Source organism: Bombina bombina, chromosome 2 (assembly GCF_027579735.1).
Source record: "Bombina bombina isolate aBomBom1 chromosome 2, aBomBom1.pri, whole genome shotgun sequence".
NCBI lineage: Eukaryota > Metazoa > Chordata > Amphibia > Anura > Bombinatoridae > Bombina > Bombina bombina.
The window spans coordinates 1203566251-1204464592 of NC_069500.1; the positions used below are offsets into that span (position 1 = coordinate 1203566251).

The 898342-nt window shown below is 39.5% G+C and overlaps 2 protein-coding genes across 5 annotated transcripts in view; one reads left to right on the forward strand and one right to left on the reverse strand.

Moving 5' to 3' along the window:
• CNOT7 (CCR4-NOT transcription complex subunit 7) overlaps positions 1-7509 on the forward strand; it is a 132903-nt gene extending 125394 nt beyond the window's left edge. The window contains exons 6-7 of the mRNA XM_053703922.1: positions 4818-4928; positions 5519-7509. Coding sequence (XP_053559897.1) covers positions 4818-4928; positions 5519-5647 — 240 coding nt within the window. The 3' untranslated portion in view covers positions 5648-7509. The remainder of the gene's footprint in view (positions 1-4817; positions 4929-5518) is intronic.
• A 71300-nt stretch (positions 7510-78809) lies between these two features.
• ZDHHC2 (zinc finger DHHC-type palmitoyltransferase 2) lies at positions 78810-557988 on the reverse strand. Of its 4 annotated transcripts, XR_008400731.1 has the most exons (14): positions 557722-557988; positions 324215-324241; positions 233543-233637; positions 189125-189245; positions 179370-179439; positions 170441-170473; positions 165356-165476; positions 150943-151075; positions 145893-146019; positions 100609-100701; positions 97588-97700; positions 88082-88170; positions 86569-86626; positions 78810-79437 (listed from the first exon to the last, which is right to left on the reverse strand). XR_008400731.1 is itself a non-coding variant. In XM_053703923.1 (13 exons), the coding sequence occupies exons 1-12, from the start codon at positions 557846-557848 to the stop codon at positions 86586-86588; spliced, it is 1101 nt and encodes a 366-aa protein (XP_053559898.1). In that variant the 5' UTR covers positions 557849-557988; the 3' UTR covers positions 78810-79437; positions 86569-86585. The 4 variants fall into 4 exon arrangements, 3 of the variants coding, with proteins under 3 accessions (XP_053559898.1, XP_053559900.1, XP_053559901.1); XM_053703923.1 differs by lacking the exon at positions 88082-88170; XM_053703925.1 differs by lacking the exon at positions 88082-88170 and having other exon boundaries at positions 86554-86626.
• Between the last annotated feature and the right edge of the window lie 340354 nt (positions 557989-898342).

Genomic DNA, 898342 nt, shown 5'->3' on the forward strand with positions numbered 1-898342 from the left:
GAATTGCCTCTGGTCCTTGAAGCTTTGCTAATCTATCCTTTTAAAGATGATATGTTAAAATCTTTATTTTATTTATTATTATTATTTTTTTAAAACTATTGTATCATCTGCATTAACAGAAAATGTTGCATCATGCTTTGCAGGTTTGGCGTTTGCTTAAAGTGAAGGTAAACTTTGGTGAATGAAAGCCCGTTTTTTAATAATACTATTAAAAACAGGGGCACTTTCATTCATCAAAGTTTACAAAGCAGCCGTTTTGATTAAAAACTTACCTTTTTTTCTTTTCACAGCCAGAGCAGCTTCCCCCTCCTGGAAATCCTTGCTTCACACGTCAGCAATGACTAATCCGGCTTCCTCCAATCACGGCTTTCCCCCCAGGGTAGTCATTGCCTGAGGCCATGCTGTGATTGGAGGAAGCCGGATTAGTCATTGCTGACGTGTGAAGAGAGGATTTCCAGGAGGGGGAAGTTGCTCTGCCTATGAAAAGAAAAAAAGGTAAGTTTTTAATCAAAACGGCTGCTTTGTAAACTTTGATGAATGAAAGTGCCCCTGTTTTTCATAGTATTTTTAAAAAACGGGCTTTCATTCATCAAAGTTTACCTTCACTTTAAGATGGTTTTTAATTATTGGTTTAGCAATTAGTTCAGATTCTTGCTTCTGTTCTTTAATAGTGTTTTACTCTGACATTGTTACATCCCTCCTGGATTTAGAAAATTTTTTAATTTAGGTTCTTAGCTGTTAGAATTTGGATTCTTTTGACTAATGAATATTATAAGGTGTCTTCTGAAGTTATTTATTTTGAAGATTATATTGATAGTTGCTCATAGCACATTCAGTCAAGTACCAGTATGCAGTGTGTTCATCTCATAAGGAAAAAGTGTTGAAAACTTCTAATTTTATTGTGAATCTAGTCTGTTCTAAGAACATTCTAAGATTGTTATGCCTTTTTGCCATTTTTTGGCAATGCCAAGATAATTCTAATCCATTTCACAAACATTAAGTGTTGTAGTTTGTATCTCTTTTTATTAGTAATTGCTCTGCTAATGACAGCTTTTTCACAGAGAAAAATTCATTTTTGCTATTTTTTCAATTTATTTATTATTATTCTTTATTTATAAAGCGCCAACAGATTCCGCAGTGCTGCCCATGGGTACAAGGATAACAGTACAATGGAGAAACAATACGATAAAAGACAAAGTTTTACAGACAAATACAGATCTAGATGGGTAGGAGGATGGGAAACAGGAGGTGGGGACTACAAAGGTGAGAATGATATTAGTGAGGAGATAGAGGGCAACTGTTAGTTAAGTGAAATTAGTTTGTTATTAAGTCGGGTGATAAGCTTCCCTGAACAGAAAGGTCTTTAGGGAACGTTTAAAGTAGGAGAGGTTAGGGGCAAGTCTGACAGTTCAAGGAAGTGCGTTTCAGAGGGTTGGTGCAGCACGAGAGAAGTCCTGTAGTCTAGCATGAGAGGAGGTGATGGTAGAGGACGCAAGAAGCAGGTCATTTTTGGATCTTAGGGGGCGGGCTTGAGTATATTTGTTGATGAGTGAGGACAGGTAGGGTGGGGCAGCATTGGTGAGGGCTTTGTAGGTCAGGGTGAGAATTTTGAATTTAACTCTGCTGTGAATGGGGAGCCAGTGAAGGGACTCGCAGAGAGGTGCAGCAGAAACAGAGCATCGAGAGAGGTGGATTAGCCTGGCAGATGCATTTAGGATGGATTGGAGGGGAGAGAGGCGGGAGAGAGGGAGGCCAGTTAGTAAGTTGTTACAGTAGTCAAGTCTGGAAATTACCATGGAGTGGATTAGCTGTTTAATAGTTTCAGCACTCAGAAACGGACGCATTTTGGAGATATTGCGTAGGTGGTTGCGGCAGGCTGTAGAGAGCAGTTGGATGTGGGGAATAAAGGACAGATTTGAGTCAAGCGTGACTCCGAGGCAGCGGACTTGGGGTGATGGGGAGATAGTGGTGCCGCCAACCGTGATAGAAAAATTAGAAACTGGAGTAGTTAGAGGGGGGAATTAGAAGTAGTTCGGTCTTAGACATGTTTATTTTTAGGTGGTGAGAGGCCATCCAGGAGGAAATGCCAGATAAGCAGTCACTGATGTGAGAATTGACAGGAGAGAGTGCAGGGGTGGAAAGGTAGATCTGGGTATCATCAGCATAGAGGTGATAGCTGAAGCCATAGCTGTTAAGTTTTACCCAGTGAAGAAGTGTAAATAGAAAAGAGTAGAGGACCCAGGACAGAGCCTTGAGGTACTCCAACAGACAGAGGCAATAGAGAGAAGGAGTCACCAGCAAAAGAGACGGAGAAGGATCTGTTAGAGAGATAAGAGTGAATCCAGGAGAGGGCAGTGTCACAGAGACCAAGAGAGCTGAGTCCGTAGGAGAAGGGGATGGTCAACAGTGTCAAAGGCAGCAGAGAGGTCAACTAAGATGAGTATAGAATAGTAGCCTTTGTTTTTAGCAGAAAGGAGATCGTTAGTAACATTGGTGAGGGCAGTCTCAGTTGAGTGTTGGGGGCGGAAGCCAGATTGCAGGGGGTCGAGCAGTGAGTTGGAGGACAGGAAGTGGGTTAGGCGATTGAAAACTAGTTTTTCAAGGAATTTTGAAGCTAGCGGGAACAGTGATATGGGGCGTTAGTTTGCAGGGGAGTTAGTGTCAAGGGAGAGTTTTTTGAGGATGGGGGTGACCTTTGCATGTTTGAAGGAGGCAGGGAATGAGCCGGTAGAAAGGGATAGGTTGAATATGTGAGTAGGAGCCGAAGTGAGGGTGGGAGAAAGAGGTGGAATTAGATGTGAAGGAATAGGGTCAAGTGGGCAGGTAGTGAGGTGTGAGGAAGACAAAAGGGAAGCCACTTCACTCTCAGTGGTTGGGAGGAGGGAGCAGAGAATGGCAGAGGGGGTGACTGGGAGCGGAGTTGGGAGATTGCAGGTTTGTGTTGGGATGTTTCTTCGGATGGCAAGTGTTTTATTGAAAAAATAGTCAGCAAGGTCTTGAGCACTGAATGCAGATGAGGGTGGTGGTGCAGGTGGGTAGAGGAGAGAGTTGAAAATGGAGAAGAGTCTTTTAGGGTTTGAGGAGTGAGTGGATATAAGAGAAGAGAAGTAGGTTTGCTTAGCTAAGCAAAGGGCAGAGGTGTAAGAGTACAGAATGAACTTATAGTGCATGAAATTAGGTTCAGAGCGGGATTTCCTCCAGGCACGTTCAGCAGTGCGGGAGCATTTTTGTAGGTGGCGTGTTTGTTGGGCGTTCAGGTGTATTTGTAGAGAGAAAGTAAGGAAGCCAGGCAGCAAAGTTGTCAAGGAATTGGGAGGTTGGTCCAGGGGGCCGATAGATAACTGCCACTCTGAGAGAGAGGGGGGAGAACAGGCGAATGCAGTGGACTTCAAAGGAAGAAAAGGAGAGAGATGGAAATGGGGATAGGTACTGATAGGAGCAAGATGGGGAGAGTAACACTGCCACCGTGTCTCTCACCAGGCCTAGGTGTGTGGCTAAAGTGGAGACCATTGTGTGTGAGAGCAGCAATGGAAGCAGTGTCAGAGGAAGATAGCCAGGTTTCAGTAATTGCTAAAAGGTTGAAAGCGTTGGAGACAGGTCGTGAATAGTTGTAAGTTTGTTACAGACGGAGCAAGCATTCCAGAGGGCACAAGAAAAGTGAGGGGATTGGCGCTGTGCGTTAATGGAGATGAGATTGTTGTTATTGCGTGACCTAGAATTTTTGCAGTGGGAGATGGAGCGAGAATGTAAAAGTGTGGTGATTGCTGCAGGGCCAGGGTTAGGAGAGACATCACCAGCAGGAAGCAGTAGTAGCAGTGAGAGAGACAGAAGGTGAGAGTGAGATTTGTAGGAGCGCGTATGACTAGACACAGGAGAGTTAGAGGGGGTAGTGTTTATAAGGAAACAAAGTTTCTTTCATGTAATTGGCAAGAGTCCATGAGCTAGTGACATATGGGATATACAATCCTACCAGGATGGGCAAAGTTTCCCAAACCTCAAAATGCCTATAAATACACCCCTCACCACAACCACAATTCAGTTTTACAAACTTTGCCTCCTATGGAGGTGTTGAAGTAAGTTTGTGCTAAGATTTCTACGTTGATATGCGCTTCTCAGCATTGTTGAAGCCTGATTCCTCTCAGAGTACATCGAATGTCAGAGGGACGTGAAGGGAGTATCACTTTTTTGAATACGATGATTTCATAGGTTCTCTGTTATCAGTCGTATAGTAAGTAGAGTTATTAAGTTTACCTGTTAGTTGGTCTGCAGTTTCTAACTCCAGTGAGTAACTCTGCTACTTGTAACACTTCGAATCAGAGAGCCACGGCTCAAAATGAGCCTTGTGCATGCTCTATATGTAGCAGTGAAAAGTACTCTACTGATTTGAAGCAGCTGTTATAGGCAGTCTAAGTTAGCCAGGCGTTACACACTTGCAAATTAGACGAAGGGGAGGGGGGTGTCAGGATGAATGAATTTTAGACAGTATCTGATAAAATGGTTACTGTTAGACAAAATGGAGACGGAGGAAATGGTTACCAGGGGAATCTAGCACAAATTAAAGGGGCGTTTAAAAGCAGGCAGAAGCATTATTCAATTCAATTTATTTGAAAGCACTCTGTCATACATGCTTATTTATTTATCTTTTGTAGTTTTAGAGCATTGAATGGTCTCCATGCTTATAAAGTAATCTGTGCACGTGGATTTATGATTGTTTAGCGCCTCGACATCTTCCTAAAACAGTGCTGTAATGTTTGTGGTATGCCGATGCAAGCATAGTGTCGTCTGTAACAATTTTCTCCTGTTCTATCTTTTAATAGGGTGGGTTGCAAGAAGTGGCAGAGCAACTGGAACTGGAGCGGATAGGACCTCAGCATCAGGCAGGCTCAGACTCATTAATGACGGGAATGGCTTTCTTCAAAATGAGAGAAGTATGCATTTCTTTATTCTCAAAGAAGATAATCCAAAACCATATTTGCATGCAATTAAGATTAATTTAAAATGATTTAAAGGGTCAGTCTGCACCAGAATTTTTATTGTTTAAAAAGTTAGATAATCCCTTTTACCCATTACCCAGTATTGCAAAACCAACACTGTTATATTAATACACTTTTATACCTCTATGATTACCTTGTATCTAAGCCTCTGCAGACTGCCCCCTTATTTTTTTTTTTTTTTGACTAGTTCATTTTAACCAATCAGTGCTAACTCCTAGGTAACTCCACGGGCGTGAGCACAATGTTTTCCATATGGCACACGTGAACTAACGCCCTCTAGTTGTGAAAATGTTTCAAAATGCATTCAGATAAGAGGTGGCCTTCAGGGGCTAAGAAATTTTCATATGAGCCTACCTAGGTTTAGCTTTCAACTAAGAATACCAAAAGAACAAAGCAAAATTGATGATAAAAGTAAATTTGAAAGTTGTTGTTTAAAATTACATACCTTTTATCTGAAAGTTTATTTTTGACTAGACTATCCCTTTAAGCCCACATGCATTACTTTTTCTTTCTTTTTTTTCCAGATGTTTTTTGAGGATCACATAGATGATGCTAAATACTGCGGCCATTTATATGGCCTTGGGTCTGGCTCATCTTATGTACAAAATGGGACAGGAAATGCATATGAAGAGGAAGCCAATAAACAGGCATGATCTTACATGGACAATAAGGCAGCACTTTTCATTACCAAGCTATTAAAGCTTGTACTTGTTTTATCTCTCATTGGATTGCTAGGACAGTGATTCCCCTATCTTGGCACTTTATTTTGTGCCTTTCTTTGTAAAATGTGGAACCACTTGGACTTGAGACAGATCTGTCTCGATTTTCCTATATGCCTTATTTAGCTACCATCAGACACTGCTGTTGTAATCACTACAAATCATATGGCCCCTAAGTGTTTTGGGAAAATGGATGGTTTGTCTTAATTTCCCTGCATAACTAAAGAGTTCTACTAATTTATGTCAGCAGTGAATATAAAAAAAAAACTGTTAAACTCTGTTCAGCAATTCACAAACAAGGACCATCAATTTTTTTGCACTTTAATGTGGATGCTGATTCTGCTTTTTTTGTTTTTTTTATTTTATTTTTTTACCCTTGCACAAGTAACATATATATTTTATATATATATATAATTTGGAGCAGCTGCAAATTATATGACAGATGATGCACTACATTTTAAAACCATGTTGTGTGTTTAACCAGATAAAATTCCATAGCTCAGTGCTTGTAGAGCTAATAAAAAATAAAGGCCCATCAGATTCTATAAACTTTTGTTGAAATGGGGTAATGTCCCAGTCTAGGTTTAAAATATTGTCTGGCTCACATTTGTAAAAATACCAACTCTATAATTTGACTTCATCTATTTAAAAAAAAATATTATTTCATTCCTAAATCCAAAACTTGACTTTTATCTCTTTCATGTTTACTAAAAAAAACAAAAAAAAAACTTTATTTTTTATGAACTCCTATTTATTATGTGCTTGATTTTGTGAACGTAATTTTCATTTATGAAGAAAAATGTCCCATGCAAAAAGTTAAAAAAAAAAAAAAAAAAAGAAAATTGAACCGTATGTTGAGGGAACGAGAAATCTTAACGCTATTGGAAGAGGCAGACCATATGCTTTTGTATTTGCTACAAAGACATCTATTTGTTGTAACAACAAAAAAATGTTGTAGCAGCTGTAGGGTAATATTAGTTTACTTTTTTGACTATTTTTGGAATATATTTTTATATATCGTATGTAAAGTAATTTAATAACCATCCTTTGACAAGATATTGAAGTGATGGAATAGGACTTTTGTTTGCTCATGGCTAATACTTCCCAGAAATGAATAGAGTGTATATAATATGCACACACTGCCAATATGTATAAAATACCAGCAAATCTGTCTTTCTGATATATTTACATTTATACTTCAAATTGTCCTGATTTTCTTTTCAAATAAGTTACAACATTGTAACAGAACAGTCCTTTTTAATGCAGAAGAATTTTTTTTGCAAACAAAGGATAATATTTGTTTTTAAAGCTTTTATAAATAAAGGCTTAAAATGATTGTGCTTATTTTATCTTTCACTCCACATTTAGAAATTATTAGACAGTGATGTTTCCTTACAGTTAAAATAACAAGATGATACTGATTTCTCAGCTCATATTTAATTTGCTTTGTTTCAGTTTTTTCTTTTTTTCTTTTGCTTAGGATTTTTCACAACCTTTGTTATCCAATACGTCAAAACGCCTTGTAGAGAACCAACTCCACAAGGCAGTCTGCAATAAGTTTTGTGTCTTAATCATATCATACGCCTTTTTATATTCTGCCTACTCTCAGAAATATATTATGTTCAAAGGAGAATGTAAACATTTCAGCATGGGACATATGGGCTGGTATTTCCATTTAATGTTTGTATTATACAGTGTTTGTTTTTCAATTTTACATCATTTTTTTAAAAAGAAGTGACTCCCAAGGAGAATTAAGAATGTACAGTATCTGAATTAAAGACTAAGTTGTATTATTATGTTTGCTAGTGATACAATTAAATAGTAAATGTGTGAATATATTCCACACTTTGGCTAAAGCAGCTATTACAGTCTCTCATGCATCACCTTCATCAATAATTATTTTGCATTGGATGGTGGTCTTATTCCTTGCTTCCTTAAAGGTACATCCATTATGGTTCATCTGAAAAAGTAAGTTTACTTTAGGCACCCCACATCCTACATTAGAATAATTATTGAAGGCTTCATAAACAACAGGCTGCTTAAGGCAAACCGTTTGACCCTATATTTTAAATACGGTTTCCTTACTACTTTGGGAATGGCTTTTAAAGCTAGGTCATTCTGTTGAGTTTGATCTAATTAAGAATTTAGAACTAGGTTTGGGTTTTCTTATTTTCTTCATAAATGGAAAGAGTCCACAGCTGCATTCATTACTTTTGGGAATTCAGAACCTGGCCACCAGGAGGAGGCAGAGACACCCCAGCCAAAGGCTTAAATACTCCTCCCACTTCCCTCATCCCCCAGTTATTCTTTGCCTTACGTCCCAGGAGGTTGGCAGAGAAGTGTCAGATTTTCAATCGTCTCTTATGGAGGGTAGTACTCTTCGACATGGGACTGGAGTTTTAAGTAATCCTATCAGCCCCTCAGTGAGGGCATGGATGAAAGTTAGAGTCCGGAGATGCAGAGAGAGTCTCACAGCTCTAACAGCTCCACAAGAAATCACTGTTGACGAGTTTCGCTGCCTGCTTTCTTCTCTCTGGCGGAGACGATGCTACTCTTAGTCACACTTGAAGGGTCGTGTTCCCGTTCCATGGTTTAGATTCCGGTAAGATCGTTCGTTTCATTTTACTTTCTTCAGTAATGTACTGTATTGTTTCCTGAGGGGCTACCACCTCGCTGGTCTCAATTATGTTTCAGGGTCTCAGTGAGACTCCTTTAGTATCTTGGAATCAAGGGTAATATCTCCTGAGGGGGGTTATTGAACAGGGGGGGTTTAATCATGTTTATGTGACTCAATCTGCTTATGTGTAGTGTTTTTAGGCTCATGGCTTGTGGAACATAACGTTTTTATTTTTCAAGCGATGCAGCCTTTGGGTTGGGCACGCTTTTTGGATTATACAGTTCTCCTTGTGACCGGGTGTGGTCACATGTTTTGCTTTCATTTCCGTGTTCCTGACTGGCAACGGAGAAATTCTGGTCTGAAGGGGTCTGGTACATAGGAGGTGGTGAGTGCCCCAGCCACAGGGGGTTTCAGGTGCCGTTTAGATTTTTTATCTGGTCCATTCTTGTATCAATATCCTAGTTATGGAGGAATCTATTTTTGCGGAGACGGACATCTCTGTTTTATTTTCTACTCCTTGCGCAAAATGCATTTTGCCCTGGATGATACTTGCCTACCAGTGATGTTCCTAATTCCGTGCTCAATTCCTCTGGATCGGGGAATCAAGGGGCAGCTGAGCCATCCGCCTCTGGGGGTTCTGTCCCCCAAATGGCGAGTTCTCTTAAACATTCTCTTACTACGCATGCAGGTGACCCAGACCTTGCTTATCCTTCTTCGGAAGGTGGCTTGTTTCGGCACGATGTTGCATGTCCATAATCTTGGCGCTGGTGAATCTACAGCTTCCAGAAGGTGGCTGGTGAATCTACAGCTTCCAGAAGGTGGCTTAAGATACTGTTCGTGTTCCGGTTTCCAGAGCTCATCAGGCATGGGGCCTGTTCAGCTCTCTGGGTCTACAGGGGGTCAACCTTCGGGGCCAGAGGTGTCTTTTGCTCCGGCGGGGGTATGCTGTGCTTTTCGATATAGACTGGGGCACCTTCGTGTCTTATTGAGGCACTGTTGGGCTGGCTGTTTTTTCTTAGGCAATACCCTAAGGGTGCCTTCTTTTATTTTATCCGGTTAGGATGATATTTTATTTTGTTAAAGCTCATGTTAGTTATATTTTCCTTGGAACAAATTTTCTGGAATCGATATATTTTAAACGCTATGTTACTTCTGGGGAAGTTGGTCTAGGACGTGTTTATTCCTATGTTGACTGTTGCTCTTCCCCGTTCAGGGAGATTTATATGCGGCCTTGGCAGTGATGGACCTGGTTTCAGGCTGGTCCTGATTGGGTTCTTTTAACTTCTGTCATAAGGCCTAGTTCAGTCACGTGGCGCCTGTTAGGCTGGGTTGGTCTGGTTTTGGCGCAAAGTGCTCTGCATGGTTCACTAGTTATTCTTACAGGTTTCACCATCTGGGGTTAACGGGACAGCTAGTTCAGCGCTCTAATGCTCTGTGGCGACTCTGTACTGTAGCAAACAGAGGGTCGCAGTTTCGATCCCCGGCAAGGTTTACTCGGCCTTTTCTCCTTTCGAGGTTGATAAAATTAGCAGCGCCTTGAGTCCCTTAAAGGGGCTTTGCAGCGCATTCTGGTACACTCGTTTTAAGGTTCCGCTGCAACTTTCTGGGTTGTAGACGACATCATGTCAGGACTGGAGTGTTTCTCTCCTGTGTGGGTTAGAGGATGTAGGACTTGGTTCCTTTTGCCGCCGGTTTCCGCGCGGTTTGCCTTTGGGGTTAATGGGTGACCTTTCTTGGACTGTTCCTGTTGATCTCTTCCTTTGAGTTCAGTCTTTAGGACTTTGTACGTTTTTCTGGCGGCTTGTCCTGAGGTAGTCGTTCCATTCCTGGGACGATGGGCTGTGTTGTCTCCTTTTCCAAGCTTTGCTTAGGGGTTTTCTACAAAGGGATGCCCTGCATCATGTTCCTTGGATGTACTCTCTTGGGGTTCCAGAGGAGATTATGCAGACTAGCCTTGTTCTCTCTCTCTCTTTGTACTCAATGTTTGGTACGCCTTTTGGGGCTCTGGGGTCTTGTGCGACTCTGTCGTACTTTAGCTCTCTCTGGGAGTGTGGGACTCTTGCAAGGACTCTTCTCTTCCCTTGCGTTGAGATTATGAGTGAGTCTTGTTCCCGTTTTCAGGGATGGGCCGGTTGCTCCTTGTTCAGGCTTCTAGTTTTTGAGTATTATTCCCCGATGGGTCTATTTTTTATATCAGACAGGGTGTTGAGTTTCCATGATTTTGTTTGTTTAAACAAATTGGCCTGGTTGCTTCCGGTTGCGGAGGCTTCCTCTATGTCTTTGTGGACCACGTTGCGGATCGTCGCCTGTCGGTTAGGACCCAGGTTTGATCGGGTCCCCTAGTTCCAGGGTTGTGGGGTATCCGCTTCAGCGTGGGAGGCTATTTTTTCCAAGGGACCCTTGAAGCTCATCTTCGTTGGAGATGTGATCTCTGGGTTTGGCCCGTGGCTTTGTGCCTTGCTTTACATCTGCCCTCTTTCTTTGGGGGGGATTTATCTCCTCCTTTTCGGGGGTGTGGTCCCTGTCTGGCGACTCAGGGTTGTTCTTTTCCACCTGGAGATTTCTGGCTCCACATCGAGCCTGTGTTGGTCCTGTTGCTGGATTTCTCTGAGTCTACAGCCTTATTGGCACCTGAACTCTGTTGGGATGGCCGAGGCCATTCTTCCGCCAGTTTTAGCTGGTGTTGGGGTTTTGATGTTCCCCTGTTTTCAGACCTGCCGACGCTTGGGCTGGGCCAGCTGGGAGTGGGTTCTGGGACCTGTTGGTCATCTTCGGGTTGGGGGTGCAGAGGGCCTCATTGAGGTTCTGTGCTCTTCCCTTTTTTTCGAGACCTATGTGCAGGTCTGGTGGCTGGGTTGACTTGAGTGGACTCTTTGGGAGATTTTACAATATGTTACCTTTTTGACCCAGGGGTGCTTCATCTGGGTCTGCTACCCGTTTTTGTCTCTGAATACTTCTGTATTAGGAGTTCTGTCAATTTGATGACTTGGTCTTCAGTTGTTTTCTGGGTGCATTTGCACGATGTGGCGAGAAGATTGTTCTCTTCCGAGGACTGGTCCTAAACCTTGTGGTTTCTGTTTGGAGCGTTGCCCCTGGTTGGTCAGGACCTAGGACCAATTTGAGTTTTTGTGAGCCGGGCTTGTTCTCGGGGATTATTCCTTTTATGAAATTGTGGTAACCCTTCGGTTTCCTTTGGTTCTTCTTGCCCTATCCCTGTTGGGAGTGTCGGCTGGTGTTCCCTTCTTTAGTAGGGGATGTGTGGTCAGGGACCGACTGCTGAGCGTTGGTGTCTCCTGTAGACTTGTTGGCTCAGTTAAGTTTAATTTGCAGTCTCTAGCTAGGTTTCTAAGAGTCTATTCATTTCTGCTTGTGGTTTTCAAAAAAAGAGGGAATGTTTCGTCCAATTCTTGACCTAAAGTGTCTTTTTTTCAACAAGCAAATTCTTATTCAGAGATCTTGTTCTGACAGAGGTCAGAAAATCAAAAATTCTTTCCTTTTGTCTCTTTGCAGTCTACTATTTAGCCATCAGTGGCTCTATGTATGGAGGTGATTGGTCTGATGGACGCTTCCATGGTCTTCTTTTCCTTTACTAGTTTCCATTTGTGAGCTCTGCAGTTATGCATGCTCAGTCAATGATACTGGGACTATTCAAATCTTTTTCAGAAGCTAGATCTAAATCAATCAACAAGAGACTCTCTTCTGTGGTGAATTCCTCAGGGGCATCTGTTCCAAGACACGTGCTTCCAGAGACCTTTGTGGGTGATTGTGACCACGGATGCCAGCCTGTTGGGCTGGGGAGCAGTCTGGGACTCGTTAGGGGCGCAAGGACTAAGGACTCAAGAGGAGTTGGCTCTCCCCATTAAGATCAGTTGAGAGTGATTTACAATGCTCTGATCGCTTGGCCTCAATTGTCCTTAGCCTGGTTTATCAGGTTCCAGTCGGACAGCATCTCCTCAGTGGCTTACATCAACCACCAGGGAGGAACTTGGAGTTCCTTAGCCATGAAGAAGGTGGTTTGGATTGTTCGGTGGGCGGAAGCTCACATTTGCTCTCTATCTGCCATCCATATTCCAGGAGTGGACATCTGGGAAGCTGATTTCCTCAGCAGACAGATTTTTCATCCCGGGGAGTGGGCTCTCCATCCGGAGGTGTTCTCCAGGTTAACCCTCTAATGGGGAATGCCGTAGTTGGATCTGATGGCGTTCTGGCAGACTGAAAAGCTTCCAAGGTATGGTTCAAGGTCAGGAGATCCACCCTGATGGATACTCTGTTGGTTTCTTGAGATTTCAGTCTGACATACAGTTTTCCTCCATTTGCTCTCCTTCCACGAGTCATTGCTCGTATCAAACAGGAGAGAGCATCAGTTATTCTAATAGTTCCTGCATGGCCTCACAGGACCTAGTATGCAGGACTGTCAGGGTGCCAGGAATCAGACTGAGACGAGACGTGCAAAAATAATCACACCTTTATTAATAGCAAAAAATAATAAAAAGTCCACAAGTCAAATAAGAAGCCAGGAATCAAAACCAGAGCTGGTAGTCGGACGAGCCGAGTCAGAAGCCAAAGCGAGTAGTCAGACGAGCCGGAATCAGGAACAAGGAGAACAGCAGAGTCAGGAACAAGCCAGGGATCAGGAACCAGGAGGGACGTCAGACAGCCAGGTAATACATAGGAGCTCTCACAAACAGGTCTGAGACAATGCAAGGGCAACGCATACTGAACAGAGGCCCTTTAACTAATAAGTGATGACATCACAATTCTGAGACTGCATCCTGTCTCACACGGATGATGCACACCAGTCTGGCCATTAAAGGAAGTGCAGGAAATCAGCAGCATCACACAGTATGCACCAGAGTCAGCAAGAGAGGTGAGTAAAATGGCTGCCAGCAGCACATGGCAAACAAAGCAGGAAAAAACCCTGACAGTACCCTCCCCTCAACGACTCCTCCCCTGCGGGAGGACAAAATGCTTATTGGGGAAACGGGCATGGAAGGCACGGAGGAGAGCGGGAGCATGATCAGAGGAGGGAACCCATGAACGCTCCTCCGGACTGTAGCCCCTCCAGTGAACCAAATACTGTATGCGGCCCCTGGACATACGAAAGTCAATAATGCTGCTGACCTCATACTCCTCATGGTTGTCAACAAAGATAGGACGGGGACGAGGTAACACAGTGGTAAACCAATTACAAACCAATGGTTTCAAGAGGGAGACATGAAAAACATTGGAGATGTGCATTGCAGGAAGAAGGTCAAGAGCGTAGGCCACAGGATTGACCCGTCGGAGTATTCGAAAAGGACCAACAAAACGTGGGAGCCAGTTTATTGGAAGGCACATGAAGGTTCAAGTTGCGGGAGGATAGCCAAACTCTCTCACCAACCTGGTAGGAAGGCACGGGCAGACACCTACAATCAGCCTGAAACTTTTGGCGCTGCATAGAACAATGAAGGCAATCCTGAAACTGCACCCATGTGGAACGGAGTTGCCGGAGATGCTCCTCCAAAACCGGAATACCCTCAGACATGAATGAATCGGGCAACAAGGATGGTTGAAACCCATAATTCGCCATGAACGGGGATAACTTGGAGGAAGCATTAATAGCACTATTACGAGCAAACTCTGCCCAAGGTAACAGTTCAGACCAATTATTGTGGTGATCTGAGACATAGCAACGGAGGAACTGTTCCAGAGCTTGATTAGACCGTTTCACAGCCCCATTGGATTGAGGGTGATATGCCAAGGAGAAGGAAAGCTGGATCCCCATTTGAGCACAAAAGGAACGCCAAAATCTGGAGACAAACTGGCTACCCCGGTCCGACACTATCTCCTTGGGTAACCCATGTAAACGGAAGACCTCCCGGGCAAAAATTGAAGCAAGCTCCTGAGCGGTAGGCAACTTTTTCAAGGGAATGCGTGACATTTTAGAAAAACAGTCAACCACCATAAGGATAACAGTATTGCCATTGGAAACAGGGAGCTCGACAATGAAGCCCATGGAAAATTGTCCAAGGACATTCACCATTAGCAGCAATAGGTTGAAAAAGACCCACAGGAAGACGTCTAGGAGTCTTATTCTGTGCACAAACTGAGCAGGAGGCAACATACGCATCAACATCAGAACTAAGACCTGGCCACCAGAATTGTCGAGTGACAGACCAAATCATTTGGTTCTTGCCTGGGTGACCTGCGGCTTTAGGATAGTGGGAAGTGTGCAAAAGTTTAGTTAGAAGATTCTCAGGAACAAAACACTTACCACTAGGTTTCTCAGGAGGTGCTTTGGTTTGTGCAGCCAGGATCTCCTCCCCCAAGGGAGAAGTCAAATTAGTACATATGGTAGCCAAAATATGGTCAGGAGGTATAACTGGAGTAGGTACAGACTCCTCCATGGACAGAAGCGAAAATTGTCAAGAGAGGGCATCAGCCCTAACATTCTTACTACCAGGCAGGTAGGAGACCACATAATTAAACAGAGACAAAAATAGCGCCCATCTGGCCTGTCGGGGCGACAAACGTTTTGCTTCAGATGGATAAGTTAAATTATTCTGGTCAGTAAAAATGAGCACTGGCACGCTAGTACCCTTGAAAGAGGGCCTCTCACTTAGTCTGATGTCAATTAAGATAAAAAAAGACACCAATGCCTTCTTCTAAATCTCTGGTAGTAACTTTGTCTTTAATTGCATCAGAGAGCCCATGAAAGAAGGCGGCAACAAGGGCTTCATTGTTCCAACCTACTTTTGCGGCAAGTGTACGGAACTCAATGGTATACTGAGCAACAGATCTTGTACCTTGCTGAATGGACATGAGTCGTTTAGCAGCAGAGGAGGAGTGAGCCGGAACATCAAATACCCTTCGAAAGGAGGCTACAAATTCAGGGTAATTTGAAATCCCAGTTTTATTAGTCTCCCAAAAGGGATTAGCCCTGGCAAGAGATGTGTCAGAGAGTAACGAGATGAGAAATCCCACCTTAGCTCTGTCAGAGGGAAATGCCTGAGGTAACATCTCAAAGTAAATGCCCACCTGGTTTAAAAACCCTCTGCACTGATTATGATCGCCTCCACATTGCTGAGGTAGAGGTGCAGAACCGGACATGCTCCTGGTAGGATTAGGTGCATCAGCGGAAACAGGGGCAGCCATAACTTGCGGGACACTTTGGTTCAAATGTGCAGTGCGAGTCAGCAGGGTTTGCAGGGCCTAGTGCAAATTGATCCAAGCTGTGATCCTGTTCATCCATCCTGGAAATTATGGCAGGTAAAGGTGGATTATTAGCACCATCAGGATTCATGGTCCTTGCGTAATGTCAGGGTGCCAGGAATCAGACTGAGACGAGAAGTGCAAAAATAATGACACCTTTTATTAATAACAAAAAATAATAAAAAGTCCACAAGTCAAATAAGAAGCCAGGAATCAAAACCACAGCTGGTAGTCAGACGAGCCGGAATCAGGAACAAGGAGAACAGCAGAGTCAGGAACAAGCCAGGGATCAGGAACCAGGAGGGACGTCAGACAGCCAGGTAATACACAGGAGCTCTCACAAACAGGTCTGAGACACAATGCAAGTGCAAAGCATACTGAACAGAGGCCCTTTAAATAATAAGTGATGACATCACAATTCTGAGACTGCATCCTGTCTCACACGGATGATGCACACCAGTCTGGCCATAAAAGGAAGTGCAGGAAATGAGCAGCATCACACAGTATGCACCAGAGTCAGCAAGAGAGGTGAGTAAAATGGCTGCCAGCAGCACATGGCAATCAAAGCAGGAAAAAACCCTGACAAGAACTAGTGAAGATGTCATCTCTTTCACCTTGGAGGTTTCCTCTGAGGAAGGACCTCTTAATTCAGGATCCATCTCTTCATCCAAATCTCATTCTCTGAAACTCACTGTTTAGAGATTGAACGCTTAGTTCTATCTAAGCGTGGTTTTTATAAGTCGGTCATTGAAGACCTTCATTCAGGCTCGGAAGCCTGTTACTAGAAAGATTTGCCATAAGGTATGGCGTAAATGTCTTTATTGGTGTGAATCCAGTTCTACTTGTGGAGTAAGGTCAGGATTCCTAGGATTTTCTCCTTTATTCAGGAAGGTCTGGAGAAAAGTCAGTCAGTACTCTGTAAAGTCAGATTTCTGCATTGTCTATTTTGTTACCTAAGCATCTGGCGGATATGCCAGATGTTCTTCTTTTTGTCTGGCTCTGGTCAGAATCAGGCCTGTGTTTAAGTCTGTTGCTCCTCCTTGGAGCCTTAACTTCGTTCTTAAAGTTTTGCAGCAGACTCCGTTTGAGCCATTGCATTCCATATATTTTAAGTTATTATCTTGGAAGGTTTTGTTTCTCCAACATAGGTGTGTCCGGTCCACGGCGTCATCCTTACTTGTGGGATATTCTCTTCCCCAACAGGAAATGGCAAAGAGCCCAGCAAAGCTGGTCACATGATCCCTCCTAGGCTCCGCCTTCCCCAGTCATTCTCTTTGCCGTTGTACAGGCAACATCTCCACGGAGATGGCTTAGAGTTTTTTGGTGTTTAAATGTAGTTTTTATTCTTCAATCAAGAGTTTGTTATTTTAAAATAGTGCTGGTATGTACTATTTACTCTGAAACAGGAAAGAGATGAAGATTTCTGTTTGTAAGAGGAAAATGATTTTAGCAACCGTTACTAAAATCGATGGCTGTTTCCACACAGGACTGTTGAGAGGAATTAACTTCAGTTGGGGGAAACAGTGAGCAGACTTTTGCTGCTTGAGGTATGACACATTTCTAACAAGGCTCGGTAATGCTGGAAGCTGTCATTTTCCCTATGGGAACCGGTAAGCCATTTTCTTAGTTTAAGTAAAAGAATAAAGGGCTTCATTAGGGCTTAAAAAACTGGTAGACATTTTTCTGGGCTAAAACGATTACTTTACTAAGTATATTTGGCAGATTATTACTTTTAATAGTTGTTAAATCTTGGGGATTGTTTTAATAAAAATGGCAGGCACTGTATTGGACACCTTTTTCACTGGGGGCCTTTTCTAGTCATAGACAGAGCCTCATTTTCGCGCCTCTAATGCGCAGTTGTTTTTGGAAAGCATGGCATGCAGATGCATGTGTGAGGAGCTAAGAACCACTGAAAAAGCTTATAGAAGGCATCATTTGGTATCGTATTCCCCTCTGGGCTTGGTTGGGTCTCAGCAAAGCAGATACCTGGGACTGTATAGGGGTTAAATGTAAAAACGGCTCCGGTTCCGTTATTTTAAGGGTTAAAGCTTTCAAATTTGGTGTGCAATACTTTTAAGGCTTTAAGTTACTGTGGTGAAATTTTGGTGAAATTTGAACAATTCCTTCATACTTTTTCACATATTCAGTAATAAAGTGTGTTCAGTTTGAAATTTAAAGGGACAGTAACGGTTTTATTGTAAAACGTTTTTTGTGCTTTGTTGACAAGTTTAAGCCTGTTTAACATGTCTGAACCATCAGATAACGATGTTCTATATGTATGAAAGCCAATGCGTCTCCCCATTTAAATATATGTGATATATTTGTGTCATAATGTCCAAACAAAGTAGGGATAATAATGCCATAGATATGATATTGCCCAAGATGATTCCTCTAATGAGGGGAGTAAGCATGGTACTGCATCATCCCCTTCTGTGTCTACACCAGTTTTGCCCACACAAGAGGCCCATTGTACATCTAGTGCGCCAATACTTATTACCATACAACAATTAATGGCTGTAATGGATAATTCTATTGCATGCATTTTTTTCCAAAATGCCTACTTATCAGAGAAAGCGTGATTGCTCTGTTTTAAACACTGAAGAGCAAGAGGACGCTGATGATATCTGTTCTGACATACCCTCACACCTATCTGAAGGGGCCAGGAGGGAGGTTTTGTCTGAGGGAGAAATTTCAGATTCAGGGAAAATTTCTCAACAAGCAGAACCTGATATTGTAACTTTTAAATTTAAATTTCAACATCTCCACGCACTACTTAAGGAGGTATTATCTACTCTGGATGATTGTGACAATTTGGTCATTCCAGAGAAATTAGGTAAGATGGACAAGTTCCTAGAGGTTCCGGTGCCCCCCGATGTTTTTCCTATACCCAAGCGGGTGGCGGACATAGTAAATAAGGAGTGGGAAAGGCCCGGCATACCTTTTGTCCTCCCCCTATATTTAAGAAATTAGTTCCTATAGTCGACCCCAGAAAGGACTTATAGCATACAGTCCCCAAGGTCGAGGGGGCGGTTTCTACTCTAAACAAACGCACTTCTATTCATATAGAAGATAGTTGTGCTTTCAAGATCCTATGGATTAAAGGTTAGAGGGTTTGCTTAAAAAGATGTTTGTTCAGCAAGGTTACCTTCTACAACCAATTTCATGCATTGTTCCTGTCACTACAGCTGCGTGTTTCTGGTTCGAAGAACTAGAAAAGTCGCTCAATAAAGAATCTTCGTACGAGGAGGTTTTGGACAGAGTTCAAGCTCTTAAATTGGCTAACTCTTTTTTATTTTAGATGCCGCTTTGCAATTAGCTAGATTAGCGGCGAATAATTCAGGGTTTGCTATCGTGGCGCGCAGAGCGCTTTTGCTTAACATCCCTTTCAAGGGTAAAACACTGTTTAGCCCTGACTTGAAAGAGATTATTTCAGACATCACTGGGGGAAAGGGCCACGCCCTTCCTCTGGATAGGTCTTTTAAGGCTAAAAAGAAGCCAAATTTTCGTCCCTTTCGCAGAAACGGACCAGCCTCAAATTCTACACCCTCTAAGCAAGAGGGTAATACTTCTCAAACCAAGCCAGCCTGGAGGCCGATGCAAGGCTGGAACAAGGGTAAGCAGGTCAAGTCACCTGCCACTGCTACCAAAACAGCATGAAGTGTTGGCCCCCGATCTGGGAAGGATCTGGTGGGGGGCAGACTTTCTCTCTTTGCTCAGGCTGGGGCAAGAGATGTTCAGGATCCTTGGGCGCTAGAAATAGTTTCTCAAGGTTATCTCCTGGAATTCAGGGAACTACCCCCAAGGGGAAGGTTCCACGGGTCTCAATTATCTTCGAACAGGCATTCTTACACTGTGTAGAAGACCTGTTAAGCATGGGAGTGATTCATCCTGTTCCATTAGGAGAACAAGGGATGGGTTTTTACTCCAACCTGTTCATAATTCCCAAAAAAGAGGGAACATTCAGACCTATTATAGATCTCAAGATTCTAAACAAGTTTCTAAGGGTTTCATCATTCAAAATGGAAACCATTCGAACGATCCTTCCTACCATCCAGGAAGGTCAATTCATGACCACGGTGGACTTAAAGGATGCGTACCTACGTATTCCTATCCACAAGGAACATTTTCGGTTCCTAAGGTTCGCCTTTCTGGACAAGCATTACCTGTGGCACTTCCATTCGGATTAGCACTGCTCCAAGGATTTTCACAAGGGTACTAGGGTCCCTTCTAGCGGTGCTAAGACCAAGGGGCATTGCAGTAGTACCTTACTTGGACGACATCCTGATTCAAGTGTCGTCTCTGTCAAAAGCAAGGGCTCATACGGACATTGTCCTAGCCTTTCTCAGATCTCACAGGTGGAAAGTGAACATAGAAAAAAAAAAAAGTTCTCTGTCCCCGTCAACAAGAGTTCCCTTCTTGGGAACAATAATAGTTTCCTTAGAAATTAAGGTTTTTCTGACAGAGGCCAGAAAATCAAAACTTCTAAGCTCTTGTCAGGTACTTCATTCTGTTCTTCTTCCTTCCATAGCGCAGTCCATGGAAGTAATAGGGTTGATGGTTGCGGCAATGGACATAGTTCCTTTTGCACGAATTCATCTAAGACCATTGCACCTGGGCATGCTCAGACAGTGGAATGGGGATTATACAGACTTGTCTCCGACGATACAAGTAGATCAAATAACCAGAGATTCACTCCGTTGGTGGCTGACCCTGGACAACCTGTCACAGGGAATGAGCTTCCGCAGACCAGAATAGGTCATTGTCACGACCGACGCCAGTCTGGTGGGCTGGGGCGCGGTCTGGGAACCCCTGAGAACTCAGGGTCTATGGTTTCGGGAAGACTCTCTTCTCCCGATAAACATAATGGAACTGAGAGCGATATTCAATGCTCTCAAGGCTTGGCCTCGACTAGCAAAGGCCAAATTCATAAGGTTTCAATCAGTCATCATGACGACTGTTACATATATCAACCATTAGGGGGTAACAAGGAGTTCCCTGGCGATGGAGGAGCATCCGGGGGAGTGGGAACTCCATCTGGAAATCTTTGCCCAAATAACTCAATTATGGGGCATTCCAGACTTGGTTCTGATGGCCTCTCGTCAGAACTTCATGGTCCCTTGTTACGGGTCCAAATCCAGGGATCCCAAGGCGACTCTATTGGATACAATAGTAGCACCTTGGATCTTCAACCTAGCTTATGTATTCCCACCGTTTCCTCTCATTCCCAGGCTGGTAGCCAGGATCAATCTGGAGAGGGCTTCGGTGACCTTGATAGTTCCTGTGTGGCCACGCAGGACTTGGTATGCAGACCTGGTGAATGTGTCATCGGCTCCACCATGGAAGCTACCTTTGAGACAGGACCTTCTTATTCAGGGTCCATTCGAACATCCGAATCTGGTTTTCCTCCAACTGACTGCTTGGAGTTTGAACGCTTGATTTTATCAAAGCGTGGGTTTTCAGATTCTGTAATAGATACTCTTATTCAGGCTAGAAAGCCTGTAACTAGAAAAATTTACCATAATCTATGGAAAAAATATATCTGTTGGTGTGAATCTAAAGGATTCCCATGGAACAAGATAAAAATTCCTAAGATTCTTTCCTTTCTACAAGAAGGTTTGGAGAAAGGATTTTCTGCGAGTTCTCTGAAGGGACAGATCTCTGCTTTATCTGTTTTACTTCACAAAAGGCTGGCAGCTGTGCCAGACGTTTCAGCGTTTGTTCAGGCTCTGGTTAGAATCAAGCCTGTTTACAGACCTTTGACTCTTCCCTGGAGTCTTAATCTAGTTCTTTCAGTTCTTCAAGGGGTTCCGTTTGAACCCTTACATTCCATAGATATTAAGTTATTATCTTGGAAAGTTTTGTTTTAGGTTGCAATTTCTTCCGCTAGAAGAGTTTCTGAGTTATCTGCTCTGCAGTGTTGTCCGCCCTATCTGATCCATGCAGATAAGGTGGTTTTTACGTACTGAGCCTGGTTTTCTTCCGAAGGTTGTTTCCAACAAAAATATTAACCAGGAGATAGTTGTACCTTCTTTGTGTCCGAATCCAGTTTCATAGAAGGAACGTTTGTTACACAATTTGGACGTTGTCCATGCTCTAAAATTCTATTTAGATGCTACAAAGGATTTCAGACAAACATCTTCCTTGTTTGTTGTTTATTCTGGTAAAATGAGAGGTCAAAAAGCAACTTCTACCTCTCTATCTTTTTGGCTTAAAAGCATCATCAGATTGGCTTATGAGACTGCCGGACGGCAGCCTCCTGAAAGAATCACAGCTCATTCCACTAGGGCCGTGGCTTCCACATGGGCCTTTAAGAACGAGGCTTCTGTTGATCAGATATGTAAGGCAGCGACTTGGTCTTCACTGCACACTTTTACCAACTTTTACAAATTTGATACTTTTGCTTCTTCTGAGGCTATTTTTGGGAGAAAGGTTTTGCAAACCGTGGTGCCTTCCATCTAGGTGACCTGATTTGCTCCCTCCCATCATCCGTGTCCTAAAGCTTTGGTATTGGTTCCCACAAGTAAGGATGACGCCGTGGACGTAAAGGAGGAATATTTACATAGGAGAAATCATATGATACCGTGGTGACTGTAGTTAAAGACAATAAATCATCAGACCTGATTAAAAAACCAGGGCGGGCCGTGGACCGGACACACCGTTGGAGAAAGTAATTTATCAGGTAAACATAAATTCTGTTTTCTCCAACATAGGTGTGTCCGGTCCACGGCCCGCCCTGGTTTTTTAATCAGGTCTGATGATTTATTTTCTTTAACTACAGTCACCACGGTATCATATGATTTCTCCTATGCAAATATTCCTCCTTTACGTCGGTCGAATGACTGGGGAAGGCGGAGCCTAGGAGGGATCATGTGACCAGCTTTGCTGGGCTCTTTGCCATTTCCTGTTGGGGAAGAGAATATCCCACAAGTAAGGATGACGCCGTGGACCGGACACACCGTTGGAGAAAGTAATTTATCAGGTAAACATAAATTCTGTTTTCTTTTTGCTATTTCCTCTGCTCGGAGAGTTTCGGAACTCTTGGCTTTGCAGTGTGATTCGCCTTATTTTATATTCATGCTGCTAAGGAGGTTCTTCGTACTATTTGGTTTCTTCCTAAAATGGTTAAATCAGAATATTGTAGTTCCTTCTTTATGTCCTAATCTTTCTTCATATTGGATGTTGTGCATGCCTTAAAGGGACATTAAACCCAACATTTTCTTTCATGATTCAGATAAAGGATACAATTTTAAACAACTTTTCAATTTACTTATGTTATTTAATTTGCTTCATTTTTCAGATATCCTTTGTTGAAGAAATAGCAATGCACATGGGTGAGTCAATCACACAAGGCATCTATGTGCAGCCACCAATCAGCAGCTACTGAGCCTATCTAGATATGCTTTTCAGCAAAGTACTGTCAAGAGAATGAAGCATATTAGATAATAGAAGTAGATTAGAAAGCTGTTTAAAATTGCATGCTCTATCTGAATCAAAAAAGAAAAAATTAGTTTCATGTCCCTTTTAAGATTCTACCTACAGGCGACTAAGGATTTTCACCAGTCATTTGCCCTGTTTATTTGTTTCTCTGGAAAGCTTCTGCTACTTCTCTTTATCTTTGTTTGAGAAGTATAATTTGTTTTGCTTATGAGACTGCTGGTCAGCACCCTCCTGAGAGATTTACAGCTCGTTTCACTAGGGCTGTCTACTCTTATTGGGTTTTCATAAATGAATTTTCTGTGGAACAGATTTGCAAGGCAGCAATTTTTTTTCCAAATTTGATTCTTTTGCTCGGTTGAGGCTTCTTTTGAGAGATAGGTTCTTCAAGTGGTGGTGCCTTCTGTTTAGGTCTACCTGTCTTGTCCCTTCCTAGTCATCAGCATCCTCTAGCTTGGGTATTGGTTCCCAACAGTAAACGATGACATTGTGGACTCACCATATCTTAGGAAAGAAAAAAAAAATTATGCTTACCTGATTAATTTATTTATTTCTGGATATGGTGAGTCTATGACCCTGCCCTTATTTTAAGACGGTTAATTTTTTACTAAACCTCAGGCACCTCTACACCTTGTGTTACTACTTTTTTTTTCTCCATTTCTCTTCAGTCGAATGGCTGGGGTTTGTGGGAAGGGGAGTGATACGTAAAGGGACACTGAACCAAATTTTTTCTTTTGTGATTCAGATAGAGCATGAAATTTTAAGCAACTTTCTAATTTACTCCTATTATCAAATTGTCTTTGTTCTCTTGCTATCTTTATTTGAAATGCAAGAATGTAAGTTTAGATGCCGGCCCATTTTTGGTGAACAACCTGGGTTGTCCTTGCTGATTGGTGGATAAATTCATCCACCAATAAAAAAGGCTGTCCAGAGTCCTGAACCAAAAAAAAAAAAAGCTTAGATGCCTTCTTTTTCAATAAAGATAGTAAGAACAAAGAAAAAATGATAATAGGAGTAAATTAGAAAGTTGCTTAAAATTGCATGCACTATCTGAATTGCAAAAGAAAAATTTTGGGTTCAGTGTCCTTTTAACAGCTTGGCTGTGGTGCACTTTGCCGCCTCCTGCTGGCCAGGAGTGATATTCCTAACAATAAATGATGACATTGTGGACTCACCATATCCGGAAATAAATTTATCAGGTAAGCATAAATTTCATTTTTTACTGACCCAATTATTTCAGGTTCAATAACTATCTACAAGTCATGGGGTTCAGCCATGGGCACTAAATGGCACCACAGTATGCAAACCTCTTTATGGCTAATTCCTAGCCACTCACCCTCACAAACCTTTCGAATACTTTCACTACGTTGATATTATGTTCATGTTATAGACATAATGAGAAAAAACCTTGAACATTTTCAGAAATCATTTAATTTATTTCATCCTTCAATCATCTAATTCTAATGATTGTGTCAGCTTCTTGGCTGCAACAAAACCATCACACATGATAAACTGTATTCACCTGTCGACTGGAAACTAACAGACATATGCAGATACATCCACAGCTCCCACCCAAGCCAAGTTACCTGATATCACAGAGTTTGCTCCCATTTCACTCCTTTACTCTGTCCCAATCATTCAAACAAATAGGCTACAAAAACAAGGGATATAAATAATACAAAACTGTCAATAGCCCACATGCGCTTCTATTACACTGCAGAGAGAAGAAAAACATAATTTATGTAAGAACTTGCCTGATAAATTCATTTCTTTCATGGTGGCAAGAGTCCAAGAGCTAGTGACGTATGGGATATAATACCCAAGATGTGGAAGTCAACAAGTCACTAGAGAGGGAGGGATAAAATAAAAACAGCTATTTCCGCCGAGAAATTAAAGCCAAAATAATAATTAAAAATTCAAAAAACTTAAATCATAGGCACTAGACTCAAACGTAGACAACTGCTTGAAGAACCTTTCTACCAATAGCTGCTTTCAAAGAAGCAAAAACATCAAAATGGTAAAATTTAGTAAATTTATGCTAAGAAGACCAAGTGGCTACTTTGCAGATTTGATCAACTGAAGCTTCATTCTTGAAAGCCTAAGATGTGGCAACTGATCTTGTAGAATGAGCTGCCCTGCATCCAAATAAGCTTTGGGAATCAGCTTAACCATCTTAACCAAGATGCCAAAAAAATGGCAGAGGCTTTCTGACCTTTTCTCGAACCAGAAAAAATAACAAATAGACTAGAAGTCTTTCTGAAATATTTAGTAGCCTCAACATATTTCAAAGCTCTTACCTCATCCAAAGAATGTAAAGACCTTTCAAGAGTATTCTTAGAATTAGGACACAAGGAAGGAACAATAATTTCCCTATTGATGAATTCACAACTTTAGGCAAAAAATGTAAACAAAGTCCGCAAAACAGCTGTATCTTGATGGAAAATCAGATAAGAAGACTCGCAAGAGAGAGCAAACAATTCAGAAACTCTTCTAGCTGAAGAGATAGCCAAGAGAAATAACACTTTCCAAAAAAAGTAGTTTAAAGTCCAAAGAATGCATAGGATCAAAAGGAGGAGCCTGCAAAGTCTATAATACCAAATTTAGACTCCAAGGAGGAGAGAGATTTAATAGCAGGTTTGATATGAGTCAAAGCCTGTACGAAACAGTGAACATCAGGAAGATTAGCAATCTTTCTCTGAAATAAAACAGAGCAGAGATTTGTCCTTTCAAAGTATTGGCAGATAAACCTTTATTCAAACCATCCTGAAGAAACTGTAGAATCCTAGGAATTCTATGAGTGGAACACCATGATATATAGGTTTTTCAAACCTTGTGATATATGTTCCTTGAAAAAGGCTTACGAGCCTGTATCATATTGTTAATCACAGAGTCAGAGAAACCTCTATGACTAAGGACTAAGCGTTCAATTTCCATGCCTTCAAATTTAGAAATTTGAGATCTAGATGGAATAACGGGCCTTGAGACAGAAGGTCTGGTCTTAGAGGAAGTGACCAAGGTTGGCAACTGGACATTTGGACAAGGTTTGCATACCAGAACCTGTGAGGCCATGCTGGTGCTATCAGAAACACATAAGATTGTTCCATTATGATCTTTGAGATTACTCCCGGAGGTGAAAAAATGTAAGCAGGTTGGTAAAACCATGGAACTGCTAGAGCATTCATCAATTCCGCCTGAGGATCCCTGGACCTGGAGAGGTATCTTGGAAGTTTCTTGTTTAGACGAGAGGCCATCAGATCTATGCCTGGAAGACCACTATGCCTGGAAGATCCCACATCTGCACAATCTGATAGAACACATCTGGATGGAGAGACCACTCCCCGGATGTAGAATTGGACGGCTGAGATAATCCACTTCCAAATTGTCTACACCTGGTATATGAATCGCAGTGATTAGACAAGAGTTGGATTCAGCCCAAGAAAGTATTAGAGACACTTCTTTCATTGCTAGGGGACTGCAAGTCCCCCCTTGATGATTGACATATGCCACTTTTGTGACATGTTTGTTTGAAACCAAATATTCGGTAATTTCTTTAATAGAGGCCAAGCCTGAAGAGCTCTGAAAATAGAACAGAGTTCTAATATTGATTGGTAACCTTGCCTCTCGAGGATTCCAAACTCCTTGTGATGTCAGACAGACAGCTCCCCAACCTGTGAGACTTGCATCTGTTGTGATCACAGTCCAGGTCGGACGAACAAAGGAGGCCCCTTGAACAAAAGGGTGATGGTTTTACCACCAAGTCAGAGAGAGTTGAGTGTTGGGATTTAAGTATATCAGTTGTGATGAGTATAATCCCTGCACCATTGGTGCAACAAGCAAAGCTGTAGAGGTCTCATATGAAAACAAGCAAAAAGGATTGTGTCTGATGCTGCAATCATGAGACCTAAAACTTCCATGCACATAGCCACTGAAGAGAATGATAAGAGACTGAAGGTTGAGACAAGCTGAAACCAATCTCAAATGTCTCTGTTCTGTAAGAAATAGTCATGGACACTGAATATATCTGGAAACCTAAAAAAGGTAACCTTTGTCTGAGAAATCAAGAAACTCTTTGGTAAATTGATCCTCCACACATGTCTTTGAAGAAGAAACAGAAATTGTTTTGTGTGGGATTCTCTAAATGAAAATATTAAGTTAGTACTAATATATAATCCAAATAAGGAAACACCGCAATACCCTGCTCTTTGATTACAGATAGAACTGCACCTAAAACTATTAAGAATATTCTTGGTGCTGTTGCAAGGCCAAACGGAAAAGCGACAAATTGGTAATGCTTGTTTAGAAAAGAGAATCTCAGAAAACGATAGTGATCTGGATGAATCGAATTGTGAAGGTAATGGTCCTGTAAGTCTATTGTGGGCATGAAGTGACCTTGCTGAACAAAAGGCAGAATAGGCCTTATAGTCACCATCTTGAAAATTGGGACTCTTACAAAACGATTTAAAGTTTACAGATCCGTAATTGGTCTGAAAATGTTTCCTTCTTTGGTACAAAGAATAGATTTGAATAAAAATACCCAATCCTTGTTCCTGCTGTGGAACCGGGATAATTACCCCTGAAAGTTCTAGAACTTAAACCCATTTCAGAAAGACTTGAGCTTTTACAGGGTTTTTTGTTACATTGGGTAAGAGAGAATCTTCCCAAAGGACATCCCTGAGAAATTATATTCTGAATCCACTGATTTTGGACAGAGTCTGTCCAAACTCTTTGAAATAGCTTTAGTCTGCCCCCTACCAGAAGAACTGGCTTGAGGGTCGCTCCTTCGTGTATGTTTAGGGGAAGGATTTGGTTTCTAATAAGGCTTGGATTTATTCCAATTCAGAGATGGTCTCCAGTTAGAGCCAGAGGCCTTAGAGGAAAGAGTGGTTTTCTGTTCTCTATTCTGGCAAAAGGAATAAAAATATGATTAGGAGCGTTAGATTTCTTGTCTTGGGGCAGAAAAACTCCCTTACCCCCAGTAACAGTGGAGATATTAGAATCCAATTGTGAACCAAATGTTTACCTTGAAAAGCGAGAGATTATAATCTAGTTTTATACACCGTCAGCATTCCAAGATTTAAGCCATAAAGCTTTTCTAGTTAGAATGGCTAAATACATGGATTTGACATTGATCTTCCTAACATCAAATATAGCATCACAAATAAAATGATTTGCATGTTGAAGTAAAACAATAATGTTAGATAATTCAGAATCTGAAGACAACTGATGTGCTAAACTGTGCAACCAAAAAGTAGAAGCAGCAGCAACAACAACATCAGCCATAGATATAACAGGTCTAAGAATATAGCCAGTATGTAAATATGCCCTTCTTAGATAAGATTTAAGCTTCCTATCTAAAGGATCCTTGGCTTCAGGTAAAGGATACAATTTCTTAAACCTAGAAGAAGAGTTAAAAGCGGTACCAGGCTTAGACCATTCTTTAGCAATCACATTAGAGATAGCATCAGGAATAGGAAATACTTCAGGAGTAATAACAGAAGTCTTAAATACATAATTTAGACCGTTACTAGCCTTATCATCAGGAGATTTAGACCCCTCAATACCCAAAGTAAACAAAACTTCCTTTAAGAGAGAACGACTATCATAACTTAAATTAAATTTTTTTTGTCTATATCAGTCTCTGACATGGCATTCATTCTCTTGGTATCTTTATTTGAAATGCAAGAATGTAAGTTTAGATGCCGGCCCATTTTTGGTGAACATCCTGGGTTGTTCTTGCCGATTGGTGGATAAATTCATCCACCAATAAAAAGTGCTGTCCAGAGTTCTGAACAAAAAAACAAGCTTAGATGCCATCTTTTTCAAATAAAGATAGCAAGAGAACGAAGAAAAATTGATAATAGGAGTAAATTAGAAAGTTGCTTAAAATTGCATGCTCTATCTGAATCACGAAAGAAAAAAATTTGGGTTCAGTGTCCCTTTAATTCACTAAGTTTAGGAAAATGTTGCAAAAAACTTATACATTTATTTGAAGGTAAAATAGCAGCCATTGCCTTATCTATAGCTGCAACAATAAAATCTTACATTTCTGCAGTAATGCTATGAATAGTGGGTGTATTGGTACTCATGGATATATTTAAAAAATTGTCAAAACAAGAGCCACATAATTTAGCTGAATAATTTAGATCAGCTGTATTACAACAAACATACTTAGCTTTGGTAGATACCTGTTTAGGCAGCTCAAATCCTATGGTAACATCAAAGGCAGGTTCAGTTTGAGACATAATTGCAAAAAAACATAATTTATACTTACCTGATAAATTTATTTCTCTTGTAGTGTATCCAGTCCACGGATCATCCATCTCCTTCCCAACAGGAAGTTGCAAGAGGATCACCCACAGCAGAGCTGCTATATAGCTCCTCCCCTAACTGCCATATCCAGTCATTCGACCGAAACAAGCAGAGAAAGGAGAAACCATAGGGTGCAGTGGTGACTGAAGTTTAATTAAAATTTAGACCTGCCTTAAAAGGATAGGGCGGGCCGTGGACTGGATACACTACAAGAGAAATAAATTTATCAGGTAAGCATAAATTATGTTTTCTCTTGTTAAGTGTATCCAGTCCACGGATCATCCATTACTTGTGGGATACCAATACCAAAGCTAAAGTACACGGATGATGGGAGGGACAAGGCAGGAACTTAAACGGAAGGAACCACTGCCTGTAGAACCTTTCTCCCAAAAACAGCCTCCGAAGAAGCAAAATATCAAATTTGTAAAATTTTGAAAAGGTATGAAGCGAAGACCAAGTCGCAGCCTTGCAAATCTGTTCAACAGAGGCCTCATTTTTAAAGGCCCAGGTGGAAGCCACAGCTCTAGTAGAATGAGCTGTAATTCTTTCAGGGGGCTGCTGTCCAGCAGTCTCATATGCTAAACGGATTATACTCCGAAGCCAAAAAGAAAGAGAGGTTGCCGAGGCCTTTTGACCTCTCCTCTGTCCAGAGTAAATAACAAACAGGTGAGATGTTTGGCGAAAATCTTTAGTAGCCTGCAAGTAAAACTTAAATGCACGGACTACGTCTAGATTATGCAAAAGACGTTCCTTCTTTGAAGAAGGATTAGGGCATAATGATGGAACAACAATCTCTTGATTGAAACCACCTTAGGTAAAAACCCAGGTTTTGTACGCAGAACTACTTTATCTGAATGAAAGATCAGATAAGGAGAATCACAATGTAAGGCAGATAACTCTGAGACTCTTCGAGCCGAGGAAATAACCATCAGAAAAAGAACTTTCCATGATAGAAGTTTGATATCAATAGAATGAAGGGGTTCAAACGGAACCCCTTGAAGAACTTTAAGAACCAAGTTTAATCTCCATGGGGGAGCAACAGGTTTAAACACAGGCTTAATTCTAACTAAAGCCTGACAAAATGCCTGAACGTCTGGAACTTCTGCCAGACGCTTGTGTAAAAGAATAGACAGAGCAGAAATCTGTCCCTTTAAAGAACTAGCTGATAGTCCTTTGTCCAAACCCTCTTGGAGGAAGGACAATATCCTAGGAATCCTAACTCTACTCCATGAGTAATTCTTGGATTCACACCAATGAAGATATTTACGCCAAATCTTGTGGTACATTTTGCTGGTGACAGGCTTTCGTGCCTGTATTAAGGTATCAATTACTGACTCGGAGAAGCCACGATTTGATAGGATCAAGCGTTCAATATCCATGCAGTCAGTCTCAGAGAATGTAGATTCGGATGATTGAAAGGACCTTGTATTAGAAGGTCTTGTCTCAGAGGCAGAGTCCATGGTGGAAAGGATGACATGTCCACTAGGTCTGCATACCAGGTCCTGTGTGGCCACGCAGGCGCTATCAATATCACCGATGCTCTCTCCTGTTTGATTTTGGCAATCAGACGAGGGAGCAGAGGAAACGGTGGAAACACATAGGCCAGGTTGAAGAACCAAGGCGCTGCTAGAGCATCTATCAGTGCCGCTTCTGGGTCCCTGGACCTGGATCCGTAACAAGGAAGCTTGGCGTTCTGGCGAGACGCCATGAGATCCAGTTCAGGTTTGCCCCAACGGAGAACCAATTGAGCAAACGCCTCCGGATGGAGTTCCCACTCCCCCGGATGAAAAGTCTGACGACTTAGAAAATCCGCCTCCCAGTTCTCTACCCCTGGGATATGAATCGCTGATAGGTGGCAAGAGTGAGTCTCTGCCCAGCGAATTATCTTGGAGACTTCTGACATCGCTAGGGAACTCCTGGTCCCCCCTTGATGGATGATGTAAGCCACAGTCGTGATGTTGTCCGACTGAAATCTGATGAACCTCAGTGTTGCTAACTGAGGCCAAGCTAGAAGAGCATTGAATATTGCTCTTAACTCCAGAATATTTATTGGGAGGAGTTTCTCCTCCTGAGTCCATGAACCCTGAGCCTTCAGGAAGTTCCAGACTGCACCCCAACCTAGAAGGCTGGCGTCTGTTGTTACAATGGTCCAATCTGGCCTGCGAAAGGTCATACCTTTGGACAGATGGACCCGAGATAACCACCAGAGAAGAGTATCTCTGGTTTCCTGATCCAGATTTAGTAGAGGGGACAAATCTGTGTAATCCCCATTCCACTGACTGAGCATGCATAATTGCAGCGGTCTGAGATGCGCGGAATGGAGTGAAGAACACGGCAAGCATTTAGAAGTTTTGATAACCTGGACTCCGTCAGGTAAATTTTCATTTCTATAGAATCTATCAGAGTCCCTAGGAAGGAAACCCTTGTGAGAGGAGATAGAGAACTCTTTTCTTCGTTCACTTTCCACCCATGCAACCTCAGAAATGCCAGGACTATCTCTGTATGAGACTTGGCAATTTGAAAGCTTGACGCCTGTATCAGGATGTCGTCTAGGTAAGGAGCCACCGCTATGCCTCGCGGTCTTAGAACCGCCAGAAGTGAGCCCAGAAGCTTTGTAAAAATTCTTGGGGCTGTAGCCAACCCGAATGGAAGAGCTACAAACTGGTAATGCCTGTCTAGAAAGGCAAACCTCAGGAACCGATGATGATTCTTGTGGATTGGAATGTGAAGGTAGGCATCCTTTAAGTCCACTGTGGTCATGTACTGACCCTCTTGGATCATTGGTAAAATGGTTCGAATAGTTTCCATCTTGAATGATGGAACTCTGAGGAATTTGTTTAGGATCTTTAGATCCAAAATTGGTCTGAAGGTTCCCTCTTTTTTGGGAACCACAAACAGATTTGAATAAAACCCCTGTCCTTGTTCCGTCCGCGGAACTGGATGGATCACTCCCATTACAAGGAGGTCTTGCACGCAGCTTAGGAATGCCTCTTTCTTTATCTGGTTTGCAGATAATCTTGAAAGGTGAAATCTCCCTTGTGGGGGAGAAGCTTTGAAGTCCAGAAGATATCCCTGAGATATGATCTCCAACGCCCAGGGATCCTGAACATCTCTTGCCTGGGCGAAGAGAGAGAGTCTGCCCCCTACTAGATCCGTTGTTGGATAGGGGGCCGCTCCTTCATGCTGTCTTGGAGGCAGCAGCAGGCTTTCGGCCTGCTTGCCCTTGTTCCAGGACTGGGTAGGTTTCCAGGCCTGCTTATATTGAGGAAAAGTTCCCTCTTGTTTTGAAGTAGATGGAGCTGATCCTGCACCTGCTTTGAAATTTCGAAAGGCACGAAAATTAGACTGTTTGGCCCTTGATTTGGCCCTGTCCTGAGGAAGGGTATGACCCTTACCTCCAGTAATGTCAGCAATAATTTCTTTCAAACCAGGCCCGAATAAGGTCTGCCCCTTGAAAGGAATGTTAATTAATCCAGAATTCTTAGCCATTAGTTTAGTCAAATGAACAATGGCATCAGAAACAAATGAGTTAGCTAGCTTAAGTGTTCTAAGCTTGTCAATAATTTCAGTCAATGGAGCTGTATGGATGGCCTCTTCCAGGGCCTCAAACCAGAACGCCGCCGCAGCAGTGACAGGCGCAATGCATGCAAGGGGCTGTAAAATAAAAATCTTGTTGAATAAACATTTTCTTAAGGTAACCCTCTAATTTTTTATCCATTGGGTCTGAAAAAGCACAACTGTCCTCAACCGGGATAGTGGTACGCTTTGCTAAAGTAGAAACTGCTCCCTCCACCTTAGGGACTGTCTGCCATAAGTCCCGTGTAGTGGCATCTATTGGAAACATTTTTCTAAATATAGGAGGTGGGGAAAAGGGCACACCGGGTCTATCCCACTCCTTACTAATAATTTCTGTAAGCCTTTTAGGTATTGGAAAAACATCAGTACTCACCGGCACTGCATAGTATTTATCCAGCCTACACAATTTCTCTGGCACTGCAATTGTGTCACAGTCATTCAGAGCAGCTAATACCTCCCCAAGTAACACACGGAGGTTCTCAAGCTTAAATTTAAAATTAGAAATCTCTGAATCAGGTCTCCCCGATTCAGAGACGTCACCCACAGACTGAAGCTCTCCGTCCTCAGGTTCTGCATATTGTGACGCAGTATCAGACATGGCTCTTACAGCATCTACGCACTCTGTATCTCGTCTAACCCCAGAGCTATCGCGCTTGCCTCTCAATTCAGGCAATCTGGCTAATACCTGTGACAGGGTATTATTCATGATTGCAGCCATGTCCTGCAAAGTAATCGCTATGGGCATCCCTGATGTACTTGGCGCCATATTAGCGTGTGTCCCTCGAGCGGGAGGCGAAGGGTCCGACACGTGGAGAGAGTTAGTCGGCATAACTTCCCCCTCGACAGACCCCTCTGGTGACAATTCTTTTATAGATAAAGACTGATTTTTACTGTTTAAGGTGAAATCAATACATTTAGTACACATTCTCCTATGGGGCTCCACCATGGCTTTTAAACATAATGAACAAGTAGTTTCCTCTGTGTCAGACATGTTTGTACAGACTAGCAATGAGACTAGCAAGCTTGGAAAACACTTTTAACAAGCAATATAAAAAACGTTACTGTGCCTTTAAGAGAAACAAATTTTGGCAAAATTTGAAATAACAGTGAAAAAAGGCAGTTACACTAACAAAGTTTTTACAGTGTATGTAACAAGTTAGCAGAGCATTGCACCCACTTGCAAATGGATGATTAACCCCTTAATACAAAAAACAGATTAACAAAATGAAAAATATGTTTTTTAAACAGTCATAACAACTGCCACAGCTCCTACTTTTGAGCCCATCAGAGATGTCCTATAGCATGCAGGGGACTGCTGGGGGAAGCTGAATGTCACAGTTTGTAATTTTAACTGCACCAACTGTAACTTTTATACTATAACAGTGGAAAGCCTCTGTTTCTAGGCAAAAATAAAGCCAGCCATGTGGAAAAAACTAGGCCCCAATAAGTTTTATCACCAAAGCATATATAAAAACGATTAAACATGCCAGCAAACGTTTTATATTACACTTTTATAAGAGTATGTATCTCTGTTAATAAGCCTGATACCAGTCGCTATTAAATCACTGCATTTAGGCTTAACTTACATTAATCCGGTATCAGCAGCATTTTTCTAGCAAGTTCCATCCCTAGAAATATGTTTACTGCACATACCTTATTGCAGGAAAACCTGCACTCCATTCCCTCTCTGAAGTTACCTCACTCCTCAGAATATGTGAGAACGGCAATGGATCTTAGTTACTTCTGCTAAGATCATAGAAATCACAGGCAGATTCTTCTTCTAATGCTGCTTTTGATAAAACAGTACACTCCGGTACCATTTAAAAATAACAAACTTTTGATTGAAGTTAAGAAACTATAATACACCACTCTCCTCTTACTACGTCCATCTTTGTTGAGACTTGCAAGAGAATGACTGGATATGGCAGTTATGGGAGGAGCTATATAGCAGCTCTGCTGTGGGTGATCCTCTTGCAACTTCCTGTTGGGAAGGAGAATATCCCACAAGTAATGGATGATCCGTGGACTGGATACACTTAACAAGAGAAAACTAAATTTGAAAAAAATTAATTCTACAAATTTATATCCATGCGCCTATATATGATATATATATATATATATATATATATAACAGGCTTGAGAGAATGGGAAACAGAGCGAACATTTATAAAAAAGAAAACCGATTCATAAAATGCCGCATGAAAGCTCTCTAAATGATTTCTGAGCACACTGAATGAGCTGTAGGCGGAGCTTATAACGGCAATTTTGTCTGGGAATATTTTGGTCAGAGAAATTAAAAAATTTTGGCGCCAAAAAAATGACACACAATGATGACACGTCACCCTATGACATAAATAGCATCATCACATGCGCGATATGCAAAGCTGTAGTGGATTTCTAATACACCTATCACTCTAAAAAGCAGGTAAGAATTTTGATTGTATATAGAAAAAAACTAAATGTACCTAAATAAAGCCTAATAGATACTTCTATTATAGCTGCATAAAATGTGATTATCAACATTTCATGAGACTAACATAATACTTAGCATCCTAATTTATAAATAAATTACTAGTTAAAAAAAACTGTATGTTTCACAGACTCTACCAACATTGACAAATATTTAGCCACTAATAAAGTCGGTAAAAAAAGCACTGAATTACTGACTCAAGGCATGTATACAAACAATATATAACAACTTTAGTTAAAAAGTGCCCAATCCATAGCTGAGAGTGTCTTATAAAATAAAAGTATATACTTACCATGTAAGACACCCATCCACATATAGCAGACAGCCAAACCAGTACTGAAACATATCAGCAGAGGTAATGGTACAAGAGTATATTGTCGATCTATAAAGTGAGGCAACAGATGAATCCCTGCGACCGATTTACAGAGAGGCTTATGAATAAATTTCCCATAGGCGAAAACATGGTATCATCAGGCAATGCTCCCTTCACATCCCTCCGACAAAGGGGTCCATTTATCATTGTGTGGATGGATGGATGGACGGACATGATCCGCTATAGCGAATCATGTCCGCTGCACGTCGATAAATGCCGACCGCATACGCTGTCAGCATTTATCATTGCACCAGCAGTTCTTGTGAAATGCCGGTGCAACGCCACCATTGGCCGCCAGCAGGGGGTATCAATCAACCCGATCGTATTGGATTGGGTTGATTTTCAGCGATGTCTGTTCGCCGAATCAGAGCAGGTGGACAGGTTATGGAGCAGCGGTCTTTGGACCACTGCTTCATAACTTGTTTTTCTGGCAAGCCAAACACGGGGCATCAAGCTCCATTCGGAGCTTGATAAATTGACCCCAAACACTGTACTTAGAGAGAAACTGGGCTTCAAAATGCTTAGAAGTGCCTTTCACAGAAGAAATCAAGCACATCATGTTTCACCATCTCATAAGGAGGCAATGTTTGTAAAACTGAGGTATGGGTGAGGTGGGAGGTGTATTTATAGGCATTTGAGGTTTGGGAAACTTTGCCCCCTCCTGGTAGGAATGTATATCCCATACGTCACTAGCTCATGGACTTTTGCCACCTATATTAAAGAAAATATGTATCCAACAACTAGTCAAATACAACCCTGCTCCAGAGGGGATACAAAAGATGATTAAAGGCAGCCACTACTTGCAGATGATACCTCCTCATCCTGGCATTCAGACAACCACTTACCCTAAAACAGAAACTAGTCCACGCAAAACTACTCCTTGAGAAAGTGAACATGAAGGGTTCGATTTATCAATCAAGCTCTCCTCTGGCAGGTAGCAATCCTCTTCCGGAATTTAACATTCCACACGAGCGCTATTTTCACAAAAAAGATTCAGTCCTAGACTGAGGAGTGTACATACAAAGCACTCAACAACCGTGTGTACTATATTACTATTAGAGATACTAGCCTGAACAAAAGGAAGTGGTATAAATGTCTGGTTCCAATGTGTAAAACGTAATCTTTATTAATATTACACAACTTAAAAACAATGAAACACTAACAAGACCCTAAGTATTAAAAACACAGTGACGGGGTCGGGGTGAGTGGGCAGAAAGCACAGGTATAGTAACTCCACCTAATAAATCAGAGCACTGATCATCATACAATAACTTGAGCGGACTTGGTAGGGGCTATGAGATAAATATTCTCTCCTAAATAGTGGAATTGTATAGATGAGTACAATCAGGTGAGTAACTGCAATACTCAAACCTCCTATAAGATACGGACAGTGTAGGGGGATTATAAAGTGGCAGGATAGTATATCACTTGTCCATGTATCTAGGTGTTACCCCAAATTGGGCAATTTCACCTTGTATATCGCAATACAATTTAAATCTGCTGCATTTATGACATATGGGCATCGATAGATGTCAGGCTGATTTGCCAAGAGACAGCCATGCAGCACTATAAAATGGGAGATTAGTATCAGAGTTTAAAGTTGGTACATAAACTCATGAAAAAATAGGATGGTCAGTGTGATTCACTTGTGTATTTGTAGAGTGTTTATTTTTTGCACAAAATTAATCATGAGTACATTATCAATTGACTATATAAGTTTTTTGTGTTTTATTACCAGAGTACATATACTATAGATATATTTATCATATACCGTATACTATAAATAATTAATTTACAATGGTGAACAATGGTCACCTGAAGCTTAATATGATATGGTACCTATATAGTATACATCTGTATATTTGCGTATTGGGTATAAATTCCTGTGCTGTTATAATACATGGTAGTGTTAATCCAAATAAAGCCCAATGTCTCGTATATTATTTAATAGATAATACTAGATATTTATTTGTAGCACGAGTATTGCTAATCGTATCACCTATATAGCACTGGGTTTGGTATCCCTGTATTCTCAATTTATCAAGTAAAATATTTAAGTGATGAACAGTTGTCACCTTGCGTTTAGTAAGATATACTATTAACCATATAAGTGCAAATTGAATGCTAATACTGGTTCCTGAACTGTTTTCTTATATAGGAGTAATGATCAGAATATTGCCCTGTGCCACATTTCTTATGCGGCTGAAAGTACTGGGCTGGTTACAGTACTGGAGTAAAAAGTTTTATGGCTGTCTTAATGTACCGCCATCCACAGTATCAATTACTAATATGTACTACTTTAGAGAACCATATTAAATACTCTAGGTGAGGTATCCCTATATTGTCAATCTACCAGGTAAAATATTTCAGTGGTGAACGATTGTCACCTTACCTTTAGTACGATGTAATGTTGACCATATAGGTCCATATTAAATGCTAGTATTGGTTCCAGTACTGCTTTTCTATATAGGAGTGGTAATCAGAATATTGCCCTGTGCCACATTTGTTATGCGACTGATAGTGCTAGGCTGGTTACAATATCGAGGTAAAGAGTTTTATGGCTGTCTTAATGTACCGCTATCCACAGTATAAATTAATAATATATTATTTTAGAAAACCATATTATTAAATTAGATATAAACTGCCCAGAGACCGTTACTGCTAGTTAAAAACAACAACACTTAACACAACCGGAGCGAGACACTAAGTCTCAGCTCCCCCTAACATGTTTCGCCAGAGGCTTTTTCAAAGGTCCTAGAGTATTTAATATGGTTCTCTAAAGTAGTACATATTAGTAATTGATACTGTGGATGGCGGCACATTAAGACAGCCATAAAACTTTTTACTCCAGTACTGTAACCAACCCAGTACTTTCAGCCGCATAAGAAATGTGGCACAGGGCAATATTCTGATCATTACTCCTATATAAGAAAACAGTTCAGGAACCAGTATTAGCATTCAATTTGCACTTATATGGTTAATAGTATATCTTACTAAACGCAAGGTGACAACTGTTCATCACTTAAATATTTTACTTGATAAATTGAGAATACAGGGATACCAAACCCAGTGCTATATAGGTGATACGATTAGCAATACTCGTGCTACAAATAAATATCTAGTATTATCTATTAAATAATATACGAGACATTGGGCTTTATTTGGATTAACACTACCATGTATTATAACAGCACAGGAATTTATACCCAATACGCAAATATACAGATGTATACTATATAGGTACCATATCATATTAAGCTTCAGGTGACCATTGTTCACCATTGTAAATTAATTATTTATAGTATACGGTATATGATAATTATATCTATAGTATATGTACTCTGGTAATAAAACACAAAAAACTTATATAGTCAATTGATAATGTACTCATGATTAATTTTGTGCAAAAAATAAACACTCTACAAATACACAAGTGAATCACACTGACCATCCTATTTTTTCATGAGTTTATGTACCAACTTTAAACTCTGATACTAATCTCCCATTTTACAGTGCTGCATGGCTGTCTCTTGGCAAATCAGCCTGACATCTATCGATGCCCATACGTCATAAATGCAGCAGATTTAAATTGTATTGCGATATACAAGGTGAAATTGCCTAATTTGGGGTAACACCTAGATACATGGACAAGTGATATACTATCCTGCCACTTTATAATCCCCCTACACTGTCCCTATCTTATAGGAGGTTTGAGTATTGCTGTTACTCACCTGATTGTACTCATCAATACAATTCCACTATTTTGGAGAGAATATTTATCTCATAGCCCCTACCAAGTCCGCTCAAGTTATTGTATAATGATCAGTGCTCTGATTTATTAGGTGGAGTTACTATACCTGTGCTTTCTGCCCACTCACCCCGACCCCGTCACTGTGTTTTTAATACTTAGGGTCTTGTTAGTGTTTCATTGTTTTTAAGTTTTGTAATATTAATAAAGGTTAAGTTTTACACATTGGAACCAGACATTTATACCACTTCCTTTTGTTCATGCTAGTATCTCTAATAGTAATTTCTCCAACATTGGTGTGTCCGGTCCACTGCGTCATCCTTACTTGTGGGATATCTCTTCCCCAACAGGAAATGGCAAAGAGTCCCAGCAAAGCTGGCCATATAGTCCCTCCTAGGCTCCGCCCACCCCAGTCATTCTCTTTGCCGTTGCACAGGCAACATCTCCACGGAGATGGTTAAGAGTTTTTCGGTGTTTAAATGTAGTTTTTATTCTTCTATCAAGTGTTTGTTATTTTAAAATAGTGCTGGTATGTACTATTTACTCTGAAACAGAAAAGGATGAAGATTTCTGTTTGTGAGAGGAAGATGATTTTAGCAGACAGTAACTAAAATCAATTGCTGTTTCCACATAGGACTGTTGAGATGAAGTAACTTCAGTTGGGGGAAACAGTTAGCAGACTTTTCTGCTTAAGGTATGACTAGCCATATTTCTAACAAGACCATGTAATGCTGGAAGGCTGTCATTTCCCCTCATGGGGACCGGTAAGCCATTTTCTTAGTCAAACAAACAGAATAAAGGGCTTAATATGGGCTATAAAACTGGTAGACACTTTTATGGGCTAAATCGATTGCTTTATTTGGGCATTTTATTCATGTTTATGCTGATATTTCACATTTATAAACTTGGGGAACGTTTATTAAACGGCAGGCACTATGTTAGACACCTTTTCCAGTCAGGGGGCCTTCCTAGTTGTAGACTGAGCCTCATTTTCGCGCCATTACTGCGCAGTTGTTTTTTGAGAGCAGGGCATGCAGATGCATGTGTGAGGATCTGAAATTTGCTGGAAAAGCTTCTAGAAGGCGTCAATTGGTATCGTATTCCCCTCTGGGCTTGGTTGGGTCTCAGCAAAGGCTATAGCTGGGACTGTATAGGGGTTAAATTTGTAAACGGCTCCGGTTCCGTTATTTTAAGGGTTAAAGCTCTGAAATTTGGTGTGCAATACTCTTAATGCTTTAAGACACTTCATACTTGTTCACATATTCAGTAATAAAGTGTTTTCTGTTTAAAATGTAAAGAGACAGTAACGGTTTTGTTTTAAAACGTTTTTTGTGCTTTGTTGACAAGTTTAAGCCTGTTTAACATGTCTGTGCCTTCGGATAAGCTATGTTAAAGCCAGATTCATAAGGTTCCAATCAGACAACATGACGACCGTTGCGTATATCAATCATCAGGGGGGAACAAGGAGTTCCCTGGCGATGAAAGAAGTGACCAAAATAATTCAATGGGCGGAGGATCACTCCTGCCACCTGTCTGCGATCCACATCCCAGGTGTGGAAAACTGGGAGGCGGATTTTCTGAGTCGTCAGACATTCCATCCGGGGGAGTGGGAACTCCATGCAGAGATCTTTGCCCAAATAACTCAATTATGGGGCATTCCAGACATGGATCTGATGGCGTCTCGTCAGAACTTCAAGGTTCCTTGCTACGGGTCCAGATCCAGGGATCCCAAGGCGACTCTAGTAGATGCACTAGTAGCACCTTCGACCTTCAACCTAGCTTATGTATTTCCACCGTTTCCTCTCATTCCCAGGCTGGTAGCCAGGATCAATCAGGAGAGGGCCTCGGTGATCTTGATAGCTCCTGCGTGGCCACGCAGGACTTGGTATGCAGACCTGGTGAATATGTCATCGGTTCCACCATGGAAGCTACCTTTGAGACAGGACCTTCTTGTTCAGGGTCCATTCGAACATCCAAATCTGGTCTCCCTCCAGCTGACGGCTTGGAGATTGAACGCTTGATTCTATTGAAGCGTGGGTTTTCAGATTCTGTGATAGATACTCTGGTTCAGGCCAGAAAACCGGTAACTAGAAAGATTTACCATAAAATATGGAAAAGATATATCTGTTGGTGTGAATCCAAAGGATTCCCGTGGAATAAGATAAAAATTCCTAAGATTCTCTCCTTTCTACAAGAAGGTTTGGAGAAAGGATTATCTGCAAGTTCTCTAAAGGGACAGATCTCTGCTTTATCTGTCTTACTACACAAAAGACTGGCAGCTGTGCCAGATGTTCAAGCATTTGTTCAGGCTCTGGTTAGGATCAAGCCTGTTTACAGACCTTTGACTCCTCCCTGGAGTCTAAATCTAGTTCTTTCAGTTCTTCAAGGGGTTCCGTTTGAACCTTTACATTCCATAGATATTAAGTTACTATCTTGGAAAGTTTTGTTTTTGGTTGCAATTTCTTCTGCTAGAAGAGTTTCAGAGTTATCTGCTCTGCAGTGTTCTCCGCCCTATCTGGTGTTCCATGCAGATAAGGTGGTTTTTGCGTACTAAGCCTGGTTTTCTTCCTAAGGTTGTTTCTAACAAAAATATTAACCAGGAAATAGTTGTACCTTCTTTATGTCCGAATCCAGTTTCAAAGAAGGAACGTTTGTTACACAATTTGGACGTAGTCCGTGCTCTAAAATTCTATTTAGAGGCTACAAAAGATTTCAGACAAACATCTTCCTTGTTTGTTGTTTATTCTGGTAAAAGGAGAGGTCAAAAAGCGACTTCTACCTTTCTTTCCTTTTGGCTTAAAAGCATCATCCGATTGGCTTATGAGACTGCCGGACGGCAGCCTCCTGAAAGAATCACAGCTCACTCCACTAGGGCTGTGGCTTCCACATGGGCCTTCAAGAACGAGGCTTCTGTTGACCAGATATGTAAGGCAGCGACTTGGTCTTCACTGCACACTTTTGCCAAATTTTACAAATTTGATACTTTTGCTTCTTCTGAGGCTATTTTTGGGAGGAAGGTTTTGCAAGCTGTGGTGCCTTCCGTTTAGGTAACCTGATTTGCTCCCTCCCTTCATCCGTGTCCTAAAGCTTTGGTATTGGTTCCCACAAGTAAGGATGACGCCGTGGACCGGACACACCAATGTTGGAGAAAACAGAATTTATGCTTACCTGATAAATTACTTTCTCCAACGGTGTGTCCGGTCCACGGCCCGCCCTGGTTTTTTAATCAGGTCTGATGAATTATTTTCTCTAACTACAGTCACCACCGTACCATATGGTTTCTCCTATATATATTTCCTCCTGTCCGTCGGTCGAATGACTGGGGTGGGCGGAGCCTAGGAGGGACTATATGGCCAGCTTTGCTGGGACTCTTTGCCATTTCCTGTTGGGGAAGAGATATCCCACAAGTAAGGATGACGCCGTGGACCGGACACACCGTTGAAGAAAGTAATTTATCAGGTAAGCATAAATTCTGTTTTAGTACACACGGTTGTTGAGTGCTTTGTATGTACACTCCTCAGTCTAGGACTGAATCATTTTTGTGCATTACTTCTGTTTAAGTGTACAGCACCCGCCCTATTAGATACTCACGTGCATACTTTCAGCCTCCTATGCAGGCTTAATAATATTTAAACATATAAGGGCAACAACCCGAGTAGTGCCATCGTTAGTTCTCTTTTTTCTTGGCCACGAGCGCTATTTTGCTCTTGCATGCAATCCATGCCTGTGCACTGCCAATCACGCGTGGCCGCAAGCTGTCAATCTCCCCGGTCGGATGAGACCAGGGGGGAGTTGAAATTCTCCACCTTAGAGGTGGAGAAGAGGGTGGGGAAGCAGCAGCCTGATCACCGCTGCTTGATAAATCGTGACTGCAGGTTCTCTTGATAAACCGAGCCCAAAGAATGGCACCAAGAGCTGTAATAAAACTCTACATATTTACTTAAAGGGACATAAAACCCAAAGTTTTTCCTTCATGATTCAGATAAAACTTACAATTTTAAACAACTTTCCAATGTTCTTTTATAATCAAATTTTCTTTGTTTTCTTGTTATCCTGTGTAGGAAGTAGGAAAGTAAGTTCAGGAGTGTGCACGAGCCTGCAGCACTATATGGCAGCAGTTTTTCAACAAAATTATACATCAGCAAGAGCACTAGATGGCAGCACTATTTCCTGTCAGGCAGTGCTTCAGACATGTGCACGCTACCTACCTAGGTATTGCTTCTACAAAGAATAACATGAGAATGAAACAAATGTTATAAGTAAATTGGAATTTTTGTAATAATTACTGTATATTCTCTATCTGAATAATGAAAGAGTTTCATGTCCCTTTAAGTATAGGGACATATGCATATGTTAATGTGAAGACTATGTGATATTATCTACAGCTAAGGAGATCTGTAATGAAACTCACTTCAGGACACCATCTACAAATGGTGTTTGATTGTATTTCTCACTTGCACTGTCGTGATTGTAACAAACAGTACAGGTGTTATTAAAATCATGTTTTTTTTTTTTGTTTTTTTTAAACTTTTTATTGAAAGGTTCAGAAGCATACAGTATTCAATGACAAGGTGTACAGATATAGCTTTGCTTCACATTATCTACTTATACTTTTAACACATTATTAACAATTTAACTGCATAAAAGAATTCCTGGTTATCAAGATTTAAAAAAAAAAAAAAAAAACAAAGAAAAGAAAGGAGAAGGGAGAACCCAGAGCGTATATGTACTTGTGTTTGAATGGTTAATTGAAAATTTTGCATTCCATTGCTAAGCTGGTATCTAAGACTACAAATTACCCTGCTGTGGTCACTGAGGTTCTCGGCTACCACTCTCACTATGTGTCTAGTCAGGTATTTCTGTATTCGTCCCATATAAATCGTATTGAGTCTAAGTCGTCTTTTCGGTTGGTCAGCTTGAAGTGGTATTTCTCTAATGTAAGTGCATGTGTTACTGTAGCTTTCCATACCTCCACTGAAGGAAGGTCTGGCTTCTTCCAGTTTAAAGGTATCAATTTTTTCCCTGAATTAACCATAATTGTCAAAAGCGTTAGTCTAAATTTACAAGTTATTTTAGGGAATGAGTTAAAAAGAAGAGTCCAGATGTTTAGTGGTAAGGACAATTGCAAAACTTTCTCAATTTCTCTTTTGATTGCCTCCCAATAATCTTTTGCTATTGGGCATTGCCACCAGATATGATATGGTGTGCCCCTGTCCTGACAGCCTCTCCAGCACATGTCTGAAACTGTGGGAAAAATTTGGTGTAGGCGCACTGGTGTATAATACCACCTGCACATCAGTTTCAGATTCATCTCTTGGATAGAGATGGATGAAGAAGCTTTACTCATACGTGTGAATATATCACACCATGTCTGTCTAGGCATCGAGCTTTCTGATTCCTTCTCCCATGTACTGACATAGGATGGCAGTGTTTTAGAGTATGTAACTAAGATTTGTTTATGTGTGAGAGACAATATTCCCCGATTTGGTAGGGGGTTGATACATATATTCTCGAATGGGGTGAGAGATCGAGTTAGATGTGCTTTGAACGGGTGTGTGGTGAGAAAGTGGGATATTTGCAAATACGCAAGCCAATCTTGAAATCTAGGGCCATGTTTAGCAATAATTTCTTCTTGCGATTTCGGTTTTCCTGCTGTGTAAAATTCACAAACAGGGAGAGATTCTCGTATACTTAAGGGGTATTCCCCTCTCTTTATGAGGTTAAGTGGATGGAGAGCATTCCCCACTAGTGGGGTCAGCGGGGAATATGTCGAGGAAATGTGTGAATGTTTCTTAATAATCTTGTCCCAACATTTGTAAGTTTCCCATGTCGATGTGGCTACAGTTTTTGGAAGTGCTCTTTGACTGGGAGGGAGCCAGCAGAAGCCTCCTAGCGGAGTATTGTTAGCTAACTGATGTTCTAGCTGAACCCATTCTTTATTGACTGCGTTCTTACACCAGTCAACAATTCTGGTCAGAAAGGTTGCCTGCCTGTAGTGTTGTAAATTCGGAGCCCCCATGCCTCCCAATTCTCTTGGACGGTAAAGCGTTGCTGTTGCTATTCGTGGGCGTTTATTTGCCCATATAAACTTGGTTAGCATTTTTTGTATATGATAAATTGTTTGTTCAGGGAGGGGAATGGGCAAGGTTTGCATATAATACAAAATTTTTGGTAATATGACCATTTTGATCGCGTTAAGTCTACCAAGCCAATAAAATCATGTTTTTTTTTCTATAAAGGTGGTAAGAGTCCACAATCCATTAGTCCTGGGAATTTATACTCCTAGCCACTAGGAGGAGGCAAAGATCCCAAAACTCCCAGAGCTCTTAAAACCCCTACCACCTTACTGGAAGCTAGTCTTGTCTTTGCCTTCACAGGCGGAAGGTGAAGAAGGAAGGTGCTCCAGATGTTTGTGAGAAGGGTTCTCGGACCGATTTGAGGTGCAGTTACCCTTCAAACAGCTACAGTCTGGACAGAGGTGTATATATATATATATATATATATATATATATATATATATACACACACATACAGTGAATGTATTAAAAGTCTACACACCCCTGTTAAAATGTCAGGTTTCTGTGATATAAAAAAATGAGACAAAGATAAATCAATTCAGAACTTTTTCCACCTTTAATGTGACCTATAAACTGTACAACTGAAAAACAAACTGAAATCTTTTAGGTGGAGGGAAGAAAACAAAAAAAAAACTAAAATAATGTGGTTGCATAAGTGTGCACACCCTCATATAACTGGGGATGTAAGCATAGGATAAAGAGACACAATACCGGACTGGTAGCCAAATGTCAGGATGGGTTTATTCAGCAGTTGGTAGATAGCAGCAGCTTCATATTATCTGACATTTTTCGTGCATGCTGACATGCGCTTCCTCAGAGATAATTGTTAGAGTGCCACAGGTGAGGTTAAGTAAGGTAAGAGGGTTAATTGATTGCCTCCCATTGGTCTATACTTAATTAGAATGTTAGATATACATTAACCCCTGGCACTGCAACAAGTATTACAGAGATGAAATATTGACATTGGATTTTACTAGGTATTACAAATATATATAAAAGAGTTTCATGTGCAAACATATTTTCCAAGACAACATATAGGAAAATGCAAAAAAAATATAAAACAAATACATGTATGTACATAAAAAGTGTACGAATACAGAATATACAAAAGATATAAAGCAAGTACATACAAAACAAACAAAAAAAAAGAAGAAATACAAAGAGGATACAAAAAGTGCAAAAAATGCATGAGATATCATAAATGCAGAAAATGTAAAGAATAAAAAAATACAAAAAAATGCATACTAGTTGCTTATTGTACAAGAGCTGTATACAATGTACAAACATTAAACTAGAAGGTAACAATAGTGACTATAGGTATAGCATAAACAAATTCAGTCAAGTTAGTCTAAAATATAGAGTGCAAACTACCTGCTAGGTAATAATTGTGTGCCCTAATTTGTTATATGCTGCTTCTTTTAAAAGGATATACTTGTAGTTAAAATTAAAAACATGTGGGGGGGGTACCAACACTAGATTCCTGCAGACCTCACATACATGTATATTAATTCAATATATAAGCCTGTACTTAGACATGGGTATGTAGGGAATTGCAGGAAACTGTGTGGGATTCTAGGATCCTGTGAATCTCACTTCTGCATATGTATCCAAATGTGTCCCTGCGCATGCACACCCATATAAACTGGTGCGAATCCACAGGGACCCACATAAGTTCAGGAGTCAGATAGTCACCCCAAAGCTGATAGAAGATATTGTTGTTCTAAATATGCCTGATGATTGAAAGTTGGAGAGCTGGTAAGTTGATACATACTCTACAACTCAGTTGAATATTTAGAGAATATGAATATCTATCTCGTAGTACATTGAAGGAAATACTTTTCTAACCTAGTGTATATATGTATGCTAGAGGACAAAGACTATAGTTTTGACCTGAACCAATTAGATTTAATATTCATTGCTACATAACTTATGATTGTAAGTGATACATGTATTCATTCTATGAATAGGTTAACATCGTATCTCCTGTTGATACCTATAGGTGTCCTTGTTTCTAATATGAAAATCCAGAATACTCCCCTTTTTAGTAGGGTTTTTAGTCTGTCTCCTCCCTGGGGGTCCTTGATTATATGTTCTATTCACTGAAATGAGAAATTCCTAATATTTTCTGGATGTGTATGAAAATGTTTTGCAACGGAGTTCTAGGTATGTCCTCTTCTATAGATGTAAGGTGTTCCCTTATTCTGTCCTTGAGCGGACGAGTGGTTATACCTACATATTGAAAGCCACATTGTTTACAAGTCACTAGATAAATTACAAAAGTGGATGTGCAATTGATTCTACTCTTGATAAAGTAGTCTTTACCTGTTTGGGTTGATGTGAATTTTTTACTCACATTTGTATAATCAAAACTTTTGCATCTCGCATACCCACATCTATAAGAGCCAGTGGAGGGTGTCAACCAATTGGTCTGTATTGGTTCTTTTTTATGAAATTTTTTCTTTATTATATCCCCTATATTTGTGGCTTTCTTTGCTGTGAATTTTACAGTGTTGTCTAATCTATGTTTAAGTGTCATGTCCCCATTCAGTACTGGGAGATATTTTTTGATGATTCCGCATATTCTATAAAATTGTTTGCTATATTTCGTTGGGAAGTAAATAGGATCTTTGTCTTGTAAAGTCAATCTGTCTACTGTTCCATGGGACACTGGCCCAGACTGATTATGTAAGTTGTTAATTCTGGTTAGAATGGTTAGAAATTTAATTCATTGCAATTTAGATATTCCATGAATTCTGGTATAGTCGAATCTTGACTATCTCTGTATATAAGAATTAAATAGTCTATGTATCTGCCATATGTAATGATATTGGATTTTAGATGACATTCACCTCCAAAGATGTGGCAGGCCTCAAAGTATCCCATATATAAGTTAGCATATGAGGGAGCAAATTTTGGGGATGTAGCTGTGTTCAGAATTAAGCAATAACATTCAAAATCATGTTAAATAGGAGTCAGCATACACCTGCCATCATTTAAAGTGCCTCTGATTAACCCCAAATAAAGTTCAGCTGCTCTAGTTGGTCTTTCCTGAAATTTTCTTAGTTGCATCCCACAGCAAAAGCCATGGTCCACAGAGAGCTTCCAAAGCATCAGAGGGATCTCATTGTTAAAAGGTATCAGTCAGGAGAAGGGTACAAAAGAATTTCCAAGGCATTAGATATACCATGGAACACAGTGAAGACAGTCATCATCAAGTGGAGAAACTATGGCAAAACAGTGACATTACCAAGAACTGGACGTCCCTCCAAAATTGATGAAAAGACGAGAAGAAAACTGGTCTGGGAGGCTACCAAGAGGCCTACAGCAACATTAAAGGAGCTGCAGGAATATCTGGCAAGTATTGGCTGTGTGGTACATGTGACAACAATCTCACGTATTCTTCATATGTCTGGGCTATGGGGTAGAGTGGCAAGACGAAAGCCTTTTCTTACGAAGAAAAACATCCAAGCCAGGCTACATTTTGCAAAAACACATCTGAAGTTTCCCAAAAGCATGAGGGAAAAGGTGTTATGGTCTGATGAAACCAAGGTTGAACTTTTTGGCCATAATTCCAAAAGATATGTTTGGCGCAAAAACAACACTGCACATCACCAAAAGAACACCATAACCACAGTGAAGCATGGTGGTGGCAGCATCATGCTTTGAGGCAGTTTTTCTTCAGCTGGAACTGGGGCCTTAGTTAAGCTAGAGGGAATTATGAACAGTTCCAAATACCAGTCAATATTGGCACAAAACCTTCAGGCTTCTGCTAGAAAGCTAAACATGAAGAGGAACTTCATCTTTCAGCATGACAACGACCCAAAGCATACATCCAAATCAACAAAGGAATTGCTTCACCAGAAGAAGATTAACGTTTTGGAATGGCCCAGCCAGAGCCCAGACCTGGAATCCAATTCAAAATATGTGGGGTGATCTGAAGAGGGCTATGCACAGGAGATGCCCTCGCAGTCTGACAGATTTGGAGTGTTTTTGCAAAGAAGAGTGGGCAAATCTTGCCAAGTCAAAATGTGCCATGCTGATAGACTCATGCCCAAAAAGACTGAGTGCTGTAATAAAATCAAAAGGTGCTTCAACAAAGTATTAGTTTAAGGGTGTGCACACTTATGCAACCATATTATTTCATTTTTATATTTTTTCTTCCCTCTACCTAAAACATTTCAGTTTGTTTTTCAATTGAGTTGTACATTTTATAGGTCACATTAAAGAAAAAGTTCTGAAATGATTTATCTTTGTCTCATTTATTTACATCACAGAAACCTGACATTTTAACAGGGGTGTGTAGACTTTTTATATCCACTATATATAGAGTATATATATATATATATATATATATATATATATATATAAAGTAAGTGAATTGAATCCAGCACCATAGGTTTTGGTAAGATTTCTTTCCCACCTGTGTGCACGTTACCAAGGAGTATCAGCCAAACTCCAGTATATACAGTCCATGTAGAGAGCAAGGTAACAGCACCACAGTACAAAAATCTTCTTTTAAAGGTGAAAAATCTTTATTTGAGGTATAGCAACCAATAAAAGCGATGTTTCAGACCTACATAGTGCATGATTAAGGACTATGTAGGTCCGAAACGTCGCTTTTTATTGGTTGCTATACCTCAAATAAAGATTTTTCACCTTTAGAAGAAGATTTTTGTACTGTGGTGCTGTTACCTTGCTCTCTACATGGACTGTATATATATATATATATATATATATATATATATAAATATACAGGGAGTGCAGAATTATTAGGCAAATGAGTATTTTGACCACATCATCCTCTTTATGCATGTTGTCTTACTCCAAGCTGTATAGGCTCGAAAGCCTACTACCAATTAAGCATATTAGGTGATGTGCATCTCTGTAATGAGAAGGGGTGTGGTCTAATGACATCAACACCCTATATCAGGTGTGCATAATTATTAGGCAACTTCCTTTCCTTTGGCAAAATGGGTCAAAAGAAGGACTTGACAGGCTCAGAAAAGTCAAAAATAGTGAGATATCTTGCAGAGGGATGCAGCACTCTTAAAATTGCAAAGCTTCTGAAGCGTGATCATCGAGCAATCAAGCGTTTCATTCAAAATAGTCAACAGGGTCGCAAGAAGCGTGTGGAAAAACCAAGGCGCAAAATAACTGCCCATGAACTGAGAAAAGTCAAGCGTGCAGCTGCCAAGATGCCACTTGCCACCAGTTTGGCCATATTTCAGAGTTGCAACATCACTGGAGTGCCCAAAAGCACAAGGTGTGCAATACTCAGAGACATGGCCAAGGTAAGAAAGGCTGAAAGACGACCACCACTGAACAAGACACACAAGCTGAAACGTCAAGACTAGGCCAAGAAATATCTCAAGACTGATTTTTCTAAGGTTTTATGGACTGATGAAATGAGAGTGAGTCTTGATGGGCCAGATGGATGGGCCCGTGGCTGGATTGGTAAAGGGCAGAGAGCTCCAGTCCGACTCAGACGCCAGCAAGTTGGAGGTGGAGTACTGGTTTGGGCTGGTATCATCAAAGATGAGCTTGTGGGGCCTTTTCGGGTTGAGGATGGAGTCAAGCTCAACTCCCAGTCCTACTGCCAGTTTCCGGAAGACACCTTCTTCAAGCAGTGGTACAGGAAGAAGTCTGCATCCTTCAAGAAAAACATGATTTTCATGCAGGACAATACTCCATCACACGCGTCCAAGTACTTCACAGCGTGGCTGGCAAGAAAGGGTATAAAAGAAGAAAATCTAATGACATGGCCTCCTTGTTCACCTGATCTGAACCCCATTGAGAACCTGTGGTCCATCATCAAATGTGAGATTTACAAGGAGGGAAAACAGTACACCTCTCTGAACAGTGTCTGGGAGGCTGTGGTTGCTGCTGCACGCAATGTTGATGGTGAACAGATCATAACACTGACAGAATCCATGGATGGCAGGCTTTTGAGTGTCCTTGCAAAGAAAGGTGGCTATATTGGTCACTGATTTGTTTTTGTTTTGTTTTTGAATGTCAGAAATGTATATTTGTGAATGTTGAGATGTTATATTGGTTTCACTGGTAAAAATAAATAATTGAAATGGGTATATATTTGTTTTTTGTTAAGTTGCCTAATAATTATGCACAGTAATAGTCACCTGCACACACAGATATCTCCCTAAAATAGCTAAAACTAAAAACAAACTAAAAACTACTTCCAAAACTATTCAGCTTTGATATTATTGAGTTTTTTGGGTTCATTGAGAACATGGTTGTTGTTCAATAATAAAATTAATCCTCAAAAATACAACTTGCCTAATAATTCTGCACTCCCTGTATATATATATATATATATATATATATATATATATATACAAAACACGGAAGGGGACTGCACTCTCAGACTGGACTGGGTACACATCCCATGACCCTGCAACATGCTCAGCCCTGCGTGCTATAGCATTCTCAGGAAGCTGTGCTGTCTCCAGAGTCACAGGCAGTTAACCCCAGACAAGCCTGGGTGCAAGGCCCATAGGGAAAATTACAAAATAAATTAATACAACACACAGAGAAAGTCCAGCACTCACTTACAAGCTCTCAGCTAAGATTAAAAGCAAAACTGGAAGAGTTAGTTACCGCATCTGGCCAAATGGGACAAGCCCAGGTACCACGTCAAGGTCTCTTCCAAAACCTAATACAGCCATACAAATGCAAGCTCTCAATCAAACAAACTGGGAACAAGTCAGGGTTCACAGACTTATGTAATCACCCTAGACATATACAAAACACGGAAGGGGACTGCACTCTCAGACTGGACTGGGTACACATCCCATGACCCTGCAACATGTTCAGCCGTGGGTGCTATAGCGCTCTCAGGAAGCTGTGCTGTCGTCACAGAAAGTTAACCCCAGACAACTACAGAGCCACAGAGACTGCTATCCTTCTGTTGCTGCAGTTCATTATCAGGGTCCTGTGTTCCTGTGTTCCAGAGCTTTGGCTTATCGAGGTGACCAGTAAGCTGGGTTGCTGCCAACTACCCAGCCTGCTCCTAATAGCACTGTCTAAGTGCTCCTCTCAAATGTGAGTACCCTGAGTGGGGTTTTTATTATAATCACTATATTATACTACTGACACACATTGGCGCCCCTTTTGTTTGCTTATCCAGATTTTGGGATCCTATGTTCCAGTTATCCAAGACTAAACAGTGAGCTGGGTTGCTGCAAAATATCCAGCCTGCTTCTAATAGCACTGTCTGAGTGCTCCTCACAAATGTGAGTACCCTAATTAGGGCCATATCTGGGTTATTTCCATTGTGTTATTGGTACACACATGCGCCTCTCTTGTTCCTTATATCCTTCTAGATAACCCCAGACAAGCCTGGGTGCAAGGCCCATAGGGAAAATTACAAAATAAAATTAATACAACACACAGAGAAAGTCCAGCACTCTCTTACAAGCTCTCAGCTAAGATTTAAAGCAAAACTGGTAGAGTTAGTTACCGCATTTGGCCAAATGGGACAAGCCCAGGTACCACATCAAGGTCTCTTCCAATACCTGGGTCCCTAATACAGCCATACAAATGCAAGCTCTCAATCAAACAAACTGGGAACAAGTGAAGGGTGCACAGACTTATGTAATCACCCCAGACATATGCAAAACATGGAAGGAGACTGCACTCTCAGACTGTACTGTGTACACATCCCATGACCCTGCAACATGCTCAGCCCTGGGTGCTATAGCACTCTCAGGAAGCTGTGCTGTCTCCAGTCACAGGCAGTTAACTCCAGACAAGCCTGAGTGCAAGGCCCATAGGGAAAATTACAAAATATATACAACACAATGAGAAAGTCCAGCACTCACAAGCTCTCAGCTAAGATTAAAAGCAAAACTGGAAGAGTTAGTTACCGAATCTGGCCAAATGGGACAAGCCCAGGTACCATGTCAAGGTCTCTTCCAAAACCTGGGTCCCTAATACAGCCATACAATGCTCTCAATGAAACAAACTGGGAACAAGTCAGGGTTCACAGACTTATGTAATCACCCTAGACATATATATCGCCTCTGCTGTTACGTGTACAGCACTGGATTGGCTATCTACTGGAAGCAGTTTTTATCTGCTTATGGTAATTCCAGTAGTATGGGTGCCTATCAGGTGAGTGTGGGAGTTGTCACCTATTTAGCACATATTATAAAATACCTGTTTAGCATATATTAGTAGGTACTCACTTATGGGTATATTGTAGCCTGGGGACTATTGTGTCAGGCATTTTAGGCATGGATTTATAAGTACTTTATATTAACCCTATGTAGACCTTGAGATGTGTTAAAGGGACACTCAAGTCAAAATTAAACTTTTCATTATTCAGATAGAGCATGCAATTTTAAACAACTTTCCAATTTACTCCCATTAACAAAATGTGCACAGTCTTTTTATATTTAAACTTTTTGAGTCACCAGCTCCTACTGAGCATTTGTAGCTATTCACATAATAAGCGTGTATGCATTTGTGATTGGCTGATGGCTGTTACATGGTACATGTATGCATTTGTGATTGGCTGATGGTTGTCACATGGTACAAGGGGAGTGGAAATAGACATAACTTTTAAAATTGTTAGAAAAAAAAAATCTACTACGCATTTAAAGTTCAGACTAAGTGCTATTGCATTGTCTTTTTATCTTGCCTTTCTTGATTATGCAAATCTACTGTGTTGACTGGTCCTTTAAGTTTTTAATTTTTCATGCATTGTTTTATTTTTTTTTCACATGCCGGTTTGTTTGTGTGCATAATATTTTCACGCGTCAGCTTGATACGTGCGTCATTTCTTTCATATAGGTGATAAGAGTCCACGATCCATTACTCCTGGGAATTACCTTTCCCGCCACAAGGAGGAGGCAAATATTCCTAAACCTCAGAGCTCTATATAAACCCTCCCACCTCTACAGGGAGTGCAGAATTATTAGGCAAATGAGTATTTTGACCACATCATCCTCTTTATGCATGTTGTCTTACTCCAAGCTGTATAGGCTCGAAAGCCTACTACCAATTAAGCATATTAGGTGATGTGCATCTCTGTAATGAGAAGGGGTGTGGTCTAATGACATCAACACCCTATATCAGGTGTGCATAATTATTAGGCAACTTCCTTTCCTTTGGCAAAATGGGTCAAAAGAAGGACTTGACAGGCTCAGAAAAGTCAAAAATAGTGAGATATCTTGCAGAGGGATGCAGCACTCTTAAAATTGCAAAGCTTCTGAAGCGTGATCATCGAACAATCAAGCGTTTCATTCAAAATAGTCAACAGGGTCGCAAGAAGCGTGTGGAAAAACCAAGGCGCAAAATAACTGCCCATGAACTGAGAAAAGTCAAGCGTGCAGCTGCCAAGATGCCACTTGCCACCAGTTTGGCCACATTTCAGAGCTGCAACATCACTGGAGTGCCCAAAAGCACAAGGTGTGCAATACTCAGAGACATGGCCAAGGTAAGAAAGGCTGAAAGACGACCACCACTGAACAAGACACACAAGCTGAAACATCAAGACTGGGCCAAGAAATATCTCAAGACTGATTTTTCTAAGGTTTTATGGACTGATGAAATGAGAGTGAGTCTTGATGGGCCAGATGGATGGGCCCGTGGCTGGATTGGTAAAGGGCAGAGAGCTCCAGTCCGACTCAGACGCCAGCAAGTTGGAGGTGGAGTACTGGTTTGGGCTGGTATCATCAAAGATGAGCTTGTGGGGCCTTTTCGGGTTGAGGATGGAGTCAAGCTCAACTCCCAGTCCTACTGCCAGTTTCTGGAAGACACCTTCTTCAAGCAGTGGTACAGGAAGGTCTGCATCCTTCAAGAAAAACATGATTTTCATGCAGGACAATGCTCCATCACACGCGTCCAAGTAGTCCACAGCGTGGCTGGCAAGAAAGGGTATAAAAGAAGAAAATCTAATGACATGGCCTCCTTGTTCACCTGATCTGAGCCCCATTGAGAACCTGTGGTCCATCATCAAATGTGAAATTTACAAGGAGGGAAAACAGTACACCTCTCTGAACAGTGTCTGGGAGGCTGTGGTTGCTGCTGCACGCAATGTTGATGGTGAACAGATCAAAACACTGACAGAATCCATGGATGGCAGGCTTTTGAGTGTTCTTGCAAAGAAAGGTGGCTATATTGGTCACTGATTTGTTTTTGTTTTGTTTTTGAATGTCAGAAATGTATATTTGTGAATGTTGAGATGTTATATTGGTTTCACTGGTAAAAATAAATAATTGAAATGGGTATATATTTGTTTTTTGTTAAGTTGCCTAATAATTAGGCACAGTAATAGTCACCTGCACACACAGATATCCCCCTAAAATAGCTATAACTAAAAACAAACTAAAAACTACTTCCAAAACTATTCAGCTTTGATATTAATGAGTTTTTTGGGTTCATTGAGAACATGGTTGTTGTTCAATAATAAAATTAATCCTCAAAAATACAACTTGCCTAATAATTCTGCACTCCCTGTATAGTAATAAGTCTTGTCCTTGCCTCTGGTGGAGGTAGGTGAAGAAGGAAGATGTGCAAGATTATTTTATTTTAAGGTTTCCTGGTTAGGACCCTGGAGTTCCCCTCTTATTATTATTATCAGGTATTTGTAGAGCGCCAACAGATTCCGCAGCGCTGTAAACATAGTCAGTGTACAGGATAGCTTTTGTAGGGGTCAAGTGGGTAGAGGTACTGACTTAGTCATTAAGCTTATCTTTATACTTTTTATTTAAAGGGATAAAGATATTCTTTCCTGACATTTAGTGCAGGAAACTTCCTTTGCACTTATTTGTCTTTTAGTCTTACTCCAGGACATGCTTAAACCTACTGATAACATTTTCAGAACTAGGTTAAAGATTTTGAGTTAAGTTAGGTGGCTGTATTTTATGATGGATTCCATCAGGATTGCCCTTGGCTAGCTTATTAGTGCTTGCTTCATCAGCACATATACTTTTTTTTATCTCTGGGGGATCTTTTTTTATTTTTTATGTGTGTGTGTTACTTTTTGGCACTTAGTGTGTCTGTGCGTAAGCGTGGGCGTGTGTGTGATCAAAGCGTGCCTTGATGACGTAGGTGCACCTTCTAGTTTTTGCATTTTTTTTTTTAAATACGATACACAGAAGGCACACAAAGCCAAACAGGTACCTGTAAGAGGCGCCAAATAGTGAAAAGATATATATGATTCACAAAGTGACAGATTAGTATCCCTTGATAAAGTATGCAATTACTTAAAGGACCAGTAAACACAGTAGATTTGCATAATCAGCAAATGCAAGATAACAAGACAATACAATAGCAATTACTCTGAATTTCAAATGAGTAGTAGATTCTTTTCTAACACATTTTAAAGTTATGTATATTTCCACTCCCCCTGTACCATGTGATAGCAATCAGCCAATCACAAATGCATATACGTATAGTCTGAGTTCTTGCACATGCTCAGTAGGAGCTGGTGACTCAAAAAGTATAAATATAAAAGACTGTGCACATTTTATTTAATGGAAGTAAATTGGAAAGTTGTTTAAAATTACATGCTGTATATGAATCATGACAATTTAATAAAACCTGAGTGTCCCTTTAAAAGAACCAAAAAATACAGTGAGCTCCAATGATCACAATCAAGGGCACATATATATCCAAGTCAGAGGCACATATATATCACATATAAAATAGATAACAAGGCACATATATTAATAAACAGCCGTGTGTACAGGCTCAAGCACACATACAGGGATAAAATGGGAAGTCCAAAAATATAATAAAGTAAAATAGTCCCGAAAATGTGACCTTGTTCAATCTCAAGACAGAGTCCAGGACTAGAGGCAGCTCCTCTAGGGTGTCACGCCACGACACAGGAAATGATGATCTAAAATGGAAAAAATAGAGGGCGCCACATAGTGTAAATCAGGCTATAACACAGAGGATAATGGAGGACAGTAAATATCCTCCTCACGTGGTGAAAAGCACTAGTGTGCTGTAAAGACAGTCCGGAACCAGACGGTCGTCCGGTAGACCCAGCAGTGAACCAGGAACAGATGGTATCCTCGTCCCACCAGGGGGAGTCCAGAGATCCTTCAAACAGTCACCGTGAGTGCAGGGCCCACGATAGGCAGGAGACAGCAGCTCAAGATATAACCTCAAATCAGCTTGAACTGGGAGACAGCAGCTCACTAATGCGAAATGGGAACTAACATATATGAGTTCATGCTGATAACAGGCTCCAATATCTGTGCTCAGGATGAAGGTTCCCTTATGCACTCCAGTTACATCAATACCTGATATCTCTCAGTGCTCTGGCCTTGTCCAGCAAGTTTAGGGATCCTGGATGCTGCGGTCGTTGGTGTGGGTTCCCCTCTCCTCTGAGCTCTGTATTTTCTATGGATCACGCTGATTCTTTAGACCAAAAAACAAATGATCAGCTCAAAAATGGACCTACACAAACAATCAAGATATATGGATCTCCTAAACCTTATAAAAAGGGGATATATTATATTAAACAAAAAATTCCAGATTGCGCAAAAAATGCTAAAATGTAGGTGATGAAAAATACAAAGAATCTATATAAATATCACTTTACTAATATAATAAAGGAGATACAAAAAAGAGACAGCAAGCACATATAATCATCAAATTATGGAAACAGCCAATGCGAAAGTTAATATCCAAATTAATCCGCAATGTGGGGCAGTTCTTGTAATGGGTTTCGCAATACAAGCCGTCCTGGTCTCTTAAGGGAGAAGTGAATCTCCTTTATACTGTATCAAAACAAAGGAATACAAATGCAATCTGTACTCACAAAGATATAAGAAGTCCAGTAGGGATGTAGTTGAGCGTCCCCAGAAGCCAGTAAAAGCCACCTTGCATTTGGGTAGAAAGACATTATCCCGTGCAGCGTGTCAAGTTCTCATCTGTGCCTGACAGCCTGGCAGGGTGATATATGGGATGCCTCTGTGTTAGTTTATTCACCCCAAATGTACTATATCCATTAAACAATGCATTTAATTCCAGGTAAGCAGTCTGCAAAGTTCATGAGGTCATCACTAGGGGCCAGCTGGAATGGTTGCTTTATGTGGTTCTCGTCTGCAATCACGTGATTTTACGGCCAGGGTTGGATCAGGGGGACTGACTACGCTGCTAGGAATGCCCGCCAGTCTCATTCTTTATTGGGTCAAAGGGGGAGACTGCAGGACGCCAATTAAGGTAGGACGTAAAATGCCATCCTAACAGAGTTAAACCCCAATACTGTTAGGTCATAATGTCATGAAGGGGTTAACCCTGCTGTGGCTGGCTGCAATTCCTTTAAAAAAAGAACTGTTTATCTGGGCATTTATGTTCATTCAACATTGAGCAATCATGAATGCATTGTTTATTGTTTTAATAATACATTGTGTTTGTTTATAAAAATATATTATTTTATTAAGTATACACAGTTGTACTCCCATTCTCCTCCTGTTACAAGAGTCTGGTCTGAGGCCACCCCTTTGCCATCATAGGCTTGGCTTTACAGTAATAATGTTTTTGATTATCTTTGTCACTTGTCATAGTACAGGGGACTAGGGTTAGGTCTTGTAGAGAGGGGTACTTCTTCATTGTTTTCTTTGCTTCTTTAAACTCTCTTCAGTACCTCAGCTTACAAATAACAATAATTTTCTGAGTAAGTTGTAACTACATGAAGATTAATTAGACCAAGCAATGTGTTCAGTTCCCTGATTTGGTTGAGTTTTGTCACCACCACACTCAACACAACCCATGATGCTGCTGCACCTCCTCCTCTGTTGGTGCTACCTCCCTATGGGAACAGCTCAAATGTTGTGTCCACAGGAACAGGGTACCACTCTTGTTGTCTTACTGGGTGGGTGACAACATTATTCAATTTAAACTGCTGCTGCTGCTGCTGCTGAGTGCTTATTGCTTATCCTGCCTCCGGCAAGGCAGACATGTTCATTTACAGGGTTGGTTCAGTTTTGTCTAGTGCTTGATGCTGGGGTATACTGTTACTGGCCAGGAAAATGCTGAGACACCACACTAAACTGGATGTAATTGATATATCATACCACGCTCATGCTAGCTGCAAAATGCAACCAAGTCAAATATTTTAGTTGTTTTTGCAGTCTGCAACAAATCATTCAAAAATGTCTTGTCCTGACCTAGATAAAAAAAAACGTATGCACTTTGATTGCATGAGGCCACGTCCAAAACCGTGGTATCCGGTTACTACCCAGGGTCAAGCCAAATGCGACCTCACCCAGCAGGCCTCCCGCCACACACACACGCCTAATCCAAAATAGCACTGTGTGTCTGTGCCTGTAAGAGCTGCTAGGTATTGATGCTGGCAACAGTCATTTCACTGTTTTGTCACCACCACATTTAACAACCCATGCTGCTGCTGCTGCCACCACCATAGGGATCATCTCAAATGCTGTGTCTGCGGGAACAGGACACCACCAGGTGACAAAATCATCCAAATTAAACTGATGCTGCTGCTTACTCAATTTCCTGCCACTGGCAAGGCAGACACGTTTGCAGGGTGTGTTCAGTTTTGTCTAGCACCTGATGCTGGGGTATCCTGTTACCGGCCAGGCAAATGCTTAGACATCACTAAGCCACTGTTTCCCATTACTCATGTCAGCTGTAAGATTCCACATCCATTGCAAGTTCCAACTATGAAACTGAGTTTAGATGTGATTTTTAAAAATGTCACAATAATGTGCAAACTGAAACAGGGGGGGGGGGGGAATAGATTCATTCTGCTTTAATAATAATGTTAGTGTTCTGAACAAAAAAAACACAACATTTTTTACTCTTTGTACTAATCTATACCAACTGTCATCCTCCCTTATCCCCTAATACTTCCTTAATTCTCTCCTTCTCTTCTCTCTCTACTAATCTCTCCTACTCATCACTCTATCTTTCCTTGTCCTCCCACCGCCTCGACCCATTCCCTTCTAGTTGTGAAAGTAAGTATGTCACTTGTATGAGAATGGAGAGTGTGAAACTTTGATAGGAGTGTGACTAGAGAGGAGATGTGATGAAAGGGGTTAGACTTAGGTCCCCAATTCTAAAAAGACCTCTTGGCTGGAGAGATTCTATAAGAATGCTTGCCAGTTCTTCTATTTCCCTGATGGTATTATTTAAAGCCACTTTTTTTCCTTGAAAACAGGGTGTCTTGCTAAGGGGCGTATACTGCAGTCTCGTAGAGGAAGGAGATGCCTACATAACAAAGTGCACAATAACATTTTTAATTTAAAAATCATACTAAACGAATAACTGAAGCAGAATCAACAAATGCAAATGAGGTGCACAACAGCCGGTGGTAAATTTGAATTTCTTTATTGCAATTAAAAAATCTTTCTCCCTCCAGGGATACAGGAATCTCAAGCTGAGTAGTAAGTGGAGATAGCTTCACTCCAGTGACTGTCTGCTGACATGTTTCGGCAATGAAGCCGAGCTACGATTACGGCTTCATTGCCGAAACATGTCAGCAGACAGTCACTGGAGTGAAGCTATCTCCACTTACTACTCAGCTTGAGATTCCTGTATCCCTAGAGGGAGAAAGATTTTTTAATCGCAATAAAGAAATTCAAATTTACCACCGGCTGTTGTGCACCTCATTTGCATTTGTTGATTCTGCGTTTTGGAGCCCAGGATTGCACCAGTTCCAGTGTGGATTATCTGCATGTCAAGCACAGCTCACCAATTCAAGCCCTGGAAGTTGCCGATAGTTGCACAGTCTTGCTTCGGAGGAGGTTCCGAGAACCGGAAGTGAGCATAGTGACGTCACACGCCATCGGAGAGGGACCACGCAGAGGAGACCTGAGCGGTCAGAGAAGGCGACAAGTGCCGGACCGACTTAGTGTGCACCTGGTTGGCACATGGAGGGTTGTCGTGGATCTCTTTGTGTTTTTTACAACAGACGAGGCGATATTAGACGTTACTTTACCAGGAGTGGTGAGAGGCTGATTACACAACCGTACTTGGCATTAAGGCAATTTGTGTTACATTGACTAGTTCTTAAGAATACTCATTATTGCCCTAGTAACCAGTTATTCTAAGTGCCGTTACTTACTGACTTTTTGAATAACTGAAGCATTCACACAAAAATACGCAAAGAAAAATTGTATTGTTAAAGTGCATCAAAATTTGTAACAAAATTGTTCACCAATGCAAGGTTCTACATTTGGAAGTAAAAATAAGCAGGCTACGTATTTTTTAAATGGGACAAGACTTAGCCAAACACAGGAGGAAAGGGATTTGGGAGTAGTAATAGATAACAAGCTAAAGATGGGTGCACAATGCAGGGCAGCAGCTTCAAAGGCTAATAAGATACTAGCATGTATTAAAAGAGGCATTGATTCAAGGGAGGAAAGCATAATTCTGTCATTATATAAAGCCCTGGTAAGACCTCACCTTGAGTTTGGAGTGCAGTTCTGGGGACCGATTGCTAAAAAAGATATTGCTGAACTAGAAAAAGTTCAGAGAAGGGCCACAAAGCTAATAAGGGGATTGGAGAAATTAACCTATGAGGAGAGGCTAGCCAAACTGGGTCTGTTTTCTTTAGAAAAAAGTCGCTTGAGAGGTGACATGATTACTTTATATAAATATATTCAAGGCCCATATACAGAGATGGCAGAAGCTCTGTTTATTCCAAGAAAATTGTTTCTGACAAGAGGTCATAATTTAAGGTTGGAGGAAAGGAGATTTAATCTCCTGCAACGGAAACGTTTTTTCACTGTAAGAGCAATAAAATTGTGGAACTCATTACCAAAGGAGGTAGTGAATGCCAATACCATAGATACATTTAAAAATAGTCTGGATAAATTTCTGTATATAAATAAAATTCATGGATATGATTGCTAGTATTAAATGGGTCACATTTTAATGGGGTTATTTAAGCTTAACTGGAGCTTTTTGTAAGTATTTTAGATTTGTATAGGTTGAACTCGATGGACTTCAGTCTTTTTTCAACCTTATCTACTATGTTACTATGTAACAATCCTATTTTACCAAAAACTTTAAATTTGTAGGTAAATTACACAAGAATAAATCGCATTAACTATGCACAGCGTAAATCATAATTTAAGTACACTGGATGCACACAAAAAAAGTAAGAAATTTGTACTTAAAAGTACAAAATACAAATTGCTAGATTACGAGTTTTTGTCGGTAAGGCTTGCGTCTCTAACGCTCCTTTTTTTTTACATTGCTCCCTTAAGCCAACGCTGGTATTACAGGTGTTTTTAAACCTGGCGTTAGCCGCAAAAAGGTGAGCGTAGAGCAGAATTTAGCTCCACATCTCACCTCAATACCAGCGTTGCTTACGGTAGCGGTAAGCTGGCTAAACGTGCTTGTGCACGATTTCCCCATAGGAAACAATGGAGCTGAGCTGGCTGAAAAAAAACCTAACACCTGCAAAAAAGCAGCGTTCAGCTCCTAACGCAGCCCCATTGTTTCCTATGGGAAAATAAAAAATATGTCTGCACCTAACACCCTAACATGAACCCCGAGTCGAAACACCTCTAATCTTACACTTATTAACCTCTAATCTGCCGCCCCCGACATCGTCGCCACCTACAATTATACTTATAAACCCCTAATCTGCTGCCCCCAACATCCCCGACACCTACATTATAGTTATTAACCCCTAATCTGCCCCCCCATCGCCGCAACTATATTAAATTAATTAACCCCTAATCTGCCACCGCCACTATAATAAAGTTATTAACCCCTAAACCTAAGTCTAACCCTAACACCCCCCTAATTTAAATATAATTTAAATAAATCTAAATAAAATAACTACAATTAAATAAATTATTCCTATTTAAAACTAAATACTTACCTATAAAATAAACCCTAAGATAGATACAATATAACTAATAGTTACATTGTAGCTAGTTTAGGATTTATTTTTATTTTACAGGCAACTTTGTATTTATTTTAACTAGGTACAATAGTTATTAAATAGTTATTAACTATTTAATAACTATCTAGCTAAAATAAGTACAAAATTACCTGTAAAATAAATCCTAACCTAAGTTACAATTACACCTAACACTACACTAGCATTAAACTAAATTACCTACAATTAATTACAATTAAATTCAATAAACTAAATTACGAAAAAAAAACCCCCACTAAATTACTGAAGAAAAAAAAAAATTACAAGAAGTTTTAACTAATAACACCTAATCTAAGCCCACTAATAAAATAAAAAAGCCCCCCAAAATAATAAAATGCCCTACCCTATACTAAATTACAAATAGCCCTTAAAAGGGCCTTTTGCAGGGCATTGCCCCAAAGTAATCAGCTCTTTTACCTGTAAAAAAAATTACAATACCCCCCAACATTACAACCCACCACCCACACACCCCTACTCTAAAAACCATCCAATCCCCCCTTAAAAAAACCTAACACTACCCCATTGAAGATCACCCTACCTTGAGCCGTCTTCACCCAGCCGGGCACAAGTGGTTATCCGATGGGGCAGAAGAGGACATCCAGACCGGCAAAAGTCTTCATCCTATCCGGGCAGAAGAGGACATCCGGACCGGCAGAAGGCTTCATCCAATCTTCTATCTTCTTCCATCCGACGAGGAGCGACTCCATCTTGAAGACATCCGGCGCGGAGCATCCTTCCAGCACGACGGACTAACGACAAATGACGGTTCCTTTAAATTACGTCATCCAAGATAGCGTCCCTCGAATTCCGATTGGCTGATAGGATTCTATCAGACAATCGGAATTAAGGTAGGAAAAATCTGATTGGTTGATTTAATCAGCCAATTGGATTGAAGTTCAATCCGATTGGCTGATTGGATCAGCCAATAGAATTGACCTTGCATTCTATTGGCTGATCCAATCAGCCAATCGGATTGAACTTCAATCCGATTGGCTGATTAAATCAACCAATCGGATTGTTCCTACCTTAATTCCGATTGGCTGATAGAATCCTATCAGCCAATTGGAATTCGAGGGACGCCATCTTGGATGACGTAAAGGAACCGTCATTCGTCGTTAGTCCGTCGTGCTGGAAGGATGCTCCGCGACGGATGTCTTCAAGATGGAGTCGCTCCTCGTCGTTGGATGAAGCCTTCTGCCGGTCCGGATGTCCTCTTCTGCCCGGATAGGATGAAGACTTCTGCCGGTCTGGATGTCCTCTTCTACCCCATCGGATGACCACTTGTGCCCGGCTGGGTGAAGACGGCTCAAGGTAGGGTGATCTTCAATGGGGTAGTGTTTTTTTAAGGGGGGATTGGGTGGGTTTTAGAGTAGGGGTGTGCGGGTGGTAGGTTGTAATGTTGGGGGGTATTATAATTTTTTTTTTACAGGTAAAAGAGCATATTACTTTGGGGCAATGCCCCGCAAAAGGTCCTTTTAAGGGCTATTTGTAATTTAGTATAGTATAGGGCATTTTATTATTTTGGGGGGCTATTTTATTAGTGGGCTTAGATTAGGTGTAATTAGTTTAAACTTCTTGTAATTTTTTATTTTTTTCAGTAATTTAGTTTATTGAATTTAATTGTAATTAATTATAGTTAGTTTAGGTAATTAGTTTAATGATAGTGTAGTGTTAGGTGTAATTGTAACTTAGGTTAGGGTTTATTTTACAGGTAATTTTGTACTTATTTTAGCCAGGCAGTTATTATAAATATTTAATAACTATTGTACCTAGTTAAAATAAATACAAAGTTGCCTGTGAAATAAATATAAATCCTAAGCTAGCTACAATGTAACTATTAGTTATATTGTAGTTAGCTTAGGGTTTATTTTATCGGTAAGTATTTAGTTTTAAATAGGAATAAATTATGTAATTATGTTAAATGTATTTCATTTAATTTAAATTATATTTAAGTTAGGGGGGTGTTAGGGTTAGACTTAGGTTTAGGGGTTAATACCTTTAATATAGTAGCGGCGACGTTGGGGGTGGCAGATTAGGGGTTAATAAATGTAGGTAGGTGTCGGCGATGTTAGGGCAGGCAGATTAGGGGTTAATAAAATTTAACTAGTGTTTGCAAGGCGGGAGTGCGGCGGTTAATACATTTATTAAAGTGGCGGCAATGTCCGGTTGGCAGATTAGGGGTTAAATAATTTTATTATAGTGTTTGCGATGTGGGGGGGGGGGGCTAGGTTTAGGGGTTAATAAGTAGTTTATGGGTGTTAGTGTACTTTGTAGCACTTTAGTTAAGAGCTTTATGTTCCGGCGTTAGCCCATAAAACTCTTGACTTTCAAATGCGGTAGAAGTCTTGACAGGAGAGGGTCTACCGCTCACTTCTTCCACAACTCGTAATACCGGCGTTAGGCAAGTCCCATTAAAAAGATAGGATACGCAATTGACGTAAGGGGATTTGCGGTAGCCTCGAGTCGCGGAAGAAAAGTGAGCGCTAGACCCTTTCCTGCCTGACTCCTGCTGCTTTTTAAGGCTAACGCCGAACTCGTAATCTAGGCGAAAGTGTTGTTTTATTGTAAAATGGCCTGGACATGGGTGTTCTAAGGGTGTATATGAAATTTTATCTCAAATACCGGCCTAATTCTATAAATATTTTCACACTACAGTTATCACTGTTTTTTCTCGCAGATTAAAAAGTGTAGAGTTTTCACCAAAATATCACAGTGAATTTGAGGTACAATGCACTGAAAACATCATAATTTGATTTGTATTAAGTGTAATATTTACATTTTAAAACACCCCAGTTTCCCCCTCTGTACTCAACCCCTATTGAGAACTTTTACCTAGCAAAGAGCTTTTTTTATTTCTGTGGGAGACATCTTGCCACTCGCAGGGGCAGCCCCTTTTTTTAATAGAATTCCATGAGGGCTGCCCCTGCAAGTTTTGTAGTATAAAACCACATCTTGACCAGTGAATTTTTAGAATCGGGCCCTTAGTGTGAATGGAGATTTGAAAGGTGTGTGAATGTAATAAAAGCGCATGTACGCATGTGCAAAACGCGTCAGAAGCAGCTCTGTCTACCTGTTGTCTCCTACCTGCATAAACCAACTTTCTTCTGTTAAGTGTGATCAGTCCACGGGTCATCATTACTTCTGGGATATTACTCCTCCCCAACAGGAAGTGCAAGAGGATTCACCCAGCAGAGTTGCATATAGCCCCTCCCCTCTACGTCACCCCCAGTCATTCTCTTGCACCCAACGACTAGATAGGATGTGTGAGAGGACTATGGTGATTTTATTTAGTTTATTTCTTCAATCAAAAGTTTGTTATTTTTTAATAGCACCGGAGTGTGTTATTCCTTCTCTGGTGGAGTTTGAAGAAGAATCTACCAGAGTTTTTACTATGATTTTAGCCGGAGTTGTTAAGATCATATTGCTGTTTCTCGGCCATCTGAGGAGAGGTAAACTTCAGATCAGGGGACAGCGGGCAGTCTATTCTGCAAAGAGGTATGTAGCAGTTTTTATTTTCTAACAATGGAATTGATGAGAAAATCCTGCCATACCGACATAATATCATGTATGTATAATTTACATTTTTAGTATTCTGGGGAATGGTACTTCACTGGAATTACACTATGTATATAAGACTTTAGCCTACTGGCAATGCAACAGGTTTTTTAATAACTCTTAATTTATGTAAAACGTTTTTGCTGGAATGTAAAATCGTTTTCATTTTCTGAGGTACTGGGTGAATAAAATGTTTGGGCACTATTTTTCCACTTGGCAGTTACTGGATCTAATTATGACAGTTTACTGATCTCTCTCACTGTTGTGTGTGAGGGGGTGGGACCTTTTTTTTGGCGCTTTTGCTACGCATTAAAAATTTCAGTCACAAGCTCATCGTTTTTTCCTGCATGTTCCGGTTTATCTCTACAGAACCCAGGGATCTTCAAAGCTAATTTGAGGGAAGTAATCTAACAGAGCTGTAAGATTGTAGTTGACTGTGATATAAAACGTTTATTCTTTAACTTTTTTATGCCTCAGGGTTAGTTATTCCTTGCTACTGGGTACAAGCCTTTGCTAAATTGCGTTTTGTTTTTTCAAAGCTTATTGTTTTCATCTGTTATATATATTCAGTGCTTCTTAAGCACAGTTCGTTTTTTCATTGTATTTCCAAATTGCAAGTTTATTTGCTAGTTTGTTAAACATGTCTGATTCAGAAGATGAGACCTGTACTATTTGTTCTAACGCCAAGGTGGAGCCCAATAGAAATTTATGTACTAACTGTATTGATGCTACATTAAATAAAAGTCAATCTGTACAAATTGAACAAATTTCACCTAACGAGGGGAGAGTTATGCCGACTAACTCGCCTCACGTGACAGTACCTGCATCTCCCGCTCGGGACGTGCGCGAAATGGCGGCGCCCAGTACATCTGGGCGGCCATTACAAATAACATTACAAGATATGGCTACTGTTATGACTGAGGTTTTGGCTAAATTACCAGAACTAAGGGGCAAGCGTGATCACTCTGGGGTGAGAACAGAGTGCGCTGATAATGTTAGGGCCATGTCAGATACTGCGTCGCAACTTGCAGAACATGAGGACGGAGAGCTTCATTCTGCGGCTGACGGTTCTGATCCAAACAGATTGGATTCAGATATTTTAAATTTTAAATTTAGGCTGGAAAACCTCCGTGTTTTACTAGGGGAGGTGTTAGCGGCCCTGAATGATTGTAACACAGTTGCAATACCAGAGAAAATGTGTAGGTTAGATAAATATTTTGCTGTACCAACAAGTACTGACGTTTTTCCTATACCTAAGAGACTAACTGAAATTATTACTAAGGAGTGGGATAGACCCGGTGTGCCGTTCTCACCCCCTCCGATATTTAGAAAGATGTTTCCAATAGACACCACCACACGGGACTTATGGCAAACGGTCCCTAAGGTGGAGGGAGCAGTTTCAACTTTAGCTAAACGTACCACTATCCCGGTAGAGGATAGCTGTGCCTTTTCAGATCCAATGGATAAAAAATTAGAGGGTTACCTTAAGAAAATGTTTGTTCAACAAGGTTTTATATTGCAACCCCTTGCATGCATTGCGCCGATCACGGCTGCAGCGGCATTCTGGATTGAGTCTCTAGAAGAGAATCTTGGTTCAGCTACGCTGGACGAAATTTCAGACAGGCTTAGAGTACTTAAGCTATCTAATTCATTCATTTCGGAAGCCGTAGTACATTTAATTAAACTTACGGCTAAGAATTCCGGATTCGCCATTCAGGCGCGCAGAGCACTGTGGCTAAAATCCTGGTCAGCTGATGTAACTTCTAAGTCCAAATTACTTAATATACCTTTCAAGGGACAGACCTTATTTGGGCCTGGTTTGAAAGAAATTATCGCTGACATTACAGGAGGTAAGGGCCACGCCCTACCTCAAGACAAAGCCAAACCTAAGGCTAGACAGTCTAATTTTCGTTTCTTTCGGAATTTCAAAGCAGGAGCAGCATCAACTTCCACTACTAAAAAACAAGAAGGATCTGGTGCTCGCTACAGACAAGGCTGGAGACCTAACCAGTCCTGGAAAAAGGGCAAGCAGGCCAGGAAGCCTGCAGCTGCCACTAAGACAGCATGAATTGAGGGCCCCCGATCCGGGATCGGATCTAGTGGGGGGCAGACTTTCTCTCTTCGCCCAGGCTTGGGCAAGAGATGTCCAGGATCCCTGGGCGCTAGAGATAATATCTCAGGGATACCTTCTGGACTTCAAACACTCTCCTCCAAGAGAGAGATTTCATCTGTCAAGGTTATCGACAAACCAAACAAAGAAAGAAGCGTTTCTACGCTGCATACAAGAACTATTGTTAATGGGAGTAATTCATCCAGTTCCACGGTCGGAACAGGGAAAAGGGTTTTACTCAAATCTGTTTGTGGTTCCCAAAAAAGAGGGAACTTTCAGACCAATCCTGGATTTAAAGATCCTAAACAAATTCCTAAGAGTTCCATCATTCAAAATGGAGACTATCCGGACAATTTTACCCATGATCCAAGAGGGTCAGTACATGACCACAGTGGACTTAAAGGACGCTTACCTTCACATACCGATTCACAAAGATCATTACCGGTATCTAAGATTTGCCTTTCTAGACAGGCATTACCAGTTTGTAGCTCTTCCATTCGGATTGGCTACAGCTCCAAGAATCTTCACAAAGGTTCTAGGCGCTCTTCTGGCGGTACTAAGACCGCGGGGAATTTCGGTAGCTCCCTACCTAGACGACATTCTGATACAAGCTTCAAGCTTTCAAACTGCCAAGTCTCATACAGAGTTAGTACTGGCATTTCTAAGGTCACATGGATGGAAGGTGAACGAAAAGAAAAGTTCACTCGTTCCACTCACAAGAGTTCCCTTCCTGGGGACTCTTATAGATTCTGTAGAAATGAAGATTTACCTGACAGAGGACAGGTTAACAAGACTTCAAAGTGCTTGCCGCACCCTTCATTCCATTCAACACCCATCGGTGGCTCAATGCATGGAGGTAATCGGATTAATGGTAGCGGCAATGGACATAGTGCCATTTGCTCGCTTACACCTCAGACCACTGCAATTGTGCATGCTAAGTCAGTGGAATGGGGATTACTCAGAATTGTCCCCTTCTCTGAATCTGGATCAAGAGACCAGAAATTCTCTTCTATGGTGGCTTTCTCGGCCACATCTGTCCAGGGGGATGCCATTCAGCAGACCAGACTGGACAATTGTAACAACAGACGCCAGCCTTCTAGGTTGGGGTGCCGTCTGGAATTCTCTGAAGGCTCAGGGACAATGGAGTCAGGAGGAGAGTCTCCTGCCAGTAAACATTCTGGAATTGAGAGCAGTTCTCAATGCCCTCCTGGCTTGGCCCCAGTTGACAACTCGGGAGTTCATCAGGTTTCAGTCGGACAACATCACGACTGTAGCTTACATCAACCATCAGGGAGGGACAAGAAGCTCCCTAGCAATGATGGAAGTATCAAAGATAATTCGCTGGGCAGAGTCTCACTCTTGCCACCTGTCAGCAATCCACAACCCGGGAGTGGAGAACTGGGAGGCGGATTTCTTAAGTCGTCAGACTTTTCATCCGGGGGAGTGGGAACTTCATCCGGAGGTCTTTGCCCAAATACTTCGACGTTGGGGCAAACCAGAGATAGATCTCATGGCGTCTCGACAGAACGCCAAGCTTCCTCGTTACGGGTCCAGATCCAGGGATCCAGGAGCAGTCCTAATAGATGCCCTGACAGCACCTTGGGACTTCAGGATGGCTTATGTGTTTCCACCCTTCCCGATGCTTCCTCGATTGATTGCCAGAATCAAACAGGAGAGAGCATCAGTGATTCTGATAGCACCTGCATGGCCACGCAGGACTTGGTATGCAGACCTGGTGGACATGTCATCCTGTCCACCTTGGTCTCTACCTCTGAAACAGGACCTTCTGATTCAGGGTCCTTTCAAACATCAAAATCTAATTTCTCTGAAGCTGACTGCTTGGAAATTGAACGTTTGATTTTATCAAAACGTGGGTTTTCTGAGTCAGTTATTGACACCTTAATACAGGCTAGGAAGCCTGTTACCAGAAAGATTTACCACAAAATATGGCGTAAATACCTTTATTGGTGTGAATCCAAAGGTTACTCTTGGAGTAAGGTTAGGATTCCTAGGATATTGTCTTTTCTACAAGAAGGTTTAGAAAAGGGTTTATCTGCTAGTTCATTAAAGGGACAGATCTCAGCTCTGTCTATTCTGTTACACAAACGTCTGTCAGAAGTGCCAGACGTTCAGGCTTTTTGTCAGGCTCTAGCGAGGATTAAGCCTGTGTTTAAGACTGTTGCTCCACCATGGAGTTTAAATCTTGTTCTAAACGTTTTACAGGGCGTTCCGTTTGAACCCCTCCATTCCATTGATATAAAGTTGTTATCTTGGAAAGTTCTATTTTTAATGGCTATTTCCTCGGCTCGAAGAGTCTCTGAGTTATCAGCCTTACATTGTGATTCTCCTTATTTGATTTTTCATTTGGATAAGGTAGTTCTGCGTACTAAACCTGGGTTCTTACCCAAGGTAGTCACTAACAGGAATATCAATCAAGAGATTGTTGTTCCTTCTTTGTGTCCAAATCCTTCTTCAAAGAAGGAACGCTTACTACATAATCTGGACGTAGTTCGTGCCCTAAAATTTTACTTACAGGCAACTAAGGAATTTCGACAAACGTCTTCTCTGTTTGTCGTGTACTCTGGTCAGAGGAGAGGTCAAAAGGCTTCGGCAACCTCTCTTTCCTTTTGGCTTCGTAGTATAATACGTTTAGCTTATGAGACTGCTGGACAGCAGCCTCCTGAAAGAATTACAGCCCATTCTACTAGAGCTGTGGCTTCCACTTGGGCCTTCAAGAATGAGGCCTCTGTTGAACAGATTTGCAAGGCTGCAACTTGGTCTTCGCTTCATACTTTTTCCAAATTTTACAAATTTGACACATTTGCTTCCTCAGAGGCTATTTTTGGGAGAAAGGTTCTTCAGGCAGTGGTTCCTTCTGTATAAAAGAGCCTGCCTATCCCTCCCGTCATCCGTGTACTTTTGCTTTGGTATTGGTATCCCAGAAGTAATGATGACCCGTGGACTGATCACACTTAACAGAAGAAAACATAATTTATGCTTACCTGATAAATTCCTTTCTTCTGTAGTGTGATCAGTCCACGGCCCGCCCTGTGTTTTAAGGCAGGTAATTATTTTTAAATTATACTCCAGTCACCACTACACCCTTGGTTCCTCCTTTCTCGTTGGTCCTTGGTCGAATGACTGGGGGTGACGTAGAGGGGAGGGGCTATATGCAACTCTGCTGGGTGAATCCTCTTGCACTTCCTGTTGGGGAGGAGTAATATCCCAGAAGTAATGATGACCCGTGGACTGATCACACTACAGAAGAAAGGAATTTATCAGGTAAGCATAAATTATGTTTTTGCACTGTCATCCTAGCTCCGGTATCCTTATTTTCTCATAGTTAATAAAAGAGGTAAGAATGGATAGTAACACGGTTGAAGCTTTGACTGCTCATGTTAGTAGAAAGATGGTTGATAGTAACTTAGTGGTAGCACTAGTACAACATTGAACACATATAATTATTATTGCAGTGTGTGTCTCAATGGCAGTGACCTGACTTGGGGCTCTTTGGCAGTAACCTGACCACACAATGTTGGACTACCGTTTTAATAATGGGCTAATTCAACCATTTGAAAATTGTAAGATTGCCATTAATTGATTCAGTTTATTGTGTGTGTATGTGTGACAGACTGCCTGCTGTGCTGTGTGACTGTTACATCATGTTTCTAGCTTGTATTGAACACAAGTGAGCGAGTCCAATGGCTATATTCGTTTGCAATGGGATGAAAGGCTAAATAATAGCAAATTTAAAAAAGTTAACAGCTGATTAGAGCTTAAAATAAATTAATGATTAATCTGAAATAAAACATTTTGTCTACTAGTTCCTTTTTTGTCTTTTGGTTTTTTTTCCCTGCTTTTCTGGGGCACGTCAGATTTAGCAGTCACTTCAGTTTTTACTTTCTGCATTTGTCTTTGTAGCATTACTTTGTTTCCTTTTTATGGATTCAAGATTTTTAGCCTAAGGGGCTTGGATGTTATTTCTTAGTCAAATACCTTCATATTTATTGATTTGGTTTTATGTATTTCTTGTGAGCTCTACAAGGTAAAAGTATATATTGATGTTTTTATATTTATACAGATCATATCTCCATATTTTATAAAGGGTGTAAGTCAGACTATTTAGGTAGTCTCTACCATTTCTATTATGTATGAGATTATATGCAGAATATTTAAGCTTCTTGCCTGCTGGATGTTATTTAAGCAAACAGATTCTGTAATCAGGTTATTTTGTACTGATACATGTAAAAAGGAGTACTCCAGCCCAATCGTTAACTTAAAAAGGGACCTTTATTTGTACATATGGTCCAAAGTACAAAAAAGAGCAACATTTCGGACCTACATTAGATCCTTAATCATGATTAAAGTGAAAGTCAATTTTCAGCAATGAGTGCCCGGTTTTTAAAAATACTTTTAAAAACAGGGGCACTTTCATTGATGAAAGTTTACATTGCACCGGATTTGTAGAAATACTTACCTTTTACTTCTGCAAAGCCGGATCGATGATCCCCCGCCTTCTTCTTCCTGCTGTACAACTACAGCAATGATGAAACTGGCTTCCTCCAATCACAGCCAGGCATCACAAGATGGACGCTCTGGGGTGCAAGCCATGATTTGAGGAGGCCGGTTTTGTCATTTCTGACGTCAGTACAGAGGAACTGAGGCTGGGATCGGCGATCCGGCTTTGCAGAAGTAAAAGGTATTTCTACAAATCCGGTGCAATGTAAATTTTCATCAATGAAAGTGCCCCTGTTTTTAAAAGTATTTTTAAAAACCGGGCACTCATTGCTGAAAATTGACATTCACTTTAAGGATCTTATGTAGGTCTGAAACGTTGCTCTTTTTTTGTACTTTGGACAATATGTACAAATAAAGGAACCTTTTTAAGATTACGATTGGGCTTGAGTACTCCTTTTTTCACATGTATGCTGTGGGGGTTTGCTGGCCCTTGACTCTGTGCCCTTCTCAAATTTATTTGGTGCTGTTCCCAATCTCATCTATTTTGTACTGATAGTCTGAAGACTTTTGTGGTTTAGCTGGTATCTGTCAAGAAGGTAGTTTTTTTCTATGTAGTTTGGTTTCTGTCTTTTTTTTCAGTCATGTCTCAATTCCATATGGTTTCTAGAATTGGTGCTTTCATTTTGTTCTTTCTTGGTCTATGCCTTTGCTTCCAAAAGGTCTGAACTTTTGTCTGTGTTGGAAAGTTGTATTCATGGTTTACTGTTATACTGGTTGTGTTTTTATTAATCCTTTAGCCATGGTTTCCACTCCATTTGTTAGAGTAGCTTCTCTTTGTCATAACTTTTCTCTTTTAAGGTTTTTCATTTTGACATCAGTTACAGCTGATATTAATGGTAATACTACTGTAGGAAAAAGGTTTTACAATCAATTTTTTACATAGTTGTTTTTCTCTTCTTGGTTCATATTCTAATTTCTGTCAGTTCTACTTTCTCCTTATTGGGCAAGCCCTTAGTTAGTTTGGAATTCTTCACATATGCTATTGATCCTTTTGGGTATGTCTTTGTAGTTTCTGACTCTTCATAATCTTGTTTTACTGGCAATAACTTCTGTAAGGTGAGTCTGATAATTATAGTATTTTTCTCTATTGGTATACTGTGTTTTATTGAAGCCGTTGACAGACCTTGTTTATGGCCACAGGTCCAGATATTTTGTAGACATTTTAACTGACTAGTTCAGGTATTTGCTTAAGTTTTTTCTGTTCTCAGTCTTCTTCTTTTCCTTTTCCTACTATTTTTCCCACCCATTTTCACCATACTGCTTTGTTAGCCATGTCACCTGTTAAGTCTTATACCGGGGAGGGCCAAGATAACTAGAAATTATTAACCAATATATGGCCCATATCCCTGAATAATACTTACCAGGGACCCACCTCTTTTCTACCTGTCCACCTTTTTTAGGATGGACATTACTTGGAGTAGGAAGGGGTGAAGTACTCAGGAAACCTTTATAGGGTTAGAGTGGGGAGTAGTCACTTCTGTCCATGCCTACTCAGGGAGGGGATTTCACCTGGTATTATCCAGGGACATGGGCCAAGATATAGAAATTGTTTATATTTGGTTGATAATTTCTATTTTTTCTGTTTTTATTACTATTTTTTTTTGTATGGAGTATTTAGGTGACAGAAGCTCTTTTGGAATCCATATAGAATAAATATTTATTACATGTAATTAGCAAGAGTCCATGAGCTAGTGACGTATGGGATATACATTCCTACCAGGAGGGGCAAAGTTTCCGAAACCTTAAAATGCCTATAAATACACCCCTCACCACACCCACAATTCAGTTTTACAAACTTTGCCTCCCATGGAGGTGGTGAAGTAAGTTTGTGCTAGATTCTACGTTGATATGCGCTTCGCAGCAGGCTGAAGCCCGGTTTTCCTCTCAGAGTGCAGTGAATGTCAGAGGGATGTGAAGAGAGTATTGCCTATTTGAATACAATGGTCTTCCTCTAGGGGATCTATTAAATAGGTTCTCTGTTATCGTTCCTAGAGATTTCTTCTCCTACCTCCCTTTTCAGATCGACGATATACTCTTATATACCATTACCTCTACTGATTCTCGTTTCAGTACTGGTTTGGCTATCTACTATATGTAGATGAGTGTCTTGGGGTAAGTAAATCTTATTTCTATTTATGACACTCAAAGCTATGGTTGGGCACTTTATATGTAAAGTTCTAAATATATGTGTTTAAACTTATATTTGCCATGATTCAGGATAATCAGTATTCCTTCATTCAGACTGTCAGTTTCATTATTTTCGATAATGCATACAGGGAGTGCAGAATTATTAGGCAAATGAGTATTTTGACCACATCATCCTCTTTATGCATGTTGTCTTACTCCAAGCTGTATAGGCTCAAAAGCCTACTACCAATTAAGCATATTAGGTGATGTGCATCTCTGTAATGAGAAGGGGTGTGGTCTAATGACATCAACACCCTATATCAGGTGTGCATAATTATTAGGCAACTTCCTTTCCTTTGGCAAAATGGGTCAAAAGAAGGACTTGACAGGCTCAGAAAAGTCAAAAATAGTGAGATATCTTGCAGAGGGATGCAGCACTCTTAAAATTGCAAAGCTTCTGAAGCGTGATCATCGAACAATCAAGCGTTTCATTCAAAATAGTCAACAGGGTCGCAAGAAGCGTGTGGAAAAACCAAGGCGCAAAATAACTGCCCATGAACTGAGAAAAGTCAAGCGTGCAGCTGCCAAGATGCCACTTGCCACCAGTTTGGCCATATTTCAGAGCTGCAACATCACTGGAGTGCCCAAAAGCACAAGGTGTGCAATACTCAGAGACATGGCCAAGGTAAGAAAGGCTGAAAGACGACCACCACTGAACAAGACACACAAGCTGAAACGTCAAGACTGGGCCAAGAAATATCTCAAGACTGATTTTTCTAAGGTTTTATGGACTGATGAAATGAGAGTGAGTCTTGATGGGCCAGATGGATGGGCCCGTGGCTGGATTGGTAAAGGGCAGAGAGCTCCAGTCCGACTCAGACGCCAGCAAGGTGGAGGTGGAGTACTGGTTTGGGCTGGTATCATCAAAGATGAGCTTGTGGGGCCTTTTCAGGTTGAGGATCGAGTCAAGCTCAACTCCCAGTCCTACTGCCAGTTTCTGGAAGACACCTTCTTCAAGCAGTGGTACAGGAAGAAGTCTGCATCCTTCAAGAAAAACATGATTTTCATGCAGGACAATGCTCCATCACACGCGTCCAAGTACTCCACAGCGTGGCTGGCAAGAAAGGGTATAAAAGAAGAAAATCTAATGACATGGCCTCCTTGTTCACCTGATCTGAACCCCATTGAGAACCTGTGGTCCATCATCAAATGTGAGATTTACAAGGAGGGAAAACAGTACACCTCTCTGAACAGTGTCTGGGAGGCTGTGGTTGCTGCTGCACGCAATGTTGATGGTGAACAGATCAAAACACTGACAGAATCCATGGATGGCAGGCTTTTGAGTGTCCTTGCAAAGAAAGGTGGCTATATTGGTCACTGATTTGTTTTTGTTTTGTTTTTGAATGTCAGAAATGTATATTTGTGAATGTTGAGATGTTATATTGGTTTCACTGGTAAAAATAAATAATTGAAATGGGTATATATTTGTTTTTTGTTAAGTTGCCTAATAATTATGCACAGTAATAGTCACCTGCACACACAGATATCCCCCTAAAATAGCTATAACTAAAAACAAACTAAAAACTACTTCCAAAACTATTCAGCTTTGATATTAATGAGTTTTTTGGGTTCATTGAGAACATGGTTGTTGTTCAATAATAAAATTAATCCTCAAAAATACAACTTGTCTAATAATTCTGCACTCCCTGTATATGCATACACAAATACAAACATATATGCATACACAAATACACACATACATATATTCATACCAAAATACATATATGCTTACACTTACATTTATGCATACACAAATATATACAGTATATACACCAATACACATACATATATGCATACACAAATACACACATACATATATACATACACAAATATACACATACGTACACAAATACACATATACATATATGTATACACAAATGCACACATACATATACACATATACATATATGCATACACAAATACACACATATATGCATACACAAATACAAACATACATATATGCTTACACACACATACATACACAAATGCACATATATGCTTACACATATATTTATGCATACACAAATACACATATATGCTTACACATACATTTATGCATACACAAAAACACACATATATGCATGCACAAATACACACATACATATATGCTTACACAAATACACACATACATATATGCATACACAAATACACATACATATATGCATACACAAATACACACATACATATATGCATACACAAATACACACATACATATATGCTTACACAAATACACACATACATATATGCATACACAAATACACACATACATTCACAAATACACATTTATGCTTACACATACATTTATGCATACACAAAAACACACATATATGCATGCACAAATACACACATACATATATACATACACAAATACACACATACATATATACATACACAATGTATCCAAACAGCAGGCACTCACTGGACTTTATAATAAAATGTAAATAATTTTATTGCATCAGGTTAAAAAGGACAAACGTTTCGGCACTGCATTGTGCCTTTGTCAATGTCAAAAATACAAAATAACACACAACCAGAGTGCAGCTCCACACCCCAGAAAGAATCTTTCGAAAGAATCAATTCTTTCTGGGGTGTGGAGCTGCACTCTGGTTGTGTGTTATTTTGTATTTTTGACATTGACAAAGGCACAATGCAGTGCCGAAACGTTTGTCCTTTTTAACCTGATGCAATAAAATTATTTACATTTTATTATAAAGTCCAGTGAGTGCCTGCTGTTTGGATACATTTTGGAGAAATATTTGCAGTGCACCGTGGCTCTGATTAACAGTATGATTGTGCAATCCTTACATTGACTTTGTATATACATACACATATATACACATACATCATGTGCGTTAACCAACAACCTGTAATACCAGATCATGTGTTATTGTTTGCAGGAGGCATTGCAAAGAAGAAAGTAAATGACAAGGAATATATGCTGAGCTGCAAATAAATAAATGCTATTATATGATAATGTAAATTAGATAATGTATTAAACCAGCCACTATGAAACAAACTACACAGAAAAAACTGGATTGTGTTTGTTTAATAACTGTATAAGATTTAATGAAGAATAACTTTTTATAAATAGATCACTTTTTAAGTACTTGATCTTTGTCTTAAACTACAGTATTTGTGGCATAATAAAAATAAGTTACCTGTAAAATAATTTGATGGTATGTTATTTAATGGTATCAATAACATTTAATTGGCCTCAATACTGCTACTTTAACAGTAAAAATGATTTGATCAATACTGGTTTTCAAAAGGAGTAATTCGGCATTCACGAAATACAGAACGGATGTTCCTTCATTTAAGAGGAATCACATGTATGCTGGGTTTGTGCTATAATATCATAAACACAGTCAAAATACGGCCTTACATTGTATACAACACAGGACTGTGAAGATTTTACACTACAGAGTTCCTCTTCCTTAGGTCACTGTTCTTAGAAACCACACTTATGTTTACATTTCCTGGTGCTGGTACAATACCAGGGGATATGTTGTTGTCATGTTTTAAGCGGTTATGAAGCAAGCCAATTAGGTGCTGTTATTTATATTTTTTGCTGTTGTAATCACATCCACCTTGATACAGATGTAATGCTTGCCAATGGGAGCGTGACTTCTTCCTTATCCAAATTTTTCAACACTGATTTCAAACCTGCAAGAAGGAACATCAGAATTAGTTTCATCAGAGCTGCAACAAGTTTCATTTTGGATAGGGAAATAGCAGTTAGAATAGTATAAACTGTACTAGACAAATAACACTCACTGTGTATTTATTTTGTTAGTCTATGCTTACACTACATGAAACATTGGCTCCAAAATATGTAATCTTTGTGCTTCACCATCTTCAAGTTGAAGACAAGCAGCTGTCAAGGATGCCAGCAATTTTTAGAGTTGACAGAGGTGGCTTCTAAATCTACTGCTTATCGGCCTCATTAGGGGGAACTATGTTGTAATTGTTATGAAGATCAATTTAGTTTAATCTCCTAAAAAGATAAATATCACTCTTCTGTGGACTTGTTCAGTTTGCTCAATCCAGAACGTTGGGGCCTGCTGTGATGGGTGGGTGGATAGGCCCACAATACTCCCCCCCTCCCATTTAAGATTTAACAGGGTAAAAATCACAGCGAAAATCATTGTGTTTCAACTGATAAATATATTTGTTTGTTCCTATGGAAACCAGAGACACATTTGCATACCTACGCAGCATTGTTTTATTGTTGCTGCAATTATCAACATCAATGAGTCTAGTTCCCCATCAAGATGAGATTATGGTGGCAGCCAACAGATGGGTGGAAAAGTAGAAGCAACTTTTTTTTACCTCAATTAGTGGCTTAGTAGTGCTCTTTAAAACTTGGTTTTCTATAAGACATGCCAAATACAAACCATAGAGTGGCCAGAAGGATTCCTGCACTTACCAAACCTGATGTTGGCTAAACAGAGACTGAAACTTTAGATGTTCCAGGGGATACAGAGGAAGCTACACTTCATGTTGGGGTCCTTATTCCTACAGATCATATACTGAAGCCTAAAACGCATCAATAAGGGAAACTCTCAGTTCGACACTAAAAGTGAGACACTGGTTCACTTGGCAAGAGATTTAAGTGCAGCTGTTGATTGCTATTCTAACTCTGATAAAGGTTTTGGCAGTCTCAGGTTTGTTCTGCTTGTGACCTGACCAGACTTCTCAGAATTTCTTCCTATCCATCTAGTAATTTACGGACTACTTTACCTTCTATGGCCACCTTTGGCACTGTGATGTTCTATCTGCCAAAACCACAGGGCTCTTATACCAGTTTTTTTCCACAACCTACTGAGTGATCTGTAGGTTGGTGTAGGATAATGAAGTTATTTTATTCTTCACTATACCTTGGTACTCTCAATGTTAGTAGCTACTAACATCTGGATTTTATAAATATGTTGTGTGATGCTTGCTTTATAGACATTATATTGTGTTATTTCCTTTGACAGTGAGCTGGATACAATCACAGACTTCTTTCAGTAAGATCCCTAAGTGAGTATTGTTGAGGGTTCCTTAGGAGTTCTATTTACTGAATGATATACAGTTAATTTGTCCTATATGATTATTTTAGCAACAAGATACTTAGGTATTATTTATTGTCTCTAATCATGCATGTTTATTATATGTTCATACTATTCTATTCCCTTTGATGAAGCTATATTCTTTATTTTTAGTTGTACTTTATTTTTAGTTGTTACTGTCAAATGACACATACTGCACGCCTTTATATATAGAAGCTTAGTATTTGGGGGCCACTCATAGACCCCAAATACTATATAACCCTAAATACTATATAGAAGCTTAGTATTTGGACCCTAAATACTATATAGAAGCTTAGTATTTGGGGGCCACTCATGGACCCCAAATACTATATAAAATCCATTAGTGGAAGACAAATGGCAAGATAGACATCTATGTGAGAATAATCTTATAAATTATATAGGTTATATATTATATATATATATATATATATATATATACACATACACACACACATTCACCGACCACTTTATTAGGTACACCTTGTTAGTACTGGGTTGGACCCCCTTTTGTCTTCAGAACTGCCTTAATTCTTTGTGGCGTAGATTCAACAAGGTGTTGGAAACATTCCTCAAACATTATGGTCCATATTGACATGATAGCATCACGCAGTTGCTGCAGATTTGTCGGCTGCACATCCATGATGACAATCTCCTGTTCCACCACATCCCAAAGGTGCTCTATTGGATTGAGATCTGGTGACTGTGGAGGCCATTGGCGTAAAGTGAACTCATTGTCATGTTCAAGAAACCAGTTTGAGATTATTTGAGCTTTGTGACATGGTGCATTGTCTTGCCGGAAGTAGCCATCAGAAGATGGGTACATTGTAGTCATAAAGGGATGGACATTGTCAGCAACAATATTCAGGTAGGCCGTGGCATTTAAATGAGTTGCTGCCATGTGATTGGCTGATTAGCAATTTGTATTACCAAGCAATTGAACAGGTGTATCTAATAAAGTGGCTGGTGAGTGTGTGTGTGTATGTATATATATATATATATGTTCAATCAGTAAGCACTCACTGGTCTTCAGCCGTCTGTGTTTAAATAAGTATTTATTAATGTGACGTTTCAGGACAAAACACAGTCCCTTCCTTTGACAAACAACAGTGAAAAATGACAAACCTTTAAAGGCAAGTGAAAACCCTCCCCTTCATCTCAGCCAACCCTGGCTGTCCGTATGCAAAAGCAACAAAAAAACATAATTCTGATAGACTGACTGCGTGTTCATAGGTCTAAAACAATTATATATTATTGTGTACCCAATTAGAGGAATTAACCAGTGTAGTATAGTAAGGGCTCCATGTACTAAGCAGTCAGCGAGCTACCCGCAACAAATCTCGCGTCAAAACTCACAAACTGATATGTACGAAGTCGTCAACTATGTTCAAACTCGCATCTTTAAAATTGCGAGCGTACTTATCCACCAAACCTCGCTACCTCTCCATTTTTCACTGTAATTAGACACATTTGACCACCAAATCGCCAAAAACGAATGTACTAAAAAATCTATTTGTCCGCTCGCGACAATTTCCGTGGCGGGCAAGGTACATAACAATAGGAAAGTCACTCTAGACGCCAGTCTAGACATATATTAAAGGCAGTAATATCAGCATTGTACTTACATTGTTCATTTCGGACGGAAATATGCCTGAAGGATGGCTTCTAGGTAAGCTTAACTAGCGTCTAATTTGTCTCTCATTTCCATGTACATAAATTGCGCCCAATTTGTCGACTGTAATTAAAGAGTAATCTGTATATTTTAAATTTGTATTGTATACAGTAGTTGTCAATCTTTATAATTATTTTTATATTAATATTTATATTGATTATATCTTCTATTAGGAGATGGAGGGTACTCATGTACATGCGGTTTGAAAATGCGGTTTCGATATCTTGATCGTTCTGATGGTGCTATGCAGTATGCACCTGAGAAAGTTGCAAAAATTATATTGGTTTGCTTCATACTGCACAAAATAGTCGCGGCGAGCGAGGCGTAAAATTTATCAATATTCCGCCACTGCTCGCGGCGGGCTAGACGTGTCTATTTATTGGGGGATTATTAGTACATAGCGACAGCGGACACCATTTCGCCCGCGGCGAGTAACAGCGAGTTTATCCGCGTCTACAATGATGGATGAATTGACGGCTTAGTACATGGAGCCCTTAGGGCAGTGTCAGTGTACACACATATCCCAAGGCCACTCATTCAATGAACTTTGCAAAGGTTTTAGCAGGTTTCTTATTAAATAAATATGTAAAACTATATCTCAAATCCCAATTTTAAACTATGAAATTTGTACACAACTAACATATGACTGCAATGAAGTGTTTGGTTGTAAGACATTGTGGTTAACCGTAAAAGAGACACTACACTGTACATGTTTTTTTCCCTTTAATGTGTTTCCTATTAGTTGCATTAAATATGTGTTATTGCTCCTTTGTGTTTATTTATGTATTTGTAATAGCTTATTTTGCACATTGAAAACACCACCCATTTTTCTCAAAAACATACCTATTCATATGGGCTATGACTGCAGGAAGAGCAGATTCCCATATCTCATGTTTCTCTAAACACAATAGCCAATACATAGGCACTGACATTTTTATTATGGGTAGTGGTTTCAATTATTATTACTATCAGCGCTATAAACATAGATGTGATATGCAATGTAGCATTTATAGGGAACAGATGGATAGAGGGCCCTGCCAAGAGATCACTGTTGTAAATAAGCATTTATGAAGGTGATCTGCAAACAGCTTGTCTCATAGATTTACATGCTAAGGGGTTCAAGGGGATTACAGAAGAAGAACTGAGGTATGAAAAGGTTAGCGTATATTGTATGCATCCCTAAACAGTAGAGTCTTTAAGGTGCCCTTGAAACTTTCAAAACTACAGGAGAGTCTTCTGGAGCAAGACAGAGAGTTCCACAAAATAGGGGCAAGTCTGGAGAAGTCCAGTAGATGGTAATGTGAGGAGGTAACAAGAGAGGAGGAGAGCAGGAGGTCATGAGCAGAGCGAAGGGGATGGGAGGGAGAGTATCTGGAGATAAGGTCTGAGGTATAGGGGGGAGCAGTGTTATTGAGGATCTTAAATGTCAGAGTCAGGATTTTGTGTTTAATTCTGGAGGCAAGAGGAAGCCAGTGAAGGGATTGGCAAAGAGGTGCAGCAGATGAAGAGCGACGTGTAAGGAAGATCAGATGGGCAGAAGCATTCATTATGGATTGTAAAAAAGATAAACGCCAGCTAGGGAGACCAGAGAGGATGTTTTTACAATAGTCAAGGTGGGAAATGATGAGACAGTGGATTAAAATCTTAGTTGTGTCTTGTGTAAGAAAGTGTTGAATTGAAAAATGTTTTCCATAGTGCAAAAGACATTGGCCAAAGGCTGGATGTGAGGAGTAAAAGAAAGATCTGAGTCAAGTGTGAACCTAAGACATCGGGCATGAGGGGTTGGCATAATGTCATTATCAATTGTTATAGAGAGATGGGGGTCACATATTTTGGAAGGGGGGGGGGGATAAGGAGTTCATATTTGGAAAGATTTAGCTTAAGGTAGGAGAGAACATCCAAGATTAAATATTGGACGGACGGTTAGTGACACGAGTTAGCAAGGAAGGGGATAGGTCTGGTGCGGAGAGGTAGATTTGGGTGTCATCAGCATATTGATAACCATGGGGGCTTTATTAAGGAACCTAATGATAATATATAGATTGAGAAGAGAAGGGGACCGAGGACAGAGCATTGTGGTACCCCAACAGAAAGTGGTAAAAGGGCAGAGGATGCACCAGAGAAGGTTACACTAAATCATTAAAGCGATCTCAGAGCTCTGGTTAACTGTTTCACAAAAATGTAAGTTGCACAAAACACATCAAAAATACATTACAAAGTACACTTACACTCATAATAACACTATCTAATAAATATTATTCCAATAAATATTGCACAGAAAAGTTATAAAGGCTCAAAGAAGAAACAAAAGCCAGCAAAGGGCTTTAACATTGAGATACATACATATATATTGCTAAAGATGTATATGTATATATTTATGTTTATATATGTGAACATATATATTTACAGACATATATACACATATAAACACATACATATATATGCAGACATATATATATATTTATACATATATATATATATATATATTATATATCTATATATATATGTGTGTGTGTGTGTGTGTGTGTGAATTAGAGCCCTTTGCCGCTAAGTAGATGAAAACATGAAAGAACATATTTTTGCTATATTCATATTTAATAAAGGTTTTAACTATGTATTTACTGTAAATATTTCACATTCCAAAGTTCTGCACATAGCAGAATATGTTCTATGTACTTGTAAATAGATATTCCTATATATATATATATATATCTCAGTACAATTTGAAAGCAGCGTTTATATACACATCCACTGCAGACAGTGCAGGATAGTGGTATTATAAAATATATATAAAGAAAAGAACAATAGAGCACTATTTTATCTAGCAATAGGTATTTTACTGCAATTAAATAACTTCAACAGGAACAGATCAGCAGTAAATGATACAATAGCCAAATACTGTTAAATAAAATGTCCAGCAAAATCAAATTCTCAGTTTGTGGCCAAAGAGCTGATAAAAATGTTTCAAATAGAAAGAAGATGCTGTTTACAAATTTGTTACATACTGTATATGGTAACACTGTATTATTTCAACACAACAAAATTGTGTGTACCAGTTAAGGACCTGAATGTATCAGCCATCCACAGAGGTTCAGTCCCTTCTCGGGTTAGAGGGTAAAAACGTTTCCCCCATAACATTTGTAATCCATAATCCCATAGGTAACTTTCTTGTAGTAAAGTTCATACCTTTATGTCTTTGTGAAACTTATGGCACTGAAATCTGGTGCAGCCCGAAGATATTGTCTTCCCAACATTTCACAGATATTAGCGCATACACATATTTAAGATTCTTCCAAGAAATCAGTGAACGCACAGGGGCCGAAATTTTAAGCTACGAATGCAGCAGTTACCGCACGTGCCTTCAGGCTCGCCGCAAACAAAAGTTAAAAAGCAAAGGTCGTAAGACCGCTGCTCCTTAACTTATACACCACCTCTGAGGTGGCGGATAGCAATCATTCCGATTGGATACAATTAGGATGATTGACACCCCCTGCTAGCGGCCGTGAATGTGGAGGGGGCGGCATTACACAAGCATTTCACACAAAATGCTTGTGCAATGATAAATACCGACAGAGTGTCTGCCCGAATATGATAAAACTTCCCCTTAGGCTTCGATCACAATCTTTCCAATATTGGAATTTTGGTTACAGGCAATTTTTGCAGTGTGGTTTTTGAGTTATTATAATCCCAAATTATTTTGGCCAAAAAAAGTCTAAGGTCACAAACAAGTTTTCTCTATTAAGTCAGGACTGAAAATGGAAATTGAGAGAAAACCAACAAATACAATGGCCATTTTCACTTATATTTTGAAATAAAGTTTTTATTAATATTTTATGGGGGATCTAACAAATGTCAAGCGGACATCGCTAAATGATGATAGCATAGGCTGTCGGCATTTAACATTGCACAAGCATTTCTTAATACGAAACCACGAGGTGCATTTTTTCTCTTTGCAGATTTTTTTTTTTTTAAAATTGAGGATTTCCATTTTAAACAACTGTCACAATGAAAAAAAAAAAATAAGAGAGAAAAACGTACTTTCTTCTCCATTACCATTTTATCCTGAAGAGCTACGTTTCATTTTCAATAGTTAATCCAGGGTTACTCATACCTAATAAAAAACAAAAGTGTTAAGAGATTCACATACTTTTATGGTAAACTTAACAAATTATTAAAGTTTCTACTTAGTTACATTATCATATTAAAAGCAAACTTTGGTTAATATGCACTGCACAGCCTTTAATAACCTTGTCTATTGGAATGATTATCACAGAGCATGCCCCAGACAGGAATTGTTATTGATGGATGTTTTTACTGCTACAGAATTGAAGATTAAATGTTAGAATGCTCAGGTCATGGATACCAGACATCTGGCCAGACAGAAAATTAAAAATTAAATGATAAGTGAACACAATTTCCATTTGTTACAGTAACCTCTGATAGGAGAAACATTTATCAAATTTTAAAAACTGCATGTTAACACAAATCAATAATACAGCGTTTTAATTTTGAAATTAGGTAACTTCTGAAAATGTGTTATGCAGTTTGGGCATAAATATGCATGAAGACTCTGAGCAAAGTGACTGCACAGATAAAAAGGTTGAAAAGAAAAGTCATGATCATAAGTGTGCAGAAAAGGCATTTGAAGAAGAGGTTTGATCATTTTTTAGCAAAAGGTATATAATTATTTTACTTATAGCTTTTAACTCTGTGAAACAAGATTTGCATTCTCTGTTTCTCTAGATATCCTGCCATGTGCTGTATTCATTCTTTCTGTTAATGTTTTGTTTTCACTGATGTTCCCATTAGAGAAAATGAAAGGGACAGTCTAGTCAAAATTAAACTTTCATGATTTGGAGCATGCAATTTTAAGAAACTTTCTAATTTACTCCTATTACTATTTATCCCCCATTCTCTTGGTATCTTTATTTGAAAAAGCAGGAATGTAAGCTTAGGAGATTGCCCCTTTTTGGTTCAGCACCTGGGTAGCGCTTGCTGGTTGGTGGCTACATTTAGACACCCATCAGCAAGTGCTACCCAGGTTCAGAACCAAAAATGGTCCGGCTCATAAGCTTATATTCTTGCTTTTTCAAATAAAAATTCCAAGAGAATGAAGAAACATTGATAATAGGAGTAAATTAGAAAGTTACTTAAAACTGCATGCTCTATCTGAATCATTAACAATTAATTTTGACTAGACTATCCCTTGAAGGTTATCAGTAGTGATTTGGAGCTTCGATTATTTTTTTAAATTTTGCATATGGATAATCTATGTTCCAAATAAAATTTCTTTCTAAGTAATTGTAATAAGCAGGTAATTGAAAACATCATAATACCTTAGAATCTTAAATTTCTTTTTAAAAATTGATCCTGAAGTAAAATATCTTGGCTCTCCATAGTAGCACTTGCTAGGAAGATTTTAGGGTCTGGACAGAAAATCCATGAACGCAATGGAGTACCAAGTGCCATAATTTTAGTGTTTGGAGTTTAATAATAAAATTAGATTTTTATTATAGTTCTGCTACTGGCCATTTTCATGTATTCATTGAGCAAAGTACACTATTACCTTTGTGTTAAGCATTTATTTGTCCAGTATAAATTGCTGTAGTTTGTATCCAATACCATTGCCGGTTTCTGAGTATATGGATCATCCTCCTAAAGTTCAAGAAAAAAAAAGATATTTCCAGTGGATGATGCAGGCAAACTTAGAGTCTCTCTGGATAGGAAAGTCCAGACAATTTTAAAAATTCCACTTTGTTCAAGGTGAATTTAATCACCCCAACTGGATATTCCACTTTTATTAAAACCACAGAATGTTGGTAAGCAAACCTAGGGATATATCTTGTGGGTGGTGTACAATAACAATTCATGTTGGGTTCAGCTACAAATATTAGAGGTTTTTTTCTTTTACCACTTAACTACAGATTTATTGAACGATACTGAATGTACTGTGGCAGTGAATATTTTTTTAGATTAAAACTAATGATACTGACGCCAAAGCAAATATTTGCTGTTTACCGTTTGACACTAAAAAGCTGTTTATAAATTCCAATAAAACAAATATTATAATTATAAAAAAAATATAAATTTGTTACAATTTTTGGTAATTTAGACAAAGATTAGCAATTTCACTCCTCAAGATTTTCAATATCTATTTTATAACTGCAAGACAATATATATTAAACACAACATGGCAGGAGCAAGCTTCCAGTCTTCCAGCTGGTATGAAATTATGTCTGTCAAGACCTCACTTGAAGAAGAATGTCCTTTGATGTTTATAGATTTCTGGGCAGCCTCAATGTTATATAATTTTATCTCGGATGTATTTAAATACAATCTTATCATATTCACAAATATTTCAATGCAGAACCATTTTGTGAATTCCTATAAATTTTGTACAAAGTGCTTAACAACTTTTTGTCCATGCTTCTCAAAGCAAAACCATCCAACAAAGATTAGCCATAGCAATGCAAAAGCAGGTTGTACTCCTGTCTGTTATGAAAAAGGATGACCTGTATTAGACCTTTAGGCATTTGTATTAGACCTTTAGGCAAGAATGTAAACATATGAAAGGTCAACATGGAATCTTTACTGATATTAATTAATATAGTCCCTCCAACAACTTTTATGATCCTAGACATCATATCTACATATTCCTTTTGCACCACACCTTAGAAGACACAATATCATATAATCTGATATGTCACTAGTATAAAGAAGCTTCAGACTGTGCCATGACTTGGGCCATCTCCCTGTAGCCACCAACTCCATAGCTGTCTCCAAGACCTCCCGGCTGAGGACATAGTCACAGCCAGGATATGTGCTGCACTTCTGCAGCTTCCCACAGGTACATTCCCAGCGAGATCTGCATCTTCTTGAAAACAGAATTTCATACTCAGCTCAACAATATAGTTTTGGTACAATATACAAGAGCCAGTCTGATTCAGCTAGTGCATTTAATGTGTACCAATCAACAGTGCATACCTGGATACGTTTCTTAGGGAAACTATCCTCTGCTATCACAATCGTATAATGAGGTAGATAAAGAAAGCATCCAAAATCAAAGTCTAACATCACAGAACAAAATTACTAGCTTGAATCTCTATACCACACAGAATAAGAAGGCATTGCCATTAGCCACTGATAAATGTATTGGTAGTCAGAAAAATTATACTGTCCCTTTCACATGGTGAGGTAGCTCAGTTGGTAAATGCCCTGACTACAAAAAAGCCTGTTTAAAAGATCCAAGGTCACAGGTTCAAATCCCGGCAGGCCCGACTCAGACCTTCATCCTTCTGAGGTCGATAAAAAGAGTACCATTAAATTGGGTAATAATAACAACTATTACTATTCAGCTGCCGATTTGGTTAAAAGCGAGAGCGAGCTCTAAAAAAGCGCTTTGAGTCCCACTGGAAGAAAGGCACTATATAAATACTAGTTATTATTCACATAGAATTATGAATAGCTACTAGACTTGCATTTAGCTGGTAGCAGCATTAGAGTCTTTTTCGGTCAGGTTTATTAGTGTGAAAGTATAAAACACAAAGATCTTCTGTTGGCCCTCCATTTTTTCTTAAGAGTTATACCGATATTCAAAAGGATAGAGAAAAAATGGTAACATCCAAGATGTACTTAATTGCCTGTACACAAAACCTTCTACTTCAGATTCCTCTTTCATCCAGATATACAGGCCTTGCGTTCCACTTCTTGCCAGAGTTTATATTCTCCACATCCTCTGTTTATTAGCATGTTTGGGGTATCTCTTCTGCATGAATGCTGCCACATGAGATCCATTCGGCTTTAATTGCTCACATTTTACAGAAAGGTTTCATGAAAGGTCTCAGTTCCAGTTTCTTTACATTCAAGGTATCTGTCTGATCTCTTATAATTGGAGATTGATCGATCCCCAAGTCTTATAAAACATAATTTATGCTTACCTGATAAATTCCTTTCTTCTGTAGTGTGATCAGTCCACGGGTCATCATTACTTCTGGGATATTACTCCTCCCCAACAGGAAGTGCAAGAGGATTCACCCAGCAGAGCTGCATATAGCTCCTCCCCTCTACGTCACTCCCAGTCATTCGACCAAGGACCAACGAGAAAGGAAAAGCCAAGGGTGAAGTGGTGACTGGAGTATAAATTAGAAAATATTTACCTGCCTTAAAAACAGGGCGGGCCGTGGACTGATCACACTACAGAAGAAAGGAATTTATCAGGTAAGCATAAATTATGTTTTCTTCTGTTAAGTGTGATCAGTCCACGGGTCATCATTACTTCTGGGATACCAATACCAAAGCAAAAGTACACGGATGACGGGAGGGATAGGCAGGCTCTTTATACAGAAGGAACCACTGCCTGAAGAACCTTTCTCCCAAAAATAGCCTCCGAGGAAGCAAAAGTGTCAAATTTGTAAAATTTGGAAAAAGTATGAAGCGAAGACCAAGTTGCAGCCTTGCAAATCTGTTCAACAGAGGCCTCATTCTTGAAGGCCCAAATGGAAGCCACAGCTCTAGTAGAATGAGCTGTAATTCTTTCAGGAGGCTGCTGTCCAGCAGTCTCATAAGCTAAACGAATTATGCTACGAAGCCAAAAAGAAAGAGAGGTAGCGGAAGCTTTTTGACCTCTCCTCTGCCCAGAGTAAATGACAAACAGAGAAGACGTTTGTCGAAATTCCTTAGTTGCCTGTAAGTAAAATTTTAGAGCACGGACTACATCCAGGTTGTGCAGTAGACGTTCCTTCTTTGAAAAAGGATTTGGGCATAAAGAAGGAACAACAATCTCTTGATTGATATTCCTGTTAGTAACTACCTTAGGTAAGAACCCAGGTTTAGTACGCAGGACTACCTTATCCGAATGAAAAATCAAATAAGGAGAATCACAATGTAAGGCTGATAATTCAGAGACTCTTCGAGCCGAGGAAATAGCCATTAAAAATAGAACTTTCCAAGATAACAACTTTATATCAATGGAATGAAGGGGTTCAAACGGAACCCCTGTAAAACATTAAGAACAAGGTTTAAACTCCATGGTGGAGCAACAGTTTTAAACACAGGCTTAATCCTGGCCAAAGCCTGACAAAAAGCCTGGACGTCAGGAACTTCTGACAGACGTTTGTGTAACAGAATGGACAGAGCTGAGATCTGTCCCTTTAATGAACTAGCAGATAAACCCTTTTCTAAACCTTCTTGTAGAAAAGACAATATCTTAGGAATCCTAACCTTACTCCAAGAGTAACCTTTGGATTCACACCAATATAGGTATTTACGCCATATCTTATGGTAAATCTTTCTGGTAACAGGTTTCCTAGCCTGTATTAAGGTATCAATAACTGACTCAGAAAAACCACGTCTTGATAAAATCAAGCGTTCAATTTCCAAGCAGTCAGCTTCAGAGAAGTTAGATTTTGATGTTTGAAGGGACCCTGTATCAGAAGGTCCTGTTTCAGAGGTAGAGACCAAGGTGGACAGGATGACATGTCCACCAGGTCTGCATACCAAGTCCTGGCCACGCAGGTGCTATTAGAATCACTGATGCTCTCTCTTGTTTGATTCTGGCAATCAATCGAGGAAGCAACGGGAAGGGTGGAAACACGTAAGCCATCCTGAAGTCCCAAGGTGCTGTCAGAGCATCTATCAGGACTGCTCCTGGATCCCTGGATCTGGACCCGTAACGAGGAAGCTCGGCGTTCTGTCAAGACGCCATGAGATCTATCTCTGGTTTGCCCCAACGTCGAAGTATTTGGGCAAAGACCTCCGGATGAAGTTCCCACTCCCCCGGATGAAAAGTCTGACGACTTAAGAAATCCGCCTCCCAGTTCTCCACTCCCGGGATGTGGATTGTTGACAGGTGGCAAGAGTGAGACTCTGCCCAGCGAATTATCTTTGATACTTCCATCATAGCTAGGGAGCTTCTTGTCCCTCCCTGATGGTTGATGTAAGCTACAGTCGTGATGTTGTCCGACTGAAACCTGATGAACCCCCGAGTTGTCAACTGGGGCCAAGCCAGGAGGGCATTGAGAACTGCTCTCAATTCCAGAATGTTTATTGGCAGGAGACTCTCCTCCTGACTCCATTGTCCCTGAGCCTTCAGGGAATTCCAGACGGCACCCCAACCTAGAAGGCTGGCGTCTGTTGTTACAATTGTCCAGTCTGGTCTGCTGAATGGCATCCCTCTGGACAGATGTGGCCGAGAAAGCCACCATAGAAGAGAATTTCTGGTCTCTTGATCCAGATTCAGAGAAGGGGATAAGTCTGAGTAATCCCCATTCCACTGACTTAGCATGCACAGTTGCAGTGGTCTGAGGTGTAAGCGTGCAAAGGGTACTATGTCCATTGCCGCTACCATTAAGCCGATTACCTCCATGCATTGAGCCACTGACGGGTGTTGAATGGAATGAAGGGTGCGGCAAGCACTTTGAAGTCTTGTTAGCCTGTCCTCTGTCAGGTAAATCTTCATTTCTACAGAATCTATAAGAGTCCCCAGGAAGGGAACTCTTGTGAGTGGAACGAGTGAACTTTTCTTTTCGTTCACCTTCCATCCATGTGACCTTAGAAATGCCAGCACTAACTCTGTATGAGACTTGGCAGTTTGAAAGCTTGAAGCTTGTATCAGAATGTCGTCTAGGTATGGAGCTACCGAGATTCCCCGCGGTCTTAGTACCGCCAGAAGAGCACCCAGAACCTTTGTGAAGATTCTTGGAGCTGTAGCCAATCCGAATGGAAGAGCCACAAACTGGTAATGCCTGTCTAGGAAGGCAAACCTTAGGTACCGATAATGATCTTTGTGAATCGGTATGTGAAGGTAAGCATCTTTTAAATCTACAGTGGTCATGTACTGACCCTCTTGGATCATAGGTAAAATTGTCCGAATAGTCTCCATCTTGAACGATGGGACTCTTAGGAATTTGTTTAGGATCTTTAAGTCCAGGATTGGTCTGAAAGTTCCCTCTTTTTTGGGAACCACAAACAGATTTGAGTAAAACCCCTGTCCCTGTTCCGATCGTGGAACTGGATGGATTACTCCCATTAACAAGAGCTCTTGTACGCAGCGTAGAAACGCCTCTTTCTTTGTCTGGATTGTTGACAATCTTGACAGATGAAATCTCTCTCTTGGAGGAGAGTATTTGAAGTCCAGAAGGTATCCCTGAGATATTATCTCTAGCGCCCAGGGATCCTGAACATCTCTTGCCCAAGCCTGGGCGAAGAGAGAAAGTCCGCCCCCCACTAGATCCGATCCCGGATCGGGGGCCCTCAATTCATGCTGTTTTAGGGGCAGCAGCAGGTTTCCTAGTCTGCTTGCCCTTGTTCCAGGACTGGTTAGGTTTCCAGCCTTGTCTGTAGCGAGCAACAGCTCCTTCCTGTTTTGGTGCAGAGGAAGTTGATGCTGCTCCTGCTTTGAAATTACGAAAGGAATGAAAATTAGACTGTCTAGTCTTGGCTTTGGCTTTGTCCTGAGGCAGGGCATGGCCTTTACCTTCTGTAATGTCAGCGATAATCTCTTTCAACCCGGGCCCGAATAAGGTCTGCCCTTTGAAAGGTATACTAAGCAATTTAGACTTAGAAGTAACATCAGCTGACCAGGATTTTAGCCACAGCGCCCTGCGTGCCTGAATGGCGAATCCTGAATTCTTCGCCGTAAGTTTAGTAAGATGTACTACGGCCTCCGAAATGAATGAATTAGCTAGTTTAAGGACTCTAAGCCTGTCCGTAATGTCGTCCAGAGTAGCTGAACCAATGTTCTCTTCCAGAGACTCAATCCAGAATGCCGCTGCAGCCGTGATCGGCGCAATGCATGCAAGGGGTTGCAATATAAAACCTTGTTGAACAAACATTTTCTTAAGGTAACCCTCTAACTTTTTATCCATTGGATCTGAAAAAGCACAGCTATCCTCCACCGGGATAGTGGTACGCTTAGCTAAGGTAGAAACTGCTCCCTCCACCTTAGGGACCGTTTGCCATAAGTCCCTTGTGGTGGCGTCTATTGGAAACATTTTTCTAAATATCGGAGGGGGTGAGAACGGCACACCGGGTCTATCCCACTCCTTAGTAACAATTTCAGTAAGTCTCTTAGGTATAGGAAAAACCTCAGTACTCGTCGGTACCGCAAAATATTTATCCAACCTACACATTTTCTCTGGTATTGCAACTGTGTTACAATCATTCAGAGCCGCTAACACCTCCCCTAGTAATACACGGAGGTTTTCCAGTTTAAATTTAAAATTTGAAATATCTGAATCCAGTCTATTTGGATCAGAACCGTCACCCACAGAATGAAGTTCTCCGTCCTCATGTTCTGCCACCTGTGACGCAGTGTCTGACATGGCCCTAATATTATCAGCGCACTCTGTTCTCACCCCAGAGTGATCACGCTTACCTCTTAGTTCTGGTAATTTAGCCAAAACCTCAGTCATAACAGTAGCCATATCCTGTAATGTGATTTGTAATGGCCGCCCAGATGTACTCGGCGCTACAATATCACGCACCTCCCTCTGAGCGGGAGATGTAGGTACTGACACGTGAGGCGAGTTAGTCGGCATAACTCTCCCCTCGTTGTTTGGTGAAATTTGTTCAATTTGTACAGATTGACTTTTATTTAAAGTAGCATCAATACAGTTAGTACATAAATTTCTATTGGGCTCCACTTTGGCATTGCAACAAATGACACAGGTATCATCATCTGAATCAGACATGTTTAACACACTAGCAAATAAACTTGCAACTTGGAAATACAATTCAATTAGAATAATATTAAAACGTACTGTGCCTTTAAGAAGCACAGAATATCTATGACAGTTGAAAAATTAATAAATTGAAACAGTTATAGCCTCAATCCTTGTAAACAACACAACTTTAGCAAAGGTTAAATCCCATTAGCAAAGATAACAAATTCTGAAAGCAGAAACAAATTACAGAATAAACGTTTTTTATCTCAGTCAAACTATAATTCTCACAGCTCTGCTGAGAGAAATTACCTCCCTCAAAATAAGTTTTGAAGACCCCTGAGCTCTGTAGAGATGAACCGGATCATGCAGGGAATACAATGAGTTGCTGACTGAAATATTTGATGCGTAGTAAAAGCGCCAAAAAACGGCCCCTCCCCCTCACACACAGCAGTGAGGGAGAACAGAAACTGTCAGAAAACAGATTAAGCAACTGCCAAGTGGAAAAATAGTGCCCAAACATTTATTCACTCAGTACCTCAGCAAATGAAAACGATTTTACATTCCAGCAAAAACGTTAAACATAATCTCTAGTTATTAAACAGCTTTATGTATTTCTTACAGTGTAATTCTAGTGAAGTACCATTCCCCAGAATACTGAAGTGTAAAGTATACATACATGACATTATATCGGTATGGCAGGATTTTCTCATCAATTCCATTGTCAGAAAATAAAAACTGCTACATACCTCTATGCAGATTCATCTGCCCGCTGTCCCCTGATCTGAAGTTTACCTCTCCTCAGATGGCCGAGAAACAGCAATATGATCTTAACTACTCCGGCTAAAATCATAACAAAAACTCTGGTAGATTCTTCTTCAAACTCTGCCAGAGAGATAATAACACACTCCGGTGCTATTTTAAAATAACAAACTTTTGATTGAAGATATAAAACTAAGTATAATCACCATAGTCCTCTCACACATCCTATCTAGTCGTTGGGTGCAAGAGAATGACTGGGAGTGACGTAGAGGGGAGGAGCTATATGCAGCTCTGCTGGGTGAATCCTCTTGCACTTCCTGTTGGGGAGGAGTAATATCCCAGAAGTAATGATGACCCGTGGACTGATCACACTTAACAGAAGAAATATAGATCGATTTTATACTCAAGTATAAGTTAACAATTGATTTGTATCTAGTCTTTAAAGCTTTGGACCACTACAGAAAGACTTCCTTTAAAGTCTCGCTCTAAACAAAGTATTTATTTTGGCTAATATATCATTCAGATAAGGAGATGAACTACAGCTTTATCTTGCTGTTTACCTTACATGATCTTACAATAGACATAAGTGTACTCTCTTTTTATAAAAAAGCTAAACACTTTACTAGGTGTCTAATGTCTCCACATAGCTAAATAATGTAGATAAACTGAAAAACTGCTATTAATTCCACAAGTACATTGTTATGGTTGTATGTTAAAAAAGATTACACTATCCAGATGGATTGCTCTAAGTATTATATGAGCTTAACAATGATGAAGACAGCTGGTACTGGTGAGTAAAAGTCATTCTACATGGAGAGTTACTAGTTCTTGGCTTGTTGAAGCAAATATTCTTCTAATAATTTATATAAATCAGCAGTGTAGAGTTTTTTGTTGTTTCCAAATATTACAAATTATAGGTGCATGTCTTTGGCAACATCTGAAAAAGACCTTGACATCTATATTTACTTTTAAATTTTTCCCTTTTTACTGTTCATTAATTTTCTTTCTTTTCTTGTTTTCTGTCCATTCTTTTTATTATGCTGCTTGATAAATTATTGAGTACTAGGGTGAGCCAAGATAACCGAAAATTAAATCAGAACATTTTTCCATCTATTTGCTCACGTGTCTAAGTTTCCTTCCCTCTTTTTACTGCTTTTTTTTTTTTTTTTTTTTTTTTTTTTTTTTAAGGTTTTTGACCTTTGGGTTTTCTGTCTGGCAATTACTGAAATCATCAGTCTTGGTTGATGACTGCTACTTAAATATATAAGTGAAGAATTTCTTGTAAGATTTTAATTTCTAGTTATTATAAACTATTAGAGATTTCAAGTTAGTTTATACAAAATAATCACTATAATATGTATAATTTGTGTGGCAAGAGATGGCATGTGTTTGTTTTAATAAAAAAATAGTTTATTTCAACAAAGGGATAATATCAAAACAGTAACCCACGGTGTGCTGGTCTGATGTCTGCTTTTCTAAACTGGAAATAAAATAAATAACAGGGATATGGATTTGTTCTGGGATAAGCTCTGTTGTATTAGGGTTATTACAAGAGGCTAAACAAACAAAAATAGACAACTGGTAGTTTTGACAATGATTTGCAAATTTGTACTTTCATCTGATTATAACCAAGATCTAAAAGAAATCTCACCAAGTTTGTCCTTTTCACTGTTTCCATTGCTTTCAGTCCAAGGCTGGGTATCAGTTAGAAGGTGGCTTTGAGATTCACGAAGAGGTTTTGCTGGGAAGGGATGATTATCAATACTGAAATGAAAAGTGAGAAAAAATGTTAGGGATGTAAAATATATAAACATGAAGCTGGCAAATACGTGAAAGGTAACAAACTAGATAACTTTTTGTGTTTTACTATTTTACAATGTTCAGGATAAGATGAGGAAGCATGCACTAAAAAGAAGATTGCTACAGTGGATATGGAAGCATAAGAATTACCGGTTGTTCAATAACATTGATCACTTGGGCCTAATAGAGCTTAATTACCACCAAGAAGTACTATTTTTTTTTAATAATGCCTGGAATCATTAAAGGGACATAATACTCATATGCTAAATCTCTTGAAAATTATGCAGCATAACTGTAAAAAGCTAACAGTAAAATATCACCTGAACATCTCTATGTAAAAAAGAAATATATTTTACCACACAATTTCCTCAGCTCACCAGAGTAAGCGTTGTGTAAACAGTTATCTTTCAGTTACTGCCCAGCTGCAGGTAAAAAAAAGAAGAAGAAATGAACAGCAGCCAATCAGCATCAGCAGTGCTGAGGTCATGAACTCTTTTACTGTGATCTCATGAGATTTCACTCAACTCTCATGAGATTTCATGCTTAAACTGAATAGGGAAATAACATGAGTGTGCATGAGGAATGGTCCCTTGCAGGTCCAGGGACAGGCATACTGATTTGATGCTTAAAGTCCTTTACAATGGGGTGTGAATACTTAGGACATTTTGAGGTCAAATATCTTTCTTTTTTACATACAGATGTTCAGGTGATATTTTCTAGTCAGCTTTTTACAACAATGCTGCATCACTTTCAAGTGTTTCAACATTTGGGTATCATGGTCCTTTAACTAAGGGCTCCATTTAAGAAGTGCTGGACAGACAGGCGCAAACATCTCTGCCCCTGTCTGCCCGGCATCTCAGCTAGCAGGCAGTAATACGATGCCCAAATTTATCATTGCACAATTTGCCACATGTGCAACGCCAATCCCTGCTTGCACACTGCCAATTGCGTGTGCGAGGCTGCAGCCGAAGGCGCTCCAAAGCTTAATTCATAGCTTTTTAAACAGAGCATCAAGTTATATACAAAAGACAATAATTACTGAGATAGCATAATACACAGAGTACAAATTATTGGCAAAAACATCAAAAGAAACAAAGGTTATTTCAAGGCTTAATGAGACAGATTCTAAGAAGTCTTACTATCCCAGCATAATATCCAAGCACTGTATGTTTCCAACATATATAAAATAACCAAAAACAAGAAAAACCTATAACTAAAAATAGCAACAAAAAATATTGTATATATAAAGAAAAGATAGAACAATATGTGTGAATCCAGCCCAGCAGCCCCATGACAGATGTATCATCATTTAGTCAGCTAAGATGGTGCTTAATGAATTTAAATAGCAGCATTTCTCATGTAATAAAAACCTATAGTATATAATCTGTTGCAGAAAAAGAAATAACTTCTGGGGGCCGGCGGGCAGTGAGAGAATTTAAAGTTAACACTTGCCATAGAAATTTTTTATTCTAGACTTGATTTTGCTCTTTAAGTCTTCATGCTCTATTGTAAGCTGCTTATATATTCTAGATTTAAAGGGACATTAAACACTTTGAGATGGTAATATAAAATGATAAATTGTAAATATAAAACAACTCTGCAATATACTTTCATTATTTATTTTGTCCACTTTGCCTGTTATTCCATTCTGAAATTGTGAGCTTTTCAGTTCCTGTTCAAAATGGAAGTGCAGAACACTGTTAAATCCAGCACAACCATTGGCTGCACACTCTAGTGACCTATTTATAACGGTCCCTAATTGGCCACAGCAGAGAAGGTAACACAAGTTACAACATGGCAGCTCCCAGTGTTTTATAGACACTAAAACTTTACACTTATTTTGTCACTTTTTAAACAACTAATGAAACTTTAAAAAAATACATCTACATGTTAGTCATGGACTAATCTTTTCTTTGAATGCATCATTCTATCTAGCATGTATTTAGTGTTTAATTTCCCTTTAAGATCCTTTAAAGTGGGTAACCCTATCCAAGCAGTGCAGCAGGATCAACTTTCTCGCTAGTAAAATAACTGTGAGCATATGACATGTTTCTATCCCTTTCCATTCCACCAATAACAATACTTGATACCAAGTGAGGGCCAAAGACACCCCACGCAATGTCTTTAACCAGTATTCTAGCCTCCTCCTGAATTTGTAAATGTTTGGGCATCCGTAGAATAAATGGGTCAATGTGGGGCTTGGAAAAAAGCATTCTGCACAGATGTCAGTCACATCTCTCATCTTTAAATTGTAAGTGTGGGGTTATGTATGTCCTGTGCAATACTTATTTCTGTGATTCCCTCAAGTCAGAAACCAGTGTAGAAACTCCAACCATATTAAAGATTTTTACCATATCATCCACAAAGATTTCAGGGTGATTCCCATTCTCCCAAAGCATTTGTGTGTGCTCCAAGGAGTCACAGGATTTAGTCTGCATCAGGAGATTATACATATGGGAGATAGAATACTCATCCTGTTTAAACAGGGAACACATATCACGCACAATCAGTTACACCAGATGCCAAGGCATTCCCATATAAGTGAGTTGCAGATAAGCAAAATAAGGACCATTATGAAGGTCAAAACTATCTCTAATATGGTCATAAGGGAATATACATCTATCTGAGCCATCTAGTACCTGCCCCAGCATTATCATCCCCCTCTGTCTACAAAGTATAAATAGGCCAGTTGTAAGCCTAAAAGGTTAGAGCAAGTAAGATACAGGATTTTGAAATCTACTCAGAGAAGTTAAAACTTTAAAACTGAAATATCAATAATTCCTAGTAACAATTTAGTGTTGTTGTCTTATTTGTATTTGTTGCAAAGCAAAGTTAACATAAAGTTACAGTATTAAAAATGACCATGAATTACCTTTTGGCTGTGGCACTAACTCCAGTAGGTGTGGTCACCTGTTCAACATCCTGGTTCACAAGGCACGTAGGAAAAGAACAACCATCTCCCAGGCTGCAGTTTAATAAAAGTAGCTGTCAGTGTTTAAGATATTTTGTTGTATTATATATGTTATTTTTTAAATATATATATCTCAAAATCATCAAACAGAAGGCACTAAAAAATTATTATGTGTTTTCATTCATAGTAAAGAAACACTTCCATTATGCATTATACTTCAGTTTTAAAACACAGAGGCTGCCATTCCAACCCTTCCAAAAAAACAAAATGTATGCCTACCTGAAAAATTATTTTGTTTTGGAATGATGATAGTCCATAGGGTCCATAACGTGGGATATAATTCCCACCACTAGGAAGAGGCCAAGAACCCACACAAGAGCTTAAATTTGATCTCACCTCCTATCTCTGCTCAGTTTAACGCATAGTCATGCGAAGAATAGGAAGCAGTTAGGTAGGAAAGACAAAGCCAGGGTCTAAATAGGTGCAAATTAGATCGGTTGCCCTAAAAATAAAAAAGGGTGGGCATATGGACTATCATCATTTCTAAAGAAAAGACTGTATCAGGTAAGCATAAATTTAGTTTTCTTTCGCAAAATGATGATAGTCCATATGGTCCATAACATGTGGGATTAACACAGAATAGAAAAACCTAAATTCAAGTTCAAAGGTGGAGAAATAGGTCTCACAACTGGCCCAATTCTAACTAGTGCCTGTACAAAAGTCTAAATGTCAGGAAGCTTAGCTAACTTTCTATGGTAGAGAACAGATAAAGCAGAAATTTGACCTTTTAGGGAGCTAGCAGACAAACCCTTGTCAAGGTCAACTTGTAAAAACTGAAGAATTCTAGGAATCCTAAAGGAAAACCAATACAATCCTCTGGAAGAGCACCATTCAAAGTATGCCAACCAAATTTTGTGATCATTATTTTAGTTACAGGTGCTCTGGCTTCACTCATTGTCAATAACTGAATCAGAGAAACCTCTGTTTTAAAACTAGGTGTTTAACCTCCATCCCATTAAACTTAGAAAATTGAGATCCTAATGGAAAAGAGGCGCTTGAGACAATAGATCTTGTCTTAGAGGCAGAAGCCATGGAGGAGTTGAGGACATCAGCCCCAGATCTGCATATCATGTTCTGAAGTGCCAGGCTGGAGCAATCAAGATTACCGATGCTGACTCCTGTTTGATTTGAGCAGTTACTCTTGGAAGTAGAATTGAGGAAATAGGTACGCTAGATAAAAATTCCATGGACACACCAAGGCATCTATCGTTTGAGCCTTTGGATCTCTTGATCTTGCACAATACAATAAAGTTTGTGATTTAAATGGGGGGCCATCCGTTCTATGGCCTCCCATTGATCAAATTTATCCTAGAATGTGAACTGCTGATAAGGAGCATTAATTCATCTCTGCCCAATCTGGGTTACTTCCTGCATGACCAGTGGACTGTGGGTACCCCTTTGATCATTTATGTAGGCCCTGCCGTGGCCACAAAGTTGATAGATACTGCTGGTTTAAGCAGAAGACCTGTCTGACGGAAGAGCTTTCTCAGGAAAGACTTTATTTTGCAGTCTATTGGATCCCTAAAAGTGGTGCTATCCATGGGGTTGGTAGTGCGTTTGGCAAGAATGGAAATAGCTCCATCAACCTTGGGTATGATTTCCACCAATTCCACATTCTGATCTGGAATCGGGTATGCTTTGATATTGTACGACTGGAAACGGATAGACCTTTCCTCTTTTAAAAATCACTCGGAGTTCCAGAATGTTCATTGGGGACCAAACTCCTTGCGTTTTTTGAGAGTTCCAGACTGCGCCCCAGCCTGAAAGACTGGCACCCGTTGTCACAATAGCCCATGATGGGCGAAGGAAGGACGTCCCAAGGGCCAAAGAAGGATCCTGGACTGACTAGAACCAGGCTTTTCGAAAAAGACTCAGTCTGCCCCCTACCAGAACAGAATCTAGTCTGGGGGCTGCACATTCATACATATTTTGTATATGTGTTGGAATTCTTGGACTGCTTGTTGTTTGCCCATAAATAAAACAGGCTTCCAGGCTGGCTTGGAGGGCTCAGGCTTTTGAGAAGAGGAGGACTTCTGATATCTAGAGGAATGAAAGGAACAAAACCTATTATTTTGTCTGTCTTTCCCTTGCCCTGAGGGAGAAAAGCTCATTTCCCACCAGTAACAGTCTTAATAATTGAGTCCAAATCAGAACCAAATAAAATCTTCCCTTGGAAGAAAAGAGACATTAACCTTTTTTTTTTAAACCATGCTGACCATGATTTTAACCATAAGGTCCTTCTTGCAATAACAGCCATAGACATGTTCTTGACATCAATCTTGATGATGTCCATTACTGCATCACATATAAAGGCGTTAGCCGTTTTAAGGGCTTTAATGCAATTCTGGAGATCCTCAGCATTTCTCTGAAACCATTATGGATAGAGAATCTCACAAGAGGGCCCCTGCCGTGGCCACCAAGTTGATAGATAGTGCTGGTTTAAGCAGAAGACCTGTCTGAAGGAAGAGCTTTCTCAGGAAAGACTTCATTTTGCAGTCTATTGAATCCCTAAAAGTGGTGCTATCCATGGGGTTGGTAGTGCGTTTGGCAAGAATGGAAATAGCTCCATCAACCTTGGGTATGATTTCCACCAATTCCACATTCTGCTCTGGAATCGGGTACATTCTCTTAAACCTAGTAGAAAGAGCAAATGGAATACCAGTTTTTTTTCCATTCTTTGGCTGTGTAGTCCGAAACCAGATCTGGAACCTGCAATTTCTGTGGAATCTTAGGAGGAACTTTGAAAACAACATTTACCTGATTTACAGGCTTGTTTTAAGCAAGTTTTTCCTCAGAAATACCCAGAGTTCTCAGTACCTCATGCAACAAGGTGCGGCTATGTTTCACTTTAAATCTGAAAGCATTGTCAAATTCAGGGTCGGGAACAGGATCATGTTCACCAGATAACACTTCTCTATCTGAACTGGATGATTTTGAGTCCTCAGAGTCAGAGCTCTGAAGCAGGAGAGAAATTTGAGGTTGAGGGAAAGGAGTTTGCATTTTCACATCAAGAGAGTGAGGTATATCAGCAGATTTGCGTTTACGCTTATTTCAATTGGGGATAGCTGCTAAATATTATGACATAGCCCTGTAAATTATCTTTAAACTCAGGAGTAAAGTCAGTAAAGGCTCCCTGAGTTATATATATGCAGGAACAGGAAATAATTCTTTACAGGAAATAGAGGTGCACAACTATTGCAAAGTTGATTGACCTGGCACACAGGAAAAGATTTGCAAAACAGACTAAAAAATGTACAGGGAGAGGTATCAGTAGGACCCTCTTCCATAGTGTTCGACATAGTTTTCCGTGGGGGCAGATTCATTTGGTTCCATTATGTGCAGAACTTGGAAGTATAGCAGGGTATAAAACAACACATATACACTGATGAAAAGTAATGGTAGAGAGCCCTCTACTCTAGCCAATTTACACTCCTGCAAAGTATATAAAAGGGTAAGGTAATACCTAGTGACCCCCTGGCAGCTCCTGCGTGGGTACTCACCACCCTCCAGTGACACAGGCACAATTTGAAGCTGAATTGAGATGAAAAGAGCAGACATGTGCTTTGAAGGCCAGTTACTCTCCAGCTGCAGCCCTGGAGAGAGGAGAAAAAGACTGGGAAGCTAAGGGGCGGGGCTACAACCTGGAACAGTGCCATAACCTCAGAAAGGCTAAAAACAGTGAAAAAGGGTATAACGTTTTAGTAAAAAAACATACATACATACCCACAAAACATTCCCTACATGCACAGAGTTATCAGCGGGTTTCTTAAAGGGCCATACCCTTATTTTTTGAAAAAGCTAAAAAGTTAGTCTTAGTGCTGCCAAAGGGTCCAAGTGGTCTGATAATACCCTTATAAGTAATGTAGGGCAGTCATATTCCTGTTTTAGGCAAAAAAAATTGTCAGTGGGAGAGCAGTCCCCCTTGGGCTGTGCTGTGGTAAGTAGCTTACCTGATGTAGCACCCCTCCACTAGCTTACCAATCACCAAGCTGCAGCAGTATCTAGTAGAGAGCCCATCCAGTGCTTGTACTAGTACAGCACAGGATATCTGAGGAAATACCATTATCCCACAAGGAGGATACTAAGGGCCATGTACCACAATGGCCGAGGTTAGTTATGGCTGAAACCCCTAGGGAGATACTGCTGGAATTCTCTTCTGTCTTCTTTGTGAATGATATATCTTAGCAATAAACGGTCTCACATTGATATGATCTCCCAAACATTAATTATTCTCAACCTTCTCCTGGGATGCCAAGAACAAAAACTGGGAAGACATGGGTGGGAATTTAAGATCTTGTGTGGGTTCTTGGCCTCCTCCTAATGGTGAGATATATATTCCACATGTTATGGACCCTATGGACTATTATCATTATACAAAAGAAAATGCTGTATGAATGCCTGGATGATTTTTAGCTTCATTTTCTAAGCAAGGGAGTGGAAAGACGATAAGAGTGACAGAGGGAGAGACATAAGGAGTAATATACAGTGTCAGAGGGACAGTTATAGAGGAAAAGACAGGGACTGATTGATGGAGGAAGGGGGTGAAAAAGGGAGTGCTAGGCAGTGGTAGCTGGTTGGTAAAGGCACAATATTCTACCATTTCCATAACCTTAATAAGTTGTTGCTTTTAATGGTTTTAAAGGAGCTGTATACTGTAAATTGTTTTTCCCTTAATGTATTTCCAATGACGTGTTATACGAGAGTATAAAATGTATGAGAAATTGCATTTTCATCTTTATTGGTATAAATTAAATAGCTGGTTTTGTGTTTTGAAGCCAGTCTATGACAATGGGTTGAGCTTGCAGGCAAAATAAGATCTCATTATGTTATCACTTTGTGTACGTAAACATGCTATCTTATCTTATATTTTTCTGTAAACCAAAGCTCAATACTTGGGTCTCAATATTCAAAGCATCGACAAGTTGTCGAGAAACTGCCTTTCTTGCCTTGTCGCCTCACAGTCTGTCGATATATTTGAAAAAAGGGGCAGACCCGCGAAGTGCCGGCGAGTGACCATGTGTCTCCTATAGGATATAATGGGGAGCGCTATGTCAGCAAAATATCACAGACATCGCCACTTTCTGTGGGCAGTGCATATTTGAAGTGTTCCTACACAGTGCAGATAGTGCGCTCACTAAAACCTAACATGGTTTCTGTGTTGGAACACTTTACATAATGCCTGTGTGACCTTACTGCAACTACACCTACACTACCTGCCTCACACTGTAAAGTCTTGAAACTGAAAAGGTGGCGAGACAATCATGGCTGACACCCTACTCATAACCTGTATTTCAGAGATTGTAATATATCACACTGCTGGAGATGTACCCAATCAAGGTACAGGTAACTCCCCTTGAAACACCCAGCTAACTCCCATAGAAAGCCTATGCCTACATCATACTCTACCTATACTCCCCTGGAATGCCCAGCATACTCCCTATTACCGTCTACACCTAAGTCATGTCTTAGCTACATTCCCCCTGGAACACCCAAAGCTAACTCTCACAGACAACCTACACCTACATCATGTCTTCCCTGGAATGCCCAGCTAACTCCTACAGAACGCCTACACCTCAGTAATGTCTGCAACCTACCTGACTAATAAAGTATACAAAAAAACTCCCTATTATAACTATATGAGCTATGTCACTACATTTATATCCAACGTTACAATAATATACATTGTCATGTATAATGCATATTATTTTAAATATTGTATCTAATTTAAAATGTAGTTATTTTTTATTAATCATTTTAAACATAAATATATAGTTTAAAAGAAGGATCGGATGGCATCAGAAGGAAGAAGATGGAAGATTGAAGACAGAAGATGGAACAAGAGGACCGCCGCCATGAAGATGAAGAGAACTGCCCCTGAGGATTGCCGCCATGAACAAAAAAGAGGAGCTGACGAGGCCCACAGAAGGCCGAAACGATCGTCTGGGGTTGTTGTTTCTCTTGTTCAGAGAAGAATTGCCTGGTATTTCGGCGCTGGACTGTCATTGGGCAGGGTTAGACTGATATACTACAGGATATTTTTTCTCTGTGAAGGGGCATAGTGTGCTATTTCACTGACGAGGCCCACAGAAGGCCGAAACGATCGTCTGGGGTTGTTGTTTCTCTTGTTCAGAGAAGAATTGCCTGGTATTTCGGCGCTGGACTGTCATTGGGCAGGGTCAGACTGATATACTACAGGATATTTTTTCTCTGTGAAGGGGCATAGTGTGCTAAAAGAGTATGCACCCCGAGTGACACACTATAATAAAATGAACAGGCACGGAAGTTTTTCCAGCTTTTGTTCTGTCTCAGCTGAGTGCATCTCTCTCTCTCTTTTTATTTATGCAAATTGCTCTTGGGTCTCCCTAAGAGTAAAAGGGGAAACCAGACGTGGACTCCTTGCACACATGCCCTTAGAGAGATGCGACTGTACCTCACTGACGAGGCCCACAGAAGGCCGAAACGATCGTCTGGGGTTGTTGTTTCTCTTGTTCAGAGAAGAATTGCCTGGTATTTCGGCGCTGGACTGTCATTGGGCAGGGTCAGACTGATATACTACAGGATATTTTTTCTCTGTGAAGGGGCATAGTGTGCTAAAAGAGTATGCACCCTGAGTGACACACTATAATAAAATGAACAGGCACGGAAGTTTTTCCAGCTTTTGTTCTGTCTCAGCTGAGTGCATCTCTCTCTCTCTTTTTATTTATGCAAATTGCTCTTGGGTCTCCCTAAGAGTAAAAGGGGAAACCAGACGTGGACTCCTTGCACACATGCCCTTAGAGAGATGCGACTGTACCTCACTGACGAGGCCCACAGAAGGCCGAAACGATCGTCTGGGGTTGTTGTTTCTCTTGTTCAGAGAAGAATTGCCTGGTATTTCGGCGCTGGACTGTCATTGGGCAGGGTCAGACTGATATACTACAGGATATTTTTTCTCTGTGAAGGGGCATAGTGTGCTAAAAGAGTATGCACCCTGAGTGACACACTATAATAAAATGAACAGGCACGGAAGTTTTTCCAGCTTTTGTTCTGTCTCAGCTGAGTGCATCTCTCTCTCTCTTTTTATTTATGCTAATTGCTCTTGGGTCTCCCTAAGAGTAAAAGGGGAAACCAGACGTGGACTCCTTGCACACATGCCCTTAGAGAGATGCGACTGTACCTCACTGACGAGGCCCACAGAAGGCCGAAACAATCGTCTGGGGTTGTTGTTTCTCTTGTTCAGAGAAGAATTGCCTGGTATTTCGGCACTGGACTGTCATTGGGCAGGGTCAGACTGATATACTACAGGATATTTTTTCTCTGTGAAGGGGCATAGTGTGCTAAAAGAGTATGCACCCTGAGTGACACACTATAATAAAATGAACAGGCACGGAAGTTTTTCCAGCTTTTGTTCTGTCTCAGCTGAGTGCATCTCTCTCTCTCTTTTTATTTATGCAAATTGCTCTTGGGTCTCCCTAAGAGTAAAAGGGGAAACCAGACGTGGACTCCTTGCACACATGCCCTTAGAGAGATGCGACTGTACCTCACTGACGAGGCCCACAGAAGGCCGAAACGATCGTCTGGGTTTGTTGTTTCTCTTGTTCAGAGAAGAATTGCCTGGTATTTCGGCGCTGGACTGTCATTGGGCAGGGTCAGACTGATATACTACAGGATATTTTTTCTCTGTGAAGGGGCATAGTGTGCTAAAAGAGTATGCACCCTGAGTGACACACTATAATAAAATGAACAGGCACGGAAGTTTTTCCAGCTTTTGTTCTGTCTCAGCTGAGTGCATCTCTCTCTCTCTTTTTATTTATGCAAATTGCTCTTGGGTCTCCCTAAGAGTAAAAGGGGAAACCAGACGTGGACTCCTTGCACACATGCCCTTAGAGAGATGCGACTGCACCTCACTGACGAGGCCCACAGAAGGCCGAAACGATCGTCTGGGGTTGTTGTTTCTCTTGTTCAGAGAAGAATTGCCTGGTATTTCGGCGCTGGACTGTCATTGGGCAGGGTCAGACTGATATACTACAGGATATTTTTTCTCTGTGAAGGGGCATAGTGTGCTAAAAGAGTATGCACCCTGAGTGACACACTATAATAAAATGAACAGGCACGGAAGTTTTTCCAGCTTTTGTTCTGTCTCAGCTGAGTGCATCTCTCTCTCTCTTTTTATTTATGCAAAAAAGAGGAGCACCACCAGTCAAGTTGGTAAGTACAAACTTTGGGGTTTAGCGTTAGGATTTTTTTGGAGTGTTTTTTTTTTATTTTTAAGCTTAGGTTTTTTTAGCTTAGGATTTTTTTCAAGGCAATCATTTTTTAGGATTGGGTTATTTTTTAGTTATAGCAACTTATAGTGTTAGTTTAGTTTTTTTTATTTTGGGGTAGTTTTTTGTTTTAAAGGGGCCTTAGTTTTAGTATAGACATAGCTGTAGATTTTTTATTTTGGTAGTGTTGTTTTTTTGTGCGTGTTTTTTATTTTTTGTAACTTAGGGGGTGTTAGGTAGTTAAGCAGTATAGAGGTTGTTTGCGTTTGGGGGTTGTAGTAGTATAGGGGTTAATAGGTTAGGGGGTATTGGTGTTATAGGAGTTAAGTAGTGTAGGGGGTGTGTTTGCGGTGGGTTATTGGCTGTATTGGGGTTAATAGGTTAGGAAGTTTATTGTGGTGGGCTATTGGTGGTACAAGGGTTAAGTAGTGTAGGGGATGTTTGTGGTGGGCTATTGGAGGTATAGGGATTAATATTTTAGGAAGTTTATTGCGGTGGATTATTGACGGTATAGGGGTTAAGTAGTGTAGGGGGTGTTTGCAGTGGGAGTATTGGCGGCATAGCAGTTAAGTAAAGTAGGGGTTATTGTGGTAGGCTATTGGCGCTATAGGGGATAATAGGTTAGGAAGTTTATTGTGGTGGGCTATTGGCAGTTTAGGGGTTAAGTAGTGTAGGGTTAGTTTGCGGTGGTGGGTTACTTAGGTTTAGGAGCACATAGCTATATTTATTAGGCTTGGTGCTATATATTGTAAGGGGATCCTTTACTTTACATAGCCAATGTTGGTGCCGATGCTGCTTGGAATATTTCGCCAGCATCACCACCCATTGCGATGTATAGTAAAATGCCTCTCGGCGATGCTGTCTTTAAAGAGTAATGTCTGCACTTTTTAATATTTTGCCGGAAATCCCAACATCACGTCTGATCCCTTTTAAATATATTGCCACCTTGCAGCACTTTCAATCATCAGGGCCTCAGAGAGAACAATGGAAAATAATCATTGTATTAGTTATCTCTTCTAGAACCCCACCGTGAGTGTAATTTCTTCTGCTGGCTATGTTTACATTGCCTGTCAATAGCCTGGACTTAAGTCTAGAAACTGTCAGTATAAGTGGGGATACCATAGGCTAAATCACCTATTTCAAATGCAGAAATAAGTGTAAACAAGCTATTTGTAAGCAATTTAATACACTCTAGCAGGTAAAATGGATAATTGGGAACAAATTAAAGGGGAGAAATGTTTTGGGTAAACTATCCCTTTAATACAGAAACTAGAATTTATTCACAGCTAGATTACGAGTTGTGCATTCGGGTTTTAACGCTGAAAAAAATGGTAATTTCAGCATTAAAACAGCACCGCAGCCATTACAAGTCTTGTTGGTATAGCTGCACCACAAGCCTTGTAGCCTGTACCACCGCAACGTCATAGTTTTGCGGTGAGGCTAAAAAAACCCTGCATTCCAGCCTATACCGACAAGATCCGTTCCGCAATCTAAAAGCAGTAGTTATGAGTTTTACACTACAAAATTCATAACTAAACTGCTACAAAGTACACTAAACACCCATAAACTACCTATTAACCCCTAAACCGAGGCCCTCCCGCATTGCAAATACTATACTAAAGTTATTAACCCCTAATCTGCAGCTCCCTATATTGCCGCCCCTAAAAAAAATTTATTAACCCCTATTCCGCAGCTTACCGACATCGTCACCACTATAATAAAGTTATTAACCCTTAAACCGCCACCTGCATCACAAACACTATTTAAATATTATTAACCCCTAATCTGCTGTCCGCCCACACTATACTTAAGTTATTAAGCCCTAAGCCGCCCACGATAAAATATACTAAAGTAAACTATTAACCCCTACACCGAAAGCCCCCCACATCGCAATAAACTAAATTAAGCTAGTAACCCCTAAACCTAACGCCCCCCTAACTTTATATTAAAATTACAATTTCCCTAATTTAAATTAAATTAAAACTTACCTGTCAAATTAAAAGAACTAAGTTTAAACTAACAATTAAACTAATATAATTATTAAACTAAAATTAAACTAACTACCAATTAAATAAAACTAAATTACACATTAAAAAAATCCTAACACTACTATGAAAATTACAAACTATCTAATTACAAAACATAAAAAAAACTAAATTACAAATAATAACAAACACTAAATTACGAAAAATAACAAACAAAATTATTCAAAATAAAAAAGCCCACCCAAAATAAAAAAAAAACCCTAGCCTACAATAAACTACCAATAGCCCTTAAAAGGGCCTTTTGTGGGGCATTGCCCTAAATATATCAGCTCTTTTCCCTGAAAAAAAATACAAAGACCCCAACAGTAAAACCCACCACCCAACCAACCCCCCAAAGTAAAAAACCTAATTCTAAAAAAACCTAAGCTACCCATTGCCCTGAAAAGGGCATTTGTATGGGCATTGCCCTTAAAAGGGCATTTAGCTATTTTGCTGCCCAAACCCTAATCTAAAAAAACCCAACAGTTTTTTAAATCCCGTTTGAACGATCTTCATCCAGACGGCCTCTTCTATCTTCATCCAGGCAGCTAAGTCCTCATCCAGGCGGCAAGAAGTCTTCATCCAGGCGGCATCTTCTATCTTGATCCCTGTGGTGCAGAGCGGGTCCATCCTGAAGACATCCAGCGCGGAGCATCCTCTCCATATGGTTGTTGCCGTACACTGAATCTTCAATGCAAGGTACGCGATTCAAGATGGCGTCCTATTGGCTGAAAAATTTGAATCAGCCAATAGGAATTAGAGCTTCTAAAATCCTATTGGCTGTTCAAATCAGCCAATAGGATTTAAACAGCTCTCATTCTATTGTCCTTTTCAGGGCAATGTGTAGATTAGGTTTTTTACATAGTTTTTTTTTTATTTTGTTGGTTTGGGGGGTGGGGGTTTGTAATATTAGTGGGACTTTGTATTTTTTTTCTGGTGAAAGAGCTGTTTAATTTAGGGCAATGCCCTACAAAAGACCCTTTTAAGGGCTATTGGTAGTTTATTCTAGATTAGTTTTTTTTATTTTAGGGTGTTTTTTTTTTAAATGGGTATTAGAATAGGAATACTTTTTATTATTTTTGATAATTTGTTTGTTATTTTGTGTAATGTATTTTTTTCGTTTTGGGGTGGGTTTTTATTTTTAGATTAGGGCTTGGGCAGTAAAAGAACTAAATGCCCTTTTAAGGGCATGGCCCATACAATTGCCTTTTTCACAGCAATTGGTAGATTAGGTTTTACTTTATTTTTATTTTGTGGGTTTGGGGGGTTGTATACTGTTAGGGGGTGTTTTCTTTGTTTTGTAGCAAAAGAGCTGTTAACTTTAGGGCAATGCCCAGCAAAAGGCCCTTTTAAGGGCCCTTGGTAGTTTATTATAGATTCCTATAGAATAGGAATAATTTTTATTGTTTTGGATTATTTTGTTTGCTATTATTTTGTAATGGTAGTTTTTTTTATATTTTTGTAATGGTAGGTTTTAGTGTAAAGCAGCTTAGGTTTTATTTCACAGGTAAGTTTGTATTTATTTTAACTAGGTAGTTAGTAAATAGTTAATAACTATTTACTAACTAGTCTACCTAGTTAAAATAAATAAATAAAACTTACCTGTGAAATACAAATAAAACCTAAGCTACCTACAATATAACTATTTGTTATATTGTAGCTAGCTTAGGTTTTATTTCACAGGTAAGTATGGATTTAGTTTTAAATAGGAATTATTTAGTTAATAACTATAAGTTTAATTTAGCTATATTTTAGGTATGTTAAAGTTAGGGGGTGTTAGGGTTACAGTTAGGTTTATGGTTAGGCTTAGAGTTACGTTAGGGTTAAGGGTTAATATAGTTTAATTTAGGTTATTGTGATGTGGAGGGCTGGCGGTTTAGGGGTTAATAGGTTTATTTAGTGGTAGTGATGTGGGAGGCCAGAGGTTTAGGGGTTAATAGCTTTATTTTTGTGTAGGCGATGTTGGGGTGCAGGGGAATAGGGGTTAATAACTTTAGTATAGTGGCGGCAATATCGGGAGCGGCAGATTAGGGAATAATAGCTTTATTTAAGTGGCGGCGATATCGGGGGCGGCAGATTAGGGGTTAATAACATTATGTAGGTGCCGGCGATGTCGGTGGGGGGCAGATTAGGGGTGTTTAGACTTAGGGTTTATGCTAGGGTGTTAGGGTTTAAACATTAGTTTTTTCCCCATAGTCATCAATGGGTCTGCGTTACGGAGCTTTTCTCTTCGCAATCGCAGGTGTTAGACTTTTTTCTGACCCGCTCTCCCCATTGATGTCTATGGGGAAAGTGTGCACAAGCACGTCAAAACAGCGCTTGAAATGTGTGCGGTATGGAGCTTAAAAACACCATATCGCACGCACAAGCCGGCTGTTTGAAAACTTGTAATGGCTGCGCTATAGAGGGTTAAATAACACAACTTTTGTTGCGTTTGTTAATTTCCCAATAGCGCGCATAACTGGTAATCTAGGTGTCAGTCATTTATGTCCATTAGTTTTAGAATTTAGATAAAATATAGTTGACATTATAATAAAAATAAACTTCATAATATTTAAATAGAAATATATCAATGAAAGAATTAAAACTCTCAAAAATTTAAAGGGATATGAAACCCAAAATTTTGTTTTGTGATTCAAATAGAGCATACAATTTTAAAAATAAATTTTCCAATTTACTTCTATTATAAAATTGTCTTTGTTCCCATGGCCTTCTTTGTTGAAGAGATACCTAGGTAGGTGTCTGGAGCACTGCATGACAGGAAATAGTGCTGCCAACTAGTTGTCTTCTTACACATCTTACAAAACTGTTGCCATATAGTGCTACAGAAACATGCTTGCTCCTGGGGTAACATCCCTGCTATTCAAGAAAAGATGCCATGAGAACAAACAACATTTGATAATAGAAAACATAAATTATGCTTACCAGATAATTTCCTTTCCTTCTGTACAGGGAGAGTCCACAGCTGCATTCATTACTTGTGGAAAATACGGAACCTGGCCACCAGGAGGAGGCAAAGACACACCAGCCAAAGGCTTAAACACCTCCGCCACTTCCCTCATCCCCCAGTCATTCTGCTGAGGGAACAAGGAACAGTAGGAGAAATATCAGGGTGAAAAAGGTGCCAGAAGAACAATTTAAAATTTTGGGCCGCCCATCGGAGAACACGGATGGAAAGGAAATGATCTGGTAAGCATAATTTATGTTTTCCTTCTTAATACAGGGAGAGTCAACAGCTGCATTCATTAGTTGTGGGAAATTATAACCCAGGCTACAGGGGACACTGAATGCTAACAGGAGGGCAAAAAAGAAGAGGCGGACCCCATCTGAGGGCACCACAGCCTGCAAAACCCTTTCTCCCGAAGGCTGCTTCAACAAAAGCAAAAAACTCAATGAAATTTTGGAAAAAGAATCTAAGGAAGACCAAGTAGTCCGCCCAACAAAACTGATCCATAGAGGCCTCAATTTAGAGGCCAAAGAGGACATCACTGTTCGAACAAAACTGAGTCGTAAACCTCTGAGGAGGTTGGCGTCCCGCTGACTCATATCCCAAGCGGAAGATACTCCTCAACTAAAAGATAAGGAAGATAAACAGAGAAAACGGTCTATTCCTATATAGCCTGAAGATAGAACTTTAAGGCACGAGTCCATATTATGTAGTAAACTCTCCTCTGTGAAGAAGGAATAGGATATAAAAAATGGACCACAAATTCTCGACTGAAGGTGCGATTTGACACAACCTTAGGAGGAATCCTAAGTTCGTAGAACAGCCTTACTATCGTGGAACACCCGATAAGGAGGGTCGCATTGCAAGGTTGTAAACACAGAGACTTCTGCATGCATAAGCAATCTTCTAAGATAATAACTTAAAGATAACCTCATGCATAGGTACAAAGGTGGCCCGATGTAAAAACCATAAGAACAAGATCCAAAACCCCAAGAAGGAGCATCAGAACTATACACCAGCCTGAACGCCATCAGAGCCCTAACAAAAAACTGTATGTCTAGGAGCTCAACGAACCTCTGGAGCCAAAACACAGACAGGGCCAAAACTGTCCCAACAAGGAACAAGCTAAGAGGCCCTTCTCCAGACCATCCTGGAGGAAGGAAAGAATCCTGGCAGGCCTGAATAGTGTGCCAGGACGAACCACGCTCTTCACAGCCAAAGGGGTCTTCCACACCTATGATAGATGACGAGGGCCCAGCTTACGCGCTTTAAGGAGAGGACCATCACCTCTCAGAAAAGCCGTCTCTTCGGCTAAGACTAATCGACATCTCGCAGTCCGCCTCAGTTAAAAAAAAATCAATGAAGCAAAGAGACCTTGTTCCAGCAGATCCCTGCGACAAGGTAACCTTCATGGAGGCGAAATCACTAAATCGGAAACCACGATCTATGCGGCCTCAACGGAGCAATCAGTATCACTGACGCCTGCCCCTGCAAGATTCGAGCCACCACTCAAGGAATAGTGATATGGCAGAAAAAAAATTGTAATGAACCTCCAAGGCACTGCTAATGTATCCATTAGCTCCGCCTGAGGATCCCTGAACCACAACCCATAATGGGTAAACTGGAATAGAGACGGGACGTCTTGAAATTCTCATTCGCTATCCCCTTTCAGTTACATTCAGAAAGAAGGAATTTCTCTAGATAACATCCGTCCTGGATGATCACCCCCGGAGAGTGGGTCACTGAAAGTGAGTAGTAGTGGGCCTCTGCCCACTATCAAACCCGAGATATTATCCTTAACACTAGGGAGTCTCTCGTTCTTAGAAGGAGATCCAAGTCAGTAAAGGTAAGACTGACTAGAATCCCTACACTGGGACGAACCCAGTAGACTAAACCCTCAGAGCAGAAAGGATTGCCTGAAGATGCAAAAAGATAAATGGGAAGGAAAACCTTCTGAGTTTCCTGGCCCCCTTAGGCACGCCCTCACCAACTTGATGGACTTGCGACCGAAGTCAAAACCGCCTCGGGTGATTTAAGAAAGATGTCCCACAGGACAGGAAGTGTCTTGACAAGGACACTGGAGAGCTATTCTATCAACCAGTAGTCCAGGTAAAACTGCAAAAACAGATTTAAAACAGCTCCACTCCACTGCCTCAGCATACACCGAACCTCAGCTGGGATGAGACCTGGCAAAAGGAAAGAAGTCCAATATGGACCCCATGACAAGTCATCACCCCCCAACACAGAGCTAGCGATGGCCTGAAGGAGGTCTGGAGGGCACGATTTAAAGAAGCTAACCCAAAAGAAAAGTTTTCCTGTCTAAGAAGGCTAAATTAGCATCCAGGAATCCACCCTGGCGCCTACACTAGAGAAACTCTGGTCTAGATCCATCTCTGAGGATCGAGGAAGACAGATCCTAAAAAAATTCTAGAATCAGTAGCGAGACTACAAAACCAAAGTACTGGAAGTGCCGGTGTTCTGTGAAGGGACCGAACTTTGTAAAAGAGCGAACCATGTCACTTCCTGTGACGTTTCATCAGCTGTTGCTGTCATTTTGACCCTAATATGTATGCGTGCCAGCTTCTTCACATTCCTGGGCGCATACGTCACGGTAAAACTATTTAGACATGTAAAATTCTGAAACCATTGTATAGCGCATGCGTGGGCTTTTCTATCACAAAAGGGGGTGTTTTATTGAACGATGTTTATTCAACACTGTATGTGCATTATGCTGTGAAACAGAAATAAATGTATAGTTATTTAGAAATATTTATTTATATATAACTTAAAAAACATACAAACATTCAAAGCACTTGACTTTATGTTTACTGTGAAATACGATATGCAGTGGCGATATCCGAGTGGCTATTTGTCATGCAGGTACGAATAAACATTGTTCCATGTTTGAGGTTATATATAAATAAATATTTTTAAATAACTATACATTTATTTCTGTTTCACACCATAATGCACATACAGTGTTGAATAAACATCGTTCCATAAAACACCCCCATTTGTGATAGAAAAGGCCACGCATGTGCTATACAATGGTTTCACAATTTCCCAAGTGTAAATAGTTTTACAGTGACGTATGCGGCCAGGAATGTGAAGAAGCTGGCACGCATGCGTATTAGGGTCAAAATGAGAGCAACAGCTGATGAAATGTCACAGGAAGTGACATGGTTCGCTCTTTTGAAAAGTTTGGTCCCTTCACAGAACACCGGTCCTTAGTAACTGGAAACTTTGCAAAGGAGGAATAAAAAGGACTGATATCCTTCCTTGACAGTGATCCTGCACTGCTCCTCCCGTACAAAAGGTAGAGTGTACCTTATAGTCTCCCTCTGGAATAAGGGAACATGATAAGCTTCGCTTACAGGGACATGAAACCCAAATTTTTTCTTTCATGATTCAGATAGAGAATACAATTGTAAACAGCTTTCTAATTTACTTCTATTATCTAATCTGTTTCATTCTCTTGGTATAATTTGTTGAAGGAGCAGCAATGCACTAATGGTTCTCCATGGCTGAGCCAATCACAATATATATATATATATATATATATATATGCAGCCACCCATCAACAGCTAGAACCTAGGTTCTCTGCTGCTCCTGAGCTTGTCTAGATAAACCTTTCAGCAAATGATAACAAGAGAAGGAAGCAAATAAAATAATATAAGTAAATTGGAAAGTTATTTAAAATTGTTTTCTCTATCTGAATCATGAAAGAAAAAATGTAAGTACTATAAGACCCAAATAGAACGGGAGTTCCCTCTCTCTATTTGACCACGAAACAACAGCGGTTTGAATAATATCCCAAACCTCACACTGCGATAGGCACCGGGACAATGACTCCAAAAGAGAACAAAAACCCGCACCCACCTGAAAAGGCTTCCTTCTCTCTGTTGGAAAGACAGGATAAAGAGAAGGAAAACTGCCCTGGAAGGTTGATTTAAAGCCTAGCTCTGACCTCTAGGACCCATGGATCCTATACGATCCTGAATCAAGCGTCTGAAAAAAAGGCGATAGCCAGTCCCAAACACGATCCAAGATAGGACCTGAAACAGGTCCCTCTTGTCATCTAGGTTAGATGGGCCTGCTCTGCCTGGACTTATTCCAGGACTGAGTCGGCACCAAAACCACCTGGATAGCTCAGATTATCAAGACGGTAAAAACCGCAGGATAGCGGAACCAAATAAACTCTTTTTCTCAAGCAGAAGGAAAGAGTAGACTTAGAAGTCATATCTGTCATAGCGACTCAAGGTCTAAACAGAAAAAATCTGAAGCCCTATCTTAGGGGCTAGAAGTCTGCGAATAATCCAGATAAGGAATTATAAGCTCCAATGGTTTAATTATTTCTTGAAAATATCGAGGGAACCATCACCTCGAATCGAGACAGAGCTGCTTTAACAGGAAGTCTCCAGAAAATGCGACAACCTAAGTTGTCAGTACATAAATATCCCCTATGAAGAAAACATCTTCCTAAAAAGAGTTTCCTCAATAACCAAGAGCTCTAAGAATAAACTATCTTTAAACAGAATAGAAAAAAACAATAGGCAAGTGCACAAAAAAAGTGTTAGCTAAGTAGGAATGTGCAACGACACAACCCACCTATAGAGCTCGGAACTGGGATTAAAAAAAAAAAAAAAAAAGGAAATAGACAAAAAAGAATTGGATCTCCATCCTTCTCCACCCGTATTAATCAAATTCACCATCTTATTTAGTGTTCTGAGATTTGACTGGTAGATCAGTACTAGGAATTTCTAATATCACCAAAACTTCTCTCAGAAGCAAGCGCAGGCATGCCACTATAAATCTAAAGGCGAAATCCTCCTCTGCTGGAGGAATAGAAGCAGCAGGCTCTGATCCAGGAGGTCCGTACTCTAAACCTCAGAGAAAACCGCATCCCCAGATGACTGATCAGATACAACGGTCAATTTACACAGTGCTCCCTGGGTAGGAGTGCATGGATTAACCCTTCGTTTGCGTGTAGCAGTACGAGGCAAAACCTCTAAGGCTGCAGACATGGCCATATAAAACTGTGCAGTAACGTCTGGTGGAAAAAGGCCCCCTCCAGGCGGAGGATTAGCGGTACCAGGGGAAGCTGCATGTGTAGGATCAGATGACTCTAAGGGACACACCTCACGGGACGAAGAGTCTTCAAAGGCGGAAGGCTCAGTGGTATCTAGCATCTCAACATTGGTTGATGAAAATACCCTGTTGTGGCATACGGAACATAATTAAGACTACCCGGGCCTCCTCACAATATACACAGGTATTGATTCTGTTGTAGAGGGATCTCCCTCTAAAAAATCAGAATCCTCCATAACAAGGTAACCCTATTTAATCAGAGAAAAAACAACCGGCACCTTATACCCCCAATGGCTGGGGCATTCACCACCTCCTATGACCCACACAGTATTGAGAAAACTTGCTCCTCTCCGTAGTCAGGAATAGGAAATGGAAACCGTGACCACTACCGGTCACACGGTGTGCCATGCAGGACCGCTCCTGTTAAAGGAAAAGCGCGCCAAGCTTAATAAAACTGTGCAACTCTCAAGTAAAAAGGCAACCTGTACGTTCCATATCAGCCTATGAGCCCAAAATCATTTCACACACATAAAGCAGCAGAAATCACATAAACAAATATGATTAAACCCCACTGTTCAACAATCCCCCTCAGGAGATATTAACCCTTGATTCCATAAAGATAAAAGGAGTCCCACTGTGACCCTGTCTTCTAGCGTTAACATATGTGTAAAAAATGAAACAATCTTACCGGAATCTATGCCGTGGAACAGAAACACGGTCCTTCAAGTGTGACAGACTGTAGCATCGCTTCTGACATGGACTTGAGTGATGAAAAGCATGCAGCGAAAATCGTCAACGCTGATTGCTTAGTAGCTGTTAACATGAGTCTGGATGGGTTCGCAGAAAGACTCTCCCTGCATCTCCAGACTAACTTTCATCAATGCTCTCACTGAGAGGCTGAAAAGACTACTTAAAACTCCAGTCGATACCCTTCCTAAGGGACTACTCCGAAATCTTCTGACACTTCTCTGCCAACCTCCTGTGACGAAAGGCAAAGAATGACTGGGGGATGAGGGAAGTGGGGAGGTATTTAAGCCTTTGGCTGGGGTGTCTTTGCCTCCTCCTGGTGGCAAGGTTCAGTATTTCCCACAATAATTGAATGCAGCTGTGGACTCTCCCTGTATTAAGAAGGATATAAGTTGTTTAAAATTGCATACTCTATCTGAATCATGGACATAATAGTAGCGCAGGTCCCCTTGTTGTGCTTGTTCAAAATTCCCTGCTCTGATCAGCGTCTCTGGAGCTTTGTTACTCGAAAATGAAAAATCACGATAGCAAAGCACAGTTGGAACAACGCTTCAAAAGAAATTAAATGTACTCACGATGCAAATCTGATAATCAGCACTTTATTTTCCATTAAGGCTCAGCATACATTTGTAAGCTTGAATCCACTTTAAAAAGAATTAAAAAGTATAAATAGCTCAAAACACTTATAAAATCCAAACACGTTTCTGGGGACAACCACCTTTTTCAAAAGGCATTTAACACCAAATAAAGAGCTGTATTCAGTTTATGAGTATGTTACATATTTATAGGATATAATAGCTCCACCTACCCCCCTTCATCTCAGATAGATGTAGTAGAAGCTTACAAGCCTGGAGCTAATTCCCTACTGTTGTAGTGGAACCTATTAATATTAAACACAAAGTTTGATGATAAAATTAAATAAATACAAAATAATTTAAAATGAACTCACAAATTCCACTAAAAACAGATAAAAATCTAGATGAAAAAATAACTAATCACAGATTGAAAGGAAAATTCAAATAAACCAATCACAAGTGTTTATATGAAAGAACATCAGTCCTCAATCAGGTACTCGGTTATAAACCTATTTTTGTTTAAAAATAAAAGCAATACTTTAGTAAAACATTATACATAAATATCACATTTTCTTTATACATAAATATCAGTTGCTAGTTTCAATTTAATTGTAAATTTTTTATAATCTGTTTCTTATATTATTTATATAATTGTTGCTGTAAATTTCAACATAGGAATTATGTACTCTATCTTCTTAGTTTTTCAGATGTTTGATAAATCCTTTGTACTTCATAATGACATCACATACATAAGTATTATGCTAGATTATCATCTTTTACATGGTTTTAAATCAACACTCTCAATAAATCGTCTACACTACATAAGCTTTGAAAGATAAATTACAAGTTTTGCGTTTGTGTTTTAACGCTGAAAAAATGGTAATTTCAGCATTAAAATAGCAATGCAGCCATTACGAGTCTTGTCGGTATAGCTGTACCGCAAGCCTTTTAGTCTGTAACGCAACGTAAGTCACGCACTCGTAAAAATGACGTTTTTTCATGGGATTCCCATAGCGCTGCCATTACAAGTTGTGCGGTGAGACTAAAAAGCTTGCGTTACACCCTATACCGTCACGATCCGTACCGCCATCTGAAAGCAGTAGTTATGAGTTTTACGCAACAAAACTGTTACACAAAACTCATAACTAAACTGTTACAAAGTACACTAACACCCATTATCTACCTATTAACCCCTAAACCGAGGCCCTCCCGCATCACAAACACTATATTAAACCTATTAACCACTAATCTGCCGCTCCCAACATCGCCGCCACTAATAAAATGTATTAACCCCAATTCCACCGCTCCCCGACATTGTTGCCACTATACTAAAATTATTAACCCCTATTCCCCCGCACCCCAACATTGCCCCCACTATAATAAATATATTAACCCTTATTCCGCCACTCCGACATCGCCGCCACTAAATAAAGCTGTTAACCCCTAAACCTCTGGCCTCCCACATCACAACCACTAAATAAACCTATTAACCCCTAAACCGCCAACCCCCCACATTGCAACAACCTAAATTAAACTATTAACCCCTAAACCTAACCCTAACACCCCCTAACTTTAACATAATTAAAATAGAGCTAAATTAAAGTTAAAATTATTAACTAAATAATACCTATTTAAAACTAAATAAATACTTACCCGTGAAAGTTTGTATTTATTTTAACTAGGTAGACTAGTTAGTAAATAGTTATTAACTATTTACTAACTACCTAGTTAAAATAAATACAAAATTACCTGTGAAATAAAACCTAAGCTGCCTTACACTATAACCTAACATTACAAAAACTAAAAAAACACTAAAATTACAAAAAATAAGAGTGCTGGACGACATCGGAGCCTGACAGTGTGGCGGAGGCTGGGCCGGTCCCCCTCCCCTTGCGACTCTACGCTTACCTGCCAAGTACAACTTATACCCCACGGAGTGGCCGGACCACACGGTTTACACCGGAGCCTCTTTCTGATCATCCCGGTGGGGTTCCTGGGCAGGATTGACATCTGGGGTCCACAGACTCACCCCCCATCAGCAATAGCAAGCGGCTTCCTGAAGGCGCGAAAACTGCGGGCGCCATCTTGCCCATCATGCAGCGTGTTTGAGAGCTGCTCTTCTTCACCCGCCCTGCGGCCTTGCCTGGACATTGGAGAAGAATCGGACGACGAGCCGCTGCTTCTTTTCCCTGAACGGCTTCTGGCAACTTCTAGAGTGACTCTCTCCCTGGCTCCGGTCTGAAAGTGGAAAACCGCTGGGTAAAGTACTGTGCATACATTCACACACGGACCCCCCCTTACACAATTTGACTATTTCCCTGCTGGGCTTTGGGATTGGGGAGCCTCATCATTATCCTTACTACAGTGCATTGGACAGCAATCGTGGAACTATTGCACCCCCCTTTCTCTGCCCAACTTGATTGCTTAGCTGCTAAAAGAGGCCTTAGTCCCTGATCCCATAGCACCCAGAAAGCAGCAGCTTTGCAGGGACACTTGATAGTGTTGGGCCGAATTGCTGTGGAGGATATTTGGGACAAGAGCTGAAGTCTGTGTCTCAGTGAGAGGCCAACACTATATTGCCGCAAGTGATCTTTTATAAAGGGACTTTACATCTTCCTTTTCTACTTGTCACTTCACTGACCTTTGCAGCCTAGACCAAGCCACAAAGTGCCCCGAGTGCTGAACACTGAATACTGCTAACCCACTGTGATCCATAGACTCTGGCCCAGGGGTTTTTGTTTTAAGTGTCACTGAAAGTTATACTATACACCAACGGCTGAGAAATATTGTGCATGCTTGATTGCTGTTGCTCTTGCTGTTACCTATACTTGCTAACACAGAGGGGAAGGGAGAGGGGAGAAACAGAGTGTGTGTCCATCTATGTTGGTATATGGATAAGTTTCTAACCGGTGGTAAAATGTCTAATAAAAATAAAAGTGTGAGCAAGAACAGGGGAGCTGCTGACCACTTGCATGACACACCTTCTAGTGTGCAGGAGCCCACTGCGAGTTCTATGGACACACACGTAGTGGGGTTAGCAGCTTTCCTCTATCTTCCTCCCCAAAATAGAAAGTCTGAAAAAAGGCTTAGACCATTTGACTGGGGAAATGAAACAATTTTCTGTAAGATTCACTGAAATGGAGGATAGAGTATCAGGGCTTGAAGACACCTCTGTAACACATGACACCCAGTTAGACGCCCTTCTAAAACAAAATATAAACTTACATCAGTGGCTAGAAGACTTAGAAAACAGGTCTCGCTGCAATAACCTGCGCATACTAGGAATACCTGAAAGTGATAAACCCAAAGATCTCATCAGTTTTGTAGAAGAAACCTTGCCCAGATTGCTCAAATTGACCCCAACAGTGTTTAAAGGTAGTGTAGAAAGGGCACACAGGGTGGGCCCTGAAAGGCAACCAGAGCGGGGCAATGCACAGCCTAGGCAGGTCATGACCAAATTGTTGCACTTCCAGCTAAAAGTAGAAATGTTGAAGGCCTATAGGAAAGTAGCCCCCGTTGTATTTGAGGGCTCTAAGCTTTTAATATTCCAAGACTACTCCTCAGAGCTAATGAGAAAACGTAAGGAGTTCTCCCCAATATGCTCAGAGCTGAATAGGAAGGGAAGAAAAGTATACCTTTTATACCCAGCTAGATTAAAGCTTTTGACTCCCTCTGGCCCCAGATTTTTCGACTCACCGCAGGAAGCTTCTGAGTACTTAAGTGCTATTGGAAACAGGGATGGGGAGGCCTCACCTAGATCCCCCCGCTCAGACCCAGGTTGAAGGACGGGAGTGGGAGATTTGAGGTAAATTCACAGTCTGTACCCTGAGTGGGGTCGACCCTAATCTTAATTGTTAAGTTAATGTGTTATATTGGTATGTTTAACTATGCAGTTGATTCTGTTTCTTGTATTGCATTTTTTTCTATTACTCTAGCCCAGTTTATCTGGGTAGCCCTTTCCCTTAACTACTCTTGCCTGGCTGGATCACAAACCCCGCACTTTGTGGCGGTACCCCTACAGCCCATTAGCCTAAATCCTCTTTGCTATGTAGATGAACTATGCCCTCCCCAGCCAGGAGAACAGCGAGAACGGCTACCTTGTGAAAAGGTGATACCTAAATGTTACTTGCATATTTATGTTTGTGGAATCTATTTAAGCATACTACCCATTTTACTTATTGTAGCCAGACTACTGTTAGGCCCTCTTAGGAATGAAACACTGGTTCAACACCTGGATGTGGCATATCCAGAATCAATTAGTTTAAATATTCATGACAATCTAAATGTAAAACAAAATCCTCATTCCGGAGAGCTAGGCAGCATACCATGCTCTCACTCAAGGCTCTGGGTAGCTGATATATTCTCCCATAAGGTACTGCTCATTGCTCATGTGAAATTGTTTTCTCTTGTTAAGTGTATCCAGTCCATGGATCATCCATTACTTATGGGATATATTCTCCTTCCCAACAGGAAGCTGCAAGAGTCCACCCACAGCAAAGCTGCTATATAGCTCCTCCCCTAACTGCCATTTCCAGTCATTCTCTTGCAAGTCTCAACATAGATAGGAGGTCGTGAGAGTCTGTGGTTTTTTTATACTTAGTTTATTTCTTCAATCAAAAGTTTGTTATTTTTAAATGGCACCGGAGTGTGCTGTTTATCTCAGGCAGTATTTGGAAGAAGAATCTGCCTGCGTTTTTTCTATGATCTTAGCAGACGTAACTAAGATCCAGTTGCTGTTCTCACACATTCTGAGGAGTAAGGTACTTCAGAGGGGGAATGGCGTGCAGGTTTTCCTGCAAATAAGGTATGTGCAGTAAAATATTTTTCTAAGGAATGGAATTGACTAAGAAAATACTGCTGATACCGAAGTAATGTAAGTACAGTCTTTAAATGCAGTGAAAGCGACTGGTACCAGGCTGATTGATAGAGATATATGCTAAGGTATGTGCAGTAATATATTTTTCTAAGGAATGGAATTGACTAAGAAAATACTGCTGATACCGAAGTAATGTAAGTAAAGCCTTAAATGCAGTGATAGCGACTGGATCAGGCTTATTAATAGACATACATACTCTTATAAGAATGTGTTTTAAAACGTTTGCTGGCATGTTTAATCGTTTTTTAATATATGTTTGGTGATAAAACTTATTGGGGCCTAATTTTTCCACATGGCTGGCTTAAATTTTGCATAGAAACAGTTATAGGGAAGGTAATCCACAGTTTTGTTGTGTCTGTTTAAAAAAATGTCGTTTTTTTTTTTTTTTTATCTGTTTTTTGCATTAAGGGGTTAATCATCCATTTGCAAGTGGGTGCAATGCTCTGTTAACTTATTACATGTACTGTAAAAATTTTGTTTGATTTACTGCCTTTTTTCACTGTTTTTCAAATTTTGACAAAATTTGTTTCTCTTAAAGGCACAGTAACGTTTGTTATATTTGCTTGTTAACTTGATTTAAAGTGTTTTCCAAGCTTACTAGTCTCTTTATTAGTTCTAACATGTCTAACATAGAGGAGGCTCTGTGTTTATTATGTTTAAAGCCATGGTGGAACCCCATTTTAGAATGTGTACCAGATGTACTGATTTCATGTTAAACAATAAAGATCATTTTTTGTATTTAAAAACATTATCACCAGAGGATTCTGTCGAGGGGGAAGTTATGCCGACTAACTCCCCCCACGTGTCAGACCCTTTGACTCCCGCTTTAGGGACTCACGCTCAAATGGCGCCAAGTACATCAAGGGCACCCATAGCGTTTATTTTACCAGAGGATTCTGTCGAGGGGGAAGTTATGCCGACTAACTCTCCCCACGTGTCAGACCCTTTGACTCCCGCTCCAGGGACTCACGCTCAAATGGCGCCAAGTATATCAATGGCGCCCATAGCATTTATTTTACAAGACATGGCAAAGGTTGTGTATAATACACTGGCAGCAGTATTAGTCAGACTACCTGAAATTAAAGGAAAGCAAAACAGCTCTGGGGGTAGATACAGAGCATACAGACGCTTTAAGAACCATGTCTGATACTACCTCACAATATGCTTAGTCTGTGGGTGATATTTGTGACTCAGGGAAGATGATTTAACCTGATTCTGATATTTCTACATTTAAAATTTATGCTTGAGAACCTCCACTTGTTGCTCAGGGAGGCTTTAGCTGCTCTGAATGAATGTGTACAATCGCAGTGCCAGAGAAATTGTGTAGACTGGATAAATAATATGCAGTGCCGGTGTGTACTTATGTTTTTCCAATACCTAAAGAGGTTTACTAAAATTTTTCATAAGGAATGGGATAGACCAGGTGTGCCGTTCTCTTCCCCTCCTATTTTTTAGAAGAATGTTTTCTAATAGTTGCCACCACACGGGACTTATGGCAGACAGTTCCTAAGGTGGAGAGAAAAGTTTCTACTCTAGCTAAGCGTACCACTACCTCTGGCGAGGACTGTTGTGCTTTTTTAGATCCAATGGATAAAAAATGTTTATTCAACAAGGTTTTATCCTGCAGCCCCTTGCACGCATTGCTCCTGTCACTGCTGCTGCGGCGTTCTGGTTTGAGTCTCTTGATGAGGCTTTACAGGCTCCATTGGATGAATATATTTGACAAGCTTAGAGCACTTAAGCTAGCCAATTCCTTTGTTTTCTGATGCCTTTGTTCCTTTGACTAGACTAACGGCTAAGAATTCTGTTTTTTACTATACTGGCGCGCAGAGCGCTATGGCTTATATCATGGTCAGCTGTCGTGACTTTAATAAATAAGCTACTTAACTTCCCTTCAAGGGGCAGACCCTATTCAGGCCTAGTTTGAAGGAGATTATTACTTATATCACTGGAGGAAAAGATCATGCCCTTCCTCAGGACAGGTCCAAATCAAGGGACAAAAAAGGCCTAATTTTCGTGCCTTTCGAAAATTCAAGGCAGGTGTGGCATCAACTTCCTCTAAGGCAGACAACCGGACCTGGAACAAAGATAAGCAGGTCAAGGAGCCTGCTGCTGCCTCTAAAACAGCATGAGGAACGGACCCCTATCTGGTAACGGATCCTATAGGGGGCAGACTTCATTCTTCGCCCAGGCGTGGGCAAGAGATGCCCAGGATCCCTGGGCATTGGAAATTATACCCCAGAGATATCTTCTGGATTTCAAAGCTTTCCCCCCCAAAAAAGGGGAGTTTTTGCCTTTCACATTTATCTGCAAACCAGATAAAGAAAGAGACATTCTTGCATTGTGTACGTGACCCATTCAGTTCCAATAGAGGAACAGGGACACAGTTTTCCTCAAATCGGTTTGTGGTTCCCAAGGAAAGGAAACCTTCAGACCTATTTTGGATCTAAAAGATCTTAAACAAATTCTTTAGAATTCTATCATGTAAGATGGAAACTATTCGTACCATCTTAACTATGATCCAGGAGAGTCAATAGAGGACTACAATGGATTTGAAGGATGCTTATCCTCACATTACGATGCATAAAGATCACCATCAGTTTTTCAGGTTTGCCTTTCTAGACAGGCATTACCAGTTTGTAGCTCTTTCCTTTGGGTTAACTACAGCCCCTAGAATCTTTATGGAGGTTCTGGGGTCACTTTGGCGGTCCTTAGGCCGCGGGGCATAGAAGTGGCCCCTTATTTAGACGACATCCTGATACAGGCGTCAAACATCCAAGTTGCCAAGTCTCATACGGACGTAGTACTGGCATTTCTGAGATCGCATGGGTGGAAAGTGAACAAGGAAAGAGTTCTCTATCCCCAATATCAAGGGTTTCCCTCCTAGGGATTCTGATAGATTTTGTAGAAATTAAAATTTACCTGACGGAGTCCAGGTTGTCAAAGTTTCTAAATTTCTGCCGTGTTCTTCATTCCATCCGCGCCCTTTGGTGGCTCAGTACATGAATGTAATCGGCTTAATGGTAGCGGCAAGGGACATAGTACCGTTTGCACGCCTACATTTCAGACCACTGCAACTATGCATGCTCAGCCAGAGGAACGGGGATTACACAGATTTGTTCTCCTGTTAAATCCGGACCAAGAAACCAGAGATTCTCTTCTCTGGTGACTATCTCGGGTCCATCTGTCCAAGGGTATGACCTTCCGCAGGTCAGATGGGACAATTGTTACAACAGATGCCAGCCTTTTAGGTTGGGATACAGTCTGGAACTCCCTGAAGGCTCAGGGATAGTGGACTCAGGAGGAGACCCTCCTTCTATTGAATATTCTGGAACTGGGAGCGATATTCCATGCTTTTCAGACTTGGCCTCAGTTAGCAACTCTGAGGTACATCATATTTCAGTCGGACAATATCACGACTGTGGCTTACATCAACCATCAAGGGGGAACAGAAGTTCCCTAGCAATGTTAGAAGTCTTAAAATAATTCACTGGACAGAGACTCACTCTTGTCTAAAAGCTATCCCTATCCCAGGTGTTGAGAACTGGGAGGCAGATTTTCTAAGTCGTCAGACTTTTCATCCGGGGGAGTGGGAATTCCCTCCGGAGGGGTTTGCACAAGATCAAGCAGGAGAGTGCTTTGGTGCTTTTGACAGCGCCTGCGTGGCCACGCAGGACCTGGTATGCAGATCTGGTGGACATGTCATCCTTTCCACCACGGTCTCTGCTTCTGAGACAGGACCCTCTACCTCAGGGTCTTTTCAACCATCTAAATATAACTAATCTGAGATGGACTGCCTGGAGACAGAACGCTTGATGTTATCAAAGCATGGCTTCTCCGAGTCAGTAATTGATACCTTAATACAGGCATAAAAGCCTGTCTCTAGGAAAATTTAACATAAGATATGGTGTAAATATCTTATTGTTATGAATCCAAGGGTTACTCATGGAGTAAAGTCTGGATTCCCAGGATATTATCTTTTCTCCAAGATGATTTTGAGAAAAGGGTTGTCAGCTAGTTCTTTAAAAGGACAGATTTCTACTCTGTCTATTCTTTTGCACAAGCGTCTGGCAGGTATTCTAGACGTTCAGGCATTTGGTCAGGCTTTGGTTAGAACCAAGCCTGTGGTTAAAAATGTTGCTCCGCCATGGAGCTTAAAGTTGGTTCTTAAGGTTCTTCAAGGAGTTCCATTTGAACCTTTTCATTCCATAGATATCAAACTTCTATCTTGGAAAGTTCCTTTTTGGTAGCTATTTCCTCGGCTCATAGAGTCTCCGAGTTATCTGCGTTGCAATGTGATTCTCCTTATCTGGTTCTCCGTACGGATAAGGTAGTCCTGTGTACCAACCTGGGTTTTTACCTAAGGTGGTATCTAACAAGAATATCACTCAAGAGATTGTTGTTCCATTCTTGTATCCTAATCCTTCTTCAAAGAAGGAACGTCTATTACACAATTTGGACGTGGTTCGTGTTTTAAAGTTTTACTTACAAGCTACTACAGATTTTCATCAAACATTCACCTTGTTTGTTGTCTATTCTGGACAGAGGAGAGGTCAAAGGACTTCAGCAACCTCTCTGTCTTTTTGGTTAAAAAGCATAATTCATTTAGCTTATGAGACTGCTGGACAGCAGCCTCCTGAAGGGATTACAGCTCATTCTACTAGAGCTGTGGTTTTCACTTAGGCCTTTTTTAAATGTGGCTTCTGTTGAACAGATTACAAGACGGAGTCTTGGTCTGCGTTTTATACTTTTTCAAATTTAACAAATTTGATACCTTGCTTCTTCGGAGGCTATTTTTGGGAGAAAGGGTTTTTTACAGGCAGTGGTAACTTCCGTTTAAGTACCTGCCTTGTCCCTCCCATCATCCGTGTACTTTAGCTTTGGTATTGGTATCCCATAAGTAATGGATGATCCGTGGACTGGATACACTTAACAAGAGAAAACATAATTTATGCTTACCTGATAAATTTATTTCTCTTGTAGTGTATCCAGTCCATGGCCCGCCCTGTCACTTTAAGGCAGGTAATTTTTCCATTAAACTACAGTCACCACTGCACCCTATGGTTTTCCTTTCTCTGCATGTTTTCGGTCGAATGACTGGTAATGGCAGTTAGGGGAGGAGCTATATAGCAGCTTTGCTGTGGGTGGACTCTTGCAGCTTCCTGTTGGGAAGGAGAATATATCCCATAAGTAATGGATGATCCGTGGACTGGATACTCTACAAGAGAAATAAATTTATCAGGTAAGCATAAATTATGTTTTTTCTCCCTCAGGGGGGGAATTTAATTTTTTTTTTCTCTCTCTTCTCTCCTTTCCCTCTCCCTCTCCTCTCCTCCCATCCTACAGATGACAAACATGACACAGGCTTGCACTTGGATAGGTGAATGGCGGTAAGCTTTGTAACTTGGAATGTGGGAGGGATTAACTCCCCTATCAAGAGACGCACCATACTATCACATCTGAGACGCTTAGGGACGGACATTGCATTGTTGCAGGAGACCCATCTATCTGAGGTGGAACATGAAAAACTTAGGAGAGATTGGGTGGGCTCGGTGGAGCATGTATCTTACACTAATTCTAGTAGAGGCATTGCAATTCTCTTTGGGAGGATGGGGAACACTGAGGTTCTAACTACGCATAAAGACAGTGAGGGGAGGTTTTTGGTGGTGAAGGTCAGGATACATCAGAGGATTCTGGTTATATGCAACATATACACCCCAAACTGTAAATCCACAGCTTTCTGGACAAGACTTATACAAACACTTACACCATACTTAGGCCATGACATTCTGCTAGGAGGGGACTTCAACCTAGCTCCGAATCCCATCTGTGACAGGATGCAGTTCCCGGAGCGCATTATGGGAGGGGAGGGCAGACCTAGAGGGAAAGGTGCATTTGAACGGAAGGTATTCTCTCGGTTGTCAAGCTCTTTACAGCTTGTAGATGTCTGGAGGCTACGGAACTCTGAAAGCAAAGACTTCACTTGTATTTCTAGAGCCACGCCAACGCTGTTGCGTATTGATCTATTCATGATCTCCTCCACTGTGGTCTCGAGAGTAACTAAATCCAAGATCCATAATGTAATGGTCTCAGACCATGCACCGGTTGAACTGGTGATCTCGCTCGGCGCCTCGGTCTCAAACAAAAACACGCTCCGGTTCCCGGGCTACCTCTACACTTTCGACGCTTTCTCTAAGCACCTAACTCATGCGTGGAACGACTACTTTACCGATAATCAGGGCCATCAAGACAATCCAGAATTGTTCTGGAACACGGCTAAAGCGGTGCTGACGGGCGACATCATTTCCTATGTAGCAGCCCTGCGAAGAAAAGCACAGGCTAAGTTGCAGAGGCTGCAGGAAGCCCTGACAGACTCTTACCAAGCATTCTGTGGTAACCCCTGCCAGTCCTCTAAAGATGTTTATCTCACCAGCAAGGGCGAACTTGACGTGTTCTTGAGCCATCAGGCGGTGGGGCAACTTCTACGGTCCAATGCCAAATACTATAGAGAGGGGGATAGATCTGATAAACTGATGGCCTCACTTGTAAATAGACGCATAGCTCGCAGACCGATCGCAGCCATTATTTATAATGGCAAAACACATAAAACCCCAGAATCCATAGTAGAGGCTCTGGCACAATACTACTCTACTCTTTATGCTAGCCAAAAGCCACCCCCACGGGAGGCCATAGATTCCTTCTGGAATTACTTAAACCTCCCAAAGATCAAGGACGAGCAGCTCGCGGCCCTCAACTCCCCTATATCTTCTGAGGAAATCTTGAAGACTATCTCCTCCATGTCAAATGGAAAGGCAGTGGGCCCTGATGGCCTGCCCATTGAATTCTTTAAACTATTAAAGCCCCAAGTCACGCCTATTCTCACTAAATTATTTCATTTATATTATAAAGACCTGGCCTCCCCCCCTAGGACGTTTACCATGGCTCATGTGTCCCTAATTCCAAAGCCGGGAAAGGACCCTGGCCTACCCGAATCTTATCGCCCCATTTCCCGCCTCAATTCGGATTACAAGATACTAATGAAAATCTTGACTGATAGGCTGAAAGTAATATTGACGGACATTATTCACCCAGATCAGACCGGGTTCATGTGCCACAGAACTTCGGTGACCAATGTACGGAGGGTGCTACATGCTATGGTGCACTTTGGGGGGGGACCTGGGGTCCGAGAAACCCAAGAGGAATCAGAGGCCTTCCTGCTGTCCTTGGACGCAGAGAAGGCCTTCAATAGAGTGGAGTGGAGCCATCTTTTGGACGCACTGCGACGATTCGGCTTCTCGGGTTCGTTCCTTTATTATATTGGTAATATTTACTCAGCCCCATGGATTCATATCATGGCCAACGGTATGTTTTCCCCACGCATAACCTTGCAGAGAGGCACTCGTCAGGGATGCCCTCTATCCCCCCTCCTCTTCAACTTGGCTCTGGAGCCCTTGGCCCTTAAGCTACGTAAGATCTACCCGGGTGTTGTGATAGGGGAGGCGAGGCTCCATCTCGCACTCTATGCAGACGACATGCTTCTATTTATTGAGCACCCAGCAAAGCACGTCCCAAATATACTAGCTACAATTGAAGCATTTGGATCCTTCTCGGGTTACAGAATAAACTAAACCAAATCGGAGATTCTGTGGCTTCGAAAACACCAAACCCAATAATATGCATATCCTTTCCAAGAGGCTAATCCCACTATGACCTACCTAGGCATCCAGCTGTCCACCAATGCCCAGACTCTATACCATACTAATATTACGCTATTATGCCGCGACATTGAGCGGACCCTGGAGGGTTGGAAGAACCTGCTGGTCTCGCTCACGGGGCGCGTTAACTTAATAAAAATGGTAATGCTGCCACGAATTCTCTACCCTCTCCTAATGTTGCCCTTCCTAATCACAAAAAAGGACATGAAGCTGTACGCACAAGCTCTCTCGGCCTTCCTGTGGAGGGGGGCAGGCCTAGGATATCGCTCACAAAGCTGTATGCTCAACCCTAGCGGGGCGGTCTGGGCCTGCCCAACCTCAAGCTGTACAATTGGGCAGCACTCAATCGGCTCATGCTAGACTGGCAGTTAAAAACAGGGCACTTCTGTGCACCTAACCTAGAGAAGCATGCCCTAGGGACGTTTGATCTCTCACTCTTACCTTACACCCCACTTACTAGTATTCCCGCGATGATCAGGGATAGTCCTCTTTATGGAGACATGCTGAGGGCGTGGTGGCTAGCCCTAAGACACGTTGGTCGCCGGTGGATGTCCCCAGAAAATGTATAAAGTCGTTTGCTGAACTACAGGCCCAGTTCGGACTGCCGAGAGTTCACTTCTATGCTTACCTCCAGCTCCGACATTACACCACCCAACTAATCAGGGACGACCTGCAATTTTGGGAACCACACGCATTTAACGCAATGGCAGCTTCATTTAGAATAGGCAACTTCATAATCTCAGGGATATACAAAACATTGTTAAGCCGGGTTGAATCCAACAATCTGACTCTGCTAGAAAACAAATGGAACAGTAGCCTAGACAGGGAGGATGTAGTGAGGGTGATACAACAGAGCATAGAGAACGTTAAAAAGGCAACATTATCCATGACTCTTAGAGAATCCCAAATCAGAATGATACACAGAGACTATGTCATACCACGGAGGCTATCTAAATGGGACCCCAGCGTGGTAAATGAGTGTAATAAGTGTAGGATTGATGACCCGGACTTTCTTCACTACTTCATTGCTTGCCCACAGGTCAGGCAGTTCTGGGGTAGGGTTGCCTTTTGGATCAACAGCGTCCTTAAACTCAGAGTTCAGATTGCCCTGGAACAAATCTGCTTTTTAGAATGGGGAGAACAGAGCCCCAGGCACATCCCTCTGCTTACCACAATAGTCTTGATAGCTAGGAAGGTTATCCTGAGGGTGTGGACAGAACGAACTGCCCCAGCCTTTAGCACGTTCAAACACGCCATACACAAACAACTGCTCATCGAGCAGCTGGACACTAGGATGGACACGAATAAAAGACTCAAACACTTCATAAGTAAATGGCGGGAATACATCGTGACACTAAGCCTAGACTCTCAGAGACAAATACTGATGCCCTTCGCACACATGGAATATATGCTCTCGGCCTCCTTGAGGGGTGAGTGGTAATTTTTACATCAGGCGCGGGGTGGGGAGGGGAGATAATAGCCATATAGTATACATCATGGACGGACTCTATTCACCTTCACTTTTCCCTTTTTTTTTTTTTTTTCTTCCGCAAAGAGCGTACCTAGGACCTATGTATTACGCTGTGTTCAAATTACTACTACTTGGTTGAGGAGTTTAAGGTTGTTGGTTGTAATGTGTTTATGCTGCTCATGTTTGTACGCACTGTTAGTGTACAAGCAGAGTAAAAGGTTAAGATAAAAGAAAAGAGGACTGAGACGCTGATGCGCAACTTCATTGTTGTATACTTTGTGATGTACACAGGATGATTTTATGTTATTATATGTCTGCTGAGATCTTATGTCACACTGTTAAACTGTAATGACGAATTTTCTCTGTTCCTCAATAAAAACAGTATTTTTTTAAAATTTTTTTACAAAAAATAAAAAAACCTACCATTACAAAAAATAACAAACGAAATTATCCAAAACAATAAAAATGATTCCTATTCTAATACCCTGTTTAAAAAAAAACAACAACAAAAAACAGGGTATTAGTATAGGAATAATTTTTATTGTTTTGGATAATTTCGTTTGTTATTTTTTGTAATGGTAGTTTTTTTTTATTTTTTGTAATGTTAGTGTTTTTTATTTTTTGCAATGGTAGGTTTTTTATTTTTGTAATGTTAGGTTTTAGTGTAAGGCAGCTTAGGTCTTTATTTCACAGGTAAGTTTGTATTTATTTTAACTAGGTAGTTAGTAAATAGTTAATAACTATTTACTAACTAGTCTACCTAGTTAAAATAAATACAAACTTACCTGTGAAATAAAAATAAAACCTAAGATAGCTACAATAAAACTATTAGTTATATTGTAGCTAGCTTAAGTTTTATTTCACAGGTAAGTATGCATTTAGTTTTAAATAGGTATTATTTAGTTAATAATTGTAACTTTAATTTAGCTCTATTTAAATTATGTTAAAGATAGGGGGTGTTAGGGTTAGGTTTAGGGGTTAATAGTTTAATTTAGGTTGTTGCGATGTGGGGGGCTGGCAGTTTAGGGGTTAATAGGTTTATTAGTAGTAGTGATGTCGGAGGCCAGAGGTTTAGGAGTTAATAGCTATATTTAGTGGCGGTGATGTCGGTGAGTGGCGGAATAAGGGTTAATATATTTTTTATAGTGTGGGCGATGTTGGGGTGCGGGGAATAGGGGTTAATAACTTTAGTATAGTGGTGGCGATATCTGGAGTGGCAAATTAGGGGTTAATAGATTTATTTAGGTGGCAGCGATATTGGGAGCGGCAGATTAGGGGTTAATAACATTATGTAGTTGTTGGGGACAGCAGATTAGGGGTGTTTAGACCTGGGGTTTATGTTAAGGTGTTAGGTTTAAACGTAACTTTTTTTTCCCCCATAAACATCAATGGGGCTTTTCATTCCGCGATCGCAGGTGTTTTTTCTGACACTCTATCCCCATTGAGGTTTTTTTCTGACACTCTCTCCCCATTGATGTCTATGGGGAAAGAGTGCACAAGCACGTCAAAGCAGTGCTTGTATTTTGTGCAGTAGGGAGCTCAACGCAACCATATCACACGCACAAGCTGGCTTTTCAAAAACTCGGAATCTCAGCGCTATGGGAGGGTGAAATAACGCAACTTTTGTTGTGTTCGTTAACTACCCTCTATAGAGCAAAACTTGTTATCAAAGTGTATAAGATTTAGTGGAGTGAACAGATTTATATCTAGAAACATGGATCCTCTTACAGTAATTTGGGCCCCGATCCGATATGCAGCGTCGCCCGCAAAATTTTGCGCTGGTTTGGTATCACATATACGGCGTAACATAGAAGTTACCCTCGTATATTTCTGCCTTCGGCCGTAGTTATTTGGCCCATAGACAGGTATACCAAACCAGCGCAGTTTGGTATCCAATATACAGCGTAAGGACTTACGTGGCGAAAATGGAGAAATCTTACTCCATTTTCACCTCGCCTTACGCTGTGTATTGGAGCCCCGTAACTCCCTAAACTAGCTGCAAAATAAAACCTAACACCTAACGCATGCGCAATGTCTATCTATCTGTCAACCGCGATCCCCCGCCGCAATCCCTAATAAAGTGTTTAACTCCTAAACCGCCGCTCCCGGACCCCGCCGCCACCTACATTAAATGTCTAACCCCCTAATGTGAGCCCCCTACACCGTTGCCACCTACATTAAAATTATTAACCCCTAATGTGAGCCCCCTACACCGCCGCCACCTATTTAAACTATATTACCCCCTAATGTGAGCCCCCTACACCGCCGCCACCTATTTAAACTATATTACCCCCTAATGTGAGCCCCCTACACCGCCGCCACCTATTTAAACTATATTAACTCCTGATGTGATCCCCCTACACCGCCGCCACCTATATTAAAATTATTAACCCCTAATCAAATACCCCTATACCGCCGCCACCTATATTAAAATTATTAACCCCTAATCTAATCCCCCTATATTGCCGCCACCTATATTAAATTAACTCCTAATCTAATCCCCCTATACCGCCGCCAACTATATTAAATTAATTAACCCCAAATCTAATCCCCCTATACCGCCGCAACCTATATTAAATTAATTAACCCCTAAAATACTAAAATTTCACTACCACTAAACCTAAGTCTAACCCTACAAATAGCCCTGAAAAGGGCTTTTTGCGTGGCATTGCCCCAAAGTAACCAGCTCTTTTACCAGCCCTTAAAAGGGCTTTTTGCGGGGCATTGTCACAAAGTAATCAGCTCTTTTGCCTGTAATCTAAATCCCCCTATACCGCCGCCACCTATAATAAATGTATTACCCCCTTATCTAATCCCCCTACACCGCCGCCACCTATATTAAATATATTAACCCCTAATCTAATCCCCCTACACCGCCACCACCTATATTAAATATATTAACCCCTAATCTAATCCCCCTACACCGCCGCCACCTATATTAAATATATTAACTCCTAGTCTGACCCCCCTATACCGCCGCCACCTATATTAACTATATTAACCCTAATTATATTAGGGTTAATATAGTTAATATAGTTATTATATTATATATATTAACTATATTAACCCTATCTAACTCTAAAACCCTAACTTAATTATTATTAAAATAAATCTAAATAATATTAATAATATTAACTAAATTATTCCTATTTAAAACTAAATACTTACCTATAAAATAAACCCTAAGATAGCTACAATATAATTAATAATTACATTGTAGCTATTTTAGGGTTTATATTTATTTTACAGGTAACTTGGTATTTATTTTAACTAGGTACAATAGCTATTAAATAGTTAATAACTATTTAATAGCTACCTAGTTAAAATAATTACCAATTTACGTGTAAAATAAATCCTAACCTAAGTTACAAATACACCTACACTATCAATAAATTAAATAAACTACAAATATCTAAACTAAAATACAATTAAATACACTAATCTAAATTACAAACCCCCCCCACTAAATTACAAAAAATAAAAAAAGATTACAAGATTTTTAAGCTAATTACACCTATTCTAAGCCCCCTAATAAAATAACAAAGCCCCCAAAATAAAAAAAATTCCCTACCCTAATCTAAATTACAAAAGTAAACAGCTCTATTACCAGCCCTTAAAAGGGCCTTTTGTGGGGCAATGCCCCAAAGTTATCAGCTCTTTTGCCTGTAAAAAAACAACAACCCCCCCCCATTACAACCCACCACCCACATACCCCTACTTTAACCCACCCACAGCCAATAGAATTACAGTAGCTCTTATTCTATTGGCTATTCAAATCAGCCAATAGAATTAAAGTAGCTTGCATCCGATTGGCTGATTTGAATTTGAAGGCTCAAATTAGCCAATAGGAATTCAAGGGACGCCATTTTTAATCGCGTACCTTGAATTCCTATTCAGTGTACGGTGGCGATCGTATGAAGAGGATCCTCCACGCTCCGGCTCCGGTCTTCAGTTTCAGAGGTCTTCAGTTCCAGCGTCGCCGGTCTTCAGTTCCAGATGGACGGTCTTCAGCTCCGCGGTCATCGGTCTTCAACTCCTCCGCTCCGCGCCGGCTGGATCCTGGAAGAAGAAGAGGTCGCCGCCTGGAACAGGACCTTCTCCGCCGGTCTTCAGGACAGGTAAGGAGAACTTGGGGGTTAGACTTAGGATTTTTAAGGGGGGATTGGGTGGGTTAGAGTAGCGGTATGTGGGTTGTGGGTTGTAATGGGGGGGTTGTTTTTTTTTTACAGGCAAAAGAGCTGATTACTTCAGGGCATTGCCCCACAAAAGGCCCTTTTAAGGGCTGGTAATAGAGCTGTTTACTTTTGTAATTTAGATTAGGGTAGGGAATTTTTTTTATTTTGGGGGGCTTTGTTATTTTATTAGGGGGCTTAGAATAGGGGTAATTAGCTTAAAAATCTTGCAATCTTTTTTATTTTTTGTAATTTAGTGTTTTGTTTTTTTTGTAATTTAGTTTAATGTATTTAATTGTATTTTAGTTTAGATATTTGTAGTTTATTTAATTTATTGATAGTGTAGGTGTATTTGTAACTTAGTTTAGGATTTATTTTACAGGTAAATTGGTAATTATTTTAACTAGGTAGCTATTAAATAGTTATTAACTATTTAATAGCTATTGTACCTAGTTAAAATAAATACCAAGTTACCTGTAAAATAAATATAAACCCTAAAATAGCTACAATGTAATTATTAATTATATTGTAGCTATCTTAGGGTTTATTTTATAGGTAAGTATTTAGTTTTAAATAGGAATAATTTAGTTAATATTATTAATATTATTTAGATTTATTTTCATAATAATTAAGTTAGGGGTGATAGAGTTAGATAGGGTTAATATAGTTAATATATATAATATAATAACTATATTAACCCTAATATAATTAGGGTTAATATAGTTAATATAGGTGGCGGCGGTGTAGGGGGGTCAGATTAGGGGTTAATATATTTAATATAGGTGGCGGCGGTGTAGGGGGATCAGATTAGGGGGTTAATATATTTAATATAGGTGGCGGCGGTGTAGGGGGATTAGGTTAGTGGTTAATATATTTAATATAGGTGGCGGCGGTGTAGGGGGATTAGATTAGGGGGTAATACATTTATTATAGGTGGCGGCGGTATAGGGGGATTTATATTACAGGCAAAAGAGCTGATTACTTTGTGACAATGCCCCGCAAAAAGCCCTTTTAAGGGCTGGTAAAAGAGCTGGTTACTTTGGGGCAATGCCACGCAAAAAGCCCTTTCAGGGCTATTTGTAAGGTTAGACTTAGGTTTAGTGGTAGTGAAATTTTAGTATTTTAGGGGTTAATTAATTTAATATAGGTGGCGGTATAGGGGGATTAGATTAGGGGTTAATTTAATATAGGTGGCGGCGGTATAGGGGGATTAGATTAGGGGTTAATAATTTTAATATAGGTGGCGGCGGTATAGGGGGATTAGATTAGGGGTTAATAATTTTAATATAGGTGGCGGCGGTGTACGGGGGCTCACATTAGGGGTTAATATAGTTTAAATAGGTGGCGGCGGTGTAGGGGGCTCACATTAGGGGGTAATATAGTTTAAATAGGTGGCGGCGGTGTAGGGGGCTCACATTAGGGGGTAATATAGTTTAAATAGGTGGCGGCGGTGTAGGGGGCTCACATTAGGGGGTAATATAGTTTAAATAGAAGGCGGCGGTGTAGGGGGCTCACATTAGGGTGTAATATAGTTTAAATAGGTGGCGGCGGTGTAGGGGGCTCACATTAGGGGTAATATAGTTTAAATAGGTGGCGGCGGTGTAGGGGGATCATATTAGGGGGTAACATAGTTAATGTAGGTGGCGGCGGGGTAGGGGGCTCACATTAGGGGGTAAAACATTTAATATAGCTAGCGGCGGTGTAGGGGGCTCAGATTAGGGGGTAATATAGATAATGTAGCTGGCGGCGAGGTCCGGGAGCGGCGGTTTAGCGGTTAATATATTTATTGTTAGGAGTGAGAGGGGGGATTGCAGATAGAGGGGTATACGTGTCGGGCTATGTTTGGGAGGCGTGTTAGACAGTTACGGGTGATTTAATAACTTAGTCAGTTTTTTTATGTGGCGGCAGTTTCTAAAGTGCCGTAAGTTACTGGCGACTCCAGAAATTTGTACTTACGCAGATTTCTGGACATCGCTGGTTTGTCAGACTTACGGCACTTTAGCATCTGACGGCGCTGTATATGAGATAGCTCGAGTTGCGAGCTGAAACTACGGGCGGCGCAGGTTTCCACGCTTGCGCCGAAATCTGCGGCGTATATCGGAACGCGGCCATGATCTTTTGATGTAATGGTTTGGATACATTATTTTTTTGCAATTAAAAATTGCACTGAGAAATCTATAAGTATGCAATACTGCCTCTGATTAGGGCCTAATCTTATTTACAAGCTCAAAGTTCTTCTAAGCTATTCAAACATAGAATTTTCCAAATTGATGACATTTTTTTTTTGGTGGGGGAGGGGGAGTAGGAGTTTCTAGGCTGTTGAATAATGCAGATAAGCCAGTGTAAATCAACATTAGATTACATTTTCGGTACATAATGCAGTGTGGCCATTTGAACATGTCTTTCCTGTGGGAGGTTAAACGCACATTAGTAGTGTCCATTATGATATCATCTCTGTTGGCCCCTTGAAGGCTTCTTTTACCACGGTGAGGAAACCACTAATTAACTGCATACACTGGTGGAGTTTAACAGACAGTAAATTGTGCTTATGAATTTGACTTTGCTAATGACTGATCCCTCTGGATCCTAGGTAGGGACAAAACACTTTGTTATTGGAACTGGTATAAACGTATGGATCTACAATCCTTATCATGGATTGCGATGAAGGGCACAAGTGGTATTTGCTTTTTGACATCTGAGAATTCATTTCAATATACTCCAGAGATTTCTTTCTTTTTTGAAATGTTCTTCACATAGAAAAAAATGTCCTTTTTATTTAAAAAAATATAATATATACTGTATGTATATACAATATATATATATATATATATATATATATATATATATATATATATATAAAAATATCTCAACTTTTGCAAGTTATCAAACTTCTAACCGGTATGCTCGCCACTATTCTGCCCCAGCGTACCTGGTTTTCAATCCGCCACCCTGGAGACCGCGGATGCCATAGGAATCAATGGGAGTCTGAAAGCAGCGAAAGCTTATGTTCGATGCTGCCCGATATCCCATTGATTTCTATGGTTGAATAAAAGTTACGTTTACACTTAAAACCCTAACATAAGCCCCAAGTGTAAACACCCCTAATCTGCCACCCCGACATCGCCACCACCTACATAATGTTATTAACCCCTATTCCGCCGCTCCCGGACCCCGCCGCCACTAAATAAATATATTAACCCCTATCCCGCCGCTCCTGGACCCCGCCACAACTAAATATATTAACCCCTATTCCGCCGCTCCCGGAGCCCACCGCAACTCTAATAAAGTTATTAACCCCTATCCCGCCGCTCCCGGAGCCCACCGCAACTCTAATAAAGTTATTAACCCCTATCCGCCACTCCCGAAGTCCACCGCAACTGCTAGATTACGAGTTTTGCGGAATGGGTGAAAAAGCAGCGTTAAGGCTCTTTTTCACTACCACTGGTATTACGAGTCTTGCAGGTATTTCTGCACCACACACTTTTTTGGCCGGAACGCAACTTAATTACCGCAGCTTTCAAAAAGTCTTTTTTTCAATGGGACTTCCACAGTGCCGGTATTACGAGTCTGCCTGGGAGGCCAAAAAGTGAGCGGTACAGCCTATATCGTCAAGATCCATACTATAAACTGAAAGTCAGTAGTTATGGGTTTTACGCTACAAAGCTCATAACTCAAGTGTTACATAGTACACTAACACCCATAAACTACCTATTAACCCCTAAACCGAGGCCCTCCTGCATCGCAAACACTAAAATAAAAATATTAACCCCTAATCTCCCGCTCCGGACATCGCCACCACTATAATAAACATATTAACCCCTAAACCATTGCACTCCTGCACCACAAACACTAGTTAAATATTATTAACCCCTAATCTGCCGCCCCTCACATCGCCGCCACCTACCTACATTTATTAACCCCTAATCTGCCGCCCCAACGTCGCCGCCACTATACTAAATTTATTATCCCCTAAACCTAAGTCTAACCCTAACACCCCCTAACTTAAAATGAACCCTAAGCTAGCTACAATATAACTAATAGTTACATTGTAGTTATCTTAGGTGTTATTTTTATTTCACAGGTAAGTTTTTAACTAGGTAGAATAGTTACTAAATAGTTATTAACTATTTACTAACTACCTAGCTAAAATAAATACAAATTTAACTGTAAAATAAAACCTAACCTGAGTTACACTAACACATAACCTTACACTACAATTAAATAAATTACATTAAATACAATTAACTAAATTACAAAAAACAAACAAACACTAAATTACACAAAATAAAAAAAGAAATTATCAGATTTTTAAACTAATTACACCTAATCTAATAGCCCTATCAAAATAATAAAGCCCCCCCCCCCAAAAAAAAAAACCTAGCCTAAACTAATCTACCAATAGCCCTTAAAAGGGCCTTTTAAGGGGCATTGCCCCAAAGAAATCAGCTCTTTTACCTGTAAAAAAAAATACAAACAACCCCCCAACAGTAAAACCCACCACCCACACAACCAACCCCCCAAATAAAATCCTAACTAAAAAAACTAAACTCCCCATTGCCCTGAAAAGGGCATTTGTATGGATATTGCCCTTAAAAGGGCATTTAGCTCTTTTTCAAGTGCCCAAACCCTAATCTAAAAATAAAACCCACCCAATAAACCCTTAAAAAAACACTAACCCCTGAAGATCCACTTAGAGTTTTGAAGACCGGACATCCATCCTCAACGAAGCCGGGAGAAGTCTTCATCCAGACGGCATTTTCTATCTTCATCCATCCGGCACGGAGCGGCTCCATCTTCAAGACATCCGGCGCGGAGCAGCCTCTTCTTACGACGACTCTTTCAGAATGAAGGTTCCTTTAAGTGACGTCATCCAAGATGGCGTCCCTTGAATTCCGATTGGCTGATTAAATTCTATCAGCCAATCAGAATTAAAGGTGAAAAAATCATATTGGCTGATGCACCGGATGGATGAAGATAGAAGATGCCGTCTGGATGAAGACTTCTGCCCGGTTGGATGAAGACTTCGGCCCGCTTGGATGAAGACTTCTGCCAGCTTCGCTGAGGACTTTTGCCGCTTGGATGAGTATGGATGTCCAGTCTTCGAAAACGGTAAGTGGATCTTCGCGGGATTAGTGTTAGGTTTTTTTTTTTTTTAAATAAGCTTTATTGTCCAGAAGTTTCAAATGTACATAAAGAAGAAAAAATAAACAAACAATGTCATAAGTACATTGGCGAGAACATGTTACATTATACATTATTATTTCTGGTCATGAGCAAACACAGTAGATTTTGTTATATAGAAATGAAACAAGGAAGCCCTAAGGCAACAATATTAATAGAGTCCAATGTATTCCGGCTCAGTTATATTTTCATAGAGCTTGTCATTTTAATATTTTCAACTAGTATAATATAAATAGGATATGGATCCATAGTCGTGTGCTGGGCAAGATTAGAAACATCGAGAAGGCATTCAGTAACAGAGAAAAGTACAAAGAGAGGGAATGGGGGGGGAGAAAAAAAAAAAAACATCACCAGAGTGAAGGCCGGACGTTATATTATATGGGTTAGCATCATCTCATGGGTTAGCATCATCTCATGGATAACTATTTGGTTAATCTTATAATTATGTAACCTCTCTAGTGTTAGAATGTCGTTAACTGTTGTCTGCCACTCATCTAACGTTGGGATGTCCGCTAATTTCCATTTTTTTGGAATGAGCTTTTTCGCTCCAGTGAGCATAATTAAGAGGAGGGCCTGAATATGTGCTTCTTTAATTTTCAGTGTTAGGTTTCTTTTAAGGGTTTATTGGGTGGGTTTTAATTTTAGGTTAGGGACTTTGGGCTGAAAAAGAGCTAAATGCCCTTTTAAGGGCAATGCCCATCCAAATGCCCTTTTCAGGGCAATGGGGAGATTAGGTTTTTTATTTGGGGGGTTTGGTTGTGTGGGTGGTGGGTTTTACTGTTGGGGGGGGTGTTTGTATTTTATTTTACAGGGAAAAGAGCTGATTTATTTAGGGCAATGCCCCGCAAAAGGCCCTTTTAAGGGCCATTGGTAGTTTATTGTAGGCTAGGGTTTTTTTTTTTATTTTGGGGGGCTTTTTTATTTTGATAGGGCTATTAGATTAGGTGTAATTAGTTTAAATATTTGATCATTTGTTTTTTTATTTTGTGTAACTTAGTTGTTATTTTTTTGTAATTTAGTAATTCTTTATAGTAGATTTAAATAACTTAAGTAGGGTTAGGTTTTTAGAAATGTAATATATTTAATTTAATTGTTAGTGTTAATGTAATTGTAGGATAATAGTTAGGGTAGGTTAATTAGTAGTTTAATATAGTTTATTTTAATTCTAAAGGTAAGTTTAAATTTATTATAAGATAGGGATGAGTTACTATTTAATGTAAAGTTAGCGGGTTGTTAGGTTTAGGGGTTAATAGCTTAATTTAGTTTATGGCGATGTGGGGGCTAGCGGTTTAGGGGTTAATAGGTTTAGTAAGTGGTAGTGATGTGGGAGGCCAGGGGTTTAGGAGTTAATACATTTATTTAGTTGCGGAGGGGTCCAGGAGCGGGGGGATAGGGGTTAATAAATTTAGTTGCGGAGGGGTCCAGGAGCGGGGGGATAGGGGTTAATAAATTTAACTTAATTAGAGTTGCGGTGGGCTCCGGGAGCGGCGGGAAAGAGGTTAATAAATGTATTTAGTTGCGGTGGGCTCCGGGAGCGGAGGGATAGGGGTTAATAGCTTTATTAAAGTTGCGGTGGGCTCCAGGAGCAGGGGCATAGGGGTTAATAACTTTATTAGAGTTGCGGTGGGCTCCAGGAGCGGCAGGATGGGCGTTAATAAAGTTATTTAGTTGCAGACGGGGTCTGGGAGCGGCGGGATAGGAGTTAAACATTTTAGTATAGGGGCGGTGTTTAGTGACAGGGTATAAATAAAGTTGGGGAAAAGCTGAATAGCAGCGAGATTGGTGACTGTTAGTTAACAACAGTCCACTGCTCATTGCCCCGTACTTGGTGCACGGATTTTTGACAGCTTTTCTTATAAATAAGGAGAGCGTATTCAGGTCCGCGGCTGCGATGTTAGGCAAGCGTATTGGTGCCGTCGAATGCAGCATAGTTGACGGCTAAATAATTCGGCCTCATAGAGTTATATATATTTTCTAATAAGGCTGAACCATAATGTTAAAATGAAGATCGCCTGTTGCAGTTATGGTTTTATTGCTGTTATATAGTACTTCAATTATTTATATTACTACATAATCTGTTCATGTATACCCTTAACTGTGAAGACACACTTTATTTAATAATAAAAATAATAAATGTGTAACATACCTAGTAAAGACAGGCAGCAACCAATATTTCTTTTCATCCCCAAATACCTGTCGCAGATTTTTACTAATGCCAAGACTAAAACCATTTTTGTCTGTACCGTGTCGAAATACAGGAGCTCTGAATGCTTCTAAAAAATGAAAGAAAATATGTATTAAAAATATTGATCCCATTTCAGATTCCAAACTTTTTTTTTTTTTACAGTTGTAATAGATTTATATTAACATAAACAAAATCAACAGAAGCTGGTTAGTAAACTGGCATTCTGCAACAATCATTTTTCAAAAGATTTACATAATAATAAGAACTTGTCAACATCAAGACCTCTCCATATTCACTAAGGCTCCAATTTCAATCCGCCAACATTCCCATGTGAAAACTGCATAGAAACATGGAAGCTCAAATTGTTTTTTGCCTATTTTTCTAAACCATTCAATTCTGTTAGAATAGCTGTGGTTTAAATATTGCTGCTATTATGATTTATTTGTAAGGTCAGCAACATTTGTAGCACCGGTACATAAGCAGGAGTACACAATGACACTAATTCATAGAAAAAAGGAAAATATAGATACATAGAAACAGACTAATCAAAACAATAAATGAAAGCCCCAAAGAGCTTACAATCTACAGGATGAAGGAGAAAACAGGAGTAATTAGTAAGACTTCTCAAATTTTTGGACAATTGGTAAAAAGAAATTAGTAAAATATCTCAAATTAGTGAACAATATAACAGGAAAAAAACTAGTAAAAATCTTCACAGAAGCAAATGATGCACAACTATAGCAAAACATAACTAATTTAATTATTTATAATATTGAAGGGGAAATAGGAGATGAAAGTAGCACACCCTGGTGTAATTACATAATTTACGTAAGAACTTACCTGATAAATTCATTTCTTTCATAGTGGCAAGAGTCCATGAGCTAGTGACGTATGGGATATACATTCCGACCAGGAGGGGGCAAAGTTTCCCAAACCTCAAATGCCTATAAATACACCTCCCACCTCACTCATACCTCAGTTTAACGTATAGCCAAGTTAGTGAGGTGTATAAGGAGTAAAAACATAAAAAAGAGGAACAGGATAAATAATGTGCTTTATACAAAAATCATAACCCCAAAAAATAGGATGGGTCTCGTGGACTCTTGCCACTATGAAAGAAATGAATTCATCAGGTAAGTTCTTACATAAATTATGTTTTCTTTCATGTAAGTGGCAAGAGTCCATGAGCTAGTGACGTATGGGATATAATACCCAAGATGTGGAAGTCCACGAGTCACTAGAGAGGGAGGGATAAAATACAAACAGCTATTTTCGCTGAGAAATTAAATCCAAAAAATAATTACGTTTTCTTAAAAATTAAAAAAAAAACTCAAATCATAGGCAATAGAATCAAACTGAGACAGCTGCCTGAAGAACCTTTCTACCAAAAGCTGCTTCCAAAGAAGAAAACACATCAAAATGGTAACATTTTGTAAATGTATGCAAAGAAGATCAAGTGGCTGCTTTGCAAATTTGATCAATTGAAGCTTAATTCTTGAAAGCCCAAGATGTGGCGACTGATCTAGTAGAATGAGCTGTAATACGCTGAGGTGGAGACTGCCCCGCCTCCAAATAGGCTTTTTGAATCAAAATATTTAACCAAGATGCCAAGCTAATTGCAGAGGCTTGTTGACCTTTTCTGGAACCAGAAAAACGTAACAAATAGACTAGAAGTCTTTCTGAAATCTTTAGAAGCCTCAACATAATATTTCAAAGCTCTTGTACCTAATAAAGGAACAATAATTTCCTGATTGATGTTGTTAGAATTCACAACCTTAGGCAAAAATTTAAACAAAGTCCGCAAAACAGCTTTATCTTGATGAAAAAGCAGATAAGGAGACTCACAAGAGAGAGCAGATAATTCAGAAACTCTTCTAGCAGAAGAGATAGCCAAACAAAAGAAAGTAGTTTAATATCCAAAGAATATATAGGCTCAAAAGGAGGAGCCTGCAAAATCTTTAAAACCAAATTGAGACTCCATGGAGGAGAAACTGATTTAATAACAGGCTTGATACAAATCAAAGCCTGAACAAAACAGTGAATATCAGGAAGCTTAGCAATCTTTCTATGAAATAAGACAGAAAGAGCAGAGATTTGTCCATTTAAAGTATTTGCAGACAAACCTTTATCCAAACCATCCTGAAGAAACTGTAAAATCCTAGGAATCTTAAATGAATGCCAATAATAATCATGAGAGGAACACCATGAAATATAGTTTTTCCAAACGCTATGATAAATCTTCCTTGAAACCTCTATGACTAAGAACTAAGCGTTCAATTTCCATGCCTTCAAAGTTAGAGATTTGAGATCTTAATGGAAAACTGGGCCTTGAAACAGAAGGTCTGGTCTTATAGGAAGTGACCAAGGCTGGCAACTGGACATTCAGACAAGGCCCGCATACCAAAACCTGTAAGGCCATGCTGGTGCTATCAGAAACACATAAGATTGTTCCATTATGATCTTGGAGATCACCTTTGGAAGAAGAACCAGAAGTGGAAAAATGTAAGTAGGTTGGTAAAACCAGGGAACTGCTAGAGCATCCATCATTTCTGCCTGTGGATCCCTGGACCTGGAAAGGCATCTGGGAAGTTTCTTGTTCAGACGAGAGGCCATCAGATTAATTTCTGGAAGACCCCACATCTGTACAAGTTGAAAAAACACATCTAGATGGAGAGACGACTCCCCCGGATGTATAGAATGATGGCTGAGATAATCTGCTTCCCAATTGTCTACACCTGGGACATGAATCGCAGAGATTTGACAAGAGTTGGATTCCGCCCAAGAAAGTATCAGAGATACTTCTTTCATTGCTAAAGGACTGCAAGTCCCCCCTTGATGATTGACATATGCCACTGTTGTGATATTGTCTGTTTGAAAACAAATGTAAAGTTCTCTCTTCTATAGAGGCCAAACCTGAGGAGCTCTAAAAATAGCACAGAGTTCTAAAATATTGATTGGTAACCTCGCCTTTTGAGGATTCCAAACCCCTTGTGCTGTCAGAGACCCCCAGACAGCTCCCCAACCTGTAAGACTTTCATCTGTTGTGATCACAGTTCAGGAAGGACGAACAAAGGAGACCCCTTGAACAATAAGGTGATGGTTTAACCACCAAGTCAGAGAGAGTTGAGTGTTGGTATTTAAGTATATCAACTGTGATATCTGAGTATAATCCCTGCACCACTGGTGCAACATGCAAAGCTGAAGATGTCTCATATGTAAATGAGCAAAGGGGATCCAAAAGCAAAAACAAAAGCAAGCAGGGAGCATTAGAGGGAGAGGCTTAATATAACAAATTTTGCCGCAAAGAACGACGCACTGAAAAAACGCAACTCTGCGTCATTACAGGCGTGACTTTGCGCCAAAAATGACGCAATTAAATGACTAGCGTCACAACAGGCGCAACCTCGCACTAAAAATGACGCAATGAAATGACCCAGGTAAGAAAAAAATACCTAAATTCTCCTATAAACATAATTTCCATTCTGAAACTGTGTGAGAAATATTAACAGACCTGACTAATGGCTAATATATGCAATAAACATTAAGAACTTTATAATATAAAGTGCCTTCCATAGCTGAGAGTGTCTTAAAAATGATATATACTTACCAAAAGACACCCATCCACAAATAGCAGACAGCCAAACCAGTACTGAAACATATCAGCAGAGGTAATGGTAGAGGAGTATAATGTCGATCTGTAAAGGGAGGCAGCAAATGAATCCTCGCAACCAAATTTACAGAGAGCCCTAGAATAGATTTCCCATAGGTGAAAACATGGTATCATCAGGCAATACTCCCTTCACATCCCTCAGACAAACACTGTACTCAGAGAGGAATTAGGCTTCAAAATGCTTAGAAGCGCCTTTCACAGAAGAAATCAAGCACATCATGCTTCACCATCTCCTAAGGAGGCAAAGTTTGTAAAACTGAGGTATGAGTGAGGTGGCAGGTGTATTTATAGGCATTTGAGGTTTGGGAAACTTTGCCCCCTCCTGGTAGGAATGTATATCCCATACATCACTAGCTCATGGACTCTTGCCACTTGAAAGAAATATGTAGCAAGGATTTTGGTGAATGCATTTGCTAAAATAAATTATATTCATATTGATTTTAATATTTCTGTAAATAGTTGTCAGTTTATATTAAAACAATATCCCAAAACATTGGTTACCACAAAGCCATGCCATTGGCCTCTCTAAAGAAATGTGAGAGCTGTGACTAACACACAAACAAGCTTAGGATAGCTGCAGTATGTGACCTAGGACCCATTGACTGTAGAGACGAGAGGGGACGCATGATGTGCAGAGGAAATTAAGCAAGTAGCAATAAATATATGCGCTTTTCACAATATATATTTTGCGAGGGGGGAGCTTAAATTTGTGCTTAATGTACATTTCATAACTAAAGAAAGAAAAAAAAACCTGTATATTTTAATTTACATTGACCCTATTTATTTGATTATACTAGCATTAGTCATGTGCTCTACTTGTGCCCCTTATTATGTTATGTTTGGCACAGATCATGGATTAATCTATATAAATATATTATTTTACATTATATTTGATACCTGCTACTCACTTAAACAGTGGAATAACTCAAAGGATGTCACTGGTTCAGGCAGACAGAGAGATAGATTGATAGTTAGACAGAGAGATTGATAGAAATATATTTTTTCATTTGGGCAGATTCTAACAAATATCTTTTTTTCTCTCAAAGAAGTCAGTGTTATCTGTCAGCTGATTAGTGCATGAAGTAGTATTTACAGTTTTCTCTTTCATCTGTAAACCATAAGGAATGTACTGCTGACAAAAAATATCCTCTTGGGTTATTATTGAAATATCTTGATGAAAACACATTAACTGTCATGCACAACAAATCATCTGAGAAGCAACTCCTGGGAATATATTGAGGTCTTTCAGTACAGTATGACACTATTCATATCAAAGTAGGTGAGTCTAAAAAAGAATACAAGGCTGCATTGAGTACAAATGTAATTTCTAATAGTATTTACCTAATGTAGATCGATTCTTGCAGACCAGCCAACAGTGATAGCCAAACAGGGAGGACAGGCTCACAGAAAACATGGCAGCAGCAAAAAACAAAAACATGATGTGGAATTTGGCTTGAGTGTCAGGCAGACCATTCTGTGAGGGGAATTAGAAGGAGATAAATATGTAAAGGGCAGCATAAAAATACATTATCTGGTAAGGAGTCCTGACCTTTCAAACATCACAGCCTGCAGTTGGAAAACTGCTGAGAATTCAAAGGTCATTTTTATTTAATGCTGCACTTAATGATACAATTAATCTTAAAATTCCAATTAGAGTGTTTACCTTATATGTTTAAAAACAGAAAAAATACACTTAAAAGAAACTAAGACATTCTGCATATTAAAAAAAAAAAAAAATCCTGCTAAACAACATATGCATTAGCTGACACCTGTGATGATTGATCAGGATCTTCCATGGACTAGTCTGTATGTCAACAGCAAGACCAGTATGTTAAATTAGATCAATGAATAATAAAATATAAATATAAAATGAAAGACCCGCTTAAAGTAAAACTTAATCGAAGTGTGTTCAAATCTAATTTTAAACAAATTGGACTAGATTACAATTGAAATCAATAGTGCAAGGTGATATTGTGTTATCTTGTGCTTAGTCTTGCACTAAGAAAGAACAAACAATCTGGATGGTTAAACATTTTAACCAGAGTATCTTAAAGGGAAAGTCTACTCCAGAATTTTTATTGTTTAGATAATCCCTTTATTACCCGTTCCCCAGTTTTGCATAACCAAAATGGTTATATTAATACATTTTCTACCTCTGTAATTACTGTGCATCTATGCCTCGGCTGACTGCCCCCTTATTTCAGTTCTTTTGACATACTTGTATTTTAGCCAATCAGTGCTGATTCATAAATAACTCTACGGGAGTGAGCGTGATGTTATCTATATGGCATACATCAATCAGCGCTGCGGAATCTGTTGGCGCTCTACAAATAACCGATAATAATAATAACTAGAGATGTCAAGCTTTAAAAAACTGTGAAAATGCACTGAGATGAGAGGCGACCTTAAAGGGCTCAGAAATTATCATATGAGCCAACCTAGAATACCAATTGAACAAAGCAAATTTAATGATTCATATAGGGCATGCAATTTTAAAAACGTTACCATTTACTTTTATCGTCAAAGTCTAATTTCTTTCATGTAATTGGCAAGAGTCCATGAGCTAGTGACTTATGGGATATACAATCCTACCAGGAGGGGCAAAGTTTCCCAAACCTCAAAATGCCTATAAATACACCTCCCACCACACCCACAACTCAGTTTTACAAACTTTGTCTCCTATGGAGGTGGTGAAGTAAGTTCGTGCTTGATTTTTTTTTTTTTCTTCTATGATAAGCGCTTTTAAGCATTCTGAAGCCCAATTCCTCTCAGAGTACAGTGTTTGTCAGAGGGATGTGAAGAGAGAGGCGATTTTTATGGTTTCTCTCACTGGAAATCTTTTCAAGGGTTCTCTGTTATCGGTCGTAGGGATTCATCTCCTACCTCCCTTTTCAGATCGACGATATACTCTTATATACCATTACCTCTGCTGATAGCTTTTAGTACTGGTTTGGCTATCTGCTATATGTGGATGGGTGCCTTTCGGTAAGTATGTATCATTACTCTCAGCTATGGTTGGCGCTTTATGTATTTATATAAAGTTCTAAATATATGTATTTACTTATATTTGCCACGAGTCAGGTCTATGTATATTTCCCTTTGCAGTCTAGCAGTTTCAGTATGGGAATCATGTTTTAGGAAGTTTTTTTCTTACCTGGGGTATATAGTCTTCTTTTCCAATTTGACTTGTCTTTCTTTTAATTCTGCAGGCAAATTAGGCTCGCGAGGGAGCAAAATGCTGTTATTTATTGCGTCATTCTTGGCGCGAGAATGTTTGGGCGTGAATGTGCGTCTATGATGACACAAGTTTGTCATTTCCTCCAACTTAGTTGACGCCAGGTTGTTTGACGCAAAGTTGTGTCTGTTATGACGTGAGTTGCGTCATTTCCGGATGTCACTGGTTCAGACAGAAAGAGAGATAGATGATTTTGATTTTATTTTATTTTTCCCTACTTCCTATATGCTCCTTGCCTTCTTTATGCTCAGAGGGCTATGCTATTTGCTTTTTTGCCTATTTTAGAATTTGCATTTTTTCCAATTCCTGAAACTGCTATATGAGGAAATAAGATATTTTTGTTTAAATATTATTTTTTCTTTTACATTTTACAAGATGTTTCAATCTGATCCTGTCTCAGAAGCTGCTGTAGGAACCATGCTACCTGAACACAGTTCTACCAAAGCTAAGTGTATCTGTTGTAAGCTAGCAGAGATTATATCTCCGGCTGTAGTATGTAACAGTTGTCATGATAAGCTTTTGGATGCCGAAAATGTTTCTATTAGTACTAGTACAGTATCTGTTGTTCCTTCAACATCTAATGTACATGATATCCCTGTTGATATGAAGAATTATACTGCTGATGCAATACAGAAGGCTATGTCGGCTATTCCGCATTTTAATAAACGTAAAAGGTCTTTTAAAACTTCTGATACTGATGAATTTTGTAATGACCGACAACATACTGATATATCCACCTCTGATGAGGATCTCTCTGACTCAGAAGATCCTACTTCAGATATTGAAATTGATAAATCAACTTATCTTTTTAAGATTGAGTATGTTCGTTCTTTGTTGAAAGAAGTGTTGGTTACTTTAGATATTGAGGAGTCTGGTCTCCTCTTGATAACAAATCCAGTAAACGTTTAAATTCTGTTTATAAACCTCCTGTGATTACTCCTGAGGTTTTTTTTTCCTGTTCCTGATGCCATTTCTGATGTGATTGCTAAGGAATGGTCTAAGCCCGGTACTTATTTTGTTCTTTCTTCTAGGTTTAAAAGGTTGTACCCTTTGCCAGTGGCTAATTTAGAGTTTTGGGAAAAAGTCCCCAAGGTTGATGGGGCTATTTCTACTCTTGCCAAGCGTACTACTATTCCTATGGAAGATAGTACTTCTTTTAAGGATCCTTTAGATAGGAAAATTTAATCTTATCTAAGTAAAAGCTTATTTACATTCTGGCTATATTATCAAGCCTGCCATTTCTATGGCTGATGTTGCGGCTGCATCAACTTTTTGGTTGGATAGCTTAGCACAACGGGAAAAAGATCCTGATTTCTCTAGAATTGTTCGTTTGCTTCAACATGCTAATCATTTTATCTGTGATGCTATTTTTGATGTCATCAAGATTGATGTTAAATATATGTCTTTGGCTATTTTAGCTAGAAGAGCTTTATGACTTAAATCATGGAATGCTGACATGGTATCTTAACCTAGGTTACTATCTCTATCATTCCAGGGTAATAATTTATTTGGGCCTCAGTTGGACTCTATTATTTCCACTATTACTGGGGGGAAGGGAGTTTTTTTGCCCCAAGATAAAAAAAATCTAAAGGTAAATCTAAAGCTTCTAATTGGTTTTGTTCCTTTCATCAGAATAGAGAACAGAAAACCACTCCTTCCCCTAAGGACTCTGGCTCCAATTGGAAGTCATCTTCGAGTTGGAATAAATCCAAGCCTTATAAGAAACCAAAGCCAGCCCCCAAGACTGCATGAAGGTGCGGCCCTCAATCCAGTTCTACTGGTGGGGGGCAGATTGAAATTATTTCAAGACGTTTGGGCAGGTTCCATTCAGAATCATTGGATTCAGAATATTGTCTCTCATGGGTATCGAATAGGTTTCAGAATAAGACCTCCTGTGAGAATTTTTTTTCTCTCTCACGTTCCAACAAATCCTGTGAAAGCCCATGCGTTTCTGAAGTGAGTTTCAGATCTGGAGCTTTCAGGAGTAATTGTACCAGTTCCACTTCTGGAACAGGGTCTGGGTTTTTATTCAAATCTATTCATTGTCCCGAAGAAGGAAAGGTTTATGAGATTCTCTTTTCTAGACAAGCATTACCAATTTGTCACTCTTCCATTTGGCCTAGCGACAGCTCCAAGAATCTTTTTGAAGGTTCTCGGTGCCCTTCTATCTGTAATCAGAGAGCAGGGTATTGCAGTGTTTCCTTATTTGGACAATATCTTGGTACTGGCTCAATCTTTTCATTTAGCAGAATCTCACACAAATCAACTAGTGTTGTTTCTTCAAAGACATGGTTGGAGGATCAATTTACCAAAGAGTTTCTTAATTCCTCAGACAAGGGTTACCTTTTTAGGTTTGCAGATAGATTCAGTATCCATGACTCTGTCTTTAACAGACAAGAGACGTTTGAAGTTGGTTTCAACCTGTCTAAACCTTCAGTCTCGATCATTCCCTTCAGTGGCTATGTGCATGGATGTTTTAGGTCTCATGACTGCAGCATCGGACACAATCCCCTTTGCTCATTTTCATATGAGACCTCTGCAGCTTTGCATGCTGAATCAATGGTGCAGGGATTATACTCGGATATCACAATTAATATTCTTAAATCCCAACACTCAACTCTCTCTGACTTGGTGGTTAGACCTCTTTTGTTCGTCCTTCCTGGACTGTGATTTCAACAGATGCAAGTCTTACAAGTTGGGGAGCTGTCTGGGGGTCTCTGACAGCACAAGGGGTTTTGAATCCTCAAGAGGCGAGGTTACCAATCAATATTTTCGAACTCTGTGCTATTTTCAGGGCTCTTCAGGCTTGGCCGCTATTAAAGAGATAATCATTCATTCGTTTTCAGACAGACAATATCACAAATGTGGCATATGTCAATCATCAGGGTGGGACTCGCAATCCTTTAGCGATGAAAGAAGTATCTTGAATACTTTCTTGGGCGGAGTCCAACTCCTGTCTAAATTCTGCGATACATATCCCAGGTGTACTCAATCCAGATGTATTTAGTCAGATTGTACAGATGTGGGGTCTTCCCGAAATAGATCTGATGGCTTCCCATCTAAACAAGAAACTTCCCAGGTACCTTTCCAGGTCCAGGGATCCTCAGGCTGAGATAGTGGATGCATTAGCAGTTCCTTGGTTTTATCAACCTGCTTACATATTTCCCCCTCTAGTTCTTCTTCCAAGGGTGATCTCCAAGATCATAATGGAACAATTGCATGTGTTTTTGATAGCACCAGCATGGCCTCACAGATTTTGGTTTGCAGATCTTGTCCGTATGTCAAGTTGCCAACCTTGGCCACTTCCATTAAGACCATACCTTCTGTCTCAAGGGCCGTTTTTTCATCAGGATCTCAAATCGCTAAATTTGAAGGTATGGAAATTGAACGCTTAGTCATAGAGGTTTCTCTGACTCAGTGATTAATACTTTGCTACAGGCTCGTAAGTCTGTTTTAAGGAAGATTTATTATCGGGTTTGGAAAACCTATATTTCATGGTGTTCTTCTCATAAATTCTCTTGGCATTCTTTTAGAATTCCTAGAATTTTACAGTTTCTTCAGGATGGTTTGGATAAAGGTTTGTCTGCAAGTACTTTAAAGGGACAAATCTCTGCTCTTTCTGTTTTATTTCATAGAAAGATTGCTAAACTTCCTGATATTCACTGTTGTTCAGGCTTTGGTTCGTATCAAGCCTGTTGTTAAATCAATCTCTCCTCCTTGGAGTCTTAATTTGGTTTTGAAGGCTTTGCAGGCTTCTCCTTTTGAGCCTATGCATTATTTGGATATTAAACTACTTTCTTGGAAAGTGTTGTTCCTTTTGGCTATCTCTTCAGCTAGAAGGGTTTCTGTATTGTCTGCTCTCTCTTGTGAGTCTCCTTTTCTGATTTTCCATCAGGATAGAGCTGTTTTACGGACTTCGTTTAAATTTCTTCCTAAGGTTGTGAATTCTAACAACATTAGTAGGGAAATTGTTGTTCCTTCTTTGTGTCCTAATTCTAAGAATACTCTTGAAAGTTCTTTACATTCTTTGGATGTTGTAAGAGCTTTAAAATACTATGTCGTAGCTACTAAAGATTTCAGAAAGACTTCTAGTCTATTTGTTGTTTTTTCTGGTCTTAGGAAAGGTCAGAAAGCCTCTGCCATTTTGTTGGCATCTTGGTTAAAGCTTTTGATTGACAAGGCTTATTTGGAGGCGGCATAGTCTCCACCTCAGAGAAAATAACAGCTCATTCCTCTAGATCAGTCGTCACTTCTTGGTCTTTTAAGAATGAAGCTTCGGTTGATCAGATTTGCAAAGCAGCAACTTGGTCTTCTTTGCATACATTTTCTAAATTTTACCATTTTGATGTATTTGCTTCTTCTGAAGCAGTCTTTGGTAGAAAAGTTCTTCAGGCAGCTGTCTCAGTTTGATTCTTCTGCTTATGATTTAAGTTTTTTTCTTGAAATTTATAAGAAAGACTTATTTTTTTTTGTATGAATTAAATTTTTTAGCAGAAATAGCTGTTTTTATTTAATCACTCCCTCTCTAGTTCTGTGGACTTCCACATCTTGGGTATTTCTATCCCATACGTCACTAGCTCATGGACTTTTGCCAATTACATGAAAGAAAAAGTAAATTTATGCTTACCTGATAAATTAATTTCTTCTATGGTACGACGAACCAACAGATTCATCCTTAACTTGTGGGATATTATCCTCCTGCTAACAGAAAGTGGCAAAGAGCACCACAGCAGAGCTGTCTATATAGCTCCTCCCTTAGCTCCACCCACAGTCATTCGACCGAAGGTACAGGAAGAAAAAGGAGAAACTACAAGGTGCAGAGGTGACTGAAGTTTAAAATCAAAAAATATAATCTGTCTTAAAATGACAGGGCGGGCCGTGGACTCATCGTACCATAGAAGAAATTAATTTATCAGGTAAGCATAAATTTACTTTTATTCTATAAGGTACGACGAGTCCACGGATTTATCCTTTACTTGTGGGATACAATACCAAAGCTACAGGACACGGATGAATGGGAGGGACAAGACAGATGGTTAAACAGAAGGCACCACTGCTTGAAGAACTTTTCTCCCAAAAATAGCCTCCGAAGAAGCAAAAGTATCAAATTTGTAAAATTTGGAAAAGGTATGAAGCGAAGACCAAGTCGCAGCCTTACAAATCTATTCAACAGAAGCATCATTTTTAAAAGCCCATGTGGAAGCCACCGCTCTAGTAGAGTGAGCTGTAATCCTTTCAGGAGGCTGCTGTCCAGCAGTCTCGTATGCCAAACGGATGATGCTTTTCAGCCAAAAAGAAAGAGAGGTAGCCGTAGCTTTATGACCTCTACGTTTTCTAGAATAGACAACAAACAAAGAAGATGTTTGACGGAAATCTTTGGTTGCTTGCAAGTAAAACTTCAAAGCATGAACCACGTCCAAGTTGTGCAACAGACGCTCCTTCTTAGAGGAAGGATTAGGACACAGAGAAGGAAAAACAATTTCCTGATTGATATTCCTATTAGTAACAACCTTAGGAAGGAATCCAGGTTTGGTACGCAAAACCACCTTATCAGCATGGAAAACAAGATAAGGCGAGTCGCATTACAATGCAGATAGTTCAGAAACTCTTCGAGCCGAAGAGATAGCAACTAAAAACAGAACTTTCCATATATGACGATGGTCATATATTGACCCTCCTGGGTCATTGGTAAAATAGTCCAAATGGTCTCCATCTTGAAGGATGGGACTCTGAGGAATTTGTTTAGGATCTTGAGATCTAAAATTGGTCTGAAGGTTCCCTCTTTTTTGGGAACCACAAACAGATTGGAGTAGAACCCATGCCCCTGTTCTGTTTTCGGAACTGGGCAGATCACTCCCATGGTATATAGGTCTTCTACACAGCGTAAAAACGCCTCTCTTTTTGTCTGGTTTACAGACAATTGAGAAAGATGGAATCTCCCCCTTGGAGGAGAATCTTTGAAATCTAGAAGATACCCCTGGGTTACGATTTCTAAAGCCCAGGAGTCCTGAACGTCTCTTGCCCAAGCCTGAGCGAAGAGAGAAAGACTGCCCCCTACTAGATACGGTCCCGGATCGGGGGCTACCCCTTCATGCTGTCTTGGTGGCAGCAGTGGGCTTCTTGGCCTGTTTACAAGTCTGGTTAGGTCTTTCCAGACTGACTTGGATTGAGCAAAATTCCCCTCTTGATTTGCAGCAGGGGAAGAGGTAGAGGGACCACCTTTGAAGTTTCGGAAGGAACGAAAATTATTTTGTTTGGTCCTCATCTTATTTGTCTTATCCTGAGGAAGGGCATGGCCTTTCCCTCCAGTGATGTCTGAAATGATCTCTTTCAGTTCAGGCCCGAATAGGGTCTTACCCTTGAAAGGGATGGCTAAAAGCTTAGATTTTGATGAAACATCAGCAGACCAGGACTTAAGCCATAACGCTCTACACGCTAAAATGGCAAAACCTGAATTCTTTGCCGCTAATTTAGCCAGTTGAAAAGCGGCATCTGTAATGAAAGAATTAGCTAGCTTGAGAGCCCTAATTCTATCCAGAATATCATCTATCATCATTTGTTCTCACACCAGACCTACTGCACTTCCCCTGCAACCCAGGCAGCTTAGATAAAACCTCAGTGAGGGTAGTATTCATAACTGCGGCCATATCTTGCAGGGTGAAAGAATTAGACGCACTAGAAGTACTTGCCGTCACTTGTGCGGGCGTTAATAGTTGTGACACTTGGGGAGAATTAGATGGCATAACCTGATTCCTTTCTGACTGAGAATCATCCTGCGACATACTTTTAGTAGCTAAAATATGTTCTTTGCAATTTATTGACCTTTCAGTGCATGAGGGACACATTCTAAGTGGGGGTTCCACAATGGCTTCTAAACATATTGAACAATGACTTTCCTCAATGTCAGACATGTTGAACAGGCTAGTAATGACTACAAACAAGCATGAAAACACTTTATTTAGTGAAAAAAAATAACAATCTTAAAAAACGGTGCTGCGCCTTTAAGAGAAAAAAAGCATACACGTTCTGCAAAACCGCTTTAAAATGCACCAAATTTTTCCATTTTTTTATAGCAGACTCAATATGTGTAGTTAAGTTTGCCCCACAAGGAAATTTAACATTTAACCCTTTAATGTGCAAACCGGATTGAAATAAGGCCTAAATCCAGAAAAAACACCCCCAGCACGATTTGGCCCAAAACATCTACAAGGGCCCTCAGGATTGGAGCTTGCTGCGTGAAAACAACTGCGCATCGGAGGCGCGAAAATAGGCCCCGCCCATCTCACTCGATGTCTCTACAGCCTCAAAGAACCGCACCAGAGTGTTTTTAAACTAACCATGTGGGTTCTGAGACCCAAAAATAAGCCAAGTGTACCCTCAATAAAGTTTGCCCAAAAAACATTATTGCCCACAAAACGTTAACAGCACCCTCAATTCATAAAAACGTTTGCCCACAAACATTCAAAACTCAGTGTCAACCATTTTTTAATTAGCCCTTTATGCAAGCTTAGTAATGCCTTTCTATAGCTCTTAGGATTACTGCTTACCCTTACCCTCATGGGGATACTTTCAGCCTTTCTGAAATACACAGTCTCTCCAGAAAAAATGACTGAACATACCTCACTGCTATAAAGCATGAAAACGTTCCTCACACTGAAGTTTCTTGTACCCCTCAGCCTCTGTGGGAACAGCACTGGATCTTAGTTACAAATGCTAAGATCATCATCCTCCAGGCAGAAGTCTTCATCCATCTGCTGCCTGAGAGTAAATAGTACACACCGGTACCATTTAAAACAAAAAACTCTTGCTTGAAGAAATTAAAAACTAATATTTTATCACCTCTTTCACTTTACCCTTCCTAGTACTTAGAGTAGGCAAAGAGAATGACTGGGGGGTGGAGCTAAGGGAGGAGCTATATAGACAGCTCTGCTGTGGTGCTCTTTGCCACTTCTTGTTAGCAGGAGGATAATATCCCACAAGTAAAGGATGAATCCGTGGACTCGTCGTACCTTATAGAAGAAAAGAAAATAGCACAAAGGTATAGAGGTGCCGTTTTAAGGACACAGAATGAAAGGGAAGGAGAACAAGACAGGTGGACCTAAACAGAAGGCACCACCATTTGAAGAACTTTTCTCCCAAAAGAAGCCTCAGCCGAGGCAAAAGTATCAAATTTGTAGAAATTGGAAAAAGTATGCAATGAGGACCAAGTGGCCGCCCTGCAGATTTGCTCCACAGATGTTTCATTTTTGAAAGCCCAGGAAGAAGAGACAACCCTTGTGGAATGAGCCATCATTCTCTCAGGAGGTTGTTATCCAGCTGTCTCATATGCTAATCGGATAACACTTCTCAACCAGAGAGAAAGAGCAGTAGAAGTGGCCTTCTGACCAGCAAAAACAACCAACAGGACAGTAGACTGCCGAAAATCTTTAGTTGCTTGTAGATAACATTTTAGAGCACGCACAACATCCAGGTTGTGTAACAGACGTTCCTTATGAGAAGAAGGATTCGGACAAAAGGAAGGAACAACAATTTCTTGATTGATGTTGCGATACGATACCACTTTGGGAAGAAATCCCAATTTAGTACGAAGAACCGCCTCATAAGGTAAGGGGAATCACACTGCAGAGCCGAAAGCTCGGAAACTCTGCGCATCAGACAAAATAGCAAGTAGAAACAAAACTTTCCACGATAACAACTTAATATCAACCAAATGCATAGGCTCAAACGGAGCCTGCTTCAAAACTTTAAGAACAAGGTTAAAGCTCCAGGGAGGAAGAACAGGTTTAAACACAGGCCGGATTCTGACCAAGGCCTGAACAAAATATTGAACATATGGCAGAAAGTTTGTGCAAAAGGATAGACAGTGCAGCAATCTGACCCGTTAGAGTACTGACTGACAAACCCTTCTTCAGGCCCTCCTGAAGAAAAGACAGAATGCCCCTGCCTGATATAAATCTCTTTCCTTAGAGATAATGCATGTCCCAAGAAGAAATCCATAAAGGATTTAACCCCTAAAGTGCTGGTTCCTTCAAACCTAGAAGGGAAAGCACTTACCTGTGGATCCTGGGCAGGACAGGGAACAACTTCTTAGGTGTCACAGACATATCACCTCTGACAGGGACCTGTAGAAAAAGAAAAAACAGAGTAACGAACCCTGGTTTTCTATAATAGGGGTAGCATTAATGTTAGAAGTTAAGCAAAGACCACCTTGCCGTCTTCTAACCCTTAAAAGACACCATTACTCTTACTAAAGAGCTTTACATGGACACAGCATAGCCCCAATCCTTGCTTGCAGGGAAAAGTACCCATAAAAGGATAAAATATCTTCAGACACCATCTTCGCACATCCTCCCGATGATCAAGGCAAAGAATGACTGGGGATTATGAGTAAGGAAAGTGACACTTAACAGCTCTGCTTGGGTGCTCTTTACCTCCTCCTGTTGGCCAGGAGTTAAATTCCCACTAGTAATTGGAATTAAATTGTGAACTCTCCATGCCATAGGAAGGAAAAAGGATTTAATCCCCCTTTCGGAGGCTGTGAGCATACCACACTGTTCTATAATTAAGTAAGATATCATTTTCTTAACAAACATAGCTATACTAGGTTGTTGTTTCTGCGATTCCCAAAGGCTAAGAATAATATTACGTCCCACCAATATAGCTAAATTAATTAATTCTACGTTTGTTATTTCTGTTTGTCTTACTAAGATATTATACTATATACTGTAAAAGGGTTGCTATCATGAATATAAAAGAGCAGCAAGGTATTACAAATATTTTTCCATGCTGTCCTTTTGATATTTAAGCTAACAGGAAGTTCTGTGTAAATGTTTTAAAAAAAAAAAGAAAAGAAAATTGTTAAGAAAAAATATATTTTTATATGCAACAAAGAACAGAACTACCCACTATCTTATTAATAGCGACATGCTTCACACGCATAAAAACAATTTTAATTTTGCTGTTTTTATGTTTACAACATTAATTTAAAGGCTTTAAATAAAATAAAATATTATATAATATTACATATAATATATATTAAGTTATAATATCAGTAATATAATATTACATTACTAATGTCAGTTTTGAGAGGGGCCTAGAACCTAACTCATTTACTTCTCATTGACCCTACATAATATAACTGGGTTCATTTTACACCAATTTTTTTTACAACTGTTCCTACAGGAACAGAACCCAGGCGTAAACTGAGAGCTACCTGTATATATCTATATCTGTATATATTCTTATAGATATATAGGTATAGATATATATATTTTATAAAAAAAAAATTCAGATAGATACAGAAATATATATTTAAAATAAAAAGAACATTTTCTTCTATGAGAGGAGCATAAAGTATTCCTAACACACCTTTGACATTAACACAGTTGATCTCACGCCCCGTAGAAGTTAGCATGGTCACAATATCCGAAATCCCTGTGCCTGAGTCTTTAGTTCGCATGCTACCTTTTTATTTTGCACATAGTTAGTGCACGAGAAAAAAAAAAAAGAATCTAAGCCATAATAATATAACAAATTGAGGCGTGCCACTGCTACAGTTGTTTCTTGGATACTATAACCTGGGGCTGTTGTGCAGAGTACATTACATCTTTTGTTTGGTTTGTTTCTTCAAAAGGATGATGAACCAGGGATTAGAATAATGCATGAAAAGTAGACAACAACCTTATCATGAAAGAATGTCAAAATATCAGAACGAAGATAAATCTTTTAAAATAAAATGTAAAGGCCAGAGAACTAATAGCTAATCCTATATCACTGTCACTTTGTGGAAAACTCTAGAGTCTGCTGACTGATAGGGAAGCCCAGTTCTACACCATTTGGTAAAATGTTTCTGACAGTTACTAATTTACAAGCAGGCAGCAAGATGGACATCACCTTGTCAGATAAACCCCTTTTCAACTGCATTACAAATTAGCTGCAGACAAAAAATGAAATTTTATGAATTTGTTAAAAATATCTCTTGAACAGATTTGTTTCCTGTTCTCATTGTCTAACATCACAAGGTAGAAATGTAGTCGAAATGGCGGGGTTGAGAGCCAGTCACTAATCAGGGCGCTGCCGATTTGCAGCGCTTATCCATATTTAACAGTTCTACAAACAGCACTTTACTCTGGATGCACTGTGTTAAGCAAAACTTACACAGTACAGCCAGAGCAAAGCTCTGTTTGAAGAGAACTAACTATCTAATGTGGAGCAGTGCTGCAAAGTGTAAGTGCTAACAGCTCCTGCATGATTCCAATTCTTACTGCAGACATGCTGCATTTTCTGCGATGATATCTCAGATCACAGCATGTTCTGCCTTGGGGTGTACATTAAAGTCTTAGAAATGGAACCTATCCCGAGACAACACAGAAGAAAATTGAAAATTAGGACCTTTTTACCAGGCGTGAGCCAGAATCACTATTTGTGCCTGGTTTACTTGACCATAAGGATAATAAAATGAAGAGCTAAACTTCCAAGGAATCACAATGCGGTTTTTACTTTATACGGTGAAACATAAGTATCCTCTGAGATACATTTTTGGAACTGTAGAATCACTGAGCAAGGAAGCTAATCATGAATGCCCTCATGTGAAACCACAAAACCACTTCTAAAGAGACAACAATTAAACTCTGAACAAAATGTGAAATCCCTTAAAGACTTTGAGAAAGTGAACAATATTGTTGATTCTCTTGAATAAAGAATAAACCCTCAATAGATCTGTATCCATGACAACACCAGAGAACAAACCCTGTTTACTAAAGTCACTCAGCTTGTGGTGAGCTTGGTTTGCCAACCATAACTATGAATCCCTATTCATCAAAGCTGCATCTTCTATGATCAGTTCTGCTACTACGAGATCATCAAGATAAGATGTCATTATGGTCCCAAAAGATCTAATCTTGAGTAACCTAAAAGCATATTCCTGGTTTATGGTGGAACCCAACTGATGTGATCAAAGAGCAGAGGCACCCTACACTACTTCTAGTAGTTTCTACTTTCTACAATAAGGCGCAATACTACTTATAAGGCCCACTACATTTGGAATGTATGACCAAAATAGTGACTGCTTAAAGGGACACTAAACCCAAAAATTTTCTTTCATGATTCCGATAGAGCAATTTTAAGCAACTTTCTAATTTACTCCTATTATAATTTTTTCTTTGTTCTCTTGCTATCTTTGTTTAAAAAGCAGGAATGTGATGCATAGGAGCCGGCCCATATTTAGTTGAGAACCTGGGTTATGCTTGCTTATTGGTGGCTAAATGTCAGCCACCAATAAACAAGCACTATCCATGGTGCTGAACCTAAAATGGGCTTGCTGCTAAAATTTACATTCCTGCTATTTAAATAAAGATAGCAAGAGAACGAAGAAAAAAATGATAATAGGAGTAAATTAGAAAGTTGCTTAAAATTGTATGCTCTATCTGAATCTTGAGAGAAAAAAATGTGGCTTTAGTATCCCTTTAAAATATTGTGCAAAGTAATGGAAAATAACTGAGGTTACAGACAATTACTTACCGTCCAGAACTTGATGAAATACTGTAAGTCTGTAGCAACAATAAAAAGGCAGTATAACAGTGAGTACGCCAAAAAGAGGAGGAAAAATTTGTAGTTTGAGAATCCAACACAGTTGTTCACCCTATGAGAAACAAAATACTGTTAAATTATATACCTAGTTTCTTACATGAATTGCTTTTCTATCTCTTACAAATGTTCTTAATTTTTATAGAGCGACAAAGCTGTGTTTAATAACATCTACCTTATGCAATATTACTATAAGCTTGCAGATTATAAACTTCATTCCATTAATTCATTAAAGCAGTTTCATAAATTCTAATGTATTTATTTTAAACCTTTGCCACACAATCATACTTAAACCTTTGAGTGCTAAGCACTTTCCCACCTGGGTGCTAAGGTTTTTTAAGGGAGTTTTTTATTTTATATTTTTTTAAATATTTTTTTTTAAACTTTTTTTTTTCTTTTTTTCAAATCCCTAAGACTTACACTGTTGGGAAGGTTAGGCGATTACCTTTCCAACGGTGGGTCTTAGGGGTCTGTAGCTGCTTAGATGCCTGAGATACAGGCTTCTAAGTAGCATGCTCCCTGCTCCTATATTTAACATTGTTCATGTAAAATAAAGTTGCGCGTGACGTCACCACGCATAACATAAAGCCCCGGCGATGCCTATCACTATGCAGGCCAGATCACCGGGGTGGGAGCCCCCAGATCTCCCTCAAAGTGGGAGAGTGCTAGTGACGGCTCTGAGCCGTCATTAGCACCTGACTGAGACAATTTGTGACGGCTCAGAGCCGTCATTAGCACTCAAGGGGTTAAAGGGTGATATACAACAGTCAAAAATGTATGTCAAATCCTAGCAATACATAGATACTTTTTATGTTTTATATACTGTAAGTTATGATATCTGTTGATAAATGTCACAGTAATAAAATAAAAAGTAATATAACAAGAAATAATACAATTCTATACTATACTAATAAGTCAAAATAACAAACAATGGGCCAGATTACAAGTCGAGTGCTAATTTATCTTAGCCCTTATCGGGCACTCGATAAATAACCAGCCATATCAAGTAGCTGGTTATTGCTATCTTGAACTTGCGGTAGCAATTAGCACATACAAAATTGACCAGAGTTCAGATCTCTGGTTAATTTTTTAAAAGTACCCCAAATGGCCTCATATTAAAGTATAATTTATTTTAAAAAAAGTATAATTTAAAAAAAAAACAAAAAAACTGCACTATGCAGTTTTTGGGGGCTAAAGTTGGCGGCTGTGTTGTGTTTGAAAACAAAACCCCAATACTACATATTAGGAGCAATGACATGCTTCTTGGACAGCATTTAAAATTAAAGTTGGTCATGAGACCAGAGTTATTTCAGTGCTTTCTTCTACTATCAATTGTAAGATTATATACTTTTCCTTGAAGCTCGTGTACGCATACACACACACATGGATACACACACATACACACATACACACACATGTAAACACACACAAGCACACATACATACACACATGTACACATATGCATACATGCACACATACATACACACATGTACACATATGCATACATGCACAAATACACACATATGTGCACACAAACATACATGCACACAAACACACATACACACATACATGCATACACAAACGCACACATACACACACACACTTGTACACAAACACACATGCATACACAAATGCAGACATACACATGCATACACACACATGCATTCACACATACACACAAGCACACATACACACACACACACACACACACATGCACACACACAAAAAACAGCATCCATTACCGATTCATACTATAGCCTCAGCATACTACACTGTATAGTCCTTTAAGCACTTTGCTAAAAAAAAAAAAAGTTTATCTTATCAATTATGTTTTTTCTATTTCTCACATTTGACCAAGAGGGGTTGGAAGAAAAGCTGCTCTGTAGGATTTTTATCTTATGTATCTGGGTTGATTGTCTTGTACACAAACAGTATATCCCTGGTTAAGAAATATCTATTAAATTTAATTGTCATTATTAACAAATGATAATAAATATTTGTATTTAGTTATTTTTTGTTGATCTTCATATTCCAAAGGATGTCTAAATGCATATTCATTTCACTTTTTTGTTTCTATTTGTATAGCTGTTAGTATTAATAATCACAAAATCCTGTTAGATAGATAACATGTAATTAACATAGTGGATGAGTTTGAAAATGTTGCAGTGCAGTAAGACCTTGTTTGCTGTAGATGTTTTTCAAAAGCCACACATCACTTGCCTTACTTGGAGAAGCCAGCCCAGACATGTTTGAAGTGAAGACAAGCCTAGGGATCATTGTGCTAGCAAAATAACTATTTTTTTTAAAAAGTTCCTTATTTGTTAAAACTCTGCTGAAGCAAATCAGGGACATATATGAGCCAGAGATAAGCATGTAATGCCTGCAATGTGCTCTTGCTGTTGTCATGATTAGAAAATTCTTAATTTTCACACTTAAAGGGACAGAAAACACCAAATGTTATTTTGTGATTCAGATAGAACATCCAATTTCAATCAACTTTCCAATTTACGTCTATTATCAAATTTGCATCATTCACTTGTTATCCTTTGCTGAAGGCAGATGGCTAAACACATCTAGTTAGTCAATGACAACAGTCAACTGTGTGCAGGGACCAATCAGCAGCTAGTTCCCACTAGCATAGGATATGTGCCTATTCTTTTTCAATAAGGGATACTAAGAGAACAAAGCACATTTGAAAATAGAAGTGAATTTAAAAGTGTCTTAAAATTACATGCTCTATCTGAATCATGCAAGTTTAATTTTGACTTTCCTATCCCTTTAACCCCTTAACGACCAACAACGTATGGGGTACGTCCTGCAAAAAAATGCAGTTAATGACCAAGGACGTACCCCATACGTCGTTGGTCTTTGAAAGCAGTGGAAGCGATCCTGATAGCTTCCAGCTGCTTTCATGTTATTGCAGTGATGCCTCAATATTGAGGCATCCTGCAATAACTGTTTTTAGCCATCCGATGCAGAGAGAGACACTCTGTGGCCCTCTCTGCATCGGCTATCGATGGTCGTTATCGTTGGTGGGTGGGAGCTCATCCAGGGAGGCGGGTGAGCAGTCATTGGTGGAGGAGGGGGGAGGGATCTTATGCGGGTGCGTGCACGAGAGCCGTGCACGCGCGTGCACGTGAGATCTGTTTCAGCATCAATACGCTGTAGATCTGGAGGGTGGGAGAGAGGACTGGGGAGGGTGGGATTTGAAAATCAATGCATCTGGGAGAGGGTGGGGGGTTGGATGTTGGGGGGGGCAGCCACACTACAGAAATAAAGAACATTTTTAATAAAATAAAAAAATTAAAATGCAATATTATTTTTCAAACTGGGTACTGGCAGATAGCTGCCAGTACCCAATATGCTGCACAATAAAGGCAGAGGGGGGGGGGGGGGGTAAAGAGCTGTTTGGGGGGGATCAGGGAGGTTGGGGGCTAAGGGGGGTCCTACACAGCAGACACATTTTTTTTATTTTTTTTTAAAACCTAAAACCCCCCAAAAAACTTTTATTTTAGTACTGGCAGACTTTCTGCCAGTACTTAAGATGGCGGGGACAATTGTCGGGTGGGGGAGGGAAGGGAGCTGTTTGGGAGGGATCAGGGGGTGGGATGTGTCAGGTGGGAGGCTGATCTCTACACTAAAGCTAAAATTAACCCTGCAAGCTCCCTACAAGCTACCTAATTAACTCCTTCACTGCTAGACATAATATACGTGTGATGCGCAGCGGCATTTAGCGACCTTCTAACTACCAAAAAGCAACGCCAAAGACATATATGTCTGCTATTTCTGAACAAAGGGGATCCCAGAGAAGCATTTACAACAATTTGTGCCATAATTGCACAAGCTGTTTATAAATAATTTCAGTGAGAAACCTAAAATTGTGAAATATTTAAAGTTTTTTTTAATTTGATCGCATTTGGCGGTGAAATGGTGGCATGAAATATACCAAAATGGGCCTAGATCAATACTTGGGGTTGTTTACTACACTAAAGCTAAAATTAACCCTACAAGCTCCCTACATGCTCCCTAATTAACCCCTTCACTGCTGCGCATAATACACGTGTGGTGCGCAGTGGCATTTAGCGGCCTTCGAATTACCAAAAAGCAACGTAAAAGCCATATATGTCTGCTATTTCTGAACAAAGGGGATCCCAGAGAAGCATTTAAAACCATTTGTGCAATAATTGCACATGCTGTTTGTAAATAATTTCAGTGAGAAACCTAAAGTTTGTGAAAAAATTTGTGAAAAAGTGAACATTTTTTTTTATTTGATCGCATTTGGCGGTGAAATGGTGGCATGAAATATACCAAAATGGGCCTAGATCAATACTTTGGGATGTCTTCTAAAAATATATATATATATGTCAAGGGATATTCAGGGATTCCTGAAAGATATCAGTGTCCCAATGTAACTAGCGCTAATTTTGAAAAAAAGTGGTTTGGAAATAGCAAAGTGCTACTTTTATTTAGTGCCCTATAACTTGCAAAAAAAGCAAAGAACATGTAAACATTGGGTATTTCTAAACTCAGGACAAAATTTAGAAACTATTTAGCATGGGTGTTTTTTGGTGGTTGTAGATGTGCAACAGATTTTGGGGGTCAAAGTTTGAAAAAAATGTTTTTTTTTTCCATTTTTTCCTCTTATTTTATAATTTTTTTAATAGTAAATTATAAGATATGATGAAAATAATGGTATCCTTAGAAAGTCCATTTAATGGCGAGAAAAACGGTATATAATATGTGTGGGTACAGTAAATGAGTAAGAGGAAAATTACAGCTAAACACAAACACCGCAGAAATGTAAAAATAGCCTTGGTCCCAAACGGTCAACAAATGGAAAAGTGCTCTGGTCACTAAGGGGTTAAATGAGGAAATTAATAAGGACAGTATAGTGCAAAGTTGTTTTACTACACATGATTAAAAACTGCATATTACTGTTTGTTTAATCTACTAAAAATCAAAATACTTCCCCCCATCTTTCTGCTCCCTACTAAAAATACAAAAATTGTTGGCACTTACCAAGGACAATGATGGTCCATTTTCAGTATACACCTAAACAGAAAAGGAAGACAATGAGAGCAGTAAAGATAAAACGTCAGCCCCACAAATATACATCATGCTGCATACATGGGCAATGAACAATGTTATCTATATGACACACATGAATTAGCCTACTCTTGTTGTGAAAAGCTAATAAAAAAAAACATTTGATAAGAGGCTGTGTGTAGTGGCTTAGAAACAGGCAGAAATGTAGAGGTTTAAATGTTATAAAGTATATTAACATAACAATGTTGGTTGTGCAAAGCGGACAGTCAACACTAAAATAACAATTTTAGTGTTGACTGTCCCTTTAAGCATGTCATTTTAACACAATTACTGCTGCAAGAATATGTGTTAACCCCTGCAAATAAGTTATACACATGGTTAAAGTGCCACTCGGAAACCTGAAAGAAATGGTGGCCTCCAGGGGAAATGGCCAGTGACCATTCAGCAGCAGAAGTCACACATCCCATCTGTGCAACTGCCATTGCTTATTGGCTCACTGGCCATATCCGCTTGGGACCAGAATTTCTCTACAGCTCATGAACAATACTTTAACTATGTATTTAACTTTTATGCCGTGGTAAAACACATAGACCTGCAGCAGTGTTGGTGCTAAAATTACATGCTCATACGAATCAAATCATGTAATTTTTTTTTTACTAGAATGACCCTTTTATTGCATGGTAAAAACAGAATTACAAATTGTAGTAAGGTTCATGTTTGTATGATTCAGATAGAACATGTAATTTTAAGAAACTTTAAAATTCAATTCTATTTTCAAATGTGCTTCGTTCTCTTGGTATCCCTTGCTGAAAAATAATACGCACATATCCTACACTAGTGGGAGCTAGCTGCTGATTGGTGCCTGATCACATTTGTCTATTGTGATTGGCTACCTAGATGTGCTCAGCTTGCTGCCATTAGTGCAATGCTGTTACTTCAGCAAATGATAACAAAATAATGAAGCAAATTTGATAACAGAAGTAAATTGGAAAGTTGTTTAAAATTGTATGTTCTATCCAAATCATAAAAGAAAATTTTGCGGTTTCCTGTCCCTTTAATATTTTAATATTTGTACATGTTAGACTGAAATTTGATTTATAGTGGGATAAAAATACTGCTGCAATTTATCCAAATAAAGTAAATTTAAGCATGAAATTAACAACCAAATATAAGAAATTTCTATATCTTGGCTCACACACTTGGGTAATACTTACCAGGTTAGACACCCCCTCTCTGAGGGCACTGACAGAACCTGAACACTCCCGCAACTACCTGTTTATAGGTAGCCTCTCTTCCATGCCACCCTTCTACTCCTTGTGAGCGACCAACCAAAATAATGGTGGACCAACAAAAAAGGGAAGGGACCTTGGTAAGATATAGACATTGGTTGTTCATTTCTAGTTACAGTATCTTGGCTCTACCTTGGGTAATACTTCCCAAGTGAGATGGCTGAAAAGCAGTACAAAAAAAAAGACAATGGGTGGGGAAAAAATATACATTTATTTAGAAGAAACAACAGAAGAAAGATTTATTCTTCCAAATTTAGCTGAAGAAGATTGCAATAAGGGTAACCAAGACCTTTGTGAATATTCAAGGTGCGGTGGAAATACCGAAAGACAGAGCTGTAAATTGAAAATGACGGTCCCCCACTGAGAAGCGTAGGAACTTTCTGTGAGATTCTGCTATTGGGACATGAAAATAGGCGTCCTTTAGGTCTATGGATAGAAGGAATGCCCCTGCAGGAATAATTTTGATAACAGTCAGAAGGGTCTTCATCTTAAAGTTTTTTTTCAACCAGGTAAGTATTTAACTTTTTTAAGTCCAGGACAGACCTCCATGAGTTGTTTTTTTTTCTTTAAAAGAAGCAGAGGAGAATATAATTCCTGAAATTTGTGATTGAATGGAACTTCCTGGATAACTTATTGAACTAGAAGCTTGCTGACAAAGTCGTGAATTGCCGGCAATTTCTGTTGATCTTGAGGGAGTGGTGACATCACAAAGCATGGTAAAGGGGGAAGAGTTTTGAACTCCAGATGATACCCTGTTAATAAAAGATTCAGGACCCAATCGTCTGATATCGTCACTGTGAAACATTTGATGACCAGCCTCAACAGCTTTAATTACAGAAAAGGTTGATAATAAGGGATGAAACATTACCCCCTGCTGCATAAACAATTTTTTAAAGATTTTGTGCCATCTTTTTCTCCATTATATCATACATCATCAACTGGAAACAAATTTTTCTTAGTTAGCTGAGTAATGGCAGCATCCAGCTTTGGAGTGTAAGAAAAAAATCACATTAGATGATTATGGAATGGGAAAGTTCTTATATATACTACCTAAAAATATAATTGTTTCTTATTGCTGGAAAATATGTTATAATATAAATGTTTAATGGCGTCAGATATAGGAAAAACTTCAGACACCTTAGGTTCAGACAGAAACCAATCTGAAGTATTAGGTAATTCAGTTTCTTCAAAACCAAGAGTCTCTCTGATAGACTTAATAAATTCTGATTATAAATTTTGCTGTGTTGCAACAGTTACCTGCTTCATCAGTAAAAAAAAACTTCCCCATCAGATTCTAAATAGTGAGGTTTAACACTAACATTACTCCCAGAAGTAGAGGGTATAAAGGGACTTTTGTCAGAACCAATTTCTGACATGAATAATCTATGTAAATTATTTTTTAAAGTGATATTGTAAATATAGATTTTTTTTTCACTTTTCACTAGATAATTGATATATGAATTGTTTGTTGTAATACATTGCCTTTGAATAGGCTCCTGTACACATACATTAATAACCACTAGAGGGTGCAGTTGCACAATTAAAGTATTGGGAAGAGAAATGTTGTTATTTAACAATGTTGAATGAAATTATGTATAAATTTAACCACTAGGTGGCAGTATAGATTTGCACAGTACAATTGTTTGGCGCCTAAAATGGCTATTTAAACACTGTCTTTTAGACACTTTTGTCAGGCATGAGTAAGGGCTAGGTGTTAGCCCAAAACGTTGCTGTATATTTGTGGACCCTGTGTGAAAAATAAAGGTCTTTTAATTCATCACAGCTGGAGATATCTCTTCTTTGTGCAGGCATAGAAAGACTGCCAACAAATAAATGGTCGATACTGACCTTGCAAAGCTTTTTGTCTTGCCAACAGGCTCTGTCACATAATACACATACAGGCTGTAAAAAAATAAAAAATAATATATATATATATATATATATATATATATATATATATACACACACAAATATATATCTAAAGCAAGAAAAAGCCCAAGCATATAAAAAACATTTTATAACAAATTCTGATCGCTAGTGTCCAGCACAGCAGGCTGTTCAGATTTAGCATCCATCTGGTATAGAAATAAATAAATTATGCCTGAGGTGGCTCAATCAATGCTGCTTAGTAGTACACGCAGCAAATATATAGCATTAAACATGCTAATGCAGAACTAACAGTGGCTTTCATAAGGCTGTTAGAATATCAACAATACGGGCAAAAGACAGCTTAATTAGCTCCAGTAGCCTGAAAGGATATGATGCCTTCTTAAAAGACGACTATTTGAGTGCACACGCAAGCTCACGCAAACCCTGGAAGTAACCCCTGAATCGTCACTTCTGGTGACTTCATTAAAATGGCGGTGCACATTGAAATGCATAGAAAACCGAAGGCCAATTATTATTAAAATTGCCACAAGCCTGAAGATATAGGGAACGAGATCCCATCTGAAGAACACAAATAAAACTGCCCAGGAACGTTGTTAAACTAAAAACACGCCTCAAATACAAAATGAGAGTGAGAGAGAGCCCCCCTGCTTGATCCACATAACAGGTTGGACGGAACAAGAAGTAGGAGAGGTGTATGGAAGAGAGGCTACCTATAAACAGGTAGTTGGGGGAGTGGTCAGGTTCTGTCCATGCCCTCAGAGAGGGGGTGTCTCACCTGGGAAGTATTACCCAAGGCAGAGCCAAGATAAATATTATTTATAATTTACTAAGAATAATAATCTCATCATTAGAATTTAAAACAATATAAAAAAACACATAGGATACTAACATTCACAGTTTTAGCAATAATTGCTAACTGAAAAACTGGCACAGATATCAAAGTGGGGAAGCTTCCTATATTGTTTAACTCTTAAAGCTAAGATTGAGCATTCTACTTCTTATTTGCTAAGGATAGCCATGCTTCTGTCTCAAAACAAATTTCACATGTCTTATGCTTTTATCACTAGCCATTTGTTTGGGACGCAGTTCTACTAATCTATCACATTCCTATTGCATCGCTTTGGGCTAGATTACAAATTAAGCGCAAACGATGACACAAACAATAACACATGTGGAAGTATTAGAATTTGTTGGTTAAAATTAATTTTAATCAAAGGGAAATGTTTAGCCAAATCATTTTCTTTCATCAGATGGTGAGAATCCATGAGCCACCACATGTGGGAGTATTCCCCTCCTGATCACTAGGAGGAGGCAAAAGACCCCAACACGCCAGAGCTTTAAATCCCTCCCACTTCCCATGATAGTTATTTTCTTTTGCCTCCTTGATGAGAAGTGAGGTGAAAATGAAGTGCAAGATTTACTCATTGTTTGAAAGGAGAACCTCTAACCAATTTGAGGTCTGAATCATCTGCAGTTTTTTAGCTAGCCAGTAAAGGGTCTTTTCTCAGTGAGAAATGTCGCAGTCCACCCAGGTGAAATGTGGACTTGTCCACCAATACCATGGTCTACAATGAGCTGCTCCTTGTGGATCCACAGCCCTCCCCAGATGAAATGGGGCTTGAGCATATTCATGCATGATTGTGGGAAGTTTTAATTGCTATAGAGGTAGATTAAAGTCCTGCTACAGTCAAGCAACCTATAGACGATATATCCTAGACACTTATCTATCCCTTTTAAGCAAACTAAAAGATATATACTGTGATTCTTTCCTACACGGTTACAAAATACTGCTAGAAAAAAATAATATAGTATAGTGGCACTTTTCAATAAAAAAGCTAAAGGGAGTTGTAGAAACAATGTATTAAAACAGTATATACTACGTATAAATATTTAATTTTTAATAGATATTGTCATTAATTTATTCTTAAATCACATTCATCCTAAAAATAAATATATCATAAAATACAGATATCTGAATATAAATCTCAGAATCATATAAAGTAAATTTGGAACTTCTAATAAAGGTATATATTAATAGTATACACTACACACTACAAGGTCTTTCAGAGGCTGGTGCAGCGGAGTAATCTTTTTTCTTGTAGTGTGTCGGGCGGAGGTTTTCTGTCGTGTTCTTCTGTCAGACAGTCCCCATATAGACCACCCGGAGCAGCCACTGTGCAATCTGTGCCTTTAAGAGGATGGGTATAAAGTGAAGCATCAGACCAGCAACAAGTAATCTCCATAAAGGCAGTCTATGCCGAAACACGTAGAAAAGTGACTTGTAAAGATTGAGGAACTTTGTTGGGATATTCATACCCATTTTAAACACAGAGCTTAGATTTGAAGATTATAACAGGAAAAGAGAACCAGCTATCGATAACTATTTGAATTTGGAGCCCAATAGATACCGGTTTCCTGATTGGTAAGAAGTAGGTCATGTGATTACCCAAGAAATACCGGCTACTAGATGCTGAAATGCTGACAGTGGTAAGGCTCACGAATAAAGTCAAGAAGGATTGAATGTGGATTACAATCTATAAAATGAATAATATTCGTTTTTTGGATATCAAGCATACATATACTATATTGACTAATGCTTGGAAGGATATTTTTCAGAACTATTATCCTGAATATGAACTCTATTAATATATAACATTGTTTCTACAACTCCCTTTAGCGTTTTTGTTGAAAAGCGCCACTATACTATATTAAGTCAAGCAACCTGTTTAGAGGACTGACACATTTTTTAAGGCAGCTCCAAAGCAGCCTTCCTCTTTTCGCGTGCCTGATTAATTTTCTGAAATTATTACTAATAGCAGAAGCCAGGCATTTCTTTTGTTCCATCTTCTAAATTTAAATCTATGTTTATTTTCCTTTCTGATAAAACTGGGATTCGGGAGACTATTCCTAAGGTAGATGCAGCTATTTCCACTAGTAGACGTACTACTAATCCTTTCAAGGACAGTTGCAGGTTTTTTGTTTAGGCCTGCAGTCAGTGTAGCCTGTGCCGCTGCTATTATTTTGTGATGCAGCAGTGGAAACGATTTGCATCAATGTTAAGAATGCTGCATTTGCCGAGCTTTGTGGCTTATTTCTTGGTCTGCGGATATGATTTTTAAATGCACACTAATTGGTCCAAAAAGTCTACCTCAGCTCTTTAGCCTGCATAAGGGTGCGGCACCCATACCAGACCAGTCTCTGGTGGTGGTGGTGGTGGGGGGGGGGGGGGGGCAGATTGAGTCTGTAGTTTGAGTTTAAATAATTTCCTTACTTGGAAGACATTCTTGTTCAGGCTCCTTTTTATCTGGCTGTGTCTCACACTCAGATGGTTCTTCAGTTGCTTCAAAGTCACGGTTGGATAATAAATCATCCAACGAGTTCATTAACCCCTCAGACTTGTGTATCTTTTCTGTGATTCATAATTCCATGATAATATCCTTGTCTCTGATAGAGCAGTACAGACTCAAGCTGCTACAGCTGAGGTTGTAATGTTCCTTGTTCAGAGGAGGATTGCCTGGTATTTCAGGCCGGACTGACCTTCCAAGACAGGATCAGACTAATATACTTCGGAAAGTTTTCCTCTCTAAAAAGCACAATTGGGCAAAAAGAGGCTGCTCCAGAACAAGAAGTAGGAGAGGTGTATGGAAGAGAGGCTACCTAGAAACAGGTAGTTGGGGGAGTGGTCAGGTTCTGTCCATGCCCTCAGAGAGGGGGTGTCTCATCTGGGAAGTAATTCGCCAAAGAACAAGCTACTGAGCTGTTGTTCATTCCTAGGAGAGCGCTTCTCTTTCTGAATGCATGAAGCTGCAACAGGTCTGTGCTCTTTGCAAGCTGAATCCTCTTCCTTTCATAGCTTAGTGCATGGACGTTGCGGGTCTCATGGTGGCTGCTTCAAATGCAGTTCTATTTACCAGATTTGAGCTTCGGGCCCTCCAATTGCAAATGCATCAATGGAATGGGGACCATGAGGATTTGTCCTTGAATTGGTGGCAGACTCACTAGTCCCTGGTTCAGGAAGCCTCTTTTCTTCGTCCAGTGTGAGATATAATTTCAATAGATGCCAGCTTGCTAGGTTGGGAAGCAACCTGGGGGTCTCTGTGAGCGCAGAGAGTTTGGCAGTCTTTAGGGATGTTCAGAGTTGGCCCAACCTCAGACACAATGCTTTTCTGAGAGTCTAGTCAAAAAAATCTCATGACAATGGCTTATGTCAATCATCAGGGAGGAATTTTCTGTTGTTTAGCAATGAGAAAAGTATTCTGCATCATCAGTTGAGCAGAACCATTGAAGGATTTCTGCCATTCATATTCCAGGTGTGGACAATTGGGAAGCAGACTTTCTAAGTCACCAGTCTCTTCACCCAGGGGAATGGCCTCTAAAACAGAAAGTTTTCAACCAAATTGTGAGGTGTTGGGGTCTGCCAGAGATAGATCTCATGGCCCCCATCATCGCAAACTGGCTTTGTATTGTGCCAGGTTTCGGGACCCCCGAAAAGTCTGATAGATGCCCTAGTGGTCCTTTGCTCATCAACCTTATTTATATGTTTCCTCCATTTGTTATGCTATTCAGGGTGATAAGCAGATTCAAGCAAGAAGAAGCCTCATCAGTTCTGATTGCTCTGGCGTGGCCTAGCAGGATTTGGTTTGTATATCTGGGGCAGATGTCCTTGTGCCCAACTAGGAAGCTTCCTCTAAAAAAGGATCTTCTTTGTCAAGGCCCTTTCTTTTATCAAGATCTCAAATCTCTAAATTTGATGGCATCGCAACTCAACGTATTTATCATAAGGTCTGGAAAAGCTTTTTTTTTGTGTGGTGTTCTCACAAAGGCTACCATTGGAATTCTTTTAGAATTCCTAGAGTTTTTCAGTTCCTGCAGGAAGGCTTAGATAAAGATAAAGGTTTATCAGTCAGGTCTCTGAAGGGTCAGATTTCTGGCTGATAATCAGAATTGGTTGACAGTGCTACAACGAGTATAAAAAAATATTAATCAGTACAGAAACATCTGCTTTACAAAAATAAAACAAAAACAGTGATGCATATAAAATGCTCTCTTTTATATTTAGCAGAAAAAAATACTTTTGTTTTCCTTTAATAATACTTAAAGGGACATGAAACCCAATTTTTTTCTTGATTTAGGTAAAACATACAATTTTAAACAACTTTCCAGTTTGCTTCTATTATCAAATGTGTTTTATTCTCTTGGTATCATTTGTTGAATGAGCAGCAATGTGCTATTAGTTTCTAGCTGAACACATGGGTGAGCCAATGACATTCAGTATATATATGCAGTCACCAATCAGCAGCTAGAACCTAGGCTATTTGCTGCTCCTGAGCTTACATAGATAAACCTTTTACCAAAGGATAACCAGAGAAGGAAGCAAATGAAATAAAAGAAGTCAATTGGAAAGTTGTTTAAAATTGTATGTTCTTTCTAAATCATAAATGTCTAATTATGACTTTACTGTCCCTTTAATAAGGTTGGCAATCCTACTTCTATTTGTGTTAAATATAGATTTTCACTCTTCCATAACACAATTATACTTTGTGAATAATTAAATTTTTCTGTCATTTGTTTAGTTACTTAAAATTGATTACTTGCAAGGCTGTTCTCATGCTGAAGTCTAAAACAAGAACATCATTTATACTAGAAAACAAAAAGAAACTGAGCTGTATTATCTACACTTTGCTAATCTTATACAAATGATCACAGGAAAAAGGAGTACATACTTATCACAGACTGAGCAGTGATGACAGCGGTCAGGTTTTACAAGCTGGCATCTGTCACAGTATCTGATGGCTAAGAAGGAAAGATTAAAGCTGAAGTTAATGTCCATTTTGGCAGGAAAGTCAGTGTTAAGATTTTGTAATATTTTATTTTATCATGTTCCCTCTAGGTTTGTTTTGTTTTACAAATTGTTCATTAATGACAAAAAACCTTTGACAACATATAATAAAATAGAGAATTCTATATAAGGAAATTCTCTCCTTGAAGCCTTTTGAGTACCATCACTTACACAGAGAAACAAGCTATGCATCTATAAGAAGAACAAAAGGTTATATATAAGAATCAATAATAATAAGCAGAATCAAAGGAGAACTTTCCCTGTTTCCCCAACTAAAAGACGCTTATATCATTATATAGTTATTTAGAAATCAAACAATTAAATAAGGAATATACAAAAACAAACTAACAAGGGCTTTCTGGTGACTGCCATAGTTTGGTGAGACCTGTGCTGCCTTCAACCAAATATGAACGTTGGCTCTGTGTAATGCACCTTCAGTCAGTATATTCTAGTCCTTTAGATAAGCTTTTCAAATGATCTACAAATGTTCTCACTGACCCAAAGACAATGAAGAGATTATCTATAGATGGTGCAAGATGGCTACCTGACCCAGGGACCCATATAATATTTAAACCTAAATTATTGCTTTGATTTCCTAATTGTGGTTAATCTAAAATCCAGCAAGTCACCTACATCCTCCCAAATTGTTACCAAAAACTCTTTCTTAATGTAGATGTTCTTATGTATACATTAGCCAGTAATTTTAACATTACACTGCCCAATTTAATGGTATTTGATTATGTGTTTTTGTTTTGCATAGATAGATGCAAAAAATGTTAATGTATTTGATTTATTATATATGTAGATAACATAATATCTTCCTTGGCGCCCGATTCTCAAAAACTCGCCAGCATGGAGAGAAATCAGCCGCAGCTTATTTTACTGCCACTATATTGTAAAATAAGTGCCTCTCCTTAACATAAAGCATATTAGTGAACTCCCCATTAATGATATATACAAATCCCAAGATAAAAACTGACCCTGAGGTCTCGTAATACTGATGAGACATCTTTTAAAATATCACCAGACCAGAGAGCTTTAGAAAATCAGCAGAAAAAACTGAATTTATGCTTACCTGATAAATTACTTTCTCTTGCGTGTATCCAGTCCACGGATTCATCCTTTACTTGTGGGATATTCTCATTCCCTACAGGAAGTGGCAAAGAGAGCACACAGCAGAGCTGTCCATATAGCTCCCCCTCTAGCTCCACCCCCCAGTCATTCGACCAAAGGTTAGGAAGAAAAAGGAGAAACCATAGGGTGCAGTGGTGACTGTAGTTTAAACAAAAAAAAATTACCTGACTTAATTGCCAGGGCGGGCCGTGGACTGGATACACCGCAAGAGAAAGTAATTTATCAGGTAAGCATAAATTCTGTTTTCTCTTGCAAGGTGTATCCAGTCCACAGATTCATCCTTTACTTGTGGGATACCAATACCAAAGCTTTAGGACATGGATGAAGGGAGGGAACAAGACAGGTACCTTAAACGGAAGGCACCACTACTTGCAAAACCTTTCTCCCAAAAATAGCCTCCGAAGAAGCAAAAGTATCGAATTTGTAAAATTTGGCAAAAGTATGCAGTGAAGACCAAGTCGCTGCCTTACAAATCTGTTCAACAGAAGCCTCATTCTTGAAAGCCCATGTCGAAGCCACTGCTCTGGTAGAATGAGCAATAATTCTTTCAAGAGGCTGCTGGCCAGCAGTCTCATAGGCCAAACGGATGATGCTTTTCAGCCAAAAGGAAAGAGAGGTAGCAGTCGCTTTCTGACCTCTCCTCTTACCAGAATAGATAACAAACAAGGAAGATGTTTGTCTGAAATCCTTAGTTGCTTGCAAATAGAACTTTGTGCAACAGACGTTCCTTCTTCGAAGAAGGATTGGGACACAGAGAAGGAACAACAATTTCCTGGTTAATATTCTTGTTAGAAACCACTTTAGGAAGAAAACCAGGTTTAGTACGCAAAACTACCTTATCTGCATGGAACACCAGGTAAGGTGAATCACACTGTAAGGCAGATAATTCTGAGACTCTTCGAGATAGCTACCAAAAACAAAACTTTCCAAGATAACAACTTAATATCTATGAAATGTAAAGGTTCAAACGGAACCCCTTGAAGAACTGAAAGAACTAGATTTAGACTCGATTGGGGAGCCACAGGTTTATAGACAGGCTTGATTCTGACTAAAGCCTGTGCAAACGCTTGAACGTCTGGTACCTCTGACAGACGCTTGTGTAAAAGGATAGACAGAGCAGATATCTGTCCCTTTAAAGAACTAGCCGACAATCCTTTCTCCAATCCGTCTTGGAGAAAGGACAATATCCTGGGAATCCTAATCTTACTCCATGAGTAACCCTTGGATTCACACCAACAAAGATATTTCCTGGTAGATTTTCCTGGTGACAGGCTTTCTAGCCTGAATCAGAGTATCTATAACTGACTCAGAGAAACCACGCTTTGATAGAATTAAGCGTTCAATCTCCAAGCAGTCAGACGTAGAGAAACTAGATTTGGATGCTTGAACGGACTCTGTATTAGAAGGTCCTGCCTCATTGGCAGTGTCCATAGTGGGGCAGATGACATGTCCACTAGGTCTGCATACCAAGTCCTGCGTGGCCACGCAGGCGCTATCAAAATCACTGAAGCCTTCTCCTGCTTGATTCTGGCGATCAGACGAGGGAGAAGAGGAAACGGTGGGAAAACATAAGCCCGATTGAAGGACCAAGGCGCTGCTAGAGCATCTATCAATGCCACCTTGGGGTCCCGGGATCTGGATCCGTAGAGAGGAAGCTTGGTGTTCTGACGGGACGCCATCAGATCCAACTCTGGAATGCCCCATAGCTGAGTCAGCTGGGCAAATACCTCCGGGTGGAGTTCCCACTCCCCCGGGTGAAAAGTCTGACGACTCAGAAAATCCGCCTCCCAGTTGTCTACTCCTGGGATGTGAATTGCTGAGAGATGGCAGGAGTGGTCCTCTGCCCACCTGATTATTTTGGTTACTTCCTTCATCGCTAGGGAACTCTTTGTTCCCCCCTGATGATTGATGTAAGCTACAGTCGTGATGTTGTCAGACTGAAATCTGATGAATTTGGCCGCAGCTAGTTGAGGCCATGCCTGAAGCGCGTTGAATATCGCCCTCAGTTCCAGAATGTTTATCGGGAGAAGATATTCTTCCCAAGACCATAAGCCTTGAGCTTTCAGGGAGTCCCAGACTGCACCCCAGCCTAACAGACTGGCGTCGGTCGTTACAATGATCCACTCTGGTCTGCGGAAACATATTCCCTGAGACAGGTGATCCTGAGACAACCACCAGAGAAGAGAAACTCTGGTTTCCTGGTCCAACTGTATTTGAGGAGACAAATCTGCATAATCCCCATTCCACTGATTGAGCATGCATAGTTGCAGTGGTCTGAGATGTATCCGAGTGAAAGGGACTATGTCCATTGCCGCTACCATTAATCCGATTGCCTCCATGCACTGAGCTACAGATGGCCGAGGAATGGAATGAAGAACTCGGCAAGTAGTTAAACGTTTCAACTTTCTGACCTCCGTCAGAAATATTTTCATTTTTACCGACTTTATTAGTGTTCCTAGGAAGGGAAACCTTGTTAGTGGGGACAGAGAACTCTTTTTGATGTTCACCTTCCACCCGTGAGACCTCAGAAAGGCCAATACAATCTCCGTGTGAGCCTTGGCTCTGTGAAAGGACGGCGCCTGAATTAAGATGTCGTCCAAATAAGGCGCCACTGCTATGCCCCGCGGTCTTAGAACCGCCAGAAGGGACCCTAGCACCTTTGTGAAAATTCTGGGAGCAGTGGCTAAACCGAATGGAAGAGCCACAAACTGGTAATGCTTCTCTAGAAAAGCGAAACATGAGGAACTGATGATGATCTTTGTGGATAGGGATATGCAGGTACGCAACTGTCTTCAATTGGTATGGTTGTGCGTTTAGCAAGCGAAGAAACAGCCCACTCTACCTTAGGGACCGTCTGCCACGAGTCCCGCCTGGGGTCAGTTATGGGGAACATTTTCTTAAAAATCAGGGGGGGAACAAAAGGGATACCTGGTCTTATCCCACTCCCTAGTAACAATATCCGCAACCCTCTTATGGATCGGAAACGCATCAGTGTATACAGGGACCTCTAGGTACTTGTCCATTTTACACAACTTCTCTGGGACCACCATAGGGTCACAATCATCCAGAGTAGCTAATACCTCCCTGAGCAATACGCGGAGGTGTTCCATTTTAAATTTAAACGCTAATGAATCTGACTCTGCCTGATGAGAAACCTTTCCTGAATCGGAAATTTCTCCCTCAGACATCAAATCCCTCACCCCCACTTCAGAGCGTTGTGAGGGCACATCAGATAAGGCTACCAAAGCTTCAGACTGCTCATAATCTGTTCTTAAAACAGAGCTATTGCGCTTTGCAGGAAAAACTGGCAGTTTGGATAGAAAGGCCGCAAGGGAATTATCCATGACTGCTGCTAGTTGTTGCAATGTAATAGGGGCAGACGCACTAGAGGTACTAGGCATCGCTTGAGCGGGCGTAACTGGTTGTGACACATGGGGAGAGGTAGACGGACTATCCTCATTACCTTCAGTCTGAGAATCATCTAGGGCCACACTTTTAAGTGCAACAATATGATCTTTAAAGTGTATAGACATATTAGTGCAATTGGGACACATTCTAAGAGGGGGTTCCACCATGGCTTCTAAACACATTGAACAAGGATTTTCCTTAGTGTCAGACATGTTTAACAGACTAGTAGCATACACAAGCAGGCTTGGAAAACACTTTAATCAAATAAAAAACACAATTTGAAAAAACGTTACTGTGCCTTTAAGAGTTAAAAAGAGCACACAATTTTACAAAACAGTGAAAAATGCAGCAATCCTTTTGAAATTTTGCACAACAAGTTGCAGAACGATTAACCCCTTAATGCCCACACCGGAGCAGCCTAAAGCCAACAACCCGTTAAATAACTACAGCACCTTGCCACAGCTTACTACTGTGGCCCTACCTGCCCTTAGGGATCAGTTTTGGGGGAATAAAGCTTCTTTTAGGCCCTCAATCAGCAGCTGGACCCTCCATGTGAAGCAGCATGAACTGTCTTTCAATTCTAACTGCGCATCTGAGGTGCGAAATTAGGCCCCTCCCACTCCACTCTGGAGTTGTGAGGCCTACAAAAATCACTTCTAAGTGACTAAATTTTTGCCATGTGGATAATAACCCCAGAAAACACTCCAAAGTGCTTAAAAAAGTGTCTCCAACGAGTATTTCTTAAAACAAATAATCGATTGCCCTGAATTAGTGTCAACCAGCCTAATTAGCCCTGTTATGTAAGCATTCAATTCTTTACTAAGTCTCAGAACACAGCTTACCCTCCCCACATGGGGATCTTGTCAGTCTTCTAGCATTATCTCAGTCTTGTCTAGAAATAAATGACTGAACATACCTCATTGCAGTCAAGCCTGCAAACTGTTCCCCCCAACTGAAGTTTTCTGGTACTCCTCAGTCCTGTGTAGGAACAGCAGTGGATTTTAGTTACAACATGCTAAAATCATTTTCCTCTCAGCAGAAATCTTCATCACTTTTCTGCTAGAGAGTAAATAGTACAAACCGGTACCATTTAAAAATAACAAACTTTTGATTGAAGATATAAAACTACAATTCTAACACCACATTCACTTTACCCTCCCGTAGAGAGACCCTAGTGCTTAGAGCCGGCAAAGAGAATGACTGGGGGGTGGAGCTAGAGGGGGAGCTATATGGACAGCTCTGCTGTGTGCTCTCTTTGCCACTTCCTGTAGGGAATGAGAATATCCCACAAGTAAAGGATGAATCCCTGGACTGGATACACCTTGCAAGAGAAAGTACATTGGCCTTTCTTAGTCTGCTTTAAACTATTGCTATTGTTTTAAGGACATTTGCCTTTATTTAACATGGGTTGGACAGACAGGGGTGAAGATCTCTGCCCTTGTCTGCCCGGCATCATGGCTAGTGGGCAGCAATACACTGCCCGCATTTATCATTGCATATGAGGTGAAGTGTGCAATGCCGCTCCCTGCTCGCACACGGCCAATTGCAACATGGCCGGAAAAGCCAGGGGGAATTGAAGGGTTAAAAAGTAGCGGTCGACGTAACTCTCATCTGCAGTCGAAAGGTGTTTCAAAGCCGCTCTTGCAGCTTATCAAATGGAGCCCATTATATTTACTAAAAATGATAGCTTTATACTCTGAACCCATATCCTTTTGTCAGAGCGCACCCAGAGATGGTCCTGGTACCTCCAGTCCCTGGCCGTTTGCCTATCCTCCTGGGCCACTGGAGGGCTCTGGGTCTGTGTATAGATGGCTGAATCCTACTGTCTGCTCTGGTTGACTATCTAGCTCCACCTGCCTGTCAGCTGCAGGCAGTAACCTAATAAACAGCCTTTATAAGCAGCTTCCTGCTTCCTGTCTATGGCCATGTATTGGATTTTTCCTGGGTGTGATTTATTCTACTGAGAATTCTTTCTGTGTATCGATTTCTTGCTTGGATTTTAACTGCTCTTCTGTATTGCGATTTGGACTGGTATTTTGATTCCTTGACCCTTGGCTCTTCTCTGACTATTTTCCTGTCTTGTGATTTTGGCTGTTTATCGTCCATCTGGTTTTTGATCCTTCTGCCTGAACTGACCATTCCTTCTGGACTGTGATTTGGTACTTTCTCTGCCAGTTTGTTGCCAACTTTGCCTAAACAACTTAGCTTGGTCTATTTATACTGGTCACGTTCTGGGTTAAACCCTTTGTGCTGGGACACTGTGTTTTCATATTCACTTCCTAACCAGAGGGTCCTTCCTGAATGGACATTATCTCTATAGGCTATGATAATAGAGCATATAATACTAAAAAACTTTACAATATACTTAAATTATCAATTTTTGTTAGTTCTCTTGGTATCCTTTGTTAAAGAGTAATCCTAGGTAAGTTTAGGAACGTTCATGTGTCTCTAGCCATCTGGCAGCAGTGTTTGCAACATTGTTTGTAACAATGTTATATATAGTTGCAAACACTGCTGCCATAGCCTGTTATAGATATATTAATGCTCGTAAGCTCCTATCGGCCTTCATAGCTTTACTATAAAGAAAGGATATCATGACAAAAAAAAGCTAATTTGATAATATAAGTAAATTATAAAATTGTTTAAAAGTGCATGTCTGAATCATTAAAGTGTAATTTTGACTATACTGTCCCTTTAATACCTGCTTTAGAGTAATCTTCATCTATTCTTATAACAATTCAAAAGAAATGTTGAGTTTTTTTCATACATTATGATAACCAGAGAATTCATGTCACTGCAAAAAATATAGCTAAATGTTAAAATATTCTAACGAGAAATTTTATTTTAATTTGATCCAAAAACCATCAGTAAATAAAGAAAAAATTGAGAATAATAAAAATAATCCTGAAGTACAGCTATATATATATACTTTCACCTGGGTTAAAACTTGAATCACAGAACCTAAATATTTATTTAAAAAAAAAAAATTTGAAAAAATGAAACATCTTAATAGTCATCGATGATGTTTTTAACAGTCATCAGCATTCACATAATTTTTTCATTTCTTAAATCAGATTGAGTCATGAAAACCAAATACTTATTTTAATATATATATATATATATATATATATATATATATATATATATATATCAGTGACGTGCAGTGAGGTCGGAGACAGGTGAGGCACTGGCTAGGATATGTCTTCATTCTTTAGATATCCTTTGTTGAATAAATAGCAATGTACATGGGTGAGCCAATTACATGAGGTATCGATTGTGCAGCCACCAATCAGCAGCTATTGAGCATATTTAGATATGATTTTCAACAAAGGATATCAAGAGAATTAAGGAAATTAGATATTAGATGTAAATTGGACAGAGGGGGTGGGAGAGAGAGACACAAATAGAGACAGAGGGGAGAGAGAGACACAAATAGAGACAGAGGAGAGAGAGACAGAGAAAGAGACCATGGGGGAGAATGAGACACGTAAGGAGAGAGACAGAGGGGGTGGGAGAGACAGGGAGAGAGAGATGGCTAGAGAGAGACAGAGGGGGAGAGGGAGAGAAATAGAGAGACAGGGGAGAGAGAGAGAGAGAGAGAGAGAGAGAGACAGAGGGGGAGGGAGAGACAGAGAGGTTCAAGGTATATTATAATAAAAATAATGTGGACAAATAGTAGTATAACTATGTATTTCATTAACTCCCCTGCTGCTGCATCATTACATAACTACTATTTGTGCACATTATTTTTTATTATAATATACCTTGATTCATGATCAAGGTATATTATAATAAAAATAATGTGGACAAATAGTAGTATAACTATGTATTTCATTAACTCCCCTGCTGCTGCATCATTACATAACTACTATTTGTGCACATTATTTTTTATTATAATATACCTTGATTCATGATCAAGGTATATTATAATAAAAATAATGTGGACAAATAGTAGTATAACTATGTATTTCATTAACTCCCCTGCTGCTGCATCATTACATAACTACTATTTGTGCACATTATTTTTTATTATAATATACCTTGATTCATGATCAAGGTATATTATAATAAAAATAATGTGGACAAATAGTACTAACTCCCCTGCTTCTGCCTAGATGCGCTCTCCCGCTTTAAAAATGAAAGCATTAGCATAGACCCTTTCTGTTGTGACTTACCCGTAACAAATTAAGTATATGGCCAGGCTCCGGTGCTCCGTCGCTCCGTCCGCGTCCAAGTGAACCAGAAGGGATGAGCTGATCAGGTGGCAACACACAGCCCTTCCTTCACAGACTTTGCCGCCAGCCTACAAGTCTCCAGTACTTCTGCGCTGCGCTCTGGATTCTTTCTTGCGCATGCGCAGGGAGCCAATCAATAACGGTCACGTTCTCCTGGTGTTGTCAATCACAGGAGAACATGACCGTCTGATTGGCTCCCTCTCTAAGAGGCATTACGAGTCATGCCTCCGATTGGCCAATATTTTCCTGGCTGACAATCAGTCAGCCTGTGACAGCCAGTGGGTGGTGTTTTGATCCTTCGCCGGTTATTTGAAAAATGCCATGATGTTACGCAATGGAGAGGTACAAAAGTACAGTGCCTCTCCATAGCGTAACTTGGGGAAAAAAAGTGAATAGTTGTGTTATGCCAGCAGGTGTCGCTAATGTTCATAATATGCACCCATGTTGCGCTATGGAGTATGTCTGCTCTGCATCTCCATAGCGTAACATGGGGGAGAAATTAAAAAGTACATTTTTTTTTTTTAACACAATTTTTTAATTTTATTTATATTATACATTTAAATAAACTTTGGGCCCATATGGCAGGGTAGGCTCTGCCTACCCTGCCTCCTATGACTGCACGTCCTTGATATATATATACACACATTATTTATGTAAGTTAATGATGCTAAATAGTAAGACAGGACTTCAAATAATACAGCCATCAGAATCCAAATTTTTGACCTCACCATAGTGGAGGGTTTTGTTCTAAAGGATACAGCAAAAATTCTGCATAACCTATTAAAACAACAATTATATTTGGTTATTTATACTAATATATTGACATCAACATTGCAACGAGTTAACCTGTTAAGGAAGGTACCTCCTGACATTGTCCTGGTGTAGACTGGAAGGTCCTTGGCTAGTCTCCTCAAAACCTCTTGTTGGGATTCTCCTCTTGGTTCCCTTTCTAGGAGCTCTTTGTCTGCATACGACAGATGAAACTACAACAAAAAAACAAATCATTTGATAAGTGTGAGTGTAGTGTGTGAATGTGTATATATATATATATATATATATATATATATATATATATAGAGAGAGAGAGAGAGAGAGAGAGAGAGAGAGTAATGTAATGTACATTTTCCATATGGTGCTATAAAAATCTTTTGTCAAATATATGGAAACATTTGCAGCTAAAAACTTACAAAAAAACTGAAAAATGTCAGTACCATAAAAGCATGCACTGCATGACGTGTAAGTGTACAGCCCAATAAATGTTTCTTGAAAAGACCAGGTCCTTTAAATCCTGCACAACCACAGTAACTATTAATTCTATTTCCATGTAAATCCAACACTGTACAAGTCCAGCCCATAATAACTCTATACACAACTACCAATAATTAACTGTATGTGTATGCTATTTTTAAATCTATACAGTCTCAGAAACTACTAAATGTTTACTCTATCATATCATTATTACTTATAAAAAAAACAATGCATTTTAAATATACTGCAATAATAACAACCCATATTATATGTAACTCAGTTTTTATTACCTGTATATCCCATGGTCTTATTAATGCTTTGCAGCCCTCCCTGGATTTATATTAATATAAATCAATATGACATCATCCTATAATAACCATTTATCAACTGTTTAATCCTTTTGTAGTTCTTTCTTTCCTCCTACTGCAACAGTTTTACACTTGCCTTATGGGTGTGTATTACCAAAGAGCGGCTGTACTAATTCAGCCTTTAGAGGTGATATTCAAAGTGTGACACTTCTGCACATGCCAAACATGAGAACCAATTTTATAGCAGACAGCATGTGACAGAAACAAGCATCATATCTGTGTGCCAGTGAAAAAAAACCTAATTGATATGAAACCTTAACCTGATATTGTGCTATTTTTCTGCAGACTTTTATTTATTGTTATTTTAAAGTGATGTCTGCTATGTTTTTTATAATCCAATATGAGCCATATGCCCCGGCAATGATCTATAAACCTGCAAAGAAATCAGAACTGGAACTATAAGTCCCATGAATTCTAAGCCCCAAACACAATAAAAAAGTCTTGAGCCTTCACAGGGTTCTTTGGAACATGAGACAGAAGAAACCTTCCTCTGGGAAGCCTTGATCTGAAACCCATTATGTATCCCTGAGATAGTATATTGAGCACTCAAGGATCCTAAACGCATTGAGACCAGGCCCTCAACTAGTCTAAGGAGTTAGAATCTGAGTCTGTAAGAAACTTTTGAGCCATTCTGATGCTAACAGATTCAGAAGTACTGGGTAAATAGATTAAATAAGTTTATCAGATACCTTTTTGCTCTTACTTGGAGGGGGCATGGCCACCAATATCTCAGACACAGTGAGTGCACAAAATCTTTAAATTCAGGAGCAAAATCTGAAGCACTCTCTTGTACTGTACTGTACTGACAAAGGGAGGACAAAATATCCTTCATAGGCAGCATTACACTTCTTATTAGAGTGCATAAAAAGGGCCATGCAATTGCTGCATACATGAACTGGAGGAGTAATAGGAGATACATCACAGTAAATGAATTTAAATAATTGATCTGATGATTTATCCTCTAAAGCAGGGGTATCAAGCTCAATGTATCTGGGGGCCACTGGCCAAGTGTTCTTCTCCCATGGAGGCCGCTTGAACTAAATAAGTGTTCCGGAACTGGATATACTAGGAATTGAAAGTGACATTTACCCAAGTAGTAGTGCATGGTGGGAGTTGTAGCCCACAATAGACATACACAGTTGTCTATATGTATCTTTTGAGTACCAAATTAATGCTGGAACTGTACATAACAATGTAAAACAAGTATCATGTATCCAAGCAGTGCATGCTGGGAGTCTAAACTGGACGCTTGTCTTTATATTTATCTTGTGAGTGCTTATATAGCCCAAATTCATGGTTTAGAGCGCTAATTTATAGTGTTCGCCTGTAAACAGGCAAATTTGCCCGTTTATGGCTGGTTAATGCTACCACTAGCTTGGGGGTAGCAATTAGCGCTCCAAAAATTAACCAGAGGTCAAACCTTTTTTAAAATATCCCCCACTTGCCCCCAAAATAGTCAGGTCCTTTTTTTGTTTAAAAATAGCATTTGTTTTAAAAAAATTGCACTAAACAGTTTTTAGGGTTTAAAGTGTGTGGGTGAGGGGTATTAGAAAAAACAAAACAGCACTGAAAAGTGCCTTTACATAGCAGTCTATGGGTACTGTGTGTTCCCTGTAATTATATATGTATATGACTATATACATATACATTTATGTGTTAATATGTATATACATAAATATTTATGTATATATTCATATTCATATATATTTACACTTTGTTGACCATAGCTGTGCTAGCAAGCACTATAAGAACCCGTTTGACACAACAATAAACCAGGCTCTTGAAAACTACAGAAATCTTACCCCCTCGTTAGCGACAATACAGAGACACTGTTCAGTTATCCCTCAGCATTGATGGAAGAAGCAGATGGGCTCTGGTACGGCGGGAAAAAACATTAACCCCCGCAACACCTAATCACTATGAGAAGGATCCCACTGTAATGCCAGACAGAGAATCGCAAGTCTAGGAAACTGGTGCTTGCTAAGAAAAGAATGTAAACAGAAGTGCTAATTGGCTCTTTCTGCTCTGTGAGGGAAGCTGATGCTTTGTGAGAAATAAATATTTTAACACTGACTGCAGAGCCCTTTTGAAAGCGCTGAATAAAAGTTAAAGACGCACTATCCAAATAAACGTTACATAAAAATTATAGGAGCCAAATTGCAGTGTGTCAAATAAAGGTCCCAACTGCCCCATAATGAGCATAGCCCCTAGGCAGTGATTATCCCGCTATACCCTTGGCTATGATGTAACATTACCAAATGTACCTGCTGATAGCATGTGAGTGACAATAAATATAATTACCTGTCAAGCACCCAGACCTTAGCTTACCATCTGTATGGAGTACTTTGTTTCAGCTGCAGAAAGTACTGTGTTCAGAGCTGAGCACAATACAGCAGAGGATATAAAGCAAGAGTTTATTGACAACCCAACAGGAAGAGGCTAGGGACCCGTCCCTATGACACCTGTGGTAGGCTTGTGACCTACTTCTACACCAGGAGTAATTGTGTCACTGCCCCATAGTCCAATCTCCCCTCTGACTCTTGACAGCAGTTCTCTGAGGGGGAAAATGGGCCTCACATCAGTCTGAGAACCCTTCTCAAGTAAAATTATGAGCACCTAATTTCTTTGTCTACCACCTGAAAGGTAAAGATTTAGATTGGCATACCAGTGAAGAGGGAGTGCTCTTAAAACTTCGGGAATCTTTGCGAATCTTTGCCTCCTCCTAGGAATTGCATCCCATGTGAAATGGATCGTGGACTCTCACCACCTTATGAAAGAAAAGCAGAATTATAGTCATAGAGACAAACTGGAGTGATATATTATTATTTCTTTATTAATTTGCAGTGGATTATTTGACCATATGCAAGTTCTTGAATATATTTAATGACAACATTTAACATATTGAATTCTTTAACAGAAGTGGCTTATCATGGCAAAAAATTGCTAAAGAGGTAATGATGTTTGTACTGTTTGTAAGATTGGCACATCTCAGTGCAAGCCACCTCAAGCAAGGCAACTTTTGTGGCCAAAAAGGTGCAGTGATTTTTTTATATGTACAATGACAGAATGCAAAGACATTAATGCCAATGGCAGCAATGCCGCTGTGCCCTGGGGCATTATTAGACATAAGCTACATACTCATGCATTTGTGAACAAATTTTCAAAAGAAAATTACAATTCTGATTAAGAACTATAGGTGGACTTGATTTATTCCCAAAGAACTACGAAATTGGGCTTATAAACAATTTCAGAAAGATTTAGAAGATAAAGATACATCTATTTTAGCATCAACAAACTGGTACTGTAGTTCAATATATCTATATGATAATATAGGCTTTAATAGACCGCTTGCAAAGAAAATGTAAATATAATTTACCTATTACAGTTTAAGGACTTCATATTTATGTTTTCAAGGAAAATCATAGGATAATAAATAATGATCATGACAAGTGCTGTTGAAGAACTCTTTTCTATAGGGTGCTGTAGAGATGATTTGTAGCCCAGAAATTCTAGTCAGTGTTTATTAAAACATCGACCCCTGCTGAACTACTGCATATCTTGCATATCAATACATTTTTTGTTAAATAAGGCAATATGTAAAATAAACATAGTAAATTTTGATCAACATTCTATTTAACACAAACATTTTTGATAAAAATAGATTTCACATAATTCATACAGAAAGCTCCAAAGTAATTTATAACGGCAATAAGGAGATAATATTTGCATTTCCGCTGACAAATGTATCCAAAAGAAACTGATGACTTGGAAGCTTTCTGGTTTCCTTTCCTGGCATCTGATTACGATTCAGCTAACAGTGTAAATATTTTATGTAGCTTGAACATTGCTAGACATCTATTTAATTCAATTGGCTGCAGCTACTTTAAATACCAAAGTGTTCAGAACAACTTATTTTACTAAACAAAATGTTACCGTTTTTAAAATGTTTTTTTTTCAACATCCTAAAATTCTAGATATTTTTAAACTACATTTCTTCTTCACTAAGGTTAGTTTGAATTAGACTCAATAAAACAAACAAGATTAGAATAAACCCTGAAAGCTCACATTTCATTTTAGAATGCCATGGCCTCTATTTATCAAGGTCTGTTGGACCTGATCCGACAGTGCGGATCAGGTCCGACAGACCTCACTGAATACGGCGAACAATACGCTCGCCGTATTCAGCATTGCACCAGCAGCTCACAAGAGCTGCTGGTGCAACGCCGCCCCCTGCAGACTCGCGGCCAACAGGCCGCCAGCAGGGGGTGTCAATCACCCCGATCGTACTCGATCGGGTTGATTTCCGGCGATGTCTGTCCCCCTACTCAGAGCAGGCGGACAGGTTATGGAGCAGCGGTCTTTGTGACCGTTGCTTCATAACTGCTGTTTCTGGTGAGCTTGCAGGCTCACCAGAAACACAGGTCATCCATTCGGAGTTTGATAAATATGCCCCCATAGCTTAATCTTTCAGCATTAGTAAATATACAATATTTACAACCCTTAAAAAAATGAAGTTTATTATAAAACACGTAGGTGGATTATTCAGATAATCTTTCCAAATAAAATGGTGATGATCCTTCAAAGTAAAGGGGTGGTTCATTATTTGATGAATTTTTAGTACATTGTAAAGCATATTGTTGATTTTTGCCATGGTATATACATAGAAATGTAATATAGGTATGGTAATATAAAGAATAAGCCTAATGGAATCCATGATTCTGGTTCCCTCTGTTATGGCCAGTTAGATAAATGTAAATAAAATTGTGCTCTGATGTAACCAATCACTGTGAATGTTACAGACTGTCAGGACCCATTACCTGCTGCCCTTTCTCTGAATAATTAAATTGGCTGCAGCTACTCTAAATACCAAAGTGTTCAGAACAACTTATTTTACTAAACAAAATGTTACTGTATTTTTTTTTTCTTCACTGTAACATCCTAAAATTCTAGATATTTTTTTAAACTAGATTTCTTCACGAAGGTTAGATTGAATTAGACTCAAAAAAACAAACAAAGATTAGAATAAACCCTTAAAGTTCACATTTTATTTCAGAATACCATAGCTTAACGCAGCATTATTAAAGGGACAGTCTACACCAGAATTGTTATTGTTTTAAAAAATAGATAATCCCTTGTTTACCCATTCCCTAGTTTTGCATAACCAACACAGTTATATTTATATATTTTTTACCTCTGTGATTATCTTGTATCTAAGCCTCTGCAGACTGCCCCTTTATTTGTTCTTTTGACAGACTTGCAGTTTAGCCAATCAGTGATGGCTCCCAGGAAACTTCACGTGCACAAGCATAGTGTTATCTATATGAAAAACATGAACTAACACCCTCTAGTGGTAAAAAACCTGTTAAAATGCATTCTTAAGAGGCGGCCTTCAAGGTCTAAGAAATTAGCATATGAACCTCCTAAGTCAAGCTTTCAACTAAGAATACCAAGAGAACAAAGAATAATTGGTGATAAAAGTAAATTGGAAAATTGTTTAAAATTACATGCCCTATCTGAATCATGAAAGTTTTTTTTGGACTAGACTGTCCCTTTAAATGTACAATATTTACAACCCTTAAAAAAACTGAAGTTTATTATGATATTGCCTTACCTCATTTGTACTTTGCTGATGGACTGTCTTTATGGTATATGACCTGGGCCTGCTACTGTATTTCCTTAAAGCTATATCCCTTGCTGAGAGAGTTATTTCTGCTGTGACAGCTCTTATGTGAAGGTGCTAAGGAGGGACAGCCTTGGTAAAGTATTTATTTTACAAGCATTTAACTAACCCCTTATGCTAAGAATGCATGTATTGTTTATAGCATTTGTGTTAAAAAGCCTTTATAAAAAATATTATATAATTATACTGAACAAAATATTTTATACGTTTGATTTCTGAATGGCAGACAATTGTGGTAGGGAATTAGAGTGTACTGACAGCATATAAAAATGCCTGCATGGCCACGATCATTACTCTCCCAAAACCTGGAGGGTCACCAGACAGCTGCCCTAATTTTTGACCTATTTCCCTGCTGAATATAGATACTAAGGTATATGCCAAGGACCTGGCAAATCGCACGAACACGATTATCCCTCATTTAATTAACCCCGACCAGGTAGGTTTCCCCCTGGGTCGCGAAGACCCCGATAATACCAGACGGCTGCTCAATGTTTTTCTTGAAGCCAGCCGATTCGGTCAACCGTGTGTTACACTATCTCTTGATGCTGAGAATGCCTTTGACCGGGTCGACTGGCTTTATATGACAGAAACACTGGCACGATTTTGATTCCCTCAAAATTTTTGTAACATGGTCGTTGCTCTGTATTCCTATCCTTCGGTGAAGGTAAGTGGCGTTGGCTTTAGTTCATCTAGCTTCAGGATCTCTAATGGCACCGGACCGGGCAGGGGTGCCCCCTATCCCCACTGTTTGCTCTCGTGATGGGACCTCTGGCGGAAACACTCAGACACTCCCCAGAGATTGAAGGTGTCAGTATTTTACCTAAAGTAGGGTTATTTGCTGATGATTTAACTGTCGTCACTTTAAACCCTCTTTCCTCCATCCCAGCCCTCTTTTCTCTATTAGATGAGTTTACTAAGGTCAGCTGCTACAAACTTAACATCTCCAAAACTATGGCATATACTGTAAGCATATCAAATGGGGATATCCACCGGCTGCGAGGTCAATTCCCGTTTCACTGGTCTAAGGATGAAATACAACACTCTTGACATTCTGGGAGAATGACTTCGGGAGTATATGAAGCAAAGGAATCTTGGGAGTCAAATGAACATCCAAATTCATGGAACCCAACAACATTTCAACCTCACTCCACAAAGAAGCCACCTTCGGACACTCCCACCATATATGGAGGTCAGTACCTTCTAGATCACATTGTCTCCAGCATTTCCTGGTAGTTGATGGATACATCACCGCTAATCGTACCGGAACTCTATGCCATTTCAGCACAACCTTCATGTATGTTTCTAAAACAGTGACACAATGAAGGGTCTTTTTTGTGAGAGTAATCGCACTTGAAATGTCTTGTTCTGAGATAGTTGAATTTAATTCACATGCATGAGCAAACGAAAACTTAAGTTATTTTTTTCGCTTTATTCGGGTTACCGTTTGGGCAAAATATGTTTTTTTTGGAACTTGTAATACGAACGCAAGGCGGCTAGCTTAACTCTAGCAGAGTTTTCGCAAACACACACCCACGCAAAAATACCGCGCCGCTTGTAATCTAGCCCTAAGTATTTTTTATAATATTTAATTTTTAAGTTTAAGGCCCCAGTTAGATGTGTCTAGCATACTCCCCTTGTATTAGTACATTCTGTTCTGTACACATTTATTGTATGCTTAAATTGCTTTGGAGAATTTTAAGGTAATCAGTAAATAATAATACAAATGTTAATGATAATACCTGTTTGAATGTCATGTATCAATGTTTGTTTAAATTTATTTTTATACAATGATTATCCTTTACTTTACTGTAATTAGCGTAATTACCCTACTTTACTTTACTGTAAATTAGCATAATTACCCTACCTCTCTGTACATCAGTTTATGTACTCACAATAGATATTTTATTTTAAATTGTAAAAGTTCTTATATGATGTAGATTTTATCATGCAATTTGTAACAGGAATAGTGGAATAATAGAAATTACATTTTAAAAATGTCTCCTGCAACAAAAATATCTATATATTTAAATAAATAGAGTTTATTTCTAAAAGTGTATAACATTTAAAAAAATGAAGCTATGTAATTAGTGCTAGAATACAGTTGGAGTGCAACGCTCCGTGCGCTCGCATTGGTGCGGAAATGTGCCTTTATGGGTGCACCCGTAATTCTAATCATATTAAAAGTGGGAAGTAAATGTGCTTTGAGAGCTACTGAAAGCCAAAAGAATTTTAGTAGCTCTCATCCTATTGGCTGTTTTGAACAGCCAATAGGATTTTAGAAGGTCTCATCCTATTGGCTGATTTGAATTTAAAGAATCAAATCGGCCAATAGGAATGCAAGGTACGCCATTTTGAAACGGCTACCTTGCATTGAAGCTTCAGTGTACGGTGGGGACCGTATGAAGAGGACGTTCTGCGCTGGATGTCTTCACCGCTCCGCGCCGCCGGGATGAAGATAGAAGACGCCCCCACGATGAAGATGTTGCCACCTGGATGAAGACTTCTCGCTGCCTGGATGTCCGGACTTTAGCAATCGTGAATAGATAATTTAGTTTATTATTTTTTGTAAGCTTAGTGTTTTTTATTTTTCGTAATTTAGTGTTTAATATTTTTTTTTTATTTTAGATTTTTAATTTTTTTTTGTAGTGTTAGGTTTCTTTAAATTAGAAATTTAATATTTTAAATTGGTAGTTTTTTTTATTTTATTAGAATAGTAAGGTTAGGTTAATTTATAGTTTAATGTTAGCTTTATTTTTATTTCACAGGTAAGTTTTTATTTATTTAAATAGTTATATTGTAATTTTAATTTAAAGTTAGGGGGATGTTAGGTTTAGGGGTTAATAGTTTAATTTAGTGTTTTGCGTTGTGGGGGCCGGCGAATTATGGGTTAATAGGTTTATTTAGTTGCAGAGATATGGAAGGCCGGAGGTTTAGGGGTTAATAGGTTTATTTAGTGGCGGAGATGTGGGAGGCCGGAGGTTTAGGGGTTAATAGGTTTATTTAGTGGCGGAGATGTGGGAGGCCAGAGGTTTAGGGTTTAATAGGTTTATTTAGTGGTGGCGATGTCTGGGAGCAGCGGAATAGGGGTTAATACATTTTTATTAGTTCAGGTGATGACGGGAGCGGCAGATTAGGGTTTAATAAATGTATTTAATAGTCGTGATGTGGGTGGGCAGAAGATTAGGGGTTAATAGCTTTAATATAGTGTTTGTGATGTGGAAGGGTGGCGGTTTAGAGGTTAATAGGTAGTTTATGGGTCTTAGTGTACTTTGTAACACTTTAGTTATAGGTTTTGTGAAACATTTTTGTGCTGCAAAACTCATAACTACTGCTCTCAGATGGCAGTATGGATTGTGTCAGTATAGGCTGTAACGCAAGTATTTTAGCCTCAGCGCAAAACCTGTAATACTGGCGCTATAAAAATCCCACGCAAAAATGTCATATTTTTGAGTGCAGGATGGACGTTGCGTTACAGGCTAAAATGCTTGCGGTATAGCTATACTGACACAACTCACAATAGCTGTGTTACTGCTTTTACGCTGAAATTGACATTTTTTCAGCGTTAAAAGCCGTAACGCATAACTCGTAATCTAGGTGATATATATTTATGTATTTACTGTATATGCGTATATATATGTATATTCATACATATACATACATATAAACACATAAATATATATACACATTCATATACATATTTATTGCTGTGTTGTTGTGATCGGGGTCACGCAAGCTGTGGCTTTGAGGCTGTCAGCATGAAAACGAGGCTTCATTCAAGTCTATGGGAGGGGTAATCATCTGCAATCATGCGCGCTGTTGAGGACGGGGATAAAATCGTGAGGGAGTTATACTTGTGCTCCCAACCGGTAATCTCGCGCTCAGTAGTGTGCGCTAAAGCTAAAGCGCAAATATGCGCACAACTCGTAATCTAGCCCTTAATATTACAGAGTACCTTTTTTTTCAGTGATAAAATGAAAATAAATTCAGTTGAATGTGTTTTGCACGTTTGACAGCTAGTGGTGGGTTCCTTTACATTCAGTTAAAAGGACTGTGTGGTTTACATGGGATTTCAGATTTCAAACCCTTCAAGTCAATTAGAAAACTTTTTTTGCATGTTTTTTTTCTATTTATTTTTTCACACAGCACCATGAAAACCTATCTGATAATTTACACTGAGATTCCTCACTAACAGTATCCATCAGAAAATACTTTTCACACCAGTTTTTACGTTATTCTTGGATCTATAAACTTAGCACTCAAAAATCTATGTTTGCGTCTTCTTTATGGAATATCCTTTATTTTGTATTGTGCACATGCTAAATTTTTTTATTGTTTCTGGTGTAGTGAGAAATTACTTAAAGTGACATGTTACTGATTTTGTTTAAAATGCATATGAAAGAGGAGCTGTTAAAGGGATAGTAAAGTCTAAATTAAACTTTCATGATTCAGATAGGGCATGTAATTTTAAACAATTTTCTAATTTACTTATGTCATCAAATTTGCTTTGTTCTCTTGGTATTCTTAGTTAAAAGCTAAACCTAGGTAAGCTCATATGCTAATTTCTAAGCCATTGGAGACCGCCTCTTATCTGAAAGCATTTGACAGTTTTCCACAGCTATAGCGCATAAGTTCATGTGTTTCATATAGATAATATTGTGCTCATGCCCATGGAGTTATTTAAGAGTCAGCACTAATTGCCTGAAATACAAGTCTGTCAAAAGTTCTGAGCTAAGGAGGCAGTCAGCAGAAGCTTAGATACAAGGTAATTACAGAGGTAAAAAGTATATTTCTCTAACAGTGTTGGTTATACAAAACTGGGGAATGCAAAATAAAGGGATTATCTATCTTTTTAAACAATAACATTTTTGGTGTTTACTATACCTTTAAATATGTTAAAAAATATTTTGTTTTGTAAAAAAAAAATTAAGGTGAAACCGGTATCTGTGTGTCTCTGGATAGGGCTTGCTTATTGGTGGCTACATTTAGCCAACAATAAGCAAGCAGAACCCAGGTTCTGAACCAAAAATGGGCCGGCTCCTAAGCTTTACATTCCTACTTTTTAAATAAAGATAGCAAGAGAACAAAGAAAATTGATAGGAGTAAATTAGAAAGTTGCTTAAAATTGCATGCTCTATCTGAATCATTAAAGAACAAGATTTGAGGTTCATATCTCTTTAAATACTTAAACCCAACAAACTTCACACCAGGGTCCTGGTACATGTGCAAAAGCTTCAATTATAGGGGACCCTGATGTTTATCTATTGCTATGTAAACTACTGATCCATAAGTTAAAATCAAAAAGTTAATATGTAATTGCAATTACATTTCTGAATGTTTAAGAAATATTTGGATGTTTTAAATGAAAAAATGACATTAAATAATTTGTAAATTCTTAATTGCACTTTTAGCAGCTACATTTTTATTTTGTTTTGGCCATGTACAATTTGATACCTATTTCTTATACAATTTCACCTGTTTACCAAATGTAAGAATCCCTAACGTTTTAGTTATATGGCATATACATTTTCTTAATTCTAACAGCTGCACTTTATTGGAATGGAATGTCATAGAAGCAGAAGCCAGAAATCATACTAGCTGAATACTAACAGCTAGATTTAGAGTTTGGCGTTAGCCGTCAAAACCAGCGTTAGGGGCTCCTAACGCTGGTTTTGGGCTACCGCTGGTATTTAGAGTCAGTCAGGAAAGGGTCTAACGCTCACTTTGCAGCCGCGACTTTCCCATACCGCAGATCCCCTTATGTCAATTGCGTATCCTATCTTTTCAATGGGATCTTTCTAACGCTGGTATTTAGAGTCTTGGCTGAAGTGAGCGTTAGAAATCTAACGACAAGACTCCAGCCGCAGCAAAAAGCCAGGAGTTAAGAGCTTTCTGGGCTAACGCCGGGTCATAAAGCTCTTAACTACTGTGCTCTAAAGTACACTAACACCCATAAACTACCTATGTACCCCTAAACCGAGGTCCCCCCACATTGCCGCCACTCTATTAACATTTTTTAACCCCTAATCTGCCGACCGCACACCGCCGCCACCTACGTTATCCCTATGTACCCCTAATCTGCTGCCCCTAACACTGCAGACCCCTATATTATATTTATTAACCCCTAATCTGCCACCCCAAACGTCGCCGCCACCTACCTACACTTATTAACCCCTAATCTGCCGACCGGACCTCACCGCTACTATAATAAAGTTATTAACCCCTAATCCGCCTCACTCCCGCCTCAAAAACCCTATAATAAAACAATTTATGCTTACCTTACCTAGTGTATCCAGTCCACGGATCATCCATTACTTATGGGATATTCTCCTTTCCAACAGGAAATTGCAAGAGGATCACCCACAGCAGAGCTGCTATATAGCTCCTCCCCTAACTGCCATATCCAGTCATTCGACCGAAACAAACAGAGAAAGGAGAAACCATAGGGTGCAGTGGTGACTGTAGTTTAATTAAATTTTAGACCTGCCTTAAAATGACAGGGCGGGCCGTGGACTGGATACACTACAAGAGAAATACATTTATCAGGTAAGCATAAATTATGTTTTCTCTTGTTAAGTGTATCCAGTCCACGGATCATCCATTACTTATGGGATACCAATACCAAAGCTAAAGTACACGGATGATGGGAGGGACAAGGCAGGGATTAAGCGGAAGGAACCACTGCCTGAAGAACCTTTCTCCCAAAAACAGCCTCCGAAGAAGCAAAAGTATCAAATTTGTAAAATTTTGAAAAAGTGTGAAGCGAAGACCAAGTAGCGGCCTTGCAAATCTGTTCAACAGAGGCCTCATTTTTAAAGGCCCAGGTGGAAGCCACAGCTCTAGTAGAATGAGCTGTAATTCTTTCAGGGGGCTGCTGTCCAGCAGTCTCATAGGCTAGGCGTATAATACTCCGAAGCCAAAAGGAAAGAGAGGTTGCCGAAGCTTTTTGACCTCTCCTCTGTCCAGAATAAACGACAAACAGGGAAGACGAAAATCTTTAGTAGCTTGTAAGTAAAACTTCAAGGCACGGACTACGTCCAGATTATGTAAAAGACGTTCCTTCTTTGAAGAAGGATTAGGACACAATGATGGAACAACAATCTCTTGATTGATATTCTTGTTAGAAACCACCTTAGGTAAAAACCCAGGTTTGGTACGCAGAACTACCTTATCTGCATGAAAAATCAGATAAGGAGAATCACATTGTAAGGCAGATAGCTCAGAGACTCTCCGAGCCAAGGAAATAGCCATCAAAAACAGAACTTTCCAAGATAAAAGCTTAATATCAATGGAATGAAGGGGTTCAAATGGAACTCCTTGAAGAACTTTAAGAACCAAGTTTAAGCTCCATGGGGGAGCAACAGGTTTAAACACAGGCTTAATTCTAACCAAAGCCTGACAAAATGCCTGGACGTCTGGAACTTCTGCCAGACGCTTGTGCAAAAGAATAGACAGAGCAGAAATCTGTCCCTTTAAGGAACTAGCTGATAATCCTTTGTCCAAACCCTCTTGGAGAAAGGACAATATCCTAGGAATCCTAACCTTACTCCATGAGTAATTCTTGGATTCACACCAATAAAGATATGTACGCCATATCTTGTGATAGATTTTCCTGGTAACAGGCTTTCGTGCCTGTATTAAGGTATCAATGACTGACTCGGAGAAGCCACGCTTTGATAGAATCAAGCGTTCAATCTCCATGCAGTCAGTCTCAGAGAAATTAGATTTGGATGATTGAAAGGACCTTGTATTATAAGGTCCTGTCTTAGAGGCAGAGTCCATGGTGGAAAGGATGACATGTCCACTAGGTCTGCATACCAGGTCCTGCGTGGCCACGCAGGCGCTATTAGAATCACTGATGCTCTCTCCTGTTTGATTTTGGCAATCAGTCGAGGGAGCAGAGGAAACGGTGGAAACACATAAGCCAGGTTGAAGAAACAAGGCGCTGCTAGAGCATCTATCAGCGTCGCTTCTGGGTCCCTGGACCTGGATCCGTAACAAGGAAGCTTGGCGTTCTGGCGAGACGCCATGAGATCCAACTCTGGTTTGCCCCAACGATGAGTCAATTGAGCAAACACCTCCGGATGGAGTTCCCACTCCCCCGGGTGAAAAGTCTGACGACTTAGAAAATCCGCCTCCACGCCTGGGATATGGATTGCTGACAGGTGGCAAGAGTGAGTCTCTGCCCAGCGAATTATTTTTGAGACTTCTAACATTGCTAGGGAACTTCTGGTTCCCCCTTGATGGTTGATGTAAGCCACAGTCGTGATATTGTCCGACTGAAATCTGATGAACCTCAGTGTTGCTAACTGAGGCCAAGCCAGAAGAGCATTGAATATTGCTCTTAAGTCCAGAATATTTATCTGAAGGAGTTTCTCCTCCTGAGTCCACGATCCCTGTGCCTTCAGGGAGTTCCAGACTGCACCCCAACCTAGAAGGCTGGCATCTGTTGTTACAATTGTCCAATCTGACCTGCGAAAGGTCATACCCTCGGACAGGTGGACCCGAGACAACCACCAGAGAAGAGAATCTCTGGTCTCTTGATCCAGATTTAGCAGAGGGGACAAATCTGTGTAATCCCCATTCCACTGACTTAGCATGCATAATTGCAGCGCTCTGAGATGTAGGCGCGCAAATGGCACTATGTCCATTGCCGTTACCATTAAGCCGATCACCTCCATACACTGAGCCACCGAAGGGCACGGAATGGAATGAAGAATACGGAAAGCATTTAGAAGCTTTGATAACCTGGACTTCGTCAGGTAAATTTTCATCTCTACAGAATCTATAAGAGTCCCTAGGAAGGAGACTCTTGTGAGTGGTGATAGAGAACTCTTTTCCACGTTCACTTTCCACCCATGCGACCTCAGAAATGCCAGAACTATCTCTGTATGAGACTTGGCAATTTGAAAGCTTGACGCCTGTATCAGGATGTCGTCTAGATACGGAGCCACCGCTATGCCTCGCGGTCTTAGAACCGCCAGAAGTGAGCCCAGAACCTTCGTAAAGATTCTCGGGGCTGTAGCCAACCTGAAGGGAAGAGCTAAAAATTGGTAATGCCTGTCTAGAAAGGCAAACCTTAGGAACCGATGATGATCTTTGTGAATCGGTATGTGAAGGTAGGCATCCTTTAAGTCCACTGTGGTCATGTACTGACCCTCTTGGATCATGAGTAGGATGGTCCGAATAGTTTCCATTTTGAAAGATGGAACTCTGAGGAATTTGTTTAAGATCTTTAGATCCAAAATTGGTCTGAAGGTTCCCTCTTTTTTGAGGACCACAAACAGATTTGAATAAAAACCCTGTCCTTGTTCCGTCCGCGGAACTGGATGGATCACTCCCATTACTAGGAGGTCTTGCACACAGCGTAGGAATGCCTCTTTCTTTATCTGATTTGCAGATAACCTTGAAAGATGAAATCTCCCTTGTGGAGGGGAAGCTTTGAAGTCCAGAAGATATCCCTGATATATGATCTCCAACGCCCAGGGATCATGAACATCTCTTGCCCACGCCTGGGCGAAGAGAAAAAGTCTGCCCCCTACTAGATCCGTTGCCGGATAGGGGGCCGTTCCTTCATGCTGTCTTAGAGGCAGCAGCAGGCTTTCTGGCCTGCTTGCCTTTGTTCCAGGACTGGTTAGGTTTCCAGGCCTGCTTAGATTGAGCAAAAGTTCCCTCTTGTCTTGAAGCGGAGGAAGTAGATGCTGCACCTGCCTTGGAATTTCGAAAGGCATGAAAATTAGACTGTTTGGCCTTTGATTTGGCCCTGTCCTGAGGAAGGGTATGACCCTTACCTCCAGTAATGTCAGCAATAATTTCTTTCAAACCAGGCCCGAATAAGGTCTGCCCCTTGAAAGGAATGTTGAGTAATTTAGACTTTGAAGTCACATCAGCTGACCAGGATTTGATCCATAGCGCCCTACGCGCCTGGATGGCGAATCCGGAATTCTTAGCCGTTAGTTTAGTCAAATGAACAATGGCATCAGAAACAAATGAGTTAGCTAGCTTAAGAGTTCTAAGCTAGTCAACAATTTCAGTCAATGGAGCTGTATGCATGGCCTCTTCCAGGGCCTCAAACGAGAATGCCGCCGCAGCAGTGACAGGCGCAATGCATGCAAGGGGCTGAAAAATAAAACCTTGTTGAATAAACATTTTCTTAAGGTAACCCTCTAATTTTTTATCCATTGGATCTGAAAAAGCACAACTGTCCTCAACCGGGATAGTGGTACGCTTTGCTAAAGTAGAAACTGCTCCCTCCACCTTAGGGACCGTCTGCCATAAGTCCCGTGTAGTGGCATCTATTGGAAACATTTTTCTAAATATAGGAGGTGGGGAAAAGGGCACACCGGGCCTATCCCACTCCTTACTAATAATTTCTGTAAGCCTTTTAGGTATTGGAAAAACATCAGTACTCACCGGCACTGCATAGTATTTATCCAGCCTACACAATTTCTCTGGCACTGCAATTGTGTCACAGTCATTCAGAGCAGCTAATACCTCCCCAAGCAATACACGGAGGTACTCAAGCTTAAATTTAAAATTAGAAATCTCTGAATCAGGTCTCCCCGAATCAGAGACGTCACCCACAGACTGAAGCTCTCCGTTCTCAGGTTCTGCATATTGTGACGCAGTATCAGACATGGCTCTTACAGCATCTACGCGCTCTGTATCTCGTCTAACCCCAGAGCTATCACGCTTGCCTCTCAATTCAGGCAATCTGGATAATACCTCTGACAGGGTATTATTCATGATTGCAGCCATGTCCTGCAAAGTAATCGCTATGGGCGTCCCTGATGTACTTGGCGCCATATTAGCGTGCGTCCCTTGAGCGGGAGGCGAAGGGTCCGACACGTGGGGAGAGTTAGTCGGCATAACTTCCCCCTCGACAGACCCCTCTGGTGACAATTCTTTTATAGATAAAGACTGATCTTTACTGTTTAAGGTGAAATCAATACATTTAGTACACATTCTCCTATGGAGCTCCACCATGGCTTTTAAACATAATGAACAAGTATCCTCTGTTTCAGACATGTTTGTACAGACTAGCAATGAGACTAGCAAGCTTGGAAAACACTTTAAAGCAAGTTAACAAGCAATATAAAAAACGTTACTGTGCCTTTAAGAGAAACAAATTTTGACAAAATTTGAAATAACAGTGAAAAAAGGCAGTTACACTAACAAAATTTTTACAGTGTATGTAGCAAGTCAGCAGAGCATTGCACCCACTTGCAAATGGATGATTAACCCCTTAATAACAAAACCAGAATAATAAATGACAAAAACGTTTTTTAAACACAGTCACAACAACTGCCACAGTCTACTGTGATTGTTACCCTCCTCAAACACGACTTTGAAGCCTTTTGAGCCCTTCAGAGATGTCCTGTATCATGCAGAGGGAAGCTGAATGTCTCTGTCAGTATTTTTATCTGCACAGAAAAGCACTAAAATAGGCCCTTCCCACTCATATTGCAACAGTGGAAAGCTTCAGGAAACTGTCTCTAGGCAGAAATCAAACCAGCCATGTGGAAAAAAACTAGGCCCCAATAAGTTTTGTCCCCAAACATATATAAAAACGATTAACATGCCAGCAAACGTTTTATATTACATTTTTATAAGAGTATGCATCTCTATTAATAAGCCTGATACCAGTAGCTATCACTGCATTTAAGGCTTTACTTACATTAATCCGGTATAAGCAGCATTTTCTAGCAAATTCCATCCCTAGAAAAATATTAACTGCGCATACCTTATTGCAGGAAAACCTGCACGCCATTCCCTCTCTGAAGTTACCTCACTCCTCAGAATATGTGAGAACAGCCATGGATCTTAGTTACTTCTGCTAAGATCATAGAAAATGCAGGCAGATTCTTCTTCTAAATACTGCCTGAGATAAACAGCACACTCCGGTACCATTTAAAAATAACAAACTTTTGATTGAAGAAATAAACTAAGTATAAAACACCACTCTCCTCTTACGACCTCCATCTTTGTTGAGGGTTGCAAGAGAATGACTGGATATGGCAGTTAGGGGAGGAGCTATATAGCAGCTCTGCTGTGGGTGATCTTCTTGCAACTTCCTGTTGGGAAGGAGAATATCTCATAAGTAATGGATGATCCGTGGACTGGATACACTTAACAAGAGAAATAGTATTAACCCCTAATCTGCCCTCCCTAACATCACCGACACCTAACTTCAAGTATTAACCTCTAATCTGCCGACCGGACCTCGCCAACACTATAATAAATGTATTAACCCCTAAAGCTAAGTCTAACCCTAACACTAACACCCCCCTAAGTTAAATATAATTTAAATCTAACGAAATAAATTAACTCTTATTAAATAAATTATTCCTATTTAAAGCTAAATACTTACCTGTAAAATAAATCCTAATATAGCTACAATATAAATTAAAATTATATTGTAGCTATTTTAGGATTAATATTTATTTTACAGGCAACTTTGTATTTATTTTAACTAGGTACAATAGCTATTAAATAGTTAATAACTATTTAATAGTTACCTAGTTAAAATAATTACAAAATTACCTGTAAAATAAATCCTAACCTAAGTTACAATTAAACCTAACACTACACTATCAATAAATTAATTAAATAAAATACCTGCAATTATCTACAATTAAACCTAACACTACACTGTCAATAAATTAATTAAATACAAATACCTACAAATAAATACAATTACATAAACTAACTAAAGTACAAAAAATAAAAAAAGAACTAAGTTACAAAAAATAAAAAAATATTTACAAACATTATAAAAATATTACAACAATTTTAAGCTAATTACACCTACTCTAAGCCCCCTAATAAAATAACAAAGCCCCCCAAAATAAAAAAATGCCCTAACCTATTCTAAAAACAGAATTTATGTTTACCTGATAAATTTCTTTCTCCTACGGTGTGTCCGGTCCACGGCTTCATCCTTACTTGTGGGATATTCTCATTCCCTACAGGAAATGGCAAAGAGAAGACACAGAAAAAGCTGTCCATATAGCCCCCCCTCTGGCTCCGCCCCCCAGTCATTGGACCGACGGTTAGGAGAAAAAGGAGAAACCATAAGGTGCAGTGGTGACTGTAGTGTACAGAAAATAAAAATTTTAAACCTGACTAAAAGTCAGGGCGGGCCGTGGACCGGACACACCGTAGGAGAAAGAAATTTATCAGGTAAACATAAATTCTGTTTTCTCCTACATTGGTGTGTCCGGTCCACGGCTTCATCCTTACTTGTGGGAACCAATACCAAAGCTTTAGGACACGGATGAAGGGAGGGAACAAGTCAGGTAACCTAAACGGAAGGCACCACAGCTTGCAAAACCTTTCTCCCAAAAACAGCCTCCGAAGAAGCATAAGTATCGAATTTGTAAAATTTGGCAAAAGTATGCAGAGAAGACCAAGTCGCTGCCTTACAGATCTGTTCAACAGAAGCCTCGTTCTTGAAGGCCCATGTGGAAGCCACAGCTCTAGTAGAGTGAGCTGTAATTCGTTCAGGAGGCTGCCGTCCGGCAGTCTCATAAGCCAATCGGATGATGCTTTTCAGCCAAAAGGAAAGAGAGGTAGCAGTAGCTTTCTGCCCTCTCCTCTTACCAGAATAAACGACAAACAAGGATGATGTCTGTCTGAAATCCTTTGTTGCTTCTAAATAGAATTTTAAAGCACGGACCACATCTAGGTTGTGTAACAAACGTTCCTTCTTCGAACTTGGATTCGGACACAGAGAAGGAATAACTATTTCCTGGTTAATATTCCTGTTGGAAACCACTTTTGGAAGAAAACCAGGCTTGGTACGTAAAACTACCTTATCTGTATGGAATACCAGATAGGGTGAAGTACACTGCAAAGCAGACAATTCAGAAACTCTTCTAGCAGAAGAAATAGCAACCAAAAACAGAACTTTCCAAGATAGTAACTTAATATCTATGGAATGTAAGGGTTCAAACGGAACCCCTTGAAGAACTGAAAGAACTAAGTTTAGACTCCATGATTCTGACTAACGCCTGTACAAACGCCTGTACATCTGGCACGGCTGCCAGACGTTTGTGCAACAAAACAAACAGAGCAGATATCTGTCCTTTTAGAGAACTAGCTGAGAAACCTTTATCCAAACCCTCTTGGAGAAAGGAAAGTATCCTAGGAATTTTATTTTTACTCCAAGAGTAAATTTTCCTAGTCACAGGTTTCCTGGCCTGAACCAGAGTATCTATAACCGAATCTGAAAACCCACGCTTAGATAGAATCAAGCGTTCAATTTCCAAGCAGTCAGTTGCAGAGAGACTAGATTTGGATGTTCGAATGGACCTTGTACTAGAAGATCCTGCCTCAAAGGTAGCTTCCATGGTGGAGCCGATGACATATTCACCAGGTCTGCATACCAAGTCCTGCGTGGCCATGCAGGAGCTATTAGAATCACTGAGGCCTTCTCCTGTTTGATCCTGGCTACAAGCCTGGGAAGGAGAGGGAACGGTGGAAACACATAAGCTAGATTGAACGACCAGGGCGCCACCAATGCATCCACTAGTGTCGCCTTGGGATCCCTGGATCTGGACCCGTAGCGAGGAACCTTGGAGTTCTGACGAGACGCCATCAGATCCATATCTGGAGTGCCCCATAGTTGAGTTAACTGGGCAAAGACCTCCGGGTGAAGTTCCCACTCCCCCGGATGGAAAGTCTGACGACTCAAATAATCCACCTCCCAGTTGTCTACTCCTGGGATGTGAATTGCAGATAGATGGCAGGAGTGATCCTCCGCCCATTTGATGATCTTGGATACCTCTCTCATCGCCAAGGAACTCTTTGTTCCCCCCTGATTATTGATGTACGCTACAGTCGTCATGTTGTCCGACTGAAATCTTATGAATCTGGCCTTCGCTAGTTGAGGCCAAGCCAGGAGCGCATTGAATATAGCTCTCAGTTCCAAAATGTTTATCGGGAGAAGAGACTCTTCCCGAGACCATAGACCCTGAGCTTTCAGGGAGTCCCAGACCGCGCCCCAGCCTAAGAGACTGCCGTCGGTCGTGACAATGACCCACTCTGGTCTACGGAAACTCATTCCCTGAGACAGGTGATCCTGAGTCAACCACCAGAGGAGTGAGTCTCTGGTTACCTGGTCTACTTGAATCTGGGGAGACAAGTCTGCATAATCCCCATTCCACTGTTTGAGCATGCACAGTTGCATTGGTCTTAAATGAATTCGAGCAAAAGGAACCACGTCCATTGCTGCAACCATTAGTCCTATTACCTCCATGCACTGAGCTATGGAAGGCTGAGGAATAGATTGAAGAACTCGACAAGCGTTTAGAAGCTTTAACTTTCTGACCTCTGCCAGAAAAATCTTCATTTCCACAGAATCTATTATTGTTCCCAGAAAAGGAACCCTTGTGGACGGGGACAGGGAACTCTTTTCTATGTTCACCTTCCACCCGTGAGACCTGAGAAAGGCTAAAACAATGTCTGTATGAGCCCTTGCTTTGGAAAGGGACGACGCTTGGATTAGAATGTCGTCTAGGTAAGGTGCTACAGCAATGCCCCTCGGCCTTAGGACCGCTAGAAGGGACCCTAGCACCTTTGTGAAAATTCTGGGAGCAGTGGCTAAACCTAATGGAAGAGCCACGAACTGGTAATGTTTGTCCAGAAAGGTGAACCTCAGGAACTGATGATGATCTTTGTGGATAGGAATATGCAGGTACGCATCCTTTAAGTCCACGGTAGTCATATATTGACCCTCCTAAATCATTGGTAAAATCGTCCGAATGGTTTCCATTTTGAATGATGGAACTCTGAGGAATCTGTTTAGAATTTTTAAATCCAGAATTGGCCTGAAAGGTCCCTCTTTTTTGGGAACTACAAACAGGTTTGAGTAAAAACCCAGACCTTGTTCTACTGTTGGAACTGGGTGTATCACTCCCATCTTTAATAGGTCTCCTACGCAATGTAAGAATGCCTGTCTCTTTATCTGGTCTCAAGATAAGCGAGACATGTGGAACCTTCCCCTTGGAGGAAGTTCCTTGAACTCTAGAAGATACCCCTGAGAGACTATTTCTAGTGCCCAGGGATCCGGAACATCTCTTGCCCAAGCCTGAGCAAAGAGAGAAAGTCTGCCCCCTACTAGATCCGGTCCCGGATCGGGGGCTACCCCTTCATGCTGTCTTGGTAGCAGCAGCAGGCTTCTTGGCCTGTTTACCCTTGTTCCAGCCTTGCAATGGTGTTTTGGACGACACATCCGCCGACCAAGATTTTAGCCAAAGCGCCCTGCGCGCCACTATTGCAAAACCTGAATTTTTCGCCACTAATTTTGCCAATTGAAAAGCGGCATCCAAAATAAAGGAATTAGCCAACTTTACAGCGTGAATTCTGTCCATGACTTCATCATATGGAGTCTCCTTTTGGAGCGAATTTTCTAGTTCCTCGAACCAGAAAGACGCCGCCGTGGTGACAGGAATAATGCACGAAATTGGTTGAAGAAGGAAACCTTGCTGAACAAAAATCTTTTTAAGCAATCCTTCCAATTTTTTATCCATAGGATCTTTGAAAGCGCAACTGTCCTCTTTAAATGCCACAATATCAGGTTCTGCCTGCTGAGAAATTTTTCCTGAATCAGAAATGTCTCCCTCAGACAGACCCTCCCTCACTGCCAACTCAGATTGATGTGAGGGTATAACAGATAAATTATCATCAGCGCCTACTTGCTCATCCTCTGTATTTAAAACTGAGCAATCACGCTTTCTGGGAAATGCTGGCAGTTTGGATAAAAGAGCTGCTATAGAATTATCCATTACTGCTGTTAATTGCTGCAGAGTAACAAGCATTGGCGTGCTAGATGTACTAGGTATCACCTGCACGGGCAAAACTGGTGTTGACACAGAAGGAGAGGATGATGAACTATCCCCACTACCTTCATTTGAAGAATCATCTTGGGTAACCTTATTAAATGTGACAGTACTGTCCTTACTTTGTTTGGACGCCATGGCACAATTTGCACATACATTTAAAGGGGGAACCACCTTGGCTTCCATACACACAGAACATATGCTATCTGAAGGTACAGACATGTTAGACAGATTTAGGCAGGCTATTAATGCAATAAAAACAAATTTAAACAAAACCGTTACTGTCTCTTTAAATAATAAAAAGAGCACACTTTATTTCTGAATGTTTGAAAAACTATCAAAGAAATATCCGATCTTTATGAAATTTACACCCCAGTGTCTTAATGCTTTGAAAGTAGTGCACACCAAATTTCAAGTCTCTAAACCCTTAAATGAGCAAACCGGAGCTAATAGTTCAATCATCACTTTCTGTTGTAGAATAAATAGTACAAACCGGCACTATTTTAAAATAACAAACTCTTGATAGAAGAAATAAAACTACAACTAACATCACATACTCTTTACCATCCCCGTGGAGATGCTACTTGTTCAGAGCGGCAAAGAGAATGACTGGGGGGCGGAGCCAGAGGGGGGGCTATATGGACAGCTTTTGCTGTGTGTTCTCTTTGCCATTTCCTGTAGGGAATGAGAATATCCCAAAAGTAAGGATGAAGCCGTGGACCGGACACACCAATGTAGGAGAAATACAAATAGAAAAGCTCTTTTACCTTACCAGCCCTTAAAGGGACATTATACACTCATTTTTTCTTTGCATAAATGTTTTGTAGATGATCTATTTATATAGCCCATAAAGTTTTTTAAAAAAAATAAATGTATAGTTTTGCTTATTTTTAAATAACATTGCTCTGATTTTCAGACTCCTAACCAAGCCCCAAAGTTTTATGTGAATACTGTCAGCTACCTTCTCCAGCTTGCTGCTGTTTGTGTAAAGGGTCTTTTCATATGCAAAAGAAGGGGGAGGGGGGGAGTGTCTTATTTGCCACTTGCAGTGGGCTTTCCAGCTACCTTTTCAACAGAGCCAAACTGACAGCTTCTAAGTAAGTTTTTAAACAGTTTTATACTGGATTTTTATATCAGTATCTGTGCATCTTATTCTTTATAGTAGTGTCTATTACATGCAGTTATATGAAAATGAGTGTATACTGTCCCTTTAAAAGGGCCTTTTGCGGGGCATGCCCCAAAGAATTCTGCTCTTTTGCCTGTAAAAAAAACCATACAATACCCCCCCAACATTACAACCCACCACCCACATACCCCTAATCTAACCCAAACCCCCCTTAAATAAACCTAACACTAAGCCCCTGAAGATCTTCCTACCTTATCTTCACCACGCCGGGTATCACCGATCGGTCCAGGCTCAAGTCTTCATCCAAGCCCAAGCGGGGGCTGAAGACGTCCATCATCCGGCTGAAGTCTTGATCCTATCCGGGCAGAAGAGGAGATCCGGACCGGTAGACATCTTCATCCAAGCGGCATCTTCTATCTTCTTCCATCCGACGACGAGCGGCTCCATCTTCAAGACCTCCGGCGCGGATCCATCCTCTTCTTCCGACGTCCTTACACAGAATGAAGGTTCCTTTAAGGGACGTCATCCAAGATGGCGTCCCTCGAATTCCGATTGGCTGATAGGATTCTATCAGCCAATCGGAATTAAGGTAGGAAAATTCTGATTGGCTGATGGAATCAGCCAATCAGATTCAAGTTCAATCCGATTGGCTGATCCAATCAGCCAATCAGATTGTGAAAGTGGATTGTTAAGCTTTTTACGGCTTACAGATAGAGAGGGCGCCAAGGGCTAAAGGTATCAGACACCAATGTAGTGTAAAAAATATATTTAATAAAAATCAATATACAATCATAAAATCAGTACAAATTAGGGACGTCTCCCTAGATATTAAAAATCCTAAGTCACAGTTAATTGCTACAATGTGGTAGACAAATATGAAAAATAAAAAATAAAGTGCATATACGATCTAATTTAAATGCATTAATCAGTAGAAAATGAGCAAAGGTTACTAAAATATAAAACAATACACGTTGTACTAGAGTCTTAAATATGTATATTTCACAGGGGATACGGCAGTTATTCCCATGTATACTGAGGGATATATGATAGCGTGGGACTTTCAAATGAAAGGAGGTTAGTCCTGAAAATGTTCCATACACTTGAAATCGTAGTATAATGCTTGTTTCAAAGAGTACAATAGTGCTAAAGCAGTACTTTACTTTACTTTACCGCCTGTGAAATCTTCAGTCACACCAAGGACCGCTACGTTAGCCAAGGCAGTCTCTCCCGAGCTGCAAACACAGATCACACACGTGTGTACGGACGGCGTCTGACGTCACTTCTCGTCCGTTTGTTTCCTCTGCTTCACCTTCCCATAGATCCTGGTCATGCTCTCCTGCAGTTTATCGTTAGTTGGATCATCACAAGAGAAGTCCCCAATCATCCGTATTAGTGAATCTAACACCTTTATTTTCTTATTGCAAGCTCTCAGCTAAGATTTAAAAGCAAAACTGGAAAGGTTAGTCACCGCATCTGGCCAAATGGGACAAGCTCAGGTACCACGTCAAGGTCCTCTCCAATACCTGAGACCCTAAAACAGCCACACAATGCAAGCTTTCAAATCCAAACAAACTGGTTTGTTTGGATTTGAAAGCTTGCATTGTGTGGCTGTTTTAGGGTCTCAGGTATTGGAGAGGACCTTGACGTGGTACCTGAGCTTGTCCCATTTGGCCAGATGCGGTGACTAACCTTTCCAGTTTTGCTTTTAAATCTTAGCTGAGAGCTTGCAATAAGAAAATAAAGGTGTTAGATTCACTAATACGGATGATTGGGGACTTCTCTTGTGATGATCCAACTAACGATAAACTGCAGGAGAGCATGACCAGGATCTATGGGAAGGTGAAGCAGAGGAAACAAACGGACGAGAAGTGACGTCAGACGCCGTCCGTACACACGTGTGTGATCTGTGTTTGCAGCTCGGGAGAGACTGCCTTGGCTAACGTAGCGGTCCTTGGTGTGACTGAAGATTTCACAGGCGGTAAAGTAAAGTAAAGTACTGCTTTAGCACTATTGTACTCTTTGAAACAAGCATTATACTACGATTTCAAGTGTATGGAACATTTTCAGGACTAACCTCCTTTCATTTGAAAGTCCCACGCTATCATATATCCCTCAGTATACTTGGGAATAACTGCCGTATCCCCTGTGAAATATACATATTTAAGACTCTAGTACAACGTGTATTGTTTTATATTTTAGTAACCTTTGCTCATTTTCTACTGATTAATGCATTTAAATTAGATCGTATATGCACTTTATTTTTTATTTTTCATATTTGTCTACCACATTGTAGCAATTAACTGTGACTTAGGATTTTTAATATCTAGGGAGACGTCCCTAATTTGTACTGATTTTATGATTGTATATTGATTTTTATTAAATATATTTTTTACACTACATTGGTGTCTGATACCTTTAGCCCTTGGCGCCCTCTCTATCTGTAAGCCGTAAAAAGCTTAACAATCCACTTTCACTATATTCTGACACTCTTTAGGGATAGTGTCTCTTAGAGAGGTGCTTGGTATTAGTTCCTAAGCGCACATCTAACTTCTGTTTATTCTTAGCCAATCAGATTGAGCTTGCATTCTATTGGCTGTTCCGATTAGTAAAAGAGCTTTTCTATTTGTATTTTAGAATAGGGTAGGGCATTTTTTTATTTTGGGGGGCTTTGTTATTTTATTAGGGGGCTTAGAGTAGGTGTAATTAGCTCAAAATTATTGTAATATTTTTATAATGTTTGTAAATATTTTTTTATTTTTTTGTAACTTAGTTCTTTTTTTATTTTTTGTACTTTAGTTAGTTTATGTAATTGTATTTATTTGTAGGTATTTAATTAATTTATTGATAGTGTAGTGTTAGGTTTAATTGTAGGTAGTTTATTTAATTAATTTAATTATAGTGTAGTGTTAGGTTTAATTGTAACTTAGGTTAGGATTTATTTTACAGGTAATTTTGTAATTATTTTAACTAGGTAACTATTAAATAGTTATTAACTATTTAATAGGTATTGTACCTGGTTAAAATAAATACAAAGTTGCCTGTAAAATAAATATTAATCCTAAAATAGCTACAATATAATTACAATTTATATTGTAGCTATATTAGGGTTTATTTTACAGGTAAGTATTTAGCTTTAAATAGGAATAATTTATTTAATAAGAGCTAATTTATTTAGTTAGAATAAAATTTTATTTAACTTAGGGGGGTGTTAGTGTTAGGGTTAGACTTAGCTTTAGGGGTTAATACATTTATTAGAATAGCGGTGAAGTCCGGTCGGCAGATTAGGGGTTAATAATTGTAGGTAGGTGGAGGCGACGTTGGGGGTGGCAGATTAGGGGTTAATAAATATAATATAGGGGTTAGGGGCAGCAGATTAGGGGTACATAGGGATAATGTAGGTTGCGGCGGTGTACGGAGCGGCAGATTAGGGGTTAAAAAATATGCAGGTGTCAGCGATAGCGGGGGCGGCAGATTAGAGGTTAATAAGTGTAAGGTTAGGGGTGTTTAGACTCGGGGTTCATGTTAGGGTGTTAGGTGCAGACATAGGAAGTGTTTTCCCATAGGAAACAATGGGGCTGCGTTAGGAGCTGAACGCTACTTTTTTGCAGGTGTTTTTTTTCAGCTCAAACGGCCCCATTGTTTCCTATGGGGGAATCGTGCACAAGCACGTTTTTGAAGCTGGCCGCTTCTGTAAGCACCGCTGGTATTTAGAGTTGCAGTGGCAGTAAATTATGCTCTATGCTCCTTTTTTGGAGCCTAACGCAGCCCTTCTGTGAACTCTCAATACCAGCGGTATTTAAAAGGTGCGGGGGGAAAAAGCCAGCGTTAGCTACGCGGGTCGTTACCGACAAAACTCTAAATCTAGCCGTAAGTTTCTGCACAGCACTACATGCTGCATTTAAATGGGGTCCAGTGAGTAGGAATGAAATATAAGAGATGATATATACTACTTTGAAGTAATTGTCTAGTCATTCAGTAGGATTCTGAGGCAACATTGAACTGCTGCTTTAAGGCAATATAGAGCAAAAGTGTCCAAATATAGCTTTCAATGATCTAAACAGGCCTACATTTCAGGATGTCACCAGCTAAGCAAAAGTAAACTAAAGAGACATAAAGACATAAATGCATTAGAGCAAATATGTACTGGCCTATAACTTGCCTACTCTATGTACTTGCCTATAACTTACCTATAAGTATGCACTTGCCTATAACTATATACTGGCCTATAACTTGCCTATAGGTATGCACTTGCCTATAACTTGCCTATAGGTATGCACTTGCCTATAACTATGTACTGGCCTATAACTTGCCTATAGGTATGCACTTGCCTATAACTATGTACTTGCTTATAACTTGCCTACTCTATGTACTGGCCTATAACTTGCCTATAAGTATGCACTTGCCTATAACTATGTACTTGCCTATTACTTGCCTATAACTATGTACTTTCCTATAACTTGCCTATAAGTATGTACTTGCCTATTACTTGCCTATAACTATGTACTTTCCTATAACTTGCCTATAACTATGTACTGGCCTATAACTTGCCTATAATTATGTACTGGCCTATAACTTGCCTATAACTATGTACTGGCCTATAACTTGCCTATAATTATGTACTGGCCTATAACTTGCCTATGACTATGTACTGGCCTATAACTTGCCTATAACTATGTACTGGCCTATAACTTGCCTATAACTATGTACTTACCTATAACTATGTAATTGCCTATAACTATGTACTGCTATATAACTTGCCTATAACTATGTACTGGCCTATAACTTGCCTTTAACTATGTACTAGCCTATAACTTGCCTATAACTATGTACTTGCCTATAACTTGCCATAACTATGTACTTACTTGCCTATAACTATGTACTTGCCTATAACTATTTACTGGCCTATAACTTGCCTATAACTATGTACTGGCCTATAACTTGCCTATAAGTATGCACTTGCCCATAACTATGTACTTGCTTATAACTTGCCTACTCTATGTACTTGCCTATAACTTATAACTATTTACTGGCCTATAACTTGCCTATAACTATGTACTGGCCTATAACTATTTAATTGCCTATAACTATGTACTGGCATATAACTTGCCTATAACTATGTACTTGCCTATAACTTGCCTATAACTATGTACTTGCCTATAACTTGCCATAACTATGTACTTACTTGCCTATAACTATGTACTTGCCTATAACTATTTACTGGCCTATAACTTGCCTATAACTATGTACTGGCCTATAACTTGCCTATAAGTATGCACTTGCCCATAACTATGTACTTGCTTATAACTTGCCTACTCTATGTACTTGCCTATAACTTACCTATACAGGGAGTGCAGAATTATTAGGCAAGTTGTATTTTTGAGGATTAATTTTATTATTGAACAACAACCATGTTCTCAATGAACCCAAAAAACTCATTAATGTCAAAGCTGAATAGTTTTGGAAGTAGTTTTTAGTTTGTTTTTAGTTATAGCTATTTTAGGGGGATATCTGTGTGTGCAGGTGACTATTACTGTGCATAATTATTAGGCAACTTAACAAAAAACAAATATATACCCATTTCAATTATTTATTTTTACCAGTGAAACCAATATAACATCTCAACATTCACAAATATACATTTCTGACATTCAAAAACAAAACAAAAACAAATCAGTGACCAATATAGCCACCTTTCTTTGCAAGGACACTCAAAAGCCTGCCATCCATGGATTCTGTCAGTGTTTTGATCTGTTCACCATCAACATTGCGTGCAGCAGCAACTACAGCCTCCCAGACACTGTTCAGAGAGGTGTACTGTTTTCCCTCCTTGTAAATCTCACATTTGATGATGGACCACAGGTTCTCAATGGGGTTCAGATCAGGTGAACAAGGAGGCCATGTCATTAGATTTTCTTCTTTTATACCCTTTCTTGCCAGCCACGCTGTGGAGTACTTGGACGCGTGTGATGGAGCATTGTCCTGCATGAAAATCATGTTTTTCTTGAAGGATGCAGACTTCTTCCTGTACCACTGCTTGAAGAAGGTGTCTTCCAGAAACTGGCAGTAGGACTGGGAGTTGAGCTTGACTCCATCCTCAACCCGAAAAGGCCCCACAAGCTCATCTTTGATGATACCAGCCCAAACCAGTACTCCACCTCCACCTTGCTGGCGTCTGTGTTGGACTGAAGCTCTCTGCCCTTTACCAATCCAGCCACAGGCCCATCCATCTGGCCCATCAAGACTCACTCTCATTTCATCAGTCCATAAAACCTTAGAAAAATCAGTCTTGAGATATTTCTTGGCCCAGTCTTGACGTTTCAGCTTGTGTGTCTTGTTCAGTGGTGGTCGTGTTTCAGCCTTTCTTACCTTGGCCATGTCTCTGAGTATTGCACACCTTGTGCTTTTGGGCACTCCAGTGATGTTGCAGCTCTGAAATATGGCCAAACTGGTGGCAAGTGGCATCTTGGCAGCTGCACGCTTGACTTTTCTCAGTTCATGGGCAGTTATTTTGCGCCTTGGTTTTTCCACACGCTTCTTGCGACCCTGTTGACTATTTTGAATGAAACGCTTGATTGTTCGATGATCACGCTTCAGAAGCTTTGCAATTTTAAGAGTGCTGCATCCCTCTGCAAGATATCTCACTATTTTTTTACTTTTCTGAGCCTGTCAAGTCCTTCTTTTGACCCATTTTGCCAAAGGAAAGGAAGTTGCCTAATAATTATGCACACCTGATATAGGGTGTTGATGTCATTAGACCACACCCCTTCTCATTACAGAGATGCACATCACCTAATATGCTTAATTGGTAGTAGGCTTTCGAGCCTATACAGCTTGGAGTAAGACAACATGCATAAAGAGGATGATGTGGTCAAAATACTCATTTGCCTAATAATTCTGCACTCCCTGTAAGTATGCACTTGCCTATAACTATATACTGGCCTATAACTTGCCTATAGGTATGCACTTGCCTATAACTTGCCTATAGGTATGCACTTGCCTATAACTATGTACTGGCCTATAACTTGCCTATAGGTATGCACTTGCCTATAACTATGTACTTGCTTATAACTTGCCTACTCTATGTACTGGCCTATAACTTACCTATAAGTATGCACTTGCCTATAACTATGTACTGGCCTATAACTTGCCTATAACTATGTACTGGCCTATAACTTGCCTATAATTATGTACTGGCCTATAACTTGCCTATAACTATGTACTTGCCTATAACTATGCACTTGCCCATAACTATGTACTTGCTTATAACTTGCCTACTCTATGTACTTGCCTATAACTTACCTATAACTATGCACTTGCCTATAACTATGAACTTGCCTATATCTATGTACTTGCCTATAAATTACCTATAACTATGCACTTGCCTATAACTATGCACTTGCCTATAACTAAGTACTTGCCTATATATATTTTAGAGCTGCAACAACTAATCGGCATAATCGATTATGAAAATAGTTGTCAACGAATCTCATAATCGATTAGTTGGTTTGCAATTAGTTGGTCTGTGCACAACACCAGCTGCCTAACTCCACTGAGCTCCTGCACATGGCATTGTGTTTTATGGTTATGTCCTTAGCCTAAAGGATGTCTACAGACGTATACTTTTCACTTTTTCAGGACAGTATAAGTTTACAACTAACCCTGGCTTATGTGCAACCCAGATATAATAGGAGTCATCATTTGGATTGTTTATATTAAATCGGGGGATTTGGAACTATGCTTTGCATGATATAGTGCCCAGCTTGTTATTTACACCTAGCCCCTACATTGATGGGAGTTATTTAAATTGACGTGCACTATTATCAGTTTGCACAATTATTAGTGGATTGCTTGCTATTGCTGATTATATGTACTGTATAAATAAATGTGTAAGGCTTTGTCCTGTTATTGATATATAGTCCTTAGAGATTTTGTTTTTTTATATTTTTAATCAATATGTACCAGATTCATCCTTTATAAGTATATATCTGTTATTTTTAGAGCGGACTAGATATTTTCCCCTAACCTTATAGCTGGTTATTTACCATTGCATATAGATATTCAAGATATTTTTATGTTAGAATGAAGTCAATGGTTACTTTATTGAGAGGCCCCTTGCCAAGCTGGGAGTTCTACCTCTTTTCAAACAGTTTTTGTTTTGCTTAATTATAAAACTGTGCTCTGCTGCTTAAAAATTGGACAAACAGTTGTGTTAATGTAAAGTCTTAGTCTGAAGTTTATATTTGTAACACTCAGTATGTGGATTCTATTTAAAATATAGGAAACAATTATTCATTCTTTTTTTATCCGATTAGTCGATTAATCAAAAAAATAATCGTCTGATTAATCGATTATGAAAATAATCGTTAGTTGCAGCCCTAATCTATTTACTTGCCTATAACTATGTACTTGCCTATAACAATGTACTGGCCTACAACTATGTAATTGCCTATAACTTGCCTATAACTATGTATGGGTCTATAACTATGTACTGGCCTATAACTATGTACTGGCCTATAACGTGTCTATAACTGTGTACTTGCCTATAACAACTATGTACTTGCCAATAACTTGCCTGTAACTATGTACTGGCCTATAACTTGCCTGTAACTATGTACTGGCCTATAACTTGCCTGTAACTATGTACTGGCCTATAACTTGCCTGTAACTATGTACTGGCCTATAACTATGTACTGGCCTATAACTTGCCTATAACTATGTACTTGCCTATAAAAAATATGTACTGCTTTATAACAATGTAATTGCCTATAACTATGTACTGGCCTATAATTTGCCTATGCCTATGTACTTGGCTATAACTATGTACTTGCCTATAACTATGTATTGGCCTATAACGTGTTTATAACTTTGTACTTGTCTATAGCTTACCTATAACTATGTACTTGCCTATAACTATGTAAAGGTGTATAACTTGCCTATGACTATGAATATGTACTGGCCTATAACTATGTAGTGGCCAATAACTTGCCTATAACTATGTACTGGACAATAACTTGCCTATAACTATGTACTGGCCAATAACTATGTACTGGCCTATAACTTGCCTATAACTATGTACTGGCCTTTAACTATGTACTGGCCTATAACTATGTATGGGTCTATAACTTTGTACTTGCCTATAACTTACATATAACTATGTACTGGCCTATAACTTGCCTATGACTATGTACTTGCCAATAACTTGCCTATAACTATGTACTGGCCAATAACTTGCCTATGACTATGTACTGGCCAATAACTTGCCTATAACTATGTACTGGCCTATAACTTGCCTATAACTATGTACTGGCCAATAACTTTGTACTGGCCTATAACTATGTACTGGCCTATAACTAGGTACTGGCCTATAACTTGCCTATAACTATGTACTGGCCAATAACTTGCCTATAACTATGTACTGGCCTATAACTATGTACTGGCCTTTAACTATGTACTGGCCTATAACTTGCCTATAACTATGTACTGGCCTATAACTATTTACTGGCCTATAACTTGCCTATAACTATGTACTGGCCAATAACTTGCCTATGACTATGTACTGGCCTATAACTTGCCTATGATTATGTACTGGCCTATAACTTGCCTATAACTATGTAATTGCCTATAACTATGTACTGGCCTATAACTTGCCTATGACTATGTACTAGCCTATAACTTGCCTATGACTATGTACTGGCCTATAACTTGCCTATAACTATGTACTGGCATACAACTTGCCTATAACTATGTACTGGCCTATAACTTGCCTATAACTATGTAATTGCCTATAACTATGTACTGGCCTATAACTTTGCTATGACTATGTACTGGCCTATAACTTGCCTATAACTATGTACTTACCTATAACTATGTAATTGCCTATAACTATGTACTGGCCTATAACTTGCCTATGACTATGTACTGGCCTATAACTTGTCTATAAATATGTACTGGCCTATAACTTGCCTATAACTATGTACTGGCTAATAACTTGCCTATAACTATATACTGGCCAATAACTTGCCTATGACTATGTACTGGCCTATAACTTGCCTATAACTATGTACTGGCCTATAACTTGTCTATAACTTGCCTATGACTATGTACTGGCCTATAACTTGTCTATAACTATGTACTGGCCTATAACTTGCCTATAACTATGTACTGGCCTATAACTTGCCTATAACTATGTACTGGCCAATAACTTGCCTATAACTATGTACTGGCCAATAACTTGCCTATGACTATGTACTGGCCTATAACTTGCCAATAACTATGTACTGGCCAATAACTTGCCTATAACTATGTACTGGCCTATAACTTGCCTATGACTATGTACTGGCCCATAACTTGTCTATAACTATGTACTGGCCAATAACTTGCCTATGACTATGTACTGGCCCATAACTTGCCTATAACTATGTACTGGCCAATAACTTGCCTATAACTATGTACTGGCCAATAACTTGCCTATGACTATGTACTGGCCTATAACTTGCCTATAACTATGTACTGGCCTATAACTTGCCTATGATTATGTACTGGCCTATAACTTGCCTATAACTATGTTCTTACCTATAACTATGTAATTGCCTATAACTATGTACTGGCCTATAACTTGCCTATGACTATGTACTGGCCTATAACGTGTCTATAACTATGTACTGGCCTATAACGTGTCTATAACTATGTACTGGCCTATAACTATGTACTGGCCTATAACTTGCCTATAACTATGTACTGGCCTATAACGTGTCTATAACTATGTACTGGCCTATAACTATGTACTGGCCTATAACTTGCCTATAACTATGTACTGGCCTATAACTATGTAGGGGGTCTATAACAATGTACTAACCTATAACTTGCCTATAACTATGTACTGGCCTATAACTATGTACTGGCCTATAACGTGTCTATAACTATGTACTTGCCTATAACTATGTACTGGCCAATAACTTGCCTATGACTATGTACTGGCCTATAACATACCTATGACTATGTACTGGCCTATAACTTTCCTATAACTATGTACTGGCCTATAAATATGTACTGGCCAATAACTTGCCTATAACTATGTACTGGCCTATAACTTTCCTATAACTATGTTCTGGCCTATAACTATTTACTGGCCTATAACAATGTACTGGCCAATAACTTTCCTATAACTATGTACTTGCCTATAACTATGTACTGGCCTATAACTATGTACTGGCCTATAACTTGCCTATGACTATGTACTGGCCTATAACTATGTACTGGCCTATAACTATGTACTGGCCTATAACTATGTACTGGCCTATAACTTGCCTATGACTATGTACTGGCCTATAACTATGTACTGGCCTATAACTATGTACTGGCCTATAACTTGCCTATAACTATGTACTGGCCAATAACTTGCCTATGACTATGTACTGGCCTATAACTTGCCTATAACTATGTACTGGCCTATAACTATGTACTGGCCTATAACTTTCCTATAACTATGTACTGGCCTATGACTATGTACTGGCCTATAACTTTCCTATAACTATGTACTGGCCTATAACTATGTACTGGCCTATAACTTTCCTATGACTACGTACTGGCCTATAACTGGCCTATGACTATGTACTGGCCTATAACTATGTACTGGCCTATAACTTGTCTATAACTATGTACTGGCCTATAACTTGTCTATAACTATGTGCTGGCCTATAACTTTCCTATGACTATGTACTGGCCTATAACTTTCCTATAACTATGTACTGGCCTATAACATACCTATGACTATGTACTGGCCTATAACTATGTACTGGCCTATAACTTGCCTATGACTATGTACTGGCCTATAACTTGCCTATGACTATGTACTGGCCTATAACTATGTACTGGCCTATAACTTGCCTATGACTATGTACTGGCCTATAACATACCTATGACTATGTACTGGCCTATAACTATGTACTGGCCTATAACTTGCCTATGACTATGTACTGACCTATAACTTGCCTATGTACTGGCCTATAACTATGTACTGGCCTATAACTTGCCTATGACTATGTACTGGCCTATAACATACCTATGACTATGTACTGGCCTATAACTAGCCTATGACTATGTACTGGCCTATAACTATGTACTGGCCTATAACTTGCCTATGACTATGTACTGGCCTATAACATACCTATGACTATGTACTGGCCTATAACTAGCCTATGACTATGTACTGGCCTATAACTATGTACTGGCCTATAACTATGTACTGGCCTATAACTATGTACTGGCCTATAACTTTCCTATTACTATGTACTGGCCTATAACTTTCCTATAACTATGTACTGGCCTATAACTATGTACTGGCCTATAACTTTCCTATTACTATGTACTGGCCTATAACTTTCCTATGACTATGTATTGCCCTAGAACTTTGTACTTGCCTATAAATATTTATTTCGCCCTCACAAAAGGCATCAAACACATATTTCAAGATAGCTCCAAATTGGAAATAATGGTCCAGAGCTGAACAAGACTGTTGAGCCAATAATGGGCAGCAAATATGCATAGCTACCACTCACCAGCCTTATTCATCTCAGGATTCAGCCCATTACATCACCCATGCTCAAGCAGATTGATAATGAAATCTAACCCTGTTTGTAGCCCCAAAGGATCCCATTTTAACAGCTTCCTTAATGAGAAATAAAAAAGAAAGATCAAGTGTGGTTGAAGAAAGATGAAAAAGAATAAAATATTTCTCCCATATGCCTTGGTCAGAAGAAAATCTAGTAATGTTTAAATAAATACAGGGCATATGAAAGAGGGTGTATACTTGACTGGAATTGGCTGGGTGAAGCAGGGTTTAACAGATACAAAAAACAAAACAACATAAAATAACAAAAATACCAACTTTTTTTAATTGCATGATGCTAAACAAGAAGGTTATAATGTGCACTTGCTATGTGCTGTTGCACAATATCACTAGAAATCCATCTGACTTCTAGACAAAGAGATATTACTAACATACTTCAATTTTAGTTGAAAACAGAAAGAAAAACACTATTAAGAGTCATATAAAATGATTTATGCAAGTTCATTTTAAGTAAGAAAATCAAAGAAACTATTTAAATAGTTCAACTAAAACTCTTGCCCTAATGAATTTTCCATTTAATATAGGTGTAATAAATAAAAGTGTTAAGGTTACACTAGGAATTATGTATATAATTTGGGGCAATATTGTACGTAGATAAATACTTTAGAAGAGAATTTTGTAAACGATCACTTTGAAATCTCTGTATGGAGCACAATTTGTATATGCTCACAATATTTTTTTCTTTATTTTCTGTACCTCATACCTAAATAACATTGTAATAATGTATTACTGAATTTATAAATCTGAATCTATTGAGTGTTTTTTTTTTCAGAAAACAAAGCAAGAAATACTCAACTCCCTATTGGATTTATTTCTAAGCCAAATGTCAAACAGATTAGTACAGTACTTTTGGCTGCAGTTTTGTTTAAAGTGAATGTCAATTTTGATGTTAAAGTGCCTGGTTTTTAAAATTTCGATTAAAAACAGGGGCACTTAATTCATCAAAATTTATATTTCACTCCTGTTGAGAAAAAAAAACTTACCTTTTAATCTACACAGCAGCTCCAGCTTCCTCCGCCTGTCGCAAAGCCTCTTCCTGGGTCTAAAAATGAGGAATCCAGCTTCCTCCAATCACAGGGTTGAGGGTTGGGGGTTGGGGAAGCCGGGATTGGAGGATGACCTATCCATCATTTCTGACGTCAGAAATGGCTTGCAACGACCGGAGGAAGCTGGAGCTGCTGTGAAGATTAAAAGGTAAGTTTTTTTTCTCAACAGGAGTGAAATGTAAATTTTAATCAAATTTTTAAAAACCGGGCACTTTAGCATCAAAATTGACATTCACTTTAAAATGCCTTATGTGGTCATTTGGAAAAACAGAATTTATGTTTACCTGATAAATTACTTTCTCTTGCGGTGTATCCAGTCCATGGCTTCATCCTTTACTTGTGGGATATTCTCATTCCCTACAGGAAGTGGCAAAGAGAGCATACAGCAGAGCTGTCCATATAGCTCCCCCTCTAGCTCCGCCCCCCAGTCATTCGTCCGAAGGTTAGGAGAAAAAGGAGAAACCATAGGGTGCAGTGGTGACTGTAGTTTAAGCAAAAAAATTATTTACCTGACTTAATTGCCAGGGCGGGCCGTGGACTGGATACACCGCAAGAGAAAGTAATTTATCAGGTAAGCATAAATTCTGTTTTCTCTTGCAAGGTGTATCCAGTCCACGGCTTCATCCTTTACTTGTGGGATACCAATACCAAAGCTTTAGGACACGGATGAAGGGAGGGAACAAGACAGGTACCTTAAACGGAAGGCACCACCGCTTGCAAAACCTTTCTCCCAAAAATAGCCTCCGAAGAAGCAAAAGTATCGAATTTATAAAATTTGGCAAAAGTATGCAGTGAGGACCAAGTCCCTGCCTTACAAATCTGTTCAACAGAAGCCTCATTCTTGAAAGCCCATGTGGAAGCCACAGCTCTAGTAGAATGAGCAGTAATTCGTTCAGGAGGCTGCTGGCCAACAGTCTCGTAAGCCAACCTGATGATGCTTTTCAGCCAGAAGGAAAGAGAGGTAGCAGTCGCTTTCTGACCTCTCCAAAATAAATGACAAATAAGGATGATGTTTGTCTGAAGTCTTTAGTTGCTTGTAAATAGAATTTTAAAGCACAAACCACATCAAGATTGTGTAGCAGGCGTTCCTTCTTTGAAGATGGGTTAGGATACAGAGAAGAAACTATTATTTCCTGGTTAATATTCTTGTTAGAAACAACCTTAGGAAGAAAACCAGGTTTGGTACGCAAAACAACCTTATCTGCGTGAAACACCAGGTAAGGTGAATCACACTGTAAAGCAGACAATTCTGAAACTCTTCGAGCAGAAGATATAGCTACCAAAAACAGAAGTTTCCAAGATAATAACTTAATATCTATGGAATGTAAAGGTTCAAACGGAACCCCTTGAAGAACTGAAAGAACTAGATTTAGACTCCAAGGCGGAGCCACAGGTTTATAAACAGGCTTGATTCTGACTAGAGCCTGAGCAAACGCTTGAACGTCTGGTACCTCTGCCAGACGCTTGTGTAAGAGAATAGACAGAGCAGATATCTGTCCCTTTAAGGAACTAGCTGACAATCCTTTCTCCAATCCTTCTTGGAGAAAAGACAATATTCTGGGAATCCTAATCTTACTCCATGAGTAACCCTTGGATTCACACCAACAAAGATATTTTCGCCATATCTTATGGTAGATTTTCCTAGTGACAGGCTTTCTAGCCTGAATCAGAGTATCTATAACTGACTCAGAGAAACCACGCTTTGATAGAATTAAGCGTTCAATCTCCAAGCAGTCAGACGCAGAGAAACTAGATTTGGATGCTTGAATGGACCCTGTATTAGAAGATCCTGCCTCATTGGCAGTGTCCATGGTGGAACAGATGACATGTCCACTAGGTCTGCATACCAAGTCCTGCATGGCCACGCAGGCGCTATCAGAATCACCGAAGTCTTCTCCTGCTTGATTCTGGCGACCAGACGAGGGAGAAGAGGAAACGGTGGAAAGACATAAGCCAGATTGAAGGACCAAGGCGCTGCTAGAGCATCTATCAATACCGCCTTGGGGTCCCTGGACCTGGATCTGTAGAGAGGAAGTTTGGTGTTCTGACGGGACACCATCCGATCCAATTCTGGAGTGCCCCATAGCTGAGTCAGCTGAGCAAAAACCTCCGGGTGGAGTTCCCACTCCCCCGGGTGAAAAGTCTGACGACTTAGAAAATCCGCTTCCCAGTTGTCCACTCCTGGGATGTGAATTGCTGAGAGATGGCAGGAGTGATCCTCCGCCCACCTGATTATTTTGGTGACTTCCTTCATCGCTAAGGAACTCTTCGTTCCCCCCTGATGATTGATGTAAGCTACAGTCGTGATGTTGTCCGACTGAAATCTGATGAACTTGGCCGCAGCTAGTTGAGGCCATGCCTGAAGCGCATTGAATATCGCTCTCAGTTCCAAAATGTTTATCGGGAGAAGAGATTCTTCCTGAGACCATAAGCCCTGAGCTTTCAGGGAGTCCCAGACTGCACCCCAGCCTAACAGACTGGCATTGGTCGTTACAATGATCCATTCTGGTCTGCGGAAACATGTTCCCTGAGACAGATGATCCTGAGACAACCACCAGAGAAGAGAGTCTCTGGTCCCCTGGTCCAATTGTATCTGAGGAGACAAGTCTGCGTAATCCCCATTCCACTGTTTGAGCATGCACAGTTGCAGTGGTCTGAGAATTATTCGAGCAAAAGGGACTATGTCCATTGCCGCCACCATTAATCCGATTGCCTCCATGCACTGAGCTACAGATGGCTGAGGAGTAGAATGAAGTACTCAGCAAGTAGTTAAAAGCTTTAACTTTCTGACCTCCGTCAGAAATATCTTCATTTCTACCGAATCTATTAGTGTTCCCAGGAAGGGAACCCTTGTGAACGGGGACAGAGAACTCTTTTCGATGTTCACCTTCCACCCGTGAGACCTTAGAAAGGCCAGTACAATCTCTGTGTGAGCCTTGGCTCTGGGAAAAGATGACGCCTGAATTAGGATGTCGTCTAGGTAAGGCGCTACTGCTATGCCCCGCGGTCTTAGCACCGCCAGAAGGGAACCTAGCACCTTTGTGAAAATTCTGGGAGCAGTGGCCAAACCGAAAGGAAGAGCCACGAACTGGTAATGTTTGTCCAGAAAAGCGAACCTGAGAAACTGGTGATGATCTTTGCGGATAGGGATATAGGTACTCATCCTTTAAATCCACGGTAGTCAAAAATTGACCTTCCTGGATCATTGGTAAGATTGTTCGAATGGTCTCCATCTTGAATGATGGGATTCTGAGGAATTTGTTTGTGGGATTTTTAGATCCAGGATTGGTCTGAAAGTTCCCTCTTTTTTGGGGACCACAAACAGTTTGAGTAAAAGCCCATTCCTTGTTCTGCAATTGGAACTGGACATATCACTCCCATCGTGAGTAGATCTTCTACACAGCGTAAGAACACCTCTTTCTTTGTCTGGTCTGAAGACAGACGAGAAATGTGAAACCTTCCCCTCGGGGGGGGGGGGGGGGAGTCCTTGAATTCTAGAAGATATCCCTGGGTAACAATCTCTACTGCCCAGGGATCGTGAACATCTCTTGCCCAAGCCTGAGCGAAGAGAGAGAGTCTGCCCCCTACCAGATCCGGTCCCGGATCGGGGGCTACCCCTTCATGCTGTCTTAGTAGCAGCTGCAGGCTTCTTGGCCTGTTTACCCTTGTTCCAGCCCTGTAAAGGCTTCCAGGTTGCCTTGAGCTGTGAAGCGCTACCCTCTTGCTTTGCAACTGTAGAGGCTGAAGCGGGACCGTTCCTGAAATTACGAAAGGAACGAAAATTAGCCTTGTTTTTAGCCCTAAAGGGCCTATCCTGAGGGAGAGTATGGCCCTTTCCCCCTGTGATTTCTGAAATAATCTCTTTCAATTCTGGCCCGAAAAGGGTCTTGCCCTTGAAAGGGATATTTAGTCATTTGGATTTTGACGACACATCGGCCGACCATGACTTGAGCTAAAGTGCTCTGCGCGCCATAATGGCGAAACCTGATTTTTTTGCCGCTAACTTAGCCAATTGCAAAGCGGCATCTGTGATAAAAGAATTAGCCAGCTTTAGAGCTTTAATTCTATCCATGACTTCGTCATATGAGGTCTCCCTCTGGAGCGACTCCTCCAGCGCCTCAAACCAAAAAGCCGCTGCAGTAGTTACAGGAATAATGCAGGCAATGGGTTGGAGAAGGAAACCTTGTTGAACAAAAATTTTCTTCAGTAAACCTTCTAACTTTTTATCCATAGGATCTTTAAAAGCACAACTGTCTTCAATTGGAATAGTTGTGCGCTTAGCCAGTGTAGAAACTGCCCCCTCTACCTTAGGGACCATCTGTCACGAGTCCCGTCTGAGGTCAGTTATGGGGAACATTTTCTTAAAAATAGGGGGGGGGGGGGGACAAAAGGGACACCTGGTCTCTCCCACTCCCTAGAAACAATGTCCGCCACCCTTTTAGGGATCGGAAACGCATCAGTGTATACCGGGACTTCTAGGTATTTGTCCATCTTACACAATTTCTCTGGAACCACCATAGGGTCACAATCATCCAGAGTGGATAAAACCTCCCAAAGCAATACGCAGAGGTGTTCCAAATTAAATTTAAACGCTAGTGAATCTGATTCTGCCCGCTGAGAAACCTTTCCTGAGAAACCTTTTCCTATCCAAACTGCCAGTTTGTAGGAAAAACTGGCAGTTTGGATAGAAATGCCGCAAGGGAATTATCCAGGACTGTCGCTAGTTGTTGTAATGTAATAGGGGCCAATGCACTAGAGGTACTAGGCATCGCTTGCGCTGGCGTAACTGGTGGCGACACATGGGGAGAGGAAGGCGGACTATCCTCGTTACCTTCAGTCAAAGAATCATCTAGGGCTACATTTTTAAGTGACATAATATGATTTTTAAAGTGTATAGACGCATTAGTGCACTTGGAACACAATTTTAGAGGGGGTTCCACCATGGCTTCTGAACACATAGAGCAAGGCCTTTCCTTAGTGTCAGACATGTTTAACAGACTAGTATTATACACAAGCAGGCTTGGAAACACTTTATTCAAATAAAAATTACCATTTGAAAAAAACCGTTACTGTGCCTTTAAGAAATAAAAAGCGCACACAATTTTACAAAAAAACATGAAAAATTAACCAATCTTTTTGAACTGTGTACCGTATGAGCCTAAGGCTTTGAAATGATTGCACAACAATTTTCAGCCCGATTAACCCCTTAACGCCCAAACCGGAGGAACCTAAAGCTGACAACCGGTTAATAAACTACAGCACCTTGCCACAGCTTACTGCTGTGGCCCTACCTGCCCTTAGGGATTAGTTTTGGGGAAAACCAGCTTCTTTAAAGTCCTCACGCAGTCTCTGGACCCTCCATGTGAAGCTGCATGAACTGTCTGCTAATACTAACTGCGCAACTGAGGAGCGAAATTAGGCCCCCTCCCCCTCCACTCCAGTTGTGGGGCCTTCAAAATCCCAATTAGGTGACTAAACATATGCCATGTGGAAGATAACCCCATAATAAGCCCACAAAAGTGCTTAAAAAGTGTCTATAACGAGTATTTTTTCCAAATAAATAATCGATTGCCCTGTAACAGTGTCCATCAGCCTATTGAGCCCTGTTAAGTAAGCCTTCAATTCTATACTGAGTCTCAGAACATAGCTTACCTTCCCCACATGGGGATTCTTGTCAGTCTTCTAGCATTAACTGAATCTTGTCTAGAAAAAGATGACTGAACATACCTTATTGCAGTTAAGCCTGCAAACTGTTCCCCCCAACTGAAGTTTTCTGGTACTCCTCAGTCCTGTGTGGGAACAGCAGTGGATTTTAGTTACAACATGCTAAAATCATTTTCCTCTCAGCAGAATTCTTCATCACATTTCTGCTATAGAGTAAATAGTACAAACCGGTACCATTTAAAAATAACAAACTCTTGATTGAAGATATAAAACTACAAATCTAACACCACATTCACTTTACCCTTCCGTAGAGTGGCCCTGCTGCCAGAGCCGGCAAAGAGAATGACTGGGGGGCGGAGCTAGAGGGGGAGCTATATGGACAGCTCTCTTTGCCACTTCCTGTAGGGAAATTTGCAAGAGAAATATGTATTTATTTCATATTTTAACAACTCAAAAATACTGTACTGATTTACTTTAAATTTGCAAGGTTTACAGTTTTTATATAAATATATCATCAATAATTATTATTAAGGCATGAAAACATCTACACAGTCTCATTTAGACATATATGACAAGGCACAATCTTATTCTTATGGCCATTTCAATTGACCAATGGAACAACAAAGACAACAGATCATTTTGACATGAGTAACTTTATCTGTTATATAATGATTCAACAAACCTCTTTTGCTGGATTCATTGGTAAAGTAAAGATGGTTTTCCAGTAGGACCAGACAAAAAGCAGAACAAAGAAGTGATACGATATTAGACACAACACTGTGAAGAAGAAAGAAAAAAAAATGACTTCATTTATTAGACTTAGATATTAATTGAAACTTACTGATGTACAGAATTATGAGTTCACCACAGTAAGTCCCTTTATTAAATTGCATTGTGTGAAGTTTAATAGGGTTTGCATCGTCAAATGATACTGATGCAAGATTATTGCTACATTAAAAAAATAATATTTCTGCAGAAACATTAAAGGGACAGTAAAGTCAAGATGAACTGACATTTTAAACAACTTTCCAATGTACTTTTGTTATCAATTTTGCTTAGTTCTCTTGATATTCTTTGTTAAAGAATACTTCTAGGTGAACTTAGGAGTGTGCATGTGTCTCTAGCCACCAGGCAGCAGTGTGTGCAACATTGTTTATACATAGATAGAAACACTGCTGCCATAGACTGCTATAGACACGTGCACTCTCCTGAGCTTCTATAAGCCTACTTAGCTTTAATGTTAACAAAATATATTAAGAGAACAAAGCAAATTTGATAATAGAAGTAAATTGGAAACTTGTTTAAAATGACATGCTTTATCTGAATCATGAAAGTTACATTTTGACATTACTGTCACTATTATTAAAGGGACATTCCAGTCAAAATTGAAATGCACGTAGATGAATTACATCTTTGTTTAGAAACATATTTGCAATATAGATGTATTGACAAAAATGCTTCTAATAAAAAACTTATCAATGTTTTAGTGTTAACATTTTTCTCTGCACGTGCATGTGAAGGATAGCTAGATATTCTTAGTTCACCAGCATTTTAAATATTGCAGCTGCTCAGAGCACCAGTGGGGCTTGTATCATGTTGGCAATTTACAAATTGAGTCATTAACAGAGGGAACAAGCACTTAGGCTCTCTGAGCAAATGCTTTGTTTAAAATGCTGGTGCACAGTGCATACTTAAATACACTTTTGAAACAGCTATAGCTTTTATTAGAAACATTTTTGCTAATACATGTACATTACAAAAATGTTTCTAATCAAAACTGAAATGCATCCATATAGATTTTATTATTGGCTGGAATGTCCCTTTAAATGCTGCATTAAAGGGACAGGAAACCACGACATTTCTCTCATGATTTGAATAGAACATGCAATTTTAAACAACTTTCCAATTTACTTCTATTATCAAATTTGAAAATGACTTCATTATCTTGTTATCCTTTGCTGAAGGAACACACATTTAAACAGAAATAGAGCCTTGTTATTTTCTATTTACCTGTCAAAACTATATATATTTTAAGTGAACAACCAAAGGTATTGAACTAGGCCCATTTTGGTATATTTCATGCCACCATTTCACCGACAAATGCGATCAAAATAAAAAAAAATGTTAACTTTTTCACAAACTTTGGGTTTCTCACTGAAATTATTTACATACTGCTTGGGCAATTATAGCACAAATGATTGTAAACGCTTCTCTGGGATACCCTTTGTTCAGAAATAGCAGACATGCATGGCTTTGCCATTGCTTTTTGGTAATTAGAACGCCGCTAACTGCAGCTGCGCACCACATTTCTATTTTTCCCGGCAGTAAAGGGGTTAAATGGGTTAAAGTTGGTTGTTGTGGAATGAAACGTGAAGATAAAAGCTCTTCACAGGAGTATATGAATCTTTTATGTATCTTAAAGACACCAATGGCTCCAAACTCTATATAATCATTAACTACATATGTTTAATAGCCTCCTTCCTTCTGCAACATTACAGCTTCAGGTCTAACAATGAACTTGTGGGGTTAGTTATTACTAAAAGCATTTTTTAGTAACTTGTTTTATTTCATTTTTTTTTTCAAAAGCATTACAAATTTAGAAATGCATAACAAAGCAAAAAATAAAAAACAATAATAAGTATACAAACTGCATTACATTACAACTAAATAATGAAAACAAAAATATGGTAATACACCATTCCTTACATGTACATAAAATGTAATTATGAGAGGGTATGTACTCCATTTTATCCTAAGGTTTAGAACAGTGGACTCAAAGTACCGGCCCTGGTGCCATATGCGGCCCTCAAGATAGTTTAATCTGGCCCTCCCTTGTTTATTAGGTAAATTATTAATTTGGTCCCATCAATTTTTTTAGGGTTCTAAGAGGTGTAACAAGTTGATGTTCTATATAGGCACTGAGAAAATAAATAAACAAACAAGCATTGTCCAGTGTAGACTCCCATTAGGCCCTGCTTGGATAAATTACACTTTTTATTCAGTTCCAGAATGATCACTTCACTTGGCACTCACAAGATAAATATACACTGTGTGTGTTTATTATGAACTACAGCTCCTACCATGCGCTACTACTGGGTAAATGTCACTTCCAGTTTCTCGCATATGCCGTTCCAGAGCACTCATTCTGTTCAAGTTGCCCCCATGGGAGAAAAACATTTGGCCAGTGGCCCCCGAATACAATAATTTTGATACCCCTGGTTTAGAATAATACAGTGAAGTTGAATAAAATCTAAGAGGAGCCCTCTATTATCAATAGAGGACTCCTCTATATTGTATATGCACATTGTAGATGAGAAGGAAAGAAAACAGATAACATTTTACATAGCAGTTTTCCTTAAAGGGACACTGAACCCAAATTTACAGGAAACCTTCAATTGGTGCAGTCTCCTTCCCAACAAGGGGACACTGAATTTTTTTCTTTCATGATTCAGATAGAGCATGTAATTTTAAGGAACTTTCTAATTTACTCCTATTATCAATTTTTCTTCGTTCTCTTGCTATCTTTATTTGAAAAAGAAGGCATCTAAGCTAAGGAGCCAGCCAATTTTTGGTTCAGACCCTGGACAGCACTTGTTTATTGGTGGGTAAATGTTTCCACCAATCAGCAAGAACAAACTAGGTTGTTCACCAAAAATGGGCCGGCATCTAAACTTACATTCTTGCTTTTCAAATAAAGATAACAAGAGAATGAAGAAAAATTGATAATAGGAGTAAATTAGAAAGTTGCTTAAAATTGCATGCTCTATCTGAATTACAAAAGAAAAAAATTGGGTTCAGTCAGTGTCCCTTAAATGTTGGGAAGGAGACTGCACCAATTGAAGGTTTCCTGTGAACCTTCAAAAAAAATCAATTTTAATTGAAGGAACAAAGGTGTAGTAAGGAAATACAAAAAGGTATTTAGATTTACTAAGCTTAGTAAATCTAAGTATATTTTACATAGCAGACAGGTGGTGTCACCAGTACGTCAAAGAAGAGGTGCAAGGACAATGGATATAAAAATGCTCATAATGTACAGTATGTACTTACAAGAGGGATACAGGAACTATCGCAGGCATTCAAATTACATGGAGATCCCCCCCAAAAAAATATTAAACCATTTCAATATGGTCTGAGTTCCCATTAAAAAACTTAAAGGGATACTAGACCCAAATGTTTTTCTTTCATGATTAAGATAGAGCATGCAATGTTATGCAACGTTCTAATTTACTCCTATTATCAATCATTAAAGAAAAAAATGGGTCTAGTATCCCTTTAATGTGGTCTCTCCAAAGAGAAGGTACAGTATAAGAGATTAAGCCATTATGTGTGTGTTTTTTAAATATTGAGGGTCTCGTAACACAATTGTTAATAAGTTTTAACAGTGATGCCCTGTAAGGACAAGGAACTTCTATAGGTCCATTAATTAAAAATATTTTTTGGGGAAAAAAAGCTAAATATGAATAATAACAAGAGACTGTTGACAGAGAAACAAAGAAAGAAAAGGTTGTCTCACTAGCATTTTGCATGTATTCATTTTTCTCCAGTTGTCATTAAATGATCATTAAGTACAGTAGAATTACATAATCAACAAATGCATAATAAAAATACAATGCAGTATTAAAAAAAAAAAATTTGGGGGACTCCGTCAAGTGAAGTATTTAGGGCAAGTTCCATAAATTTAATTATTTCAAAAGTATTGCATAAGAGGGAAGTGCCACTTGATATGCATTAGGGTTCCTCCCTCCCCACATCCGCTCCAGCATAAATGTGAATTAGTGTTGATATAGTGCAATCGAGTAGGGGTTAGGTACAACCTGGTTAGGATTTTTTTTTATTAATTTAACAATCAAAGGAAGATTTCAAAATGAAAGTAAAGATAAGACATTGGGGCATATTTATCAAGCTCCGAATGGAGCTTGATGCCCCGTGTTTCTGGCGAGCCTGCAGGTTCACAAAGACCGCTGCTCCATAACCTGTCCGCCTGCTCTGAACAGGCGGACAGATATCGGCTGAAATCAACCCGATCGAGTATGATCGGGTTGATTGACACCCCCTGCTGGCGGGCCTATTGGCCGCGAGTCTGCAGGGGGTGGTGTTGCACCAGCAGCTCTTGTGAGCTGCTGGTGCAATGCAGAATACGGTGAGCGTATATAAAGCTGGCATATTGAGAGTATAGCTTTGGGGAACCTCTTAAGGAAGAGTTTGAAAGAGATACAACATTTGGGTTACTTTCAAGGCATCAAGACAATGTACAATTTAAATGACGTAGTTCATTCTTGTTTTATAATCTCATAAAGAAATATATAATTATGATAAAATAAACTATTAGAATGATTTGTAAACTCAGTCACTAGGGGCGCGATCCGATATACGGCATACTTTTCGGTGCAAGCGAGGTAACCCGCGCCTCCCGTAGTTTCACCTCGCACATCGGGGTATCCAATATACCCCGCCGGCAGTTGCTAAAGTAAGTCAGACAAACTAGCGATGTCCAGAAACGAGCGTAACTAAAAATTTCTGGAGTCGCCAGTGACTTACGGCACTTTAGAAACTGCCGTCGCCTACAAAAACTAACTAAACTTTTAAATCTCCCGTAACTGTCTAACACGCCTCCCAAAAATAGCAAGACACGTATATCACTCTATCCGCAATCCCCCCTCTCACTCCTAACAATAAATGTATTAACCCCTAGACCGACAACCCCCCACAACGCAATAAGCCTAATTATTAATCCCTAAACCGCCATAGCCCACACTGCAAAAAAACCTATCCTAGTATTAACCCCTAAACCACCGCTCCTGGAGCCCGCCGCAACCTACATTAAATGTATTACCCCCTAATCTGACCCCCCTACACCGCCGCCACCTATATTAAATATATTACCCCCTAATCTGATCCCCCTACACCACTGCTACCTATATTAAATATAATAACCCCTAATCTGATCCCCCTACACTGCTGCCACCTATATTAAATATATTAACCCCTAATCTGACCCCCCTACACCACCGCCACCTATATTAAATATATTACCCCCTAATCTGATCCCCCTACACCGCTGCCACCTATATTAAATATATTAACCCCTAATCTGATCCCCCTACACCGCCGCCACCTATATTAAATATATTAACCCCTAAACCTAAGTCTAACCATAACACCCCCCCTAACTTAATTATTATTTAAATAAATCTAAATAATATTAATATTATTAACTAAATTATTCCTATTTAAAACTAAATACCTATAAAATAAACCCTAAGGCCTAGATTTAGAGTTTGGCGGTAGCCGTCAAAACCAGCGTTAGAGGCTCCTAACGCTGGTTTTAGGCTACCGCCGGTATTTAGAGTCAGTCAGGAAAGGGTCAAACGCTCACTTTCCAGCCGCGACTTTTCCATACCGCAGATCCCCTTACGTCAATTGCGTATCCTATCTTTTCAATGGGATCTTTCTAACTCTGGTATTTAGAGTCGTGGCTGAAGTGAGCGTTAGAAATCTAACGACAAAACTCCAGCCGCAGAAAAAAGTCAGTAGTTAAGAGCTTTCTGGGCTAACGCCGGTTTATAAAGCTCTTAACTACTGTGCTCTAAAGTACACTAACACCCATAAACTACCTATGCACCCCTAAACCGAGGCCCCCCCACATCGCCGCCACTCTATAAAATTTATTTAACCCCTAATCTTCCGCTCCATACACTGCCGCCAACTACGTTATCCCTATGTACCCCTAATCTGCTGCCCCTAACACCGCCGACCCCTATATTATATTTATTAACCCCTAATCTGCCCCCCACAACGTCGCCGCCAGCTACCTACACTTATTAACCCCTAATCTGCCGTCCGCACGCCGCCACCAGCTACATTATAGCTATGTACCCCTAATCTGCTGCCCCTAACACCGCCGACCCCTATATTATATTTATTAACCCCTAATCTGCCCCCCACAACGTCGCCTCCACCTGCCTACACTTATTAACCCCTAATCTGCCGAGCGGACCGCACCGCTATTATAATAAAGTTATTAACCCCTAATCTGCCCTCCCTAACATCGCGGACACCTAACTTCAAACATTAACCCCTAATCTGCCGACTGGAGTTCACCGCTATTCTAATAAATGTATTAACCCCTAAAGCTAAGTCTAACCCTAACACTAACACCCCCCTAAGTTAAATATAATTTAAATCTAACAAAATTAATTAACTCTTATTAAATAAATTATTCCTATTTAAATCTAAATACTTACCTGTAAAATAAACCGTAATATAGCTACAACATAAATTATAATTATATTATAGCTATTTTAGGATTAATATTTATTTTACAGGCAACTTTGTCGGCGATGTTAGGGAGGGCCGATTAGGGGTTAATACTATTTATTATAAGATTAGTGAGGCGGATTAGGGGTTAATAACTTTATTATAATAGCGGTGCGGTCCGCTCGGCAGATTAGGGGTCAATAAGTGTAGGCAGGTGGAGGCGACGTTGTGGGGGGCAGATTAGGGGTTAATAAATATAATATAGGGGTCGGCGGTGTTAGGAACAGCAGATTAGGGGTACATAGGGATAATGTAAGTAGCGGCGGTTTACGGAGCGGCAGATTAGGGGTTAATAATAATATGCAGGGGTCAGCGATAGCGGGGGCGGCAGAATAGGGGTTAATAAGTGTAAGGTTAGGGGTGTTTAGACTCGGGGTTCATGTTAGGGTGTTAGGTGCAGATGTAGGAAGTGTTTCCCCATAGCAAACAATGAGGCTGCGTTAGGAGCTGAACGCAGCTTTTTTGCAGGTGTTAGGTTTTTTTTCAGCTCAAACAGCCCCATTGTTTTCTATGGGGGAATCGTGCACGAGCACGTTTTTGAAGCTGGCCGCGTCCGTAAGCACCGCTGGTATCGAGAGTTGAAGTTGCGTTAAAAATGCTCTACGCTCCTTTTTTGGAGCCTAACGCAGCCATTCTGTGAACTCTCAATACCAGCGGTATTTAAAAGGTGCGGCCAGAAAAAAGCCAGCGTTAGCTACGCACCCCTTTGGCCGCAGAACTCTAAATCTAGGCGTAAGATAGCTACAATATAATTAATAATTACATTGTAGCTATTTTAGGGTTTATATATATTTTACAGGTAACTTTGTATTTATTTTAACCAGGTACAATAGCTATTAAATAGTTAATAACTATTTAATAGCTACCTAGTTAAAATAATTACAAAATTACATGTAAAATACACCTAATACTACACTATCAATAAATTAATTAATTAAATAAACTACAATTATCTAAACTAAAATACAATTAAATAAACTAAACTATATTACAAAAAAAACCAAACACTAAATTACAAAAAATAAAAAAATATTACAAGAATTTTAAGCTAATTACACCTAATCTAAGCCCCCTAATAAAATAAAAAAGCCCCCCAAAATAATAACATTTCCTTACCCTAAACTAAATTACGAATAGCCCTTAAAAGGGCCTTTTGCGGGGCATTGCCCCAAAGCTCTATTACCATCCCTTAAAAGGGCCTTTTGCGGGGCATTGTCCCAAAGTAATCAGCTCTATTACCAGCCCTTAAAAGGGCCTTTTGCGGGGCATTGTCCCAAAGTAATCAGCTCTTTTACCTGTAAAAAAAAAAAAAACACCCAATCCCCCCCTTAAAGAAACCTAAGTCTAACCTAAGTCTAAACCCCAAGTGGTCCTTACCTGTCCTGAAGACCGACGGAGAAGGTCCTGTTCCAGGCAGTGAAGTCTTCTTCCAAGCGGCGACCTCTTCTTCTTCCAGGAACCAGCCGGCGCGGAGTGAAGGAGTTGAAGACTGATGACCGCGGAGCTGAAGACCGTCGACTCTGGAACTGAAGACCGCGGAGCCATGGAGCGTGGAGGATCCTCTTCATACGATCTCCGCCGTACACTGAATAGGAATTCAAGGTACGCGATTAAAAATGGCGTCCCTTGAATTCCTATTGGCTGATTTGAGCCTTCAAATTCAAATCAGCCAATCGAATGAGAGCTACTGTAATTCTATTGGCTGATTTGAATAGGGAAATTTTATTATTTTGGGGGGCTTTTTTATTTTATTAGGGGGCTTAGATTAGGTGTAATTAGCTTAAAATTCTTTTAATATTTTTTTATTTATTGTAATTTAGTGTTTGGTTTTTTTTTGTAATATAGTTTAGTTTATTTAATTGTATTTTAGTTTAGATAATTGTAGTTTATTTAATTAATTTATTGATAGTGTAGTGTTAGGTGTATTTGTAACTTAGGTTAGGATTTATTTTACAGGTAATTTTGTAATTATTTTAACTAGGTAGCTATTAAATAGTTATTAGCTATTTAATAGCAATTGTACCTAGTTAAAATAAATACAAAGTTACCTGTAAAATAAATATAAACCCTAAAATAGCTACAATGTAATTATTAATTATATTGTAGCTATTTTAGGGTTTATTTTATAGGTAAGTATTTAGTTTTAAATGGGAATAATTTAGTTAATAATATTAATATTATTTAGATTTATTTAAATAATAATTAAGTTAGGGGGGTGTTAGACTTAGGTTTAGGGGTTAATATATTTAATATAGGTGGCGTCGGTGTAGGGGGATCAGATTAGGGGTTAATATATTTAATATAGGTGGCGGTGGTGTAGGGGGATCAGATTAGGGGTTAATATATTTAATATAATTGGCGGCATTGTAGGGGGATCAGATTAGGGGTTAATATATTTAATATAGGTGGCGGCGGTGTAGGGGATCAGATTAGGGGGTAATATATTTAATATAGGTGGCGGCGGTGTAGGGGGGTCAGATTAGGGGGTAATACATTTAATGTAGGTGGCAGCTGGGTCCGGGATCAGCGGTTTAGGGGTTAAACACTTTATTAGGTATTGCGGTGGGGGATTGCGGTTGACAGGTAGATAGATATTGCGCATGCGTTAGGTTTTATTTTGCAGGCATTTTAGGGAGTTACGGGGCTCCAATACTCAGCGTAAGCATTTTGTGGCAAGGTGAAAATGGAGTAAGATTTCTCCATTTTCGCCACGTAAGTCCTTACGCTGTATATTGGATACCAAATTGCACGTGTTTTCTGTATCACTCTATGGGGCAAAAAACTACGGGCGAAGGCAGAAATATACGAGCGTAACTTCTATGTTACACCGTATATGTGATACCAAACTCGCACAAAATTTGGCATCCCCGGCTTCTGCGGGCGACGCTGCATATCGGATGGGGCCCCTGGTATTTAAATTTAGTGTTCATGACCCTATAACCTGATGAACCTGAAATCTGTTTGTGTAACCCTATAGGGATATTTATGTTAAGTGTCTTAGATTTGGTTATAGTAAGTAAAAAAATTAAATAAGCAGATGTATCTAGTAATTTTCATTTGTTACGCTGGGATTGAGGTGAGAGAAGAAGCAAGAGTAAAAAGGACGTCAATCTGTATAGAGTCAGTTCTTATGAGTTATTGGTTTATCTCTTATTGTCTGGGCTAAACTTTTATACTGATGTCAAATAACAACGTGGGCTGAGGAAATTCCTGTCTTATGTCATTAATGATATTAAAAATGTTTTTAATGCAAAAAGTGTAAAATTTGACATTTATATTTAACAGGGAAATCAGAAGGAAATTGTTGGGGATAATCTAGTGGTTTCCCGGGCTTAGGCAAAACAGTGACGCGAGCCTCTAACATGTTCATGTAAAAGTATGTCCTTCTAATGAATTGAAAAGTAATGCTAAGTGTGTAGAGAGTATCTCACTATATTATTATTATTTATTATTATTCTTTATTTATAAAGTGCCAACAGATTCCGCAGCGCTGCCCATGGGTACAAGGATTTAAGTACAATGGAGAAACAATACAATAAGAGACAACATTTTACAGACAAATACAGGGGGAATTGAGGGTCCTATTCCCATGGGAACTTACAATCTAGATGGGTAGGAGGATGGGAAACAGGAGGTGAGGACTGCAAAGGTGAGAATGATGTTAGTGAGGAGATAGATGAGGGCAACTGTTAGGTAAGTGAAGTTAATTTGTTAATGAGTTGGGAGATAAGCTTCCCTGAACAAAAAGGTCTTTAGGGAACGTTTAAAGGAGGAGAGGTTAGGGGAAAGTCTGACAGCTCGAGGAAGTGCCTTCAAGAGGGTTGGTGCCGCACGAGAGAAGTCCTGTAGTCTAGCATCAGAGGAGGTGATGGTAGAGGACGCAAGAAGCAGGTCATTGTTGGATCTTAGGGGGCGGGCTGGAGTATATTTGTTGATGAGTGAGGACAGGTAGGGTGGGGCAGCATTGGTAAGGGCTTTGGTAGGTCAGGGTAAACATTTTTAATTTAATTCTGCTGTGAATGGGGAGCCAGTGAAGGCGACTCACAGAGAGGTGCAGCAGAAACAGAGCATCGAGATTATAAATTCCCACGGGAATAGGGCCCTCATTCCCTCCTGTATGTGTTTGTAAATTTTGTCCTGTATCTTACAAGTCTTGTGTTGTTTTATTTAAATGAATTGTATCCATGGACAGCGCTGCAGAATATGTTGGCGCTTAATAAATAAAGTATAATAAAAAATAATATAAATGGGCTTGACTTCCGGTGGGCGGGCTAAGGAGTAGGCAGCAAGAGCCGTGAGCTCCGGAATAACAGAGCTTAAAACAAGTTTTTTTTCAGCCTTAAACCACTGCCTCTGCCTCCCACAATAGCCCGTGTGCATCTCAGCCTTGACACAGCAGGTGTCCGGCAACTTGCCACCAGCACAGGCGAAAATCACCTTGCCCCCACTGAAAGCACATCGGCACATGTAAGTACGCCTGCATACGACAGGATCCAGAGTGTGGATTAGCTTACAGCACCTGATCACGTTTGGGAGACATCTGCTCACGGCCGGATGACTGGTCCCCCCGGTCCTGCAGGGCGACAAGGACACAACCGCGGAGACCCGAGCGGACACAGACTTAACCCCTGAGGTCCAGACACGTGGCGCATTGAGGCGTCAGATACACCGCTACAGTTTCTGCAGGGGGCCTCAGAAGAACGCACACAGATTGCCTTGCAGAGCCGGGCCGGGAACACACGAGGCTGACTACGGGCAGTGTGGAGCTGACAGCCCCTGGTGGCGCGAAAACCGGAACAGCGGTAAGAGGACAGCCGCCATCTTTCTTAGGGCGCTGAGGGAAGAACAGCTAATAGGAGACTGGGACTCTGCGATTACCCGGCCCCAACAGAGTTGACTCTTGCTTCGGATCCCAGAGGGGACACGGCCCACTTCTAACGGCAGACCATAGGAACACTGCCCTGACGGTTAGTGGGAAGACTGTCTCTGCCTTCAGCCACTTGCGCAGGTAAAAGGGACATCTATTGCATGAGTGTTTGGGGAGAGGAGAAGGAGGAAAAAGGACAGCCTAATACTATCTTCCTCACTAGACTAATTCCCCAACTATAAAACGCAGTGCCTGTTACTCCCCCCCTGTCTTGCCGGGGGCTGTCTGGGGTGTATAAGCCTGAATGAACTGCTAAAAGCCAGGCTGGTGTGAGACTTTGTTGAGACAAATGAGAATCAGCCAACCCCATTACTATAGGCACGGAACCCTGAGACAGACCTGAGGCTTAACCTGCTGTTTTATACTCTATTGATATCACATTTCAAGCAGACATTGTGGGACCACTACTTAGGGACTGCAACACTTGAACCCCACCGCTATAGGCACAAACACTGTGACAATCTTGGAAATTGTTCTGCTTTTGTGTCCCCTATTGGCAGCACCTTTCAGGCGGACATTGTGGGACTGTTATTGAGGAATTGCAACATTTGCCCTTGGCATCAAACAGACCCAAGATAGGAGGATAAACTCAGTAGTATTGCCTTGATGTTTAATGCTTTTATCAGTTTGTTTTGCACTACTACAGTGTTATATTGGTACAGTTAGGTGTGATATTGCTGTAATCTGACTGCCTGGGTTTTATGGATAAATTTCTGGCGGGAGGTAAAATGTCTGGGAAAAATAAAGGCCCAGGAAAGACTAGGGGAGCTGCTGACCACTCACAGGATATGACATCTACTATACAGGACACCCCTGCGATGTCTATGGACACACATGTGGTGGTGCAGCAGCTCTCCTCCATCTTTCTCCCTAAAATGGAATGCTTGCAAAAAGGCCTTGATCACTTAACAGGGGAGATGAAACAGTTTTCTGTTAGGTTTACTGAGATGGAAAACAGAGTATCAGGGCTTGAGGACACATCAGTCACGCATAGCACCCAGATAGATGTCTTAATGAAACAAAATGTAATCCTACACCAGCGACTAGAGGACCTAGAAAATAGGTCCCGTCGCAATAACTTGCGTATACTAGGGATCCCTGAGAGTGTGAAACCTAAAGACCTCATCCACTTTGTAGAAAACACCTTGCCTCTATTACTTAAACTTACTCCCATGGTGTTCAGGGGCAGTGTAGAGAGGGCACATAGGGTGGGCCCGGATAGGCAGCAGGAGAGAGGCAATACACAACCCAGACAGGTGATGGTCAAACTTTTACATTTTCAGCTTAAAGTTGAGATCTTACGTGCCTATAGGAAAACTTCCCCAACTATGTACGAAGACTCAAGGATACTCATTTTTCAGGATTACTCCTCTGAACTTATGAGGAAACGTAAAGAATTGTCTCCCTTATGCTCTAGGCTCAATGGGGAAGGCAGGAAAGTATACCTTTTGTATCCCGCCAAACTAAAACTCCTAACCCCCTCAGGCCCCAAGTTTTTTGACACACCAAGGGAGGTCACTGAATTTCTGGGTAGGGAGCAAGATAGGTCAGCAGCAGGTTCGCCCAGATCCTCACGTTCAGACCCAGGATGAGAAACACTGAGTACTGCATACTTCAGGTCTATTACTATCAAATAGCATAGATAATAGAAATCTTTAATGATCAGGTGGAATGATTTTTTTATGCAGGCAAGGAGACAGTGTGGCTGTTGAAAATTATGTTACAGTTTTATATGTTGATGTTTATATCCTGTTTTTTATAGGTTGGTTTCTAAGTGTTATAAATGCATTACATTTGCTGAACTCTTGCAATATTGGGACAAACACTCTGTGCTTCGGTACAGAGCAGATGGTGAACGTTAGTTTAGATAATCCAACCAGAAATGATGAAAACAAACCTCCCCAATTATTGCCATATCAGGGACTAGCAATGAAATTAATCAAATTATTGAAGTGTTTATTATTTATAATCATAACTCTACCAAAATGCAACCCTCACAGGTTTGAGGCACAGGTTTGGCACGAAGGTGCGGACCAGTTAAAGGTATGTAGCTCAGATCTACAGGTTAATTTAAAGGTAGACGGTACTACTCAACCTAGTGAGTGCTTAATTTTAAGCACATGTTTGTTATTGATGCAATGTATTAGTTCATGTATACCTGTTGACAAATATCTTCTCTCTCTGGCAGAGGTCACACCAATCCAAATTGATACATCACCAGACCATGGGGATCACTCTCTGAACCGGGATGGTAGGTGGGTTTGCTTTTTTTTTTTTTCTCTCTCTTACACTCACCTTGTCAAAGAGGGTGGCTGCTGGGACGCACTATCAACACATAAATGACGGTTAGACTGTTTACATGGAATGTAGGGGGGATTAACTCCCCAACTAAGAGGAGCATGATCCTGACACATTTAAGACGCTTAGGGGCTGGCATAGCACTACTACAAGAGACCCACCTCTCGGAGGTTGAACATGAAAAACTTAAGAGAGACTGGGTGGGAGCGGTAGAGTATGTTTCGCACACTAGCTCAAGCAGAGGGGTTGCGATCCTGATTGGGAAACGGGTGAAGGCTGAGGTACTAGCAACACACAAAGATAGTGAGGGGAGGTACTTAATTGCGAAGATTAGGATCAACCACAAAGTGATGACAATCTGTAATATATATGCCCCAAACTGCAAATCCATAGCTTTTTGGACCACACTCATTCAAACACTGACACCGTATTTGGGGACAGACATAATACTGGGGGGGGGACTTTAACCTGGCTCCTAATCCCATGTGTGATAGGATGCAAGATGCAGAACGCTCTAGGACGGGGCCTAGGCCAAAGAGCAAGGGAACCTTCGAAAAGAAAGTGTTCACTAGACTCTCTGACTCTCTGCGTCTGGTTGATATTTGGAGACTGCGAAACTCTGAAAGCAGAGATTACACATGCATATCTAGGGCAACACCAACACTCTCGCGCATAGACCTTTTCCTGTTATCTCCCAACCTCATCCCGAGCGTAACCAAGACAAAGATCCACAATGTAGTGATCTCGGATCACGCCCCTGTGGAGTTAGAGATTTCTATAGGCCCCTTTATCTCTAATAAAAACACGCTAAAATTTCCTGGCTATCTGTACACTTCAGATGCCTTTGTAAAACATCTGACTCATGCATGGAACGATTATTACACTGATAATCAAGTACATACGAGTACTCCGGAGCTGTTTTGGAACACTGCTAAAGCAGTGCTCACTGGGGATATCATATCCTATGTAGCCACGCTACGAAGGAATCTGCAAGCTAAGCTGCAGAAATTACAAGAGACCCTGACAGATTCTTACCAAGAATACTGTCATGACCCGAACCCCTTGTCACGGGACAAATATCTTACTAGTAAGGGTGAGTTGGATATCTTCCTTCACCACCAGGCGGTCACGCAAATCCTTAAATCCAGTGCTAGATACTATAGAGGGGGAGATAGGTCGGGCAAACTGCTCGCCTCGCTGACAAAACATTGCGAGGCACGCAAGCCGATTGCTGCCCTTAAATACCATAATATCACCCACAAGACCCCGGAATCTATTGTGAAGGCCTTGGCGGAGTATTACTCCACCCTATATGCCACTCAGGTGTTGCCCCCTGAGGAGACAATCTCTGCATTTTGGAAGGACCTTGACCTACCACAGATCAGTGCGGAACAATTGGCGGTTTTGAACGCCTCCATCACCCCAGAGGAGGTTACGAGGACGATCTCCTCCATGTCTAATGGTAAGGCGGCAGGACCTGATGGGCTGCCGATTGAATTCTACAAATTGTTGAAGGCACAGGTTACTCCCACCCTCACCAAATTATACAATATATATTATAAGGATCTGATCCTCCCTCCCAAGACCTTCACTATGGCACATGTATCTCTGATTCCAAAGCCAGGGAAGGACCCCGAGTTGCCCGAGTCATACCGTCCGATATCTCTTCTCAACTCGGACTACAAGGTGCTCATGAAAATCCTGTCCGACAGACTAAAACTAATATTAACTGACATCATCCACCCTGATCAGACGGGGTTCATGTGTAACAGAACCTCAGTGACTAATGTGAGACGGGTATTACATGCTATGGCACACTTTTCAAGTGAGTCAAACACCGCGGGAGCACAGTCGGAGGCCTTCCTGCTTCCTTGGATGCGGAGAAGGCCTTCGACAGAGTGGTCTGGAGCCATTTATTTGACGCCATGAGGCGTTTTGGTTTCGAGGGTGCCTTCCTAGCCTATATCAGCAACATATACACTGCTCCCTGGATTCATGTTATGGCCAATGGCTTGTTTTCACCATGTATCACCCTACAGAGGGGAACTCGTCAGGGATGTCCCCTCTCCCCCCTTCTCTTTAACCTGGCCTTGGAGCCCTTAGCAATTAAGCTGCGTAAAATATACCCGGGCATCGTCGTAGGGAGCGCCAGGTTACACCTGGCGCTGTACGCGGACGATATGCTCCTATTTGTAGAACAACCGGTAAAGTATATCCCCAAAATCTTGGCGACCATTGAGGCCTTTGGGTCCTTTTCGGGCTACAGGGTAAACGAAACCAAGTCGGAGATCTTGTGGCTCCGTAGACACCGTACCAAACCGAATACTTTTCCGTTCCGGGAGGCTGCTCCCACCTTGACTTATTTAGGGATTCGACTATCCACGGACATGGATACTTTATACAAAACCAATATCACACGGGTGAGTAGAGAGGTCGAGCAGACTTTGGAGGGCTGGAAGAAGCTTCCTGTGTCTCTCTCGGGGCGAGTCAGCCTGATAAAGATGGTGATTCTACCGTGAATTTTGTATCCATTATTGATGCTACCCCTATTAATATCAAAGAAAGACCTGGCCTCATACACGTGAGCTATAATAGGCTTCTTATGGAAGGGGGGCAGACCGTGGATAGCCCTTAATAAATTATATGCGCCTCCCTCTCAGGGAGGATTGGGTCTGCCCAACCTGCGGTTATATAATTGGGCGGCACTGAGTCGCTTGGTACTGGATTGGCAGCTTAACACGGAGCACTTCTGCACGAATGACCTGGAGGGCTCGGCGCTGGGGGACTATAGTATAGCTTTCCTGCCCTTTGCTCACTTTGGTGATATCCCTGCAGGGATTCGAGGAAACTTTCTATATAGAGACATACTGAGGGCGTGGAGGTTGACGCTCCGTCATCTAGGACGCACTTGTGTGTCCTCCAGGATGATACCGCTAAGGTACAACAGTGACTTCCCCCCGGGAGTCGACACCTCCCCCTTAATTGTATGGGAGGGTGCGGGCTTACGCTTGGTGGGAGATGCTCTGGATTACTCTATGAAGGGAGTTAAAACATTCACTGACCTGCAGCACCAGTATGGACTACCGAGGAGGCATTTTTATGCTTACCTACAAATGAGACACTATATAGACCAACTGATTAAAACTGACTCACATTTTTGGGAACCACATGCACTTAACCCTTCTATGGTATCGTTTAAGTTAGGTAAATTCACACTTTCAGGACTATACAAAACACTACTTGGCAAGATTGAGACAAAAAATCTGGAAACACTGGTGGATAGGTGGAGCACGGACTTGAGTAGGGAAGGCCTGCCGGAAACAATTCTACAAAGCTTAGAGAATGTGAGAAGGGCGACCCTATCTATGACATTCAGAGAGTCCCAGGTCAGAATGCTACACAGAGATTACCTGACTCCCCGAAGGACATCTAAATGGAATTCTATGGTAGTGAATGAGTGTAGTAAATGTAGACTGACAGACCCTGATTTTCTTCACTATTTTCTTATGTGTCCTAGGATTGGACAGTTTTGGGGACGCATTGCTTACTGGATCACCAATACCTTGATGACCAGAGTTGAAATTGGAATAGAACAGGTATGCTTTTTGAATTGGGGAGAGCAGAACCCCAAAATGAGCCCCTTACTAACGACAGTAATACTAGTCGCAAGAAAAGTTATACTGAAGGTTTGGACTGAAAAAACAGCGCCCTCTTTTGTGACGTTTAGACATAGTCTCTTTAGGCAGCTTCTCATAGAACAACTAGATACTAAGATGGACACTAGCAAGCGCCTAAAGCATTTTCTGAACAAATGGCGGGTTTATATAGCTACACTGAGTATTGAAAATCAGAGGCGGATCTTGACACCCTTTGCCCATACTGAACTCATGCTAACAGCCTCCCTGAGGGGGGAATGGGGATTTCTATACCAACAAATAGGCGGTGGAGGGGGAGGGAGGGATTAAGACATACCAAGGTGCTTTCCCCTTTTTTTTTTTTTTTTATTCCCGCCATCATCAAGGCCAGGGAAGTGTGACCACAACGGTGTAACTAGAAGACATACTATTGTCAACAGTAGACTTATACTAAACGATTATGTTTGTTATTGTTTACAAAGTTAAATGAGGAGGAGGTATATTATAGTCACCAATGAAGCTCAGTCACTAAAAAACACAGAAATTTGTATGCAAAGTGAGGCAATCTCTTGCTAATTACTGAAGCATGATGCAATGGAATCTACTGTCCTCACCAATGATAAACTGCTAATTGTGAAATCTATCTGTACATTTTATTGCAAACCTTACTGATTGGTACACTTGAAACCGCAATGTTTGTAATATGTATTTCACCTCCTACATCCTCAATAAAAAGTTAATTTAAAAAAAAAAAAATATATAAATGGTAGTATTTAGAAGCCAACCTGAGATGGGGCTTTCCCTTTTGGCATTTGATGAATTACTGCAAAGACACTTCTGGTATTATTGAGGCATCAGGGATTCTTTCTCTGATGAAGAAAGGACTTTAATATCAATATGGTAATCATAAATATTCTCCAATGTAGGGTGTGTTATTAGAAAGGTTATAAACCATAGAGAAGTATGTTTTGAAAATATTGGCTATATCCCTACCTTTATGCAGTTTTTATTAAATCTAAAAGTATATGTTTCATAATGCATTAGTGTTTTTTTCTCTTTTTAAAGAATGGATCTCAGGCTTTTGGTAACTATTTACATAGTGTCAGCCAGTGAGCACGAATAAGGGCTAGATTACGAGTGGAGCCCTATTTATTGCTCCTACTCGCACACTAACTCTATACTAGAAGTAAGCTTTTTGCGTGCGTTAGTATTGCGCGTATTACAAGTTGATAGTAAAAAATAAGTAAAAATTTGTTTGCATGCTAACCTTATGCGTGCAAAAAGCTGCGACATGAAATATTAATATTTCACAAATGAATATATGTATATAGATGATTATATATATATAGGAATATCCATTTAAAAATACTTATTGCATATTCCCAAGTGTAAAATATTTACAGTAAATACACAGTTAAACCCTTTATTAAATATGAATATTGCATAAATATGCTTTTACATGTTTTCAGCTACTTGACTGTCAAGGGCTCCAATGCACTTTACACATTATTTATGTGTTTATATGTGTATATATGTCTGTAAATACATATATACATAAAAATACATAAATACATCTGCACACACACACATATATATATACACACACACACACACACACACATATATATATATATATATATATATATATATATATATATATATATATATATACATATACTTAGACATGTGCATGTATGTATCTCTGTTAAAGCCCTTTGCAGTTCTTTGAGACCTCATATCTTCATATCTGGAAAAGAGGAAACAAAAGGAATACAATCCGATTTAAGTGCAGAATTTTAATAACATGTAAGTTCACAAACAAATGGCTACTTACAAAATGTGTTAAACATATGTGAAACATTTTAAAATGCAGTGTTCCTCTGGTGGTAGCGTTGTTCGTCTGATGTCTCCAAAAATCCCTGTCTATGATCTAGCTGCCAAGCCGTGCAAAAGAAACGGTGGAATGCCGGAAATCCCTGAGAATCTGTGACAATCTCTATGTGTTTGGTGTGTATGAGCAGACTTCTTCAAGAGTGTACTCTTGGAAGTCTCTACGTGTGTTAAATTTAATTGCCCTCGAGAGAACGCGTTTACTTTCATCTTGTAATACACGCGCTACTTCCGACACTCTGAAACAACCGTGATAAACCCCTTTTAGCTTGCGCGTAGCAGTTAGCGTGCTACATGTAATCTAGTCCTCAACAACTATGAACCAGGGATATAATAGTTTTGGATTTGCAAATTAGTTTTTATTTTATTAGTTTTTCAATCAAGTGTCTGTTTAGTTTTAGTATGTCTCAGCAATGGTTTTGTTAGAGTTTAATTTTTATTTTATTAACAAAATTTCTATTTCATATTTATATATTTTAGTTTCAGTTTTTACATAATTATAGTAAATGGGGCATAAAGGGGCAAAAAGAAAATGCTCCAATGTTTCTGATTTTGCTTTTTATCAAAATTATCAGAAATTTATTGTGTCAAACAAATCAGAAATTCCCCCAATTACTGTACCTATTGCAAAAACAAAATTTATGCTTACCTGATACATTTATTTCTCTTGTGGTGTATCCAGTCCACGGGTTCATCCATTACTTGTGGGATATTCTCCTTCCAAACAGGAAGTTGCAAGAGGACACCCACAGCAGAGGTGTCTATATAGCTCCTCCCCTAACTGCCACCCCCAGTCATTCGACCGAAGACAAGCAAGAAAAAAGGAGAAACTATAGGGTGCAGTGGTGACTGTAGTTTAAAAATAAAAAACACCTGCCTTAAAATGACAGGGCGGGTCGTGGACTGGATACACCACAAGAGAAATACATTTATCAGGTAAGCATAAATTTTGTTTTCTCTTGTAAAGGTGTATCCAGTCCACAGGTTCATCCATTACTTGTGGGATACCAATACCAAAGCTTTAGGACACGGATGAAGGGAGAGACAAGGCAGGAACTTAAACGGAAGGCACCACTGCCTGTAAGACCTTTCTCCCAAAAATAGCCTCCGAAGAAGCAAAAGTATCGAATTTGTAGAATTTAGAAAAAGTGTGAAGCGAAGACCAAGTCACCGCCTTACAAATCTGTTCAACAGAGGCCTCATTTTTAAAAGCCCATGTGGAAGCCACCGCTCTAGTGGAATGAGCTGTAATTCTTTCAGGAGGCTGCTGGCCAGCAGTCTCATAAGCTAAGCGGATTATGCTTCTCAGCCAAAAAGAAAGAGAAGTTGCCAAAGCCTTTTGGCCTCTCCTCTGTCCAGAGTAGACAATAAACAAAGCAGATGTTTGACGAAAATCCTTCGTAGCTTGTAAATAAAACTTTAAAGCAAGAACCACATCAAGATTGTGTAAAAGACGTTCCCTTCTTTGAGGAAGGATTAGGACATAATGAAGGAACAACAATCTCCTGATTGATGTTCTTATTAGATACTACCTTAGGAAGAAACCCAGGTTTCGTACGCAAAACTACCTTATCTGCATGGAAAATCAGATAAGGAGAATCACACTGTAAAGCAGATAACTCAGAAACTCTTCGAGCCGAGGAGATAGCTACTAGAAACAGAACTTTCCAAGATAAAAGTTTAATATCTATGGAATGCAAAGGTCAAACGGAACCCCTTGAAGAACTTTAAGAACTAAATTTAAACTCCATGGCAGAGCAACAGATTTAAACACAGGCTTAATTCTAACTAAAGCCTGACAAAACGCCTGAACGTCTGGAACCTCAGCCAGACGTTTGTGCAAAAGAATAGACAGAGCAGAAATCTGTCCCTTTAAGGAACTAGCAGACAATCCTTTCTCCAATCCCTCTTGGAGAAAGGATAAGATTCTAGGAAACCTGACTTTACTCCATGAGTAACCCTTGGATTCACACCAATGAAGATATTTACACCATATCTTATGATAGATTTTCCTGGTGACAGGCTTTCGAGCCTGAATTAAGGTATCAATGATCGACTCAGAAAAACCACGCTTTGATAGAATCAAGCGTTCAATCTCCAAGCAGTCAGATGCAGAGAAATTAGATTTGGATGTTTGAAAGGACCTTGAAGTAGAAGGTCCTGCCTCAACGGCAGAGACCATGTTGGAAAGGATGACATGTCCACCAGATCTGCATACCAAGTCCTGCGTGGCCACGCAGGAGCTATCAAAATCACTGAAGCTCTCTCCTGCTTGATCTTGGCAATCAGACGAGGGAGCAGAGGAAACGGTGGAAACACATAAGCCAGGATGAAGGACCAGGGCGCTGCTAGAGCATCTATCAGCGCTGCCTTGAGATCCCTGGACCTGGACCCGTAACGAGGAAGCTTGGCATTCTGACGAGACGCCATGAGATCCAGTTCTGGTTTGCCCCATAGTTGAATCAACTGGGCAAATACCTCCGGATGGAGCTCCCACTCCCCCGGATGAAAAGTCTGCCGACTTAGGAAATCCGCCTCCCAGTTCTCTACTCCTGGGATATGGATAGCTGAGAGATGGCAAGAGTGAACCTCTGCCCATAGAATTATCTTTGAAACCTCCAACATCGCCAGGGGGCTCCTTGTACCCCCCTGATGGTTGATATAGGCTACAGTTGTGATGTTGTCCGACTGAAATCTGATGAACCTGACCGCAGCTAGCTGAGGCCAAGCCTGAAGAGCATTGAATATCGCTCTTAGTTCCAGAATGTTTATCGGAAGGAGGGCTTCCTCCTGAGTCCACGAACCCTGAGCCTTCAGGGAGTTCCAGACTGCGCCCCAGCCCAGAAGGCTGGCATCTGTCGTCACTATAGTCCATTCTGGCCTGCGGAAGCTCATTCCCCTGGACAGATGGACCCGAGATAGCCACCAGAGAAGAGAATCCCTGGTCTCTTGATCCAGATTTAGCAGAGGGGACAAATCTGTGTAATCCCCATTCCACTGATTGAGCATGCAAAGTTGCAGTGTTCTGAGATGTAGGCGGGCAAACAGAACTATGTCCATTGCCGCTACCATTAAGCCGATTACTTCCATACACTGAGCCACTGACGGCTGAGAAGTGGAATAAAGAGCACGGCAGGAAGTTAGAAGCTTTGACAACCTGACCTCTGTCAGAAAAATCTTCATTTCTACTGAATCTATCAGAGTTCCTAGGAAGGAAACTCTTGTGAGAGGGGAGAGAGAACTCTTTTCTTCGTTCACCTTCCACCCATGAGACCTCAGGAATGCCAGAACAATGTCCGTATGGGACTTGGCGATTTGAAAATTCGAAGCCTGAATCAGAATGTCGTCTAGGTAAGGAGCCACCGCTATGCCTCGTGGCCTCAGAACCGCCAGTAGGGACCCTAGAATCTTCGTAAAGGTTCTTGGTGCCGTGGCTAACCCGAAGGGAAGAGCCACAAACTGGTAATGCCTGTCTAGGAAAACCAATGATTATCTCTGTGTATCGGAATGTGGAGATAAGCATCCTTTAAGTCCACGCTAGTCATATATTGACCCTCCTGGATCATAGGTAGGATGGTTCGAATAGTCTCCATCTTGAAGGATGGGACCCTGAGAAATTTGTTTAGGATCTTGAGATCCAAGATTGGTCTGAAAGTTCCTTCTTTTTTGGGAACTATAAACAGATTTGAATAGAATCCTTGCCCCTGTTCCTCCCTTGGAACTGGGTGGATCACTCCCATAACCAGAAGGTCTTGAACGCAACGTAAGAATGCCTCTCTCTTTATCTGGTTTGCAGATAATTGTGAGAGATGAAATCTCCCCTTTGGAGATGAGGCTTTGAAATCCAGAAGATATCCCTGGGAAACAATCTCCAGAGCCCAGGGATCCTGGACGTCTCTTGCCCAAGCCTGGACGAAGAGAGAAAGTCTGCCCGCAACTAGATCCGGTCCCGGATCGGGGGCTACTCCTTCATGCTGTCTTAGAGGCAGCAGCAGGTTTTTTTGGCCTGCTTTCCCTTGTTCCAAGCCTGGTTAGGTCTCCAGACTGGCTTGGACTGGGCAAAATTTCCTTCTTGTTTTGCAGTAGAGGAAGTTGAAGCTGCGCCACTCTTGAAGTTTCGAAAGGAACGAAAATTAGTCTGTTTGGTCCTTAATTTGTTGGACCTATCCTGGGGAAGGGCGTGGCCTTTTCCTCCAGTAATATCAGAAATGATCTCCTTCAGTCCAGGCCCGAATAGGGTCTGCCCTTTGAAGGGGATATTGAGAAGCTTAGACTTTGAAGTAACGTCAGCTGACCAGGATTTAAGCCATAGTGCCCTACGCGCCTGAATGGCAAAACCTGAATTCTTAGCCGTTAGCTTTGTTAAATGAAAAACGGCGTCAGAAATAAATGAATTGGCTAACTTAAGAGCTTTAAGCCTGTCTAGGATATCATCCAACGGGGTCTCCACCTGTAGAGCCTCTTCAAGAGACTCGAACCAGAAAGCCGCTGCAGCAGTGACTGGGGCAATGCATGCAAGAGACTGGAGAATAAAACCTTGTTGTATAAAGATTTTCTTAAGGAAACCCTCTAATTTTTTATCCATTGGATCTAGGAAAGCACAACTGTCCTTGATGGGGATAGGTAGAGACTGCTCCCTCCACCTTAGGGACCATCTGCCACGAGTTCCATGTAGCGGCATCTATGGGAAACATCTTTTTAAAAGCAGGAGGGGGAGAGAACGGTACACCTGGTCTATCCCATTCCTTCGTAATAATTTCTGAAAACCTCTTAGGGATTGGAAAAACATCAGTGCAAACAGGCACTGCAAAGTATTTGTCCATTTTACACAATTTCTCTGGGACTACAATGGTGTCACAGTCATCCAGAGTTGCTAAAACCTCCCTGAGCAACAAGTGGAGGTGTTCAAGCTTAAATTTAAATGCTGTCATTTCAGAGTCAGACTGAAGTAACGCCTTCCCTGAATCAGAAATGTTACCCACAGATAGAAGCTCTCCTGCTTCGGCTTCTGTACATTGTGAGGGTATATCGGACATAGCAATTAAAGCGTCAGAAAGCTCTGTATTTGTTCTAGCCCCAGAGCTGTCTCGCTTTCCTTGTAACCCTGACAGTTTGGACAATACCTCTGTGAGGGTATGATTCATAACTGCTGCCATGTCTTGTAAGGTAAACGCATTGGACGCGCCAGATTTACTTGGCGTCACTTGCGCAGGAGATATAGGCTCTGACACATTGGGAGAGCTAGGTGGTTTAACCTCCCTTTTGTCAGTCTGAGAAACCTCTGGTGATAAATCTTTAAAACCCATAATATGGTCTTTATAACTTATAGAAAGGTCAGTGCATTTGGTACACATTCTAAGAGGGGGTTCCACAATGGCTTCTAAACATAATGAACAAGGAGTTTCCTCTATGTCAGACATGTTTAACAGACTAGTAATGAGACCAGCAAGCTTAGAAAACACTTTAATAAATGTGAAAAAGCAATTAAACAAAAACGGTACTGTGCCTTTAAGAGAAAAAAAACTACCACATAAACTGCAAAACAGTGTTAAAAAGCAGGAAACTCTACGAAATTTTTACAATGTGTATAAGAGACTAAAGCAGCATTGCACCCACTTGCAAATGGATGATTAACCCCTTAGGCCCCAAACCGGATTAGAAAAACGGTAAAACCGTTAAAAAACAGTCAAACACACTGTCACAGCTCTGCTGTGGCTCCTACCTGCCCTTAAATACGATTTTTGCAGGAAAAAACCCTCTATAGTGGTCCTAGATGCCAGAGGACTCCTTTAGGGAAGCTGGATGTCTCAGTCTGAATATCACCTGCGCATAAAGTGCACAAAAATAGGCCCCTCCCACCATGCACTCAATGTCAGAGGGCCTAAAAAAAGTACTCCTAGGAGTAATCTAACAAGCCATGTGGCAAACTAGGCCCCAAATAAAGATTTATCACCCTCAGAGAAAAAACGTTTTTTCTGTAAGTTATGCAAAGTTTTTACACTAAGTAATATGAGAGTTAACATGAATATTACCCTTATCTTGTAAGCATGATCCCAGTCATTGTTAAATCACTGTATCAGGCTTACCTCAAATATACCAGGCATTGTCAGCATTTTCTAGACCTTATCATCTCTCTAGAAAAAAATATACTGAACCTACCTCAAAGCAGGTGATCTGCAAACCGTCCCCCCAACTGAAGTTTTCTTTCCATACTCTTCAGTTATGTGTAAGAACAGCAATGGACTTAGTTACAAACCGCTAAGATCATCAACCTCCAGGTAGATTCTTCTTCCAATTTCTGCCTGAGAGTAAAACAGTACAACGCCGGTACCGTTTAAAAATAACAAACTCTTGATTGAAGGTAAAAACTACACTAAGTCACCACATATCTCTTGATACTTCCTTTCTTGTCGAGAGTTGCAAGAGAATGACTGGGGGTGGCAGTTAGGGGAGGAGCTATATAGACAGCTCTGCTGTGGGTGTCCTCTTGCAACTTCCTGTTGGGAAGGAGAATATCCCACAAGTAATGGATAAACCCGTGGACTGGATACACCTTTACAAGAGAAATTCACCATATATTATACTTAAAGTGATGTTAAATCCAAGCGTATAACAAACGCTAGGATTTACCATCACTAAAAATTAAGTGGAGGCTAAGGGATTATATAGGTAAAAAGGGAAATTTATTCTTACCTGATAAATTTGTTTCTTTTACGATACGATGAGTCCACGGATTTCATCCTTACTTGTGGGATATCGCCTCCTGGTCAGCAGGAGGAGGCAAAGAGCACCACAGCAGAGCTGTATATATAGCTCCTCCCTTCCCTCCCACTCCAGTCATTCGACCAAAGATAGGAAGAGAAAGGAAAAGCCAAGGTGCAGAGGTGACTAAAGTTTAACAAAAATAAAGACCTGTCTCAGAAAAACAGGGTGGGCCGTGGACTCATCGTATCGTATAAGAAACAAATTTGTAAGGTAAGAATAAATTTCCATTTTCTATTATAAGATACGATGAAACACGGATGAAACGGGAGGGACAAGACAGGGAACCTAAACGGAAGGCACCACTGTTTGAAGAACTTTCCTTCCAAAAACAGCCTCAGACGAAGCAAAAGCATTGAATTTGAAACATTTTGAAAAAGTTGCAGCTTCAACAGAAGCATCCTCTTTGAATGCCCATGAGAAAACCACAGCTCTAGTGGAATGAGCCGTAAAGCGTGTAGGAGACTGCTGTCCAGCAGTCTCATATGCAAACCGGATGATACTCATCAGTCAAAAAGAAAGAGAGGGAGCCGAAGCTTTCTAACCCCTACGCTTCCCAGAAAACACAATAAACAGGGAAGATGATCAACGAAAATCCTTAGTGGCCTGTAAGGAAAACTGTAAAGTACGGACCATGTCCAAATTATGTAACAGCCGCTCCTTCTAGGAAGAAGGATAGGACACAAGGAAGGAACAACAATTTCCTGAATAATATTCTTATTAGAAACAACCTTAGGAAGGAAACCAGGTTCGGTACGTAACACCACCTTATCGGAATGGAAAATAATATAAGGAGAATCACATTGTAATGCCGAAAACTCAGAAACTCTGCAAGCAAAAGAAATAGCAACCAAAAATAAAACTTTCCAAGATAACAACTTAATATCTATGGAATACATAGGTTCAAACGGAACCCCTTGAAGAACATAAAGAACTAAATCCAAACTCCAAATAGGAGCAATTGGTCTAAACAAAGGCCTGATTCTAATCAGAGAACCCTCGCTTAGATAAAATCAAGCGTTCAATCTCCAAGCAGACAGCTGCAGAGAAACTAGATTCAGAAAACAAACTACTGCTTAGGAATGCTAGCTGTCACCAGAAACTCAAGAGAAATCAGGAGCTTTACCTGGGTTCAAACCCACAACCTCCTGCTTCAGGTGTGGTTGAGCTAACCACAACGCCACATCTCCCTTGATTTGATGGAAAGGTCCTTGAAGAGAAGGTCTTTCCTCAATGGAAGCTGCCATGGTGGCTGAGATGACATGTCCACCAAATCGGCACACCAAGTCCTGCGAGGCCACGCAGAAGCGATGAGGATCACCAAAGCCCTCTCCAGTTGGACTCGAGCAAACACCCGGGAAAGGAGAGCAAATGGAAAGAACACATAAGCTAGGCTGAACAACCAAGGCACCGCCAAAGCATCTATCAACTCGGCCTGGGGATCCCTGGACCTGGATACGTAACTCGGAAGCTTGGCATTCTAACAAAATGCCATAAGATCTAACTCCGGCCTGCCCCATCTGAGAATCAGGTTGGCAAATACCTCAGGATGAAAAGTCTGTCTGCTCAGAAAATCAGCTTCCCAGTTTTCCACACCTGGATGTGGATTGCCGACGGATAACAAGAGTGAGCCTCCGCCCACTGAATTATCTCGGCTAGTTCTGTCATCGCTAAGGAACTCCTTGTTCCTCCCTGATGAGTGATGTAAGCTACAGTCGCAATGTAGTCCGACCGGAATCTGATGAATTTGGCCGAAGCCAACAGAGGCCAAGCCTGAAGCGCATGGAATATTGCTCTCAACTCTAGTATATTGATGGGAAGCAGAGACTCCGATCGAGTCCCTATACCCTGAGCCCTCAGGGAGATCCAGACTGTGCCCCATCCCATCAGGCTGGTGTCCGTTGTCACTATCACCCATGAGACTCTGTGGAAGCATGTCCCCTGGGACAGATGATCCAGCGACAACCACCATAGAAGAGAGTCCCTTGTCTCCTGATCTAGATCTATTTGAGGAGACAAATTTGTATAATCTCAATTCCATTGCCTGAGCATGCTCAGTTGCAGAGGTCTGAGATGAACACGAGCAAACGGAATGATGTCCATTGCCGTTACCAACATGCACCGAGCCACTGACGGCCGAGGACTGGACTGAAGAAAATCGGCATGCAGTCAGAATCTGTAACTTTCTGACTTCCGTCAAAAAGATCTTCATGGATAGAGAGTCAATTAGAGTTCCCAAGAAAGGAACCCTTGTCTGTGGAACCAGCAAACTCTTTTCTAGATTCACTTACCACCCGTGAGTCCTCAGAAAGGACAGAACAACGTCGGTATGAGACTTTGCTAGAAGATAGGACGATGCCTGGATCAGAATATCATCCAGATAAGGCGCCACTGCAATGTCCCGTGGTCTCAGAACCGCCAGCAGAGACCCCAGAACCTTCGAGAAAATTCTGGGAGCCGTGGCTAGACTGAAAGGACGAGCCACAAACTGAAAATGTCTGTCCAGAAAGGTAAATCTCAGGAACCAGTGAAGAACCCTGTGATAGACACATGCAGATATGCATCTTTTAGATCCAAAGACGTCAGAAATTGACTCTCCTGGATCAATGGAAGGATAGAGCGAATAGTATCCATCCAGAATGATGGAACTCCTTATACTCCTGAGGCCTAAAATAGGTCTGAGGGCTCCCTCCTTTCTGCAAATACAAAAACAGATGTGAAGAAGCCCCCCGCCCCTGTTCCTGAATGGGAACGGGACCAATTATACTCATGTAAGAGAGGACAAAAAGGGCAGCGATGTCCAGTAGGATAACTCCAAAAAGAGAATATGGAGGAAAAGCAAGGCCCCTGGAAAAGGATGCTAAGTTCTTAGGACAAGTGCAGATAATAAACCTGCTTAAAATATTAAACTTTGTCAGAACACTTCTTGTAGCCGCTGAGACAAGAATGGATATGAAAAAAGATATCTCTAAATACATGTGGAACAGAAAAATTCCTTGCATACTCCACATTAGAATAAAGACATAACCATCAAGTCACCTCCAATTCACTCATTGTCAAAACAAATTGTTCCTCCCTGATGAGTGATGTAAGCTACAGTCGTAATGTAGTCCGACCGGAATCTGATGAATTTGGCCGAAGCCAACAGAGGCCAAGCCTGAAGCGCATGGAATATTGCTCTCAACTCTAGTATATTGATGGGAAGCAGAGACTCCGATCGAGTCCCTATACCCTGAGCCCTCAGGGAGATCCAGACTGTGCCCCATCCCATCAGGCTGGTGTCCGTTGTCACTATCACCCATGAGACTCTGCGGAAGCATGTCCCCTGGGACAGATGATCCAGAAACAACCACCATAGAAGAGAGTCCCTTGTCTCCTGATCTAGATCTATTTGAGGAGACAAATTTGTATAATCTCCATTCCATTGCCTGAGCATGCTCAGTTGCAGAGGTCTGAGATGAACACGAGCAAACGGAATGATGTCCATTGCCGTTACCAACATGCACCGAGCCACTGACGGCCGAGGACTGGACTGAAGAAAATCGGCATGCAGTCAGAATCTGTAACTTTCTGACTTCCGGCAAAAAGATCTTCATGGATAGAGAGTCAATTAGAGTTCCCAAGAAAGGAACCCTTGTCTGTGGAACCAGCAAACTCTTTTCTAGATTCACTTACCACCCGTGAGTCCTCAGAAAGGACAGAACAACGTCGGTATGAGACTTTGCTAGAAGATAGGACGATGCCTGGATCAGAATATCATCCAGATAAGGCGCCACTGCAATGTCCCGTGGTCTCAGAACCGCCAGCAGAGACCCCAGAACCTTCGAGAAAATTCTGGGAGCCGTGGCTAGACTGAAAGGACGAGCCACAAACTGAAAATGTCTGTCCAGAAAGGTAAATCTCAGGAACCAGTAAAGAACCCTGTGATAGACACATGCAGATATGCATCTTTTAGATCCAAAGACGTCAGAAATTGACTCTCCTGGGTCAATGGAAGGATAGAGCGAATAGTATCCATCCAGAATGATGGAACTCCTTATACTCCTGAGGCCTAAAATAGGTCTGAGGGCTCCCTCCTTTCTGCAAATACAAAAACAGATGTGAAGAAGCCCCCCGCCCCTGTTTTTGAATGGGAACGGGACCAATTATACTCATGTAAGAGAGGACTCTTACACAAGGTAAGAACGCCTCACTTCTTATCCGGACCTGGGCCGGCAGTAACCCCTTCATGCTGACTTGGAAGCAGCAGCAGACTTCTTGGAGTGCTTACCCCTGATCAAAACTTGGTGGGGACTCCCAAGTAAACTAGACCATTTCTGTTGGGTACTTATATCCTGAAATAGCAACCACTGTGAAAGAAAACTCACTCACAAAACTTTTATAGTTCCCCTTGCGCTTTCCCTGTAGCAAGGGAGAAACCAAGAACGCTTACTCAAAAAAAAGGGCAGCGATGTCCAGTAGGATAACTCCAAAAAGAGAATATGGAGGAAAAGCAAGGCCCCTGGAAAAGGATGCTAAGTTCTTAGGACAAGTGCAGATAATAAACCTGCTTAAAATATTAAACTTTGTCAGAACACTTCTTGTAGCCGCTGAGACAAGAATGGATATGAAAAAAGATATCTCTAAATACATGTGGAACAGAAAAATTCCTTGCATACTCCACATTAGAATAAAGACATAACCATCAAGTCACCTCCAATTCACTCATTGTCAAAACAAATTGAAGTACTGTGACTGAAAATGATATATCAAAAATATATGAGATGGTATCTGAGAATCTTAAATGTCATACTGTATGTAACATATAATAAAAAATCTCCAGACTTCAACCAATCCTAGAAGGGTCTCTCTGCCACCGAATGGAACACTAATCAGTAACAGGATCCTAATTAGAAAAGAACACTTTTAATTTCTGAGTGCTTGTGCAAACGTTTCTGCTGCATAACTTAATCTAACGCAGCAAGAAGGCGTCCCATAGAAGAGCTGCTTGCGAAGCTGCTGAACCAAACACCTAAAAAAAAAATACTTTCTAAACAGTGCCAAGAGCCTCTCTGCTGAACAAGCAGAGAAGACAGCTGGCGACTATCAACCGAAGCCAAAGGTGTTTAAACAAAAGGCACGGATCGTAGTCCCACCCATCGTGGGCATATCCCACCTAAGAAATTTGTTCCAAATCGAGTCAAAAATTTCTCTGCTGTAGACGCAGAGAAGACATCTGAAGACTAACTTCCTAGTCCAAAAAGGCCCGCAAACCAAGGCGCGGATCTTAGCCCCGCCCATCGTGGGCGTATGCTACTAAATCTCCCGGGAGGCTCAAGTATAAGAAAATGAACACCCCACGTGGGCATATAAGAGTAATAAACAAATCTCCCAGTAGGCTCCAAAGTGAAACCAAGCCATTGGGAACCTTGAATGTTAAATTACACAGTTAGAATAAATTATCAAAAATCTCCCTGTTGACTACCAAAGAGGACTATGAAGAGAAGAACCCTCCCATCGGCTACTAGCTTATTAATGAGAGCCGTGAGGAGCAGGGATATATACCGTTTAAGCAACACATACTCATGCAGAGATAATAAAAACTTCCCTATTCGGCTGCTAAAAGTAGTATTAGAAGCCATAGGGAGTGAAGTCAACACCCACCATAACATTATCATGTGGGAACAGTATAAATCTCCCAGTCGGCTGTTAACTTCCAGTGTAAGCCGTAGGAAACTAAACATGCACCAATCTTCCATTGGGAACAAGGACATGTAACAGTCATGCACACCATAGTACTGAACAGAAAAAAACCTCTCTGTAGGCTACTGATTTAGTATTATACACCGAAGGGAGCAGAAACATGCATTCGGCATCACAAACTCGAATTAGCATAGCCTCCCTGACGGCTGCTACCTTTAGCATTGTAAGCCGTCGGGAACATATAACATTCAGACATTGTGCATATTGAATAAAAATACCCTGTCAATCGATCGTGATCTTAGGACCGTAAGCCCTTGCGAGTAGGGACATTCATTCAAACTGAACACCCATACTGAAGATAAATAAACCTCCCTGTCAGCCATTAACTTAGAAAGGACGCTGACGGGAGTTGGGACACGCAGCATGCATGTTCCACCCTGTCATGCTGAACAAACATAAATCTCCCTTATGGCTGTTACCTGTAGTAATGCCAGTCATTAGGAGCAGGGACATGAACCTAAACATGTATAACTGCTGAAACAGACTAACCCGCCCTGTCGGCTGCCTTCTTTAGTAACACAAGCCGAAGGGAGCAGGGAGTATGGTGAAAGTGTAAAACATAGAGCCACTCCTTACGTCCTAGCAGTAACTGCCCAATAACTTACCCCCTCTTAGGGATACAGGTATCCATAAATATAGATATATATACAGTGCCAAATATTTCTGTGTATCTACTCCAGAAAACAAAATTCAGCACTTACCTGATAATCCTGGCCGGCAGTAAGGCAGTCCACCAGGCTTGCGAGGCCCTCAAAATCTCCTCACATTGGCCTGTGGGAATAACAAAAAGTACTGAGTCTCTCTCTTCCCTCAGACTTTTGCAGGTAGGGTAGCAAAACATGTATGGGAGGCGCAGTGAGAATAATGTCCCACAAGTTCCCATTGCTTTAAAGCCACCAAATGCTTCTCTGTTTGCTGAAAAGACTGATCTGGTCTAGGCTACACCCCAGAACAAAGTAGCACACTGTGGCACTACTTTAAAAATAATAAAATCTTGATTGAAGAATCTATAACTAACACCTCACTCTGCCTCTTCCTATCACTAATGCAGGCAAAGAGAATGACTGGAGTGGGAGAGAAGGGAGGAGCTATATATACAGCTCTGCTGTGGTGCTCTTTGCCTCCTCCTGCTGAGCAGAAGGTGATATCCCACAAGTAAGGATGAAATCTGCGGACTCATCTTATCTTGTAAAAGAAAAGGGTGCTAAACTCTCCCTTTCTGTGCCAATGTACACAGATAAACTCAGCAGCTCCGGCTGCCCATGGCACATTGATCTTCTACCAATGAGGTGCTGCCTGCACCTCTAAACCAATAGCTGTGCGTGCATACAGAAACCTGTCAGTTGACATGCACGGCTATTGGTTTATAGGTGCAAACGTCACCTCATGTGCCGTGGGCAGCCGGAGCTGAGTTTAGCTATGTGCATCAGCACAGAAAGGGTGAGTTTAGCACCCTTTTTTTACCTATATGATCACTGAACATCCACTTGCTTTTAGTGATGGTAAATTGGAGCATTAAATGCTCGGATTAACCATCACTTAAAGCATTTAATAATGGTTGTACAAAGTTTCTATGGGGGATTGTGGGGAAGAGCATGAAAAATTTTCCCAGCTTAAAATATATGGTCGTCTTGCCTTCTCAAATATCAAATACTAGAACTGGGTTTTGATGGTTAAATTCATAATAGATTGGCTGACTAAAAAAACATAATATATGCTTACCTGATAAATTCATTTCTTTCTTGGTGGTGATAGTCCACTAAAATCCTTACTTGTGAGAATTCTTCTCCTGGCCAACAGTAGGAGACAAAGATACCCCGCACCAAAGCTTTTAGTATCCCTCCTACTTCCATTTCCCTCCCAGTAGTACGTATAGCCAAGGATAAGAGGAAGAAGTAAGAAAGATAGTAGGTCAAAGAGGTGCAAACTAGAACTACCACCAACTAAGAAAAAAGGAAATTTATGCTTACCTGATAAATGTATTTATTTTACGATATGACGATTCCACAGATTTCATCCTTACTTATGGGATTACGCCTCCTGGTCAGCAGGAAGTGGCAAATAGCACCACAGCAGAGCTGTATATATAGCTCTCCCTTCCCTCCCACTCCAGTCATTCGACTGAAGTTAGGAAGAGAAAGGAAAAGCCAAAGGTGCAGAGGTGACTGAAGTGTAACAAAAAACAAGTAAATTCCTGTCTTAGAAATGACAGGGTGGGCCGTGGACTCGTCATATTGTAAAAGAAATAAATTTATCAGGTAAGCATTAATTTCCTTTTCTTTTACAAGATATGACAAGTCCACGGATTTCATCCTTACTTATGGTATACAATACCAAAGCTATAGGACACGGATGAAAGGGAGGAACAAGACAGGAACCTAAACGGAAGGCACCACTGCTTGAAGAACTTTTCTCCCAAAAACAGCCTCAGATGAAGCAAAAGTATCAAATTTGGAAAATTTGGAAAAAGTATGAAGACGACCAAGTTGCAGCCTTGCAAATCTGTTCAACAGAAACATCATTTTTAAATGCCCATGAGGAAGCCACAGCCCTAGTAGAATGAGCCGTAATTCTTTTAGGAGGCTGCTGTCCAGCAGTCTCATATGCCAGATGGATGATACTCTTCAGCCAAAAAGAAAGAGAGGTAGCCGTAGCTTTCTGGCCCCTATGCTTTCCAGAAAAAAACAACAAATAATGAAGATGATTGATGAAATTCCTTAGTCGCCTGCAAGTAAAACTTCAGGGCATGGACCACGTCCAAATTATGCAACAAACGTTCCTTCTTAGAAGAAGGATTAGGACATAATGAAGGAACAACAATTTCCTGATTAATATTCTTATTTGAAAAAACCTTAGGAAGGAAACCAAGTTTGGTACGTAAAACCACCTTATCAGAATGAAAGATAAGATAAGGCGAGTCACATTGTAACGCTGAAAGCTCAGAAACTCTACGAGCAGAAGAAATAGCAACCAAAAATAAAACCTTCCAAGATAACAACTTAATATCTATGGAATGCATGGGTTCAAACGGAACCCCTTGAAGAACATTAAGAACTAAATTCAAACTTCAGGGTGGAGCAATTGGTCTAAACACAGGCTTGATTCTGGTCAGAGCCTGAAAAAAAGCCTGAACATCTGGAACATCTGCCAAACGTTTGTGTAGTAAAATCGACAAAGCAGAGATTTGTCCCTTTAAGGAACTTGCTGATAACCCTTTCTCCAATCCTTCTTGGAGAAAAGATAGAATCCTGGGAATCCTAACTCTACTCCATGAGTAGCCCTTGGATTCGCACCAATAAATATATTTTCGCCATATCTTATGGTAGATCTTTCTAGTAAGAGGCTTACGTGCCTGAATCAAAGCATCAATGATCGAATCAGAGAACCCCCGCTTAGATAAAATCAAGCGTTCAATCTTCAAGCAGTCAGCTGCAGAGAAACTAGATTCGGATGTTGGAAGGGTCCCTGAATGAGAATGTCCTGCCTCAATGGAAGCTTCCACGGCGGCAGAGAGGACATGTCCACTAGATCAGCATACCAAGTCCTGCGAGGCCATGCAGGTGCGATTACAATTACTGAAGCCCTCTCCTGTTTGATCCGTGCAATCACTCGGGGAAGGAGAGCAAACTGTGGAAACACATAGGCTAGGTTGAACGACCAAGGCACTGCCAAGGCATCTATCAGTTCGGCCTGAGGATCCCTTGACCTGGATCCGTATCTTGGGAGCTTGGCATTCTGACGAAACGCCATCAGATCCAATTCCGGTCTGCCCCATCTGAGAATCAGGGCGGCAAAGACCTCCGGATGGAGTTCCCACTCCACCAAATGAAATGTCTGTCTGCTTAAAAAGTCCGCTTCCCAGTTGTCCATTCCTGGGATGTAGATTGCTGTCAGATAACAAGAGTGAGCCTCCGCCCACCGAATTATCTTGGATACTTCTGTCATCGCTAAGGAACTCCTCGTTCCTCCCTGATGATTGATGTAAGCCACAGTCGTGATGTTGTCCGACTGAAAATGGATGAATTTGGCCGAAGCCACTGAGGCCAAGCCTGAAGCACATTGAATATTGCTCTCAGTTCCAGAATATTGATTGAAAGTAGAGACTCCGGCCGAGTCCACACACCCTGAGCCTTCAGTGAATTCCAGACTGCACCCCAACCTAGTAGACTGGTGTCCGTTGTCACTATCACCCATGAGAGTCTGCGGAAGCCCGTCTCTTGGGACAGATGATCCTGTGACAACCACCAAAGAAGAAAATCTCTTGTCTCCTGATCCAGATCTATCTGAGGAGACAAATTTGCATAATCTTCATTCCACTGCCTGAGCATGCTCAGTTGTAGCGGTCTGAGATGAAAACGAGCAAACGGAATGATGTCCATTGCCGCCACCATCAATCCAATTACCTCCATGCATTGAGCCACTGATGGCCGAGGATTGGACTGAAGGGCTCGGCATGTATTCAGAATCTTTAACCTTTCATGGATATGGAATCTATCAGAGTTCCCAAGAAGGGAACCCTTGTCTGTGGAATTAGTGAACTCTTTTCTAGATTCACCTTCCACCCATGAGTCCTCAGAAAGGACAGAACCATGTCTGTAGGAGACTTTGTCAGATGGTAAGACTATGCCTGGATCAGCATGTTGTCTAGATAAGGCGCCACTGCAATACCCCGCGGCCTTAGAACCGCCAGAAGGGACCCTAGAACCTTCATGTAGATCATGGGTGCTGTAACCAACCCAAAGGGAAGAGCCACGATCTGAAAATGTTTGTCCAGGAAGGCAAACCTTAGGAACTGATGATGATCCTTGTGGATAGGAATATGAAGGTAAGCATCCTTCAAGTCCACGGTAGTCATATATTTACCCTCCTGGATCAAAGGTAGAATTGTTGGAATAGTCTCCAACTTGAAGGATGGAGCTCTGAGAAACTTGTTTCGACTCTTGAGATCTAAAATAGGTCTGAACGTTCCCTCTTTTTTTGGGACCATGAAAAGATTTGAGTAAAACCCCTACCCCTGTTGCAGTACTGGAACGGGACGAATTACTCCCATACTAGAGAGGTTTTTTTACACAACGTAAGAACGCCTCTCTTTTTATCTGGTTCACAGACAATCGTGAAAGAAGAAACCTCCCCCTTGGGAGAGAATTTTTGAATTCCAGTTGATACCCTTGGGACACGATTTCCAGTGTCCAGGGGTCCTGAACATCTCTTATCCAAGCCTGGGTAAAGAGAGAAAGTCTGCCCCCTACTAGATCCGGTCCCGGATTGGGGGCCGCCCCTTCATGCTGTCTTGGGAGCAGCAGTGGGCTGCTTAGGTTGTTTACCTTTGTTCCAAGCCTGGTTGGGTCTCCAGACGGCCTTGGCTTGAGCAAAATTTGCTTCCTGTTTAGCGGAAGAAGACGCGGGGACTCCTTTGAAGTTCCGAAAGGAACAAAAATTATTTTGTTTACCCCTCAGTTTAGCTACTTTATCCTGAGTTAGGAGATGACCCTTACCTCCCCTAATGTCAGAAATGATTTCTTTCAAGTCAGGCCCGAATAGGGTTTTCCCTTTGAAAGGAATAGCCAAAAGCTTTGACTTAGATGACACATCAGCAGACCAAGACTTTAACCATAACGCTCTACGCGATAGAATAGCAAATCCGGCATTCTTAGCCACCAACTTGGCAATCTGAAAGGCGGCGTCCGTAATAAAAGAATTAGCTAGCTTAAGAGCCTTAATTCTATCTAAAATTTCCTCTAAAGGAGTCTCAGTCTTAAGAGACTCTTCTAAGGCGTCAAACCAGAAGGCTGCCGCAGTGTAACTGGCACAATGCAGGCCATCGGTTGTAAAAGAAAACCCTGATGAATAAATAACTTTTTTAGAAGACCCTCCAATTTCTTATCCATAGGGTCTTTGAAAGCACAACTGTCCTCAATAGGAATAGTTGTACGCTTAGCCAGGGTAGATATAGCTCTCTCCACCTTAGGGACTGTTTGCCAAGAGTCCCTAACAGTGTCAGATATGGGATACATTTTCTTAAAATTAGGAGAAGGTGAGAACAGGATACCCGGTCTTTTCCATTCCCGCGTTATAATTTCTGAGATTCTCTTAGGAACCGGAAAAACATCAGGGTAAGCAGCCACTTCTAAGTATTTGTCCATCTTACACAATTTCTATGGTGGTACCACAATAGAGTCACAGACTTCCAGAGTTGCTAAAACCTCCCGAAGTAACAGGCGGAGGTGTTCAAGCTTAAATCTAAAGGACATGACGTCTGAGTCAACACACTTCCCGAATCAGAAAGTTCCCCCTCTGACAGAAGTTCCCTGACCCCCAATTCAGATCCCTGTGAGGGTACATCGGAAATAGCCAACAAAGCATCAGAGGTCGCATTAGTCAAATTGACTTCTGTCCTGCTGCGTTTGCCCTGTAACACTGGCAACTTAGATAAAACCTCTGTAAGGGTAGATGACATAACTGCCGCCATATCCTGCAGAGTAAATGAAGTAGACGCGGTTGAAGAACCAGGCGTCGCTTGGGTGGGCGTTAAAGATTGTGACGCTTGGAGAGTAAGTAGCGGCATACCCTGATTCTCATCAGACTAAGAAACATCCTTAGACACACTTTCCTTAAAGAAAATCTGCCCTTTACATTGTAAGGGCCTTTCAGTACTTGAGAGACAAAAAGTAAGAGGGGGTTCCACAATGGCATCTAAACACATAGAACAAGTAGTTTCCTCAAGTTCAGACATGTTAAACAGACTAGCAATAGCAATAATAGTCGTTCTTTACTTGATATATTGAGCTCTGAAGTCATATTACATAGACAAAAGGTTTGAACTAAAAAGTGTACTGCGCCTTTAACATAATTAAAGCGCAACAATTTTTCTGTTATCAGCAAAACAACGTTTGCGGCAATAAAAAATGCCCTTATGTGCCCAAATAGACTTGACAATATTGCACCGCTTGTTTGGTAATGTTATTTATCAATTTTTATCAACTTTTATGAAGTTTATCAAATTTATCAACACTTTAGGCCCCTGCACCTCGCCACAGCTCTGCTGTGGCGTCTACCTGCCCCCAGATCACACTGCTTCGGCTTAAATAGCGCTCCTAAGTCTCTCTGTACCCTTCGAGTACAAAACAACTTAGGCCCCACCGGAGCCCATGAACTTGCTGCTTGATCCGGATGAATATTGCGTGGCTGAGCGCGTGAAATTAGGCCCCTCCCACCATGGGAGTACTTGAGCCGTACTGAGGCCCGCATGGGCCGAAAACAACATGTCGGTTATCCCAACTCAAATGTTAAAAACGCCATGTGCCCCTCATAATACACACTTTAAATAATAAAAGCGCAAAAACCATGAAATATTGCTTTCTCCCAGGCCTGTTATTTCTTGACATTAAAAACGCCAGCCCACAGCAAACCGCATCTCCCAGCGTTAGCCCACATATGAATAAGTGAAAAATCAAACACACTGATAAATATCAAGATAAAAGGAAATTCCAGGTACACCATTTCCATTCCTATAGTACCTACTGAATATCCTTCCCCAGTTAGGGAAAAATGTCAGCCTGTTCTGATGTATCAAGTCTCCCCAGAAACAAATGACTGAACATACCTCAATGCTGCTTGTAGCATGATACGGTTCTCCACACTGAAGATATTTCTTTACACTACCTTCAACTGCTCAGTGGAAAACCAGCCGGATCTTAGATAATGTTTGCTAAGAACATTAACATCAGGGCAGAAAAATAAGATGTCTCCACTCCTCTTAGGGATTAAGTGACTGATAATTTCTCCCTGAGAAAAATAGTACTCACTGGCACCATTTTAAAATAAAAAACTTCTTTATTGAAGAATCTAAACTAACACCTCACTTTACCTCTTCCTATCACTAACACAGGCAAAGAGAATGACTGGAGTGGGAGGGAAGGGAGGAGCTATATATACAGCTCTGCTGCGGTGCTCTTTGCCACTTCCTGCTGACCAGGAGGTGTAATCCCATAAGTAAGGATGAAATCCCTGGACTCGTCATATCTTGTAAAAGAAAATAGGAATTTATCAGGTAAGCATAAATGATTTTTTCAAAAATTCTTACTTGTGGAAACTAATATCTAAGCTGTGGAGTCGACAAAGGAAACGGGTAATAAAATAAGGAAAAGCAGGCACTTACTTACCAGGAACAATGCCCGAAGAACCTTCCAGAAGTATACTTCTGAAATGTATGATGCCCGAGATTAGGTAAAAAAATTCTTAGTAAGCAGATTTTAAGTGCCCTCACCACAGGTAGATTCTGCAGGAAGCTCTCCTCTGCAAATCTCAGATTTGTGCATAATCAGGGCATCACAATCTCCTCGAGGACTCCTTAGGTAAAAAAACTTCAGAGGTTCAAACACCTAGAGAGAAAATAATTTTGGATACAGATCTGATTCAACTAAGGCCTCAAAGAACGCCTTAATGTCAGAAGATGAGCAAGTTACCTATGCAATGAAACTGAGAAGGCTGAAATACGACCCCTCAGAAGGCTAACTGATAAGCCCTTGTCTAAGCCATCCAGAAGGAATTGACAAACTCATGGTAATCTAATAAAATGCCATGGATAGTCCCGATCTACACACTAAAATAAATACCATCCACATCTTGCACATCCAGCAGTCAAAGTAAAGACTGAAGGTATGTAGAAAAAAATGGACCTTGAGAAAACAGAGAAAGAAGCCACAGAAGAGAGCTGGCCATCTGGACTAGATCTGCATCCCAAGCCCTGCAAAGCCAAACAGCAACAACTATCATCACAGAAAATTGTTTCTGCCTTAACCGAGCAGATGCCCTTGGCAGAAGTATATTTGGAAGGAAAAAACAAACTAGTGGAAAGAATCAAGGAACTACCAGTGTCTCTATAACTTCCGCTTGAGGAACACTGAACACAACCCATATCTGGGAAGTGTGTGGTGCAGACAAAGAGCTAGAAATTCTTATCTGAGAGACCCCATCAATGTATTAAAGGGACATTGAAACCAACTTTTTTCTTTCGTGATTCAGATAGAGCATGCAATTTTAAGCAACCTTCTAATTTACTCCTATTATCAATTTTTCTTCGTTCTCTTGCTATCTTTATTTGATAAAGAAGGCATCTAAGTTTGTTTTTTTTGGTTCAGAACTCTGGACAGCAATTTTTTTATTGGTAGATGAATTAATCCACCAATCAGCAAGGACAACCCAGGTTGTTCACCAAAAATGGGCCGGCATCTAAACTTACATTCTTGCATTTCAAATATATATATATAAAGAGAATAAAGAAAATTTAAGAGTAATAGGTGTAAATTAGAAAGTTGCTTAAAATTTCATGCTCTATCTGAATCATGAAAGAAAAAATTTGGGTTCAGTGTCCCTTTAACTGAACAAAAATATGCTGATTGAGGAAGAAGTCCACGAAAGAAAAAATCTGATGAAACAGATAACTATAAAATAAAAATATCAATATTAAACCAATGTTCAATTGCCCAAATCCGGATACACAAAGTTTCCTTCATCTCTAGAGAGCTACGGGTACCCTTGTGATGAATGATGTAAATTAATTATGTAAATTAATGATGTAGGCTACTGCCGAGGAGTTAAAGAACCAGGTTGAGAATAGATCAAACCTAAAGCACTCCGAAATCACGTGGAGTTCCATGTCATTGAATGGGGCCCAAACTGCATCCAACTTGACAAACTAGCGTACTTGGAAATTAGTTCCCAAAACGGACGTAGGAAGACCAACTCCTGAGACACCCGAATAGGGAATGTACACCAAGTGGAATACACATCTGTAAAAGATGTAGAGAAATATAGAAAACACAATGGCCTCCTATGCTTCCACCATCAGACCTACAACCCCCTACACTGAACCACATGAGCCTGGTATAGAGCCAATAGGATTTTTTCTACCTTAATTCCGATTGGCTGATAGAATTCTATCAGCCAATCGGAATTGAAGGGACGCCATATTGGATGACGTCACTTAAAGGAACCGTCATTTAGTAAGAAGACTTCGTTGGAAGAGGATGCTCCACGCCGGATGTCTTGAAGATGGACCCCCTCTGCACCGGATGGATGAAGATAGAAGATGCCGTCTGAATGAAGACTTCTGCCCGTCTGGAGGACCCCTTCACCCGGCTTGGATGAAGACTTCTCCCGGCTTCGTTGAGGACTTCGGTCCGATTGGATGAAGACTTCTCCCGGTAAGGTGATCTTTAAAGGGTTAGTGTTAGGTTTTTTTAAGGGGGTATTGGGTGGGTTTTAGAGTAGGGTTGGTTGTTTGGGTGGTGGGTTTCAATGTTGGGGGAGGATTTGTAATTTTTTTTACAGGTAAAAGAGCTGATTACTTTTGGGCAATGTCCAGCAAAAGGCCCTTTTAAGGACAACTTGTAATTTAGTGTAGGGTAGGGCTTTTTTTTATATTGGGGGGGCTTTTTTATTTTGTTTAGGGGGATTAGATTAGGTGTAATTAGTTTAAAAATCTTGTAATTTGTTTATTATTTTCTGTAATTTAGTGGGGGGGGTTGTACTTTAGATAATTTTAATTAATTGTATTTTATTTAGGGAAATAATTTAATTATAGTGTAGTGTTGGGTGTAATTGTAATTTAGGTACGTTTTTTTTTTTACAGGTACTTTTGTATTTATTTTATCTAGGTAGTTATTAAATAGTTAATAACTATTTAATAACTATTCTACCTAGTTAAAATAAATACAAACATGCCTGTAAAATAAAAATAAACCCTAAGATAGATACAATGTAACTATTAGTTATATTGTAGCTAGCTTAGGGTTTACTTTATAAGTAAGTATTTAGTTTTAAATAGGAATTATTAGTTAATTATAGTAATTTTATTTAGATTTATTTAAATTATATTTAAGTTAGGGGGTGTTAGGGTTAGACTTAGGTTTAGGGGTTAATAAATTTAGAATAGTTGGGGCGGCAGATTAGGGGTTAATAGATGTAGGTAGGTGGCAACGATGTTAGGGACAGCAGATTAGGGGTTAATAATCTTTAACTAGTTTGCGATGCGGGAGTGCGGCGGTTTAGGGGTTAATATGTTTCTTATAGTGGCGGCGACGTTGGGGGCGGCAGATTAGGGGTTCATAAGTATAATGTAGGTGGCGGCGGTGTCCGGAGCGGCAGATTAGGGGTTAATAAGTGTAAGATTAGGGGTGTTTAGACTCGGGGTTCATGTTACGGTGTTAAGTGTAGACATAAATTTTATTTCCCCATAGGAATCAATGGGGCTGCGTTAAGGAGCTTTACGCTGCTTTTTTGCAGGTGTTAGACTTTTTTTCAGCCTGCTCTCCCCGTTGATTCCTATGGGGAAATCGTGCACGAGCACGTTACACCAGCTCACCGCTAACGTAAGCAGCACTGGTATTGGAGTGCGGTAATGAGAAAAATTTTGCTCAACGCTCACTTCTTGTCTGGTTTGTAAAAACCTGTAATACCAGCGCTGTCTGTACGTGAGTGGTGAGCATAAACTGCTCGTTAGCACCGCACAGCCTCTAACGCAAAACTCATAATCTAGCCGCTTGTTACTTAGTTTTTAATTTGTTTAAAGAAGTGTATACATTGTGTTGTTGAACAAATTTTTTTTTCTTAAAAGAACGAATTGTTCAGACGTTGATCCTGTTGTTCCAGTGGGTTACTAATAACTCAAAAAATCTCAGAGCTGGATTTAAACTCTGGAGTCTGTAAGTATTATATTGCTACCATTGAAGACTTTAGTTAGTTGTGCAGTGTTACGCTATGAATTGTATTGCTTTTCTTTGGATGACATCAATTTGAAAATTAGTTTGGAACATTCTCACTATTTGGATTTTTTTATTCTGGATTTGCTTCCTTCAATATAAGGTTTTTGTTTGCTAACTTTTTATTTTATACACTTTCCTGTGTCACAGTATAATTTAAAGTCTAACACTGGGCTGTGACCTCATTTAACAGCCATAACAACATAATGTGCCATCTACAGGGCGCCACCAGTCATGTTACAAAGGCTATTTTTTTCCTTCATGTAAAAAGGAAATTTATTCTTACCTGATAAATTGATTTCTTCTACGATACAACGAGTCCACGGATTTCATCCTTACTTGTGGGATATTATCCTCCTGCTAACAGGAAGTTGGGAAGAGCACCACAGCAGAGCTGTATAAATAGCTCCTCCCTTCCCCTCCACCCCCGTCATTCAACCAAAGGTTTTAGGAAGAGAAAGGAAAAGCTAAAAGGTGCAGAGGTGACTGAAGTTGAAAAAATAAAATATAATCTCTCTTAAAATGACAGGGAGGGCCGTGGACTTGTTGTATCGTAGAAGAAATCAATTTAGCATAAATTTCCTTTTCTTCTACAAAATACGACGAGTCCACGGATTTCATCCTTACTTGTGGGATACAATACCAAAGCTACAGGACACGGATGAAACGGGAGGGACAAGACAGAGACCTAAACGGAAGGCACCACTGCTTGAAGAACAGCCTCAGAAGAAGCAAAAGTATCAAATTTGGAAAATTTGGAAAAAGTATGAAGTGACGACCAAGTCGCATCCTTACAAATCTGTTTTCAGGTCTACTGCTTAACCCTTCCCTTGTAGGGAAAAACATGTCAGCCAGTTCTGATACACAAAGTCTCCTAAGAAATAAAGGACTGAACATACCTCAATGCTGCTTGTAGCATGACACCGTTCTCCACACTGAAGATCTCTCTTATACTACCTTCAGAAGCTCTGTGGGAACCAACGTGGATCTTAGTTAAAACTGCTAAGATCATAATCCTCAGGGCAGAAATCTTCTTCTATATCCCCCTGAGGGAAATAGTACACACCAGTACCATTTAAAATAAAAAAACTTCTTGATTGAAGAAACTAAAACTAACACCTCACTTTACCTCTTCGTAGTACAAACACAGGCAAAGAGAATGACTGGGGGTGGAGGGAGGAGCTATATATACAGCTCTGCTGTGGTGCTCTTTGCCACTTCTTGTTAGCAGGAGGATAATATCCCACAAGTAAGGATGAAATCCGTGGACTCGTCGTATCTTGTAGAAGAAATATGAAAATATTTATTTTCATTAATTTTCACATAAATTTTAGATTATAACCCTAATATGTTCCTTAATCCCTTCACCCAAATACACGTATGTATACGTCGTCCGATACTTTGCCTATCGTTACATTACTAACACTTTCTAGCGCTACGGACAAGAGCTTGTGGGAAACATTGTCACAAAGCCGCATTATAGGCACATTTTTTAATCAGAGATGGACTATTTTTGATGCTTTTATTGTTATTACTCTTATCATTATTACTTTAGAAGCATCGATTTCTAAATGTTATCTGTTTTATAGGTTGGCCAACCTTTTTACTATCTGTGTGTTAATCCCGGTTTTTAACCAGGTCACTCACAATTATATGTGAATTATATTTTATATGATGCTCGTTTAATGTTATTTAATAAATAACTATAGATCACTATAGAATACTGAAATAGCGCAATTTGGAGAGAGGGAGAGAGAGAGAGAGAGAGAGAGAGAGAGAGAGAGAGAGAGAGAGAGGGAGAGAGAGAGGGAGAGAGAGAGGGAGAGAGAGAGGGAGAGAGAGAGGGAGAGAGAGAGGGAGAGAGAGAGGGAGAGAGAGAGGGAGAGAGAGAGGGAGAGAGAGAGAGGGAGAGAGAGAGAGAGAGAGAGAGAGAGAGAGAGAGAGAGAGAGGGAGAGAGAGAGAGAGAGAGGGAGAGAGAGAGAGAGAGGGAGAGAGAGAGAGAGAGAGAGAGGGAGAGGGAGAGAGATAGGGAGGGAGAGAGAGAGAGAGAGAGAGAGAGAGACTGTTTAAATGGAGTGATAGCAGAAATTCTAAAAAAAAATCTGGTATTTTGGGCAAGTTTTTCTCTGAAAGTCCTGGTAGTGAAGGGGTTAAACATGGGTACAGTATAATATTGACATGAGGAAGTAGGTATACGAATGCTTATTTCTAAACATTAGCTCTGTAATTTCTCTTTTATCCTGCACAAAACACATAAAACCCCACTCAAATTGTTACCATTCAAAACATAATTAGATAAAATACTTTGTCAAGAATCAGATATGTTATTCTCCACTGTCGATAACACCTCTGTTTTGGCAGACATACACATGAACAGATGTTCAAACAGAAGATTTAGCTGTGAGTAAGATTAGGAGATCATGTGACACTCTTTACCTCACATCAATGTTGTTACCAAGTCAGAAGTCATAGAAAACAAAAGAATTTTAATGTTATATTTCCATAAATTATATTTTGTTTAAGAACAGTCTTGTGATGTGTTCAGACATAATAAAACAATAAAAAAAGGAACAGCATGTGTGTTTAATAAAGCATACATTTGATTCTGTGAAACATATAACAATGTAATGGACATAAAAGTGACTGTTTCACAGTGATTAGTAGTACAATTTACAATTATATTACAATCTGCTAATGAGAACTTTTAATGTGTATGCTAACCACCACTGTAAATATGGCTGTTACAGTGAGCATTGAAAAGAATCACCCTCCTTGCAAATAATCACATTTTGTTGCTTTCCAGCCTGAAATAAAGACAGACACAGTTTTTGTTTATCCAGTTGTAATTATTCAGTGACACTTATAACATCAAGTGAAAGATATAACACCAACATGTCAGGCAAAAATAAAGACAACTCAAAAACAGAATCACTGAGTTGAAAAAAGGATCACCCCATTGTGTCAGTATTTTGTTGAACCACCTTTTGCTTTAATTACAGCCTTTAGTCTGTTGGGATATGTATGGGATACATCTAGACTGTGCAATATTTGCCCACTCTTCTTTAGGCAATGCAAGGCCACTCATCTTTTTCTCCTTCAACCACTGTGTGGTCATTTTTGCTGTGTGCTTTGAGTCATTGTCATGTTGGAAGGTAAACCTTCTTCCCATTGACAACTTCCTGGCAGAGGGCAGAAGATTTTTCTCAAGAATTTGACGGTAGTTTGCCCTATCCATTATTTCTTCTATCCTGACAAGTGCTCCAGTGCCTGCTGAGAGAGAAACACCCCCATAACAGGATATTACCACCTCCATGCTTTACTGTAGGTGTGGTGTTATTTGGATGGTGAGCTGTATTGGATTTTCTCCAGATATATCGTTTGGTATTTAGGCCAAATAATTCAATTTTAGTCTTATCTGACCATAACACCTTTTTCCATGTGGCCTCTAAATCTCCTAGGTGTGTTATGGCAAAGCTCAATCGTGCCTGTATGTGGCCTGTCTTGAAGAGTGGCTTTTTTCTACAAGCCACATTTGTGGAGAATTTGTGATGTTGTCATATGCACACAATGACCACTCTTTGTCATAAATTCCTGCAACTGCTTCAGAGTTGCTGTGGGCCTCTTGGTAGCCTCTGTGACCAGTTTACTCCTGGCTCATCCAGTTTGGAGCGACATCCTGATCCAGAGAGCGTCTGTGTTGTACTAAATACCTTTCACTTCTTAATAATAGACTTCACTGTGCTTCTAGGCATTGATAAAGCTTTTGATATTTTCTTGTATCCATCTCCTGACTTGTGCCTGTCCACAACATTATCCTGGAGATCTTTTGACAGTGCCTTTCCACCCATAGTTGATTGTTTGCTTCAGTTGCACTACCAGGGGCTGAGATGCTCCAGGAAAGCTTGTTTCATGCTGAGCTAATCAATATGCCCAAAGCTGATCACAGTTGAAGGTTAAATGGCTTTGTGTGCGTCGTTGAGAAGGTGATTAGCTACACCTGATTGAGTTTACAAGTAATTTTAGGAGGGGTAATCCTTTTGCAACTTAATGATTCTGTTTTTGAATTGTCTTTATTTTTGCCTGACATTGTGGTGTTATATCTTTCACTTGGATGTCATAAATTGCACTAATTACAACTGGATAAACCAAAATGGTGTCTGTCTTTATTTCAGGCTGCAAAGCAACAATTTTCAATTTGATTATTTTCAAAGGGGGTGATTCTTTTTAATACCCACTGTAATTTTATTATTATTATTATTATTATTATTATTATTTAATAATACGGTTTATTCTGTTCCCTCAGTTTTCTAACCTCATTTACAAGGAATGGTCAAGACCTTGTCAGAGATTTAACCTCCCTTCCAGGTTTTATAATTTATTTATTTTTATATACATGTTATTTAAAGACTGACAGGCTTTACTTACAAGTATTGGACAATAATGAGTTAACTAATCTTGCTTGGCTTATGTGATTGGTTAAACATATCTTAAAAGAAAATTGATTGCATTGAAAGTATATTTGTAAACACAGCTGTGTAGGATGTGCCTTCTGTCTAACTGCCATAATCAAAAGCATCTGAAGTGCATGTATTGTTCCTCAGTAGGTATCAATGGTTCAATAACATATATTTGCACTGGCACTCCATTAGTGAATTAATACAAGCTTTAGTTAATCATTTTAAAAAGCCATACAATATTCTAAGTTAGAATATAAAAAAAAGAGCAGAGGATGCACTTCTTTGGTATAGGAGAATCCACCTTATATAGGATTATCGAACACTGGCTGCCTCATCGCCGACTGATCCGGGTAAACTGCAGAATATAAAAAAGAGCAGAGGGGCGCCTCATGTGTGGAATCACCCAACATATGTATAAACTCAATATAATATGAGCCAAATGGATGCTCCCATGTTGATAAATCACCTGTGTGCTGCAGTAAATATATGAAGCATAGACAAATAGCACTACATATGCAGATCAATCAGAGTATAACTATATGTAATTTTACTAATACCAAATGGGTACTCACATACTGACCAAGCACACCAATGTGCTGGTAGAGGCAGACTGACAGATTTATGTGAGGCCTGTCAGCTCACCCCACTATGGTTTTCCCAATGGACCAGATCCAGGTGCAAGAAAATACTAGTGGTTGTACTCCAATAGGTAGTCAGTGAACACAAACAGGTAAGGTGTTTCCACTCAACTTGAATTTTGTAAAAAACAGTATTTATTAAAAAAAAGGTTAAAAACAAGTACAAAAAGTGGAATAGGGATATCCAAATATTTCCCTAGACATGCAACACGTTTCTCGGCACTAAACGGCCTGTTTCCTCAGGCATAGTATTCACCTTACCAGTAAACCTGCTTTATATAGCTACTACCTAACACAAATGAATCAAGTCCTCTCTTTTAGGGGGCGTGTTCTCTAATTAATTTGATACATCTGCACACTCAGTCTACCTGTATAAACATCCAAGGTTGTATATATTGCATTAACCCAAATATGCATGTATTAAACAGCAATCATATACCTTATCACATCAAAATGACAAAGATAATAAATGTAAATTTCATTTAATTTTACATCTCATCAGCATCATCATTAGCAGTTTTAATAATTAAAATAACACCTATTTTTGTCTCACAAATATTACCATTCTTTCTTTCAATAAATAGTGGGGTTTTCCCTCTTTATGAGTCTTCGATCTATGTGTAAAATATGGCTCAATGTGTGACATTCTCCCTTTGTGTTTGTACAAACGAAAGTAGTGGTAATCTAGTCATTCTGTTTATTTATTACCATTTTCAATAGTTTTTAAATTCTCTTAACTAGCTTATGTTTATCTACACAAATTCTACCTTTATTTCCTTGTCATTTAACACCCATCAATTCTCCTTATATAAGGGAAGAATATTAAAAGTAAGGGTTCGGTTGTATATGCACATTGCGGATTGTTTGTACACTGAGCATAGCACACTTCCGTGTTTTGTTTGTGCTGTATTTGGCCAACCTCTAAGTGCTGAATTGCACTTTACATATCTGATACATTTTGTATATATAAGCATGTATTCTATCCGGTACAGGAGGTATGTGTGGATCTGTGAGACCTATCAGAACGGGGGGTGTTCCTCCTCACTACCACCCACTCAATCTTGGCACCTATACAATTGGCCACTGACCACAACGCCCCCCCATTACTGCCGTATGATTGGTCTCCAAAAACAACCTGCAATATAAACCAATACAGTGCTTATGTTTGACCCTTAATACCAACCAAAGTAAATAATCACCCCAATAAGACGCAGATCACACTAAAGAGCCGATCTAAAACCATTAATCACATCCTTACTACTTAAGCGTCTCCACAGCAATAAGGATTTTACAGAGCTCTAAATACACTGACTACCTATTGGAGTACAACCACTAGTATTTTCCTGTACCTGGATCTGGTCTATTTGGAGAACCATAGTGGGGTGAGCTGACATGCCTCAAATACCCATTTGGTATTAGTAAAATTACATATAGTTATACTCTGATTGATCTGCATATGTAGTGCTATTTGTCTATGCTTCATATATTTACTGCAACACACAGCAATTTCCAGCTGTGGGTGAGCTGTTACACCCTATACTTTTACAGCCTGCATCTACTAGCACATCAGGGTGATTTATCAACATGTGAGTATCCATTTGGCTCTTATTATATCGAGTTTATACATATGTTGGGTGATTCCGCACATGAGGCGCCCCTCTGCTCTTTTTTATATTCTGCAGTTTAACCGGATCAGCAAGTGTTCGATAATCCTATATAAGGAGGATTCTCCTATACCAAAGAAGTGCATCCTATTTACTTCGGGACTTTTTTGATTTCTTGAAATTTGTATGTATGCCTAACATAGTTGGTTGTATATTGTATATGGCACACTGTTAACTGCTAAACATTTTTATCCTGTTATAAGCACCCCCTTAGATTTTATTATATCAATAATATTCTAAGGTATGCATAAAGAAATGCAATGAAACATACTTAACCCTAATGTATGTGTATTAGAGATCCCAGAAAGCAAAGCATCTATGTTTCCTTCTTCTCAGCTCAAAGAGACATGTAGCCTGACACCTTGCTCCCTTGCCCTGCACTTCTACTTGCAGGCCGGTGCAATCTAAAGACAAGCAAAATCTAGAGGATTCAGGCAACCACAACCCCTTTAGTGTAAGCAAGTGAAGTGACTGGATTGAGCTGAAGTCAGATCAAGCAAGGGGGAGGAATTTTAGAGGCTGAAGTCTCATGGTAAATTACCAGCACTGTCCCTATATACTGGAGGAATTACAATACTCTAGGGACCCCTAGAAAATTATATAGAGCATCAGCTGTCTATGCTTTTGTCATCTGGACAACAACTTTAACCAGCCCCATAATACTTCTTTATCATCAGTGGGGAGAATGCATCAAACCCCTTTGTATGATTTATCCCCAACAAAAATTTAATAAAATGACTGAGGAAGGTCACAGAGCAATTAAGTCACATTTCAATATAAAATAAAGTAGGTCAAATTATATTATAAATACTGGTACTTTAAGTTTAGGATGTTGTTGAAAAAGTAATTTATGATCAAGGTAATGTATGATGTAATGTTTAAAGTTATCAACAAAGCAGAGCAGAACTTTGTACATTCCATAACCGTCACAATCGTGACGGTTATGATTTAGAAAGAGCATGCAATTTTAATCAACTTTCTAATTTACTTCTATTATCTAATTTGCTTCATTCTCTTGATATCCTTTGCTGGAAAGCATATCTAGATAGGCTTAGTAGCTGCTGATTGGTGGCTGCACCATAGATGCCACGTGTGATTGGCTCACCCATGTGCATTGCTATTTCTTCAACAAAGGATATCTAAAGAATGAAGGAAATTAGATAATAGAAGTAAAATGGAATGTTGTTTAAAATTGTATTCTCTACCTGAATCATGAAAGAACATTTTTGGGTTTAGTGACCCTTTAATGATTGAAGTTAATGCTAGTTGGGTTATCACGTCCTCAGAGCTCTGGTTAACTGTTTCGCGTACAAAGAGAGAAGCGCTCTACCAGGAACGAACAACAGCTCAGTGGCTTGTTCTATGGCGATTTACCACCCGGAAGCAGACTCTTTTAGACCAGTGTGCTTTTAACAGAAGAAAACTTTCCTGAAGTATATCAGTCTGATCCCACCAAGTAAGGTCAGTCCAGCCCCGAAATACCAGGCAATTCTCCTCTGAACAAGGAACATGACAACCCCAGACGATCGTTTCGGCCTCCTATGGGCCTCGTCAGTGAGGTGCAGCCACATTCCTCTAAGCACACTGGGCAAGGAGTCCACGTCTGGTTTCCCCCATCACCCATAGGGAGACTTCTCCAGGGTCATAATAATTTGCATACAAAGAGAGAAGCGCTCTACCAGGAACGAACAACAGCTCAGTGGCTTGTTCTATGACGATTTACCACCCGCAAGCAGCCTCTTTTAGACCAGTGTGCTTTTCACAGAAGAAAACTTTCCTGAAGTATATCAGTCTGATCCCGCCAAGTAAGGTCAGTCCAGCCCCGAAATACCAGGCAATTCTCCTCTGAACAAGGAACATGACAACCCCAGACAATCGTTTCGGCCTCTTATGGGCCTCGTCAGTGAGGTGCAGCCACATTCCTCTAAGCACACTGGGCAAGGAGTCCACGTCTGGTTTCCCCCATCACCCATAGGGAGACTTCCCCAGGGTCATAATAATTTGCATACAAAGAGAGAAGCGCTCTACCAGGAACGAACAACAGCTCAGTGGCTTGTTCTATGGCGATTTACCACCCGGAAGCAGCCTCTTTTAGACCAGTGTGCTTTTCACAGAAGAAAACTTTCCTGAAGTATATCAGTCTGATCCCGCCAAGTAAGGTCAGTCCAGCCCCGAAATACCAGGCAATTCTCCTCTGAACAAGGAACATGACAACCCCAGACGATCGTTTCGGCCTCCTATGGGCCTCGTCAGTGAGGTGCAGCCACATTCCTCTAAGCACACTGGGCAAGGAGTCCACGTCTGGTTTCCCCCATCACCCATAGGGAGACTTCCCCAGGGTCATAATAATTTGCATACAAAGAGAGAAGCGCTCTACCAGGAACGAACAACAGCTGAGTGGCTTGTTCTATGGCGATTTACCACCCGGAAGCAGCCTCTTTTAGACCAGTGTGCTTTTCACAGAAGAAAACTTTCCTGAAGTATATCAGTCTGATCCCGCCAAGTAAGGTCAGTCCAGCCCCGAAATACCAGGCAATTCTCCTCTGAACAAGGAACATGACAACCCCAGACGATCGTTTCGGCCTCCTATGGGCCTCGTCAGTGAGGTGCAGCCACATTTCTCTAAGCACACTGGGCAAGGAGTCCACGTCTGGTTTCCCCCATCACCCATAGGGAGACTTCCCCAGGGTCATAATAATTTGCATACAAAGAGAGAAGCGCTCTACCAGGAACGAACAACAGCTCAGTGGCTTGTTCTATGGCGATTTAAGACCCATAGAAAACAAAAAAGTGTCACAAAACACATAAAAAATACATTACAAAGTACAGTTACACTCATCATAACACCATCTAATAAAAATGATTAAAAAAAAAATATTGCACAAAAAAGTTATAAGGGCTCAAAGATATGAGGTCTCAGGTGTTAGAAAAAAAAAAGGTAGGCAAAGGGCTTTAAAAAATAAAGATGTTTATATATATATATATATATATATATATATATATATATATATATATATATATATATATATATATATATATATATATATATATATATGTCTACAGTTGTAATCAAAATTATTCAACCCCCATTGCAAATTAGGTTTATTGTCAGCTGTTTGCAATGAACAAATCAAACAAAAGCAATTGAAATAGCTCAACACAATGAATGCTTAGAGTGGTTTCCCCAAATGCAACTGAAAATACAACTTTTAATTAACTCTGCAGTCTCAAAATTATTCAACCCCGTCATGGCAAGCATCTTTAGTACTTAGTAGAGCACCCTTTTGCTGTTATGGCCTGCTGAAAACAAGATGCATAGCCAGACACCAGCTTCTGGCAGCGTTCCTGAGAAATCTTAGCCCATTCCTCGTGAGCAATGGCCTCCAGTTCACTAAGAGCCACCACCATGCTTAACTGTAGGCAGAATGTTCTTTTCAGCGTGTGCTTAATTCTTTTTCCTCCAGACATACCGCTGATCCATCGGGCTGAAAAGTTCCAGTTTTGTTTCATCGCTCCACAGAACAGAACCTCAAAACTTCTGTGGCTTATATATATAATTTTGAGCATATTGGAGCCAACTTTTCTTGTGCTTTTGGGTCAGTAGTGGTGTACGTCTTGGAGTTCTGGCATGGACACATTCTGCGTTTAGTATGTGCCCTACTGTGCAAACTGAAACTTCAGTGCCTGTTGCCACCAAGTCTTGCTTCAGGTATTTTGCAGTCACTCATGGGTTTTTCTCAACCTGCCTTCTCAGAAATCTGTGAGCAGCCGTTGATAGCTTCCTTTTTCTGACTCATCCATATAGTGTAACCACTGCTCTTTTAACTTTGAACTTGCAAACTATGCTTCCAAAGGTGTCTCTAGGAACATTCAGTGCCTTTGCTATCTTTTTGTATCCTGTTCCTTGTTTGTGAAGGGCAATGATGTCTTCTCTTAACTTTTTGAACCATTCTTTTGACTTAGCCATATTTCTTACATGCAGTTGAACGTGACACTCAACAAAACCCTAGTCACCTCAGGTATTTCATGTGTTCTAGCTCAAGCACACCTGGTCTAACTAATAAGTTAACAAGTGTGCTTGAGACAACAACTTTTTTGCATATGTGTGCTGTTGTAAGGGATTCTATTCAGGGGGTTGAATAATTTTAAGACTGCAGAATTCATTAAAAGAAACATTTTCAGTTGAATTTGAGAAAACCACTTGTAGCATTCATTGTGTTGAGCTATTTAAATTGCTTTTGTTTGATTTGTTTATTGCTAACAGCTGAAAGTCTGAACATTTTGACAATAAACCTGATTTGCAATGGGGGCTGAATAATTTTGATTACAACTGTATATATGTGTACCTATGTATTTATATGGAGAATATCAAGAGATGTTACCAGCGCTCAGTTTTACCACCAAACAAAACCGATGTGACCTACTATGGTACCTGTAGTGATTGATACTAATGGATTTCGATGTCTGTTTAAGGAGTATGAGAAATGTGGGATGTATATGTTCCCTACACACTCGTGAGACTAAATGGGTGTGGGTATTGAGCAGCTTGAATATACGATTCAGTGTACCCCTGACACTGTGAAAAATATATATAAAAGAGAGTCAATATCGGAAGGAATTCAGCGCTACAAAAAATACCAAATGTTATTGTTTGTGAGTGATATTATGTCAAATGTATCAAAGGTGTCAGTTATATTAGTAACAAACAGTCTGTATACGTCTCTAAATAATAGTGGAGAAAAGAGTCCTGGATTACCAAGATGTAATGCAAAAAAAGGGCAATTAGAGTAATGATTATTTAGGTATACAAGTTCCTGGTAAATTTCACTTTCGGACACACAAACTATATCATAAAATGTCAGTAGAAATAGTGGTAGTCAAACTGCAGCTGAGGACTCTACACGACAAGTGGTATTCTCTTACCAGAGGGTACCTCAATCATATGAGGTAATGTCTACGCGTGTGGTTTAAGTTTCTCCGATCTGTTACGGTTTCTCCTCCTGTCCTGGAAGAAAGCCTGGTGTCTTCTGTGCGGACTTGTGTATGGCACTTTCCCCCTTTGGAGAATTCCAGGTCTTTGGGGTTGTTAGCTTGGTGTCTCCCCGCAGTATGGTAGTTCAATTTGGATCTTGGCTCTCACCGGATTCGATGTAATTTAAGCGAGGAAAAAAGAGAAATACATAGCGTGATACTGTATAAGTAAAAATTTATTATATTCAGAACTCAAATAGGAAATGCACTCACATAAAATGACCTCAATCAATATGAGGTAAGTAAAGATGTGTAGATATATTTTTATACACCTTACACAGGTGTTGCTTAGAGCAGGTATTTCTTTCTTGTGATTGAGTAGTTGAGGCGTAAGAACTGCAGGTAAACAGGTCTCAAAAGTATCTTAAAGTGTCCCAAAGAAGTCAATAAGAATCATGTGGTGGTAATAGCACAGCACGTATGTACAAGGTTAGTGAAACAATGGTGCCAGGACTCTGAGTGTATATACACACAGCCTGCTGCTGGGATGAATGAAGCAGCTAGTGGCTATAAAGTGCTGTGTGCTGGTAATAATTAGACCACAGAAGGTTCTGCCCCTATTTTATAATAGGAGCGGATAATACAATATACAAAAAAGGACTTTGTAGAATTGAGGCATATAAGTGTTGCCAGCTCGAGTGAAATGGCTATGGTAAGTATACTGTCTAGGCGTATCTGTATGGGAGATGTATGGACTGACAGTATTAGTTAGTCTGAATATATCCCCTATTTAGGCCCGTGTGGCAACTAGGTGCAATAGGCAGTCGCAGTTTTTAGAGCGAGGTGTGCATATAAAAAAGTAAAGCCAATAACAGTATATTACCTTTCTGGATAATACTGTAAATGTAGAGTATAGCGTTGTGTGAAGGCACTCAGAAGTGCCGCTGACAGGAGTCAGATAAAGCGTGCTGTTTGCAAGTCTTAGAAAAGCCGCTTTGAAGGCATGTTAGTAAAAGGTTCGTGAGACAGCCGCTGAGGAAAAAAGAGCAAAGCCACACTCTCTAAAAATAATCCTTACGCGTTTCGAAGCGTTAGAAGTGCTTCTTCATCAGAGGAAGTTGTGGCTTGCATTACGGAAATGGCTGTATTTTAAAGGGCTTGGAGTGGGCGTCTTTTTTCCTTCAGCGTGATGACGTGAGGCGCGGCTGTTCTGTATTGTCAGTGTGTGCGTGTGTTGTCATGGTAACGGTTTGTATATATTTACGGAGCTGTCAGCGTAAAAAAGTGAGGAGGGGAAATGGTATTAGCTGGAAGCGAGGAAAAGTTTAACTTGAAAGTACAAGTATGTCTTGCTATCTGAAACAAAGCTAGACACTGGTGATGTAACTTCTCTGTGGGGTACTACTAAATACTTCCCTATTCTAAATGATCAATTCGTGTTTGAACAGGCTTTTGTTCTAGAAACAGGTTTAATTTCTAGTGGGACCTGTAACTGTCTGTGTTGTGTTGGTTGATATAGACCGCTATTGGGATATCTCTTAAAAACAGGGTTGGAGGAGTGTTCTATTTGTTCTGCAAGAACGGTGGGATGCTCCAGTGATGAGCTGGAGATTTCTAATATATATATAGGTAGACTGGGCATAAGGAATATAGAGTATGTGAATATACTATACTATTTGGTACATACTACATATTAGACTTTGGGTACCCCCTGCGTATGTATTTTGATTATCTTAAGGTAAAAGGCCTGAGTGCTCCCATTTTTGGATGGAGAAAATAATGATAATCTTATTAAAAATAATATTAATAAAATTGGTAATGTGTCTTTTCTGTAACGTCCAAATGGAACCTGTGTTGAGAGCAAATGGCTAGTGATTCGCATTTTTAAGGTAATTTGCAACACAATGGTGTTTAAGAGAAGCTGGTTAGAGGAAAGCTACTAGATCTATATCTTCATTCATTCCTCCTGGGGTCATAGTGCCCATGTAATGTATCCAGTATGATTCTCTTTGTCTCAATTTTTGGAATCTGTCCCCTCCTCTAGCCGGGGCTAGAACATGTTCAAGGATAGTGCCTCTTAGGAGTGAGGTTTTTTTTTTTTTATGGAAATATTTGAAGTGTCTGGATAAGCTATGAGGTATATGTAGCACCCCACAATAGTGAGGATATCCTCCTGAGAATATACCTATAACATACATTTTGATAATTCCTCTTTAGGAGTAGCATTCCTTCACCTCACACTGTTTGTGATTTTTAATGTGTTGTAATGATTTTAATAATTCTATTAAAAGTTAAGTTTTAAATCCGCCCCTCTCTGGGCTTCTTTACCTATGGTAGCATTGGACTTAAATTGATTGCTTGCTGGTGAGTGCTATCCAAGTACATCCTTTCAATTGCTTTCAGCAATTGATATTTTCTAGTCATGTTCAAGTATAGTGCCTCTTAGGAGTGAGGTTTTTTTTTTATGGAAATATTTGAAGTGTCTGGATAAGCTATGATCTTTGTAGCCTTCTTCTATGTTTTTCAGATGCTCCAAAAGTCTAGTTTTGTAAGTCCTTTTTGTGCGTCCGATGTATTGAAGTTTACACGGGCATTCTAGTAGGTATACCACAAAACTGGTCTTGCAGTTAGTAAGTCTGTTAATGTTACATTTTTTATGTGGAAATGTGTTGGACTGTATCGATTTCGTGGTTTTTTTTGGGTCATATGCGTGCTCGCATCCTTTACAATTCAAGCAATTACATTTAAAAAAGCCTTTGCTTTTTTCTGTTAGCCAATTTTCTCCAGACTTTTTTCTAATTTGGCTAGGGGCCAGCATTTGTTTAAAGTTTAAATTTTTTCTGAAGATTATTTTCGGTGCTGGTCCTATAGCATTCTTCAGAAGTTTGTCCTGCTGTAGTATTGGCCAAAACTTCCTTAAGATCTTTTTAATTTCCAGGGCGGCTTCGTTGTATGTCGTAATCAAAGAAATCTTTTGTGGTTTGTCAGAACTGTTTTTATTTTGACCTTGTAACAAATTTTTTCTTTCAAGTAGTCTCACTTTGTTTCGAGAATTTTCAATTAGTTTCTTTGGGTACTTCTTTTCGATGAATTTGGTTTGTAAAATTTCTGATTCTGTGTTATAATCGTTTATTTTCTAACAATTTCTACGTACTCTCTGAAATTGTCCAAACGGAATGTTATTTATCCAAGGTCGATAATGGCCACTGTCTGCTCTCAGATAGCCGTTACAGTCGGTTTCTTTAGTGTATAGTTTTGTTAGGATCTTCTCATTTTCGTAGAATAACACTAGGTCTAAATATTCAATACTTGTATTTGAAATTTTGGATGTGAATTTAAGGTTGTAGATATTTGTGTTAAGATATTGGATGAATTCACTGCTAGTTTATTCATCTCCTTCCCATATGACCACAATGTCATCAATATACCTTCCCCACCATATCACATTGTGCATAAAAGGGTTGTTGGTATATATGTATGTTTTTTCCCATTCTCCCATAAAGAGGTTCGCATAGCTGGGGGCCATAATGGTCCCCATGGCTGTCCCGCTGGTTTGTAGAAAGAATTTACCATCGAATAGGAAATAGTTTTTTTCCAGAACAAATCTGATACTATACAAAATGAAGAGTTGATGTATCTCAGTAAGGGATGTCTCTTTCAGTACTTGTGACATGGTCTGTATTCCTAGATTGTGTGGAATACAAGTGTACATGGATGACACATCTAGTGTCATCCATTTGTATGTGTCTTTCCATTTTCTTTGTTCCAGTTTTGTAATAAGATCAGTGGAATCTCTTATATAAGATGTTAGTTGTGACAGTCTTGCTGTCAAAGAGTCAATCCCCGATACAATAGGACGTCCCGGTGGATTTTTTTGGTCCTTATGTATCTTGGGCAAGTGGTAAAAAATAGCCTTTCTGGGATATTGGCGAGTTAAAAATTTCAGTTCATTCATGTTGAGGAGTTTATTGAACTGGGCTGTGTCTATAAGAGAATTATATTCTTTTTGAAATGACTCTGTGGGGTCTCCTCTTAGTTGGATATAAGTCTGGGGATCATTCAGAAGCCGATATGCTTCTTTGATATAATTGGGTTTATTTTGAATGACGAGACCCCCTCCTTTGTCGGCCTCCCGTAGGATAATGTCATCCATATCCATCAGGTTTTTTAAGGCTTCTTTTTCTTTTTTGCATAAGTTATCATGTCTTATTTTGAAATTAGTGCACAGATTGTCTAGTTCTTTGGTTACTAGATCATTAAAGGTGGGAATGAAGTTACCCTTCGATTGTATGGGGTAAAAAATTGATGAGGGTTTCAAGTTGGAATTATTGTGGGTACTGGACAGAATATTTTCTGAATTGTTTTCATTATTTGAGTATAATTCTTCCAAGATGTTCAATGTTTCATAATCAGTTTCTTCCAGTTGATCCAGCGTAGTTGTATTCTCTTTGATTTTTTCGAAGTGTCTGCAATGTGTAAGTTTGCGAATTAATTTATTAAAGTCAATGAATAAGTTAAAAGGATTTGGGCCTCTCGTGGGTGCAAAGCTGAGACCTTTGGATAGGATCTCTAGTTGTGTATTTGAAAAGTTGCTGTTGGAGAGGTTAAATATTTTTAGAAATCCCTCTCCTGTTTCCCTCTCTTTGGGGTTCTTGGAATGTTGTTTCCTCCTTCTGGGTCTCACCAGGCCTCTTCCTCTTCGTCCTCTTCTGGTCCTTTTCTTTTCCTGGTTTGGTCCCTTGACCATTGGGGTCTGAGGTTTATGTCGTAATCGTTTGATTCTATCCTGTCTCTTTTTGGTATCTCTATAGTATTTTGTCTGTTTTGTGGATGATGGTATCCTGTCCATTCCTGCTCTAAAAAATTCTGTTTGTGCTCTCTGTTTTTTTGTGTTCTGTGCATCATGCCTTCTTGTCTGTGTGTGGTGTAGTTACTTGGACCCGGATTAGAGTTTCTCCAGTCTTGTTTGTGATTTGTATGATACCTGTGTCTTTGGTTATGATATTGTTGGCATGTAATGTCTTTCTTATTGTGTGGGTTTTGTTGGGGTTGTTTATTTTGGACTCGGTCCATATTCCTAGCCTGTCCCCTATGACTCCCATAGTGGTTGTTATAATACCCAGGAGTTTGTTTAGATGGAAAGTGATGATAATTGTGTTTATTTTTATTCTTGTTGTAATTTGGATACTGATTTTGTTGGTTTCTATTGGAGTGATACGTGTCTGGGTCATTTCTGTTACTTCGTACTTGGTGTGTAAAAGGATTAGTGGAATCTATGGTACTGTTTCTTCTTTTGGTACCTTTGGAGGGGAGTTGGAAATGGATGTTTCTGGTTCCCTTCAGATTTTTCTCTTTATTGTTATTGGTTTTGTCCTGGGTATTCGCTGAAGGGTTGTCATTAGATGGTGTTTCTAGAGTCGTGACATCTTCCCATATATTATCCTCCCCATCTGGACCTTTCGACTCCTCACCCTCCTGCATGTCTAGATAGTCTCTTAAGTTTTTGTAGCGCTGAATTCCTTCCGATATTGACTCTCTTTTATATATATCTATGTATTTATATGTGTATATTTATTTACAGACACATATGCACATATAAACACAGAAATAAATATGTAGACACATATAGAATAATAATACCCATTGGCAGGAATATCAAAAAGCTAAGCTTGAAAAGGAGATAGTTCTCATAGAACAAATGGCCCAAGTAGAACTCAGAAACAAAGCTTTATTTGGGAAACATGGTCCTAAATCAACTAATTTTCTAGCAGATGTAGTAAAGAATAGAAGAAAAAAAATCAAATTGATGCAATAAGATCCAGTGGTGTCAGATATACCCAGTCCAAGGATATTCTAAAGGAATTCTTTCAGAGAATATCTAATAGTAAAAAAATCGGTGAAGCATCTAAACAGTCCTTCTGGGGGAAAATTAATCCTCCTAATATTAGGATAGAGCAATTAGCTTTAATAAACCAGGAACCCACCCCGGAAGAGATAGATCAAGCTATCTTGAAAGCAACTAATAATAAAGCCCTTACCAGCTTCCAGTAGAATTCTATCAAATCCTGCACATTCAAGTTACTCCAATTCTCACATTACGATTTAGCGCTTACTTTATTCATAATATCATATCATCCAAAAATTTCACCAAGTCTAATATTATTTTGATACCCAAGAAGGGAAGGGACCATGAACTCATGGATTCTTATTGACCAATCTCCCTTCTCAATTGTGATTACAAGTTGCTTGCCGACATTATTGCAAATCGGCTCAAAACAGTTTTAATAGAACATTACTGGTTGTCAACACTAGCTCATAAAAGGCAACGTAAGCTCGATTTTGCGCTGATCACTATTGAAGCTGAGAAAGCTTTTGATTCCATAACATGGGATCATTTGTTTACCGTATTATTTAAGTTTGGCCTGACAGGCCACTTCGCAAATTTTATTAGACCAATTTACAAAAAGCCTCTCTCCTCTCTTTGCATAAATGAGGGGAAGTCACTAAATCTAGTCTTATAAAAAGGCACAAGACAAGGATGCCCACTGTCCCCCCCCCCCTTCGTTTTAACATAGTGTTAGAAACTTTATCAATTCTTTGCAGGAAAACATTAGAAGGGGTAAACATTGGCGAAAGGAAGTTCGTTCTCTCTCTTTATGCAGATGATATAATACTATTCCTTGGAAATACTAAAGTCAATTTCTAAATATTTAATTTCTAAATATTATACTGGAATATAGTGCCTTTACAGGGTACAAGATTATTTTAAGCTAATCTGAAATACTTTGTATCAGTAAAAATCAGGAGAGTTTAGTAGTCAATCTTTTTAGACTAGCTAAGGAGAGCTTTAGATGCTTGGGAATTATCCTTGCCAAAAAAAACAATTCCTGATATGGTTTGAATTGTAAACAATTGTGAGAAAAAATATTTCTACTTTAGGAGGCTGGTCAATATTACCTCTTACGCTGTCCGCTAACAATATTTTCATCAAAATGATTCTCTTTTCTAAAAATCTGTTTTTGCTGCAACATTTAGCATTGTTACGCCTAGATTACGAGTTTTGCGTTATAAGCTGTGCGGTGCTAACGTGCAGTTTTTTCTCACCGCTCACTTACCTGCAGCGCTGGTATTACAGGTTTTTACAAACCCAGCGTTAAAAGGCAAGAAGTGAGCATAGAGCAAAATTGTGCTCCATACCGCACTCCAATGCCAGTGCTGCTTAAGTCAGCGGTGAGCTGGTCGTAGGTGCTCGTGCACGATTTCCCCATAAACATCAATGTCGGCTCAGAAAAAGTCTAACACCTGCAAAAAGGCAGCGTTAAACTCAGTAACGCAGCCCCATTGATTCCTATGGGGAAACACATTTTATGTTTACACCTAACACCCTAACATGAACCCTGAGTCTAAACACCCCTAATCTTATACTTATTAACCCCTAATTTGCCGCTCCCGACATCGCCGATACCTACATTATACTTATTAACCCCTAATCTGCCGCTCCGGACACCGCCGCCACCTACATTATACTTATTAACCCCTAATCTGCTGCCCCCAACATCACCGACACCTACATTATATTTATTCACCCCTAATCTCCAGCCCCAATATCGCCGCAAACTACCTACACTTAATAACCCCTAATCTGACGCCCACAACGTCGCCGTCACTATATTAAATGTATTAACCCCTAAATCTAAGTCTAACCCTAACCCCCCCTAACTTAAATATAATTTAAATAAATCTAAATAAAATTCCTATCATTACCTAAATTATTACTATTTAAAACTAAATAATTACCTATAAAATAAACCCTAAGCTAGCTACAATATAACTAATAGTTACATTCTAGCTATCTTAGGGTTTATTTTTATTTTACAGGCAAGTTTGTATTTATTTTAACTAGGTAAAATAGTTACTAAATAGTCATTAACTATTTAATAACTACCTAGCTAAAATAAATACAAATTAACCTGTAAAATAAAACCTAACCCAAGTTACACTAACACCCAACACTACACTACAATTAAATAAATTACCTACATTAAATACAATTAAATAAATTAAATTAGCTAAATCACAAAACCCTCCCACTAAATTACAGAAAATAAAAAACAAATTACAAGATCTTTAAACTTTAAACTTTACACCTAGCCTAAACTAAACTATCAATAGCCCTTAAAAGGGCCTTTTGCGGAGCATTGCCCCAAAGAAATCAGCTCTTTGTTGAGGACATCTTGCCGCTTGGATGAAGACTTCGCGGTAAGTGAATCTTCGGGGGTTAGTGTTTGGATTTTTTAAGGATGTATTGGGTGGGTTTATTTTTTAGGTTAGGGCTTTGGGCTGCAATAGAGCTAAATGCCCTTTTAAGGGCAATGCCCATCCAAATGCCCTTTTCAGGGCAATGGGGAGCTTAGGTTTTTTTTAGTTAGGCTTTTATTTGGGGGTTGGTTGTGTGGGTGGTGTGTTTTACTGTTGTGGGGGGTGTATTGATAGTTTAGTTTAGGCTATGGGTTTTTTTTTTATTTGGGGGGGCTTTTTATTTTGATAGGGCTATTAGATTAGGTGTAATTAGTTTAAAGATCTGTAATTTGTTTTTTATTTTCTGTAATTTAGTGGGTTGTTTTTTTGTAATTTAGCTAATTTTATTTAATTTATTTAATTGTATTTAATGTAGGGAATTTATTTAATTATAGTGTAAGGTTAGGTGTTATGGTAACTTAGGTTAGGTTTTATTTTACAGATCAATTTGTATTTATTTTAGCTAGGTGGTTATTAAATAGTTAATAACTATTTAGTAACTATTCTACATAGTTAAAATAAATACAAACTTGCATGTAAAATAAAAATAAACCCTAAGCTGACCTTTCACCACCAAAATTAGCCCATTACCAGCCGATATCCTTGGCAGAAGCAGAGAGGCTGCCCGGATTTGAATCGGCAAGGAATTTAACAGCAAATTCCCTCACCGTTGAAGGCGCAGACAGTTGAAGAGGAAAGCAGCGGCAGATGCCGCCAAGGCGGGGGCGCACTCCATACCACTCAAGCCAGCGCTACAACAGATTGAGCCTAAAACAAAGCCCACCAGATTGTGGACGACACGACAGAGGAGGAGTGAGTTCCCTGACTGCCGTACCGGCGCTGGAGGGTGAGATAGTCTAAGGCGGGAAACCGCCATTTTAACCTGTTAACAGTGACGCACTGAGATCCAGCGTAAGTGCAGAGAACTCTAGATAGTCCCAAAGATTAAGGGAAAGTGTGTGTGAAGGACCCAACAGACATTATAACACAGCAGGGGGCAGAAGCCCGTGCTAGTGGCGATCCACGCAGACAGCAAAGGAGACACGGAGGGCAAGGAACTGGGGACAGAGTATCGATTAGGAAAAAGACACCTCACAGCAGAATTAGGCAGCACAGTCCCCAAGCGCAGGTCCTGCACAGACATACAAAACTCTATAACCCCAATTCATAAACCTGTGGAAGGTGCATAGAAGATCTACACATACCCATTGACAGAGAGGATATACACAAGCGGACATAAAGCTCACTATCACATCCCTACATAGATCCGATTTGACAAATTGAACTGACAATAACAAACTGCTATAAAGGACATCTCCTTGGGTTGTGGAGAGGAACGAAGGCGAGGAAGAGTGCACATAAAGGCCTCATTACTACATTATCACGCACTTATCAACATAAGGGGGGAGAACTATATACACACTCTATGAGACCTTTTTGGAACTATTTTGAGAAACTGACAACTGCCACAAACATGCAGTGCTAAAACACAAAGATCCCTATACCCCCACTCACCCATCATACTCCTGATACTTTACAAGTTCTGGCTGTAACGGGCCTGGCAAATCTAAAAATACATATCTTGGTAAAAGAACAAGTTTATACTAACCAAATACAGTTGGTATCCTCAGCTGTCAATACCTTAGCCCTGTATGCAAAAGTATTATAACTCCTACATTAAAAAAACGGACGCTAGGCAAAAAAATGAAGACAAGAAGAAAAACCAGGCAGAGGCTCAGCAGGCCGCAGAGCTGGCAGAAGATACATCTCATAACGTGATGATGGACACACACCCGATTGTCACACAAATCTCTGCACTGTTTTTGCCAAAGATTGATCAGCTTCAGTCGGGGATGGACTCCCTCACAGAGGAGGTCAAAACCTTTAATGGCAGATTGACAAGGGTAGAGCAAAAGGTTGCGGAAGGGGAATCAAGACATAGAGTAACAGAATCCCAAGTCAACTTCTTACAGCAGCAAAATGAAAGGCTGTGGGCAAAAATCGATGATCTGGAAAACAGGTCGCGCAGAAATAACCTTAGATTGGTGGGGGTCCCGGAGTCGCTGCCAGGCCCACCGCTGGTGGAATTTGCGGGAACATCCTTCCCAACCTGTTAAATATCCCTAAAGAATCCCTGCCATGCACAGTAGAAAGAGCCCACAGAGTAGGAGACCAACGAAGACAAGGAGATAATAATCAACCACCGCGCCAAGTGATGGTCAAATATCTTAATTTCAGAGATAAAATAACAATACTACAGGCATATAGAAAGGCGACCCCACTGGAGTATGAGGGAAGAAGAATCCTGATATTTCAGGACTATTCAGCAACTGTAGCAGCTAAAAGAAGAGAATTCACACCATTTTGCAAGCAACTCAATGAGCAGGGCAGAACTGCGGCCTTGTTGTTTCCAGCGAGACAGACTACATACAGAGAAAGGCCCATTGTTCTTTGAGTCGCCAACTCAACTCAAAATACATCTTCAAAGAGAAAGAGAAAAGCAACGCAGAATAAACGAAGAGGAAGCAGTACCATGAACCAGAGACCCGGTTAGGTCCGGGCATGCCAGAAGTAATGGTTGTCTGCAAATATAACCATGGACACTTGTATCCTTGCTAAGTGAGGGGGGGGGGTTATTACTAAATAAAGGTTGCATAGTATTATCCACTTAAACCCTAAAGTGGGAGACAGTTTAAAGTTTTCAGGTTAAAAATTGAAACGTTTATATGCATTGTAAGACTGTTTTCTTGTTATTTGTTCATAGGTTTTTAAGCTCTGTTATTTCAAGCATTGATTAGCTGTATGAACTAGAGATAGAAAGCATAGGGGTAACAAGGCAAGCGAGACAGAGATTATAAGGGCTTGAGGGAGCCTAAACGCTATTAGCTGTGTACCTTAGAGTTGGAGGAAGGAGGGAGGGAATAGGTATTAACCAAAAGTTACAAATTTATAGTTCAGGAGTTTGCTTACTCAGTCTATCTTTGTTGTTACCTGTTTGCATAATTTTTGTGACCTGTTTGCTGTCTGTTTCACACACTAACTTACTGTTTGTGCTAGAAAAAGGGCAGAGTTGTCTCTCCTCCGGGTGCCTCTAGGGGGGGAAAGGGAGCTACAGTCCTCCGGAACTACAACGTCAGAGAGCCCTGGACATAAGGACCTATACTGTAAGGTACCGCACACACAACACACAGATCAGGATCTCTACCTGAAATACACGTAAAATCTATAGAGCACTCCGACACTTTAGATTAAGATGAAACTGACTACATGGAATGTGGGAGGGATCACATCCCCAATAAAGAGAAAAACTATCCTTAGACAACTGAACATTAAAAGAACACACATTGCCATACTAGAGGAAACACACCTCTCTCAGAAAGAGCACCAGAAACTCAAACAGGGATGGGTAGGGGAAGATTTTTATATACCCCGTACGAGGGGAAGAGAGCCAGAGGGGTGGCAATACTTTTCAGAAAGGGCCTGGACTATTCTGTACTACAATCTGTCACAGACACTGAGGGGAGATATATAATAGTGGACATCAGAATTGAAGGCACACGGATGATTCTGTGTGGGGTATACGGACCGCACACGGAAAAGAAAGCTTTCCTGACTGGACTCCAGGCCAAACTTCTACAGTTTTCAGATCTCCCCATTGTAGTGGGAGGTGACTATAATATTGCACCATATACACCAGCAGACAGATTCCACAATCCACAACAGCCAATAAGACAAACAGTACGAGAGCAGGGCTCAAAAGGGGAAACATGCTTACTAAAAGTTTTTAGGAATGCACTCTCCCTAACAGATGTATGGAGGGATAGGAATCCGGAAGCCAAGGATTACACTTGTCTGCACCCAGCTAAAACAACACTGTCGCGAATAGACTACTTCCAAGTTTCTAACTCACTATGTCCATGCATAACGGACATCAAGATAGACCCGATAACTATATCTGACCATGCCCCAGTTAACTTACACATAGAAACTAACCCACCTCGTAGGCAGGCGAATAGATGGAGATTTCCGGTGCACCTCTTTCATGATCTTAACTTGCGAAAATACTTAGTTGGGGAATGGTTGGCTTATAGGGAATTAAACGCGCAGCACATCACTGATATATCTTTGTTTTGGGAGTCTGCAAAGGCAGTTCTGAGGGGGGTGATCACAGCATATATGGCAAAGTTGCAGAAATCTCGAAGAATCAAAGGGGAACTGCTCTTGCGCCAGCTCCTGAACGCTAGAAATCGGTATTTGAGGTGCCCCACAGAACAAAACAGGGTCAAATATAGAGAAGTAAAAAGCCTTAGAGACACATACCTCACACAGACATCAGTCACAGCTCAGAATCGCTCCCAGGCAAAATATTATAGATACGGGAATCGTACAGGGAAGCTATTGGCCAGGATTACTAAGTTAGATAGAAAACCAAACACCATTGTAGCCATCAAAGGAAAGGAAAGGTTACTCACATCAGAAGAGGAAATACAGAGAGCATTCCAGGACTACTATTCGAACCTCTATAACTCCCAAAGAGTAGATTCAGATGCTAAGGAAAAGTTTTGGAATGACTTGACACTCCCACAGCTAGATGAGGAACACCGGCAGAAATTAAGCGCCAAGATTCAGCCCTCAGAGATTGCAAGGGTAATAGACACACTCCCACTCGAGAAAGCCTCGGGACCCGATGGGTTGCCCGGGGAGTTCTACAAAATGATTAAAGAAGAAACGGTTGACACACTGGCCTTGTTATTTAATGCCATTCTAGAAGGGAGAGCTAACTTATCCAATAGATTCACAGAAGCCAACATCACAGTTCTCCCCAAGCCAGATAGAGATCCACTTCTAACCCAATCTTATAGGCCGATATCCCTTCTTAATTCGGACTACAAAATTTTAACCAAACTTCTAGCAAATCGATTAGCGGCACTAATCCCCCTGTTAGTTCATGAAGACCAAACTGGTTTCGTGAAGGGTAGGTCAGCGGTTAAAAATATGAGGAAACTTCAGCTACTACTTGCACACTTCTGGAAACTGGGAGGGGGAAAAACACAGCATGATAGGGAAGAGGCCTGTCGGATTCTAGTAGACGCCGAGAAGGCATTTGATAAAATTTTATGGGACCATTTATTTACCACTATGGAGAGATTTAGGATACATGGAGCCTTTATGAAAGCCGTCAAAACAATTTATAGCAATCCCCAAGCGGCAGTCCTGGTAAATGGATCGCCTTCCAAAATGTTTAACCTCAAGAGAGGCACAAGGCAGGGATGCCCTCTCTCCCCGCTCCTTTTTGACCTTGCATTAGAACCCCTGGCTATTAGAATAAGAAAGGAAATGGAGGGCTTAGAGATAAATGGGGAGGTTCAACATCTGTCACTATTTGCGGATGATCCCAAAGAAACATTCCCACTATAACTAAGATCATTGAAGACTTCAGTAAAATCTCAGGATATCAGATAAACAAAGACATGTCTGAGCTTCTCTGGCTATCTAATAATAACCCAGTTCTACCCCTAGAGGATAATTTCAAAGTAATCACACATACTTTTAAATACCTAGGAATCACATTGACTAGAGACCCAACTCAATGGTATGGGGTCAATTTTAAACCCCTACTGAAAGAATTGAAACAAATGCTAATAAACTGGAGTACACTACCAATAACTCTGTCAGGACCCCGGAGCTTCTACACAAGCAGGACCTAAAAATACTAAATAGAGACATTATGCACTTTGTATGGAGGGGGAAAAAGCACAGAATAAGTTATCAGAAATTGACAGGCAGACCGGAGATGGGAGGTTTGGGACTGCCGAATATTGAGTTCTACAACTGGGCAGCAGGGGTCAAATACGTAATGGGCTGGCTGACGGATAGGGAACATTTCACTAATGGCAAACTAGAGACAGTTCACATCAAACCGTGGTCACTCAAGATGTTACCACACATGACTCGCACTCAGGTAGAATCTATTCTGGGAGGGGAAACATTATTCAGTAGCCCGATAAAGGTGTGGAGAAAGGTTTGTAGGGCCTTAGAAGTCTCACCAAATCACACTATCTTCCTGCCACTGGGGGGCAATCCATATTTCCCAGCAGGATTCACTACGAAACCCTTTAAACAATGGGACACATGGGGAGTGACAAGCATTAAACAAATTCTCACAATAGAGGGCACAGCAGTTCGCACATTTGCAGAACTGCAAAGAGAATATGGTATCCCTAATAAGCACCATTTTGCGTATCTACAGGTGAGGCATTACATACAAACCCTATTGAGATCAGGGAAATTGCCAGACACTAATTGTGACATATATCAATTACTAACTCTGACAAGGGGGGGGACTGACCTCTATATCATACACCTATAAAACTTTGCAAAAACGACCGAACAAAGCCAACTTAACACACATTACGAAAACATGGACTGAACTACTGGGGCAGGATGTCCCAGACAGCTGTATTGAACAAAGCTTCGTAAAGGTAAGAGAAGCCACCCTGTCAAATGAGATAAGAGAATCACACACCAAACTGATCCACAATGCATATATTACGCCAAAACTATTTCTCAAGTGGAAATATGACACAACAGGTCTGTGCCCAAAATGCTCCAATGACAACCCAAACATCATACATATGATATGGCAATGTCCACAACTTACAAAATTCTGGGGCATGACGCAAAGTTGGTTGGAGAGACATACTGGGGAAAGAATGAGATTTACACCCGAAATGGTGATATTCTTATATACACAGACAGGACATAAAAAATATGGGGCGTACATATACAATGTTATACTGCATGCTAGGAGACTTATTCTACAACAGTGGCTGGCTCAGGCCCCCCCGCACTTAGCACAACTCAAGGAAGCCTTAAGATGACAGATGACTTATGAACAAATAGACACTCAGGGAGACACAACACGGAGAACGAAGAAGTTTATGACTAAATGGGAACCATTCATTAGATCACTAGATATTCACCACCAAAGACAAATCATTTACCCGTTCAAAGACTCGGACTATATACTAAATGCACAAATGAGGGGACAATGGAATATCTTTGCCCAGAGAGGGGGAGAACAGATGACATAGGGCCCAGTTCTGAGAAGGAAGTTCCTCTGGGCGGCACCCGGGGGAGAGCTGACGAATTTGAGGCTGGGAGATAGTTAAATAAGTGAGGCTGAGATTGACGACAATAGGAGTAGAATAGTATCCAGATGCTACTCAGTGTAAACATAACATACATGGTAGGAGATGAGGGAGAGTGGAACAGGAAAGGTTCGAGTGAAGATATGGAGGTTGTGGAGAGGGGATTGAAAAAGTAAAATCCATTGTGGTGGAGGGGACGAGTCATGTTCACATATTGTATTTCAATGTTTTTCTGTATCTTGCTATTTGTTGATTTGTCGCTGTAAGCCACACTGGTATAAATAAAGTATTTAAAAAAAAATAAAAAAAATAAACCCTAAGCTAGCTACAATGTAACTATTAGATATATTGTAGCTAGCTTAGGGTTTATTTTATAGGTAAGTATTTAGTTTTAAATTAGAATAATTTAGGTAATGATATTAATTTTATTTAGATTTATTTAAATTATATTTAAGTTAGGGGCTGTTAGGGTTAGACTTAGATTTAGGGGTTAATACATTTAATATAGTGGCGGCGACGTTGGGGGCGGCAGATTAGGGGTTAATAAGTGTAGGTAGGTTAAGGCGACATTGGGGGCGGGAGATTATGGGTTAATAAATATAATGTAGGTGTCGGCGATGTTGGGGGCAGCAGATTAGGGGTTAATAAATATAATGTAGGTTGCGGCGATGTCCAGAGCAGCAGATTAGGGGTTAAACATTTTATTTTACTATTTTCGATGCAGGAGGGCCTCAGTTTAGGGGTTAATAGGTAGTTTATGGGTGTTAGTGTACTTTTTAGCACTTTAGTTATGAGTTTTATGCTACGGCTAGTGACTTTAAAATGCATTACGAATCTTGTCGGTATAGGCTGTACCGCTCACTTTTTGGCCTCCCAGGAAAAACTCGTAATACCAGCGTTAGGGAAGTCCCATAGAAAAAAGGCTTTACGAACTTTACGTAGGTCGGTTTGCGCTAAGGCCAACAAAGTGTGCGGTGCCCCTATACCTGCAAGACTCATAATAGCAGCGGGCGTAAAAAAGCAGTGTTATGACCTGTTAACGCTGCTTTTTTACCTTAACGCACAACTTGTAATCTAGCCGTTAGTAAAAAAAAAAGACTTATTATTTAAGTCGTATTGTTCTAAATTTCTCTGTGGTAAAAATAAACGACAAATTTCTATTTCCAGGCTTTCCTGTTCAAAAAATAATGAGGGAGGCTTAGTCTTTCCTTATATTAAAGCCTATTATCATGCTTGCCTGGCCAAAATTGCTTTGGACTGGCCCACTAAGGAAAATTATACTGAACGGTCGGAAAGAAGAAGAGTTTTTGATAGCTCCCTTTTCATTAAGGGCTTTACTTCATGTGTCAAGTATCTGCCTTCAGTAAAATATTGGCAAATATCTTACCGATTATTGGTAGTCCTGAACTTGAACTTGGCCACTTTAAATGTTATGAAATCTTTTTAAAATCTAGTGCAAGAATTTAATTTAAATCGTAAAGACTTTTATCCTTACCTTCAGCTTAGGCATTACTTAGCTAGTAAAGTATCATTTAAGAAGGAAAGCTGGTCCTTATGGATCATGGACTCCAGGATTAAACTATACCAAGCAGGAGACCATTCTGTATCCCAAGTATACAAAGCAATAATTTCATATAGGGGTGATGTTGAAATGCTCAAACTACTGTATATCAAAAATTGTTAGTCGATTTTGAAGTAGCCAAAACTTCCCCCTCTATGGCTTGGAGGGATTCACATATGAGAATGATAAACAAATCATACATCACCCCAGCAGCTATTGCAAATTGGAACAAGAAAGAAAACGTTTTATGCTCTAGGTGTAAAGCGCCAGACGCAGATCTAATACACTGCTTGTGGCAATGCCCAAAAATACAAAGAATTTGGATAAAGTTAAGTTCTGGTTAAGTAATATTTGCCCTTTAAACTGAGACTAAATAAAAACAAAATTTATGGTTACCTGATAAATTTCTTTCTTTCCGGATAAGGTGAGCCCACGCGTCCTCAATTACTGTTGGGAACCAATACCCAAGCTAAAAGACATGGAGGACTAGGGAGGGACAAGACAGGTTGGCCTAAACAGAAGGCACCACTGCTTGAAGAACCTTTCTCCCAAAAGAAGCCTCAGCCGAGGAAAAAGTAAGTAAAGAGGACCAAGTTGCAGCCTTGCAAATCTGCTCAACAGAAGCTTCATTTTTGAAAGCCCAAGAAGAAGAAACAGCCCTGGTGGAATGAGCTGTGATTCTCTCAGGAGGCTGCTGTCCAGCAGTCTCATATGCCAATTTAATAATACTTCTCAACCAGAGAGAAATAGAAGTAGCTGTAGCTTTCTGACCTTTCAGTTTCCCACAAAAATAAACAAACAATGCAGAAGACTGACGAAAATCCTTGGATGCCTGCAAATAAAATTTAAGAGCACGCACAACATACAGGTTATGTAACAGACGTTCCATATGAGAAGAAGGATTAGGACACAGAGAAGGAACAACAATCTCTTGTTAATATTTCTATCCAAAACAACTTTCAAAAGAAAACCAAACTTTGTACAAAGAACTGCCTTATCTGCATTAAATATGAGATAAGGCGAATTGTACTGCAAAGCTGAGAGCTCAGAAACTCTTCCGAGCAGAAGAGATAAGAAACAAAACCTTCCAAGGTAACAACTTAATATCTATGGAATGCATTGGCTCAAACAAAGCCTGTTGTAAAACTTTAAGAACAAGGTAAAAGCTCCATGGTGGAGCAACAGATTTAAATACAGGCCTAATTCTGACCAAGGCCTGACAAAATTATTGCACATCTGGCACGTCCGCCAGACGCTTGTGCAGCAAAATAGATAGAGCAGAAATCTGGCCTTTCAGAGTACTGACAGATAAACCTTTCTCCAGACCTTCCTGGAGAAAAGATAAAATTCTTGGAATCCTGACCCTACTCCAAAAGTATCCCTTAGATTCACACTAATAAAGATATTTACGCCATATCTTATGGTAAATATTTCTGGTAACAGGCTTACGAGCCTGAATCATGGTTTCAATGACTGACTCAAAATCCACGCTTAGTTAAATTAAGCGTTCAATCTCCAGTCAGTTTCAGAGAAACGAGATTTGGATGAGGAAAAGGACCCTGAAGTAGAAGGTCCTTCCTCAGAGGAAGTCTCCTCGGTGGTAGAGATGACATTTCCACTAGGTCTGCATACCAGATCCTGCGAGGCCTCGCAGGAGCTATTAGAATCACAGACGCTCTCTCCTGCTTGATACGAGCAATGACTCGTAGGAGAGCAAACGAAGGAATAGGTTTGCCAACCTGAAGCTCCAAGGAACTGCCAGAGGATCTATCAGGAAGTTACAAATATAGTCTGTACCTAGAGAAGGTGAAGACTAAAAGAATGCACTTGGATAGAACTTCTGTTCCTAGAAGTAAGGTTAAAGTTGAAATAGGACTTAAACAACCACTGGAAGCCAAGGGGTTGATGGAGAAATTAAAACATAACTTTTATTAATTCTCTACTAGATAAAAATCTAGTAGAGAATTAATAAAAGTTATGTTTTAATTTCTCCATCAACCCCTTGGCTTCCAGTGGTTGTTTAAGTCCTATTTCAACTTTAACCTTACTTCTAGGAACAGAAGTGCTATCCAAGCGCATTCTTTTAGTCTTCACCTTCTCTAGGTACAGACTATATTTGTAACTAGTATAGTTTTATGCACAAGCACTCGAGCTCATTAGGGATATATTTACATATTGATAAAAATACAGAAAGTATACAAACTCATAGAGGTATATAGATATACTCACTGAGAATGATACCCTAAATGTCAATAATCTACCCATTTTCTGTAAATATCCAAACACTAAATTGAGCATTCCTTGTCTATCAGTGTAGTGCTTTTGCTAATTTTTGCTAGATCTATCAGGAAGGCCTGAGGATCCCTTGACCTCAAACCGTACTTTGGAAGCTTGGCGTTCCGCCGAGATGCCATCAGATCCAATTCCGGTACCCCCCATTTGATGGTTAACCTGTAAAACACCTCTGAATGGAGTTCCCACTCCCCAGGATGAAAAGTCTGTCTTTTCAGGAAATTCGCTTCCCAGTTGTCCGCTCCAAGAATGTGGATCGGAAGATAGACAGCAATGGTGAGCTTCTGCCCATTGAATAATTCGAGCCACCTCCTTCATGGCTAAGAAACACTGAGTTCCCCCCTGGTGGTTGATGTAAGCCACTGAGGTTACGTTGTCTGACTGGAACCTGATCAAGGACAGTGAGTCCAACCCTTCCTTAAAATTTGATTTATACTGCTGTGGAGAAGAAGGCACATTGCTTCATGTGTGGTGGTCATGCCTCTGCCTCAGACCATTTTGGGACGAGGTATTGAGGGATATGGGCAGAATCTAGATCACTTGGCTGCCTGGCTACCCTACTTCCTTTCCTCAGACACCCCTGCCCTCATTCTTGGCGACTTCAACATCCCCCTTAACAATCCCACTGCCTCATCTGCTAAACAACTTCTGCAACTCACTTCCTCCTTCGGTCTGTCACAATGGACTGATTCTCCCACTCACAAAGACGGTCACTCCCTTGACCTGATCTTTAGCTATCGATGCACTCTCTCAAACTTCTCAAACTCCCCTTTTCCTCTGTCTGACCACCATCTCCTTACCTGCAACATTTCATCCCTTCCTACAACTCTCCCACCTTCTACTCCTCACACCAAACTTCACAGAAGCATTAGGTCTTTAGATCAGCAACAACTTGCTAATTCCCTTCAACCACTCCTCTCATCCTTCTCCACCTTTTCCTAGCCTGAACAATCTATCTGCCACTATAATTCCACCCTTATATCCGTCCTTGACAATCTTGCCCCTCTTACCACTGCTAGGAAATCACACACTCATCCCCAGCCCTGGCATACTCCTCTGACACGGTACCTACGCAGATGTTCCCGTACTGCTGAACGGCATTGGAGAAAATCACAGAGTTCAGCTGATTTTCTTCATTACAAATTCATCTTGAACTCCTACTACTCTGCCCTTAATCTCCACAAGCAACACTACTTCTCTACCCTTATCTCTAATCTTTCTTCAAACCCAAAACGTCTGTTCTCCACTTTCAATACTCTCCTCTGCCCTCCACCACTTTCTAATACAACTTCTCTGTCAGCCCAAGACTTTGCCAGTCACTTCATTAACAAAATTGACTCCATCAGACATGAAATCAGCTCTCAACACAATTCCATTCTCTCCCCCCCTCAAATACTCTCACTCAACCACAACCCTCATAACCTGAAACTTAGTTCATTCTCCCCTGTTACTGAGGATGAAGTTTCAGCACTTATACTGCGCTCTCACCTCACTACCTGTCCCCTTGACCCTATCCCCTCACAGCTCCTCCCCTCTCTCTCTGCTACCCTTACCCCTATACTAACACACATTTTCAACCTCTCCCTCAGCACTGGTACATTTCCCTCATCGATGAAACATGCGCTGGTCACACCTATCCTCAAAAAACCTTCCCTTGATCCTACCTCCCCATCCAACTACCGCCCAATTTCCCTCCTCCCTCTTGCTTCAAAGCTTCTCGAAAAACTAGTATATGCACGCCTATCCCATTTCCTTACATTAAACTCCCTTCTTGACCCGTTGCAATCTGGATTTCGTCCCTATCACTCCACAGAGACAGCTATTGTTAAGGTCACCAACGACCTACTTACAGCTAAATCAAAAGGCCACTTCTCTCTGCCTATCCTCCTTGATCTGTCCGCAGCCTTTGACACTGTCGACCACCCTCTTCTGCTCCAAACCCTCCAATCCTTCGGCATCTGTGACACAGCCCTTTCGTGGCTCTCTTCCTATCTGTCAAACCGTACCTTCAGTGTAACCTTCTCTGGGGCCTCCTCTGCCCCGTCACCACTTTCTGTCGGAGTACCGCAAGGCTCTGTCCTCTGTCCCCTTCTCTTCTCAATCTATACGTCATCACTAGGTTCCCTAATTAAGTCCCGCCGGTATTTAGAGTCTTGGCTGGAGTGAGAGTTAGAACTCTAACGACAAAACTCCAGCTGCAGAAAAAAGTCAGGAGTTAAGAGCTTTTTGGGCTAACGCCGGTTCATAAAGCTCTTAACTACTGTGCTCTAAAGTACACTAACACCCATAAACTACCTATGTACCCCTAAACCGAAGCCCCCCCACATCGCCGCCACTCTATTAAATTTTTTTAACCCCTAATCTGCCAACCGCACACCGCCGCAACCTACATTATCCCTATGTACCCCTAATCTGCTGCCCCTAACACTGCCGACACCTACATTATATTTATTAACCCCTAATCTGCCGCCCCCAACGTCGCCAGCCACCTACATACAATTATTAACCCCTAATCTGCCGACTGGACCTCACTGCTACTATAATAAAGTTATTAACCCCAAATCCGCCTTACCCCCGCCTCAATAACCCTATAATAAATATTAATAACCCCTAATCTGCCCTCCCTAACATCGCAGACACCTAACTTCAAGTATTAACCCCTAATCTGCCGACCGGACCTCACCGCTACTCTAATAAATTTATTCAGCCCTAAAGCTAAGTCTAACCTTAACACTAACACCCCCCTAAATTAAATATAATTTTTATCTAACGAAATAAATTATTTCTTATTAAATAAATTATTCCTATTTAAAGCTAAATACTTACCTGTAAAATAAACCCTAATATAGCTACAATATAACGAATAATTATATTGTAGCTATTTTAGGATTTATATTTATTTTACAGGCAACGTTGTATTTATTTTAACCAGGTACAATAGCTATTAAATAGTTAATAACTATTTAATAGCTACCTAGTTAAAATAATTACAAAATTACCTGTAAAATAAATCCTAACCTAAGTTACAATTAAACCTAACACTACACTATCAATAAATTAATTAAATAAAATACCTACAATTATTTACAATTAAACCTAACACTACACTATCAATAAATTAATTACATAAAATACCTACAAATAAATAACTAACTAAAGTACAAAAAATAAAAAAAGAACTAAGTTACAAAAAATAAAAAAATAATTTACAAACATTAGAAAAATATTACAACAATTTTAAGCTAATTACACCTACTCTAAGCCCCCTAATAAAATAACAAAGCCCCCCAAAATAAAAAAATGCCCTACCCTATTCTAAAATAAAAATAGAAAAGCTCTTTTACCTTACCAGCCCTTAAAGGGGCCTTTTGCGGGACATGCCCCAAAGAAAACATCTCTTTTGCCTGTAAAAAAAAAACATACAATACCCCCCCCAACATTACAACCCACCACCCACATACCCCTAATCTAACCGAAACCCCCCTTAAATAAACCTAACACTAAGCCCCTGAAGATCATCCTACCTTATCTTCACCACGCCGGGTATAACCGATCAGTCCAGAGGAGGCTCCGAAATCTTCATCCAAGCCCAAGCGGGGGCTGAAGACATCCATCATCCGGCTGAAGAGGTCCATCATCGGGCTGAAGTCTTGATCCAAGCGGGCGCTGAAGAGGTCCATCATCGGGCTGAAGTCTTCAATCAAGCGGCATCTTTCTTCCGGATCCATCTTCATCCCGCCGACGCGGAACATCCATCCTGGCCGACGACTTCCCGACGAATGACGGTTCCTTTAAATGACGTCATCCAAGATGGCGTCCCTCGAATTCCGATTGGCTGATAGGATTCTATCAGCCAATCTGAATTAAGGTAGGAAAATTCTGATTGGCTGATGGAATCAGCCAATCAGATTCAAGTTCAATCCGATTGGCTGATTGGATGAGCCAATCGGATTGAACTTGAATCTGATTGGCTGATTCCATCAGCCAATCAGAATTTTCCTACCTTAATTCCGATTGGCTGATAGAATACTATCAGCCAATTGGAATTCGAGGGACGCCATCTTGGATGACGTCCCTTAAAGGAACCGTCATTCGCCGGGAAGTCGTCGGCCAGGATGGATGTTCCGCGTCGGCGGGATGAAGATGGATCCGGAAGATTGAAGATGCCGCTTGAAAGAAGACTTCAGCCCGATGATGGACCTCTTCAGCGCCCCCTTGGATCAAGACTTCAGCCCGATGATGGACCTCTTCAGCCGGATGATGGATGTCTTCAGCCCCCGCTTGGGCTTGGATGAAGATTTCGGAGACTCCTCTGGACTGATCGGTGATACCCGGCGTGGTGAAGATAAGGTAGGATGATCTTCAGGGGCTTAGTGTTAGGTTTATTTAAGGGGGTTTGGGTTAGATTAGTGGTATGTGGGTGGTGGGTTGTAATGTTGGGGTGGGGGGGTATTGTATGTTTTTTTACAGGCAAAGAGCTGTTTTCTATTTTTTGTAACTTAGTTCTGTTTTTATTTTTGGACTTTAGTTAGTTTATTTAATTGTATTTTATGTAATTAATTTATTGATAGTGTAGTGTTAGGTTTAATTGTAGATAATTGTAGGTAGTTTATTTAATTAATTTATTGATAGTGTAGTGTTAGGTTTAATTATAACTTAGGTTAGGATTTATTTTACAGGTAATTTTGTAATTATTTTAACTAGGTAGCTATTAAATAGTTATTAAACTATTTAATAGCTATTGTACCTGGTTAAAATAAATTCAAAGTTGCCTGTAAAATAAATATAAATCCTAAAATAGCTACAATATAATTATTATTTATATTGTAGCTATATTAGGGTTTATTTTACAGGTAAGTATTTAGCTTTAAATAGGAATAATTTATTTAATAAGAGTTAATTTATTTCGTTAGATAAAAATTATATTTAACTTAGGGGGGTGTTAGTGTTAGGGTTAGACTTAGCTTTAGGGGTTAATCAATTTATTAGAGTAGCAGTGAGGTCCGGTCGGCAGATTAGGGGTTAATACTATTTATTATAGGGTTATTGAGGCGGGAGTGAGGCGGTTTAGGGGTTAATACATTTATTATAGTGGCGGCGAGGTCCGGTCAGCAGATTAGGGGTTAATAATTGTAGGTAGGTGGCGGCGACGTTGGGGGCGGCAGATTAGGGGTTAATAAATATAATATAGGGGTCGGCGGTGTTAGGGGCAGCTGATTAGGGGTACATAGGTATAATGTAGGATGCGGCGGTGTACAGAGCGGCAGATTAGGGGTTAATAATAATATGCAGGGGGCGGCAGATTAGGGGTTAATAAGTGTAAGGTTAGGGGTGATTAGACTCGGGGGTTCATGTTAGGGTGTTAGGTGCAGACTTAGGAAGTGATTCCCCATAGGAAACAATGGGGCTGCATTAGGAGCTGAACGCTGCTTTTTTGCAGGTGTTAGGGGGTTTTTTTTCAGCTCAAACGGCCCCATTGTTTCCTATGGGGGAATCGTGCACGAGCACGTTTTTGGAGCTGGCCGCGTCCGTAAGCACCGCTGGTATTGAGAGTTGCAGTGGCGGTAAATATGCCTCTACGCTCCCTTTTTGGAGCCTAACGCAGCCATTCTGTGAACTCTAAATACCAGCGGTATTTAAAAGGTGCGGGGAAAAAAAGCACACGTAGCTAACGCACCCCTTCTAACGCAAAACTCTAAATCTAGCCGTAAGTTTGTTGTTGATTGAAGTTTAGACTCTAATCTCCCCATTTTAGAGATAGGAATACTTTGATAAATCCCAAAAAGACTTTCTATCTTAATTTGTTTAACTTAATTTGTTTATGGTTATACAATCCAATGTATATATGTTAATATGAAGGAAATAATACAATAGTAATTTACACAGTGATGCTTTCCATTTTCCAGGGTGTATCACTTTATTGCTGTCACATCATTGAAGTCATCAGACAGGGAGTTCAGATCAACCTTCTAAGAGAGTTCATGCAAATTTTGCCCCTCTTTTTAACTAGAAGGCTACACAACTTGAGTTGCACTTAATAGGGTCCTAGGTGGAGTATGATGTATAGTGGAAGTCCATCAAAGGAAGGACATATATGTTTGATACTGAGCAACTATGAGAGGTTCAATAAGAATACTAATAAGGATAATGATATTGGGTATTAGCAAAATGATATTGTGTTTTGTTAGATAATTTGGGAGAAGTCACTAAGCATTCATAACTGTTATTGATATTTAATACGAAAAGAGAATGTGATGAAGTATTCCCATGCTTTTATGCAAATACATAATCCACACTGCTGAGGCATGTAACCAGCCCAAATATGAATGAATCACATAGACCTGCTTGTTTTGAAAAATGTATTTACATGTAGGTAAGCAGCGATCTATATAAATGTATCAATTCAAACAATATGGTAAAGGGGCTGGGTCGGCAGCGTCATTAAGATTGTAACCTATCACAGAGACGGACATGTGGTATAAGTTTTAAGTCCGGATAGGCAGGTCATACAGCCAAGACTAAGGCCATTGGCCGAAATGTGTCAGCTGACCTGTGACGCTGCCGACACAATCCGGATGCCTGTGAAATTAGTGTGGAAGGAGGAATCGTTGTTTAACGTTTTAATATGCAAAGGAAATAAAAAAAAAAGTTGATTTTATTGAAACAGACTCCCTGGTTTTCCATTTTTACTGTGAACTTGAAACATTTGCCTGATACCGGGTGGAGTCTAAAGGAACACGGCACAGCTGGAAAAGAAGGATCTATGCACTCTATAGGAGCGAGGAAGCCGCCATTCACTGCGGTCTACCCTGAGGAGGAGAGGAGAGCAGCAGCGGACGACGGAGTCCTTGGATAATTTCTGTCTCTCTCTGTGGACCCGGGTAAGACTGTTCTCTGAATTATATTGTCTATTTTGACTGTGACTTTTACTACGGTGTAGGAGACAAAGAGTGTTTTTTGGGGTCCTCACTGGCCCTAGGTGCAACTTTATCAGCAGCAGGAATATAGCTGTGTAACTGTGTTTTTGATCCCGGTTGAAACATTAACAGCAATAGCTGTGAATATTTGAGAAAATAACTTCAGTTTTTTCGGAAGGGTAATCATTCTTTTTTGGAACTATGTCCATGGAAGCCACCATCAGACCAATTACCTCCAAACATTGGGCCACTGATGGCCATACAGCAGACTGTAGAGATAGGCAAGAGGAAAGAATCTTGGTTTTTCTGACTTCCGTCAGGAATATCTTAATTGAAAGGGAATCTATCATTGTTCCTAGAAAGACCACCCTTGTAGCCGGAACACGGGAACTCTTTCCCAAATTCACCTTCCATCCGTGAGCGAGAAGAAAAGACAACAATATCTCTGTGTGAGATTTTGCAAGTTGAAAAGATGGCGACTGAACCAGAATGTCGTCCAGATAAGGCACCACTGCAATTCCCCGAGAACGAATCACTGCCAAAAGAGCCCTTAGGACCTTTGAAAAAATTCTGGGAGCTGTGCAAGGCCAAAAGGAAGAGCCAGAAACTGAAAGTGTCAGTCCAGAAAAAATCTTAGAAATTTGTGATGATCCCTGTAAATGGGAACATGGAGATACGCATCCTTCATGTCTATGGTTGTCATGAACTGACCCTCTTGCACTAAAGGAAGAATGGAACGTATAGTCTCCATTTTGAAGGACGGCACTCTGAGAAACTTGTTGAGACATTTTAGATCTAGAATAGGCTTGAAAGTTCCCTTCTTTTTGGGAACCACAAACAGATTGGAATAGAACCCTAGACCCTGTTCTTGTACTGGAACTGGAACTATCACTCCCATATTTGGTCTGCAGATAATCTTAAGAGGTGGAACCTGCCTCTGGGAGGAACGGTCTTGAATTCTAATTTGTAACCTTGAAATACTATGTGCACGGCCCACAGATCTGGAACATCTCGTATCCATGCTTGAAAAATCTTTTACAGACACCAAACGTCACTTCCTCCTTGCACCGAAGGTAAAGAGAATGACTGGGGATTGTGGAAAGGGGAGGGATACTTAACAGCTTTGCTGTGGCGATCTTTGCCTCCTCCTGCTGGCTAGGAGTGCTATTGCCAACAGTAATTGAGGATGCCATGGACTCACCATATCTTAGGAAAGAAATACATATTTTCTTTTGTTCAAGAAACATAATTATCAGAACGGTGTTTAATAAATACAGCTATTCTGCTGGCTAGACAGATGATTCTTAGGTCATGGAAATATAAGGGCAGTCCTAGTTTTGTTGCATTTACCAAAAGCATGTATTCACAAATGATAATAGATCAGGGTGATCAGAGATTTTTTTTTTCAGATAATAGAATGAAGGCCTTTTTATTCAAATGGGGAAAAGTGATTTGAGCACTTGTACTTTTAAGTTGAGGGAATAAAGGTAATGGGAAAGCAGAAAAAATTGAGAAAAGGTGAAACAAGGTTTTTAAACAAATGTATGCCTGTTTATGGTCTGTTCTCCATATGGACTATTGATTAATATCATTGTTATGCATATACAGGATGCTATGTGCTTGAGTGAAGAGAAGTTGGGTCAATGTGAAAGTGTTAAGTTTATTATGGAAAAGATTGAAAATATCCACCCTACATTAATGGTTTTTCCTGTAGTTTTATGTTTATGAAGAAAAACTGTATTTTCTGTTCCTTCACCATTAGGTTTTGTCCTCACCCTTGTGTTCACAAATAAAAAAAAAATGAAAAAACATAATTTATGCTTACCTGATAAATGTATTTCTCTTGTGGTGTATCCAGTCCATGGATCATCCATTACTTGTGGGATATTCTCATTCCCAACAGGAAGTTGCAAGAGGACACCCACAGCAGAGCTGTCTATATACCTCCTCCCCTCACTACCATATCCAGTCATTCGACCGAAAACAAGCAGAGAAAGGAGAAACCATAGGGTGCAGTGGTGACTGTAGTTTAAAATTAAAAAATACCTGCCTTAAAATGACAGAGCAGGCCGTGGACTGGATACACCACCAGATAAATAAATTTATCAGGTAAGCATAAATTATGTTTTCTCTTGTAAGGTGTATCCAGTCCACGGATCATCCATTACTTGTGGGATACCAATACCAAAGCTAAAGTACACAGATGAAGGGAGGGACAAGGCACGTACTTAAACGGGAGGTACCACTGCCTGTAAAACCTCTCCCAAAAATAGCCTCCGAAGAAGCAAAAGTATCAAACTTGTAGAATTTTGAAAAAGTATAAAGCGAAGACCAATTCGCCGCCTTGCAAATTTGTTCAACAGAAGCCTCATTTTTAAAGGCCCATGTGGAAGCCACAGCTCTAGTAGAATGAGCTGTAATCCTTTCTGGAGGCTGCTGGCCAGCAGTCTCATAGGCAAAGCGGATTATGCTTCTTAGCCAAAAAGAAAGAGGAGTTGCCGAAGCCTTTTGACCTCTCCTCTGTCCAGAGTAGACAACAAACAAAGCAGATGTTTGACGAAAATCTTTAGTAGCTTGTAAGTAAAACTTTAAAGCACGAACCACGTCCAGATTGTGTAATAGACGCTCCTTCTTTGAAGAAGGATTAGAACACAAAGACGGAACAACAATCTCTTGATTGATATTCTTATTAGATACCACCTTAGGTAAAAACCCAGGTTTGGTACGCAGAACTACCTTATCTGCATGGAAGATCAGATAAGGAGAATCACATTGTAAGGCAGATAACTCGGAAACTCTACGAGCCGAGGAAATAGCTACCAAAAAAAGAACTTTCCAAGATAAAAGTTTGATATCTATGGAATGAAGAGGTTCAAACGGAACCCCCTGAAGAACTTTAAGAACCAAATTTAAGCTCCAAGGTGGAGCAACAGGTTTAAACACAGGCTTGATTCTAACTAAAGTCTGACAAAATGCCTGAACGTCTGGGGCATCCGCCAGACGCTTGTGCAAAAGAATAGATAGCGCAGAAATCTGTCCCTTTAAGGAACTAGCTGACAATCCTTTCTCCAATCCTTCTTGGAGAAAAGATAATATCCTGGGAATCCTGACCTTACTCCATGAGTAGCCTTTAGATTCACACCAATAAAGATATTTACCATATTTGCCATATTTTATGATAGATTTTCCTGGTGACAGGCTTCCGTGCCTGAATCAAGGTATCAATGACTGACTCGGAGAAACCACGCTTTGATAAAATCAAGCGTTCAATCTCCAGGCAGTCAGCCTCAGAGAATTAGATTTGGGTGGTTGAAAGGACCTTGAAGTAGAAGGTCCTGTCTCAGCGGCAGAGTCCCTGGTGGAAAGGATGACATGTCCACCAGATCTGCATACCACAAAATCACTGATGCTCTCTCCTGCTTGACTTTGGCAATCAGACGAGGGAGCAGAGCAAACGGTGGAAACACATAAGCCAGGTTGAAGGACCAAGGCGCTGCTAGAGCATCTATCAGCGTTGCCTTGGGGTCCCTGGACCTGGATCCATAACAAGGAAGCTTGGCGTTCTGGCGAGACGCCATGAAATCCAGTTCTGGTTCGCCCCAACGAAGAACCAATTGTGCAAACACCTCCGGATGGAGTTCCCACTCCCCCGGATGAAAAGTCTGACGACTTAGAAAATCCGCCTCCCAGTTCTCTACACCTGGGATATGGATAGCTGATAGGTGGCAAGAGTGAATCTCTGCCCAGCGAATTATCTTTGAGACTTCTAACATCGCTAGGGAACTCCTTGTCCCCCCTTAATGGTTGATGTAAGCCACAGTCGTGATGTTGTCCGACTGAAATCTGATGAACCTCATTGTCGCTAGATGAGGCCAAGACTGAAGAGCATTGAATATCGCTCTTAGTTCCAGAATGTTTATTGGAAGGAGTGACTCCTCCTGAGTCCACAATCCCTGAGCCTTCAGGGAGTTCCAGACTGCACCCCAACCTAGAAGGCTGGCATCTGTCGTTACAATTGTCCAATCTGGCCTGCGAAAGGTCATACCTTTGGACAGATGGGCCCGAGATAGCCACCAGAGAAGAGAATCCCTAGTCTCTTGGTCCAAATTCAGTAAAGGGGACAAATCTGTGTAATCCCCATTCCACTGACTGAGCATGCATAGTTGCAGCGGTCTGAGATGTAGGCGTGCAAACGGCACTATGTCCATTGCAGCTACCATTAAGCAGATTACTTCCATGCACAGAGCCACCGAAGGGCGAGGAATGGAATAAAGAACACGGCAGGAATTTAGAAGTTTTGATAACCTGGACTCCGTCAGGTAAATTTTCATTTCTACAGAATCTATTAGAGTCCCTAGGAAGGAAACTCTTTTTACGGGGGATAGAGAACTCTTTTTCTCGTTCACCTTCCACCCATGCGACCTCAGAAATGCCAACACTATGTCCGTATGAGACTTGGCAATTTGGAAGTTTGACGCCTGAATCAGGATGTTGTCTAAATAAGGGGCCACTGCTATGCCCCGTGGCCTTAGGACCGCCAGAAGCGAACCCAGAACCTTCGTAAAAATTCTTGGGGCTGTAGCTAACCCAAAGGGAAGAGCTACAAACTGGTAGTGCCTGTCTAGGAAGGCAAACCTGAGAAACCGATGATGATCTTTGTGTATAATAAGCTAACAGAGCATTGTACCCACTTGCAAATGGATGATTAACCCCTTAGTTCAAAAACCGGATCAAAAAAACGATATAGACTTTTTTAACAGTCACACCAAACTGCCACAGCCTTACTGTGGGCCTACCTTCCCCAACAAACGATTTTGGAAGCCTAAAAGCCCTTTAGAGATGTCCTGTAGCATTCAGGGAACTCCTGGATGTCTCAGTCTGTAATAGTTAATGCACAAAAAAGCACTAAACTAGGCCCCTCCCACTCATAGTAACACAGTGGAAAGCCTCAGGGAACTGTTTCTAGGCAAATTTAAGCCAGCCATGTGGAAAAAAACTAGGCCCCAATAAAGTTTTATCACCAAAGTATATATAAAAACGTTTAAACATGTCGTCAGCAAACGTTTTATATTGTAAATATAAAAGAGTTTTACCGCAGAAAGTAAGCATGATACCAGTCGCTATTAAATCACTGTATTCAGGCTTACCTTACATAAATTTGGTATCAGCAGCATTTTCTAGCCTTCATTTCATCTTCTAGAAAAATATTAACTGCACATACCTCATAGCAGGATAACCTGCACGCCATTACCCCGCTGAAGTTATCTCTCTCTTCAGACATGTGTGAGAACAGCAATGGATCTTAGTTACAACCTGCTAAGATCATAGAAATCCCAGGCAGATTCTTCTTTTTTCCTGCCTGGAACAAAATAGCACAACTCCGGTACTATTTAAAAATAATAAACTCTTGATTGAAGCAAAATAACAGCTACATTTCACCACTTATCTCTTACTACCTCCATGCTTGTTGAAAGTTGCAAGAGAATGACTGGATATGGTAGTGAGGGGAGGAGCTATATAGACAGCTCTGCTGTGGGTGTACTCTTGCAACTTCCTGTTGGGAAAGAGAATATCCCACAAGTAATGGATGATCCGTGGAGTGGATACACCTTACAAGAGAAAAAATATATAATAATTTTGGAGTAGACTGATTTTCAATGTACTTCTATTAACAAATGTACTTTGTTCTTTTGGCATCCTTTGTTGAAAAGCAAAACTAAATAGAATCAGGAGATAGTTAATGATTGGCGGCTACACACATTGCTTCTTGTGATTGGCTCACCAGATTACTTTAACTATTTGTTTAACCTCTGACACATTACAGCATTTTCCTTTGCACTTTTAAGTCTATTTAACCTGTTATTTTATTGTTCATATGTTTGCTTATGAAATTAAACTATTTTTCACAATTATAAATAGCAAGAAGAGTTTTAATATACTGTATATGAAATACAGTTGTGCTCATAAGTTTACATACCCTGGCAAAATGTATGATTTCTTGGCCATTTTTCAGAGAATATGATTGATAACACAAAAACGCTTCTTTCACTCTTGGTTAGTGTTTTACTAAAGCCATTTATTATAAATCAACTGTGTTTACTCTTTTAAAATCATAATGACAACAGAAACTACCCAAATGACCGTGATCAAAAGTTTGCATACCCTGGTGATTTTGGCCTGATAACATGCACACAAGTTGACACAAAGGGGTTTGAATGGCTAACAAAGGTAACCATCCTCACCTGTGATCTGTTTGCTTGTACTTAGTGTGTGTGTATAAAAGGTCAATGATTTTTTGGACTCCGGACAGACCCTTTCATCTTTCATCCAGTGCTGCACTGATGTTTCTGGATTCTGAGTCATGGGGAAAGCAACAGAATTGTCAAAGGATCTGTGGGAAAAGGTAGTTGAACTGTATAAAATAGGAAAGGGATATAAAAAGATATCCAAGGAATTGAGAATGCCAATCAGCAGTGTTCAAACTCTATTCAAGAAGTGGAAAATGAGGGGTTCTGTTGAAACCAAACCACGGTCAGGTAGACCAACTAAAATTTTAGCCACAACTGCCAGGAAAAGTGTTCGGGATGCAAAGAAATACAGGACTCTCTGAAAACATGTGGTGTGGCTGTTTCAAGATGCACAATAAGGAGGCACTTGAAGAAAGATGGACTGCATGGTCGAGTCGCCAGAAGAAAGCAATTACTACGCAAATGCCACAAAGTATCCCGCTTACAATACGCCAAACAGCACAGAGACAAGCCTCACACCTTCTGGCACAAAGTCATTTGGAGTGATGAGACCAAAATTTAGCTTTTTGGCCACAATCATAAACGCTACATTTGGAGAGGAGTTAACAAGGCCTATGGTGAAAGGTACACCATTCCTACTGTGAAACACGGAGGTGGATCGCTGATGTTTTGGGAATGTGTGAGCTATAAAGGCACAGGAAATTTGGTCAGAATTGATGGCAAGATGAATACAGTATGTTATCAAAAAATACTGGAGGAAAATTTGCATTCTTCAGCCCAGAAGCTGCGCATGGGACGTACTTGGATATTTCAACATGAAAATTATTATTATTATTATTATCAGGTATTTGTAGAGCGCCAACAGGTTTTGCAGTGCTAATTTGATCCTAAACACAAGGCCAAGTCGAATTGTCATCGGCTACAGCAGAATAAAGTGAAGGTTCTGGAGTGGCCATCTCAGTCTCCTGACCTCAATATCATTGAGCCACTCTGGGGAGATCTCAAACATGCAGTTCATGCTAGACAGCCCAAGAATTTACAGGAACTGGAGGCTTTTTGCCAGGAAGAATGGGCATCTTTACCATCTGAGAAGATAAAGAACCTCATCCAAAAATACCACAAAAGACTTCAAGCTGTCATTGATGTTATAGGGGGCAATACACAGTATTAAGAACTGCAGTATGTAAACTTTTGATCAGGGTCATTTGGGTAGTTTGTGTTGTCATTATGATTTAAAAAGAGTAAACACAGTTTTTGTGTTATCATTCATATTCTCTGAAAAATGGCCAAGAAATAATAAATTCTGCCAGGGTATGTAAACTTATGAGCACAACTGTATATATTGTATATGAAATATACATTGCAAGACATTGAGCAATGTGTTAAAATAAGCAGATGGTAAACAAAATAAAATTAATAAGAGACAAAGAGAACTATATATGGGTTACCTCTTACCCTTTAAAACAATTTCAGTTTATCATCTAGAGTCTGTTGTATTACACTAAATTAGGATCTTTTGCAATCATGAGTCAAGAAACAGATTTAATAAAATTGTAAGGTCATCTAACAGCATACAACAACAAAATATATTTTTTTTCTGATTCAGATAGATAATTCAATTTTAAACAACTTTCCAGTTTACTTCTATTATTTAATTTGCTTCCTTCTTTTGTTATCCTTTGCTGAAAGGTTTATCTAGGTACGCTCAAGAGCCGTAAAGAACCTAGGTTCTATCTATCTGTCTGTCTCTCTCTCCTCCCTCTCTCTCTCTCTGTATCTATCTATCTATCTATCTATCTATCTATCTATCTATCTATCTATCATCTAACTATCTATCTATCTCTCCTCCCTCTCTCTCTCTGTATCTATCTATCTGTCTATCTGTCTATCTCTCCTCCCTCTCTCTCTCTGTATCTATCTATCTATCTATCTATCTATCTATCTATCTATCTGTCTCTCCTCCCTCTCTCTCTCTGTATCTATCTGTCTATCTCTCCTCCCTCTCTCTCTCTGTATCTATCTCTATCTGTCTCTCTCCCTCTCTCTCTCTGTATCTATCTGTCTATCTCTCCTCCCTCTCTCTCTCTGTATCTATCTATCTATCTATCTATCTCTCCTCCCTCTCTCTCTCTGTATCTATCTATCTATCTATCTATCTATCTATCTATCTATCTATCTATCTGTCTATCTCTCCTCCCTCTCTCTCTCTGTATCTATCTATCTATCTATCAGTCTGTCTGTCTATCTGTCTATCTCTCCTCCCTCTCTCTCTCTGTATCTATCTATCTATCTCTCCTCCCCCTCTCTCTCTCTGTGTCTATCTATCTATCTATCTATCTATCTATCTATCTATCTATCTGTCTGTCTGTCTATCTCTCCTCCCCCCTCTCTCTCTCTCTCTGTCTATCTATTTGTTTATCTATGTATCTCTCTCTCTATGGGGCCCATTTATCAAGCTCCGGAAGGAGCTTGAGGGCCCGTGTTTCTGGCAAGCCTGCAGGCTCGTTAGAAACACCAGTTTTGAAGCAGCAGTCTAAAGACCGCTGCTCCATAACCTGTCCGCCTGCTCTGAGCAGGCGGACAGACATCGCCGCCATTGACAACCCCCAGGTGGCAGCCGATTGGCCGCGAATCTTTAGGGGGCGGCATTGCACCAGCAGCTCACAAGAGCTGCTGGTGCAATGCTGAATACAGAGAGCGTATTGCTCTCCGCATTCAGCGAGGTCTGTCGGACCTGATCCGCACTGTCGGATCAGGTCCGACAGACTTTGGTAAATAGGCCCCTATGTCTATATATCAGGCTGAAGAAAAAATGTAACTCACCTTTCTCACCAACATTGTCCATGGACACTGCAAAAGGAGAAACAAAAGAAAAAAAACTATTATTTGTTTTTATTTTTACTCAAACGTTATTTTCACTTTAAGAAAAATAGAGTGATCAACATTTTATACCAATAAATCCATCCAAATGTTTTATACAATAAATTTAAATATTGTTTAACATCCAGTTGTATAATTTCTCAGCACATTAAAACAACCGACAACCATTATGTCATCTAAAATATGTTATTGTGACTTTATTTTAAAAATCAGCTTTATTTCTTCTACAAATACACAAATATAACTATATTTTAAAGGGACAGTCAACACTCGAGATAACATTATCCGATATTTAAAAATAAAAAACGAAGATCCACCCACACCGTACCCCTTTTGTCTTACCTACTTGCTTCTCCTAGTAATCATCATCGATAACTTCTATAATATGATGTAAATATGGCAGCCTAACTCCCCCCACCGTTACGTAGCTACCTTCTTCTTCAAATGATCAGCCAATCAGAATCCAATCCTTGGTCAGAAATTGCAAGCGCGTGCAATTTCTGACCGAGGATTGGATTCTGATTTAACCCTACAATGTTAACACACTATCAGCTAGATTACGAGTTGTGCGTTAGGGTAAAAAAGCAGCGTTAAGAGGTCCTAACGCTGCTTTTTTATGCCCGCTGGTATTACGAGTCTTGAATGTTTAGGGTCACCGCACACTTTTGTGGCCTTACCGCAAAACGACTTACGTAAACTTTGTAAAGTCTTTTTTCTATGAGACTTCCATAGCGCACTATTACGAGTCTGTCCTGGGAGGCCAAAATGTGAGCAGTACACCCTACCCCGTCAAGAGTCCTAACACATTTAAAAGTCAGTAGTTAAGAGTTTTATGGTACAACGCCGTAACATAAAACGCATAACTAAAGTGCTAAAAAGTAAACTAACACCCATAAACTACCTATTAACCACTAAACCGAGGCCCTCCAGCATCGCAAGCACTATAATAAAATGATTAACCCTAATCTGGCGCTCCGGACATAGCCGCACCTATAATAAAAATTAACCCCTAAACCGCCGCACTCCCACCTCGCAAACATTAGTTAAATATTATTAACCCCTAATCTGCCGTCCCTAGCATCGCCGCCACCTATCTACATTTATTAACCCATAATCTGCCGCCCCCAATGTCGCCACCACTATACTAAATGTATTAACCTCTAAACCTAACCCTAACCCCCCCTAACTTAAATATAATTACAATAAATCTAAATAAAAATTAATATTATTACCTAAATAATTCCTATTTAAAACTAAATACTTACCTATAAAATAAACCCTAAGCTAGCTACAATATAACTAATAGTTACATTGTATCTAGCTTAGGGTTTATTTTTATTGTACAGGCAAGTTTGTATTTATTTTAACTAGCTAGAATAGTTACTAAATAGTTATTAACTATTTAATAACTACCTAGCTAAAATAAATACAAAAGTACCTGTAAAATAAAACCTAACTTAAGTTACAATAACACCTAACCTAAACCTACAATTAAATAAAAAGGATGAAAGAGCCAGGAGTAAACTGGCCAGAGAGGCTACCAAGAGGCCCACAGCAACTCTGAAGCAGTTACAGGAATTTATGACAAAGTGTAGTCAATGTGTGCATGTGACAACAATATCACAAATTCTCCTCAAGGCAGGCCACATGCAGGCACGACTGAGCATTGCCATAACACACCTAGGAGTTTCTGAGGCCACATGGAAAAAGGTGTTATGGTCAGATGAGACGAAAATTGAATTATTTGGCCTCAACACCAAACGATATGTCTAGAGGAAATCCAAAACACCATACCTACAGTAAAGCATGGAGGTGGTACTATCCTGTTATGGGGTTGTTTCTCTGCAGCAGGCAATCTGCTGCCCTCTGCAATGAAGTTGCCAATGGGAAGGTTTACCTTCCAACATGACAATGACCCAAAGCACACAGCAAACATGACCACACAGTGGTTGAAGGAGAAAAAGGTGAATGCCCTTGCATGGCCTAGTCAGTGCCCAGACTTAAACCCAATTGAATATCTGTGGCATGACTTGAAGACTGCAGTCCACAAATGATCACCATCAAATGTAACGGAACTGGAGCAGTTCTGCAAAGAAGAGTGGACAAATATTGCACAGTCTAGATGTGCAAAGTTAGTAGAGACATATCCCAACACACTAAAGGCTGTAATTAAAGCAAAAGGTGGTCCAACAAAATACTGACACAAGGGGGTGATCCTTTTTCCAATTCAGTGATTCTGTTTTTGAATTGTCTTTATTTTTGTCTGATGTTATATCTATCACTTGGATATTATAAGTTGCACTGAGTAAATACAACTGGATAAACAAAAACTGTGTCTGTCTTTATTTCAGGCTGCAAATCAACAAAATTTTATTATTTTCAAGGGGGGTGATTCTTTTCAATACCCACTGTACTCTTTCCCTGACATATAAACTACTTCTACAAGCCTCCATTACTTCTAAACCCACTTACGTTAATTCTTGGCACAAAGAACGACCTCGCACATTCACCAAAAAACAATGGCAACAAATGTTTTATCATGCTGCCAAATCCTCTGTCTCATCAAGTATTCTTGAGACTAATTGCAAATTATTAATGTTATCTGAATCCATAACGTTTAAAGCATTTATTCCCCAGGGCTCCTGACCTTTGTTGGAGGAGTTGAGGTGAGACAAGTACCTTGTATCACATTTGGTGGACATGACCAATCATAACAAATTTCTGGAACGACTTGGTCAATTTGATCAACGTGATTTTAAATAGTCAATATGACTTTTCACACTTTATAACAAAGCTTCCACCACGACTCCCATGCAAATAAAAAGTAAATTATTTAGGATTTTATCAAAATAGCGCTAAGCAATTAATACCGCGACATTGGAAAAAATCAGTTCCTCCCTCTCGTACTGGATGGAAACTCTAAAAAGTGTCACAAAACACATCAAAAATACATTACAAAGTACAGTTACACTCATAATAACACTGTCTAATAAAAATTATTTCCAAAAAATTTTGCATACAAAAGTTATAAGGACTCAAAATTATGAGATTTTGTCTAAATATGTTTATGTATCTATATACAGTATATACAGTTGTATGCAAAAGTTTAGGCACCCCTGACAATTTCCATGATTTTCATTTATAAATAATTGGGTGTTTGGATCAGCAATTTCATTTTGATCTATCAAATAACTGAAGGACACAGTAATATTTCAGTAGTGAAATGAGGTTTATTGGATTAACAGAAAATGTGCAATATGCATCAAAATGAAATTAGACAGGTGCATACATTTGGGCACCCCAACAGAAATATTGCATCAATATTTAGTAGAGCCTACTTTAGCAGAAATAACAGCCTCTAGACACTTCCTATAGCCTGTAATAAGTGTCTGGAAACTGGATGAGGGTATTTTGGACCATTCCTCCTTGCAAAACATCTCCAGCTCAGTTAGGTTTGATGGTTGCCGAGCATGGACAGCCCGCTTCAAATCACCCCACAGATTTTCAATAATATTCAGGTCTGGGGACTGGGATGGCCATTCCAGAACATTGTACTTGTTCCTCTGCATAAATGCCAGGGACACTGAACCCAATTTTTTTCTTTTGTGATTCAGATAGAGGGGGGTAGTTATCAAGCCGTCTACTTTTCTGGCTTCGCCGGCCCAATACGTCCGCCTAAGCTCGCCTACCTTCGCCGCCGCGGACCTTGAATATGTTCGCCTAAGTTATCAAATAAAGCTGTCAAAAAGCCGCGGGGCGATGAGCAGCGGACTGTGACAGTTATCACTCATCCGATCTCGCTGCCCTTCGGCTTTTTCCCAGCTTTATTGCTAGCCTGTCACTAAGCACTCACACTAAACTACACTGTTCTACCCCCTATACCGGCGCCCCCGGAGCCCCCCGCAACTAAATAAAGTTACTAACCCCTAAACCGCCGCTCCTAGACCCCGCCGCAACTCTTATAAATGTATTAACCCCTAAACCGCCGCTCCCGGACACCGCTGCCACCTACAGTATACCTAGTAACCCCTATCCTGCCCCCCCTACACCGTAGCCACCTATAATAAATTTATTAACCCCTATCCTGCCCCCCCTACACCGTCGCCACCTATAATAAATTTATTAACCCCTATCCTGCCCCCCACTACGCCGCCGCCACTGTAATAAAATTATTAACCCCTAAACCTAAGTCTAACCCTAACGCCCCCCTAACTTAAATATTAATTAAATAAATCTAAATAAATTAACTCTTATTAACTAAATGAATCCTATTTAAAACTAAATACTTACCTTTAAAATAAACCCTAATATAGCTACAATATAAATAATAATTATATTCTAGCTATCTTAGGATTTATATTTATTTTACAGGTAACTTTCAATTTATTTTAACCATGTCCAATAACTATTAAATAGTTATTAACTATTTAATAGCTTACCTAGCTAATATAAAGAGAAATGTACCTGTGAAATAAATCCTAACCTAAGTTACAATTACACCTAACACTACACTATACTTTAATAAATTATTCCTATTTAAAAATAAATACTTACCTGTAAAATAAACCCTAAGATAGCTACAATGTAATTAATAATTATATTGTAGCTATCTTAGGATTTATATTTATTTTACAGGTAACTTTGTATTTATTTTAGCTAGTTAGAATAGTTATTAAATAGTTATTAACTATTTAATAACTACCTAGCTAAAAGAAATACAAAATTACCTGTAAAATAAATCCTAACCTAAGTTACAATTAAACCTAATACTACACTATCATTAAATTAACTAAATAAACTACATACAAATAACTACAATTAAATACAATTACATAAACTAACTAAAGTACAAAAAATAAAAAAAGCTAAGTTACAAAAAATAAAAAAATAAGTTACAAACATGTTAAAAATATTACAACAATTTTAAGCTACTTACACCTAATCTAAGCCCCCTAATAAAATAACAAACCCCCCCAAAATAAAAAAAATCCCTACCCTATTCTAAATTAAATAAATTTCAAAGCTCTTTTACCTTACCAGCCCTTAAAAGGGCCATTTGTGGGGGCATGCCCCAAAAAGTTCAGCTCTTTTGCCTGTAAAAGAAAAATACAACCCCTCCCCAACATTAAAACCCACCACCCACATACCCCTAATCTAACCCAAACCCCCCTTACAAAAACCTAACACTAATCCCCTGAAGATCATCCTACCTTGAGTCGTCTTCACTCAGCCGAGCCACCGATGGAACTGAAGAGGACATCCGGAGCGGAAGAAGTTAATCCTCCAAGCGGCGCTGAAGAAATCTTCCATCCGATGAAGTCATCATCCAGGCGGCGCTGAAGAAGTCTTCGATCCGGCCGATGTCATCTTCCAAGAGGCGCTGAAGAGGTCTTCTATCCGGGCGAAGTCATCTTCCAAGCCGGGTCTTGAATCTTCCTTCCGCTGACGCGGAACCACCTTCTTCACCGACGGACTACGACGAATGACGGCTCCTTTAAGGGACGTCATCCAAGATGGCGTCCCCTCAATTCCGATTGGCTGATAGGATTCTATCAGCCAATCGGAATTAAGGTAGGAAAATCTGATTGGCTGATGGAATCAGCCAATCAGATTCAAGTTCAATCCGATTGGCTGATCCAATCAGCCAATCAGATTGAGCTCGCATTCTATTGGCTGATCGGAACAGCCAATAGAATGCGAGCTCAATCTGATTGGCTGATTCCATCAGCCAATCAGATTTTTCCTACCTTAATTCCGATTGGCTGATAGAATCCTATCAGCCAATCGGAATTGAGGGGACGCCATCTTGGATGACGTCCCTTAAAGGAGCCGTCATTCGTCGTAGTCCGTCGGTGAAGAAGGTGGTTCCGCGTCGGCGGAAGGAAGATTCAAGACCCGGCTTGGAAGATGACTTCGCCCGGATAGAAGACCTCTTCAGCGCCTCTTGGAAGATGACATCGGCCGGATCGAAGACTTCTTCAGCGGAATTCCAGCGTATTTGAGGTTGACGGCTTGATAACTAGGCCCCAGAGCATGAAATTTTAAGCAATTTTCTAATTTACTCCTATTATCAAATGTTCTTCATTCTCTTGGTATCTTTATTTGAAATGCAAGAATGTAAGTTTTGATACCGGCCTATTTTTGGTGAACAACCTGGGTTGTTCTTGCTGATTGGTGGATAAATTCATCCACCAATAAAAAAGTGCTGTCCAGAGTCTGAACCCATCCACCAATAAAAAAGTGCTGTCCAGAGTCTGAACCCATCCACCAATAAAAAAGTGCTGTCCAGAGTCTGAACCAAAAAAAGCCTAGATCCCTTCTTTTTCACATAAAGATAGCAAGAGAACGAAGATAAATTGATAATAGGATTAAATTAGAAAGTTGCTTAATTTTGCCTGCTCTATCTGAATCACAAAATAAAAAATGTGGGTTCAGTGTCCCTTTAACATATAAGAGCACATAGATAGGTAGACTTGAGAGCATTACACTTCCCAGCTCTCAACAGTGGGACATCACTTTCATTACTTTTGAGCACAGATGACACTTAGCAACTTTCTAATTTACTCCTATTATCACATTTTCTCAGTTCTGTTGGAATCTTTACTTGAAAAAGCAGGAATGTAAGCTTACATTTTTTTTTTATATGGTATTTTATTTAATTTTCACAATTTATATATTGTGAACCCCCATTTGAATAACCCTCGAGCTGCCACTGATCAATATATCAAGTTTAAAGGGACATAAAACCCACATTTTTTTTCTTTTTTCTTTCATGATTTAGAAAGAACTTGTATTTTTAAACAAACTTCTAATTTACTTCTATTATCTAATTTGCTTAATTTTCCTGTTATCCTTTGCTGAAATGCATATCTAGATAGGCTTAGTAGCAGCTAATTGGTGGCTGCACACAGATGCCTCGTGTGATTGGCTCACCCATGTGCATTGCTATTTCTTCTAGAAAGGATATCTAAAGACTGAAGCAAATTAGATAATAGAAGTAAATTGGAATGTTGTTTAAAATTGTTTTCTCTATCGGAATCATGTAAGAAAAATGCTGGGTTTAGTGTCCCTTTAACATCACCTGTCATGGACAGACGTGCACATTTAGATCATCTCGTCTAAGCAGTGAGATTTAGATAATCTGGCCCAGAGAGAGAGGAAGCAGATGAGTTTTCTCATATTATTTTCAAAAGGATTTACTCAAACTTCTATTTCTGTTTCTTTTCTGTCTACTTTTCTAGTGTCCCTGTGAATTGTATCTATGTCTTTAAATCTTGAAAGTAGCCTGCAGCTCACTGGTTCCAGTGATGCTAAACAGCAGGCCACACTTTCAATCAATCTTCAAGAAATATGAGCAGAATTCACTGATTTGAAGGCTTGATCAGGTTACATGACAGACTGCTGGGCAAAATTCAATTAGACAATGCCACAACAGTGACTTACATCAAGCATCAATATAAATCAAGGAGCACATCTGTGACAAATAGAAAATGTAATAGAATGGTAAGAGAGCATGTTTCAAGTACTCTCTGCACTTAAAATCCCCAGATGTCCAGTTTAAGGTACAATTATTATTCCTTAGCAAAATTACATGTAAGAATAGTATCAAGATTATATTGACAAATGTATGTACATATAATAACAAAGAAACTGGAGGAATCTATAAATCCTTTCATTTAAGGACAGAACAGCTTCAAAAACATTTATTGTAATGTTTGCAGGCGCTTGAAGAGCAGTGTTTTAAAAAAATAATAATAATAATTTTTCCCCCACTTTATCATTGGCGGAACTTCCAGGGTCCCAAAGGTCACAAACCATTTGCGGCCACCGGGCCCTGGAGTACCGTTCCTAACGTCCTTCCCACGGCCCACCACTCATCCCTCTTTCATCCCAGGAAGGCACACCAGCTTTCACTGTACACTACTGAGCAGACAGTGTGTGTACAGACAGTCTGGTTATTGTGTAACCCCACTCCTCAAGCATTCTTTCCTGGCAGCACTGTGAGAGTACCGGGTTGTTAGGGAACTCGAGCTGTGTCAGTGAGTACCTGCTGTGGGATGGCAAGGTTACCTTACTTATATATGTATATACCCATACCTTGTTATATATAGTGTGTATATATATATATATATATATATATATATATTAATTATCTTTAGGTATATGGTATGTAATTGGGGGGAAGTGGTGCGCAAAATGTATCCTCGCCTTTGTGGCCAAAAATCCTTGCACCGGCCCTGAATGTTTGATGACAATAATGATAATTGTATATGAATCAATTAAATTAAAATATTTATTTTATTATTTGCTATGATTTTAAGTTTTGATTTATGTTTTTTTTTATGATTTTTGCAGGGAATACAATAATTTCTTAACAGGTTTAACCTTCCTCTAATTCCAAGGCAAATCGTCAGCAAACCATTTGGTTATACACATCTTTGTTTTTACTTGACAATGAAAGATGAAGTAAAATATTAAGATAACATAAATAAAGGACATTTAACTCTTATCAAAGTGCTTAAACAGTTAACACTACAAGCATTACTAAAAGGACTACAAAAGCAAAATACATGAGAACTTAAAGGGACACTCAATCAAAATTAAACTTTCATTATTCAGAAAGAGCAGCCATTTTAAACAGCTTTCCAATTTACTTCCATTAACTAAATGTGCACAGTCTTTTTATATTTAAACTTTTTGAGTCACCAGCTCCAACTGAGCACGTGCAAGAATAAGTGTGTATGCGTTTGTGAATGGGTGATGGTTGTCACATGGTACGTGTATGCATTTGTGATTGGCTGATGGCTGTCACATGGTACAGAGGGAGTGGAAAAAGACATAACTTTTAAAATTGTCAGAAAGAAAATCTACTACTCATTAAAAGTTCAGACTAAGTGCTATTGCATTGTCTTGTTATCTTGCATTTGTTGATTATGCAAATCTACTGTGTTGACTGGTCCTTTAAGAAAAAAAAAACATTTTAAAATATCTCTTAACCATTGGACTCAAATCATTTGGAATCGGGGGCCATGTTCGTTTTTTTTTGGGGGGGGGTTTACCCCAAAAGAAATATGTATATATTTTTATATAAACCTGCATATACACGACCAAGAAACACATAGAGGCCTATTTATCATGCCGTCAACCGCAAATACGCTGAAACTTCGCAGCCTAATTGTGGCGAGCCTGATTCGCCCTATTTATCAAAGCCTACAGACCGGCAAAAGTTGAAATCTGTGACGTAACATACGATCCGCCAGTCTCAGTCCGACACAGATCGATGCTTACGTCATTACAGATGTTCCGAATACAAATTCGGCACTATCTGACAACTTTTGCTAGCTATCAAACTTCTAACAGGTACGCTCGCCACTATTCCGGCCCAGCGTACCTGCTTTTCAATCCGGCACCCTGGAGGCCGCGGATGCCATAGGAATCAATGGGAGTCTGAAAGCAGCGAAAGCTTATGTTCGATGCTGCCAGATATCCGATTGATTTCTATGGTAGAATAAAAACAAAATTTATGCTTACCTGATAAATTTATTTCTCTTGTGGTGTATCCAGTCCACAGGTTCATCCATTACTTGTGGGATATTCTCCTTCCCAACAGGAAGCTGCAAGAGGAAACCCACAGCAGAGCTATCTATATAGCTCTTCCCCTAACTGCCACCCCCAGTCATTCGACCGAAGACAAGCAAGAAAAAAAGGAGAAACTATAGGGTGCAGTGGTGACTGTAGTTTAAAAATAAAAAACACCTGCCTTAAAATGACAGGGCGGGCCGTGGACTGGATACACCACAAGAGAAATAAATTTATCAGGTAAGCATAAATTTTGTTTTCTATTGTAAAGGTGTATCCAGTCCACAGGTTCATCCATTACTTGTGGGATACCAATACCAAAGCTTTAGGACACGGATGAAGGGAGGGACAAGGCAGGAAACTTAAATGGAAGGCACCACTGCATGTAAGACCTTTCTCCCAAAAATAGCCTCCGAAGAAGCAAAAGTATAAATTTTATAGAATTTAGAAAAGGTATGAAGTGAAGACCAAGTCGCCGCCTTACAAATCTGTTCAACAGAGGCCTCATGTTTAAAAGCCCATGTGGAAGCTACTGCTCTAGTAGAAGCAGTCTCATAAGCTAAGCGAATTATGCTTCTTAGCCAAAAGGAAAGAGAAGTTGCCGAAGCCTTTTGGCCTCTCCTCTGTCCAGAGTAGACAACAAACAAAGCAGATGTTGGACGAAAATCTTTCGTAGCTTGTAAATAAAACTTTAAAGCACAAACCACATCAAGATTGTGTTATAGACGTTCCTTCTTTGAAAAAGGATTAAGACATAGGGAAGGAACAACAATCTCCTGATTGAAATTCTTATTAGATACCACCTTAGGCAGAAACCCAGGTTTAGTACGTAACACTACCTTATTTGCATGGAAAATCAGATAAGGGGAATCACACTGTAAAGCAGATAACTCCGAAACTCTTCGAGCCGAGGAGATAGCTATTAAAAATAGAACTTTCCAAGATAAAAGCTTAATATCTATGGAATGCAAAGGTTCAAATGGAACCCCTTGAAGAACTTTAAGAACTAAATTTAAACTCCATGGCGGAGCAACAGGTTTAAACACAGGCTTGATTCTAACTAAAGCCTGACAAAACGCCTGAACGTCTGGAGCCTCAGCCAGACGTTTGTGCAAAAGAATAGACAGAGCAGAAATCTGTCCCTTTAAGGAACTAGCTGACAATCCCTTCTCCAATCCTTCTTGGAGAAAAGATAATATCCTAGGAATCCTGACCTTACTCCATGAGTAACCCTTGGATTCACACCAATGAAGATATTTACACCATATCTTATGATAGATTTTCCTGGTGACAGGCTTTCGAGCCTGAATTAAGGTATCAATGACTGATTCGGAAAAATCACGCTTTGATAGAATCAAGCGTTCAATCTCCAAGCAGTCAGACATAGAGAAATTAGATTTGGAGGTTTGAAGGAACCTTGAAGTAGAAGATCCTGCCTTAGCGGCACAGTCCATGGTGGAAAGGATGACATGTCCACCAGATCTGCATACCAAGTCAAAATCTTGGGAGCAGAGGAAACAGTGGAAACACATAAGCCAGGCTGAAGGACCAGGGCGCTGCTAGAGCATCTATCAGCGCTGCCTTGGGATCCCTGGACCTGGACCCTTAACAAGGAAGCTTGGCGTTCTGACGAGACGCCATGAGATGCAGTTCTGGTTTGACCCAAAGTTGGATCAACTGGGCAAATACCTCCGGATGGAGCTCCCACTCCCCCGGATGAAAAGTCTGCCGACTTAGAAAATCCGCCTCCCAGTTCTCTACTCCTGGGATATGGATAGCTGAGAGATGGCAAGAGTGAACCTCTGCCCATAGAATTATCTTTGAAACCTCCAACATTGCCAGGGGGCTCCTTGTTCCCCCCTAATGGTTGACATAGGCTACAGTCGTGATGTTGTCTGACTGAAATCTGATGAACCTGACCGCAGCTAGCTGAGGCCAAGCCTGAAGAGTATTGAATATCGCTCTTAGTTCCAGAATGTTTATCGGAAGGAGGGCCTCCTCCTGAGTCCACGAACCCTGAGCCTTCAGGGAGTTCCAGACTGCACCCCAGCCCAGAAGGCTGGCATCTGTCGTTACTATAGTCCATTCTGGCCTGCGGAAACTCATTCCATTGGACAGATGGACCCGAGATAGCCACCAGAGAAGAGAATCCCTGGTCTCTTGATCCAGATTTAGTAGAGGGGACAAATCTGTGTAATCCCCATTCCACTGATTGAGCATGCAAAGTTGCAGTGGTCTGAGATGTAGGCGGGCAAACGGAACTATGTCCATTGCCGCTACCATTAATCCGATTACCTCCATACACCGAGCCACTGACAAACGAGAAATGGAATAAAGAGCACGGCAGGAAGTTAGAAGTTTTGACAACCTGACCTCTGTCAGATAAATCTTCATTTCTACTGAATCTATCAGAGTTCCTAGGAAGGAAACTCTTGTGAGAGGTGAGAGAGAACTCTTTCCTTCGTTCACCTTCCACCCGTGAGACCTTAGGAATGCCAGAACAATGTCCGTATGGGACCTGGCGATATGAAAAGTTGACGCCTGTATCAGGATGTCGTCTAGGTAAGGGGCTACTGCTATACCCCGCGGTCTTAGAACCGCCAGAAGGGACCCTAGAACCTTCGTAAAGATTCTTGGTGCCGTGGCTAACCCGAAGGGAAGAGCCACAAACTGGTAATGCCTGTCTAGGAAGGCGAACCTGAGAAACTGATGATGATCCCTGTGTATCGGAATATGTAGATAAGCATCCTTTAAATCCACGGTAGTCATATATTGACCCTCCTGGATCATAGGTAGGATGGTTCGAATAGTCTCCATCTTGAAGGATGGGACCCTGAGAAATTTGTTTAGAATCTTGAGATCCAAGATTGGTCTGAAAGTTCCCTCTTTCTTGGGAACTATAAACAGATTTGAATAGAAGCCCTGCCCCTGTTCCTCCTTTGGAACTGGGTGGATCACTCCCATAACTAGTAGGTCTTGAACGCAATGTAAGAATGCCTCTCTCTTTATCTGGTTTGCAGATAATTGTAAGAGATGAAATCTCCCCTTTGGAGATGAGGCTTTGAAATCCAGAACATATCCCTGGGAAACAAACTCCAGAGCCCAGGGATCCTGGACGTCTCTTGCCCAAGCCTGGGCGAAGAGAGAAAGTCTGCCCCCCACTAGATCCGGTCCCGGATCGGGGGCTACTCCTTCATGCTGTCTTAGAGGCAGCAGCAAGCTTTTTGGCCTGTTTCCCCTTGTTCCAAGCCTGGTTAGGTCTCCAGACTGGCTTGGACTGGGCAAAATTTCCCTCTTGTTTTGTAGAAGAGGAAGATGAATCTGTGCCACTCTTGAAGTTTCGAAAGGAACGAAAATTAGTCTGTTTGGTCCTTAACTTGTTGGACCTATCCAGGGGAAGGGCGTGGCCTTTTCTTCCAGTAATATCAGAAATGATCTCCTTCAGTCCAGGCCCAAATAGGGTCTGCCCTTTGAATGGGATCTTGAGAAGTTTAGACTTTGAAGTGACATCAGCTGACCAGGATTTAAGCCATAGCGCCCTACGTGCCTGAATGGCAAAACCTGAATTTCTAGCCGTTAGCTTGGTTAAATGAAAAATGGCGTCAGAAATAAATGAATTGGCTAACTTAAGAGCTTTAAGCCTGTCAAGGATATCATCCAACGGGGTCTCTACCTGTAAAGCCTCCTCCAGAGACTCGAACCAGAAAGCCGCTGCAGCAGTGACTGGGGCAATGCATGCAAGAGGCTGGAGAATAAAACCTTGTTGTATAAAGATTTTCTTAAGGAAACCCTCTAATTTCTTATCCATAGGATCTAGGAAAGCACAACTGTCCTCGACAGGAATAGTTGTACGCTTAGCTAGGGTAGAGACTGCTCCCTCCACCTTAGGGACCGTCTGCCACAAGTCCCATGTAGGCATCTATAGGAAACATTTTCTTAAAAGCAGGAGGGGGAGAGAACGGCACACCTGGTCTATCCCATTCCTTAGTAATAATTTCTGAAAACCTCTTAGGGATTGGAAAAACATCAGTGTAAACAGGCACTGCAAAGTATTTGTCCATTTTACACAATTTCTCTGGGACTACAATGGTGTCACAGTCATCCAGAGTCGCTAAAACCTCCCTGAGCAACACGCGGAGGTGTTCAAGCTTAAATTTAAATGCTGTCATTTCAGAGTCAGACTGAAGTAACGCCTTCCCTGAATCAGAGAAGTCACCCACAGATAGAAGCTCTCCTGCTTCAACTTCTGCACATTGTGAGGGTATATCAGACATAGCTACTAAAGCGTCAGAGAGCTCTGTATTTGTTCTAGCCCCAGAGCTGTCCCGCTTTCCTTGTAACCCTGGCAGTTTGGACAATACCTCTGTGAGGGTATGATTCATAACTGCCGCCATGTCTTGTAAAGTAAACGCATTGGACGCGCTAGATGTACTTGACGTTCCTTGAGCGGGAGTTATAGGTTCTGACACGTGGGGAGAGCTAGATGGCATAACCTCCCTTTTGTCAGTCTCAGAAACCTCAGGTGATAAATCTTTAAAAGCCATAATATGGTCTTTATAACTTATAGAAAGGTCAGTGCATTTGGTACACATTCTAAGAGGGGGTTCCACAATGGCTTCTAAACATAATGAACAAGGAGTTTCCTCTATGTCAGACATGTTTAACAGACTAGTAATGAGACCAGCAAGCTTGGAAAACACTTTAATAAATGTGAAAAAAGCAATAATAAAAAACGGTACTGTGCCTTTAAGAGAAAAAAACTACCACATAAACTGCAAAACAGTGAAAAAAAACATAATTTATGCTTACCTGATAAATTTATTTCTCTTGTAGTGTATCCAGTCCACGGATCATCCATTACTTGTGGGATATTCTCCTTCCCAAAAGGAAGTTGCAAGAGGATCACCCACAGCAGAGCTGCTATATAGCTCCTCCCCTCACTGCCATATCCAGAAGAAGCAAAAGTGTCAAATTTGTAAAATTTTGAAAAGGTGTGAAGCGAAGACCAAGTCGCAGCCTTGCAAATCTGTTCAACAGAGGCCTCATTTTTAAAGGCCCAGGTGGAAGCCACAGCTCTAGCAGAATGAGCTGTAATCCTTTCAGGGGGCTGCTGTCCAGCAGTCTCATAGGCTAAGCGTATTATGCTCCGAAGCCAAAAGGAGAGAGAGGTTGTCGAAGCTTTTTGACCTCTCCTCTGTCCAGAGTAAATGACAAACAGGGCAGATGTTTGACGAAAATCTTTAGTAGCCTGTAAGTAAAACTTCAAGGCACGGACTACGTCCAGATTATGCAAAAGACGTTCCTTCTTTGAAGAAGGATTAGGACACAATGATGGAACAACAATCTCTTGATTGATATTCCTGTTAGAAACCACCTTAGGTAAAAACCCAGGTTTGGTACGCAGAACTACCTTGTCTGAATGAAAAATCAGATAAGGAGAATCACAATGTAAGGCAGATAACTCAGAGACTCTTCGAGCCGAGGAAATAGCCATCAAAAACAGAACTTTCCAAGATAAAAGTTTAATATCAATGGAATGAAGGGGTTCAAACGGAACTCCCTGAAGAACTTTAAGAACCAAGTTTAAGCTCCACGGGGGAGCAACAGTTTTAAACACAGGCTTAATCCTAACCAAAGCCTGACAAAATGCCTGGACATCTGGAACTTCTGCCAGACGCTTGTGCAAAAGAATAGACAGAGCAGAGATCTGTCCTTTTAAAGAACTAGCTGATAAGCCTTTGTCCAAACCCTCTTGGAGAAAGGACAATATCCTAGGAATCCAAACCTTACTCCATGAGTAACTCTTGGATTCACACCAATAAAGATATTTACGCCATATCTTATGGTAGATTTTCCTGGTGACAGGCTTCCGAGCCTGTATTAAGGTATCAATGACTGACTCGGAGAAGCCACGCCTTGATAGAATCAAGCGTTCAATCTCCATGCAGTCAGTCTCAGAGAAATTAGATTTGGATGATTGAAAGGACCTTGTATTAGAAGGTCCTGCCTCAGAGGCAGAGTCCATGGTGGAAGAGATGACATGTCCACTAGGTCTGCATACCAGGTCCTGCGTGGCCACGCAGGCGCTATCAGAATCACCGATGCTCTCTCCTGTTTGATTTTGGCAATTAGTCGAGGGAGCAGAGGAAACGGTGGAAACACAAAGGCCAGGTTGAAGAACCAAGGAGCTGCTAGAGCATCTATCAGCGTTGCTCCCGGGTCCCTGGACCTGGATCCGTAACAAGGAAGCTTGGCGTTCTGGCGAGACGCCATGAGATCCAGTTCTGGTTTGCCCCAACCATGGACCAGTTGAGCAAACACCTCCGGATGGAGTTCCCACTCCCCCGGATGAAAAGTCTGACGACTTAGAAAATCCGCCTCCCGGTTCTCTACGCCTGGGATGTGGATTGCTGACAGGTGGCAAGAGTGAGACTCTGCCCAGCGAATTATCTTTGAGACTTCTAACATCGCTAGGGAACTCCTGGTTCCCCCTTGATGGTTGATGTAAGCCACAGTCGTGATGTTGTCCGACTGAAATCTGATGAACCTCAGTGTTGCTGAGGCCAAGCTAGAAGAGCATTGAATACCGCTCTTAACTCCAGAATATTTATTGGGAGGAGTTTCTCCTCCTGAGTCCACGATCCCTGAGCCTTCAGGGAATTCCAGACTGCGCCCCAACCTAGAAGGCTGGCATCTGTTGTTACAATCGTCCAATCTGGCCTGCGAAAGGTCATACCCTTGGACAGATGGACCCGAGAAAGCCACCAGAGAAGAGAATCTCTGGTCTCTTGATCCAGATTTAGTAGAGGGGACAAATCTGAGTAATCCCCATTCCACTGACTTAGCATGCATAATTGCAGCGGTCTGAGATGCAGGTGCGCAAATGGCACTATGTCCATTGCCGCTACCATTAAGCCGATTACTTCCATGCACTGAGCCACTGACGGGCGTGGAATGGAATGAAGGACACGGCAAGCATTTAGAAGTTTTGATAACCTGGACTCCGTCAGGTAAATTTTCATTTCTACAGAATCTATAAGAGTCCCTAGGAAGGAGACTCTTGTGAGTGGTGATAGAGAACTCTTTTCCACGTTCACTTTCCCCCCATGCAACCTCAGAAATGCCAGAACTATCTCTGTATGAAACTTGGCAATTTGAAAGCTTGACGCCTGTATCAGGATGTCGTCTAGATACGGAGCCACCGCTATGCCTCGCGGTCTTAGAACCGCCAGAAGTGAGCCCAGAACCTTTGTAAAAATTCTCGGGGCAGTGGCCAACCCGAAGGGAAGAGCTACAAATTGGTAATGCCTGTCTAGAAATGCAAACCTTAGGAACCGATGATGATCTTTGTGAATCGGTATGTGAAGGTAGGCATCCTTTAAGTCGACTGTGGTCATGTACTGACCCTCTTGGATCATGGGTAGGATGGTCCGAATAGTTTCCATTTTGAATGATGGAACTCTGAGGAATTTGTTTAAGATCTTTAGATCCAAGATTGGTCTGAAGGTTCCCTCTTTCTTGGGAACCACAAACAGATTTGAATAAAATCCCTGTCCTTGTTCCGTCCGCGGAACTGGATGGATCACTCCCATTACTAGGAGGTCTTGCACACAGCTTAGGAATGCCTCTTTCTTTATCTGGTTTGCTGATAACCTTGAAAGATGAAATCTCCCTTGTGGAGGAGAAGCTTTGAAGTCCAGAAGATATCCCTGAGATATGATCTCCAACGCCCAGGGATCCTGAACATCTCTTGCCCACGCCTGGGCGAAGAGAGAAAGTCTGCCCCCCACTAGATCCGTTTCCGGATAGGGGGCCGTCCCTTAATACCAAAAACGGACAAATGACAAAAACGTTTTTTAAACAGTCACAACAACTGCCACAGCTCTACTGTGGCTTTTTACCTCCCTCAATACGACTTTTGAAGCCTTTTGAGCCCTTCAGAGAAGTCCTGGATCATGCAGGAAGAAGCTGGATGTCTGTGTCTGTAATTTTTGCTGTGCAAAAAAACGCCAAAATAGGCCCCTCCCACTCATATTACAACAGTGGGAAGCCTCAGGGAACTGTTTCTAGGCAAAATTCAAGCCAGCGATGTGGAAAAAACTAGGCCCCAATAAGTTTTATCACCATACATATGTAAAAAAACGATTAAATATGCCAGCAAACGTTTTAAAATACACTTTTATAAGAGTGTGTATCTCTATTAATAAGCCTGATACCAGTCGCTATCACTGCATTTAAGGCTTTACTTACATTACTGCGGTATCAGCAACATTTTCTAGCAAATTCCATCCCTAGAAAAATATTTTAACTGCACATACCTTATTACAGGAAAACCTGCACGCTATTCCCCCTCTGAAGTTACCTCACTCCTCAGAATATGTGAGAACAGCAAAGGATCTTAGTTACTTCTGCTAAGATCATAGAAAACGCAGGAAGATTCTTCTTCTAAATACTGCCTGAGATAAACAGTACACTCCGGTACCATTTAAAAATAAACTTGTGATTGAAGAAATAAACTAAGTATAAAACACCACAGTCCTCTTACGACCTCCATCTTAGTTGAGAGTTGCAAGAGAATGACTGGATATGGCAGTGAGGGGAGGAGCTATATAGCAGCTCTGCTGTGGGTGATCCTCTTGCAACTTCCTGTTGGGAAGGAGAATATCCCACAAGTAATGGATGATCCATGGACTGGATACACTTAACAAGAGAAAGTAGTAAACTCTACGAAATTTTTACAGTGTGTATAAGGGACTAAAGCAGCATTGCACCCACTTGCAAATGGATGATTAACCCCTCAGGCCCAAAAAACGAATTAGAAACACATTAAACCTGTTAACAAACAGTCAAACACACTGCCACAGCTCTGCTGTGGCTCCTACCTGCCCTTAAAAACGATTTTTGCAGGAACAAAACCCTCTATAGAGGTCCTATAAGCCAGAGGACTCCTTCAGGGAAGCTGGATGTCTCAGACTGAAAACGAAAATAGGCCCCTCCCACCATGCACTCAAAGTCAGAGGGCCTTAAAAAAGTACTCCTAGGAGTAATCTAACAAGCCATGTGGAAACTAGGCCCCAAATAAAGATTTATCACCCTCAGAGAAAAAACGTTTTTATTTATAAATCATACAAACGTTTTTACACTAAGTAATATAGGTATTAACATGAATATTATCCCTTTTTGCAAGCATGATCCCAGTTGTTGTTAAATCACTGTATCAGGCTTACCTTAAATATACCAGGCACTGTCAGCATTTTCTAGACCTTATCATCTCTCTAGAAAAAAATATACTGAACATACCTCAAAGCAGGTAATCTGCAGACCGTCCCCCCAACTGAAGTTTTCTTTCCATACTCTTCAGTTATGTGTGAGAACAGCAATGGACCTTAGTTACAAACCGCTAAGATCTTCAAACCTCCAGGCAGAAGTCTTCTTCCAATTTCTGCCTGAGAGTAAAAACAGTACAACGCCGGTACCGTTTAAAAATAACAAACTTTTGATTGAAGGTAAAAACTACACTAAGTCACCACATCTCTCTTGATACTTCCTTTCTTGTCGAGAGCTGCAAGAGAATGACTGGGGGTGGCAGTTAGGGGAGGAGCTATATAGACAGCTCTGCTGTGGGTGTCCTCTTGCAGCTTCCTGTTGGGAAGGAGAATATCCCACAAGTAATGGATGAACCCGTGGACTGGATACACCTTTACAAGAGAAAGTTACGTTTATACCTAACACTCTAATATAACCCCCCGAGTCTAAACACCCATAATCTGCCACCCCGACATCGCCGCCACCTACATAATGTTATTAACCCCTATTCCGCCGCTCCCTGACCCCGCCGTCACCTAAATAATGAATTAACCCCTTTCCCTGCCACTCACGGACCACACCGCAACTAAATAAAATTATTAACCACTATCCCGCCGCTCCCGGAGCCCACCGCAACTAAATAAAAGTATTAACCCCTAAACCCCTGGCCTCCCACATCACTACCAATTACTAAACCTATTAACCCCTAAACCGCAAGCCCCCCACATCGCCATAAACTAAATTAAGCTATTAACCCCTAAACCTAACATCCCTATCTTATAATAAATTTAAACTTACCTTTAGAATTAAATTAAACTATATTAAACTACTAATTAACCTACCCGAACTATTATACTAAAATTACATTAAACTATATTAAACTATTAATTAACCTAAACTATTATACTAAAATTACATTAAACTATATTAAACTAAAGGAAAAAGGGAATTCACTTGGTGTGGTCCTACACGGTTGTGTATGGACAAGTATTTAATTCACAATAAGAAACAATCTCTAGGGATGGCGGCCAGAGAAAAAGACTAAAGGCAGTGTAGACGCCTTGGACATAAGTAGCGGGAGTCGAAATTTACCCACAAATCAATTTGATATGCAGTTATTGGTTAAAGAAATGTCAGATACTTACTCCAATTTAAAGAAATAAAATCTGAAATATCGTCGCTCACAATGGAAGTGAGACAATTTTCTTAAAGATTAGCTGAAGCGGAACAGCGTATTTCAGATTTAGAGGACAATTCTATAGTACAGAAAAACTATCCAGAAATGAATGAGAAGACAGTATTGGCCTTATAGTTAAAAATTTAAGACCTCGAGAAATAATTTAAAAATCATAGGCTTAGCAGAAAAAGACCATGAAAATGTAATCCAGTGGGTCACAGAAGACCTACCTAAAATTCTAGAATTTCCAATCAGGGAGCAGACATTGGTAGTTGAAAGAGCACACAGGCTAGGCCAAAAAAGGCAAAATAATTTAAACCCCAGGCCTGTTATTTTCAAAGTCCTGAATTATCAGGATAAGGTTAGAATTCTACAGTACCATAGGGGAAAAAAAAAAATTATACAAGGAGAAAAGGTTGCTCATTTTTCAAGATTTTTCATCAGAAGTCTCCAATAAGAGGAAAGAAATGGCTCCTATATGTACCTAAATGATAAATAGGGGTTATAATGCAACAATAATTTATCCCGCTAAAATAAAAGTATATCAAGAAGGAGGGGTTAAAAATTTTAATAATCCACATGAAGCCCAGAATTTTTTACAACATTTAAAAGGATAATTTGGTTGTTAAGACTGATAAAATATAGAAATTATGTAAAATGTTTGGAAATTTAAGCCAGGACGTGCTTTGTTTTGGGGGGGGGGGGGGGGGTTTGTTTGTTTTTCCCTCTCTCACTCCTCTCTGAGGACTTTATTTTTATTTTTGAAATTTATATAATATGGATAGGGAATTAAAATTTGTTACATGGGGAATAACTTCACCCATGAAAAGAAAAGCAATCGTAAAACACTTAAAAGATTTAGGAGTAAATATTGCACTACTTCAAGAAACAAATCTTAAAGAGGGTGAAATTATAAAACTTAAGACAGGTTGGGTAGAGGAGGTCTTTGCAACACCGTGCGTATGTAAGAAGAAAGGAGTAGCAATATTAATGGAGAAAAATCTGAAATACATTTTAATTGATAAATTTATAGATAAAGAAGAACGATACTTGATTTTAAAAATAAAAATTGGAGGAAAAAATATACACAATTTGCAACGTATATGGTCCTAATAATTTTTCCCCGCATTTTTGGCTACATATACAATCAAAAATAATGGAAGTATCGGAGGGTATCCTTATTATAGGTGGTGACTTTAACATGGCTCCCCAAGTCCCATTAGATAGATTTAGACCGGATAAGAAGTCTACGTTTAAAACAAGAAGAGATAAATTAGAAGAAAGGTTAGTTAGGAAAATAACTAGTTACCTAAAAATTAAAAATTGAGGAAAAAATATACACAATTTGCAACGTATATGGTCCTAATAATTTCCCCCCACATTTTTGGCTACATATACAATAAAAAATAATGTAAGTATCAGAGGGTATCCTTATTATGGGTGGTGACTTTAACATGGCTCCCCAAGTCCCGTTAGATAGATTTAGACCGGATAAGAAGTCTACGTTTAAAACAAGAAGAGATAAATTAGAAGAAAGGTTAGTTAGGAAAATAACTAGTTACCTAAAAATTAAGGATATATGGAGAATGAAATACACTGATGCAATTTACTTGTCTATCTAAAGTGCATAGATCCTACTCTAGGATTGATTTTTTTTTTAATATCAGAGAGACTACAGACTGAAAATATATCTATAAAAATTAATAAAATTACACTTTCGGACCATGCTCCCATATCTCTGAAAATTGCAATTCCTAATATAAAAAATTATTTTAGAATATTTAGATTTCCTGTATATCTAGTTAATGATTTTAAATTTAAATCTTTTCTTAAGCGTAAGTGGGAAGATTATATAGAACTTAATAACGAGTATCTAAGTAAACCAGAAATCCTATGAGAAGCAGCAAAATCGGTTCTGAGAGGCAAAATTATAGCATATATGAGTATAATAAAGAAAAAGCAAAAAAGAGAGGAAGAAGCTATAAGACTAACTCATTCAATAATTATACCAGTAAACCGTCGGTAAAAAAAATTGGGATAAGTATAATAAAGCAAGAAAAGAAAGAGACACGCTGTTGATACATAAGGCAACACAAATGGACCTAAAATTGAAAGCCAAATTTTACAGGTTTGGAAATAAATCAGGGAAACTATTGGCAAATATTATAAAATTTAGAAATAAGACACATGAGATTAATTCTTTAAAACATAAAGCTAAACTAGTATCAAACACGGAGGAAATTTTAGAAGCATTTACTGAGCACTTTCAAGAGTTATATTTACCTAGAAAAAGCAACAAGAATAAAATGGAAGTATTTTGGTCTAAAATTGAGAACAGTAAGATAAATACAGAATCCCTTGATTTGATAAACGCACCCATTCAGGGGGAGGAAATTGTTAAAGCTATTGGTAAACTGGCAGGTCATAAAAGACCAGGTCCTGATCTTCTCCCAAATGAGTTTTATAAATTATTGAGTACAGAGTTATCTCTGGTGTTAACAAAATTATTTAATCGTTATTATACAGAAGGAAATGAAATGTCTAAAAATTTTACAGTATCTTGGACAACTCTCATATTGAAACAAAATAAACACCCAGAGTCAAAAGATTCATATAGGCCTATATTATTACTAAACTCTGATTATAAGTTATTGAAAAACATTATAGTCACACGTTTTCAACTCCCATTAAAAGTAGTGATACATGCTGACCAAACAGGTTTCATGAAGGGAAGAAACTCGGCTGCTAATATTAGAAAGGTTACGTTAATTTTAGATTACTATAAAAACCAGGCTAAAACAGGGTTGGAATTAGCAACGGTTGATAAGGCAATCATCTTGGTAGATGCTGAAAAAGCCTTTGATTCTATTTATTGGGATCATTTATTCTTTTCTTTAAAAAAAAATTGATTTTACGGGAAACTGTCTTGTACTGATAAAAAAGATATATAATGCACCCTATGCGCATATATTAGTAAATGGTATATTATCTAGAAGAATTAGTTTGGGAAGAGGAACGAGACAAGGCTGCCCCATGTCGCCTTTACTTTTTAATATTGCAATAGAATCATTGGCTATTATGATTAGAAAGAAAATTCAGGGTATCCCAGTTGAAGGTAGAGAAATTCAACTGGCACTCTATGATGATGATTTATTGTTGTTTGTAAGAAATACAAAAGAAACTATTCCTAATATTCTTGAGATAATAAGCGAATATAGTTCTTTATCTGGGTATAAGGTTAATACATCAAAATCAGATATATTATGGATACATAGAGGTAAAGAATCCAATACTAATAATCCATTTAATATAGTTACTTCCTCATTTAAATATTTGGGAATTCAAATTGCGGTAGATATAGATAAATGGTATGCATTGAACGTTCCTCCAATTTTTAGCAAGATAAAGGAAAATTTTGCGAATTGGATTAAATTACCGCTTTCACTATCCGGCAGAGTAAATATCTTTAAAATGATAGCTCTTCCAAAAATCTTGTATATTACTCAAAATATATCCTTTCTATTGAAGAAAAAAGATTTATTTGACCTACAGAAAGTATAAACAAGATTTTTATGGGCTTCTAAAAAACCAAGGATAGCAAGTAAAAAATTAAGTCTAACCAAAGAATTCAGTGGTATGGGCCTCCCTAACTTGGAATTATATAACACAATTAATTTAGCTAAAATAGTTGTAGAATGGCTTGGAGAGAGCTCTTATTATTCCGTTTTAGAAATAGAAAAATAATTAATAAAACCTTTCTCCTTACATTCAATCGCCCATGATTTAAAAATATTTAACAATAAATGGTAATCCTGATTTCCCAGAAATAAAGTATTCACAAAATGGAAAGAAAAAAGCCTTTCAGTAATAATGCAATTTATTACTCCAGATAATGCTGAGGTTAAATCCTACTCAGAGTTTAAGCAGGAATTTAATTTAGTTAATAGAGATTATGCGTATTTGCAAATTAGACACTCTGGCCTCTAGTTATCAAGCCGTCGACTTTCTTGCATTCGCCAAAATGATCAAGAAAGCGGTCAAAAAGCCGCGCACCAAGTCCGGAGTGGAGCGGGTCCATCTTCAAGACATCCGCCGCGGAGCATCCTTCCAGGCCGACGACTACCCGACGAATTAATATTCCTTTAAATGATGTCATCCAAGTTGGCGTCCCTAGAATTCCAATCGACTGATAGAATTCTATCAGCCAATCGGAATTAAGGTAGAAAAAAATCCTATTGGCTGATGCAATCAGCCAATAGGATTGAAGTTCAATCCTATTGGCTGATCCAATCAGCCAATAGGATTGAGCTTGCATTCTATTGGCTAATTGGAACAGCCAATAGAATGCGAACTCAATCCTATTGGCTGATTGCATCAGCCAATAGGATTTTTCCTACCTTAATTCCGATTGGCTGATAGAATTCTATCAGCCAATCAGAATTCAAGGGACGCCATCTTGGATGACGTCATTTAAAGGAATATTCATTCATCTGGTAGTCGTCGGCCTGGAAGGATGCTCCGCGTCGGATGTCTTGAAGGATGCTCCGCGTCGGATGTCTTGAAGATAGACCAGCTCCGCTCCGGATGGATGAAGATAGAAGATGCCGCCTGGATGAAGACTTCTGCCTGCCTGGAGGTCCTCTTCTGCCCAAATTGGATGAAGACTTCGGACCGTCTGGAGAACCACTTCTGCCCGGTTGGGTGAAGACATCTCAAGGTAGGGTGATCTTTAAGGAGGTAGTGTTATGTTTTATTAAGGGGGGATTGGGTGGGTTTTAGAGTAGGGTTGGGTGTGTGGGTGTTGGGTTTTAATGTTGGGGGGTATTGTATTTTTTTTACAGATAAAAGAGCTGATTACTTTGGGGTAATGCCCCACAAAAGGCCCTTTTAATGGCTATTTGTAATTTAGTGTAGGGTAGGGATTTTTATTATTTTGGGGGGCTTTTTTATTTTATTAGGGGGATTAGATTAGGTGTAATTCATTTAAAATTCTTGTAATTATTTTATTATTTTCTGTAATTTAGTGTTTGTTTTTTTTTGTACTTTAGTTAATTGTATTTAATTGTATTTAATTTATTTTAATTTAGGGAATTCATTTAATTATAGTGTAGTGTTAGGTGTAATTGTAACTTAGGTTAGGTTTTATTTTACAGGTACTTTTGTATTTATTTTAACTAGGAAGTTATTAAATAGTTAATAACTATTTAATAACTATTCTACCTAGTTAAAATAAATACAAAGTTGCCTGTAAAATTAAAATAAATCCTAAAATAGCTACAATGTAACTATTAGTTATATTGTAGCTAGCAAAGGGTTTATTTTATAGGTAAGTATTTAGTTTTAAATAGGAATAATTTAGTTAATGATAGGAATATTTATTTAGATTTATTTAAATGATATTTAAATTAGGGGGGTTAGGGTTAGACTTAGGTTTAGGGGTTAATAAATTTAATGTAGGTAGTGGCGGTGTAGGGGGTCAGATTAGTGGTTAATAAATTTAATGTAGGTGGCGGCGGTGTAGGGGGGTCAGATTAGGCGTTAATAAATTTAATGTAGGTGGCGGCGGGGTCCTGGAGCGGCGGTTTAGGTGTTAAACACTTTATTTAGTTGCGGCGGGCTCCAGGAGCAGTGGTTTAGGGGTTAAACACTTTATTTAGTTGCAGCGGGCTCCGGGAGCAGCGGTTTAGGGGTTAATAAGTATAATGTAGGTGGCGGAGGTGTGGGGGGGGGGCAGATTAGGGGTTAATATGTATAATGTAGGTGGCGGAGGTGTAGGGGGGCAGATTAGGGGTTAATATGTATAATGTAGGAGGCGGAGGTGTAGGGGGGCAGATTAGGGGTTAATATGTATAATGTAGGTGGCAAAGGTGTAGGGGGGCAGATTAGGGGTGTTTAGACTCAGGGTACATGTTAGGGTGTTAGGTGTAGACGTTCCCATAGGAATCAATGGGATATTGGGCAGCAGCGAACATGAGCTTTCGCTGCTGTCAGACTCCCATTGATTCCTATGGCATCTGCCGCCTCCAGGGCGGCGGATTGAAAACTAGGTACGCTGGGCCGGAATAGTGGCGAGCGTACCTGCTAGTTTTTTGATAACTAGCAAAAGTAGTCAGATTTGTAAAATTTTGAAAAGGTGTGAAGCGAAGACCAAGTCGCAGCCTTGCAAATCTGTTCAACAGAGGCCTCATTTTTAAAGGCCCAGGTGGTAGACACAGCTCTAGTAGAATGAGCTGTAATCCTTTCAGGGGGCTGCTGTCCAGCAGTCTCATAGGCTAAGCGAATTATGCTCCGAAGCCAAAAGGAAAGAGAGGTTGCCGAAGCTTTTTGACCTCTCCTCTGTCCAGAGTAAACGACAAACAGGGAAGATGTTTGGCGAAAATCTTTAGTAGCTTGTAAGTAAAACTTCAAGGCATGGACTACGTCCAGATTATGTAAGAGACGTTCCTTCTTCGAAGAAGGATTAGGACACAATGATGGAACAACAATCTCTTGATTGATATTCTTGTTAGAAACCACCTTAGGTAAAAACCCAGGTTTGGTACGCAGAACTCTGCATGAAAAATCAGATAAGGAGAATCACATTGTAAGGCAGATAGGTCAGAGACTCTTCGAGCCGAGGAAATAGCCATCAAAAACAGAACTTTCCAAGATAAAAGTTTAATATCAATGGAATGAAGGGGTTCAAACAGAACTCCTTGAAGAACTTTAAGAACCAAGTTTAAGCTCCACGGGGGAGCAACAGTTTTAAACACAGGCTTAATTCTAACCAAAGCCTGGACGTCTGGAACCTCTGTCAGACGCTTGTGCAAAAGAATAGACAGAGCAGAAATCTGTCCTTTTAAAGAACTAGCTGATAATCCTTTGTCCAAACCCTCTTGGAGAAAGGACAATATCCTAGGAATCCTAACCTTACTCCCTGATTAATTCTTGGATTCACACCAAAAAAGATATTTACGCCATATCTTATGGTCGATTTTCCTGGTGACAGGCTTTCGTGCCTGTATTAAGGTATCAATGACTGACTCGGAGAAGCCACGCCTTGATAGGATCAAGCGTTCAATCTCCATGCAGTCAGTCTCAGAGAAATTAGATTTTTTTTTTTGTTTTTGTTTTTTTAAACACAGTCACAACAACTGCCACAGTCTACTGTGATTGTTACCCTCCTCAAACACGACTTTGAAGCCTTTTGAGCCCTTCAGAGATGTCCTGTATCATGCAGAGGGAAGCTGAATGTCTCTGTCAGTATTTTTATCTGCACAGAAAAGCACTAAAATAGGCCCTTCCCACTCATATTGCAACAGTGGAAAGCTTCAGGAAACTGTTTCTAGGCAGAAATCTTTTGATTGAAGAAATAAACTAAGTATAAAACACCACAGTCCTCTTACGACCTCCATCTTAGTTGAGAGTTGCAAGAGAATGACTGCATATGGCAGTGAGGGGAGGAGCTATATAGCAGCTCTGCTGTGGGTGATCCTCTTGCAACTTCCTGTTGGGAAGGAGAATATCCCATAAGTAATGGATGATCCATGGACTGGATACACTTAACAAGAGAAAATATGATATACCTTGCCAATAAATGGATTGGTACTATAGTAGATACGGATATTAATATTAACATTGATATAATTAAAAAATCGATAAGTAGGGTTGAGAGAAATACACTCTCCGCTATATGGAGAGAAGCACATTTAAAACTTATATATAAAACTTATTATACTCCTGAAAAATACTTTTTATGGAAAAAATAATCAATTTAATAAATGCTGTAAATGTCAATTATTAGCGGCTGACCTTGTGCATCTAATTTGGCAATGTCCAAAGATTAACCAATTCTGGAGAAAAATAGAGCTTTGGTTGAATATACATTTAGAAAAAAACATAATTTATGCTTACCTGATAAATTTATTTCTCTTGTGATGTATCGAGTCCACGGATTCATCCTTACTTGTGGGATATTCTCCTCCCCTACAGGAAGTTGCAAAGAGAGCACCCACAGCAGAGCTGCCTATATAGCTCCCCCCTTAGCTCCACCCCCCAGTCATTCGACCGAAGGCTAGGAAGAAAAAAGAGAAACCATAGGGTGCAGTGGTGACTGAAAGTTTAAAAATAAAAATATATATGCCTGTCTTAAAAAACAGGGCGTGCCGTGGACTCGATACATTACAAGAGAAATAAATTTATCAGGTAAGCATAAATTATGTTTTCTCTTGTAAGATGTATCGAGTCCACGGATATATCCTTACTTGTGGGATACCAATACCAAAGCTTTAGGACACGGATGAAGGGAGGGACAAGACAGGGACCTTAAACGGAAGGCACCACTGCTTGTAGAACCTTTCTCCCAAAAATAGCCTCCGAAGAAGCAAAAGTATTGAATTTGTAAAATTTGGAAAAAGTATGAAGCGAAGACCAAGTCGCCGCCTTACAAATCTGTTCAACAGAAGCCTCATTTTTAAAAGCCCATGTGGAAGCCACAGCTCTAGTAGAATGAGCAGTAATCCTTTCAGGAGGCTGCCGTCCAGCAGTCTCATAGGCCAAACGGATGATGCTTTTCAGCCAAAAGGAAAGAGAGGTAGCCGTAGCCCTTTGACCTCTCCGTTTACCAGAATAAACAACAAACAAATAAGATGTTTGACGGAAATCTTTAGTTGCTTGTAAGTAGAATTTTAAAGCACAAACCACATCAAGATTGTGTAACAGACGTTCCTTCTTAGATGAAGGATTAGGACACAAAGAAGGAACCACAATCTCTTGATTGATATTCTTTTTTTTTTTTTTTTTTATAAATAATTTTTAAAAACACAAGCAGAAACAAAGACATTGGAGTCTTATTAGGAACAACCTTAGGAAGAAACCCAGGTTTGGTACGCAAAACCACCTTATCTGCATGGAAAACAAGGTAAGGGGAATCACATTGTAAAGCAGATAGTTCAGAAACTCTTCGAGCCGAAGAGATAGCTACTAAAAACAAAACTTTCCAAGATAGAAACTTAATATCTATGGAATGCATAGGTTCAAACGGAACCCCTTGAAGAACTTTAAGAACTAAGTTTAGGCTCCATGGCGGAGCAACAGGTTTAAATACAGGCTTGATTCTGACCAAAGCCTGACTAAATGCTTTAACGTCTGGGACATCTGCCAGACGTTTGTGAAGTAGAATAGACAAAGCAGATATTTGACCTTTAAGAGAACTAGCAGATAATCCCATCTCTAAACCTTCCTGGAGAAAAGACAATATTCTAGGAATCCTAATCTTACTCCACGAGTAACCTTTGGATTCACACCAATAAAGATATTTGCGCCAAATCTTATGATAAATCTTCCTGGTGACAGGCTTTCTAGCCTGAATCAGGGTATCAATGACTGATTCAGAGAAACCACGCTTTGATAAAATCATGCGTTCAATCTCCAAGCAGTCAGACGCAGAGAAATTAGATTTGGATGCGTGAACGGGACTTGGATTAGAAGGTCCCGCCTCATTGGCAGAGTCCACCGTGGAACCGAGGACATGTCCACTAGGTCTGCATACCAAGTCCTGCGTGGCCACGCAGGAGCTATCAGAATTACCGAAGCTCTCTCCTGCTTGGTTCTGGCAACCAGACGTGGGAGGAGAGGAAACGGTGGAAATACATAAACCAGATTGAAGGACCAAGGCACTGCAAGAGCATCTATCAGTAACGCCTTGGGATCCCGGGACCTGGACCCGTAACGAGGAAGTTTGGCATTCTGACGAGACGCCATCAGATCCAATTCTGGTGTGCCCCATAGCTGAATCAGCTGGGCGAATACCTCTGGATGGAGTTCCCACTCACCCGGATAAAGAGTCTGACGACTTAGAAAATCCGCCTCCCAGTTCTCTACTCCTGGGATGTGGATTGCTGAGAGATGGCAAGAGTGATCCTCTGCCCACCGGATTATTTTGGTTACCTCCATCATCGCTAGAGAACTCCTTGTTCCTCCCTGATGATTGATATAAGCTACAGTCACGCCTGAAGTGCATTAAAAATCGCTCTCAGTTCTAAAATGTTTATCGGGAGGAGAGCTTCCTCCCGAGACCATAAGCCCTGTGCTTTCAGGGAGTTCCAGACTGCACCTCAGCCTAGCAGGCTGGCATCTGTCGTTACAATGAGCCACTCTGGCCTGCGGAAGCACATTCCCTGAGACAGGTGGTCCTGAGACAACCACCAGAGAAGAGAATCTCTGGTCTCCTGGTCCCGATGCAGTTGAGGCGATAAGTCTGCATAATCCCCATTCCTCTGTTTGAGTAGGCATAGTTGCAGTGGTTTGAGATACAGACGGACAAAAGGAACTATGTCCATTGCCGCTACCATGAGTCCGATTACCTCCATACACTGAGCCACTGATGGCCAAGGAATGGAATGAAGAGCTCGGCAAGTGGATAAGAGTTTTAACTTTCTGACCTCCGTCAGAAATATTTTCATTTCTACTGAGTCTATCAGAGTCCCTAGGAAGGAAACTCTTGTAAGAGGGAAGAGAGAACTCTATTTTATGTTCACCTTCCATCCGTGAGATGTCAGAAAAGCCAACACGATGTCTGTGTGAGACTTGGCTAGCTGGAAAGTCGACGCCTGAATTAAGATGTCGTCTAGATAAGGCGCCACTGCTATGCCCTGTGGTCGTAGAACCGCCAGAAGGGACCCTAGCACTTTTGTGAAAATTCTGGGAGCCGTGGCCAACCCGAAAGGAAGGGCCACAAACTGGTAATGCCTGTTTAGAAAGGCGAATCTGAGGAATTGATAATGATCTCTGTGAATAGAGATGTGTAGATGCACATTCTTTAAGTCCACGGTAGTCATATATTGACCCTCCTGGATCAGAGGTAGAATAGTCCGAATAGTCTCCATCTTGAATGATGGAACTTTGAGGAACTTGTTTAGAATTTTGAGATCCAAGATTGGTCTGAAAGTTCCCTCTTTCTTGGGAACCACAAACAGGTTTGAATAAAACCCTAGCCCCTGTTCCTCCTTTGGGACTGGGCGAATCACCCCCATGGTATGTAGGTCTTCTGGTTTACAGACAATCGAGAAATGTGAAATCTCCCCCTTGGAAGGGAGCCCTTGAATTCCAGAAGATATCCCTGGGACACAATTTCTAAAGCCCAGGGATTCTGAACATCTCCCCCCCTACTAGATCCGGTCCCGGATCGGGGGCTACCCCTTCATGCTGTCTTAGAGGCAGCTGCAGGCTTCTTGGCCTGTTTACACTTGTTCCAAGCCTGGTTAGGTCTCCAGACTGACTTGGATTGGGCAAAATTCCCCTCTTGATTTGTAGCAGAGGAAGCTGAAGCGGGACCACTCTTAAAGTTCCGAAAGGAACGAAAATCATTTTGTTTGGCCCTAATCTTATTTGATCTATCCTGAGGGAGGGCATGACCTTTCCCTTCAGTGATGTCTGAAATGATCTCCTTCAGTTCAGGCCCGAATAGGGTCTTACCTTTGAAAGAAATGTTCAAAAGTTTAGATTTAGATGACACATCAGCAGACCAGGGCTTAAGCCATAACGCCCTGCGTGCTAAAATGGCAAAACCTGAATTCTTTGCCGCTAATTTAGCCAGTTGAAAAGCGGCATCTGTAATAAAAGAATTAGCCAACTTAAGTGCCTTAATTCTGTCCATAATTTCCTCTAATGGAGTCTCCATTTGAAGAGCCTCTTCTAGAGCCTCAAACCAGAAAGCAGCTGCAGTTGTTACAGGAACAATGCACGCAATAGGTTGGAGAGAAAAACCTTGATGAACAAAAATTTTCTTCAGGAGACCCTCTAATTTTTTATCCATAGGATCTTTGAAAGCACAACTGTCCTCGATAGGTATAGTTGTACGCTTAGACAGAGTAGAAATAGCTCCCTCCACCTTAGGAACTGTCTGCCATGAGTCCCTTATGGTTTCAGATATGGGAAACATTTTCTTAAAAACAGGAGGGGGAGTGAACGGAATACCTGGTCTATCCCACTCCTTAGCAAAAATATTCACAATCCTCTTAGGGACTGGAAAAACATCAGTGTAAACAGGAACCTCTAAGTATCTATCCATTTTACACAATTTCTCTGGGACCACTATAGGGTCACAATCATCTAGAGTTGCTAATACCTCCCTAAGCAATAAGCGGAGGTGTTCAAGCTTAAATTTAAAGGCCGTCATATCAGAAACTCACTGAGGAAGCGTCTTTCCTAAATCAGAAATTTCTCCCTCAGATAACAAATCCCTCGCCCCTTCAGAGCATTGTGAGGGCATATCAGAAACGGCTACTAAAGCGTGAGACGGCTCAGTATTTTTCCTTAACCCAGAGCTGTCCCGCTTTCCTTGTAAACCAGGCAGTTTGGATAAAACCTCAGTGAGGGTTGTATTCATAACTGTGGCCATGTCTTGTAAAGTAAATGGATGTGACGCACTAGAGGTACCTGGCGTCACTTGTGCGGGCGTTACTGGTTGTGACACTTGGGGAGAGCTAGATGGCGAACCCTCATTTACTTCTGACTGAGAATCATCTATTGCTCTATTTTTAAATGCTAATATATATTCTTTATAATTTATAGACATATCAGTACATTTGGGACACATTCTAAGAGGGGATTTCACAATGGCTTCCAAACATATTGAACAAGGATTTTCCTTGGTATCAGACATGTTAAACAGGCTAGTAATGTAACAAGCAAGCTTTGAAAACATTGTAATCAAAGTAAATAACACTTAGAAATAAAACGGTACTGTGCCTTTAAGAGAAAAAAAGCTGCACAAGTTCTGCAAAACAGTGTAAAAAAGCAGTAAACTTAACGAAATTTTTACAGTAGTATCTTACAGCCTTAGTAACTTTGCACAACTATGCAAATAAACAATTAACCCCTTAATAGCAAAACCGGATTGAAAAAACGTCAAAACCGGTAAAAAAGACTATCAGCACCTTGCCACAGCTCTGCCGTGGTGCCTACCTGCCCTTCAGAACGATTTGTGGGGGGGGGGGGAACCTCCTTTACAGCCCTCAAACACAGCAGGAACCTCTAGAGAAGCAGTTGGATGACTCTAAGGAAAAGAAACTGCAAATGAGGCGCGAAAATAGGCCCCTCCCACCTCACTTGATGTTTTGAGGCCTATTAGAAAAACACCTGAGTGTCTCTTAATTAACCATGTGGGTTAAAAAACCCTAATACAAGCCACCATGACCCCTTTAGTCCCTTCAAAAAACGTTTTTTCCTAACAGTGTCACCAGTAACAAATGAGCCCTTCAAGCAAGCTGAAATTCCTATCCAAGTGTCTGAATACAGCTTACCCTTTCCCCATGGGGATATTGCCAGCCTTTTCTAGAATAAACACAGTCTGTCTAGAAAAACATAGACTGAACATACCTCATATGCAGCTTAGCATGCAAACCGTTCCCCCAACTGAAGTTTTCCTGTACTCTTCAGCCCTTGTGAGAACAGCAGTGGATCTTAGTTACAAAGTGCTAAGATCATAATCCTCCTTGCAGAAATCTTCATCTCTTTTCTGCCAAAGAGTAAATAGTACACACCGGCACCATTTAAAATAACAAACTTTTGCTTGAGAAATAAAAAACTAACATTTTTGTCACCACACTCGCTCTGCACGTCCTAGTTACTTAGAGTAGGCAAAGAGAATGACTGGGGGTGGAGCTAAGGGGGGAGCTATATAGGCAGCTCTGCTGTGGGTGCTCTCTTTGCCACTTCCTGTAGGGGAGGAGAATATCCCACAAGTAGGGATGAATCCGTGGACTTGATACATCTTACAAGAGAAAAAGATTCACCTCACGTTAGAACAGATATTATTTCTGGTGGACAAAGACAGATAAAGCTCTGATTGTAAGATGATAAACGTGGCAATTTTGTCCGCCAGAAATTTAATTAGGAAAAAGTGGAAAGGAAAACAGGAACCTAAGCTAAGTGAGTGGCTGGACTTCATTAAAAAACAGTTGATTATAGAGCAGTTTGATACACCAATGTATGAAGAAGTGCAAGTTCAGAAGTTTTTTCTAAAATGGTCTGCCTTTATTAAGGCCCAAAGTCATAAAAAGAGAAACCCAGTGTCACATAAAGTGCACAACAATAATAGAATATTCATACAAAACAGAAACCTGTGCAGCCTTGCAAAGAAAACAGTCCCAAATGAGGTCCCAGCAAGATTAGAGAGCAACTCACCAATATGGTAGAAGATGAACTCCGCGAACTATAGGTGTGGAGGCAGAGAGAAATTCACCCCTACTTTGGGGCTAGCACGATCTGACGCTATTCCTCCAATCCGGGATGAGACCTAATGGAACACCACTTGCCTCAACTTGTCCCCGCTGATTGCTTGCGTCCGTGCTTCAAACCGCTCCGTTACGGGATTCCTCCGCCACCCGTCCGGATTTCTCGGGCGTTACGTCACTGGGTATCCTCCAATTGGGGCCAAAGTGTAGCTCAACCTCGCTGCGGTGAAAGCCGTTATCCAGCAGCTCAGAGGTAAGGAAGTAGTTCCGGCCGCACAGGTGCTCCAAGTTGTCAGCAACAAATGGGATAGACTGGAGGCTGGATAAGGTAATAGATCAAGCGAAAGAAATCCAGCTATCCAAAAGTTAAAACAATGTCTTTATTGAATCCATTAAAAGTAAGGAATAACAGCAAACAGCAAATACTGAAGGTGTAGAGGGCGCAGCACTGTATGGCTTACATGTTTCGGATAATCTCCGTAATCATAGCCTACAGTGATGTGCCACACACCTGTTAAAAAGCCCTAAAAACAGATATGATTGGCTTAAGGTAAAAAACACGCCCTCATACTATAACCAATCAGTTTTTTAACAGCATTAATCACCTGTGAGAAAAACAGCACGTACAAACTAGGCATAATAAAATAAACCCATGTTACAACCAAAGTACTAGAGATAAATATTGTGTACTGTACACTTATACAAGTATTAAATAAACTTATACACCCTTATATTAACATTAATAAACTCTAAGTTAGTAAAACCACAGAGTGTATGTTAAGATCAATTATGCTAAGAGTGACCTGCACGCTAAAATCAAAGAGAACTAAGTTACTATTATAATCAATGTAAGTCCTATAGCCTATTAAGGGGTTAATTACCTGATGAAAAGATATTGTGTGATGGCTAATTCTAAGACTAAGATAATAATACTTGTCTAATGTGATGAAGGTCTATATAGAGAATCATATTTAACAAACCTATGGACTAGATTGTGTGACCACATGACACTGACCAATAATATGGTAAGAGAAATAGTGGCATACATTAAAATATATATACCTGGACTTCCGGTGGGCGGAACTAGCGGCTGGCAGCAGAGGAGAAGAGCTCCGCATCTGGCTCTCTTAAAAATCTATATTCCTCGCTGCCGGCCGCCTTTCCCACAGTGCTGCCTTGTTGGTCCCTTGCAGTACCCCAACTGGCTTAACATCGGTACAGGGCTGAAGATCGCCCTGGCCCCGGGAGCACTTTCAAGTTGTTGCGCACTATCGCGCGTGAATATAGACGGGCACCATATTGGTTAGGCCCTCCCTCCCTCCTCCTTAAGAGCAGCGGCCTTGTCAGGGCCCGAACGAAACCCTCAGTACCCCTGATATACCTCCTGAGAGGGCAACATATACTCCGGCAGGACAGGAGTCCCTCCACATTACGGCAAGCTTCAGGACACTTGCTGCTGAGGATCGGTAAGAGGCCTGCACGCCAGGCACTTCATCTGCGTCACACACCTTCTATCCCCTGCTTTATCAAGTTCATTCACATACAGGGTTGGAAGGAAGGGACAGGCAAATATTGGAGCACCACTTCTAACAGAAAATAAGGAGATAAAGCCTGAATAGCTGTGGTCTAGGGGAGACCGGGTAGGCTGCTTACACCACTAACTTGAGCTACTTTCAGATACCAGCCTCACCCTGTTTCCCCCACCAAAACCAAAAACAAAAACCAAATAAAACACATACTGAACATACTACTTTATGGACAGATACCTACACCCTCAAGCTGCATATAAGCTGATTGCACTTTGTTATTATACAGTGATTTAACAAAGGGAGTGCATTGCTTATTGTTTTCTATATCTATACTGACGTCAAACTGCATGATAACACCACTGCCAGCTAAACCCCTGTTCTTCACCCTATAATTACTTCTACATTTTGAAGTATCCCTGCACTCTCCCCTACCTATAGGGTGAGCCCCCTGCTATCCTACCTGTGTTGCCACAATCACAGAATCTTATCCTGTCAAAACAAAAAAACAAAAAAAGAGAGAAAGTACTGTAACCTTGCTATATGAAAGTCAACGATTATTTCCAGAGGCTCTCACCGCCTAAAAAAAGACGCCATGAGTCAAAGGTCAAAAACTCAGGAGAAGCTCCGACAAGCGGCAGAGAACCAAGTAGCAAACTCTTCTCAGTTGGAGGGGGGCACAGGCTCTCAAGACCATAGCTCTTTATTACAGGAACTCAAAACCTTTTTTTTACCGAAAATGGACTCCTTGCAAGCGGGGGTGGATACCCTGACTAGTGAGGTGAGAATGTTTTCCACACGTCTTACAGCTGCAGAGCAACGAATCTCAGGAGTAGAAGATAGGTTTTTCAAGGCGTTCTCTGAATCTTGCTGCCTAACTAAGCAAAATCAATATCTCCTAGATAAAGTAGAGGATTTGGAGAACCGCAGTCGGCGGAATAACCTGCGAATAGTGGGAGTACCTGAGATTGTGAAAGATAAGGATCTACTAGAATTTACTGCATCTACTCTCCCAAAGCTTCTTGGAATGCCCCAGGACTACCTCCCACTGGACATCGAAAGGGCACATCGAATAGGCCCCGACAGACATCTGGAAAATCCTAAGGGCAGGCCTAGGCAGGTCATTTTTAAGTGCCTGAATTACCAGGATAAGCTGGCCTTGTTAAGGTCTTTCAGGTCACATAAGGAACTCAAGTATGAAAGCCACAAGCTCCTTTTGTTTCAGGACTTTTCAATGGAAGTCACTCGAAAACGCAAGGAATTTGCTCCCCTATGCTCCAGGCTTCATGAGCAGGGGCGACAGGTCGCCTTATTGTTTCCTGCCAAATTGAGGCTCCAGACACCCTCAGGCCCGAAAATCTTTCATACACCTGCTGCAGCGCAAGCTTACCTATCTACGGAACGTCGGCGAGAAAATTACTGATACCTCCTCGATCACTAATAAGTATTCAAAGCTGCTCCTTATAGCTTAGATATTGTTTTATAATGTTTGCTGAACTTTGTTTACAAGTTTGGCTAACCCCAGTGTTGGCTGTTTTGTTTGGACTACAATGTTTGAATTGTAACTGTTGGGCTTGCCTTGCAGGGGAGGGGTGTTATTTTTTCGGGGTTGTGTGTTTCACATTTCTTGCATTCCTGTTTGAGACTGGGAGGAGGTCCCTGACTCTCCCATACGGCCCCCAAAATTATAAACGAAGCTTTCCTTACCTCTTAAGTGCCTTTTGCATTCTGATACCATACGATATATTACATACTTGCACTATATGTGTGGCTCACTCTCCCGCACCAAGACCAATAATTGCACTGCTCCCTTACTGGGCTCTGAGGAGCCGCAAATCACCCCACCTAATTCTCCTATATTACTCTGAGTCTCCTCCTCTAGCGGTGGAAAATAAAGGCTCATTTCGTCCGCCCACAGCACGGGCCCTGTCCCTGAATTCTTTCTCACACATCACCTGATGTACTCCGGATGATGTTATGCATAATACCTCCAAAGTTCCATTGCAAATGCTACTGCTATGTATTGAAAATGTTGGGCTGTTAATTTACAAGAGTGCCTTGTTGAAGAAAACACTGGGTTGCTTGTCCTTAACTATGTTTTTTTTCCTGATCTGTCCTCAGTTTACTTCTGGAGCGCCTGGAGTATCACCCCCCGCGGCCACAAACTCATGGAGAGAGCTGCCTGCCTTATATCTGCTGGTGAGTCAACCCTTCAAGCCTAACCTCTTTAGGCCCTCACTTACACCCCACACACACATTTTTGATCCTAGTCGCAGGGCTCATGGCCTAATTTATGTCAGTCTAGATGTTCTAGCGAATAGATACGCACCGCACAACTTATTCCCCATTCCTACCCGCTCTCATATCAATCCTGACATAGTATGGCTGCAAACCTGAGGATAACCTCCTGGAATGTTGGGGGCATCACGTCCCCGGCAAAAAGGAGTATGATTTTACAACAGCTTAAAAAACTACATACTGACATAGCGCTGCTCCAGGAAACCAAATTAACCTCTGAGGAACATGAAAAAATGAAGGTCCGATGGGTGGGCCAGATTCTTTACTCCCCTACCGAGAGTAGAAAGAGAGGGGTAGCTGTCTTGGTAAGAAAGGGCCTTCCAGTGTCTTTTTCACAAGTGGAGATAGATAGAGAAGGCAGATTTATTCTAGCAATCCTAAAAGTGGGAAACCTTGAATACACTTTATGTAATGTCTATGGTCCCAATGAATTTTGCCCCCCATTTTGGTCGTCTCTGCTAGCCAAACTAGCCACTTATACTGCCCCTGTGATCTTGGGGGGAGATTTCAACTTGGCCCAGGCCCTTCCCCTGGACAGATTCAAAGACCCAACTTCAGCTAGCTCCTCAAAATACTCACACACTAGATACAAAAGAGAGATATCTCTGATAAATAACATAAAAACCACACTGGGTCTTGTAGATGTATGGAGGGTACTGAATCCATTGGAGAGAGAGTATACTTGTCTGTCTAAGACGCACAGTACCCTTTCGAGAATAGATTATTTCCTGACCTCCTCTGGGATAACACCTCAAATTCAGCATCCCACCATAGAACACATCACTATTTCAGACCATGCCCCAATTCATTTCATACTCCAACCCACACCCATCAAACCTCCAAATAAATCTTGGAGATTCCCAGCCTATCTATACCATGACATAACTTTCCGTCAGCTTCTTAAAACCGCATGGACACACTACGCGTCAGATAATGATCAACACAAAAACAACCCAAATCTGTTTTGGCATGCCTCTAAGCCAGTTATGAGAGGGATTATAACCTCCTTTACAGCACACCATAATAAAAACATCAAAAGAGTTGATGAAGCATTCTTGGCAAACCTTACCGAGGCGTACAATGGATACCTCTCTAACCCTACCCCCACATCTAAAAAAAATGACTATGATCTTAAACTGGCTAGGGACACCTACCTAGCCCAACAAAACAATACTTCAGACATACACAGACAGGGACGATACTTTAGACACTGTAACAAGTCAGGTAAGCTGCTAGCTAATCTAGTTAAGCTATGCACGCCCAAATCAGACATCCTGGCTATAAAGTCCCAATCACACTTAACTTCGAACAACAAAGAAATAATGTCAGAATTTGTTAAATATTACACCTCTCTATACACCAGCCAAGAAATTAACCCGGAGGCGAAGCGGAACTTCTGGAACAATACAAATATCCCAACCCTCTCAGATGAACAAAACTCACTACTTAGCGCCAGCATCCTCCCTCAGGAAGTAATTAAAGCCATAAATAGAACCAAGCTTGGAAAGGCGGCGGGCCCTGATGGCCTACCCGCAGAGTACTACAGACTCCTTGTAGAGGACATAGCCCCGGCTCTGTCCTCCCTATACACTGCATACCTAGAAGGCTCTTCTCTAATAGATACCAGATTTACAGAGGCAAATATCTGCCTTATCCCTAAGCCTGATAGAGACCTTACAGATACTTCCTCTTATCGCCCAATTTCGTTATTAAACGGAGACTACAAATTGCTCACCAAAATTTTAGCTGACAGATTAGCGCAGGTTCTTCCCTCAATTATACACACAGATCAGACCGGGTTTATTAAAGGGAGATCATCGGTGATTAACATCAGGAAAACATTGGCAATCACTTCCCATTATTGGTATAATTCCCACTCCTCTAACCCTGCTGACCTGCAGGACGCCTCTCTCCTTGCCCTCGACGCAGAGAAGGCGTTCGATAGGATAGAATGGGACCACCTACATACATCATTACAAAAATTTGGCCTCTCGGGCAATTTCACGTCTTTTCTACAACGGTTAAATACAACCCCTAAAGCATCTCTGATAGTTAACGGAGAGCTTTCCCCCTCATTTGTCCTGCAAAGGGGTACGAGACAGGGATGCCCCCTCTCCCCGCTGTTATTCGATTTAGCCATAGAACCCCTTGCATGCTACATCCGACAAAAATGCGATGGCTTAGACGTCCTAGAACACAAGCAACATTTATCGCTGTATGCAGACGATCTGCTACTATTTATAGGCAACCCTGCTACTAACTTGAACCCCCTCTTGGAAGTAATTGAAACCTTTGGTACCTTTACAGGTTACAAGGTTAACATTAATAAATCGGAGGTGACTTGGTTACAAAACAGACAACACACCATTCTGACGAACACCACACTTAAAATAACAGACGGATCCTTTAAGTATCTGGGCATTCACGTACATGTGAACCCCAATAAACTATATCACCTAAATCTGACAAATACTATACGCAACATAAAACTTCTGCTCTCGGGATGGCAAAACTTACCCCTGTCTCTAACGGGACGAATTCATCTCTTTAAAATGGTTGCGTTACCCAAACTTTTATACCCCCTGCAGATGCTACCTCTCCTCCTTACTCAACAGGACACTAGGTCACTACAGTCTGCTCTGGGCCAGTTTATATGGAGAGGTAAGAAGCATAGGATAGGGAAAGATTACCTGGCTATGCCCCTGACTGGAGGAGGGCTTCGTCTTCCAAATATTTCATGGTACAATTGGTCCACCCTCACTAAACTCATATTAGACTGGCTGGTTGGTAACAACCGTTTTACTGTCCCCACCCTAGAAGATAATCTTATTAAACCAATGAGCCTGGCATTCTTACCTCACGCAGTACCGTCACAAATACAGCAACATATATTATATAGGGACCCGCTTAGGGCCTGGGCCAAGTTGTGCAGGCTATGGGGGATAGATAAATCAGTTAATAAGTATCTGCCAATTCAGGGCAACCTAAATTTCCTACCTGGTTATACTACAAAGGCATTTCAAATATGGCACGCCCAAAAGCTCTCCATGATTAAACAGCTCCTTAACCCCCTGACATTGGAACTTATCCCCTTTCATGATCTAAGAGATCGGTTTAACCTCCCAAATTCCCATGGCTTTGCATACTTTCAGTGCAGGCATTATATCACTAAATTAAGGGCGGAGGGGCGTCTTCCCAGAGAACCCACCAACATTGACAATCTCTGTGCGCTGGCAAAACAGGGATCATACAATATTACACACATCTACAACTCCATCCTTAGACACTTTGAGGTCTCTACTGTGCGCAGGCTCACATTGAAATGGGAGAGCTTCATCGACTTGTCAGTCAATGAAGAGCTTATCTGCGCAAGTCTAAAAAAGATACAGACAGTCACTATCTCTGCCAAATTAAGGGAATCACATCTAAAATTTATACAACAAGCCTACATAACCCTGCATCTCCGTTCTAGATGGATCCCTGGAGCTAGCGATACCTGCCCCAAGTGCAGTTCTATCTCACCAGACTGGCTGCATTTGCTGTGGGACTGCCCCAAGCTGAAGAGCTTCTGGCTTAAAATCTCGTACTGGCTCACTAAAATTACAAAGACTCGGATAGCACTCTCAGCCCAGCGTATAGTTTTTCTAATCTCAAATGACAACCCACCTCTTTTTGATAACTTAGTATCTATAGTCATAGTTTTGGCAAAACAAATTATTGTGGCTAGTTGGGCCGGGAAAAAATCCCCCTCTCTCCCGAGGCTTCTTAGTAGTATACACACGCAGATGTTAATTGAACAGGCAGACGTGAAGGGGGATCCAGAAAAGCGTATCAAACATTTTATTTCCAAGTGGGAAGCTTATCTTCTACACCTACCTGGGGCAGTTAGGGAAAAAGTCATATACCCATTCAGAAATAGCCTCTTTATCTTAAACGAGAACCTTAAAGGTAACTGGTCCTTCCCAACTCCCCAAGAATAGTCGACAATCGCACCCTAGGCATACACAAATCTGTGCCTTATAAAGCCTTCCTTCATGGCGTCAGTCTTCGTTGCCATTCCCTTCACTCTTCTTTCTCCTTGGTTCGTGTCCGGGGTGGTTGAGCTAGGCCGGAGGGCTCCAGGTAAGTTTTTATGTAGTATGTAATACGTATTATGTACTAAGTGTTATTTTCGTTTCGTTTGTACTTATGTTTGTTTTTGTTTTATGCGTTGTACTGTTATGATATACACTAGAAAATGTGACTCCGTACCTCTACATGGTGAATTTAGATAGTTCATTGATTATGCAACCAGACAATGGATATCTGTACTTGTGAAATGGATTTTACCACAGTCATGTCATTAAGTTGAATTAGTTTGTGCTTTTTGCCATGTATGTATTGGATTCTAACCACAAATAAAGTTATTAAAAAAAAAATATATATATATATATATACCTGTTGGCAATACAAAAGTGCCCACTAGGGGAAAGAACAAAACATGACATGAAGCTCTAAATGAACTAGTGAATCCCACTGTTCAAAAACAGAAAGAAGCTATATGAATATCTACAACAGATCATAGAAATGTTATATTTATAAGATGGACTAAAATACCTACAGGGAAAAATATTAGGTATACCCTTCATGGTAAAAGTTCCAGATAGAAAAATATGGTATTACTCCCACAAATTCATGACATCATACCTGGAATTTAGACCATTTGGTAACCGAGTGCCCATAGTAAAAATCCAGTATGCCTCACGTCTGGCAAGAAGTTGATTGATGTCACCTCCCCTAGTGGGTATAGTGACCCTCTCAATACCACACCACTTAAAACCTCTTAAATCATTGTCATGATATATTCCAAAGTGTTGAACAATAGGAGTGGAGGCCCTTTTAGTGGAAAAAGAAGATAAATGTTCCCTAATCCGGGAATTGAGGTCACGAGAAGTGAGTCCTATATATTGAATGTTACATAGGGTACATTCAATTAAATAAATTGGTGACTCAGTCCTACAGTTAATGCAAGTGTTTATCATGTAAGTTTTTTTGGTCACTACACTAGTGTACTCCTTTGTTATTCTTGTGTATTTACAAGGTTTACACTTGCGATGCCCGCATTTATACATGCCAGTGTGCTTAAGCCAAGAGGCTTTCTCTTTATGTATCGGTCTGAGTAAAGTAGGAGAGAGCATAGAGCCCAGTGTTGGACTTTTACGATATGAACATCTAAGTCCCTTTTGAACAGTATCTACTAATTTGTCCCCTGCTAGTAGTATCTGAAAGTGTTTTCGTACTATATTGCAAATTTGTGTGTATTGGGCACTATGTGTCGTCACAAAAGTGACACTCGGTTGTTTATTTTTCACTTCTGTCTTGGGGGCCAGTAAATTATGTCTAGAAATGTTCTGAACCTGATGCTTGGCCTTCCTGATAGCCTTCACAGGATACTGTCTGTCTGAAAGTATTTTCTCTAGATTCACAGACTCTTTTTCAAATTCAGACAGTTCTGTACAATTTCTTTTAAGCCTAATATAGGAGGAGCACCTGTGTGGCCGGAACTACTTCCTTACCTCTGAGCTGCTGGATAATGGCTTTCACCGCAGTGAGGTTGAGCTACACTTTGGCCCCAATCGGAGGATACCCAGTGACGTAACGCCCAAGAGATCCGGACGGGAGGCGGAGGAGCGGTTTGAAGCACGGACGCAAGCAATCAGCGGGGACAAGTTGAGGCAAGTAGTGTTCCATTAGGTCTCGTCCCGGATTGGAGGAATAGCGTCGGATCGTGCTAGCCCCAAAGTAGGGGTGAATTTCTCTCTGCCTCCACACCTAGAGCTCACGGAGTTCATCTTCTCCCATATTGGTGAGTTGCTCTCTAATCTTGCTGGGACCTCATTTGGGACTGTTTTCTTTGCAAGGCCACACAGGTTTCTGTTTTGTATGAATATTCTATTATTGTTGTGCACTTTATGTGACACTGGGTTTCTCTTTTTATGACTTTGCTATTTGGGTATAACTGGATATACCAACACCCAGGTCACTTTTGAGCATTCTTTTTAGTCTCCGGTTATGTTACAGCAGCTAATATGGAAGAAGCACAGCAACCTTTTTATTCACTTATGTCAGTAACAGCACGTATAACCAATACTACAGACTGTGACCTAATCTTTTCAGAGGACAAAGGAGTCCTAACACTGAGTACATTATTTGAATTGATGGAAAACCTACTTTTAAAAGAATCAAAGATACAGTGGGACATTTGGACACTTGAAAAATATTTGAGCCTCAGTATGATACCTAGGGGCCTAAGATTGTACAAATTTCCAAATTTTGATGTTGATGCTAATGATAAGGACTTTGTTGAGGCCTGGAACTGTGTGCTAACGGACTGTTCATTAAGGTTAATGAGATTGTTAATAACGTTTAAAACCGCCATGTTGGTTAATATCAGGAAAGAAATAGATGATTTGCAAATAGAACTTAATAGGAGATCTAATCATGCTGACTTTCCCAGGTTTGACAAAACACCAAGGCCTAGATTTAGAGTTTGGCGTTAGCCGTGAAAACCAGCGTTAGAGGCTCCTAACGCTGGTTTTGGGCTACTGCCGGTATTTGGAGTCACTCAAAATAGGGTCTAACGCTCACTTTTCAGCCGCGACTTTTCCATACCGCAGATCCCCTTACGTCAATTGCGTATCCTATCTTTTCAATGGGATTTCTCTAACTCCGGTATTTAGAGTCGTTTCTGAAGTGAGCATTAGACATCTAACGACAAAACTCCAGCCGCAGGAAAAAAGTCAGTAGTTAAGAGCTTTCTAGGCTAACGCCGGTTTATAAAGCTCTTAACTACTGTGCTCTAAAGTACACTAACACCCATAAACTACCTATGTACCCCTAAACCGAGGTCCCCCCACATCGCCGACACTCGCAAAACATTTTTTAACCCCTAATCTGCCGACCGCAAAGCGCCGCCACCTACGTTATCCTTATGTACCCCTAATCTGCTGCCCCTAACACCGCCGACCCCTATATTATATTTATTAACCCCTAATCTGCCCCCCACAACGTCGCCCCCACCTGCCTACATTTATTAACCCCTAATCTGCCGACCGGACCTGAGCGCTACTATAATAAAGTTATTAACCCCTAATCCGCCTCACTAACCCTATAATAAATAGTATTAACCCCTAATCTGCCCTCCCTAACATCGCCGACACCTAACTTCAATTATTAACCCCTAATCTGCCGACCGAATCTCGCCGCTATTCTAATAAATGTATTAACCCCTAAAGCTAAGTCTAACCCTAACACTAACACCCCCCTAAGTTAAATATAATTTAAATCTAACGAAATTAATTAACTCTTATTATATAAATTATTCCTATTTAAAGCTAAATACTTACCTGTAAAATAAATCCTAATATAGCTACAATATAAATTATAATTATATTAGAGCTATTTTAGGATTTATATTTATTTTACAGGTAACTTTGTATTTATTTTAACCAGGTACAATAGCTATTAAATAGTTAAGAACTATTTAATAGCTAAAATAGTTAAAATAATTACAAATTTACCTGTAAAAGAAATCCTAACCTAAGTTACAAATAAACCTAACACTAGACTATCAATAAATTAATTAAATAAACTACCTACAATTACCTACAATTAACCTAACACTACACTATCAATAAATTAATTAAATATAATTGCTACAAATAAATACAATTAAATAAACTAGCTAAAGTACAAAAAATAAAAAAGAACTAAGTTACAAAAAATAAAAAAATATTTACAAACATAAGAAAAATATTACAACAATTTTAAACTAATTACACCTACTCTAAGCCCCCTAATAAAATAACAAAGCCCCCCAAAATAAAAAAATGCCCTACCCTATTCTAAATTACTAAAGTTCAAAGCTCTTTTACCTTACCAGCCCTGAACAGGGCCCTTTGCGGGGGATGCCCCAAGAAATTCAGCTCTTTTGCCTGTAAAAAAAAACATACAATACCCCCCCCCAACATTACAACCCACCACCCACATACCCCTAATCTAACCCAAACCCCCCTTAAATAAACCTAACACTAAGCCCCTGAAGATCATCCTACCTTGTCTTCACCATACCAAGTTCACCGATCAGTCCCGAAGAGCTCCTCCGATGTCCTGATCCAAGCCCAAGCGGGGGGCTGAAGAGGTCCATGATCCGGCTGAAGTCTTCATCCAAGCGGGCCAGAAGAGGTCTTCCATCCGATTGAAGTCTTCATCCAAGCGGCATCCATCCGGAGCGAAGCGGCAGCATCCTGAAGACCTCCACCGCGGAACATCCATCCTGGCCGACGACTGAACGACGAATGACGGTTCCTTTAAATGACGTCATCCAAGATGGCGTCTCTCGAATTCCGATTGGCTGATAGGATTCTATCAGCCAATCGGAATTAAGGTAGGAATATTCTGATTGGCTGATGGAATCAGCCAATCAGAATCAAGTTCAATCCGATTGGCTGATCCAATCAGCCAATCAGATTGAGCTTGCATTCTATTGGCTGATCGGAACAGCCAATAGAATGCGAGCTCAATCTGATTGGCTGATCGGATCAGCCAATCGGATTGAACTTGATTCTGATTGGCTGATTCCATCAGCTAATCAGAATATTCCTACCTTAATTCCGATTGGCTGATAGAATCCTATCAGCCAATCGGAATTCGAGGGACGCCATCTTGGATGACGTCATTTAAAGGAACCGTCATTCGTCGTTCAGTCGTCGGCCAGGATGGATGTTCCGCGGTGGAGGTCTTCAGGATGCTGCCGCTTCGCTCCGGATGGATGCCGCTTGGATGAAGACTTCAATCGGATGGAAGACCTCTTCTGGCCCGCTTGGATGAAGACTTCAGCTGGATCATGGACCTCTTCAGCCCCCCGCTTGGGCTTGGATCAGGACATCGGAGGAGCTCTTCTGGACCGATCGGTGAACCTGGTATGGTGAAGACAAGGTAGGATGATCTTCAGGGGCTTAGTGTTAGGTTTATTTAAGGGGGGTTTGGGTTAGATTAGGGATATGTGGGTGGTGGGTTGTAATGTTGGGGGGGGGTATTGTATGTTTTTTTTTACAGGCAAAAGAGCTGAATTTCTTGGGGCATGCCCCGCAAAGGGCCCTGTTCAGGGCTGGTAAGGTAAAAGAGCTTTGAACTTTAGTAATTTAGAATAGGGTAGGGCATTTTTTTATTTTGGGGGGCTTTGTTATTTTATTAGGGGGCTTAGAGTAGGTGTAATTAGTTTAAAATTGTTGTAATATTTTTCTTATGTTTGTAAATATTTTTTTATTTTTTGTAACTTAGTTATTTTTTATTTTTTGTACTTTAGCTAGTTTATTTAATTGTATTTATTTGTAGCAATTGTATTTAATTAATTTATTGATAGTGTAGTGTTAGGTTAATTGTAGGTAATTGTAGGTAGTTTATTTAATTAATTTATTGATAGTCTAGTGTTAGGTTTATTTGTAACTTAGGTTAGGATTTCTTTTACAGGTAAATTTGTAATTATTTTAACTATTTTAGCTATTAAATAGTTCTTAACTATTTAATAGCTATTGTACCTGGTTAAAATAAATACAAAGTTACCTGTAAAATAAATATAAATCCTAAAATAGCTCTAATATAATTATAATTTATATTGTAGCTATATTAGGATTTATTTTACAGGTAAGTATTTAGCTTTAAATAGGAATAATTTATATAATAAGAGTTAATTAATTTCGTTAGATTTAAATTATATTTAACTTAGGGGGGTGTTAGTGTTAGGGTTAGACTTAGCTTTAGGGGTTAATACATTTATTAGAATAGCGGCGAGATTCGGTCGGCAGATTAGGGGTTAATAATTGAAGTTAGGTGTCGGCGATGTTAGGGAGGGCAGATTAGGGGTTAATACTATTTATGATAGGGTTAGTGAGGCGGGTTAGGGGTTAATAACTTTATTATAGTAGCGCTCAGGTCCGGTCGGCAGATTAGGGGTTAATAAGTGTAGGCAGGTGGAGGCGACGTTGTGGGGGGCAGATTAGGGGTTAATAAATATAATATAGGGGTCGGCGGTGTTAGGGGCAGCAGATTAGGGGTTAATAATAATATGCAGGGGTCAGCGATAGCAGGGGCGGCATATTAGGGGTTAATAAGTATAAGGTTAGGGGTGTTTAGACTCGGGGTACATGTTAGAGTGTTAAGTGCAGACGTAGGAAGGGTTACCGCATAGCAAACAATGGGGCTGCGTTAGGAGCTGAACGCGGCTTTTTTGCAGGTGTTTGGTTTTTTTTCAGCTCAAACAGCCCCATTGTTTCCTATGGGGGAATCGTGCACGAGCACGTTTTTGAGGCTGGCCGCGTCCGTAAGCAACTCTGGTATCGAGAGTTGAAGCTGCGTTAAAAATGCTCTACGCTCCCTTTTTGGAGCCTAACGCAGCCTTTATGTGGACTCTCGATACCAGAGTTATTTTTATGGTGCGGCCAGAAAAAAGCCGGCGTTAGTTTTTCGGGTCGTTACCGACAAAACTCCAAATCTAGGCCTTAGGGAATTGGTAGCTAAAGGAAGATCAGGCATTATGGAAACCAAACACACAAAATTTATCAGGGATAAGTTTGATTATACAAATAATTGTGTTTACATTTGGAACAAGAGCACTAGGGGTAAATACAGGGCAAATCAGCCGAGATTTGGTAGGAGGAGAAGGAACAATAGGAATAGGAGTAAGAATCGTAGTAATAATAAAAATGGGAATACAAGTAACAATTCCAAGAATGTTACCTTTTCAGGTAGTGAATCAGAGGGTTCAAGTGAGGGTGATAAATTAACACAACAAGATTTAGGTACCTCTGTAGCCTGTGGTAATAGCACCTCCAACACAATATTACCTCCTAACAACACGGCACATATTTCTAACCCTGAACCTATTAACCCAGGCATTAGACCAAAACAAAATGCTTATGTTGAATCTACCCCTACAATGTATTCTTCTAATGTTTCTGAACATCTTACGTTTAATCAGGTTTTTCCCCAGGAATTGGATGCTCACGCAGGGGAAGGGACTCTAGTTACCCGGAACATCAGACAACACAACCAAGACAGATACCAACTAAGGGAGCCCAGACCACCGACGAGATACAAGTAATAGATTCTAGGATAGTGGGTAATGTTGTTAAACTTTCCAGTAAAACGTTCAGTACCATGCAGTACCAAGTCTTAAATCGTGGCTTAAATTTTGCACCTACCAATGATTTTGACTTATTCAAAACTATTTTGGATGTGAATAAATTGATTCGGAACCTTACGCTTAAAAAACATTTTTCAGAACTGAGTAATGTTGATCAAAGGGGTGGACACTCTGATGTAACAGGCACTGACCCTATGAGCTTTTCTCAATGTTGTGATGTGGTTACACTCCAACAGCTTCAAATGGAAGCAGGGGTCAATGAAGGCGACACCAGAAGAGGCCCCACTTTCAAGAAACGTTCCACATTTTATCCCATCCAAAATAGAGGTCCTGTAATAGAAACATTCTATAATAGGATTGAAAAGGATTTGGTTCATCTTAAAGAACATAAATCTAGTCCCAAATTTAACTTGTCCTTGGCTGAGAAAGAAGCTCTTTTTTCCCTCAGGGATGACACCACCCTGGTCATTAAAAATTCTGATAAGGGGGGTATGGTGGTGATTATGGACAGGCAACAGTATGTGGGTGAGGCCCTTAGGCAACTGCAAAAACAACAGGATTATACTGTTTTGCCCAGGGACCCTACCAACATCTTTCAAGTTGAATTACAACAATTACTTGATGATGGCTTGGAATTAGGTGTTTTTGGATCAATCCACCGCAATCTATCTTATGGTGGATCATCCAAAAACGCCTCTTTTTCACCAGCTCCCCAAAACACTGGATTCGGTCCAGGGTAGACCGATTGTTAGTGGTGTCGATTCCCTATTAGGTAATCTGAGAGGTTAGATTGTATATTACAACCACTGGTATTGGCCCTCCATTCACATGTTAGAGACACCAAACATATTCTCAACATCCTGGAGAATGTGGATTGGACCCCATCGTCTAGATGGCTTACAAATTTTAGATTGGCTTCATTATCAGGGTCACCAGTTTTCTTTTGTCGCATAACTTCTTTAAGTTTGAGGGAGTTTACTATCTCCAAAGATGTGGTCCCGCAATGGGAGCGAAATTCGCACCATCCTTTGCGAACTTGTTCCTGGGATGGTGGGAGTTTTACCACATCTTTGGAGATGGTAACCCTTTCTTGCAATGTATCTCCTTTTATAGGAGATACATAGATGATCTTTTTTTCATCTGGACTGGTGACCCTGAGATTGTCCGGTCTTTTGTTGATTTTCTCAATGACAATAATGTTGGCCTCAAATTCACCTTTGAATTACAGGATAAGTATATTAACTATCTTGATCTCACCTTGGAAGGCAGTACAACTGGGGGAATTAAGTCAACAATATACAGGAAACCCATTTCTGGTCATTCACTCTTGTTAGGAACCAGCTGTCATCCTAAGCATGTCCCCTTTGCTATCGCTAAGGGGGAATATATTAGGCTTAAAAGAAATTGTACAGAACTGTCTGAATTTGAAAAAGAGTCTGTGAATCTAGAGAAAAGACTTTCAGACAGACAGTATCCTGTGAAGGCTATCAGGAAGGCCAAGCATCAGGTTCAGAACATTTCTAGACATAATTTACTGGCCCCCAAGACAGAAAAGAAAAATAAACAACCGAGTGTCACTTTTGTGACGACACATAGTGCCTAATACACACAAATTTGCAATATAGTACGAAAACACTTTCAGATACTACTAGCAGGGGACAAATTAGTAGATAATGTTCAAAAGGGACTTAGATGTTCATATCGTAAAAGTCCAACACTGGGCTCTATGCTCTCTCCTACTTTACTCAGACCGATACATAAAGAGAAAGCCTCTTGGCTTAAGCACACTGTCATGTATAAATGCGGGCATCGCAAGTGTAAATCTTGTGAATACACAAGAATAACAAAGGAGTACACTAGTGTAGTGACCAAAAAAACTTACATGATAAACACTTGCATTAACTGTAGGACTGAGTCAGCAATTTATTTAATTGAATTTACCCTATGTAACATTCAATATATAGGACTCACTTCTCGTGACCTCAATTCCCGGATTAGGGAACATTTATCTTCCTTTTCCACTAAAAGGGCCTCCACTCCTATTGTTCAACACTTTGGAATATATCATGACAATGATTAAGAGGTTTTAAGTGGTTTGGTATTGAGAGGGTCACTATACCCACTAGGGGAGGTGACATCAATCAACTTCTTGCCAGACGTGAGGCATACTGGATTTTTACTATGGGCACTCGGTTACCAAATGGTCTAAATTCCAGGTATGATGTCATGAATTTGTGGGAGTAATACCATATTTTTCTATCTGGAACTTTTACCATGAAGGGTATACCTAATATTTTTCCCTGTAGGTATTTTAGTCCATCTTATAAATATAACATTTCTATGATCTGTTGTAGATATTCATATAGCTTCTTTCTGTTTTTGAACAGTGGGATTCACTAGTTCATTTAGAGCTTCATGTCATGTTTTGTTCTTTCCCCTAGTGAGCACTTTTGTATTGCCAACAGGTATATATATTTTAATGTATGCCACTATTTCTCTTACCATATTATTGGTCAGTGTCATGTGGTCACACAATCTAGTCCATAGGTTTGTTAAATATGATTCTCTATATAGACCTTCATCACATTAGACAAGTATTATTATCTTAGTCTTAGAATTAGCCATCACACAATATCTTTTCATCAGGTAATTAACCCCTTAATAGACTATAGGACTTACATTGATTATAATAGTAACTTAGTTCTCTTTGATTTTAGCGTGCAGGTCACTCTTAGCATAATTGATCTTAACATACACTCTGTGGTTTTACTAACTTAGAGTTTATTAATGTTAATATAAGGGTGTATACGTTTATTTAATACTTGTATAAGTGTACAGTACACAATATTTATCTCTAGTACTTTGGTTGTAACATGGGTTTATTTTATTATGCCTAGTTTGTACGTGCTGTTTTTCTCACAGGTGATTAATGCTGTTAAAAAACTGATTGGTTATAGTATGAGGGTGTGTTTTTTACCTTAAGCCAATCATATCTGTTTTTAGGGCTTTTTAACAGGTGTGTGGCACATCACTGTAGGCTATGATTACGGAGTTTATCCGAAACATGTAAGCCATACAGTGCTGCGCCCTCTATACCTTCAGTATTTGCTGTTTTCTGTTATTCCTTACTTTTAATGGATTCAATAAAGACATTGTTTTAACTTTTGGATAGCTGGATTTCTTTTGCTTGATCTATTTATTAAGGCCCAGCCATAAAGAGAACAAAGCAAAGTCAATTAATCTTCCCATTTAGGAATACGGATACAGTGCTTTTAGGACTATGGTAGGGAGGTACGTTTAACAAGCCTGAGGGGAGGGGTGAGAGAGGTGGTATCAATAAGTAATAATAATTACACTTTTTTTTTTCTTCCTATTCTTTTTTGCTACGACTGTATAAATAGGTTATGCTTATTTGGGTATAAGGGGGGTTTCAGGGTTAAAAATGAAAATGAGGCACAAGTTAAAATTTATTTCTAGTAAGAGTGTTTATGTATGGAGAAATTTGTAATTTCTCTCTCTCTTTTTTTCTTTTGTTTTTTGCTTTTTTTTCTCTTACTTAAAAAGAAAATATGTTCGTAAAGAAAATATGTTTGTAAATTTACTTAATTTGCTTCAATAAAATAAATTATATATATAAAAAAAAAAATATATTAAACTATTAATTAACCTACACTAACTATTATACTAAAATTGCATTAAACAACCAATTAAATTAACTTAAAAACCTAACCTTTCTCAAGTTATTTAAATCTACTATAAAGAATTACTAAGTTACAAAAAATAAAAATAACTAAGTTACAAAAAATACAAAACACTAAGGCCTAGATTTAGAGTTCGGCGGTAGCCGTCAAAACCAGCGTTAGAGGCTCCTAACGCTGGTTTTGGCCGCCCGCTGGTATTTGGAGTCAGTGATTAAAGGGTCTAACGCTCACTTTACAGCCGCGACTTTTCCATACCGCAGATCCCCCTACGCCATTTGCGTAGCCTATCTTTTCAATGGGATCTTCCTAACGCCGGTATTTAGAGTCGTTTCTGCAGTGAGCGTTAGAGCTCTAACGACAAGATTCCAGCCGCCTGAAAATAGCAGGAGTTAAGAGCTTTCTGGCTAACGCCGGTTTATAAAGCTCTTAACTACTGTACCCTAAAGTACACTAACACCCATAAACTACCTATGTACCCCTAAACCGAGGTCCCCCCACATCGCCGCCACTCGATTAAAATTTTTAACCCCTAATCTGCCGACCGCCACCTACGTTATACTTATGTACCCCTAATCTGCTGCCCCTAACACCGCCGACCCCTGTATTATATCTATTAACCCCTAACTTGCCCCCCACAACGTCGCCGCAAGCTACTTAAAATAATTAACCCCTAATCTTCCGACCGCAAATCGCCGCCACCTACGTTATCCCTATGTACCCCTAATCTGCTACCCCTAACATCGCCGACCCCTATGTTATATTTATTAACCCCTAATCTGCCCCCCTCAACGTCGCCGACACCTACCTACTCTTATTAACCCCTAATCTGCCGAGCGGACCTGAGCGCTACTATAATAAAGTTATTAACCCCTAATCCGCCTCACTAACCCTATCATAAATAGTATTAACCCCTAATCTGCCCTCCCTAACATCGCCGACACCTACCTTCAATTATTAACCCCTAATCTGCCGACCGGAGCTCACCGCTATTCTAATAAATGTATTAACCCCTAAAGCTAAGTCTAACCCTAACACTAACACCCCCCTAAGTTAAATATAATTTTTATCTAACGAAATAAATTAACTCTTATTAAATAAATAATTCCTATTTAAAGCTAAATACTTACCTGTAAAATACATCCTAATATAGCTACAATATAAATTATAATTATATTATAGCTATTTTAGGATTAATATTTATTTTACAGGCAACTTTGTAATTATTTTAACCAGGTACAATAGCTATTAAATAGTTAAGAACTATTTAATAGTTACCTAGTTAAAATAATAACAAATTTACCTGTAAAATAAATCCTAACCTAAGATATAATTAAACCTAACACTACCCTATCAATAAAATAATTAAATAAACTACCTACAATTACCTACAATTAACCTAACACTACACTATCAATAAATTAATTAAACACAATTGCTAAAATAAATACAATTAAATAAACTATCTAAAGTACAAAAAATAAAAAAGAACTAAGTTACAGAAAATAATAAAATATTTACAAACATAAGAAAAATATTACAACAATTTTAAACTAATTACACCTACTCTAAGCCCCCTAATAAAATAACAAAGCCCCCCAAAATAAAAAATTCCCTACCCTATTCTAAAATACAAATATTACAAGCTCTTTTACCTTACCAGCCCTGAACAGGGCCCTTTGCGGGGCATGCCCCAAGAATTTCAGCTCTTTTGCCTGTAAAAAAAAACATACAATACCCCCCCCCCCAACATTACAACCCACCACCCACATACCCCTAATCTAACCCAAACCCCCCTTAAATAAACCTAACACTACCCCCCTGATGATCTTCCTACCTTGTCTTCACCATGCCAGGTTCACCGATCCGTCCTGGCTCCAAGATCTTCATCCAACCCAAGCGGGGGCTAGACATCCACTGAAGAAGTCCAGAAGAGGGTCCAAAGTCTTCCTCCTATCCGGCAAGAAGAGGACATCCGGACCGGCAAACATCTTCTCCAAGCGGCATCTTCTATCTTCTTCCATCCGATGACGACCGGCTCCATCTTGAAGACCTCCAGCGCGGATCCATCCTCTTCTTCCGACGACTAGACGACGAATGACGGTTCCTTTAAGGGACGTCATCCAAGATGGCGTCCCTCGAATTCCGATTGGCTGATAGGATTCTATCAGCCAATCGGAATTAAGGTAGGAATTTTCTGATTGGCTGATGGAATCAGCCAATCAGAATATAGTTCAATCCGATTGGCTGATCCAATCAGATTGAGCTCGCATTCTATTGGCTGATCGGAACAGCCAATAGAATGCGAGCTCAATCTGATTGGCTGATTGGATCAGCCAATCGGATTGAACTATATTCTGATTGGCTGATTCCATCAGCCAATCAGAAAATTCCTACCTTAATTCCGATTGGCTGATAGAATCCTATCAGCCAATCGGAATTCGAGGGACGCCATCTTGGATGACGTCCCTTAAAGGAACCGTCATTCGTCGTCTAGTCGTCGGAAGAAGAGGATGGATCCGCGCTGGAGGTCTTCAAGATGGAGCCGGTCGTCATCGGATGGAAGAAGATAGAAGATGCCGCTTGGAGAAGATGTTTGCCGGTCCGGATGTCCTCTTCTTGCCGGATAGGAGGAAGACTTTGGACCCTCTTCTGGACTTCTTCAGTGGATGTCTAGCCCCCGCTTGGGTTGGATGAAGATCTTGGAGCCAGGACGGATCGGTGAACCTGGCATGGTGAAGACAAGGTAGGAAGATCATCAGGGGGGTAGTGTTAGGTTTATTTAAGGGGGGTTTGGGTTAGATTAGGGGTATGTGGGTGGTGGGTTGTAATGTTGGGGGGGGGGGTATTGTATGTTTTTTTTTACAGGCAAAAGAGCTGAAATTCTTGGGGCATGCCCCGCAAAGGGCCCTGTTCAGGGCTGGTAAGGTAAAAGAGCTTGTAATATTTGTATTTTAGAATAGGGTAGGGAATTTTTTATTTTGGGGGGCTTTGTTATTTTATTAGGGGGCTTAGAGTAGGTGTAATTAGTTTAAAATTGTTGTAATATTTTTCTTATGTTTGTAAATATTTTATTATTTTCTGTAACTTAGTTCTTTTTTATTTTTTGTACTTTAGATAGTTTATTTAATTGTATTTATTTGTAGCAATTGTGTTTAATTAATTTATTGATAGTGTAGTGTTAGGTTAATTGTAGGTAATTGTAGGTAGTTTATTTAATTATTTTATTGATAGGGTAGTGTTAGGTTTAATTATATCTTAGGTTAGGATTTATTTTACAGGTAAATTTGTTATTATTTTAACTAGGTAACTATTAAATAGTTCTTAACTATTTAATAGCTATTGTACCTGGTTAAAATAATTACAAAGTTGCCTGTAAAATAAATATTAATCCTAAAATAGCTATAATATAATTATAATTTATATTGTAGCTATATTAGGATTTATTTTACAGGTAAGTATTTAGCTTTAAATAGGAATCATTTATTTAATAAGAGTTAATTTATTTCGTTAGATAAAAATTATATTTAACTTAGGGGGGTGTTAGTGTTAGGGTTAGACTTAGCTTTAGGGGTTAATACATTTATTAGAATAGCGGTGAGCTCCGGTCGGCAGATTAGGGGTTAATAATTGAAGGTAGGTGTCGGCGATGTTAGGGAGGGCAGATTAGGGGTTAATACTATTTATGATAGGGTTAGTGAGGCGGATTAGGGGTTAATAACTTTATTATAGTAGCGCTCAGGTCCGCTCGGCAGATTAGGGGTTAATAAGTGTAGGCAGGTGTCGGCGACGTTGTGGGGGGCAGATTAGGGGTTAATAAATATAACATAGGGGTCGGCGATGTTAGGGCAGCAGATTAGGGGTACATAGGGATAACGTAGGTGGCGGCGGTTTACGGAGCGGCAGATTAGGGGTTAAAAGTGTAATGCAGGGGTCAGCGATAGCGGGGGCGGCAGATTAGGGGTTAATAAGTGTAAGGTTAGGGGTGTTTAGACTCGGGGTACATGTTAGAGTGTTAGGTGCAGACGTAGGAAGTGTTTCCCCATAGGAAACAATGGGGCTGCGTTAAGAGCTGAACGCTGCTTTTTTGCAGGTGTTAGGTTTTTTTTCAGCTCAAACTGCCCCATTGTTTCCTATGGGAGAATCGTGCACGAGCACGTTTTTGATGCCGGCCGCGTCCGTAAGCAACTCTGGTATCGAGAGTTGCATTTGCGGTAAATATGCTCTACGCTCCTTTTTTGGAGCCTAACGCAGCATTTGTTTGAACTCTCGATACCAGAGTTAAATTTATGGTGCGGCCAGAAAAAAACCCGCGGAGCGTTAACAGCCCTTTTACCGCCGAACTCCAAATCTAGGCCTAAGTTACACAAAATAAAAAACACTAAGTTACAAAAATAATAAACACTAAATTACACAAAATAAAAAATAAATGATCAAATATTTAAACTAATTAAACCTAATCTAATAGCCCTATGAAAATAAAAAAAGCCCCCCCAAAATAAAAAACCCTAGCCTACAATAAACTACCAATGGCCCTTAAAAGGGCCTTTTGCGGGGCATTGCCCCAAAATAATCTCTCTTTTACCTGTAAATAAAATTACAAACACCCCCCAACAGTAAAACCCACCACCCACACAACCAACCCCCCAAATAAAAACCTATCTAAAAAACCTAAGCTCCCCATTGCCCTGAAAAGGACATTTGGATGGGCAATGCCCTTAAAAGGGCATTTAGCTCTTTTTCAGCCCAAAGTCCCTAAGCTAAAAATAAAACCCACCCAATAAACCCTTAAAAAAAACTAACACTAACCCCCGAAGATCCACTTACAGTTTTTGAAGACCCGACATCCATCCTCAACAAAGCGGCAGAAGTCCCCAGCGAAGCCGGCAGAAGTCTTCCTCCAAGCGGGCCGAAATCTTCTGTTATGAATTAGTTGTAACTGGATCTACAGCTGCGAAACTGAATGAATGTCTCACTGAAGCCGAATATTACCTTACATGAAAGATAATCTGAATTAGCTTCCAGTGAATTATTGGCCTTAATAGTATTTAGAGATGTGCAGGTAGAGACCTGTTAGTCTCAAAAGAAATAACAGTTGATCCTGCTCCTTCTCTCACAGCTTAATAACAAATCAGTAACCTGCGTGGAGAGACCTAATGGACAGGTATTACCCCGAGACTGGCAGTGATGAGACTTCAACCCGGTAAGTGAGAGTCTGATTAACACACTGAAATCAGCAATTATGATAAGAGTATAGTAAGTTCACACAGTAAATGTATTACCAGTTGTTCTTCTTACCACACGATGAGGGTCTGACTATAGGGTGCGTGTGTAGAGCTAGTACCCATAGTTGGCGAAAAAAGGGGACATCTTGGAAGAGGAATTGACAGAGTTATTATATGCGAATTCAGCCATAGACAAGAAGCTCTTCCAATTATTTTGATGATAGGCACAGTAACATCGTAAGTAAGATTCAAGCCACTGGTTAAGGCGTTCGGCTTGACCGTTGGTCTGTGGGTGGTAAGCAGTGGTGTATCGGTGATTAATTTGGAGCTTCTGACAGAGATTTTTCCAGAAGTGGGAGGTGAACTGCGTCCCTCTGTCCGTGGTTAAGATAGAGGGTATACCATGCAGTCTCACAATGTGATCGATAAATAGTTGAGCAGTTTCAGAAGTAGGGAGTTTCTGATACGGTAGGAAAGGCGCTAGTTTGGTAAACAAGTCTATAACCACTAATATGGTATTCATACCTGAAGATACAGGTAGTTTGATGATAAAATCCATGCCCAAATGGGTCCATGGTCTGTCTGGTACATGTATGGGCATTAATAAGCCCTATGGGGGCTTCCTTTCGGACTTAGAAGTAGTGCAAACTACGCATTTGTGTATGTAATCTTTTATGTCATTTATCATCTCCGGCCACCAGTAAGTCCTACAGAGCAATTCATTTGTTCGTGCTATTCCTGGATGCCCACAGAGTGGAGGGTTATGGTGTTCGCTGATCACATCATTACGTAGGGTAATAGGGACATACAACTTCTGGACTCAGAAGAATATGAGGTGAAGGAAATATTAGACTCAAGGATCCATAAAGGAAAATTGCAATACTTGGTCCGATGGAAAGGGTACCGACCAGACGAAGATACCTGGGAGCCTACGTCTCATGTGACTGCTCCGAGGCTCGTCGCTCAATTCCATAGGAGGAATCCTAAACGCCCTAGACCGCAAACCATGGGAAGGTTTGCTTGAGGGGGGGATTCTGTCAGGAGATTCCACCTTAACTGACTTGTGTACCTCTAACTCCTTTATACAGAAGGCTTAGTTATTCTGTTATGAATTAGTTGTAACTGTATCTACAGCTGCGAAACTGAATGAGTGTCTCACTGAAGCCGAATATTACCTTACATGAAAGATAATCTGAATTAGCTTCCAGTGAATTATTGGCCTTAATAGTATTTAGAGATGTGCAGGTAGAGACCTGTTAGTCTCAAAAGAAATAACAGTTGATCCCTGCTCCTTCTCTCACAGCTTAATAACAAATCAGTAACCTGCGTGGAGAGACTTAATGGACAGGTATTACCCTGAGACTGGCAGTGATGAGACTTCAACCCGGTAAGTGAGAGTCTGATTAACACACTGAAATCAGTAATTATGATAAGAGTATAGTAAGTTCACACAGTAAATGTATAACCAGTTGTTCTTCTTACCACACAATGAGGGTCTGACTATAGGGTGCGTGTGTAGCGCTAGTACAGCTGTGATAGTCTCCGGACTGCAGCAGTGTCTCACTAACAGACAGTGTGTGGCTAGCAAACAGCTGAGTGTTGGTTTGCAGGCTGATGCGATGTTCCGTTGACTCGCGAGTAACGTCACTCGGCTTCGGAGGGAGTGAGTAGGGAAGCCAAGCTGAACGCTGATTCTCGGCAGAGAGAGTGAGACAGGGTATATTGGCCAGTTGAACACTCTCGGTATCGTTAAGGAAAACACAAGGTCAGTTTAAGTGTGAAATTAATCCAATGATGAATCTGGCAAAAGTATAATTGTTGGAAAACACAGTGAAATAATTGTAATCCAATTAGCATAGAGAAAAGCTTCAAAGAAGCAACTGTATAGCTCAGTACTACTCAATAACTAAGCACCTGTCTGAAGTTACAGCACAGGTGATATAGACTAGGTAGGTTGGCCATCGGCAGAAAAGATGGTGTAAAGGAGTTAGAGGTACACAAGTCAGTTAAGGTGGAATCTCCTGACATCTTCATCCAAGCCGGCAGAAGTCTTCATCCAGGCGGCATCTTCTATCTTAATCCATCCGGCGCGGAGCGGCTCCATCTTCAAGACATCCAGCGCGGAGCATCCTCTTCTGATGACGTCTTATGAACAATGAAGTTTCCCTTTAAATGACGTCATCCAAGACTTGTTATTTTTTTGTAACTTAGTAAGTCTTTATAGTAGATTTAAATAACTTGAGTAGGGTTAGGTTTTTAAATATGTAATATAGTTAATTTAATTGGTAGTTTAATGTAATGTTAGTATAATAGTTAGGGTAGGTTAATAATAGTTTAATATATACAGCCAGGGGGGAAAGAGGGGTCGAGCTCCCAGCACGTGACAGTTGTGAGCCCTGCAATAAAATGCATTGGAAATAAGTTTAACATCCCATTAATCCAATCCAAGATGGGAATCATTTGAAAAATTGGGATTATAAAGGATACTCCTGACAAATAAACTATTGCTACACAAAGTATTAGGTAAATTACAATATTATGTGTACAATTCGGCTAGTTTTTGCATTATTATATGCTGTTCTTTAAACTCTGTGAAACAATGTATGTCCCCAGACATAGGTCATCCACGGTCTCAGAACATCTGGATTTTCTAAATTAATAATGCTTAAATATGCAAATTTCTGTACATAATAGGATATTTTCCAGGCTATTTACAAACCTTCATGTTAGTATCTTATTTTGTCTTCTTTCATAGTTTAAATGTTTAATTTGCTCAGTATTTTAATATTTGAAACTAGGAATTTAAATTGTGTCATGTTTATATGATTGGACTAAGCTGTCAAGGTTTTTAGTTCCTTAACCCCTTAATGACCACAGCACTTTTCCATTTTCTGTCCGTTTGGTACCAAGGCTATTTTTACATTTTTGAGGTGTTTGTGTTTAGCTGTAATTTTACTCTTACTCATTTACTGTACCCACACATATTATATACCGTTTTTCTCGCCATTAAATGGACTTTCTAAAGATACCATTATTTTCATCATATCTTATAATTTACTATAAAAAAAATATATAAAATATGAGGAAAAAATGGAAAAAAACACACTTTTTCTAAATTTGACCCCCAAAATCTGTTACACATCTACAACCACCAAAAAACACCCATGCTAAATAGTTTCTAAATTTTGTCCTGATTTTAGAAATACCCAATGTTTACATGTTCTTTGCTTTTTTTGTAAACTATAGGGCCATAAATACAAGTAGCACTTTGCTATTTCCAAACCATTTCTTTTCAAAATTAGCGCTAGTTACATTGGGACACTGATATCTTTCAGGAATCTCTGAATATCCATTGACATGTATATATTTTTTTTTAGTAGACAACCCAAAGTATTCATCTAGGCCCATTTTGGTATATTTCATGCCACCATTTCACCGCCAAATGCAATCAAATAGAAAAAATCGTTCACTTTTCACAAATTTTTTCACAAACTTTTGGTTTCTAACTTAAATTATTTACAAACAGCTTGTGCAATTATGGCATAAATGGTTGTAAATTCTTCTCTGGGATCCCCTTTGTTCAGAAATAGCAGACATATATGACTTTGGTGTTGCTTTTTGGTAATTAGAAGGCCGCTAAATGCCACTGCGCACCACACGTGTATTATGCCCCGCAGTGAAGGGGTTAATTAGGGAGCATGTAGGGAGCTTTTTGGGGTAGTTTTAGCTTTAGTTTAGTGTAGTAGACAACCCCAAGTATTGATCTAGGCCAATTTTGGTATATTTAATGCCACCATTTCACCGCCAAATGCGATCAAATTAAAAAAAACGTTAATTTTTTCTCAATTTTAGGTTTCTCACTGAAATTATTTACAAACAGCTTGTGCAATTATGGCACAAATGGTTGTAAATGCTTCTCTGGGATCCCCTTTGTTCAGAAATAGCAGACATATATGGCTTTGGCATTGCTTTTTGGTAATTAGAAGGCCTCTAAATGCCGCTGCGCATCACGTGTATTATGGCTAGCAGTGAAGGGGTTAATTATGTAGCTTGTAGGGAGCTTGCAGGGTTAATTTTAGCTTTAGTGTAGAGCTCAGCCTCCCACCTGAAACATCAGACCCCCTGATCCCTCCCAAACAGCTCTCTTCCCTCCCCCACCCCACAATTGTCCCCGCCATCTTAAGTACTGGCAGAAACTCTGCCAGTACTAAAATAAAAGGAATTTTGCCCCTTTTTTTTAAAAAAAAAAAAAAGCATATTTACATATGCTGATGTGTAGGATCCCCCCTTAGACCCCAACCTCACTGATCCCCCAGAAAACAGCTCTCTAACCCTTCCCCTCTGCAATAATGGGCGCCATCTTGGGTACTAGCAGCTGTCTGCCAGTACCCAGTTTTATAACAAAATGTGCCTTTTTTTTAAAAAAAAAAAAATTTATGCTTACCTGATAAATTCCTTTCTCCTGTAGTGTGGTCAGTCCACGGGTCATCATTACTTCTGGGATATTAACTCCTCCCCAACAGGAAGTGCAAGAGGATCACCCAGCAGAGCTGCTATATAGCTCCTCCCCTCTACGTCACACCCAGTCATTCGACCGAGAACCAACGATAAAGGAGAAGCCAAAGGGTGCAGTGGTGACTGGAGTATAATTTAAACATTTAGACCTGCCATAAAAACAGGGCGGGCCGTGGACTGACCACACTACAGGAGAAAGGAATTTATCAGGTAAGCATAAATTTTGTTTTCTCCTGTTAAGTGTGGTCAGTCCATGGGTCATCATTACTTCTGGGATACCAATACCAAAGCTAAAGTACACGGATGACGGGAGGGACAGGCAGGCTCTTTATACGGAAGGAACCACTGCCTGAAGAACCTTTCTCCCAAAAACAGCCTCCGAAGAAGCAAAAGTGTAAAATTTGGAAAATTTGGAAAAAGTATGAAGAGAAGACCAATTTGCAGCCTTGCAAATCTGTTCAACAGAGGCCTCATTCTTAAAGGCCCAAGTGGAAGCCACAGCTCTAGTAGAATGAGCTGTAATCCTTTCAGGAGGCTGCTGTCCAGCAGTCTCATAGGCTAAACGTATTATGCTACGAAGCCAAAAAGAGAGAGAGGTAGCCGAAGCTTTTTGACCTCTCCTCTGACCAGAATAAACGACAAACAGGGAAGACGTTTGTCGAAAATCCTTAGTTGCCTGTAGATAAAACTTCAGGGCACGGACTACATCTAGATTGTGTAGAAGACGTTCCTTCTTCGAAGAAGGATTAGGACACAAAGATGGAACAACAATCTCTTGATTGATATTCCTGTTAGTGACCACCTTAGGTAAGAACCCAGGTTTAGTACGCAGAACTACCTTGTCTGAATGAAAAATCAGATAAGGAGAATCACAATGTAAGGCAGATAACTCAGAGACTCTTCGAGCCAAGGAAATAGCCATTAAAAACAGAACTTTCCAAGATAACAGCTTGATATCAATGGAATGAAGGGGTTCAAACGGAACACCCTGTAAAACATTAAGAACTAAGTTCAAACTCCATGGCGGAGCAACAGTTTTAAACACAGGCTTGATCCTAGCCAAAGCCTGACAAAAAGCTTGAACGTCCGGAACCTCTGACAGACGTTTGTGTAAAAGAATGGACAGAGCTGAAATCTGTCCCTTTAAGGAACTAGCGGATAAACCCTTTTCTAAACCTTCTTGTAGAAAAGACAATATCCTAGGAATCCTAACCTTACTCCATGAGTAACTCTTGGATTCGCACCAATATAAGTATTTACGCCATATTTTATGGTAAATCTTCCTGGTAACAGGCTTCCTAGCCTGTATTAAGGTATCAATTACTGACTCAGAAAAACCACGTTTTGATAAAATCAAGCGTTCAATTTCCAAGCAGTCAGCTTCAGAGAAATTAGATTTTGATGTTTGAAGGGACCCTGGATCAGAAGGTCCTGTCTCAGAGGCAGAGACCAAGGTGGACAGGATGACATGTCCACTAGATCTGCATACCAAGTCCTGCGTGGCCACACAGGCGCTATTAGAATCACCGATGCTCTCTCCTGTTTGATTCTGGCAATCAATCGAGGAAGCATCGGGAAGGGTGGAAACACATAAGCCATCCCGAAGGTCCAAGGTGCTGTCAAAGCATCTATCAGAACCGCTCCCGGATCACTGGATCTGGACCCGTAACAAGGAAGCTTGGCGTTCTGTCGAGACGCCATGAGATCTATCTCTGGTTTGCCCCAACGTCGAAGTATTTGGGCAAAGACCTCCGGATGAAGTTCCCACTCCCCCGGATGAAAAGTCTGACGACTTAGGAAATCCGCCTCCCAGTTCTCCACTCCCGGGATGTGGATTGCTGACAGGTGGCAAGAGTGAGACTCTGCCCAGCGAATTATCTTTGATACTTCCATCATTGCTAGGGAGCTTCTTGTCCCTCCTTGATGGTTGATGTAAGCTACAGTCGTGATGTTGTCCGACTGAAACCTGATGAACCCCCGAGTTGTTAACTGGGGCCAAGCCAGAAGGGCATTGAGAACTGCTCTTAATTCCAGAATGTTTATTGGCAGGAGACTCTCCTCCTGAGTCCATGGTCCCTGAGCCTTCAGAGAATTCCAGACAGCGCCCCAACCTAGTAGGCTGGCGTCTGTTGTTACAATTGTCCAATCTGGCCTGCTGAATGGCATCCCCCTGGACAGATGTGGCCGAGAAAGCCACCATAGAAGAGAATTTCTTGCGGTCTGAGATGTAGGCGTGCAAAGGGTACTATGTCCATTGCCGCTACCATTAAGCCGATTACCTCCATGCATTGAGCCACTGACGGGTGTTGAATGGAATGAAGGACACGGCATGCATTTTGAAGCTTTGTTAACCTGTCTTCTGTCAGGTAGATCTTCATTTCTACAGAATCTATAAGAGTCCCCAAGAAGGGAACTCTTGTGAGTGGAAAGAGAGAACTCTTCTTTTCGTTCACCTTCCATCCATGCGACCTTAGAAATGCCAGTACTAACTCTGTATGAGACTTGGCAGTTTGAAAGCTTGAAGCTTGTATCAGAATGTCGTCTAGGTACGGAGCTACCGAAATTCCTCGCGGTCTTAGTACCGCCAGAAGAGCACCCAGAACCTTTGTGAAGATTCTTGGAGCCGTAGCCAATCCGAATGGAAGAGCTACAAACTGGTAATGCCTGTCTAGGAAGGCAAACCTTAGATACCGGTAATGATCCTTGTGAATCGGTATGTGAAGGTAAGCATCCTTTAAATCCACTGTGGTCATGTACTGACCCTTTTGGATCATGGGTAGGATTGTCCGAATAGTTTCCATTTTGAACGATGGAACTCTTAGGAATTTGTTTAGGATCTTTAAATCCAAGATTGGCCTGAAAGTTCCCTCTTTTTTGGGAACCACAAACAGATTTGAGTAAAACCCCTGTCCGTGTTCCGACCGCGGAACCGGATGGATCACTCCCATTAGTAAAAGATCTTGTACACAGCGTAGAAACGCCTCTTTCTTTATTTGGTTTGTTGACAACCTTGACAGATGAAATCTCCCTTTTGGGGGAGAGGATTTGAAGTCCAGAAGATATCCCTGAGATATGATCTCTAACGCCCAGGGATCCTGGACATCTCTTGCCCAAGCCTGGGCGAAGAGAGAAAGTCTGCCCCCCACTAGATCCGTTCCCGGATCGGGGGCCCTCAATTCATGCTGTCTTAGGGGCAGCAGCAGGTTTCCTGGCCTGCTTGCCCTTGTTCCAGGACTGGTTAGGTCTCCAGCCTTGTCTGTAGCGAGCAACAGCTCCTTCCTGTTTTGGTGCAGAGGAAGTTGATGCTGCTCCTGCCTTGAAATTACGAAAGGAACGAAAATTAGACTGTCTAGCCTTAGGTTTGGCTCTGTCTTGAGGCAGGGCATGGCCTTTACCTCCTGTAATGTCAGCGATAATTTCTTTCAACCCGGGCCCGAATAAGGTCTGCCCTTTGAAAGGTATGTTAAGTAATTTAGATTTAGAAGTAACGTCAGCTGACCAGGATTTTAGCCACAGTGCTCTGCGTGCCTGGATGGCGAATCCGGAATTCTTAGCCGTAAGTTTAGTTAAATGTACTACGGCATCCGAAATAAATGAATTAGCTAGCTTAAGTGTCTTAAGCTTGTTTGAAATCTCATCTATAGTTATTGAGTCAAGAGTCTCTTCCAGGGACTCGGACCAAAAAGCGGCCGCGGCCGTGACAGACGCAATACATGCAAGGGGTTGCAATATAAAACCTTGTTGAACAAACATTTTCTTAAGGTAACCCTCTAATTTTTTATCCATTGGATCTGAAAAGGCACAGCTATCCTCCACCGGGATAGTGGTACGCTTAGCCAGAGTAGAAACCGCTCCCTCCACCTTAGGGACCGTCTGCCATAAGTCCCGTGTGGTGGCGTCTATTGGAAACATTTTTCTAAACACAGGAGGGGGGGAAAAGGGTACACCGGGCCTATCCCACTCCTTAGTAATTATCTCTGTAAGCCTCTTAGGTATAGGAAATACGTCAGTACTCGCCGGTACCGCATAGTATCTATCCAGCCTACATAATTTCTCTGGGATTGCAACGGTGTTACAATCATTCAGAGCTGCTAATACCTCCCCTAACAGTACACGGAGGTTTTCGAGTTTAAACTTAAAATTAGAAATGTCTGAATCCATTCTATTGGGATCAGAACCGTCACCTGCAGATTGAAGCTCTCCGTCCTCATGTTCAGCATACTGTGACGCAGTATCAGACATGGCCCTATTATCAACAGCGCACTCTGTTCTCACCCCAGAGTGATCACGCTTACCTCTAAGTTCTGGTAATTTAGCCAAAACTTCAGTCATAACATTAGCCATATCCTGTAATGTGATTTGTAATGGCCGCCCTGATGTACTCGGCGCTACAATATCACGCACCTCCAGAGCGGGAGATGCAGGTACTGACACGTGAGGCGAGTTAGTCGGCATAACTCTCCCCTCGTTGTTTGGTGAATGATGTTCAATTTGTACAGATTGACTTTTATTTAAAGTAGCATCAATGCAATTAGTACATAAATTTCTATTGGGCTCCACTTTGGCTTTAGCACATATAGCACAGAGATATTCCTCTGAGTCAGACATGTTTAACACACTAGCAATTAAACTAGCAACTTGGAAATACTTTTCAAAGCAATTTACAAATAATATGAAAACGTACTGTGCCTTTAAGAAGCACAGAAAAAAAGTTATGACAATTGAGAATAATAAACTTGAGAAACTATAACATCAAATTCTTTCCGGTAAAAACACAATTTTAGCAAAGGATTGTCCACATTAGCAATGGATAACTAACCCTGAATAGCAGAAAAAAAGTACAGAAAATAAACGTTTTTTTATCACAGTCAGTCACAATCTCACAGCTCTGCTGTGAGTGATTACCTCCCTCAAATTAACTTTTGAAGACCCCTGAGCTCTGTAGAGACGAACCGGATCATGCAGGGAAGACAAGAGACTTCTGACTGAATTTTCTGATGCGTAGCAAAAGCGCCAAAATAGGCCCCTCCCCCTCGCACACAACAGTGAGGGAGATCAGTAAACTGTCTTAAATTAAATAAAACGACTGCCAAGTGGAAAAAAAACAGTGCCCAAAACAATTTTTCACCCAGTACCTCAGAAAATTAAACGATTTAACATGCCAGCAAAAACGTTTAACATCAAATAAATGAAATGTCATTAGAAAGCCTGTTGCTAGTCACTGCAAATTAGGCTAAAGTCTTATGCATACAGTATTATCCCAGTGAAGTGCCATTCCCCAGAATACTGAAGTGTAAATATACATACATGACAGCCTGATACCAGTTGCTACTACTGCATTTAAGGCTGAGCTTACATTATATCGGTATGGCAGAATTTTCTCAGTCAATTCCATTGTCAGAAAATAATATGCTGCTACATACCTCTTTGCAGGTTAACCTGCCCGCTGTCCCCTGATCTGAAGTTTACCTCACTCCTCAGATGGCCGAGAACAGCAATATGATCTTAACTACGCCGGCTAAAATCATACAAAAAACTCAGGTAGATTCTTCTTCATATTCTACCAGAGAAGGAACAACACACTCCGGTGCTGTTATAAAATAACAAACTTTTGATTGAAGGTATAAAACTAAGTATAATCACCACAGTCCTCTCACACATCCTATCTATTAGTTGGGTGCAAGAGAATGACTGGGTGTGACGTAGAGGGGAGGAGCTATATAGCAGCTCTGCTGGGTGATCCTCTTGCACTTCCTGTTGGGGAGGAGTTAATATCCCAGAAGTAATGATGACCCGTGGACTGACCACACTTAACAAGAGAAAATGCCCTTTTCTGTAGTGTAGCTTCCCCCACCGAGACCAACCCCCAACCCCTTCCAGGTCCCTTAGATTACTTTTTACTGTATTAGTGGTTTTAACTTTTAAATTTTTTTTCTGTAGTGTAGCGGTTCCCACCCGCTCCCGCCCCATGCACGCGCCCGCCCACCACCCATCGTGCACGCGCGCGCCCCCCTTGCGCGCCCCCGATCCCGCCCCCCTCCACTCCACACAGAGCATCGATGGCCACCCACCCGCCTCCCACGTAAGCTCCCACCCACCAACGATACCGGCCATCGATGTCCGGTGCAGAGAGGGCCACAGAGTGGCTCTCTCTGCATCGGATGGCCAAGGGGGGTTATTGCAGGATGCCTCCATATCGAGGCATCACTGCAATAACCGGAAAGCAGCTGGAAGCGAGCAGGATCGCTTCCAGCTGCTTTCCAGACCAAGGACGTACGCCACACGTCCTCGGTCATTAACTGTATTTTTTTTGAGGACGTGTGGCGTACGTCCTTGGTCGTTAAGGGGTTAAAGGGACACTGAACCCAAATTTTTTTGTGTGTGCGATTCATATAGAGCATGCTATTTTAAGCAACTTTCTAATTTACACCTATTATCAATTTTTCTTTGTTCTCTTGCTATCTTTATTTGAAAAAGAAAGCATCTAAGCTAAGGAGCCAGCCAATTTTTGGTTCAGTAGTCTGGACAGCACTTGCTTATTGGTGGGTGAATTTATCCACCAATCAGCAAGAACAACCAAAGTTGTTCACCAAAAATGGGCCGGCATCTAAACTTGCATTCTTGCTTTTCAAATAAAGATTTCAAGAGAATGAAGACAAATTAATAATTGGAGTAAATTAGAAAGTTGCTTAAAATTGCATGCTCTATCTGAATCACAAAATAAATTTTTTAGGTTTAGTGTCCCTTTAATATCATGCAAAAATGATGAGAAAAGTGTTTTTAAAGGATAAGAATAGGGTGGTTTATTCATGAAGAGGTCAGAACACCTGTAAGGAAAAAGTATGATAAGAATGTATTAATTTGTATAATGCATACTAATTTTTAATTATATAAAATTAAAATGTTCTAGGTTTGTTTGTGTTTATGTTTTATTGCTATTTCTTATTAAATCCCAGATATTAGAGCATCAAGTTAAGATTAAAAAAACATATACAGTGAAAACCTACATAGTGGTACAATTAATATATCAGAATGTAATAAATATCAAACAGTGTACAGAACCTCTAACATGAAAACGTACTCATGTAGCCACTTCTTGTTTTAAAAACTGAAAGGAATATCAGACATCATACAAGGAATCGTTTAAAATAAATAGTGACAAAATACAACAGTTACAAAACAAGCTAGTCGTCTGCTAACTGAATATAATTGGCTGTTAGCAAGTGTAAGTCCCCAATTGTTTTGAATGATATTATATGGACTTGTGAAGTAAATTGCACTTGAGATACAACACATTAGCCTGATTAATAGTTTTTTTTCCTAGATGTACTGTGCACTTTGAGAAAATCAATAAACCCTTTTAAAATCATAATAAATCACCTGAGCTGAACTGCAGTACCTAACAGATTATATGCAGCATCAAAACAGATATAAAGCAATAAAGCTGCATCATTAAATAAAAATCTGAATTTCCATAATTATTTTGTATTTTAACAAAATTTAATGTATTAATGTTTTACTGCAACTAAAATGGAAAAAAATAATAATAAAAAAAAATAATATATTCTTACCTGATAAATGTATTTCTTTCTTGGTGGTGAAAGTCCACAATTCCTTATTTGTGGGAATTCATCTCCTGGACACCAGGAGGAGTTAAAGACACCCTACAATAGAACTTTAAGTATCTCTCCTACTTCTCTTTCCCACCCAGTAGTACGTATAGCTAAGGATAGGAGGAAGAAGTAAGAAAGATAGTAGGGTAAAGAGGTGCAAACCAGAAGTGCCACCAACTAGGAAAAATGGACAGGTTCTTGGACTCTCACCACTAAAAAAGAAAGGAATTTATCTGGTAAGAATAAATTATGCTTTCTTCCTTAAGGTGGTGAGAGTCCACGATTCCTTACTTGTGGGAACTAATGCCCAAGATGTGGAGTCCACAAAGGAAAATGGGTGGGGAAAATAAAAGGCAGGCATATATTTACCAGGAAGTACTGCCTGAAGAACCTTACAACCAAAACTAACTCTGTCGAGGCAAACAAATCAAACTGATAAAATTCTTCTTTTTTTTTTTAAGTATGCAAAGATTATCAAATTGCAGCCTTGCAATTTGTTCTACTGAAGCCGCATACTTAAAAACCCAAGATGAAGAAACAGAACAAGTTAAATGAGCTGTAAGTCAAAAAGATGGCAACTGTCTCGCCTCCAATTAAGCCATGTGTGTGTCAGCCTATTAAACATGAAGTTAAAGAAACAGAAGGAACTGGACAACGTTTGTAAGACAGCCTTGTCCTGATGAAGAAAACAAAATATGGTGGATCACAAGAGAGAGCTGACAATTCAAAGACTCTCCTAGCTGAGTAAATAGCTAACCAAAAATAAAACTTTTCAAGAGAACAACTGAATATTTATTTTATGCATAGGTTCAAAGGCAGATATTGCAAAACCCTAAAAACCAGATTCAAACTCCATTGAAAAGAACTAGGTTTGATTACAGGTCTGATTTTAACAAAAGCCTCAATGAACTCCTGAATATCAGGAAGATGAGCAAGTTTCCTATGCAATAAAGCTGAAAGAGCTGAAATATGATCCTTTAGAGAGCTGGCAGACAGCCTTTGCCTAAACTATTGTGAAGGAATTGAAAAATTCAAGATATACTAATAGAATGCCATACATAACCCCAATCTAAACAACAAGACAAATACACTTTTAACACCTTGTGGAAAATCCTACTAGTGACAGGCTTACGAGCCTGAGTCAAAGGGGCATATGTATCAAGCTCCGAATGGAGCTTGATGCCCCGTGTTTCTGGCGAGCCTGCAGGCTCGCCAGGAACAGCAGTTATGAAGCAGCGGTCACAAAGACCGTTGCTCCATAACCTGTCCGCCTGCTCTGCGCAGGCGGACACACATCGCCACAATACAATCCGATCGAGTACGATCGGGTTGATTGACACCCCCTTGCTGGCAGCCAATTGGCTGCAAGTCTGCAGGGGGCGGCGTTGCACCAGCAGCTCTTGTGAGCTGCTGGTGCAATGCTGAATACGGCGAGCGTATTGCTCGCCGTATTCAGCGAGGTCTGGCGGACCTGATCTGCACTGTCGGATCAGGTCCGCCAGACCTTGATAAATATGCCCCATTGTCTCTCAGACAGATTTGGAAACACCTCTTTGAGAAAGAACTAAGCGTTCAACCGCCAAGCACTCAAACTTAGCTGTTAGGTAGATTAGTAGTGTAGGGGTAGTTTGCGTTGGGGGAGTTGTGGCAGTTTAGGCGTTAATAGTTTTGGGGGATGGTTAGGTGATTAGGTTAGGGCAGAATAGGCGTTAATAGTGTAGCAGGCTTAGGTTATACTGGGGTGAGGACTAGTAAAGGGTTAATAGTTTAGTGTAGCATTGCATTTATATACAATGTTAAAATTATATGCATTGTCATTTATAATGCATATTATTTTAAGTATTGTATGTAATTTAAAATGTACTTAGTTTTGCTTGTTAATTTTATTAAACATAAATATATAATTTAAGTGATATATTTATCTTTAAAATAATAAAAATTACAAGCAAAAATAACTACATTATTTCTTCCTCATTACTTCCTCATTACCCCAGTCATTCTGCCAAGGGAACAAGGAAAACTAGGAGAAATATCAGGGTATAAATAGTGCCAGAAGAATAAGATAAATTATAGGGGGCAGCCTTAGACCAAAAAAAAAAAAATGTGCGGGGGCCGTGGACTCTCCCTATCCAGTAGGAAAGGAATTTGTCTGGTTAACATAAATTATGTTTTCCTTCCTAAGCTAAGGATTCATTCCTTGCTGATGGGAAAACTATAGCCAAGCTCCAGAGGACACTGAATGAATAAAGGGAGCAAACAAAAAGGAGGAGGAGGACCCTATTCTGAGGGCACCACAGCCTTCAAAACGTTTCTCCCGAATGCTGCTTCAGCCGAAGCAAAGTTGCAAAAATTAGAAAAAGTATGTAAGGAGGACCAGGTAGCCGCCTTACAAATCTGATCCATAGAGGCCTCATTCTTAAAGGCCCAAGAGGAAGCCCCTGCTCTAGTGGAATGAGCCGTTATCCTTTCAGGAGGATGATGTCCCACTGTCTCATAAGCTAAGCGGATGACACTCCTTAACCAAAAAGATAGGGAAGTCTAAGTAGCCTTCTGTCCCGAATAGACAACAAACAAAGAGGAAGACTGTCTAAACTCCTTAGTAGCCTGAAGATAGAACTTAAAGGCGCGAACCACTTCCAAATGGTGAAGTAAAAGTTCCTTTGATGACACAAGGAAGAAACCACAATCTCCTGATTGATGTTGCGGTCTGACACAACCTTAGGAAGAAAACCTAATTTAGTACATAAAACTGCCTTATCTGCATGAAAAATTACATAAGGAAACTAACACTGCAAAGCAGAGACCTCAGAAACTCTGCGCACAGAGGCAATAGCCAATTAAAAGAGAACCTTCCAAGATAACAATTTAATGTCAACAGAATGCAGAGGCTCAAACAGAGAACAAGATTTAGGCTCCAATGAGTAGCCCCAGATCTAAACACAGGTCTGATCCTAATCAGTACGTTAACAAAGGACTGCACGTCTTGAAGCTCAGCCAGTCTCTTGTACAATAAAACCGACAGGGCAGAAATCTGTCCCCTCAGGGAACTAGCAGAAAGGTCCTTCTGCAGTCCTTACTGGAGAAAAGATAAGATCCTGGCAACCTTAACTCTGTGCCCCAAACAGTTCCCCATCCGGATAGGCTTGTGTCCGTAGTCACAATCTCCCAGGATGGTCTTAAGAAGCACGTCCCTCAGGAGATGATCTGGACAGAGCCATGAAGAGATTGATTCTCTCGACCGGCTGTCTTATACAATCTGTAGAGAAAGATCTGAATGATCGCTGTTCCACTGTCTCAGCATCCACAGTTGTAAAGGTCTGAGACGGAACCAGGCAAAAGGAATGATATCCATGCAAACACATTTCTGTAAGTTATAAATAGGGAAATATTAGAAAATGTAGCTATACATCAATAAAAAAATTGATGTCACATTCCCTCTTCATACCAAATGGACTTCATGTTTTTAGTTGCAATATCCAAAATATTTCTTTTCTTTCCAATATTTTGTACCTATTTCCTCCTCTTGGAGGCACGATTGCTAAGTCTATAACCTGTATAGTAATATCTGCTACATTGGTAAAATGTTCACCATTATAATGGTTCGCCACCACAGATTCTCATACAAGGTTCTTGACATCCCTAGAGTGTTCTCCACACCTCTTTCTGACCTCTCTTGAGGTTTGGCCTACGTACCGGCACTGACAACGATAACAAGTCAGTAAATAAACTAAAAAAACAGAATTTATGCTTACCTGATAAATTACTTTCTCCAACGGTGTGTCCGGTCCACGGCGTCATCCTTACTTGTGGGAATATCTCTTCCCCAACAGGAAATGGCAAAGAGTCCCAGCAAAGCTGGCCATATAGTCCCTCCTAGGCTCCGCCCACCCCAGTCATTCGACCGACGGACAGGAGGAAAAAATAGGAGAAACCATAGGGTGTCGTGGTGACTGTAGTTAGAGAAAATAATTCATCAGACCTGATTAAAAAACCAGGGCGGGCCGTGGACCGGACACACCGTTGGAGAAAGTAATTTATCAGGTAAGCATAAATTCTGTTTTCTCCAACATTGGTGTGTCCGGTCCACGGCGTCATCCTTACTTGTGGGAACCAATACCAAAGCTTTAGGACACAGATGAAGGGAGAGAGCAAATCAGGTTACCTAAACGGAAGGCACCACGGCTTGCAAAACCTTTCTCCCAAAAATAGCCTTCGAAGAAGCAAAAGTATCAAATTTGTAAAATTTGGCAAAAGTGTTCAGTGAAGACCAAGTCGCTGCCTTACATATCTGATCAACAGAAGCCTCGTTCTTGAAGGCCCATGTGGAAGCTACAGCCCTAGTGGAGTGAGCTGTGATTCTTTCAGGAGGCTGCCGTCCGGCAGTCTCATAAGCCAATCGGATGATGCTTTTAAGCCAAAAGGAAAGAGAGGTAGAAGTTGCTTTTTGACCTCTCCTTTTACCAGAATAGACGACAAACAGAGAAGAAGTTTGTCTGAACTCTTTTGTAGCTTCTAAGTAGAACTTTAGAGCACGGACTACATCTAAATTGTGTAGCAAACGTTCCTTCTTTGAAACTGGATTCGGACACAAAGAAGGTACAACTATCTAATATTTTTGTTGGAAACAACCTTTGGTAGAAAACCAGGCTTAGTACGCAAAACAACCTTATCTGAATGGAACACCAGATAGGGTAGAGTACACTGTAGAGCAGATAACTCAGAAACTCTTCTAGCAGAAGAAATAGCAACCAAAAACAAAACTTTCCAAGATAACAACTTAATATCTATGGAATGTAAAGGTTCAAACGGAACCCCTTGAAGAACTGAAAGAACTAGATTTAAACTCCAGGGAGGAGTCAAAGGTCTGTAAACAGGCTTGATCCTAACCAAAGCCTGAACAAATGCTTGAACGTCTGGCACAACTGCCAGACGTTTGTGTAGTAGGACAGATAAAGCAGAAATCTGTCCCTTTAGAGAACTCGCAGATAATCCTTTATCCAAACCTTCTTGTAGAAAGGAAAGAATCCTAGGAATCTTTATCTTATTCCATGGGAATCCCTTAGATTCACACCAGCAGATATATCTTTTCCATATTTTATGGTAAATCTTTCTAGTTACCGGTTTTCTGGCTTGGACCAGAGTATCTATCACGGAATCTGAAAACCCACGCTTAGATAGAATCAAGCGTTCAATCTCCAAGCCGTCAGCTGGAGGGAGACCAGATTTGGATGTTCGAATGGACCCTGAAAAAGAAGGTCGTGTCTCAAAGGTAGCTTCCATGGTGGAACCGATGACATATTCACCAGGTCTGCATACCAAGTCCTGCGTGGCCACGCAGGAGCTATCAAGATCACCGAGGCCCTCTCCTGTTTGATCCTGGCTACCAGCCTGGGGATGAGAGGAAACGGTGGAAACACATACGCTAGGTTGAAGATCCAAGGCGATACTAGTGCATCCACTAGAGTCGCCTTGGGATCCCTGGATCTGGACCCGTAGCAAGGAACCTTGAAGTTCTGACGAGACGCCATCAGATCCACATCTGGAATGCCCCATAGTTGCGTCAACTGGGCAAAGATCTCCGGGTGGAGTTCCCACTCCCCCGGATGGAATGTCTGACGACTCAAATAATCCGCTTCCCAGTTTTCCACACCTGGAATGTGGATCGCAGATAGGTGGCAGGAGTGATTCTCTGCCCATTGTATGATTTTGGTCACTTCTTTCATCGCCAGGGAACTCCTTGTTCCCCCCTGATGATTGAGATACGCAACAGTCGTCATGTTGTCTGATTGGAATCTTATGAATCTGGCCTTTGCTAGCTGAGGCCAAGCCCTGAGAGCATTGAATATCGCTCTTAGTTCCAGAATGTTTATCGGGAGAAGAGACTCTTCCCGAGACCACAGTCCCTGAGCTTTCAGGGATTCCCAGACCGCGCCCCAGCCCACTAGGCTGGCGTCGGTCGTGACGATGACCCACTCTGTGCTGCGGAAGCTCATTCCCTGGGATAGGTGATCCTGGGTTAGCCACCAACGGAGTGAGTCTCTGGTCTTCTGATCTACTTGAATCACTGGAGACAAGTCTGTATAGTCCCCATTCCACTGTTTCAGCATGCACAGTTGTAATGGTCTTAGATGAATTCTCGCAAAAGGAACTATGTCCATTGCTGCAACCATCAATCCTACTACTTCCATGCACTGAGCTATGGAAGGACGAGGAATAGAATGAAGAACTTGACAAGCGTTTAGAAGTTTTGACTTTCTGACTTCTGTCAAGAAAATCCTCATTTCTAAGGAATCTATTATTGTTCCCAAGAAGGGAACCCTTGTCGACGGAGACAGGGAACTTTTTTCTATGTTCACCTTCCATCCGTGAGATCTGAGAAAGGCCAGAACGATGTCTGAGTGAGCCTTTGCCTTTGAAAGAGACGACGCTTGTACTAGAATGTCGTCCAAGTACGGTACTACTGCAATGCCCCTTGGTCTTAGAACCGCTAGAAGGGATCCGAGTACCTTTGTGAAAATCCTTGGAGCAGTGGCTAACCCGAATGGGAGGGCCACAAACTGGTAATGTTTGTCCAGAAAGGCGAACCTTAGGAACTGATGATGTTCTTTGTGGATAGGGATATGTAGGTACGCATCCTTTAGATCCACGGTAGTCATAAATTGACCTTCCTGAATTGTGGGTAGAATCGTTCGAATGGTTTCCATCTTGAACGATGGTACTCTGAGAATTTTGTTTAGGATCTTTAAATCCAGGATTGGTCTGAAAGTTCCCTCTTTTTTGGGAACTACAAACAGATTTGAGTAAAATCCTATTCCTTGTTCCGCCGTTGGAACTGGGTGTATCACTCCCATCTTTAACAGGTCTTCTACACAATGTAAGAATGCCTGTCTCTTTATTTGGTTTGAGGATAAGTGAGACATGTGGAACCTTCCCCTTGGGGGTAGTTCCTTGAATTCCAGAAGATAACCCTGAGAAACTATTTCTAGCGTCCAGGGATCCTGAACATCTCTTGCCCAAGCCTGAGCAAAGAGAGAGAGTCTGCCCCCTACTAGATCCGGTCCCGGATCGGGGGCTACTCCTTCATGCTGTTTTGTTAGCAGCAGCAGGCTTCTTGGCTTGCTTACCCTTGTTCCAGCCTTGCATCGGTTTCCAGGCTGGTTTGGTCTGTGAGGTATTACCCTCTTGCTTAGAGGATGCAGAATTAGAGCCCGGTCCGTTCCTAAAATTACGAAAGGAACGAAAATTAGACTTATTCTTGGCTTTGAAAGGCCTATCCTGTGGGAGGGCGTGGCCCTTTCCCCCAGTGATGTCTGAGATAATCTCTTTCAATTCTGGACCAAAGAGAGTTTTACCCTTGAAGGGGATATTAAGCAATTTTGTCTTGGATGATACATCCGCTGACCAAGACTTTAGCCAAAGCGCTCTACGCGCCACAATTGCAAACCCTGAATTTTTCGCCACTAATCTAGCTATTTGCAAAGCGGCATCTAAAATAAAAGAGTTAGCCAACTTAAGTGCGTGAACTCTGTCCATAACCTCCTCATATGGAGTCTCTCTACTGAGCGACTTTTCTAGTTCCTCGAACCAGAACCACGCTGCTGTAGTGACAGGAACAATGCACGAAATGGGTTGAAGAAGGTAACCTTGCTGTACAAAAATCTTTTTAAGCAAACCCTCCAATTTTTTATCCATAGGATCTTTGAAAGCACAATTATCCTCGATAGGAATAGTAGTGCGCTTGTTTAGAGTAGAAACTGCCCCCTTAGGGACTGTCTGCCATAAGTCCTTTCTGGGGTCGACCATAGGAAATAATTTCTTAAATATAGGAGGGGGAACAAAAGGTATGCCGGGCTTCTCCCATTCCTTATTCAGTATGTCCGCCACCCGCTTGGGTATAGGAAAAGCGTCGGGGTGCACCGGAACCTCTAGGAACTTGTCCATCTTGCATAATTTTTCTGGAATGACCAGGTTGTCACAATCATCCAGAGTAGATAACACCTCCTTAAGCAGTGCGCGGAGATGTTCTAATTTAAATTTAAATGTCACAACATCAGGTTCAGCCTGTTGGGAAATTTTTCCTGAATCTGAAATTTCCCCATCTGACAAAACCTCCCTCATGGCCCCTTCAGATTGGTGTGAGGGTATGACAGAACAATTATCATCAGCGCCCTCCTGCTCTTCAGTGTTTAAAACAGAGCAATCGCGCTCTCTCTGATATGCAGGCATTTTGGATAAAATATTTTCTATGGAGTTATCCATTACAGCCGTCAATTGTTGCATGGTAATAAGCATTGGCGCGCTAGAAGTACTAGGGGCCTCCTGCGTGGGCAAAACTGGTGTAGACACAGAAAGAGATGATGTAGAACCATGTCTACTCCCTTCATCTGATGAATCATCTTGGGCAACTTCATTATCTGTGACAGTACTGTCCTTACTTTGTTTGGACGCTTTGGCACAATTATCACATAATTTAGAAGGGGGAGACACATTGACTTTCATACATATAGAACATAGCTTATATGAAGGCACAGACATGTTAAACAGGCTTAAACTTGTCAGTAAAACACAAAAACCGTTTTAAAACAAAACCGTTACTGTCTCTTTAAATTTTAAACAGAGCACACTTTATTACTGAATATGCGAAAAAATATGAAGGAATTGTTCAAAGTTTACCAAAATTTCACCACAGTGTCTTAAAGCATTAAAAGTATTGCACACCAATTTTCAGAGCTTTAACCCTTAAAATAACGAAACCGGAGCCGGTTACAGTTTTAACCCCTCTACAGTCCCAGCTACAGCCTTTGCTGCGACTCTACCAAGCCCAGAGGGGAATACGATACCAAATGACGCCTTCTAGGAACTTTTCCAACTATTTTCACGTCCTCACACATGCATCTGCATGTCTTGCTCTCAAAAACAACTGCACAGTAATGGCGCGAAAATGAGGCTCAGCCTACAACTGGGAAGGCCCTTCCTGACTGGAAAAGGTGTCTAACATAGTGCCTGACGTTAAAAAACATTCCCCAAGTTTATAAGTGTGAAATACCAGCATAAACATGTATAAAATGCCCAAATAAAGCAATCGATTTTGCCCATAAAAGTGTCTACCAGTTTTATAGCCCATATTAAGCCCTTTATTCTGCTTGAGACTAAGAAAATGGCTTACCGGTCCCCATGAGGGGAAATGACAGCCTTCCAGCATTACACAGTCTTCTTAGAAATATGGCTAGTCATACCTTAAGCAGAAAAGTCTGCTAACTGTTTCCCCCAACTGAAGTTACTTCATCTCAACAGTCCTATGTGGAAACAGCAAAGGATTTTAGTTACTGTCTGCTAAAATCATCTTCCTCTCACAAACAGAATTCTTCATCTCTTTCTGTTTCAGAGTAAATAGTACATACCAGCACTATTTTAAAATAACAAACTCTTGACAGTAGAATAAAAAACTACAACTAAACACCACATACTCTTAACCATCTCCGTGGAGATGTTGCCTGTGCAACGGCAAAGAGAATGACTGGGGTGGGCGGAGCCTAGGAGGGACTATATGGCCAGCTTTGCTGGGACTCTTTGCCATTTCCTGTTGGGGAAGAGATATTCCCACAAGTAAGGATGATTCCGTGGACCGGACACACCAATGTTGGAGAAAGTGCTACCACAGTTTGCATACCAATCAATGTTATAACTCTGTTTAGTGAGGCTGCATAATTTTTTGGATTTTTTGCAAGCACCTGGCTGTAGTGTCTACATCCTTTTACACTCAAAGGAAGTTTCCTGTCTTCAAAAACTCTGTCTAATTTAGGTATCATAGGTTCTTCAGGCAGCGCAGCCTCTGGAACCTCTAACATAGACAAAAACAGAATTTATGTTTACCTGATAAATTTCTTTCTCCAACGGTGTGTCCGGTCCACGGCGTCATCCTTACTTGTGGGATATTCTCTTCCCCAACAGGAAATGGCAAAGAGCCCAGCAAAGCTGGTCACATGATCCCTCCTAGGCTCCGCCTACCCCAGTCATTCGACCGACGTTAAGGAGGAATAATAGCATAGGAGAAACCATATGGTACCGTGGTGACTGTAGTTAAAGAAAATAAATTATCAGACCTGATTAAAAAACCAGGGCGGGCCGTGGACCGGACACACCGTTGGAGAAAGAAATTTATCAGGTAAACATAAATTCTGTTTTCTCCAACATAGGTGTGTCCGGTCCACGGCGTCATCCTTACTTGTGGGAACCAATACCAAAGCTTTAGGACACGGATGAAGGGAGGGAGCAAATCAGGTCACCTAAATGGAAGGCACCACGGCTTGCAAAACCTTTCTCCCAAAAATAGCCTCAGAAGAAGCAAAAGTATCAAACTTGTAAAATTTGGTAAAAGTGTGCAGTGAAGACCAAGTCGCTGCCCTACATATCTGATCAACAGAAGCCTCGTTCTTGAAGGCCCATGTGGAAGCCACAGCCCTAGTGGAATGAGCCGTGATTCTTTCGGGAGGCTGCCGTCCGGCAGTCTCGTAAGCCAATCTGATGATGCTTTTAATCCAAAAAGAGAGAGAGGTAGAAGTTGCTTTTTGACCTCTCCTTTTACCTGAATAAACAACAAACAGGGAAGATGTTTGTCTAAAATCCTTTGTAGCATCTAAATAGAATTTTAGAGCGCGAACAACATCCAAATTGTGCAACAAGCGTTCCTTCTTTGAAACTGGTTTCGGACACAGAGAAGGTACGATAATCTCCTGGTTAATGTTTTTGTTAGAAACAACTTTTGGAAGAAAACCAGGTTTAGTACGTAAAACCACCTTATCTGCATGGAACACCAGATAAGGAGGAGAACACTGCAGAGCAGATAATTCTGAAACTCTTCTAGCAGAAGAAATTGCAACTAAAAACAAAACTTTCCAAGATAATAACTTAATATCAACGGAATGTAAGGGTTCAAACGGAACCCCCTGAAGAACTGAAAGAACTAGATTGAGACTCCAAGGAGGAGTCAAAGGTTTGTAAACAGGCTTGATTCTAACCAGAGCCTGAACAAAGGCTTGAACATCTGGCACAGCTGCCAGTTTTTTGTGAAGTAACACCGACAAGGCAGAAATCTGTCCCTTCAGGGAACTTGCCGATAATCCTTTTTCCAATCCTTCTTGAAGGAAGGATAGAATCCTAGGAATCTTAACCTTGTCCCAAGGGAATCCTTTAGATTCACACCAACAGATATATTTCTTCCAAATTTTGTGGTAAATCTTTCTAGTTACAGGCTTTCTGGCCTGAACAAGAGTATCGATAACAGAATCTGAGAAACCTCGCTTCGATAAAATCAAGCGTTCAATCTCCAAGCAGTCAGCTGGAGTGAAACCAGATTCGGATGTTCGAACGGACCCTGAACAAGAAGGTCTCGTCTCAAAGGTAGCTTCCAAGGTGGAGCCGATGACATATTCACCAGATCTGCATACCAAGTCCTGCGTGGCCACGCAGGAGCTATCAAGATCACCGACGCCCTCTCCTGATTGATCCTGGCTACCAGCCTGGGGATGAGAGGAAACGGCGGGAACACATAAGCTAGTTTGAAGGTCCAAGGTGCTACTAGCGCATCCACTAGAGCCGCCTTGGGATCCCTGGATCTGGACCCGTAGCAAGGAACTTTGAAGTTCTGACGAGAGGCCATCAGATCCATGTCTGGAATGCCCCAAAGTTGAGTGACTTGGGCAAAGATTTCCGGATGGAGTTCCCACTCCCCCGGATGCAAAGTCTGACGACTCAGAAAATCCGCTTCCCAATTTTCCACTCCCGGGATGTGGATAGCCGACAGGTGGCAGGAGTGAGACTCCGCCCATAGAATAATCTTGGTCACTTCTTCCATCGCTAGGGAACTCCTTGTTCCCCCCTGATGGTTGACGTACGCAACAGTCGTCATGTTGTCTGATTGAAACCGTATGAACTTGGTCCTCGCTAGCTGAGGCCAAGCCTTGAGAGCATTGAATATCGCTCTCAGTTCCAGAATATTTATCGGTAGAAGAGATTCTTCCCGAGACCAAAGACCCTGAGCTTTCAGGGATCCCCAGACCGCGCCCCAGCCCATCAGACTGGCGTCGGTCGTGACAATGACCCACTCTGGTCTGTGGAATGTCATCCCTCGTGACAGGTTGTCCAGGGACAGCCACCAACGGAGTGAGTCTCTGGTCCTCTGATTTACTTGTATCTTTGGAGACAAGTCTGTATAGTCCCCATTCCACTGACTGAGCATGCACAGTTGTAATGGTCTTAGATGAATGCGCGCAAAAGGAACTATGTCCATTGCCGCTACCATCAACCCGATCACTTCCATGCACTGAGCTACGGAAGGAAGAGGAACGGAATGAAGTATTCGACAAGAGTCCAGAAGCTTTGTCTTTCTGGCCTCTGTTAGAAAAATCCTCATTTCTGAGGAGTCTATAATTGTTCCCAAGAAGGGAACCCTTGTTGACGGGAATAGAGAACTCTTTTCCACGTTCACTTTCCAGCCGTGCGATCTGAGAAAGGCCAGGACGATGTCCGTGTGAGCCTTTGCTCGAGGGAGGGACGACGCTTGAATCAGAATGTCGTCCAGGTAAGGTACTACTGCAATGCCCCTTGGTCTTAGCACAGCTAGAAGGGACCCTAGTACCTTTGTGAAAATCCTTGGAGCAGTGGCTAATCCGAAAGGAAGCGCCACGAACTGGTAATGTTTGTCCAGGAATGCAAACCTTAGGAACCGATGATGTTCCTTGTGGATAGGAATATGTAGATACGCATCCTTTAAATCCACCGTGGTCATGAATTGACCTTCCTGGATGGAAGGAAGGATAGTTCGAATGGTTTCCATCTTGAAAGATGGGACCTTGAGAAATTTGTTTAAGATCTTGAGATCTAGGATTGGTCTGAATGTTCCCTCTTTTTTGGGAACTATGAACAGATTGGAGTAGAACCCCATCCCTTGTTCTCTCAATGGAACAGGATGAATCACTCCCATTTTTAACAGGTCTTCTACACAATGTAAGAACGCCTGTCTTTTTATGTGGTCTGAAGACAACTGAGACCTGTGGAACCTTCCCCTTGGGGGAAGTCCCTTGAATTCCAGAAGATAACCCTGGGAGACTATTTCTAGCGCCCAAGGATCCAGAACATCTCTTGCCCAAGCGTGAGCGAAGAGAGAGAGTCTGCCCCCCACCAGATCCGGTCCCGGATCGGGGGCCGATATTTCATGCTGTCTTGGTAGCAGTGGCAGGTTTCTTTGCCTGCTTTCCCTTGTTCCAGCCTTGCATTGGTCTCCAAGCTGGCTTGGCCTGAGAAGTATTACCCTCTTGCTTAGAGGACGTAGCACCTTGGGCTGGTCCGTTTTTACGAAAGGGGCGAAAATTAGGTCTATTTTTTGCCTTGAAAGGCCGATCCTGAGGAAGGGCATGGCCCTTACCCCCAGTGATATCAGAGATAATCTCTTTCAAGTCAGGACCAAACAGCGTTTTCCCCTTGAAAGGAATGTTTAGTAGCTTGTTCTTGGAAGACGCATCAGCCGACCAAGATTTCAACCAAAGCGCTCTGCGCGCCACAATAGCAAACCCAGAATTCTTAGCCGCTAACTTAGCCAATTGCAAAGAGGCGTCTAGAGTGAAAGCATTAGCCAATTTGAGAGCATTGACTCTGTCCATAATCTCCTCATAAGGAGGAGAGTCACTATCGAGCACCTTAATCAGCTCATCAAACCAGAAATATGCGGCTGTAGTGACAGGGACAATGCATGAAATGGGTTGTAGAAGGTAACCCTGCTGAACAAACATCTTTTTAAGCAAACCTTCTAATTTTTTATCCATAGGATCTTTGAAAGCACAACTATCCTCTATGGGAATAGTGGTGCGTTTGTTTAAAGTAGAAACCGCTCCCTCGACCTTGGGGACTGACTGCCATAAGTCCTTTCTGGGGTCGACCATAGGAAACAATTTTTTAAATATGGGGGGAGGGACGAAAGGAATACCGGGCCTTTCCCATTCTTTATTAACAATGTCCGCCACCCGCTTGGGTATAGGAAAAGCTTCTGGGAGCCCCGGCACCTCTAGGAACTTGTCCATTTTACATAGTTTCTCTGGGATGACCAAATTTTCACAATCATCCAGAGTGGATAATACCTCCTTAAGCAAAATGCGGAGATGTTCCAATTTAAATTTAAAAGTAATCACATCGGATTCAGCCTGCTGAGAAATGTTCCCTAAATCAGTAATTTCTCCCTCAGACAAAACCTCCCTGGCTCCCTCAGATTGGGTTAGGGGCCCTTCAGAGATATTAATATCAGCGTCGTCATGCTCTTCAGTAACTAAAACAGAGCATCCACGCTTACGCTGACAAGGGTTCATTTTGGCTAAAATGTTTTTGACAGAATTATCCATTACAGCCGTTAATTGTTGCATAGTAAGGAGTATTGGCGCGCTAGATGTACTAGGGGCCTCCTGAGTGGGCAAGACTCGTGTAGACGAAGGAGGGAATGATGCAGTACCATGCTTACTCCCCTCACTTGAGGAATCATCTTGGGCATCATTGTCATTATCACATAAATCACATTTATTTAAATGAATAGGAATTCTGGCTTCCCCACATTCAGAACACAGTCTATCTGGTAGTTCAGACATGTTAAACAGGCATAAACTTGATAAGAAAGTACAAAAAACGTTTTGAAATAAAACCGTTACTGTCACTTTAAATTTTAAACTGAACACACTTTATTACTGCAATTGCGAAAAAACATGAAGGAATTGTTCAAAATTCACCAAACTTTCACCACAGTGTCTTAAAGCCTTGAAAATATTGCACACCAATTTTGGAAGCTTTAACCCTTAAAATAACGGAACCGGAGCCGTTTTAAGCTTTAACCCCTTTACAGTCCCTGGTATCTGCTTTGCTGAGACCCAACCAAACCCAAGGGGAATACGATACCAAATGATGCCTTCAGAAGTCTTTTATCAGTATCAGAGCTCCTCTCACATGCGACTGCATGCCATGCCTCTCAAAAACAAGTGCGCAACACCGGCGCGAAAATGAGACTCTGCCTATGCTTTGGGAAAGCCCCTAAAGAATAAGGTGTCTAAAACAGTGCCTGCCGATATAATTATATCAAAATACCCAGAATAAATGATTCCTCAAGGCTAAATAAGTGTTAATATCAATCGATTTAGCCCAAAAAATGTCTACAGTCTAAATAAGCCCTTGTGAAGCCCTTATTTACAATCGTAATAAACATGGCTTACCGGATCCCATAGGGAAAATGACAGCTTCCAGCATTACATCGTCTTGTTAGAATGTGTCATACCTCAAGCAGCAAAGGACTGCAAACTGTTCCCCCAACTGAAGTTAATGCTCTCAACAGTCCTGTGTGGAACAGCCATGGATTTTAGTTACGGTTGCTAAAATCATTTTCCTCATACAAACAGAACTCTTCATCTCTTTTCTGTTTCTGAGTAAATAGTACGTACCAGCACTATTTGAAAATAACAAACTCTTGATTGAATAATGAAAAACTACAGTTAAACACTAAAAAACTCTAAACCATCTCCGTGGAGATGTTGCCTGTACAACGGCAAAGAGAATGACTGGGGTAGGCGGAGCCTAGGAGGGATCATGTGACCAGCTTTGCTGGGCTCTTTGCCATTTCCTGTTGGGGAAGAGAATATCCCACAAGTAAGGATGACGCCGTGGACCGGACACACCTATGTTGGAGAAACCTCCTTTAATAAAAAAATGCAAGTGCTCAATTTTAAATCTAAATGATGGTTCCTCCTCAGCAGGAGGCTTAGACGCTAAGGACTCTGACCCAAAGTTCACCCTCTGAAGCTACATAGTTTAACTAATCATCGGATAACTGGGACATAATAGCTAAATCCGATAAATATTTAGATGACTCTGGGTCAGGAGAGCTATGCTTAACCTTTCTCTTGCGTTTGTTAGACCGAGATAATGCACTGAAGGCTGCAAATACCGCAGTTTGTAACTGCGCGGCAAAGTCTGCAGGAAGAAGGCCCCCTCCAGATGGAGGATTAGATGTGCTACGGGGAACTCCATGTGGAGTGGATAATGTAGCAAGGGTAGTAATCTCACGGGACGCAGAGTCCTGAGAGCTAGATGGCTCAGAGGGAATAATAGCTTTAGCAGGCTTGTCTCCCTTCTTAGACTTTATAATGGTGTTAAGGCATGTGGAACATAACTGAGTGGGTGGGAAAACCACGGCCCCCTCACAATATAAACAGGTATGATATAGTACAGAAGAAGTACATTCTAACATGTCAGAGTCCTCCATAGCTCAGGTTATACCCACAGAAGGACACAAATAAAAACATTTTTTTTCTTTGTTTTTTAATATACTCCCAATGGCTGGGGCACTCACCAACTCTTGGACCCAGACAGTTAACAGAGGAAATGCTCTCCACAGGTAGAAAGTCTCAACTGGAAAGGAGGAAATGAACATAGATCACATGCTATGAAAAGTACAGCAAGTTAATAGGAGCTGTGCAACACTTTAAAAAACGAAAGTGAAACCTGTTTGTTCCAGCCAAAAACACATGAGCCCAGAAAATAAAATCACATAAAACAGCATGTAAATAATTAATACACTGACAATTTAACCTCAGCTGTTCAATAAACCTCCCTCAGAGGATAGTAACCCTGGATCCTATCAAGGTATAAAAGCGCCCCACTGTGACCCTGTTATAGCGTTTTATGTGTAAAAAATTTAAACGATCTTACCTCTAGGATCCATGCTGTAGAACAGAACACAGCCTCTCAAGTGTGACAGTCTTACAGCAGCGCTCCTGACATGGACTTGAGTGTGAGAAAGCAGGCAGTGAAACTTATCAACAATGTTTGCTTAGGAGCTGTTAGCAATAGTCTGGATGGTTTCTCAGAAAAACTTTCCCTGCATCTCCAGACTCTAACTTTCATCAATACTCTCAATGAGAGGTTGATATGACTACTTAAAACTCCAGTCCTATCTCAAAGGGCAGATACCCTTTTTCAGGACTCTCCGAGTCTTCTGACACTTCTCTGCCACCTCCTTTCATGACGAAAGGCAAATAATCACTGTGGTAATGAGGAAGTGGGAGGGATATTTAAGCCTTTGGCTGGGTGTCTTTGCCTCCTCCTGGTGGACAGGTGTTGTATTCTCCCTATCTTAGGAAGGGAAATTATAAAAAAAGACTCCACAGTTATATGCAATTACAAGAGAAAAGGGCGTTTGTAATTGCATTATTCTTGTTCTGTATTTTAAGCCAGTGAGGAGCTTACTAGAAAAGAGGCTAGGACCCTCTGCACCTCCCATTTTCTCTTAAACTTAAAGACTCCACAGTTGCCAGGCACTTTAATAATATGCATTTTACAAGCATTGCAGGTTTCTATGTAAAAATCATTGATGTGGCCAAAACGCCTCCATGAGGAGGAAATAAGTATAAGATCCTTGGAAAGAAGGAATTATACTGGATATATAAACTAAAAACCAGGACCCCATTGGGGTTAAATCTTGAATGGGATATTAGCTATTGTGTAATGAAGTGAATTTGATATGATGAGGTATTTTGTCATTCGTTATGCATATATATTTAAATTGTGAAATATGTATAAATTCATTATCAAAATGATATGTGTATTACAATGTATAACCACTTCAAATTGCTTTCAGGAGCTAGTATGAACCGTGTTATTTTAATCATCTGCTGTTTTTAGTGTTGAATGTAGACACATAGGTGATTAAGGGGTTAAATCAGGTGGTAAGTTGTATACTCCTTTATAAGGAAGTTGCAGGCTCACACCTGTAGTCTATAATTAAGCATTGTTAGTTTCTTTTGATCCACTGTTGTGCAGCCGGTTCTGTTTTTTACTATAACCCTCTCCCTGCCAGCAGAAACTCAATATCCAGTAAAGATTTTTATTTTTTATAAATCAGAACTTATACAAAAATCTCCGAAATAAACCAAAAAAATGACAGAAACCAGAGTGGTTACATTTGCTGTTTTATAGACTAAAATTCCTGGGTTTCAATCAAATTCAATTATTTAGATTGATTTTTTACAATAAAATACATTTTAATTCAATTTACCATCATTTCCATATCTTGGCTTAAAGGGACACTGAATCCAATTTTTTTCTTGTGTGATTCAGATAGAGCATGCAAATTTAAGCAACTTTCTAAATGACTCCTATTATCAAATTGTCTTCATTCTCTTGGTATCTTTATTTGAAATGCAAGAATGTAAGTTTAGATGCCGGCCCATTTTTGCTGAACAAACTGGGTTGTTCTTGCTGATTGGTGGATAAATTCACCCACCAATAAACAAGTGCTTTCCATGGTCTGAACCAAAAAAATTGCTTAGATGCCTTCTTTTTTCAAATAAAGAAAGCAAGATTACGAAGAAAACTTGATAATAGGTGTAAATTAGAAAGTTGCTTAAAATTGCATGCTCTAGAACTGCAAACACCTGTGTGTGGTTACCTTCCAGTCCTGCAGCTGCTGGCGGAGTTTCCTCTCGTGCCGAACCCAGAGAGCTGGGTAGCTACCTGGACAGCTTGTATCAACGCTCTTGGAACTTTGCAGTGGACAGACATCCCACTGCGCTGACGCTTTTAGTCAGCTTGTAAAAAGCCTGCACCCTGGAGCCTTTGTTTTTCCATATATTGGAACATTCATATCTAACCGCTAAGGAGAATTTGTAGAAAGAAGCCAGGTCCCTCCCTCCCCCACCGGTGCTGCGTGGGAGGTTGAGGCTGTGTTCGTGCATTCTACCTGCCTGCTTGACTAAATACCTTGAATACTACTTTCAACAATAGCAGGCTCACAGCGGACTCTTTACTTACCCCTCCCTCCCCCACCGGTGCTGCGTGGGAGGCCGGGGATGTGTTTGTGTACTCTATCGGCCCTGCTGATTAAACATATTGAATACAGCTATTAGCATTAGCAGGCTTGCAGTAGTCTCCTTACTTACCTTTCCCTCCCCCACCGGTGCTGCGTGGGAGGTCGAGAATATCGCTGTAGCCTAACATTTTTTTTTGCAAAGGAATTGCCCTGACTTACCTGGCTAAGTTACCTGCAGCAGAACGTAGGTCTTTTTTATACACCCTCATCTCCTTCACTGAAGCGCTGAAGAGCTGAAAGTTTACCGGGGGCTGCGGAACCACAATATTAGGCAGAGAACGGCGGGTGGTTGAAGCGGTCCTATCGGATAGTGACCTGAGGCTATCGGGCACCTTACCTGTTCCCCCTCTCCCCCACCGGTGCTGCGTGGGAGGCTGGGGCTGTGATTGGCCGGCCCTGGATTCTGCAGCCGCGGCCCCTCTGTGTGGCGCTTTGGGATCTTTCCGCTCTGATTTTGTATGGAGATGTAAGGGAGGGCTGCTTTGGAGGATGGCTCTGTTGGTGACCGGGTCCTTTTCTCTTATCTTTGTCCCCGCTGGAGGAGCTGACTAGAAGGTACTTTGCTAATTAGAGACACAGCGAGCCGGGTACAGATAGAGTGGTAAGGAAGGTGGCTGTATCCTAAGCTCTTCAAGTAGGTACCTACTATTCTTATGATATTATTTCCAAAGGCTCCCTCTGTACACTCACCTGGCCAATGGGAGAACGCTATCAAGTTGGAAAAGCCAGGTAAGGCAAAGATTTACATGCATATAAAAGAGCCGGCTGAACTCTAATATCGCTATAACAATTTTTTGACTTTATCTTCAGTATCCGCAGAACTACTGCCTGTTAATGACTCATTGGGACACTTGAATCACAGCATTGCTTGGTGAAAAGCGTTATAAAAAACATAACTGGCATATTATGACAGAAATACTATTGCTTAGAAAAATGCAAAATATGTTTATCGTGTAATAAGATACTTTATCCTTTTTGTTCTCTTTTGTTCTCCCTTCTCTAAAATATAACTGGGGAATCAGTGACTGGGAAGCAGGTCATTGAAAATTTTATTGGGTCTTAAGGAAAAGAAATTGAAGGCTATTTAGTATAATCTAGGAAACAGTTGCTTGGTAATAAGGGAAGTTGCTTTAATCTCTGTTGAAGGTATTTTACTGCTTATTACTGATTGGTGAGGAAGCATATATATAAGCACAATAGTGTCTCAATCTCCTTATATAATAACTCCCCTATAAGAATAAATCTTTTACTTTGGAAAATAAAAATCTTATATTATCTTGCAGGGAATTAAGCTTTAGATAAGCTACTGTGTAACTATTTGCTTGTAAGTTCTATATAACCTCTGGAACAATATTAACATTTTTTATGATCGTACACCTAAAGAAAATACTGGATTAGACACTTTAGAGATAATAACTCTTATATAAGTTACTACACATAGTCTGTATTAAGAACCTAGGTGATTTGACAAAAAGATCTGATTTATGCTCTGATTCTTGCATCCTTGGCTGGACTTACTCACACCTAAGCAGCACTGGTTTAATTCACATCGAAATTCCCCCTCCCCCCCCCCCTCTTTTTTTTCACTACACACACACCCTCCCTCACTTACCCACCTAAGAACTCCTTCTTCTATAGACCCTATCATCACAATCACCTCCTCTTTTTTCACATTTTTTACATGTAAAGGAAACTGCTCCATTATAATTTTCTCTCCTCTCACTGGCACATGGATAAATTTCTTCACGTCTCACCCCGGAATCTTTCTCCAGCCATGGCAGCAAGACAGAGAGAAAAGAAAACGAAGGGAAATCAAGAGGTTGCCATGGAAGCTCAACCAATTTTGTTAAATGATCCAACTATACATGAAACAACCAATATACATAGTTTAGTGGCTAGTATATCTGATGCGCTCTCTCCTAAATTTGAAGCTCTTAGAGCTGAAATCAAACAAGATTTTCTTTCTCTTACACAAGAGGTTCGCCAATTTTCTAACAGGTTGCAGGAAGCCGAACAAAGAGTGTCGGACCTGGAAGACCTAACAGCTGCACATAGCTCTAATCTAGAAGGTGTAAATGTTAATATACAGAAAATTCAAAACAGATTAGAAGACCTTGAAAACCGTTCTAGAAGGAACAATATTAGAATCATAGGTCTACCGGAAGAACAGCAATATGATAACCTTGTCAATTTTATCTCAGAAACTTTGCCTACAATTCTAAAGATGCCATCCACCTTATACCCTATTCCAATAGAGAGAGCGCATAGAATTGGTACATATCGTCCCGATAACAAAGGCAGATCCAGGCCTAGGCCTGTGATTGCCAGAATACTAAATTTCCAAGACAAACTTACATTATTTCAATATTTCCGTAAACAACAACCTGTTAAAATAGGAGACACCACAATTTTGATGTTTCAAGATTTCTCCGCTGATACTGCAGCAAGGAGGAGAGAGCTTGCCCCTGTTTGTTCAAAATTTATACAAAAAGGGTACCAGGCAACTATAATATTTCCTCATAAATTAAAGGTCAAAATTGGTGAGGCTACGCATTTTTTTGAAGAAGCCCATCTGGCCGAGAACTTTTATAATACACTGGGCTCCTAGGTTTCATAAATATGACTAAATCTCATTACTGGTTTAAATATAATATTCAGGCTTTTGCTTATGGGTAAGATCGCGTCTCTTCTAGACACGAGTCTTAGGGTTCAACTCTCACCCAGGCGGAGAGTGTTTTTTTTACATAATTATAACCTCTTTTTTTTTTTTTTTTTTTTTTTTTCCCTCCTTCTCTCTCTCTCTCTCTTCTTCCTCTCCTTTGCCTCCCCCCTTCTTATTTTATAAATGAATAAACGGAAGAATAATTGCAAAATAGTATCATGGAACGTAGGTGGTATAACTACCCCCATAAAGAGAAAGGCGATTCTTAATCACCTACGAAAAATTCAGACTGACATAGGCTTCATTCAAGAAACCCACTTATCAGCTGAAGAATCCTTAAAACTTAAGACAAACTGGGTAAAAGAAATATATTTTGCTTCTAGTGTTAGGAAGAAAAGAGGGGTTGCAATATTAATAGGTAAGAAAATTGATACTGAAGTTTTGCATGCCGAACCTGACCCTGAAGGGAGGTATATTCTATTGAAAATAAAGATTGCCCAGAAGGTGTACACGCTGTGTAATACGTATGGCCCTAATATAATTGATCCAAAATTCTGGAATGCTCTACAGACCAAATTAATATCTTACACAGAAGGTTGTCTAATAATGGGAGGAGATTATAATATGGCACCACAATGCCCAATTGATAGATTAAGGCACAATGATAAACAGTTAAAGCAAAAAAAAGATAATTTAGAGAGTAAGATGCTAAAAAAAATCATGCGGAACTTAACATTGCGAGATGTTTGGAGACATCAAAATCCTCTTACTCCGAGTTTTACTTGCCTCTCTAAGGCGCATAAGACACTCTCCAGAATTGACCTATTTCTAATAGATGAACGTATGTTAATGGGAGGGGTAAATTCAGATATAGGATCAATTTTTCTCTCGGATCATGCGCCGATTATACTTGAGTTTCAGCTTTCATCTACACGCTCCACTGCAACACGTTTTTTCTTTCCTTATTATTTGATGTCTGAAATAAAATTTAAGAACTGGCTTATAAACAGATACAAAGAATATGTAAACTTTAACAAAGATTATCTAAACCGTCCTGAAATATTCTGGGACACTGCGAAAGCGGTAATGAGAGGGGAGATAATCTCATATACCTCAGCTTTACATAAGAAAATCCGAATTAGAGAAAAAGAGTCTTGTCAATGTCTTATTAATTCTTATAACCACTTTTTGCTTGATAAATCTCCTGTCAATTGGGCAAAGTATGTCAAAGCAAAAAATGAGAGGGACACCTTTATCTTATTTCAAGAAACACAAAAAGAGTTAAAAATGCAGGCTAAGCTGTATAAATATGGTAACAAATCGGGTAAGATGCTGGCCAAATTAATAAGAAATGAGATGAAACAACCAATCATAGACAAATTAAATAGTAAAGGACAACAGCTTTCTGAAGCTGAGGATATATTAGGTGCATTCCAGGAATATTACCAGGAATTATATTCATTCAAAATAAGTGACACACATAAATCTGATGATTTTTGGAGAGGTATTACACATCCTATACTTACATCAGAAATGGCTGATAGTCTCAACGCCCCTATTTCCTTGGAAGAAATAGAGGAAGCAATTTCCAAGCTTTCTCTAAATAAGGCAGCAGGACCAGATGGTCTGCCTAACGAATTTTACAAGATTCTGACTGGAGAAATTACTCCACATCTTTGTACACTCTTTAATAGTTTTTTTACTAGTGGTAAATTGATCCCTTCCTCATTTTCTAACTCCTACACAACTTTGATATTAAAAGATGGAAAAGACCCTGAACACAAGGAATCGTATAGGCCAATTGCATTGCTAAATTCGGATTACAAAATTCTTACTGCTATTCTAGCATCAAGACTGCAGGGGCCACTCTCAGAAATTATACACTCTGATCAAGCAGGTTTTTTAAATAATCGCAATTCGGCTTCCAAAATTAGGGAAGCTTTACTAGTGACTGAATATTTTGAAGCTACATCTAGTAATGGAGGAGAGGACCTACCTGACCTGGCTATAATTTCCTTGGATGCTGAAAAAGCTTTCGACTCTATAATTCATGAACATATCAAATCATCACTAAGGCAATTTGGTATAAGAGGTAACTTCTTAGAATTTATTGAGAATTTAAACAAACAACCAACTACAAGATTGATAGTAAATAACAACATTTCCTCCTCAATTTCTCTAGGTAGAGGAACAAGGCAGGGCTGTCCTCTCTCTCCGCTCCTATTTAACATCTCTATTGAGTCTCTTGCAATTAAAATCCGTCAACAATTAGATGGTATAAAGGTTCGCAGTTGCGAAATAAAAATAGGCCTTTATGCTGATGACTTGTTGCTTTACTTGTCCAATACCAAACTAAATCTACCAAAACTTTTACAGATTCTGGAACAATTTGGTGCATTTTCTGGCTATAAGATAAACACGTCAAAGTCAGAGATATTATGGCTTAGGAAAAATAAAACTTCAGTATTAAAAACCCCTTTCCATCAAGTAATAGATTCCTTTAGATATCTTGGGATTCATATTCCGGCAAGAGCTGCGAATCTCTATACCTTAAATATTCCTCCAGTGGTGAAAGTGATTAAAGAGAAGCTCTTAATCTGGCAAAATCTTCCTATATCACTTTCTGGAAGAATTGCCCTTTTTAAAATGGCTTTACTTCCAAAACTCTTATACATACTCCAAAATACATCAATAATTCTTATGGGAAAGGAAATACGTTCAATTAATACTTCCTTGACTCAGTTCTTATGGCAGAACAAGAGGTCAAAGATATCTTTTCTGAAACTCTCAGTACCAAAAAAAGATGGAGGCTTTGCTCTCCCGGACATAAGGCTATATAATCTCTCTTTTCTTGCTCGAGTTGTAACAGATTGGATATCGTCTAACAATTATGTTCTGAATAATCACCTCGAGTCCAATATCTGTTACCCATATTCTCTCCCTGCATTAATACATTTAACACCTAAGGAAGTCCCCATAGAAATTAAAAGACTCAAAACAATTTTCAATCCTCTTAAAGCCTGGCATAAAATAGTAACTCTTCTCTCAATTAATAATAGCGCTACTGACCTTTTGCCCATAATAGGCAACCCTGCATTTCAAGCAGGTTTACATTCTGAAATTTTTAGAAAATGGCACGCTCTGGGGCTGACAAAAGTACATCAATTAATTGATAAGGAAAGAAAATATATTAAAACATTTCAAGAATTGAAAAGAGATTTTGACCTGTCCAACAAGGACTTTTTTGCATTTTTGCAATTAAGACATTTTGCTCAAGACTTAGTTAAGAAGGCAGGTTGGGAATGGGGACTAGGTAAATTGAATGATTGGCTTGTTCTAACAAAGAAAGGCCATATGTCTATTGCACCGTGTTACCATCTTCTGGGTACAAATAAAGGAGAACCGGTTTTGGCAAAGTTGGTCTCTTACTGGAATATATTAATTCCTCAGAGTAATATTGACTCTAAAATCATCCAATTGTCAATTAAAAAAATCGCACAAGTGACACTATCTGCAACCTGGAGGGAGGCACATGCCAAGCTTCTACACGGGGCGTATTTCACTCCCGAGAGAGGCCTCAAATGTGTTAATGTAGGGTTTAATAAATGTCCTAAGTGTTCCTACCAAGCAGCTAATTTAACACATATGTTTTGGCACTGCCCAAAGATTAAAAATCTCTGGAATAAGGTTGAATATTGGTTAGAGAAGGTATTAAAGATAGAACAGGTATCTTTGACACTATTTCAGATAATACTTTGTTTTAAGAAAGGACATGACAGGCAAATTGATGAAAAAATAATAATCGCTACCATTCTTGCCACTAGATACTTCATTTGTAAGAAGTGGAAAAGTCACACAACTCCGAGTATCTCTGAAATAAAAAACTGCTTGAAAAAGCAATGTATATTAGATCAGAGAAACTCGGACATAAACAATGAACAAGATATCAAAAGATTTTTTAATAAATGGGCGGCTTTTTTAAAAATTTTCCCTGATTCAGAAAGAGACCATATTATCTTCCCTTTTAGAAATACAGAATTTGTCTTATTAGGGATTTGGTAAACATCAAGAGGAAGGAAGTGGTGGTATTAGGGAGAGAGGAAGAGGAAGAGAGAAAGATCTTCCCCCCCCCCCTTTTTTTTTTTTTTTTTTTTTTTTTTTTTTTTTGATGTGTTGTCTCTTCGCATGGGTGGGAGAAATAAGGGAGGGTCATATGGAAATTAAAACCCCAAGCATTGACAGGAAAAGAAGTGTTTTTGTTCGTTTAACATGACGATCAGTTTAAATTTAACTATATGCATGAATGAATATAGTATTATGTTGATGAATCTATTGTATTATTTGATTATGCTATGTCTTCAGCTTTACAATAATATTTCTGGACAATGTTTGGATTATAAATAAAAATTAAAAAAAAAAAAAAAAATTGCATGCTCTATCTGAATTACAAAAGAAAAAATTTGAGTTCAGTGTCCCTTTAATACAATGAATGAAGTGACTTCCCTAAAACTCTTTCGGCTAGATTATGAGTTTTGCAGTAAGAGGGGTGCGGTGCTAACTTGCACGTTATTGTCACCGCTCACTTACCTACAGCGCTGGTATTACAGGTTTTTATAAACTTGGCGTTAAAAGACAAGAAGTGAGCATAGAGCAAAACTGTGCTCCATATAGCACTCCTATACCAGCGCTGCTTAACTCAGAGGTGAGCTGGTTGTACGTGTTCGTACACGATTTCCCCATAGACATCAATGGGGAGAGCCGGCTGAAAAAAAGTCCTGCAATAAATCAGCATAAAGCTCCGTAACGCAGCCCCATTGATTCCTATGGGGAAACAAAATTTATGTTTACACCTAACACCCTAACATGAACCCCGAGTCTAAACACCCTTAATCTTACACTTATTAACCCCTAACATCCCCGACATCGCAGACACCTACATTATACTAATTAACCCCTAATCTGCCACTCCGGACATCGCCGCCACTATAATAAACATATTAACCCCTAAACCGTCACACTCCCGCAACTCAAACACTATTTAAATATTATTAACCCCTAATCTGCCGCCCCCAATGTCGCTGCCACTACACTAAAGTTATTAACCCCTAAACCTAAGTCTAAACCTAACCCTAACCCCCCTAACTTAAATATAATTAAAATAAATCTAACTAAAAATTCCTATAATTAACTAAATAATTCCTATTTAAAACTAAATACCTATAAAATAAACCCTAAGCTAGCTACAATATAACTAATAGTTACATTGTATCTAGCGTAGGGTTTATTTTTATTTTACAGGCAAGTTTGTATTTATTTTAACTAGAATAGTTACTAAATAGTTATTAACTATTTACTAACTAAATAGCTAAAATAAATACAAATTAACCTGTAAAATAAAACCTTACCTATCTTACACTAACACCTAACTTTACAGTACAATTAAATAAATTACCCAAATTAAATACAATTAACCAAATTAAATACAAATACCTAAATTACAACCCCCCCCCCACTAAATTACACAAAATAAAAAACAAATTACAAGATATTTAAACTAATTGCACCTAATCTAATAGCCCTATCAAAATAAAAAAAGCCCCCCCCCCAAATAAAAAAAAAACCCTAGCCTAAAATAAACTACTAATAGCCCTTAAAAGGGCCTTTTGCGGGGCATTGCCCCAAAGAAATCAGCTCTTTTACCTGTAAAAAAAATACAAACAACCCCCCAACAGTAAAACCCACCACCCACACAACCAACCCCCCAAATAAAACCCTAACTAAAAAAAACAAAGCTCCCCATTGCCTTGAAAAGGGCATTTGGATGGGCATTGCCCTTAAAAGCATTTAGCTCTATTGCTGCCCAAACCCTAATCTAAAACTAAAACCCACCCAATAAACCCTTAAAAAAACCTAACACTAACCCCCGAAGATCCACTTACAGTTTTGAAGTCAACAAAGCCGGGAGAAGTCCTCAACGATTCCGGGAGAAGTTTTCATCCAAGCCGGGAGAAGTGGTCCTCCAGACGGGCAGAAGTCTACATTCAGACGGCATCTTCTATCTTCATCCATCCGGCTTGGAGCGGGTCCATCTTCAAGACATCCGGCGCGGAACATCCTCTTCTTTCGACCACTCCTGGAGAATGAAGGTTCCTTTAAGTCACATCATCCAAGATGGCGTCCCTTAGATTCTGATTGGCTGATAGATTCCGATTGGCTGATTGGAATAGCCAAAAGAATGCAAGCTCAATCCTATCAGCCAATAGTGAGCTCCATCCTATTGGCTGATTGGATCAGCCAATAGGATTTAAGTTCAATCCTATTGGCTGATTGCATAAGCCAATAGGATTTTTTTCAACCTTAATTCCGATTGGCTGATAGAATTCTATCAGCCAATCGGAATCTAAGGGATGCCATCTTAGCTGACATCATTTAAAGGTACCTTCATTCGTCGTTAGTCCGTCGGATGAAGAGGATGCTCCGCGTTGGATGTCTTGAAGATGGACCCGCTCTGCGCCGGATGGATGAAGATAGAAGATGCCGTCTGGATGAAGACTTCTGCCCGTCTGGAGGACCACTTCTCCCGGCTTGGATAAAGACTTCTCCCGGCTTCGTTGACGATGGATGTCGGCTCTTCAAAACTGTAAGTGGATCTTTGGGGGTTAGTGTTAGGTTTTTTTTAACGGTTTATTGGCTGGGTTTTAGTTTTAGATTAGGGTTTGGGCAGCCCTTTTAAAATGCCCTTTTAAGGGCAATGCCCATCCAAATGCCCTTTTCAGGGCAATGGGGAGCTTAGGTTTTTTTAGTTAGGGGTTTATTTGGGGGGATTGTTGTGTGGGTGGTGGGTTTTACTGTTGGGGGGTTGTGTGTATTTTTTTTACAGGTAAAAGAGCTGATTTCTTTGGGGCAATGCCCCGCAAAAGGCCCTTTTAAGGGCTATTGGTAGTTTAGTTTAGGCTAGGGTTTATTTTTATTTTGGGGGAGCTTTTTTATTTTGATAGGGCTATTAGATTAGGTGTAATTAGTTTAAATATCTTGTAATTTGTTTTTTAATTTGTGTAATTTAGTGTTTGTTTTTTGTAATTTAGGTATTTGTATTTAATTTTGTTAATTGTATTTAATTTAGGTAATTTATTTAATTGTACTGTAAGGTTAGGTGTTAGTGTAAGACAGGTTAGGTTTTATTTTACAGGTAAATTTGTATTTATTTTAGCTAGGTAGTTAGTAAATAGTTAATAACTATTTAGTAACTATTCTACCTAGTTAAAATAAATACAAACTTGCCTGTAAAATAAAAATAAACCCTAAGCTAGATACAATGTATTAGTTATATTGTAGCTAGCTTAGGGTTCATTTTATAGGTAAGTATTTAGTTTTAAATAGGAATTATTTAGTTAATTATAGGAATTTTTAGTTAGATTTATTTTAATTATATTTTTAAGTTAGGGGGGTAAGGGTTAGGTTTAGGGGTTAATAACTTTAATATAGTGGCAGCGACGTTGGGGGCGGCAGATTAGGGTTTAATAAATGTAGGTAGGTGGCGGCGATGTTAGGGGCAGCAGATTAGGGGTTAATATTTAAATAGTGTTTGAGGTGCGGGAGTGCGATGGTTTAGGGGTTAATATGTTTATTATAGTGGCGGCGATGTCCGGAGCGGCAGATTAGGGGTTAATAAGTATAATGTAGGTGTCGGCAATGTTAGGGACGGCAGATTAGGGGTTAATAATATTTAACTAGTGTTTGCGAGACGGAAGTGTGGCTGTTTAGGGGTTAATATGTTTATTATAGTGGTGGCGATGTCGGGAGCCGCAGATTAGGGGTTAATCATTTAATTTTAGTGTTTGCAATGCGGGAGGGCCTCGGTTTAGGGGTTAATAGGTAGTTTATGGGTGTTAGTGTACTTTTTAGCACTTTAGTTATGAGTTTTATGCTACAGCTTTGTAGTGTAAAACTCATAACTACTGACTTTAGAATGCATTACGAATCTTGCGGGATAGGCTGTGCGGCTCACTTTTTGGCCGACAAAAAAAAGCTTGTAATATCGGCACAACAGAAGTCCCATTGAAAAAAGACTTTACGCAAATTGCGTAAGTTCATTTGCGGTACGGCCAAAAAAGTGTGCGGGACAGCTGTACCTATAAGACTCGTAATAGCAGAGGTAGTAAAAAAGCAGCGTTATGAGCCTTAACGCTGCTTTTTTGCTCATAACGCAAAACTCAGAATGTAGCCGATAGTTAGCAGTTTCAAAATAGGAAAGCCGATTTAACAAAAAAAAAAAAAAAAAAAAACCTTTTAGCTGGATAATGCATTCTCTGTGTGCTTCCTCAAATGCCACCTATCAGGTCCTATTATAGAGATGGCTCTCCTTGTCTCCTAGCTCATTTTAACACACACAATGAAAGATCATCCAAAGCTTCAGAACTCCGTCTTCTCACACATAAAAGGTGCTAACAGATGACCAGAGGTTAGCTTTTAATTCGTTGGGGGTAAATTTATCATATGTCAGACGGACATGATTCACTGTAGCTAATCATGTCCGCCCGACATTACTAAATGCTGAAAGCAAATACTGTTGGCATTTAACATTGCACAAGCATTTCTTGTGAAATGCTTGTGCAATGCCGCCCCCTGCAAATTCGCAGACAATCAGGGGTGTCAATCATGCGGATCGTACCTAAAAGGTAGCGGACAAGATAAGGAGCAGCGACTGCTGCTTCTTAACTTATGTTTCCGGCGGACCGGAAACTTCGGGGGTAGATTGCAGCATCTACTGCTTGTTAAATCTATCCCCAAGGATAAGACCGTGTAGGGATGGGGTTGCCATATTACCATTTTAAGGGATGACACTAGTGTGGGGGGGGTTTATCTGTGCAGTTTTTGGCCAAGTGACTAAAATGTGTGTGCACTATAGTCAAACTTGAAAAATGTAGTAAAGGTAATAACATACATACACAAACTCGCACATAGACATTTCCACACACTGTTTTTCTCTCGCACACTTTTTCAAATGCACACTCTCTCTCTCAAACACACTTACACACACACACTCACACATAAACACACACTTAGGGGTAGATTTAACAAGCAGTGTATGCTGTAATCTACCTCCGTAGTTAACCCCTAATCCTTTTTCCAACTCAGTGATTCTGTTTTTGAATTGTCTTTATTTTCAAGGGGGGTGATTATTTTCAATACCCACTGTATGTAACTTTGGTGGAAGGACTAGTATTATGTTGGCAACCTTTTTGGTCAGTCAGGTGCGGATTAGTGGGAGTAAAGGGTGCGGTGGCCTAGTTGTTATGGCCGCTTAGGTCACAATAAGGTTTGTTGTGGGGTTGGTAATACAATGCTGTTAAAGTTAATATAGAAAAGGAAGGCCTCGTTAGGGTGGATGAAATAGAATAAATCCAATTAGGGTTAATTTTTGGGAGGTCTATGGACAGTTGGAGGATATATTGACATAATATTAATACTTATATTACATATTATGTAAACATACATATTGACCTGTTTGGTTTTTTTTGCAGCTGGGTCACACAACCCTTTGGGTGGCAATTTGTATTACATTGCAGAAGCCATAAATTTAACACCTGTAAAAAATACTGCAGGGATGTTACCCAAAAAACTATACAGATAATGTAAAACAATATAACAAAAAAAAAAGTGACATTATTTACTTACAGCTAGATTTCGAGTTTTGAGCGCTATAAGGATTTTAATGGCCGCCACAAAAGCGGCGTTATTTCACCTCCCTATAGCGCTGGAATTTCGAGTTCTAAAAAAGCAGGCTTGTGCAGGCGAAATGGTTGCATTGAGCTCCATAGCGCACCGAAAACAAGCGCTGTTTTGACGCGCTTGTGCACGATTTCCCCATAGACATCAATGGGGAGAGCCGACAAAAAAAAAAGCCTAACACCTGCGATTGCGAAATTAAAATCTCTGTAACGCAGCCCCATTGATGTCTATGGGGAAAATAAAACTAATGTTTAAACCTAACACCCTAACATAAACCCCGAGTCTAAACACCCCTAATCTGCTGCCCCCGACTTCGCCGCCACCTACATACAGTTATTAACGCCTAATCTGCCGCCCCCAAATTCGCAGCCACCTACATACAGTTATTAACTCCTAATCTACCGCTCCCGATGTCGCCGCCACTATACTAAAGTTATTAACCCCTAAACCTCTGGCCTCCCATATCACTACCACTAAATAAATCCATTAACCCCTAACCCTAACATAACCCTATGCCTAACACCCCCTAACTAACATAATTAAAATACAGCTAAACTAAAGTTACAATTATTAACTAAATAATACCTATTTAAAACTAAATACATACTTAACTGTGAAATGAAACCTAAGCTACCTACAATATAACTAATAGTTATATTGTAGCTAGCTTAGGTTTTATTTTTATTTCACAGGTAAGTTTGTATTTATTTTAACTAGGTAGAGTAGTTAGTAAATAGTTATTAACTAATTATTATCTACCTAGTTAAAATAAATACAAACTTACCTTTGAAATTAAACCTAACCTGCCTTACACTAAAACCTAACATTACAAAAAAATAAACACTAAAATTACTAAAGATAAAAATAACTAAATTACAAAAAACAAACACTAAATTACGAAAAATAAGAAACAAATTATCAAAAATAAAAAAGAATTACACCTAATCTAATAGCCCAATCAAAATAAAAAAGTCCCCCCAAAATAAAAAAAGAGTAAAACCCACCACCCCCACAACCAACCCCCCAAATAAAATAACTATCTAAAAAAACCTAAGCTCCCCATATAATAAGTTTATTATAGTGGCGACGATGTCGAGGAGCGGTGGAATAGGGGTTAATACATTTTAACCCCTTAATGACCACAGCACTTTTCCATTTTCTGTCCGTTTGGGACCAAGGCTATTTTTACATTTTTGAGGTGTTTGTGTTTAGCTGTAATTTTCCTCTTACTCATTTACTGTACCCACACATATTATATACCGTTTTTCTCGCCATTAAATGGACTTTCTAAAGATACCATTATTTTCATCATATCTTATAATTTACTATAAAAAAATTATAAAATATGAGGAAAAAATGGAAAAAAACACACTTTTTCTAACTTTGACCCCCAAAATCTGTTACACATCTACAACCACCAAAAAACACCCATGCTAAATAGTTTCTAAATTTTGTCCTGATTTTAGAAATACCCAATGTTTACATGTTCTTTGCTTTTTTTGTAAACTATAGGGCCATAAATACAAGTAGAACTTTGCTATTTCCAAACCATTTCTTTTCAAAATTAGCGACAGTTACATTAGAACACTGATATCTTTCAGGAATCTCTGAATAGCCATTGACATATATATATATTTTTTTTTAGTAGACAACCCAAAGTATTGATCTAGGCCCATTTTGGTATATTTCATGCCACCATTTCACCGCCAAATGCAATCAAATACAAAAAATCGTTCACTTTTCACAAATTTTTTCACAAACTTTTGGTTTCTAACTTAAATTATTTACAAACAGCTTGTGCAATTATGGCATAAATAGTTGTAAATTCTTCTCTGGGATCCCCTTTGTTCAGAAATAGCAGACATATATGACTTTGGCGTTGCTTTTTGGTAATTAGAAGGCCGCTAAATGCCACTGCGCACCACACGTGTATTATGCCCAGCAGTGAAGGGGTTAATTAGGGAGCATGTAGGGAGCTTTTTGGGGTAGTTTTAGCTTTAGTGTAGTAGACAACCCCAAGTATTGATCTAGGCCAATTTTGGTATATTTCATGCCACCATTTCACCGCCAAATGCGATCAAATTAAAAAAAACGTTAATTTTTTCTCAATTTTAGGTTTCTCACTGAAATTATTTACAAACAGCTTGTGCAATTATGGCACAAATGGTTGTAAATGCTTCTCTGGGATCCCCTTTGTTCAGAAATAGCAGACATATATGGCTTTGGCATTGCTTTTTGGTAATTAGAAGGCCTCTAAATGCCGCTGCGCATCACACGTGTATTATGGCTAGCAGTGAAGGGGTTAATTATGTAGCTTGTAGGGAGCTTGCAGGGTTAATTTTAGCTTTAGTCTAGAGCTCAGCCTCCCACCTGAAACATCAGAACCCCTGATCCCTCCCAAACAGCTCTCTTCCCTCCCCCACCCCACAATTGTCCCCGCCATCTTAAGTACTGGCAGAAACTCTGCCAGTACTAAAATAAAAGGTATTTGGCCCTTTTTTTTTTTTTTTTTTTTTAAAAAAGCATATTTACATATGCTGATGTGTAGGATCCCCCCTTAGACCCCAACCTCACTGATCCCCCACCAAACAGCTCTCTAACCCTTCCCCTCTGCCTTAATGGGCGCCATCTTGGGTACTGGCAGCTGTCTGCCAGTACCCATTTTTTTTAAAAAATGTGCCTTTTGTTTTAAAAAATGCCCTTTTCTGTAGTGTAGCTTTCCCCCCCCACACCAAGACCAACCCCCAAACCCCTTCCAGGTCCCTTAGATTACATTTTTAATATTTCGATTTATTATTTTTTTTTAGCTTTTAACTTTTTTTTTCTGTAGTGTAGCGGTTCCCACCCGCTCCCGCCCAGTGCACGCGCCCGCCCGCCACCCCACCCCCCCGTGCACGCGCGCGCTCCCGTGCGCGTCCCCGTACATCCCGCCCCCCTCACTTCACACAGAGCACCGTGGTCGCCCAACCCCGCCTCCCATGTTAAGCTCCCACCCCATCGATACGGCCATCGATGTCGGTGCAGAGAGGGCAACAGAGTGGCGTCTCTGCATCGGATGGCAAGGGGGGATAATTGCAGGATGCCTCCATATCGAGGCATCAACTGCAATGGCTCTCTCTGCATCGGATGGCCAAGGGGGGTTATTGCAGGATGCCTGCAATAAACGGAAAGCTTCCAGCTGCTTTCCAGACCAAGGACGTACGCCACAGGTCCTCGGTCATTAACTGTATTTTTTTTGAGGACGTGTGGCGTACGTGTCCTTGGTCGTTAAGGGGTTAATAGTGGTGGCGATGTCCAGAGTGGCAAATTAGGGGTTAATAAATTTATTATAGTGTTTGCTATGCGGAAAGGCCTCGGTTTAGGGGTTAATAGGTAGTTTATGGGTGTTAGTGTACTTTTTAACACTTTAGTTATGAGTTTTATGCTACAACTTTGTAAAGTAAAACTCATAACTACTGACTTTAGACGGCGGTACGGATCTTGTCAGTATAGGATGTACCGCTCACTTTTTGGCCTTCTAGGCAAACTCGGAATACCGGCGCTATGGGAGTCCCATTGAAAAAGGACTTTTTTTTAAAGTGCAGTACTGATGAATGTTGTTGTTTTTTGTTTGTTTGTTTTTTTAAAAAAGGCACGGTAGTCTGTTTGGGATGAATCAGGTAGGAATCAGGAGCTGGGAGGTGTCAAGTGTGTGTGTGTGGGGGGGTAATCTCTACACTACAGCTAAAATTAACCTTACAAGCTACTTAATTAACCCCTTCACTTCAGAGAATATTAGAATTGTGGTCCGCAGCTGCAATTAGCCCCTTCTAATGAGCAAAAAGCAATGGCAAAGCCATGCATGTCTGCTATTTCTGAACAAAGGAGATCCCAGAGAAGCTTTTACAACCATTGTTATGACTACACGAATGGTAAATACCTTCAGTGAGAAACCCAAAGTTTGTGAAAAAGTTAACGATTTTTTTAATATGATGCATCTGGCAGCAAAACAATGGCATGAAATGTACCAAAATTGACCTAGATCAATACCTTGGGTTGTCTTCTAAAATAATATATAGTTTTAATAGGTAAATTAAAAAAAACAAGGCTCTCTTTCTGTTTAAATGGAGCGATAGTGAAAATGCTAAAAATTCTCTGGTACTTTGGGCAAGCTTTTCTCTAAAATTCCTGGTCCTAAAGGGGTTAATGAAGGATTCAAAGAGAACTTAGCTAAATTGATCATATACGTAAACTGAGACATTGTTTAAAATGTCATGCTCTATCCAAATCATTTAAGTTTAATTTGGACTTTACTTTTGAATTTTGATAAGCATGATATTTTATAAAGCTGCCATCGAAGTCCCACTGCTAAATAATAATATGCAAGTTCTTTTTCTGGCACAGATAAATCCCCCAAAACACATGTACAGGATAAGAAGTTACACAATGCAGATTGTATTTTTCAACATGCTGAATCATACATCAGCTGCAATAAGACACTTCAGGGACAAAAGCTGCTATTAGTCATATAAACCGTATGTAATTATATAGAATTAGTCATCTTTGAATGTGTCTCATGGTGGTTAATAACAGAATCACTCAATCAAAACATTAAAGCTGTAGATTGTAAGCTCTTCAGAGTATGCTCTACTCCTTCCGTCTTCACTTGTTTTGTTTAATCTATTTTAAGTATTTATTTTTTACTCTGAATCAGTGTCATTGTGTACCCCTACACAGGGGTGTAACTAAACTGTTGTCAGGTCTTAATCGAGACCAGGCTTCCACCTCTAGGGGCCCATCTGGCCCTGCAATCAGTATTTATATACCTGGATCATGCCTGTCCTCTATGGGCTACATTGGAGGGCAAAAGCGATACTTGCGCTCCACTGAGTAATATTAGTGCATGCAAAAGTGCGCTGGCGTTACAAGTTAGCCGCAATGTGAATGTGATCACATGTTCGCATTGCTGGGAAGCATTGCGCACACGAAAGCGCTTTCATAGGCTCCAATGGTGGGAGCCTCGTTCTCATGCTGTCAAACAGGGCATGAGAACTAGCGCAACGAAGGGGGTAAGTCACGCAGCGATGGCAGCAAATTGTAAATTTATCTGTGTATGCTTATATACATATATATCTATGTGTATATACACATAATACATAAATTTATATGTGTATGCTTATATACATATATATTTACAACACCCAGTTCCCATAGACTGCAATGTAAAGGCACTTTACAGTGCCGTTTTTTTCTAACACCCTACAGCCGCCAACTTTGCCCCCAAAAAACTTAAATTATGCTTACCTGATCATTTTCTTTTCTTCAGGTGGAAAGAGTCCACAGCTGCATTCATTACTTTTGGGAAATAAGAACCTGGCTACCAGGAGGAGGCAAAGACACCCCAACCAAAGGCCCAAACACTCCCCCCCATTTTCCTCATCCCCCAGTCATTCTGCCGGGGGAACAAGGAACAGTAGAAGAAATACTGGGGCATTCAGAGCATTCCCAATACCGGGAAGGGCCCCTAACTGGAGCCCAAAAGGACCTCACTGTCTAATGTCCCGAAAAGGAACACCCAACTCCCGAAGGGAATCCATGTCCCCCGAAGTCGACCCATCCTCAAGGAGAAACTGACAATCCAAGAGGTCTCAATGAATAAGAGAACCACTTAAGGAACAAGTCCAAAAAGGAGAATTTCCTAAAGCAACACTGCCTCGACCGGCAGAAAGAGGTGCTAAACCCTCTAATTCCCCCCCCCCACGTGGAAGGGAATACTCTAGGTTCCGAGGGTTTTGGAAACAACAGAGAGTGACGCAGCAAAATTCACTGACCCAGTCACCAGGGAGACGGCTATTTAGGACTGAGACGCATGGACCCGCAAGTCCTCCTGAGAATGCTTAGCTGAAACTTGTAAAACAAATAACAAGAACATAAATAATGTTACAAGCACTTGGCACCCCAACCTGACCAGCAAGGTATAATAGGTGCCACGTGTCTGAATAAGCCACAAGACAGAAGATCTGAACCCAAGCAGGACCAGCCTGCAACCAGGGTCATAACTGCCAAGCTGGCTAAATCCACCCTCAGAGAGGGAGGAAGAAAAAACAGACAAACTAGCGTGTCCCGAACATCTTCCGTAGAAGTAAACAGTGAGTATCGATCACAGAGATTTTTAAGTTCCCGCAGGAAACATAGTATGAAAAATAAAATAAAATTCATCCTAACTGGATAAATTTAAAAAAAACAGGCAACCCAAGGTTTAACGCCCAAGAAGAACAGAAAGAGCCTAACGGAAACCCTGTTCTTCCAACAAAACTGGGAAGGATCTCAATAAGACTTAAAGGAGATTACTTCACCCCCCCCCCCATGTCTAACAAGGTGAGTCATTTGAAGGAGGAGACTGATGAGTCCCATAACCGAGAAGGATAGGATCCCCGAACAGCTCAAAAACGTGTCTGAGTAAAACACGAAGGCGAGCCAGCCGATAACGAAAGGCACAACACTCAGGAACAGTTACACCCGCAGAGAACTGCACATGCCCTCCAGTGGCCGAGAGACACGGGGCAATCGGGCACGAGCACAATCGCAAATAAGCATCTGGACTTTGTAGATGAGCAAGCGCCGAAAGTATGTAAAAGCAAAAATGTGCCATAACCTCCGGGGGGGGGGGGGGGGGGGGGGAAACAATCCAGCCTCCGAGGAGGAAAACACATAACCTGGGTTACCCGCATGTGTAGTAGTAGTAGAGAGTGGTAGGAAACTCACCTCCTGGAGGACAGGGCCCCCGAGGTGGATGGCTCAGCAGTCCCTTGAATCCCCAAGCCCGAGGAACAAAGTGCTCTAGGACGGCCTAAAGAACATAACTGACTGACCTGAGTCAATGGGGCTAATTCGCATTCATCACAGGACGAAGAATCTAAATCAGAGAGTTGAACAATCTCAACATCAGCATCCTCCATAACTGGATAAATAATAAAATAATTTAAATGGCACCTGACACCCACAATGGCTGGGGCACCCACCACCTCATATGAACCAGAAACCAGCGGACTAGAATTCTTTGTCGCCACACAGTCAGGAATGCGGAAATGGGAGACCAGAACGTAAACACGCCTGGTGACAAGGTGAACCGTACAGTCCAAAAAAAGCGCGCCCAACCGTAAGGTCGCGTCATTTCGAAAGGCCATTATGTTCCAAAAAGCCACAAGCCCAGTTAACACTACACATAAGCAGATTGAATCATATAACAAACATGATTAAAAAAAACCTGTTCAATAATCCCCCTCAGGAGATATTAACCCTTGATTCCAAGATATTAAAGGAGTCCCACCGAGACCCTGTATTTTTCATGTGAGTTCGCAGGAACAAATAAGTTACAGTACAATCATGAAGAAGTAAAATGAAATGATCTTACCGGAATCTACCCCATGGAACAGGAACAAGGCCCTTAAGTGTGACGGAAAGTAGCCTCGCCACCGCCATGGACTTGAGAGAAGGAAGCAGGCAGCGAAGCGAAATTGACAACGCCGATTGGATGGTTTTGCAGAAAGACTCTTCCTGCATCTCTAGACTCTAACTTTCATCCAAGCCCTCAATGAGAGACTGACAGGATTACTTAAAACTCCCATCCCGTGTCGAAGAGTACTACCCTCCATAAGAGATTAAACAAACTTTTGACACTTCTCGGCCAACCTCCTGGGACAAAAGGCAAAGAATGACTGGGGAATGAGGGAAGTGGGGGGAGTGTTTGGGCCTTTGGCTGGGGTGTCTTTGCCTCCTCCTGGTAGCCAGGTTCTTATTTCCCAAAAGTAATGAATGCAGCTGTGGACTCTTTCCATTTATGAAGAAAACTGCTAATTGCAGTTACTTTATTAAAAAATAAAGATTTTCCTATCTTTATTGTTTAATAAAGTATATTACACTTGATTTTGGGGGCATTTGGTGGACTTTTATAAAATTAACCAGAGATCTGATCTCTGGTTAATTTTATAAGCGCTAATTGTACGGTGCTCCACTTGTAATCTAGGCCTATGTGTGCCCTTCTCCATCTCAAAACATGGCATCACCATATACCAATATCTAAACTGCCACCACTACTCTACAGTAACAAAACTGTAACAAAGCACTGAAGATGCAACAAAACCAGAGATGTAAAATAAAAAGTTAAAAACTCTTTAATAAAATTTTAAAAGCTACATCTGCTACACACTGTTTCGTCAGCTATAAATCACTTTACAGCTGGTTAGAAATGTAATAACAGAACACATTAAAATACTATGGAAATAAATGACAAGTTATATTTAGACAATATTTAGAAACAGAGGTTTCTAAACAACTAGATTTTAAACAACTTTCTAATTTACTTCTATTATCAATTTTTCTTTATACTCTTGGTATCTTTTGTTGAAAAGCAGTGACATATGCTTAGGAGCCCATTTCTGGAGCACTATATGGCAGCAATTTTGCAAGAATGTTATTCGTTTGCAAGAGCACTAGAGGGCAGCACTACAGTATAAGTGTGTATGTGTGCTTGTGTATATACAGTATATATGTGTGCTTGTGTATATACAGTATATATGTGTGCTTGTGTATATACAGTATAAGTGTGTATGTGCACTTGTGTATATACAGCATATGTATGTATATGTACTTGTGTATATACAGTATAAGTGTGTATGTGCACTTGTGTATATACAGTATAAGTGTATATGTGTACTTGTGTATATACAGCATATGTATGTATATGTACTTGTGTATATACAGTATAAGTGTGTATGTGTGCTTGTGTATATACAGCATATGTGTGCTTGTGTATATACAGTATATATGTGTGCTTGTGTATATACAGTATAAGTGTGTATGTGCACTTGTGTATATACAGTATAAGTGTGTATGTGTACTTGTGTATATACAGCATATGTGTGCTTGTGTATATACAGCATATGTGTGTGTATGTGTGCTTGTGTATATACAGCATATGTGTGCTTGTGTATATACAGCATATGTGTGTGTATGTGTGCTTGTGTATATACAGTATATATGTGTGCTTGTGTATATACAGTATAAGTGTGTATGTGCACTTGTGTATATACAGTATAAGTGTGTATGTGTGCTTGTGTATATACAGTATGTATGTGTGCTTGTGTATATACAGTATAAGTGTGTATGTGCACTTGTGTATATACAGTATAAGTGTGTATGTGTGCTTGTGTATATACAGTATGTATGTGTGCTTGTGTATATACAGTATGTATGTGTGCTTGTGTATATACAGTATAAGTGTGTATGTGCACTTGTGTATATACAGTATATATGTGTGTATGTGTACTTGTGTATATACAGTATGTATGTGTGCTTGTGTATATACAGTATAAGTGTGTATGTGCACTTGTGTATATACAGTATATATGTGTGTATGTGTACTTGTGTATATACAGTATGTATGTGTGCTTGTGTATATACAGTATAAGTGTGTATGTGCACTTGTGTATATACAGTATAAGTGTGTATGTGTGCTTATGTATATACAGTATATATGTGTGCTTGTGTATATACAGCATGTGTGTATGTGTATATACAGTATAAGTGTGTATGTGTGCTTGTGTATATACAGTATATATGTGTGTATGTGTGCTTGTGTATATACAGCATATGTGTGTGTATGCGTGCTTGTGTATATACAGCATATATGTGTGTATGTGTACTTGTGTATATACAGCATGTATGTGTGTATGTGTATACACAGTATAAGTGTGTATGTGTGCTTGTGTATATACAGTATATATGTGTGTATGTGTACTTGTGTATATACAGCATATGTGTGTGTATGTGTGCTTGTGTATATACAGTATATATGTGTGCTTGTGTATATACAGCATATGTGTGTGTATGTGTGCTTGTGTATATACAGTATATATGTGTGCTTGTGTATATACAGTAAAAGTGTGTATGTGTGCTTGTGTATATACAGCATATGTATGTATATGTACTTGTGTATATACAGTATAAGTGTGTATGTGCACTTGTGTATATACAGTATACAATGGGGAGCTTAGGTTTTTTTAGTTACATTTTTATTTGGGGGGTTTGGTTGTGTGGGTGGTGGGTTTTACTGTTGGGGGGGTGTTTGTATTTTTTTTACTGGTAAAAGAGCTGATTTCTTTGGGGCAATGCCCCGGAAAAGGCCCTTTTAAGGGCTATTGGTAGTTTAGTTTAGGCTAGGTTTTTTTTTTATTTTGGGGGGGCTTTTTTATTTTGATAGGGCTATTAGATTAGGTGTAATTAGTTTAAATATCTGATAATGTCTTTTTTATTTTATGTAATCTAGTGTTTGTTTTTTTTGTAATTTAGGTAATTGTATTTAATTTAGGTAATTTATTTAATTGTAGTGTAAGGTTAGGTGTTAGTGTAACTCAGGTTAGGTTTTTTTTTTACAGGTAAATTTGTATTTATTTTAGCTAGGTAGTTAGTAAATAGTTAATAACTATTTAGTAACTATACTACCTATTTAAAATAAATACAAACTTGCCTGTGAAATAAAAATAAACTCTAAGCTAGCTACAATGTAACTATTAGTTATATTGTAGCTAGCTTAGGGTTTATATTATAGGTAAGTATTTAGTTTTAAATAGGAATAATTTAGGTAATGATAGGAATTTTTATTTAGATTTATTTTAATTGTATTTAAGTTAGGGGATGTTAGGGTTAGGGTTAGACTTAAAGGTTAATAACTGTAATGTAGGTTGCGGCGATATTAGGGAGGCAGATTAAGGGTTAATGATATTTAACTAGTGTTTGCGAGGCGGGAGTGCGGCCTCTTAGGGGTTAATAAGTTTATTCTAGTGGCTGTGATGTCCGGAGCGGCAGATTAGGAGTTAATAATTTTATTTTAGTGTTTACGGTGCGGGAGGGTCTCGGTTTAGGGGTTAATAGGTAGTTTATGGGTGTTAGTGTACTTTGTAGCACTTTAATTATGAGTTTTATGCTACAGCTCTGTAGCGTAAAACTCATAACAACTGACTTTAAAATGCGTTATGAATCTTGCGGGATAGGCTGTACAATTCACTTTTTGGCCTCCAAAAAAAAGCTTGTAATATCAGCGCAATGGAAGTCCCATTGAAAAAAAGACTTTACGCAAATTGCGTAAGTTAATTTGCGGTACGGCCAAAAAAGTGTGCGGGACAGCTGTACTTACAAGACTCGTAATAGCAGCGGTAGTGAAAAAGCAGCGTTATGAGCCTTAACGCTGCTTTTTTACTCATAACGCAAAACTCGTAATCTAGCCGTGAGTTAATTAAAAAATATGATGCTCACTACTGAATCATATTGAACAATAATTGCAAAAGACTAAACAAATTAAGTTAAAGAACAAACTGAAATACTATATTGCAGATACTGATATGCAGCTATATTCACCTGCAGAATTCTTCTCTAGAGAAGGATCAGGCTAACTCAGCTTTCCTGCATTGTAAAAAAATCATTCAGGCCAACCTAGTGACGCATTGCTCTTGGCACATTGCTTTGAGTTTACTTACTATATGGAAATACAAAGTATCATCTATACCAACTAGTATTCCAATCATGACTGATGCCTTATTGAAACCAAAACCTGAGAACCTAAAGGGGAAGATTCTCTAAAGCTCTCTGGTCTGGTGAGATTCTATAAGATACTTTGCCAGTATTACGAGGCTCATCATGGATTGTTCTAAAGGCATTCCCTTGGGAATGTGGTATGTGATTAAGGAAAGTTAATTATTGTGCTTCATGTAAAGGAGAGAGAGTTTATAGTGCTCATTAGAAAAAGCTGATTATTTCTCTCCATGCAGATGATTTTGAGTTTCAGTTACTCAGATCCAAGCCAAATTTGTCTGCCCCAACTATGTACTGAGGAAACTGGCACAGCCTCAAACTATATCTCCCAATCTTAGACAAAGTAACCAATAAATTAACTTGAAACCTATCAGCAAATGCATAAAAGCTTTGACCTACTGATATAAGGATTTAAAAAAAGGAAAAGAAAAGAAACAGTTTGGGTTTAATAACATAATTGTGAAAAGTAATACATTGGAGTGTTTTATCTAAATTAGGGTTGCACCGATACCATTTTTTATGACCAAGTACAAGTACCGATACTTGTTTTCAAATACTCGCCGATACCAATTACCGATACATTTTTTTTAATGTCATGTGACAGTTTACCAAGCACAATACAGACTAATTATTTAAGATTCCTTCTTTATAATTATAAAGGACTGTAATTCAAAAGACATTATGAAATAATAAAACAGTTTTATTTGTCAAAAGTTTACTGAACATGTTTATAAATAAAAAATATTACAATAAAATATTAAATTTAAAAGGGTGATGCAATTGGGTTGTAGGGCTGTTATATAACATCAATCTGACATTTGTATGGAGGTTCGACTCTAAGTTGAACAGTCTTTCACTTTCCACCATACTGCATGGGGCAGAAAGATATTTTTGGGCCATTTTAGCCAGAGCTGGAAATCTGTTTATTAACTGCCCAGTACTTCAGGGGTTTGTCTGAACAAGGTACAGTGATCTCTACTACAATAATACAAATAACAGCAATTTGTATTGGCAGAACAGTAGTAAACAATTTTTAGTTTAGTCTCCACTCCAGTTTAAAATGAAATGGGAACATGCAGTTTGAAAAAACGCCACAAGGTAGCATATGGGTAGGAAGTGGAGGTATCGGTTTAAGTATCGGTGCATTTGCACGAGTACAAGTACTCATGCAAATACTTGGTATCGGTACCGATACCGATACTAGTATCGGTATCGGTGCAACCCTAATCTAAATATAACTAGAACGCAGCTCAATTTTCATGCTGCAGATTAGTCGTGTCAGAAGAAAAAATTCTTTCAAACTACGGTAATCATTTGTCTTTAATTTTTAAGGAAATTTAGATGTGTTCAAATTTTATTAGAAAGTTCATTTGTTTCAGATGAAATTTGTTAACAATTTGTTTGTTAAGAAACTTTGTTTAAACAAATTAAATCTGTGTTGACACCCCCCAAGCACATTTATGTGATAACCACCAGCTCTCTCCTATGTAATTGTCAAATCTTCAACAATCGCTTAAAACCCTCTAAGTGCCCTTCCTTAAAATCTAACACTTGTTGAGTCACTTTTGGGTGACAATATCTTTTATAATTATTATTATTATTTTTAAAGAGATAGTAAATTTGTCCAATATAGAAATAATAACTGTGATCTAGGGATGCACTGAAATGAAAATTCTGGACAGAAACTGAAAATTCAGGATGCCCTTGGCTAAAAAGCGAAACCGAAAATGACTTTTTCTTAAAATAAATGATTTTAAATGCCTATATAAAACTTCTGTAAACATGTTTTCTTAAGCAACTATTTTAAAATATTTTTTTAGTTCAGTTTTCGATTAATTAGACTGTTTAATAAATTAATCTGAATTGAAAAACTGCAAGCCGAAAAAATAAAATAACCACACTTTTATTGAAAGTAACACACTAAAAATGGACAAAAAATATCTTAAAACAATAATATTATACACAATAATTTCAACAAGAAAAAAAAAAACAGGCAAAAAAAATTTGGTGCATCACTACACAATATTAAATATTAAGGCCTCTATTTATCAAAGGTCTTGCGGACCTGATCCGACAGTGCGGATTAGGTCCGCAAGACCTTGCTAAATGCGGAGAGCAATACGCTCTCCGCATTTAACATTGCACCAGCAGCTCACAAGAGCTGCTGGTGCAACGCCGCCCCCTGCTGACTCGCGGCCAATCGGCCACCAGCAGGGGGGTGTCAATCAACCCGATCGTACTCGATCGGGTTGATTTCCAGCGATTCCTGTCCGCCTGCTCAGAGCAGACGGACAGGGTTATGGAGCAGCGGTCTTTAGACCGCTGCTTCATAACTTGTGTTTCTGGCGAGTCTGAAGACTCGCCAGAAACACAGCCCTTCAAGCTCCGTACGGAGCTTGATAAATATGGGCCATAATATCAATATACTGTATTGTTTTTATTTAGTTCTGTGTAACAGAATCAGATTGAACTTTTTTTACTAATTATTCCAAATAAAGTATAGTCATAGAAAACTATTATTATATGCAAAACTGTAAGTCAAATAATGAACTCAAACAGCAGCTAGCATCACATTTGAAATATGTTACATAATCATTTTACCAAAAATAACAGGCAGAAAAACTGAAAACCAAAATAACCAAAAATGCCAGTTTCTGCAGCCGAAATTTTGGTGCATCCCTACTGTAATCAAAGTACATTTTTTAATATAACACTTTAAAATGTGCAGCACAAAATTATGTCTAAGTAACTTTATGATGTAACGTGAATAAAAATAAGGAATAACATTAAATTAAAATCCATTCAGATATATAAGATTCTGGTGTTACAATGCTATATAGTTTAGCTATTAGGGAGTTTATCAATAAAGATAGTTATTCCAAATGAAAAAGAAAATGCTTTACTAAATTTCTTAATGAATACATAGGAAATCAAGTAAAATTGTATGCTACTGTGGAATGAATTTCTTGTATTTTCACCCAATGTTATAAAATTGTTTATGTTGTATGACCACTCTCAATGGCGTCAATATTCTATTTGTTGTGTTTTAGCTCAAGGTTATAGAATTTGCTAATTACTCATGATGTTATGCCAAATGATTGTTTATAAGTGTATAAATGCCCCTTCCCTGAACTTATAAGTGGGGCAGAAAATATAATCTGAACCAAAATGCTATCAGACTGTTTAACATGGTATAATATTTATTTATATGCAAGGATGACTAAACTATTGTAGCTCTGCAATACTGGATTCAGATTTTTTATAAAATTGTATTGCATTTACTTAGCAATAAAAAAAACATAATACTACATATTTGTAACAATAAAAACATAAATTATGCTTACCTGATCATTTCATTTCCTTCTGTATGAGGAGAGTCCACGGCATCATTCCTTACTGTTGGGAAAAACTGAACCTGGCCACCAGGAGGAGGCAAAGACACCCCAGCCAAAGGCTTAAATAATCTCCCTACTTCCCTCATACCCCAGTCATTCTGCCAAGGGAACAAGGAACAGTAGGAGAAATATCAGGGTATAAATGGTGCCGGAAGCAATAAACTAATTTTGGTCCGCCCATCGGAGTATACGGGCGGGGCCGTGGACTCTCCTCATACAGAAGGAAATTAAATTATCAGGTAAGCATTATTTATGTTTTACTTCTTAATATGAGAAGAGTCCACAGCATCATTCCTTACTGTTGGGAAAACTATACCCAAGCTCTACAGGACACTGAATGATAAAGGGGGTAAAAGAGAGGCGGACCCTAATCTGAGGGCACCACAGCCTGTAAAACCTTTCTCCCAAAAGCTGCTTCGGCCGAAGCAAAAACGTCAAACTTGTAGAATTTTGAAAAAGTATGTAAGGAGGACCAGGTAGCCGCCTTACGAGTCTGATCCATAGAGGCCTCGTTCTTAAAGGCCGAAGAGGAAGCCACCCCTCTAGTGGAATGAGCCGTAATCCTCTGAGGAGGTCTAAGTCCACCTGACTCATAAGCTAAGCGTATAATACTCCTCAACCAAAAAGAAGTCGAAGTAGCCTTCTGTCATGTTTACTCTACTCATCTTGTTCTTTGACTCTCCTTTACCTAATTTTGCTCTTGCACCTCGCTCCTTAGCTCCACCCTTAACCTGTTTCCTTGGAATTTCCAAACTGATGCCTAACTTCAGCAACTATCAGCTCACTCTCAAGTCTCTCACTAAAGCGGTGACGTCACACGCCAACGTGCAGTAACTGAAGCTGATCTACACATCAGACGCAGCACCCGGTACGGTCGCTCCACGCCCACTCAGACGCATCTAGTTGGATTTCACAGCCATCTACGTCTGCTAACAAAATCATATTGGGGCCTTCACACACACTTACAAAGATACAAATTAGAGATCCTCTGAGCGGACTTAAGATACAGACTTAAGTAGTAAAACCTGTCATATCTAATTTCAGCCGGATTTGTTATCAGCAGCTCTCATTACTTTCCGGCTCTTAGTTAACAACACGAGTTTGCACTATTCCTTCTTCAGGCTTAACTTATGCCAGATATCCATCTCTATGTTAATATTTTGTGCACAAGCACTTACTACAACCAGGTATTTGCTAAGCTAGACAGAGTAACGCTTACAGGTATTATCAGGTATACTCCCCTTTTCATTTGATTATACATCTACATACCTGTTTTTGTACTCATGAGACTTAGGTCGGGAGAATTCAAACACCGGGTGGAGTTAGTTAAATGACTCTGCAAATCCAGTTGCTTGATACAACCCTACCTTATAGTATTAGATAGTCTGTCTCAGGATACTGACTTGTTCCCCTGTTGCCTGCCAGTCATCATATCAGTATCTCAGGTAGCCCCTCTTACAAAAAAATAAAATAAATCTAACAAATCTGCAGTTGTTGTTCAATAATTGAAATCCTCAAACTTTTTGTTTTAGGATTCCAAAAATCTGACACCTTCAGATTCTTACGCTTCCCAGAGTAGATAACAAACAAGGAAGAAGTTTGCCTAAAATCCTTAGTAGCTTGAAAATAAAACTTCAAAGCACGAACCAGATCCAGATTATGAAGTAAACATTCCTTTGAAGAAGAAGGATTAGGACATAAGGAAGGAACTACAATCTCCTGATTGATGTTACAATCAGACACTACCTTAGGTAGAAAACCCAAGCGGGTATGTAGGACAGCCGTATTAGTGTGGAACACCAGATAAGGAGGCTCACATTGCGAGGCATCTATTTCAGAAACTGCGTGCCAACACAAAAGCCAATAGAAAAAGAACCTTACAGGACAATAATTTAATGTTAACCGAATGCATAGGCTCACACGGAGACCGTTGCAAAAACTTAAGAACAAGATTTAAACTCTAAGGTGGAGCGTTAGATCTAAACACAGGTCTGATCCTAATCAGAGCCTTAACGAAAGATTGCACGTCAGGAAGCTCTGCGAGCCTCTTGTGCAGCAAAACAGAAAGGGCTGAAATTTGTCCCCTCAGGGAACTGGCAGAAATGCCCTTCTCCAGACCATCCTGGAGAAAGGAAAGTATCCTGGCAGCTTTAACCCTGTAGGAGAAAAGAAAACTAAAAACCTTTTGTGCTGAAAAAAAATATTTTTCTTTAAATTAAGCTTCACACTAAATGACTGGCAATCCAAAACCAGTTTGAAACACACAGTTTAGAGAAAACAAAAGCAATGTGAAGTGCCAAAGATACTAGTTATATTGGCTTAAAATTTAAAATGTGCACATACATATGTATATATATATATATATATATATATGTGATTTTGGAAAGTTTTCAATATATATATTTAGGGTTTTACCTTCTATGAAATTTTTTTTATCAAATTAAGCAAAACAATATAGATCACTGTAGTATAGTGTGCAAAATATAAATAAAGTTATACATAAGAATTAGGCAACATTAACAAATGTGCCAAACTAATAAATAACAAATATTCAAAATTTAAAAACCATATTGTTTATTAGAAACATAAATTCATGCATGAATACTTTTAAAATTGAATTTTACGTTAAATGACTAATCCCTATCGTACTTCTTTGCGGGGATGTAACAAGATTTCAAAAAAAGAAGAAAAAAATGCTCAATCTAAGAGCTTGTATGAGCTACTTATAGAAACGAGAAGCTGTCCCAAGATATGATTTTTAGTGTGACATAAGATGTCTTTGTAATCCTTCAAACATATGTCCACAGTTAAAAGTCTGTTGAGAACTTGTTATGTACCTTGGATGATGTTGTTATCCGTTTGCTAAGGTTTTACGGATTCCGTACCTTTTCCTTTGGAGAGATGAAACCGGCTACTTGAACCGGAAGGATATCTGTTCCTGTAGAGAGCCGTGTAGAGCTCTTGTCCAAATGTCTGAGAGGACGCACATTTGGACAAGAGCTCTACACGGCTCTTGTCCAAATGGATATAAAGTGCTATATTTTTAAAAAAAAAAAATTCTCTGTATTTCCCCCCCTCCAGTGTCCTTTAATTTTTTGTATCCCCCAATAACTTAATTCTTTGGTATTTCCATGATGAGTGTCTTTAAAGTGCTTATATAAAGAAGTGTCATCCCTTCTTTATATAAGCACTTTAAAGACACTCATAATGGAAATACCAAAGAATTAAGTTATTGGGGGATACAAAAAATTAAAGGACACTGGAGGGGGGAAAAAAAATTACAAATATAGCACTTTATATCCACAAGGACTTAACTCTGAATTAGATCTTTCACCTTTTCTATTTGAATGAAGCAAACTTAAACTTAAAATTAATCCCCACATATAATTTTCTTTCTTTCTCTCTTTTTTTTCTTTTCTTTTTTTCTTTATTTTTTCACATTATTTTTTCACATTATTCTATGGGTAGCACTGTCATCTAATTAGACCATATACCTCTTTTAATATTTTTAGACTAAGCTCATATATCCTTTTTTAAAATAGAGCATATTTAAATATCTTATCTATATATATATGTAATAATGACATTAGGTTTTATATGTTTTTTATGAGAGATGTTTATCATACACAAAAAGATCTGCATATACATCTGAGAAACTAACTTCATTTAAATCTAATTGTGGCATGTTGCAATCTTAATATACATTATTTTATAACAGGAGTGCTTGTGGAGAGCATATCTTAAAGGGACTAGGTTGAATTTGCAAATGTATGTGCCAGAGGGATTTATTGGACTATCAACATGTTTTTATCTTGGGATACATGAACCTGAAACAGAGAAATAAGTACATACCACCTTAAATTCTCCTGTGAATGGGGAACACCAATTAGACACACAGCCAATCACACACTTTCTGAACATTTAAAAAGGCCTTTGCTGCAAGTCACAATTATCTTGATAAAGCCCACAGGTGGGTGAAACACGTCGATTGCCTTGTGACTTTGTAGCAGTATACTAAGAGTGACTAAATATCACCCTATCTATGAACAATATCGCTACTATTTAACCCGGGTTAACCTCTTCGCTACAACTCTCAAGCTCTCACAGTGTGGATGAATTCAAATATCCAACTGTGTCTACAAGTATAAGTATACGAACAGAGTGCTTGTGCACGCACTGAAGGAAGTAACAACATCTACAACCACCTTTCTACACTTGATACCAGCACGCTTTCAACTGTCTACATAGGAAACGAACGGACAAGGCGTGACGTCAGACGCCGTCCCTACACACGTGTGTAGTCTGTGTTTGCAGCTCGGGAGAGACTGCCTTGGCTCTCGTAGTGGTCCCTGGTGTGACCGAAGATCTCACAAGCGGTAAAGTAAAGCGCTGCTTTAACATTGTTGATATACATTTTTGAATCAAAGTTTTATATTCAATTTCAGGTGGACTGGACATTTTTTGGATCAATCTCCTTTATTGGAAAGTTCCACGCTATTCTATATCCCACAGTATACTTGGGAAATATCTGCTATATCCCTTGGGCATATATATATCTAAGCTTAAAGTATAACTTGAATTGTTTTTAATATTATTTTTTAATCACCACTTGTTTTTTACTTACTCACTGATTATTGCATCTAAAAGCAGATTGTATATGTATTTTATTTATATCTGTTCCCTTTTGCTTATCTAATTGTAGCAATAAGCTGTTACATAGGGATTTAAAACCTAGGGAGACGTCCCTGTTTATATTGTTTGATTTTAAGGTTGTATATTGACTTCTATTAAATAATCTTAAATTACACTATATTGGTGTCTGATACCTTTAGCCTTCGGCGCCCTCTTTATCTATAAGCCGTAAAAAGCTTAACATTTTACTTTCACTATATGAGGAAGAAGTGGTAACGGAGGAAAAATGTAAATTAGGTTGAACCTCTAAGGCACTGCTAATGCATCTTTTAGCTCCGCTTGAGGATCCCTGGATAGCGACACATATCTGGATGGCTTAGAATTGAGCCGGGATGCCATGAGATCTATCTCCGGCGTCCCCCATTTGTTGTAAATCTCCGCAAACACCTCGGGATGGAGAGACCATTCCCCCAGATTTAAGGATTGTCTGTTGAGGAAATCCGCTTCCCAGTTGTCTACACCCGGAATGTGGATCGCTGACAGAGAGCAGTTGTGGGCCTCCGCCCACTCCAGAACCTGAGATACTTCCCTCATTGCTAGGGAGCTCCTTGTTCCCCCCCTGATGGTTGATGTAAGCCACCAAGGTTATGTTGTCTGATTGGAATCTGATAAACTGGGACGAATCCAGAAGAGGCCAAGCATTCAGAGCCAGAAGTTTGCTCTAAGTTCCAGAATGTTAATCGGGAGGAGGGATTCCTCTCGAGTCCACAGGACCTGTGCCATCCTGGCACCCCAAACAGCTCCCCATCCTGATAGACTTGCACCCGTATTCACAATCTCCCAGGATGGTCTCAAGAAGGATGTCCCTTGGGACAGGTGATCTGGAAAGAGCCACCAGGAGAGAAATTCTCTCGACCGGTTGTCCAGAGAAATCTGTTGAGACCGATCCGATTGATCGCTGTTCCACTGTCTCAGCATGCACAGCTGAAGTGGTCTGAGGTGGAATCTGGCAAAAAGGAAAGATGTCCATGCTGGACACTATGAGACCAATCACCTCCATACACCGAGCCACAGAGGGTCTTAAAGTGAATGTAAAGTTTCATCAAGTAGTAAAAATACTATTAAAAACAGGGGCACTTTCATTGATGAAACTTTATATTGCACCATATTTGTAGAAATACTTACCTCTTCGTCTTGAAAGCCGCTCCAGCACTTAGCCAGCCCTTCGCAGGCCTCTTCTTACGTCAGAAATGATGATTCCGGCCTTCCTCCAATCACCAGTTGCTTTAGGCTTTAGGGGGGGAGAGCCGTGTTTGGAGGATGCCAGAATCGTCATTGCTGACATAGAAAGAGGCTTGCGATGGGTTGGGGCGGCTTTAAAGATGAAGAGGTAAGTATTTCTACAAATATGATGCAATGTAAAGTTTAATCAATGAAAGTGCCCCTGTTTTTAATAGTATTTTTAAAAAACGGGCACTACTTGATGAGACTTTACATTCACTTTAAGGAGGTCTGGAGGGCAAGACAAGTGGAAGTTAGCTTGTAACGTCTCTGGTCTGTAAGGAATATCCTCAAGGATATGGAGTCTATTATAGTACCCAGAAATCCACCCTGGTAATAAGAATAAGATAACTCTTTTCTAAGTTTATCTTCCAACCATGAGATCGAAGAAGAAACAGAAGAGATTTTGAATGGCCTTCTGCCAGCCGACAGGATGGTGCTTGAACCAGAATATCGTCCAAGCATGGAGCTACTGCTATACCTCTGGTTCTGGCCACTGCAAGCAGAGCCCCTAGAACCTTCGTAAAAATTCTTGGGAGCAGTAGCTAGACCAAATAGAAGTGCAATAAACTGGAAGTGGTGGTCCAGGAACGCAAACCTTAGATACCTGAAGTGTTCTTGTAGATTGGAACATGAAGGTAAGCATCTTTCAGGTCTATAGTGGTCTCTTTGGAACCACAAAAAGGTTTGAATAATATCCCAAACCTCTGTCTGAGAGGTACCAAGACAATGACTCCTAGGGAGGAGAAATCCCTCACACACCCCAGAAAGGCTTCTCTCTTTTCTGGCCTGGAAGACAGGTTTGATAGGAGGAATCTGCCCTTGGGTGGATGAGACTTGAAACTTATCTTGTATCCCTGAGCGATGGCCTCCAGGACCTACGGGTCTTGCACGTCCCCAAATCAAGCGTCCCGAAAAGAGCCACAGTCTGCCCCCTACGTGATCCAGAACCGGTTTGGGGGCCATCCCTTTATGCCGACTTTGTCTCAGCGGGCTTCTTACTCTGTGTGGATTTATTCCAGGACTGAGCCGATATCCAAGTACCCTTGGATTGCTCGGGCTTTGCAGAGGGCTGCTGACGTTGGGATTTATCAGAACAAAAGGAACGAAAATTAGGACCTTGTCCCTTAGGCTTGTTCTTCTTATCTTGCGGTTCAAAGGCACCCTTGCCTCCAGTAACCGTGGAGATAGAGTCCAGGCTTGGACCAAATAAAATCTTTCCCTTAAATTATATAATAATGTAAGTAACCCTTTTTTGAAAGAAGGATATGGCAAGATGTACAATTTTAAACACAACGTTCAAAAAAAATATGAAAGTTACCCTTTGTATAAAAAGCCATCTTTAAAAATAAAAGCCTCATAGACTGACATTAAAATAAATCAACTTTAACTCATATGCCAGCCTACTAGCACTTGCATTAACTTTATTCTGACTAAAACTAAGCTAGTGACCATCAAACACCACAGGTCTAAATATTTTTTTTATTTATTTTTTCCTTTAAACTTTTCTTATACTGTATAACAGGATTTTATTTAAAATTGTTTTAATTGTTGGGTGATGTAAATAGTACCCTCTGTGACAAATATATTGGTCCCTTTACATTTGTGTGTCAGGACAAGTAGATTGTCATAAAGGACAAGTAGATTGTCATAAGGGACAAGTAAACTGGGCTACTACTTTAGTCCCATGGACAAGTAGATTTTTTTTTAAATTTCCACACCCCTGTACATATATGTTTATATGTGTGTACATATGTATTTATATGTGTATATATGTAATAACAGACATATATACACATATAAACACATAAATACATATGTGTGTGTATATATATATATATATATATATATATATATACACATACACATATACATATAAGTGCATTGGAGTCGTTTGCAGTCAAGTAAATGAAAACATATAAAATCATATTTATGCAATATTCATATTTAATAAAGTGGCTCTCTTCCTACCTGTCAAACCGTACCTTTAGTGTAGCCTTCTCTGGGGCCTCCTCTGCCCCGTCACCACTTTCTGTCGGAGTACCACAAGGCTCTGTCCTCAGTCCCCTTCTCTTCTCAATCTACACGTCATCACTACGTTCCCTAATAAAGTCCCACGGTTTCCTGTATCATTTGAATGCCGACGACACCCAAATCTACTTCTCTGCACCAGACTTATCTCCTTCCATGCTAACCCGTGTAACTAACTGTCTTTCTGACATCTCTTCCTGGATGTCCTCTCACTACCTCAAACTAAATCTCTCCAAAACTGAGCTCCTCATTTTCCCCCCTTCTTCCAAAATCTCCACCCCAATCTCTCTATAACTGCCGACAACTCCATCATTACCCCTACCCTGCATGCCAAATGTCTCGGGGTCACATTTGACTCAGATCTTTCTTTCACTCCTTACATTCAGTCCTTGGCTAAAGCCTGTCGCTTCCACCTTAAAAACATCTCGAAAATTCAACACTTCCTTACACAAGACACAACTAAGATTTTAATCCACACTCTCATTCTTTCCCGCCTCGATTACTGCAACTCTGTCCTCTCTGGTCTCCCCACCTGCCGCCTAGCTCCTTTACAATCCATAATAAATTCCTCTGCCAGACTCCTCTTCCTTACACGCCGCTCTTCATCTGCTACACCTCTCTGCCAATCCTTTCACTGGCTTCCTCTTGCCTCTAGGACCAAACACAAAATTCTCACTTTGACATACAAAGCCCTCAACTGCACTGCTCCCCCCTATATCTCAGACCTTGTCTCCAGATACTCTCCCTCCCGTACCCTTCGCTCTGCTCATGACCTCCTACTCTCCTCCTCTCTGGTTACCTCCTCGCACTCCCGTTTACAGGACTTCTCCAGACTGGCTCCCTTCTTGTGGAACTCTCTGCCTCGCTCCACAAGACTCTCTCCCAGTTTTGAAAGCTTCAAGTGCTTCCTAAAGACTCTACTGTTCAGGGATGCTTACAACCTATGCTAACCTTACTTTATACCAGTTCCACTCCTCCATCGCTATCCCCTGAACCCCCTTAGCATGTAAGCCTAAAAGTCCAGCTGTTTGTAGATCACCTTCTTAAGAGCTGACTACAACAGTGCAACTCTTGGCAGGGCCCTCTACCCATTTGATCCCTTTATTTCTTTTGTTATACTCCCCCATTGTTTATGGCGCTGCGGAATCTGTTGGCGCTCTACAAATAACCGATAATAATAATAATATACTGTGTATTTACTGTAAATATTTCACATTCCAATGTTCTGCACATAACAGAATATGGTCTGAGTATTTATAAATATATATTCATATATATATATATATATATATATATATATATATATATATATATATATATATATATATATATATATATATTGTACCAAAATACCATCAGATATATGTAGAAATATGTATTTATGAATAAATAGGTGCATTGAGTTAGTGCACTAGCAAAAACATTTTACTTTTTAACTTGTAATAAAAGCACAACCAGAATCGTGCAAGAAGCTTACTCCTTCTAGCACAGGAGGGCTAAATACCACTCCACTTGTAATCTGGCCCATAATTTGTGCAAGAAAAGCTGTTTATACAGCTCTCAAATATAATTTTACTGTTTCTCTTTATTTTTTTCGAGTGGAAAAAATATGAGGATCCATCCAGTTTTTAGATGCTACTTTTATAATAAGGTCACTGCTCATCACTTTCTATGTAAATAGGTCGTTCATTCCTCAGTTGATTAAATGTCTAATATTACTTTCTGCACTTGAATGCTTTCACCTCATTCTCCTTATATGCATTTGTGAGACATATTTGTATCATTGCACACGTTCTAGATAAAAAAAAATACTTTAGTCATATAGATCAGCTCCTATTCAAACTGAGTTCTTAAACAAAAAAAACAAAAAAAAACATGTCTTTCTATCAAAGTTAAATATATATATATTTTGGTTTCCAGGATTTAAGATTAATCTGTTTATGGGAACCTTAAAGGCACAATGTACTTACAACATTTCTGTCAACCAAATGAAAGAGCAGCATCTAAACATAATTTTCTTTCATTCTAAATTGAAACTTATTCAGCTGTATGACGTGTATTTCTTGCTAATCCTCGTTGGCTGATATGCATTTTTTACTAATTTGCATTGCAAATTCTCATTGGTTGGTCGGCACTTCCTGCTGATGCTAATTAAGCATCAGTAGAAAGTATCTATATGTCAGCAAGCATTAGTAGGAAGTGACCAACTGATAATAGCATGTTTATTACATATTACATTTAGAAAGTTTCATAATTTTCAGACAAAAATGTAAACATTATAAAACATTTCAAAGGGAATATATATTATATTATTTCATTATACAAAATCACTTCAGATTCAAATTGTCTTTTCCACTTTGAATTAAAAAAAAATGGTTTGTCAAAAATAATTTTACAAGGCCTAATATTTACTATACACCATCTTTCTGTTTCTATTAAATAAATTAAAGGATGGATTTATTCAAAATGCATTAAACATAAGGCAGTGTGGAGCATCTATATCTCTTTAAAGGAACATTAAACCCAAATTTTTTCTTTCATGATTCAGATAGAGAATACCATTTTAAACAACTTTCTAATTTACTTCTATTATCTAACTTGCTTCATTCTCTTGATATTCTTTCCTGAAAAGCATATCTAGATAGGCTCAGTAGCTTCTGATTGCTGGCTGCACATAGATGCCTTATGTGATTGACTCACCTGTGTGCATTGCTATTTCTGTAACTAAGGATAGTTAAAGAATGAATCAAATTAGATAATAGAAGTAAATTGGAATGTTGTTTAAAATTGTATTCTCTGTCTGAATTATGAAAGAAAAATTTTGGGTTTAATATCCCTTTAAGACTGTTTATAATGTAAAGCATATGGTTACCATTAACATTGGGCACTTTAAAGATTAAAAATAAAACCACACCTAGAATATTCTCAAGCCCATGTCTACTTAAGAACTTAAATAAGTAAGGGTCATGATGTGAAGTTGGAAGTTATTAGATTTACAGGTAAAGCATATTTCTATAGAAAAGGAGTACATACTTGGAAGATCCTATGGGGCATATTTATCAAGCTCCGTATGGAGCTTGATGCCCCTGTTTCCGCACAAGCCTTCAGGCTCGCCGGAAACAGAAGTTATCTGCGGCGGCGACATAAATCGAATACGATCGGGTTGATTGACACCCCCTGCTAGCGGCCGATAGGCTGCAAATCTGCGGGGGGGCTGAATTGCGCCAGCAGTTCACCAGAACTGCTGGTGCAATGATAAATGCAGACAGCGAATGCTGTCGGCATTTATCGATGTGCGGCGGACATGATGCGCTACTATCATGTTCGCTCGCACATTGATAAATATGCCCCTATACTTTTTATTACACAGGCTAACAGGCAAACAAAAGCTGTATAGATCAAGGTTTGGCAAGGAAAGTTCCAGATATCACACATGTATACTGTACTTACACTGATTGTCCCTCTAAAATCTAAATCAAGGTGGCAGAAGGTGTTTGCCAAGTAGAGAAATCATATCTAGCGAATTTACTGAGTGCATGGTGCTAATTTTTAGTTTATATGAAGGTCAGTGTCCAGGTATTAATATTTGTTAAGCCCTGGTTTTCATTACATATTTTCTTACTCTTTATTTATTTATTTTTATTATCAATACAATATTATACTATGCATACTAGCCATTTCAAATATATTCCATATAAATATCAGCAAGATTACGAGTCTTGAGCACTAAAGGGAAATTAACGACAGGCACAAAAGCTTTGTTAAATCACCTCCCTATAGCGCTGCTATTACAAGTTTGTAAAAAGCAGGCTTGTGCAAGCGATATGGTGGCGTTGAGCTCCATACCGCACCGAAATACAAGCGCTGCTTTGACATGCTTGTGCACGATTTCCCTATAGACATCAATGGGGAGAGCCGGCAAAAAAGAAGATTAACACCTGCGATCGCAGAAACAAAAGCTCCGTAACGCAGCCCCATTGATGTCTATGGGGAAAGAGAAAGTTATGTTTAAACCTAACACCCTAACATAAAAACCACGTCTAAACACCCCTAATCTGCTGCCCCTAACATCACCGCCACCTACATTACAGTTATTTAACCCTAATCTGCCGCCCCTAACAACGCCGCTACCTACATTACAGTTATTAACCCCTAATCTGCCGCCCCTAACATCGCCGCCACCTACCTACACTTATTTACCCCTAATCTGATGTCCCCAATGTCACCGCCACTATACTAACTTTATTAACTCCTAAACCTCTGGCCTCCCACATCACTAACACTACATAAATATATTAACCCCTAAACCTAATCCTAACGTAACCCTAAGCATAAGTCTAACCCTAACACCCCCTATCTTAAATATTATTAAAATAAATCTAAATAAACCTAACAATTATTACCTAAATAATACCTATTTAAAACTAAATACAAACTTACCTGTAAAAAAAAACTAAGCTAGCTACAAAATAACTAATAGTTATATTGTAGCTATCTTAGGTTTTAATTTTAATTCACTTGTAAGTTTGTATTTATTTTAACTAGGTAGACTAGTTAGTAAATGGTTATTAACTATTTACTAACTACCTAGTTAAAATAAATACAAATTTACCTGTAAAATAAAACCTAACCTGCCTTACAATAAAACCTAACATTACAATCAAATCAAATAAATTAAATTAATCAAATACAATTATCTAAATTACAAAAAAAACACACTAAATTACACAAAATAAAAAACTAAATAATCAACAAAAAAAAAAACAAATTATTCCTAATCTAATAGCCCTATCAAAATAAAAAAGCCCCCCCAAAATAATAAAACTCCTAGCCTACAGTAAACTGCCTTTTGCGGGGCATTGCCCCAAAGATAATAGCTCTTTTACCTGCCAATAAAAATTACAAACACCCCCCAACAGTAAAACCCACCACCCACCCAACCAAACCCCCCAAATAAAACTCTATCTAAATAAACCTAAGCTAACCATTGCCCTGAAAAGGGCATTTGGATGGGCATTGCCCTTAAAAGGGCATTTACCTCTTTTACATGCCCAGACCCTAATATAAAAATAAAACCCATCCAATAAACCCTTAAAAAAACCTAACACTAACCCCTGACGATCCACTTACAGTTATTGAAGTCCCGCTTGAAGGATCCATCCAGCCGGCAAGAAGTCTTCCTCCAGACGGCCTCTTCGATCTTCATCCAGCCGGCAAAGTCCTAATCTAGGCAGCAAGAAGTCTTCATCCAGACGGCATCTTCTATCTTCATCCATCCGGCGCGGAGCGGGTCCAACCTGAAGACATCTGGCGCGGAGCATCCTCTTCATACGGTCGACGCCGTAAACTGGAATGTGACGACCAGGGTTATCCAACCCTGCGCCAGTCACATGTTTGGCACAGAAAGGGTTATCAGACCCCTTCTACTGTCACTAATATGTCACAATCTAGTCACGCCAGGCAAGCTTATGACTAAGTTCAGTGGGTGCAAGGGTTAACAACACTCCCTAGTCGGGACTAGACGTAAAAGAAATACCCAAAACTCCCCTTTAATGCCACCCATACTAAACTAAAAACCATATAGCTCAAAGCTGCCACCACTTATGATTTATTAAAGGGAAAATCCTAAGGAAAAACCTAGACTTACACATTAACTCTCAGAATACAATTTAGCAGAAAATAACCTAAAATATACAGTTCTAATATTAGACAAAGGGCAAAGCTTAATAAATGAATTATTTATTATGCCAAAAATTATTATGCACAATGCATTATTAATAAAAAGTTGTTACAAATAAAATTACACACAAGCATTTTTTTTAAAATAAAAAGAAGAAAAATAGAAACCGGATACTGTACTAGTCTTTGGAATCTTGTGTGCCAGGGAGATGGCATGAAGCAATGGGTCCTTACTCTTTAGAACAGCTTCCTTGTAAGAATGAGAATTTCAGTGTTAAAACACAAGACCCTTATACCTTTTTCAGGAGATCAGGTTGCTTGCCCAACCCTCTTTGCAGGGGCTGAGAAACCCCTTATCTTTTACGACGGTCAATAAACTCTAAGTCTTTGCCTGAAATTATAGAACACATCATAATTTCTGCTAGATACATCCATTTTCATACAGACAGAAAGGCAATCTCTTATTTACATTGTGATAATCAATTTGATACCAAATATGACATGGTTGTCATATTTACCTTAATCTAATGTCATAACATGTTTTAAACACATATCTACCTTATACCCATGTCCCTTTATTGACCTTATCAGTTTCTGTGAAGAGGCACTGTTCTCTGTCTCTAAAACCGACACTTTTACAAGTGGAACTCTGAAACAATTTATAATGGGGTCTGGTTTTATCACAAAAAAACAAACATAAACACAGGACACAGTTCTTCTTGAAAAGACAAACGTTTTTATAGCTCACAGGCTAAAGAGAACTAACCCCTTGGCAGCTAAATCATGAGGTATTTGTGACCTGGAACTTCAATGCAAATGACGTCATCCAAAATGGTGTCCCTTTCATTCCTATCGGCTGAAAGATTTCAATTAGCCAATAGGATTTGAGCAGCTCTCATTCTATTGGCTGTTCCAATCAGCCAATAGGATGAGAGCTTAAGCAAACAGCTGATTGGAACAGCCAATATGATTTTAGCAGCTCTAATCCTATTGGTGACGCCTGTATGAAGAGGATGCTCCGCGCTGGATGTCTTCAGGATGGACCTGCTCCGCGCCGGATGGATGAAGATAGAAGATGCCGTCTGGATGAAGACTTCTTGCCGCCTGGATGATCATTCAAGCGGGACTATTATAGTCTAGGGGTTTTTTATTTTGGTGAAGCTTTTTTATTTTGATAGGGCTATTAGATTAGGTGTAATTCTTTATTATTTTTGATAATGTGTTTTGGGTTTTTTCCTAATTAAGTGTTTTTTATTTTTTGTAACTTAGCATTTATTTATTTTTGTAATTTAGTCATTTGTAATAAGGTTTAATAGTAGATATAAATCATTTTATTAGGGTTATGTTTTTTTAATATGTAATTTAGTTTATGTAATTGCTAGTTTAATTTAATTGTAGGATAATAGTTAGGGTAGGTTGATTAATAGTTTAAAAATAGTTTATTTTAATTCTACAGGTAAGTTTAAAATTTATTTTAAGATAGGGCTGTGGTAATTTTAATTTAAAGTTATAGGGTTGTTAAGTTTAGGGGTTAATACGTTTATTTAGTGGCGGCGGGCTCGGGGAGCAGCAGGATAGGGGTTAATAACTTTATTTATATTGCGGCAGGGTCGGGGAGCGGCGGGATAGGGGTTAATAACTTTATGTTGCAGCGGGGTCGGGGAGTGGCGGGATAGGGGTTAAAAATTTTAGTATAGTGCCGGCGTCTAGTGACAGGGTATAAATAAAGTTGGTAAAAAGCCGAATAGATGCAAGATCGATGACTGCTAATTAACAACAGTCCGCTCCCGTACTTGGTGCACGTATTTTTGCAGGCTTTTTTTATAAATATGGAGAGCGCATTGAGATACGCGGCCGCAATGTTAGGCGAATACAACAAAGTTGACGGCTTGATAGATATCCCCCTAAGTATGAAAGGCAGTTAATCCAGTATACATGCATGTCCTCAGTTTTCTACATAAATGTAGGCTTGTTATTTATCATATGAGTGTCTCCACATCTAGCCCACGCCTGATTGGGTTAAGTCTGCCCCTCTGTGAAATAAGTCCCACTTCTCATCAGCATTTTTGCAGGAAACTAAGGGAAGTTCTTGGTAGGTCCCTGGTGTGGAACGTCCTTGGAGGATATATGGCAAGATCTCCTCCAACCTGCTCAGAAGCCTAGGGGCCATGAGGTTCTTGAATAACCCCGAATATCCCGTACGGAAGCCGGCCGTATCTCCCGACCAGGACATCTGGGGCAAGAGGGTAAGTACTAGCTCCCCATCCGGAGCCGAAGTGGAGGTGAATGGCTGGTTAAGTGTCGGATACTCCACAATAGGGAGTCGCACACGATCAGGTATCGGGGTAGTGTTTAACCCTGATATTCAGTGTTACTGTAGGGGAAGCCGGTTAGTGAGCCAAAGGGTGTTCCTCAGAGCTGCTTTTGGTACGTTCTCTCCAGACAGGGCCTGGGTTATGCCCGCACTCTTCGGAACTATAGCACAGAGTCAGTTTTATATCGCGAAAGTCCTCTGTTGGTTCCGTGCGTCACACTCGGATAGTGGTGGTTGTCGAGCACCATCTTCTATGTAAGTCCCTATGACGATGGCTATTAGGTCAGCAAACCCTTCATCCATTTTGCGGTTGAGTTCAAGAAGCAAAGCTGATATACTTGTTTGGAACTCCTCCATCCTGTTATCTGAAGGTGCTAGTTAGATGGGCCCTCTATACCCGGCGAACCTGGGGGGGTTGAGAGTGAAGTTGGAGGCCATCTTCTTACCCAACTAGTTATTCAGTTTAGTGCTACAGATGATATAGTCCTCTGTATATTAAACTTTAGTAGTTTAGGCAATGTAGAACCTTCTTAGGTTCTCAGTGTGAAAGCTACTTAGGTGAAGTCATTGGGGAGATTGTTGCAGGCTTGTGTAAAGGTGACGGCCTATAATCGAAACTTGGCTAATTCAGTTCCTGGAAGCTTTTATTCGTAAATCTGGGTATAACTCGAATCTGCAGGAAAAGTAGTAGTAGGATGCTATAATTATAGTATGAGACTAGGGCTATATCCCATAAAAGCTTATAAATTAGTAGAATAGCTTCAGGAGCTTCATGAGATGCGACTGTTCATGGCCGCTTCTTAGCCACCCCCCGCTGTGTAATTGGCTTATTATGTCTGTGTTGGAGAAAATGTGAGGAAACTTGTGCCTCCATGTTTTTGCACCTATTATTTCTTTTGTGCGCCTTAATACGCTCCCTGACTTTCATCTCTCCGACATAGACCATCCCACACGAACACTTCCCCGGATATACAGCATATGTGGTAATACAAGTATAGTAATGTCTAATATTATGGGGCCTATTTAACAAAGCGTCAACTGAAAATACGCTTGAATTCCGTGTTGTATTTGTCACAAGATTGATCTGCCGTAGTTATCAAAGCATCAAGATCGGCAAATGTTGAAATTTGTGACGAAAAATACGATCCCGCAATCTTAATCTGACGCAGATCGATGAGAGTTGAAAAAAGTGGTATTCGAGTGGAAATGTGTTCATTCGCACTCCTAATCGACACTATTTGAGGCTCTCACTAACTAAGTTGTCAAAAATTCTACATTTACGCTTGCGTCTTTTACGACTCAGCGTACCCGGTTTTCAATCCGCAACCCTTGTGGTCGCGGATGCCATAGAGATCAATGGGAGTCTGAAAATACAGAAAGCTCATGTTCGATGCTGCAAGAGAATGAAGTATATTACATAATAAAAGTAAATTAGAAACTGTATTAAATTTGTATACCCTTTCTAAATCAAACAATATTATTGCTACACATTTGGTGCACTAGTAGATATAGGGATAAAAATGAAAAATACATAACTACTTATGGATTATGTTACAACTTTGTCTCTCATTACAAAGCAAGGGGACAATATTATTTCGACAAATTTGGTGCAAAGTTTTGCCCCAAACTTGTTCCACTAATAGATATATAGATAAAAATGAAATAAATACACAACATAATATAGCTAACTTCCTTTTTATTTTTTGGAAAAATGATTAAGCCATGTAATACAAGTCCCACTCTCCACTTCGCGCCATATTTGACTCAGCACTTTTTGCACTAATTATGATGCAAACTCCTAAACAACCCACACACTAGTGAATTTTTCTACCACTTTTGATTGGAATATGCATAATCACATGATTTATGACATCTGCCATTCTGATTCAAATACACATTATAAACTATCACTAACGAATCAAATTGCTCGATACTTGTGTCATTAATCACTTATCAGAACTTGTAAGTGCCATTTGTTACATTGTGTATTGTTACATTGTGTATTATACTTTGAAAGTATGTATATGTGAAATTAGTATTAAAGATAAACATTGAGGCTGACATTAGGACACACAGTGTAATATTTTAGACAAGAATTTTAAAAATCAAATTGATGTTTGATTCAATATAATCTTAAGATGATAGCTCAAAGGGACAATCTACCAAACATTAAACTGTCATGAATCTGATACAGCAGAAATTAAAATCACCTCTTTAATGTCATGCTATTTACAGTGTAATGTCTTCCTTCTCTTAAATGTATTTTTCAGTAAGAAATGTCATCTTATATGCCAGCCCATTTTATAACACCTGCGAAGAGGTGGTTTTTAAAACTAGATTGCAATCAGGAGGGGTTACACATGTACAGAGAGAAACCTGGCCCAGCTCTTAAAATAGCCATTGATTGCAAATAAATACATATGATACTCTGATTACATGTTATATTTGCAATTATTCCTACTCATAATCATAATAATACATTTACACTATATACATTTAGTGGTATAAATAAACACAGAGTTATGAAAGACAACATTGTTTAGAACATAAAAAGGGATTTAGGGACATGTAAATATGTTTGCAAAAGATTTCTGACATAACACACACATATATATATATATATATATATATACATACACACACACACACACACACACACACACAAACCCAAGTATGTGCAAAGATATATGTACAATTTCTAGCATTATTAATCATTTATTAAAAACATATGAGATAAAAGCATATCATGACTTCTAGAAATACAAATAATGCAAATACAAATTAATTTATGTGAATGTATCATATAACAGATTTTTTTGTATAACAAATAAATATAAAAATAACTTTCTATGAGAAATTGTTTGTTGAGGTATAAATGAAGCTATTTCTTGGACATTAACAGTTGAAAAATAAAAGATTAGCTTTAGAGAAATGCGCTTGTTCATGGACAGTAATGAAATGATATAAATAAAGTTGGGAAAAACCCAAATAACCCGTGACATCGATGACTGCTCTTCGCACCGTACTTGACGTTTTTGACGGCTTTTTTGATAAATAAGGAGATTGTATTCAGGTCCGTGGCAGCGATGTTTGGCGAGCGTATTGACGCCGGCAAATGCAACATAGTTGACACTTTGATAAATAGGCCCCTATATCTCTTTCCTGTCTGAGGATGTGTGAACCTGAAGACCTTTATAATCGAATTGCAGTTACAACAATTTAGGCAAGGGAAGTAAACTTGTTTCTCTTCAGCAATGTAACTCTGTTTTAATTTAGAACTCCCAATATCAGTCTGTACAAGATCATCCCTGTCACTTCTAACATTACTAAAGATGAGACAGAAGCATTAACATTACTTAAGAGTAAAAGGAGTATAGTGGTGAAAACTGTTGACCGTTAAGGATTAAATCTATGTATATCAATGAGATCAGGAGACAAATGAAGGACAAGGATGTGTACTGTGAACTCCCATATGATCCAATACATAATATACAAAATAAGATATACAGGGTAGTTTAAGTAACATTACATGGAGGCTCCAGATTCCTCACATTTTCTGCAACACAGACATCATATAAGACAATTTAGCTTTCAAGTTATTGATCACATTAAAAAGTTGAGAAACAGAGGTGATAAAGAAGGGAGTCGCATTGTATAAATACTCTGAATTCAATGTTATCTACAGGGATGAATAAAGAGCTAAGAGAGCTATTTAAATGAAGATTCCCTGTAAAAAAAAACATAATTTATGCTTACCTGATAAATTCCTTTCTCCTGTAGTGTAGTCAGTCCACGGGTCATCCATTACTTATGGGATTATATCTCCTCCCTAACAGGAAGTGCAAGAGGATCACCCAAGCAGAGCTGCTATATAGCTCCTCCCCTCTACGTCATACCCAGTCATTCGACCGAAACCAAACGAGAAAGGAGAAACTATAGGGTGCAGTGGTGACTGGAGTTTAATTTAAAATTTAGACCTGCCGTAAAAACAGGGCGGGCCGTGGACTGACTACACTACAGGAGAAAGGAATTTATCAGGTAAGCATAAATTATGTTTTCTCCTGTTAAGTGTAGTCAGTCCACGGGTCATCCATTACTTATGGGATACCAATACCAAAGCTAAAAGTACACGGATGACGGGAGGGACAGGCAGGATCTTTACACAGAAGGAACCACTGCCTGAAGAACCTTTCTCCCAAAAACAGCCTCCGAAGAAGCAAAAGTGTCAAATTTGTAAAATTTTGAAAAGGTGTGAAGTGAAGACCAAGTTGCAGCCTTGCAAATCTGTTCAACAGAGGCCTCATTTTTAAAGGCCCAAGTGGAAGCCACAGCTCTGGTAGAATGAGCTGTAATTCTTTCAGGAGGCTGCTATCCAGCAGTCTCATAGGCTAAACGTATTATGCTACGAAGCCAGAAGGAGAGAGAGGTAGCCGAAGCCTTTTGACCTCTCCTCTGTCCAGAATAAACGACAAACAGGGAAGAAGTTTGTCAAAAATCTTTAGTTGCCTGCAAATAAAATTTCAGGACACGGACGACGTCCAGATTGTGCAGAAGTCGTTCCTTCTTTGAAGAAGGGTTAAGGCACAATGATTGAACAACAATCTCTTGATTGATATTCCTGTTAGTGACTACCTTAGGTAAGAACCCAGGTTTAGTACGCAGAACTACCTTGTCTGAATGAAAAATCAGATAAGGAGAATCACAATGTAAGGCCGATAACTCAGAGACTCTTCGAGCCGAGGAAATAGCCATTAAAAACAGAACTTTCCAAGATAACAGCTTGATATCAATGGAATGAAGGGGTTCAAACGGAACACCCTGCAAAACGTTAAGAACTAAGTTTAAGCTCCATGGCGGAGCAACAGTTTTAAACACAGGCTTAATCCTGGCCAAAGCCTGACAAAAAGCCTGAACGTCTGGAACTTCTGACAGACGTTTGTGTAAAAGGATGGACAGAGCTGAGATCTGTCCCTTTAACGAACTAGCAGATAAACCCTTTTCTAAACCTTCTTGTAGAAAAGACAATATCCTAGGAATCCTAACCTTACTCCATGAGTAACTCTTGGATTCGCACCAATGCAAGTATTTACGCCATATTTTATGGTAAATTTTCCTGGTAACAGGTTTCCTAGCCTGTATTAAGGTATCAATCACTGACTCCGAGAATCCACGCTTTGATAGAATCAAGCGTTCAATCTCCATGCAGTCAGCCTCAGAGAAATTAGATTTGGATGTTTGAAAGGACCCTGAACCAGAAGGTCCTGTCTCAGAGGCAGAGACCATGGTGGACAGGACGACATGTCCACTAGATCTGCATACCAGGTCCTGCGTGGCCACGCAGGCGCTATTAGAATCACCGATGCTCTCTCCTGTTTGATCCTGGCAATCAATCGAGGAAGCATCGGGAAGGGTGGAAACACATAAGCCATGTTGAAGACCCAAGGTGCTGTCAGAGCATCTATCAGAACTGCTCCCGGGTCCCTGGACCTAGATCCGTAACAAGGAAGCTTGGCGTTCTGGCGAGACGCCATGAGATCCAGATCTGGTTTGCCCCAACGCCGAAGCAGTTGGGCAAATACCTCCGGATGAAGTTCCCACTCCCCCGGATGAAAAGTCTGGCGACTTAGGAAATCCGCCTCCCAGTTCTCCACGCCTGGGATGTGGATCGCTGACAGGTGGCAAGAGTGAGACTCTGCCCAGCGAATTATCTTCGAGACTTCCATCATCGCTAGGGAACTCCTTGTCCCTCCCTGATGGTTGATGTAAGCCACAGTCGTGATGTTGTCCGACTGAAACCTGATGAACCTCAGAGTTGCTAACTGAGGCCAAGCCAGAAGGGCATTGAGAACTGCTCTTAATTCCAGAATGTTTATTGGAAGGAGTCTCTCCTTCTGAGTCCATGATCCCTGAGCCTTCAGGGAATTCCAGACAGCGCCCCAACCTAGCAGGCTGGCGTCTGTTGTTACAACCGTCCAATCTGGCCTGCTGAAGGGCATCCCCCTGGACAGATGTGGCCGAGAAAGCCACCATAGAAGAGAATCTCTGGTCTTTTGATCCAGATTCAGCATAGGGGACAAATCTGAGTAATCCCCATTCCACTGACTTAGCATGCACAATTGTAGTGGTCTGAGATGCAGGCGTGCAAAAGGTACTATGTCCATTGCCGCTACCATTAAGCCGATTACCTCCATGCATTGAGCCACTGACGGGTGTTGAATGGAATGAAGGACACGGCAAGTATTTAGAAGTTTTGTTAACCTGTCCTCTGTCAGGTATATTTTCATTTCTACAGAATCTATAAGAGTCCCCAAGAAGGGAACTCTTGTGAGTGGCAATAGAGAACTCTTTTCTACGTTCACCTTCCACCCATGCGACCTTAGAAATGCCAGAACCAACTCTGTATGAGACTTGGCAGTCTGGAAACTTGACGCTTGTATCAGAATGTCGTCTAGGTACGGGGCTACCGAGATTCCTCGCGGTCTTAGTACCGCCAGAAGAGAGCCCAGAACCTTTGTAAAGATTCTTGGAGCCGTAGCTAACCCGAAGGGAAGAGCTACAAACTGGTAATGCCTGTTTAGGAAGGCAAACCTTAGGTACCGATAATGATCCTTGTGAATCGGTATGTGAAGGTAGGCATCCTTTAAATCCACTGTGGTCATGTACTGACCCTTTTGGATCATAGGTAAGATTGTCCGAATAGTTTCCATTTTGAACGATGGAACTCTTAGGAATTTGTTTAGGATTTTTAAGTCCAAGATTGGTCTGAAGGTTCCCTCTTTTTTGGGAACCACAAACAGATTTGAGTAAAACCCTTGTCCGTGTTCCGACCGCGGAACTGGGTGGATCACTCCCATTAGTAAAAGGTCTTGTACACAGCGTAGAAACGCCTCTTTCTTTATCTGGTTTGCTGACAACCTTGAAAGATGAAATCTCCCTTTTGGAGGAGAAGCTTTGAAGTCCAGAAGATATCCCTGAGATATGATCTCTAACGCCCAGGGATCCTGGACATCTCTTGCCCAAGCCTGGGCGAAGAGAGAAAGTCTGCCCCCCACTAGATCCGTTTTCGGATCGGGGGCCCTCACTTCATGCTGTCTTAGGGGCAGCAGCAGGCTTTCTGGCCTGCTTGCCCTTGTTCCAGGACTGGTTAGGTTTCCAGCCCTGTCTGTAGCGAGCAACAGTTCCTTCCTGTTTTGGAGCGGAGGAAGTTGATGCTGCTCCTGCCTTGAAGTTACGAAAGGCACGAAAATTAGACTGTCTAGACCTTGGTTTGGCTCTGTCTTGAGGCAGGGCATGGCCCTTACCTCCAGTAATGTCAGCGATAATTTCTTTCAAACCGGGCCCGAATAATGTCTGCCCTTTGAAAGGTATGTTAAGCAATTTAGATTTAGAAGTCACATCGGCTGACCAGGATTTAAGCCACAGCGCTCTGCGCGCTTGAATGGCGAATCCGGAGTTCTTAGCCGTAAGTTTAGTTAAGTGTACTACGGCATCAGAAATAAATGAATTAGCTAGCTTAAGGACTCTAAGCTTGTCTATAATCTCATCCAATGGAGCTGAGCTAATGGTGTCTTCCAGAGACTCAAACCAGAATGCCGCCGCAGCCGTGACAGGCGCAATGCATGCAAGGGGTTGTAATATAAAACCTTGTTGAACAAACATTTTCTTAAGGTAACCCTCTAACTTTTTATCCATTGGATCTGAAAAAGCACAGCTATCCTCCACCGGGATAGTGGTGCGCTTAGCCAGAGTAGAAACTGCTCCCTCCACCTTAGGGACTGTCTGCCATAAGTCCCGTGTGGTGGCGTCTATTGGAAACATTTTTCTAAATATAGGAGGGGGTGAAAAAGGCACAGCGGGTCTATCCCACTCCTTGTTAACAATTTCTGTAAGCCTTTTAGGTATAGGAAAAACGTCGGTACCGCAAAATATTTATCCAGCCTACATATTTTCTCTGGGATTGCAACCATGTTACAATCATTCAGAGCCGCTAATACCTCCCCTAGTAATACACGGAGGTTCTCAAGCTTAAATTTAAAATTTGAAATGTCTGAGTCCAGTTTACTTGGATCAGATCCGTCACCCACAGAATGAAGCTCTCCGTCCTCATGTTCTGCAAATTGTGACGCAGTATCAGACATGGCTCTATTATTATCAGCGCACTCTGTTCTCACCGCAGAGTGGTCGCGTTTACCCCTAAATTCTGGCAATTTAGATAATACTTCAGTCATAACATTAGCCATGTCTTGCAAAGTGATTTGTATGGGCCGCCCTGATGTACTTGGCGCCACAATATCACGCACCTCCTGAGCGGGAGACGAAGGTACTGACACATGAGGAGAGTTAGTCGGCATAACTTCCCCCTCGTTGTCTGGTGAAATTTTCTTTACATGTACAGATTGGCTTTTATTTAAAGTAGCATCAATACAATTAGTACACAAATTTCTATTGGGCTCCACATTGGCCTTTAAACATATTGCACAAAGAGATTCCTCTGTGTCAGACATGTTTAAACAAACTAGCAATGAAACTAGCAAGCTTGGAAAATACTTTTCAAATAAATTTACAAGCAATATAAAAAAACGTTACTGTGCCTTTAAGAAGCACAAAAAACTGTCACAGTTGAAATAACAATGAACCAAATTAGTTATAGCAACCAAATTTTCACAGTAAATGCATTAAGTTAGCAAAGGATTGCACCCACCAGCAAATGGATGATTAACCCCTTAGTACCCAAAAACGGATAACAATTTAATATAAACGTTTTTATCACAGTCAAAAACACAGTCTCACAGGTCTGCTGTGAGTGATTACCTCACTCAAAACTAGTTTTGGAGACCCCTGGGCTCTGTAGAGACGTCCTGGATCATTGAGGAAGAATAGGAAGACTGTGACTGAATTTTTACTGCGCAATAAAGCACCAAAATAGGCCCCTCCCACTCATATTACAACAGTGGGGAAGCTCAGTAAACTGATTTTATTCATAAATAAACGATAGCCATGTGGAAAAATAATGCCCAAAAAGCTTTATCACCAAGTACCTCAGAGAAAAACGATTAACATGCCAGTAAACGTTTAAAAATAAAATTATGAAATGTTATTAATAAGCCTGCTGCTAGTCGCTTTCACTGCAGTGGAGGCTCAAATATAAGTTAAATGTATACAGTATTTTCTTAGTGAAGTTCCATTCCCCAGAAATACCTCAGTGTAAACATACATACATATCAGCCTGATACCAGTCGCTACTACTGCATTTAAGGCTGCACTTACATTACATCGGTATTAGCAGTATTTTCTCAGTCAATTCCATTCCTTAGAAAATAATATACTGCAACATACCTCCTTGCAGGTGAACCCTGCCCGCTGTCCCCTGTTCTGAAGTTACCTCACTCCTCAGAATGGCCGAGAACAGCAAATGGATCTTAGTTACGACCGCTAAGATCATACACAAACTCAGGTAGATTCTTCTTCTAATGCTGCCTGAGAAAAAACAACACACTCCGGTGCTGTTTAAAATAACAAACTTTTGATTGAAGAAATAAAAACTAAGTTTAACAACTACAGTCCTCTCACACGTCCTATCTATTAGTTAGGTGCAAGAGAATGACTGGGTATGACGTAGAGGGGAGGAGCTATATAGCAGCTCTGCTTGGGTGATCCTCTTGCACTTCCTGTTAGGGAGGAGATATAATCCCATAAGTAATGGATGACCCGTGGACTGACTACACTTAACAGGAGAAACATTCATTATTAAGGGCTTGTGGCCCGAAACGTTGTATATGGCATGACCCTTTTATGATTGAAACATTTGTTACTCCTGGACTTTGGTGTGTGGAGGGGCTTGACAGTAACCCCTGTCAACCTGCATTGGAGAGAGTTGCTGACTTCTTTTCTACATCTCTCAATTAGTATTAAGCAGCAAGCAAAGTTGATCAATAATGAGTAGCCAGCAGTACAGAGGGTAACCTAGTCATAAAAAAAATTACCAAGTGCTAAGCAAACAGTTCGCTTTCATAATATAGGTACAGCCTTTCATAAGATGAAGAAAATACAGATACCAATTCTTTGAGGTGTCCTGGAAGTAATTTCCAAGTATCTTGGTCCTGAAGGCAAACCCTGAACAGCTAACAAGGCATTGAGAGCACACTGAATTGTCAGCTAGGTGTTGAAGCCGATTACGGTGAGAAGAGGCTACATAAAGTGGTGGTATTCTTGTTAATGTCACTGGCACAGTCAGTTGAGGATGTGCTAGGATATACCTAGTGCACACTTCAAATCATCCGTTCATACTATATTGCACCTCACACCTACATACGCCTGCTCCTATGGTGCTGTGATTCTAACAGGGTAATAAACACCACGGGAAAGGAAAAAGGTGCAAAACTTTTCCATGGAACCAGTGTGTGAGAAACTCTGCTTTCCAAGGAACAGTTTGGCTCCCTTTTCCATGATGTTCTTTACCATGAGAATTACAGCACCATAGGAGCAGGTGAATGGAGGCGTGAAGAGCAATATAGTATGAACTGTGTGATTTAAAGTGTGCGCTAGATATATCCTAGATTCTCCATCACTAAAATTTTACAGGTGACTGACTGCCAGTGACGTTAACAAAAACACCGCCACTTCATGTAGTCACTTCTCACTGTAGTCGGCCTCAACGTCTAGGTGACGATTTGGCGTGCTCTCATCGTCCTGGTGTCTGCTCAGAGTTCACCTTCAAGAGACTTTGAAATGAATTCCAGCACATCTTAAGGAATTAGTATCAGTAGAAAAATGAAGAAAAATTGATAATAGGAGTAAATTAGAAAGTTGCTTAAAATTGCATGCTCTATCTGAATCACAAAAGAAAAAATTTTGGTTCAGTATCCCTTTAAGCTTTTTGTGCTAGTCAGGTTGAATTAGTATTACAAGTTCCAAAAAACCTAACACCCAAGATTGTGCAAACACAATCGCATTTTCGCATTCCCCATAGAAGTCAATGGAGAGAAAAAAAATGTTGAAAAAAAACTTAACACCCATCGCGCAAACAACATTGCATATTCGCATAAACAAATGTGAAAAATTTACAGTAAATACATATATAAAATCTTTATTAAATATGAATATTGCATATATATGTTTTTACATCTTTTTATCGTATTAATGGTAAAGGGATCTAATCTAATGCTTTAATATATAGGTCTATATGTGTGTACATATATATTTATGTGTTTTTTATGTGTATATATGTCTGTCAATACATATATACACATATAAATACATTAATATGTATGAACACATATATAGACATATCTATATACATACAAATACATCATTAGACATGTATATGTATGTATCTCTGTGTTAAAGTACTTTGCTGCGATTTTTTTTTTACCCCCGAGATCTCATATCTTTGAACTCTTATAACTTTTTTGTGCAATATTTTTTTGTAATAACTTTTATTAGATGGTGTTATTATGAGTGTACCTGTACTTTGTAATGTATTTATGAAGTGTTTTGTGCAAGTTTTTTGTTTCGGAAAACAGTTAACCACAGCTCTGAGATTGTGGTAAGGATTGAAGCTTGAATGGCGATTGCACTAGTGCAAATGCAATTTCGCTCAACTTGTAATAGCGCAATTAAAAAGGCCAGCGAAAAGACAATATCGCTTGTGCAAAACAGTTTGCGCCTTACTTGTAATCTAGCCAAAAGACTGTAAAGGAATTAAAAAATACCTGGGACATGCATAATGCTATCCTAAGAAAAAAAGTAACATGTAATATAGGTAGACTTTTTTGGTTCTTATATACTGTCAAATTCTATGTTTCTATAGGTTGGTAAATACATATATACACATAAAAACACATAAATACATATGTACAAACATATAAACACACACACACACACACACACACATATATATATATATATATTTGAGCAAAAAAACTAAGTGGGAAGCAATTGCTAGGAATGTGAGCTGAACGGGTGAAGTAAATGTATATATATATACACACCATACAGAAAACCAATAAGGCTAGTGGTGCAGACCCTTATAAGAAATATGTCAAGGATTGCTAAAGAGAGAAAAGAAACCAAAAAATACTTGTTTCTATAAAGACAGGGATTTCAGCACTCTTTTCAATCTAAATACAGGTGGCCCTCGGTTTACGCCGGTTCAATTTGCGCCGTTTCAGAATAACAACCTTTTTTTTCCAGTCATGTGACTGCTATTGAAAAGCATTGGAAATCAATGCACTAATTAAAAACAGAATTTATGTTTACCTGATAAATTACTTTCTCCAACGGTGTGTCCGGTCCACGGCGTCATCCTTACTTGTGGGATATTCTCCTCCCCAACAGGAAATGGCAAAGAGCCCAGCAAAGCTGGACACATGATCCCTCCTAGGCTCCGCCTACCCCAGTCATTCGACCGACGTTAAGGAGGAATATTTGCATAGGAGAAACCATATGTTACCGTGGTGACTGTAGTTAAAGAAAATAAATTATCAGACCTGATTAAAAAAACCAGGGCGGGCCGTGGACCAGACACACCGTTGGAGAAAGTAATTTATCAGGTAAACATAAATTCTGTTTTCTCCAACATAGGTGTTTCCGGTCCACGGCGTCATCCTTACTTGTGGGAACCAATACCAAAGCTTTAGGACACGGATGAAGGGAGGGAGCAAATCAGGTCACCTAAATGGAAGGCACCACGGCTTGCAAAACCTTTCTCCCAAAAATAGCCTCAGAAGAAGCAAAAGTATCAAATTTGTAAAATTTAGAAAAAGTGTGCAGTGAAGACCAAGTCACTGCCTTACATATCTGATCAACAGAAGCCTCGTTCTTGAAGGCCCATGTGGAAGCCACAGCCCTAGTGGAGTGAGCTGTGATTCTTTCAGGAGGCTGCCGTCCGGCAGTCTCATAAGCCAATCGGATAATGCTTTTAATCCAGAAGGAGAGAGAGGTAGAAGTTGCTTTTTGACCTCTCCGTTTACCAGAATAAACAACAAACAAAGACAAAGTTTGTCTGAAAACCTTAGTAGCTGCTAAGTAAAATTTGAGAGCACGAACTACATCCAAGTTGTGCAACAAACGTTCCTTCTTTGAAACTGGATTAGGACACAAAGAAGGCACAACTATCTCCTGGTTAATGTTTTTGTTAGAAACAACTTTTGGAAGAAAACCAGGTTTAGTACGCAAAACCACCTTATCTGCATGGAACACCAGATAAGGAGAAGAACACTGCAGAGCAGATAATTCTGAAACTCTTCTAGCAGAAGAAATTGCAACCAAAAACAAAACTTTCCAAGATAATAACTTAATATCAACGGAATGTAAGGGTTCAAACGGAACCCCCTAAAGAACTGAAAGAACTAGGTTGAGACTCCAAGGAGGAGTCAAAATTTTGTAAACAGGCTTGATTCTAACCAGAGCCTGAACAAAGGCTAGAACATCTGGCACAGCTGCCAGCTTTTTGTGAAGTAACACAGACAAGGCAGAAATCTGTCCCATCAAGGAACTTGCAGATAATCCTTTTTCCAATCCTTCTCGAAGGAAGGATAGACTCTTAGGAATCTTAACCTTGTCCCAAGGGAATCCTGCAGATTCACACCAACAGATATACCAAATTATGTGGTAATTTTTCTGGTTACAGGCTTTCAGGCCTGAACAAGAGTATTAATAACAGAATCTGAGAACCCTCGCTTTGATAAGATCAAGCGTTCAATCTCCAAGCAGTCAGCTGGAGTGGGTCGAACGGACCTAGAACAAGAAGGTCTCGTCTCAAAGGTAGCTTCCATGGTGGAGCCGATGACATATTCACCAGATCTGCATACCAAGTCCTGCGTGGCCACGCAGGAGCTATCAAAATCACCGACGCCCTCTCCTGATTGATCCTGGCTACCAGCCTGGGGATGAGAGGAAACGGCGGGAACACATAAGCTAGTTTGAAGGTCCAAGGTGCTACTAGTGCATCCACTAGAGCCGCCTTGGGATCCCTGGATCTGTACCCGTAGTAAGGAACTCTGAAGTTCTGACGAGAGGCCATCAGATCCATGTCTGGAATGCCCCACGGTTGAGTGACTTGGGCAAAGATTTCCGGATGGAGTTCCCACTCCCCCGGATGCAATGTCTGACGACTCAGAAAATCCGCTTCCCAATTTTCCACTCCTGGGATGTGGATAGCAGACAGGTGGCAGGAGTGAGACTCCGCCCATAGAATGATTTTGGTCACTTCTTCCATCGCTAGGGAACTCCTTGTTCCCCCCTGATGGTTGATGTATGAACTTGGCCCTCGCTAGTTGAGGCCAAGCTTTGAGAGCATTGAATATCGCTCTCAGTTCCAGAATATTTATCGGTAGAAGAGATTCTACCCGAGACCAAAGACCCTGAGCTTTCAGGGATCCCCAGACCGCGCCCCAGCCCATCAGACTGGCGTCGGTCGTGACAAGGACCCACTCTGGTCTGCGGAAGGTCATCCCTTGTGACAGGTTGTCCAGGGACAGCCACCAACGGAATGAGTCTCTGGTCCTCTGATTTACTTGTATCTTCGGAGACAAGTCTGAATAGTCCCCATTCCACTGACTGAGCATGAACAGTTGTAATGGTCTTAGATGAATGCGCACAAAAGGAACTATGTCCATTGCCGCAACCATCAAACCTATCACTTCCATGCACTGCGCTATGGAAGGAAGAGGAACGGAATGAAGTATCCGACAAGAGTCTAGAAGTTTTGTTTTTCTGGCTTCTGTCAGAAAAATCCTCATTTCTAAGGAGTCTATTATAGTTCCCAAGAAGGGAACCCTCGTTGACGGAGATAGAGAACTCTTTTCCACGTTCACTTTCCATCCGTGAGATCTGAGAAAGGCCAGGACAATGTCCGTGTGAGCCTTTACTTGAGGAAGGGACGACGCTAGAATCAGAATGTCGTCCAAGTAAGGTACTACAGCAATGCCCCTTGGTCTTAGCACCGCCAGAAGGGACCCTAGTACCTATGAGAAAATCCTAGGAGCAGTGGCTAATCCGAAAGAAAACGCCACGAACTGGAAATGCTTGTCCAGGAATTCAAACCTTAGGAACCGATGATGTTCCTTGTGGATAGGAATATGTAGATACGCATCCTTGAAATCCACCTTGGTCATGAATTGACCTTCCTGGATGAAAGGAAGGAGTGTTCGAATGGTTTCCATCTTGAACGATGGAACCTTGAGAAACTTGTTCAAGATCTTGAGATCTAAGATTGGTCTGAACGTTCCCTCTTTTTTGGGAACTATGAACAGATTGGAGTAGGACCCCATCCCTTGTTCTCCTAATGGAACAGGATGAATCACTCCCATTTTTAGCAGGTCTACTACCCAATGTAAGAATGCCTGTCTTCTTATGTGATCTGAAGACAACTGAGACCTGTGGAACCTCCCCCTTGGAGGAAGCCCCTTGAACTCCAGAGAATAACCTTGGGAGACTATTTCTAGCGCCCAAGGATCCAGAACATCTCTTGCCCCAGCCTGAGCGAAGAGAGAGAGTCTGCCCCCCACCAGATCCGGTCCCGGATCGGGGGCCCGCATTTCATGCTGTCTTGGTAGCAGTGGCAGGTTTCCTGGCCTGCTCTCTTTTGTTCCAGCCTTGCATAGGTCTCCAGGCTGGATTGGCTTGAGAAGTATTACCTTCCTGCTTAAAGGACATAGCCCTTGGGGCTGATCCGTTTCTGCGAAAGGGACGAAACTTAGGTTTATTTTTGGTCTAGAAAAGACCTATCCTGAGGAAGGGCGTGGCCCTTGCCCCCAGTGATATCAGAGAAAATCTCTTTCAAGTCAGGGCCAAAGAGTGTTTTCCCCTTGAAAGGAATGTCAAGCAATTTGTTCTTGGAAGACGCATCCGCTGCCCAAGATTTTAACCAAAGCGCTCTGCGCCACAATAGCAAACCCAGAATTTTTTCGCCGCTAACCTAGCCTATTGCAAGGTGGCGTCTAGGGTGAAAGAATTAGCCAATTTAAGAGCACGAATTCTGTCCATAATCTCCTCATAAGAAGAAGAATTACTAATAATCGCCTTTCCTAGCTCATCAAACTAGAAACACGCGGCTGCAGTGACAGGGACAATGCATGCAATTGGTTGTAGAAGGGAACCTTGCTGAACAAACATCTTTAGCAGACCTTCTAATTTTTTATCCATAGGATCTTGGAAAGCACAACTATCTTCTATGGGTATAGTGGCGCGCTTGTGTAGAGTAGAAACCGCCCCCTCGACCTTGGGGACTGTCTGCCATCAGTCCTTTCTGGGGTCGACTATAGGAAAACAATTTTAAAAATATGGGGGGAGGTACTAAAGGTATACCGGGCCTGTCCCATTCTTTACTAACAATGTACGCCACCCGCTTGGATATAGGAAAAGCTTCGGGGGGCCCCGGGGCCTCTAAGAACTTTTCCATTTTACATAGTGGTTCTGGAATGACCAGATAATCACAATCATCCAAATTGGATAACACCTCCTTAAGCAGAGCGCGGAGATGTTCCAACTTAAATTTAAAAGTAATCACATCAGGTTCAGCTTATTGAGAAATGTTTCCTGAATCTGAAATTTCTCCCTCAGACAAAACCTCCCTGGCCCCCTCAGACTGGTGTAGGGGCCCTTCAGAAACCATATCATCAGCGTTCTCATGCTCTACAGAATTTTCTAAAACAGAGCAGTCGCGCTTTCACTGATAAGTGGGCATATTGGCTAAAATGTTTTTGATAGAATTATCCATTACAGCCGTTAAATGTTGCATAGTAAGGAGTATTGGCGCACTAGATGTACTAGGGGCCTCCTGTATGGGCAAGACTGGTGTAGACGAAGGAGGGGATGATGCAGTACCATGCTTACTCCCCTCACTTGAGGAATCATCTTGGGCATCATTTTTACTAAATTTTTTTTTTTTTTTTATGACATAAAATACATATAGTTAAATGAGAAGGAACCTTGGTTTCCCCACAGTCAGAACACAATCTATCTGGTAGTTCAGACATTGTAAACAGGCATAAACTTGATAACAAAGCACAAAAAACGTTTTAAAATAAAACCGTTACTGTCACTTTAAATTTTAAACTAAACACACTTTATTACTGCAATTGCGAAAAAGTATGAAGGAATTGTTCAAAATTCACCAAAATTTCACCACAGTGTCTTAAAGCCTTAAAAGTATTGCACACCAAATTTGGAAGCTTTAACCCTTAAAATAACGGAACCGGAGCCGTTTTTATATTTAACCCCTTTACAGTCCCTGGAATCTGCTTTGCTGAGACCCAACCAAGCCCAAAGGGGAATACGATACCAAATGATGCCTTCAGAAAGACTTTTCTGTGTATCAGAGCTCCACACACATGCAGCTGCATGCCATGCTGTCCTCAAAAACAAGTGCGCCATACCGGCGCGAAAATGAGGCTCTGACTATGATTAGGGAAAGCCCCTAAAGAATAAGGTGTCAAAAACAGTGCCTGCCGATATAATCATATCAAAATACCCAGAATAAATGATTCCTCAAGGCTAAATATGTGTTAATAATGAATCGATTTAGCCCAGAAAAAGTCTACAGTCTTAATAAGCCCTTGTGAAGCCCTTATTTACTATCTTAATAAACATGGCTTACCGGATCCCATAGGGAAAATGACAGCTTCCAGCATTACATCGTCTTGTTAGAATGTGTCATACCTCAAGCAGTAAGAGACTGCACACTGTTCCCCCAACTGAAGTTAATTGCTCTCAACAGTCCTGTGTGGAACAGCCATGGATTTTAGTTACGGTGCTAAAATCATTTTCCTCATACAAACAGAAATCTTCATCTCTTTTCTGTTTCTGAGTAAATAGTACATACCAGCACTATTTTAAAATAACAAACTCTTGATTGAATAATAAAAACTACAGTTAAACACTAAAAAACTCTAAGCCATCTCCGTGGAGATGTTGCCTGTACAACGGCAAAGAGAATGACTGGGGTAGGCGGAGCCTAGGAGGGATCATGTGTCCAGCTTTGCTGGGCTCTTTGCCATTTCCTGTTGGGGAGGAGAATATCCCACAAGTAAGGATGACGCCGTGGACCGGACACACCTATGTTGGAGAAATAGCCAGTAGGTGGAGCTGTTCACTTGTTTTGCAGCAAAGTTGTGCAACTTAACAACCTTAAATTGATCTGTGTACACAGATCAGACCAGATCTATCGAGCAAAATTTAGCAGGCACTTCCCTATTATCTTCCTGTCCAGCAGCTTGAGGTAAGGTTGCCTAACTGCTTATTAATCACTACAGATTGAAATGCATAGAATAGGTGCAGACCCAATATTATCTAACATGCTAACAATGCAGAAAACTGATTGCAGAAAAATGCAAGTAAAAACAAAATTTATGCTTACCTGATAAATTTTTCTCTTGTGGTGTATCCAGTCCACGGGTTCATCCATTACTTGTGGGATATTCTCCTTCAAAACAGGAAGCTGCAAGAGGACACCCACAGCAGAGCTGTCTATATAGCTCCTCCCTTAACCCCCACCTCCAGTCATTCGACCGAAGACAAGTAAGAAAAAGGAGAAACTATAGGGTGCAGTGGTGACTGTAATTTTAAAAATAAAAACACCTGCCTTAAAGTGACAGGGCGGGCCGTGGACTGGATACACCACAAGAGAAAGAAATTTATCACGTAAGCATAAATTTTGTTTTCTCTTGTAAGGTGTATCCAGTCCACGGGTTCATCCATTACTTGTGGGATACCAATACCAAAGCTTTAGGACACGGATGAAGGGAGGGACAAGGCAGGAACTTAAATGGAAGGCACCACTGCCTGTAAGACCTTTCTCCCAAAAATAGCCTCCGAGGAAGCAAAAGTATCAAATTTGTAGAATTTAGAAAAAGTATGAAGCGAAGACCAAGTCGTCGCCTTACAAATCTGTTCAACAGAGGCCTCATGTTTAAAAGCCCAAGTGGAAGCTACCACTCTAGTAGAGTGAGCTGTAATTCTTTCCGGAGGCTGCTGGCCAGCAGTCTCATAAGCTAAACGGATTATGCTTCTCAGCCAAAAAGAAAGAGAAGTTGCCGAAGCCTTTAGGCCTCTTCTCTTTCCAGAATATACAACAAACAATGCAGATGTTTGACGAAAATCCTTAGTAGCTTGCAAATAAAACTTTAAAGCACGAACCACGTCAAGATTGTGTAACAGACGTTCCTTCTTTGAAGAAGGATTAGGACACAGTGACGGAACGACAATTTCCTGATTGATATTCTTATTAGATACCACCTTAGGAAGAAACCCAGGTTTGGTCCGCAAAACCACCTTATCTGCATGGAAGATCAGATAAGGGGAATCACACTGTAAGGCAGATAACTCTGAAACTCTTCGAGCCGAAGAGATAGCTACTAGGAACAGAACTTTCCAAGATTAAAGCTTGATATCTATGGAATGCAAAGGTTCAAACGGAACCCCTTGAAGAACTTTAAGAACCAAATTTAAACTCCAGGGCGGAGCAACAGGTTTAAACACAGGCCTGATTCTAACCAAAGCCTGACAAAACGCCTGAACGTCTGGAACATCAGCCAGACGCTTGTGCAACAGAATAGACAGAGCAGAAATCTGTCCCTTTAAGGAACTAGCCGATAATCCCTGTTCCAATCCATCTTGGAGAAAAGATAATATCCTAGGAATCCTGACCTTACTCCACGAGTAACCCTTGGATTCACACCAATGAAGATATTTACACCATATCTTATGATATATTTTCCTGGTGACTGGTTTTCGAGCCTGAATCAAGGTATCAATGACCGACTCGGAGAAACCACGTTTTGATAAAATCAAGCGTTCAATCTCCTAGCAGTCAGACGCAGAGAAATTAGATTTGGATGTTTGAAGGGACCTTGAAGTAGAAGGTCCTGCCTCAGCGGCAGAGTCCATGGTGGAAAGGATGACATGTCCACCAGATCTGCATACCAAGTCCTGCGTGGCCACGCAGGAGCTATCAAAATCACAGAAGCTCTCTCCTGCTTGATCTTGGCAATCAGACGAGGGAGGAGAGGAAATGGTGGAAACACATAAGCCAGGCTGTAGGACCAGGGCACTGCTAGAGCATCCATCAGCGTTGCCTGTGGATCCCTTGACCCGGACACGTAACGAGGAAGCTTGGCGTTCTGACAAGACGCCATCAGATCCAGTTCTGGTTTGCCCCATAGTTGAATCAGCTGGGCAAATACCTCCGGATGGAGCTCCCACTCCCCCGGATGAAAAGTCTGCCGACTTAGAAAGTCTGCCTCCCAGTTCTCTACTCCTGGGATATGGATAGCTGAGAGATGGCAAGAGTGAACCTCTGCACAAAGAATTATCTTGGAAACCTCCATCATTGCCAAGGGACTCCTTGTTCCCCCCTGATGGTTGATATAGGCTACAGTCATGATATTGTCCGACTGAAATCTGACCGCAGCTAGTTGAGGCCAAGCCTGAAGAGCATTGAATATCGCTCTTAGCTCCAGAATGTTTATTGGAAGGAGGGCCTCCTCCTGAGTCCACAAACCCTGAGCCTTCAGGGAATTCCAGACTGCGCCCCAGCCCAGAAGGCTGGCATCTGTCGTCACTATAGTCCACACTGGCCTGCGGAAACTCATTCCCCTGGACAGATGGACCCGAGATAACCACCAGAGAAGAAAATCCCTGGTCTCTTGATCCAGATTTAACAAAGGAGACAAACCTGTGTAGTCCCCATCCCACTGATTGAGCATGCAAAGTTGCAGTGGTCTGAGATGTAGGTGGGCAAATGGAACTATGTCCATTGCCGCTACCATCAGGCCGATCATTTCCATACACTGAGCCACTGACGGCCGATAAGTGGAATGAAGAGCACAGCAAGAAGTTAGAATCTTTGATATCCTGACCTCTATCAGAAAAATTTTCATTTCTACTGAATCTATCAGAGTTCCTAGGAAGGAAACCCTTGTAAGAGGGGAGAGTGAACTCTTTTCCCTGTTCACCTTCCACCCGTGAGCCCTCAGAAAGGCCAGAACAATGTCCGTATGGGACTTGGCGATTTGAAAAGTCGACGCCTGGATCAGGATGTCGTCTAGGTAAGGAGCCACCGCTATGCCTGCAAGAGAATGACTGGAGGTGGGGGTTAGGGGAGGAGCTATATAGACAGCTCTGCTGTGGGTGTCCTCTTGCAGCTTCCTGTTGGGAAGGAGAAAAAATGTTTTTGTTCATTAAACTTAGTTTGATGATAATGCAGTCTGTTGTGTAATTATTTTATTAGGTGATGTTTAGCAAATGTTTGTGTTCATTAAACTTAGTTTGATGATGATACAATCTATATTACTAGGTTTATAATACTGTTTAGCATTTAAAGTCTTCATTTCAAATCTTTAAAAATAATGTATTAGGTGTTACTTATGACAATTTTGAGAGGGGCCTGGAACCTTACTCCCTCACTTCCCATTGACTTACATTATAAACTGGGTTTCAATTTACAACGGTTTCGATTTACAACCATTCCTCCTGGAACCTAACCCCGGCGTAAACTGAGGGCTACCCGTATACAGCTCCAAACCTGAAGTGAACAATGTAACAATTTATTGGCGTAGGCAATTGAATATTATGACACACTGCATCCACCAAAACAAAGGATGTACAAATTAATAATATAGCGCACAATATAGGCTAACCAATGTATAATTTATAGAATAGATCGCTAGAAATAACAAAGTCAATTATTAGAACAGAATAAAATAAACCTGACCGGCCAGGGTGAACCAAGATACCTAATGATACATATGTTTATAAAACAATATTATGTTGTTAGAAAATATATTCTGGATAACTACACCCAACTGCACACAGAACCTTCACCCATAGATGTGGAGGTATAGCCTGGGCAGATTGTTAACACGGAATCTAAGTTATCAGTAATATACTCGTATCAGAGCAAGTTATTACATTATACATATGTAGCATATGAAAAACATTATAGATTTGCCATACAGTAAGTAAAAGCTTGGCAGATGGTAGCAAGAATTTGGTAGAGTGAAGATTCAAACAACCACACCCAGCTGCACACAGAACCCACAAATAATTTAAGAGGTATACCCTGGACAGGTAATATAGAGATGGGATCTAAATTGTGTAATCAAACACTCTAAGCCAAGCAATAGTGTTATACAATAAGAGAACAACAAAGTTGCACATAAGGTTAATAAGCTCAAGCATGAAAGACCTAGCGTAGTTAGTAAGGAAGTCCCAAGAACATAGAGGGCAATCTCATACGGTTTTCCGTGCAAGAAGAAAAAGCCACTGCGGCAATTAGTGTTCTCCTTAAGGCTGTGCTGCAGAGCTTATGCTCAAGATATCACCTCGACAGGCGTCTCCAAAGGCAATTAATTGGCTGTGAATATAGGCACTTCAAACATGGGCACTTTGAACTTCGTGCTTAGAAAGGCCAAATACATAGAAACTTCAAGCAGTGTGTAATATCGACATACTACACCTTCCTTCCAGAGCTGCTGCGGCTACAGGTTCCTATTGTTGTAAAACAAACAAGTGCTTTTCCAAAATCAGGCTGAAGAAAAAAACAGCTGCATATTCAAGCAGTACTGAGGTCGGTACACAAGGTCACATGGTAGATCAGCTGATGCCGACGCGCATTTCACCTCCTCGTCTATTGGTAAGGCGGGGCTTTGTCATGGCGAATACTGAAAATTGAGAGTCTCGCTTTTTATGGCATTGTGCATATTACGCCCCTACTGACGGTTGAACTGATATACATTTTTACAGAGATTATTACAGGGACCATGAACATTTAATATAGTTAATAAGTAACCAAAGGAAATATTGTTGGAAGCAAAGTGCATTTAAAATAAACATATTTGTCTCAAAATAATTTCCAACACAATATATACATTAGAATGGTTCAAACCTATAGAAAGATAACGTGCAAAAAAGAAGTTACTTAGTGGAAGGCAATAAATATGTGACTAAGAGAAAATCATCATTAGAGGAAGCAGTCCATATCAAGCTTATAGTTAAGTCCGTTGGGAAATTGAGTATCCAAAGTGGATATCCATCTGCATTCCTTTCTAAGGAGTATTTTATCATTATGACCTCCTCTGCCATTGTTAATACCCCTATCTATGCCTATTACCCTAAGAGAGTCAGGATTCCAAGTATGGAATTTCTCAAAATGTTTAGCCACATTACTCTTGATTTTTTTTTTTAGATTATCACAATGCTCAGTGATGCGGTCTTTGATCGCTCTTTTAGTTTTACCCACATAGAAAGTGGGACACGAACAGGAGAGCAGGTACAATTGACTAAATGTTTTAGTTTAAACAATTTTCCTGTGTTGGTGCCAAACTCTTTCATTTTCACCATGTATTTCCATGTAACACATTTTCCACATGGGTGGCTGCCTCGAAGTTTGTTTTGGGAAAGCCAGTTTTTCTCTTTTTGTTGGGAAACAAACTAGCTTCTTTCTAGTTTATCACGTAGACTGGGAGCCCTCCTTGCAGTTAGGCCTGGAGATTCTCCCACTTCTCGGGAAACACTTTCGTCACTTGTAAGAACATTCCAGTTCCCGGTGAGTATTTCTTGTAGGCCATTCCAGTGACAATTAAATTCAGTAATGAATCTAATTTTTGTATTTGTGGCCTTATCTTTTGGAAATAGTAGACTGTCTCTGTTGATGCGTCCTGCATCATTTTTCACCCCTTTTACTACTCGTTTGGAGTATCCTCTTTCTGCAAAGTGTTTCTCCATTTCAGTAGCATGTTTTATGTATTTTTCTCTAGAGGAGCAGTTTCTACGCAATCTTAGAAACTGTCCTCTAGGGATACCTGTTTTTAGATGGGCAGGATGGTGACTTGAAGGTAAGAGGAGACTGTTAGTTGCAGTGTCTTTTCGATAGTTTTCTGATACTAGAGTTCCTCTCTATACCCTAACTTTGATATCTAGAAATGCAAGTTCCTCTTTACTGTGCTGTAGGGTGAGAGTAATGTTCTTATTTTGATTCAAATTAGAGACAAAGTCTCTTAGACTTTCACCAGTGCCCTCCCATATCATGAAGATGTCATCCACATATCGTAGACACATGTGGATGTTCTTCTCAAAAAGAGGGTTCTGATACACCTCACTCATCTCCCAGGAGCCCAAGTGGAGACAAGTGTATGTAGGGGCGCATGTAGCGCCCATTGCTGTCCCTCTCAATTGTTTATATATTTTGCCATCAAACATGAAAATTTTGTTAGTTAGGACAAAGGTTAGTAATTGGACTATAAAGTCTGTGTGTTTGTGAAAAGACTGTCCCCTTGTCATGAGGAAATTTTCACAGGCTTGTATGACAGCCCTGTGTGGAATTGACGAATATAGTCCTTCTACGTCCAAGGATACAAGTAATGCTCCCTGTGGGATAGATAAACCATCTATTTTACGTATCAAGTACAAAAGAGGGCATGGTGCTGACTAAGGGTCTAAGAAAACAGAATTTATGCTTACCTGATAAATTACTTTCTCCAACGGTGTGTCCGGTCCACGGCGTCATCCATTACTTGTGGGATATTCTCCTCCCCTACAGGGAAAGGCAAGGAGAGCACACAGCAAGAGCTGTCCATATAGCTCCCCCTCTGGCTCCGCCCCCCAGTCATTCGACCGACGGTTAGGATAAAAAGGAGAAACTATAGGGTGCCGTGGTGACTGTAGTGTATAAAGAAAAAGAAAACATTTTCAAACCTGATTAAAAAACCAGGGAGGGCCGTGGACCGGACACACCGTTGGAGAAAGGAATTTATCAGGTAAGCATAAATTCTGTTTTCTCCAACATTGGTGTGTCCGGTCCACGGTGTCATCCATTACTTGTGGGAACCAATACCAAAGATTTAGGACACGGATGAAGGGAGGGAGCAAATCAGGTTACCTAAACAGAAGGCACCATGGCTTGCAAAACCTGTCTTCCAAAAACAGCCTCCGAAGAAGTAAAAATATCAAATTTGTTAAATTTGGCAAAAGTGTGCAGAGAAGACCAAGTCACTGCCTTCCATATCTGATTAACAGAAGCCTCGTTCTTGAAGGCCCATGTGAAAGCCACAGCCCTAGTGGAGTGAGCTGTGATTCGTTAAGGAGGCTACCGTCCGGCAGTCTCATAAGTCAATAGGATAATGCTTTTCAGCCAGAAAGAAAGAGAGGTAGCAATAGCTTTTTGTCCTCTCCTCTTACCAGAGTAAACGACAAACAAGGATGAGGTTTGTCTAAAATTCTTTGTTGCTTCTAAATAGAACTTTAAAGCACGGACTACATCTAAATTGTGAACAAACGTTCCTTCTTTGAAACTGGATTCGGGCACAGAGAAGGAACAACTATTTCCTGGTTAATATTCTTGTTGGAAACAACTTTTGGAAGAAAACCAGGCTTGGTACGCAAAATAACCTTATCTGAATGGAACACCAGATAGGGTGGATCACACTGCAAAGCAGATAATTCAGAAACTCTTCTAGCAGAAGAAATAGCAACCAAAAACAGAACTTTCCAAGATAGCAACTTGATATCTATGGAATGTAAGGGTTCAAACGGAACCCCCTGAAGAACTGAAAGAACTAAAGTTTAGACTCCAAGGAGGAGTCAAGGGTCTGTAAACAGGTTTGATTCTGATCAAAGCCTGTACAAAAGCTTGTACCTCTGGCACAGCTGCCAGTCGTTTGTATAACAAGACAGATAAAGCAGAAATCTGTCCCTTTAGAGAACTCGCTGACAATCCCTTATCCAAACCTTCTTGGAGAAAGGAGAGGAATCTTAGGAATTTTAATCTTACTCCAGGAGAATCCCTTGGATTCACACCAAGATATATCTTTTCCATATTTTATGGTAAATCTTTCTAGACACAAGTTTTCTGGCTTGGACCAGAATATCTATCACTGAATCTGAAAACCCACGCTTGGATAAAATCAAACGTTCAATTTCCAAGCAGTCAGCTGCAGAGAAATTAGATTTGGATGTTCGAATGGACCTTGTACTAGAAGATCCTGTCTCAAAGGTAGCTTCCATGGTGGAGCCGATGACATATTCACCAGGTCTGCATACCAAGTCCTGCGCGGCCACGCAGGAGCTATCAGAATCACCGAGGCCTTCTCCTGTTTGATCCTGGCTACAAGCCTGGGAAGGAGAGGGAACAGTGGAAACGCATAAGCTAGGTTGAACGACCAAGGCGCCACTAATGCATCCACTAGAGTGGCCTTGGGATCCCTGGATCTGGACCCGTAGCAAGGAACCTTGAAGTTCTGACGAGACGCCATCAGATCCATGTCTGGAATGCCCCATAATTGAGTCAACTGGGCAAACACCTCCGGGTGGAGTTCCCACTCCCCCGGATAGAAAATCTGACGACTCAGATAATCCGCCTCCCAGTTGTCTACTCCTGGGATGTGGATTGCAGATAGGTGGCAGGAGTGATCCTTCGCCCATTTGATGATCTTGGATACCTCTCTCATCGCCAAGGAACTCCTTGTTCCTCCCTGATGGTTGATGTAAGCTACAGTCGTCATGTTATCTGACTGGAATCTTATGTATCCGGCCTTCGCTAGAGGAGGCCAAGCCCGGAGAGCATTAAATATCGCTCTCAGTTCCAGGATGTTGATCGGGAGAAGAGACTCTTCCCGAGACCATAAACCCTGAGTTTTCAGGGAATCCCAGACCGCGCCCCAGCCTGATAGACTGGCGTCGGTCATGACAATGACCCACTTTGGTCTGAGAAACTCATTCCCTGAGACAGGTGATCCTGTCTACTGGAGCATGCACAGTTGTAATGGTCTTAGATGAATTCGAGCAAAAGGAACTATGTCCATTGCTGTAACCATCAACCCTACTACTTCCATGCACTGAGCTATGGAAGGCTGCAGAACAGAGAGAAGAACTTGACAAGCGTTTAGAAGCTTTGACTTTCTGACTTCTGTCAGGAAGATCTTCATTTCAAAAGAATCTATTATTGTTCCCAAAAAGGGACCTCTTGTCGACGGAGACAGGGAACTCTTTTCTACGTTCACCTTCCAACCGTGAGATCTGAGAAAGGCTAGAACAATGTCTGTATGAGCCTTTGCCTTGGAAAGAGACGACGCTTGAATTAGAATGTCGTCCAGATAAGGTGCCACTGCAATGCACCTTGGTCTTAGAACCGCTAGAAGGGACCCGAGCACCTTTGTGAAAATTCTGGGAGCAGTGGCTAGTCCGAATGGGAGAGCCACGAACTGATAATGTTTGTCCAGAAAGGCGAACCTTAGGAACTGATGATGATCTTTGTGGATAGGAATATGTTGATACGCATCCTTTAAATCCACGGTAGTCATATATTGACCCTCCTGGATTGTAGGTAAAATTGTTCGAATGGTTTCCATTTTGAACGATGGAACTCTGAGAAATTTGTTTAGAATTTTTAAATCCAGAATTGGTCTGAAAATTCCCTCTTTTTTGGGAACTACAAACATATTTAAGTAAAAACCCCAGACTTTGTTCCACAGTTGGAACTGGGTGTATCACCCCCATCTTTAACAGGTCTTCTACACAATGTAAGAATGCCTGTCTACTTATTTGGTTTGAAGATAAGTGAGAAATGTGGAACCTTCCCCTTGGGGGTAGTTCCTTGAATTCTAGAAGATAACCCTGAGAGACTATTTCTAGTGTCCAGGGATCCTGAACATCTCTTGCCCAAGCCTGAGCAAAGAGAGAGAGTCTGCCCCCTACTAGATCCGGTCCCGGATCGGGGGCTACCCCTTCATGCTGTCTTGGTAGCAGCAGCAGGCTTCTTGGCCTGTTTACCCTTATTCGAGCCTTGCATTGGTTTCCAAGCTGGTTTAGTCTGGGAAGCGTTACCCTCTTGTCTAGAGGCTGCCGATTTAGAGGCCGGTCCGTTCCTGAAATTGCGAAAGGAACGAAAATTGGACTTATTCTTAGCCTTGAAAGGCCTATCCTGTGGGAGGGCATGGCCCTTTCCCCCAGTGATGTCTGAAATAATTTCTTTCAATTCTGGCCCAAAAAGGGTCTTACCTTTGAAAGGGATATTAAGCAATTATATCTTGGAAGATACATCCGCCGACCAAGACTTTAGCCAGAGCGCTCTGCGCGCCACAATTGCAAACCCTGAATTTTTCGCTGCTAATCTCGTTAACTGCAAAGCGGCGCCTAAAATAAAGGAATTAGCTAACTTAAGTGCGTGAATTCTGTCCATGACTTCCTCATACGGAGTCTCCCTACTGAGCAACTTTTCCAGTTCCTCGAACCAGAACCACGCCACTGTAGTGACAGGAATAATGCACAAAATAGGTTAAAGGAGGTAACCTTGCTGTACAAAAATCTTTTTAAGCAAACCCTCCAATTTTTTATCCATAGGATCTTTGAAAGCACAATTGTCCTCAATGGGAATGATCGTGCGTTTGGCTAGTGTAGAAACTGCCCCCTCGACCTTAGGGACTGTTTGCCATATGTCCTTCCTGGGGTCGACCATAGGGAACAATTTCTTAAATATAGGAGGAGGGACAAAAGGTATGCCTGGCTTCTCCCACTCCTTATTCACTATGTCCGCCACCCGTTTAGGTATCGGAAAGGCATCAGGGTGCACTGGGACCTCTAGGAACTTGTCCATCTTGCACAAGTTTTCTGGGATGACCAGATTGTCACAATCATCCAGAGTAGATAGCACCTCCTTAAGTAATGCGCGGAGATGCTCTGATTTAAATTTAAATATCACAACATCAGGTTCTGCCTGCTGAGAAATTCTTCCTGTATCAGAAATTTCTCCATCTGACAAACCCTCCCTCACTGCCACTTCAGACTGGTGTGAGGGTATGACAGAAAAATTATCATCAGCGCCCTCCTGCTCTACAGTGTTTAAAACAGAGCAATCGTGCTTTCTCTGAAATGCTGGCATTTTGGATAAAATATTAGCTATGGAGTTATCCATTACTGCCGTCAATTGTTGCATAGTAACAAGCATTGGCGCGCTAGAAGTACTAGGGGTCGCCTGCGCGGGCATAACTGGTATAGACACAGAAGGAGAAGATGTAGAACTATCTCTACTTCCTTCATCTAAGGAATCATCCTGGACAACCTTACTATTTGTGACAATACTGTCCTTACTGTGTTTGGACGCTATGGCACAATTATCACATATATTTGAAGGGGGAACCACATTGGCTTCCATACATACAGAACATGATCTATCTGAAGGTACAGACATGTTAAACAGGCTTAAACTGGTTAATAAAGTACAAAAAACGTTTTAAAACAAAACTGTTACTGTCTCTTTAAATGTTAAACAGGGCACACTTTATTACTGAATATGTGAAAAACTATGAAGGAATTATCCAATCTTTACCAGTTGTGACTTCAACTATCCCAGGGGGTATTTCAAGCTCTCTAGGAACGTTTTCAGTGTACACCAGACCCTCTCACATGCATCTGCATGCACTGTACTTAAAAGAAACTGTGCAATAATGGCGCGAAAATGAGGCTCTGCCTAATACAGTGAAAGGCCCTTCCTGACTGGGAAGGTGTCTTAACTAGTGCCTGGCGATAAAAAAAGTTCCCAAAATAATAAAAGTGTGAAATCCACTTCAAACTTTAAATAAAAACTTAAATAAACAATCAATTTAGCCCTTAAGAGTGTCCACCAGTTAATAGCCCATAATAAGCCCTTTATTCTTTCTAAGTCTAAGAAAATGGGGGAAAAATGACAGCCTTCCAGCATTACACAGTCTTGTGAGAAAATGGCTAGTCATACCTTGAGCAGAAAAGTCTGCAAACTGTTCCCCCCAACTGAAGTTCTCTCATCTCAACAGTCCTGTGTGGGAACAGCAATCGATTTTAGTTACTGCTGCTAAAATCATACTCCTCTTTTAAACAGAACTCTTCATCTCTTTCTGTTTCAGAGTAAATAGTACATACCAGCACTATTTTAAAATAACAAACTCTTGATAGAAGAAATAAAAAACTACAACTAACACCACAAACTCCTCACCATCCCCGTGGAGATGCTACTTGTTCAGAGCGGCAAGGAGAATGACTGGGGGGCGGAGCCAGAGGGGGAGCTATATGGACAGCTCTTGCTGTGTGCTCTCCTTGCCTTTCCCTGTAGGGGAGGAGAATATCCCACAAGTAATGGATGACGCCGTGGACCGGACACACCAATGTTGGAGAAAGAAATCAATATTATTACCCAGGTTCTCAGTGAGGCTCCCTATACCAGCTATAATATGCCTCCCTGGAGGGTTTTATGACCACCTCTTTTGCATTCATCAATTCATTCATGGCCTTTCTTTCAGCTTTAGACAAATTGTCATTCAATAGGCCAAAAGTTGGTAGTTTGTGAATGTCTTTTTCTACCTGCTTTACAAAGATATTGACGACTGGCCGTGAACATTTCCTCATGACAAGGGGACAGTCTTTTCGCAAACACACGGACTTTATAGTCCAATTACTAACCTTTGTCCTAACTAACAACATTTTCATGTTTGATGGCAAAATATATAAACAATTGAGAGGGACAGCAATGCGCGCTACATGTGCCCCTACATACACCTGTCTCCACTTGGGCTCCTGGGAGATGAGTGAGGTGTATCAGAACTCTCTTTTTGAGAAGAACATATACATGTGGCTACGATATGTGGATGACATCTTCATGATATGGGAGGGCACTGGTGAAAATCTAGAGACTTTGTCTCTAATTTGAATCAAAATGATAAGAACATTACTCTCATCCTACAGCACAGTAAAGAGAAACTTGCATTTCTAGATATCAAAGTTAGGGTAGAGAGAGGAACTGTAGTATCAGAAAACTATCGAAAAGAGACTGCAACTAACAGTCTCCTCTTAGCTTCAAGTCACCATCCTGCCCATCTAAAAAGAGGCATCCCTAGAGGACAGTTTCTAAGATTGCATTGAAATTGCTCCTCTAGAGAAAAATACATCAAACATGCTACTGAAATGGAGAAACACTTTGTAGAAAGAGGATACTCCAAACGAGTAGCAAAAAGGGCGAAAAAATGAAAAAAAAAATCAACAGAGACAGTCTACTATTTCCAAAGGATAAGGCCACAAATACAAAAATTAGATTCATTACTGAATTTAATTGTCACTGGAGTGGCCTACAAGAAATACTCACCAGGAACTGGAATGTTCTTACAAGTGACAAAAGTGTTGCTCAAGAGGTGGGAGAATCTCCAGGCCTAACTGCAAGGAGGGCTCCCAGTCTATGGGATAAACTAGTAAGAAGTCAGTTGTTTCCCATCAAAAAGAGAAAAACTGGCTTTCCCAAAACAAACTACGAGGCAACCACCCATGTGGAAAATGCGTTACATGTAAATACATGGTGAAAAATAAAGAGTTTGGCACCAAAACATGAAAAGTGTTTAAACTAAAACATTTCGTCAATTGCAACACTGAAGGAGTTGTGTACCTGCTCTCCTGACACTTTCTATGTGGGTAAAACTAAAAGAGAGATCAAAGACCGCATCACTGAGCATCGTGATGATATAAAAAATCAAAATCAAAAGAGTAATGTGTTTAAACATTTTGAGAAATTCCATACTTGTAATCCTTGGTAATAGGCATAGATAGGAGTATTAACAATGGCAGAGGAAGTGATAATGATAAAATACTCCTTAGGAAGGAATGCAGATGGATATCCATTTTGGATACTCTATTTCCCAATGGACTTAACGATAAGCTTGATATGGCCTGCTTCCTCCAACAATGATTTTCTCTTAGTCACATATTTATTGCCTTCCACTAAGTCTTAACCATCAAAAGTTGAATAGCATACTTAGGTATTCTTTTGCATACGTTTTCTATATGTAGGTTTGAACTATTCTAATGTATATATTGTGTTGGAAATTATTTTGAGACAAATGTTTATTTTAAATGCACTTTGCTTCCAACAATATTTCCTTTGGTTACTTATTAACTATATTAAATGTTCATGGTCCCTGTAATAATCTCTGTAATAATGTATATCAGTTCACCCGTCAGTAGGGGCGTAATATGCAGAATGCCATAAAAAGCGAGAATCTCAATTTCCAGTATTCACCCTGACGAAGCACCGCCTTACCAATAGACGAGGGGGTGAAACACGCGTCGGCATCAGCTGACTTACCATGAGACCTTGTGTACCAACCTCAGTACCGCTTGAACATGCAGCAGTTTTTTTTCTTTAGCCTGATTTTGGAAAAGCACTCGTTTGTTTTACAACAATAGGAACCTGTAGCCGCAGCAGCTCTAGAAGGAAGGTGTAGTATGTCAATATTACACACTGCTTGAAGTTTCTATGTATTTGGCCTTTCTAAGCACGAAGTTCAAAGTGCCCATGTTTGAAGTGCCTATATTCACAGCCAATTAATTGCCTTTGGAGACGCCTGTCGAGGTGATATCCTGAGCATAAACTCTGCAGCACAGCCTTAAGGAGAACACTAATTGCCGCAGTGGCTTTTTCTTCTTGCACGGAAAACCGTATGAGATTGCCCTATATGTTCTTGGGACTTCCTTACTAACTACGCTAGCTCTTTCATGATTGAGCTTATTAACCTTATGTGCAACTTTGTTGTTCTCTAATTGTATAACACTATTGCTTGGTTTAGAGTGTTTGATTACACAACTTAGATCCCATCTCTATATTACCTGCCCAGGGTATACCTCTTAAATTATTTGTGGTTCTGTGTGCAGCTGGGTGTAGTTGTTTGAATCTTCACTCTACCAAATTCTTGCTACCATCTGCCAAGCTTTTACTTACTGTATGGCAAATCTATGATGTTTTTCATATGCTACATATGTATAATGTAATAACTTGCTCTGATACGATTATATTACTGATAACTTAGATCCCTTGTTAAAAATCTGCCCAGGCTATACCTCCACATCTTTGGGTGAAGGTTCTGTGTGCAGTTGGGTGTAGTTATCCAGAATATATTTTCTAACAACATAATATTGTTTTGTACACATATGTATCATTAGGTACCTTGGTTAACCCTGGCCGGTCAGGTTTATTTATTCTGTTCTAATAATTGACTTTGTTATTTCTAGCGATCTATTCTATAAATTACACATTGGTTAGCCTATATTGTGCACTATATTATTAATTTGTACATCCTCTGTTTTGGGGGATGCAGTGTGTCATAATATTAAATTGCCTATGCCAAAAAATTGTTACTTTGTTCACTTCAAGTTTGGAGCTGTATATTTAGATAGAAAAGAGTGCTGAAATCCCTGTCTTTAAAGAAACAAGTTTTTTCTTGGTTTCTTTTCTCTCTTTAGCAATTCTTGACATTATATATATATATATATATATATATATATACACATATCCATCTTTAGAAATTTATATGTATGTATCTCAATGTTAAAGCCCTTTGCCTGTCATTTTTTTTTTTCTAGTGCCTGAGAACTCATAAAACCAGACGAGTGCAAACACCCACGATAAACCCATTTTCGCTAGTGCGTAACTGTTAGCGCATCACTCGGAATCTGGCCCAAAATGCACTTTCAAAATGTTATTGGGGCCCCTGACGTCTTAGTATTTTCTGAGATTCCTCTGATTCTCATATAGTGCATCTTGCTCCATATTAAAAATTAGCAATACTGTCCTGTAAGTTAATCAGCTACATTTCCTGTCTTGAAATGTGTGCAGTAAATGTATTATGATTTTAAGCCAAAAACATAATTTATGCTTACCTGATAAATTCCTTTCTCCTGTAGTGTAGTCAGTCCACGGGTCATCCATTACTTATGGGATTATATCTCCTCCCTAACAGGAAGTGCAAGAGGATCACCCAAGCAGAGCTGCTATATAGCTCCTCCCCTCTACGTCATACCCAGTCATTCGACCGAAACCAAACGAGAAAGGAGAAACTATAGGGTGCAGTGGTGACTGGAGTTTAATTTAAAATTTAGACCTGCCGTAAAACACAGGGCGGGCCGTGGACTGACTACACTACAGGAGAAAGGAATTTATCAGGTAAGCATAAATTATGTTTTCTCCTGTTAAGTGTAGTCAGTCCACGGGTCATCCATTACTTATGGGATACCAATACCCCCCAAGGCAGAACATACAGTGATCTGAGATGTCATCGCAGAAAATGCAGCATGTCTGCAGAAAGAGCAGGACACATGCAGGAACTGTTAGCACTTGAACTTTGTAGTGCTGCTTCACATTAGACAGTTCTCTTTAAACAGAGCTGTGGTCTGGTTGCAGTAAGTTTTCCTTAACACAGTGCATCCAGAGCAAAGAGCTGTTTGAAGTGATCAGTCAAATATGCAGTTGCGCTGCAAAGCAGCAGCACATTGCTTGTTGACTGGCTCTCAGAGATTTTTTCAAACCCGCCCCCTAGCCTTTCCCAGTCTGCAAAGCTGTTTATTCTGAATGTAAGACGTTAGTATGAGCATTGCATCTTTTTTATTACTACATTTCTATGTTAGACCTAGAGAAAAGAAAACCGATTTATTTAAGAGACATTTTAAAATTTATTTTTTTGTATGCAGCTTATTTGCTATGCAATTATATTATAAAGCATTAAAAATTGCTTTATTCTTCAGTTAACCAACACATTGCAGTTGAACTGGTGCCTTAGTGTAACTGTCTAATTTAAAATTTTATTTAATAATGACCTGCAGAAAAATTTCCACTAAAGAAATCTCATCGCAGAAAGTGAAGGAAAGTTCTGCCTCTGGGCCAATACCAAAGCTAAAAGTACACGGATGACGGGAGGGACAGGCAGCATCTTTACACGGAAGGAACCACTGCCTGTAGAACCTTTCTCCCAAAAACAGCCTCCGAAGAAGCAAAAGTGTCAAATTTGTAAAATTTTGAAAAAGTGTGAAGTGAAGACCAAGTTGAAGCCTTGCAAATCTGTTCAACAGAGGCCTCATTCTTAAAGGCCCAAGTGGAAGCCACAGCTCTAGTAGAATGGGCTGTAATCCTTTCAGGAGGCTGCTGTCCAGCAGTCTCATAGGCTAAACGTATTATGCTACGAAGCCAGAAAGAGAGAGAGGTAGCCAAAACTTTTTGACCTCTCCTCTGTCCAGAATAAACGACAAACAGGGAAGAAGTTTGACGAAAATCTTTAGTTGCCTGCAAATAAAATTTCAGGGCACGGACGACGTCCAGATTGTGCAGAAGTCGTTCCTTCTTTGAAGAAGGGTTAGGGCACAATGATGGAACAACAATCTCTTGATTGATATTCTTGTTAGAGACTACCTTAGGTAAGAACCCAGGTTTAGTACGCAGAACTACCTTGTCTGAATGAAAAATCAGATAAGGAGAATCACAATGTAAGGCCGATAACTCAGAGACTCTTCGAGCCGAGGAAATAGCCATTAAAAACAGAACTTTCCAAGATAACAGCTTGATATCAATGGAATGAAGGGGTTCAAACGGAACACCTTGCAGAACGTTAAGAACTAAGTTTAAGCTCCACGGCGGAGCAACAGTCTTAAACACAGGCTTAATCCTAGCCAAAGCCTGACAAAAAGCCTGAACGTCTGGAACTTCTGACAGACGTTTGTGTAAAAGGATAGACAGAGCTGAGATCTGTCCCTTTAACGAACTAGCAGATAAACCCTTTTCTAAACCTTCTTGTAGAAAAGACAATATCCTAGGAATCCTAACCTTACTCCATGAGTAACTCTTGGATTCGCACCAATATAAGTATTTACGTCATATTTTATGGTAAATTTTCCTGGTAACAGGTTTCCTAGCCTGTATTAAGGTATCAATCACTGACTCCGAAAATCCCCGCTTTGATAGAATCAAGCGTTCAATCTCCATGCAGTCAGCCTCAGAGAAATTAGATTTGGATGTTTGAAAGGACCCTGAATCAGAAGGTCCTATCTCAGAGGCAGAGACCATGGTGGACAGGACGACATGTCCACTAGATCTGCATACCAGGTCCTGCGTGGCCACGCAGGCGCTATTAGAATCATCGATGCTCTCTCCTGTTTGATCCTGGCAATCAAACGAGGAAGCATCGGGAAGGGTGGAAACACATAAACCATGTTGAAAACCCAAGGTGCTGTCAGAGCATCTATCAGTACCGCTCCCGGGTCCCTGGACCTGGATCCGTAACAAGGAAGCTTGGCGTTCTGGCGAGACGCCATGAGATCCAGATCTGGTTTGCCCCAATGATGAAGCAGTTGGGCAAACACCTCCGGATGAAGTTCCCACTCCCCCGGATGAAAAGGCGACTTAGGAAATCCGCCTCCCAGTTCTCCACACCTGGGATGTGGATCGCTGACAGGTGGCAAGAGTGAGACTCTGCCCAGCGAATTATCTTTGAGATTTCCATCATCGCTAGGGAACTCCTTGTCCCTCCCTGATGGTTGATGTAAGCCACAGTCGTGATGTTGTCCGACTGAAACCTGATGAACCTCAGAGTTGCTAACTGAGGCCAAGCCAGAAGAGCATTGAAAACTGCTCTTAATTCCAGAATGTTTATTGGAAGGAGTCTCTCCTCCTGAGTCCATGATCCCTGAGCCTTCAGGGAATTCCAGACAGCGCCCCAACCTAGCAGGCTGGCGTCTGTTGTTACAATCGTCCAATCTGGCCTGCTGAAGGGCATCCCCCTGGACAGATGTGGCCGAGAAAGCCACCATAGAAGAGAATCTCTGGTCTCTTGATCCAGATTTAGCATAGGGGACAAATCTGAGTAATCCCCATTCCACTGACTTAGCATGCACAATTGCAGCGGTCTGAGATGCAAGCGTGCAAAAGGTACTATGTCCATTGCCGCTACCATTAAGCCGATTACCTCCATACATTGAGCCACTGACGGGTGTTGAATGGAATGAAGGACACGGCAAGCATTTAGAAGTTTTGATAACCTGTCCTCTGTCAGGTAAATTTTCATTTCTACAGAATCTATAAGAGTCCCTAAGAAGGGAACTCTTGTGAGTGGCAATAGAGAACTCTTTGCTACGTTCACCTTCCACCCATGCGACCTTAGAAATGCCAGAACCAACTCTGTATGAGACTTGGCAGTTTGGAAACTTGACGCTTGTATCAGAATGTCGTCTAGGTACGGAGCTACCGCTATTCCTCGCAGTCTTAGTACCGCCAGAAGAGAGCCTAGAACCTTTGTAAAGATTCTTGGAGCTGTAGCTAACCCGAAGGGAAGAGCTACAAACTGGTAATGCCTGTTTAGGAAGGCAAACCTTAGATACCGGTAATGATCCTTGTGAATCGGTATGTGAAGGTAGGCATCCTTTAAATCCACTGTGGTCATGTACTGACCCTCTTGGATCATAGGTAAGATGGTCCGAATAGTTTCCATTTTGAACGATGGAACTCTTAGGAATTTGTTTAGGATCTTTAAGTCCAAGATTGGTCTGAAGGTTCCCTCTTTTTTGGGAACCACAAACAGATTTGAGTAAAACCCTTGTCCGTGTTCCAACCGCGGAACTGGGTGGATCACTCCCATTAGTAAAAGGTCTTGTACACAGCGTAGAAACGCCTCTTTCTTTATCTGGTTTGCTGACAACCTTGAAAGATGAAATCTCCCTTTTGGAGGAGAAGCTTTGAAGTCCAGAAGATATCCCTGAGATATGATCTCTAACGCCCAGGGATCCTGGACATCTCTTGCCCAAGCCTGGGCGAAGAGAGAAAGTCTGCCCCCCACTAGATCCGTTTCCGGATCGGGGGCCCTCACTTCATGCTGTCTTAGGGGCAGCAGCAGGTTTTCTGGCCTGCTTGCCCTTGTTCCAGGACTGGTTAGGTTTCCAGCCCTGTCTGTAGCGAGCAACAGTTCCTTCCTGTCTTGGAGCGGAGGAAGTTGATGCTGCTCCTGCCTTGAAGTTACGAAAGGCACGAAAATTAGACTGTTTAGCCCTTGGTTTGGCCCTGTCTTGAGGCAGGGCATGGCCCTTACCTCCAGTAATGTCAGCGATAATTTCTTTCAAACCGGGCCCGAATAATGTCTGCCCTTTGAAAGGGATGTTAAGCAATTTAGATTTAGAAGTCACATCGGCTGACCAGGATTTAAGCCAAAGCGCTCTACGCGCTTGAATGGCGAATCCGGAGTTCTTAGCCGTAAGTTTAGTTAAGTGTACTACGGCATCAGAAATAAATGAATTAGCTAGCTTAAGGACTTTAAGCTTGTCTATAATCTCATCCAATGGAGCTGTGCTAAGGGTCTCTTCCAGAGACTCAAACCAGAATGCCGCCGCAGCCGTGACAGGCGCAATGCATGCAAGGGGTTGTAATATAAAACCTTGCTGAACAAACATTTTCTTAAGGTAACCCTCTAACTTTTTATCCATTGGATCTGAGAAAGCACAGCTATCCTCCACCGGGATAGTGGTGCGCTTAGCCAGAGTAGAAACTGCTCCCTCCACCTTAGGGACCGTCTGCCATAAGTCCCGTGTGGTGGCGTCTATTGGAAACATTTTTCTAAATATAGGAGGGGTTGAAAAAGGCACACCGGGTCTATACCACTCCTGGTTAACAATTTCTGTAAGCCTTTTAGGTATAGGAAAAACGTCAGTACACGCCGGTACCGCAAAATATTTATCCAGCCTACATATTTTCTCTGGAATTGCAACCGTGTTACAATCATTCAGAGCTGCTAATACCTCCCCTAGTAATACACGGAGGTTCTCAAGCTTAAATTTAAAATTTGAAATGTCTGAGTCCAGTTTACTTGGATCAGATCCGTCACCCACAGAATGAAGCTCTCCGTCATCATGTTCTGCAAATTGTAACGCAGTATCAGACATGGCTCTATTATTATCAGCGCACTCTGTTCTTACCCCAGAGTGATCGCGTTTACCCCTAAATTCCGGCAATTTAGATAGTACTTCAGTCATAACATTAGCCATGTCTTGCAAAGTGATTTGTATGGGCCGCCCTGATGTACTTGGCGCCACAATATCACGCACCTCCTGAGCGGGAGGCGAAGGTACTGACACGTGAGGAGAGTTAGTCGGCATAACTTCCCCCTCGTTGTCTGGTGAAATTTTCTTTACATGTACAGATTGGCTTTTATTTAAAGTAGCATCAATGCAATTAGAACACAAATTTCTATTGGGCTCCACATTGGCCTTTAAACATATTGAACAAAGAGATTCATCTGTGTCAGACATGTTTAAACAGACTAGCAATGAGACTAGCAAGCTTGGAAACCTTTTAAATAAATTTCAAGCAATATAAAAAACGCTACTGTGCCTTTAAGAAGCACAAAAAAACTGTCACAGTTGAAATAACAATGAACCAAATTAGTTATAGCAACCAAATTTTCACAGTAAATGTATTAAGTTAGCAAAGGATTGCACCCACCAGCAAATGGATGATTAACCCCTTAATACCCAAAAACGGATAACAATTTAATATTAACGTTTTTATCACAGTCAAAACACACTCTCACAGGTCTGCTGTTAGTGATTACCTCCCTCAAAACTAGTTTTGGAGACCCCTGAGCTCTGTAGAGACGTCCTGGATCATGGAGGAAGAAATAGGAAGACTGTGACTAAATTTTTACTGCGCAATAAAGCGCTAAAATAGGCCCCTCCCACTCATATTACAACAGTGGGGAAGCTCAGTAAACTGATTTTATTCAGAAACAAACGACATCCATGTGGTAAAAATCATGCCCATAAAGTTTTTTCACCAAGTACCTCAGAAAAAAACGATTAACATGCCAGTAAACGTTTTAAAAATGAAATTATGAAATGTTATTAATAAGCCTGCTGCTAGTCGCTTTCACTGCAGTGTAGGCTCAAATATTACTTAAATATAGACAGTATTTTCTTAGTGAAATTCCATTCCCCAAAAATACCTCAGAGTATACATACATACATATCAGCCTGATACCAGTCGCTACTACTGCATTTAAGGCTGCACTTACATTACATCGGTATTAGCAGTATTTTCTCAGTCAATTCCATTCCTTAGAAAATAATATACTGCAACATACCTCCTTGCAGGTGAGCCCTGCCTGCTATCCCCTGTTCTGAAGTTACCTCACTCCTCAGAATGGCCGAGAACAGCAAGTGGATCTTAGTTACGACCGCTAAGATCATACACAAAACTCAGGTAGATTCTTCTTCTAATGCTGCCTGAGAAGAAACAACACACTCCGGTGCCGTTTAAAATAACAAACTTTTGATTGAAGAAATAAAAACTAAGTTTAACAACCACAGTCCTCTCACACGTCCTATCTATTAGTTAGGTGCAAGAGAATGACTGGGTATGACGTAGAGGGGAGGAGCTATATAGCAGCTCTGCTTGGGTGATCCTCTTGCACTTCCTGTTAGGGAGGAGATATAATCCCATAAGTAATGGATGACCTGTGGACTGACTACACTTAACAGGAGAAAAGCTGCTTATTACAGAAGCTGATATCAGTAACAGTAGCTAAATTCTTAGGGTCTGATTCCGCCCTTTTGCAGGCATGGTGAGAAATATCACACATGGGGGCAAATTTACCAAAGTGCGAGCAGACATTATACAATGTAGGATATCATGTCCCCCGCACATCGATAAATGCCAACAGCATACACTGTCGGCATTTATCATTGCACAAGCAGTTCTGGTGAACTACTTGTGCAATGCCGCCCCCTGCAGATTCGCTTCCAATCGGCCACTAGCAGAAGGTGTCAATCAGCCCGATCGTATAGGATTAGGCGGATTGATGTCCATGGCTTCAGAGCAGGCGGACAAGTTATGGAGCAGCAGTCTTTAGACCACTGCTTCATAACTACTCTTTCCGGCAAGCCTGAAGCAAAACAAAGAATATAAATTAAATACTTTTCTTTGATGAAGTGATTTTTTTGATGAACAGCAAAACATTTATAGGATCAAACCGGTAGAGGGCCCTACCAAGAGTCACACTGTTGTAGTCAGCTCTTAAGAAGGTGATCTACAAACAGCTGAACTCTTAGGCTTACATGCTAAAGGGGTTCAAGGGGACAGCATGACAAGAGGAACTGGTATAAAGGAAGGTTATTGTAGGTTGTATGCATCCCTGAATAGTAGAGTCTCCAGAGAGCGCTTGAAGCTTTCAAATCTAGGGGAGAGTCTTGTGGAGTGAGGCAGAGAGTTCCACAAGATGGGAGCCAGTCTGGAGTAGTCCTGTAAACAGGAGTGTGAGGAGATAGCAAGAGAGGAGGAGAGTAGGAGGTCATGAGCAGAGTGAAGAGGACGGGAAGGAGAGTATCTGGAGACAAGGTCTGAGATATAGAGGGGAGCAGTGCAGTTAAGGGCTTTGTATGTCAGAGTGAGAATTTTGTGTTTAATCCTAGAGGCAAGAGGAAAGCAAGTGAAGGGATTGGCAGAGAGGTGCAGAAAATGAAGAGCGATGTGTAAGGAAGATGAGCCTGGTAGAGATAGTCGATAGCTTTCATTTAGCAACATAACACTGCAAGACCAGCAGTCACAACATGCTTACAGAATATAAGTAGACCTATGAGAAAACTTCAGGCACAACAAAGGACCTCCCTCCCTGATCAGCTTTTTGTACTATGTTAGCTTTGGTTTTTGCCATTACAATGTACATTAAATATAATTTTTATAGTAAACATTAAATATGATTCTTTTTTCCTGCGTACTGTAATATATTTAATGCATACTTTAATTATGAGTTTAGGGGTCTATTTATCAAAGGTCTTAAGGACCTGATCCGACGGTGCGGATCAGGTCCGCAAGACCTCGCTGAATGCGGAGAGCAATACGCTCTCCGTATTTAGCATTGCACCAGCAGCTCTTGTGACTGCAGACTCGCGGCCAATGGGCTGCCAGCAGGGAGGTGTCAATCTTACTCAATCGGGTTGATTTCCGGCGATTCCTGTCCGCCTGCTCAGAGCAGGAGGACAGGGTTATAGAGCAGTGGCCTTTAGACCTAACTGCTGTTTCTGGCAAGTCTGAAGACTTACTAACCTGTTTGACGGCATGGAAAATTTGCTACAGAAAGAAACAAGGTTGCAATGGGACCTCTGGACTCTAGAAAAATACATTCAGATGAAAATGATACCTAGAGGACTGAGAATCTACAAGTTTCCCACCTTTGAGGTGGATGTAAATGACACTGATTTTGTAGATATGTGGAATGAAGTCCTTTCAGAGTGTGCATCCAGATTAATGCTATTGCTTGTTAAGTATAAGAAAAATCAGTTATTGCATGTTAGAAAAGATGATAACTTTCTAAAATTTGATGATTTACTTAGGCAGACATTGACCGCCAATAAGAGAGCAGTAATGGAAAATAAACATTCCAAGTACCTTAGAGATAAGGAAGATTATGATACAAGAACAGTTTATATTTGGAACAGGAAACAAAGGACCAGCTTCAGACAGAGATCTAATTATTCTAGCAAGAATAAAAATAAAAATAAGAATAAAAATAAAAACAAACAATCCAGTGACAGGGAAACAGGGAAAATGGTCTCCTTTTCAGATAGCGAACCTGATTTCTCATCAGATGATAGATCATCGGGTAGTGAGGGACAACATGACTCCATTGTAGGAATACTCAAAAATGTTTGTACTGTGCCAGCCACTGAACAACCAGATGTAAGACCAAAAGAACAACGGCCAAACTCTAGCAAAAATAGTGGAACTAAATATACCCCTGTAGCCACCAATTTGCAAGGGTCACATACATCTGATATAGAACAGGTTTTTCCCAGGGATTCAGCATTATCGGCCGTTCCAGAGTCACAACACAAATCACAGGACAGGAACCCACTGAGTGGACAGAAGGTAACCAGCAAGTACAAATAGGCAATGTAATCAATCTTTCGAAAAATATCTTGAGTAAAGAACAAATAAAGGTGTTAAGTTTTGGCTTAACGTTTGCTCCTACGGAGGAATTTGATATTTTTCAAACTATGATTGATGTAAACCGACTAGTTAGGAACATCACTTTAAAAAAAAACACTTTGCAGGACAGGATAACACTAACCAGAGTATTTCTGAATCAACCAATAATATCAGTACTAATCCAGACAGACTAAGTTTTCAAGAAACATGTGATGTTGTAGCTTTAGATGAACTGAGAATGGACACAGCCAATGAGGAAGGAAATATTACAAGGGGGGACATTATTGAAACCTTTCATTCAAGGGTGGAAAAAGATCTTATTAGTTTGAAAACAAAAAGGTAGTACATCAAAACACAACATTTCCCTCAAAGAAAGAATGGCTATAAAGACACTACAACAAGACAACAACACAATCATCAAAAATGCAGACACGGGTGGTACAGTGGTTGTAATGGACAAATGCATGTATATAGATGAGGCAATGAGACAATTAAGTAACAGTGCTAATTACACTGTCTTGCATAAGGATCCCACTAAACAATTTGCAGAAGAATTTGGTCACCTATTGGATGATGGTGTGGAGCAGGGGTGCATTGACAATGAGACAGCATTATTTCTTCATGTGGAACATCCAACAACACCCCAGTTCCACCACCTTCCAAAGGTGCACAAGTCTCTGGATAATATCCAGGGACGTCCAATTGTTAGTGGGATCGGGTCCATTTTTGAAAATTTATCTCATTGGCTAGATTTTATCCTCAATCCTTTTATTAAAACTTTACCCTCCTACATTAGGGATACCAAATCTGTGTTAAATATAATGAAAGATGTGAAATGGAGTAACAACTATTGTTGGGTCACTGTAGGTGCAATGGCGTTATACTCCTCGATACCCCATGATGAGGGTATAAGAGCAATTGAATTTTTCCTGAGACGTTACTCTGATTTTCCCCTGGAATTCCAAAAATACATCATCAGAGTCATACGTTTTTTACTTTCTCACAATTTTTTTCACTTTCAAGAAACTTTCTATCTCCAAAGGTGTGGAACTGCTATGGGGGCTAAATTTGCCCCCTCCTATGCCAACCTATTTTTGGGTTGGTGGGAGCAGTTCCACATCTTTGGAGAGGGAAATGAAAACAAGGAGGACATCCTTTTATATGGAAGATATATCGATGACCTCCTCTTTATATGGAAGGGGGAGGCAGGGGATGTGACAAAATTTGTAAATATGCTAAATAATAATCAAGTAGGCTTGAAATTTACTTTTGAGATGAAAACTGATGAAAACAGAATTTATGTTTACCTGATAAATTACTTTCTCCAACGGTGTGTCCGGCCCACGGCGTCATCCTTACTTGTGGGATATTCTCTTCCCCAACAGGAAATGGCAAAGAGCCCAGCAAAGCTGGTCACATGATCCCTCCTAGGCTCCGCCTTCCCCAGTCATTCGACCGACGTAAAGGAGGAATATTTGCATAGGAGAAACCATATGATACCGTGGTGACTGTAGTTAAAGAAAATAAATTATCAGACCTGATTAAAAAACCAGGGCGGGCCGTGGACCGGACACACCGTTGGAGAAAGTAATTTATCAGGTAAACATAAATTCTGTTTTCTCCAACATAGGTGTGTCCGGTCCACGGCGTCATCCTTACTTGTGGGAACCAATACCAAAGCTTTAGGACACGGATGAAGGGAGGGAGCAAATCAGGTCACCTAGATGGAAGGCACCACGGCTTGCAAAACCTTTCTCCCAAAAATAGCCTCAGAAGAAGCAAAAGTATCAAACTTGTAAAATTTAGTAAAAGTGTGCAGTGAAGACCAAGTCGCTGCCTTACATATCTGATCAACAGAAGCCTCGTTCTTGAAGGCCCATGTGGAAGCCACAGCCCTAGTGGAATGAGCTGTGATTCTTTCAGGAGGCTGCCGTCCGGCAGTCTCGTAAGCCAATCTGATGATGCTTTTAATCCAAAAAGAGAGAGAGGTAGAAGTTGCTTTTTGACCTCTCCTTTTACCAGAATAAACAACAAACAAGGAAGATGTTTGTCTAAAATCCTTTGTAGCATCTAAATAGAATTTTAGAGCACGAACAACATCCAAATTGTGCAACAAACGTTCCTTCTTTGAAACTGGATTCGGACACAAAGAAGGCACGACTATCTCCTGGTTAATGTTTTTGTTAGAAACAACTTTCGGAAGAAAACCAGGTTTAGTACGTAAAACCACCTTATCTGCATGGAACACCAGATAAGGAGGAGAACACTGCAGAGCAGATAATTCTGAAACTCTTCTAGCAGAAGAAATTGCAACCAAAAACAAAACTTTCCAAGATAATAACTTAATATCAACGGAATGTAAGGGTTCAAACGGAACCCCCTGAAGAACTGAAAGAACTAAATTGAGACTCCAAGGAGGAGTCAAAGGTTTGTAAACAGGCTTGATTCTAACCAGAGCCTGAACAAAGTCTTGAACATCTGGCACAGCTGCCAGCTTTTTGTGAAGTAACACAGACAAGGCAGAAATCTGTCCCTTCAAGGAACTTGCAGATAATCCTTTCTCCAAACCTTCTTGAAGAAAGGATAGAATCTTAGGAATTTTTACCTTGTCCCAAGGGAATCCTTTAGATTCACACCAACAGATATATTTTTTCCATATTTTGTGGTAAATTTTTCTAGTTACAGGCTTTCTGGCCTGAACAAGAGTATCAATGACAGAATCTGAGAACCCTCGCTTTGATAAGATCAAGCGTTCAATCTCCAAGCAGTCAGTTGGAGTGAGACCAGATTCGGATGTTCGAACGGACCTTGAACAAGAAGGTCTCGTCTCAAAGGTAGCTTCCATGGTGGAGCCGATGACATATTCACCAGGTCTGCATACCAAGTCCTGCGTGGCCACGCAGGAGCTATCAAGATCACCGATGCCCTCTCCTGATTGATCCTGGCTACCAGCCTGGGGATGAGAGGAAACGGCGGGAATACATAAGCTAGTTTGAAGGTCCAAGGTGCTACTAGTGCATCTACTAGAGTCGCCTTGGGATCCCTGGATCTGGACCCGTAGCAAGGAACCTTGAAGTTCTGACGAGAGGCCATCAGATCCATGTCTGGAATGCCCCACAATTGAGTAATTTGGGCAAAGATTTCCGGATGGAGTTCCCACTCCCCCGGATGAAATGTCTGACGACTCAGAAAATCCGCTTCCCAATTTTCCACTCCTGGGATGTGGATTGCAGACAAGTGGCAGGAGTGAGTCTCCGCCCATTGAATGATTTTGGTCACTTCTTCCATCGCCAGGGAACTCCTTGTTCCCCCCTGATGGTTGATGTACGCAACAGTCGTCATGTTGTCTGATTGAAACCGTATGAACTTGGCCTTTGCTAGCTGAGGCCAAGCCTTGAGAGCATTGAATATCGCTCTCAGTTCCAGAATATTTATCGGGAGAAGAGATTCTTCCCGAGACCAAAGACCCTGAGCTTTCAGGGGTCCCCAGACCGCGCCCCAGCCCACCAGACTGGCGTCGGTCGTGACAATGACCCACTCTGGTCTGCGGAAGCTCATCCCCTGTGACAGGTTGTCCAGGGACAGCTACCAACGGAGTGAATCTCTGGTCCTCTGATCTACTTGTATCGTCGGAGACAAGTCTGTATAGTCCCCATTCCACTGACTGAGCATGCACAGTTGTAATGGTCTTAGATGAATTCGCGCAAAAGGAACTATGTCCATTGCCGCTACCATCAAACCTATTACTTCCATGCACTGCGCTATGGAAGGAAGAGGAACAGAATGAAGTATTTGACAAGAGTTTAGAAGTTTTGATTTTCTGGCCTCTGTCAGAAAAATCCTCATTTCTAAGGAGTCTATTATTGTTCCCAAGAAGGGAACCCTTGTTGACGGAGATAGAGAACTTTTTTCTACGTTCACTTTCCACCCGTGAGATCTGAGAAAGGCCAGGACAATGTCCGTGTGAGCCTTTGCTTGAGGAAGGGACGACGCTTGAATCAGAATGTCGTCCAAGTAAGGTACTACTGCAATGCCCCTTGGTCTTAGCACCGCTAGAAGGGACCCTAGTACCTTTGTGAAAATCCTTGGAGCAGTGGCTAATCCGAACGGAAGTGCCACAAACTGGTAATGCTTGTCCAGGAATGCGAACCTTAGGAACCGATGATGTTCCTTGTGGATAGGAATATGTAGATACGCATCCTTTAAATCCACCGTGGTCATGAATTGACCTTCCTGGATGGAAGGAAGAATTGTTCGAATGGTTTCCATTTTGAACGATGGAACCTTGAGAAACTTGTTTAGGATCTTGAGATCTAAGATTGGTCTGAATGTTCCCTGTTTTTTGGGAACTACGAACAGATTGGAGTAGAACCCCATCCCTTGTTCTCCTAAAGGAACAGGATGAATCACTCCCATTTTTAACAGGTCTTCTACACAATGTAAGAATGCCTGTCTTTTTATGTGGTCTGAAGACAATTGAGACCTGTGGAACCTCCCCCTTGGGGGAAGCCCCTTGAATTCCAGAAGATAACTTTGGGAGACTATTTCTAGTGCCCAAGGATCCAGAACATCTCTTGCCCAAGCCTGAGCGAAGAGAGAGAGTCTGCCCCCCACCAGATCCGGTCCCGGATCGGGGGCCAACATCTCATGCTGTCTTGGTAGCAGTGGCAGGTTTCTTGGCCTGCTTTCCTTTGTTCCAGCCTTGCATTGGTCTCCAGGCTGGCTTGGCTTGAGAAGTATTACCCTCTTGCTTAGAGGACGTAGCACTTGGGGCTGGTCCGTTTCTGCGAAAGGGACGAAAATTAGGTTTATTTTTGGCCTTGAAAGACCTATCCTGAGGAAGGGCGTGGCCCTTGCCCCCAGCGATATCAGAGATAATCTCTTTCAAGTCAGGGCCAAACAGCGTTTTCCCCTTGAAAGGAATGTTAAGCAATTTGTTCTTGGAAGACGCATCCGCTGACCAAGATTTTAACCAAAGCGCTCTGCGCGCCACAATAGCAAAACCAGAATTTTTCGCCGCTAACCTAGCCAATTGCAAAGTGGCGTCTAGGGTGAAAGAATTAGCCAATTTGAGAGCATGAATTCTGTCCATAATCTCCTCATAAGAAGAAGAATTATTATTGAGCGCCTTTTCTAGCTCATCGAACCAGAAACACGCTGCTGTAGTGACAGGAACAATGCATGAAATTGGTTGTAGAAGGTAACCTTGCTGAACAAACATCTTTTTAAGCAAACCTTCTAATTTTTTATCCATAGGATCTTTGAAAGCACAACTATCTTCTATGGGTATAGTGGTGCGTTTGTTTAGAGTAGAAACCGCCCCCTCGACCTTGGGGACTGTCTGCCATAAGTCCTTTCTGGGGTCGACCATAGGAAACAATTTTTTAAATATGGGGGGAGAGACGAAAGGTATACCGGGCCTTTCCCATTCTTTATTTACAATGTCCGCCACCCGCTTGGGTATAGGAAAAGCTTCGGGGGGCCCCGGGACCTCTAGGAACTTGTCCATTTTACATAGTTTCTCTGGAATGACCAAATTCTCACAATCATCCAGAGTGGATAACACCTCCTTAAGCAGAGCGCGGAGATGTTCCAATTTAAATTTAAATGTAATCACATCAGGTTCAGCTTGTTGAGAAATTTTCCCTGAATCTGAAATTTCTCCCTCAGACAAAACCTCCCTGGCCCCCTCAGACTGGTGTAGGGGCCCTTCAGAACCAATATCATCAGCGTCCTCATGCTCTTCAGTATTTTCTAAAACAGAGCAGTCGCGCTTTCGCTGATAAGTGGGCATTTTGGCTAAAATGTTTTTGATAGAATTATCCATTACAGCCGTTAATTGTTGCATAGTAAGGAGTATTGGCGCGCTAGATGTACTAGGGGCCTCCTGTGTGGGCAAGACTGGTGTAGACGAAGGAGGGGATGATGCAGTACCATGCTTACTCCCCTCACTTGAGGAATCATCTTGGGCATCATTTTCTCTAAATTTTGTGTCACATAAATCACATCTATTTAAATGAGAAGGAACCTTGGCTTCCCCACATTCAGAACACAGTCTATCTGGTAGTTCAGACATGTTAAACAGGCAAAAACTTGCTAACAAAGTACAAAAAACGTTTTAAAATAAACCGTTACTGTCACTTTAAATTTTAAACTGAACACACTTTATTACTGCAATTGCGAAAAAGTATGAAGGAATTGTTCAAAATTCACCAACATTTCACCACAGTGTCTTAAAGCCTTAAAAGTATTGCACACCAAATTTGGAAGCTTTAACCCTTAAAATAACGGAACCGGAGCCGTTTTTATATTTAACCCCTTTACAGTCCCTGGTATCTGCTTTGCTGAGACCCAACCAAGCCCAAAGGGGAATACGATACCAAATGACGCCTTCAGAAAGTCTTTTCTATGTATCAGAGCTCCTCACACATGCATCTGCATGTCATGCTTCTCAAAAACAAGTGCGCAATAGAGGCGCGAAAATGAGACTCTGCCTATGATTAGGGAAAGCCCCTAGAGAATAAGGTGTCCAATACAGTGCCTGCCGGTTATTTTACATAATTCCCAAGATTAAAATAATTCCTCAAGGCTATGGAGTATAAAATATGTTTATATATAAATCGATTTAGCCCAGAAAATGTCTACAGTCTTAAAAAGCCCTTGTGAAGCCCTTTTTTTCTTTCTGTAATAAAAATGGCTTACCGGATCCCATAGGGAAAATGACAGCTTCCAGCATTACATCGTCTTGTTAGAATGTGTCATACCTCAAGCAGCAAAAGTCTGCTCACTGTTCCCCCAACTGAAGTTAATTCCTCTCAACAGTCCTGTGTGGAAACAGCCATCGATTTTAGTAACGGTTGCTAAAATCATTTTCCTCTTACAAACAGAAATCTTCATCTCTTTTCTGTTTCAGAGTAAATAGTACATACCAGCACTATTTTAAAATAACAAACTCTTGATTGAATAATAAAAACTACAGTTAAACACTAAAAAACTCTAAGCCATCTCCGTGGAGATGTTGCCTGTACAACGGCAAAGAGAATGACTGGGGAAGGCGGAGCCTAGGAGGGATCATGTGACCAGCTTTGCTGGGCTCTTTGCCATTTCCTGTTGGGGAAGAGAATATCCCACAAGTAAGGATGACGCCGTGGACCGGACACACCTATGTTGGAGAAATCAACTATTTAGATGTGACCCTAAAAGGCATTGATGGCGAACAAATGATCACTAAGATTTATAGGAAACCAATATCTGGCAACTCATTGCTTCACGGGAAGAGTTGTCACCCCAAACACACAGCTAGTGCAGTAGCCAAGGGGGAGTTTATCCGTATGAAAAGAAACTGCACCCTTGTGAGTGATTTTTCACGTGAAGCAATTAACTTGGAAAACAGACTAAAGGAGAGGGGGTATTCCAACAAGATAATTAAAAAAGCCAGAAGGGATGTAGATAGAATACATAGATCATCCCTTCTAACAGAAAAAGACACATGTAAAGAAACGTTCAAAGGGGTTAATTTCACCACTAACTACAGTATACAATACCCCGAAATTGTGAATATAATCAAGAAACATTTTCATATCTTAAAAGCTGATGACAAAATAATAGATGTTGTCAGAACAGGTGTCAGATGTAGCTCTAAGAAATGTCCTACATTGGGATCATTGTTGTCCCCTACGATGTTGAAGACAGAATCTGTCAGACCATCTTCATGGTTAACTAGCAATGGTATGTACCCCTGTGGACATAATAAATGCAAAACATGTGAGCATCTTACTAAAACCAAAATGTTTTCCTCCAACTTGACAGGGGAAATTTTTAGGATCAAGTCATGCATGAATTGTATGTCTACTGAGGTTATATACCTTTTGTATTGCATTGAGTGTGGGATGCAATATATAGGTCTTTCCTCTAGAGATATAAAATCAAGGATTAGGGAACATCTGTCAACCATCACAAGAGGGAAGTCTAGCACTCCATTGGTTTGTCATTTTAAGAATAAGCACAAGGGATCAATACATACTTTGCAATGGTTTGCTATAGAAAAAGTAAAACTTCCTAAAAGAGGAGGCAATATTGAGAAGCTGTTGGCTAAAAGGGAGGCTTTCTGGATGTTCAGACTCAGGACAAGACATCCAGAGGGTCTGAACTCCAAATAAGATTTGATTAACTATTGGGAGTAATTTTAAATCTTTATGTATTTTCGCCCTCCTCCCTATTAAATAAGGAGGAAATAACCAAATCAATCTTCTTTAGCTAAAGTTATGCCTTATTGGTATGCTCTTTTAATTAACATTTGTTTGTAACTTTCTGCTTTAGGTTGTTGGATTAACAGATTAATCAAACTAACAATAATCTTACATTTTGTACTTAAGATTGTGTGACATCCAATAAGGAAACTCATTCCATTACCTCTAGTATTAGCATCCTATAACCAATAGTGGGTTTAGTATGTACAAGATAGTGTCAAATTTAATGTTCAAAACTATCAAACAAGTACAATACATATCATACACAGTATTGGTTAACTTATTTCTTTATACTGATCATGCACTTATTTTGAGAATCAAGAGTATCAAGTGAATATGACACACAGTTAACCATTAAGCAGCTAACTCATTGTTATGCTGTCTGGTTGATGTAAATATTATACACACTGTTTTGTCTTATACTCTTAATCGACACATGTCCATAGTGTCATTCTGCAGTTGGATTTGTTTTGTTATACTTTCAGCTCATATATTCCTAAGTATTAGGATTAAATTCTACGAATAGTCTTATTAAACACTTGTGCTGAACTTTGACAACCAAATTACACGCAGGGCATTGGTTAATTCGTTAGAGGTGGAGTTTTGATACCCAATCAAATTTTAGGCAGTGCTTTTTAAATGAAGGTGTCTAGCAGAATAACAGGCTATGACTACGGCTATATGCTGAAACGTGTAAGCCAATTTTGCTACACTTATTCTAACTAATTACAGGGTACTGCTGTCCTGTATCGTTTTTTAAATTATTTGGAATAAAGATACTTGTTTTAACTTTCAAACGGTGGTGTTCCTTTGTTCTTGGAAGAGTCTGAAGACTTGCCAGAAACACGGGCCCACAAGCTCCGTTCGGAGCTTGATAAACGGCCCCATTACAATGAACTTTCTATGTGCTTTATAAATGGCTTATTTTATTGAGCACTATATTGTCTCTCTCACACACAGAAATGTAGGGAACACCCCTTAGTGAGATACACGACTCTATACAATTTGCCATTAGAGAATCCTGTAATGGACCTTGTACCACAGATGGATATTTTTAGAGAATCTTACATCAGCAGAAAACTTTGAGAATTTGGCCCTTAGACTAGAAAAGGCTGTAAAAATTGTGATCATTTTCTGCAGCAACCAATATACAGTAGGGCAGGATCTTTCATCTTTGCCAGACAAGCATGAAAAAAATCTAAAGATCTACTAGTAAGCACTAAAAGATCAACTTTTCTGGCATAACTGTCCTTTGGGTAAACTGTTATATAAGTACCATCCTCTTACTTTAAGCCTTATTTCTTTATATAGCTAAAGTTATATTTGGTGATCTTAGGAGACAGCTATTCAGGAAGTAAAGTATTATTCAGGTTTCAGGACAAGGCATAGCACTGGATCTGTGCTGGAATGTGTACTAAATTATTTGTTGTTGGCATTTGACACTCTGGACAGTGACATTTTACAAAACCACCTACAGGATGTTTATGGGGTGAGTGGTACAGTTTTAAAGGGACATTAAACCCAAAATTTTGCTTTCATGATTCAGATAGAGAATACAATTTTAAAAAATATTCCAATTTACTTCTATCATCTAATTTGCTTAATTTTGTAGATATCCTTTGTTGAAGAAACAGCAGTGCACACTACTGAGCCAATCACACGTGGAATCTATGTGCAGCCACCAATCAGTAGCTTCTGAGCCTATCTAGATATGCTTTTAAGCAAAGGAAATCTAGAGAATGAAGCCAATTAGATAATAGAAGTAAATTAGAAAGTTGTTTAAAATTGCATACTCTTTCTAAATCATGAAAGAAAAATTTTGAGTTTAATGTCCCTTTAAGATGGTTAAAATTATTTCTATCAGAACCCAGAGTGTCATCCAAAATATTCTCCTCTGCACCTGCCTCTTTAGCATGTAGAGTCAAACAAAGCTCAAATATTCCAATAGAAACAGCCTTGTGGATCTCCAGGGATGGATGAGTGACAGTTGGTAAAACCAGGTAAAACTGAAGCACTTGTGATGGACAGAGGTTACATGATTACAACTATACTGCAACAATAGCAACAAATTAATTTAGAATATGGAGGATTAAAATTACAAACCTCAGAATTAGTAAGAAATCTGTGTTATGCTTGACAGTAAACTTTCCCTAAAACATCAAAGCCCCAAGCCCCAAAGATCATGTCCCAGGAGTTAAAAAGCAACGGTTTTAAGACTACTGCTTCTTAACTTGTCCGATCCGCCCGATCTCATATGATCGGGTTGATTGACACCCCCTGCTAGCGGCCGATTGGCCGCAAATCTGCAGGGGGCAGCATTGCACAAGCAGTTCACCAGAACTGCTTGTGCAATGATAAATGCTGTCTGCATTTATCGATGTCTGGCGGACATGAATTGCTATAGCTGATCATGTCCGCCAGACACATGATAAATCAGCCCCCCAGCCTCATTCTTTCATTTAAAGAATATAGCCAGGGTCAAGCACCTGATTCCTGCAGAGAGTCTTACCACAATCATCCATGCATTGGTAACATCATGTTTGGACTATTGTAATGTACTTAAGCAGCTGTGTGGGTTGTCTTTTCACTGTAATTGTTATAAAAGTGCAAGAGCAAGGGACCCGGGTGAGCCTGCATTAAGTACAGTAGATACATTTTCTTAAAATAATAATTAAACTAGTATTGATGCACTAAACATAATGCATCTCTCCCATGTCCTATTCAAATAGGACATATAATATGACATAAAATACAAATTGTGTAAACCATAGTATGAGGTATCTGGTTTACTACAGTAACTTTAGTACATATCTTTCAACTGTAATAAAAACATGGTCTGTTGTGCTTGCCACTATTCATATGCAAAACTCCTTTTTTTTACACTTATACATGTTAAAAGGGACATTACATCTTTGAGAAGGTAATATAGGATATTAAATAATGCTTACTAAGAAAGAAACAACTTTGCAATATACTTTTATGATTTATTTTGTCCCCTTTTGCTGAAATTTGACAGAAATTTGTAGACCTTCCTATTCCCCTGGGTTTCTATAAAGAAATGGGTGTTCTATGTTGAAACATAGGTTTTCTACTGCAGATTGCAATTGGAGACTGATAAAGTGTGCAAACAATGGTAATGTAGAATATAGCATAGTATTTCGTTAAAAAGTTACATTTCACAGTTATTTTTGCTCACTGTATCTGTCCCTAATTGTCCTCAGCAGAAGAGATAGGAGATACCGAGGTTTCAAGAAGGTTGTGTCTATTACTTCACAGAGACTAAAGTAAATAAAAAAAACTAACGCCTAGATTACTTACAGATAGCGCTGGTATTACTGGTTTTTACAAACCCGGCGTTAGCCGCAGAAAAGTGAGCGGAGAGCAAAATTTTGCTCCACATCTCACCTCAATACCAGCGCTGCTTACGTTAGCGGTAAGCTGGCTAAACGTGCTTGTGCACGATTTCCCCATAGGAATCAATGGGGGAGAGCCGAGCTGACTGAAAAAAACACCAGCAAAAAAGCAGCGTAAAGCTCCTAACGCAGCCCCATTGATTCCTATGAGGAAACAAAAGTTATGTCTACACCTAACACCCTAACATGAACCCAGAGTCTAAACACCCCTAATCTTACACTTATTAACCCCTAATCTGCTGCCCCCGACATCGCCGACACCTGCATTATATTATTAACCCCTAATCTGCCGCTCTGGACATCACCGCCACCTACATTATACTTATGAACCTCTAATCTGCCGCCCCCAACATCGCCGACACCTACATTTTATTTATTAACCCCTACTCTGCCGCCCCCAATGTCGCTGCAACCTACCTATCTAACCCTAACACCCCCTAACTTAAATATAATTTAAATAAATCTTAATAAAATTACTACAATTAACTAAATTATTCCTATTTAAAACTAAATACTTACCTATAAAATAAACCATAAACTAGCTACAATATAACTAATAGTTACATAGTAGCTAGCTTAGGGTTTATTTTTATTTTACAGGCAAGTTTGTATTTATTTTAACTAGGTAGAATAGTTATTAAATAGTTATTAACTATTTAATAACTACGTAGTTAAAATAAAGACAAATTTACCTGTAAAATAAAACCTAACCTAAGTTACAATTACACCTAACACTACACTATAATTAAATTAATTACCTAAATTAAATACAATTAATTACAATTAAATAAAATAAAAATAAAAAACTAACACTAAATTACAGAAAATAATAAAGAAATTACAAGATTTTTAAACTAATTATACCTAATCTAATCCCCCTAAAAAAAAAAAAGCCCCCCAAAATAAAAAAGCCCTACCCTACACTAAATTACAAATAGCCCTTAAAAGGGCCTTTTGCGAGGCATTGCCCCAAAGCAATCAACTCTTTTACCTGAAGAAAAAATTACAATTCCCCCCCCAACATTAAAACCCACCACCCACACAACCAACCCTACTCTAAAACCCACCCAATACCCCCTTAAAAAAAACTAACACTAACCCCTTGAAGATCACCTTACCGGGAGACGTCTTCACCCAACCGGGCAGAAGTGGTCCTCCAGACGGGCAGAAGTCTTCATCCAGACGGCATCTTCATCCATCCGGCACGGAGCACCCTCTTCTGACGACGGCCGACGACTGACTGAAGGTTCCTTTAAATGACGTCATCCAAAATGGCATCCCTTCAATTCCGATTGGCTGATAGAATTCTATCAGCCAATCGGAATTAAGGTAGAAAAAATCCTATTGGCTGATGCAACAAGCCAATAGGATTGAACTGGCATTATATTGGCTGATTGGAACAGCCAATAGAATACCAGCTCAATCCTATTGGCTGATTGGATCAGCCAATAGGATTGAAGTTCAATCCTATTGGCTGATTGCATCAGCCAATAGGATTTTTTTCTACCTTAATTCCGAATGGCTGATAGAATTCTATCAGCCAATCGGAATTGAAGGGACGGCATCTTGGATGACGTCATTTAAAGTAACCTTCATTCAGTCGTCGGCCGTGGAAAGAAGAGGATGCTCCGCGTCAGATGTCTTGAAGATGGACCCGCTCCACGCCGGATGGATGAAGATAGAAGATGCCATCTGGATGAAGACTTCTGCCCGTCTGGAGGACCAATTTGACCGGCTTGGATGAAGACTTCTCCCAGCTTCGTTGAGAATTTCGGCCCGGTTGGGTGAAGACGTCTCCCGGTAAGGTGATCTTCAGGGGGTTAGTGTTAGGTGTTTTTTTTAAGGGGGGATTGGGTGGGTTTTAGAGTAGGGTTGGTTGGGTGGGGGGTGGGTTTTAATGTTGGGGGGGGGATTGTAAATTCTTCAGGTAAAAGAGCTGATTACTTTGGGGCAATGCCCCGCAAAAGGCCCTTGAAAGGGCTATTACTAATTTAGTGTAGGGTAGGGCTTATTTATTTTGGTGGGCTTTTTTATTTTGTTAGGGGGATTAGCTTAGGTGTAATTAGTTTAAAAATCTTGTATTTCTTTATTATTTTCTGTAATTTAGTGTTTTGGTTTTTTTTAGATAAAAATATTTAATTGTAATTAATTGTATTTAATTTAGGTAATTAATTTAATTGTAGTGTAGTGTTATGTGTAATTGTAACTTAGGTTAGGTTTTATTTTACAGGTAAATTTGTCTTTATTTTAACTAGGTAGTTATTAAATAGTTAATAACTATTTAATAACTATTCTACCTAGTTAAAATAAGTACAAAGTTGCCTGTAAAATAAAAATAAACCCTAAGCTAGCTACTATGTAACTATTAGTTATATTGTAGCTAGTTTATGGTTTATTATATAGGTAAGCATTTAGTTTTAAATAGGAATAATTTAGTTAATTGTAGTAATTTTATTTAGATTTATTTAAATTATATTTAAGTTAGGGGGTGTTAGGGTTAGACTTAGGTTTAGGGGTTAATAACTTTATTATAGTGGCGGCGATGTTGGGGGCGGCAGATTAGGGGTTAATAAATGTAGGTAGGTAGCAGCGATGTTAAGGAAGGCAGATTAGGGGTTAATAATATTTAAATAGTGTTTGCAATGCAGGAGTGTGGCGGTTTAGGGGTTAATATATTTATTATAGTGGTGGAGATGTCCGGTTCGGCAGATTAGGGGTTAAAATATTTATTTTAGTGTTTGCGATGTGGGGGGGCATCGGTTTAGGGGTTAATAGGTAGTTTATGGGTGTTAGTGTACTTTTTAGTAAGAGTTTTATGCTACGGCGTTGTAGTGTAAAAATCTTAACTACTGACTTTTAAATGCGGTACCAGGCTTGACAGGAGAGGATTTACCGCTCACTTTTGGTCAGACTCGTAATACCGGCGCTATGCAAGTCCCATTGAAAATATAGGATACGCAATTGACGTAAGTGGATTTGCGATATTTCCGAGTCTCACCAAAAACGTGAGTGGTTCACCTGTACCTGCAAGACTCGTAATACCAGGGGGCGTTAAAAAGCAGCGTTAGAACCTCTTAACGCTGCTTTTTAAGGCTAACGCACAACTCGTAATCTAGGCCTAAAGCTTTACACTTCTTTCTTCAATAAAAAAAAATGTAAACAGATACATCTACATCATATTCTTAGGCTCTTTCCTTTGAATACATCATTACTTACTGTGTTTAATGTCCCTTTAAAAGGGTACGTAAATAATTTTCTCTTTTAGAACCGATTCATTTCCTATTATATCTGACCTCTAGCTGAGTTTCCGTATACTTCTAAAAACCTGTCCTCTAGGATTCTACAAGATCTCCCAGCTCTAAGAACTGTAAAATGTTTTCATTAGCCGGCATAAAGGGGAAAAAAACATCCATGTCTCTATGAAACTTAAGCAATGACAGTTTCCTTTTTCATATTCAGGGTTTTATAATTAGCAGGTAACACATATATTTTACCATAATTGCTCATCCCTCATTATGCATCATGACTAATTGTACACAGTACTTAAATTAGCAATGTAGTCTAGGAAATTGTTCACAAAAACACTTTTTTATGCCCACAGATGCACTTAAAACACTTGTCCTAACAAAACAACCCATAGTATTATAAAAGGGACAGTCAACACCAGAATTTTTTTTGTTTAAAAAGATAAATAATCCCTTTATTACCCATTCCCTAGTTTTGTACACCCAACACAGTTATATAAATACACTTTTTACCTCTGTGATTATCTTGTATCTAAACCTCTGCAAACTGTCCCCTTATTTCAGTTCTTTTGACAGACATCCATTTTAGCCAATCAGAGCTGGCTCACCTGAACTCCACATGTGTGAGCACAGTGTTATCTATAATTCACCCACATTGCAAACTACCTAATAAAAAATGTTTCCCCTAAATCCGCAAACCCCAACATCGCAAACTACCTATTAAAACTATGAACCCCTAATCCGCCATTAACTCACAACGTAATAAACCTATTAAACTATTAACCCCTAATCCGCCAAACCCACACAACGCAATAATGCTAATAAATCTATTAACCCCTAAACCGCCAAAATCCTATTGGCTGTTCAAACCAGCCAATAAAATTTCAGTAGCTCTCATCCAATTGGCTGATTTGAATTTGAAGAGTCAAATCAGCCAATAGGAATTCAAGGGACGCCATTTATAATCGCGTACCTTGAATTTACTATTCAGTGTATGGCAGTGATCATATGAAGAGGATCCTCCACGCTCCATGGCTCCACGGTTGCCGATCTTCAGTTCCGCGGTCTTTGATGAAGATAAAAAAGGTTGCCGCTTGGAAGAAGACTTCACCAACAGACTTCAGTTTAGGTTTTTTAGTGTAAGGTTTTTTTTATTTTGGGAGGTTTGGTGGGTGGGGGGTTTTACTGTTAGAGGGGGGACTTAATATTTTTTTTAAGGAAAAGAGCTGTTTAACTTAGGGCATGCCCTACAAAAGGTCCTTTTAAGTGCTATGGTTGTTTAGTATTAGATTAGGGGGTGTTTTTATTTGGGGGCGGCTTTTTTATTTTCATAGGAATTGGGTAAAAAAAAAAATATTTTTGATAATTTTGTTTTTTATTTTCTGTAATGTTATACTTTATTTTCTGTAATTTTAGCTTAATTTAAACTTAGTATTTTTTATTTTTAAATTAATGATAGTTTTTTTTTATTTTAATTGTAATTTAGTTTTATTTTAATTTATGTAATGGGGTTAATTTAGGGGGTGTTAGGTTAGGGGGCTTAGTGATTAGTTATTTGAGTTGTGGGGTTTGGCAGTTTAGGGGTTAATAGATTTATTAGGATTATTGCGTTGTGTGGGCTTTGCAGATTAGGGGTTAATAGTTTAATAGGTTTATTGAGTTGTGGGTTAATGGCGGATTAGGGGTTAATAATTTTAATAGGTAGTTTGCGATGTTGGGGTTGGCGGATTTAGGGGTTAAAACTTTTATTAGGTAGATTGTGATGTTGGTGAATTGCAGATTAGGGGTAATAGTTTAATTAGGCATATTGCGTTTTGGGGGGTTGTCGGTTTAAGGGTTAATATTTTTATTATTAGTTCCGATGTAGGTTTGATGGCGGGATATAGGGATTTTGTGTGCTGGGTTTATTTTTGGGAGCATGTTAGAATTTTACGGGAGATTTTATGTTTTTTTCTTTTATTTTCTTAGGTGCTGGCAGTTTCTAAAGTGCCGTAAGTCACTGGCGACTGCAGAAATTTGTATTTACGCTTATTTCTGGACATAGCTAGTTCATCCGACTTACGGCACTTTATGAACTCCCGGCGGGGTTTCTGTAATACCCCAATGTGCAAGGTGAATTGTGTAGGCCATCTGCAGTGGCCAGGGCACACACTTACATATATAGAGGTTCATTTACATATGTATATGTGTTGAGTATGTAATATCCTTTACAGCTAAGGGGATCCGCAAGAAAAGTCACATCAGGAACCCAAGAGCTAGAAATGGCATAGAGCAAAAATAATTTCTGTAAATTGTCACTAATACTACTGGTGTCTTCATAACCGGGCTTTAAAACACAATCACACATTAGAAAGGAACCTATTGCAATCCGTTTCCATCCTCATCACTGCTCAAACATCTGAAAGGCATTTGTATGTAGGGATGATGGGCATACTGGACATGAGTAGAAACGGATCCAAAGTATATAAACATTATATATATATAGGTGTGTGTGTATACATGTGAGTTTATATGTGTGTATACAGTAGGGCTGGGCGATATGACTTAAAAAAAAAAAAAAATTGCAATTTTTAAAAAAAAACAAAAAAGCGATTGCGATTTAATCGCAATTTTATTAAAAATGACTATAACACCTTCATTTAGCATTAAACAATTTATTTAACACTACAGAATCTTAATCCAATACATTATTTGAGCAGAAAAATACAAAACAAAAAAACAATAACATTTGCTGCCTGTGATGTGATAAAATAGTAGCCACTAGCCAGTTATTAGGTCTTATGACACACAAGTTCACACAATATTAATGTTTTATTGGACAGTCATTCTAACAGTGTGGACACAGATGTATGATTAACATATGAAGCAGTGTAAGCATGGAGAAACCTGAAAATTGCTCTTTACAGCAGTATGACTTGTAAAGTTCTGTATATATAAATAAGTGCAGTTCACAGTAAAGTAAGTACAATGAATGCAAACACTGCGGCATGTGTTATTCATTTTAGGAGTTACTGTCCAGGGAAACATGAGGGATATTGCATTGACAAGGTCAATCCTGACATCCTGCAGCCTGTCATATACAATCACACACTAGTAACAGCTATTCTGTAGTAGTAGATCTATATAAAAGACCACTAAGAAGTAGAATACATCAACACAGTTATATACAGGAGGTAGTAGTACATAACAAGTTAACTCAAAACATACAAAAGCTAATTTAAATTAAATTAGCTGGCCAGTTCTTACCACATTGCCCATGTTTTCTTGGGCAGTCAGTCTACCTGTGGTAAGAGTAACATATGAAGCAGTGTGTGCAGCATGTAGAAAGAAACCTGAAAAGTGCTGACTGAGGACTATCCAGCTCCAGCTGCATGATGACTGCAGGTCAGGATGAAAGCCAGTTGCTGCCACACACTCATAATTCTCTGCAAAAATGGCCTTTTCGAGGGCATTCTCAGGTCCGCCCACGGTCGCACCCTGGTCCACCTCTCATCCTCCCTCTCCGCCTCCGTTTTCGTGAAGATTAAAGAATTTAATTTTTTTCAAGAAAATCGCGTACTCTTGCGGTTTTTAAACCGCAGCGATTAATCTTGGTTTAAAACCGCATGTGCGGTTAATCGTGCAGCCCTAGTATACAGTATATGTATGTACATACACATTAAATACATATGTATACACATATATACATATGTATATATATATATATACACATACACATATTAAGACATGTATATGTGTGTATATACATTATAGCCCTTTCCATTTAAATAACTTGTCATATACCATTTACCTTTTAACCCTTCTAAATTTTTAATTTTAATATTTAGTGTTTACATTTATTCTATAGTTAATTTGAAAAACACGCCAAAAGACATATTTTCCCATAGGAATTCAGATTGACTATACAGGGAGTGCAGAATTATTAGGCAAATGAGTATTTTGACCACATCATCCTCTTTATGCATGTTGTCTTACTCCAAGCTGTATAGGCTTGAAAGCCTACTACCAATTAAGCATATTAGGTGATGTGCATCTCTGTAATGAGAAGGGGTGTGGTCTAATGACATCAACACCCTATATCAGGTGTGCATAATTATTAGGCAACTTCCTTTCCTTTGGCAAAATGGGTCAAAAGAAGGACTTGACAGGCTCAGAAAAGTCAAAATTAGTGAGATATCTTGCAGAGGGATGCAGCACTCTTAAAATTGCAAAGCTTCTGAAGCGTGATCATCGAACAATCAAGAGTTTCATTCAAAATAGTCAACAGGGTCGCAAGAAGCGTGTGGAAAAACCAAGGCGCAAAATAACTGCCCATGAACTGAGAAAAGTCAAGCGTGCAGCTGCCAAGATGCCACTTGCCACCAGTTTGGCCATATTTCAGAGCTGCAACATCACTGGAGTGCCCAAAAGCACAAGGTGTGCAATACTCAGAGACATGGCCAAGGTAAGAAAGGCTGAAAGACGACCACCACTGAACAAGACACACAAGCTGAAACGTCAAGACTGGGCCAAGAAATCTCTCTCAAGACTGATTTTTCTAAGGTTTTATGGACTGATGAAATGAGAGTGAGTCTTGATGGGCCAGATGGATGGGCCCATGGCTGGATTGGTAAAGTGCAGAGAGCTCCAGTCCGACTCAGACGCCAGCAAGGTGGAGGTGGAGTACTGGTTTGGGCTGGTATCATCAAAGATGAGCTTGTGGGGCCTTTTCGGGTTGAGGATGGAGTCAAGCTCAACTCCCAGTCCTACTGCCAGTTTCTGGAAGACACCTTCTTCAAGCAGTGGTACAGGAAGAAGTCTGCATCCTTCAAGAAAAACATGATTTTCATGCAGGACAATGCTCCATCACACGCGTCCAAGTACTCCACAGCGTGGCTGTCAAGAAAGGGTATAAAAGAAGAAAATCTAATGACATGGCCTCCTTGTTCACCTGACCTGAACCCCATTGAGAACCTGTGGTTCATCATCAAATGTGAGATTTACAAGGAGGGAAAACAGTACACCTCTCTGAACAGTGTCTGGGAGGCTGTGGTTGCTGCTGCACGCAATGTTGATGGTGAACAGATCAAAACACTGACAGAATCCATGGATGGCAGGCTTTTGAGTGTCCTTGCAAAGAAAGGTGGCTATATTGGTCACTGATTTGTTTTTGTTTTGTTTTTGAATGTCAGAAATGTATATTTGTGAATGTTGAGATGTTATATTGGGTTCACTGGTAAAAATAAATAATTGAAATGGGTATATATTTGTTTTTTGTTAAGTTGCCTAATAATTATGCACAGTAATAGTCACCTGCACACACAGATATCCCCCTAAAATAGCTAAAACTAAAAACAAACTAAAAACTACTTCCAAAAATATTCAGCTTTGATATTAATGAGTTTTTTGGGTTCATTGAGAACATGGTTGTTGTTCAATAATAAAATTAATCCTCAAAAATACAACTTGCCTAATAATTCTGCACTCCCTGTAATTACAAGGAACACTGAATTAATATTTTAAAAATGATTATTTTTTTAATTAAAAATTAGCAGCTGATTGATTCAATATTGATGATTATAGTGTTACAATTAATAATGCCATGTGACTTTGTGCCATGTGACTTTGCATAATTTTCAAAAAAACATAAATGAAATTCTGACATTTATATGTAAATTGTACATACCTTTCATACACTATTTTAAAAATGTGTTTTGTGCTATATTTTCAGATTATTATTATTAAACCTGAAAACAACAGTTTATTAATATATCAACTGAGCATGTACATATACAAAAATAGTAAATGATTAAAGCATCCAAGGTGGGTTTTTAAAAAATTAAAAAGTGGGGGGGGGGGGGCTTGTCCAACCACCGACCAAGATGGCTGCTTTTTAAACCACGTCTGAATATGGGAACTGATAAAACTGCTGTTTGGCTTCCAGATCTTATCCCTCAAGAAAATTGTGACAGGCATTACTTCTGGAAAAGATTCATGCAACTTTTATATATCAACAAGAATAGGCAGACATGAATAGAGAAAGTACGCAGCAGAGGCCTTGGAGCAGTCTATACCTTTCTCTACCCCTCCAATTCATTGATAAATCAGAATATCCAGCCAGTTGCGCTGAATTACGACCACCTACTATAACTCATTATGGATGAACAGTTATGCTATAGAATTAAGTAGCTACTGTATGCACATTTATCTCGTATTGTGGAGGAAGTAACAAAAGTTTTGCACCACTATACGTTAGAGATTCCTACTGAAGGAATGACCGGCCTGATGAAAGAATACCATCCAAGGTCCAAACTGGTTTCTTTATATCATAAAACAACTATAACTGATGTGACCTCACCAAAAGAGCCGGAGAAAGCATTCAATAACCAGGAGTCCGAAACCATAGCCCTGCATATGACGCAACCGCAACAGGGGACATTAAAACCATGAGACACCTTGGAGAGCAATACGGAGTAAAGCACATATAATATAGCAAGATGCTAGCCTGGGTGAAAGTAGTTGTGAAGTATTAAACATCTCCTATATCGCTTACCGGGCTGAAGCGCACTATAATATGGTGAGGCCTCTAGCCCTGTCCCCCTAATGGATAAAATGACACTGGAACCTGCTACAAGGCGGCCGATCGTGGCAGAGAAAGTAGATTACTTGACACAAGGTCCTAGAGGGGGGGATAACCTGGGCATCACACATGGCACACAGAATCTGGAGACACAGTGGCAATGGCACTGGAAGTTAAGTGGAATCACAGAGGCTGAATCGGATATGCTCCGATGCAATAACTTACCAACAGAGACTACTCCTTGAGGGTTACGCCATATTACACCCTACCTCCGTCTTAGTTCAGAGACATATTGCTGTCCCAGCACTTACAACACTGTTGGTGTTGGCTGAAACTCTAAGTAAGCGGGCAAGTTTAATGTTTATATAGGAATCTCCTCTACTTTCCTTAACGCTATGCCCATAATCTCCAATTTTGATGAATATAATGATATGAGAGTTTTAGGCCTTTGACAAAGTCTTTGTTCTGTATGCCTGTTACTTTTGAACTGATTACTCTATATACCCACTACACATACTTGAGTTAATTGAATGATATGTGGCAACTATTTTATATTATTTGGCGACATTATTAAGCTTGCAGGAATATAATGCATAGTGTAAAAGTGCATGTTGAAGCCACGATTATTACTTGTACACAGACTTTAAATTGGAAGCAAGGAATGGGTTGGGAAAATGCTATATTAATAGTGCGCTACCTTTAGAGAAGGGGTTAACTTGTCTTAGGGTAAAAACATCTCCTATTTTTAATTATAGTGTGTTGTACTATGGTTTTCTTAACTGTTTTATTTTTTACATATTGTAACCTGTTCTGGGTTATCGAAAATAACTCTCATATGTTTGCTTAGTCCTTATACTAGCCTTATGTGACTACATATACACTATTAGGGTATTTCAGTTTTCAAACTATGTTTCTAACTCGCAACAATCTTGACTCCCCATAGATTATAGTCACGTACTCTCCTTGACCTAAGCTAGTGATGCTTGTTTCCACAGAGTACACATACATGAGCTGATTTAAATCAGGGTCAACATGCTATAACACTACAGGCCATTCAGGAGACTTAAATCATTATACATAAGCATAGATTTTTAACTCCTCTAGTTTTGGGGAGATATATCACTGTAGTGGCTGCATACCTAATCCCAACTGAGTCTGGTTTTCCTAACTTGACATTAACTAAGACCTTCTCATCTGGTATTATATTCTATAAATATACAGCCAGGAAGCTAGTGTTTCCTACTAAGCTATAAACGCCTTAACACTAGTATAATTTGTAAATGGTAGGTATCACCTCTGACAGCTGTCTTTAATAGGCTCTACAGACTACTTCTGTGGACATATTAGCCTACTTTATATTACTTACTCTATGTTATTGGATTTTTATGCTCGTATTGTCTCTTTAGACTTATATGCCAATGATGAACCTCCTTAGACCAGTCAGAACCTTTGGCTACCAGGTGTATTCCTTTTCTATACTTAGGTCCTCCACACAGTATGTTAAGTTTCATATCAGAAACAGTATGAAGCACCATTTTTTTTCTTTTAAAATAGTCCTAAGGGTCTAATGGAGGCCCTATATATTTTATTCTATTCCTATTGCATATCCCCTACCACGCAACCCTATTTATAGAAGTTAAAAGTTAAGGCTCAAGAGTGGCTATTGTTTCTTTCTTTGCTAAGGGGATTCTATACCTATATATACACATTCTTTGAAAATAGGGGTTAACTAGATTATATCAGAGAAAAAAGGAGGTTTATCCTTTGAGACCTAAGAGTGGTCTCCCTACCTATTTTACCTTTTGTAGATTTATATTTTATTTGTTGCTAGGGGGTCCAGGAGTGGCCCCAAGTTTTAGTTAGGAGGTATATAATTCATATGGGCAAGAGATATATATGCCTACTTACATTTTTACAAAATGTTATATAGATCTGTATTGTACTTTTTCTCTTCATATTGATTATATGTTTTGTACCAAACTTTATATACACTTTTCAATGTCACAGCTTATATGTATGCCCTATTTCAAACCTCAATAAATATAATTTTAAAAAATAAATTTAAAAAAAGCAAAATATTAATGGATTTCCCACAGTACAAGGCTTTGATTCTTTAAGTCAAACACCAAATGGTAATAACTTGTTAGTGCTAGATTTTAAAGAAACAGTAAATGTAGTAACCACGTATAACCCCTCCCCCCAAATCAATAGACAACACAGATATATTCTTTTAATCTTAACCTACTGTAGTAATAACCTATTTTAAAGTGATGTTAAAACTTCCTCTTTGTATAAACAAATCGGAATGTTAGTGACATTTTAGATGGAGTTTAATTTCATCATTTGTAATGGTAGATTAAAGGGACAGTAAACCTTAAAAATAATGTTATATAATTCTGCACATAGTGCAGAATTATATAACATTATTTAAGTGCTATAGTTCTAAAACCCTTTATTCTCTTTTAATATGTAAAAATTACGGCGCTTTTACAGACCCGCTCTCTGCTGAGCGGGTCTGTAATATTTAGTCAGCGCATCGGGCCAGCTGTATAGTCACAGCCCGGCCCGACCGCGCCATAAGACTAAGTGCAGCTCGCTCCTGTGACAGGAGCGAGCTGCACTTAGTGCTATGGCGCGGTCGGGCCGGGCTGTGACTATACAGCTGGCCCGATGTGCTGACTAAATATTACAGACCCGCTCAGCAGAGAGCGGGTCTGTAAAAGCGCCGTAATTTTTACATATTAAAAGAGAATAAAGGGTTTTAGAACTATAGCACTTAAATAATGTTATATAATTCTGCACTATGTGCAGAATTATATAACATTATTTTTAAGGTTTACTGTCCCTTTAAGTTAAATACCCCATGCTTTGACACCCACTACAAAAGTAATATTGTTGGTTAGTTAACGGTTTGAACTCTCCAATCAACTCTCTAGCTCTACGGCACTTTTTTTGTAGCTGTACCACTGATTGGAGAACAGTTCAAACCATCTCCTCTTGTGACAACTATTGAACTGGGATAGAAAAACTTGCAGTTGAATAGTTGTCACAAGAGGAGACAGGGTTTTGTCAACAGTGCCAGAACTTCATACAAGCCCTGTGTGGGACTCATAGCCTGAGAGCAAGGAGTTCACTGGGGGATCTTGGAAGTTTTATATGTATCTCTGTTACCCTGTTCTATGACCGAACTGCTTGTTTTTTTGTTTTTAATAAAAGCCGATTTTAATTATAGAGTGGAGGTCAGTTCCAGGTACTATTTGATCCACGTATAACACAGGCGGTGTTAACTTAGAGCTGGTTTCACAGCTCAGAAGAATGTGAGTAGGTTTCAATCAGTACTTATAACTAAGCCTGTGACAATATTGCACCATTGTTTTTGTGCTTTCTTTACATGTGCTGAGAGACCAGGAAGGAAATCCTTAACTTACATGAAGAAATCTTACATTAAAGGGCCATAATACCCAAATGTTTAAACACTTGAAAGTGATGCAGTATAGCTGTAAAAAGCTGACTAGAAAATATCACCTGAACATCTCTATGTAAAAAAGAAAGATATTTTACCTCAAAAGTTTCTCAGTAGCCACATCCCATTGTAAAGGACTTCTAAGCAACAAATCCGTATGTCTGTCCCGGGACAGCGGAAGGAGTGAGCTTTCGTGCACATTCATGTTATTTCCCTATTCAGTGTATGGAAATTTACAATGAAATCTCATGAGAGTTAAGTGAAATCTCATGAGATCACAGTAAAAGAGTTCATGACCTCAGCACTGTTCATGCTGATTGGCTGCTGTTCATTTCTTCATTTTCTTTTACAACTTTTTACACAGAACTTACTCTGCTGAACTGAGGAAATTGTGAGATAAAATATCTTCCTTTTTTACATAGAGATGCTCAGGTGATATTTTCCTATCAGCTTTTTACAGTTATACTGTATCAGTTTCAAGTGATTTAGCATATGAGTATTATGTCCCTTTAAAGTGATTGTAAGTTTTTGCATATTAATTGTTAACTACTTGTTCCCAATGTTATAAATATGAAAACCGCAATAATATTATGTCAAAATAAAATATGTTTATTGTTATTTTTATCTCTAAACTTAACTGCGTTCTATGCATAGAACTCCTCCCAACCGTCTTCTTCCTGGTTTTGCCCCAGCATCATTGTAAAAGCTAACACCCACTCGATAACGTCACTTTCAATCGCGTTCACGATCCGTGCTCTCGCTTTCAATCGTGTTCACGATCCGGGCTCTAATTTGCGCATGCGTTTACTTTTAGCATGACAATACGCGCATGCGTTCAGCTATCAGTACGCTGTAAACCTCGGCACCTCGTTTCACATTGCGCATGCGTCAATGCTCCTTAACAAAGTTATAAACAAAGTATTCAATGAATGTTTCCATTCAATGAATACTTTGCGATCAAGGAGAAGCATTCTTATGTTATTGCAATAACCAGCAATACGATCTATATATTAAGGATCGATATTTGACAAACATATTTTATTTTATTAAATCAATATCTATATTTATTTTATAATAGCGTTTCCATTATAGCTTGTCAGTATTATCGCATGCAAGCGCAATCGGAGCTCAGATACTTAATTACAATTCACTCCGCTCGTAGACTAGATTGAATAAATTATCCCTTCGAGGTATTGCGCATGCGCGAATCGTGGACGCGCATTGCAGTGGTAACGTCATCCAGTAGTTTCTGCATGCGCAGTAGATTCGCGTGACGTAGGTAAGAACCGGCCTGACGCCCCGGGGAAAAGCAAAATAGTTCTAAATAGAACTGTCAATCAAAAAAATTATGTGGGACCATAATGTCGGGCGGAGGAATCGCCGATAATAACACAAAGCTAATTATTAAATATTTGCTTTTATAATTCGATGTAGCGATTTTGATGAATGAAACTCACTATTAATTTATAAAATACACACTATGATGCAGAGCAAGTAGGTTGACTTTACATGCACTTTAAATATCCTTTTGTAATAGTGCAGTGAATCTCTTTTTTAAGTTATTAGAATTACAGAGCTACATTAAAAGGTAAGTCTTCATTACAACTAATGAATTAAACTCCATCTAAAATATGGCTAACATTCCCAATCTGTTTATGAAAAGGGGAAAGTTTACCATCACTTTAATATTTAAAAGCTAATACAAAAATGCATATTCTGTTAAATGAAGACCGTCCAAAATAAAATATAAAATATGTCTTTGGGTGACAAAGAAGCAGTACCACACATACCATAGAGCCATGATGTTTAGACTTCTTAAAGGAATAGTCTAGTCAAAATTAAACTTTTATAATTCAGATAGAGCAGGTATTTTTAAGTAACTTTCTAATTTACTCCTTTTATCAATTTGTCTTTGTTCTCTTTGTATCTTTAATTGAATGTAAACGTAGGAACCAGCCCATTTTTGGTTCAACACCTGGGTAGCGCTTGATTGGTGGTTACCTAGGTGCTGAACCAAAAATGGGCCGGCTTCTATTCTTACCTTCTTGCTTTTTCAAATAAAGATACCAATAGAACGTAGACAAATTGACAATAGGAGTAAATTAGAAAGTTGCTTAAAATTGCCTGCTCTTTCTGAATCATGAAAGTTTAATTTTGACTAGACTATTCCTTTAAATTCTACAGTGATAACATCTTAAAATCCCATCTTGGCCTGTTTTGAGTAGTACAACTTGGTTGTTTTTTCAATGTTAACCTTTTTGGGCATGATCAGTTCACGTGTTTATAAACAGAAGCTTTATATGATTGAATACAAAGTTAAAAATAATACTGGAATCACACTTTTCAATGATGATACTTGTACTAAAATTAAATATGATCATCAGACTGATCATTTATACACAACAAAGAAATGCATTGAAACAGCTTTGGAAAAGAGGCCAGAAATTCGCTAAGGTACAGTGCAATATTTTATTATGGAATTGTAACACATTGGAATATGGGTCATCATGGGTGCAGACTGGTTTACAACATGTGTCTCTACCAATGAAATCAGGCAAGGGTTACATTTCCTTTGGAAATTTGTATTACTTCTCTGGAATCTACTCTAGGGGGTCTATTTATCAAGCTCTGGCGAGCCAATACGATCGGGTTGATTGACACCCCCGGCTGGCGGCCGATTGGCTGCAAATCTGCAGGGGGGCGGGGTTGCACCAGCAGTTCACAAGAACTGCTGGTGCAATGATAAATGCCGACAGCGTATGCTGTCGGCATTTATCGATGTGCGGCGGACCCCAAGAACTACAAGTGTATCATCATACTTCACAACAAAAGTCACTGTGAACAATGTTACACAAGTGTCATTATCATTATTAGAATTTTGTGCTAAAAATGGTGATCATTAGAAAGACTGGTCCAGCGTTAACCTTCTTATATTCTCTTTAGGGGGCTTCAATGCATTCCAAAGGGGTTAAATGGAGTATGCCACATAATTTTAGAGGGACACTGAACACTATAATGATTTTTCTTTGCATACATGTTTTGTAAATTATCCATTTATATAGCTTATCTGGGAGTGTTTTTGTAACAATGTATAGTTTTGCTTATTTTTTAATAACATTGTGCTGATTTTTAGACTCCAAATCAGGCCCCAAAGTGTCAGATGTATACGTGTGTTTACAGACTCCTGCTGGCTCCAGTTTGTGTAATCTGTCTTTTAATATGCAGGGATATATATCATAATTTATTTGGCTTTTTTTTATTTTTTTTTAGAAACTGAAGGTGTGTGTGTGCAGGTTTTGCATATGTGCAGGTGACTGTGTGTATGCATGTGTGTGCATGTTTGTGTATGCATGTGTGTGTATGCATTTGTGTGTATGTATGTGTGTATGCATGTGTGCAGGTGCATGTGTGTGTATGTATGTACAGTCGTATGCAAAAGTTTAGGCACCCCTGACAATTTCCATGATTTTCATTTATAAATTATTGGGTGTTTGGATCAGCAATTTCATTTTGAGCTATCAAATTACTGAAGGACACAGTAATATTTCAGTAGTGAAATTAGGTTTATTGGATTAACAGAAAATGTGCAATATGCATCAAAACGAAATTAGACAGGTGCATAAATTTGGGCACCCCAACAAAAATATCTCATCAATATTTAGTAGAGCCTCCTTTAGCAGAAATAACAGCCTCAAGACGTTTACTATAGCCTTTAACCCTTTGAGTGCTAATGACGGCTCTGAGCCGTCACTAGCACTCTCCCACCATGAGGGAGATCTGGGGGCTCCCACTCGCTCCTACCCTGGCGATCGTGCCTGAGTGACAGGCATCGCTGGGGCTTCCCGTTTTGCGTGGTGACGTCACGTGTAATGACGTGGTGACGTCACGTGTAATGACGTGATGACGTCACCGCGCAAATTTATTTATACTTAAAGGGACAGTCTACCATAGAATTGTTATTGTTTTAAAAGATAGATAATCCCTTTATTACCCATTCCCCCGTTTTGCATAACCAAAACAGTTATATTAATATACTTTTTACCTCTGTGATTATCTTGTATCTAGGAACCTTCTTCCAGGCCCCTGATCACAAGACTGTGACTGTTTATTATCTATTGTCTTAAATTTAGCTTTGGTTTGTGCTAAATCTTAAAAAAAAAACCTGTGCCTGAACACAGTGTTATCTATATGGCCCACGTGTACTTTCTGTCTCTTTGTGTTGAAAAGCATGTGATAAGAGGCAGCCCTCAAAGGCTTAGAAATTAGCATATGAGCCTACATATGTTTAGTTTAAACTAAGAATACCAAGAGAAAAAAGCAAATTTAATGATAAAAGTAAATTCGGAAAGTTGTTTAAAATTAAAAGTCCTATCTGAATAACGAAAGTTTAATTTATACTAGACTTTTACAATGTTAAGTATAAGAGCAGGGGGCATGCTGCTTAGAAGCCTGTATCTCAGGCATCTAAGCAGCTACAGACCCCCAAGACCCACCATTGGAAAGGTAATCGCTTAACCTTTCCAACAGTTTAAGTATTGGGGGTCTGGAAAAAAAAAATAAAAAAAGTTAAAAAATGTTTTTTCAAAAAATAAAAAAATAAAAAACTTTAAAAATCTTAGCACCCAGGTGGGAAAGTGCTTAGCACTCAAAGGGTTAATGAGTGTCTAGATTCTGGATGAAGGTATTTTAGACCATTCCTCCTTGCAAAACATCTCCAGTTCAGTTAGGTTTGATGGATGCTGAGCATGGACAGCCCGCTTCAAATCACCCCACATATTTTCAATGATATTCAGGTCTGGGGACTGGGATGGCCATTCCAGAACATTGTACTTGTTCCTCTGTATAAATGCCAGAGTAGATTTTGAGCAGTGTTTTTGGTGGTTGAAATATCCAGCCCCGGCGTAACTTTAACTTTGTGACTGATACCTCAACATTATTCTCAAGTATCTGCTGATATTGAGTGGAATCCATGCGACCCCCAACTTTAACAAGATTCCCAGTACCGGCACTGGCCACACAGTCCCACAGCATGATGAAACATCCACCAAATTTTACTGTGGCTAGCAAGTGTTTGTCTTGGAACGCTGTGTTCATGCATAACGCCCCTTGTTATGACCAAATAACTCAATCATTGTTTCATCAGTCCACAGTAGCTTTTTCAAAAATGCAGCTGGCTTATCCAAATGTGCGTTTACATACCTCAAGCGACTCTTGTTTGTGTCGTGTGTGCAGAAAAGGCTTCTTCCGCATCACTTTCCCATACGCTGAATTGTTGAACGATGCACAGTGACACCATCTGCAGCAAGATGATGTAGGTCTTTGGAGGTGGCCTGTTTTTGACCGTTCTCACCATCCTTTGCTTTTGCCTCTCCGATATTTTACTTTTGGCCTTAACAAGAACTGTGCCTGTGGTCTTCCTATTCCTCACTATGATCCTCACAGAGGACACTGACAGCTTAAATCTCTGCGATAGCTTTTTGTAGCCTTCCCCTAAACCATAATGTTGAACAATCTTTGTTTTTAGGTCATTTGAGAGTTGTTTTGAGGCCCCCCATGTTGCCACTCTTCAGAGGAGAGTCAAAGAGAACAACAACTTGCAACTGGCCACCTTAAATACCTTTTCTCATGATTGGATGCACCTGTCTATGAAGTTCAAGGCTTAATGGGCTCACCAAACCAATTGTGTGTTCCAATTAATCAGTGCTAAGTAGTTACAGGTATTCAAATCAACAAAATGACAAGGTTGCCCAAATTTATGCACTTGTCTAATTTCGTTTTGATGCATATTGCACATTTTCTGTTAATTCAATAAACCTAATTTCACTACTGAAATATTACTGTTATTTGATAGATCAAAATGAAATTGCTGATCCAAACACCCAATTATTTATAAATGAAAATCATGGAAATTGTCAGGGGTGCCTAAACTTTTGCATACAACTGTATGTGTGTCAGTGTCTGTGTGTGTGTGCGCATGTAAATATGTGTGTATGCATGTGGGCAGGTGCATGTGTATGTGTGTGTGTGTGTATGAGTTTGTGTGTATGTGTGTGTATAAATACAGTATGTGTGTGTGTATATGTAAATGTGTGTGTATGCATATGTGTTTGTGTGTATGCATGAGAGACAGATGTAAACATTTATGGTCATTTAAATATTTTTTTCCAATATAATAAAGAAATTAAAAATAAAAAGATACATTGTTTTGTAAATTGTCTTACACCTACAGAAAACTTGGTAGAAATAACAAAGATGCCAATGCAAAAACATTTAAATTTAGTCTAAGCACACTACTTTATATAACGAAAGGGAAAATCATCAGTATACAATCATTCTAAATACAACAATAGTAAAAGGTCATTCAGGCTTAGATAACCTATTTTCTAAAGTTTAGGACTGTCCCCAATGACATACTGTAGTATAACCTCAGAGAAATTAATCTCTTTCACATCTGGATTTACTTACAATATGCCACTAGCAAAAAAAACCTGCTGCTATATCTATATGTCACAGAACGAAGGCCGAATGTTACAATTGTCATCTGCAGGAATGGATATCTGCATACATTTTTCTAAGGGAGGGTCAAAATATATAAATGTGTGTGTGTGTGTGTGTGTGTATGTGTGTATATATAAACACATATGTATATAAACACACACATATATATATATATATATATATATATATATATATATATATATATATATATATATATATATATATATATATATATATATATATATATACACACCAAAAAATTACTTTGCATATGGTTTCTTCAATAGGGATGTTACCACTTTATTCACATATTGTGGTACACTTCACATGTGAAGTGTACCACAATATCACCTAGATTACAAGTCGTGCGTTCATGTTTTAACACTGAAAAAATGGTCATTTCAGTGTTAAAACAGCACCGCAGCCAGCTATACCGCAAGCCTTTTAGCCTGTAACGCACATGTAAAAATTACGGTTTTTAATAGAACTTCCATAGCGCAGCCATTACGAATTTTGCGGTGAGGCTTAAAAGCTTGCTTTGCAGCCTATACCAACAAGATTCGTTTTGCAATCTAAAATTAGTAGTTATGAGTTTTAACTGTAACATAAAACTCATAACTAAACTGCTACAAAGTACACTAAACACCCATAAACTACCTATTAACCCCTAAACCGAGGCCCTCCCGCATCGCAAACACTATATTAAATTTATTAACCCCTAATCTGCCACTGCCGACATCTCCGCCACTAATACAATTTATTAACCCCTATTCCGCCGCTCCCCAACATCGTCACCACTATAATAAAGTTATTAAACCCTAAACCGCCATCCTCCCGCATCGCAAACATTATTTAAATATTATTAAACCCTAATCTGCCATCCGCCCACATCGCCCCCACTATACTAAAGTTATTAAGCCCTACACGGCCGCCACTATAATAAACCTATTAACCCCTAAACCGCAAGTCCACCACAAAGAAATAGACTAAATTAAACTATTAACCCCTAAACCGAAAGCCCCCCACATAGCAATAAATTAATTTAAACTAGTAACCCCTAAACCTAAATGCCCCCCTAACTTTATATTACAATTTCCCTATCTTAAATTAAAACTTACCTGTCAAATTAAAAAAACTATGTTAAAACCAACAATTAAAATAAAATAACTATTAAACTAAAATTAAACTAACTACCAATTAAATTAAACTAAAATGCACATTAAAAAAATCCTAACACTACTATAAAAATTACAAACTATCTAATTACAAAAAATAAAGACTAAATTACGAAAAATAACAAAAAAAATTATCCAAAATAAAAAAGAATTACACCTAATCTAATAGCCCTATCAAAATAAAAAAGCCCACGCAAAATAAAAAAAAAAACCTAGCCTACAATAAACTACCAAAAGCCCTTAAAAGGACCTTTTGTAGGGCATTGCCCTAAGTTAAACAGCTCTTTTACCAGTAAAAAAAAACAAAAAACAAAGACCCCTCAACAGTAAAACCCACCACCCAACCAACCCCCCAAAATAATAAACCTAACTCTAACAAAAACCTAAGCTACCCATTTCCCTAAAAAGGGCATTTGTATGGGCATTGACCTTAAAAGGGCATTTAGCTCTTTTGCTTTGTCCCAAAAAGGGCATTTAGCTCTTTTACGAAAGCCCAAACCCTAAACTAAAAAAAAAAAAACACTAAAAAATCCCTTAAAAAAAACTAACACTAACCTCCAGTTTTTTAAGTCCCGCTTGAACGATCTTCATCCAGGTGGCAAAGTCCTCATCCAGGCGGCAAAGTCCTCATCTAGGCGGCGTTAAGTCTTCATCCAGATGCCCTCTTCTATCTCCATCCAGACGGCGAAGTCCTCATCAAGGCGGCGAGAAGTCTTCATCCAGGCGGCATCTTCTATCTTCATCCCAGCGGCGCAGACTGGGTCCATCCTGAAGACATCCGTCACGGAGCATCCTCTTCATATGGTCGCCGCCGTATACTGAATCTTTAATGCAAGGTACGCGATTCAAGATGGCGTCCATTGCATTCCTATTGGCTGATTTGATTTTGGAAATTCAAATCAGTCGATAGGATGAGAGCTACTGAAATCCTATTGGCTGTTTAAATCAGCCAATAGGATGAGAGCTACTGAAATTCTATTGGCTGATTTGAAGAGCTTTTTAACTTAGGGCAATGCCCTACAAAAGGCCCTTTTAAGGGCTATTGGTAGTTTATTCTAGACTAGGTTTTTTATTTTGGGTTGTTTTTTTGTTTTTTTTAAATGGGTATTAGAATAAGAATAATTTTGATTATTTTTGATAATTGTTTGTTATTTTGTGTAATGTATTTTTTTCGTTTTGGGTGGGTTTTTAACTTTAGATTAGGGCTTGGGCATTTCACAAAAGAGCTGAATGCCGTTTTAAGGACAGGAAAAAGAGATCAATGCCCTTTTAAGGGCAATGCCCATACAAATGCCCTTTTAAGGGCAATGCCCATACAAATGCCCTTTTGAGGGCAATGGTTAGCTTAGGTTTTACTTTATTTTTATCTTGTGGTGGGGGTTTGTATACTGTTAGGGAGGATTTGTTTTGTTGCAAATGAGCTATTAACTTGGCAATGCCCTACAAAAGGCCCTTTATAAGGGCCCACAAAAGTAGTAGTAGTGGTAGTTTATTAGACTTTTTTTATTTTGGGGTGTTTTTTTTTAAAGGGTATTAGAATAAGAATAATTGTTATTATTTTGTATAATTTTGTTTGTTATTTTTTGAAATTTTAGTGCTTTTTTGTGTAATGGTAGGTTTTATTTCACAGGTAAGTTTGTTTTTATTTTAACTAGGTAGTTAGTAAATAGTTAATAACTATTTACTAACTAGTCTACCTAGTTAAAATAAATACAAGCTTACCTGTGAAATAAAAATAAAACCTAAACTAGCTACAATATAACTATTAGTTATATTGTAGCTAGTTTAGGTTTTATTTCACAGGTAAGTATGCATTTAGTTTTAAATATGAATTATTTAGTTAATAATTGTAAGTTTAATTTAGCTCTATTTTAATTATGTTAAAGTTAGGGGGTGTTAGGGTTAGGCTTACGGTTACGTTAGGGTTAGGTTTAGGGGTTAATATAGTTTCATTTAGGTTGTTGTGATGTGGTGGGCTGGCGGTTTAGGAGTTAATAGATTTATTTAGTGGTAGTGATGTCGGAGGCCAGAGGTTTAGGGGTTAACAACTTTATTTAGTTGTGGCAATGTCGGGGAGAGGCAGAATAGGAGTTAATAGATTTATTATAGTGTAGGCGATGTTGGGGTGCAGGTGAATAGGGGTTAATAACTTTAGTATAGTGGTGGCGATATCGGGAGCAGGAGATTAGGTGTTAACATTATGTAGGTGCCGGCGATGTCTGGGGCAGCAGATTAGGGGTGTTTAGAAGTGGGGTTTATGTCAGAGAAAGTTCTGCAATTGCCCAGGATAAACGGGGGACTAGGCTCTCCCTCAATAGTAAGATACTATGAGGGGGCGATGCTCACCCATATCTCACAATGGGGTGTCAGACAGTCTACCTGCAAATGGCGCTCCATTGAACAGGCCTCGCTGCCCTACAACCTAACTTTACGAGATCTTATCTGGACGCCCACACATTGCCGCAGAGATCTAACCTTGACAAACCCTATTATTTGGGAATGCCTGCACTCCTGGGACAAAATCCGCCATTCTAGACATATTGCCCCTCACACATCTCCCATTACCTCTATGCCTGGCCTACTAGCAGGCTTACAGGATACCCATCCATTGAAACGGGCTCAACTTGGAGTTCATGTAGTCTCAGACCTCTGGCTTCCACCACCGGAAAGTGGATTCAGAACCGTCTCTCAGTTAGAGGTGGATGTGGCCTTACCCCATATTCTAAAATTCGAATACCACAGAATCAAAAGCTTTCTGACCAGTTGAGGCTTCAAGCCTCAGTTAGCCCGCCCATTAACCCCTTGGGAGACCACATGGAGCCAGGGAAAGAGGCAATGTTGCCTCTCTCCAGATACTATACTCTCTTAGACCCTAAACTAAATTCGGAAGCAACTCCCCACCTTTCAGTGGGAACCCCTACTTGATAAATCATTTACAGAAGAGGTTTGGGGACACACTCTTGAGCGTACCAAAAAGGTCATACATTGCACAACCTTATTTGAGACTTATTATAAATTGTTGGCTCATTGGTACTATGTACCTACCAGGTTGGCTAAAATATGTCCTAGTACGTCCCCTTACTGTTGGAGAGGATGTGGTCAGAGAGGGGACTCTCTACACTTGTGGTGGGAATGCCCTAAAATTCACCCCTTATGGATAAGATGCTTTAGGGTTCTTTCCAAATTGGGAGTATCATTACGTAGCTCACCGGCAGTAGCCCTACTACACATAGGTGTCCACACCATCCCTAAGCATCATGCTTACATAAGCATTTACCTTTTTATGTCCATTAAACATCTCATCGCTTGTGATTGGAAAAAAGAGTCCCCGCCTAGCTGGACAAGAGTCTGCTCTTATATGGCCTACCTATATACCATGGAAAAAGACATCTTTTATAAATTAGGTAATTCCGACCTTTTTGAGCTGACATAGGCTGATTGGAAAGATTCATATGACACAACCTGGAAACCTAATGTCTTGTCCCCCAGTTAGCTTCCCACTGGTGACATAAGATCTTACCTTTGGCTTAGTATACATGATATTGGATGGCTTACGCGCCACGCCCGCCCATGACTAACTACATCCCTCCCCTCCTCCTCTCTTTCCACCCCCCTACCTTACTTCTAGATTCATTCCCTTTACCCTCTATTCCTGAGCTGAGAGACCTTGGAGTCTCCTTCATACAAGATATAAGGTACCATCATGGTTTATGACTGCCTACTGAGTTTTTGGTATAATTTAGAACAGAGTTTCTCCTGTTAAGTGTAGTCAGTCCACGGGTCATCCATTACTTATGGGATTATATCTCCTCCCTAACAGGAAGTGCAAGAGGATCACCCAAGCAGAGCTGCTATATAGCTCCTCCCCTCTACGTCATACCCAGTCATTCTCTTGCACCTAACTAATAGATAGGACGTGTGAGAGGACTGTGGTTGTTAAACTTAGTTTTTATTTCTTCAATCAAAAGTTTGTTATTTTAAACAGCACCGGAGTGTGTTGTTTCTTTCTCAGGCAGCATTAGAAGAAGAATCTACCTGAGTTTGTGTATGATCTTAGCGGTCGTAACTAAGATCCATTTGCTGTTCTCGGCCATTCTGAGGAGTGAGGTAACTTCAGAACAGGGGACAGCGGGCAGGGTTCACCTGCAAGGAGGTATGTTGCAGTATATTATTTTCTAAGGAATGGAATTGACTGAGAAAATACTGCTAATACCGATATAATGTAAGTGCAGCCTTAAATGCAGTAGTAGCGACTGGTATCAGGCTGATATGTATGTATGTTTACACTGAGGTATTTCTGGGGAATGGAACTTCACTAAGAAAATACTGTATACATTTAACTTATATTTGAGCCTCCACTGCAGTGAAAGCGACTAGCAGCAGGCTTATTAATAACATTTCATAATTTTATTTTTAAACGTTTACTGGCATGTTAATCGTTTTTCTCTGAGGTACTTGATGATAAAACTTTTTGGGCATTATTTTTCCACATGGCTGTCGTTTATTTATGAATAAAATCAGTTTACTGAGCTTCCCCACTGTTGTAATATGAGTGGGAGGGGCCTATTTTGGCGCTTTATTGCGCAGTAAAAATTCAGTCACAGTCTTCCTATTTTTTCCTCCATGATCCAGGACGTCTCTACAGAGCCCAGGGGTCTCCAAAACTAGTTTTGAGGGAGGTAATCACTCACAGCAGACCTGTGAGACTGTGTTTTTGACTGTGATAAAAACGTTTTTATTAAATTGTTATCCGTTTTTGGGTACTAAGGGGTTAATCATCCATTTGCTGGTGGGTGCAATCCTTTGCTAACTTAATGCATTTACTGTGAAAATTTGGTTGCTATAACTAATTTGGTTCATTGTTATTTCAACTGTGACAGTTTTTTTTGTGCTTCTTAAAAGGCACAGTAACGTTTTTTATATTGCTTGTAAATTTATTTGAAAAGTATTTTCCAAGCTTGCTAGTTTCATTGCTAGTTTGTTTAAACATGTCTGACACAGAGGAATCTCTTTGTACAATATGTTTAAAGGCCAATGTGGAGCCCAATAGAAATTTGTGTACTAATTGCATTGATGCTACTTTAAATAAAAGCCAATCTGTACATGTAAAGAAAATTTCACCAGACAACGAGGGGGAAGTTATGCCGACTAACTCCCCTCACGTGTCAGTACCTTCGTCTCCCGCTCAGGAGGTGCGTGATATTGTGGCGCCAAGTACATTAGGGCGGCCCATACAAATCACTTTGCAAGACATGGCTAATGTTATGACTGAAGTATTATCTAAATTGCCAGAATTTAGGGGTAAACGCGACCACTCTGGGGTGAGAACAGAGTGCGCTGATAATAATAGAGCCATGTCTGATACTGCGTCACAATTTGCAGAACATAAGGACGGAGAGCTTCATTCTGTGGGTGACGGATCTGATCCAAGTAAACTGGACTCAGACATTTCAAATTTTAAATTTAAGCTTGAGAACCTCCGTGTATTACTAGGGGAGGTATTAGCAGCTCTGAATGATTGTAACACGGTTGCAATTCCAGAGAAAATATGTAGGCTGGATAAATATTTTGCGGTACCGACGTGTACTGACGTTTTTCCTATACCTAAAAGGCTTACAGAAATTGTTAACAAGGAGTGGGATAGACCCGGTGTGCCTTTTTCACCCCCTCCTATATTTAGAAAGATGTTTCCAATAGACGCCACCACACGGGACTTATGGCAGACGGTCCCTAAGGTGGAGGGAGCAGTTTCTACTCTGGCTAAGCGCACCACTATCCCGCTGGAGGATAGCTGTGCTTTTTCAGATCCAATGGATAAAAAGTTAAGAGGGTTACCTTAAGAAAATGTTTGTTCAACAAGGTTTTATATTACAACCCTTGCATGCATTGCGCCTGTCACGGCTGCGGCGGCATTCTGGTTTGAGTCTCTGGAAGAGACCATTAGCTCAGCTCCATTGGATGAGATTATAGACAAGCTTAGAGTCCTTAAGCTAGCTAATTCATTTATTTCTGATGCCGTAGTACACTTAACTAAACTTACGGCTAAGAACTCCGGATTCGCCATTCAAGCGCGCAGAGCACTGTGGCTTAAATCCTGGTCAGCCGATGTGACTTCTAAATCTAAATTGCTTAACATACCTTTCAAAGGGCAGACATTATTTGGGCCCGGTTTGAAAGAAATTATCGCTGACATTACTGGAGGTAAGGGCCATGCCCTGCCTCAAGACAGAGCCAAACCAAGGGCTAGACAGTCTAATTTTCGTGCCTTTCGTAACTTCAAGGCAGGAGCAGCATCTACTTCCTCCGCTCCAAAACAGGAAGGAACTGTTGCTCGCTACAGACAGGGCTAAAAACCGAACCAGTCCTGGAACAAGGGCAAGCAGGCCCGAAAGTCGGCTGTTGCCCCTAAGACCGCATGAAGTGAGGGCCCCCGATCCGGAAACGGATCTAGTGGGGGGCAGACTTTCTCTCTTCGCCCAGGCTTGGGCAAGAGATGTCCAGGATCCCTGGGCGTTAGAGATCATATCTCAGGGATATCTTCTGGACTTCAAAGCTTCTCCTCCAAAAGGGAGATTTCATCTTTCAAGGTTGTCAGCAAACCAGATAAAGAAAGAGGCGTTTCTACGCTGTGTACAAGACCTTTTACTAATGGGAGTGATCCACCCAGTTCCGCGGTCGGAACACGGACAAGGGTTTTACTCAAATCTGTTTGTGGTTCCCAAAAAAGAGGGAACCTTCAGACCAATCTTGGACTTAAAAATCGTAAACAAATTCCTAAGAGTTCCATCGTTCAAAATGGAAACTATTCGGACAATCTTACCTATGATCCAAAAGGGTCAGTACATGACCACAGTGGATTTAAAGGATGCCTACCTTCACATACCGATTCACAAGGATCATTATCGGTACCTAAGGTTTGCCTTCCTAAACAGGCATTACCAGTTTGTAGCTCTTCCCTTCGGGTTAGCTACGGCTCCAAGAATCTTTACAAAGGTTCTGGGCTCTCTTCTGGCGGTACTAAGACCGCGAGGAATTTCGGTAGCTCCGTACCTAGACGACATTCTGATACAAGCGTCAAGTTTCCAGACTGCCAAGTCTCATACAGAGTTAGTTCTGGCATTTCTAAGGTCGCATGGGTGGAAGGTGAACGTAGCAAAGAGTTCTCTATTGCCACTCACAAGAGTTCCCTTCTTGGGGACTCTTATAGATTCTGTAGAAATGAAAATTTACCTAACAGAGGACAGGTTAACAAAACTTCTAAATGCTTGCCGTGTCCTCCATTCCATTCAACACCCGTCAGTGGCTCAATGCATGGAGGTAATCGGCTTAATGGTAGCGGCAATGGACATAGTACCTTTTGCACGCCTGCATCTCAGACCACTACAATTGTGCATGCTAAGTCAGTGGAATGGGGATTACTCAGATTTGTCCCCTATGCTGAATCTGGATCAAGAGACCAGAGATTCTCTTCTATGGTGGCTTTCTCGGCCACATCTGTCCAGGGGGATGCCCTTCAGCAGGCCAGATTGGACGATTGTAACAACAGACGCCAGCCTGCTAGGTTGGGGCGCTGTCTGGAATTCCCTGAAGGCTCAGGGATCATGGACTCAGGAGGAGAGACTCCTTCCAATAAACATTCTGGAATTAAGAGCAGTTCTCAATGCCCTTCTGGCTTGGCCTTAGTTAGCAACTCTGAGGTTCATCAGGTTTCAGTCGGACAACATCACGACTGTGGCTTACATCAACCATCAGGGAGGGACAAGGAGTTCCCTAGCGATGATGGAAGTCTCAAAGATAATTCGCTGGGCAGAGTCTCACTCTTGCCACCTGTCAGCGATCCACATCCCAGGCGTGGAGAACTGGGAGGCGGATTTCCTAAGTCGCCAGACTTTTCATCCGGGGGAGTGGGAACTTCATCCGGAGGTATTTGCCCAACTGCTTCGGCGTTGGGGCAAACCAGATCTGGATCTCATGGCGTCTCGCCAGAACGCCAAGCTTCCTTGTTACGGATCCAGGTCCAGGGACCCGGGAGCGGTTCTGATAGATGCTCTGACAGCACCTTGGGTCTTCAACATGGCTTATGTGTTTCCACCCTTCCCGATGCTTCCTCGATTGATTGCCAGGATCAAACAGGAGAGAGCATCGGTGATTCTAATAGCGCCTGCGTGGCCACGCAGGACCTGGTATGCAGATCTAGTGGACATGTCGTCCTGTCCACCATGGTCTCTGCCTCTGAGACAGGACCTTCTGGTTCAGGGTCCTTTCAAACATCCAAATCTAATTTCTCTGAGGCTGACTGCATGGAGATTGAATGCTTGATTCTATCAAAGCGTGGATTCTCGGAGTCAGTGATTGATACCTTAATACAGGCTAGGAAACCTGTTACCAGGAAAATTTACCATAAAATATGGCGTAAATACTTGCATTGGTGCGAATCCAAGAGTTACTCATGGAGTAAGGTTAGGATTCCTAGGATATTGTCTTTTCTACAAGAAGGTTTAGAAAAGGGTTTATCTGCTAGTTCGTTAAAGGGACAGATCTCAGCTCTGTCCATCCTTTTACACAAACGTCTGTCAGAAGTTCCAGACGTTCAGGCTTTTTGTCAGGCTTTGGCCAGGATTAAGCCTGTGTTTAAAACTGTTGCTCCGCCATGGAGCTTAAACTTAGTTCTTAACGTTTTACAGGGTGTTCCGTTTGAACCCCTTCATTCCATTGATATCAAGCTGTTATCTTGGAAAGTTCTGTTTTTAATGGCTATTTCCTCGGCTCGAAGAGTCTCTGAGTTATCGGCCTTACATTGTGATTCTCCTTATCTGATTTTTCATTCAGACAAGGTAGTTCTGCGTACTAAACCTGGGTTCTTACCTAAGGTAGTCACTAACAGGAATATCAATCAAGAGATTGTTGTTCCATCATTGTGCCCTAAACCTTCTTCAAAGAAGGAACGACTTCTGCACAATCTGGACGTTGTCCGTTCCCTGAAATTTTATTTGCAGGCAACTAAAGATTTTCGACAAACTTCTTCCCTGTTTGTCGTTTATTCTGGACAGAGGAGAGGTCAAAAGGCTTCGGCTACCTCTCTCTCCTTCTGGCTTCGTAGCATAATACGTTTAGCCTATGAGACTGCTGGACAGCAGCCTCCTGAAAGAATTACAGCTCATTCTACCAGAGCTGTGGCTTCCACTTGGGCCTTTAAAAATGAGGCCTCTGTTGAACAGATTTGCAAGGCTGCAACTTGGTCTTCACTTCACACCTTTTCAAAATTTTACAAATTTGACACTTTTGCTTCTTCGGAGGCTGTTTTTGGGAGAAAGGTTCTTCAGGCAGTGGTTCCTTCCGTGTAAAGGTCCTGCCTGTCCCTCCCGTCATCCGTGTACTTTTAGCTTTGGTATTGGTATCCCATAAGTAATGGATGACCCGTGGACTGACTACACTTAACAGGAGAAAACATAATTTATGCTTACCTGATAAATTCCTTTCTCCTGTAGTGTAGTCAGTCCACGGCCCGCCCTGTTTTTACGGCAGGTCTAAATTTTAAATTAAACTCCAGTCACCACTGCACCCTATAGTTTCTCCTTTCTCGTTTGGTTTCGGTCGAATGACTGGGTATGACGTAGAGGGGAGGAGCTATATAGCAGCTCTGCTTGGGTGATCCTCTTGCACTTCCTGTTAGGGAGGAGATATAATCCCATAAGTAATGGATGACCCGTGGACTGACTACACTACAGGAGAAAGGAATTTATCAGGTAAGCATAAATTATGTTTTTATCTATTTTAACTATGTAAGATTATACTGTTTTGAGGACAGTCTGCGCCCTCTCATTGTCAATTTATATTTACTCGCTTTTTTTCATTTGTATTAATGACAGATTCAATAAAGCTTTTAGAAAACTTAAAAAAAAAATTTAAAAAAAATAATGCAACTTTTGTTGCATTCGTTAATCTCCCTATAGCGCGCATAACTCGTAATCTAGGTGTATGTGAATAAAGTGGTAACATCCCTATTTAAGAAACCGGGAGCAAAATTATTTCTTTAGAGCAGTGATTTTTAACCTTTTTTTTGCCGTGGCACACTTTTTTACATTAAAAAATCCTGTGGCACACCACCATCCCAAAATTTAAAAAAAATTACACATTGTAGCCTAATACAGCATATATATATATATATATATATATACACATACACACAAACACACACATACTGTATGTATTGTGCTGTTATGCCATGCCTCCTACAAACTACCCCTGCACTGGGAGTAAAAAACAAGCAAAGTTTAAAAAATATGTCACACTGTTGTCAGTCTGCCGTGGCACACCTGAGGATCTCTCACGGCACACTTCTTTTCTTTGGATTTGCTGCATGCGACCAAGGCTCCAGTGGGGTCTCAAACGTTATGCTTACTTGGCATTAAATTGGTGATTCATCATAGCTCTGGTGTTGGTTGTTATTGGTGTGGGATACTACGGATCAACACCGGGTCCTGTCCTACTTCAGTGTAAATATATATATATATATATATACACACACACACATATATACATACACAGAATCTCGCAAAAGTGAGTACACCCCTCACATTTTTGTAAATATTTTATTATATCTTTTCATGTAACAACACTGAAGAAATGACACTTTGCTACAATGTAAAATATTGAGTGTACAGCCTGTATAACAGTATACATTTGCTGTTCCCTCAAAATAACTCAATATAACCATTCAGTGTTGTTTGTACATGGGGAAACAATAGCAGACACTGAGGGACGATACATTTTCGTACAGGGTCAGCTTCAGGGTGTGGATGTAGTCCTATGTAACGTCTATGCCCCAAACGAAAAACAGAACACCTTTTTCAAACAAATTTCACATTTATTAACTACCTGGTCTAAAATGTGTATTATTCTGGCAGGAGACTTTAACCTAGACTTTCAAAATCTAGTTTATAGGACCTCCAGTGAACTCTCCAAGAAACACAGGAGACTTAGGTCTATGGCCAAAACTATTCTAGACTCTCTGAATCCACACTCCCTTGTTGACACTTGGAAAACCCAGATTGGCATAACCACAGACACTACATACTATTCTGCAGCTCACAAGTCATACTCCAAGCTAGATTATATTTTTAGCAGTCAGATACTGCAACCGGTCCTTAGGTCCACTAGCATTCACACATGCGTTTGGTCAGACCATTCTATAACTCAAGTACAACTGGGAGAATTGAGGGGTGTAAATAGAATGTGAGCCTGTAATTATGAACCTGCTTGCTTAAAAAATCCCCAAACTAAAAATAACCTAATTAGGGCGTTAGGAGAATATTGGAATATAAACTTGGATTCAACATCTAATCCCATAACAGTCTGGGCGGCACATAAATCAGTAGTCCAGGGATTACTCATTAAGGGAAAAACTATATATATATATATATATATATCAAGAAAATTAAGGCGCATCTGTCACAGTTGTACACCGAGATAGAGGAACTAGAACGCTCCCACAAATTGACTCTTTCTGCAGCTACCCTTCACACATTGCAACTTAAAAGACAGACCATAGCAAAATATTTGAACGAGCATTCCATCAGGGCGGCGCATAGATTAAAAACAAATTACTTTTTGTATGCAAACAAGCCCGATAAATATTTGGCAAAAAAAATTAGAGATGCACAACAGGCCTCTTCAATAGCACTTTTGCAAAACAAATTGGGCTTCCTCACTTCCCACCAGCAAGAGATTGTAGACATGTTTGCAGATTATTATGGGAATCTGTATGACGGCAAAAAGATAACCTATGACGACAATACACAACAATTACAGAATGACTTTCTAGACTTTACGCGACTGGACGAAATTTCGGAGAGTGACCGGGATTCACTAAATGCCAAGATCTCCCAAGCAGAAATTTTGGCAGTTCTTAAAGATCTCAAACCAGGGAAGGCACCAGGACCAGATGGGTTCTCTAGTGAGTACTATAAATTGTTTTAATCGGTTTTAATTCCCCACCTAGTCAGTTTTGCAAACCATATTATGGAGGGCCATGAAATTCCAACAGAACTACTCCAAGCTAAAATAGTTGTCTTACCTAAGCCAGGGAAGAACCCAAAGTATTGCTCCAACTATAGACCTATTTCCCTTATTAACCAAGATATTAAAATTGTGACAAAGGTGATGGCCAACAGACTCAAACGAATAATCGCGACAATGGTTCACACAGACCAAGTAGGTTTCATTACGGGTAGGGAAGCTCCTGACAATGTAAGGAGAATGACAGTAATAATGGACCATTTGACTGATAGGGGAGTGCCTTCTCTGCTCCTATCATTGGACGCGGAGAAGGCATTCGACAGAGTGGACTGGCAGTATATGTGGACGGTGCTTGAGATGAGAGGAATTCATGGCCCTTTTCTCGCAGCGCTTAAGAATGTTTACTCCACCCCTACCGCACGTATAAGAGCAATTGGGCATCATTCCACACCCATTAAGATTCTGAACGGAACCAGACAGGGATGTCCCTTATCACCACTCCTGTTTGCGCTGTGTATAGAGCCACTTACAGCCTCAATCCGAAATAACCCAGACATATCGGGATTACAGATTGGGAAATTCAACCATAAGATAACTCTGTTCGCAGATGACATTCTATTGAAAATAACCAAACCACTACTGACGCTTCCAAATTTGTACAAAACTATACGGGAGTTTTCCTCTGTCTCTGGGCATAAAATTAATTTAGACAAGCGTGAGCCCCTTCCCATTAACCTTCCAAAACACGCACTTAAACTTATTGAAACTAACTTCGAATTTAAATGGACCAAAAATAGCATTAAATATATGGGAATAAATTTGACTCCCCACTCTTCTAGTCTTTGCAAAGAAAACTACATCCCACTATTTAAGAAAATCCGCTCAGACCTTAACAGATGGCAGACATAAAAAATCTCTTTGTATGGAAGACTGACCTCCATTAAAATGAATATATTGCCGAGACTACTATATTTATTTAGAGTCTTACCAATAAAGATTAACACACAAGACCTTGACTCTATTCAATCAGCCTTACACTGATTTCTTAGAGACAGGAAACAGGCTAGGATTCCAGCTAGGGTTCTTGCGCGACACGGACAGTTGGGGGGGTGGGTTTGCCTAATTTACAAGACTATTATCGGGCGTCTAGACTAGCTCAGATCTCCATATGTGGTAGGAGAGATGACAATATCCTCTGGCCGACCCTAGAATCTGAATTGGGGAAGCTCAGCTCCCCTGAAGATATCATATGGGGTCCGGGGTTGGGGGGGTGGAAACCACACTTATTGCTCCAATTACCAGATTGTCAATATGGGAGTAGAAATCGGCACTTGGGACTTCAAATATCTTCCCTGTAAACTCGTTGAAAAAAAACCTAAAATAGCTGATAAACCCTGACCATAGACCAATCATAAGTAAATGGGAAAATAAGGGATCTTGTTAACAATGGAACCCCTATTTCTTATGCACAGTTGAGCCAAAAAATAGAACCGTTACCATTGCAGTGGTTTCTGTACCTGCAAATAGCATCTGTGATTCGCGCTTACATTGCCAACAGAACTATACAACCTACTACAAATCTAGAAAGACTAAGTTGCACCCCTATTAGATCCAAACACGCAATCTCACAAATATATATTGACTTGCAAACAGCTAAAATTAAATCTAAATCAGCTCTAATACTCAGATGGGAGACTGATCTGGGGGTGGAGAAAGACCAAGAAGATTGGGATAGATTGTTTTATGACTCGTGCAAAAACTTATTAAGTGCGGTTCTTAGGGAAAATATTATCAAGACCTCTTTTAGGTGGTACCTAACTCCCATTCAAACAGCACATTCCGTTAGAAACTGAACTAGACTCTGCTATAGGGGTTGTGAGGAGGTGGGTACCTACCTTCACATGTGGTGGGAATGCCCGAGGGTTAATGCTATTTGGAAAAACCTATCTAGACTCTTAAGTGATCTGTTGGATGAGACCATACACCTAGAAATATCACAAGCTCTCTTACATGACAATCTACCTGCTTTCAATAAATATATCAATGCCTTCATTAGAATACTATGCACCATAACCAGAACTAGCATAGCAAGGTACTGGAAGACGGGAGTGCCTTCATGGGTGGAAATATTGTCCAAACTCAAACAAACGTATTGTATGTATGTATCAGCCGCTCAGGTACAAAATACTTCAGATTCCTTTCAGAAAATATGGTATTACTGGATGCTAGGAAAGGAAGGTGAGGGTATTAATCATAGATAAATTGGGAAGGAGGAGATGGGGGAGTGAATCCATTTGGGGTACATAACGTTGTGGGACCAAGGAAACAAGGTCCTATGGGGTATAGGAAGGAGCAGTGGAAGTACATAACTTTGGGAGAATAGAGAAGACCGTGATGTGGTGGCAATTATAGGCTTACTAATAGTCAAATGTAACTTATATGTAACGACTTGTTTATATTTTAGTTTTTTTTTGTTGTTTTAGGTTTGTTTTCATTAATATAATTGGTCAATAATATAGAATTGGGGAGTTCTTCTTTTTCCTTCCCAAGCTTTACCAGTCGATCACCTGTCCCTTATTAAACTGCTAGATGGTCTTCAAGGAGAATACAGTGCTACAGGGGCATTATAGCCATACTAACACTTGTAATGATACAGAAGAAGGAGCCTGGTGAAAGATAAGGACGTATGCCCTATAATTAGCAGTAGCTACTTGTCAGCACTACAACGATTTACTGAACTTTTACTATGACCATGTTCTATTACAGTTTCTTGTTTGTAAGTGCCAGATGACATGTTAATGGCCTATTATGACCAATTTGTTTTTTACTGTAATTTTCAAATGCTTAATAAAAAGATTTAATCTAAAATAACTCAATATACAGCCATTAATGTCTAAACCGTTGGCAACAAAAGTGAGTACACCCCTAAGTGGAAATGTCCAAATTGGGCCCAAAGTGTCAATATTTTGTGTGGCCGCCATTATTTTCCAGCACTACCTTAACCCTCTTGGGCATGGAGTTCACAAGAGCTTCACAGGTTGCCACTGGAGTCTTCTTCCACTCCTCCAGGACGACATCACAGAGCTGATGGATGTTAAAGACTTTGCGCTCCCCCACATTCCGCTTGAGAGTGCTCCACAGATGCTCCAATAGGGTTTAGGTCTGGAGACATGCTTGGCCAGTCCATCACCTTTACCCTCAGCTTCTTTAGCATGGCAATGGTCATTTTGGAGGTGTGTTTGGGGTCGTTATGTTGGAATGTTACTGCCCTGTGACCCAGTCTCCGAAGGGAGGGGATCATGCTTTGCTTCAGTATGTTACAGTACATGTTAGCATTAATGGTTCCCTCAATGAACTGTAGCTCCCCAGTGCCGGCAGCACTCATGCAGGCCCAGACCATGAAACTCCCACCACCATCCTTTACTGAAGGCAAGACAAACTTGTCTTTGTTCGCCTCACCTGGTTGCCGCCACACATGCTTGACACCATCTGAATCAAATAAATTTATCTGGGGCTGCTTTGCATCCTTTGGCACTGGAAACTTGCAGTGTGTGGAAGGCAAGATGGATTCATTGAAGTATCAGCTTGGGTGTCTTTGGACCTTCCAACAGGACATTGATCCCAAGCATACCTCAAATTCGAACAAGGCTTGGTTGCAGAAGAAGTCCTGGAAGATTCTACAGTGGCCATCACAGTTGCCTGACTTGAACCACAGAGAAAATCTCTGGTGGTATTTGAAGAAAGCAGTTGCAGCACGCAAACCCAAGAATATAACTGAACTGGAGTCCATTGCTCATGAGAAATGGGCTAAGACTAAGATTCCTCAGGAACGCTGCCAGAATATGGTGTCTGACTATGCATCTCGTTTGCAGCAGGTCATAACAGCAAAAGGATGCTCTACTAAGTACTAAAGGGTTGAATAATTTTGAGACTGCCTAATTCATTAAAAGTTGCATTTTCAGTTGAATTTGGGGAAGCATTCACTGTGTTTAGCTATTTCAATTACTTTTGTTTGATTTGTTCATTGCAAACAGCTGAAAGTCTGTAAATTTTGACCATAAGCCTGATTTGCAAAGGGGGTTGAATAATTTTGATTACAACTGTATATATAAGTCTATACATGTGTACATATGTATTTAGAAATAAAGTCAAAGAAGCAAAAGTTCCTGACGGAGGTGTGCTCAGGGTGGTGAAGATGGAGGTCTGTCCAGATAATCCAATAGGGAGGCCGCTCTTCTATAGCGTGTGTCCACGATGAAAGAATCTGTAGTAGGGAAAAGGAAGGCGGCAATAGGGTGATAACGCTAAAACCCTGAGAAACAAGTAGAGAAGGAAGAGACCAATACTCACAAACCAGGCGGCACTAAGACGTGCCTAGCAACGCAGACCGGGACCTCAACGTCGCCCGGAAGACAGACAAAGGCAGCAGCTGATCCTCGAGCCAGGCCGGGTTCCGTAAGGCCAATCAGGATCTCTGGATACTGACACACCTTCCTCCTTGTGTGCCGATGATCTAAACACTGACGGAGGGGCAGGTGAATGGTGTTTAAAGCTCCAGCAGAGTAGAATAAAACAGTTTTATTAAAATGTTTTAAAAACAAAGCATCAAAGCAACGCGTTTCTCTGCCATTTTTAAAAGATTTTAATAAAACTGTTTTATTCTACTCTGCTGGAGTTTGCTCTCTCCTCTTTCCAGTAGTGGACTGTGCTATTTTTTTGGCTAAGTGGAGCTTTAAACACTGTTTACCGCCATTCACCTGCCCCTCCGTCAGTGTTCCTTCTCTACTTGTTTCTCAGGATTTTAGCGTTATCACCCTATTGGCGCCTTCCTTTTCCCTACTACATATGTATTTATATGTGTATATATGTATGTACAGACATATATAAACATATAAACACATATATATATATTAGACATATATATTAGTGCATTGGAGCCCTTTGCAGTTAAGTAAATGAAAACTTCTTAACACATATTTATATAATATTCATATTTAATAAAGATTTTAACTATGTATTTACTGTAAATATTTCACATTCCAGTGTTCTGTACATAGGGAAATATGTTCTAAGTATTTATAAATAGATATTCCTATATATATTCATCTATATACAACCCCAATTCCGAAAAAGTTGGAACAGTATGGGAATGCAAAATAAAAAACAACAAAAAGAATTCAATTCACCCTGTACTATATTGAAAACATATCATTAACACATTATTTTATGTTTTACTTAGTAAATTTAATGTATTTTTGAAAATATATAAATATATAAATCGGATGACTGCAACACGTTCCAATAAAGTTGGGACAGGGGCAAATTATGAATAATAGCAATGTGACAAGTTGAAAAAAGAAGGTGATATAAAACAGGTGAGGCAATCGTGTAATCATAGTATATAAGGTCCTTCAAGAGCAAGGATGGGTCGAGACTCGCCAATCTGCCAAGGACAAATCGATAGTATTTTGGGCATTTCACCTTCTACAGTGCACAATATAATTAAAAGATTCAAGGAATCCGGTCAAATCTCAGTGCGTAAAGGGCAAAAACGAAAACCACTTCTGAATGCGCATAATCTCCGATCCCTTAAACATCACTGTCTCAAAAACCATCATTGGTCCGTAATGGATATCTTGACACGGACTCGGGTATACTTTGGTAAACCTTTGTGAGTCAACACCTCACACATCCACATCCACATATGCAAGTCAAGGCTTTACTATGCAAAGAAGAAGCGATACATCATCACTGTCCAGAAGCACCGCAGACTTCTCTGGGCTCGGTCTTATCTGAGATGGACAGTAGCACAGTAGAATCATGTTTGTGGTTCGATGAGTCAACATTTTAAAAGTTTTTAGAAAAAACAGTCATTGTGTTCTTCGGGCCAAAGAGGAAAAGGACCATCCAAGCTGTTATAAGCATCAGGTCCAAAAGCGTCTGTCATGGTATGTGGGTGTGTCAGTGCCCATGGCATGGATAACTTGTACAGCTGTGAGAGCACCTTTAAAGGGACAGTCTAGGCCAAAAAAAACTTTCATGAATCAGATAGAGCATGTAATTTTAAACAATTTTCCAATTTACTATAATAACCAATTTTGCTTTGTTCTCTTGGTATTCTTAGTTGAAAGCTTAACCTAGGAGGTTCATATGCTAATTTCTTAGACCTTGAAGCCCACCTCTTTCAGATTGCATTTTAACAGTTTTTCACCACTAGAGGGTGTTAGTTCACGTATTTCATATAGATAACACTGTGCTCGTGCACGAGAAGTTATCTGGGAGCAGGCACTGATTGGCTAGACTGCAAGTCTGTCAAAAGAACTGAAAAAAGGGGCAGTTTGCAGAGGCTTAGATACAAGATAATCACAGAAGTTAGAAGTATATTATTATAACTGTGTTAGTTATGCAAAACTGGGAAATGGGTAATAAAGGGATTATCTATCTTTTAAAACAATAAAAAATTCTGCTGTAGACCGTCCCTTTAATGCAGTATGATATGTATACATTTTGCAGCAACATATGCTGCGATCCAAACGTCGTCTTTCCATGAACGTCCCTGCATTTTCCAACAGGACAACACCAAATTCCATTCTGCCCGGATTACAAGCGCATGGTTGCATAAGCAGAAAGTGTGGGTACTAGCATGCAGGAATCTGTGAATGAAGAATCACAAAAAAGAGGTCGCCTCCTAGTGTGATACTGTGGTGATGAAAAGGTACAACAGGTCTTGTATTGTGGTTATACTGACAAATAGAGCAGCACCAAGTGTGCTAATTGGCGCAGGCTGGGAACTCACAGTGTCCCAGCAAAACTGATTCCAAGGCACAGGAGGTCATGTGCTGGGAATGATGATTCACGCTCAGGCTTCCATATAATTCAGAGAATAATTTTATTAAAACAAATTATATAAAAACCTGTGGGTGTTTGTGTTACCCAAGGTATATAAAAACAAATGTTTAAAAACAGATTGCAACGCGTTTCTCGACTAAACTAGCCGTTTCCTCAGGCATCTCTGATAATTTGTGTATAGTGCCCCCTAAAGTTGGACACGTCAGTGTTATCAACAGGTTCGGGTACTAGCATGGCCTGCCTGCAGCCCTGACCTGTCTCCGATTGAGAATGTGTGGCGCATTATGAAGTGCAAAATAAGGCAACGAAGGCCCCGTATAGTCGTGCAGCTGAAGACATGCATAATGGATGAAATGGGGAAAATTCTGCTTGCTAAACTTAACCAACTGATGTCTTCGATGCCCAAAAGCTTAATAAGTGTTATTAAAAGAAAAGGTGATGTTACACAATGGTAAACAGTCGACTGTGCCAACTTTTTTGGAGTGTGTTGCAGTCATCAGATTTTAAATGAGTGTATATTTGTAAAAATACATTAAATTCACAAAGTAAAATATCAGATAATGTGTTAATAATGCGTTTTCAAATTTCTTGGGGTTTTTTGCATTTTCCATATTGTCCCAACTTTTTCGGGGATTGAGGTTGTATATAGGTATAAATATATATATTTGTTTAGTAAACCATCAGCTATATGTAGAAATATTAAGTTGAGAATATTAAAGGGATACTGAACCCAAATTTGTTCTTTTGTGATTCAGATAGAGCATGCAATTTTAAGCAACTTTCTAATTTACTCCTATTATCAATTTTTCTTCGCTCTCTTGCTATTTTTATTTGAAAAAGAATGCATCTAAGCTTTTTTTTCATTCTGAACTCTGGACAGCACCTTTTTATTGGTGGATGAATTTATCCACCAATCAGCAGGAACAACCCAGGTTGTTCACCAAAAATGGGCCGGCATCTTAACTTACATTCTTGCATTTTAAATAAAGATATTGAGATAATTAAGAAAATGTAATAATAGGAGTAAATTAGGAAGTTGCTTAAAATTTCATGCTCTATCTGAATCACGGAAGAAAAAGTTTGGGTTCAGTGTCCCTTTAAGTTGAGAACTGAAAAAAATAATAACTTATTTGCACTGTCGACGTTGATTTTATATTCATCATTTGATCATGATATTGTTAAAACTTAAACTTTTATTAAAAATTATTTGTAAAAAGAATATAAAAGAGTAAAAAGTTTTAAAAACACAATCATGGGTTTAATAGTATGGTCTTAGCAGGGGTAAAATGTACATATGGTAATCATATATTGAGTCCTGGTATATTGATTAGTGATAAAAAAAAATTCCTAAAGGCAATACAAATAATTTTACAAATATAAGTTCAATATACTATATATGGTTATATAAGATATGGGGACTCATGCAGTTAAATACTTTCTGGACATGGATGGCACCGAATCTAAAGAACATAATTTGTTCATTTTGGAGTTACTTCAATTTGACCTAAATCACAATTATTTTGCATTCAACGAACAATATTTTTCACTGATCAGAGTAATGGCAATGGGCACATCATGTGCTCCTACCTATGCTAATTCGTTTCTTGGTTGGTGGGAATAGGAACTTGTCTATTCAGATGATAATGCTCAATATTGTGACCATATTCCACTTTGGATTCGCTACATCAATGATATTTTGTATATCTGGGAAGGTCTAGAAATGGAACTAAAATCATTCCTGAATAAGTTAAATTCCAATCAACTTAATATTACATTAACATTCGATATCAGTCAATCAGAAGTAAATTTCCTGGACTTAAAGATCCATAAAGACGAAATGGGTCAGTTGGAAACAGATTTATATCAAAAAAGTATAGCTACAAATTCAATTTTACATCACTCTAGGGCACACGCAGTTAGTACACTGAGATCTCTCCCAATTGGTGAATTCTTACGAGTGAGACGTAACTGTTCATCCATGGACAAGTTTAACATCTGAGCTTCTGAATTGGAATTAAGACTCAGCAAGTACAGAGCATTACAAACACCCAGAACACAATTTTTACAAACAAAATTGAATAAGTGTAGAGGGGGGCGGAGCTAACCGCTTAAGGAACAGGACGCATCTCTGAAGAGCTCCCGACTCCAACTTGAAAAAAGGGGGTTTATATACATGCAAATCCCTGTTATGTGCTAAAACTGGACCCCTGATACATCTAGGGATGCTCTGAGTGAACTTAAAGCAGGCTTTGTGTGAGATCTGTACAGATACAGTATGGCACAATCTGGATAACCTATCTACAGATTCTGGTAGTGACCGTGGACATACTACGCAGCATGGCGACTGCATGATTGCACACGCTGCTCAGAATGCGAGCGGCCATTTTGTCCTCTTTCCGCCAGCAAATGGTTCAATTTACAGCGGCGATGAGGGGCTTCACAGTTTAACGAGCAGCGCTGCAAAAAAAGAGAAAACTCCTTCTGTTGGAGATCGAGTGGTCCCGACAAGGGAAGCTGTTGACACCGCTGATGACACAGAGGTAAAGCGGCAGTGTGGATCATGGGCATCGAACTCCCTACCTTGCGGGGCACGGTGCGAGGCGGAACAGGCAGCCGAGGTGTTGGCCCAACAAGTGTGGACCGGGAAATATCTCCCCGAAATGCTAGAGCATCAAACAGATGTGCAGGTCGAGGTGTGGGAGGCACCAGCTTACAGATATAGCAAGATAAGGTTGGCTGCGATGATGTACATCTTCAGCGCAGTAACTGATAAAGACTTAGGGATCCCCTTTTCGCAACCACAACATTTCAACAACTTGGCGATCCTTAGCTATGGATACTTGAGCTCCGATTACTGGAGCCCCTTGTTACTACCCAGCTTTGCCCTCATGCTCAGAATCTCACTCAATGGCTCTGAAGTGCCGGGGACAATAATCCAACAAGTGGAACGGACATTAAGCAAATCAGGAGTAGGTTAGAGCATATATGTTTATCCTAGTACCATGTAGCTTCCCGCCAGAACAGCCATTATCTTACACTGTATATAATGATTCTACTAGTCAGATTTTATGTGTTCTCACTACTAAAGGCCACAAACGATGTTTAGACTCAGGATTAATGTTTAACACTTATGTGCAGGATATCCACCCACAAGAAGATTTAGACTTGTTAGTTTCATAAGTTGTTAATGTTTAAATATGTTATACACATGCCCTCTACTAGCCAATTTACAAGGGGATAATTCCGGACCCATAGTTTGAGCACTATTATCTATCTAGGTCATTACTTATACACTATACCACATGGCGATTTTTAGACTATTACTAGTCACTGAATACTAAGATTCCAGATATAGCGGGTCAGTTACAATGGTCTCCTGCAACTTAAAATATTCTTTTGCCTATTATCTAAATTGTACCATATCATAAGTCCCCATATAGATCTTTATATGCAATAGAAATAGTGAGATGGCATTATTTGAGATGTCTTGTTCATGTTGGTGGCAGTGTATACCAAGGTTAGTCTTCACATATTTTTTCCTATACTACTCCAGTCTCAATAGACCCTGAACAGTAACCTATCAGCATATTGCCATTATATACACAATCCTATAGTTCTCCCTACTTAGATCTAATTGTGTTCTACATCACCTCCAAATCAGCTAGCTCAAACTAGTAATCTACACTTAATTACTGCTCACATGCTATAGCATTGTTTGACATGGGGACTGGTGTGCTGCCTACGGCCGGGGCGGCATATCTTAACCCTTGTGCTTATTCAAGTTAAAATCAGCTTTGGAACACCTATACCCCAACATAATATATAAAAATGTACTGCTTTCTTTGAGATGTATATAGGTGCGGATTTCTTGATGCTTACTGTATGCGTATATATTTTCCTAGAGCAAAATGGATAGTCTTTAATTGTTTATACCTGAGCACCCACCAGTTAAGTCACTGAGTTTAGTTGTGAATTCTATTTCTTCGCAGTCCTACTTAAATAGTCTTAAACTAATTGTTGGTTGGCCCTGTTCCCCCCCCCCCCCAAGGGCTTTCCCTTAGTAGATGTTTAGTAACTAAACTTAGGAACGCAGATTCCCTTTAATCACCCTGCCATCTAACAAATGGCTACCATATTATAGCGGCTAGTAATATTACTATCTCTATATTATGTTTTACTCTTCTCCTTTTTTTTAACATGCATTTTCTAGTGGTTAGAGATCTGAATTGGGTCTCTTTAGTTCAAGGAGCGTGCTATATATAAGAGCTAAAATTGTTGCCCTATAGGTTATATACTTGATGGTTTTACATGCATATGGATAAATATAGACCCAAGGGCCTTATAGTGGCCCTATATGTTAATTTATAGGCTTTATTAACCACAAAGGTAGAATTTCAATGCTAGCATGTTCTCTAACTCTAGGCTTCCAACTGTATGTTTTTATCTATGCTTTATAATATGTAAATATTACGTGGTTTATGTATAGTACTGCATATCACTGTTGTTTGCCCTTACGGGTTGAGGGCCTATGTAACTGTTTATCTTGTACTGATTTATATATTACCTCAATAAAAATCATCTAAAAAAAAAAATTGAATAAGTGTATTCTTTTTTCAGTTCTCAACTGAATTTGATTTCTAATGATTTAAATTAAGTAACCACTGATATAATACATGCTGCCTGGCACAGTGTGTGAATAAGAGTCCACAGGGCATGAGGATCATATGTGCATATGCCACTGAAACAATCATATGCTGACCTGCTCCTTGCATCTTCGACTATCACCTCTTGCCATGCTAGACTGCAGGAATTCTGTTGTGCAGCACCTACCCTCTGGAACACTCTCCCTCGTCCTGTCTGGAAGACTTTTTTATTCAGAGAAGCGTACCACCAAACTCAATAATAAATTAATTTCACTTACCTAACATTTCCCTCATCTAACTCTGCATTAACATATTTCTCAATCTTGCAGTCCTCACCTCCTGTTTCTCAACCTCCTACCCTTCTAGATTGTAAGTTCCCACGGGAATAGGGCCATTAATTCCTCCTGTATGTTTTTTTTAAATTTTGTCTTGTCTCTTACAAGCTTTATAAAATACAACATTGAAATAAATACATCCTGTAACATTTGGATATTGATTTCAAACCTTGTATGTTTTCTATTCCTTCCAAGCAATTAATTTATTTGACAAGCATTTGGGAACTTTGGCAATTAGAAATGTAAATTTGCATATCTAAATTATCCTGAATATATGGCTAAAATTTGTATATTACATTCTAGACAATATTAGGAATAAAGACAAAAAAATATACATATTTAGCCAAACCAAAAAACAACAATGTGCAGTCACTCTTTAGAGTCATAGGAAGTAATCTCACAGGCCTTTTCTGACCTCCCCAACCACAATTATTACAGTGGGATTTGCAGTACTGTCATATACTCAATGTCTGGCACAAATAATGTGGCAGCTTTAAAAGGAAGGACTATTGTATCTGCAAGGGAGATTTAGGCTCCTTTTAGCTGTACCCCAACGACAAAGCTTCTCTATTCTAGTGATTTCCTAAATGTCAATCACATAATCCAAACCACCACAGAGAACCTCTCATATTGACATTCATCTTAAGTAAATGTCTGAAAACCAGAATTTACCGATTTCAATCAACCCTCTATCATGAGTTTCTCAAAAAGACATATTATTTATATCAGAAATGTATATATATATATATATATATATATATATATATATATATATATATATATATATATATATATATATATATATATAGACACACAATACTGTTATAACTAAATATAAAAACAAACTGAATTTTTTAGGCAGGTAAGACTCAGAAATTAACGTAGCTGATTGACGCTGATCTGGAATGCTTAATTGGCAGAAAAAAAGATAGCACTCAGTGTGTTGCAAATGGGGAAATACTGTAGGTATGGAATGCAGAGGACATATAAAAATATATGGAGTGCCTACTTCTTTGACTGAAAAACAATTATTTAAGCAAGGAATTAGTTACACAGGAAACAGAAAAAGAAAAATGAATTGGTTTAGCAACTGCATACTCTCTTTCACTGAAACTTTATATTATAAATTAACTTGGACACTAATATTAGTGTGTAATACACATGTTCTATGGTCTGTGTGTACTTTTGGTTATAAATGACTGTGCTACGATTTAAGGACATTAAACATATCACTAAGAGGTGATGAATATCTTACATGTATACAGTAATACATTATCAACTCTACAATAAGCAGAATATTGCATAATTAGTCTGTAGGTTATTAAATCTTACACTATAATAGTGGGTAATGTTCAGTGATGTAGTACCCTTAAATATTATTATTGTTTATCATAAACAAAAATGTAAACAAATGTATTGGCTTTTTCATCCAATATCAAAATACATGAAAATAGGTATTATATTGTAGTCGGTGTTTATACACACTTGGCATGAATTAGCCAGTACATGTACAGTATTTGTTTTTTTATTTATCCAGAAACACTGAAATATTAATCTTTCATTTCAGTTTAGTTTACTTTTTGGTGATTAGTTTGGTTCATGAAGGTACTGACATAGATATATGTTATTAGAGGGCTATATACATTAACATATAAAGTGAGCCCCTGGCTGGCACTTGGTGTACCTGGGTGTGTGAGGGAGCACAGGGCAGGGAGATGTTTTTCAGAGAGTCTCACTTACCTATGCAGAGCTGGATCACATAGGCGTAGTAAGACCAGCAAACGATGATGGAGATAAATAACACGGGGATCCAATACAGACATCTTCTGCATCTCCGTTTGACGCTGCTACGACCAGACGGCGCCATGTTCAGTAGGGGCTCACTTCATGGGTACATTGAGGTCAGGTCTTTCCTCTCCCTGCCCGCAGTCTGGGCAATGCAGATGGCAGTGTTGATAAGGAGAAACCGTAAGAGCCCAGGAGTGCTGTTCGGAGAGAGCTACACAATGTGTGTGTGTCTGTGAGCAGGCTCCTCCCCTGCACCGCCCCTCACAGGCAGGAGTAGCACTGGATGCCCAGGCTGCAGCAGCTCCTAATAACACTGCCAGGCTACTCTACACTGGCTGCATTTTATCAATTAACTTGGCACTGTAAGTGGAAACGACCTCTCAGCAACGCCACACCAAATGTGAAATAATTACAAATATACAAATCTGTATCATGGTTAAAACCTAAACACGTACAAACACTGATTCACACGAAGTAACTATATTGCTTGAGATCATATTTTGGTAGAACTGCAGAAGAGATAGGGGACATCAAAAGAAAATATCAACAAAACATACACACAAATAGGCAAACAAAAACAACACATACTACCTGAAAGTGACCATTGGGCCAAAACTGAAATTCACACCAATGCTTTTCAATTTTGAATTTAAGATTATTCTTGCAGTACACTTGTATTAGCACAAATGCTTCTTGTAAAAGCTATTACTGTTTTTAGTGAGCGGTTTTGAGGCGTGTGTGCCTGTGAACCATATACAAAATATCTAAATATGCTTCATGCACTTGCATTTTAAACACTGTGCTGTTGCCAGTACAACAGTCACTGCCAGCTCTCTGAGCAGATGCAAGATTTAAAATGCGGGTGCATGGAGTATATCTAGATATGCTTCACGTGCACATGCACATTAAAAGCTCTCACTGAAAACAGTGATAATTATTAATATACAGTGGGACCTCGGTTAACGAACGCCTCGGTAAACGAAAAATTCGGTTTACGAATGAAAATTCTTTAAAAAAAATGCCTCGGTTTACTAATTTTTTCGCAATACGAAACAAGTGTCCCGGTTTATAGCTCCGCCCCCTGCATACTGAAGTGTGGGTAGCACGTGAGTGTGTAGTGTGGAGGTGTTGGAGAGATTTTGGAGCCATTTGCAGCAAGTTGTTGAGCCTTTTGGAGCCATTTGCAGCAAGTTGTGGGGCCTTTTGGAGCCATTTGCAGCAGGTTTTGGAGCCTTTTGCAGCAGGTTTAGGAGCCTTTTTGGTGCATCTCAAGAAGTGGAAAGGTAGGGAGCTGAGCTTGGTTGTTTGCATGCCTTTTACTGTGTGTTCTGCATTCTGGGGGTGATTTCCATGCCAGCTCATGTGCTGTGCATGCCTGTTACAGCTCATGTGCTGTGCATGCCTGTTACAGTACTGTACTGTGTGTTTTGCAATGTGGGGTTGTTTTCCATGCCAGCTCATGTGCTGTGCATCGCTTTTACTGTGGTTTCCATGCCAGCTCATGTGCTGTGCATGCCTGTTACAGCTCATGTGCTGTGCATGCCTGTTACAGCTCATGTGCTGTGCATGCCTTTTACTGTGTGTTTTGCAGAACCTGCTTGTGTTAGTGCTGCCCAATTGCCCTCGTCCTCCTCATCTTCCAAACAGTGTTGAAATTGTTTTGCTATTTTCCATGTTTTCCCTGTTGACGTGTTATTTATGTACAGTTAAAGTGTACTGTACCATGTTACCAACAGTCTGCCATGTTTTAAAAGTTGATGTGTGATGTTTTAAAACATAAAGTTGGATGTTTGAAATGTTATTGCCTGATTAATCATGTCCCTGTACAGTATTTATGCCTTTAAAGTGCACTTTATAAAGAGTTTTGAACAGATAAAATACTTTATTTGACTTTTTTCTCACCTCCGGAACGCATTAATTGGTTTTCAATGCATTCCTATGGGAAACCGTGTTTCGGTTTACGAATTTTTCGCAATACGAAACGTCCTGGAGAACGCATTAAATTCGTAAACCGAGGTCCCACTGTACTTTGTTGTGTTAATACAAGTATATTGCAAAATGCTTGTATTCAAAACTAAAATTCACTAAATTGCATATTAGTTTGTGGTTGTAATGTCCAGTTAATGCCACAATTCACTTTCTTCCTCTCAAACAAGAACATAAACGCCTAGAGTTCTGCGTTAGCCGTCAAAACCAGCGTTAGGGGGTCCTAACGCTAGTTTTTGGCCGGCCGCTGGTATTTAGAGTCTTGTAGGTAAGGGTCTAATGCTCACTTTCCAGCCGTGACTTTTCCATACCGCAGATCCCCTTACGTCAATTACGTATCCTATCTTTTCAATTGGCTGTTCCGATCAGCCAATAGAATGCGAGCTCAATCTGATTGGCTGATTGGATCAGCCAATCGGATTGAACTTGAATCTGATTGGCTGATTCAAGCAGCCAATCAGATTTTTCCTACCTTAATTCCGATTGGCTGATAGAATCCTATCAGCCAATCGGAATTCGAGGGACGCCATCTTGGATGACGTCCCTTAAAGGAACCTTCATTCGTCGTCTAGTCGTCGGGAGAAGAGGATGTTCCACGCCGGAGGTCTTGAAGATGGAGCCGCTCCTCGTCGGATGGATGAAGATAGAAGATGCCGCTTGGATGAAGATGTTTGCCGGTCCGGATCTCCTCTTCTTGCCGGATAGGATGAAGACTTCGGAGCCTCATCTGGACCTCTTCTTGCCTGATAGGATGTAGACTTCGGACCTTCTTCTGGACGGATCAGTGATACCCGGCGTGGTGAAGACAAGGTAGGAAGATCTTCAGGGGCTTAGTGTTAGGTTTTTTAAGGGGGGTTTGGGTTAGATTAGGGGTATGTGGGTGGTGGGTTGTAATGTTGGGGGGGTATTGTATGTTTTTTTACAGGCAAAAGAGCTGTAAACTTTTTATTTTAGATTAGGGTAGGGCATTTTTTTATTTTGGGGGGCTTTGTTATTTTTTTAGGGGGCTTAGAGTAGGTGTAATTAGTTTTTATTTTTGTAATTAATGTGTTTTTTTTTGTAATTTAGTGTTTGTTTTTTTTGTAATTTAGTTTAGTTGATTTAATTGTAGATAATTGTAGGTAGTTTATTTAATTAATTTATTGATAGTGTAGTGTTAGGTTTAATTGTAACTTAGGTTAGGATTTATTTTACATCTAATTTTGTAATTATTTTAACTAGATAGCTATTAAATAGTTATTAACTATTTAGTAGCTATTGTACCTAGTTAAAATAAATACAAAGTTGCCTGTAAAATAAATATAATTCCTAAAATAGATACAATGTAATTATTATTTATATTGTAGCTATATTAGGGTGTATTTTACAGGTAAGTATTTAGCTTTAAATAGGAATACTTTAGTTAATAATATTTAATTTATTTTGTTAGAATAAAATTAAATTTAACTTAGGGGGGTGTTAGGGTTAGGGTTAGACTTAGCTTTAGGGGTTAATACATTTATTAGAGTAGCGTGGCGAGGTCCGGTCGGCAGATTAGGGGTTAATACTTGAAGTTAGGGGTCGGCGATGTTAGGGAGGGCGGCGGTTTAGGGGTTAATACATTTATTATAGTGGCGGCGAGGTCCGGTCGGCAGATTAGGGGTTAATAAGTGTAGGTAGGTAGCGGCGACGTGGGGGGGGCAGATTAGGGGTTAATAAATATAATATAGGGGTGGGCAATGTCAGGGGCAGCAGATTAGGGGTACATAGGTATAACGTAGGTTGCGGCGGTGTACGGAGCGGCAGATTAGGGGTTAAAAATAATATACAGGGGTCAGCGATAGCGGGGACGGCAGATTAGGGGTTAATAAGTGTAAGGTTAGGGCTGTTTAGACTCGGGGTACATGTTAGGGTGTTAGGTGCAGACTTAGGAAGTGTTTCCCCATAGGAAACAATGGGGCTGCGTTAGGAGCTGAACGCTGCTTTTTTGCAGGTGTTAGATTTTTTTTCAACTCAAACTGCCCCATTGTTTCCTATGGGGAAATCGTGCACAAGCACCTTTTTGAAGCTGGCCGCGTCCGTAAGCAACGCTGGTATTGAGAGTTGCAGTGGCGGTAAATATGCCTGTATGCTCCCTTTTTGGAGCCTAACGCAGCCTTTCAGACAGCTCTAAATACCAGCGTTGTTTAAAAGGTGCGGGGGAAAAAAGACGCGCGTAGCTAACGCACCCCTTCTAACGCAAAACTCTAAATCTAGGCGAAAATAGAGAAATTCCGAACTAAAATTTTGGTTAATTGATATAAATATGACAGTTGAACACCGTAACCCCAAACACACAAAAATGTTATAGGTAAGGAGATGCTATGCAAGCAGTGTCTGAGTGGGATGCAGAATATAAAGAACTTTGTACTTTAGGATTTTATTTATTTAAAAAGAGGTCATTTAAAAATATATTGCATTACATTCCTGTGCTGGTTATTTTATTTTCTGTCAGGTTTGTAATGATATGTCCCTTTCTGCCAATAAAGATGTGGGGCTGTCCTTTTTCAACCAATGAACATTAATGGAGAAGTATCATTGTGCTTTTCCACATAATATTTTTATGTAAATCAATATTTTAGGATGTTCAACTGTTGTTCTTTCACATGCATGAAAAAAAAATTTCAGGTGCAATTTCCCTACGTTTCATATTTCATTACTCATAAATAAATTAGTATTATTATTATTCATTAGTACATTTTGGATTATAACTAATTGCATGTTTTTAAAAAAAGATGATTAATAATTTATCATTTGCTTAATCATTTATTGCAGTCAGTCAGGATACAAAGGAGAAATGAATAAAGAATATAATAAAAGTATGGGTGAATGATACAGAATCTATAGGCTTTATACAAATGATTAAAACAATGATAATAATATCGTTTCCTAAATATTATGAAAACTAATACATATATTTTCAAAGTTTAGGACTTAAATATAAGCTCTTTACTTAATTATTAGAAAATAAAATTAATTCCAAACTGGTACTTAAAGTTAAATTTTCTATTTAAAAAAAGTTATTCATACACATAAACACCATGCACTAATGTATTACAATATGTTATTTTTGCAATGATGCCTCTTGCTAACTATAACCTAGATTACGAGTTTTGTGTTATGACTCAAATAGCATCGTTATGGGCCATAACGCCTCATTTTCCCTAACGCTGCCATTACAAGTTTCTGTAGCGCCACAAAAATTACCATCTATGCTCAAATCCATAACGCTCTCCCTGACCAGTAGTGATAGATCGTTACCCAAAACATTCACGAATTCCTTAAAAAATATTATACAAAGTACACTTACACTCTTACAAACACTCTACATTTTTTAATTTTTTAATAAATTTTTTTGAAAAAAAAATATAACGGATAAAAGATACAAGATCTCGGGTGTTAGAAAAAAAAATGCACACAAACCCATTTTACATTGACTTACATAGACATACATGAACGTACTCTCATTTAGCTACATCTACGTACAAATATTACGTACACCAAACATTTTTTAAATATGAAATTAACACGATTTCTGTACTTTTTCTCAGAATGACATGACGGCACTCACTTTACGCTGAACAGAAGTGTTGGAAGTTTTTTTTCATGCAATTTCTAGCCTCCATTGACTTCTATGGGGAATACGTGCTCGTGCTCGGGACCGGCCTCTTTCCGTAACACAAGAGATATTTTGATCTTTAAAAACTTGTAATGGCAGCATTATAATTGTGGCGCTAATTCATTAATTCTTGTGTTGGTCCCACAATGACAAATAGATCAAGAAATAGACTATTTGCCACTGGAGCTATGTGTTTTACTTGTGTAAACATCACTACAACATCAAATTCTTTTAGGAAATTGCATTACATCAACTATAAATCACGATCCATTCTATCATCACCAATACAAAACCTGTTTCACGAATTAACACATATTTAAACGGACATAAAAAATACTTTTTAAGATTTAATTATTCAGAAACAGTAGGCGATTTTAAACACTTGTCTCATTTACGTCTATTATAGCATTTCAGTTACTCTATTTATATGCTTTGATGAACAGCATATCTAGATAGGCTCACCAGATGATGATTGATGGCTGCACATACATGCCTTTTGTCATTGCCTCACACGTGCATTGCTCTTTATTCAACAAACGATATAGAAACAATTAACACATTTACATAATAGAAGTACATTGGAAGGTTGGTTAACATTGTATTCTCTCTCTGAATCATGAAAGATAAATTATGGCTTTAGTGTTCCTTTAACATCATGATTTACTCATAATATAACATTAGGAATTTGGTATAATTATAAGATATACTTAGAAAATACTATAGTTGTCGCTTTTTTGGAAGGAACAACAATAAATGACAGATGTGGGAGAGAATCTCAATACATACATATATGTACATAACATGCATCACACAACAAAAAAGCACACATTTATCTTTTTAATTATCACACAATAAGAATGTTGCAATATACAACAACAGAACGAAGATTTGCAAACTAGACAGGCATGTTTCTACTATGATGACATCATTCTAAGCTTCAACCACACAGATTCCAGCATTAGGACTGTACCCCCCCTTTCATCAGTTTCTCCCTCAATATTACAATATTTCATATACGTACACGAGAGGTTGAAAGACCTTCATTATTATTGTGATTTCAATGGGACACGTAAAATATTGAGATCTCGCCAATCACTTATATATAGAATATTATAGATGTCAGCCGTTACTTTATAGTTTTTTTTCTTTGAGTGCTCGCACTTTTTGTCCATCTTTCTTTACTCTCTTTATACATTTTGCATAACAGACAGTGAGCACCCCCCACGTTACTTGATAGATAACTATCAGCTAGATTACGGGTTTTGCGTTATGATGGGTGCGGTGCTAACTTGCAAGTTATTGTCACCGCTCACTTCCCTACAGCGCTGGTATTACAGGTTTTCAGAAACCCGGCATTAACAGGCAAGAACTGAGCATAGAGCAAAATTGTGCTCTATACCGCACTCCAATACCAGAGCTGCTGAAAGTTGCGGTGACCTGGTTTTACGTGCTCGTGTACGATTTCCCCATAGGCGTCAATGGGGAGAGCCGGCTGAAAAAAATCCTAACACCTGCAAAAAAGCAGCGTAAAGCTCTGTAACGCAGCCCCATTGATTTCTATGGGGAAACAAAATGTATGTTTACACCTAACACCCTAACATGAACCCCAAGTCTAAACACCCCTAATCTTACACTTATTAACTCCTAATCTGCCGCCCCGACATCGCCAATGCCTACATTATATTTATTAACCCTAATCTGCCGCCCGACATCGCCAACACCTACATTATATCTATTAACCCCTAATCTGCTGCCCCCAACATCGCCGACATGAACATTATATTTATTAACCCCTAATCTCCCGCCCCCAATGTCGCTGCAACCTATCTAAACTTATCGACCCCTAATCTACCGCCCCCAACGTCGTCGCCACTATACTAAATTTATTAACCCCTAAACCTAAGTCTAACCCTAACACCCCCTAACTTAAATATAATTAAAATAAATCTAAATAAAAATTCTTGGATCTTCTTCTTCAACCTTGGATGACGTCATTTAAAGGATCCTTCATTCTGGAAGAAGACTTCGATTGAAGAGGATGCTCCGTGCCGAATGTCTTGAAGATGGACCCGCTCCGCGCCGGATGGATGAAGATAGAAGATGCCGTCTGGATGAAGACTTCTGCCCGTCTGGAGGACCACTTCTGCTGGCTTGGATGAAGACTTCTCCCGGCTTCGTTGAGGACTTCTTGCCGCTTGGATGAAGACTTCTCCTGGCTTCGTTGAGGATGGATGTCCGGTCTTCAAAACTGTAAGTGGATCTTCGGAGGTTAGTGTTAGGTTTTTTTAAGGGTTTATTGGGTGGGTTTTATTTTTAGGTTAGGGTTTGGGCACTTGAAAAAGAGCTAAATGCCCTTTTAAGGGCAATGCCCATCCAAATGCCCTTTTCAGGGCAATGGGGAGCTTAAGTTTTTTTATTTAGGATTTTATTTGAGGGGTTGGATGTGTGGGTGGTGGGTTTTACTGTTGGGGGTGTTGTTTGTATTTTTTTTTACAGGTAAAAGAGCTGATTTCTTTGGGGCAATGCCCCACAAAAGGCCCTTTTAAGGGCTATTGGTAGTTTAGTTTAGGTTTAGGCTAGGGTTTTTTTTTTTATTTTGGGAGGGCTTTTTTATTTTGATAGGGCTATTAGATTAGGTGTAATTAGTTTAAATATCTGATAATTTGTTTTCTTATTTTGTGTAATTTAGTGGTGTTTTTTGTAATTTAGGTAATATCCGGACAGATAGCTCAGCATGCTAAGGCATTGTGGCTGAGCGCTGTAGCAACCCAAGGGTTGCAGGTTCGATCCCCGGCGAGGTCCACTCAGCCTTTCACCTTTCATCCTTTCACGTTCGATAAAAATGAGCAGCGCCTTGTGACCCTAACTGGTGATTAGCCGCGCTATACAAGTACCCAATACATACAGTATTTAATAAATGTAATTTATTTAATTGTAGTGTAAGGTTAGGTGTTAGTGTAACTCAGGTTAGGTTTTATTTTACAGGTAAATTTGTATTTATTTTAGCTAGGTAGTTAGTAAATAGTTAATAACTATTTACTAACTATTCTACCTAGTTAAAATAAATATAAACTTGCCTATAAAATAAAAATAAAACCTAAGCTAGCTACAATGTAACTATTAGTTATATTGTAGCTAGCTTAGGGTTTATTTTATAGGTAAGTATTTAGTTTTAAATAGGAATTATTTAGTTAATTATAGGAATTTTTATTTAGATTTATTTTAATTATATTTAAGTTAGGGGGTGTTAGGGTTAGGGTTAGACTTAGGTTTAGGGGTCAATAAGTTTAGTATAGTGGCGGCGACGTTGGGGGCGGCAGATTAGGGGTTAATACATGTAGGTAGGTGGCGGTGATGTTAGGAGCGGCAGATTAGGGGTTAATAATATTTAACTAGTGTTTGAGATGCGGGGTTAAGTTTATGTTTATTATAGTGGCGGCGATGTCAGGAGCGGCAGATTAGGGGTTAATAATTTTATTATAGTCACATAAATAAATACCAGCAAACAAGTCTTAGTAATAAGAATTTAATTGTAATAAATCCACCAAAGTGGAACAGTCAACGTCAATATTTATTCTGAAGGGTACAAATGTCAATCCATCCACATTCACACAAACCCCAACCACCATACAGATCCACTTAAATTAAGCAAAACAAATATACAAACAAACACACCAAAATATTCATAATTCATATAAAAGTATATGAAAATCCTCAAAAAGAAAGTTCAGAATATGACACCCCCCCGGCGTCCCAAGGGGGTGATAGAACAGCACCACCTGAAAAGCAAAAAACTTCAAAAACAAAGAAAAAAGTCTCTCAGCCTAGTTGATAAAAAAAAGGTCTCCTGGGAATTAAACCAGTCCTGTTAAACAGTGTGATCATGAAGTCCCTATGTTGTAATAAACTTTTTATAGTAATTTTTCACACTTGCGCAAGTAACAGGAAACCTTGTATCTACATATATATTTGTCCTTTAAAGAATGAATGCAAATTGCCACAGTTGCTGCTTTTTAAATAGAGTATTCCACGTGTGAGCTGTATGTATATGTATACACTGATGATAGGCTGCTGAATCTCAATCCTTCAGTTGTAAACAGTAAAACTCTTCTGAGGATTTTAAATTCAATCGTTCAAAGCAGACCATTATATAATGACAACCCTCTTTAAGCAGTGTATATTAATATACAGTATGCGGGTTTAAATACTTCCGTAACTTAACACAATATTTCCAATATAAATTGCAGTCTTTGCATCAATACATATAAACGCTGCAACAATTGTTGTTTGTTCAAACTCTCTCATAACCGTTGCGTTATACATATGTCTCAGGGTCAGGCTGCTGTGTCAGTACCATAATGCAGTAATGTTCAAATCTCAACCTGCTACGACAGAGAAGGGGTCTATTCCGATAATGAACCAACCTCACACCATCAAGCTTCACTCACAGTGCACATATTATCTTTGGCAATCTGATGTATTATTCACTTCAGCCATTCAACATCGCTTCCAACTTGTGACAATGTTACCTGATACTCCGGTGCCACTGTGAGACTTTTCCCCGTCGGGTGTGGAAATGGAAAACTTTTAGACCGCTTCGGTCTCTTACCCCATCGTCATACTGGGATATAAGCGTGAAGAAAAACAGGTAACTCCGACACAGGATAACAACAGGTGATGGCGTCTCAATAATCCGACGTGCGTTTTGGGACTCCGCCCTTTGTCAAGGAATATACAGGTGTCTGTGGTAGGTGCTACTTAAAGGTCAGAAATTAATCAGGATTGGATAGCCAAATACACACCTCTGTTACATCACACCTTTTCACAGAACCAGTTACACGTATTCAATTGTACACTCAATTGTGAATCTCACTAATGCCTACGGACATTCCACATCAGTATTGTGATACATTAATCTAACCATACTAAATTCATACTAAGTTTATATGCAACCCTAACAAAGTATTTTATTTGTGTTGACATAGGATTAAATTATTAAGGGTATCTTTTAAAGTGTTTTTATCCTCTAGTATTTAACCCTATACATCCTATCACGTACAATTGTCCATATCCTAATCCCTTTAAGATACTCATACAGATTTAGGAAAATCCCAATATAAACTTAAGTCTTCTAGGGAAAAGCATAACGTTCAAGGAAAAGTACATATATTAACCATGCATACCGCTAACTCAATAGCGTATCCAAATACCCTAATTAAACTACAATTATGCCTAAGAGCTTTATTTCTTGTCTATCTGTAAGTAATTATTCTTAAGGTCTAAACCATACATATTGTGAGGAGGAGATTATCTCTAAATGAACAGATACTATGGCAAGCCAGCTCTACAGGAGACAATACCCAATTAGTTATTCATAGGATAACCAACCTTTATAGGATGAATTCACATATTCATCACTTTATTAAGAAACAACCTTTTTTCCTTAGAATTTATGAATCAAGTTTTTAATAGTATTACCCCAGAAAAAGTCTCATGATTGTCAGGGTATACCACCTCATATGCTTCTGAGATTATACTCCCTATCTACATATGCTCCTCCCTTTATGCATTTAGAAACTATGAATAAGATACTTTAAATAAAATTACCCCAGGAAATGTCTCGATTAAGAACCCTGGGTGCCAAAGTGTCCAACCTTCTTCTAATCCATTGTGCATATTTCTGAAATAACAATCTTTGCCTATCACCTCCACTACATAGTGGGGGTACCCCATCCACTATCTGAAATCAGAGCTAATTTTTATTATGAGATGCTCTCGTGAAGTGATTTTCCACTGGAGCATCCTCATCGTCTTTACCTATTCCTGCCTTATGCTGGTGGATCCTATCCTTGACAACCTGGGTAGTCTCTCCTACGTATGCAAGGCCACACGGGCACTTAATCACATAAAGCACAAATTTAGAATTGCAAGAGAATCTCCCTTTAATAGGGATCCTTTTCCCCGAATGGGGATGAGTAACAGAATCCCCTTGTTGCATGGAGTGACACAAAGCACAATTCATACAAGGGAAAGAACCTTTTTTCATAATCTCACTGGGTTTCCGTATGGGACCTAGATCTGCTCGAATTAATTAATCTCTAAGGTTTCTATTTCTCCTGTATGAAAAGAGTGGAGTGTCATTAAATAGACCACCAACTTGAGAATCCTCCTTCAAAAGAGGCCAGTGTTTTAATATCATTCTTTTAAGCTTACCACTATGGAGACCATAGTGACAAACAAAAGGAATAGAAAATCTTTTTGGGAGTTTTTTTTTAAGTAGACTGTCTCTTTCAATATTAGCTACCTTAATCTGATTTTTGTCTAGGATATCACTTGGATATCCTCTCTCAATAAACTTGTTTATCATCTCATCCAATCTTTTCTTATAGATCAGGGGGTCATCTACAATTCATTTGATTCTAAGAAGCTGACCCAATGGTAAATTCCTAATTAAAGAGGGCGGATGGAAGCTATCATATAACAGCTTATTATTCCTATCCGTTTCTTTTGTATATAAGTCGCTCCTTAGCCTATCACCTTCGACTGATACCATAGTATCCAAAAAACTCACCTTCTCTGCACTATATTCAACTGTAAATTTTAAATAGTCATTTGAAAGATTCAAACGGGAAACAAATTGTACCAGAGTTTCCTCATTTCCTGTCCAAACAAAGAAAATGTCATCTATATATCTATGCCAGCCTCTCAGAAACTCTCTACACCCCCGATCCCTAAACACAACATCTTACTTGAATTTGCCAACAAAAAGGTTAGCATATGTAGGTGCTACATAAGAGCCCATTGCGGTTCCCTTTCTCTAGACATAAAACATATCCTCAAACAAAAAGAAATTCTCATATAGAATAATCTCCAATAGATCTTTAATCAATCGCCTTTTGCTTGGGGAATATAATCTGTCCTTCTCCAGGAAATGGAACACACTCTCGATGCCCAAGTGATGAGAGATAGAGGTGTAGAGCAGTGTTCCCTCTAAGGTCAGTTTTGTGTGCAGCCCAGCAGTGAAACAGTTAATAAGGGAATCACAACTTGCAGTCTGCATTATGTAGTGTTTGCTAATTGCTTTAATTAACAGTTTCACTGCTTGGCCTCTCACAAAACTGGCCTTAGAGGGAACACTGGTGTAGAGGCTTGCAATGTCCATAGTAACCAACAGGCTATTTGGAGGAATTATTTGCGGTGCAATTTTACATAGAAAATCAGTCGTATCCTGTAAATAGGATTCAAGATATCCTAACAATGGTCTAATCAATTGATCAAGAAATATAGCAATATGTTGAAAAATTGACTCTGTACCTGCCACGATCGGACGACCCAGAGGGTCATCAAATCTTTTGTGTATCTTCGGTAACACATAAAATACTGGCACAATAGGATTCTCCTTAATAAGGAATTTAGCTTGTTTCTTTGTTATAATATCCAAAGATATAGCCTCATCCACAATTCTCTGTATTTTAATTTTTAATCATAATTTTCCACATCCTGGAGCTGGCGTAACACCTCGTCCTTATATTTCATTTTACTCATAATGACCAGGGCCCCGTCCTAGTCAGCAGGCTTCAAAAGCAACTCCTTATGATTTTGAATTACTCCTAATAATTTCCATTCTTTTTAGGACATATTAAATTTCACTCTAGTTTTAAAGTTTTTTCTCAGTTTTTCAAAATCCTTTTTAACTAATGTAGTGTATGCCTCCACAGATGCATTTGTGTGGGGAGGATTAAAATTACTTTTTAGTTTAATATTCTGGACATAAAATTGAAAGGGACTAGCTAATTCAACCTTATTAGCTTCCTCCTTATTCAGGAAAAAGCTTTTTAGTCTCAAATTTCTAAAGAATCTCTGTAAGTCACATTCAATAGAGAAAAAATCAGGGAGAGTAGTAGGGACAAAAGATACCCCTTTTTGTAATACCCTCATACTGTCACCATCCAGTTCAATACCAGAAATATTTACCACAAGGCTATTCTCTCTTATCTCCTGTTTTGTCTCGTTGATATTTGATACCCTGTGTCTCCTGGTTTCCTCCCCCCTCTCCTCTGCCTCTTCTTCTGTTTCTGGTGCCATGTCCTCCCATAGAAAAAGGGACAGAGGAGTCACTAAATTCACTATCTGATGAGGATTCACCTTGAAAGCTATTAGATTAGATTAGAATATTAAATTAAAAAGTAATTTTAATCCTCCCCACACAAATGCATCTGTGGAGGCATACATTACATTAGTTAAAAAGAATTTTGAAAAACTGAGAAAAAACTTTAAAACTAGAGTGAAATTTAATATGTCCCAAAAAGAAAGGAAATTATTAGGAGAAATTCAAAGTCATAAGGAGTTGATTTTGAAGCCTGCTGACAAGGACGGGGCCCTGGTCATTATGAGTAAAATGAAATATAAGGAGGAGGTGTTACGCCAGCTCCAGGATGTGGAAAATTATGAAAAAATTATTGGGGATCCAACGACCAGATTAAAAATTAAAATACAGAGAATTGTGGATGAGGCTATATCTTCGGATATTATAACAAAGAAACAAGCTAAATTCCTTATTAAGGAGAATCCTATTGTGCCAGTATTTTATGTGTTACCGAAGATACACAAAAGATTGGATGACCCTCCGGGTCGTCCAATCGTGGCAGGTACAGAGTCAATTTTTCAACCTATTACTATATTTCTTGATCAATTGATTAGACCATTGTTAGGATATCTTGAATCCTATTTACAGGATACAACTGATTTTCTATGTAAAATTGCACCGCAAATAATTCCTCCAAATAGCCTGTTGGTTACTATTGACATTACAAGCCTCTACACCTCTATCCCTCATCACTTGGGCATTGAGAGTGTGTTCCATTTCCTGGACAAGGACAGATTATATTCCCTAAGCAAAAGGCGATTGATTAAAGATCTATTGGAGATTATTGTATATGAGAATTTCTTTTTGTTTGAGGATACGTTTTATGTCCAGAGAAAGGGAACCGCAATGGGCTCTTATGTAGCACCTACATATGCTAACCTTTTTGTTGGCAAATTCGAGGAAGATGTTGTGTTTAGGGATCAGGGGTTTAGAGAGTTTGTGAGAGGCTCGCATAGATATATAGATGACATTTGATGACAGATGAGGAAACTCTGGTACAATTTGTTTCCCGTTTGACTCTTTCAAATGACTATTTAAAATTTACCGTTGAATATAGTGCAGAGAAGGTGAGTTTTTGGATACTATGGTATCAATCGAAGGTGATAGGCTAAGGAGCGACTTATATACAAAAGAAAATGTCAAGGTATATGTAAGGTTAATAAATATATATATTTTAATCATATATTTTAAGGTTATACATATATATTTATTCAAATCTGACTGGTTAGTAGAAAATGATTCATTTCTTTCAGACAAACTGACTTCAATCATGTTTAAACTCTCCACCACTGAGCATGTAAAGTTAATCGAAAGGCAACATTTGCTCTTAATTGGAAGTGCAAACTCATGTTCAGCTCTTCCCCATTTAGTATGCAACATTGCATAACACTCTCTGCCCCACGCAGTGTATGAATACGAAGTGTCTGGGGAAAAGAGCTGAAGATACAGGCATATTAAGGAAATCATGGCTGCCTGTTAAATGGCCCCTGCTGTGCAATGCTAACATTGAAATATACAAAATGTAGATATTGCGTCTTGGGAGGATAACACACAGTGAAAACACATGCTTTAAATTATACTCTTGGGAACCATTGCTAAAAGACACCATAAATAAAGATAAATACATTTTGAAAAATAAATAATAACTACATTGATAATTTTGCAGATAAACATATAAAAAAAATGCCCCGGACTATATTGAATATATATCTGGGAGATAGATTGAAATCTGTATAGATTGAATAGCAATTGTGATAGTCCCATGTTTGGATGATATATAACATGCTTTCCTATTTTCCAGATGGAGCTAAAAAAAATGATAAATACAAGATACTGCATGGAAGTGAATGTGTATATATATATTTTGAAAGCATAAAATATCTTAACCTCTGTGTTTTTAAGGATGTGAATAGATGTTTATGGACCTGAAGAGAAGTGATTATTAGCATTTATATTTTATTTCAGATCTACATAGACAAGATTCATATATTCAGGAAGAAATACACAGAAATGTAACATGCTGTATTTGCACAAATGCAATATATCAGGAGTTTAAATACTACCAATTCAGAATAATTAACAGAATAAATTATTTTAATATAATATATTGATGTTTCATACCAAAATGATCAGAAAATGCATAAGAAACTACCCTATCTAAAATTAAATTTGTATGTGATTTATGCAAAGAGTTATGGTCTGATTAAATAACCATTTTATGAGAATAATTAACTTGTTAAAAATGCTTAGAAATGTTAAAGGTGAATTTGTTTTATCTGTATGTCTACTGCCCCCAAGTGGCAAAAATCCAGTAGGACAGTTAAGGGAATTTAACTATTCAAAAGATGTGTTTCCATGGTGAACATGCTCAGCTCCGTGAAGGGCCAATCTGAGACAAGGTTTCCGTGTGGGCGTAACCAAACCAGATCTCTAATGATTATAAAACAGGAAGGTTAAATGTAAGAGAGGACAGTTGTCTGTAACTTGCTGAGACTGGTGATCTGATTTTGGCTGCCATACCTGGGAACATTTCACTAAGCAAGGAGCTGAAAACTGTACCTTGATTTATGCAATAACTTTCCTTCAAATGAGATGACCTAAAGACCGCTACGAATTGGTTCAAAACTGGTGAAGTATATTGTTCTAATTTTCAAAACTTGAAACAAAAAGGGAACTGGTGAGAGCATAGTCAATTTGTATTTAATAGATTTAGAGAGCAGTCTGCATTTTTACTAGTATTCAGCCTGTGTATGGTTAAACAAACCCTTGCTACTAAATTGTTTTATCTGTACAAATATATAGTTATAACTCAGAATTGGGTTTTTGTATAAATAATATATACAATTTCTGATGTTTTAATAGAAGTGTATATTGTACTATGGTTTAAATTAGCACTGTAAATCGTATTGCTGAATGTTTGTAGCTGCTACTTTAAGTCTCATTGTGATATTTAAACGCAGCTCTGAATGAAAAGCTGGTTTTAAAGGTAAATTTGCATGAGCTTTGCATAGCATATTTTAAATAGTTTTTGTTTTAACGCATATAATATTGACTCATATTCTGATTCCTACAAATATACACATTTCAATATGTTCATAAATATTTACTAATAATAAAGAATTCAGGTATTTATAATTATTTTGTGGTTGCTAGTAGATGCATATTAATTAAGGGTTTCTATTTCATTTTTTTTTACTGACAAAACGGATAGGAATAATACACTGTTATATGATAGCTTCCATCCTGCCTCTTTAATTAGGAATTTACCATTGGGTCAGCTTCTTAGAATTAAAAGAATTGTAGATGACCCCCTGATCTATCAGAAAAGATTGGATGAGATGATAAACAAGTTTGCTGAGAGAGGATATCCAAGTGATATCCTAGACAAAAATCGGATTAAGGTAGCTAATATTGAAAGAGACAGTCTACTTAGAAAAAAACTCCCAAATCCAAAAACATTTTCTATTCCTTTTGTTTGTCACTATGGTCTCCATAGTGGTAAGCTTAAAAGAATGATATTAAAACATTGGCCTCTTTTGAAGGAGGATTCTCAAGTTGGTGGTCTATTTAATGACACTCCACTCTTTTCATACAGGAGGAATAGAAACCTTAGAGATGAATTAATTCGAGCAGATCTAGGTCCCATACGGAAACCCAGTGAGATTATGAAAAAAGGTTCTTTCCCTTGTATGAATTGTGCTTTGTGTCACTCCATGCAACAAGGGGATTCTGTTACTCATCCCCATTCGGGGAAAAGGATTCCTATTAAAGGGAGATTCTCTTGCAATTCTAAATTTGTGATTTATGTGATTAAGTGCCTGTGTGGCCTTGCATACGTAGGAGAGACTACCCAGGTTGTCAAGGATAGGATCCACCAGCATAAGGCAGCAATAGGTAAAGACGATGAGGATGCTCCAGTGGCCCATCACTTCACGAGAGCATCTTATAATAAAAATCAGCTCAGATTTCAGAAAGTGGATGGGGTACCCCCACTACATAGAGGAGGTGATAGGCAAAGATTGTTATTTCAGAAAGAAGCACAATGGATTAGAAGCTTGGACACTTTGGCACCCAGGGGTCTTAATAGAGACATTTCCTGGGGTAATTTTATTTAAAGTATCTTATTTATAGTTTCTAAATGCATAAAGGGAGGAGCATATGTAGATAGGGAGTATAATCTCAGAAGCATAAGAGGTAGTATACCCTGACAATCATGAGACATTTTCTGGGGTAACACTATTAAAAACTTGATTCATAAATTCTAAGGAAAAAAGGTTGTTTCTGGATAAAGTGATGATGATGAATATGTGAAATCATCCTATAATGGTTGGTTATCCTATGAATTACTAATTGGGTATTGTCTCCTGTAGAGCTGTCTTGCCATTGTATCTGTTCATTTAGAGATATTCTCCTCCTCACAATATGTATGGTTTAGACCTTAAGAATAATTACTTACTGATAGACAAGAAATAAAGCTCTTAGGCATAATTGTAGTTTTATTAGGGTATTTGGATAAGCTATTGAGTTAGCTGTATGCATGGTTAATATATGTACTTTTCCTTGAATGTTATGTTTTTCCCTAGAAGACTTAAGTTTATATTGGGATTTTCCTAAATCTGTATGAGTATCTTAAAGGGATTAGGATATGGACAATTGTACGTGATAGGATGTATAGGGCTAAATACTAGAGGATAAAAAACACTTTAAAAGATAACCTTAATAATTTAATCCTATGTCAACACAAATAAAATACTTTGTTAGGGTTGCATATGAACTTAGTATGAATTTAGTATGGTTAGATTAATGTATCACAATACTGATGTGGAATGTCCGTAGGCATTAGTCAGATTCACAATTGAGTGTACAATTGAATACGTGTAACTGGTTGTTCTGTGAATGAGGTGTGATGTAACAGAGGTGTGTATTTGGCTATCCAATCCTGATGAATTTCTGACCTTTAAGTAGCACCTACCACAGACACCTGTATATTCCTTGACAAAGGGTGGAGTCCTGAAACGCACGTTGGATTATTGAGACGCCATCACCTGTTGTTATCCTGTGTCGGAGTTACCTGTTTTTCTTCACGCTTTATCAGGAATTTCTCTGTCACTTTAAGGCAGCTTTCCCACCTCTTGTTTCTGATTGGATTTTCTCCTTTTAAAACAGGTGTTCAATGTAGACACCTTGCTCAGTATTGTTTAATACATCCTAAGAGCTAGGTGAATTGCAAGCCTATCTAAAACTTTGTATTACAAGTACTTTGTGAATTTTGTTCATTTCATATTTCAGCTTCTATCACTGCTGGGAAATCTTCCTGAAAACGCTGATTCAAGTGTTTCAAATACCGAACCGGATTCCAAGTACTTCTCATTTTCTACAATCACTTTGGATTACAACTACAACTTAATCATCAGGAAAGGTACTTACTCACAAACTTCTTCATCTTAACAAAACTTATTTCAGTCTGCTTCACTTTACAAACCACGGAGCCGCTTCACAAGTGCCGATACGTCACTTCCGTTTCACCCTGCCTGCAGCACTCACCCTAGATACAGCTACTGAGGACTTTACGAATCTGTGAGCTGGAGGAATAAATCAGGTACTAACTTGTACTTCTTATGGACTAAACTAACCCTTGTTACTGTACTGATTCAGCTTTGCATGTAACGAACTGTGTACTATTACGAGTCATCTAACATTACTAATAACCCCTGAATAGTAACGATTCCTAAAGCTACGTGTCAATAACACAAGTGTTTTGTTTAATACCATAATCACTTCAGCATAATCAGGATCTCAGATTTCCCTCCAAACTGAGTTCAGCAAGTCGGTAACTATTTCTTACTACTGTTTTGATACAAGCTGATGCACAATCTTCATTCATATCCAGTGTTAATAATATTGGGTAATAATAAAACCTTAGTAATTATCACCACTTGCACTGAAGTCTCTTTCTCCATAGAGATTTTGAATTAAGAGGTGAATAAAAACCATCAATTTTGCAGTTGTGTTCCACTCTAATAAATTAACCTGTTGTATCATAACATAGCATTACTATGATCTCAGGAGGAGAAAACCACCTGCTTATGCCGTCGGAGACTTAGTCTGGCTGTCCACTAAAAACTTAAAACATCAAATTCCATCCAAAAAATTGGCTAGCCTTTTCATTGGGCCATTCCCTATTGAAAAGATTATTAATGAAAATGCCATCAGACTCCATTTACCTTCTTCTATCAAAATTCACCCTACTGTACACGTTTCTTTGGTTAAATCATATGTTGTTCTTTTTTGATGGGTTTTTGAGAAAGTTATTTGTTCTCCCCCTCCCCTGTCTTATATACCCTTGATACTGAGGACCTGCTGGGCCGGAAATTCTCTTTCTGGGCTTAACTGGCCCTGCCTTTTTTCCTCTGGGCAGTTGCTTTTTTTGTTTGCTGTTCCTTCATTCTTCTTCCCCTGCTTGGGGTATTTAACAGCCAGGGGAAACATTGGATAAATCAACAAGCATGTAAGGTCCCCTATCCCGATTTGGTATCCTCCTTCCATACCTACAACTATAAACTCTCCTAAGGGGGCTGACACTTTTTGATAGCTGTTATACACTTGACTATATAGCAAGTGTAAGAAAACTAACAGTGACACAGTACTTGTTTACTTCTATATGGATAAATATCTCACCCAACCAAAAATGTCTCCAAAGATAAAACAAGCGGAGAAAAAAGCTAACAAATCTGCCAGTATAACCAGCTCACCGAATAAATCTTTGAGAGAAGATAGGATCCCAGATACTTCATATGCAGGAGAAATTGCAACTTTAGTATCTGCTTTAATTGGTCCAAAATTGGAAGAAATTAATATAAGGCTGGGCACAATCCTGGAAGAATTGAAAAACCATGCAGAAAGAATAAATGAAGCAGAACAGATGATTTCAAATTGTGAGGATGCTCAAAATATACTTCAACTACAGATGGAAAGCCTGTCAAAGCAAAATCTATCCTTACTTACAAAAATTGATGACCTAGAAAATAGGACAAGGCGAAATAATCTACGCCTAATTGGCATTCCTGAATCCTTATCCTTCCAAGAATTAAAGAAATTTGTGGAACATTCTATCCCAGAGATGCTTGGCCTAAATATGGGGGAGAATATCTTCATAACGGAGAGAATACACAGGATGGGAAGAGAAAGGGATCCATCAACGCCAAACGGTAGAAGACCGAGGCCAGTCATAGCGAAGTTTTTAAATTTCCAGGGGAAAAATGAAATACTGAGAGCCTACAGGAAGCAACAACCCCTGCAATATCAAGGAACAACGATCCTGCTCTTCCAAGACTTTTCTATCGAGACCTCAACGAAAAGGAAGCAATTTTCAGCTATATGCTCTCGCTTAGTGGCTGAAAATAGATTTTTTTCATTGCTGTATCCAGCTAGACTTAAGATAAAATCTGGCACAGACTTTTTTTTCTTTGATTCCCCTGGAACAGCTCAGGCTTTCCTGGAGAATGAAGCTAAATAGGGAGAAAAACTGAATGAGAGTCCTCTTTCCATTTGACATTAGGGTTATGTATACTTTTGTACAAATGTTTTTTGTTTACTGTGTGTGGTTTTTTTTTTTGGGTTTTTTTTTTCTCTCTCCCATTTATACAGCAAAAACTGTCATGGGGTATTTTTTTTTTCTCTCTCCCATTTATACAGCGAACACTGTTATGGGTATTTTTTTCCTCTTTTTTTTTTTTTTCTCTCTCCCATTTATACAGCAAAAACTGTCATGGGGATCAGAGAGATCAGAGAGATCAGGAAGTAACTCGAATCTTGCTGACAATGAGTATGAGGTCGAATCTATACTGGATTCTAGATATCACAACGGCATTCTTCAATATTTAGTGAGGTGGAGGAACTTTTCTCCAGAAGATGATTCATGGGAACTGATATCTAATCTCAACTCTCCCCGTTTACTCTCGATTTTTCATCGTCATCATCCGGATCGTCCACGACCTCACGCTGTGGAACAGCGTCCTTGAGAGGGGGATCATGTCAGGAATTTCTCTGTCACTTTAAGGCAGCTTTTCCACCTCTTGTTTCTGATTGGATTTTCTCCTTTTAAAACAGGTGTTCAATCTAGACACCTTGCTCAGTATTGTTTAATACATCCTAAGAGCTAGGTGAATTGCAAGCCTATCTAAAACTTTGTATTACAAGTACTTTGTGACTTTTGTTCATTTCATATTTCAGCTTCTATCACTGCTGGGAAATCTTCCTGAAAACGCCGATTCAAGTGTTTCAAATACCGAACCAGATTCCAAGTACTTCTCCTCATTTTCTACAATCACTTTGGATTACAACTACAACTTAATCATCAGGAAAGGTACTTACAAACTTCTTCATCTTAACAAAACTTATTTCAGCCTGCTTCACTTTACAAACCACGGAGCCGCTTCACAAGTGCCGATACGTCACTTCCGTTTCACGCTGCCTGCAGCACTCACCCTAGATACAGCTACTGAGGACTTTACGAATCTGTGAGCTGGAGGAATAAATCAGTTACTAACTTGTACTTCTTATGGACTAAACTAACCCTTGTTACTGTACTGATTCAGCTTTGCATGTAACGAACTGTGTACTATTACGAGTCATCTAACATTACTAATAACCCCTGAATAGTAACGATTCCTAAAGCTACCTGTCAATAACACAAGTGTTTTGTTTAATACCATAATCACCTCAGCATAATCAGGATCTCAGATTTCACTCCAAACTGAGTTCAGCAAGTCGGTAACTATTTCTTACTACTGTTTTGATACAAGCTGATACACAATCTTCATTCATATCCAGTGTTAATAATATTGGGCAATAATAAAACCTTAGTAATTATCACCACTTGCACTGAAGTCTCTTTCTCCATAGAGATTTTGAATTAAGTGGTGAATACAAACCATCAATTTTGCAGTTGTGTTCCACTCTAATAAATTAATCTGTTGTATCATAAAACGCTTATATCCCGGTATGACGATGGGGTAAGAGACCGAAGCGGTCTGAAAGTTTTCCATTTCCACACCCGACAAGGAAAAGTCTCACCAGTGGCACCGGAGTATCAGGTAACATTGTAACAAGTTGGAAGCGTTGTTGTATGGCTGAAGTGAATAATACATCAGATTGCCAAAGATAATATGTGCACTCTGAGTGAAGCTTGATGGTGTGAGGTTGGTTCATTATCGGAATATACCCCTACTCTGTCGTAGCCGGTTGAGATTTGAACATTACTGCATTATGGTACTGACACAGCAGCCCGACCCTGAGACATATATATAATGCAACGGTTATGAGAGAGTTTGAACAAACAACAATTGTTGCAGCGTTTATATGTATTGATGCAAAGACTGCGATTTATATTGGAAATATTGTGTGAAGTTACGGAAGTATTTAAACACGCATATATTAATATACACTGCTTAAAGAGGGTTGTCATTATATAATGGTCTGCTTTGAACGATTGAATTTAAAATCCTCAGAAGAGTTATACTGTTTACAACTGAAGGATTGAGATTCAGCAGCCTATCATCAGTGTATACATATACATACAGCTCACACGTGGATTACTCTATTTAAAAAGCAGCAACTGTGGCAATTTGCATTCATTCTTTAAAGGACAAATATATATGTAGAAACAAGGTTTCCTGTCACTTGCGCAAGTGTGAAAATTACTATAAAAATTTTATTACAACATAGGAACTTCATGATCACACTGTCTGACAGGACTGGTTTAATTCCCAGGAGACCTTTTTTTATCAACTAGGCTGAGAGACTTTTTTCTTTGTTTTTGAAGTTTTTTGCTTTTCAGGTGGTGCTGTTCTATCACCCCCTTGGGATGCCGGGGGGCTGTTATATTCTGAACTTTCTTTTTGAGGATTTTTATATACTTTTATATGAATTATGAATATTTTGGTGTGTTTGTTGGTATATTTGTTTTGCTCAATTTAAGTGGATCTGTATGGTGGTTGGGGTTTGTGTGAATGAGGATGGATTGACATTTGTACCCTTCAGAATAAATATTGGAGTTGACTGTTCCACTTTGGTGGATTTATTACAATTAAATTCTTATTACTAAGACTCATTTGCTGGGATTTATTTATGTGATATTTATTTTGAATAAGGGACCCTACTCTATCCCGTGCATGAGCACTTAGGTCGAACTAGCTGTAAGATAGTGCTGTCACTTGTTTTATTTTTTTAATTTTATTATAGTGTTTGTGATGCTGGAGGGCCTCGGTTTACGGGTTAATAGGTAGTTTATGGGTGTTAGTGTACTTTTTAGCACTTTAGTTATGAGTTTTATGCTATAGCTTTGTAGCGTAAAACTCATAACTACTGACTTTAGATTGCGTTACAAATCTTGCGGGATAGGCTGTACCGCTCACTTTTACCCAATGATCCATCATATGGCATACAATTAATCTAACAAGTTTGAACTTGTTAGATTAAAGTGACAGTGTAGTTTAATGTTATATTCACATTCTAATATCTATCATTTATTTTTAAAAGTTTAACATATTCTTAAAAGAAATATAGCTTAGATATTATGTTATCATTATGTGCAAGGTAATTTAGGTAGATTAAATGATCTTAAAAGAAAAGATGATAGCTAAGTTTATTTTCACATTTAGACAGAGCTAGTTATTGTATGCCATATTGATGACTTTTCACTCTAGTGGAGTAATTTGAAGGGACAGTTAACTCAAAGATATTTCAAAACATAATTTCTCACAATTATCCTCTCTACCTGCTGGAGTGTATAAAATTGTTTACAAGTATTACCGTTAAAATTGTTTGCAAGTATTCAATTATTTTGCCCAAAGATCCATCATATGGCATACAATTAGTTTACATGTAGTATTTAGTTTAGACATTATTAGATTTTAGATATTCTGAAAGGGATACATGCCACAGATAGCAGATAAAGGAAATTCATACATCAGAGGTTAAGTATGGACAATGTATGTGAGTCAGCTTCACAATGTATTGTTATAATACAGGGAGTGCAGAATTATTAGGCAAATTAGTATTTTGACCACATCATCCTCTTTATGCATGTTGTCTTACTCCAAGCTGTATAGGCTCGAAAGCCTACTACCAATTAAGCATATTAGGTGATGTGCATCTCTGTAATGAGAAAGGGTGTGGTCTAATGACATCAACACCCTATAGCAGGTGTGCATAATTATTAGGCAACTTCCTTTCCTTTGGCAAAATGGGTCAAAAGAAGGACTTGACAGGCTCAGAAAAGTAAAAAATAGTGAGATATCTTGCAGAGGGATGCAGCACTCTTAAAATTGCAAAGCTTCTGAAGCATGATCATCGAACAATCAAGCGTTTTATTCAAAATAGTCAACAGGGTCGCAAGAAGCGTGTGGAAAAACCAAGGCGCAAAATAACTGCCCATGAACTGAGAAAAGTCAAGCGTGCAGCTGCCAAGATGCCACTTGCCACCAGTTTGGCCATATTTCAGAGCTGCAACATCACTGGAGTGCCCAAAAGCACAAGGTGTGCAATACTCAGAGACATGGCCAAGGTAAGAAAGGCTGAAAGACGACCACCACTGAACAAGACACACAAGCTGAAACGTCAAGACTGGGCCAAGAAATATCTCAAGACTGATTTTTCTAAGGTTTTATGGACTGATGAAATGAGAGTGAGTCTTGATGGGGCAGATGGATGGGCCCGTGGCTGGATTGGTAAAGGGCAGAGAGCTCCAGTCCGACTCAGACGCCAGCAAGGTGGAGGTGGAGTACTGGTTTGGGCTGGTATCATCAAAGATGAGCTTGTGGGGCCTTTTCGGGTTGAGGATGGAGTCAAGCTCAACTCCCAGTCCTACTGCCAGTTTCTGGAAGACACCTTCTTCAAGCAGTGGTACAGGAAGAAGTCTGCATCCTTCAAGAAAAACTTGATTTTCATGCAGGACAATGCTCCATCACACGCGTCCAAGTACTCCACAGCGTGGCTGGCAAGAAAGGGTATAAAAGAAGAAAATCTAATGACATGGCCTCCTTGTTCATCTGATCTGAACCCCATTGAGAACCTGTGGTCCATCATCAAATGTGAGATTTACAAGGAGGGAAAACAGTACACCTCTCTGAACAGTGTCTGGGAGGCTGTGGTTGCTGCTGCACGCAATGTTGATGGTGAACAGATCAAAACACTGACAGAATCCATGGATGGCAGTGCAGCCAGAAAGGCCAGTCAAATGCTTGGTTGCTTTGGAAGAGGTTTTAGTAGCAGAAATAGCAAGGTTCTTATGCCACTTTACAGATCATTAGTTAGACCAAATCTGGAATACTGTGTACAGTTCTGGAGACTATATCTTCAGAAAGATACAAATAAACTAGAAGCTGTCCAAAGGAGAGCTACTAAAATGGTACATGGTCTAAAATATAAAATGTGCAAAGAAAGACTCTATGATCTAAATATGTATAGTTTAGAGGATAGAAGGGAAAGAGGTGACATGATAGAAACCTTCAAATATATGAAGGGACTTAATAAAATAGAAGCTGAAAGCATTTTTCACAAAAAAAAATGAATGCCAAAACAAGGGGTCACAATCTAAAGTTAGAGGGTAGAAGATTCAGGAGAAATTTAAGGAAGCATTTTTTTACAGAAAGGGTGGTGGATTCATGGAATGAACTTCCATTTGACGTGGTAAACACAAAGACTGTAATTTAAAAATGCCTGGGACATGCATAAAGCTATCCTAAGGAAAAAGTAACATGTAATATGGGTAGACTTGATGGGCCTTTTTGGTTCTTATCTACCGTCAAATTCTATGTTTCTATGTTTCTAAGTCAACTCTTGTTTAGACAATTTAATGTGATTAATTTAAAATTACATGTTAAAGCATAGACAGAATATGACTTTACACTTATTATACTTACATATTTATAATTTTTTAGTCATGTATTTATGAAATAACATAATTGATTTCAGATTCTAATATTTTTCTTTTTTTTTTTTTCTTACAGATTTTCATTTTTGATGAATTCCAAAAAGAATATTGATTTATTGTTAGAATCTTTTTTTTAATAAATATCTTTACATACTATATATTATTTTATTTATTTAAACACATCTTTATATATATATATATATATATATTGTATATATATATATATATATATATATATATATATATATATATATATATTCTCTATCCAAGTAAGATAATAACAAATACATCCTTCTAATATTAGGACATGTAAAAAAAAGATTAGTCCCATGACTGGCAGTGGAGGCTCCTCTATAGGAGCAATTGAGCACGTGAACCCCTTGACCCCTGAAATCTTTTTTACATTTTTAAACCTTTTTTGCTGATTTAAATAATAAAATCCTCCAGGCTCCACTGCAGTTTTGACTAAAAACATTTAAAATTGCTGTTTTTAATTATTTAGGCTGAAAGTTGAATGGTCTTTTGCCTAACACTTCGATCTATCGCACATGCTGTGCAGTGCGATATATAGAAGTATAGGCAAAAGCACTTTCCACTTTTAGCCTGCATTGCCTTCAGCGCCACCTACAGGCCAGCCCATAGCTTTCCTAACCGCACAGCTCTTAGTGTGCGAGAGCCAGCTGTCACGTGACACTCGCACACTAAGAGCTGTGTGTGTGGGAGGAGGAGCATTGTCTCAGTGGTGTCACTAGGGGGTGCGGCCCACACCTGGGTGACACCCTCCAGGAGGTGACACCACCACATTAACTTCATTGACACTTTTTGTAATGTGCTTGTGCCTTGTAAGAAGGGCCAAGGGGTCCACCATCCATTCTAAGACAGATGCGGGATTCAGCAAACCCGGGCACAAAGTGACAAAGGCAGTGTTTCCCAAACTAAGCCTTGCTCTTTTAATGTGACATCATTTTTAAGTCTGTCTGAACTTGTAAAAACCTGCGCGCAGGCTATATCATGTTGCTGCGCGCAGGCTTTAACAGTCCAGTCACGTGAATTCACTCTGAAGGATATGAAGGAGATTGAGATGAACCCCTGCCCAGTCCGGTGCACCCTGATCGGACACCCAGATGATGTTTTCACAAGCACCTTCCCAGGCTTTTGTTACCTTAGTAACCAGTCAGTCCATCATGACTTTGAGCACTTGCAACTCTTCCCTCTCCCATATCTCTGCATGCTGCTGGCAGTGAGAGCTGTGGAGCTGCACATCAAGGTAAGATATGTATTATATGTTTTTAGTGCACCTCTGTTTTACTCGCTGTCATTACTTCCATGATCTGCATATATTGATTCTTGGGAGACTTTCCCTGCTCTGTGACAAGGCTCAAGGTGGCTTGGAGCAGCCTTCAGATACTTTTTGAACACTTTATTATTTTTAAATGTCTCCTTCCCATTGTCTGCATTTTCACGGGACAGCATGCATATCATTGAATGCAAAACAGAGGGATCATTCATGTAAACATTTTTTTTCAGTTACAGACTGTCAAGAGAATGTTTAATATTTTTTTTTGTACGGTCCACACTAATTTATATTATATTGCTATTTTGTATTTAGTTTTATTTGATGCTTTGGTTTAGCAAATTAATAACTGGAATGGTTTGCTGTCTGTATCGTTTTTGCCTGCCTGTCTTTCCTTAGAGACTTTACACTTAGCCCATGATTTTCTAAGGAAAGCGTGGATGGGGAGGAGCTAACTTCCTAAACTCGGAGAAAGAGCCTGCTTCCTTCCTATGCAGCTAGCAGTGTGCTGTGTTTGATACTCACCAGATAGGAGCAACAGGCAGAAAATATGTAATATATGTTTTACTGATATGGATACTTAAAGTAAGCTCTATGTAATATGTTTTTGCATGTCTGTGGGTTTGTGTGCAAGTTCAATTTGTGTGCGCAGTGGGCTCTGTTCTGGTAGTAGTGTGTGGAAGTGAGTGCCTCACTGCCTTGGTTCCTCCTGTGTCTGCATTTGTGGTATCCTTGTGTGTTTTTAAATGTCTTGTAATATTCTCGGATGCCTATTTGAAAGCCTCATGCATTGTACATATAAGTCCTTGGGTATCTTGTGTATATAGGTGGCTAGCCTGTACATGGATATTTATGAGTTTTGATGTCTCTGGTACATGTTGCTGAGGGCTTACTTATGTGGGTCTTCTTAGTGTTATCCTGTGTGTTCTGTATGAGCATGTGTGCATGCTTTGTTGTTTATGTTTTTTTCTGTGTTTGTGTTTATATAGCTTTGTGTGAGTATTGTAGGTAACTAGATCTATGTAAGCTTCAGTTTGTAAGCATGTAAATTGCCCGTTGTGTGAGTTTAGTTTTCTATAAGTGCAAGAGTGTTTATAATAAATTATTATTTTTCTGTGTATGTGATTGTTAACCCTAGAATGGTCTTGCTATTTATGTTTGGTATTTATGTATGAGTATGACTGCATGAATGCACGTGTGTTTATTTGCTGACCCATGTTTATTTATATTTGGTTACTTATGTGGGTATCTGCCTGTGGTATTGCTTATGTGGAGGTATATATGAGGATTTGGGTAATCTCATAAATGCATTGGTGCATATGTATGCTGATTTGATTATGTTTATGAGCTCCTGTACATCTGATTTGAAATTCTGTCACCCCACATAATTTCATGGGCTCCTAAATGATCATAGGCAGATGAAGACTTTTATATGGTTATTGCATATGCAGACATTGAGAATTTCAAGATATAGTAGATTTCCTGCCTCCTTTATGCTAAATAAATGTTTATTATGCCATTTTATCTACAAGCTAGTAAATGTTCACAAAAATTAGCTGCAAATATTTTAAAACTCATTCATCTATCGAGCAGTGTACTCTCTGCCCATATACAGTGTGTGTGTGTATGTATATATATATAAATATATATATATATATACACACATTTCTTGGGGGGGTGACACCATGATTTACTGCACCTAGTGACGCCACTGCATTGTCTTGAGGGCAGAGAGCAGGAAAAGAAGCCCGCACAGCACACAGCAAATGGTAACAGCCTGCGTGCGGTCTTCTGTAGAGAGGGTCAGCAGTTGGCAAATCAGAGCAGCTCTGATTTCAAGCCGGGGCCCCGCATGCCTGTGACATTTTGCTTAAGAAAAAACTTCTCTGCTGCGGACGGTTTGTAAAGGCAGCTATTGAGGATCAAGGTAGGGGCAGCTTTTTACTTTGCTGTATATTACTAGTGTCAGCCGTGAGCTTATCTTGCTCTTACTGACAAGCACACAAAAGAAAGTTTATGTATGATATAACAATGAATGTAGGGAATTTATAGTTTTTCAATATAATATGCTGGATATTTATGCTTCAGGAAAGTTGTATTCTGTGTAAACTCATTTATTTTAAAAACCAAAAGTTATTAACTCAAAAAAATGGATGACAACTTATAATACATTTTTCATTAACACAAATCCAATTATCGCAAATCATTTATGTTACTACATTTTAATCTGTAAATTGTGTGTGGTATGGAGGTAGCGATATAGATAAGAAGGCAATATATATAGCATTGTGTGTGTATGTGTATATGTATGTATATATATATATATACACACACATTAAAATGTGCGGAGCCATCTGAGGGGTGGGCTAGTGCTCCCCCATCTTCAAAAGTCACCAGCCGCCACTGATGACTGGTTGTTAAAGTATCTATTTTACAAGCACATGCCTGATTTTAAATATAATACAGTTGCACTTTTAGTTTGTTTTTAAATATCAACACAGCTTAAGCAGATAATGAGTGTTAAAGTCTTGTATCTTACAAAAGTTAAGGTGGAGTTAGATACAGCCATCTAATTTTTGGTTGAGTGATTTAGAGATGTACAAACCATAAAATGTTAATGACGAGGCTATGCAGTATAACTTTGGTTATGTCACTTTTAAGAAATGTGTAGGGTGAACTTGTTAGATTAAAGTGACAGTGTAGTTTAATGTTATATTCACATTCTAATATCTATAATTTATTTTTAAAAGCTTAACATATTCTTAAAAGAAATATAGCTTAGATATTATGTTATCATTATTTGAAAGGTAATTTAGGTAGATTAAATGATATTTAAAGAAAACATGATAGCTAAGTTTATTTTCACATTTAGACAGAGCTAGTTATTGTATGCCATATTAATGACTTTTCACTTTAGTGGAGTCATTTGAAGGGACAGTTAAGTCATAGATATTTCAAAATATAATTTCTCACAATTATCCTCTTTACCTGCTGGAGTGTATAAAATTGTTTACAAGTATTTCCGTTAACCTTAATTTTGAATTTAAAAAAGTTTATTTTTCCTATGGTATCTCCACCTATTCATAATGTTTTTGGCCTTAAGGCAAAGCTGTGTAAACACAGCCATTATAAGATATTACACGCCCAGTGGGGCATACAATCTATAAGGTAATACAATGTAAATTTTATTTGGTTGATTGGTTTGCAGATATAAGAAGTATGTATATGTAAACAATGTGAAGTTAGGAGATCAGATTATATCTACACGCTAAAAACATTTTATTTTTTGTGGCTTAAAAATAATAATTCATATACAAACAGGAACAATTTAATTTCAGACATTATATACTCTGCTGCTGATTAAATAATAAGGAATTGTAAACACATTAAGTGAACCAAATATTATAGCATACTGTTCCTTTACGAGTCTGCACTGAATAATTAAAAGCTTCATCAAAGGAGCAAGATAAGTGGACAGTTTACATACAAGGTCCTCACACAGGTCAAATAGATATTCAGATAACAGGATCGAGTATGGTAAAATGTGTAATGGGTATTATAGTAAATATCTATTTTTGGTTAACTGTCCCTTAAAATGTTTATATCCCCTCACAGGGTATACACTCATCTATTTAAATATATTATTATATTTAGACATGACTGCATATTTATTGTTAAAAATTACAATTGCATATTTACTATTAGAATAGTGGGTATTATGTCAACTATTTCGTTTTAGTTAATAGCTTGTGATGGCTATTTCATTTGTAGTGAAAGGGAAATGCAACCCAAAGTTAATCTTCCATGATTCCGACAGAGCAGATTTGAATCTAAAATAAAATGTGACTTTGTTAATCACATATGGTTCATTCTCATGTTATTCTAAGTTTGCAAAAATGATATGCATAGGCTTATAATCATCAAAGCATTTGTGGGAAATTTCTGCTTATTTGTGGGTGGACAACAATGCATAGTGGCAATGGTTACTTCACACTATTGCATATCTGATCCTTAACAATAAAGACACTGTGAAAAGAAAAGTATATGTGAGCATTTCAGATAAAATACTTGCTCTATTTGATTTTTAAAAATAAGGAACAGAAATGTGGAATTTCTAATAAAAAAAGTCACTTTTTCTTCTCATAGTAACGTACATTATAAATATGAAGAATGCATTTCACCATTATTGAAATATAGCGTGGTAAACGTATCTTTCAACACGAGATTCACATTTATGAAAATTTGAATATAATTTCACGCACCAGCACACAATCAATGTGCATTGTTGGGATTGTAAATACATTTAATAGAGCACTGTAAATACTTCCCAATGAGTCCCAATATTTTTTTAATAAACAATGAATACATACAATTTTTACATTTTTAATCTAAAATATTTGTAAACTTTTTTTAAATAACTTGATCAATATTAAACATTGAAATGTGTCATAAACATTTAATGATGTGACTGGATTATATTTACTATCGTGATTAAAAATAAAATCTAGTTCAAATGTCAACAAAATAGATTAATATTTTACGGATTCTGTATATTATATATGCGTCACATACGCATTACATTTCCAGCAATTCCAAATAAAAGTCTACATACCAAATGTAGTAACAGCACCCCTAGGAGATATGTGTATGGAAGTTACACAAATATTAATCCATGAACCATTAAGTAACGGCCAATCAGAGTTCATCACACAAACATGACTTTACTCACTGTGGCCTCACAGACATGCTAACAAAATTACAGTATTTTATCCAATCAGATGTACAGATACCATGTCCCATGGTGTATCTCATGTTTACTTCCCCATATAAAAGTCCATTACACGTTGCCATTTTTGTCAGTTCTCTAATGCCTGTTGGTATATTCACTAGCCAGGATATTTCCCAGGTTCACCCGAGCGGAAAGTGCTGCACTGGTCCACGTGGTCAAGGAGTTTTATCCTCAGCTGTTTGGGATTCGGAAGAGGTCAACGAGTGTGGCAATCAAAAGGGCCCTCTGGGTGTCTATCACCGTTTCTGTGAATTCGATGCATGACGTCCAGAGGAGCATGGAGCAAATCATGCGGAGATTCGGGGATATGAGATTGAGGCTTCACAATAAAGTCCGCCTCATGAGGGAGTGGAGAAGTGCCCGGCAGAGAGATGAGGAGCCAAGCCCACCCCCACGGAAACTTTTTCTACAACCTCATGAGGAGGCTTTATGCACCCTCCTCAATTTCAGTTTCCCCCGCAGATTTGATTTCGCCTGCTCCTCGGCCCCCTCCCAGTCTCCAGCTGCTGGTCCTGAAACTCCTGACCCGGAGGCCAGTGCAGCTCCAATCGGTGACCTGGGAGAAGAAGGCACTTCAGAGGCTTAACCAGATAAAGATAAGATTTGAGTATATATTTAAGCAATGTGTATATAGTCATATATTCAACCTATATAGATCTCACAACAGACGTTACCTATGATGGTAGACATCTGAATTTAGATTTGTCACACATCAAATAGGAATAATGCTTTTTCTTGCGCTATCCCGAATATGCATCACAGAAATAAAATGGAATTGCGCATCCGTGAAATCCCTATCCTCCGCAATTTCATACATTGAATATACAGTTGCAAGAAAAAGTATGTGAACCCTTTGGAATGATATGGATTTCTGCACAAATTGGTCATAAAATGTGATCTGATCATCATCTAAGTCACAACAATAGACAATCACAGTCTGCTTAAACTAATAACACACAAAGAATGAAATGTTGCCATGTTTTTATTGAACACACCATGTAAACATTCACAGTGCAGGTTGAACAAGTATGTGATCCCTTGGATTTAATAACTGGTTGAACCTCCTTTGGCAGCAATAACTTCAACCAAACGTTTCCTGTAGTTGCAGATCAGACATGCACAACGGTCAGGAGTAATTCTTGACCATTCCTCTTTACAGAACTGTTTCAATTCAGCAATATTCTTGGGATGTCTGGTGTGAATCGATTTCTTGAGGTCATGCCACAGCATCTCAAACGGGTTGAGGTCAGTACACTCAGACTGGGCCACTTCAGAAGGCGTATTTTCTTCTGTTTAAGCCATTCTGTTGTTGATTTACTTCTATGCTTTGGGTCATTGTCCTGTTGCAACACCCATCTTCTGTTGAGCTTCAGCTGGTAGACAGATGGCCTTAAGTTCTCCTGCAAAATGTCTTGATAAACTTGAGAATTAATTTTTCCTTCGATGATAGCAATCCGTCCAGGCCCTGACACAGCAAAGCAGCCCCAAACCATGATGCCCCCACCACCATACTTCACAGTTGGGATGAGGTTTTGATGTTGGTGTGCTGTGCCTCTTTTTCGCCACACATAGTGTTGTGTGTTTCTTCCAAACAATTCAACTTTGGTTTCATCTGTCCACAGAATATTTTGCCAGTACTGCTGTGGAACATCCAGGTACTCTTGTGCAAACTGTAAACGTGCAGCAATGTTTTGTTTGGACAGCAGTGGCTTCCTCTGCGGTATCCTCCCATGAAATCCATTCTTGTTTAGTGTTTTATGTATTGCAGATTCGCTAACAGGGATGTTAGCATTTGCCAGTGACTTTTGTAAGTCTTTAGCTGACACTCTAGGATTCTTCTTCACCTCATTGAGCTGTGCTCTTGCAGTCATCTTTACAGGAAGGCCACTTCTAGGGAGAGTAACAGCAGTGCTGAACTTTCTCCATTTATAGACAATTTGTCTTACCGTGGACTGATGAACAGCAAGGCTTTTGGAGATACTTTTATAACCCTTTCCAGCTTTATGCAAGTCAACAATTCTTAATCGTAGGTCTTCTGAGAGCTCTTTTGAGCGAGGCATCATTCACATCAGGCAATGCTTCTTGTGAAAAGCAAACCCAGAACTGGTGTGTGTTTTTTATAGGGCAGGGCAGCTGTAACCAACACCTCCAATCTCATCTCATTGATTGGACTCCAGTTGGCTGACATCTCACTCCAATTAGCTCTTGGAGATGTCATTAGTCTAGGGGTTCACATACTTTTTCCACCTGCACTGTGAATGTTTACATGGTGTGTTCAATAAAAACATGGCAACATTTCATTCTTTGTGTGTTATTAGTTTAAGCAGACTGTTATTGTCTATTGTTGTGACTTAGATGATGATCAGATCACATTTTATGACCAATTTGTGCAGATATCCATATCATTCCAAAGGGTTCACATACTTTTTCTTGCAACTGTAGATTCATACAAAAGTTAGAAATATTCATTTGTATCATTCAATCTTTACAATGATCCTATTGGAATATCGTGATACAAACAATTGTAAATATATTCAAAAACTTTACAAATTATACTCATCACACTACTAGATCCAAATCAATTCATAATCACGGATGCGCAATTACGCTTTTTAATTATTGTGCAATGATCATGGAAAATATAATTGCGCAGAGATGTGAACATGTGATTGCTGTAACAGTGGCATTACTTTAGACATGTTGGTCAAATGTATACATTAATTAGTATAAATGTGAAGAATACAGTATCCTGATTTTCAATCTTCTAAATTAAAAAAGCTATACTAGCAGTATAAAATTAAAAATTGACAGATCAATGTATAACAATTGATGACAATGCAAGAATACATAAAATTACTTAAAGGGGCAGTCAACACCAGAATTGTTGTTGTTTAAAAAGAAAGATAATCCCTTTTTTACTCATTCCCCAGTTTTTGGCCTCTAGTTATGAAGCCGTCTACTTACCTGCATTCGCCAGCCCAATACGCTCGCCTGAACTCGCCTAACATCGCTGCCGCGGACCTGAATATGTTCACCAAAGTTATCAAGAAAGTTGTCAAGAAGCCGCGCACCAAGTACGGAGCGATAAGCAGCGGACTGTTGTTAACTGACAGTCATCGATCTCGCTGCTCATCGGCTTCTTCGCAGCTTTCTTGTTAGCCTGTCACTAAGCACCCTCACTAACTATACTGTTTTACCCCCTAAACCGCCGCTCCCGGAGCCTCCCGCACCTAAATAAAGTTATTACCCCCTAAACCGCCGCTCCTGGACCCCGCCGCAACTATAATAAATATATTTCCTAATCTGTCGACCCCCTATACCGCCGTCACCTATATTCAAGTTATTAACCCCTATCCTGTGGATCCCGCAACTAAATAAATTGTTTAACCCCTAAACCGCTGAACCCGGAGTCCATCGCCACCTATATTAAAGTTATTAACCCCTATCCTGCCCCCCACTACACCGCCGCTGCCTACATTAAACTCATTAACCCCTAAACCGCCACTCCCGGACCTCACCGCAACTAAATTAAATGTTTAACCCCTAAACCGCTGCTCCCGGACCCTGCCGCCACCTATATTAAACTTATTAACCCCTATCCTGACCCCCTATACCGCCGCCACCTATATTAAACTTATTAACCTCTATCCTGACCCCCTATACCGCCGCCACCTATTTTAAACTTATTAACCCCTAAACCTAAGTCTAACACTAACCCTAACCCCCCTAACTTAAATATTATTTTAATAAATCTAAATACATATTACTCGTATTAACTAAATTAATCCTATTTAAAACTAAATACTTACCTGTAAAATAAACCCTAAGATAGCTACAATATAACTATTAATTATATTGTAGCTATTTTAGGATTTATTTTTTATTTTACAGGCAACTTTGTATTTATTTTAACTAGGTACAATAGCTATTAAATAGTTATTAACTACAATACTTACAAAATTACCTGTAAAATAAATCCTAACCTAAGTTACAATTAAACCTAACACTACACTATTATTAAATTAATTAAATAAATTAACTACAATTACCTAACATTAAATTAAATTAAATAAACTAAACTATAGTACCAAACCCCCCCCACTAAATTACCGAAAATAAAAAAGAATTACAAGAAGTTTAAACTAATTACACCTAATCTAAGCCCCCTAATAAAATAATAAAGCCCCCCAAAATAAAAAAATGCCCTACCCTATCCAAGATGGCGTCCCTCGAATTCCGATTGGCTGATAGGATTCTATCAGCCAATCGGAATTAAGGTAGGAAAAATCTGATTGGCTGATTCAATCAGGCAATCAGATTGAAGTTCAATCCGATTGGCTCATCCAATCAGCCAATCGGATTGAGCTCGCATTCTATTGGCTGATCGGAACAGCCAATAGAATGCGAGCTCAATCCGATTGGCTGATTGGATCAGCCAATCGGATTGGATTGAACTTCAATCTGATTGGCTGATTGATTCAGCCAATCAGATTTTTCCTACCTTAATTCCGATTGGCTGATAGAATCCTATCAGCCAATCGGAATTCGAGGGACGCCATCTTGGATGACGTCCCTTAAAGGAACCTTCATTCGTCGTTCAGTCGTCAGTTGAAGAGGATGGCTCCGCGGCGGCTCCTTGGAAGATGGCTCTGCTCCGAAGATTGAAGACGCCGCTTGGATGAAGACTTCTGATGGATGGAGGGCCTTCTCTGTGCCACTTGGATGAAGAATTCAGCCCGGCTGGGTGAAGACGGATCAAGGTAGGGTGATCTTCAGGGGGTTAGTGTCAGGTTTTTTAAGGGGGGTTTGGGTGGGTTAGAGTAGGGGTATGTGGGTGGTGGGTTTTAATGTTGGGGGGGATGTATTTTTTTTTACAGGTAAAAGAGCTGATTACTTTGGGGCAATGCCCCGCAAAAAGCCCTTTTAAGGGCTGGTAAAAGAGCTGGTTACTTTGTAATTTAGAATAGGGTAGGGCATTTTTTTATTTTGGGGGGCTTTATTATTTTATTAGGGGGATTAGATTAGGTGTAATTAGTTTAAACTTCTTGTAATTCTTTTTTATTTTCTGTAATTGAGTTGTTTTTTTGGGTACGATACTTTAGTTTATTTAATTTAATTTAATGTTAGGTAATTTTAGTTAATTTATTTAATTAATTAATTTAATGATAGTGTAGTGTTAGGTTTGATTGTAACTTAGGTTAGGATTTATTTTACAGGTCATTTTGTAAGTATTTTAGCTAGGTAGTTATTAAATAGTTAATAACTATTTAATAACTATTGTACCTGGTTAAAATAAATACAAAGTTGCCTGTAAAATAAAAATAAATCCTAAAATAGCTACAATATAATTAATAGTTATATTGTAGCTATCTTAGGGTTTATTTTACAGGTAAGTATTTAGTTTTAAATAGGATTAATTTAGTCAATACGAGTAATATGTATTTAGATTTATTAAAATAATATTTAAGTTAGGGGGGGTTAGGGTTAGTGTTAGACTTAGGATAGGGGTTAATAATATTAATATAGGTGGCGGCGGTATAGGGAGGGGCAGGATAGGGGTTAATAACTTTAATATAGGTGGCGTCGGGGTCTGGGAGCAGCGGATTAGGGGTTAAACAATTTATTTAGTTGCGACGGGGTCCAGAATCCGCAGGATAGGGGTTAATAAGTTTATGTAGGTGGCGGCAGTCTAGGGGACGGCAGATTAGGGGTTAATATGTATAATGTAGTGGCGGCGGGGTCCGGGAGCGGCGGTTTAGGGGTTAACATGTTTATTATAGTTGCGGCAGGGTCCGGGAGCGGCGGTTTAGGGGTTAATAAGTTTATTTAGTTGCGGCGGTGTAGGGGGGCAGATTAGGGGTGTTTAGACTCGGGGTACATGTTAGGGTGTTAGGTGTAAACGTTTCCATAGGAATCAATGGGATATCTGGCAGCAGCGAACATAAGCTTTCGCTATGGTCAGACTTCCATTGATTCCTATGGGATCCGCCGCCTCCAGGGCGGCGGATTGAAAAACAGGTACGCTGGCCCAGAATAGTGGCGAGCGTACCTGGTAGTAGTTTGATAACTACCAAAAGTAGTCAGATTGTGCCGAACTTGCATTCGGAACATCTGTAGTGACGTAACCATCGATCTGTGTTGGACTGAGTCCGGCGGATCGTAGGTTACATCACTATATTCTACTTTTGCCGGGTTGTAGGGCTTAATAACTAAGGTGAATCAGCCTCGCCACAAATACGCTGCGGAATTCCAGCGGAATTCCAGCGTATTTGCGGTTGACGGCTTGATAACTAGAGGCCTTTACCTCTGTGATTATCTTGTATCTAAGCCTCTGCAAACTTCCCCCTTATTTCAGTTCTTTTGACAGACATGCATTTTAGCCAATCAGTGCTGGCTCTAGGGTAACATCACGTGCATGAGCTCAATGTTATCTATATGAAACACATGAACGAATGCCCTCTAGTGGTCAAATGCATTCAGATTAGAGGCAGTCTTCAATGTCTAAGAAATTAGCATATGAACCGCCTAGAATTAGCTTTCAACTAAGAATAAGAAGAGAACAAAGCAAAATTGGTGAGAAAAGTAAATTGGAAAGTTGTTTAAAATTGCATTCCCTATTTAAATCATGATAGTTTTTTTTGGGACTTGACTGTCCCTTTAAAGGGACAGTCAACAACATAAAAGATTGTAAATAAATATACATGATCTCTTTATTTATGAATACATTTTATTAAACAATGAACTCACATGAAGAATTAAAATATGTTTAACTTTGTCAATTTAAAAAACATTGTATGATTGTTTGTGTCAAAGTTCAGATTTGTATTAATGATATCCAATAATTATTGAATATTTTACAGAGCTGGATGTTGGAGCTGGTCCCTCAAGCCTGGGTTTGTCTCAGTCTGGTATGCCTCATTATACTTCTCTTTTGGCTTAGACATTTGGACATAACATTGCTTAATCCATTCACATTGATCTACTGTATATTAACATGGATCCTCTAATTTGATTTCAGTTTCACGATTTTATATATAAGCAAATTCTAACAACACCATGATGAAATAGTTTAAAATATATCTTATGTCCTGCATTGTGATCAATATGTGTTGTGTCAGAAACCAGATTACTGTACATTGTACAAATTTATATATGTGCCACATGAATTATGCTCTAGTTGTCACCAGTTGTTATTCAAAGTGTTGTCTGTCTGAATTTATTTAAAAACAGGGACCAATAGTTATTTTTAGATATGCCATAGATTAATATGATAAGAACCTGATGTCTAATATTTTAAGAAATCCGACATATGTGAAAGACATCATTTTCTTTACACTCACCTTGATGAACTAATTAATTTATTTTTCATATTAGTGGTCTAGTCTTCACATTTCGAAAGATATGATTTTATATAGTTTTGAATAATTTTATTTTATAATACAAAATATGTATATTTAAAGCTGATGTACAAATTGTGTTACATGATATTTATTTATATCATTAATAGATCTAGTTATTTTGTCAAGCCCGGGGGGATCCATCACCGATGCAGACCTGCCTTTGCAGGATGCTGGTAAGTCCATTGACTCATTCATACATCATTAAAGGTGTCTTTTTCAAAAATATTCAGATCATGATTATGATGAAGCATTCCATTTGAATAAAATTTATAATGTACTCCTCTAATTATATATATTATGCAAATAGTTATTTTGCCCTATTTAAAGTTCCTCCTGATGTATTTCAAAGGCAACTTGGTCTTAAAATTCCACTATCATCAATGGAAAAAAAAGTTGTAGTAAAGGTAGAAGTTGAGGGTTCCAAACTGTAGCGCTCGTAGAATGGAGGAAACATAAACAAAAAAACACTTTATGGTGCAGTATGAATATACTAGTAAACAGTATAGTGCAGGAAGTAAAAAATGTGTTGCTCACCTTTTCAAACCTCAAACGTGTGAGGTATGTGAGGAGCGTTGGAGGGAGTTTATCCCTATCTATGTTAAAGATGTTTGTCTTGGTGACCGGTTGGAGTGTGGTACTTGATACTTGTTACTTTATGGTGTCTTTGGAGAGTGCTTCTCCTCTGTAGAGTATGGTATCTTTAGTTTCCAGTGATGGATTTCATCTGTATGGTGTGGATTGAATCCTTTCTTATCCAGGAGTATGCTGTTATCTTTATGGGGAATCAAATAACATAATTTATGTAAGAACTTACCTGATAAATTCATTTCTTTCATATTAGCAAGAGTCCATGAGCTAGTGACGTATGGGATATACATTCCTACCAGGAGGGGCAAAGTTTCCCAAACCTCAAAATGCCTATAAATACACCCCTCACCACACCCACAAATCAGTTTAACGTATAGCCAAGAAGTGGGGTGATAAGAAAAAAGTGCGAAAGCATAATAAATAAGGAATTGGAATAATTGTGCTTTATACAAAAAAATCATAACCACCACAAAAAAGGGTGGGCCTCATGGACTCTTGCTAATATGAAAGAAATTAATTTATCAGGTAAGTTCTTACATAAATTATGTTTTCTTTCATGTAATTAGCAAGAGTCCATGAGCTAGTGACGTATGGGATAATGACTACCCAAGATGTGGATCTTGCACGCAAGAGTCACTAGAGAGGGAGGGATAAAATAAAGACAGCCAATTCCGCTGAAAACAATCCACACCCAAAATAAAGTTTAAATCTTATAATGAAAAAAACTGAAATAATAAGCAGAAGAATCAAACTGAAACAGCTGCCTGAAGTACTTTTCTACCAAAAACTGCTTCAGAAGAAGAAAACACATCAAAATGGTAGAATTTAGTAAAAGTATGCAAAGAAGACCAAGTGGCTGCTTTGCAAATCTGATCAACTGAAGCTTCATTCCTATACGCCCAGGAAGTAGAAACTGACCTAGTAGAATGAGCTATAATCCTTTGAGGCGGAGTTTTACCCGACTCGACATAGGCATGATGAAACAAAGATTTTAACCAAGATGCCAAAGAAATGGCAGAAGCCTTCTGACCTTTCCTAGAACCGGAAAAGATAACAAATAGACTAGAAGTCTTTCGGAAATCCTTAGTAGCTTCAACATAATATTTCAAAGCTCTAACTACATCCAAAGAATGCAACGACTTTTCCTTAGAATTCTTAGGATTAGGACACAATGAAGGAACCACAATTTCTCTACTAATGTTGTTAGAATTCACAACCTTAGGTAAAAATTTAAAAGAAGTTTGCAACACCGCCTTATCCTGATGAAAAATCAGAAAAGGAGACTCACAAGAAAGAGCAGATAATTCAGAAACTCTTCTAGCAGAAGAGATGGCCAAAAGAAACAAAACTTTCCAAGAAAGTAATTTAATGTCCAGCGAATGCATAGGTTCAAACGGAGGAGCTTGAAGAGCCCCCAGAACCAAATTCAAACTCCAAGGAGGAGAAATTGACTTAATAACAGGTTTTATACGAGCCAAAGCTTGTACAAAACAATGAATATCAGGAAGACTAGCAATCTTTCTGTGAAAAAGAACAGAAAGAGCAGAGATTTGACCTATCAAGGAACTTGCAGACAAACCTTATCCAAACCATCCTGAAGAAACTGTAAAATTCTAGGAATTCTAAAAGAATGCCAAGAAAAAATGATGAGAAAAATACCAAGAAATGTAAATCTTCCAGACTCGATAATATATCTTCCTAGATACAGTTTTACGAGCCTGTAACATAGTATTAATCACAGAGTCAGAGAAACCTCTATGACTGAGAATCAAGCGTTCAATCTCCATACCTTCAAATTTAAGGATTTGAGAAACCTGATGGAAAAAAGAACCTTGCGATAGAAGGTCTGTTCTTAACGGAAGAGTCCATGGTTGGCAAGTGGCCATCCGGACAAGATCCGCATACCAAAACCTGAGAGGCCATGCTGGAGCCACCAGCAGAATAAACGAACGCTCCTTTAGAATCTTGGAAAAAGAACTAGAGGCGGAAAGATATAAGCAGGATGATACTTCCAAGGAAGTGACAATGCATCCACTGCTTCTGCCTGAGGATCCCTGGATCTGGACAGATACCTGGGAAGCTTCTTGTTTAGATGAGAAGCCATCAGATCTATTTCTGGAAGTCCCCATATTTGAGCAATCTGAAGAAATACCTCTGGGTGAAGAAACCATTCGCCCGGATGTAGCGTTTGGCGACTGAGATAATCCGCTTCCCAATTGTCTATACCTGGGATATGAACCGCAGAAATTAGACAGGAGCTGGATTCCGCCCATACAAGTATTCTAGAGACTTCTTTCATAGTCAGAGGACTGTGAGTTCCTCCTTGATGATTGACAAATGCCACGGTTGTGACATTGTCCGTCTGGAAACAAATAAACGACTCTCTCTTTAGAAGAGGCCACGACTGAAGAGCTCTGAAAATTGCACGGAGTTCCAAAATGTTGATTGGTAATCTCGCCTCCTGAGATTCCCAAACCCCTTGTGCTGTCAGAAACCCCCATACAGCTCCCCAACCTGTCAGACTTGCATCTGTTGAGATCACAGTCTAGGTTGGAAGAACAAAAGAAGCCCCCTGAACTAAACAATGGTGTTCTGTCCACCACGTCAGAGAGTGTCGAACAATCGGTTTTAAAGATATTAATTGAGATATCTTTGTATAATCCCTGCACCACTGGTTCAGCATACAGAGCTGAAGAGGTCGCATGTGAAAATGAGCAAAGGGGATCGCGTCCAATGCAGCAGTCATAAGACCTAGAATTTCCATGCATAAGGCTACCGAAGGGAAAGATTGAGACTGAAGGTTTCGACAAGCTGAAACCAATTTCAGACGCCTCTTGTCCGTCAGAGACAGAATCAAGGACACTGAATCTATCAGGAAACCTAAAAAGGTTACCCTTGTCTGAGGAATCAAACAAACTTTTTGGTAAATTGATCCTCCAAGGTTCTTTCTAGTGAAAATGAGCAAAGGGAATTGAATCCAATGCTGTGGCCATAAGACCTAAAACTTCTATGCATATATAGCAACTGAAGGAAATAATAGAGACTAAAGGAACCGATAGACGGAACCCAATAAAATTATCCCTTGTCTGATAGAGACAAGGACAGTGACACAAACTATCTGGAAACCTAAAAAAGGTGACCCTTGTGTGAGGAATCAAGAGCTTTTGAAAAAAAGATCCTCTAACTATGTCCTGAAGAGTAAGTAAATCATATGAGATTCTGCATCCTCAGAAAATAATCTGAATGAAAACAGAAAAATGAAAATATCCATTTATTGTATCTAATGAAAACAAATAATGCTATCAATGACCATAAAAAGGCAAAATAGTTTGAATAAAACTCCAAAACCCGGTTCCTCAAAAGGAACTGGAAGAAATACCCCAGAAGATTCCAGGTCTGAGCAGCGCTTGAACCCCATGGGTGCCCAGCCATGCTTCAACAGTACCCAAAATATATAGGACAGAAACACAGTTAAAGAAAGTGTTAGCCTTACTGGAATAAAATCAAAGAAATTTGGACAAAATAAATTTCAAAGAAGTCTTAACCTGCCCCTTACCAGCCAAGCTGGAATACGGCACGTACATCGCAATATTAGGGAGCTGATTTCGAACTCCAATTATAGACATGTTACTTGGGAAAGAACTCAGGAATTTGTTCCTTAATAAGAACAACCAAACCAGTATAAGCTTAAAGTTTTAGTCTTAGAACTCAATCTTGAAGCCCAGAGTAACAGTTAAGAATTGAATCCAATTATAAAACAAATAATTGATTATCTTAGAACAAAAGAAATATGGATTTTTTTTTTTAAAAAATCACAAAATTCTTCTAGCTAAAAAAAGCTAAAGACATAGATTAATCCTCATTTGCGAAAATATTCAATAAAATGAAGACACAAATGAAATTATTAGCATGATAGTCCAGTTTAAAGGACCAGCCAATACAGTGGACTTGCATAATCAATAAATGCAAAACAACAAGACAAATGCAACAGCACCTAGTCTAGTAAATGTTGTCCCTTTAACAATGCTAAAATAAATCATAATCTGATACTTGATCTTAAAGTAAACAGAGAAAATGAAGCAATTGCAATATCCAAATAAATCACAGGACCAAGAAAAGTACCTGAAACTAAATAATTTTCCATAAATAAGATACAACTATCTAAAGGAAAATAAATACTATTTTCCTATAGAAACAATAGCATAATTAGTAGAATTAGAGATAGCCCCAATAAATTGGAGAACCCTCCAAATTGAGTTTAACTGCTGGCAAAGAATATAGTTTAAAACCTTTGAAAAGAAAATTCTCAGCCTATTCCTTTCCCTAGTATGGGGAATTGGAAAGAAAACCTCTGAAAACACAGAAGAAATAAATAGGCAGAAATAATGTCAGCTAGTCTTAAAGAACTAGTTACCTTAATATCCAAAATAATCAACACCTTTTCAACAAAGAACAAATGTACTTTAATAATAGAAAAATAATAAAAAAGTAGATTTGTTAGTGTCAATATCTGATGAAGAAAATTTCTGAAAGAGAAAAAAAACATCATCAGAGAAGGATAAATCAGTATGTTGTTGGTCATTTGAAACTTCAATAATTAAAAAAGAAGTGAAAAAAGACCTAAAAATTTTATTAGAAGGCACGAAGTCAGACAAAGCCTTTAAAATAGAATCAGAAAAATATTTCTTATAAATCTTCTAAATATTTCTTGTAAGAAAGGAAATATATAAAGCATAAATACTAATGGATTCCGCATGTAAAAGTATAACATAATAACTTATTACAAACCATAGCTAAAGATAAACATTTATAACATTTAAAATAAATGAACTTAGCTTTGGTAGAACTGAAACTCAGTTAAGCGTTTTTCCAGAAGTGGCTTCTGATTCAGAGTCAATCTGAGACATCTTGCAATATGTAATAGAAAAAACAACATATAAAGCAAAATTGATCAAATTCCTTAAATGACAGTTTCAGGAATGGGAAAAAAATGCCAATGAACAAGCTTCTAGCAACCAGAAGCAATACATAATGAGACTTAAATATTGTGGAGACAACAATGACGCTCGGATTTTTTAGCGCCAAAAAAGCCGCCCACATTATTTGGCGCCTAAATGCTTTTGGCCACATCCGGTAACGCCGACATTTTTTGGCGCAAAAGACGCAACTTCCGGCGACACGTATGACGCCGGAAATGACAAGAAAATTTTTGCGCCAAGAAAGTCCGCGCCAAGAATGACGCAATAAAATGAAGCATTTTCAGCCCCCGCGAGCCTAATAGCCCACAGGAAAAAAAGTCAAATTTTAAGGTAAGAAAAAATTGAATTATTCATATTCATTATCCCAAATATGAAACTGACTGTCTGAAAATAAGGAACGTTGAACATCCTGAATCAAGGCAAATAAATGTTTAAACACATATATTTAGAACTTTATATAAAAGTGCCCAACCATAGCTTAGAGTGTCACAGAAAATAAGACTTACTTACCCCAGGACACTCATCTACATGTAGTAGAAAGCCAAACCAGTACTGAAACGAGAATCAGTAGAGGTAATGGTATATATAAGAGTATATCGTCGATCTGAAAAGGGAGGTAAGAGATGAATCTCTACGACCGATAACAGAGAACCTATGAAATAGACCCTGTAGAAGGAGATCATTGAATTCAAATAGGCAATACTCTCTTCACATGCCTCTGACATTCACTGCACACTGAGAGGAAAACCAGGCTCCAACCTGCTGCGGAGCGCATATCAACGTAGAATCTAGCACAAACTTACTTCACCACCTCCACAGGAGGCAAAGTTTGTAAAACTGATTTGTGGGTGTGGTGAGGGGTGTATTTATAGGCATTTTGAGGTTTGGGAAACTTTGCCCCTCCTGGTAGGAATGTATATCCCATACGTCACTAGCTCATGGACTCTTGCTAATTACATGAAAGAAAATATGCTTTCCCTCTCTGGAGTATGGTAGATTCCTTAAGAAAAGACTCAGATGGGAGTGTGTGATAAAACCAGATATCCTTTATTGGAGCACAACAACCAATGTCAGTGCTGATATATAAAAAAGTCTCAAGATGGTGTTAGTTTGTTTTTCATGCATAGACTTAAAATAGCTTCTTTCCACAAAGAAGGGGATTTAGATGAGTGCCTTTTAGCACAAACGATAGGAAGTCACAAAGTATGCCACTGTGAAGTTCCGTTTGCACAATGTTCGAAAATACAGTTGGTGGAATATAGCTGATATCGTTCTGTAAAAGATTAGGTGGTTTTAATCCTCAGGTATTCCACTTGGTAGGATGGCGCTGGATTCACATTTGCTGTGATGCGCTCTGGAGCATTGCGGTCTCGCCAGACCGGAAGTGACGTCACAGGAGCCCTGTTAACCACTTTTTCAGGTTTGCTTCTATCCAACATTCCCCAACATGTGTTTAGGGGCATTGCAAAGGGTCAATTTATGCGTGTAAAACGTAATTGCTCCAGGAGGGAGGACTACTTTAGAGAGAGCGAAATTCTCAAAAAAAGAATGTTGGATAGAAACTATCCTGAAAAAGTGGTTAACAGGGCTTGCTCTAAAGTAAATGATATGGACAGGTCCCAACTATTCCAGCTGAAAAGGGGCAACAAAGGCTAAAAATAAACCCACATTAGTAACAGCTTATTCCAACCAGTACCATCAAGTGTGTAACGTCATATGGAAAAATATACCGATTTTGCAAGGGGATAAGATCCTACACAAAGTAATTAATGACGGTTGCAATTTTGTTTACAAGAAAAACTTGACTCTAGGAAACCTATTGTCTCCAAGTCTACTTAAAGGTGAAGAGCGTAAAAGCTCCTGGCTACACTTTAAAGGCACCTTTAAGTGTGGTAAGAAGTCATGCAAATCATGTGACCATATCAGAGTAGCTTCTACGTTTTCCTCAGCTACTAGTGCAGAAATATTTTAAATCAAAGGTTGTGTCAAGTGTGGCACAAAGTATGTGGTATATCTGATTGAGTGCACTACGTGTTGTAAACAATACATAGGGAGAACTACTAGGGAGGTGGGGACTCGCATAAAAGAACATTTGTCCTATATTTCTAATGAGAGAGCAGTGTCAGCTTTATCTAAACACTTTCTTGAGAAACATCATGGAGATGTTGGGTCCCTCAGGTGGCAAGCAATTGAGCAGATTGTCAGAACCCCTAGAGGAGGAGATAAATTATGCATACTCTCCAGACAGGAGACATACTGGATATATAAACTTGGCTGCCTGCTACCTGTGGGATTCAATTAAAAGTTTGACATCATAATTACTGGCAACATTAATTAATAATTAAGCAGATTTTATACGGGGTCCACCCAGTATGACTTTTTTGATTGGCCTATTCCATTAAAATATACATTTTTGGGACATTGCCAGCATGTTACTTTATATGTATCTAATGTGTATATATTGGGTGGTCCTTGTATACAATCTAACTAGGTATCTTCTTGTGTAATTCTGGGGATCTCATTGGTCTTGTTAATATCTCATGTTTTTGTCCCTTTATAAAGCCTTTTGGTAACTAGTATTACTAGCAGGGAATACCGTTTTTTCTAATGTATCCTAATAGTTATTCCTTTTTACATGTTGAATTGATCATATATTGATTATGACTTTCACATTGTGAGCAATTATATTTGCTATTTTGGACACATTAGAAGGGCTAATTAATATTATAATTTTTTCCTGTAAACTTTCCACTCGTATTTATGAATACACATCTGACCACATCAAGTCTGATCTACAGGGAGTGCAGAATTATTAGGCAAGTTGTATTTTTGAGGATTAATTTTATTATTGAACAACAACCATGTTCTCAATGAACCCAAAAAACTCATTAATATCAAAGCTGAATAGTTTTGGAAGTAGTTTTTAGTTTGTTTTTAGTTTAGCTATTTTAGGGGGATATCTGTGTGTGCAGGTGACTATTACTGTGCATAATTATTAGGCAACTTAACAAAAAACAAATATATACCCATTTCAATTATTTATTTTTACCAGTGAAACCAATATAACATCTCAACATTCACAAATATACATTTCTGACATTCAAAAACAAAACAAAAACAAATCAGTGACCAATATAGCCACCTTTCTTTGCAAGGACACTCAAAAGCCTGCCATCCATGGATTCTGTCAGTGTTTTGATCTGTTCACCATCAACATTGCGTGCAGCAGCAACCACAGCCTCCCAGACACTGTTCAGAGAGGTGTACTGTTTTCCCTCCTTGTAAATCTCACATTTGATGATGGACCCCAGGTTCTCAATGGGGTTCAGATCAGGTGAACAAGGAGGTCATGTCATTAGATGTTCTTCTTTTATACCCTTTCTTGCCAGCCACGCTGTGGAGTACTTGGACGCGTGTGATGGAGCATTGTCCTGCATGCAAATCATGTTTTTCTTGAAGGATGCAGACTTCTTCCTGTACCACTGCTTGAAGAAGGTGTCTTCCAGAAACTGGCAGTAGGACTGGGAGTTGAGCTTGACTCCATCCTCAACCCGAAAAGGCCCCACAAGCTCATCTTTGATGATAGCAGCCCAAACCAGTACTCCACCTCCACCTTGCTGGCATCTGAGTCGAACTGGAGCTCTCTGCCCTTTACCAATCCAGCCACGGGCCCATCCATCTGGCCCATCAAGACTCACTCTCATTTCATCAGTCCATAAAACCTTAGAAAAATCAGTCTTGAGATATTTCTTGGCCCAGTCTTGTGTCTTGTTCAGTGGTGGTCGTCTTTCAGCCTTTCTTACCTTGGCCATGTCTCTGAGTATTGCACACCTTGTGCTTTCGAGCACTCCAGTCATGTTGCAGCTCTGAAATATGGCCAAACTGGTGGCAAGTGGCATCTTGGCAGCTGCACGCTTGACTTTTCTCAGTTCATGGGCAGTTATTTTGCGCCTTGGTTTTTCCACACGCTTCTTGCGACCCTGTTGACTATTTTGAATGAAACGCTTGATTGTTTGATGATCACGCTTCAGAAGCTTTGCAATTTTAAGAGTGCTGCATCCCTCTGCAAGATATCTCACTATTTTTGACTTTTCTGAGCCTGTCAAGTCCTTCTTTTGACCCATTTTGCCAAAGGAAAGGAAGTTGCCTAATAATTATGCACACCTGATATAGGGTGTTGATGTCATTAGACCACACCCCTTCTCATTACAGAGATGCACATCACCTAATATGCTTAATTGGTAGTAGGCTTTCGAGCCTATACAGCTTGGAGTAAGACAACATGCATAAAGAGGATGATGTCGTCAAAATACTCATTTGCCTAATAATTCTGCACTCCCTGTATATTTAACTTTTTGTGGTTAAATTTAGTATATTACCAATAGTGTCACCATTATCTTATCTAGATGCATATGATCTGTATATAATTTCTATTTGATTATCACCTGCAGTTTCCGTATACTTTATAGATGAGTGATATCTTTACCCATGCTTATATCATTTATAACCACTAAGAAGATTTATGTTTTTTGGTTATATTATTCAAGATATATATATATATATATATATATATATATATATATATATATATATATATGATAATGATTTGTCATAGTGCTATCTTTTACCCAAGCACATTAACATATAAGCATAACATTTAGCATCATATGGGTACTTAGTATCACCATTAAGGGTTAAATTATGTGAGCACACCTTTCCAGGTACCTCCTAAAGGAGGAGCTAATGGGTTTTAAATAGGTACACCTGACAATATGTTTTATGTCTATGACTACAGCCTACAGAGCTGAAACCGGTCAGACGTTTTTTTGTGTTAGTTCATATAAATAACTTTTTTGTATGGAGTCTGACACTATCGTAATTTTTTAGATGAACCAATAAAGATTTTTGTATATTTTAATTAGCAACCATTTGGCATTTAATTTATTTTTCTGGCTTGGACAACTCTGGGATCTATTTTTCTGTTATTTTCGTATGGAGTGCTGGGACTCCATTCCCGCACCAAATGTCTGTAGCCAGATAGGGCTGTCCTGCCTGCATTGTCACACTTGGAGGAGGAGTGGTAAATGGACATCACGTGGAAATGAGCCGAGCAGAGTTGGAGCAAGCTACGCATAAGGAGATACCACAGCGGAGATTATACACAGTGAGGATACCAGAGTCTGATTGATTATACGGCACACGCTGCACAGATGAACATGGTAACAGTGGCTTTCTATGTTATTTGGCTGAATTAATGGGGAATTTTGTGGTTGCATTACCAGGGCTGGTAAACACTGTTGTTAGTCCCTGTGTTATAAGCGATAGACTGCATATTTAACCCCACAAGCCCAAGTTTTGGAACCTCCATTTTTGGCATTAACGTCACCGTATTATTATTCATCTATGCTATTGGGATTTTATTGCATGTATGTACCCTTGAATACAAGTGCTTTTCAAACCATTCGGATCACCACTGTCCTAACTCCTATACTGAACTCACTCTGCATATTGCTATGGTAACGGCTAATTATTCCTACACGACCATCCATTACTGCACTGAAGTTTTGTTTCTTTGTGTCAAAGATATTTTATGTTGATAATCCTTAAAGGGACACTGTACCTAAAAAAAAATCTTTCGTGATTCAGATTTAGCATGAAATTTTAAGCAACTTTCTAATTTACTCCTATTATCACATTTTCTTCATTCTCTTGGTATCTTTATTTGAAATGCAAGAATGTAAGTTTAGATGCCGGCCCATTTTTGGTGAACAACCTGGGTTGTCCTTGCTGATTGGTGGATAAATTCATCCACCAATAAAAAAGTGCTGTCCAGAGTACTGAAACAAAAAAAAAGCTTAGATGCCTTCTTTTTCAAATAATGAGAGCAAGAGAACGAAGAAAAATAGATAATAGGAGAAAATTAGAAAGTTGCTTAAAATTGCATGCTCTTTCTGAATTACAAAAGAAAAAAATTGGGTTCAGTGTCCCTTTAAGTGATGCTGACCACAATTCTTAATTTATGGATATGCATTCATAATGTACATTTTATTATTATTTCTTTTGACATCAACATACACATATAATATATTTAAAACAGACTATTATCTGAATGTTGGCAGCACATATATTTTAATTTTCCTTACATCTTATTGTAGTAGTATAACATAAGAAATCACTGTGTGTAATGCACACATTTTAGATGATTAAAGGACCAGTCAACACATTAGATTTGCATAATCAACAAATGCAAGATAACAAGACAATGCAATATCACTTACTCTGAACTTCAAATGAGTAGTAGATTTTTTTAAAACAAATTTCAAAGTTATGTATATTTCCACTCCCCTTGTACCATGTGATAGCAATCAGCCAATCACAAATGCATATACGTATAGTCTGTGAATTCTTGCACATGCTCAGTAGGATCTGGTGACTCAAAAATTGTAAATATAAAAGACTGTGCACATTTTTTTTAATGGACGTAAATTGGAAAGTTGTTTAAAATTACATGCTGTATCTGTATCATGAAAATTTAATTTAACCTGAGTATCCCTTTAATCTTTTTCTCTTATTTTTGATCATATGTAATTATCCAACAATATATTGCTATAGGTAACATATAATGTATAAACAATACACATTTTCATAATTCTAATGAAATATATATATTTTATTTCAGATATCACAGTATTACGTTATCTAGTGTTTCATTATGTGAAGCTGTGCATTACATGAAACAAACACGCTTGATAGATAACAATATAACACATGTTAGTTTTTGAAATAGAAATAAGTTTGTTATTGACCTGCAAAGGTATAAAATCCATCATTTTATTGGATTCCGTTGTTCCGTGATATCGTATGTGCCATGTTGCTCAAGACATCATATGCAAAGGTGTAAAATCCGTCATTTGATTGGATTCCATTGTTCCACAATATCGGATGCGCCATGTTGCGTAAGACGTCACATGCAAAGGTGTAAAATCTGTCATTTGATTGGATTCCATTGTTCCACGATATCGGATGCGCCATGTTGCGTAAGACGTCACATGCAAAGGTGTAAAATCCGTCATTTAATTGGATTCCATTGTTCCGCGATATCGGATGTGCCATGTTGCATAAGAGGTCACATGCAAAGGTGTAAAATCCGTCATTTGATTGGATTCTGTTGTTCCACGATATCGGATGAGCCATGTTGCATAAGATGTCACATGCAAAGGTGTAAAATCAGTCATTTGATTGGATTCCGTTGTTCCACGATATTGTATGTGCCATGTTGCACAAGACGTCATATGCAAAGGTGTAAAATCCATAATTTGATTGGATTCCATTGTTCCACGATATCGGATGCGCCATGTTGCGTAAGACGTCACATGCTAAGGTGTAAAATCCGTCATTTAATTGGATTCCATTGTTCCGCGATATCGGATGTGCCATGTTGCATAAGAGGTCACATGCAAAGGTGTAAAATCCGTCATTTTATTGGATTCTGTTGTTCCACGATATCGGATGAGCCATGTTGTATAAGACGTCACATGCAAAGGTGTTAAATCCGTAATTTGATTGGATTACATTGTCCCACCCAGTGGCGGATCCAGAGCCTGGTCTCGGGAGGGGCACTTCCAGATTTTTTTGTGGCGGCGGACAGAAAATAATGAGTGCTTATAGAACAGACTATTTTATTGAACCTATCGTACAGCTCTAACCTTATTTAAAAACAGTCACATTTGTCTTTCCAAATTATGGATGTAAAAAATTAGAAACAGGTGACATTTAACCACATATAACTTTATTATTTAACAGTTTTGTAGACTTTTTTTATCAGGAGTTTGTATACTGATTATAGAACAGAATATTCACAGACAAAATCGTAACAAACCATACACAATTATGTGCAAAAAGGTAGAAATATACTGATAACAGTGTCACTTTCCAAACACTAAAAGCAACAGACACATAACATTTTTACATTAAATAACAAATTACAGAATTAGCTCAAGTCTTCGTTTTCCTTGCTTTGCAAACAGCTCAATGATTCGGTCAGTATTCACAGGAACATCTCTGTGAATGTAAAGCAAACTCAAACCATTTAATCTGTCTTCTGACATTCGTGACCGAAGCCATGTTTTAACACGACGGAGGGTTGAGAATGATCTCTCTGCAGAGGCCACACTTACAGGTAGAGTTGCCAGATTTTAAAGAACAAGAAGGCAGATCAAATCTGTCCATACTTCCAAAGTGCAGGCTCAATTCCAATGCAGGAAATCTACTATGAGTTAATTAGTTTCTGTCAAGAAATGCTACCCTTCAGCTTGTTCTGGTTTTGCTCTTTTAACAATTTTTGTTTCATTATTAGGAGTTATGTCAGCCATTAAACAAACATACATAATTTAGTAATTTAATAAAATATAATTTAGGCACATTTGTGTGGCATACTAATTATTTGTTTAGTAGAGAACAAAGATGAGGGCATAATGAGGGAAAAGGCTCTGAGATCCCTACAGTTGAACGCCCAAGAAATGGTACTGTTTTCAGTCATCATACAGCCTAAACAAGGTTTGATCACCACTTGCGCTATTCAATAACAGACAGACGCTTGGGTATTCTTTAACAATAATCTACTCATAGCGCTCTGCGCCAGTGTGCCTGACCATAGCACAGTATGTGCAGTCGGCTAAAGTCAACAGAGCAATATGTTCCCTATTTTCTCTAAAATCACATTATCCCCCTATATTAGCTTTCTAAAATGACAGTAACGGGGATGTCTCACTCAGTACAATGAAAGGTATAGTGGAATTACCCAAATTAAAATGGTGTCATTAGACATGACAGATAAATTAAAAAAAAAAAAAAAACACATTAAATACAAGGAAATGTGCATGACATTTCTCATTTGATAAATAATAGGAACACAGTGACTGCTTACACACAGTAATGGGTACATGGCTATCTCATGAGATGCAGTGAAAGATAAAAGGGCTGTCTGATATGATTGTGTGACAGATACAGGACATCAGACAAACTGACAGGCACAGGGTTCAGTTGTCTCACTCTCCTTAGATACAATGTCAGACACAGGGGATGCCTATGGAACAAGTGGTGTCATTATATATGATCACTGGTACAGAGGGTAGATACATTAATAGAGGAAAATAAGAAGAGAAACAAAATGTAATTTTTTTTTGCAATGACAAGTAGAGGGAGTGACTTTGTTTATCTACAGTAACGGATACATGGGTACATGATTAGAAGTAGCGACATATACATGGGCTGTCTGTTTGGATCTAGTGATAAATATGTACAGAACATGAGACAGAACAGCAGGTACATCTAACAGGATATAATGAAAAACACGGGGTATCTAAGATACAAAGACGAGCAGAGGTTGGGGACATAGGGAACGTCTGAGAGAAGACATATCAGATGTCATTAGATATTTATGTACGGGGTCTCTGAAACACTGTGATCGGTAGAGGTAAACATAAACACGGTTGTTGTAATATACAGTTTGTATGACTATTTACATATGATTTCGCCCACAGACCAATCATGCATAATCCCCCCATACAACTAACCTCAGGTAACTATGCCGTCATCTGTAGCAGACAAAACCTCTGCCCTCACACTGTAGCCATCTTGTCTCTGTGCCTAGTCAGGGACAGTATCAACACACTAGACCACGTGATGTCTCAGTGACGTGTTGTGGGTTGGCAGTGAGCGTGACCAGAAGCTTCTGATGAGGGATACCGTTGCCATGGTGACGTGCTTTAGTCTGGCTGTAAAAATCTGAAATCTCAAAACAATATTATATACATAGTTGTCGCCTCCCAAGTTCACATATCTACTACTACAGAACTGCAGGGTAGTGCGGAATAGGGAATAGGGAAGCCCTCTCTCACTATATTCTCGGGGGGGGGGGGGCAATTGCCCCGTTGCCCCCCCTGGATCCGCCACTGGTCCCACCATATTGGATTTGCCACGTTTGCAAATTAGAACACAAGTTTAAAACCATGATTTACTTGGATTATGGATTGTGTAAATCATGTACATTGTTGAAACATAGATGATAAAGAGCAAATAAATATCTATTGATTGCTTTCTCGTGGAAGAAACAAATGAAGGCAATGTGTTGTTGATCCAGAATATATTTTGAGGCAAGTGTTAATCCATGAATGTTCAACGATAAATATACTCCATCTTGTTTAATATGTTTGTCAACAATATTTTCAAATTAAAAATAATTAATGTGTTATGTTAAATTTCTACATTGAAAATTCCTAAACATGCACATTTGTATTTGAATTAATTTCTCAATATGCATTCACCTTTATCATATGATAAATATATATGAGATGTATACTTATTCTACATGTTATGTCATGATATTTCTTCTTAATGTAAATGCTCAATATCGTGTCATGTATCGATTCCACATTGTTCTTCTCTAAATATAGTACTGTGAGCATGTATTTCAAATGTAACTCTTAAAGGGACATGAAACCCTAAATGTATCTGTCATTAGTTATGTTGAACATATAATTTTAACCCGGTTTGCAATTCTCTTCTATTCTCAAATGTGCTTCAGTCTCTTGGTATAATGTGTTGAAGGAATATCAATACACTACTATTTTTTAAGTGAGCACATGGGTGAGGCAATGACAGTCGGTAGATATATGAATCCACTAATCAGCAGATCGAAGCTATGTTCTTTACGGCTCCTGAGCTTTTCTAGATAAACCTTTCTGCAAAGGATAACAAGATAACGATTCTAAGAATATGAGTAAACGTGAATGTTGTTTAAAATGTTATGCTCTGTCAAAATAATGTAAGCAAATTTTCTGCTTTGATGCACATTTTAATGAAATAGATTTCCAAAATAAAACACTTTAATCTAGCTTGAAAAATATACACTTTATTTAACACATCGAGAGAAATATGACATACAGGCTTATTTTAAAATTCAAATATTTGCTTGTTTTAACAAGCATGTGTATATATACCAACAAGTCCTAAGGATTATGTTAGCATATGTTCTTGTTTAAAGGGAAAGTAATGTCAAACAAAAGAGTCATGATTTAAATCGGAAATGTAATTTTAAACAACTTTCAAATGTACTTTTATCACCAATTTTGCTTTGTCCTCTTGGTGTTCTTAGTTGAAAGCTAAACCTAGGAGGTTCATATGCTAATTTTTTAGACCTTGAAGACTGTCTCTAATCTGAATGCATTTTGACCACTAGAGGGCATTAGTTAATGTGTTTCATATAGAAAACATTGAGCTCATGCACGTATAGTTACCCTGGATTAAGCACTGATTGGCTAAAATGCAGGTCTGTCAAAAGAACCGAAATAAGGGGTCAGTTTGCAGAGGCATAGATACAAGGTAATTACAGAGGTAAAAACATGTATTTCTTTTACAGTGTTGATTATTCAAAACTAGACAATGGGTAATTAAGGGATTATATTTCTTTTTAACAAACTCAATAATTCAAGTGTTGACTGTCCCTTTAAGCTGTGTTGTTGGCATCAACACAGTGATATGCCATTATGCATAATTGTAATGGTCATTGTTTTGTATTAGGAGAACAGTTTGGACATAACATCACAAAAAAACAATAAATCCAATCAACAAGGACAGCATGTGATGATGTTGTCTCAAAACACTTGTAAAACACACTCTGCAAACAAGCCATGGAGCTGGTCCTATAGAAGTATAGAGTGTGCTCCACAAGTGTAAGAAGACAACATCATCACATACCTATCCTTTACACATTAAATAACTAAAAAATGTATATATACATAATTACTTCTTCCTCCTTCCCTTCTTCCCACGAGATGGAGGCTCTGGGGAGGGCAAATGCCCCCTCCGACGAGTCCTCCTTGGAGATGGTGGGGAAGAAGGGGTGGAGGAGTACTATGAGTGGTTGGGGATTCACCAAGCAGAGGAGGAGATGGAGGAGGCCCAGGAGCAGATGGTCCAGGAGCTGATGGCCCAGGAGATGAGGGTCTTCCCCTTCCTGGTCTGCTTGCCACCTCCTGGAGGACCTGCAAGATATTATTTTGTCCTTCGAGCAAGCAGTTCATTGCGTTTCTCATGAACTCTCTGTGTGCCTGTTGTTCCCTCCAGGAGCTCTGCATTTCTAACAGGAAGGCCCTCATCAGCTTCACCTCTGGTATCTCTGGGGGCATATTCTCCTCAGGAGGAGCTGGTGCATGGCGGGCTGCTGGTGCACGGGGGACTAATGCACGGGGGGCTGCTGCAGGGATCTCTACTGCATGGGGGGCTTCTTCAGGGGGGGAAGGTGCAGGGATATCTTCCAGTTCTCCCCGAGGTGGCGAGTCATCTGCACCACTCTCATGCCTGTGTGAAGGAGGAGCCTTTTCATGCTGTGTTTCCTCCTTCCCGGCCTCAGACTCTGTATATTTGAAAATGAAAGAAATAGAGATATTAGCACAGTTCCAAATAAAGATGTAAATGTTAAATTTGAAAGTGTATTAATGAAGCTGCCTTCAGAATTCAATTGTAACCAAAATAGATGGTCAATATGAATGTATTTTTGTGTGCGTCTTAAATGTGTTTAAATGCACACCTAATCTGTAGACTAGATACTAATGTGATGGCTTTTCTTAAAATTCAACTTTCTCAAGGTAATTCTGAATGCGTTTTCGTAATAATGTTGAAATAAGCGTAATTGTTAGTCATATCCCTAATTTCTTTTGCGTGTGAATGGGTTATGAGGTGGATGTAAAGAGATTAGTAAATGAGTTTACCAGCAGATGAGAGGGGCAGGTATCCGGTATGAATTCCTCCTTCGATACCGACTACGGCCACCTTGGAGATGTTTGGAAGCAGCATGTCCTCCCAGCGGCTGTATACAAATTTCTGTTCCGGCCCACCACCGGTCCCTGCATGGTATGCATTCTCCCTTGACAGCTTCTTCTTGAGTTCACTTCTGGAGTCCCCGTAGCGGTGCTGTATTGATTTGACATCCCCCATGAAGTCCCCCACTGCATTGACGGCATCCGTGATCTCCAGCCACAACTTTTTCTTATCTGAAGGGGTGGCATTCGGTGCCTGCTGCCTCCTAGCCCTCTCCATATAGGCTGCTATAAGGGCATGTTAACACTAATTTGGTGTAAATCAAACAAATTCTAACTATGGGATGGGTATGGGATTAAAGGGAATGTGATATGTAGTGTATGTGTGTGTATGTAGTGCTACTGATATGCGTATGTATTGAATGTGTTTGCATGTAAATCTGTTTATGTAATGTACAAAAAACAGCACTTGCACACTCACCCAGACAAACTCTCTCTCTCGCTCACTTACTCTCTCTCTCTCACTAACTCTCACTCTCTCTCACTAACTAACACTCACTAACTAACTCTCACTCTCTTTCACTAACTAACTCTTGCTCACTAACTCTCTCTCACTAACTAACTCGCTAACTCTCTGTAACCTCCAACGCCTAGACCTGCACCTATCTCGAAAAAGCAATACAGTCAAAGAATCCATGTTTCTAGCATGCTTATATACCCTATGTAAATGGTTAATGATGTACCGGTTTGCAAAGTAAACGAGGTCCAGGTGTGCTTTAGTGAAGATTTGTATGTGTGCAATGTGGAGTAGTTGTTTTAATTTGCACATACTCATATTGAGCTTGTAAATGCACATATGTATTTCTGGAATGTGTATAATGTGATGATGTCATAGTGATAATTTTGCATAACATAATTTAGTATCCCAAAATCTAAATACTGATTTCTGTTCCTATCGTATTTGTTAATTATTGTAAATATTTACTTTATAATAATGTTTTGTTTGTGTATCAATGTGCAATTCTTTTTTTCTTTTTTGTTCCAAGATGCAGATCGCAACGTATTTTGATAATCCTCGTTTAGTGTAAATGTTGTGTAGTATTTTTTGTAAAGGATTGTGAATGTTTAATGCGTATGTGCTATGTTGTGCGAGCGATTGTTGTTTGTACATTTGATCTGATTCTTTTTCGTGTCCATTATGTTGTATGCGTAATATGACAGAGCAGTGTGTAAGTTCTCGCGATATTGAGTGTTAGAAGAAAAATCCGTCCATTCTTTAGTTTGCATTGATCTCTATGGGAGAATCCATTACGCATCCATGATTACGGCTTTGGAAATAAACGCAGAGTACTGTATTACCGCGATGCACAATGAGGTTCTTTCAGACTTGTAATCCCGACGTTATGAAAAAGTGCGCAATAAAAACACGCTATTTGCGAAGAGCCATTACGCCATAACTTGTAATCTAGCTGTATGTGCCTTACTCCAGGAAAAGGGTTTAAACAAGGGTTTAAACAATAAAATAGCAATAGCACTTTGGGCCAAATTTACTATTGTGTGGGTGGACAAGGTTCCCAACTTGGCAGAGGACCCTGTACGTCCGCTGACAGCATGTACTATTGCACAAGCATTCGCTTGTGCAGTGTTAACCCCTGCAAACATGACCAGGGCCTGTATGACCACTGCTTTGCAACTTGCGGTAAGTAGGCTCTTTCTGATTTAAAATATTGCTTCCATTCCCCTGCTTCCTATATTACTTGACAGCCATCAAACAATCACAGACGTATACAGTGTGAACTCTTGCACATGCTCAGTAGGAGCTGGTGCCTCACAAAGTGTTGTGGCTGGACTTTTAGCCGACGGACTTTTGGCAGACGGACATTTGGCCGACACACAAGTGGCTGTCAGATAACAGTCCGGCCACGAGATAGATACGATTTGATAGACAGATACATAAATTAGATAGATTAATAGATACATGCGATAGATAATTTGATAGATTCGATAGATAGATAGATATAATAGATAGATAAATAGATTTGACAGATAGATAGATAATTTCCCAGACAGAGAATTACAAGACGTGCGGGCTGGGACCCATGGTAAGGTTCCCAGAGGCAGTTGCGGCGCCCGAGGCTCTGATTAGAACAGAGCACTCTGGAGCGTATCTGCCCTCGGCAAAAATCGGAACATTCTTCGGCATTCTGTCCGTCGGCCAAATGTCAGTCTGACAGAAGGCTGTCTGCCAAATGTCCATCTGCCGAATATCCGTTTGCATTTTGTCAGAGCACCCAAAGTGTGCATACAAAAATATTGTGCACAATTTGATAATGGAAGCCAACTGAAAAGTTTTTTATTTTCAATTGCATGCTCTAAATGAATCATAAAAGTTTAATTTTGACTTTAGTGTCCCTTTAAACTCACATGCTGGGCTAGATAAATAGACACTTGTTATGGTGCTGATACGTCTTGTAGTTTTTTGGTGAGATCATGTTCCATAGTCATTGAGGCTCATTTCCCCTATCTTTTCTAGTCAAATGCCAGTGGGTGCTCCTGCATTAACAGATGCAGCTGGGTTAAATGGCAACGTATCTTCTGTAAATGTGTGTAATTGGTAATAATTGGTAAAGGGACAGTCAACACCAGAATTGTTGTTGTTTAAAAAGATAGATAATCCCTTTATTACCCATTTCCCATGTTTGCATAACCAACACAGTTATATTAATACACTTTTTACCTCTGTGATTACCTTGTATCTATGCCTCTGCAAACTGTCACCTTATTTCAGTTCTTTTGACAGACTTGCATTTTAGATAAATCAGTGCACACTCCTGGGTAACTTCACGTGCATGAGCTCAATGTTATCTATATGAAACACATGAACTAATGCCCTCTAGTGGGGAAAAATTCAAAATTAGAGGCGGCCTTCAAGGTCTAAGAAATTAGCATATGAACCTCCTAGGTTTAGCTTTCAACTAAGAATACCAAGAGAACAAAGCAAAATTGGTGATAAAAGTAAATTGGAAAATTGTTGAAAATTACATGCCCCTATCTGAATCATGAAAGTTTTTTTTTTTTTTTTACTTTACTGTCCCTTTAAATATTAACATATCTTGTTTTGTTATGTTAAAGGGATATAAAACCCCAAACATATTCTTTTGTGATTCAGAGCGTACCATTTTTAAATGTTTCCAAATTACTTATATTATCAAATTTTATTACAATTTTATTACAAGATTTTATTACAAGACCAGAGACTCCTATTTTGCATATCTTTCTTTATTTTACATAAGTAAATGAATCCAACATTAAAACAATAAAGATAACACAGAGTTAACATAAGTAGCCAATGAGATGGATACTTTGGAAAACACAGAAAAATGGACCAATAAGATGAGTCATAGCTTCCATAAACTGTCCAATATGTTCCCCAACTTCCTCTTTCTTTTGCTGCTCGCTGCAGATAAGTCACTTTTATTGCTCTGTTTATATATATTTTATCAAATTTTATATTTATTTTCCCTTATACTTTTGTTCCTCCACTCTACCGCCACACTACCTTTAGTTTTTTTCCTTCGCTTTACTAGGCTGTTGACTCGTTTTTTCTTCAATCTATTTTTCTGATGCCTCTAACGGTTTTACTCTGTCTCGGCGCGGCCGTCCGCCATCTTGTTACGTCGCCATCTTACCCGCCTCCTTTTTTTGCTGACGATCCGTCCCCTCACATCGTCATTGTTTTCTTGACACGTGAGAGTATGGATCGTGTTGCTGCCTGTCTATATTTAAAAAAAAAAAAAATCATTCCGCTTTCTATACCACTAGGTGGAGGCAAAATCATTTGCTATAGATTTTCTGACAGACTTTCTCTTTTAACCTGAAGGGAAGTCCAGTTTTAAAAATACATATATATTTTACTGTCATATTATAACTGCATAAATTTAGGATTTTGACTGAAGTTCTTGTTTTCTACACATTATACCTTATTTAATTTATTTTTTCTGTCAATTTTTTTGACAATATTTATTATTATAATTTATTTATTTAAATATGTCTCAAAACCCTGAATTCTAATGAGCATTTGACTGCACAATCTGTGCAACAAATGATGACAATTCAATGGGTTAAAATGATGCACACATGTCAAATCTTTTGTCTCAGCAGCCTAACCCTAAATCTATATCTAAGAGAAAAAGACCCTTTTCTGTTTCGGGTTGGCTAGTAAGAAATTACTTCTAAATCTCGTCAGACACTCGCTAACACTTGAATTCCTGGCGGTAAAGGAAGGAAAACATCCGTAAAACCTTCCCTAATCCCAAGGGGTTACAATTGGGATCAAAAACTTCTGGGACTTTATCTGTTAAAAAAACATAACAAGTAGTGTTATCTTCTAATTCAAATTCTTCTACTGAAGAATTATCTAATTCTAATTTAAGATTTTTTTTTTTTTTTACTTTACTGTCCCTTTAAATATTTGCATATCTTGTTTTGTTATGTTAAAGGGATATAAAACCCAAACATCTTCTTTTGTGATTCAGAGCATACAATTTTTAAAATGTTTCCAAATTACTTATATTATTAAATTTGCTTTGTTCCCATGTTATTCTTTGTTAAATAGATACCTAGGTAGGAAATAGTGCTGCCATTTAGTGCTCTTGCAAATGGGATAACATTATTGCAAAACTGCTGCCATATAGTGCTCTAGACATGTGCATGTTCATGAGCTTGCGTCTCTGCTTTTCACAAAAGATACCAATAAAACAAAGAAAAATTGATAATAGAAGTTAATTAGAAAGTTGTTTAAAATCAAATTCTCTATATGAATCATGAAAAAAAGGGGTTTTATGTCTCTTTGAAGTACTCTTGCTGGAGAGAATGGTATTTGTATCAGCAATCTTGAAGGCATGAAAAAGGGATGACTATGGGTTCCAGGGTATGCCCGAGGTGTGGTCAGAATTTGTTACCCTTTCACCAAGATCAGCATGCAAGTTAGAAAAAGATGTGATTGCCCCTGTGAAGTCTGTCCTTCTCATGATCGTGCCTTTCTCTCTATACCAAAGATGGCAAACTGTCCCTTTTTTGTTTTTATTTTCAACTATTTGCTTTTGCACTAATTAGAGTGGACTGTTTTTATAGAAGATGCAACCAAATCTCGTTGAATTTCAGCATTTTTCAGTGGTGATGTTGTGGTCAGTTTTTTTTCTCAGCAAGAAGGTATTAGTTTTATGAAAAAGTTATATTAAAGGACGACTAAATACATTTCAATTGAATAACTGACAAATACACAATAAAAAGACAATGCAATAGCACCCTGTTTGAATTTTAATGAACAGCAGAATATTTTCTGGCTAATTTAAAAGTTAATTCAATTTTCCCTCTACCTCTATCATGTGACAGCCACCAGCCAATCACAAAATAGATATACATAGCTCTACTCTTTGTACCGGCTCAATAGGAGCTGGAGCCTGAGAGAGTGTACAAATAAAAGTGCACAATTTGATAATGGAAGTATATTGAATTTTTTTTTATCTGAATCATGAAACGTTAATTTTGACCTTAGTGGCCCTTTAATTGAGACCATTTGGACATGAGCTATGTATTTAGTCCCTTTGTGAAGTTAAACATTATAGAGAATAAGTAACTACTCTAAAACATTATACTCTGTTAAATTAAAACATGTGTTTTTTTTTTTTTTGCAATAACATTTCCAATGCACTTCTATTAGCAAATATGCTTAATTCCTTTGGAATTCTTTGCTGAAGGAGTAGACAATGCACTATGGGAAGCTAGCTGAACACGTTGGGTGAACCAATGACAAGAGGGTATATATGTGCAGCCACAATCAACAGCTAACTCCGAGATGTGCATTGCAGCACCTAAGCCTACATTGTATGCTTTTCAACAAAGGATAAAAAGAGAACATATCTATTTAGATAATAGAAGTAAATTGGAAAGATACTTGTCAAATTGTATGCTCTACATAAATCATGAAAGAAAATGTCTGGGTTTCATGTACCTTTAATAATAACTGAACATAAACTCATTATGTACACCCCCCAAAGGTGAAATGTCGTTCAAAAAGCCTTTCTCAATTGAACATTATTTCATTAGAGAATTGTTTATCATTAAAGAGATACTAAATCCTAAATTTTTCTTTAACGATTCAGACAGAGCATGCCAATTTTAAGCAAATTTCTTACTCCTATTATCAATTTTTTCTTTGTCTCTCTTGCTATCTTTAATTTAACAAAGCAGGAATGTAGCTTAGGAGCCGGACCATTTTAGCTTTAGATCCTGGGTTACTATCCAGGGTGCTGAACCCTAAAATGGGCCTGCTCCTAAGCTTTACATGCCTGATTTTTAATTTGGGTTTAGTATCCCTTTAAACAATTCACATAATCTTAAATATTTAAATAACCTTTGTTTTTCATTATATCTAAAATACTGTTCTAATCCCTTTATTGGGGTGGGAACACAAAAGCGAACATCTTGTGACTGCTTCACCTAACTACACCCTTACACCATGGGGTACCACTCTGATTCTGTGTCTTCCACCTTTGGGGTTACATTGTCCTATTATATAATATAATCATTTGACCTATGCTTGGCTAATGAGACTAAATAATATATATATTTCTGCTCAATTTTAACAGCAGGTATATTGCAGCATGTTTAACTGCTATTTCATATAGATGGGAAAACATTACTTTATGGTCTGTTTAAATAATGACATAATTAAATATCATAATTAGGCCCTTTTAACCAATCAGGGCAGACATTCTGGGATCCAAAGAAGTGGGCTTGTGTGCCCACTGCCCAACCACCAAAAATACACCCAACAGTTAAATGCATCAGTGTGGGCTTTGCATTGGTTTGAGACTGGTGCTGGTAACAGCATGCTATCTGTAGATATTTATAAGTGCTGCAGCTGCTTTACTTTTAATTGACTGAGCCATGAAGTGTCTGCTAAGCCCCTGAACTGTTGCTGGTATATGATGAACATACTACAGTTAATTGTTGTAAACTACAAGGGTTTCTTTTGCTTTCTCCAAGGAGTTTGCTGACAAATGTGCCTGTTTTTGTTTTAAAAATAGTTAACTGTATAGGGTGCTGCATTAGAAACATATTAAATTAGTTTTACAAGCTAATTAATCATTTGATATCCAAAAATGGCACAATACATTGCAGACTAATTTGGAAGCTATGGGATTAAAATAGGAATCACTAGTTGAAGAAAAAAGATATCTGCAATTATATCTGCAACGAGCTAAGCACAAAGTGCAGCAATGAACTTCACTCTTGGTAATTTATTGAAGCTCAATTTGTGTTGCTAGCCTTAGTGCCCTCTGAGTGCTAACTAGCTTCCAGTGTCATGCCCTTAAAGTGAAGGTAAACTTCCAGCTTCCTCCAATCACGGCTTTCCCCCCAGGGTAGTCATTGCCTAAGGCCATGCCGTGATTGGAGGAAGCTGGATTAGTCATTGATGACGTGTGAAGAGAGATCTCCGTATGGGGGAAGCTGCTCTGGCTGTGAAAAAATAAAGGTAAGTTTTTAATCAAAACGGCTGCCTTCTAAACTTTGATAAATGAAAGTGCCCCTGTTTTTAATAGTATTTAAAAAAAACGTGCTTTCATTCATCAAAGTTTACCTTCACTTTAACACTCCCACAGTATTCTGGATTTTAACAGGATCTGTCTGAAACTTACAAAAGCATTTAGAGCTTCAACAGGAAGCAATTGAGTAAAAATCTCCCTCTCCTTGGCTGCTTTAGCAGTAGGTTACAGTAATCTTTGGTTCTTATGTTCTCAAACCTCAAGACCAATTCTCCAGCACTTAAGGGGACTAGAACCCACATTTTCTTCTGTTAAGTGTGATCAGTCCACGGGTCATCATTACTTCTGGGATATTACTCCTCCCAACAGGAAGTGCAAGAGGATTCACCCAGCAGAGCTGCATATAGCTCCTCCCCTCTACGTCACTCCCAGTCATTCTCTTGCACCCAACGACTAGATAGGATGTGTGAGAGGACTATGGTGATTATACTTAGTTTATATCTTCAATCAAAAGTTTGTTATTTTAAAATAGCACCGGATGTGTTTTTATCTCTCTGGCAGAGTTTGAAGAAGAATCTACCAGAGTTTTTGTTATGATTTTAGCCGGAGTAGTTAAGATCATATTGCTGTTTCTCGGCCATCTGAGGAGAGGTAAACTTCAGATCAGGGGACCGCGGGCAGATGAATCTGCATAGAGGTATGTAGCAGTTTTTATTTTCTGACAATGGAATTGATGAGAAAATCCTGCCATACCGATATAATGTCATGTATGTATACTTTACACTTCAGTATTCTGGGAAACTTATCGGCGAAGAATTCAGGATTCGCCATTCAGGCACGCAGGGCGCTGTGGCTAAAATCCTGGTCAGCTGATGTTACTTCTAAGTCTAAATTGCTTAATATACCTTTCAAAGGGCAGACCTATTCGGGCCCGGGTTGAAAGAGATTATCGCTGACATTACAGGAGGTAAAGGCCATGCCCTGCCTCAGGACAAAGCCAAAGCCAAGACTAGACAGTCTAATTTTCGTTCCTTTCGTAATTTCAAAGCAGGAGCAGCATCAACTTCCTCTGCACCAAAACAGGAAGGAGCTGTTGCTCGCTACAGACAAGGCTGGAAACCTAACCAGTCCTGGAACAAGGGCAAGCAGACTAGGAAACCTGCTGCTGCCCCTAAAACAGCATGAATTGAGGGCCCCCGATCCGGGATCGGATCTAGTGGGGGGCAGACTTTCTCTCTTCGCCCAGGCTTGGGCAAGAGATGTTCAGGATCCCTGGGCGCTAGAGATAATATCTCAGGGATACCTTCTGGACTTCAAATACTCTCCTCCAAGAGAGAGATTTCATCTGTCAAGATTGTCAACAATCCAGACAAAGAAAGAGGCGTTTCTACGCTGCGTACAAGAGCTCTTGTTAATGGGAGTAATCCATCCAGTTCCACGATCGGAACAGGGACAGGGGTTTTACTCAAATCTGTTTGTGGTTCCCAAAAAAGAGGGAACTTTCAGACCAATCCTGGACTTAAAGATCCTAAACAAATTCCTAAGAGTTCCATCGTTCAAGATGGAGACTATTCGGACAATTTTACCTATGATCCAAGAGGGTCAGTACATGACCACTGTAGATTTAAAAGATGCTTACCTTCACATACCGATTCACAAAGATCATTATCGGTACCTAAGGTTTGCCTTCCTAGACAGGCATTACCAGTTTGTGGCTCTTCCATTCGGATTGGCTACAGCTCCAAGAATCTTCACAAAGGTTCTGGGTGCTCTTCTGGCGGTACTAAGACCGCGGGGAATCTCGGTAGCTCCATACCTAGACGACATTCTGATACAAGCTTCAAGCTTTCAAACTGCCAAGTCTCATACAGAGTTAGTGCTGGCATTTCTAAGGTCACATGGATGGAAGGTGAACGAAAAGAAAAGTTCACTCGTTCCACTCACAAGAGTTCCCTTCCTGGGGACTCTTATAGATTCTGTAGAAATGAAGATTTACCTGACAGAGGACAGGCTAACAAGACTTCAAAGTGCTTGCCGCACCCTTCATTCCATTCAACACCCGTCAGTGGCTCAATGCATGGAGGTAATCGGCTTAATGGTAGCGGCAATGGACATAGTACCCTTTGCACGCTTACACCTCAGACCACTGCAACTGTGCATGCTAAGTCAGTGGAATGGGGATTACTCAGACTTATCCCCTTCTCTGAATCTGGATCAAGAGACCAGAAATTCTCTTCTATGGTGGCTTTCTCGGCCACATCTGTCCAGGGGGATGCCATTCAGCAGACCAGAATGGACAATTGTAACAACAGACGCCAGCCTTCTAGGTTGGGGTGCCGTCTGGAATTCTCTGAAGGCTCAGGGACAATGGAGTCAGGAGGAGAGTCTCCTGTCAATAAACATTCTGGAATTGAGAGCAGTTCTCAATGCCCTCCTGGCTTGGCCCCAGTTGACAACTCGGGGGTTCATCAGGTTTCAGTCGGACAACATCACGACTGTAGCTTACATCAACCATCAGGGAGGGACAAGAAGCTCCCTAGCTATGATGGAAGTATCAAAGATAATTCGCTGGGCAGAGTCTCACTCTTGCCACCTGTCAGCAATCCACATCCCGGGAGTGGAGAACTGGGAGGCGGATTTCTTAAGTCGTCAGACTTTTCATCCGGGGGAGTGGGAACTTCATCCGGAGGTCTTTGCCCAAATACTTCGACGTTGGGGCAAACCAGAGATAGATCTCATGGCGTCTCGACAGAACGCCAAGTTTCCTCGTTACGGGTCCAGATCCAGGGATCCAGGAGCAGTCCTGATAGATGCTCTGACAGCACCTTGGGACTTCAGGATGGCTTACGTGTTTCCACCCTTCCCGTTGCTTCCTCGATTGATTGCCAGAATCAAACAAGAGAGAGCATCAGTGATTCTAATAGCACCTGCGTGGCCACGCAGGACTTGGTATGCAGACCTGGTGGACATGTCATCCTGTCCACCTTGGTCTCTACCTCTGAAACAGGACCTTCTGATACAGGGTCCCTTCAAACATCAAAATCTAACTTCTCTGAAGCTGACTGCTTGGAAATTGAACGCTTGATTTTATCAAGACGTGGTTTTTCTGAGTCAGTTATTGATACCTTAATACAGGCTAGGAAACCTGTTACCAGAAAGATTTACCATAAGATATGGCGTAAATACCTATATTGGTGTGAATCCAAAGGTTACTCTTGGAGTAAGGTTAGGATTCCTAGGATATTATCTTTTCTACAAGAAGGTTTAGAAAAGGGTTTATCTGCTAGTTCATTAAAGGGACAGATCTCAGCTCTGTCCATTCTGTTACACAAACGTCTGTCAGAAGTTCCTGACGTCCAGGCTTTTTGTCAGGCTTTGGCCAGGATTAAGCCTGTGTTTAAAACTGTTGCTCCACCATGGAGTTTAAACCTTGTTCTTAATGTTTTACAGGGCGTTCCGTTTGAACCCCTTCTTTCCATTGATATAAAGTTGTTATCTTGGAAAGTTCTATTTTTAATGGCTATTTCCTCGGCTCGAAGAGTCTCTGAATTATCAGCCTTACATTGTGATTCTCCTTATTTGATTTTTCATTCGGATAAGGTAGTCCTGCGTACTAAACCTGGGTTCTTACCTAAGGTAGTTACTAACAGGAATATCAATCAAGAGATTGTTGTTCCTTCTTTATGCCCAAATCCTTCTTCAAAGAAGGAACGTCTACTGCACAACCTGGATGTAGTCCGTGCTCTAAAATTTTACTTACAGGCAACTAAGGAATTTCGACAAACGTCTTCTCTGTTTGTCATTTACTCTGGACAGAGGAGAGGTCAAAAAGCTTCCGCTACCTCTCTTTCTTTTTGGCTTCGTAGCATAATTCGTTTAGCTTATGAGACTGCTGGACAGCAGCCTCCTGAAAGAATTACAGCTCATTCTACTAGAGCTGTGGCTTCCACTTGGGCCTTCAAGAATGAAGCCTCTGTTGAACAGATTTGCAAGGCTGCAACTTGGTCTTCGCTTCATACTTTTTCCAAATTTTACAAATTTGACACTTTTGCTTCATCAGAGGCTATTTTTGGGAGAAAGGTTCTTCAGGCAGTGGTTCCTTCTGTATAAAGAGCCTGCCTATCCCTCCCGTCATCCGTGTACTTTTGCTTTGGTATTGGTATCCCAGAAGTAATGATGACCCGTGGACTGATCACACTTAACAGAAGAAAACATAATTTATGCTTACCTGATAAATTCCTTTCTTCTGTAGTGTGATCAGTCCACGGCCCGCCCTGTTTTTAAGGCAGGTAAATATTTTTTAATTTATACTCCAGTCACCACTTCACCCTTGGCTTTTCCTTTCTCGTTGGTCCTTGGTCGAATGACTGGGAGTGACGTAGAGGGGAGGAGCTATATGCAGCTCTGCTGGGTGAATCCTCTTGCACTTCCTGTTGGGGAGGAGTAATATCCCAGAAGTAATGATGACCCGTGGACTGATCACACTACAGAAGAAAGGAATTTATCAGGTAAGCATAAACTATGTTTTTTTCTTTTGTGATTCCGATGGAGCATACCATTTTAAACAACTTTCCAATTTACTTATATTATCTAATTTGCTTCATTCTAATGATATCCTTTGGTTGAAAGATGTCTAAATATACTCAGTGGGGCCCACTTATCAAGCTCCGTATGGAGCTTGAGGGGTGGCGTTGCACCAGCAGTTCACAAGAGCTGTTGGTGCAATGCTGAATGCGGAGAGCGTATTGCTCTCCGCATTCAGTGATGTCTGTCTGACATGATCCGCTGATCGGATAATGTTGGACAGACACATAATAAATAGGCCCCAGTAGCTGCTGATTGGTGGCTGCACATAGATGCCTCATGTTATTGGTTCACCCATATGCATTGCTATTTCTTCAACAAAGGACACCTAAAGAATAAAGCAAAGTAGATACTAGAAGAAAATTGGAATGTTGTTTAAAATTGTATTCTCTATCTGAATCATGAAAGAAACATTTTAAGTTTCATGCCCCTTTAAAGGGCCACTAAACCCAAAATCTTTCTTTCATGATTCAGATAGAGAATATAAATTTAAACAACATTACAATTTACTTCTATTATTTATTTTGCTTTATTTTTTAGATATCCTTAGTTGAAGAAAAAGCAATGCACATGGTGAGCCAATCACATGAGGCTTCTATGTGCAGCAACCAATCAGCAGCTGCTGAGCATATCTAGATATGCTTTTCAGCAAAGAATATCAAGAGAATAAAACAAATTAGATAATATAAGTAAATTAGAAAGATGTTTAAAATTGCATTCTCTTTCTAAATCATGAAAGAAAAAATGTGGGTGTCATGTCCCTTTAAGACCCAGCTACATATGTATAAAAGCAGCAATGTATTAAAAAACATAAGAAAACTTTCATATAAAAAAGGACTATGTGCAATGGTCTGAGTCCACCAACTAGGCACTGTGATCAATTGAACCCAGGGGTCAAGTCCTACAAAAAAAAGTGTGGGAACTCACCAAGACTTCCACCCCCTCCCACTCACAATTAATTTTGTTTTATAACTACGCACACACTGTATTTGCATGTTTATAATCTATACACTTTGGTTAATGAAAGCAAATTAAATCCAATTAAGGGTTAAATGGTTGCCTTTGTGCCTGAGACTCCTCCTCTGTCGCAGAGTCTCACCCTCTAATGGTGCAATAGTCCTATTTCTGCTAAGGGGAGCTAAATAACACCAGAGCAAGCCACACAGAAATGTAAGCACAATGTGCTCCACACAGACTGCTGACAGACTTCCATTTAGTGTATTATAGGAAGTGTTACTGCCCATTACTAGAGGATATCACTAGCCCTCTAACCAGACTGTGTCTAGCTCCTCCCATCAGCAGGAGCAGTGTTTACTGAAGTGTTTCTGTTCTCTGTCCAGAGGGAACTTAGTTCCTCTTGCAAAAATAGTGCAGGAACTCCGTTCCCATGCGTTCCCGCTCGACTTGACCCCTGATTTGAACCTATTAAAGAATATGTAATTTACAACTGAGATAAATCAATTTTGGATCTCTGTTTGATGTATTGATGTATAACTTATATTGCTATTTACATGAATATTATCTTAACACACCATTTGTATATACATTTTCAAAACTTTTGTGACACTAATAATTTTATTCAAGGGTAACATCCTAGTGCCCACGTGATTTGTATTTGTATTTTAACAATCCCTACTGTTAATTCTTTTATTAAGGTCCTGCTAGTGCTAGAAGTCATCCTGTTAGGACGTTTGATGAAGAACCTTAGTTGAAATATCTTTTGTAATCATATCAAAGAAGCTTAGTGAAGCAATCAGAGGACAAGATCTTGTGTGTGTGTTGAAAACTAACTTGCAGCTAAGTTGAATATCTTTAAGGGGTCAATACAAAACGCACTTTTGACATTTTGATGACAAAAAAAAAAAAAAGAATTGTCATCCAAAGTTAGACCACATTATCAGAAGACCTTTATATCAACATTACATCATTACAGAATGGAACAGCCTCTGCATCCACAATTCTAACCCAGCTGAACCAGGGATGTCATAGCACAGTAAGCAAAAGCAAAGTCAAATGACAACTGCCCAAGTATGGTCTTCATGGGAGAGTGGTCTCAAAAACTTTTCTTCATAACAAAAAAAAAAGAGTGTAAATGTTTAGCATTTGTCAAACAATGCAGAAATTTCAAAACGAAAGACTGGAAAAATGTTCTGTTTACTGACAAGTAAAATTTACAATTGCAGAGTTCAAGTAACATCATAGTCTGTAAAACCTGCATTTGGTGTAGGCAATATTCAGTTGTGGGGATTCATTGACTATTCTGCAGTTAGTGAATTGCACAAGATCAACTACAGTTTTACCAAATAGAAGTACTATGCAGAAGCATGTGATCCCTTCTGACTAAAACGGACGTTAAACTGCTGAGTACAAATACAATAGATTGGTTACTTCTCACCATGTTATGTTTTGACCCCAAATTGTCTATTCATTCCGCCACCCCAACAAACCAATCCCAAATAAAAACACAAATACCAGAGTTGGGGTAAAAAAGGCTGCAGCATATTTTATTACTATTAACAACATAAATAACTTTTCTTAAAACTTAAAACCATAAACCAGGGCTTTTCTGTGCCTGCACCCATAAGGCACGCCTCCCCATGAAATTCACCTCTCCTGCCTATCCCAACAGGAGGTACCATGAACCCCAACCATCACCCAGGGCAAGCACCCGCCCCTGCTGCGACAACTATATTCTAACTAAAGTATGTGTACACGTTTACCCTTTTAAATTCATTTAAGTATATATATATATATATATTTTTTATTTATTTATTTATTTATTTTTACAAAAGAAAAAAGGGGGGGGAAGGGTGGGCACTTAAGCCGTTCCTCTCCAGCTCAGGTAAGTAAAACTAAAAAGGGCGCAAATCCACTATATCACCAACTATTTAAAACTTTGCCTCCAGCCACGCCCCTTTGTCCCTGCCATGACCTCCACTCATCCAATAGGGGTCAATTACCCCTACCTTGATTCCTACGTCCGGGGTTCTCCTTGACTCCAAATTGTCTATTCATTCCGCCACCCTAACAAACCAATCCCAAATAAAAACACAAATACCAGAGTTGGGGTAAAAAAGGCTGCAGCATATTTTATTACTATTAACAACATAAATAACTTTTCTTAAAACTTAAAACCATAAACCAGGGCTTGCCCTACCATATTCATATTTTCTGTGCCTGCACCCATAAGGCACGCCTCCCCATGAAATTCACCTCTCCTGCCTATCCCAACAGGAGGTACCATGAACCCCAACCATGGCGTAAGCCATCACCCAGGGCAAGCACCCCGCCACAGCTCGATCTAATATTGAGCACTGCCCAACACAGCTGCGGCCAACTCAATACCCTCCTTTAGGGTGAAATTGAATAAATGCAAGCCTACTTCATTAAGGTGAACCCCATCGCGAAGGAAAAAACATTTTCCCGATTCCCCTTCAAACTCTGAATGCCTCAAGGCGAGGCCCCCTAACTTTTTAACATGGCTACTCACCATACAGTTCACTTTTCGCAGAGAATTCTCCAACTTAACGCAGTCCCGCGCTGCCCTCCAAACCAGCCGGCATTCTATATCTGACCAAACAATTAGCAAACTTGGAAACAAAGTATGTAACCGGTCCAAATCCCACTTAATCTTATCCACCAAGGACTTCTGTGCCATAAAACCCAAATCATTCCCTCCCAGATGAACGACCAAGATATTAGGAGGAGAAAATAGCCTAGCGTAATTAACCACAGATTCCAAAAGCTGTGACCATCTCATGCCCCTAACCCCGAACTACCTCAAATTAACTTTGTCCTTACAAAATCCCAGCTGGGCTCCATCTTTTTTAACTGCAGCAGCCCTCCTGGCCCAATAAACATAAAAATGGCCGATAACCCAACATCTCAATGGACCTGAAAAAGAAGAACAAAGAAAACACATTTTTTTTTATACTACTAACCCCGGCCTCACATACACTCTGAAACGGTCAGACCCCCATCTTCCAATCTTTTTGATTAACTGAGGCTCCAAACCCAAGAGCTGAGCTTCCGTCGCAGCCCCAATGCGGAATGAATGAGAACCGAATTCACAAGGATTTAACCCTAACAAAGAAAGCGACTTCTTAAAAACAGATACGAAATGAAAAACTGACAACACAGAATCATCCTGATGGATAAAGAAAGCCTCGTTCGCTCCATTCCTAACCTTCAAAAAGGCTACAATCGCCCCAACAGGGCAACAAGGGCCGCCAACCGCCCTTAAACTAAACAATTTACCTTTACCTGACTGGTCAGTCTTGGACTTTCTCAACCATATGTCCAAATACCCATTGTTCAAAACAAATATCACCAAACCGGAGGCCACTAGCACACCTCCTATTCCTACCTACCAACTCTGATATTCTAAAAGCCCCAAAAAATGCCAGAACAAAAGCAGCCCGGAACAATAAAATTTCAAAATCCGAAAAGCAAACTTGAGGAAGGATATCCACCAACTTCTTTAACAATGAAAAAACAACCGACCTTCTACCGTCCATTACTGACCTCTTCCTGCACAGGCCACGAACAGCTATTCTTACGACAAAATTCTTGGTAATATCCTCCAACCCACCCAACTGAAACAAGAAAGCCAAAGCTGCAAGTCTCCTGCGAATTTCTGCTGGTGATAAAGACTCAGACTTCCAATGCTTAATCCATCCCAAAAGTATTTCACAACAAGATTCCCCTGAAGTCAACCATTCCCTATTATCCACCACAGACACCCATAACTTCCATACCCGGGCGTAAGCCCTCCAGGTAGACTGGGCGAGGGCCCCTTTCATGAGGTCTCAAACTAAGGATACCCCAGGAGCCACAATTCCATCGGGCAATTCACACCCTCCGTTTCCGCATCCGGAGCCTCCAACCTGAAACGCTCCCACTGAAAACGGGAAAGAGCATCAGCAATTGAATTCACTTTGCCCGATACATGAACAGCTCTAAAAGTAACGTTAAGCCTCAAGCATTCCAACACAAATTCTCTCAGCAAACGGATAACCGGGGGGGAATTGGCAGTCAAGTTGTTAATCGAATATACCACCCCCAAATTATCCGAGTGAAAACACACCCGTTTGTCTCGGAGCTCCGAAGCCCAAACCTTTAAAGCAACCACCAAAGGGAAGAGTTCCAAAAAAGTCAGATTTCTTGTCAAACCCAAAGCTTCCCAATCCTCAGGCCAAGCCTCTGCACACCATTTTCCATTCAGATAAGCACCACAACCACAAGACCCAGATGCATCCGTAAAGAGGCACAAACAATCATCAGACCAATCCACTTCCTGAATCACTAACCGGCCATTGAAATCCTTCAAGAAGACCGACCACACCCGAAGATCATCCTTCATAACCTTCGTCAATCGAATATGGTGATGAGGAGCAACTACCCCAACTGTCGCCAATGCAAGTCTTCTGCAAAAGACCCTACCAACCGGGATAATTCGGCACGCAAAGTTGAGTTTACCCAACAAAGATTGAAGGAGCCTAAGCGTTATCTTCTCAGCCCACAAAGCCCCTTGGATGCATTGAAACAAGTCAACAACTTTGTCCCATTCCATTGCCACTGAATCTATTTCGATACCCAAGAAACACAAAGAAGTAATTGGACCATCCGACTTTTCCTCTGCTATCGGAATACCAAATTCGGAAGCATCTAGAACAAAAGTCAACATCAGCTTCTGACAGACCTCCGAATCCTTAGGGCCCACGAACAAGAAGTCATCCAAGTGATGAACTAAAGATGACAACCCAGCATGTTGCTTGACCACCCACTCAATGAATGTACTAAATCTCTCAAAATAAGAGCAAGAAATAGAACACCCCATTGGAAGGCGCAAATCCACAAAAAAGCAACCATCAAATTTGCAACCCAAGAGATGATGACAACGAGGGTGAACCGGCAACAACCTGAATGCCGCTTCAATGTCAACCTTGGCTAACAGGGCCCCATGACCAGCAACCCGAACCAAATCAACTGCCTTGTCAAATGACGCATAATTAACCGAGACCAACTCCGGATCAATGCCATCATTAACAGAAAAACCCTTAGGGTATGACAGGTGATGAATCAACCGAAACTGACCTTCAACCCTCTTAGGAACTACTCCCAAAGGAGAAATTCTCAAATTCTCCAATGGAGGAGAAACAAATGGGCCCGCCATTCTCCCCAATGAAACCTCTTTTTTTTTTCTTTCTAACCACCTCAAGGAACTCCCTGGCTGACTTCAAATTCCCCCCAAATTTCCCTCCAGCGTTTTCCTTGAAAGGAATTGCAAAACCTGAAGCCTGAAAGTAGCAGCTCAGCATCCTCCCATTTTCCCCGTCTACTGGCGTATGCCCCTAACCAAACCGCCATCCTTCCTACCTTCACTGGGGTCCGAGCTCGAAGGAGTAGGTTCCCCTTGTTTACCAACAAACTTCCCTTTTTTGAAGCATCAGGAAAAACTGTGGCTACCGCCACACCCTGAGCATTTGTGTCTGAATTTACAACTTGCTCCGAACCGGCACACTCCATCATTAAATTGGAAGCATAATCCTTTACGCATTGAAACTGCTGATCCCAAACTAACCAAGGGGCCGGAGTAACCGACCCCTGATCCACGAAAAGGCTGACCCCTTAAAGGGGTCATGATCTCGAGCAAAATGCCCATGTCACGATCATCCCAACGCATTTCTGGTCTAACCGCCAGTCTCTGACGAAACTTCTCGTCATAGCACCACCACGCCATACCACCATAAGTCCGATAGGCATTCGAAATCTCATCAAAGTAACAAAATAAAGAACCACCCTGATCCGGACACCTCTCCGTTATCACGCTAGCAAGAATGCAAAAAGCTCTCGACCAATTTCCCAGGGTCTTAGGTAACTTTCTGTACCTCTTCTTCCTTTCCTCCTCTTCTTTCTTGCCTTTATCGGATTTTTCATCCTCCTTTATCTCCACCACTTGGTCAAGTGGCAACAAAGAAAAAATCTCCAGGAACTCCCGCTTCCAGATTTTTTCTTTAACATCCACATTTAGATGGATCCCCAATGGACCAATGGAACATAAACACGGTCGCCTCAAAGCTTCCTCAGCTACTTTAATTGAACTACCTAAAACCGAAACAGCTGATGCCTGAGAAACCGAAACAGCCCCGCTCACTGATGCTACCGACCCAGCCGGAGCCACAATGGCTCCCGGGGTCCAAGACTTTTTTGGCCGATTCCATGCCTTCAATCCATTCAGCAGTTTCTCACGTTCTCCACACAGCAAACCCTGTACCTTCCATCACAGCACCCCCAGCCGACTCACCTGAAGACTGGGGGCCGTCCTGGGACTCTCCCAATTAGTTGCTCCAATACTGGGGGCATCTTGTGTTGCCACTGCCTCTTCTCTCCTTCTACCGCTCTCCCCTGTTCTCCGACTCCCTCTCGATTTTCTAGAAGGTGAACGTCCTCTCTCCCTTCTTCCGCTGCTTTTCGAACTTTCAACCCTCGCCCAAGTAGGTGAATGAACATCAGTAGCTTTTCTTAAAGGTGAGCGTGATCTTTGTTGGCCGTGACCCGACCTTGACCTCCTCCTTTGATGCCTACTGGGCACCGTAATATCTCCAGAGCCTGGGGACTGCAAAGCACGGGAGGGTATGAGTGCCTGACCCCCCCTGATGACCTACTCGCCTGCACCCCAGCCCTATCTCTATCCCTACTAACCCTACTCTCACCTACCCTGCTCCCCCCCGAAATCCTAACACCCCTCTCAGGAGATAATAACTTCAAAAGCTGCGCCAGGGTAGACGCATCGCCTACCTGACCAGCCGTACTAGGTCCGGGTAACGCAGGCTCCGCAAGTTCCTCCTCCTCCTCCTCAAAGTCACTGCCAGCATCCAACACCAGCAGCGGCTCCGTACCCTGGTCCCTTTGAGGTGTAGGGGCCTCTTCTACTCCACTAGAAAGGCCGTGTGCGTCCTGGCAAACCTCTGCATGAAAAAATTAGAGACATTAGCTCTCACCCCCCAAATTATTTCTCTCTCTCTTTTTTTTTTTTTTTTTTTTTATAAACAAACACCCACTTAGCCCCACCTCAAACTCTGCATACTGGTTCTAAATAAATAATCAACTTGAGTAAGCAACAACCCAAACAAAGATAGAACCTACCTTCACCTGGAACAAACTAGTAACGCTTGAAAAAACACAAATGAGCAACCTAGCAATAAAAAAAATTTTTTTTTTATTTTATTTTTATTAAACTATGCAAACACTTTGCAAAATTAAAGCATTCTCCCTATCTGAAACTTCAAATACTTATAACTAAAAGCCCAACTTCCCTCATAACTAAATATAAAACCGATACCTCAATCCCCACAGGAAAACACATGCAAACATGATAATAAACGGATTGACTTTCATATTACTATGTCTTTTTTTTTTTTTTTTTTGCGATCCCACAACATCATAGAAAACAAACTAAATACATGATTAAAAGAAAAATTCCACCCCTTTTATATATATATATATATATATATATATTTTTTTTTTTTTTAATTCAAGCAGCCCAAAATAACACCATCTCACTAGCCCACAGTGTATTAAAATGCCCCGATGCAATAACAGACCCCCTATAGCAACCTAATTTCATAAAACTCCCAATAATGCCCATATACTGAATGAAAAATATGAAATACCCAAGATTAATGCCTACCGTAACCACTTACTAAATTTACAAAAAAGCCATGACTGCCCCATGTAACCCTTCATAAAAATGCCCCTTACAAATGGACCTACCGCCACACTACCACCCAATTTTCCGCACCCACCAGACCACTCATTACTCGTCACCGGCTCCACTGTCCTTGAAGTCTCTCCGGTCCTCCGAGGCGCGATGACGTCACCACCACACGCCTTTACTGCACCGGATCCCGCCACCTTCACCGCATCGGTCCTCTTGCCTCCTGAAGATCCTCTCCGCCCAGGCCTCGCCGACGACTTCTTCTTCGAACCGGATGCCTCAGGACTCAACCTCGACGGAGGCCCAGCTGCTCTCACCGGTCTCTTCTTCCTGGAACCACTGCCACCCACATCTCTTGATGTCCCTGCGCGAGGCTCTTCAACTGACTTCAGCTGCTCCCGGATCCACTCGACTCCTCTTCCTCTGGCCATCGCCGTCAGCTCCTGCAGCAGCGCGTCCATGTCTGGTAAGCACTTAAGCCGTTCCTCTCCAGCTCAGGTAAGTAAAACTAAAAAGGGCGCAAATCCACTATATCACCAACTATTTCAAACTTTGCCTCCAGCCACGCCCCTTTGTCCCTATCATGACCTCCACTCATCCAATAGGGGTCAATTACCCCTACCTTGATTCCTACGTCCCGGGTTCTCCTTTCCTGTTGTGCCTGCAGTTGTCTTCAAAGTTGTTCTCTTATTTTTAACCACTTACAATGATCAATTAGTGAAGTTCTGCATCTCCACAATGGGTGCTGCCATCTTGGAGCTCATATTTGTCATGTTTTAAACTGCGCAAAAATGTAACTCTTCCGCACTCTATTATGCGAGCTAAACTGTAGTGCAAGATACAGCTGTCAAAAAGCTGGTAATATCACACATCTGTGAAAGTGCTCTGCTTCTGTCACATGATGCAACAATACCCTACAAGATGGCGGCGCTCAGTATAAAACCAGCTGGATTCTGCAATGAGTTAAAATAAGAGAATGGCTTTAAAGAGAGCTGCAGGTACAGGAGGAAATACAATATTATGTAGATGTACTCAGCAGTTTAATGTCCCTTTAATGTTGTGTGAAGAGGATTTATTTTGCAGCAGGGCTATGATCCTAACCAATCATCGATGTTGTGCCTTTCTATGTCTAAGGACAGGCAAGGAGGGCTAACTTGTATTTTCCCTCCACAATCACAAGTGATCAGCCCCATTGAACATCTTTGGGAAATTGAAAAGGATGCTCAAAAGCAGTGCTGGAATAAGGTGGATAGTACAATCCTGTACAAACCTGTAGAATCAATGCCAGACATTGGTTGTCAGAACTTCCATTGCCTTTTGTGACTTTTGCTAAAATCTTCCATACTGGTTCCTGTGTGATCCTCTTCCTGTTTCTTCTGTCCTGCACTGACTGCAACCTTCCTAAGGAGTGCATACACACATCTGCCTTTTCTTAAAGGCACAGTATATGCATTATAGCTGTAGCCTATTTTCATAGAGATAAGTGCCCATATGACTCTGCCCTCATTATGATATCATTAGAGCACCAAATCCTTTAAATTTAAACACAACTTAACAGTCAGTGCTTGGCTATTACTGAGTTAAGTCCTTAGTAAATCCTAGCATTTATTATCAGTTTCCTTTCAGTGTTCTCTGTTTCCCTGACCCTTGGCCTAGTACTTCTGACTATAAATCCTTGCTGACTGCCCTGACCCTTGGCCTAGTGTTTTGAATACAATTTGTTTTACCTGTTTGTACCAGCATCTTCTTCATCTGGGCTCCATATACCAACTTCTAACATAATAAATAAGCCCGGCATGGAGCTCAGCCCTTAGGCATAACTGAAGCCTTAGCTGCCCTCACCAGAAACTATATACATTTACGCAGACAGTAGACACATACACCACATGAAAAATATTCAAACTAAATGTTAATGCCACCCTCTATAATAAATGGGAAAGGCTTATCCAGAACTAAATCAGCAACTTCATTTTCTAGCTTAATAGTCAAAAACAGGGTTCCACTCGGGACTAGCAGTGCTCTAGTAGAGTTGGGTGGATAGTCTTAAAATCCATTACACCTGAGATTATTATTATTATCATTTTTTTGTATTCCATAGCGCTGGGTACAATGATAGGGGTATACAATGACAAGAATTTGTGATAAAATACAAAACATAACAAAACTAAACAAATCTAGTACAGGAGGAAGAGGGCCCAGCTCCAGAAAGCACACAGTCTACAGGTTTAGAGTGCAGAGATATAAGGTTGGGGTAGCTTGTCACATTGGTTATAGTTGCAGCAGTGAGTCAGGCAGTTCATATATTAGTTTGGTTCGGATGAGGGATGTAGGAGAGATGGTAGATTCAACACTGGCCACTAGAAGGAGGGAAAATTTCCCAAAACTCCAAGAGCACTTAATCCCTCCAACCTCTCTGGTATGCCAGTCTTATCTTTGCCTTACCAGGAGGAAGGTGAAGAATTGAGATTCTCCAGATCCTTCATTGAGAAGGGTCCTCAGATCGACTTAAGGCCCATTTTCCCCTCAGAGAGCTGCTCCTCGGACAGAAGGGAGATTTTAGTATTGGGTAGGAACATAATCACTACCAGTGAGGAGTTAGTCACAAGCCTGCCACAGGTGTCAATGGGACTGATCCCTTAGCCTCCTTCTGTTGGGTTGTCGATATACTCCACCTCCAGATCCTCTCCTGTTATGTTTACAACACTAGATGGGCTCTCTACTGTAAACAGTGTTTCTGCAGCTGGTACGCACAGTAGAGTAGGTGCATCTTTGGTAAGAACCATCTATTCATGCACTCACATAGCCCACAGGCAGGTACAGCATTCAGGGGTACAGCATAGCCAAGGGACACTATACTATACAGACTTTACCACTTCAAATTCTAAACATCATTTTGCAGTCTACAATTTATGGGAGACAAGGAAACAGAATTCTCTTAGTGAAAAAAGCTTTTTTATGAGAGCTCCTAAATTCTCTTTCTTAGCTAGCTCTACATGCCATACATTTTATTGTTCTTCACTACCACTTATGCAAATGCCTTTGTATATCGAAATTGAGCACTTTTACATATTTTCCTTTGCACGCACCAGCATTGCTACATGGATGCTTTTCCCAACCGTGCTACCGAGTGATACTCATGACATGACTCAAGTTAGTGTGCCCCTACAATGTATTTAGCGCGGCAGTTTGGCTCCTTTTTGGCAGCTAAACTTTTACTGCCACGCTAACGGCCACCTTTCATTTTCTGTTACTCATCTGGATTGTGTGCCGTTTTTCTACGGATTTTCTGCTGTCACTGAGTAGATGGGGTAAGACTGCAAAATTCCAAAAATCTAATTACATTTATATATATATATATATATATATATATATATATATATATATATATATATAAGAAGTAAGTGAGTTGAATCTAGCACCATAGGTTTTAGTAAAGTTTCTTTCCCACCTGTGTGCACGTTACCAAGGAGTATCAGCCAAACTCCAGTGTATACAGTCCATGTAAAAAACAAGGTAACAGCACCACAGCACACAATCTTCTTTTAAAGGTGAAAAATCTTTATTTGAGGTTTAGCAACCAGTAAAAAGCGACGTTTCGGACCTACATAGTCCTTAATCATGCATGATTAAGGACTATGTAGGTCCGAAACGTCGCTTTTTACTGGTTGCTAAACCTCAAATAAAGATTTTTCACCTTTAAAAGAAGATTGTGTGCTGTGGTGCTGTTACCTTGTTTTTTACATGGACTATATATATATATATATATTTAAAATATATATTACATTTTTGTTATTTCACTAAGTGAGTTCTGGGTTGCCATTTACTAGTCCTACAAGTTTCTCAGTCCTTATAGTTATAGGACCCCGATTATCATTTCTATTCTGTCTCCAGCTATTTTAATTATTGTTCAATAATACATTTCTGGTACATTATATATTTTATTTTGTCACTATTTCATTTCTCACTATGGAGCATACTGGATCTTTCCCCACTTCTGTTTCTTCAGACCCTTTAGAAGGTAGATCACTTTTGTACCCTGTTTATGTTTAAATATTTTTTATTGTCATTATTTTGAAACTTTGAAAACAATTACAGACATACCTTCCCTTCCATGTAATTCCCTCTACATGAAGGTTAGGAAGAAGACATTCAGTATAACATCATTTATATAGCAAATAATATAGCTAATGTGGTAAGGTTTACAGTGCTCTACTCATTCCCAATGAAATTTGAATGTCCTTTTGGTTTCTGGAATGAAAGATAGGTGGTAATATTCATAGGTCATCTTTTTCACATGATGATTTGAGTATCTTCCGTGGTGTTAGGGACCCTCTCTCAAGGGGTAGAGCAAATATCTAATTTAACTTCCATATTCACCTGTTGTTGAGTTACGATAGCAATTTCACAGTATCTGATGTCACCTGAATTAACTCTACATAAATTAACTTTAAAGAGGTATATCCTCCTTAGGAGGTAAAATTATATAAATAGGATATAAAGAAGACAGAAAAAAAAAGAAAAAAAAAAAAAAAGGGGAAGGGGGGATGGGGGGGGAGGGGAGGGGAGTGACGACACAACCTGATGTGATTATTAGGGAGTGATTTCGCAGTAGGTAAAATCACTCGTTATTTTTGTGTTTCACTTTTTTATTTATTTAGCTATCCAGTAATACCATATCGCTAGGAAAGTTTCTCTATTGTCTAGGGTGTGAGATGCCAGCTCATACATAGTATATGTATATTGGATTTTATTATAAATTTCCGTCCAGGTTGGGCTGCCTGTCTTCCAATATCTGGCTATGCATGTCCTTGTACACAATATCCTAATAAATGTGTTGATATGTTTATTAAGTGTACTAATATTTATGTGCAGAAGGGCCTGTTGGATGGTAAGATCTATACTTTCATTCAGTATGTGACTAAGGAAGGAGGATAGCTGTTGCCATATCCCTGTAATTTCTTTGCAGTCCCACCACATATGTTTGTATGTTCCTGTCTCCCCGCACCCTCTGTAACATAAGGGACTTCCCTGTGTGTGCATATGAGCCGTTCTAATGGGTGTTAGATACCATCGGTGTATAGTCTTGATTATGTTCTCCTTAAGATCTACACTTATAAGTCCCTTCTCAGCCTTTAGAAATATCTTTTCCCATTCTTTAGTTTCTTTAGAAATGTGGAGATCCCTTTCCCAAGCTATCATAGTAGGGGTTTTGATTTTATTCTGTGATATTTGAATATTGGTATAGAGGATAGTAATAGTATGTTTATCTCGTTCTTGCGATTTACAAAGATGTTCTAGTGGCGCGGTGTACCTTTCTCTTGGATGTTTCAGATATATCTGGGTGGCTGAATGAATCTGTAGGTATAAATACCATCTCAATTTCAAGGGGGATAATTTTTCTTGAAGTTGGTTAAATGTGAGTGTAGTTCCTCCCTCTATAAAATCTGCTACTCTATAGAGACCCTTATTTTCCCATTTCTGCAGTTGGTCCCAGAGTTCTCTGGGCAAAATATATTTTATCGGGATGTATAAGGAATATTGTGGAATAAGATTGTATTTGGTTTTTGCTTTCTTCCAGGTAGTTATTGTGGTATTTGTAGTGTAGGGTCTATATGATTCTTGTTTGGATTGTGCTTTCTCAGGATCCCAAATAATGGTATCCGTTTCCCCCAACCACCCAGCGTTGTTTCTAGAGTAGGCCAGATAATTTCTTTATTTCTTTTTAGTAATAGACTATCTTGTGCTAATCTGGCGGCGTGGTAATATTCCATTAAATTGGGGACCCCAATACCTCCCAGAGTCCTGTGTCTAGTCAGGATAGATTTAGCAATCCTGTTCGTTTTGTCTCCTCTTATATAGATTAGTATCTCTTTTTGCAATGAGTCTATATCTGTTTTGACAATTTGGATAGGGAGTGTTCTAAAGAGATACAAGATCCTTGGCAAGATAGTCATCTTAACTGCGGCCACTCTGCCTAGCCATGAAAATCTATAGGTTTTCCACTTTGATAAATCTTTTTTAATTTGTTTGAACAATGGGATATAATTTACTTTGTATAGATGTGTAGGGCAGGAAGGAAGGTGAACTCCAAGGTATTTTAATGAATGTTTCATCCATTTGAAGTTGAAATTAGTTTCTAATAGCGTCTGAATCATTTGTGGTAGTGCAATGGGTAGGGCTTCACATTTTTCTGTGTTTATTTTGAATCCCGATATGGTAGAGAAGGTTGCTAGTGTTTGGTAAAGGTTGGGTAATGATACTAAGGGGTTAGTCACAGTCAATAAAATATCGTCCGCAAACAAAGCCAATTTATGTTCCACTTTAGCTAACTTAACTCCCGAGATGTCTACTTGAGAGCGGATTTTGGCGGCCAGAGGTTCAATGCAAAGGGCGAAAAGTAATGGAGACAAAGGACAACCTTGTCTAGTCCCATTACGAATTGGGAAGGGTTGTGATTTGTATCCTGCAGATGAAACCTGAGCTCCCGGCATGGAATAGATAACTTTTAATGCCTTAATGAATGCCCCCTCAAACCCCATTTTATGCATCACTACAAACATATAATTCCAGTCAATTCTATCAAACGCCTTCTCCGCGTCTAATGATAAGAGCAGAGAAGGCGTCTGTGTTTCATTTAAGGTCTGAATTAAGTTGGTGACTTTGCGGATATTGTCTGGAGCTTCCCTACCTTTGACAAAGCCCACCTGATCTGGGTGGACTAGGTGTGGTATAATATGTTTTAATCTGTTTGCCAATATCTTTGTAAATATTTTAAGATCTTGGTTAATCAGGGATATTGGGCGATAATTTTGGCATTTCTTGTGATCTCTCCCTGGTTTGGGAATTACAACTATTTTTGCTGCCAGGAGCTCAGGTGGGATGGCCCCCCCTTCCATGAGATGATTACATAGTTTGACAAGGTGTGGAATCAGTGTTATTTTGAACAATTTATAATAGTCGCCTGGGAAGCCATCTGGGCCCGCCGCTTTTCCCGGTTTGAGATCTTTGATAGCCCCTAGTACTTCTACTGTGGATATGGGGGAATTCAGGGATTCTAACTGTTCCTTAGATATAGTCTGTAATAGGTCGTGGTTGAAGAAGGATGAGGTAAGTTTTTCAGTGTCTTTGTTGTGTAGGACTTTTTCCCCATCATATAGGGCACCGTAATATGTTGCGAAGGTGTCTACAATTTCTTGTGGGTGTGAGGTTACTGTGTTATAAGGTGTTTCAATTGCAGAGATTACTGAGGCTCTACAGCGTTCTCGGATTTTATGTGCCATGAATCTGTCAGGCTTATTAGCAAATATAAAATATTGTGATTGTTGGCGTTGTATTGTTCTGGTGGCTTGTGAATGAAGCAGTGTAGCTAATGCTGTTTTTTTTAGGTGGAGAGCATTTGCATTGGCTTTTGTCTTATTGAACTTATGTCGTTTTTCCAATTCCTCAATTTCTGAGTAGAACTGTTCTAGTTGTTGTCTATATTTTCTAATCTGCTGCGCTTTTTCCTTAATAAGTATCCCCCTTAGGACTGCTTTATGAGCCGCCCACGTGATCCCTGGATTAGTTGCAGTATCTATATTTATATGCCAGTATTCAGTTAGTAATCTCAGTACTTTGTCATGTGTTTGGGGGTCTCTAATATATGATTTGTCAAAGGTCCAAGTTTTACTTCTGTTTGGGTCACACAAACCCTCTACCTGAAGAGTGAGGATCGAGTGGTCCGACCATACGCAAGTGTGTATCTGGGAGTTGTGTAATAAAGGTTGTAATATCTGACTTACATAAATGTAATCTAATCTGATGTAGGATTTATGTGCAGCAGAGTAAAATGTAGTGTCGTTGGTCGAGCCATATAGTGTTGTCCAAGTTTCTATGAGGGAATGAGGTAGTAGGTGTTCCTGGATTGATTTGACAATGCGATTATGTCTGTTTTGTTTGTTGGTTAGGGGTCTGGATTCGGTCGGGTTAATAGGTCTCATGGTGATGTTAAAATCTCCTGCTATAAATATTTTGGTGTGGGACCATTGTGTTAGTAAGTTTGAAATTTGTTGGAAGAAGCTGTGCTGATTCTCATTTGGAGCATAAACATTGCATAGGGTAATTTCGGTATCTGAAATTCTACCTTTCACTATTATGTACCTCCCTTCAGTATCTGCGATAGTGTCTTCCTGTTTGAAATTGAGTGAAGAATGAATGAGGATGGATGTGCCCCGCTTTTTAGATGTGGTGGTTGAGTGAAAATGGGTATTAAAATTTTTTGCCCAATACTTTGGGATATTATCTTTAAGTAGATGGGTCTCCTGGAGAAATAGAATGTTGGCATGTAAAGAGGTGTACTGTGTCATCGCCATCCGTCTTTTTATATTAGTATTTAGTCCCCTAACATTATGGGATATTAGTTTTATTTTGGGGATCATGTCAGTGTGTTTGTTTTGGGTTGGTGTAGTGAGATTTTTGTTACCTGAGGATCTTCGGGTTGTAAACCTGACATTACCGGTTGTAGTCGATCTGAAATGTAATTGATAGGAAGTGTTGTGTCGTCACTGGGGATGGGAGGGAAGCTAGGAAAGAAAAACAATGTTAATAACATAGCAAACAGTGCTGTGGAATCCTCAACAGAAGGGTTCCTAGGAGTAAAACTATTATGCATTCTAAGAGTAAACATAAACTAGTATGATACTAATTTGTCCTGGGGGAAATTAAATTTCCATAACAACTGATAACTTTTCTAGTGGTGAAACTTAACAGGAGTCTCTGAGTGACAAGTGGGAAAGGTCCAAAGATTTGTAGTTGCAGATGCTTTCAAGGTGAACGAAGGCTATCTCTGGATATTTTTCTCTCAGTCCATCTTTCCGACTCTCAGGCTCCTAAAGTAGTATAGTTTGAGTTCCTGTATCCATGCCACAAACAGGATACCATCTAGGAGATTTTCCCCCTTGTTTCCTTTATTTTTTGTTTTTTATAATTGATATTCTGCCATTTTAGAGAATCTGGGTGTTTGTCTTGGCCTTTGTTTTTCTCTTGATTTGGTGTTGTGCTTGGGATACTGGGTGTCTCCAGTGATAGGATGTTGCAGATCTCAGGAATATCCTCAGGGTCTTTTAGTGTGACTGTTTTGGAGTCTTTAATAATGTGTAGGGCAAACGGGAACCCCCATCTATATGGTATCTGGTGTTTTCTGAGCATTGTGGTAAGAGGGCGCAGGGATCCCCTTCTTTGCAGTGTTCTGACACTGAGGTCTTGGTAAAATTGTATGATGTTGCCCTGGTGTTTATAAGTTGGGTTTTTCCTTGCGGCTTGTAGGATTTTTTGTTTGTCTGGGAAGAAAGTTAGCTTAATTATTATGTCTCTTGGGGGCAGGCCTGGTTTGGGTTTGGCTTTTAGTGCCCTGTGTGCTCTTTCTAAGTGGAAAACATAGTCAGCTGGGGAATTTGTGATTTGGGTGAAGAGTTGGGCAAGATAGCGTGGGAGTTCTGTGTGGCCCACCTCCTCAGGAACTCCTTTAAGTCGAATGTTATTCCTCCTACTCCTGTTCTCCAGATCTTCCATTTTATCCTGGAATTCCTCCAATAATTGTTGTTGTGAGGACATGGTTTGGGACATTTCGTCCATTTGTTCCACCATGGAGTCTTTTTGATCTTCAAGTGTTTCAATTCTATTGCCCATCTCTTGTAGGTCAGATTTGATTTCGGATAGGCTGCTGGTCACAGATGAGTGAATAGTGTCAATTTTCTCCCATAGCCTGTCAAAATTCTCTGCAATGTCCTGTTTAGATACTAAATTTCTGAGGTCAGCTTTTGTCAAAGGACTTTTGTCTTGTGGTGATTGTTGATGGTCAGCGTCCAGCTCCTCCTCTGCTTCTGTGTCTGTCAAGTGTTTAGCTGTCTGAGATGGTTTGAAGAATGTGGACACAGCTGTTGTTTTGGTTGTTTTGTCTCCCTTTGTGAGTCTTTTAGTGGACATCTTGACGTATCACAGATATAGCCAAGAGAGTGGTATTGTTTACCGCTAGGGATGAATCTGCTATCTTCTGGAGTAGCTGTTTTTTGCCAGATCAAAAGCCTTGCAGTGTATGTACTTGTATTTTGATTGTGGAAACCCAGATTCAGTTTTAATTGTTTGTCTCGAGGAGGCAGATCATTTAGGATAACAAGAGGTAAGTTTATCAATCTTTAAAACATGGTATGACTCATATCAGTGTTATGTTTATTATTTTAGATCTCCTTCGGTTCCCCCATTAGAAATATTCCTTTCTTAGGATGTAGTTTACATTTTATTCCTCTTGTTCTCCTATGTTATATTATCCCAGGTGTATATCAGGAGGTAGTATAAGTGTAGTCGGACTCTGGGGAGTGCTGAGAAGTATGTGTTTCAGCGCCCGATGTGTCTGCTGTAGGTTACTTTTCTCAGTTGTAGGGTGACTTCAAGGTTAGTTGTAGAATATTATGAATTAGTGATCTCCCTCTCCTCAGGGTATTTATCCTCACAGGATGATCTCGGGAAAAGGTTCAAGGGGTATGACCTGCCACCACTTTGGGCTGGCAGGAAAGGGGGGAGGAGAGGAAGGTGACAGGAGGTCCTCCTATAGTACTGCCGCTATGTTATAGCTGATTGTTGGGGGGAGCTTTTAAGTGTCCACTTAATGATAGGAGCAGACGTTAGAATGTGGATAAGGAGTGGATAAGGTGTTTCTAATGTGCATGTAGAACGTTACTTTGAGGATTCTTTTGTAGTGGCAGTTGAATGTATGCCTCTGTCTTGTGGTTAGAGTGTTAAGGTGTATAAAGTCACTGCAGAGGTTAGAGAGTAAGGATTTGGGGATTCCCCCTTCACTAGCCGGAACCTATATTGTAATATATCCCGGTTATCAACTGGGGTCCAGATCACCTGGGCTACGCAAATATCAGCCTGCAATGCAGTAGGGTAGCCTGTCTATATTATATAACACACTGTTGTTTGGGAATCAGTTAGATTGTGGATCACCTGCAGCGTTTGTTTTCTTTTTTCAGTATAGGTCAAACCGCCACAGCAGCACACAGAGACTTTCCCTCTCCCAACTCTAATTATTAATCTCTTTGTTACTTTATAGGAGTTTGTTCAAGGATTGATTGCTGCTGTTATTCAAAGGCAATATAGTATGATGCAGTGATCAGATTGGTCTTAAGGTTATCGTAGCGATCAGATCCTGTGTTATAATTTGTACCTTGCGGTTATAATGTTCCCACACTCTTGCTCTTACTCAGTGTCAGCAGGATATTTATATTATGTGTGTACCGGGAGTTTCTCAGTCTCTAAGAGAGCAGCTGAGCTGTGTGTTTTTACTTTCTATGTCTCTTGTTGGAGCCAGCTCTCTCCGTCTCTTCCGGGTATGTTACCGTGACGTCACAGAGCAATGGCGCTGTTTCGCGCTCTTTTGCCCCGTATCGCCAGCAGTGACTACTGTTAGGGTATTTATCCCTCAGTGATCTTCCGACTCACCGGTACTTTCAGGCGGTCCCCTCTTCTGTAGTCGGCAGGAGTCGGACTGTCTGCTTGAACTCCGGGTTCCGCTGCTGCAGATGAGCGGTTACTGTTTCGTCTGTGCTAGTTCTCCAAATAAGTAAAACAGAGTATATAGTCCCCAATCCTTTAGTGCCACCGAAGACCCAGTGTCTCAGTTTAGATAGCCAGCATCAGTAAATCAACTATAGTCCACTTTTTAATGTAAAATTATCAAAAGTATGCAGGAGCTCATTCACTCCACGTCTGTACTCCTCTCAGGCTAGCTCCGCCTTTGTACCCTGTTTAAAGGGATACTGAACCCAATTTTTTTCTTTTGTGATTAAGATAGAGCATGCAATTTTAAGCAACTTTCTAATTTACTCCAATTATCAATTTTTCTTCCTTCTCTTTATTTGAAAAAGAAAGTCCAGAACCCTGGACAGCACTTGTTTATTGGTGGATGAATTTATCCACCAATCAGCAAGAACAACCCAGGTTGTTCACCAAAAATGGGCCGGCATCTAAACTTACATTCTTGCTTTTCAAATAAAGATACCAAGGGAATGAAGAACATTTGCTAATAGGAGTAAATTAGAAAGTTGCTTAAAATTGCATGCTCTATCTGAATCACAAAAGAAAAACATTTGGGTTCAGTGTCCCTTTAAGTGTGTATTTTGCAAATTTGTAGCTGTGACTCCTAAAGCTCAACTTTGCAATTCATGTATGGATCATTTTATGCATTCTAATCAGAACAATGCTGCTCTTGCTGCTAAAGGAATCTGTTCTCCTTCTGGCTGCTCTACACAGGGAAGTTTTTCAGGATCTTACAGAATTTAAGGATTTTGTGTGCGCCACTATTTCTGAGATGTTGGTGGCTATGATTCCTGTAAGTAAGCACAAAAGGACTGTGTTTGATGTTAATCCTACAGTCAGTTTATCTAGCAATTCTTAATCTCAAAAGGTCAAATCTGTTATACAGCTTCTTAATGTATCTAATTCTGACACTTAAGATTTATTTTCTAAAGGCGAATTAATATCTGATCATCTGGAGTCGGTCTCTCTCTGATCAAGATGCAGAATCCTCCTAGTTCATGTTCAAGCTTGAACATCTTCATACTCATCTTAAAGAGGTTTGATGTACAAGACCCTAAACCACAAGAGTAAAAGTCTGTCAAGCAACTGGACTTAAAAACTGTTACAGAAACAATTACTGAGTGGTCCAAATCAGGTACTACTTTTAATCCAGCTTCAAATTTAAAAAAATAGTTTTCCATTACCAGCTTCTAGTGTAGAGCTTTGGGAAACTGTTTCAAAGGTGGATGGTGCTATCACGATTTTAGCTAAACGCTCTATTATTCCCTTAGAGGACTGTACATCTTTAAAGTATCCTATGTACCAAAAATTGGAGTCCTTTCATAGAAAGGCATTTTAAGAAGCCAGTTTCTTGTTTAAACCAGCTATTAGCATCACTTGTGTTGCCGCAGCTTTTACTCTTTAGTGGGATAACTTATCTGATGACTTACCAGAGGATTCTATGGATAAAGATTTTCAACATTGCTTCTTCATTTGTAATGCAACTGTCAACATTATCAAAATGAATGCTAAAAATATGGCATTAGCAGTTTCAAAGGGCCTTGTGACTGGTCACTTACATGGTGTCCAAAAATACACTTGTATCTCTTCCTTTTAAAGGGAAGACTTTGTTTGGGACTGTTCTAAATGCCATAATTTCTATTGTGACAGGAGGAAAAGAAGCTTTTCTCCCTCAAGATAAGAGGTCTTAAGGGAAAAAGAAATCTTCCAGATCCTCCTGGAAACCCAATCCCAATTGGAACAAGGCTAAACAGTAAAAAAAAACCCTTCTCCTGTACCAAGTCAACATGAAGGTTCTCTTCTGGTAGGGGGCAGATTATGCCTTTTTCGGAAGGCTTAGTCACCGTCCATTCAAAATTCTTGAGCTCTAAACATAGTTTTTCAAGGATTCAGAATAGGATTCAGATCTAGACCTCCCCGAGGAATGTTCCTTCTGTCATATGTTCCAAAGGACACTGTAAAAGCAAAAGTGTCAGAACAAGGCTTGGGTTTTTATTCCTATCTGTTTATTGTTCCTAAGAAGGAAGGAACTTACAGACCTACTTTGGAATTAATAACTTTAAACAAGTTTCTAAGGCCTAGATTTGGAGTTTGGCGGTAGCCGTGAAAACCAGCGTTAGAGGCTCCTAACGCTGGTTTTAGGCTACCGCCGGTATTTGGAGTCAGTCAGAAAAGGGTCTAACGCTCACTTTTCAGCCGCGACTTTTCCATACCGCAGATCCCCTTACGTCAATTGCGTATCCTATCTTTTCAATGCGATCTTCCTAACTCCGGTATTTAGAGTCGTGTCTGAAGTGAGCGTTAGAATTCTAACGACAAAACTCCAGCCGCAGGAAAAAAGTCAGTAGTTAAGAGCTTTCTGGGCTAACGCCGGTTCATAAAGCTCTTAACTACTGTGCTCTAAAGTAAACTAACACCCATAAACTACCTATGCACCCCTAAACCGAGGTCCCCCCACATCGCCGCCACTCGATTAAATTTTTTTAACCCCTAATCTGCCGACCGCCACCTACGTTATACTTATGTACCCCTAATCTGCTGCCCCTAACACCGCCGACCCCTATATTATATTTATTAACCCCTAACCTGCCCCCAACAACATCGCCGCCAGCTACCTACAATTATTAACCCCTAATCTGCCAACCGCAAAGAGCCGCCACCTACATTATAGCTATGTACCCCTAATCTGCTGCCCCTAACACCGCCGACCCCTATATTATATTTATTAACCCCTAATCTGCCCCCCACAACGTCGCCTCCACCTGCCTACACTTATTAACCCCTAATCTGACGAGCGGATCTCACCGCTACTATAATAAAGTTATTAACCCCTAATCCGCCTCACTCCCGCCTCAATAACCCTATAATAAATAGTATTAACCCCTAATCTGCCCTCCCTAACATCGCCGACACCTAACTTCAATTATTAACCCCTAATCTGCCGACCGAATCTCGCCGCTATTCTAATAAATGGATTAACCCCTAAAGCTAAGTCTAACCCTAACACTAACACCCCCCTAAGTTAAATATAATTTAAATCTAACAAAATAAATTAACTCTTATTAAATAAATTATTCCTATTTAAAGCTAAATACTTACCTGTAAAATAAATCCTAATATAGCTACAATATAAATTATAATTATATTATAGCTATTTTAGGATTAATATTTATTTTACAGGTAACTTTGTATTTATTTTAACCAGGTACAATAGCTATTAAGTAGTTAAGAACTATTTAATAGCTAAAATAGTTAAAATAATTACAAAATTACCTGTAAAATAAATCCTAACCTAAGTTACAATTAAACCTAACACTACACTATCAATAAATTAATTAAATAAAATACCTACAAATGCCTACAATTAAACCTAACACTACACTATCAATAAATTAATTAAATGCAATATCTACAAATAAATACAATTAATTAAACTAAAGTACAAAAAATAAAAAAGAACTAAGTTACAAAAAATAAAAAAATATTTACAAAAATCAGAAAAATATTACAACAATTTTAAACTAATTACACCTACTATAAGCCCCCTAATAAAATAACAAAGACCCCCAAAATAAAAAAATGCCCTACCCTATTCTAAATTACTAAAGTTCAAAGCTCTTTTACCTTACCAGCCCTGAACAGGGCCCTTTGCGGGGCATGCCCCAAAGAATTCAGCTCTTTTGCCTGTAAAAAAAAACATACAATACCCCCCCCAACATTACAACCCACCACCCACATACCCCTAATCTAACCCAAACCCCCCTTAAATAAACCTAACACTAAGCCCCTGAAGATCTTCCTACCTTGTCTTCACCATGCCAGGTATCACCGATCGTTCCAGGCTCCGAAATCTTCATCTAAGCCCAAGCGGGGGCTAGACATCCATCATCCGACGGCTGAAGAAGTCCAGAAGAGGCTCCAAAGTCTTCATCCTATCCGGGAAGAAGAGTAGATCCGGAGCGGCAACCATCTTCTTCCAAGCGGCATCTTCTATCTTCATCCGATGAGGACCGGCTCCATCTTGAAGACCTCCACCGCGGACCCATCTTCTTCCGACGACGACTTCCCGATGAATGACGGTTCCTTTAAGGGACGTCATCCAAGATGGCATCCCTCGAATTCCGATTGGCTGATAGAAGGATGGAATCAGCCAATCAGAATCAAGTTCAATCCGATTGGCTGATCCGGTCAGCCAATCAGATTGAGCTCGCATTCTATTGGCTGTTCCGATCAGCCAATAGAATGCAAGCTCAATCTGATTGGCTGATTGGATCAGCCAATCGGATTGAACTTGATTCTGATTGGCTGATTCCATCAGCCAATCAGAATTTTCCTACCTTAATTCCGATTGGCTGATAGAATCCTATCAGCCAATCGGAATTCGAGGGACGCCATCTTGGATGACGTCCCTTAAAGGAACCGTCATTCTTCAGTTGGACGTCGCCGGAAGAAGATGGGTCCGCGCTGGAGGTCTTCACGATGGAGCCGGTCCTCATCGGATGAAGATAGAAGATGCTGCTTGGATGAAGATGGTTGCCGGTCCGGATCTACTCTTCTTCCCGGATAGGATGAAGACTTTGGACCCTCTTCTGGACTTCTTCAGCCGTCGGATGATGGATGTCTAGCCCCCGCTTGGGTTGGATGAAGATATCGGAGCCAGGATGGATCGGTGTGATACCCGGTGAGGTGAAGACAAGGTAGGAACATCTTCAGGGGCTTAGTGTTAGGTTTATTTAAGGGGGCTTTGGGTTAGATTAGGGGTATGTGGGTGGTGGGTTGTAATGTTGGGGGGGGGGGTATTGTATGTGTTTTTTTACAGGCAAAAGAGCTGAATTTCTTGGGGCATGCCCCGCAAAGGGCCCTGTTCAGGGCTGGTAAGGTAAAAGAGCTTTGAACTTTAGTAATTTAGAATAGGGTAGGGCATTTTTTTTATTTTGGGGGGCTTTGTTATTTTATTACGGGGCTTAGAGTAGGTGTAATTAGTTTAAAATTGTTGTAATATTTTTCTAATGTTTGTAAATATTTTTTTATTTTTTGTAACTTAGTTCTTTTTTATTTTTTGTACTTTAGTTAGTTTATTTAATTGTATTTATTTGTAGATATTGTATTTAATTCATTTATTGATAGTGTAGTGTTAGGTTTAATTGTTGGTAATTGTAGGTATTTTATTTAATTTATTTATTGATAGTGTAGTGTTAGGTTTAATTGTAACTTAGGTTAGAATTTATTTTACAGGTAAATTTGTAATTATTTTAACTATTTTAGCTATTAAATAGTTCTTAACTATTTAATAGCTATTGTACCTGGTTAAAATAAATACAAAGTTACCTGTAAAATAAATATAAATCCTAAAATAGCTATAATATAATTATAATTTATATTGTAGCTATATTAGGATTTATTTTACAGGTAAGTATTTAGCTTTAAAAAGGAATAATTTATTTAATAAGAGTTAATTAATTTCGTTAGATTTAAATTATATTTAAGTTAGGGGGTGTTAGTGTTAGGGTTAGCTTTAGGGGTTAATACATTTATTAGAATAGTGGTGAGCTCCAGTCGGCAGATTAGGGGTTAATGTTTGAAGTTAGGTGTCGGCGATGTTAGGGAGGGCAGATTAGGGGTTAGTACTATTTATTATAGGGTTAGTGAGGCGGATTAGGGGTTAATAACTTTATTATAATAGCGGTGCGGTCCGCTCGGCAGATTAGGGGTTAATAAGTGTAGGCAGGTGGAGGCGACGTTGTGGGGGGCAGATTAGGGGTTAATAAATATAATATAGGGGTCGGCGATGTTAGGGCAGCAGATTAGGGGTACAAAGTGATAATGTAAGTAGCGGCGGTTTACGGAGCGGCAGATTAGGGGTTAATAATAATATGCAGGGGTCAGCGATAGCAGGGGCGGCAGATTAGGGGTTAATAAGTGTAAGGTTAGGGGTGTTTAGACTCGGGGTACATGTTAGGGTGTTAGGTGCAGACGTAGGAAGTGTTTCCCCATAGCAAACAATGGGGCTGCGTTAGGAGCTGAACGCGGCTTTTTTGCAGGTGTTAGGTTTTTTTTCAGCTCAAACAGCCCCATTGTTTTTTATGGGGGAATCGTGCACGAGCACGTTTTTGAAGCTGGCCACTTCCGTAAGCAACTCTGGTATTGAGAGTTGCAGTGGCGTTAAATATGCCTGTACGCTTCCTTTTGGAGCCTAACGCAGCCATTCTGTGGACTCTCAATACCAGAGTTATTTTAAAGGTGCAGCCAGAAAAAAGCCAGCGTTAGCTACGCGGGTCGTTACCGACAAAACTCTAAATCTAGCCGTTAGGGTTCTTACTTTCAAAATGGAAACAATTCAGACTATTCTGCCCTTAATTCATTGGGGTCAGTATATGTACACTAGACGTGCGCATTCTGAGGTTTTGGAAGAAGGTGGCCTATTGTGCCTTTTGGCCGTTTTCGGAGCTGAATTGTGAAACAGCAACACACTAAAATCTGTGCAAATCCAGATTTTAGTGTGTTGCTTTTTCACAAGTACAACTTTGGCTCTGAAAATAGCTGAACAGCACAAAGGGCTGCCTTTTTCCGCATTCAGAGGAATCTGAAACCTTGAAATGGACATGTGTCCATGAAAGATTAGAAGTAAATGAAAATCCAGAATGCTCAGAAAATGAGCAGGCAAGTCTTGTACTTCGGTTAATACAAATGAGTAGGCTTTAGGTGCTGTATTCCAGAGAAGAAAACACATGCCACAGTAACAAACAACTAAAGTTATCAGAGGTGTGGTTAAATAGGCAGAGTGAGAAAAAGGTGCATGCCTCTAATTAAAGGGACAGTAGCATGACAGTACCCCCCTCACAATGAACGCCACAGGTGTTCACGGAGATGTACAGCAGAAAAACGAATGAAGGAGCACCAGACAAAAGTTGTGAAGAGTAAAACTTAGCTTTTATTCCGCTTCAAGCAGTTTGCAACAAATTTGCAATAAAACAAATAGATCCAAAATTAGCATAGCATTGTGTATCAAAGGTAGCGTCCCAGCTTACGCGTTTCGGCGATAGCCGTAGTCATAGCTTGTAGGAACACTACCTGTGATCAATATTTAAAATGTGTACACATTTCCAATTGGTTAATTACAAAATCACACACCTCTTAAACTACCCTATCAATACCTTGCTGAATGCTTGTTTTGCTCACACCCTTTTTTTCCCCCCCAACCTACTTTGAGCTATACACAATTGTTTTTGAAAAGACAAATATTTACATAGTTTGGATAATCTAACCATATGCTTAATAACACTTTTAATTTCTCCTCTTAATGAGTATCTTATCCCCTATCTTATTTTTATTTAGTCATATATTCTATGATATGCTATTGAATTTATTTAGCTTATTTCTCTTATTCCCTTAATTTAGTTTGTTTCTTTGGCATTTCCTTTTATATTTACCCTTTTTCTTTTTCTGTTTCCTAGAATCTGATTTTAGTTTAAATATTATAATAGTCCTACTTATGGGATTATTTCAGTCTGTAGTTATATGAACACTTTTACCTTTATTGTTAGGGTTTATAATTACTATATCAATTATATTGAAGATATCCAATCAAATATTTGTTTTATCGTAGGTAACTTTAGAACTCCTTTTTGTTTAATGTTTGTACATAATTCTTGTCAAGACTATATGTATTTTAATTATATTCCGATTATGTTCTTTTTGTTCCCAGTTTATTCTATTCTGTTAAACCAGAACAGAATTAATTCGAATTCGGATTAAGTTTAATTATAGAATAGACTAGCTAGGATTAACCCTTTATTGCCAGAAATTGATTATATCGTATTCTGAGTTCATGCCCAAGGGCCACCTAGTTTTCATTTTGTGAATCCAAAAAGCTTCTCTTAATGCAAGTTTTTCATCCCTGCTCTGTCCTCTATTATCCTTATATACCTTTTCAATTATGGTCCATTTTAACGAGCCTATTTTGCTGTCATGATGACATTTAAAATGTTGCACTAAGGGAGTGGACAGGGATCTTTGTTTTATGTTGTTAATATGTTCCCTGATCCTTTCCCGTATTTCCCTTGTCGTGAGTCCTACATACTGTAGGTCACATAGGGTACATGTTAATACATAAATAGCATAGGTCTCCTTACAATTTAGGCATGTTCTGTGAAAAAAACTTTCCCCTGTTACTGAGCTTCTAAAGAAGTTTCCTTCTTGGAGGAATTCACATGCTTTGCATGTAAAATTACTGCAATGATATGTTCCCTTAAATGTTAACCACGAACTTTGTGAAGTATTGCTTTTTCTTAATTTTGTAGGAGCTATCTGATTTCCTATAGATAATCCCTTTTTAAAGGAAAATCTGCAACCTTTCTTTGAGATTTTTACAAGTTTCTCATCAGCCTGTAGTAATGGTAGATGTTTTCTTATGATGGAACAAATTTGATGGTATTGGTTACTAAATTTGGTGACAAATGTTACTCTATCATCCACTCTCTTACTGCGAGGTTTATCTTTTAATAGATCTTCTCTATTTACTTGAGCCACTGAATTTTTAGCATTTTCAATTGTTTTTACAGTATATCCTCTTGCTTTTAGTTTGTTTGATAATATTTCTGTGTGTTTTTTGTATGTTTCTTCTGTATTACAATTTCTTTTTAATCTTATGTACTGTCCTTTTGCTACAGAGCTAAATACACGTTTAGGATGATTGCTATGGGCATGTAAAAGTGTGTTGCCTGAAATAGGTTTAGTATAGACTTCTGTCATAATGTGTCCCTTTCTATTTCCAGTTAGATCAACATCAAGATAATGTATTTTCTCTTGTGCAAAATCACTAGTGAATTTTATGCCCATTTTATTTGTATTTAGTAGTGCAACAAACTCCATTGCACTATTTTTGTCTCCTCTCCAGATACATATCAGGTCGTCTATAAACCTTCTGTAATAGACGATGTTTTCTCTGAGGGGGCTATCACATCCATAGATGTGGGACAGCTCCCACCACCCCATAAAGAGGCTGGCGTAGGAGGGGGCAAACTTTGCCCCCATAGCTGTCCCACATCTCTGGAGGTAATACGCCCCCTCAAAGGAAAAGAAATTGTGTGTCAATAAATATTTAGTCACGCGAACAATATATGTGCTAAATTCTTTACTATATCCATCTATTTTATTCATGAAATATTCAATTGCTTGTAACCCCATATCATGTGGAATGGACGAGTACAATGATTGTACATCTATAGTTAACCATCCATAGTTATGTTCCCATTTCACGTTCTTAATCTCTTTGAGCAACTGCTTCGTATCGCGTAAGTAACTGTTTAATGCTTTCACTATTGGTTGTAAAACTTCATCTAACCACTGTGAAAGGTGTTCGTTCAAGGATCCAATTCCACTTATTATTGGTCTTCCCGTCATGTTCTCAATGCCTTTATGAATTTTGGGTAATAAGTTAAATACAGGCATGACAGGTTGTCCAACAATAAGATATTCTTTGGTATTTAAATCAAAAAAACCCTTCATCAAAACCCTCATCAATAAGGTGTAATAGTTCTCTTTTAAATTTTGGGGTGGGATCCGCTTCTAGTTTGGTGTATTGTTTGTCATCTGTTAGCTGTCTGTTAGCCTCTTGAATAAATTGCACTTTATCCATAACTACAATTGATCCCCCCTTATCAGCATTTCTTATCACTATCTGGGTATTCTCAGTAAGTTTTTTGATTGCTGCTTTTGAGTTTTTACTTAAATTTAAGCTTTTTTGGTCATTTCTACAAGTATAGGCCAATGTAGTTAAGTCTTGTTCTATCCTTTTTTGAAAAATTTCTAATGTATTGCCCCTACTTTGAATAGGGTAAAATTTAGAAGGATTACAAAATTTTGGAAGGGCCAAAGTGTGACCATCCTGGGCATGACAAAGAGAGCTTTCTGCTTGTAGTTCTTCTAGGGCAATTACATCGCAGGTTTCACTAAAAGTGAGTTCAGTAATATTATTCCTGTCAATATCTAAATCGACACTTGAATTAGTTAAATTTCCCTGATCATCTGAAAAGTGTTTCTTAAGGGTAATGTTTCTTATTAATCTATTGACATCGATCAGTGTTTGAAATAAGTCAAAGTTCTCTGCAGGAACAAAGTTTAAACCTAGTTCCAATACCCTTTTTTCCTCACTTGTCAGATGATAGGAAGACAGATTAATTACAGGACTTAATTGTACTTGTTGTAACCTCGACCCCTCCTGGTCTGATATCGATTTTGCTTTACAAAACCTCTGCCTCTCCCCCCCCCCTTCTGGTCTTTCTGGGGGTTTGGGAAAAACCTGCATTTCCTCATTGTATTCTTTAAGTATGCCCTGTTGTGTGGATCTAGTAACTGGTCTGGTGTTGTCCCTGGGTGTCTCAATTATTTCAGTTCTAACCTCACTGGTGTATTGTGTGGTGTTTTCCTTAGGCCTGACTGTTCTGTCCTGATTTGAAATACAATGTGTGTTAGGAGTCCTTTCCTCCTCATCACTTGAGGTAGCACCCCCTCTTGTTGTTTCATCTACTGATTCTGCTTCACTTTCACTAAATGTTACTTTTTTCTGATAAGGCAAGCTATCCCTCTGATAACCTCCTCTATTGTTATTTCTTTGCTGACCTCTTCTTCCTCTACCTGAGCCTCTTCTAAAGCTAAATTTAGATTTTCTCTGCCAAATATAAACTTTGTTTGTATCGTAGTCAGACTTATCTCTCAGAAATTTACCATGTTTGATATCTTTCAATAATTTCTTTGCATCAGCTATAGTGCTTTTAAGAATCTTATCGAATTTTTCAAACTGGACTTCCTGGCTACGTAAACTTAACACATTTTGTATGGCATCTATTTGTTTCGAAACCTCTTTTAACATTTTTGTCTTATAATCAATTAACAACAACATTAATTTCAAAGAACAGTCCGTTAGAGTTCTATTCCATATTTTGATGAACTCAGCATCATCAGTACTGAAAGTTGGAAATTTATTTAGTCTTAGGCCCCTGGGAACCATACCCAGCTTATAATACTTATCAAGTGTCCACACATCCCATTTTAATTTGTTCTCCTTATTCAGGGAAAATTCCAGCTCTTCAAATAATCTTGACAATGAATACTTTGAAAAGTCTGTAGTGAACACAAAGTCCAACTCCTCCAAATTACCCACTCTTAGCTCTGTAGGTTGCAGGGAATAGAATGCAATATCCCCTTCTATGATTTGACTGCTTGGTTCCACCATTTTGTGAAAAGATTTATGCCAGACAACTATAATAATAATAAGTTAGTCCAATGTGCTATAGAGACTGTTAGCGTGGGGTCACGCTTATTCCCTTAATTTAGTTTGTTTCTTTGGCATTTCCTTTTATATTTGCCCTTTTTTTTTTTTAATTAAACTTAATCCGAATTCGAATTAATTCTGTTCTGGTTTAACAGAATAGAATAAACTGGGAACAAAAAGAACATAATCGGAATATAATTAAAATACATATAGTCTTGACAAGAATTATGTACAAACATTAAACAAAAAGGAGTTCTAAAGTTACCTACGATAAAACAAATATTTGATTGGATATCTTCAATATAATTGATATAGTAATTATAAACCCTAACAATAAAGGTAAAAGTGTTCATATAACTACAGACTGAAATAATCCCATAAGTAGGACTATTATAATATTTAAACTAAAATCAGATTCTAGGAAACAGAAAAAGAAAAAGGGCAAATATAAAAGGAAATGCCAAAGAAACAAACTAAATTAAGGGAATAAGAGAAATAAGCTAAATAAATTCAATAGCATATCATAGAATATATGACTAAATAAAAATAAGATAGGGGATAAGATACTCATTAAGAGGAGAAATTAAAAGTGTTATTAAGCATATGGTTAGATTATCCAAACTATGTAAATATTTGTCTTTTCAAAAACAATTGTGTATAGCTCAAAGTTGGTTGGGGGAAAAAAAGGGTGTGAGCAAATCAAGCATTCAGCAAGGTATTGATAGGATAGTTTAAGAGGTGTGTGATTTTGTAATTAACCAATTGGAAATGTGTACACATTTTAAATATTGATCACAGGTAGTGTTCCTACAAGCTATGACTACGGCTATCGCCGAAACGCGTAAGCTGGGACGCTACCTTTGATACACAATGCTATGCTAATTTTGGATCTATTTGTTTTATTGCAAATTTGTTGCAAACTGCTTGAAGCGGAATAAAAGCTAAGTTTTACTCTTCACAACTTTTGTCTGGTGCTCCTTCATTCGTTTTTCTGCTGTACATTTGATTGGGGACAGTGAGCACAGACTTTGTATGTGGAGCCAGACCAAAGGAAAACAATTTCGTCATTGCCTTTACCTGAAAGACACAGAAAAGCACTACGAGAGAAAGAGGGAGACTGAACGCACAAACTTCGTGTGACGTCATCAGCTGCAGCCCGTGGTCGAAGTGAGGGAGCGGACAGAGGTCTGAAGAGGCTGGTATCCGGAATACACAGTGTGAAAGTGGATCGCCTTCGAGACGGCTCCTGAGGACCGACCATAAGGGGCAGAGGTATCGTACCATATTCACAGTCAGCTGACCGGTAAGACCGGATTATTTGTCTAATAAGTTTCAACGGTCTCCATATAAAGACTTTGCTTATATGTCCTAAAGGTATTAAGGTGAAGGAGGTTAACAATTAGCAACTCCTTTGAAATGAAGGTGCTCTATTATTGTTTTCCGAAATAAAAAAGTCATACAAACATTTGAATACAAAGCTGGTTCACTTGGTGCTGGGACTTTCTCTGTGTTACTGAATTGTGTTCACGTAGATGGCCTGTCCGGATTGCGATGATGGAACAGAGATACCAGACGTTTGGCACAAAGATTAGTCGAGGGCTCCCACAAATCTTCATCATGGGGGTAGCCCTTCCAATGAACGAGATATTCAAGAATACGTCCACGTCGTTGTGAGTCCAGAACTTCAGAAATCTCATATTCCGGATGATCCGAGAGATCAACTCGTGGGACCTGCAAAGGCTCACCCCGGATTTGATGGTATGGCTTTAGTAAGGAGACGTGGAAAGTCGGGTGTATACGCATAGTTGATGGGAGGCTGAGAGTCACAGCATTTTTATTCACTATTTTGCTGATTGAATAAGGACCTATATACAGAGAGGTGAGTTTCTTTGATGGGACACAAAGGTTCAAATGCTTCGTAAACAACCAAACCTTATCACCTATGTTGTAGGTGGGTGGTTCACGTCTCCTGAGATCATAATAAAACTTTTGGGTTGCTTGGGCTTCTTGAATGTTATACTTCATGACCTCATGGATCTTGGCGAGATCCCTGACCAGTTGTTCAGTAGTTGGGGTATTGGTGGTAGATTCCGTAAGAGGGTGAAAAGTAGGGTTGTATCCGTAGTTCGCATAAAAAGGTGAGTATTTAGTAGAGGAGTTGACAGAATTGTTATAAGAAAATTCTGCATAAGGTAGGTAATCTGCCCATTTATCCTGTTGTTCATTACAATGAGAGCGTAGGTATTGTTCCAACCATTGGTTGGCTCTCTCAGTTTGTCCATTGGGCTGAGGATGAAAGGCAGAACTGAGTCTTTGGTTAATGTGTAGTTGGCTACAGAGCTCCTTCCAGAATTTGGAGGTAAATTGGCTTCCTCTATCTGATGTTATGGTATCAGGTAATCCATGAAGTTTTACTACGTTAGCAAGGAATAGGCGAGCAGTGATGGCAGCAGTTGGAAGTCTTTCTGTAGAGATAAAATGAGCCATCTTTGTGAATAGATCCACGATAACTAGTATGGTTGTATATCCTGAAGAGGATGGTAATTCAACGATATAATCCATAGCTATATCACTCCATGGTATAGTTGCTATTGGTAGGGAGAGTAGCAAACCATAAGGTTTTTTGTGTTATGGCTTAGTTTGTATATAGATAGGACAAGTTTTTAAGTAATTACTAATGGTGTGAGTCATATTTGGCCACCAAAAGTTACGCTGTAACAATTCTAAGGTTTTCTTCTCACCCGGATGGTTTGAGAGAACCGAATCATGAACATAACATAGTACTTCATTTTAAAGTTGTGGAGGTATGTACAACATCTGATCATGGTAATACAATCTATCTGGATGTATTGTTAGTTTATGGAGAGGTTTTTCCTTATCTTGGTTTTGTGCTACACGAACTTGTTGTTGGAAATATATGTTCATAGCAATTATATGAGAATTTGGTATAACAGAACCTGGCGTAGTATTTTTAGTTGGTTGAGGTGGTAACCTAGAGAGTGCATCAGGTTTTCCATTATGACATCCGGGTCTATGCATTATAAGATAATGGAACCTGGAGAAATAGAGGCTCCAGCGAACCTGACGTGCGGATAAGGTACGAGTGGATTGTAGGTACTCCAAGTTTTTGTGATCGGTGTATATTATGATTGGTTTTTCTGTACCCTCTAGGAGATGCCTCCAATGTTCCAATGAAACCTTGATTGCCAATAGCTCCTTCTCACCTATTGGATAATGAAGTTCTGAGGAGGACATCGTCTTGGAATAATAAGTGATAGGATGCATAGGATGTTCCAAAGATTCCTGTTGAGATAAAATGGCTCCAATGGTGTAGTCACTTGCATCCACTTCTAAAATGAACTGTAGATTATGGTCCGGAAAGCGGAGGATAGGAGCAGTGGTGAACTTAAGTTTTAGGAGGTCAAATAAGTGTTGTGCCACTGGAATTTTGTAGCTGTACTGGTCAATCTGGTTAGTGGTTTTACTATTCCAGAAAAACCCTGTATAAATTTCCTATAATAATTAGAAAACCCCAGGAATTTTTGCACTTATTTCCTTGAGTTAGGAACAGGCCAGTTAGTGATTGCTGTGATCTTATTATCTTCCATTTGTATGCCCTGGGGACTGATGTTGTAACCAAGAAATGATAACTGAGTGGTATGAAATATACATTTTTCTGGTTTTGCGAATAGGTGATGCTTCCTGAGCCTATCCAGCACTATTTTTACATGTTGTATGTGTTGTTCTAGTGTCTCTGAGTATATCAGTATGTCATCCAGGTAAATAATAATGAATACATCCAATAGATCATGAAATACGTCTATCACAAAATACTGAAATGTGGCGGGGGCATTACACAGCCCAAACGGCATCACCCTATATTCATATAGGCCGTATCGTGTGCGAAAGGCGGTGAGCCAATCATCACCACTTCTGATCCTTACTAAATTATAGGCCCCCCTTAGGTCTAATTTAGTGTATATCTTGGCTGAGGAAAGTCTTTCTATTAATTCCGGTATCAGCGGTAGCGGATACCTGTTCTTTTTTGTAACCTTGTTTAGTGCTTGGTAATCAATAATAGGGCGTAATGAGTTGTCTTTATTACGGACAAAAAATATTCCGGCACCCGCAGGGGAAGTGGATGGTGTTATTAATCCTTTCCTAACATTCTCATCTATATATTCCTTGAGGTGTTGTAACTTGGGCTGTGATAAGGGGTATACACGACCTACTGGTATCGGTGATCCAGGAAGCAATTCAATGGGACAGTCGTATGTCCTATGTGGAGGCAGAGTTTCTGCCTCCTTTTTACTGAATACGTCAGTGTATTCTAGGTATTGTGTGGGAATTGTGTCATTAGTGGTGGAAGCAAGAATGTGACAGATGTAACAATTATCCTTGCAATAGTCTGAATCTAGTGTGATAGTGAGTGTCTCCCAGTTAATAACTGGATTGTGGAGTTTAAGCCATGACAGACCTAATACTACAGGGAATAATGGTGAACAGGTAACATCAAATACTATATGTTCTGTATGACCCTCCTTTGTAGTGAGTAGTAACGGTGTGGTTTGATGTGTGATGGGACCATTTGAGGAAGAAGTACCACCAAATACATGCAAAACTATTGGATATTGCTTTTTAACAGTGGGTATTTTATTTACAGTGATGAGTGATGTGTCTATGAATACACCTGAGGCGCCAGAGTCCACTATTGCTGTGACTTCAATCTGATGGTGTCCCCACTGTAAAGTAATTAGAAGATGACAATAATGGGTAATAGAGAGGTTACAAACAGTATCATAATGAATGTCTTTTTTGTTACCTTTCTTAGGCCTAGATTTAGAGTTCGGCGTTAGCCGTGAAAACCAGCGTTAGAGGCTCCTAACGCTGGTTTCTTACGCACTCCGGTATTTAGAGTTTATTTACCGCGACTCAAAATACACCTAACGCTCAACTTTCTACCGCCACCTCAGACCCAGTAGTAAACATATACCGACAAAAAAAACATCCACGAATCACAAAACAAATATTAGACAAAGTACACTTACACTCATACAAACACTACACTATCTTTATTTTTCATATTTATTTTGTTTTCGTTAAAATACAAAGGATTAAAGTTGCGAGATCTCGGGTGTTTGAAATAAATCCACAAAAATCCATTTTCCCATTGACTTACATGGACATACGGGAAAAGACCCTCATATACCTACATCTAACTAATAACATTATCACAAACATACACTCATCGATGCATACAAACAATATACACCACATGACATACACAAAATTTTTATTTATTACAAAAAGAACACGATTTAGTTACTTTTTCACACAAGCTCATGACGTCACTCACTTTACGAGGAAAACCAGTCTTAGAAAAAAAATTTAGAAATCTTTAGAGCCTCCATTGACTTCTATTGGGAAGACGTGCTCGTGCACGCGAAACCCTCATTTCCCTAACGCACGCAAATAGCGTAGACTGAAAAACTCCAAATACCAGCGCTAGAAAAAACATGATTTGATGCGTTAGACCTAGCGATGATAAATAGATCAAGAAATGACTATTTCCCTATGGTGGACTTATGGTTTTTAATTATTAAATATTCACAACACCATAAATTTGTTTCACACTTTTAGATTACATCAACTACAAATCCACATCACTAGTAACACATTATTATTTAAATAAAATTACATTTAAAATTAAAATAAAATTCTATACACATTTCTGGATTCACAAACACTACACAATGGGAAACACCTCTCATTTACCTTTATTATTGCATTTCAGTTATTCAACTCATATGCTTGCAGCAACTGCATATTTACATAGGCTTAACACATAATCACTCATGGATGCACATACATTACTTTTAACATTCACTCATACATGTGCATTCAAATGATGGGGGAAAAACACATTACATTCTCTCTAGGAATCACAAAACACAACATATGGATTTTACAGTACTTTTAACATCATGATTCCATCACCAGAAACCATTAGGAATTACGTACAACAAGAACATCATTACACCAGATTACAGATGTCACTTTATGGGAAGGAACAACAATGCCACACCGCTATATAGAAGTCAGCATATGTGGGACACAATCACAATATATACGTATATGTACATAACACGCATCACCCATCACGCAACCACAAAGCACACATTTAGATTTTATTCAGCACACAATAACAATGTAGCACAATACAACAACACAATGAGGATTTCACAACTACATAGGCAGGTTAATAATATCATGACGTCATTACAAGATTCAACCATACACATCACAGATTCACCACTGTACCGCCCCTTTAGGAACTTTAACACTCAATACTACAATACTACATATACGTAAACAACTGTTTGGAACAGCATTATTATGGAGATTTCAATGGGACAATTAAGAAATATTGTCAGATCGCAAATCACTTATATATATAATACTACAGATGGCAGCCGGAAGTTATTCAGTATTAGTGCCATTTTTATGGCACGCATACAATATTGTCAGATCTAAAATCACTTATATATACAATACTACAGATGACAGCCGGAAGTTCTGATTTTTTATGGCGATTTGAATGGGACGCATACAATATTGACAGCTCGGCAATCACTTATATATATAATACTACAGATGGCAGACGGGAGTTATTCAGTATTAGTGCGATTTGAATGGGACGCATACAATATTGACATCTCGGCAATCACTTATATATACAATACTACAGATGACAGCCGGAAGTTCTGATTTTTTATGGCGATTTGAATGGGACGCATACAATATTGACAGCTCGGCAATCACTTATATATACAATACTACAGATGACAGACGGGAAGTTATTCAGTATTATTGCGATTTTAAAGGGACGCGATTTTAAAGGGACGCATACAATATTGACAGCTCGGCAATCACTTATATATACAATACTACAGATGACAGCCGGAAGTTATTCAGTATTAGTGCGATTTTAAAGGGACGCATACAGTATTGACAGCTCGGCAATCACTTATATATACAATACTACAGATGACAGCCGGAAGTTATTCAGTATTAGTGCGATTTTAAAGGGACGCATACAATATTGACTGCTCGGCAATCACTTATATATATATACAATACTACAGATGGCAGACGGGAAGTTCGGAATTATTATTGCGATTTTAAAGGGACGCATACAATATTGACATCTCGGCAATCACTTATATATACAATACTACAGATGGCAGACGGGAAGTTCTGAATTATTATTGCGATTTTAAAGGGACGCATACAATATTGACAGCTCTGAAATCACTTATATATACAATACTACAGATGTTACTTTATCGTTTACAAACAATGTTGCAGCAACATTGATCGATCACATTCGATGCACATTATACACAACTATGCACTTTCATTCATGTTAGCCTGGACGTGTGCTTGTTACTATAAGATCGCGTTTAATAAATATTTATTACGCATATGATCAAACATTACAAACATGCACTGTATGTGTGATATTTGACACTTTCACATTCAGAATCATTGTTTGAAACTAACATTTCAGCAAACAACAAATAAACGCCCACTGTGAAAGCATTCGCGCCGCTCACATACAAACAAGTGAATACAATCAGCAATCATTACAAACTCACTACCATTGGACTAATAGTACTATAAATCCCCCAAACAACATGGCCAATGCATCACTTGTGATCCACATCAGATCAAGTGCATACCTTGTTACGCTGTTTTGAAAGATGGATGACGATGACATGGTAGACACTGCTGGTGCTGCTATTGGCGAACTAGCTGTTGGTCGAATCAGGCAGCCTCGGCGGCTCAGACCGAGACGAAGGGGTCGTCTGGTTCGAGGTCCTCGTGTCTACAGGGTGAGACCCACCTTGGAAAACATGAGTGACTTTGAGGTTTTTGATAAGTATCGGCTCGATCGCGAACAGCTCATTGGCCTTTACAATCTTCTTAAACCTCATTTGGAGCCACGTATACAAATAAGGACTGCTGTTCCCCCCATGAGTAAGATGCTAAGCTGTCTATACGTCCTGGCCTCCGGGAGTTTTCAATCCGGAGAACTGTACATGCATGGCCTGGCTCAAGGTACATTCTCTGGGGTGTTTGATAACTTTCTGGACGCCATGGTACGTATCAGTAAGCAATACATAGGATTCCCACAGAATGATGGTGATTGGAGGCGCCTGAAGCGGGAATTCTTTGATATTGCTCAATTGCCCAATGTCTTGGGAGCCATAGATTGTACCCACATTGCGCTGCGTGCTCCAATTGATGACTTGCCCTTCAGAAATCGCAAACATTTTCATAGCCTCAACGTGCAGTATGTTTGTGACGCACGGATGAGGATTATGCATGTGTATGCGAATTTTGGAGGGGCTTGTCATGATGCCCGCATCCTCTCTCTGTCGTCCCTGTGGAGCCAGTTTGAGGAAAGACAAATGCCCCCTGGTTATCTCGTTGGTGAGTATTTGTGCTCAACATGGTTAATAATGTTGACAATTGGCCCTGTATTTTTTAACTGTTAGCGTCATGTTCAGCTATAGGATTAAATTTAACCATTTGTTATTTACCGACGCTAATGTCTATTTTTATTTAAATGCAGATATGTAGCATGTCTTACCTTAAGTGTTCAGATAGAGAATGCAATGTAACCATGTATTTAGCATTTTACACAAGGTTTGTTTTCAGAACAATACGCATATGGAGCATGTCTTAGCTGAAATGGGAAGCTATTATCTCATGCAATTTAACCCTGTCATTGTCTCTTTCTGCTAATGTCTATTTTTATTTAAATGCAGATATGTAGCATGTCTTACCTTAAGTGTTCAGATAGAGAATGCAATGTAACCATGTATTTAGCATTTTACACAAGGTTTGTTTTCAGAACAATACGCATATGTAGCATGTCTTAGCTGAAATAGGAAGCTATTATCTCATGCAATTTAACCCTGTCATTGTCTCTTTCTGCTAATGTCTATTTTTATTTAAATGCAGATATGTAGCATGTCTTACCTTAAGTGTTCAGATAGAGAATGCAATGTAACCATGTATTTAGCATTTTACACAAGGTTTGTTTTCAGAACAATATGCATATGTAGCATGTCTTAGCTGAAATGGGAAGCTATTATCTCATGCAATTTAACCCTGTCATTGTCTCTTTCTGCTAATGTCTATTTTTATTTAAATGCAGATATGTAGCATGTCTTACCTTAAGTGTTCAGATAGAGAATGCAATGTAACCATGTATTTAGCATTTTACACAAGGTTTGTTTTCAGAACAATACGCATATGTAGCATGTCTTAGCTGAAATGGGAAGCTATTATCTCATGCAATTTAACCCTGTCATTGTCTCTTTCTGCTAATGTCTATTTTTATTTAAATGCAGATATGTAGCATGTCTTACCTTAAGTGTTCAGATAGAGAATGCAATGTAACCATGTATTTAGCATTTTACACAAGGTTTGTTTTCAGAACAATACGCATATGTAGCATGTCTTAGCTGAAATAGGAAGCTATTATCTCATGCAATTTAACCCTGTCATTGTCTCTTTCTGCTAATGTCTATTTTTATTTAAATGCAGATATGTAGCATGTCTTACCTTAAGTGTTCAGATAGAGAATGCAATGTAACCATGTATTTAGCATTTTACACAAGGTTTGTTTTCAGAACAATATGCATATGTAGCATGTCTTAGCTGAAATGGGAAGCTATTATCTCATGCAATTTAACCCTGTCATTGTCTCTTTCTGCTAATGTCTATTTTTATTTAAATGCAGATATGTAGCATGTCTTACCTTAAGTGTTCAGATAGAGAATGCAATGTAACCATGTATTTAGCATTTTACACAAGGTTTGTTTTCAGAACAATACGCATATGTAGCATGTCTTAGCTGAAATGGGAAGATAAAGAATAATATAGAAATTTTTTTATTGGTATGTTTCTGACAAGTTTTAATATGGATTATGGTTTTTAAATAAAAAAAAATTATACAACAATATACTAGTTTAAGTATTCTGTTTGAATTATGTTCTGTTCAAAATTTATAGGTGATTCTGGGTACATGAGCCGGCCTTGGCTCATTACCCCCTTGCGTAGCCCGACTGATGTGTCTGAGGAGCGCTACAATAGGGCTCATAAGAGAACCAGGGCGGTGGTTGAAAGGATGTTCGGGCTCCTGAAGATGAGATTCAGGTGCCTGGACCGTTCTGGAGGAGCACTCCAGTACAACCCAAAGAAGGTGGCGAAGATCGTTGTAGCCTGTAGCGTCCTGCATAATATTGCACAGCGGGCTGGGATGCTGCAGGCCGTCCCGGTGGACAGAGACCTCCTCAGAGATGAGGAGGATGATCCTGTTCTAGAGGGGGAATTCCAGGACGAGGGACTTGATGTCAGAGCAGACGTCATCAACCGCCACTTTAGACGGTAAAGAATAGAAGTTAGACTGTGTAGTATTTTCAATAGATGTGAACTCTAGGGAAATGACAAGTAGAGAATTGTGCAAACATGTTAGTATTGATCAAATGTTAGAATAATTTTTAATTTTCATAATATAGGTGATGCTCTGGGCATTGGGTCCTATAGCGAGTCTTTGCCACCTGGTTTTTAAAGAGGACATCAGATGGTAAGTAGAAATGTATGGACTGTTGCTGGCATGATTTGTACACAAAAACATCATATGGCATACATTTTAAGAAATAGATTTTTGTTTACACATTACTTAAAATGTACATAATCAGAAAGGGATACTCTAGAATGACTATGGTTCAATGTCACACAGAGGTTTTTTATGCTCAATATGACTCATCTTCACACTTGCTAGAAAATAACACAGGTTCATACACAGGCTTAGTAAGCTAGTGACAGATATTTATTATGAAATGGGGGGTGGGAGAGGGGTACAGAACTGATTCACACACTTGTATGATTTTTTTTTATTAAATTTATTACATTAGGGAGATGACTTAATCTAAAGACTGAAAGGGAACAATTTGAAGCTTGACAGTCAAGATTGCCCAGACTGACAGTGGGGAAAAAGCCAAGATTGAAATTGAAGTATACCAATGGGATCATGTCTGGCATTATCTTTCAATTCTGCTGACCTTGAAAACCATACAAAGACATGTTCACATGGTAAGTGCAAACTATTTGATAGAATAAGGCTGTGGAGACATCCTATTGGAGACACTTAGATGATTTTCTATTTTGTAGATGGTATTTCCCAGTCCTCTATTTAATGAACTGATGAATAAGACACCTATTGAAGATCAACTGTTTACCCCTGAATTGACTTTCAAAGACCATGCATTATCCAGGTTGGTGCATGCTAGTTAAGAATCACATGAAGAATGTTGATTATTGTTAGCTTACATACATTAGTCATACTTATTTCATCATTAGATATTTAGGGATCACAATCAGAAAAAGGAATACATATTATAGTTGATATAGAGGTATTTGAATGGACATGAAATATTAGATTTATGTTCAGCATACATATATTGTTGAAATGTGATATACATTATTATGTATAATTTGAATTTTGGATATTTAAATAGAATTTTTAATCAACAATATAATGGTGTATGTATTTCATTAATTTTAAATCAATTTAATGATTATCTTTAAAAAATGTTGATCAAAGTTAGAGCATAGACACCATATGATTTTAAATGTATTTTATGAATATTTGACAACGTGTGTATTAACTTTGTTCCATTTTTATTATTTTTCTTTTCAGATTGGCATCTGATGACTTCCAGGAATATTTAATTTTTTTCGATTAATTATATTTTGACATGTTAATACTAAACATTTTATTATTAAATACATTATTTTGAACAGATTCTACTAAATATCAATATAATCTGTAAATAAATCAAACTTGGACTCCCATGACTGGTAGTTGGCTATTTGACAAGCACATGCATAAGATAAAATAATGCTTTAATATTAGAAAATAAAATGCTTCCGAGAATATAAATATATATTTTATAACATTAATTGGGGAGTCAGATTCTTCAATGCTTTTATATTGAAAATGTATATATTACAATTATTTAGGATATGTAGTAAAATATTTATTTTTTTAACATATAATAAGGTGAAGTGGTTCAATTACATGAAAGTGACAGTGTTGTTGAATGTAAAAATAATTGTATAAGATCATGTATCTTCCTTAGGTATCTAAAAAAATTAATAGAAATTATTTAAATTATTACATTTATGAATGGTAGGTCATTTAACTTGATAATTTTTAAAAATTAGTTATTGGATGCCAGGTTAATCTATGTAATTTTCTAGTGGAGTCATTTAACTATACTTAGTAATATTATGTATTTATTACAATCTTACCTCTTGGGTTAGACATCAAATATCTATATAGAATGTAAATTCCCCTTTTGTTTATTTTGTCAATGTTAAATAAAAATACCAAATGTTTGGGTCCTTAAAGGGACAATCACAAAGTATATTTTGTATAGATTTTTAAAAATATCATACAAGAATTTAAACATATTTAGAAAGTACTATAGAATTACATTCAGTCTTTAAATATACTTGTTTTATAAAAAAAAAATGCACATATCTTAGTCAATGATATAAGGCATCTATATGCAAACAACAATCAGCATCAAAATAGCCTATGTAGAGATGTATTTAATCCAAGAATATATATAATTACAATATAATGATTGAATAACAAAACATATTAAGTTGTTCAAATATAAGAATATTATACAAAATGCATACATAACATATAGCTTAATGTCCCTCTACGCTGAAGGCTAAAAAAGACATAATTTAATAAATATATTTCAGTCAGTGTGTAAAACAATCTAGAATTTAATCTTAATTTGCTTTACTCATATGTTAGACTCATTTAGCAAAAGGAAGGTGCCTAGGTTTATGATATTTTAAGCATTATTGTGAAATGTTTATTTAAAGGGACATGAACTCAAAATATACTTAAAGGTAGACAGTTAAAAAATTAATGATTTATACATTCTGAATGAGTATTCTATTGGAATCAACTTTAAAACTTGTCTCATATTATGAATGCTCATTGTGATGTTGCTATCATTACTTTAAAAATAAGGCAGTAAATAGCTAATTTATTTGCTTCAGTACTCTGGACAGAACTTGATTGTTTGGAATAATTGATGCAACAATCGTCAAGGACAACCCATGTTTTTATAAAACAATTGTCCGTAATATAAAATATCATTATTGATTTGCAAAGAAACATAACAAGATAACTGTTAAAATTTGATAATCTGATTAAAGAATAAAGTTGATTAACATTTCATGCTCAATCACCAATGCTAAATTTGTTTGGACAGTGTCCCTTTAAGAGATTTAAAGAGTGTATTTACTTATCTTGATATCTTCACATACTTTGCTTGAAAAGCATATCGAGATCGGCTCAGTAGATGAAGATTGGTGGATGCACAGAGATGCCTTATGTGATTGTCTCAACCATGTGCATTTAAATTTCTTATGTTGAGGATATCTAAATACTAATGGAAAATGATTCACATTTTAAAGTCTAAACAATCTTCTATCTCTACAGATCATTTGATACAATTGTTTGTAATGTCTCTTTAAAACTAAAGACGCCATTGCACAATAACATATATGAGCACTTCAGACAAATACAAGCTCGAGGTTTATTTGCGAATAACAAAGCTGTAGTTTAATATTTATAAACAGATTATCCAAGTTACTGACATTCTAACCTGAATTTTAACATTAATAAATATTGCGTGGGAAACGCATCTTGAAACACCAGATTAGCATCTTTAAACATTAGAGTCTAATGTCACGCAATAGCACACAATCAATGTGCATTATAAAGACATTTAATAGAGCAATGTCAATACTTCACAATAAATGTATTTAAAGAACAATAAAGACATACAATATGAAATGTGTATTTGTATTAAAGAAACAGACCGTTATTAAACCGAGAAATGTCGACAACATTAATAATGTGACAGTATTAGATTTTAAAGAGTATTTAATCATTAATATTTAACGGATCACGGATATTAAATCTGCGTCACACATATCCGCATGACAGGCCCATGAGTTACAAATAAGTATACATGAAAAATGAAGTTACAGCACCACCATGAGGTATGTGTAAGGAAGTTACTAAGATATGAAACATTAAGGAACGGCCAATCAGAGTTCATCACACAAACACAACTTGAGTCAGGATGGTCTCACACACATTCTAACAATATTTCAAACTTTTATCCAATCAGATGTACAGATAAATTGTCCCATGGTGCATCTCATGTTTACTTCACCATATAAAAGTCCATTACACGTTGCCATCTTTGTCAGTTCTCTAATGCCTGCTGGTGTATTTGTTTTTATATATTAAATATATATTATATATACGCAACTCGGCAGGCATGTCAGTTCCCAGGTTCACCAAGGAGGAGAGCGCTGCACTGGTCCACGCCGTCAAGGACTTTTATCCCCAGCTGTTTGGGAACAAGAGGAGGTTGACAGATGCGCACGTTAAGAAGGCCCTCTGGGAGTCTATCACCAATGCGGTTAGATTGGTGTGTGACGTCCAGAGGACCCAGGAACAGATCATGAGGAGATTCGGAGATATGAGGTTGCGTTTATCGAAAAAAGTAAACCTCATAAGGGACTGGGTACAAGCCCGTAAAAGAGGTGGCAAAAGAGAGGCCCCGCGGAAACTGTACCTACTCCCTTATGAGGTGACTTTATGCGAGCTCCTCAATCTCCGGGTCCCCAAAAGATTTAGATCCTCGCCATCCTCGGCCTCCTCTTCTTCCCTCCCAGCTGCGGGATCTGAAAGTCCTGACGCGGGGGACAGGGCCGATGCTTCTCCGTCCGGTGGCCTGGGAGGAGATGATAGAGAATCTGAACCAGGTAATTATCCAACTTCATATAATATTCTTATTTTTTTTATTATCCAAAAATGTGTATATAGTCAGATACTAAACCTATACAGATCTCACAACACACACTACATATGATGTTTAGATATCTGATTTTAGATTATTGACACATGAAATAGGAATGATGTTTCTTGCGCTCTACAGAATATGCGTCACAGAGCGGAAATGTAATTTCTCATCCACGTTAACATGGGTTTGCGGAAAGTGGCATTGCTTTATACATATTGGTGAAATGACGGATGCGTAATTCCGCTTGGAATCATTGCGCAATGATCGCAAAAATGGCATTTCTCATCCACGTTAACATGGGTTTGCGGAAAGTGGCATTGCTTTATACATGTTGTTAAAAATTAAATGGGAATTCTTAGATTAGTGAAGAATACAGTATTCTTATTTTCAATATTATAGCTAATAAAAAACCAATAATACAAAACAATTATAACATATGGCCATCAATTGATGATTATGTAATAACAAGCAGATATTCTTAAAGATACAGTAAACAACACAACTGATTGAAAATAAGAGTCCAGGATATATTTTTAATTAATTTAATTGAGGAAACTATTAACTCATGGGACTACCAAAGGATTAATATTTTTCAATTGATTTGTTATTAATGTAAATTTTTTAAACATGGCATGATTAGTATTAATGATATGCAATCCTCATTTAATATATTACAGATATGGATGTGGCTGCTGGATCCTCAAGCCAGGGCTTGTCACAGTATGGTATGTCTCTTTTTAATTGACATTTGTCTTAGAAACATGGACTGAACATTACATACTAAATACACATTGTTCAATATTTAGATGTAATGTCTATTTAATAGATGAAAATTAAATAATTATTCGGATATCCTTAAATAACATATTACATTTTAATTGCATGCTCAATACCATTCATGACATCAACATATGGAGTAGATAATTCATTAACAACAACATTGTGGAATCAATTTAATTTTACATTAAAGGGATACTGAGCTACAATTATTAATATTGTCATTCAGATACAGTATGCAATATTAATAAACATAAAAATATAATACTATCATCATATGTGACATATTCTATTGCTAAATGTATTGTAAAATAAAGAAAGTACGTTTATGTGCATCTAAATTTTGGTTGACCAACCTGGGTTTTTATTGATGATTGGTGGATACCTTCAACAAACAATATTTATTGAATCCAATATTCCTTATCTGCCTTTAAGATTAATATCGAGCAACATTCTAATTATAATAGGAGTCAATGTTAAATCATTTTTTACAGTTTGAACATAGAAATCAATTATTTAAATTAATCATGTCAGTGTCCCTTTAAGACAAAATAGATTCATTCATCTTTACATTCTTTTTATTAAAAACTATTGATATATAAATCACATTCTCTGTTGGAGTTACTTTATAGATATCTGCATACTCTAACAGCACCATGATTACATATTTGTAATAATCAATTTTGTTTTGTATTGTGATAAATATGTGTTGTGTCCTAAACAAGATTACTGTACATTGCAAAAATGGCTCGATGTGACACATGTGTTTGTTTAGATTTGTCAACAGATGCTACTCAATATGTGGTTTGTGTGTATTCTTGTAACTTCTTAAGGACATATGACGGAATTATTCCGTCATAAAACAATTGAGCAAAGTGAAAGGCGTGTCCTTAAAGGGTTAAGAACATTGATCATTGGGTATATTTAGATATGCAATAGCAGCATCTGAGATGACTTTGATGTCTAATGTAGTCTGACATTAAACATATGTTCAATACAGATATTTTTACAGAATCCCCTTGATTCAATCAAGCATTTTCTGGTGTAATGACTGCTCTATTCTTCACATTTTAAAGTTGATTAATGTTAAAATTCTAGACAGATGTGATTTAGTGATATCCCAAATGTGTTTAATAATATATATCTATATCATTCATAGAGAGAGTTGGTGTGGTGAGCCCACAGGAATCCAGCAGTGACATAGAGACGCCTTTGCGGTCTCCTGGTAAGTCCATTGACTCATTTATATGTAATTGAAGGTGTATTGCTAATCAATATTATGATCATGATTCTGATGAAGCATAACATTATAAAAATTCAAAATATTTATCTTCTGATTATATATTAATTTATTTTTCATATTGAACGATTAATAATTTCTACTTTATTAGTCTACACATTTGTTATTCATAAGATGTATAACATATGTTTGTTTCCATTAGATTTTTTGACAACAGTCATCAAGTGATACACACATGAGAAATCTTAAATGTTCTATGTACTATGCTTTTATGAATTTAACATTAATACAAACAATACATTAAAATTAATATTCATTGACAATAACAAATCTATTGTCATTTGTATGCTCCATCAAAATGATGTAAATCATAACTTTGTGTGTGTATATCTTTAATGCAACATTGATGTGCGTATTTGAGCAACAGTAACATATGTTATAATATCTGATCTTAACGTGTACACAACATGTTATGTTTTACAGAGATTGCTGTCACATGTGGGACGGAGGAGGAAGAGGCTGCCTTGGAGTCTGATGGTATGTGAAATATATCTATCATGTTTCCAACATGTTTTTTTTTTGGAAATCATTTTATTGAAGACATTAAAAGTCTACAGCTTTTGCCCTTTAAAAAGGAATATTATTTGTCTGTTCAAATACACTACTGCCCCCTTTCTATATCAGGCAGCATGAAATTCTGCTTGTATATTTATTTTGAAAAATTTCTAATTCATGCCATCATTATGTCACATGCATATTCCATGCCAAAAAACAATAATAAGGTTCAAATTGTACAGACAGTCATTGATATTCATCTGAGTGCCTATATACATACCATATCCTCATTTCAGAATTGTTTAAAAATTCAAACACACTTCGAAGTATATTGAAAACATAATCAATTTGAAATGCGTTGATTTGATGTCAGGATGTATGAGATGTTAATATATTTTCTTTACATTTTCAGATGGATCCACCACTTCTGGTCATCTGGTTTCCGCCCCTGCCCAGTCACAGACCCCTCCCCAGGCACACACCCCTGACCATGGCCACACCCCTGCACAGACCCAGAACCCTGCCCATGACCAAACTCATGACCATGCCCAGACCACTGCCAGCCCTTCACATATTTCATATCCTGTCCATCCCAAAAAACGCCCATACACCCCCCTTCGCCGCTCTCCCCGTATTCTGGCCCGTACAGCTGCCCAGACCCAAACTCCCCACTCCCCAGCTGTACGGCCTACCCCGGAGCGGCAGCTCAGCCCTCCCCAAGCCATTCACATCCCTCCCCAAGCCAATCCCATCCCTCCCCCCTGTCTCAACCTTCATTGTCCTGGGTGTCAGATTGTCCTTCCCAGGCACAGCTGTAAGTATCATTCTAAATACACTTTATAAGATACTTAAAGGTACAGTGAAGTTAAATTTGTTAAATTGTGATTCAAATCCAGCATGCAATGTTAATCAAATTTATAATTTCATACTCTTATTAATTATTCGTCATTCTCTTGATATATTTTTGTAAAAAAAGTAATTACTATAATTAGTTTAAACAATAAAATAAATCTGGCCATCATTTCTTTATTGTTGGATGAATGTATCCATCAACCAGCATGCACAAACAAAGTTGATAAACAAATATTTGCTTCCATAAAAAGCAACATTCTTGCTTTCAAAATATAGCTTGAGAATTAAAACATATAATGAATATGTGTAATTTATAAAGATTTGTCATGTCATGCTCTATCTGAATGAGTCCATTAAATATTTAGGTTCAGTGTCCCTTTAATTGGATATCACTACATATACCAATCACCACTACTTGGATCCAAAATTTTATGTACAAATGTGGATACATTATCTCTTGTCTAACCCAGTGGGAATGTAATTTCTTCTGGTTGCTATGTTTACACAGCTTGTCCTCAATGCAAAAATGTTTAAGGATAGGTGTGCCTACCACAGTCTAAATTTAATTTTTAAATTTCTGATGTAAGTACAATGTAAATCCTTTAACAAGATTTGATACACTCAAGCTGTATAAGTGGATCATCTAAAACCAATTAAAGGGGACAACATGTTTGAGTAACATGTCCCTTTAATGATTTCTGTCTGTCTGAATAACCTAATTCATGTGTAAAGAATAAATGTAAACTAATTAATGTAAATAATTATTTGTCTTTATGATGACAATGTATATATTAAAATTTTTAGTCTGTTGTGTAATTATCCTTAATATTTAATTTTATTTTATTTTAGGCTGTGACTCAGCATGGCTCATGCTAGAAGGGATAGCAAGAGTAGAGCAGGCCGTGTTGAGGAACGCAGCTGTCCTGAGAGGGATGAACGACACCATGCAGGCCCAGCTCCGGGTTCAGGACTTGACTCTGCGTGAAATTATGCAATTACGTTCAAGGCCTGAATCTGGAGCTGGACATGCACAGGACAATGAAGAGGATGACCAGTAAGTGGAGGATCTGGATATGCTCCATGGTGGCAGATAAGAATCCTCCGTCCACATGTTGAATTTTTATTGTTAGTGTTGCCATTTGGCCTTTTTTTCTGTTTATTGTTGTGCCTGTTGCACTCTTTTACCTTGTCATATGTCTCCAATGGGGCTATGCTGGCCCTTGGCAACTCTCTTCATGGACTGTGATGCACTGTGTTACCTTGCCATGTGTCTCCAATGGGGCTATGCTGGCTCTTGGCAACTCTCTTCATGGACTGTGATGCACTGTGTTACCTTGCCATGTGTCTCCAATGGGGCTATGCTGGCTCTTGGCAACTCTCTTCATGGACTGTGATGCACTGTGTTACCTTGTCATATGTCTCCAATGGGGCTATGCTGGCCCTTGGCAACTCTCTTCATGGACTGTGATGCACTGTGTTACCTTGTCATATGTCTCCAATGGGGCTATGCTGGCCCTTGGCAACTCTCTTCATGGACTGTGATGCACTGTGTTACCTTGCCATGTGTCTCCAATGGGGCTATGCTGGCTCTTGGCAACTCTCTTCATGGACTGTGATGCACTGTGTTACCTTGCCATGTGTCTCCAATGGGGCTATGCTGGCTCTTGGCAACTCTCTTCATGGACTGTGATGCACTGTGTTACCTTGCCATGTGTCTCCAATGGGGCTATGCTGGCCCTTGGCAACTCTCTTCATGGACTGTGATGCACTGTGTTACCTTGCCATGTGTCTCCAATGGGGCTATGCTGGCTCTTGCCAACTCTCTTCATGGACTGTGATGCACTGTGTTACCTTGCCATGTGTCTCCAATGGGGCTATGCTGGCTCTTGGCAACTCTCTTCATGGACTGTGATGCACTGTGTTACCTTGTCATATGTCTCCAATGGGGCTATGCTGGCCCTTGGCAACTCTCTTCATGGACTGTGATGCACTGTGTTACCTTGCCATGTGTCTCCAATGGGGCTATGCTGGCTCTTGGCAACTCTCTTCATGGACTGTGATGCACTGTGTTACCTTGTCATATGTCTCCAATGGGGCTATGCTGGCCCTTGGCAACTCTCTTCATGGACTGTGATGCACTGTGTTACCTTGTCATATGTCTCCAATGGGGCTATGCTGGCCCTTGGCAACTCTCTTCATGGACTGTGATGCACTGTGTTACCTTGCCATGTGTCTCCAATGGGGCTATGCTGGCCCTTGGCAACTCTCTTCATGGACTGTGGTGCACTGTTACCTTGTCATATGGCTCATAGATTCCTTATTTTTACAAGATTATTTATAAACGTTGTGTATGTTTTCTTACATACTAATAAAATACATTTTATTTCACAAATAATTGTCCTCATTCTTCCTGTTATTTTTTGAAAGCTCTAGTTTATGTTGTTGATCCTTAAAGGGACCTACCAAATATATTTGTTATACTGAAATCATATATGTAAGACAATAGTAAATGACTTTAAGATTAACATCTCCAATGTAATCTTATTATTTGTCTTTATATTATTTTCTCTTAGCTCTATCATTGCCTGATTATGATTAGCAGAGTAATTTCTTTATATATGTATATATAGATTGGTATTTGTGTATATATGTATATTTAAATGTTCAGATCCATGTGTGTATTTAGAAAGTCTGCATGAATTGATGCACCTTTACCAAATGATCTGAGTATTGATAAAATGATATAATCCCTGTAAAGTCTTCATTTTATTGAAATAGTATTGATTATGTGTATGCTCTTTTTAAAAACAAAATAATGTCCCTTTAAGTGATGTTGATCACAATTGTTAATGAATGTATTTCCATTTGTAAAGCGTTTTTGTACTTTTTCCAAGAACAAAGACATATAATTTTATTAATAAACAATCTTATTGTAATGTTGACAGCACCTGTATTTCCTTTTCAAATCTATATTAGTGTAAAGGTGTAACCAAAAAAATCTCTGTGTGTAATGCAAATAATTTAGATGATGAATATTAGTTAACTAATATGTTAACAAAATACATCTCCTCCCATATATGGCTATAGGTAGGCTGACAATAATTAAACCTGAATAAATGACACGTTTAATCAATACATGTATAACTATTGTTATTCAACAACAATCCAAACATATCTTAAAACATCAATGGCATATGTATTTCTCATGTGTATCTTTTAAATGTTAAAGATATACACCATAGCTATAGTTCAAGGTACAGTCAAGTCCGAAAAGATGATTCAGGATTTGTTGTCATTCCTAGATAGCAATCTACACACATACTAGTTCCTAAAATATAAATACGTTTCTTAGTGATATGCCAAGCTGTCACTGAGTCCTTGTATTGTCAGCGGTTTTTCAGCGATCTCGGATGCGCCATGTTGCTTAAGACGTCACCTGCCAGGCTGTCCAATGATTCCTTGTATTGACTGACGTTCTTACGTGATCAGGAATATGCCTTTTATTGGATTGCGTTTTGACGCGATCAAGGATGCGCCTTTTATTTTGGGCGTTCTTACGTGATCAATAATGTGCCTTTCATTGGATGGCGTTTTACGTGATCAAGGAAGCGCGATGTTAAGACGGCACATGTAAAGGTAAAAAAACGTATGATTGGATTACGTAGTCCCGCAATATTTGTGCACGTTAAAAACGTTTGTGACTGCATCCAATTTTAAAAAGCTTGCGAATATGTATTATTTGCATCATGTTACATTGTTGACCCGTAGCTGATAAAGACCACCACATTCTCTTTTGCTGTATGTCTGGTTGAATCAACGAACTAAAGAAAAATGTTTTCATGCATAGGATATTTCTAGGCAAGTGCAAATCTCTACAGTCCATGTTTAATATGTTTGTCAACAATATGTTCCTTTTTCTTAAAAAATTAATGTTGTGTTTAATGTTGAATATATCTAATTAATAAATAAGCGCTATTGTGTTTGAATAAAGTAATCAATATGCATTTATCTTTATCATATGCTAAATATATGATGCCGACTTCTTCTAAATGTAATTTCGTTGTATATTTTATTAAAGGTTCATTAGACACTCACATTATAAATCAAAAGCTTGGATTTTGTCTCTAGTTAGATAGTCCATTGTTTAACCAATACGTTTATTTTTTCTTCTGTTCTAAGAAAATGTAAGTAATTTTCTTACTCCTCGCAAAGCCTCTGAGTTTCATGTGAGTACATTCTCCAGCTTTCTCCAGTTTGTGTAAAGGGTCTTTTCATATGTTAATGATGGTGTATTGTGTTGTTTTACGGTTGTAATGGGGGTTTCGTCTATATTTTCAATATAGCTAACCCTATTTTATTTTCAAGTGTTTGAAGCTTTTTAATATTGATATCAGTATATGTTAATCTTGTTGTTTGTAGTAGTGTCTATTACATACAGTTATGTTAAAAATATAGGATACTGTCCCTTGAATGCAAATGTTGTTTTTTGTATCATGTATGAGATCCACATAGTTTAATCTTCAAATATATTATTGTTAGCATATTTTCACCCCCCCCCACTCCTAAAAGGACTTTAAACCATATTCATTGTTAAATAAAAATGTCTTTACAATAAAATATTAACACAATAATGTCTCTTAAAGAAAATAGACTTTATTTAACACGTCAATATAAATGTGATTTCAATTTTTTTTTATTTGACAAAGTACATGTAGATATACCAACAAGTTTAAAATATGTGTTAGCATAAGTAATGTTGTTAAAGGGACAGTTTAGAAAATATATAATGTTTGTCATTATTCTAAAAGTCAATTCTGTAATATCAAGGATATCAAATGTTTCTCAACAATTGAACATTTGTCTGGGTTTATTTAAATTTGCTATCTAAACTTATGAGGTTGGTGTGCTCATTTCTTCCATCTTGAAGAGTGCTTGTAATCATTATACAATTTGAGCACTAGAGGGCATTTTGATAGCATTTGTATATGTAAAACCTTGGGCTCATACAGCATATTATTGACCATGTATTGATCATTGATATCTAAAATGTTGTTATGTCAGAACAACAAATAAGTGGTCATTTTTCATAGTCATAGATACAAGGGTAAGCACATAAGTCACACATGTATTTCTCCATGTTTTGTTGTTTCAAACTTTATAATGCGTAATACAGTGTTTTCTTTGTAATCAATAATTTTCTGACTGTCCCTTTAAGCTGTGTTATTGGCATTCAAACAGTAATATGCCATCATGGAAAATTGTTATGGTAATTGAGTTAGCGATTGGGGAAACAGTTTGGACATCACATCACAGAAACCAATCAATATCATGAACAAGGATAGGTATGTGATGATGTGGTTTTCACACACTTATAACCCACACTCTGCAAACAATCTGCCTCCATGGACCCGGCCCCATAGAAGTCGATTATATACAGAGTGTGGTCCACAAGTGTATGAAAACCACATCATCACATACCTATCCATTACACATTAAATTAAAAAAAGCAGTGAAGATGAAAAAAATACTTACTTCCTCTTCCTTCCCCTCTTCCCACGGGGCTGAGGCTCTGGGAGAGGCAACTGCTGACTCCGAAGAGTCCTCCTTGGAGCTGTTGTGGGAGGAGTGGAAGGAAGAGTACTGGGACGACCAAGGTGAGGAGTAGATGGCTGGGGAGGAGAAGATGGATGAGGAGGAGAAGATGGCTGAGGAGGATGAGTAGATGGCTGAGGAGGAGGAGGAGGAGTAGATGGCTGAGGAGGAGGAGTAGATGGCTGAGGAGGATGAGATGGGCCGGCAGGAGGAGATGGCCCAGCAGCAAGAGGCCCAGCAACAAGAGGCACAGCAACAGGAGGTAGACCAGCATGCGCCTCCCGGAAAAAAGTGAACATTTGTTGATGAAGATTAAATATTCTTGTTTGGCCTTCTTCTATTCTATTCAGTATGTTGATGATTTCATTTTGGCCTTGAATAATCTGATTTTGGCCATCAAGTATTCTGTGTCGTCCTTCTATATTTTCTATCCGGGAGGTACGCATCTGGTCTATGTACTCCAGTAGAACCCGCACCTCCGCTATTTCCTCTTGTTGTGCATGTTGAACCCGTGCACGGCGGGGTGCCCGTGCACGGCGGAGTGCGGGTCTTTGAGGGACCTCGGGTTCCGCGGGTTCCGCGGGTTCCTCCTGTGCTTCCGGGGCCTCTTGATCATCTCCCGTGCGCTGTTCGTCACGGGGGGCCTCTTCCCTCCGAAGTGGAAATTCCTCACCACCACTCTCATCCCGGGGAGATGCAGGAGGCTGTGCTGCCTCGTCCCCAGACTCTGTATATTAAAAAAAAATGAAAAAAAAAATGTATATATTAGCATATTTGCAAATAAAGGTTTAAATGACTTAGCTTACGATACAATTACAAATGCAGAATCATTAATCCACTTTGAAATCTAACAAACAATCAATACTATTTCCGCTTTTTCTAAACCGTGTTTGTGATATCTCTGGTCAATGTGAATGTTTTTGCTTTTTTTTTCAGTCTGTTTAAATGCACACCTAACCTATAGCCTAGATACTGATGTAACCGCAAAGTAATAGAATGCGTGTAAACAACGTTATAGCATTAATCTGATCCTTAACACATGAAACCCAATGTTTTATCTTTCATGATTTAGAAGCATACATTTTGTATCAACTTTCGAATGTACTTTTCTTATCTAATTCGCTTAATTCTCTGGATATTCTTTGCTGAAAAGCATATCTAAATATGCTTATAAGATGCTGATTGTTAGCTGAATATAGCTGCCTCCTGTGATTGTTTCACCGTGTGCATGGCTATTTCTTCATTAAAATATATCTCAAGAATGAATCAAATGAGGTAATATAAGTACATTTGAATGTTTTGTCAAATTGTATTCGCTACCTCAATCATGAAAGTAAATGTTTGCGTATAGTGTCCCTTGAAATACATTTGTATGTGAAATTATTGTTCAATAAGCTTACCGTCAGATGAGAGTGGCAGGTTCCCGGTATCGATTCCTCCGATACCGACTACTTCCACCTCGGAGATGCTGGGACGCAACATTTCCTCCCATCGGCAGTAGTCCATTTCAATGGCAGGGCCGCCACCGGTCCCTGCGGCATGTCGGGCCTCCAGGCTTAACTTTTTTTTCAGTTCAAGTTTACAGTCCCGGTACCGATGTTTGATAGAATCCATATCGCGGTTCCGGCCACCCACTGCATTGACTGCATTCCTAATCTCGTTCCAGAGCCTCCTCCTGTCAGTCGGGGTGGTCTTTTGGTGCTGCAGCATCCTATGCCTGGCCATATAGGCCTCTACGAGGGCCTCCTTCTCCTCCATCGAAAACCTTGCCTCCCTAGTCGCCTTGGCCTTCCCCTGTGATGATGCCCTCTGTTTCCCGGACTGTGAAGCCCTACTCTGACCGCCACTGGGCCCAGCCACTTGGTCATCTTGAACCAAGTGGCTGGGTCCACCCACCGCTTCCACCCCCGCTTCCTGCCCCCCTTCCTGCCCTGTTCCTCTCCCCCTCCCTCTACTCCCCCCTCTACCTGTCCCCTGCCTGGCCTCCATCTCTTCCCTAAACTAAACCCCAAATAATCAAAAAAAAAGTGAGTGTGATGAAATTAAAGGGGGTCAAAATAAAGAACTAAAAAGACAAAAAAGGTGCTTAAAGTGTGAGAGGGATGTAAAAAACAAAGAGGGTAAGGAGTCTTTAAATAAACGAAAAGAATAAGACTAAAAGGAGGATATGTAAACTAAATGTAACTAGGGGATGGGTATGGGATGGGTATGGGGTATGGGATAAGAGTAAATGGGTTGAAAGGGAATGGGACTACAAGGAATGGGGTATGGAGTGTAGTATGAGGGGGTAGGGGGTATGGAGTGTATGTAGTGTTATTGATAAGTGTATGTTTGTATTGAATGTGTTTGCGTGTAAATGTGTTAAGTGTACAGAAAAATCACTCGCTCGCTAACTCACACTACTTCTAATTCTCACTAACAAACACTCCCACTAACGCTCACTAACTACCACTAACTGACGCTCCCACTAACAACTCTCACTAATAACTCCCACTAACTCACTCACGCTCCCACTAACAGACTCTCTCCCACTCCCACTAACTACTACTAACTCACTCGCTCTCTCACGCTAACACTACCAACTGACTCTCTCACGCTAACACTAACTCTCAAAAATTCGCAAACTCTCTATTCTTAAACCTCCAATCTCCAAAGACCCAACAGCAACACAGTCAAAGAAGCCATGCTTGTGTGGTGCTTATATACCCTGTGTAAATGTTTAATGATGTACCTATTTGCGTTGTAAATAGTGTTCAGGTGTGCTTTATTAGCAATTAATATTATTGCAATGTGTATTAGGTGTGTGAATTTGCGCATGCTCATTTTGAGTTGGTATTTGTGGAATGTGTAGAATGCGATGATGTCATAGTGGTCGTTTTCTCTAACATTGTCCAATAGTATTCTTTTTAAATGTGATTTTGCGATGGTGTGTTCTTTGTGAAGTGTTGTATATGTATGTTTGTCCTAATATATAGTGATATTGAATACGATCTTTTTTCTAGTGTATGTATATCATTTTTAATCCTTGTTGTTATTTAGCGATTTTCCGCATCTTAAAGTATATGCGTATTCCCCGTATAAAATTTTATTAAAACATCCCCCGCTTGTGAATGTGTAATGCTTGTGTGATTTGTTGATTGATTGTTGTTGTGACATTTGCGGCGTGTTATTCTTGTGCATGATGTGGTATGCGTCATATGACCGAGCTGTAAGTATTCTCGCGAGATCGAGTGTTAGGTGAAAAAAGCAATTTTTTGCCTTTCCCATTGATCTCTATGGGAGACTGTCTTACGCGGGCAGTATTACGCGTGTGACATACACGCGTTAGGAGCATCGTTAGATGGTCTTATTTTAACTCTAAATACCGGAGTCAAACAATGCCGTGCGTTAGACATAAACACGCGTGGCGTTAACAGCCCTTTTACCGCCGAACTCCAAATCTAGGCCTTAGTCTTTGCCAGGGTAGGGAAGTCCTTAACCCCATGTCACTTGGTTCCACAATATAAGCATAAATTCAAGAGACGTCTCCTTGCCTTTTCTTCAGGTTTGAGGGGGCCCCTAGCCAACCCCACTTCCATAGGTTCAGTTGTTGATGTTGATGGATATGAGGGGGTGTTGTTGTAAGGTTTGTTTTTTATTGGTTCTAAAGTGCCTCTCTCTTTCTTTCTTTCTCTTAACCTCCTGTCGATATTAATACTTAGTAACATCAATTCATCTAAAGTGTCAGGAATTTCTACTCTAGCAAGCTCATCTTTGACGGCCTCAGACAGGCCTATTCTATACTGTTTTTTTAGGGCAATGTTATTCCATTCACTGTATCTAGCCCATCTTTTAAAATCAGCTATATAGTCCTCTACTGGCCGTCTAAGCTGTTTCAGAGATCTCATGTTGTTTTCTGCTGTTAACTGCTTAAGTGGGTCATCATATAATAATGCCATAGCTCTAAAAAATGAGTCTAAGGAATTAAGTATGGGGTCATTATTTTCATAGAATGAATTTGCCCATGACCTTGGTTCTGCACGGAGTTAAGATATTACAGTCAAGACCTTTTGTTTTTCTGTGGCATAAGTTTTTGGCTTAAGGTCAAACATCAAATTACATGAGTTGTAAAAATCTCTGAAAAGGGATCTATCCCCATAGTATTTCTCAGGAGGGCTAACATTAGGTTCATTAGTAGCTTCAGTTAACTGAACTTTTTGTGTTGCTGTGTCTTTAATTATACCCCTTAGTGTTTCATTTTGAATTTGTAATTCCCTTAGTCCCTGTGCTAATTGTTCTACCCTTTGGTTTAGGTTGTGCACATGTGAGGACAGCTCTGTAGGATCCATTTTTTTGGGCTTGTTATTTTGTAATGCTGTTTACTGATTCTATTTTTACAGAGTTAAGGAATTAGGGGTTAATCTAATTTCTTATGTATTTGTAGCCTGCTTAGATCCTTATACAACCTTATATATAAGTGTCAGTAGATAGACAGTTAGTATGTTAACCCTTGATAATATGTGAGAGCAGGTCATATATTCACATAGCCCCAAGCGCCACAAAGGGTTAATAGAATAACAATTGTTATGAACACTGGTTAAGGATACAGGTAGGAAACCACAGGAATAGAAATCAGGCTACTGGTATGTGGATTACTATAATGCCTGATAGAATAATACAAATTACACGTTATAAGTTATTACTTTAGACTTGTAGCAAAATAACTTACATTTGTCACGCAATATTGCATATAGTGTAGTTACCGGTGCTGAGATCCCAGATAGAGCAGGCTCTGCTCAGAGGAGACACGTTGTTATAGGGGCTGATGCAGTCTGCAGGTCTGGTTGTGATCCAGGCTGTGAGAAAGGTGTGTCAGAGAAAGGCAGAGCTGCACACTGAGTAAATGAAAATCCAGAATGCTCAGAAAATGAGCAGGCAAGTCTTGTACTTCAGTTAATACAAATGAGTAGGCTTTAGGTGCTGTATTCCAGAGAAGAGAACACATGCCACAATAACAAGCAACTAAAGTTATCAGAGGTGTGGTTAAATAGGCAGAGTGAGAAAAAGGTGCATGCCTCTAATTAAAGGGACAGTAGCATGACACCTTGGGCTTATTTGGTTTTGGTATAACTGTTAATATTCACAATAATGTGACACCTCATCATTGATCTACAGCGTTTGCTGTTTGCGAGCACTGTATTATTACTTAGCTGACGATGGAGGTTGAAGAGGAACACTGGGGGCATTGGCGGGACCATACATCCATCCCCAGTTAACTCTTCTCTGAAAGAGGACCCCAGGAATGAGTTAAGATAATGGACTGTACACCCAGACTTCACCATGCTGGTACCCCTTTTTTCTCCTACGGATAAATCCGTGACTGCCTACTAAGGTAGTAATTTTAATTGTTACAGCACTTTTCTTTTACTTGAGACTGTAGCTGTACTATTGACTGCTCACACACACACATATATATATATATATATATATATATATATATATATATATATACACATCTTGCTTATAAGCCACCTTTTTTGTGTTTTAATAAATAAATAAAGATCATAAATGTACAAAATAACTTACAGTATGGATCAGGACTGACAGACATCGCTGAATGTGGAGAGCAATACGCTCTCCATATTCAGCATTGCACCAGCAGGTCTTGTGAACTGCTGGAGCAACGCCGCCCCCTGCAGACTCGCGGTCAGCAGGGGGTGTCAATCAACCCGATCAGACTTGATCGGGTTGCATTCCGGCGATTCCTGTCCACCTCATCAGAGCAGACGGACAGGGTTATGGTGCAGCAGTCTTTCTGGTGAGTCCTGGTTTTCATTATAGCTGAACTATAGCACAGGTGAAATAATCAGCTGATGGATGAGAGCAGGTTGGTTACTGATCAGCTGATTACTTCACCTGTGCACTGGTTCAGCTATAATGAAAACCAGGCCTGTTGGGGGTACTTGAGGACTGCGGTTGGGAAACACTGTTATAGATGAAAAGGGTCAAGGGTTAGTCTTAGTGAATTAGCTTCAGATGAATAGTACTTTCTTAAGTAAAGGGATGAGGGAGTGGGATATGTGAGAGGTAAAATCTCAGATATTTAAGGGAAAGGTATACAGGTTAGGTATTAAATGAGATCGCTATGGAGAAACTATAGACTTTACTGTATGATGTTTGTTATATGAGGAGCTATTTGTTAAGCTGGCCTAGTGTGTACTTAAAGGAAGATATGTTAAAGTAGTAATCTGATGTCAGTATTAGCAAATATAAGTAGTATAATAAGCATAGACAATTTACAATAACTGAAAAAATAACAAGATTGAAACTGAGAATTTTTCAACAATTTAACATTAAAAAAACATTTAATAAACAATTATATTATTTTTAGGCTGAGATAAGTCCTGCAAAGACAAAGGGGAATATTTATCAAGCCGTCAACCGCAAATACGCAGGAATTCCGCAGCGTAATTGTTGCGAGCTTCATCCGACCTAGTTATCAAAGCCTACAGACCGGCAAAAGTTGACATTTGTGAAGTAACATACGATCTGCCGGTCTCAATCTGATACAGATCGATGCTTACGTCATTAATTAAAGATGTTCCGAATACACATTCGGCTCTATTTGACACCTTTTCCCATTTATCAAATTTCTAACAGGTACGCTTGCGGCTATTCCAGCCCAGCGTACCTGGTTTTCAATCCACCACCCTGGAGGCCACGGATGCTGTAGAAATCAATGGGAGTCTGAAAGCACCGAAAGCTTATGTTCGATGCTGTAAGATATCCAATTGATTTATATTGTTGAAAACAAGTTACGTTTACACCTAACACCCTAACATAAGCCCCGAGTCTAAACACCCCTAATCTGCCGCCCCCGACATCGCAGCCACCTACATAATGTTATTAATCCCTATCCCACCGCTCCCGGACCCGCCGCAACCTAAATAAAGTTATTAACCCCTATCCCGCCACTCACGGACCCCGCAGCCACTAAATAAATGTATTAACCCCTAAACATCTGGCCTCCTACATCACTACCACTAACTAAAGCTATTAACCCCTAAACTGCCAGCCCCCCACATCGCAATAAACTAAATGAAGCTATTAAACCCTAAACCTAAGCCCCTAACTTTAAATTAAAATTACAACATCCCTATCTTAAAATAAATTTAAACTTACCTTTTTTATAAATATGGAGATCGTATTCAGGTCTGCGGCCACGATGTCAGGTGATGTTAGGCGAGCGTATTGGTGCCGGCGAATGCAGCATAGTTGAGGCTTTGATAAATATTCCCCTTAGTTTCATGTTACTTTAAATACAATGAGCTAGATTACATGTGGCACGCTCTCTACTGCATTAGGTGTACGCAACCATTCGCGAGCACGGTCTTGGTTTTGGTACCCACCAGTATTGCGAGTTTAGCAACGGTTTGATTAACCCAAACTAAGCTTTGCAAGCTTTTGAAAAATTATGTGTCCTATCTTTTCAACGGGCCAAGAAAAACGCTATTCTGCACCTGTATTACAAGTTGCTGAGTAATATGCGAGTGGCCGCGCTATCAATACATTTTTTAACCACAGCTCCTCCCTCTGGTTAACTACTATGTTTACAATATGTTTAAGCTGCATGATCAATAATCATTACTAAGATGCTCAGATAGGTCTAGTGTACTAGAAATTAAACAAACATCACAGCCAATATATCCCTAATGACCAACTTAATTAAAATGTGGTGCATGACTGTTGTTTTTTCCCCCAGAATCACCCAAACAAAGTCACTCCAAAGAAAGCATGAATCTTTTTTTTTTACTAAAGTATGGCAAAAAAGTATGACAAAAAAAAATGTAAAACAAAAAAACAACATAATTATACATAAACATGTCATGATTTACGTTTTCTAAAAGGAACAAATCTACTGCAATACATGTTGAAGTAGCTGAATTTGCCTATTTTGATTTTTCTGGATTCTTTTGAAATTATTAAGCTCACATTTCCTTAAGTGGTACAAGTTTTCAACAAATATTTCTCGCATATCTGCAATACTTGGTTCAGTTTCTGTACACACATCAGATTTTGTACGCTTAGCTTGAGCATCCAGGATCTCATCCCTTTTCACAACATCTGCAAATGTTAAAAAATGGGTTAATGTCATATATGAATTAATTTTAGTTTTAAAAGTTTTAGGCCTAGATTTGGAGTTTGGCGTTAGCCGTGAAAACCAGCGTTAGAGGCTCCTAACGCTGGTTTTAGGCTAACTCTGGTATTTGGAGTCACTCAAAAAAGGGTCTAACGCTCACTTTTCAGCCGCGACTTTTCCATACCGCAGATCCCCTTACGTAAATTGCGTATCCTATCTTTTCAATGGGATTTTTGTAACTCCGGTATTTAGAGTCGTGGCTGAAGTGAGCGTTAGAACTCTAACGACAAAACTCCAGCCGCAGGAAAAAAGTCAGTAGTTAAGAGCTTTCTGGGCTAACGCCGGTTCATAAAGCTCTTAACTACTGTACTCTAAAGTACACTAACACCCATAAACTACCTATGTACCCCTAAACCGAGGTCCCCCCACATCGCCGCCACTCGATTAAATTTTTTTAACCCCTAATCTGCCGACCGCCAACTACGTTATCCTTATGTACCCCTAATCTGCTGCCCCTAACACCGCCGACCCCTATATTATATTTAGTAACCCCTAACCTGCCCCCCACAACGTCGCCGCCAGCTACCTACACTAATTAACCCCTAATCTGCCGACCGCAAAGCGCCGCCACCTACGTTATCCTTATGTACCCCTAATCTGCTGCCCCTAACACCGCCGACCCCTATATTATATTTATTAACCCCTAATCTGCCCCCCACAACGTCGCCTCCACCTGCCTACACTTATTAACCCCTAATCTGCCGAGCGGACCTGAGCGCTACTATAATAAAGTTATTAACCCCTAATCCGCCTCACTAACCCTATAATAAATAGTATTAACCCCTAATCTGCCCTCCCTAACATCGCCGACACCTAACTTCAATTATTAACCCCTAATCTGCTGACTGGAGCTCACCGCTATTCTAATAAATGTATTAACCCCTAAAGCTAAGTCTAACCCTAACACTAACACCCCCCTAACTTAAATATAATTTTAATCTAACGAAATTAATTAACTCTTATTAAATAAATTATTCCTATTTAAAGCTAAATACTTACCTGTAAAATAAATCCTAATATAGCTACAATATAAATTATAATTACATTGTAGCTATTTTAGGATTAATATTTATTTTACAGGCAACTTTGTAATTATTTTAACCAGGTACAATAGCTATTAAATAGTTAAGAACTATTTAATAGTTACCTAGTTAAAATAATTACAAAATTACCTGTAAAATAAATCCTAACCTAAGTTACAATTAAACCTAACACTACACTATCATTAAATTAATTAAATAAAATACCTACAATTACCTACAATTAAACCTAACACTACACTATCAATACATTAATTAAATACAATATCTACAAATAACTACAATGAAATAAACTAACTAAAGTACAAAAAATAAAAAAGAACTAAGTTACAAAAAATAAAAAAATATCTACAAACATAAGAAAAATATTGCAACAATTTTATTTAAACTAATTACACCTACTCTAAGCCCCCTAATAAAACAACAAAGCCCCCCAAAATAAAAAATGCCCTACCCTATTCTAAATTACTAAAGTTAAAAGCTCTTTTACCTTACCAGCCCTGAACAGGGCCCTTTGCGGGGCATGCCCCAAGAAGTTCAGCTCTTTTGCCTGTAAAAAAAACATACAATACGCCACCCCCAACATTACAACCCACCACCCACATACCCCTAATCTAACCCAAACCCCCTTTAAATAAACCTAACACTAAGCCCCTGAAGATCTTCCTACCTTATCTTCACCATACCAGGTTCACCGATCCGTCCTGAAGAGCTCCTCCGATGTAATGATCCAAGCCCAAGAGGGGGGCTGAAGATGTCCATGATCCGGTAGAAGTCTTCATCCAAGCGGGGCAGAAGAGGTCTTCCATCCGATTGAAGTCTTCATCCAGGCGGCATCTTCTATCGACATCCATCTGGAGCGGAGCGGCAGCATCCTGAAGACCTCCGACGCGGAACATCCATCCTGGCCGACGACTGAACGACGAATGACGGTTCCTTTAAATGACGTCATCCAAGATGGCGTCCCTCGAATTCCGATTGGCTGATAGGATTCTATCAGCCAATCGGAATTAAGGTAGGAATATTCTGATTGGCTGATGGAATCAGCCAATCAGATTTAGCTCACATTCTATTGGCCAATAGAATGCAAGCTCAATCTGATTGGCTGATTGGATCAGCCAATCGGATTGAACTTGATTCTGATTGGCTGATTCCATCAGCCAATCAGAATATTCCTACCTTAATTCCGATTGGCTGATAGAATCCTATCAGCCAATCGGAATTCGAGGGATGCCATCTTGGATGACGTCATTTAAAGGAACCGTCATTCGTCGTTCAGTCGTCGGCCAGGATGGATGTTCCGCGTCGGAGGTCTTCAGGAAGCTGCCGCTCCGCTCCAGATGGATGTCGATAGAAGATGCCGCTTGGATGAAGACTTCAATCGGATGGAAGACCTCTTCTGCCCCGCTTGGATGAAGACTTCTACCGGATCATGGACATCTTCAGCCCCCCGCTTGGGCTTGGATCAGGACATCGGAGGAGCTCTTCAGGACCGATCGGTGAACCTGGTATGGTGAAGACAAGGTAGGAAGATCTTCAGGGGCTTAGTGTTAGGTTTATTTAAGGGGGGTCTGGGTTAGATTAGGGGTATGTGGGTGGTGGGTTGTAATGTTGGGGGGGGGGGGTATTGTATGTTTTTTTTACAGGCAAAAGAGCTGAACTTCTTGGGGCATGCCCCACAAAGGGCCCTGTACAGGGCTGGTAAGGTAAAAGAGCTTTTAACTTTAGTAATTTAGAATAGGGTAGGGCATTTTTTATTTTGGGGGGCTTTGTTGTTTTATTAGGGGGCTTAGAGTAGGTGTAATTAGTTTAAAATTGTTGTAATATTTTTCTTATGTTTGTAGATATTTTTTTATTTTTTGTAACTTAGTTCTTTTTTATTTTTTGTACTTTAGTTAGTTTATTTCATTGTAGTTATTTGTAGGTATTGTATTTAATTAATGTATTGATAGTGTAGTGTTAGGTTTAATTGTAGGTAATTGTAGGTATTTTATTTAATTAATTTAATGATAGTATAGTGTTAGGTTTAATTGTAACTTAGGTTAGGATTTATTTTACAGGTAATTTTGTAATTATTTTAACTAGGTAACTATTAAATAGTTCTTAACTATTTAATAGCTATTGTACCTGGTTAAAATAATTACAAAGTTGCCTGTAAAATAAATATTAATCCTAAAATAGCTACAATGTAATTATAATTTATATTGTAGCTATATTAGGATTTATTTTACAGGTAAGTATTTAGCTTTAAATAGGAATAATTTATTTAATAAGAGTTAATTAATTTCGTTAGATTAAAATTATATTTAAGTTAGGGGGGTGTTAGTGTTAGGGTTAGACTTAGCTTTAGGGGTTAATACATTTATTAGAATAGCGGTGAGCTCCGGTCGGCAGATTAGGGGTTAATAATTGAAGTTAGGTGTCGGCGATGTTAGGGAGGGCAGATTAGGGGTTAATACTATTTATTATAGGGTTAGTGAGGCGGATTAGGGGTTAATAACTTTATTATAGTAGCGCTCAGGTCCGCTCGGCAAATTAGGGGTTAATAAGTGTAGGCAGGTGGAGGCGACGTTGTGGGGGACAGATTAGGGGTTAATAAATATAATATAGGGGTCGGCGATGTTAGGGCAGGAGATTAGGGGTACATAGGGATAATGTAAGTAGCGACGGTGTCCGGAGCGGTAGATTAGGGGTTAATAATAATATGCAGGGGTCAGCGATAGCGGGGGCAGCAGAATAGGGGTTAATAAGTGTAAGGTTAGGGGTGTTTAGACTCGGGGTACATGTTAGAGTGTTAGGTGCAGACGTAGGAAGTGTTTACGCATAGCAAACAATGGGGCTGCGTTAGGAGCTGAACGCGGCTTTTTTGCAGGTGTTAGGTTTTTTTTCAGCTCAAACAGCCCCATTGTTTCCTATGGGGGAATCGTGCACGAGCACGTTTTTGAGGCTGGCCGCTTGCGTAAGCAACTCTGGTATCGAGAGTTGAAGCTGCGTTAAAAATGCTCTACGCTCCTTTTTTGGAGCCTAACGCAGCCTTTATGTGGACTCTCAATACCATAGTTATTTTTATGGTGCGGCCAGAAAAAAGCCGGCGTTAGCTACGCGGGTCCTTACCGACAAAACTCTAAATCTAGGCCTTAGTCTTTAAAATTACCTTTCACAGCAGACACTTGTGCCTTCTCAAAAGGTTGGTCTTGGTCTACTAATTTGTACATTTTCTCCAAAAAAAAAGTGAAATCTGAAGGATTCTCTAAAATGATATATTTATGATGTTTGCAAATAATATTTCTCCATATTATACATTGTAATTCTGACTTTTTTGTAAAGGGTTAATAATAACCTCATGCATAGTTGTTTTGCTCTGCACCAATCTTCTGGCATGCACCCCAAGTGAAACTCGTAGATTTACGCTTCGACTTGAATTGCACAGTGGAGATGGGGAAAATTCAGCTTCTACAGTACTTTGGCAATAACTGTCAAAAATCTATAATGGAAAAGTACCCTAAATTATTTATTAGAAGGATATAGGTAGTATTCATCAGCTCATAGATATTAGAAAATAGTTAAGAGTTAAAAATAAGTAGTTCATAGGTAGTAGGATATAGTTAATATATATATATAATCTTTAATATTTTGCATACCTTGATCCTTTGTTTTTTCTTTCTGCTGAGATATGTTTTAATCTATGTAAATATAATACTTGAGTCTATGGCCCCTATTTATCAAAGTCTGGCGGACCTGATCCGACTGTGCGCATCAGGTCCGCCAGACTTCGCTTAATACGGAGAGCAATACGCTCTCCTTATTCAGCATTGGACCAGCAGCTCACAAGAGCTGCTGGTGCAATGCCGCCCCCTGCAGACTCGCGGGCAATGGGCCGCCAGCAGGGAGGTGTCAATCACCCCGATCGTAGTTGATCGGATTGATTTCCGGCGATGTCTGTCCGCCTGCTCAGAGCAGGCGGACAGGGTTATGGAGCTGCGGTCTTGATAGATAGGCCCCTATGAGTACGGCTATCTGGACTAAAACGCGTTAGACTTATCTTCTGTCTGCACCTGCTGTTTTTTTAACTAAAGTAAAGTAATGCTGTTTTTATCAAGTTTGGAATAAAGTATTTGTTTTTATTCACCATTGCAGGGACTTTTTTTCTTTTACTTATTTGGATCAAGCTTGCACCAGTGTCCCTCAATGTTGGATTAACTTTGCATTGCAGCCGGTATAAGAGAGAGGACACTTTTTTGCTGACGTCATATTTATGGGGCTGAATGAAGCTAGGATCAACTCGAGACTGATAAGGTTTGTCCGACAACTAAGAGGTAGAGCTCCATCGGAAGTAGTGAGCCAGGTTACAGTAAAAAGCCACGACCAATAGGTGAGTCTCCTGCCCAGAGCAGGATGGTGCTTTATCACATTTCCACTCTGAAAATAGTGGTTTTTATGCATATGAGCCGATAAACAGGAGAGTGGCAGTAACTAAAGGCCCACTAGCTTAGAGCTTCCTCAGGTAGCTCTCCCCATTGTGCCCCCGTCCACCTCATCAAGATCCCTGGTACTGAGGTTATTATTGTTTCACTTACCTCCAAATGATAATACTCCTGTGTGTTTATTTGTTTATGTTTATAATAATGGGACATTTTTAATAACAACATCTTAAGGTACAGTGTAGTGTACATTCTTTACGTGTTTGCAGTTTGTTTTAAAACAGCTGCAGTGTATATCTATTTAAAAAAAATGTAAGAGTAAAAACTCCATTCAACATTAGCATATTGATTACACAAATGTATTTTTTGTGTGCGCAATGTGAATATGTTTGGAACATTGTTCACTTGCTCAAAAAAAATCTCTATAAATGTGTTGTAATTTTTTTTTTCCATGTATGCATGAAGCTATTTCTTCATTTTATTGATGTTAATTTTTTAATATTTGCATCCTCAATGTAATTATTCTAAAGTATTGTCCAAGCAATTGCTGTCTAAACAGTTGTTTGTTTGCAAACTATGGGCAAGATTACATATGCGGCGTCGCTCGCAAAAGCCAGCGCCACCAGTTTTAACATGATTTTGGTATCACATATACAGCGCCGCATATAAATGCGGCACGTATATTTCACCCGTCGGACGCAATTTTTAATGTTCAAATCAGCCAATAGGATTTCAGTAGCTCTCATCCTATTGGCTGATTTGAATTTGAAGAATCAAATCAGCCAATAGGAATGCAAGGGATGCCATTTTTAATTGCGTACCTTGCATTCAATAGTCAGTGTATGGCGGAGATAGTACGAAGAGGATCCTCCACGCTCCATGGCTCCGGGGTCGCCGGTCCTGGTCCGCGGTCAACTCCGCTCTGCCCAGGCTTGGTCCTGGATGAAGAAAGAAAAGGTCCCCGCTTGGAATAAGATGTCGGCCTCTTGACTTCACCCCCTGGAGCAGGACCTTCTCCGCCGGACTTCAGGAACCGTGAGTACCTATCTGGGGGATAGAGTTAGGCTTCTTTTTTTAATGTTTTTGTTTTATTTTTTAGATTAGGGATTTTGGGCAATCTTAAAAGAGTTGAATGCCCTTTTAAGGGCAGTAAAAAAGCTGAATGCCATTTTAAGGGCAATGCCCATACAAATGCCCCTTTAGGGGCAATGGGTAGTTTAGGATTTTTAGTGTTAGGTTTTTTATTTTGGGGCGTTTGGTGGGAGGGGGGACTTAGTATTGTTTTAAGGAAAAGAGCTGTTTAACTTAGGGCAATGCCCTTCTAAAGCCCCTTTTAAGGGCTTTTGGTAGTTTAGTATTAGATTAGGGGGTGTTTTTATTTTGTGGGGCTTTTTATTTTAATAGGGATTAGGTATCATTTTTTATTTTTGATAATTTTGTTTATTATTTTATGTAATCTTAGATTTTTTTTATTTTCTGTAATTTTAGCTTAATTTAAACTTATTTTTTTATTTTTAAAGTAATGTTAGTTTTTTTATTTTAATTGTAATTTAGTATTATTTTAATTTATGCAATGGGGTTAATTTAGGGCGTGTTAGGTTAGCGCTGCAGAATCTGTGGGCGCTCTAAAAATAACTTGATAATAATAATAAATAATAATAATAGGGGGCTTAGTGATTAGTTATTTGCGTTGTGGGGATTGGTGGTTTAGGGGTTAATAGATTTATTAGCATTATTAAGTTGTGTGGGTTTGGTGCATTAGGGGTTAATAGTTTTATTAGGTTTATTGCGTTGTTGGTTATTGGCGGATTAGGGGTTAATATTTATTAGGTAGTTTGCGATGTTGGGTTTGGCGGATTTACGGGTTAATACTTTTATTAGGTAGATCGCGGTGTATGTGAATGGCGGATTAGGGGTTAATAGTTTAATTAGGCTTATTGTGTTGTGGGGGGTTGTCGGTTTAGGGGTTATTACTTTTATTACAAACCCCGATGTGGGTTTGATGGCGGATATAGAGGTTTTTACGTGTGGGGTTTATTTTTGAGAGGCGGGTTAGACTTTAACGGGAGATTTTTTTTTTTCATTTTGCCGGCAGTTTTAAAAGTGCCGTAAGTCACTGGCGACTCCAGAAATGTGTATTTATATTTCTGGACATCACTAGTTTATACGACTTACGGCACTTTATGAACTGCCGGTGGAGTTTATTGGATACCCTGATGTGCGAAGTGAAATTAAGGATGGCGTGTGTTTCAGCACTTGCGCTGAAGCCTGCACCGTATATGTAATCTCGCCCTTTATAGGTTGTGTTCTCTTTTTATCATGTGATTGAAAAATTTATAATAATTCCAGTGAATTTTGCACTTTATTGGAACTCTTTTTACATTTTTTTAAATGTTCATCTTTTGATTATTCTGTTCATTCTGTGTTCTTTAGGGGATTTGTGCGCAAATATTAATGTGTGTATCATAAATATATGGAATTAATGTGAATTTTACCATTGTTAATTGATAATTAACAATACTTTGTATTAAAAATTAAGCCCATTCACAAAAATTATGATAGTCAAACATGTTTCTGCCCTACGATCTTGCTCATAAACAGCTTACTGTACTAAAAAATAAATGTTGATTCCAGCCATTTATTTGAATTAAAATGGACCTTTATTTATGTTACCACATGGATACATATCTCCCTAAGTGCAAAGACTTTAAAGGGATACTAAACCCAAATTTATTTCTATAATGATTCATAAAGAGCATGCAATTTTAAGCAACTTTCTAATTTACTCATATTATCATTTTTTTGTTCTCTTGCTAACTTTATTTGAAAAGCAGGAATGTAGCCACCAATAAGCAAGCACCATCCAGGGAGCTAAACCTAAAATGGTCTTTGCTTCTAATCTGTACATTTCTGCTTTTCAAATAAAGGTAGCAAATCAAAAAGAGGTCATGGGTGACAGCAAATTTTTTTTAAATGATATTTTACAAAGACAGAAAAATAGCGACGTTTCGGGACCCAATCCCTTAGTCATGCAAACTTTCACATTTTCAGGTTTCAGGATTACACCTAGAAAGGATCTTGTTTCTTAATAATGCGTACTACATCCTTACTCTGTGAATCTAGTGGTGTAAGTGTATATAAGTAAAAAAATGTGGACGTTTGATATAGTATGACTAAGGGATTGGCTCCCGAAACATCGCTATTTTTCTGTCTTTGTAAAATATAATAAAATATTTTTGTGCTGTCACCCATTACCTCTTTTTGATTTGCTGACTTTGGGGTTAGTTGCAGTAGCCTAGGGTTGACGTGCATGTATCCTGAGTGCTGGATTACCTGTGTTTTTTTTAATTATCCACGCTGCCATATATCCTGTGCACCTGGATCTTATAATGGAAGAAAGACAAGGTTCATGTAAGATGTTTTCCTCTTCAGACCTTGAAACAGCTAGAATCAGTACTCTAATAAAGGCTCAAGAGACTTCCTTAAAACAGCACCGGTTGAATTAACCACAAAGGAATTTGAGATAATCAAAAAAGAGCCTGGCATACGACCTTCACACAACCACTTTCGCTGAATATCATTGAGTTAAACGTATCCTTAGGGGACTGCGGATGAGTGCTCGCCCTACACTGATGAGGGAAAATCATGAGTACTGTAACAAATTTGAACAAAATTTGAATAAATGCTCTATAAATATCATTGTGCTGACATTTGAATGCCTACATAAGGAGATTGAGGATCAGCAGAAAAAGATATCAGAAATAGGTAAAGATTTAAAAAGAACTCTGCCCTTAGAGGATTTTGACAAACTCATATTAGATACAAACAAAAAGATTGCTGAGTTAAAAAAAGATCATTTAGGATCAAAAACACATGAAATTTACCAGAGACGAGCAGGATTATTCCTCCGGCCGGATCTACAGGTGGTGCTATTATCCAGAAACATCTTTACAGTAGGTAGACGTCAAGTCAATCAAGGCAAGAGTGGTAGCAGCACCGAAACCTCAGAGACGTCACCAAGGGAATCGGACATCAAAAAAGACACGGAGGGCATAAACACAGGTCCCACGTCCGGACGCAGATGGCAAGAGTGGTTTTACGGCTCCAGTGAAAAATAAGCAGAACACGCTACTGGGTGAGGTACAGGGGATTACCCCAGCAATAAGTCATGTGAATATACACCCTGAGGTGAGAGATCGAATAACTGTTGAACAAGTTAAAATGGAGCATTGTCATACTGGCTCTGAGAATAATGTGATAAATATTTATAGATATGAACTAGCCAAAGAAGAACTTACAGTGCTGAATAAAGGACTTTCTTTTGTCCAAGGATAGACTGTAACTTTTTCCAGTTGCAGAAAGATCTTTACAGATTTTTTTGCAATTTAAGATTGGAAACCATGTGTTTTAATTTAACTTCTACATGTAAATTTGAAAGTTCAGCGATCCATTTAAAAGAATTAGGTTTGAGGAAAAAGATTTAGTTTATACCTCCAGCAGTTAACCACAGTGTTAAAACTTTTGTATCTTTAGTTCAGGATGATATAGAAAAGTTACAAATTAGAACAAAGAAAAATGTTAAAAACAAAAAGTATAGAAGGATTAATACAAATTTTCCTATTACTCAAATGAAAGTACCCCAATCCCTGTAGGATAAGCCTGGTGTAATTTTGAAGAGAGCTGACAAGGGAGGAGCTCTGGAACTGATGGATAAAGAATATTATATCAATGAAATGAAAGAACAACTAAAAAATGAAAAAGTGTGTAAAAATGAATGTTTAATCCACTATTTCAAATTAAAAAAAATTGACAGAGCAGTAGATATCAGAAAAACATAATATTATTGGTAAGTATGTTAGAACATTTCTGAGAGTAGAAACCCCTTGCACCCCAGTTATATACACTCTCACTAAAGTCCACAAGAGCTTCTCAACTCCCCCAGGTCGCCCCATAGTTGCAAGTACCAAATTTACTAATATCTCCATATTTTTAGATAGGATACTTTGTCCTTTTGCAGAACAATCAAGCTCTTTTTTAAGAGATACTGGAGATTTTTTTGAAAAACTTAATTTTTTTTGCAACTCCCAACAGATAAATTCATTATATTTAGTCTGGACATGGAAAGTTTATATACGTCAATAACTCATGATTGTGGTATAGGTTCAGTTTGTGCTGTATTGAAATTATGACAATTACTTTTTAGTTCAAGGTGATTACTTTCTGCAGTTACAGGGAAATGCCATGAGTTCCAATGTTGCCCCAAACTATGCAAACATTTAAAGTTTATTTACCCAAATTAAATGTTTATTCAATATGGCGCCACATGGTGGCGCTATATCAATGATATTTTGGAGTTTGGTTAGGCGACATTGGAACCCTAATGGAATTATAAGAGACTAGTCCTAAAGCCCGTTCACACGGGCCGTGTTGTGTTATATTTAATTCATATTCTCTCTCTCTCTCTCTCTCTCTCTCTCTCTCTCTTCTCTCTCTCTCTCTCTCTCTCTCTCCTGTGCGCCTTCACTTGCCGGTCCTCGCGCTGCTTTGTTTCACTGATCAGCTGTGCTGCCGGGTCCTCGCGCTGCTGCCGGGTGGGTGCGCGTGCGATCAGCTGCAAGAGTTTGTCTGAACTGCGCATGACGGCTTCAGACAAACTATTGTCTTTTATAATATAGGATCTTAATGCTGCAACCAGTCATATTAAATTTAAGCTTAAAGTGAATGTAAATTTTGATGCTAAAGTGCCCGGTTTTTAAAACTTTGATTAAAAACAGGGGCACTTTAATTCATCAATATTTTCATTTCACTCCTGTTGTGAAAATAAACTTACTTTTTAATCTTCAGAGCAGCTCCAGCTTCCTCCACCTTTTTCAAAGCCTCTTCCTGGGTCTAAAATGAGGTATCTGGCTTCCTCCAATCAGAGCAGTGAATCAGACACTGAATCCCCCGGGGGGGAATCTGTGATTGGAGGATGACCTATCAATCATTTCTGACATCAGAAATGGCTTGTGAGACCGGAGGAAGCTGGAGCTGCTGTGAAGTTTAAAAGGTACGTTTTTTGTCACAACAGGAGTGAAATGTAAATTTTGATGAATTAAAGTGCCCCTGATTTTAATCAAAGTTTTAAAAACCGGGCACTTAAACATCAAAATTTACATTCACTTTAATTTGAGCAAAGAATATTTGGATTTCTTGGATGTTAGGATTATTAAAGAAGGTCACTCATTTAAAACAGATTTATTTAAGAAAAAGATTGATAGAAATAATCTACTGTGTTCTGACAGTGCTCATCCACCCTCTTTGCTTAAAGGGCCACTGTAAGTAAATATTTTCTATGCCTGTTACTAACTAACTACCCAAATATGCTTTTTCTCAATAGCATTTCATTAACATATCTCTACCATATATCAGAAATCTTGTCTGCAAATTTAATTGTTTTCCACACCCACACCGTGGGTATCCTTTGCTCTGTACCAATCCGTTTACAATACCTAGGTTCCAAAATGGTGCTTTAAACACAAAGTTATTGGTTTAAGTATTTTGAACACTCAGTGCTGAAAATAGTGGGCAGGATAACGTGACATCATCGGCGAATAAAAGATATAACTTTTAGAACGTTATGAAACTTCGTTTTGGAGAAAATATAGGTCAGTAGGTTTTAATTAATGTTTATTAACTTTAATATGTTAGTTGTTTAGCTTAAAAATCATAACAGAAAGTAACCCTTTAAGTCTCTTCCCCACAGTCAACACTTGCGAGTTTGCAAAATTGTATCAGATGAGATTAAAGATAAAAGGAAATGGGCAAGAGATTTATTGCACGAGTGTATCCAAAAACTATGATTGAAAATGAAATTGAATATGTTAAAACTATCCCTAGATCAAATCTAGTTGGCCCCAATAAAAAGAAAAATACTTAATATAAAAAAGATAATAAAATGGACCAACGTCTGAGGTTTGTGTCAGAATTCAATTCAAAGAGTAAGGATGTACTACATATTATTAAGAAACATTGGAATATCCTTTCTAGGTGTAATCCTGATATCCCAGAATTCCAAAAGTTCCCTATGCCTACCTATAAAAAAGGTAAGAATTTGCAAGAAAAATTGGTAAAAGCTGATATAAGCAGTAATAAGAAGTCAGGCTTGGGCTTTATAACTACCAAAATGCATGGATGTTATCCCTGCCTGGGCTGCTCTTGTTGTGGCAATATGACTAAGGGTAATGTTTTCTATCACTCTCATACAGGGAAAAAATATACTATAAAAGGTTTTATACATGTCTTACCATGTACATCATTTTTATAGTTAAATGCCCATGTGGGAGGGTCTATATTGGAGTGTCCACAAGGACGCCAGAGCATGTGTTATCGAGCATAAGAGTAATATTAGAACAAAACATTTAAATGCCCCCCTAGCTAACCATGTTTTAAGTACTGGCCACACCATAAGCCAACTATGTTTTCAAATATTAGATCATGTAGAGAAACCACAAAGAGGAGGTGATAGGGAACTTATGTTAAAACAGAGAGAATTATTCTGGTATGAATAAAGATTGGGATTTATCAATATTATTGTAAGATATTTTGTTATAACTATAAATAACATTAAATTAGATATCGTTATATCTGCTTCAATGTGTAAGGTCTGAAATAGGAGATTTTATTAAATGATGAGCCATTAGAATTATGTTCATTTAAGAAAATTTAGATACAGATTCATTAGTAATGAAAGGGCTAATGTATCTTTGACGCCATCTAGTGGTGTAAGTGTATATAAATCACAAAATGTTAAAGTTTGATATAGCATGACTAAGGGATTGGCTGACAGGAGTCGTGGGTTAACGTGCATGAATACTGAGTGCTGGATTTTAAAATAAAGATATCAAAGAGAACAAAATTGATAATAGGAGTAAATTAGAAAGTTTCTTAAAATGACATGCTCATGTAAGAAAAAATTTGGGTTTAGTATCCATTTAACAGTTAACAAATTGGCTGTTTAGATATAAATTCCATTATTTATGTGACTGTAATGGTTAAAGATCTTTTTGGGACTAAAACTCTGGAATGTTCTGATATAGGTACCTTTAATAGAGAAGATACAGATACAGAAGCCCATTTATCAAGCTCCGTATGGAGCTTGTGTGCCCGTGTTTCTGGCGAGTCTTCAGACTCGCCAGAAACAGCAGTTATGAAGCAGCGGTCAAAAGAACGCTGCTTCATAACCCTGTCCGCCTGCTCTGAGCAGGCGGACAGGAATTGCCACAATTCAACCCGATTAAGTATGATCGGGTTGATTGACACCTCCCAGTCTGCAGGGGCGGCGTTGCACCAGCAGCTCTTGTGAGCTGCTGGTGCAATGCTGAATACGGAGAGCGTATTGCTTTCCGCATTCAGCGAGGTATGTCGGACCTGATCCGCACTGTCAGATCAGGTCCGACATACCTTTGATAAATATCCCCCAATGTCCTTAGTAAAGATAAAGATTTTATTCATAGTCTTGATAGCAATAAGATTGTGTTAAAATAAATTAAAGATCTGCATATTTTGAGCCACACAATAGGCAAAGATTATTTGATTCTTAAATCTAACTATAGTGATATACAAATTGATGACATAGATTTGGTTTACAATGCATCTCAATACACTTTAACTAATGATGAATATTAATTACCGACTAGGAGCTCGCTTCCATTGAGCCGTTAAAAATGGAGCCGTAAGCTACCGAAGTGGCCAACAGCTAAAAGTAATTTATGGCTCCATTTTAGTACCAGGTTTCCATTGAAATAGTTTCCGCTTTGCGTGCAGTTGCTTTCTTCGTGTAGTTGTAAGTTAGCGTTGTGTTAACGCTTCCACCCGATGCCAGATTTTTTTAAACATTAATAGGTTACTATGGTAACCCCGACCTTACACTACACTCGATCGCATATATGGCGCTGCATACAAGTGCGGTGCGTATATGTTCCCCAGTCGCTTGCTGTTAAAATCAAACACCTAAGGCATGCGCAATATCTACCTATCAACCGCAACCCCCCACCACAGTAACTAATAAATGTACTAACTCCTAATTCGCCAACCCTTACATCGCAAAGTATCTATTAAAGTTATTAACATCTAAACCGCCATGCCCCCACAACACAATCTACCTATTTAAAATATTAATCCCTAATCCGTCATGCCCCCACAACGCAATCTAGTTATTTAAACTATTAACCCCTAATCTGCCATGTCCCCACATTGCAATATAACTATTTAAACTATTAACCCCTAATCCACCATGCCCCCACAATGCAATCTATCTATTTAAACTATTAACCCCTAATCTGCCATGCCCCACATCGCAATCTACCTATTTAAACTATTAACCTCTAATCCGCCATGCCGTCACAAACCAAATAACTAATCACTATGCCCCCTAACCTAACACCCCCTAAATTAATCCCATTACATAAATTAAAATAATCCTAATTTACAATTAAAATAAAAAATCCTAAATTACAATTAAAATAAAAAAATCCTAAATTACTATTAAAATAAAAAAACCTAACATTAATTTAAAAATTAAACATTAAATTACAATACTTAAATCTTAAATTACAGAAAAAAATAAACCGAATTACCCAAAATAAAAAAAATTAAACCTAATCTAATACCCGTATAAAAATAATTAAAGCCCCCAAAATAAAAACACACCCTTATCTACGACTAAACTACCAATAGCCCTTAAAAGGGCCTTTTGTAGGGTATTGCCCTAAAGCAATCAGCTCTTTTACCTAAAAATAAAAATGAACCCCTAACAGTAAACCCCCCAACCCACCAAACCCCCAAAAATAATAAAACCTAACACTAAAAAAAACTAAGCTACCCATTGCCCTTAAAAAGGCATTTGTATGGGAATTGCCCTTAAAAGGGCATTCAGCTCTTTTGTGCCCATTAAAATAACAAAGTCATAATCTAAAAAAAAACACCAAAAAAAATAAAAATAAAACTTGTCTAACCCCCAAATAGGTAATCACTGTTCCTGAAGTCAGACGGAGAAGGTCTTTTTCCAGGTGGCGATATCTTCATCCAGTGCAGGGACCTCTTCTATCTTCATCCAGGACCAAGGCGACGCAGAGCAGAGGTGACCGCAGAACAGGACCGGTGACCGCTGAGCCATTAAGCGTGGAGCATCATCTTCGTACGATAACCGTCGCACACTGAAGATTGAATGCAAGGTACCCGTTTAAAAATGGCGTACCTTGCATTCCTATTGGCTGATTTCAGTAGCTCTCATCCTATTGGCTGATTTGAATTTGAAGAATCAAATCAGCCAATAGAAATGCAAGGTACGACTTTTAAGGACTATTGAGAGTTTAGTCTTAGATTAAGGGGTGTTTTTATTTTGGGGGGCTTTTTATTTTTATAGGGGTATTAGATTAGGTTTAATTTTTTTTATTTTGGATAATTCTGTTCTGTTCTGTTAATTTTAGATTTAAGTATTTTAATTTAATCTTAGGTTTAATTTTTAAATTAATGTTAGGTTTTTTATTTTAATTGTAATTTAGGATTTTTTATTTTAATTGTAATTTAGGATTATTTTAATTTATGTAATAGGGTTAATTTAGGGGGTGTTAGGTTAGAGGGCTTAGTGATTAGTTATTTGCATTGTGGGGGCATAGCAGATTAGGGGTTAATAGTTTAAATTGGTAGATTACGATGTGGGGGCATGGCGGATTAGGTGTTAATAGTTTAAATAGGTAGATTGCGATGTGGGGGCATGGCGGATTAGGGGTTAATAGTTTAAATAGCTAGATTGCGATGTGGGGGCATGGCGGATTAGGGGTTAATAGATTAAATAGGTAGATTGCGATGTGGGGGGATGGCGATTTAGTGGTTAATACATTTATTATAAATTGTGATGTGGGGGGGGATGGCGGATAGAGGGGTTTTGACGTGTCGGGTTAGATTTCAATGGGAAAAAGGTCTCAAAAAGCACCTTTTTCCTATTTTACACCTGAGCGCGGACATTGGAAACCTGGTATAATTTAAAGATTAGTGGCTTCTGATACTTTGTATTAGACACTATAATGTTTTGGCAGCTGGTGTCCGGTTGCCGAAACTGAGTTATAACGGGCCGTTGGAAGCAGTTGGTGAAAGATATTGCTTCCGACAGCTTATTTAACGGTTTGTGAGCACAAATAAGATGTCAGCAAATAATTGTCAGTTATAAATTCTCAAGACCACCCTACTGATAAGATTAAAACTTAGAATTGCTGATACCTGTTCACTTTGCAGTAATCCAACTCATCTCATTGCACATAGTCTTCATAGATCCCTTCAGTAGAAGTCTAGTACTTATTATAGATCTATAATAGGAAATAATAAACAATCCACAAGTACAGTTTAAATAAATGAAAGAAAAAATCAATGAAAATAAAAAAAAAATCTGTCATTTCTATTAGCAATATACAACTGTTTAGAGCTTCAAAGATAATTACAATGAATAAGATATTTAACATACCTTTAATCTGTTTTCCATCAGAAATGTCACATATACCTCTATGGGCTAGATTATGAGAGGAGCACAAATGTTTGCGAGCAATAAGGGGTTTATTGCGAGGGTTTACACTTGTTGGGCTTACCACTGGTATTACGAGTTGAAAGTAAACGTGAGCGCAATTGCGATTTACACTAGAATGATTATCGCGACTTCAGAGCTTTGGTTAACTGTTTTGTGAAACACAAAAGTTGCACAAAATGCATCAAAAATACATTACAAAATATAGTTACACTCATAATAACACTATAAAATACAATTTATTAAAACAAAATAATGCACACAAAAGGTATAAAGGCTCAAAGATATGAAGTAAATGGCTTTAACATAGAGATAGATACATATACATGTCTATAGATGTATATGTATATTTATATATCTATATATATATATATATATATATATATAAGTCTATGGGCGCCATGTACTAAGCATCGAAGTTACCCTTCGTGTGTATTTTTGCGTCACAATTCCCTCACAGATTAAAAACCATATGTATAAATCTGCAATATAATTTAAAATACACTTTTTTAAATCTGTGATCATACTTTTCCGCGAATGCTAGATCCGAATACTTATTTCACGTAATAAACCATCAATCCTCATAAAATCCGCTATTAACGGAAATTATCAATATTAAAACTAATCCGTTCGCTCCAACTTTCGCTTTAACTTCGTGTAATAAGCATTGCGACCATTTAGGTAGCGAACACAATAGAAAACTATAGGAGGTATCAGACTGGTGCCAGGTTGAGTATTATAAATAAGCGTTTAGACAAATTAAAATCAATTAGTTGTTTGCCAGCAGTGAATAAAGTTGGAGACACTTTTGCATTTATTTATCTTTCGATTTATTCAACTACGAGGAAGAAGGGCTCCCTCGTATGGGTTTTGAAGCCATTTCTGATCAAGTGATTTAGTATATGAGTATTATGTCCCTTTAAATACTGATGCAAGTTCCCCCTCTAGTGGTGTAGGATGAAAATACACCCTGTCCAGAGATTCCATTTGGACAGAGAAGCTATAATGGACCTTGAAATAGCAAAATACCTTGACTCAATGACGGCGCATTCACAAGCCATACCCAGACTTTTAAAACTGTTGGCAGCATTACACTTTTTTGCCACAGCTTCTTTCCAGGCTGGGTCTAGCGTCATAATTGGCATGAGTCTGCATTTTCTAGGCACCTGACAAAAGTTATCAACGCATTGATGGTGGTCTTTCCCCGGTATGTGTGCCTTCCATGTCCGGAATGCCCAATGTACTTGGAGCCATCGATTGCACACAAGATGCAGTAAAACCGGCACGTGATAGTGAAGAAGTTTACCGTAATAGAAAACAGTACTATTCTTCAACGTTCAGATGGTGTGTGACCATGACATGAAAATAATCAGTGTCCGTTCCAACTTTCCTGGGTCCTGCCATGATTCCTATATTTAGCGTCAGTCTTGGATATATAGGAAGTTTGAGGATGGAGAAATGCCCGAATGATGGCTTCTAGGTAATTATTAATAATAATCAGCCAGATTACGAGTTTTGGGTTATGAGTGGCTCGCTACTAACTTGCAAGTTATTCCCACCGCTCACCTTTAATAGCGCTGCTATTACAGGTTTGCAAAAACCCGGCGTTTGCAGGCTATATGGCAGCTTTGAGCTCCATACCACACACAAATACCAGCGCTGCTTTGAGCTGCTTTGACGTGCTCGTGCACGATTTCCCCATAGACATCAATGGGGAGAGCTGGCTAAAAAAAAGCCTAACACCTGCAATGACGGAGCATAAAGCTCCGTAACGCAACCCTATTGATGTCTATGGGGAAAGAAAATGTATGTTTAAACCTAACACCCTAACATAAACCCTGAGTCTAAACACCCCTAATCTACCACCCCAGACATCGCCGACACCTACATTACACTTATTAACCCCTAATCTGCCGCCCCCAATGTCGCCGCCACCTACATAAATTTATTAACCCCTAATCTGCCGCCCCCAATGTCGCCGCCACCTACATAAATTTATTAACCCTTAATCTGCCGCCCCCAATGTGGCCGCCGTCACTATACTAAAGTTATTAACCCCTAAACCTCTGGCCTCCCACATCACTAACACTAAATAAATATTTTAACCCCTAAACCTAACCCTAACCTGAAGTCTAACCCTAACCCTAACACACTTAACATTACAATAAAATTAAAACTTAGCTGTGAAATAAAAATAAAACCTAAGATAGCTACAATGTAACTATTAGTTACATTGTAGCTAGTTTAGGGTTTATTTTACAGGTAAGTATTTAGTTTTAAATAGGAATTATTTAGTTATTAATAGTAGGTTTTATTTAGATTTTTTATAATTATATTTAAGTTAGGGGGTGTTAGGGTTAGGGATAGGTTTAGGGGTTAATAGGTTTATTATAGCGGCGGAGTGGGCGGATGGCAGAATAGGGGTTAATTATATTTAAATAGTGATTTTTATGCGGGAAGGCGACAGTTTAGGGGTTAATAATTTTATTCTATATATATTTTATATTTCTGGAGCGGCAGATTAGGGGTTAATAAAGTTATTTTAGTGTTTGTGATGCGGGAGGGCCTCGGTTTAGGGGTTAATAGGTAGCTTATGGGTGTTAGTTTACTTTGTAGCACTCTAGTTATGAGTTTTATGCTACAGCTTTGTAACGTCAAACTCATAACTACTGACTTTAGATGGCGGTATGAATCTTGTCAGTATAGGCTGTACCGCTCACTTTTTGGCCTCCCAGGCAAAACTTGTAATACCGGCGATATGGAAGTCCCATTGAAAAATAATTTTTTTAAAAGTGCGGTTCTGACGTTGCGTGACGGCCAAAAAAGTGTGCGGTACACCTATACCTGCAAGACTTGTAATAGCAGCGGTAGGGAAAAAGCAGCGTTATGAAGCTTTTTCACTCATAACACAAAACTCGGAATCTAGCTGAATGTTATTATCGTCAATAAATATTGATCGATTCAGATAGAGCATGCAATTATATAAAACTGTCCAATTTAATTCTGTTATCAAATATGGTTTGTTCTTTAAATATCTTTTAATGAAGATTAAAAATAGGTAGACTCTAGAGTGGTCAGGAGTGAGCACGTCATTTTTACTGAATGGCATCAAGGATTTGCTCATTTTTTTCTGGCTTTGTTTCTATTATGTCACAAAAAAGTGTGGCCATAGAGTATCAATATACGTGCACACTCCAGAGTTATTATTAAGCTATCTATTTTTGATTTACAATCAAAGATAACAAGAGAACCTATTTAATTTGATAAAAGAAAACGTTTTAAGTGCATGCTTAATCTGTATTAGATAAGTGTACTTTTAAGTGCACTGCCCCTTTAATTATGCATCAAACTAGATTGTAAAGTAAATTATTTTAAAATTTAGCATTTTTAAATTATATGATAACTAAAAATGTTAATTTATCTTCTTTTGTTTTTTTTTTACACAGGGGATTCTAGTTATAGTTTAGTAGAGAATGGTTATTCACACCAATAATCCTTGAAGAAGATGTGAGGTTAAATTTAATGAGGCACATTCCAGCAGAGGAATCATTGAGAGAGATTTTGGACTGCTAAAAATGCGCTTTTGTTGTCTTGACCACTCAGGTGGTGTGATGCAGCATGCTCCAGAAAAAATGGGCAAAATAATTCTGGTCTGCTGTATACTGCATAACATTGCAATTCGCAGAGGATGTGCAATTGAAGATGATACTAATGACATATCAATTGAGGACTTTCCAGAGGTGATCTGCAATGATGCACCAACTAGACAGGCTAGACAGGCCTTTACTGCAAATAAGTTTGTTGCAGAAAATTATTTTAAATGACTGAATAACAATTGTCCATGAACATCTATTATATTTTTTTATTTTAATTGTTACTAATTGATAGAAACATTTTACCAAAACAGTTCTGTTCACATGTTGTAGATTTATATATATATATTATTGTCAGTCAATTTCATTTTGTTATTGTTAATAAAATATTTTTTTTCTCTATCTTACAATATATCTACGGTATATATTTTTTCCATTATAGATTATATTATAAACATTTTCAATTTTCAACTGTGAGCAATGCTAATATTGAAGGGACATTAAACCAAAAAAAATGTATTTTATGATTCAGATAGAAAATTAAATTTTAAACAACATTCATATTTAGTTGTGTTATCTAATTTGCCTCATTCTCTTGTTATCCTTTGCTGAAAAGCATATCTAGATAGGCTCATGAATTGCTGATTGGTGGCATCACATTGATGCCTCTTGTGATTTTCTCACTTATATGCATTGGTATTTCTTAAAAAGGATATCTAAAGAAAGAAGATAATTAGATAATAGAAGTAAAGTTGAATGTTGTTTAAAATTGAATTCTTGGGGGGCGTGTTTGAACGGTGATCGGGATCAGTCGCATTTTTCTGAGCTCCAGTTGAAACTCTCTCACTCCGCTGATTTTAGGAGTCATTACACAGCTAACTTCTCAACACTACACCCAGCTTCGACCCACTTTGTGGTTAAGCATTAATCATATGAAGCCGAACTGTATTAGTGAAGCTGAAGCACGAAAACAGACGATAGAGGCAGCGCATCCGAGGGGGAATGCGCTGCCTAAAGGGCAGTGCATCCCCCCTCAGATTTCCGAGGTATTTGGCTGCAGCCTGACACATCTGCATACCAACCTGAATCATCATATTCTAAAACACTCAAGCCTGATAGATCTTAAAAATGGTCACAGTTTAAAGCTTTATTCAAAGTCACTGTATAAACTTAAACGCCACATTCCATTTAAAATGGCCTACACATGGGAAGCTGATGTTTTTAACAACAAACATTGGATTCGAGGAGCTCTGCCTACGTCTTATTGAGGGACTCATGGCTCACACAAGACACCACAGTGGAAACAGATGGAATCCTGATCATAAGAGTACAAGAAAAGATTCAGCCGCAGAAAGTTTACAGACAACTTTGCATTTCCCACGGAAACGCCTACAAAATACAGCAGTTGCCGAGGGAAGGTTGAGTAACCTGCAAGCAGCAACATCTAGGAGGGAAACCCTGCGAACATTGATGAAACCAACTTCGCATGATACAATGAAGAAGCCCCAATGAATTGTGACATGCTATTTGCCGGCCAAAGCCCTAGGGGGTTTTGGGGGGTCCCCTGGGATACGGAGGCTAAAGAATGTACACCATCCGAGTTTGCAGCTACTCTTGTTCCTCACAACATCAATAACCATCCACCGGGGACTCCTTCCTTTATAAGCAGATACCCTCAACTACCAGACGATCACAAGAGGCCTGAGCCTATTCGTCCTCCGGAGCTCTCTTCACTCTGGTCCCCTCACATTTTTTGTGATCACCAGTACTCTACCAAGTCTTGCCCTTATCTACAAAACAAGTCGTGGGGTTAAAATGATAAAGTATTCTTGACATTTAAACCGTATACCACTTATCAGCTGACTGCATTAACGGACTTATGTACGGTATTATGTCTAGACACTCTTAGTTTTAAGTTCACTTATATGACACTGCTGTTGATTATGTTTTTGTTATATTTTTGAAATGTTCTAATTCATAGCCTTCATCTAGTTGATGCTTATAGCATATGTACCTGGGGCGCAACAACCTAAAAGGCATAAATTAAATTCACCTGCTGGACAGGTAGTGATAAGCACACCTAGGTAATATCAATTAAAGCATTCTCTTAAAGGCAACACACAAAGAAACCCCCCACACTTAACTTAGCATGCTTTACTTCCTATGGATATATAATAACACATTATAAATGGCACATCCTTTAGGTTAATAGCAGGGAACAGATGCAAATTTACTCATGATAACCCTGTTACTGCATCTTTGTCCTATACCTAAGAGCATCTAGTGTAACATATTTAGGCCGGAGAGATAGCTCAGCATGCTAAGGCAAGGTGGCTGAGCTCTGTAGTAACCCAAGGGTTGCAGGTATGATCCCCGGCTAGGTCCACTCCGCCTTTCATCCATTCGAGATCGATAAAATGAGCAGTGCCTTGGGACCCTTACGGGTGATTAGCTGTGCTTTACAAGTACCCAATAAATACATACACTCCCAAATACAAGACAAAATTGAACATCCTTATAGATAACGGCACCTATAACATGGCCTACATGACATAGATTATATCATGGAGTAGAGGGCCAATCGTCTGTTTTCCTTACACCCCAATCAATATAGCAACCCATAATATTACATTCCAGGAAGAGTTGAGACTATGTTAGCCAGGCAAACCATTTCTAACACTCATACTGAAAGTACATAATGGAATATGTGCAAATCCTATGGGAGCAATATATAATGTGTTGCAGATTTGTCTGGCTGTAGCCCTAGCATTGTTAATCTTCATTTGTACACATCACTTATATATATATCGATGCTACTTTTTCTTTCTACGAACTAAAGAAAGGGAGATAAAGTGAAATATGATAAAGTCACTATGAAAGACATTATTTGGAACACTCTCAAAAAACAGTATAAAAAAATGGTTTATTTGTGCATTGTGTCGAGCGCAAACCCGTAAGACTGACAGAATCCAAGTTCTGGATATGTTAAATACCGTGGTGAAATATACAAAACACAATTATTTACATAGGACCGGCCCTAGGGAACTAACATGCGGTCTGTTTCGCCTGTGCAAATTCTCAGACCCATGTAGGTTTTAGTGTAAACTGAGATCAGAGAAGGCGAAAAACAAAGGCCTGTGCATAATCATTTGCTGTGTATACAGAAAAACATTGATATATAGTGCTCAGACATAAACGCTAAAAGAGGCTAAATGCATGGCCATGCCTACAAAGAAGGCAAGCCTCTCTAAGCTAGCCCAGGCAAGGTCAGGTTCCACTAATATTGAAATTTGGATGCCAGGCTGGACGTACTGTTTAGAAAATAAATGTCCAGAGTATAATAGGTTTATCAAGACAGAATCCTCCCTCCGTCAGTAAAGTGCTGTAAAGAATTCTTACAAGCCCAGCAAAGGATGCAGATGAAAGCTATCACAAAGCCATGCAGTATGTAGCAAAGTTCAACAGCAGTTTTAAAAGGCAAAGCAAAGCACATAGAGCATAGCAGTTAGTAGTATAGAGACAAAGATGCAGGAGGATACCTCATTAGTGATTTTGTACCCCTCTGTCAACTGCACCTGTTCACAATACACATCACTAAAATTAGATACTCAGCTTTCCAGCCGGTGCTTCCTGTCCGTAATCGCTCCTTGTCAAAGCCACCTCAAAAGCTTGCTGTAGGATCCATAATGCAGACCAGTTGCAGAGTACAAATATCAGTGATGAACTTGAGCTTTCTTTGAAAAAACTTGGCTTCAGCGATGTCAGACGAGTCTTCCGTCAGACAAACAAACCAGCATGTCAGGTCACATGGGTCGGTCAGCCAATTTACTGATGGAGGGATGATTCTGTCTTGATAAACCTATTGTACTCTGGATGTTTATTTTCTAAACAGTACGTACAGCCTGGCATCCAAATTGTAATATTAGTGGAACCTGGCCTTGCCTGGGCTAGCTTATAGAGGCTTACCTTCTTTGTATGCTTGGCCATGCATTTAGCCTCTTTTAGCGTTTATGTCTGGGCACTATGGGGTCGATCCAATAAAAATCGTCGCCCGCAAAAGCCGGCGACGCCAATATTTACGCTGGTTTGGTATCACATATACGGCGTAACCTAGAAGTTACGCGCGTATATTTCTGCCGTCGCCCGTAGTTTTTTGGGCCATAGGCAGGTATACCAAACCAGCGCAGTTTGGTATCCAATATGCAGAGTAAGGACTTATGTGGCGAAAATGGAGAAATCTTACTCCATTTTCACCTCGCCACAAAAAGCAGCCGTAAGAAGCCTTACGCTGACTATTGGAGCCCCGTAACTCCCTAAACTAACTAGAAAAGAAATCTAACACCTAACACATGCGCAATGTCTATCTACCTGTCACCCGCGATCTGCTAAATAAAACCTAACACCTAACGCATGCGCAATGTCTATCTACCTGTCAACCGCGATCCCCCCCCCCCCAAATCCCTAATAAAGTTATTAACCCCTAAAACCGCCGCTCCCGGACCCCGCCGCCATCTACATAAACTAACCCCCTACTGTGAGCCCCTAAAACCGCCGCCATCTACCTTATCTATCCCCTAATCTGACCCCTTACACCGCCGCCACCTATATAAAAATTATTAACCCCTAATCTAATCCCCCTATACCGCCGCCAGCTATATTAATATTATTAACCCCTAATGTAAGCCCCTTACACCGCCGCCATCTCTATTAAAATGATTAACCCCTAATTTAATCTACCTACCCCGCCGCCAGCTATATTATCTATATTAACCCTAAGTATATTATAGTTAATATAGGTATTACATTATATATATTAACTATATTAACCCTAATTATATTAGGGTTAATATAGTTAATATAGTTACTATAGTATTTATATTAACTATATTAACTCTATCTAACCCTAACACCCCTAACTAAATTTATATTAAATTAATCTAATTCATATTATAAACTAAAATATTCCTATTTAAATCTAAATACTTACCTATAAAATAAACCCTAGGATAGCTACAATATAATTAATAATTACATTGTAGCTATGTTAGGGTTAATATTTATTTTACAGGTAAATTGTTAATTATTTTAACTAGGTATAATAGCTATTAAATAGTTATGAACTATTTAATATCTACCTAGTTAAAATAATTACCCAATTACCTGTAAAATAAATCCTAACCTAAGTTACAAATACACCTACACTATCAATAAATTAAATAAACTACAAATATCTATCTAAAAATACAATTAAATAAACTAAACTAAATTACAAAAACAAACAAACACTGAATTACAAAAAATAAAAAAAAGATTACAAGATTTTTAAGCTAATTACACCTATTCTAAGCCCCCTAATAAAATAATAAAGCCCCCCAAAATAAAAAAAATTCCCTGCCCTATTCTAAATTAAAAAAAGTTCAAAGCTCTTTACCTTACCAGCCCTTAAAAGGGCCTTTTGTGGGGGCATGCCCCAAAGAATTCAGCTCTTTTGCATTTAAAAACATATACAATACCCCCCCCATTACAACCCACCACCCACATACCCCTATTCTAAACCCACCCAAACCCCCCTTAAAAAAGCCTAACACTACCCCCCTGAAGATCTCCCTACCTTGTCTTCACCACACCGGGCCGAACTCCTAATCCGATCCGGGCGATGTCTTGCTCCAAGCGGCAAAGAATAATTCTTCCTCCGGCGATGTCTTCCTCCAAGCGGCAAAGAAGAATTCTTCCTCCCGGCGACGTCTTCCTCCAAGCGGCAGCAAAGTCTTCTTCCTTCCGGCAACATCTTCCATGAAGCGGCATCTTCAATCTTCTTTCTTCGCTCCGCCACCGCGGAGCATCCATCCCGGCCGACGACTGAACGACGAATAAGGTACCTTTAAATGACGTCATCCAAGATGGCGTCCACCGAATTCCGATTGGCTGATAGGATTCTATCAGCCAATCGGAATTAAGTTAGAAAAATCTGATTGGCTGATTGAATCAGCCAATCAGATTCAAGTTCAATCCGATTGGATGATTGGTTCAGCCAATCGGATTGAACTTGAATGGTGGTGGCGGAGCGAAGAAAGAAGATTGAAGATGCCGCTTCATGGAAGATGTTGCCGGAAGGAAGAAGACTTTGCTGCCGCTTGGAGGAAGACGTCGCCGGGAGGAAGAATTCTTCTTTGCCGCTTGGAGGAAGACATCGCCGGAGGAAGAATTATTCTTTGCCGCTTGGAGCAAGACATCGCCCGGATCGGATTAGGAGTTCGGCCCGGTGTGGTGAAGACAAGGTAGGGAGATCTTCAGGGGGGTAGTGTTAGGCTTTTTTAAGGGGGGTTTGGGTGGGTTTAGAATAGGGGTATGTGGGTGGTGGGTTGTAATGGGGGGGGGTATTGTATATGTTTTTAAATGCAAAAGAGCTGAATTCTTTGGGGCATGCCCCCACAAAAGGCCCTTTTAAGGGCTGGTAAGGTAAAGAGCTTTGAACTTTTTTTAATTTAGAATAGGGCAGGGAATTTTTTTTATTTTGGGGGGCTTTATTATTTTATTAGGGGGCTTAGAATAGGTGTAATTAGCTTAAAAATCTTGTAATCTTTTTTTTATTTTTTGTAATTTAGTGTTTTTTTTTTTGTAATTTAGTTTAGTTTATTTAATTGTATTTTTAGATAGATATTTGTAGTTTATTTAATTTATTGATAGTGTAGGTGTATTTGTAACTTAGGTTAGGATTTATTTTACAGGTAATTGGGTAATTATTTTAACTAGGTAGATATTAAATAGGTAATAACTATTTAATAGCTATTAGACCTAGTTAAAATAATTAACAATTTACCTGTAAAATAAATATTAACCCTAACATAGCTATAATGTAATTATTAATTATATTGTAGCTATCTTAGGGTTTATTTTCTAGGTAAGTATTTAGATTTAAATAGGAATATTTTAATTAATAATATTAATATTAGATTTATTTTAATAAGAGTTTAGTTAGGATGTTAGAGTTAGATAGGGTTATTATACTTAATATATATATAATTATAATAACGATATTAACTATATGAACCCTAGTATAATTAGGGTTAATATAGTTAATATATATAATATAACTATATTAACCCTAATATAATTAGGGTTAATATAGTTAATATAGCTGGCGGCGGTGTAGGGGGATTAGATTAGGGGTTAATACATTTAATATAGGTGGCTGCGGTGTAGGGGGATGTAGATTGTAGGCAAAAGAGCAGTTTACTTTGTGACAAAGCCCCGCCAAAAGCCCTTTTAAGGGCTGGCAAAAGAGCTGTTACTTTGGGGCATGGCCCGCAAAAAGCCCTTTTAAGGGCTGGCAAAAAAGCTGTTACTTTGGGGCAATGCCACGCAAAAAGCCCTTTTCAGGGCTATTTGTAGGGTTAGACTTAGGTTTAGTGGTAGGGATAGTTTAGTATTTTAGGGGTTAAATAATTTAATATAGATGGCGGCGGGGTAGGGGGATTAGATTAGGGGTTAATAATTTTAAAATAGCGGCGGGGTAGGGGCTCACTTTAGGGGGTAGGTAAGGTAGATGGCGGCGGTGTTAGGGGCTCACTTTAGGGGGTAGGTAAGGTAGATGGCGGCGGTGTTAGGGGCTCACTTTAGGGGGTAGGTAAGGTAGATGGCGGCGGTGTTAGGGGCTCACTTTAGGGGGTTATAGATTTAATATAGCTGGCGGCGGTTTAGGGGTTAATAACTTTATTAGGTAGCGGCGGGCTCTGGGAGCGGCGGTTTAGGGGTTAATACATATTTTATTGTTAGGCTAGTGAGGGGGGATAGCGGATAGAGGGTTAGACTTGTCGGGCTATGTTAGGGAGGCGTGTTAGACAGTGCGGGTGTTTTAGACTTTAGTCAGGTTTTATAGGCGCCGGCAGTTTCTAACGTGCCGCAAGTCACTGGCGACGCCAGAAATTTGTACTTGCGCAGATTTCTGGACATCGCTGGTTTGTCAGACTTACAGCACGTTAGCATCTGACGGCGACTTATATAGGATAGCTCGAGTTGCGAGCTGAAACTGCGGGCGACGCCGGTTCCCTCGCTTGCGCCGCAAACTGCGATCTATATCGGATCGCGCCCTATATATCTATGTTCTTCTGTATACACAGCAAATGATTATGCACAGGCCTTTGTTTTTCGCCTTCTCTGATCTCAGTTTACACTAAAACCTACATGGGTCTGAGAATTTGCACAGGCGAAACAGATCTGTGCTTACTCAGTTGTATCATGCATGTTCTGAGCGTATTTCTTTTTAGTAGGAATTACTCCTACTAGTCTAATTTAACCTCATGTTAGTTCCCTAGGGCCGGTTCTAGCATTTTATATGTAAATAATTGTGTTTTGTATATTTCACCACGGTATTTAACATATCCAGAACTTGGATTCTGTCAGTCTTACGGGCTCGCGCTCGACACAATGCACAAACAATTTTTTATACTGTTTTTTGAGAGTGTTCCACACCACACCGGGCCGAACTCCTAATCCGATCCGGGCGATGTCTTGCTCCAAGCGGCAAAGAATAATTCTTCCTCCGGCGATGTCTTCCTCCAAGCGGCAAAGAAGAATTCTTCCTCCCGGCGACGTCTTCCTCCAAGCGGCAGCAAAGTCTTCTTCCTTCCGGCAACATCTTCCATGAAGCGGCATCTTCAATCTTCTTTCTTCGCTCCGCCACCGCGGAGCATCCATCCCGGCCGACGACTGAACGACGAATGAGGTACCTTTAAATGACGTCATCCAAGATGGCGTCCACCGAATTCCGATTGGCTGATAGGATTCTATCAGCCAATCGGAATTAAGTTAGAAAAATCTGATTGGCTGATTGAATCAGCCAATCAGATTCAAGTTCAATCCGATTGGATGATTGGTTCAGCCAATCGGATTGAACTTGAATGGTGGTGGTGGAGCGAAGAAAGAAGATTGAAGATGCCGCTTCATGGAAGATGTTGCCGGAAGGAAGAAGACTTTGCTGCCGCTTGGAGGAAGACGTCGCCGGGAGGAAGAATTCTTCTTTGCCGCTTGGAGGAAGACATCGCCGGAGGAAGAATTATTCTTTGCCGCTTGGAGCAAGACATCGCCCGGATCGGATTAGGAGTTCGGCCTGGTGTGGTGAAGACAAGGTAGGGAGATCTTCAGGGGGGTAGTGTTAGGCTTTTTTAAGGGGGGTTTGGGTGGGTTTAGAATAGGGGTATGTGGGTGGTGGGTTGTAATGGGGGGGGGTATTGTATATGTTTTTAAATGCAAAAGAGCTGAATTCTTTGGGGCATGCCCCCACAAAAGGCCCTTTTAAGGGCTGGTAAGGTAAAGAGCTTTGAACTTTTTTTAATTTAGAATAGGGCAGGGAATTTTTTTTATTTTGGGGGGCTTTATTATTTTATTAGGGGGCTTAGAATAGGTGTAATTAGCTTAAAAATCTTGTAATCTTTTTTTTATTTTTTGTAATTTAGTGTTTTTTTTTTTGTAATTTAGTTTAGTTTATTTAATTGTATTTTTAGATAGATATTTGTAGTTTATTTAATTTATTGATAGTGTAGGTGTATTTGTAACTTAGGTTAGGATTTATTTTACAGGTAATTGGGTAATTATTTTAACTAGGTAGATATTAAATAGGTAATAACTATTTAATAGCTATTAGACCTAGTTAAAATAATTAACAATTTACCTGTAAAATAAATATTAACCCTAACATAGCTATAATGTAATTATTAATTATATTGTAGCTATCTTAGGGTTTATTTTCTAGGTAAGTATTTAGATTTAAATAGGAATATTTTAATTAATAATATTAATATTAGATTTATTTTAATAAGAGTTTAGTTAGGATGTTAGAGTTAGATAGGGTTATTATACTTAATATATATATAATTATAATAACGATATTAACTATATGAACCCTAGTATAATTAGGGTTAATATAGTTAATATATATAATATAACTATATTAACCCTAATATAATTAGGGTTAATATAGTTAATATAGCTGGCGGCGGTGTAGGGGGATTAGATTAGGGGTTAATACATTTAATATAGGTGGCTGCGGTGTAGGGGGATGTAGATTGTAGGCAAAAGAGCAGTTTACTTTGTGACAAAGCCCCGCCAAAAGCCCTTTTAAGGGCTGGCAAAAGAGCTGTTACTTTGGGGCATGGCCCGCAAAAAGCCCTTTTAAGGGCTGGCAAAAGAGCTGTTACTTTGGGGCAATGCCACGCAAAAAGCCCTTTTCAGGGCTATTTGTAGGGTTAGACTTAGGTTTAGTGGTAGGGATAGTTTAGTATTTTAGGGGTTAAATAATTTAATATAGATGGCGGCGGGGTAGGGGGATTAGATTAGGGGTTAATAATTTTAAAATAGCGGTGGGGTAGGGGCTCACTTTAGGGGGTAGGTAAGGTAGATGGCGGCGGTGTTAGGGGCTCACTTTAGGGGGTAGGTAAGGTAGATGGCGGCGGTGTTAGGGGCTCACTTTAGGGGGTAGGTAAGGTAGATGGCGGCGGTGTTAGGGGCTCACTTTAGGGGGTTATAGATTTAATATAGCTGGCGGCGGTTTAGGGGTTAATAACTTTATTAGGTAGCGGCGGGCTCTGGGAGCGGCGGTTTAGGGGTTAATACATATTTTATTGTTAGGCTAGTGAGGGGGGATAGCGGATAGAGGGTTAGACTTGTCGGGCTATGTTAGGGAGGCGTGTTAGACAGTGCGGGTGTTTTAGACTTTAGTCAGGTTTTATAGGCGCCGGCAGTTTCTAACATGCCGCAAGTCACTGGCGACGCCAGAAATTTGTACTTGCGCAGATTTCTGGACATCGCTGGTTTGTCAGACTTACAGCACGTTAGCATCTGACGGCGACTTATATAGGATAGCTCGAGTTGCAAGCTGAAACTGCGGGCGACGCCGGTTCCCTCGCTTGCGCCGCAAACTGCGATCTATATCGGATCGCGCCCTATATATCTATGTTCTTCTGTATACACAGCAAATGATTATGCACAGGCCTTTGTTTTTCGCCTTCTCTGATCTCAGTTTACACTAAAACCTACATGGGTCTGAGAATTTGCACAGGCGAAACAGATCTGTGCTTACTCAGTTGTATCATGCATGTTCTGAGCGTATTTCTTTTTAGTAGGAATTACTCCTACTAGTCTAATTTAACCTCATGTTAGTTCCCTAGGGCCGGGTCCTAGCATTTTATATGTAAATAATTGTGTTTTGTATATTTCACCACGGTATTTAACATATCCAGAACTTGGATTCTGTCAGTCTTACGGGCTCGCGCTCGACACAATGCACAAACAATTTTTTATACTGTTTTTTGAGAGTGTTCCACACCACACCGGGCCGAACTCCTAATCCGATCCGGGCGATGTCTTGCTCCAAGCGGCAAAGAATAATTCTTCCTCCGGCGATGTCTTCCTCCAAGCGGCAAAGAAGAATTCTTCCTCCCGGCGACGTCTTCCTCCAAGCGGCAGCAAAGTCTTCTTCCTTCCGGCAACATCTTCCATGAAGCGGCATCTTCAATCTTCTTTCTTCGCTCCGCCACCGCGGAGCATCCATCCCGGCCGACGATCTGAACGACGAATGAGGTACCTTTAAATGACGTCATCCAAGATGGCGTCCACCGAATTCCGATTGGCTGATAGGATTCTATCAGCCAATCGGAATTAAGTTAGAAAAATCTGATTGGCTGATTGAATCAGCCAATCAGATTCAAGTTCAATCCGATTGGATGATTGGTTCAGCCAATCGGATTGAACTTGAATGGTGGTGGTGGAGCGAAGAAAGAAGATTGAAGATGCCGCTTCATGGAAGATGTTGCCGGAAGGAAGAAGACTTTGCTGCCGCTTGGAGGAAGACGTCGCCGGGAGGAAGAATTCTTCTTTGCCGCTTGGAGGAAGACATCGCCGGAGGAAGAATTATTCTTTGCCGCTTGGAGCAAGACATCGCCCGGATCGGATTAGGAGTTCGGCCTGGTGTGGTGAAGACAAGGTAGGGAGATCTTCAGGGGGGTAGTGTTAGGCTTTTTTAAGGGGGGTTTGGGTGGGTTTAGAATAGGGGTATGTGGGTGGTGGGTTGTAATGGGGGGGGGGTATTGTATATGTTTTTAAATGCAAAAGAGCTGAATTCTTTGGGGCATGCCCCCACAAAAGGCCCTTTTAAGGGCTGGTAAGGTAAAGAGCTTTGAACTTTTTTTAATTTAGAATAGGGCAGGGAATTTTTTTTATTTTGGGGGGCTTTATTATTTTATTAGGGGGCTTAGAATAGGTGTAATTAGCTTAAAAATCTTGTAATCTTTTTTTTATTTTTTGTAATTTAGTGTTTTTTTTTTTTGTAATTTAGTTTAGTTTATTTAATTGTATTTTTAGATAGATATTTGTAGTTTATTTAATTTATTGATAGTGTAGGTGTATTTGTAACTTAGGTTAGGATTTATTTTACAGGTAATTGGGTAATTATTTTAACTAGGTAGATATTAAATAGGTAATAACTATTTAATAGCTATTAGACCTAGTTAAAATAATTAACAATTTACCTGTAAAATAAATATTAACCCTAACATAGCTATAATGTAATTATTAATTATATTGTAGCTATCTTAGGGTTTATTTTCTAGGTAAGTATTTAGATTTAAATAGGAATATTTTAATTAATAATATTAATATTAGATTTATTTTAATAAGAGTTTAGTTAGGATGTTAGAGTTAGATAGGGTTATTATACTTAATATATATATAATTATAATAACGATATTAACTATATGAACCCTAGTATAATTAGGGTTAATATAGTTAATATATATAATATAACTATATTAACCCTAATATAATTAGGGTTAATATAGTTAATATAGCTGGCGGCGGTGTAGGGGGATTAGATTAGGGGTTAATACATTTAATATAGGTGGCTGCGGTGTAGGGGGATGTAGATTGTAGGCAAAAGAGCAGTTTACTTTGTGACAAAGCCCCGCCAAAAGCCCTTTTAAGGGCTGGCAAAAGAGCTGTTACTTTGGGGCATGGCCCGCAAAAAGCCCTTTTAAGGGCTGGCAAAAGAGCTGTTACTTTGGGGCAATGCCACGCAAAAAGCCCTTTTCAGGGCTATTTGTAGGGTTAGACTTAGGTTTAGTGGTAGGGATAGTTTAGTATTTTAGGGGTTAAATAATTTAATATAGATGGCGGCGGGGTAGGGGGATTAGATTAGGGGTTAATAATTTTAAAATAGCGGCGGGGTAGGGGCTCACTTTAGGGGGTAGGTAAGGTAGATGGCGGCGGTGTTAGGGGCTCACTTTAGGGGGTAGGTAAGGTAGATGGCGGCGGTGTTAGGGGCTCACTTTAGGGGGTAGGTAAGGTAGATGGCGGCGGTGTTAGGGGCTCACTTTAGGGGGTTATAGATTTAATATAGCTGGCGGCGGTTTAGGGGTTAATAACTTTATTAGGTAGCGGCGGGCTCTGGGAGCGGCGGTTTAGGGGTTAATACATATTTTATTGTTAGGCTAGTGAGGGGGGATAGCGGATAGAGGGTTAGACTTGTCGGGCTATGTTAGGGAGGCGTGTTAGACAGTGCGGGTGTTTTAGACTTTAGTCAGGTTTTATAGGCGCCGGCAGTTTCTAACATGCCGCAAGTCACTGGCGACGCCAGAAATTTGTACTTGCGCAGATTTCTGGACATCGCTGGTTTGTCAGACTTACAGCACGTTAGCATCTGACGGCGACTTATATAGGATAGCTCGAGTTGCGAGCTGAAACTGCGGGCGACGCCGGTTCCCTCGCTTGCGCCGCAAACTGCGATCTATATCGGATCGCGCCCTATATATCTATGTTCTTCTGTATACACAGCAAATGATTATGCACAGGCCTTTGTTTTTCGCCTTCTCTGATCTCAGTTTACACTAAAACCTACATGGGTCTGAGAATTTGCACAGGCGAAACAGATCTGTGCTTACTCAGTTGTATCATGCATGTTCTGAGCGTATTTCTTTTTAGTAGGAATTACTCCTACTAGTCTAATTTAACCTCATGTTAGTTCCCTAGGGCCGGTCCTAGCATTTTATATGTAAATAATTGTGTTTTGTATATTTCACCACGGTATTTAACATATCCAGAACTTGGATTCTGTCAGTCTTACGGGCTCGCGCTCGACACAATGCACAAACAATTTTTTATACTGTTTTTTGAGAGTGTTCCAAATAATTTTTAACTTTTAAAAGAGTGCTGAATTCCCTGTCTTTCATAGTGACTTTATCATATTTCACTTTATCTCCCTTTCTTTAGTTCGTAGAAATTATTTAATGGATCTGCACCACAATTTAGAGATATCTGACCAATTCATTTGTCTTTAACACATATTGGCAATAGAACGATTGATTTTTTCTTTCAGTTCGTAAAACACTAATTTTTGCAAATTTTCCATCCACTACTCCCTATATAGCTACTTTTTCTTTGTTTACTTATATTTATGTTTTCTTTTAACTACTGTGTACATGCTGTATCCACATAAATGGTCCCAGAGTGACCTATACTGTATATATAAAAAAGGGGACTTTATTCTAAAGTGTACACACCAGAACTACTTTACTACTGCAATGTAAAGCTTGTACCTACAATGTTTGTATGATATCTTTTTGTTCTGAATAAAAAATTCAAAATAAAAAAAAATAAAATAATTGAATTCTTTATTTGAATCATGAAACAAACATATTTGGTTTAATGTCCCTTTAAGCTCAGTTATGCAGACAAAATAATGAGTCATCACCATTATCAAAACTGTTCTTGTATATGAATTAGAGAAATTAAAAATAGGAAATATACACATCACAACATTGCTTGTTTAGTAGTCCTGGGGGATAATGTATATTAACAGTATTATTTTGAATAAATAAATAAAAAAATCTCAGATGTATCATAGTGGATATTTTTATATTAACAATTTATTTCTAATGTGACATATATACAATTTGTATTAACTATTACTACTGATAACATATTACAGTTTTCCACTAAATAAAATGTAATACTATATTACAAATTTAAAAACTATTAACAAATGTATTTATGAAATAATATACATTTCCAATATATAATTTACATTATCTTGGGCATATGTGAACCAAAAATGACTCCAAATTAAAAATACATACTGGCTCAAAAATGAGATTATCACAATATTTTAAGTTGGTATAAACAAATGGTATTAGATCAATCCAATATAAAGTTCTTAAGCTTGTGTCATTATTCAATATAAATATATGAAATTGTACAAATAAAATACATTTTTTAAACATTTGATTATCAAATAACACGAGATTTACAAGATTTATAGATGCGACAAACCCATTTAAATAGTTGCTATGTGACCAAGAAGGATGAAGAGAGTCAAAGCTTTCACATCAGGTGAAATGCTAATTTTAGTCTGTGTGATGGACCGTTATTTTCCAAAACGCTTAGGGGGCGTCTGTGGTGTAAACCAAGATAACAGGGACTATATATGAAATGATACGCAGAATGTATTGTGTTTCTAACATTAAAAGAACCAGGCGTCAATGCCTGATACGCTATAGTGATGTTATACGCAGAGAATATGGCATATTATAGTGATATAGTGATGTTATACGCAGAGAATATTACAATTCCATTAGGAGCCTTCTAAAGACATGTAAGTTTAATAATTACAAAGTACCTTCATTTTTATCATTCAATTGATCATAACATTACCAATTTATTTTTTTATTTTTTATTTTTTTTAAAACTTTATTTATAGAAAAGAATCCGAGTCATACATGGTAAATGCAGTCATAATAATGCAGGTGTGACAAAGTGGTCACCTGCAGAACAAAACAGTTTTCAGAGCATGTTATATCAAAGCATACCAGCAAAGGAATACAATAAGTATATGTGATCATCATGTATGTCCTGGGACTCAACTTTTTTCTAAGAACATTTTTGTACAATCAACCAATGAAAAAAAAAGGAGAAATCGAGAAAGGAAACATATTAGCTAAGGGCAAGGAAGAAAGACAATAACATACAAAGAAGAATGAAAGAAAGAGAAGAAAGGAAGAGAAAGAAAGAAGGAAAAAAAAAAAAATAACATATAGCAGCCATACTTACCCAGAGTACCTCCGTGTCCCCCCTCCCTCGATATGCAGGTCACTCACGGGTCTGATCCGTGGATAGACACCAATTTCCTCTGAGGTTTTCATTTAAAACATATTGGCTATTTTTAAAAGGAAGCAGAACCCTATCTCTTACTATGTCAGGTAGGTGCAGCAAATAGGCCTCCCATTTAAGGAGAAATCTCTTGACTCTTTTCTCAGGGTCCCCCCTAGTATCTGCCTGCTCAATCAGCATCTGATCATGAATTGTTTTAAGTAAGTATTGAAAAGGTAAGTTACGGTCCCCTGTCCACTCTCTCAGGATAATTTGTTTAGCTAACATGAGTGTGGTATTTAAAAAAATGTCGTGCTTGTATGTCTGATCTCTAGGTGTCAGAAAGATCACATGTTGTGCCGAGAGGGACACAGTTTGTTTAGTTAATTTGGATAGCCAGTACGCAATTTTTTGCCAAAATTTTTGTAATTTAGGGCAACTCCAGAGTATATGTACCCAATCAGGAGATTCAAGGCGGCATTTACTACAGGAGTTGAGTGCTCCTCCAACCCATTTAGCCCTTAGGCCAGGAGTGATGTAAGCTTGATGTAAGAATTTCAGGTGTGATTCCCTCAATTTTGCAGAAATAGTACTTTGGTGTGCCCTCTCGAAACTTGTGGTAATCAATACCGGGTCAATCTCTAGCTCCCCAAAATGGGACCACTTTGATACCATGCCATGAAGCACATGATCCTTAGAGTGACGAATCAGTAAGTTATATGTATGTGACAGTCTCAGAGGGCCCAACTTCGCCAGCGCACTCAATGTATCTAAATTGGAGGCTTCTACAGAGAGGAGTCCCTCTGAAATCAAGGTGGATACGTAATGTCGGCATTGAAAGTATGCAAACTTGTGTGTGTGCGGGAGGTTATAACGTGATTTCAGGTCTTGGAAGGGCAGTATTTCTAGAGTCAGGGGTCGGAAAAGTTGATGCAGTCGTGTGAGTTGTAATTGTTGCCATGTCTGAAATGCTTGCGTGGTGTACCCGGGGAGGAAGTCCAAATTACCCTGGATCGGGAGATATTTACTAGCTGAACGTTGTATACCCCAGGGTCTACAAATCTTGGTCCAGGCTCTTAGAGGATCCCTAAACAATATATGGTTTTGAATGAGCGGGGATAGAGATTTCAAATGTGCATGAGGCAGATAAGCTAAATGCAGTGGTTTAATGATGTTAGACTCCAGGTCAGGGACAGTATAATAGTTTTTCCCTACCAGCCAGTCTAATGCAAATCTAGAGAGAGCCGCCCAGTTATACCATATTATATTAGGAAGACGGAGCCCCCCTCCTTCCACTGTCATTGACAAGGGAGTCCTGCCTATTCTATGTTTTCTGCCCTGCCAAACAAAGTTTCCAATGGCAGTTTGCAAAGATGTCGCATCTTTTTGAGTGAGGAGAAGAGGCAACATCTGTAATGGATAAAGAAGTTTGGGCAGGGCCACCATTTTAAAAAGGTGTACCCTACCCGAAAGAGAGAGGGGGAGTTTCATCCAACTCAGCAGCATTTGCTTGATGTCACCTATAGTCCCAGCAAGATTCAAAGAGTATAACATATGTGGGTTAACATGTATCCATATGCCTAAGTATTTAAAACTACCCTGAGTAGTCTTAAGACCAAAATCTGCTAAGGTCATGTTTCGGGAGTTTTGCAACCAGGTGGCCTCCGATTTGTCAATGTTGATCTTGTACCCCGAAAACTTGCCAAAATCATCAATAACTTTCAGAAGAGGGTGTAAATTGGAACCAGGATCACCCACAAAGAGCAGTAGGTCATCGGCGTAAAGTGATAGATGCTGCTTTTGGCCACATATATCTAAGCCGGCGCATTGTTGCCTGATGTAGGATGCCAAGGGTTCGATTGCTAAATCGAAAAGGAGAGGGGAGAGGGGACATCCCTGTCTCGTACCCCGTTGTAACGTAAAGGAAGGAGAGAGCCCTCCATTGATTATAAGAGAGGCCTTAGGGGCTGAGTATAGTCTTTGTAAAAAGCTGGGAAAGTCACCCTGCATACCAAAGCGCGACAGTGACGTATGTAAGTGATCCCACTCGATCCGGTCAAACGCCTTCTCAGCATCTAGTGCTAGAAGGCATGCGTCTGGTAGTTGGGATGGAGATTGTGTATGTGTGTTGTACCAGTAATGGGACACGACGCCTAGAGTCTTTCTAATGTTAATAACTGAGGATCTGCCCTTTACAAAACCCGTTTGATCTGCATGAACTATATGTGGAAGAACCTTTGCCAATCTGTCCGCTAAGATTTTTGTTAGGAGTTTATAATCCCCATTTAATAGGGAGATTGGACGATATGAAGAAGTCTGAGTGGGATCTCTATCAGGTTTCAAAAGGAGACAGATATTAGCCTCAGAGAATCTATCATTTAGTTGTTCAGTGCCCGCTAGGTAAGCAGAATACAAGGATGAGAGAATTGGTGCTAATTCCTCCTCTAGTAACTTAAGATATTCTGCAGGTAACCCATCCGGGCCTGCTGCTTTACCCAGTTTGCTTTGTCGTATAGCCCTGAGAACCTCCTGGGGACTTATAGGAGAATTTAACAGGGAAGACTGCTCTTCTGTAAGAGAGGGGAGTTTTACTGCGTCCCAAAAGGCACGCTTGGCTTCTATATGGATAGGTTGTTTAGAGTACAGGGAAGTGTAATAGTCTACAAATTCAGTGATAATCTCCTTGGCGTTGGCGGTGAGGGTACCCTTAGAATTAATAGCTAGGATTTGGGACTTGGGTTTATAGGAATGAACTAGTTTGGCCAGCAGTTTACCAGCCCTGTTACCATGTCGGTAATAGCGACCCTGTCTGTGAATATTGACCTTATTGTTTTGTTGGGCTAAGAAAGTATCCCTTGTCTGTTTAAGATCGTAGTAAGATTGCCTAGATGTTGGCGTGGGAGCATGTAAGTAGTTATTGTAAGCCGTAGTAAGTTGAGCAAGGAGAGTCTCATCTACCTTCGTAAGTTGCTTTTTATGGTGTGTTGCAAAGGAGGTTATATGACCTCTCATCACCGCTTTTGAGGCGTGCCAGAACAGGTCTGGCGTACCCAAATGACAAGCATTGTCAGATGCATAATGCGTCCAGGATGCCTTTAAGTGTCTACGGAACTCAATGTTGTTGTATAGGTGGAGAGGAAATTTCCAAGTTCTGTTTGGAGGTCTGGGGGAATATGGTTGCAGTATCAGGGTGATTGGGGCGTGATCTGATAAGGTGACTGGGCCAATATAAGTAGATATGTGGCATTATGCTTGAGGCAGTTAGGAAATAATCAATACGCGACATAGTATGGTATGTTTTTGAGAGGCAAGTGAAATCCCTCTCATCCGGGTTCCTTGCTCTCCAGACATCTAGCAAACCCAGAGTCTCCTTGAAGGATCCAATCAAGGATACTTCACGTTTGTAGCGGGTTACGTGTGTTTTGAAAGAACCATATGTTGAGGGATCTCTAAACCTATCCAGCGGAAGAGCCTGAGCCAAATTAAAATCCCCTCCTACTATTAGAGGGGCACTCTGTGTGGCCAATATCGCCAATAAGTTTGTCCAAAAGGGGGGATCATGCTCATTAGGGCCATAAACATTACAGAGAGTATATGTATGTGTATTGGTCTGGAGTGATGCGACTATGTATCGTCCCTTTTTGTCAATGTTCACTGCTGATAATGAGGCCGCTAAACCCTTTCGCACTAGAATGGCAACTCCTCTTTTCCTACCCTCTGTAGGGGAGCTGAGTACCTGTCCTACCCATCTGATTTTTAACTTCGCATGTTCCTCAACTGTCAATTTTGTCTCCTGGAGCATAGCAATGTCAGCCTTCAGTGAGTGTAAGTGGTGGAGAATCCTACTTCTCTTTGCCGGGGACGTGATGCCCCCTACGTTCCACGCTATAATTTTAAGGGGAAGAGTCATGTCCACAGAATGTAAGGGTGGAAAGGGCACGACCTAATAGGCAGTGTCCTAGTAAGTGTCCCCTGTGGTGTCTGCGGTGTAGGTAGTAATAGGTGACTTACAGTTATGGAAAAACATAGGTGTGTCCTCAGGGCAGGATGACGTGATGAAGGAGGGGGGTCCGGAGGCCTCCAGGTCCCAATCCAGCAATCGCTACAAAAGAGATAAGAACACACAGCAATGTTTACAATTTGTATAAGTAAGAGGTCAATACCCATGATAGTAGTAATGTCAATAGATATCATCCCAGAGGTAGTCTGTTTATAAAAGAACCATTTGATGAACAAAAACATAGCATGATAGCAGGGAGCACAACATCTTAGAACTAAAGTTCTGCTCTTGGGGGAGGGGACATGAAGCAGCAAAACCACACAGAGCCCTGGAATGTTTAGTGTGAGTTTAAAATGAGAAAATTTACCAGGAGTTCTTACAATTGGCAGGGGCAGATGAATAGGCCTTAGGTAGTCGGGTGGAAATGTATATGGGCTTAAAGGTAGGGAACTATGTTTTTTATATTCGGTGTCGGTGCCCTGGGGCCTAAACAGAATAGGGATATCATAATCTGCATCGATCAAAAGGCAAGTGGTGGACAGAGGGTCTCCGCTTGGATTTGTGAGGGATAGGCCAAAAATTAAGCCTACTAGGGGATCCAGGGGAAACCAGCGGTAGCTGTGAACTGTTTTAATAACATGCATATTAGAACTAAGGTTTAAGTATGCTGCATAATATTTCCCAGCCTTAACAGTGCAATGTAGATACAAACATGAACCTGAACAGGTAGTGTAATAACAGAGAGAACAAGTTGCCATGTGCGGAACCGTGCCTCCGGCCACAGCCAAAATTGGCAAACATGACCAGAGCCACAGGACCCGCCAGAGCAAGATACATAATGTAATCAACATGATGCATATGAAAAGAAATTTTTAAACGATAATACTTAAGAGAGTCTCATCAGCCATTGTCCTGTCTCCGCTCTGATGCCAGGTATGCCTGTGCTGCCACAGGCGTATGAAAGGTTTTAGGGCCTGAAAGGCTCTGAATTTTCAAGGTAGCTGGGAACATGAGTGCAAATTTACGTCCCTGATCATGCAGTGTAGAGCAGATAGATGCAAAGTCCTTACGTCTCTTAGTGACCTCAACTGAAAAGTCTTGGAAAAGTAAGAGACGGTGATCTTCAAAGATGACTTCCTTAGCCGCCCTGTAGGCTCGCAGGAGTGCAAGCTTATCCTGGAAATTTAAGCATCTAAAGATTACTTGTCGTGGCCTCTCCTTGGAATTTTCTAGATATCTGTTGGGGCCTATGCGATGAGATCTTTCAATGTCCAGAGGTAAACAGTCCTGGGGCAGGCCCAGGATTTTCGGGAGAGTCAAGGCAGCAAATTCTAGTAATTCTTTATCTTTAATGGATTCAGGAACTCCTATGATTCGTAGATTATTTCGCCTGCAGCGGTTTTCTAGGTCCTCCACCTTGTCTATTAGCTGTTGATTTTGTTTCAGTAGGCGTTTTAAAGAAACCTCAGATTCCTGCTGTCTTTCTTCAACCCCTGAGATTCTTTGTTCCGCGGCCGACATGCGAGTGGAGAAGAGCCGCACCTCACTGGTTAAGGTGTCCACACCAGCCTGCAAGCTATCCATTTTTGGTAAAAAGAAAGCCTTGAGCTCCTGTAGGAGTGAGGAGTGAGCTCCTGAAATACTGCCTTCAGCGTCTGCAAATGATGGGTTTGCCTGCGTTTCTATCAGAGGCTTTTGTTTTTTTTCCTGATTCTTTGATCTGTGACTCATTGTGCCACCTAAAGGCGAGGGCAGCCTGTGAAAGTACTCGTCCACTTTCATAGAACAAAATACAGACAGTTACTAGGAATGGTATAACACTGTGTGCAAATCACCAGAGGGCGCTGTTGCACTGTGTATTGCAGCAATCAAAGTAGATATGTGGAGGGAAAATGGAGGAAATGAAGACACAGATTTTGAATTTGCAGATATCACATGGCAAAGTGCAGGTGTGAAATAAAAAATTTAGCTGTACCAACTATGCAAACAAAGGTGATTTTTCTTTTCCTTTTCTGTCTTATGTAGCAGGCGTAATCAGGGCTGATGGATCAGAAATACAATCCTAAAAAATTGAGCTATACCAGCTATGAGGTGAGAAGAGTCTGCATAGGATAAAGAAAAATATCTGTATAGATCAATATGCGGTTAATGCAGGAACTGTCCCAATGATCAGCTCTCAAGCAGAGCAGGTGTGTATGCGCTCCCCCCTCAGCAACTACTAGGGCGTGAGAAGGCCGATATCCCCTTGCTGAAAAAACTTAATAACAAGGTTATCTCCCTGTATGGAAGTGAGGTTGTGCCTTGTTGTAGGATAAAGCTGATTGATCTGAGTTTACATTAGTGCATCCACATTACTTTTACGGAGTGTGCAGCAATCTCTTATGGGCATGCATAGAATACTTTCCGGGGAGTCCGTTATCAGGGCCTCACACGGTTATAGTTTGAGGTAGAGCGGCTTTGGGCTGATGGATCAGAAATACAATCCTAAAAAATTGAGCTATACCAGCTATAAGGTGAAAAGAGTCTGTATAGGAAAAGTCTGTTTAGATCAATATACAGTTTATGCAGGGATTGTCCCAATGTTCAGTTTTCAAGCAGAGCAGGTGTTTATGCGCTCTTCCCTTAGCAATTACTGGGGTATGAGAAGGCCGATATCCCTCTGCTGAACACTTAATAGCAAGTTTGTCTCCCTGTAGGGAAATGAGGTTGTGTCTTGTTGTAAGTTAAAGCTGATTTATCTGAGTTTACACTAGTGCATCCACATTACTTTTACGGAGTGTGCAGCAATCTCTTATGGGCATGCATGGGATACTTTCCAGGGATTCCGTTATCAGGGCCTCATACAGTTATACTTTGAGGTGGAGCGGTTCTAACCAGTTATGTAATAGTTCGCGGTGTTACCGCCTCTCACCTGATCCCACTGATTACCACATTCAAGGCCGGTCCGCTTGTAAGGTCCGTTCTGAGTTAAAGTTGGCACTGAGTTGAAGGGGGGAGCTCTTCCAATATGGCGCCGGTCAGCGTTACCGCTCGCGCCGTATGGCGCAGTTCGATCTTGACCTCCGAGGCAAGGGCGATTTTCTGCCCTTCACGATGGTTCTTGGGCCGGATGGGGTACCGTAGAGGGCAACCCAGCAAGGCAGCGTCGTGGGGAAAGCTGGCTGGCAGCAAATAACACCATTAATATGAAGCAGAATCCCGGAGCTCTGAACTCCTGCTGCCAGCCGCTAGCTCCGCCCACCGGAAGTCCTCACCAATTTATTTTTTAATTTTCAACATAAAAGCAACAGTCTACTCCAAAAATTGTATTATTTTAAATGTAAGATATTGCCTTTAATAGCTATTCCACAGCTTTGCACAACCACAATTTTAATATAAATATACTTTATAATGTTTTTAAAAATGTGACTGTTTCTAGGCCACTACAGACAACCTCTTATAACATTCTTTTGTACTAGCTTATTAAAACAAGAGACAGCTATTCAATGTGCGCTATATAGATAACATTGTGCTCTCTTCGGTGTAGCTGTGCTTAACTTTACAATTAAAGCCCATAAAAATAATTAAAAATTGCTTCAATTTTGATCAGTAGGCTGTCAACACAGGCTCATAGAAACAATCAATTCACAGTGCTATTCAATGTATTCTATATTATTATGTTGGCCATTACAAAATAGATTAACGTATATTAAAAGCTATATATATTTTTAAATATAAGAATTTTGGAGTCTGCATGAACCTTTAGTAACAACAATCAAGAAAGAAATTCTAACCGTTTTTTATTATTAACTATATAACAAAAAAAAACTAATCTACTAACTATTCATTAATAATAACATAAAAAATAACATGAAAACAAACTATAATCTAAATAATAAATTAATAATTAATTAAATGGACATGAAACCCAAAATTTTAGTTTCATTATTTAGACAGAGAATGCAGTTTTAAACAACTTTACAATTAACTTCTATTATTTTATTTGATTCCTTCTCTTGTTATCCTTTGCTGAAAGGTTTATGTAGGAAAGCTCAGAAGCAACAAAGAACATAGGTTCTAGCTGCTGATTGGTTGCTTCATATATGTACCTTTTGTCATTGTCTCACCCATGTGTTCAGTTAGAAACGAGTGCATTGTTGCTCCTTCAACAAATGATAACAAGAGAATTAAACAAATGATATAATAGAAGTCAATAAGAAATGTGTTAAAATTGTATGTTCTACCTAAACCATGAAAGAAAAATGTAGGGTTTCATGTCCCTTTAACAAAAGATAACATAAAAGTAAATTTCATTAACTTTGCTATCGATGGAACTAGGTAAATCTATGGTTTGTTTATTTTATAAAGAAAAATGCTTGTCTTTCTTTCTTTCTTTCTTTCTTTCTTTCTATTTATCTATTTATATATACGTATATATAACAGTCAAAAGTACAGAAATATACCCACCAAATATATCTGAAAATGATGCTTCCATGGAAGTTACAAATGTTTCAAGATATACACAGACAATTACAACTTCAACACCTCCATCCTCTTGTCCTATTGGTAATAATTTGTAGATTATTGCATTTCCATCTCCAAACGTTTATATTAAATTATTTCTATTTTTTAAAGATGTTGTGCAAGTTGGATCCCAAGTACAGTCATCTGTTCAAGAACAAATCATAAATATTATGGATTCTCTAAAGCAGTGATTTTCAACCTTTTTTTTGCTGTGGCACACATTGTATATATAAAAGTTATTTCACAAAAGGCAAGCACTCGCTGGTATTTTTTCAAACAACAGTATTTACTGTACAACAAATCAGTGAATGTTTTCGGGCATCCGCCCGTCCTCAGACATGTCTGAGGATGGGCGGATGCCCAAAAACTTTCACTGATTTGCTGTACAGTAAATACTGCTGTTTGAAAAAATACCAGCGAGTGCTTGCCTTTTGTGAAATAACTTCTCTATGTACGGATTTGGTGGGCACCCTGGGAGTTGGTACGTTATGAGTGTGCTGGGTTCTCCTGGACTATGGTATATATAGTCATCATCTAACTCAAAATAAAAAAACGTCCCAGAATAAAAAACAAGCAAAATTGAAAAAAAAATATATCACACTGTTGTCAGTCTGCCGTGGCACACCTGAGGATCTCTCACGGCACACTAGTGTGCCACGGCACACTGGTTGAAAAACACTGCTCTAAAGTATGCACAGGTTCAAAAACTATACAACACTTATGTTATGGAGAAGATGTAAGAGTTCTGTTATTTATAATAATAATAAAAAAAAAGTTGACATTGACAATTTTATGTCATGAACACACAATTTTTTGGGTACACACAATTTAAGAAATTACGATATTTTCAAATACTATTTTTCAAAATAAAAGAAATTTTTTTTTTGGGGGGGGCATGAAGATTATCATGTCATATTCACCTTTTTGTTTTGGTTTTGTGCATTTAACTTATTTATGATGATGTTATAAATAAATATTTAAGAAGTATTTTTATTGATTGGTCTCTTATTAATAAACATATTGTTATATATACCATTCACATAACTAAGCCTATGCAAACTACTAAAACCTTTGGCGCTTGGGATCAGGAGAATCTCTGGCCTGCTGTCTATCATAATTTTTATCATATGCTTAACATCAAGGCATATGTAGTATTAGTAGAAATAGAGATAACACCTTGTAAGGATTGCCCTAGATGTTATGTATATGGAATCTCCATAGTTATAAATATATGAACTATCGAATGGTTGTTTAACAATATTTGATTCCGTTCACAATATTAATATCCCATTGTACCTAACAGGTACCATTCCCCAACACGAGTTAGCACTTTTAATAATAATATCACATATCGATAGAAATGAATAATAAAGAATAAATATTAGCACACACAGCCAGTTCACTTAGATTTATATCCCCCCTCCCCACTCTATTTTTATATAATACCATTAGGTTAACACTCATAAGTATGGTGACACATGAATAGAAATTCACATATTACACTACTAGTTTGTATCAGTACATATACTGTAATAGCTACATAATTTCAGTATAAACGTACACATAATTACTAGTTTGCAATAATTTTAGCACATATAATTTTGAATACACAATAGCCTTTTAACTTTATAATCATATTATGATGAGAGATACAGAATATATCACTAACACAAGGGTTAAGGAATCACTTTATATTACTATTTTTATTCAAGTAGTTATTTATTTTATAGACATAATACACAAGGAATAGGACTCTATTTGGTCTTATTATTACTATTACAAATTTTTCATATATATTTTTGCTGTCATTATTTTATAATTGTGATTTGCATTGTATGAGGAGTTCATTTAGGCATAAATATTGTGAGCAAGGAATCGTGAATAACATCAACTTGTATTTCTAAATACATTAGTATTTTACAACACATTAGTATTCTGGAAACTCTAGGAGCCAGTCTTTCTCACACACGGCACCTTGAAATAGATTAGTGTAACTATCAACACCGTAGGAGGCACACCCACAGACCCATCAGATGAGCGCTATTGGTCCTAACAGCGATCTTGCTCTTTTGATGTATAAAACATATGTGGCAATAAGGGGGTGTATACTTTGTTGTTAAAATACGCTAATACTATAGACCAATTAAGCACACACCCTGATTAGAGGTGTGTTTGTCAGAAATGTTTGGTAGTGGCGGCAATAAAAAGCCGGTTTTTAAATTTGTTTAGTATGCCTGATGAAATGGCCAGGAGAGCCGAGAAACGCGTAGCAATCTGTACATACTGTTTTTAACCTTGCTTGTTTTTAAATCTGGATATCTTGAGGTGTATGTGTGACACCTACAAATAAAAGTATATGTTACATCACGGAACCTGCCTCCAGAAAGTTTAATTTTCAAGCAAGCCACTACCAGAACTTTGCTATATCGAGGAGTTGCAACACCGGAGTGAGCCAGCTGGTCAGCTCTGATTACCAGCCTGCTTCCACAAGCACACTGGTGTGCTTAGACGTATTGTGAGTACCCTGTGCAAAGAACATCAGCAGTTTGTGCACACCTTGCCGATATCGATACACACATGTGCGCCTCTTTCTTTCCTATATACAGGCAAGTTGTATTTTTGAGGATTAATTTTATTATTGAACAACAACCATGTTCTCAATGAACCCAAAAAACTCATTAATATCAAAGCTGAATAGTTTTGGAAGTAGTTTTTAGTTTGTTTTTAGTTATAGCTATTTTAGGGGGATATCTGTGTGTGCAGGTGACTATTACTGTGCATAATTATTAGGCAACTTAACAAAAAACAAATATATACCCATTTCAATTATTTATTTTTACCAGTGAAACCAATATAACATCTCAACATTCACAAATATACATTTCTGACATTCAAAAACAAAACAAAAACAAATCAGTGACCAATATAGCCACCTTTCTTTGCAAGGACACTCAAAAGCCTGCCATCCATGGATTCTGTCAGTGTTTTGATCTGTTCACCATCAACATTGCGTGCAGCAGCAACCACAGCCTCCCAGACACTGTTCAGAGAGGTGTACTGTTTTCCCTCCTTGTAAATCTCACATTTGATGATGGACCACAGGTTCTCAATAGGGTTCAGATCAGGTGAACAAGGAGGCCATGTCATTAGATTTTCTTCTTTTATACCCTTTCTTGCCAGCCACGCTGTGGAGTACTTGGACGCGTGTGATGGAGCATTGTCCTGCATGAAAATCATGTTTTTCTTGAAGGATGCAGACTTCTTCCTGTACCACTGCTTGAAGAAGGTGTCTTCCAGAAACTGGCAGTAGGACTGGGAGTTGAGCTTGACTCCATCCTCAACCCGAAAAGGCCCCACAAGCTCATCTTTGATGATACCAGCCCAAACCAGTACTCCACCTCCACCTTGCTGGCGTCTGAGTCGGACTGGAGCTCTCTGCCCTTTACCAATCCAGCCACGGGCCCATCCATCTGGCCCATCAAGACTCACTCTCATTTCATCAGTCCATAAAACCTTAGAAAAATCAGTCTTGAGATATTTCTTGGCCCAGTCTTGACGTTTCAGCTTGTGTGTCTTGTTCAGTGGTGGTCGTCTTTCAGCCTTTCTTACCTTGGCCATGTCTCTGAGTATTGCACACCTTGTGCTTTTGGGCACTCCAGTGATGTTGCAGCTCTGAAATATGGCCAAACTGGTGGCAAGTGGCATCTTGGCAGCTGCACGCTTGACTTTTCTCAGTTCATGGGCAGTTATTTTGCGCCTTGGTTTTTCCACACTCTTCTTGCGACCCTGTTGACTATTTTGAATGAAACGCTTGATTGTTCGATGATCACGCTTCAGAAGCTTTGCAATTTTAAGAGTGCTGCATCCCTCTGCAAGATATCTCACTATTTTTGACTTTTCTGAGCCTGTCAAGTCCTTCTTTTGACCCATTTTGCCAAAGGAAAGGAAGTTGCCTAATAATTATGCACACCTGATATAGGGTGTTGATGTCATTAGACCACACCCCTTCTCATTACAGAGATGCACATCACCTAATATGCTTAATTGGTAGTAGGCTTTCGAGCCTATACAGCTTGGAGTAAGACAACATGCATAAAGAGGATGATGTGGTCAAAATACTAATTTGCCTAATAATTCTGCACTCCCTGTAGACTGCATAGTATTTTGAGCAATATGCATATTATTTTCAGCTATTGTCAATGCCCTGTTAATTTGTTGGTTTATTTCTGTCTCCATTTTCCTTTGCCACTCAAAGATTTCCCTGTCTAGTTCTAATCTTTGTTGGTTGTAGTTTTCCCATCTTTGTAAATGCGCAGAACCTGCCTACTGTCAGCCCTATATTCATGTGCAAGATTCAGCATCTCATTTAGAGCTGGATCTTCAAATGATGCAGGCTGTTGAGGTTCAGGTTGAGGAGGTGCATGTTCTATTTGTTCAATGTCCTGCTCTTCTGCTAAATGCGCAAACAATCAAAAGAATGGGAACAGCACTTGTTGCATAGAGTGCCCGGAGGAGACTTACCAAGTCTCAAATCATATGTCAAGTAACAAGTACTCCAGCACTTCCAATAAAAAAAGACTTTAATGAATATTTCATCATGGGTCAACAAATAACTGCAATGTTTCAGGCCTAGCTCAGCCCTTCCTCATGCATACCAGATCTCAACATTACCTGCCTTTAAATAGGCTTATGCACACCTCTGTTTCACAGGGATCTATGCTTTAGCTCCACCTAGTGGTTATCTGTGTTATTACATCATAAATGCAACCTCTATATACAGAGATTAAAGCATAACTATGTCAATTAATATACAGCCATCTACTTAGTTAAAAATCTAAAATTAAGTACAAAATTTACATACTTCATATTTACATACATCATGGTATTTGCAACGTATCAAAATCAAAATCCAGACCCCTTATTACCAAAACACTGACCAATCAAATTCTCGCTTTAACCCCTTAGGGTACATTGTATCTAAATGGTAGATCCAATACATCTCCCTTGTATTGAGAATGGCAACTCTATCACCTCCTGGTTGTTTGACCTACATAGAAAAGGGAACACAGACACTTGATAATATATAGGTCAAATGACCAGGCAGATAAGAGATCATATCACAGAACACAGGTCAAATATACGTTGTAATATAAAAGATGCCCCAGTAGTGCGTCATTTTTTAAAAAAGGGATTCAATATCAGTCTGAGACTGGGGTATTTACATCTGGATCCTCAATGTCTCTTATATGTTCTAGTGCTCTGGTGCTAGATACAATGTACCCTAAGGGGTTAAACCGAGAATTTGATTGGTCAGTGTTTTGGTAATAAGGGGTCTGGATATTGATTTTGATATGTTGCAAATACCATGATGTATGTAAATATGAAGTATGTAAATTTTGTACTTGATTTTAACTTTTTTACTAAGTAGATGGATGTATATTAATGGTGCTCTGACAAAATGCAGAAGGACATTTGGCAGACGGACATTTGGCAGACGGACATTTGGCCTACAGACAGAAAGCTAAAGAATGTTCCGATGACGGCCGAGGGCAGATGCGTTCCAAAATGCTCTGTTCTAATCAGAGCCTCGGGCGCCGCAACTGCCTCTGGGAACCTTACCATGGGTCACAGACGCACATCTTGTAATTCTCTATCTAGGAAATTATCTATCTATCAAATCTATCTATTTATCTATCAAATCTATCTATGTATCGTATCTATCAAATGTATCTATTGCATCTATTGATCTATCTATCAAATCTATCTATCTCGTGGCCGGACTGTTATCTGACAGCCACTTGTGTTTCGACCAAATGTCCGTCGGCCAAATGTCCGTCGGCCAAATGTCCGTCTGCCAAATATTCGTCGGCTAAAAGTCCGGCCACGATATTAATTCACATGGTTATGCTTTAATTTCTGTATATAGAAGTTGCATTTATGATGTAATAACACAGATAACCACTAGGTGGAGCTAAAGCATAAGATCCCTGTAAAAAAAGGTGTGCATAAGCCTATTTAAAGGCAGGTAATGTTGAGATCTTGTATGCATGACAAAAGGCTGAACTAGGCCTGATACGTTGCAGTTATTTGTTGACCCATGATGAAATATTAATAAAGGTCTTTTTTATTGGAAGTGCTGGAGAACTTGTTACTTTACTTCTGCTAAATGCACAGCAGGATTCATCCTCATCAGAGGAGTTATCTAGTGGCTCATGAATATCTAAATCCTGATTTTGTGCCATTTGGGATAGATCTGGAGTCTCACTTCCCAGCTCTGTAGATCTACATTCCTGACTATGATCAGTAATTGGAGCCAGATGTATAATAACCTCTCATGATGGTTCATCCTTCTCCTGCATATCTGAAAAAAATAAAATTAAAAATATAAATTATTATGTTTTATAAACCACATTTTTAAAAAAAACACACAATTATTCTACATTCGGTATGTGTCCCCCTGGGGATACTTGTGTTGTTTTCAAGGTGTGTGTGTTAAAGAGTTAGCACTGAGAGCACGGACAATATACAATATATTTAAAATATGAGTCAGTAGTATTAAGAATATGACTGAGGTGATATATTGTGGCAATATAAACTTTGAGTAGAAGTATAAATTTACAACAATGTATTTATTAAATGCAATAAAATGACAATGCAAACTAATTTATAAAGGGACGTCTCCCTGCAATATAATGTCAAATAAGTGTTATAGATAAAAAATGAAATGGCCAAATAAAAAACCCAGAACAAAATCTATAAAAAAACAGCATATGTACATATATTAAGTAATTGAGGTATTTTACTATTAAATATAGTTTCCACCAGTTTTTTTAAAACACAGGGCGAGAGAGCAAATTGTGCTATGTTTCTACGGTGATGTTATGCCTATTTGGCCATTTATAGCTATAACACTTATTTAACATTATATTGCAGGGAGACGTCCCTTTATAAATTAGTCTGCATTGTCATTTTATTGCATTTAATAAATACATTGTTGTAAATTTATACTTCTACTCAAAAGTTTATATTGCCACAATATGTCACCTCAGTCATATTCTTAATACTACTGACTCATATTTTAAATATATTGTATATTGTCCGTGCTCTCAGCGCTACCTCTTTAACACACACTGTAATTAATTTATATAATTGGAGGGATTATATAGAGGTCAGCAGGACTTTTATTTCTCCAAACTCTTTTGTTTATCCACATTTTTTATTTTCAAGGTGTACCACAATATATTACCTTAATTTTTCGGTGACGCAAGATGTAGATATTGTAAAAATGACTTATCTCATATATAACCATGAAAAGTACTAACAATGCAGAGAATGTGATTAAAGGGACAGTCAACACCAGAAATTGTGTTGTTTAAAAAATAGATAATACCTGTATTACCCATTTCCCAGTTTTGCAAAACCAACACAGTTAAAAAAAATACACTTTTTACCTCTTTGATTAACTTGTATCTAAGCATCTTATGACAGGCCTATGATCACATGACATTTTATTTATTATCTATTGACTTTCATTTTAGACAAATGGTGCAGTGTCTGCCACAAGACACGGGTGCGATCACAATGTTATCTATATGGCCTACATGAACTAGTTCTCCGCTGTTGTGAAAAAAAAAAAAAAAAAAAAGCATGTGACAAGAGGCGACCTTCAAAGGCTTTGAAATGATCATATGAGCCTTCTTAGGTTTAACTTTCAGATAGGAATACCAAGAGAACAAAGCACATTTGTTGATAAAAGTAAATTTGAAACTTTTTAAAAATGACATACCCTATTTAAAACCTGATATTTTATTTTTGACTTTACTGTCCCTTTAAAGAGCTAAAATTAAAGCATCAATATTACTTCTTCCAGATGTATTATTTACATCTTCCAGAAGAAACAAAAACTTTAAATATAGGAAGAGATAGTCAATCTTTAAATAACATTTTTCAGTATTCTTTAGTTATATTATAACAACATATTTACCATCAAAAAGTGGTGTTGAATCCATAACCATAGATCTAAAAAGACATCCAACATCCGCTGTTAAACCCCCCCAAAATAAATACATTGGGGTCTATTTAAGAAGCAGCGGATGCTGCCTCCGACCCACTCTGCTTCAGTTCCGGCTGAAGCGGAAGTTAAGAAGTTAGGACCGCTGCTCTTTAACTTGTCCGCCACCTCTGAGGTGGCGGACAGCAATCCGCTCGATCGAATATGATCGGGCTGATTGACACCCCCTGCTAGCAGCCGATTGGCCTTAAATCTGCAGGGGGTGGTATTGCACAAGCAGTTCACAAGAACTGCTGGTGCAATGATAAATGCTGACAGCGTATGCTGTCGGCATTTATCGATGTGCGGCAGACATGATCCGCTATATCGGATCATGTCCATCTGCACATTAATAAATGGACCCCATTATAATTAATATTGTACCTTTTAAAACATTGAGAAGCAATATAAATATAATAACAATAAATACCTGTGCTTTTTCCAACTGCTGTATCTGGGGTACTGCTCCGTACATCTGGGACGGTATGAGCAGATGATAGGCTATGGCTGGTATTGGATGTAGGCCGTATATATTGCCCATGTTGTTGATGTTGTCTGATCTGTAAGCTTTCCATTTGATGTGATGTTGATGCCGTGGTTCAGATTCTATGGAGGTAGATGGAAGTGGCTGACGTGGACGACTGAGCAGACAAACCTATAAAATAATTATAATTAACACAAGCTTTTCATTTATTTTTTAGTTAGGATAAAGCCAGCATAATGGATAACAATGACATTATTTTTGAACACATGAGCTAGCATTTCACTGGGGTCTGTATGTAGCATTAGTGAGAAAGGTACATTAGTGTGGCACACATCAACTAGCATTGTACAGGTGGATGTATGCAGCATTAGTGAGAAAAATGGCATTATTGTGGAACACAAACTAGCATTTTACTGTGGGCTGTATGTAGCATTAGTGATATGAGGACATTAATGTGGCTCACATGAAATAGTTTTTTACTGGGGATGTATGTAAATGAACTAGTATTGTACAAGGGTGATATATGGAGCATTAGTGATAAAAAGGACATTATTGTGGCACACATAAACTATCATTTTACTGTGGGATGTATGTAGTATTATTGAGATGGGGACATTAATGTGTCTCACACAAAATAACATTTTACTGGGGGATGTATGCAGCATTAGTGAGAAAATGGACATTATTGTGGCACACATGAACTAGCATTGTAGAAGTGAATGTCTGTAGCATTACTGATAAAAGAACATTATTAAGGCACAAATGAACTAGCATTGTACAGGTTGATGTATGCAGCATTAGTGATAAAAAGGAAATGTGTTTGGCTCACATGAACTAACATTGTAGAGGTGTATGTACGTATCACTATTTAGAAAAGGACATTACAATGACTCACATAAACTAGCATTGTACATGTGGATGTATGTAGCATTAGTGAGAAAAAGTACATTATTAAGTCGCACAAAAATAGCACTTTACTGATGGATGTAGCATTATTGAAAAAAGGACAATAATGTGGCACACATGAGCTAGCATTGTACAGGTGGATCTATGTAGCAGTATAGAGAAAAAATACTTTATTATGGCACAGATGATGTTGCATTGTACATGTGAATGTATTTATCATTATTGGTGGATGCACATATTATCAGTGAGAAATAGAATAGTGGGGTGAACAAACATGAACTAGTTGTGCCGGAGAATTAATATCGCATTAATTAGAAAATATACACTAAAATGGGTCAAATTGAATATTATTAGTTAAATGGTTGTATGTAGCATTGCTGACAGCAAATGATATTAGTAGGCCGAACATGAAATCACACAACAGTTTTAAAATTAATTTTGAAGCGTTAATATGAACTTCAAAATAGGTTGTTTGAAAATTTAAATATGCATATAAATTTAATTTAATCTAATTCTATTTATCTCTCATATCACTATCACAGTCATCAGTGATGCCCTCGATGACTGCTGTACCTAGACTCTGGAGGACTTTTTTTCCGAAGTCTGTCAATTCGGCGACATAAGGTGGTCCGGCGTCTGTACCACGTGCAGATTGCTTTTCTTTTGCGATGTTGGCTTTGGTTTGACTCTTGCTATCACTGAAACGTTTTTTGCACGATTCAATATCTTCCTTTGTTGGTCCTTGAGCACTCACAGCATCACAAATGTTTTGCCAAATCATTTTTTTTCAGGAACCGTGGGTTTGCTTGACGCGATTTCCGTATATATTTTCATAATAATCAAGTACGAGATCAACAAGTACCACATTCTGTTGATGTGAGAAGTTTGGGTTGCGAGTCTTCATGGAAGTACCAGAATCGCCGGCGGAAGCCATATGAACTTGCTTCTGACAGTAAAAAAACAAAAGAAATAAAAAAGTTTTTAAATATTTCTGGGAAATAAACATTCTTATACATGTGAGCAGCTTATCTTGCCACTTGCATGACGAATACTACACCTATCTGGCCACGTTGCTTAAAAAATCGACCAATAGACCGTAGACTGCTTTGTAACTTTGTTCATTCCCGCCGACCAAAGCTTCAAAGTTATCAATAATCCGATTGTCTTCGAGACAGATTAGATGCAATATTTTACGGGTTGATTTTTAGTACATTCATGTAACGAAGTTGAATCCGCTATGTGCGAATGCTGGCAGGTAAATTCGATACAATTAATGCGATGATTTTGATGCCTTAGTACATGGCACCCTATATATGTGTATATATGTATTTATATATTAATATGTGTACATGTGTATTTTCAGACATATATACACATAAATACAAATGTACATATATATATATATATATATATATATATATATATATATATATATATATGGGGGAGTACATGAACGCGCAGGCAAAATTCTAACTTCGGCTTTTTGAGCTTGTCGTGTTTGTGCCAGAGTGAAAACAGTTTACTTTCAACTCATAATATGTTCATAAAGTTTACTTCTAGTGCAATTAATACTCAAGCGGAAACGTTAATTTGTGCTCCACTTGTAATCTGGCCCCATATATTTATTTTGTAAAAAAAGTTAATAAAAAATATATTTAATACTATACTGATCTAGCATCACCCTATCCACCTCTCACAAAATAATTTAATTGTTAGATCCTCCTCTAATAATTCCTTTTCCTATAATGTTATATTCTTATTATCACTTATTTACAAGATTACAAGTAGAGTGCTATTTGAACTAGAAGTAAACTTTTTTTAGATAAGTCTAGAATATAAAAGATAGAGGGCGCCACATGGTGCAAATCAGGCAGGTAACCAATTGGTATAGGTACATATTTCACCTGTACCTATACCTATACCAATTCGGCTGACATTTTCAAATCAGTCAAAAGGATGAGTGCTACTGAAATTCTGAAATAAACAAGAAACACACAGCGCCCACCGAATCAAGGTAGCTTTAAAACAATTTATTAATGCACTTAAAGTTAAAAGTTTACACTTACAAGATTGTAGTGTTAATAACGCCTCTCTTATAAATGTCAGCAAATGTCCGTTATCCACCAGAAGCTAGTTGAAACTTAAAGTTCCGTCTTAGAATACTGTTTGTACAGTTTTGCCGCCTCAGCTGCTCTCTCACAGCAGCGTTCGATGTTAACAAATGTCAGCAGCTTGTGTAATCTTTCTTTGCAGCTGGTGTACGGCAATTCAGGACCTGTCACTGTTTTGTCCTGTCATAAACCCAACGCGTTTCCTTTGCAACGAGCAAACTTCTTCAGGGGTATTGTTCTCCTTTGCTTCACTAAAAATATTCCCTAAGTGTCCAAAATTTAAAATCCTTAAACCGGATGTTACCTGTCAGTGAGACATGCACCGATACAGGTATTTGATCATACTGGGTCCTAATGCCCTTCTCTAATTTTAGAGTTTTTATGCTTTTGTAATGTAATTTTCTTTTATTTTTTCGTAGAGTTAGGATTTTTTTAATTTGTAATTTAGTTTTTTTTATTTTTCGTTAATTTTATTGTTTTAAAATAGTAATGTTAGGTTACTTTATAGTTTTAAGTTTGGATTTTTTATTTCACAGACGTTTTTATTTATTTAAAGATAGTTATATTGTAAATTTAATTTAAAATTAGGGGGGTATTAGGTTTAGGGGTTAATAGTTAAATTTAGTGGGTTGCGATGTGGGGGGCCTGCGGTTTAGGGGTTAATAGGTTTAGTTTAGTATTTGTGATGTGGGGGGCCAGCGGTTTAGGAGTTAATAGGTTTATTATAGTAGTAGCAAAGTGGGGGGCCGAGAGTTTAGGGATTAATAGGTTAATTTTATTAGTAGCACAGTGGGGGGGGGGGGGGGGGCGGTTTATGGTGTTAATAGATTTATTTAGTGTCAGCAATGTCGGGATATTAGACTAGGGGTTTATGTTAGGGTGTTTCTTTTCCCCATAGACATCAATGGGGTTGCGTTACGGTGATCGCCATTCCGCGATCACAGGTCTTTCTCTCCATTGATGTCTATGAGGGAAAGCGTGCACGAGCACGTAAAGTCAGATCTTGGATTTTGTGCGGTATGGAGCTTATCGCACCATACCGCACAACAAGAGAATGTTTTTCAGTAACTTGCAATGGCATCTCTATGGAAAGTGTGATAACGCTAATTTGTTTGCGTTATTTACACACCCGGTATAGCGTAAAACTTGTAATCTTGGTGTTTGTAAGTAAGAAGGAGGAAGATAATCATAAACCACTGAACAGGTAACACGGATTACACTCTGTGAGAAACGTAGTATTTAATGCCTGCAAGATTGTACACTGATATAAAGAACTGTGATCATGGCCTTAGTATTGGCAGTTAAAGTGACATGCAGTGTCTAACAGTGAGAAGTGGTGAACAACAATATATTCCCCTTTTATACTGGTCCAGTGACCGTGATTTCTAAGCTGACTAGTGTAGACTCTGTTGTGCTATTTGATTACTACATAGGGAGCAAGGGTGAAGATTTGGGATACCCAGCTAACAATGTCGCAGTTATAATGCTGTTGTTTCAACTTCTGTTCTATATCATGCAAGAGGTTCTAATTTCATTTTGATGCATATTGCACATTTTCTGTTAATCCAATAAACCTAATTTCATTACTGAAATATTATTTGATAGATAAAAATTAAATTGCTGATCCAAACACCCAATTATTTATAAATGAAAATCATGAAAATTGTCAGGGGTGCCTAAACTTTTGCATTCGACTGTATATATATATATATGTGTATATATATATATATATATATATATATATATATATATATATATATATAAACTTCAAGGAAAGAAGAGGCACTCACAGGACTTAATATACATACATTTTTAGTAGTAGTTCATCATCAAAGGATCAGTCAACGTTTCGGTCCTCACATGGACCTTTGTCAAGACTGTTTCACTACACGTGAAATATGTTCAGCGGAACATATTTCACGTGTTGTGAATAAGAAACAGTCTTAACAAAGGTCCCTGTGAGGACCGAAACGTTGACTGATCCTTTGATGATGATTTACTAATAAAAATTTGAGTATATTAAGTCCTGTGAGTGCCTCTTCTTTCCTTGAAGTTTCTACCTATCTACCATAGAGAGCACCCAGTCATTTGATAGATAAAATTGAAATTGCTGATCCAAACACCCAATTATTTATAAATGAAAATCATGAAAATTGTCAGGGGTGCCTAAACTTTTGCATACTACTGTATATATATATATATATATATATATATATATATATATATATATATACAGGTAGCCCTCAGTTTACGCCGGGGTTAGGTTCCAGATGGAATGGTTGTAAATCGAAACCGTTGTAAATTGAAACCCAGTTTATAATGTAAGTCAATGGGAAGTGAGGGAGTTAGGTTCCAGGCCCTCTCAAAATTGACATAAGTAACACCTAATACATTATTTTTAAAACAGCATTATTAACCTAACAACATAGATTGTATCATCATCAAACTAAGTTTAATAAACAAAAACATTTGCTAAACCGCACCTAATACAATTATCACACAGACTGTATCATCATCAAACTAAGTTTAATGAAGAAAAACGTTTTTTTACTTGCATTTTTCTGCAGCTAAAGGAAGTGGCTGCTAGATCTTGTTCCTTTAAAAACGGCTCCATTGCTCAGGTCTGGTTATACACTGATTAATTTCAGCCTGCCTGTGTTTAATCACACAACAGACAGTATCATCATTAAGTTTAATGAACAAAAACGTTTTTTACTTGCCTTTTTCTGCAAACAGTTCTCTGCATTGAGTCTGCATCTAAGGGAAGTGGCTGCTAGATCTTGTTCCTTTGAAAGCTGATCCATTGATCACGTCTGGCTTGCTTTTCTTTGCATGTGTTTGCTGCAACACAAGCGGACAGCTCTACCTATTGGCTATTTTAATGTATGCATGTGCTAATGCTTTCAATAGCAGTCAATGCTTTTCAATAGCAGTCACATGACTGAAAAAAAAGGCGTTATTCTGAAACGGCGCAAATTAAACCGTCGTAAACCGAGGGCCACCTGTATATATATATATATATATATATATATATAAAAACTTCAAGGAAAGAAGAGGCACTCACAGGACTTAATATACATACATTTTTATTAGTAATTCATCATCAAGGGATCAGTCAATGTTTCGGTCCTCACAGGGATCTTTGTCAAGACTATTTCTTATTCACTACACGTGAAATATGTTCAGCGGAACATATTTCACGTGTTGTGAATAAGAAATAGTCTTGACAAAGGTCCCTGTGGGGACCGAAATGTTGACTGATCCTTTGATGATGAATTACTAATAAAAATTTGAGTATATTAAGTCCTGTGAGTGCCTCTTCTTTCCTTGAAGTTTCTACCTATATACCATAGAGAGCACCAAGGCAATTTACTAGTAGTGAGTGCTTGGAACCCAGAACTACATATATATATATGTGTATATATATATATATATATATATATATATATATATATATATATACATATGCATACTGCATATATATATGCATATATATATGCATATAGACACACACATACATTGGAGTCCTTTACGGTCAAACACTTCTTATCACTCCATTTGTATTCTGGCCCTTTATATATATTTTATGTTTGAGTTATATGTAATTACTAAATTTGATCATATTGTAACATAGGATGGGTAAATTTGGCACCAAAATGGAATATAAATTAAACAAACATATGTATTCCAATGGACATGACTAAGGGCCAAAAGCTAGCCTGAAACATTGCCTTTTTTGCTTTTGTAACCATTTAGTATCATAAATAAAGTTCCATTTTAATTCAAATAAAAGGCTGGAATCAACATTTTATTTTTGCGTGTTGGAGGTAGCAGTTCCTGGATTCCGTGCTCAGGTGTTTGTGATTGTTGTTTTACATTATTGATTTTTTAAGTAGCTCACTATTTACTATCACTAGTACAGTTAATGCTCTGTTTTTTAGGGAGAAAAGGGCATCAATTATACAGATTGTAGGTCATCAACAAAAAAGTTTCCTAAGGGGGGCAAGAAAATTATGTCAGTGGCAACAGGTGCAGCAAGACAGGAATTGCTTAATATACTTGTATTAAAAGAGGCATTCAGGGGGGCGGTGCTAGCCGCTGAGCAGGGAAGCAGCACAAGTGAGGAGCTCCGTCAAGCTTTATAGTTTAAAGTATATTTAGTGTTCTAAATTAAGTCAGAAACGAAACAAAGCTTACTTCTAAGGAAGCTAGAAGCAAGTTAATATTAGTAAGTGTACTTTGATCTAGAAACAAGTACTTTGACCTAACTCACAGTCTGGTAGTTGGCAGCCAGCCATCTCATTGTGGGACGCTTGCCGCAGCCTAGTCGCTTCCACCTCCACAGCCTCGGAGGGTCGGGGCTCCGCTCCGAGGTGTCTGTGGAGTTTCTTTGATCTGTGCCTGAGGTTGGAGGTTGGGCTGAAGTTCACGGCGCCCTGCAGGATCTCATCACCGCATTTGCAAAACAGTACCGGTGAGTCAACCTAAGGCCCCAAACGTGCGGCCACATACTACGTTACCCCAGGAGTAGAAGAAATCAAGTGCCAGACTTCTAGACCTTAACAGTCTAATCGGGGCCACAGGGGATCTCCCATTTCTCACCACAGCTGCCCGGAGGGTCGGGGCTCCGCTCCGGAGCAGCAGTCTGTAGCTGGCTGCAGTTTATTTTGGAAAGTTTGGCGGCTACTAACCTCAAGAGAACCTCCTTTAGTGCCAGGCTTACATTTCAGTTGGCTATCCTGCTGACTCCAAAGGCCGGTCCGAGTAGGTCATTGAGGAGTGCTCGACGAGAAGGAGAGAATACCAAGTGCGCCACAACTCCTTTGGCGTGAACCTCCGCCATTTTGGGGCCTGATTTCCCTACCTCATCAAGGGCCTTCAGCAGCAGAGCACAGCATATATCGGGTGAAAAGGGTAAGAGCTTCTATTACACACTGAGGTAATCACATGCTTACACCTGGTGACACCTTAAGCCTGCACTTTTGTCACACCATATTGCACAACAGGGATGTGTCAATTAACCAGAGTGTTACCCCGTGTTACAAGAGTGAGATACTCTATAGTGCTCTCATAACTGGCCACTCTAATGTTGGACACTTGACTGGGAGACCCTGCGCACATTAGAGCCTATATTCTTAAATTCATCTACTCTTGGGACTCCCCAACAGTTCATACCCTGCATACAAGGCTGCCACCTTTAAGCACTTGTAAGGTGCTATTTATGAAGTGAACTTTGTCCTCATATATCCCATCCTCAACTGTGAGCCACACCAAGTCTCCCCATTCCTATTATACTCCCTAAAGATATAATAAAAAATCTCCTCCTTGCCGGAACTATTTTTGGGCTTTATGGGATAGCCCTGCACGGACTGAAAGTTACACTTTTGGAATCTCTTCTACTTTTCAATAAGCTGCTGCGTCAGCTCAGGTGTCCCTGAATTATACATCTGGGGTGTAGTGTAATTGGTATCTAACATTGCTATAAGCTGCTGCGTCAGCTCAGGTGTCTCTGCAATTTTGAAAATTCAGAGTGTAGTGTCTCTTATTTAACCTGTTTCTTTCTCCAGGAGAGTTTATGGTTTTGACACCCATGTCTAGCCCCCCACACTCATCCTTCTCTTACTGACCATACATTGATAATTTCCCCACTCCACACCTTACAACATTCCCAGCGCATTAGTGACCACCATTATATTTGCTACCTACCATTCCCCCTCAGTGCATTAGAGATTACCAATATATGTGCCACCTATCACTCCCCCTGCACTATACATCCTGTAACTCACTTGCAATTCCCACAGTTTAAGGGGACACATAATTAAGGAAGCATACCTTGTTAATATACAAAACTTTGTGAAAATCTTGCTGTTGTGAAATCCCTAGCTGGCCCTCCCTTTCCGACTCTGCCTGTCTGAGTTGGTCACTTCCCCTCTCCCTTTTCCCTTCCTCCGGGTCACATCCACTGCTCCTGGGTCGGCTAGGGGTTTGTGGGCTGGAAAGATTTCTGCGCTCAACCTGTGCCTGGGGGGTCCCGGCTGGCCCCTGCCACTGTGTGGCGATTTTTTCTGCCTCTCCTTTTGCAGGTAGATTTCTGGTCCTGATCTGACCGCTGAAATGGAGGGGTAGGGGCCAGGTGGAACTTCTAGGCCTCACTCCTTAAGTGTCTGTTCATTCTCGTTCTTAAATACAACTGATGTGCCTAACTGTAATGTAATTAAATTTAACAGTCTAATTTAGCCATACATAGTCCTGTCTACCTAATACTTTGTTCTCGGGATTGCTTTTTCCTTTTTTTTTGAGTGGCCTACCGTTCGCTTAGTCACAAAGAAAGATGCCTCACACCTCTAGGCGGCAACCCAGGACTCCTGGTCCAGCCAAGAAAACGGTCCTAGACCACTTTACGCAGCCAATTAGGAGACCTGAAGATGACTCACATGATAATCTAAGTGAATCGGAGTCTGTGGACGAAAGGTCTCAGCCTGAAGCCGCTCCACCTTCCAGATCCCAACACTACATCACAGAGGAGACTCTTAAAAAGATGTTTGCACAGCAAACACGTTCAATTACAACAGAAATCCAAAGGAGCCATGCTGAGCTTAAGAAGGACATCTTATAAATTGGAGACAGGGAGGACTCCTTAGAGAGAAAGCAAGATGACATCACCACGGACCAGGCAAACCTTCTCGCATACTCTGAGGCACTGTCAGACCAGTTAAGTCAACTTAAATTCAAACTGGCAGATGTCGAAGATCGGGCCCGAAGAAATAATAATAATAGTCCATGGAACTACAAAAGTACTTATCAGAGCTCTTTGATAACCTGCTGGAATCCACTGAAGGTATGACTGCCACAATGGAGAGCCCATAGAGCCTTACGTCCAAGATCTGTCTCACAAGATAAACCTAGAGACGTTATCGTTTGCTTCCACAGCTTCCTCTTTAAGGACAGGCTTATGCAGGCTGCCTTCCGCAAACCACCCTTAGCAGAGAAATTCCAAAATATTCAATTATTGCCGGATCTATCGGCTCACACTTTACAACATCGCAGACTGTATCAACCAGTCACCCTAGAGCTTAGAAAAGCAGGCCTTAAATACCGATGGGGCTATCCGGCCAAATTGATTATCTCGAAAGACAACCAAACCTACATGGTATCATCATTGGCCCAGGGGTCAACTTTGCTTACACAATGGGGCCTTATAAAAGGCAATTCACGACTGAGAGCCACAGCACCCAATTGGCCCCCTAAAGATCAGCGACCCAAAAGGCCAAAAACACAATCTTCACAGGACTCTCAGGGACCTTCTGTGTCTCCACCTTGACAATTAGGATTCATCTGACGGTAATGTTGCTCTCCTCTTTTTAATTCTTTGTTTTTCTACCACAGTCTACAGGGAACTCTCAGCTCCAGAAGTACCTAATTAGGTATAGTTGGAACAAGATCACTGACATTTGCCGATAACTTACAAACGCCTTTACCTCTCATTGCCATAATCTGGCTACAACCAGATTATTGATGTCTTCAGATCATTTGTTTCATGTTTCTACCTCTTTTTATTACAGTTTGGGTCATATTAGAATGTTATAAGAGGTCATTCTGTCACAGGTTGAGTGTTCTTTGTTACGTTGATATGATAATGTTATGGTTATTATTGTTACAGTCATAGGTGGCTAATATTTTACTGTTATTGCTTATGTTTTTATATTACTTCACTACAGCACCACTGTTTTGATGTTCTCATACTATAAACACTTACGAGTCTAATTACTTATGCTTATATACTATTTCATTATGGCACTACTGCTTAGTTGACTACATACACAAGACTAATTTTACCTACAGATGGAGTGAGGCCGGATAATCCGGTCCTCAAAAACCTTGCTCCTCATATAGCTCCCCCCCCCACATAGGTAGCCCACACCAGGGTTCCAACTAAGTGGACTATTTTCACCTCACAACCCAGTACAGCACTTAACGATTTACAACCTAATCTGTAATTCTTAAATAGTTATATTCCCATCGTTCCTTCCCCCCTCCCTCTCCCTCTTCATCATAATGGCAAACCGACTTAGTCTTTTCACTCATAATGTAAGAGGCCTAAATTCCCCCCACAAATGAAGCCTTTTAGCTCGTGAACTTCATCATCACAACCCTGATGTTGTCCTTTTACAAGAGACCCATTGGAAGACAGACTCACCTCCAAGCTTTCACTCCCGCTCATACTGGATCCTTGATCATTCTCCTTTTACTAAGAAAGCTAGGGGCATGGCCATACTTTTGCACCGTAGAGTGGCTTACGAACAAATACAGGTACTTAAAGACCCACAGGCCATGTACTCCATACGCTAGTATCCATCTACCTCCCCAACTCCCACCAACCTGCATGCCTTAGTAAAATCCTCCAATTAGTTGACCAATACAGACAGGGATGAGTCATACTGGCGGGCGACTTTAACATGACTTGGGACCCCTCCCTAGACCGTAAAACCAATACCCCAGACAGCAACAACCCCCAGTCAAACAGCATCTCTGCTAAGTTCTGAAGTGTAATGTCCCATTACGGATATTTTGACGTGTGGAGGTCCTTACACACCAGGGATAGAGATTCACAAATTCTCCATAATAAAAGACTACATAAGAAACCGTCCCTAATAGGTGAAAGTTTTGCAGACTTTTACGCCAAATTAAACAACATTGGCATTGCGGAGAACTTAAAGTCTTCCTCCATACACGATATTAAATGGTACCTGTCTGTGCTGAATTTACCCACGCTCACGGCAGAGCAACAAAGCACGCACACCATGCCAATTTCCCTGCTTGAAATTAAGCAAACCATAAAGCGCCTGAAGCCTTTTAAGGCCCCTGGCCCTGATGGTTTTTCCGCCCAATTCTACAAACATTATATCCACGAACTCGCTCCATACCTGCTTGGGTTTTTTGACTTAGCAGGAAAAGATGGCTCCTTTAAAGAAAAGTTCTTACAGGCTGCTATCATCACGATACCCAAACCGGATAAGGATCCTTCTCTCTGTTTAAACTACAGGCCGATCTCCCTGATCAATACAGACATTAAGATCTACTCCAAGATTCTAGCTAGCCGCATTGGCAAACTATTACCGGACTTAATAAGCCCTGATCAGGTAGGGTTTATCTACAACCGAGAGGGACCAGATAATACCAAACGCCTTATTAATATCATAAGCGAGTCAACCAGGATGCAGAGACCCTTCTCAGTCATCTCTTTGGATGCTGAGAAGGCTTTCGACCGAGTTCAGTGGGAGTTCCTGTGGGAAACACTCCAGGCCTTTAATTTTCCAGCCGCAATCTGCACGGCCATCAAAGCTTTGTATTCGGCTCCAACGGCCTTTGTTAGAGGTCTGGGTTTTCAGACCTCGTCGTTTAGTATTTAGAATGGCACTAGACAGGGATGCCCACTTTCGCCCCTGCTATTTGCCTTAGCGATTGAACCTCTGGCTGTGACGATTCGGTCGGATGTGTCCTTCCCAGGGATTAGGCTTTCGGGTACACTGCACAAAATCGCACTGTATGCGGATGATATCACCATATTAACCGCAGACCCTGCTAAAGCTATCCCTCGATTACTGGATAACTTGAGGATATTTGGAGATCTCTCCTTTTATAAACTCAACTCGCATAAAACCGAAATTTTTTTGGTGGGGTTATCCGCAATCTTACATCCGTAAATTGAAGGAGCAATTTAATTTCAAGTGGTTGACAGAGCGGATTACTCATTTAGGAGTGAAATTGTCTAATAGTATCCCACAAATGATAAAAGATAATTATATCCCCTTACTAACAGAATTACGCAAATTAAAAAATTCATGGGACCATAAGTCTATCTCATGGATGGGAAGAATAGCTTCTCTTAAAATGTCTTTCCTCCCCAAATTAAGCTACTTGTTTCGCTGTTTACCAATTAGAGTCCCTACACATCTCCTCTTTCAATTTCAGAGCGAGTTCACAAAATTCATTTGGCAAGGTAAGACCCCCCGAATTGCCCATAGGACCCTGCAGCTCCCCATCCACCTTGGAGGTCTTGCATCTCCGTCAGTGGTGAAATACTACGAAGGAGCCATGCTTACGCACATCTCCCAATGGGGAGTACTTCAATAGGTGGAGAGAACTTGAGCAGGCATCCTTGCCACCCAGTGTTCTTCTTAGAGATGTTATTTGGATCCCACCGCACAGCCACAGAACTATGGGCATATGTAACTTGGTCATCCTGGAGTGCTTGTCTATATGGGATAAGCTTAGGCACCGCCAACTCATTGCTCCCTATTCCTCTCCCATAACCTCGGTAGCCGGCTTACTCACGAGCTTGCCTGACACTCACCCTAATACATGGGCTCGGTTACAGATTGTTAAAGTCTCAGACTTTTGGTCTGTCACGCAGCCTGATGGATTTATAACCTTAATGCAGCTAAACCAACAGTCAGCCACCCCTAAGTTTCTCACTTTTGAACTGGTTAGGATTCAGAGCTTTTTGAAAAGCTGGGGTTTTCTTCCTTCCTCCTCCCGTCCCCCTACTGCCTGGGAATCTGTCTGGCAGGGAGGACGCAGCCTCGTCAGGCCACTTTCGATACACTATGCCCTTTTGGACAGCACGTCTCTACCTGCTCTGGCTCCGCATCTTTCTAGATGGGACACCCTCCTATGCATCAATACCCCCTTCTGACTCTTGGCAAAGGGCCATCCAACTGACGAAAAAGACCTTGCATTGTGTAACAGTGTTTGAGACGTATTACAAAGTTCTCTCACATTGGTACCTTGTTCCTACCCGATTGTCTAAAATGTTTCTAGGAACTTCGCCCCTATGTTGGAGAGGGTGTGGTCTTCACGGTAGCCTACTACATATCTGGTGGTAATGTCCCATTATCAGACCTCTATGGGAAAAATGAATACGCACCCTCACCGACTATGACTTTAGAATATCTGCCGGACCAGCGCTTGCCCTTCTCCACTTAGGCCTCCACGTCCTTCCCAAGCACCAAAGTTTCTTTGGCGTTTTTCTTTTGGCCTCGATCAAAACTAATATAGCCAGGGCCTGGAAAAGAGAGTCTCCCGTAAATGGAAAGATATTGTCCACACAATGGCTTATCTGTACACTATGGAAAAGGCCATATATTTTGATCTCAATAAATCTGACCTGTTTGAGATGGCCTGGGCTGATTGGAAAGACAATCACGATACTGTATGGCACCCACAGATTGCATCTCACGACGCCCACCCTGACAACTAGTGACCTGACTATCTTTCTCTCCTGACATTATGTGCAGATAATTAGAAATATTGGTTGTGGCATGCCTCCCCCCCCATTCCACATATATGTGCCCCCCCCATCCCCTTCCTCTTCTTCTCTCCTGTTCTTAATATAACTAAGACGAAGTGCTCTACTGTACAACCATTGAGCCACTCATCCTCCCAGGAAATAATTTGCAATTTCATTTTGCACAGGGTGAGACCAATTGTGGCTTATTTTTTGTTTCTTGTCTAACGAACATAACTTGTTGTGTAGGGTCAGAAGACCCGATTCTATATTTTGATCTTACTGATAATAAGGGGTCCTGCGAGTCTCCAATAGTTATATTATTGTTTTGCAAAATTTTGAATAAAAACAGAATTTTTTTTTAAAAAAAAGAGGCATTCATGCAAGGGAGGAAAGCATAATTCTGTCACTATATAAATCCCTGGTAAGACCTCACCTTGAGTATGGAGTGCAGTTCTGGGGACCAATCTCAAAAAAATACATTGCAGACTAAGAAAAAGTTCAGAGAAGGGCCACAAAACTAATATGGGGAATGGAGAATTTAAGCTATAAGGAGAGGTTAGCTATAAACTGGGTCTGTTTTCTGTAGAAACAAAGTGCTTGAGAGGTGACATGATTACTTTATATAAATATATTCAAGGCCCATATACAGAGATGGTGGAAGCTCTGTTTATTCCAAGAAAATTGTTTGTGGCAAGAGGTAAAAATTTATGGCTGGGGGAAAGGAAATTTAATCCCCAGCAACATAAATGTTTTTTTCACTGTGAGAGCAATCAAATTGTGGAACTCATTACCTTAGGAGGTAGTAAATGCCAATACCTAAAATACATTTAAAAATTGTTTAGATACATTTCTGGCTGGAAACAGAATTCAGGAATATGATTGCTTGTGTTAAAGGTGTCCACATATTCATTGTGATATTTTAATGCTAATTTTTATTATTGACATTAATGGTTACTATAAAAATACAGTTTGCCATATTATTCCTGGAGAAGAACTCTTGTTTTGCTCTAATGTTTTGCTAACTCTATATCTCTCTTTCAAAGAATATTCAGGTGTCCATTTGAAAATATACAGCAAGCAGCTTTATACTGAATGCTTTTTGTCAGAAGCATTAATAAGCACGTGGGACCAGGATTATGTACTTAAACTCTTTTTAATTCAGGCATACTATAATATTGTGATGTTTCTGCATAATATTAATCACTTCTTTCTTTAGATAGTATTGCTGAAATAGTTTGCCCACACAGTGAAGCCATGTGAATAAATTCTTTAAAGTGACTCTAAGTGCAACATTTAAATCTCCATAAAGGCCTAGATTGCAATTAGAGCACTTAAAATAGCAGACGGTGTGCTATTCATATCATGGCCCTGAATCACACAATCTGGTATTACAATTACAAGTCAATGATAAACTACTTTTACTAGAGGATGTTAGAACGACTGACTTTTTTAAGAGCACCCTACACTTTCAACGGATAGTGCAGGGTGAGCTATCACTCTTTAAATCATTGTTAAAACATGTTTATTGATAAAAAACATATAATATAACACTATTTCTTATTAGTTTTAGCACATCTTTGGATTAGTGTTCGAGTGAAAGACAAGACCTGAGTTTTTCAGGACGCCACATAGAAGTCTCTTATGTGCGGGATTTAGAGTGGCTGTGCTATCTGACCACCAGGTGCTAGCGCCCTACACTTTTGCACAAGCACCAACATTTTACTCTGCTCTTATAATATGGAAGTAAAAAATGGGTTGCATAAAGCGAACCACATTGCTACCGTTTTTATGCTCCACTTGTAATCTAGGCCAAAATGTTTAATGATGAACAATGAAAAAACTTTCCAATGCACTTTCATACCTCCAAACATCTGCTGGAGGATTTCTGGGATGTGGGAGGTTAAAAACTTGTGGGCAATGACCAATCAGTGATATGTGGGTGAGACCACAGTCCATGGGCGTGTCTGGGAGGTACAAGGGTTTGTCCAAGAGTTATGTGGGCATGTCAGCAGGCTTCGGCAGGCTCAATTAGTCCCTTAAAAATGAGGCACTGAGGGTCCTCAAGAGGATCAAAAGGTAGTGTGTCCCTAGACTGTAAAAAAAACTAAATATTTTTAAAACATGTATGTTATATGTAGATTATATTTACAATGAAAAGGTTTATTCCTTATGAATCTATTAAATAGCTTTAATTTCCTTTTAATAATGGTGTAAATAGGGGTAATCCAATGTTTACTTAGTCATTGCACAACCAGTTTTAAACAAACAAACAAAGGGTGGTGTGAGTGCTAATCAGGAAAAAGTTTCTGTGCTTGAATCCCTAATATGGTCTGATAAAATCTCCAATTACAGACTATACGATAAAGAGGTGAGAGTGGTGTGGGATAAGCGCTCCAGCTAAGTAGAGCCAACCAGATTATTAAAAAATAAAATGAAATAACAAGAGGAACTAATGATAATAAAAGAGAATTTTTATAGTGATTTAAGTAGATAACTAGTTAATGCATACAGAATATGTTAGCATATACTCAATTACATAAGATGCCGGCATCAGTAACAATCAAACATATTAATCATATTAAAAACAGAAAAATACAGCCGATATAAAATTTCTAAAAGGTTCCCTGAGTGTTTTTTAAAAATATATACGAATATGAATAAACTTGATAAAGGTAAATGACTCTTAGCACAGTGAAATTGGCTCGGCTAAATGTTACCAGTATTATTTTTAAGCAATGGAATATTTGGTCACAGTATTCAGTGGAGGCGTCTGATCTGTTCAGCCGTTAGGAGTAACTGTGAGTGATGGATCGGGAGGTGTGACGTCACGTCACCTGACTATTGTATTCCTCCAATCTCTGTGATATGCTTAAACACAACAAGTTTGAAATTTGTATCCAATTCTCAATTGTAACAAAGTATACTTGTTTATGTGATGGTTAGTATCAATACTTGCAAGTGTCCAATGTCCAAAGAATCTGTCCAAATTTGAAAAAAACGGTTTGTTTTATCAGCAGCTCTGAATCCTATGGAGTGTTGATCCGTTTGGTTTTATGTCCGTTCTGAAATGTGAAACTTGTCCTTATCCGAAGAAGCTCCTAAGCACTTGGTTTTTAGTGTATATTAGGGCTATGATGGGAGCAAAGGAAGAAACAGCTGTTAGCTGCCTTTATCAAGATCTTGATAAAGGCAGCTAACACTGCCGAAACGCGTAGATTTGCTTACTCCTGTCAATTCAGAATTTTATTACTGGTAGTGTTACACTCCACAGGTTCATCCCTATCTCTATGATTAATATAGAGGGAGGACATATGAGTAATTCCTGTGTGTAACCAATTATATACTAAGGCTATTGAACTGCTAAATTGTTTTACTGGCACAAAAACAGGTTCATTTCTATCTCCTTGAATCAACACTGAGATCGATGTATGAATAATTCCTGTGTGCCCCCTTGTTTCTTCCTTTGCTCCCATCATAGCCCTAATATACACTAAAAACCAAGTGCTTAGGAGCTTCTTCGGATAAGGACAAGTTTCACATTTCAGAACGGACATAAAACCAAACGGATCAACACTCCATAGGATTCAGAGCTGCTGATAAAACAAACCGTTTTTTTCAAATTTGGACAGATTCTTTGGACATTGGACACTTGCAAGTATTGATACTAACCATCACATAAACAAGTATACTTTGTTACAATTGAGAATTGGATACAAATTTCAAACTTGTTGTGTTTAAGCATATCACAGAGATTGGAGGAATACAATAGTCAGGTGACGTGACGTCACACCTCCCGATCCATCACTCACAGTTACTCCTAACGGCTGAACAGATCAGACGCCTCCACTGAATACTGTGACCAAATATTCCATTGCTTAAAAATAATACTGGTAACATTTAGCCGAGCCAATTTCACTGTGCTAAGAGTCATTTACCTTTATCAAGTTTATTCATATTCGTATATATTTTTAAAAAACACTCAGGGAACCTTTTAGAAATTTTATATCGGCTGTATTTTTCTGTTTTTAATATGATTAATATGTTTGATTGTTACTGATGCCGGCATCTTATGTAATTGAGTATATGCTAACATATTCTGTATGCATTAACTAGTTATCTACTTAAATCACTATAAAAATTCTCTTTTATTATCATTAGTTCCTCTTGTTATTTCATTTTATTTTTTAACAACCAGTTTTAAGCTACATGACTTATTAGGTTACAAACAGATGAAGAGGGACCTTGGCACCCATTCTGCACTGCAAATACCTTGGCATTTTTAACTTGCAAGTCATGCAGTCTAATTAATGATACCTAATATATTACATGTACACCTGCCAACTTTTTAAACACACTCAGCTAATTTGTTGATTTTGGCTAAATAGTTTATTGGAATCATTCTATCTGTCTTCTATCTATCTATCTATCTATCTATCTACTGTATATACAGTATCTACATGTATATATATATATATATACTGTATATATACTGTATATACACAAACACATACATTTTAAGTAACATGTATATATTTGCTTTTTTTAATTAATTGAATTATTGCTGTGAAATATTTCACATATTTCAGAGAGGTTATAATAATATATGATATTTTTAATATTGTATAAATAGATTTCAACTCAGAATGTATCCCACTGCTGGTGGTGAGGGTGAAATACAGAAGGGTTTTGTGGACTTTTCATATTTTAAGTAATTCCAACCAACTTGAAAATTCTGCTTTCTATAAATGTGTAGTGAGATAATTATCCATTATACCTTGTATGGATAAAATTCAGCACCGAAATTCCAATTAATCAGGAAAACCATTTTATAGCATATATATTTTTGCTGGATTTTGGCGTTTTTATATTCTCAACCTTGGACCTGTTTACAACCTATTTTCAAGTTATGGGCGCAACGGGGTGCAAAACGAACATAACAAAAGTTGCATTATTTCACCCTCCATAACAATGCCATTACAAGTTTTCAAACTGCCGGCTATATGGTTGCGTTGAGCTCCATACCGCACAAAATATAAGAGCTGTTTTGACGTGCTTGTGCGTGCTTTCCCCATAGACATCAATGGGGAAAACGGGTTAGAAAAAAACTAACACCTCAGATCGTGGAATGAAAAGCTCTGTAACGCAGCCCCATTGATGTCTATGGTAAAAAAAGTTACGTTTAAACCTAACAACCTAACATAAACCCCACGTCTAATCTGCCGCCCCTGATATCGCAGACACCTACATAAAGTTATTAACTTCTAATCTGCCGCTCCCGATATCGCTGACACCGAAATAAATCTATTAACCCCTAATCTGCCGCTCCTGATATCTACGCCACTATACTAAAGTTATTAACCCCTATTCCCCTGCACCCCAACATCGCCCACACTATAATAAATCTATTAACCCCTATTCCACCGCTCTCCGACATTGCTGCCACTAAATAAAGTTATTAACCCTTAAACCTCTGGCCTCCCACATCACTACCACTAAATAAACATATTAACCCCTAAACCCCCACCCCCCACATTGCAACAACCTAAATTAAACTATTAACACCTAAACCTAACTCTAACCCTAACCCCCCTAACTTTAACACCTTAACGACCAAGGACGTGCCAGGCACGTCCTACAAAAAAATACAGTTAAGGACCAAGGACGTGCCGGGCACGTCCTCTGGGGTTCAAAGCTCTGGAAGCGATCCTGCTTTTATCCAGCTACTAATAGAAATCTATGGGAAGAAGGGAGAGGGAGGGTGGAATAAAACGTGCTGGGCAAGGGTTCTGAGAGGGGAAGGGTGGGTAGGGTATTGAGGGGGGCAGCTACACTACAGAAAATATAAATTTTTACATTTAAAAATAAAAAAGCGCATTTTTAAGGGCAAATTGGGTACTGGCAGACAGCTGCCAGTACCCAAGATGGCGGCAAATAGGTAGAGGGGGGAGGGTTAGAGAGCTGTATGGGGGGGGGATCAGGGAGGTTGGGGGCTAAGGGGGGATCTAACACTGCAGAATCAATATAAAAATTAAAAAACAAAAAGCTTTTTATTTTAGTACTGGCAGACTTTCTGCCAGTACTTAAGATGGCGGTGACAATTGTGATGTGCGGGAGGGAAGAGAGCTGTTTGAGAGGGGTCAGGGAGGTATCAGGTAGTGTGATGTGTCAGGTGGGAGGCTGATCTCTATACTAAAGCTAAAAATTAAACCTACAAGCTACCTAATTAACCCCTTAACTGCTGGGCATAATACAAGTGTGGTGCGCAGCCGCATTTAGCGGCCTTCTAATTACCAAACAGCAACACTAAAGCCAAGTATTTCTTCTATTTCTGAACAAAGGGGAACCCAGAGAAGCATTTACAACCATTGGTGCTATAATTGCACAAGATGTTTGTATATAATTTTAGTAAGAAACCTAAAATTGTGAAAAAGTTAACGTTTTTTTTTTTATTTGATTGCATTTGGCGGAGAAATATTGGCATGAAATATACCAAAATGGGCCTAGATCAATACTTTAGGTTGTTTACTACACTACACTAAAGCCTAAAATGAAATACATACAGAGAGAAATGCACTCACAGGAACGAACAACCAGCTCAATACCATTGTTAACCTGTTCTATGGCGATTCACCACCTGTGTGCAACTTCTTTTAGCCCAGCAATGCTTTTCACAGAGTAGAACTTTCCTGTAGTATATCAGTCTGATCCCGCCTATTACGGTCAGTCCAGCACTGAAATACCAGGCAATTCTTCTCTGAACAAGGAACACAGAAACCCCAGATGATCGTTTCGGCCTTCATTGGGCCTCGTCAGTGAGGTGTAGCCATATTTCTCTAAGCACACTGAGCAAGGAGTCCACGTCTGGTTGCCCCTTTTTGCCTAAGGGAGACTAAATACATACAGAGAGAAATGCACTCACAGGAACGAACAACCAGCTCAATACCATAGTTAGCCTGTTCTATGGCGATTTACCACCTGGGTGCAACTTCTTTTAGCCCAGCAATGCTTTTTACAGATTGTAACTTTCCTGTAGTATATCAGTCTTATCCCGCCTATTACGGTAAGTCCAGCACCGAAATACCAGGCAATTCTTCTCTGAACAAGGAACACAGCAACTCCAGATGATCGTTTCGGCCTTCTTTGGGCCTCGTTAGTGAGGTGTAGCCATATTCCTCTAAGCATGCTGATCAAGGAGTCCATGTCTGATTGCCCCTTTTTCGTCTGGGGTTGTCATGTTCCTTCCAAGATCAGACTGATATACTACAGGAAAGTTTTCCTCTGTGAAAAGCCCAATTGGGCAGAAAGAAGCTAATCCCAGGTGGCAAACGGGCCATAGAACAAGCTATTGATGCTGCTGTTCAATCCTGGCAGACTGCTTCTCTTTCTGTTTTGCAAAGCTAAAATAAACCCTACAAGCTACCTAATTAACCCCTTTAAAGCTGGGCATAATACAAGTGTGGTGCGCTGCGGCATTTAGCGGCCTTCTAATTACCAAAAAGTAATGCCAAAGCCATATATGTCTGCTATTTCTAAGCAAAGGGGAGTCCAGAGAAGCCTTTACAACCATTTGTGCTATAATTGCACAAGCTGTTTGTAAATTATATCAGTGAGAAACCTAAAGCTTGTGAAAACGTTTGTGAAAAAGTGAACAATTTTTTTTATTTGCTCGCGGTTGGTGGTGAAATGGTGGCATGAAATATACCAAAATGGGCCTAGATCAATACTTTGGGTTGTCTAATAAAAAAAAGGTTAATCACGGATCCCTGACAGATATCAGTGTTCCAATGTAACTATCGCTAATTTTGAAAAAAAAAATGGTTTGGAAATATCAAAATGCTACTTGTACTTATTGCCCTATAACTTGCAAAAAAAGCAAAGAACATGTAAACATTGGGTATTTCTAAACTCAGGACAACATTTTGAAACTATTTAGCTTAGTGTTCTTTGGTGGTTGTAGATGTGTAACAGATTTCGGGGGTCAATGTCAGAAAAAGTGTGTTTTTTTTCCTTTTTTTTATCATATTTTATCATTTTTTAATAGTAAATTATAAGATATGATGAAAATAATGGTATCTTTAGAAAGTCCATTTAACCCCTTAATGACCACAGCACTTTTCCATTTTCTGTCCGTTTGGGACCAAGGCTATTTTTACATTTTTGTGGTGTTTGTGTTTAGCTGTAATTTTCCTCTTACTCATTTACTGTACCCACACATATTATATACCGTTTTTCTCGCCATTAAATGGACTTTCAAAATATACCATTATTTTCATCATATCTTATAATTTACTATAAAAAATATTATAAAATATGAGGAAAAAATGGAAAAAAACACACTTTTTCTAACTTTGACCCCCAAAATCTGTTACACATCTACAACCACCAAAAAACACCCATGCTAAATAGTTTCTAAATTTTGTCCTGAGTTTAGAAATACCCAATGTTTACATGTTCTTTACTTTTTTTGCAAGTTATAGGGCTATAAGTACAAGTAGCACTTTGCCATTTCCAAACCACTTTTTTTCAAAATTAGCGCTAGTTACATTGGGACACTAATATCTTTCAGGAATCTCTGAATATCCATTGACATGTATATATTTTTTTTTAGAAGACATCCCAAAGTATTGATCTAGGCCCATTTTGGTATATTTCATGGCACCATTTCACCGCCGAATGCGATCAAATAAAAAAATTATTTTACTTTTTCACAAATTTTTTCACAAACTTTAGGTTTCTCACTGAAATTATTTACAAACAACTCATGAAATTATGGAATAAATGGTTGTAAATGCTTCTCTGGGATCCCCTTTGTTCATAAATAGCAGACATATATGGCTTTGGCTTTGCTTTTTGGTAATTAGAAGGCTGCTAAATGCCACTGCGCACCAACCGTGTATTATGCCCAGCAGTGAATGGGTTAATTAGGGAGCATGTAGGGAGCTTCTAGGGTTAATTTTAGCTCTAGTGTAGTGTAGTAGACAACCCCAAGTATTGATCTAGGCCCATTTTGGTATATTTCATGCCACCATTTCACCGCCAAAAGCAATCAAATAAAAAAAAATTGTTCACTTTTTCAAACTTTAGGTTTTTCACTAAAATTATTTACAAACAGCTTGTGCAATTATGGCACAAATGGTTTTAAATGCTTCTCTGGGATCCCCTTTGTTCATAAATAGCAGACATATATGGCTTTGGCGTTGCTTTTTGGTAATTATAAGGCCGCTAAATGCTGCTGCGCATCACATGTGTATTATGGCCAGCAGTGAAGGGGTTAATTAGGTAGTTTGTAGGGAGCTTGCAGGGTTAATTTTAGCTTTAGTGTAGAGATCAGACTCCCACCTGACACATCCCACCCCCTGATCCCTCCCAAACAGCACTCTTCCCTCCCCCACCCCACAATTGTCCCCGCCATCTTAAGTACTGGCAGAAAGTCTGCCAGTACTAAAATAAAAGGTATAAAAAAAAAAAAAAAAAAATTTTTTTTTAAGCATATTTACATATGCTGCTATGTAGGGTCCCCCCTTAGCCCCCAACCTCCCTGATCCCCCCAAAATAGCTCCCTAACCCTCCCCCTCTGCCTTATTGGGGCCATCTTGGGTACTGGCAGCTGTCTGCCAGTACCCAGTTTGCAAATAAAAATGTTTTATTTTTTATGTTTTACTTTTTGTTTCTGTAGTGTAGCTTCCCCCCCACAGTCCAATACCCCACCAGCCAAACCGATCACCAAAAAAACCATATTAACCCCTTTGATCCCCACTTCTAACATAAACATTTTCTGTAGGTAGTGGTTCCCACCCGCTCCCTCCCCGTGCACGCGCCCGCCCGGCCTCCCCGTGCACGCGCGCGCGTCCGTGCGCGTCCCCCCCGGTCGTCCCCGCCCCCGATCCCGCCCCCCTCCGCATCACAAAGGCCATCGATGGCCGCCACCCACCTCCCATACCGGCTCCCACCCACCAACGAACGTAGCCGTTAATGTCCGGTGCAGAGAGGGCCACAGAGTGGCTCTCTCTGCACCGGATGGCTACAAATGGTTATTGCAGGATGCCTCGATATCGAGGCATCACTGCAATAACCGGAAAGCAGCTGGAAGCGAGCAGGATCGCTTCCAGCTGCTTTCCAAACCGAGGACGTGCAGGGTACGTTCTCAGGCATTAACTGCCTTTTTTTTGAGGACGTACCCTGCACGTCCTCGGTCATTAAGGGGTTAATGGTGAGAAAATCTGTATATAATATCTGTGGATACAGTAAATGAGTAAGAGGAAATTTACAGCTAAACAAAAACACAGCAGAAATGTAAAAATAGCCTTGGTTTCAAACAGTCAACAAATGGAAACGTGCTCTGGTCACTAAGGAGTTAACATAATTAAAATAGAGCTAAATTAAAGTTAAAATTATTAATTAAAAATTCCTATTTAAAACTAAATACAAACTTACCTGTGAAATAAAACCTAAGCTAGCTACAATATAACTAATAGTTATATTGTAGCTAGCTTAGGTTTTATTTTTATTTCACAGGTAAGTTTATATTTAGTTTAACTAGGCAGACTAGTTAGTAAATAGTTAAAATAAATACAAACTTACCTGTGAAATAAAACCTAATACCCTTTAAAAAAAAAAAAAACAACACCCCAAAATAAAAAAACTCTAATCTATAATAAACTAACAAGTGCCCTTAAAAGGGCCTTTTGTGGTCCCTTAAAGGGGCCTTTTGTAGGGCACTGCCCTTAAGAAATCAGCTCTTTTTCTACAAAAGAAAAACAAACACCCCCTAACAGTTTACAACCCCCCACCCCCTAAACCCACAAAATAAAAATAAAGTAAAACCTAATCTACCCATTGCCCTGAAAAGGGCATTTGTATGGGCATTGCCCTTAAAAGGGCATTCTGCTAGTTTGCTGCCCATTAAAAATAAAAAATGGCTATTCTAAAAAGAAAAATCTACCCCAAAAGGAAAAAAAAAACATTATACAAAATAAGAAACAAATTATCCAAAATAATTACAATTATTCCTATTCTAATACCCATTTTTAATAAAACACCCCAAAATAAAAGAAACCTAATCTATAATAAACTACCAATAAAGGGCCTTTTGTAGGGCATTGCCCTAAAGAAATCAGCTCTTTTTGGAAACAAAAATACAAAGACCCAAACACCCCCCCAACCCACAAAATAAAAATACTATCTAAAAAAACCTAATCTACCCATTGCCCTGGAAAGGGCATTTGTATGGGCATTGCCATTAAAAGGGCATTTAGCTCTTTTAAGAAACGCCCAACCCCTAATCTAAAAAAAAACCCACCCAAAAAACCTTAAAAAAACCCTAACACTAACCCCTCTTTAGGTACTCACAGTTGCTGAAGTCCTGCTTTAAGGATCTTCATCCCGACGGCTCGATCTTCATCCCGACGGCTCGATCTTCATCCCGGCGGCTCCATCTTCATCCAGACGGCATCTTCTATCTTCATCCCAGCGGCACGGAGTGGGTCCATCCTGAAGACATCTGGCGCGGAGAATCCTCTTCATATGGTCGCCGCTGTATACTGAATCTTCAATGCAAAGGGAGCCTTTTCAAAATGACGTCCCTTCAGGGCCGTCTTTAACACAGGGCAAAAGGGGCAGCTGCCCAGGGCCCAGTCTTTGTTTTGGGGCCCAAGAGTCCTTAAAAAAAAAAATGTTTTTTTTGGTTCATGCCAGACTGCTGATGTCAGTCCTAATATTGTCACAGTCAAAAGTTCTCTGCTTATATTTATTTGTGAGAAACTGTGCCAGACCGTGCCGGTATCATGTGACATGCCAAGCTAGTGCCATGTGCTGTTTTAGGTGTGCACTGTGCAGCACTAAATGCTAAGCCCTAATTTGGCATCCAACCAATCATACTGCATCAGAAAAGGTCCTGCTGGGGTTACCACTGTTACCAGGTAACTGCTCTGGTGGTGGGGATTGTTCTGGATAGGGCTGACTATAGGTGCATGCAGCAGAAAGTTGGAGCGGCAGGCACGTGAGGATTTGAACATCTGTGCAGCTGCAGATACTGCACATACATTGTATTTATAATATTGGATTATATAGAGTGTGTACATACATTTGTGTGTGCTCTGTAGTGTGTGTTTGTGTGTACATGTGTATGCTCTGGAGAGTGTGTGTGTGTACATGAATATGTGTATACTCTGGAGAGTGTGTGTGTATATGGGTTAGGGGAGTTTGTTATGTTAGGCATTCCCTTGGTATTCATAAAAGTGATAATTTTGCTGTACAGTGGCTGTCTAAACAATAAATGTGTAGTGAATATCCCAAAAGTGTTGAGATGCTTTTAGGGGGGGCGCAAAATAAATTCCTGTACCGGGGCCCTGTAGACATTAGGTCCGACACTGATTTTTTACTATGCAATGCTGTGCATTGCATTAAATATTTAGGTACTTAAAAAATATATATAAATAAATTAACAACCAACATTTAATTAATTAATTAATTAATTAGTAAATATTTTTTTATTTTAAATTAATCCACAGTGGATGAATTCATATATTTATTTACTTATTAGTACTGCTTAGGTCCAGTTTCACACATTGCAATTTATTTCATATTTGTTTTTTGGGGTGTTGGGGTGGAGAGCGAAATTGCATGGGCGGGGGGGGTCCAAGAAAATGTTTGCCCAGGATCCAGTCAATATTAAAGACCTGCATCCCTTGCATTCCTATTGGCTGATTTGATTTTGGAAATTCAAATCAGCCAATAGGATGAGAGCTATTGAAATCCTATTGGCTGTTCAAAAATAGGCAATGCCCATACAAATGCTTTTTTCAGGGCAATGGGTAGCTTAGGTTTTGTTAGAGTTAGGTTTTTTTTATTTTGGGGGTTGGTTGGGTGGTGGGTTTTACTGTTGGGGGATCTTTGTATTTTTTTTTTTTACAGGTGAAAGAGCTGTTTAACTTATTGTAGGCTAGGGTTTTTTTTATTTTGGGTGGGCTTTTTTATTTTTATAGGGCTATTAGATTTGGTGTAATTTTTTTGTGATAATTTTGTTATTTTTCATAATTGTTTGTTAATTTTTGTAATTTAGTATTTTTTCTAATTACTTTGTAATTTTTATAGTATTTTTAAGATTTTTTAATGTGTATTTTAGTTTTCTTTAATTGGTAGTTGGTTTAATTTTAGTTTAATAGTTACAGGTATATTAGTTTAATTGTTAGTTTAAACTTATTTTTTTTATTTGACAGGTAAGTTTTAATTTAATATAAGATAGGGAAATTGTAAATTTAATATAAAGTTGGGGGGGCTTTAGGTTTAGGGGTTACTAGTTTAAATTAGTTTATTGTGATGTGGGGGGCTTTCGGTTTAGGGGTTAATAGTTTAATTTAGTATATTTCGTGTGGGGGCTTGTGGTTTAGGGGTTAATAGGTTTATTATAGTGATGTCGGGGAGCGGCAAAATAGGGGTTAATAACTTTAGTATAGTTGGGGCGATGTGGGAGGACAGCAGATTAGGAGTTAATAATATTTAAATAGTGTTTGTGATGCGGGAGGGCGGCGGTTTAGGAGTTAATAACTTTATTATAGTGGTGACGGTGTCGGGGAGTGAAGGAATAGGGGTTAATAACTTTATTATTGTTTTTTCAATAGATGAGGGCCTCGGTTTAGGGGTGTTTGCGGAGGGCCTTGGTTTAGGGGTTAATAGGTAGTTTATGGGTGTTAGTGTACTTTGTAGCACTTTAGTTATGAGTTTTGTGTAACAGTTTTGCTGCGTAAAACTCATAACTACTGCTCTCAGATGACAGTACGGTTCTTGTCATTATAGGGTGTAACGCAAGCTTTTTAGCCTCACCACAAAACTCGTAATGGCAGCGCTATGGAAGTCCCATGAAAAAACGTAATTTTTACATGTGTTGGACTGACGCTGTGGTACAGGCTAAAAGGCTTGCGGTACAGCTATACCGACAAGACTTGTAATGGCTGCATTGCTGTTTTAACACTAAAATGACCATTTTTTCAGTGTTAAAACATAAACCTCGTAATCTAGGTTTCTGTTTGTAGTGGCATTTTCTTGAAAGCTCTTAGTGTTAACATTTTGGCTCATGGTCAGTTCTATCGTTAATTTTAACAATCTTTTTTTTTTTTTATAATATGTTAAACTTTTCGCTGAAATAACACTTTTAAATTCAGAAACTTGCACTAAAATTAAGTGTGATAATCAGAATGTTCATTTATGATTGCAGCATTGACATATTTTGGCCTAGGGTAAATAGGCTAATACTTAGGGCAGCAAATTTTATTTGGTAGTTGTATGACATGATGCCTTCCTGCTCTTATGCTTTACAATGTTTTATTTGTTAATTATTTTCTTACCAATCAATGATCTCTACGGATTTCTAGTAGAGTTTGTGACCCCTCTTTGTGTCCCTGTTCTCCTGTTGTGAGAAATATATACTATACGGCCTAAAGTATTTTGACAGCCACACCCATTGCTTAAAATCCAGCTAACAGCCATGAAATATCCACAAAAAAACATTGGCAGTACATACTGAAGGGTTCGGTGACTTTAAATTGAGTCTTTGTCATTGGATTCCACCTTTTCCCCAAATCAGTTCATGGAATTTCTGCCCTTCTTGATTTTCTTCGGTCAACAGTAAGTGCTATTATTGTGAAGTGGAAGTGTCTAGGAGCAACAGCAACTCAGCAAGGAACTAGTAGACCATGTAAAATCACAGAGTCGAATGATGAAACTTGCAGTGCGTAAAAATCCTCTATCATCTGTGGCATCACTCACTACAGAATGTGGAGAAACTCAAGTGACTTCCACAGAGCCCTGACTTAACCCCACTGAACACCTTTGGGATGAATTGGAATGCTGATTGAAAGCCAATCCTTACTGTCTAACATCACTACCTGACCTCGCAAGGGGTTTTCTTTTGGCCACAAATCTCCCCAGAAGCACAAAATCTTGTGAAAAGCCATCCAATAAGAGCTGCAACTATAATAGCCACAACAGGGCGATCAGCTGATAGACATAGGGTGGTTAAGGGTCCATATTATAATTTATGTGGTAAATATGACCTACAATTGGTGTAGGATGTGGTGAGAAATATGGGGCAGCAGATTTCCCAATGCCTATAGTTGCACAAGAACTAATAAACTATTGGACTGCAGTAAAGTGTTTGGCTGTATAAATAATTACTTATCATGTTACTCATGATACTACTAGTTTTACCAGGTATGTTTTCTTTATGTGAAGTCTGTTAAAGGCTCCATTAATATGCATTTAAAAAACCTTCTATATGCCTGTTTCTTTTAGGTTTGTGTATGTGTAACTACATTTTACTGTTATAGGGCCAGACTACATGTTGCACTCAAAATAAAAATGTATTGCAGTTTTATTAGCGCATATTAGTTAAAAGTAAAAATTAGTGTATGAGCAAAAGACAGAGGCGCGCTAACTTCAAGACTTCGGACACCGTGACCGCGCTAACTTCTTCTCTCCATAGACTTCTATTGGGCATGCTGTAAAAAAAACAGGTAGTGTAAATATGAGTGTAACTGTACTTTTAAGTTTTTTTAAGGTATTTTTAATACATAATCATTCACAACCATAAATCTTTTTTTTCAATACATCATATACCAACACCAATATTTTCAATAAAATAATAATTACATTTTATTTCTTTAACAAAAATTATTGATTATTATTAAAGCGACAGTCTACTCCAACATGGTTATATTAATATACTTTTAACCTCTGTAATTACCTCGTATCTAAGCCACTGCTGATAGCCTCCTTATCACATGGATATTTATTTATAATCCATTGACTTGCATTTTAGCCAATAAGTGCAGTACCAGCCACAACACCACGGGCGAGAGCACAATGTTATCTATATGGCCCACATAAACTAGTAATCTCCTGTTGTGAAAAGCTAATGTGATAAGCATGTTATAAGAGGCTGTCTGTAGTGGCTTAGAAACAGGCAGAAATTTAGAAGTTTAAATGTTATAAAGTATATTAATATAACAATGTTGGTTGTGCAAAGCTGGGGAATGGGTATGGTGTTATCTATATTTTTAAACATTAACAATTTTGGTGTATACTGTCCCTTTAATATTAAATTATTTTCTATATTGCAAAATAATCCAGCGCCAAGATAAATAACAAATGCTGACAAGTATAATTTAAAGGGACAGTCTACACCAGAATTGTTTTATTGTTTTAAAAGATAGATAATACCTTTATTACTCATTCCACAGTTTTTCATAACCAACAAAGTTATATTAATATACTTTTTACCTCTGTGATTACCTTGTATCTAAGCCTTTGCAGACTGCCCCCCTATTTCAGTTCTTTTGACAGACTTGCATTTAGCCTATCAGGGCCCTCTCATTTGTAACTCCATGGGCGTGGTCACAATGGTATCTGTATGACACACATGGACTAAAGCCCTCTAGCTGTGAAAAACTGCCAAAAGCATTGAAATAAGGCGTCAGTCTCAAGGGCTTAGACATTAGCATATGAGCCTACCTAGGTTTAGTTTTCAGCAAAGAATACCAAGAGAAATTTGATGATAAAAGTGTATTGGAAAGTTGTTTAAAATTGCATTCCCTATCTGAATCATGAAAGTTTAATTTTGACTAGCCTGTCCTTTCAAGGCTAAATTTTACAACAAATTATTATAATTTTGGTTCCCATTCCAGTCCATTAGAGAAGCATAACTTTTTTTATTTAAGTATAAGGCACAAGGGATGTGTTGTTAATGGAAAGAGGTACTAATAAAGATCTTTATCTGCCCCAATATCACCAAGAGAGAGATGTGAACCCTTATTTCCTGATTTCTTTGTTGAAGAATCACTAATTTTATTTACTGGTGATCACTATGAGTGAGGGAAATTCCCTCTTATGAATGAGGTGAGTCACATGTCTCTGTAGCATCGAGGTGAACACACTATTATTGGGGATTAACAACATTACTAGGCACAGATGAATATATTGATAAGGAGAGAGGAACATTCTTTCAGAGCTCCTATTTCCCCCTGTAATCAACACAAAGAAACAAAATATTGGAAAGAGGGGAGAGTTTTCAGGGAGCAGTATCATTCCAATGCTCAATGTATTTGCTGCAGGGGCATAGCAGCCTCTATCAGCAGGCCTTAAAAAAAAAAAAAGGCGGAAAAGGACTTTAACATTGAGATACATACATATACATGTCTAAATATGTATGTTACGGTTGCCTCCAGGCTGGCTGGAAGTTGGACCGTAGAATAGGATGCTCCTAGTGCTCACCAAAGGAGCAGCAGCACCGTAGTCACTCTAACTGCTGCGTAGCCACCATAAGTAATGCAGACTCTATGAACCACCGCTGCTGGGCTGGTATCTCGCCGTCTGCTCTGCGCCCTGGACCTATGACCAGGCTCCAGTAGGTGAACCTCTTCCTTCTGTAGCAATCCCTGTAGCTAAGGGAGTATGAAAAACATAGCAATCCCTGTAGTGATTATAAGCTATCCCCTACAAACATGAGTCAAAGCTGCAAGTTAGAGGGTCAAAAATAGGTCTGATGTGCTGGAGCACACAGCCTCCTTTTTATTGAGGTTACATGCAAACAGGACACTCTCAGGGCGAGGCATAAAATCCCCCATCACACATTTGATATTAGATAGAGAGACACTCCCTTTGACAGGCCACAACATTACTTCAGCAGATAACATTTTACACACAATAAAACAATGCAGTCCACCTTATCAATACTAGTCTGATTAGACAATGGGAAAGTTGATCACTAAACCTAATTAGAGCTAATCCCAGCAGACTTGTATTTAGAATAGGTTTCTTGAAGCTGAACAAAATTTAACTCTTAATGGCACACAATGAAACTGAACCAAGTGGGAGAAAGCCAGGGACAAGTCATTTCACAGGTCTGGGGACATAGTCTTAAAAGGGGCATTGTTCACCAAAGTCACAATATGTCCCCAGACGGTTCTTAAAGGGCCATACACACCCAATAAAAGTTAATATGTTTTCAGGGGCACAATCTTCCAGGGGCCATAGTCATGTGGAAGGAGGCTGGCAAATAGGCTTCTCCAAAATCCAGGGAAGCAGGGCAATTTTCCATTTAAAGGGCCAGTTACAAACAGCAGTTTGTAACAATGTATATGTATGTTTATATGTGTGTACATATGTATTAATGTATCTATAGGTGTATATGTATTTACAGACATATATACACATACAAACACATAAATACATATGTACACATATATAGACAGGGCAAGCCAATACATTGATCTTAAACTGAGAGAATTTGTTGTGACCCTTCTATCATAAGAGACACAATGGAAGTTTGAAACACAACTAGAAAATCTATCTGTGGAACAAACCCTGTGGCTATGCTCAGTAGATGTAGAGTCACTGTATACAAACATAAATCATCAAGCAGGTATAGAAGCTGTCAAATACTTTCTGAATATGGCATCAGAAGAAGATGATTTACATGACAGATTCAATTTTGTCCTACATCATAATAACTTTACATTTAATAAGCAATTTTTTCTTCAAATCAGAGGCACTGCAATGGGGACAACCTATACTCCCACATATGCGATTCTGTTTTTAGGATGGTGGGAAAAAACAATCGTGTTCACTGATGATCTTATTGAATTTACAGAACATATCCTATTCTGGATCAGATATATAGATGACGTGTTTGTCCTCTGGGAGGGATCAGAAGAAAAGTTATTACTATTTATCTCAACTCTAAATCACAACAAGATAAATATTAAACTAACCCTGAATATGGATCTAAAAGAGCTTTCCTTTCTGGATCTAAAGATCATAAAAGATAATGAAGGATATATCCGTACAGATATTTACAGAAAGGAAATGGCAAGGAACGGTATTCCCCACTCATCAAGTGCTTATGCACCGAGTACCATCAGAGCTTTACCAATTGGGGAGTTCTTACGAGTTAAAAGGAACTGCTCGGATGAAAGCACATTTAAAAAAAGAGCTGAAGAACTCACCATAAGACTCAAAGAAAGAAAATACAGCAGCAGATCCCTTAAAAAAGGCAAAATGGAGAGCAGAACAAACACACAGGAAAGAACTGCTAAAAATTAAACACAAAAACAAGATAATGAAATCAGACTAATCCTAACGTATAATCCACAAATTCAACATGTGATTGATGTTATATAAAAACATACACACATCCTATACACGGGTCCCACCATAAAAAAACATTATAGGTGATAAAGTCCAAGTAGGATATAGGAGATACACCAATTTAAAATCTAGGATCAGTCCCAGACGTCTTCAAACTGAGAAAAAGAGCATAGTAACAATGGGAATTATACAAATGTAGAGAATGCAGCACATGCAACTACATGGAGATAATGTCCTCAGTAGTAGGAAGATTTAATAAAATACATGCAATAAAGTCTTACATAACTTACCAGACAGAAGGAGTAATATATGCTCTATCATGTGAATGTAACCTGATCTGCATAGGGATGACTAATAGAAAATTAAGAACAAGACTAGGAGAACATCTACGAAACATTAAAAATGCAATGAAATACAATTAAGATGGCAAAAAGATAACCAGTGTTGCATTACACTTCCTCAGAACACATGAATGTAAGACCAAAAACCTAAAATGCTTTGGTCTTCAACACATAAATCTGGGTGTAAGGGGAGGCAATCTGGAACAAGAATTATTAAAGGCTGAAACTAGGTGGATCTATATGTGTACACGCATATGGGTTGAATGAAAACAACAACTATTTTTCATATTTATAGGAAATCACCTATTGAAACAGTAAATCAGACAGCAAATATATACACATACTGTATAGTATAGATACTGAATAAAGATTACTGGTAACAACTCTTACTGATGCATTTTCTCAGAAATAAAATACAGTATGGAATAGGAACATTTTATAAGAGATACAAATACATCAGTACCCCAGTGATTAATTTTCACATGTACACTTTCGATGTATCACTCACACAGTTATCACCAGTTACAGATATGTAACATCCACTTACAGCAGCAAAGATAAATTGTATAGATATACAGGATGAAAGAGGGAATGTTGTGGCATGTATTCACTGACATACACATATACCTTTTCTATAATATCAATACAGCATATATCTAGCACCATACAATAGGTGCCTTAACACATTATAAACACTTCAACATTGAATACAATGAAAGAATCACACATTAAAGTAAAGGTAAAGTTAAGCGGTTGCGAATACCCCAAATCAGTGATCAATAGTATTTAAATGCAGTCGCTAAGTTTATTTTAATGTCTAGGCTACACTTTTGACAATATATTTTTTTAAATTTATTACCGTTTCCTTGCCGACTCCTCCCAGCAGCTACTTCTGTGTTACCCTGGTTCATCTTAGAGAGCGGTCCCACCCACTCTCTACGTCCATGCACAAGGAAAATTTTATCTGCGCATGCGCAACTTTCCCTTGATACAAAGTATTCAATGAACTCAAATATTCATTGAGTACTATACTGCCCGAGCTAGCAGACACAGAATTAGCACAGTACTGCAAAAAGCATATCGATATCGCTTTTACACGTATGCTAATAGCATAATTATTAACTGTCGATACTTTGTATTGCTTGAAAATTATTGTATAACATACATAATTTGAATAAAGTATACACAATTTAGTTTCACGGTATATTATTAGAACGAAATTGTTCAATTATTTCAAGTGTCATTTCATAATTAAAATAGTAGTCAAGATGTTAAACTCACACGGACCGCGATCGACTGTGATTTTGTAAGAAGAATTTGAAGACAAGTCACACAGAGTATGCGCGCCTCATGCATGAGCATGGTGAAGAAGTAGGATGATTGTTGTTTAACGCATGCCCTTAAGACTCGCATGAAATTTTAATGGATGGGCTGACCCCCCTGGGGGGAAAACGATTGTTGGAGGATCAAATATAGCTAGAATGTCAATCAAGTAGAACAAAATGGCGGGTGGAGGAAAATTTCTTATCATCGGCTTCTTATAAGGTAATAAACTGCTTTATGTAATCACATCTGTAAAAAAAAGAATGAAACTGGGGCTTATTTTAAAGGGACACTGTACCCAAAATTTTTCTTTTGTGATTCAGAGTGAGCATGAAATTTTAAGCAACTTTCTAATTTACTCATATTATCAAATTTTCTTCGTTCTCTTGCTATCATTATTTGAAAAAGAAGGCATCAGGGGGTCGATCCGATAAAAATCGTCGCCCGCAAAAGTCGGCAACGCCAATATTTGCACGGGTTTGGTATCACATATACGGCGTAACCTAGAAGTTACGCGCGTATATTTCTGCCGTCGCCTGTAGTTTTTTGGGCCATAGGCAGGTATACCAAACCAGCGCAGTTTGGTATCCAATATACAGCGTAAGGACTTACGTGGCGAAAATGGAGAAATCTTACTCCATTTTCACCTCGCCACAAAAAGCAGCCGTAAGAAGCCTTACGCTGACTATTGGAGCCCCGTAACTCCCTAAACTAGCTGCTAAATAAACCTAACACCTAACGCATGCGCAATGTCTATCTACCTGTCAACCGCGATCCCCTGCCGCAATCCCTAATAAAGTATTTAACCCCTAAACCGCCGCCATCTACATAAACTAACCCCCTACTGTGAGCCCCTAAAACCGCCACCATCTAACTGATCTATCCCCTAATGTGAGCCCCTAAAACCGCCACCATCTAACTGATCTATCCCCTAATGTGAGCCCCTAAAACCGCCACCATCTACCTGATCTATCTCCTAATCTGACCCCTTACACCGCCGCCAGCTATATTAATATTATTAACCCCTAATCTAATATCCATAAAGTAATAAGGTAGAAAAATCTGATTGGCTGATTGAATCAGCCAATCAGATTGAACTTGAATCTGATTGGCCGATTCAATCAGCCAATCAGATTTTTCTACCTTAATTCCGATTGGCTGATAGAATCCTATCAGCCAATCGGAATTCGACGGACGCCATCTTGGATGACGTCATTTAACGGTACCTTATTCGTCGTTCAGTCGTCGGCCGGGATGGATGCTCCGCGTTGGAGGAGCGACGAATGAAGATTGAAGATGTCGTTTGATGGAAGATGCTGCCGGATGGAAGAAGACTTTGCTGCCGCTTGGATTAAGACATCGCCCGAATCGGATTAGGAGTTCGGCCCGGTGTGGTGAAGACAAGGTAGGGAGATCTTCAGGGGGGTAGTGTTAGGTTTATTTAAGGGGGGTTTGGGTTAGATTAGGGGTATGTGGGTGGTGGGTTGTAATGTTGGGGGGTGGTATTGTGTTTTTTTTTTCAGGCAAAAGAGCAGTTTTCTTTGGGGCATGCCCCCATAAAAGGCCCTTTTAAGGGCTGGTAAGGTAAAAGAGCTTTGAACTTTTTTTAATTTAGAATAGGGTAGGGAAATTTTTTTATTTTAGAATAGGTGTAATTAGCTAAAAAATCTTGTAATCTTTTTTTTATTTTTTGTAATTTAGTGTTTTTTTTTTTGTAATTTAGTTTAGTTTATTTAATTGTATTTTTAGATAGATATTTGTAGTTTATTTAATTTATTGATAGTGTAGGTGTATTTGTAACTTAGGTTAGGATTTATTTCACAGGTAATTGGGTAATTATTTTAACTAGGTAGCTATTAAATAGTTAATAACTATTTAATAGCTATTATACCTAGATAAAATAATTAACAATTTACCTGTAAAATAAATATAAACCCTAACATAGCTACAATGTAATTATTAATTATATTGTAGCTATCTTAGGGTTTATTTTATAGGTAAGTATTTAGATTTAAATAGGAATATTTTAATTAATAATATTAATATTAGATTTATTTTAATAAGAGTTTAGTTAGGATGTTAGAGTTAGATAGGGTTATTATACTTAATATATATATATATAATATAATAACGATATTAACTATATTAACCCTAATATAATTATGGTTAATATAGTTAATATATATAATATAATAACTATATTAACTATATTAACCCTAATATAATTAGGGTTAATATAGTTAATATAGCTGGCGGCGGTGTAGGGGGATTAGATTAGGGGTTAATACATTTATTATAGGTGGCCGTGGTGTAGGGGGATGTAGATTAGGGGTTAATGTGTTTAATATAGGTGGCGGCGGTGTAGGGGGATTAGATTAGGGGTTAAAACATTTATTATAGGTGGCCGCGGTGTAGGGGGATGTAGATTGTAGGCAAAAGAGCAGTTTACTTTGTGACAAAGCCCCGCCAAAAGCCCTTTTAAGGACTGGCAAAAGAGCTGTTACTTTGGGGCAATGCCACGCAAAAAGCCCTTTTCAGGGCTATTTGTAGGGTTAGACTTAGATTTAGTGGTAGGGATAGTTTAGTATTTTAGGGGTTAAATAATTTAATATAGATGGCGGCGGGGTAGGGGGATTAGATTAGGGGTTAATAATTTTAAAATAGATAGCGGCGGGGTAGGGGCTCACTTTAGGGGGTAGGTAAGGTAGATGGCGGCGGTGTTAGGGGCTCACTTTAGGGGGTTATAGATTTAATATAGCTGGCGGCGGTTTAGGGATTAATAACTTTATTAGGTAGAGTCGGGCTCCGGGAGCGGCGGTTTAGGGGTTAATACATATTTTATTGTTAGGATAGTGAGGGGGGATAGCGGATAGAGGGTTAGACGTGTCGGGCTATGTTAGGGAGGCGTGTTAGACGTGTCGGGCTATGTTAGGGAGTGCGGGTGATTTAGACTTTAGTCAGGTTTTGTAGGCGCCGGCAGTTTCTAACGTGGCGCAAGTCACTGGCGACGCCAGAAATTTGTACTTGCGCAGATTTCTGGACATCGCTGGTTTATCCGACTTACGGCACGTTAGCATCTGACGGCGCCGTATATTGGATAGCTCGAGATGCAAGCTGAAACTGCTGGCGATGCGGGTTCCCTCGCTTGCGCCGCAAACTACGCCGTATATCGGATCGCGCCCCTAAGCTTTTTTTTGGTTTCCGTACTCTAGACAGCACTTTTTTATTGGTGGATGAATTTATCCACCAATCAGCAAGGACAACCCAGGTTGTTCACCAAAAATGGGCCGGCATCTAAACTTACATTCTTGCATTTCAAATAAAGATACCAAGAGAATGAAGAAAATTTGATATTAGGAGTAAATTAGAAAGTTGCTTAAAATTTCATGCTCAATCAGAATCAGGAAAGACATTTTTTGGGTACAGTGTCCCTTTAAATAAACTTGAATATGGCGTTAACTAGTGTGGTTAACTTTACCTTACCTTTAAGACCACAAAGCTGTAACAAGAGATTTATATATTTAAACACAGTATTGACACCACACTACAAAATTTCCTACAAAAATCACAATTGCACGGTGTTCAATATTTATCTCACTTATATCACGCACAAAAGTAGTATTAGTTACGGAGATTAGAAGTGATTTTCTAATGAATCACATAAAAACACTATAATGATCTTAAATAATTGAATTCTATATTATTACTGCTTAAATAGTCTGTTATCATATGCCAGTAAATACTGAAAGATCAAATGAATTGAATCTGTCTATAATGATATACATTACCATTTCTAAAATAGCAAACTTTCAGCTAGATTACGAGTTTTGCGTTATGAGTCAAATAGCAGCGTTGTGGCCCATAACGCATCATTTTGCCTAACGTAGCCATTACATGTCTTGTCAGTATAACTGTACCGCAAGCCTTTTAGCCTGTACCGCAACGTCAGTACCGCACTCCTAAAAATTACGTTTTTTCATGGGATTCCCATAGCGCCGGTATTACGTGTTTTGCGGTGAGGCTAAAAAGCGAGCGTTACGGCCTAAAACGGCAAGATCTGTATCGCCATCTAAAGTCAGTAGTTATGAGTGTTACGCTACAAAGCTGTAAAATAAAACTCATAACTAAAGTGTTAAAAAGTACACTAACACCCATAAACTACCTATTAACCCCTAAACCGATGCCCTCCCGCATCGCAATTACTATATTAAATGTATTACCCCTAATCTGCCGCTCCCGACATTGGCACCACTAAAAAAAATATTAACCCCTATTTCGCCCACGCTCCGACATCCTCACCACTATACTAAAGTTATTAACCCCTAAACCGCCGCCCTCCCGCATCACAAACACTATTTAAATATTATTAACCCCTAATCTGCCATCCGCCCACATCGCCCCCACTATACTAGTTATTAAGCCCTACACCTCCGCCACTATACTAAACCTATTAACCTCTAAACTGCAAGCCCCGACAACAAAATATACTAAACTATTAACCCCTAAACTGAAAGCCCCCCACATCGCAATAAACTAATTTAAACTAGTAACCCCTAAACCTAACGCCCCCTAACTTTATATTAAATTTACATTTTCCCTATCTTAAATTAAATTAAAACTTAAAAAAAACTTAATTAAATTAAAACTTAAACCTACACATTAAAAAAATCCTAACACTACTCTAAAAATTGGGGTTAGGGGGTGTTTTTTTTTTTTTTTTTTTTGGAGAAAAAGAGCTGTTTATCTCAGGGCAATGCCCTACAAAAGGCCCTTTTAAGGGCCCCCCAAAAGGCCCTTTTAAGGGCCCTTTGTAGTTTGGGGGGTGGGGGTTTGTATAGTGTTAGGGGGGGTTTGTATTTTTTTTGGAGCAAAAGAGTTGTTTATCTCAGGACAATGTCCTACAAAAGGCCCTTTTAAGGGCCCCCCAAAAGGCCCTTTTAAGGGCCCTTTGTAGTTTGGGGGGTGGGGGTTTGTATAGTTGTAGGGTGGTTTGTATTTTTTTTTATAGCAAAAGAGCTGTTTATCTCAGGGCAATGCCGTACAAAAGGGCTCTTGGTAGTTTATTCTAGATTAGGCTTTTTTTTTAGGGTGTTTTTTTTTTAAAAGGGTATTAGAATAAGAATAATCTTTATTTTTTGGATCATTTTTTTTTGTAATGGTAGTTTTTTTATTTTTTGTAATGGTAGTTTTTTTTCATTTTTTGTAATGTTAGGTTTTAGTGTAAGGCAAAATTAGGTTTTATTTCACAGGTAAGTTTGTATTTATTTTAACTAGGTAGTTATTAAATAGTTAATAACTATTTACTAACTAGTCTACCTAGTTAAAATAAATACAAACTTACCTGTGAAATAAAAATAAAACCTAAGCTAGCTAGAATATAACTATTAGTTATATTGTAGCTAGCTTAGGTTTTATTTCACAGGTAAGTATTTAGTTTTAAATAGGTATTATTTAGTTAATAATTGTAACTTTAATTTAGCACTATTGTAATTATGTTAAAGTTAGGGGTTGTTAGGGTTAGGTTTAGGGGTTAATATAGTTTAATTTAGGTTGTTGCGATGTGGGGGGCTGGCTGTTTAGGGGTTAATAGGTTTATTTAGTTATTAAATGTAATTTAGATCTATTTTAATTATGTTAAAATTAGGGGGTGTTAGGATTAGGGTTACGTTAGGGTTACGCTAGGGTTAATAGTTTAATTTTGGTTGTTTTGCCATGTGGGGTGCTGGTGGTTTAGGTGTTAATAGCTTTATTTAGGTGGGGGCGATATCGGGAGCGGCGGAATAGGGGTTAATAACTTTAATATAGTTGCGGTGATGTTGGGGTGTGGTGGATAAGGGGTTAATAACTTTAGTATATTGGCGGTGATATTGGGAGCGGCAGATTAGGGGTTAAAATTTTATTTAGGTGGCAGCAATATTGGGAGCGGCATATTAGGGGTTAATAACTGTAGGCAAGCGTCGGAGATGTCAGGGGCAGCAGATTAGGGGTGTTTAGAGTCAGAGTTTATGTTAGGGTGTTAGATTTAAACTGTCTTTTATTTTCCCCATAGACATCAATGGGGCTGCGTTATGGAGCTTTTGCTTCCGCGATCGCAGGTGTTAGACTTTTTTGGCCGGCTCTCCCCATTGATATCTATGGGGAAAATGTGCACAAGCACGTCAAACACAGCGCTTGTTTTGTGTGCGGTATGGAGCTTAAAATCTCCATATCGCCCACGCAAGCAGTGTTTTTAAAAACTTGTAATGGCAGCACTATAGGGGGTTAAATAACACCACTTTTGTTGCGTTCTTTACTTTCCCTATAGCGCTCAAAACTCATAATCTAGCCGTATAATATTTCCCATTAATAATAGGAACAGTATATTCTATGAGATAAAAAGGTCCTATTCCGGCAATAGAATTGAGAGAAGGCATAAGGATGCTTGAGATGACAAGCGGATTTAAACAACTCATGACGTCACAACAACGGACCTCACAGGATTTCACGGCAATAAATCCCGTTGAGGACGGCGTGCCTCATCCTTTTGAAAAAGCCGTATGACAAAACATGTCAAGGGTGGGTTGGAGTTGCTTGAGGCTCCTTAATGTTTTTTAAATAGTTCTCAGACCTGACCGAAAGTACTAATCCTAATAATATACTGGCTATATTTTATACCGCTGATCCTCAATCAAATAGATTAATAATGTATTAGAGGTTGATGTATATATCATACTACTGCTTTACATGCTACTAATCTGACAGTTTAACAGCGCTTTCTCTGCTGATCAGTTTTACTTATCTATCTAGGGCCCGATCCGATATGCAGCGTCGCCCGCAAAAGCCGGTGACGCCGAAATTTGCGCTGGTTTGGTATCCTATATACGGCGTAACCTAGAAGTTACGCCCGTATATTTCTGCCGTCGCCTGTAGTTTTTTGGGCCATAGGCAGGTATACCAAACCAGCGCAGTTTGGTATCCAATATACAGCGTAAGGACTTACTTGGCGAAAATGGAGAAATCTTACTCCATTTTCACCTCGCCACAAAATGCAGCCGTAGTAAGCCTTACGCTGTCTATTGGAGCCCCGTAACTCCCTAAACTAGCTGCAAAATAAACCTAACACCTAACGCAAGAGCAATGTCTATCTACCTGTCAACCGCGATCCCCCGCCGCAATCCCTAATAAAGTATTTAACCCCTAAACCGCCGCACACGGACCCCGCCGCCACCTACATTAAAAGTATAACCCCCTAATGTGATCCCCCTACACCGTAGCAAGCTACATTACATACCCCCTAATGTGAGTCCCTTACACCGCCGCCATCTACCTTACCTACCCCCTAAAGTGAGCACCTACCCCGCCGCCATCTACCTTACCTACCCCCTAAAGTGAGCCCCCTACCTCGCCGCCATCGATTTTTAAAATATTAACCCCTAATTTAATCCCCCTACACCGCCGCCAGCTATATTAACTATATTAACCCTAATTATATTAGGGTTAATATAGTTAATATAGTTATTATATTATATATATTAACTATATTAACCCTAATTATATTAGGGTTAATATAGTTAATATCGTTATTATAATATATATATATATTAAGTATAATAACCCTATCTAACACTAACATCCCTAACTAAATTCTTATTAAAATAGATCTAATTAATATTAATATTATTAATTAAAATATTCCTATTTAAATCTAAATACTTACCTATAAAATAAACTCTAACGGCTAGATTTAGAGTTCTGCGGCCAAAGGTGTGCGTTAGCTACGCATGCTTTTTTTCCCTGCACCTTTTAAATACCGCTGGTATTTAGAGTTCACAGAATGACTGCGTTAGGCTCCAAAAAAGGGAGCGTAGAGCATATTTACCGCCACTGCAACTCTCGATACCAGCGGTGCTTACGGACGCGGCCAGCTTAAAAAACGTGCTCGTGCACGATTCCCCCATAGGAAACAATGGGGCTGTTTGAGCTGAAAAAAAACCTAACACCTGCAAAAAAGCAGCGTTAAGCTCCTAACGCAGCCCCATTGTTTCCTATGGGGAAAAACTTCCTAAATCTGCACCTAACACCCTAACATGTACCCCGAGTCTAAACACCCCTAACCTTACACTTATTAACCCCTAATCTGCCGACCCCGCTATCGCTGACCCCTGCATATTATTATTAACCCCTAATCTGCCGCTCCGTACACCGCCGCAACCTACATTATACCTATGTACCCCTAATCTGCTGCCCCTAACACCGCCGACCCCTATATTATATTTATTAACCCCTAATCTGCCACCCCCGTTATCGCTGACCCCTGCATATTATTATTAACCCCTAATCTGCGGCTCCGTACACCGCCTCAACCTACGTTATCCCTATGTACCCCTAATCTGCTGCCCCTAACACCGCCGACCCCTATATTATATTTATTAACCCCTAATCTGCCGCCCCCAACGTCGCCTCCACCTACCTACAATAATTAACCCCTAATCTGCCGACCGGACCTCACCGCTACTCTAATAAATGTATTAACCCCTAAAGCTAAGTCTAACCCTAACACTAACACCCCCCTAAATTAAATATAATTTAAATCTAACGAAATAAATTAACTCTTATTAAATAAATTATTCCTATTTAAAGCTAAATACTTACCTGTAAAATAAACCCTAATATAGCTACAATATAAATAATAATTATATTGTAGCTATTTTAGGATTAATATTTATTTTACAGGCAACTTTGTAATTATTTTAACCAGGTACAATAGCTATTAAATAGTTAATAACTATTTAATAGTTACCTAGTTAAAATAATTACAAAATTACCTGTAAAATAAATCCTAACCTAAGTTACAATTAAACCTAACACTACACTATCAATAAATAAATTAAATAAACTACCTACAATTATCTACAATTAAACCTAACACTACACTATCAATAAAAGATCCCATTGAAAACATAGGATACGCAATTGGCGTAGGGGGATCTGCGGTATGGAAAAGTCGCGGCTGGAAAGTGAGCGTTAGACCCTTTAATGACTGACTCCAAATACCTCTAACGCTGGTTTTGGCGGCTAACGCCAAACTCTAAATCTAGCCGTAGATAGCTTATAATTAATAATTACATAGTAGCTATTTTAGGGTTTATATTTATTTTACAGGTAACTTGGTATTTATTTTAACTAGGTACAATAGCTATTAAATAGTTAATAACTATTTAATAGTTACCTAGTTAAAATAATTACCAATTTACCTGTAAAATAAATCCTAACCTAAGTTACAAATACACCTACACTATCAATAAATTAAATAAACTACAAATATCTAAACTAAAATACAATTAAATAATCTAAACTAAATTACAAAAAAAACAAAACACTAAATTACAAAAAATAAAAAAAATATTACAAGATTTTTAAGCTAATTACACCTATTCTAAGCCCCCTAAAAAAATAATAAAGCCCCCCAAAATAAAAAAATTTCCCTGCCCTATTCTAAATTAAAAAAGTTCAAAGCTCTTTTACCTTACCAGCCCTTAAAAGGGCCTTTTGTGGGGCATGCCCCAAAGAATTCTGCTCTTTTGCATTGAAATAAATATACAATACCCCACAACATTACAACCCACCACCCACATACCCCTATTCTAAACCCACCCAAACCGCCCTTAAAAAAACCTAACACTACCCCCCTGAAGATCTCTCTACCTTGTCTTCACCCAGCCGGGCAGAACTCTTCATCCGATCCGGGCGATGTCCAATCACACGGCAGTGAAGTCTTCTTCCATCCGGGCGATGTCTTCAATCAAGCGGCAGTGAAGTCTTCTTCCATCCGGGCGATGTCTTCTTCCATCCGGTGATGTCTTCAAGCAAAGCGGCATCTTCAATCTTCTTTCTTCGCTCCTCCGCCGCGGAGCATCCATCCGGCACGAAGACTAAGCGAGGAATGAGGTACCTTTCAATGACGTCATACAAGATGGCGTCCGTCGAATTCCAATTGGCTGATAGGATTCTATCAGCCAATCGGAATTAAGGTAGAAAAATCTGATTGGCTGATTGAATCAGCCAATCAGATTCAAGTTCAATCCGATTGGCTGAACCAATCAGGAAGTAAAGGGCATTAACAATTTTTTCTGTTTTTCCCACTCACCCGCCCTGCATTAGGATCGGTAGGAGAGAGCGAACCACAATCAGAGAGGTCACAAGAGAAGGAAGAGAGCGATCAAACGCAGATATGGGCAGGATGCTGACCATTTGGTTAGATCTTTATAAGACCGCCTGTGTTTCCCCTAAGGAGAAGAGCCGGCTGCAGCTGAGGTTAAGCGGGTGACACAAATCAGTCTATGCTAACCAGAGGCGTTAAGAATACAGCAGCTGTAAAATGAGTAATAACAAGACGGAGAGCGGTGAAAACGGGTCTGTCACGTGGGCGGGGCATCGAGGACGTGGGAGGATCCCGCTGCACACTCGGCTTGGGGCCGTGATCCGGTGGTCTAGCTACTGGGCAGATTGTGCAGTGGGTTCTCTCGGGCAATTCCTCGGGCCTCCTCATGGGTGGGTGTTTTGTGGTCACCCCCCCCCCGGAAACGTGGACCCATGTTCAGTTGAAATGCTTGGGCATTACGTTGATTTGTGGTGTTGAAATTGCAGGAATTTGATTTATGGCTCTCTAAGCTGATTTTGGTAACAATGCAAAATCAGTATAAATAAAAGTGACCTTTCCATTTTTTTATTGGCAAACAAGTGTTGTGTGTTTATTTCAGGTATCATGGGAAACAGGGAAGGGGGGGGAAAGAAAATGCATATGGTGTCGGTAAAGGTGTTTGTTTTCAAGTAAAGTAGAATGGACCATCTAAGCCTTATTTAAAAGCGGAGAGAGTGAATACGATGGGAGCGCACCTAAGGCTAGGGGCTCCTGTCACGGGCGAGAAAGGGTTAAATGGGAGCTGGTAGAAGAGAGGGGGGAGGATGCAGCCTAGGAGATAGGAGCTTAGGGTGGGGTTAGAGTAGGGAACAATAGAAGGTAGTTTTAAGAGGAGGAAGCACTGAAGGGGGAAAGAAGGAGGGGGGCAGGTACTATAAGGAAGAGGAACAGGAAGTAAAGGGCATTAACAATTTTTTCTGTTTTTCCCACCCACCCGCCCTGCATTAGGATCGGTAGGAGAGAGCGAACCACAATCGGAGAGGTCACAAGAGAAGGAAGAGAGCGATCAAACGCAGATATGGGCAGGATGCTGACCATTTGGTTAGATGTTTATAAGACCGCCTGTGTTTCCCCTAACGAGAAGAGCCGGCTGCAGCTGAGGTTAAGCGGGTGACGCAAATCGGTCTATGCTAACCAGAGGCGTTAAGAATACAGCAGCTGTAAAATGAGTAATAACAAGACGGAGAGCGGTGAAAATGGGTCTGTCACATGGGCGGAGCATAGAGGACGCGGGAGGATCCCGCTGCACACTCGGCTTGGGGCCGTGATCCGGTGGTCTAGCTACTGGGCAGATTGTTCTCTCGGGCAATTCCTCGAGCCTCGCCACGGGGGGGGGGGGGTGTTTTGTGGTCATCCCCCCTGGAAACGTGGACCCATGTTCAGTTGAAATGCTTGGGCATTACGTTGATTTGTGTTGTTGAAATTGCAGGAATTTGATTTATGGCTCTCTAAGCTGATTTTGGTAACAATGCAAAATCAGTATAAATAAAAGTGACCTTTCCATTTTTTTATTGGCAAACAAGTGTTGTGTGTTTATTTCAGGTATCATGGGAAACAGGGAAGGGGGGGGAAAGGAAATGCATATGGTGTCGGTAAAGGTGTTTGTTTTCAAGTAAAGTAGAATGGACCATCTAAGCCTTAATGCATTTCCCAGATATAACAGGCATATCTCCAGACCAAGTAACAGTTTGTTTTCATGCCGTGCTTCCACGTATCTCGCTGAAACCTCTTCTCATGCAGCTGCTGCCTGTAAGTAGCCACCTCATCAACGTAACTTGCCCCCTCGAGTGTGGTAGTGACCTGCCGAGCTGTCATAACAGATTGTGTTGGCGGCATTTGGCAACACTGGACACCTCTTTGGATGTACCTTGAGCTGAGAGTACAGGAGCTGCACCACACTCTAGGGAGCTCACACCATTTACAGGCAGTGGCTTTGAGAGGAGAGGTCTCAGTGAGCTAAGAGTGGAAGCAGGGAGTGGAAACCATCTGTTACTTGGTCTGGGGATGTCACACAGAAGCTTATGTTAGAGATGCACCTACAGTTTCAAGAGGATAACTTCCAGGTAATCACTGTGAGCAGACACCATTGAATTTGTAAAGTAATGTGTGCATTAAAAAAAGCAAAGGCTTGGAGCATAATATACATTTATATTGCAGCATACAAGCTATATATATATATATATGTGTGTGTGTTTTGCAGTTATTTAATATGTATTGCAGTATGTGTATATATAAATATTTAGGGGCATATTTATCAAGCTCCTTATGGAGCTTGAAGCCCGTGTTTCTGGCGAGCCTGCTCCATAACCTGTCCGCCTGCTCTGAGGAGGCGGACAGAACTCGCAAGAAATCAACCCGATCCAATACAATCGGGTTGATTGACACCCCCTGATTGGCAGCAAATCTGCAGGGGGCAGCATTACACCAGCAGTTCACAAGAACTTCTTGTGCAATAATAAATTTATCAATGTGCGGCAGACATGATGTGCAATATCGGATCATGTCCATCCGCACCTTGTTAAATAGGCCCCATAGTATACTGCAATATACAAACATATATATATATATATATATATATATATATATATATATATAAATACTGTACATTAAACATTTCATTTGGAAATACTATGAAATAAAGAAGAAAACAAAGTAATTTTAAACTCTGAGAATTTTTTTTTGTTTAAAATAGGCCTAAAACTGGGGGGGGGGGGGGGGCAGCATAATATTGAGTGCCTAGGGCAGCATAAAATATAAATACACCACTGTTACACCTCAAGCTGCAGTGTGCAACCCATTGTGCTTTGACAATTATCTTCAGACCATAAGCAGAACAGGATCAGAGCCTTTATACATTTTTCAAAGGATACATTTGAGTTGGGGCTATTCCTACAAGTTATTTTGCACTAATTCAGATTTCTAGATAGGCCAACAAGATCAATAGTCCCTTGTGGCTTAGTGCAGAGGGAACAGACTCACTGCAAGTGAATGTGGCTTTGCATTGTTATGAGCTGTGACACAGTCAGCAGTAGTTCTGCACAGGGCTCTGAGATTTCTGTAGAAAAAAACACTGTAGCAAAGCAAAATACAGGAGATAGAAGGATGGAACAGACAGCATGCAGTAGGTGATACAGAATGATTTTACTAAACATCTGTCTTGCCTCTGTAGACTCACAAATATAGATCCTTATTCCAATCCATTAGTTTGTTTAGTGAAAACTTTATGCACACCAGATTATTCTTTCCTTAGTTGTATATGCAATGTAATTAATTTGGAAACACTATTGATTAATCAAATAATCCAAAATTTATAGTAAAAATATTTTTCTCATCCCTTTGGTAGGATTTTTTTTCCAGACATACACAGAAATAAATGCAGGCTAACTGATTTAGGGCTAGATTACAAATTGGGCGCTATTGTTATTGCTTATCGCGACCACGCTAACTAGCGTGCATATGACAAGTTGAAAGTAAACAGTTGCCCTTGAGCGCAAACAAAATTTGCGCTTAACGGATTAGCGCACCTGAAAACCTAGAGGGATATTTATCAAGCCGTCAACCGCAAATACGCCGGAATTCCGCAGCGTAATTGTGGCGAGTCTGATTCGACCTAGTTATCAAAGCCTACAGACCGGCAAAAGTTGAAATTTGTGATGTAACATACGATCCGCCGGTCTCAATCCGACACAGATCGATGCTTACGTCATTACAGATGTTCCGAATACACATTCTGCACTATCTGACAACTTTTGCAAGTTATTAACTTTCTAACCGGTACGCTCGCCACTATTCCGGCCCAGGGTACCTGGTTTTCAATCCGCCACCCTGGAGGCCGCGGATGCCATAGGAATCAATGGGAGTCTGAAAGCAGCGAAAGCTCATGTTCGATGCTGCCAGATATCCCATTGATTTCTATGATAGAAAACCAGTAAAGTTTACACCTAACACCCTAACATAAACCCTGAGTCTAAACACCCCTAATCTGCCGCCTGCCACCGCCGCCACCTACATAATGTTATTAACAGGCAAGAGGAAACTCCTGATCGTGCAGTGTAGTGATTCTAAACCACTGTTATCCCAAATGTACCCGGAGTGCCATAGCGTAAGGCGGATCAGACCAAAGAACAAAGCATCAAAGAAAAAGATTGCAGGCACTGCTGGTTAGTGAAAGATAAAAAAGCTAAATTTATTCGTTACAGTTTAAAACATGGAGTAATCCCAGACAGGGGCACACACAAAAGTGAGGTCTTACGTGTTTCACACCCCCTAGTGGCGCTTAGTCATAGACTGTGGATGCAGGGAAGGAGTCAGCCTTCTATATGCAAAGCAACAAAAGATTAACCCCTGACCATCCACTACAAAGTTAAAAACATGCTCAATACAAAGTAAAAAAATATAAAACAGCAATATAGCTTAAAGGGACAGTCAAGTCCAAAAAAACTTTCATGATTTAAATAGGGAATGTCATTTTAAACAACTTTCCAATTTACTTTTTATCACCAATTTTGCTTTGTTCTATTGATATTCTTAGTTGAAAGTTAAACCTAGGAGGTTCATATGCTAATTTCTTAGACCTTGAAGACTACCTCTAATCTGAATGCATTTTGACCACTAGAGGGCATTAGTTCATGTGTTTCTTATAGATAACATTGAGCTCATGCACGTTAAGTTACCCTGGAGTGAGCATTGATTGGCTGAAATGCAAGTCTGTCAAAAGAACTGAAATAAGGGGGCAGTTTGCAGAAGCATAGATACAAGGTAATCACAGTGTTGGTTATGCAAAACTGGGGAATGGGTAATAAAGGGATTATCTTTCTTTTTAAACAACAAAAATTCTGGTGTTGACTGTCCCTTTAAATTGTATAATCACAGTGGAATGGCATAAAGCAAAGTGAGTGCAAGTGTATATATTCCTATTAAATTATCTTCAATATGTAAGCATAATTGTTTTGTATTTAGCACTCAATATGAAAAATTGCCAAGTACAGTACAGAAATTTTGTCTCACTTTTCTCTCTATGTTATTGTTAAGGATGATAATATATTGATATATTAATCATGCATTCTATGCTGGTAATAGAGATCAAAAGACAACAATATTATATAATAATAGCTAAATGTGTGTTATTCATCAATAAAATAGCTAATATCATATTCTTTATTCATGCCTAAGGGTGTTTTTGTTTCTAATTTTAAAATCCAGAACAATTCCTTTTTGTCCAGGAATTTATGTTTGTTGCCCCCTCTGATCGGTACCTGGACTACATCTATTACTTGAACAGATATATCTGCTTCATTAGTGAAATGTATGCCATTGAAATGGCTGGCAACAGCTGAATCTTTAACATAGGTTTTTACATCTCTGATGTGTTCTCCTACTCTTTTTCTTAATTCTCTAGAGGTTTGTCCTGTGTATTGATTTTTGCACAAATTGCATGTTAGTAAATATACAGCCCATTGAGTACTGCAATTGGCATAAAAATCAATATCAAATTTTTGGTTAGTGACACTTGATGTGAATGTCTTGCCCTTTAAGATCAATGCACATGTATGGCCATTCCTATTGCCACATTTAAAGTTATCTTTCTTGGATAACCAACTGTGTTCAAATTTTTGTGCATTCCTTAGGACCATACTTGGAGAAAGTGACTGGCTCAAAGTTCTTGTTTTTTGGGGAACGAATTTGCAATTACCAACATAAGATTTTAATATATCATCTCCAGATAGGAGGTCCATGTGTTTTTTGAGAATTTTGACAATAGAGTCAAATTGAGTGGTGTATTCAGTAGTAAAGACCACATAGTTTGAAAAATCATTGTCATTTATTGTTGCCTTCTTGTGCTGCTTATTGTGGTTAATTTTAAGTTTTTTAACCTGTTGGCGACAATGAGCTAGCGTGTCCTTCTTGTAGCCTCTTTGTGTAAGTCTATTTTCAAGTTCTTTAGCTTGTTGATCATAAATTATATCTGACTTGGTGTTGTGTCTAAGTCTAATGAACTGACCTTTTGGGATGGCTGTGACAAGGTGTTTAGGATGTTGGGATGTAGCATGTAGTATAGTGTTCCCTGCCGTGGGTTTTCTGAAAGTTTTTATGCACACTTGTCCATCTTCAATATATAGGGTTAAATCCAAAAAATTAACCTCTGTGTTGCTGAATGTGCCAGTGAATTTTAACCCCATGTTGTTGGTGTTAAGATAATGCAAAAATTAATGAAAGGCAGAATCATCAAAAGGCCTTTTCACAATAAATAGCAAATCATCTATATACCTTACAAACATGATGATGTCTGCATGCCATGGATTCTGCAAAGTGTAAATATGACTAAGTTCCCACCAAGTAACATACAAATTTTGCCCCCATCGCCGTGCCACAAATTTGTTTGTAAAATTCTTGATCGAATAGAAAAAAATTGTGAGATAACAGATACCTAAGGATATCACCAATGAAAGATATAGTGATGTTGTCCTGTTCTAATTCTTTGGTTAGAATTCAATGATTTGGACCCCCAAAGGATGAGGTATGCACGTGTATAATGAAGACACATCAACTACCATCCAAGTAAAGTCAGACTGCCATTGTATGTGTTCTAAACTTTCCAATAAATTAGAGCTATCCTCCAGGTAGCTCAACTGTTTCTTGGCAATGGGTTGTAAAATGGCATCAAGCCATGTACCCATTGGCTCAAAAAGAGAGCCTATGCCAGAAACAATTGGTCTACCCGGAGGATGCTCGCAATTCTTGTGCACTTTTGGCACATGGTAAAAAATTGGGATTATAGGATTTGCTTGAATCAGAGTGTTTAAATCTTTGGTGTCAAAAATACCCAGGGAAATGCCATCCTCCATGGGTTAATTCATTAGTGAATGTCACAGTGGGATTAGATTGCAATTTACAATATGTATCTCTGTCAGACAATTGTCTGTGAGCTTCTGAAAAATAATAATCCTTATTCATAATGACAATGCTTCCGCCTTTATCCCAATTTTTTATGACAATGTCATGATTATTCTTTAAAGATTTTATTGCCATACGCTCTCTATATAACCAAATAGCGAAGCCAAAGCTTCAAGATAGAGAAAGTGCGCTAACAAGCTGAAAGTATACACACCATATAAGGAATTGAAGTGAAAATTTAATAAACATATAGAATAAGATATATACACTAAAAATAGGGACGTCTCCCTGTAATGTAAATACAACTGGGAAAAAATCCTAATGAAAAAACAGGTTAAAACCTATAAATGATGAATAAGGCAGATACTAATTGATAATCTATGACATAAAAAAGATATAACATAAAAATGATAATTAAAAGATATGGCATAACAGTGATATCATAAAATAAAACTTAAAAGACAAGCACCAAGTTCATATGTATCAACACAGTGCAGGTGGCCGTATGCAAATGAATGCCGATATTGGAACAGTGGAAAGAAAATAACGGCTTGTACCACAAATAGATACAGTTTACTGTACCGTAAGTCAAGAGAGTGTTCAGAGGGTGTTACCGAGGAGAAGAAATCCTTCAGTCAAGGCTTGGACCGCGGCTGCAGTAACTGGAGATAGAAGTGTGCAAACCTCTGCACATGTGAGTCGGCGTCTGACGTCACAGGCTTCTCATCGGCTCCTCTCAGGGTGTTACTCACTGCTCCAGCAGCGTAAAGGAAAAGCAGCTGATTGCTGTGTCCTGGTGGGAACTTTCTGTGAAGGCAGACTTGGCTGCTGTAGGTATGTTTAATGATCCAATACAATAGTGGGGCACAAGTTATCCCTCACCTTGGGATATTCAAAGATGCTGGTAACCCGGGTTTAAAGTTGCAGTACAGGCTGTACTGAAATATCCCTTGCTGTTTCAAAATCACAGTGTCACAGTGTCACAAATGCAAGCGACGCATTTCGCCCTCCCTTGGGCTTTATCAAGATGCATGTGACAGATAACTCGGAACCTTTTAAATGATCCATTTGGTTTTGATCGCTCTCTATATGTCAGATTAAAGGCGGGAGCACTGTTACCAAGATTTTTTCTAACTTTAGCTTTAGAATGTCATCCTGCACTGCTTTTTGATAGGCATTTAATATTGCGCCTCTGTGTTGGATAGGATAAAAGTCAGACCGGATTTTTCTGGGTTTTTGAAATGATTTTGTGTCAATAGTGGATGCGGCAGTAGAATAAAGTTCATTCAGGGTAGCTAGGGTACAAGCATCTGAAAAAAATAAATGGGGATGTATGTAAGAGATATGCTGGATTTCACCACTTTCTGTGCAATCAAAGTTGTCGCCAATGTCAGGAGACAAAGAGAAAAACCTCTTTAAGGCTAATTTTCTGATGAATTTATTTACATCTAAGAGAGTATTTGTAGGGGCAAATCCCAATCCCTTAGCTAGTACAGATTTTTCACAAGCAGTAAGGTTATGTTGAGACAAGTTAATAATACTGAAAGTTTCAATGGAGCTACTGTTGTTATTTAGTGTCCCTTTTTCTACTTCTTTGCTTTTTCTTTCCCTCTTTTTTCTCCATCTATGTCTTCTCCGTTTTCTAACTGGGTGGTCCTGCGGGTCTTTGGACGGACCACCTGCTGGCATTCCCCCGACTCCTCTCCTGAACTGTCCTGTAAAAAAGAAGAAGAAGAACAGGAAGAGGAAGAAGAGGGTGAAGAAGAGGAGGTGGGAAAGGAAGAAGAAGAATGGGTGGAATGATTAGAGTTAGAGTTGTCCCCATCTGTGGAATCTCCCTCTGAGGCACTAAAGGCTACTCTTCTTTTGTGGTTGTTCTTTTTTAAAATGGATTTGGGAATTTTTTCACTGTTGTATTGTCCTTAATTAGACTGGAACTTGTGAAAATTCTTTTCATGTTTATTCTTATTCTCATGTTGTTGATGGCGCACTGTTGCCCAGTTATATACTCTATTTTGTTCATAATCATCTTTATCGCTAGAACATTTTTTGCCTTTAAAGCATGCCTGCTCTCCATCAACTTTTGCAATGAAATCATCCATTTGTTTTTTATGTAAAAGAAATTTAAAATGTTTTTCAAAGGGTTTAAGCTCTCCTTATTTTTCTTCAATATCTGGTTTAATTTTGCCCCTTTTCTTTTCGTTTATATTTACCAAAATTTTAAGCAGCTTCAGGGAGCACTCAGTGAGTGCTATTCCAATCAGCCAATAGGATGAAAGCTCATAGGATGAAGAGGATGCTCCGCCCCGGATGTCTTGAAGATGGAGCTGCTCCGCACTGGATGGATAAAGATAGAAGATGCCGTCTGGATGAAGACTTCTGCCTTGTTCGATGAAGACTTCAGCCCGCTTGGATGAAGACTTCTGCCTTCACTGAGAACTTCTGCCGCTTGGATGAGGATGGATGTCCGGTCTTCGAAAACTGTAAGTGGATCTTCGGGGGTTAGTGTTAGGTTTTTTAAGGGTTTCTTGGGTGGGTTTTAATTTTAGGTTAGGGACTTTGGGTGGAAAAAGAGCTAAATGCCCTTTTAAGGGCAATGCCCAGCCAAATGCCCTTTTCAGGGCAATGGGGAGCTTAGGTGTTTTAGATAGAATTTTATTAATATAGAAATAAAAATTAAAAAATTAAATGAACATTTTCTTCTAACAACCTTCGGCTTAGTACAGTTGGTCTAACGCGGTATTGGGTCAGCGCATGAGCGATAAGTGTTATTTTTTTCTATCTGAGAAGTTAACACAGTCACAATTTCCAAGTCCTAAGTCTTTTTACCTTTAACTTGTAATACATGCTAACCCATCCGCGTTATAAGTTTACTTTTATTGCAGTTTGCATGTAAGTGAAAGTAAAAGTTAGCACCCCACTTGTAATCCAGCCCTTAAAATGGATAAGTAATTTGAGCTATATTTATTAAACCACTAACTGATTGCATTTATTTTAAATGTGAATTGCTGTGACATAAAGGACCAAAAACAATGGAGTAATACATTGTTTTTATATATTGGACTATGTGTTCTATCCCTTCAAAAAGGTTAAATACATAGTTAAAGTCAGCAATACACCACTGATCCTCAGCTGACTGCAGACTTTTGATTGGCAGCTACATATGATTGTTCAACTCCAGACCAATAGTGGATTGACAGTCCAAACTGCTGGGGTTAAATACTTAGTGCCAGATTACAAGTGGAGTGCTAAATATCACTTGCATGCAAGCGATATTAGCGCTCTACTAACAGCAAACGATAATGTGCGCTGGTATTACAAGTTAGTCGCAATGCGAACGCAAGCGCGCTTCCATAGGCTCACAGATGGCATCAGAACCTCTTGCAATGAAGGGGGTAGGTAGCGCAGCGATGGTCATCATTTTATAATATATATGTATATGAATATGTACATATATATTTATGTGTTAATATGTGTATATACACATATAAACACATAAATATATATGTAAATAATCATGCATATTCACATTGTGGCCTATGGGAACCTAGACCGCTATGCAAAGGCACTTTTCAACGTGCTATTTTTTTTTTTTTTTATAAACAACAATGCCCTCTATTTTGAGGGCATTTGGGGCACTTTTAGAAAAAGAACCAGAGATCTAATCTTTGATTAATTTTCCTTGCGCTAATTGCTACTGCGCTCCACTTGTAATCCTTTAGTTCTGCTTAAAGGGACACTGAACCCAAATGTTTTCCTTTGTAATTCAGATAGAGCATGCAATTTTAAGCAACTTTCTAATTTGCTCCTATTATCAATTTTTCTTCATTCTCTTGCTTTCTTTATTTGAAAAAGAAGGCATCTAAGCTTTTTTTGGTTTGAGTACTCTGGACAGCACTTTTTTATTGGTGGATAAATTTATCCACCAATCAGCAAGGACAACCCAGGTTGTTCACCAAAAATGGGCCGGCATCTAAACTTACATTTGTGCATTTCAAATAAAGATACCATGAGAATGAAGAAAAATTGATAATAGGAGTAAATTAGAAAGTTGCTTAAAATTTCATGCTCAGTCTGAATCACAAAAGAAAACATTTGGGTACAGTGTCCCTTTAAGCAATAGTGCAATAATACAATGCTCTATGACAATGGAGCATTTTATTATAGTCCCTTATTTCCATTTTAAGTATGCATAAGAATGTATAAAAAAACTATTTGTTTTGAAATGGTCCAAAAGGGATGTTCAAGTAGTCAAAGCTGTGAAAAGCTGTTTTTATGTAGTGGAATTCTCACAATTTATATTATTCATGGAACAAAATAAAAAATAGCATGTGAATCACTGGTCACAACTAAGTGAGACATACTGATTTTCCAAGAACACTGATAAATAACATACTTGTAGGTATTTCAGAAAATAATGAGAGGATCTCTGTGAAATTAAAGAAAAGAAAGAAAAGACAATTATAAAAATCAGAACCAGTACCGGTGTGCTCGAACAAGATTTTGCTATGCAAAATCTTTGTACTTTTTCTGGCTTCCATACAAATTTTATTCCACACTATTAGAAGTGTATTTATTTGAACTAATTGGCCCAGCTCAGTTTTGTAATGAAATAGAATTGAAAAATCTGGATTTTCTCTATTTGAATCAATTTGCCAATAATGGTCTAAATTACAATTGGAGCGCAAAATTGCTAGTGCTATGATGCGTAATACAGTGTTTCCATTTTTGCACTTACATTACAAGTTCAATTGTGTGCAAGGTAGTACAGTTCATACTTAAGTATTCATTTGATGTCCCTTACAAAGATTTATATGGGACCCTGCTATAAAATTCATATTGGATAATACCTGAGAGCTAAGCCGAGACAAAAATTTTGCTCAAATAGTGATATTTTTGGTTACGCTATGTGCTATTAACTTACAATGTAAACTTTATATAAAATACTTTACACATAGATATATAAACATACACAGATACACACACAAATACATACAAACATACACACACAAATACATGCACACAAACACGCACAAATACATGCACACATACACACACAAATACATAAACACATACACACACAAATACATGCACACATACACACACAAATACATACAAACATACACACAAATACATGCACACAAACACACACAAATACATGCAAACAAACACACACAAATAGATACAAACATACACACACAAATACATGCACACAAACACACACAAATACATACAAACATACACACACAAATACATGCACACATACACACACAAATACATGCACACATACACACACAAATACATGCACACAAACACACACAAATACATACAAACATACACACACAAATACATGCACACATACACACACAAATACATTCACACAAACACACACAAATACATACAAACATTCACACACAAATACATGCACACAATAAATAGCAAATCATCTATATACCTTACAAACATGATGATGTCTGCATGCCATGGATTCTGCAAAGTGTAAATATGACTAAGTTCCCACCACGCAACATACAAATTGGCAAACGATGGGGCAAATTTTGCCCCCATCGCCGTGCTACAAATTTGTTTGTAAAATTCTTGATCGAATAGAAAAAAATTGTGAGATAACAGATACCTAAGGATATCACCAATGAAAGATATAGTGATGTTGTCCTGTTCTAATTCTTTGGTTAGAATTCAATGATTTGGACCCCCAAAGGATGAGGTATGCACGTGTATAATGAAGACACATCAACTACCATCCAAGTAAAGTCAGACTGCCATTGTATGTGTTCTAAACTTTCCAATAAATTAGAGCTATCCTCCAGGTAGCTCAACTGTTTCTTGGCAATGGGTTATAAAATGGCATCAAGCCATGTACCCATTGGCTCAAAAAGAGAGCCTATGCCAGAAACAATTGGTCTACCCGGAGGATGCTTGCAATTCTTGTGCACTTTTGGCACATGGTAAAAAATTGGGTTATAGGATTTGCTGGAATCAGAGTGTTTAAATCTTTGGTGTCAAAAACACCCAGGGAAATGCCATCCTCCATGGGTTAATTCATTAGTGAATGTCACAGTGGGATTAGATTGCAATTTACAATATGTATCTCTGTCAGACAATTGTCTGTGAGCTTCTGAAAAATAATAATCCTTATTCATAATGACAATGCTTCCGCCTTTATCCCAATTTTATATGACAATGTCATGATTATTCTTTAAAGATTTTATTGCCATACCCTCTCTATATGTCAGATTAAAGGCAGGAGCACTGTCACCAAGATTTTTTTCTAACTTTAGAATGTCATCCTGCACTGCTTTTTGATAGGCGTTTAATATCGCGCCTCTGTGTTGGATAGGATAAAAGTCAGACCGGATTTTTCTGGGTTTTTTAAATGATTTTGTGTCAATAGTGGATGCGTCAGTAGAATAAAGTTCATTCAGGGTAGCTAGGGTACAAGCATCTGAAAAAAATAAATGAGGATGTATGTAAGAGATATGCTGGATTTCACCACTTTCTGTGCAATCAAAGTTGTCGCCAATGTCAGGAGACAAAGAGAAAAACCTCTTTAAGGCTAATTTTCTGATGAATTTATTTACATCTAAGAGAGTATTTGTAGGGGCAAATCCCAATCCCTTAGCTAGTACAGATTTTTCACAAGCAGTAAGGTTATGTTGAGACAAGTTAATAATACTGAAAGATTCAATGGAGCTACTGTCGTTATTTAGTGTCCCTTTTTCTTCTTCTTTGCTTTGTCTTTCCCTCTATTTTCTCCATCTATGTCTTCTCCGTTTTCTAACTGGGTGGTCCTGCGGGTCTTTGGACGGACCACCTGCTGGGATTCCCCCGACTCCTCTCCTGAACTGTCCTGTAAAAAAGAAGAAGAAGAACAGGAAGAGGAAGAAGAGGGTGAAGAAGAGGAGGTGGGAAAGGAAGAAGAAGAATGGGTGGAATGATTAGAGTTAGAGTTGTCCCCATCTGTGGAATCTCCCTCTGAGGCACTAAAGGCTACTCTTCTTTTGTGGTTGTTCTTTTTTAAAATGGATTTGGGAATTTTTTCACTGTTGTATTGTCCTTAATTAGACTGGAACTTGTGAAAATTCTTTTCATGTTTATTCTTATTCTCATGTTGTTGATGGCGCACTGTTGCCCAGTTATATACTCTATTTTGTTCATAATCATCTTTATCGCTAGAACATTTTTTGCCTTTAAAGCATGCCTGCTCTCCATCAACTTTTGCAATGAAATCATCCATTTGTTTTTTATGTAAAAGAAATTTAAAATGTTTTTCAAAGGGTTTAAGCTCTCCTTATTTTTCTTCAATATCTGGTTTAATTTTGCCCCTTTTCTTTTCGTTTATATTTACCAAAATTTTAAGCAGCTTCAGGGAGCACTCAGTGAGTGCTATTCCAATCAGCCAATAGGATGAAAGCTCATAGGATGAAGAGGATGCTCCGCCCCGGATGTCTTGAAGATGGAGCTGCTCCGCACTGGATGGATAAAGATAGAAGATGCCGTCTGGATGAAGACTTCTGCCTTGTTCGATGAAGACTTCAGCCCGCTTGGATGAAGACTTCTGCCTTCACTGAGAACTTCTGCCGCTTGGATGAGGATGGATGTCCGGTCTTCGAAAACTGTAAGTGGATCTTCGGGGGTTAGTGTTAGGTTTTTTAAGGGTTTCTTGGGTGGGTTTTAATTTTAGGTTAGGGACTTTGGGTGGAAAAAGAGCTAAATGCCCTTTTAAGGGCAATGCCCAGCCAAATGCCCTTTTCAGGGCAATGGGGAGCTTAGGTGTTTTAGATAGAATTTTATTAATATAGAAATAAAAATTAAAAAATTAAATGAACATTTTCTTCTAACAACCTTCGGCTTAGTACAGTTGGTCTAACGCGGTATTGGGTCAGCGCATGAGCGATAAGTGTTATTTTTTTCTATCTGAGAAGTTAACACAGTCACAATTTCCAAGTCCTAAGTCTTTTTACCTTTAACTTGTAATACATGCTAACCCATCCGCGTTATAAGTTTACTTTTATTGCAGTTTGCATGTAAGTGAAAGTAAAAGTTAGCACCCCACTTGTAATCCAGCCCTTAAAATGGATAAGTAATTTGAGCTATATTTATTAAACCACTAACTGATTGCATTTATTTTAAATGTGAATTGCTGTGACATAAAGGACCAAAAACAATGGAGTAATACATTGTTTTTATATATTGGACTATGTGTTCTATCCCTTCAAAAAGGTTAAATACATAGTTAAAGTCAGCAATACACCACTGATCCTCAGCTGACTGCAGACTTTTGATTGGCAGCTACATATGATTGTTCAACTCCAGACCAATAGTGGATTGACAGTCCAAACTGCTGGGGTTAAATACTTAGTGCCAGATTACAAGTGGAGTGCTAAATATCACTTGCATGCAAGCGATATTAGCGCTCTACTAACAGCAAACGATAATGTGCGCTGGTATTACAAGTTAGTCGCAATGCGAACGCAAGCGCGCTTCCATAGGCTCACAGATGGCATCAGAACCTCTTGCAATGAAGGGGGTAGGTAGCGCAGCGATGGTCATCATTTTATAATATATATGTATATGAATATGTACATATATATTTATGTGTTAATATGTGTATATACACATATAAACACATAAATATATATGTAAATAATCATGCATATTCACATTGTGGCCTATGGGAACCTAGACCGCTATGCAAAGGCACTTTTCAACGTGCTATTTTTTTTTTTTTTTATAAACAACAATGCCCTCTATTTTGAGGGCATTTGGGGCACTTTTAGAAAAAGAACCAGAGATCTAATCTTTGATTAATTTTCCTTGCGCTAATTGCTACTGCGCTCCACTTGTAATCCTTTAGTTCTGCTTAAAGGGACACTGAACCCAAATGTTTTCCTTTGTAATTCAGATAGAGCATGCAATTTTAAGCAACTTTCTAATTTGCTCCTATTATCAATTTTTCTTCATTCTCTTGCTTTCTTTATTTGAAAAAGAAGGCATCTAAGCTTTTTTTGGTTTGAGTACTCTGGACAGCACTTTTTTATTGGTGGATAAATTTATCCACCAATCAGCAAGGACAACCCAGGTTGTTCACCAAAAATGGGCCGGCATCTAAACTTACATTTGTGCATTTCAAATAAAGATACCATGAGAATGAAGAAAAATTGATAATAGGAGTAAATTAGAAAGTTGCTTAAAATTTCATGCTCAGTCTGAATCACAAAAGAAAACATTTGGGTACAGTGTCCCTTTAAGCAATAGTGCAATAATACAATGCTCTATGACAATGGAGCATTTTATTATAGTCCCTTATTTCCATTTTAAGTATGCATAAGAATGTATAAAAAAACTATTTGTTTTGAAATGGTCCAAAAGGGATGTTCAAGTAGTCAAAGCTGTGAAAAGCTGTTTTTATGTAGTGGAATTCTCACAATTTATATTATTCATGGAACAAAATAAAAAATAGCATGTGAATCACTGGTCACAACTAAGTGAGACATACTGATTTTCCAAGAACACTGATAAATAACATACTTGTAGGTATTTCAGAAAATAATGAGAGGATCTCTGTGAAATTAAAGAAAAGAAAGAAAAGACAATTATAAAAATCAGAACCAGTACCGGTGTGCTCGAACAAGATTTTGCTATGCAAAATCTTTGTACTTTTTCTGGCTTCCATACAAATTTTATTCCACACTATTAGAAGTGTATTTATTTGAACTAATTGGCCCAGCTCAGTTTTGTAATGAAATAGAATTGAAAAATCTGGATTTTCTCTATTTGAATCAATTTGCCAATAATGGTCTAAATTACAATTGGAGCGCAAAATTGCTAGTGCTATGATGCGTAATACAGTGTTTCCATTTTTGCACTTACATTACAAGTTCAATTGTGTGCAAGGTAGTACAGTTCATACTTAAGTATTCATTTGATGTCCCTTACAAAGATTTATATGGGACCCTGCTATAAAATTCATATTGGATAATACCTGAGAGCTAAGCCGAGACAAAAATTTTGCTCAAATAGTGATATTTTTGGTTACGCTATGTGCTATTAACTTACAATGTAAACTTTATATAAAATACTTTACACATAGATATATAAACATACACAGATACACACACAAATACATACAAACATACACACACAAATACATGCACACAAACACGCACAAATACATGCACACATACACACACAAATACATAAACACATACACACACAAATACATGCACACATACACACACAAATACATACAAACATACACACAAATACATGCACACAAACACACACAAATACATGCAAACAAACACACACAAATAGATACAAACATACACACACAAATACATGCACACAAACACACACAAATACATACAAACATACACACACAAATACATGCACACATACACACACAAATACATGCACACAAACACACACAAATACATGCACACAAACACACACAAATACATACAAACATACACACACAAATACATGCACACATACACACACAAATACATTCACACAAACACACACAAATACATACAAACATTCACACACAAATACATGCACACAATAAATAGCAAATCATCTATATACCTTACAAACATGATGATGTCTGCATGCCATGGATTCTGCAAAGTGTAAATATGACTAAGTTCCCACCACGCAACATACAAATTGGCAAACGATGGGGCAAATTTTGCCCCCATCGCCGTGCTACAAATTTGTTTGTAAAATTCTTGATCGAATAGAAAAAAATTGTGAGATAACAGATACCTAAGGATATCACCAATGAAAGATATAGTGATGTTGTCCTGTTCTAATTCTTTGGTTAGAATTCAATGATTTGGACCCCCAAAGGATGAGGTATGCACGTGTATAATGAAGACACATCAACTACCATCCAAGTAAAGTCAGACTGCCATTGTATGTGTTCTAAACTTTCCAATAAATTAGAGCTATCCTCCAGGTAGCTCAACTGTTTCTTGGCAATGGGTTATAAAATGGCATCAAGCCATGTACCCATTGGCTCAAAAAGAGAGCCTATGCCAGAAACAATTGGTCTACCCGGAGGATGCTTGCAATTCTTGTGCACTTTTGGCACATGGTAAAAAATTGGGTTATAGGATTTGCTGGAATCAGAGTGTTTAAATCTTTGGTGTCAAAAACACCCAGGGAAATGCCATCCTCCATGGGTTAATTCATTAGTGAATGTCACAGTGGGATTAGATTGCAATTTACAATATGTATCTCTGTCAGACAATTGTCTGTGAGCTTCTGAAAAATAATAATCCTTATTCATAATGACAATGCTTCCGCCTTTATCCCAATTTTATATGACAATGTCATGATTATTCTTTAAAGATTTTATTGCCATACCCTCTCTATATGTCAGATTAAAGGCAGGAGCACTGTCACCAAGATTTTTTTCTAACTTTAGAATGTCATCCTGCACTGCTTTTTGATAGGCGTTTAATATCGCGCCTCTGTGTTGGATAGGATAAAAGTCAGACCGGATTTTTCTGGGTTTTTTAAATGATTTTGTGTCAATAGTGGATGCGTCAGTAGAATAAAGTTCATTCAGGGTAGCTAGGGTACAAGCATCTGAAAAAAATAAATGAGGATGTATGTAAGAGATATGCTGGATTTCACCACTTTCTGTGCAATCAAAGTTGTCGCCAATGTCAGGAGACAAAGAGAAAAACCTCTTTAAGGCTAATTTTCTGATGAATTTATTTACATCTAAGAGAGTATTTGTAGGGGCAAATCCCAATCCCTTAGCTAGTACAGATTTTTCACAAGCAGTAAGGTTATGTTGAGACAAGTTAATAATACTGAAAGATTCAATGGAGCTACTGTCGTTATTTAGTGTCCCTTTTTCTTCTTCTTTGCTTTGTCTTTCCCTCTATTTTCTCCATCTATGTCTTCTCCGTTTTCTAACTGGGTGGTCCTGCGGGTCTTTGGACGGACCACCTGCTGGGATTCCCCCGACTCCTCTCCTGAACTGTCCTGTAAAAAAGAAGAAGAAGAACAGGAAGAGGAAGAAGAGGGTGAAGAAGAGGAGGTGGGAAAGGAAGAAGAAGAATTGGTGGAATGATTAGAGTTAGAGTTGTCCCCATCTGTGGAATCTCCCTCTGAGGCACTAAAGGCTACTCTTCTTTTGTGGTTGTTCTTTTTTAAAATTGATTTGGGAATTTTTTCACTGTTGTATTGTCCTTAATTAGACTGGAACTTGTGAAAATTCTTTTCATGTTTATTCTTATTCTCACGTTGTTGACGGCGCACTGTTGCCCAGTTATAAACTCTATTTTGTTCATAATCATCTTTATCTCTGGAAAAATATTTGCATTTAAAGCATGCCTGCTCTCCATCAACTTTTGCAATGAAATCATCCATTTGTTTTTTATGTAAAAGAAATTTAGAATGTTTTTCAAAGGGTTTAAGCTCTCCTTGTTTTTCTTCAATATCTGGTTTAATTTTGTCCCTTTTCTTTTCTTTTACCTTTACCAAAATTTTAAGCAGCTTCAGGGAGCACTCAGTGAGTGCTATTCCAATCAGCCAATAGAATGTGAGCTCAATCCTATTGGCTGATTGCAACAGCCAATAGGATTTTTTCCACCTCAATTCCTATTGGGTTATAGCATTCTATCAGCCAATCGGAATGTAAGAGACGCCATCTTGGATGACGTCATTTAAAGGAAACTTCATTCTTCAGCGGCGATCATAAGAAGAGGATGCTCCGCGCTGGATGTCTTGAAAATGGAGCCGCTCCACACCGGATGGATGAAGATAGAAGATGCCGTCTGGATGAATACTTCTGCCCGGTTGGATGAAGACTTTGGCCCGCTTGGATGAAGACTTCTGCCAGCTTCACTGAGAACTTCTGCCGCTTGGATGAGGATGGATGTCCGGTCTTCGAAAACTGTAAGTAGATTTTCGGGGGTTAGTGTTAGGTTTTTTTTTTTGGGTTTCTTGGGTGTGTTTTAATTTTAGTTTAGGGACTTTGGGCGGAAAAAGAGCTAAATGCCCTTTTAAGGGCAATGCCCATCCAAATGCCCTTTTCAGGGCAATGGGGAGCTTAGTTTTTTTAGATAGGATTTTATTAATATAGAAATAAAAATTTAAAAATTAAATGAACATTTTCTTCTATCTACCTTCGGCTTAGTACAGTTGGCCTAACGCGGTATTGGGTCAGCGCATGAGCGATAAGTGTAATTTTTTTCTATCTGAGAAGTTAATGCAGTCGCAATTTCCAAGTCCTAAGTCTTTTTACCTTTAACTTGTAATACATGCTAACCCACCCGCGTTATAAGTTTACTTTTATTGCAGTTTGCATGTGAGTGAAAGTAAAAGTTAGCACCCCACTTGTAATCCAGCCCTTAAAATGGATAAGTAATTTTTTGAGCTATATTTATTAAACCAGTAACTAATTGCATTTATTTTAAATGTGAATTGCTGTGACATAAAGGACCAAAAACAATGCAGTAATACTTTGTTTTTGTATATTGGACTATGTGTTCTATCCCTTCAAAAGGGTTAAATACATAGTTAAAGTCAGCAATACACCACTGATCCTCAGCTGACTGCAGACTTTTGATTGGCAGCTACATATGATGTGTTCAACTCCAGACCAATAGTGGATTGACAGTCCAAACTGCTGGGGTTAAATACTTAGTGCCAGATTAAAAGTGGAGTGCTAAATATCACTTGCATGCAAGCGATATTAGCGCTCCACTAACAGCAAACGATAATGTGCGCTGGTATTACAAGTTAGACGCAATGCGAACGAAAGCGCGCTTCCATAGGCTCACGGATGGCATCAGAACCTCTTGCAATGAAGGGGGTAGGTAGCGCAGCGATGGTCATCATTTTATGATATATATGAAATATATATGTCAATAATCATGCATATTCACATTGTGGTCTATGGGAACATAGACCGCTATGCAAAGGCACTTTTCAAAGTGCTATTTTTTTTTTAATAAACAACAATGCCCTCTATTTTGAGGGCATTTGGTGCACTTTTAGAAAATGAACCAGAGATCTAATCTTTGATTAATTTCCCTTGCGCTAATTGCTACCGCGTTCCACTTGTAATCTAGCCTTTAGTTCTGCTTAAGCAATAGTGCAATAATACAATGCTCTATGACAGTGGAGCATTTTATTATAGTCCCTTATTTCCATTTTAAGTATGCATAAGAATGTATAAAAAAACTATTTGTTTTGAAATGGTCCAAAAGGGATGTTCAAGTAGTCAAAGCTGTTGAATTGGCAATGTTAAAAACACAGTGAAAAGCTTTTTTTATGTAGTGGAATTCTCACAATTTATAATATTCATGGAACAAAATAAAAAATAGCATGTGAATCACTGGTTACAACTAAGTGAGACATACTGATTTTCCAAGAACACTGAGAAATAACATACCTGTAGGTATTTCAGAAAATAATGAGAGGATCTCTGTTAAATTAAAGAAAAGAAAGAAAAGACAATTATAAAAATCTGAACCAGTACCGGTGTGCTCGAACAAGATTTTGCTATGCAAAATCTTTGTACTTTTTCTGGCTTCCATAGAAATTCGATTCCACATTATTAGAAGTGTGTTTATTTGAACTAATTGGCCCAGCACAGTTTTGTAATGAAATAGAATTGAAATTTAATCAATTTGCCAATAATGGTCTAAATTACAATTGGAGCGCAAAAATGCTAGTGCTATGATCCGTAATACAGTGTTTCCATATTTGCACTCACATTACAAGTCCAATTGTGTGCAAGGTAGTACAGTGCATACTTAAGTATTCATTTTATGTCCCTTACCTAGATTTATATGGGACCCTGCTATAAAATTCATATTGGATAATGCCTGAGAGCTAAGCTGATGGAGACAAAATTTCTGCTCAAATAGTGATATTTTTGGTTACGCTATGTGCTATTAACTTACAATGTAAACTTTATATAAAATACTTTACACATAGATACATAAACATACACAGATACACACACAAATACATACAAGCATACACACACAAATACATGCACACAAACACACACAAATACATGCACACATACACACACAAATACATGCACACATACACACACAAATACATACAAACATACACACACAAATACATGCACACATACACACACAAATACATGCACACAAACACATACAAATACATGCAAACCAACACACACAAATACATGCACACAAACACACACAAATACATGCACACATACTCACACACATACATGCACACATACACACACAAATACATGCACACAAACACACACAAATACATGCACACATACACACACAAATACATACAAACATACACACACAAATACATGCGCACATACACACACAAATACATACAAACATACACACACAAATACATGCACACATACACACACAAATACATGCACACATACACACACAAATACATGCACACAAACACACACAAATACATGCACACATACACACACAAATACATGCAAACAAACACACACAAATACATGCACACATACACACACAAATACATGCACACAAACACACACAAATACATGCACACAAACACACACAAATACATGCAAACAAACACACACAAATACATGCACACATACACACACAAATACATACAAACATACACACACAAATACATACAAACATACACACACAAATACATGCACACATACACACACAAATACATGCACACAAACACACACAAATACATACAAACATACATAGGCTTACCATACGTCCCGTTTTTACCGGGATTGTCCCTGTTTTGAGCCCCTGTCCCAGTGTCCCACCCGTTTTTACATTTTGTCCCGGCCGCCGGTGTTCTACTGTCATCCAGCGTTTTGCGCATGCGCTGCCTTTTACAGGTGTCTCACTCTGCTCTCTGCTGCCTGTCGGAATGTGCGACCGTGACGTCACCACAACAGACGGGTCGCAGAATCCGACAGATAGCTTGTGTTCCACTGCTCCGCCTCTTCTTCATCCTATGTTTTAGGCGCCAGTTCTGAAAAAGCATCGTGCGGCTGCACACTGTCTGTGACTAGACTGTCAGACTGTCTGTGTGTGCAGCGGTAGAAAAAAAAAACATTTTTGAATCTGATTCTTGCAGCAGCTTGCCGATCTTCTTGAGCCTGGTAAGGTAACTTGAGGATAATTTTTAAATAAGTTAAATAAAATAACATAAGTATATCTGTGTCGTTTTTTACTACTTACTAAGTCTATACCAGTGGCAGTTACTAAGTTAGAAACTGCCACTGGTATAGACTTAGTTACTAACAGCTAGGCTATGTGTTGATTGTAATATGTACAATCAAGTCAAGTTATATTATTTTATTTATATTTATTTATAATATTTATATTATGATATGATATTTGCTGTGTAATTTATATAATTATTGCTTCTGGGGTCACTGATCAATCATCATTAATTATAATTTATGGTAATATTGTGCTGCTGGTCATTAATTATGTTAATATAAAATTGTGCTGCTGGGGTCATCATCATTAAATTAATGATGATGATGACCCCAGCAGCACAATTATATTAACATAATTAATGATGATGATCCCAGCAGCACAATTAAATTAACATAATGATGATGATGACCCCAGCAGCACAATTAAATTAACATAATTAATGATGATGACCTCAGCAACACAATTATATTACCATAATTAATGTAATTAATTATGTTAATATAATTGTGCTGCTGGGGTCATTAATCATCATTAATTGTGTTAATTTAATTGTGCTGTTGGGATCATCATCATTAATTGTGTTAATATAATTGTGCTGCTGGGGTCATCATCATTAATTATGTTAATTTAATTGTGCTGCTGGGGTCATTAATTATGTTAATATAATTGTGCTGCTGGGGTCATCATCATTAATTGTGTTTATATAATTGTGCTGCTGGGGTCATCATCATTAATTATGTTGAAGGGCCAAAATAAACTTTCATGATTCAGATAGGGCATGTAATTTTAAACAATTTTCCAATTTACTTTTATCACCAATTTTGCTTTGTTCTCTTGGTATTCTTAGTTGAAAGTTTAACCTAGGAGGTTCATATGCTAATTTCTTAGACCTTGAAGGCCACCTCTTTTCAGAATGCATTTTAACAGTTTTTCACCACTAGAGGGTGTTAGTTCATGTGTTTCATATAGATAACACTGTGCTTGTGCACGTGAAGTTATCTGGGAGCAGGCACTGATTGGCTAAACTGCAAGTCTATCAAAATAACTGAAATAAAGGGGCAGTTTGCAGAGGCTTAGATACAAGATAATCACAGAGGTAAAAAGTACATTAATATAACTGTGTTGGTTATGCAAAACTGGGGAATGGGTAATAAAGGGATTATCTATCTTTTAAAACAATAAAAAGTCTGGTGTAGACTGTCCCTTTAATATAATTGTGCTGCTGGGGTCATCATTAATTGTTAATATAATTGTGCTGCTGGGGTCATCATTAATTGTGTTAATATAATTGTGCTGCTGGGGTCATCATCATTAATAATGGCAATATAATTATGCTGCTGGGGTCATCATGAATTGTGTTAATTGTGCTGCTGGGGTCATCATGAATTGTGTTAATTGTGCTGCTGGGGTCATCATTAATTGTGTTAATTGTGCTGCTGGGGTCATCATCCATTAATTGTGTCAATTGTGTTGCTGGGGTCTTCATAATTTATTATGGTTATATTGTGCTGCTAGGGTCATCATCATTAATTATTTATAAATAAATAATTAAATAACAAAATCATTTTGTTTGAGTAACTCAGCAATGTCAAACAATGGAACAATACTTTTGTGTGGGCTACTGTGCAAGAAGCTATGTATTTTTCAACTGGGGAGTGTAATGTTGCTCAAAGCAGGCTTGTTGAAATAATACTAATAAATAAATAATACTTATCTTATTAACTATTATAATAACAGTAACAGCACACACTTACTATTTAATGACCCCAGCAGCATACAATTATTTAATTTAAATAATAATGGTTTGCTGCGGGGGTCATTAAATAATAATGGTTTGCTGCGGGGGTCATTAAATAATAATGGTTTGCTGCGGGAGTCATTAAAGGGACACTGTACCCAAATTTTTTCTTTCTTGATTCAGATAGAGCATGAAATTTTAAGCAACTTTCTAATTTACTCCTATTATCAAATTTTCTTTATTCTCTTGGTATCTTTATTTGAAATGCAAGAATCTAAGTTTAGATGCCGGCACATTTTTGGTGAACAACCTGGGTTGTCCTTGCTGATTGGTGGAAAAAATTCATCCACCAATCAAAAAGTGCTGTCCAGAGTTCTTAACCCAAAAAATCTTAGATGGCTTTTATTTCAAATACAGATAGCAAGAGAATGAAGAAAAATTGATAATAGGAGTAAATTAGAAAGTTGCTTAAAATTGCATGCTCTATCTAAATCACAAAAGAAAAAAATTGGGTTCAGTGTCCCTTTAAATAATAATGGTTTGCTGCGGGGGTCATTAAATAATAATGGTTTGCTGTCATGTTCATTAAATAAGGGTGTGCTGCTGGGGTAATTAAATAATAAGGGTGTGCTGCTATTTTCATTAAATAATAAGGGTGTGCTGCTATTTTCATTAAATAATAAGGGTGTGCTGCTATGTTCATTAAATAATAAGGGTGTGCTGCTATGTTCATTAAATAATAAGGGTGTGCTGCTGGGGTAATTAAATAAGAGTGCTGCTTGGGTCATGAAATAATTAATAAGGGTGTGCTTATAAGGTAACCTTGATTTTGGACATGAATTTAAAGAGGTATGAAATATTTTTTTTCTTTCATGATTCAGATAGAGCATATAATTTTTACCAACTTTCCAATTTACATCTATAATTAAATTTCCTTAATTTTCTTTGTATCCTTTGTGAAGGAGCAGCTATCTGGTAAGTCAATGACAAGAGGCATATTGTGCAGCCACCAATCAGATAGCTCCTTGTTGTGTATTGCTACCTCTGAGCCTATCTAGGTATACAAGTAAAATGGAAAGGCATTGATTCCAAAGGCCAGGAAAGCAAAGATCTGATTTAGTTGAGATGTTCACTAAATTTTTGTGTATTAATTCCTGTTTATTCTTGTTATTATTTCATTATTCTATATTTTCAAAGTGACCCCCTCAGCCACATATATTGGTATAGGAGGGAAGCACCTGGTGCTTTCCCATTTATACTTAACACCTCCCCTTCTGCTCAGCAGGTGAAGGGTTTTTTTACCGAATCCTTCCACCCAGCTATTGGTGACTAGAAGGGTTTTTGAGAGGTCAGCACTCAGACTCGCCATGTATTTGTACTGAGAGAACCTTGGTAGTAATGATTTAATGAATATATTTATATTTTCTTTTCAGAATAATTTTGACACTTTGGAGTGTAGTGTAGTGTAGTGTAGTGTTTGCCAGGAGCCACAATCTTGGAGATTTACAGGTAAGACTTTAATGAAGTGGTTGCAAATGATCTTTCATTTGAACTTTGCTCACCACTTATATTTATATATATATTTATATTTTCTTTTCAGAATAATTTTGACACTTTGGAGTGTAGTGTAGTGTAGTGTTCGCAGGAGCCACGATCTTGGAGATTTACAGGTAAGACTTTAATGAAGTGGTTGCAAAGGATCTTTCATTTGAACTTTGCTCACCACTTATATTTATATATATATATTTATATTTTCTTTTCAGAATAATTTTGACACTTTGGAGTGTAGTTTAGTGTAGTGTTTGCAGGAGCCACGATCTTGGAGATTTACAGGTAAGACTTTAATGAAGTGGTTGCAAAGGATCTTTCATTTGAACTTTGCTCACCACTTATATTTATATATATATATTTATATTTTCTTTTCAGAATAATTTTGACACTTTGGAGTGTAGTTTAGTGTAGTGTTTGCAGGAGCCACGATCTTGGAGATTTACAGGTAAGACTTTAATGAAGTGGTTGCAAAGGATCTTTCATTTGAACTTTGCTCACCACTTATATTTATATATATATATTTATATTTTCTTTTCAGAATAATTTTGACACTTTGGAGTGTAGTTTAGTGTAGTGTTTGCAGGAGCCACGATCTTGGAGATTTACAGGTAAGACTTTAATGAAGTGGTTGCAAAGGATCTTTTATTTGAACTTTGCTCACCACTTATATTTATATATATATTTATATTTTCTTTTCAGAATAATTTTGACACTATGGCGTGTAGTTTAGTGTAGTGTTCGCAGGAGCCACGATCTTGGAGATTTACAGGTAAGACTTTAATGAAGTGGTTGCAAAGGATCTTTCATTTGAACTTTGCTCACCACTTATATTTATATATATATATTTATATTTTCTTTTCAGAATAATTTTGACACTTTGGAGTGTAGTTTAGTGTAGTGTTTGCAGGAGCCACGATCTTGGAGATTTACAGGTAAGACTTTAATGAAGTGGTTGCAAAGGATCTTTCATTTGAACTTTGCTCACCACTTATATTTATATATATATTTATATTTTCTTTTCAGAATAATTTTGACACTTTGGCGTGTAGTTTAGTGTAGTGTTCGCAGGAGCCACGATCTTGGAGATTTACAGGTAAGACTTTAATGAAGTGGTTGCAAAGGATCTTTCATTTGAACTTTGCTCACCACTTATATTTATATATATATATTTATATTTTCTTTTCAGAATAATTTTGACACTTTGGAGTGTAGTTTAGTGTAGTGTTTGCAGGAGCCACGATCTTGGAGATTTACAGGTAAGACTTTAATGAAGTGGTTGCAAAGGATCTTTCATTTGAACTTTGCTCACCACTTATATTTATATATATATATTTATATTTTCTTTTCAGAATAATTTTGACACTTTGGAGTGTAGTTTAGTGTAGTGTTTGCAGGAGCCACGATCTTGGAGATTTACAGGTAAGACTTTAATGAAGTGGTTGCAAAGGATCTTTCATTTGAACTTTGCTCACCACTCACTAACCCTTCTTTTCTACAGGAGTGCACCAGATAGTGAGCTGCTGGTCGTAGCCTCAGGCATCCCACAGCTCTACTTAATCTAATGTGAAGCCTACCATAGAGACAAAGAAGCTGAGGTGCTGAGGGGGAACACTTAGGACTTTGCACAGTGGTCACAGCTCATGTGCAAGAGACTGTTGACATTCACAAAATTTTGAACTTTACTTTGGCAAAGATTTTGTAGTTTTATTTGTAGTTTTAAATTTCTAATTTAATATGCCGAAAAGAGCATGCACATTTACCAAAGAACTAGAACAGGAATACCCTTTTTTAAAAAAGCTTTCTTTGGACAGGGTAAAATGTGATCATTGTCTTGCAGTGTTCTCGGTGTCGCACGGAGGGAGGTCTGATATTAAAAACCATTTGCAAACTCAAAAACACAAGGTGAGTGTTGCCTCAGTTGCTACATCATCACGAGTAGATAGTTTTTTTAAAAGCTCAGAAACAACCGAATTGGAACTTCTCGTTGCCGCTAAAGAAGCTACCTTTGCTTTTCACACAGTTTCCCATGACTTGAGTTTCAAGACATCTGACTGTTCGTCAAAGTTGGTCTCAAAATTCTTTGAGCCAAAATTTCATCTGGCACGAACAAAATGTGAAGCAGTGATTTTGAATGTTATTGCACCAATGGCCAAATCTGAACTTACTGAAGACCTAGCAGTGGCAAATTTTGTCACAATTTCTATGGATGCTTCAAATAGAAAAGATGTAAAAATGATACCTTTCATGATTCGATACTATATACCTGGTCAAGGGGTACAAGTCAAATTTTTAGATATGCAAACTGTTCCTGGTGAGACGGCTGAGATCTTGACTGATGCCTTATTCTCGGTTATTGACAAATACGGGTTAAACGAAAAAGTTGTTGGATTTTGTGGAGACAATTGTAACACAAATTTTGGCGGTGTAAAACGAAAAGGCAAGAACAATGTTTTTAGCCGATTAAAAGCTAAACTAGCAAGGGACCTTGTTGGCATTGGCTGTGGTGCACACATTGTGCACAACTGTCTCCAAACAGCTGTTGACGTATTACCAATTGACATTGAAGCACTTGTTGTCAAAATTTTTAAATATTTTCACATATACACAGTTCGTGTAACTCATTTAAAGGAATTTTGTGACTTTGTCGGAGTGGAATACAAAAAACTATTACAACATGGTAATACCAGATTTTTGTCAATGCTGCCAGCAGTTGAAAGAATTCTTTACATTTTTGAGGGCTTGAAATCCTACTTTTGTTCTGAAGAACACTGCCCAGAATTGATAAAACAATTCTTTGACAATGAGTGTGGTGAAATATATTTATGGTTTGTACACGGGCAACTTAGCCTTTTCAACAAAGTGATTTTGGTCATGGAAAAGAACAATGCCAGTGCAGCAGATGTCACACTAGAAATGCAAACATTGATTACAAATATCAATGAACGGAAACAGTGTGAATTTATACCTCAAGGAGCAAAGGCTTTGCTGAGAAAACTTGAAGAAAATGGTGGTAACATTGAAAAAGTGAAGGGAGAATTTGAAAGATTTTATGAAAGATGTCTTTCATACCTAGACCTATGGAAGGAAAGCTTTGGACAGGCAGAAGACTTTGTCTGGTTAAATTCTGGAGACATATCTTGGCCAACTGTTGAAGAGTCTGCAGTTACGATAAATAAAAAGATAGGCAAGCAAGCAATAAACATTGATCAATTATTTGATGAGGTGGTTATTGCTAAGAGCTTTTGGGCTTCTAGGGAAGAAATTTGGCCAATACAAAATTTTAATTATGAAGAAAAGTGGAAAGATTTTTTTGTCCATTGCAAAGAAAAAAACATATTGGTACAAAATCTTAATGCTTTAGTAGAATACATTCTTTGTCTTCCTGGTACTTCTGCACCAGTTGAACGAGTGTTTTCTATAATTAATAATGTATGGTCAGAAGACAGGGGTCAAATGTTGGAAGCTACAGTCAGGGGTCTTTTGATGGTTAAAATAAATTTGCCTTTAAGCTGTTTAGAGTTTTATGAAAAAATTAAAAGAAACAAACAATTTCTCAGAAAAGTTGTTTCAAGTGAAAAATATGGAAGTACTAGTGATTGAATAAAATATTACCTGTCAAGAAAAATATGTTGAATCACCACATCTGGGCCTCAAATTCACCAAACAGATATATTTCACTTTGATTTTATTGTTATGGTTTTATTTTTCTGTTAACAAAAGGGAGAGTGTATTGCATTGCATTTTCGATTATTAAGTCATTTTATCTATGGGGTGCATAGAGACACATCCTAAGGAGGATTTTGCAAGTTCTTAATGTTGCACTAAGTGTTTTTTTGTTTTACATTACCTCCTGACTAATAAAATGTTTTTTTGAAAAAAAGAGTTTAGTTTCTTATTTTTAACTGTCAAATTTATCTTTAACTTAAAAATTAGTTCCGGTCGGCAAATGCCCCGCCCTTGGCCGCGCCCCTGACCACACCCCTGACCACACCCCCGCTGGCACTGCGCCAGGTGGTCCCAGTTTCACCTCTAAAAATTATGGTAAGCCTAAACATACACACACAAACACTTGCACACATACACACAAATAACATGATCTTTAGCTATGGTTTGGATTGTCGCTTGCACCTTTGAAGCTCTTTGGTTTCTAATATTTTATAAATGTTTTACTATTGGGCTTTCCGGTTTCAAGTGCTTTACTCATGTTATCCATAGCAGCAAATAATTCCTGCATTTGGGAAATTGTGTTCTTAGGCAACTATTTTGTGTCACAAATGATAACATAAGTTTTGTTTTGTTCTGTGCAATATCTTTTTAGAAGTCTCCTATGTATGTTTTCATATATATAGGGTGATTTTTATTTGTATCATGTTTCTCTCATCCGCTTTCTGCTTGTGAACAATTGTATGCACTATTTCTTTTAATATCTATTTTATTATGGATACAGACATGTGTTATAACGAATAGTATATGCTTTATATATCTAAAGAGATGATATTTTCCCAGCTTTGTATCTTTATTGTTTTTATTATTTTTTTGTACATGCCTTTAATTAGATTGTATGTGATTGGTTTACGGAGGAGGAGTGTGGTCCATATGAATTTTGATTGGTTGGGCTAGATTTCCTACCTGTGTACTTAATTAGGTATGTTGAGGGGCAGGAAACGCGTCAGTTGTTAAGGTCTGTTAGCTGTGCTCTGTATTTTTAACTTTATGTTACAATAAACAGACTTTTTAACTTTGCTTGCCTTCTCCCTCCTCGTACTACACAAGTGTTTACCGTTGTCGCTTAACAAGCTTTGTTTGGATGCCTTTTGGATTAAAGCAGGAGATTTGGAGAGCCGACCGTTACTTACCATTTAGGGTCCGTTGGAGTATACAAGATTTCACCCTGAATCTGTGAGTAAATAGCTACAATTTTTATGGCTTTGTACGGCTCTTTGTATTGTGGTCTGTTACACTTATCACAGAACTTTGTATAGCTGTGACATTTTGCATATATTGATGGACTTGAAGCGTAGCCTGTACAGCTTTAGAGGTGATATATATAACTTGCTACTCTATAAGCTTAGTGGATCCGTAATCATGTATGTAACACCTGATATTAAGAATATGGCATTCGGAAATACTGTGATACTGTTATGAACACTCATTGGCCTATTGGAGTTACAGTCAAATGCTGCTTTGAGCGCATCTATATAACTGGATTTAAGTTTTTGTTTGTGTGTACACACACAAATACATGCACAAATACTCACACAAATACATGCACACATACACACACAAATACATGCACAGATACTCACACAAATACATGCACACATACTCACACAAATACGTGCACACAAACACACACAAATACATACACACACAAATACATGCACACAAACACACACAAATACATGCACACATACACACACAAATACATGCACACAAACACACATACACACACAAATACATACACACATACACACACAAATACATGCACACATACATACACAAATACATACACACATACACACACAAATACATGCACAAATACTCACACAAATACATGCACACATACTCACACAAATACATACACACACAAATACATGCACAAATACGCACACAAATACATGCACACATACACACTCAAATGCATACAAACATACACACACAAATACATGCACACATACTCACACAAATACATGCACACAAACACACACAAATACATACAAACATACACACACAAATACATGCACACAAACACACACAAATACATGCACACAAACACACACAAATACATGCACACATACACACACAAATACATGCACACATACACACACAAATACATGCACAGATACTCACACAAATACATGCACACATACTCACACAAATACGTGCACACAAACACACACAAATACATACACACACAAATACATGCACACAAACACACACAAATACATGCACACATACACACACAAATACATGCACACAAACACACATACACACACAAATACATACACACATACACACACAAATACATGCACACATACATACACAAATACATACACACATACACACACAAATACATGCACAAATACTCACACAAATACATGCACACATACTCACACAAATACATACACACACAAATACATGCACAAATACGCACACAAATACATGCACACATACACACTCAAATGCATACAAACATACACACACAAATACATGCACACATACTCACACAAATACATGCACACAAACACACACAAATACATACAAACATACACACACAAATACATGCACACAAACACACACAAATACATGCACACATACACACACAAATACATGCACACATACACACACAAATACATGCACACATACACACACAAATACTTGCACACATACACACACAAATACATGCACACATACACACACAAATACTTGCACACATACACACACAAATACATGCACACATACACACACAAATACTTGCACACATACACACACAAATACATGCACACATACACACACAAATACATGCACACATACACACACAAATACTTGCACACATACACACACAAATACATGCACACATACACACACAAATACTTGCACACATACACACACAAATACTTGCACACATACACACACAAATACATGCACACATACACCTTTCATCTCTCCCCAGTTCTGCCCCTTGTCATATACCTTAAATCTTCCACATAACCCTCACGAGGTTCACATTCTTTATTTAGCCTTTGTTTCCTATATATTAAGTATAATTTCACCTCTATTTAATTATTGAGCATGAGTGTAAAACTTAACCAACGAATTTCAATACAAGTGCAATAAGCGTGCTGCTACTGTTTTCCACAAAGAGTATAGGCAGTGCATAATAACTATAAGGCGTTAGTCAAAAAATGTAAATAACTACTTGTAATAATAGTGCATTATTGATTCAGCTGGGCTGAGTGCAACATAAAGCACTGTGTGCTATCAATCACGCTCCACTTGTAATTTAGGCCTCTATGTACTATGACTGATTAATGTCTCTTCAACAGTCTTCTTGCGTGTGTGTATATAGTTTTTTGTTTTTTTCATTGAGCTAATCATTTGCTGCCATCTAGTGAGTCGGCAGGATATTGTATTTTTTAACTCTTCGGTTTTCTGTGAAACCATGAGTCTCACGTTTGCTGACAATTGAAAAGAGCAAAAAAAGGCAAGAATATTTTTAAAAAGTAGTGCAGAGAATTAATCTCAGAATATCATGTCATTAATAGCACAATATCCAGAAAGCCTCATGACTTTTCTTTGTACTCCCATCCTCATGAGAATAATAGGACATTGTGTTAAAAATATATATGTATTTAAACCTGGTGACAGAGTTTGCATAACAAATTTGAAGTAAAATTCGGAAGGGAATTTTATTTTAGTTGAAATTTGTTACATTTTATTAAATCTTATGGGAAGCCATAGGAACTGGAGCAATTTTTACAAAGTGAATTCAAACAATAAACTGCAAAGAAAACACCACTTAACATTTCCATATAATACACTATTTTTGGTTTTTCATTTAACTCTCTCATTTTTTTTTTTAAATCCCATATGCTAAAATGACACCCCCATTCCTCACTTTCTCACATGCCCCTCCAAGGAAAGAGAACATGGGGTATATTTATCATAGTGCGAGCAGACATGATACAATGCAGCGTTTCATGTCCACTGCACATCAATAAATCCCGACAGCATACGTTGTCGGCATTTATCATTGCACTAGCAGTTCTTGCGAATTGCTGGTGCAATGCCCCCCCCCTGCAGATTAATTTTTGTCCGTGGCCTCAGAGCAGGCGGACAAGTTATGGAGCAGTGGTCTTTAGACCGCTGCTTCATAACTTCTGTTTCCAGCAAGCCTGAGGCCTCGCCGGAAACAAGGGGCATCAAGCTCCATATGGAGTTTGATAAATCGGCCTCCATGTGTTTACTAGAGTTCCATGGACACAGTTGCCAACAGCTCCCTGAGGATTTGGCATTGACAGATGATGACTACCACAACGGTGTGGAATGTGCATCAGTACTGCAGCAACCACTATCTTGTCCATTTCTTTTTTTCTAACTTGTATGTACTTCACGCATTGGCAAAACATCTCATTTGGCTTCCAGTCGGGCCTCCAGCAGGATGTTGTCATCATTAATTACTGCTTCTAGGACATATGTATGGCATGAAACAAATGGAAGAATCCAAGACCAAGCGAACAAAGAGATGTGCCAATATTCTGTTGCACACTGCTCCTGGCTGTTCCTCAAGTATTTGTCATTGGCTGAAGACCACTACACAGCAGGAACAGCAGGAAAATCAGTGGATAGCAGCTTTTCAGAAGCTGGCACAATTATTCCTTGGTCTGCTGAAATTAAACTTCTTTTCACTTAAATAAAAATCATAATGCTGTGGTGCAGAAGATTTGCAAGCCACTTCCACAGAAGTGTTAAAAGCAGCCACCTTGTTAGGCAAAAAAAAAAGAAGGAAGGGATTCCCCAGCACTGTCTTAAGCAAGACAATATAACTTCTAGGTAGAAATTGACTTTGGAGATGGTGGAACGCTGGGAGCCCATTTGTCAGAGTGGACCCTGGTTAGTCAGTTAGTCACAGTCATAAAGCCTTTTAGGGGTATCATAGAGAAATTGAGCCAAAACACTGCCAGACAGCATCAAGTCATGCTCTTGGTCAGTTATCTCTTGAGAAAAATGGATGCCTTCCTTGAAAACCGTGACGTGGTTCTTGGTGGCATGTTAAGTAGTGAAGTTGCATCACTTGTCAGAAGGAGGAACAAGTAGCTTAACCCCTTAAAGACCAGCGCCGTACCCTGTACAACGCTAGTCGTTAAGCCCTTAAAGACATGAGTGGGGCAGTGCAGAAATAGATGGGCAGAGGGCAGACATGGTGCTTACACTGTAATAGCAACCAGGAGTCAAGTCCTACAAAAAAAAGTGTGGGAAATCACAGAGACTTCCACCCCTAAAACAATTAATATTGTTTTATACTCAAACACTGTATTTATATGTATATAATTTATACACTTTGGTTAATGGAAGCAAATGACATCCAATAAAGGGTTAAATGGTTGCCTTTGGCCTGAGACGCCTCCTCTGTCACAGAGTAACACCCACTTAAGGTGCAATAGTTTTATTTGAGCTGAGGGGAGCTAAATGTAATCACCATGTAAGCACAGTGTAGGGTGATCACACAGCAGGGCCACTGACAGGCTTGCATTTAGTGTATTGTAGGAAGTGTTACTGCCCATTACTAGATAATCTCACTATCCATCTAACCAGACTAGCTCCAGCTCCTCCCACTAGCAGCAGCAGTGTTTACTGAAGTGTTTCTGTTCTCTTTCCATGGGGAACTTAGTTCCACCTGCAAAAATAGTGCAGGAACTCCGTTCCCATCAGTGATGTGCAGTCACTAGAGGCAGGTGAGGCAGTGCTTCACCTCTCATATGGGCAAAAATAAATATTTTTTTTTTTATTGGCTTTAAAAAAAATTAAAAAAATGCTATTTTTTTTCCCCAGCATTTTTTTTTCACAGCTACATGTTGTGCAATGGAGAGGCACAAGCAAGTCTGCCCACCATTACACAACATGCTGCGCCATCTACTGGATTAAAGTGGTTAAGCTCATTGCATGGCCCATTATCTGCTTATTTGAGGCAGTCCCATTTGGGCTGACCCAATCCAGTGAGAGGCATTAGTAAGTGGAATTTAGGGTTGGGGATGGATGTTAAATCATATAAAACAAAACAAAAACGGAAAAAAAACAACTTTCATTTATTTTGTTGCTGTCCTGTGAAGCTGACAGCTTTGCTAAAGTGAAAAAGAGAGTTCTGTTCTTCCCCTCTAAGTGCAGTGGAATGTTCCACTGTCACTTTCTGAATCCTTACAGAGCAGGAAAGGGAGAGAGGCAGAGAGATCAGTGTTTCACCCCCATTTTATTGTAGTAAGTGCTGCAGCTGTAGATTTTACTGAAATTGATTCTGTTAGTGAAAATGATAATTTAATGAATGTGGTTTAGTGTTTTTGTTGAATTGTGTTCAGATACAGCTCATTAACAGGGGGACAGTAAGTGAGCATAACCCAATACTTACAGGAAGTCAAAGGGTCAATTCAGATTTAAATCCATCATTTAAAACCCAGAGTTTGAAGTTAAGTGTGCAGTGTCCACATTATTTAAATTAAAGTTTTTTGACATTGAATATTGCTAAGCCTCCCTTTTTCATGGTTATTTTATTTAATTAGGTACAAACTCCATATATGTTATGTCTGTTCAGTCAGAGGATTCAGTATATATTTTTATTTTTCTCTGTGTCTCCATTTATTTAAAGACTGCTGTTAACTTGTAATTTACAAATCAATTGAAAGCTGTTGCATTGTGTTTTTAATATGTGCTGCTTTTATACAAGTTTATATGAATAAAAAGGAGATAATGAGTCATTTATAAAATATATGTAATTATTGCAGTTAAATGTTTTTAGAAATAATGCCACTGTAAAGTAACTGGTTAAACACATAGTCAAAGGGAGACATTTAAAATTAAACTTTCATGATTGAGGTAGAGCATGCTATTTTAATAGACTTTTCTAGTTATTTATATTTTGGGAATTAGCATCAACTGTTACTGGCCCCATTTCAGCAAATCAAATTAGTTTTTGAAAGGAACATGAAAGTCATAATTACATTTCCATCATTCAGATATAAATATATAAATAAACTTTCTATTTTACTTTTATTATGTACTTCATTCTTTTGGTATCCTTTGGTGTCCTTTGTTGAAGAGCATACCTAAGTGGGATGTGCACGTGCATATGAACACCATATTGCAGCAGCTGTGTTGGCAGTATTGATAACTTTGTGTAAAACTTGTATGGTAAATTATTTCTATTTTTACAATACAGTAGTGAGTAGAGAAGAGATTGTGTATCATTCTAATTGCTTAGTAACTGGCACTGTGCCACAGAATTGTGTGAGTGTGTGTGTGAGCAGAGTGTGTGTGGGTGTCAGTGAGCAGAGTATGTGTGCTTTATTCTCCAGCTAATCAATACATTTCCGATGAGCTGGTGCTTTAGTGCAGTGTTTCTCAACAATGGTCCTCAAGTACCCCCAACAGGCCAGGTTTTCATTATAGCCAAATCAGTGCACAGGTGAAGTAATCAGCTGATCAGTAACTCAGTGGTTACTAACTTGCTCTCACCCATCGCCTGATTATGTCACCTGTGCACTGGTTCAGCTATCATTTAAACCTGCCCTGTTGGGGGTACTTGCGGCCCTCTGTACATGTGTTTTTCCGGCGTATCATATCTAGTGCCTCACCAGCCTCTGACCTCACTGCACATCACTGGTTCCCATGCATTCCCGCTCAACTTGACCCCTGATAGCAACTATGGTTTCAATTAGATGATGGGTAATAGTATTTATTTGCTAACTATAGAAAACAAAAAATAAAAAAAATGGCCGTAATGTGCAATAACTACAAGAAAAAAATAAAATTTTGCAAACTGCACACAAAGGGTTATAGTTAAATTATTACCTTTTTACCCTCATTAAATGCAGCAGGCCTACCTATCAGTCACATCTATGTCCCCATTGATATATAAACCTACAGTTTCATTTACTGCAAAAAAAAATAAAAGGATTAGGGTTACATGATTTAATTAAAGTTTTTTTTTAACTCCCCCACAAAAGACAGCGGACCTACTTATAGGTCACAGGATATGCTCCCAAAGCTATCTATTAAATTAAAGGGCCATAATACCCAAATGTTTAAACACTTGAAAGTGATGCAGTATAGTTGTAAAAAGCTGACTAGAAAATATCACCTGAACATCTCTATGTAAAAAAGAAAGATATTTTACCTCAAAAGTTTCTCAGTAGCCACATCCCATTGTAAATGACTTCTAAGCAACAAATCAGTATGTCTGTCCCTATTCAGTGTAAGGAAGTTTACAATGAAATCTCATGAGATCACAGTAAAAGAGTTCATGACCTCAGCACTGTTGATGCTGATTGGCTGCTGTTAATTTCTTAATTTTTTTTTTTTTTTACCTGCAGCTGGGCAACAGCTGAGTATAACTTTTTACACAGAATTTACTCTGCTGAGCTGAGGAAATTGTAAGGTAAAATATCTTCCTTTTTTACATAGAGATGCTTAGGTGATATTTTCCTGTCAGCTTTTTTCAGTTATACTGCATCAGTTTCAAGTGATTTAGCATATGAGTATTATGTCCCTTTAAGCTTTTCATTTTAAACTAACCGTAATAAAATAGAAATGTGTTTATGCACACAAAAAGTAAAAGTTTAATTAAAAAATGTTTCACCCCCCCAAGAAATCCTGCAGGCCTCTACCTATCAGTTGCAGGCTACAGCCCTGACAGCAAAAGTGCAGATTTTTTTAACATGCAATTAGATAAAAGTGTTTTTCTGCACACAAAGGGGCCTATTTATGAAACGTCTGTCGGACCTGATCCGACAGTGCGGATAAGGTCCGACAGACCTCACTGAATGTGGAGAGCAATACGCTCTCCGTATTCAGCATTGCACCAGCAGCTCTTGTGAGTTGCTGGTACAACGCCGCCCCCTGCAGACTCACAGCCAATCGACCACCAGCAGGGGGGTGTCAATCAACCCGATCGTATTCAATCGGGTTGAATTGCGGCAATGTCTGTCCGCCTGCTCAGAGCAGGCCAACAGGTTATGGAGCAGCGGTCTTTAGACTGCTGCTGCATAACTTGCGTTTCTGGCGAGTCTGAAGACTCGTCAGAAACACGGGCCCTCAAGCTCCGTACGGAGCTTGATAAATGGGCCTCAAAGGATTACGATTAATTCTAAGATTTTTTGCACCCCCAAAAAAACAAGGAGCCCAGTACAGTTGCAAGCTATGGCTGGCCACACAGCAAATGTTTATGTGCAGTTTTCAACTCAAAGTTTAACATACTGCAAAATGAATTGTTTTTCTGCACACAAAGGTTTAAACTTTAATTCTAAATGTTTTGGCACCCTCAAAAAAGCAAGCAGACCAGTGGCTGCCCACACAGCAAAAGTTAACTTTACATGCAGCTTTTAAATTAAAGTTTAACTGACTGCAAAATTAGATAGAATTGTTTTTCTGCACACAAAGGGTTGAAACAAACTTAAAGGGACAGTGTACTCCAAATCCTTGTATTACCCATTCCACAATTTTGCACAGCCAACATGGTTATATTATTAAACTTTTTACTTTTGTTATTACCTTGTATCTAAGCCTCCCCTTATTTAAGGGCTATTTATTTATTATCTATTGACTTGCTTTTTAGCCAATTAGTGATGTGGTGTGCACAACTCCTTGGTAGTGAGCTGGCACACATGAATTAGCAGTGTCTTGCTGTGAAAAGCTAATAAAAAGCATGTGATAAGAGGCTGTCTGTAGTGGCTTAGAAACAGTCAGAAATTTAGAGATATAAATGTTATAAAGTATATTAACATAACAATGTTGGTTTTGCAAAGCCGGGGAATGGGGAGTAAAGGCATTATATATCTTTTTTTAAAATAACAATTTTGGTGTAGACTGTCCCTTTAAATTAAATGTTTTCTGGAAGAAGTTCTAGAACCAACTTCGCCAGCGGGTAATAATATACCCATTACCAGAAGTGACATAAGGAACCTTGTCTCCAAACAAGACATATCCACAATATTTGACAAAATGTGGAAAAAGCTGGACACCCTCCAGAACACTGTTACAAACAGTCTCACTGAAATCAAACAGGATATTTCGGAACTGGGATCCAGGTTAGAATCCTTGGAAGAAAAAGAAGAAACACTGGAAGAAGACATTACAACCATAACTCAACAAATGGCTGATCAACAACAGGAATTGGCAGACATTAATGACAAGCTGGAAGACCTGGAAAATAGGAGCAGGAGGTGTAATATACGTCTAAAGGGTATCCCTGAAACTATAGTTACAACAGAATTAAGCAATTATCTTCTACAACTATTCCAGGCTATCACAAGCTCTGCTGAGGATGGAAAATTCCAAATGGAAAGGGCACATAGAGCTCTAAGAGCAAAACCAAAGGACACAGAACCACCAAGGGACGTCATAATTAAACTTTTACGCTTCCAAGAAAAAGAAGAAATCATGACTGCAGCTAGAAAAAAATCCAACCTTTAAATTTCAGGGCTCAGTCATACAATTTTACCAGGACCTTTGTATCAAAACACTGCAGAAGCGTTCTGCTCTCCGTCCGCTGACACAACTACTGCGAAAAAATCAGATATTATACAGATGGGGATTCCCTTTCGCACTTCACATACACCATGAGGGCAGAACAATCACTATCAAAGAGAAACAAGACATACCAGGTCTCTGCCAACTGCTTAAGCTGGATTGTCCAGAGATTCCAGATAACTCTCAAGACAATACCATAAGACCCACACTGCCATTAAGAGGAACAGCTAAAAGTGAACGTTGGACAAAGGTCTCTAAAAGGAAACAAAGGCCCTGAAGGATTAAAGAGACTAAGAGAACTGACTGATGTTCTTTAACAAGTATAATCTTTCTTTGCCTTACTCCGTGTGGAGGAGTTATTGTCACGGCTCATATTGTGGTAAAAGACTTGAATATCAATCTCCTAGTAGTAAATAATGACACGAGCATAAAGTATATTTATTTATGTCAGTAAAAAGAACATTAAGTAAATTATAAAGAACTGGAGATTGATAAGATATGACTAAATTACACTATACATGACATTAGTTATTATTTTATGTTCCCTCTAGGAATAAAAGATCCACTTTTTCAATTCATTATTATATAAGATACACTATGTAATATTTAGCTGCACACCCACTTAGATAGATTTGATGTTGCAGACAAACAAGAATAACTTGAAGGATTACAGATTGTTTAATAGTTTGTTGTTGTTTAATGTTGAGCTATGTTTTTTATGTTTTTGTTGTTTTTTTGTTTCAAGTACTGTCGAGCAGTGGTCAGGAAAGTTTCTCCATAACAGGATGGACATTAAGAGAGCAGTTGTTAGTCAGAAAAGGGAGGCATTGATGTTCAGGTATGAGGAGGGGAGAGGGAAAATGCTCAATTATGGATTCTAGATGGAAGATAATCTCCCATAATGTAAGAGGTTTGAATACCAATATTAAAAGGAAAACTGCACTTACCCAATATAACAATATGAAGGCTAAAATCATTTTCCTACAGGAGACACATTTTACACACCATCAAATCCCTAAATATTGGGACAAACAATACACGCAACACTTTCACTCCACAACCGATAAAAAGAAAAGAGGAGTATCAATACTTATTCATAATTCCATTCAATTTATAAAAGAAGAGGTGATAAGGGATAAGGAAGGCAGATATCTTATAGTGAGGGGGACTGTGCAAGACAAACAAGTCACACTCTGCAACATATATGCACCTAATGAGCAACAACACAAATTTTTTGATAATCTTTCGCATTTACTGACCCAATGGTCTCAAACCTTGATAATATTGGCTGGGGATTTTAATGTAAACTTAAAGATTTTAAGGGATACTAATACATCTAAACTTACAAATAAACAATTAAGACTTAACTCTATTACCAAATCCATTAGGGGATCTTTAGAGAATCATAATATATATGACACTTGGACGACATTATATGGACAAACAAATGACCACACATACTACTCACCTGCACATAAAACATATACCAAACTCGACTATATATTTATTAGCCAAATTCTATTACCAAACCTAATCTCTTCATCCATTCACGCCTCAGTATGGTCAGACCATTCCATAATACAGATACAACTAAAAGGTCTTATTAATGTAGAAAGACAAAGATCCTGGACATACGACCCTACAATACTAAAGCAACCAGGTATACAAACTAAAATATTAAAGAGTCTGGAAGAGTACTGGAAATTAAACGTAGACCCTGCAATCAACCCAGTAATCATATGGGCTGCACATAAGCCATATATTAGAGGGTTACTTATAAAGGAAAAAGCTTTATATATAAAACAGAGTAGGTTTGCTGTAGCTACCTTGCAACAAGAGATTGAACTCTTGGAAAAGGCACATCAAAATACACTATCCCAACTATCACTAGACACATTGACAAAGAAAAGAAAAGAACTGGCTAAAATTTTATCTGATAATTCAGTGAGGTCCATTAATAAATTAAAAACATACTATTTCCTATATGCAAACAAGCCAGATAGATATCTGGCCCATAAGCTAAGAGAAAGAACAAAATCTTTCACAATAGCACAAATTCAAAAACCAGATGGTACTATGACATCTCATCCGCAAGAAATTACAGAATGTTTTGCCAAATATTATGAATCTCTGTATGATGGGAAGAAGGTGGGTCAATCCCCCCAGATAGAGACCCTAAGAAATAAACTATTAATGTTAGCGAATCTGCCAAAATTAGACAAAGCGGACGCAGAGGCACTGGATGCAGAGATCTCTGCTACTGAGGTGTCTGCAGCTATTAAAGATCTTAAAATAGGAAAGGCAGCAGGTCCCGATGGATTTTCAGGAGACTACTACAAGCTATTTAGAACCAATTTGACTTCCCACCTACATAAATTTTGTAAAGATGTCATGTCGGGCACGCCGGTTCCCTCTGAACTTTTACAGGCCAAGATAGTAGTAATCCCTAAGCCAGGGAAAAACCCCAAAATAGTACAAAATTATAGGCCAATTTCCTTAATTAACCAAGATCTCAAGATTCTCACCAAAATCCTAGCAAACAGGCTTAAACAATACTTACCTTCATTGATCCATCCTGATCAGGTAGGGTTTATTAAAGATAGGGAGGCCCCTGATAATGTAAGACGCATAGTGACGCTGATAGAATATCTGAAGGGAACAGAAACGCCTTCTCTGCTCCTTTCTCTGGATGCAGAGAAGGCATTTGACAGAGTAGATTGGCAATATATGATGGCAGTTCTCGAATATATGGGATTCGGTAGTAAATTTAGGGGGGCAATCAAAAATATATACACAAATCCAGTAGCAACAATTAGGGCAGCGGGATATCAGTCTCGACCTATCAATATATTGAATGGAACTCGTCAAGGATGTCCGTTATCTCCACTTTTATTTGCGTTGTGCATAGAACCTTTGGCGTCTTGTATTCGCAACTCTAAGGATATCCATGGGGTTAAATTAAATAAAGGGGAACAAACACTAACTTTATTTGCAGACGATATCTTGCTTACAATTACAAAACCAATGCTTTCCCTCCCTAATTTGTACCAATTATTAGAAGATTTTTCCAATGTTTCGGGTTTCAAAATAAATTCGGATAAATGCGAAGCACTCCCTCTATCATTACCAACACACACACAAAAGTTGATAGAAGCGAACTTTGATTTTAAATGGGTTAATCATTCCCTAAAATATCTAGGCATACAAATCACAAACACCATAGAAACATTGTATAAAGCAAACTACATCCCAATTTACAAAACTATAAGAAGAGATATATTGAAATGGAAGAAAGGGAACTTTTCTTGGTATGGCAGATTATCGGCCATTAAAATGAATGTCCTACCAAGACTGTTATATCTATTTAGAGCTTTACCTATTAAAATCCCAATAAAAGAGCTTGAAGAACTACAATCTGAAATTATTAAATTTATAAGAGGACATAAAACAGCTAGAATAGCTGCTCATATTTTAAAACAACACAAGCTATTGGGAGGTGTAGGAGTCCCTAATCTTAGAGATTATTATCATGCTGCCAGACTGGCACAAAATGCTCTTTTATGTAAAGATTGCCAGGGGATGACATGGCCAGGTATTGAAGCAGATATTGGAAGACTAAGCACTCCGGGAGATATATTATGGAAACCCTCAGATCCAAAAGACCAGAGGATAATTAAACTAAAAACTACAGAAGATTCTAAGCTTATGTGGAGGTCACTAACACATACATTGAAATTACTCTCGCCACACACTATTATAATACCTCTAAGTACACTACTCCCAAAAGAATTTAAAAAACAAATAGATAAGTGGGGAAATAAAGGCCTCTATAGGGTAGCTGATTTCCTAGACAATGGGAAGTTGTTGACATTTACACAATTAAGAGATAAAATACACCCAAATACATTGCACTGGTTTTTATATCTCCAAATTTCCCATGCTATAAATACATATAGACTAGGCAGCATCCCAGCCTGCCCAAAAACTGCTCTGGAACAAATGATAATGACACCCGGTAGAAATAAAAAAATGATTACACGCTTATACTTAGCCATTCAAGAAGCAAATAGTTCAGCAAAATTGGTAATTTATGACAAATGGGAACAAGATTTAGCTATAACCTATGATAGAGAAGATTGGAGCCAGATTTTCTCCTCAATGAGGAGAAGTTTAATTGGGGCAGACCTTATCGAAAACTCAATAAAAACCTCATATAGATGGTACCTTACACCACTGAAATCCTCACATTACACCACACAGGGTAGTAGATTATGTTATCGGGGATGTAATGGGATAGGGACCTATTTTCACATGTGGTGGGAGTGTCCAAAGATACAACCTACATGGGACAAGCTTTCTCAACTATTTAAGGTGATTCTAGATGACTCCTTTACATTATCAGCCTCACAGGCCTTACTACATATCCCCCAGGAGTCAATGAACTCAATTACTAATAGATGGGTTAATATTATATGTACAGCAACCAGAATATGTATAGCTAGAAAATGGAAAGTGGGGGCTCCAGAATGGGGTGAGGTAATGATCAAAATTGAAGATGTTTATAATATGCTAAAATCAGCTGCATGGATACAAGGGACATCTGAGAGATTCCAAAACATGTGGATACACTGGATTTTAAATAAACAGAAATATGTAGGTACATACAGATCAACACTAAGTAACCAATAAGGCTTTTTAGGGCAATTAAATTGGAGAGAATGGGAACCTTCTTAAATATAGATATAGCGTTCTAAAGAAATCTACAACATTGTCACTGCTCGACGGGAAAAGTTTAAAGTTAAAGGTTTTTCTTTGTATACAGTTATGAAGTTTAGGTTTAGGGAAATGGGATAAGAGGGGAGGAGGTGGAGAGGGAGTTAGGGAAGGGGGGAGAAAAATTGATGAAAATGATATAAACAGGGTGCTGAAAACTTTAATTGTTTTAAGAATACTAGGACATTGTAACCCAGCACACTGTTTTATTATGTTGTATTTGATGTGATCCATGACAATAAAAATTATTTCAACTAAATTAAATGTTTTCTTTTCCGAAGACGGCTGCTCTATATAACTAGTAGTATATTCAAACAGCTATTCATAGAAACATAGAAACATAGAAACATAGATATTGACGGCAGATAAGAGCCATAGGCCCAGCAAGTCTGCCCGACCTTACCTAACAGTATAAACTTATCTAGTTCGTAGAATAGCCCTATGCTTGTCCCATGCATTTTTAAAGTCCCCCACAGTGTTTGTTGCTACTACCTCTTGAGGAAGTTTATTCCATAAATCAATCACTCTTTCTGTAAAGAAGTGCTTCCTCAAATTACTTCTGAATCTACTACCCTTTAGCTTGAGCTCATGACCCCTTGTTCTTGAATTTTCCATTTTATGTAAAATACCCACAGCCTCAGTTTTACTAAACCCTTTAATGTACTTGAAAGTTGCTATCATATCACCTCTTTCCCTTCTCTCCTCTAAGCTATACATATTTAGGTCAATGAGCCTATCCTGGTAAGTTTTATTTTTTAGACCATGTACCATTTTGGTAGCCCTCCTTTGCACAGATTCAAGTTTGTTAATATCCTTCTGAAGATATGGTCTCCAGAACTGCACACAATACTCAAGATGAGGCCTAACTAATGATCTATAAAGTGGCATAAGAACCTTACTATTTCTGCTGCAAATACCTCTACCAATACATCCAAGCATTCTGCTTGCCTTACTCGCTGCATTACTACATTGTTTACTAAGTTTTAAATCATCTGAAATAATAATTCCCAAGTCCTGTTCCTCGTCTGTAACAGTCAGTAAAGTGTCATTGAGTCTGTAATTAACATTTGGATTTTTCTTCCCTAAATGCATTATTTTACACTTTGCTGTGTTAAACTTTATTCACCACTGCTACCTATAATTAACTTAAAATACAACACTAAAATAAAGAAAATTATATAATGCCCTGGTGTGAAAAATATTTGCTGCAGATTCTGCACAATTTTACAACAGAAAATAGTACAGCTAGTACAACATACACTAGCTAGTAGCTACTACACAGCTCAAAACCAGAGTTGGACAAACATAATTTATGTAAGAACTTACCTGATAAATGTATTTATTTCAAGGTGGCGAGAGTCCACAAGCTGTTTTGTATGGGATATACATTCCTACCAGGAGGAGGCAAAGTTTCCCAAACCTCAAAAGCCTATAACCCCCCACATCATAAACACCTCCGTTTTATGAATAGCCAAGGGGTGAGGTGTTTAAAAGGAGTAAAAGCCAATAATGAGGAGCAGGAGAAAAGATGTGCTTCAAACAAAAAAAATCAACTCCAAATGGGTGGGGCCTCATGGACTCTTGCCACCATGAAAGAAATTAATTTATCAGGTAAGTTCTTACATAAATGATGTTTACTTTCATATAGGTGGCGAGAGTCCTCGAGCTGTTACGTATGGGATATAATACCCAAGATGTGGACGTCCACAAGTAACAAGAAAGGGAGGGATAAAATAAAAACATTTTTTTTCGCTGAGAAATTAAATACAAAATAATCATTTAGATTAAAAGTTTTGCGCTAAAGAGGGTGCAAAACAAACACAACAAAAGTTGCATTATTTCACCCCCCATAAGTTTAGATGCCGGCCCATATGTGGTGAACAACCTGGGTTGTTCTTGCTGATTGGTGGATAAATTCATACACCAATAGAAAAGTGCTGTCCAGAGTTTAGCACTAATAAAAAAGCTTAGATGCCTTACTTTTCAAATAAAGATAGCAAGAGAACGAAGACAAATTGATAATAGGAGTAAATTAGAAAGTTGCTTAAAATTGCATGCTCTATCTGAATCACATTTGGGTTCAGTGTCCCTTTAAATTACACAATTAAAAAACCTAACACTACTAAAAAAAATTTAATCTACAATTACAAAAAATAAAAAATACTAAATTACAAAAAAATTTAAAATTACGAAAAATGACAAACAAATGATCCAAAATAAAAACAATTACACCTAATCTAATAGCCCTATAAAAATAAAAAAGCAACCCCAAAATAAAAAATCCCTAGCCCACAATAAACTACCAATAACTCTTAAAAGGACCTTTTGCATTGCCCTAAAGAAATCAGCTCTTTTACCTGAAAAAAATACAAAGACCCCACCAACAGTAAAAATCACCACCCAACCAACCCCCCAAAATAAAAAACCTAACTCTAACAAAAAACTAAGCTACCTATTGCCCTGAAAAGGGTATTTGTATGGGCATTGCCCTTAAAAGGGCATTCAGCTCTTTTTCTTGCCCTGAAAAGGGCATTTAGCTCTTTTAAGAACGCCCAAACCCTAATCTAAAAAAAACCCCATCACATTTAAAAAAAAAAAAAAAAAAAACTTACACTTTCTGAAGTCAGGACATCCAAGCGGCGAAGTCTTCATCCAGGCAGTGAGGCCTTCATCCATCCAGGCAGCGTCTTTTATCTTGATCCAGGCGGCATCTTCTATCTTCATCCCGGCGGCGCGGAGCAGGTCCATCCTGAATACATCCGGCACGGTGCATCGTCTTCATACGGTCGCCGCCGTATATTGAATCTTCAATGCAAGGGAGCCTTTTTCAAAATGGCGTCCCTTGCATTCCTATTGGCTGATTTGATTTTTGAAATTAAAATCAGTCAATAGGATTAGGGGTTAATAACTTTATTATAGTTGTGACAATGTCGGGGAGCGGCAGAATAAGGGTTAATAAATGTTATTAGTGGTGCCGATGTCGGGAGCGGCAGATTAGGGGTTAATAACTTTAATATAGTGTTTGTGATGCGGGAGGGCCTCGGTTTAGGGGTTAATAGGTAGTTTATGGGTGTTAGTGTTTTTTATAACACTTTAGTTATAAATTTTGTGTAACAAGTTTGTGGTACAAAACTCATAACTACTGGTCTCAGATTGCGGAACGGATCGTGTCGGTCCTCACCACAAAACTTGTAATGGCAGCGCTATAGAAATTCCACGCAAAAATGTCATTTGTGCGGGATTGACGTTGCGTTACAGGCTAAAATGCTTGCGGTATAGCTATACCGACAAGACTCGTAATGGCTACGTTCCAGTTTTTACACTGAAATGGCCATTTTTTCAGCGTTAAAACACAAATGCAAAACTTGTAATCTAGGTAAATGTCTTTTATGACAAAAACTCAAAATATAGGCACAATTATCAAACTGAGACAACTGCCTGAAGGACCTTTTTACCAAAAGCTGCTTCTGACGAGGCAAAAACATCAAAATGGTAAAATTTAGTAAATGTATGCAGAGAAGACCAAGTGACTAACCCATCTCCAAATAAGGTTTGTGAATCAAAAGTTTCAACCAAAAGGCTAAAGATATAGCAGAGGCCTTCTGGTCTTTCTTAGGACCAGAAAACAGAACAAACAGACTACAAGTCTGTCTGAAATTCTTAGTAGCATCAACACAATATTTTAAACAACATCCAAGGAATGCAAGGATTTTTCATTTGTTATTTTTTGGATTAGGACACAAGGAGGGATCAATCATTTCCCTATTAATGTTGTGAGAGTTAACAACTTTAGGTAAAAATTGAAAAGTAGTACGCAAAACAGCTTTATCCTGATGGAAAATCATATAAGGAGACACACAAGAGAGAACAGACAATTCATTGCATTTTCTAAAAAAGTAGTTTGATTTCCAATGTATGCATAGGTTCAAAAGGAGGAGTCTGTAACACTTTTAATGCTAGGTTAAGACTCCAAGGAGGAGAAATAGGCCTAATACCAGGTTTTAATCTGGATTAAAGCCTGGACAAAACAATGAACATTGAGGAAATTAACAATTTTCCTATGACACAATACGGAAATGGCAGAGATTTGTCCTTTCAAAGAAATTGCAGATAAACCTTTATCTAAACCATTCTGAAGAAATTTAAGAATTTTAGCAATTCTAAAGGAATACCAGGAATTATCATGGGTAGTACGCCACAATATGTTTTCCAAACTTTGTGATAGATCTTTCTAGAAACAGGCTTGAGGCCTGAATCATAGTGTTAATCACATAGTCAAAGAATCCTCTATGACTGAGAACTAAGCTTTCAATTTCCATGCCATTAAGTTCAGAGACTTTAGATCTGGATGGAAGAAGGGACCTTAAGACAGAAGGACTGGTCTTAGAGGAAGAGGCCACAGCGGGCAACTGGACATTCGGACCAGCTCCGCATACCAAATCCTGTGAGGCCACGCTGGGGCTACCAGGATTACAAACGACTGTTCCATTTAGATTTTTTAAATCACTCTGGGAACCAGGACCAGAGGGGTGGAATATGTAAGCAGGCTGAAAAGACCAGGTAACTGCTAGAGCATCAAACACCTCTGCCTGAGGATCCCTGGACCTCGCAAGGTACCTGGGAAGTTTGTTGTTTAGACTAGAGGCCATCAGATCTATTTCTGGTAGGCCCCATAGTTGTACAATCAGATAAAATACATGATGGAGAGACCACTCTCCTAAATGTAGGGACCGACAACTGAGGTAATCTGCCTCCCAGTTGTCCACCCCTGGGATTTGAATCACAGAGATAAGGCAGGAATTGGATTCTGCCCAAGAAAGGATTGAGAAACCTCTGTCATGGTTAGGGAACTTCGAGTTCCCCACTTGATGATTGACATAATCTACTGTCGTAATATTGTCTGTCTGAAAATGTAGATAAGGCTCCCTTTTAAATAGAGGCCAAGCCTGAAGGGCGCTGAAGAGAGCACAGAGTTCCAAAATATTGATTGGTAACCTCGCTTCCTGAGGATTCCAAACCCCTTGTGCTGTCAGAAACCCATAGACAGCTCCCCAACCTGAAAATACTTGCATCTGTGGTGATCACAAACCAGGTAGGATGAGCAAAGGAAGATCCCTGGATAATAGATTGGTGATTTAGCCACCAAATCAGAGATAGATGCGTGATCTAAGAATATCTGTTGAGATATCAGAGTATAATCCTTGCACCATTGCCGCAGCATACAAAGCTGAAGAGGTCTCATATGAAATTGAGCAGACGGAATTGCGTCCGAAGCTGCAATCATGAGGCCTAGTACTTCCATACACAGAGCCACTGAAGGGAACGAGAGAGACTGAAGGTTCAGACAAGCTGAAATCAATTTTATTCATCTCTTTTCTGTTAGGGAAAGAGTCATGGACACTGAATTTATCTGGAAACCTAAAAAGGTGACCTTTTTTCTGAGGAATCAAGTAACTCTTTGTTAAATTGATCCTCCAACCATGTCTTTGAAGAAACAACAATAGTTGTTTTGTGTGAGATTCTGCTAAATGAAAATATTGAGCTAATACCAAAATATCATCCAGATAAGGAAATACAGCAATACCCTGCACTCTGATTACACATAAAAGAGCACTGAGAACCTTGGCAAATATTCTTGGAGCTGTAGCTTGGCCAGAGCAACAAACTGATAATGCTTTTCCAGAAAGGATAACCTTTAGGACGGGTAATGTTCTGGACGTATTCGGATGAGAAAGTAAGCATCTTGTAAATCGATTGTGGACATAAAGTGTACAAATTGAACAAAAGGCAGGATAGTCCTTATAGTTTCCATATTTAAAGTTGGAATACTTACACATTTGTTTAGAGTTTTCAGATCCAGAATTGGTCTGAAAGAATTTTCCATCTTTGGTAAAATGAAGAGATTAGAATAAAATCGCATCCCTTGTTTGTATAAAGGAACTGGAACAATTACTCCCATACTTTCCAGATCTGAAACAGATTTTAGAAAGGCCTGAACTTTCATAGGATGTTTTAGAATATCGGTGAGAAAAAACCTTCCCATAGGAGTTTGTATTCTGAATCCAATTCATAATCCCTGAGAAATAATGTTTTGAATCCACGGTTTTGGAGAGATTCTAACCAAGATTTTTTAAAAAGGTTTAATCTGCCCCCAACCACTAGTACTGGATTTGGGGCAGTATCTTCATGATTTCTTAGAGGCTGGATTAGGTTTCTTATTCTGCTTGGATTTATTCCAAATTTAAGATGGTCTCCAGACTGAGCCAGAGGGTTTAGGGGAGGAGTCAGTGTTCTGTTTTCTGTTCTGACGAAAGGAACAAAAGCGATTGGGAGCCTTAAATTTCCCTTCAGACTTTTTGTCCTGGGGAAGAAAAACTCCCTTACCTCTAGTAATAGTAAAATTAATAGAATCCAGTTGAGACCCAAATAATTTCTTTCCTTGGAAATAAAGAGATAGTAATCTAGTTTTAGATACCATATCAGCATTCTATGATTTAAGCCATAAAGCTCTTCTGGTAAGAATAGCTAAAGACATATTTTTAATGTTAATTTTCATGATCAAATACTGCATCGCAAATAAAATTATTCATATGTTGAAAAAAATTCAAGAGATTAGAACAGTCAGGGTCAGAAGACAACTGCTGAGCAAGACTGGATAACCAGAAAGTAGAAGCAGCAGCTACGTCAGCTGGTCTAAGAATAAAGCCAGTATGTAAATAAGATTCAAGTTTTCTATCAAAAGGGAACTCTTTCCCATAACTCTAAGTTAGCAATAGGTAAAGGATATCGTTTTTTAAACCTTGAAGAAGGGTTAAAAGAGACATCTGGTTTAGACCATTCCTTAGCAATCATATCAGAGACAGCATTGGGTATAGGGAAAATCTCAGGGAGATTGACAACAGTTTTATATACTGAATTCAAACGATTACAGGGTTTATCATTACAAAGGTTTAGCTTCTTCAATCCCTAAAGTGACTAAGACTTCCTTTAAAAGAGAATGAATATGTTAAATTTTAAATAAAAAGGAGTAATTATCAGGTTCTACGTTCGATGAGGGAGCCTCACTATTAGAGGAATCCTCAATATTCAAAGATACTTCAGTATTTTGTAGATCAGTATCAATATAACTAGAGGACGGTAAAATTTGAACTGACCCTTTTCGCTTATTTGAAGGCGATGACGCCGCTAGGGCCTTCATGATAGCAGTAGTAATAAACTTTTTCATTGCTGGGGGTACGCCATCTCCATCTATCTGTAAGGAGGAGACAGTGGCCTCTATTTATCAAAGTCTGGCGGACCTGACCCGACAGTGCGGATCAGGTCCGCCAGACCTCGCTGAATACGGAGAGAAATACGCTCTCCGTAATCAGCATTGCTCTTGTGAGCTGCTGGTGCAACGCCGCCCCCTGCAGAATCGCAGGGGGGTGTCAATCAACCCGATCGTACTCAATCGGGTTGAATTGCAGCGATGTCTGTCCGCCTGCTCAGAGCAGGCGGACAGGTTATGGAGCAGCGGTCTTTAGACCGCTGCTTCATAACTGGTGTTTCTGGCGAGTCTGAGTCCTTTCAGAGCTTGATAGATAGGCCCCACTAGGTGCTTTAGTACACAAAGAAACATTATTAGATTGATCGATATGCAATAATAAATCTAAACATGAGTCCCATAAATGAGCTGAATAAGCTACTTTAATTGTTTTACAATAAGCACACTTTGCTGTGATAGAAAGGTGTTCAACAGACTCAGTTCCTATGGTAACTTTAAGGACAGGTTGGTACTGCTCCATAATGGCAAAAATGTTATAAAAAATTTAAGATGCAATAATTACTATTATTACCCCCTAAAACAAGCTTTTTGAGGAAAAGGAAAAAAATAAGCCCTGTTTATATAGCGTTGCAAGGACGTTAAAGCGCTAGGCAATAAAGCCTAGAAACTAGTTAATGTCAGATTGCGATTAATTATAAATGCAAATATAGTAGAAAAAAATGTGTTTAAAAAGTCACATCTATGATGCGATAAGAAATGCGCAATAAAGCTGTGTTAGGGAGGATGGCGGTTAAGAGGTTAATAGGTAGTTTTTTTTATTATTATTATTCTTTATTTATGAAGCGCCAAAAGATTCCGCAGCGCTGCCCATGGGTACAAGGATAACAGTACAATGGAGAAACAATACGACAAAATTTTACAGACAAAAACAGGGGGAATTGAGGGCCCTATTCCCGTGGGAACTTACAATCTAGATGGGATTTTATGGGTGTTATTGTAATTTGTAACATTTTTGTTATGAGTCTTGTGAAATAGTTATGGCCTTTGATTGCGGAATGGATCATATCAGTATAGGCTATAACGCTAGCGGAATAGCCATACTGCACAAACTGTAATACAGGTGAGCTGAATATTCCACACTCAAAAGCTATTTTTGAATGTGGAATGAATCGTTGTGGTATAGGCTAAAACGCTAGCAGTATAGCTGTACCACCGCGACTTGTAATACGGGTGAGCTGACTATTCCGCTTGCAAAGGCCAATTTTTCAGCAGTATAGCCGTACCGCACAACTTGAAATCTAGGTTAATACTAGGTAAACAGTGGATTGGACAGGCCTGTTTGGGATTTAATGCCTAACTTGCTGTCCCTCACATCGATAATGTAAATTTAATGGCTCTAGATCTGACCCGCATAAATATGCGGTGAGAATCACACGCTTGCATGCGCATATTCAAAATTTTTGTTTTGTAAAAGAAAAAAGCGTTTATGCATGAGAATTTAAATAGCGCAAATTGAGCAACTGGAATAGTAAGAACCTTTCCTTGGGCCATACATACATAGTGATACATAATTAAACTTTTTAAAATAAATAGTGCCCAACCCATAGCTGTGAGGGTCTATATTAATAATACAAAATATACTTACCCATAGACACTTGTCCACCAAACCAGAACCGACACATATCAGCAGAGGTAATGGAATAGGAGTATAACGTCAATCTGTAAAGGGAGGCAGAAGATGTATCCCTGGGACCGAATTTACAGAGAGTCCATGGAAATATTTCCATGAGGCGAAAACATGGTGTCATTAGGCAGTACTCCCTTCACTTCCCTCTGACAAACACTGTACTCTGAGGGGAACCAGGCTTCAATATGCTCTAAAGCACCTTTCATTGAATGCTGCAACTTCAACCACCTCCAACGGAGGCAAAATTTAAAACTGAGGTATGTGTGAGGTGGGAGGGGTATTTATAGGCTTTGAGGTTTTGGAAACTTTGCCACCTCCTAGTAGGAACAAATATATCCCATACATAACAGCCTGTGGACTCTCGCCACCTATATGAAATAAATGACTATAAGATGGCTGATGTTTACTGTTTAGTAGACTAACACACCTCCCTATGACCGAGATTACAAGTAGTGAGGAATAGCCATAGTGTAAACACTGCAGAATGGTTCCGATACACTATTTCTATCCCGCCGGTATTACAAGTCACCCTTAAACTTTATTTTGTTGTTCGATATGGTGCAGCATTCCCCATTGAATTCTATGAAGAAACAAAAGTTGTTTAAAAACATTATACCCTAACATATGCCACTAGTCTAATAACCCCTTAACCGCCATCCCCCCACATTGCCAACACTAAATATACCTATTAACCCTTAAATCGCTGCCCCCCCACATCGCCAACACTAAATAAACCTATTAAACCCTAAACCACTGCCCCCCACACTCCCCACATCGCTAACACCTAAATAAAACTATTAACCCCTAATCCGCCGCCCCCATGAATTGCAAATACTAAACTAAACCCATTAACCCCTAAACCGCCAAACACCCACATCGCAAATACTCAACTAAATCTATTAACCCCTAAACCACCAAACACCCACATCGCAAATACTCAACTAAATCTATTAACCCCTAAACCACCAAACACCCACATCGCGACTACTTAAATTAAACTATTAACCCCTAAACCTAACACCCCCTAGCTTTAAATTAAAGTTACAATATAACTACTTTAAAATAATTAAAAACTTACCTGTGAAATAAAAAAAACCTAAGCTTAAACTATAAATAAACCTATCATTACTATTTAAAAAAAATAAAATATATTAAAAATAAAAAACCTAAATTCAAAAATCCTAACACCACGGAAAAAAACAAAAAACCTAACATTACAAAAAACAACAAAGTCTAAAATTACGAAAAGGAAAAAAAAATCTAAAGATTACAAAACTAAAACGAAATTATTAAAAATAAAAAAATGAAACCTAATCTAATACCCCTATAAAAACAAAAAAGCCACTCCAAAATAAAAACACCCCTAATCTGACAATAAACTACCAATAGCCCTTAAAAGGCACTTTTGTAGGGCATTGCCTGAAGAAATCATCTCTTTTAGATTAAAAAATACAAATTAGGGGGCGGAGCTGACCACTGGAGTGGCAGGACGTGTTTTTCAGGAGCTCCTAGAAAATTCCTTTTAGATATCTATGTTTTTATATGAAACCTTGCTTTATTCCAGGACTCCACAACAAATTCTTGTATACAGCCTTGTCCTAGGTTGTTTTTGAAAAAAGGGTTATGTAGTGACCAGCGCCAAAAATAAATTACTACAAACTCCAACTAGAAGGATAGGTCACCCTCTCAAACATACAATGAAATAAATATAAAAACAAAAATACTAGGGAGCGCTAAAACCAGCTTAAGAGTAAAGTTATAAACACCTAACCAAGAACCAATCCAATAATATAGAATATAGAATATAGAAATATGAATAGATAATATATAAATAACTGGTATAGTTGATGATTGAATATAAAAAATATATATAAAAAAATAATTATGCCAGATAAAAAATTAATACCAAATAAAATGTTTAGAAGGTGCCGGTAACAAACACTTTTACCAAAAAAACTAAATGTTAAAAACTTTTAATAACATCTAAACAGTATTACAATATAGGTCGACCTATTTATAAAAGTACATACATGTTTATCATACAATAAAATAAAAATAAAAACACAATTAATAGACTTATTAGATCCTATATTAAATAGCCATCTGCAACCAGAAGTTCATGTAGCAGTCGGAATCCAAGGCAGTAAAAATCCTCCAACTTGTCACTATAAGGACCCACACTCAAGGCTGTGCAGAGCTGTGTATAGGTGTAGGAGAACCGTTCCCAGGTGAAAAGGCAGTCGTAGCCGATGATAATATTTTCCTACGGATAAGGGATCCTCTTAGTGTATGTCAAAGGTATATGACAAAGAAAAGTATATCCGTACTCACATAATAGTTATCAGGAACCGGCCTCCAATCTGTGAACCACCGATCCGTGCAGTGGACCACCCACACAGGATGTCAATCAGTCTCTGGAAACAGACGTGCTTTAGCAGGTATAAACAAAAAACAAGTTAGGCTAGAAACCCGGTGATATTAAGCAGTTTTCTTTTACAGGATTCGCTTTCTCTTAGAACAAGATTTCAGCTCCCAAGGCCTGCTTTCGCAGCCAATACTGCAATATCCACCTATAAGGGTTATTTTGCCACAGGGTATAACAAATGCTCCAAAATATAGGAGCCAATTTAAAAGAGCAACGCGTTTCAAAACTGTAGTTTCTTTTTCAAGCTCTAAAATCCAAGTTCACAATGCTCTCTTTTAAACCCACATCTAGCAGCTGATTTCATTAATTAATTATCTTACACCTGTTTCTTGAGGTGAAGCTGATAGTGTGAGCGAGTTTTAAAATATAAAACATAGTGTTCACAATGTTTATATTTTAAAACTGTAGCTAGGCCGCAAATACCTACTTGATGAGATCTACAACACTCGAGGCTAAGGCTGCCGTGCAAGTCCCCCCCCCTCCCAGGAAACTGGGTGACACCATAAGAGCGGTAATAATGGATCTAAATCTATTAAGTGGAGGTGTAGATCTGCAAAATTGGATCAAAAAGATAGGGTCAATACCAATCATGGCCGCTGTTGCTAAGTGGGAAAGCGAAATAACTCTCCTAATTCAGCGACACTTTCTGGACCTGGAGCAACAACTAAAATCCCTGATAAATGCTCTAGATATTGGAAATCCTAATCCGGTGGAACCGACTGACGTCTTACTCAGTGCAACAGCTGATACTGAGGTGGAGATATATGGCTCCTCTAAAGGCGCAGAAGCTCCAAGTACATACCTAGAGCCGCACATAAAAATTTTTTACCACGGTGTCCTGTGAGCCTACAGATCAAGCTGCCTACCGAGCTCAGTGGGGGTGGATATGTGAGTCTGTAGAGGATTCGTGGTTGTCAGCTGCTGGATGGCCTGATACACATACTACCGGATGGCAAATCTCACTCTGGGCTACAGCAGAACAACCGTTCAGTTTCGCAACATTGCACATGTTTCCACGATCACGACCGACCTCAGAGCTATACTCTGATCATTAAACGCTGTCAGTCAGAAGTTTTCTCCATGGCAAAAAACTGTATTGCTGTTAGTACCTCTTCAGGATGGCGAACCAGGAGAGAGATAAAACATGGAGTAGGGTAAGCATATACAGTCTGGTTGGAAGAATCCCTCACTGTAACAGTATACCCTTCAAGACTGTTCAACATCCGGTACTTCAAAATCTCTTAACTAAAAATCAACAAGTGCTCTCCATTTTATTTTCGATTATTTTTTACTGCTGTCATCAATGACTGTACTTATATTTAATATGCAGAGATCTTACTGTATGATTACTAATCCTCTCCTTAGAATGTTTTGGTTAATATATGTGCCTGTTTAATTGGCTCTGACATACAGAACTGCCTACCCTATATGTTACACCAGTTATGATAATGTGTTTATTGTTTGATGATATAGCAAATATGAATAATATGTTTTACTTATCTTATACTATATTATTTCATTTTCATAAAGAGCTTTGTTCCATTGTATGCTAACTCGATAAGACTGCCTAACAACTAGGTTGATACTGATGAGACAACACTATCTCAGAGTCTCAGAGATAATATCTTAATTATGTTATGGGCTGTACAGCTGAAACTAGGCGAGGAAGTGGGTCGATTATTCTTCTATGTTCTGGTTTAGGATATAAGGTGCTATTGTTACAACTCTTAGTCCGGACACAGGAATTATCTCTTTTTACAGCACTTCCAGGCCAACTCTTAATCAGAATAGTAAATATTAAGCTGATAATAACCATTTCAGTGTGATAGTTACATAATATAACCAACCAAGAAAGGGAATACTGAGTATATTGCCACGGGGTATAGGGCCCATACTCTTGTGGCAGACTTGCACTATCACATTCATATATTTATTGCTACATTCTGATAGTTTGATTAACCCTACTGACAATGGTATGACCAGTACTATTCTGAATGGTTTAAGAGCAACTGGATGTTCACAATAGGAGTTAGGGGTATATGTCCCCTATTGAGATTCTACAGTGCCCCTATCATTGAGCTTATTCCCAACACCTAATAGTTCAGTAGTATAAGTATACCTGCCCTTACATATATCCCTAGGTAGTTTACATATCAAACCAAACGTACCACCTTATATGATAATGTTTATTGTTTGATGATATTGCTATAATAACCATGAATAACAATAAGTTTACATATATTGCACGTTATTGCATGTTATTTCATTTTTAGAAGGGGCTTTGTCTTATTATAACACTATCTCAGTAAGATTGCCTTACAACCTGGTTGATACTGTGAAGTCACCAATATGTCAGAGTCCCAAAGATGAAATCTGAATTATATCATGGACTGTACAGCTAAAATTAGGGAAGGAAGCAAAATTATATATTTTTTCTTTCTTCTCTATAACCTAGGTTGGGATTTAATGTGTAACTACCATAATTCATAGTCCTAGTGCAGAAAATATCTCTCTATACAGCATATCCAGGCTAACTCTTAATTAGGATAATGGATATTAAGAAGTCAGCTGATAATAAACATATTAATTAATAAGTTAATGCCTTAGGTCTGAAGACTATATATATATATATGACCAGCTATGGACCAATCCCTAATTGAGTTAAACATATTTATAACCAGATAGTCCATTTTACACTTATTCCCACTTATTACTCCTACAACTTATCCCACAGGACTGATATGACCTATACTAGTCTATATGGTTTAAGAGCTTCCAGAAGTCCATAATACGAGTTAGGAGCCCATGCTCTCTATTAAGATTTTACAGTAACCCTATCACCTGTGTTATTTCCTCTACTTGATAGTTTAACCCTATGTGTATAATTGTTTCCATATATACCCTTTGATAGTTTATATATCAAATTACTGGTAAAAAGAGGTTCTTCATTTGAGATCCAAAAGTGGTCTCCTTGTGCCTGAGATTACCCACTATAGCTGTATAGTTTTGCATTGTGGTGAGGTCCAAGAGCGGCCTCATAAACCATTCAGTGGAAATAAAAGTTTAAAGGGCAAACGATGTATACTTTAAGATTTTGTTATGTCATGTAATATCTCTCTCTCTTGTTTTAGATTGGCTATGTATCTTGAAGCAACTTTTTTTTTATTTGTTTCTGGACATTTCCTGTCTGTAAGCCTTAAATTGAACCTCATTAAAAAAAAATACAAATTACCCCCTAACAGTAAAACCCAAACACCAATCCAACCCCCCAAAATAAAAAAAGACCTAACTCTAAAAAAACTAAGCTACCCATTGACCCTAAAGGGACATTTGTATTGGCATTACCCTTAAAAGGGCAATCAGCTCTTTAGTGCCCATTAAAAAAACAAAAAAGCCCTTATCTAAAAAAAACACTAACCCCGAAATAGGTACTCACCATTCCTTAACTCTGGCGGTGAAGGTCTTCTTCCAGGCGGCTCCATCTTCATCCAGTGCGGGGCCATATTCTTTCTTCATCCCAAAGGCTCGGAGTGAAGGGGGTGCAGAGTGGGAACGGCAGCAGCGCAGACATTGTGGAGGATCCTATTCATGCGATCGTCCGCCACACACTGAAGATTGAATGCAAGGTACTGATTTGAACAGTCAATAGGATTTAAGCAGCTCTCATCCTATTGGCTGATTTGAATATTTCAGCCAATAGTAATGCAAGGTACCCCAATATAAAATTGGTACCTTGAATTCAATCTTCAGTGTGCGGCAGACGATCGCATGAAGAGGATTCTCCATGCTGGATGTCTGCGCGGCTGCCATTCCTGCTCTGCGCCACCTCTGCTCCGCATCACCTGTATTAAGAAAGAAGATGGTACTGTGCTGGATGAAGATGGAGCCGCCTGGAAGAAGTCCTTCACCGCTGGACTTCAGAAAATGGTGAGTACCTATTTCGGGGTTAGTGTTAGTTTTTTTTTAGTGTTTTTTGGGGTGTTTTCTTTTCAGATTAGGATTTTTTTGTTTTTTTAATGGGCACTAAAGAGATTTTAGAGTAGGTCTTTTTTATTTTGGGGGGTTGGGTGGATGGGGGGTTTTACTGTTAGGGGGTAATTTGTATTTTTAATGTAAAAGAGCTGATTTCCTCTGGGCAATGCCATACAAAAGGCCCTTCTAAGGACTATTGGTAGTTTATTGTTAGATTGTTAGATCCTAAACTTAAACACTCACATAAGACACATTCTCATCTCCTTTCACTCACCATCTTTCTTCTTCTTGCAGCTGGGGATGTCTCGCCTAACCCAGGTCCACCCTCTGCTTCCCTCAGATCACTACCCCAAATGACACCTCATACACCTTGCACACGTAACCCTCTAAACCTCATTAACTGCACCTCTATTACTACACCCCAATTCTCGTGTGCCCTTTGGAATGCACGCTCGGTATGCAATAAGCTTACATCTATTCACAACCTATTTATTTCATGTTCACTTAACCTGTTAGCCCTCACTGAAACTTGGCTCTCCTCCTCTAACAGAACTGCTGTAGCTTCTCTGTCCTATGGCGGCCTGCACTTCAGTCACACTCCCAGGCCTGGAGACAAACAAGGAGGAGGAGTAGGAATTCTCCTGTCTCCACACAGTACCTTTCACTGCATTCCTTCACCCCCTCTCTTTCCTTCTCATCTTTTGAAGTTCACACTATCCGCCTCTTCTCCCCTATAGCTCTTTGTGTTGCAGTTATCTATCGGCCCCCTGGCCCAGCATCACAATTTCTGGACCACTTTGAAGCCTGGCTTCCACATTTTCTCTCTTCTAATGTCCCTTCTCTCATCTTAGGGGACTTCAACATACCCCTTGATAAGCCTGCTGCCTCTAAACTTCTATCCCTTACCACCTCTTTAGGCCTGTCCCAGTGGACAACATCTCCAGCACACTGTGAAGGCAACTCCATAGACCTGGTCTTCACAAATCTCTGTGCTGTTTCCAACTCCCTTAACTTCCCCTTTCCTCTTTCTGACCACCATCTATTAACTTTCTCTCTCACTCTACCTGCTACATCTTTGCAAGCCCCCAAAAAACTGCTACCTCACAGGAATTTAAATGACTTGGATCTCACAGACTTTTCCACTCAACTGAGTCCTCTGCTCTCTGACATTTCATCCCTCTCTTGTCCAAACCTCGTGACTCTACAGTATAATTCAGCACTAAAATCAACACTTGACAAAACTGCACCCTTCACTCTTCGGCGTACATCAATCACTCGACGGCAACCGTGGCACACTAAACAGACCAGATATCTTCAGCGATGCTCACGGGCCGCTGAACGGCAGTGGAGGAAATCACGCACCTTTGCTGATTTCCAACATTATAAATTCACCCTTAAGTCCTACAACTCTGCGCTCAGCCTGGCAAAACAAGTCTATTTCTCCTCCCTTGTGTCATCTCACGCATCCAACCCCAGAAAACTGTTCTCAACCTTTAACTCCCTTCTACGTCCACCTGCCCCCCGCCTACTACCAACCTCACTGCTCAAATTATTGCTGATCACTTCAAAAATAAAATTGACACCATTTGAAAAGAGATCTGCTCCTCGCACCCCGCAAACCCAGCGATCCTACCCACCCCTTCTATTAACAAAAATCTATGCTATTTCCCTCCTGTAACAGAGGAAGAAGTCTCTGCACTCCTATCCTCAGCTCATCTCACAACCTGCCCACTTGACCCTATTCCTTCACGACTTATTCCCTCTCTCTCTGCTTCACTAACCCCTACCCTAACTCATCTCTTTAACCAATCTCTCACTGCTGGCACATTTCCTGACACATTCAAGCATGCGTCAATCATGCCAATCCTAAAAAAGCCCTCACTTGACCCCTCCACGCCTTCTAACTATCGACCGGTCTCCTTACTTCCCTTTGCTTTAAAATTATTGGAATGACTAGTCTATAATCGGCTAACTCAATTTCTCACAGCTAACTCCTTACTTGATCCACTACAATCTGGTTTCCGCCCTAAACACTCAACAGAAACCGCTCTTGCTAAAGTAACAAATGACCTGTTATCAGCTAAAGCAAAAGGCCATTACTCCTTACTAATTCTTCTTGACCTGTCTGCAGCTTTTGACACAGTTGACCATCCTCTCCTCCTAAAAATACTACATTCATTTGGCATCCGAGACACAGCCCTCTCCTGGTTTGCATCATATCTTTTAAACCGCTCGTTTTCAGTTTCCTTTAACAACACATCTTGTGATCCTATGCCTCTCTCAGTTGGAGTACCGCAAGGCTCTGTCTTGGGTCCCTTGCTTTTCTCTCTTTATACATCCTGCCTTGGAAAACTTATAGCCTCCTTTGGATTCCAGTACCACCTATATGCTGATGATACCCAAATCTATCTTTCCTCACCTGATATCTCTCCCTCTTTACTCAACCAGATTTCTGACTGCCTCTCTGCAATTTTCTCTTGGATGTCTTCACACTACCTCCAACTCAATCCGTCCAAAACTGAGCTGCTTCTTATCCCCCACTCTTCGAGACATCCAACACCTGACATATCTCTGATGGTTGGAGACTCTATTCTCAACACCTCACCCCAGGTCCGCTGCCTTGGGGTCACACTAGACTCAGAACTCACATTCAACCCACAAATACAAACGCTTACCAAATCCAGCCGTTCACACCTACGCAACATTTCCAGAATTCGTCCCTTCCTTACTCAAAAAATTACAAAAATACTTATTCATTCCCTCATCCTGTCACGCATTGATTATTGCAATCTACTCTTAAATGGCCTTCCAAAACACCGCCTCTCTTCCCTCCAATCTATTATGAATGCTTCTGCTAGACTCATCCACCTAAGTCGATGATCTACATCAGCTGCTCCGCTCTGCCAGTCTCTACACTGGCTCCCCATACACTCCAGAATACAATTTAAAGTATTAGCCCTAACCTACAAAGCACTCAACAGTCTAACTCCCAACTATATTTCCTCTCTCATCGTAAAATACTCCCCATCCAGTCCTCTTCGATCAACCTCTCACCTACGTCTCTACACTCCTGTTATCTCTACATCCCACTCCCGCCTCCAAGACTTTGCACGTGCTGCTGCTGTCCTCTGGAACTCTCTACTCTGCTCCATCAGACTGTCTCCAACCTTGTATAGCTTCAGACGATCCTTGAAAACCCACCTATTCAGAAAGGCTTACCATCTCTCCTCCATCCCGCATCCGAACCAAGCTAATACATGTACATGAACTGCCTGACTCACTGCTGCAAATACAACCGATGTAACAAGCTACCCCAACCTTATGTCTCTGCACCCTAAACCTATAGACTGTGAGCTCTCCAGAGCAGGGCCCTCTTCCTCCTGTGCTAGATTTGTTTAGTCTTGTTATGTTTTGTATTGTATCACAAATCTTTGTCATTGTGTACCCCTATCATTGTACCCAGCGCTACGGAATTTGGCGGCGCTATACAAATAAATTATAATAATGATTAGTTTTTTTTTTTATTTTGGGGTGGCTTTTTTGTTTTTATAGGGGTATTAGATTAGGTTTTATTTTTTTTATTTTGGATAATTTCGTTTATTATTCTCTGTAATCTTCAATTTTTTTATTTTTCGTAATTTTAGAGTTTGTTATTTTTTGCAATGTTATTTTTTTTTTTTTCTGTAGTGTTAGTATTTTTAAATTTTGTAATTTAGGTTTTTATTTTTGAAATATTTTATTTTTTTAAATAGTAATCGGCTAGATTACGAGCTTTGCGTAATGGCTCATAACGCTGCTTTTTCACTACCGCTGCTATTACGAGTCTTGTAGGTATAGCTGTACTGCACACCTTTTTGGCCGTAACGCAACGTAACTACCGCATCTTTCAAAAAGTCCTTTTTCAATGGGACTTCCATAGCGCCGGTATTACGAGGTTTGCCTGGGAGGCCAAAAAGTGAGCGGTACAGCCTATACCGTCAAGATTCGTTCCACCAGTTAGTTATGGGTTTTGCTCTACAAAGTTGTAGCATAAAACTCATAACTAAAGTGTTACAAAGTACACTAACACCCATAAACTACCTAGTAACCCCTAAACCGAGGCCCTCCCGCATCGCAAACACTATAATAAATTTAATAACCCTTAATCTGCCGCTCCGGACATCGCCGCCACTATAATAAACATATTAACCCCTAAACCATCGCACTCCCGCACCGCAAACACTAGTTAAATATTATAAACCCCTAATCTGCCTCCCCCAACGTCACTGCTGCCACTATACTAAAGTTATTAACCCCTAAACCTAACCCTAACCCTAACACCCCTAACTTTAATATAATTAAAATAAATCTAAATAAAAATTACTATCATTAACTAAATAATTCCTATTTAAAACTAAATACTTACCTATAAAATAAACCCTAAGCTAGCTACAATATAACTAATAGTTACATTGTAGCTATATTAGGCTTTATTTTTATTTCACAGCTAAGTTTGTATTTATTTTAACTAGGTAGATTAGTTAGTAAATAGTTATTAACTATTTACTAACTACCTAGTTAAAATAAATACAAATTTACCTGTTAAATGAAACCTAACCTGTCTTAGACTAACACCTAACATTACACTAAAATTAAATGAATTACATTAATTAAATACAATTAACTAAATTACAAAAAAAATCACACTAAATTACACAAAATAAAAAAGAAATGATCAAATATTTAATCTAATTACACCTAATCTAATAGCCCTATCAAAATTAAAAAGCCCCCCCAAAATAAAAAAACCCTAGCCTACACTAAACTGCCAATAGCCCTTAAAAGGACCTTTTGCTGGGCATTGCCCCAAAGAAATCAGCTCTTTTACCTGTAAAAAAAAATACAAGCAACCCCCCAACAGTAAAACCCACCACCCACACAACCATGCCCCCCCAAAAAAACCTACCTAAAAAACCTAAACTCCCCATTGCCCTGAAAAGGGCATTTGGATGGGCATTTAGCTTTTTTCTTTGCCCAAACCCCTAATCTAAAAATAAAACCCACCCAATAAACCCTTAAAAAAACTAACACTAACCCCCGAAGATCCACTTACAGTTTTTGAAGACCGGACATCCATCCTCATCAAGCCGGGAGAAGTCTTCATCCAAGCGGCAAGAAGTCGACCTCCAGGCGGGCAGAAGTCTTCATCCAGACGGCATCTTCTATCTTCATCCTTCCGACGCGGAGCGGATCCATCTTCAAGACATCCGGTGCGGAGCATCCTCTTCTTTCGATGGCTCTTCAAGAATGAAGTTTCCTTTAAATGACGTCATCCAAGATGGCGTCCCTTGAATTCCGATTGGCTGATAGAATTCTATCAGCCAATCGGAATTAAAGGTGAAAAAATCCTATTGGCTGATGCAATCAGCCAATAGAATTGAGCTTCAATCCTATTGGCTGATCCAATCAGCCAATAGGATTGAGCTCCCATTCTATTGGCTGTTCCAATCAGATTTAGATAAATGTATTTTGTTAATTTAATTTATTTAATTTTAGTGTAATGTTAGGTTTTAGTGTAAGACAGGTTAGGTTTTATTTTACAGGTAAATTTGTATTTATTTTAACTAGGTAGCTGGTAAATAGTTAATAACTATTTACTAACTAATCTACCTAGTTAAAATAAATACAAACTTAGCTGTGAAATAGAAAGAAAACCTAAGATAGCTACAATGTAACTATTAGTTATATTGTAACTATCTTAGGTTTTATTTTATAGGTATTTAGTTTTAAATAGGGATTATTTAGGTAATAATAGTAATTTGAATTTAGATTTATTTTAATTATATTAAAGTTAGGGGTGTTAGGGTTAGACTTAGGGTTAGGTTTAGGGGTTATTATATTTATTTAGTGTTAGTGATGTGGGAGGCCAGAGGTTTAGGGGTTAATAACTTTAGTATAGTGGCAGTGGCGACGTTGGGGGCAGCAGATTAGGGGTTAATAAGTGTAGGTAGGTGGCAGCGATGTCGGGGGTGGCAGATTAGGGGTTAATAAGTGTAATGTAGGTGTCAGCAATGTTGGGGGCGGCAGTTTAGGGGTTAATAAGTGTAATGTAGGTAGCAACGACATTGGGGCAGCAGATTAGGGGTTAATAAGTGTAGGTAGGTGTCGGCGATGTCGGGGGCAGAAGATTAGGGGTATCTAGACTCGGGGTTTATGCTAGGGTGTTAGGTGTAAACATAAATTTTCTTTCCCCATAGGAATCAATGGGGCTGCGTTACGGAGCTTTACACTCCTTTATTGCAGGTGTTAGGCTTTTTTTAGCCGGCTCTCCCCATTGATGTATATGGGGAAATCATGCCCGAGCACGTGAAACCAGCTCAAAGCAGCGCTGGTATTTGTGTGTGGTATGGAGCTCAACGCTGTCATATTGCCCGCTAACGCCAGATTTTTGCAAACCTGTAATAGCAGCGCTATTAAAGGTGAACGGTGGAAATAACTTGCAAGTTATTACCAAGCCGCTCATAACGCAAAACTCGTAATCTGGCTGAATGTTAGGTTTATTTAAAGTTTAAGCTTAGTTTTTTTTTTTATTTCACAGATATGTTTTTATTTATTTGAAGGTAGTTATCTTGTAAGTTTAATTTAAAGTTAGGGGGTTGTTAAGTTTAGGGGCTAATAGGTTTATTTTAGTAGTAGCGAGTGGGGGTCAGCGGTTTAGGGGTTAATAGGTTTATTTTAGTAGTAGCGATGTGGGGGGTCGGCAGCTTAGGGGTTAATAGGTTTATTATAGTATTTACGATGCAGAGGATGGCGGTTTAGGGGTTAATAGGTAGTTTATGGGTGTTAGTGTACTTTGTAACATTTTTGTTATGAGTTTTGTGAAACAGTTTTGGCCTTTGATTGCGGAATGGATCGTATCAGTATAGGCTATAACGCTAGCGGAATAGCCGTACTGCACAACCTGTAATACAGGTGAGCTGAATATTCCACACTCAAAAGCTATTTTTTTAATGTGGAATGGATTGTTGCAGTATAAGCTAAAACACTAGCGGTATAGCTGTACCGCCACAAGTTGTAATACGGGTGAGCTGACTATTCCGCTCACAAAGGCCAATTTTTCAGCAGTATAGCCGTACCGCACAACTTAAAATCTAGGTCAACACTAGGTAAACAGTGGATTGGACAAGCCTGTTTGTGATTTAATGCCTAACTTGCTGTCCCTCACATCAATGATTTAGTGATGCTCCGTCATGATTGGCCATGGAAAGTTGTACATATGAAAGGTCAAACTCCCTGTACATCACTGCAAACTAAGCAGCTCATTTGTCAAATGATCTCATGCTCCCCCCCCTCTCTGCCCATTTTCTGGTGCCTAAAGTTCATAATGGAAAAACTAAAGGAATGGCACTAATAAACATGCAAAAAAATGTAAGTGGATCTTCGGGGGTTAGTGTTTTTTTAAGGGTTTATTGGGTGGGTTTTATTTTTAGGTTAGGGTTTGGGCCGCAATAGAGCTAAATGCCCTTTTAAAGGCAATGCCCATCCAAATGCCCTTTTCAGGACAATGGGGAGCTTAGTTTTTTTTAATTAGGATTTTATTTGGGGGGTTGTTTGTATGGGTGGTGGGTTTTACTGTTGGGGGGTTGTTTGTATTTTTTTTTTACAGGTAAAAGAGATGATTACTTTGGGGCAATGCCCCGCAAAAGGCCCTTTTAAGGGCTATTGGTAGTTTAGTTTGGGCTAGGGTTTTTTTTTTATTTTGGGGGGGGGGGGGGGGTTTAATTTGATAGGGCTATTAGATTAGGTGTAATTAGTTTAAATATCTTCTAATTTGTTTTTTATTTTGTGTAATTTAGTGTTTTTTTTTTGTAATTTAGGTAATTGTATTTGATTTATTTAATTGTATTTAATTTAGGTAATTTATTTAATTGTAGTGTAAGGTTAGGTGTTAGTGTAACTTAGGTTAGGTTTTTATTTTACAGGTAAATTTGTATTAATTTTAGCTATGTAGTTAGTAAATAGTTAATAACTATTTAGTAACTAGTCTACCTAGTTAAAATAAATACAAACTTGCCTGTAAAATAAAAATAAACCCTAAGCTAGATACAATGTAAATATTAGTTATATTGTAGCTAGCTTAGGGTTTATTTTATAGGTAAGTATTTATTTTTAAATAGGAATTATTTAGTTATTAATTGTAGGTTTAATTTAGATTTATTTTAATTATATTTAAATTAGGTGGTGTTAGGGTTAGACTTAGGTTTAGTGGTTAATAAATATAATATAGTGGCGGGAGTGCAGTGGTTTAAGGTTTAATATGTTTATTATAGTGGCGGCGACGTTGGGGGAGGCAGATTAGGGGTTAATAAATGTAGCTAGGTTGCATCGACATTGGGGGAGGGAGATTAGGGGTTAATAAATATAATGTAGGTGGCGGTGATGTTGGGGGCAGCAGATTAGGGGTTACTAAGTATAATGTAGGTGGCGGCGATGTCCGGAGCGGCAGATTAGGGGTTAATAAATATAATGTAGGTGTCGGCGATGTCGGGCGGCAGATTAGGGGTTAATAAGTGTAAGATTAGGGGTGTTTAGACTCGGGTTCATGTTAGGGTGTTAGGTGTAAACATAAATTTTGTTTCCCCATAGGTATCAATGGGGCTGCGTTACTGAGCTTTACGCTGCTTTTTTGCAGGTGTTAGACTTTTCTTTAGCCGGCTCTCCCCACTGATGTCTATGGGGAAATTGTGCACAAGCACGTACAACCAGCTCACCGCTGACTTAAGCAGCGCTGGTATTGGAGTGAGGTATGGAGCACAATTTTGCTCTACGCTCACTTTTTGTCTTTTAGAAAAACCTGTAACACCAGCGCTGTAGGAAAGTGAGCGGTGACAATAATTTGCAAATTAGTACCGCACCCCTCTTACCGCAAAACTCGTAATCTAGCCGATAAATTGGGACAAAGTATTCTCTAATAAAAATACAGAGGATAAATTAATACAGTTTAAAACTTTGTTAAATAAATATACATATTAACAAATACCATATGGTTATAAAAATAAAAATAAAAATACAAGCCAATGTGGCTAAATAAAATGTGTTAAGAGAAATTAGGAAAAAAGTAGGGCTTTTTAATTATTCAAAGAAAATAGTACTGACTCAACATACCATATTTATAAGAAATGTAACAAAGCATGCAAAAAAGCAATCAAATTAGCCAAAATTAAATATGAAACATTAATTGCAAAGGATTCTAAGTCTAACCTTTAAAGGTTCTTTAAGTACATAAATAGCAAAAAATCTAAGAAGGACAATATAGGTAAATTAAAATGCATGGAGGGTAGCATGATTAACAGTGACAGGAAGAAGGCTGAGGTACAAAATCAGTTCTTTTCTTCAGTATACACAAGAGAGGAACCAATGGAGGATACTTTGGAACAAACTAGAACATGCCAGCACATACCATTAACTGGGTTATGTCTAGAGTATATCAGGAAAAATCTGGATAACATTAAGGTAAATAAAACTCCAAGCTCAGATTGAATATAGCCAAGTGTGTTACGGGAACTTAGCACTGTTATAGACAAACCATTACTCTTAATTTTTCAAGACTATCCTCAGGCATAGTACCCCAGGATTGGCATAAATTAGATTCTATGAGGAAGTAAGTAAAAATATAGATAAAGGGGAATCAGTTGATGTTATATACTTAGATTTTGCAAAGGCATTTGATACAGTGCCACATGAGAGATTAATGCACAAAATTAAGGGACTGGAAATACCTGAAAATGTTAGCTCATGGATAAGTAACTAGATAAAATATAGGGAGCAACGAGTAGTAATGAATGGGTCAAACTCAGATTGAACAAAGGTAATCAGTGGAGTCCCCCAGGGATCAGTACTGGGCCCTGTTCTTTTTAATATATTTATTAATAACTTGGAGCAAGGATTAAACAGTGACATCTCTATTTTTGCAGATGATAATAAGTTAAGTAAGGTCATTAGGTCAGAGCATAATGAACTTTCGTTACAAAGGGATCTGCAAAAATTAGTAGTATGGGCAGGTAAATGGAAAATTAAATTTAATACAGGAAAATGCAAGGTTCTACATTTTGGAAGTAAAAATAAACAGGCAATGTATTATTTAAATGGGACAAGACTTAGCCAAATAGAGGAGGAAATGGATTTGGGAATAGTTATAGATAACAAGCTAAAGATGGGTGCACAATGCAGGGCAGCGGTTTCTAAGGCTAATAAGATACTAGCATGTATTAAAAGAGGCATTGATTCAAGGGCGGAAAGCATTATTCTGTCACTATTTAAAGCCCTGGTAAGACCTCACCTTGAGAATGGAGTGCAGTTCTGGGGACCGATCGCAAAAAACATATTGCAGAACTAGAAAAAGTTCAGAGAAGGGCCATAAAGCTAATAAGGGGAATGGAGAATTTAAGCTATGAGGAGAAGCTAGCCAAACTGGGTCTGTTTTCTCTAGAAAAAAAGCGCTTGAAATGTGAAATGATAATATATTCAAGGCCCATATACAGAGATGACAGAAGCTCTGTTTATTGCAAGAAAACTTTTGTGACAAGAGGTCACACTTTAATATTGGAGGAAAGGAGATTTAGAGGTCTATTTATCAAGCCGTCAACTGCAAATACACTGGAATTCCGCAGCGTAATTGTGGCAAGCCTGATTCCCTTTATTTATCAAAGCCTACAGACCGGCAAAAGTTTAAATCTGTGACGTAACATACGATCCGCCAGTCTCAGTACGACACAGATCGATGCTTACGTCATTACAGATGTTCCGAATGCAAATTCGGCACTATCTGACTACTTTTGCTAGTTAACAAATATCTAACAGGTACGCTCGCCGCTATTCTGGCCCAGCATACCTGGTTTTCAATCCGCCGCCCTGGAGGCCCCGGATGCCGTAGGAATCAATGGGAGTCTGAAAGCAGCAAAAGCTTATGTTCGCTGCTGCCCGATATCCCATTGATTAATATGGGAGAATAAAAATTATGTTTACACCTAACACCCTAACAAAAGCCCCGAGTCTAAACACCCCTAATCTGCCGCCCCGACATCGCCGCCACTAAATAAATGTATTAACCCCTATCCCGCCGCTCCTGGAGCCCACAGCAACTGTTTGGGGGTATTTGCGGTGGGCTCCGGGAGCGGAGGGATAGGGGTTATTACATTTAGTTAGTTGCGGCGGTGTCAGGGAGCGGTGGAATAGGGGTTAATAACTTTATTTAGTTGCGGCAGGGTCCAGGAGCGCCGTGATAGGGGTTAAACATTTTAGTATAGTGGCGGTGTTTATTGACAGTATATAAATAAAGCTGGGAAAAAGCCGAATAGCAGCGAGATCGATGACTGTTTAGTTAACAACAGTCCGCTGCTCATCACCCTGTACTTGGTGCGCGGCTTTTGGACAGCTTTTTATATAAATAAGGAGATGTCAGGTGAGCGTATTGGTGCCGTTGAATGCAGCATAGTTGACGGCTTGATACGTAGGCCTCAATCTCCTGCAACGGAAACATTTTTTCACTGTAAGAGCAATAAAATTGTGGAACTCGTTACCAAAGGAGGAAGTGAATGCCAATACCCTAGATACATTTAAAAATGGTTTCGATACATTTCTGGCTAGAAACAAAATTCACGGATATGATTGCTAGTATTAAATGGGCCACCTTTTAATGGGATTAATTTAAGCTCAACTGGAGCTTTTTATAAGTATTTTAGATTTGTATAGGTTGAACTCGATGGACTTCGGTCTTTTTTCAACCTCATCTACTATGTTACTATGTTACTATGTAATACTATGGTATTAGTGTACATTTAAATGTAAACAGCTTTTTTAGGCAAAAAAATCAACATGTATGTATGTGCTCTTTTAGATGGATGATAGATTAGCAGTACAATGTCAATTTAAATGAGGAGCTGAAATGGGATAACAAGAAGGAAGAGATAGTTATTATTTAGAAGATTATTTAAGTTTTTGAAAACATTACATTTATTATGTTAAAGGGACATAAAACCCAAAGTTTTTCTTTCATGATTCAGACAGATTACACAAATTTAAACAACTTTCTAATGTACTTCTATGTTGTCTTATTTGCTTCGTTCTCTTGGTATCCTTTGTTGAAAATCATATCTAGATAGGCTCAGAAGCTTGGAGCTAGCTACTGATTGGTGGCTATACATATATGCCTCTTGTGATTGGCTTACCAATGTGTTCAGCTAGTTCCAGTAGTACATTGCTGCTTCTTACAACAGAATGAAGCAAAATTGATAATAGAAGTAAACTGGAAAGTTATTTACATATGTCTGCTCTATCTGAATTATGAAAGAGAATGTTTGGGCTTAATGTCCCTTTAATATATGGGAAAATGTGCCTAGTTTTAAGATAAAGTATGCCATGTCCTCTTGCAAAACAAAGTAAAAGAGACGAGTACCTCCAGCAGGGACAGAGGCCCCTTAATCTACGTGAGCCCTCACCCCTACGGCCTCGCTACACCCATGCACTCCACGTTGGCCGACAGGCACCACCATTCTCTCCAGCACAGCAGGCATTTAATCACCACTTGGTTCTGCTGCATTCTCAGCATTTACACCCAATTGCTGCCTCACGACCCTGAGCCTTGAAGAGCACCTTCAGTAGTTTTCCTGGCCGACTCAAATCTCACCACATACTGTGACACACCCGCATCCATACTGGACACATTTGCAGCATCCACTGTCTTTAAAGACTAATTTCGCCTTCTGATTAAATCCCCCCCCAAAGCCTGTGGCCCTACCCAAGGTACTCCTCCATTACCTGTAGTACCTGGGGAGAAACATGGAGCTCCGTTTCAGGATCCTCCACTGACTAAGTTTCCTGGAAATGAAGTCACCAGAAGTGCCAGATGGAGGATCCACTGCACCACGAAGGCACAATGCCACACCAGAATCTGCTGCCATGCCGGAATCCGCCACGCCTGAGAAGCGGAACTAGTCCCAGGCAAATCCACAGGCCGGGTCTCCGAAGGCACAAAGGCCTTGGAAGACAGTACACTCTTGCCAACCACCACCCCAGGAGGGAAAGGGGACAGATAGAGCCAGGAAAATGGGTATGACCCACCACTGCTGGGGAGTGAGGAATTGACTCCCCCAGCTCTTTGTCACTATCCTTTTCTCTTTGCACAATCCTTCACACAGCAGCACACTCAGCTCCTAAGGGGTCAATTTATCAAAGCTTTTCGCCAGCCTTTGAGCCCCTACGGCTGCAGGTTCCCTCAAGAGAACCTGCTCGCCGTATTTTAACAAGCAGCAGTCATCAGACCGCTGCTTTCCTAACCTCTTTGCCACCTCTAAGGTGGCAAAATTCAATCTCCACAGTCTAGTCCGACCGGGGAGATTGGCTGTGCGCAGGCAGGGGGCGGGATTGCACACCAGCGCAAAATAGCGCTCGTGTGCAATGGTAAATTCCTCCAGGGAAATTCGCCCCTGTCCGCCTCAGCTTGATAAATCTAGCCCTATGTACGCTCTGAGCTAATTTGTCCGACACTATCTTTTTATATTCACACTTTCTAAGATACCAGCTACTACTGAACAAGTGCAAAAGTTCACAGTGTATACATATATAAGTCTGTGATTGGCTGATGGCTGTCACATGATACAGGGGCCGGGGTAATTGCTATTGCATTCTCATTTTAATATACATTTGCTGATTATGCCATTATACTTTATTGAATTTTAATATGTTAGTATAATGTGTGGCTGGAGATATTCTGTTTACTGTGGGTATTATTCCAAAGCAGACAGTATAATAAGCATTTTTATTTACTGTTACTATTCTTTGTGTTTTCCCCTTTTTCACAATATAGTTTAAAAGGAAGAGCTAAGAACAAATATGCTGATGGGTCCTTGACCCATTTATGAGTGCAATAAACCTTGAAATATATGACAATGGTTATAACGTGTTAAATGGCTATTAGAGGGTTGATTATTTTTTTTTTTTGTAAATATAAAACTATTTCTTACTTTTGACACAGGTTGCTAGTAATATAAATATTACATTTCTTTTCCCCATCTCTATATCTTAAGTTGACAATCATTACACAATAAATAGCTTGACAGACTTGTAGTAAGTGACACTATTGAAATACCTCACATTAAATAAATATTGTTTCAAAATTGACTTAATATAGCTCTCTCAAACAAGTGTATACATCGCTAGACCAGCATTTTGTCCTGATCATGTTATCTGAACTACAATACTTTGTGTCAACATACCGTAGCAGAAAATAGGCTTGAAAAGTGCAAGCATTGTATTCTCTCGCTGTTTTTTCAATGAACTTGTCAAATAAAAGCATTCTGCCTTCCAAATATGACATGCTATCCCTTTGCCAGTGTTATAAGAAACCAATGCCAGATAAGGATCACTTGGCCCACCTAGTCTGCCCATTCCTGCTGACAAATGTGGTATTTAGTTGCCATTCATTAATTTGTGAGTTCAGACTTAAATTAAGCCTGGGGAGGAAAAAGAGCAACACAAACAAGACAGAAGCTTGTACTTCATAAATCAAATGAAATTAAAGTTATATTCTGAAAAAAAGCTTGAAATCCCAAACCTACTTAATATTCTAATTCCAGTATTCCGACTCATCACAGCAACACTTCAGCCAACTCTAGTCTGGAATCCATTCTGCTGCATAGTTTCTGTTCAAGTCAGCATTTTTTATTGTTCTTGGCTAGACCTTTACATCCCTAACAACTTTCTGCTTGGTCTCACACTGTTTCTGTTTTTGGTGTCACTCTAGTTTCTAGTGCTGTTTTGGTCTCACTCTAGTTTCTAGTGCTGTTTTGGTCTCACTCTAGTTTCTAGTGCTGTTTTGGTCTCACTCTAGTTTCTAGTGCTGTTTCGGTCTCACTCTAGTTTCTAGTGCTGTTTTGGTCTCACTCTAGTTTCTAGTGCTGTTTTGGTCTCACTCTAGTTTCTAGTCCTGTTTTGGTTTCAATCAGATTATCTTTCATTTATGCACTTTGTCTCATTAAGGTTATCTCTCAGTCCTGATAAATATCCTACTGTGCTCGCCTATCAGCAATGTTACCAGCCATTTCTGATTTTGATAAATTGATTTGCTCCAAGATTGCCTCTAGCACTGCTACCATATTATCCTACATGGCCATTATTTGTCTTTGTTTTATTTAACAATAGTCATTTCAAATTGTATTACAGTTGATGTTGTTTAGAAAAATGCTATATTCCTGTCCTGATTATGCCAGTTTTCCTGTCAGACTTATAGAAGTGTGTCACGCTCCACCAATAAAGCAGAGGCAGTTGTCCTTACTGCAGTGTTGGTTTTAATTTTCAAGTTAAACAGATTTTACTTCACATTTTAAAGGCAAAATAATATTTCTGATGTGTTTTCATATGCAAGATAAAAAAAATGATGAATTCAATGTCCTTTTAGGAGGCTATGCAAAGCCATTACACTGCAAAATGATATAATGAAGAAAACTATGCCAAACATCTGATGACATAATGATAATTTATTTACTACTAAAGATAAAGCGGTCTATTTATCAAGCTCAGAACGGAGCTTGATGCCCGTGTTTCTGGTGAGCCTTCAGGCTCGCCAGAAACACAAGTTATAAATGCACCGGTCTAAAGACCGCTGCTCCATAACCTGTCCACCTGGTCTGAAGCGTCAGACAGAAATCGCCACAAATCAACCCGATCAAATACGATCGGCTTGATTGACACCCCTTCCTATTGGCGGACATGGTTCGCTATAGCGGATCATGTCCGTCCGCACAATGATAAATGGATCCCATACACTCATCCTGCCACTTTATTAGGTACACCTGTTCAATTGCTTGATAACACAAATTGCTAATAAGCCAATCACATGGCAGCAGCTCAATGCATTTAGGCATCTAGATGTGGTGAAAATTACTTGCTGAAGTTCAAACCGAGCATCAGAATGGGGAAGCAAGGGGATTTAAGTGACTTCAAACGTGGCATGGTTGTTGGTGCCAGACGGACTGGTCTGAATATTTAAAAAACTGCTGATCTATTGGAATTTTCACACATAACCATCTCTAGGGTTTACAGAGAATGGTCCAAAAACGAGAAAATATCCAGTGAGCGGCAGTTGTGTGGACGACAATGCCTTGTTGATGTCAAAGGTCAGAGGAGACTGGGCAGACTGGTTTGAGATGATAGAAATGCAACAGTAACTCAAATAACCACTCGTTACAACCAAGCTATGCAGAATACCATTTCTGAACGCACAACACATCGAACCTTGAAGCAGATGGGCTACAGAAGCAGAAGACCAGACCGGGTGCCACTCCTGTCAGCTAAGAACAGGAAACTCAGGCTACAATTCACAGGCTCACCAAAATTCGACAATAGAAGATTTGAAAACGTTGCCTTGTCTGATGAGTCTCGATTTCAGCTGCGACATTCCATTATAAATTTGATTTTTCAGATACCTGGAATCACATATCTGGCTGAAATTTGGCAGTTATATTTGGACTTGTAATCACTATTACAAAACTGAAAAATCATTTGATTAACTATATATACTTTTTTATAGCTACTATAAACACATAATATTAGAGGAATATGGCTGCACCTCACTGACATAGGCCCAAAGAAGGCTGAAATGATTGTCTGGGGTTGCTATGTTCCTTGTTCGGAGAGGGATTGCTTGGTATTTTGGGGCTGGACTGACCATGTTATGTGGGTTCAGACTGATATACTTCTACCAAGCAATTGTTTATTCCTGGAAGAGTGCTTCTTTTTCTCTCTCTGTGTGTGTGTGTGTATGTATATGTGTGTGTGTGTGTATATATATATCAATACATTTGCACAGAAAGGCATTCTCGCTTTACATTTTTAAACACCAGGGTGCGGGCAAAAATGTCCACTGCAAAAAGTCCAGGTAGAATTTTATTATAATCACACCCTTATTGTGAACAATATGTCATGTTTCTGAGTTAAACACCCCTTCCTCAGACAAAAGTGCAGTATAAACAAAATGAATTAATTTCCTCATCCACTTACCAAGGCAGTGTACACCCAGGAGTAGAGATAAAGCCTTAACACCAATCTAGTAATTAGGGACCGAACACAATAATTGTTCATATATTTGATGACTCACGACCCCAAATGCATAGGGGTACATAGGCTGGCTAAGACTCCCCATCTATTTTTTCTGCAATGTATGGCCTATCCCACTCCCTTCCCCTTCCTCCTCCCTCCCCCCTCCACCACTGGACCACCCACTCCCTCCAACACCTCCAGTCTGCATCAGCAGATGTTCGTTACAGTTTGTAACGATTTAGCATCTGCCTTCATATCGAATTGGAGCAACTATCGTGCTCTGGTTTATATGCAAGCAGATGCCTGCGGCTCAGGAAATCCAGCTCTCGGCTGTAACTTTACAGCTGAGACTGATGGAGCTTCCGGCAGCTTCGATGTATATATATATACAGTACATTATGTGATACAATGAATGTACAATGAGCTTCATACCACATCATGTATATATATACGTCACATTGGGTCATGGGGTTAAACATTCTAAATTGGTGTAATTATTTCTGAGTTATAGATATTAATTATTTGTAATTGTGTTTTAGTATTTAAGATTCATTTGATAATTATGGATTTAAATAATCACTGATTGCTGTTTGATCTTCATCCTCTTTTTTTTGGTCATTCTTATACTATCTGTGTATTTTTTTATATTTTTATTTTCTTTAAGTATAAAAATATACATGCTGCATATGAGTGTGAATTTATTTCAAGAAAATTTAAAAAAACAAGGAATTTGTCAAACAACTTACATTAATGCCAACACTTATGTCAATGCTTAGGGCTCCATGTACTAAGCCGTCAATTCATCCGTCATTGTAGACGCGGATAAACTCGCCGTTACTCGCCGTGGGCGAAATGGTGTCTGCTGTCGCTATGTACTAATAATCCCCCAATAAATAGACACGTCTAGCCCGCCGCGAGCAGTGGCGGATTATTGATAAATTTTACGCCTCGCTCGCCGCGACTAAGCTGATGTACTTAACTTTCAGTTGAATTGTCTGGCCAATTATTAACACGTGACATGCAAGGTGTCACGAACATCATAGTAGTCGCGGGAATAGAATTTTGCTCCTATAAAAGTTCAACTTATCTAAACAACTTTATTATTGTTCAAAAATTTTTGAAGAGTGATTACAGAGCGTTATTTTTGTAATATTTATTTACAATTTGGATATGGCTTCATCTGGATCTGAAACCACTTCAAAATCCAAGAATTCTCACTTTTCGCATCAGCAATTATCCCCCTGGTAGATCGGTGAGCTTCATTGAAACGTACTTGACTTCTGGTCTGTGGGTTATTATATGGAGTCAACAGCCATTCTGTACATGAGTAGACTCCATCTCCTAATAGAAGATATAATAAATATAAATATTAATATAAAAATAATTATAAAGATTGACAACTATACAATACAAATTTAAAATATAAATTACTCTTTAATTACAGTCGACAAATTGGGCGCAATTTATGTACATGGAAATGAGAGACAAATTAGACGCCAGTTATGCTGTAAGTACAATGCTGATATTACTGCCTTTTATATATGTCTAGACTGGCGTCTAGAGTGACTTTCCTATTGTTTTGTACCTTGCCCGCCACCTAAAAGGTGGTGAGGCAAAAATAACGAGGTGGGAGCGGAAATTGTCGCAATTGTACATTCGTTTTTGGCGAGTTGGTAGTCAAATGTGTCTAATTACAGTGAAAAATGGAGAGGTAGCGAGGTTTGGCGGATAAGTACGCTCGCAATTTTAAAGATGCGAGTTTGAACATAGTTGACGACTTTGTACATATCAGTTTGCGAGTTTTGACGCGAGATTTGTTGCGGGTAGCTCGCTGACTGTTTAGTACATGGAGCCCTTAAAGTTTAAGTTCAAAAGTTAAAAAGCAAGGAAAATACAAATGTAGGACTCCATGTACAAAGCAGCATAAGCTGCTCCGGAGCCCTTGCGGGGCAAGTTCGCACATGTGAGCCTGCTTCTCAAAATGTAATGACTGCTGCTTCTTACACTCTACACCACCTCTGAGCTTGTGAAGAGAAATCCCCCAAACTTACTCACATGGAGTGATTGACAGACCCTTCTCTCACATGATTGATCACGCAAGAGATGGGGCGGACTTTACACCCTCACTTAAAGGGGCACTAAACCCAATTTTTTTCTTTCATGATTCAGATAGAGCATGCAATTTTAAGCAACTTTCTAATTTACTCCTATTATCATTTTTTCTTTGTTCTCTTGCTGTCTTTATTTAAAAAGCAGGAATGTGATGCATAGGAGCCGGCCCATTTTTGGTTGAGAACCTGGGTTATGCTTGCTTATTGGTGGGTAAATGTAAGCCTCCAATAAGCAAGCGCTATCCATGGTGTTGAACCTAAAATGGGCTGGCTGCTAAGATTTACATTCCTGCTTTTAAAATAAAGATAGCAAGAGAACGAAGAAAAAATTAATAATAGGAGTAAATTAGAAAGTTGCTTAAAATTTCATGCTCTCTCTAAATCATGAAAGAAAAAATTTGGGATCAGTGTCCCTTTAAGAGAAGTAGTGTACTGCGGTCACTGGTTGTACTTTGAAAGCCTGCAAGCAAAAATAGCCCATTGGAAGCAACATATCAGAGTGTGTTAAACAACTCTGATTAATGAGCAAGCATTTAAACGGATAGTCTAGTAAAAAATAAACGTCCATGATTCAGACAGAGCATGCAATTTTAAGCAACTTTCTAATTTACTCTTATTATCTATTTTTCATTGTTCTCTTGGTATCTTTATTTAAAAAAGCTGGAAAGTAAGTCTATGAGCCAGCCCATTTTTGGTTCAGCACCTGGATAGAGCTTGCTGATTGGATGGCTACATTTAGACACTAATCAGCAAGCGCTATCCAGATTCTGAACCAAAAATGGGCTGGCTTCTAAGCTTACATTCCAGCTTTTTAAAATAAAGATATCAAGAGAATTAAGAAAAATTGATAATAGGAGTAAATTAGAAAATTGCTTAAAATTGCATCCTCTATCTGAATATAAAAGTTTAATTTTGACTATACTATCCCTTTAAGCGTGTAATGATACATACAGGCAGCAGACAATCAGGATCCTCCACAGAGTCCAGACCTGCATATTATAGAGGCAATATTGGATCACCTGGACAGAGAAAGAAATAAAAGACAACCTAAATCTAAAGAAGAACTCTGGAAAGTGCTGGAAGAAGTCTGGAAGAAGTCTGGTATAATATACCAGAATTTTACTTCAGAAAACTTCAGGACGTTCAAAAGAGTTCAAGACAGTGACGTGCAGTGACGTCAGAGGCTGGTGAGGCAGTGGCTAGGATACGCCTTCATTCTTTAGATATCCTTTGTTGAAGAAATAGCAATGCACATGGGTGAGCCAATCACATGTGGTATCTATGTGCAGCCACCAATCAGCAGCTACTGAGCATATTTAGATATGATTTTCAACAAAGGATATCAAAAGAATGAAAAAAAATAGATATTAGATGTAAATTGGAAAGTTATTTAAATTTGCATATGGGATTGATATGGGTTTCATGTCCCTTTAAATGGTGTCTTGGAAAACTGGTCAACTTAGTAAACATCTGATTTTAGTCTAAAAGGATTGTAACAGAAACTCTTGCCAGATAACACAAGGCTTGCTGTGATTATGAGATCTAGAAATCCATGCCCATTAAAATATGTTTAAAACATACTTTTTACTTTAATGCTGCAAATTATGCTTATAGATTCTTTTATTATTCAGTAAATATAAAAATGTCTTGATCCAGTGGCGGCTGGTGAAATTTAAAGATGGTGGGGTGCTTGGCCCACACAGAGGGTTAGAGAGAAAGAGAGAGAGACACAATCACACACAGAGGGGTTAGAGAGAGAGAGAGAGAAAGAGAGAGAGACACAATCACACACAGAGGGGTTAGAGAGAGAGAGAAAGAGAGAGAAACACAATCACACACAGAGGGTTAAAGAGAGAGAAAGAGAGAGAGACACAATCACACACAGAGGGTTAGAGAGAGAGACACACAATCACACACAGAGGGTTAGAGAGAGAGAGACACACACAATCACACACAGAGGGTTAGAGAGAGAGAAAGAGAGACACAATCACACACAGAGGGTTAGAGAGAGAGAAATAAAGAGAGAGAGAGAGAGACAATCACACACAGAGGGTTAGAGAGAGAGAAAGAGAGAGACACAATGATTCAATCACATACAGAGGGTTAGAGAAAGAGAGACACAATCACACACAGAGGGTTAGAGAGAGAGAGAGAGAGAGAGAGAAAGAAAGAGACACAATCACACTCAGAGGGTTAGAGAGAGAGAGAGAGAGACACAATCACACACAGAGGGTTAGAGAGAGCGCGAGAGACACAATCACACACAGAGGGTTACAGAGAGAGCGAGAAACACGATCACACACAGAGGGTTAGAGAGAGAGAGAGAAAGAGAGAGAGAGACACAATCACACACAGAGCGTTAGAGAGGGACACAATCACACACAGAGGGTTAGAGAAAGAGAGAGAGAGACACAATCACACACAGAGGGTTAGAGAGAGAGAGAGAGACAGACACAATCACACACAGAGGGTTAGAGAGAAAGAGAGAGACACACAATCACACACAGAGGGTTAGAGAGAGACACAATCACACACAGAGGGTTAATGAGAGAGAGAGAGAGAAAGAGAGAGAGAGAGAGACAATCACACACAGAGGGTTAGAGAGAGACACAATCACACACAGAGGGTTAGAGAGACACATAAGGGATGAGAGAGTCTGAGGGGGAGGAAGAGAGACAGAGAGAGAAAGAGACCATGGGGGAGAACAACACATAAGGAGAGAGATGGATAGAGAGAGAGAGACACACACACACACACTCACACACACACACATACATACAAGGGGGTGGGAGAGGGACCACTGCATTTTTAAGTAATAAAACAGCAAAGCTACAGAGACTAAGTGAGACTATAACTAAATGAGACCATACATTAGTGTGCAGTACAGAGGCAAGCTGCTAAGTTAGTGGGTGTAAAGTTTGAGTAAACAAAATACAAAAACGATCCTTTGCTGTGAAAGAGTAAAAAACACTAAACCACGTTCATTAAATTATAATTTTCACTAACAGAATCCTTTTCAGTAAAATCTTACTTTAATAAGATGTGGGTGAAACATTGCTCTTTCTGCCTCTCTCTTCCTGCTCTGTAAGGATTCAGGAAGTGACAGTGGCACATTCCACTGCACTTAGAGGGGAAGAACAGAACTCTCTTTTTCACTTTAGCAAAGCTAGCAGGTTCACAGGAACGCAACAAAATATATGAAAGTTGTTTTTTCCGTTTTTGTTTTGTTTTATATGATTTAACATCCAGCCCCAACCCTAAGTTCCACTTACTAATGCCTCTCGCTGGATTGGTTCAGCCCAAATAGGACTGCCTCAAATAAGCAGTTAATGGGCCATGCAATGATCTTAACCACTTTCATCCAGTAGATGGCGCAGCATGTTGTGTAATGGTGGGCAGACCTGCTTGTGCCTCTCCATTGCACAACATGTAGCTGTGTGAAAAAAAAATGCTGGAGAAAAAAAAATACAATTTTTTTTTTTAAAGTCAATAAACAAAATATATTTTTGCCCATATGAGAGGTGAAGCACTGCCTCGCCTGCCTCTAGTGACTGCACATCACTGGTTCAAGATGGTAGTGTCAAGGGAGGTCACAATAAATACTGACTTTTGCCTGAAAAAGCCATTTTGTTCTGAAAATTTTATGTTTTTATATTTTGTCTACATATTTCCTGTAATTTCTGTTTGTATCTTATTATAGAGACCGAGATATAATTATGGATGGTCTATTCACCCTTGGATTACTCCAACTCCTTATTTGCTCTAACTCCCTTATGGCTAGATTACAAGTTTTGCATTAAAGGCTATGAGGTGCTAACGAGCAGTTTATGCTAACCGCTGACTTACAGACAGCGCTGGAATTATGGGTTTTTACAAACCCGGCGTTAACAGACAAAAAGTGAGCATTGAGCAAAATTTTGCTCCACATCTCACTCCAATACCAGTGCTGCTTACGTTAGCGTTGAGCTGGTTTTGCGTGCTCGTGCACAATTTACCAATATGAATCAACGGGGAGAGACGGCTGAAAAAAAGTCTAACACTTGCAAAAAAGCAGCGTTTAGCTCCTAACACAGCCCGCCCCATTGATTCCTATGGGGAAATCAAATTTATTTCTACACCTAACACCCTAACATGAACCCCGAGTCTAAACACCCATAATTTTACACTTATTAACCCCTAATCTGCCGCCCCCGACATCGCCAACACCTAAATTATTCTTATTAACCCCTAATCTGCCGCCCCCGACATAGCTGACACCTACATTATACTTATTAACCCCTAATCTGCTGCCCCCAGCATCGCCGACACCTACATTATACTTATTAACCCCTAATCTGCTACCCCAACGTCGCTGCCACTATTCTAAATGTATTAACCCCTAAACCTAAGTATAACCCTAACCCCCCTAACTTAAATATAATTTAAATAAATCTAAATAAACTTCATATCATAAACTAAATTATTCCTATTTAAAACTAAATACTTACATATAAAATAAACCATAAGCTAGCTACAATGTTACTAATAGTTACATTGTAGATATCTAAGGTTTTATTTTTATTTTACAGGCAAGTTTGTATTTATTTTAACTAGGTAGAATAGTTACTAAATAGTTATTAATGATTTAATAAACTACCTAGCTAAAATAAAGACAAATTGACCTGTAAAATAAAACCTAACCTAAGTTACACTAACACCTAACACTACACTATAATTAAATTATTTCCCTAAATTAAATACAATTAAATTAAATTATCTAAAGTACAAAAACAAACAAACACTAAATTACAGAAAATAATAAACAAATTACAAGATTTTTAAACTAATTACACCTAATCTAATCCCCCTAACAAAATAAAAAAGTCCCCCCAAAATAAAAAAGCCCTACCCTACACTAAATTACAAATAGCCCTTAAAAGGTCCTTTTGCGGGGCATTGCCCCAAAGTAATTAGCTCTTTTACCTGTAAAAAAAATTGCAAACCCCCCCCAACATTAAAACCCACCACCCACACAACCAACCCTACTCTAAAACCCACCCAATACCCCATTAAAAAAAACCTAACACTAACCCCTTGAAGATCACCTTACTGGGAGAAGTCTTCATCCAACCGGGCCGAAGTCCTCAACGAAGCCAGGAAAAGTCTTCATCCAAGCCGGGCGAAGTGGTCCTCCAGACGGGAAGAAGTCTTCATCCAGACGGCATCTTCTATCTTCATCCATCCGGCGTGGAGCGGGTCCATCTTCAAGACATCCGACGCGGAGCATCCTCTTCATCTGACGGCTAATACTGAATGAAGGTTCCTTTAAATGACGTCATCCAAGATGGCATCACTTCAATTCCGATTGGCTGATAGAATTCTACCAGCCAATCGGAGTTAAGGTAGAAAAAATCCTATTGGCTGATACAATCAGCCAATAGGATTGAAGTTCAAGCCTATTGGCTGATCCAATCAGCCAATAGGATTGAGCTGGCATTCTATTGGCTGTTCCAATCAGCCAATAGAATGCCAGCTCAATCTTATTGGCTGATTGGATCAGCCAATAGGATTGAACTTTAATCCTATTGGCTGATTGCATCAGCCAATAGGATTTTTTCTACCTTAATTCCAATCGGAATTGAAGGGACGCCATCTTGGATGATGTCATTTAAAGGAACCTTCATTCAGTGTTAGCCGTCGGATGAAGAGGATGCTCCGCGTTGGATGTCTTGAAGATGGACCCGCTCCGCGCCAGACGGATGAAGATAGAAGATGCCGTCTGGATGAAGACTTCTGCCCGTCTGGAGGACCACTTCGCCCGGCTTGGATGAAGACTTCACCCGGCTTCATTGAGGACTTCAGCCTGGTTGGATGAAGAATTCTCCCAGTAAGGTGATCTTCAAGGGGTTAGTGCTAGTTTTTTTTAAGGGGGGGGGTATTGGGTGGGTTTTAGAGTAGGGTTGGTTGTGTGGGTGGTGGGTTTTAATGTTGGGGGGATTTGTAATTTTTTTTACAGGTAAAAGAGCTGATTATTTTGGGGCAATGCCCCGCAAAAGGCTCTATTTGTAATTTAGTGTAGGGTAGGGCTTTTTTTTAACTTTTTTTTTTATTTTTTTTAATTTGTTAGGGGGATTAGATTAGGTGTAATTAGTTTAAAAATCTTGTAATTTGTTTATTATTTTCTGTAATTTAGTGTTTTTTTGTACTTTAGATAATTTAATTTAATTGTATTTAATTTAGGAAAATAATTTAATTATAGTGTAGTGTTAGGTGTTAGTGTAACTTAGGTTAGGTTTTATTTTACAGGTCAATTTGTCTTTAATTTAGCTAGGTAGTTTATTAAATAGTTAATAACTATTTAGTAACTATTCTACCTAGTTAAAATAAATACAAACTTGCCTGTAAAATAAAAATAAAACCTAAGCTAGCTACAATGTAACTATTAGTTATATTGTAGCTAGCTTAGGGTTTATTTTATAGGTAAGTATTTAGTTTTAAATAGGAATAATTTAGTTAATGATATGAATTTTATTTAGATTTATTTAAATTATATTTAAGTTAGGGGGGTTAGGGTTATACTTAGGTTTAGGGGTTAATAAATTTAGAATAGTGGTGGCGACGTTGGGGGCGGCAGATTAGGGGTTAATAAGTATAATGTAGGTGTCGGCGATGTTGGGGGTGGCAGATTAGGAGTTAATAAGTATAATGTAGGTGTCGGCGATGTTGGGGGCAGCAGATTAGGGGTTAATAAGTATAATGTAGTTGTCGGCGATGTTGGGGGCAGAAGATTAGGGGTTAATAAGTATAATTTAGGTGTCGGCGATGTAGGGGTGGCAGATTAGGGGTTAATAAGTGTAAGATTAAGGGTGTTTAGACTCGGGGTTCATTTTAGGGTGTTAGGTGTAGACATAAATTTTATTTCCCCATAGCAATCAATGGGGCTGCGTTAGGAGCTAAACGCTGCTTTTTTGCAGGTGTTAGACTTTTTTTCAGCCGGCTCTCCCCGTTGATTCCTATGGGGAAACCGTGCACGAGCACGACAACCAGCTCATCGCTAAAGTAAGCAGCGCTGGTATTGGAGTGAGATGTGGAGCAAAATTTTGCTCAACGCTCACTTTTTGTCTGTTAACGCCGGGTTTGTAAAAACCAGTAATACCAGCGCTGTCTGTAAGTGAGCGGTGAGCATAAACTGCTTGTTAGCACCGCATAGCCTCTAACGCAAAACTCACAATCTAGCCGTTACTTAACACAGATAAACTAAATGCAGCAAGCCACTAAGAGCAAGTCTCATAGAGTTAATGAGCTAAATTTATAGTGTAGGCCCACACAGGTGAAACTAATCCCTTCCCCTAATTTAACACACACACACACACAAGAAGATAGGAAAAAAAGGAATCAGTTAAAAGCAAGTTTAAATAAAAACAATTAAAAAATAAGTTTAAAACTGCTCACCTTATGCAGCAGAAACTATTTAAAATCTCCCTTTAGGATGGACTGAAGGGGGGAGAGGCGGGAGAGAGGAAGGCCAGTTAGTATGTTATTACAGTAGTCAAGCTGGGAAATTACTAGGGAATGGATTAGCTGTTTAGTAGTTTCAGCATTCAGAAAAGGACGAACTTTGGAGATATTGCGTAGGTTGTAGCGACAGGATGAAGAGAGTGATTGGATGTGGGGTATGAAGGACAGATTGGAGTCAAGTGTAACTTCTAGGCAGCGGACTTGGGGTGATGGGGAGATAGTGGTGTCACCAACAGTGATAGTAAAGTTAGAAGCTGGAGTAGAATTAGATGGGGGATTAGAAGAAGCTCAGTTTGGAGATGTTGATTTTTAGGTGGTGAGAGGCCATCCAGGAAGAAATGCCAGATAAGCAGTCGCTGATGTTGGAAAGGACAGAAGGAGAGAGTGCAGGGGTGGATAGGTAGATCTGAGTATCACCAGCATAGAGGTGATAGTTAAAGCCATAGCTACTGATAAGTTTACCCAGTGAGGAAGTATAAATAGAGAAGAGTAGAGGGCCTAGAACAGAGCCTTGGGGTACTCCAACAGACAGAGACAATGAAGAGGAGGAGTTGCCAGCAAATGAGACAGAATAGGACCTATTAGAGAGATAAGAGTGGATCCAGGAGAGGGCAATGTCACAGAGCCCAAGGGAGCTGAGAGTCTGTAGGAGGAGGGGATGGTCAACAGTGTCAAAAGCAGCAGACAGGTCAAGTAAGATAAGTATAGAATAGTGGCCATTGTTTTTAGCAGTAAGAAGATCATTAGTAACCTTTGTGAGGGCAGTCTCAGTTGAGTGTTAGGGACGGAAGCCAGATTGCAGGGGGTCAAGCAATGAGTTGGGAGGATAGGAATTGGGTTAGGTGATTGAAAACTAGTTTTTCCTGGACTTTTGAAGCTAGTGGAAGCAGTGACATGGGGCGGTAGTTTGCAGGAGTATTGGGGTCGAAGGAGGTTTTTTTGAGGATGGGGGTGACCTTTGCATTATTGAAGGATGATGGAAATGAACCAGTAGTAAGGGTTCAGTTGAATATGTGAGTAAGAGCTGGGATGAGGGTAGAAGACAGAGAAGGTATTAGATGTGAAGGGATAGGGTCAAGTGGGCAGGTAGTGAGGTGTGAGGAAGACATTAGGGAACTCACTTCATTCTCAGTGGTTGGGGAGAAAGTACTGAGAGTGGTGGAGGGGGTGACCGGGGACAGCGATGGAAGGTTGCAGTCTTGTGGTGGGATGTTACTTTGGATGGTAAGTGTTTTGTTGAAAAAGTAGTCTGCCAAGTCTTGAGCACTAAAGGCAGATGAAGGGGGTGGTGCAGGTGGATAGAGGAGAGTGTTGAAAATGGAGAAGAGACGTTTATGGTTTGAGGAGTGAGAAGATATTAGAGAAGAAAATTAGTTTTGCTTGGCTAAGTGAAGGGCAGAGGAGTAAGAATAAAGACTGAACTTACAGTGTAGGAAATCGGGTTCAGAGCGGTATTTCCTCGAGGCACGTTCAGCAGCACAAGAGCATTTTTGTAGATAGCGTGTTTGCTGAGAGTGCCAGGGCTGGAGCTGACGACGTGGGGTTTTGCATATTTGTGGATAAGCAAGGGTGTTGAGTGCAGAGGAGAGAGTATTGTTATAGTGGTTTGTAGCAAGGTCAGGATACCGTGGAAGTGTGGGGGAGGCGTTTTTGAATAAGGTTAGAAAGTTGGAGAGGACCCACAAAGTGCAGATTACTACAGGTGCGGGGGCCGGGGGGAGAAATAGGTTTAGTGTGTACATTGAGATTATAGGTGAGCAGATGGTGGTCTGAGATGGGAAATGGGCAACAGGTGACATCAGAAGGGGAGCAGAGATAGGAGAATACCAGATCAATAGAGTGTCCGTCACGGTGAGTAGAGAATAGGGTGGATTGTGAGAGACCAAAGGAGTTTGTGAATGAGAAAAGTTTAGAGGCAGCAGGGGCAAATGGCTTATCAATGGGGATGCTGAAGTCCCCTAGGATTAGAGCAGGTGTATTTGTAGAGAGAAAGTGAGAAAACCAGGCAGCAAAATTGTCAATGAATTGGGAGGTTGGTCCAGGGGTGCGATAGATAGCTGCCACCTTGAGGGAGAGGGGGGGAACAGGCGGATGCAGTGGACTTCAAAGGAGAAGAAGGAGAGAGATCGATGAAGATGCAGGTGCTGATAGGAGCAGGAGGGGGATAGTAAGACTCCAACACCGCCACCATGTCTCTCACCTGGCCTAGGTGTGTGGCTAAAATGGAGACCGCCGTGCATGAGAGCAGCAATGGAAGCAGTGTCAAAGGAAGATAGCCAGGTTTCAGTAATTGCTAGAAGACTGAAAGCGTTAGAAACCAACAGGTTGTGAACAGTTGTAAGTTTGTTACAAACAGAGCGAGCATTCCAGAGGGCACAAGAAAAGAGAGGGGATAAGCGCTGTGGGTTAAAGGAGATGAGATTGTCAGGATTGCGTGACCTGGAGTTTGTATTGTGAGAGACTGAGCGAGAGTGTAAAAGTGTTGTGATAACTGCAGGGCCAGGGTTAGGAGATGTCACCACCAGCAAGCAGTAGTAGGAGTGTGAGTGACAGAAGGTGAGAGTGAGACTTGTAGGAGCGTGTTTGATTAGAGACAGGAGAGTTAGATGGGGAAGTATTTCTAAGGAGGCAGAGTAGTTCATGAGAGGACAGTATAGGGGATGAGAAAAGGGAGGGAGAGATAAGGAACGTGTGGGGATTATTAATGTTATAAGGGCATGCAGTAAGTTTTAGGAAAATGGCAGACAGAAAGAGCAGAAAGGACATAGAGAGCATTGTGCAGGTGTATAGTTAGTAAGGATTACCTGTTAGTGGGGTCTGCAGTTTCCCCTTCAGTTTCTAAACTCCAGTTCTTAACTCGACCACTTATAATTAAGAGCCACTTTGAAGCTCAGAGCCAAGGCTTCACAGAGCAAGTGCTCAGCTGTATGTAGAAGTGAAATTAGAGTTGGAATGATTTGATTCAAGGCAGCTGTGTTACAAGTAGACTAGTTAGATAGACTGGAGTTACACACTTGTAAATTAGATGGGGGTGGTTGGGGGATGCACACATAAATTGTACAAAGGAGCTGATAACAAATATACAGAAAAGTCATAAATTCAGACATCAGAAGAAATGCATACCATGGTATTGAAAACACATTAAAGGGACGTGGAATGGCAACCAGGGCAAAAAAATACAGAGCAGGAAATGCATACCAGGGTATTGAAAACACATTAAAGGGACGTGGAATGGCAACCAGGGCAAAACATGCAGAGGAGGAAATGCATTGCCTAAGTTTGTATGTTTTCAATTTTTTGCATATGGAGAAAATAAAGGAGAAGCTTTTTTTAGGATCGCTGTGTTCTATTGTTTTTTATTGAAAACACATTAAAGGGACGTGGAATGGCAACCAGGGCATAGGTTTTATGATTCAGGCACGGTTGCCTCTTCTTGCCAAGAAAGACCATCCTTGGTCTTCCTTGGCTTCGTATACACAATCCACAGTTCGACTGGGCTGAGGGACATTTGGCCTCTTGGGGTACCTCCAGATTCCACTCCTGCCTTGCTAAGTTTACTCCTCTGCTCCGCGTCCCCATAGTTAGTCTACAGACCCCTTCAAGCCTTCCCTCAGTATATGCAGATTTTACAGATGTGTTTGAAAAGAAAGCAGCTGATTTGCTGCCACCCCACCGTCCTTATGACTGCAAAATTGACCTCTTTCCTGGAGCTCCACTTCCTAAAGGGAGGACTTATCCACTCTCCAAAGCGGAAACCAAGTCCATGGAGAAGTATATTCAAGAGAACCAAGCTAAAGGTTTCATTCGCCCTTCCTCCTCTCCTGCCGGGGCTGGCTTCTTTTTCAGCAGTAAGAAGGATGGTGGGCTCAGACCCTGTATTAACTACAGGGCCCTAAACAACATCACTATCAAGAATCGCTATACCATTCCTTTGATCACTGAACTTTATGATTCACTTCAGAATGCTCCCTACTTCACCAAGCTGGACCTACGTGGGGCGTACAATCTGATACGTATCTTCCCAGGGCATGAATGGAAGACCACCTTCAACAGAAGATTAGGGCATTACGAATACCTTGTAATGCCCTTTGGGCTGTGTAATGCCCCTGAAGTCTTCCAGGCATTTGTCAACGATGTCTTCCGTGACCTCCTCAATCGCACTGTCATCGTCTACCTGGATGATATCCTTATTTTCTCCTCCACCCTGGAGGAGCATCATGAACAGGTGAAACAGGTACTTCTACGTCATAGAGACAATTCTCTGGTAGCCAAACTGGAAAAATGTGAGTTTAATCAAGTTCAGATCCAGTTCCTTGGCTATGTCATCTCAAAGGAGGGTTTTGCCATGAATCCTTCTAAGCTCACCGCAGTTCTGGAATGGCCTCAACCCACTTCATTAAAGGAACTACAGAGATTCTTGGGGTTCTCCAATTATTACCGCAAGTTAATAAAGAACTTTTCCCAAATAGTCGCTCCACTCACTGAGTTGACAAAACGGAACAAAGACTGTAAAAATTGGCCTCCTGAAGCCATAGATGCCTTCTCTCGTCTGAAAAAGGCCTTTTGTTTGGCTCCTGTGCTCCGCCATCCTGATCCTGACCTGCAGTTCACTTTAGAGGTTGATGCGTCCGAGATAGGAGCTGGAGAAGTTCTAACCCAAAGGGATCCTTCGACTTCCAAGTTGCACCCTGTAGCCTTTTTCTCTAAACGCTTTTCTCCTGCAGAGAGGAATTACGACGTGGGTAATCATATACTCTAAGTGATTAAAATGGCCCTCACTGAATGGCATCATTGTCTAGAGGGTACCGCCAATCCCATTCAGATTCTCACTGACCACAAGAATTTGACGTACCTAGAGACTGCTCATCGACTCAATCCTCGATAGGCCACGTGGCCCTTGTTCTTTTCCCATTTTAACTTTGTGGTCTCTTTAATTCTCGGAAAAAAAACAAGAAGGCTGACGCCCTTTTCCGTCCGTTTCCTCGGTCTAGTGATTCCTCTGAAGCTCCTATTGAACACATCACACCCCCTCCTGTGTGGTTGCTCAACTGAACACATCTCTTCTTCAAAGACTGCAACGTGCCCAGTCTAGAAAGGTTCCTGAAGCCCCCGTGGCTCCTGATATCTTGTATGTCTTTCTGAACCTACACACTCCTGTGCTATCCTGGGCTCATGATAGTAAACTTTCTAGACATCCAGGTTTGACAAGGACTTTTAAGCTTCTTTCCAAGCATGTATGGGGGCCTACCATGAAGTCTGATGCTCAGGATTATGTGAAAGCCTGCATGACTTGTGCTGCCAACAAAACTTCCCGATCCTTGCCTCCTGGCTTACTCCAACCGTTGTCCATTCCCAAACAACCGTGGACAAACATAACAATGAACTTCATTGTGGACCTCCCTCTTTCTGACTTTCATACGGTTATCTGGGTTGTGGTGGATCGATTTTCCAGACTGGCTCATTTTGTACCCTTAAAGAAATTGCCATCTGCCCAAGAATTATCGCATCTTCTTCTGTTGCATGTGGTACAACTTCATGGCATTCCCTTGAATATTGTTTCCGACAGAGGTCCACAATTCATCTCTACTTTTTGGAGAGCCTTTTGAAAGTTGATTGGAACCACTGTTTCTTTGTCTTCTGGCTATCATCCTCAGACTAATGGGCTAACTGAGAGAGTAAATCAAGATCTCGAAGCCAATCTCAGAACCTTTGTTAATTCTCTCCATACCAACTGGTCTGAGTTGTTACCCCTAGCTGAGCTGGCAAGGAACACTCATTGGCACTCTTCTCTGCGATGTTCTCCATTTCAAGCCACAGCAGGTTACCAACCTTGTGTCTTTCCTCTTTCTGCTCAGTCCACAGGGGTTCCTGCTGCAGACCAAAACGCTACTAATCTCACTACTAATTGGCATCGTATTCGCTCTCAGTTACGTTCAGCTGTCTCCAGATACAAGAGGTTTGCTGATCATCATCGAGCTACTGTTCATGCCTTTTTGGTAGGAGAACGTGTCTTGGTCTCTACTCAACATATTCGTCTACGTCAACCCAGTCACAAATTAGGGCCTAAGTTTATCGGTCCTTACAAGGTCCTGAAAAGACTGTCTCCTGTTGCCTACAAAGTGGCCTTACCCAGAACCCTGCGCATACACCCTGTCTTTTACATCTCACTATTAAAGCCCTACATCAAGAATAGATATACTCGGCTCCTCCTCCTCCACTCCTGGTCCATGGTGACCCTGAATATGAGGTTGCTAAGATCGTGGACTCCAGATACAGGCATAGACAACTACAGTATCTTGTACATTGGAAGGGTTACTCTGTGGCAGATCGTTCCTGGGTTCCTGCCCGTGATGTGCATGCTTCATCTTTGGTCTCCAGATTCCATGCTGCTCATCCTTTGAAGCTGACTCTGGTTCCCGGAGGGAACCCTTGAGAGGGGGACTATGTCACGCCGCTCTGGCTGTTGCCAGGGACGCGGCTCTTGCTGCTCTAGCTGTTGCTAGGAAGGAAGTCGGCTCCTGTGTGCGTGTGGTGGTGACGTCATCGCTGCATGTCTCTTTTTCACTAGAGCCAGTCAGGAACTCCTGCGGCACGAATCCTGAACCTATGTAAGTTGATCACATTCTACCACTGCCCAAGTATAGGTATTACTGTGTGTGCTCCTTTGTGCTATTCTCTGTATGTGCTGGATTGTTATATCGTTACTGAACTCTACCTGTCTGACTACTCTGCTTGCTTAACCCCTAAAGAACTGAATTGCCATAACGTTACTGAACTCTGCCTACCGGACTACTCTGCTTGTTTAACCCCTAAAGAACTAGATTGCAATAACGTTACTGAACTCTGCCAGTCTGACTACTCTACTTGCTTAACCCCTAAACAACTGAATTGCCATAACGTTACTGAACTCTGCCTGCCTGACTACTCTGCTTGCTTAACCCCTAAAGAACTGGATTGCCATAACGTTACTGAACTCTGAAAGTCTGACTACTCTGCTTGCTTAACCCCTAAACTACTGGATTGCCATACTGTTGCTGAACTTTGCCTGCCTGACCACTCTATTGGTTTATCCCTGAACTGTTATATTACTGGTTTTCCTTTGTTCCTGATTCCTGCCTGTTTCCAGTCCTTCTATTGGTTTATCCTTGAACTGCCATTCCGCTGGATTTCCTTCCTGTTACCTCTAAAGACTACCCTGCCTACTGTGAGTACTGCTTACCTCATTTTGCAAACTTTCTCTGCTCTGGGATATTTCCTATCATTTCAGCTTGATGCGGGATAAGAAGACTACTGGCCAAGTTTGGTCTGATAGTGGAATATCCCACAAGCATTACAACCAGAGCATTTTTAGCATTTTTACCATCAATCCATTTAGACAGAAATAGAGACTTTTTTTTTATTTACCTATCAAAACTATATATTTTTTTGTAGTAGACAATCCAAAGTATCAAACTAGGCCCATTTTGGTATATTTCATGCCACCATTTTACTGCAAATGCGATCAAATAAAAAAAATCGTTAACTTTTTTACAAACTTTAGGTTTCTCACTGAAATTATTTAAAAACAGCTTGTGAAATTATGGCACACATGGTTGTAAAAGCTTCTCTGGGATCCCCTTTGTTTAGAAATAGCAGACATATATGGCTTTGCCATTGCTTTTTGCTAATTAGAAGGCTGCTAATTGCAGCTGTGCACCACACTTTTAGTATTCCCAGAAGTGAAGGGGTTTATTAGGTAGCTTATAAGGTTAATTTTAGCTTTAGTCTAGAGATTAGCTTCCCACCTGACACCTCCCTGATCCCTCTCACACAGCTCTCTTCCCTACCCCACCCCCCTGGTCACCCCATCTTAAGTACTGGCAGACAGTCTGCCAGTATGCAGTTTTAGACATTTTTTTTTTTTTTTAATAAAAATTGATTACCCCCTTACCTTCCCACCTCCTTGACCCCTCCCAAAAAGCTCTCTAACCCTCCTCCCACGAACTAGATCCACTATCTTAGGTTCTGGCAGATGTGTGCCAGTACCCAATTTTCCAAAATTTGCAAATTTGATTCAGTAAAATTTGAGTTTTTATTCTGTAGTGTAGCTGCCCCCCACCTTATTTACCCCCCTCCCAGATCACTTTCCCACACTGTAATCCACCTCCACAATAAGATTTCCCCTCTCCCTCCTCCTTTCTACTTCCCTGCCACTCAGGGATTTTTTTCTATAGCGTAGTGGCCCGCCCCTCTTGCCCCCCTCCGGCGATGGGCCGGCAACCCGCCTCCCTCCTTACCCTTTAATCCACCAATGATGGCCCCTCTCTGCATAACTTTGCAACTCTATTTCTGCATTGCCCCACTGGTGGGGCATACAGAAATAGCGCAATCTCGCTACTTTTAGTGAGATTGCGGCAGAGAGAGACCCCGGCCATGGTGGTTAAGGGGTCAATGAGCTAAATTTATAGTGTAGGCCTACACAGGTGAAACAAATCCATCCCCTAATTACCCACACACAAGAAGATAGGGAAAAAAGGAATCAGTTAAAAGCAAGCTTAAATAAAAACAGTTAAATATGTTTAAAACTTTGCACAACTTATGCAGCAAACAATTTAAAAACTCCCTAAACTTACACAGAGAAACTTATGGCTAGATTACGAGTTTTGCGGTAAGAGGGGTGCGGTGCTAACTTCCACGTTATTGTCAACGCTCACTTACCTACAGCGCTGGTATTACAGGTTTTTATAAACCCGGCGTTAAAAGACAAGAAGTGAGCGTAGAGCAAAATTGAGCTCCATACCGCACTCCAATACCAACGCTGCTTAAGTCAGCGGTGAGCTGGTTGAACGTGCTCATGCGCTATTTACCAATAGGAATCAACGGGACAGCCAGCTGAAAAACCAACCCACCCAATACCACCTTAAAAAAACTAACACTTACCCCTTGAAGATCACCTTACTGGGAGAATTCTTCATCCAACTGGGCCGAAGTCCTCAACAAAGCCGGGAGAAGTCTTCATCCAAGCCAGGCGAAGTGGTCCTCCAGACGGGCAGAAGTCTTCATTCAGACGCATCTTCTATCTTCATCCATCCGGCGCGGAGCGGGTCCATCTTCAAGACATCCGACGCGGAGCATCCTCTTCATCTGACGGTTAACACTGAATAAAGGTTCCTTTAAATGATGTCATCCAAGATGGCATCCCTTCAATTCCGATTGGCTGATAGAATTCTATCAGCCATTCGGAATTAAGGTAGAAAAAATCCAATCAGCCAATAGGATTGAGCTGGCATTCTATTGGCTGTTCCAATCAGCCAGCTTAATCCTATTGGCTCAATCCTATTGGATCAGCCAATAGGATTGAACTTCAATCCTGTTGGCTGATTGCATCAGCCAATAGGATTTTTTCTACCTTAATTCCGATTGGCTGATAGAATTCTATCAGCCAATCGGAATTGAAGGGACGCCATCTTGGATGACGTAATTTAAAGGAACCTTCATTCAGTGTTAGCCGTCGGATGAAGAAGATGCTCTGCGTCGGATGTCTTGAAGATGGACCCGCTCTGCGCTGGATGGATGAAGATAAAAGATGCCGTCTGGATGAAGACTTCTGCCCGTCTGGAGGACCACTTCGCCCGGCTTGGATGAAGACTTCTCCCGGCTTCGTTGAGGACTTTGGCCCGGTTGGATGAAGACTTCTCCTGGTAAGGTGATCTTCAAGGGGTTAGTGTTAGTTTTTTTAAAGGGGTATTGGGTGGGTTTTAGAGTAGGGTTGGTTGTGTGGGTGGTGGGCTTTTTTTATTTTTTTATTTTTTTTATTTTGTTAGGTGGATTAGATTAGGTGTAATTAGTTTAATAATCTTGTAATTTGTTTATTATTTTCTGTAATTTAGTGTTTTTTTGTTGTACTTTAGATAATTTAATTTAATTGTATTTAATTTAGGAAAATAATTTAATTATAGTGTAGTGTTAGGTGTTAGTGTAACTTAGGTTAGGTTTTATTTTACAGGTCAAGTTGTCTTTAATTTAGCTAGGTAGTTTATTAAATAGTTAATAACTATTTAGCAACTATTTTACCTAGTTAAAATAAATAGAAACTTGCCTGTAAAATAAAAATAAAACCTAAGCTAGCTACAATGTAACTATTAGTTATATTGTAGGTTTAGGGGTTAATAAATTTAGAATAGTGGCTGCGACGTTGGGGGCGGCAGATTAGGGGTTAATAAGTATAATGTAGGTGTCGGCGTTGCTGGGGGCAGCAGATTTTGGGTTAATAAGTATAATGTAGGTGTTGTCGATGTCGGGGGCGGCAGATTAGGGGTCAATAAGTATAATGTAGGTGTCGGCGATGTCGGGGCAGATTAGGGGTTAATAAGTGTAAAATTAGGGGTGTTTAGACTCGGGGTTCATGTTAGGGTGTTAGGTGTAGACATAAATTTTATTTCCCCATAGCAATCATTGGGACTGCGTTAGGAGCTAAACGCTGCATTTTTGCAGGTGTTAGACTTTTTTCAGCCGGCTCTCCCCGTTGATTCCTATGGGGAAATCATTCACAAGCACGCACAACCAGCTCACCGCCAATGTAAGCAGCGCTGGTATTGGAGTGAGATGTGGAGCAAAATTTTGCTCAACCCTCACTTTTTGTCTTTTAACGCCGGGTTTGTAAAAACCCATAATACCAGCGCTGTCTGTAAGTGAGCAGTGAGCATATACTGCTCTTTAGCACCGCATAGCCTCTAACGCAAAACTCGTAATCTAGCCGTTACTTAACACAGATAAACTAAATGCAGCAAGCCACTAAGAGCAAGGCTCATAGAGTTAATGAGCTAAATTTATAGTGTAGGCCCACACAGGTGAAACTAATCCCTTCCCCTAATTTAACACACACACACACACAAGAAGATAAGAAAAAAAGAAATCAGTTAAAAGCAAGCTTAAATAAAAACAATTAAAAAATAAGTTTAAAACTGCTCACCTTATGCAGCAGAAACTATTTAAAATCTCCCTTTAGGATGGATTGAAGGGGAGAGAGGCGGAGAGAGGAAGGCCAGTTAGTAGGTTATTACAGTAGTCAAGCTGGGAAATGACTAGGGAATGGATTATCTGTTTAGTAGTTTCAGCACTCAGAAAAGGATGAACTTTGGAGACATTGCGTAGGTGGTAGCGACAGGATGAAGAGAGCGATTGGATGTGGGGTATGAAGGACAGATTGGAGTCAAGTGTAACTCCTAGGCAGCAGACTTGGGGTGATGGGGAGATAGTGGAGTAGAATTATATGGGGGTATTAGAAGAAGCTCAGTCTTGGAGATGTTGATTTTTAGGTGGTGAAAGCCATCCAGGAAGAAATGCCAGATGTGCAGGGGTGGATAGGTAGATCTGAGTATCATCAGCATAGAGGTGATAGTTAAAGCCATAGCTACTGATAAGTTTACCCAGTGAGGAAGTATAAATAGAGAAGAGTAGAGGGCCAAGAACAGAGCCTTGGGGTACTCCAACAGACAAAGACAATGAAGAGGTGGAGTTGCCAGCAAATGAGACAAAATAGGACATATTAGAGAGATAAGAGTGGATCCAGGAGAGGGCAATGTCACAGAGCCCAAGGGAGCTGAGAGTCCGTAGGAGGAGGGGATGGTCAACCGTGTCAAAAGCAGCAGACAGGTCAAGTAAGATAAGTATAGAATAGTGGCCATTGTTTTTAGCAGTAAGAAGATCGTTAGTAACCTTGGTGAGGGCAGTCTCAGTTGAGTGTTAGGGACGGAAGCCAGATTGCAGGGGGTCAAGCAATGAGTTGGCGGATAGGAAGTGGGTTAGGCGATTGAAAACTATTTTTTCCTGGACTTTTGAAGCTAGCAGAAGCAGTGACATGGGGCAGTAGTTTGCAGGTGAATTTGGGTCGAAGGAGGTTTTTTTGAGGATGGGGGTGACCTTTGCATGTTTCAAGGATGATGGAAATGAACCAGTAGTAAGGGATCAGTTGAATATGTGAGTAAGAGCTGGGATGAGGGTAGAAGACAGAGAAAATATTAGATGTGAAGGGATAGGGTCAAGTGGGCAGGTAGTGAGGTGTGAGGAAGACATTAGGGAACTCACTTCATTCTCATTGGTTGGGGGAAGGTACTGAGAGTGGTGGAGGGAGTGACCGGGGACGGAGATGGAAGGTTGCAGTCTTGTGGTGGGATGTTACTTTGGATGGTAAGTGTTTTGTTGAAAAAGTAGTCTGCCAAGTCTTGAGCACTAAAGGCAGATGAAGGGGGTGGTGCAGGTGGATAGAGGAGAGTGTTGAAAATGGAGAAGAGACGTTTAGGGTTTGAGGAGTGAGAAGATATTAGAGAAGAGAATTAGTTTTGCTTGGCTAAGTGAAGGCCAGAGGAGTAAGAATAAAGACTGAACTTACAGTGTAGGAAATCGGGTTCAGAGCGGGATTTTCTCCAGGCACGTTCAGCAGCCCAAGAGCATTTTTGTAGATAGCTTGTTTACTGAGAGTGCCAGGGCTGGAGCTGACGACGTGGGGTTTTGCGTATCAGTGGAGGAGCAAGGGTGTCGAGTGCAGAGGAGAGTATTGTTATAGTGGTTTGTAGCAAGGTAAGGGCAGGATACCATGGAAGTGTGGGGGAGGCGTTTTTCAATAAGGTTAGAAAGTTGGAGAGGATCCACAAAGTGCAGATTACTACAGGTGTGGGGGCCGGGGGAAGAAATAGGTTTAGCGTGTACATTGAGATAATAGGTGAGCAGATGGTGGTCTGAGATGGGAAATGGGTGACATCAGAAGGAGGCATCAGAAGGGGAGCAGAGGTAGGAGAATACAAGATCAATAGAGTGTCCGTCGCGGTAAGTAGAGAATAGGGTGGATTGTGAGAGACCAAAGTAGTTTGTGAGTGAGAGAAGTTAAGAGGCAGCAGGGGCAAATGGATTATCAATGGGGATATTGAAGTCCCCTAGGATTAGAGCAGGTGTATTTGTAGAGAGAAAGTGAGAAAACCAGGCAGCAAAGTTGTCAAGGAATTGGAAGGTTGGTCCAGGGGGGCGATAGATAGCTGCCACCTTGAGGGAGAGGGGGGGAGAACAGGCGGATGCAGAGGACTTCAAAGGAGAAGAAGGAGAGAGATCGATGAGGATGCAGGTGCTGATAGGGGCAGGAGGGGGATAGTAAGACTCCAACACCACCACCATGTCTCTCACCTGGCCTAGGTGTGTGGCTAAAATGGAGACTGCCGTGCGTGAGAGCAGCAATGGAAGCAGTGTCAAAGGAAGATAACCAGGTTTCAGTAATTGCTAGAAGATTGAAAGCGTTAGAAACCAACAGGTTGTGAAAAGTTGTAAGTTTGTTACAGACAGAGCGAGCATTCCAGAGGGCACAAGAAAAGAGAGGAGATAAGCGCTGTGGGTTAAAGGAGATGAGATTGTCAGGATTGCGTGACCTGAAGTTTGTATTGTGAGAGACTGAGCGAGAGTGTAAAAGTGTTGTGATAGCTGCAGGGCCAGGGTTAGGAGATGTCACCACCAGCAAGCAGTAGTAGGAGTGTGTGACAGACCCTTCTGTCAGGACTGAAGGAGTTAACTGTGTTTAGCTTTAAGAATCTAATTTCTAAAGACAGGTTTTCTGGCCTCAGCTATTGTGTGCTATAATTACATTTAAGTAATAAACAGGCCATTGTTTAATCACCCTCAGAGAGCAGACGCTAGGTGATAAGACAAGCCAAATGTGTTTAAGTTGTTATCTGCCTAAGTAAAGTATTTAAGTAATGTAATTCTACTGTTTCATAAAAGGGCGTCTTCCCCTTTTTATCTAAATGTACAAGAGTCTTTCAACCCCCCCATCTGGGGTCAAACCTGTATAAATACTAGGCATCTAGCCTTTAATAAATGTCATTCTGTTTTAAACCTGAAAACTGGCTGGGTTGTGAATTGCTGATTCCCTATGCAGGACATTGTTCATCTGATATTAACCTTGGTACACTGTTGGTACCGTAACAATTGGTGGCAAGCGACGGAATGAACCTTATCGCCCAGAAGAGCAACTACACAAGCCAGTAACCTCAGGAAGAGGGGGATTATTACAATACTGACTAAGATGGAAAGAGTACCAGGGACAGAAGGAACCAATGGGCCCAGCATAGCAGACAGAACCCCCGCAGAAGCAAGCTTTGATCGGGCGGTTAAAATAAGACTGGCACATTATGGCCCCAACCCATCTGCGGAAATTATCGACCGGGTCATAGCAGCTGTGGAGGCCAACCTACTTCGCCAAAGCGGCGCTGCAGCAAACCCAGTGGAAAAGAGAAAAGTAAATTTTGCAGCTTTTAGAAACTTCCTGGAAACAGAAGGAGAGATTGATGGGTACCTTGCGGATTTTGAGAGGCAATGTGCACTACACAAGGTACCCGCAGAGGACTGGGTCACGATATTATCCGGAAAATTATCCGGCCGGGCCAGTGAGGCTTTTCGGGCCATTCCAGATGAGGAAATCGGGGATTATAATACTGTAAAAGAGGCTCTGCTCTCCAGGTATGCGGTTACACCGGAGGCATACCGGAGGCGGTTCAGAGACACTGTTAAAGTAGCTGGAGATTCCTACCTTGAGTGGGCATGTAAGGTGCACCGCACAGCAGCTCACTGGATAGCGGGGTGCCAAGCCGTATCTGGGGAAGAGGTGCTGCAGCTATTCCTGTTGGAACATTGCTTCGACAAGTTACCCGCAGGAGTTCGAGAGTGGGTTCGGGACCGTAAACCCTCCACCCTGCATGAAGCGGCTCGCTTGGCAGATGAATATACGGATGCCCGCAAACTGGACACTGCTACCACCAAGCCCCCTGCTAGAGTGGAGTACAGACCCCCAGTCACCCCAGCAGCTGCCAGTTACCAACCCCCGGCGCACCGCTATACCACACGGCCTCTGGCCACGAACTACCCTCAGAGTGCCCGGTTCAATTTGCGGGGCTACTCACAACCTATTCGGTGCTTTGGATGTAAGCAACTAGGGCACAAAAGACCAGAGTGTCCCCTAAACGCAGCGAACCAAGCGCAGTCCTGGAGAAGACCGGCCGGCGGAATCCCACGTAATCCTCAGCCTGCGGCCCGCTACGTAGAGGCGCAAGAATGCTGGAGCATCCTACATGAGGCAGACCTTGTACAAGCTGCCCACCGGAATAACCGGCAACTGGTTAAAGTGAATGGGAAGAAGGTCAGTGGTCTACGGGATACTGGTGCTACCATGACCTTGCTTCAAAAGAACTTGGTGTCTGAGAAACAGTACACTGGAGACACTGTGGCTGTGAGGGTAGCAGGGGGCGATGTGTTCAGCCTACCTGTTGCCAGGGTACATTTGGATTGGGGAGTGGGCGCTAGACCTGTGAATGTGGGGGTCAAGAAGGACTTACCTGCTGATGTTCTTCTTGAAAATGACTTGGCCCCCCTTGTTTCTGCCTACGCTCCTATGGGTCCCGCTGATGTTAACCCTGTGACTACCCGTGCCCAGATCCGTGCAGCAGAGACTGACCCACCTGCTGCTAAGCCCCAGGACGCTGAGCTCAGTAAATCTCTATCCGCTATTGATATGTGGGAGTCCCGTTACAATGCGCTGATGAAGGAGAAGAGTCACGTAGAGGATGAAATGGTCACATTAAATAATCATGTAACAGTGCTAGCAGGAGAGAAGAGGAGTGCAGAGGAAAAAGCACGTTTAGAACAGGAATCTCTGCTAGACAAGCTGCACCGACAGACTGCAGAAAACACCAGCTTGAGAGTGGAACATGAAACATTAAAGACAAACTTAGTGACACTGGAGGAGAAGCTGACGCTGGCTCATAGTGAGGTGCAGCAACTCAAGGGCACCCTATGTCAGTATGAAGGGATTGTGGATACCTATAAAGAGCAGGTACAGAAAACTCGTAAAGAAGCTGATGAGATTTTGAAGGACTGTTTAGCCCTAGTCTGGGCACTGAGGAAGTTGAACCCTTGTTTGTATGGACAGGAATTCTCTCTCATAACGGGAATACAAATGGATTGTCCCAGCAAACTGACATGCCTACCACCCCTTAGTCCGGTCATCCCCAGGTTGACCCGCAAAAGGGTCAAGCCGGGTCTGCCGGAGTGTTCCACAAGGGGGGAGCTATGTGACAGACCCTTCTGTCAGGACTGAAGGAGTTAACTGTGTTTAGCTTTAAGAATCTAATTTCTAAAGACAGGTTTTCTGGCCTCAGCTATTGTGTGCTATAATTACATTTAAGTAATAAACAGGCCATTGTTTAATCACCCTCAGAGAGCAGACGCTAGGTGATAAGACAAGCCAAATGTGTTTAAGTTGTTATCTGCCTAAGTAAAGTATTTAAGTAATGTAATTCTACTGTTTCATAAAAGGGCGTCTTCCCCTTTTTATCTAAATGTACAAGAGTCTTTCAACCCCCCCATCTGGGGTCAAACCTGTATAAATACTAGGCATCTAGCCTTTAATAAATGTCATTCTGTTTTAAACCTGAAAACTGGCTGGGTTGTGAATTGCTGATTCCCTATGCAGGACATTGTTCATCTGATATTAACCTTGGTACACTGTTGGTACCGTAACAGAGTGTGAGTGACAGAAGGTGAGAGAGAGACTTGTAGGAGCGGGTTTGATTAGAAACAGGAGAGTTAGATGGGGAAGTATTTCTAAGGAGGCAGAGTAGTTCATGTGAGAACAGCATAGGGGATGAGAAAAGGGAGGGAGAGATAAGGAAGGTGTGGGGATTATTGATGTTTTAAGGGCATGCAGTAAGTTTTAGGAAAATGGCAGAAGAAAGAGCAGAAAGGACATAGAGAGCATGTGTATAGTTATTAAGGATTACCTGTTAGTGGGGTCTGCAGTTTCCCCTCCAGTTTCCAAACTCCAGTTCTTAACTCGACCACTTATAATTAAGAGCCACTTTGAAGCTCAGAGCCAAGGCTTCACAGAGCCAGTGCTCAGCTGTATGTAGCAGTGCAATTAGAGTTGGAATGATTTGATTCAAGGCAGCTGTGTTACAAGTAGACTAGTTAGATAGACTGGAGTTACACACTTGTAAATTTGATGGGGGTGGTTGGGGGATGCACACATAAATTGTACAAAGGAGCTGATAACAAATATACAGAAAAGTAATAAATTCAGATATCAGAAGAAATGCATACCAGGGTATTGAAAACACAATAAAGGGACGTGGAATGGCAACCAGGGCAAAAAATGCAGAGGAGGAAATGCATACCAGGGTATTGAAAACACATTAAAGGGAAGTGGAATGGCAACCAGGGCAAAAAATGCAGAGGAGGAAATGCATTGCCTAAGTTTGTATGTTTTCAATTTTTTGCATATGGAGAAAATAAAGGAGAAGCTTTTTTTAGGATCTCTGTGTTCTATTGTTTTTTATTGAAAACCCATTAAAGAGACGTGGAATGGCAACCAAGGCAAAGGTTTTATGATTCAGGCAGGGTTGCCTCTTCTGCATAAAAGACATTTTCTCAAAATAACTACTCTGGATGACACTCCCCTTAGTTCAGGGTTAATCCATTTCAAATCAGCACCCCTAACCCTGACTGTGGGAGTCCTTCATTCTGAACAGTTGCAGTTAGATGTCATTCATTCCCCAGCACAGCCTGTCATCCTTGGTCTTCCTTGGCTTCGTATACACAATCCACAGTTTGACTGGGCTGAGGGACAGTTGGCCTCTTGGGGTACCTCCTGCTTCCACTCCTGCCTTGCTAAGTTTACTCCTCTGCTCCGCATACCCATAGCCGGTCTACAGACCCCTTCAAGCCTTCCCTCAGTATATGCAGATTTTACAGATGTGTTTGAAAAGAAAGCAGCTGATTTGCTGCCACCCCACCGTCCTTACGACTGCAAAATTGACCTCTTTCCTGGAGCCCCACTTCCTAAAGGGAGGACTTATCCACTCTCCAAAGCGGAAACCAAGTCCATGGAGGAGTATATTCAAGAGAACCTAGCTAAAGGTTTCATTCGCCCTTCCTCCTCTCCTGCTGGGGCTGGCTTCTATTTCATCAGTAAGATGGATGGTGGGCTCAGACCCTGTATTGACTACATGGCCTTAAACAACATCACTATCAAGAATCGCTATCCCATTCCTTTGATCACTGAACTTTATGATTCACTTCAGAATGCTCGCTACTTCACCAAGCTGGACCTACGTGGGGCGTACAATCTGATAGTATCTTCCCAGGGCATGAATGGAAGACCACCTTCAACACAAGATCAGGGCATTACGAATACCTTGTAATGCCCTTTGGGCTGTGTAATGCCCCTGCAGTCTTCCAGGCATTTGTCAACGATGTCTTCCATGACCTCCTCAATCGCACTGTCATTGTCTACCTGGATGATATCCTTATTTTCTCCTCCACCCTGTAGGAGCATCATGAACAGGTGAAACAGGTAGTTCTATGTCTTAGAAACAATTCTCTGGTAGCCAAACTGGAAAAATGTGAGTTCGATCAAGTTCAGATCCAGTTCCTTGGCTATGTCATCTCAAAGGAGGGTTTTGCCATGGATCCTTCTAAGCTCACCGCAGTTCTGGAATGGCCTCAACCCACTTCATTAAAGGAACTACAAAGAACTTTTCCCAAATAGTCGCTCTACTCACTGAGTTGACAAAACAGAACAAAGACTGTAAAAATTGGCCTCCTGAAGCCTTAAATGCTTTCTCTCATCTGAAAAGGGTCTTTTGTTCTGCTCCTGTGCTCCGCTATCCTGATCCTGACCTGCAGTTCACTTTAGAGGTTGATGCCTGGAGAAGTTCTAACCCAAAGGGATCCTTCGACTTCCAAGTTGCACCCTGTAGCCTTTTTCTCTAAACGCTTTACTCCTGCAGAGAGGAATTACGACGTGGGTAATCATATACTCTAAGCCATTAAAATGGCCCTGACTGAATGGCATCATTGGCTAGAGGGTACCACCAATCCCATTCAGATTCTCACTGACCACAAGAATTTGACGTACCTAGAGACCGCTCATCGACTCAATCCTCGATAGTCCAGGTGGGCCTTGTTCTTTTCCCGTTTTAACTTTGTGGTTTCCTATCTTCCTGGGACCAAAAACAAAAAGGCTGATGCCCTTTTCCGTCAATTTCTTCAGTCTAGTGATTCCTCTGAAGCTCCTATTGAACACATCATACCCCCTCCTGTGTGGTTGCTCAACTGAACACATCTCTTCTTCAAAGACTGCAACGTGCCCAGTCTAGAAAGCCTCCTGAAGCCCCCGTGGCTCCCGATATCTTGTTTGTCTTTCTTAACCTACACACTCCTGTGCTATCCTGGGCTCATGATAGTAAACTTTCTAGACATCCAGGTTTGACAAGGACTTTTAAGCTTCTTTCCAAGCATGTATGGTGGCCTACCATTAAGTCTGATGCTCAGGATTATGTGAAAGCCTGCATGACTTGTGCTGCCAACAAAACTTCCCGATCCTTGCCTCCTGGTTTACTCCAACCGTTGTCCATTCCCAAACAACCGTGGACAAACATAACAAAGAACTTCATTGTGGACCTCCCTCTTTCTGACTTTCATACAGTTATCTGGGTTGTGGTGGATCGATTTTCCAGACTTCACAGAGTCAGTGCTCAGCTGTATGTAGCAGTGAAATTAGAGTTGGAATGATTTGATTCAAGGCAG

Excerpts from the sequence above, each read along its gene's own strand:
- ZDHHC2 (XM_053703923.1), bottom strand. The coding sequence starts at position 557,848 with ATGGCGCCGTCTGGTCGTAGCAGCGTCAAACGGAGATGCAGAAGATGT. Across the intron at positions 151,076-165,355 it reads ATTTCATCAAGTTCTGGACG|AATGGTCTGCCTGACACTCA; the intron begins GTAAGTAATTGT and ends TTCCCCTCACAG. Across the intron at positions 86,627-97,587 it reads CAGTGAAAAGGACAAACTTG|GTATGAGTAACCCTGGATTA; the intron begins GTGAGATTTCTT and ends GTTTTTTATTAG.